The sequence below is a fragment of the Lithobates pipiens genome, unplaced genomic scaffold, assembly GCF_037356315.1.
Source record: "Lithobates pipiens isolate NorthernLeopardFrog02 unplaced genomic scaffold, aLitPip1_a1.2 Scaffold_166, whole genome shotgun sequence".
Taxonomy (NCBI): domain Eukaryota; kingdom Metazoa; phylum Chordata; class Amphibia; order Anura; family Ranidae; genus Lithobates; species Lithobates pipiens.
This window is the reverse complement of record NW_027507752.1, coordinates 902,530-1,826,977: the sequence shown is the minus strand read 5'-3', so window position 1 is coordinate 1,826,977 and position 924,448 is coordinate 902,530. Positions and strand designations below refer to the sequence as shown.

Below are 924,448 nucleotides of genomic sequence, written 5' to 3'. Positions count from 1 at the left end.
ATAAATAAAGTGGGGAAGGAATAGTGGAGAGGAGAGTGAAAAAGGAGGCCATTGTGTAACACAATCATTAGGCCCTCCCTGTATCCCCCTCATGCCCTGCACAGTACATTATGTGCCCCTCCATCTCCTAATGACAGATCCATGTTCTGGTCAGCAGCACTCCCCTCCCCCCATCTTCTGGTCACACAGCATCCCTCTCCATGTTCTAGTCACATCTTCTTCTGGTCACATTGTACCCCTCATGTCATGATCAGGGGCACACCCCCTCCCCCATCTTCTCTTCACATTGTACCCCCTCATGTCATGGTCAGGGGCACACCCCTCCCCCATCTTCTCTTCACATTGTACCCCCTCATGTCATGGTCAGGGGCACACCCCTCCCCCCATGTTCTGGTCCCGCTATCCCTGTCATTGTCTGTGAGGCACAGCAGCCCCTCCCCCTCCTATCCCCGCACTGAGCGGGAGCGAGCACCTGCGCACTGCTCCAGACACTACTATCTGCATAGTCCCGCCTCCCGGCGGCCTGTCTGGCTGCTGATTTGCCGCGCCCGAATGTAGCTGGAAGCGGATTGGTTTGCCTCCCTGTCGCTCTGCGTTGCACCTGACGCTTCCTGAAGTCCGGGCTGTGTATGTGATGTGTGGGAAGTGCCGCGTTCAGCCTGGAGAAATAAATGTCTGCTGGAGCCGGGAGCCGGGGCCCCGGGGAGGTGAGTGCCAGGGGCCCCTTTCTTGTAGCTGTACCCGACCGGCCTGTCATCAGTGTATTCATATCCAGCGCTGACCTGCCTTCTCTCCGTGTGTGCCCGGCACTGCACCATTGTGCCCGCTATACTGTGCCCCCACCACTGTGCCCGCTATAATGTGCCCCCACCACTGTGCCCGCTATAATGTGCCCCCACCACTGTGCCCGTATAATGTGCCCCCCACCACTGTGCCCGCTATAATGTGCCCCCACCACTGTGCCCGCTATAATGTGCCCCCCACCACTGTGCCTGCTATACTGTGCCCCCCACCACTGTGCCCGCTATAATGTGCCCCCACCACTGTGCCCGCTATACTGTGCCCCACCACTGTGCCCGCTATACTGTGCCCCCACCACTGTGCCCGCTATAATGTGCCCCCACCACTGTGCCCGCTATAATGTGCCCCCACCACTGTGCCCGCTATAATGTGCCCCCACCACTGTGCCCGCTATACTGTGCCCCCACCACTGTGCCCGCTATACTGTGCCCGCTATACTGTGCCCCCACCACTGTGCCCGCTACACTGTGCCAGCTATACTGTGCCCCCACCATTGTGCCCGCTATACTGTGCCCGCTATAATGTGCCCCCACCACTGTGCCCGCTATACTGTGCCAGCTATACTGTGCCCCCACCACTGTGCCCCCACCATTGTGCCCGCTATACTGTGCCCCCACCACTGTGCCCGCTATACTGTGCCCCCACCACTGGTGGCCCGCTATACTGTGCCCCCACCATTGTGCCCGCTATACTGTGCCAACTATACTGTGCCCCCACCACTGTGCCCCCACCATTGTGCCCGCTATACTGTGCCCCACCATTGTGCCCGCTATACTGTGCCCCCACCATTGTGCCCGCTATACTGTGCCCGCTATAATGTGCCCCCACCACTGTGCCCCACCACTGTGCCCGCTATACTGTGCCCCCACCATTGTGCCCGCTATACTGTGCCAGCTATACTGTGCCCCCACCACTGTGCCCCCACCATTGTGCCCGCTATACTGTGCCCCACCATTGTGCCCGCTATACTGTGCCCCCACCATTGTGCCCGCTATACTGTGCCCGCTATAATGTGCCCCCACCACTGTGCCCGCTATACTGTGCCAGCTATACTGTGCCCCCACCACTGTGCCCCCACCATTGTGCCCGCTATACTGTGCCCCCACCACTGTGCCCGCTATACTGTGCCCGCTATACTGTGCCCCCACCACTGTGCCCGCTATACTGTGCCCCCACCATTGTGCCCGCTATACTGTGCCAGCTATACTGTGCCCCCACCACTGTGCCCCCACCATTGTGCCCGCTATACTGTGCCCCCACCATTGTGCCCGCTATACTGTGCCAGCTATACTGTGCCCCCACCACTGTGCCCGCTATAATGTGCCCTCTATAATGTGCCCTCACCATTGTGCCCGGTACTGTGCCCCCACCACTGTGCCCACTATACTGTGCCCACACCACTGTGCCTGCTATACTGTGCCCCCACCACTGTGCCTGCTATACTGTGCCCCCACCATTGTGCCCGCTATACTGTGCCAGCTATAATGTGCCCCCACCACTGTGCCCGCTATAATGTGCCCCCACCATTGTGCCCGGTACTGTGCCCCCACCACTGTGCCCGCTATACTGTGCCCACACCACTGTGCCTGCTATACTGTGCCCCCACCACTGTGCCCGCTATACTGTGCCCCCCACCATTGTGCCCGCTATTCTGTGCCCACACCACTGTGCCCCCACCACTGTGCCCACACCACTGTGCCCCCACCACTGTGCCCACTATACTGTGCCCCCACCAATGTGCCTGCTATTCTGTGCCCCCACCACTGTGCCCGCTATACTGTGCCCCCACCACTGTGCCCGCTATACTGTGCCCCCACCATTGTGCCGCTATACTGTGCCCCCAGCACTGTGCCCGCTATACTGTGCCCCACCACTGTGCCCGCACCACTGTGCCCGCTATACTGTGCCCCCCACCATTGTGCCCGCTATACTGTGCCCGCTATACTGTGCTCGCACCACTGTGCCCCCACCACTGTGCCTGGTATACTGTGTCCCCACCACTGTGCCCACTATACTGTGCCCGCTTCTCCACAGACCCTCCGAGGGCTCTGTGTGTCCCTGAGCCCAACCCCCATCTCCATACACAGCGCTCTACTCTGTATACCATCTATATTGGTCACTATATGTATATACCATGTATACTGTGACCCAATATTTGTTTTATATATATAAAAACACACACCATGTATACCCCAATACTGATCTCTATGTATACACTGTGTACTGCAAATGTGTCATATCCTGGCCAACACTGCCAATGGAACCATAAATCCCGATGGCACACATACTACACTCTGTACATTGATATCACGTGTGCCCAACCGTGCTGCCAATATTTTATACATCCGGTTATCACACATTCCCAATACTGCCTGATCTCTATACATCCTGATCAGCCAGGAGCCGGGGCGACTTCAAGGTTTAGTCGCTCCCGCCAGGAAGACGTCGCCCGTACTGAGCCGACCACCTATGGCTGGAAATACAGAATGGACATGTGGCAATATTCTGTACATCCCGGTATCATACATACCCAATCATGCCAGAATTCTATACATCCTGGTTATATATATATATATAATATATCCCCAATAATGACTATTCTGTACATGCTGGTATCATACATACCTAATAATGCCAATATTCTATACATCTTGGTTACATTTATACCCAGTAATGCAAATATGCTATACATAGCCGATACAGCCTATACATTCTGGTATCATACATGTACATTACAGCCTATACATTCTGGTATCATACATGTACATTACTGCCTATACATTCTGGTATCATACATGTACATTACTGCCTATACATTCTGGTATCATACCAAATAATTCCAATATTCTGTGTGCTCTGATATGGCTATACTGCATATATTTTGGTATTGTACACATCAGACATTATGTATTTTATGTGACCCTCATAAGTCCTATAGAACTATCCCTGAGTCTATTACATACAGTACTGTCATCATACATATGGAAATGTACACATTGTATCCGTCTTCATGGAAAATCCCCCATCCCCGATGACTGTAGCCGGCTCTGTACCGATTCCCCACATTCTGGCTGCTCCCTTTATATATATTCCAGAATCCTCTCTCTGTATTCTCCCTGTATATCCTTGGATGCTATAAACGTTTCTTCACATATACCGGCAGCCCGTTATGGGGCTGGATGAATCTGCCTTCTCTTATTCCACACCGTCCTGTATTCACCGTCCTGTATTCACCGTCCTGTATTCACCGTCCTGTATTGTGTCGTCTTATTCTGATATGTCGCTAAGCGTTTTTTATTGCTATTTTCATCCTGAAAAGTCAGTCTCTCTACAGAGAGCCAATAGCTGGCGTAGCTGTGTGCGTCTCCGCGGACATGCCAGGACTTGTATGAATAAAAAAAAAAGAAAAAAAGAAAAAAAGAAAATAGTTTTCTGAGAATATTTAGTTCACGTTGATCAAAGTGCATTATTGATGGCAGTTCCGTATCCCATAGCAACCAGCCACAAATCACTGATTCTAACACCACGGACCGAAATCCTGATCAACTAGGTGACAGAACCTTCTTCTACCTTATTAAATGGGCTCATGTATAACCCGCAGCAAACATCACAAGAAACTACATCCACACCAGTCCTCCACTGTGCAGTTATATTTGTTGTTTACTTTTTTTTTTTTTTTTTTTTTTTACTTTATTAACAGGATACAAAATGACACTATTCAAGTCCATTGCCTGCAGCAGGTTGTAGAGGGTTGTATTGCATTTTTACACAACTCACCTCAACACAGCAGTGTGGTGTGGACAGGGCACATAGAAAACGATTGGTCTCTATGTGCCCTTGTGTTGATCTATGCTAATCAACGCCGCTAAACAGAGTTTGTGTAAATCCTCATAATATATGTCCACTTTTTTTTTATATAGAGCGGGGAAGGGTTAGAGCTCTTGTTGTGTTTTTTACTTGCGATTTGGGTCTCCATTAGAAAGATTTACCCTCATATCCTGTTCTGGTGACAGCACTTCATTAAACAAGAAGCGAGGAGCTCTCTCCAACAGCAACACCGAGTGTAATAAAAATTGGTTTTCTTTAATAGACTCGGGTAGATTATAATCCCTGCAGATTTTCATTTAGGCCTCTTGTACACATCAGCTTGAAAAAGACTCAGCACAGGTTTTTTTTTTACTGAGCTAAAATACAGCCCCGTAATTGTAAAGTGCCTGTGCACACAGGTGCGAAAACTTCGAGCCGCGCATTCTCCAGTTAAAAAATAAAATAAAAAATAGAAAAAGCTGCATTTTTTGGTCAATAATTTATGCCTCATGCACGCAAAATGTGTACAAATGCCCATTTAAATATTGGGCAGGACAAAAATGCGAGAATACGTTTTCTCTCGCATGCGGATTTGTGCAAATGCATATGTGCGAAAGTGCATGCAAATACATAAAAAAAAAAAAAAGTCTGGAAAAAGTAGATGCTCAAACAGGAGTATCGTGTGCAAGAGTCCTAATTCCTTCTCCGATGAAACTGCTGTCCGCAGGACAGGATTGGATATTTTAATTACCGTATTTATCGGCGTATAACACGCACCTTTTCCCTCCTAAAATCGGGGGAAATCAGGGGTGCGTGTTATACACCGATTCCCCGCTGTTTCTAAGCCTTTTTGCCGTTCTCAGCGGCTTCCGGGTATTTTCAGCCGCACCCGGCCATTCTTGGCTATTTTCGGCCGTTCTCGGCTATTTTCGGCCGTTCTCAGCTATCTTCAGCCGCACTCGGCCATTCTCGGCTATTTTCAGCCGCACTCGGCCGTTCTCAGCTATTTTCAGCCGCACTCGGCCGTTCTTGGCGGCTTTCAGAAAGCCGAAAGCCGCCGAGTGTTTCCGAAAATAGCCGAGAACGGGCGAGTGTGGCCGAAAATACCTGGAAGCCAACGAGAACTACCAAGTGCCGCCGAGATACACAGGACATCCGCTCTGTATCTCGGCGGCGCCATTTTTAAATGGCAAACACACAGACAAGGCTGCAAACGACTGACAAGGCTGCAAATGACACTGATAAGGCTGCATTGATGGGCATTTAAATGTAAGTTTTATTTATTTTTTTCCTTAAACTTCTCTCCTAAAAGTTTTTTTTCTTTTAATTTCTTTCCTAAACTTGGGGTGCGTGTTATACGCCAATAAATAAGGTAGTGGAACGCAAGATGGCAGTAAAAACCTGACCGGAGTTCTCATCCTTCCTAAGGCTCGGTTCACACTGCGGGCGACGCGAGGCGACACGACTTGCCGCGCCGCGACCTTAGCGGCGACTTGCAAATGACTTCTGTATAGAAGTCAATGCAAGTCGCCCGAGGTCGCCCAAAAGTAATACAGGAACCTTTTTTCTAAGTCGGAGCGACTCGAGTCGCTCCTCTGCTGTGCGATTGATCATTACTTCTGCTTGTGTAGTTTACACCACAGGGTACATTTGTTGGATTGATCACTATTTTAAGGCCTCGTACACGCGGTACAAAAATCAGAAGGGAGGTCTGAAGACGAGAGCGGTCTGCGGATCTTCGGATCATTAGTTCATTCAACAGACAATTTGACTTTTTCATCGAAAGCTGTATGCGCGGGCTATAAAATTTTTGTCTAACGTGAACTCAACGTCCTGATTTTTGGATGGTCAGTACAGAAATCGTCACACAAATATCGAAAGTACAAAAACACATGCTCGGAATCAAGGCACAAACGGGAAGAGTTCGGTCTTGTAATCGAGAATGAACATTCCTGACGTGGCCAATTAATGAAATGTCAAAATTCTCATCCTCTTTAATGGGATAATAACGAAGCTGCTTTGCATGTAGTTATGCCATATTTTACAAGGCATTTGTTTTGTACGATCTGAAAATCGTGAATCAACACTCACCAAACTTCTACTAAGATGAAATTAGCAGAAGGGGCCCAAAAGGTGGAGCTTGAGAAGTGAACGTCTTCTTTATACTCTCATAGTACGTCACTACCTTCGTGTTTGTCAAACGACAATTTGAGGATAGTTAGTATGCTAGACAAAATCCTGCACACTCCCTTTTGACAAAAATTAGACGCTTGGTCGTCCAACCATCAGACTGTGTATGAGGCTTAAAGTGGAGGGCCACCCTGAAAAAAAAACACATTAAAAATTTGAAAAAAATCAGAAAAAAAAAATGAAATTTTTTTTTTTTTTTAAATTTGCCAGAAATGCCTGTTGCTAGGCACATAATCCTAATCTGCCTCGTCCTCCTCCGCGGAGATCTTGTTTCTTCTCTCCTCCGTGTGGCGTCTGGGTAATGGGGCGCTGTGTGTTGTGGGAACTGTGTGTCCCAGAACACAGCGCGTCCCATTCACAAAGCGCTGCGTGACTCGCGCATGCGCAGTAGGAAACGGGCAGTGAAGCCGCAAGGCTCCACTGCCTGTTTCCCTTAGATAGAATAGCGGCGCCAGGACCCGATAGTCGAGGGACGGGTCGGCCTCAGGCGGCTGACATCGCGGGCGCCCTGGACAGGTAAGTCTGCTTATTGAGTCAGCAGCTACAGTGTTTGCAGCTGCTGACTTTTATTTTTTTATTTTTTTAACCGGCCCTCCTCTTTAATGAGGAAGTAAACCCTGATGGGTGTTACTTCCTCTTTGTCTCCCTGAAAAGGTAAAGCATAATGGGCTACTGTGCATCACATCGCATCGCATAGTAGCCCATTATGTGTCACTTACCTGACACAGGAGCCAGCGAAGTCACCGCTGTCCCCTGTAGTCCGGAGCGTCCATCTTCTTCCGGGTATCGCTGCTCCGGCCACTCACATCGCTGGAGCAGCGATGATGTCACTCCCGCGCATGCGCATGGGAGCCGCTGCTAACGGCGATAGTACGCCTGCACGCCGCTGTCTACATGTGCTGTAGACAGCTGTCACTGTCTTTTAGTAATTATCTCCTAAACCGTGTAGGTTTAGGATATATTGCTTGGACCTACAGGTAAGCCTTAATCTAGGCCTACCTGTAGGTCAAAGAGATTTGTAAGGGTTTACAACCACTTTAAGGCTTTATGCTCATTCAATGTTTAGCCCCAATGCATGAGGTTCTGGCATTTTGCTGCACCTGTAGGGCACATATGCACCATCCAGCTCCGCTGCCGGCAGCCTATTAAACTCTGAGGGCAGCTGGGTGATACACTCAGTGCTACTTCTATTTAAGACAGTATGCAGCCAGGGATAAATGCCCAGAATGAAGACTGCTTGTATTCTAGGCATTTGTTCCGGGGGACATACTGGCCTAAAAGAGGAAGTAAACCCTGATGGGTTTACTTCCTCTTTCATTCCCTGCAAAGGTAAAGCATAATGGACTACTATGCATCACATCGCATCACATTGCATAGTAGCCCATTATGTGTCACTTACCTGACACAGGAGCCAGCGAAGTCACCGCTGTCCCCTGTAGTCCGGCGCATCCATCTTCTCGGTGTGGTCTCGCAACTCCGCCGCTGTCATTCGGCGAACCTGTGATGACTTCACCCCCGCGCATGCGCACGGGAGCCGACACGCGCGGCATCTTCGTCATTGACGATGCCGCGATCAGTGTGCCAGCGCGCCGCTGTCTACGGCACGGCCTGTCTTCAGGCAAATATCTCCTAAACCGTATAGGTTTAGGAGATATTTCTTGGACCTACAGGTAAGCCTTAATCTAGGCTTACCTGTAGGTCAAAGTGGTTTGTAAGGGTTTACAACCACTTAAATGTACATACCACTAGACTAGGTGCACCACCCAGCTGGAATGGCTGTCAGATTCTCAAAAATTTTGACAGGCTGGTGGTAGTGGGGCTGGACGGGGTGCCTGTGTCCTCCGGCTGCAAATAAACACAGGAGCTTCATACACCAGGGAAAAATGCCCAGTGCATAAGGCCTCAGGCTCACTCATACACTTATGGTCCATTGGGGTGTATTAAGGCATTGCATTCAGTATGAATAAATTGCCAACGCGCTTCAACAGACAAATGAATAGACACACACAAGACGTGGTGCTTTGTGTGTGTGTGTTGACGGCTGGTGTACATCACACTGGGGTGCCATGCAGAATGAATACAACTGCATATAGAGCTCTGCGTTGACACAATGCGTAGGGATTACGGTGCCTTTAAAGATTAATCAGTAGTGGTTTAAGTAGTGCAAATGAGCTGCTAATACTGTCCTGTGTTGTGTCAGCCTAATAAGGTGACTGCCGGCTAGTAGTTAAATATCTCAGCAGCAAGAGATTAAAATCACTCGTGTAGCTTTATTTCTTCTAGAGCCAGGTGGTGGGATCTGATTTCCCCGGTGGATTACCCTAATACAGAATAAATAATTGGGGGTCCATCTGTAAGAGGATGAGGCCCTCCTTGTATCATTGTGGGGGGGAGAGAGACGCAAAGAGCTGCCAAAGAATTCTCTCCATCCAGATGATTCTGTCTTTGGAGTGCAGTTTTGGGTGGAGATCGTTTTGCAGTCACTTCACTTCATGTTCTGTATATCTGGAGGTGAAAATCGCACTCACGCCATCGATTTATAGTTTAGTATATGATCCTTTCTGTTTTATATTTAGCAGCTGATTACATGCAGTTGTGTATTTTTTGGGGGTTTATAAGTTAGAAAGTTCCCCACACTACTTGTACACATGGTGACATCTAAAGCTTTTCTGCTTTAGGGATCGTAGGGCTCATTAACGCTATGATCATCTCCAGGGTGTATTAAAAAAAAAAAAAATGTTTTGTATGTGCCTCATTCACATCGCAATTCTGGTCTGATGTGATCTGTGCAGTTTGGAAAAACCGCATGCATGAATGTGAACAAACCGGACAGCACCACCTGTGCTGCAGTGCAATTCACCACATTGCTGAGCAGTGACATGAATGAAAAGTCATTATGTGACATGCAGGGGTGGACTGACCATTGGGGCACTCGGACACTGCCCGAGGGCCCCATGCCGCAATCGCTCCTCTCTCAGCTGCTCCCGCCGGGATCCTCTGTCGGGGAATTGGAAAGTGAAGCGTTGCGGTTTCACTGCCCGGTTCCCTACTGCGCATGCGCGAGTCACGCTGCGCGTTCTCCACTGGTCCCTGCTGTGTCCTGGGAACTGTGTGTTTAGTCCCTGGGTCGGCACTCCTGCTGTTGCCACTATTTGGGTCCCATGCCCCACATCCCACTCTCCTTGTTAAAGTGGTTGTAAACCCTTACAAACCACTTTGACCTACAGGTAAGCTTAGATTAAGGCTTACCTGGAGGTCCAAGAAATATCTCCTAAACCAGGGGTTGACAAATTTGCTTGGAATCTAGGAGCCAGCTTAAAAAGTTAGGAGCCGGGTCCGTGACGGCAATCCGGACCTGTCCCTGGCCTGACATGGAGACGAGTGAGGGGAAGATAGCAGCGCTGTCGCCGCCCCCCCCACCCCCCCCCCCCGTCTCCAAGTCATTGCCCATAGCTCTTAGAGGGACATTTTTTTTTTTTTTCAAATGACAATTTTTTTTCAATTGCATTTTAGTGTAAATATGAGATCCGAGGTCTCTCTGACCCCCCCGGATCTCATATATAAGAGGACCTGTCATGCTTTTTCTATTACAAGGGATTTTTACATTCCTTGTAATAAGAATAAAAGTGACACAACATTTTTTTTAAAAGAACAGTGGGAAAAAAGAAAAAGTTAAAATAATAATTTTTAAACGCGCCCTGTCCTGCCCGCATATAAAATCGGTGTTCGAACCACACATAGGAGGTAGCGCCGTGATCGGTAGAGCGAGAGCAATAATTCTAGCCCCAGACCTTCTGTAACTCAAAACGTGCAACCTGTAGAATTTTTTTAAACGTCGCCTATGGAGATTTTAAAGGGTAAAAGTTTGTCGCCATTCCATGAGCGGGTGCAATTTTGAAGCGTGACATGTTGGGTATCAATTTACTCGGCGTAACATTATCTTTCACAATATAAAAAATAATTGGGCTAACTTTACTGTTGTCTTATTTTTTTATTAACTAAATTATTTTTCCCAACAAAAGTGCGCTTGTAAGTCCGCTGCACAAATACGGTGTGACAGACAGTATTGCAACAACCACCATTTTATTCTCTACGGTGTTAGAATAAAAAATATATATAATGTTTAGGGGGTTCTAAATAAAGGGAAGAAGAGGCAGGTAATATAAAACAGTCATTAGCATTGCTGGTTTGTCATACCAACGGCGACCACAAGAGGGCGCCAGATTCCATAAGGAATCATAGGACCGCAGAAGGCCTCAAAGCCGCGGCCTAAATTTTCGGCCGCCGGCGGAACGGCCCGACGCGATCACGCTGGGGGGGTCCACAGAGACAGGATACCCCCAGCTGTGCTGCCCCAGGCGCGAGGTCGCTATTTCTAGTCGCCAATGCGACCTGGCGCCCGGGTTTTGTCGAGCCCTGTCCTAAACCTACACGGTTTAGGAGATATTTACCAGAAGACAGCGGCGTGCGGGCGCACTGGGTAAGCTGCAGATCGCGGCGATATGCCGCGAGTGTCGGCTCCCGTGCGCATGCGCGGGAGTGACGTCATCGCTGCTCCGGCGAGTCACAGCGCCGGAGCAGCGAGACCCACGGAGACCCACCAAGAAGATGGACACTCGGAACTACAGGGGACAGCGGTGACTTTGCTGGCTCCTGTGTCAGGTAAGTGACACATAATGGACTACTATGCGATGCGATGCGATGCGATGCATAGTAGTCCATTATGCTTTAACTTTGCAGGGAATCAAAGAAGAAGTAACACCCATCAGGGTTTACTTCCTCTTTAACATTTTCTCAGAATGTACTATGTTGATGAATACAGTGGGAGGATTTGGACTATCCAAAGCAGTGATTCTCAACTAGGGTTCCATGGAATCCTAGGGTTCCTCCAGAGGTTGTAGGGGTTCCTTCAGCATTGGGCAATTTCTGCCTCAGATAAGTTCCCACCGACACCATTGATCTTTTTAGCCATCTGTAAGGAGGTAATTCTTCCCAATGACCACAAGTGAAGGACCATTCTTCCCACTGACCATCACACTAATGTATCATGAGTTGTAGATTTCTAATTTGTAGCAGGGGTTCCCCCCGAGAACGATTTCAAGGGTTCCTCTGTGTTGAAAAGGTTGACAAAGGCTGATCCCAAGGGGAGACAGAAAAGGACGGCACATTTCTGGTTACTGAAGTGACTGCTAGGATGGGAAGATCCTGAGAATGGAGATATAATATGCCAGGGAATGACTTGGCCCATCAGACGTTGCCTATAACTGAGATGATACGTTTGGATGGAGTGAACTGTTCTGATTCATCGGCCTTGTTGTCTTTGCGGTTTTCTCTGTCGCCGTATCTGATGCTCACGGTAATGGATTCTGTCAATAAGAGCAATTATTGTAATTATTATGAAGTCTAATGATTTCATTGTATTTATTTTATCACTGCTTCTTAAGTTTTGTTGTTGTCCGAAGTGGCTTGGACATAATCCGATGAGCTCGGAATATCATGTACCGTATATACTCGAGTATAGGTCGATCCGAATATAAGCCGAGGCCCCTAATCTAATTTTCCCGTCCCTCCCTGTGTTCCTCCCTGTGTCCCGTCCCTCCCCATGTCCCGTCCCTCCCTGTGTCCCGTCCCTCCCTGTGTTCATCGCTGTGTCCCGTCCCTCCCTGTGTTCATCCCTGTGTCCCGTCCCTCCCTGTGTTCCTCCCTGTGTCCCGTCCCTCCCTGTGTCCCGTCCCTCCCTGTGTCCCGTCCCTCCCTGTGTCCCTCCCTGTGTCCATCCCTGTGTCCCGTCCCTCCCTGTGTTCATCCCTGTGTCCCGTCCCTCCCTGTGTCCATCCCTGTGTCCTGTCCCTCCCTGTGTCCCTCCCTGTGTCCATCCCTGTGTCCCGTCCCTCCCTGTGTCCATCCCTGTGTCCCGTCCCTCCCTGTGTCCATCGCAGCCTACCTGTGCCAATCTGCAGCCTCTTTGCCTTCTGCAGCCTCTGTGTGCCATGCCGCACCTCTCCTCGTCTGACAGACGGCGGCCATTCCACTATTCAAAAGCCGCGCCTCCCTGTCTGTGATAGGCGGAACACTCAATTTCCCAGCAGTCAGTGTTCCGCCTATCACGGACATCCTCTCATCCTCGTCCGTAGTATGAGGATGAGAGGATGTCCGTGATAGGCGGACCACTGACTGCTGGGAAATTGAGTGTTCCGCCTATCACAGACAGAGAGGCGCGGCTTTTGAATAGTGGAATGGCCGCCGTCTGCCTACCTGATCTGCGTGACTCGAGTATAAGCCGAGGGGGGCACTTTCAGCCTAAAAAAAGGGGCTGAAAATCTCGTCTTATACTCGAGTATATACGGTATGTCAGGTTGGGGCTTATTCACAAAGGAATAGATTCATTCCGGGTGTACTTTATGTTCAGGACTAAAAATGTCAGTCTACGGAACGACCCAGAATTCCTTTCACCTGATGGAGACTGGAAAACGTGAGCGTAGAAATGTAAACATGTTGACACTAAACTCCAGTTTTGTTTAGAGGGGACAAAAGAAGTTTCTAAATTTAGGTTTGTTATGTGGTGGATAAAAATAGAGTTGTTTAAATATTTATTGCAGCAAAATAAACCTCCATGATTTCGGCAGTCTGCAGACGTGTCTAAATCTTCGGGTCGCAGGTTCTACTTCACACAGATAAGATGATCAATTTGTGCGTCACTCTTTCTGCAACCATCTATATTCACAGCTTTTCTGCCAATATGTCATTTTAACCACTTTCAGCCCCCCGGACCATTTTGCTGGTCAAAGACCAGACCACTTTTTGCGATTCGGCACTGCGTCGCTTTAACTGACAATTGCGCAGTCGTGCGACGTGGCTCCCAAACAAAAGTGACGTCCTTTTTTTCCCACAAATAGAGCTTTCTTTTGGGGGTATTTGATCACCTCTGCGGTTTTTATTTTTTGCGCTATAAACAAAAATAGAGCGACAATTTTGAAAAAAACGCATTATTTTTTACTTTTTGTTATAATAAATATCCCCCAAAAATATATAAAAAAACATTTTTTTCCCTCAGTTTAGGCCGATACGTATTCTTCTACATATTTTTGGTTAAAAAAAATCGCAATAAGCGATTATTGATTGGTTTGCGCAAAAGTTATAGGGATAGTTTTATAACATTTTTATTAATAATTTTTTTTTTTTTTTTTTTTTTACTAGTAATGACGGCGATCAGCGATTTTTATTGTGACTGCGACATTGTGGGGGACCCATCGGACATTTTTGACACATTTTTGGGACCATTGTCATTTATACAGTAATCACTGCTATATAAATGCAGTGATTCCTGTGTAAATGACACTGGCAGTGAAGGGGTTAACCAGTGGGAAGCAGTGCAGGGGTTAAGTGTTCCTAGGGGTGTGTTACTAACTGTGGGGGGGGGGGGGGTTGGGCTTTAATTTAGTGAACACTGATCTCTGCTCCAATCACATGGAGCAGAGATCAGCGTCACTAGTTGCTAGGCAGAATGGAGAAATGTTGTTTACACGGCATTTCCTCCATTCAGCCGTCCCATGAGACGATCGTGGGTATGCCCGTGGCGATCGAGTCCGCGGGTCCCGCGACCGGACTCACGGGGGTCCTGACCAGCGCGGGAGCGCGCCGCTACCGGCGCGCTCCCGATGGCAGGGAGGCATTGAAGATTGGACATACCTGTACGCCAATATGCCTGCCCATGCCATTCTGCCGACGTACATCGGCGTGTGCTGGTCGGGAACTGGTTAAAGTAGAAGTAAAGGCAAAAGTTTTTGTTTTTGTTTTGAAAAGAGGGGAGAGGCATTAGAACGCTTGTCAAGTTTTATGGCGGTCTTTGTCCCCGTTAGAGATTCATCTTCTCCAATGTCTTCTTATCATAGAAAGTAAAAGAAAATCTAAAATTGTGGGTTGTCTCATAGAGGGCAAAATCTTCCAATGGGGGCAACTAGTGCTGGTGACACCCCAGGATTCCCTCACCTTGGAGGGATTGCTCCTCACTTCCTGTTTTGGCCAAGGGACAGGAAATTAAGGGAAATCTCCCCAGTGGGACAATTTGGGAAGTGGTTAATACATTAGAGGAAGTAAAAGAAGAAAAAAAAAAAACACACCCTGCAAGGCAAATGCATAATGAGCTAGTATGCATAGCATACTAGCTCATTATGAATAACTTAATCTAGGCTTACCTGTAGGTCAAAGTGGTTTGTAAGGTTTTACAACCACTTTAAGGGAAGGTTAAAACCCCTGTTAGAGGGGTTTTTATTTTTATTTATTTTTTTACCATGTATGTCCTACACTGCCATCTAGGGCTGTAACTAACGATTATTTTCATAATCGATTAGTTGGCCAATTATTGTTTTGATTAATCGATTAATTGGTTAATAATCTTAAGAAAAAGTGTGGTGTATAATTTAACTAATATGTAAAGTTTTATAAAAAAAAGCAATTTATTCTTAAATATCTCTGTATGCAGTGGTAAAAAAAATAACCAACTATATGGTAAGTATGCTGTATATACTATTAGAGGAGATATACTGTATATACCACTATTAGAGGAGATATACTGTATATACCACTATTAGAGGAGATATACTGTATATACCACTATTGGAGGAGATATACTGTATACACCACTATTAGAGGAGATATCCTGTATACACCGCTATTAGAGGAGATATACTGTATATACCACTATTAGAGGAGATATACTGTATATACCACTATTAGAGGAGATATACTGTATACACCACTATTAGAGGAGATATACTGTATACACCACTATTAGAGGAGATATACTGTATACACCACTATTAGAGGAGATATACTGTATACACCACTATTAGAGGAGATATACTGTATACACCACTATTAGAGGAGATATACTGTATATACCACTATTAGAGGAGATATACTGTATATACCACTATTAGAGGAGATATACTGTATACACCACTATTAGAGGAGATATATACTGTATACACCACTATTAGAGGAGATATACTGTATATACCACTATTAGAGGAGATATACTGTATATACCACTATTAGAGGAGATATACTGTATACACCACTATTAGAGGAGATATACTGTATATACCACTATTAGAGGAGATATACTGTATACACCACTATTAGAGGAGATATACTGTATACACCACTATTAGAGGAGATATACTGTATACACCACTATTAGAGGAGATATACTGTATACACCACTATTAGAGGAGATATACTGTATATACCACTATTAGAGGAGATATACTGTATATACCACTATTAGAGGAGATATACTGTATACACCACTATTAGAGGAGATATATACTGTATACACCACTATTAGAGGAGATATACTGTATATACCACTATTAGAGGAGATATACTGTATATACCACTATTAGAGGAGATATACTGTATACACCACTATTAGAGGAGATATACTGTATATACCACTATTAGAGGAGATATACTGTATATACCACTATTAGAGGAGATATACTGTATACACCACTATTAGAGGAGATATACTGTATACACCACTATTAGAGGAGATATACTGTATACACCACTATTAGAGGAGATATACTGTATACACCACTATTAGAGGAGATATACTGTATATACCACTATTAGAGGAGATATACTGTATATACCACTATTAGAGGAGATATACTGTATACACCACTATTAGAGGAGATATATACTGTATACACCACTATTAGAGGAGATATACTGTATATACTATTAAAGGGTGAATCTGGTTAATATCAGACTCAGAAATCAAATCTTTTCTAAATACGCAGCGCCTGAAAAAAGTACAGATGTGAACGTGTCCCACAGGAAACCATGGAAATGAACTGTAGCGCGTTTCTACAAAAAAGCACCAAAAAACACATAGATGTGAACAAGGCCTAAGATGTTTAGTAACATAATGGGGTTAAAAAACTAAAATTAGCGCTTTATAGTACAAAAAAAAGAAAAACAAAAAAACAAACAATCACTACTGTAAGGGGTTTATTTTTTTACTGTGGAACTGTGAAAGTAATATTTACAGTAGCAATTATTTGCTCTTTTTGTACTATAAAGGGCTCATTTTATTTATTTTATTTTTAACCCCATTATGTTACTGGCCGATTAATCGATTAATTTAATAATCGATTAGTTGTCAATTAATCGATTAGTTGTTTCAGCCCTACTGCCCCCTAGTGGTTAACCCCTTCACTGCCAGTGTCATTTAAACAGGAATCAGTGCATTTGTATAGCAGTGATTGCTGTATAAATGACAATGGTCCCAAAAATGTGTCAAAAATGTCCGATGTGTCCGCCATAATGTCGCAGTCACAATAAAAATCGCTGATCGCCGCCATTACTAATACATTTTGTTTTATAAAAATGCCATAAAACTATCCCTTATTTTGTAAACGCTATAACTTTTGGGCAAACCAATCAATAATCGCTTATTGCTAAAAAAAAAATCCAAAAATATGTAGAAGAATACGTATCGGCCTAAACTGAGGAAAAAAAATGTTTTTTTATATACATTTTTGGGGGATATTTATTATAACAAAAAGTAAAAAAGAATGCGTTTTTTTTTTTTTTCAAAATTGTTGCTCTTTTTCTGTTTATAGCGCAAAAAATAAAAACCGCAGAGGTGATCAAATACCACCAAAAGAAAGCTCTATTTGTGGGGAAAAAAAGGACGTCAATTTTGTTTGGGAGCCACATCGCACGACCGTGCAAATGTTAGTTAAGGCGACGCAGTGCCGAATCGCAAATAGTGCTTTTGGATTACAAACATGTTTCTGGAGGCAATTCTGCTCGCAATCCAAGGTTTAACGGTATTTATTTGTAAAAATTTTGAAAAAAACATTTATTTTCCTTCCACTTCACAATTATGTGCCACTTTGTGTTGGCGTTGCTACCACATAAAATCCAAATAAAATAAATTTACGTTTTTTGGTTGTAACATGACGAAATGTGGAACATTTCAAAGGGTACGAATACTTTTTCAAGGCACTGTAAATATGTATTTAAATGTAGATTCAGCTGAACATCTCCATAGACTGCTAGAGGAACTCTTTAACCACTTAGCGCCCACACCACGTCATATGACGTCATGGGCTTTCGGTGGTTATATCTGAATGATGCCCGAGGCCACAGATATCATTCAGATATCGGCATTTTCAGCCGGCGATTCCCTGCACCATAAGAACGATCATAGCGGCTGTGCCACCGCTTGATCGTTCTTACGGGCGGCGGGAGGGGACGCCCCCCCTCCCGCCGCCCTCCGGTGCTTCTACCAACTCACCGTTTCCATCAGTGAGCCGGTCACAGGATCTGCCGGGCCCAGCAAGTTACCATAGAGATTTCCGGCAGACCAGATCGTCCCCGGAGTTTCTATGATCGTTTGGAGGCCGGGCGCGATGTTATGACGTCACGCCCGGCCTCTGTATTCAAATTAACGGCGCCGATCTGGCTAGGAAGCCAGGATCGGTTTTTTATTTTTTTTATTTTTATTCTTCCCAGCCTAGAGGTGAGATATGGGGTCTTATTGACCCCCCATATCTCACTGTAAATAGGTCCGATCGTGCCATATTCCTATTACAAGGGATGTTTACATTCCTTGTAATAGGAATAAAAGTCATCAAATTTTTTTTTTTTTTAAGTGTCAAACAAAAAAAAAAAAAAAAAAATATAAAGCGCCCCTGTCCCCGTGAGCTTGTACACAGAAGCGAACGCATACGTAAGTCCCGCCCACATATGAAAACGGTGTTCAAACCACACATGTGAGGTATCGCCGCGAACGTTAGAGCGAGAGCAATAATTCTAGCTCTAGACCTCCTCTGTAACCCAAAACTTGTAACCAGTAAAAAAAATTTTAAGCGTCGCTTATGGGGATTTTTAAATACCAAAGTTTGGCGCCATTCCACGAGTTTGTGCAATTTTGAAGCGTGACATGTTGGGTATCTGTTTACTCGGCGTATCTTCCTCTTTCACATTATGCAAAAAAAATTTGGCTAACTTTACTGTTTTTTTTTTTAAGCATGAAACAGTTTTTTTTCTGAAAAAAACGTGTTCGAAAAATTGCTGCGCAAATACCGTACGAGATAAAAAGTTGCAACGAGCGCCATTGTATTCTCCAGGGTCTTTTCTAAAAAAAAACATATATAATGTTTGGGGGTTCTATGTAATTTTCTAGCAAAAAAATTAGGAATTTTACATGTAGGAGAGAAATGTCAGAATTGGCCTGGGTCCGAAGTGGTTAATGCAAATCTGTGCTTCTGCATTGAAAAGCCTCCTCTAGGTCCAAATGATTGACGAGCAATTGAATTCTACAGATAACGGTTGATTGGAAGGTAGCGGCCAGTAGATTGTGGAAGCTGCGAGCTCAGACAGCCCGCGTCCTTCCGCCAAGGACATTTGTACTGTCGTATGAGAATGGTCTCGTCAGTAGGGCAAATGTTAGTGATACCTGCAGACTCTTCAATTTGGTCATGAAATATGCATGGATAAAGACTGTACTAGACCGTGTGCAGACTAAATAATTCTCTAATATGATTTATAAATTAGATTTGTCTTTTTACTCCTGGACTGCATGGGGGTGGGGTGCTGCTCACTCACAAAAAGTGCTGAAATGGCGGCTCTGTCTGGCTCTTCGCATGTAGAGTATTTTCTTGCCGTATCGCCAAACACACCATAAAAAGTATAATGTAATGGTGTAAGGCAGTGGTCCCCAACCTTTTTGGCACCGGGGACCGGCGCTGTTGAAGAAAATTGTGCCAAGGCCCGGCGGTGTATGCGGCTTTTCGCGGACAATTTATCGGGGCGATGGCTGGCGTTGGCGCTTCAATCATCCCGGCACCATCATTGATATGATGTCAGGATGATTGAAGCGCATTATTTCTATTATTACATTGTAAAATATAATGAAATAGTTCAGCTCACCATAATGCATAATGTGCCAGAGTGTCACTTTCCACGTTGCCTGTCACCAGTTGCAGATTGTCACTTTCTACATTGCCTGCCTTCAGATGCAGCTTGTCACGTCGCTTGTCACCAGATGCATTTTGTCCTTTGCCACGTCATCTGCCACCAGATGTGGATTGTCACTTGCCACGTTGCCTGCCTTCAGAAGCAGCTTGTCACTTGCCACGTCGCATGTCACCAGATGCAGTTTGTCACTTGCCACGTCACCTGCCACCAGATGCATTTTGTCCCTTGCCACGTCATCTGCCACCAGATGTGGATTGTCACTTGCCACGTTGCCTGCCTTCAGAAGCAGCTTGTCACTTGCCACGTCGCATGTCACCAGATGCAGTTTGTCACTTGCCACGTCACCTACCACCAGATGCGACTTTTCACTTGCCACATCGCCTGCCTTCATATGCAGCTTGTCACTTGCCATGTCACCTGCCACCAGATGCATTTTGTCCCTTGCCACGTCACCTGCCACCAGATTTGGATTGTCACTTGCCACGTCACCTTCCATGTCACCTGCCACCAGATGCATTTTGTCCCTTGCCACGTCATCTGCCACCAGATGTGGATTGTCACTTGCCACGTTGCCTGCCTTCAGAAGCAGCTTGTCACTTGCCACGTCGCATGTCACCAGATGCAGTTTGTCACTTGCCACGTCGCATGTCACCAAATGCAGTTTGTCACTTGCCACGTTACCTACCACCAGATGCAACTTTTCACTTGCCACATCACCTGCCTTCATATGCAGCTTGTCACTTGCCATGTCACCTGCCACCAGATGCATTTTGTCCCTTGCCACGTCACCTGCCACCAGATTTGGATTGTCACTTGCCACGTCACCTGCCATCAAATGCAGCTTGTCATTTGCCACCAGATGTGGATTGTCACTTGCCACGTTGCCTGCCTTCAGAAGCAGCTTGTCACTTGCCACGTCGCATGTCACCAGATGCAGTTTGTCACTTGCCACGTCACCTACCACCAGATGCGACTTTTCACTTGCCACATCGCCTGCCTTCATATGCAGCTTGTCACTTGCCATGTCACCTGCCACCAGATGCATTTTGTCCCTTGCCACGTCACCTGCCACCAGATTTGGATTGTCACTTGCCACGTCACCTGCCATCAAATGCAGCTTGTCATTTGCCACCAGATGTGGATTGTCACCTGCCAGTGGTGGCAGTGGTGTCACTGCAGTGGTGACAGCACAGGTGTGTGCATTAGTTCAGAGGCAAGCTTGGAGTAGTGAGTAGTAAGGGAGAACAGTGGTAATGGGGGGGGGGGGCACCGGTAGTGAGAGATTATCTCATCTCTCTGCTCCTTTGCCTCACCTCCAGCATTATAGAACCCCGCTGTGAGTGTGGAAGAGCGGCGATGCAGGCGGGCGGTGAGATAATGATCTCATCTCTCTGCTTGCTTGCCTCAGTATAGCGGCCCCGCTGTGAGCACGGAACAGCGGTGATGCGGTCGGGCGGTTAGAGATGATGTCATCTCTCTGCTCGCTCCGCCGCCGCTCGTCAGACAGTGCAGCCTTTGCGGCCCGGCTGCAAACAGTCTATGGCCCGGCAGTGGGCCGCGGACCGGGGGTTGATGACCCCTGGTGTAAGGGAAAGATTTATTCTTATTGTACAATTCCACTGTCTGCTATGGAGATCATTCTGGGCAATCGCTGATTGTCCAGCCACTGTGGACACTGGTCCAGGGAAGAGAAATGGCACTTTGGATCAGATATATCTACCATAAGATGTGTTATGCCGCGTACACACGATTGGAATTCTCGTCGGAAAAAGTTCTGATGGTTTATAACGCGGTGACGTACAGCACGTACGACGTGACTAGAAAAAGGAAGTTCAATAGCCAGTAGCCAATAGCTTCCGTCTCGTAGTTGAATCTGAACATGCGTGATTTTTGGCGTGTTTTTCGTAGCTTTAAATATGTAATTTGTATGTCGCTGTATAAGATTTTCATCGGCTAGGAAGTGAAGTTTTGCTTTGGGAATTGAGGCCATTTTTCGTAGGATGGCTTGAAACGCATTGTTGGCCCCAGTGAGGCCCTTGTGGACACCTGCAGCTTAGTCTTAGAACATTTTCCTGGCTCGGGGTTTTTCACTTGCTGAACTTCATCTGTGTGTTGAAAGGGGTGAACAATAAGTCATTGACCAGCGCCAACAAGCCTTTCTCTTACCTGCCCTTCAACCATAATATTTAGCTTGCTGTGGAGAAGCCGGAGTGCCTTGAAGAAGGCGGCTGTTTCAGGCAGACAATGGACACCTTTTAGGAGAAGGATTATGAGGGAGAAAGTTTTTATGTGTTTACACAAAATCCACAGACTTGTGGAAAGCTGAGCCTCCACCTGCCGTAATGAAAGGCCAGAAAGAATTTTCAGTTAAGCCTATCTGTTGTGTATGAAGATGTCATGACTGCAGATAATATGGCCCCCGCATGTCCCTAGCTTGATGTCAATTGATAGGCCGAGCTTCCTTCAACATTCACAACTTCTTCCTTCATTATGTGCCTTAGGAATAGTGAGAGTACGCCTTCGGAATGAAGGCGTTGTAACAAATTTTGGTTCAGCCCAGAGTGGAGTCCTTCGTTATGAGCCAATCTGGTGAATTGGGTAGATGGTCTTGACTGCATAGGTGGGTTTTAACCAGCTATTACAAACCGATACCTTACAGCCCCAAAAAGACACCAGGCTGATTTAAGTTGGAATTGGGGCAAGGCCACCGCTTTATTGAATTTACCAACTGTAACGCTCTGCAAAATACCACGTAATTCCAGTCACAGTTATGCCGTGAGCATCCATAACAAAACACAGATAGTCTAGGCCCTTGTACACACGGTCGGACATTCCGATAACCAAATCCATCAGATTTTGTCCGAAACTGGTGTTGTATACACACGGTCGGACAAAGTTGTCGGAAAATCCGATCGTTCAGAACGTGATGGCGTTATTTCGTTATGACGGGACTACGTTCAGGCTAGTAGCCAATAGCCTTGGTCTAATTTTACAGCCCAGCTCTAAAACTTTGTTGGCCGGATATTCCGACGGAAACAGTCCGATGGAGCCCACATACGGTCGGATTATCCGACAACACGGTCCGATCGGACATTTTCCGTCAGAATGTCCAACCGTGTGTACAAGGGCTAAGGCCCTTTTCACGCGGGGTGGATCCGCAAACTAAGCTGGGGATCGCTCCGTTGTTCCCCCTCTGTTAGGTACCTGGTGTTGAAGCCCAACTTGTAGAAAGAGACCTCTCTTACAACGCTGGTTCAGGAGCCACTGGAATGGGAACAGAGGTCTCGAGAGCACAGTGGGTAGGAGTGCCTGCTGGATAGGGCCGCTGGGACTGATAGTGGAGAAGAGATCCCTCTGGATGGCTGGACGGCTGGAAGTTGATAGAAGAGCTGAGGAATGCAAGCAGCAGCTACAGGAGCCGATGAGAAGAACCACAGGCACAGCAGAACACTGAACAGGCAGCAGGTTGGAGCAGGGTCGGACGGTCCGGGTCAGTAGGCGAGCAGACAGGTGATAGCAGCAGGCAAGGAAGCGTCGGTAAAACTGGCAGAGGTCGGCAACGGAATCATAGGCAGAAGTGGTAGCAAGGTCAGGCAGGCCGGGTCGTGTTTGGAGAAGGCAGAGAAGTCAGACGAAGCCGGGTCAGTAACAATAGCAGATAATCAGGTTCAGGTTCAGGTAGTCAGATGCACAGGAGCTGAGACGAAACAGCGCCGCACCAGCGCACTAGGAGAACCTTTAAGCGTTCAGTGGCGGCAAACAGCGCCATCGCACACACGCACTCGCACCACCCGCGAACGTGCACGCGCCGGAAGCACGCGCAGACGCCTGCCAGTGTGAACACGCTGAGGCTCGGTTTAAGAAGAAGCACGCGTGCGCATGCGTGCATGCAGCTGTGCCTGTCCATCGCTGGTAAGTCCCTGACGCCCTCTGAGCAGGCGGATGACAGGTCCATCTTTGCTCACTGTGCAGGGACAGACCTGTCAGAGTCCCGCTCCCTCTGGGGGGGGGGGGGTGAGATCGGACTGTCTGTTTTCATCCGATCCGCCAGACGAATGGCAAACCTATCACCATCCATCTGTTTTGAGCAGATCTTGTCTGGTCGGATGGCAGGCAAGTGTCAGTGGACACATCTTTGCTGACATTCGCCTGCCCTTGGAAGTCAATGAGTGGCCCGCTCGGATCCACCTGAAAACAGACAGGCTGATCCAAGTGGGCTGATGGTGTGAAAGGGGCCTAAGAGGCCTATCTCCACCATCAGTGTGAGACAAATAGAAAAAACTGCGCTAAACCCAAAGAAATATATCAGAAAAAAGCAGCACACACTCAAACAAAGTTCAAAAATTCAAGAGCGAAAGAAAGTGTAGCGCTAATTACTGCAAACAATATATCAAAGTACTCAAACAGTGATGATCTGATAAAATGGTGAATACTGTAAAGACAATAATAATGAAGTGACAATGTGTAAATAGCGGCAGTATATGCAATGCTTATCCTTGATGAGAAATCAGTGTATATAAACAAATATACATGCATCCTATTCGAGATATGCCCCAGTCGATGACCTATTGTGTTGAAACGCGTCGGGCTACACTCATCTTACACTTCCCACATTGCTTTTAATCTTTTTATGGGATCACATTTTATGTCACATCTGTTTTACTTTGAGATGTGAATAAAGTTTTTTAGATAATTTTTGACCTGCACTATTGGCGTTGTTTGCCTTTTTGTTTTTTACACCATGGGATTGTTCTGAGCCATTCTGGAACCTTAAGACATTTTCATCACAAGACGTTTGGTGTGGATAGGCGCCATTCTCCATGATGGCCGCCTTGTAGCATGGATCGTCTCCGTCCTCCCTGTGATCTTTTGCTCTTGAGACAAGGCATTAAACTGATCCCAGAATTAGACTTGAGGGGATGGCCCATAAAGCAATATCCATCGCTGGCAAGGTAAAAACGCCAATAAAGCTGTGACAAAACTCACAACGGGCGGGCGGGTGGACAACTTTTGTGATGTCAGAATCTTTTCAGAGTAGTCGGACGTGCTCTCGCGTAACGTTTTCTAGAGTTCAGGCTCCTCTCAGTCACCTCGTGCCTTAGTGGCCAATCCCAACTGAGCCATTTAATCTTCCCGTTTTGGTTAGTGCTCACGTAGATGCCAAGCTTCCAGCAGTGAAGATTCCCTTTCCCTAGGAGGGATGGGGGGCTCAAGGGGCTCCTGCAGTATTCTTTGGACAGAATGTCATATTGTTCTTCCCATTTCCTGTGAGCCCAGTGTGTTTACAGTGATGTCACTGGACCAGGTAGAAGACTGCAGGAAAATGTTCTGTATAGGGTATTTAAAAATAAATAAATACCTGGAGCAAGGGGGGGGGGGGGGGGTCTGGTTAGGATTTAATTGCTTTAGGCCCCTTTCACACTACCGATCTGTTCAGATCCGCCTGTCAGTTTTTCAGGCGGACCTGAACGGATGATCCATAGAGGTCTACGGAGCGTCGGATGTCAGCGGTGACAAGTCTGCTGACATCCGACCCACTCCGATCCGAAAAAGTGTGACGGAGGAAAAAGCTATTTTTACATCCATCATCGGATCGGGTGACGACAGACACTGCGGTCATCCGATCTCCCATAGGGGAGAGCGGCGCTGTGACAGGTCCGTCCCTGTGCAGTGTGCAGCGACGGACCTGTCCTCTGCCTGCTCAGCGGAGATCGCTCCGGTGATCCCCACTGTGCAAGCCGATATCCACGGGGAGGATCAGCACTGAACTGCCCCGTGTGAGAGGACCCTTAGACATTCCATGCTTTATCCAGAATTAGAAGGGAACATTTTTGTAGCTCAGTATGCACTTTATATGGTTGCCTCACCTGTAGGTCCAATAGCATTTCATCATATCCTTGTACCGTGTAGCAATCAATCAGTTGTTTGTTTTTTTAAATATGAATTTTAAGCAAATAGAAGGTTTTGTCGTTGGTATGAAGTGAGGAATGTAGAAAACTCACAAGCAAATGTAGAACCTATATATATATATACACACACACTGTTTTTGTATGAAGTAGAGCTGCACGATTCTGGCTAAAATGAGAATCACAATTTTTTTGCTTAGAAGATAGATCAGGATTCTCGCAGTGCAACATCATCTTTCACATTAAAAAATTGTGCGAACTTTACTGTTTCATTCTTTTTATTTATTGAAGTGTATTTTTTCCCAAAAAATTGCATTTGAAAGACTGCTGTGACATAAAATTTTGCAGCAATTGCCATTTTATTCCCTAGGGTCTCTGCTAATATATATATATATATATATATATATATATATATATATATATATATATGTTTGGGGGTTCCAAGTAATCTTCTAGCAAAAAATATTGATTTTAACTTAAAGGGGTTGTAAAGGTTTGTTTTTTATTTTCTTAATAGGTTCCTTTAAGCTAGTGCATTGTTGGTTCACTTACCTTTCCCTTCTAAATGTTTTTTTTCTTTGTTTTATTTGTCTGAATTTCTCACTTCCTGTTCCTCCTCAGTAAGCTGTTCTGGCAGACTAAACACCGCTCGGATGATGGTGTGAAGTTTACTGAGGAGAAATAGGAAGTGATAAATTCAGACAAAGAAAAAAAACATTTAGAAGGGAAATCAAAGGAAAAGGTGAGCCATCAATGCACCAGCTTTAAAGTAACCTATTTAGAAAATAAAAAAACAAAGCTTTACAACCCCTTTAAGGCTCGGTTCACACAGGCGCGACTTGTCCAGGTGACTTCGCCGCCTGACAAGTCGCCCCCGTTCTGTACTACGGAACCGTTCTCATAGGAGCGACTCAAGTCACTCCGACTTAGAAAAAAGGTTCCTGTACTACTTTTGGCATGACTTCGGGCGACTTGCATTGACTTCTATACAGAAGTCATTTTGCAAGTCGCCGCTGAGGTCGCGGCAGGTCGCGGCGCTGCAAGTCGTGCCGCGTCCTGTGTGAACTGAGCCTAAGAAAGAAGTGTCAGAAAATGATTTAGACTTTAAACTGTCTGCATTTGAAAGCTTGGCAGACTGCCCAGATTATTTGTTTACACAAGAAGTTCTATCCCTTTTGATCTAAGAAGTAAGGGTTAGTTACAATGTTTCAAGTTCTAAACTTGGCAGATTGCACGGGATGCTTTCTTTTGACAGCTGTTAAGTCTCTCTACTTGTTTATATGAAAGAATCGCCTACTCTCAGCGGAAGAGATCGTCAGTGGGTGAATCGAGATCGCGTTTTTTTAACGATTAATCGCGCAGCTCTAGTATGAAGGCTCGTTCACACCAGCAACAGTAGCCCCGGGGTGTGCTGTAAAGGAAGCGGTGCTTTGTAATGATGCGGCGCGCTGCTAACTTTTTTTTCCAACTTTATTGAAATTCGATCTTATTCCTATTTATGGACTGTGTGATGCTGTCCCAACATGCTGCGCTAAAAAAAGTAGGGCATGTCTAAAGATTAATTCTAGGGGTCGACCGATATTGTGTTATCGGCTGCTTTTCAGGACGATCGCCGATATCAGTTGCCGATAATCTGTAGATTTAAACTTTTTCTTTTTACATTGTCCGTTTTACATTTTTCTTTTTTTTATCACTGTTATTGCTGTCACAAAGGGATGTAAACATCCCTTGTGACAGTAATAGGCAGTGACAGGTACTCTCTATGGAGGGATCTGGGATCTATAAGACACCAAACCTCTCCTCTGCACTCCCCTCCCATCCTCTGCATTCAAAATGTCAAGATCTGAGTTTTTGAATATTTTCTATTTTTAAAAACTGCCACCTTTTAGAATGCCAGTAAGCCGAAAGTGCTGTTATGACATTGCTTCTGGGTTACTAGATCTGAGACCAGCCAGCGGACATGCTTGCTGGTGGCACGGGCCTCCCGGTGGGACGGCTGAGTGGCTGCTGAGCTGCATTGGTGGTTGTTGCAAGAAAGCCGACCACCCGATATAAAGAATGGTACTGGGGTATGCCTGCAGCTGCAGGCATCACATCGGTACCACCCCTTGAGCGATATCGGTAAGTTTGTAACTGATACTTCAAAAAAAAGTGAATATTGGGCGCCAATACTCGGTCAACCCCTGGTTAATTCACACTAGTGTGCTGATCTGCATTTTAGTACAGCTGTAAAATGCAGGTCAAGGCAAGGACATCTAATAAATAATTGTTTTTAAAGCAGAGGTCCACCCTAAAGTGGACCTTCCGCTCATCGGAACCCTCCCCCCCTCCGGCGACACAATTGGCACCTTTCAGGGGGGAGGGGGGTGCAGGTACCTGTACAGTACAGGTATCTGCACCCACTTCCGGGATAGCTCTCTGCGGAAAGGGGTGTAGATTACGCCCCTTTCCGAAAGTCCCCCGCTGCCTGCTGGGAAACGCACGGATCCCAGAGACAGCGGGGACCATCCTTATTGCGCAGCGCGACTCGCGCATGTGCAGTAGGGAACCGGGAAATGAAGCCGAAAGGCTCCACTTCCTGATTCCCATACCCAAGATGGCGGCGGCAGCACCCGAGAGACGGTCGAGAGATCGGCTTTGGGTGCCGACATCACGGGCGCGCTGGGCGGGTAAGTGTCACTATTTTAAAAGTCAGCAGCTGCAGTATTTGTAGCTGCTGGCTTTTAAAAAAAAAATAAAAAAACGCGGAGTCCCGGCGGACTCCCGCTTTAATAGGGCTGCAACTAACGATTATTTTCATAATCGATTAGTTGGCCGATTATTGTTTCGATTGATCGATTAGTCAGTTAATAACTTTAAAAAAAAAAAAAGAAACAAGTGGGTCAAAATTACATTCATTTTCAACCACAGTGATGGGAAAATTTGGAAATAGAAAACTTCTTAGTCAAAAGGAATTTTCAGACGGTGTCTGTGGTTTTCTTTCATTCAGCGAATGTACAAAGATTTTTCGTCTGAATATTCTCATCTGAAAATTGATCGGTGTGGTCAGCATAAGGCTCGGTGCACACCTACGCAGTTTGCTTTTGATCTGTTTCTGCCGTGCTTTTTGCTGTGCGTTTTTTGATTTTTGCGCACGAGATTTTACTGCAATTTGCATTTTTTTGGGCAGATTAAAAAACACAAATTGCTGCAAAAAGTCATGACATGCTTTTCTGCAGCTTCTCCATTGAAGTATATTGAACCAATAAAACACCATTTTGCGTTAAAAGTCCCCGACCCTTTCAGATGTGAACATGTCCCACATAGGAAACCATGGAAATGAACTGTAGTGCGTTTCTGCAAAAAGCACCAAAAAACACACAGATGTGAGCCAGGTCTTAGCCCTTGTACACACGGTCGGACATTCCGATGGACAATGTCCGATAGGACCGTGTTGTCGGATAATCTGACTGTGTGTGGGCTCCATCGGACTGTTTCCGTCGGAATATCAGACAGACCAAGTTTTCCAGCTGGGCTATAAAACTTTCCGACAACATGACCCGACGGGACCTTGTCCGATCATGTGTAGAGAGTTCCAATCGGACAAAGTGCCACGCATGCTCAGATCAAATTCCTAGACCAAAGCTATTGGCTACTAGTCTGAATGTAGTCCCGTCGTAACGAAATAACGTCATCACGTTACGTACGATCGGATTTTCTGACAACTTTGTCCGACCGTGTGTATGCAACAGTTTCGGCGGATTTGGTTGTCGGAATGTTCGACCGTGTGTACAAGGGCTAAGATGTTTTAGTAACATAATGGGGTTAAAAAAACTAAAATTAGCCCTTTATAGTAGAAAAAAAGCAGATAATCACTACTGTAAGGGGTTCATTTTTTTACTGTAGAACAGTCAAAGTAATATTTACAGTAGCGATTTGCTCTTTTTGTACTATAAAAGGCTAAATTTAGTTTTTTTTTTTTAACCCCATTATGTTACTGGCCGATTAATCGATTATGAAAATAGTAATCGAATAATTTCATAATCGATTAGTTGTCAATTGATTCGTTGTTTCAGCCCTAGTTTTTAATGCGTCCCGTTCACACTACAAAGCAGGTCAACGCTATTCAGCACAAGTAAAGGGAAAAAAAAAAAAAAGTTTGCTCTGCGATTTTATTTTGTTGACATACAGGATGTGATATCGCGGGAAATCCTACAAAATGCAGTGCATATTGGCATCAATGCGCGTCAAAATGCACATCAGTGCAAGCCAACACACGTTAAAACTGGCATAAAACATATAGAAATGTACATCCATTTTCCTGCATTTTATCACAAGTTAGGGTGACTTCAGCCCAACGTTTTTCAGCACACCCACTGCAGCACGGTGCTGTGAACTGAACTCCTAGGGCTCAAGGTAGGTTACCTTTGCTGGGCATTGGGCGAGACTGGCCAGCACATGCGATGTAATTGGGCTCTTACACGCACAAATTGTGCTGTAGCTGGGAGTGGCTTCTACAATGCCCCTTTTTAAAGAGGAAGTAAACCCTGATGGGTGTTACTTCCTCTTTGATTCCCTGCAAAGGTAAAGCATAAGGGACTACTATGCATCGCATCGCATCGCATCGCATAGTAGTCCATTATGTGTCACTTACCTGACACAGGAGCCAGCGAAGTCACCGCTTTCCCCTGTAGTCCGGAGCCTCCATCTTCTCGGTGTGTCTCGCTGCTCCGTCGCTGTCATTCGACAAAGCCGCGATGACGTCACTCCCGCGCATGCGCACGGGAGCCGCCACTTGCGGCATATCACCGTTGACAGCAGTGCCTGTCTTTCGGCCAATATATCCTAAACCGTGTAGGTTTAGGAGATATTGCTTGGACCAACAGGTAAGCCTTAATCTAGGCTCACCTGTAGGTCAGAGTGGTTTGTAAGGGTTTACATCCACTTTAAGTTGAGTAACGAAAGGAGATAACAGGAAAAAATCACTTCCTGAACATGAAAGCGGGTGATTTCGAATTCTTTACATTTTATGAGGATCCTGAGGCTTCTTAGTGTCAGAGATGTGTTTACTGTTTAACTAGCAATGTATATTTAGCTATTCTTGTTTTGGCTCCATGGTGTTATACAACGCAAACAGCAATAAAGCTCATTCGTTTCCCTAAAGGAAGCCTGTTTTGACAAAATATGGAGGCAGCCATTGCAGACCTCTTCCTATGAAAAAGCTAGTTTCCTGGCTGACGTGACACAGCTTTTTCAGTACTTTGAATCATTGACCAAAAATGTAAATCAGGAGAATTGACTTAGGCCCCTTTTACACGCGTTTTGCAGGCGTTAGAAATAGCGCCTGCAATCCGCCCTAAAAAAGCTGCACCATTGTCTGTAGTGTGAGGGAGACAAGTCCTGCCAGCAGCTTCTTTGGAGCGGTGTGTTTACCGCTCCTCCACCGCTGCTCCCCTTTGAATTCAATGGGGCAGCGCTAAAATACCGTTGGCAAAACGCCGCAATTGCGGCGTATTGCTGGCGGTTTTAACCCTTTCTCGGCCGCTAGCAGGGGATAAAAGCGCCCCGCTAGCGGCCGAAATGCGCCACAAATCCGACGGTAAAACGACGCTAAAAATAAATGCTATGGGCGGCGTGGTGGGAAAGGGGTCTTAGGCCCCTTTCACACTGGGGTGGTTTTCAGGCGCTACAGCGCTAAAAATGGCACCTGTGTAGCGCCTTAAAAAACTGGCCCCTTTCATTCCGGTGTGAAAGCCTGAGGGGCTTTCACACTGGAGCGGTGCACTAGCAGGACGGTAAAAAAAGTCCTGCTAGCTGCATCTTTTGAGCGGTGTATTCACCGCTCCTACCCATTGAAATCAATGGGACAGCGTGGCTATACCGCCGGCAAAGCGCCGCTCCAGCGGTGATTTGCGGGCGGTTTTAACCCTTTTTCGGCCGCTAGCGGGGGTTAAAACCACCCCGCTAGCGGCCGCAGACCGCCGCTAAAACGACAGTAAAGCGCTGCTAAAAATAGCGGCGCTTTACCGCCGACGGCCGCACCGCCCCAGTGTGAAAGGGGCCTTAAAGAACTGCAGTCTGCTCACATTTGTAAGAAAGACATCTTTGCCATTCTGAAGCTTCCCTCCAACCACTTTGCATATTATTTTATATATACTGTGATTCTGTACTTGCCAAATATGCTGAAGAAATCTCCCTCCACTGAGTCTTGCTGCATCCGTTTTAACTGTGGGCAGCTGAAGCCACTGCCTGTTCACTTCCTGTAGCTCTCATTGGCCCTCTTATGATTCCTTTCCCCTCCCTTCCTGGCAAACTCTCACAAGAGTGAGAGAGAGAGAGCTGTGCATGAGGTCATAAGCCTAGGTTTTTTACCAGACAAAGAGGAAGTGGGCTGTATAAGGTATTTACAGGCAGAATTTTTTTTTTTTTTTTACTATCCAAAGTTAAAACAACGAGGGCAGAGGATTTAATAGATGGAAAGTTGAAAAAAAAAATGGCTGCAGTTCTGCTTTAAGCCTAGTACACACTAGTGGTTTCTTTTCATTCTACCCAGCAGGGCTGAATGAAAAAAAATAAAAAAACTGACAGCCGCTGTACTAACCATGAGATGTTAGTACAGCAATCTCCCCGTCCGGCCCATGTGTAGCGGCTATAATTTCCTGCATGCTCTTTGAGGGTTAGTGGCTATGGAAGTGTAACAGCTAGGCAATCAGCATTTTCATACGGTGTTCATCAATGGAAGGCCCTTTATTTCACAACAAGTTTTCTTTAACCACTTGCCGCCTGCGTAACGTTATATGACGTTGCGGACTTTGAGCGGTGATATTTGAATGATGCATGCACTCCGGTGCTTCTCTCGGCTCGCCCCTGCCATCAGCGAACCGGAGAAGGAACTGACCAACCCTCGGATGCTGACCATAGAGATTTCTGGTGGGCCAGATGGTCCCCAGAGTCTCTATGATCGTTTGAAGGGCAGGCGCGAGGTCACGCCCAGCCTCTGCATTTGAAAAAATGGGAAGCTGAGATCTATTTTATTTTTGTTTTTTTTAAATTTCAGGCTTACCAGCCTAGAGGTGAGATGTGGGGACTTATTGACCCCCCCCCCCCCATATCTCACTGTAAAGAGGACCTGTCAAGCACTGTTCCTATTACAAGGGATGTTTACATTCCTTGTAATAGGAATAAAAGTGATAAAAAAAAAAAAAAAATTAAAAAGAAAGTGTCAAAATATAAAAAAAAAAAAAAATTGAAGGCGCCCCTGTCCCAACGTGTTCGTTTACAGAAGCGAATGCATACGTAAGTCGCACCCACATATGTAAACGGCATTCAAACCACATGTGAGGTATTGCCGCGAAAATTAGCATGACAGCGATAGTTCTAGCGGTAGACCTCCTCGGCAACTCAAAACGTGTAACCTGTAAAAAAATTTAAAGCATCACCTATGGAGATTTTAAAGTACCGAAGTTTGGCGCCATTCCACGAGCGTGTGCAATTTTGAAGTGTGACATGTTAGGTATCTGTTTACTCGGCGTAACATTATCTTTCACATTTATACCAAAAAAATTGGGCTAACTTTACTTTTTTTTTGTTTGTTTTTTATGCGTTTGAAAAATTGCTGCACAAATACCGTGTGGGCTAAAAAGTTGCAATGACCGCCATTTTATTCTCTAGGGTCTCTGCTAAAAAAATATATATAATGTTAGGGGGTTCTGTGTAAAATTCTAGCAAACAAATTATGATTTTTACATGTCATCTTCTCTGTACCATTATAAGAAGTTTCCCTGTGCCTGTGTTCGGTAAAAAAAAAACTGCCCTATTTGTACCTGTATGAGCTCCGCTCCCGGCGCTCAGCTGATTCCTCTCCTCCCTTGTCTCTCCGGCTCACAGCTGCAGTGGGCGGGGCTGAGCCCTCCCGCTGACGTCAGCTGGGGAGGGGAGAGAGAGAGAGCCGCATGTCAGCTGAGCAGTGGAAGCCGCGCTCATACAGGTATAATTTTTTTACAGAACACAGGCACAGGGAAACTTATAATGGTACAGAGCGGATGGCTGCTGGTACAGGCAGGGAGGGGGAGAAGGACACAGGAGAGCTGCAGAGAGCAGGACGGAGTAACGCAAATGGACAACAAAGTCAGGGCTCAGGGCTCAGCAGCCACGATTATCGCGGTCTATTTGCAGAGGGGAGGGTATAGCCAGGCAGGATCAGCCAGGTTGAGAAGCGTTGTGCTGTATAACATGTTTTTTTTTTTCTTTGGGGGGGTTAGCAAACGCTTTAAAGGACCATTAGGCTGGGTTCACACTGCTGCGATGCGGGAATGCTACGAATCCGCAGCGGGTTCCCCGCATCGCATGTCTCCCGGCGGCAGTTCACACTGCCCTATGCGAACTGCTGGGAGTGTCAGTGAAAAGTTAATGACGCCTCCAAATTAGTTTGCATATCGCAGTGCGATCTGCAAACTCGGACAGGAATCGGATCGCATGGTGTGAACACCCATGCGATCCGATTCTGCTGTGGAGTTTGGACCGAATGCGAATTCAGCCATACTATCTGTATGGCTGAAATCGCATCGCACAGAGATCGCATGTGATTTGCAGTGCAGTGTGAATCGCATCCGATCTCGGACATCGCAGCAGTGTGAACCCAGCCTTAAGCCCAAAACATCCTTTCTGTTTTAAAGTGGAACTAAACCCAACAATTGAATGGTTTTCCAAAACCGTTATAATCAAGACTTGCCATGACAGAAAACTGTCACAGTTACTTGTCTTGTCATCCAAACTGCCAAGTCATCAACTAGCCGGTGTCATAACCAATCATGTGAGCAACACCATTGCAACTGCAGATCAAACATGGGGGTAAGATGGTATCTTCCTTGGCTGTAAAGGAGTATGACAGCAATCTGTAACGGTATAAAAAAAAAGGACATTATGTAATTGTTCAGTGTTATTAGGTTTTTCCTGTCCTGATGTTCTATGCCAACTGCCATTATAGACTGAAAAATCACAGCAGTTGAAAAATCCGTCATTTAACCACATAAGCCCCGGACCATTTTCCTGGCCAAAGATCAGAGCACTTTTTGCTTCGCTTTCGCTTTAACTGACAATTGTGCGGTTGTGCGACGTGGCTCCTAAAAAAAATTTACGTCCTTTTTTTTTTTTTTCCCCACAGATAGAACTTTCTTTTGTAGAATTTGATCACCCCTGCGGTTTTCATTTTTTTGCGCTATAAACAAAAATAGAGCGACAATTTTGATAATGTTTTACTTTTTGCTATAATAAATATCCCCAAAAAATATCTATAAACAATTATTTTTCCTCAGTTTAGGCCGATACGTATTCTACATATTTTTGGTAAAAAAAAAAAAAACGCAATAAGCGTTTATTGATTGGTTTGCGCAAAAGTTATAGCGTCTACAAAACACGTTTTTTTTTTTTTTGGGCATTTTTACCCTTGCGTGTTCCCCTGGCATTTACAGCAACTGCACTTCCAAGTGCACTTGCAGGGCAAAGTGGATTTGCCTTTCGTAAATAACCCCCATTATTATGTACTTTTTGCTATAATAAATATCTCCATTTTATTTTTTTTAACAGCAAATCTTTTTCTCAGTTTATGCATATATGTGGTCTACATATTTTTGGTTAAAAAAAAAATCGTAATAAGCATATATTGCTTGGTTTGCGCAAAAATTATAGCGTTTACAAAATAGGGGATAGATTTATAGCATTTTTATTTATTTTTTTCTACCAGTAATGGCGGCGATCTGCGATTTATAGATTGGATAGATTGATAGCCGTGGGCCCCAGAGCTCCTACTACCGTCAATCAAATCCAGTGTCACGGGAGAATTATGGCGGACACTTCGGACAATTTTGACACATTTTTGGGACCATTGTCATTTTTACAGCGATCAGTGCTAAAAAATTGCATTGATTACTGTAAAAATGACACTGGGATTAAGGGATTAACCACTAGGTCAGGGGTTGACAAATTTGCTTGGAATCTAGGAGCCAACTAAAAAAGTTAGGAGCCGGGTCCGTGACGGCGATCTGGACCTGTCCCTGGCCTGACATGGAGACGAGTGAGGGGAAGATGCGCCCCCAGCCCCCCCACCTGTCTCCAAGTCATTGCCCATAGCTCTTAGAGGGACATTTTATTTTTTTCAAATGACAAATTTTTTTTAAATTGCATTTTAGTGTAAATATGAGCTGTGAGGTCTCTCTGACCCCCCGGATCTCATATATAAGAGGACCTGTCATGCTTTTTTCTATTACAAGGGATTTTTACATTCCTTGTAATAGGAATAAAAGTGACACACATTTTTTTTTTTTTTAAAAGAACAGTGAAAAAAATAAAAATAAAAGTTAAAATAAGAAAAAAAAATATTTTAAACGCACCCTGTCCCGCCAAGCTTGCGTGCAGAAGCGAACGCATATATGAAAGCGGCATTCAAACCACACATGTGAGGTATCGCTGCGATCGGTAGAGTGAGAGCAATAATTCTAGCCCCAGACCTTCTCTATGGAGATTTTTAAGGGTAAAAGTTTGTCGCCATTCCTTGAGCGGGCGCAATTTTGAAGTATGTCATGTTGGGTATCGATTTACTCTGCGTAACATTATCTTTCACAATATTGAAAAAAATTGGGCTAACTTTACTGTTATCTTATTTTTTTTGTTATTAAATACATTTTCCCTAAAAAAGTGCGCTTGTAAGTCCGCTGTGCAAATACGGTGTGACAGACAGTATTGCAACGACCACCATTTTATTCTCTAGGGTGTTAGAATAAAATATATATATAATGTTTAGGGGTTCTGAGTAAAGGGAAGGAGATGGAGCTTCCCCTGCCTGCCAGCCTATTAGCATTGCTGGTTGTAATTCCAACGGCCACCACAAGAGGGCACCAGATTCCAGAAGGAACCATAGGATGACAGGATACCCCCAGCTGTGATGCGCCAGGTCGCTAATTCTAGTCGCAGATGCGACCTGGCGCCCGGGTTTTGTCGAGCCCTGCACTAGGGGGCCAGTAAAGGGTTAAGTGTGTCCTGGGGAGTGTTTCTAACTGTTACGGGGTTTGGCTACTAAAGACACTTCACTGATCATAGCTCTGGATCACAGGGAGCAGAGATCAGTGACACTGTCACTAGGCAGGATGGGGAGATGCTTGTTTACATTAGCCTCTCCCTGTTCTTCAGCTCTGTGCGGCGATCGAGTCCACGGGACCCGCGATCCGACTCGCGGAGCTCCCGGCAGGGTCGCTCGGCGCGCACGTGACCACATGGCAGCAAATTCAAAGGGACGTACCTGTACGCCCATTTGCCCAGTCGTGCCGTTCTGCCGATGTAGATGTACACGCGGCGGTCGGCAAGTGGTTAAAAAATAAGTGTCATTCTGTGGATTAGTATCAATCGGGGACAAGCATGGGGCAAATGAGATTGGAACTCACTGATCTGAATACTTGTTCTGGGTTAGTGAATTAGGAATTATTGAAGTTAGAAGATTAGCTTGACAGCCAGATGGCTGACATTTTCAGGAGGTGGTTGTCAGTAGCGGCTCACTTCCCCTGTGATGGGTTCGCTCTAAATAGAAACATTTGCAGTTTCTCTCTTGGCTCTTTTAGTTGTATATGTGCTAATTATTCCAGCCTATTATTGCTCTGCCTTTATGTAAAATAAAGTTGCATAATCTGTTGCTGCACAAATCCAGCGGAATAAAAAAAAGCAGATTTCAAACAAGGCTAGCGGTCCATGACTTCTGTATATGTAATGTTATCTGTGCGGATCTTTTATCTTTCAAAAGCAAATGGCACATCCAAAGATTTTATAGTTAAAGTGATTGTAAAGGTTTGTTTGTTTAAAAAAAAATATATATATATACAGTGCCTACAAGTAGTATTCAACCCCCTGCAGATTTAGCAGGTTTACACATTCGGAATTAACTTGGCATTGTGACATTTGGACTGTAGATCAGCCTGGAAGTGTGAAATGCACTGCAGCAAAAAAGAATGTTATTTCTTTGTTTAATTTTTTTTTAAATACTGAAAAGTTTTATTCAGAGGGTCAATTATTATTCAACCCCTCAATTCAACAGAATTCTGTTTGGTTCCCCTAAAGTATTAAGCAGTAGTTCAGGCACAAAGAACAATGAGCTTCACATGTTTGGATTAATTATCTGTTTTTCCAGCCTTTTCTGACTATTTAAGACCCTCCCCAAACTTGTGAACAGCACTCAAACATGGTCAACATGGGAAAGACAAAGGAGCATTCCAAGGCTATCAGAGACAAGATCGTGGAGGGTCACAAGGCTGGCAAGGGGTACAAAACCCTTTCCAAGGAGTTGGGCCTACCTGTCTCCACTGTTGGGAGCATCACCTGGAAGTGGAAGGCTTAGGGAACTACTGTTAGCCTTCCACGGGCTGGACAGCCTTTGAAAGTTTCCTCCTGTGCCGAGGCCAGGCTTGTCCGAAGAGTCAAGGCTAACCCAAGGACAACAAGGAAGGAGCTCTGGGAAGATCTCATGGCAGTGGGGACATTGGTTTCAGTCAATACCATAAGTAACGTACTCCACCGCAATGGTCTCCGTTCCAGACGAGCCCGTAAGGTACCTTTACTTTCAAAGCGTCATGTCAAGGCTCGTCTACAGTTTGCTCATGATCACTTGGAGGACTCTGAGACAGACTGGTTCAAGGTTCTCTGGTCTGATGAGACCAAGATCGAGATCTTTGGTGCCAACCACACACGTGACGTTTGGAGACTGGATGGCACTGCATACGACCCAAAGAATACCATCCCTACAGTCAAGCATGGTGGTGGCAGCATCATGCTGTGGGGCTGCTTCTCAGCCAAGGGGCCTGGCCATCTGGTCCGCATCCATGGGAAGATGGATAGCAAGGCCTACCTGGAGATTTTGGCCAAGAACCTCCGCTCCTCCATCAAGGACCTTAAGATGGGTCGTCATTTCATCTTCCAACAAGACAACGACCCAAAGCACACAGCCAAGAAAACCAAGGCCTGGTTCAAGAGGGAAAAAATCAAGGTGTTGCAGTGGCCTAGTCAGTCTCCTGACCTTAACCCAATTGAAAACTTGTGGAAGGTTAAAGTCCACATGAGACACCCAAAGAACCTAGATAACTTGGAGAAGATCTGCATGGAGGAGTGGGCCAAGATAACTCCAGAGACCTGTGCCGGCCTGATCAGGTCTTATAAAAGACGATTATTAGCTGTAATTGCAAACAAGGTTTATTCCACAAAATATTAAACCTAGGGGTTGAATAATAATTGACCCACACTTTTATGTTTAAAATTTATTAAAATTTAACTGAGCAACATAACTTTTTGGTTTGTAAGATTTATGCATCTGTTAATAAATCCTGCTCTTGTTTAAAGTTTGAAGGCTCTAACTTATTTGCATCTTATCAAACCTGCTAAATCTGCAGGGGGTTGAATACTACTTGTAGTCACTGTATATATATATCCTAGTTACCTGCTCTGTGCAAGGGTTTTGCACAGAGGGGCCCCGATCCTCCTCTTCTGGGGTCCCCCGGCGGCGCTCCTGGTTCCTCCTCTTTGGCGAGTGCCCCCACAGAGAGCTGATTTCCATGGGGGCACTCTCGAGTCCTGCTGCTGCCATCCATTGACACAGACAGCAGGACTCAGTCCCGCTCCGACTCCCTCTACACTGGATTTGATTGACGGTAGTGGGAGCTCTGGGGCTCCCACTGCTATCAATCTATCCAATGAGGACCCGAGACAGCAGCTGGAGCTTGTGCTTGTCGCTGGAACGATTGGGTTCTGGGGCTCTGGGGGGAGCAGCTGCAGCACAGAAGGTTTTTCACATTAATGCATAGCATGCATTAAAGAGGAAGTGAACCCTGATGGGTGTTACTTCCTCTTTGATTCCCTGCAAAGGTAAAGCATAATGGACTACTATGCATCGCATCGCATCGCATCGCATAGTAGTCCATTATGTGTCACTTACCTGACACAAGAGCCAGCGAAGTCACCGCTGTCCCCTTGTGTACGGAGCCTCCATCTTCTTGGTGGGTGTCGCTGCTCCGGTGCTGTCATTCGACGGAGCCGCGATGACGTCACTCCCGCGCATGCGCACAAGAGCCGCTACTTGCAGCATATCGCCGTTGACAGCGGCACGCTCAGTGCCTGTGTTTTGGCAAATATCTCCTAAACCGTATAGTTAAATTTTGTCCTAGAGAGTTTTATTTTTTTGGTAAAAGGTGGAACTGAAGTTTCGCTTTAATTGGACTATATACCTTTTTGAGTTGTTGCATTGCAGGATGTCTCAGAACTAAATATTTCAGATGCTTTTCCCATGCACAGTAACAGCCTCAGAGACGTGTCTTTGATTATGAGCTGACTCTGGGAATCTGCGCATCTGTTTAACAATAACTTCGGAGCGTGTAGGATTGTGCATCAATAATTCACCATCCACAAGAACAACGAGTCTCTGAGGCCTACTCCGACTGTAACACAATGGTAGCTACAGGAGAACGGCCGCGTTCCTCGGGGAAAAGATTAATTAAAGCCGGATTGTCTTGGGCACTGGATGCAGCCGTATTGTGGCTTCAGAGTGCCTTTGGAGATCTCCGTGGCTGCCCATTATATTTCATTATCTCAGAAACCTATGGCGCAATATTTAGGCGTCAACATACCGGGACACATTGAAGACACGATTGGTCCAGAATAGAGCTGAAACAACTAATCGATTAATTGGCAACTAATCGATTAACCGACGACTAATCCATTATGAAATTAATCGATTACTATTTTCGTAATCGATTAATCGACCCGTAACATAACGGGGTTAAAAAAAAAAAATTTAGTCTTTAACACCCCGTTCACACCAGGGCGTTTTGCAGGCGCTATAGTGTTAGAAATAGCGCCTGCAATCCGCCCTAAAGAAGCTGCACCATTGTCTGTAGTGTGATCCCCCGAGGGCTCTCACAGTGCAGCGGTGCGCTGGCAGGACATCAGGGAAAAGTCCGGCCAGCAGCTTCTTTGGAGCGGTGAAGGAGCGGTGTGTTTACCGCTCCTCCACCACTGCTCCTCATTGAAATCAATGGGGCAGCGCTGTAATACCGCCGGCAAAATGCCGCTATTGCGGAGTATTGCCGGCGGTTTTAACCCTTTCGCGGCCGCTAGCGGGGGGTAAAAGCGCCCCGCTAGTGGCCGAAAAGCGCTGCAAATGGCGGTGTGGTGTGAGAGGGGTCTTATAGCACAAAAATATAATCACTACTGTAAATATTACTTTCACTGTTCTACAGTAAAAAAAAATTAACCCCTTCCAGTAGTGATTATCTGCTTTTTTGTATTATAAAAAGGGCTAATTTTAGTCTTTTTAACCCCATTATGTTACTAAACGTCTTAGCCCTTGTACACATGGGTCAGACATTCCGACAACAAAATCCGTTGGATTTTGTCCGACGGATTTTGCCCGAAACTGGTGTTGCATACACACGGTCGGACAAAGTTGTGGGAAAATCCGATCGTACATAACGTGATGACGTTATTTGGTTACGACGGGACTACGTTCAGGCTAGTAGCCAATAGCTTTGGTGTAGGAATTTGATCTGAGCATGCGTGGCACTTTGTCCGATCAAAATTCTCTACATACAATCGGACAAAGTCCGATCGGATCATGTTGTCAGAAAGTTTTATAGCCCAGCTCTAAAACTTTGTCGGTCGGATACTCTGACGGAAACAGTCCGATGGAGCCCACACACTGTCGGATTATCCGACAACACGGTCCGATCGGACATTTTCCATCAAAATGTCTGATCGTGTGTACAAGGGCTAAGACCTGGTTGGTGCTTCTTGTGGAAACGCACCACAGTTCATTTCCATGGTTTCCTATGGGACACGTTCACATCTGTGCTTTTTTCAGCCGCTGCGTATTTGGAAAGGGTCGGGGACTTTTAACGCAAAACTGTGCTATTTTGGTTCAATATACTTCAATGGAGAAGCTGCAGAAAAGCATGTGATGTGTTTTTGAAGCAATTTGTGTTTTTTAATCGGCCCCAAAAAAAAAAAATGCAAAGAACGAAAATTGCAGTAAAATCACGTGCGCAAAAAACAAAACGCACAGCAAAAAGCACGGCAGAAACGGATCAAAAGCAAAAACTGCGTAGGTGTGTACCGAGCCTTATGCTGGCCTCACCGATCCATTTTCTGGTGAGAATATTCAGATGAAAAATCTTTGTACATTCGCTGAATGAAAGAATTCTATTATTTCCAAATTTTCCCGTCACTGTGGTTGAAAATGAACGTCAATTTAAACTACTTTTTTTTTTTTTTTTAAGGTTATTAACCGATTAATCAAAACAATAATCAGCCAAATAATCGATTATGAAAATAATCGTTAGTTGCAGCCCTAGTACAGAAGTGACATTATATTGGTGTAGTAAGAAGCTGGCAGTCTGGCGATGGCATAAATACTTGGTAGCGCGGCGAGCGCGTTTCTATCAATACTTGAATTGCTTATACTTCCCGTCACTGTCACCACCGCGTCCCTTTTACCCAATCGCTCAGTATGTAAAAAAAGCATTGATGTATCGTTTTCTTGTATAGAAAATCTGCTCCCCAGCTGCAGCAAGTATTCATTTGGTCAGATGAATCAAATACTTTGCTCAACCCACCCTGCGCTGTGGTTCTTCCTGCCGGCTTGTACATCCTTTAGTGACATATGAGTCGGTAGGAGGAACCACGGCAGTCCTCGGGGGAGTTATTCTACCCGCCCTGAAGTATAAAATACATGTAGTGGCTGGTAGGTGAAGAAGCTTCAGCTGGAAAAGTAAGTATGTTCATGCTTCTTTACAGGCAGGTTAGTTATTAAAAGTGACTCTGTGCTGGCAGGGTCACTTTAACCACTTTCAGCCCCGGACCATTTTGCAGGCCAATGAGTAAACAACTTTTTGCGATTCGGCACTGCGTCGCTTTAACTGACAATTGCGCGGCCGTGCGACGTGGCTCCCAAACAAAATTTACGTTTTTTTTCCCCCCACGAATAGAGCTTTCTTTTGGTGGTATTTGATCTGCGTTTTTTATTTTTTGCGATATAAACAAAAATAGAGTTACAATTTTGGAAAAAACGCATTATTTTTTACTTTTTGTTATAATAAATATCCCCCAAAAATATATAAGATTTTTTTTTTCCCTCAGTTTAGGCCGATACGTATTCTTCTACATATTTTTGGTAAAAAAAAAAATCGCAATAAGCGATTATTGATTGCTTTGCGCAAAAAGTTATAGCGTTTACAAAATGGGGGATAGTTTTATGGCATTTTTATTCATATTTTTTTTTTTTACTAGTAATGGCGGCGATCGGCGATTTTTATTGTGACTGCGACATTATGGCGGACACATCGGACATTTTTGACATATTTTTGGGACCTTTGTCATTTGTACAGCAATCAGTGCTATACAAATGCAGTGATTCCTGTGTAAATGACACTGGCATTGAAGGGGTTAACCAGGGGGTGGCAGTGTATGGGTTAAGTGTTCCTAGGGGTGTGTTACTAACTGTTGGGGGCTGGGCTTTAATTTAGTGAACACTGATCTCTGCTCCAATCACATGGAGCAGAGATCAGCATCACTTGTTGCTAGGCAGAACAGGGAGATGCTGTTTAAAACGGCATCTCCTAGTTGAGCCACCCCGTGAGACGATCGCGGGTATACCCGCAGCGATCGAGTCTGTGGGACCCGCGACTGGACTCATGGGGTCCCGACCGGCACGCGAGCGTGCCGCCGGCGGCGCGCTCATGATGGCAGGGCGGCAAATTTAAAGGGACGTACAGGTACGCCCATTTGCCTGCCCGTGGCATTCTGCCGATGTACATCGGCGTGCGCCGGCTGGGAAGTGGTTAAGCCTGATGTGTGTGATAGCACTGGACCGATAAGAATACAAATGGACCCCATTCTGGCCCTGGGCTGCTACCTCTCTGAGAGCAACACAAGAAGTGCTCGCCAGATAGATTCTTGAGGCTGCATTTACACCTGAGTGTTTTCGGTTCATAAAACGCCCCAAAAAATGCCTGAAAAACGCCCAACAAGCAAAATCCCATTCGTTTCAGTGGCACCCGTTTACATCTGAGCGTTTTGTCACCTGAAGAAAAATGCCTGAAAAACGCCTTAATCACTTCCGGATCGCCACACGCCGATATACGTCATCACTTTGAAGGATATTGTTGTTATGGCAGCAGCGAGCTGCCATAACCCTGGTATCCTCTTGTTCAGCCGGTGGTCTGCTTCAAGATAAAAGTGGTCTCTGCGGTGGATTCGGAGCAAGATCACTTTTATCGGCAGCGGGAGGGGCCCCCCGCTGCTCTCTGGTGCCCTCCGCCTCTTACCGGAGCTGCCGGAAGCAGCGGAGGTGATCTGATATTGTGCCTTCCTTGGCATGGAGACGAGTAACGGGAAGATGCCCCCCCACCCGTCTCCATGACATTGCAGGGCAGAAGCGAGGTCAAAATGCCAACTCTTAAAGGGCCATTTTTTAAATTTATTTTTGTATTGCATTTTTGTGTAAATATGAGATATGAGGTCTTTTGGACCCCAAATCTCATATTTAAGATGTCCTGTCATGCAAATTTTCTATTACAAGGGATGTTTTTTTATTTTTTTCAAAACAGTGTAAAAATAAAGAATAAGGCTGCATTCACACCTGAGCGTAGCGTGTTTGAACGTTTTTACCGACGTTTTGTCGCGCGACAACGAGCGTTTTGTCACAACACAACGCGCGACAACGAGCGTTTTGTCACACTACAATGCGCGACAACGAGCGTTTTTTAACTTCGGCGTTTTTTTTTAGCCAATAGGAAAAATATTTTTCATCTGCTTATTTTTTCTTGAGCAGATACAGCGTCAAAACGCCCGTAGAAACGCTCGTTGTCGCGCGTTGTCGCTCGAATCGAGCGTTTCCATTAGTTTCTATGGGAATGAAAACGTCCAAATCAGCCAGATTCGCGCGACAAAAAAGGGTCCAGAACTTGTTTGAGCTTCAGGCGTTCGGCTTCAGGCGACTTGGAGTGGAGATGTGAACCATCTCCATTGAGAATAATGTATTTTTTCCCCTCCAGCGTTTTGTAGCTTCAGGCGTAGGGCTACAAAACGTTCAGGTGTGAACGGGCTGTAAAAGGTAAAATAAATTAGATTTTTTTTTTTTTTTAAACATGCCCCGTCCCGCTGAGCTCACGTGCAGAAGCGAACACATACCCCTCGCGCATGCGCAGTGGGTGCACGGCTGTGAAGCCACAGCCAGGTGCCCAGAGTACAAATGACGGCGCCACGAACGGAGCGGGGAACGAGGGGGGGCTTCGCCCCCCCCCCCCCCGCATCGCTGGACCCTGGGACAGGTAAGTGTCCGATTATTAAAAGCCAGCAGCTGCAGTATTTGTAGCTGCTGACTTTAAATTTTTTTTTTTTTAGGGGGCACCTAAGTCAACTATTAATCTAGGCTGTAGGTCAAAGTGGTTTGTAAGGGTTTACAAGCACTTTAAAGCAGGTGAAAAGCAAGTCAGAAGGAGGTCGGATCAAATGCAACTGTCAGTGAAATCTGAATGATCTCAGAAGGTCCTCGGACTGATGTCATCAGCACAAGGTGAAAGCCTGTGGACGCAGGATGTAATGATTAGGGTGGGAGGTACGCACGCAGTCTGTAACTATATTATAGCTGTATATGCTGAACTCTTTCAAGATTTTTAGAAGTCTGGCAGAATATATTTGTATTACTGCAGCACTATCCTTCCTAATGGGATGCAGCGGCGGAAGTGTATGATGGGACGGTTCTCTGTGTCAAATCCACTTGGGATAATAAGAAAATCTCTTAATTAAGCTGCAAAAATCCCTTTTGCCTTACTTGGCAAGAAACCTCCCTGATTCCTAGAAAAGCCCTTTCTCTCTCTCCTCTCTCTCTCTCTCTCCTCTCTCCTCTCTCCTCTCTCCTCTCTCCTCTCTCCTCTCTCCTCTCTCCTCTCTCCTCTCTCCTCTCTCCTCTTTCCCTCTCTTTTATTTTAGGGCAGCGATGGTTTATTTAATAAGGTATAATTACTTTCTGCAGACTTTATGCTGTTGGTGGCCAGAGAATTAGAAATACTTTTTGGGCTTTGCCTTGGACCACCTCCGGCCTGAGTATCTGCTGCTATTGCCAGTGCCAGGGGCTTCACTAGTGGCACGTGGTTTCCTAGTTTTATACAACTATGTATTGTAAATGTCGGCGTGCAAATACCAGAAGCTTTTTTTTCTACTGCGTCTTAAAGTGGTTGTAAACCCTCCCCCACAACTTTGTCCCATGTAAATCAGCATAAAAAAACCCTAATGAACACGGCTTGTAGATATCTCCTTACTTAGTATTGTTGTAATCCTTGTTGTTCTGTAGAATGAAGTCACTGAGCATGCCCAGATCTCCCCTGATTTACTGCACACACTCTATGTGCTTATCTATCTGTTATCAAGACTTCCTACAGCACAGCACTGAACTCTGCTAATCACTCAGAGCTCCTCCTACACACCATGTGACCTCACATACAGTCTAAACTTGGCCATTACTGCAGTCTTATCAGCTGAAGCTGATAAGTCTGACAAAGGCAAACATTAGACATCGGCACAAGTAAATACTATGAAATAAACAAGTCAGCTATGAACAGGGAAGCAGGGTTGCCATAGAAATGTTGGATTGAGAAGGAGGCTTGGTTAACAGTACAGGAAGTGCTCAATGTAAGGGCGGAAATGCACTCCACTGTGGACTCAGAAAACAATACTTAAGATGGCGCTGCCTAACCCCTGGAAACAAGTTTTTTAAAGTTTCTTTAAACAGTAAGTAATATGCGATTTGGGCTGATTACAGTGGCTATAGTCTGATAATGACTTATTATAATGGACTAAATGAAGAGAAGCATCAGAGTGGGAGAGTTTACTTCCTCTTTAAAGATACTGTGGTTGGACCAGTCTTCACTTTCCTCCATGTTGCTGTGCTGTTTTTATTTCAATCATCTCAAACACCCTTTGGTATCTCCACAAATGTCCAAGGATGTAATGCAATCCATTGTGTCAGATTTGGTCATTGTATGCCCTTGTACACACGGACGGAGATTCCGACCGAATGTGTCCGATCGGACCGTTTTGTCGGATAATCCGACTGTGTGTGGTCTCCATCGGACTGTTTCTGTCGGAGCATCCAACGGACCAAGTTTTCCAACTTGTTGGTAAAATTTTCCGACAAAATGCTCCGATTGGACATACTCCGATCATGTGTAGAGAATTCCGATCGGACAAAGTGCCACGCATGCTCAGATCAAATTCCGACACCAAAGCTATTGGCTACTAGCCTGAACGTAGTCCCATCATAACGAAATTATGTCATCACGTTCTGAACGATCGGATTTTCCGACAACTTCGTCCGACCCGTGTGTATGCAACAGTTTCGGACAAAATCCGACAGACAAAATCCGACGGATTTGGTTGTCGGAATCTCTGACCGTGTGTACAAGGGCTATGTATTCGTTTTTTCATTCTGGTCAGAAATGAAGTTGAAAGATTGGGATGCGTACAGTGTATGAAGAAAAAGAGAAAGTTTAGGGCTGCACTATGTTATTCAGTCCTGGGTGCAGTGCGCAAGTTCAACACACTTTCTTTTGTCTGTAACTTGGAAAACCCTACTTGGGGGAACAAAACGGGAATTACAAAACGCATTCGCTGCATGCTCCTTGCCATCTTTCGTATAAAAAAAGACAGATTATTAACTACTTCCCGCCCGGCCACTGCACATAAACGGCCGGTTGGTCCTTTCCCCGTTCTGAGTGGACGTCCCACAGAACAAGTGCTCGCAGCGCGGCCACAGGATCCAGCTGACCAGAGATTGGGATATGGGGGCTGTGATTGGCCCTCCCAATCACCTGATGGCTGTCCAGTCACAGCTGTCACAATGTAAACAGATGCGTGTTTCTGTGACATGTCCCCCGCCGAGCTCAGTGTGGGGTGGGGGGGTCGAGGGGGAATTGGCAGATCAGTGACAGCGCTCTGTGTGAGGACGATTTTACACAGAGAGCTGTTACAGATCACCCCACAAAGTGCACCAAGCACCACTGATATACCCCTGTCACTATACACATTTCAATGTCCCAATAACAAAATCTGTCTCTAGGGATGAGCTCAGGCGTGTTCGCATATTCCACGTTCAGAGCCCACCAGGAAGTCGGCGCAGCGCTGCGCTAATCACAGGCAGTGAGACATTGCCCGATCTCTGCAGCCGCACATCGGGGGCAATGTCTCACTGCCTGTGATTAGCGCAGCTCTGCGCCGACTTCCTGGCGGGCTCTGAACGTGGAATATGCGAACACGCCGGAGCTCATCCTTACCCATCGCTGCTAAACCCAAATAAACACTGATTTGGGTTATTTTGACCAAAAATGTAGCAGCATCATTTTTTGGTCAAAATGTATCGAGAGAAATTACTTATTTGTTTTATGATAGAAACTAAGAAAATTCCTTTTATTTTTTATTTTTTTATGTTCTTTTTTTAAATAAACCCAGTGGTGCTTAAATAACAAAAAAAAAAAAAAAAAAAAAAAAAAAAAATCTCATTTGGGTACAGTGTTACATGACCGCGCAATTGTCATTCAAAGTGTGACAGCGCTGAAAGCTGAAAATTGGCCTGGGAAGGAAGGGGGTGAAAGTGGGCGGTATTGAAGTGGTAAAAGAAAAATGTTTGCATACAGAAATACCTTGCAGCCACCAGATTTAAAGTGTTACCCTAACACTCCATATTCCTCATATGTGCCCGTTGTACCATATATATATTATGCAAAAGTATCCTGTTCTCTTTGTATTGCTTCCTGTATGTGAAATCCCTGGCAGTCTCTCTACTTTCCTATTTTTTTAAAACTGACCACAGTAAGCAGGATAGCACAGTGTGGTCAGTTCTCTAGCTTTACTGGGAACTCAGTATGCTCTCCTCCAATGATCTGACTTGTCCTGACACACCGCTGCTGCACAGCTATTCACTGGGAAGCTTAGTGTGCTGTTGCTTCTCCTCCCCCGCCCCCCCCCCCCAATGATCTGACTTGTCCTGACACACCGCTGCTGCACAGCCATTCACTGGGAAGCTTAGTGTGCTGTTGCTTCTCCTCCCCCGCCCCCGCCCCCCCCCCCCCAATGATCTGACTTGTCCTGACACACCGCTGCTGCACAGCCATTCACTGGGAAGCTTAGTGTGCTGTTGCTTCTCCTCCACACCCCCCCCCCCCGCAGCTCTTATCCAATGCAGCTAAGGACAGAGGCAATGTGATTACTTAAAAAAAAAAACCCGGATTATAAATATAATCCTTTTTCCCTTTTTTTTTAAATATCCTATAAAAAATGTTTTTTTAACCACTTCCATACTGCAAGCCGTCATATGACGTTGGGATATCTAGTAGGGATATCTGAATTAATCCTGCAGTTACAGGCATCATTCAGATATCATTTTTTCCATTTTGTTAGAGATAACGTCTTCCAGGGGCACAGGAGATGACGTCTTCCAGGGGCACAGGAGATGACGTCTTCCAGGGGCACAGGAGATGACGTCTTCCAGGGGCACAGGAGATAACGTCTTCCAGGGGCACAGGAGATGACGTCTTCCAGGGACACAGGAGATAACGTCTTCCAGGGGCACAGGAGATGACGTCTTCCAGGGACACAGGAGATAACGTCTTCCAGGGGCTCAGGAGATAACGTCTTCCAGGGGCTCAGGAGATAACGTCTTCCAGGGGCACAGGAGATAACGTCTTCCAGGGGCACAGGAGATAACGTCTTCCAGGGGCTCAGGAGATAACGTCTTCCAGGGGCTCAGGAGATAACGTCTTCCAGGGGCTCAGGAGATAACGTCTTCCAGGGGCACAGGAGATAACGTCTTCCAGGGGCACAGGAGATAACGTCTTCCAGGGGCACAGGAGATAACGTCTTCCAGGGGCACAGGGGATAACGTCTTCCAGGGGCTCAGGAGATGACGTCTTCCAGGGGCACAGGAGATGACGTCTTCCAGGGGCACAGGAGATAACGTCTTCCAGGGGCACAGGAGATAACGTCTTCCAGGGGCACAGGAGATGACGTCTTCCAGGGGCACAGGAGATGACGTCTTCCAGGGGCACAGGAGATAACGTCTTCCAGGGACACAGGAGATGACGTCTTCCAGGGACACAGGAGATAACGTCTTCCAGGGGCACAGGAGATGACGTCTTCCAGGGACACAGGAGATAACGTCTTCCAGGGGCTCAGGAGATAACGTCTTCCAGGGGCTCAGGAGATAACGTCTTCCAGGGGCACAGGAGATAACGTCTTCCAGGGGCACAGGAGATAACGTCTTCCAGGGGCTCAGGAGATAACGTCTTCCAGGGGCTCAGGAGATAACGTCTTCCAGGGGCACAGGAGATAACGTCTTCCAGGGGCACAGGAGATAACGTCTTCCAGGGGCACAGGAGATAACGTCTTCCAGGGGCACAGGAGATAACGTCTTCCAGGGGCACAGGAGATGACGTCTTCCAGGGGCTCAGGAGATGACGTCTTCCAGGGGCACAGGAGATGACGTCTTCCAGGGGCTCAGGAGATGACGTCTTCCAGGGGCACAGGAGATGACGTCTTCCAGGGGCTCAGGAGATAACGTCTTCCAGGGGCACAGTAGATAACGTCTTCCAGGGGCACAGGAGATAACGTCTTCCAGGGGCACAGGAGATAACGTCTTCCAGGGGCTCAGGAGATAACGTCTTCCAGGGGCACAGGAGATAACGTCTTCCAGGGGCACAGGAGATAACGTCTTCCAGGGGCACAGGAGATAACGTCTTCCAGGGGCACAGGAGATAACGTCTTCCAGGGGCACAGGAGATAACGTCTTCCAGGGGCACAGGAGATAACGTCTTCCAGGGGCACAGGAGATAACGTCTTCCAGGGGCACAGGAGATAACGTCTGCCCCCGGAAGACGTTATCTCTAACGAAACGGCGTAGGGAGGAGCGGCGTGCTGACGTCACCGCAAATCACTGACCCCGGAAGCAACGGGCAGCGATACAGAAGCCGGCCGGCTGGAAGTTTTTATTATTGATGCTTTTCTTTTACAAGAGTTATGTAAGTGCAATTTTTTATTCTTTTATTAAACATTTTGGCAATATTACACTATGGCGGTTCCTTTATTTTATCCATATGGTGGGAAATGAGCGGTGTGGCCGTAGGAATATAATATCGTTGGAGTGCTTTAAAGGATACATCCTCCATGCAGTTCAAACCTTGACTGGGTGACAAGTTATTGGCGATATCCAATCTCTTATAAGGGATCTAATTAGCTGGTAAGCGGCAGTATTGTTGGTGGTGGAGGATCCTTTCTCTCCTTCTTTGTGACACTTTGGGGTTGGTGTGGTGTAGGGCTGCAACTAACGATTATTTTTATAATCGATTAGTTGGCCGATTATTGTTTCGGTTAATAACCTTAAAAAAAAGTGTGGTGTATAATTTAGTTAATTTGTAAAGTTAAAAAAAAAAAGCAATTTATTCTTAAATATCTCTATGCAGTAGTAAATATAAATAACCAACTGTATGGTTAGGGAGCAAAATATCTAATCCACTCTGAGAATAACAGACAGAAGAGATATACTGTATAGATATTAGAGGGGATATATACTGTATATACTATTAGAGGGGATATACTGTATAAACTATTAGCGGAGATATACTGTATAAACTATTAGAGGAGATATACTGTATATACTATTAGAGGAGATATACTGTATATACTATTAGAGGCTAAATACTATTAGAGGAGAGATATACTGTATATCCTATTAGAAGAGATATACTGTATATACTATTAGAGGCTATATACTGTATATACATTAGAGGAGAGATATAATGTATATACTATTAGAGGGGATATACTGTATATACTATTAGAGGAGATATACTGTATATACTATTAGATGAGATATACTGTATAAACTATTAGAGGAGATATACTATTAGAGGAGATATACTGTATATACTATTAGAGGCTATATACTATTAGAGGAGAGATATACTGTATATACTATTAGAAGAGATATACTGTATATACTATTAGAGGCTATATACTGTATATACATTAGAGGATAGATATAATGTATATACTATTAGAGGGGATATACTGTATAAACTATTAGAGGAGATATACTGTATATACTATTAGAGGAGATATACTGTATATACTATTAGAGGCTATATACTATTAGAGGAGAGATATACTGTATATACTATTAGAAGAGATATACTGTATATACTATTAGAGGCTATATACTGTATATACATTAGAGGATAGATATAATGTATATACTATTAGAGGGGATATACTGTATATACTATTAGAGGAGATATACTGTATATACTATTAGAGGAGATATACTGTATATAGTATTAGAGGAGATATACTGTATATACTATTAGAGGCTATATACTATTAGAGGAGAGATATACTGTATATACTATTAGAAGAGATATACTGTATATACTATTAGAGGCTATATACTGTATATACATTAGAGGATAGATATAATGTATATACTATTAGAGGGGATATACTGTATATACTATTAGAGGAGATATACTGTATATACTATTAGCGGAGATATACTGTATATACTATTAGAGGAGATATACTGTATAAACTATTAGAGGAGATATACTGTATATACTATTAGAGGAGATATACTGTATATAGTATTAGAGGAGATATACTGTATATATTATTAGAGGAGAGATATACTATTAAATGGTCAATCTGGTAAATATCATCAGACTCATTAACTTTAACCCCATTTTGTTACTGGCCAATTAATCGATTATGAAAATAGTAATCGGTTAATTTCATAATCGATTAGTTGTTTTAGCCCTAGTGTGGTGTGTTTCATCACGATGGAGATCATAAGGAAAAGTGTTCCCTTTTTGGAGATGGACTCATTGTTCGCACTAAGGGTTAAAGCTTTGAATCTCAGTGGCGCATGAATTTATTCCATATTTAAAGTTACAATAAATTTTGCCCGATTTGTATTTCACTTCATACGTGTGTAAATGGTATTACTTGACCCTTTGTCTCTGTATTCACATGCATTTAATTGTTTTGGGTTGATCATTTATAGCGCAGCTTTTTGAAAATTGTGACCTGTTCACATATCTCATGACCAGGACAGACGTCACCCGTGTGAAAGGGCCCCGATATGTTGTAGGTGCTAAGGCTCACAGTGATTGGTCGGTCAGCACACTGAAATGTGACGTATGAAGGTTCATAGCTGCCGGCTTTGTATAATGGGGTGAAATCCCCCCCCTATCCAGTGTGGCGAGGATGTACAAATCCCCCCCCTATCCAGTGTGGCGAGGATGTACAAATCCCCCCCCTATCCAGTGTGGCGAGGATGTACAAATCCTGCAAGTGGCTGATGAAAATGATCATTCTTGTGTACATTCATTCACATGTATGTATTTTAGCGGTATGCGTCTGCTTGGCTGTATTTTATTTGTACTGTTCAGACTGTTTATGCAAATATAACTTGCAGGAAGTTCTGTAGTCGGCTGTTGAGGAGTGGATGTATAGAGGCTGCTGGTGTGGTGAAGACAATGGGCTACATAGGACAAGCTGTTAGCATGCCTCTGGTGTTCTGAATTATGACATGACCGGGAATATTGGATTGGCCAAACCGCCAAGAAAGCGTTGAATTGTTCACCGGGACGTCGGCATTCCTCCGGCAGGATCTGCACCAGTCGTGTTCAGCAGGGATTTTATAAGTTGCCGATTCACTGGCAGGAATACAAATTGCCTCCTCGATGCATAAACCTTCCGATGGGTCTTTTAACCACTTTCAGCCCCGGACCATTTTGCTGGCTTAAGACCAGGCCACTTTTTGCGATTCGGCACTGCGTCGCTTTAACTGACATTTGCGCGGTCGTGCGACGTGGCTCCCAAACAAAATTTGACGTCCTTTTTTTCCCACAAATAGAGCTTTCTTTTGGTGGTATTTGATCACCTCTGCGGTTTTTATTTTTTGCGTTATAAACAAAAATAGAGCGACAATTTTGAAAAAAACGCATTATTTTTTACTTTTTGTTATAATAAATATTCCCCAAAAATATATAAAAAAAACATTTTTTTCCTCAGTTTAGGCCGATACGTATTCTTCTACATATTTTTGGTTAAAAAAAAAAAATCGCAATAAGCAATTATTGATTGGTTTGCGCAAAAGTTATTATTGTGTTTACAAAATAGGGGATGGTTTTATGGCATTTTTATTAATATTTTTTTTTACTAGTAATGGCGGCGATCAGCGATTTTTATTGTGACTGCGACATTATGGCGGACACATCGGACATTTTTGACACATTTTTGGGACCATTGTCATTTATACAGCAATCAGTGCTATACAAATGCAGTGATTCCTGTGTAAATGACACTGGCAGTGAAGGGGTTAACCAGTGGGTGGCAGTGTAGGGGGTTAAGTGTTCCTAGGGGTGTGTTACTAACTGTGGGGGGGTTGGGCTTTCATTTAGTGAACACTGATCTCTGCTCCAATCACATGAAGCAGAGATCAGCATCACTTGTTGCTAGGCAGAACGGGGAGATGCTGTTTACAACAGCATCTCCTCGTTCAGCCGCCCTGTGAGACGATCGCGGGTATGCCCGCGGCGATCGAGTCCTCGGGACCCGCGACCGGACTCACGGGGGTCCCGACCAGGACGCCAGTGTGCCGCAGATGGCACGCTCGCGATGGCAGGGGGGCATTAAAGATTGGATGTACCTGTACGCCAATATGCTTGCCCGTGCCATTCTGCCGACGTACATCGGCGTGCGCCGGTCGGGAACCGGTTAAACTGGATTTTATATAGAAAATAAAAATCTGAATGCGTGACCGTACAATAACCACCCTAAGCTGAAGTACCACAGGCCCCAGTGTTTTCTACGAGGGCTTTCCGCATTTGCGAGGTTGTTTAGATGCAAATCTGTTTTTTAATCAAAGCTGCAGCATTTTCCTTGGAGGACAGGGCTCGTCTTTCATGATATTACAATGAGATTAGGTCCAAGATGCCAAAGCCCGGAAATGGCCTGTAGCAAAAGACTGAGCAAGTCACCAGAAAGGTACAGGTCCTCTTTATATTTCACAGAGAGAAATAAGTATAGGGAAAGAGTGTTTGTTTATAATTCGGGTGGAGCTCCGCTTTAAGAAAAGAAACGAACGCATTGGCATAAGGAAACTAATGAAAGAAAGGTGTTAAAAGTGGTTCTAAACTCTTAAAGGTTTTTTTTTTTTTTATACCTCAATGCATTCTTTGTATTAGGGTAAAAAACCTTTCACTACTTGTTCCCCCCCCCCCCCAACACTTGCCTGAGTCCTCTATTGATCCAGCACAGCTGCAGCTCTTCTCTCCTCTCTTATGGGATCTGCCATTGACTCTTCAGCTGTCGCTCACTCCTGTGAGGAGGAAGCGGGAGGCGGGGCCAAGTCCACGTTGTTTGTGTCTATGGCTGCACACAGCCCGACACAGGATTGTGTGCCCGCATGGCAAGCTGCTTGCTATGGGGGGGCACATGCATAACAGGTGGAGCAAAGAGTGCCAGTGGGGTTCCCCAAAAAAAAGGAAACTTTTTTATTTTTTCTTGTTAAAGTTTACAATCAGTTTAAGAACTAGATTTAAAGTGGAACTACACTGCATCTGAGCACCACAAACCGAACATTTTTTATGATTTTATTTTATTATTTAAAGTAAACTTGCCCATCTCTCCATGTCCCCATGCTTTAATTTGCTGAGAGATGAAAAACGCCCCCCCCCTAGAATTTCTTGCCACGACCAGGTTGAATGGGGGTAGATGATCCATGTAGCATTTACTTCCTGGAATTCATTTGCTCTTAGCTCAGGTTTGCTGGAGCTGGCATCTTGTGCACATCAAGGTCTTTGGTGTACACATAAGTAGTGAGGAAAATACGTTTGATACATTTAGGAATAATGTTCCGATATATTTATTTTTGAATAAAGCCTGAAAACAGTAATTGCAGGCTTTAATTATACAGTGCAGCGCTTAGCCACTAAATATGAATGTGGCCTAATAAATGTAAAACAAAAAAATTGTGAAGTCAAATATACTGAAATATACTGAAACTCAAGTGTCCAATAGAATCCAAAACGAACTGTGAATCCAAATGATCATAAATAAAATGATGCAGCAAAATAATATAAATAATGTCCCATGTGAATATGAAGCAGAGGTAGCTAATCTTATTTGTTCAAAAATAACAATACTTGACCACATGGAAGTATTGTTATTTTTGAACAAATAAGATTAGCTACCTCTGCTTCATATTCACATGGGACATTATTTATATTATTTTGCTGCATCATTTTATTTATGATCATTTGGATTCACAGTTCGTTTTGGATTCTATTGGACACTTGAGTTTCAGAAGCATCTTATATTAATGTTTTTTCACAATATTTGTATATTTGACTTCACAATTTTTTTTGTTTTTACATTTATTAGGCCACATTCATATTTAGTGGCCAAGCGCTGCACTTTTATTTCTTTTGTTTCCGTTGTGTCCGGTATCCTGGTTATAGTGTTTAGCTGCTGATTTATTCGTTTTTACTAAGCGCAGATTTTTTATTTTTCTTTAATTATACAGTAGCCACTGTCCGATCTTCTGAAACACAAACGTCAACTGACAGTAGAGCCCTATAAGTACACTGGGCTGAGTGTGTGTGTGAGAGTGTGTGAGAGTGTGTGAGAGTGTGTGAGAGTGTGTGAGAGTGTGTGAGAGTGTGTGAGAGTGTGTGAGAGTGTGTGAGAGTGTGTGAGAGTGTGTGAGAGTGTGTGAGAGTGTGTGAGTGTGTGTGAGTGTGTGTGAGAGTGTGTGTGTGAGAGTGTGTGAGAGTGTGTGAGTGTGTGTGAGTGTGTGTGAGTGTGTGTGAGTGTGTGTGAGTGTGTGTGAGTGTGTGTGAGTGTGTGTGAGTGTGTGTGAGTGTGTGTGAGAGTGTGTGAGAGTGTGTGAGAGTGTGTGAGAGTGTGTGAGAGTGTGTGAGAGTGTGTGAGTGTGTGTGAGTGTGTGTGAGAGTGTGTGAGTGTGTGAGTGTGTGTGTGAGTGTGTGAGTGTGTGTGAGAGTGTGTGAGAGTGTGTGAGAGTGTGTGAGAGTGTGTGAGTGTGTGTGAGAGTGTGTGAGAGTGTGTGAGTGTGTGTGAGAGTGTGTGAGTGTGTGTGAGAGTGTGTGAGTGTGTGTGAGAGTGTGTGAGTGTGTGTGAGTGTGTGTGAGTGTGTGTGAGTGTGTGTGAGTGTGTGTGAGTGTGTGTGAGAGAGAGTGTGAGAGAGTGTGAGAGAGTGTGAGAGAGTGTGAGAGAGTGTGAGAGAGTGTGAGAGAGTGTGAGAGAGTGTGAGAGAGTGTGTGAGAGTGTGTGAGAGTGTGTGAGAGTGTGTGTGTGTGTGTGAGAGTGTGTGTGTGAGAGAGTGTGAAGGGAGGGGATAGGTGGCGACACAAATTGGCCATCAGCTTGGTTGCCAGAGGGTTCCCCGGATTTCAGTTGGGGGGCTATTCTTTGATACTGGGCAGCGTTTTCCTATATAAAAAAATACTGCATTATGTGTGGCCCCCATCCTGTGTCTGAACAGGAGGTCTCCGGTGACAACCTACCTGGATCATTCTACAGATCTGTCATTTACATGAAAAAAAAGAAGCTGCCAGAGTCTGCGAATTATCACTGATAGCTGCCGGCGTCATCCAGCTTGGCTGAGTTGTGTTTACAGCCCCTCTGACTGGCAGAGAGAGAATCGAGGGGCTGAGATTGTCGGCATCCTAGAAAGATATAGTTACTGTCTCCTTGGCAACGGGGAATCCGCTCATGGCCAAGATAGAAACAAGTGGGTGTATTTGGGAAAATCGTTATCTTTGCCGTCGAGCTTATGGCTGCAAAAAAAATAGGAAAGAAATACATTGTTTTTTGGGAGTAAGTAAAATATCTCATAAAACAAAATCTGCTTTTCAACAATAAAATGGGTTGTGCAGTCAGCTGTGTGTTTACAGCACGTGGGATATTTATGTACATTTATCACAGGCAAATATCACAAGTAATCCATAAAAAAGACAAAAAAAAAAAAACGGCCATTACCTCATTTTAACGCCTAAACTTTAAAGCAGTAGTAAACCCGCTATTTTTTTTTTTTAACACCTGCAAAGCAAAAGGCATAATGAGCTAGTATGCACCGCATACTAGCTCATTATGAAATACTTACCTTAGAACGTGGCCCCGACATCTGGCCCGATCCACGCCGAGGGAGCTGACATGCTCCCTCGGCGTTTCTTCCGGGTATCGCGGCTCCGGCGCTGTGAGTGGCCGAAGCCGCATTATCGTTAATCCCGCGCATGCGCGCGGGAGATTTCTTTCCGGCCGCCGGCCACTGCCGGATTTTCAGGCCGAGAATCCCCTCGTGCGCATGTGCCGCTGCAGTCAGCGGCGCATACCGAGGGGGAATATCTCCTAAACCGTACAGGTTTAGGAGATATTTTTTTTACCTACAGGTAAACCTTATTATAGGCTTTCCTGTAGGTAAAAGTTACAAAAAAGAGTATACAACCACTTTAACTGTAAAAATAAAACATTTAGGTTATACTAAACACACTGTTTGGTTTACATTGTCCTTTCTTTTTATGTGTGTGAATGATGGCACTGTAATTATTTTAATAATAAAAAACAAAACAAAAAACGAAGTACCTGTTTCCTAATCGATATACAACTGTCACATGACTCGGCTCTTTCCCAGCCTGTCTACAGGGAAACGTAAGCAGGAGGAGATAATCCTCTGCTGCTGGTCAAATTTTTAATGTCCGTCCCCTCCCCCTTCAGTTAGAATCACCTCCCAGGGAACACAGTTAACCCCTTCATCGCCCCATAGCGTTAACCACTTCACTGCCAGTGACATTTTTAGAGTAATCAATGCAATTTTATAGCACTGATCGCTGTATAAATGCCAATGGTCCCAAAAATGTGTCACAAAAATGTGTCACAATTGTCCAATGTGACTGCTATAATGTCGCAGTCGAGATAAAAATTGCAGATCGCCACCATTGTTAGTAAAAAAAAAATGCTATAAATCTATCCCCTATTTTGTAGACGCTATAACTTTTGCACAAAGCAATCAATATACGCTTATTGCAATTTTTTTTTTTTTTTTTTTTACATACCAAAAATATTTAGAATACATATTGGCCTAAACTGAGAAACAAATTGCTTTAAAAAAAAAAGGGATATTTATTACAGCAATAAGTACAAAATATATATATATATATATATATATATTTTTTTTTCAAAATTGTCGCTATTTTTTTGTTTATAGTGCAAAAAATACAAACCACAGAGGCAATCAAATACCACCAAAAGAAAGCTCTGTTTGTGCGGAAAAAAAGGACGTCAGTTTTGTTTGGATGCAACGTTGCATGACCACGCAATTGTCAGTTAAAGCGACGCGACGTGTCGCTTTAACTGACAAGTGCAACGTGGCTCCCAAACAAAATTGAATCCTTTTTTTTCCCACAAATAGAGCATTCTTTTGGTGGTATTTCATCACCTCTGCTCTTTTTATTTTGTGCGCTATAAACAAAAAAAGAGCGACAATTTTGAAAAAAAAGCGCATTATTTTTCTATAATAAATATCCCAATTTTTTCCCTCAGTTTAGGCCGATACGTATTCTTCTACATATTTTTGGTAAAAAAAAAAAAAAAAAAACACGCAATAAGCTTTTGATTGGTTTGCGCAAAAGTTATAGTCTTTACAAAATCTGAAATTTTTGGGACCATTGTCATTTATACAGCAATCAGTGCTATACAAATGCACTGATTCCTGTGTAAATGACACTGGCAGGGAAGGGGTTAACCACTAGGGGGCAGTGTATGGGTTAAGTGTGCCCTGGGGAGTGTTTCTAACTGTGGGGGCGTGGCTATGTGTGACATGTCACTGATCTCTGCTTCCAGTCACAGGGAGCAGAGATCAGTGACACTGTCACTAGGCAGAATGGGGAGATGCTTGTTTACATTAGCTAATGGACAGTTGGGCACCCCGGTGGATCCCCGGGAAGTCCTTCCATACAGGGTGTGGAGAAAATAACAACCCCTAAGAGAGGTGGGGACAGGTTCAGAATACTTTGCAAGCACAAAGTATTCTGGATATTTACTTTACATACCAGAATTCCGACAGGATTCAATTTTGAGTGGGACGTTTCCCACTCTTATGATTAAATCGGTGGCTGTCTATTTGGGCTTTAATGTAGGTTCCTCACTAAAGTTATTTGTAATCCTGTTTGGAATTCTAATTCACGAATTAATTGAAAATGTTCTATCTGTGAGAACTTGATTGGCTTTCCTTAGAGTATATGTTTATTTTTGGGTTTATATACATGACTGCCAGGTCACCTTGAGGCGAGGTGACAGGTGCACACCGTAGGGATCAGGAGTGCACCGCAAGGTTGTGGACCCTACGGCTGACTGCTGCAGACGGGGGACAGATCCCACTGGGGTTAGAGCGTAAGATTCCCTGGGGCGCGGAGTCTAAGAGCCAGCAGGTGTTCACCAGAGCCTCCAGTGGTGAGGATGGACTTGGCTGCAACTGGCTCCAGGTCGCGACCCCCAGGGTCCCCCAGCTCACACCCACAGTAGGCAACAGGAGGATAAGGATGAGGGACAAAGCCAAGGTCGGGGTCACAAGCAGACAAGAATAGTCGGGAACACGCTAAAAGATCAGGATCACCGGCAAACGGGTATAGTCAAGACACGCCAAAGTCGGTAACGGAAAACAGTAGCAGAGCACACGGCAGGAAACAGGAAGCTAAACACACAAAGGAATACACAATGGTTGATCAGCACTGATAGCCTGCAGTGCACAGGTTAATATAGGGCTCCCTGATAGGGCCTGGGGTGGGGTGGAGCCATACTTAGAGGAGAGGTTATAAAAACCATCAGGTGGAAGTGGCTGGCTTCTTAGTCCGAAGACATGAGGGGAGGTAAGCAAACAGGAAGATCACTGCATAACCATGACAATGACCTAGTGTTAGCCATAGAGATATTCCAGTCAAAAGCCACTATTTGTGGATGCGTTACATGTATGCCCGCTATTGATGGACAGTATTGCAATACACTGGTTGTTTTGATATGGACAGCTTTGAACACACGTTTGTAGATGTACGTTTGCATATGAGCAGGTGCATGGTCTGAACATGAGACTACATTTACATGTCAGGATTTTGATTTTGATTTGTGGTTAGTCATTATTAGTCTGAGTGGTACATATAAAAAACTTTTTACTATTTAGGATTAATAAGAAGGCCAAGTGAGGACACATCTTACCATTGAGAATATTGACCACTCATAGCTACCTTTTATAATACTTTGATTCCTAAACTACTTTTCCTTTCCCTTCCTTCCCCCTTCTCCCCCCACCCCAACACCCCTCCTCCCCCCTCCTCCCCCCACCCCAACACCCCTCCTCCCCCTCCTCCCCCTACCCCAACACCCCTCCTCCCCCTGTCGGTTTTACTAGCTTGGTTTCGTACTGGACAATGTGTCTGGTTCTTGCTCATGTATGGGACACACTGGTTGATGATTTTTACATCCGATGCCCAACCCGGAGACTGACACACGGCAATTCAACGTTGTTGACAATATCAGTATTGATGTAGATTGTGGCATGTGTGTCAAATATGAGCAACAAATACATTTGCTGGCAATCTTTCCAATATATGCCCAATTTTGGAGCTGGTGCATGTCCATTATGTCTGCAGTGCCCATACCATTGTCCATATGAGGAAAAATGATGGCAAATACAGCAACTGTATGTAAATGTACTGCCTTAAAGGGGTATAGGTAATAGCACAAATTTACCTAACTTGCGTTCTACCTGTGGAGAGAAAAAACAAACCGGAAAAGAGACCAATTTTCTGTGGCTCAGGTATTCATAGGTTTCCGCAGGGTATGTTCCTCCCAATCAAACCAGTAGGATGCCGTAGCAGGGTTTTCAAAAGGGTGAGTGCGATCATTCGGCGTTTCCCTCAACTTTGCAGGATAGAGCATCGCATAGGAAACCTCACGTCACAGTCGCTTCTTGACCTCTGTAAACTTTGCTCGCTGTTGTTGTAGTTGAGCAGAGAAATCTGGGTAGAAAGAAACCTGGACATTATCCACCTTCATTGCCTCACCCTTGGTTCTGGCCTGGTAGAGGATAGCATCCCGATCTTTAAAATTCAGATGTTTAAACAGAAAAGACAGTGGAGGTTCCCCAGGGTGTGGGGGCCTCCCAGGGACACGATGTGCCCTCTCAATTGCAAACATGGGAGAAAACACTTCCCGGCTGAAAGCTTCAACAAACCAGTGTTCTATGAACGCCACAGGGTCCATTCCCTCAGTTTTTTCTGGAATGCCCACAGCACTCAAATTATTTCTTCTAAGTCTGTTCTCCATGTCCTCCCAAGCATGCAGCAATGACCAGAGGTTAAGGCCTGTACCTGTCTCACTTAATGCTGTAATGGGGCAACATTGTCTTCAATAGTACTCATACGGCCCTCCAATGCAAGAAGAAATGCGCATATGAGAGAAAATAAAATTCATGGAAAGAAAAGAAGATTTACGACCACAATAATTCTTTTCTGTAGCAACATGAGGTGAAATTGAAGGCTTGATTGGTCAAATTTTTTAATAAACGGCACCATCGGCTCACAAAATTTTGGATTTTCTAAAAGAAAATTAGTTTGGATTTTGAACAATGTATGTCCTGCATTAGTTTTTTGTTTTCACGATGTCCAGTTCATGTATGAATAGGGGCAGCACTTTGTATCCAGTTAATCTGACAACATGTTTACTCATATTATTCCATTTATAATGATTGTGTTACATTGTATTTTACTCTGAACTTGAAGGATGGGGATGCCTGAAACTCTCTTCATTGTACCATCAAATGCATAGGTTACAGTGCATTCAGAAAGTATTCACAGCGCTTCACTTTTCCCACATTTTGTTATGTTAGAGCCTTATTACAAAAGAGATAAAATTCTTTATTTTCCTCAAAATCTATAAACAATACCCCATAATGAAAACATGAAAAAAGTTTGTTTGAAATCTTTGCAACGTTACAAAAAATATAAGGAAAAAAAATCTCATGTACATATGTATTCACAGCTGCCACCAACATGCTTCACTGTAGGGATGGTATTGGACAGGTGATTGGTGCCTAGTTTCCTCCAGACCTGATGCTTGCCATTCAGGCCAAAGAGTTCAATCTTTGTTTCTCATGGTCTGGGAGTCCTTCAGGTGACTTTTGGCAAACTGCAGGCTGGCTGCCATGTGCCTTTTACTGAAGAATGGCTTCCATCTGGCCACTCTACCATAAGGCCTGATTGGTGGAGTGCTGCAGAGATGGTTGTTCTGGAAGGTTCTCCTCTCTCCACAGAGAAATCCTGGAGCTCTGTCAGAGTGACCATCGGGTTCTTGTTCACCTCCCTATATAAGGCCCTTCTCCCTCCGATCACTCAGTTTTGCCAGGCGGCCCACTCTAGGAAGAGTTCTGGTGGTTCCAAACATATTCCATTTACAGATGGAGGACACTGTGGTCATTTGGACCTTCAGTGCTGCAGAACATTTTCTGTACCCTTCCTTAGATCTGTGCCTTGATAGAATCCTGTCTCCGAGGTCTACAGACAATTCCTTGGACTCCATGGCTTGGTTTGTGCTCTGACATGCACTGTTAACTGTGTGCCTTTCCAAATCATGTCCAATCAACTGAATTGGTGGACTCCAAGGATGATTAGTGGAAACAGGATGCACCTAAGCTAAATTTTTAGTGCCTTGGCTGTGAATACTTATGTTCATTTTTTTTTTTAAATAAATTTGCAAAGATTTCTAACAAACTTTTTTTATCTTGTCATTTATGAGGTATTGTTTGTAGAGCTTTTAGGAAAATAATGAATTGAATCCATTTTGGAAAAAGGCTGTAACGTAACAAAATGTGGAAAAAGTGAAGAGCCGTGAATACTTTCCGTGTGGTATGTATATATATATATATATGTGTGTGTGTGTGTGTGTGTGTGTATAATATATAGACACACAGTTGTACTCAAAAGTTTGCATACCCTGGCAGAAATTGTGTTTGTTTTTTTTGTTTTGTTTTTTGCATGAATCTTGAAAATATGACTGATCATGCCAAAGCAATCACATGAAGCCATTTATTATCACATATTTTTTGGGGATAATTTTTAAATCATAATAACAGAAATCTCCCAAATGGCCCTGATAAAAAAAGTTTACATACCTTGGAATGTTTGGCCTTGGTACAGACACAAAAGGCGGCACACACTAGTTAAAATGGCAATTAAAGATTAATGTCCCACATTTGTGGCTTTTTAACCACTTGAGACCCGCGCTATAGCCAAATGATGGCTACAGCGCGGACCTCCTTTGCCGGGACTACGTCTATTGACTTCGTCCCGTGCACGAGCGGCCTGCGCGCCCCTCTGAGATCGGCGAGTCTATGAGACTCGCCTGATCACAGGTCCGAGCAAGGGGTCGATCGGGACCCCTTACCACGTGATCAGCTGTCAGCCAATGACAGCTGATCATGTGATACAACGGAGCCGGTAATCGGCTATTATTCCTCCTTGCGCTGTCAGCGCGAGGAGAAAAAAAAAGAGCCGATCACCGCCGGCCGTGATCGGGACATCAGTCCCGATCACGGCCAGCTTACCAGTGCCCACCTGCCCCCCCTCAGGAATAAATAAGTGCCACCCAGCAGTGCCCACAGTGCCACCCAGCAGTGCCCACAGTGCCACCCACAATCTGCCTCAACAACGGTGCTGCACCCCAGTGCCACATATCCGTGCCCATCAGTGTCATCTACCAGTGCCTATCAATGCCGCCCATCAGTGCCCAGCAGTGCCACCTATCAGAGCCACCTATCAGTGGTACCTATCAGTGCCCCTTAGTGCCACCCATCCGTGCCACCCATCCGTGCCATCTTATCTGTGCCCATCAGTGCCGCCTTATCTGTGCCCATCAGTACTGCCTTATCTGTGCCTATCGGTGCCACCTTATCTGTGCCTATTAGTGCCGCCTTAACTATGCCTATCAGTGCCCACCAGTGCAGCCTATCAGTGCGCCTCATCTGCGCACTTCAATGAAGGAGAAAAATTACCTGTTTGCAAAATTTTATAACAAACTATTGAACATGATTTTTTTTTTTTTTTTTATTTTGCATCTTTTTTTGTTTGTTTAGCAAAAAATAAAACTCCGAGCTGTGATTAAATACCACCAAAAGAAAGCTCTATTTGTGGGAAAAAAATGATAAAAATGTCATTTGGGTACAGTGTTGTATGGCCGCGTAATTGTCATTCAAAGTGCATCAGCGCTGAAAGCTGAAAATTGGTCTGGGACTGAGGGGGGTTTAAGTGCCCAGTAAGCAAGTGGTTAAATCACAATTGGTGTCTGTGTATAATAGGTCACCGAAAATTCTGTAAAAAAAAAAAAATAATTTTTCTTTGTTTCTGTTATAAAATTTAGTAGACTAGTAATTGTTCTTTATAAATTTTGGCCAAAATTTATACTACTACATATCTTTGGTAAAAATAAGTACAAATTGGTGGATATTATTTGGTCTTTGTGAAAGTTATAGAGTCCACAAGCTATGGTGCCAATATCTGAAAATTGATCACACCCGAAGGACTGACGGCCAATCTCATTTCTTGAGACCCGAACATGCCAGAAAAGTACAAATACCCCCCAAATGACCCCTTTTTGGAAAGAAGACATTCCAAGGTATTTAGTAAGAGGCATGGCGAGTTTTTTGAAGTTTTTTTCCCACAATTCTTTGCAAAATCAAGATTTTTTTCACAAAATTGTCATATTATCAGGTTATTTCTCACACACAGCATATGCATACCACAAATTACACCCCAAAACACATTCTGCTATTACTCCCGAGTATGGCGATACCACATGTGTGAGACTTTTACACAGCCTGGCCACATACAGAGGCCCAACATGCAGGGAGCGCCATCAGGCGTTCTGGAGCACCCAGGACAATTCTGACATTTCTCTCCTACATGTAAAAATCATCATCATCTTCATTTAGCCCACAGCACTGCTGGGATACAGGGCCTCATTCTAAGGTAAATATTTCATAATGAGCTAGTATGAGGTGCATGCTAGCTCGTTATGCCTTTGCCTTACAGGGTTTTTTTTCTGTGGGTATACAACTGCTTTAATCACACTACTAAAATCTCATGAGATCAGTCTCTTTGCATCATGTTACTTTTTACTATGAGCTGCTCCATGAGAAGAGGATTTCAGTAGCTTTATTCCTGGACTTCAGCTTTGTTGTTGTAAAACCTTACATATACACAGTGAAGTGACTGTCCTCAGATTAAACAAATTGTCTTACAAACGTTGTACCTGTTTATCTCCAGCCCTCTCTTCTCTACATTTTTTCAAAGTGTAGAAGTAAAACAAGGAGCTGAAGTTACTCTGCAGAGGTCAGGGAGGAGAGCTCTGAGAGCTGATTGGAGGAAAGGGACACACCCCCTTCACAAAACACACAGGAGCAGAGCTGAGGCTGTGTGCTGGAGAATACTCCCTTGTAACCTTTTTAGCTCTTGGTGTCAGGAAAACTTGCCAGAAAAGACTCCTGCAGATAGCAGAGGAATGAGGAATGAGGGAGCAGACAGAAATGACAGTGCTTTTAACCACTTAACGACCAGCGCACGCCGATGTACGTCCATTTTTTGAAGAGGGATATCTCGGTAACGGCAGCAGCTGCTGCAACAACCGAGATATCCATCTCTTCAGGCGCCAGTCATGTGTGCGATAATGGTGGTCTCTGCGGCGGGTTCGCAGCGAGTTCACCGCTATCGACGGCGGGAGAGGTGCCACCTCCCCCGCTGCTCTCCCGATGACTGGATATGGAGACGAGTGAGGCTAAGATGACCCCCAATCGTCTCTATACCATAGGAGGGCATTTTAAACCTGCAAAGCAAAAGGCATAATGAGCTAGTATGCACCGCATACTAGCTCATTATGAAATACTTACCTTAGAACGAGGCCCCGACATCTGGCCCGATCCACGCCGAGGGAGCCGACATGCTCCCTCGGCGTCTCTTCCGGGTATCGCGGCTCCGGCGCTGTGAGTGGTCGGAGCCGCGATATCGTCACTCCCGCGCATGCACGCGGGAGATCAGTCCGGCCACACGAGCGCTGCCGGATTTTCACGGAGAGAACCCCCTTGTGCGCATGCGCCGCTGCAGTCAGCGGCGCATACCGAGGGGAATATTTTTTTTACCTACAGGTAAGCCTTATTATAGGCTTTCCTGTAGGTAAAAGTTAATAAAATGACCATACAACCACTTTAAAGGTATATTTTTTTCAATGTCATTTTTTTCAAATGAGATCTGAGGACTTTTTGACCCCCCAGATCTCATATTTAAGAGGACCTGTCATGCTTTTATTCTATTACAAGGGATGTTTACATTCCTTGTAATAGGAATAAAAGTGATCTATTTTTTTTTTTAAAACCGTGTAAAAATAAAAAAATAAAATAAAAAAAAGGTTTTTAAAAACACCCTGTCCCGATGAGCTCACGTGCAGAAGCGAGCGCATACGTGAGTAGCGCCCGCATATGAAAATGTTAGTCAAACTACACATGTGAGGTATCGCCGCGATCGGTAGAGCGAGAGCAATAATTCTAGCCCTTTTGTAACCCAAAAAATGCAACTTGTAGAATTTTTTAAATGTCGCTTATGGAGATTTTTGAGGCTAAAAGTTTGACACCATTCCACGAGCGGGCGCAATTTTGAAGCGTGACATGTTGGGTATCAATTTACTCGGTGTAACTTTATCTTTCACAATACAAAAAAAAAAATTAGGCTAATTTTACTGTTGTCTTATTTTTTTTTTATTCAAAAAAGAGATTTTTTTTTTTTTAAAAGTGCACTTGTAAGACCGCTGCACAAATACGGTGTGAAAAAAAGTATTGCAATGACCACCATTTTATTCTCTAGGGTGTTAGAAAAAAAAAAACAATATAAAATGTTTGGGGGTTCTAAGTAATTTTCTAGCAAAAAAAAAACTTTGAAACATGTAAACACCGAGTCTGAAAAAGAGGCCTCGTCCTTAAAGTGGTTGTAAACCCTTACAACACACTTTCACCTACAGGTAAGCCTAGATTAAGGCTTACCTGTAGGTCCAAGAAATATCTCCTAAACCTACACAGTTTAGGAGATATTTGCCGAAAGACAGGCACTGCTGTCTATGGCGCATGCACCGTAGACAGCGCCATGCAGGTGCACTGAGCACGCTGCAGCGCTGTCTACGGTGCATGCGCCATAGACAGCAGTGCCTGTCTTTCGGCAAATATCTCCTAAACTGTGTAGGTTTTAGGAGATATTTCTTGATATGCCGCGAGTGTCGGCTCCCGTGCGCATGCGCGGGAGTGACTTCTTCGTGGATTCCGACGAATGACAGCGCCGGAGCAGAAAGAGCCACCAAGACGATGGAGGCTCCAGACTACAGGGGACAGCGGTGACATCTCTGGCTCCTGTGTCAGGTAAGTGACACATAATGGACTACTATGTGATGCGATGCGATGCGATGCATAGTAGTCCATTATACTTTACCTTTGCAGGGAATCAAAGAGGAAGTAACACCCATCAGGGTTTACTTCCTCTTTAAGTGGTTAATTGAGACAAGTACACAATATAGAAGAATATGCTTTTTTCATGTTTCATGTCTGAGGTTTACAACCACTTTAAGTGATCCTGTTGATTTGCAGTAACCAAATCTGATATAGCTTTAGGAAATGCGGGTTAACAATTCTTGATCCTCAAACAAAGGTGCAGCAGAGGATATGTCGGTTTTCATTTAGAGTAATATATTGGGGGGGGAGAGGAAGTTTTAAACAGCCCAGTCTTTCTTTTCATTGAGATGCTGCAAAGAAGGAATAATAGGGCACCGTATTTCATTTCTCTAATTTTGTTTTTATACTTAGAAAATAGAGACCTGAAGTATAAGCAGTATGACTATGAGGTTAATAATTGTCCTAGGAGGTTAGTAGTTTGCATTGTAGGTGTAGAGCTGTGACATCGCACATTCTGGGCTGACAGCTCGGGGTCATGAACCGCACTCTCTTGTTGTGACTCCAATGTTGCGACATAAAGTTTCGCTCGCCTAGTAGATCAGCTGCGGGGGAAATAAAACGTTTTCCTGGCACTTTCACCTTCTGATCATGGAGATAATTGCCCTAGTGACAGAGAAACAAAAATAAGAAAGGTTTCTGTTTTTTCGAGTTCAGTGTTGTGCCCTTCTCTGTATTTACTTTGAGTCGTGTGTTTGCCTTGAAAAATAAATGGTAAAACAAAAACGCAGAAATCCAGCCTTTGCCGACTTATAGGTTTTGACTTCCTTTGTGCTAATTTGGAGCATGTGTGCCCCGTGAGAGGTAGGTCTGGGTTAGGTGGTGTTTTAGGCTAATTTCACACTGAGGAGCTTTACAGACGCTATAGTACTAAAAGTAGTGCCTCTCCCGTCACTCCGGTGTGTGAAAGCCCGAGGGCTTTCAAATTGGAGCGGTGCGGCGGCAGGACGCCAAAAAAAGTCCTGCAAGCCGCATCTTTGAGGCGCTATAGGAGCGGTGTATACACTGCTCCTGAAGCGCCTCTGCCCATTGAAATCAATGGGCAGCACCGCCAAAGAGCTGGGAAACATTTAACCCTTTTTCAGCTGTTAGCAGGGGTTAAAAGTGCCCCACTAGCGTCCGAAAAGTGGCGCAAAAACGACGGTAAAGTGCTGCTAAAAATAGGCTTAGTACCTTAGTGCCTTAGTACTAGGGGTGCAACGGATCGTCCCCGATCCGTGATCCGAACGGGTCAACCCGCTCTGATCGGCACATGCCGCGATCCGCGGAGCACTCCGCGGTCTCGGCCTTAGGAAAGGACGTGGCTTCGGCCGAGCTCCGAAGCGACGGCCATCTTTCTACACCCAGGCTGTTTACACTGATCGCTCCAACATGTCATGACGCCGGTTCCTCTCTCCCCTCTCTGTACAGTGGAGGGGAGAGATCCTGAGATGGAAGCAGCCATCCCTCCATACCCTGCAATACCCTGCCACTACTCTGCAGTACCCCAATACTCTGCAGTACCCCAATACTCTGCAGTACCCCAATACTCTGCAGTACCCCAATACTCTGCAGTACCCCAATACTCTGCAGTACCCCAATACTCTAGCAGTACCCCAATACTCTAGCAATACTCTGCCAATACTCTAGCGATACCCTGCCAATACTCTAGCGATACTCTGCGATACCCTGCTAATACCCTGCCTGCCAATATTCTGCGATACTCAGCCATGCCCAGCCATACTCAGCCGTGCCCAGCCATACTCGGCTGTGCCCAGCCGTACCCAGCCATACTCAGCCAATATTACAGTGGGGGAGATTGTGGATATTACAGTGGGGACTATATGGTGGTGGAATTTTCACAGGTTTTTGCAAATTCAATTATTATTTGCTGATCGGAAAAATTATCCGATCCGTGACTCTGATCCGAGGAACGATCCGATCCATGAGTTTTTTGATCCGTTGCACCCCTACTTAGTACATAGTGCCTTACCGACGATGCCCCTAACGTCCCGGTATGAAAGTAGCCTTAGGGTTCAGGTGTTCTGATCATTATGATTATCAGCCTAATGACTGCCCAAGTCTCGGCTGATTACTGCCCTGTTGGCGCCATCTGGCTCAACCTAGATGATTTTTCAATCCGTCTTTTGTCAGTGAGGCCAGAGGGAAATTGATTGGCTCAACAGTAAGTGCTTTCAAATAGATGTAGTCAATGATTGTGTATTTAGCTTCCGGTGCGGTGTATTGTTTGTAGAATTTTGAGGGAAAATAATTAATTTAATCTATTTTTGAATAGGGCTCTAACAAAATGTGGAAAAAGTGAAGCACTGTGAATACTTTCCGCATGCACTGTATACAGGATTTATATAGCGCCAACAGTTTGCGCCACACTTTACAACATGTACAATGACAATACAATTCAAAAGGAATCGGAGGGCCCTGCTCGTTAGAGCTTGCAATCTAAGGGGAGGGTCAAGCGATACAAAGGGTAATAGCTGTGGGGGAGGAGCTGATGATGAAAATAAAAGTAGTTATTGTTAAGTGAAGGCGGAATAGGCTTTTCCGAAGAGATGGGTTTTCAGGGATCGTCTAAAAGCAACTTAAAAATGTTAATTTTTTTTCTGTAAAAGTCATTTAACACTTTAACCAGGTCCCGACCGGCGCACGCCGATATACGTCGGCAGAATGGCACGGGCAGGCATATTGGTGTACAGGTACATCCATTTTTAAATGCCGCCCTACCATCTTGTGCGCGCCGCCGGCGGCGCGCTCGCGTGCCGGTTGGCACCCCCGTGAGTCCGGTCGCAGGTCCCGTGGACTCGATCGCCGCGGGGATACCCACGATCGTCTCACGGGGCGGCTGAACGGGGAGATTTATTTTTTTTTTTACCAAAAATATGTAGAAGAATACGTATCGGCCTAAACTGAGGGAAAAGTTTTTTTTTTTATATATTTTTGGGGGATATTTATTATAACAAAAACTAAAAAATTATGAGTTATTTTTTTCAAAATTGTTGCTCTATTTTTGTTTATAGCGCAAAAAATAAAAACCGCAGAGGCGATCAAATACCACCAAAAGAAAGCTCTATTTGTGGAAAAAATAAAAGGATGTCAATTTTGTTTGGGAGCCACGTCGCACGACCGCGCAATTGTCAGTTAAAGCGACGCAGTGCCGAATCACAAAAAGTGGTCTGGTCTTTAGCCAGCAAAATGGTCCGGGGGCTGAAAGTAGTTAAGCTGCACACTGCAGGTTTTTAAACTGTAAAGCTGGTTTTACTGTAGGTGGCGAGGGGTTATCAGGGCTTATAAATAACCTGACAGAGGGTCTAACCTTTTACTTTTTTAAAAAAGTGTTTAGTGGGGACACAGACCCTAAAGAAAAGCCTGACCTCTGTCCTTTGCATTTTGTTCAAAACTAAAATGATAAAAGCGTTGGCCGGAGTTGTGCAGCAATGCTTGCAGTATGGCGAAGCTGTGAATGGCACCTCCGGATTTTTTATTTATTTTTTTACACATTTTATCTTTGTCATGCTGTTCTGTCACATTCCGACATGTAATTCTATGTGGCTAGTGTGTTCGGCCGTCGGGTATACATATATGCAGAGAATGTAAAGAATGCTGTCACTTTTTGTGGTCTGCATATGGAATGAGCGGTATGAGGACTTGATCGGCAAGTTTTTAAAAAATTATTGCAGATTTTTACGTTTTTTTTATTTTTTTCCCTCCTCGGCTGCTTGATGGACAGTCATAGTAATTGTTTACAATTTCAGGTGATATAGGGGGCCAAATTACACAGCAGAAGCACTGTGGTGTTTAACATGCTTTAAAGCAGGGTTTCTCAAACTTTTTTTGTCTTGTGGCGCACCAAAAAGATCTAAAAATGTTCACGGCACACCTGAAAAGCATGCATTTCATCGTCGATTTTAAGAAGTCTCTCTCTCAGGTGAGAGCAGAGAGGGGGGCCCTGGGATGAGAGCAGAGAAGGGGGGCCCTGGGATGAGAGCAGAGAAGGGGGTCCCTGGGATGAGAGCAGAGAAGGGGGTCCCTGGGATGAGAGCAGAGAAGGGGGTCCCTGGGATGAGAGCAGAGAAGGGGGTCCCTGGGATGAGAGCAGAGAAGGGGGTCCCTGGGATGAGAGCAGAGAAGGGGGTCCCTGGGATGAGAGCAGTGAGGGGATGAGAGCAGAGAGGGGGGCCCTGGGATGAGAGCAGTGAGGGGATGAGAGCAGAGAGGGGGGCCCTGGGATGAGAGCAGTGAGGGGATGAGAGCAGAGAGGGGGGCCCTGGGATGAGAGCAGAGAGGGGGTCCCTGGGATGAGAGCAGAGAAGGGGGTCCCTGGGATGAGAGCAGAGAAGGGGGTCCCTGGGATGAGAGCAGAGAAGGGGGTCCCTGGGATGAGAGCAGAGAAGGGGGTCCCTGGGATGAGAGGGGTCCCTGGGATGAGAGCAGAGAGGGGATGAGAGCAGAGAGGGGGGCCCTGGGATGAGAGCAGTGAGGGGATGAGAGCAGAGAGGGGGGCCCTGGGATGAGAGCAGTGAGGGGATGAGAGCAGAGAGGGGGGCCCTGGGATGAGAGCAGAGAGGGGGTCCCTGGGATGAGAGCAGAGAAGGGGGTCCCTGGGATGAGAGCAGAGAAGGGGGTCCCTGGGATGAGAGCAGAGAAGGGGGTCCCTGGGATGAGAGCAGAGAAGGGGGTCCCTGGGATGAGAGGGGTCCCTGGGATGAGAGCAGAGAGGGGATGAGAGCAGAGAGGGGGGCCCTGGGATGAGAGCAGTGAGGGGATGAGAGCAGAGAGGGGGGCCCTGGGATGAGAGCAGAGAGGGGGGCCCTGGGATGAGAGCAGAGAGGGGGGCCCTGGGATGAGCACAGTGAGTGGCAGGTGGCATCTCTTTGATTTGAAGAGGGGGTGGCAGGAGGATAAGTGCTGGGGGGTGCTTCTGGAGCGGAGAGGACTTGTGCTAGTGGGGGGGAGCAGGTTTAAAATCCCCGCCCCCCACTAGCACAATTCCACTCCCCTCCAAAAAGCACCCCCCAGCACATATTCTCTTGCCCCCCTTCTCCCATCACTTCTTGTTACCTGCCCCCCTTTCCCGGTTAGTATGTCCCCCTCAATCCAAAAGTAAACTATGCACAGACCTCAGATATTCAGTGTAGGCCTTGCAGTGTGTCGTCGTCCTCCTCCCTCCTCTTCCTCCCTCCTCTTCCTCCCTCCTCCCTCTTGCTCCTTCCTCTTCCTCCTCCCAAATATGCAGCGGCTGAAAAAAGCACAAATATGAACGTGTCCCATAGGAAACCATGTAAATGAACTGTAGTGCGTTTCTGCAAAAATCACCAATAAACACATAGATGTGAACCAGACCTAAGCGTTTAGTAACATAATGGGGGTTAAAAATACTAAAATGAGCCCTTTATAGTACAAAAAATCAGATAATCACTACTGGAAGGGGTTAGTTTTTTTTTACTGTAGAACTGTGAAAGTAATATTTACAGGAGTGATTTTATTGTTGTACTGTAAAGGTCTCATTTTAGTTTTTTTTTTAACCCTATTATGTTACTGGCCGATTAATCGATTATGAAAATAGTAATCGATTATGAAATTAATCAATTGGTTGTCGATTAATCGATTAGTTGTTTCAGCCCTACTCTTTCTATTCTTTACCCTCTGGGTTTCTCGCTAAGATCACAGTGTCTTCTCCGGAATGTGACAGTGCGATCTTCACCTGAAATGTCAGCTGTGATTAATTCCTCTAATTTCTTGCAGTTACAAATGTCCCAATTACCCCGCCTGCTCCAGCAACACCCGCCTGCTCCAGCAACACCCGCCTGCTCCAGCAACACCCGCCTGCTCCAGCTACACCCGCCTGCTCCAGCAACAACCGCCTGCTGCGATATAAATAGCTAGGTGATGATAATAGATGGATTGTCTTTGCTCTGGTTGGGTCATCATAATTCTGGGGACCTTTTGTGGTTTGTGAAAGCAATCGTTTTACGATTCTTGAAGCTCCTCCTGCATTGCTAGAATTGCAGTTGGAGGTTTAATGGCCCTAATATTGCTCTAACACAGGTGTGCGTTCTCCCAGTATATCTAAATAATCCCGATTGTTCTCTCTTAAAGAGGAAGTAAACCCTGATGAGTTTACTTCCTCTTTCATTCCCTGCAAAGGCAAAGCATAATGGACTACTATGCATCGCATCGCATCACATAGTAGTCCATTATGTGTCACTTACCTGACACAGGAGCCAGCGAAGTCACCGCTGTCCCCTGTAGTCCGCCGCATCCATCTTCTTGGTGGGGCCTCGCAGCTCCGCCGCTGTCATTCGGCGAAGCCGCGATAACGTCACTCACGTGCATGCGCACGGGAGCCGACACGCGCGGCAGCTCCGTCGTTGAGAATGCCGCGCTCAGTGCGCCTGCGCATGCGCCGTAGACAGCGGTGCCTGTTTTTCGGCCAAATATAGGTTTAGGAGATATTTCTTGGACCTACAGGTAAGCCTTAATCTAGGCTTACCTGTAGGTCAAAGTGGTTTGTAAGGGTTTACAACCACTTTAAGGCCTCATACACACAGACGTTATAAAAAAACGGCCTGTTAAGCTACTTACAATGTCTGGAAAAAAAAATCAGCATTAAAAACGCGCTTTTTATTAGCGGTTTGTTCTGGCGTCAATGCGTGTTTAAAGGCGTTTGTAAGCATTAACGCTAAGGAGCGTTTATTTTTTATTTTTTAAATATCCCATCACATTATAAACATTTTTACAGCTCAAAAAACATTGGTATAGCTTTAATGCGCGTTAGCATCAAAACTGCTCTAACGCTGGAGCCTCTGAAGGCGCTGGTCCTTGGTTTTTTTTTTTGGAGCTTAAAAAGGGCCATGCCTGTTACAGCTCAAAAACGCCATGGTGTGTATGAGCCCATTGAATAACATGGAGTTGCCTTCTTAAAGAAGAGCTGCACCTTTATATATATATATTATATATATTAAAAGTCAGCAGCTACAAATATTGCAGCTGCTGACTTTTAATAAATGGACACTTACCTGTCCCGGGGTCCAGCGATGTCGGCGGCAGATGACGAGGCAATCGCTTGTCTCTCCGCTGCCCCCCGCTGCCATCCTCTGTCAGGGGATCAGGAAGTGAAGCATTGCGGCTTCACTGCCCGGTTCCCTACTGCGCATGCGCGAGTCACAGTCCTAGAACACAGCGCGCGCATCTGTGGCTAACTGCGGCTAACTGCGGCTAGCTTGTCCCGGAAGTGGGTGCAGATACCTGGATTATTACCCTGAAAGGTGCCAATTGTGGCACCGGAGGGGGGGGAGGGATCAGATGAGCGGAACTTCCACTTCAGGGTGGATGTCCGCTTTAAGCTGCAAAAAAAAAGCTCAAAAAGCCGCTGTAAAAACGTCCGTGTGTATGAGGCCTCAAAGTCAGGATCTTTTCACATCTTTTGACATGTGGTTCTTCATGTAAATCAGCGCGTGTTTTACTATAACATTTCTATGCTGTGATAGTGATTGCAAAAGTTTATGGGTGGTAAAGCCAGGATTATTTATGTCACCCCCCAGAACCTGCACCTTTTAAATTCAAGTCTGCCCTGGCAGCTTCCGCAGTGCTGTTCTCACCCGATTATTTTAAATGAAAAGTATTGTACAATTTATGTGAGCAGAGACTGCAGTTCCTTTCTAATACATCATTAAATGTATTTTTTATGAAATGCATGCAGTGTAGAGGTGCGCATCTTCACTGGTCTCAGGATTCGATTACGGTTATCTGGTCAACGATACGATTTGATTCCGCGATGCATTATGATTACCGACGAGCTCCCCCTTCCACTTGGGCCGCCTAGGCAGCCTTTCCTCCCTGCAATCTTCTGGGACACATCACAGGTCCCAAAAGATTGCCCGGCCATTCAGGACAGCGCAGTGAGACACGCGCGCCCGGCCGCGAAGCTGCCCACAGTAGTATTACCAGCGCCGTGGGCAGGCGGGGGACGAGAAGAGGGGAGGGTTTGGGTGGTCACGTCGCTGGATAGTAGCTGCTGACTTTTAATAAACAAAAAATGTACTGGAACTCCGCTTTGAATTAAAAATAACCTCACACCCTTAACCATTTCAGCTCCGGAAGAATGACCGACGACTTGGCTGCTGAATGACCGGGCCATTTTTTGCGATTCGGCAATGCGTTAATTTAACTGACAATTGCACGGTTGTGTGACGTACCCAAATAAAATTCACGTCCTGTTTTCCCTCCACAAATAGAGCTTTCTTTTGATGGCGTTTGATCACCTCTGCGGTTTTTATTTTTTGCGCTATAAACAAAAAAAAAAAAAGAAAAACAATTTTGAAAAAAACACAATGGGGGTTATTTACAAAAGGCAAATCCACTTTGCACTTAGAAGTGCAGTCACTGTAAATCTGAGGGGTAGATCTGAAATGAGGGGAAGCTCTGCTGATTTTATCATCCAATCATGTTCAAGCTAAAATGCTGTTTTTTATTACCCTTGCATGTCCCCCTCGGATTTACAGCAACTGCACTTCCAAGTGCACTTGCAAGGCAAAGTGGATTTGCCTTCCATAAATGACCCCCAATTTTATGTACTTTTTGCTATAATAAATATCCCCCCCCCCTTTTTTTTTTTTAAAAGCAAATCTTTTTCTCAGTTTATGCCTATATGTATTCTACATATTTTTGATAAAAAAATCGCAATAAGCATATATTGCTTGGTTTGCGCAAAAGTTATAGCGTCTACAAAATAGGGGATAGATTTATAGCATTTTTATTATAATGTTTAATTTTTTTTTTCTACTAGAAATGGTGGCGATCTGCGATTTTTATTGTGACTGCGACATTATGGCGGACGCATCGGTCACTTTTGACACTTTTTTGGGACCATTTGCATTTATACAGCGATCAGTGCTATAAAAATGCATTGACTACTGTAAAAATGTCACTGGCAGGGAAGGGGTTAACACTAGGGGGCGATCAAGGGGTTAACTGTGTTCCCTAGTGTGTGTTTCTAACTTTAGGGGGAGGGGACTGATTATAGGAACCACAATTTGTAATTTCCTCACTCTTGGGAACATACGATCTGTCACTCCTCACAGAAAAGTTATTTGTGTGTTTACACACTTACACGTCCCTGTTCCGCCTCTCGTGCCCACGATCGCTCCTGGCCAGCGGTCATAGCGACCGTCGACCACGAGCATAGGCATCTCCGATGTGACTGCCCGACCTGCCTCTCTGCTCTCACGTTTCTCCTGACATCAGCGGGGAATTCTCAGCCCCTCCTGCCTCTCTTCTGATTTGATAGCGACAGTCAGTGGGCGGGGCTGGGAATTCTCCGCTGACTTCAGGATAGACGTGGGAGGAGAGAGGCGAGCATTGTACACAACGGGGGATACGCTCGGAGCGCTCTACCGGGACAGGCGGGACAATGACGTCACCAGCAATCAAATGTTTGCGGTCGCATGCATCGATGCTGCATCGGGGACACCCGAATCGCGATGCAGTGATTTAATTTCAGCACCCCTAATGCAGTGTACATATCTGAATTTAACTTTGTATTGGACCTTTTCTGCCTACCAAACATATACCAAAATACGGGTCCCTAAAGATTGGTGACCCAAAGAAAAGTGAGGCTCGATGAGGAACAGACCAGTCCAGATGAAGCTACACACTGTTGTGAAACGCGTTGACGTAATTTCTGCCTGGACGCCGCAAATCGATTCCCCGATTCGGCGGCGAGCCCGATAGTAAACACACAAGCAACATACAGGAAGCTGTGCGGGATTTGATACCGGCCCTATATTGCTAATTGGCATAGAGTGGTTGCTTATTGATAGCACCAATATTGGACCGGCTTCAAATCCCACTGGCGTCCGGACGTATATGTTTTTTGTGTATATGTTTCCTGTCTCTGTGCCTGCTGGGATCATACATTGTTTTTTGATCAAAAACAGCGGACACATCAAGGTTATTTTAAAGAGGAAGTAAAGGCTATTTAAAAAAAAAAAAAAAATGCAACCTGCAAGGCAAAGGCATAATGAGCTAGTATGCATAGCATACTAGCTCATTATGAATAACTTACCTGAGAACGAAGCTCCCCAGAGCGGTCCTCCGTCTTCATCTTCGCCGCTGCCATGTATCCCGGAGTGACTTCCGGGTCTCGCTGCTCCGGTGCTGTGATTCGCCTGAGCCGCGATGACGTCACTCCCGCGCATGCGCACGGGAGCCGACACGAGCATATCGCTGTGATCTGCAGCCTGGTCAGTGCGCCTGTCTTTTTGTAAATATCTCCTAAACCGTATAGGTTTAGGAGAGATTTCTTGGACCTACAGGTAAGCCTTAAAGAGGAAGTAAACCCTGATGGGTGTTACTTCCTCTTTGATTCCCTGCAAAGGTAAAGCATAATGGACTACTATGCATCGCATCGCATCGCATCACATCACATAGTAGCCCATTATGTGTCAATTACCGGACACAGGAGCCAGCGAAGTCACTGCTGTCCCCTGTAGTCCGGAGCGTCCATCTTCTCGGTGGGTCTCGCCGCTCCGCTGCTGTCTACTAAACAGCAGAGCTTAGGGGTTGGGGGGAGGGTTCCAATGATCGTTCTCATGCTGTTTGTATGTGGAACATCCTGACCAAGAATTAAAAATGTAACCAATTAATGGCCAGAAATGGCTCTCAAATATTTGCTGCTGTCATGATTGGTGACTGGGGATCACCTGGACTGCAGTTATACTGTGTGTCCAATTGTGTCCATTTGTTGCTAAATCTCTGGCAGAGAGGAAGCTCGTGCCAAGGAAACATTAGGGTTAGGCTTGTGTATGGGCAGGCTACAACAGCTGGCACCATTGCACAAACCTGGCCAAACTCCTCGCCAGCTCTCACCTGGCCCAGTGTCCCCCCCATGCTCGTCATAAGCAGCGCTGATCGGGATTGGAAGTGGGAATTATCTCTTTATTCAGCCTAATCGGTGATAATCTGCAAGCTGTATGACCTCCTCTACAGCGAACCTCCTGTGTTCAGCCCGGTTTACTTGTGTTTTCTCTTTATCCCACCTAAGACAATCATGGAGGATTATCTCTCTGTGCTGCCCACTGTCTCTGCCCTCGCTGAGCACAGATCATTCCCCCTCATCTTCCATGTGTGCCATACTGGGGAAACGGTGTGTCCCCCCTTCCTGATTTCCTCTATAATAGGCTTTTCAAACTGGAGGTTTTCAGGTCTTAAAGTGTAACTCCACTTTTGTTGAAAAAACAAAACAAAAACTGTTCCCTCTGTGTTATCTGTGTACATTGCAGGGATTATAACGGCCTTTGTTGCAGATTCCTACATTTTCGTTGTTCTGAAGTAATGCCTGTATGTTCCTCTGAGCCTCAGTGATGGGTCTAATGGGAGTGGTTTCAATATTATCAGGTGTGTACCTGCAGGGCTCCGAGAAAATCTGCTGGGCCCTTAAAGAGGAAGTAAACCCTGATGAGTTTACTTCCTCTTTCATTCTCTGCAAAGGTAAAGCATAATGGACTACTATGCATCGCATTGCATCGCATCGCATCGCATAGTAGTCCATTATGTGTCACTTACCTGACACAGGAGCCAGCGAAGTCACCGCTGTCCCCTTGTGTACGGAGCATCCATCTTCTTGGTGGGTCTCGCCGCTCCGCCGCTGTCATTCGGCGAAGCCGCGATGATGTCACCCCCGCGCATGCGCACTGGAGCCGCCACTCGCGGCATATCGCCGTTGACAAGTGCCGCGCTCAGTGCGCTTGTGTGCCGCTGTCTACGGCGCATGTGCTGTGGACAGTGGTGCCTGTCTTTCGGCAAATATCTTCTAAGCCATGTAGGTTTAGGAGATATTTCTTGGACCTACAGGTAAGCCTTAATCTAGGCTTACCTGTAGGTCAAAGTGTGTTGTAAGGGTTTACAACCACTCTAAGGCTCCATGCACACTGGAGCTCATAAACTGCAGTTTATTGGAGTTTGGGCATTTTTTTTAAAAGTCTATAAGCTCCACTCTATGATAGCCTATGTGTCCATGCACACATGGAAGTTTTTTTTAGCTTTAATGAGCAGTGGAGTTTATGGGCTTTTTTTCTGAACGCCAGAAATTCTCGTTCAAAGTGCTGTTTTTCACCTCCAAAAAACGACAAACGCCGATAAACGCACATTAATTAGTGTCTATTTTTTCAATGCATTGTGGGAGTTTGGAATGCACTGTGGGATTTTTGGAGTGTCCTCTGTGTATTTTTATTAAAAACGCCCATAAACGCTAATAAACGCTAATAAACGCTCATAAACGCTAGTACAAAACGCTGTTAAAAGCACGTTTTTCAACCAGCGTTTTCTGCCAGCAATCTGGCGTCCAGAAAAAGCTTTTTTGAGCTTCAGTGTGCATGGAGCCTTAGACGTGTTCCTACAGGAAGTGTCTCACCAAAAATGACATTTTTGTTGCAGGGGATGCCTGAAATCTTTCTTGTATCAGGCAGACCTCTGGGGAAATTGGTGACCCAATCACAAAAGCAGTTTCTGGGGAGTGGTCAGCACGCACTTTGTGTACAGAACAACTCCAGGTAGCCATATTGCTTTACAATCTCAGAAAATGACAGCGGCTGCAGATTGAAAAGGAAAGGCCATTTTAATTAACATTCAATTACAATATGACTTGTGTCGCAATTTTATACGCTATATTATTTTTTCTTTGCTATTTTTTCTCCCCACGAAATTGGCGTTACCCAAAAAAGGTGACCAAATAACACTTTTTTTTTTTCTTAAACACGTACCTTTTAGGGCCCAGTCACACCAGAAACTGCACATGAAGGGGCCTCATGCTGTGTAACAAAACCTTGCTGTGTTTTAGATGCATTTTTGGACCACCTTCACCTGTTAAAAATGGATATGCGACTCAAAAATGCACCAGTAACGCACATTGTGGGTGTGTTTTACCGTGATATCCATTCATTGCAATATGAAACTGCATTTTTGGTGTGATTTTTCAAAACCACACCAAAGATGCAGCATGAAGGACTTTTCAAAATACACTTCAACCACAGGATTTAAAGGGAATTTTTATTGCAAGGTAAAAAAACAAACAGGCAGCAGCTTCAGCTGCCCACAATTAAAATGGATGCAGTGGAGGGAGATTTCTGCAGCATATTTGGCAAATACAGAATCACAGTAGGGGTACAACGGATCATCACTGATCCGTGATCTGAACGGGTCACCCTGCTCGGATCGGCACACGCCGCGCTCCGCGGTCTCGGCCTTAGGAAAGGCTGCGGCTTCGGGCCTAGCTCCGAAGCAGCGGCCATCTTTCTACACCCAATGTGATCGCTCGCGCTCCGCGGTCTCGGCCTTAGGAAAGGCTGTGGCTTCGGGCCTAGCTCCGAAGCAGCGGCCATCTTTCTACACCCAATGTGATCGCTCACGCTCCGCGGTCTCGGCCTTAGGAAAGGCTGCGGCTTCGGCCTAGCTCCGAAGCAGCGGCCATCTTTCTACACCCAATGTGATCGCTCCGTCAAATGACAGAGCTATCACTTGTAAATAAACCGGCGGCGTCATGGTTCAGGACCCACCCCTGTCCTTTGATTGGACATTGAAATAGCAGTAGCACATTGATAAAGTGTTCGTTCACCTCCTGTCATCGAGGTCATCCTGCTTTTTGGCAGCCTGTGTGTAACTGACTAATTTGAATGTTCCCAGCTCAGTCCCGGCTAAAGTCATTTAGCTGTTGAGGCATCTGCATGCTACTGAACTTGCTTGCTCAGCTTGGAGTGTTGTAAATGTAAAATATTTCTTAGTCATCTGTGAAAAAAAAATAACATTTTCTCTTTTAGTGCCTGGTGTAAAACAATTATATATTTTAACGCCTATGTTTGATTAATGATTTAGTGTTTATCACTCTTAGCACGACTTATGCTTGCACAATTATCAGCAATAACCTGTAGAGCTAATAGCCCAGCTGGTAGAGTTAGCAGATGGTCCCGTCTGCCTCATGTTGGTGGATCCAGTTTCCCTGAGCCTGCCAGCAGCTATTCTGGGCAGAGAGGTGAGGCCGTGTGTGTTATAAGAAGTTTATATGCTGGTGCACAAGCCAATATAGAAAGGGTTGTAACCTCCATATACAATGTAACATCAAAGGGATGCAGAAGAGCCATTTGTAAGAACACAGCCCACGGTTTATAGGCCACAATTTATTCTTGCATAAAATACTATCATTTGTTTGATGGTTCAGTCTGTTTTATTATATGAGCTGTTTTAACTGTGGCTTTCTTGTCAAGTGCAGAGACAAAGTGATTATTGAAGGGCCAATTCACACCCATGAGATTTAACATATCAGACCATATACGCAAGTTAGATATTGTATTAGAAAATAAAAGCTTCACTGCGGCAGGGAGCAGCATGGTGCCAATTTGTAACCTGGCAATAATTGATAATAACATGTTTACAACCATTGATATTCAAGATAAAATAAGAGGGGCCACCATACTCCTAGTTGGATACATATGTTGAGATAATAACATCTGCACTGTCAGTAGGCTTAAAAACCCAAATATGTTAGAAGAAGTATAAACACATATCATGATGGTTGTGTAGCTCGTACACCAGTAGCTTGACGCGTTTCGCGGATTTAAACCGCTCTTCAGGAGCAGACATGTAAGATATCTGCAACAGGAAAATATTTGTAGGTAAGTATACTAAGTCAGGGTAGGGGAGGATGGATAAAGCCCCCCAAAACCCTTATAAAACAAGATGGCTTACAAATATGTGTGCGCTAGAAGGCAGGGACCTCAAATGATAGGGATGGAGGCACCTGACTCTACCCAGCCATGGCTTCACTCAAAGTCCCAATTTCCCCAATCCCCTCTTTTTTTAGATATTGTATTAGAGAGCTAAACCTAATACCGCGTACACATGATCAGAATTCCGGCCTGAAAAAGACCAATGAGAGCTTTTCATTGGAAAATGCGACCGTGTGTACGCTCCATCGGAAATTTAGCTGTCTGAATTTCCTCCAGCCAAAAATTGATAGCATGTTCTCAATTTTCCAGACGGAAAAACTTTCTATCGGTAATTTCCGATCGTGTGTATGCAATTCCGACACGCCTAAAATCACGCATTGCTCAGATTCAACTACGAGAGAGAAGCTATTGGCTACTGGCTATTAAACTTCCTTTTTCTAGTCACGTCGTACGTGTTGTACGTCACCGCGTTATAAACGATTGGAATTTGATGTGACAGTGTGTAGGCAAGACAGCTTGAGCCGAATTCCGTCGGGAAAACCATCAGAGCTTTTTCCGAGGAGAATTCCGATCGTGTGTACGCGGCATCAGTCTCTTGTTTTTCAGCAGAACAAGCTGTTCTGCAGATGAGAAGAGCAGTTGAAACAAACCATTGAAGACTGATAGGAGTGCTTACAATGATTAATTATTTTTATTTTTTATGTCAAGAATTGGGAATTCTAAGGATATTGGGGCAGTTGCTGAGGCTGCTCCCTTGATATCCACACCCAAAAATGTTTGTTGAGGGGACTATTGTGGTACTAAATAAATAATTCATAGAAGACTTTGTTATAAAAAATTACAAGTAATTTAATACTTGTAATTAACACTTTAGGTGTGTATAGGTTAATGTCTCATCTCACTTTAACTCTCATACCATATATATCTGTTTAAATTTTGAAGAGTCCCTTACAATCCCCCGCATCTGCCGTGGGAGGAAACCGATGGGTCCTGTGATCTACTGCTTCCTCCTTTGTGGGTGAGCTGATCCCCTCACTATTTAAATTACTGTAAATCTTCTGTTATGTCATTATATGATTCGCTGCTATTTGATTATTTGCAAATATTTTTATTTACTCTGTAGACTATCCTCCTGAAGAAGCGGTTCGCCGCGAAACCGGTAGAGGAAACGTTTCTGTACCCCTCTTCAATAGAAACCTTACGGGGCTACCCGTTGGTAGTTTATTAAATTGTGGTGTATATGATTTTAGCAATATGAAAGTTTTGATGGATTTAATTTTTTTTTTGCCCTTATTAAATTACTTGTAATTTTTTATAACAAAGTCTTCTATGAATTATTTATTTAGTACCGCAATAGTCCCCTCAACAAACATTTTTGGGTGTGGATATCAAGGGAGCAGCCTCAGCAACTGCCCCAATATCCTTAGAATTCCCAATTCTTGACAATTATCAATTGGGATGATGGTACTGTTATATGTATTACGTATATTTTGTATTTGAGGCTATACTCAGTCTATGGCTTTATTTTTTATGTAAAACCTTTATCCCAAAAGAAACAAAACTGTTCCTGTAACAGCTTAGTAAGTGTTATGCCGGCCATACACGGTTTGAATTTCGAAAGAATTTTCTTTCGAAAATCGTATCTAAGAATTTTCGTATGAATTTCGCACCATTAGTGGGGACTGCAGCAACAGCCGATTTTCGTGCGGAAATAAAATTTGAGGGATCGGACATGTTGGAAATTTTTAGAAAAACGAACGATTTTCTAATCAATGATGGTAGAATCGTGCGAGAAACGTAATAAGAAAAGAAAATGTACGGAGATAAAAGAAAATTTACGGAGATAAAAGAAAATTTACGGAGAGAAAAGAAGAGTCCCAGCCAAGAAAATTCTTTTCTGCAGCAACATGAGGTGAAATTGAAGGCTTGGTCGGCCGAATTTCGAAAATCAATGGTGGCGCCATCAGATCACAAAAGAAACAAATTTTCTGATTTTGAAAAGAAAATTCGTTCGAAATTAGACCGTGTATGGCCTGCATTATGCTAGGTTCACATTTATGCAGTTGATGCGATTTTGAACACACACTTTTTTTTTTTTTTTATCGGAAAGACTCCCTAACACTGTGACTAGCCTGTTTGTTAAGAAGCGAATGGCCATCTTGTCATCCGGTGGCCCTGCCCCTTAGTTCATTTAGCGGCATCAGGCGATGGAGCTGTCAGCAAGTAATCAATTGGTGGCTTGGAAATGAATTGGAATGTGCCGGAATAATTTGTAACATTGAGATTTCAGCGGAGATACCTGAGCTTCTAGAATTCCCTTCTTTGTTAAAAGAATTATATTGATTTTTATCAGTGTCTTTGCTAGAACGATTTTTTTAAACCCATTGAAGTGTGTGGTGGGGGGGAGATGCAACAATAAAAGCAATAAAAGACTGACAAAGGTTCTAACCCTTCTCTGTTCTAAACCTGGAAATAGGCCTGAAGAGGGGCTTCAAATGCCACTGGCAGCTCCTCCACTTTTTGCCTTGTCTTTCGTTGTAAAAAGAAGGCGACATTAAAAAGGCGTCAAATGGATACAAATTAATTTGATTGTCACATCGTTTTACACTTTCTATTTATGTTTGTTTGAAAAGATCTGTTTGTGTAGCCCTGGCTCTGGCTTCCCAGCTGTGGGTGATAAAACATTAATATTGAGCGTACAAAGGGCAACTGTTATTATATTAAATATGCATATTTCCTGCCACCGGAGCCTATGAGAAGCCTATGAGAAGCGCGGTCATGCAGAGGTGAGCCTGTAGTAAGTTAGTGGAAAGTATAAAATGGTAATAGCCAGGAGCTGATTGGCAGCGGGTGGCTCATAGTTTTTCCCGTTATGCCTTTTATCACAAACTTGCAGGAAAGCGCAACGCTATAAATAAATCGCATTGAGATTTCTTATTTTGAGGAAATATTTTATTATGGACGGAGTTTATGCTGCTTATTTAAAACTGGGGATGTCTTCACCTTTATGTTGTCCTGCGGTGAGTCCACACAGGTAATATTTCTCTAGTGGCATGTACCTACAGGTTTTATGTTTATTGAAGTCAGATAAAATTGGGACTAGTAAAACTTCTAGTAGTTTTTTTTTTGCCTTCCATTGGGGATCTTCTTCACTTCCTGACCTGGAGACCCACTGGAAATAAAAGGAAATCTCTCAAAGTGAAGGAAATCTCTTAGCCCTTGTACACGCGGTTGGAGATTCCGACAACCAAATCCGTCTGAGTAACTCCGACGGACTAATTCCGGGAAGAGGTCCGGAAGTGATGTTGCATACACGCGGTCGGACTAAGTTGTCGGAAAATCCGATTGTACATAACGTGATGATGTTATTTCGTTATTTCGGGACTACGTTCAGGCTAGTAGCCAATAGCTTTGCTCTAGGAATTTGATCTGAGCATGCGTGGCACTTTGTCCGTCGGAGTAGGCTACACATGATCGGACAAGGTCCGATCGGAGCATTTTGTCGGAAAATTTTACCGGCAAGTTGGAAAAATTGGTCCGTCGGATATTCCGACGGAAACAGTCCGATGGAGACCCCACACAGTCGGAATATCCGACAAAACGGTCCGATAGGACACATTCCGTCAGAATCTCCAACCGTGTGTACAAGGGCTTAAGGCCCATACACACGCTCAGACTTTTTGACAACAAACATGCAAATTAGCTGTTTTGGAGCAACATCCGACTGTGTGTACGCTCCATCGGACAAACTTTTTTGGTTTTCATCGGACTTTTGTTGGCTGTGCGAACGGACAAACTTTCTGGCAACAAAAGTCCGATGGAGCAAAGTCTGATCGTGTGTACAGAAAACCATAGGACTTTTGTACAAAGTACAAACAGGCATGCTCAGAACCAATGCAAAAGATCAGACAACAATACAGAAGTTGACCAAAGGTGGTGGTAAAGAGCAGAAAAAACACATGGTTTGGTAAAAGTTGGCTGAAAAAGTCCTGCTGTGTGTATGCAATACAAGTTCAGGGCCGACGCCCTTTGTACAAAAATCCAAGGGAAAGTTTGTACAAAGTCCTATCGTGTGTATGAGGCTTTAGACATATTTCACATGGGTCCTACGGCTCAAATACTACGAATGTGATGGTGTGTTCCGGGCCGCTGTGTCCTAATAGACTTCACTGGGCTGCCTGAAAGCTGCACTGGGAAACGAGAGACACTGAAAAACAAAAAATGACTAGTTTATGGTATACAGACCTCAGCGACCATGTGAATGAAGCCTTGGACAGTTGTCACCTGAACTTTTGTTCCCTTTGGAAGATTTTTTTTTTCTCACCTTCTCTTATGGTGACACACACAGACCCCTTTCACACTGGGGCGTTTTCCAGGCGCTTTAGCGTTAAAAAAAGCGCTTGAAAGAAGCCTCATCTGCAATCCCAATGTGAAAGCCCCGAGTGCTTTAAGAGCCCTTTCACAATGTCAGCGCCCGAAAAACGCTCGTAAAGCACCGCTTAAACTAGCAGCGCTTTACCAGTGTTTTTCGAGAGTTATTGGGGAGCTTTTAACCCCTGCTAGTGGCCAAATAAAGGGTTAAAAGCGCCCACAAATGCTGCTGTCAATAGCGCTTTTCAGGCGCTTCCCATTGATTTCAATGGGAAGGGGCGCTTTAGGAGCGTTGTATTCACCGCTCCAAAAGCGCTGCAAAGAAGCTGCTTGCAGGACACTTTTTGACGCCCTGCCAGCGCAGCGCCTCAGTGTGAAAGCACTCGGGCTTTTACATTGGGATTGCAGTTGCGGCTTCTTTCAAGTGCTTTACAGGTGCTTTTTTTAACGCTAAAGCGCCTGAAAAACACCCCAGTGTGAAAGGGGTCATATCGTTTTGGATTTCCCATTTGTTTTCTCTCCCAGTGTTAGCCAGGAAACACAAAAAAAATTGTTGGACAAATTTCACAAGCATTTGCTCAGCCCTGAGAAATTATTACCACGTTTTGACTAATACAGTGATTTACTATGAACGTCTGCTCCACCTAGTGGTCATAATGCAGCATTTTTTTTTGAAGTAGCTCAATCAGAAGAAATACAGCATTATGTCCACTAGATGGAGCTGATGAGTTTTTGGGGGATTTTTTGTGTTTTTTTTTTTTTGCCTAAGCCCCTGAACGCACCTCAATAAAAGCCTATGTGTCGATATACATGTCCATGCATGAGGTCTTAAGAAAAGTACAGTCAGAATCCATCAGGGCAGGACAATTGCTTATCACATTCGTCCAACAAAGGTTTTATAAATGGACTCCTTAGAAAGGATGGAAATCCCCAGCAGAGACCTCAACTAAAAATGAAACCTCAAGGGTTCGAACTCCTCTCCACTAATCCAAAACCCCCCAAAAAAAGCCGTGGTTCTGATAAAATGTCTCTTGTATGACTTTATTGTTTAAAGTGACCCTGTCACCACATTCCAGATAAATCCCAGCCCTGTAAAAGTATAGGCTGCAGGCTTACGTTTTTTTGTGACCTTGTGGTGATGGGATCAGTTTAAGATCTCTGTTTCTAGTTCTTAGAGTAGATTGGGTGTGCGGCACTAGAAACTGGTGTAGTTTGTTGTACAGATCCATTAGAGGTGTTTCATAGTTTATAAAGTGCATCCATTGTGACAGAACACAGTAAAAGATGTTGGCCATGCATTAACTAAGAAACTGCACAGAGTGATCATATGGCCTCTGAGTTGCTCAATGTTTTATACCAGGGGTCTCCGAACTTTTCAAACAAAGGGCCAGTTTTCTGTCCTTCAGACTTGGGGGGATTGTGGCTGGTGGAGGTTAGAAATTGTCCCGATCCAAGCATCAGTGAGAATCAACATGGTCTTCACCGTGGTGGTCAGTAGGAGGAGTAGTGCCTTATCAATGGTATTAGTGGGAGGAATAGTACCCCATCATTAGTATCCGTGGAGGAAATTATGCCCCATTATTGGTGTCAGTGAGAGGAATAGTGCCCCATCATTGGCATCAGTGACAGGAATTATGCACCACTTTTGGTGTCGGTGGGAGGAATGGGGCCTCGTATCATTGGAAGGAATAGTACCCCAAGGGTCCGATTAAAGGCTTGGCAAAGGGCTGCATCTGGCCCTCGGGCCAAAGTTTGGAGACCATTGCTTTATACAATTGACCAGAGAAAATTTTTTAAGACAACTTCTCACTAAACACTTTGAAGTTGAAGGTCCAGCTCTTTGGCCAACTGTTCCAACCTTTGAAATCCTTGAGCCACATTCTCGATATCCACATCAAGTAAGACAACTGCTGTCTTTTTAGTAGTGGTCCCCTCTGTCTTTAACCGAATGGTGTAGTCATCCGTCAGTCGGAAAGTCTCTTGGGTGACGTTGCTGATGGTGGCATATCTCTGAATCCCAGCCACTTGTAGAAAGACCTCCATGGTCATATTGTTTGTTTCTCCTTGGACATGTAGAACCTGGGAGAGGAAGGCTATCATTTCTTTTTCTTGTTCTAGGGCATAACAGGTTAGTGCCTTTGTCCCCTTTCTCTCATTGCTTACAGTTGTTGCATTTTTGTTTTGATCGTTTATTGAATCTTTTTTCTGGCTCTCCAAGGTCCTTGGGTCTGATGTTTCTGAAGTCTGGCTTTTGCCTTCGACTAAGTTCAGTTTTTGTGTCCTCAGATGACTTGTCTGCACTTTTCCTTTTGGGGGGTCTTGGCTTTTGTTCTGAGGACCCTTACCCACTATCAGTTTCCATTCTCGCCCCATCTTACTGAGCCACATTTCAGTGGCTGCCAGATCATACAAGTCTGTATCGTAATAGTCCACTTGTTCTACCACTTTCCCCAACTGGACCGCACCCAGCGCTAGCATCTTCTCCTCACTGGTGTCCTTCACCCAGTACGTCTGCTGGATCCTCACAGTGTGCATGGTGTCGTCGTAGGTTTTCTGTTTGTTGAACATGCTTGTTCTATATTGCAAAAAGATGACATGAGAAGAATGAAGAGGTGGAATAGTTACTTTAGTGAATTTAGACAAAAAAAATGTATAGTGGCCAGAATAGCTTTTTCTTAAGTGTGCTTTTGGTCCATTAGGAACCCGGCCTCTGGGATTTACATACACCCCCCCCCCCCCCCACACACACCTTAATAGCCTTGAATTAGCCCAATCCCCAATTTACTTCTTGCAGAATTAAAATGTTAAAGCACAGACATTTTAAGCTACCTTTTAGCTTGGAAATCCATACCAGTTAATCTTTCATTTAAGCTAAAACTATTTAACTACTGTTAAAGTAGGGAAGGTTTATAATAGAACCCCTGTCAAGTTTTTATTGCTCTCTGGCCTGGGAACCTCAAAGACTGAAAGTAATGGGGAATCTAAGCAGCAGTCACCTGAAATAGGACTGGGGGGGGGGGGGGGAATCTAGCAGTGGGGGGTTACCTGCTGTGATGACAATTGCCTGTTTACTTCTTGTTTTGTCTCTGAGAGCAGAAAAGGCTCAGTAATGGGGGCACAGACGGCAGTATAAACCTGACAAAGGATCAAAACCTATATAACGCTATAAAAAGGGTTTATGCTGGAGATACTTACATAAGATTTTATTTTAATAAGAAGAAGCTTATCATGGTTATGCAATAGAGTTTGTCTGCTTACCTGTCTCCATGTGTTCATCTCTAGAGACCAGCCGACCCTCCCTGTTACCTGCCATGTGCTCTTCTGTTGTTCTGTTACCAACTTTGGCGTGTCCCTGACTATCCCTGTTTGCCTGTGATCCTGACCTTTTGGCGTGTCCCTGACTATCCCTGTTTGCCTGTGATCCTGACCTTTTGGCGTGTCCCTGACTATCCCTGTCGGCTTGTGGCCCCGACCTTGGCTTTATCCCTCACTATCCCTATCCTGTTGCCTATCCCTATCCCTATCCTGTTGCCTACTGTGGGTGTGAGCTGGGGGTCGCGACCTGGAGCCACTTGCAGCCCAGTCCATCCTCACCACTAGAGGCTCTGGTGAACACCCGCTGGCTCTTAGACTCCATGCCCCAGGGAATCTTACTCCCTGCCTTCCTTATCACCTTGACTCCTGTCTGCAGCAGTCAGCCTTAGGGTCCACAACCTTGCGGTGCACTCCTGATCCCTATGGTGTGCATCTGTCACCTGGCCTCTAGGTGACCTGACAAAGCTGTTGAGATCACAGTGAATTTGCAGCCCTGCACTAGGCTTCTCCACTACAACATGCTGATTGACACCATAGCTTACTGAAAACGTTTCCATCCATTATAGGAACAGTATTTTCTATGGCCATTTCAAACTTAACCGTATCTAAACGCCATTAACCGAAAATGCTATTTAATGCATTTTTAATGTTCAAAGCAAACACGCTCATCCATCGACCTCTCCATGATTTATTTTTCGGGAAATTACATTTCAAATCCCCCCCCTCAATTCTAGATGTGGCCATCTTGAGTAAGTGTAGAGGACTCATGTAGCATTTACTTCCTGGAATCCATCTGCTCTTAGCTCAGACATGCTTAACTGATAAGGCCCCTCCTACAGATGAAAGGAAATAGACATTCCCACGAAGACTCCTGGGATGTATGACGACATTTTGACCTAGGGCAAGAACCAGGAAGCAATTAACCGCTTCAGCCCCGGAAAATTTTACCCCCTAACTGACCAGAGCGTGGTTGTGTGACGTGGCACCCAAACAAAATTGCGTCCCTTTTTTCCCACAAATAGAGCTTTCTTTTGTTGGTATTTGATCACCTCTCTATTTTAAAACTTTTTTTTAAACGGGATCTTGTTTACTAAGGCTAGTAGCATATAGATTGGAAATGGTTAAAGCGGTAGTAAACCACTGAAAAAACAAAACAACCTGCAAGACAATAGCATAATGATGACATTCCGGCAAGGAGCTCTGAAGTTCCAGCATGATACGGCAGACCTTCAGAGCGCTTGTGCCGCTGATGTTAGCGGCCGCATGCAGGGTGAATATCTCTTAAACCATGCAGATTTAGGAGATATTCATTTTACCTTCAGGTAAGTCTTGTTATAGGCTTATCTGTAGGTAAAAATCACCAAATGGGCAATACAACCGCTTTAAAGCGAATATAAACCCTCACATATACCCAGTGAAGCGAACAGCCTCAGATGATACACAGGTATGAGACAAATCTCCCTACATAAGTTTTACATGCATATCTGTCTTCAGCTTTATATATTCTTTAGAAAGTGCACATCTTGTGTTAGAAATTTTCTCTTCCTGTTCAGCACTGGGAGTGGATTCTTGGCATACAGCCAAGACAGCTGATTGGAGGAAAGCCCCCCCCCCCCCTCCACATAGGCAGAGACTTGCAGAGCTGTGCTGTGACAAGACAAGCTCTCTGCTAATCCATTTATAGAAACCTCCCTCCACACAAATTTCAGGCTGGTTTTTATCTTTGTTGACAGAGAACTTGTCAGAAGTTATCTTGCTAAATAATAGAGCAATGAAATAGCAGAAAGAAACTGCAAAAAGACACGGAACTTAGTGCTTTGGAGAGAGATAAGAAAACACTACAGATATATGTGCTTGGGTCAAATTTCATAATTTCAGGTTTAGCCCAGGTTCACACTCTTACGATCTCAAACCGGCAATGCAGTTTAACTTCGGGGGTGATTTGACAGACATCTTTGTGGGTTGTTGCAGATGTCTTTTCAAATCGCCCCCGAAGTTGTCAACAATAGTACAGGAACTACTTTTGGGAATCGGTATGGCGTCGCAAAGTCAGCGCCGCACCTTTGGCAGTGCCGGCAATAGCCGCCAATTTGATATGTCAAATCGCATGCCAAATTGATCCAATATAAACGTGGGCTAACATCCACTTTAATGTTTGTTTGAGAGAGTAAAGTTTCAATTTAATGGACTTCTCATTTATTGGTTGCCCATAAAGTAAGGCTGCATTCACAGCTGTGCGTTTTGTAGCTTGAAGCCTGAAGCTACAAAACGCTGGAGGGGAAAAAATCTATTATTCTCAATGGAGATGGTTCACATCTCCACTCCATGTCGCCTGAAGCCGAACGCCTGAAGCTCAAACAAGTTCTGGACCCTTTTTTTCTCGCTCGATTCGGGCAGATTTGGGCATTTTTCTTCTTGTTACATTGGCGACCTTTTGCCCTGCACAAAATCACGGAAAAATGCCGCGAAAATCGCGGTAAAAAATGCAGAAAATCCCGGTAAATTTGCGCGATTTTATGCTTGAAAAACGCTACGCTCAGGTGTGAATGCAGCCTAAGAGGCTTTTCTATACTTTCTTAAAAGCAATTACTGTTCCCGTAGCCTAGACCACTAACTTAGTAATTATTTTGTGGTTAATAAATTAACCCAACTGAAGGACTAGAAAGAATAACTTGATAATGTGGACAGTTACGTTTTTGGTCCAGCCATAGTCACCACTACGTGCTTTTGATTGCAAATCTGCAAAAGATTTTTTTTTTTAACCTTTTCCACTCCTAAAACAAAAACCACCGCGCTCTCTCCTAAAAACAGTCTACTAAGGCTTACTCTACATGGGACGTTCTTACAACCTCTCCTGATCGATTTAACTTGACAGATAAAAACCCACGTTTAAAACGTCCATTTTGCCGGGTTTACATGCCGCATTTAGTAGCATTTTGCCGTGTTTGCGTTTAGAAGCGTTTATTTAAAATACGAAAAATGCCAATAAACAAAACGTGGCTAAACGCCAGAATCGTGTTTAGCAGCGTTAGGTGTCGGAAACGTTGGCGTCAGAACTCATTTTTTCTCTTACGTTCACGGACTGACACAGCTCCTTTCTTAGACCATTGGGTTGTTACTCCACCTTCAGGAGAGGACTAGACATAAAATGTTAACATGTAATAATAAAAACTAGAACTTTCTAGTTCCGCTCAAGGGGCGGTCCCTTAGGTGACAACCCCACAGCCTGTCTTGCAGCTTCAGTTTTTTTTTTCTGCCTAGTGAAGGAGAAGGACCTAGGAACCCTGTGGGCCCATCGTTAACAACCCAGTGGTCTAAGAAAGGAGCTGTGTCAGTCGGTGAACTACAGAGAAAAGGATTTTAGGGTGAGTACAAAAAATCCTATTTTTTGCCTTCAGAGAAAAGCCTCTAAAGACAACTGCCTAAAAACAACATAAAACGAACCTGTACACATAAGATAAGATTGGATGAGTTCAAGAGCAGCTGAAAAGAGCAGCCAACTTCCTCTGAACGTCCGTTTACCAGCAGCCGTGTACACAAGGCCTAAATGTCACTTGACTTGCCTTAGTGTTTAAAGAGGAAGTAAACCCTGATGGGTGCTACTTCCTTTTTGATTCCCTGCAAAGGTAAAGCATAATGGACTACTTCGCATCGCATCGCATCACATCGCATAGTAGTCCATTATGTGTCACTTACCTGACACAGGAGCCAGCGAAGTCACCGCTGTCCCCTGTAGTCCAGAGCGTCCATCTTCTCGGTGGGTCTCGCTGCTCCGCCGCTGTCATTTGGCGAATCCACACAGGAACCGCCACTCGCGGCATATCGCCGTTGACCGCGGCGCACTCAGTGCATGCGCTGTAGACAGCGGTGCCTGTCTTTCGGCAAATATCTCCTAAACCGTGTAGGTTTAGGAGATATTTCTTGGACCTACAGGAAAGCCTTAGCTGTAGGTCAAAGTTGGTTGTAAGGGTTTACAACCACTTTAATGGCTTCCTCAAACTTAGCAGTGGAAGGGCTGTACATATTGTCATCTTCCTTCTCTCAAAGATTTCCATTCATTCATTTCTTATTCAAGTAACAGAATTCATCCCTATTGCTAGGGACATTAATCACTTTTATTTAAATTGTCTTTGTTCCCTGTGGTGTGTAAAACCGCCTCGTAATGCGGTGAGGATAGCTGTCATCATTATTAATGACTTGATCTATTTCTTATAACAGCCTCATAGTTCAATTTTGGAATCTATTCCATGTCTGCTTGAAATGTAACTCTTTGTAAATATAAATTTTTATATGGACTTTATAGAGAAACTTTGATACTGTAATCCTAATGTGGTCACCAACCTACCAGTGATAGCCATATGTACATAATGAATAGGTGGCCATGTTCTAGATTACACGGTTTGACCCTAATGTCGCCTCCTTCTGAGAATATTTGCTGCCTGGAACTTTATAGCTTTTTGAGTCGCTGATCTACAAAAAAAAAATGCAACAAGCAAGGTCGGGGGAAATCGGAGCTTTCGTTCTGTGAACCCAGAATAGTATCCGAACCTTAAGATCAGAAAAAACTGTTGGGCAACTAGCATTTTTAAAAGGATGTTTCAGCCGAGGTGTAGTATTTCCAATACAGTAAAAGTTTGGATTGTGAGCATAATTCATTCTGGAAACATGCTTGTACTGTATATCACAGCAAATTTCCCCATAAGAAACAACGGAAACTCGGATGATTCGTTCCACAAACATTTATTTATAAGTCCTTCAGTTTATATTCCATGTAAAAAGATTATCTCAATGCCCATCCACAAATGGCAGCCTCCACAAAGGGGATTAGAAGCAAAATCTAGGATGAGCTAAAGTATAAAAGAAGAGAGGCGCCTCTAAGTGTAGCACTATGGTTACATTTGGGCTACTTTCACACCGGGGCGTTGGCGGTAAAGCTCCTCTATTTTTAGCGGCACTTTTCCATCCTTTTTGCGGTGTTTTTCGGCCACTAGCAGGGTGCTTTTAATAAAAATTGTTAAAAGCGCAGCTGCAGTGGCGCTTTGCTGCCATTTCGCCACTGCCTATTGATTTCAATTGGCAGGGACGCTTTAGGAGCTGGGTATAGGAGCCTTAGACACTAGAATTCTCCCTCCCTCTATGTGGGAATTCCTCTTTAAGCGAAAACGCTATTATCTGAGATTGACAATTTTGGTGACTGCTCTGAGTTCCGATTGAACTGGGACAAATGCAATCTCTTTCCTTTTAGACCCTGATGCAACGCTGCAGATTCACCCGGACTCCAGACTACGGGCAGTGTCCTTCTTTCGATACCTGAGGGTTTTAGTGCAGTTACCCTTATCCTACTATATTGAAAATAACCTGTGTCCCCTATTGACCCAATTACAACTAAAAACTAAGCAGTGGATGGACCTACCTCTACACCTCATGGGAAGGGCTAAAACCCTTACAATTATCTATTTACCTAAGCTGTTATATATTCTAGCCAACTCCCCGTGTAAAATCCCTAAGTCAATCTTCAGGTGGATAGATACAGTCTGTATGGCGTTCTTGTGGAATGGTAGACGTTGAGGTTGCCGAGGCATCTGGTAGGCTTGTCGTTCCCTAACTTCTATTTATACTATTTGGCCTCCCAATTGGTCCACATTCGTGACTGTCTGCACCCAGTTGCGGGGAACGCCTGTACATCCACTGAAGGAGCTATCACCTCATCTCTAGAGACCCTCCACAATATTATATGCAGAGGGCGAGTTCTGACCCTCCCAGGCACATCTATGATAAGTACCTCGCTCTCCCTGTTTAAAATAATTTTTTTTTTACATTTCTACAGAGTCTTGGTTGGCCTACCCAAACAACCCTCTGTGGTTCAATCCAAAACTTGAAAGAACTGTTCTCTATACCTGACCCACAGCGTTGGTACTCCAAGGAAGTTAAATACTTGTGTCATCTTTATGACACACAGGGATTTAAATCCTTTCAACAGAAGCGCATTGATTTTGACCTACCATGCTCATATATGATCTCTTATTAGCAACTCCGTCACGCTATTCACGCTCAGTTTGGCTCTTTAGAAAATTCTGTCCGCATACCTTAGAGAAAATACTAAGACACCCTGACCCTACTAAACTTATCTCCACATACTATGCTGCCCTTATGACTGACTGTAACCCTAGACTCCCAGTGGCCCAGATGACATGGGCCTCTATGGACATTACATTTTCAGATAACGGGTCAGAATTCAGTGACGCATACAAAACCTTCTTAATACCTTCCAGGGATCCATTTATAAACCTAAAAATCTTTCACCTATCCTACCTTACTCCAGCTAGGTTATACAAAATGGGATTGGCTCCCACAGCAGACTGTTTTCGAGGATGTGGTCAAGTGACAGACTCTTTACACTTTTTTTGGACCTATCCAGTAGTCCAGGACTTCTGGGTGGAGTCTTTCATTTCATTGGCAGTAGGTCTGACGAACATTCTCCACCCCAAAAACTGCCTCCTGGGCATTTTTGGTGATCTCCACATCTCATCCCATGCTATCCCATCCCATCAGACTTCTTCGCACCCTACACTTCTACGCGAAGAAATCCATTTTATTGTCCTGGAAAGGATCACAGATACCTCTAAAATCTCTCTGGTTAAAATTGATTAATGACTCTTTACCTCTATACAAACTCACGTTTGAGGTTCAAAAAAGAACCAAAACCTTTCACAAAATATGGGGCAGATGGCTGGCTAGCCCTCTAACCCTTACTCCAGGATAAATACACTGCTGTATACTGTTCCTGATAGTGCAGTGCACCTCACTAGGGCTGAAACAACTAATCGATCGACAACTAATCGATTATGAAATTAATCGATTACTATTTTCATAATCGATTAATCGGCCAGTAACATAATGGGGTTAAAAAAAACTAAAATGAGCCCTTTATAGTACAGAAAAAGAGAATATAAGCGCTACTGTAAATAAATGAACCCCTTATAGCAGTGATTATCTGATTTTTTTTTGTACTATAAAGGGCTAATTTTAGTTTTTCTAACCCCATTTTGGTACTAAACTTAGTCTTAGATCTGGTTCACATCTCTGTGTTTATTGGTGCTTTTTGAAGAAATGCACTACAGTTCATTTCCATGGTTTCCTATGTGGGACACGTTCACATCTGAAAGGGTCGGGGACTTTAACGCAAAATGGTGCTTTATTGGCTCAATATATTTCAATGGAGAAGCTGCAGAAAAGCATGTAATGCATTTTTGCAGCAATTTGTGTTTTTTCATCTGCCCAAAAAAATGCAAAAATGCAAATTGCAGTAAAATCACGTGCACAAAAATCAAAACGCACAGCAAAAAGCACAGCAGAAACAGATCAAATGCAAACTGCGTAGGTGTGCACTGAGCCTTATGCTGACCACACCGATCAATTTTCAGATGAGAATATTCAGATGAAAAATCTTTGTACATTCGCTGAATGAAAGAATTTTGTTTGAAATTTTCACTTGTTTTTAACATTCTGTTTTTAAAATTAATGTAATTTCTTAACGAAAACCACATCCACTGTCTGAAAATTCCTTTGACTAAGAAGTTTTCTATTTCCAAATTTTCCCGTCACTGTGGTTGAAAATGAACGTCAAATTGACCCACTTTTTTTTTAAAGGTTATTAACCGATTAATCGAAACAATAATCGGCCAACTAATCGATTATGAAAATAATCGTTAGTTGCAGCCCTACACCTCACCATGTTAACCCTCTGGCTGCCTCATGAATGGAGCATTGCATGTTGGTCTCCCTGCCTGTGATTAGCCGTGTGCAGTGTGCAGTGAACACGCCCGAGCTCATCTCTAGTATGCACATGTGCAATAAAATCTACAAAAACCTTAAAGTGGTTGAAAACCCTTTAAGTGGAACTTTAGTCAGAACATTAAGTCTTGCTAGATCACTTCCGGCCGGCTAGGCTAGAGGACATTTTAACCACTTAAGCCCCGGAACCATTTTGCTGGCCAAAGACCAGAGCACTTTTTGCAATTCGGCACTGCATCGCTTTAACTGACAATTGCGTGGTCGTGCGACGTGGCTCCCAAACAAAATTGTCCTTTTTTTTCCCCACAAATAGAGATTTCTTTTTCACCTCTGGGTTTTTTTGATCACCCCTGTGCTTTTTATTTTTTGTGCTATAAACAAAAAAAGAGACAATTTAAAAAAAACGCATTATTTTTTACTTTTTTCTATAATAAATATCCCCCAAAAATGTATCCTCAGTTTAGGCCGATACTTATTCCTCTACATATTTTTGGTAAAAAAATCACAATATCTGATTGTTTTGTGCAAAAGTTGTAGCGTTTACAAAATAGGAAATAGTTTTTATGGCATTTTTATTAATAATTTTTTTTTTTTTTACTAGTAATGGCGGCGATCAGTAATTTTTTTTATTTTATTTTATTGTGACTGCGACATTGTGGCGGACACATCGGACATTTTTGACACATTTTTGGGACCATTGTCATTTATACAGCAATCACTGCTATACAAATGCATTGATTCCTGTGTAAATGACACTGGCAGTGAAGGGGTTAACTACTAGGTGTCAGTGTAGGGGTTAAGTGTGTCCTAGGGGCGTGTTTCTAACTGCGGGGGGGCGTGGCTGTGTTTTTACACTTCACTGATCTCTGCTCCGATCACAGGGAGCAGAGATCAGTGACGCTGTTGCTAGGCAGAACGTGGAGATGCTTGTTTACTTTAGCCTCTCCCTGTTCGACGATCGCGGGTATCTCCCTCCCGACGATCGAGTCCGTGGGATCCGCGATCAGACTCATGGAGGTCCCGACCGGCGGCACGCACGCGATGGCACAGCAACAAATTTAAAGGGATTTACCTGTATGCCCATTTGCCTGTCCATGCTATTCTGCTGACGTACATCGGCGTGCGCCGGTCGGGAAGTGGTTAATGCATTTTTACTCCCGGTCACGTGACTGTAATGTCCCCCCTGCATTAGCAAAGAACAGTGTACATTGTGGTCTAATGCTGTCACTTCCGAACGTGACGTGCGTCTGCTTCTCTGTGCTGTTGCTATGGAAACGGAACACCGGGTGGAAGTGTAAATAAGATGTCACTCTCCTCATCACATTCGCATCACATATGTCATAAAAAGGGGAATGGAGAGGCAGGGAGGGACCGGCCGGTGGGGGAGAATGGAGAACCACAAATCCACGTATAAGTGTCCTGGAGCTGCCACATTCAGCTGTGCAAATCAAACATTGGCAGTCTGAGAGCGGAGGGTCGCTGAATGTCTAATCAGCCATTTACAAAACTAAAAAGTACATAATACAGAAGTTGATGTTTCTAATCAGGGAAATCGTGGGGGGAATTATCATTTTTATCTGGAATTCCAATTTAATTAAAGTGACTGGCACCTAAAATCCTGAACATCCAGAGAAAAAAAAAAAAAATCACCCCGTGAGAAGAATGAACCTGTGACTTTATTTTCCAAGTAAAGTGGGCCTGGGACATTCACAATGTGGTCCCTAGTGAACCGAGGGTCATTATTTCAGCCAATCGTGCTATTTTGCTTAACAAAAGCGCTACATTAGTATAATATAGGCTTCCTTTTTGAGGTTTCTGTTTTGTGTGTGACTGCCCTCTGCTGTTCAGAAACAGGAAAGAAAAAAAAAAAAAAACACTGGCACGCTGTAGAAAATTTGTCTTTTTTTTTGTCTCTGTCTTTTACCATAAATATAAACATTGTTTACTTTATTTTATTCTACACTATTGCCCATTTGTTGGAATGTTTTCTTCCATTCTTTCCTGCTGCTTCAATAAAAAATCATTTTATAATAAAAGTGGCACTAAAGTCGGGTTTAAAAAAAAAAATATATATATTCAAGTATTCTCCTAACTCAAAGTACCTTCTATTGCTCTCTGCCTCCTCCAAATCTCTCTGTCTCTTTTTTTGTTTGTTTGTTGCTGAGATCGAACTTCCATTTTTGTTTTTCATGGTCTTACTGTATGTAGGGCAGGGATATGCAATTAGCGGACCTCCAGCCGTTGCAGAACTACAAGTCCCATGAGGCATAGCAAGACTCTGACAGCCACAAGCATGACACCCAGAGGCAGAGGCATGATGGGACTTTTTGCAACAGCTGGAGGTCCGCTTATTGCATATCCCTGATGTAGGGACATAGCCACCCTCTCTTCCTCGCTCTGGAGATGGACTACTAGGGATTAAAGAGGAAGTAAACTCTGATGGGTTTACTTCCTCTTTCATTCCCTGCAAAGGTAAAGCATAATGGACTACTATGCATCGCATCGCATCGCATAGTAGTCCATTATGTGTCACTTACCTGATACAGGAGCCAGCGAAGTCACCGCTGTCCCCTGTAGTCCGGCGCATCCATCTTCTCGGTGGGGTCTCACAGCTCCACCGCTGTCATTCGGCAAAGCCGCAATGACATCTCCCGCGCATGCGCATGGGAGCCGACACGCATGGCATCTCCATCGTTGAGGATGCCACACTCAGTGGTGGCGCATGCGCTGTAGACAGCAGTGCCTGTCTTCAGGCAAATATCTCCTAAACCATGTAGGTTTAGGAGATATTTCTTGGACCTACAGGTAAGCCTTAATCTAGGCTTACCTGTAGGTCAAAGTGTGTTGTAAGGTTTACATCCACTTTAATATGAATTATGGGCTGTGAGATTTGTAGTGGATATAGAGCAGTGTTTCAAACAAACGGAAGTTGGGAAGAAAGGGAACGGTTCAGGAGCTCACTGAAGACATTACAAGGAGGCAGAAAAATACAATAAGAAATAATTTCATGAAAAATATATTACAGAGCTATTAAGCAGTGGATGTGTAATGGATTCTTTTTTAGATAATTAGGGCAATGTTTGTTTATTGTCACTTTAACCTTTTGAGATCCGCGCTATAGCCGAATGACGGCTACAGCGCGGACCTGCTTTGCCGGGACTACGTCTATTGACGTCGTCCCGTGCACGAGCGGCCTGCGCGCCCCCTGTGATCGGCAAGTCTATGAGACTCGCCTGATCACGGATCCGAGCAAGGGGTCGATCCCGACCCCTTACCACGTGATCAGCTGTCAGCCAATGACAGCTGATCATGTGATACAACGAAGCCGGTAATCGGCTATTTTTCCTCCTCACGCTGACAGCGCGAGGAGAGAAAAAAAAGGCCGATCACCGGCGGCCGTGAGCGGGACATAAGTCCCGCTCACGGCCAGCGTATAAGTGTCCACCTGCCTCCTGCCAGTAACCCCCAGATGATTAATAAAGTGCCACACAGCAGTGCCACCCATCAGTGGCCATAATGCCACCCAGCAGTGCCATACATCAGTACCCACAGTGCCATACATCCGTGCCCACAATCTGCCTCAAAAACATTGCTGCATCTCAGTGCCACATATCCGTGCCCATCAGTGTCATCTACCAGTGCCCATCACTGCCGCCCATCAGTGCCCAGCAATGCCACCTATCAGAGCCACCTATTAGTGCCACCTATCAGTGCCCATCAGTCCCATCTATCAGTGGTACCCATCAGTGCCCCTTAGTGCCACCCATCCGTGCCCATCTTTGCCCATCAGTGCCGCCTTATCTGTGCCCATCAGTACTGTCTTATCTGTGCCTATCGGTGCCACCTTATCTGTGCCTTTTAGTGTCGCCTTAACTGTGCCTATCAGTGCCCACCAGTGCCGCCTATCAGTGCCCACCAGTGCCGCCTCATCAGTGCCCACCAGTGCCACCTCATCAGCGCATTTCAATGAAGGAGAAAAATGACCTGTTTGCAAAATTTTATAACAAACTATTAAACATGATTTTTTATTTTTTTTTATTTTGCATTTTTTTGTTTGTTTAGCAAAAAATAAAACTCCCAGCTGTAATTAAATACCACCAAAAGAAAGCTCTATTTGTGGGAAAAAAAATGATAAAAATCTCATTTGGGTACAGTGTTGTATGCCCGCGCAATTGTCATTCAAAGTGCATCAGCGCTGAAAGCTGAAAATTGGTCTGGGACTGAGGGGGGTTTAAGTGCCCAGTAAGCAAGTGGTTAATGAATTCCATTTCTTGTGGTCATTGTCTAATGATGACTGTTTACGGTGTTTATTTTTCCTCCTGAATTTTTACATTCATTTTAAAGGGCTGATTTAGTTTGTGTGTGAAATTATAAAATGTTGGATTTCCTAAATATATTTTTGTAACGTGTGCCACATGCTTTTCTATTGTGTGTTACAAATGGATTGTCCTTCTGTAGCTTTGTATATCATTGTTGGCACTAGACTGGGTTTTGTTGATGGTTGTGTTTTCAGAGAGGATCGTAGGTGAGCGCTGTATTTGATCGATGGTACAGGAAACCGAAGACCAAAGATGACCGGCAATCCTTGGCTGGATCAGGAGACTGTATAATGTCTATGGGGGGTTCCTGGACCTGTCGGGGAACAATCAGTATAGCTGGTTACAAAATGTTTTCAGTGTTGATCATCTTTGGGATAAGCGCTGTTGTCTCCCCATCTCGGCTCTATAACACCCCTCCCATCAATGAGTCCCAGTTCTTTGCCTAGATGGGGGTTGGATCAGGATGTGTGTCTGCCATGGAATGTCAGTTTGCAGGAATTGCTGGGAGATTTCTCAGTGTAGATAATTTAGTGCGCTTACCTTTTTTTGAGGAAACTCTCTGTAATTCCCTTTTTCGCAGTGGGGGGACCTGGTTGTAGCTTGGGGGGTCCTGTCAGTTTGGGGTGTCGGTTTGCACTGACATGACGCAGAGGATCAGGGAAAGTTGGACGGGGTTTGTATCGGACTCTGCGGTGAACACAGCATTTTGTGTTGCCGAGACAACGTCCCTACAACAGAGTGTTCAGGTTTGGCCTGTTGACACATTCCTCTGTCGTTGCCGAGTTCATTGATCTGTATGTGAGTCTGCTAAATCTGGGCTGGAATTTTATCAGCAATCCATGGACACTTTAACAAGAACATATGAATTTTACATGCATAGTTGACATACATGTACATGCTGTGTTTATGGTCTTCAGCCAGTCTTGAGATCCAGTGGGCCTTGCTAGATAGCAAAGCGCCAGGCACATCTCTCTACTGCTTGGTCACCAACCTGCCTCGGCCTGTAATTGGACATTGAGGGAAAAGCAGAATATTGATGTCAGTTTTCACTTTCCTCCTGTAAGCTTGTTCACAGGGTAAGACAGACAGTGTTGTGCAAAGAATTCGTTCCAAATGATGAGACCCCAGAACCCCCCCCCCCAAGTGTATTGTCACAAGCTTGAATGCAAGGTCCCTCTGACATTAGGGCTCCTCTATACCATATGCAGTATGAACTTGTACAGTATAAGGGTAATGAATATTAGGGATTTACCCTAAGCCCTTGTACACATGGTCGGAGATTCCGACAACAAAATCTGTCGGATTTTGTCCGAAACTGTTGTATACACAAGGTCGGACGAAGTTGTCTGAAAATCCGACGTGATGACGTTATTTAGTTACGACGGGACTACGTTCAGGCTAGTAGCCAATAGCTTTGATGTAGGAATTTGATCTGAGCATGCGTGGCACTTTGTCCGATCGGAATTCTCTACACATGATCGGAGTATGTCCGATCGGAGCATTTTGTCGGAAAATATTTCTGGCAAGTTGGAAAATTTGGTCCAACGGATATTCCGACGGAAACGGTCCGAGGCAGACCACACACAGTCGGAATATCCGACAAAAAGGTCCGATCGGACACATTCCGTCGGAATCTCAGATCGTGTGTACAAGGGCTAACACATTCACACTTAGCCGCCTGACAAGTCGCGCTCCATTCTGTACAATGGAGCTGTTCTAATAGGAGCGACACAAGTCGCTCCGACTTAGAAAAAGGTTCCTGTACTACTTTTGAGGCGACTTGTATTGACTTATATACAGAAGTCATTTTGCACAGACCGGAAGTGACGTGGGTGTGTACCAAGCTCCAGCTTATGCGTTTCATCATAGAACGTCATCTCTTTGTCTTCAGCAAACTGTTTGCAGGCTTTCTTGTGCATCATCTTTAGAAGAGGCTTCCTTCTGGGATGACAGCCATGCAGACCAATTTGATGCAGCGTGCGGCGTATGGTCTGAGCACTGACAGGCTGACCCCCCACCCCTACAACCTCTGTAGCAATGCTGGCAGCACTCGTATGTCTATTTCCCAAAGACAAACTCTGGCTATGACGCTGAGCAGGTGCACTCTACTTCTTTGGTGGATCATGGCGAGGCCTGTTCTGAGTGGAACCCTTTCTGTTAAACCACTGTATGGTCTTGGCCACCGTGCTGCAGCTCAGTTTCAGGGTCTTGGCAATCTTCTTATAGTCTAGGCCATCTTTATGTAGAGCAACAATTATTTTTTTCAGATCCTCAGAGAGTTCTTTGCCATGAGGTGCCATGTTGGACTTCCAGTGACCATTCACATCTGAGAACTTGTAACACTAATGAGTCACATGACACCGGGGAGGGAAAATGGCGAATTGGGTCCAATTTGGACGTTTTCACTTAGTGGTGTACTGACTTTTGTTGCCAGTGGTTCAGACATTAATGGCTGTGTGTTGAGTTATTTTGAGGGGACAGCAAATTCACACTGTTATACAAGCTGTACACTCACTACTTTACATCGTAGCAAAGTGTAATTTCTTCAGTATTCTCACATGAAAAGATATGATAAAATATTTACAAAAATGTGAGGGGTGTACTCATTTTTATGAGATCCTGTATTTTTTTTTTTTTTGTTCTAAACATAAAAAATAAAGAATTTATATACAAGGAGCTGGGACTTTACATGCTTACAGTAGTTATGAATGTTAGCAGCAGCTTTTGTTTTTATATGCTTTTTAATCTGAAAATGTCAGCAATCTGTCAGTGAAAGATCTAATCAAGTCTGAGAGAAGCGTCTCCAGCACAGAGTGCTAAGCATCTGATATAGTAATGTAATAGCCACAGTGACGTGATAACTGGCGAGCTGCCGCTGGCGCCCGGACTCTGCTGAGACTAAATTTACGACGTGTTCACCAAGCAAAGTCTCGTTAGTATTGATCAGTTGTACACAGTTCATCAATAGCTAATCGATAAACTCGCCGCTTGCAGCAGCGCATCACAATAAGTTGGGCTGAACTGAAGTGGACAATTCAATTCATTGATGGAACCCGATACTTGTAAAGCTTTATCACATCCGGCCAGTTTTATAAATATCAGTGTCTGTTGATTGTTAACCAAAAGTAAAAGGCAAATTGAATATTTTATATTTTATATTATATTGTATTTATAAAATCATTTAACTTTTCAGTTGACATCTTTAACCACCTCAATACCGGGGGGCACTTAAACCCCCTTCCTTCCCAGACCAATTTTCAGCTTTCAGCGCTCTCTCACTTTGACAATTACTCAGTCGTGCTACACTGTACCCAAATGACATTTTTTATCATTTTGTTCACACAAATAGAGCTTTCTTTTGGTGGTATTTATTCACCACTTCATTTATTATTTTTTGTGATATAAGTGAAAAAACAGCAAATATTTTGAAAAAAAAAAAACATTTTCTACTTTCTCTTTTAACCCCTACAATACCGGGCACTTTCGCCCCCCTTCCTTCCCAGCCCAATTTTCAGCTTTCATCGCTCTCGTGCTTTCAGTGACAATTGCGCGGTCGTGCTACGCTGTACCCAAATGAAATTTGTATCATTTTGATCGCACAAATAGAGCTTTATTTTGGTGGTATTTATTCACGACTCTGTTTTTTATTTTTTGCGATATAAGCGCAAAAAAAGCGGAAATTTTGAAAAAAAAAACCAATATTTTCTTTTTTCTATTTTAAAAGAAATCCAATAAAATCAAATTTTGTCATAAATTTAAGCCAAAATGTATTCTGCTACATGTTTTTGGTAAAAAAAAATTCCGTTAAGTGTATAATAATTGGTTTGTGTGATCAGGGACATATGTACGCAAATGATCACGTACATATGTGTGCAGGTGATCACGTACATATGTGTGCAGATAATCATTGGAACATGTGATTTTAGTGGGACATATGTGGGGGACATGTTTTTATTATTAGGGACATGTGTTTTTATTATTTGGGGACATGTATGTTTTGGGGACATGTGTGTTTTGGGGACATATGTGGGGACATTGTGTTTACACTGTGTTGTGTGGTGTGTTTACACTAGACTTGTGATCAGTGAGTAAAAAGCAGCTCATACTCACTGATCACCAGCCAGCTGCAGCGATCTGCTCTCCTCTCCTCAGCGATGACTTCCATGTGAGGAGAAGAGAGCCGATTGCCTAGCAACCGGCTGTTTGTTTACATCACATGACGGCCATGATTGGACACGGCCGTCATGTGATCAGGAGGGCCAATCACAGAGCCCTCCTGCCGATCTGAGATGCGCCGTGTCCGGGTGACACAAGCACATCGGGGTCCCCCCACTGCGTGGGCACGCGCGCGCACGCGATCCCGCTCCTTCTGAAGGACGTTCCTGAATGTCCTATCAGGAGTAGATGGCTCCCACCCGGCCGTATATGTGCATTGGCCGGGTGGAAAGTGGTTAAAAGAAACCAAAAAAATCGAATTTTGGTGAAAATTGAGGCCAAAGTGTATTCTACTACATGTCTTTGGTAAAAAAAAAAAAAAAAAAAATCCTGATAAGTATATAGAGCCTACAAGCCATGCTACGCATTATTGAAAATGTATCAATCCTAATGCGCTGATGGCCTATCTCATTTCTTGAGGCCCTAAAATGTCAGGGCAGTACAATAACCCCCCAAATTACCCCTTTTTGGAAAGAAGACAGTCTGAGGTATTTAGTAAGAGGCATAGTGAATTTTTTGAAGTTGCAATTTTCCCCCCCACAATGCTTTGGAAAATTAAGAAATATATATATATATATATATATATAAATATATAAAAAAATTTTTTTCTTCACTAAATTGTCATATTTACAAGTTAGTTCTTACACATGGTGCAGGCATAATTGCAATTACACCCCAAAATACATTTTATTTGTCCTGAGTATGGGAGACTTGTGTAGAAATTGTCTACATATAGGTGGTAACCTTTCCCGAGCAATGGTTGGATCAGCTGCCAGACAATTTTGCCACTTGTTCCCATGTAGGTAGGGCATCCAGGGGGGCTTTAGCTGTCTGTCTTTTCCCTCATAAATTATAAAGTCATATGTGTAACCCGTGGCCCTGTCACACGCCTTACAAAATTTTACCCCACGTCTGGCTCTTTTACTGGGGATGTATTGCTGCAGTCCAAGTCTTCCAATGAAGTGTAATAGGGATTCATCTACACAAATATTTCTATCAGGGGTAAATATCTGCTTGAAGCTGGCGCAATAAAAATTTAAAAGGGGCCGAATTTTGAATAATTTATTGTAACTGGGATGATTTTGAGGGAGGCATTGGGCATTGTTATTGAAATGTAAAAATATCATGATAATCTCATAACGGGTTTTGAGCATCATTGACGAATAGCCCGGCATGTGGTGGATAGATTGGGTAGACCAGTAGGAATGGACTTCATTTTTTTTGTCAGCCCCATGTTGAGGGTTAGGCCAAGGACAATTTTAAATTCTTTCACGATGAGGGGTTTCCAAACAAAAGGACGGGCATATGAAGAACTTGGATTGTTGGCTATATGTTGGCTGGCGTATAGATTACATTGCTCCACAAAGTAGGTTAGGAGATCATTGGTAAAAAATAAGTGAAAATAATAAATTAGGGTTACATTTTCCGTCTGTATCTGAGGGCCTAGCTGGGCTGTAAAAAGGGGAATTACAGGTTCTACTGACGTATCGGGCAGCCATGTTGGATATAGTAGAACATCTGGAAGGCTAGTATGGGCACTGCCTCGTTGATGGGATGCTCCGTTGCTAGCATCTGGCCTATCTTCTAGGAAGGTAGCTGGTGGATGCCTGCATATCATCCTGGAATGCTGCGCTGCTGGTGGATGTCTGCGCCTGCTCATTTCTCCCGCTTCTCCTTGTTTAGGATTCTATCTTCCTCGGTTTCCATCTCAAAGCCACTGCTTTCCACTGGCTCATAGTCGCTATCCGAGTCTGGCGGAGAGAGTTCCCCGCTACTCTCGTCCGACATACTCTGGAGTATCTGGAAAGCCTCCTCTGCACTGTACGATCTTTTAGCCATGTTGACGGGCACATATGTCAGATGGCGGCCAGCAGATGTCAAATGGTGGGCGTCAGATTTGTCTGATGGCAGGCGGCAGATGTGCCAGATGTTGGCGGGTGGCAAATGTGTCAGATGTCAGGCATCACATGTGCCTTATGATGGCGGACAGATGTGCCTTATGATGGCGGACGGATGTGCCTTATGGTGGCGGGCGGCTGTGCCTGATTGTGGCGGGCGGCTGTGCCTGATGGTGGCGGGCAGGTGTGCCTGATGATGGCGGGCAGGTGTGCCTGATGATGGCGGGCAGATGTGCCTGATGATGGCAGGTGACTGATGTGTCACATGGCGGGCGGCTGATGTGCCGGCTGTTGGCGGACAGGTGTGCCAGCTGTTGATGGGCAGATGTGAGTTGCCTCAAGGCGCTTGATCAGCTGTGTTGTCTAGCTTCTTAGAAGAGGTAGGTCTTGAGTTTTTTCCTGCATGCCTGATGGTTTTCTTCCATACGGATGTAAGTCGGTAGAGAGTTCCATAGCCGTGGTCCTTGGACTGTGAATCTTCATTCTCTCTTTGATTTGTAGTGGGATTTGGGAATGAGGAGGAGGTTTTGGTTGGATGATTGAGGACTGCGGTTGAGTCTGTAGTGTTATCTTCTTGCGAGGGTATTGGGGAGCATTTCCTTGTATGCATTTGTGGGTGAGGCAGATGGTCTTGAATGTAATTCGATTCTTTACGGTTAGCCAATGTAGGCTCCTCCGGGCGGTGGAGATGGATTCCCAGGGCTTTTTTCCCGTTATCAGTCTTGCCGCCGTGTTTTGGATGAGTTGTAAGCGCGCAAGTTGATATTGGGGTAGCCCTATGTAGAGGGAGTTTGCATAGACGAGTCGTGAATTAATGATTGTTCCAACTACTGCTGCTTTGTCCTCGGTTGGAATGAAGGGGATGAGCCTACGTAGGAGACGGAGGAGATGGTGAGATCCGCTAACTACTTATCCTATTTGTGCATCCATTGTCATTTCTGAGTCAAAGATGACTCAGAGACTCTTGGCTTTGGTGCTTGGCGAGATAGTCTGTCCAAAGATGGTGGGAGGTGTCCAAGGTGTATTCGTTTTGGAATTTTGGTTTGCGTGTAGAAGAAGCTCTGTTTTTGATTCGTTGAGTTTAAGGGAGCTAGAGGTCATCCAGTCGTCTATCAGGGTGAGGCATTTTTCTAGTTGTTGATGATGGTCTTTTTGCACGGTGATACGAAAGTAGAGTTGAGTGTCATCAGCGTATGAGTGAAAGCAGAGGTCTGATGTTCTGATGATTTTGAGGAATGGGCGGATGTAGATGTTGAAGAGCACTGGTGACGGGTGAACCTTGAGGGGCTCCACAAGAGATTGCCCGGGTTCCAGAGGTGAAGGCACCTAGTTTCACTGTTTGAGAATGATTTTCTAAGAATAATGCGAACCATTGTAGATCTACATCGGAGACTCCTGCTACTTCTGCGAGGCAGGTGAGTAGAGTATTGTGGTCTACTGTATCAAACGCTGCATTGAGGTCTGACAGTACTAGCAGGCATGATTCTCCATCATCTGCTGCTTCGAGGGCGTCGTCCCATGTTTTGATAAGTGCCGTTTCTGTGCCATGGCCTGGGCGGAAGCCGGATTGCAGAGGGTCCAAGAGTTTGTGTGTATCCAGGTGGTGTTGTAGCTGCTTTCTCCATAATCTTGGCGATGGTGTTGAGGCTTGTTATCGGTCTGCGGCAGTTAGGGTCTTGAGGGTCGATGTTGGGTTTCTTTAGCAGGGGTTTGATGATGCCTTGCTTTGAGGGTGGTCGGAACAGTCGCTCTTTGAGTGATTTATGAGCTGCGTTATGGTAGGCTCCAAGATGTTGACACATTATTTCAGGAGTTTTGTGGGAATTATGTCACTAGGTGATGTGCTGTCTCTGAGGCTTTAGATTATGTTTTTAGTGGTGTCGGTGGTGGTTGGGGGTCAGAGAAAAATTCAGCAATTAAGTGATGTTCGTGTTGATTGTGAGGTTTGTGTCGATACCTTCGTTTTGCTTTAGTTGAAAACAGGGAGGGCTTGCCCTAGAAATGTAAAATTTTCGGAAAATTTTTAAGCCATAAGAAACTAAAAAAAATGTCCCTTTTTTTTGTTTGTGGAAAAATGGAAATGCTTTGAAAAATGTAAAAAAAAAAATCAGTGTGGAGTAGTTTATTTACTAATTGAAAGTCATTTTGTTACACTGGGAACATTAAATCCAGTGTATACAAAAGTACTGTGCTTCAAATAAAAGTACAGCTTACTCAGTAGATAAACCAAACTTAGTGGTTGTATAGTCAAAATTTTGAGCGGGCAAGTTTGATTGGGTCGGGCCGGCTTTAAAGTCCTTATTTTTCTAATGTATTTAGTAAATTTGAATATTTTCGTTTTCATATCTTTAGGCTGCAGTTTGAGCCCTAGGCTGGCATGGTACCGCGATGCATGTTGGCATAATATTCAGTTATTTGCACCCAAATGCACATCTACATGTTGCAATCAACATTTCTGTAAGAAACCTTTGAAATGAAAAGTGATTTACTTATCCTGTTTTATAGGAAAAGTCACGTCCCCCACATTAATATAAACAAACAGCTCAGCTTCTTCCAGCAGTGGCTCCGCATCGCTCCGCATCGCTCCGTATCGCTCCGCATCGCTCCGCATCGCTCCGTATCGCTCCGTATCGCTCATTTGCTCTAATTTTCGAGGAACTAAACTCTGACTTTCAGTGCATGTGCTCCCGCGGTGATTTCTCAGAACCATTGAAGTGAGGACTGGAAGATAGAAAAAATGAAAATTCACATCCATTTGTTGAATTTGTTTTCTTGTTTATATTGCTATGAAGTATTTATCTTTTTTATAAGGAATTTTACCCCTAAAGTAAATCGTGAATGTCTATTTTTTTTCTGCAGAAACTGCTTTGCCTTTATTGACATCAGACTGTAAATGTCCCGCAGTGTGTGAGCAATCTGTTCTGGAATTGAATACAACATCAACATGGGTAAGTCTGGGTCTGCTCCTGTATATAGTGAGCAGGAAATCGATCTGAAATATCCTCCATTTTCATGTTGTACCAGAAACATAGCGCTGTGATTGTATTAAGAGGCAACGCTTCTTTATGTGAAAATATGTCTGCATAAGTGTTTACCCCCCATCCCCCCATCCCCTACCCCCATCCCCACCCCTGTTTTTACTTCTATGTAGCTCTCCACTGTCCCTGGTCCATTCCCCCCCATCATCTCTTTCTCTCTTCTGTCTCAGTCTGGTCCATGTCCCTATACCCCCTTTTATCTACCCCCCCCCTCTCTCTTTGGATATATAAAGCACACATGAGTGACACAGATGTATATTTATGTCAGTAGCACAAGTTCTAACAGCCTTCTGTTTCAAGCATTTGTAGGAGTTGCTTTGGCCACTGCTCAGAGTTCAGGCATGTCAGCTTGTGTCCTTTTTACCACCATAAATAACTAAAGGCTTGGAAAATGCAGCATTTCCTATCATGTGGGACAATGAGAGCAGTGAGTAGGGCCGGTGTCTTGTCAATTAGGGTCCTCCATCAGATGCTGTCCTCTGCGTACTGCGCATGCGCAGTACACAGGAGCACAGATTCCGAAAATTGCCGAGGACGAACGGCGCCTGTGCCGTGAGTCCAGGTTCTATCCCCACTATCCAAGTGGACATAGAGTTAGAATAAAAAAGAGCCGAGCGCAGCGAGGCCGAGCCCGAAGCGTGGCGAGCGAAGCTCGCCCGCGAGGGGCCCTCTAAAATTCTAAACCCTATGTCCGCTTGGATAGTGGGGCTACCTCCTCCACTCACGGCGCAGGCGCCGTTCAGCTTCGGAGATTTTCCGAAGCTTCGTCTGCTTGTGTCCGGAACGGACACATATCGATGGCCGGACTCTATTAGGCAGAACACCGGCACTATTACTGCTGGAAAGCTTTTCCTTTCGGATCTGATTTTCCTTCTTTGATTTTCTTCCTGCACCAGCCTGATGGATTTGCCGCTGTAGGTTTAGGCCATGTTAGCCAGATCAGAAAGATTCAGCCTTTGGTTTATATGGTGATGCAAAATGTACTGTAGAGGTTTATTAGAACAGAGCACCTTTATATGTGTGTATATGTTCCATATATCAGTGACTTAGAAAGCATTGAAGCTATTCAATCAACATGACAACCAGGCAACCAACATTTTGAAAAATAAAAGTAAAGCTGAAGTTTATTATATTGCTTTTTTTTTGGGGGGGGGGATACAGGACAAAACACAATAGTTATGTCTAAGGCCAGGTTTGCACTGCTGCGACTCGACTCTCGTCCTACTTTGGATCCAACTTTGCCCTGCGACTTGAAGTCAGAGACATGGCCGACTTCAATGAACGGTGATCCAACTTGGATCCCCCGCCAATACCAGGCACTGTGTTTGGTATGAATCTTGAGGGGGAACTCCACGCCATATTTTAAATAAAAAACCGGCACGGGTTCCCCCTCCATGAGCATGCCCGGCCCTTTGGTCTGATATGGATTTTAAGGGGAACCCCCTACGCCGACATAGCGGAGTGGGGGTCCCCCAAAAACCCATACCCAGCCCCCCCCACCCTATGTGAATGAGTATGGGGTACATAGTACCCCTACCCATTCACCTGGGGGGGGGGAGTGTCAATACAAAAAATCACACTAGACCGGTTTTTAAAGTAATTTATTAGGCAGCTCCGCGGGTCTCTTCTGACTTCTCTGCTCTCTCCGGCCTCTTCTCCCTCTTTCTGGCCTCATCTCCTGGTCTTCAGTTCTTCTCCCGCTCTCTGGTGTCTTCTGCTGGGCTCCTCCGCTATCTTCTGCTCTTTTACCTGCTTTTTTGCTAGTTTACTCGGTTCCATCATGACCCGGGTGGTGATATCACCCGGTGACCCTGCCTCATACCTATATAAGTGTTGCGCACACGACATTACAGCAGGAGAGAGCGTCATGTCAACATCGGAAGAAGATTGGAGGGAAGATGACAACGCTAGCAAAAGAGCGGGCAAAAGAGCAGAAGATAGCGCAGGAGCCCGGCAGAAGACACCAGAGAGCGAAATAAGAGGTCGGAGAGAGTGGAGAAGTCTGAAGAGACCCCTGGAGCTGCCTAATAAATTACTTTAACAACCGGTCTAATGTGTGTTTTTTTATTTTTTATTTTTATTGACACACCCCCCTCCAGTTGATGACTCCCATACTCATTCACATAGAGCGGGGGGGGGGGGGTGGGATCTGGGGCCCCCTTATTAAAGGGGGCTCCCGGATTCCAATAAGCCCCCTGCCCGCAGACCCAGACAACCAACGGCCAGGGTTGTTGGGAAGAGGCCCTTGTCCTGTTAAACATGGGGACAAGGTGCCCCACCCCCCCAATGTTGAGGGCATGGTACGGTTGGGGGGCGGTTGCTTGTCCCCACCCCCTTTCCTGACCGGCCGGGCTGCGTGCTCGGATAAGGGTTTGGTATAGATTTTGGAGGGGCCCCCACACTGTTTTTTCGGCATAGGGGGTTCCCCTTAGAATCCATATCGGAGCGAAGGGCCTGGTATGCTCTTGGAGGGGGAACCCATGCCGATTTTTTTATTTAAATTTTGGCGAGGAGTTCCCCCTCAAGATCATCAGAGCACAAGTCGCATGCCAAAGTCTGATCAGGCAAGACGGCGATCCGACTTTGATCCGACTTCAATGATATTCAGTAGGCTGAAGTAGGATCAACGTAGTGCAGGGAGCATTTCAAAGTTGGACAAGTTAAGATGGCTCCCATAGGGAAACATTGATTTTCACACGTTATGCGACATGAGCTCCCGATGTCAGAGCGTTTGTCGCACCAGTGTAAACCCAGCCTAAACGTGTGCATCCCATTACCTGCTGGCAGCTGCTTCTGCTAAAAATCATCCCTGCAGTATTCACTTCACAGCTGCCAGATACTGTCCCGATTGTCTTCCAGTGCTGCAAATACAGCAGCCGCTGCTACAGAGAGAAGTTGCACCACTCGCCCACCCCTTCTGCCCTCCCCACCAGTCATATTCTGTGCCCTTTTTGAGCCCATCAAATTCTGTCAGAGTGCAGGTGAAATCCTATCATTCCAATGTCTTCATTTATAGGATGCGATGCATTGTGAGAGTATAGGAATACCAGTTCTGTGAATGGCAGAGAGGGCAGGAAAGGGTGAGCAGTGCAACTTTTCTGTGTAGCAGTGGCTGCTGTTAAACTTAAGGCTCCATGCACACTGGAGCTCATAAACTGCAGTTTATCGGAGTTTGGGCGTTTTTTTTAAAAGCCCATAAACTCCACTCTATGTTAGCCTATGTGTCCATGCACACATGGACGTTTTTTAGCTTTAATGAGCAGTGGAGTTTATGGGCTTTTTTCTGAACGCCAGAAATTCGTGTTCAAAGTGCCGTTCTTCACCGCCAAAAAACGGCAAACGCTCATAAACGCGCGTTAATTAGTGTTCGGCATTCTATTTTTCAATGCATTGTGGGAGTTTGGAATGCACTGGGGGATTTTTGGAGTGTCCTCTGTGTATTTTGTATTGAAAAAGCCCATAAACGCTAGTACAAGACGCTGTTAAAAGCAAATTTTTCAACCAGCGTTTTCTGCCAGCAATCTGGCGTCCAGAAAAAGCTTTTTTGAGCTTCAGTGTGCATGAAGCCTTACAGCGCCAGAAGATAGCCAATCAGGAAAGTATCTGGGGGCATTGAAGGAGATACTGCAGGGGTGATTTTTAGTAGAAGCAGTCTCCTGGAGGTAGTTGAACGTATCCCATTACACAAAACGAATCTGTTTAGTGCTGTATCCCCCCCAAAAATATATACAAAACTTCAGCTTTAAAGCGGGAGTCCGCCGTTTTTTTTTTTGTTTTTTTTAAAAGCCAGCAGCTACAAATACTGCAGCTGCTGACTTTTAAAATGAGGACACTTACCCGCCCCCAGCACGCCCGCGATGTCGGCACCCGAAGCCGATCTCTCGATCGTCTCTCGGGTGCTGCCGCCGCCATCTTGGGTATGGGAATCAGGAAGTGGAGCCTTTCGGCTTCATTTCCCGGTTCCCTACTGCGCGAGTCGCGCTGCACAATAAGGATGGTCCCCGCTGTCTCTGGGATCCGTGTGTTTCCCAGCAGGCAGCGGGGGACCTTCTGAAAGGGGCGTGGATTCTGCGGAAAGGGGCGTACCTTCTGCAGAATCTACGCCGGAAGTGGGTGCAGATACCTGTACTGTACAGGTACCTGCACCCCCCTCCCCCCTGAAAGGTGCCAATTGTGGCGCCGGAGGGGGGGGGAGGGTTCCAATGAGTGGAAGGTCCACTTTAGGGTGGACCTCCGCTTTAAGCAATGACAGCCTCCATATTCTCCTCATACAGGCTTCCTTTAAGTCATAGGTTTGTTTTAAGTATGAAGGTGAAGTGTTGCCCGGTTTCCTTAGAGCCCATTCACACCAGATGCACTGGGATGCGTTTTTGAATGCATTCTTACTGCATAGACAGTCCGGAATCATTTTTGCTAATGATCATAATGCAATGCAAACACACAGACACATGTAAATACAAGTCAACACAATCTACATTAATGCAACTGTGAACAAAAAAAAAACTCCTTTAATCACCTGAATCCAATGCCAAAAAAGTTTGTGTGAAAAATGCAGTGCAAATGCATGTATTATGCGTGTCAAATGTACAGATTCTGGTTTGACGGGGCTCTGAGATTGTTTACATGCATAAGTTTGCATAATTGTCTAATCAAGTTTCACCACTAGATGGCGATCTTTTTACGTATTTTGCCGAAGGAACATTTTATTTGGAAGCTGCGTTTCCGTTTGTGCCCAGGGGGTGGCAGCGTTCACCAGTTAACATTTGGCTACACTTCTCATTTCTGAACATGCAGCCTATGAGGATTTGCTTAGCTGGAAGTCTCTGTGTGTGAAAACGGAAGTTGTTTTATCAAGAAATACCACTTGATGACGCGAATGGTACTAATATTCACATAATGCACTCAAGTCGGAAAATAACGAAATCCGTTCAGCAGGTTTATTGGCCACATTGGGCTGCTTGTCCCAGACACGTCTCTCATGCCGTATGGCCATGCTACTCCGAGACTCCCATTCTCTAAGGCTGTATTTTTTTTATGCAGACTTTGCTTCATGACATTTCTGAATATTGTCTGACTTTTCAGTGCAGTCTGTACATATAATCTACAGGTTAGGAAGTTCTTTTGTCACATACATGCCTGTCCACGTCACTTATGTTGTCTGCTGTATTGATTTTGTGGAAGGTTATTATTATTATTCATTATTTATTATTATTATTCACGATTTATATAGCGCCAACAGTTTACGCAGTGCTTTACAATGTATAGGGGGGGCAACACAATTACAGTACAATACAAAAGGTACAGGAGGGCCCGGCTCGTAGAGCTTACATTCTAAAGGGAGGAGGTGGTGGTACAAAAGGTAATAGCTGCAGAGAATGATTTGATGGGGGGGCTCGGGGACAGTTAGGTGGATGTGGGATGGACTTCCCTGAATAAATGAGTTTTCAGGGAACTCTTAAAGGTGGACAGGGTAGGGGCTGATTGGACAGACTGGGGCAGGGAGTTCCAGAGGATGGGAGAAGCTCTGGAGAAGTCCTGAAGGCAAGCATGAGAGGAGGTAACAAGGGAGCTAGAGAGCAGGAGGTCCTCGGAGGAGCGGAGGGGGCGATTTGGGCGATATCTGCAGATGAGGTTGGTGATGTAGATGGGGGGGGGGGCGAGGTTGTGGATGGCTTTGTATGTTATGGTTAGCATTTTGAATTTTACACGGTGGGGGAGGGGAGCCCAGTGAAGGGATTGGCAGAGAGGGGCGGCAGTCACGGAACGATTAGTGAGGTGTATTAGTCTAGCAGCAGCATTCATAATAGACTGAAGGGGGGAGGGGCCTGCTTAAAGTGGTTGTATAGCCAAATTGGGGACTTTTACCTACAGGAAAGCCTATAATAAAGCCTATAATAAGTCTTACCTGTAGGTAAAAAAAATATCTCCTAAACCTGTACGGTTTAGGAGATATTCCCCTCGCAAAGCGCCGCTGTCTGCAGCGGTGCATGCACACAGGGGATTCCCGGCTGGAAGCTCAGCAGACGCCGGACCGTGCCGGAGAGAAATCTCCCACGCGCATGCGCGGGAGTAACGATACCGCGCCTCCGGCGCTGTGAGTGGATACCCAGAAGAAACACAGAGGGAACGTGTCGGCTCCCTCGGCGTGGATCAGGACAGATGTCGGGGCCACGTTCTAAGGTAAGTATTTCATAATGAGCTAGTATGCGGTGCATACTAGCTCATTATGCCTTTTGCTTTTGCAGGTGAGGAAAAAAAAATTAAAAATTCAGCGGGTTTACAACAGGCTACAACTCACCTTAACACCTACTCCTCCCCTAGCCCTACTGGCAAGCCCCGATGATGAGCAGCGTTCCCACCACTCTAAACAGGGATTTGAAAGAAATGGTTGTCCCCGAACCAACCTGATGTGTCCGCCTCGGAGTGGATGGTAAATGCAGCTCTCCCCTTATATAAAATTACGTATTCGAATAGGGGTTGTCATTGTAAATTTGAGAAGGTATGGTCTCCTTTGATTTTGACTTGAGCTCCTGCACAGTAGTGTGGTGTATCTGGGCGCTGGGAGTCATTTTGTCTTTATTACTGCAGAAGTTTCTTTGAGATAATATACTAGGCAATGTTTTTTGAATTCAGACCTGCACCGACTCTTATGTGCGGGGTTCTTACAATGGATCTTCTTAGTTCTTTATGTCTTTGTTCTAGATGGATTATTTTGTTGAACATGGCAGTGAGCTTTTTCTTTCATATATACTGTAAGCTGTATTCCTTCAATAAAACACCTGTTTGTTAAAAAAAAAAAAAAAAAAATATATATATATTAGGGCTGTGAAAATTAAAGATGAATTCCTCAATTAATCGTAAATTTTTTTGATCAAATTTTTTTTGATCAATCAAAATTCTTTTGACCGGTACTCACCTCTCCGCCGACTTCCCGGGTCTTCAGGGAGTTCTGCCGGAGATCCGGTGACATCACCGGACTCCTCCCCCCCCCTTCCCCAAGTGCCTCCGTCTGCTAACGAAGGGAAGGGGGAGGAGTCTGGTGACGTTGGAGTTTCTGATTGAACGTAACGTGTACGGGGGAGGAGCTACGCATGACGTCACCCGCTGCTGCCTTACGGAACTAACACGATTGTCGGCTTTACATGCTGTGTTTTTATCATCTTTATGTGAGTAGTTTGTGTTTGAACACAAAAATGAAATCTTATACTTAAGCGGTGAGCACTTCGATCTTTTCTTTCTACCCATGACCTGAGATTGTGAGAAAAGTTTATGGTCCGTGTTAACCCTTTTGATACCCGCATGCACGATCACCTGTTTGCACAGGGGTCCATGCCATAAGGTGAGAGTGATTAGTTAGACCGGAGGTCGAGGGATTGTCACGCTACTGTGGAAAAAAAAAATTACTTACCTCAGTGCTACAGTTTGAATTTAAAACGTTTGTGTGAACTGTGAAGTTAAGTCATGGATTGTGAAAAAGAAGTAGTGTCAGGTGATTGTATATAGTGTATACCACATTTACCACTGACTTATGCAGAGTTGCAATGCAAGGAGATCAGCTAAAAGTAGTTGGATCTGTATGTGCAATTAATCGATTAAAAAAAATATTGATTAATTGAACACAACATTTTTGATCAGTAACAGCCCTAATATATATATATGAAGATAGAAAACTGCGCCAACCCTATACTAATGAAAATAATAAAAAAAGATATAATATCAAAATATGTAGGTGATTAGCATAAATGATTATAGCAATAAAAACACCTTAAGTGCAAATAAAACACAGCAGTACATAAAAAAATTGTGTCATAAACAAAAGTCCAATCATGAGAAGTTTGTATGTGAATCCGGATAAGCGTTTGTGACACCACAGTGATTCAACACGATCCAAAAGCGCATAAAGTGCCCGTCACCGTATATTAAATGCGCTTACCAGAAAATAGGCAAGTTAGGGCGTTTGTATATATTCAATGGGTCCCATCAGAAGATATCCTCCTTTTTGGTGGGTCAACTCTCCATCTCATAATAGTGCCCTCCAGGTAATAATATACTTCGTGATCCCAAATGGGGAGCTCAGTATTGCCCAAAAAAGAAAGGAGCAGAGCAGAGTAGCGGATTGATTAACTGGGGACTGAGATTAGCCCTAGAGTACAGAGCCTGCTCAGTACTGTAGGGCTAATCTCAGTCCCCAGTTAATCAATCCGCTACTCTGCTCTGCTCCTTTCTTTTTTGGGCAATACTGAGCTCCCCATTTGGGATCACGAAGTATATTATTACCTGGAGGGCACTATTATGAGATGGAGAGTTGACCCACCAAAAAGGAGGATATCTTCTGATGGGACCCATTGAATATATACAAACGCCCTAACTTGCCTATTTTCTGGTAAGCGCATTTAATATACGGTGACGGGCACTTTATGCGCTTTTGGATCGTGTTGAATCACTGTGGTGTCACAAACGCTTATCCGGATTCACATACAAACTTCTCATGATTGGACTTTTGTTTATGACACAATTTTTTTATGTACTGCTGTGTTTTATTTGCACTTAAGGTGTTTTTATTGCTATAATCATTTATGCTAATCACCTACATATTTTGATATTATATCTTTTTTTATTATTTTCATTAGTATAGGGTTGGCGCAGTTTTCTATTTTTGTATATCTGTTGGGTGTTATATCACATTCATTGCTGCAGCCTGTTTCACATATAGTTTATTTGGATTCATGTTTTTTTCTTAGCGCGGTATATTTTTTCCATATATATATGAAGCTACAAGTGTTTATAAGAGGAGAGAATATTATTTGTTATCTCTGACAGAGAGCGCAGTGCTCCCCCCCTAACAATGCCTTCATCTCCGCAGGACGAAGCCATCTTTGCTCCACACCTACTTCCTGCACTGAGTGAATTTCTCAGAGATTATACAAACCTGTAAATTCTGGTGTCTCTGCAGTTTTTGTTCACAAAAGCCTAACACAGATCAGCCAGTGTTTCTGCCTTTCATCAATTACAGTTTACAGTCGGAGTGAAAATGGAGCGGGGTGAAGGAGACTGAAGAAATTCTTCCTCCTGCCTGCAGCAGACTGATGACATCATCTCAATTTAGACAATTCCACCTGCCTGCAGCTCAGGGACTGTTTTTCTGTATGGAAGTTTTTTCAAGTATACTATTGCTGTATATTGTGGCATCCCAGGAATTATTCATGCAGACTTTATAAAGGGAAAATGTAGCTTGAACTTTAGGATTGGTTGTATGTAATACATTTCTAGCTTGAGATGGAAATGATTTGCCTTTTCCCAATTTCATTCCTTTGCATCTCCATGGCACAACAATGACTCTAAACCCAAACTATGAAGTTGTTGTGTGTTACGGACACCTTACTCCAGGATACAAGCCCTGATGGTTGCCAGAGGCTGGTGTTGCAATGGATATTGGGACACAGACTGTTTTTCTGATCCTTTCCTTGGCGTTGGGAAGTTGCTGGAATGTTTATGTCTTCCCTTTGGGTAGCGTTCTGGAGTTCAACATAACATGTTGTCAGTCTGTATTGCAGAATTTAGTAATCCGTTGCATGTGATTTGTTTGTTTCAATTAAGCTATTTTGATAGAAGACAGACATCTTGGCTCGGTAATCTCGCTGTTGACTCATCAGGTTGGGATTCATTGTTCAAAGGGGGATTTCTCAACACCATGTGACGTTGCTCACAAATATTGAATGTTTTGATTCTGTTTCTTGTCCTTTTTTTCTTTTGTTTGGGGTATGTGTACTCATGCATCTTATTGCATTTCATCAGTTGTCATAGTTATAGAGAGTTCATCAGTTCTTTGTTCTCTGTTTGAACCACTCGTACTGTGAAGAACCCTATACCAAATGGACGGTGAATTTCACTTTCCTAATATGAAGCTGATGTCTCCTTTTACATCACAGGTGTCAAACTGGCAGCCCTCCAGGTGTTGCGAAACTACAAGTCCCACAAGACATTGCAAGGCTGACAGTTACAAACATGACTCCCTCAGGCAGAGGCATGATGGGATTTGTAGTTCCACAACAGCTGAAGGGCCGCCAGTTTGACACCCTTGTTTTACATTGTACGATCCTTGTGTAACGGGGGGGGGGGGGGTGTCTACTCTGCTAACCGTGGTTCCCGCACCTCCTGTTATCCCCGCCGGTGCTGCTCTCACACACAGGTATCCACCCACTCTGCTCTTTCCCCTGCCAACCCATTGTCAGAGACTGAGAGCCAATCATCAAGGAGCAGCAGCAGAGAATTGTGGGATATGAAGTCCCAGCACAAAGCAGCCTGACTGACTTTTACAGTACAGGATGGACTAGGCCCAAGCCTCTTTGAATCCTGGATCTCCTCATGTAGACACCACCCCGTCGCTGTGATAGGGGGATTGTGGCCTACCACGCAGTATGCCACATTCCAACCCAGATGAGAGGGGCCTAGCTCTGCTTGCTGTTCATCTGACATCCATCCAGACCCACTCCGGTTGCCTGCCAACCTGTGTGCTGAGCTTCACATTGGGAGATCGATACGGCGGATCCACTGCACGAGTGTCACTACATGAGCTACTTTCTGGGAAGCATCGAATCGGCCTGGTCGTTGGTGAGATGGCAGTCACCCACGTTTACAAATCCTTTCTCAGGGTTTCATTGGGACACTTTGCACAGACATTTGTGCCTTAGGAATACTTTACTGAAACTACTTTGAACACTGCATAGACACATTTTAGCTTTCCTAATTTCAAGAAACATATTGCTTGCTACTACACCTTTATAGGATAAATTTGAATGAGCTCCTACATGCCAGTGAAGACCATCTGATCTGTAACAGGGACATTACTGTCATTGCTGCTATAAGGGCCATTGTACCATTACCTTTAAGTCAGACCTCTCATTAGAGTTAACTGTTAATAGTTTGGCCTGGGGCTCCCCTTTAGTATTGGTAATATCTACAAGTACTCAATAGTTTTGAAGAAGATATTTACTGATTATCTGTCAGGCCCCTTTCACACTGGGGCGGTGGGTGCGTCGGCCCTAAAGCACCGCTATTTTCTCTTTCTTTCATTGACGGACACAGCTACTTTAAATCTTGACCTTAGGGTTATATTGTAACCTTCAGGAGAGGACTAGGCGGAATATGTAAAAACATGTAAAAACAGCAAGACTGCACAGCACCACCCAGGAGGCGGTCCCACTGGCTATAACCCCTCTCTCTGCTTCCTGCAGCTCCATTTTCTAATCCCTAGTGTAGGGAACCATTGGTCCTGGGAATTTTTTTTTGTTTTTTCTACAATTTTGATCCTGTGATCTACAGTCAACAGCCAGGCTGGGTGACAGGCTGGATAATATAGATCCTTGTAGTCTCCCCAGCCTAGCCATTGAGCGTGAGCAGACCCTAGCTTTGTGCTGGGTCGGCCACGACATGCCCCTTCCGCTCCTTCCGCGGCCGGTGAGCTATATGCTCCGGGGCGCACACATGACCGGGCTACTGTCCATGTCAGTGTGCTGTGGCCAACAGCCACCCCGTACTGCTCGGGTGATGGGTCTGTGGTGGAATGCGTCCAGCAGTCCCGATGGGAGGGGTATGTACAGCTCCCCCTGCCACAGCAGGATGGAGCAGCTGGGCATTCCTTGGGAGGTCGACTAGGGGGCCTCTCACTCTCCCTTTCCTCTCTTCCTTTCCCCCATTCCCTCCTCCCCTGCTGGGGCCATTGTGTGACTGGGCATAAGGTGCGGTGCATGTACCTGGCCAGGGGTCCTCCGGGCCTTGGCGGGGGGGTGGGCTGCGCTGTCTGTCAGGGTCTGCTCTTTCTTTCCCTGCTTTTTTCCTGTCACAGTGAGGTATTAGCCTGTTTGCCATGAGGGGGGGCCACAGCTTGGGCCGCAGCCATTTTCCTGTATCCTATTCAGTGTATTGCTGTCAGCCATTTTCTGAAAGGTTTGGCGGACATTTTCTTGTAGCCTCAGCGCGGTTCACCTCTAGTTCTGGTGTCTAGAACAGCATGGTTTTTACTCTGAGCACTGCAAAGGTTCAGGATGTAATCCTCCGTGGTCGCTGCACTCCATCAGGGGGACTTCCTGGCATCCTTTTACATGCAAGTCCTGGGCCTCATGGTAGCCACTTTTGAAGCGGTACCGTATGCTCAATTTCACACTCGAGTCCTGCAAAAGGAGATTTTGTCTAAATGGGACAAATCTTATTCCTGAATTGTCAAATTCGGGTGACCCAGCTAATCAGGGATTCCCTTCTCTGGTGGATGAGGTCTCCGGCCCTTCGGTCCGGGAGATCATTCCTTCCTCTCCATTGGACGGTGATCATAACGGACGCCAGCCTGCCCGGTTGGGGGGGGGAGTTTTGGGCGTACAGTCGGCCCAGGGCCTTTGGACGCGGGAAGAATCACAACTGCCGATCAATTTGCTTGAGCTTCGGGCGATCAGGCGGTGCCTCTCCACATGGTCAAGGAGGCTGCAGGGGTGTCCGGCCAGGATCCAGTCGGACAACACCACAGCGGTGGTGTACATCAACCATCAAAGAGGGACAAGGTGCTCAGTTGCAGCAAGGGAGATCGCTCAAATCCTTCAGTTGGCAGAGCGGCACGGGCCGTCCCTGCCGGCCATATACATTCCGGGCGTAGAAAACTGACAAGCGGACTACCTAAGTCATCAGATGCTGGACCCAGGGGAATGGTCGTTGCATCCGGATGTATTCTGGCTCCTTTACCTAAAGTGGGGCACACCACATGTGGATCTCTTGGCCTCTCGGCTCAATCGGATATCCGATATCAGCCTTGGTTGTCTTTTTCCAACGTCTCTTGACGACTCACTCATTGGTGAGTACATTTGTGCAAGGGGTTCGACACGTAGTCCCTCAGATCCCACGGAGGTAGTCCTACCTCTGTGGGATCTGAATCTGGTGCTATCAGCACTTCAGAAGCTGCCGTTTGAAAATATTAGAGAGATTCCCTTGTTAACTCTTTCTCAGAAAGTAGTCTTTCTAGTGGCTATTACATCTACCAGGAGGGTTTCTGAGTTGGCGGTCTTGTCATGCAAGTCTCCCTACTTGGTCATCGACAAGGATAAGGCGGTGCTACTTCCTTAGCCCTCTTTTCTTCCAAAGGTGGTTTTGGCATTTTATCTAAATGAGGACATAGTGTTACCATCCCTATGTCCTAAGCCAACACATCCGATAGAAGTTGCTTTACATTCCCTGGACAAGGTCTGGGCTCTACGGGTGTATCTGTCTGTTTCTCCTTTCCGGAGGTCAGACTCTGTTTGTCTTGGTGGCTAGTACGAAGAAAGGTCTGGCGGTCTCGTCCGCCACCATTTCTCGATGGATCAGACAGATCGTGGTTCAGGCCTATGTCTTAGGGTGCCCCCCTTTCCTTTCACGGCTCATTCCACCAGGGCAATTGCAACCTCCTGGGCTTTCTGACATCAAGCGTCGGTCTCCCGGGTGTGTAAGGCGGCAACTTGGTCGTCCGTTCACACTTTCACTAAATTCTACAAAGTTGACGTAAGTGCATGTTTGAATGCTTGCTTTGGCCACAAGGTTTCGCAGGCAGCTGTGTAAGGTTGCAATTCATGCTTTCATTACGTTTCAAGTTTGCTGTGAACGCATCTTTAGATGCATAAGTTGGCCGCTGGTTTTGATGGCGGCCATTTAAGTGGCAACTTTTTTTGCTGTTTCCACCCCTAATTTTTTGACATTGCTTGGGGACGTTCCTAAGGTCAAGATTTAAAGGAGCTGTGTCCTTTAAATCTTGATGCCCCAGTAGAAGTCCGTATTGGATGAAACGCATCGGGTTAGGTACTCTATTCCCCATATTGCTTTTATCACATGTGATTGTTTTTATACATTTTTTGTACATTGGTTTTTACCTATTAAAAGCTGTCTTTTGACCTGCACTGTCGTAGCCCCCCCCCCCCCCTTTTTTTTCTTTTTTATGTGTACCGATGCTGCTGAGCTTCACTATTTGTTCCAGCACCCTCGTTAGGGTTGGTTTTGGTCATTCATTTGCCATCACTGGAGTTCCTGTCCTCGTATCGCCTGTAGTATCCATTATATCCATGGTCGATACCGTGTGAAGTTGGAGTAAGGCCAATCCGGGAATTTCCTGACATTGGATATACAGTCATCGTGGACCTGTCCCATGGGTGCATTCATGCTCCATTGACTCGTCTTATGATAGTCGAGTCCAACAGCGTATATATGAACCTTCATGTTAATTTTGAAGACGCCTACAGTTTGATGACTCTCGGGGCTGTGTGACATCCTGTGTATTCACCTACATGTCTAGATGGACATTTGGTGTTTCATTTACCTCCTATGTGGACTTTTTCTCACGTATTTTTTGTTTGATTAATCTCACTCACAAGTTTGCACTGTTTATATGTTTGGTTTAGCACTACATATTCACCATTATTACCGATTTGAATCTTTGTCACATTCTGTGTAACTGCTTCTTCCTTGATTCAGTTTTATTTTATAGGAAAGGCGCAATAATTGTTTGTATTTCAAATTGGATGCCTGTTCTGCTGACGTTCTCTAAGACACAATTTCCTATTACTATTGGGGAGTTTTCCTGCCGTGTTCCTGGGAAGGGATATTTCCTGTGAATTACAGGCATAAAAAAATACCCAACAAGGGTTCTGACTATTAGGCATGCACAATTATCTGCGTTCCGAATTTGTCTTTCGACAAAATACGTTATTTTGGAAATATTAGAATTAACGAAAACCCGTTTAACGAATTTTTCTGAAATTCAGAAATTTGGAAATTTAAAGATTTGAAAATCCGAAAATTAGGAAATCCGAAAATTAGAAAATCCGAAATAACTAACTAAAAATAATTATTACTAACTATTAAATTTATAGGTACTGGAATTTCCTTTCAAATTTGACTGTTAGTGAGCGTAACGAATATGAATTTATCCGAAGTTACAAATTTTCCTTAATAACGAATGCCACATCTAAAAGAATAGAAAGCAACAAATTAATAATAATAATAATAATGCCCTGTACACACGGTCTGACTTTCCGATGGAAAATGTGCGATCGGACTGTGTTGTCAGAAATTCCGATCGTGTGTGGTCTCCATCTGACTTTTTCTGTCGGAATTTCCGACACACAATGTTTGAGATCTAAAATTTTCCGACAACAAATTCGGATTGTTTAAATTCCGATTGTGTGTATACAATTCCAACGCACAAAGTGCCACGCATGCTCAGAATAAATTACGAGACGAAAGCTATTGGCTACTGGCCTCTTTATAGTCCCGTCGTACCCGCGTTCTGAACGATCGGATTTTCCGACAACTTTGTGCGACCGTGTGTATGCAAGACAAGTTTGGGCCAAAATCCATCGGAAAAAATCCGATGGATGTTGTCACCGGAATGTCCGACCCGTGTGTACAGGGCATAAAAGCGTTTTATTATTATTAATTTGTTATGTTCCATTCGTTTGGATGTGTCATTCATTATTTTGGATAATTCGTAACTTTGGATAAATTCGTATTCCTTACGTTTACTGACAGCCCAATTTGAAAGGAAATTTCGGTACCTGTAATTCAATAGTTATTATATAGTTAGTATTTCAGATTTTCGTTCTTTCCAATTTTTTTATTTTCTCTAATTTTCATGTTTTTTGAATTTCCCATTTAACGGATTTTCAAAATAACGAATTTTGATCATAACGACCCAAAAAACGAAATAAAAAACCCCAAAAACGAATGAAACTAAAAAAATAAATAAAAAAAATTGTCAATGCACATGTCTACTGACCATTCCGTACTCTAAAACCAAAAAAAAGTAGACTTTAGATAAATGTGCTAGATCTTTGTTGACTTTGAATATAGTTACAGCTATTATTTTTTTATAAAAACTAAACAAGCCTAAGTGAGACTTGCCATTGGACCTTCTCCGAAAAAGAGTTGGCCATTTATGCAAATAAATGCAATTAATAGGTCTCTAGGTATCCTGATGCTCCTTAGGCTTGCAGAAAGGCATTCAGCAAAGGGAACATTCCACTCACAATCCCCTTGGTCTCACTGGGATGTGAGGGGTCTACCCCCCATTCAAAACTAAGTCCCTGGTCACACCGGTGCAACTTGTCATGCGATTTGACAGTTTTTGTCCGCAATGGAACTGTTCAAATCGGTGCAACTTTGATGGGTTTTTGAAAGTGGTTCCTGCACTACTTTTTGAGATTCCAGGTGCGACTTGCACAGACATCTGTGCATTAAAGCGGAGGTCCACCCTAAAATGGACCTTCCGCTCATCGGAATCCTCCCCCCCTCCGGCGCCACAATTGGCACCTTTCAGGGGGGAGGGGGGATGCAGTTACCTGGATAATCCAGGTAACTGCACCCACTTCTGGGATAGCTCTCTGCGGAAAGGGGCGTAGATTACGCCCCTTTCCGCAAGTGCCCGCCCCCTTCCGCAAGTGCCCCGCTGCCTGCTGGGAAACACACAGATCCCAGAGGCAGCGGGGACCGTCCTTATTGCGCAGCGTGACCCGCGCATGCGCAGTAGGGAACCGGGAAATGAAGCCGAAAGGCTCCATTTCCTGATTCCCATACCCAAGATGGCGGCGGCAGCACCCGAGTGACGATCTAGAGATCGGCTTCGGGTGCCGTCATCGCGGGCGCGCTGGACAGGTAAGTGTCACTATTTTAAAAGTCAGCAGCTGCAGTATTTGTAGCTGCTGGCTTTAAAAAAATAAATAAAAAAAAAACGCGGAGTCCCGGTGGACTCCCGCTTTAAGTTGGATCCAGTGTGACTGTAGACAAAAAAAACTGTAATTGTTGTTAAGATGGCCATAGACATTATAGAACAAATATAGACCATCCTATCATATTTCTTTCCATAATTTTATAGGATAGTGTAAACTTAGTGCCGGTTCACACAGGGGCGACACCACTTGCAGCACGACTCACAGACGCCACCTGCACACGACTTCAGCAGCAACTTGCAAAATTACTTCTGTATAGAAGTCAATGTAAGCCGCCCCAAAAATAGTACAGGAACCTTTTTCTAAGTCGGAGCGACTTGAGTCGCTCCTAATAGAACGGTTCCATAGTACAGAACGGAGCGCGACTTGTCAGGCGGCTAAGTCGCCTGACAAGTCGCGGTAGTGTGAACGGGCACTTAGGACTCCTGAGAACACCCAAATGTGCATGAAGAATGGATAGGTTGATAAGAGCACAGCCAGACGCCTCCAATATTGTTTTTTTTTCGGAAGGGAAGCAATGGTACATGGAAAATGTTTAGAAACCTGTCTTCACTGCTAATCAGAAAAATTATCCAGAGATGTCTCTGCTGTAACGACACATGAGATTTTCGGCCAAGCTGACTGTATTGGAGGGTTAATCATCTCGCATGGTCAGCTTCCTTTAGTGATGGTAGAATTGTCTTTCCTTCCTATGCAGCTGAAATTGATCTGGCAAATCTTATATTGGCGTTTGCTATATTTATACATGTTGGATTACCTCTGATATTATGGCTGACGCTTGTTTGTCTTCTCAGGTCACCTGGGATTGTCGCAGCCTGTCACCAGCTGAGGCTGACCTCACCTTGCAGCATCCCGTGGAGGAGTATGTATAAGCGAAATGGCCTCATGGCCAATGTGACGGTCACTTCGGCCACTCCTGAGGTATGGGTTCCTGTTAATTTGGACGGGCAGCTTTGCTGTATGAAAACATCCATACAAGCTTACTTTGGCGTCCGATCTGGCAGCCTCCACCATCCTGCCAAAGATTTATGATCTGTGTTTTCTTTTATGCGTACAGCACATAACATTTTTTTCTGGTTTCCTTTTAATATGTGCAAGATTTATAGCTGTTTACATACATGAAATTTCAACTTATATTTATTTTTCCTGTTACAGCCCTGTGTATTTATTTCTCCGTCAAGAGGAGCTTAACCAGTTTTTTTAAATATTGCAGTCGGTCCTTGTAGAAAAAAAAAAAAGTTGACTTCCTTTTAAATGACATTGCTAAGCATTTCACATGTTCATAGGTATGGGTGGTAGGTCTTCCCACCAGTCTTCTAGACAGAAATGACAATAATCTCTTGGAGCTCATAAAGTGGTTACCTGTAGGTCAAACCAGTTTGACCTACAGGTAAGCCTAGATTAAGGCTTACCTGTAGGTCCAAGAAATATCTCCTACACCTACACGGTTTAGGAGATATTTTCCAAAAGACAGGCACCGCTGTCTACAGCGCATGTGCCGTAGACAGCGTCGCGCAGGTGCACTGAGCGCGCCGGTGTTGACGACGATGTGCCGCGAGTGGCGGCTCCCGTGCGCATGCGTGGGAGTGACGTCGTCGCGGCTCTGTCGAATGACAGCACTGGAGCAGCGAGACCCACCTAGAAGATGGAGGCTCTGTACACAAGGGGACAGCGGTGACTTCGCTGGCTCCTGTGTCAGGTAAGTGACACAGTAAGTGCGATGCATAGTAGTCCATTATGCTTTATCTTTGCAGGAAATCAAAGAGGAAGTAAACCCATTAGGGTTTACTTCCTCTTTAAAAATAAACTCCCTCTTAAACTGAGGCTATTTACCCCCATTTTACTAAGACAGACACAATATTTTTGTAATTTGGCATCATAAGAATTTGCACCCAGACCAACCCAGGTGTATGAACTAAACTGAAAAGATGAGAACTTCCTTGGGGACTGATATTGATGGGAAACCCAAAGAGTTACAGTTGTCACCAGAACAGGTGGTCAGGAAAAATCTTTCAGTACGACACCTTTTCTGATGGCAAATGTCTTAAGAGAGGATTTCCTTTCTGTTTTGCAGAGATCTGTTGTCACTTTCTTTTGTCCATAGAACAAGAAGTGAAAAGAAATGTATTAATTTTTTTCTTTATTATAGGTACTTATAACGCCATCATTTTACACAGCACTTTATATATATATAGTTCATTCATATCAGTCCCATCAGGGCCAATTTAGACAGGAGCCAATTAACCTACCAGTATGTCTTTGGAGTGTAGGAAGAAACCAGAGTGCCCGGAGGAAAGTCACGCAAGCACAGGAAGAACATGCAAACTCTGTGCAGGTGGTGCCATGGTTGAGATTCAAACTGCTGACCCTACTGCAGCAGTTTGTACTTCTCAATAACTTCTGACCTAGAAGAGTGGCTGAACCTTACCAGCAGTGACACAGACAGCACTTTATCCAAAAAAATAAAAACAATTTGGCTAGAGATGTGCTTTAAATTTTTATTGTAGAGATTGGATAGCGGTAAGGCTCCATGCACACTGGGCTTAAAAAAAAAATGCCAGTTCCCTTGGCAGAAAAAAAGTGTGTTTTTGTAGACGTTTAGGCAGTTAGGAGTGTTTCACGTTTTCCTGCCTCTAAACGATGAGCTTAAAATATACCTCTAAATGTTCTAATGTGCATGGACACATACGATAATATTGAGCTGCTTTTACAGGCTAAACACAAAACTCCTGTAGAAGCAGTGATTTGTTTTTTTTTTAAGCCATTGTGCATGGACCCTAAAGGTGAAAGAGAGAGCTCCTTTAAATAGAGGACATTCTTATTAATGACTAAAGCTCTGTTGATGAATATTAGTTTGTCATTTGTAATCATATAAACCTGTCCGGTAAGACTAGATTGTCTTGACAGCTTTGGCGCCGCTGCAACCTTCTGTCTGCGTTGCAAGGGGCGTCCGTTCTTAATGAATAGGTGCATTTGTACGATGACACAGAATGGTACAGAGCAATGTCAAAGGTTGCTAAAGTCTTGGTGCACTCTGGGAGCTCAAAACGTCTTGCTGCTTATGACTGAAATGTGCTGCAACCAATTCATTGTATATAATAAAAAATGTTTGAAAGCAGAGCAGCCTTCATGCCAATAGTGTTCAGTAGATGTAGGGATAACTTAACCTATTCAAGTCGTACATTTTAATGGCACTTCTGACTAGAGCCCCATGTAAAGTACTCAGGTGCTCTCCTCTGCCCATTTGCCAAAAGGATTAATTGTAGGGTGGTCTACACTTGTGTTACTACGCACTCCTACCAGACATGCTTATCCTATCTTCCACTCTCTACTGTGAGTGCCCCACAGGGGAATACCTTCAGACCCCTTTCACACCACACCACCCATAGCGTGGGCGGTAAAATGCCGCTATTTTTAGCGGCGTTTTACCGCCGGATTTGCGGCGCATTTCGAGAAAGGGTTAAAACCGCCGGCAATACGCCGCAATAGGGAGCAGCGGTGGAGGAGCGGTAAACACACCGCTCCTTCACCGCTCCAAAGAAGCTGCTGGCAGGACTTTCCTGACGTCCTGCCAGCGCACCACTGCAGTGTGAAAGCCCTCGGGGCTTTCTCACTACAGACAATGGTGCAGCTTTTTTAGGGCGGATCGCAGGCGCTATTTCTAACGCTATAGCGCCTGGAAAACGCCCTGGTGTGAAAGGGGTCTTACTTGTAGCCATGCCGGAGACAAGGCGAAAGGGGGACAACGCTAAACCGCAAACAAACCATTGTTCTCCCGAAGGCTGGCCCAACACTTAGCCCAGCTCTATTTCAGCAAGCGCTCTATTTGGAACTTTCTGCATCTGTGTCACAATGTCTCAGAATACAGTCTAAATTCAGGCATCAATGTCCAGAACCAAAAAACATCCCTCCTCTTTTCCTACTCCTGTTTCTCAGTTGGACATGTTGGATACGCTGATCCTATGGGCAATTTCACACTGTGGCATCGGCAGTAAAACACCGTTTTTTTTTTAGCAGTGCTTTACTATTGTTTTAGCGGCACTTTTTGGCCACTAGCGGGGCACTTTTTTTTATCATTCTCTTTCGCTAGCGGCTGAAAAAGCGTTAAAAGCACCACTGCATCGGCGCTTTCCGTGGTGCTGCCCATTGATTTCAATGGGCAGGTGCTCTTTAGGAGTGTCTGAAAGATGCTGCTTACGGCTTATTTAAGCGTCAGAGGCAGTACTGAAGGAGACTTCTCCACCATACTGTCACTATGTTTAAGAGGGAGCTTCCTGCAATATGCTTGCTAATGTTGAAAACCTTGTTTCCTCTCTCTGCGAAAGCCTGGTCTCTCTCTCTCACCCCCCTCTCTCTCTTAACCCCCTCTCACTCCCCCTCTTTCTCTCATCCCCCCTCTCTCTCTCACTCCTCTCTCATCTCCTCTCTCAACCCTCCTCTCTCACCCCCCCTCTCTCACCCCACCCCTCTCTCTCAATCATCCTCTCTCTCTCACCCCCCCCTTTCTGTTACCCCCACTTTTCTCTCTCTCTTACCCCTCCCTCACCCTTCCACTCTCTCTCTCACCCCCACTCTGTCACTCCCTACCCCTCTCGCTGTCTCATTCACTCCTCCCTCTCTCATTCACTCCCCCTCTCTGGCACCCCCACCCTCCTCTCTATCTCTCACCCCCACCCCCCCTCCATTCAAGAACTCTCCAACTAAAAATTCTAAAAGCATGGACAATGCAGGCCATTTCCTAGATCCACCCATGCTTCTATACCCCAAAAACAAGTAATTCCTTGTCCTGGTGGATCATCACTTCAACACTGACAGTGGGGATATCCTTTTTCCCTCTACAATTAGTTGGTTCAAGGAACATGGTTGAGGCAGAACTCCCTATCAACATCTTGGAGCTCAGAGTCATTAGGCTATCCATCCATCTATGCACCCCCCTTCTGTAGTGAAAACCAATTGTGGTGCAGTCACACAAGGAGGCATGAGAAGCCTGGCTGCCTTGAAGGAACCAAATCAAATTCTCTCTTGGGCAAAAACTCACTGTCCAGAGATTACTGCTATGCACATCCCAGGAGTGGACATTTGGCAGATCATTTCACCTGCCACCTCCTGGACCAAGAGAAATAGGTTCTTCATCCAGATGCCCTCAATCCTGTATGCCAAAGACGAGGGACTCTGGATGTGGGCATCCTAGCTTTCAGATACCACAACAAGCTACATCTGTTTGTATCCAGATCCAGGGATCCTCTAGCTCAGACCTTGGATTCCCAAGTTATCACTTGATGTCTGTTGAGGCTTATTTATGCCTTTCCTTCACTGAACATTCCATCTCAATTATCCCAAAAAACTCCCCATCAACATGTTGGAGCTCAGAGCCGTCAGGCCATCCCTCCATCAGCACCCCCTCCCCTGTTCTATAGGGATGCAGTCACAAAATTCCACCACTGTGGAAAATCTCAACCATCAAGGGGGCATGATGAGGCCTGGCTGACTTGAAGGAACCAAATCACATTCACTCATGGTCAGAAAATCACTGTCCATAGATTGCTGCGATGTCAGTTTAGGCTACATTATCTCCCATCTTCCCTTCATGGAACATTCTATCTCGCTTATTACAAAAAACAGAGCGAGAGAGGAAGACTGTGTTTCTTTTGGCATCAAACGGTCTTAGAAGAACCTGGTACGCAGTCATACTGTAGACTTCTAGCAGGCGACCCCTGGCCTTCCTACAGACATGTCTTGACCAGAATCCAGCTTACAGTACCCTAAAAGGGTACTGTCTCGGGCTCGTCCTTTTCTAAATGCCTGTTAACATCACATTCTCTTATAACCACATTAATTCAAGGTTTTCTTCCTTTTAGGCCCCCCTTGCAGCACCCTGTGCTCCCCAGAGACTTTAACTTGTTTTTTCTGTCTTCCAAAAGCCACCCTTTGAACCCATCAGGGATATACCCTTGACCTTTCTAACCAGCAAAACAGCCCTTCTCATAGCCATCATGTCTGTTAGATGTAGCTCAGAGCTAGTGGCTCTTTTCTGCAAAGAGCCCTTCCTCATAATTCCAAATGACAAGGTTGTGCTACACCTTAGACCTTCCTTCCAAAGGTGGTTTCAGCATTCCCACTTAATGGAGACACCATTCAAAGGAAGCCCCTTTACCTTGGCTGGACGGGTAGTCCCAAGGGGCACCCCACTTCACAGTTGTTAGGTTGTTGATGGGGAAAGTGATCGCTAGAGCTTATGTTCTAAAACAAACACCTCTTCCTTCTCTCTTTTGAGAGAATACCAGATATGTTGGAGCATTTTGGATCTTTAGTCACCAAGCCTTTGTTGCCCAACTGTTTAAGGCCACCACCTGGTTTTCTGTTCATTCTTTTTCAAAGTTTTTCCAGGTTCATGTCCAGTTGTCTGCTGATGCAGCAGTTACTTTGGCCCAGCTTGGACCAATATACATTTGTGCTCATAAGTTTACATACCCTGGCAGAATTTGTGATTTCTTGGCCATTTTTCAGAGCATATGAATAATAACACAAAAACTTGTCTTTCACTCGTGGTTCATGTTTGGCTGAAGCCATTTATTATCAATCAGCTGTGTTTACTCTTTTTAAATCATGACAACAGAAACTACCCAAATGACCCTGATCAAAAGTTTATATACCCCAGCCCCCTTCAACATCAATGACAGCTTGAAGTCTTTTGTGGTAGTTGTGGATGAGGCTCTTTATCTTAGATGGTAAAGCTGTCCATTCCTCTTAGCAAAAAGCCTCCAGTTCCTGTAAATTCTTGGTCTGTCTTGCATGAACTGCATGTTTGAGATCTCCCCAGATTGGCTCAATGATGTTGAGGTCATGAGACTGAGATGGCCACTCCAGAGTCTTCACTTTCTTCTGCTGTAGCCAATGACAGGTCGACCTGGCCTTTTGTTTTGGATCATTGTCATGTTGGAATGTCCAAGTACGTCCCATGTGCAGCTTCCTGGCTGATGAATGCAAATGTTCCTACAGTATTTTTTTGATAACATTCTGCATTCATCTTGCCATCAATTTTGACCACATTTCCTGTGCCTTTGTAGCTCGCACAACCCCAAAACATCAGCAATCCACCTCCGTGTTTCACAGTAGGAATGGTGTACCTTTCATCATAGGCCTTGTTGACTCCTCTCCAAATGTAGTGTTTATTGTTGTGGCCAAAAAGCTCAATTTTGGTCCCATCATTCCAAATGACTGTGTCAGAAGGTTTGAGGCTTGTCTCTGTGCTGTTTGGCGTATTGTAAGCTGGATATTTTTTGGCATTTGCATAGTAATAGCTTTTCTTCTAGCGACTCCGCCATGCAGCCCATCTTTCTTCAAAGAAAGTGCCTCCTTATTGTGCATCTTGAAACATCCACACCACATTTTCAGAGAGCCCTGTATTTTATCTGAAGTTGTTTATGTGTTTTTCTTTGCATCCCGAACAATTTTCCTGGCAGTTGTGGCTGAAATTTTAGTTGGTCTACCTGACTGTGGTTTTCGTTTCAACAGAACCCCTCATCTTTCACTTCTTGATTAGAGTTTGAACACTGCTGATTTGCGTTCTCAATTCCCTACATATCTTTTTGTATCCCTTTCCTGTTTTATACAATTCAACTACCTTTTCCCGCAGATCCTTTGACAATTCTTTTGCTTTCTCCATCACTCAGAATCCAGAAACGTCAGTGCAGCACTGGCTGAAAGATAGAAGGGTCTGTCAGGAGTCCAGAAACTCATTGACCTTTTTTACACACACACACACACACACACACACACACACACACACACACACACACACACACACACACACACACACACACACACACACACACACACACACACATACACACACACACACACACACACAAATTAATAGCAAACAGATAACAGGGTGAGGATGGTTACCTTTTAATAGCCATTCAAACCCCTTTGTGTCAACTTGTGTGCAAGTTATCAGGCCAAAATCACCAGGGTACAGTATGTAAACTTTTGACCATGAGTGAAAGAAATAGTTTTTGTGTCATCATTTATATTCTCTGATAAATGGCCAAAAATGATAAAATCTGCCAGGGTATGTAAACTTATGAGCACAACTGTAACTATACAAATACCACATCTGTGGAATCCCTCTGATCGGGGTCGGCGGATCCGTTCTCTGACTCACCGATCGCATCGGTGAGTCGGTAGAAGCACCAGAGGATGGCGGCGGGGGGTGTCCCCTCTCGCCGCCAGTAAAGGCCTATACACACGGTCGGACTTTTTGACAACAAACATGCAAATTAGCTGTTTTGGAGCAACATCCGACCGTGTGTACGCTCCATCGGACAAACTTTTTCTGTTTTCATGGGACTTTTGTTGGCTGTGCGAACGGACAAACTTTCTGGCAACAAAAGTCCAATGGAGCAAAGTCCGATTGTGTGTACAGAAAACCATCGGACTTTTGTACAAAGTACAAATACGCATGCTCAGAACCAATGCAAAAGATCAGACTACAATACAGAAGTTGACCAAAAGTGGCGCTGGAGTAATTGAACGTCCTCTTTTGAAGTGTCATCAGTACGTTGTGACGTCACTACGTTCGTGTTTGTTGTCAAAAAGTCTGATCGTGTACATGCAATACAAACTTGTGGACTACGCCCTTTGTACAAAAGTCCACGGGAAAGTTTGTACAAAGTCCGATCGTGTGTATGAGGCTTTAGAATGATCAAGCGGCTGATCAGACACTATGATCATTCTTATGGTGTAGGGAATTGCCTGCTGAAAAAGAAAATATCTGAATGATGTCTGTAGCTGCAGGCATCATTTAGATATACCCCCACCAAGTCAAGAACGTCATATGATGGCTGGCGGTGGGTAAGTTGTTAAACAAAATATATAGTGGTTTTGTGCATATTTTCTTTTTATTATTAAAGTAATTAAAAAATAAATATGATTTTAAAAGCTCCATCCAAGCTTTCAATCAGAGACAGTTGATGAAAGGAGATCTCTACTGCTGTGATATTTCTTTTGATAATCCATCGTTTTGAGGGAATCGTTGCTTTATGTCAAATCTCTATTTGTAATACAATGATTGCATACATATGTTCTAAAACTGGTAAAATATCTGTTTTAAAAAAGATAAAAACTTTAAAATGAAACATCAAATCTTAACTTCAAATTTATTCCAGTTTCCCTTTAGCATCATTTGGCAGGATAAGAGTCCTTTGTAAAGTATTTATCTTCTATTTTGTGTTTATTGTAAGGATTGTGTGACTGCTTTAAACCTTCTCCAAAACCAGAAAATCCCACTAAACTGACGGCAATGGATTCTGCAGCTGATTGTCCATTCCGCAGAGACCTCCGTCTCCTAGCCTTCTAGGCGCGATGGTTAGCTTTCCCGAAACCCAAGGCTTATTAAAGACCGGAGCAACGAAACTGATGACTTGACTGAGCCAAGCACAACAGACCTCATCTGTAATTGTTTCCACCGAACATTAATTATAGTCGGCGTAGGGGTATTTTATTGAAAGCTGCGCCCTCCTGTGTGTGTGTGGACAGAAAATGCCTTTCTATTCCTTCCAAGATGGAGAGGGGCCCTATGAACCTGACATGTGAACACAGGGAGAAAAAACAATTATTGTGTCATTTGTCAGAAAGTAGGCCAGTTTTTCTTTGGAAGCTCTTCTTCATGTCAGAGGTCTAGTTAGTAGCCAGCTAGAGATTTTGGGTTACTTTCTCATAGGACCTTCATTAACCAGTTCCCGACCAGCGCACGCCGATGTACGTCGGCAGAATGGCACGGGCAGGCATATTGGCATACAGGTACGTCCAATCTTCAATGCCGCCCTCCCATCATGAGCACGCTGCCAGCGGCGCTCTCGCGTGCTGGTCGGGACCCCCGTGAGTCCGGTCGCGGGTCCCACGGACTCGATCGCCGCGGGCATACCCGCGATCGTCAAACGGGACGGCAGAAGGGAGGAAATGCCGTGTAAACAGCATTTCTCCATTTTGCCTAGCAACTAGTGACACTGATCTCTGCTCTATGTGGAGCAGAGATCAGTGTTCACTAAATGAAAGCCCAACCCCCAACAGTTAGTAACACACCCCTAGGAACACTTAACCCCTACACTGCCACCCACTGATTAACCCTTTCACTGCCAGTGTCATTTACACAGGAATCACTGCATTTATATAGCAGTGATTACTGTAGAAATGACAATGGTCCCAAAAATGTCCGATGTGTCCGCCACAATGTCGCAGTCACAATAAAAATCGCTGATCACTGCCATTACTAGTAAAAAAAAAAAAAAATTTATAATAAAAATGCCATAAAACTATCCCCTATTTTGTAAACGCTATAACTTTTGCACAAACCAATCAATAATCGCTTATTGCGATTTTTTTTTTTTTTTTTTACCAAAAATATGTAGAAGAATACGTATCGGCCTAAACTGAGGGAAAAAAATGTTTTTTTTATATATTTTTGGGGGATATTTATTATAACAAAAAGTAAAAAATAATGCGTTTTTTTTTCAAAATTGTCGCTCTATTTTTGTTTATAGCGCAAAAAATAAAAACCGCAGGGGTGATCAAATACCACCAAAAGAAAGCTCTATTTGTGGGGAAAAAAAAAAGACGTCAATTTTGTTTGGGAGCCACGTGGCATGACCGCGCAATTGTCAGTTAAAGCGACGCAGTGCCAAATCGCAAAAAGTGGTCTGGTCTTTGACCAGCAAAATGGTCCGGTCTGTAAATGGTTAAAGTGGTGTTGCCACCAAAAAAAAAAAAAAAAAAAAATTAATTGCCCGGGCTGGTGACATCACTTCCCCTCGCGCCGCACAGTCACCTGGGACCTGTCACGTGTCCCAGGTGACTGTGCAGCGTATTACAGCGCACAGTACGAATTACGGCGCCGCGAGCGGGGAAAGGGGGGGGGGGCTTCGTTCCCTGCATCGCTGGACCCTGTGACAGGTAAGTGTAAGTGTCCGATTATTAAAAGTCAGCAGCTGCAGTATTGTAGCTGCTGACTTTTTTTTATTTATTTTTTTTTTTTTTAGGGGGTACCCCACTTTAATCACTTAAGGACCGAGCCTCTTTTTGACACTTGTTGTTTACAAGTTAAAATCATTTTTTATTTTATTTTTTTGCTAGAAAATGACTTGGAACCCCCAAATATTATATATATATTTTTTTCAGACACCCTAGAGAATAAACTGGTGGTCGTTGCAATACTTTGTCACACCGTATTTGTGCAGCAGTCTTACAAGCGCAAATTTTTTGGGAAAAAATACACTTTTGTGACTTAAGACAATAGTTGTTAGCCCAATTTTGTTTAATATTGTGAAAGATAATGTTACGCTGAGTAAATTGATACCCAACATGTCACGCTTCAAAATTGCGCCCGCTCATAGAATGGCGACAAGCTTTTACCCATAAAAATATCCATAGGCAATGTTTTAAAATGTCTACAGCTTACCTGCTAGAATTATTGCTCTTGCTCTAAGGTATGTGATACCTCACGTGTGGTTTGAACACCGTTTTTAAATTGACATGACTTGCGTATGCTTCTGCGCATGAGCTCGCTGGGACGGGGCGCTGTACATTATTTTTTTTCTTATTAATTTTACTTTTAATTTTTACACTGTCCTTTAAAAAATAAAAAAAATTAATTGGGTCAATTTTATTCCTATTGCTAGGGATGACCTCAGATCTAGCATTTACAATAAAATGCAATAAAAAAATAAATAATATTTCCCCTTTAAGACCATTGAGTGGAAGTGACGTTTGACGTCTCTTCCGCCTTTCAATGTTATTTAGCCGAGCGGTGGCCATCTTTCCCTCAATCGGATTCATGCCTGTCAGGGGGAAGGAAGCGATCATCTCCCCCACTAGCGACAGCTCCGGTAAGCGACGGAGATAACTGCAACGTGGCCTCCCGAATCCGCCACAGAGACCACTTTTATCTGAAAGCCAGCTGTTCACCATTGTTGAAAATACCGAGGTTATGGCAGCTATCTGCTGCCATAACAACGGTATTTAGCATCAAATTACTGACGTACAATGATGGCTATTTACGCTAAGTGGTTTAGGCCCCTTTCACACGGGCGGATAGAATGGTGCTTTTAGCTGCGGATTTTCTTCATTTCTACCGCAGCTAAAAGCACACAATGCTTTCCTATGGCCCCATTCACACACAGCGTTTAGCGGCGATTTCGTTACATGCGGTTCTGTGCGAATAGAAAAAATAGAATTGTATGCGTCCAGGTGCGATGTAGCGCAGCTATAAGCACATAACCGCAGGTAATCGCAGTCTTTTGTGTCAATTGCGGCCAGCAGCGTGAAAGAATAATATAAAATAATAAAAGGGTTGCTGGGAATAAAAACTGCAGTTAAACGCAACCGCATAAAAACGCATGTAAACGCTGGTAAACGCACTGTGCAAACGCAGCTGATCGCTGTGCCTGGAGCCTTGAATTTTGTAGAAAAAAATAAACATGATTAACTGCGGCAGAACAGCCGCCCATGTGAAAGGGGCCTAAAGGGAAACTAAAAGGATTAGGCACCAAATAAATTTTTATACATTTTTAAAATTACGTGTGTTTTATCCACATTCATATGGACAAATAAGTACACCCCATGGAAATTGTTGACTTTTTCAGCATATTTGAACAGACAAAAGTAGATCTTTATTCAAACTGTACCTACAGATTAGGGTGACATACTTTTAAGTGATCTTGTTATTTTTGTTTTTATTAAAGTGGAGGGCCACCCTGAAAAAAAAAAAAATACATTAAAAATTAGAAAAAAATCTGAAAAAAAAAAATGAAATTTTCTTTTTTTTTACCTTACCAGAAATGCCTGTTGCTAGGCACATCATCCTAATCTGCCTCTTCCTCCTCCGTGGAGATCTTCTATCTTCTCTCCTCCGTGCGGCGTCTTCTGGGTAATGGGTCGCGCTGTGTGTTCTGGGAACTGTGTGTCCCGGAACACAGCGCGCCCCATTCACAAAGCTCTGCGAGACTCGCGCATGCGCAGTAGGAAATGGGCAGTGAAGCCGCAAGGCTCCACTGCCTGTTTCCCTTAGCCAAAATGGTGGCGCCGGGACCCGAGAGTCGAGGGACGAGTCAGCCTCAGGCGGCCGACATCGCGGGCGCCCTGGACAGGTAAGACTGCTTATTGAGTCAGCAGCTACAGTGTTTGCAGCTGCTGACTTTTAATTTTATTTATTTTTTTTAAACCGGCCCTCCTCTTTAAAAATAAACTCTCTGTGTAGTGGTTTTACACAGAACAGCCCAGATCCTCTTCTTCCCGGGTCCCTCTTTGGAACTCTTGGCCCCTCCCTCCTGTTGAGTGCCCCCCACCGCAGTCAGCTTGCTATAAGGGCACCCGAGCCGAGCCCCACCCCAGCTCCCTGTATCCATTCAGACATGGAGCCGCAGCGCGGCCCCACCCCCTCCTTGGTTCACTGACTTTGATTGCCAATAAGGAGGGATTGTCCCGGACAGCCGAGTGTCTTGTGCCTCATCGCTGGATCGAGATGGGGCTCAGACATTAAGATAAAAACCTTTGCCTTTACAGCCACTTTAAAGGATAAATTCACCTTTGGGAACATGTTACATGTTCCACCTGTTTTTATAGTAGTAATGTGTAACATGTTCCCTTTGCACCCGCCCCCCACTGCCCTCTCTCTCTGTGACAGCAGATATGGGAAGAAGTTCCCTGTATTAGCTGTCACTTTGAAAAGAGTGGGGCCACGCAGGGCTCCACCCACACAGCTGCATCATTCATTCACAGAGTTCTGTGAACGAATGAACTACAAATATCGACATCCTTTGCAAATGTCGGCTTGTATTCCTCAATCAACTACCACGGCGCTGTTGAGTTCTATGGTAGTTCATTGAGTCTCCCTGTCAGTGTAAATCTGCCTTCCTGTTTGATGTATGGGCAGACAGCTTACACTCGCAGTCTGCTGGAGTCCTGAATGGCAGAACAGCAAAAACCTGCAATAAAATGGGCATTTTTTTTTATTTTTTTTTAATAAAAGTGAACTTATCCTTTAACCAATGACAGAAAATATTGGCATGATGTAGTTGCTCTTCTAATCTAAAGGCCTGTACACACGGTCGGACTTTTTGACAACAAATGTGCAAATTAGCTGTTTTGGAGCAACATCCGACTGTGTGTACGCTCCATCGGAAAAACTTTTTTGGTTTTCATCTGACTTTTGTTGGCTGTGCGAACGGACAAACTTTCTGGCAACAAAAGTCCGATGGAGCAAAGTCTGATCGTGTGTAAAGAAAACCATAGGACTTTTGTACAAAGTACAAACACGCATACTCAGAACCAATGCAAAAGATCAGACAACAATACAGAAGTTGACCAAAGGTGGCAGTAACGAGCAGAAAAACCACGTGATTTGGTGAAAGTTGGCTGAAAAAGTTCTGCCGTGTGTATGCAATACAAGTTCACAGCCGACGCCCTTTGTACAAAAATCCACGGGAAAGTTTGTACAAAGTCTGATCGTGTGTATGAGGCCTTAGTTTAGTTTAACAAAAATTCATATTTGTAGCCTGAAAAAGTACATGTGCCACCAATCGTAGAGCCATTCCCGGGCACATAGAAAACATTTTTGACAATTGTGAACCTAGCCTAACGGGTTTAAAATGTGAAAAAGTAACCTATATCAAAATGCGAAAACATGTACAGCATAATCATTGGTCTTTGAGATGGGTATGGTCTCGTTTTCAGAGGCTTTACTGATCAAAGAGCAGTTGTGTGCTGCATACAATACTTGGATTGATTTGGAAAGGCTTTTTTTCCTTTTTCCAGGTGAATCGCGTTGGTGTAATATGCACTACTGACACATTTACACTTGTATGCACAGCTCTGTCATTTTCCAGCAGCCACAAGAGTGATAGTTTTATATTGTATACGGTTTAACAGTCACCGATATATCCATCAGCATCTATAAAGAAATTGTGTATACATAGAACAGATACATATATGTATCCATTATGGTGTGTCAGTGATCCCTCCCCTGTATCATTGAGGTCATTTCTTGTAAAGCAAGGATTTAATACCCTCGCTGTCTTTGGGTTTTGTGTATTGAGCCTTCACTTTTCATGCTGCCTGTCTACAGATTAATGTAGCATGACAGTAGAAAGGTTTGGGTTTACACATTCCCAGCCACATTCAACCTGAAACTTTTTTTTTTTTTTTTTTTTTCGACCAGTGAGGTTTACTGAGCTACTTGGTCTAAATTCCAGTAAATTGGATGGTTTCTAAAATTTCAATTAATAGCAGTGAAGTTGCATTTTACATCGCTGGGGTCAGAGGCGCCATGGTTAGGTGACTGTCAGGTCACCTTGAGGCCAGGTGACAGATGCACACCGTAGGGATCAGGAGTGCACCGCAAGCTTGTGGACCCTACGGCTGACTGCTGCAGACGGGGGTCAAGGTGATAGGAAGGCAGGGCCGCCGGAACACCAAGATGGATCCCACCGGGGTTATAGCGTAAGATTCTCTGGGGAGCGAAGTCTAAGAGGCAGCAGGTGTTCACCAGAGCCTCTAGTGATGAGGATAGACTTGGCTGCAACTGGCTCCAGGTTGCGACCCCCAGGGTCCCCCAGCTCACACCCACAGTAGGCAACAGGAGGATAGGGATGGTGAGGGACAAAGCAGACAGGAATAGTCAGGGACACGCCAAAAGGTCAGGATCACAGGCAAACGGGTATAGTCAAGGACACGCCAAAGTCAGTAACGGAAAACAACAGAAGAGCACACAGCAGGTAACAGGAAGCTAACACACAAAGGTTGATCAGCAGGGTTGGCCTGCAGTGCACAGGTTAATATAGAGTTCTCTGATAGGAGTTAGGGTGGAGCCATGCCAGAGGATGGATTACAAAATCAGTCAGGTGAGGCTCGGCTGGTCTCTAGAGATGAACACATGGAGACAGGTAAGCAGATGAACTCTATTGCATAACCATGACAGTGACCCTTATGAAACACGGCACAGGACCCTTGGTTTAGCAGCACGATGCTTCCCGCTCACATCTCATGAAAGCTTATCTGTGCAGATAAAACTTCTCTGTTATTCATCTATTTATCGATAAACCTATGTAGATCTTACTGTGTGAGCAGTTCTTTGCTCTGTTCACACATTTTTGACACAGGTATGCCTGGTATAGTCTCTAACCTTGTGGCTAGTGTACACGATGGTAGGGATGGGTCCTGAATTGCCTGCCCTTGAAAATAAAACCTAAGTTTGCTTTTACTATTACAACTGGCTGGTGACCCCAGGCTTCCACATTCCATCCCAGGCTTCCACATTACATTACACTAGGTACAAAGTTATAATGCAATGGCTAAGTGATCACTGGGGAAGGACAGTTTGTCAGATGACCCCGAAATGCTGAATTCCAGCCACAATACACCGTGAAGACATTGGAGCATGGTGGCACAAGCATCATGATATGCGGATGTTTCTATTACTATGGTGTTGGGCCTATTTATCGCATACCAGGGATCGTGGATCAATTTGAATACATCAAAATACTTGAAGAGGTCATGTGGCCTTATGCTGAAGAGGAAATACCCTTGAAATGGGTTTCAACAAGACAAGAATCCCAAATACACCAGTAAGCGAACAGCATCTTGGTTTCAGACCAACAAGATTAACGTTATGGAGTGGCCAGCCCAATCTCTGGACCTTAGTCCAATAGAAAACCTGTAGGGTGATATCAAAAATGCTGTTTCTGAGGTAAAACCAAGAAATGCAGAGGAATTGTGGAATGTAGTACAATCGTCCTGGGCTGGAATACCTGTTCACAAGTGCCAGAAGTTACATAGTTACATAGTCAGGTTGAAAAAAGACACAAGTCCATCCAGTTAGACCACAAAAAAAAAATATATATATATAATAATATCATACCAGCCCATATACCCAATTCTATACCCACAGTTGATCCAGAGGAAGGCAAAAAACCCCAGCAGAGCATGATCCAATTTGCTAAAGCAGGGAAAAAAATTCCTTCCTGATCCCCCCCGAGAGGCAATCGGATTTTCCCCGGATCAACTTTACCTATAAATATCAGTACCCAGTTATATTCTGTACACTTAGGAAATAATCCAGGCCCTTCCTAACCACTTGAGACCCGCGCTATAGCCGAATGACGGCTACAGCGCGGATCTCCTTTTCCGGGACTACGTCTATTGACGTAGTCCCGTGTACGAGCGGCCTGCGCGCCCCCTGAGGGGCGCGCGGCGCGCTCTGTGATTGGCGAGTCTATGAGACTCGCCTGATCACCGATCCATGCAAGAGGTCGATCCCGACCCCTTATCACATGATCAGCTGTCAGCCAATGACAGCTGATCATGTGATATAACGGAGCCGGTAATCGGCTATTATTCCTCCTCCTCGGGTACAGTGTTGTATGCCTGCGCAATTGTCATTCAAAGTGCATTAGCGCTGAAAGCTGAAAATTGGTCTGGGACTGAGGGGGGTTTAATGCCCAGTAAGCAAGTGGTTAAAGCAATCCACTGAGCCGGCCAGAACCACCTCTGCAGGGAGTCTATTCCACATTTTCACAGCTCTTACTGTGAAGAAACCTTTCCGTATTTGGAGATGAAATCTCTTTTGGTTGGTTGAGTTGAGTCCATGCAACCTAGATATGAATAAGTTCTCAGAAATTGTGGTTATACAACTAAATATTAGATGATTCACAGGAACGCTAAATCTTCAAGCATTTTTCATTCTATACAGTAAATGTTTGAGTTTGTAAAGAAAAATGCAGACACTGCTATTTTTTTGGAAAATAGCCCCCTGGCTCTTTCATCCAGATTGAAGCGACATCCTGTTCCAGGGAGGGTCTGTGTTTTACCAAATACCTTCAACTTCAACTTTTTTTAAAAGTCAGCAGCTACAAATAATGCAGCTGCTGACTTTTAAAATAAGGACACTTTACCTGTCCCGGGGTCCAGTGATGTCGGCACCTGAGATCGAACCGTTCCTCAGTTCATCGGATGCTGCCGCCGCCATCTTCGGTATGGGAATCAGGAAATGAAGCCTTGGGACTTCACTTCCCGGGTTCCCTACTGTGCAGCGCAGTGAGAATGGTCCGCACTGTCTCTGTGACCCGCGTGTGTCCCAGCAGAGAGCGTGGCGGGACAGGAAGAGGCTCATACTCCTGTGGGAGTCTATGCCTGGTAGTGGGTGCAAATATCTGCACCCCCTCCCTCCTGAAAGGTGCCAAATGTGACACTGGAGAGGGGGAGGGTTTCAAAAAGTTTTGTGTGAACCTCCGTTTTAATAATAGACTCCACTGTGGCATTGGTAAAGTTTTTGGAATTTTTTTTTTTATCCATCTCCTGATTTGTGCTTGTCCACCACTTTATCCCGGGATATTTTGACAGGGCCTTGCCACCCGTGGTTGATTGTTGGCTTCAGTTGCTCTGCCAGGGACTGGAATGCTGAACTAATCACAATGACCACAGCTGATCACAGTTGAAAGTCAAATGGCTTTGTGTGCCATTTAGCTACACCTGATTGAGGTTGCACACTATTTTTAGAAAGCGGGGGAGGGGTGATTCTTTTTCAAACTCACTAATTCTGTTTTTTTCCCTCTGACATGTTGGTGTTAAATATTTCACTTGGATATTATAAGTTGCACTGAGTAAATACAGCTGGGTAAAACAAAAACTGTGTCTATCTTCTTTTCAAGGCTGTAAAGCAACAAAATTAATTTTTTTCAAGGGGGAGATTCTTTTCTATACCCACTGTATATAATATGTATATGTGATATGTCAGGAATTTATTTATGAAGATTTATAGTGTTACTGAAAGATCCACTTTAACCACTTCCCGACCGACGCACACATTTACATTGGCAGAATGGCACCGACAGGCAAATGGGCATACAGGTACGTACCTTTAAATTTGCCGCCGTGCCATCGTGTGCGCGTTGGTTTGGACCTCTGTGAGTCCGATCGCAGGTCCCATGGACGCGATCGTCTCACAGGGAGGAAGAACGGGGAGATGCTAAAGTAAACAAGCATCTCCCCGTTCTGCCTAGCAACAGTGACACTGATCTCTGCTCCCTGTGATTGGAGCAGAGATCAGTGATGTGTACAACACAGCCACGCCCCCCACAGTTAGCAACACGCCCCTAGGACACACTTAAACCCTACACTGCCACCTAGTGGTTAACCTCTTCGCTGCCAATGTCCTTTACACAGGAATCACTGCATTTGTATAGCAGTGATTGCTGTATAAATAACAATGGTCCCAAAAATGTCCGATGTGTCCGCCATAATGTCGCAGTCACAATAAAAATCGCTGATCGCCGCCATTACTAGTAAAAAAAAAAAAAAAATTATTAATAAAAATGCCGTAAAACTATCCCCTATTTTATAAACGCTATAACTTTTGTGCAAACCAATCAATAATCGCTTATTGCGATTTATTTTTTTTTTTTACCAAAAATATGTAGAAGAATACGTATCGGCCGAAAAAAAACGTTTTATATACATTTTTGGGGGAAATTTATTATAGCAAAATGTAAAAAATAATGTTTTTTATTTTTTTCAAAATTGTCACTTTTTTGTTTATAGCGCAAAAAATAAAAACCGCAGGGGTGATCAAATACCACCAAAAGAAAGCTCTATTTTTGGGTAAAAAATGACATACATTTTTGTTTGGGAGCCACGTCGTACGGCCGCGCAATTGTCAGTTAAAGCGACGCAGTGCTGAATCGCAAAAAGCGGTCTTGTCTTAAGGCAGCAAAATGGTCCGGGGCTGAAAGTGGTTAAGGTGCACGGCATGAGCATAAGGAACATGTATATACTGCAACAGAAAGCCTGGCATTTTACACCTGCTCATTGTAAACCTTTTCTGTTTGCCAGGGGAGTAGCAGTTCGGATTCTCTAGACGGGCACAGCTCGGACTACGCCAACAAAAGCTATGATGCCGTGGTGTTTGATGTTTTAAAAGTGACTCCTGAGGAGTTTGCTGTAAGTAACTTACCATTTACAGATGTAATTCCCAAATTTTCATTTTGTTTTTTAAAGGATAACTGTATCTCTGTGATTTTTTTGTTTGCTACTCTATGTATATGGTACAAAAATCTCTATATCAGTAGGCAGTAGCCATAAAGCTTTGCTTTTTATATACCATATGGAATTAATGGTGCAGTACAAACTAATATTGAGCATGTGCAAAAGATTTATAGAAGTTGTAGAAAGAAGGCATTCCCTGCATGAACGCAATACCTCTCCCCCTGAGCTAGAGGGTTGATGTTCTACAACTCGCTGAATCAGGAGATGCCTTTGCATCCCGCATGACTGAGAAAAACGAAAGCAAAATAATCTGAAGGAGATTTTAACTGACAGGTTCCTTGATGATATCTCACAAAGAACAAATATATATATATATATATATATATATATATATATATATATATATATATATATATAATGATTGAAAAATTTATGAAAAAAAAAAAGACAGAAAAGATTAGATTTTAAAGTGGTTGTAAACCCTTACAACCAACTCTGACCTACAGGTAAGCCTAGATTAAAGCTTACCTGTAGGTCCAAGAAATATCTCCTAAACCTACACGGTTTAGGAGATATTTGCCGAAAGACAGGCACCTCAGTCTACGGCGCATGCACCGTAGACAGCGGCGTACTTAGTGCGCCGCTGTGAACGGCGATATGCCGCGTGTGGCGGCTCCCGTGCGCATGCGCGGGAGTGACGTCATCACGGCTTCGCCAAATGACAGCGGCGGAGCGACGAGACCCACCAAGAAGATGGAGGCTCCGGACTACAGGGGACAGCGGTGACATCGCTGGCTCCTTTGTTAGGTAAGTGACACATAATGGACTACTATGCGATGCGATGCGATGCGATGCATAGTAGTCCATTATGCTTTACCTTTGCAGGGAATCAAAGAGGAAGTAACACTCATCAGGGTTTACTTCCTCTTTAACTGTCCTGTTTCTAGTGAAAATCTGATATATAAATGGCTGGCTTTCTTTTCTTTTTGTTTCTCTGCCTCCACTGGCAGCTGATAATTCTGATTTTAAAAATGTTCTTCTATTCCTTGTGTTTTTGTTCCAGAGCCAGATCACCCTGATGGACGCACCAGTATTTAAAGCTATTCTGCCCGAGGTAGGTTGCTACTGGTGATTGATTGCTTTCCAGCATCTCTGTTACAGCTACTCCATGCCTGTTAGTTTGCTCTGTGGCATTCAGGAGCTGTTCAGGCATAGCTAGCATACCTCTCATAAACAGGAAAGGAACAGGCTTGAGAAACTAAAAAACAATCCAAAAGAACTGAGCACTAGGCTAGACAAAACTTAAGCCCCATACACACTATCAGTTTTTCTGCTGAGTTTTTCCTTCAGGTTTACCCAAACCATGTATTGCGAGGGCCGGCCAGATTCCATACACATTGAAACTCCTAAGGTTTGACCTCATATTATATGGTTTTGGTAAATCTGATGGAAAAACTCAGCAGAAAAACTGATAGTGTGTATGGGGCTTTAGTGTAGGTCTAGGTAAAATAGTTTTAGTTTTGTGTAACTTCAAGAAGAATAAAAATCTGGCGGTTTATTTCTCGCTCTCTGTGTACCATTTGGAAAATGTTTCACTTCCTGTGTCAATGATGGAACAGGAAGTTAGATAAAATGCCCCCACCCCCCCAGACAGGGAGTCCCAGAGCAGGTGTCCCCATTGGATGATTTCCTCTTACCTTTTGTTTCTAGGGACTAGTTTTGGATTTTCCTACACTTTCTTTATTGGAGATGCTGTTAAACCAGTACAAATAGAGGAGTGACTATCCCTAGCGAGGATACTTCCCTACTCTATCCAAAACAAACAAAAAGGGTTTTACATAGAGATGCATACACTTTTAATAGCTGTATGGGCTACTTAAAGCTGATGTCCATGTTTATTGTCATTTTGTTTGGACCAAGCTGGTCTAAACAAACTACTGTATTTGCTTCACATAGTGCTCTAAGCACTGTATGTATGGCATGTAACTTCAGCTACATAGAGAGTTCCTTGGTCTTCATGGCAGTGTTTGGTTAGTGGTGCCTCTTGCTTAGGTGTTGCAGCCTCTGGGGCCTTTCAAAAAGGTGTGTCTATGTAATGACAGATCATGTGACACTTAGATTGCCCACAGGTGGATATCATTTCACTAATTATGTGACTTCTGAAGGTAATTGGTTGCACCAGAGCTTTTTATGGGCTTCATAACAAAGGGGGGAATACATACAAACATGGCAATTATCAGTTTTTTATTTCTGAAAAAGTTTTATGTATATGTTTTTTGAATTTTACTTCACCAACTTAGACTATTGTGTTCTGATCCATCACGTATAATTCAGATTACAAAAACATTGAAGTAAAGGCTATAATGTAACAAAATAGGTAAAAAGCTAAGGGGGTGAATAGTTTTGCAAGGCACTGTAGCTCTTACGTATTCGGCAGTGCTGTGCAGCATTCACATCAGTCTTTAGTATATATATGCTTTTTGTTCAGAATAACGATTAGCTATGAGTAAGCGCTAATTTTAGCGTGAAACGCGTCAGCATTTTTTGTTCTGAATTTTTTCCTTTGCTGTTGCGATATGTGTGATGTGGGGATTTTTAGTTGAAATAATAAAGGCACAATTCACTTTATTCGATCCGGAGTGCGGCTATCCAGAGTTCTTCTGTTGTTTTTATCCACATCAGTCTTTGCACCAGAGGAACTTACTCTCTCCACCACACATCTTCACCACATTCACATACAGTAGCTATGTGACCACAAACCTTTTCTTTAGTTTTGTATTTTTCACTAGAGGGTTACTTGACATATAATGATGAATGAATGTGCTCTCGCAACGATATTTCCTCGTCATTGTTACCTACTGTGTTCAGCTGCCTAAAGACGGCCATAGATGGAGCGATTTTCTTTCCTGCAACCACTGAGACATTGTGTTCTCCTGCTGGGAAAACACAGTGTTCCCATTCCTTTCCTGCTTGAGTTATGCGGAGTGGTCATACGGAGCCTTTCAAACTCACTGGGATCTTGATTTAGAGAAACTTTTTTCTGGTTGGCCTAGTTGCCCCGTTACTTCACGTAGAATGCATGGTTTTTCTACTCCGAAAAAAGTCCCTTTGAGGCAGTGGTGCACAGCATTCTGGGTGAGGTTGGGAAATTTCAGGGTCTTGAGAAGGACAGGTGGCGGCTGGGGGCCTGAACAAAGGCGTGGAAGAATGTCAGGTGCCCGTAGCTGCTGTCTGTCAGTCTTTGGGTGTGCAGCTTTTCTTTCTGTCCTTTCACGACCCCTAGATGTTTATAAGATCAGATTTTTGAAAAAAAGACTGCATGCATGGGATAAATGTTTAATCGTTTCTTAGCCTGAGGGTGTGTATAGGTTAAAGTAGGGTTGTGTTTTGCATAATTTAGTAGTTTATGGATAATAAAACAATTTTTCTCTTTTGTTCATTGACGGACACAGCTCCTTTAATTCTTGACCTTAGGGTTAATGTGCCACCTTCAGGAGAGGACTAGGCAGGACATGTAACACATGTAAAAACAGCAAGACTGCACAGCACAGCCCAGGGGGTGGTCCCTCTTGCTATACCCCTCACCCTGCTTCCTGCAGCTCAGTTTTTTTCTGCCTAGTGTAGGAGAAGGACCTAGGCTCCCAGAGGGGACCATTGGTCCTGGGAATTTTTTCATTTTTTTCTACAATGTTGATCCAGTGATCTATAATCAACAGCCGGGCTGGGTGACAGGCTGGATAATATAGATCCTTGTAGTCTCCCCAGCCTGACCATCGAGCGTGAGCAGACCTTAGCTAGGCACTGGGTCAGCCACGACATGCCTCTTCAGGGGCGGCCAGTGAGCTATATGTTCTGGAGCACACATATGACCAGGCTCCTGCTGTCCATGTCACAGTGTACCATGGCCAGCAGCCACCCCGTACTGCTTGGGTGATGGGTCTGTGGTGGAATGCGTCCAGCAATCCTGACAGGAGGGGTAAGTATAGCTCTCCCTGCCTCGGCAGGATAGAGCAGCTGGGCATTCCTTGGGAGGTCGACTAGGGGGTCTCTCGCGTGCCCTTTCCTCTCTCCCTGCCCCTCATTCCCTCCTCCCCCTTCTGGGGCCGCTGTGTGACTGGGCATGAAGTGCGATGTGTGTACCTGGTCAGGGGGGGCTCCAGGCTTTGGCAGGGGGCTGCGCTGGCTGTTGGGGTCTGTTTTGTCTTTTCTGCCCCTTTTTTCTCACTGTGAGGTGCTTGGGCTGTTTGAGCATGAGGAGAGGCCGCGGCCATTTTGCTGAGGCCGTGGCCATTTTCCTGTAGTCTTATGCAGTGTTTGTGCCATCAGCTATTTTCTAGAAGGTTCGGTGGCCATTTTCATGGTGATTTTTTTTGCTAGAGACAGCTGCCGGCCATTTTCTTGTAGCCTCTACAAGAGTACCTCTAGTGCTGGTGTCTGTTTACCTCAGAACAGCGCGGTTTTTACTCCTGCTACGGCACCCTTCCGGAAGTCAGACTCTGTTTCGGTGGCCGGTCCGAAAAAGGTGCTGGCGGTCTCATCGTCCACCATTTCTAGGTGGATCAGACAGATCGTGGTTCAGGCCTATGCCTTAAAGGGGCAGGTGCCCCCTTTTCCTGTCACGGCTCATTACACCAGGGCAATTGGAACCCCCTGGGCTTTCCGACATCGAGCGTCTGTCTCCCAGGTATGTAAGACAGCGACTTGGTCGTCCGTTCACACTTTCACTAAATTCTACAAAGTTGACGTAAGCGCATCTTCGGATGCTTGCTTTGGCTGCAAGGTTTTGTAAGGTTGCAATTTATGCTTTCTTAAGTTACAGTTTTGTTGTGAACGCATCTTTTGATGCATAAGCTGGCCGCAGGTTTTGATGACGGCTGTTTGACACGGCAACTCCTCTGTTGTGGTGTTCCTTGTGTTGTGGGTGAAGTTATGTTTTGCTGTTTCCACCCCCTCGTTTTTTGACACTTCTTGGGGACATTCCTAAGGAGAAGAATTAAAGGAGCTGTGTCCGTCAATGAACAAAAGAGAAAATGGGATTTTTGTACGCACTATAAAATCCTTTTCTCTGAAGTTCATTCACGGACACAGCACCCACCCCTCCTATTTATGTTTATACAGCTTTTTGACGAACTGAGCTGCAGGAAGCAGGGTTATAGCCTGAGGGAACGCCCCCTGGGCGGTGCTGTGCGGTCTTGCTGTTTTTACATGTGTTGCGTGTTCTGCCTAGTCCTCTCCTGAAGGTGGCATAAAAACCCTAAGGTCAAGAATTAAAGGAGCTGTGTCCGTCAATGAACTTCAGAGAAAAGGATTTTACGGTGAGTACAAACATCACATTTTCTTTGTATATAGTTCGATTTTTTTTTTTGGGAAAAAATACATTTTCTTTTCTGTTATTTGCTGATGTAAGCTCGGTTGTTTTTATTTATTTAGATATCGGGCAGCACAGTGGTGTAGTGGTTAGCACTCTCGCCTAGCAGTAAAAAGGGTCGCTGGTTCAAATCCCAACCACGACACTACCTGCCTGGAGTTTGCATATTCTCCCTGTGCCTGCGTGGGTTTCCTCCGGGTACTCCGGTTTCCTCCCACACTCCAAAGACATGCAGGTAGGTTAATTGGCTTCTGTCCAAAATTGGCCCTAATATATGAATGGGGACTTTGGATTGTGGGCTCCTTTAGTCGAGGAACCAATGTTTGTGTGCAATGTACAGGGATAGGGACAATTGTAGACGCTCACTCAGGTTGAACTGGATGGACTGGTGTCTTTATTCAACCTTAAAAACTATGTAACTATATGTAACTATGTAAGATATATATTATTATTTTTTTGTATATATGTAAATATGTTTTTATCATGTTGTATGTTTGTAATATTTTTAATTAAAAAACATTTGGCACTCTCCACCACACATCTCCATCATAGTCACATAGGTCTGTGACCACAAAACTTTTCTCTAGTTTTGTATTTTTCACTAGAGGGTAACTTGACATTTATTGCCTGTGCTCTCCCAACGATATTTCCCCACCATTGTTCCTGACTGTTCAGCTGCCTAAAGCCGACCATAGACTGAGTGATTTTCTTTCCTGCAACCATGGTGCCGTTGTGTCCTCCCGGTGGGGACAACTTACCCCTCCGGGAGAACACTGTGATTAGTGCTAGCGGCTATAACAGCCACTGGCAATAATCACATATAAAATTCAACAGGCTGGTTGTACCCAAGATGATCGATCAACTTTGATAGACATTCAGCCTGCCCATATGTGTTTTAAATCTTGACCGGTTATTGCTGAACCGGCTAAGATTCAAAACGTCTATGGGCTGGTTTTAGAAGGGTATTTGGTTTACCTTTCTAACATCTACAAAACACTGAATACCATTGCTGAATTGTGCAGCCCTTTAACCACTTTCAGCCCCGGACCATTTTGCTGGTTAAAGACCAGACCACTTTTTTGCGATTCGGCACTGCGTCGCTTTAACTGACAATTGCGCAGTCGTGCGACGTGGCTCCCAAACAAAATTGACGTCCTTTTTTTCCCACAAATAGAGCTTTCTTTTGGTGGTATTTGATCACCTCTGCGGTTTTTATTTTTTGCGCTATAAACAAAAATAGAGCGACAATTTTGAAAAAAAACGCATTATTTTTTACTTTTTGTTATAATAAATATCCCCCAAAAATATATAAAAAAAATTTTTTTTCCCTCAATTTAGGCCGATACGTATTCTTCTACATATTTTTGGTAAAAAAAATCGCAATAAGCGATTATTGATTGGTTTGCGCAAAAGTTATAGCGTTTACAAAATAGGGATAGTTTTATAGCATTTTTATTAATAATTTTTTATTATTTTTTTTTTTTACTAGTAATAGCGGTGATCAGCGATTTTTATTGTGACTGCGACATTGTGGGGGACCCATCGGACATTTTTGACACATTTTTGGGACCATTGTCATTTATACAGTAATCACTAAATGCAGTGATTCCTGTGTAAATGACACTGGCAGTGAAAGGGTTAACCAGTGGGTGGCAGTGTAGGGGTTAAGTGTTCCTAGGGGCGTGTTACTAACTGTGGGGGGAGTTGGGCTTTCATTTAGTGAACACTGATCTCTGCTCCAATCACATGGAGCAGAGATCAGCGTCACTAGTTGCTAGGCAGAATGGAGAAATGCTGTTTACACAGCATTTCCTCCATTCAGCCGCTCCGTGAGACGATCGCGAGGATGCCCACGGCGAACGAGTCCGCGGGTCCCGTGACCGGACTCACGGGGGTCCCGACCAGCGCGGGAGCACGCCGCCGGCGGCGCGCTCCTGATGGCAGGGCGGCATTGAATATTGGACGTACCTGTACACCAATATGCCTGCCCGTGCCATTCTGTCGACGTACATCGTCGTGCGCTGGTCGGGAAGTGGTTAAAGTGGTTGTAAACCCTTACAAACCACTTTGACCTACAGGTAAGCCTAGATTAAGACTTACCTGTAGGTCCAAGAAATATCTCCTAAACCTATACGGTTTAGGAGATATTTACAAAAAGACAGGCACCGCTGTCTATAGCGCATGCGCCGTAGACAGCGGTGAGCAGGCCGCAGATCACTGCGATATGCCGCTCGTGTTGGCTCCTGTGCGCGTGACGTTATTGCGGCTCCGGCGAATCAGAGCGCCAGAGCAGTGAGACCCGGAAGTCATTTTGGGATACATAGCAGACGGAGGACCACTTCGGGGGCTTCGTTCTCAGGTAAGTTATTCATAATGAGCTAGTATGCTATGCATACTAGCTCATTATGCCTTTGCCTTGAAGGCTGCATTTTTTTTTTTTTTGCCTTTACTTCCTCTTTAAAAACTTTACATTGTGTTTTCTTTACTCCCTTTATATGATTTTTTATTTATTCTTTTGTGTAATCACATTTTACTGGTGTCAGCCATCTTACTGCTGCACTGTTTCTGGTATTGTGCGAGTTAGCTATAAATTCACAGAAAATTACCCCAAACGTCTTAAAGCGTGCCAAACCTTTGTTACATCAGAGTCTGGGATTACACAGATGACTGCTGCATATCTGTTTTCCTGAATTTCATTAAACATGCAACTTAAGAGCAGCATTTAAACACCCCATTAATGCTGCATCATTGACAGTTAAATTGACTGCAACAAACCCAGCGCTGATGAACAGTATTAAGCATTACATGAGATGGACACTCCATGATTACGGGTCAGTGTCGTTATGGGCAAAGATTAATCTCTGTAATGTATCTCTCCTCTGAAATGATCTTCATGCTATACCGAGGACTCTGTGGGGTACAGAGGGGTATTGCAGCACTCGGTTATGTGCTTTGTCGGCTCATCTTTGTACAAGGGGATGCTGAGTTGTAAAGATAACTGGTCACAATTGGGTAGGGATTTGACTTTTCATTGTTATTCTTCAAATTGTTTCTGATAGATATATATTTTCTACCTGGTTATAACAGGTTTGGGGCATCTCTGGAGCCCCGAGTCCCCCAAAAGTATGATGCCACCCTGTAAGCTTCCTGACCTCATTGGAGATTGCATACATGTTCAGTGAAGGACTGACGACATATTTTCATAGTTGGCTAGGCTGAACAAAGACACCAGTCCATCCAGTTCAACCCGAGTGAGTGTCCACAACTGTCCCCATCCCTGTACATTCCACACTCACGTGTGTCCCCACCCCCAAGGAGCCCACAATCCGAGGTCCCCACTCATACACCAGGGCCAATTTTGGACAGAAGCGAATTAACCCTAAAGGGTTAATTTCCCTTCCTAATGGAAGAAGGAAATTAAATATTTAGGTATAAAGTTGGCAGCCTCATTAAAGAAAATATATGAGATAAGCTATATCCCCCTACTGGATGAAGTAAGAGAAGATACGAAAAAATATAATGACGAAACCATTGTCCTGGTTTGGCCGGATAAATGCCCTCAAGATGATCATACAACCAAAAATATTATATAAGTTACAGATGTTACCGATATATATATATTCCTCCAGTCTACTTTAATACTATTAAACATCTAATAACTAAGCTCATTTGGAAAAATAAGAAGCCTAGAATAGCCTTAAAGGTATTACAACTGGGAAAAGAGAGGGGAGGTCTAAAAGTAGCGGATTTTAAGAAATATTATGAATCTATAGTATTAGTGGACAAAATTAGATAATGAAAAAAAGATGGGTGGCAATAGAACACAGCGCTGCAGAGACACGATTAGGAGAGGAAATTTGGATACCCCCCAAAACACAGATCACTCGGACCAACAACACTCGCACTCACAAAAAACGTTTTTAGAATATGGGATGGAATTCACAAGCATAATAAGTGGAAATACAACTCTCCACTAATGGCATTAAAAGAAAATAACTTATTTCCAACGGGGAAGAGCACTATGGGAGGACACTGGATTAGAAGAGAAGATATTCAATTAAGGCACATAATAAACGCGGGTAAAATAAACGCGTTAGAAACACTACAGGAGTACATGGATATAGATGGATGGAGGTACCTCCAGCTCAGACATTTTGTCTCATCATTGCCACAACCATTGAGAAGCGGAGAAGATCTTAACGTCTTAGACCCCTTTCATACCACACCGCTGATAGCGTCGGCGGTAAAACGCCGCTATTTTTAGCGGTGTTTTACCGCCGGATTTGCGGCGCATTTTGGCCGCTAGCGGGGCGCTTTTAAACCCCCGCTAGCGGCCGCGAAAGGGTTAAAACCGCCGGCAATACGCCGCAATAGCGGCGTTTTGCCGGCGGCATTACAGCGCTGCCCCATTGATTTCAATGGGGAACAGCGGTGGAGGTGCGGTAAACACACCGCTCCTTCACCGCTCCAAAGAAGCTGCTGGCAGGACTTTTTTCTGACGTCCTGCCAGCGCACCGCTATAGTGTGAAAGCCCTCGGGGGCTTTCACACTACACACAATGGTGCAGCTTCTTTAGGGCGGATTGCAGGCGCTATTTCTAACGCTATAGCGCAGTGATGGCGAACCTTGGCACCCCAGATGTTTTGGAACTACATTTCCCATGATGCTTCTGCACTTTGTAGTATTGTGGAGCATCATGGGAAATGTAGTTCCAAAACATCTGGGGTGCCAAGGTTCGCCATCACTGCTATAGCGCCTGCAAAAGGCCCTGGTGTGAAAGGGGTCTTAGAGCGCATGTGCGAGGGGAAAATAATAAGAGTAAATATCTCACAGATATATAAGATGCTGGGAGAAGTGGATGAGACGGAGGTACCTATATATATATATAAAAAAATGGGAAGAAGAAATAGGGCCACGAGGGGAGAAACACAACATAGAAAAAATCTTGCACCTAACACACGGGACATCGAAAAATCTTAATACAATAGGGTAGGGTGCATATATATGTATATTATGTTTTATACTTTTTGTACGGAACAAAATTTAAATAAAGATTAAAAAAAAAACGAATTAACCTACCTGCATGTCTTTGGATTGTGGGAGGAAACCGGAGTACCCGGAGGAAACCCACGCAGGGAAAATTGAGTAAGCTGCGCTAAATCATAAACCCACATAAAATTCAATGAAGTAAAAAAACATTAGACAAAATTTCAATAATAATGTGCAAAAAATAGGCCTATTACCCCCAGTCCTAAAGAATAAGGGTTATAGGATAATTGATCACAGTGAACAACGAAAGAATAAAAACAACAAAAAAATAAAAAACAAAATAGTGAACACCCAATGTGTAATTATATAAACATTTAAATTCTAACAGAGTCCAATATAGATGAAATCGTCAAATCTTCTACTGTGTAGCAAGTGCTTGATCCACCACCATACAGCCAAAATTACTCCTTACTAGAATTCCATGACCCCCCCACTACAGAGGGTCACCAACAGCATGTAACAATAGATATCTCTCACTTCAGAAGGGTTTCAGCTGTTCTCCTCCCTCCACCGATATCATGACCAGGTTGTCAAACAAGTATCTTTTAGTTATCTCCCATATATTAGGTCATATGTGCCAATTCCATGCAAAAGAAATGAAGCTCCAATAGTGTAAAACCTTTTAACCACTTGCAGACCGGGCCAATTTTCTGGTCAAAGACCAGACCACTTTTTGCGATTCGGCACTGCGTCGCTTTAACTGACAATTGCGCGGTCGTGCGACGTGGCTCCCAAACAAAATTAACGTCCTTTTTTTCCCACAAATAGAGCTTTCTTTTGGTGGTATTTGATCACCTCTGCGGTTTTTATTTTTTGCGCTATAAACAAAAATAGAGCGATAATTTTGAAAAAAACGCATTATTTTTTACTTTTTGTACCGTAATAATAAATATCCCCCAAAAATATATAAAAAAACATTTTTTTCCCTCAGTTTAGGCTGATACGTATTCTTCTACATATTTTTGGTAAAAAAAATCGCAATAAGCGATTATTGATTGGTTTGCGCAAAAGTTATAGCGTTTACAAAATAGGGATAGTTTTATAGCATTTTTATTAATAATTTTTTATTATTTTTTTTTTTACTAGTAATGGCGGCGATCTGCGATTTTTTATTGTGACTGCGACATTGTGGGGGACCCATCGGACATTTTTGACACATTTTTGGGACCATTGTCATTTATACAGTAATCACTGCTATATAAATGCATTGATTCCTGTGTAAATGACACTGGCAGTGAAAAGGTTAACCAGTGGGTGGCAGTGTAGGGGGTTAAGTGTTCCTAGGGGTGTGTTACTAACTGTGGGGGGGTTGGGCTTTCATTTAGTGAACACTGATCTCTGCTCCAATCACATGGAGCAGAGATCAGCGTCACTAGTTGCTAGGCAGAATGGAAAAATGTTGTTTATACAGCATTTCCTCCATTCGGCCGCTCCGTGAGACGATCGCAGGGATGCCCGCGGCGATCGAGTCCGCGGGTCCCGCGACCAGACTCACGGGGGTCCCAACCAGCGCGGGAGCGCGCCGCCGGCAGCTCGCTCCCGATGGCACGGCGGCAACGAATATTGGACGTACATGTACGCCAATATGCCTGCCCGTGCCATTTTGTCGACGTACATCGTCGTGCGCTCGTCGGGAAGTGGTTAATATGACTCAAATATAAAAACAAAAATGCACTTACAAAGCACAAAGGAAACATCAGCCTTAGGCCCGATGCGCCGGCCGGGCGCAAAGAGACAAACTCGTCGTTCCTGGGTACAATTCCTTCGTAAGGGGTGACGTCAGCACATCGCTCAGCCCTACGCGTTTCGCAAAAAATTGCGTCATCCAGGGGCACAAACTCCATGAAACCCACGCAGGCACAGGGAGAACATGCAAACTCCAGGCAGGTAGTGTCGTGGTTGGAATTCAAACCAGTGACCCTTCTTACTGCTAGGTGAGGGTGCTAACCACTACACCACTGTGCTGCCCGCCTGTTACAGCAGACTGTTAGAGATCACTGCCATTACAGCCCCTTTACAAATCTCATATGCATTTTCACTCCCTACATCTCCCCCTTAAAAATGAGTGATGCCAAATTTGTCATTTCTCTGCTAATATTGTCAAAATACTCCAAAAAGAAGAAAATGGAATGAAAGCCTTTGCTATCTCTGCCCGCACATGGGCATCTATGATTGTCTCGCTTGTGTGCGGAGGTGCTGCAGGGCTCTGCCAGGCTCAGTACCTGTGACACATTTATGCATGTGTGGGGGTTTCCCATGCATATGCAAGCTGACATCTGGGACCTTGATACCTGCGGCATATGTGAGCATGCCTGGATTCACGCAGTGTGCATGTGCACTAGAGCTGCACCATGCTGGATAAAATGAGAATCACAATTTTTTTTTTTTTTTTGCTTAGGATAAAGATCATCTTTCACATTATACACAAAAAATGGGCTAACTTTACTGTTTATTTTTTTATTTTTTTTTTAATTCATTGAAGTGTATTTTTTCCCAAAAAATTGCATTTGAAAGGCAGCTGCGCAAATGCAGTGTGACATAAAATATTGCAATCACTGTCATTTTATTCTCTAGGGTCACTGATAAAAATGTGTATATAATGTTTGTGGGTTCTAAGTAATTTTTTTAGCAAAAAATACTGATTTTAACTTGTAAGCAACAAGTGTCAGAAAAAGGTTTAGTCTTTAAGTCAGTCTTTAAACTGACTTCATTTACAGACCAAAGTTCATTCCTTAGATCTAAAAGAACTAAATGTTACTTTGTATCCCTTCTCTCAATCTCTCAGCACTGAGGAATGTTGATAAACGCTTGCCTGTTTTTTTTTTTTTGACAGCTCAGCTCTGCACTGTTTGCATAGAATTGCGGAAATGGATGATTAGGATCGCGAGGGGGGTTGAATAGAGATCATGATTTTTTTTTTTTTTTTTTTAACAATTAATCGTGCAGCTCTAATGTGCACATCAGTGTAGCTGCCTCTTGGGGGTGTGCCGTAGATATTACAGGAGGCAGCAGAGGGCGCTTCATCATTCTACCCTAGACACAAAAAGGTCAAAAGCACTTAAAAAAAAAAATCAAATGGTGTGAGAGGGTGGAAAACAATTGCATTGGGTGGAGCTCTGCTTTAACAAGGTATAAATGATCTTTAAAACAAGCCCTGACTGACCTCTGTAGCTGCAGGTGCTGTAGGGCAATACTCAAAATACACAGCAGAAACACTGAAGGTGATTTTTCTCATCAGCTCAGCTAACCCTGCTCCTTCGCTCCATGAGCACATGCTCTTTGTTTACATTAGAAATTAGAATGCTGCCAAGTTGGTGCTGCTTATACAAGGCTTTATTGCTTCTATTGTGAATTTGAGAATCAGTAGTTCCACATTGCTTGTAGCTACTGAGGTCAGTGTTTGCTTGTTTTTACAGCTCATTTACTGCTTGTTAAGAATGTGTGTAACTATTTGAATGTCCTCAGTTTGGGCAACAGGTACACTTCAACTGAAACTGTTCGCCCCTGCAGGAGCAGAACAGATGCTAACAGACAAGCGGTGCACAATTGAGCCCAGTGGAAGATTTGTAGGTATATGTGAGCCCTCTCCTCCTGACAGCTTTATGAGGATCACTTTATTAAATCTTGTTGCCAAATGGTTTTAATAAGAGCTTGCTGGAGCGTATGTTAGCGCCGGTATAAAGGCAGACAGGACGCTGTCTCCTTTCCCTGTCTGAAGCAGGGCACAAAGATGACATTATTACTGTGGCTTAGTGAGACTTATTGAAAATCTTCTTTGGTGAGCTGTAATATGGAACTGCCACATATTATAAATTGTTCCTTTATAAAAATAAAAAAAAACTGATATAGGACATTTCCTTCCTGAATATTATCACCTTGTTACATGAAAAGGTAAAATATTACTGTTATTGCAATGTAAAATAATTTTTTTTAACATTTTTCCATTGCAGTACCAATTCCGGCCTAAATCAGTTCTGGTATTTTGACAGATACATTTTCAATTTTAACATGGTGGCCTTTTCTGCACATGCTAGTTGCCCAGCTAACATGCTGACCTTCTGGCTTCAGTGCTTTTTGAGTTACTGACATGAAATAAGTAAGCAAATCAGGAAAGTCAGAATATAGTCAGGAGTTTCATACTTGTTCTGGATCAGTAATTCCAAGTATTAAAGTGTAGGCACTGATAACAGGCCAACACAACTCTGTGCAAAGCGGGAGTGTATGTTTGACACACACACACACACACACACACACATACACACGACCAGTCCCCGCATTAGAAGAGAGATTGCATGCTAGCACCCCTGTATACACCCTCACAGTGTATTCAGTAAAGGTTGATTGCAGTAAATATTAGGACAGGGTTAAGATTAGAGGTCAACCGATATGGGTTTTTCTCTGGCCGATGCCGATATTTAGAAATCATGGCGGTCGATGGCCGTTATATGATGCCGATTTTTTTTTTTTTGGGCCGATATGTTAGGCCGATTTCTTTATTTTTTATTTATTTTTTTTTTTATCCCCCTTCATCGCATAAAAATCTAACAGACGCCTTTCCCACTGGAGCGTTTTTCAGGCGTTTTTTTGGCTAAAAATAGCGCCTGTAAAGTGCCTGCAAAACGGCTCCCCTGCAGTCTGTGTGGAAGCCCCGAGTGCTGTCACACTGAGGCGTTACGCTGGCAGGATGTTAAAAAAAAGTCCTGCAAGCAGCACGTTTGGAGTGGTGTATACCCCTCCCCCACCACTCCTGCCCATTGATAATAATGGGCACAACTGCCGAAGAGCATATAATGCGATTTTGGCAGCGGTGCTTCACGGGCGCATTTAACTTCTTCCTTGGCCGCTAGCTGGGTTATATGCGCCCCACTAGCAGCCGAATAGCACCACTAAAATGACGGTAAAGCGCCGCTAAAACTAGCAGCGTTTTACCATCAACGCCTGCCCACTCCAGTGTGAAAGCAGCCTTCATAAGTGATACAGAAAATTTCTTACATTTAAACATTTATTAAACAAAACAAACCTCCAATCAGTTTACTTGTATGTTTGATTTAGATAAAAAACAAAAAAAACAAACAAACTATATATTAAATAAAAACAGGTAGTCAAAACTTTTGGAAGAAAAAAAAAATGGGCTAACTTTACTGTTTTTTTTTTGTTTTTTTTTAAATCATTAGTGTATTTTTTTTCCCCAAAAAAATGCATTTGAAAGACCTCTGCGCAAATGCCGTGTGACATAAAATATTGCAACAACCGCTATTTTATTCCCTAGGATCTCTGCTAAAAAAATATATATCATTTTTTGGGGTCTAAGTGATTTTCTGGCAGAAAATACACGATTTTTACTTGTAAGCAACAAGTGTCAGAAAAGATTTAGTCTTTAAATGGTTAAACTGAGAACTTCTACACAGGGAGTTCAGTTCATTCAGAAGTGTAAACATTGTATCTCTTTGCTCTTTTCTTGGCAGAGCCCAGAGAGGAGGAAAGTCGCTTTACTGAAGACTCCGGCAACTTGCATTGACTTCTATTACAGAAGTCATTTGCAAGACGCGCTGAAGATATATCAGCCTTTTTATCAGCACAATTGGCCGATGCCGATTAATTAAAAAACAGCAAATATCGGCCGATATATCTGTCGACCTCTAGTTAAGATGCCTGAAATTTGACCTCAAAACTCTGTGCAGACTTTTAGGCAAAGCAGTGAGCCAGTCATATGATTAGGAAATGCAATTTCTGAAACCATAAAATACCGCTGACATGGATGCGAGGAAGCCAATTTTTATTTTTTTTTTGTTTGGTTGTGGTAGAAAATTGTTACCAGCTTCATATTAAAACATTAAAGCCATTATCTATATTTAAATGTGAAATGGTTTGTGTAGTATTTGTACACGTTATATCAGTTTAGTGGAGTTTTTTTTCCTTTACAGTGATTGGGGGATCTAGGAATTACGGTAAAAGGGGACAGTTTCGTAGAAACGTACATTTATCATACGCCTTTTTCCAGCCAATAATAGCAACAATTCTTTAGTTGAGCATCAGCAAGAAATTATTGGAAAGACAATTTTGAAATTTACTACCTTTCTGACGTTTTTTTTTTCCAATCTCTTCCATGAGATGGATGCCGAGACTCCTCCAGCCCCTATGAAATCATGAGCCTCGGAGGCCCATATATCTTAACAATTTATGAAAAAATGTCCATCTCCAACAATTTTGTGATTGCGGAGCATCAAGTAGAGAAATATTTTTTGTTTGATTTTTGGAAGGAGTTGAAGGAGAAAACATTTCCATGACTCTCTGTCCCGAAAAGCAAGTTTCAAACAGTAACGTGTAATAAGATTATCTCATTTTTTTGAACTTGAGCACAAATTTTTGGGAGACATAAACCAGCGTTCCTCACAGCAGAGATAAGAGCTGGATGCCTTTTCGTGAACGCCTGTTTTGTCAAAGTGCCCTGTAAGCTCTTGCGTTACCCTGCTGACCTATTACAATCTGTTACAGACACGTGAAAGACATTTTCATGATTAAAGCTAAAATCTGTTTTAAGTTTTATTTTTATTTTTTTCCTCCAAATATCTCACTTAAGAAAATATGCAGTTTTAGCCATATTTATTGCTCAGCCCAATTCAGAATAGATACTTTTTAGGAAGAGGAGGGGACTGAGAGATCACCAATAGAAAACGAAGAAGATACAGATGAAGAGATATTGGAAGGAGCCGTTTTCTCTGTCGGCGTAAAGTATTTCAGAAGTTATGTTGAGGAAGGAGTCTCGTCCTCCATCAGCACAGAGTATTTCAAGAGAGGAGAGTAAAGCCTGGTACACAGTATTGTTGTTTTTTTGTTAAATCCCAGCAGGCTGGTCAAAGTCAAAAGTTCACAATGAAACTGAAGTAACTTAAAGCGGTAGTATACCCGCTAATGTTTTTTTTTTTTTTTTTTTTTTTACCACCTGTAAAGCAAAAGGCATAATGAGCTAGTATGCACCGCATACTAGCTCATTATGAAATACTTACCTTAGAACGAGGCCCCGACATCTGGCCCGATCCACGCCGAGGGAGCTGACATGCTCCCTCGTCGTTTCTTCAGGGTTTCGCAGCTCCGGCGCTGTGAGTGGCCGAAGCCGCGATATCGTCACTCCCGCGCATGCGCGTGGGAGATTTCATCCCCGCCGGTCGGCCACTGCCGGATTTTCAGCCGAAAATACCCCTTGTGCGCATGCGCCGCTGCAGTCAGCGGCGCATACCGAGGGGAATATCTCCTAAACCGTACAGGTTTAGGAGATCTTTTTTTAACTACAGGCAAGCCTTATTATAGGCCTTATTATAGGCTTTCCTGTAGGTAAAAGTGAAAAAAAAGAGTATACAACCACTTTAATATGATCTATGCCAGTTTGTGCGTTTCTGTGCGTGACCTGTCCCAGCCGTGAATTCCAGCGCATAGTCCGACATTTACAGAATTATGTAGTAGCGTCAACCGCAAAACCACAATGACATCATTCTGCAATTGATTCAATTCTAATCCACGCTAATGGCTGTTCTAATGAGAAGTCATTAGCTTTTTAATTTTGCTCTAGACTGTAAAATTATTGTGCATGTATATATTGTCATCGCTGGTATGTTGATGAGATACTCTTTAGGGAAAAGTTTATATAAACTGAGCGAAGTGACTGGGTCATCACACAAGGTCTGCCTTAAAATCAGTTTTCTGTTTATTTCAAAAAGCTTATTTGGTGAACAGACAGAAGCAACCTACTACAAAGAGCAGCACTGACGGGTCCGGTTGTACTCTGTTGTTTTTTTGTGTGCCTTTTACAGGGTCCAGTAGTGGGATTTTTCTCTAGTAGTTTCTGACTTCCGACAGTAGACCCCAAAAAATGTGTTACCCTGATATGTGGAGATCCTAGATTGTATCATTCTATGGCAGCCGGTGTTCTGCCATATAGTGTCCGGCCATCATATAGCGTCCGCCCCGTACTGCGCATGCGCAGTACGGAGCAGACGAAGCTTCGGAAAATCTCCGAAGCTGAACGGCGCCTGCGCCGTGAGTGGAGGTGGTAGCCCCACCATCCAAGCGGACACAGAGTTGTGAATATTAGAGGGTCTCTCGCGGGCGAACTTCGCTCGCCACGCTTCGGGGCTCGGCCTCGCTGCGCTCGGCTCTTTTTTATTCCTATTCTGTGTCCACTTGGATGGTGGGGATAGAACCTGGACTCACAGCGCAGGCTCCGTTCATCCTCGGCAATTTTCGGAATCTGTGTTGCTGTGTAGTGCGCATGCGCAGTACACAGCGGACGCTATCTGATGGGGGACCTTATATGATAGGACACCGGCAACTCTCTTTTGTTTGTGTGTTTTTTTTGTTTCACCTCACACTTACCATACAGTCCTGTGGTGTGTCATCAAGTGAATATACACAGGTCTGGTGGTTACTACACTCATTCTTACTACTCCTGTTCTTCATTCTTTCTAAGCCTTCTTCCCTCTCATACCCTGCTGCTCATCTCTTACTTTTCTGGTCCATCTAGGACTCGGGGCCTGGTATATTATTATTATTATTATTTTTATTTTTTTTATCTTAGAATTTCTTCTTCTTTACATTCATAGAATGTGATTGCTTCAGTTGGATATGGTGTCAATTAACCAGTTCCCGACCGGCGCACGCCGATGTCTATCAGCAGAATGGCACGGGCAGGCATATTGGCGTACAGGTACAGCCATTTTTAAATGCCGACCTGCTATCGCGTGTGCGCCGGTCAGGACCCCCATGAGTCCGGTCGCGGGTCCCGCGGACTCGATCGCCGCGGGGATAGCTGCGATCGTCTCACAGGAGCGGCTGAACGAGGAGATGCCGTTATAAACAGCATCTCCCCGTTCTGCCTAGCAACAAGTGACGCTGATCTCTGCTCCATGTGATTGAAGCAGAGATCAGTGTTCACTAACACAAATCCCAGCCCCCCCACAGTTAGAAACACGCCCCTAGGAACACTTAACCCCTACACTGCCACCCACTGGTTAACCCCTTCACTGCCAGTGTCATTTACACAGGAATCACTGCATTTGTATAGCAGTGATTGCTGTATAAATGTCAATGGTCTCAAAAATGTCCGATGTGTCTGTCATAATGTCGCAAGTCACAATAAAAGTCACTGATCGTCGCCATTACTAGTAAAAAAAAAATTATTAATAAAAATGCCATAAAACTATCCCCTATTTTGTAAACGCTATAACTTTTGTGCAAACCAATCAATAATCGCTTATTGCGATTTTTTTTTGATTTTTTTTACCAAAAATATGTAGAAGAATACGTATCGGCCTAAACTGAGGAAAAAAAATGTTTTTTTTTTTATATTTTTGGGGGATATTGATTATAACAAAAAGTAAAAAATGCGTTTTTTTTTTCAAAATTGTCGCTCTATTTTTGTTTATAGCGCAAAAAATAAAAACCGTAGGGGTGATAAAATACCACCAAAAGAAAGCTCTATTTGTGGGGGAAAAAAGAACGTCAATTTTGTTTGGGAGCCACGTCGCATGACCGCGCACTTGTCAGTTAAAGTGACGCAGTGCCGAATCGCAAAAAGTGGTCTGGTCTTAAGCCAGCAAAATGGTCCGGTCTGAAAGTGGTTAAGCATCCTTTTTGATGTGGCATTGCGCACCCCATTTGCTTACTGAGTACCTGCAATGCCCTGTACACACGGTCGGACTTTCCGATAGAAAATGTGCGGTCAGATCTTGTTGTCGGAAAATGCGATCGTGTGTGGGCTCTATCTGACTTTTTCCGTCCGAATTTCCAACACACAAAGTTTGAGAGCGGGATCTAAAATTTTCCAAAAATAAAATCCGATCTTTTAAATTCTGATCGTGTGTAGACAATTCTGACGGACAAAGTTTTTTAGGCCGACCTGAACGGATGCTCCATAGACCTCTATGGAGCGTCTTATGTCAGCAGTGACATGTCCGCTGACATCCGACCCGCTCCGATCTGAAAAACCTACTTTTCCATCCGTCATTGGATCGGGTGACAACGGACTCTGCGGTCCGTCGTCATCCGATCTCCCATAGGGGAGAGCGGCGCTCTGAGAGGTCCGTCCCTGCGCAGTGTGCAGTGACGGACCTGTCATCTTCTTGCTCAGCGATGATCGACTGAGCGATCCCTTCTGAGCAAGTGGATGTCCACGGGGTGGATCATCACGGATCCGTCCCGTGTGAGAAGAGCCCTTATGCTGCGTACACACGACCAGACTTTTCGAGGGACTAGGTCCGACGATCTTTCCGACGGACTTTCGGCGGAGTTCCGACGGACTTTCTGAATGAACGGACTTGGCCACACACAATCGCACCAAAGTCCGACGGATTGGAACGTGATGACGTACGACCGGACTAGAATAAGGAAGTTCATAGCCAGTAGCCAATAGCTGCCCTAGCGTCGGTATTTGTCCGTCGGACCAGCACACACACGAACGGATTTCTCGGTCCGGCGGAAAAATTTAAAACATGTTCTATTTCTAAAGTCCACCCGATTTTTGGCAAGCAAAGGTCCGATGGAGCCCACACACGATCAAATTGTCTGACAGACTTGTTCCGTCGGACCTTTGCTGTCAAAAAGTCCGGTCGTGTGTACGCGGCATTATGTTTGGTATTTGAGAGAAAAGTAAGACATGCAAATATATTTTGTTTTAATAGATTCTCCTTCGCATTTAACCTAGTCTCCAGTGATTTATTAGACCCCTTTCACACTGGGGCGTTTTTTCGGGCGTTTTTCATGCGCGTTAGCGTTAAAAAAAGCGCTGAAAGAAGCTGCAACTGCAATCCCAATGTAAAAGCCCGAGTGCTTTCACACCGAGATCCCTTTCATATTGGGGCGGTTTTTCAGACGCTTCAGCGTTAAAAAAAGCGCTGAAAGAAGCTGCAACTGCAATCCCAATGTAAAAGCCCGAGTGCTTTCACACTGAGGCGCTGCGCTGGCAGGGCGGCAAAAAAAGTCCTGCAAGCAGCTTCTTTGCAGCGCTTTTGGAGCGGTGAATACAACGCTCCTAAAGCGCCCCTTCCCATTGAAATCAATGGGAAGCGCCTGTAAAACGCCTGAAAAGCTCCTGAAAAGCGCTATTGGTAGCAGCGTTTTGTGGGCGCTTTTAACCCTTTATTTGGCCACTAGCAGGGGTTAAAAGCGCCCCACTAGTGCTCGAAAAACGCTGGTAAAGCGCTGCTAGTTTAAGCGGCGCTTTACGAGTGTTTTTCGGGCGCTGACATTGTGAAAGGGTTCTTAAAGCACTCGGGGCTTTCACATTGGGACTGCAGATGAGGCTTCTTTCAAGCGCTTTACAGGCGCTTTTTTAACGCTAAAGCGCCTGAAAAGCGCCTGAAAAACGCCTGAAAAACGCCCCAGTGTGAAAGGGGTCTTACAGATCTGCAATCGATCACAGACCTGTAACTTGAAAAAAAAAGGAATAGCTTGCTGTTTATGCTGTCAATGTCTCCTACAAATAAGCAAAGATGGGGGTCTCTTTCAGGGCAAGCTATAGCGGGCAACCTGGTGTCCTTTACAAAAGTGCATCCGTCCAACTAGAGGTATTTTTTTTTTTTGAGGAGGTTGGATGAATTTGTAGTTGAAGCAGAAGGCCCCTTTAATATAAACAGTGTGAGCGTGTCTGTTTTGATTGAGATGATGAGCCGCTTGTCCTCCCGGGGGCTTTGCTCTGCGACTGGCAACTTGTTCATCTGCTAACAATTTTGCTCTTTTTCAGGTTATTTTGCAGAAATCTTAGGAGGTGCGTAATGGTGTCAGGACCTTCACACTGCCAGAATAACCTGGCAATCCTCGAGTTGTATGGTCACCAGCTGTGCTGGAGGTCGTTAGAGGGAATGAATAATAGCTTGTATGTACACAAAGCATGTTAATGGTTTCATCCTTCACCAATATGTCTGAGCCGTCTCACGGATATTAAAGAGCACCTCTTACTGTCTGGAGAAATGGATGGCGTCATGCAGTGTCTATTGTTCTCAGTGGAGAATCTTCAAATCTTTCTGGCTGCCTTCTCTGGCTGCACACATAGTAGTTGATTTATTGAAATTTGTTTAACTTAGTTTTGCCACAGCAGCTTCCATTTTCACTTTCTTACTTGAGTGAAATATGGAACATGATTGGTGAATTAAAACTGAACTTTACGCTGCAATACTTTTTGACACCAATGAACTCCCTTGCTAGTGCCGGGATATTTTCCTGGGGTTCTTATGGGTGTTGGTCTTTGGCCATCTTGATTGGCCAGTGAAGAGTAAAGATTCTCCTGTGCATGCATAGGAGAGTGCAGTCATCCCTGCCAACGGGCATTGTGATGAAATGTTAACAGATCTGTGCATGCGCAGGAGTGCACTCATCCTGGCCAACAGGCACTGTGCTTGCCCAGCTCAGTGTACAGTCTACAGAAAACTGCAGCAAACGGGTAGGTTTTTAATAGGGGTGCAGCGGATCAAAAAACTCACGAATCGGATCGTTCCTCGGATCAGAGTCACGGATCGGATCATTTTTCAGATCAGCAAATAATAATAGAATTAGCAAAAACCTGTGAAAATGCCACCACCATATAGTCCCCACTGCAATATACATCTCCCCCACTGTAATATCCACGTCATCTCCCCTAATGTAATATTGGCTGAGCATGGATGGGTATTGGCAGGGTAAGTATTGGAAGGGTATTGCGGAGTATTGGCAGGGTATTGCAGAGTATTGGCAGGGTATGTATTGCAGACTATTGGCAGGGTATTGCTGGGATGGCTGTGGCTGCCTTCCGATTTCTCCCCTCCACTGTACAGATCAGTACAGAGAGGGGAGAGAGGAACCGGCGTCATCATGACGCTGGTTTGTTTACAGGTGATCGATCCGTCATTTCACGGAGTGATCACATTGTAAACGCAGACGGGTGTACCAAGATGGCCGCCGCTCCGGAACTAGGTCGAAGCCGTGGCCTTTCCTAAGGCCGAGACCGCGGAGCGCTCCACAGATCGCGGCGTATGCCGATCCGAGCAGGGTGACCCGTTCCTATCGCGGATCAAGGCCGTTCCGTTGCACCCCTAGTTTTTAATGTCAAAAGAAACATTGTATGTCAGTTTTTTTATATTAGAATTTAGATCTGTTTTAAGGCTATGGCTATTTTTTTTCTCAACATATCGTTCTGTATGGTTTTCATAAATGTGACCTCATGAAATTTAGCAAGTACATGATTTCCAAAAGCCGTGTGGTGCAACAGGAAAAACCTGAACGTTTTTTTGTTTTGTTTTTTATGTACTTAACCTGCTCTGTGTAATGGTTTTGCACAGAGCAGCCCCGATCCTCCTCTTCTCGGGTCCCCCAGCTGGCGTTCCTGGCACTTCCCTTCTGCCAAGTGCAGCCAGAGCAAACAGCTTGCTCTAGGGGCACCCAAGCAGGCTCGCTGCTAAGCCATGGCTCTCTGTCCATTCACACTGGAAGGTGGTGGCTTGGCCCCGTCCCCTTCCTCTCCTCATTGGCTCACTGGCTGTGATTGACAGCAGCGAGAGCCAGTGGGTTCTGCTGTTACCTTAGCCAATGAGTGAGAGTCCCTGGAGAGCCGAGGCTCTTGTGCACATTGCTGGATCGAGATGGGGCTCGGGTAACTATTTGGTGGACTGCTGCACATTGAAGGTTTTTTTATCTCCATGCATAGAATGCATAAAGGTAAAACACCTTGAGCCGTTAGAACTACTTTAAAGTGATATTAAAGACAAAAATTTAAAAAAACTAAATAAACATGTCACACTTTCCTTCCCTCTGCAGTGGTTTTGCACAGAGCAGCCCCAATCCTCCTCTCTTTGGGTCCTCCGCCAGCTCTCCTGGGCCCTCCCTCCGGTCTAGTGCCCACAGAGCAAACAGCTTACAATGGTGGCACCCAAGCAGTAGTGCTCCTGAGCCGCTGCTCTGTGTGTCCATTCAGGCATGGAGAGGAGTCCCCTTCTCTCCTCATTGGCTCACTAGCTGTGATTGGCAGCAGCAGCGGGTCCTGCTGCTGTCTCAGCCAATGAAGCGAGAGAGAGACCTGGAGCTCTCCTGCACATCGCAGGATTGAGATGGGGCTCAGGTAAGTATTAGATGGGATGGAGGGGTTTCTGCACACAGAAGGTTTTTTTGCCTTAAAGCATAGAATGTATGAGGGTAACATAACTTCAGCCTTTAAAACAGGGATGGACTGGGACAGAAATTTGGCCCTGGACTTCATCCAGACCGGCCCACTTACATTTTGAGTGTCCCATCACCAACTCCCTTACATCAGAGTGTCCCATCAGCACCCCCCTTACAACAGAGTGTCCCATCACCAGCCCCCTTACATCAGAGTGTCCCATCCGCACCCTCTTACATCAGAGAGTCCCATCCGCACCCTCTTACATCAGAGTGTCCCATCCGCACCCTCTTACATCAGAGTGTCCCATCACCAGCCCCCTTACATCAGAGTGTCCCATCCGCACCCTCTTACATCAGAGTGTCCCATCAGCAGCCCCCTTACATCAGAGTGCCCCATCACCAGCCCCCTTACATCAGAGTGTCCCATCCGCACCCTCTTACATCAGAGTGTCCCATCAGCAGCCCCCTTACATCAGAGTGTCCCATCCGCACCCTCTTACATCAGAGTGTCCCATCACCAGCCCCCTTACATCAGAGTGTCCCATCCGCACCCTCTTACATCAGAGTGTCCCATCAGCAGCCCCCTTACATCAGAGTGTCCCATCCGCACCCCCTTACATCAGAGTATCCCATCCGCACCCACTTACATCAGAGTGTCCCACCCGCACCCCCTTACATCAGAGTATCCCATCCGCACCCTCTTACATCAGAGTGTCCCATCCGCACCCACTTACATCAGAGTGTCCCATCACCAGCCCCCTTACATCAGAGTGTCCCATCCGCACCCTCTTACATCAGAGTGTCCCATCACCAGCCCCCTTACATCAGAGTGTCCCATCCGCACCCTCTTACATCAGAGTGTCCCATCAGCAGCCCCCTTACATCAGAGTGTCCCATCCGCACCCCCTTACATCAGAGTATCCCATCCGCACCCACTTACATCAGAGTGTCCCACCCACACCCCCTTACATCAGAGTATCCCATCCGCACCCACTTACATCAGAGTGTCCCACCCGCACCCCCTTACATCAGAGTATCCCATCCGCACCCACTTACATCAGAGTGTCCCACCCGCACCCCCTTACATCAGAGTATCCCATCCGCACCCACTTACATCAGAGTGTCCCACCCGCACCCCCTTACATCAGAGTGTCCCATCACCAGCCCCCTTACATCAGAGTGTCCCATCCGCACCCTCTTACATCAGAGTGTCCCATCCGCACCCTCTTACATCAGAGTGTCCCATCACCAGCCCCCTTACATCAGAGTGTCCCATCCGCACCCTCTTACATCAGAGTGTCCCATCAGCAGCCCCCTTACATCAGAGTGTCCCATCACCAGCCCCCTTACATCAGAGTGTCCCATCCGCACCCTCTTACATCAGAGTGTCCCATCAGCAGCCCCCTTACATCAGAGTGTCCCATCCGCACCCCCTTACATCAGAGTATCCCATCCGCACCCACTTACATCAGAGTGTCCCACCCGCACCCCCTTACATCAGAGTATCCCATCCGCACCCTCTTACATCAGAGTGTCCCACCCGCACCCCCTTACATCAGAGTATCCCATCCGCACCCACTTACATCAGAGTGTCCCACCCGCACCCCCTTACATCAGAGTATCCCATCCGCACCCACTTACATCAGAGTGTCCCACCCGCACCCCCTTACATCAGAGTATCCCATCCGCACCCACTTACATCAGAGTGTCCCACCCGCACCCCCTTACATCAGAGTATCCCATCCGCACCCTCTTACATCAGAGTGTCCCATCCGCACCCTCTTACATCAGAGTGTCCCATCTGCACCCTCTTACATCAGAGTGTCCCATCCGCACCCCCTTACATCAGAGTGTCCCATCCGCACCCTCTTACGTCAGAGTGTCCCATCCGCACCCTCTTACGTCAGAGTGTCCCATCCGCACCCTCTTACGTCAGAGTGTCCCATCCGCACCCTCTTACATCAGAGTGTCCCATCCGCACCCTCTTACATCAGAGTGTCCCATCCGCACCCTCTTACATCAGAGTGTCCCATCCGCACCCTCTTACATCAGAGTGTCCCATCCGCACCCTCTTACATCAGAGTGTCCCATCCGCACCCTCTTACATCAGAGTGTCCCATCACCAGCCCCCTTACATCAGAGTGTCCCATCACCAGCCCCCTTACATCAGAGTGTCCCATCACCAGCCCCCTTACATCAGAGTGTCCCATCACCAGCCCCCTTACATCAGAGTGTCCCATCACCAACCCCCTTACATCAGAGTGTCCCATCACCAACCCCCTTACATCAGAGTGTCCCATCACCAACCCCCTTACATCAGAGTGGCCCACTGAGCCATCGGTCCACCGGGAAACTCCCGGTAGTCCCAATGGCCAGTACATGCCTGCTTTAAAACTACTTTAAGGTAATTCCTGGTGCAGGTTAGTTTACTTCATGTGTATGTTACGTTCTCTGCCGGGAGTTTATTTCTGTCGGTTCCCAGCTGCAGAGCTTATGAGTTTCCTTCCTGTCCGCAGGACTACAGAGGAAGAGAGAAAAAATCTCTCCTATGGGGACACAGGAATACAAACCTCATCTAACCTTTCCTCACTTGAAATACAAGAGTGAGGAGAAGCGTTTTCCTCATCATAATATTCATTATTACAATCTTTATCATTGTCATTTCACACGTAATTTCTGATCTTATTACTGTATAGTGTGTTGGGTGCTTCGTTTACATACAGAATGGAGAAAACTTCAGCGGTGATACAGAATACCTATATATAAAATGTAATTGTCTTCTGAATATGCGCTGGACCGGAGTACTTTTTTTCTTTTTCTCTTTTTCACGTGGAGAAGCTTTTTTTTTTTCTTTTTCTTTTTTTTCTTTTTTCCCCTACATCTTTATCTGCCAACGAGAGGATACATTCAGAGCTGAGAAATGAGGTGTTGGGGAATTGATTGGACACTTTGCTGAATTCTATGTATCCTGTACCTTCAGTGCAGTTTTCTCCACACTGTGTCCTTAAATGCCTCTCGTCTCGCGTATCTCCGGCAGTTTACCGCCAGCCTCCAAACCGCCTTCTGTCCAACTTCTAATCGACAGGTCATTCCGATAATGCCTTCTGGCGTTAACGCTTCCATAATTCCCGGCCGAGAGGAGCCGCCACTTTTCTGTAGGATGGAAAAGTCATAAACTTTGGTTGCCAGTTCCGAGGTATTTTGGGACAGAGTGGAAATCGATTTTCCTTTGATGGCTTAATAGTGTATGTTCAAACTCCGAGGAGAGCGAGGACTGCGGGGACTGCGAGAGGCCTTCTTGTAACGCCATTCCAGCCTCTCTCTCCAGTTTTTCTCTTTAGACTCTTGTGAGCAGGGGCTTTGTACCCTTAAATAACAGGCACATTGGTGCATTGTCCTGTGCGCTGCCTTCTCTACACCGGTGTCCAAAACTGTGACTTTTAAAGTATATCTAAAATCAAAACTTTTTTGGTTACAGCAGGAAAGGTTTAAACTTCTGTCAGTTTTTGTATTGCTGCCAGTGTCCCAATCGGAAGTTTTCCCTTCACTTTCAGAGAGTGAGAGGAAGAGGATTTTTCTTTTCTTAATACCATGCATGACATATTTTATAGTGTTGATTGCTGACTCTACACACAAGGAAAATGAAAAAGGGAAAATGTGGATGGGGCTTGTCACTATTGGAAATGCGGGCGGGACCTGTCAGTTTTGGAAATGTGGGTGCAGGATCTGTCACTTTTGGAAATGTGGGTGCAGGACCGGTCACTTTTGGAAATGTGGGTGTGGGACCGGTCACTTTTGGAAATGTGGGTGTAGGACCTGTCACTTTTGGAAATGTGGGTGCGGCACCTGTCACTTTTGGAAATGTGGGTGCGGGACCGGTCACTTTTGGAAATGTGGGTGCGGCACCTGTCACTTTTGGAAATGTGGGTGCGGGACCGGTCACTTTTGGAAATGTGGGTGCGGCACCTGTCACTTTTGGAAATGTGGGTGCGGGACCGGTCACTTTTGGAAATGTGGGTGCGGGACCGGTCACTTTTGGAAATGTGGGTGCGGCACCTGTCACTTTTGGAAATGTGGGTGCGGGACCGGTCACTTTTGGAAATGTGGGTGCGGCACCTGTCACTTTTGGAAATGTGGGTGCGGCACCTGTCACTTTTGGAAATTTGGGTGCGGGACCTGCCACTTTTGGAAATGTGGGTGCGGCACCTGTCACTCTTGGAAATGTGGGTGCGGGACCTGTCACTTTTGGAAATGTGGGTGCGGGACCTGTCACTTTTGGAAATGTGGGTGCAGGACCTGTCACTTTTGGAAATGTGGGTGCGGGACCGGTCACTTTTGGAAATGTGGGTGCGGGACCTGTCACTTTTGGAAATGTGGGTGCGGGACCTGCCACTTTTGGAAATGTGGGTGCGGGACCTGTCACTTTTGGAAATGTGGGTGCAGGACCTGTCACTTTTGGAAATGTGGGTGCAGGACCTGTCACTTTTGGAAATGTGGGTGTGGGACCGATCACTTTTGGAAATGTCGGTGCGGGACCGGTCACTTTTGGAAATGTGGGTGCGGGACCGGTCACTTTTGGAAATGTGGGGGCGGGACCGGTCACTTTTGGAAATGTGGGTGGGACCTGTCAGTATTGGAAATGTGTGCACGACAAGTCCGTATTGGAAATGTAGGCTTGGCCTGCCACTAGATTGAAAGTGGGTGGGGCTAAATGTGGGAATAAAATCTTTCACCTACAAAAACAGGACATTACCGGAGACGCACCCTGAGATTTAAAAAATATGTTTTCTCAAATTGGGACTTTAAAAGGACCACAAACAATAATCATGAAAAATGACAAATGTATTGGTATGTAAATAACACAATTTCAAGGCAGTAAGATAATAAAAAAACAAATACATAAAGTTCCCTTATCCGAGCATGCAGCCTGGCAGGCCCCAGGAAAAGAGGGGGGGGGCGAGAGAGCCCCCCCCCTGAACCGTACCGGGCCACATGCCCACAACATTGGGAGGGTGCTTTGGAATCCCCCCCAAAGCACTTTGTCCCCATGTTGATGAGAACAAGGGCCTCATCCCCACAACCCTGGCCGGTGGTTGTGGGGGTCTGTGGGTGGGGGGCTTATCGGAATCTGGAAGCCCCCTTTAACAAGGGGACCCCCAGATCCCAGCCTCCCCCATGTGTGAAATGGTAAGGGGGTACAAATGTACCCCTACCATTTCACCAAAAAAGTGACAAAAGTGTTAAAAATGACAAGACAAGGCTTATTAAAGTCTTCTTCTTTCATCTTCTGTTTTTGGGTCTTCTTCCTTCTTCTTTCCTTCATCCTTCGGTTTCTTCCTCCATCTTCTTCTTCTTTCTCCGGTGTTCTTGTCCGGCATCTTCCTCCACAGCGTCTCCTCTTCCTCGCTTCGTTCTCGGGCCGCTCGGCGCAATGGGAGGCTCCCGCTGTGTGACACTTCTTCTGACAGTTCTTATATAACGGAACCGCGTGTCAGAGGGGGGCGGGGTCCAAAATGTGGAAAAATTGAAAAAAAAATTGAAGTGCTGTGAATAGATTCCGGATGCCCTGGAGATGACTGGTCCTCTTAATTCACATCTACATTTTTAAGAGCCTGTGAGATCCAGCTCTGTGTAGATTACGGGACATTCTGGGAAAGGAACGGTCGTTTTTTGCGGATCCGGAATGGCCGCAGACGATGTGTTATTTATTTGGTGGAAATATGTGAGATATTTTCCACTGACTGCTCTGTGACGATGAACGGAGCGCGTGGACAGTGCGGCGTGTTATTCGCTTCTTGTGATAAATGCGATTTAACTCCCTCAAATCACAGTTCAGTCAATCCGTCGCCAATGTGGCTGAATAAGACGGCGTTGTGTTCAACCCAGCTGAGTATTTCTAACAGATATTCACAACCTCCCCTCTTTCTGCAGCTTTTGGTGGAATCTGTTTATTTAATTTCTGGTTTGAAAGTGGAGATCCATCTCTGGTTTTTGCTTGGGCCTTTGCCAGGACCTGAGACAAAGACTGGAAGATCGCCCACCGACAGGGCCTGACTGTGGCCTGAATTCCTGGTTCTTTTCTCCATACAGTCTACTGATGCACCGTGACATCATTGCGAGGAACATTACTGTAGGCTGACCGATGCTGTGTTTTTTTTGTTTCGTTTTGAATAGATAAATAATATTAATTGTGGCACAAATCTTTTCAGCAATGGTTACTTTTGGATGCAGAGAGTTTTGGAGATAGTCTAAGCCCTTGTACACACGGTTGGATATTCTGATGGAAAATGTCCGATCGGACCGCGTTGTCGGATAATCCGACCGTGTGTGGGCTCCATCGGACTGCTTCCGTCGGAATATCTGACCGACAAAGTTTTAGAGCTGGGCTGTAAAATTTTCCGACAACATGATCCGATCGGACCTTGTCCAATCATGTGTAGAGAATTCCGATTGGACAAAGTGCCACGCATGCTCAAATCAAATTCCTACACCAAAGCTATTGGCTACTAGTCTGAACGTAGTTCTATCGTAACGAAATAACGCCATCATGTTACAAACGATCGGATTTTCCGACAACTTTGTCTGACCGTGTGTATGCAACGCCAGTTTCGGACAAAATCCGATGGATTTGGTTGTCAGAATGTCTGACTGTGTGTACAAGGGGCTTATACTGATCAAACAAATGACCCTTAAAGTGGCCCCATCAGTAATTTTCGTCTGTCTATATAACTGACATGTCATGATATACAGCAAAAGCATCATTTTTTCAGAAATTCCTTTTTAATACTTTAAGAACAGTCCCTGAGCTCTATTCCAGTGGCTTTACTTTGACTGAGAAGATGTCCTCAGTCTGTTGGCAGAATGAAGCGTTTCTTCAGTCTACTCTTCTCTGTTATCATTCAGGCTGTACATTGTAACTTTGTAGCAGGTCGCAAGGTGAGAAGCTGCAGCAGGGGTGGCTGATCTGTGCATCTCTCTCTACAATAGCTCATCTTTCTACACGGATTGCTGTTTATTTTTCCTTGCCAGTGTATGGACTGAATGATTAATGGGACTCTGCCTTAGATTTCCCTTTTCATTTGTCCCTCATTTTTCACCAAACATATGGTCACTAATTATTTATTTATTTATTTTTTTGATCACATATGATTTGAAACACTATTGGAAGTTTGCTTTAGTTATAGTTTTTTATTCTTTCACTAGCATAAAATTATTGTGAACATTCTTTTTTTCACAAAAGGATTACACCCCTTTCACACCAGGGCGTTTTGCAGGCGCTATAGCGTTAGAAATAGCGCCTGCAATCCGCCCTAAAAAAAGCTGCACCATTGTCTCCAGTTTGAAAGCCCCGAGGGCTTTCACACTGGAGCGGTGCGCTGGCAGGACGTCAGGAAAAGTCCTGCCAGCAGCTTCTTTGGAGCGGTGAAGGAGCGGTGTGTTTACCACTCCTCCACCGCTGCTCCCCATTGAAATCAATGGGGCAGCGCTGTAAAAACGCCGCTATTGCGGCGTATTGCCGGCGGTTTTAACCCTTTCTCGGCCGCTAGCGGGGGTAAAAGCTCCCCGCTAGCGGCTGAAATGCGCCGCAAATCCGGCGGTAAAACGCTGCTAAAAATAGCGGCGTTTTACCGCCCACGCTATGGGCGGTGTGGTGAGAAAGGTGTCTTATTGTTCACAAAATATTTGTTATATTCATATATTTGTATTAGCGCTGCATCTATTTTGGTTTATTTTTGGGATATTGCATGTAAATGGACGGAGACTTCACCTCCCTCTTATTCTAAAACACAGGCTGTGGAAGGGTGTTACACAGCCTGTGACTGCAAAAATCCGCCCACACCATGTTATTGCCAAAATATAATAAATCTATGATTTCAAATATATATTTGTATGACAATTTAAAACCATTTATTGATATTATTTATTTTTATTCTGTATTCCAAAGGTTGTTTTTTTGTTTTGTTTTTTATTTGACTAGAAGCTCCTGCTGCTTATTTTTTCCTGCAGACAGTCTGGGAAAGAGTCATGTGACGGCTGTATATCAATTAGGAAAAAAGATACTTAGAATTTTTTATTTTAAATAAAATAATGACAGTGCCATCATCCACATACAGGAAGAGAAGGAATAATGTCAATTAAACAGTGTTATGTTTAGTATCACTTTAAGCGCATTTTCCCCCTGAAATTTGTGTTTGATAAATGGCTGCGCAAATATTGTGCAATGTACAAAATTGCAAACAAGCACGGTTTTATTCTCTGCTCAGGGTCACCGATTTCAGAAAATATATAATCTTTGGGGGTTCTAAATAATTGTCTAGCAAAAAATTTAGATTTAAACATGTATGTGAAAAATTTCCAAATTCCCCTGGGGCTGCAAATGGATAACGCTAATTCTGCTTCCGCTAATCCTAAACCCTAACTATGAACGCAAACCTATCCCCTATATCTATCCCATAGCCTGAACACCCCCCAGAATGTAACCTTTTCTTCTCAACATGCAGCTCTAACATTTAACCACTTACTGGGCACATATCCTATCCAGACCTATTTTAAGCTTCCAGCCCTGATGCACTTTGAATGACAATTGCTCAGTCATACAACACTGTACCCAAGTGACATTTTTATCATTTTTCCCCCCCAAATAGAGCTTTCTTTTGGTGGTATTTGATCACCTGTGCGATTTTTTTTTATTTTTTGTTAAGAAAATGTAAAAAGGGCAAATTTAATTTTTATTTTTTTTTAAAACTGGTAATTTTTGTCCGTCATTGATGTACGCTGATGAGGCGGCACCGATAGGTGGCAGTGATGGGCACTGATCGGTTACTCTGATAGGCAGCACATCTAGGTGGCACTGATTGGTACCACTGGTGGCCATTGTTAGGTGGCACTTGTGGGCACTGTCAGATGGCATAAATTAGGTATAATTGCCTCTTCCTTTTCGGGACCCTTGTCCTTTTAACCACTTGCCACCCGCCCTATAGACAATTGACGGCTGCAAAGTGGTTTCAAAATCCTGATCGGACGTCATATGACGTGATCAGGATTTTGAGCCGCTGCGCGCCCCCGGGGGCGGGCATCGCGGCGATGGTTGTTGCGGGGTGCCAGTCTGACACCCTGCAACTACGATCTCGGTAAAGAGTCCCCGACGGAGACTCTTTACCACGTGATCAGCCGTGTCCAATCACGGCTGATCACAGTTTAAATAGAAAAAGCCGGTGATCGGCTTTTCCTCACTCGCGTCTGTCAGACGTGAGTAGAGGAGAGCCGATCGGCTGCTCCTCTGAGAGGGGGGGGTCTGTGCTGAACGATTATCAGCACAGCCCCCCAGAGGATGCCCACTCTGGACCACCAGGGACACCACCAGACCACCAGGGATGCCCAGCTCAAGGTAATCTTACCTAGACCACCAGGGATGCCAGTCAGTGCCCACAATGGATGCCAATCAGTGCCCATAATGGATGCCAATCAGTGCCCACAATGGGCATCACTGATTGACATGCATTATTGTTTGGCACTGATTGGCATTCATTAGTACAGTATAACATAATATAAAGCCGCCTATCAGTGCCCACCAGTGCCGCCTATAAGTGCCCACCAGTGCCGCCTATAAGTGCCCACCAGTGCCGTCTATCAGTGCCCACCTGTGCCGCCTATCAGTGCCCACCTGTGCCGCCTATCAGTGCCCACCTGTGCCGCCTATCAGTGCCCACCTGTGCCGCCTATCAGTGCCCACCTGTGCCGCCTATCAGTGCCCACCTGTGCCACCTATCCATGCCCATCTGTGCCGCCTATCCATGCCCATCTGTACCACCCATCCATGCCAATCCGTGCCAGCTATAAGTGCCAATTTGTGCCACCTATCAGTGCCCATCCGTGTTGCCCATCAGTGCCACCCATCAGTGCCGCCTATCAGTGCCTATCAGTGCCGCCTATCAGTGCCACATATCAGTGCCCATCAGTGCCGCCTTATCAGTGCCCATCAGTGCCGCCTTATCAGTGCCCATCAGTGCCCATCAGTGAAGGAGAAAACGTACTTATTTACAAAGTTTTGAAACTGAAACAAAAAAAACATGTTTTGTTTCAAAATGTTATGTATTTTTTTATTTAGCAAAAAATAAATACCGTAGAGGTGATCAAATATCACCAAAAGAAAGCTCTATTTATGGGGAAAAATGATAAAAATTTCATTTGGGTACAGTGTAGCATGACCGCGCAATTGTCATTCAAAGTGCGACAGTGCTGAAAGCTCAAAATTGGTCTGGGCAGGAAGGTGTTTAAGTGCCCCCCCCCCCGGTATTGAAGTGGTTAAGATGAGCCGGGGATCGTCTTTTTTCTCCTCCGCTGTCAGACTGAGGAGAAAAAAAAAAGATCACCGAGCTTTTGTTTTGATCATGTGATCAGCTGTCATTGGCTGACAGCTGATCACATGTTAAGGGGCCGGGACCGGCCTCTTACTTGGATCGGTGATCACCCGTGTCTCAGTAACTCGGTGATCACAGCGCACACCGTGTAGGGCACGCGCAGGGAGCGTGCACAGGGGAGGCCGTGATATGACGGTCTCCCAGGAATTCAGATACGCGCTGTGGCCGGCATTCGGATGTCAAGTGGTTAAAGTGTATCTAAACACACACTGTTTATTTACATTATTCCTTCTCTAAATGTAGATGATGGCACTGTAATTATTTTAATAAAAATCTATTTTTCCTTAAAAAAAAAATGACAGCTTTCACATGGCCCAGGTCTTTCCCAGTCTGTGGGGAAACAGTAGCAGGAGGAGCTTCTAGACCCCTGCTGCTGGTCACATGTTCAAAATGGGGGGAAAAAAAACTGCCTTTGGAATACAGAGTAAAAATATCAATAAATGGTTTAGAAAAATTCGAAATATATTTAAAATGAAATCTTTTGAATTTGTTTTTGGCAATAACGCATGGGGGGGGGGGGGGGGGGATTTCTACCAACATAAGCATTTTATGGCTTTAAAAATAAACAGGGCGGTCACAGGAATTGTTCAGGGTACGTGATTGGTAGGCAGATGGGCATGTACTGGAGGGCGGCACACAATCCCAGCAGTAAGAAGGGTCACTGGTTCGAATCCCAACCACGACACTACCTGCCTGGAGTTTGCATGTTCTCCCTGTGCCTGTGTGGGTTTCCTCCGGGTACTCCGGTTTCCTCCCACAATCCAAAGACATGCAGGTAGGTTAATTGGCTTCTGTCCAAAATTGTCCCTAGTATATGAATGGGGACCTTGGATTGTGGGCTCCTTGAGGGTAGGGACTGATGTGAGTGTGCAATGTACAGGGATAGGGACAATTGTAGACACTCACTCAGGTTGAACTGGATGGACTGGTGTACTGAACTATGTAACTATGTACTTGTTACCACTTCTGCAGAGGTTTAAGTAATATGTACCTGTGTATGCATGCTAGCAAACATATATGCGTACATTTAGCAGGAACCTACACCAGATCAGCAAATGTATCTGTGCTGGAGGCCAATAAGGGGTTAAAGATGGTGTCCAGAAGCTGATACCAATGCCTTTATTTGACCCCCATCCTCATCTAAGATGCAGTTTTGTCGGGTAATTGTTAATGTGCTGTTGACAAGACCTCTCTGAGTGTTTTTCACAGTTGACAGGAGATTGGATATTTGTCGTGGTCTTCGTTGCTTTCCTTCCAGACGGCAAGTTCAATAAGTAGGAGACTGACAGACAAACACAAGATTTTCTGTAGCATCTCTGTGTAAAGCTACGAGGAATCTTCTCTAGTGTTTACCGACTGAGAATTCCAATTGAGTTTCCTCTCAAAAATGAGCAATGAAAAGGTTGAAGTCATCAGCTTTATTAGGAACTGGTTACACAACAAATGTAATCGGCCCATATTTGCTCTGCAGTGATAGAATCTCTCCTTGTTCTCCAGAGGAAAGTAAAAGTGATGTAAAAAACAGTAAATTCTTCTTATGCCGCGTACACACGATCGGAATTCTCGACGAAAAAAGCTCTGATGGTTTTCCCGACGGAATTTGGCTCAAGCTGTCTTGCCTACACACGGTCACATCAAATTCCGATCATTTATAACGCGGTGACGTACAACACGTACGACGTGATTAGAAAAAGGAAGTTCAATAGCCAGTAGCCAATAGCTTCCGTCTCGTAGTTGAATCTGAGCATGCGTGATTTTTGGTGTGTCGGAATTGCATACACACGATCTTAATTTCCGATAGTTTTTCCGTCTGGAAAATTGAGAACACGCTATCAATTTTTGGCTGGCGGAAATTCGGACAGCTAAATTCCAATGAAGCGTACACACGGTCGCATGTTCCGATGAAAAGCTCTCATCGGTCTTTTTCTGGCCGGAATTCCGATCGTGTGTACGCGGCATAGCCGGGAATTACGAACGTGTGTACGCGGCATAAGACCAGAAGGTATTCATATCTCATTCCATTACATATCTCAAAAATAAGAGGATTATTCCTCATTTTAGGACAGTCCGTAATGTCATTGCTTTACGCTCCATTGCCCAGATGCACACCTAGAACCTTCCGGTGTATAGTGCAAATAAAGGGAACTGGGGCAGCCGTTCACACTAGCCTCCTAGACCAGACCCAAACCAAGGAAAATGTTGCTTGGACTATACTGGTACTTTAAAGTCAGACAAGGAAGAAAAAAAATATGGTTTTAAGATTTACTAATGTTTAATAAATACATAAAAGGACAAGCAATACACAGAACATCCTAAAATATGAATCATTATACACCCCAATATAAATGTTGTTTACAGATACTCAAAGAGAGTTCAATTCTAGTGGCGTACAGGGTCTCCTCTACTAGTTTCGCGGAACACCCGCTTCTTCAGGAGGATATCTATATAAAATGTAATAAACGATATAAAGGCCATTAACAATCAGACAAATAATATATAGAAAAATCGAAACATCAGTTGGGTAATGGATATAAATCATTACATAAGGGAAATAAGGAAATCAACTCACTCAAGATTCAAAAGATAGCTTTGAAAACAAAAGGTGGACCCCTATCTTTTGAATCTTGGGTGAGTTGATTTCCTTATTTCCCTTATGTAATGATGAAACTCTCTCCAGAGATGAACCAGATCATGAATTGTAGAGAGTGAGCAATTTTTTTTGAGTTGGGGGAGGGAGCAGTTCGCTCCAAAGGATATTTATCCAAAGACGGGTTCAGGGCCAGGTTTGAATCTCCCCCAAGGAGTAGAGTACCTTTTGCGTGGGATATCAACAAGCTACAGACGATCAAAAAGGGGCCCAGGTTAGAGTTAGGAGCATAATAGGTCATGATGATACTCTCCGTATCTTAGATAGTACCTTGTTATGATAGGTACCTATCATCAGCATCCACTATCTGTTTGGTGCAACTAAAGTACCCCTTTTTGTTTGGTCGGAGCATTGGCCAAAAAAACTTGAGGATGCTGGGCTTCAAAATATTTAGGGCACGAGGAAGTTGAAAAGTCGGTTTCATGTAAACAAGCTATATATATATATATATATATATATATATATATATATATATCTGCTGCTTCTTGTGATACTTAAAAACGTTTACCCTTTTGTGAGGGGAGTTCGTGCCCTGAACATTCAGGGACTACCAGTTTAGCGTCATAGTGAATATGACAAACGTCTAGAATCGGCTCCTCTGAGCACAAACCCAGTGGACTCAGGGGGAGAAAGAATGAAAGGAAAAGTGAGTCAAGTATAAAGCAAGAAGAAAAGATCTTGTTTAAAGGTATAAAGTGGCCGAGTGTTACTCTGAGGAAAAATAATCCAAACAATAGAGTTGCGATTGGTAGTGGGGCAAAAGGCACACTGAGAGGTCGGAGATTGGCCAGGACTGTCACCCGGGCCAAGGTCCGGCACATGTAGGGGAGCAGTGGCCCGTCGGGAACCACTCGGCATATTTCTAAAGTAAACTTGTCATTAATACATAAAAATGTAGGCACAAAGCATATTAAGCAAATATTGACAGGAACAACCCAAAAAAAGGAATGGAACAACCTCTTAACCATAGTAATGTGACTTTTAACCAAAGCCGGTGTTACACCCAGGAGCACCCAAGTACATATGGGTGGGTCCTGGGCGAAAAACCCTGAGGCCCATGGCTGCTGGGATTCAACTTGAAACATGGAGGTCACAGCCTGCAATGGGCAAGATGTTCCCATAACTTGAGTGGAGACATCCAGCACATTATGTGAACAGTGGTCATCAACCCTGTCCCATAAACAGGCCAGGTTTTCAAGATAACTGAAATCACAGGTGATATCATTTGCTGCTCAGTGATTGCAGTATTCTAGTCTGCATCTCCTCAAGGTAATATATAAAACCTGACCTGTTAGTGGGCCCTGAGGACAGGGTTGATGACCACTGATGTAAAGGACCCTCTCAAGCTACAGAGCGGGTACTCTCACCAAGAATAACAGGCAGCAATAAAAAGGAGGAAAAAAAAAGGGGGAGCATAGGGTATAATCCCCAGCAGACCAAATATCATCTGCAGTGGAGTATCAGTTCTACATGACCCAGTGCTGTCATCTCACAATTGGGGCAGCCCAGGGTAAAGGATCCGTCGAAGGGTATCGGAATCGGTTCCTGTGATTTTCTGCTCGTATTCTTGAAACGGTTCACACCAGTCTCATTTCTCCTTTGGGTGACAAAATTCTTGCTGCTCAGATATACCCAATGGAAAGAGGCTTTGGACCCACCTGTCTGGATTTCATTGTGGAGTTACCAAATTCTCAGGGCAACACTGTTATCCTTATGGTCGTTGACTGGTTCTCGAAAATGTCTCATTGTATTACACTTAAGAAGTTGCCCACATCTAAGGTACTGGCTTCCGCTTTTGCTCGGGAGATCTTTCACTTACATGGGCTACCCAAGGTGATCATCTCGGACAGGGGTAGTCAGTTTGTGTCCCGGTTCTAGCAAGCCTTTTGTGCACAGTTGGGAATTCAGCTTTCTTTCTCCGCTGCGCATCACCCGCAGTCTAATGGTGCCGCAGAGCGAGCCAACCAGTCCTTGGAGCAGTTTCTATGTTGCTATATTTCTGACCATCATAAGACCTGGTCGGACCTCTTACCTTGGGCGAAGTCTGCTTAAAACAGTGCCATGAAATCTGCTTCCCGATTGTCCCCGTTAATGATGAACTAGAATTTCCAACCATCCATGTTGCCTGACTCATTTGCTCCTCTGAGCATTCCTGCGTTAGAGCATCCCATTGGTCTCTGCTCCACTTGAGTACAAGTCCAGGAGTCCTTGCAACATGCCAATGATAGGTACAGACTCCATGCTGACGGCAGACCCCTTGCCAGCATTTGACTGTGCATTTAAAGTCATGGTGAATGCAGCTGTGTGGAGCTGGGGCCTGTGGCAGGAAGATCTTGCTACCTGAATTCCTGAAAGTTATAACAAAAGAACAATTAAATCCATGGCATCATAATGCTTCCAGTGGATGTTTCCTGTACTATTCCATGTCAACTACTGTTGTGATTTAGCTCCACTTGAAAAGTTAAAATCCCATAAAACAGAAAAACCTCACAAGCATTTACTCTTTTCTTTTTTTTTTCTCTTTAGCTTGTGTTTTTAAATCGCTAAAATATTTTTACTGCAGCCCCTTGGGGGTTGTCTGTTTCAATGCTTAGTTGGCATTGAGTCTTCCACACTCCATTAAAAAGAAAACCTATTGAGTTGAGTGACTTATTTTTATAACAGGGTGGATTGGGGGGTAGTAACTTGAAAAGCCGCACTGTGAATTCATAATGCTTCTTCTGGCAATAATCCGTAATAAAGGACCAGGATAATTTACTTTCCTAATAGTTCATTCTGTGTTTGCTAAAGCCTTGCTAGGGGACATAAGAGATGTTTACAGATCCTTCAACCCTTAAAGCAGAAAAATATCAAATTAAAACATGACAGGTTTTTGCGTTATAGTTGTGTACCATTGGTCCATTCCTGACAAAAAGCCAAATCAACAATATGCACAGAAAGAATGAAGAAACTAGTTTTAACTCACTAAATCTTCTTAGTAAGAAAAATAAAGGTCAGTTTTGCGAGGTCTTCCCAAATTTCCTGTGATGTATATTTAATTGTTGCATGATTATACAAAGGCCAGCAATGCTCACTAGCCTTGAAGCATTATTAACACCTGATGCAAGACTGAAGGCCCATTTACATTTTGCAGTGCATTAATCCACATTAACGTGTTGCATTAAGGCAGGCCAATCGCAAACACTTAACATCAGTCTGTTGGGGTGCTATTCACAATTAAGGGCACCGTAATGCAGCAACACATGTAGTGCAAAGTGGTAAATGGGACCTAATGGGTTCTTAGAGCGGAAACCTAACTTATAAAAAAAAAAAAAACTTGCAGGTAGTAAAGCCTACCTATGGAAAAAAGGAAAAAAAAACGCGCTTACCTAATCAAAAAAAAAAAAAAAAAAAAAAAAAAGCTGCAATGCCCAAATGTTATACTACATTCACAGAAAAAAAAAAAAGAAAGTGGGCTGCGCTAAAAGAGTTTGTGAGATATTCAGTCAGGGAAGAAATACTAAAAAAAATGAAATTAATTGATAATTTCCCCAATCATATAAAGAAATATGTGCAAAAAACAATTATATATATATATATATATATATATATATATATATATATATATATATATATATATATATATATATATATTGTGGCAGCACGCAGGTAAAGTCACCTGGTTGTATCCAGGATGGGAAATATGTGTGCCCTAGATTCAGGCTTTATGCAGACTTTTACAATTAGAGGGGAAGAGTTAATGAGCCCAGCTGTAGTAAGTGGGCTCATTAAGGCCTCTACAAAAAACCCCAGCATGCATAGGGAGATGCTCCATCCTGGAATCAGTTTTGTGTTGTATAGACTGGGGAGTGTGATACCTGTTCTGTGCGGTGAGTTAACGCCTGTGTGGCAAACCCCTACAACAGAGACAGGGACTGGTGCTGCACAAGGCTGCACTCAGTTGTTAGACAGGGAGTCTAAGTGTGTAATTAGAGGTCAAGCTGACCAGGATTTATTTTCATGTTTTATTTTGGTTTGGCTGTTATATGTTTCACTGCATGTAGCATAAATAAACTGCATCTTTTGTTTTTTTGCACCTACAACGCTGTCTGCTGTGCCTAATTTTGTGTTGTGAACCCATCCAGGGGGTCACACACACCCACTGCCGAGCTAACCCCCTCACAATATATATATATATATATATATATATATATATATATATATTCTCCCCAATATTGCAAAGGAAAAATGTGCAAAAAACAATTCATGCATATATTGTGCTAGATAACTTATTTAAATGGCTAAAAACGTGTTGATGATGGAAAACAAGTAATAATAAAAAAATATATTTCTTTATATGATTGGGGAAATTATTAATTAATTTTATTTTTTTAGTATTTCTTCACTGATTGAATATCTCACATTCTTTTAGCGCAGCCCACTTTTTTTTTTTCTTCAGTAAAGCCTACCTGCCTGCTTACGAAAACTGTAGAATGTAGTGTGAGCTGTGCATGCGTATACTATCTTGGCATGCCTTGGTGCCAGGTTAAATTGACTCCTGTGCCCATGTGGGAGTTACTTCATCCCAGTCTGGCCAATCAAGATGGCTGAAGATACCAAATCTAAAAGAAGACCGGTAAGGAAATTTGCAGATGTTGCATAGATGAGGGAAGGTCTTTTCTACCTTTCTTTTAGTTTTGAATAGAATTTGGAAGGGTTTCACCCCCCCCCCCTCTTTTAAATGCTTTTTGTGTTCACCCTGTGGAGATTTACCCCCTATGTATGTCCTGGTAACCACAGTCTCTAATACTGAAAGTGGTGAGAAATCCACACTTTTTCTATAAGAGTTTCACTTTCGATAGATTTTTATTGAAAAAAAAAATAAAGCATAAAATGGCTTTTTCGAATTGCCAAGATGTTAGACAGCTGGAACATAGCTACGGAGAGTGAAAAAATATCCAAAAGTATGAATAACATATTGACCACTTCCCGCCCACCCTAATGTGGATTGATGTCCGCAATGTGGCTCCGTTATCCTGACTGGTAGTCATATGACGTCCAGCAAGATAATCCGCGCCAATCGGTAGTGCGGTATGTCACTCTGACACATGGCATCTCCGATCGTGGTAAAGATCCTATGATGTAGGCTGTTTACCATGTGATCAGCTGTGACCAATCACAGCTGTTCATAGCAGTAACCATGAAGTGCTGGTAATCGGCTTTGCTCGGTTCGCGCTGATGGGCAGAGCCGATTGGCAGCTCTCCTGTCCCGATTGGCAGCTCTCCTGTCAGAGGGGACGGTGTGCGCTGATAACCAACGCATTGATTATCAGCGCAGCCCCCTTTAGAAGTGCCCACCACAATGCCAATCAGTGCCCACCAAAATTCCAATCGTTGCCTACAAAAATGGCAATCAGTACCCATCCATAATGCCTGTCAGTGCCCTTCACAGATGCCAATCAGTGCCCATCAGTAATGACTGTCGGTACCTCCTCATCAGTGCTGCCTATTAGTGGCCATCGGTGCCACCCATCAGTGCCGTCTATTAGTGCCCATCAGTTCCACCTATTGGTGCCCATCAGTGCCGCCTATAAGTGCCCATCAATTCTACATACTAGTGCCTCCTCATCAGTGCTGTCTCATCAGTGTTTGTTAGTGCAGCCAAATCAGTGCATGTCAGTGAAGCAGAAAAAAAAACAGAAACAAAGAAAAACTTATTTTTTTTTCAAAAATGTATTTTTTTTTTTAGTTTAAAAAAAACAAAACACAAAAAACCCCAGTGGTGATCAAATACCAACAAAAGAAAGCTCTATTTGTGGGAAGAAAATAATAAAAATGTTTAGTTTGGGTACTGTGTTGCATGGCATCGCATCGCAATTGTCATTCAAAGTGTGACAGCACTGAAAGCTTAAAATTGTCATGGGCAGGAAGGGAGGAAAGTGCCCTGTGTTGAAGTGGTTAATAAAACAAATCTTGTAGCCTGCAAGGTAGAGTAGGTATCAATGAGCCAGGTAAAATTGTTGCAAGTCATGAAACAATAAGCAGATTGTCAGGAACCATGAAACAGACAGAGACAGAAGTACAATCAAATCACACTTGTTTATTAATAAAAATAAAAAGGTAAATAGAAAAAGCGTAGTCAAGCATAGCCAGAGTCCAGTAGCCAGATCAGGTAGTCAGCCAGTCCAAAGTTCATAAACCAGATCGGGTAATCGGCCAGTCCAGACGTCAGGGATCCAAGGAGAGCAACTGCAAGCAGGATAGAAGCCAGGAGGGATGTCAGCAAGCCAGTCTTGAAACAAACAGCAGGAGATGGTTCCTAGTGATGTGAGCTGGAAGGCTTTAAATAGGCAGGTGAGACGAGCATCATCGGGAACAGCTGGCAACTGTGGAAAGAGAAGAGAGCTGGAAATTAGCCGACAGCTGAGCGGCCAGCCCAGAGGAGGAAGGGCTAAGCCAGCCCTGACACAGATCAAAACATCAAGTCTGAATAAACAGCACGATCATGAGATTTTCCGTATAGAGGTTCCGAAGTCTGAATCGTATGCTTGTGCAGTGACTCAAATTCTTCACATCCCCGCCCCCCTCTCTTCTTAGGGTAGGTTCACATCTGCGTGGCGGGGTTATGTGCAAAATTACATGTGTTCCTGATCCGCAGAGAAGCGCGCTGCACTTCAGCAGATTCGCAGGGGTGCCATTAATTCTTAATACACCCCCCACACATCTGCACCTATAGCCATTAAAAGGCCTTAGCTACTAGACAGGATCACCACAAATGTATATGGAAGCCACGCTCTGAGCAGCCCTGAACACAAGAATATGTGGACAAATTGGAGTCCAGTTTTTTGTTTGGTAAAACTATAGTGATGTCATATTTAAAAAAACTGACAAACATTGTTTGCCTTAAGGCTGGGTTCACACCACAGCGATGTGGGAACGCCGCGAATCCGTGTCGTTTTCCCGCATCGCATGACTCCCGCCGGCAGTTCACACTGCCCTATGCGAACTGCTGGGAGTGTCAATGAAAAGTTAATGACACCCCCAGATCCGTCCGCATATCGCAGTGCGATCTGCAGACTCGCACAGGAATCGGATCGCATGGTGTGAACACCCATGCGATCCGATTCTGTTGCGGACCAAAAAAAGGGTCCCGTGCGAGTTTGCTGCGGGAGCGATGCGAATTCAGCCATACTATCTGTATACTATCTGTATACTATCTGTATGGCTGTACTCGCATCGCTACGGAGATCGGATGTGATTTGCACTGCAGTGCGGTGCGAATCACATCCGGATCTCCCCCCGCAGCAGTGTGAACCCGGCCTTAAAGTGGAAGCCGCCATCTTGACCTCTAATGATTCTTCAACTGCCATAATGCTGCACATGTGATCAGTTATGACACCAGCCATTGGATGGTTTGAAAGTTTGGTTGAGAGCACAACCAATGTGAGTGTTAGCATTTCCGGCATGCCGGGGAATGTAAGTGTTTTTTGAAACTGGGTTTACTCCCCCTTTAAGTGGTCTAGTTTTTTCTTTTTTGAGTTGTTCAAGCTGTGCTTAATCCTGAAATTAATCTTTAATGGTAATCTTAAATGTTTTTTTTTTTTTTTTCTCACAAAACCCAGGACAGGTAAACTGACACGACTTGTGTTCTGTTTCTAGGAGCTTGGCAGCTGCGGATGGAACAAAAAGGAGAAACACAGCCTTGCCCCGAACGTCGTGGCCTTCACAAGACGATTCAACCAGGTATGAAGCATTTGGTGGTCGCCACAAACTGACCCAGTTCAGGTCATTTTCTGTCAGCTTGAGTGTTGAAAAGCTGTGAAAATAATGAAGAGAAGCTAAGTAGTTGTCTTAAGGCTTTTTTATTTTGAGGCTCGGCAACATCTGGGAGAATTCATCTTTTTGCTTGAAATAAAAACAATTGGTTTCAAAATTCTAAGGCAGGTTTGAATCTGGTTGCTGTAAACAAATTAATGGTATTGACATTATTTCAGTCTTTTTGTATGTGAGAAACAGCAAGGATCCTGCAATGGGCATGTTTGGGAATCCCTTTATGGCAGGCATATCCAAATTCCGGCCCGCGGTTCGGTTTTGAATAGCCCGCGTGGTTATTTAAACATATATATCTTTTGTGGCCCCTGGTGATCTCAGCACTGGGGCCACAAAAGATATATAGTCCGGCAGCCTCGGAAGGAGGAGGCGGGACGAGCGCCGTGCACACAGGAGGAGAATTTCCTGTTTAAACGGCAGCCTCTGTAATAGGAAGTCCCGTCTCTGCCATTGGACGACTGTTCTGTCCATCAAAGGAGGCGGGACTTTCTCTTAAAGAGGCCGTTGTGTAAACAGGAAATTTTCCTGTAGGATATCTTTGGCGCTCGCCTGGCCCCCCTCCGTGGCTGCACTGATGGCAATGGTGACTGCATTCCTGGCAATTGCAATTGTGGGGCTGCATTCCTGGCAATGATGGCTTCATTCCTGGCAGTGTTTTGCCTTTTTATTTGTCTCCTAATCCACAGTTGCAGGAGAGAACGCTACATACTCTAGGGGTAGTTCATGCTCTCAGGATCTACTTGAGTTGTTGGCACAGGTCAGGAATCCTGGTTTGTGCTGCCAGAAGAGCCCAGGAAGGGCAGGTGGCTTCCAGGTCAAATATTTAGCAGTGGTTCTGCTAGTCTATCGTTGATGCCTATGGTTTAATTGCCAAAATGCAATTTTCCGCTAGACAGCTATTTGGTCTTTGGTTTATACATCTACAAGATTTTTACCATGTGGATGTTAATAATGTAGAGGATACTGCCTTTTTCCTCAGCGTGTTACCAATAGCAGAGTAGGTCCTTCTCTGGTGGCTGTTTCTGTGAGGGTGTCTCCCTCCCCTCAGAAGCATTGCTTTGGCATGTCCCAGTTAGTTATTATGGCTGCTCTGTGACCCGTGGTGTACGATAAAGAAAATAGGATTTTTCCTACAGCTTACCTGTAAAAATCCCTATCTTGGAGTACATCACAGGACACAGAGGTCCCTCCCCTCTGGTCTGGGAAGATTATTGCTTGCTACAAAACTGAGGTATGTACTTCCTGTGTAGGAAAGGTTATATGTGGGAGGACTTCCTGTCTTTTTGGTGTGCCAGTGTCCATTCACCTATAGGTGGCGTATAACCCAGTTAGTTATTATGGCAGCTCTGTGTCCTGTGATGTATGCCAAGAAAAAAGGATTTTAGAGATAAGCTGTAGGAAAAATCCTATTTTTTATTGTATGTGTTTTGGTCATTAGAATTTGGTTAGAATTGTCCAGAAACTTAGCAGGGGACCTTCTACAAATACTTGCAACATTGTAACAGAGCTATTTAGAGCTTTTCTACTATGGGATTCACAAACCCTTGATTAGAATGATGAATATACCTTAAGCTTAAAGCTGTGTTTGCAACATTTCGCAGATAGGCATCTGTTTATCATCTATGAAATCATCACCCCCTAATGCACAGATGGAACTCAATTACTGATGATATATGTTTGTATAATCTTTCATCTCTGTTCATATAGAGTGAAAGCTGAGGTCACTTCTTTCCATATTACCGAAGTAGCTGCCGTTGTATTTCATGTCACTATGAGAAGACCTTTTTAAGACAGACACGCTATGAGGAATTACTGGAAACTGTGTGTCAGGCATCGGGGTCCATGTTAATACACTGACAATGTTCTCTTTATTTTATAAGTAGAAAAGGAATTTTCAAGTTGAAGTAACCCAAAGAAGCCAATGGGAAATTATAATTGATGTGAATGCAAAAATCTGATTGGCGCACAGCATTTTGGCTTGGCGTATTGCCTTATGCAGTGTGGAAGTGCAAGTGGGGAAAGTGCATGGCTGACAGAAAATCAAATCTTTATACACATTGTAAAATGCATTCCAAGGTGCAGGGGGCACCTATCGTACAGGACCCCGGAATTGATTTATAGCACATGGGTTATTTTACCTCCCTCAACTGACGCTTCTATCAAGGTGTGGGATTTAATAATAAAAAAAAAAAACAGTAGGCAAAAATGGCTTAGGACTAAGTGGTAAATTTCACCCAAGAGCAATCACCAATCATCCACCAAGGCCTTACAAAACTTTGGCAAGGAGGATGGATGGATTAAAATGAGTACCGTATTTGCCGGTGTATAAGACGACCCGGCATATAAGATGACCCCCTAACTGTACAGGTTTTTAAAATGTTTTGCCCGTACTCACCGTTTAAGACGACCCCCCATTCCGAGGCTTCCGACGCTTCATATCCCTCTTCTTCGTTCTTGCTGGAGCCATTTCCTTCTTCCTTCTTGCTGGTGCTGGAGCCAATCATGGCGAGCAATGTATTCTATTAATGAATACAAAGCCTGCTGGGATTGGCGGAGGCTGTAACATCATCAGCCCGCGCCTCTCTGACTCTCAAAGCCAATCGGAGCAGGCTACTGTGTGTAGCCTGCTCGGATTGGCAGAGATTGCTACTGCAATCCGAGCAGGCTCTGTATTCATTTGAATACATCGCTCACTGGGATTGGCTCAGTGGTATATACTGTATGTAGCCGAAGCCACATACAGTATTACCGGACATCCAGAAGGCATCCCAGCAGATGACCCCTCCTTTTTTGCTCAGCTTTTTTAAGTGTAAAAGGTCGTCTTATACGCCGGAAAATACGGTAAGTCATTTTCACGTGGATAAAATGTTTCTGTCCTTCCATCTGCTAGGACTAAAAAAATATGATTGACCAGTTGGAAAGGTCTTTCAATCTTTACACATAATCTCCCCAATGGTTTTGTTTAGACTTGCGGTTGGGGGTGGAAAAAATGCGCTGGTAAGCTGCGTTTTTGCTGCCTGACAAACACCCCCCCCCGCCCATGGAGCAGCATGGAGGGGGTTGCCCGGACATCGGGGAGGTTGAGGTGGGGTGAGGGTGTCGGAGCAGCGCGGGGGTGGTTTAAAAAAAAAAAGAAGGTATCCCTCTGTGCCTATCATGCAGCATGAAAATCCGGCAGGAGGGGGGGGGGGGGGGGGTGGGAGAGCCGGCTAGCAGCTGCAGGGCACCTGAGCATCAGAAAAGTAGGAGGGGGGGGGGGGTCGGAGTAGCACTGGGGGGAATTTGTTTTGTAGTTTGATCCCTCTGTGGTTGCCCAGCAAAACAAACAGCGGGTGACAGGGCAGAGGAGCAAATCTGACCGCTGCAGGACAGCCACAGAGAAATCAGAGTTTGCCTCTTGCAGAGGTGACTGAGCCCCCTGGTCCTCTATGGGATCTCTGAAACCTTTTCAGGTCACACAGACTTTCCCGTTACACCCCTGTTGGAACAGGCGGTGTATGCTGGGAACATCCTGGCAGGACTTTTTTGCCTGCTAAAAGGTTTTCCCTTTTATATCCCATGGATGAAAAGGTTGTTTCAAAATGGAGCATGCCAGCCGTAGATGCAGCAGTCTCTTCCTTAAACAAGAACTTAACTTGTCTGGTAGATAACGCACAGGGCTTGAAAGACCCTGTTGACAAGAAATTGGAGTTATTATTTAAGGCTTCCTTTTCTTTGGCCAGTTCAGCTATTCAGCCAGCTGTTGCAGCAATTGGTATTTGCCAGTCCGTAAAGGGTCAGGTAAAAACGTCCGGATAGGCCTAACCAGGAGGATGATCTGCCTGAATGTAAGACAGATATTTCTCAAGTGCTGTGTTTTGCTGTTGATGCTTTCAAGGATTCAATAAAGAAGATTTCTCGTCTTGCTGTCTTGTCTGTACATATGCGCAGACTTTTATGGTTTAAGAATTGGTCTGCCGAGCTTCCTTGTAAAAAGTTATTGGCAGGTTTCCCGGGGAACGTTTATTCGGTGATCATTTGGACAAATATATCCAAAAGATTTCTGGAGGTAACAGCTCTCGACTTCCTATGAAGAAAAGCACCAAATGTCCCTCATTTAAAAACCCAGGGACTGCTTCCTCGAATGTCTCAGCATCAGGGCGATTCCGCCGCCAACAGGGCCTGGGTCCAAAATTCTTCTGAACCCAGCACCAAGTCCTCTTTTTGAGGGGATGCCCCCATTCCATCGGGTGGGGGGAAGGCTGCTGCACTTTACGAACATTTGGAAAACAACAATTCAGGAGGTGTGGGTCAGCTCAATTATTTCTCACAGTTACAAGCTGGAGTTATGGGGGGTTCCCCCCTCAGAGGTTTCTAAGATCCAGCGTCCCCTCTCTCGTTCCCTATTGCTTCAGGCACTACATCATCTAGTGCATCAAGGAGTGATTGTAGAGGTTCCGATATCCGAAAGGGGCACATGGTTTTACTCACAAGGCCCATTTTGGACTTAAGATCCCTGAACAAGTATCTATTGATACAGTTCTTTCGGATGGAGTCTGTCCGCTCAGTAGTAATCTCACTCCAGAGGGGAGACTTTTTTAGCCTCCATTGATATAAAGGATGCGTGCTTACACGTACCTATATTTCAGCCTCATCGGAGGTTCCTACGTTTTGCAGTAGAGGAACATCATTTTCAGTTTGTGGCTCCACCCTTTGGGCTTGCTACAGCTCCCCGGGTGTTCACAAAGGCCATAGCACCAGTACTGGGTCTTTTACGAGGGATCCTGGTGCTTGGGTATCTGGACGACCACCTGCTCAGAGATCACTTAGTACAGGCTCTAGAACACAGTAAGGTATTTGAAAAGCTTAGGCTGGATCATAAATACCGAAAAGTCAGCCTTCAGACCAGCTCAAAGTCTAGATATTTAGGTCTGATTCTAAACACGGTCCAAGCAAGAGTATTCTTGCCACCCTGAAGGATCAGGTGCGTCAGATTAGGGGCACCAGACAACCCTCCATTTGGCTCTGTATGAGTCTTCTATGGAGGATGGTATCCTCCTTCGAGGCAGTGCCCTATGCCCAGTTCCATTCCAGGCCTTTTACAACAAGACATCTTGTTGCCTTGAAACAGAATAAGAAAAGCCCTGGATTATCCAATGTGCTTATCTCCTCAGGCATGCTTAAGCCTGGTTGCAGGATCAGAACCTGCGAAAGGGCCTGAGAGTAACGACTACAGATGCCAGTCTCTCAGGCTGGGGAGCGAATCTAAACATGGCTACATAGTTAGGTTGAAAAAACAAAACACAAGTCCATCTAGTTCAACCATAAAAAAAAAATATATATATATATATATATATATATATATATATATATATATATATATATATATATATATATAGATATATATATATATATATATATATATATCATACAATCCCATATACCCAATCCTATACCCACAGTTGATCCAGTGGAAGGTGAAAAACCCACCAGAAAAAAAAAAGTAGTAGAAAAAAAACCCACCAGTGAGAATCTCCTGTTTACTTGGTGGTCTGTGTAATAGGAAGTCCCGTCTCATGGGCTGCCATTGGACCACTGTTCTGTCTATCATAGGAGATTCTCACTGTATGTAATCTGTGCTCGTCGTGCCCCCTTCCGTGTCCCTTTTAGGCTACAGGTGGGCTCTGATCAGGCTGCTGCATTGAAGGCAGTGGTGAGGCTGCTGCATTGAAGGCAGTGGTGAGGCTGCTGCATTGAAGGCAGTGGTGAGGCTGCTGCATTGATGGCAATGGGGAGGCTGCTGCATTGATGGCAATGGGGAGGCTGCTGCATTGATGGCAATGGGGAGGCTGCTGCATTGATGGCAATGGGGAGGCTGCTGCATTGATGGCAATGGGGAGACTGCTGCATTGATGGCAATGGTGAGGCTGCTGCATTGATGGCAATGGGGAGGCTGCTGCATTGATGGTAATGGGGAGGCTGCTGCATTGATGGTAATGGGGAGGCTGCTGCATTGATAGCAATGGGGAGGCTGCTGCATTGGTATGGATTGTTGAGGCTTCATTGATGGCACTTGTGAGGCTGCAGATGGACGTTGATCAGGCTGCATTGATGGCAGCGGTGACGCCTAGTGCATTAAATGTAAATAAATATGGTGCTGCGCTCCTGCCGTGCGAATAAAGCCCAGAGCAATCTCAAAATAATCCCTGGTGTGAAATAAATTAAATATATATAAGTAATAATATTTTCAAAATATCTTTAAAAAAAATAAAAAACACTAAATACTCAATCATCAAATCAACAAATGGAAAAGAAATTATGTGTATAACTACTGATAGCAACAATCAATATTATAGAGGTATAAAGTGTTCGATCATATAAAGTGCAATAGTGAATAAATAGACTTAAAAAATGTGCAAATAAAAATAATAGGATATAAATATATATTGTGATATATATCCCAATAAAGTGCAAAAAAAAGTGTCACATAAAGTGCAAAAAAATATAGCAATCAATACATAAGAAGTCCTCCAGTTGCTAATAAAAAGACTTCATTCATTTGCGCCAAAACAAGTGTTCAGTGCAAATCATCCAATGTGTTCGCCAACCGGTGTATGAGCTAAACAATTACCTTACAGCTGTAAGGTCACACAGCATGAACACTAACTCCTGGGATGGATGGGGAGAGAGGAATACACAATCCAATAGCGCACAACTCGTCCTATCCTGGCACACAATATCCATGGTAACTATGAGAGAATGCTCAGAAGACAAACAAGGAGCCGGCCATGGTACAGTATTTTGAATAAAACATATAGTTTATTAAAAAGCACACAGGCTACTCACAGATTTAAAATGGTTTTTACACATGAAAACAGCAGCGAGTGGTCCGCTTGTGCATCTACGTCACTTCCGGTATCCGTCTCCTATCCTACGCGTTACGTCACTGTCACGTGACTTCGACTGGGAGGCTAGTGCATTGATGGCAATGGTGAGACTGCTGCATTGAAGGCAGTGGTGAGGCTGCTGCATTGAAGGCAGTGGTGAGGCTGCTGCATTGAAGGCAGTGGTGAGGCTGCTGCATTGAAGGCAGTGGTGAGGCTGCTGCATTGAAGGCAGTGGTGAGGCTGCTGCATTGAAGGCAGTGGTGAGGCTGCTGCATTGAAGGCAGTGGTGAGGCTGCTGCATTGAGGGCAGTGGTGAGGCTAGTGCATTGATGGCAGTGGTGAGGCTGCTGCATTGAAGGCAGTGGTGAGGCTGCTGCATTGATGGCAATGGGGAGGCTAGTGCATTGATGGCAATGGGGAGGCTAGTGCATTGATGGCAATGGGGAGGCTAGTGCATTGATGGCAATGGGGAGGCTGCTGCATTGATGGCAATGGGGAGGCTAGTGCATTGATGGCAATGGGGAGGCTGCTGCATTGATGTGGATTGTTGAGGCTTCATTGATGGAACTTGTGAGGCTGCAGATGGACATTGATTAGGCTGCATTGATGGCAATGGTGAGGCTGCAGATGGGCACTGACCCTTATTTTGCTTCAAAGTTCCTTATTTAAAATGTAAGTTTTTTTTTTTTTTTTTTTTTCCTGAAACTTCCCTCTTAAAATGAATGTGCGTGTTATACACTGATGAATACGGTATGTTCTTCTGACTAGAAACATTGAAGCTCCCGAAGAACTGACAGTTCAGGTCGCGAACACATGTAGAGCAAGCAATCCTTATAATCTATGAGGCTTGTGGGAACAACCAAGAGGAATGCATACACCTCCGTGCCGCCATTTTTTTGATATTCTTAGCATTGCCCCGCAGGAAGTATATGATTTGGTATATCCTCCAGGAAAAAAACACTGTGTATTCTTTTATAAATTACCGTCCTCTAGATGTATGAATTTTATGTGAACTATTAAAATTTATACTTTTTTTTTTTTTTATACGTGCCTATAAAGTACATTTTTTCCCAATTTCAGTATTTTCGGCTCTCTATGAAGCCGATTCACATATCTCTGGGGTGGCTGCGGAGAGCCTTGCACAGGATCGCTGTGCGTCTTTGGCTCAGTTTTCAGGGCCAAATTCAGGCAAAGATTTGGCCCTGATTTGCCCCTGAAACAGAGAACAGGGATGGCACCAGACCCGTGCTGCGATCTGTGGCTGTCTGCAGTGCGAACCCAGCCTTAATGAGAAGAAACTCTGCTGAATTCCATCAACCAATCAGGTGTAAGCAAAAATGCTGTTTCCCCACCCTCCCCCTTCTTGCACGTGATTGGGTGGTGGTTGCAAATTGTAGCTTTACCTTATTTAATAAGCTCTGGAGCAACTGCACTTGCAGCGTTCCACCGCATTTTGCAAAATGCACAGTCTATTTGCCTTTAGTAAATTAACCCCCTTAGTCCTTTAAATTGAGACATGTACACACTATAGAGGGATATGCTTTGTTCATATTTTCTTTCTAAGGTTTACAACCACTTAAAGCGGTTCTCCACCCTAAAGGGGAAGTTCCGCTAATCTGATCCCTCCCCCCCTCCGGTGCCACAATCGGCACCTTTCAGGGGGGGGAGGTGGGTGCAGTTACCTGGATAATCCAGGTATCTGCACCCACTTCCGGGCAGACCCCCGCAAACACCCCCACCTCCTTGTGTTCTGAGAAACACACAGTTCCCAGGACACAGCGGGGGACCAGAAGAGACGCGCAGCGTGACTCGCGCATGCGCAGTAGGGAACCGGGCAGTGAAGCCGCAATGCTTCACTTCCCGATTCCCTGACAGAGGATGGCGGCGGGGGCAGCAGCGAGACGATCGATCGCTCGTCATCTGCCGCCGACATCGCTGGACCCCGGGACAGGTAAGTGATTTTATTAAAAGTCAGCAGCTGCAATATTAGTAGCTGCTGGTTTTTAATATTTTTTTTTTAGGTGCAGAACCACTTTAAAATAAGTGGTTGTAAATACCAAAAAAGACCCAATTTTCTTTACCAAACAAAATTACACTTAGCAGTTTTAACTCATTGCCACTTTAATTTACCAAAAAAAAATAGCAGGTACGGAGATTTTCCCTCATTTCCTGTTCACAGACAGAAATTAAAAACCCAGCAGAGGTTCTAACCCTTCTTCACTCGATCCAGAAGTAGAAAAAAACTTTAGCTGGTGTCAAACTTTTAAGTGTTATGTCTGATATTTTGTTATGTCTGCGGCAACAAAGACCTCCAATTTTGTTGTGTGTCGGTGGCAGCTGAGATCTCCAAGATATTTTATGAAGAAGAACCAATTGGTTGGGTTGGACATTCTCAGGCAGTTGCTATTGTTTTTTTCCCTCAAGTCCAGCATTTGGGGGGGGGGGGGGGGGGGACTGCAGATTTTCTTCCCTCTCCTTTGGGCAAATAAAAATATTTCACCATGGTGCCAAAGAAATCCTGGAAATGACAACATGGAAAGTATCTGCCTCTTTGTTACAAGGGTCATAAAAAGATCGCGATTATATAATATAACGGAGCCCCAGAGTCGGCCTCTCCAGCCACGAAGATCTGCGTAAGCAGCAGAGGCGGCCCCCCCTCCAGTCCACGCTTGGCTGCCGATCGCCGATCTGAGCTCATTTTTTTTTCACAGTCTGGAAAAAATGAACTTCGCTGCTAATGGGAAACGAGGCGGCTGGTGTTTGTAAAGCACAGACAGAAAAAAAAAAAACAAGGCAAAATATTAATACATTTTTTACTGTATTTTGTTTTGTACCCAAAAATACGACTTTTCTTTCCCACAATATACCAGATTGCCTTGGTTACACTTCGTCTTGTTTTTCATTAATTATCCCGAACTCCAAGCCGTGTTGAAAGATGAGTGTTTGGTTTGGTAGTTAATTCCTTTTCCAGGGTTAAGAGGATTAAGTAGACCGCATGTCCCGCTTACCAGTCATTGCAATATTTTGTTTTCTGTGCTAATCAAAGCTATTCGTGTTATATGTTGTTCCTAAGCAGATACTTTTTTTTTTTTTTTCATTTTATAAACACATTTTACTTACTGAGTACCATTTATGTTTTCGGTGTATGCATTTTCATCACTGAAACATCATTTGTGTGAGAACGCAGCCTATACATACACTAGGAACCGGTGATATGACTGAAGTATATTCAGAAGTCACTCGATCACTAGAGACCCATGAAGTCAATGTTGCTGGTCTGGTGTTTCAATGTTGTCTCTCCATATCTGTGAGAACAGATCCTACGCTTTGTTAGGGGCTTTGTTCAAGTGGGTTTCAGCTTGTATATGCCCTTGTACACAGTCACACGGTTAGACATTCCGACGGAAAATGTCCGATCGGACTGTGTTGTCAGATAATCCGACCGTGTGTGGGCTCCATCGGACTGTATCCGACCGACAAAGTTTTAGAGCTGGGCTATAAAATTTTCCGACAACATGATCCGATGGGACTTTGTCCGATTGTGTGTAGAGAATTCCAAAGTGCCACGCATGCTCAGATCAAATTCCTACACCAAACCTATTGGCTACTAGCCTGAACGTAGTCCCGTCATAATGAAATAACGTCATCACCTTTACGAACGATCGGATTTTCCGACAACTTTGTCCGACCGTGTGTATGCAACACCAGTTTTGGACAAAATCCGTCAGACAAAATCCGACGGATTTCGTTGTCGGAATGTCCGACCCGTGTGTACAAGGGCTTAGAGTAGTGTGTACAGCATGCAAAATGATGTGAAGATCCTCAATATATACCGTATATACTCGAGTATAAGCCGAGATTTTCAGCCTCTTTTTTGAGGCTGAAAGTGCCCCCTCGGCTTATACTCGAGTCATCGCTGTCTGACTGCTCGATCAGCGTATCGAGCAGACAGACGGCGGACATTAAAATTCAAAAGCCGCGCCTCCTTCTCCGCCTCCGCCTGTGATAGGCGGAACACTGAATTTCCCAGCAGTCAGTGTTCCGCCTATCACGGACATCCGCTCATCCTCGTACTACGGACGAGGATGAGACGATGTCCGTGATAGGCGGAACACAGGCTGCTGGGAAATTGAGTGTTCCGCCTATCACAGGCGAAGGCGGAGGCGCGGCTTTTGAATTGTAGAATGGCCGCCGAGAAGAGCGGCGATCCTGGAGCGGCGATCCATCGGCACGACACAGGACGGAGGAGGCACGGGACGGAGGAGGCACGGGACGGAGGAGGCACGGGACGGAGGAGGCACGGGACGGAGGAGGCTCGGGACGGAGGAGGCTCGGGACGGAGGAGGCTCGGGACGGAGGAGGCTCGGGACGACGGCGGCTCAGGACGGAGGCTCGGGACACAGGTAGGCTGGACACACACACAAGGCTGCACGGACACACACACAGGGATGGATGGATGGACACACACACACACACACACACACACACACACACAGGGATGGATGGATACACACACACACACACACACACACACACACACACACACACAGGGATGGATGGATGGATACACACACACACACACACACACACACACACAGGGATGGATGGATGGATGGATACACACACAGGGATGGATGGACGGACACACACACAGGGATGGATGGATGGATGGACACACACACAGGGATGGATGGACGGACACACACACAGGGATGGACGGACACACAGGGATGGACAGCCATGTCTCACCCTCGGCTTATACACGAGTCAATAAGTTTTCCAGTTTTTTGGGGGTAAATTGGGGGCCTCGGCTTATATTCGGGTCGGCCTATACTCGAGTATATACGGTAGTCTCAGCACTGTACTTGATGAGGAACCTATATATTGAGGATCTTTACATCATTTTGCATTTTTGGCTTTTGGTTTCACTGTTGGAAACATATGTTTTGGACATTTTTATAATTTGGATACATTTTTTCTTTTGTATTATCATAGTGCAGAAGAGTTGGTGTCATTATAAGTGTGTACAGCATGCTTTTGAAAAGCTTATGGCAAGCTTAATTAAAATAACATTAAACCTTTGTTTTTTTTTTGTTTTGTTTTTTGTGTTTTTAAAAAATAAAATAAAAACAGAGCATACTTCTCTGCTTTTTTCAATGGTTTTGCACAGAGCAACCATGATCCTCGACGAGTGCCCCCACAGAAAGCCACAAAAAGCCGCTTTCCATAGGGGTACCTGTGCCGGCTTGCTCGCCAGCTGCCCTGTTTGCGTCTATTAATACAGACTGGCTTGGTTCTGACCTGCTCCCTCATCACAACATTTAATTGCCCGCAAGAGGGAGCCAATGACTCCAGCTGCTATCAATCTGCCCGGTGACGAGGGAGACAGCGGCGTGAGATCTCGTGCCCGACGCCGGATCGGATCAGGATAATGGAGGGCTGGGGAACATCCTGCAGCACAGAATGTTTTTTTACTTTAATGCATAGTACACATTCAGGTAAAAACCTTGTGGATTTAGAACCACCTTAAAGCTCTTTAGTGTAGACAAATACAGATTTCAATGGGAGTTCTGACTATTACTCTAAATGAGCTGATAGCAGGCTTCCACACTACTTTAAAGAGAACAGGTACCATGAATTGTTATTGGAAACCTGCTAGCTGTAAAGTGACAGTCAGCACACCCTTTAAGATCTGATAAACATCCCCACACTGGAATTTAAATTTTGTTTAAAGGCTAAGCTAATTTCAAAATAAAAATAAATGTACATGGTTTTGCAGATAAAAAACAAAACAAAAAACTTGCATTTGTTTTTTTACACTGCAGCCTGCAAAGCATTGTGGCCACGATCAGTGGATCGCTGGTGCAATGCCAGGCTCCTGCAAACACTTAGTACCTTTATATGACTAGACATTTATTAAAGAGCAGGAGGAATCAATGAACTACTCGGAAACTCACCAGCAACCTTGTAGTTTATTGAGAACTACAAACCATCTGCTGTGGTGGCCAGGGCCGTCTTTAAGGCAGGGCAAAAGGGGCAGCTGCCCTGGGTCCTGTCATTGGTGGGGGGCCCAAAACAGCTGCCTCACACTTGCCAACTATCCAGGTTTTAATTCCCTTGTCCCTTGAAATTTTATTCCTGTGCTGTGTCCCGATATCTCAGTGTGAAGTGCTGTTACTAATGTTGCCCTATTGTTGTGTGCAGATGACTCACCTGCAGACCCTGTGTTTACATGTAAATAACCGGCATTCATATGTGAATATGTGACAATACTAAGTAAATAGCTGCCACTGGCAGCATTGATATGTAAATAAAGGCAGCATTCCTATGTATATCATGCTCCCCTGCTGTGAGGAGGTGATGTGCTGTAACCTCTAGCAACTAATCAGTGAGCTGTAATGTGTGCTGTAACCTCTAGCAACCAGTCAGTAAGCAGTAATGATACACTGTAACTACTGGCAACCAATCGCAATCGCTGCCTGATCTGATAAAGAAAACTGATTTTAAGGATATCTGCTATTTTTTGTATGTCTCAGAGTAGGTGGAGAGGGAAATTGCATGGGGGGGGGGCAAGAAAAATGTTGCCCAGGGTCCAATCTATATTAACCCTTTCCCGCCGAGCGTACACAGATCTGCGTACTCGGCTTCCGGGGGTTATACCGGGATGATGCCCGCACCTGCAGGCATCATCCCGGTACCGTTTTTTGCAGCAGGCAATTGGCTATCCAGGCATAACAACCGATGCGGCTAAAAGCCGCTCGGCTGTTATGCCGGAGGAGCGGGAGGGGACGTCCCCCCCTCCCGCCGCCTCTCGCCGCTGTTACCGGTGCTCCCGCTCGATCGGGAGCACCGATCAGAGATCCGACACCTCCGGCTGCTGCGGAGGAACTGGAACGAAGCCGATTACGGCTTCGTTCCAGTCTCCTCATCGTAAACAGGGAAGCGACGTCATCACGTCACTTCCCGTTTACTCGGCTGCCAATGGCGCCGGTTTAAAAAAAATATCCGGTATTCAGAATCGCCGTTTTCGGCGATCTGAATACATTGAAGTGTAAAGGAGGGGTGGGGGGTCTTTTAGACACCCGATCCCTCCATAAAGAGGACCTGTCACCACCTATTACTGTCACAAGGGATGTTTACATTCCTTGTGACAGCAATAAAAGTGATCAATTTTTTTTTTTTTTTAAACAATTTAGTCATTTTAAAATAAATCAAATAAATAAAAAAATAAAAAATTTTTTTTTAAAGCGCACGCCGTCCCCGCGAGCTCGTGAAGCAAAGAAAACGCATACGGAAGTCGCGCCTGCATATGTAAACGCGATCGTCAGAGCGAGAGCAATAATTCTAGTACTAGACCTCCTCTGTAACGCTAACCTGGTAACCGTAATTTTTTTTTAAAGCGTCGCCTATTGAGATTTTTAGGTACCGTACTTTGTCATCAATCTACAAGTGCGTGCGATTATAAAGTGTGACATGTTTGGTATCTATTTACTCGGCGTAACATTATCTTTCACATTACGCAAAAAAATTGGGCTAATTTTACTGTTTTTTTTTTTTTATTCATGAAAGTGTCCCTTTTCCCAAAAAGTTGCGTTTAAAACACCACTGCGCAAATACCGTGTGACATAAAATATTGCAACAATCGCCGTTTTATTGTCTAGAGTCTCTGCTAAAAAAATATATATAATGTTTGGGGGTTCCAAGTAATTTTCTAGCAAAAAATATGGATTTTATCTTGTAAACACCAAATTCCAAAAATAGGCTTAGTCATGAAAGGGTTAAAGACGGCCCTGATGGTGGCAGATGGGACTAGTAGTTCATTTATTCTAAGAACACTGTAAATGAATGACGTGACTGTGTGGGCCAAACACCTTCTCCAAAGTAAGTTACATTTTACAAAATGTGAGTTTATCCTGTAAAAGAATTCAATAAACCTTTGCAAACGCTTGCTGTTACAACTGCTTTTATACAAGTCGAAACCTTTGTGAAGAAGCGATATATGAAAAGAACTTGCTGAACTCCTCACTACGTTAGTGCAATGCGCAAAGGAGCACACATGGGACGATGGCCTGAGATTGTGGGGGATACACGCCCCGCTGTATGTGACCCTTGCAGAGATTTCAATTCTACAATTTGGTATGAATACCGCACCAATGCCAACATACAGCTCACCTGGAATCCTTTGGTCTGATAGATTTCTTTATTGTACTTTGGGGAAGTTATGTACATATGTTTCTTTTTCTTTTTGCTATTATTCTTTTATGTGGGACATGCGTTGTATCAACATTTCTGTAGCAGTTTTTTTTCTTTTGTATCCCTTGTGCTAATCTATGAATATAACTAATAAAAATGATTGGAAATAAAAAGAATTACAATGTCTTTATGTCCTTCCTTTCAGGTCAGTTTTTGGGTTGTGCGGGAAATTCTAACAACACAGACTCTGAAGATAAGAGCCGAGATACTGAGCCATTTCATCAAGATAGCCAAGGTGAGATTGCGAGCAGTGCGCACCGGTGCTTTCAGGGGAGAAGCTGTGAGCTTCTCTGTTTGTAAGTTACTTTTTCTGACTATTGCACATTTTTTTCATATAGATGTATATTTTGAAAAAATAAAATCTGACTTTCAGAAGAGCAGATCAGTTGCAATCAGGACTGCCCTGCGGTAACATAAACTTGCTGAATCAAGATGGCTACTGCCTTTGCCTTACTTCTCATAATCCGCTGTTAGCCCTTGTACAAGCGGTCGGACATTCCGATGGAAAATGTCCGATCGGACCGTGTTGTCGGATAATCCGACCGTGTGTGGGCTCCATCGGACTGCTTCTGTCAGAATATCCGACGGACAAAGTTTTAGCCCTTGTACACACGGTCGGAGAATCCGTCGGAATGTGTCCTATTGGACCGTGTTGTCGGATAATCCGACTGTGTGTGGTCTGCATCGGACTGTTTCCGTCAGAATATCCGTCGGACCCAATTTTTCAACATGTTGGAAATATTTCCCGACCAACTAGGCCGGTCGGACATACTTCGATCATGTGTAGAGAATTTTGATTGGACCAAGTGCCACGCATGCTCAGATCAAATTCCTACATCAAAGCTATTGGCTACTAGCCTGAATGTAGTCCCATCGTAACGAAATTACGTCATCACGTTCTGAAAGATCGGATTTTTCACCAACTTTGTCCGACCCGTGTGTATGCAACAGTTTCAGACAAGATCCGACGGGCAAAATCCGACGGATTTGGTTGTGGAAATCTCTGACCGTGTGTACAGGGGCTTAGAGCTGGGCTATAAAACTTTCCGACAACATGATCCGATCGGACCGTGTTGTCGGATAATCCGACCGTGTGTGGGCTCCATCGGACTGTTTCCGTCGGAATATCCAACAGACAACGTTTTAGAGCTGGGCTATAAAACTTTCCGACAACATGATCCGATGGGACTTTGTCCGATTGTGTGTAGAGAATTCCGATCGGACAAAGTGCCACGCATGCTCAGATCAAATTCCTACACCAAAGCTATTGGCTACTAGCCTGAACGTAGTCCCGTCGTAACGAAATAACGTCATCACGTTCTGAACGATCGGATTTTCCCACAACTTTGTCCGACCGTGTGTATGCAACACAAGTTTCGGACAAAATCCGACGGATTTTGTTGTCGGAATGTCCGATCGTGTGTACAAGGGGCTTACTGGAAACATAATGTTGGAGTTCCTTCACAGTGGATACTTGCCAAAAATAAATAAACATGGCTGCTCATAAATCATCCTGTATAGTTTAATCGGAGTACTCGTTAATCCTGTGCTTCTATTTTACATGAAGAGCCAACGCTGATTATAGAATTTTACCCTGATCACTAACGGTTTCACAAGCCCACTGACACAGATTAATATACAGAAGCCATAAGGAGTCGATTGTTTCAACGTTATTATAAGTTTGGCTTGTGAGAAGATAAACATGAATAAAATTCTGTTTTATTTTCCATTTTTCATTTACTTTTTTGCAAAAGCTAAAACTGTTTACAAATGGAAGCAGAAAGTATAAGCATCTAGGCGTTTCTGCACTAGCAGTTTTATATTACTCTTGGGAAAACGAAATACTTTTATACAATTCTGTTTATTGGGGAGTTAACGTAGACAACTCTCTGCAGGAAGAAAAACATAGTTCGACCTACTGAAGTCGAGGACCATTTTATAGTGCTGGGTCTATTGTAAAGCATATACAATGCATTGATAATATTTGGGTAAGGTGTGATAACCACTTCCCGACCGGCGCAGAATGGCACGGGCAGGCAAATGGACGTACCTGTACGTCCCTTTAAATTTGCCGCCCTTCCATCGCGAGCGTGCCGCCGGTCGGGACCCCTGTGAGTCCAGTCGCGGGTCCCGCGGACTCGATCGCTGCGGGCATACCCGCGATCTTCTCACGGGACGGCTGAATTGGGAGATGCCGTTGTAAACAGCATCTCCCAGTTCTGCCTAGCAACAAGTGACGCTGATCTCTGCTCCATGTGATTGGAGCAGAGATCAGTGTTCACTAAAAGAAAGCCCAGCCCCCAACAGTTAGTAACAGTTAGTAACACGCCCCTAGGAACACTTAACCCCTACACTGCCACCCACTGGTTAACCCCTTCACTGCCAGTGTCATTTACACAGGAATCTCTACATTTGTATAGCAGTGATTGCTGTATAAATGACAATGGTCCCAAAAATGTGTCAAAAATGTCCCATGTGTCCGCCATAATGTCACGGTCACAATAAAAATCGCTGATCGCCACCATTACTAGTAAAAAAAAATTATTAATAAAAATGCCATAAACTATCCCCTATTTTGTAAACACTATAACTTTTGCGGAAACCAATCAATAAACGCTTATTGCAATTTTTTTAACAAAAATATGTAGAAGAATACGTATCGGCCTAAACTGAGGGAATTTTTTTTTTTTTTAAATATATTTTTGGGGGATATTTATTATAACAAAAAGTAAAAAATAATGCGTTTTTTTTTTTCAAAATTGTCGCTCTATTTTTGTTTATAGCGCAAAAAATAAAAACCGAAGGGGTGATCAAATACCACCAAAAGAAATCTCTATTTGTGGGAAAAAAAGGACGTCAATTTTGTTTGGGAGCCGCGTCGCACGACCGCGCAATTGCCAGTTAAAGCGACACAGTGCCGAATCGCAAAAAGTGGTCTGGTCTTTGACCAGCAAAATGGTCCGGGGCTGAAAGTGGTTAAGCCATACACAATTGGTATAAAAAAAAACTCAACTTCAGCCGAAAATGTTTATTTTATTTTGGATAATGTGGGAGCAACTTTGAGCCTCTATCAGGTTTTTATTGAAGTTTCTGTTCTTTTGAGGGAGTTTTGTCCTCACTTTCTCACTTTTTCTGATGAAAAGTCCATCTGGGGCACAAGTGGGAAGGGGTAGAACATATAACAAAGTTGGTGTCGGTGCCTCCTGTTCTGTGACATCCTTTCCCTCTATTCCTTGCACTGGAGTCACAAGGACAGGGAGTAAGAGAGTCAGAGATAGAAAATAAATCAGAGTTTGTAACACTTCCCAGTTCTATCCAAACTAAAAATCAATAAATTGGCTGGAGTTAGATGTGGTTTTGCAACTGTCAGACCCCCCCCCCCAGACCCTCCCGCCCCCCTTAAGCTGCAAAGTGCTGATGCCTTGCTTTTGGCCTGCAGCGCAAATTATTTTTCTTGACTCATTTTAGTGAATTGGGATGTGCTGCAACCATGTGCTATGCAAATGAGGCCATTATGGGGTAAAACAGGTAGTGAGGAGGTGTCACATCGCCGCTGCACTACCTGTCAAATGCTTTTCAGAGGCTCAGAGGCTTAGAAGCAAACTTAAAGTGGAAGTAAACTCCCCTATCGTTTTCAGCCAAGGAAGCTGCCATGTTTGCCTCGGTTTAATCTTCAACTGCTATGGTGCTGCACATGTGATTCGTTATGACACCAGCCATTGGACGGTTTGATAGTTTGGCTGAGAGCACAGCCAATGTGCAGTTAGCATTCCCGGCATGCCTTTTTTTTTTTTTAACTGTTTAATTCGATGGGTTTACTTCCACTTTAACTTAAAGCGGGACTTCGCGTTTTTTTTTTATTTTTTTTTAAAGCCAGCAGCTACAAATACTGCAGCTGCTGACTTTTAAAATAGTGACACTTACCCGCCCAGCGCGCCCGCGATGTCGGCACCCGAAGCCGATCTCTCGTTCGTCTCTCGGGTGCTGCCGCCGCCATCTTGGGTATGGGAATCAGGAAGTGGAGCCTTTCGGCTTCATTTCCCGGTTCCCTACTGCGCATACGTGAGTCGCGCTGCGCAATAAGGATGGACCCGCTGCCTCTGGGATCCGTGTGTTTCCCAGCAGGCAGCGGGGGACTTTCGGAAAGGGGCGTAATCTACGCCCCTTTCCGCAGAGAGCTATCCCGGAAGTGGGTGCAGATACCTGTACTGTACAGGTACCTGCACCCCCCTCCCCCCTGAAAGGTGCCAATTGTGGCGCCGGAGGGGGGGAGGATTCCAATGAGCGGAAGGTCCACTTTAGGGTGGACCTCCGCTTTAAACCTTCTATTTATCATTATATCAGCACCCATTTGAAGCATTGATATAACTCCGGTATAAGCATACTTCTTACACCAGCTTCTGACCCTGCATTGACATGTCACAGCTGAAAACTTTGAGATTTCTCAGACCAGACATCCTTTTTCCAATCTTCAGGAGTCCTGTTTTACTGACTGGTGCCTAATATAGCATCATATTCCTTATAGACAGGAAAGGCATTCTACTGCTGTCATCTGTCCTATTCAGAGCTTCCCATATGGGCCTTCAGAGATGACCCTTTGCCCAGCAATTCTGCAAAAATAAATTTTTTGGGGCAGCTGTGGACTTCTGGTATGCTCTTTCTCCAAGGTCCATATAACACACAGGGTCGCCGAGGAATGTCACTTACAGCTATGACATAGTTGCTAACATTGTAAACAAAATTTCCGGGACACGTTGTTTGGCAGTAGGCGGAGTTGTGTTATAATTAGGGGACAGGGCATGCGGTTATAGGTGTGGAATAGGAAAAGGTGAAAATGCGGCGCCCTCTGACATCCAGACTCACTGGCCCCCGACAGACACAGACTGGCCCCCGACATACACAGACTGGCCCCCGACATGCACAGACTGGCCCCCCACATACACAGACTGGCCCCCAAAAAAACACAGACCGGCCCCCGACATACACAGACTGGCAAAATTAACGGGTCAAACCAAATTTCCCGGGACAAAATTAAATCGGGACAAATGTCCTAATCCCGGGAATGTCCTGGGAAATTCGGGACAGGAGGCAACTATGCTATGATAGCAACGCCTTATTCATCCAGTCAGTGAGAAAGGAGACTGTGGAAATAGCTGAATATTATTATTATTCAGTTTTTATATTGCGCGTATGCAGCACTTCACCAAATAGAGAGACAATGAAGGGATCAATGAAGGCAGACCCTCCCATTCAAGAATCAAGGCTGAGAAAGGACATAACCAAACCGACATCTTCACAATGGAAAAGATCTATTCCATGGTACCTGCTCCTGATGAGCGGCTATAGTGCCGTGAAACGCGTAGAGCCTTGAATTATTGCCTTTTTTTTATTGCAATCATGGAATATCAAGTTTTTATATAATCTGAATTTTTGGTTAATTTACTTACTAGCTAAGGTCTTAAAACTACTCAATACATGTTTATTTATTTATTGAACTGTGATTTATACTGTACGAGGCATGTTGCCCCAAGTACTTTTTAGAGGCCTGTTGCCCAAAATACTTGCAAACAATGTATGATTTGTGAAATATAAATAAATTAAATTTTCTTAGTCACTTGACCAATCCATTTACTGCTGTGTGCTTCACTCAAAGTCCCATCTCTCTCCTCTCCTTATAAACTACTGACAGGGATGGAGGCTGGTGTCCCTTTGATGCTGGCCTCATTTAAAGTCCCAAAATGCACTTTTCCTATATTGAGAGATGAGAGAGACAATATAGTTACAATCAAGTTCAAGAAGGTAAGGAGGGTCCTGTTAATTACATCTAAAAGAAAGGGGCAAGCAATACAAAAGGTTGAAATTGTGAGGGATTGAGTTGGTAGAGAAAGTAAAATGTTTCGATTTCAGGTAGAGGCAGGATGGGCTTCCCTGAAGATACGTTTTTTTAGGGATTGCCTAAAAGCAGACCGAATAGAAAATGGCCAGAGAGATTGGGTTGGGAATTCCAGAGGATAGGAGAGGCTCTGGAGGCGAGAATGGGTGGAAGTGATGAGGAATCTAGAGAGCTTCTAGAAGTCATGAGAGGAACGCAGAGGTTTGTTTGGGTGCTCTTTTCACACAAGTTTGGTGATGTAGCACAGTCGTGGAGGGCTTTTTATGTTGTTGGTATTCTGATTTTTATTCATTGGAAAAACAAAAGCCAGTAGAGGGATTGGAAGAGAGGGTCCGTGAACACTGGATGTTGGGTAAAGTGAATGAGTCTGGCAGCAGCATTTGTGATAGAGTGAAGGGGGATATCCTGTGTGCCCTGGATAGGCCAATTAGAAGTTAGTTTTAGTAGTCAAGTTGGAGAGAAAACAAGGAGGGGAATTGGTATCTTGTGTTGTCATTGGTTGTATTGGCGTATTTTGGAAATGATGTGGAGGTGAAGGCTGCAAGATTTGTACAGTGATTCTATGTAGGGCTAAAAGGAGAGGTCAGAAACCAGTGGGGGGTGGCACTGATAGTTGGGCTGTTGATATTTATGAGAAAGGGAAGGGACAATAGGGTTAAGGAACAATTATGAGCTCCATTTTGGAAGGATTGAGTTTGAAAAAATGGTGTAACCTCCATACTGATATGTCAGTTAGTAAACTAGTGTTGTGCAAGGAAACTAGAGGAGTAGAGAGATTTGGATGTTGTCATCGTGAATATGGTATTGGAGGCTATCAATTGACCAAGGGCAGAGGTGTAGATGGAGAATAGAAGGGCACAGTGAACAGAGCCTTAGGGGTCCCCTACAGAACTAGGAAAGGGAGAGGAGGACATGGAGTTACTAAATTGATGATGCAACTACCACTTCAGCCACAAAGAATGGTTTGAGTCACAATTTGCTTAGGTCACACATCATCTGCTTTCTAATGACACAAAACAATCCTCTTATTTATACATATATGTGCCTTTATACATGGTAATATAAGCAGTGGTGTGTTTCTAACACTGGAGGCTGTAGATCTACAGCCTTTAATGCTCAAGGAAAAATACCTCTGCTCAGTTCACCCCTTTACATAGATTTTCTTGTTATATTGATCCTACATTTTGTGACAATGTTAATAAGGTAAAAAGAGAAGGCATTGTTTCTAATGATAATGGGAAACTTCTAGTCTGATATTTTCTCTCTTTGCAGAAACTTCTAGACCTAAACAACCTCCATTCTTTGATGTCGGTGGTGTCCGCATTGCAGAGTGCTCCCATCTTCCGGCTGTCCAAAACCTGGGCTGTGAGTTTTTTTTTATGTTGCTTTTCTCTCATAGCTATATTTTGGTTGTATGCAAAAGATTGGGCACAGCATAGTAAGATTTGATTTTCTAAAAGTTGCACAACTCATGAAACAAACTGTGTGTCCCTAGCAAAAACACGTTTTGGGGTTTTTAGTTGAAGTAGGGAAGAGTTAAAACTCCTGTCAGTATTTTGGGGTCATTTTCTGACCCAGAGACACCTCCTGTTCCTGTGGCAACTGTAGAATTTTGGGTTTCCCCTCACTTTCTGTGCTAGTGACAATGGTTACATTTCTCTAGTAGGAAAAGACAGACCCTCTGTCAGGTTTTAGTGCTAACATTTCCCCCCCCACCTCTATTCAAATCTAAAACATTAAACTTCTAATAATAATTCTAATAGCACATATGTGGCCATTCCAAATTGTCCAAGCGGAATGCATTGTGCAGGTGGAATAAAATAGAGGCAGCATTACATTAATAGGGGAGTAGAGATGGGCTCGAGCATGTTCGGGATCCTAGTCCCAACCCATCTACCGGAAGCTGCCCGGAAGCCGACACTGAACACCGCAAATCACAGGCGGTGAGACATTTCCATGTCTGTGCAGCTGCGGACCAGGAAATAGCTCACTGCCTGTGATTAGTGGTGTGCATTATCGGGTTCCTGGTGGGATCGAGCAGGTGAGTTGCCACTAGGATCCTGAACATGCCCTAGCCCATCCCTAATGGGGAGGGATGATCTGTGGATAGAGGTGTTGTGGCCTGAGAGGAATGTACTGTGAGCAGGGGTGAGAGATCCGCTGTGAGGTGGTTAAGTTACATGTTACCAATGCACAGCAACCAGGAGGCAGAGGAGGGTGGGAGGAAGGTAATGTGGCTGGGAGGTAAGTTGGCAATTGAGGGATATAAAGATGTGATATTACCGGTTGGAGGTGTGAGTGGTGTAGGTAGGAATGTGGCTGGCTAGGCCTGTTAATGCTCACACCTCTCTTAATAATTAAGTTAGTTGCTCTGTTCCCTACAGTGCTCACTTACATTAGCTGTAATGTGCCGTCACATCTCACACTCTTTTTTTTACAACTGTACAGCCCCATCTTCCTAGAAACATAGCTACATAGTTAATAAGGGTGAATAAAGACACCAGTCTATCCAAATCAACCTGAGTGAGTATGGGTGCATGTCTACAATTGTGCCTATTCCTGTACATTGTGTGCGACACAATTATTTATTAAGGGAACCATATAGCGCCGTCAATTTACATTGCACACTCACATGGGTCCCTACCCTCAAGGAGCCCATAATCCAAGTTCCCCAACTCACATATACCAGGGCCAATTTTTGGACAGAAGCCAATTAACCTGCCAGCATGTCTTTGTAGTGTGGGAGGAAACCAGAGTACCCGGAGGAAACCCACACAGGCACAGGGAGAACATGCAAATTCCAGGCAGGTAGTGTCGTGGTTGGGATTAGAACCAGCAACTCTTTTTTTACTGCTAGGCAAGAGTGCTAACCACTACACCGCTATCACTATCAACTTTTTATTTTCAAAGGTTTTATTGGCAACAATCAAGTTACAAGATTAACCATTTTCAATTTAACATATAGTGATAACAGTCAACAGAGTACATTTTAGCGAGATATTAGCACATAAGAATGTAGAAAGAGACATCAAGTGGTAGAAACACGTGAAAATAAAAGTATCACTTTGGAGAAAGGTGGTTTCAGTGCTAACTATAAGAATCTGGGCCAAGGCCCACAACCTATATACACTATCAACTTTTTCTACCAGCATACCATACCTCTTCATCTCCTCTGCTGTCTTGAAAAAAGTCCACAAATTCAGGGATAGCCTTGAAGGGGCGGAGTAAAAGCTGCCTCCAATATATGCAAAGAGAAAAGAGAAACACAGGCGCCTCTGAGTGCAGAATGTATGATGATTTAATAACACTTAAAATATGAAACTCACATGAGGTACTTAAAAACAGGAAAAGGGGAATCCAAGGGACGTCAGCGGGTGTAGAGGCTTCACAAGCCCGCGCTGTAGTAATCTGCCACTTGCAGAGGCTGTTCTGGCCGGCTGGATAGTGGTTAGGAGGAAGAGCTCAAAGCGAGTGCTGGAATGCAGCATCGACCCAGATGAGGTCACAAAGCTGCAACACGTTTAGGAGCATGTGCATTAGGTAGAACAGGGGGACTGCATGCCCCTTTCTCGGCCAAACTGAGCAATCGGGGGAGAAGGGCCTTAGTCATGGAGGTGACCAAGAACCCGATGGTCACTCTGAAAGAGCCCCAGAGTTTCTCTGTGGAGAGAGGAGAACCTTCCAGAAGAAAAAAACATCTCTGCAGCACTCCACCGATCAGGCCTGTATAGTAGAGTGGCCAGGCGGAAGGCACTCGTCAGTAAAAGGAACATGACAGCCCACCTGGAAGTTTGCCAAAAGGCACCTGAAGGGCTCTCAGACCATGAGAAACAAAATTATCTGGTTTGATGAAACAAAGATTGAACTTTTTGGCCTGAATGGCAAGTAACATGTCTGGGGGAAACTAGGCACCGCTCATCACCTGGCCAATACCATCCCTACAGTGAAGCGTGGTGATGGCAGCATCATGCTGTGGGGATGTTTTCCAGTGGCAGGAACTGGGAGACTAGTCAGGATTGAGGAAAAGATGAATGCAGCAATGCACAAAGACATCCTTGATGAAAACATTCTCCAGAGCGCTCAGTCTGGGGCGAAGTTTCATCTTTCAACAGGACAAGGACCCTAAGCATACAGCCAAGATTACAAAGGAGTGGCTACAGGACAACTCTGTGAATATCTGAGTGGCCCAGCCAGAGCCCAGACTTGAACCCAATTGAACATCTGTGAAGAGATCTGAAAATATCTGCATCGACGCTCCCCATCCAACTTGATGGAGCTTGAGAGGTCCTGCAAAGAAGAATAGGAGAAACCGCCCAAAAAAAAAAGTGTGCCAAATTGGAATCATCATACTCAAAAAGACTTGAGGCTGTAACTGGCACCAAAGGTGCTTTAACAAAGTATTGAGCAAAGGCTGTCAATACTCATGTACATGTGATTTTTGTCATTTTTTTTTATTTTTAATAAATTTGCAAAGATTTCAAACAAACTTCTTTCATGCTGTCATTATGTGGTATGGTTTGTAGAATAACCCCTGGTTTATTTTATACTGAGCAATTAGCAAATTTCCAATAGATTCTGCAGATCTTAGCCGCCTCTTGTGCCAAGTCACCAATTCATTTTCTGACATTTGTGTGGTGTTCGGTACAACCAATCAAAAACTCTGAAAAATTCTGCAGGGTTCTGAAGACAAGGTGAACCTAAAAATGCAGACGGTTTAGAATGTCTCGAGCAAAGCATAGCATCTTTTTTTTTTGTTTTCAAACATTTTTATTGGAGAATAATAAACAGAATAATCAGCACGTGGTAGAGCATAGATATCCATACAGAAGAAGATAATGTTGCATGGTAAACATCATGTACAATATGTAGCGGTAGACATACTCATCAATTCCAAGCTATAATATAGGAGTCAATGAGTGTGACTCTCAAGGGTGTAGGATAATCCATATGGATAGGATGAATATTTAAAGGCAAAATTGTGGGATACCACGAAAATCAAGAGTCAATATAGTACAAGGAAAAAAAAAAAAGGGAAATAAGAAAGATAAAAATAAGAATTTTTCAAACCAGGGATGGGGGAGAAACTAGCACATTTAGTTCAGAAGTCTGAATACAAACCACGGTTTCCATTTAGCTTCAAACACTGGAACAGAGTCGTTTAGAGTGTGGTATATTTTCTCCGTATGCATCATTAGGTCAATTTGTGACAAAATCTGATCAAATGGTAGGGAGGGGGATTTCCAATTGAGTGCTATAGACCATTGCATGGCTAAACAGATTGAATGGACCAGACATCTCAAGTGTTTGGGGGTATCTGGTGGAGACTCAAATAACAATGAGTGAGATGCCTTCATATTTATAGTGTAACCTGCCAATTTATTAATTAGGTCAAAAAGTAACTGCCATATGGGTTGGATCCGGTCGCACTCCCAGAATATATGTCTGAAGGAGCCTGGGTGGGGGCAACCCCTAAAACAGTTGGGAGAAACCTGAGGGAAGAGTCTATGCAACCGTAGGGGTGTATAATACCACCTGGTGAGTAGTTTAACGGCTGTTTCTCTAATTGATAAGGCTTTCCAGCATTGGTACATATTACTCCAGGTTTTGTCCCAGTCAATAGTGTTGCAATCCAGTTCCAACTCCTGTTCCCATTTGGATCTATAATTCAGCCCCTCCTTCTCCACCGCCAATTCCATCGTCTTATAAAGTCCTGAAATCAGGCCTTTTTGTCTAGGAGCAGTGTGGCAGATGTCCTCAAAGTACCCTTGGGGGGAGGGAGTAAGGGCCAGAATAATGTTGCAAAAAAAAAAAAAGACTGATTTGTAAATAGTGGAAAAATTCAGTGTTGGGAATTTGGAATCTGGACTGCAACTCCTGAAAGGTGGCAAATTGTGCGTTAATCAGGAAATCTTTCAGGGCAACTAGACCAAGCTCAATCCAAATGCGGAACGCAGCTTGGGGATTATGAGATGATGTGAATCTAGGATCATTTTTTTATTTTTTTTTAATTACACAGACTCTAACTTTTCTAACATTGCTATTTTATGCTAATAACCTTAACTAAGGTAAACATCTCAATAGGTTTTTTTATTTTTGGTATGAAATAGATTGCAAAACCTAAATTATTTACTGTACATATTGAAAGGGGAGTCAGGCTGGCCATGTGTATGCAGATCTTTGGCAAGAACTACCATTGATGTTTTTGGATACCACCAGCTTTCCCTTTTACATATTCTGCACAATGCGAGCCAAAGTATAACACAATGATGGTACATTTTTGGCTACCTAAGCAATAGTTCTTCGGCCTTCTTGCTTCTCCTCTTTTTCCTTGTCAAATACTTATTTCAAGCAGTGCTCTGATCTCACTGTTTTTGCAAAAATCCCAATGTATGCCTTTTATACATTGGCCATTTATGCCGTAGCAACTCATATTTAAAACAGAAAGCTTAAGACGTTTGCAAAAAAAAAAAAAAATCTTTAAATTCAATTTGTTTAGTCTGAAAATTTGATTAGCTTTCTATGGAAAGATATACCAAAAACATATGTGCGGAAACTGGGCTTGTTAAGCGATTTCTGAGAATCTTGAATATTTCTATGGCTACGTATGAGAAGCAAAGTTAAAATAGGACCCAACATAAGATTTGGGCTTGCTCCTCTCCACGCTGGCAGTTACGTAAAGCTTATAATGGCAGATTTGCTTTGACGAAATGTAGCCGGGGCTGGACTGGGACAAAAAATTTGGCCCTGGACTTCATCCAGACCGGCCCACTTTAATTTTGAAAACAAGCACAAAAACAGTATATAAAACTATAATTGTGCAAAAAAAACAGTAAAAAAGTAGCATAACTTAAAGCAGAGGTCCACCCTAAAGTGGACCTTCCGCTCATTGGAATCCCCCCCCCCTCCGGCGCCACAATTGGCACCTTTCAGGGGGGAAGGGGGTGCAGGTACCTGTACAGTACAGGTATCTGCACCCACTTCCGGGATATCTCTCTGCGAAAAGGGGCGTAGATTACGCCCCTTTCCGAAAGTCCCCCGCTGACTGCTGGGAAACACACGGATCCCAGAGGCAGCGGTTCCATCCTTATTCATAGTTTCATAGTTAGTAAGGTTGAATAAAGACACGAGTCCATCCAGTTCAACCTCAGTGTCTACAGTTGTCCCTATCACTGTACATTACACACTCACATTGGTCCCTACCCTCAAGGAGCCCACAATCCAAGGTCCCCATTCATACACTAGGGGCAATTTTGGACAGAAGCCAATTAACCTACCTGCATGTCTTGCGCATGTCTTGCGCAGTAGGGAACCGTGAAATGAACCCGAAAGGCTCCACTTCCTGATTCCCATACCCAAGATGGCGGCGGCAGCACCCGAGAGACGATCGAGAGATCGGCTTCGGGTGCCGACATCACGTGCACGCTGGGCTTAGGGTAAGTATCCTTATTTTAAAAGTCAGCAGCTGCAGTATTTGTAGCTGCTGGCTTTAAAAAAAAAAAAAAACGGCGGAACTCCCGGCGTACTCCCGCTATAAGGAGTCCTCACTAACCTCTTTTATTATTTCACTTATTCTCCTCTGTAATTTTTCTCATATTTCTCACATCACTGCGTGAAGTTGAGGGCGAGCCGCGCAGCCATTACTTTGTCACTGAAACCAGCCCACTGAGCCATCGGCCCACCGGGAAACTCCCTGTAGTCCCGATATCCAGTACATGCCTGAATGTAGCTGAACATCTTCTCCTGTTGATGACCATTTTAATTTGTGTCTGGGATACATGTATTTCTGTGAAGTAATATTTCTTGAATCATTACTAAGCTCTGTAAGTTTTGGTATGGCCATAGTAATCTAAAGAACTCGGCTAGCCTGCTTGTGTGTCATTTATTTTTTATTTTTTTACAAACCTTGAACTTCTTTCCATGCAATCCCATTACATAAATAAAACATTTCTGAGCGCGTGTACCATGCTGGGTACATGTGCAGAAATGTACATTTTTTACTTGTATGAACAGGTCCCAAAAAAAGGTTCTCCCTGGCTCTACTTTTGTACTCTCATTCGGTACAATGTAGAGTACTGGCACAGAGACCGTTTTGAGTATGGCTAGAGGGATGATTTATTAGCTGGTCTTTTGTAAAACAAAAAAAAGGTAGAACTGAGTAATAGTGTTATAAGTATTCTCTAGGGCTGCAACTAACGATTATTTTCATAATCGATTAGTTGGCCGAATATTGCTTCGATTAATCGGTTAATAACCTTTAAAAAAAAAAAAGTGGGTCAAATTTACATTCATTTTCAACCACAGTGATGGGAAAATTTGGAAATAATAGAAAACTTCTTAGTCTAAGGAATTTTCAGACAGTGGATGTGGTTTTCGTTCAGAAATTACATTCATTTTAAAAACAGAATGTTAAAAACAAGTGAAAATCTCAAACAAAATTCTTTCATTCAGCGAATGGACAAAGATTTTTCGTCTGAATATTCTCATCTGAAAATTGATCGGTGTGGCCAGCATAAGGCCCGGTACACACCTATGCAGTTTGCTTTTGATCTGTTCCTTCCGTGCTTTTTGCTGCGCGTTTTGATTTTTGCGCACGTGATTTTACTGAAATTTGTATTTTTGCATTTCTTTGGGCAGATTAAAAAACACAAATTGATGCAAAAACGCATTACATGCTTTTCTGCAGCTTCTCCATTGAAGTATATTGATCCAATAAAGCACCATTTTGCGTTAAAAGTCCCTGACGCTTTCAGATGTGAACGTGTCCCATAGGAAACCATGTAAATGAACTGTAGTGCATTTCTGCAAAAAAGCACCATAAAACACACAGATGTAGACCAGATCTAAGACATTTACTAACATAATGGGGTTAAAAAAAAACGAAAATTAGCCCTTTATAGTAGAAAAAAAGAAGATAATCACTACTGTAAGGGGTTAATTTTTTTTACTGTAGAACAGTGAGAGTAATATTTATAGTAGCGATTATTTGCTCTTTTTGCACTATAAAGGGCTCATTATTTTTTTTTAACCCCATTATGTTACTGGCCGATTAATCAATTATGAAAATAGTAATTGATTAATTTCATAATCGATTAGTTGTTTCAGCCCTAGTATTCTCAATTCAACTAGGTTTTAATGGACCTCAAGCAGGCACCCTGTTGGATGCCTCTTATTCAGAATGGCACAAATCTTTACTTGAAAAAGCCAGGTACTGCAGTGTTCCAGGAACCACACTATACATTATTCAGAAGCACTGTTAAAACCCTGCTTAATCTGGAAGCTATGATTTATCCAAAACTTAGAACAAAGTAATTTGAACAAACTTTCTGGCTTTAACTCCATTTCAGAATTGAATATGGTTTAAAATGATCTATTCTGTGGTTGACTTAACCTGTAGGGCTTGGAATTGCATTTTAATTTTAATTGATTTTAATAGCTTCTCATTCTTGTGTTGTTTGGTAAAACCAGAGTTCTTATTTACTGTGGAAGTGTCTCTTCCTTCATGAGCATTCAGCGGATAGTTAAGGACAATATTCTGCTGGTCTATAAATAGGAATATTTCAAGCGACACCCTAGTCCCGGGGAATGTAAATCTTGTCTTGCAGAGCTTTTTTGGCTAGTACGTTTTTGAGATAACATTCAGAGGGTTGGGGAAATGCCTCCCGATGGATAGGGAATGTGCTGATTCTACATTTCTTGCTGCCTGAATTGTAATTTCTCATAATAAGCTGATAATGCTCAGCTGTGCTTGGTATCGTTTGGTTCAACTTGGAGAAAAGCATACATGTGACTTCACTTTAATTTTTTTAAGAAATTCCAGGCAAGACATGCAGTTTAGCCACAAGAAAACCCCATCGATCGCTATGTCTGCATTTAACTTTTTTTATATGCAGTCTTTGGCATAAAATATGCCAGTCTAGCCTATTGTAAGTCTAGGAGCTTAGAGGAACTCTACTCTCACCCATGTTTTACCTATTTCCTTTATTTTTTTTTATTGGTGTTATGCATAATTGACATACCGTACTTACCTGGCCAGTGAATCCAGCGCTGTCCTGTTGTGATCCGCCATACACCTGCCTTGTCCCTCACCATCATCTTCATTCCTAATGTCATGTGGGAATTGGCTGCCTTTTTTTGTTTCAGGGTTATGACGTGCTGCTGGATCTGCCCTCCTCCAGCTGCATTGCATGGAATGTGAAGCATCCTGGGGTATTTGTGCATGTACCAGGAGGCTTTAAAGCAGTGGAGACGTCGTTCTCAATTAGGTGGTGGAAGGGTGGAGTGGACCAAAATAATGTAAAAAATTAACAAAGAAAAACAATTGTTTTACATTAGGAGAGTAGAAGCAGTGATGCCCAGTGCATCCAACAAGTGAAGGTCCACTTTAAGAACTCATGCCTTGTATGTGTTGGACCACTAGCCATTGCAGACTGTGTCATCTGCACCAAAGGGGGATTACCCAAGTCAGATTTAAAACAACAATATGCACATTGCATTGCTTGATATTTAAATGTTAAGAACTGCGGTAGTGGGGGGCATGGTCTGGACATGGAGGAGTATAGAGGCGTGCTGCCTGAGCTCTGGCCACCTCTTCAGCTTTTTAGCATTTATATGCAGTTTTGTGCCCCGGTATGAGCTCAGCCAAAAGGAGAAGAGTGAGGAATCACCTTAAAGTGTCCCCTCGGCGGAGATCCAGCGTTTCTTCCACGGTACACGATCCTCAACATCCCGAGCATGCACAGCGGAGCCACGGGGAGAGCCTCGCGGGACGTTGCCAATGGCGGCATCTCCCAGCTTCCCCAGCTTCATCCTCTGCCTCAGAGTCGCTTTCTGGCTTCCCAGACACCTTGTCCTCACACTCGCAGAATACCCCTGGACCATCGACGCCCTCAAGCTCGGTAATGGGAGATCCTGACTTCAGAGCCCTAATTCAGGCGCTAACCACGAAGTCGGATATGGAGACATTGGTCCTCAGCTTAGAGGAGACACATCGGCGGGACATGCAGCTAGTCTGAAATGACATCCAACAATTATCAGACAGAGTCTCAGCAAGGGAATCTACAGTTTCAAACCTGGAAGGCTGCGTCCTGCAGCTGGAGAAGGTCCAGTCCTCTCAAGCTTCCCATGTAACTTTCCTACAACTGAATCTGGAGGAGTTTGAGGACAGAAGATGACACAATAATCTGTGGTTCCAGTGTCTCCCAGATGCCTTGGGTCAGGAGTTGTTGCAGCCTACGGTTCTATCTATTTGCCAGCAACTGGCCACCTCGATACCTCCCCAGGGCTTAGAATTCGATCAAGTCCATAGGCCCCTGGGCCTCCGCTCACTGGATCCCAACAGGCCGAGGGATGTTGTCTGCCACCTGCACAGCTACACCCATAAGGACCTCATTCTCCGTAAAGCCTGGGAGGTGGGCGAGGCGGACATTGACGGCGCATCTGTGAAAATACTCCCGGGCCTGTCTAGAGCATTTCATCAAGATGTGTATCTTACCTAAGTTTCTGTACCTCCTTTAGACTTTGCCCATTTATATTCCCTCAGCCTTCTTCTGTCAAATTCATGTTCTTTTCACCAAGTTTATTTGGGACCCAGGCTAAGTAGACATCTTATGACATTACCAAAATACTGCGGCGGCCTAGCAGTGCTGGATGTATTCAAATATTATCAAGCCGCCCACCTTGGAAGGGTGATTGATTGGTGTAGACACGAAAAACTATTCTGCAAAAAGACAAGCTATGGATGACCATTGAACAGCTGTACAGTCCTGGCCCATTATGTAGAGCACCATGGTGTTATGCTGCTCAACCGGCTTTTCTTAAATCTCACCCTAGTATTGGCCCCACACTCCACATCTGCTCCTTGGCCTGTCGGAACCTGGAGCTCTCCTCCAGCCACTCCCTGCTGTACCCCATCCTGGGGAATCCTGGCTTCCTCCCAGGAACAGAACAGGGTCTATTCAGAGGACTTATTGAGAGAGGCTGTTTTCAAGCCTCAAATTTTTTGGGCTCCGATGGTTGGCCCATGGCCTCCGCGCTAATGCAGTCGGACGAACGATTTGGGTTAAACTTCTGGTAAGCACTACTGTTGCTACATTATCTTCGAACCTTGGGTCCCCCAGTGAATTTCTGACGTAGTTTGACAGCATTTGAATCATATTGCAAGGATAGTGATCCTCTCCCGTGATCCCTCTCTAAGATGTATGCTCTATTGATCTCCCCCTGAAGACTTTGTTATGCCTAGCCTTATCACCTGGGAAAGAGATCTAGATAGACCCTTTATGTCTGCTCAACGCCAGGCCATTATATACCTGGCTTTGAAATCTTCCATTTGCACCTGTGTTCAAGAAAAAATATATATACTTTACAAACACTAAATTTAACGGTTTGGCTATTGAGACCCACACTCTGAAGAAACGTCAGGTTCAGTGGTTTCTGTCTTGGTTAATGCAAGGGAGCCGGCCTCCATAATTCTATATTATGGAGTCTAGGAAGCATATGTCTCCTGGTGTGAAACCAGTGGTTGCACCCCAGGAAATAGGTCAAAGGTAGAATCCTTGACTTTCTGCAGATGGGGTGAGAAATAAAGCTGACCTTGAGTGCTTCTAAGGACAGGTCTCGGCCTTATTGTTATTATTTCAATGACCACTTGCTTCACTTTCTTTGATTCGTAACTTTATTCAGGGGGTAACATGGCTTAATCCCCGGTTAGGTCACCCCGGAACCCTTGGGAATTGAATTTAGTTTTGGCAGCATTACAAAACACCCTGTTTTTTGGTCCGATATCCGACATATTTCCTTGGTCCTTTTTTGACAAGGAAACAATTTTTTCTACTGCAAGAAGGGTATCGGAATTGGCTGCTTTTTCTTGTAAAGAGCCATATTATTATTGTTCACAAGGACAAGGTAGTATTGCGTCCTCATCCTAACTTTTTACCAAAGGTAGTATCGGGTTTTTATCTAAATTTTTTCCAGAACCCTGTTCTATGGAAGAAAAATCTCTACATTCTCTTGATGTGGCAAGAGCAGTCTACTTAAAGACGACTGCTCAGATTTGCAAAACGGATGTTTTGTTCGGATTGCCTGAAGGTCCTAAAAGAGCATAGACAGCATGGAAATCTACTATTCTAAATGGACTCGAAACTTGATCGTTCTAGCTTAGTTTCTACACTCTCTAATCAAAACGCACTCCTCTAGGGCTGTTGGTGCTTCCTGGGCAGTGCATAAACAAGCCTCCATGGCTCAAATCTGCAAGGCCGCAACTTGGTCTTCAGTCCATACATTTACCAGATTCTATTAGGTGGATGTAAAAAGACACGAAGATGTTGCCTTTTGGGCGTGGTGTACTGCAGGCAGCAGTATAAGTCTTCTGATCTCATGGTGCCCTACTTTTATTGTGTCTCCCTCCCCTCAGTTGGCATTGCTCATCCCACATAGTAATTACTATGGCTCTGTGTCCCGTGATGTACAATTAAAGAAAATAGGATTTTTATAACCGCTTACCTGTAAAATCCTTTTCTTTTGAAGTACAGCATGGGACACAGAGGTCCCGCCCCTCTTTCTAGTATACACATGAATTGCTTTGCAACAAAACTGAGATGCTCCCAGTATGGGAGGGGTTATAAAGGGAGGCAACTTGCTGTTTAGGGTGTGCCAGTGTCCAGCATCTGAAGGTGGACTGTAACTCACATAGTAATTACTATGGCTCTGTGTCCCGTGATGTACTTCAGAAGAAAAGGATTTTATAGGAAAGCCGTTATAAAAATTCTATTTTTTTCAGTCAGTATTTTTTTCAGTCAGATTGTGCTGATGTTGGGGCGGATGTTTTCATTGATGGCCAGTGCTGATCTAACATGAAGGGGGCAGATGTTTTCAGGGATGGCCACTGCTGCAATGATGGGGGCAGAATTTTCAATGTTTATCTAGCTAAATAGGCCCTCCAAGAAGAATAGCAGATAAAGATAGCAGATAAAGATTTGTTTAGCAGATTTTGGGCATCCTTAAAAATTCTGCCCACATCTTTGCAGCACTGGCCATCATTGAAAACATCCACGCCCTTCGTGGTAAATTCCAGCCCTCCACTAGCTAAACATTCCTCGGCAGCATGAGGCACAATCTAACTGAAAAATTTCTTCAGTCGGCTATTGTGCGCAGGCGCCGTCTCGCCGACGCAACAGCTGATCGTATTGCGCTATTGCGTCGTATTGCGCTATTGCGTACATCGCATGCGCAGTTCATCCCTGGCACTATTCGATAGTGGCCACTTCTCAACAGAATACTGGCCCCGGATCCAGAGTCCTGCTACACCTCAGGGAGGAAGATTGTGGTGGTGTTGGGGCGCCCTGCCACTAGGCCTGTGATGAAGCCATGACCTGACAGGAGGAGAGGACTTGAAAGGCAGAAGATCAGGCCACCAGCTGATTGCCAGGAGCAGAGGTAAGTGAGCCATAACACAAAGGCTGAGCAAAGTCCTTAGTTGCATGACTGGGGTTGAAATTTATGAAGAGGGGGTATTTGTGGAGTGTGTGTGTGTGTGTGTGTGTGTGGGGGGGGGGGTGGTATTTGTGGCGTGTAAGGGGGGATATTTGTGAAGTGGAGGGGGGAGTGTCTGTGGAGTGTAGAGTGTAATGCTGGGTGTTAACAGTGCGTCCGTTGACACCAATGCTTGGGGTTAATAGTGCGTCCGCTGACACCAATGCTGGAGGTTAATAGTGCGTCCGCTGACGCCAATGCTGGAGGTTAATAGTGCGTCCGCTGACACCAATGCTGGAGGTTAATAGTGCGTCCGCTGTCACCAATGCTGTGGATTAATAGTGCGTCCACTGACACCAATGCTGGAGGTTAATAGTGCGTCCGCTGACACCAATGCTGGAGGTTAATAGTGCGTCCGCTGACACCAATGCTGGAGGTTAATAGTGCGTCCGCTGTCACCAATGCTGTGGATTAATAGTGCGTCCACTGACACCAATGCTGGAGGTTAATAGTGCGTCCACTGACACCAATGCTGGAGGTTAATAGTGCGTCCACTGACACCAATGCTGGAGGTTAATAGTGCGTCCACTGACACCAATGCTGGGGGTTAATAGTGTGTCCGCTGACACCAGTGCTGGGGGTTAATAGTACGTCTGCTGACAGCAATGCTGAGGGAAAGGAAAGTTTGCACGTGTCCCTCATTGGATGTGAAAACTTGTCCTGTGGCCCTCAGATCATTTGAGTTTGAGACCCCTGAACTAAAGACTTCTTTATGACCGTCTAAACAAGCACCACATACAGTTACTGTGTGTGATGTACAAGTCTCTTAAAGTAAACAAAAAACTTTCTTTACCAGTCAAATCTACCTTTAGGTCCCTTTCACATGGGGCAGACTCAGCCAACTTAACATGGTATCTGCCCGCTGATCTCCGCTGAGCAGGCGGATGGCTGGTCCGTGTCCACTACGCTTATGCAGAGCAGACACAGAGTCAGCCCACTCTCCTCTATGGGATGTCAAATGTAAACTGATCTTCTGCCTGTTTACACCAGACTGCCATTCGATCCAGTAGACAATCTGTTTGTTTTTTAATGGATCAGATCGAATTGGATGTAGGCAGGTGTCCGTGTACACCCGCAGCTCCATAGGGAGAATGGAGGGTCTGATCAGGTCCACCTTAAAAATTGAAAGGCCTACCAGATCTGTCCACTCATGTGAAAGGGGTCTTATTTGTGTTTCACATGCTCCCCACTGCAGACACTGCAGCTCACAGTGGGAGTGCTTCAGCAACCCAGACAGTGATGCCAATGCAGAAACGGTGGACAAGACTCATTGTGGCCAGGCCCTAGTTGATAAGCTACAGGCTTGTGAATCGGCAGCAACAATACTAGTAGGGACACCCCGCATGAAAGTGGTTACTCTGCTCTGAATTCAGGAGCAGCACAGGAAACTGCATTAGGTGGACTTTACTGGCAGAATCAACGGGTCTTTGTAGAATCTGTAGGGGGCCTAGAAGAAAGCCCTAAGTGCAGAACCACCCTGGAGAAAAGTTTTACTCGCTGTAGAAAACACTGGCCAAACTTACAGGTTGTCTTCTAACGCGGTTTTTAGCTGTATTTGGCTAATTTGGGCTATGGCTAGAGGAACATTACTGGATACTGGATAGAGATTTGTTTATTTTATTATCTTTTTGGTCATTCCTCTGTGGTACCAGTAAAGTCCGATTCAACTGGGGATTTTTTGTAGGAGCAGGTGCCACTGATCGATTTGGAAAATCCCGACAGGCTGGTTGTAAAGAAGTTGATTGACTTTTGTACAACCAGCCTATACCCATACATGGATTGAAATTCGGATGATCCCTGCTGAACCAGCTGAATTGTGATCCGTGTATGGCCGGGTTTAGTCTGTACTTCACCAGTATTAAATAAATAATGGTGTACTTCCAGCATGTGCCAACATTTCCTACATGTTTGATTGATTGTGTATAGCCGATAAAACGAAACAGTCCTGAAGAGAGGGAGGGGACGTTGATCCCCATTCAACTGTCTATATAATCTAATATCTCCTTCACTGTAAGTCCATTTCAAAACAACCGTTTTCTTTGCATCCTTTCCCATAATCCTCTGTTTTCACATGTGGCTAAAGGCTTAAACACTGACTCCTGGGTGCATTATTTTCTGCCAATCTCCGGAACCCATCATTTTAGTAAATTTCATGTTTTCAATGACTTCAGGAAATATACCATGTTTGTTGCTAAATGGCTAGTAAACTGCAGCCGCAAATGTTGGCTTGTTGAGCACTATGAATAATTTTTCAGGTCTCAACCATCCCAACTATGCGGCTCCTCAGAATGCATGTGGGCCGACCGAGAGGCTGTTGAGTCCTACTTTGAACTTTAAGGCTTTGAAGATAAAATCCGTTTGTAAGGTTTGCTGTGGATGGTTACCAAAGCATTCAGAGACTGTATTAGCATTTCCTATTCCCAGAGAGCAGGGCAGCCTCCGCTGTGCTTCCTCGCTCATTAGTGCAGTGTATGAAAAACATGGCTTTTTTCAAGAAGGGCTTTAGGACCAACAAGGGAATGATTTGCATGGTGGCCCCACCCAATATCTTTAAATGAGGAATAACCCCCTTTTTAATCTTTGAAGGAAATGAGACATGCAGACATGTTGGGGTTGATTTATTAAAACAGGAGAGTGCAAAATCCGGTGCAGCTCTGCTCTCCCAGGTTCTATTGTCAAAGCTTAACCAGTTCCGGACCGCCCACCGGAGATGCGCTGCATCGGGGCGGCCCGGCTGTACGAAGCAGTGTACCTGTACGTTGGCTGCGCTCCCTGGTCTGCGTCATGAGCGCACCGCCGGCGACCCGCTCCCGCTGTAATTGGACACAGCGGGGGCCAATTAGTGGGTCCAGCGGCCATAATGCACGCCGGCTGCCTGCGAGTGTTCAGGGAAATGACAGAACGTCAAGGCAGACCGTCATTCTGTCACAAAGAGAGAGATCTTGTGTTCCTACAAATCAGGAACACAGATCTCTTTATTTGTCTAGTGCATCCATCCCCCACACAGTTAGAAAGCACTCTCGGGGAACACATTTAACCCTTTGATTGCCCCTGATATTAACCCCTTCCCTGCTAGCGTCAATTATACATTTTCAGTGCATTTTTTTTTGATCACTCTATTGGTGTCGCTGGTATTCAAAAAGTGTCACTTTTTGTCCAGTCTGTCGCAATGTCGCAGTCCTGCTAAAAAAACGCTGATTGCTGCCATTATTAGTAAAAAAAAAAAAAAAAAAAAAAAAAGCTACTAAATCTATCCCATAGTTTGACGCAATCATTTTTTCCACAAACCAATTAATATACGCTAATTGTGTTTTTTTTTTTACCAAAAATATGTAACAGAATACATATTGGCCTGATTGGGGATCTTTGTTATAGAAAAAGTACAAAATATTGTTTTTTTTTTTTTGTTTGTTTTTTCAAAATTGTCGCTATTTTTTTGTTTATAGCACAAAAAATTAAAACCGCAGAGGTGATCAAATACCACCAAAATAAATCTCTATTTGTGGGGAAAAAAAGGACATAAATTTTGTTTGGGTACATCGTTGCACAAACGCGCAATTAAAGTAAAGCGACTCAGTGCCGTATCGCAAAAAATGGCCTGTCAGGAAGGGGGCAAATGCTTCCGGAGCGGAAGTGGTTAAGGCTTGCTTAAGTCCTTTGTGCTTGCATGCTGTTTCTCCATTGTCATGGTAACGATAAGATTTGGGGTGTAGGGGAGTTGTCATTCAAGCACCTCAGAACATATTTGTGATAACAAATTTTTTCCATGCACTTATCTCATTAGAGTTGCCATATAAACAATTGGCAAAGGAATTGGGACAAGCTGCAGGATTACTATCCCTTTTCCGAAATACACTAAAACCTTATTCATTGCCCTTTTTTTTTTCCAACGTTTCATTTTCTCCAAAAGTATGGATGTTCTATGTAGTGAGCTGCTGGAATGTTGGACTGTTCTACCCTTCTCAGTGGTGGCCTACCCTATGACTGGACCCAACGGTCATCAACTCACTAGTAGTAATGTAAAGGGTTTTATTAGGACTGGCCAAGACTGGCTCTGTAAGGAAGAACTGGATTAACTGGCTTAGCAATGACAGGATTAACAAAGGTATCAAATATTGGAGCAATTATAAGTACAGCTCGATACATGTCAATGTTTTCATCTTTCACCACAAAGCAGAAATTTTAGGGGCGTTAAATCTGAGCAGTCTTTTATAAATCATTTTTTAAATATACGTAAGGTCTTCTGTTTCTGATTTTATATACCCGTTTGAGCTAATCAAATCGAATCTTAAAATAAATTTCCAGTAAATATTGCCAAATACTCAGCAAAACTTCTAACAGTCTCATTTTTAGCAGGGTTGTTAGGGTTTTTGAATGCCAAAAAGAACAGGACTTTCCTACAATCCCCTGTTCTTGTATTGTAAAGTCAGTGTTATGCCGCGTACACACGATCGGAATTCTCGTCGGAAAAAAGCTCTGATGGTTTTCCCAACGTAATTCGGCTCAAGCTGTCTTGCCTACACACGGTCACATCAAATTCCGATCGTTTATAACGCGGTGACATACAACACGTACGACGGGACTAGAAAAAGGAAGTTCAATGGCCAGTAGCCAATAGCTTCTCTCTCGTAGTTAAATCTGAGCAATGCGTGATTTTTGGCGTGCCGGAATTGCATACACACGATCGGAATTACCAATAGAAAGTTTTTCTGTCGGGAAAATTGAGAACATGCTATCAATTTTTGCCTGGCGGAAATTTGGACAGCTAAATTCCGATGGAACGTACACACGGTCGCATTTTCCGATGAAAAGCTCACATCTGTCTTTTTCTGTCCAGAATTCCGATCGTGTGTACGCGGCATAACTCTTTAGGAAAATTAAGTTGCTGATTGGCCATGGCCTCTGTTGACAAGCTGGCTGATATGATCCTCCTATGCAGGGGATACAGGCAACCTATTGGCACAGCATAGAGTGAATTAACTAGCTTTGGTTCTTTCTGAGCAATCCCTTCCTGCTTGTGACTTGACATCGGAGCTTTATTGCCATGTTGTATTCTTTATGAACAGATTATAAACACTGGGAATGCTGAAGCCCAATAAAATAAACAATGTTTTCCGACAATGCCGATCCAGAGGGTTTTATTGGTGGCATAAATTCTCCAGTTTATTGCTCACGCAGAAAAATATTTTTATTTGCATAGTATTCTAGCTCTTGTGGTTTCAAAGGGTTAGTAACACACTTTCAGGTCTTTCTCTGAGCTACGCGGATGGGCACGTTGACCGCTGAGCTGTGGGAAGGGTTGTGTTGCTGTCCTGTGTGCTCACGGTCTGCCTCTGCCTTGTAAAATGTCGCAGACCACCTCATCAATGCCACCAACGTGTCTGGCTGTATTTCTAAAGAGAAAAAAAGGGGAAAAACTGCGCTACGGCATGTTCAAGATAAAAAATGGTCAGAAGCTGCAATTCTAATGTATACCAAAAATACACAGATAAACGTAAGAAAAAAAGGGGAACTGCGCTTAACCTCAAAATCCCAGAATGAACAGGATGTGTGTATGTGTGAAAACAAAATACAAACCCTAAATATTGTACCTATGAAGTCACCTCCAAGTATGGCACATATACATATATGTGCATACGTGTACAACCCTACTCCCCTCAAATGAAATACAGTAACATAGTATTAATGTAAAAAATAAAGAAAAAAACACCAATAAAAAAGGCCCAATGAAACAAAAAAACATAAGAGAAAAATTAAAATTTAAAAAATGGTCCAAAAATGAAATATGTACCTAATATTGTAAATACATAATAATAAAGCAATAATTTGAACACCAAGAATTTAAACAGTATTGACACTGAATAACATCCATGTGATCATATATCCAAATAATTAATCCAACACCAGTGAGAAATCTTCATAAAGATAGCTTGATTTAAGACGCACTATTCTTTTCTCTCCAGAAACAATGTGCGCTTTCCCGTCACCAAATATATAGATTGGCTCCTTACCGACTTGAGGCGACCCCCCCCCCCGTTGCAGAGGGTCACAACAGGCAAAATAAGTTTAGATGGACATCCAGATTACTGCACCCTTCAATCGGTCCCAGATCCTCCACAAGATAGAGTTATGGCGGTCACTATCGTCACTCCATGTTACACTCCCCACTCAGCGTAGTATCATATAGAGGAAACATAGGCTCCATATAGTGTAAAACCGATAACTTTTAATTTAAAATCAAAAAATATATGCACTTACATGTAAAAAGTAACAACAGGCTCGATAAGAAGCGTGCGCCGGCCGGACACGCGCCAAAAAACCAACCCGTCCTTCCTGGTGTATGTCAAGCGAACACGACTGGGGTGGCGTGTATTTCTAAAGCACTTTGGGGAACAAAGTGTATTTACTTTTGTGAAACGTTGCAGTTGTGTGCTTTTTATGCATTTTTTGTATCGTGCTATTATTTTTATTATGATAATTGTCATTTTAAACTAACACCAGCTTTGGCATAGTGTCATTGGTCATCTGCTCCTAACGCTAGCCATGTCTTTCCAAGGTTGGGAGCTTTCTCTAGTCTTGTAGCCAAACTGTCTTTTTGCTAAAACTACTCCTCAAATTCTCTCATGGGTCATGTAATCAATGCAACCATCAGATTTTCTGAATTCCACTACAGAGTGGTTGACATATCTGATAGTTTTTATTCATTTTGTTCAGTGCTAAATGCAATGTGCAAACATCTCTAGACATACAGACACATCTTAAAGCCCTGACTGTGTGGCTCAGCCAAACTATTATAGAGTGATAAAAATTTTAGCAGGATATTTTCCACTGAAGACTTTTTTTTTTTTTTTTGTAACGGCACGTGTATTTTAACGTGTAGTACAGACTCAGACAGTACAACCAGTTCTCTTTCAGTGTGTACTGTAAGAAAGGGAAACTCGGGGTGTGTGACTTGTGAAGACAGCAAGAAATATTTTTTGCATTATCTGTAGCCTTTTTAGATTTAATACATTTTTTTGTAAGTGTAAAAATCCTACAAAACCTTTTCTCTTCCTGAGCAGTTACATTAATTTTGTAATTTTTGTTTTTGAAAAATGTTATAACTATAGGAATTGCATTGCCATCTATACATTGCATGGAGTACAGTTGAGCAAAGCAGAGCTGAAGAAGAATAACATGTTATAACAGTATGCTTAGCAGCACCACTCAGTGCTAAGAGACAGCTGAAAAAGCAAACTGTTCGGATGTATTGAAAGGTTTTGCACTTTAATTTTCCATTACACTCGACGTGCTCCGTTGGAGTCCACCTGTTCACCGTGGAGTATGTCCTCTGATCCCCACTGATCAGGAAGGTGGCTGGTCTGTGTCTGCTCTGCTCGTGCAGAGCGTACACAAACACAGCCCGCGCTTTTCTATGGATGGTCGGATTTAAATGGACTCCCTGTCCATTTACACCAGACTGCCATCAAATCTGATCCACCAGACAGATTGAATCCCCATCTATCTGTTTTTAGTGGCCAGGATCGAATCGGATTGGGGGGGGGGGGGTATTAACAGAGAGGAGACTGGAGGGCCTGATAGGCAGACCTGCTCAGTCTGCCCAAGTGAAAGGGCCCTTGAAGTTGTTGTAAACCCTTACAGACCACTTTTTGCTACAGGTAAGCCTATAATAAGGCTTACCTGTAGCTACCCAGGATTTCCCCTGTCCCCTGCATGTGCCGATGTCATCGGCACATGCGCACTGAAGCAATGGCAGGTATGTGCCGTTGCTTCAGTGAGTGTGCCGTTACTGGACGGGAGTGACGTCTTTGCGGCTCCGGCCAAACACAGCGCCGGTGCCGAGATACCCCGAAGTAACCCCCGGGGGTGATGTCACTGGCCGGTGCTGTGTATGGGGGTTCGATCTCAGGTGAGTATTACATAATGAGCTAGTATGCTATGTATACTAGCTCATTATGCCTTTGTCTTGCTGGTGTTAGTTTTTTTTTTTTTTTTTCTCAAAGTGGGTTTACAGCCACTTTAAGTTCACATCTCCAACATGGGGTGACATTTTGAAGTTTTGGAGGACTTTAAAAGTGGGCAAGTAAGTTATTAAAAATTATATGACAGTAAATCTCATAGTGCTTAGTTAAACTGGCTAGACACGTTACATTTCAGCTGATTCCTGCTAAAAATTACAACATTTGAGCTGTGGGTGGCTGTGTCAGGATCCACCCTGTTTAACAAAAGACACTTTCTTGAATGATCTTTTTTTAAAGGAAAGTTAAATTGCCCTAAAAAAAAGTGGAAGTAGAGAAAATGGGGTATGACAGGAATAGGAGGGGGTGGGGTAGGGGGCCAAGCATCTGAGCTTGTATGCATTTAATGTAGGGTTAGGCTGGACACATTTATTTCCAGGTGGGCATACAACATCAGTCTTAATCATACAGCGCAGGACACAGACCGAGTGTATTCAGACCCTGGGTTATAAGCTTGTACCTTGAAGTGATTGGAAACTGGCAAAGCTTTTGAGGACAACCCCCATGGGTGCCTCCACTATAACCCTAACCCACTCTGTGAGTTTGCATTTTTTTTGCTAGTGTCCTAATGTGATGGACATCTGCCCTACCGAGGAATCACTCGTTTAACTAGTTTATTATTTTATCATTTGATTCTTCTTCTGATTCTTCAATCAACTGCTTCACCATCATGGTAAAACTGTGGGAGCCATGCCCAGACTCCATGCCATGCAGAGAGTCTAATTTTGCTTTGGGCACTGGATACTGCTCAGGCGTTAACCTCTGCACTTTGTGCTATGTGTGTAGTCAGCTGCGAGGTGCTATACAGGTCCAGGACCGTGGTCCATCCCTAGGGAACCCAGACCCTGAAGACCCCTTTCGGAGGTATGCCTACCATGAAGTACTAAGCCTGTACCCTATATAGGGCCCAGTTTCCTGGACAGGTAATACAGGGTCACCCTGTATATCTGAATGTAATTATAAAAAATTGAGCCATGTTTGGAATGTATTCACTTTACGGTGCAAACTTTTTAAACTTGGGGGCAAGTCAGCTAATCAGTGCTTAGTACCAGGTGGTTGACCAGGAGTTACAACACACCACAGGGCACACTTTAATGCCGCTTCCGCTCAGAGTTCTTCTAAGGTACTCAGTTGCTTCCTCTCTCACTTTTGCCGAAGGATTTCGCTACATAGCGTTCTACACCCAGGTTGCTGTGTACTCTTCCTGGACACACTTTTACTCTATAATTTCACACCCTATTTTGGAAGTACCCAACACGAGAATATCCTCACCTGTAGCTAATGCGCAGACCAGCCAAAAGGAACTGGTGGCTAAAACTCAGGCAAAATTATTATGCTTCCCTTACATGGGAGCAGAATCGCCGGCATCTGCATTTGATTCTAGTTCCATTTCAGGCACGCAGCAAGTGGCCTACTTGACAAAGGCAGATTTTTCTGCTCTATGTCAAAATTTCTCCGACAGCTAGTGGCTTTAATACAGCCATCTCTGTCCAGAGCTACAAAATGCTGAGTATCTTCTCCATTTCCTTTGTCTCTACCTCAGTCAGTTTTGATGTGCCCGGCCTAGAAGAAGTGGACATAAAAAGGAACAAAGAGAACCTGGAGGTTAGTGTAATGCCCTGTACACACGGTCGGACATTCCGACCACAAAATCCGTCAGATTGTTTCCAACGGATTTTAGCCGAAACTTGTGTTGCATACACACGGTCGGACAAAGTTGCCATAAAATCCGATCGTTCGGAACGAGGTGACATAAATCATGTACGATGGGACTATAAAGAGGCCAGTAGCCAATGGATTTCGTCTCGTAATTTATTCTGAGCATGCGTGGCACTTTGTCCGTCGGAATTCTCTACACACAATCGGAAAAAGCCTGATTTATAGTCTGATAGAGCCCACACACGATCGGATTTTCCGACAACATAATCCGATCTGACGTTTTCCATCGGAATTTCCAACAATTTCTTACTTCCAGCCTTCTGTATACCTGATGCTATAACTTCACACAGCATACTTGCTAATGTGGATATGCTCACTTCTGCTGTGCACTAAAACATCAGGCTTTGTTGCACTTGATTCTCCTCTGTTTTGACTTGCCCCTTTGGTTACAAAGAGGCCTAAAAAATACACCTCACACATATGCAAGTTGAATGAGGACATCCTTTTGGTGAGGTACTTGATAAATTCATAAAAGATGAAGAGGTAGATGCCTCTATCTCTTCAATATGCAAAACACCTAATCGGTCTACTCAGGCTTCAGCTTCAAAACCTAAGTTCAGTCCTTCTGTTTGGCGTAAAACGCAACCCACAAAACTCACCAAGTCTTGCTCAAATTTCAAGGTGCATGAAAATGCATGAAATGCAGCTTAGATCCACAGCTCTGTCTCTGCTGCCCTTGCCACTCCTATTGAGGCATACAGGAGCCCCACAAGGGCCCCCTGCAGCATGGGGCCTAGTCACCATGGTGACTTATGCGACCCTTATATGTCTGCCACTGGGAATACCTGTCGTCCATAGACATCCAATATGCTTATCTCCATATTCCCATTTACCCAGCTCTTCAGTGTTTTTGTTTTTCCATTTCAGCAGAATTTTCTTTGCAGTGGCACACAATCATTTTCAGTTTGTTTGCACTGTGTTTTGGCTTATCCTCTGCCCCCAGGGTATTTGCAAGGTCCTAGCACCTCTTCTTGCTCTTGCCAGAACTTGAGGCATACAGGTACCTGGTTATATGGACAACCTTCTCCTGAAGGACTCAACTCTCTTCCAGCTGTCCACAAGACAATTCAGATGTTCTGGGCTGCCATCTAGCTGATCAATCTGCTCTCCGGCCTTCCCTTTGTCTGGAATGCTTGGGTGTGGTCCTGGATACATCCAAATTAAAGATTTTCCTTTCAGAGAAGAGAAATCTCTCTCCCAGAACTCAATGCTCAAGAACGGAGGTCATAGAAACATCATACATTGAGATTCTCGATGAGCGTTCTAGGCCTCATAATATCCTCATTTGAGGCTGTAATATTCACCCAATTTCATTCAACATCTTTCTAACTGAACATCTTGTTGCCCTGGAACAAGAATGCATCTTAGTCCACCCCTGCTCTTGTTCAGCCAAGCAAGGAATTACCTAACTTGATGGATCTTCAGCCCAGCGTTAACAAAAGGTAGGTGTCTTTCCTTCCTTATCACTGGAAAGTGATAACTGATGCCATTCTTAAGCTGGGTAGGAATGTTCCCATCGCTCAAAGTCCAGGGAACATGGTCATTGGTGGAAGCTAAGCTCCCTATCAACATCTTGGAGCTCAGAGCAATAAGGATGACTCTACAACACTAGCCCCCCCCTTCTTCATGGACACCCAATCAGGGTGCAGTCAGACAATCCATGGCTGTGGCCTGTATTAGCCACTAAGGGCGCACCAGGAGTCATGCAGCCACGGAAAGATCCAAGCCAGATTATCTCATGGGCGAAAACCCCCTTTTCATCAACCTCGGTGGTCCACATCCCAGGAGTGGTCAACTAAAAAGGAGATTATCTCAGTTGCTATCATCTGGATCAACAGTGGGCCCTTCACACAGACATCTTCAGCCTAAAGCGTGAGATTGGGGACCCTGGATGTGAATATCTTGGCCTCCATATTCAACAATGAACTGCTTCAGTGGGTAGAACCAATGACCCTCTAGCACTGGCATCAGATGCCTTGATCATCCCCTGGTCTAAGACTAATCTATGCCTCCCCCGTGCAATTTTTGGCTTGACATTAGAACAGTAATAGAGGGGGAAATCTTCCAACGGAGACACTAGCACTGATGATCCTGGTGACATGCCAGGATTTCTCACTTTGGAGGGATTTCTTCTCACTTCCTGGTTTGACTATGGGACGGAAACCATCCTTTGAACCCACCAGGGAAATTCCCTTGAAAGCCTCTTCTGCAAAGTGGCCTTTATAGTTGTTGTCACATCTGTCAGACGTGTCGCTGCGTTGACGTCTTTCTCTTGTAAGGATCTGTTTCTCATTCTTCACAATGTCAAAAGTAGTCCTACGCACAAGACTATCAGTCGTTAACCTCAGTGAAGACCTAGTCCTGCCATCCATATGCCCTGCTCCAAAGCACCTAAACCAAATTGCTCTTCATTGCTTGGATGTAGTCAGAGCCCAGAGAGTCTACCTCAAAACAACTTCTTTGATCAGGAGGATGGATTCCCTGTTTGTCCTATCTTCAGGACTACAAAGGGGACATACTGCTTCCAAATCTACCTTTGCTCAGTGGTTTGCTAGGGCCTACATTCTCAAGGGCAAATCTCCTCCAACTTCCCCAGGTTAGTGGGAGTTTCCTGGGCAATGTAGCCCAGCTTTTTAAGGTTGTCACCTAGTTCTCTGTTTATACCTTTTTGTAAGTTTTTTTTTTTACCAGGTAGATGTCCGATCTTCTGCTGATGCAGATTTTGATCGCAAGGTTCTTGCAGTGGTACTCTAAAGTTGGGTCTATTGACCCTTTTTGAACCTTTTGGCATAGTCCTATCTGCCTAGTTGTTGCGCTTCCTTCTCATTTATTGCACTGATTCACTCTAAGCCCTTGTACACACGATCGGACATTCCGACGGAAAATGTCTGATCGGACCGTGTTGTCGGATAATCCGACCGTGTGTGGTCTCCATCTGACTGTTTCCGTTGGAATATCCGGCGGACAAAGTTTTAGAGCTGGACTATAAATTTTTCCGACAACATGATCCGATCAGACTTTGTCCGATCGGTTGTAGAGAATTCCGATTGGACAAAGTGCCACGCATGCTCACATCAAATTCCTAGACCAAAGCTATTGGCTACTACCCTGAACATAGTCCCGTGGTAATGAAATAACGTCATCACGTTCTGAACGATCGGATTTCCCGACAACTTTGTCCGACCGTGTGTATGCAACACAAGTTTCGGACAAAATCTGTTGTCGGAATGTCCGATCGTGTATACAAGGGCTTACAGATAAATCCCTTTGTTTCACAGGTAAGGAGGGCAAAACGAGGCCAGAGTTCAATACTGAAGTGAAATGCTCAGTTGATAATCCGTTAGCCAGCTTCTGAATAGAGATCCTAAGAGTCTCATGTCGCTACTAAACTTTCATAGGCAAATATGTCTCGACTCATAAGTAGTTCAAATTTGTCAGATCCGCATTCCATGTACATAAGTCTTTGACTTGTTTGGACAAATATTGTTGACTAAAAGGGGGAATTGGAGAATGTGGCAAATATGCATCATAGAGAGAGGCTTCCATAGGTTTAAGCATGCGTAATGGGTCTTGTTAAACCTAACTGAGACATCTTTCAAAGCTTATGACAGCTGTACAATAAGGAAAGACTAATCCTGACAGTAATGACAGCGTATCTGTGAGCGTTCTTTGGAATTATCATTATATGGGTGTAGAAGAGAATGCAAAAATAAAAAGCTTTGAGACTCTGAATATTTAACTTTTCATGTTTCCCAAAAGTGTTGTGTAAAAATAACTTAAAAAGAAAAAGTAAAATTGTAGCTGTAATTTTGTTAAAAATACAGACAAAATTTTAACTTTAAACTCAAGCAACCTGCTGAATAAAGCAAGCCATAGTTAGGGCCATAAATATTTGGACAGTGACACAAGTTTTGTTATTTTAGCTGTTTACAAAAACATGTTCAGAAATACAATTATATATATATAATATGGGCTGAAAGTGCACACTCCCAGCTGCAATATGAGAGTTTCCACATCCAAATCGGAGAAAGGGTTTAGGAATCATAGCTCTGTAATGCATAGCCTCCTCTTTTTCAAGGGACCAAAAGTAATTGGACAATGGACTCTAAGGGCTGCAATTAACTCTGAAGGCGTCTCCCTCGTTAACCTGTAATCAATGAAGTAGTTAAAAGGTCTGGGGTTGATTCCAGGTGTGTGGTTTTGCATTTGGAAGCTGTTGCTGTGACCAGACAACATGCGGTCAAAGGAACTCTCAATTGAGGTGAAGCAGAACATCCTGAGGCTGAAAAAAAAAGAAAAAATCCATCAGAGAGATAGCAGACATGCTTGGAGTAGCAAAATCAACAGTCGGGTACATTCTGAGAAAAAAGGAATTGACTGGTGAGCTTGGGAACTCAAAAAGGGCTGGGCGTCCACGGAAGACAACAGTGGTGGATGATCGCCGCATACTTTCTTTGGTGAAGAAGAACCCGTTCACAACATCAACTGAAGTCCAGAACACTCTCAGGGAAGTAGGTGTATCTGTCTCTAAGTCAACAGTAAAGAGAAGACTCCATGAAAGTAAATACAAAGGGTTCACATGTAGATGCGAACCATTCATCAATTCCAAAAATAGACAGGCCAGAGTTAAATTTGCCCAAAAACACCTCAAGAAGCCAGCTCAGTTCTGGAAAAGTATTCTATGGACAGATGAGACAAAGATCAACCTGTACCAGAATGATGGGAAGAAAAAAGTTTGGAGAAGAAAGGGAACGGCACATGATCCAAGGCACACCACATCCTCTGTAAAACATGGTGGAGGCAACGTGATGGCATGGGCATGCATGGCTTTCAATGGCACTGGGTCACTTGTGTTTATTGATGACATAACAGCAGACAAGAGTAGCCGGATGAATTCTGAAGTGTACCGGGATATACTTTCAGCCCAGATTCAGCCAAATGGTGCAAAGTTGATCGGACGGCGCTTCATAGTACAGATGGACAATGACCCCAAGCATACAGCCAAAGCTACCCAGGAGTTCATGAGTGCAAAAAAGTGGAACATTCTGCAATGGCCAAGTCAATCACCAGATCTTAACCCAATTGAGCATGCATTTCACTTGCTCAAATCCAGACTTAAGACGGAAAGACCCACAAACAAGCAAGACCTGAAGGCTGCGGCTGGAAAGGCCTGGCAAAGCATTAAGAAGGAGGAAACCCAGCGTTTGGTGATGTCCATGGGTTCCAGACTTAAGGCAGTGATTGCCTCCAAAGGATTTGCAACAAAATATTGAATAAATAAATATTTTGTTTGGGTTATGTTTATTTGTCCAATTACTTTTGAGCTCCTAAAATGTGGAGTGTTTGTAAAGAAATGTGTACAATTCCTACATTTTCTATCAGGTATTTTTTTTCAACCCTTCAAATTAAACGTTACAATCTGCACTTGAATTCTGTTGTAGAGGTTTCATTTCAAATCCAATGCGGTGGCATGCAGAGCCCAACTTGCGAAAATTGTGTCACTGTCCAAATATTTATGGCCCTAACTGTACATACACTGTTTACATACACTGTTTATTTTAATTTTTTTTCATTCAGCCCACAGGCCGAAAAAAATAAAAATTAAAAAAAAAACAGATTCCTCTATCCATGCTCTACATTGCAGATTACCGTATATACTCGAGTATAGGCCGACCCGAATATAAGCCGAGGCCCCCAATTTACCCCCAAAAAAACTGGCAAACTTATTGACTCGTGTATAAGCCGAGGGTGAGACATGCCTGTCCATCCCTGTGTGTGTGTCCGTCCATCCCTGTGTGTCCGTCCATCCCTGTGTGTCCGTCCATCCCTGTGTGTCCGTCCATCCCTGTGTGTCCATCCATCCATCCCTGTGTGTGTGTGTGTCCATCCATCCATCCATCCCTGTGTGTGTGTGTCTCCATCCATCCATCCATCCATCCCTGTGTGTGTGTGTCTCCATCCATCCATCCATCCATCCCTGTGTGTGTCTCCATCCGTGTGTGTGTGTGTGTGTGTGTGTGTGTGTGTGTGTGTGTGTGTCCAGCCTACCTTTGTCCCGAGCCTCCGTCCCGTGCCTTGCCTCCTTGCCTCCGTCCCGTGCCGTGCCTTGCCTTGCATCCGTCCCGTGTCGTGCCTTGCCTTGCCCCCGTCCCGTCCCGTGCCGTGCCGTGCCTTGCCTTGCCTCCGTCCCGTGCCCTCTTCGTCGGCGGCCATTGTAAAATTCAAAAGCTGCGCCGCCGCCTTCGCCTGTGATAGGCGGAACACTGAATTTCCCAGCAGCCTGTGTTCCGCCTATCACAGACGTCGTATCATCCTCGTCCGTAGTACGAGGATGATACGATGTCCGTGATAGGCGGAACACAGGCTGCTGGGAAATTCAGTGTTCCGCCTATCACAGGCGAAGGCGGAGCCGGAGGCGCGGCTTTTGAATAGAATGGCCGCTGTCTGTCTGCTCGACACGCTGATCGAGCGGGCAGACAGCGATGACTCGAGTATAAGCCGAGGGGGGCACTTTCAGCCTCAAAAAAGAGGCTGAAAATCTCGGCTTATACTCGAGTATATACGGTAATGAATGTCCTGCTGCAGTTATTGTATGTATTTTGATGGCCGGCCAAACAATAAGCAGCTGTTTGAAGGAAAGCTGCTGTTCAAATGGAAATTTTCTAGCATGCTTCTTTGACAAAAGTTTATTGAATGTTTGCCTTTTAATGAATAAAGTGGTACCAGCAGGTCCATCCACTGAGATGGTTCCCTAGGGACTGGAGCACACTGTATGGCCAGGTTTAGTCTAATTTTAAACCTAGTTGTTTTATGCCTGTAGCTGTCCCTCTGGCCTTATTATTATTATTATTCAGGATTTATATAGCGCCAGCAATTTACGCAGCGCTTTACAATATAAAAAGGAGACAATACAGTTACAATACAATAAAATACAAGAGGATTAAGAGGGCCCTGCTCAAAAGAGTTTACAATCTAATAGGGTGGGACAGGTGGTACAAAAGGTTATAATGGTCGGGAATGAGCTGATGGAAGTGGTAGGAGATTAGTTGGAGACATGATAGGCTTCCCTGAATAGAGTTTTCAGGGATCGCCTGAAGGTAGCAAGAGTAGGGGATAGCCGGACCAGTGGAGTTAGCGAGTTTGCAGAGGATTGGAGAGGCTCTGGAGAAATCCTGGAGACGAGTGTGGGAGGAGGAGACGAGAGAGCTTGAGAGTAGGAGGTCTTGAGAAGAACGGAGGGGACGATTTGGGTGATATTTGGAGACAAGATTGGTGATGTAGCTCAGGGTAGAGTTGTGAATGGCTTTGTATGTTGTGGTTACTATTTTGAATTTAATTTGCTTGGTGATTGGGAGCCAGTGTAGGGATTGGAGGAGAGGGTTGGCAGACACTGATTGGGAGCCAGTGTAGGGATTGGAGGAGAGGGTTGGCAGACACTGAGCAGTTGGTAAAGTGGATAAGTCTGGCAGCAGCATTCATGATAGACTGAAGAGGGGAGGAGCCTATGGAGAGGCAGGCCAATGAGAAGGGAGTTGGAATAGTCAAGGTGAGATATAACAAGGGAGTGAATGAGGAGCTTGGTGGTTTCATTTGTTAAAAAGGGGCGAATTTTAGAGATGTTTTACGGAGGTGAAATCTACAAACTTTTGACAACGATTGGACTTGGGGCTGAAATGACAAGTCAGAGTCTAGGGTTACACCGAGTACCCTGGCGTGAGGGGAGGGCCTGATGGTTGCATTGTTGATTTTGATGGAAAAGTCATGGTGGGGGGGCTTGTGCAGGGGGCCTAAAGGGATACCTATGTATGAACTTTATCTTATGGGCCAAAAGATTTGTAATTGTCCATTCAGTCTTGTGATTCACACACTTTTGCCGGACAGCACAGCCAGATTGGTGGTATTGCTTCTCTTCACTGGACTTAGCCAATACAACTTGGTTACTAACCCACCACCAGCCTGATAATTAGTCAGCTAAGGAGCATCACCACACTGGTCTATACTGTGGTCAACAATCTTCCAGTGTTAAACTTGATGGCTTTGCATAGAAAGGACACCCATAGCCTATCTTGGGAGCATGCACACGTGCCTCCTTAGCTTCCGGCTTGTGTAGGGAAAAGGAGACAACGCCAGCGGGGGATTGCCAGAAAAGGATAAAGGTGACCGCTCTATGCAATATCATTGCACAGAGCAGGCAAGTATAGCATCTTTTTCATTTAAAAAGGGAACTGCCCTTAGTATCACGTTAAGTACTTGCAGGAAGATCTGGAAAATATGGCTAAATGTTAGCGTGTCTGTGTCTGTTCATTTTCACATTGTATTTTAATTATTTCTAGTCTACTCCTATTAATCTGAATGATCTTAAAGTTTGTAAACTTTTTGTGAAGTGTCCTGAAATAAATATTAGGTGGTTAAGGGCCGGTTCACACTGCAGGCGAGGCGAGGCGACTCCGACTTGCCTCGCCGCGACCTGCCGCGACCTCAGCGGCAACTTGCAGATGACTTCTGTATAGAAGTCAATGCAAGTCGCCCCGAGGTCACCCAAAAGTAGTACAGGAACCTTTTTTCTGAGTCGGAGCGACTCGAGTCGCTCCTCTAAGAACGGTTCCATTGTACAGAACGGGGGCGACTTGCGAGAGCGAGGCGAGTCGCGTCGCCTCGCATCGCCCGCTGTGTGAACCGGCTCTAAGGATTTCCCCCCTATATTTGTAAATATGTATTAACTTGTCTATTATAATTAGCTAATCTAGCACAGCTCTGATATTGTTAATGGTGATGATACAATAATAAGGTTCGCTATTAAAAATATACACACCTCTTAAATAAACAAGAGTCTTCTTTATATCCCAAGAAAATAGGAATGCTAACATAAAACACTAAAAGAAAAATATTGCAGAGCATATGAAGCAAAAGAACATCATCAGTGATATGTTACGTAAGGTCGTCCTCTTTGGTCAGTATCTTCAGCTGGGCTCGATGGCATGAGAGCCATCAGGCAAAAAGAGTGCTCCTCCAGCCGGTGAGCACTTTTAACCGATTGTCGACCAACCGCCATCATCATGCTGCGGCAGGTCGGCACGATCCCACGAATCGTCGTAGCTTACGTCCGTCCCTTTTAAGTGGAATAGCAGGCGCGCGTGTGTGCCCACTGCGCTGCGGGGGTGCCAATGCGCGTGGCACCCCAGTCACTCGCAACAGAGCCAAAACAGGGACGTGTGTGTGTAAGCACACACATCCCTGTTCTGTGAGGAGAGACAGATTGTGAGTTCCTACTAGCTAGGAACAATGATCTGTAATTTCCTCCAGTCACTACCACCCCCCTACAGTTAGAACACACACTAGGGAACACCGTAAACCCCTTAATTGCCCCCTAGTGTTAACTCCTTCCCTGCCAGTGAAATTTACACAATAATCAGTGCATTTTTTTATAGCACTGATCATTGTATAACCGATTCCCGACCAGCGCACGCCGATGTACGTCGGCAGAATGGCACGGGCAGGCATGTTGGCATACAGGTACGTCCCAGTCTTCAGTGTTGTCCTGCTATCCTTCTCGCGTGCCGGTCGGGACCCCCGTGAGTCCGGTCGTGGGTCCCGCGGACTCGATCGCCGCGGGCACACCCGCGATCGTCTCACGGGGGCGGCTGAATGGAGGAAATGCCATGGTAAACAGCATCTCCCCATTCTGCCTAGCAACTAGTGACGCTGATCTCTGCTCCATGTGATTGGAGCAGAGATCAGTGTTCACTAAATGAAAGCCCAGCCCCCCCCCCCACAGTTAGTAACACACCCCTAGGAACACTTAACCCCTACACTGCCACCCACTGGTTACCCGCTTCACTGCCAGTGTCATTTACACAGGAATCACTGCATTTATATAGCAGTGATTGCTGTATAAATGACGATGGTCCCAAAAATGTGTCAAAAATGTCCGATGTGTCCGCCATAATGTCGCAGTCACAATAAAAATCGCTGATCACCGCCATTACTAGTAAAAAAAAAGTAATAAAAAATTATTAATAAAAATGCCATAAAACTATCCCTATTTTGTAAACGCTATAACTTTTGCGCAAACCAATCAATAATCGCTTATTGCGATTTTTTTTTTTTTTTACCAAAAATATGTAGAAGAATACGTATCGGCCTAAACTGAAGGAAAAAAATGTTTTTTTTTTATATATTTTTGGGGGATATTTATTATAACAAAAAGTAAAAAAAATGTGTTTTTTTTTAAATTGTCGCTCTATTTTTATTTATAGCGCAAAAAATAAAAACCGCAGGGGTGATCAAAGAAAGCTCTATTTGTGGGGAAAAAAGGGACGTCAATTTTGTTTGGGAGCCACGTCGCACGACCGCGCAATTGTCAGTTAAAGCGACACAGTGCCGAATCGCAAAAAGTGGTCTGGTCTTTGACCAGCAAAATGGTCCGGTCTGTAAGTGGATAATTGTCAATGGTCCCAAAAATGTGTCAAAGGTGATCTGTCCGCCATAATGTTGCAGTCCCGATAAAAATCGCTGATCACCGCCATTACTAGTAAAAAAAAAAAATTATAATGCCATAAATCTTTCTCCTATTTTGTGGACGCTATATCTTTTGAGCAAACTAATCAATATACGCTTATTGCGATTTTTATTACCAAAAATTTGTAGAATATGTATCGGCCTAAATTGTGGAAAAAATTGCTTTAAAAAAAAAAAAAAAAAAAACTGGAGATATTTATTATAGCAAAAATTACAAAATACTGTGTTTTTATTTTTTTCAAAATTGTTGCTTTTTTTTGTTTGTAAAAATATAGACCGCAGGGATGATCAAATCCCAGCAAAAGAAAGCTCTATTTGTGGGGAAAAAAAAGGACGTCAATTTTGTTTGGGTACAGCGTCACACGACCGCGCAATTGTCAGTTAAAGCGACGAAGTGTCGTATCGCAAAAAAGCAGCCAAATCTTCCGGAGCTGAAGTGGTCAAACTGCATTCAGACACCACCCACACCACCTCATTGCCAGCCTATCTCAGCATTCTGCCAAACAAAAATCAATAAGAGGCAGTCCTAAATATCTGTCCATCCTCCAGGAAGCCTGCTGTAGTGTCCACTAGGGGCAGCATTTGTCCATGAATCACTACTAATTGACCCGGATCAAATCTTCAGTGACAGCTGGTCTTTGATCTTCTGTAACTCAGTCCATCAGTCATCTTGGCAGCAGTGGCCTTTGAGACGGCTTTCACACCAAGCCGCCCATAGCGTCGGCGGTAAAATGCTGCTATTTTTAGCGGCATTTTACCATTGGATTTGCAGCGTATTTCGGCCGCTAGCAGGGCGCTTCTACCCCCGCTAGCGGCCAAGAAAGGGTTAAAAACACCCGCAATGCGCCGCAATAGCTGCGTTTTGCTGGCGGTATTGCAGCGCTGCCCCATTGATTTCAATGGGGAGCAGCGTTAAACACACCGCTCCAAAGAGGCTGCTGGCAGGACTTTTCCTGACGTCCTGCCAGCGGACCGCTCCAGTGTGAAAGCCCGAGAGCTTTCACACTGGAAACAATGGAGCAGCAGTTTAAGGGCGGATTGCGGGCACTATTTCGAACGCTATAGCGCCTGCAAAATGCCCTCGGTGTGAAAGGGGTCTGAAGCTTTTGTTTGTAGACATGATAATCAAGCACTTCAATCTTTATTACACCAGGTGATTTGGAGCCAAGCTCTACTCGCATACTCCCCCCGCCTGGGGGCAGGACTCTTCGTTATCAACACCCTGCTGGGTGAACTTGCTCTGCTGGCATTCCAGGCCAGGTGTAAAAGGGTTTCAACCTTCCAGAAACATCTGATATTATAACACAAAAACCATGTTGCCTTCCAACTAGTCCATTGCATTTATTTGAATTCTGTGACACAAATTCACTATGCTCTGTGATTGGGCACTGCTGTGTTGCCGCCATTACTAGTAAAAAAAAAAATCCCATAGTTTGGTTTGAGCAAAAGTTATGGCGTCTACAATAAATATACACTTATTGGTATTTTTTTTACCAAAAACATGTAGAATACATTTTGAACTAAATCGATGAAGAAATTCGATTTTTTTTTTTTTTACATGACATTATAGCAGAAAGTAAAAAATATTGTGTTTTTTCTTTTTTTTTTTTTTTTTTTTTTCTTCAAAATTGTCAGTCTTTTTTTGTTTCTAGTTCAAAAAATAAAAACCACAGAGGTGATCAAATACTACCAATAGAAATCCCTATTTGTGAGGAAAAAAAGGACAAAAAATGTATTTGGGTACAGTGTCACACCACTGCGCAATTGTCAGTTAAAGTAAGGCAGTTGCATGTTGCAAAAAATGACCTGGTCCGGAGCTGAAATGGTTAAACACCAGCAGTATTCAGAATACCGGTAATTAACATAACTAGGGCCGAAACAACTAATCGATTATGAAAATAGTTGTCAACTATTTTCATAATCGATCAGCCGATTAGCTATACTGCATACGGAATTAATTTACATATCCGAAAATACAGTGAAGCACAAATACAGCTCTTTCACCATCCATACATGTCAGCAAGTGCCTGAGAACTTGTGAATGTGTGAGGAGCAATGCCTCATGGGACATGTAGTCCTGGGCAGGAAGTGAGTGGTTCTAAAGGCAGAAGTTTTTTTTCCCCACAAATAGAGCTTTCTTTTGGTGGTATTTGATCACCTCTGCGTTTATTTTTTGTGCTATAAACAAAAAAGACAGACAATTGACAAAACATATTTTTTTACTTTTTGCTATAATACATATCCCCAAAAAAATATATAAAAAACTAATTTATTCATCAGTTTAGGCCGATATACATTATATACTTCTACATATTTTTGGTTAAAAAAAAAAAAAAAAACCCGTAATAGGTGTATATTGCAAAAACAATCATGCACTCTCTCTATCCCTCTTCAACTGTGTATCACCACTGCAATTAAACACAAAAACTAAAACTAAGCCGCCACTATAAAAAACAGAGTGTACAATGTTCCCCTTATAAATTGTGGAACAAATGGCGCTAAATATTGTGTAAATTCACACCAATAATCACGTAGTGCTAAATGGCAGCTCACTCTGCACACAGTGACTAATATCTAATATACTATAATCACACACAAGTGAAAAAAACGATACCAAAATCAATTGTCATAAATTGTGATGAAACAAATTATAACCAAATAAATATTAACAAAACGCAAAAAACAACCTCTGAAAACAAGTCGCCCTGTGAGGCTCAGTGACTATCCAGCAGAAAAAAAGGTGAAACGGAATAAATTGTTTCAAATTATATCAAACAGTGTCCATTTCTTAAAGAGGAAGTAAACCCTGATGGGTGTTACTTCCTCTTTGATTCCTTGCAAAGGTAAAGCATAATGGACTACTATGCATCGCATCGCATCGCATAGTAGTCCATTATGTGTCACTTATCTGACACAGGAGCCAGCGAAGTCACGGCTGTCCCCTCCATCTTCTTGGCGGATCTCGCTGCTCCGGCGCCAGCATAATGGACTACTATGCATCGCATCGCATCGCATCGCATCGTATAGTAGTCCATTATGTGTCACTTATCTGACACAGGAGCCAGCGAAGTCACGGCTGTCCCCTCCATCTTCTTGGCGGATCTCGCTGCTCCGGCGCCATCATTCGACGGAGCCGCGATGACGTCACTCCCGCGCATGCGCACGGGAGCCGCCACTCGCGGCATATCGCCGTTGACAGCGGCGCGCTCAGTGCGCTTGTGCGCCGCTGTCTACACCCCGTGCGCCGTAGACAGCGGTGCCTGTCTTTTGGCAAATATCTCCTAAACCGTATAGGTTTAGGAGATATTTCTTGGACCTACAGGTAAGCCTTAATCTAGGCTTACCTGTAGGTCAAAGTGGTTTGTAAGGGTTTACAACCACTTTAGGATCTTAATGGTTTATTTCTCTTTACATAAAATAAATTCTTTAGTGGCTTTGTGAGTATGCACACTCCGTTCTATAATATGTAATGGGAGTTTTTCATGGTCAGGGTTTAATGTCACTTTGTTGTACCCGAACAGTAAATACATGAGAAATCTTCCAATGGGGGCGTCTAAAAAAGTTTTTCCTCCTCATATTGGAGTTAATTCATTTTACTTCTTGTGACTCTGGGGAAGGAAGTATGGGGAAGTCACTGAGTGGGACAGCCAAAAAAAACCCTCACGGGTTTAAAAGTTTTTATAGTTTAAGACTTTATTTTCACAATACAATGTCTTTTTATACAGCTTTTAAATCGAAAGGACAAAACCACTTTTGAGAAGCTGGACTACCTTCTTTCTAAAGAGGACAATTACAAGCGCACACGAGAGTACATCCGAAATTTAAAGATGGTTCCAATGATTCCATATTTGGGTAAGTGTCTGCGTGTGCTGACTCATGCTCAGTGCTGCACCTAAAGCTTTTCAAACTTCTTTAGAAAATGAAAAATGTTACTTTCTTTCTTCTTCCTGCGTTGGAAAACTGTAACCTGAACTGCGGGAGAAAAAAAATCTTTACCCGTGCAGTGGGTCCTACTCCCCGCTGCAAAGGTTAAAGTGGTTGTAAACCCTTACAAACCACTTTGACCTACAGGTAAGCCTAGATTAAGGCCTAGATTAAGGCTTACCTGTAGGTCCAAGAAATATCTCCTAAACCTATACGGTTTAGGAGATATTTACAAAAGACAGGCACGTAGACAGCGGCGCACAGGCGCACTGAGCAGGCCGCAGATCGCGGCGATATGCCGCTCATGTCGGCTCCCGTGCGCATGCGCGGGAGTGACGTCATCGCGGCTCTGGCGAATCACAGCGCCGGAGCAGCGAGACCCGGAAGTCACTCTGGGATACATGGCAGCGGCGAAGATGAAGGCGGAGGACCGCTTCGGGGGGCTTCGTTCTCAGGTAAGTTATTCATAATGAGCTAGTATGCTATGCATACTAGCTCATTATGCCTTTGCCTTGCAGGTTGCATTTTTTTTTTTTTTAAATAGTTTTCTCTTTGGTTTTAGATGGAGTTTAAAAGTGTTGACTCCCACAATAGGGCTATTTTGCTGTTTGTGCCCTGTCATGGAAATTCTCTCTCTCTCTATTTTCCCAGAGACCATTGTTTCAGGAGAGAAAATGATAGGAAATCTAAAATGTTACAGCTGCTACTAGAACAAGAGGTGAGGGAAAATCTTCCAATAGGGACACTCGTTCTATTGACAACTGGCTAAGGGAGGCCATACACGGGTCACATTCCTACTGCTCTTTTCTAAGAATTTTCATTCAAATTTCGCACTATAAATGGACTGCAGCAACAACCTGTTTTCGTGCGGCCATCGGATTTCAGTGATCAGGAATGTTGTACATTTTTTGGAAAACAAACCAATGATGGGAGAATCGTATGAGAAATATAACTGAAAAAGAAATGTGCATTGGCACAAGAAAAGAAGATTCCCTATTTTCTGCAGCAACATGAGGTGAAATTGAAGGCTTGATTGGTCGAGTTTCGAAAATCAATGGTGGCGCCATCGGATCACAAAACGCACAAAATTTCTGATTTGGCAAAGAAAGTTTGTTCGGAATTTGACCCATGTATGGCCTACATAAGGGATTTGGAAATTTCCCCTCACTTTCTGTTGTGGAATTCCTTGAGAGAATTAGGTGACACCTCCTGAATAGGGCACAGAAAGCAAAAAAAAAAAAAAGACTTGAAAGGGAAACTTTTCTTCACTTTAGCCAAAATGTTTCAAATCCATGAAGAGTCTTGCTTTCCATCTCCAAATTTTAAATTTAAAAATGTATTGCAGTAGCTGCAGTTTTGGTTTCCAGTAAACACTTTTTCCATGCAAAATGCATGAAGCCACATACAGAGTCCACCCACACCCTGGAACATGACTACGCAAAAAAAACCCCCCCAAAAAAACACATCTAAAACTTTTCAAAATTCACCACAACACATGAAAAATGTGTCTAACATTGCATGGTTTTAAAGGGGTTCTGCACTCAGAATAAAACATTTGCCCATTCTCTTGCCTCTAGTTAATATATTTCATAATGCCACCTGTTTTTTTTTTTGGATTCACCTACCTTTTGTAATCTTTAGTAGTTTATTTTAAACCCCTGCGGCGATGGGCGGTCTCTTGCGGGGATCAGCGTCATTTCCTGCTGAAGCCCGCACTGTCTCCTGGGATCTCGTTCGTGTAATCCCAGGAGACATTGCGGCTAATGCACCCGACATCTCGCGAGATCTCGGCTGTAATTACCGAAATCACGCGAGATGTCGGCTGTAGCACCCGAGATCTCGCGAGATGTCGGGTGCATTAGCCACAATGTCTCCTGGGATTACACGAACGAGATCCCAGGAGACAGTGCGGGCTTCAGCAGGAAAAGACGCTGATCCCCGCAAGAGACCGCCCATCGCCGCAGGGGATGAAAATAAACTACTAAAGATTACAAAAGGTAGGTGAATCCAAAAAAAAAAAACAGGTGGCATTATGAAATATATTAACTAGAGGCAAGAGAATGGGCAAATGTTTTATTCTGAGTGCAGAACCCCTTTAAGTGCACTGATGTTAATAGACTCTTGTGCTGCATGCAGTTGTTTGGTAGAGCATACTTACACTGTACTGCCTGCAGCCATAGAGAACCGTGGAACAAAATGGTTTACGTGGCTATATTGTACATATTGCTAGGCCACAAGTGGCTCTTTACCACTTAATTGTAAAAGAGTCATAACCATTCAGAATGAATGCTTACTGCAACAATACAAACACTGAGTACTACTTGTAAGGGCATATGGATCAGCCAATAAAAATTGAAAAGTGGTTACATTTTATGGTAATAAAATGTAGCTTGTCCTGCGCATGTGTGGCGATATTACTGCTTCCTGCATCTTTCCTTCCAGTAACTGATCTGGTTGTACATTACTGAAACATAGTGTGGGTCAATATTGTGGAATTTCCCAGCTTTAAAGTGAATGTGGTTTCATGACATGGTATTTTAGTAGTTGGTGTTCTTCCGGTCTGGAATGAATGCCTGTGTTTCACAGTTGGGCTTTTAAGAGTGCAGTTTTGTGTCCCTGATTTCCCAATGCAAACTCTGCCATATGTGTAAGCATTCTTTGCTGGCGAATTTGATGTACTGGCTTTATCTTTATGTGCACAGAGGCAATGTTAGCGCACCAATAAGCATAAATCTCAACTCGATTTACAGAACAGATTTTTGTGAAGTTCACAAACAGATGTGGATGAGTTAATTGGAACTGGGTGTTTGTCAGGTATGGGGGCTATTAAGACCTCACGGACACAGAGCTTAAAAGTTGCCGCTTATACAGGCTTTCAAAGTTTCTTTTTTTTTTCAAACTGTAAAAGCACCCCTACGTTATCCTTTGTGGCTATATATTTGAAGAAGAGCATTTACAGGCAGAAAAAGACACCAAAGTCGTGTTCTGAGACGAGCTCTTAAGCACAAAATGCGTAAACCTGCTGTATGCGCGTGAATGTATTCCAGTGGTTATTTTCTGGCCAGTAGAATGCATTTATACTCGAACACCATACGCCAGTGGTTCTCAACCTGGGGGTCGAATGACAATTTGCCAGGGGTCACTGAATCCTGGGCGGTTCCTGAAGCCTGCACCTCTCCCCCAGCTTTTTTGCGGCCGCCCAGCAGGGCTTTTCCTGGAGCTCGCAACCACCCATTCACTTAACGGCATGCGTTGTGGGGGGGGGGTCGGAGACTAGAGGTCAGCTGACTGGTGAGGAATGTGAAGTGGGAGGGGCTGGAGGAGACCCTATCTCCTGATTTTGCAATAGGTGTCGCTACCTGTGATTAAATGCATTAAATGCATTAAAAATTCTCACTACAGTTCTCAGATGAGCAAATTACCTTGATCAAGAGCACCTAATTTGTCTGATCAGAACACCCCCCCATCACTGCCACTGATCCCACCCCCCACCAGCACTGCCACTGATCCCACCCCCCACCAGCACTGCCACTGATCCCACCCCCCACCAGCGCTGCCACTGATCCCACCCCCCACCAGCACTGCCACTCATCCCATTCCCCCCACCAGTGCTGCCACTCATCCCATTCCCTCCACCCCCCCAACAAGAGAAGAACAAATAAAAATAGAGAATACGTGGAAGGGAGAGGAAAAGCGGGGGGAGAACAAAGAAAAAGGGAGAGAAAGAATAAGAGAGCAAGAAGGACGGATAGAGAGAGGGATGGGGGAAAAAAACAAGAAATTGGGAAAGGGAGAGATAAAAGGGAAAGAAAGGAGAACAAAGAGAGCGGTACATCCTAAAATGTACAATAAGGGGTTTTTAATACTGTACGAGTGGAAGGGACTCAGGGACCGCTAAATGTCCGTGGGTTCGTTACTTGTCTTGCCTTGGGTGCTTGACAACCCACGCCACGAAAATAATTTTACTATTAGGGGTCCCCACAACTTACGCGCATACATATTGTAAACCTTAGAGGCAATTTTTCTGCCAAATTCTGGCAGAAAAAGTGCTGTTTATTTCCATAAGCCCGTGTACATGAGGCCTTATAAAACAGATGTCAAAATGTTCTAGTTAAAGAGGAAGTAAACTCTCCCACTCTGATGCTTCTTTTCATTTAGTCCATTATAATAAGTAATTATCAGACTATAGCCACTGTAATCAGCCCAAATCGCATATTACTTACTGTTTAAAGAAACTTTGAAAAATGTGTTTCCAGGGGTTAGGCAGCGCCATCTTAAGTATTGTTTTCTGAGTCCACAGTAGAGGGTATTTCCGCCCTTACATTGAGCACTTCATGTACTGTTAACCAAGCCTCCTTCTCAATCCAACATTTCTATGGCAACCCTGCTTCCCTGTTCATAGCTGACTTGTTTATTTCATAGTATTTACTTGTGCCTATGTCTAATGTTTCCCTTTGTCAGACTTATCAACTTCAGCTGATAAGACTGCAGTAATGGCCAAGTTTAGACTGTATGTGAGGTCACATGGTGTGTAGGATGAAGCTCTGAGTGATTAGCAGAGTTCAGTGTTGTGCCGTAGGAAGTCCTGATAACAGATAAGACATAGAGAGTGTGCCTTAAATCAGGGGAGATCTGGGCATGCTCAGTGACTTCATTCTACAGAACAACAAGGATTACAACAATACTAAGCAAGTAAGGAGATATCTACAAGCCGTGTTCATTAGGGGTTTTTTATGCCGATTTACATGGGACAAAGTTGTGGGGGAGGGTTTACAACCATTTTAAAAGATTTTGATGGCCTATCGATGTGGTTCCCTGCAGGGCTTAAGCTGGCTATACACTGACCAAAATTCCCTGCTGGACCGGCTTAATTTTGATCAGTGTGTGGGCTTCCCCGCTCTGCAGAAGACAATTATTTGTTGTTCTATGTTAAAAAAAAATCTTCTGTCGGTCAGCAGCTGTAGCCACTGATCAGGTTAATCTGAGAGCGAACAGTGCGGTTGGAGGAATATGCTAGTTTTCTTTATTCATTCAGCCCGCTGGTTGAACATAAGCAACAATGTGGCCAGCCATAGACAGTTCAAATCTCGTCCAGCTGAGATTCGAACCATGTACTGGGCAGGCTGAATGTACCCAGTTTATTGATTGATCAATCAACTTGGATACGACCAGCCTGCCGGATTCACTTGTGATTAATCGCTGCCGCTAGCAATAATCATTGTCTTCTCCTGGGGAGGGCGACCCGAGGGGAGAAGGCAATGTCTCGGCAAGAGGGAATTCCCCTGTCAGCACTGTCTGTGTTGATTTCTTTAGGAAAACAATTTGCATGGTCTTTGGCCTGCCTAAGGCTGGAAGAGATGACCTTACTGACTTATTAATGCTTCTTTGTTTTTTGTAACTGTAGTGCTGGCCTTACAAGTGTACAATTACCTTCAGATGAGAAAGTAGAAAAATCTCTCGTTCCACCATTTCTACTTCAAGATCAATTTTGACAAGTGTCTGCCCACAAGACAAGTTAGGATTTTTTCTTCAGCAATTAGAAATTTGTTCCACTAGATTCAACAAAATGTATCAATCCCCTTGTCCTTTGATTTTTTATTTTTTTTCATGTGCTCGCTCTGGTTGAAACCGATTGTTGAAATATCTCCTATAGCTCTTAGATAATTGAAGGATCATGCAAAAAACTGTTTTCTACCTAAACGTTACAGCTGTAGGAGCAGCTTAAAGTGGGGTTCCACCCTAAAGTGGAACTTCCGCTGATCGGAACCCTCCCCCCCTCCGGTGTCACAATTGGCACCTTTCAGGGGGGAGGGGGGTGGAGATACCTGTCAAAGACAGGCATTTACACCCACTTCCGGGCATAGACTCCCACGGGAGTCTATGCCTCTTCCTGTCCCGGCGCACTGTCTGCTGGGACACACTTTGGTCCCAGAGACAGCGCGGACAATTCCTATTGCGCTGTGCGACTCGCGCATGCGCAGTAGGGAACCGGGAAGTGAAGCCGATTCGCTTCACTTTCTGATTCCCTCACCTAGAATGGTGGTGGCAGCAGCTGAGAGCCGAGCGATCAATCGGCCTCGGCATCGCTGGAACCCGGGACAGGTGAGTGTCCATTTATTAAAAGTCAGCAGCTGTAGTATTTATAGCTGCTGGCTTTTAATATTTTTTTTCCCAGTACAGTCCCGCTTTAAGACTGGAAGAGATAACCAAATCAAATTTAAGAAAAATCCTTTGATGTCAAATTAGTAGGCAGCAGGTGAAACGGCTGTATTGCTAATCTGTAATAATATGAATTGGCCAACCTGGCTGTGCTGTTTGGAAGGGTGAAAACCACCAACTAGCTGAAGAGAAAACGGAAAGCATTTTGACTGTTAAGAGTTCCAATGCATCCATTTTTACTATACATGTTAGCCCTTGTACACACGGGTCGGACATTCCGACAACAAAATCCGTCGGATTTTGTCCAAAACTGTTGTTGCATACACACGGTCGGACAAAGTTGTCTGAATATCCGATTGTTCGTAACGTGATGACGTTATTTCGTTACGATGGGACTACATTCAGGCTAGTAGCCAATAGCTTTGGTGTAGGAATTTGATCTGAGCATGCGTGGCACTTTGTCCGATCGGAATTCTCTAAAAACGATCGGACAAAGTCCCATCGGATCATGTTGGGGGAAAATTTTATAGCCCAGCTCTAAAACTTTGTAGGCTGCATATTCCGACGGAAACAGTCCGATGAAGCCCACACACGGTCGGATTATCCGACAGCGCGCTCCGATCGGACATTTTCCGTCGGAATGTCCGACCGTGTGTACAAGGGCTAAGAGTTTGATCTGAACTCAGATTGGAAAATTCCAGTTAACATTGTAAAATAAATTGTGACATTTTTACAAAGATGTTATGGATTTTATTTATTGATTTTATCGCAAAAAAATAACAATATATATCCAAACTGATTTTTTTTTTTCTTTGTGTCAGCCGGCCATCTTTTATTTTATTTTTAATTTTAAGGGTTTATGTCAAGGATCTAAAAACTCAAAATGGTTGAATTTTGGAATTGTTTTTGAGGGTTTCCACAACTGATTGGAAAAGTGCAATGTCAGCAAGACTGGTGTTTTCCCCAACATGATCTGGAGCTGTAAATTATACAGCGTTGGAATGTCTGCTGGTTTTAGGACCTCACAATTCATGTCATAATTATAACTTCTCTTTCTTAGCTTCCACTTTCGAGGTTTTTGTATTTCAGAATTGGCGGCTGCTGTATTCTACTGAATGCTTGAGAACAGCAAAGTGAAGTTGTAATCTTGCTGGAATTTTAAATAAACATTTATGTTTCCGTACCTCCCTATGGATTGTCCACCAAAGTTCTCCGATTTTTCAGACATATCCTTCCTCATTAAGATCCACCAACTCGATGTTCCCAAAAAATGTTTTTGTTTTTTTTAATTAACCTCAGCTGTTAGAGATACATTAATGGATCTATCCTACTCTTGTCCAACTCTCCCAGTGGCAGGCAGTGCAGATGCCTAGTGATAAAGTATATAGTTTATATTTTATGTGGCTTTAAAGTGGATGTAAACCCTTACAACACACTTTGACCTACAGGTAAGCCTATATTAAGTCTTACCTGTAGGTAAAAGAAATATCTCCTAAACCTACACGGTTTAGGAGGTATTTGCCGAAAGACAGGTACTGCTGTGCCGGCGCACTGAGCGCGGCACCGTCAACGGCGAATATGCCGCGCTTGGCGGCTCCCGTGTGCATGCGCGGGAGTGGCGTCTTCGCAGCTTCACCGAATGACAGCGGCGGAGTAGCGAGACCCACCGAGAAGATGGATGCGCCGGACTACAGGGGACAGCGGTGACATCGCTGGCTCCTGTGTCAGGTAAGTGACACATAATGGACTACTATGCGATGCGATGCGATGCATAGTAGTCCATTATGCTTTACCTTTGCAAGGAATGAAAGAGGAAGTAAAGTCATCAGGGTTTACTTCCTCTTTAAAGCTTGAGAGTTCCCTCCTGGGATGGTGAAGGTGGAAAGTAAGAGTTGGGCCCCGCTTAGCAATGTCCTGGAAGTTTAAAGTGGGAGTCCGCCGGGACTCCGCGTTTTTTTTTTTTTTAAAAGCCAGCAGCTACAAATACTGCAGCTGCTGACTTTTAAAATAGTGACACTTACCTGTCCAGCGCGCCCGCGATGTCGGCACCTGAAGCCGATCTCTAGATCATCTGTCGGGTGCTGCCACCGCCATCTTGGGTATGGGAATCAGGAAATGGAGCCTTTCGGCTTCATTTCCCGGTTCCCTACTATGCATGCGCAAATCGGGCTGCGCAATAAGGACGGTCCCCGCTGCCTCTGGGATCTGTGTGTTTCCCAGCAGGCAGCGAGGCACTTGCGGAAAGGGGCGTAATCTACACCCCTTTCCACAGAGAGCTATCCCAGAAGTGGGTGCAGAATACCTGTACTGTACAGGTATCTGCACCCCCCTCCCCCCTGAAAGGTGCCAATTGTGGCGCCGGAGGGGGGGAGGGTTCCGATGAGCAGAAGGTCCACTTTAGGGTGGACCTCCGCTTTAAGGCTACTTTCACACTGAGGCTCTTTACAGGCATTTAAGTGTCTCTCCTGTCACTCCAGTGTGAAAGCCCGAGTGCTCTCACACTGGAGCGGTGCACTTGCGGGATGTTAAAAAAAAAAGTCCTGCAAGCAGCATCTTTGGGCGCTTTAGGAGAGGTGTATACAAATCAATGGGCAGTGCCAGCAAAGCGCTTCGGCAGTGGCGCTATTAACCCCTTCATCGGCTGCTAGCAGGGGTTAAAAGCGCCCCACTAGCAGCCAAAAAGCACCGCTAAGACAATGATAGTGACGCTAAAAATAGCTACGCTTTACCACCGATGCCCCTACCGCCTCAGTGTAAAAGTGCCCTTAAGGTCAGGCTACAGGTGGTATGTAAAAAGCCTAGAAGGGGAAGAAGGAGAGGGAAAAATAATTTCTTTAAGGCCATTTTCACACTGAGGCGTTTTAGCACTAAAAGCGCCTGTAAACGGCCTCTTCTGCAGCCCCAGTGGGAAAGGCAGACTGCTTTCACACTGGGGCGGTTCGGTTGCGGGATCGGAAAAAAGGTCCTGCAAGCAGCACCTTTGGGGTGGTGCAGGAGCAGTGTACAGTGTACGGCTGCTAGCGGAGGGTGGGGTGTTAAAAGCGCCGCTAGAACAACAGCAAAGCTTTACCGTCAACGCAGACCGCGCATCAGCGTGAAAGTGGCCTAAAAATATTGGCAGTTCACTTTTTGACACTACTTCAGAAAAGGTGAAATCTTTCAGTTTGCAGAATCTCCTCCAGCCCTCTAGCTGTCCAGCGTTCTATTGTTTGTATGAATCAATTTACATCCAGGCTTTGTGGTTTTGAAGGGCGATGTCCTGATAGAAGTGTGTTCCTCAAACATTTCCAAATCTAAAAATCTAAAACCCCCAAAAATTTAAGTGAATCATTATTGGAGTTTGGCATCCGGCTTTAAGGCAGATTTGTATTTATTGAGTGTCATGTCTTTGTGTTTTGTTTAAGCCCCCCCCCCCCCCCCGAAGTAGTGCATTGCATGTTACGTTATGCGGGCAAATTAATTTCATGTCGCGTGTCGGTCAGGACCCCCGTGAGTCTCACGAGCCGGCTGGAGCCGTTCTGCCTAGCAACTAGTGATGCTGATATCTGCTCCATGTGATTGGAGCAGAGATCAGTGCTCACTAACACAAAGCCCAGCCCCCAACTGTTAGTAACACACCCCTAGGAACACTTAACCCCTACACTGCCACCCCCTGGTTAACCCCTTCACTGCCAGTGTCATTTACACAGGAATCACTGCATTTGTATAGCACTGATTGCTGTATAAATGACAATGGTCCCAAAAATGTGTCAAAAATGTCCGATGTGTCCGCCACAATGTCGCAGTCACAATAAAAATCGCTGATCGCCGCCATTACTAGTAAAAAAAAAATTATTAATAAAAATGCCATAAAACTATCCCCTATTTTGTAAACGCTGTGACTTTTGCGCAAACCAATCAATAATCACTTATTGAGATTTTTTTTTACCAAAAATATGTAGAAGAATACGTATCGGCCTAAACTGAGGGAAAATTTTTTTTTTTTATATATTTTTGGGGGATATTTATTATAACAAAAAGTAAAAAAATTATGCGTGTTTTTTTCAAAATTGTCGCTCTATTTTTGTTTATAGAGAACGGCCGGAAGCCGCCAAGAAGAGCCGAAGGCGGCAGAAAGCCGCCCAGAGGCTCAGAATTGTGGGGGATCGGTGTATAACACGCACCCGCGATTTTCCCCTGCTTTTAAGGGGAAAAATTGTGTGTTATATGCCGATAAATACGGTATATATTGACCCTCCCCTGCTCACACAGGAGGACTTGATCCTCCTGTGCCCCACGGAAGCTACAGTCGACGGGTGGTAGTGGAGGAGAAGCTGACAATTCTGGGGTGGGGCACACAGTGTCATCAGAGCTACAGGGGTCTGGGGGACAGGTTTTGGAACCAATCCCCCTGTGGCTCCTTCTGCAGCAGCTGAAAGCCTGCAGGAAGAAAAAGAGAAGAAGCCAGCTGTGGGGGTCAATTTTAGTGATTAGGTAGTACAGACGCCCTCAGAAGGACCAGCTCTACTGCCTTATCAGTGGCCATATCCTACTCATGAAAAGTCTTTGGCTGGATTCACACCTAGGGCAGTTTTAGTGCTTTTTGCATTTTGCAGATTTGCACTGTAGTCCATTTACCATGGTTTCCTATGGAACGTGTTCTGTAGTGCAAATCTGAAAAATGCAAAAAAGCACAAAAAATGCCCCAAAGGTGTGAATCCAGCCTAACAGAGTACTCATATGTGCTTGTGGCTTAGAAGAAAACACTTTTCTATATATAGTGTGTAATTCTATATGTATTCAGGGTAGTCCAAATTGTGCTTTGTTGCTTCTTTTCAATACGACTCCTAATAATCCTCTAATAAAATATCCTCCTCGGAGCCTGTTTGTATGCGCTTTCATTTCAGCGGTTGTTTAATATCTCTGTGAACCGTTCTGTCTGACATATAGCCACTAAAGAGACTGGGGGAGATACAAACATAAAAATATAGAACAATAAGCAAGTGAAGATCGAAAAATGTCTTCCCGATAAACTGGGCAATAATGACTCGGTCGATCACTCTCTCTAAAAATACAATTTATTTATCCTGTAAGATTGGATTTTCTTGGGTTTCCTGTTCTTAACATACCATCGGCATCATTTATTATAAATATTTACACTTTGTATGCCTTACCTTTTTTTTTATGTTCTTATTTTACCCTCTCCATATTACATCATACAACCTTTTATTTATGGTGTTGATAAATGCAGATGGTTCTTATGCCAGAAATGATGGGCACCATAGAACTGCCAAGATGTCACCACCTGAACTTATTTTTTTGGTTGCAGTGACTAGAAAAACAGTTTAGAGTTTGGAGTTTGGACCTGTCTGCATTTTCTGTTGGTATATAGAAGCTTTTAGATGGGAATCTTTTTCATGTGAAAAAAAGAAGTCCAGGACTTCCGGGCAGGGAGCCAAAACCCCTGTTTTATGGGTGTCTTATTTTAGACCCTTTCTAGTCAGAGAACTCCTGTCAAATATGTAACGTTTCCATTTAAACTCGATTGGCTGAAGAATTTTTTTATTGCCATTCCTCTTGTGTGTCCCTCTTCATAAATAAATCTGGTTGGCAATATTCTTATTTCCTGAGCATCTCAGTAGTCGGATACATTGTATTCAGCACATTTGTTATTTTGCCATGTTGTGCCAGTGTTTTGGAACATAATTTTCAGGTGATGCCTATTCTTTGTTATGAATATTATTATTAATGATTTATATAGCGCCAACAGTTTACACAGCGCTTTACAATGTACAGGGGGGACAACACAATTATAGTACAATACAAAAGGTACAGGAGGGCCCGGCCCGTAGAGCTTACATTCTAAAAAGGAGGGGGTGGTGGTACAAAAGGTAATAGCTGCAGAAAATGATTTGATGGGGGTGGCTCGGGGACAGTTAGGTGGGTGTGGGATAGACTTCCCTGAATAAATGAGTTTTCAGGGAACTCTTAGGCCCCATGCACACGGACGTTTTTACAGCCGCTTTTTTGAGCTTTTTTTGCAGCTTAAAAACGGCTGTCCATGTTAGTCTATGGCTTCATGCCCACCTAGGTGTTTTTGAGCTGCAAATGGCATAGGCGTTTTTAAGCTGTAAAAAAAACCCAGGACCAGTGCGTTCCGTGGCGCGGAGCTAGAGCTGTAAAAACGCGCATAAATGCGTAACATATTTTCTTTGTTTTCTGTGGCATTGTGGGAAATTTGGGAGTGCTATAGCCAAGAGATGTGTTTCTTTAAAAAACGATACTTAATGCTAAAAAAAGCGCAAAAACGCCAATGCAAAACGTGGTAAAAATCTTGTTTTTAACGCCGATTTTTCCAGGTGTCAGAGCTAGCTTTGCAGACAGTTTTTTAAAATGTCCATGTGCGTGAGCACTTAAAGGTGGACAGGGTAGGGGCTGATCGGACAGACTGGGGCAGGGAGTTCCAGAGGATGGGAGAGGCTCTGGAGAAGTCTTGAAGGCGAGCATGAGAGGAGGTAACAAGGGAGCTAGAAAGCAGGAGGTCCTCGGAGGAGCGGAGGGGACGATTTGGGTGATATCTGCAGATGAGGTTGGTGATGTAGATGGGGGGGGGGGCGAGGTTGTGGATGGCTTTGTATGTTGTGGTTAGAATTTTGAATTTTACACGGTGGGGGAGGGGAAGCCAGTGAAGGGATTGGCAGAGAGGGGCGGCAGTCACGGAACGATTAGTGAGGTGTATTAGTCCAGCAGCAGAATTCATAATAGACTGAAGGGGGGAGGGGCCTGCTTATGTTATGTTGAATATGCCGCTGAATATGTTATGGGACAGATTTCTTTGTTATGGGACAGATTTCTTTGGCACCAGACAAGTGTTGGTTCTAAAGTAATATTGGTGTTAGGATTATAGCTGTTGTAAGGTTGTGTTGTGGGATTAAGATTTAGTGTAAGGATGAGTGCTCGGGTTTAGGACAACTCCTGCCCAAAAATTTTGTTAATTTTCAATAGAATGGAATAGGGTTACAACTTCTGTTTTTTTTTTGCTGTCTGCTGGAAAGAAATCTCTGCCCTTTGAAGATCTGTGACACCAGGAAATAGAGTCACGAGAGCGGGGGTCACTGGGTCAGGAAGCAGATATGCCAATAAATACCACATAGACTGAAACTCTTCCTCACCAAAAACAAGGTTTTTGGTTGCTCTCTGTGTCCCTATTGGAGAGATTTTACATCACGCCTTGTTCCTTTTATTCAGGGCACAAAGTAAGGGGGAAATACCCCCAATGGCTAGTGTTGCAAGTGTGCCAAAATGACTAAAAAGCACTTTTCCCTTAGCTTAGTGAATGTGGTGGAAATTCACATTGCAAAGAATACTCAATCACAATTAAGGAAGAAAAAAAAAAAATGGGGCTAGGAATTAGGGTTGCGCATGATTGGACATGAGAAGTCAGCAGAGTTTCATCTCATTCACTTATCTAAAGGAAAAATTCCCTTGCAAAGTGTGTGGCCTATTTTCCTTTACTAAGTCAATCCCAGTGTCTCTAGCCACTTACAGACCGGACCATTTTGCTGGTCAAAGACCAGACCACTTTTTGCGATTCGGCACTGCATCACTTTAACTGACAATTGCGCGGTCGTGCAACGTGGCTCCCAAACAAAATTGACGTCCTTTTTTTCCCACAAATAGAGATTTCTTTTGGTGGTATTTGATCTCCTCTGCGGTTTTTAATTTTTGCGCTAAAAAAAATAGAGCGACAATTTTGAAAAAAAAAACGCATTATTTTTTACTTTTTGTTATAATAAATATCCCCCAAAAATATATTTAAAAAAAAAAACATTTTTTTCCCTCAGTTTAGGCCGATGCGTATTCTTCTACATATTTTTGTTTAAAAAAAAAAACGCAATAAGCGATTGGTTTGCGCAAAAGTTATAGCGTTTACAAAATAGGGATAGTTTTATGGCATTTTTATTAATAATTTTTTATTATTTTTTTTTTTTTACTAGTAATGGCGGCGATCAGCGATTTTTATTGTGACAGCGACATTTCGGCGGACACATCGGACATTTTGACACATTTTTGGGACCATTGTCATTTATACAGCAATCAGTGCTATATAAATGCAGTGATTTCTGTGTAAATGACACTGGCAGTGAAAGGGTTAACCAGGGGGTGGCAGTGTAGGGGTTAATTGTTCCTAGGGGTGTGTTACTAACTGTGGGGGGGGGGGCTGGGGCTGTCTCCGTTGGAGACTCTTTACAGAGGACTGACACCCCGCAACAACGATCGCCGCGATGCGCGCCCCCTGGGGGCGCGCAACGGCTCAAAATCCTGAGGACGTCCTGTGACGCACGGTCAGGATTTTGAAACAACTTTTCTGCCGTCATTTGCCTGTAGGGCGGGCGGCATGTGGTTAAGGTGCTCTAGAAGAAACCAGCTCTAGATGCTTCCATTTTGACTGCTGTCAAGTTGTGTATTTTCGCTTTTCTTCAGGTACATTCAGGTAAAATGTTTTGCCCCGGGTGGATCATTATGGTGGTTAATTATACTTGTCCTCTTGAATTGCTCTTTACTTTTTTTTTTTTTTTTTTTTTTTACCTCGTTTCAACTCCGCGGACTGAGATTGTCCAGAAACCTGCACCGCCTTCTCCAGAGAAACATTATCTGCGTCCTGCAATTTTTGATACACGGTTTAGCTTAAGACTTCTGTTCCGAATCCTTCAATGTTGATATTTTATCCCGAGCTGACCTGCCAAACTCAAACCTTCAAGCCCAGGGTTTCTTGAAAAAAAAAAATATATATAGACAGTTTTCCAGTAAATTAAGAAATTTTCCACAAAAGTCTAAAGACGTGCAAAATTACACTAATACGACAAAAAGGAGGTTTTCTGTGTTTTGTCTGGGAAGTTGGATCATTTAGTCTGCAGTTGCAACACTGGCTGGATTTTCTTGGTGTGTGAATTCATTGTTACACTGAATCTTTCTTGAAAATGTAATATTTGAGTCTTTGTAGATGCCCTTTCTTGAATCTCTTGAGGTGACGAGATGCTTAAAGTGTTACTAAACCCACAATAGTACAATAAGTCTGTATATGCAGTAAAGCATGCTTTTTATACTAGCTGTGAAACCTAAAGGGCTAATCCTGGGCATTGTGTAAAAAGGCTGATTGATCCTGTCTTCTCTGATCCTCCCTTTTTTTTTTTTGATGTCCCCAATCTATCTGCTAATAGCATAGCACAGAGCCCTAGGAGGCACTCTGTACATGCTCAATTTGGTGTGCTAGAGAGTTGTTGTTGTTTTTTTTTTGAGAGGGTGCATGTGATTAGCACAGGGCCAATCTGCACCGTCCAGACTCCAGATAGAGAGCCGGGAGTCATGCAGCCTCATAGAACAGTCAGAGGAGAATGCAAACTCTTCCTACAAGTTTTAACCCCCCTCATTTACCCGATGACTGTATCAATCATACAGGACAAATAACACAGCCTGGTAAAAAATAGGATTTTCTTTTCCATTTTTATTGACAATCCTTTACAACAAGCAGTTGATAGTACACGAAAAAATAAAAATAACTGTCATATGAAACAATATGGGATGACAAACTTGTATTCATAATGAAGTGCCAGTTTGTGACAAAGTCTAAAAGTGCCGTGTGGCAAAATGTGAACCGGAGCGATGTATGGCAGATCTGCATTGCCTAATGTGGATCTCTGGAGAGTGGGCAGGTGAAACGAAACCTGTCTTTCTATCGCAATATATATGTTGTTCCACTATTTCTAGAATTGAACAACTTAAAGTGCACCTATTCTGTCATAAAAGACTACATACCATCCCCATTTAACAAAAAAAAAAGTTTTAAATACGTTATTGCACTATAGCAACAAAGGGCACTTCTACACACAGTGATCCGCTTCGCTGGCGATCCTCCTACTTCTCCGCATCACTCGTGGTACGCTGCAACTTCTTCTGTCTGGGGGAATCTGTTCATTTTCTGTAGCCTTGCATCCCAGGTGTTTTTTTTTGATCTCTGGGAAATAAAATAACTTTCATTGCATGTCCGATATGCTTATCATAGCTGAAAAAATTCATTTAAAGCGGAGGTCCACCCTAAAATGGACCTTCCGCTCATTGGAATCCTCCCCCCCTCCGGCGCCACAATTGGTACCTTTCAGGGGGGAGGGGGGGTGCAGGTACCTGTACAGTACAGGTATCTGCACCCACTTCCGGCATAGATTCTGCAGAAGGTACGCCCCTTTCCGCAGAATCTACGCCCCTTTCCGAAAGTCGCCTGCTGGGAAACACACGGATCCCAGAGACAGCGGGGACCATCCTTATTGCGCAGCGTGACTCGCGCAAGCACAGTAGGGAACCGGGAAATGAAGCCGAAAGGCTCCACTTCCTGTTTCCCATACCCAAGATGGCGGCGGCAGCACCCGAGAGATCTGCTTCGGGTGCCGACATCGCGGGCGCGCTGGACGGGTAAGTGTCACTATTTTAAAAGTCAGCAGCTGCAGTATTTGTAGCCGCTAGCTTTAAAAAAAAAAAAAAAAACAGCGGACTCCCGCTTTAACTCACTGTAAACCATAAGGCCCCTTTCACATGGGACGGATCAGTAATGATCCGCCCGTTGATGATCCGCTTGCTCAGCGGGGATCGCTCCGTTGTCCCTGCTGAGCCGGCGGCGGACAGGGCGGTCTCTGCACACTGTGCGAGGACCGCCCTGTCAGCTCTCCGCTCTCCTCTATGGGGGACCGTCTGTCCGTGTTCATCTGATCTGCTCTGCAGACGGATAGAAAAATAGGATTTTCCTCCGTCTGCAGAATCGGACAATAGCGGAGGCGGACGATAGCGGGTGTCTGTGGATGTTCATCCGCAGACACCCGCTATCCCATAGGGATGCATGTATGTCCGTATTTCATCCGCAAACGGATGGATGAAATACGGACATACTGTCCGCATGTGTGAAAGGGGCCTAATAGTCATTTAGTGATTCCTTGCCTCAACCCCCAATCCAGTAGTAACTCTATGGCAATAAGCCTTCTGTTTTCATGGTTAATACTAGTGGGTGCAAAATGCTATCAATTACAAAATATTTTTCAATAAAAACGATTTCTATGCTGGTTCCAGAAAGCACCTGCAAAAATCAGAGCTGTAGGGGATGCAAATAATAAGGTCATTTTTAGTTTGAGTGCTGCGCGCTTTTTAGTAGAGCTGTATAGATTAATAAATCGGGGGGTAAAACCTAATTATTAAGGTCACACAATGTCTTTTCATTCAGCCAGCTAGCTGAACATAACCCCCCCCCCCCCCTCCAAAAACAAAAACGGAATCCTTCTTATGCCACGTACACACGACCGGACTTTTCGAGGGAAGGGACTAGGTCCAACAGACTTTCGACGGAGTTCTGACGGACTTTCCGAACGAACGGACTTGGCCACACACAATCACACCAAAGTCCGACGGATTGGAACGTGATGACGTAGGACCGGACTAGAATAAGGAAGTTCATAGCCAGTAGCCAATAGCTGACCTAGCGTTGGTTTTCGTCCGTCGGACTAGCATACACACGAATGGATTTTTCGACCGGACTCGAGTCCGCCGGAAAGATTTGAAACATGTTCTAAATCTAAAGTCCGTCTGCTTTTTCGACAGCAAAGGTCCGATAAAGACCACACACCATCGAATTGTCCGACGGATTCGAACGTGATGATGTAGGACCGGACTAGCATAAGGAAGTTCATAGCCAGTAGCCAATAGCTACCCTCGCGTCGGTTTTTGTCCGTCGGACCAGCATACACATGAGCGGATTTCTCGGTAGGAACTGGGTCCGGTGGAGTTCTGGTGGAAAAATTTGAAACATGTTCCATTTCTAAAGTCTGTCAGACTTTTGCAAATCAAAAGTCCGCTGCAGCCCACACACGATCGAATGGTCCGCCGGAATCGTTCCATTGGACTTTTGATGTTGAAAAGTCCGGTCGTGTGTACGGGGCATTACACACAAACGAGGTGAATAGCGGAATCTTTGAATTTTTTTTGTTTTTCCATACAATGTTTTTTAGTTGCAGTTTTTTTGTCAAAGGCTTGCTGCTTGGAAGTTGTTGCCCTTTCCTTTTTCAGATACTACTGAAATATTAAATATTTTTACTGCTTGGCACCCAACGTTTGCCTGCAAAGGTGGATACCTTCCTTTTTTTTTTATTTGGTTCTAACAGTCATCCGAAAAGAGAGTGTTGGGAGAATGACAGACAAGTAAAAAAGTTAAGAACACAATTGACATGTTTTTCTTTTTATGCAGATGACGTAAGAATGTAGCATATGTCATGTATTTGTAAAAAATATATATTTACATATTCATCTAAATACTGTACAGGTAAAGTTTTTGGTTATAGCAAAACAGAAGAGAGGTTTTATAAAGAAAGAAGGAAAAGAAAACATACGTGGTACCTGTAGCCACCAATCAGATTCCAGGTGCTGGTTTGCAGCAGAGGATAGAAAACAAATGTAACTAATTGGTTGTTCCAGGAAACAACAGTTTTCCCTTCTACATTTTTTTTTCTTTTATAAACCAGCCCATAGTTCCCTGATTGTGCACTTTTGTGTAGGACTTTACAGAATGGGAGTGAGGAGATTGATACAGTACATTTACAGTACGTTATTGAGAATCCGTAGTAAAGCGAATCCTCAAAATAGTCCCCGGAGAGTAAAAAAAAATGGCACCCATTGGTTTTGGGTAGCCTTGCATGCTTATTTTTTTTTTCTTTTTTTTTTGTAACCGTACATCTTTGCCAAATGTCTTTTGCTATTGTCAGTAAATGAATATAATACAAAGTATTGAAAGTAACTTTCTATAGCATCCTAGTTTTGTTCTATATCAATTCATTGGAGGTCATGTCCTGTGTCAAAAAAACAACAAAACAAAGTGATAATACAAAGGTTGCTGCAGTACATAGTACTTTAAAATGTTCTATACTATGGCCTATATATGTGACATATATAGATGTGTTTTCTATAGAGCGATCTTGATTTAGAAGGGGGGATATTAATGTAAACTCAATGGAAATTGAGATTTCTTTGCTGCTTTTGGTATTCTGAGATAGTTTTGGTAAGACTTATGAATACAGAGGTTAAGGAAATGGCTGTTTTGTTGAGAGATGTCAAAGGACTTGGTGAAGTAAACATTAGACATCTTACAGTACTGATGGGGACAGTTTCAGTCTACGCATTTCATGAGATTCTCTAGCACATCCCGAACCAAAAACTGCTGCATAGGAGTGCTACCAAGGTAGGAGAGTCTTTTTTTTTCCGCTTTTTCATGTTAATGGGTCCTGAATTCAGTGGAACGTGTTGGGATTGGGTCTGATCATCATAACGACTTTCTTCAGTGAGTAGGATCCACCTCGGAACTCGGCCCAGTAAACACCATCTTGGTAGCGGCTGCGATAGTGCCCTCCTCTGTACCATACACCATTGAGGTTGGAGTGAGCGCAAGCGTTGTACCACCATCCTCCTTTCTGGTAGTGGGCACAATTGCCTAAAATAGAACACAAATTGTTTGCAAGAGATAAAATCGTCAACCACCACCACTTACACACAAACTACTTGTGGACCATCAGTTTATTGGCACCATTCTGAGCTGCAAGCTTGGCGTGTTTTTTAGTAAAATTTTACTGAATAAAGGATTTCTAGAAATAAGTATACATTTATCTGGGACTTTTAATATACACCCTGTTGCTGTACTATATTATAATATTTTTTCTTGGGCTTTTTTGCTTTGTTTCTTTGTGAAAATTTGTTTATTGAAACAAAATGTGCACTACTCTACTCTACTTTTAAATGTTTTTTTTTTCTTTATTCTTTGTATATTTGAGCTGTGACTTTCACATTTGAGTTGTTAAATTATTTCATTGTATGTAGCACCACTTAACTACTGGAAAGAAACTTTTAATTATATTGTTTGGAAATAACCTAACTAAAACTTTTTTTAAATTTAATTTGAAATAATGTGAGAAAGGTTGAACATCTGTGAGGTTTTTGTTGCTGTCCCTGCCCCCCATGGAGAGATTTGCTGTTATTTCCCGTTCCAGTGAACACACACAAGTGTTGGAAATCTTACCCAATGGACACACACTACAGTAAAACCTGACAAAGTCCTTAATGAGGTTGGTGATGCTCTTTCTGTCACATTAGTAGACAAAAGGCATTTCATGGACCAAGCTATAGTGTTTAACTGCCTAGGAAAATTATGAAGGTTACTAACTGAGCTAAGCTATTTTATATTTTGCAGGTGATTATTACAGAAATGCTGTCAAGTAAAGCAGCTTTGGGGTCATACCTTATGGTATATTCACACCAGATGTGCTGGGTGGCTATTCCAGCAGTCTCACCGCATGGACAAGGCAAAATGTCTTCTCTACTATGTGCCCAGTTTACACCACCGTGTCGCACACTGCGGCCAGCAATTGAACTTAAAGTGGTTGTAAACCCTTACAAACCACTTTGACCTACAGATAAGCCTAGATTAAGACTTTCCTGTAGGTCCAAGAAATATCTCCTAAACCTATACAGTTTAGGAGATATTTACAAAAAGATAGCCACCGCACATGCGCCGTAGACAGCGGCACGCAGGCGCACTGGGCAGTCCGTAGATCACTGCAATATGCCGCTCGTGTCGGCTCCCGTGCGCATTTGCGGGAGTGACGTCATCGCCGCTCCGGTGAATCACATCGCCGGAGCAGCAAAACCCGGAAGTCACTCCGGGATACATGGCAGCGGCGAAGATGAAGACGGAGGACCGCTTCAGGGGCTTCGTTCTCAGGCAAGTTATTCATAATGAGCGAGTATACTATGCATACTAGCTCATTATGCCTTTGCCTTGCAGGTTGCGTTTTTTTTTTATTGCCTTTACTTCCTCTTTAATGAGATGTCTTTGTGACATCTCAATAAAATTTGTTAAAAAAAAAAAAAAATGAAACAGTTGGATCCACCAAGTTCAGCTCTTCATCACTGTGCTGATCTCAGCCCGATACTGAACCAGAGCTGCTGAACCAGCCCTGAATAACACAACATCCCCTAATGATATGTACGTACATACAAAATTAACAAGATTCTTTTGTTTGGTTATTGGGTTGCATCTTAGCTGATGTCACAATGAAGGTTAATTGGTTATTTATTATTGCCACTGATCTCGATATTATATATCATCATGTAGAATGAATACCGTATATACTCGAGTATAGGCCGACCCGAATATAAGCCGAGGCCCCCAATTTACCCCCAAAAAAACTGGCAAACTTATTGACTCGTGTATAAGCCGAGGGTGAGACATGCCTGTCCATCCCTGTGTGTGTGTCCGTCCATCCCTGTGTGTCCGTCCATCCCTGTGTGTCCGTCCATCCCTGTGTGTCCGTCCATCCATCCCTGTGTGTGTGTGTGTCCATCCATCCATCCATCCCTGTGTGTGTGTGTCTCCATCCATCCATCCATCCATCCCTGTGTGTGTGTGTCTCCATCCATCCATCCATCCATCCCTGTGTGTGTGTGTGTCTCCATCCATCCATCCATCCATCCCTGTGTGTGTCTCCATCCGTGTGTGTGTGTGTGTGTGTGTGTGTGTGTGTGTGTGTGTGTCCAGCCTACCTTTGTCCCGAGCCTCCGTCCCGTGCCTTGCCTCCTTGCCTCCGTCCCGTGCCGTGACTTGCCTCCTTGCATCCGTCCCGTGTCGTGCCGTGCCTTGCCGCCGCCGTCCCGTCCCGTCCCGTGCCGTGCCTTCCCTTGCCTCCGTCCCGTGCCCTCTTCGTCGGCGGCCATTGTAAAGTTCAAAAGCTGCGCCGCCGCCTTCGCCTGTGATAGGCGGAACACTGAATTTCCCAGCAGCCTGTGTTCCGCCTATCACAGACGTCGTATCATCCTCGTCCGTAGTACGAGGATGATACGATGTCCGTGATAGGCGGAACACAGGCTGCTGGGAAATTCAGTGTTCCGCCTATCACAGGCGAAGGCGGAGCCGGAGGCGCGGCTTTTGAATAGAATGGCCGCTGTCTGTCTGCTCGACACGCTGATCGAGCGGGCAGACAGCGATGACTCGAGTATAAGCCGAGGGGGGCACTTTCAGCCTCAAAAAAGAGGCTGAAAATCTCGGCTTATACTCGAGTATATACGGTATAAGCAGCATGATATAGAAAGGTTACCTGTGTACACATCGTGATCCCTATCCAGGGTGGTGAACTGCTTGCCGTTATGCCAGGTGAACGAATCCCCAGCATTGCCGTTATAACGGCCGAGTCTCAGTTTGTAAAATTCGCTTTCAGGTTCCAGCCGAAAACTTGCATATTCAGCAAACACCTTGCGTCCCTGCCAGTCTTCCATCGTAACTAGTAATTTGTAGTTGCCTTGATTAGTTAGCCAGTAGATGTTTTCTAGTCCGAGCCAATACTCTCCATCAATGTTACCGAATCCTTGCTGTTTGGAGGAAAAAACGAAGCTGGTGTTAATACTCTGCGTTTTAGTACTTTATGTAGGATGAGCACAATAAGTAGGCGTTGTGCACCAAATATATATATATATTTTTATTTTTTCTCTTTTTTTCTCTGCTGATAACTTTTCCACCTATTGCATTTTCAGTTTTATAAACAATTCCCACTGAGGTGAAAGTTTGTCTGGGTTGCTTATATTCGGGTCAAATACCCCAATGACACTACAAATATCTGATTACTTTCAATGTCTATCCTGCCTATTTACAATAGCTGTTTCAACTTAGAGGTTGTACACCTCCATTTTCAATTTGTACCTATAGGTAAGCCTACCTATAGGTACAGTAAATATCTCCTTGTGCGGCATTTAGGAGATATTTACTCTGTACTGCGCTCATGATGTTATCGGCGCAAGTGCGGTGAATAAACGGCCCTCAGTGCTGTTTCTTCACTAGCGAGTGCCGTGACTGCTGACTCCGGCCAGTCACAGGGCTGGAGTCCGCGGCCTCAGCTCTACCGCGGTCTCCAGCTCCAGCGATGCATACTAGCCCATTATGCTTTTACTTTGCAGGGAACAAAAGAGGAAGTAAAACCCATTAGGGTTTTCTTCCTCTTTGTGTGTCAAGAAAAAATCTATAGTTTTAAAATTTGTATTTAGCCAAGTTATATTTCATTGCTTCTTTTTGTAACTTTATAATTCTTTTTTTTTTTAATTTTTTTTTTTTAATTTTATATAAAAAAATACATTTTAGAACCATTTTTAGACTTGTATTGTGCTTTGGCAAGGGACCAAAAGAAGGTGCCAAAAGTTGTCTTTAACCAGTTCCTGACCGGCGCACGGCGGACCCCATGAGTCTGGTCGCGGGTCCCGCGGACTCGATCGCCGCGGGCATACCCACAATCATCTCACAGGGTGGCTGAAAGAGGAGATGCCGTGTAAACAGCATCTCCCAGTTCTGCCTAGCAACAAGTGACGCTGATCTCTGATCCATGTGATTGGAGCAGAGATCAGTGTTCACTAAATGAAAGCCCCCAACAGTTAGTAACACACCCCTAGGAACACTTAACCCCTACACTGCCACCCACTGGTTAACCCCTTCACTGCCAGTGTCATTTACACAGGAATCACTGCATTTGTATAGCACTGATCGCTGTATAAATGACAATGGTCCCAAAAATGTCCGGTGTGTCCGCCATAATGTCGCAGTCACAATAAAAATCGCTGATCGCCGCCATTACTAGTAAAAAAAAAATAATAAAAATGCCATAAAACTATCGCCTATTTTGTAAACGCTATAACTTTTGCGCAAACCAATCAATAATCGCTTGTTGCGATTTTTTTTTTTTTACCAAAAATATGTAGAAGAATACGTATCGGCCTAAACTGAGGAAAATAAAAATGTATATATATTTTTGGGGGATATTTATTATAACAAAAAGTAAAAAATAATGCGTTTTTTTCAAAATTGTCGCTCTATTTTTGTTTATAGCGCAAAAAATAAAAACCGCAGAGGTGATCAAATACCACCAAAAGAAAGCTCTATTTGTGGGAAGCCACAATTTTGGGAAGCCACATTTTGTTTGGGAGCCACGTCGCACGACCGCGCAATTGTCAGTTAAAGCGACGCAGTGCCGAATCGCAAAAAGTGGTCTGGTTTTAAGCCAGCAAAATGGTCCGGGGCTGAAAGTGGTTTACCCCCTTCCTGACCGGGCCACTTTTTGTGATACGGCACTGCGTTGATTTAACTGACAATTGCGCGGTCGTGCGCCGCTGTACCCAAACAAAATTGACATTCTTTTTTTTTTCCCCACAAATAGAGATTTCTTTTGGTGGTATTTGATCACCTCTGCAGTTTTTATTTTTTGCGCTATAAACAAAAAAGCGTGACAATTTTGAAAAAAAACACAATATTTTTTTGTAAACAAACAAAAACAAATTTCTTCCTTAGTTTAGGCTGATATATATTCTACATATTTTTGGTATAAAAAAATCGAAATAAGCATATATTGATTGGCTTACGCAAAAGTTTTAGCGTCTACAAAATAATGGATAGATTTATGGCATTTTGATCTTTTTTTTTTATCTAGTAATGGCGGAAATCATGATTTTTATCAGGACTGCGACATTGCAGTGGATAGGTTGGACAGTTTTGACACTCTTTTGGACCTTTGACATTTATACAACGATCAGAGCTAAAAATAGCCACTGATTACTGTATAAATGTTGCTGGCAAGGAAGGGGTATACACTAGAGGGATATCAAGGGGTGAATGTGTTCCTTGGGTGTGTTCTAACTGTAGGGGGGATGGGACTGCCTGGGAGAGGAGACCGATCGGGGTTCCATTATACTAGGATCCTGACTCCTGCCAGAACGTGGATTTGTGTGTTTACACACACAGATCTTCGGTCTGGCTCTGTCCAGAAGCGATCGCGGGTTCCCGGCGGACAGAGCGGCCGCCGTACAGCTACAGGGGGGTTCAGGCAGAGGAGCCATTCTGCAGCCGTCAAATGACAGCAGGCAGTCGACAAGTGGTTAATAACTTAAAAAAGGAGTCCAAAATTATTTTTGGGGATTACTTGGCTCCCCCATCTTTTTTTTTTTTGACTTGTTTAATTGACTTGTCAGACTTGGAAAATTGCAGAAAGAAAATATTCAGCACAGTAAACAAGAAAGTTTTCATACTTTTATAAATATCTCTAATATTATAGTAACACAACTTTGGAAAGTGCGAAAGGAGGGATGTGGATAATCTCCCCCCAAAAAAAGTTCCCACTTGCTACCTGAGCAGAAACCTCCAAAGCTCCAAGGTGGGCAGAGACAAAGCCAGATACTCTGGTGGCGGAAACGGAACCTATAAATAAAACTTTCTTGCTTTGCCCCAGTTTTACTCACTTTGTATGTTTCCCAGTTGCGGAAAAAGTTGACAGAGCCGTCGTTTCTTCTTTGGATCACTGTCCAGCCACCAGGATCGTGACGCTGATCGCACCACACTTGCATCAGTCTGTTGGTGTTCTCTGGCTTTACCAGATATATGCCGCTTGTGTCATGCCCATCCTCCAGTGCCTGTAGACAATCTTTCCATGGACCTGTCACAAGGACAAGATGGTGTCAGTTCCCAGATTTCAGTGTTTTTGCATTTGTTTCCTACCATTAAATTGTTGGTGATTGTGGAAAGCCATATTAAAATATATTTAGCGTTAGATGGGACCTTAAGTTATTTTTTTTTTGTAAAATACCCTACACATACCTTTTTTATTCTGCAGCATTTAGAGAAGTCTGGTGAAGTGATGGGTTTTTCCTTGGTGGCAGCATTGGGTGAGTCTTCTTTCTGGACTGAGCAGCGCTCATGTAATAGCCAGTAAGTGCTCTCCAGTCTAGGAATAGTGTGGGAGAAGGCTACATGACCGCCTTGGCTCATCAGAAATGTGTTGGGCTTTTTTTGTTTTGTTTTTTTGTTTTTTACAGATGCAAGCAGTATTTAAGTAAATAAATAAAAACTTTAAAAACTACAGAGCTCTGTTATTTGGCACCTTGATGCACACTCAGAAGTCGGCAGACAGCTGTCGCCATAAAGTCAAGCAGTTGACAGGCCTGCAAGTTTTAGACCTCAGTGGGAACTCTCACCTACAGATATGTCTTCAGCCTCAATTCACAAATCAGACACCAGAATCAGGATCACTTTTCCTTCAATAAAGTGACAGTTATTTTCAACGCAATTTAAAGAGGAAGTAAACTCTCCCACTCTGATGCTTCTTTTCATTTAGTCCATTATAATAAGTAATTATCAGACTATAGCCACTGTAATCAGCCCAAATCACATATTACTTACTGTTTAAAGAAACTTTAAAAAAACTTGTTTCCAGGGGTTAGGCAGCGCCATGTTAAGTATTGTTTTCTGAGTCCACAGTGGAGTGTATTTCTGCCCTTACATTGAGCACTTCCTGTACTGTTAACCAAGCCTCCTTCTCAATCCAACGTTTCTATGGCAACCCTGCTTCCCTGTTCATAGCTTACTTGTTTATTTCATAGTATTTACTTGTGCCGATGTCTAATGTTTCCCTTTGTCAGACTTATCAGCTTCAGCTGATAAGACTGCAGTAATGGCCAAGTTTAGACTGTATGTGAGGTCACATGGTGTGTAGGAGGAAGCTCTGAGTGATCAGCAGAGTTCAGTGTTGTGCTGTAGGAAGTCCTGATAACAGATAGATAAGACATAGAGAGTGTGCCGTAAATCAGGGGAGATCTGGGCATGCTCAGTGACTTCATTCTACAGAACAACATGGATTACAACAATACTAAGCAAGTAAGGAGATATCTACAAGCCGTGTTCATTAGGGTTTTTTATGCTGATTTACATGGGACAAAGTTGTGGGGGAGGGTTTACAACCACTTTAAAATGATAGCTTGTAGCCAGAAACAACTTTTTTTTTTTTTTTTTTTTTTTATCCTTGTCTAAAAATTAGTGAAATGTAATCTTTCATTAACAGCCTTGTGCAATTATAAGAGTTTAAGCATACGTTTCATTCATTTTGCATATATGATGACTGGTTTCTTTTTAACATTTATGTAGAAGCTTTCCCTGCCTCAAATACAGTATTTATCTAGTAAATTTTGACTAGAAAAGCTCTTAAAACTAAGATCACTGTGCGATTTGTGTTAAAATGCGGAATGAGACTTGTCAGGTCTGGCGCGGCAGTCTTGTGGAAATACCGCGCCGGGAGGAACAAGACGAAATCAACGGAGGTGTGGATGCTTATAGCCGCAAATAATGTACTTTCCAAAGGGCAAGGAAAATTGATGTAGTCAGGAGAAGGATTTACTGCAGTACAGACCCTCCAGAAAGATGGAAGGATAAATATGGACATGATAATCGATTAAAAACATGTTTCTAAGTGATGTGGACGTTTTGCAGCTTTAATCAAATTAGAGACGCATGCAGTAAAAGTGCTCTATAAAAGCTACTTTACTGTTGATAATTTGCACCCACAATGTTTATGGAGAGCAGTAGTGTTTAAACCTTAAGTGCAGCCAAAATAAACAGAAAAATCAGCACAAGGGAAATAATTTAGTCCGTAGAAAGTAAGTAATGAAAGTAGAATCATCTGCTCGTCCTCCATTTATAAATAACATTTCACAAGTTGATGGCATCCAACGACAAGAAGATCTTTGGTGTATTTGATGCCCCTTTTTGGACCACCAACATATAGAATCGTGCAGATATGTGCAAGAAATGACTTGTTTTGAGGGTTGTTACTCTAAATAACAGAAGGGTATGATTGTTCTATGTAGGATCTATTATGGGCTGTCTGAGATTTTGGGGCCCAAATCAGATTGCGAATCGTAAAAGGGAAGCTGTGCACAATATTTAAAGCGGAACTTCACTCTCCTTCACTCCAACACGGCGATGTCCTGGTCACATAATATAAATGGTCCAGATAGGACGTAGCACATCTTAGCACTTATAGGGCTTGTAGGCACTATTTTGCACTAATCTGCACTTTAGCACTTTGTTAATATCATTTATTACTTAATATTTACTATAGTTATATTTTAGTCACCTTCACTTATTATATATAATCGCATATTCCTGCTCTCTCTCTTATTTTCTCCTATGCATACGATCATTGCGATATAAACCTGATAGGTATAAGAAGGAAGTACATTGCACCATAAGAAATAGATGAGGCATCTGGATCCTTAATTATATTATGGTTCTAGTAAATTCAAAACCTAGGACTACCTATGAGGTAGCGACAATTACCCCACCCTAAGGCTGCTTTCACACTGGGGCGGTGCGGGCTTCGGCGGTAAAGCGCCGCTTTTTTTAGCGGCGCTTTACCGTTGTTTTGGCGGCGGTCTGCGGGCGCTAGCGGGGTGGTTTTAACCCCCACTAGCAGCCGAAAAAGGGTTAAACCCGCCCGCAAAGCGGCGCTTTGCCGGCGGTATTGCCGCGCTGTCCCATTGATTTCAATGGGTAGGAGCGGTTTAGGAGCGGTGAATACGCCGCTCCTTCACTGCTCCAAAGATGCGGCTAGCAGGACTTTTTTCACTGTCCTGCCAGCGCACCGCTCCAGTGTGAAAGCCCTTCGGCTTTCACACTGGAGTGAAAGGGGCCGGTTTTTTTCAGGCGCTACACAGGCGCTATTTTTAGCGCTGTAACGCCTGAATACTGCCCCAGTGTGAAAGCAGCCTAATACACTACCAATTCTCTTGTAAAAACTCCTAGGGGGTTTTTTCATTGGGGAGGCAGCAACCATTCTGTGTTACTTAACCACTTTCAGACCGGACCATTTTGCTGGTCAAAGACCAGACCACTTTTTGCGATTCGGCACTGCGTCACTTTAACTGACAATTGCGCGACAATCCCCCAAACAAAATTTACATCCTTTTTTCCCACAAATAGAGCTTTCTTTTGGTGGTATTTGATCACCTCTGCGGTTTTTATTTTTTGCGCTATAAACAAAAATAGAGCGACAATTTTGAAAAAAAAACGCATTATTTTTTACTTTTTGTTATAATAAATATCCCCCAAAAATATATAAAAAAAAATGTTTTCCCTCAGTTTAGGCTGATACGTATTCTTCTACATATTTTTGGTAAAAAAAATCGCAATAAGCGATTATTGATTGGTTTGCGCAAAAGTTATAGCGTTTACAAAATAGGGGATAGTTTTATAACATTTTTATTAATAATTTTTTATTATTTTTTTTTTACTAGTAATGGCGGCGATCAGCGATTTTTATTGTGACTGCGACATTGTGGCGGACACATCGGACATTTTTGACACATTTTTGGGACCATTGTCATTTATACAGTAATCACTGCTATATAAATGCAGTGATTCCTGTGTAAATGACACTGGCAGTGAAGGGGTTAACCAGTGGGTGGCAGTGTAGGAGTTAAGTGTTCCTAGGGGTGTGTTACTAACTGTGGGGGGGTTGGGCTTTCATTTAGTGAACACTGATCTCTGCTCCAATCACATGGAGCAGAGATCAGCGTCACTAGTTGCTAGGCAGAATGGAGAAATGCTGTTTACATGGCATTTCCTCCATTCAGCCGTCCCGTGAGACGATCGCGGGGATGCCCGCGGCGATCGAGTCAGCGGATCCCGCAACCGGACTCACGGGGGTCCCGACCGGCGCGGGGCGGCGCTCTCCTGATGGCAGGGCGGCATTGAAGATTGGACATACATGTACGTCAATATGCCTGCCCGTGCCATTCTGTCGACGTACATCGTCGTGCGCTGGTCGGGAAGTGGTTAAGCGCGGCTTTATATAATATTAAAATTCCTGGAGCTGCCTACTGGCCAATTACATCTTCAGCCCGGTACTGCCCTTCAATTGTTTTTATTGGTCATGCTAAGATAATATCAGTCCCACACATGGACGGGAGTTCTTTCATCTGAGCGTTGCCAGAAGTGTACACTGAGTTGCACATCCACAGTTCAGTATATTGGACAGACAGGCAGGTAAAATCCTGTCTATTTGCCAAATATATTTTAAATTTAAAGTGATACTAAAGTCTCATTTTTATTCTTTAAAAATAACAAACATATTAAACTTACTTGCTCAGTGCAGTGGTTTTGCACAGAGCAGCTCCAGATCCTCCTCTTCTTGGGTCCCTTGCTGGTGCTCCTGGCCCCTCCCTCCTGTTTGATGCCCCCACAGCAAGCAGCTTCTTATGGGGGTGTAGTGTCACAGTTTGCTGCCTATCACAGGATGCTGCGGAAGTGACGTTGTTGCGTACTGCGCATGCGCGATGCGTTCCAAACACTTGCGCCGTGCGTTCCAACATAGTTTCGGCAATACAGTTCAGCGAAACCATCACATAATGTTACGGAAGTGATGTTACACACAACACAAACACTGGGCCGTTCGTTACAACACTAATACTTCCCTTGTTACCTAGTAGGTTTTGGCGGAAACGTCACTTCCGCAGCATCCTGTGATAGGCAGCATAATGTGACACTACAGGGGCAACTGAGCTGCAGCTGTGTGTGTTCATTCAGCCCCGTCCCCTCTCTCTCCTGATTAGTTAACCGACTTAACTAACTGATAGCACCGGGAGCCAATGGTGCCGCTGCTGTGTCTCAGCCAATCAGGAGGGAGATTCCCGGACGGCCAAGGCACTCGTGCAACATTGTTGGATAGATTTGGTGCTCAGGTACGTATTAGGAGGGCTACTGCACACAGAAGATTTTTAACCACTTGACGACTGCAGTCCCAATAAGAATCGAAGATTGCCGCCATTACTAGTAAAAAATAAATGAATAAGAAAAATGACACAAATCTATCCTCTGTTTTGTAGGCATGATAACTTTTGCGCAGACCAATCAATATACACTTATTGTGATTTTTTTTTTTTTAAACCAAAAATATGTAGAAGAATACATATTGGCCTAAACTGAGGAAAAAAAAATGTTTTTTTATATATTTTTGGGGGATATTTATTATAGCAAAAAGTAAAAAATATAGCTTTTTTCCAAATTCACTCTTTTTTTTTTTTTTTTGTTTATATCAAAGGACGTCAATTTTGTTTGGGTACAACGTCGCACGACCGCGCAATTGTCAGCTCAAGCAATGCAGTGCCGAATCACAATAAATACTCTGGTCAGGAAGGGGGGGTAAATCCTTCCGGGGGTGAAGTGGTTAGGCTTAATGCAAAGAATGCATTAGGAAAAAAAATCCTTTTGCCTTTACAACCACTTTAAGCGAGACCAAATGGGCAGTTTGAGAAAAGCGTGAAGAGACACTAAGGGCGCTATCTGTGCCATGATCTATTATTTTTAGAGTTTAGGAAGTCTGTGAACATCTCTTCCCCAATTCTCTGTAATGCAGACCACGGTTATTCTTCCGCTGCCTTAAAGAGGGATTCCACCAAAAAAAAAATATTAAAAGCCAGCAGCTATAAATACTACAGCTGCTGACTTTTAATAAATGGACACTCACCTGTCCCGGGTTCCAGCGATGCCGAGGCCGATCGATCGCTCGGCTCTCGGCTGCTGTAGTCGCCATTCTAGGTGAGGGAATCAGGAAGTGAAGCGAATTGGCTTCACTTCCCGGTTCCCTACTGCGTGAGCCACGCCGCGCAATAGGAAATCTCCGCGCTGTCACTGGGACCCGTGTGTGTCCCAGCAGACAGCTCGGCAGGACAGGAAATGGTGTAGACTCCCACGGGAGTCTATGCCCGGAAGTGGGTGAAAATACCTGTCTTTGACAGGTATCTCCACCCCCTTCCCCCCTGAAAGGTGTCAATTGTGACACCGGAGGGGGGGAGGGATCCGATCAGTGGAGGTTCCACTTTAGGGTGGAATCCCGCTTTAAGGACATACAGAAGAAGTGTTTAGAAGACGTAGCAAAAAGTGGAAGCTTCATTGCTCTTTGACCAGGATTTGTAACAACATGAAATCTTGTTGTGTTGTCACCTTCTGAACTGCTTCCAAATATTGAAAAGAAGAACTTTCACCACTGAAATAACAATCCTGTTGGTTTGTCAGGACAAAGAACTCTTTCAACTTTAACCTTTTTTTCTGAAGACCTTCAGGCAATGTCCCCTTATACCCCATTTATAGTTAACTGGAAATAATTTTTTCCATATGATCCATACAGCTCTACTCCCAAATTAAATGAACGCGTCTATGTACAACCACATTACTAAGCTCGTCACAAAACGTAAATGTCAACATTAAGAATTTGCTGTTATGGTCTTTCTTGTCCTAAACAACCAAATTTAATTACAAACCACAAAACTCAACAGGGTGGGCAGACCCAGAATGCTAAAGTGTGCTGCTTTTAGTGATTACTTATCCTTTTTTTTAATGCAAAAGAATTCCTCATAGTGGTTTCTATTTCTCTCTGTGTAGAATCGCTTCTATAATGCACCTGCACTCTAAAGGTTTTCATGAACAAGTAATTAAATTTACCTATTTGGATGGTTTCTGGGTAACTTCATCTTTCTGAGGAACTTGCTGACGTTCTGCAAGGAATATGACTCCTTCCAGTCTTGTGACTTGGCTTCATTCAATGGCTTCCCTTGTCTTTTTCTTATTACCTATTTGCATGTGTCCGCCACTGACTTGGTCTCCCCATCTTCTCTCCAACCATATCTGATTTGATTAGTCCCTGAGGGTATATAAGGAGACTGCCACTTCTTATTATGCCGCGTACACACGACCGGACTTTTCAACATCAAAAGTCAGACGGAATGATTCCGGCAGACCATTCGATCGTGTGTGGGCTGCAGCAGACTTTTGATTTGCAAAAGTCTGACAGACTTTAGAAATAGAACATGTTTCAAATTTTTCCGCCAGTACTCCGCCAGACCCAGTTCCTACCGAGAAATCTGCTCGTGTGTGTGCTATTCCGATGGACAAAAACCGATGCGAGGGCAGCTATTGGCTACTGGCTATGAACTTCCTTATTCTAGTCCAGTCATGCGTCATCACGTTCGAATCTGTCGGACTTTGGTGTGATTGTGTGTGGCCAAGTCCGTTCATTCGGAAAATCCGTCAGAACTCTGTCAGAACTCCGTCAGAACTCCGTGGAAAGTCTGTCAGACCTAGTCCCTCAAAGTCCGGTTGTGTGTACGTGGCATTAGAGAATGCTTGTTAGGGAATGCTGGTATATGTGCGAATTGCATTATTTGTCTCACTTAGTGAAGATTGAAACTTTTTTTCGTAATCTTGTTGCTTGTCTGATGTTTGCATTAACATTATGTCTGAATGCATAAACGTTTTGTCTGTCTTACTATTACTGTCTGAGGACCTCCACCGTAACCTTTTCTTATTGTCACTGATTCATTACTTTATCTTGCTGGCTACTATCAGACTGGAGCGGTGCGGGCGTCGGCGGTAAAGCGCCGATATTTTTAGCGGCGCTTTACCGTCGTTTTAGCAGTGGTATGCGGCCGCTAGCGGGGCAGTTAAAACCGCTCGCAAAACGCCGCTTCTGGCGCTTTGCCGCCGGTATAGCCTTGCTGCCCCATTGATTTCAATGAGTAGGAGCGGTCTATTCACCTTCACGGCTCCAAAGATGCGCCTAGCAGGACTTTTTTTACCGTCCTGTCAGCGCACCGCCCTCCGGCTTTCACACTGGAGTGAAAGGAGCTTCTTTTTTCAGGCGCTATTTTTAGCGCTGTAGCGCCTGAAAAACGCCTCATTGTGAAAGGGGCCTTAAGCAAAACCTTGTAGCATGAAACCCAACTTCCTAGCAGTGATTGACTAAGCACACCTCTGTCTTTATACTTTAATGGAGATAAAGCCCTAGAAACCACTCATTTTCTAACCACTCAGCCCTTGAGGACCTATTTTTTTTTTTTTTTTCTACTGTTGACAAGTAGGAAGCACAAGTACAGGGACCTCAGGCTATGCTTATTCCACTGAAGCCACTTTTGGAGATTCACGTTCTGACCGGAGTTTCTGATGCTGATAAGACGTAGTAGTTACATGCTGAGAGGCAACACAGACAGGTAAAACTTCCAACGCTTCCTAGTTCATATGGCATGGCCTTCCCCATTCCCCACAACTCTGGTTCTGCTATAGGTCTATTTACAAACTAGACATTTTTTTTGAATGTTCCTTCAAGCAAGAGCCTCCTATTATAGGACTCGCACCACCTTTGAATCCCTTCAAACACATATGATCTCCTTCAACTACCTAAACTCATTTCCTAATCTGTCATCCTATGGCACCGGTGTCTTCCAAAACTGAGTACGAGACTTGGGTGACCCATCATCTGAGGACGACTGGGAGACAATCTGCACAATGACTCAAAAAAAAGGTTCCCTGAATGTGAATAAGCAGGAAAATGGTTTTAAACTGCAAGCTCGTACAGCAGTACCATCAGTGATACCTCGATTTATTTATTTTTTTTGCAACGGGGCAGTTTGTGACAATGTTTTATCTTTCAAAACCTACTGGAGTAAAATTCACCATATAACTTTGTCAGTATCAACCTTTCCCTTTTAAATTTTACCCCTGGCTATGCATATGATAGACGCAGCAAGATTATGTGCTCCTGTCCACTGGAGAATGGCATAACCGCCCACACTGGCAGAATGGATTTCCGATATTAACCCGAATACCAGGAATTGATTCACATTTCACAGGAAAGACTTTCACAATATCACAAAATCTGGACCTTCTGGTCAATTTCACAACTATGGCTGAATATACCACTGTACTTCAGGACAATGGCTAGGGAGTCCACGTGAACAATGGCGCTCAGTTCTTTTAGGTCTCTGGGAGACTGTCCCTCCTGCCTTACAACCCCCCCCCCTTTTATTTTTCCTTCCTCCCTTCTTACCTTTCCTTTTTCCCTCTCTCTCTTCCACTCTCTCTTGCTGTACTTCCCCTTGCTTGTCTCATTCTTTTTTTTTTTTTGCAAGGTATACACCTGAACAGGTTTTTATAGGGGCTTGAGCGCCCCTAAATGGCCAAGAAGCCTTCGCTTTTCTTGTTCTTTGCTTGATCTTCAACACATTATTGAGACATACTGTGGTCAAAAACAACTATACTGGCGTTTACCTTTTCAATGGCCATGTATGACATACTGTATATTGTATGCTGTACTGTATATTGTATGCCGTACTGTATATTGTATGCTGTACTTCCGTTGCAATTTTTCTTGAGACTTTGCATGTAACCCTGCTCCATTTTGTGGCTGTTAATCCTGTCTTGTATACATTGCGTACTATTCTTTAATGAAATGTTTATGGAACAAAAAAATAAATAAAAAATCAACACTTATAAACTATGGTTTTTGGCTGTGTTGCATTGGGATATTATATTTGTAGTCATTGATCAGGGAGGCTGAGTGATTGCAATATAATAAAAGATGTATGGTGTCACATCATGCCTGGCACTTTTCCATTTAGACTTCAGGAAGGGCCTATCAGAGGTTAGAGGTCATCTGGCAAAGCCTCTATATTTTCTTTTGCCCCCCCCCCCCCCCCCCCCAGTCTTAGGGGACATCTAGTACACAAAGCTCCCTTCTTCTTTAATGTTATGCATTTTTAAACAAAATAATATATTCAAGATGTTTGGCTGTATCAGAAGTATACGAACCAGCCCTTGGTGGTATTCTGCGGCATGACAGCTGAACATAGATATTTAAGGACTTTAAAAAAACTAAAAACTAAATTGGTTTGTGTAAAGTTTTTGTATTAACAATTTTATATATATATATATATATATATATATATATATATATATATATATATATATATATATATTTATATATAAAATTTAATAATAGTACACTGAGGGAAATATAGGACTTTTGGCAGCATATTAGAGCTTCTCTACATATGGCAGGATTATCTAGAGCACTGGTTCTCAACTACTGTCCTCAGGACCCACTAACAGGCCAGATTTTAAGTATTACCTTGGGGGAGATGCAGACTAGAAGACGGCAATCACTGAGAAGCAAATGATATCACCTGTGATGTATTTCAGTTATCTTGCAAACCTGACATGTTACTGGACCTGAGGACAGGAGTTGAAAACCACTGACCCGAGAGGATTCGGAGAGGATAAAGTGTCATCGTATGCGAACGACGCACTTCTTTATCTGGGGGACACTGCTGTCCTCCTCCAAAATGCAGCGTCTCTTATAATACATTTTGGTTCCTTCTCAGGTTTCTCTATAAATTGGAGCAAGTTCATTCTTCTTACAGTTACTTCATTTAAATATTTGGGAGTTCAGATCACCCCGATCCTACTCAATGCCAGGATTTAAATGTACTTCCCCTACAGAGAAATATTGACAAAGCTGCACAGAAATGCCACTCGTAAATTCTTTTACCTCTTTTATCTGGCAGGCTTGGTAAGACACCCCCCCCGGGACTTGACCCCCCTCCTCAACTGGTCATTGCATAGGCTGCCACCGGTGCGGGGCTCCCATGACCTTAGGTATACTGTATTTGAATGGGCATTTCCTACACTTTGGGGTTCCCACATTAATAGGCAAAGATGAGAATAGATGATTCAGACTAGTACTCTATATTCTTTCACATAGAGGCTGTTTTATGTATTCCCTTCATTGGATAGCAAACCCATATACTGAATACGGCCTTTTGGACGTCGCTTTTTCATTTCTGTTTTTCCTGTGTGTTTTGTTTTGTTGATGTTTTTCTTTTTATTGTATTAATGTGCCACTATGCCATTTTCATGCTTTCTGAGCCCAATCTCCTTAGGTCACTTTGTATACAGTATTGTAACCGAGTTAAACTTCCTGATTTTCTTGAACGGAGCCTACTGACTCTTATGCAGTGTTTCTAATGTACCGTACTCTTCATATCTTCTGCAGTGTCTGTATGTATGTTGGTTTTTTGGCACAATAAACATTTTTCTGATTAGAAAAACCTTTTTCTTTGAGATGTAAACATCCCTGTGAAGAAAATCTTTGAGTGTTGTCCTCTCTGTAAGGCGAGGGGTAGATAAATCTTGGGGTGAGTCAGGAACCACATTAATGTGACCCTTCTGAAACCTTCTAAGATGGTTCAACATTTTGCTTTACATTCGCAGCATATACCGTATGTTCACAATTGTGTTAGTTGCATTATTAATATCACAAGTCAAGACCATACATCGATCATTCAGGTCCAATTCTAAGTCATTAAAGAGTGAAAAATATTATTTTCAAAGGATGGCACGTTTTCTGGTCTGTGCATTTTGATAGGAAATTTTGAGGGAAGTTCTTATGGTTGCTTCATCACATGGAACGGGGTTTTTTGAATATACATTATATCACTCTTTGTGATCCTGGCATAGGCCCCTGTGTTTCTGGGGAGGTGAAATGCAACTGGTGTACTATGAAAAATGTGGTAAAGATTTAATCTTGTGGTTTGCCAACATTCATCAGAAAAGAGATAAGCAGAAGTTTTGGCAAGAAAGTTTGTAGTAAAAATTATAACATAACTACCCTGTTTCCTCGAAAATAAAACCTAGCCTGATTGTCGGTGATGGCTGCAATATAAGCTTAATTTCGGGGAAACAGTGTAGGGCTTATTTGGGGGGTAGGGCTTATATTGCAGCCATCATCGACAATCACGCTAGGTCTGATTTCCGGGGAAACAGGGTAGTAAAAAAAGAAATGTTAGAATAGGGTGAATCTTGTAGGTTAAGTGTTCTGCAGGTAATTTAGAAGCCACCATGAATTGGCATGGATGGTCCCATCTCTAGACATAAGTAGCTTTAAATGGATACCCCCAACAGTGGCACAGTGGTGTAGTGGTTAGCACTCTCACCTAGCAGTAAGAAGGGTCACTGGTTCAAATCCCAACCATGACACTACCTGCCTGGAGTTTGCATGTTCTCCCTGTGCCTGCGTGGGTTTCCTCTGGGTACTCTGGTTTCCTCCCACAATCCAAAGACCTGCAGGTAGGTAAATTGGCTTCTGTTCAAAATTGGCCCTAGGATATGAATGGGGACCTTGGATTGTGGGCTCCTTGAGGGTAGGGACCACCACAGGAGTGTGCAATGTACAGGGATGGGGACAATTGTAGACACTCACTCAGGTTGAACATGGATGGACTGGTGTCTTTATTCAACCTTACTAACTATGAAACTAGAGGAACCATTGCACGAAATTTTGGTAATCCATAGACTTTTTCATGCAATGATGATATTTTGGGAGAGATCAGCGAATAAAGAAATTTCCAAGTGGGGGTCCAGTAGTGGGGTAACAGATTGAGCAGTTTTCATGAGCTGCAAAGGTTTTGGCAAATGAATAAAAAGATAAATACCAGGAAAAAAAAATCATGAGGTATTCTCAAACAACCATATTTTGTTTACAAAGCTGGAGTGCTGCTTTAAATTAAGAATGCTGCCAAGTACTGTTTTTGTCTGTTTGCCACATAACATAACAGCAGTGCTGATTCAGAAAAACTGCAATGTGAATAAGAAACATATTATTTCTGATGCCCTCTGGCTGCTAAGAGTCCAGAAGAGTTACAAGTGTAAGTAAGACCTGTTTATGGAAACTTACTGAGTCCGTGAAAGGAAAAAATAAAAAGTACCACGACTCGGTGGAACTACTCTTGTTATTTTGTAAGCTGTGCTGTTAATGTGATGTACGGAGTTGTGGATGTTTATCTTTATTATGTAGTTTTATTTGCCATAAAATGTGTTTTTTGTTTCTTCTTGTCAACCTTTATTTGATCCTTGGGGTTGTTGCTGTAAAATACTCTTGCTCTTTGCATTCAAGTGGTGGGATATTTTCAGTTGTCATCATTGGTTTCGGTCCAGCTTTTGCAGGTTTAATATAGCGGATCAGTGTTGTGCGTTGTCTGCTTAATTGAAATTTGGCTCCTCGGTCCTGTTCTCACCGGTCAACCCATCTGTTCAATAATTAGTGCAGGAAATCCATTTGCACAATCTTGGCCTCCAGCCCTGTAGCTGCCGCTTTGGCAGATTCAGTTCTATAATCTGCCTCGTTTTGCTCACTCCACCATGGCTGATGTTGCAGACGGAGTCCAAAACCATGACATAATGCTTCTATCTGGAGTGAGTTTTCCAGAGATTTATTCTCAACTAGTAGATTTGTACCAAGGAAAGTATTCACAGCCATGCCCTGTTAGACTAAACTTGTCAGTACAGATAAGTAAATGAGTCAGTTGGAATTCAATATATTGATGCAAATTGGGTAGGTTCACAAATGTCCCCGTTTCTGCTTAAAATTTGTGCAACATCTGTCAAATAAATCAGGAAGCCACATCAGGTTCCTTACTCTGGCCAAAGGACAGCAAATATCTAATCCTGCAAAATGGATCAGCAAGGATGAATTGGGTGGATCACTGATGGAGTTGATTCCAGTCATATAGTTTACCTTTCTCAGATGCTAGAAACAGCTTGCAGCTCCTGTCCAGTAGTGTAAACTTCCATTGCTTAAAGTGTAATGCTGGCCATACACGGTAAGAATTTTCGTATGAATTTCGCACCATTAGTGAGGCTGCAGCAACAGCCAATTTTCGTGTGGAAATCAGATTTGAGGAATCGGACATGTTGGAAATTTTTTGAAAAACGAACGATTTTCTAATCCATGATGGGAGAATCGTGCGAGAAATGTAATAAGAAAAGAAAATTTACGGAGAGAAAAGAAGATTCCCGGCCACAAAAATTATTTTCTGTAGCAACATGAGGTGAAATTGAAGGCTTGGTTGGCCGAATTTCGAAAATCAATGGTGGCGCCATTGGATCACAAAAAAAAAAATGAATTTTCTGATTTTGAAATGAAAATTTGTTCGAAATTCGACCATGTTGTTGTCAGCCAAGGAAGCTGCCATCTTTGCCTCTGTTTAATATAAAACTACCATGATTCTGCGCATGTGATCAGTCATGACACGAGCCATTGGATGGTTTAACAGTTTGATTGAGAGCACAACCAATGGGAATGTTACATTTCCGTCATGCCCCCGAAATGAAACTGTTTTATGGATGGGTTTACTTCCACTTTAATTTCAGTGATAGTTGAAGTTACCAGAAAAGCCATAAATATGTGAAGAGGCAGAGGGGTATTTTCCCCTGACACTAGCATCACTTCTGCAAGATAGGCAGTTGAGGTCTTTTGTCCAGGATGGAAGAAATGGCCAGATCGTGGCCAATGACTGCCTAAAGGGCCCATTCACACCGGCACTATCCTCTGTGGTGCACAAAACTCATACTTGTGGCATTGCACGTAAGTGTGATCCTTTAGGGCAGCCCAAAGACTGTGTACGACCTTTTTCCACAGTGTGTTGCAGTACAAGTGTGCTGGTAAAGTGCACCGGGGTCCCTTTCAGCCTGGAGCACACTGACTGTAATGTTAATTGCTGTAAGCTACATGTTATTGCAACACACTGGAGTCAGTGGGGTCTTTATCAAGCTAGTCACAAACTCCGACACTCATTTAGCCAAGGGATTGTTTTGTCACCTGACTTAATCTGTGTCAGTGGCACACTAGGTCACAATGCCAGCCTACAGATACCTACCATATAGCATTAGGTTGTACTAAGCAATTGCTTTCTTGACAAGTTCCCTTTTAGGTCTGAACCACAAGAAAGAAAATCCATAAATCTAGAATCAAATTAAAGGCATAAGAAAAGACTGCAACTGCTCCTAAACATATTCCTTCGATCCCCCTCCGCACTGTGTGCTGGCATTAGGAGCACATCCAGCTCAGCACAAATAGTTAAAAATTAGGCGGACAAAGCCACACTTCTATGAAGTCTCATCATGATGTTTAAAGTGGTTGTAAACCCTCCCCCACAACTTTGTCCCATGTAAATCAGCATAAAAAAACCCCTAATGAACACGGCTTGTAGATATTTCCTTACTTGCTTAGTATTGTTGTAATCCTTGTTGTTCTGTAGAATGAAGTCACTGAGCATGTCCAGATCTCCCCTGATTTACAGCACACTCTCTATGTCTTATCTCTCTGTTATCAGGACTTCCTACGGCACAACACTGAACTCTGCTAATCACTCAGAGCTTCCTCCTACACACCATGTGACCCCACATACAGTGTAAACTTGGCCATTACTGCAGTCTTATCAACTGAAGCTGATAAGTCTGACAAAGGGAAACATTAGACATCGGCACAAGTAAATACTATGAAATAAACAAGTCAGCTATGAACAGGGAAGCAGGGTTGCCATAGAAACGTTGGATTGAGAAGGAGGCTTGGTTAACAGTACAGGAAGTGCTCAATGTAAGGGCGGAAATACACTCCACTGTGGACTCAGAAAACAATACTTAAGATGGTGCTGCCTAACCCCTGGAAACAAGTTTTTTAAAGTTTCTTCAAACAGTAAGTAATATGTGATTTGGGCTGATTACAGTGGCTATAGTCTGATAATGACTTATTATAATGGACTAACTGAAAAGAAGCATCAGAGTGGGAGAGTTTACTTCCTCTTTAAAGCAGTTGGCTTTTAACATAGTCCCCAACCTAATCCACTTGTCAGAGGGGCACAGGGCATAGGTTGAGGCTGATTTACTAAAACTGGAGAGTGCAAAATCTGGTGCAGTTGTGTATGGTAGCCAATCAGCTTCTAACTTCAGCTTGTTCAGATTGGTTTCTATGCAGAGCTGCGCCAGGTTTTGCACCGCAGATTTAGTAAATCAACCCCTTTGTCGGAAGTCCACTTTGATTGAACTTCAAGGTAGTGTGGCTTTTCCTTCATTTTTACTTAAGAGATTATATATATATATATATATTATATTATAATAACATGTTGTAACTCCAGGAAAATCCGCCAATGCTTAACCCAAAACACTTACCAAATAAGCTAAGTAAGCCATATGATGGAAAGCAGCACAAAGCTTTCAAAAGTACCAAAACTACATGGCTTGGAAAAGCATATGTTGTGAAGCAGGCAAATCTTTATGGAGATTTAAAATGAATTGCACACCAGGGACGTGGGCTTTATAATTATAGCCCTAAACACATTGATCTTCATTCCTTAGTAGAAAAGTCTCTTAGCCCTTGTACACACGGTCGGAGATTCCGACAACCAAATCCGTCGGAGTAATTCCACCGGATTAATTCCGGAAGTGATGTTGCATACATACGGTCGGACTAAGTTGTCCGAAAATCTGATTGTACAGAACGTGATGAAGTTATTTCGTTAGGACGGGACTACGTTCAGGCTAGTAGCCGATAGCTTTGGTCTAGGAATTTGATCTGAGCATGCGTGGCACTTTGTCCGTCGGAGTAGGCTACACATGATCAGAGTATGTCCGACCGAAAATTTTTGCGGCAAGTTGGAAAAGTTGGTCAGTCGGATATTCCGACTGAAACAGTCCGATGCAGACCACACACAGTTGGAATATCCGACAAAACGGTCCGATAGGACACATTCCGTCGGAATCTCAGACCGTGTGTACAAGGGCTTAGGAATAAGCTATACAGCTAATTCTAGGTTATTGGAGACAACACAATTGCCTTTTGCTGCTGAAAATCTAGGGTGGAAAAGAAAACCCAAAGTTCTGATTGAGCAGCCCACTCTTAAAGTGGATGTGAACCCCATTCATGAAATCTGACCTAGGCACATGTATCTGTAGTTTTTACTTATCTCTCGCTCTAAAGCACTAAGTCCTGTGTTTTTTTTTACTGCTCCGTTCTTCTGTTATCAGCATGATAACTTCTGACAAGTTCTCTGACACAGGAGATAAAAGCAGCTGGAAATTTGTGTCAGGGTGGATGCCTAAAGCTAGATTAGCAGAGAGCTGGTCTATTCACAGCACTGCTCTGCATGTTGCTTCATTCCTCTGCGGGAGGGGATGTGTACCTTTCAACTGTCACACAGCTTATGCCAAGACTCCACACCCAGTGGTGGAACAGGAATTAGGGTTTACATCCACTTTAGACATGACAGAAAAAATGTTAATACTGAAAAGAACTCCCCACCACAGTGTCAGATTGCTTGAAAACTTTAAAGCTAAATTCTTGGCAGAAAAAAAAAAAAAACTTCAATGAATGATTGTATTTGTTCATTAAAGACTGTTAAATTTATTTTTTAACGCATCTAGTGTAAAGCTGGGTATTCACCTTGAGGTTTTTTTTTCATTCGACCAGTTGTTGAGCTCAGATCCCCCACAACCACACAAGTGATGTGGATTCAGGGATCTCTCCTTGATTAAGCCCCGGGGCCGGGTAAAACGTATTGGAGTTGTGCTCTGCATGAATCGAGCTGAGGCTGTTTTTTTTTTTTTTTCTGTTCATATTTTTATTAGTAGTTTGCAGAATTGCATAAAAAATACATAATCTGGAACTTTGAAATCCCATATATCAAAACAATATTAAAGCTTAAAAAAAAAGACTATTCTTTCCAATGTTTTGAAAGTCAATATCAATATCTTACCACCCATTCATAAGAGGCATCTATACTTAAATTTACCATTGCTTCATTTAGGTAAGAATCTGTTCAAATGTTCATAACAAAAGAAAGAAAGAGCTGAGGCTGGTTTTACTTGCCACTCGGGCTGGATGAGGTGTGCGGCAGTCGGGCTACCTTTTTTCTGTTTTGCATTATGCAGGAATCTCACCTGCAGCACTATTGTATTCTTAGCCCTTGTACACACGGTCGGACATTCCGACAACAAAATCCGTCGGATTTTGTCCAACGGATTTTGTCCGAAACTGGTGTTGCATACACACGGTCGGACAAAGTTGTCGGAAAATCCGATCGTACGTAACGTGATGACGTTATTTCATTACAACGGGACTACGTTCAGGCTAGTAGCCAATAGCTTTGGTCTAGGAATTTGATCTGAGCATGCGTGGCACTTTGTCCGATCGGAATTCTCTACAAACGATCGGACAAAGTCCCATCGGACCATGTTGTCGGAAAGTTTTATAGCCCAGCTCTAAAACTTTGTCGGTCGGATATTCCGACGGAAACAGTCCGATGGAGCCCACACACTGTCGGATTATCCGATAACACAATCCGATCGGACATTATCCATTGGAATGTCCGACCGTGTGTACAAGGGCCTACAGTTGGCACACCCTCCCCACCAGAATATGTAGATCAGTGCTGCAGCTATTGGCTGCAAGCTCTGAATGCTGTTTTTCTGGCAGGACCATTCGACTAACGCCATTTGTTAGACCAGCTTATGTTAAACCGACAGTGTCACACATACAGCCAATTTGTCCAGTTCCTGCTGAACTGGTTAATGGATGCTGGTAATTGGACAAAGTAGACAAAAGCCCCTTTTTAGACACAACATTTTAAACACTGCTGTTTAGCCTCGATGTGGCTGTTCTGCTAATCCTTATGCTGCCTCAACGTCGCTTTTATGACATTCGACATCACGCAGCTTTTTTTGGTAGGTGTTGAGTAAAGCTTTGGCTTCTCCTGCAGTTACAACGTGCAGCAAAGTCTTTATTCTGATCTCTATTTCATCTATTCACTGGGGTTTTATCCAGTATTGGCTGCGACCTTATATATGTTTTGGCTGTCAGGTTTGTGAAAGCACATGTTTGCGTGTGGTCCCCAGCAAGAGGTCAGAGAGCCGGGTGTGCCAGCGACCGGAGCCGTGTTTCTATAGACATAGGACAACAAATAAATAGCGCTACCAGGGCAGAAAAACAATGGAGCAAAGACAGGAACATTGTACAGCCAGGTCAGTATAATAACACCGGTTCCCAGGAGGTTACGCAAATGGTTCCATTCCTCATCTTAGCTGGAAATACTTCACCCAAACTTTCCATCTGTCTGACTTTAAAGGAAGAGTCTACTCAGACATCAACATTATGCATATAAGCTAATTTCCAGGGCACATCCCTAAATATCTACAAGTTTCAAAATGTATTGTTATGTTTTTTTTTCTTTTTTGCCCGAACAAGCAAAGTGGGCACTGGCGAGTTACCTGGTTTTAAACATCTCCCCCTTTAATTTGCATAGAGGTTGTACAGTACGGAATCCTATGACAGGACAATGAAGACATACTCCTTAATCAATATAAACATCTAAATTCATTCCTTTTTTTTGGGCTTTTTTAAAGTGGGGTGCCCCTAAGAAAAAAAAGAAAAATAATTAAAAGTCAGCAGCTACAAATACTGCAGCTGCTGACTTTTAATAATCGGACACTTACCTGTCCCAGGGTCCAGTGATGCGGGGGAACGAAGCCCCCCCCCCCTCGTTCCCCGCTCCGCTGCGGCGCCATCATTCGTACTGTGGGCACCCAGCTGTGGCTTCACCGTGATACGCCGCACAGTCCTCTAGGACACGTGACAGGTCCCAGATGACTGTGCGGCGCAGGGGGGAAGTGATGTCACCAGCCCGCGCAAGGAAGAAGGCAGACTACGAGGGACCCCCTAGCAACAGGTATTTAGAGGTGAGTAGCATTTTTTTATTTATTTTTTCCAATTATTTTTTTATTTTTTTAAGAATTTTAAACAATTTTTTATTTTTTGGTGGCAACACCACTTTAAGCATAAAGTTAAACTGTTGGGGGCGCGTTCTGTTCTGGACTGTTTTAGCAGCTCACTGACTGACTGTTCCTTTGGCCGGAGACTGCTCTTTGGTCACCGTTTCATTCTAAAATTAATAGAACTTTAATAACTTTGCTTAAAAAAGCAATCCATTATGTGAAAAAAAACATTAGTGCCCCTGTGCGCTGACAGGTACTGAAGCAGAAATGTGAATGTTTGCCGCTGTATGTAGCCATTCCTCCTACTTGGCATGCCAGTAGGTCTGAACAAGCAATACATTTCATGCAGCAATGGGGGCTTTTCCTTGCTCCATTTTATTCTGCCCGTCATCCTAGTGTTTTGGAAAAGGAGCCTCATTTGAGAGGGTGGTGGATACGATATTTTTTCATTACAACTGTTCTGACATCCGACAATATACTACTTTCAAGCTGGCCATGCATGACTTGAATGCTTTACGAGCATTTTTCGGGAGCTGACATTGTGAAAGGGCTCTTAAAGCACTCGGGGCTTTCACATTGGAACTGCAGATGAGGCTTCTTTCAAGCACTTTACAGGCGCTTTTTTTTTTTAACGCTAAGGCACCTGAAAAACGGCCCAGTGTGAAAGGGGTCTAAGGATCACTGAAATTGTCACTGGGCACAGTGGCTCCAGTTCGGCGGGACTCCACTCAGGAATAGAAAAAGGACCCAGAGCTGAGAATCCATATACATATACTCCAAAGAGAATGCCAAACAAATGTCCAAGAATCCAAGGTCTTCAATGAAAAAATTAAGCCATAAAATTAGGACTGCAACTAACGATTATTTTCATAATCGATTCGTTGGCCGATTATTGTTTCGATTAATTACTTAATTAAGTAATTTAATAACCTTTAAAAAAAAAAAAAGTGGGTCAACTTGACGTTCATTTTCAACCACAGTGACGGGAAAATTTGGAAATAATAGAAAACTTCTTGGTCAAAGGAATTTTCAGACAGTGGATGTGGTTTTCGTTCAGAAATTACATTCATTTTAAAAACAGAATGTTAAAAACAAGTGAAAATTTCAAACAAAATTCTTTCATTCAGCGAATGTACAAAGATTTTTCGTCTGAATATTCTCGTCTGAAAATTGATCGGTGTGGCCAGCATAAGGCCCGGTACACACCTATGCAGTTTGCTTTTGATCTGTTTCTGCAGTGCTTTTTGCTGTACGTTTTGATTTTTGCGCACGTGATTTTACAGCAATTTGCATTTTTTTGTGGGCAGATTAAAAAACACAAATTGGTGCAAAAACGCATTACATGCTTTTCTGCAGCTTCTCCATTGAAGAATATTGAACCAATAATGCACCATTTTGCGTTAAAATTCCCTGACCCTTACAAGCTAAATTAATGAGTTATATATTTCCTAATGTTATTACTATAGAGGAGATTTTAGGGATGGTTTAATTAAGTATCTTTTATTCAAGGAATAACCAAGCCACATGGTTGGATCTTGGCCCTGAATTATCTACTTACCTCTCTATACCTTCCTGGTAACAACCTTTCTTTTACCCTATATTATACCAAATCTCCTCCAACCCTAAACTTTGAAACTACAATTTTTACTATGTATCTAATCCAGTTATTAAACTTTATACATGTTTATCTTTAGCTAAAATGTGTTAAACTAATATATCCCAAATTACATGACTGTTATTATAGTATTCACCTCCTGTTAATATACTGAGAAGCCTCATTTCACACTTTTATACATTCTACTTAACTATAAATCTATTGTATGACTCTTTTTATTGCATTGTATTCAATAAAGTATTTGAAAGAAGAAAAGGAAAATTCCCTGACCCTTTCAGATGTGAACGTGTCCCATAGGAAACCATGGAAATGAACTGTAGTGCATTTCTGCAAAAAGCACCAATAAACACATAGATGTGAGCCAGGTCTAATGCCCTGTACACACGGTCGGAAATTCCGACGGAAAAATCCCGTCGTAACGAACAAACGTCATCACCTTCCAAAAGATCAAATTTTCAGACAACTTTGTCCGACTGTGTGTATGCAACACCAGTTTAGGACAAAATCCATCGGAAAAAAATCAGACGGATTTTGTTGTCGGAATGTCCGACCGTGTGTACAAGGCATAAGACGTTTAGTAGCATAATGGGGGTTAAAAAAAATAAAATGACCCCTTTATAGTAGAAAAAAAAAAGCAGATAATCACTACTGTAAGGGGTTCATTTTTTTACTGTAGAAAAGTGAAAGTAATATTTACAGTAGTGATTATTTGCTCTTTTTGTACTATAAAGGGCTCATTTTAGTTTATTTAACCTCATTATGTTACTGGCCGATTAATCGATTATGAAAATAGTAATCGATTAATTTCATAATCGATTTGTTGTCGATTAATCGATTAGTTGTTTCAGCCCTACGTAAAATCCAGCTAATTTTGGGGCCAAAAATATTTCCCCTTCATCGGGGCTTATGCATTTTTGACTGTGCTTTATTGGACTCGGGTAAATCGCAAATGGATCTGCACTGTAATTTACTGCTTAGAACAGCTTCAGGAAGGCAGGTTAGGCCAGTGTTCGCATTTGCTCGATTCGTTAACACTGGCTTAACCTGCCCTCCTGAAACTGTTGGGTGTTTGGTGCTCATTGGATTGAATGTATGAGAATACAATAACTGGCAATGGGAGATTTGTCCATCCTTGCTGTTTAGTTTGGATGGGATACATTCTTTGGATTTCACACATTCCGTCCTCTGTGCTGAGCAAGATAAAGGTTTACTTGTATAACTAGCTTTAGTTTCATCAATATTTATAGAAAAGTTTCAGAGATTTTAGGAGATATGCTTTGAATATGCTGAGGATGTGTGGACAAGTGACTACACTCAACATCTGTGCTCATGTACTTGGATGTTGGAGGCACAGAAACCCAATACAGTAAAGTTCCTTCCTGGTAATGGTTGAAGTCTTTTGAGTTGATAAGACTTATGTGATCTGGCCTTGTTAGAAACAACAGTGGAGTTCATTTTGTAACCTGACTGATGCTGAGCCCATTGATACCTGGGGGTCAGTTCCTGTACGGTTGTACGGCAGAGTGCTGACTGCGCAGAACGTTGACTGACAACCATGTTTTTGCCTTGAGCATTTCATTAATGGCAGGAATTTTCTTCACTCACCCGCGCAACAAACGCTATGTCCCCTGCAGTGCGCTAAAACACCGAAACCCTGCTGGGTCCATTTCCTGTTCCCTCTCTAGGGTTTTACACAGTCAGCATTGATTATGATAATTCCTGTTGCAACAGATCAAGAAAACAAGGCAGTGTAATGGCGATCTGAGTCTCGGAAGCACAGTGGGCTATAGAGGGAGACACCAAGGGGCTTCTGGCTGTCTTGGCGTTTAGAAGATACAAATGCTTGAGGTTTGGCCATATGAAATGCTCAGCTTACATGGTACTAAAATATTCTGTGCCAGCTGATTAATATAAGTAATAGAATAGTTCTGACCACGATTAGCTTCATACTTTGTTTTTTTGCAGGTTGTCTTTGCAAAATTCCTTTTTTATTGAGGGCAAAGTGACTTTGTTTTCTAAAATCCATTGGTTTAGAAACCACAGGCAAACGTAAAATGGCATTCAATGTGTAGAGCATCCCTCAAAATTTCCACTCGTCTGCTCGCATTTGGCAAGTGAAATTTACTGGAGGGCGAGTGAGGAGCAGGGACAGACTGGCCTCAGAGTTTCCTGGCTTATCGCTTCTAGCAGAAGTAGTGCGGCCATCAGAGCAGCCCAGAGGGGGGACTCCCTGCCCCCCAGACCACTCTGATGTCCTGTAAAAAAGGGCGATCGGCCATAAAACTGTCAGGAGAATCTGGCGGCTGCATTGTGCAGAGCGGGAATCTCCCACTGAGACACATCTTTTATATGAATAGCCTTGCTGTCAAAGTCCCACCTTCTGGACCGGCATTGGACCAGTTTGCTGTCCATTAGAATGGCTGATCTAGGGGGGTGGGACTTCATTTGACAGCATGGCTATTCATATACAAGATGTCTCAGCGGGAGATCCCCGCTCTGTGCGATCCTGCCGCCAGATTCTCCTGATTCCTCCCTGCTGCACTGATGGGAAAATGTAGGCTGCACTGATGGGCAATAATATACTGCACTGATGGGCAATAATATACTGCACTGATGGGCAATAATATACTGCACTGATGGACAATAATATACTGCACTGATGGGCAATAATATACTGCACTGATGGGCAATAATATACTGCACTGATGGACAATAATATACTGCACTGATGGGCAATAATATACTGCACTGATGGGCAATAATATACTGCACTGATGGGCAATAATATACTGCACTGATGGACAATAATATACTGCACTGATGGACAATAATATACTGCACTGATGGACAATAATATACTGCACTGATGGACAATAATATACTGCACTGATGGGCAAAAATAGGCTGCACTGATGGGCAATGGTAGGCTACATTGATGGTCGGGACCCCCGTGAGTCCGGTCGGATCGCCGTGGGGATACCCGCGATCGTCTCACGGGGCGGCTGAACGGGGACGGCATCTCTCCGTTCTGCCTAGCAACAAGTGACGCTGATCTCTGCTCCATGTGATGGGAGCAGAGATCAGTGTTCACTAACGCAAAGCCCAGCCCCCCACAGTTAGTAACACGCCCCTAGGAACACTTAACACCTACATTGCCACCCCCTGGTTAACCCCTTCATTGCCAGTGTCATTTACACAGGAATCAGTGCATTTGTATAGCAGTGATTGCTGTATAAATGACAATGGTCCCAAAAATGTGTCAAAAATGTCCGATGTGTCCGCCATAATGTCGCAGTCACAATAAAAATCGCTGATCGCCGCCATTACTAGTAAAAAAAAATTATTAATAAAAATGCCATAAAACTATCCCCTATTTTGTAAACGCTATAACTTTTGCACAAACCAATCAATAATCGCTTATTGCGATTTTTTTTTTTTTTTTTACCAAAAATATGTAGAATATGTATCGACCTAAACTGAGGGAAAATTTTTTTATATATATTTTTGGGGGATATTTATTATAACAAAAAGTAAAAATTGTGTTTTTTTTTTTTTCAAAATTGTCGCTCTATTTTTGTTTATAGCGCAAAAAATAAAAACCGCAGGGGTGATCAAATACCACCAAAAGAAAGCTCTATTTGTGGGAAAAAAAAGGATGTCAATTTTCTTTTGGGAGCCAGTTCGTATGACCGCGCAATTGTCAGTTAAAGCGCCGCAGTGCCGAATCGCAAAAAGTGCTCTGGTCTTAAGCCAGCAAAATGGTCCGGGGCTGAAAGTGGTTAAAAAAAAAAAAAGGCTTAACAAACACTTTACTTGCTGTGTTATTGGAGGACTTTGCTCTTTTTGATATCTGACTCACAGGCTGTGTATTGTGTTGTATAGTTTACAGACCGCTACTGCGGCAGCACAGGGCATTACGGCCGCTATCTAATTCTCTTTGCCCAAAATACTCTGTACTACCAGAGGCATCTGCTTATAAACTTGCCTCCCGTGAAATACTCGGTACTGATGGAGGATTATGTACCTTCTGCTACGTCTCCTCCCCTAAAATACTCTGCACTGTTAGGGGGGCTCTTCTCTAACCTTATCTAACTCCCCTCTCCTGAAATACTCTTTACTGCTTGAGCATTTTATTCTTTCCACTATCCGAATCTTCTCTTAAAATACTCGGTGTTGCCCAAGGATTTATTCCTTTATCTACAGCGGAACATATTTCTACCCACTAGCTGCTGAGTTGGCCAAAATTTCAGGGTGTCACTAACTACTTGGCTTGACAAAAGTTGATCTTTCAGTGGAAGATTCTCTGCATTTCTGGAGTGCTCTTTTCCTTCCTGCTATCCAATGGTTTTTTTCCTGAAACGCGTTGCTGCTGGAGGACTCTGATCGTTCTGCCGTTTGAATCTCCTGTGCTGAACTTTTCGAATTTTTCCTTTTATTTTGGAGAACTTTTTTCCTTCTGCTTTCTAACTCTTCTCTCTTGAATACTTTGTGCTACTAAAGGATTCTGCTGCTTCCATTATGGAGAAAGAAAGGCAACTTTCATTTTTCCCGGATAGATGTTCACATCCTGTGCCAGTTATGTTGAGTGTTTATTGGAAAGCATTGTAAAAATCAAAGACTTGGGGAAGCTTTACTTTCCATGCAGTGGTCAACTTCCTACTGTCTGTAATATTCCATACTAACTGCAGTTCTCCTTTAATCCCCTGTCCAAGAGGGAATATTTCTGCCAACACATTTGGATGGTGTTCAGGAGCTGGCAGCTCCCTCAGACATTAATTATGTGTCCCAATTAATTGCAATTTCCATCCAGCTCTTTGCAAGCCACGTCTGTCTTGTCGGTAACCTCAGACATGCGCCATGCCCCTGCCTTTCTTGCAGTGATAATGGAAAATTATAAATATGCAGAGGAGTCCCGCTTGAATAACCCTTTACATAAACTTGTTTAGTAGAATTTCATTTTACCAGACAACGTTACAAATATTTAACCATTTCGAAGGTTCTGGATTTGGCATTGCAGATGTTGTAACTTCCATACCTGTCTAAATGAGGTCATCATGGAACCGTATGCAGGGGGATGCCATATCGATGGCCAGGGGCGTAACTATAGGGGGTGCAGCAGTCGCGACCGCAACTGGGCCCTGTGCTGCAGGGGGCCCATGCAGCCCCCTCTACATATGGCCGGCAGCAGCATAGGCAGCTAGGGGTACCAGTGCACCATGCACACGGGTGGCTGGAGGTGGAGGGTGACTAGCAGAGCTCCACGCTTGACTATCGCACTGGCTGCTCTTTAGTTGTGCATTCCCCGCATGACCTGTGTCCTCGGCCGGCTCCTCAGAGTACCCCTCTCCTGCTCCATGCATTGCCGCTCAGTCCGATGTCTGTTCTCCCCAGCCAGAGTAGAACCCCCCCCCCCCGAGTCCGGCCCACTACTTCTCTCGGGTAAACAAACTTTAAGCACACAGATGCAGTGCAGCCCTATGAGAGCCCCCCGGAGGACACTGCAGGCTTGTCTGCCAGCCCCCCTCCTCCCCCGTCATACACAGATGATGAAAGGTCTTTCTGGGAGATATGCTGATCGCCCGTGCAGCACACTGGATGGAGCCCAGGCCAACATGGATGAGTGCACGGCCTACAGCTTGGTCATGGTGAGTGAGAGGACCCCATCCCCCACACACCATTACATACCCCCTCCATCTCCCCCTGGGGACAGGGACCCCTTCTCACCTGGGGGCAGTAACTTCATCTGCCCTGGAGAAAAGGACCTCATCTCTTCTGGGGACGGGGACCCCATCCTGCCTAGGGCCAATCCCCCAATGGGGCACCTAAAAATGTAAAAAAAAAATAATAAAAATAAACTACAGTGGTGGAATTACAGGGCTCACAAAGGTCATACCTGTGACCACGCCCTGGAGTTTCACCGCCGGACTCGGAGGGAAGGGCCCTGGCTGGGGTGCAGGGGGGCCCTTCATGATTTCTTGCATCGGGGCCCTGAAGGTTCTAGTTACGCCACTGTCGATGGCTACTGCTTTGTGTAAGAGAGACTTTGAAATGTGCTGGCAGCACTGGGTATATTTTAACCCTTGCTGCAGCAAATATGTCCTGGCAACCTGGCTGCATTACAGTAATAAATACGATGGGTTCAAATGGGCTTTAGCTCTATATGTATTACATACTATGTGGTACAACTAGAATATTTGACAATTTGTAAAGAAGACGGGTAAGCTTTTATTTTAAATAATTGTTAATACTTTACATTGCAAATGCAAAGTTGATTTGTAATAGGCTGCTTTTGTCATATTTCCAATATGGTTTACTTACCGGATGGCTTGTCTGTAGATGTTGGGATACTGGTGACGGAGGGCATAGTTGGCAGAGGAGGTGGGAGGACCTTCAAGTTTTGGTCTCCTTGAATCTCATTAGTGGAAATTTGATTGATGCGGTTGTAATTGGGTGTTTGATACACCCGGTTAGGCTGTTGTGGAGGTTGTGGTATCGGCTTTGACTGAGGTACCTTCTGGCACTGTTCTTCCAGCTGTGCGATCACAATAGACTGGTTGCTTGCCAGTGAGGCCAAGTGCTGATATTTGTGTTCTAGATCTTTGTACTTGTTAGTCAACTGTAACATCTCTGTGGTTTGGTTTAGAACTTTGTTCTCTAGCTGTGAGAGCTCCAGCGCATTGTCCCGTTTCCTGATAATTTCATGCAGTAGTTGCATGTACAGCTGGGTGACCCTGGAGTTCATGTTCCGGCTCTCTTTACGCAAGAGCTTGACCTCATTAACAATACCACCGTCCACCTCCACAAGCTGCTGCAACGTTTCAATTTGCCTTTTTTGTTTCAAAAGTTCTGTATTGAGGAGTTCGATCTCTTGCTTATGGATCCGACTTTCGTACACGGTCTCTTGCTCTTTGGAATTCACACAAATGGCCCCCGTGACTTTCTGTTGCGGTACAATGAACGTGTAGCTGCATTTGTCGGATGAGTCTGCCGCTCGCCGCTCCCTGTTGGCATAAATAAATTCTTGTTCTGTCCCATCACTGTTCTGAAACTCTTGTGCGCTGCCGCCATATGTACTTTCTGTGAGCACAAGTAATAACAAAATGATACCACCTAGGAGTTGCATGGTCCACGTAATACGTATAGACGGGACTTATGAATGACTTTTTTGCCCTCTTCTTTGGACGTCTAGAAAAAATAACAAATAAAAAAATCAATTTGATAGTATAGTACTACACTATTAGGGCAAGAAGTGAGCAAGATACTCAACACCATAACATCTTAGAAACCTTTTTTTGAAAGGCATGATTCAGACTTCCATCAACACCCAAATTACATGGCACCTCATCCCTGTTAACAATATCAGGAAATCTTTTATACATATACTCTTTTTTTTCTTTGAATATTGCACCCTTAATGTCCCATCTCTTCGCTTTAGGTTCTGCTTCCCAATAATTCCTGATCTTAATAACCTATTTTTAACCTTCTGTTTGTAAGTACCTGTCCACTTGCGCAATAAATTCTTTGGTAAACAGTAGGGCCGAAACAACTAATCGATGAATCGACAACTAATCGATTATGAAATTAATCGATTACTATTTTCATAATCGATTAATCGGCCACTAACATAATGGGGTTAAAAAAAATAACTAAAATTAGCCCTTTATAGTACAAAAAGAGCAAATCGCTACTGTAAACATTACTTTCACTGTCCCATATTAAAAAATTAACCCCTTACAGTAGCGATTATTTGCTCTTTTTGTACAAATTTTAGTTTTTTTTAACCCCATTATGTTACTAAACATCTCAGGCCTGGGTTTTTTGGTGATTTTTGCAGAAACACACTACATTTCATTTACATGGTTTCCTATGGGACACGTTCACATCCATGTTTTTTTTCAGCTGCTGAGTATTTGGAAAAGACAAGATCTTTTTTTTTTTTTTTTTAAAGCAAAACGGTGCCATTTTGTTTTTTTAGTTCAATATACTTCAATGGAGAAGCTGCATACAGACCACTACCTTATATATAGTCTGATGTTAGGACTCAAATTATTTTCGCGCACAGTTTGATCCCATTAGGGGTGCGTGAGATAATATGGAATTTACAGATTCATTGTTACTCTAGTTTGTTACACCTTTTTTTAGTTTCTTATGAGATGTAGGTATGCGACTAATATGACTCCATATATACGCATGTGTTGTTTAAATCAATTTTATCCAGCTTGGAGTAATTTCATCTATATGATAGATATTTACAAGTGTGTTTTTTTTTTTATTGATCTATGCATTTCTATCTTATGCCAAATATCAATTCATATTGTTGCTTTATTTTCAAATTCTGTATTTCATAATTACAATGATATTCAGATTTATGTTTTACTATGTGTATGTAACATGCAATCTTTGTTTTATCAATAATAATCAATAAAAACATTGAAACACAATGGAGAAGCTGCAGAAAAGCAATGTAATAATGTGTTTTTGCGGCAATTTGTGTTTTTTAATCTGCCCAACAACAAATTGGGCAAAAAAAAAATGTAAAAATGCAAATCGCAGCAAAATTACCTTATTTTTTATAATCGGCCAACTATTCGATTTATGAAAATAATCGTTCGTTGCAGCCCTAGTAAACAGTACTTCACTATGGTCCCTTTTCTTTTCATTATTTTGGGCATCATGCTCCACATGTGATGGTTATAAATACTGGAGATCTTCTTGGAACATTGATGTGACTCAGCCATCCCTGGCCAACACCTCAAAGCCTGAACGACCCCCAAACTGAAAAGCTAGGGGTCCATTCCATCTGGTGAGTGGGAACACAGGAGGGAGTGTGGCCACACCTTGAGATTTGGAGCACAACTCCACTTTAATATTGGAGCACATCACATTTTTTTTGGACTTTCACTAATTATCAAAGAATTGTTTTCATTTGCATTTTATTTATTTGCGAGCGCTGTAATTCTTTTTAGTTATCCATTAGCAAGTGTTAGCATTTTGTTAGCATTTTGTGTGCAGCAGCTACAACTTCACATGTCACACATTCGATTCTTTTTTTATTACATTTTATATGTACTTCTAGCACGAGTTATATATTTAGATATATTTTTGTTCACTTGTATAAATGACATTTGATCTTTAGAAAAATAACCTAATTAGATTTTATTTTGCTTGCTATACTGACAAATAAGGGGTGTAACACCTGACAAATAAACATGAAAATTAGAGGTATTTGTTCTAACAAGTTCTACATTTTCTTACTTGATCTGGATTCAGGCTTTAACTATCACAGCTCCACTCCACCAAACCTTTAGCTAGTTTCCTGCACATCACCCTCTTCCACACTATTGCACCGGCTCTTTGGTTCCCTTTGTGATATTCAAAATTACAATATTTAGTTTTAGGCCCTTTTTGACTTTCTCTAAAGTTGTCGACCACATGCCTCCACCCTTCTTATATTTACCAACTGCTGGTTAACGAAGGTGAACACTATATCTGCAAGGTTAAAGTGCAGGCCTAGGTCACTTTCCACTTCAGTAAAAATATCTTTGGTGTACAAGCACTTGTTTCTCATTCCTCCTGTTTAATAATATCCACCAATAAAATCTAATTGATTATCTTTATTTGCAGCTTGTGAAACAAATTTGTCACCCTCATTCCTGTTCTTGGAGAAATGTGCATTAACCTCCTTGGACTTTAAAGACAGAAAAGTGTAATTAGATGTAAGCTTAGTTTAAAAGGCAGTGACACCCTTTTTATTGATACAAAACACGGTCAAATGGGCAAAACAATGTATACAAAATAATTGGAGAGTAAATGTATACAGTTTTAACATACATAGTATAATTAAACCCAATGGTATCAAGTATATCCATATACTGATAGTCATACTGTGGTCAGTCTATATAGGTTTCTTGAATATCCCAACATGTTTCAGAATTACTAAGATGAATGTCTTCTTCAGGGGAGTTTATATTCTGGGTGATTGTATTTCTCCTTTCTGAAATTCAAACATAGTTGCTAATAGTCACTTTGCAATACGTAGTGTAAGCAGGACTATTGAGTTCATACAGTAATTTACAAGAAACGCCCTATGGACTACACCAGGAATCAAGATGACAGGATCTGAAACCAAAAATGGCATACTGAAGTAAGTATAATGAAAATTTGAATTGTATAGGCGTATAGCACAACATAGTATTTGACAAAATGGAAAGGGGGACATAGACCAAGCAAAGTCCCCTTATCATAAGTCACTTTACCTTCAATCAAACTGGTGCATCTATATGTCCATATTGGCAGTGCTCGTGCCAAGAGCAGACCTGCCGAGTATTCAGAACTCTATATACATATATTCCCACTAAGGGAGCCAATCCTCAGATGGGAGGGGTGCTGGACATTTGGCGCCAAACTCCACTAATAGAGCAGCTGAAGCCATAAACAGGGCGATTCTCCGATTAATCGGCGAGTGGTGTAGCCCCGCCCCAAGGGGCGGGATGATGTCACGTGCCAGTACATCGCTGGCAAAAGGAAACCTTCACCGCGACAGTGTATGGCAAAATGGAGTCACAGAGGAGCTCCTCCCCAAAATAGGGCCGTGGAGACAGCCGGGTACAGGAAGCACCAGGCACAGGGCTAGTAGGCATGCTGGTGCTTCCTGTATCCAGCTGTCTCCATGGCTTTATTATGGAGAGGAGCTCCTCTGTGCCTCCATCGCACCCTCCTTTGTCGCGGTGGAGGTTTGCTTCTGCCGGCGATGTGCTGGTGCATGCCATCATCCCGGCCCTCGGGGCAGGGCTGCGCCTCGTGCCAATGCATCGGAGAACGGCCCTGGTTATGGCTCCAGCTGCTCCATTAGCAGCGTTTGGCGCCAAACATCCAGTACCCCTCCCATCTGAGGATTGGCTCTCTAGGTGGGAATATATGTCTATATAGTTCTAGATATCCAGAAGAAGGAATATATATTAGTAATTCCGAAACATGTTGGGATATTCAAGAAACCTATATGGACTGATCACATTATGACTCTGGCAGTATATGGGTATACTTGATACCATTGGGTTTAATTATACTTGGTAATATCAAACTGTATACATTTACTCTCCAATTATTTTGTTTACATTGTTTTAATATTGCCCATTTGACCATGTTTTGTACCAATAAAAGTGGCATCACTGCCTTTTAAAGTAAGCTTACCTCTAATTATACTTTTCTGCCTTTAAAGAGGAAGTAAACCCTGATGGGTGTTACTTCCTCTTTGATTCCCTGCAAAGGGAAAGCATAATGGACTACTATGCATCGCATCGCATCACATAGTAGTCCATTATGTGTCACTTACCTGACACAGGAGCCAGCGAAGTCACCGCTGTCCCCTGTAGTTCCGAGCGTCCATCTTCTTGGTGGGTCTCGCTGCTCCGGCGCTGTAATTTGCCGGAGCAGCGTTGACGTCACTCCCACGCAAGCGCATGGGAGCCGACACTCGCAGCATATCGCCGCGATCTGCGGCTTACCCAGTACGCGTGTGCGCCGCTGTCTATGGTAGCTGTCTTCAGGTAAATATCTCCTAAACTGTATATATTTCTTGGACCTACAGGTAAGCCTTAAGCTAGGCTTATCTGTAGGTCAAAGTAGTTTGTAAGGGTTTACAACCACTTTAAAGTCCAAGGGGCTTAATCCAAGTGCATTTCATGCATATTTCTCTATGCACATTAGAGTGTTGCAAAGAGCATCCATTGCTGTCCTCCGTTTTCTACAACCATTTTTCCTGACCATGACTTTTGTCCAATTTAGGGATGCATGTCTCATCATGTCCCAAAAGCTATTATTGCAATAACTTCACATTATTTATTGCCTGTTGACTTGCCACTATGTTTACCACAGTAGCTGGCCTACTGTCTGGTCTCCTGTAGGCCTGCCAATATATCTCTCATATAAGAAATTTTGAACTTTATAGCAGATCCAACTTGATGGGTTATACCACCATCTCTTACACAGCAATGTATCACCACACATGGTGCTATAATGTTATATAGTTGTTCATAACCTGGACATTCTAAAGCCTTGGGTTGAATAAAAAAAAACAAAAAACGAAGGTCTCTGTACCAACTAAATAAATAAATTTACCGCGCTGTCTAAGCGTTAGCAGCCAGCACAAAAAGTGTAGATGGATAAACGTATTTGTGGAGAAAGTGCAGCACTAACTAGATAATCAACATCAAATGTGAAGTTAACGTGAAGAAATTAATAACAAAAAATATATAATGACATATATTCAGTGATGATGATAAAAAGTCCACGATAACCATAAAGGGCCCCTGAATGGGTCTAAATGAATTCAATAAAATAAACACCATGGATGAAATCTCCAGACAATCGTTCCCATAAATGTTGGATTTAGCAGGTTATCCTGCATGCTGATCCATGCTTGTTACCATCTATATATAGAGATGAGGAACCCCTGTAATGGAACACAGCTATGACGCTCATTTGGGGCACTTCTGGAGTTCACTTGCGATTTCGGGCAAGATGGCGCCACCGTGTGCTTCTCAAGCCTCACTTTGGATAGCCGGAAGTGAAACCAAGTGTTTCACAGGTCACTTCCTGTTATGACCAAAATATGTGTCTCAGGCCTCAGTCTGAGATAGTAAAACAGGAAGTAGTCAGATGGTACACACAGCGATCTTAAATAAACTGAATGAAAAAGAAATAAAAAAAACAGCTTTGACACCAATAACGATGAAAAAGTAATAGAACCTAACTCGGCATCGACATACACACAAAGGAATGTCAATAAACTGATGGAACTGTTCCTAAAAATATGAGAAAAACATATGATAATAACCACATCAGAAACATTCATATGTAAAATACACATGTGGAAAAATAGAAAAAATGCACGTGGATAGCAGCATAATGTAATTCTCATGTAGAGCAATTAATAAATATAAACAACTATAAACAGTGACGTCATCGCTGCTCCGGCGAATCACAGTGCCGGAGCAGCGAGACCCGGAAGTCACTCCGGGATCCATGGCAGCGGCGGACATGAAGGATATACATTTTTCTTATTTTTTTGCTGGAGTTCTGCTTTAATGCATAACAGGATACACAAAGCTCAATGGAATTTCTAAAGAAAGACCATCGCTGTAGTTTTCTCTTTTTGGGTGGGGTGTCTCAATGACAGAGAGAGGGAGGAGTCAGCCCTCCAACTCATTCAGATGTGTTTTATAAACTTCAGCTTTGGGTATTGAGCTCTATAAACACTGTAAGTGTTTTACAACAAATGAGCTCATGAAATTCTGAAAACTTGTGGTCTTGAGCCTAAAAATCCACTTGTTCACTGAGCAAAGCAAAATAATAAAAATTTGTAGCAGTTTTAGTTTTCAATTCTGATGTTGACCACAACAAAGAACGCACAGAACTAATTTAAAAGGGTGAATCTAGTGTGCACATTCTTTTTTTAAATCAGGGAAATGATTTGTTGGCGAATCTAATATTTGACCCCTTATAAACAGACTTCTTAGTTTATGAAGGTGTCAGATATTGAGTTCCCCTATTATTTAGTCTGTTGGTGCAAGAAAAGGAAGTGTGTTAATGGTATAGAGTGCTTTCAATGCCTCTGCTTCCCACTGTTTAGATGGACCGGAGTTTTTTTTTTTTATCATCAGCAGATCATTTCAATATGATGAGAACAGCAATTTTTTACTCAGTAGGCTCTGTTGTAAAGATTTTATAGTACCAAATAGATCCCGAAATGAATTGGAGGACATTTTTCAGTCTTGGGATGAATGGACTCTTTGTACGGGAGTTATTTGACACAGAGCTCAGTAAAGCAGCACCACACTGACACCATTAAATAAACTCGCCAGGGTGCTTTATTGGGGTATTGGCTGGAAATTTCCCACACTTTGAACATGTCGGTAAAGTAAACAGTAAAAGTCTCTTCTTTAATGCTGTGCGTCTGGATTCCACATACAAAAATCTGTGAAGGAATTGTCGGATGATGGAAAAAAAGAATGCAAAATGTCCTCATTCTAGTAAATGTTCAAAGGTAACTTGGTGTATTTTGAAAAAGCTTAAAGCTAAACTGCAGCTGATGTAATAGACCGCTATGTGATCCAGCTCGGTGTTCTGTAAAGAAATAAATGTTGTTTTAAATACAGTTAGCAAAAGTACCTTAAAGTGGTTGTAAACCCTTACAACCAACTTTGACCTACAGGTAAGCCTAGATTAAGGCTTACCTGTAGGTCCAAGAAATATCTCCTAAACCTACACGGTTTAGGAGATATTTGCCGAAAGACAGGCACCGCTGTCTACGGCGCATGCACCGTAGACAGCGGTGCGCAGGCGCACTGAGCGCGCCGCAGTTAACGGGCGATATGCCGCGAGTAGCGGCTCCCGTGCGCATGCGCGGGAGTGACGTCATCGCAGCTCCGACGAATGCCAGCGCCGGAGCAGCGAGACCCACCAAGAAGATGGAGGCTCCGGACTACAGGGGACAGCGGTGACTTCGCTGGCTCCTGTGTCAGGTAAGTGGCACATAATGGACTACTATGCGATGCGATGTGATGCATAGTAGTCCCTTATGCTTTACCTTTGCAGGGAATCAAAGAGGAAGTAACACCCATCAGGGTTTACTTCCTCTTTAAGCAATATTTCTTAGCTTTTGGTTAACGATCTTAACAGCATGACTAAGGCTGCATTCACACTTAAGCGTAGCGTTTTCAAGCAGAAAATCGCGCGAATTTACCGCGATTATACTGCGTTTTTGCTGCGTTTTTTACCGCGATTTGCAGCGTTTTTTACCGCGATTTGCCACGATTTTGTGCAGGGCAAAGGGTCACCAATGTTAAAAGAAGAAAAACGCCCAAATCTGCTCAATTCGAGGGACAAAAAAGGGTCCGGAACTTGTTTGAGCTTCAGGCGTTCGGCTTCAGGCGACATGGAGTGGAGATGTGAACCATCTCCATTGAGAATAATAGATTTTTTCCCCTCTAACTTTTTGTAGCTTCAGGCTTCAAGCTACAAAACCCTCAGGTGTGAATGGGGTCTTAAGCTGGCCATAGCCATAAACCAACAGATTCGTCCATTCACACAAACGAGGTGGATAGAGGAATCCCTGCCCCTGCCAGGATATTGTATTTCTGATGCATTCTGATGAGTCTTGCTGTCAGAATACACTGATTAGTGGCTGCAGCTGCTGATCCACAAACGTTTTACAGCTTGTTCTAAATACAGATCAATCTAACCAATCAACTTCTATCAAACAGTAATGCCTGTGCAGTCCGTGCTGAATCAGCCAAATTTTGATCTGTCTATGGTCAAATTTAGACTAAAGGAGGGAGGGCTGGCAGTAATTGCTAGGCTGCTCAATATTACAGACAACTACCATTGGTAGCTTATGGAGCAGAGTGAAGATTCCAGTGTGTGTTTCTTGCCCTATCAGCACATTGGGAGTGGGTTGGTGACCAAGCTGTATTGCTTAACTGCAATAGAGAAAAGTGAGGTTATAGAGGCTACACTAACTGGCAAAGCCACTTGAATCACAAGACTGGCTGAACAGAATTGGAAATCTTTTGATACATAATACTATCCAAATAAAGGCATTTTCTCTGATCATTAAGCAATTTGCTCGGAGCTTACCCACTTAATGACCAGGCCATTTGTTTGCGGTACGGCACTGCGTTATTTCGAACGTCAATTGCGTGGGCGTGCGACGCTGTACCCAAATAAAATGAATGTCCTTTTTTTCCTACAAATAGAGTTATCTTTTGCTGGTATTTGATCACCTCTGCACATTTTAATTTTTTGTGCTATAAACAAAAAAAGACTGACCATTTTGAAAAAAATATATATTTTTTACTTTCTGCTATAATACATATCCAAAAAAATAAAAACAAATTTATTCATCAGTTTAGGCCAATATGTATTCTACTACAAATTTTTGGTAAAAAAAAAAAATTTGCAGTAAGCGTATATTGATTGGTTTGCGCCAAAGTTTTGGCATCTACAAAATAGGGGATAGATTTATGGCATTATATATATATATATATATATATATATATATATATATATATATATATATATATATATATATATATATATTTCAGGTACTTATATAGCGCCGTCAATTTACGCAGCGCTTTACATATACATTGTACATTCACATCAAGGAGCTTACAATCTAAGGTCCGTAACTCACATTCATACATACTAGGGACAGTTTAGACAGGATCCAATTAACCTACCAGCATGTCTTTGGACTGTGGGAGGAAACCGGAGTACCCGGAGGAAACCCACGCAGGCACAGGGAGAACATGCAAACTCCAGGCAGGTAGTGTCCTGGTTGGGATTCGAACCAGCGACCCTTCTTACTGCTAGGTGAAAGTGCTAACCACTACACCACTGTGCCGCCCTATATATAATTTTTATTTATATTTTTTTTACTAGTAATTGCGGTGATCAGTGATTTTTAGCGGGACTGCAACATTGCGGCGGACAGATCGTACACTTTTTTTTGGATCCAGTGACATTATTACAGTGATTAGAGCTAAAAATATCCACTGATCACTGTATAAATGACACTGGCAGGGAAGGGGGTTACCCCTAGGGGGCGATCAAGGGGTTAGGTGTGTCCTAGGGAGGTGTTTCTAACTGTGGGCGGAGTGGACTGACTGGGAGTACAGAGAGATCGCTGTTCCTGATCACGAGGAACAGACAATCTCACTGTACTCTTCTGTCAGAACGGGGATCTGCTTTGTTTACATTCGCAGATGCCTGTTCTGCCTCTTAGGAGCATTCGCAGGTGGCTGACCAGGGTTACCAACCGCCAGTAAATTTACTGCCAATTTGTAAAAATCAAATTTTTTTTTAACAACTGCAGTAAATATCAGGAGTTGATAATTTTGTGCTATGTTGAATTTTAAGTGTAAATTAAGCAAATGACTTTGTTATAGGTATTGTCGGTGTTTCCATATCATGTTTATACTGTTCAAATATTCTCTGTGTTAGTTTTCTATCTGAGTTCTGTAATTTCTCAGGTTGTCATTATAAGATGTGCTCCACCAGTACATTTTCCATGTTTTGTCAGTAAAAAAAATGCTGCGGGAGGTTGGCAACTCTGTGGCTGATTGACATCATGGCCGCCGGACCCGCGCATTGGCTCCCCCGTGCCCAGAGTGTCTCGTGCACTAAACGACATACGGGTATATTGTTTCATGCAATAGGGCAGTATATATGCAATGGGTGGTCCTTAAGTGGTTATACGGGATAACCCAGCAGACACCAGGGACGGACCTCGCCACAGGCAGAAACACTGAACAAATTTGAAGGCCTGTGTGATGTATATGCTTTTGTGCGTCCTGGCAGAGCCACGGGCGGCTTTGGGTTACAATTGGCAGTAAAAACACTGGACTCCACCAGCCACAGCAGCCACTTACGGTAAATTGAGCAAACATCTCGCAAATAAAATCTAATGCCGTGTACACACGATCGACCGGACAATTCGATTGTGTGTGGGCTCCAGCAGACTTTTTCATCGTAAAGTCCGGCAGACTTATGCAGGCCATACACGGTCGAATTTCGAATGAACTTTCTTTTCAAAATCAGAAAATTTGTTTTTTTTTTGTGATCCGATGGCGCCACCATTGATTTTCGAAATTTGGCTGACCAAGCCTTCAATTTCACCTCATGTTACTACAGAAAAGAATTTTCTTGGCCGGGAATCTTCTTTTCTCTCCGTAAATTTTCTTTTATCTCCGTACATTTTCTTTTCTTATTACATTTCTCGCACGATTATCCCATCATTGATTAGAAAATCATTTGTTTTTCAAAAAATGTCCAACATGTCCGATTCCTCAAATTTTATTTCCGCACGAAAATCGGCTGTTGCTGCAGCCCCCACTAATGGTGCGAAATTCATACAAAAATTCTTGGATACGATTTTCGAAAGACAAATTCTTTCGAAATTCGAACAGTGTATGGCCGGCATTAGAAAGTAGTGTTGACTCAAAATTTGTCCGCCGGACTTGGCTTTCAGCGGACAATCCGTTCGTTAGTGTGCTAGTCCGGTGGACTAAGAATGACGCATGCTCTGAAGCAAGTACGAGAAGGAAGCTATTGGCTACTGGCTATTGAACTTCCTTTTTCTAGTCCCGTCGTACGTGCTGTACGTCATCGCGTTAGAAATCGCCAGACTTTCGGAGCGTCCGTGCGTGGCCAAGTCCGTTCGTTAGAAAATCCGGCAGGTTGTTTGCCGGACTAAGCCTGCCGGACAATTCGATCGTGTGTACGCGGCATAAGAAACATAAGTTTTCATGTAGATTGTGGCTTGTGGTAAAGACAAATCTATCTTTGTACTACAGTCCCTTTTTTAATGTAATTATGAAAAGTTATTTCAGATTCACCAAGCTACGGTGTAATGGTCAAAAAGAGAGAGGTAATGCCGTTGCATATAAAAAAGACTTTTGTGCTTCAATTTTTTTCATGGGTTTTGTTAAACAGCTAGTTAAGGTGAAGTGTGTACTTTCCCCGTGTGGTTACATTTAAGGGAACAGCCAAGACACCACAAACTGTAGCTGCTTTTATTTGGAAGCTCCCAGAATCCTTTGCTGCTTTTTATGAGCATTTTATGCCAACCAAGATGACTAAGTGTTGTTGACTCATAAGAAGCGCCCTTGTCTCAAAACACCACAGATAATGTCTGAGCAAGAGAGTCTGTAAAAGTGCGTGTTAAAGATTCGTAATTATGTTGATGGGAATTGCAGAGGGGGTGTCATAAAACCAACAATTGGTGTCGGCAATTACCGAGCCTAATTCATGCTGTGTAGTTTTTTTATTCTCTATTCAAATGAAGGGACTAAGCATGTTCACATTGTAGATCCACAACAGCTGGAGAGTTTTTTTTTTATTTTGCTTACTACAATCCTCAGAGTCTATTCACACAGGGGCAACTTTGGATCCAACTTGAAATCGTCCCAAGTTGCCTCAAGTTACGCAACATGATAAAATCAATGTAAGTGAATGAGAACCGTCTTAATGTACGCTACTGAAGTCGCTCCGATGTCAGAAAAGGTTCCTGTACCACTTCAATCCGACTTCTAGGCAACTTGTACCCATTGATTTCAATGGAAGTTGCCTCCATGTCTGATCCCCTGTCTTAACTGAAGCAACTTTCCAGGAAGTAAAAATAGTTTTCCAGGCAACCCCCTCCCTCCCACAGAGCTGATTATTATGTGATTGGCCACTGGCAAAGTCCCCTGTCCTGGAGGCAACTGTCAGGGCTGGCTTAGCCCTTCCTTCTCTGGGCTGGCCGCTCAGCTGTCGGCTAATTGCCAGTTCTCATCTCTTTCCACAGTTACCAGCTATTCCCGATGATGCTCGTCTGACCTGCCTATTTAAAGCCTTCCTGCTCACTCTTTCCTTTGCCTTCGCGTTGGTCACATCACAGGGAACCATCTCCTGCTGTTTGTTTCAAGACTGGCTTCTTATCCTGCTTGCAGTTGCTCTCCTTGGATCTGGCCTGGCTGATTACCCGATCTGGTTAATGAACTTTGGACTGGCTAACTACCCGATCTGGCTAGTGGACTCTGGCTATGCTTGACTACGCTTTTTTCTATTTACATTTTTATTTATAAACAAGTGTGATTTGATTGTACTTCTGTCTCTGTCTGTTTCATGGTTTCTGACAGCAACTTCAAGTTGCCTTGTAAGTTGCCTCAAGTCGTGCTGTGATTCATATTTAAGTCGTGTCCAAGTTGCCTCCCAAAGTCTCGCTGGAAGTCGTGTTGTCCCTGTGTGAATAGACTCTTAAGCAATAGAATATTGAATTTAGAGGTAATCTATTGAAGACGGAATAGAATTTTTTTTGTTTAAGTTTGGAAATGAGCAGGAGGGGATTAAGTAGACTTTTCCTTACTTTCCTGTCTCTGTGTCTTCCTGACATCCTTTAACACCCTGTTTGTCAGGGTGTGAAAGGGTGCCACTGGGACAGAAAATGATCGGACGTCCTAATGATGACCTAGAAAACAATAAAAACATGGCAGAGTAGCTATACTCACCCTATTCAAAATTAGGTATAACTGTTGTTATTAAAAAAATAATAATAATAATAGGAATTGAATATATTGGCATTAAACTTGCTCTAAGGTAATGAGATATTGTTTTAAAATATTATTATTATTATTGTTAACGAATTTATATAGCCCCAACAGTTTACGCAGCGCTTTACAATGTATAGGGGGGGAGACACAATTACAGTACAATACAAAAGGTACAGGAGGGCCCGGCCCGTAGAGCTTACATTCTAAACGGAGGGGGTGGTGGTACAAAAGGTAATAGCTGCAGAGAATGATCTATTAATAATTTAATAATTCATAATTAATAAATTATAATTATTAATAATTGAATAATTCCATTTAATTTAATGATTTGTTAATAATTTGGTAATAGCTGCAGAGAATGATATGTTTCTGTTTTTGGTTTACATGCCTTCTGCTGTATACAGTTTCCCTTATCCTAATATATTGATTCACTGAACATAATTCAGATGGTCTTGTTTTTTAGTTGATTATATCTCGGCACTCTTGCTGTAAGACATAGAGATAAACACTGGAGGTCACAGGTACTAATCTCTGTATGAAGTGCAGCTATAACAATATGGTAAAACATATAAAACCCAAAAGTCACATCAAATCTGACTTTCAAAATGTCTACTTGAAAGGTAATTCCAAAAATATAAATGCCATATAAAAAAATACAATTGCCACACTAGGCATGTTGTAAATGATTGTGACTAAAATGACCTTTCCTTTACAATCTACAGCGCTGTAATTTTCTGAAATACCTAATACAATATGGCAACCTGGAGGCCTTCTGTACAGCAATGTAATTTCCTGCTTGTGTGATTGGCTCACTGATTTTCCCAGAAGTCTGCACTACGTCAAATTTGTAGGCACCCCCTGACATAAGAATTTCATTTTTGGTGAGTCTCAAAAGTTTAAAGCTAAGTTTAGCAAAAATTAAAATAAAATCCCTACAGCTTTAGTCACATCACTTACCTGTGATGAAGGATGTCCAAGTTGTTAAGGCAGCTAGATCCTAGAGAAATCTTCCCTGCATTGGTGCTTGTCCTCTTCCTGGCTCTGAACTTACACACCCCCTCCTTGCTCTTCCTCCATTGAGAAAAGTCTTTCATTGATTACACTGCTTGTAACGGGATCTGTGACTAGGGAAGGGAATGCCCTGTCTGATGAGACTCTCCCCTATTCACGATTATGTTGCAAGCAGTGTAACTATTAAAAGACATTTCTCAATGGAGGAGGAACAAGGAGAGGGTGTGTCCCAGGGCAGCTGGTGCTCTAAATTTGGGGGGGGGGGGGGGGGGGATACCAACACCATGGCAGACGGATGGCGGCTATCATACAATCCCCTCCACCAAAAAAAAAAATTTGATTGGCTGGGAGGAGAGTCTAATCACGTGCTTAAAAAAAATCCCCTTTGGAAACCAGGCATCTGGCGCCCATATGTAGATTAGGGGGCCAGATACGTGGATGGGGGGGGGGGGGGCGTCCGCCACTGGTGGGTCCACATTAGACCATCTGTACTGCTGTTTTGCCATTGCAGCTGTGGAAGTTCAGAGCCAGGAAAAGGACAATTATCCCTGCAGCGAATATTTCACCAGGATCCTGCCCCACCTGCACAACGTGGGAAATATTTAATTACAGGTAAGTGATATGACTAATAAAGCTTGTACTTTTTTTTTTTTCTCAGCTTTAAATACATCTAAAGGGATTCGGACACTGCGGCTTTTCTCCTTAGAACACAGAGTGCCGCAGTTGATTGTAATGAACCAGAACTGCCCATTCAAAATGAGTCTGGTAAAACAAACCGCTATTTTTTCAGAACAGCAAAAAGCAGTTTGTGAAAATCCCTGCAATGTGCATTAATCACCCAGAGGGGATTTTTTTTAACCGTTTAAAGAAAATAACATGCCATAATGCATGATTTGTGGCATGTTGCAGTGTCATTTTGAATAGCATCCTAACATGCATGCATGTATTGCACAGTTGGAGCCATCTGCACAGCGTATGTAAAAAAAAAAAAAAATGGTGCTCATTTTTGGAATTTTCCTATGCAGACCATTCAAAATAACTAGGCTGCTTCAATGCACCCCACAAGTTATCCCATGTCACAGGCATCTGATGAGCCTCATTTAGCCTAAAATGGCTGCTGCCACAGAACAGAATAGTTTACAGAAGGCAAAGTTATTGAGTTCAGATGCCTTCGCTTCTATAAAGGTGTGGAGTTCTTATTTGCAAATTTGTAGCTCACTGCAATAAAATAACAATTTGGAGGGACAAGAAGCACAAGTGTTGGAATTTTTTGCAGACTCTCTTCCCTGCATTAAAGTAGCAAGAAGAAGAAGAAAAAAACAAAAAAAAAACAAAAAGGAAAGTTCTATCCCTGCCCGGGGTAAAGAAAGCAAGTCACAGTTTGTACTATTTCAGATTTGTTATAATTTGTGGGTTTGGAAAAATTCGATGTTAACAAGCAACATGAAATCGGTAAATAGACATATGGAAAGAATTTTAAGGTTCTTGAAGGACTTAGAAAACTTCACATTTCCTGTAAACCTCTATTTTTTTCTTCATTTAATCAGCTGAATTTTTAATTTTTTTGTCTTCTAATAGTTTATCCCCCCCCCCCCCTCCCGAAACCTAGTAAAGTGCAGTGTGCGGAGTGGGAACTATGAAAGTGAAATCACACGTACGTAAGGGATTATTAATGCAAAGGCAGGACGGTGCCAAGTCTACATTAACGAGGTGACACAGACCCTTCTTCATGTAGCTGTGAACGTTTGGAAGAAGAAACAGCAACTGCCCAGTGATGTTGTCACGCATAGATTAGCGCACCCAGGCGGCCAACACTTACAAATTTTTGAAGTGAGATTTTCACCAATTAAATGTCATGCGTGCCAATGGTGGCTTAATGGAAATCTCATATATGTTCAGCTGTGTAACATCCTTCGTCATGTTCCTGCATAACCCCACGTAGGACGGTGGCCAAATATTAAATGCTTATTGGGGTTCTGCTACTATCAATTTTCCTATAAATCCTAAAAAAAAATAAAAAAATGACTTTGGCAGATTCTCAGGCGCACATGACCTATGATATTATTGACTTTAGCAATTTAATATTCTTTTGTTCTGTGATGTAAAACAGACCCCGTGCTTTCCATTCTTTCTCAGTTTTTAAGCCAACGTTTTCATACTTGGGTTTTTATAAATTGTGACAGGGATTTCGTAACATTTTGGTGTTCTAAAGTGAAAAATTCACTTGGTTCAGTGGCGTAATCCAGAGTACAGAACATCTTGATCACCGCTTGAAGGGGGTGGGGCATTTATAGCACCCTAAAAATTCTAACATCCCTAAAGCGCCCCCCAACAAATTATGAGATAAAAGCACCCTCATTGGGAAATCCCAGATTTCATGGACTGCCCTATTTAATGGCGTTGCACAGCATCATGCGTTTCCACGCTGCATGTCATTATAGTGTGAAATTTCACAATATACTGCAACAGTAGTTTTACATAAAATGTAATTTTGGATCATTAAAATCTAATCAACCTGTAAAATGTCCTATATGTTTTACTGTGTAATTTATTTGAATTGTTTTAATCTTAGAATCCAATGCTCACGCATTGTCATTCATTCACATGTAACCTTAGTAGATAGTACAAGAAGCTGTGCCAACACACACTGTACAGGCATGGTCCACTATGAGGAACAGGGCCGTCTTTAAGGCAGGGCAAAAGGGGCAGCTGCCCTGGGCCCTGTCATTGTTGTGAGGCCCAAAGCAGCTGTCTCATACTTGCCAACTATCCCAGTTTACATTCCCTTGTCCCTTGAAGTTTTAGTCCTGTGCTGCTACTAATGCTGCCCAGCTCTGCCCTATTGTTGTGTACAGATGACTCACCGCGGACCTGTGTTTACATGTAAATAATGGCATTTATATGTAAATAGCTAAGGCCAACTGCATTGATATGTAAATAAAGACAGCATTCATAGGTATATCATGCCCCCCTGCAGTGAGGAGAAGATGTGCTGTAACCTATAGAAACCAGTGAGCAGTATTACTGTACAGCAATCTCTAGAAGCCAATCAACAAGCAGAAATGTGCTGTAACCTCTAGCAACTAATCAGTGAGCCTTAAGGAGTGCTGTAACCTCTAACAACCAGTCAGTAAGCAGTAATGATATGCTGTAACCTCTGGCAACCAATCGCAATCGCTGCCTGATCTGATACAGTAAACTGATTTTAAGTCTAGCTGCTATTTATTGTATGTCTCAGAGAAGGTGGAGAGCGAAATTGCATGGGGGGAGGGGGGCCCTAAGAAAACTTTTGCCCAGGGTCCAATCAATATTAAAGACGGCCCTGATGAGGAAGCTGCCCTGCGGCTGACTTTGGAGTGACTTTGTAGAGGAAGTGCTGAAGGAGCCGGATGGAGATCAGCAGCCCAGAGATACCAAAAAAAGATTAACAAAAAAAGGGGGGTAACCATATTTTATGAAATAAAAAACATGGCCATTGTATGCTGTTTGCAGTATACATCCGCAGAGGCTGCTGGTGGCAGAATTTTGGTCCACCTATCCTTCCACCAGGTGCCAGACACGTGAAACCTCATCGCAAGTAGCCACCACATATGCACACTGTGGAAAACCACTTCGAGGAGCCCATTGGATTCCTTAGTCGCCTGACTCGCAAGGGATTTGACTGATGATGTGCTAAGCAGAAACTGCAAGGAGTGGTAAAAAGAAGCTAATGAGAATTAAATATATGTACTCTCGAGGTCGTCTTTAAGGCAGGGCAAAAGGGGCAGCTGCCCTGGGCCCTGTCACTGTTGTGGGGCCCAAAGTAGCTGCCTCATACATGCCAACTATCCCAGTTTAAATTCCCTTGTCCCTTGAAGTTTTAGTCCTGTGCTGTGTCCTGATATCTCAGTGTGAAGTGCTGCTACTAATGCTGCTCAGCTCTGCCCTATTGTTGTGTACAGATGACTGTGTGTTTACATGTAAATAACCGGCATTCATATGTAAATAATGGCAGCATTTATATATAAATTGCAGCTGCATTCATATGTAAATAGTTGAGGCCAGCGGCATTGATATGTTAATAAAGACGGAATTCATATGTATATCATGGCCCCCCACCAGTGAGGAGAAGATGTGGTGTAACCTATAGCAACCAATCAGTGAGCAGTATTACTGTACAGTAATCTCTAGCAACCAATCAACAAGCAGAAATCATGTACTGTAATCTCTAGCAATTAGTCAGTGAGCCTTAATGTGTGCTGTAACCTCTTGCAACCAGTCAGCAATGATATGCTGTAACCTCTGGCAACCAATCGCAATCACTGCCTGATCTGATACAGTAAACTCATTTTAAGTCTAGCTGCTATTTATTGTATGTCTCAGAGCAGGTGGAGAGTGAAATTGCATGGGGGGAGGGGGGGGTTCAATAAATATTAAAGACGGTCCTGTGTACCCTGGTTATGAAACAATATGTGGCGCTGCACTATACTCATATTGGGGATGCATAAATAGAAGGCTTGATACTATTAATGGCTGCTAGCAGTTATTGATTAGATGACACTATTAGGCCTCATTAACACTGATAGGGTCATACCGGCATTTATGCGTTTAGAGGGTATTTCTGAATGCATGCATTGTTTTTTTTCAATGGAGCCATTCACACTGTGTGTTTACCTGTGTTTTGGGTGCGGTCATTTAAGTTGTGGTTAAATGTGATTATGTGCGCTCAGAATCCAATTCGACATTCTAAATGTATCTAAATGTCCGCAAATGCGACTAAACGCACCTAAGCATGGCTAAACCTACTTAACAGTGACCCGGGCAGCAAGAGGTTTCTAATGAAATGCACTCCCGAGAAGTACAAGAGGAAATAATAATATTCTCGCTATCAATATCGTTGGGCTCTCAGGTTTTCCAGCCTGTTGTGATCTACTTTCATTGCTACCACAGCATTCGCAACAGACACCTTGCATTATTTAGGGAATAGCGGCATACATTCTGTTTTAGCTAATGAGATGTGAAGGATTGTGGTTCAGACAGAGGAGGTTGTTGGTGACAATATCGCCATCTTATTGGTGAAAGGGATAAACGTGTTGTATCCATTTTTGAACTTTTGATATTACATTCAATAATAAAGAACTAGTTGGATAGCCAAACACCAGCCGCTGTCAGTAATGTGGTGTTTGGGATTACAGGCTTGTAACCTTCAAGGTGGCTGAGTTAATGATGTTATTAAAGGGGGACTCCCAGTCACTTTTACATCATTTTGGAGGTTGGAGGTTCCAGTTGCACCAGATCATTATAGTCACACCAGTGTCATTTATCTGTGTCGTTGTGTTAAAGTGCATGTCTGTGCAAACTCAAAACCAACGTAGGCAGTACATCTGTGTGACATCAACACATTTTGTCTCTTCTCTTTTTTTTTTTTTTTGCTTTGTTTTATATTATACAATATGCATAAGATACACTTATGGGTTGTGATATAGTGAAAAAGGCACATAATCCTGGGAAAAGAATGAAAGTCCTTGTATGTTACAGCAAATACCGTATTTATCGGCGTATAACACGTGCCTGCGTTTAACACGCACCCCAAGTTTAGGAGGGAATTTTAAGGAAAAAAAACTTTTAGGAGGGAAATTTAAGGAAAAAAAACGTACATTTAAATACCCATCAATGCAGCCTTATCAGTGTCATTTGCAGCCTTGTCATGCAGCCTGTCCATCATTGCAGCCTTGTCATGCAGCCTGTCCGTCATGCAGCCTTGTCATGCAGCCTGTCCATCATTGCAGCCTTGTCATGCAGCCTGTCCATCTTTGCAGCCTTGTCATGCAGCCTGTCCGTCATGCAGCCTGTCCGTCATTGCAGCCTTGTCATGCAGCCTGTCCATCATTGCAGCCTGTCCATCATTGCAGCCTTGTCATGCAGCCTGTCCGTCATTGCAGCCTTGTCAAGCAGCCTGTCCGTCATACAGCCTGTCCATCATTGCAGCCTTGTCATGCAGCCTGTCCGTCATTGCAGCCTTGTCATGCAGCCTGTCCGTCATTGCAGCCTTGTCATGCAGCCTGTCCGTCATACAGCCTGTCCATCATTGCAGCCTTGTCATGCAGCCTGTCCATCATTGCAGCCTTGTCATGCAGCCTGTCCGTCATTGCAGCCTTGTCATGCAGCCTGTCCGTCATTGCAGCCTTGTCATGCAGCCTGTCCATCATTGCAGCCTTGTCATGCAGCCTGTCCGTCATTGCAGCCTTGTCATGCAGCCTGTCCGTCATACAGCCTGTCCATCATTGCAGCCTTGTCATGCAGCCTGTCCATCATTGCAGCCTGTCCATCATTGCAGCCTTGTCATGCAGCCTGTCCATCATTGCAGCCTTGTCATGCAGCCTGTCCATCATTGCAGCCTTGTCATGCAGCCTGTCCATCATTGCAGCCTTGTCATGCAGCCTGTCCATCATTGCAGCCTGTCCATCATTGCAGCCTTGTCATGCAGCCTGTCCATCATTGCAGCCTTGTCATGCAGCCTGTCCATCATTGCAGCCTTGTCATGCAACCTGTCCATCATTGCAGCCTTGTCATGCAACCTGTCCATCATTGCAGCCTTGTCATGCAGCCTGTCCGTCATACAGCCTGTCCATCATTGCAGCCTTGTCATGCAGCCTTGTGCATCATTGTCCCCTTGTCAGTGTTCATTTCAGATTTAAAAAATGGCGCCGCCGAGATGTCTTGTGTATCTCGGCGGCGCCCGGTAGTACTCGGCCGCCTTCGGCCCTTCTAGCGGTTTTCGGCCGTTCTCTGCGGCTTTGGGCCAGCCTTCGGCCGTTCTCTGCGGCTTTCGGCCGTTCTCTGCGGCTTTCGGCCGCCTTCCACCATTCTCGGCGGCCTTTGGCCGTTCTCGTCAGCTTTCGGCCGCTCTCGGCCTTTCTCGTGGTTTTCGACCGCTGAGAAGAGCGGAAGGCTGCCCGAAAGCCGCCGAGAACAGCCTAAGGCTGCCAAAAGCCGTGATAAGGCCCGAAGGTGGCTGAAAGCCGCCCAGGGCTCAAAAATCGCGGAGGATCGGCGTATAACGCGCACCCGCGATTTTCCCCTGATTTTAACAATCTAATGTTTTCTATATGTCGGGGCACAGTTTTTGGGCACAAATTTCTTTAAAAATGCTACAAGTATGGATACATTAAAAATAATAGCTTGTGCCAATAAGTGAAATAAATTAACTGCTGCTCCCCTAATTAAGATAGGTGTATACTTTTAGGGATAATAGGTTTACTGTAAGGGGGCGCTCTTATGAGGACTGTGGGTCCAATAATATGTGCAAGGTACGGTATTCATGGTCTTGCGGAGGAGGGATTCATATCAAGAGCCGTCTCCAGTATTAAGCAAGTTTTCACCTTGTGAAAAGCGCCGTTTAACCATTTTAAGTAAAAATGTCACATCCGTCTGGTAAGCGGAATCAACTTCTGTGGCACTTGGGTGTATTGGTCACAGTTGGTGATGGATTACCCACTATTGATGTTATATTGAAGATAATCAGCACTGAAGAAATTTATACATAAGGACTTTATTTGATCCACTTTTCTTTATACTTCCTTTGAGGCTTTTATAAGATGTCTAACAATTATTGAAGATATCTTTTTTCATTATGGCACATAGAACTTTATTATTGGTATAGAGATTATTTTCATTATTATACTCATTCATTCAAAATTCACATAAACAACTTGCACTTATTATTGGACCCATGGTGTTCTCATAAGAGCGCTCCCTCACATTAAACCAAGTGTGGATAAATGCCTATTCATCTGCCAAAGATCTCGTTTTTATCCTAATTTCATGTTGAGCTGACAGCGACACTGGAAGCTCAAGCAGTCAATTCTCCTAAGTTGGACTGCAGAACACCTCTCCCTCATATCTGCACACTAAAAAGGAGAGGTGTTCTGTAGTCTAAAAGGGTAGAACCGGGGCAAGTCCAAACTTCTGGAGTCACAAACTGTTCTGGTGTAAGATTGTTGTCGCAGCATCCCTTGTTTGTTCCAGTAGGTTCAATGAGGCTGCAGTAGGCTCAGAGACTTTGGGGTTCTAGAACAATGGAACACGCTAGCCTGTGATTACACAGGTTCATACGCTGAGCTTGTCTAAAGATGCTGTTAGGCTCTAGCAGAAACCCTGGGTGGGTCTTGATATACCCTGTATGCATTTCAGGGGTAGATTTTTATTAATGCACAATGAAAGGTTTCTTTATGACAGTTTAAGTACTAAATCCAGTTACTATTGATGTACAAGCCTCATAAAGTTATCAAAACTGACTGAGCCAATTCCTTAAAGTGGAAGTAAACCCTCCTATCTCTTTCAGCCAAGGAAGCTGCCATCTTGGTCTTTGTTTAATCTTCAACTGCCATGAAGCTGCACATGTGATCAGTTATGACACCAGCCATTGGATGGTTTGACAGTTTGGTTGAGAGCAAAACCAATGTGACAGTTAGCATTTCCGGCATGCCGGGAATGTAACTGTTTTTTTAAACTATTAAATCGATGGGTTTACTTCCACTTTAATTTGTGTCTGTCATGCTTCCATACCCAGACACTGCAGCTCACTGTGAGAGGGTTTCAGTTGAGACACTGCTGTTAATCCAGAAAATGGGCAGGACAAGGTGCGGCCAGGTACTGATTAAAGCGGAAGTAAACCCATTGATTTAACGGTTTCAGAAAACTGTTACATTCCTGGCATGCTGGGATGGCTAACTGCCACGTTTGCTTGTGATGTCAACTAAACTGTCAAACCACAGAATGACTTTTTGCAACTGTATATTTTTTTTTGCAACTGTATATGTGCCCAGGCCAGATTTCATGAACAGGATTTACATCCACTTTAGGCCAGGTTCACATTGCTGCGATGCGGGAACGCCGCGAATCCGCGGCGTTTTCCCGCATCGCATTACTCCCGCCGGCAGTTCACACTGCCCTATGCGGACGGCTGGGGGTGTCAATGTTATGTTAATGACACCCCCAGATCCGTCGGCATATCGCAGTGCGATCTGCCGACTCGCACAGGAATCGGATCGCATGGTGTGAACCCCCATGCGATCCGATTCTGTTGCGGACCCAAAAAAGGGTCCTGTGCGAGTTTGCTGCGGGACCGCTGCGAGTTCAGCCATACTATCTGTATGGCTGAACTCGCAGCGCTACGGAGATCGGATGTGATTTGCTGTGCGAATCACATCCGGTTCTCCCCCCGCAGCGGTGTGAACCCAGCCTTAAAGCGCTTTTCCGCCCCCAAAACACTTACCTGTCCTGGAGTCCAGCGATGTCGGGTGCTGCCGCCGCATCTGCGGGTAAGGGTACCCGGCAGTGTAGCCTTACAGCTTTACACTGGGAACCCTACTGCGCATGCGTGAGGCACCGCTGCTCTCTCCTACTGGCTCGATGACAGGGGGAGGAGGAGGGAGCCCCACAGTGATGTCACGGGCCGTGGCCCAGACTCCCGGAAGTGGGAATAGGATACCTGTCCCCCCCCCCCCCCAAAAGGTGGTAATTGTGGCACCGAAGGGGGAGAGGAGACAAATGAGCGGATGTTCCACTCTGCTTTAAGTGTACTTCTCTGGGAGGAGCCACTGGTGTTTGTGGTGCTTTACAGGAGGAATACCAAAAAACTGCAAGTGCAAATATACTTGTAATTATTAGGTGCTGCGGTGCATATTTCTAATGGGAGGCCATAGTTCTAATTGAATACATCATCATTTAGATATTTTTAAATGTAAGCAAGGTAAGTACCTGACTTTGAATTTGTATCGGCCCCTTGCACTTCCTGTAGAGCCTAGCTCAGAGAAGGGTAGGGAGAATTAGCACAAAGAGCTAATCAGGTTTTTTTTGCCACGCAAGAAGTATGCTGATAGGTTGAGAGAAAAGAGTGAACCGCCGAGAGATGAGCTCATCAGTGTGCTGCTTCTTCTTTCCCTGTCCTGTCACATGGTGAAGGCTAGGAAGCATACCTGTAAGTAAAAAAGGTAAATTGCTGCAGAGAGAAATCATGCCTCCCTAACCTTCTAGGCAGAGCTGTGCTGTGGGGCAAGGCGGTGTCATTTGCAAGGCTGGATAGGCAAACTACAAATCCTTTGACAAGTAAAACTGCTGCCTTATATATATTTCATCTGCGCATTTAGTTGTTTGATGGAGTTTAACTTTAAGTTAATTAAATTTGGATATTTGCTTTATTGGTGCAGCAGGTCAGTAGTTCATTCTACCAGTGCAAATAAGCACAGGCATAAAGGTCTCCTGTGAGGCACAGCGGTAGACGTCTCGACTGTGTATTTATAGTCATTTACAGTAAAATACAGTGAAAATGTTTCTCTGTAAGGAATATACTGTGCACAGAATAATGCCGGATCTTCATTCTGTACATCACTCTATTCATTGTCGTCTTCCTTGAATTGCTCTTTTGAATGTTCTAATAGAGTCTCCCTCAGCAGCTGGGCTCTTTTTTTGGTTAGTTCAGCTGCCTGTCTAAAGAGGAGCAACCGGTTGGCTATTTAAAGTGTTTGTCCACCCAAAACTGACATTGCCGTTCTTAGTAGGGACTGGAATGTTAAACTGCTTAAAGGTTTGCTACATCTTTTCAAGTGAGGAGCTGTTTGCATTTGAGTTGCTGGATTTTCACGCATTGTGTGGCCATTATAAAGGAGTCCCACTCTATCTGCTAGACATTTAAAGGGGTTGTAAAGGTAAATGTTTTTTCACCTTAATGCATTCTATGCATTAAGGTGAAAAAACATCTGACACTCCCTACGCCCCCAGCCCCCTCCCCGTTTTACTTACATGACCTCTCGAAAATCCCGCGCTCGCCCACGCCGTCCTTCTTTGCCACTCAGCCTGGCCGCTGATTGGCTGGAGTGGATGGATGGAAAGCAGCGCAGCCATTGGCTCGCGCTGCTGTCGATCACATCCACTGACGCGGAGCGCCGGGGGGCGTCGCTGTGTGTTACAGCGAGCGGCTATATCAGCCGGCTGTATCACGGGAGCGCGCCCGCAGGTGCTTCTCACCATGCGAAGGAGCTCGCATGAACTGGAGAAGTACCTGAGGGAGGAAGCAGAGACAGCCGCCGAGGGACCCCAGAAGAGCAGGTTCGGGGCCACTCTGTGCAAAACGAGCTGCACAGTGGAGGTAAGTATAACATGTTTGTTGTTTTTTTTTTTTAAAACATATCTTACTTTACAATCCCTTTAACTCTTGGTTCATTATGGAGGCTGCAGCAGAAATAATGTAATCACCCCAAAGTGGGTGCGAACACCTAACTATCTAAGCTTGTTGTAAAGAGAGCTGTAAGCCCTTGTACACACGGTCGGACATTCCGACAACAAAATCCGTCAGATTTTGTCCGAAACTGGTGTTGGATACACACGGTCGGACAAAGTTGTCGGAAAATCTGATCGTTCAGAACGTGGTGACGTTATTTGGTTACGACGGGACTACGTTCAGGCTAGTAGCCAATAGCTTTGGTCTAGAAATTTGATCTGAGCATGCATGGCACTTTGTCCGATTGGAATTCTCTACACACAATGGGACAAAGTCCTATCGGACCATGTTGTCGGAAAATTTTATAGCCCAGCTCTAAAACTTTGTCGGTCGGATATTCCGATGGAAACAGTCCAATGGAGCCCACACACGGTCGAAATATCCGACAACACAGTCCGATCGGACATTTTCCATCGGAATGTCCAACTGTGTGTACAAGCGCTAAGGGAAATCTCAATGGTGAAGTCATTAAGAGCTATATGAAGCCATCAGGTGACCCAACACAACCAGACACCGATGATAACAGCAATTCCATCTTTGGATGGACTGATATTTGCTTAATAGTCTATCTGGAAGTAGAAGCCCCCTTTAACGAACACACATTTGAATGCCAGTGATGCCAGCTTGCAGTGTGGCATTTGCTTTTAGTGCTGAACAAAGAACAATGACTGTGGCAAAGTCCCAGCAGATGATGTCAGCTACGCTCTTGCTAATAAAAACAACCCACGCGCAAAATACCTTGCCTATTGGCTGTGAAATAACCAAGTTGTATTGCGGAATAGAAACGTGATGCATTCCAGGAAAATGGAGACGAGAACATTTTTGGTGGCGCAACTTTTGTGATCTGGCAAAGTAGACGTTGTCCTTTGGGTGAGTGCTGTGTGCCGAGCCATGCCCCTATGCAACAGGCGCACTTAGCACAATACACACAGGATCAGATGTCCTGAATGCAGCCCCCCGCTAGCTCTTATCTGCCCCCATCTCAATGAGCCTCAGTGAACACTGCTTAATCCTTTATCTCAACAAAGTCAAACTTTTTCCTGCTCATTCACTCATCCCCAGGATGGGAGAAAGTGGGACTGAGTGCCAGACTGGTGACTGATGGCTGGAAACCCGAGCCGTACTTTAAATCCCTCTTCCGGGACCCCTGCAGAGCCGGCTAGCAGAGGTCAGGTCTAGATAAGGGAGGCCCAGTATACGGAGAGAATTGTACACCATGTTATATTTTTGTGTGTGGTGAAAGCATGCATGCATGCCCTTGAAGCTCATAAATCATAGGGAATATATCCAGTATATAACCCATATTATGGAGAATTGCCCCAGCCCTGTGCACGCCGGTGTTCTCTGTCGGCCCTGATTTTATAAATGTGTAAGTAGACAATGTACTTTTTCCATTTTAGCGTCCTACATACTTAGTGCATTAAACTGATGCTTAACAAAGAAGTTTTGAGTGATGTTTTTGCAGGCCACGTGCATCCTTCTCCCTGCTTCTTTGCAACACTCGGGGGGGGGTTTATTAATTCGGTTTTAACAAGGCACCGGCTGTTTACCTGGGAATACAAATTACATTTTCTTACATAATTTTGCAACTGAACACTTCAGGAAGGTTGGAGTTCCCAGTCCGTGATCCTGTAGTGAGCCAGTAATTCAGAAATGATTCAAGCTCTTATATCAGCAGGACAGCCAGGTAAATTGCACCTTAGTACCTTACAAACTAAAAGATTGTGTGTCTTTGTCTGTCCCTCTATAGCAGGCGACGTGCAGCTCAGTTAAAGCGGTTCTTCACCCTAAAGGGGAAGTTCCGCTAGTATTATCCCCCCCCCCCCTCCGGTGCCACAATCGGCACCTTTCGGGGGGGAGGGGGGTGCAGTTACCTGGATAATCCAGGTAACTGCACCTACTTCCGGCCAGACCACCGCATGGCTCCGCCCACCCCCGCATGGCTCCGCCCCCCGTTGTGTTCTGGGAAACACACAGTTCCCAGAGACACAGCGGGGAACCAGCGCAGCGCGACTCGCGCATGCGCAGTAGGGAACCGGGCAGTGAAGCCCTCTTGCTTCACTTCCCGATTCCCTGACAGAGGATGGCGGCGGTGGCTGCAGCGAGACGAGCGATCGCTCGTCATCTGCCGTCGACATCGCTGGAACCTGGGACAGGTAAGTGTGATATTATTAAAAGTCAGCAGCTGCAATATTAGTAGCTGCTGGCTTTTAATATTTATTTTTTTGTGCAGCTCCTCTTTAAGGTATAGCGTCTAGAGTAAGGCCCCTTTCACACGGACGATCCGTTCAGTCCCGCCTGTCAGTTTTTCAGGCGGACCTGAACGGATGCTCCATAGACCTCTATGGAGCGTCGGATGTCAGCGGTGACATGTCCGCTGACATCCGACCCGCTCCGATCCGAAAAAGTGTGACGGAGGAAAAAGATATTTTTCCATCCGTCATCGGGTCGGGTACCGACGGACACTGTGGTCCGTCATCGCCCGATCTCCCCTAGGGGAGAGCGGCGTTGTGACAAGTCCGTCCCAGCACAGTGTGCAGAGACGGACCTGTCATCTTCCTGCTCAGCGGAGATCGCTCCGGCGATCCCCACTGTGCAAGCGGATATCCACGGGGCGGATCAGCACTGATCCGCCCCGTGTGAAAGGACCCTAAGAGAAGCTCCTGAATCGCTGTGTGAGATGATTTTTGTCCCATATTTCTATTTGGTGGTGAGCACAGGTCCTGTTTTTTTGTATTCTTCCACATGTGCTGCACTGTTGGAGGACCCAAATATTTTTTCACAGAAATGTCTGTGCACAGTGGGGTTGACTCATGTAATTATTGTGGGGGGGGTTGAGTTAAAGCGGGAGTAAACCCAGTTTCAAAAAACACTTACATTCCTGGCATGCCGGAAATGCTAACTTTCACATTGGTTGTGCTCTCAACCAAACTTTTAAACCATCCAATGGCTGGTGTCGTAACTGATCACATGTGCAGCATTATGGCAGTTGAAGAATCATTAGAGGCCAAGATGGCGGCTTCCATGACTGAAAACGATAGAAGGGTTTACTTCCACTTTAATGACTTATTACCCATTTTATCTTACCACATTTTAGCTCCAAATGAGTAATACTCAAAATAAAAAAAATAAAAAAAAAAGTGAATGTATGTGATATTGGGAAATGGGAAGAGTTCTTTTTTTAAACCTCTCCAAGTGAATGTTGACGCTGGAATGGACCAAACAGCCATCAAGTTTTTAGTGTCCCAACCAGTAAGAAATAAGGTCAGATTGATTGGCAACATGGCAGCTCTGCGGGCAGCAGCTTTGTGACAGATGGGTCCTTGGCTTAGTTCTTATAAAACTATCAGCGTAGCATTTGTAGGTTCTCCACCAATATAAAATCACATTGGTAGATGAACTAACTGGTATGTGCGTATATTAGATTATATGCTCCTTGGGGGCAGGGACTAATGTGCGTAATCCTGTCCTATACAAGTTAACACATAAATAGTTCGAAAATTGGTCAGAATCTGCAGCATTCATTTGCTCAGGGCATCAAGACGTGACTGTGTGTATAGTACATAGCCAAGTCCTTATGTTCAACGCATTCAGACCAGCAATTATCTATCAGAAGTTAAATGCCAGAACAGAAGTAATTACTAACCCCGCAACCCACCCACCCACCAACCAGCCCACCCACCAACCAGCCCACCCACCAACCAGCCCACCCACCAACCAACCCACCCACCAACCAACCCACCACCCCCTCACACACACACACACACACACACACACCCCCCCCTCACACCCACACCCCCCACACACCCCCCCCTCACACACACACACACACACCCCCCTCACACACACACCCCCCCCCCCCCCCCGCACACACCCCCTCACACACACACACCCCCCCCCCGCACACACACACACACCCACACACACACCCCCCCTCACACACACACACACACCCCCCCTCACACACACACACACCCCCCCCCCCCGCACACACACACACACCCACACCCCCCCCCCTCACACACACACACACCCCCCTCACACACACACACACACACACCCCCTCACACACACACACACCCCCGCACACACACACACACACACCCCCCCCCCCCTCTCACACACACACACACACACCCCCCTCACACACACACACACACCCCCCGCACACACCCCACACACACACACACCCCCCCCCCCACACACACACACACACACACACCCCCTCACACACACACACACACCCCCCCCCCACACACACACACCCCCCCCTCACACACACCCCCCCTCACACACACACACACACACCCCTCCTCACACACACACACACACACACCCCCCTCACACACACACACCCCCCCTCACACACACACACCCCCCCACACACACCCCCTCACACACACACACACACCCCCACACACACCCCCCCTCACACACACACACACACACACACACACACACACACACCCCTCACACACCCACACCCCCCACACACACCCCCCCTCACACACACACACCCCCCCCACACACACCCCCTCACACACACACCCTCACACACACACACACCCCCACACACACACACACACCCCCACACACCCCCCTCCTCACACACACACACACACACACACACACCCTCACACACACACACCCCCCCTCACACACACACACACACACCCACACCCCCCTCCTCACACACACATACACACAACACACACACACACCCCCCTCCTCACACACACACACACACACACACACCCCCCTCCTCACACACACACACACACACACACCCCCCTCCTCACACACACACACACACCCACACCCCCCTCCTCACACACACATACACACACACACACACACACACACACACACACACACACACACACACACCCCCCTCCTCACACACACACACCCTCACACACACACACACACCCCCCTCCTCACACACACACACACACACACCCTCACACACACACACACACCCCCCTCCTCACACACACACACACACACACACACCCCCTCCTCACACACACACACACACACACACACACACACACCCCCTCCTCACACACACATACACACACACACACACCCTCACACACACACACACACCCCCCCCCCCCCACACACACACCCTCACACACACACCCCCCCCCCCACACACCCACACACACACACACACACCCCCCTACACACACACACACACACACACACACCCCCCTCCTCACACACACACACACACACACCCACACACACCCACACACACACACCCTCACACACACACACACCCTCACACACACACCCACCCCCACACACACACCCTCACACACACACACACCCCCCTCCTCACACACACACACACCCTCACACACACACCCACCCCCACACACACACCCTCACACACACACACACCCTCACACACACACCCACCCCCACACACACACCCTCACACACACACCCACCCCCACACACACACCCTCACACACACACACACCCCCCTCCTCACACACACACACACACTTTCCTTAAAAACATTCCTAGCATGCACGTTACTGAGGAACTAAAAGTTCCAGCATGCCCTGCCTCCCTGTCAGCCAGTGCTTTGAGGACTTTTAGTTATTTTAGCTAAAGACCCAGCAATCCTCTTTTGTATTATTCTTGGGAACACCAAGACACATTGGCCCTTCTTTTCGAAGACATTCATTGCGTAGTACAGAGGCATTTCCCTTTGTCTGTGGAGGAAGAACAAATGTCTGTATAGATTCTTCTACAAGTCGGTACATTTCTTGGTAAGATGGGTGTTAGTGATGTTGTTCAGCCCTCTCTGTAATTTGGAACGAAATGACCCAATTGTATCAAATGAATCTGGAATTGGTGGAATCCATTAGCCTGGGTTAGGTTTCTAGTTTAGTAATCTCAGTTTACTAACAGGTTTCAAATTAACATTGAGACTTTAATTCCAGAACACAGTCGGCCCAATGCTATGATGTAAACCTTTTGTTTGTTGCACATCACCCAGGAATGGTCTAACGTCAGGATCTTTCACCCGCTCCTACTTTACATGCAGACCCGGCCATGCACCCTCTTTTTACGAAGTTGTTGAATTGAATCGATATTTGATGTTTTATGTTGAATCCGATGATGACGAGTGGACCAAAATATAAAGCCCTTTACTAGGAGATTGTAAAGTTTGGCAAGGACTTCTTAAAACAGAAGGACATTTATTTACCTGTTATCAACTGTCACAGCAAACTCCAAAAAACGCATAGTGGGCAGAGCCATGCTAATAATTATTTTTGGCACAGCCCCCCCATGTAAAACTGCATCCAGAACCATTAGATTGCAGCATAAACTCATCTGCCAGCTGTTTCAGGCTTGCTAGCGCTCATTAGTGCAAGATAGGCATAGCATGGCGATGCAAAATGCTGCCACTCGGGTCCTATTTTCTGCCCTAGCAACTTGTTTTTTTTTATCACTATTGTCAGACTATTATCAGACGAGTGAAAGACGGATCGTTTTTGATTAGTTGAGAGTTAAGCTTGCCATAAACGAAATGAACTTCATCCAATTTCTGCTGAACCGGTCAAAACTTGTTAGGTGGGTGGCTCTGTCCTTTTGATGGAGCTGCCAGACAAAAAGTTCTTAGCTTGAACAGCGCCTGCATTGCACAGTTCAGATATCCTGACAGCCACGGGTGCTGGCTGCCAGAATACAATAGCCGTCAATGCAGATTCATCCATCCATGCTAATTGCTCTGTCAGCCCTGAGGCTAAATCTTAACATGTATGGCCAGCTTTAGTCTGGCCACGTGACCCGGTGAAATTTAGCTTTTTGTCAGATGTGGGTTGAATTGTGTAGACATTCCAGTGTGTGTGCTGGGGATTCACGTAACATCCATTTCACCAGTACAAATTGGATGAAGTTGTATGAAACCGGGATTAAATAAGTTGGATAATTGTTTCAATATGCCAGACACACGTGTCTTAGTGAGAATGTTTGTATGTGTGTGAAATGGTGCGGAGCTTGAAGTCTTTCCTACAGTCACTATAACATTGTACTATTGCAGGTGTTCCATAGAAATAAAAATAAAATTAGGAATATTGTATTGGTTAAAATGTTGCAGCGTGTATGCCCCCCTTTTTTCCTGTATGTTGTGTATTGTAAAATGCAGCGACTGAAGTGTGCAACAAGTCTCCGGACACCGAGAAAGTTGACAGTTGTTCCTGGTTCCCATGACAACACTGGCATCCTACAGAGTATAGTATGGATAGCCATGTACCATTCGGGGTCTGGATGGTTGTGAAAGTCGTCCTCGCTGGTCGTAAATCTGATTCTCCACATTCTAAAGCAGCGACCCGTTCTCAAGTCTTCGTTTTTTTTTATGTAGGCACTAAGATTTTAAAACAATTTGCAAGAATGTTTGCCTGTTTATCTACCTTGTATGGCCCTATTATGATGTGCCTTAGATTGAGAAATCATTTTTCAAATTTTATTTTTTGTAATTTGTAATAATAATAATAATAATTTCTGAGAAGTTCTAATACGATATGTCCGCAATGAAAAAAAATACAGATGTTGTCAGCAAATTTGAAACAGTTGCTAACGAATGTTCTCAGAGTTTTATCTGATAAGGGGGCTTCCTGTCATGTTTTTTCTTTTTTTCCCACGTTCTTTGTGTTTTGTGCCCAAAATGTGTTTCCTCCAACTTCAGCAACGCTCCTCGCAGTGTCTGCGTTCTGCCACTGCCTGATAGCTCTTCCATTTTCTACCAGCAATTATTCATTTTTATTGTTTTTTTTCAGAATTTTGCCAAAATTTGCCAAACTTTTTCATGAAAAACTATCAAATTACAATTATTAATACATTATAATTATTATATAATTTTATAGTATAACTTTGCACAACATTCAGAAGATGCTATATAAGCACTACTGATGATAATAGTAACTTTGTACAGCATCCGGGAGATATTGCTACATAAATACCACTGATAATAATAGTAACTTTGTAGAGCATCCAGGAGATATCGCTACATAAATACCACTGATAATAATAGTAACTTTGTAGAGCATCCAGGAGATATCGCTACATAAATACCACTGATAATAATAGTAACTTTGTAGAGCATCCAGGAGATATCGCTACATAAATACCACTGATAATAATAGTAACTTTGTACATCATCCAGGAGATATCGCTACATAAATACCACTGATAATAATAGTAACTTTGTAGAGCATCCAGGAGATATCGCTACATAAATACCACTGATAATAATAGTAACTTTGTACAGCATCCAGGAGATATCGCTACATATATACCACTGATAATAATAGTAACTTTGTAGAGCATCCGGGAGATATCGCTACATAAATACCACTGATAATAATAGTAACTTTGTAGAGCATCCGGGAGATATTGCTACATAAATACCACTGATAATAATAGTAACTTTGTACAGCATCCAGGAGATATCGCTACATATATACCACTGATAATAATAGTAACTTTGTAGAGCATCCGGGAGATATCGCTACATAAATACCACTGATAATAATAGTAACTTTGTAGAGCATCCGGGAGATATTGCTACATAAATACCACTGATAATAATAGTAACTTTGTAGAGCATCCAGGAGATATCGCTACATAAATACCACTGATAATAATAGTAAGTTTGTAGAGCATCCAGGAGATATCGCTACATAAATACCACTGATAATAATAGTAAGTTTGCACAGTAGCACAGCAGATGATGGCACTATATAAATACGTTTCTAATAATACTAATAATAGCAGTAGGGTATGTAGGGTCAGGCTTACCCTTTCCTATCTTGTTCCTGAAGCCCAGGTCCTGTTTGATCAGCTATTCTCTAAAGCTGGCATCCCCTCCTCGGAGCTGCCTAGCTAAAAAAAAAAAAAAAAAAATCTTCAGAACTCTTTTCCCGTAAACTTTTCTTGCCAGCTTTTCCTCCGTTAAAAGTTAAATGGAACGGGCGCAGCTTCTTTGACGTCTCAGGAGTTACTTTTGTAGCAGCGCCTTGCTGTGATCGTCTATTTCATTGTCTGCTGATTGAACCTCCCTGTGGCTGATGGCAGGAGGGTTACCTGCTGCCTAGAGGAGAGCTTTGTCCCATCCCAGCTCCAAGCCCCGAGCCCATCACTGTCTACAGCCTTATTTGAACTTCAGCTCCTCCAGTTCTTTTGTGGTGGAATGACATGCTGGAAAGACTAAGACAAAAAAAAAAAAAAAAAAAGTAGTTGTACCCAGCATGTAAAAGAGCTGCAGAGTTTCTGGTTGGACAGTAGTTTACTTCCACTCCCACACATGTGAGAGAGAAGCCAGGAGGACAGGACACCCGGACCCTCAGACCCCCCCCTTCCCTTCCCTCCTGACCACAAACATTGGAGAGTCCTGAAAGCGGTGATGTCATGCCTCTCGGTGAAAAACGAATTTGGCATGCCCAAACTCCACCTCTCCTCCTCTTCCCTGGCAGCTCCTTCTAGGCACTTATCTGTAGATCTGTGAGGATGAAAAGTCTACAGGAGCAGCAAAAGAATCTGCAAGACACCTAATGTATCCTAATGTATCAAAAGCCCCGATGTGTTACTGAAGTCTGAAGGGTTAAACTCCCAAAATGTAAAATGACTCTGAGATTCTGGTGAGACCTTTGTGCCGTGTTCTCAGATCTTCCGCTGTGACCATTATGAGGGATTCCCACCTGGATGATGCTGGATTTATTTTATATGATAGTGGATGGAGTCGAGGGGCGAGAACACCCCAAGGTGGATGGGAGCAAAGTCAGGAATTATGGCAGGAAACTGTTATGGTTGCACATAAGAGCGAGTGTGGATGGACTGTTTACTTAAAGAGGAGCTGCACCTTTAAAAAAAATATTAAAAGCCAGCAGCTACAAATATTGCAGCTGCTGACTTTTAATAAATTGACACTTACCTGTCTCCTTATGTGTAAAAAAATAAAAAAAAATAAAAAGAATCCCCTCTACCATGACTGCTGGGAAGCATATGCCCCTACAACCAATTAACAGACCAATATCTTGGCCAAAAATGACACTGATTAAAGTGGTTCTGCACCTTTAAAAAAAAATATTAAAAGCCAGCAGCTACAAATATTGCAGCTGCTGACTTAATAAATGGACACTTACCTGTCCCGGGGTCCAGCAATGTCGGCGGCAGATGACGAGCGATCGCTCGTCTCTCCGCTGCCCCCGTCGCCATCCTCTGTCAGGGAATCGGGAAGTGAAGCATTACGGCTTCACTGCCCGGTTCCCTACAGCGCACGAGCGAGTCGCGCTGCGCGTCTCCACTGGTCCCTGCTGTGTCCTGGGAACTGTGTGTTTCCCAGAACACAACGGGGGGGGGGGGGCATCTGCAGGTAGCTTGTCCTGGAAGTGGGTGCAGATACCTGGATTATATACTGGATTATACAGGTATCTGCACCCCCCTCCCCCCTGAAAGGTGTCAATTGTGGCACCGTAGGGGGGGGGAGGGATCAGATGAGCGGAACTTCCACTTCAGGGTGGAGGTCCGCTTTAAAAATGCCATTCAGTTATAATCAGACTGGCCCCCTTTCTGAAGAACACCCTATAGCAGTGTTTGCGTCTGTGGCCATGTAAAACAATCCCATTGTGATGATTTTAAGCATGCAGAGGGTCCCCAATTTCCAATTTGAAACTTTATTGCAGCATACCTGCCAAGGATTCGTATTTCTTCCCATCCATTTCTGAGATTTTTATAGCTCTGCCAACCTACACAGCCTTTGTGGCAGTGGAGGACTTGAGTTTTCTCTGCTGCAGTTCAGCAACACTAATGCTGCGTACACACGATCGAATTGTAAAAACCACAGTACGCCGGACAATTCGATCATGTGTGGGCTCCAGCGGACTTTCATCGTAAAGTCCGGTGGACTTATAAAGTAGTTTTGACTCAAAATTTGTCCGCCGGACTTGTCTTTCAGCGGACAACCCGTTCGTTAGTGTGCTAGTCCGGCGGACTAAGAATGACGCATGCTCTGAAGCAAGTAGGAGAAGGAAGCTATTGGCTACTGGCTATTGAACTTCCTTTTTCTAGTCCCGTCGTACGTGCTGTACGTCACCGCGTTATCAATCTCCGGACTTTCGGAGTGTCCGTGTGTGGCCAGGTCCGTTCATTCTTAAGTCCGGCGGATTGTTCGCCAGATTGTTTGCCGGACAATTTGATCGTGTGTACGCGGCATATCAGGTCTCATCCCCTTCCCTACTACTGTATATTACTGGGCAGTGAAAGGTGAAAGAGTAGATTCACGAGTCCATCTCGGGGTCACTCTGATCTCCATACCTATCAGCATTGGTGCTTGCACTGATTGGCTCCTTGTGCTGATTCTCCCTCCTCCAGTCTGAGCTCTGCTCTATAGGGACTGCAAGAGGCTGACATGAGGTCAAATGTAGGTGCTTAGACTGCTTGCATGTAAAATAAATATAAGGATTAAATATTATATACATAACCGCATTAATTTGTGTCTTTTATACCGGTTTAGAGTTTGGCCTTATTCTCAGAGTACACACCTATATGGCGTGCCTTTTTTATTTTTTGAAAGGGTATGTTTATTATACTTAAGTAAACATCACAGCAACAACTAAAGCTTAGTAGTGGTAAAACAAAGCTTGCCAAACAGGGCAGTGCACAGAGATGAAGCTTCATCAAATACAAACAAACAAAAGAAAGAAGAGTTATCCATTTAGGAGTGCCCCCTCCTTTCCCAATGTTACTACCGAACCTGATCACACCGTCTTATCTATTAATATATTTTAGTGCAGTAGTGCTCACAGAGCGTCCAAACCTCACGTCATCTAGATCAGGGGTGCCTTATGGGTTCTTCAGGGGGTGCTCTGACAAAATGTCAAAAAAAATTTGCTCTAAACTGGCCAAAAATTGTCAACAAGACGACCTTTCCACAAAGCGACAGGTTTTTATTGTGCGCTATTCCAACCTTGGGCACTGCGTCAGCCATCTGCCTGCTTCCTAGTTACATAGTTAGTAAGGTTGAATAAAGACACCAGTCCATCCAGTTCAACCTGAGTGTCTACAAATATGCCTAGTAGCACCTTCCTCTCTTGGGGTCGCAATCCAAGATGACTTCCATCCATGTGCTCCTGCAAGTGTGGTCTCACATAGGTGATGGCACATAAGGGTAAAGAAGGAACTAACATAGTGTAGTACTGTAAACATAATTTATTAAAAAACATACAACTATTCCACTCGCACTAGCCCTGGTGCATACAGGTGATGAACTTAGGCATTTACAGATCAGTCCCTGGGGTCACAGGATCATCCGCAAGTCCTCGGCCCTGCTGCCATCTTGGGTGATCATATGCTTTCTAGGACAATGTAATGATGTCACAATCCCTGCGCCTGTCACGTTTCGTCACCACACATGTGACTTTATCAAAGGATCAAGCACTTCACAGCCAAGGACACTTCCATCTTAGCCTCTCTTTGATTGGCAGTTGCCGTGGCGCTGCACATGTGATCAATTATGACACCAGCCATTTGATTGCTTAAAGTGGAACTAAACCTAATGCTTAAAGCGGAGTTACATCCAAATATTGAACTTTGGCTTTAAGTGCAGGTGATCCCCCGACATGCCACATTTGGCATGTCATTTTTTGGCGTGGGAGCGGATACGCTCTTTTTAGAAGTATCCAGTTGCTTCTTCCTCCCTTGGCTCCGTGGCACTGGAAGGAAGATCATCTCTCCCTCCCTGCAATCTTTTGGGACACAAGATTACCCGGACATTCGCAGCGCGGCTCGCGCATGCAGTTTATGCCCGGCTGTGTACCCACAGCTGGGCGCCCACAGTAAGAATACTGGCGCGGTGGAGAGGAGTAGGGCTTTGCACGCCTGCATCGCTGGACCATGGGACAGGTTAGTGTCCGATTATTAAAAGTCTGCAGCTACGCTTTTTGTAGCTGCTGACTTAAAAAAAAAATATTTCGCCGGAACTCAGTTTTAAAAGACTGCGAGCAGGCAGCTCTTTATTGCAGAAAAGACATGCAATGTCTCTTCTGCAATAACACACACTTCCCTGCCTGCTTGCAGTCTTCTATTAAATGCAAACTGAGCTGCGCATGTGCAGCTCACCATAAATTCCAAGCGCACTTCAGCTGTGCCAGATTGACTGACTCCCATGTGCATGCTCGAGATGATGTGACCTCCACAGGGCAATCAGGAGGCCGAAAATCGGACACCTGAAGATGAAAATGGCAGTATCCCCCACTAGGCCATCCCCAGTCCCCAGCTGAGAATTTGACAGTGGAGGTCCAGCAGTTAAATTAAAGCGGGAGTAAACACAGTTTCAAAAAACACTTGCCGGAAATGCTAACTTTCACATTGGTTGTGCTCTCAACCAAACTTTCAAACCATCCAATGTCTGGTGTCATAACTGATCACATGTGCAGCATTATGGCAGTTGAAGAATTATTAGAGGCCAAGATGGCGGCTTCCTTGACTGAAAACGATTGAAGGGTTTACTTAAACTTTAAGTTATCTCTGTTTTCTTGCTTTCTGTCAGCTTCGCCTCCCCATCTGAGTTTTACAGAGGAAGAAGTAATATGAAGATCCACATTAATACACATTGTGTGCGTTGAGTTAGCGCAATATCACTCGATGGCGATCTCTCTCCACTTGTGCCAGTCTAGATGGTGGAGCTGTAGGTGACCGCCTAGTGTGAGAGATGCTCAGAGTAACTGTAGCTATACTGTATTTTTTTATATTTTAAACATTGATCAGCTGTCTTTTGCATTCCTTTAAAAATATTTTCCACAAGTTTTCAGTCGTCCACTTTAGGCCTTTCAGCATCTCTTTATCAGCTTCCATTGGAAAACCATAGTGGGATAGAAGCCATTATGTACATTTAATCTCCCGGTAATGCTGGCTTGTAATCTGTCGTTGAGGTCTGCTTGTGGACCCATTATTAAAACAAACTATGACTGCCCTCTCTCCACACCACTTGTAAACAATACACAAAGAAAGTTGTAATTGCTCACCAGGGATTGGAAAACCAAATTAGACACTAAGCGAGAAGGGATTTGTTTGTCTTGACCTAAAACTGTTTGCTTGGAAAGTAGAACTTCCTCCAGCAGGCAATTGCCAAAATTCTAATTTCTGTGGAAACTCAGTAAATGGATTATAATTATGTACAGGGTTGTATCAGCATGACGTCCATAACAAGTTTACAGACTGTAACCCCAAGGAATAATAATTATTATTATGATTATAGTTTATGTAAAAGTGGAATTGCAGTCAGAATATTTTTGTTAGTTGCAACATTTTTCCCCTGTAATGCCGCGTACACACGATCGAATTGTCCGGCGTACTTAGTCCGGCAAACAATCCGGCGGATAGTCCGGCGGACTTTCTACCAAACGGACTTGGCCACACACGGACACAAAAAGTCTGGCGATTGCTAGCGCGATGACGTACAGCACGTACGACAGGACTAGAAAAAGGAAGTTCAATAGTCAGTAGCCAATAGCTTCCTTCTCGTACTTGCTTCTGAGCATGCGTCATTCTTAGTCCGCCGGACTAGCACACTGAAGAACGTATTGTCCGCTGAAACCCAAGTCCGGCGGAAAGATTGGAGTGCAAAACTACTTTCTAAGTCCGCTGGACTTTACGCTGAGAAAGTCCGCTGAAGCCCACACACGATCGAATTGTCCGCTGAAATGTGTTTCGGCGGACTAAGTACGCCGGACAATTTGATCGTGTGTACGCGGCATTAGGGAAATTGCCCTCCACTTCCTGTCTTCTTGGCCACAGCTTATAACTTCTATCCCCATGCTTCCTCAAACCAGCCCCCCAATCTCATTCGCCCTTTGGAACGCCCGCTCCATCTGTAACAAGCTAACATCTGTGCATGACTTTTTCATCTTTCATGGCTTTAACATACTCGCCATAACTGAAACCGGGCTTCAAAATTTTGACTTGGCTTCTCCTGCTGCCACTTTCCATGGTGGCCTCCATTGGACTCGCTCCCATAGACCCAATGGCTGGAAAGGAGGTGGAGTTTGATTCCTTCTATCCCCACAAAGCACCTTCAAAGTCCTTCCCATCCCTCCCTCTCTATCCCTCTCTTCTTTCAAGATGCACTGCATTCATCTGTTTTCTCCCATTTCTCTGAGGATTGCAGCAATTATCTGCCTCCTGGACAAGGTATTGTGCTTTTTTGATGACTTTGCCACCTGGATACCCTACTTTCTCTCCTCTGAAATACCCGCTATCATTCTTGGTGACGTCAACGTTCTTGTCAATGTTAAAAACCCAACTACAGCTCAACTTATCAACTTAACCTCATCTTTTGACCTAACCCAATGGACACATACTTCCACCCACTCCAATGGTAATACCCTCTATCTTGTATTCTCCGATCTCTGCAATCCTGGCAACCTCACCAACACCCCCTTTCCTCTCTCTGATCACAACCTCATCAGTTTCACTGTATCCTTTCCTCCAACTACCCATCCCTCCGAGCAGCGAACGATTACTTGTAGGAACCTTCGGCACTTTAACACCTATCTTCTCTATTCTGCTACTGACCACCTATATGACATAATCTCTCCCCTGTGCTGTCCTGGCCACCTCTGTCTACAATAGTTCCCTCTCATCATCACTGGATGCACTTGCTCCTCTAACCACACACAGAATCAGACCCCAACCGCTACAACCCTGGTAAACTGACAACACTAGAAATTTTAAGAGACATTGCCGTGCTCTTGAACGACCAAAGAAGTAAATTTTGAAAAAAAAAACATTATTTTTTACTTTTTGCTATAATAAATATCCCCCAAAAATATCTAAAATAAAAACAAACAAAAAAAAAACGTTTTCCTCGGTTTAGGCCGATACATATTTTTCTACATATTTTTCTACATATTTTTGGTAAAAAAAAATCACAATAAGCGGATATTGATTGGTTTGCGCAAAAGTTATAGCGTTTACAAAATAGGGGATAGTTTTATGGCATTTTTATTAATATATATTTTAGCTTTCATCGCTCTCACACTTTGAAAGACAATTACTCAGTCATGCTACACTGTACCAAAACTAAATTTTTATCTTTTTTTCCCCTCACAAACAGAGCTTTCTTTTGGTGGTATTTAATCACCGCTGTTTTTTTTTTTTTTTTGCAATATAAGCGAAAAAAGAGAAAATTTTGGGGAAAAAAAACACTTCTTTTTAGTTTCTATTGTAAAATTTTGCAAACAAGTAATTTTTCCTCATAAATTTGGGCCAAAATGTATACTGCTATATATCTTTAGTAAAAAATAACCCAAATTAGTGTATATTATTTGGTCTCTGTGAAAGTTATACAGTCTACAAGCTATGGTGCAAATCATTGAAAATTGATCATACCTGGTCACAGAAAAAACGGCGTGGGGGGGTCTCTAGCAGACCCTTATATGAGCACGCAGCCCGGCCGGTCAGGAAAGGGGGTGGGGACGAGCGAGCGCCCCCTCCCTCCTGAGCCGTACCAGGCTGAGTGCCCTCAACATGGAGGGTACTTTGGGGAAGCGGGGGTCCCTGCGGCCCCCCCACCCCCAAGCACCTTGTCCCCATGTTGATGAGGACAAGGGCCTCTTCCCGACAACCCTGGCCTTTTGTTGTCAGGGTCTGCAGGTGGGGGGCTTATCGGAATCCGGGAGCCCCCTTTAATAAGGGGGCCCAAAGATACCAGCCCCCCACCCTATGTGAATGAGTATGGGGTACAATGTACCCCTACCCATTCACCTGGTGAAAAAAGTGTAAATAAAAAAACACAACACAGGTTTTTAAAATAATTTATTAGACCGGTCCGGGGGTCTTCATCTGTCTTGGGTGGGTCTTCTCACCGGACTCCTCCGCTATTTTCTGCTAGCTCTTTTACTAGCGGAGGAGCCCGGCTTTCTTCTTCGTCATCGCCACTGTCCGGGGGTCTTCTTCCGACTTTCGGGTCTTCCCAAAGCACCCCCTATGTTGAGGGCATGCGGCCTGGTACAGCTCAGGGGGCGGGGGCACTCACTCGTCCCCACCCCCTTTCCTGACCGGCCGGGCTGCGTGCTCAGATAAGGGCCTGCTATGGACTTGGGGGGGACCCAAGGGGTAGAGGTTCAGCTTTAAATCCATACCAGATGACGGGGCTAGCGAGATGTCAATCTCGCCGTTGGAGGCGGCGACATTCACTTCCTTCGCTAGTTCCGTCTACCTGGAGCCACGTTCAAAATGAACGGATTTTATTCTGTGTGTGGGCAAGTCCGTTCATTTCAAAAGCTCGGCAGACCTCTGGGTTGTCCGTTGAACAGTCCCCCGATGCTGCATCTGTCCCCCGCTGTCTCTGCATTGAGAAGCGAGCCACTGAACACTTCCGATGGCTCGGTTCTCTCGCCTCCCCGAGCGGAGAGCTACTTACTGTCAGTCAGCATCTCTAGTGCTCTGCTCCTCCACGCTCATTGGAGTGCTGAGCTTTGGAGGTGTGGGGAGCTGCCATCTCAGCCTTTCAGCGGCTCGCTGAGACTGCCATCAGTCCAGGCAGCTGGCGGATCCAGACTTCCTAGAAGAAGCCCGGCCTAAAAAGCTCAGGCTGGACTTCTCCTTTAAAGCGGAATTAAAGCCTTTTACAGCCAAGGAAGCTGCTTCTGTTTGATCTGCAACTGCCATACTGCTGCACATGCACCAGTCATTTGATGGTGTGACAGTTTGGTCGAAGACACTGTTTTTAAAAAAAAAAAAGGATAAATCGATGGATTTAGTTCCGCTTACGATTTACTGCTGTTCAGGGGCTCCTGGCTTCAGCAAAATGGCAGCCACCAGCAAGAAGAAACAGGAACAATGCTGCAGGCAATTTACAGCATACACTGATTTTTGTAGCATAATTATTAATGTGAAATGTATGATCCTTGCTAAGGAACATTATTTATCATGTTGTTATAGATAAATTTCCGCTTTAAAAACAAAAAGTTACATAGTTTTGGGCACTGCTTAGGCATACTTTTTAAATGTTCCCTGTAACAGTAAAATCTTTTTTTTTTTTTTTCTAGTTAATTTCCGCTTCGAAATTCTTAACAGGTTGTTATTTCTGTCAGTGATTTCAGTGATTGGGAGATTTTCCCTGGTTCCTCGTTCTTGTAACGCCCATATTAGAAATGTCTGATTTATAGTAAATCTAGATGTATGGATGTGTCACCAGACCCTCTTCTGACATTGTTATCCTTTTTTATACATATTTAACCACTTTCAGCCCCGGGCCATTTTGCTGGCCAAAGACCAGACCACTTTTTGCGATTCGGCACTGCGTCGCTTTAACTGGCAATTGCGCGGTCGTGCGACGTGGCTCTCAAACAAAAATTACGTCCTTTTTTTCCCCACAAATAGAGCTTTCTTTTGGTGGTATTTGATCGCCTCTGCGGTTTTTATTTTTTGCACTATAAACAAAAATAGAGCGACAATTTTGAAAAAAATGCATTATTTTTTAGTACTTGTTATAATAAATATCCCCCAAAAATATATAAAAAAACATTTTTTTCCCTCAGTTTAGGCCGATACGTATTCTTCTACATATTTTTGGTGAAAAAAATCACAGTAAGCGATTATTGATTGGTTTGCGCAAAAGTTATAGCATTTACAAAATAGGGGATAGTTTTATGGCATTTTTATTAATATTTTTTTTTACTAGTAATGGCGGCGATCAGCGATTTTTATTGTGACTGCGACATTGTGGCGGACACATCGGACATTTTTGACACATTTTTGGGACCATTGTCATTTATACAGCAATCACTGCTATACAAATGCATTGATTCCTGTGTAAATGACACTGGCAGTGAAGGGGTTAACAAGTGGGTGGCAGTGTAGGGGTTAAGTGTTCCTAGGGGTGTGTTACGAAATGTGGGAGGCTGGGCTTTCATTTAGTGAACACTGATCTCTGCTCCAATCACATGGAGCAGAGATCAGCGTCACTTGTTGCTAGGCAGAACGGGGAGATGCTGTTTAGAACGGCATCTCTCCATTCAGCCGTCCCGTGAGACGATCGCGCGTATTCCCGCGGCGATCGAGTCCCCGGGACCCGCGACCGGACTCACGGGGGTCCCGACCAGCATGCTCGCGATGGCAGGGTGGCAAATTTAAAGGGACGTACAGGTATGCTCATTTGCCTGCCCGTGCCATTCTGCTGACGTACATCGGCGTGCGCCAGTCGGGAACCAGTTAAAATGGAGTTACACTTTAATGGCTGATCTTTTGATGAGTGCATTTTTCTAAAAAAAAAAAAAAAAAAATCTCACCCTACAGCCCTTAAGAGAGCTCACTTTAACAGGCCTACGAGGCAACTCCCCCGCAAGGCCAAAACAATATGTTAGCTTTGGCATGGACTACTGTTACCTGATAGCCCATACAGATTCATTTTAAACATGGCTGTCACACGCCAAATTTTCCGCACGTGCCACTGAAGCCATTAAGTCGGCTCCACCGAGTTAAGTTTTTTTTTCTGCTAAATTAAACAGCAAATAAAGACGCACGTCATTAAAAAAAAAAGCAAAAAAAAAATCCGATAAGACAGGTGTTGATGGAAGCCAAACATCTGATGCCAGTAGGCCGAGGCCCACAGTAGTAACGAATCCTTTACCCCGGCTACTTTACAAGCTGACGGATTATAAGTAACCATTATTCACAGCGCGGCTACACAGGAGCAATTCATGAGCCGAGGAATCGGGGCCGTTCCTGACAGTTAATTGCCGAGTTTGTTTAGCGATTATCTGAGGTAATTATGTCTTCATCGAGCTTACGCAGGCTCTGAAAGACATGGAAAAATACATCCCCGTTAAACAGAGATTTACTAACAGCAAAACAGTTCAGTCTATGTGAAAGCAATACTGATATTTTAAACATGAGGGGAGAGGTTACCGCGGGGAAGACGCTTCGGTGAAGCAAGGATGTAATTATTTCATCTATACAGCTGTGTAATATGGCAGCTTTTAGCGGAGGGGAGCGGCAAATTCCCATTGGGTCATTCGATGCCGTGAACCGCCATCTCCCGCAAGGCAAATGCAAAACCCACAAAGGAATCGCCCACAATTTTGCTTAGTTATACCGTATATATACATTGTATAGGTGTGTGTAAATGTGTGTGTATATATATATATTGAAGAATAAAAGAGAGGGGTATTTTAAAAGGCCTATGATGCACCGCTCAGCGCCAAATTCAGCCCACCAGTCATTTTAAAATATAACGTGTCCCTTCTAATTATTATGGGATAAAAAGAGGGGAAAGGACGAGCAGCCGTTTAAAAAGGATAAAGAAATTATGTAGCAAGTAGTATATAAATGAATCAGTCCAATTCCTGTAGATTTGAATACTAAAACAGCGCTCAGAATAAAATATAGTCCAAAGTCAAACCATATAAATGTAATAAAAATAATAATAATAATAAAAATAAAAGTATTTTTTATTCACATACAGCCGAAATGGGAAGTGTCACTTCCTGTTTCAGCTGTATATGAATGTAGAAGCCAGCTGGACCTTAGTGGATGGTGATGGAAACATGGTAACCTATTGAGGGAATACCTCCTTAAAGCGGGAGTCCGCGCGTTTTTTTTTTTTTTTAAAAGCCAGCAGCTACAAATACTGCAGCTGCTGACTTTTAAAATAGTGACACTTACCTGTCCAGCGCGCCCGCGATGTCGGCACCCGAACCCGATCTTTAGATCGTCACTCGGGTCCTGCCGCCGCCATCTTGGGTATGGGAATCAGGAAATGGAGCCTTTTCGGCTTCATTTCCCGGTTCCCTACTGCGCATGCGTGAGCCGCCCTGCGCAATAAGGATGGTCCCCGCTGTCTCTGGGATCTGTGTGTTTCCCAGCAGGCAGTGGGGCACTTGCGGAAAGGGGCGTAATCTACGCCCCTTTCCGCAGAGAGCTATCCCGGCAGTGGGTGCAGTTACCTGGATTATCCAGGTAACTGCACCCCCCTCCCCCCTGAAAGGTGCCAATTGTGGCACCGGAGGGGGGGAGGATTCCGATGAGCGGAAGGTCCATTTTAGGGTGGACCTCCGCTTTAAAAGCCTTTTTATCAGCTTTGTCTGGTGAGTTTAACCCCCTAAGGGGATGTGTTACACGTGGTGAAATCCTGTGAACTCTGGTGGATGGTATTGTAACAACACTTGGAATATTCACCATTATCACCCTTCAACGCTGATCGAACCACTATCATCACCTATACTGCACAAAAATACTTTTATTATTATTATTTTTATTACATTTATATGGTTTTACTTTGGACTATATTTTATTCTGAGCGCTGTTTTAGTATTGAAATCTACAGGAATTGGACTGATTCATTTATATACTACTTGCTACATCTCTCTCTCTCTCTCTATATATATATATATATATATATATATATATATATATATATATATATATATATATATATATATATATATATATATATATATACACACACACATTTATTTTATTCCGCAATACTGAGTCTAAAACGCTTCCATCCCTTAAAGGCTTTTCATAGTTAGTCAGGTTGAAAAAAGTCCATCCAGTTCAACCGCAAAAAAAAATAATAATAATATCATACATTCCCATATACCCAATTCTATACCCACAGTTGATCCAGAGGAAGGCAAAAAACCCCAGCAGAGCCATGATCCAATTTTCTAAAGCAGGGGAAAAAATTCCTTCCTGATCCCCTGAGAGGCAATCGGATTTTCCCCGGATCAACTTTACCTATAAATGTTGGAGAACATTGAATTACGGTGCCCTTATTTTTACTTATTTTAAAACCAAATAGAACTATTTTATATAAAAGTGAAAGCCGAACTATTCAAAGTCATTTAAATGAACTAAAGGATTAGTTCATCTTTATAAAATCAACTGCCTATGCAGATCAAGGGCATCTGTAGGTAAAAACAAACTGTGCAACTTTGAAGTTGAATAATGCCCTTGCTATAGGTATAGGTCATTTAGGTACCTCATGCTCATGAAGCCTGACCCGAAAACTTCCAGAAAGTTGCTAGGATGTTGCTAAGGGAGCCCCAGATATTACTGATTACCTTCATCGTCACAGGAGTGAGCGCTCAAGCTCAGAGCTACTGCAACAGGGGAGAGAAAAGGCATGTGTGTGTGTGTGTGGGGGGGGGGGTTTGAATCGGTGAAGAGGTCAATCCCCTTATGGTAAAGGGTAATAGCTGGGCCTTGCTTAGCAAAGTTGGAGAAATGTCCTGGAAGTTCAAATCGGGCTTCACGAGGTGCATAAATGGCCTATAGCAAGGGTATTACACAATGTTGGTCAAAGCTGCACAGCTTGTTTTCATCTGCAGACATCCCTTATCTGCTGAACCATTTTTTTTTTTTTTTGTAAAGGTGAACTAACCCTTTAAAGTGGTTGTAAACCCTTACAAACCACTTTGACCTACAGGTAAGCCTAGATTAGGGCCTAGATTAAGACTTACCTGTAGGTCCAAGAAATATCTCCTAAACCTATACGGTTTAGGAGATATTTACAAAAAGACAGGCACCGCTGTCTACAGCACATGCGCCGTAGAAGGCGGCACGCAGGCGCACTGGGCAGGCCACAGATCACGGCGATATGCTGCTCGTGTCGGCTCCCGTGCGCATGCGCGGGAGTGACGTCATCGCGGCTCTGGCGAATCACAGCGCCGGAGCAGCGAGACCCGGAAGTCACTCCGGGATACATGGCAGCAGCGAACATGAAGACGGAGGACCGCTTCGGGGGCTTCATTCTCAGGTAATTTATTCATAATGAGCTAGTATGCTATGCATACTAGCTCATTATGCCTTTGCCTTGCAGGTTGCATTTTTTTTATTTTTTATAAGTGCCTTTACTTCCTCTTTAACGTGAAAACAAAATAACTTCTTAATTATATCCAGATCATGGCCATTTACAGCTTTTCTCTGGGCCATCATCTAAACACATAGCTAATCTATGCATCCATGCCAGATCGGACCACTGCAACATAGCTTGATCGAGAACCCCCCCCCTCCCAGCCTGCTGATTAGACCATGAAAGAGCAGCAGAGGAGGTCACTGCTCTGCTATTTCCTTCTGTCACCACAGGTGTATATATACTAGCTGCATTTAGAAAAGAAATGTAATTATTTTGACCGAATAATTCAATTAAAGCATTATTTGCTTTCATTATTTCAGAGGCTCCTTATGTGTAAAAAAAACTAAATAAAAAGAATCCCCTCTACCATGACTGCTGGGAAGCATATGTCCCTACAACCAATTAACAGACCAATACCTTGCCCAAAAAATGACACTGATTAAAGCGGTTCTGCACCTTTAAAAAAAAATATTAAAAGCCAGCAGCTACAAATATTGCAGCTGCTGACTTTTAATAAATGAACACTTACCTGTCCCGGGGTCCAGCGATGTCGGCAGCAGATGACGAGGCGATCGCTCGTCTCTCCGCTGCCCCTGCCGCCATCCTCTGTCAGGGAATCGGGAAGTGAAGCATTGCTGCTTCACTGCCCGGTTCCCTACTGCGCATGCGTGAGTCGCGCTGCGCGTCCCCGCTGTGTCCTGGGAACTGTGTGTTTCCCAGAACACAACGGGGGGGGAGGGGGCGGCATCTGCGGCGGTCTTGTCCCGGAAGTGGGTGCAGATACCTGGATTATCCAGGTAACTGCACCCCCCTCCCCCCTGAAAGGTGCCGATTGTGGCACCGGAGGGGGGGAGGGATCAGATGAGCGGAACTTCCACTTCAGGGTGGAGGTCCGCTTTAAGTTGGAAAGGGCAAGGCCACAGCTTTATTGAACTTTTCCAAACGCAACAAATAACTGATGTTAAACTGACACATGGGGGGTTATTTGCTAAAGGAAAATCCACTTTGCACTGCAAGTGTTTTTGGAATTAAAGTCGCTGTAGATCCGAGGGGGACATGCAAGGAAAATAAAAAATAGAATTTTAGCTTGCGCATGATTGGATGATAAAATCAGCAGAGCTTCCACTCATTTCAGATCTACCCCTTAGATTTAGAGTGACTGCACTTCCAAGTCAGTCACTCTATTTGCCATTTTCCTTTCGTAAATAACCTCCATAGTCTAAGAGGCCTGTCCTTACCATCAGTGCCAGACAGGCATTAGACTGACCCCAGAAAACAATGCCAATCAGTTATACGGTGAGCATCCATAAAGCTTGCAGGAGCCGGGCCCTTCTCACCGTCTTGTTCTGAATTGTACTGTTGGTTTATTGTCACCCTTTATATTATAAAGCCCTGCGCAAACTGTTGGTGCTAAATAAATCCTGTATAATAACAACTCACATAGTCTAAAGCCCTTGTACACACGGTCGGAGATTCCGGCGGAATGTTTCCTATCGGACCGTTTTGTCGGATATTCCGACTTGTGTGTGGTCTCCATCGGACTGTTTCCGTCGGAATATCCAACGGACCAACTTTTCCAACTTGCCGGTAAAATTTTCCGACAAAATGCTCCGACGGACAAAGTGCCACACATGCTCAGATCAAATTCTGAGACCAAAGCTATTGGCTACTAGCCTGAACGTAGTCCCGTTGTAACGAAATAACGTCATCACGTTATGTACAATCGGATTTTCCGACAACTTAGTCCGACCGTGTGTATGCAACATCACTTCCGGACCTCTTCCGGAATTAATCCGTCGGAATTACTCCAACGGATTTGGTTGTCGGAATCTCTGACCGTGTGTACAGGGGCTAAGAGGCCTGTCCTTGCCATCAGTGCCAGACAGGCATTAGACTTACTCCAGGCTTTAACTTGAGGGCATCGCCCATTACAACCACGTCAATTACTGGCAAGGTCAAAACGGACAATAGCTCATAGCCAAGCTGTTACAAAACATTAGAATGGGTGGGTGGGTGGCCAACTCTTCTGTCAATTGAATCTCCTCATGTCAGAGGGACGTGCCTCATTGTACATCTTCTAGAGTTCAGGCTCCATCCCGTACCCTTGTGTCCTGGTAGCCAATCCTAACAGAGAACTTATCCTACTTCATTTAGATCAACTCCCGCTATAATGTAATGCTTTCATCGGTCACGGCTCCCTTTCCCTAAAGCGGTTCAAGGGGAATCTCACCTTCATTGGAGCCTCGCCCATTCCCAGTATGTCCAGTAAAAGAAGACAAGGGTACTGTTTGTGTCCCTTTGTGTTTTGTTACACAGCATTTTATTTTTCTCTCTTTTGAATAATTCGAATGCCCTCACAGATTGTCATTCAATAAATTATATCTCCATTTTGGGCTCGCAGCTTTGAATAGATCAAAGGGAAATGCCCCCCAGCGACGCTAATTATGTTGCGAATCCTTTCGGCGAGCGAGAGCTTTTCATTCCCTTGTATGACATGTCAAAGAGATGGAGGAAAAGAGCAATAGAAACTGGATGACCGTGTTTCTGAATTGTAAAGTGAGGAGGAGAAAAGAACCAGCAGGTCCTGCAGCAATTAATCCGAGTTCAGTGGATCAGCGAGGGCCTGAATATTGAAGGAAAGAATCCATTTAAAACCCCCTTTCCCTTGTAACCTAATCGCTGAGGCATCATCATTTCCTCAATTATATTTTATTGTTCCTTTTTTTTTCCTCTTTTCATGACGTTTTACATCTCTGTGGCCTTCCCACCTCACCCATGTTGCCTAATATTTCCGATTGTCACAGGTGCCCTCTACATTTGTGATTGGTGTCCTCTATATTTGTGATTGGTGTCCTCTACATTTGTGATTGGTGTCCTCTATATTTGTGATTGGTGCCCTCTATATTTGTGATTGGTGTCCTCTACATTTGTGATTGGTGTCCTCTATATTTGTGATTGGTGTCCTCTATATTTGTGATTGGTGTCCTCTATATTTGTGATTGGTGTCCTCTACATTTGTGATTGGTGTCCTCTACATTTGTGATTGGTGTCCTCTATATTTGTGATTGGTGTCCTCTACATTTGTGATTGGTGTCCTCTACATTTGTGATTGGTGTCCTCTACATTTGTGATTGGTGTCCTCTATATTTGTGATTGGTGTCCTCTATATTTGTGATTGGTGTCCTCTATATTTGTGATTAGTGTCCTCTATATTTGTGATTGGTGTCCTCTATATTGGTGTCCTCTATATTTGTGATTGGTGTCCTCTACATTTGTGATTGGTGTCCTCTATATTTGTGATTGGTGTCCTCTACATTTGTGATTGGTGTCCTCTATATTTGTGATTGGTGTCCTCTATATTTGTGATTGGTGTCCTCTACATTTGTGATTGATGTCCTCTATATTTGTGATTGGTGTCCTCTATATTTGTGATTGGTGTCCTCTACATTTGTGATTGGTGTCCTCTACATTTGTGATTGGTGTCCTCTACATTTGTGATTGATGTCCTCTATATTTGTGATTGGTGTCCTCTATATTTGTGATTGGTGTCCTCTACATTTGTGATTGGTGTCCTCTACATTTGTGATTGGTGTCCTCTATATTTGTGATTGGTGTCCTCTATATTTGTGATTGGTGTCCTCTACATTTGTGATTGGTGTCCTCTATATTTGTGATTGGTGTCCTCTATATTTGTGATTGGTGTCCTCTATATTTGTGATTGGTGTCCTCTACATTTGTGATTGGTGTCCTCTACATTTGTGATTGGTGTCCTCTATATTTGTGAAATCCCAGTGAGCTCAGAAAATAACGGAGTGCAGTAATCACCCTTATCTGATTGCAATCACACACTGCAGCTTACAGCGGTCTCAGGAGAGAAGCAGTGCACTGAGAATATTCCAAGCAATGCTTGCATTGCAACCAAAGTCAAAGACAACTGTGAAGTCCACCAGCCCTGATCAAGGGACTATGCTTGGGCTGAGATGTCATTAGTCTGCTAGAGTCATGAGTCTCCCCTTCTACAATTATCACCAAGACTGTGTAGCAAGTGACAAGGTGAGAGATTTCAGTAAGTGCTGATTGTAAAGAACGATAGCAAGATGCCGAATTTCCCTACACTGATATGTGACAGACGTGTGTAAATATGGCCAAGAACTGCACAAGAACCAGGGTTTACATGTTTTTTTAATCTTTACAACTGTAAGGGGCCCGGGGCCAGCCCGGGCCAGAAGATGGCAGGACGGGTGAAGGGGATCCATGTTGCAGTACAGAAACGATCTCGGAGTTTCTACTGTTCTCGTGTCATTGACTCAGGCATTGAGCTCTTTACTGCCACCTCTGGCTATTATGTGCGTGTGCACCCCTCGTGTGACAGTGATCTGCCTGTACTATGCTTCTCAGCAACATGCCAGCTTTGTGAAAACGAGGCAGGACCAGGTAGGAAGCTACAAGTAGATGCTGTGTACCGATTTGTGTATGTGGGGCTGCCATACTGTATATACAGGTGTGTGTGTGTGTGGGGGGGGGGGGGAGTGGCTGACATATATACAGGGGTGTGTGTGTGGGGGCGCTGACATATATACAGTGATGTTTGGGGGGCTGACATATGTACAGGTGTGTATGAGGGGGGCTGCCATATATACAGGTGTGTGTGTGTGGGGGGGGGGGCTGACATATATACAGGTGTGTGTGTGTGGGGGCACTGATATATATATATATATATATATATATATATATATATATATATATATATATATATATATATATATATACAGGTGTGTGTGTGTGGGGGGGGGCGCCGTTATATATACAGGTGTGGGGGGTGCTGACATTATATAGAGGTGTGTGTGTGGGGGCCGCTGCCATATATACAGGTGTGTGGGGGGCTGATATATATACAGGTGTGTTTGGGGGGCTGCCATATATACAGGGGTGCGTGTGTGGGGGGAGGGGGGCTGACAAATATACATGTGTGTGGGGAGGGGCTGACATATATACAGGTGTGAGGGGAGCTGACAAATATACAGAATAAAGGGGTCTGCCATATATACAGGTGTGCGTGAGGGGGGCTGCCATATATACAGGTGTCTTTGGGAGACTGACAAATATACAGGTGTGTGTGTGTGGGGGCTGACATATAGACAGGTGTATGTGTACAGGTGAGGTGGCTTGTGTGCAGATTTGGTAGGATGGCCCATAGGCAAACCCTGGGGAATGTTGGTGGTCAGGCTCGTGGGGGCCCAGGCCTAAGCCTAAAGCTGTGTATGGGGGCCCAACAATTTCTCATGGCTGCCCTTCATGTTACACCCTTATTTAGGGTGTAATATGTTCCAGCACCAATCCCCCCCCCCCCCAGCACCTGAATCCCTCCTCCTGTGATGGTGGGCAGTGGTTCCTCACCCTCACAGCCGCTGTCACTGTTAAAATTGGGGCAGCTGTGTGGGGCTCTGCCTGCACAGCCACGTCATTCATTCATTCACAAAGATCTGTGAAAGAAACAACAAGTCCTGTCATCCACTGTGGCAGACAGCTTGCAGTTCTCAATTAACTAGGAGGGCACCGTGCAGCACCATTGTAGTCCATTCACTCATCTCTCTGCTTTCTAAAAAGAAAAGCCGGTACAGAGGTACAAGCGGAAATCTGGAGGGAGAGCGTGCAGGGACCTGATATTTCACAATCCAATGATCGTGGGTGCAATGCTTTGCAGGCTGCTGTGGGGGAAAAAACAATAAATGCAAAATATGTACATTTATTATTTTAGTCTTTAATTCGCCCCCCAAGTCAGCTTCCAATCTGCCTTAACCACTTCCCGACCGGCGCACGCCGATGTACGTTGGCAGAATGGCACGGGCAGGCAAATGGCGCGTGCTGGTCGGGACCCCCGTGAGTCCGGTCGCGGATCCCATGGACTCGATCGCCGCGGGCATACCCGCTATTGTCTCACGGGGCGGCTGAACTAGGAGCTGCCGTTGTAAACATCATCTCCCCGTTCTGCCTAGCAACAAGTGATGCTGATCTCTGCTCCATGTGATTGGAGCAGAGATCAGTGTTCACTAACACAAAGCCCAGCCCCCACAGTTAGTAACACGCCCCTAGGAACACTTAACCCCTGCACTGCCACCCACTGGTTAACTCCTTCACTGCCAGTATCATTTACACAGGAATCACTGCATTTGTATAGCATTGATTGCTGTATAAATGACAATGGTCCCAAAAATGTGTCAAAAATGTCCGATGTGTCCGCCACAATGTCGCAGTCACAATAAAAATCGCTGATCGCCGCCATTACTAGTAAAAAAAAAAATTATTAATAAAAATGCCATAAAACTATCCCCTATTTTGTAAACGCTGTAACTTTTGCACAAACCAATCAATAATTTCTTATTGTGATTTTTTTTTTTACCAAAAATATGTAGAAGAATACGTATCGGCCTAAACTGAGGGAAAAAAATGTTTATATTTTTGGGGGATATTTAATATAAAAAAAAGTAAAGAATAATGCGTTTTATTTTTTTTCAAAATTGTCGCTCTATTTTTGTTTATAGCACAAAAAATAAAAACCGCAGAGGTGATCAAATACCACCAAAAGAAATCTCTATTTGTGGGGAAAAAAGGACGTCAATTTTGTTTGGGAGCCACGTCACACCACCGCGCAATTGTCAGTTAAAGCGACGCAGTGCCGAATCGCAAAAAAGTGCCAGCAAAATAGTCCGGGGCTGAAGTGGTTGAAGAAGCTCATGCACTTTTTTCAAGTGACAAGCAAGCGGTGTGCTACAGGCAACAAAACACTCAAATGTGAACACGGGCCATTGAAATTAATGTGTTTTTTTTCGTTTTCATTGAGCACCTTGGAGCTTCGAGCCAGTGGCGTAACTAGAACCTTCAGGGCCCCGATGCAAGAAACCATGAAGGGCCCCCCTGAACCCCAGCCAGGGCCCTTCCCTCCGAGTCCAGCGGTGGAACTCCAGGGCGTGGTCACAGGTATGACCTTTGTGAGCCCTGTAGTTCCACCACTGGTATCAGTAGTTTTATTTTTATTTTTAGGTGCCCCATTGGGGGACTGTTCCTAGGCACTATGGGGCCCCCGTCCCGAGAAGAGATGAGGTCCTTTTTTCCAGGCAGATGAAGTTACTGCCCTCAGGTGAGAAGGGGTCCCTGTCCCCACGTGAAAAGGGGTCCCTGTCCCCAGGGGGAGATGGAGGGGGGTATGTAATGGTGTGTGGGGGATGGGGTCCTCTCACTCACCATGACCAAGCTGCAGGCCGCGCACTCATCCATGTTGGCCTGGGCTTTATCCAGTGTGCTGGATGGGTGATCAGCATATCTCCCAGAAAGACCTTTTATCATCTGTGTATGACGGGGGAGGAGGGGGGCTGGCAGACAAGCCTGCAGTGTCCTCCGGGGGGCTCTCATACGGCTGCACTGCATCTGTGTGCTTAAAGTTTGTTTACCTGGGAGAACTATGCAGTGCAGTGTGGGCCGGACTCGGGGGGGGGGGGGGGGGGGGAACGACTCTGGCTGGGGAGAACAGACATCGGACTGAGCGGCAATGCATGGAGCAGGAGAGGGGTACTCTGAGGAGCCGGCTGAGAACACAGGTCATGCGGGGAATGCACAACTATAGAGCAGCCAGTGCAATAGTCGAGCATGGAGCTCTGCTAGTCACCCTTCACCTCCAGCCATCCATGTGCATGGTGCACTGGTACCCCTAGCTGCCTATGCTGCTGCCGGCCATATGTAGAGGGGGCTGCATGGGCCCCCTGCATCACAGGGCCCGGTTGCGACTGCTGCACCCCCTATAGTTACGCCCCTGCTTCGAGCTACAAAACGCTCAGGTGTGAATGAGGCCATTGAATGACTAAGTAGCCATATTTGTGTCTTTATCTGACTGGAGTTCAGTTTTAAAGAAAAAAAAAAAAATGTCAGCCATAGGAAGCCGTATGGTTTATTCGTGTCTTCAGAAAACAAAAAGTGAAGGTTGTGAAGCCTCAGTGAAAATATACATAAAATATTACATATAATATCCCACCGCTAACTCTGCTCAGCGGATTCAACGCCTCCACTACTGCGACCACCATCATCTATCTAAAACGGGATTATATTCACTGTGATTTTAGGTTTCAGCCGCTGCCAAAACTAGTAGCCTGGGCACGCCGATAGATTACTGAGCAAACATGGAGATGGAGGAGCCCTCAATTCAGCAAAGTTATTTTAACTTCAACAGCAATTTGGTGTGAAAATTTCAGCTTGAAGGAAAGTCGGATAAAGAGCCAACTTTTTTTTTTTTTTTCATTCTTAAATAGATGGTTTATTTTGGGGATGTGGAAGACCAGTAGCTGTGTGAGTTGGCATTATTTGTGCTGTATATAAATATTTAAAATGTGTCGTGATTTTTTGTATAAATGTACTTTAAATATTTGTCTTGACTGAGATTCTTTCCTGAGCTGACACCAAGAGCCAGCCAGTCTCTTATCCTCACACGTCTGCGGACAGGAGGAGAGAGCAGAGTTAGGCAGAGCTGATGACTTTTCAATGTGTTTTCCGCTTCTTTCATCTACAGTTTGCAGCTTAGGGGCAGAGACCATGACGCTGCTCTTTTCCTGAGCTCTATGGGGCTCATTCTACAGCATTGTGTTGTGGTTTGTCAATAGCCTTTGCTCAGACCACTTTTTGCGATTCGGCACTGCGTCGCTTTAACTGACAATTGCGCGGTCGTGCGACATGGCTCACCAAACAAAATTGATGTTCTTTTTTTCCCCACAAATAGAGCTTTCTTTTGGTGGTATTTGATCACCTCGGCGGTTTTTATTTTTTGTGCTATAAACAAAAATAGAGCGACAATTTTGAAAAAAAAACGCATTATTTTTTACTTTTTGTTATAATAAATATCCCCCAAAAATATATTAAACATTTTTTCCCCTCAGTTTAGGCCGATACGTATTCTTCTACATATTTTTGGTAATAAAAATTGCAATAAGCGATTGATTGGTTTGCGCAAAAGTTATAGCGATTACAAAATAGGGGATAGTTTTATGGCATTTTTATTAATTTTTTTTTACTAGTAATGGCGGTGATCAGCGTTTTTTTTTTATTGTGACTGCGACATTATGGCGGACACATCGGACATTTTTGACACGTTTTTGGGACCATTGTCATTTATACAGCAATCACTGCTATATAATATGAATAAATTGCGTGTGTGTGTTTTCTAGAGGAGCGGGGGGACAGTAATGGCAACCCCTTTTCCCCCCCCCCCTTTTTTTCACCCCTTTTTCTTATATATACCACCCCCAGGGCAGGACTTACCATTGGGCTTGACTGGGCTCAAGCCCATGGGCCCCACCCAATAGGGGGTCCCGCCAAGATACATAGCCGAGTGTACACGCCTCGGCTCTGCTCACAGTTACTGGGCATGACTGTAAGCCGAGCCGAGTACACTCGACTACTCTCGGCTCCGTTCGGAACTGCGAAAGGACCCAAGAGCCGCCGAGATACACAGGACTCTGTATCTCGGCAGCGCCATTTTTAAACTTCAAGACTGCAATGACAAGCCTTTAAATGACAAGGCTGCAATGACACTGGACAAGGCTGAAGATGGACACTGATAAGGCTGCAATGATGGGCATTTAAATGTAAGTTTTTTCCTTAAAATTCCGTCCTAAACTTGGGGTGCGTGTTATACGCTGATAAATACAGTAATGTATAGAAGGTAGGGCCCGAAAGTGACTCAAGCCCAGGGGCCCCCACCACCCTAAGTCCTGCCCTAACCACCCCGGATCTTGCAATATTCTGGCCACATTCGGGTGATTTTGATCCATAATCCCCGCTTCCTCCGCGCCTGACAGAGACTGGCTGAAGACAACGTACTGACCGATGCTGTGGATTCCTGCTATACCTTGATTATTGCTTCGTTGGCAAACGGGACCTCTCCCTGCACGACTGTAATAGAAGAAAAGAGGTTTAACCTTAAACTACGTAGAGGGTTCTTTACTGTAAGAGCGGCAAGGATATGGAATTCCCTTCCACAGTTGGTGGTTGCAGGGAGCATCGATAGTTTAAAAAAAACGAAGCACCTGAATGACCACAACATATAAGGATGTGCAATATAATGCTGACATAATCACACACATAGGTTGGACTTGATGGACTTTTTCAACCTCACCTGCTATGTAACCAGCCATGACATATAGCCACCTTTATTCAGGTACACAATACTGCTGACACACTGTAAGCCCCTGTACACACGGCCGGACATTCTGCCAACCAAATCCGTTGGATTTTGTCCGACGGATTTTGTCCGATGGATTGTGTCCGAAACTGTTGCATACACACGGTCAGACCAAGTTGTCGGAAAATCCGATCATTCAGAACGTGATGACGTTATTTCGTTACGATGGGACTACATTCAGGCTAGTAGCCAATAGCTTTGGTGTAGGAATTTGATCTGAGCATGCGTGGCACTTTTTCCGATCAAAATTCTCTACACATGATCGGAGTATGTCGGATCGAACCAGTTTGACGGAAAATATTTCCAACAAGTTGGAAAATTGGGTGCGACGGATATTCCGACGGAATCAGTCCGATGCAGACCGCACACAGTCGGATTATCCGACAACACGGTCCGATAGGACACATTCCAACGGATTCTCCGACCGTGTGTACAAGGGCTAAGTGTTCTGCTCTCCTCTGAACATCACTTCACCAAGCATGGATGACCCACTGAGACCCGCTAAAGAGAAAATTACTAAATACAAATTTTTACCACTGTAAACTGTAACATGGTTTTGGTTTTTCTCTGAAGCTGGACATACATTGTTGCAGTCTGAATGTACCATCTCTGTACTATTGGCTTTAGAGGGCAAGGGCTTGCCTACGCCATCCATTAAAGCTTTATCCAATCAGACATGCCGTTGATTTACAGATCTGTTAATAGACCTAAAGGAGATTATACTGTCAGAATGTAATGGCTTTGGACAGCTTAAGTTGTATTTATTCTGTAAAGTTTGATGATTCTGGCCAGGATGGCTTGTATAAAATCCGATGACTAAAAATCCAAGTGTCCCTAACATAGTTTCCTGAATAGTAATGAGATGAGGATGTGATGAATACTTTAAAAAAAAAAAAAGCAACATTTTAGACCCCTACATACACTAAATCTATGAAAATGAACACCGATTAGTCATGTACAACATCTGGCATTACCCTAGAATTGTGTACGGCATGACGAATCGGAGGTCAGGCTCGGCTGTCTTGCTGTCAGTAGTCCCTTTGTGACTCACATCCATAACCTGGCTCACCGTAGCTTTGCATATGTTCCATCCAGGGTCCTCTCTGTTTGATCACGCTGCTTATTTTGTCAGGGCTTGTTCAAAAGCAGATAAATCAGAGAGAATAAAAAGTTAGAAATTAGCAATTTGGGAATGTCTCCGTCATGTTCCAAAGTAAATACTTTCAGCTTAAATGTTGTTTTAATACAGAGAGGTTTCTTTGTTAAAGAGAGACTCATGTGCTGGTAATGTTGAGCATTTAAAGCTGAAGTTTAATCTACTTATATTTTGCCTTCCCTGGTTCAACCCTCGACCATCACCATCATCATCATCAGCATCATCATCATCATCAGCATCATCATCATCAGCATGTTAATTTGAAATTTATGTAAAACCTTTCAGTTTTTATCACATACCTTATTTTAGACCCAGTGATGTCATTATTTAGTCCCAATGCTTCTCTACACAATTCAGGCAGATCATGGCTGGTGTCAGGGGTCCGCAGTCCCTAGGTGATGCCCACATGTGATGCTGATCCTACGTGACTGAGAGAACTTAACCAGTTGCCGACCAGCGCACGCCGATGTACGTCGGTAGAATGGCACGGGCAGGCAAATGGTCGTACATGTACGTCCCTTTAAATTTGCCGCCCTGCCATCGGGAGCGCTGGTCGGGACCCCCGTGAGTCCGGTCGCGGGACCCGAGGACTCGATCGCCGCGGGCATACCCGCGATCATCTCACGGATCGGCCGAATGAAGAAATTCCGTTGTAAACAGCATTTCTCCATTCTGCCTAGCAACTAGTGATGCTGATCTCTGCTCCATGTGATTGGAGCAGAGATCAGTGTTCACTAATTTAAAGCCCATCCCCCAACAGTTAGTAACACACCCCTAGGAACACTTAACCCCTACACTGCCACCCACTGGTTAACCCCTTCACTGCCAGTGTCATTTACACAGGAATCACTGCATTTATATAGCACTGATTGCTGTATAAAGGACAATGGTCCCAAAAATGTGTCAAAAATGTCCAATGTGTCCGCCATAATGTCGCAGTCACAATAAAAATCGCTGATCGCCGCCATTACTAGTAAAAAAAAAAAATATTAATAAAAATGTCATAAAACTATCCCCTATTTTGTAAACGCTATAACTTTTGCGCAAACCAATCAATAATTGATTATTGCGATTTTTTTTTTTTTACCAAAAATATGTAGAAGAATACGTATCGGCCTAAACTGAGGGGAAAAAATGTTTTTTTATATATTTTTGGGGGATATTTATTATAACATAAAGTAAAAAAGAATGCGTTTTTTTCAAAATTGTCGCTCTATTTTTGTTTATAGCGCAAAAAATAAAAACCGCAGGGGTGATCAAATACCACCAAAAGAAAGCTCTATTTGTGGAAAAAAAAGGACGTCAATTTTGTTTGGGAGCCACGTCGCACCACCGCGCAATTGTCATTTAAAGCGAACGCAGTGCCGAATCGCAAAAAGTGGTCTGGTCTTTGACCAGCAAAATGGTCCGGTCTGTAAGTGGTTGTAAAGGCTTCAAGGTTTTTGCTTTTTTTACCTTAATGAATTCTATGCATGAAGGTAAACAACAATCTGTGTACAGAAGCTCCCCTAATACTTCCCTGAGCACCATCTCTATCCAGCAATATGCATGAGAGCAGCAGCTTTCCTGGGTCTCTTTCCTCATTGACTGAGGCACCAGAGGGAGCCAATGGAAATCACAGGCAGCGAGCCAATGAGGAGAGAGCAGGGGCAAGGCCGAGCTACACTTCTTGTATGAATGGACACACAGAGCAGCGGCTCAGGAGCGAGCCTGCTTGGGTGCCCCCATAGCAAGCTACATGCTATGAGGGCATAAGGGATGGGCCAGGAGCGCCGGTGGGGGACCAGGTCTGCTCTGTCCAAAACGAATGCACAGAGCAGGCAAGTATGACATGTTTGCTATTTAAAAAAAAAAATATGCTTTTTATAATCACTTTAAATTCAGTGAATGAAAGGTGCATTTCCAAAACAGTTAGATTTGGGAGGAAAGAGCTAGATGATCCTGGGTGTGAAATGAGGTGCGCAGTGAAATCAGAGTATTTTCAGTAAAGGAGAGGTTCTTATACAGTTGTGCAAGACTGAAGGTATGGCTAGAGTTCAGCTCAAAGGAGTTTTAAAAACTTTTTTTTGTTTTAAATAGGTTTATACTAACCTCCCCTGATCTCTGTGCCACCGTAACAATCTGCTTCCTATGGTGGCACACGTGTAGGCATGCACCTGGGCCCTACTGTGTGCTTCAATAGACACACACAGCACGGCTTGACCCAGCCCCCCAGCTCTCTGCTTACAGGATTTAATTGACAGATGCAGAAGCCAATGACTCCCATTTCTTCTTGTCTTGTGAGAGAGGGGAGGAAAGAGACAGCTGCTGCAGATGGGCACATATAAATATTTAGGGGGTGAGGGGGGTGATACAAATAGTAGAACAGTTTTTCCTGCATTAAGGTATAAAATGTTTTCCCTTTAGAACCACTTTAACCTCTTGCAGATAGCCAACAGTACATTTATTGCTTGGGGGCAGCTCTCCCAGGCACTGCGACTTATCCATGCATCAGAGAGAGCTCCCTGGTTTGGAGGTGTGCATGCACGTGCATCCCCTGCTGATCTGAGATGTGATTGAACATAGCACAAGTTTGTCAGCAGGTTACAGCCAATAATTTTGGCTGTATACCTACTGATTGTCTGGCCAGTCACAGCACACAGATACTGCCTGGATTTCTCCCTGCTTTCAGTTACCGTTCAGAACTCCAGCCAAATATGTAAGTAAAAGCAGAACACACATTTGCATACACTTGTATGTTCACCGGTAACCCCTTGATTGCCATCCTGATCTCTCTGGTCACCGGGCCAGTGTTATTAGTACAGTATTATCACTGAGCACTGTATTAGTGTCACTAGACGATGTCAGTTAGTACCAGATTGGCCGCCACACTCTAAGTCACTGATCACCTCCATTATTAGTATAGTGTCTGTACAGATCAGTATCTTGAACTTAAAGTTCGCTCAGAACTATACTAGTTTCCCCATAAACGCAAAAGTGGGTTTTGGGTAATAAGGTTAGTAAGAATGTGAAGTGGATTTTAATAGATGTACTTTTAGGTATAGTATATTTTATATAAAACAAAATGTTTTGGATTGTATTAAAAATTGTCATGTAATACTTATTATAAATGCACCTTAAACCTGTTTTAATTAATAGATATATCATTTATTTCTGTATGCTGCTATTAGAATGTTCTTTAATTGTAACCACCATTAACTGGATGTCTTGCGTGAGACATTCTATTAGGCCGGGTTGTTCTCTGTGTTGATTATTCGTGCGCACGAAGTAGCAGCCGGATGGAAAGCAGAGAGTTAATTCAGATCGTTAACAAATCGGATATAAGGTGGGACGTTGCGTCCGCTAGGCCACGCCCTTTGAGAAAGTCGTGATGACGAAACGCATCAGGTCGTGACCTAGCAACGATCGGAAGTGACACGCACGTTCCTTGCGTTCCAGAGGTCTGAGTTGAGAGCTGACCTCGTATCTCCTCAGCATTGGACTTTTAAACAATTAACGTATGACATCCAGTTGGTTGGCCTAATTGAACCAAGGACTGTAGCAATCTTTGAAGAGAACAAGTTATTTTTTAATTGTGGAACTCCAATAAAAAGTGTTAAAGCGGAACTAGACTATGTGGAGAAATCTTTTATCTTTCCTCATATGTTGGATCTGGCTGCACTTGTCTATGGATTGTGATGAGAAAGAGGTGTAAAGGAGTAGAGCTCTGGCGGGATTACTCAGGGCTCATGTAATCTGGACTTGCGGTGAGTTTGAACCCCAGTGGGGTGTGTGACCCACGGGTGGAGCAATATGGTGGAAGGGCGCACATTCGACAGACAAATACTGATATCACCATCTGTGTCTGGACTCTCCTTTCTCTCTTCAATCACCATCTGATGTCGCTATCAAGAGATGATTATTTTGGTTGTTTTATCATTTGAAAATTATTTTTCAGTCCGGTCATTTTAATTTGACAGGAGCGGCGCTAATGATAAAAGCTATTGGATGATTTGTACTTTGCATTGGTCATAGAGAGAATATTGTGTATTAGAGTAAGTGGCTGCTACAGGGGAACCTGAACAATTCTTTTTATTTTTTTATGTATATTTGTGTTTTATTATTTGGAATTTCTATGCACCATTGAGGAGATTGATACATCTGCTGCGCCTATTATTGTTGTTTTTTTTTTCTCCTTGGCATAAATATTCACTGTACTCCTCTCCAGTTATGCTTCAACGTTGGACACTATTCTGCAGCTATTCAATTCCTCCAGACAGACTTTGCTTTCCTGATATAAAAGCGACAACACGGTGAGCAAATATTACCGAGATCATCAAATCTTAACATAGGACAATGAATTCCACTTCAGCTATTGTCACCGGCATTGTGTGCAGTGAATCTGACTTGTTTGCTTAATAGGCCTGTTGATGTTTTGCTGTGATGCTGCAGAGGTGTTGTGTGGGAAGTGAGACCAAGGTGAACGCACCTACATACAGTATATGAGTAAATGACAATTGGAGGAAGTAGATCTCCACCAACACTGAGAAATCACTGTGATTATAATGGAAGTGCCTACAGGAATTATGTTGTTTAGATGACCTTCTTAAAGTAATTATAAAGCTTTCTAAAAATTATAAATAAAAAATAAACCTATTTTACTATTTTATTTACCTGCTCTGTGCAAAGGTATTACACAGAGCAGCCCCTATTCTCCTCTACTGAGAGCCCCTGCTGGTACTTCTGCCCCCCCCCCCTTTTGTGTGCCCCCCATAGGAATTCACTTCGTATGGGGGCACTTGTGCATGCTCGATCCTGAGTCGGGCAGTTTGCATCTATTTAGACACACACAGCCGGTTCGGCCTTGCTGCCGATCTCTGCTCTCAAATTTTGATGGCAACAGGAGCCAATGGTTCCTGCTGCTCTCGGCCAAGCCTCTGAGAGAGTGGGGAGAGAGGAGAAGAGCTTCTGCAGATGAGCACAGCTCTGGATAGAGATCAGGCTCTCATACATATTTAGCAGGGCTGGGGGGTGTGCTACTATTAAAAAGGTTTACCTTATTGCAAAGATTGCATTAAGGTAAGAACCCTTTTACCTTTACAAGCACTTTAAAAGAGAAGTATGTGTTTTTTTCCCCCCTTTTATACTTTCCTAGCTGGATGCAGAGTGGGACCGATGCTGCATCAGTCCCTCGGTGCCTCTGTGCTGAGAACGGAGCGATTGAACATTGCCAATGACTCGGTTCTCACAGATCCCAGAGAGGAGAGCTGCTGGCTGTCCATCAGCATCTCTCCTCTCTGCTCCCTCCACACTCACTGGAGTGCGGAGGGGCGGGGAGCGGCTGCCTCAGTCTCTCAGAGGCTCTCTGAGAGATTGAACCGGGTGTCAGTCCAGGGTGTCAGTCCAGGCACCTGGCGGATCCAGACTTCATTGTCGGGATGACACAAAACAAATTGCACTCCTGTGACCCTTAGGAAAAGCCCAGCCAAACGGGCTCAGGCTGGACTTCTCCTTTAATGAAAGAAGACTCTGGAAGACTCTGCCCGGGTAGCACTTTGGAGAGAGGGCACAAACATGGATCAAAACAAACCCCCTAACATTACCTCTGCCCAGGGACCATCTTTATAATCGTCACACTTTTTTGCCTTTTTCGTGTTTTAGTCTTTGTGCTTTATTCAGTGGCACATTAATTACTAGGAAGGAAAGAGACAAATTGTGCAAAAAAGGCACATTGTGTGCATTTTCCAGGCGCACCTATTGAAGTCTATAGGGACCAAAAAAAGCATCACTCTGCCCCAAAAGAAGCTTGTGTACTTTTTCAAGCATCGAGCAACACAATGCACAAGTGTGAGCAGGCACCATAGGCAGTACAGCCAGCCCTCCAGTAGGGGGCCCAAGCCTCATCAGTCCAAAAAACGGGCCCAGACAAGTGCAGGAGAGGAGAGCTGGCTGTTCTGCCTTGTGACTCCTGTGCTTTATCCCTATGTTCTACTTAAAGGGGTGACTGAGGAAGGGGGGTGAAGCTGCAGAAAGTTCAGAATTCCAGCTGACAAACATCTCCACCAGCCACAATGCACCAGCTATTTCTATATGCCACTCCTGAGGCCCCATTCACACTTAACATAGTGAGAACACGTTCCTGCATTTTTTTTTTTTTTTTTAGATTGTTTATACATAGGGCAGCCCATTCACTAGGAATGGGCGCCCTATATTTGACAAACACACTATAAAAGTTCTAGAACATTTTCAGGCATGCAGCTTTGAAAGTTTGTCACATGACAAAATGCAAGCTGTTTTTGGGGTGCCATTAACAATTAACGGCACTACAAGCACTATGCGAGATTGCAGTGCATTTCTAAAATGCATGCAAAGCATGCGTTTCCCTTACCCTTTGTCACACGGTCAGGAAATACAAAGTGGGAATGCAGCCTAAGAACTCTTTCACATGGTTGGCTGAGCCGTGGATTTATCACCACCCCTAGCTGCACACCCAAATCCTAACAATACCGTCAGACAGGGCTGTACACATGATGTAGTTGCAATGTTTTACTACACAGCTGCGGCATTTTAACACAGGCTGCAGAGTTTGACAGGCAGCACCACCTATCAAACTTCCCATTGAATTCAATGGGGCCACTTTGCAACTGCAAGCCAAACACTTGGCTCACAGTTGCAGCCAAGAGTTGCTCACAGTTGCAGCCAAGAGTTGCTCACAGTTGCAGCCAGTCTCGCAAAGAAAAATTACTATTCAGCAATTTTAAAAAATTATAACGAAATACAGGTGTCAGGAGGCAGTAGTAGCAAGGGTATAATTTCTGCCATGGCTGCAAAACGGCATTGCTACCATCGCATTTTAGCAAACATTTTATTTGATATTTTTTTTTTGGGGGGGGGGGCCCTGTCAGGTAGGCTGTATGGGGCCCTGTAATTTCTAACAGCAGCCCTGACCATAGGACATAGTAGGGATCTTCATGTCGAGCATTGAGGCGCTTCAAGAAAATCGCTGCAAATCACGCGGTGTGAACAGAACCTAAAGGTGTGTTTAATGTTTTACAAAGGCATTTACTTCTTTGTTAGTAAACACACTGCAGAGAGTCGTCTTTGTTGTCACTTTATGTATTTCTAGGGATGATATAAAAACAAGAAGAAACAAACCTTTTCTTGAACTGTAGTTTTTTTGCCAACCTGGTTAGAAGTAATGGAAACATTGTATCCAGAATGATCTCACATCCCGGCTATGTCCTCTGGGGATGTGTATTCATCTTTCTTCGAAGTACACAGTGGAAAGTCTTGGAAAAACCCAAAAATTATAGAAAAAAAAAACGTAACCACTCTTGCTGTTTTTCTAAACATTTAGGAGCACTTATTAGTATTTCCTATGTTTATACAGGTTATACTAATAATGACAAATTCATCAGTGCTTTACAGAGAGCAGTTCACATCAGCATGTGCACCAGAGGGGCTTACAGTCTACAGCCACTGGCCCCACCGCAGTCACACACACTATTATTATACATTTATATGGCTCTATCATATTCCGCACCGCCGTACTGAGAATACTGAAGCATTCCCATCAGTCCTTGTCTCAGAAGAGCTTACACTCTGTTTCCAGCATACTATTTATATGGCTTTGCCATATTCTGCAGTTCTGTATGAAGAACATTTTACTGTGGATGTAACGGAGTGCGTCTGACTAAAGCCAAAGAACAACTGATCTTTCCTAGGCGTAGGTCACAGGAGGGAGCTCAGGAGCAGCCATTCAAGTCACAGCGTAAAAAAAATACTATAATGTGATTTGCTTTTGCACCCAATCGCTGTATTGAAGTTCGCAATGGGTGTCCTTACAGAACTACATTTCAATGGCATACTTACATTTTGTTTGACTTAGAGAATTTCATAAAATGGAGAAATCCCGGACATGAGCACCGTAGGCACGCTGTATCTCTCAGTAATAGTTTCCTGTTCTTTCTAGATTATATCTGAATCTATGTCTGGTTTAATGTACATCTGAAGGTCAATCGGGGGTTCAAGCAGCTTTAGTTTCAGGTTTAGTAGTCATTATTCCGGGAATGGGGGCAGTTTTTATGATCGAATGTGTTTTCTGATAGATAGAAGGGAGCATGTGTAACATTACGGTTTGCAGACTCTGGGGCTTATGATGGCCACACGTGGTTATCAAATGGGGCTCAAAATATCAGGTCACCCTTTGAACCTACTGATGCTCTCTTTATTACATTGACACACTTTTTAACTAGGCTAGCGCTATTATATTCTAAGCCTTTTAGGTTAAAGTGGTTCTGCACCTAAAAAAATAAATATTAAAAGCCAGCAGCTACTAATATTGCAGCTGCTGACTTTTAATAAAATCACACTTACCTGTCCCGGGGTCCAGCGATGTCGGCAGCAGATGACGAGCGATCGCTCGTCTCGCTGCTGCCACCGCCGCCATCCTCTGTCAGGGAATCGGGAAGTGAGGCATGGCGGCTTCACTGCCCGGTTCCCTACTGCGCATGCGCAAGCCGCGCTGCGCGTCTCTTCAGATCCCCCGATGTGTCCTGGGAACTGTGCGTTTCCCAGAACACAACGGGGGGGGGGGGGGCGTCTGCCGGGGTCTGCCCGGAAGTGGGTGCAGATACCTGGATTATCCAGGTAACTGCACCCCCCTCCCCCCTGAAAGGTGCCGATTGTGGCACCGGAGGGGGGGAGGGATCAGATGAGCGGAACTTCCCCTTTAGGGTGAAGAACCACTTTAAAACAGCTGCAAAGCAACAAAGTTGCAGAAATGTGAAATATCTTGTTGTTTCTCTATTGTATCTTTTTATTTATATTGTATCATTGTATCTCTATTGAAAACTTTTTTATTTTAATTTTGGCTTTAAAAAGGAAGTAAACTCTCCTACTCTGATGCTTCTTTTCATTTAGTCCATTATAATAAGTCATTATCAGACTATAGCCACTGTAATCAGCCCAAATCACATATTACTTACTGTTTTTTTTTTTTTATCAGAAAAAGTTTTTATTAGAAAAACATAATGGTACAAGACATCCATACAATGGCCTCACATAATGAGAACGCACACAATATGAAATCAGAGTAACAAACATAAACTTCCCAGAAACAGCAGATCAAGGAGGTGCAGTAAATGAGAATAAGGGAGACCGGATAATAGACAGGATATCAGCAAATCTGTCCTATTACTTACTGTTTAAAGAAACTTTGAAAAAACTTGTTTCCAGGCGCCATCTTAAGTATTGTTTTCTGAGTCCACAGTGGAGTGTATTTCCGCACTTACATTGAGCACTTCCTGTACTGTTAACCAAGCCTCCTTCTCAATCCAACGTTTCTATGGCAACCCTGCTTCCCTGTTCATAGCTGACTTGTTTATTTCATAGTATTTACTTGTGCCGATGTCTAATGTTTCCCTTTGTCAGACTTAGATTCAGTTGATAAGACTGCAGTAATGGCCAAGTTTAGACTGTATGTGAGGTCACATGGTGTGTAGGAGGAAGCTCTGAGTGAGTAGCAGAGTTCAGTGTTGTGCTGTAGGAAGTCCTGATAACAGATAGATAAGACATAGAGAGTGTGCCGTAAATCAGGGGAGATCTGGGCATGCTCAGTGACTTCATTCTACAGAACAAGGATTACAACATTACTAAGCAAGTAAGGAGATATCTACAAGCCGTGTTCATTAGAGTTTTTTATGCTGATTTACATGGGACAAAGTTGTGGGGGGGGGGGGGGGGGGGGTTACAACCACTTTATTGTGACTAGGTCAGAACCTCTGTCAAGCTTCTATTGATGCCTATGACTCCGCAAACTTTTTTTTGGTTACTAAATTTTACAGTTGTCACCCAAACAGGAAGTGAGGGGAAATTGTCTAAAGAGGACACCTGTTCTGAAGACAGTTGCCTAAAGCAGCTTATAGATGATTCCATTTTTAATACAGACCCATTTCCCCCACACACTCTTGTTGGATGGGGGGAATCGCTCCCACTGTTCTATTGTGCTCTGACAGTGTGGAGACTTCCCCACCATCAGAATCTGATCAGGTGGCACCGATCAAACTCCATTTGTTCGATAGGCTAGTTCTACAGACTCTTGTCAAAATTGATCCTTCCTGAACCGGGCACATTTCGATCCATGTATGGCCAGAGTAAATAGGATTTTTTCCTCAATTTAGTGAGATTTACTTTTACGTCCTGCTATGAATTTGGTACAAGAAGTACATAGAGAAAAAAAAAAAAACAATGGCAGGTTCTAAATATTTTCTGCTTTATCAAAAGTAAAAACAGATGTGGCTGGAGATACATTAGACATTTTGATATATTCTGAAATATTATTGGCTTTCATGCAAAGTTAATTTTTTGGTTTATGTCTATAGGTTATTAGAATACAAATTTCCTTCTCTGGTGTTTGGAGCAGTAAAACCACTTACTATGACATTTGAGTTTTTTTTCTGGTGTTATCAGTAAGTAGACAGAAATGACAAAGATTTATCTTTAGCAAACCATGTACAATATAACTGGTCTTGAGACCACTTGATGACTATATCTTGACTGGATAGTGTGGCCCTGAGATTCCATACTGAGAAATTCTGAAGGTTACACCAAGTTCAGAGGGTATGGAGGGCTGAAGGTCCAATTTTATTAAGTGTTTAGGGAGAGCCCGGCGGACTTTCTACCAAACGGACTTGGCCACACACGGACACACAGAAAGTCCGGCGTTTGCTAGCGCGATGATGTACAGCACGTACGACAGGACTAGAAAAAGGAAGTTCAATAGCTTCCTTTTCTTACTTGCTTCAGAGCATGCGTCATTCTTAGTCCGCCGGACTAGCACACTGACGAAAGTATTGTCCGCTGAAACCCAAGTCCGCCGGACTTTACGCTGGAAAAGTCAGCTGAAGCCCACAAACGATCAAATTGTCCGCTGAAACGCGTTTCGGCGGACTAAGTACGCCGGACAATTTGATCGCGTGTACGCGGCATAAGAAACACATTAACCTTTGAATTTAGCGTTTGTTCGGTAAAAGTTTTCAAACCTGTTCTTAGATTTTTTTTGGCTCTGAAAAGTCAAAACATATTTTCTATTTGTGCTCATTAACTGGATGAAAAACAAATGAATGGTCCCAATGACAGCTTTTCTAATGACTTTTCGCCTAGTGTTTGGGCACCATATGAGCTCTTGGTAAAATATTGATAGCTTAACAAATCACCGTTGACCTCCTACGCCGTTTACACCGGTGTGCAGTCTAGTTTTTACCACTGCATTCAACTTGTGCTCCTGATTTTTCCAATAGTTTCTGGACTCCTTTTTCCTGAAACAGCTGTTATCCGAATCTGTAGAAATGCAGGCTAGGTGTTCTTCAGTTCAGAGCATGGGAAGAAAAATGCAGTGCATACGATCACATGACTAGAAATTCAGTCCCATCATAAGAACTGTGAAAAGCCTGCTTAAGCCTGCAATAGTTCATCGGAAATTCAAGTTGGAGGTTGGAATTTTTTTTATACAGTAACTGCAGTTTCCTGGCTAAGATTATCACTTCTCTGATTGCTTTTACTTGAATGGGGCTGAACCCACACAAAAGAAAACCATAAACTTCCTGGAGGAGCATAAAAGAACACATTAATGCCAGCTCTGGCCTCCTAACATTCTATCAGAGCTCCTTGACATACGGAACACAGCTTCTAGAGGTTGGATCTATTACTTCATTGCATCCCTCTCCAAACCGCTAACTATCTTACGGCAGTGACATATTCTTTCAAACAATATTTCATCGCATATAAGCCGGTGTTTTAAAACACATTCCTCTTCTCACTTTACATATATAAATACTTGCCCAATAATTTGACCCGTGCCAAGTATTTCTGCTGAGAGTCTTGAGGCTGAGTTTGTGCACGCACCTTAACATAAGGACCCCCACCCCTCCTCACTACTATTATTTTTCTCATTGAGAGTGGTTTCAGTTTTTTAAAAACCTTTAGTCTACATTATTATTTTATTTAGCCCTGCGTTTTATTGAATGAAATTTGACACACAGTATTACTGATTTATTTTATACATTTCTATAAAACTCTAACAGATGCTACATTGCCTCATTTGTAATTCCAGCCTAAACCTTTTTCCCTTTTCTCTGGATAGAGTGAAAACATGTCACAAGGTCTCAGCTTTTTATTGCTGTCTTGATGAGAAGATTTACCCTCACTTCCTGTTCAGGTGACCGCATTGTCAGCCTGTTGGGGAAATTAGGGAAAGTCATCAGCAGGTACAAAGACAGCAATGCCCTCCCCTAATCATCAGCAGGTACAAAGACAGCAATGCCCTCCCCTAATCATCAGCAGGTACAAAGGCAGCAATGTCCTCCCCTAATCATCAGCAGGTAAAAAGACAGCAATGTCCTCCCCTAATCATCAGCAGGTACAAAGACAGCAATGTCCTCCCCTAATCATCAGCAGGTACAAAGACAACAATGTCCTCCCCTAATCATCAGCAGGTACAAAGACAGCAATGTCCTCCCCTAATCATCAGCAGGTACAAAGACAGCAATGTCCTCCCCTAATCATCAGCAGGTACAAAGACAGCAATGTCCTCCCCTAATCATCAGCAGGTACAAAGACAGCAATGTCCTCCCCTAATCATCAGCAGGTACAAAGACAGCAATGTCCTCCCCTAATCAGCAGGTACAAAGACAGCAATGTCCTCCGCTAATCATCAGCAGGAACAAAGACAGCAATGTCCTCCCCTAATCATCAGCAGGTACAAAGACAGCAATGTCCTCCCCTAATCATCAGCAGGTACAAAGACAGCAATGTCCTCCCCTAATCATCAGCAGGTACAAAGACAGCAATGTCCTCCCCTACTCATCAGCAGGTACAAAGACAGCAATGTCCTCCCCTAATCATCAGCAGGTACAAAGACAGCAATGTCCTACCCTAATCATCAGCAGGTACAACGACAGCAATGTCCTCCCCTGATCGTCAGCAGGTACAAAGACAGCAATGTCCTCCCCTGATCATCAGCAGGTACAAAGACAGCAATGTCCTCCCCTAATCATCAGCAGGTACAAAGACAGCAATGCCCTACCCTAATCATCAGCAGGTACAAAGACAGCAATGTCCTCCCCTAATCATCAGCAGGTACAAAGACAGCAATGTCCTCCCCTAATCAGCAGGTACAAAGACAGCAATGTCCTCCGCTAATCATCAGCAGGAACAAAGACAGCAATGTCCTCCCCTAATCATCAGCAGGTACAAAGACAGCAATGTCCTCCCCTAATCATCAGCAGGTACAAAGACAGCAATGTCCTCCCCTAATCATCAGCAGGTACAAAGACAGCAATGTCCTCCCCTACTCATCAGCAGGTACAAAGACAGCAATGTCCTCCCCTAATCATCAGCAGGTACAAAGACAGCAATGTCCTACCCTAATCATCAGCAGGTACAAAGACAGCAATGTCCTCCCCTGATCGTCAGCAGGTACAAAGACAGCAATGTCCTCCCCTGATCATCAGCAGGTACAAAGACAGCAATGTCCTCCCCTAATCATCAGCAGGTACAAAGACAGCAATGCCCTACCCTAATCATCAGCAGGTACAAAGACAGCAATGTCCTCCCCTAATCATCAGCAGGTACAAAGACAGCAATGTCCTCCCCTACTCATCAGCAGGTACAAAGACAGCAATGTCCTCCCCTAATCATCAGCAGGTACAAAGACAGCAATGTCCTACCCTAATCATCAGCAGGTACAAAGACAGCAATGTCCTCCCCTGATCGTCAGCAGGTACAAAGACAGCAATGTCCTCCCCTGATCATCAGCAGGTACAAAGACAGCAATGTCCTCCCCTAATCATCAGCAGGTACAAAGACAGCAATGCCCTACCCTAATCATCAGCAGGTACAAAGACAGCAATGCCCTCCCCTAATCATCAGCAGGTACAAAGACAGCAATGTCCTCCCCTAATCATCAGCAGGTACAAAGACAGCAATGTCCTCCCCTAATCATCAGCAGGTACAAAGACAGCAATGTCCTCCCCTAATCATCAGCAGGTACAAAGACAGCAATGTCCTACCCTAAAAAATCAATCTGTGTTCCCCCTTGAAGGCTTTTCCTCATTTCCTGTCTGGGTGGAACTTCACATGATCTGAAAGCAGAACACTTGAAGATATCCTCAAATATGGGGCAGCCCACTTGTGAGAAACCTGGTTAAAATGAACTCATGGCCTCCCCCCCAGTAGCTAGCATTAAGCTGCCATCTTAAAGTGGAGGGCCACCCAGAAAAAACATTTCACTTTATCCTCTCCCTTTTAATGTTCTAAAAATCATTCTGACAAAAAAAATGTTTTCACTTACCTGGAACACCCTGTTGCTATGCAGAATCTTCTAATCTGCCTTGTTCCTCCTCCGCGGTGGTGTTTTTCCTTTCCTTAGCTGCATTGCTTCATGGGAAATGAGTGTCATAGTTTCCCATGAGTCTGTGTGCTGGACTGTGCAATGGTTATCTTTGTTGCCATCCCAACAGGGCGGGACTTCCTACGACGCCGCCCGTTGTGATGACAACCTGTGCAGTTGATGGCGGCGATACTGCGCATGCGCGAGATCGGCGCTCTAACGGACGATGCATGCTGGTCCATCAGCATGCCCGTATCCCGGAAGAGGATGCCTGTGGGCTTCACATGCCCACAGGCAAAATGACAACGGTCAGGATGAGATTTTATAAGTTCTCCAATGCGGACAAAATGGACAGACAATCGATTTTAAAACAGAAGAAGTGAGTGCTATAATTAACACTGTTATTGATTGTCATATTGCCAAAAAAAAAAAAGTTGCAGACAGTGGAATCCCGCTTTAATTAATGTCAGCTGGTATTTTTCTGTCCCCTCATTGTCAACTTGCAATCTTTAGTAATACGATGACGTGGAGAAGCAAAATAAAATAAAAATCAAAGGGTTTTGTCCGTGATTCTTGAAATAAAAAGTTTTGAATGTTGTTCTGCGCACCTTGGTGCTAGATGTGGCAAAATTGCTGCAATTTCATTTAATTGCCCTCACTACAGTCTAACACTTGCTTTTTGTTATATGGTCTTTCAACCACCCTGGGAGTAGCTTTTTCATTCATTTTACACTTTGCAACAGATTTTGTGATAAATCATCAGCTGTCACTTGGAAAGGATTGTCAGGTCACCTGAGACCAGGTGACAGATGCACTCCGTAGGAGTCAGAAGTACACCGCTAAGATAGTGAAGCCAGGACTGACTGCTGCTGATAGTTCCCAGGGAGGTTCAGGAAGCAGGTCTACTGGATCACTAACACAGATCCCAGTGGGAGCTAGAGCATAGATTCCCCAGGGCGTGGCGTCTAAGAGCCAGCAGGTGTTCACCAGAGCCTCTAGTGGTGAGGATGGTCTGCACTGCAGTCTGGCTCCTGGTTTATATTGTGGCCTCCTATATGTTGGCAGAACCATCCGTCCCCTCCGCCAACGGTTTGTCAAGCACAGGCGGTTCATCGAACAGGGATGTGATGAGCACAGTGTGCCAAGACATTTTTTGACTGAACATCAAAAGTCCACCGAAGGCCTAAAGGTGTGGGTCATAGAGGCCATCTCTGGATGTTTGCCTGCTGCGGAGCGTTTCAAACGACTGCCAGCGGGAGACTTTCTGGATATATTCCCTCAATTCCCTCTTGCCAGGGGGACTCAATGAGGAGTTAGACACATACACCTTGTTATAACAGATCACACGCCTATTTCTGGTTTGTTTCTAATATTTCATATATATGTATATATGTATGTGTGTGTGTGTATATGTGTAGACTTATATGCATGTTGCATGAGCCATCATTAGGTGCACCCCACTTGGTATCCACACCATGAGAGGACACACACATATACATCCCTTGTATACCAACTAGGGGGAACACAGCACCAACTTTATCTTTACTGTTAATTATTATTATTAATTCTTTACACTACCTCCCGTTCCCTCTCTATCACCTTTTCATGTTTACATGCATACAACCCCCTTTTTTCTAGTTTACTTGCTTGGCCCTTCATACATCATCAACCTCTTCAATAGGCTTCTATACATATAGAAGAGAACTAGGCTACAAATATTTCCATATGTATAATTTTTTTTTTATTTATTTCCTTTTTTTTCAATTTTCTTTTATTTTATATATAATTAGTTTTTATATATACATTTATTATTAATAATAATAATAATAAAAAAAATATATATATATATATATATATATATATATATATATATATATATATAATTTATTTGTCAATCCAAGACTTCTAACCCCTGCTTCCCCTTGCTATAATTTATTGTTTACTGAATGGTCTCCTGGAAGTTCCAGTTCCACGGCCACTCCCACATGCTCTCCTTTGTGTATATATTGCTGTCCTCCTCTAGAGGGAAGCAGGCCAATAGAAGGAGCAGTCAGCTCCGAGCGCATAGCCTTTCATCACTGCAGCCCTGATTGACAAAATTCCAGCCCTGCCTGGGTCCAATCAGACGCCGGTGACATCACTTCCTGTTCCATGGTCCATGGTGGTCTGTGTGGAGCTGCTTGGTTCCTTTGCTCCTGGAGAAACACTGTGACCCATTCCAGCCAGCTTCTCAATCCTTTCCAGCTATCCAGAACAGCAGTGGGACCCACAGAGCCACGTGGAATGCCAGGACTGCACTTTACTTTGACGAGCATGGATCTTTTTTCATCTTGTAAATGTTTTTAGTCTTGTCCCATTAATGTCATAATTTTAATACTACAATCAGGTCGTCCCCTCCTCCTCCCCGTTTTTTCCTTACATGGCTCCAGGTCACGGCCCCTAGGGTCTCACAGCTCACACTAACAGTATACTACAGGAGAAGCAAGCAGCAGGCTGGAACAACAAGGATAGTAAAGGGATAAGGCAGAAGTCAGGGCAACTAACAGACAGGAACCACAGTACACACCAAAGGTTCAGGGTCACAGGCAAACAGGGATAGTCAGGGACATGCCAAAAGGTCAGGGTCACGAGCAGACAGGAATAGTCGAGAACATGCCAACGTCAGTACCAGACAAACAAATAGCACATGGCAAGCAGGAAACAGGAAGCCAAACACACAATGAATACACAATGATTGATCAGCACTGTTGGCTTGCAGTGCACAGGTTAATATAGAGTTCCCTGATAGGGCCTGGGGTGGAGCCATGCTTAGAGGAGCGATTATAAAAGCAGCCAGGTGAGAGTGGCTGGCCTTTTAGCCCTTGTACACAAGGTCGGAGATTCCGACGGAATGTGTCCGATCGGACCGTTTTGTCAGATATTCCAACTGTGTGTGGTCTACATCAGACTGTTTCCGTCGGAGTATCCGACGGACCAAGTTTTCCAACTTGTTGGTAAAATTTTCCGTCAAAATGCTCCGATCGGACATACTCCGATCATGTGTATAGAATTCCGATCGGACAAAGTGCCACGCATGCTCAGATCAAATTCCTACATCAAAGCTATTGGCTACTAGCGTGAACGTAGTCCCGTCTTAACAAAATAACGTCACGTTCTGAAAGATCGGATTTTCCGACAACTTTGTCCGACCGTGTGTATGCAACAGTTTCGGACAAAATCCAACGGATTTGGTTGTCGGAATGTCCAACCGTGTGTACAAGGGCTTAGTCTGAACACATGAGGAGAGGTAAGCTGACAGAGAAAGATTACTGCATAACCATGACAAGGATGATGTTAACTATAGCCTTCCTGAGACATAGTTCTCTCCCTATTGTCCCTTGGAAGGCAACCTACAATCTTAAATCTGGAATACATGGAAAGTGTCATTTAAAATCGAATTTGCTGCCAAATGGTCAAATTCAATCTCAAATTGATTGTCATTAGTCACTAGTGCTACCTGGACTCATTTTATCATTCAGTAGTTAGATGCTCATACTAGAGTTCAGGAAGATGTTAGATTCATAGGAAAAACAAACTGAAATGGACAACACAGTGGAAAGCCAGCGCATTGAATAAATAAATGGATTAAGAAGACTGGAGCAAAAGTACAGCAACTAACCATGGTTTATTGATAAGTGTTTTTTTTCTGCTTTTGTTTTTTTGCAAATCAGCTTCTAAGTTCATTGATTGTCCGTGTTTTTGTTTTTTGATTTGCATCAGGCCATAAAAATGCGCTTTCCATTATCGGGCTACTGGTAGTTCATGCTAGGAGCAGGATCACACTTGTTAAACCTGGCACAGAGCCAGAGGGATGCTATGACTAGTCCTATAGAAGAATGCACCAGCTGAGGATATCCAAGGGAGATATTCCACTCGGTGGCGTCACTGGAAACCCATCTTCAGATGTGACCGTTATTTATGTAAAAGAGCAATTAACAATTTTTACAAATACATGTAGTGAAATTTGTTAGGAGTTTTTCACAAGTGAACGCTCCGAGTCAGATTTTTGCTCCATGGTGTTCTTGAAAGTTGCTGTAGGCAACATGCTTCTCAATGGTACCCTCTCTGGTTATGAGAAACTGTAGGCTTCAAAAACGTTAATAGACAGTTTACATTTCAACTCCAACCAAAAATGTTTATTTTGTATTGAATAAAACAAGTTGGATTAGTGCTTCTAATTGAATTGATAGGAGGTCAATTGACTTCACCCTAATTCTGGAATAGCTGCACTTCTCTCTTCTGTCATTATCTGGTGGCATTAGATAAGACAAGGGCATTGCAAGAACAGATTAGCAATGAATGGGGTGTCTCAGCCAATGGGCAGGGATTTTTTTGGTTTTCTGGCCTGCTGGGAGAGCCTATTTATTTGGGTGAGGTCAGGTGATCAGGGTTCTGTGTCATCTGGATGACTGTCTGGACGTGTGTTGTGCTGCCCCGGGCTGCTAGGCCAGAGCTTGAGGCCTATCCCGGGGACATCTGCCGGCCGCAGAACCTGTCGTGGTTGGAGGTAGAGGGGAAGCTGTCGCCACTAAGGGACCATCCACCTTGTTACCAGGGACCACCGTGAGAAGCTGAAGCAAGTACCAGAGCTGGTGAAGAATTGTGAAACTTCAGCAGGTGTCAAGCCAGGGACCCAGCTAGCTGAGGTGACGCTTCCAGAGCAGCCTTGTGTGCCAAGCCAGGGACCCAGCTAGCTGAGGTGACGCTTCCAGAGCAGCCTTGTGTGCCAAGCCAGGGACCCAGCTAGCTGAGGTGACGCTTCCAGAGCAGCCTTGTGTGCCAAGCCAGGGACCCAGCTAGCTGAGGTGACGCTTCCAGAGCAGCCTTGTGTGCCAAGCCAGGGACCCAGCTAGCTGAGGTGACGCTTCCAGAGCAGCCTTGTGTGCCAAGCCAGGGACCCAGCTAGCTGAGGTGACGCTTCCAGAGCAGCCTTGTGTGCCAAGCCAGGGACCCAGCTAGCTGAGGTGACGCTTCCAGAGCAGCCTTGTGTGCCAAGCCAGGGACCCAGCTAGCTGAGGTGACGCTTCCAGAGCAGCCTTGTGTGCCAAGCCAGGGACCCAGCTAGCCGAGGTGACGCTTCCAGAGCAGTCTTGTGTGCCAAGCCAGGGACCCAGCTAGCCGAGGTGAGGCTTCCAGAGCAGCCTTGTGTGCCAAGCCAGGGACCCAGCTAGCCGAGGTGACGCTTCCAGAGCAGTCTTGTGTGCCAAGCCAAGGACCCAGCTAGCCGAGGTGACGCTTCCAGAGCAGTCTAGTGTGCCAAGCCAGGGACCCAGCTAGCCGAGGTGACGCTTCCAGAGCAGTCTTGTGTGCCAAGCCAGGGACCCAGCTAGCCGAGGTGACGCTTCCAGAGCAGTCTTGTGTGCCAAGCCAGGGACCCAGCTAGCCGAGGTGACGCTTCCAGAGCAGCCTTGTGTGCCAAGCCAGGGACTGAGCAGGCCAGTGGTATGACGCTTGGGGAGAATCTGTGAGTGCCAAGCTAGGGACCCAGCAGGGATGCGGGGAAGACGAGGAAGATACTGGGTGTGAAGGTCGGAAGAGCTCAGGGGATCCAGTGGCAGTAGATCAGCAAGTCTAGTGATATACTGGGAGCTCAGCGGAGTGTAGGTTTACAAGAGGAGATTGTAGAAGAATTAAAGGAGTTTGTTACAACTTGTGTTAGAAACTGTTATAAGACTGTTGCCATAGGAGACAGCGATCCTACTCCTACAAAAGTAAATACTTGACAAACACTATATAAAAACAAAAAAATTGTTTAATGTACAGTTTTCTTTTCTTGCCTATCAATATATAATTGGTTGCAAGCTTCATCTTTTCCATAATAGGACCCAATGAACTCAATGACCTTACATATCTAATTAGCACTGACTTGCTCCAGTGCTTAGCGGTGTTAAAGTTACAAACCACTTTGACCTACAGGTAAGCCTAGATTAAGGCTTACCTGTAGGTCCAAGCAATATCTCCTAAACCTATATGGTTTAGGAGATATTTGCCCGAAAACGGGCACCGCTGTCTACGGCGCATGCGCCGTAGACAGCGGCGCGCAGGCGCACTGAACGCGGCAGTTCCAAAAATGGAGCTGCCGCATTTGTCGACTCCCGTGCACATGCGCGGGAGTGACGTCATCGCGGCTTCGCCGAATGACAGCGGCGGAGCTGCGAGATGCCACTAGCAAGATGGATGCGGCGGACTACAGGGGACAGCGTGACTTCGCTGGCTCCTGTGTCAGGTAAGTGACACATAATGGGCTACTATGCGATGCGATGCGATGCGATGCGATGCACAGTAGTCCATTATGCTTTACCTTTGCAGGGAAAAAAAGAGGAAGTAAACCCATCAGGGTTTACTTCCTCTTTAAAGTAACAAACTGTTAAAGTGGAACCATGTGGACTTCCTTTTGTTTGTTGGTGAAGATTCTGGCTTGTTATCCTGGTAGAGTTTAATGTCTCTTCCTCTAACTGTCTTCAACCACTGTTACAAGAAAGGATGGAAATATGTGAAGTTTTAGAGGAGGCAACAAACAGACGGATGATTTTAAAATCTTCATCTGGCTTTGTTTGATTTTGTAGAACGTTTTACCAGACGAGGCAGAAAATGTGACAGATGAGAACGTCAATGAGTGTTCTAGATGATGGTCATTATGACTTGACCTGAAACTTCCTGGCATCCATTTTTTTCCCTGATACTTTACACTTAAAGGACAAGTTCCAGCAAATGTACAAAACACCCTTTACCTCACCTATACTGTATGTCGACAATGTTTTATTTTAGCTACTGGGATTACCCACAAGTTAAAAAATATAAATAACCTCTTGTGATTAAATGAGGTGTTGAACAATTACTAGGTCTCCACTCTTCCAGTTGTGACAGAATGGCACCACCACGCTCTGCTGCCTTATTAGGACTTGGGGTATCCCATCATTCACAGCGCTAAAAAAAAAATAGAGGGGGCTTCTTACCATTTATAGTTTATAAAAGAAAATTGTATACTCACAAACAAATTAGATACAGGCTTTTCAGTAAAATCAAAAGCCATGACTGCCAAATCTGCAGCACGTGACCAACTTGGCGCCATCTAGCTCCAATATGGTTAACGTGTTTTAGGGCACACACCCTCTTCATCAGAGCCAAAGGCCATGTACCTGAAGCTGGACTTATATAGCACACTATCACAACATGTACAATTTAGTAGGCTCCTCCCACTTACTATGTGGGTCGGGGTACAGAGTGCTTGATCTCATCATTTTTTAACAGCAATCAATTTACGCACATATCAGCTAAACCCACTATCCAGACAGAAAAGACCAACCATATGGGAACATTTATTTTTTATATATATATATATACATACACACACACACACACACATTCACAAATGTGCACTCTACTACATACCTAGTCGATATACAGTGGAATATTGGTTTTATCCATGTAGAATGTGTGCTTGTGCATACCCTCACTTCTATGGGCGTTCATGTATACCAAAGTTTTGGTTAGCTTTTGGACACATTGGTGTCCAAGATGGCACAGCAACAAGCCGTGGAACGCTGGCCACATCTCAAAACTGGAAGTGCAGCTTCTCTCTGCATTCCAGCCGTCACTTTTGGTCCCTCTAATGCATCACTTCTGGTTTGCGGTCTCGTGGTTTACTCCAAGTTATTTCCCCTAGCTTCTCTAAGCGAAGACTCTGGGAAACCATAGTCCGGATGATGAATTGAGTTTAATGATCTGTAAAAAATAAAAAAGTTGAATATAGATGACATGATCATAAGCAAGATTCCACTGTATATTGACTTGGTATGCAATAGAGTGCACATTTATGAATGCATATATTCACATATACACACACTTGTACATGTAGGGTGGTCATATGGTTGGCCTTGTCTATCTGGATAGTGAGATCGGCTATGTGATATGTGCATAAACTGATTGTTATAAAATTAAGAGATCAAGTGCGCTGTAACCCAACCCACACAGTAAGGGGGAGGAGCCTATGAATTGTACCTGGTGTGATAGTGTGCTGTATAAGTCAAGCTTAAGGTACCATGGCCTTTGGCTCTGATGAAGAGATGATACCCCTTGAAACACATTTAGCCATATTGGACCCGGATGACTTCTTTCCATTGAGTTGGTCAAGTGCTGCTGATTTTGGTGAATTTAATAGATTTAGATTTAGTAAATTTTACTGAAAAGCTTACATATTAAATTTGTTTGTGCTTTTATAAACCATAAATGGTGTAAGAATCCCCCTCTGTTGATTTTTGTAGTGTGTCTGAAAATACTAATTATCAGTTTGCCTCTGGTTTCCATTCTGTAAATCAATATGCAGATAAAGGCTTGCCAACCAAGCAACTAGCATTGTCAGAAGCAAGACTTCGCTCACCCTTGATGCCAATTGTGAAAGGAACAGCCATAGACAAGCCAGGCGGTTAGCATTTGACCATTAGAAGGAATGGCAGCTGGCAGAGTGCTTTGCCACATGTGGGACCAATTGGCTTGGCAGAAATGGCACGGTCTGCTCTGTATTGAGCACACCCCCCAATTTGTAATATCTCGATCTCCTGTGGCCTTTCCTTCTTCCTGTTATTCCAGGTCTGCACCTGGGATAATATTCTTCTACCCCGGGATGTCTGTAGCTTGTCCAGCTGGGTCCGCTCTTGTCAGTTTTGCATAATGTATCTAATAAACCTTCCGTGGGACTGACAGATCTTTAACTTATTAAACCTACTCGCATTCCGTTAAGCCATGTTTTCAGTGAGGCCAATCGCTTTATGAATAGCTGTTCTCTGGTAAAACACTTTCTTCCTAAAGCCCTCACCTGGTGTACAAATCCTTTTCTCACATGTCGGTAAGTGCCAAGACTGTCAGACAAGTTCTCCTGAAGGATAGACAATTGTGCTCTGTGAGGAGATGCAAAGGAAACCTGGACCGTTAAGGACCAACTGGGACACAGAAACCCCCTGAAGGGGTCTGTCAGCGGAGATAAAAGAATTTGCAAAACTTTACTACAGTTTACCATAAAATATTCCAGGAACTAGTCTGTCAAACCTAAAGTATAACTAAACACTCACAAAAATACTTCGTTTTGTAGGACACTGTAAGTAAAACAGAACCTTGTTTTTTTCAGTGTTCCCCTTATTCCAGAGTGTAGGGGAGCATTGTCTCCCAGACGAGTGGAGGATCAGGTAAGTAAAAGTGCTTTTCCTGCCCCCTAGAAATGAATTAACAATTAACCCTTGCAATGTGAATACAACCCTATGGCATTAGGGTTGGGGAAAAAATCGATTTAAATCTTAAATCGAGTTGAGAGGTCAAATCAATTCAAAATTTCAGCAAATCGATTCTTTTTTTTTTTTTCCCCCACCAGGACCGGCGCTGACACCGCACCAGTCCTGAGGTGCTGCGGGCAGCAGTTTTTAGGCAAGGCCGCAGCTTCGGCCTAGTCAGTGAGGCCGGATGGCGTGGACTAGGCGGAAGCCACGGCCTCGCCTAAAAACTTCTGCCCGCAGCTCCTCAGGACCGGCACAGTGTCCATCAAAAAAATAAACTTGATTCGAAACGTGAATAGAATTTTTTTTTTTTTAATTGCTGATTTTTATTTTATTTTTTTTGTGAAAATCGCCCAGCTCTATCATCCATATACAGAAATAGAAGGAACAATGTAAATTCAACAGTGTTTGTTTAGTATCACTTTACGGATTAGTAAGCTGTAATGTATTACATTTGTGCTTTTGGGTTTAGATACACTTTAACCTGTAGCTATCTTTTAAGCATTTGCATCCACTGAAAGGCACCACCACGTGCAGCCGGTCATGTGGAGTCCTTGCAGTTTTGGGGGTATTGCAACTTGCTTGTTAGGCAGAAATAATGAGGCCTGTAGCGATAATGAGGCCCGTTCTTCCAGCAGGATTAAGCCTAGCCAAGTGCAGCCAGCATTGTGAAGGGGTTTTGTTGCTGTTGTGTGTATTGTAGTGGGGAAGGCTCTTTCTTTCATGCCCCATCAGTTCCTTTTCAACGTGCATGCTTTATGCGCAGTAGCTAAGATCACAAGCTTTGGCTGTTTCCCTTGTCACTGTTCAGGTCTGGTGACCTTCATTCTAGAGCAGCTTCACGCAACCTGTGAAATTATTCGGTGAACGCCTGATACAATTCAGGAAAATGCTACCCCTGGGTTAAAACTGGATGTTTTTGAAATCGTGTTTTGGCAGAAAATTCTAACTGCCTTTTGTGCGGGACTCCAGACTCTTGTCAGTCATTGTTGCCCTGGAACCTCCCATAGCAAGGCTGACATCCCCCTCCACGTGTGATTTTCTCTGGATTGCTGTGGGTTGTGCAGGAAGCAAATATTTCTTTATAAAGGTGTATGTACCTAATTAGACTGAATTATTGGTGTATGTTGTAAAACCACAGATCTATTCTGCTACCACAGCTCCAATGTTAGTGTGTTTCTAGAACTCCAGATTATCAACAATTGAATTATGCGCAGTGAGGTTCTCTGTTCTCAAAATATACTATACTATAGTAGACATGTGCGTTTGTTTTCGAACGAAAGCATTTTCGTCCGAATTTCAGGTATTTTCCTTTTCGTTTTGACAAACGATAACGAAAGTGCAGAATCCGAAAAAAACGAAAGATCCGACATAAATGCTTTATTTTCGTTTTCACAACAGTTCGATATAGAATTTTTCGATTGAAAAAGCCTATGGCGTGCAAAACACACCCAAAAAACTTCCACTCGGTGCCAAAAGAAGCGCACACACATAAAGAGTGACACACAAAAACGTGCAACGGGTGTCTGATGTCCTCTACAAGGAAGGACCTTACCCTGATCCCCCGGGGCGTTAGGCTCCAGATGGGGACTGAGGTACCAGATTCATGGCCATCCAGCCGAAGCCGGATGACCGCCTTTCTCCGGAAGGTCTGCCAAAACTGACCCACTCAGGTACTTGGGTAGGGGCTCCCCCGAAGGGAGACCCCCCCAATAGAGGGCGAACCAAGCCAGAAGGCCTATGTCCACCCTCCCACAAGACTTTCAGGATAGGTCCGAGGACCGACACCCTACTCATCAAAACGTGACACACAACACAAATAAAATAACTAAAAATTGGGGAAAGGGATAGTGAAGAGGAAAGTGAAAAGGTGACCATTGTGCAATACAATGGCCAGGCCCTCCGGCCAGCAATCAAAAATTCCTCTGGTCCTAGCCAAAAGGCCGGGCCCTAGAGGCAGGTATAAAAAAGCGTGTTGTATAGTGACGTGACCAAGGTGCCAAATATCAAAGTGCAGAGCACAGTGAACATAAGGCACCCCTGAACTGCCACTTCAGGGGCACATCACCATAGGCTTTTCAACAGAAGCATCCCCGACCCCCCAGCCCAGACCACAGCAGCCCCCACCCCAGCCAGAAAGGCATGGAGATCCAGGAGCTTAGTGAGACCCTTTGCCATCAGGTCTCACCCTCACTCCCATCACTCCTACCTAATTACATTCGGGAAGTACAGGCCGTTCCCCCAGTGGGAGAAAGGGGAACAAACATTCCCTCCCGAAAAACTGACCGGAGCTAAAGCTGCCACAATCCAAGCCCCTCCCCTGGCGCCGACCAGTGGTTCTCCATCCCCATCAGAAGGCTTCCCTTTTGGCTACGAACAGCTCCAGGTCACCTTTACACCAGCAGGTTTTGCATAGCAACCACCACCCCTGCTCCACCTCGCTGTAGAACAGGGACGGAAGCAAGCGCCACCTCCTGGTAACTGATAAGAACAGATACTACACTTGATCTTAGCCAAAAGGCCGAGAAGCGATGAATAGGAGATTGGACGTGACTCTGACAATAACAATCTGTGTCTATTGAACCTATGGTCGAATGTGCCTAACCTTACCTCTATTAGTCCAAGATTATAGAGAGAAAAGATTTGACATAGAGAGAGAGGATTCGACGGAGAGAAAAGATTCGATGGAGAGAAAAGATTCGACATAGAGAGAAAAGATTCTGGAATTGGGTGGGGGAAGTAAAATAAAAATGATGATGATGAATGTTATTGGCTGATTGTAACCAAAGAGGAGGAGCAGTAAAATAGCTAGAACTAAGTACACCCGTACAGCCAACTTACTTTCACTTACGATTGCTAGCAGAGAGAGACACACACACTGAATCATTTCAGACGACAGTCAATCTTAGCTGATCCGTTTGACTTGTCACTTGTCAGAGAACCTGTATTATTATTAAGCATAAGCACAGCAGCAGAACAATAGTGAAGCAAGCTACAGTTCAACTTAGCTTTTTCCTAATAATCTGCTGCTATTGTGTTAGTGTGCGAACCTTATAGTGTTACTAGTGTTGCTGCTAGTGTTGTTGTGATAGCCTCAGAGGCTGCCTGTGTTGTGGGGTTGATTTATTATTATAGAATCTTGTTACCTATCTGATCGCTATCACCAGTCCACCAGTTTCTGTTTGAACGAGTATATAATATATATATATACAGAAACACTTGTAGCTGGCCCAGGAACGTCCTCCAATGCCTCCATGTCGCTCTCACAATGGGTTGCCACCATATTCGTTATTATCAGTCGCTCACTATCTGACACTGTGAGACTTAGACCATTCATTCAACATGAACGACGGAGAATCGACAAAGCAACGAAAAACACACACGTTTATAATAATATTCGACGGAGCATCGAAACTGTACGACGCTGCAATCGTACATTTCCGGAGTCAAATGCTCCACCTATAGGCTATATCAGGGCTCGACAAACCCCGGGCGCCCGGTCGCATTTGCGACTAGAATTCGTGTCCTGGCGCCTGGGGCAACGCTGCTGGGGTATCCTGTCTCCATTTGGACCCCAAACTCCGCCGCGCAATTGCATCGGGCCGCGCCGGCCAGTAATTGAGGCCGCGGCTTTGCGGCCTTCTAAAATCTTTCGGTAGCCTGGCGCCATCTTGTGGTGGATGTAGAAATTACACACTATTCCAATAATGCTAATCCTAATGGAGTGAAGCTCCCCTGCCTGTTTTTCACTGCCCGCCCATTTCCTTCCCAAAGTGAAGAGAAGGAAGTGATTGCGGGCGTCATCTGGCGCCTTTTGCCCAACGGTGAGTGTGGTGGCTGGTAAATGGCTTCTCATTATATATATATATATATATATATATATATATATATATATATATAGATATATAGATATATTATATTATATATATATATATTTGTTTTTTGTAAAAAGTTAAAAAAATTATTTTAATTAAGGGAAAAAAAAAAAATATTATTTGTAATCCTCCCTGCTTGACCCCTTTCACAAGGGCTGTCTGATCAGGTTCACCTGTCAGTTTTTCAGGTGGACCTGATCTAACCCTTAGCGGGGATATGACGTTAATAAGCGGGAACATGGCGGAAATAAAAGTCACATTCTTTTGTTAACCACTTCGTGCCTGCGCTATAGACAAAAGATGTCTACAGCGTGGACACCAATTGCCGGGAGGGCGTCCCTGGACATCCTCCTGTTTACTTCCCCTCTGAACGCCGCCATGGGCGCGCATCGGGGAAGTTCTGTGTTGGCCGTGTCCCTTGGATACAGCAAATCACAGATCATGCTAAATGGCCAATCACAGCGGCCATTTAGCACTCAAGTGGTGTGTCCAATGAGAGGTGATCTCATATGTGGGGGGCTGGGGGCTATCTTCCCCTCACTCGTCTCCATGTCAGGCCAGGGACAGGTCCAGATCGCCGTCACGGACCCGGCTCCTAACTTTTTTAGCTGGCTCCTAGAATCCAAGCAAATTTGTCAACCCCTGGGCTATATAGAGTTGAATCTTCTTTATACATTCGACAGGCACCATAAGCCTCAAAGACAGATTTGACCATAATTCATGTGGATTTTCGGACGAATGCAATTTTTGAACGAAAAACTAAATAAATAAAAACTAATTTCGGGAGTAACTAAATAAATTTATTTTTTGGACAAAAACGAAATTCCAAAACAAAATATTTCACTCTGCACATGTCTATACCATATACAAGAACCTTTTATATTCTTGGGATTCCTCACCCTAGTAACGTATTTTATTGTGAATTTTTTGTGACCAACACAAAGTGGCACATAATTGTGAAGTGGAAGGAAAATAATAAAACATTTTTTTTTTATGTTACAAATAAGTATCTGAAAAGTGTGACGTGTATTTGTATTCAGCCCCCTTTACTCTGATACCCCCAACTAAAATCTAGTGGAACCAATTGCCTTCAGAAGTCAGTTAGTAAATTGAGTCCACCTGTGTGTTATTTAATCTCATTATAAATGCAGCTGTTCTGTGAAGCCTTTTTTTGTTAGAGAACCTTAGTGAACAAACAGCATCATGAAGGCCACAGAACACACCAGACAGGTCAGGGATAAAGTTATTGAGAAGTTAAAGAGGAAGTAAAGGCACAAAAAACAACAAAAAAAACACCCTGTAAGGCAAAGGCATAATGAGCTAGTATGCATAGCATACTAGCTCATTATGAATAACTTACCTGAGAACGAAGCCCCCGAAGAGGTCCTCCGTCTTCCTCTTCGCCGCTGCCATGGATCCCGGAGTGACTTCCGGGTCTCGCTGCTCCGGCGCTGTGATTCGCCGGAGCCGTGATGACGTCACTCCCGCGCATGCGCACGGGAGCCGACACTCGCGGCATATCACCGCGATCTGCCCAGTGCGCCTGCGCGCCGCTGTCTACGGCGCATGCGCCGTAGACAGCGGTGGCTGTCTTCGGGTAAATATCTCCTAAACCGTATCACGGTTCTATCACATAAAATCCCAATAAAATACATTTATGTTTTTGGTAGTAACATGACAACATGTGGAAAATTTCAAAGGGTATGAAAACTTTTTCAAGGCGCTGTAATTGATATTTCAGAAAATCATAAAGTTAAAAGTATCCTCTTGAAGGATTGCTTGAATTTATAGGGTTTATATATTAGGAGTGGGTCTCCAGATTACGGTTCAGTGCAGGACAGTCCCTCACCCCCCCCCCCCCCCCCATTTTCCCAAGCGGTAAATGGTTTAACATGTTTTCTGTAATCTATTATTACAATCATAAAAAAATGATAACTTTTCTGTGTTGTCTACATGCGGTTCAGTTGATACCACAGTCTGCAGCTGCATCTGCCAACAAAATTGCTGACAGTGGCGATTCAATTGTGCCTTTTGTTTTTTATACTTTTACTGGCGTAATAGAGCTTATTGCCGTCCCTGACACTTTCTCAGAAAATCTGAATGTTTTAGCCATCATCCACCCTCCTCTTCTCATCCACCTTCCCCTTCTCATCCACCCTCCCCTTCTCATCCCTTCCCCTTCTCATCCACCCTCCCCTTCTCATCCCTTCCCCTTCTCATCCACCCTTCCCTTCTCATCCACCCTCCCCTTCTCATCCCTTCCCCTTCTCATCCACCCTCCCCTTCTCATCCCTTCTCATCCACCTTCCCCTTCTCATCCACCTTCCCCTTCTCATCCCTTCCCCTTCTCATCCACCCTCCTCTTCTCATCCACCTTCCCCTTCTCATCCACCTTCCCCTTCTCATCCACCCTCCCCTTCTCATCCCTTCCCCTTCTCATCCACCCTCCCCTTCTCATCCCTTCCCCTTCTCATCCACCCTCCTCTTATCATCCACCCTCCCCTTCTCATCCCTTCCCCTTCTCATCCCCTCCCCTTCTCATCCACCCTCCCCTTCTCATCCACCCTCCCCTTCTCATCCCTTCCCCTTTTCATCCACCTTCCCCTTCTCATCCACCTTCCCCTTCTCATCCACCCTCCCCTTCTCATCCCTTCCCCTTCTCATCCACCCTCCCCTTCTCATCCCTTCCCCTTCTCATCCACCCTCCTCTTATCATCCACCCTCCCCTTCTCATCCCTTCCCCTTCTCATCCACCCTCCCCTTCTCATCCACCCTCCCCTTCTCATCCACCTTCCCCTTCTCATCCACCCTCCCCTTCTCATCCCTTCTCATCCACCTTCCCCTTCTCATCCACCCTCCCCTTCTCATCCACCCTCCCCTTCTCATCCATTCCCCTTCTCATCCACCCTCCCCTTCTCATCCACCCTCCCCTTCTCATCCATTCCCCTTCTCATCCACCCTTTCCATTCTCATGCACCTTCCCCTTCTCATCCACCTTCCCCTTCTCATCCCTTCCCCTTCTCATCCACCTTCCCCTTCTCATCCACCTTCCCCTTCTCATCCACCTTCCCCTTCTCATCCACCTTCCCCTTCTCATCCCTTCCCCTTCTCATCCACCCTCCCCTTCTCATCCCTTCTCATCCACCTTCCCCTTCTCATCCCTTCCCCTTCTCATCCACCCTCCCCTTCTCATCCACCCTCCCCTTCTCATCCCTTCCCCTTCTCATCCACCCTCCCCTTCTCATCCACCCTCCCCTTCTCATCCACCCTCCCCTTCTCATCCACCCTCCCCTTCTCATCCACCCTCCCCTTCTCATCCCTTCCCCTTCTCATCCACCCTCCCCTTCTCATCCACCTTCCCCTTCTCATCCCTTCCCCTTCTCATCCACCTTCCCCTTCTCATCCACCTTCCCCTTCTCATCCACCCTCCCCTTCTCATCCACCCTCCCCTTCTCATCCCTTCCCCTTCTCATCCCTTCCCCTTCTCATCCACCCTCCCCTTCTCATCCACCTTCCCCTTCTCATCCCTTCCCCTTTATTTTCTTTCTGAACTAAAATTAAAATTTCCTACATGCTGCTTGAAAAAAATCAAATCAAAGAGCAGAGAATGTGTCATGTCATATCAGGATCACTCCAGCCAGCAGCTTCACTTCATTCACTTCATCGCCATCTTTCGCTGAGACAATCTGTCTTTGCGCGGCGGTTCACGAGGGAGCGCCGCCGCTGCGTATGTTGGCGTAAACTGGAACTCCCAAAATGCATTATCGATTTCTGTTTTCTTTTCGCCTGTGGATTGTGTCTGCTAATATAGAAGTAAAAGAATATACTATATATTATTTTGCTGGGAACCATACAAGGTAAGATAGCATTTCAGGGCTGTAATTCCAAAAATATATTTGTGACTGAATTGTGTGCCTAAAGTTTTCCTTGTCTACAGCAAAATCCAAATTAAATCTTAAAGAGGAACTGCAGTCTGCTCACATAATTTTGTAATAAAAACATCTTTGCCATTCTGAAGCTTCCCTCCAACCACTTTGCGTGTTATTTTATATATACTGGGACTCTGTACTCGCCAAATATGCTGCAGAAATCTCCCTCCGCTGAGTCTGGCTGCAGCCATTTAAACTGTGGGCAGCTGAAGCTGCTGCCTGTTCACTTCCTGGATTTACACAGAGGCACATCTTCAGCTCTCATTGGCCCTCTTATGGCTCATCCCCGCTCCCTTCCTAGCAAACTTTCACGAAGGTGGGAGAGAGATCTGTGCATGAGGTCATAAGCCTAGGCTTCTTACCAGACAAGAACTAGGAAGTGGGCTTTATAAGCTGTTTATTGGCAGAAAAAAATGCTTTACTATCCAAAGTTAAAACCACAAGGGCAGAAGATTTAATAGATGGAAAGATGAAAAAATGACTGAACTTCCACTTTAAATGATCATTAAATCTACAGCACATCTTATATTATAAGGCTTTTTTTTAAAGGAGAGCTCTACCCGTACTGCTAAATACTACAAGAACGGGGGTCCATTTACACCAAGGTGCAGTGTTTACTGCCCATGTGATCCTGGTAGAACCACTGAAACCTTAGGACCTATGGCTACATCCATTTACAGGGAGTAGTTAAAAAGTGTTAGCTGGAGTTCAGCTTGCTAGTGAAGTCCATCTGGATTTGCTAGTGTATCTAACACTACCCTCTCCACAGGCTGGCAGTATTGCTCTCCCTTTGCTGGTTTCATTACTCCTCCAAAAAGTGAAGCCACCTTATGACAGGAAGTGCATTACTAACGGTGATTGGCTGGTGAAAAAGAGGAAAACAAAAGAAAATGAATGCTGCCGCAACATTTAAGGGATTAGTAAGCGGCTATTTTTTAAGGGGGGTTTAAATACGCTTTAAGAAGGGGGTCTCTCCTGTAGTGGTTTCGGACATTTATATGGCTATTCCCGTGTAGAATGTCCCAGTGTTAAAGATGACGTCTCCCCAGTGGGCCCTGCAGCCTGTCATGATTGCCAGTCTCAGCTGCTAGTCCCAGGACATGCCTTTCATCAAGCTAGGCTAATAGATATAATATGCCCAGGGCCGTCTTTAAGGCACGGCAAAAGGGGCAGCTGCCCTGGGCCCTGTCATTGTTGTGGGGCCCAAAGCAGCTGTCTCATACTTGCCAACTATCCCAGTTTACATTCCCTTGTCCCTTGAAGTTTTAGTCCTGTGCTGCTACTAATGCTGCCCAGCTCTGCCCTATTGTTGTGTACAGATGACTCACCTGCAGACCCTGTGTTTACATGTAAATACTGGCATTCATATGTAAATAGCAGTGACATGCATATGTAAATAGCTGAGGCCAACTCCATTGATATGTAAATAAAGGCAGCATTCATAGGTATATCATGCCCCCCTGCAGTGAGGAGAAGATGTGCTGTAACCTATAGCAACCAGTGAGCAGTATTACTGTACAACAATCTCTAGCAGCCAATCAACAAGCACAAATGTGCTGTAACCTCTAGCAACTAATCAGTGAGCCTTAAGGAGTGCTGTAACCTCTAGCAACCAGTCAGTAAGCAGTTATGATACGCTGTAACCTTTGGCAACCAATCACAATCGCTGCCTGATATGATACAGTAAACTGATTTTAAGTCTAGCTGCTATTTATTGTATGTCTCAGAGAAGGTGGAGAGCGGAATTGCATGGGGGGAGGGGGGCCCTAAGAAAATTTTTGCCCAGGGTCCAATCAATATTAAAGACGGCCCTGAATATGCCGATATCTGAGTGCTCCCATATTTTCAAAGGGGGGTTCTAGATTTCAGTAAACCCCGGACTTGCAGACTTCCACAGCCCCGGTGCCAAGTTTGTGGGGTAAAGGCCCTTATCCTCATCAACATAGGAATAAGGTGCTTCACCAGGGTGATTCCTCCCCATGTTAAGGGCATGTGGCATGGTTCAGGAGTGAGGGGGCGCATGCATGTTTTTTTTGCATGGGATTCCACTTACATTCATTTGATTCATGGAAAGTGGCAAAATGTTTTTTTTTTTGTATCCTAATGCAGGGAATGCATTAAGGTAAAAAAAAAAACATTTTAGCTTTAGAACCACTTTAATGTGTTCCAAGAAAATTATTTTATAGTAAGGTAAAAATTATATTTTTCAGCAATTGGGGCAAATGAAAACTAAAAAAAACAGTTGTATAGCTGAAATAACAGTCCTTATAACAATTGGCACGTTTCCCGGCTTAGTGTATTGAACCTTATGTCTTCTAGCCAGAAGCATCTAAGGACCAACAGAAAGGGCAAAGCGGTATCCTATATGTGATTAAAGCGGAGGTACCCCCTCCCACTTCCACTAGAATCCGGTGATGAGCGCACCCAAGCCCTTTGTTCTGCCAGTCTTCAGTCCCTAGCAGTGATATCTTAACTGTGGGCACCTGATTGTGCCAGCTTATGGCTTCACAGCCAAGAGCCTACTGCGAATGTGTGAGCTGAGCATTGAGACCAGCCTATTGGTCCTGTAGTCTTCTGGGACCTCTGATGTGTCCCGAAAGACTGCAGGGAGTGAGGGAGAACTTCCTCTTGGATTGCCCATGCCAGTGATGGCGAACTTCGGCACCCCAGATGTTTTGGAACTACATTTCCCATGATGCTCCACTACACTGCAGAGTGCCAGAGCATCGTGGGAAATGTAGTTCCAAAACATCTGGAGTGCCAAGGTTCGCCATCACTGGCCTAGGCAATCCAAGAGGAAGTTCTCCCTCCCTCCCTGCAGTCTTTCAGGACACATTAGAGGTCCCAGAAGACTACAGGACCAATAGGCTGGTCTCAATTCTCAATGCTCAGCTCACGCATTCGCAGTAGGCTCTTGGCTGTGAAGCCATAAGCTGGCACAATTAGGTGCCCACAGTTAAGATATCGCTACTAGGGATTGAAGACTGGCAGAACAAAGGGCTTGGGTGGGCTCATCGCTGGATCCTGGGACAGGTAGGTACTGGTATATGTTTATTTAAAACACAAAAACTGTAGCTGCTGACTTTTAATATTTAAAAATTAGGCCGGAGCTTCCCTTTTCAGCTCCAAATGTTTCCAAGCCTTGCTTTACAAGTGATGTGACACTTGTGTTATGTCTTCCGGGCTCCGCTCCTATTTACTGCTTGTCTTCTGAGATTAGATGGCGATATTTGTCCTTTTGGCAAACCGCATGATTCCCCATCCCCCACACACACACACACACACACACACACACACACACACTGATGGAAACACTTTTTTTTTTTTTTCCTTAAATCACATTACAGCTTTAGACAAAAACAGCTGGTCTGTATCGGGCAAGAAAAATAAACAAACATAATTATTCCTTAAACTGTTTAGTTAAAAGGAAAACCACTCAAACCCCTCCCTCTAACATGTCCACCAAACGGCTTCGTTAGTTTGGACTCCGGGAGACTCGGAGGGATTAAGAGATGGAAATGCAACATATGGGGCTGCTTTAGTGAGGCATCATGTTTGACGTGTAAATAGCGTCCGGTCAGTGACAGATGAGGTTTGACAAAATGTCAGCTGATCATAGAATGGGGTTTAATAAAGATTATTACCCTTACCTGGTGGGAATTTGGGCTGATTGGATGATCAACCACATATTTAAACATCTGAAGGTGAAAGTAGAACCCCAGCCAAACCTTTATCTTTAGTTTTAGATACATTGGGGATAGTTTTCAACTTCTCTCTGTATCCCAAGCAAGGGCACAACAATAAAACCTGTTGGATAATTTTACCCCTCCCCCACTCAACTGCTGTCCGTGGCCTTAAGTTTGCTTAATTCCTGCCTGGTGACCACACAGGACTTCAGGCGATATCTCCCCAATGGAAACCAACGATGGGATACAAAGAGAAAGGCAATAGAGAGACCTCCCATTTTTATCGGTTAGAGGAAAGTCCAAGTGAGATAATATCGCAACCAGAATCTAAACGGCGACAAGAGGGGTAAGCGCCCATTCAAGGGGAACTCTTTATATACCATTTAGCGATACTCTATGGACTGTTTCGAACTCTGTTGTGACTTCCTAAACTCTCATGGGCATTCTCCTCCTTACTGCACTAATGAATAGAGCTACGCAGCAAAATATTGCCAATTGTTTGAGAGACCCTGAGTATTCCTCCATCAACATACATCTTTAATTTGCTGTTTATTAGTCTGCCAGTTTTTGAACTTTAATCCTAGGCCTTGGTCTAAGCAAGATAATGGAACTAATGATTTAAGCACCGCTTGCTGTTTGAGAGACTCTGCACAATATACAGCCTAAAAACGTGATGCTATTTGAATGTTCATTTTGCTGGATTAATTTATCTTTGGAAGTAAGCAAAATTGAGTCAAGTAAATTACTTGACTGTCCACAACCCATTCCTCAAATAAATATAAGCTATAGTTGTAGAGACTTAAAGCCTGCCTTAAGAGCCCTTTCACACCACACCGCCCATTGCGTGGGCGGTAAAACACCGCTATTTTTAGCGACGTTTTACTGCCAGATTTGCGGCGCATTTCGACCGCTAGCGGGGCGCTTTTACCGCCGCTAGCGGCAGAGAAAGGGTTAAACCCGCCGGCAATACGCCGCAATAGCGGCATTTTGCCAGCGGTATTATAGAGCTGCCCCATTGATTTCAATGGGGAGCAGCGGTGGAGGAGCGGTAAACACACCGCTCCTTCACCGCTCCAAAGAAGCTGCTGGCAGGACTTTTCCCTGACGTCCTGCCAGCGCACCGCTGTAGTGTGAAAGCCCTCGGGGCTTTCACACTACACACAATGGTGCAGCTTCTTTTGGGCGGATTGCAGACGCTATTTCTAATGCTATAGCGCCTGCAAAACGCCCTGGTGTGAAAGGGGTCTAAAGGAAATCAGGTATCAACAATCTGCTGGGTTTAAATATTGGAGGAGACTGTGGCTTCATGTGGGACTCTTTTAATATCTAATACCATTTTACCAATCCCAACCTGGGGGTGGGGTTCCAGATATGGAGTTCTTGAGGGGCTATTTGAGCATAGTGTCTTTTAATGACATTATTATCAATTTTCTACAGTGTTTAATTTTTATCCAATAAATTGGTACATTGAAGGAGTGTAGTCTACCAGAGGCAAGCTGTGAGCCATCTCTGGTGAACTTATCGGAAATCGGAGAATACAAACACATGTGTGCGGTGCAACATGCACCATATATAAGGAGAACAAATCTAACAAAGAAAATTGGTACATAATACAAACAGCGGGGAAGGGTGGGCATGGTCCCCCCAGGGGCCCGCCTGAAGAGTACCCCAGGGCGGTCCCTAAAGGGGACACTCAGCCAAAGATCGCAAAGTCGGGCATGGCAGCTGCAGGGTCAGGAGTATAGGCGGTTGAGGCTCAGCTCTGGAAAATAGCCGAATGCGGAGTAAACAGAGGCCAATACTGTACTGAAGGTCTAGACTTCGGCCATCCATCTATCCCATATTTTGTTGAATTTAGTTGGGCAACCTCTGTGCATATACAGCACCCTTTTATATGGGAGGGTGGCATTGACCCCCCCCCCCTCCACTGTTGTACGGTGGGGGAGGGACGCCCCGATCCATACCCGAGCAATCTGCATCCTGACAAGGATCAATGATTCTTGCAAAAAAACATTAAGGTACTTTTCTTCTTCAGGTAAAGAGAGGATGCCCAATAGACATTGACAGGGGGCACAGGGACAGCGGTGACCCCATACGGTTGTGCAGAAATTTCCCCACCTGGGATCAAAAGTCGTGAAGTCTAGGGCAAGACTAACTTATCGCTTGTTGATTGTGTTTCATCAATAAAGTCTTATATATATATTTTTGCAAAATTATACCGTAGTTGACCCTCCTCTTCTTTACCTTTCTGGTGACATCCCAAATCATTTGTCTATTAGATTAATGCCGTTTACCTCATGAGCACATTAATGACAAAGAGCTACATAAATCAGAAAAAATTTGGAACTAGAAAAACCTAAGCTAAAGTGGAACCCTGTGTCCAGCACAACGTATGGCAGCTTGGTATCCCAAAAAAAAAAATAAAGAATTGAGTGGTCAGAGCAAAATAAAAATACGAATACCTCTTTTGCATTGCCAGCAAAAAATGGGCAACAGAAATACAAGTGTCCTCCATCGGACACATCGAAAGAGGTTCTTTGCCATGTCCTGATATCAGAAAGAAGCTGGTTCAGGTCAATTTACCAGGACTTTGAATCTGCCCAGCCTTTTGTGTTTCTTTGATAGTGATCAAGATCACAAATTTGTAATGCTTTTGGGCTCTTGTAGTTCAACAACAGCTCTTTATTTATATCCAGAAGATTTACTGGAAGCCATGTGTTTATATCATCATTCAGTCCTACTGTCTCCTTTAAGGCATATCTCTTTCATGAATCACGTTTGTGGGTTTTCATGTTTGGAAAAAACGTAACCTTTGACGGGTGAGATCAGCCATTGTTTTAAGGTTGTGTTTCCCCCGAAGGGGGGGCGGTGAGAGCTTTTCTGTATTTTGCTTCTTGAAGGATCTAGTCCAACATCTCACAGTCGTGGCCAAACCACAAGGCTGTTGGGGTATATTCTGACTCTTAGCTAACCTCCAAAGAATGGCCTTGTCTGCTTTCAGGCGCTTGTCTTTCCACAGCGTAACGACTAATTGAGAACTTGCTTGCTTTGCTTGTAACTTTTGTTCCCTTCTTTTTTTTTTTTTTTGTTAAGAACCTTTTCTCCAAAATTATAGGAAAATCTGCATTTTTAAACAGATCAGCAGAATTGTTCCTACAGCTCTGGAAAGTGAACTTTTAAACCCAGTTTAGAATTGAAAATGGACAGCCCTCTGTCAAATGCATTTGGAGACGTTGCCAGTGTTTGAAGAGGTGAGGCTCGTGCCACGTGTCTGTTTTTAGAACGCCATACTTGTGTGTTTGTCACCTAGTACAAACCTTTTTTTTTCGATAGTTATTTAAATGGATTCACTGGTAACACAAAAAGTTGGTACAGGGAATCAGTTGGCTGAATTGGTGTTTTGAATTTCAGCCATATAAGTGGGCACAGCATATGTTTTTTGTGTGTAATACCGCGTACACGCGATCGAATTGTCCGGCGGAATTGGTCCGGCAAACAATCCAGCGGACTTTATAATGAACGGACTTGGCCACACACAGACGCTCCGAAAGTCCGGTGATTTCTAGCGTGATGACGTACAGCACGTACGACGGGACTAGAAAAAGGAAGTTCAGTAGCCAATAGCTTCCTTCTCGTACTTGCTTCTAAGCATGCGTCATTCTTAGTCCGCCGGACTAGCACACTGACGAACGGATTGTCCGCTGAAAGCCAAGTCCGGGCGGACAAATTTAGAGTCAAAACTACTTTCTAAGTCCGCCGGACTTTACGATGAAAAAGTCCGCTGGAGCCCACACACGATCGAATTGTCCGGCGTACTATGGTCCGTCAGACCTAGTCCGCCGGACAATTCGATCGTGTGTACGCGGCATAAGAGTTACTGTGTTCCGGCTCAGTAATGCATGGCGATAATTTTCCCTTTGCAGCACTGCATTTCTGGGTTCAGTTGCCAGAAAGTGCACTGGCTTCATAGGGGGCTGAAAGTAGTTAAAGGGAAAAATACAAAGAAAAAGCCATCAGCGTTCATTGGCTTGATGCTCTTCAAGTAACTGGTGACGATGAGAATTCCAGTATTTTTGCGTGGCGATCCTAAAGTGTATTTCAACTTTTGCGGTAAAATTTGAGAAAAACCCGCTGTATGTTTCCCTATTCACACAGCATACCGTAAAAAAAATATATATATATAGTATATGTGTCTTTGCTTTTAGATGTTTCTTTGGAGAAGGTATCGTAGCTGATTCAAAACATTTCTGGAGAGTCTCTCATACAATGTGGGAGGGGGTTTCTAAAGTTTTAATTCTTTGTTAGAATAAACCATGTTCAGTTCTAGTAATGTCTAATAATGACAGGCTGCAAACACAGTACAGACGGGGTTAATTATATTTAATACCCCCCCCCCCCCCTCTTAAACATCACAAAGCAGAGAGAGAACATGCAAGTAAAAATCACTTAAAAAAAAATTCTACATTTTCTAGTTACTTTTTTTATGGTGATGGAAACATGTAAGAAATAAAAAGTAGGTATTATCCAAATTTGGCTGCAAGAAGAGAAAATATGCTTTAATTTTGAATGAGGTTGACATGGTACACCCCATAAATGCCTCCGTTACCTAAAGGAAGACGAGTTGTATAAGCTTTAGCAGATCTGCACTTAACATAATTACATTAATTAGGTTCCAGTCTTTGTGCGGAGCCCCATAAATGTCAGAAATAGAGACATTACTGTTGACTCACAAGCCGATGAACTTGTTTTGACAAGAGTTTGGCTGTCATGAAAGTGAAGTTCATCACCCATAAGGAATGGTTCGGTGTTTAGGAGCCTTAAAGCGGAGCTCCACCCTAAAGTGGACCTTCCGCTCATTGGAATCCTCCGGCGCCACAATTGGCACCTTTCAGGGGGGAGGGGGGTGCAGGTACCTGTACAGTACAGGTATCTGCACCCACTTCCGGCATAGCTATCTGCGGAAAGGGGCGTAGATTACGCCCCTTTCCGAAAGTCCCCCGCTGCCTGCTGGGAAACACACAGATCCCAGAGACAGCGGGGACCATCCTTATTGCGCAGCGCAACTCGCGCATGCGCAGTAGGGAACCAGGAAATGAAGCCGAAAGGCTCCACTTCCTGATTCCCATACCCAAGATGGCGGCGGCAGCACCCGAGAGACGATCGAGAGATCGGCTTCGGGTGCCGACATCGCGGGCGCGCTGGGCGGGTAAGTGTCCTTATTTTAAAAGTCAGCAGCTGCAGTATTTGTAGCTGCTGGCTTTTAAAAAAAAAACGGCGGAACTCCTGGCGGACTCCCGCTTTAAGACTGGATTGGATTCCAAAGGGTTTGGATAAAAGATAGTTTGCAAGAGAGTCAAGGAATGGGAAGTTCAACCAACTTCTTAGGCCTCCTGTACACGGCTGCTGGTAAACGAGCGTTTAGGAGCAGTTGGGCATTTTTTTTCAACTTCTCCTGAACTCTCCTCTATGTTATCTTATCGGTACATGTACACGGGGTTGTTTATAGTCTTTTCTAGGCAGTTGCATTTAGAGGCTTTTTTTTGGAGCCCAAAAAAATGCGTTCCGAAGCTGTGTTTAGAGGCATTTCAAACACCAAATGCGGCTACCAACGTTTAGGTGCATTTTTGTCTAGTAGCGTCTTTAAAGGGAAACATTTTATTTATTATATTACTTTTGAGCCTGGGAAATGCTAAAAACACACCAAAAACTCAATTATCACTGTATGCAAGCCCGATATACCATGTGATATTCCCCTTATCAGCCAATTATGCTGTACAATACGTGACTTGCATAACTTGATAACTATATACTGTGTGTGTGTCTGTGTGTATATATATGAGAGAAAGATGGATATATATATATATATATATATATATATATATATATATATATATAAGCGAGAGAGGGAAAAAAGGATTATTTTATTATTATTATACAGGATTTATATTGCGCCGACAGTTTACGCACCGCTTTACAACATTAGGGTAGACATTACAATACAATACAATTCAAGACAGGGGGAATCAGAGGGCCCTGCTCGTTAGAGCTTACAATCTAGGAGGGAGGGTCAAGTTATACAAAAGGGTAATAGCTGTGGGGGATGAGCTAATGGAGAAAATAGTGCAGTTGTTAGATGGAGGCAGGATAGGCTTCTCTGAAGAGGAAAGTTTTCAGGGATCACCTAAAAGTGGATAACTTTGGAGACATTCTGACAGATTGGGGTAGTGAGTTCCAGAGGATGGGCGAGGCTCGGGAGAAGTCCTGGAGGCGGATATGGGAGGTGGTGATGAGGGAGCTAGAGAGCAGGAGGTCTTGGGAGGAACGAAGTGGGCGATTAGGTTGGTATTTGCAGACTAGGCTAGTGATGTAGCCAGGGGCAGAGTTGTGGACGGCTTTGTAACTTATTGTTAGTATTTTGAATTGAATTCGTTGGGCGAGTGGCAGCCAATGGAGGGATTGGCAGAGAGGGGTAGCAGACACTGTGCGGTTTGTAAGGTGGATGAGTCTGGCAGCAGCATTCATGATGGACTGAAGGGGGGAGGAGTCTATTTAACGGTGAGCCAATGAGGAGGGAGTTGCAGTAGTCAAGGGAGTGAATCAGGAGCTTTGTGGTTTCATTGGTTAGAAAGGGACGTAGTTTAGAGATGTTTCAGAGGTTGAGGCGGAAAGCTTTGGAAAGTGATTGGATGTGGGACTGATAGGAGAGTTCAGAGTCCAGGATAACACCTAGACCCTGACATGGGGGGATGGGTGGATGGTTGTGCCATTGCTCATGACAGAGAAGTCAGGGGAAGAGGCACGTGGGGGAGTAAATATTATAAGTTCGGTTTTCGAGAAGTTGAGTTGGAAGTGTTGTGACATCCATATAGTTATGTCGGTTAGTAAGTTGGTGGTGGGTGAGGAGACTGATGGAGTGAGTTGAGGGGTGGAGAGATAGATTCGTGTGTCGTCAGCGTAGAAATTATATTGAGCTGACCCAGGGAAGAGGTGTAGATTGAAAATAAAAGAGGTCCAAGAACAAAACTTTGGGGGACTCCAACAGAGAAGGGAAGAGGAGAGGAGGAAGTAGAGGTGCGTTGGGATAGGTAGGATGAGAGCCACTGAAGGGCACAGTCACGGAGACCAAGGGAGTTATGTTTTTTGAGGAGGAGGAGGTGGTCAACCGTGTCAAAGGCAGCTGAAAGGTCTAGAAGTCGGAGTACAGAATAGTACTAGAGAGAGGAGGAGAGAAATATACAGAGAGAGAAATGTAGGGAGAGATTGATAAATATATACACATACCTGAGACGGGGTCTAACCTTTTCCAAGAGAACGTCAAAGGTGGCAATTGACCTTGTGTGTAAAATTAAAAGATTTCTCTGGTTAATTACGCAGCTGAACATACATTTTAGAAAGTATCCCGGGGACATGCATTGAGCCATCAGTGGAGGTGTCCAGTAGCAACAAACTCTGGTCCTCTTCTACGTCTTTGGAGCCTCAGCAAAAGCAACATCAGGAGTATTTCCTCACATGTTCATCATGGGATCCATAGTAAAAAAAACAACCAAAAGATAACAGCTAGCTGCAAGCACACTGCTTTCTCAGCTGCTACTCACACTGTTCTCTAATAGAATGGCTGAAATAGTTAATAAACACGTGTTTTTAGTGCTTTCTGATCATTTGGGAGGGTCTCCTGAGGTTATCCTTAGTAAACGCTCCTGAACGCAAACGCAGCTAAACGCGGCTTGTAAACACTGCTAAACACACGTTTTTAAATGTGGATTACTAGCTGTGATGTTCCAGCGTTCCGGAGAGGTTGTCCCGCGTACATGAAGCCTAAGCGGAGGAGCTTCTTTCATACATTTTAGTAATGAAACCCCCTTCCCCAGAGGAGTAACAAGGTGCAAGCTTAAACCTGAAGTGTGAGCAAAAATTGTACTTGTGCCATTAGCGAGGTACCAATAAGGTAGTACTAATGATGTAGGCCTCACTGATTGCTGCTGCTTCTTTTTGAAGCTTGGCACACACCGTATATCCAACTTCTGATAGTGATATCTTTGCTGAGTTTTCACCTGTGAAACTGCCTAAGCTAAAGCATAGCGATCAGAGCAGGTCACTAACTGTACAGCTCTTCCATACAGAAGATGTTCCCCATTGACAACGTCAACTTATGACGAAACGTGTCTGGGAAGGCACGCAGTGACGCCATCACGTTGCAGAAGGGGAGGACAGGCTCCCGAATGCCGGCCGGCTTTTTTATGTTCTATCGTACATGCTGTACTGACTCGATATTCTTGTAAGTGTGCTACCTTTTTTTTTGCCTTTATTAAACTTCCAATCAGTATTACACTATGTTGGTTCCCTCTTCTTCCTTTGAGCCATTGATAGCAATTTGTGGGATCATGGATTAAGATGTGTGCATATGAATACTGCTCTTAATTACCGTGTACTGATCCATTAAGAGGAGGAGTATCCTGAGGCCATTAAGGACATATTTACAACGCTTCCATTAAGCCTTAATCTGGTAAGCGCACTCACTATAAGGTGACGGGCACGTGTGCGCATTTTCAAGTGTGTGTAACCACCGTGGTGTTCTTACATAGGATCGCAAGTGTTGATTATCTATGGACTTTTTTTCATGAACTCATTGAATATGGATTCATATTGACTGTTATTATTTTTCATAAGTTTTGAAATATATTAATTATTTATAATTTTATTATAAATTTTTTTTTATATTTTGGGTAGTGGGTGTATTTAACAATTTTTGTATGTTGGCGCAGCTTTCTGTACTTCCTTAGAAGCTGTTCTGTGATTGGACTTTCATTTGCCACTTGTCCACGCTTCAGCATTAAAGTATATCTTATGGCAAAAGTTTTTTAACCACTTCGGCTCCGGAAAGTTTTTCCCCCTTCCTGACCAGACCATTTTTTGCGCTACAGCACTGTGTTGTTTTAACTGACATTTCGTGCGACGCTGTACCCATATAAAATTGATGTCCTTTTTTTCCCCCACAAATAGGGGTTACCGTAAATTTGATCACTTCTGCGTTTTATTTTTTTATTTTTTTTTATTTTGTGCACCAAGGTCACTGCATCATAACATGCTTTTTTAGCACCTGCCTCTTGGGCTGGGCCTTTTGGCTGGGACCAGAGGAATTTTTTTATTCCTGGCCGGAGGGCCTGGTCATTGTTTCACACAATGGCCACCCTTTCACTCACCTCTTCACTATCCCTTCCCCACTTTTTATTTATTTTAGTGTGTGTGTTTCACGTCTTTGTTTTGTCACTTTGCACGTTTGCTGTGATGAGTAGGGTCACAGGTCCCAGGGCCTGTCCTGAAAGTCTGGGGAGGGGGTGGACATGGCCTTCTGGCTTAGTTTGCCCTCTTCCTTTAGGGTTGGGGTCTCCCTTCGGGGGAGCCTCACCTAGTATTTGGGTGGGTCTGTTTCGGCAGACCTTCCAAAGAACGGGGTCTGCCTGGTTTCGGCCAGAAAGACCAAGTTTTAAGTTTCAAGTTTAAACGGCCCGGGGGAATTCAGGACAAGGCCCTCTGATTTTAGAGGGCTTGTGTACCCGTCTGCACTTTTTTGTGTCACTCTTTATGTGTGTGCACATTTTTTATGCACCGGGTGAGTTTTTGAGTGTGTTTTGCATGCCACAGGCTTTCAATAAAAAATGTTTAAAAAAAAGAGATATAACAAAAAGAACTGAATTTTATATCCGAGACAGTTTAAATGAAACCATTCTGGCTGAAAAACTGAGATTGCCATTGCTTCTGAATTTGCTAGTTGCATAGCTACTCTGCTTATTCGTTGGTTTCAGGACTTTCTGAGTCCGTGTCCCAAAACAAGTATGCAGATCAGGAAAGTCACAGAAAAGTCATAACTTCTAATTTGCAAACTTGTTCTTGGACAGCAACTCAAAATATTGAAAAGAGTCAACGTAACTGGCAGGCATCAAGCATTGGCACAATTAGGAGTTGGCAGTGGCAGCCACCATATTTCTCTTAGGACGGGTTTTCTTTTAACTTGATGGTTTCTCTGTAAACAATTAACATAGATTTTTTTTTTTTTTTTTTTTATGATTCCTTCATATAAACATTTTTGCAAGTGATTTGTATACAGCCTTAGTAGGGATGGTGAAAGTCGGCGGCTTGGAGCGAATGGACAGATGGAAAATGATTTGAATGTGAAAACAGCTGTCCATGAGATCATCACTTGGACGACGTCCTGATGGCTTCAAATCTTGGGAGAAGGTTTTGTGCACAGTAGCACATTTTACTGGGCAAGTAAGGAAAATCAAACCCTTGCCGTGTTTTCTTTGGCTCCTCTGAGCCCATCATCCTTTGCTTGTGATGGTGCATCTGACAGTTGGTACCCCCCCCCCCCCAGAAATCGCCACGGCTTCCTACTGGAAAAAGCAGAGCTTGGTTACCTTGGCAGGGGATGGCCTTGCAGCAGCACATCAATCTGGGTTTTCCCGTTTTTTTTTGTTTTTTTTAAATGACTGTAAAAGCAAAGTCTTAAGTGAATCCTTCTCATAATCTGTCTGCCGTCTTGTGTAAAGTCGCTTACTGCGGATCCTGGCTGTAAATCTCGGGGCACTTGGGGTCTCCTTTCGAGGCCTGTCAGCAGTTTCCCGTCATGTACTGTGAAAATGCACTCAAACTGTTGGCAAAAGGGAATGCCGAAAATGAGCTCCTTTGTGTTAATTTGCTGAGATCTTGTTTTGAAGCACATTCCAGCCAGTCCCACGCAGAGAGCACCTCTGAGAAGAGGCAGCAGCGGCCTGCAAGCGTTTCCCCCGGCTTACTGTGCCTCCATAGTGCTTTAAAGGGAAAATATAGGTAAATGAGAACAGCCTAAAGATACGCAATCAGACGTCACAAACACATGTTAGGCTAGGTTCACATCTTATCTGTGTCTGCTGTTGTCTTGTTTCTTCATTTGTTTTTCAGCTGAACTCACACGATTTCAATCCCACATCAATGTGAACCAGGACTTGACACACATTAAAGTGGAGGTCCACCCTAAAATGGACCTTCCCCTCATTGGAACCCTCCCCCCCTCCGGCGCCACAATTGGCACCTTTCAGGGGGGAGAGGGGTGCAGGTACCTCTACAGTACAGGTATCTGCACCCACTTCCGGCGTAGATTCTGCAGAAGGTACGCCCCTTTCCGCAGAATCTACGCTCCTTTCCGCAGAATCTACGCCCCTTTCCGAAAGTCCCCCCGCTGCCTGCTGGGAAACACACGGATCCCAGAGACAGCGGGGACCATCCTTATTGCGCAGCCGAAAGGCTCCACTTCCTGATTCCCATACCCAAGTTGGCGGCGGCAGCACCCGAGAGACGATCGAGAGATCGGCTTCGGGTGACGACATCGCGGGCGCGCTGGACAGGCAAGTGTCATTATTTTAAAAGTCAGCAGCTGCAGTATTTGTAGCTGCTGGCTTTTAAAAAAAAAAAAAAAACGGCGGACTCCCGCTTTAGCGCTAGCCGCATTTAGCTCTAAATCGTTAATTTCAATGGCCAGAATAAATTACTATTCTGTCCAATTAAATTAATTTATACCCAAGCACTTGAAGGCATAAAGCATTACAAGTTTACAAGCGTCAAGCTTTTTTTCTGCCAAAATGCCACTGCCAGGAGGAAAGGCATCTAGGAGAGATGGCCAAAGTGTTTAGTATGCATGATGCCTAAAAAAAATTTAAGATAAATAAAATAAATATAAAATAGGAAGTTTAGGATTTGATTCAGTGTCAGTGTTAGAGTGGGGGTCAAGGTCAGGGTCGGTATATTTTAGGTAAGATTTAAAAAAAAAAAAAAATTTTACAAAGCAAGATAAAAAAAATGCAAAATGCACACAGTTGTTTGTAGCCCTACTACAGGGACAAACAACAAATAATATACACATATGTGGTATTGCTACAATTGTTAGGAGTAGGGGATTTTATTTTGGTTGTTATTTGGTGGTAAGTTATGGTAATAGCAAGAAATATGCATACCTCCATGATTATGCCCTATGGCCAGCTTGTACCTGCCGCCTTCTGGGTGTTGGGCACAAATGATTTCAGCTTTTCAGTTTTGGCTGAAACCTGCTGATCGGCTAGTCCAATCACACACAGAGTTCTGTATTTACAAGCACATACAACTCAGTGCATAGGACCAGTGATCTGGATGTTTTGTCTCCCTTAAAAGCAGGGACAAAAAATAGCCAGGTAAGAAAGTAAAATCAGCACACAGTTAACCCCCTTCATTATCTTAAGAAGTTAACCCCTTCCCCGTTAGTGCTATATAACTGCAATTGCCAATTAAAGTAGCACAGCGCTGAATAGCAAAAAGTGTCCCAGTTATGAAGGAGTTAAAATCTTCCAGAGGTCAAGTAGTTAATGAAGTCAGCACTTCTGCCTTTTCAGCAAGGTGAGAATTATGTAGTTCCATCTGCTTGGAGCCTCCTGGGATGCCAACATCACACATCCAAGGAGGCTTTGGGTCAGTTCAGGACCGATGAATATACTTGGGGTGCGTCATCTGGGGGCAGGGTGCAATAGCCCAGGGGAGACAGGCAGTCTGCTGATGACATACAAGAGGCTAACGGTGGCAAGGGACGGGACCTGTAGGAAGAGAATGGTGCTGGAGAAGAGGACCATACTAAATCTGCTGAGCTTGTAGGTATATTAATGCAACATAGAAAGAAGACAAGAGATAAATGGCACATTAAATGTATTTTTTGTGGGGTAGTGTGAAGTTCCTTTTTAACCTAACACTAACCCTAGCCTAGTAAAAACTGCATATTAGGTGCAAAATTCTTGATTTTAAAAGTTCCCTCTCTCTAAAAAAAAATTCATGCATCCAGGTCTCCATGCTGAAATGCAGTCATTCAGCAAAAAAAAACCTTCAACCATGGCAGCCTTCTTTTAAATGGTGAAATTATTCTAAGTTTCAAAAGTGGGCAGGGACTAATCAGCCCGCTCCACATTTGTGTACCCTGGCACCCAAAGCTCCAGCTCGGAGAACTGAAGTGGCTGTGTGCTCACAGGTCTTCCAAATTGCGGTTGACCTCTTATGCTCCTCCCTGACCCTCTCTAACTCCGCCTTAGCTCACAGACATAGGCCGGTAGACACCGGATGGGTACCGTCTTAGTTTATACTCTTCAAAACTCAAAAGGTACTTGGCACAGAATTCAAAGGCAACTAATATTCTTTTTTTCTTTCCCAATTTAGAACGGCAGGTATTCTTTAACCACTTCAATACCAGGCACTTAAACACCTTCCTGCCCAGACCAATTTTGAGCTTTCAGCGCTGTCGCACTTTGAATGACAATTGCGCAGTCATGCTACACTGTACCCAAATGAAATTTTTATCATTTTTTTCCCACAAATAGAGCTTTCTTTTGGTGGTATTTGATCACCTCTACGGTTTTTATTTTTTGCGCTACAAATAAAAAAATACCGAAAATTTTGAAAAAAAAAGTTTTTTTTGTTTCAGTTTCAAAACTTTGTAAATAAGTACGTTTTCTCCTTCACTGATGGGCACTGATGGGGCTACACTGATGGGCACTGATAAGGCGGCACTGATGGGCACCAATGATGTGGCACCAGTGAAGTGGCACTGATGAGGTGGCATTGATGGACACTGACAGGCGGCACTGATGGGCGACACGGATGGGCACTGATAGATGGCACAAATTGGCACTGACAGGCGGCACTGATGGGCGACACGGATGGGCACTGATAGGTGACACGGATGGGCACTGATAGCTGGCACGGATTGGCACTGATAGCTGGCACGGATTGGCATGGATAGGCGGCACAGATGGGCATGGATAGGCGGCACAGATGGGCACGGGTGGGCACTAATAGGCGGCACAGGTGGGCACTGATAGGCGCACAGGTGGGCACTCATAGGCAGCATTGGTGTTATACTGTACTAATGGATGCCAATCAGTGCCAAACAATAATGCATGCCAATCAGTGATGCCCATTGTGGGCACTGATTGGCATCCATTATGGGCACTGATTGGCATCCATTGTGCTGACTGGCATCCCTGGTGGTCTAGGGAGGATTACCTTTTGCTTAGCATCCCTGGTGGTCTGGTGGCGTCCCTGGTGATCCAGTGTGGGCATCCTCGGGGGGGCTGTGCTGATAATCGATCAGCACAGACCCCCCTGTCAGAGGAGCAGCCGATCGGCTCTCCTCTACTCGCGTCTAACAGACGCGAGTGAGGAAAAGCCGATTACCGGCTCTTCCTATTTACACTGTGATCAGCCGTGATTGGACACGGCTGATCACATGGTAAAGAGTCTCCGTCGGAGACTCTTTACCGAGATCGTAGTTGCCGGGTGTCAGACTGACACCCCGCAACAACGATCGCCGCGATGCGCGCCCCCAGGGGCGCGCAGCGGCTCATAATCCTGATCACGTCATATGACGTCCGATCAGGATTATGAAACCACTTTGCCACCGTCAATTTGTAATAGGGCGGGCGGCAAGTGGTTAAACTGGAAGTAAACCCATCGATTTAAACAGTTTAAAAAAAAAGGCATGCCGGGAATGCTCACTGCACATTGGTTGTGCTCTCAGCCAAACGATCAAACCACCCAATGGCTGGTGTCATAACGAATCACATGTGTAGCACCGTAGTAGTTGAAGATTAAACAGAGGCAAAGATGGCCGCTTCCTTGGCTGAAAACGATAGGGGTGTTTACTTCCACTTTAAAATCCCAAAGTGCTTGCACCGGGCTTATATACTGCCTCGTTTTTAGACCAAAAGCAAATGTCTTTTATTTTCCTTGAGATACAGAAATAAAAAAACGGCACGTAATTTATTCCCTTGACCAGTTTCTGAGAGTTCCCTTGGCTGTAAGGCAAATGGCTCAGTGTGACTCAATGACAACTGCAGCCGTCAACGTAGAAAGCCCAACATTTATTCAAACAAGACACTCAGTCCCTGAGTTTGTGCGGAACACAACCAGAACGGTTGCTAAACGGCTCCAGAACCAAAAGACAACATTGATGTTGCCTCCAATCCAGAGGCGCTGAATTAACCGTAGAATTTTCATAAGTTTAAAGTTATTCAGACAGTTTGGAAAACAGGCAATGAGTAATATTTTAGGTCATTGGGAAAATACAGAAGTATTTAGGAAGTTCAGCAAGTTATGAAACCACTTTGGGCATCTGCACCTGTTCTCTTGCCAAGGCACAATTCAACCCTTGGTTCACATGGCTGGTTACATTACTCACTGCTCATTTATTTGTTTATGGTTCAACTGGATGGACTTGTGTCTTTTTTTCAACCTAACTATGTGACTATGTTGACAGAAGAAAAACACGCACTGCAGCTGCTGATATGGGCCTGAATGAACCACTTGATATCTGTGAGGCAAAGGTGTCAAATTTTACAGGTGTGTACAGTAAGTCAGCTGCAACTGAACCACCTCCAATGTTTCTGCTGCATTTGAGTGGACCAACCGTCCAAGCAGAGCTGCGGTCACTTCTGACCGGTAAGCTTCGTGCACACAGGTGTGTTTACCCATACAGTGTAAACGTCTGGCATATTTCAGTGCTCGGGAGGCACAGCAGCCTATCAAACTTAATGACAGGCTGAAATACACTTCAACTGCATGTACATCTGAACAGCACTCGCATACAGTCATATATGTGCATGGAGGTATACCATGCACACATATGGGAGGATATGCACACATAGTTACGTAGTTAGTAAGGTTGACTAAAGACACCAGTCCATCCAGTTCAACCTGAGTGTCTATGATTATCCCTGTACATTGCACACTCACATCGGTCCCTACCCTCAAGGAGCCCACAATCCCACGGTCCCCATTGCATATACTAGGGCCAATTTTGGACAGAAGCCAATTAACCTACCTGCATGTCTTTGGAGTGTGGGAGGAAACCGGAGTACCCGGAGGAAACCCACGCAGACACAGGGAGAGCATGCAAACTCCAGGCAGGTAGTGTCGTGGTTGGGATTTGAACCAGTGACCCTTATTACTGCTAGGTGAGAGTGCTAACCACTACACCACTGTGCCGCCCATATGGGAGGATATATAGGAAACCTTTACACTACCATTCATAGCCCTTGTACACACGGTCAGACATTATGACAGAAAATGTCCAATCGGACCGTGTTGTCAGAAAATCCGACTGTGTGTGGGCTCCATTGGACTGTTTCCGTTGGAATATCCGACCGACAAAGTTTTAGAGCTGGGCTTTAAAATTTTCTGACAACATGATCCGATGGGACTTTGTCAGATCGCTTGTAGAGAATTCCGATCGGACAAAGTGCCACGCATGCCCAGATCAAATTACGAGACCAAAGCTATTGGCTACTAGCCTGAACGTAGTCCCGTCGTAACGAAATTACGTCATCACGTTCCGAACGATTGGCTTTTCTGACAACTTTGTCCGACCGTGTGTATGCAACACAAGTTTCGGACAAAATCCGACGGATTTGGTTGTCGGAATGTCCGACCCGTGTGTACAAGGGCATAGAGTTACGCTTGTTTATAAAGTGCATTTATGCATGGTTTTGATATACAATTTTTTTGTTGTAGATGCAGTTATGCCAAAAAATAACGCATAAATATGCTGGTGTGTCAACTGATCTGCCTGACATGCAAAACATTCTTTGAATCGTACTGTGTTGCAGTGCTGTAATGTGGACAGGCTCTATAGGCACTCCCACATACCAGGAAGTGCACTGCTATTATTTAGGAGGAATTCAAATCAAAAGTTATTTTTAGAGTACTGCTTGGGTACAATAAACAATTACTTCTAAGCCCTTGTACACACGGTCGGAGATTCCGACGGAATGTTTCCTATCGGACCATTTTGTCGGATATTCCGACTGTGTGTGGTCTCCATCGGACTGTTTCCGTCGGAATATCCGACGGACCAACTTTTCCAACTTGCCGGTAAACGTTTCCAACAAAATGCTCCGATCGGACATACTCCGATCATGTGTAGCCTACTCCGACGGAAAAGTGCCACGCATGCTCAGATCAAATTCTTAGACCAAAGCTATTGGCTACTAGCCTGAACATAGTCCCGTCGTAACGAAATAACGTCATCACGTTCTGAACGATCGGATTTTCCGACAACTGAGTCCGACTGTGTGTATGCAACATCACTTCCGGACCTCTTCCGGAATTAATCCGACGGATTTGGTTGCCGTAATCTCCGACCGTGTGTACGGGGGCTAAATGTTCCCTATAACATAGCAGATCTTCGCTTTTGGGTCTTGTTCACATAGGCTTGCTACAGCGTACACTCGTGCAAAGGTCGTGTTTGCCCATGAGCGTGGGTGCAGACGTTGTGCGTTTAGGGCTGTGCACCCACACGGCTGTCAGATTGGAAGCATTGGCTGTGTCCCAATTGACTTGAATGGGACTGCCTACACAGAACACCTGCGCATCCACATGTGGGCAAGCATGGTACTTGCATTGGTGCACACTGTAGTACATCCTTGTGAATGAGGCCTAAAGTCAGAGAAACCACCAAATAGAAGTATGACGTCGTGACGGAGTAGAGACTTTCCCTGCATTGCGCGCTGAGAGAGCAAGCACACAGTCGGTTAGAGTTGGGCACTAGTTTTTCCTCTACAGAAAAGGCAGTAAAAGGTATAACTGTCTTGTATTTGTGTGATCTGAGTGTTGCTTTTTATATATTTTTTTAATTGATGTTGAGCCTTTGGAAAAAAGTGAACTTTGAGGCAAGACTCGAAACGACACACAAGCCAAAATATGCAGTACTTTAGCACTTTGCCCTTTTTCTTGGTTAGTGCTTTGATTGTTTTATGCCAAAACCTGGAAAGGTATATGTGACTTTGTGATCCATCTGGGATTGGCATTCACTTGAAACCCAGATTGCAACTAGCATCTGCAAAGCCTTTATTGTCTTGTTCCTACCGCTGCTTTCTCTTATTTGATGCCTTTTGGACCTTGGCAATACGAGACTTGTTCTGGGTCCTGAGAGGCTGGCTCTGCAGGCAAATCATTTTATACGAGCAAAATTTTTCCAAGTCCGAATTTTCATTCGACTGTATTTTTTGTTGAAATCGCAAAGCTATTAAAGCTATAAAATGGTGACTTTGATTGAAAGAAAATAGAATAAAAATGTGATTTCTTTATGTGAGGTTGCCATAGGTTTCTCCTGTTTTAATAGCACTTTAAGTCAGTTGCAACTGCAGGAAAAAGCAAAGCATGAAAACTCCACTTTTGATCTAAATAAAAACCGATTGAGTTAAAATTTTGTGATACAAGTCTAGTTTTGACTTCACAAAGCCCAAATTCTGATGGTTGATCAAACTTGTAGATGGTATATTGCTTAGTTTCTGGTAAATACTTTTGATTGTATTTGGTTGAAATTGACTAAAAACTGCCCCATGCATGGCCAGCAATATTAACCTAGGGACAAGATCGTGGAAGGAGAGCTTGCTCTGTATTTCTCTTTCGTTGATTGACGGACACAGCACCTTTAATCTTGACCTTAGGGTTATATCGCTACCTTCAAGAGAGGACTAGGCAGAACATGTAAAAACAGCAAAACTGCACAATACCGCCCAGGGGTCGGTCCTACTGGCTATAACCCCTCACTCTGCTTCCAGTAGCTCAGTTTATTTCTGCCTAGTGTAGAAGGACCTGGCTGCCGGTGGATTTTTGGTGCATTTTTGATTCCTGTGATCTACAATCAACAGCCGGGCTGGGTGACAGGCTGGATAATATAGATCCTTGTAGTCTCCCCAGCCTGGCCATCGAGCGTTAGCAGACCTTAGCTACACGCTGGGTCAGCCACAACATGCCCCGTCTGATCCAGGGGCGGCCGGTGAGCTATATGCTTCGAGGCACACATATGACCGGGCTACTGCTGTCCGTGTCACAGTGTGCCGTGGCTGACAGCCACCCCGTACTGCTCGGGTGATGGGTCTGTCCGTGGAATGCGTCCAGCAGTCCCTGCAGGAGGGGTAAGTATGGTTCCACCTGTCTTGGCATTCCCTGGGAGGTCGACTAGGGGGCTCTCCCTTTCTTCTCTCCCTGTCCCTTTCCCTCCTCCCCATGCTATGGGCCGTTGTGTGACTGGGCATGGGCGGTGCAGTGCACGTACCTGGCAGGGGGCTGCGCTGTGCGTTTATGGTCCGCTCGTCCTGTTCCCTGTTTTTAGGTCATGGTGGAGTATCTGATGTGTATGCCATGTGGGGCCATTTTTCTGTAGCCACAGCCAGTTTTTTCTTATTCGCCCATTCTTCTTCCCCAGACATCCCTGTTATTGCAACTGGTTCCCCTGCACCTGCGGTGCCTATGGATGCTCTGTTGGTGGGCCTGGAGTCCTTTGTTGCCAGGGTGGGAGCGGCGTGCGGGCGCAAGGGGGGTAAAAAAACACCCCCACCGTCCTCTGAAAGAAAGCTCTGATTCAGACTTGGGTCCAGCTGTAGCAGACGACCCCTGTTCTGACATTTCAGAGGATGCGGACCAGGACCGTTTGGACAGTGAGGATGACTCAGTGTCTGGGTGGGCGCAAGAAAAAGGGGCACTTATCACTGCGGTGCGGAATACCCTAAAGATGGAGGATATGGCGGGGGCATCTACGGAGATGTCGATCCCTTTTGGGTCCGACAAGCCGGCCCGCACAGCCAAAGTGTTTCCCTGCCTAATTTATTTTGATAAGTTTATTTACAATGAGTGGGGAAGCCCGCAGTGGGCCTTTTTGGTCCCGAGACAGATGGTGGTGCGTTACCCCTTTCAGGAGAGTTTCCTGAAAAAATTTACATCTCCTCCGATTGTTGCCCACCGGTATCCAGGTTAAATAAGGCAGCCACGTTTCCAGTGGAAGGGACCCCTGCTTTCAAGGACCCTGCCGACAGAAGGGCCAAGGAGGTTGCCCGATCCATGTTTACCGTGGTGGGGTCAGCATTGCGACCACTGTAGCCAGGGCCCTGGTGTCACAGACACTTACTGAATGGGCTAAATTGTTGCACCGTGAGTTGGAGAAGCATCAGGTTTCCCCACTCTGTGTGGAACTGGCAGACCAGTTGGTGCAGGGCCTGAAGTATGGGATGCGGCCTTAGATACAGCCCCCTTGCTCTCTAGAGCCTCATTATCAGCTGTGGTGCTACATTGCCTGATTTGTCTAAAATGCTGGTCCGCGGACCAGGCATCTAAGAAAGCACTGGCGGATTTGCCCTTCCAGGGAGAGAGGCTATTTGGAGCCTCACTGGATGACATTATTAAGAATGTTACTGGAGGAAAGAGTACGTTGCTCCCACAGTCCAGGAAGGGTAAGGAGCCACGCCATAGGCAAGGGCCCTCCCTTTCCACTCAAAAGCAGATTTTTTGTCGGCCCGGGTCGGCAGATAAGTGTTCCCAGTCCGACAAGGTGCCCACTGAGGGACAAAAGCATCCCTGGTTTCTGAAGCCGAACAAGCCGGCAAGCAAATCTGTTGCCACATGAAGGTTTGCCCCCGCCCGACTCTCGGGTGGGGGGTCGCCCTCGGGAGTTTGCAGTATGGTGGACCTCCTTCTTTTCCGACCAGTGGGTTTGCAAACTGGTTTTGCTAGGTTACAAGATAGTTTCTTTCTTGTCCGCCAAACAGATTTTTTCCCTCCAACCTTCATCTTCTTCCAGCTCGTCGGGAGGCCCTGTTTGGGGCAGTACAGCACCTGCCGCTGCGCAGGGTGATAGTACCTGTGCCGACGCCAGAAAGGTTTCAGGGATTCTACTCCAGCCTGTTTGTAGTCCCAAAGAAGGAGGGGGTTCGTCCGGTGCTGGATCTCAAGGCTATCAACAGCTTTGTGAAAGTAAAAAGGTTTAGGATGGAATTGGTTCGCTCCGTGGTTGCTGCACTCCATCGTTGGGATTTCCTCTCGTCCTTAGACATCAAGGACACATACTTGCATGTCCCCATATGCGTCAGGCATCAGAGGTTTCTGCGATTTGCGGTTGGGGACGAGCACTACCAAATTGTAGCTCTCCCTTTTGACCTAGCGTCAGCACCAAGGGTCTTCACCAAGGTGCTAGCCCCAATTCTGGCATTGCTAAGGCAACAAGGGATCGCAATCGTGGGTTACCTGGATGACCTCCTGAGAGCAGTTTCTGCCTCAGAATTAAGGGAAGATGTAGCGATCATCATACAGACTCTTTGGGAGTTGGGTTGGGTACTGAACTTCCAGAAGTCGGTGTTGGTGCCGACTGAACCCCTGGATTACCTGGGATTGCTTCTGGACTCCTCAGAGGTGAGAGTCTTTCATCCTATGGACAAGCTGCAGACTCTTCAAGCTGCAGTGAAGTTGTTGGTGTCCCGCAGGTGGTCGCCGCTGCGTTTTTGCATGCGAGTCCTGGGTCTCATGGTAGCCACTTTTGTGGTGGTACCGTATGCTCAATTCCACACTCGAGTCTTGCAGAAAGAGATCCCGTCCAAATGGGACAAATCTGTTATCCCTGGATTGTCAAATTCAGGTGAGCCAGCTAGTCAGGGAGTCTCTTCTCTGGTGGCTGAGGTCTCCGGCCCTTCGTCCGGGAAGTTGTTCCTTCCTCTTCATTGGACGGTGATCACAACGGGCGCCAGCCTGACCGGTTGGGGGGGGGGGGTTTGAGGCATACAGTGACCAAGGGTCGCTGGACGCAAGAAGAATCCTGCCTGCCGATCAATGTGCTGGAGCTTCAGGCGATCAGGCGGTGTCTCTCCACATGGTCACAGAGGCTGCAGGGGCGTCCGGTCAGGATCCAGTCGGACAACGCCACAGCGGTGGCGTATGTCAACCATCAAGGAGGAACAAGGAGCTGGGCTGCAGCAGCACCACATCCTGCGGTGGGCAGAGCAGCTCTGTCAGACATATACATTCCGGGCGTAGAAAACTGGCAGGCGGACTACCTAAGTCGTCAGCTACTTGACCAGGGGGAATGGTCGCTGCATCCGAATGTATTTTGGCTCCTTCGCCTAAGGTGGGGCACACCAGATGTGGATCTTCTGGCTTCTCGACTCAATCGGAAGGTACAGAGGTTTGTGGCCAGGTCAAAAGATCCCTGGGCGGACACGTTGGTGGCTCCATGGGGGCATTATCGGCCGATTTATGCCTCCCCCCCCCCCCCAGTCAAACTTCTACCACATCTGCTACGCAGAGTGGGGGCCGAGGGGATTCTGGTAATTCTGATTGCCCCAGATTGGCCTTGGCGTCCTTGGTACGCCGACATAGTATGAATGGTAGCGGATGTTTCTTGGCAGCTGCCGATGCGAGAGGACCTTCTGTCACAAGGTCCAATACTTCATCCTGCTTTTCTGTCGCTGGTTTTAACGGCATGGCTTTTGAAAGCCAGGTGCTAAGGGACCGAGGTCTGTCGGATTCGGTAATACCCACTATGCTGAGGGCACAAAAGTCATCTTCTCTGAAGATTTATTATTGTACGTGGAAGGCCTACATCTCCATGTGTGAGGAGAGGGGGTGGCGTCCGCGCACATACTCAGTTTCCAGGATCCTGCTGTTTTTGCAGCAAGGAGTGGATCAGAAACTTGCCTTAAGCACCATTAAGGGACAGATATCGGCTTTGGCTGTCTTTTTTCAGCGACCTTTGGCGACTCATTTATTGGTGAGTACGTTTTTACAGTGGCCCCTCTGGTTCTACCACCGTTGCCTCCGTGGGATTTGAATCTGGTGCTCTCGGTGCTTCAGAAACCGCTGTTTGAAAACATTAGGGAGATTCCCTTATTGACTCTCTCTCAGAAAGTAGACTTTCTAGTGACTATTACATCTGCCAGGAGGGTTTCTGAGTTGGCGGCCTTGTCATGCAAGTCTCCCTACTTGATCCTCCACAAGCATAAGGTGGTGCTGCGTCCGCAGCCTCCATTTCTTCCAAAGTTTGTTTCTGCCTTTCATCTAAATGAGGACATTGTGCTTCCTTTCTGGAGGTCGGACTGTTTTTATCAGTGGCTGGTCCGAAGAAGGGCCTGGCGGTCTCGTCGGCCACCATTTCTCTGTGGATCAGACAGATCGTGGTTCGGGCTTATGCTTTAAGGGGGGCGGGCGCCCCCCTTTCCTGTCATGGCACATTCGACCAGGGCAATTGGTGCCTCCTTGGCTTTCCGACATCAAGCCTTAATTTCCCAGGTGTGTAAGGCCTGGTCGTCTGTTCACACTTTCACAAAATTTTACAAGGTTGATGTGAGCGCATAGTAGCCCATCAGGGTTTACTTCCTCTTTAACAAGGGCTTATTTTGCAGCCATCCTAGAAAATCACAATAGGTCTTATTTTTGGGGAAAAATTATACTGTTGGTGGGATTTTACCCTTCCTGGCCTGGTAGCTACAATGTAAGTGAGGTAATTTCCATTACAGGAGTTGAAATGTGACAGTGTTTTAAACATTCCCTACTTTATCCAAAAAAAGAAATAAGGTTTTGGCTGGAGTTCCATTTTAAGCTCGGTATAGAAGTGTAACCTCCTTTCCCCTGATGTAAGGGGATTAAATTCATTTTTTTTTTTTTTAAACATCTGTATGAAGCATAATTTAATTCTTGAAAAGTTACAAACTTTAAAGAGTTTCACTCTAAATGACATTTCCACAAGTCAGTTCCCGTCTCCCTTCTTCCATGACATCATCGAGGATCCGCGTACATTCATTAGGGGAGGCAGGGCGGACCAGCAGCGTGTTTCCTTTTCTCACCCCGTCACTGCTTCACATATCTATTTGTGCTCATCAAGTGGGTTCGTTGTGTCCTGAATCTTCCTCAGTTCTCTCATGAATATTCATCTACACTAGCAACAAAAACCTCCTTTGGTGGCAGCAGAGAATACTTACAATTCTGGAAAGAGTGACACATAAAGAAAGGCCATGGTGGCCGCACAAGTATAGGCCTATTAACTCTTGAATGGAGAAATAATGGCAGTGAGATCCTGCTGATGGAATATTAAAGACATTTAAGAAGCTTGAGGATGTCTACCAGACTCCACCTAAAACAGAAGCATTATATTTGGGTGAACTGACCGAAATATAATAGGAAAATGACACTTTGCCTTTGGCACCTGGCCTTATCCTTGGCATGCTGGGGGGTACGCTGCGTGGTACATTCCTCATGCCGTGTGTACAAAAGAGAAAAAAATGACTCGGCCAGAGGAGACTTTTGTAACAAAAGATATACTTAGGGGCTTAATTACTAAAGAAGTAGAGCATGTTTATTTTCAAAGTTAATGTTCATTTTTGCTAGGGAATTTTAACTTTGCTTAGTGAATGGGGTAAAAATTCACTTTGCAAAGAATACATCAAATTACATGCAAGGAAAATTTAGATGATAGCAGTTTACTCTCACTTGATTGGATGATTGAAATTGGCAGCTTCTCTCATTCTCTAAGCTAAGTGAAAAAGTATTTTGCTTGGAGAAAATTCACTTTGAAAAGAGAAAATTTATTTAGCACAGTGAATGCGGTAAAATGTTGGTGACTTCAATCATCCAGTCGTGTGCACGCAAAAATATATATGTTTTTAACCACTTAATCCCCGGACCAATTTGCAGCCAAAGGACCAGGCCCCTCTTGGGAATTCGGCACTGGGTCGCTTTAACTGATAATTGCGCGGTCGTGCGACGTGGCTCCCAAACAAAATTGGAGTCCTTTTTTTTCCCACAGACTAAGGCCGCGTACACACGGGCAGATTGTCTGCCCAACTTAGTCCGCTGAACCGTGTTTCAGCGGACAATCCGCTCGTGTGTGGGCTTCAGCGGACTTTTTCAGCGGACTGTCTGACAGACTTTGTCTTTCGGAATTTCCATAATTTTGTCCGCTGAAACTTGGTTTTGTCCGTCCAAACTTGGTTTCAGCGGACAATCCGCTCGTCAGTAGGCAAGTTGGACGGACTAAGTATGGCGCATGCTCAGAAAGGATTTACACGGCCGAAGTGTGTGGTCAAGTCCGTTCATTCAAAAGTTGAACGGACTGTCTGTCGGATTGTCTGATGAACTTAGTTGGGCAGACAATCCGCCCGTGTGTACGCGGCCTAAGGGTCCTTTCGCATGGGGCGGATCAGTGCTGATCCTCCCCGTGGATATCCACTTGCTCAGTGGGGATCGCCGGAGTGATCTCCGCTGAGTATAAAGATGACAGGTCCGTCTCTGCACACTGCGCAGGGACGGACCTGTCACAGCGCCGCTCTCCCCTATGGGAGATTGGGTGACGATGGACCGCAGTGTCCCTCGTCACCCGATCCGATCCGATGATGGATGGAAAAATTGCTTTTTCCTCCGTCACACTTTTTCGGATCGGGTCGGATGTCAGCGGACATGTCACCGCTGACATCCGACGCTCCATAGACCTCTATGGAGCATCCGTTCAGGTCCGCCTGAAAAACTGACAGGCGGACCTGAACGGATCGTCCGTGTGAAAGGGACCTTAATTTCTCCACAGCGATGTGAAAGACTCATTACCAGTTATTGCAAACACTTGATTGCAGTTCTTGCTGCCAAGGGGGGCACAACCAGTTGTTTAGGGGGAAATTACTTTTTCACATAGGGCCAGGCAGGTTTGGACAGCTTTTTTCCCCTTCATCATTTAAAAACTGCATTTTGGATTTACTTGGATTATCTTTGTCTAATATTAACATGTGTTTGATGATCTGAATCATGTGTGACAAATATGCAAAAAATAAATAAAAAATAAATCAAGAAGGGGCAAATACTTTTTTACAGCACTCTTATATATAATGTATAGGACAGAGGTATATGTACATAAAAGCAGCCACTAAATAAAACAGAAAAATATACGTAAGAAAAAAAAAGTCCTTAGTCTATATAGACAAATTCCAAAGCTCAAAGGAGCCCTCCAATCAAATAAACAAAGTATGACCAGCATTCACATGTAAAAACCTATGAGAAATTGGTTGTATGTTGATAGCTAATGAGACAGTTCAATTGATAGGTGAAGGATTCTACTTAATGATTGATATGCATATACCATCCACACCATGTGAAACGCACTCCCCTAGGCGTTTACACTCACCGAAGGGATGTAATTCAAAGCCCTTGAACATACCAGGTGTCTCACGTTTGGGCTGGTTATCTAAAACAGCTCATCGCCCAGGTTGGTTTAGTCATGTAAAAAAAGGCTCCCCATTGCGTGATAACATTTTAAAAAGTTTATTTAAGATGACCACCCCCTTAAAACCACACTTCTACAACATAAATTGTAACGGGCATTTGGTTGAATAATCAAACTGTGTGTTATCACCAATCGGTATGGAATGCCGCTTGCCATCCACTGTGGGGCAAGTATCTGGCTAGTGACACAGACACGTCATGTTTGGTCGCCGTAGGGTCATGCTTTAACCTTACAGCGTCCGGAAGTGGATGAGTTTTCAGCGATTGCCTGAAGGCAGCTAGAGTAGGAGATAGCCAGGCAGGTTGAGGTAGAGCGTTCCAGAGGATGGGAGAGGCTGTGGGAAAATCCTGGAGACGAGTATGGGAGGAGGAGACGAGGGAGCTTGAGAGTAGGTCTTGAGAGGAGATGGATGGCTTGGGTGATATTTAGAGACAAGATTGGTGATAGCTCGGGGTAGAGTTATGAATGGCTTTGTATGTTGTGGTTAGTATCTTGATTCTAATTTGCTAGGCTATTGGGAGCCAGTGTAGGAATTGGCGGAGAGGAATGGTAGACACTGAGCGGTTGGTAAGGTGGATAAGTCTGGCAGCTGCATTCATGATAGACTGAAGAGGGGAGGAGCCTATGGAGAGGTAGGCCAATGAGAAGGGAGTAGCAATAGTCAAGGCGAGAGATGTCATGTGTGACTGTTGATATGATGTTCTGTTTATAAAATGCTGTATTCGTTTTATGCCAGATGTAACGGGATGTTCACCTTCCAAAAAACTTTTGTCTGTCCACAGAATATTTACCCAAATGTCTTTGGGATAATCAAGATTTTTTTTGGGCAAATGTGAGAGGAGCCTGTGTGTTCTTTTTAGTCAGCAGTGGAACTCTCCCATGGACGTCATTTTTGCCCAGTCTCTTATTGTTTTATAAACACTGACCTTATCTGAGGGGAAGTGGGACCTGCAGTTCTTTAGATGCTGTACTGGATTCTTTTTATGACCTCCTGGATGAGTCATTGTTGCGCTCTTGGAGTCATTTTGGTTGGCCGGCCACTCCTGGGAAGGTTCACCACTCTTCCAAGTTTTCTCCATTTGTGGATAATGGCTCTCACCGTGGTTGGCTGGAGTCCCAAAGCCTTTGAAAATGGCTTTGTAACCCTTTCCGGACCGATACATATCAACTACTTTGTTGTTGAATTTCTTTATATTGCGCCATGATCTGTTAGCATGTTTCACTTTGTCAGACAGCTTCTATTTAAGTGATTCTTGATTCTAAAGGTCTGGCAGTAATTAGGCCTGGGTGTTGCAAGTTAAATTTAGCTCGGCTTTCCAAAAAATGTAATTAATTACAGTTCATTCATGATTTAGCAAGGGGGGGCAATTACTTTTTCACATAGAGCCAAGCAAGTTTGGACAGATTTTTTCCCTTAATAAATTAAATTATCATTTAAAAACTGCATTTTGTATTTATTTGGGTTCACTATGTGTAGTATTAAAAAGGAAGTAAACCCTGATGGGTGTTACTTCCTCTTTGATTCCCTGCAAAGGTAAAGCATAATGGACTACTATGCATCGCATCGCATCGCATAGTAGTCCATTATGTGTCACTTACCTGACACAGGAGCCAGCAAAGTCACTGCTGTCCCCTGTAGTTCCGAGCGTCCATCTTCTTGGTGGGTCTCACTGCTCCAGCGCTGTGATTCGCAGGAGCAGCGATGACGTCACTCCCGCGCATGCACACGGGAGCCAACACTCGCGGCATATCGCCGCGATCTGCGGCTTAACCAGTGTGCCTGCGCGCCGTAGACAGCAGTGGCTGTCTTCAGGTAAATATCTCCTAAACCGTGTAGATTTAGGAGATATTTCTTGGACCTACAGGTAATCCTTAATCTAGGCTCACCTGTAGGTCAAAGTGATTTGTAAGGGTTTACAACCACTTTAACATTTGTTAGATGAGCTGAATCGTTTAAGTGTGGCAAATATGCAAAAAAATAAAACAATTAGGAAGGGGCAAATACTTTTTCACAAAACTGTGTGTGTGTGTGTATATATATATATATATATATATATATATATATATATGTGTGTGTCTGTACTATATATATTTTTTTGGGGAACTAAGTTTTTCCTGAACGTGAGTGGTGCAATTAGGCCTTTGAGACACTGAGGGGTTGATTTACTATGACTGTAAGGTGCAAAATCTGGTGCAGCCGTGCATTGTAGGTAATCGGCTTCTAACTTCAGCTTGTTCAATTAAGCTTTGACAATAAAACCCGGAAGCCGATTGGTTTCTATGCAACGCTACGCCAGATTTTGCATGCTCCAGTTTTAGTAAATTAATCCCTGAGATTATTCCCTGAAAACTCATCTCTTCAGGGATGCCTATCACGCCTCCAACTAATCTTTTACCACTTCCACCAGCTCATTCCCCACAGTTACAACCTTTTGTACCACCTGCCCCACCCTATTAGCAGAGCCCTCTTAATCCTCTTGTATTGTTTTGTAACTGTATTGTCTCCCTTTTATATTGCAAAGCGCTGCGTGAAAACTATTGTCACTATATAAATCCTGTATAGTAATAATAACAATATTGAAGCCAGAAAATGAGCAAGACCGGTAGACAGAAGAGGGCAAGCAATTACAGGTTACATAATTCTCTCACGACTGGTTTCCACTTAAGATGCCCAGTAGAGATGAGCTATTTATGAAGGAAGCACATGTCATACTGGGTATATCTGGGTATTAAAGGTGAGCTTGGGCATTCCCCAAACTCATCTCTAACCCAAACTCTACATTGTACTCCAATGAGCTGCGTGACGGCTCATTCCTCTCAGGAATGACCAAGCCCACAACTCATCGAATTACAAAAAAGCAAGAGTTTGGATCAGAGATGAGTTTGGGGAATGCCCAAGCTAACTTTTTAAATGCCCAGATATACCTAGTATGACATGTGCTTCCTTCATTAAACGAGAGCGATTGAGTGGAGCTGGAGTCTAGCACAAAGAAGGAAACCACACCTTTCCATTTTCGTTGGATCCCAAGAGAAATAAAAGAGCAAAGGAAAGCTTGGCATTTAATTTATGCAGAGAAAAACTAGGTTTAAAAGAAGAGACATTAGAAATGGCATTAACAGTATATGAACATGTTGGGCCACTTTAGTTCTAAAGGGATTTCTTTGACAAGAAGATGGAGATTTGGTGTGTGATCTTCAAAAATTGTATTGTGGCTTCACCTTGCGGAGGGTTTAAATGCTAAGCATCGTTTGCAGTGTTGTTCTTTACGCTGACCTAACACCTAAGTTCTGTGATCTGCCAAAATCTAAAATACAAAAACAGCGGAGTGTGTTTTTGGCTTTGGAGAGGTTAAAGGAAGGGAAAATTAGGCATTGTTCGGGCAATGTTTAAGCCTCTCCCTTCCTCGTTATCTACTTTACAGACTAAAGCAATCACATAAAGAGGGGGCAAGCTAGAGTTATTGGTGGGAAACTGAATATTCTCCAATATTTCCCTGGGAAGAGATTGGAATGGGTGAGGCAGTTTGGGAAGAGTAATCAAAAAAACACCTTGGAACGCTGAAAAAAGCCTCCTCCTCACCAGAAATGTAAACGTGTTTTCAATTTATGACAGTAAGGCAAAGAGTGAGGAGGACTACAAGTTTTTTGGTGGTGAAATTGCCTTGCTATGTTATTTAGGGAGTCATGCCAACATGGATATCAACTGCTGGATTGCTTAACCACCTCAGTACAGTGCAGTTACACCCCCTTCCTGACCAGACCAATTTTCAGCTTTCAGCGCTCTCACACTTTGAATGACAATTACTCAGTCATCCAACACAGTATCCATATGAAACTTGCGTCCTTTTTTCCACACAAATAGAGCTTTCTTTTAGTGGTATTTAATCACTAGTGGGTTTTTTATTTTTTGTGCTATAAATAAAATAAAACGTAAATTTTGTGAAAAAAATGCCTTTTTCTTCGTTTCTGTCATAAATTTTTGCTAATTAGTAATTTTTCTTCATAAATTTTGGCCAAAATTTATACTGCTACATATCTTTGGTAAAAATAACCCACATTAGTATATATTATTTGGTCTTTGTGAAAGTTATAGAGTCTACAATCTATGGTGCCAATCACTGAAAATTCATCACTTCTGATCAGGCCTTCAGTACATCAGGTGTATCTCATTTCTTGAGACTCTAACTAGTCAGGAAAGTACAAATACCCCCCAAATGACCCCTTTTTACAAAGTAGACATCCCAAGGTATTAAGTAAGTAGCATGGTGAGTTTTTTTAAGTTGTCATTTTTTCCCACAATTCTTTGCAAAATGAAGATTTTTTATTTTTTTTTATTTTTTTTTACTAAATTGTCATATTATCAGGTTATTTCTCTCACACAGCATATGTATACAACAAATTACCCCCCAAAATACATTCTGCTACTCTTCCCGAGTACGGCGATACCACATGTGTGAGACTTTTACACAACCTGGCCACATACAGAGCACCAACATTGATGTAGTACCTTCAGACGTTCTACGAGCAAAAATGACGCATCTCATTTCTCAACCACCTATTACACTTTTGAAGGCCCTGGAGTACCAGGACAATGGAATTTCCCATAAAATCACCCCATTTTGGAAAGCTAACACCCCAACGTATAATCTGTGAGGCATAATGAGTCTTTTGAACGGTTCATTTTTTTCCAGAAGTTTTTGGAATATGTGGAAAAAAATTAAAACACATTTTTTTTTACACAAAATTGTCAATTTATAAGATATTTCTAGCACATAGCATGTATATAGCAAAAATTACACCCCAAAATACATTCTGCGACTCCTCCCGAGTATGGCAATACCACATGTGTAGGACTTTTACACAGCCTGGCCACATAGATGGGCCAAACATTGAAGTAGTACGTTCAGGCGTTCTAGGAGCATAAATGACACATCTCATTTCATTCCTACCCATCACACTTTTGAAGGTCCTGGACCACCAGGACAGTGAAATTACCCACAAAATGACCCCATTTTGGAAAGTAAACACCCCAACGTATATTCTATGAGACATGGGCTGCAAATAGGTACTCGGGTACTCTGATGGGCTGGAGATAGGTACTCGGGTACTCAGGTGGACTGTGACAGGTACTCGGGTACTCAGGTGGACTGGAACAGGTACTCGGGTACTCTGATTGCCTGGTGACAGGTACTCGGGTACTCTGATGGCCTGGTGACAGGTACTCGAGTACTCTGATGGCCTGGTGACAGGTACTCGGGTACTCTGATGGCCTGGTGACAGGTACTCGGGTACTCTGATGGCCTGGTGACAGGTACTCGGGTACTCTGATGGCCTGGTGACAGGTACTCGGGTACTCTGATGGCCTGGTGACAAGTACTCAGGTACTCTGATGGCCTGGTGACAGGTACTCTGATGGTTTGGTGACTGGTATTTGGGTACTCTGAAGGGCGGTGACAGGTACTCAGATGAACTGTGACAGGTACTCGGGTACTCAGATGGGCTGTGACAGGTACTCGGTACTCTAATGGACTGTGACAGGTACTCGGTACTCTAATGGACTGTGACAGGTACTCGGTACTCTAATGGACTGTGACAGGTACTCGGTACTCTGATGGACTGTGACAGGTACTCGGGTACCCTGATGGGCCGTGACAGGTACTCGGGTACCCTGATGGGCCGTGACAGGTACTCGGGTACCCTGATGGGCCGTGACAGGTACTCGGGTACTCTGATGGGCCGTGACAGGTACTCGGGTACTCTGATGGGCCGTGACAGGTACTCGGGTACTCTGATGGGCCGTGACAGGTACTCGGGTACTCTGATGGGCCGTGACAGGTACTCGGGTACTCTGATGGGCCGTGACAGGTACTCGGGTACTCTGATGGGCCGTGACAGGTACTCGGGTACTCTGATGGGCCGGGACAGGTACTCGGGTACTCAGATGGGCCGGGACAGGTACTCGGGTACTCTGATGGGCCGGGACAGGTACTCGGGTACTCTGATGGGCCGGGACAGGTACTCGGGTACTCTGATGGGCTGGGACAGGTACTCTGATGGGCTGGGACAGGTACTCGGGTACTCAGATGTGCCGGGACAGGTACTCGGGTACTCTGATGGGCTGGGACAGGTACTCGGGTACTCTGATGGGCTGGGACAGGTACTCGGGTACTCTGATGGGCTGGGACAGGTACTCGGGTACTCTGATGGGCTGGGACAGGTACTCGGGTACTCTGATGGGCTGGGACAGGTACTCAAATACTCTGATGGGCTGTGACAGGTACTCTGATGGACTGTGATTGACAGGTACTATGAGGGGTGGTGACAGGTCCTCTTTATTGGGGGGGGGGGGGCAATCAGTATGTTTGGTGTACACTGTATGCGGTAACGAGATGTTACCGCAATCTCCTCCTCACACACGATCGGTGTGTGAGGAGGAGAACCCGGTAACATCCCGTTACCGCGGTTTGTTTACATTTTAGTGATCGGCTGTGAAAGGATCACAGCCGATCACGTGGGTAAACAGCCAGCCAATGGCTGTTTACCAGTGTCGGTGACGAGCAGTGTTCCCGGGGAACACGCCGCCACCGACGTGCACGCGCAGCGCGCTCGCGATCGCGCGCATGCGCCGTGCACGTAGGGGGTGTGACCATCTGTGATCGGCCGTGACTTCATCACGGCCGATCACGTGGTAAACAGCCATAACGAATGGCTGTTCACCCCCTTCGGTGGCGAGCGGTGTCTCCGTGACACGCCGCCACCGAAGAAACAGGGATGCGCGCGCACGATCGCGCGCATCCCTGTTTAAACGGGAGGCCGTCATATGACGGCCTCCCGCCGCAATAGCTGCGCCGCCTGGCCGTCATTTGACGGCCGGCGGTCAGGAACTGGTTAAAGTACATTGAAAACATTTATTTTTTTTATAGATTATTGAAACGACTATCATGTATTCCTGAGAATACCACTAAATAGATTTTGTGTTTGGCACAAAATATGATTTTGTCAGCGGGCAAGCTGGGGGGCACAGCAACACCGACTCCCAGGTTTTTGTTAAAGTAGGATGATTACTAAACACCTATCAGTCTACAGTACAAGCACATGAATTTTGCATATTTATCTATCTTTCCCCATTCACAGGAGAAGCCGCCAACACCATATACCAGATTAGATACGCCTCTAGAATATGAAGAAAAGATTGAATGATATGCCTTATTTACACCACGGCGTTCCAAGACCCGAACTGTTTCTTTGGCGGTGTGCATCTCCTGTTAACAGATCCGATTTTAAAATTTCTAAAGTATCAAAAATAGACTGGCACTTCAGGGAACTATTCATTAGAAACTGCAGAGTTTGTTTTTTCCAATTAGATTCTGAATGGTAGACTTGGGTTGGTAACAACAGTCCTCCGAGAGCAACTTCTCCTAATCATCCAAGAACAGTTTGGTGACTAACAATGCCCTTTCCAGCATGATGGAGCACTTTGCCATAAGGCAAAAGTAATAACTAAGTGGCTTGTGGAACAAAACATCACAAATTTGGGTCCATGGTCGGGAAATTCCCCAGACCTCAAGAACTTTTTCTCAATCCTCAAGAGGCAGGTCAACAAAAAAAATAACCCCACATACTCCAAGCATTGATCATGCAAGAATGGGCTACCAACAGTCAGGATGTGGCCCAGACGTTGATTGACAGCATCCCAGTGCGAATTTCAGAGGTCTTGAAAAAGAAGGGACAACACTGCAAATATTGACTCTCTGCATAAACTTAATGTAGTTCCCTAATCCTATTAATTGAATATAGGGGGTTCTTTATAACCAGCACTATATTTGGTTACAGTTTATATCAACAAGTGGTTGATTTAAGAGCGCTGCTTGCTTCTTTGTTACATTTATGGTCGAAGCCCTATGGCCGATACGGATATGAACAAATAGACTTAGCATAAGACTTACAACATGAAATAGACCTGAAGTGTGCCCTGGTCTGATGGTCGGTATACCAAAATAAAGGGGCATACCCTAGATTAGAAATGAATATTTGTGAAGAGAAATGAATTTGAGAAATGCCCTGAAAAGGGGATGGGAGGGTGGGTACGGCACACAGGAACTGACAAAGACCACAGGCGAGCGGGCTGGTTAAATGCCCCCCGTGCTCCTCCCATAAATTCAGGCCACCATACTGGCCTTCCTACTTATCTTTGTTTGGATCTTATCTTGAGGATTCCTTCAGCAGCTGATTTCATGTATTGGTCATGTTCTGATTTATTTCCTGCTATTTTGCTTACCGAAGAGCTTGGCTGTGTAGGCCCCCCATTTTAGCACATATTTATTCTCACAGCTATATATGTTTGAACCTGGTCACACACAAGTAAATATAGTCTGTAGAACTAAACAACAGATGAATGATGGTTGGGGAGACATCTACCTGTAATCTGTGGCACTAGTGACCAGCAGAAATATTGGTGTGCGATTAACGCCAAAGATAGCTTTAAATTCCAATTGTTAGACTAGTGTCAGATTCTACCATTTATGGCAGCCCTAAGCCTGAAATTAATTATTGCAAAAGTGTTACTATTTGGCCTCGTTTAGACTTGCAGTTGGGAGGGGCAGCAAAAAAGCGCAGTTGAGCCATGTTATGCCGCCAACTGTCCCCCTTAAGCTGCAATAGGCAAGGAAGGAAGATGTTTACAATGAAGCAAAGCTAAGTTGACCCAACATGTAGGGGACAGAAAGCCCACTGAATGCTACATATTCAAATCAATGGGGAGGCGCGCCAAACGCCCTGCAACCGCGTGCAATACACTTGGTTGAGGTGCGATTGTCAGCAAAAATGAGGCCAAAACAGGTGGTGAGGAGGTGTTGTGCGCTTCCTTCCCGCCTTTCAGTAGTCTCTGGAGCGCAATCCGGAAGTGCATTGGGCTTCAGGACAAGGGAGATTTAGATGCACATCTAAATTTACCTTTAATACAAACAAATCACGCTTAACCGTTGGCGAATTTTGGTTTCCATTTTTCCGCTTCCCAGCAAGCGAAGCTTTGCCTTCGTATGTATCGTGCTAATAACTCCAGTGTGCCAGAAAACCGCACGCCCTAGTTAAACACATCCTTGTCCTTTAATGTGACAGGTATATTTCACCCAGCCTGCGTGCGCCAAGATGTGTTCCATTAGTGTGATGGCCGTTCTCCAGCTATAATTTTCTGCCACACATGTGCTGGGGAATTGCCTTGTCGTGTCGTCAGGCAATTGTTTGCAGATGGAGCTGTGAATTACTTTGGTAGTGGGAGTCGGAGGATTTTTTTATTTTTTTTTGAAGCTGAAATTCTTTCTGCTTATTACCCCGAATATTATGGATTACCTTCTTTTAGCTGTTATGTAGAATTACATTTTATTTCCATCAGAAAGAAGAGAGTGAAATGGTCCACAGTCACGCTTGTGCTTTCCCATAGCTTACACTTGTGAGTGCTGTACAGTGTATATTTCTTGCTTATTGGTCCTTCGTTCAGGCCAGATGTGCCACAGACCTTATCTACTTATTTGTTCTTGGTCAGAGAAGGGCCCATTCACACATGAGCTTGTGTTTTTTATGTTGTTTAGTGAGGCCAAAAAGGTACCTACCTTAATTTTTTTTCTAGTGCAGCACATACTGTACACACATATGTACTGTATTATATGTGCATGAGGTACCATTGAAAATGAATGGCAAAGTCCATGTGCTGTTATCTCACGTATTAAGGTCAGCATGCCAGCCAGGCCACTGATATTTTCTGGTGCAATTATTATTTTTTTTTTTTAAATGCACAGGTGCATATCAACAGTTTACCCACATAGGGGGATCAAGTGAGAGACATCAAAGAATGAACCCAAAACAGGTCCAGTATATAGAGCAAGAGCCCATAGTATGACCCCATGGTACAGGCCGTAGGTCTGCGACAATGACCAAGGTCTAAAGGCACTGGCACATATTAGAAAAGGGTGAGAGAATGGGCAGAAGCCCCAAAGGGAAGGGAGAAAAAAAAGGGAAAAGGCACAAAGGGGGAAGAAGGGCACAAAGGGGAGGGAAGGGGAGTGGGAGTGTAAAATACCCACAGGCTAGGATCTAGGCAACACCATTAGTTAGGAAGCATCCAGACTGATCGGGAGTGTTGTGGTGAGGGTATAAGACCACGAAGGGGGACCAAATTTCCAAAAATATGGTGTCGGAGTCATGCAGAATACTCAACATTTTCTCATTTAATCATAAGGTTGCTCATTATGCTCCTCGCCACAGCGATTTGAAACAGAGTGTTTCTTCCAGGCTCTGGCAATGGCTCTCTTTACAGTGATAAACAGGTAGGGTCACCAGTTTTTGTTGGTAAGAGACTAGACCCTGAATCGGACAATGCAGCAAAGGCAACTTGGCGTCCTTATACACGGATATATCGGATAAGGTTTGAAGGAGTCAGAGGATGCTGCACCAGAACCCTGTCAACCGATAACAGGACCATCAGGTGTGGATAATGTTTTCCTGATGTCCACAGCCCCTGAAGCATCTGTTGCTATAGGATGGGTTTGCACTGGCTATACAGGCCGGAACCCAATACCATCTCAAGAGAACCTTGTAGGCACCCTCCAATGTAGTAATGTTAAAAGAGCACTTTGTGACGTGAGACCAGGCCTTATTCCACTTCTCAGGTTCAATAGATGCCGCCAAATTATGTTTCCTGACGGAAACTTACAGGAGGCGGCAGCAGAGCAATCAAGTGTGTTGAGGGAGGAATAGACCCGTGAGATGGTGCCGAAGGAGTAAAGGCAGATGAGTTTGAATGCTGTTTTTTGAAAGGTGTAATCGGAATTACGTCACAGAGAGGACACCCAGTGTTGAAGTTGAGCATATTGAAAAAATTCAGAGTTTGAGGCTTTGCAGGTTTCCTGGAGTGAAGGCCATGAGGTAAAGCACGGTGCAGAGAGGAAATGACGGACCTCTGTGAATACATGGGACGCCCACCAGGAGAATTAAAGACCCAGAGGGAAAAGAGGGTTGTTGAACAGGGAGGGAAGAACGGAAGCTTATGTGGGACAGAGGAATCGGGAAGTTCAAGGAGAAGCCACAGAGGCACATCCGTGGTGGCATGGAGCAGGGTCAGTTGAGAGATCTGGGCCGCCTGATAACTTATTATATTGGGACCCCCCCCCCTCCTCTATGACTGAAGAGGGTGGAACAAGGGACCCTTGGACATTTAAAAGCCCAGATAAAAGCATGGCGGTCTCGTTGGCCACCATTTCCAGGTGGATCAGACAGATTGTAGTGCAAGCCTGCGCCTTGAAGGGGCAGGTGCCCCCCTTTCCGGTCACGGCCCACTCCACAAGGGCAATCGGAGCGTCTTGGGTCTTCCGTCACCAAGCGTCTGTCGCTCAGGTGTGTAAAGCGGTGACCTGGTCGTCTGTCCACATGTTTACCATGTTCTACAAGGTAAACGCCAGTGCATCGGCTGATGCCTTTTTTGGCCGCAAAGTTTTGCAGGCGGCTGTATAGTTGCAATTGAATATGCATTCATCCTATCATTATCCTGGTTTTTCAGTAAAAACGCAGTACCGCTAAGTACGCAGTACCGTTAAGTTAATGCGCTGTTGCATTACATTCTGCAGTTTTTGGTGCGGTTGTGGGTAGTCACTCCTGTTGACGGTACCCTGGTTTTGTGGTGAATTTCTCCACGCACTGTTTTTTTGTTTGTGAAGTTTCTCTACTTCCCACTTGTCATGGTGGATGAAGTTTCTATGCTGTTTCCCACCCCTCGTTTGGCACTGCTTGGGAATGTCCCAAGAGGAGCTGTGTCGGTCAGGGAATATAAGAGAAAATAGGATTTTTTGTACTCACCATAAAATCCTTTTCTCTGTAATTCACCAACCGACACAGCACCCTCCCCTACTTTTTCTCTTTACGTTATACTGCTTGTTGACATACTGATGACTGCATGGCAGGCTGGAGGGTTGTTGCCCAAGGGACCACCCCCTGGGCGGTACTAAAGAGTTCTGAGTGTTGTATTACAACTAATGCCTAGTATCTCCTAGTAATAGTGCATAACAACCCAATGGCTAAGAGAGGAGCTGTGTCGGTCGGTGAATTACAGAGAAAAGGATTTTACGGTGAGTACAAGAAAATCCTATTTTTTGGGCGGACTGTCATCTTTATAGCATGTATGCAGCAGATCCACGATGAGGAAGAAGACCACCAAAATTGCATGAGGGCAGTAATGGATCTCTGCAGGGGATAATAATTGGTCGCAATAAAGGTTGAATAAAAAGGGGTCCGTTTAATGCCTATGTAGTCCAAAGAAGAGGTGCTCCAGCGGTAAGGGAAGATTGCCTGGAGATGAGTCACCGTTAAGGGTGGTGATTTTTTTTGGGGGTTAATTCAGAGGGCCGAGATAGTTGAGAAGCGAGATGAGGGATTATGAAGGATGGGCGGTGTGGTCAGGTGGTTTGTCAATGTCAAGAGGATGTCATCCTCAAGCTTCCCTTGTAGTGTAGGCCCGCATACTCAATGGCCAAGATATTAGTCACTTATAAGGGTATCTCCAAGGTTTCAAGCTACTATAAATACTATCGGGGAGAGAGGGCACCCCTGCCTAGTTCCACAAGGAATAGGGAAGGATGCGGAGAGGTGACCGGCGTATCTTACGGTAGCAGAAGGGAAGGAGTAAAGAGCCGCAATCCAGCAGAGGATTGCATCACCAAAACCCCAGAGCTTCAGTACATAGTATAAAAAGTAGTATAAAAAATCTCAGGGGCAATGTTATTTTCTTTTAAAAGAGCTCATGAATGACTGTCAATGGCTGCTCCCTTTCTGACATTACAGTTTCAATTAAGGCACCAGCTGAGCATATAATTGCAATCAGCTTATCTCTGGAAAGATCAGGTTCCACATCCCAGGCACCGTTCTGATTTTACATCCTGTTAGGACCTCATCCACTTATTCAGCACTGATGAGTCTCTCTCCACCAAATAGTTTTTTTTTTTTTTTTTTTTGTTTAAAGACAATAGCCATATCGCCCTTCCCCCGATACTCCTGATGCAGCCATGAAACGGTAGGAAGGTAATTTAATTTTTCATCGGAGCCGATATTTTGCCTGCCAGTTCACCGGGAGCTGGAGTGCTTTGAAGTATTGGTCACAATGGCTACCTGTCATACAGCTATTAAAGCAATTACATACTTTTTGCAGGTCAGCAACTCCTGAAATATATATTCTTACTTGCACATATTTTAAAGGCCAAGTTCACTTATTTTTTTACTTTTACCTCAGCCCTTGTGTGTTCCATAGAAAAGTTCATGTTTTCCTGGTATGTAGATTTAGGACAAAAAAATCCGAAATCGTGCACAGTCCCAAGATGTTAAGAGGCATGTCAGGGTGGTACACCTTAAATATGCCATGTTGTTTACAGCCAGACTGAGAGGGGAGGAGGATGGCAAAGTCCTATTTTTTTGAAGACCCGAGGGCGGCAGCACAGTGGTTGGCTCAACGGGGACGTCCGGATGGATGATCGGGCACATGGCCAGTTACTGTGAGTACTGTTGACATTGGCAGAGGATCCCCACCATTTCTCTAACTGTAACTCCCGCTGTGGGGAGGTAGTCTCATCTCACCATTTATTTTTTCACATAAAGGCCTTACCCCCTCCCCCTGTTTTTTTCTATTATTTTCCCTCCCCCCCCCCCCCCCTTCCTCATCCATACAACCCACGCATTACTAAATATGAGACCGGAGTCTCCCCCTTTTGAGGTCAGGGACCCATTCCCTAGGTTGTACCTCTTGGGAGGGAGGAGGTTCTCAGTCTGATGATACCCCTGGTTACACGGCTTTGGGCCTGAGGCTGCTTGGCCCGCAGAGATTACAACCCTGAGTAATATACTACCCCCACAGCTCACTCGCTGAAGCCCCATAACACTAATATACCAGGATGACTGTGTATCCTTGCAGCGTGAGTCTCACTCAGACAGAGAAAGAGACACATCAGATTCCGTACCTCCAGCTAACGTTGATAGATGGTAGCTGATTCATATACAGGTTGCAAGTGAATGTATGCTTCCACCAAGTTGTGGGGGTGAGAAGCTGGGAGGGAAGGAAAATGCTGGATTCCTTGACCCGAGCATTGGGAATGTTGGCACAGTTGTGCAATTGTTACTAATGTCGCTTACACACGAGCGAATTGTCCGGCGTACTTAGTCCGGCAAACAATCCGGCGGATAGTCCGGCGGACTTTCTACCGAACGGACTTGGCCACACACCAACACACAGAAAGTCCGGCGTTTGCTAGCGCGATGACGTACAGCACTTACGACAGGACTAGAAAAAGGAAGTTCAATAGCCAGTAGCCAATAACTTCCTTTTCGTACTTGCTTCTGAGCATGCGTCATACTAGCATACTGGCGAACGTATTGTCCGCTGAAACCCAAGTCCGGCGGAAAGATTGGACTGCAAAAATACTTTCGAAGTCCGCCGAACTTTACGCTGAAAAAGTCCACTGAAGCCCACACACGATCGAATTGTCCGGTGAAATGCGTTTCGGCAGGCTAAGTACGCTGGACAATTTGATCGTGTGTACGCGGCATCACTTGGAATGTTTTTGAACAAACACTTATTACATATGCAATATATCTTTTGAGTTGCGGGATGGCTGTATTGTCGCAGGTGTTGGGGGGTGCTGCCCTGCCGATACGCTTGCAATCTATATGCAGATGAGCACCATGGCGGACATTATATATGTTAGGTGGAATGTGAGGGGCATGCGAGATGAGATTGAAAGTACAGCCGTACTACAGTATCTGAAAGGTCAGAAGGTAGATATTATCGTGGTGGTGGAAACTCATGTCACAGGAAAAAGAAACACGCCACTCAAAATTAGTTCTGGAGCTTCTTTGAGGTGTTTGTCATGCGTAAGGCAGTCCATGCCAGTAAATTGGCTGCCCTGTGTGCGATGGGTAGAAAAGCTCCAAAAATGTAACCAAAAGAACATGTACAGAGATGTGAATGGGGCCTGACAGCGAAGTGTCTTTGTCCACTCCCTCCTATGTACATAGATTGCAAGCTCTAATGAGCAGGGCCCTCTGATTCCTCCTGTATTGAATTGTATTTTAACTATACTGTCTGCCCTCATGTTGTTGTAAAGCGCTGCGCAAACTGTCGGAGCTATATAAATCGTGTGTAATAATAATGTAAAAAGGTGGCCGTACACTAAACAACCTGTACAATCTCCTTTTAGATTTACCAAAACTATGGATTAGGAGGACCTACCTATCTATCTAGTCACTCTGTATCCAATCAGACGGGCACTTGCACTACATCAGTGGTGTCCGGGCCAGTCTGGAGGACGCTAGAGAAGCCGTGCAATTATAGCAGCTGTTGCGGCTTACATTGACAAGCCAGGCAAAGGCACACCTGGAGGGAGGCAGAAAAAACATAGTTGATGGGTGCAGGGTGTGTGTGCTGATGAGGTCCACTGGTGATCTGCTTCCTGGGTCTTAATGGTTTTTATGTCCTAAGTCTACATACCAGGAAGTCATGAACTTTTCTATGGAACACACCAGGGATAAGGCAAGGACTTGTTCTAAAAAATGTTGATTTTTCTACAACAGAGGTATGTTAATGGTGTTTTGGTACATAGTGGAGCTAGAATTTAGACAAAAAGGTAAGCTTATGCCGCGTACACACGGACGGACTGTATGGCGTACTTAGTCCGTTGAAACACATTTCAGCGGACAGTCCGCTCGTGTGTGGGCTTCAGCTGACTTTTTCAGCGTGCAGTCCGGAGTACTAAGTATTTCGGTTTTTTCGAAATTCTGTCCGTCGTACTTTGATTTCAGCGGACAATACGGTCGTCAGTATGCTAGTTCGACGGACTAAAAATGGCGCATGCCCAGAAAGGATTTACACGGCGGAAGGGTGCTTTGCTGTGTATTGGACTTCCTATTTCTAGTCCCGTCGTACGTGCTGTACACGTCATCGCGCAAGCTTTCGCCGGACTGTTTGTGCATCCGTGTGTGGTCAAGTCCGTTCAGTGGAAAGTACGCCGGACTGTCCGTTGGATTGTATGACGAACTAAGTATGCCATACAGTCCGCTCGTGTGTACGTGGCATTAGCCTTTAAAATTGCCATTAGTAACATGAAAGAAAATGCTTGCAGAACAATAAGTCTCTGTAATCATCCTAACCATTTCAAAGTCATGCACCCTGATCACAATAAATAAATACGGTTTCACAAAACAGTGCCCACCAATGCCAGCATACAGTGCCCACCACTGCACACAAGTTCCACAAATCAGTGCCCATTAGGGATGCCAGTCAGTGCTGGCAATCAGTGCTGCCCATCAGTGGTGTCGATCAATACTCATCAGTGTCGCCCATCCGTGCCACCTATCAGTGCCGCCTATTAGTGCCCATCAGTGCTGCCTATCAGTGCCCATAAGTGCGACACATTAGTGCCTCCTCATCAGTGCCCATAAGTGCCGCCTCATCAATGCCCACCAGTTAGCTTATCAGTGCCGCCTCATTAGCGCACATCAATGAAGGCAAAAAATGACTTGGTTACAAAATTTACTGAGAGAAAAAAAAAGTAAAAAACATTTTTTTTTAAGGTAATGTTTCATAGTGTTTAAAAACTAAAATGTTTGCCGAATTTGTGCATTGTGTGTCATGCCAGGGAAGTGGAGACTTTTTTCCACATTGGCCTTCGTTGGACAGCGATCCCTCCAGTTGTGTCTGATGATAAAACCAAAATGAGTCATGATTAGCCAATAAAGCTCCAATCGGCTGCAGCTGTTGTTCTATAGTTGTGTGTAGTGAAGCAGATGTTACTGACATGTACCCACACGGAATGCTCAGGGGTCCGACATCGTCTGAAAAGTGTTTCTCAGCTCTGAACGTAGTTCACGTGACCCGAGCTAATGCCACGAATGTGAATCACCAACCTTCTGTTCAAGAGTTTCTACAGCAACCACGGAGATGAACAGGGCCTCGGTTATCAAAGTTTTTTTTTTTTTTGAATTAATGAAACTTAAACTTATTACTGTAACACGGCACAGAAAACACTGAACTATTAAGATCGCTTTCTGCCCCGAGAAGCTTACACTCCAATGTCCCCCACATGCTATTATTATGTATAACGTGTAGCTGCAGTGCTGACACATTCCACAGTTCTGCATAGAGAACGCTGACTTATTTACAGGAGTCTTTGTATCAGAGATGTTTACACTCCAATGTCCCCTCTAAAGTCATACACTAGTATTATGATGCATTTATGTAGGTCTGACATATTGCACAGCTCTATATAGAGGACACTAAACCATACACATACGTCTGCATCAGAAACACTTAAACTCTAATGTCCCCAACACGGTCACACACAGTTATATTATCAAGCATTTGCTGTATACAGGATATCTGTTATATTCCACAATCATGTTCACACTGAACAATTTACTTCAGTCTCTGTATCACATGAGCTTACACTCTGTTACTTTCACTATTATCATACATTTATATAGCTCTTGCATATTCCACAGTGTCATTAAGCGAACACTGAACCATTCACATCAGTCTCTGCACCAGAGGAGCTTCTCCACCAGGTGGTGCTGTTTTGCAAGGTGCTGTTGGCTCACCCTGCTTTGGTCTGAGTTGGAGGAAACATCATGCCTGGGCCTGTCCTGCAGGTTTCTCCCCCAACTACCATGCAGTGGGTGGGGGGAGACGAAGGTGGAGTCTCTCCAGAGGCACTGAGGCCTACTCCATGTGCTCAAGCTGCAATTGATCATGAGCCTGTCCCTATGCAAGAGGAGTCCTTACCAGTCTTCCAGGATAAAGTGGTGAACATACTTTACCACATTGCTAAGGAGGAACAGAAACTTGCTGTCATGAAAGAGGATCTCAGGGAAAACAAATCCCTGCACAGTATGTCTGGAAACAGTAAGAGGGAAGTCTCCAAGCTGAAATCTCTGGAAGAGGCATTGAAAAAGCAGGAGAAGTTGGTCGCCTCTCTGAAGAAGAGCAGCGTTGTGTTTAGAGAAAAGTGTGAGAATGAGGATAAGGCACCAAGGGAGTTTAATTACCACCTTAATCCGCCACAGAACCTGTATAATTATGTGTTTGAGTTTAAAGGGATGAGGTGGCAGCCCTAGTAAAGAAGTGGCTTCACATGGTGGCCCGTGTACTACCCCTGTCTCAGGATCTGTCATGTCTGAATCAGTATCTGCCCCCCTCCCCCCCCAGCAGCCTGGGTCATCTCAGGAGGAGGTTGAGGGAAATGGCAGATTGCTGCAGGCCATTACAGAATTGGAATCTCCCTTGAGCGGCACAGACTCATCAAATGAGGATCTTGGCGAAGCAGCGCTTGCTGAAAATCTCTGTGTGTGGAGGACTTTCCTGAGATTGCACCTGCCAACAGATCCTTACAATCGGCAGAGAATGCAGGATTAGCTGGCTGTGAGGAGTCCACATGCAGAACAGAAATGTCGCATGAACATTAAAACTGCAGAGCAGGAGGGCCGTATGAAAGCTAAAACAGCTGGTGTTTTGTCTAAACTGAAGACTTTACTTCATGATGGGACTGCTGGTATCTGTGGTACTTCTGGGACTATGGTGAGCGGGACTGTTGTGCTGGAGGGGAGAAGGGAGGATAAAGTGGTGGGCAATTTACCAAACCAGATTTCAGAGGTTCCTATGCAGCCAGTTAATATTCCTTTGCAACCAGTTAATGTGTCATCTGTCCCAGTTAGGAATTATGCTAAGGCTGTTTCAGGACAAAGTCATTCTGCTGGTGGTGGAAGGGAGACAGTTGTGCGACTTTCACCTAACGCACCTTCTTCCATTAAACGCAGCAATGTGGTACAGCTCAGGTGGGAAGGAGGAGGTATTCCACCTATCTGGAGGGTGGTTGTGGATAAGATCCCAGCCAAAAGATTTAAGGCAGAAGATATGTATGCTCTTATCAGTCTGGCTGGTTCCTTTGAATATGAGTCTATACCCCCCCCCCCCCCCGATCTGGCTGATAGAGGAATCTGGACGAGTGGGTGGTCAGTGTCAATGAGGTTGAGTGTGTGTGGGAATGTGGTCCAGCATTTGCCCTCCTCTGCCTTTATTGGTATAGAAAGGATTACTGTCTTCTACCCTGGTCAACTTAAGGTGTGCCATAAATGTTGAGCCAAGGGACATTTCTCCTCTAACTGTCTAGAACAGGAGTGCTCTTTGTGTCAGGAACGGGGGCATCTGACAAGGGACTGTAACATCATTAAATATAACCTATGTGATAAGGTTGGTCACCCTTATAGCCGGTGCCCTGAGGATTTGCACAATATGCCAGAGTTGATGGAGGAATTTTTCCAACTGGATAGAGGAGAGTCTGGGTTTGCGGAGGTTGTACCAGGGAATCCGAGTGTCTCTTCCCGTCAGAATCTGTGTCTGTGAGGCCGGCTGTGGTGTCAGTGTCCCCCCAGTCTGTGGTTCCCCAGTCAGTGTCAGAAAGTGTGGTTGTCAAGTCTGTATCTGCACCTATTGTTTCTCCTCGTGTAGTGAAGGCAGTGGAGGGTGATGGACCAGCATGTATGGTGTTGCCAACCCCTCCTCCTCCTCGATGTGGCAGAAGTGTGGCTGGAGGTCGGCAGACACCAAGGGGCGGAGTGAGGGATGGCTTGGATGATGGTGGGAAGGGAATGAGAGTGGCTGGTGCAAAATGCAAGGTGAATGATGTGGAAGTCGGGGTGAATGATGTGGGGAGGAGGGGTTAATGGGGGTGGGGGGGATTTGGAATCAAATCCTAATGGTGATTAAATCTCAAAATGTTTCTTAGCCTGGATTGTGTATAAGTTGAGGTTTGGGGTTTGTAGTCTTTTTTTTTTTTGTTGTCATTAAAATGTTTCTTTCTATGTTATCTGGTCAGGAAACTATTTTCTTTACTTGTTGATGTAAGCACACTTGTATTTGTTTAGTTGTTTATTTTTATGCAAATATGTTTTTATTAATAAGCTGTATGTTTGTATGATTTTTTTTTTTAATAAACAAAAATGTACACTCTACTGCCCTTTCCACAGTCATACGCTGTTTTAATTGTGCATTTATATAGCTCTGACATATTGCGCAATGCTGTACAGAGAACACTGAACTATTCCAATCTTTACGATCTTTACTTACCTTAACGTTTTCTTCAACTGCCTAAACAAAATAGATTTTACTTCCAGGTTATCTCTGGAAACAGGTTCAAGTTCTTCATTGACAGTTCTTTCCATGATGGATTTTCAACACAAAGGTTGACATGTTGTCATTTTTACAAATTGCACAGCAATCCCAGTGGCCGTGACCTGACCGCATTTCCACGTCTTTTTTTTATTTTTTTTATTTTTTATTTTTTTTGACGGTGTCAGTGATCCGATTGACATCTAATTCCCAGCGACTTCTCTTTTCAACACAAAATCCACGTATGTCTGGTGTGAGTTTGGCGTTGTTGAAATAAAATCAACATTTTCAGAGCTGGCGGAGGCCTGTGAGGTCCCCGGCGGTTTGCGTGCGTTATAATCTACGCTCAAGGGAGACTGTGTGGGTTTAAGAGACGTCTTGTTTCACTGGAACAAATTCTGTGTAATTGACGAAATGACACAAAGGCAGGAAGTCGGCGTGCAGCAATTTATCAATGTCCACTGGCAGCTGACATCTTGGGGTAATGCCAGGATTGAACAGATCTACAATTACTGATAGTTTGACCACTCCGAATTTACAAACTGAACTCCGCACCCTGCAAACTCCTTACATATTTGTGTTGTAAGTGCATTAAATGATATTGTTGGATCTTCTTTGGGAACTGATTTAGGGCCTGGAATCCCCCAAAATGCTGAGTTTTCGCACCCTCTCCTCGTTACATCATACTCATTGCTAGCACATTGTACAAAATATGTACTAATCCCAGTTGCTCATGCTGGCAATGCACAAGCCATGCACTGTGACCAGTTAAGTTATTGAATGCAGAGAGTGAGCAAAATGGTCAGACTCTTAGCATTTTCAGGAGGTTAGCGATGGCATCTGCTTAATTCTTTTCAAAAGAGTTTAATTATCAACTCTACCTCAAAGGTGTAACTAAAGTGCAGTATCTTAATCCATGTGCTGGATATTTGTCGGCATAGGCTCCCCTGAATTCATATAACTTGTAAAACTGCAGCAGGAGAAAATTGCATAGGGTGAAAATAAGAGATCTCTGCTAAAAATCTAATTTTCAGTGCCCAGCATGCTGCAATTATAAATCACAGGTCAGGCATCCCACTTAACTGGCTGCCTACTTGTTCCAGGTCTGCTACTCTGTGAACTGAGCAGACTTGTATGCAATTTATATAATCTTTTTCAGCCATATTCAGCAGGCTTTTCACAAGGCCTCTTTAGCCAACTGTCATATAAATCTGTAACATGTAGCCAGGGCTGGACTTACCATTGGGCTTGACTGGGCTCAAGCCCATGGGGCCCCGCCCAATAGGGGGCCCCGCAGGCCCCACCGGGATACATAGCCAAGTGTGCTCGGCTCCGCTCACAGTCACGCCCAGTCCCGCCCTATGATGGACATAACACAGGGACTGGGCGTGACGCCGAGCCGAGTACACACGGCTACTCTCGGCTCCGCTTGGGACTGCGAGAGGATCCGAGAGACACCGAGAGGACCGTAGAGCCGCCGGGATACACATGACTCTGTATCTCGGCGGGTCCATTTTTAAACTTCAAGATTGCAATGACAAGGCTGCAAATAACAAGGCTACACTAACAAGGCTGCAATGACACTGGACAAGGCTGCAGATGGATGGGCAAGGCTGCAGATGGATGGGCAAGGCTGCAGATGGACATTGATAAGGCTGCATTGATGGGCATTTAAATGTAAGTTTTTTTTTTTCCTTAAAGCGGTTCTGCACCTAAAAAAAAAAATATTAAAGGCCAGCAGCTACTAATACTGCAGCTGCTGACTTTTAATAAAATTGACACTTACCTGTCCCAGGGTCCAGCGATGTCAGCGGCAGATGACGAGCGATCGATCGTCTCTCTGCTGCCCCCGCCGCCATCCTCTGTCAGGGAATCGGGAAGTGAAGCGTTGCGGCTTCACTGCCCGGTTCCCTACTGCGCATGCGCGAGTCGCGTTGCGCGTCTCTTCTGGTCCCTGCTGTGTCCTGGGAACTGTGTGTTTCCCAGAACACAACGGGGGGGGTGGAGCATCTGCGGGGGTCTGCGGCGGATTGTCCCGAAAGTGGGTGCAGATACCTGGATTATCCAGGTAACTGCACCCCCCTCCCCCCTGAAAGGTGCCGATTGTGGCACCGGAGGGGGGGGAGGGATCAGATTAGCGGAACTTCCCCTTTAGGGTGGAGAACCGCTTTAAACTTCCCTCCTAAAAGTTATACGGTGGCGCCTGTTATACGCCGATAAATACAATAATATATAGAAGGTAGGGGCTAAAAGTGACTCAAGCCCAGGGGCCCCCACCACCCTAAGTCCTGCATGTAGCTTCCCTCTCTTGGAGCTATGCGGTCATTGCTGGAACCGCAGAACACCTGGCTTGAATATTGGCAGGTTTATAGGTTCAAGTCATATAAGGAGTTAGGAGGCCGGCAGATGCTGGGTTTGCAGCGAAGAATAAATGATGGGACTAAACAGGCTTGGGAGATGATTTGTGTACATGAAATAAATTATATTGGAAAACCGAGGCTGTTTTTAAATTGAAAGGGGTGTCCAGATTTTGACTCCAGCTGTTTCACATTGTCCGTTTTTATGCAGGATCGGTAATTCTACCACCGTTTTATACTTTTCAAGTGTATGGGGGGGGGGGGGGGGGGGGGAATACATACATGGAAACACAACCAGGCTGTGCCTGACATGGACGTGATATTTCAGCTTTTATCAGCAGGAAAATGTGGCAGGTCAGAACGCTTTGTTTAAATATAGTGTGTGCTGATCTGGTAAACACTCCCACATCTTCATTCGATAAGCACAAGTAGATCATAGACCCCCTCATAGACCCCCTCATAGACCCCCTCATCAGGCGCTATGTCATTTGGGTGTTTATTAAGGCAGAATGTTAAAGTGGTTGTAAACCCTTACAACACACTTTGACCTACAGGTAAGCCTAGATTAAGGCTTACCTGTAGGTCTGAGAAATATCTCCCAAACCTACACAGTTTAGGAGATATTTGCCAAAAGACAGGCACCGCTGTCTACAACGCATGCGCCGTAGACAGCGGCGCGCAGGCGCACTGAGCGTGCCGCAGTTAACGGCGATATGCCGCGAGTGGCGGCTCCCGTGCGCATGCGTGGGAGTGACGTCATCGCGGCTCCGACGAATGACAGCGGCGGAGCAGCGAGACCCACCAAGAAGATGGAGGCTCCGTACACAAGGGGACAGCGGTGACATCGCTCATCGTCAGGTAAGTGACACATAATGGACTACTATGTGATGCGATGCGATGCATAGTAGTCCATTATGCTTTACCTTTGCAGGGAATCAAAGAGGAAGTTACACCCATCAGGGTTTACTTCCTCTTTAAAAGCTACCTACTCTCTTTAACCACCTCAATACTGCGCAATTTCACCCCCCTCCTGCCCAGGCCATTTTGTAGCTTTCAGCGCTGTCACACCTTGAATGACGATTGTGCGGTCATGCTACACTGTAACCATGTGAAATTCTTATCGTTTTCTTCACACAAATAGAGATTTCTTTTGGTAATATTTAATAACCGCTGTTTTTTTTTTATTTTTACAAAAAACAAAATAACAGAACATTTTGAAAAGAAAAAGTTTTTTAGTTTTCTCCTAGTAAATTTTGTAAATAAGTATTTTTTTCCTCCTTCACTGATGTGCACTAATATGCTGCACTTTATGGGCAGTGATAGGTGGCACTAATATATGGCACCGATGAGCACTAATAGGCAACACTGATGGGCATGGGCACTGATTGCTGGCACTGGTGGGCACTGATGATCAGTGCCCTGATTACCTGCCTTGCTGTACCCTGCGAGGAGATGCTGCCGATCGGCTCTCCTCGCCACACACACTGTCAGTGTGAAGCGATGAGAGACAATCACCAGCACTTCCGCATTTACATGTGACCGGCTGTGATGGATCGCTCGTTCGGGTATGTGCCATCATGTGCGACGTCCACCCAGAACGAGAGCTGCACCATACCTCATTTGATGGTGTGTGGGCGGCAAGTGGTTAAAGTGTCATTAAAGCAGAGCTCCACCCATGAGGGGAAGCTCTGCTTTGAGGACTTGTTCCCCACTCCTCTTGCACTTGGCACTTTTGAAGAGTGGGGGGGGGGGGGTGCCCGATTTTGACTTCTGTTTTGAGCACTGCGGCACTCGGAATGGAAGTTCCCCCCCCCCCCCCCCCCCGCCACCGATCACAGATGCACAGCTCGACACGCACATGCACGGCGGGAACCCGGGTGTAAAGCCGCAAGCTATTACAGCCAAGTGCCCATAATGAACTGGGGTGAGCACACCGCCGGATTGTGGGACAGGTGAGTGGCTGTTTTATTTTAAAAGTCAGCAGCTACAGTTTTTGTAGCTGTTGACTCTTATTTTTTGCACAGGTCGCTGTGGTTAAACCCACATCATTAAAAACTAACAGTAAATGCTGTATTTACATGCTGTTCATACTCAGTCACCATTGGATTCATTTTCTGTATTCTTTCAAAAAAAAAAAAACCTTGTTGATCCTGCTGTTCTCTATCTTCACCTTCTGTCCATGTCCCCATTTCAGCTAGGGATTTTACAAAGCATTGTTGTCAGCTAGTGCACATGCTCAGTTTTCAGTGTATTTTCTTTGCTGAACGTTTCCTCCCTATCGCATCAGAGCAGCCCATGTGACTATAGGGCAGTGATGGCGAACTTTGACACCCCAGATGTTTTGGAACTACATTTCCCATGATGCTCAACTACACTGCACAGTGCATAAGCATCATGGGAAATGTAGTTCCAAAACATCTGGGGTGCCGAGGTTCGCCATCACTGGTCTAGAGTCACACACGTGGGCGTATACAGAGTGGTATATGACAGCCCACTCCCTCCCTCTTCCTCCATGCCCACTAAAACGCTAAACACAATGCGGATGGCATATTACATCTTGAATGATGGAGGCTTCACCTCTCTGTTATTCTAAGACACAGGCTGGGGGGGGGGGGGGGCAAGAAACAACCTGTGAAGGTAAAAATTTGCCTACACCATGTTGCCAAAAAATTCATAAAGATTTGATTCAAATATGCTGTGTATATTTGTATGACTATTGAAAACCGTTTATTGATATTAATTATTTATTTTTCATCTATATTCTAAAGACTTTTTTTTTTTAATACCGTGTTTCCCCGAAAGTAAAACATGCTCCGAAAGTAAGACCTCCCACCAGGTTTCCATCTCGCAGAAATATAAGGCATCCTACGATAATAAGGCATCCCCCGATAATAAGGCACCCCCCAATAATAAGGCACCCACCGAACATACGGCCCCCCCGATAATAAAGCCACCTGAAGCTACTGTGCCGTAAGGAGTCTGACTCCTCTGGACCGTAGCGATGGCGAGTGACGTCACCGTCATCCGAGAGCCCGCGCCGCGGCCATGACATGCTGATGCCTTCTGCCACCTGACGGAGTCTGCTTCACAAGACAGTGAGTCGTGTGGGGCAGGAGTCGGGCACATTGAAGGAGAGAGGGTAAATAATCCACACAGGGGTGGGGGGCTCACAGTGGATTTGAGGGGGTTTAAATGGCACAGGTGTATTAAAAGTGGGGGATCAAGATGGCACAGGTGGTTTAGAAGGGGGGCATCAAAATGGCACAGGAGGATCAGAAGGGGGGAATCAAAATGGCACAGGTGGATTAGAAGGGGGGATGAAGATGGCACAGGTGGATTAGACATCCCCTGAAAATAAGACCTAGCCCATCTTTGGGAGCAAAAATTAATATAAGACACTGTCTTATTTTCGGGGAAACAGGGTATATACTTTGACCAGCAAAAGAAGACTAGAAGCTTCTCCTTCCACTGTTTTCTTACAGACAGGCTGAGAAAGAGCTGGGTCATGTGACATTTGTATGTTGCTTTAGAAAATAATGTAGTTAGATTTTTTTTTTTTTATTATTATTAAAATAATTACAGTGCCATCATCCACATACAGGAAGAGAAGGGGTAATGAAATATAAGCAGTGTGGGTATAGTATTACTTTATAGGTGTGGGCTTCTTTTTAAGATATAGCATAATGCGATTTGCATATAATCAACAGTTTTTTGGGGTTTTTTTTGTGTGTTTTGTTATGGATTTTAAACGTTTGATTGTAACTATAGTTTTGTAATTGTATATTTACATAGCCAGAGAGGGTTGCTACAGTGCCTGCCCACATTTTTACAAAGAATGCCAGTAAGTATATGTATGCAGCAGTAGTTTGTAACAGAGATGCTTAAGATGGCAAAGTTTGCACTTACTGTTTTCATTTACCATCATTTACATTCTAGGCATGCCTTTAAAGCGGTTGTAAACCAGCTGAATTTTTTTATTTTTTTACTCACCTGCAAAGAAAAAGGCATAATGAGCTAGTATGCACTGCATACTAGCTCATTATGAAATACCTTAGAATGAGGCCCCGACATCTGGCCCGATCCACGCCGAGGGAGCTGACATGTTCCCTCTGCGTTTCGTCCGGGTATCACGGCTCTGGCGCTGCTAGTGGCATGCACGCGGGAGATTTCTTCGTGGCAGGGTCTGGCGTCTGCCGGACTTTCAACCGAGAATCCCCTGTGCGCATGCGCCACTGCAGTCAGCAACGCATTGCGAGGGGAATATCTCTTAAACCGTACAGGCTTAGGAGATATTTTTTTTCCCTACAGGTAAGACATATTATAGGCTTTCCTGTAGGTAAAAGTCCCAAAATTTACTATACAACCACTTTAATGATAACTGTTACAACTGCTAGGGTACTTATATTAGCTCTCAACTGAACTGTCAAGCTTTCAAATGGCTGGGGTCATAGCTAATCACATGTACAGCACCATGGCAATTGCAGATCAAACAGAGGCTAATATGGCAGCTTCCTTGGCTAGGGTTTAGTTCCACTTTGTACTTAGGTTTTATTCTCCCACCCCACTTGTATATGACTGTTGGGGATATTTGAATCACAGTTTGGTCCGTGAATCCAAGATGTCTTTAGAATATGGGCCCAAGTTAGATGGAAGCCGTGCAGAGTTCTAATATTAAAGTGGTTGTAAAGGCAATAAAAGAAAAAAAAGAATAACAAACATGTCATACTTACCTGCTCTGTGCAATGCCCAAACCCTCCCCTTCTCGTGTCCCCCGCCAGTGCCCAGTACCTCCATAAGAAGCCGCTTCCATGGGGGCACTTGTGCATGCTCACTTCCAAGCCCCATTGCTGTGTCCATTAATACAGATCTGCCCAGCCCCCCCCCCCCACTCCCTCGTCACTTGCTTTGATTGACAGCAGTGGGAGCCAATAGTTTCCCGGTGCCCCAGCAAAGCCAGTGAGACTTGGAAGTGAGGGAAGAGAAGAGCTGCAAACATGCACATCGCTGGATTGAATTGAAGGGCTCGGGTAAGTAAAAAGGGGGGAGGGGTTAAGGGGGGGGAATACTGATACCTAATATTTTTTTCCCTAAGGCTGCTTTCACACTGGGGCGGGAGCGGCGTCGGCGGTAAAGCGCCGCTATTTTTAGCAGCGCTTTACCGTCGTTTTAGCGGCGGTCTGCGGGCGGTAGCGGGGTGGTTTTAACCCCTGCTAGCGGCCGAAAAAGGGTTAAACCCGCCCGCAAAGCACCGCTGCAGTGGCGCTTTGCCGGCGGTATTGCTGCGGTGTCCCATTGATTTCAATGGGTAGGAGCGGTATAGGAGCGGTGAATACAAACGCTCCTTCACCGCTCCAAAGATGCGGCTAGCAGGACTTTTTTCACCGTCCTGCCAGCGCATCGCTCCAGTGTGAAAGCCCTCCGGCTTTCACACTGGAGGGAAAGGGGCCGGTTTTTTTCAGGCGCTACACAGGCGCTATTTTTAGCGCTGTAACGCCTGAATACCACCCCAGTGTGAAAGGGGCCTTAATGCAAGGAAATGCATTAAAGTAAAAATGTTTAGGCCCCTTTCACACTGACGATCCGTTCAGGCCCGCCTGTCAGTTTTTCATGGAGCGTCGGATGTCAGCGGTGAGATGTCCGCTGACATCCGACCCGCTCCGATCCGAAAAAGTGTGACGGAGGAAAAAGCTATTTTTCCATCCATCTGCGGATCGGATCGGGTGACGACGGGCACTGCGGTCCATCGTCATCCGATCTCCCATAGGGGAGAGCGGCGCTGTGACAGGTCCGTCCCTGCGCAGTGTGCAGAGACAGACCTGTCATCTCCCTGCTCAGCGGGGATCGGCGGAGTGATCCCCGCTGAGCAAACGGATATCCACGGGGCGGATCACCACTGAACCGCCCCTTGTGAAAGGACCCTAAGGCTTTATATTTCACTTTCAACATCTATAATCTCCATTTACTTTATCATCCAAAATTGCAATTTATTTTCTGTAGTTTACGAACGAAGTGGATTTTTTTTTTTTTCAAAACATTCTTTTTTAAATTTTTATTCATTTATTTAGCTTTTCTTCAAGCGAAGGCTGTATTGGTTCTGACACAAAAGGAAGAACACTTTTTTTTTTTGTTTTTTTGTTATGCATCCTCGAAACGGAAAGCATAAATTCTTACAACAGAAGTAGAAAACCTTTCAAACCGCTTCTTAGAAAACGTTACCAAGGTTTAAAATATCATTCTCTTCAGAAATGTAAATGTCGTGAAATCATTCCTTCCACAACGGCAAAAAAAAAAAAAAAAAAGCGAAATGTTTATTTTCATGGAAATATCACATAACGCAGTCGCTTTTATTAACCAAAGAGAAGAAAATGAAACAGCAGGAAAGCCTTTCCAACGTGAGCAGGAAAGCTTTAGCCGAGCGCTGTTTCTGGAAGCCATTAATGTATGGATCGAATGGCATTGATTATCTTCAAAGAGGATTTCATCTTTCACGATCCTGGGAAACTCAACCTGTCAGCTGTCTATGAATGTAATAGAATGACGCCATGATTTACAGAGATTCCAGTGTCTGCTCACTGTAGTGAAACGTAAAAACTTCAGCATAACACGCTGTCCTGAGACTTGTAGTTCCATCAGAGCGGGAGTCTAAAGGCCCTGTACACATGCTCAGACTTTTTGACAACAAACATGCAAATTAGCGGTTTTGGAGCAACATCCGACTGTGTGTACGCTCCATCGGACAAACTTTTTCGGTTTTCATCGGACTTTTGTTGGCTGTGCGAACGGACAAACTTTCTGGCAACAAAAGTCCGATGGAGCAAAGTCTGATCGTGTGTGCAGAAAACCATCGGACTTTTGTACAAAGTACAAACACGCCATGCTCAGAACCAATGCAAAAGATCAGACAACAATACAGAAGTTGACCAAATGTGGCGGTAAAGAGTTGAAAAACCACGTGATTTGGTGAAAGTTGTCTGAAAAAGTCCTGCTGTGTGTATGCAATACGAGTTCACAGCCGACGCCCTTTGTACAAAAATCCACGGGAAAGTTTGTACAAAGTCCTATCGTGTGTATGAGGCTTTAGGCTGGCCATACATTTATACAATTTTCTTCTATAGATTTCCTTTAGATTTACCAAAACCATATATGAGGTCAAATTTAAAGCGGGAGTCCGCCGGGACTCTGCGTTTTTTTTTTTTTAAAAGCCAGCAGCTACAAATACTGCAGCTGCTGACTTTTAAAATAGTGACACTTACCTGTCCAGCGCGCCCGCGATGTCGGCACCCGAAGCCGATCTCCCGATCGTCTCTCGGGTGCTGCCGCCGCCATCTTGGGTATTGGAATCAGGAAGTGGAGCCTTTCGGCTTCATTTCCCGGTTCCCTACTGCGCATGCGCGAGTCGCACTGCGCAATAAGGACGGTCCCCGCTGCCTCTGGGATCCGTGTGTTTCCCAGCAGGCAGCGGGGGGGACTTTCGGAAAGGGGCGTAGATTCTGCGGAAAGGGGCGTACCTTCTGCAGAATCTACGCCAGAAGTGGGTGCAGATACCTGTACTGTACAGGTACCTGCACCCCCCTCCCCCCTGAAAGGTGCCAATTGTGGCGCCGGAGGGGGGGAGGGTTCCGATGAGCTGAAGGTCCACTTTAGGGTGGACCTCCGCTTTAAACACTTTCAGTTTGTGTGCAGTCAGGCAGGCCTTTGTACTACACAGTTGAAGGTAAATCTAAAGGAAATTGAATAAGAAAATTGTATGGTGTATGGCCAGCTTTAGAGACAAAAATAAAACTTTTTAGTTTGGATGTCCCAGCTGTAGAGGATCACCCTGCCGGTTTGACCCGCTCACCATTGTCACTGGCACAGAAAGTAAGGAGAAATTCTAAGTTTTTCAGTTGTCACTTGAACTGGAGGTGAGGGAAATCTACTAATGGGAACACCTGTATCGGTGACAACTGTTTAAAGGGGTAATTTCAGTTCACTTTAGGGAGATTTTCTCTTAATTCCTTATGTGGCTTTTGGACACGAAACAAGGAAAAATCTCCCCAATGGGACACACTGTTAAAAAAAGAAAAAGAAAAGGGTTTTAAAGTGGAGCTCCACCCAAAAATTGAACTTCCACTTTTTGGAATCCTCCCCTCCCCCCTCTGGTGTCACATTTGGCACCTTTCAGGGGGGAGGAGGGAGCAGATTTGTTCCCACTTCTTGGCATAGATCACCGCCGCGTTCGCGTTGACCTACGTCACTTCCGGCAACTACTCTGTCCTCGCCCCCCCCCCCCCCCCCCGCTGTATTCTGGGAGACACACAGGTCCCAGAACACAGCAGGGACCACTGAGGACACGCAGCGCAACTCGCGCATGCGCAGTAGGGAACCAGGAAGTGAAGCCGCACAGATTCGCTTGCTGATTCCCTTACCAAGGATGGCGCGGTAGCAGCCGAGAGCCGATGGACAGATCGGCTTTGGCTGCCGACATTGTGGGCTCCCTGGACAGGTGAGTGTCCATATATTAAAAGTCAGAAGCTGCAGTATTTGTAGCTGCTAGCTTTTGATATATATTTTTTTTTCCGGTGGACCTCCGCTTTAAGCCTTCCATATCCTATCAACAACTAAAAGCAAAGTTTGGGCTTTGGATATACAATATTTGTATTATTACTTGCAATTTATTTATAATAATACCCCCCTTTCTTTATTTTTTCTTATTATGAGGGCAACTCTGGAGCTGAGAGTCAAAAATATATCGTCTCCTGTAGGTTTAGGCTCCATCCACACAATGGGGTTATTTACTAAGAATAGAGAGTGCAAAATCTGATGCAGCTGTGCAGAGAATCCAATCAGCTTCCAGTTTTGTGTTGTCAACGCTTAATTGAACAAGATGAAATTAGAAGCTGATTGGCTACCAGGCACAGCTGCATCAGATTTGGCACTCTCCAGCTTTAGGCCGGCCATAGACGGTTTGAATCTCAGCCGGTTCAGCACGAATTTTTTTTTATTTCCTTTGCTTATTGCTATGCCCATCTTATGTGTTTCCGCCTTCAGTATTGCTGTTTGTTGTCATTAAATTTCGTTGATTTCTTCAGCTATTTAAAGTTCAATCAATCAACTTGGGTACAACCAGCCTGCCAGATTCACTTGCGATTATCTGTACCAGCTGCTATAGCTGCTGGCAGTAATCACTGTCTTCTCCTGGCGGGGAAGGATTCCCCCCACCACCACCACCAGGAGCGGACAATACCTAGGCAGAAGGCATTCCCCTGTCAGCACTCTGTGTGTTGATGTGGTTGTAGGAAAGAAATTTGCATCGTCTTTGGCCTGCCCTAGTAAATCAATCCCAATATGTTGGGCAAATTCATAGACAATGCATTTTTCCTTATTCCCTATTGTTTCAGTTGTCAGGGTTTTTTTTACATACTACATCACAGCATGCTACTGTGCATAGAGTTGAATGTAATGTTCTCTTGTGCCATTTCAAGTTAAAAAGATGTAAACCATGCAACAATACATCATACCGCCATGACTGACCTTTACCACCAGAGTTCATTAGTAAAACCTACAAAAAAATATTTTTGGTATGGGGTCAGTTAACCAGCAGTTATTGATGGCTGTGCTTCCTGCCTAGCAATGCTGTGGAGCGATTGTGCCTTGATGACACTCTGCAAGCCTTCCAGTAGGGATGAGCTCAGGCATGTTGGCATGGAACACGTGCAGAGCCCGCCAGGAAGTCGGCGCTGCGCTAAACACAGGCAGTGAGACATTGCCTGATCTCTGAAGCTGCACATCGGGGCAATGTCTCACTGCCTGCGATGAGCGTAGCGCTGCGCCGACTTCCTGGCGGGCTCTGCACTTGGACCGTGCGAACACGCCGGAGCTCATCCTTAATCACAGGCAGTGAGACATTGCCCGATCTCTGAAGCCGCACATCGGGGCAATGCCTTACTGCCTGCGATGAGCGCAGCGCTGCGCCGACTTCCTGGCGGACTCTGCACTTGGACCGTGCGAACACGCCGGAGCTCATCCTTAATCACAGGCAGTGAGACATTGCACGATCTCTGAAGCCGCACATCGGGGCAATGTATCACTGCCTGTGATTAGCGCAGCGCTGCGCCGACTTCCTGGCGGGCTCTGCACTTGGACCGTGCGAACACGCCGGAGCTCATCCTTAATCACAGGCAGTGAGACATTGCCCGATCTCTGAAGCCGCACATCGGGGCAATGTCTCACTGCCTGTGATTAGCGCAGCGCCGACTTCCTGGCGGGCTCTGCACTTGGACCATGCCAACACGCCGGAGCTCATCCCTACCTTCCAGGTAGGGTCCATTCATGTCTGAAAGCAACACCCCTTTCAGGTTCTAATGATGTGAAACATGCGCAATGCTACCGGATGCCAGAAACCATGTGACTTTGTCTAGTCGTTGGCTCCACTGGGAAAGTTCAATCGCTGTTTTTTTTTTGTTTTTTTAATCACAGCAAGAACAGGGCACTCTTCTAATGATTTATTCGGTTTTGTAAATTGAATCATGTGAACTGTGGGCTATTCTAAGCCAAAATGAACAGAAAAGTTTACCATACGGGACGAATCTATCGCAAAGATTTATTGCAATTCCTAATGCTGAAATGGAAAACCAGAAGCTAAAATATCCTGGAACATCTTCCAAACCTTGGACTGTCCTTGTAAGGAACGTTTTCTAGTCACGTGAAACCCAAATCTCTTCCATCGCTTGTGAAAATCTTACATCGTAATCTCAGGATAAGCCTCATTTGTGACCTAATATGTCCTTAGAGGGAGAAATATATGGATTCTTCGTGTGTCTTCTATGGAAATAAGGCAATTTCCTTTCGTTAATTTAGTTATAGACCAAACAATTTCTCTTCACGTCAGACAAAGAACTATATGCAACTATATGCAGGCTTAAACTTAAAGCTGACAGCATATCACATCTAATATATAAACTTTATATTGTGCTATAAATACGGGTGTATATACAGGTCACCTGAGGAAAGGGGGGCGCGCTTCCTGTCTGATTCCATACATCACCTCTTGCCATCGGGGTAAATGCACCACAGATGTTCACCATCTAGACAAATTGAAAACAGAAATTTGCAGTTCTTTGTCTGGCCAGACCTGCTGCCCTTGGCTGCCTTTTTTCAGCTCTTTGTTCTGTATATACCTAGTGATGGGTTGTATGTGGAACCTACACATTTTTTTGAATCTTGCTTCTTTTTGTTATATATATATATATGCAGCCTTGTGTTTTCCTTTTGATACCTAGTAGAGATAGGATCACGGTTGTCTGTTACATGCAGAGCAAGCGCCCAAAAAAAATGTTGCAACTTAAATTCTTCTTCAAATTTCATAGATTTGTAGAATACTCGTATCAGGAAAAAATTGCAGATGTATAAGCTGCAGAGCTTAGCAATAAAAGAAATAAAGTGCAGCGCTTGGCCGCTAAATGTGAATGTGGCCTAATAAATATAAATGTAAAACAAAAAAACGTAAAATCAAATACGCAAATATTGTGAAAAACCTTAAAGCGGAGGTCCACCCTAAAATGGACCTTCCGCTCATCGGAATCCTCCCCCCCTCCGGCGCCACAATTGGCACCTTTCAGGGGGGAGGGGGGTGCAGTTACCTGGATAATCCAGGTAACTGCACCCACTTCTGGGATAGCTCTCTGCGGAAAGGGGCGTAGATTACGCCCCTTTCCGCAAGTGCCCGTCCCCTTCCGCAAGTGCCCCGCTGCCTGCTGGGAAACACACAGATCCCAGAGGCAGCAGGGACCGTCCTTATTGCGCAGCGCTACTCGCGCATGCGCAGTAGGGAACCGGGAAATTAAGCCGAAAGGCTCCATTTCCTGATTCCCATACCCAAGATGGCGGCGGCAGCACCTGAGTACCAATCTAGAGATCGGCTTCGGGTGCCGACATCGCGGGCGCGCTGGACAGGTAAGTGTCACTATATTAAAAGTCAGCAACTGCAGTATTTGTAGCTGCTGGCTTTAAAAAAAAAAAAAAAACGCGGAGTCCCGGCGGACTCCCGCTTTAATATAAGATGCTTCTGAAACTCAAGTGTCCAATAGAATCAAAAGCAAACTGTGAATCCAAATAACCATAAATAAATTGATGCAGCAAAATTAATATAAATAATGTCCCATGTGAATATAAAGCAGAAGTGGCTAATCTTGTTTGTTCAAAAATAATACTTGACCACATGGACCCTTCACCTCTATACACCACTAATAGATGGAGGCTTACCAGATCCTCAGTGACCCCCTGTTAGGGGAGGTCAAACTGCGCAGATTCGATCATGAATCACATTGACTTCTCGATACAGGATGCCGGAGAACGTCCCAATCGTTCGGATGTCACGTGATCTTCAAATCCGCTCGGATACTCTCAGCAGGCCTCCAAACGTCGTATCACCATAAAAAAACAAAATGCGCCAAATCGTGTAATATGGTTTCAACAAGATTTATTTAAACCGAATAATCGAGCGCTTAAAATGACTCCACCGAGTCATAAGAGGATACAGAAACGTTTAAAAACAAACGAAATGCTAGCAAGGTGTAAAACTCATCAACATGAGTTAAAAATGCCAACGCAGATGCACAATGGGTGTGAGCGTGGCTACCCGACGATCGTTTCGTCAAAGGTCTGACGTCATCAAGGGTACTAGCAATAGTTGCAGAGCTACACTTTTTTTTTTTTTCTTTCAATCTTTATTTTCTGTCTTACAAATTGAGTTCAGTAACTCCAGATCTTGCAGTCAAATGAGTAGCTGCATGGACTGCCCTTTCCCTGACATCACTGAGCCAGGTCAGGGCTACACATGTGCATACTCTGTTGGATTGATTTCCAACCAACAAAATGGCAGCTGTTGTTACTGGCATTGAGGTGCAATGGGGGGTGTTACATTCAACTGAAAGTTGCTTATGTGAGAAATATGTAATCTGATGTGAAATGCGTTTCTTTCTGAAAAAAAATAGGTGCTGGGCTGTCGTTCTAATGAAATGGCTTTAAAGAGGAAGTAAACTCTCCCACTCTGATGCTTCTTTTCATTTAGTCCATTATAATAAGTCATTATCAGACTATAGCCACTGTAATCAGCCCAAATCTCATATTACTTACTGTTTAAAGAAACTTTAAAAAAAACTTGTTTCCAGGGGGTTAGGCAGCGCCATCTTAAGTATTGTTTTCTGAGTCCACAGTGGAGTGTATTTCCGCCCTTACATTGAGCACTTCCTGTACTGTTAACCAAGCCTCCTTCTCAATCCAATGTTTCTATGGCAACCCTGCTTCCCTGTTCATAGGTTACTTGTTTATTTCATAGTATTTACTTGTGCCGATTATCTAGTGTTTGTGTCAGGTCACCTAGAGCCCAGGTGACAGATGCACACCGTAGAGTTTAGGGGTGCACCGCAAGGTTGTGGACACTACGGCTGACTGCTGCAGATCCCACTGGGGTTAGAGCGTAAGATTCCTTGGGGCGCGGAGTCTAAGAGCCAGCAGGTGTTCACCAGCGCCTCTGGTGGTGAGGATGGACTTGGCTGCAACTGGCTCCAGGTCGCGACCCCCAGGGTCCCCCAGCTCACACCCACAGTAGGCAACAGGAGGATAGGGATGGTGAGGGACAAAGCCAAGGCCGGGGCCATAAGCAGAAAAGAATAGTCGGGTACACGCCAAAAGGTCAGGATCACAGGTAAACAAGGATTGTCAAGACACGCCAAAGTCGGTAACGGAAAACAGTAGCAGAGCACACGGCAGGAAACAGGAAGCTAACACACAAAGGTTGATCAGCAGGATAGGCTAGCAGTGCACAGGTTAATATAGAGTAGTCTGATAGGAGCTAGGGTGGAGCCATGCCAGAGGATGGATTATAAAAGCAGTCAGGTGAGGCTCAGCTGGTCTCTAGAAATGAACACATGCAGACAGGTAAGCAGACGAACTCTATTGCATAACCATGACAGTTTGCCTGTGTGAGTCCTATCAGCTTCAGCTGATAAGACTGCAGTACTGCTGTCCGATTCCCTGGTTTACACTGTATGTGAGGTCACATGGTGTGTAGGAGGAAGCTCTGAATGATTCTGCAGCCTCCTGGGAGTTCAGTGTTGTGCCATAGGAAGTCCTGATAACAGATAGATAAGACATAGAGAGTGTGCCGTAAATCAGGGGAGAGCTGGGCATGCTCAGTGATGTTTTTCTAAAGAACAAAAAGGATTACAGCAATACTAAGCAAGTAAGGAGATATCTACAAGCCGTGTTCATTAGGGGGTTTTTTATGCTCATTTACATGGGACAAACTTGTGGGGGAGGGTTTACAACCACTTTCAATGCTTTGTAAGACACAGACTTGGAATGAGTAAAGGTATATTGCTGACCTTTTATCGTCATGCTCTAAATATCTGACTAGGAAGTATTAAAGAAAGACACAGCCAGGCAGCCAGCATTTTCAGAAGATGGTCAGCAATGACAGCTCCCATGTTTGTGTCCTAGCAGGTGTACTTTAACCAGTTGCCGACCGCCGCACGACGATGTACGTCGACAGCATGGCACGGGCAGGCATATTGGCGTACATGTACGTCCCTTGCCTCCCGCGGGTCGGGGGCCCGATCGGGCCCCCGCCCGGTGCCTGCGGCGGTCGGTTTTCGTCCGGGAGCGATCCGGGACGAGGGGGCAGCCATTCATTCATGGCCACCCCCTCGCGATCGCTCCCGACGAATAGGAATCCCCCGTGACATCACTTCCTCTCCTGTAATGTAAACACAGGAGAGGAAGTGATGTATTCTCTCCTCCGTGTCGGTATTTTTCGTTCCGACACGGAGGAGAGCGGATCGGTGAGTTGCACCAACACTCTACACACACAGTAGAACATGCCAGGCACACTCACACCCCCCCGATCACCCCCCCCAATTACCCCTGCCCCCCAGTCACAGTGACACCAATGTCATTTTTTTTTTTTTTTTTTTGCATTGGTGTCATTTGTGACTGTAATAACTGTTAGGGCAGTTAGGGTTAGCCCCCTTTAGTTCTAATGTACCCCCCTAACCCCCCCAATAAAGGTTTAACCCCGTGATCACCCCCCGTCGCCAGTGTCACTAAGGCTGGGTTCACATTGCAGCGGTTTATGAGAACGAATGTGATTCGCACCGCACTGCAGTGCAAATCACATCCGATCTCTGTGCGATTCGAGTTCAGCCATTCGCCGCACCCGCCGCACCCGCCGCAAATTCGCACGGGACCCTTTTTTTGGTCCGCAGCAGAATCGGATCGCATGGGTGTTCACACCATGCGATCCAAGTTTGCAGATCGCACTGCGATATGCGAACTGATCTGGGGGTGTCATTAACATTTCACTGACACTCCCAGCAGTTCGCATAGGGCAGTGTGAACTGCCGCCGGGAGGCATGTGATGCGGGAACCCGCCGCGCATTCGTGGCGTTCCCACATCGCTCCAGTGTGAACCCAGCCTAATAAGCGATCGTTTTTCTGATCGCTGTATTAGTGTCACAGGTGACGCTAGTTAGGCAGGTAGGTATTTAGGTTCGCCGCAGCTTTTTATAGCGCCAGGGACCCCCATATACTACCGCATAAAGCCCCCTGATTGCCCCCTAGTTAACCCTTTCACCAGTGATCACCATATAACTGTTACAGGTGACGCTGGTTGGTTAGTTATTTTTTTATAGTTTCAGGGCACCCGCCATTTATTACCTAATAAAGGTTTAACCCCCTGATCACCCGGCGGGTGTCATTTGTGACTAATAACTGTTAGGGCAGTTAGGGTTAGCCCCCTTTAGTTCTAAGGTACCCCCCTAACCCCCCCAATAAAGGTTTAACCCCGTGATCACCCCCCGTCGCCAGTGTCACTAAGGCTGGGTTCACATTGCAGCGGTTTATGAGAACGGATGTGATTTGCACCGCACTGCAGTGCAAATCACATCCGATCTCTGTGCGATTCGAGTTCAGCTATACAGATAGTATGGCTGAATTCGTGTCGCACCCGCCGCAAACTCGCACGGGACCCTTTTTTTGGTCCGCAGCAGAATCGGATCGCATGGGTGTTCACACCATGCGATCCGAGTTTGCAGATCGCACTGCGATATGCGAACTGATCTGGGGGTGTCATTAACATTTCACTGACACTCCCAGCAGTTCGCATAGGGCAGTGTGAACTGCCGCCGGGAGGCATGCGATGCGGGAACCCGCCGCGCATTCGTGGCGTTCCCGCATCGCTCCAGTGTGAACCCAGCCTAATAAGCGATCGTTTTTCTGATCGCTGTATTAGTGTCACAGGTGACGCTAGTTAGGCAGGTAGGTATTTAGGTTCGCCGCAGCTTTTTATAGCGCCAGGGACCCCCAAATACTACCGCATAAAGCCCCCTGATTGCCCCCTAGTTAACCCTTTCACCAGTGATCACCATATAACTGTTACAGGTGACGCTGGTTGGTTAGTTATTTTTTTATAGTTTCAGGGCACCCGCCATTTATTACCTAGTCTCACTAGTGTACCCCTAAATTTAGGGGTGTCTACTTTCCAAAATGGGGTCATTTGGGGGGGGTTTGTGCCATCTTGGCATTTTATGGCCTTCAAAACTGTAACGCCCTTAGAAAGCCTGAAGGCGGTGCTTGGTTTTCAGGGCCCCGTACGCGGCTAGGCTCCCAAAAAGTCCCACATATGTGGTATCCCCGTACTCAGGAGAAGCAGCAGAATTTATTTTGGGGTGTCATTTCACATATGCCCATAGCATGTGTGAGCAATATATCATTTAGTGACAACTTTGTGTAAAAAAAAAAAAAAAATTTTTTTTTTGTCATTATTCAATCGCTTGAGGCAAAAAAATAAAATATTCAATGGGCTCAACATGCCTCTTATCAATTTCCTTAGGGGGTCTACTTTCCAAAATGGGGTCATTTGGGGGGGTTTTGTACTGCCCTGCCAATTTAGCACCTCAAGAAATGAGATAGGCAGTCGTAAACTAAAAGCTGTGTAAATTCCAGAAAACGTACCTTAGTTTGTAGATGTGACAACTTTTGCGCAAACCAATAAATATACAATTATTGACTTTTTTTTTACCAAAGACATGTGGCTGAATACATTTTGGCCTAAATGTATGACTAAAATTGAGTTTATTGGATTTTTCTAATAACAAAAAGTAGAAAATATCATTTTTTTTCAAAATTTGCGGTCTTTTTACGTTTATATCGCAAAAAATAAAAATCGCAGAGGCAATCAAATACCATCAAAAGAAAGCTCTATTTGTGGGAAGAAAAGGACGCAAATTTTGTTTGGGTACAACATTGCATGACCGCGCAATTACCAGTTAAAGCAGCGCAGTGCCAAAGTGTAAAAAGACCTCTGGTCATTTACCAGCAAAATGGTCCGGTCTGAAGGTGGTTAAACAGCGCACTAACAGCAGTATCTGCCAACTTGGTTGTTTTCTGTTATGAGTACACTAAAATATATTGTGATTGGTTGCACAAGACACCGCCCGATGACAGATTGCAAATATCCTTGCCATGATTGTTTTGGATTTCAGAGTTTCTCAAATTCACTTGATTAAAACCCAGAAGCAGTGGCGGCTGGCGCTCCGTTTTTTGGGTGCCCCTAATGGACGGGCTACCGCTGCCCAGAAGTTTTCTGCCTATTCTTTTCAAATTTTACTTGAAAAACAGTTTTTTTTTTCTCCCATTGTTCTTATCCAAAAATGCGTTGGTGGACCAGATCCTTCTTTCTACAATGTCCCATTACGTGTATGCGTACTTGGATAACGCCAAAGGGACATTACAAGTGGGAACTCTTCTGCGGCGCGGATCGATATGAACAGTCCTCTGTCCTCTGTACATCGCTGCATAATATGTTTCCGATATAGAAATGTACTGAAGTCATTTCGTTTGCTTTGGAATCAGGAATTTGGTGCCCCTTTTAGAAGCCCTTTTTTTCCATCTATAAATAGACTTGCAGTTGGATGTATCTACAAGGGGGCATTACAAATCCTCAAGGCTATTTTGAACCAACTAACATAAGATGAAGGCTGACGGCTTCCTTGGGAGATGGTAATCGCTCCTTGTGCCTACATAGGTAACCACAAAAATCTCGTGTTTTTAGCCCAGAAGGACAAATCTGTCTGGATTTTAACAAAAATATTCCCTAGCAGCTCCTAAAAGTCTCTGAGCTAACATACCTTGACCACAAAGTTCACCTTGAGGTTCCTGTGTGGAAAGTCGGAGTCCATCGTGGATGTGAAGTGGGGACAGAATGAAAGATGTGATTGATGGAAGGATCCGTGAAAGAAATCATGTACAATTCTAAGTCTGCAAGGAGATCAAGTTTTCATATAGTTTAGTTCATGAGCACCTGTCCCTTACACATGTATTCTGTATTGTCTACTACTGGACCTGGCTTGGCCTTCATGCTTTTTACCATAAGAACCGAGTTGTCTGGTAGCTGGCTGCATTGAGGTGCGTCCCAAGACCAAATGTCTTTTTTATTTTTTTATTTTCTTTTATTTTACATTTTGAATAATTTCGATCATTGTTATATTAATTAGTAATAGAGTATGATGTAGAGCAGAGTCAGGATATTTGGTTTTATGGAAAGTAGATTCTCAAAAAATATACCATTTTGATCTATTACATACATTGCAAATTGCATTGCACCCAATCCAGACTGTCAGAATCCTGCATAGGTGCAACAAGCCTAACCAGGCGTGTTTAAAAGATCTGTTTAAAGGGATTGTAAAGTGAATTTTTTTTTTTTTTTTTTAAATAACAAACATGTTATACTTACCTCCACTGTGCAGCTCGTTTTGCACAGAGTGGCCCGAACCTGCTCTTCTGGGGTCCCTCGGCGGCTGTCTCGGCTTCCTCCCACAGGTACTTCTCACATTCATGCGAGCTGCCTCGCATGGTGAGAAGCATCTGTGGGCGCGCTCCCGTGATACAGCCGGGGTCTATAGCCGCTCGCTGTATCACACGGCCCCGCCCCCGGTGCGCCAATGGCTGCGCTGCTTTCCATCCACTCCAGCCAATCAGCGGCCAGGCTGAACGGTGGAAAGGACGTCGGGGGACTAGCGCCTGACTTTCGAGGGGTGAGGTAAGTAAAACGGGGGGGCTGGGGGCGCAGGCACTGTCAGATGTTTTTTCACCTTAATGCATAGTGGAGAAGGATCTGGGGGGATCCATAGTGGAGAAGAATCTGGGGGGATCCATAGTGGAGAAGGATCTGGGGGTTTTGGTAGATCATAAGCTCAATAATAACATGCAATGCCAAGCTGCAATTTCCTTTCTTGTATTAAGAGAGGTATGGACTCCAGAGAGAGAGATCATTTTACCCCGTACAAATTAGAGCTGCCACGACGAGTCGACGTAATCGATTACGTCGACTACAAAAATACGTAGACGTGCGTGCAGGGCGTCGATGCGTCACAGTGGTGACAGTGCTTAGTATCTACCGCTGCCCTCCGTGCCGTCGTCCCCCTCTCTTCTCCCCCTCCGTGCCGTCGTCCCCCTCTCTTCTCCCCCTCCGTGCCGTCGTCACCCTCTCTTCTCCCCCTCCGTGCCGTCGTCACCCTCTCTTCTCCCCATCCGTGCTGCCGTCCCTAGGGGTGCAACGGATCGTCACCGATCCGTGATGCAAGCGCACATGCCGCGATCCGCGGAGCGCTCTGCGGTCTCGGCCTTAGGAAAGGCCGCAGCTTCGGCCTATCTCTGAAGCGGCGGCCATCTTTCTACACGCAGGCGTTTACAATGTGATCGCTCCTTTGGAGCGATCACTTGTAAACAAAACGGCGTCATGACATGACGCCATTTTCTCTCTCCCCTCTCTGTACTGATCTGTGCAGTGGAGGGGAGAGGTCGGATGGAAACAGCCATCCCTCCATACCCAGCCAATACTCTGCCAGCCCGATACTCTGCCACCCAATACAATACTCTGCCAGCCTCTGCAAAACAATACTCTGCAAGCCAATACTCTGCAAGCCAATACAATACTCTGCAAGCCAATACAATACTCTGCAAGCCAATACTCTGCAAGGCAATACAATATTCTGCAATACAATACTCTGCAAAACAATACTCTGCAAAACAATACTCTGCAAAACAATACTCTGCAATACAATACTCTGCAAAACAATACTCTGCAATACAATACTCTGCCAGCCAATACAGTACAATACTCTGCCCGCCAATACTCTGCCAGCCAATACAATACTCTCAATGTTATTCAAAGGATTAATTAGCTAATCAAAAAAACCCACTAGATTCATTAAAAAATAAAAATAAAAAAATAATCGGATAGTCGTTGACTAATCGAAAAAATAATCGATAGATTAGTCGACAGACAAATTAATTGTTAGTTGCAGCTCTAGTACAAATCATTAGTAAGACCTCATCTGGAATATGCAGTTCAGTTTTGGGCACCAGTTCTCAAAAAGGATATCGGGGAACTGGAAAAAGTGCAGAGAAGGGCAACCAAACTGATAAGAGACATGGCTATTGATAGGTAAAGTTTATCCAGAGAAAATCTGATTGCTTCTCTGCTGTAGCAAATTGAATCATGCTTTGCTGGGATTTTTCGCCTTCCTCTGGATCAGCTTGGGTATATGGGATTGTACGAGATTATTTTTTATTTATTTTTATGGTTGAACTAGATGGACTTGTCTTTTTTTTTTCAACCTAACTATGTAACTCATAATCCGAAACAATAAACAACAAAAAAAAAGCCTTTGGAGTATGAGAATTGTCAGACATTATTTCCATCCTATGGTTTAAACTTGCTGTGAAACATCAAGGGAAACCAGTTGCTCGTTCACCAAATTTTAGTGTGTACCTACCTTTAGAAACCCACCAAAACCTGACCTCTTTAGAAGGCCTCATGTACATGGATTCTCAGCTCCTTCTTATGCAGTGTTGCTTTATTACACAGTTAATTTTTTTTGTTCTTATTAGGTTCTCGATCGTGCCTTAAAAATAATTTTTCTTCGTTTTCTCATAGTGTGTAACCTAAAAGCATTTAAAGCGGGAGTCCACCGGGACTCCGCGTTTTTTTTTTTTTTTTTAAAAGCCAGCAGCTACAAATACTGCAGCTGCTGACTTTTAAATAGTGACACTTACCTGTCCAGCGCGCCCGCGATGTCGGCACCCGAAGCCGATCGCTCGCTCGGCTGCCGGGTCCCGCCGCCATCTTGGGTATGGGAATCAGGAAATGGAGCCTTTCGGCTTCATTTCCCGGTTCCCTACTGCGCATGCGCGAGCCGCGCGGCGCAATCCGGACGGTCCCCGCTGCCTCTGGGAGCTGTGTGTTTCCCAGCAGGCAGCGGGGCACTTGCTGAAGGGGGCGGGCGCTTGCGGAACGGGGGCGTAACCTACGCTCGTTCCGCAGACAGCTAGCCCGGAAGTGGGTGCAGTTACCTGGATTATCCAGGTAACTGCACCCCCCTCCCCCCTGAAAGGTGCCGATTGTGGCGCCGGAGGGGGGGGGGATCAGATGAGCGGAGGTCCATTTTAGGGTGGACCTCCGCTTTAAAGTGATTGTAAAGTCTTGTTTTATTTTTTTTTTTCTAGTAAAATAACAAACATCTTATACTTACCTGCTCTGTGTAGTGGTTTTGCACAGAGGAGCCCAGATCCTCCACTTCTCGGATCCCTGGGCTGGAGCTCCTGCCCCCCCCCCCCTCCTGTCCAGTGCCCCCACAGCAAGCAGTTTGCTATGGGGCAGCCATGTATCCATTCAGACTCGGAGCTGCGGTTTGGCCCCGCCCCCTCTCTCTCCTGATTGACTGAGTTTGACAGCAGCAGGAGCCAATGGCGCCGCTGCTGTGTTTCAGCCAATCTGGACGGCTGATTCACTCGTGAACATTGATTGGTAGAGATGGGGCTCAGGTAAGTATTTGGGGGGGGGGGGGGGGGTCTGCTGTGCACAGAAGGCTTTTAATCTTAAAATTAAACCTTGCGTTCCGGTGCGTTTTATGATGTTTTACCCCGTTCCAAGACAGTTCATGTTCTACTTTTTACTCTGGAACTGGAACTCACCGCACTGGTGTTTTACACAAAAACCGCACTGCATTTCGCACGAACTGGTCTTAAGAATTATCATGGTTGCTCTTCAAAATCCTAATGTCTTGGTAAAGAGCAACAGCAAACAAACTGAACGCTGGTGTATAAATCCCCTCTTATCTAGTCTGTGATGGCAATAAAGGTCGGTTCCTGTTTGCTGGTATTTCAGAATGGTACTTTAAGCCCCTACAGCTATTGGTCGATTACTTACCAGTAATGAAATATCTTCGCCACGGCGCAGTCAGCTGGATCCTGGAGAAATATTTACTGCGGGGATGCCCCATCCTCTTTCTGGCTCCGAAATTTTGGCATGCAGGGGGTTAATGGATTCAGGCTAAATTTCATAGAAAAAAAAAGCTCCCAACAAAGTCCAGCTACCCCCCCCCCCCCCCCACCACCACCACCACCACCACCACCACCAGCTTTCCTCCATTGAGTAAAGTTTCATGTTTTTATTGCATGTAGGGCTGCAACTAACTATTATTTTCATAATCGATTAGTTGGCCGATTATTGTTTCGATTAATCGGTTAATAACCTTTAAAAAAAAAAAAAGTGGGTCAAATTGACGTTCATTTTCAACCACAGTGACGGGAAAATTTGGAAATAATAGAAAACTTCTTAGTCTAAGGAATTTTCAGACAGTGGATGTGGTTTTCGTTCAGAAATTACATTAATTTTAAAAACAGAATGTTAAAAACAAGTGAAAATTTCAAAAAAAATTATTTCATTCAGCGAATGTACAACGATTTTTTCGTCTGAATATTCTCGTCTGAAAATTGATCGGTGTGTGGTCAGCATAAGGCTCGGTACACACCTACGCAGTTTTTGCTTTTGATCTGTTTCTGCTGTGCTTTTTGCTGTGCGTTTTTGATTTTTGGGCACGTGATTTTACTGCAATTTGCATTTTTGCTTTTTTTTTTTTTTGGGCCGAATTGGCACAAATTGCTGCAGAAACGCATTGCACGCTTTTCTGCAGCTTCTCCATTGAAGTATATTGAACCAATAAAACACCATTTTGCGTTAAAAGTCCCCGACCCTTTCAGATGTGAACGTGTCCCACATAGGAAACCATGGAAATGAACTGTAGTGCGTTTCTGCAAAAAGCACCAAAAAACACACAGATGTGAACCAGATCTAATGCGTTTAGTAACATAATGGGGGTTAAAAAAAAACTAAAATTAGCCCTTTATAGTAGAAAAAAGCAGATAATCGCTACTGGAAGGGGTTCATTTTGTGTTACTGTAGAACAGTGAAAGTAATATTTACAGTAGCGATTATTTGCTCTTTTTGTACTATAAAGGGCTCATTTTAGTTTTTTAACCCCATTATGTTACTGGCCGATTAATCGATTGTGAAAATAGTAATCGATTCATTTCATAATTGATTAGTTGTCGATTAATCGATTAGTTGTTTCAGGCCTAATTGCATGTAACACAATCTATGAATGGGGGAGAAAACCATGTGACTCGTCATTGATGGATCCAATGAAAGAACTTCACTCAGGGGAGGAGAAGGGAGAAAGGGGCGGGTCCTCATCGGAAACTCCCCCCCCCCCCCCCCCCCGCAGAAGTTCATCCCAGATCTATTAACCCCCTGTGTGCCGAAAGTTCAGTCGCAGGAAGAAAACTGACATCTCTGCAATGAAGATTTCTACATGATCCAGCTCCCTGCACGATGAGAGGCATAATTTAACCAAAAAAATTGTAACTGTGTAACAACGTTTTTGTTTTTTTTTCTTTTTGGTTAATCAGTAGCTTTCACGTGTCTTTATACCATTACATTATATGGTTGATACTGTAACTTTTTTTGCATTGATCCTTTGTTATAATTTTAATCTTGCTCTCTGCTCTGAGATCCATGAGCAGTGGAGCACAGAGAGAGAAAGTACAGGAAGCCAATGTAACCAGAGATACGTACTGCCTGAGTTTTATCACTAGGATTTAATAGGATGTTGTGGCCATTATAACTGTAATATATTATTTGTATGAAATCGCTATACTTTATATTTCGTTTTTTTGCTGGAATGTTTTACCTTGTGGATTATAATTATTTGATCGCATATTACATGCTACTCACATTCTTTGCTGTTTTGTGTTTTGCTCACAGGAATCTACCTGTTGGATCTCATCTACGTCGACTCTGCATACCCGGCATCTGGAAGCATCATGGAGAATGAGCAGCGTTCCAACCAGATGAACAATATACTTCGAATAATCGCCGACTTGCAGGTCTCCTGTGGTTATGGTTGGTACTGCTCATTTCTTTTTCATTGCTTATTCATTTGTTCAGTGCAATGTGCAAAGTAAAACTAATTGCCAACCACTTTCCAGTGTTCTGGCTGAAGAGGACGATGCACGTTACAAATCTGATTGTAAAATCATATTTGCATCTACTAACCAGGGCCGTTTTTAAGCCAGGGCAAAAGGGGCAGCTGCCCTGGGCCCTGTCATTGTTGTGGGGCCCAAAGCAGCTGCCTCATACTTCATACTTGCCAACTATCCTGGTTTAAATTCCCTTGTCCCTTGAGGTTTTAGTCCTGTGCTGTGTCCTGATATCTCAGTGTGAAGTGCTGCTACTAATGCTGCCCAGCTCTGCCCTATTGTCCCTATTGACTCACCTGCAGACCCTGTGTTTATATGTAAATACCCTGCATATGTAAATAGCGGTGGCATTCATATGTAAATATCAGCGGCTGGCAGCATTGATATGTATATCATGCCCCCCCCTGAGGTCATATCCACAGTAATCTCTAGCAACCAGTCAACAAACAGAAATCAGGTGCTGTAACCTCTAGCAACGAATTAGTGAGCTGTGCTGTAACCTCTAGCAACCAGTCAGTGAGCGATAATGATACACTGTAACCTCTGACAACCAATCACAATAGCTGCCTGATATGATTCAGTAAACTGATGTTGAGTCTAGCTGCTATTTATTGTATGTCTCAGAGCAGGTGGAGAGTGAAATTGCATGGGGAGGGGGGGCCCCCAAGAAAAGTTTTGCCCAGGGTCCAATCAATATTAATGACGGCCCTGCAACTAACAACTATATTGTGTAATAGCCGGCCTAATTGGAAACTATTCAAGTGAACTAGGAGAGAGTAGCTAGCGGGACTTTTCCATGAAGCACACGGGAGCAATGGAATAAATTAAATCAAAATTCGTTTTTAATTCATTAGAATTGTTTATAAAGTATTCATACCAATAATGACTGTACAAATATCACACAAAGGGCCACAAAAATAGAATTAAAATAACATTATTATTATTTTAATTCTATTTTTGTGGCCCTTTTGTGATATTTGTACAGTCATTAACTCCATCATACTAAATCATGTTTCAATTATTGCCTGTATCTCATAATATATGTACCAACTTTTTGTTGGAATGTGTAATCAATGTGCTATATTTTCTATGAATTGTATATGTGGAACAATACGTAAATATTTATATATAGTAAAATGTATGGAATCAATTGGTATGAATACTTTATAAACAATTCTAATGAATTAAAAACTAATTTTGATTTAATTTATTCCATTGCTCCCGTGTGCTTCATGCAAAAGTCCCGCTAGCTACTCTCTCCTATTTTTATATATTGAACCGGGATGGAGGAGGGGACTGCAACGGCCCCTGTTTTTCCTCATTTAAAGTCCCAACTAATTTTCTTTTTTCTTTTTTTTCTTTTTTATAATCAAGTGAACTGTTTAGGTATGCCCTTCCATCACATAGATTTGGTAAACCTAATAGAAATTGTATACAGATTGTAGCATGTATAGTCCGCTTTAAACTGATCATAAACGTTACAGTCTGCTTAATCACTTTCAGCTTTACCAACAACAAAGTCATTTAGGCAGCCATACATGTATAGAAATTTGGTGGGTTCAGCGAGGACTGCCTGAATTGTAATCCATAAATGGGCGCTCTTATTGTACAGAAGTAAATCTATCGATCAACTTCTGTGCAACCACCCTGTTGGGTTTTCCCCAAACGATCAGTGCCGCCGGCAACACCGATCATAGTCTTCTTACAGAGGGGAAGTCTCCCTGCTACGAGCGCACAATAGCACAGTGGTAGTGATTTCCTCATCCACCTCGAATGTGAAGATGGGGGAATTGGTACTTTTTTTTTATTCTGTCAACCCAACGGTTGAACGGAAAAAAAAAAACGTATACTGTATGGCTATATATACAGTGCCTTGCGAAAGTATTCGGCCCCCTTGAACTTTTCAACCTTTTGCCACATTTCAGGCTTCAAACATAAAGATATAAAATGTTTATTTTTTGTGAAGAATCACCAACAAGTGGGACACAATTGTGAAGTGGAACAAAATCTATTGGATATTTTAAATTTTTTTAGCAAATAAAAAACTGAAAAGTGGTGCGTGCAAAATTATTCGGCCCCTTTACTTTCAGTGCAGCAAACTCCCTCCAGAAGTTCAGCGAGGATCTCTGAATGATCCAATGTTGTCCTAAATGACTGATGGTGATAAATAGAATCCACCTGTGTGTAATCAAGTCTCTGTATAAATGCACCTGCTCTGTGATAGTCTCAGGGTTCTGTTGAAAGCGCAGAGAGCATCATGAAGACCAAGGAACACACCAGGCAGGTCCGTAATACTGTTGTGGAGAAGTTTAAAGCCGGATTTGGATACAAAAAAATTTCCCGAGCTTTAAACATCCCAAGGAGCACTGTGCAAGCAATCATTTTGAAATGGAAGGAGTATCAGACCACTGCAAATCTACCAAGACCTGGCCGTCCCTCTAAACTTTCAGCTCAGACAAGGAGAAGACTGATCAGAGATGCAGCCAAGAGGCCCATGATCACTCTGGATGAACTGCAGAGAACTACAGCTGAGGTGGGAGAGTCTGTCCATAGGACAACAATCAGTCGTACACTGCACAAATCTGCCCTTTATGGAAGAGTGGCAAGAAGAAAGACATTTCTCAAAGCTATCCATAAAAAGTCTTGTCTAAAGTTTGCCACAAGCCACCTGGGAGACACACCAAACATGTGGAAGAAGGTGCTCTGGTCACATGAAACCAAAATCCAACTTCTTGCCCACAATGCAAAACGATATGTTTGGCGTAAAAGCAACACAGCTCATCACCATCAACACACCATCCCCACTGTCACACATGGTGGTGGCAGCATCATGGTTTGGGCCTGCTTTTCTTCAGCAGGGACAGGGAAGATGGTTAAAATTGAGGGGAAGATGGATGTAGCCAAATACAGGACCATTCTGGATGAAAACCTGTTGGAGTCTGCAAAAGACCTGAAACTGGGATGGAGATTTATCTTCCAACAAGACAATGATCCCAAACATACAGCAAAATCTACAAAGGAATGGTTCACAAATAAACGTATCCAGGTGTTAGAATGGCCAAGTCAAAGTCCAGACCTGAATCCAATCGAGAATCTGTGGAAAGAGCTGAAAACTGCTGTTCACAAACGCTCTCCATCCAACCTCACTGAGCTCCAGCTGTTTTGCAAGGAAGAACGGGCAAGAATTTCAGTCTCTCGATGTGCAAAACTGATAGAGACACCCCAAGCAACTTGCAGCTGTAATCGCAGCAAAAGGTGGCTCTACAAAGTATTAACGCAAGGGGGCCCAAATCATTTTGCACGCCCCACTTTTCATTTTTTTATTCGTTAAAAAAGTTTCAAAAATCCAATCGATTTCGTTCCACTTCACAATTGTGTCCCACTTGTTGGTGATTCTTCACAAAAAATAAAAATTTTATATCTTCATGTTTGAAGCCTGAAATGTGGCAAAAGGTTGAAAAGTTCAAGGGGGCCGAATACTTTCGCAAGGCACTGTATGCCTTATATATGTGTTACTGTTTAGAAACAGAATGGACTGTTGGCCCTTCCATATTTTTGTAAATCTAAAGGAGATTGTACAGTGATTGCGCAACCAGATTGTAACATGTATGATCAGCCTGAAGAGGAGAAAAATATTTTCTGATTGCCGTCTTCTGTAAAGGAGCTTTTAATTCCATTACTTTTTAATAGCAAATGATTTTACAGTCTTCTTTTTGATGCAGGTATGTATTGTGTGGAGGGGATTTGCTTTTTTTCTCTTCTGTGTAGTAAAGAAGTCAGACGGCAGATGAAATATCTCGCCCCTATTTATCATCCTTTAATGTAAATAGAAAGTGCGGAACACAGGTGTAAAAGGAACGGCCTTAAAGAAAAATGAATGCTGGGAATGTGCGGAGATGGGGTCACAGCCGGTGTTTACATATTCGTCTGGCAAGCCTGACTTGTAAACTCTGGAGACGGAGTTCTTCCTGTCGCTTCCACCATGTTGTGCTGTTTGGTCAGGTGGAATAGCGGGGGAAGGAGGTTTGACAAATGAACATTAGCAGAGATAGGATGACAGAGGATGGTGTGTTTGAGTTCTGACCCGTCCTGCATGCACACTGGTGTCAGGCAAGTGGGTTAAAACATTATTCAAATTCTTGTGGCAGAAATGCGCTAAACGGAACGTTCTCCTCGCTGCTTTGCATTTTGTCTATTAACCACTTTCAGCCCCCCGGACCATTTTGCTGGCTTAAGACCAGACCACTTTTTGCGATTCGGCACTGCGTCGCTTTAACTGACAATTGCGCGGTCGTGCGACGTGGCTCCCAAACAAAATTGGCGTCCTTTTTTTCCCACAAATAGAGCTTTCTTTTGGTGGTATTTGATCACCCCTGCGGTTTTTATTTTTTGCGCTATAAACAAAAATAGAGCGACAATTTTGAAAAAAAAAGCATAATTTTTTACTTTTTGTTATAATAAATATCCCCCAAAAATATATAAAAAAAAAAATGTTTCCCTCAGTTTAGGCCGATACGTATTCTTCTACATATTTTTGGTTAAAAAAAAAATCGCATTAAGCGATTATTGATTGGTTTGCACAAAAGTTTACAAAATAGGGGATAGTTTTATGGCATTTTTATTCATTTTTTTTACTATTAATGGTGGCAATCAGCGATTTTTATTGTGACTGCGACATTATGGCGGACACATCGGACATTTTTAACAAATTTTTGGGACCATTGTCATTTATACAGCAATCACTGCTATACAAATGCAGTGATTCCTGTGTAAATGACGCTGGCAGTGAAGGGATTAACCAGGATTGGTAGTGTAGGGGTTAAGTGTTCCTAGGGGTGTGTTACTAACAGAGAGGGGGGCTGGGCTTTGTGTTAGTGAACACTGATCTCTGCTCCAATCACATGGAGCAGAGATCAGCGTCACTTGTTGCTAGGCAGAACGGGGAGATGCTGTTTACAATGGCATCTCCCCGTTCAGCCGCCCCGTGAGATGATCACGGTTATCGAGGCCGGCGGCGCGCACGCGATGGCAGAGCACCATATAAAAATGGACGTACCTGTACGCCAATATGCCTGCCCGTGCCATTCTGCCGACGTACATCGGCGTGCGCCGTTTGGGAACTGGTTAATGGACGTTTACTGTGTTCATTAAAGGCATTGTCTGTCCACTTTAAATGAAAAAATGTCTTTGCTAATGCAGATATTTCCTTTACATTTAAGTAGAGGTCAGGGGCGTGCAGTGAGGTCAGTGGCTGGTGAGGCATTGGCTAGTATCAGAGCCAGATACACACAGGTTACATATGCCATGAACGTTAGAGCGAGAGCAATAATTCTAGCACTAGACCTCCTCTTTAACTCTAAAGAGGTAACCTCTAAAAAAAATTTAAAGCGTTGTCTATGGAGATTCTTAAAGTGGATGTAAACCCCAAATTTTTTTTTATTTTTTATTTTTTATTTTTTTGATGTCATAATGTAGAGTATAAGATTTCCTATCATTAGAGCCCAGTCTTGCCACAAAGAGTTAATCCAGCTCTGAGCAATCCTCTTTTATTGTTTAATTAGATAAATCTTGACAAACAGAGAAGAACTTTGTCAAACCCTCCCCCTTGCTGTGAGTGACAGGTGATTTACATATCTCGTACACTAGCCTAAGATAGTTACATAGTTAGTAAGGTTGAATAAAGACACCAGTCCATCCAGTTCAACCTGAGTGTCTACAATTGTCCCTATCTCTGTACATTGCACACTCACATTGGTGAATTGGCCCCCATTTATATACTAGGGCCAATTTTGGACAGAAGCCAATTAACCTACCTGCGACACGTCTTTGGAGTGTGGGAGGAAACCGGAGTACCCGGAGGAAACCCATGCAGATACAGGGAAAACCTGCAAACTCCAGGCAGGTAGTGTCGTGGTTGGGATTCGAACCAGTGACTCTTCTTACTGCTAGGTGAGAGTGCTAACCACTACACCACTGTGCCGCCCTCAGCAGTATACAAGCATTATTTTTTAATTCCCTCCCACTCCTTTCTTCTGCTGCTCTGCCAGGATTGGATGTTCCACACCTCAGCATGATTGGGCATGCTGAAGTCATGTGGGGACTTTTCTGGGTTTTGACTGGATGTTAGTGATCACAGCAGAAGTTCAGTGTAAGAAATACACAGGAGAAAATGCATGTTCATAAGGGGAGTGTAGAGGTGGGCGGGGAGTCTACTGACATCACGACTCCACCCACCGAGCTCTGGACAACAGACCCGCCCACAAAATCTGCAGTTTTTTAGGTCTCATAGCAGACAGAGGGGAGACATTTGACAGATAAGGATACATGCAGGAGGCGTGTATATCCTCCTAGATAAACAATATTGCAGTAGTTTAGAAAGGATGAGAGTGGCTTTACATCCATCTTAGCGCCATTTCACAAGTGTGCGCAATTTTTAAAGCATGACATGTTGGGTATCTATTTACTTGGTGTAACATCATCCTTCACATTATACAAAAAAACGTGCTAACTTTAGTATTTTGTTTCTATTATTCATGACAGTTTCTTTCCAAGAAAAACGCGCTTGAAAAATTGCTGCGCAAATACTGTGTAGCATAAAATGTTGCATCAACCACCATTTTATTCCCTAGGGTGTTTGCTAAAACAATATATATATATATATATATAAGGTTTGAGGGTTCTGAGTAATTTTTCTAGCAAAAAAATATGATTTTTACATGTAGGAGAAGTGTCAGAATTGGCCTGGGTGGCAAGGAGTTAATTACCATAAGTAATATACAAATAATTATTATATTATTTTTAAGGTACACAAACAAAAAAGGGGGACAATGGGGTCCATAAACCCCGGGACTTTAAAGGTGCAGGAGTAAATTGTATTGTATTAAATTTAAAGGAGTAAATTGTAGTGGATTAAATCGAATCAGCAGGAGCATAAGACATGTAAAATATAAATTTTTATTTATAAACAATAAAACAATGTTTAACAATTTAGATTAAAAATTGGTTTGTGTTAACTACTACATCCAGTATATTACACCATACAGTAATACACAAATAATTTGCCATTGCAAGATATACCACTCGACATGTTTCGCTCGGCTGAGCTTCCTCAGGAGTATTACGGTATATATGAATGAACTAAAAATACAAGCGCACAAAAACAAAATCAATCATGGAAAACTATACACAACAAACATAATTATGTATACATGTATCAGCCGAAGTAAATCGGCGTGAGGTGGTCGTCAAGCGGTTAATAAAAAACGATTGGAAAAGAAAAAATACATAACATTCTTTGAATGGCAGAGGTATCGGGGAAATGCTCCCCTGTGTACTCTATACAGACCGCAGATTACTTCGAACAGCCCTCAGAAGAGTCGAGCTACGACTGTTTGGCACAGGCTACTACAATGAATTTTTGCATCCCCAGCCACCCTGTGAATGTGAGATATCAGGAATTAGAATGTAACCACGCTGGACCAATGTAAGTTTAACCACTTGCCGACCGCCACACCAACATTTATTTTGACAGAATGGCCCGGACAGGCAATTGGGCGTACAGGTACGTCCCTTTAAATTTGCTGCCATGTGGTCGCGCGTGACCCTGCCGCGAACTCCGCGAGTGTGATCGTGGGTCCCCCGCGTTCGTCTCACGGTGAGGAAGAATGGGGGAATGCTGATGTAAACAAGCATTTCTTCCTAGTGACAGGACACTGATCTCCACTCCCTGTGATTAACCCCTAGTGGTTAACCCCTTCATTGCCAGTCACATTTACACAGTAATCGGTGCATTTTTAATCACACTGATTGCTGTATAAATTTGAATGGTCCCAAAATAGCACCAAAAGTATCCGATGTGTCCGCCGTAATGTCGCAGTCACGATAAAATTTGCTGATCGCCACCATTACTAATAAAAAAAAAATAATAAAAATGCCATAGAAATTCCTATTTTGTAGACGCTATAACTTTTGCGCAAACCAATCAATCGCTTATTGCGATTTTTTTATTTATTTTTTTACCAAAAATATGTAGAAGAATATGTATCGGCCTAAACTGTTGGACAAAAAAAAAAGTTTTTTTTATATATTTTTTGGGGATATTTATTATAGCAAAAAGTAAAAAAAAAGTGTTTTTTATTTTATTTTATTTTTTTCAAAATTTTGGCTTTTTTTGGGTTATAGCGCAAAAAATAAAAACCGCAGAGGTGATCAAATACCACCAAAAGAAAGCTCTATTTGTGGGGGAAAAAGGACGTGAATTTTGTTTGGGAGCCACGTCGCACGACCACGCAATTGTCAGTTAAAACTACGCAGTATCGAATAGCAAAAAAGTGATCTGGTCTTTGGCCAGCTTAATGGTCCGGGGCTTAAAGTGATTAAAAAAAAAAATGTCCTGGAGTTCAACTTTAAGCATACCAGAAAAAAAATGTCCATGAAATGACCCCCACATACCCATCTGGCCCCAGGTTGCCTAGATGCCTGTCCAACATTGCATTCAAGGTTTCCTTCCAACAAGCAGAAACATTTTCCACAAGAGAAAACTCGACTTTACTTCATCGTATTATGTTTTCGCTTTTCAGCTTCATCCAATTTTAAGCTTTTGTTTTTTCCAATTAACACATTTTTTTTATTTTTTTTTTGTTTAAGTATCACATCTTATGAATGGAAGCTACATTTTGTCACTCTAGCTGGCTGAAAAAACCCTTTTTCTTATATCAGGCGGTCCTCTGCCTCTTAGTTAAATGTTACATTTGGAAACGAAGACAGGAGATGGTGCCAATTCCTAGTAGGCATTAATGCTGTCCAAGAATAATAGGGAGACGATCCAAAGCAACCATAAAATTGATGATTTTCCCCTTCCAATTCCTGTCAATGAAGAACAGTCAGAATAAGTGGAGTATGTCGGGTAGACCTGGTTAGAGAGTGAAATATATGCTTATAATATGCCTATAAATCTGTGTTCCCTGATCACACGCTCTGTACTAATAAACGGGTAATAGCAGCATACACCGCTACATACTCAGCGGAGGGTCAGTCTGGCAATCTTCAAAGGGAAACTATAACATTTGGGGTGCACTTTTATCCCCACATTTTACATTTTGTAAGGTTTTATGTTGCATGTACTGTAGAGGTCGACCGATATGGGTTTTTCTCTGGCCGATGCCGATATTTAGAAATCATGGTGGCCGATGGCCGATTTTTTTTTTTTTTTTCCTTTTTTTTTTTTTTTGAAAAACAAAAAAGAAAAAGATATCCCCTAGAGTGGGGTTTTTTAGCAGCAATATATTATCTGTAAAAGCTTATATTTGTACACAGTAGAAATAACTACTGAAATGCAGCGAGTAGTTTGTTATGTAAATATTTATTAATATAAAAAGAGAATTGAATAGATGACACAGTAGTCAAGAATTGAACTCCACTTGGTGAATAAAAAACATTATACCGTATATACTCGAGTATAAGCCGAGATTTTCAGCCCCTTTTTTTAGGCTGAAAGTGCCCCCCTCAGCTTATACTCGAGTCATCGCCGTCTGCCTACCTGATCAGCGTGTCGAGCAGACAGACGGCGGCCATTCTACTATTCAAAAGCCGCGCCTCCCTGTCTGTGATAGGCGGAACACTCAATTTCCCAGCAGTCAGTGGTCCGCCTATCACGGACATCCTCTCATCCTCATACTACGGACGAGGATAAGAGGATGTCCGTGATAGGCGGAACACAGACTGCTGGGAAATTGAGTGTTCCGCCTATCACAGACGGAGGCGCGGCTTTTGAACAGTGGAATGGCCGCCCAAGCGCCGATGCCGTCTGTCAGACGAGAAGAGCGGCGATCCTGGCATGGCAGAAGCACACAGGCTCGGGACACAGGTAGGCTGCACACACAGGGATGGACGGACACACAGGGATGGACGGACACACAGGGATGGACAGGCATGTCTCACCCTCGGCTTATACACGAGTCAATAAGTTTCCCAGTTTTTTTGTGGTAAATTGGGGGCCTCGGCTTATATTCAGGTCGGCCTATACTCGAGTATATACGGTACATATGTACATATATGGACAAAAATTGATTATATCACGTGGACACTACACCTGTATATACAATGAAAAAATAGTAATGATAACCCTGACGTGTTTCGACCCTCTTTTTTTTTTTATCCCCCTTCATAAAATCTAACAGACACCTTTCCCACTGGGGGATTTTTCAGGCGCTTTTTTGGCTAAAAATAGCGCCTGTAAAGTGCCTGCAAAACGGCTCCCCTGCAGTCTGTGTGGAAGCCCCGAGTGCTGTCACACGGAGGCGATGCGCTGGCAGGATGTTAAAAAAAAAAAAGTCCTGCAAGCAGCACGTTTGGAGTGGTGTATATACCCCTCCCCCCACCACTCCTGCCCATTGATACTGCCAAAGCGCATGCAATGCGATTTTTGGCAGCGGTGCTTCACGGTGCGCATTTAACCTCTTCCTCGGCCGCTAGCTGGGTTATATGCGCCCCACTAGCAGCCGAATAGCACCGCTAAAATGACGGTAAAGAGCCGCTAAAACTAGCAGCATTTTACCATCAACACCTGCCCGCTCCAGTGTGAAAGCAGCCTTCATAAGTGATACAGAAAATTTCTTACATTTAAACATTTATTAAACAAAACAAACCTCCAATCAGTTTACTTGTATATATGATTTAGATAAAAAAATATATATATATATATTAAATAAAAACAGGTAGTCAAAACTTTTGGATGAAAAAAAATGGGCTAACTTTACTGTTTTATTTATTTATTTATTTTTTAAATCATTAGTGTATTTTTTTCCCCCAAAAAATTGCATTTGAAAGACCTCTGCGCAAATGCCGTGTGACATAAAATATTGCAACAACCGCCATTTTATTCCCTAGGATCTCTGCTAAAAAAATATATATAATTTTTGGGGGGTCTAAGTGATTTTCTGGCAGAAAATACAGGACTTTTACTTGTAAGCAACAAGTGTCAGAAAAGATTTGGTCTTTAAATGGTTAAACTGAGAACTCTACACACAGAGCTCAGTCCATTCATAAGTGTAAACATTTGTATCTCTTTACTCTTTTCCTGGCAGAGCCCAGAGAGGAGGAAAGTCGCTTTACTGAAGACTCCGGCAACTTGCATTGACTTCTATTACAGAAGTCATTTGCAAGACGCGCTGTAGTTGTAAATCGGCCTTTTTATCAGCACAATCGGCCGATGCCGATTCATTAAAAAAACGGCAAATATCGGCCGATATATTCGGTCGACCTCTAATGTACTGTGTGTGTATCTGCATGTGGATGCTCCCTGTACAGCCACATATGCTGTGCTGTATACAAACTACCATGTAATACAATTATAATTCCATCTATTGGTTCTTTTTATCTTGACAGATCATCTTGTGACGTTACCCCATGTGCAGAAGTATCTGAAGTCCGTCCGGTACATAGATGAGCTGCAAAAATTTGTGGAAGATGACAATTACAAGTAAGTTTGTTGATCATTATTATCTTTTTACTTTCATTTTTTATACTTGTCTCTTTCTGATATTTTAAGGGTACGTTCACACCTATGCATCTTTTAATGTACAAGTTAAATATAGAATACACAATGAATTACATATCATTCTCATCTTCATGGTTTAGTGTGGTTCTGTTTGGTGTCACCGGTGTTTTTAGTGTGCACTATAACACTCGTTACGTTGAAATGAATAAAGAACAGTGTAAAAGTGGCAGAAAATGACCCACATAACTTGCATTAAAACTTATTATAAGTATAGCCACATATACAGAATGCATGTAAAATTTGTATACAGTATAAAAAAAAAAGTGATAGCCCAGGGAAATTCAAGATGCGGTTTTTAATTATTATTTCCTTTATTAAGGGAAAAAAGCTGTTCAAATCTGCCTGACCCTGTGTGAAAAAGTAATTGCCCCCTCCCATGCTAAAATCATGAATTAGCTGTGATTTAAAGTGGGAGTCTGCCGGGACTCCGCATTTTTTTTTTTTTTAAAAGCCAGCAGCTACAAATACTGCAGCTACTGACTTTTAAAATAGTGACACTTACCTGTCCAGCACGCCCGCGATGTCGGCACCCGAAGCCGATCTGTAGATCGTATCTCGGGTGCTGCCGCCGCCATCTTGGGTATGGGAATCAGGAAGTGGAGCCTTTCGGCTTCATTTCCCGGTTCCCTACTGTGCATGCGCGAGCCGCGCTGCGCAATAAGGACGGTCCCCGCTGCCTCTGGGATCTGTGTGTTTTCCCAGCAGGCAGCGGGTCACTTGCGGGAAGGGGCGGGCACTTGCGGAAAGGGGCGTAAAATACGCCCCTTTCCGCAGAGAGCTATCCCGGAAGTGGGTACAGATACCTGTACTGTACAGGTATCTGCTCCCCCCTCCCCCCTGAAAGGTGCCAATTGTGGCGCCGGAGGGGGGGAGGGTTCCGATGAGCGGAGGTCCACTTTAGGGTGGACCTCCGCTTTAACTCCGCTTTCCAAAAATTTGTGGTTAAAGAGGAAGTAAAGGCTGTTAAAAAAAAAAAAAAAAAGCAACCTGCAAGGCAAAGGCATAATGAGCTAGTATGCATACCTGAGAACAAAGCCCCCGAAGCGGTCCTCCATCTTCATCTTCGCTGCCGCCATGTATCCCAGAGTGACTTCCGGGTCTTGCTGCTCCGGCGCTGTGATTCGCTGGAGCCGCGATGACGTCACTCCCGCGCATGCGCACGGGAGCCGACACGAGTGGCATATCACCGTGATCTGTGGCCGACTCAGTGTGACTACACGCCGCTGTCTACGGCGCTCTCCTAAACTGTATAGGTTTAGGAGATATTTCTTGGACCTACAGGTAAGCCTTAATCTAGGCTTACCTGTAGGTCAAAGTGGTTTGTAAGGGTTTACAACCACTTTAATTTCACTTGCCACACCCAGGCCTTATTACTGCCAGACCTGTTGAATCAAGAAATCACATAAATAGAAGCTATCTCACAAAGTGAAGCACGCTAACAGATCACAAAAAGCCACATATCATGCCACAATCTAAAAAAATTCAAGAACAGTTTAGAATCAAAGTAATGTACATGTATCGGTATAGGAACGGTCTCAAAGCCATTATCCACAAATGGAGATAACTTTGAACAGCATGACGACGCCTCATCCAGGAGGTCATAAAAGAACACAGAGCAACATCTATAGAACCGCAGGCCTCACTTGTCTCAGGTAAGATCGGTGTTCACGATTCAACAATAATAAAAAGACTGGGCAAAAATGGCATCCGTGGGAAAGTTCCAAAGCCAAAGCCACTGCTGACCAAAAAGAACACAAAGGTTCATCTCACATTTACCAAAAAACATCTTGATTATCCCCAAGACTTTTAGGCAAATATTCTGTGGACTGATGAGACAAAAATGTTACTTTTTGGAAGGCGTGCGTCCCATTTCATCTGGCATGAAATGAATACAACATTTCAAAACAAGAACATCATACAAACAGTCAGACATGGTGGTGGTAGCGTGATGGTCAGGGGTGACTTACCATAATTGATGGAACCATGAATTCTGAACTCTAACAGAAAATTCTAAAAGAGTTTGTGAGCTCAAGTGCACTTGGATTATGCAGCAGGACAATGATCCGAGAAATACAACAGCAAGTCCTCCTCCAAATGGTTTAAACAAAGCAAAAATGTAGGTTTGGAGTGGCCTAGTCAAAGCCCAGACTTAAATCTAATTGAGATGCTGTATCATGACCTTACACAGGACATTCATGCTGAAAAACCCTCCAATGTGGCTGAATTCTGTAAAGAAGAGCGTTCCAAAATTCCTCCACAGCAATATGAAAGACTCATTGCCCGTTATAGCAATCGTTTGATTGCAGTTATTCCCGCTAAGGGTGGCACGACCAGTTATTAAGTTTAGGGGACAATTACTTTTTCCCTTAAAGCCAGGCAGGTTTGGTCAGATTTTTTGCTTTAATAAATGAAACCATTATTTCAAAACTACATTTTGTATTTACTTGGGTTATCTTTGTTTGATAATATTTGTTTTATGAGTTATTTAAGTGTGACAAATATGCAAAAAAAACACAGAAAGGGGCAAATATTTTTTTGCTTTTATAAATGTTCTCTTATGTGTGCATGTCATTTCCACCCTTCTTTCTCTTTCCTGTGTTAATCTTGTGCATGCGCGGTTGTGTGTAAACCAAGCCTCTATCCAGGAAGGTGAGGAAGAGGGCACAGTATTGCGAGACTTCCTTTCCTGTGCCGTTCAGAGTGAAAGGAAATAAGCTGGCATGCTGTGGATAGTGAAACGGTACATATAGCATGCCATTAAAGATGCTACGGACTGGGCGGGCTCCGATAACATCATTAGTTGCAGGACGGATTGTGAGGAAACTATTAGAGGAAGTGACATTTCACGGGCAGCGATCAGCTGCCTGTTCTATGCAGATTATAATGAGCTGAAGTTGAAATGGAGGGTTTACAACCACTTTAATTTGTTCATAAGCAACCTGGAGGAGGATGGGGTAAACAGTTCAATCTCTGTATTTGCGGACGATACTAAGCTAAGCAGGGCAATAACTTCTCCGCAGGCTGTGGGAACTTTGCAAAAAGATCTGAACAAATTAATGGGGAGGGGCAACTACATGGCAAATGAGATTCAATGTAGAAAAATGTAAAATAATGCATTTGGGTGACAAAAATATGAATGCAATCTATAGACTGGGGGGAGAACCTCTGGGGGGGTCTAGGATGGAAAAGGACCTGGGGGTCCTAGTAGATGAGAGGCTCAGCAATGCCAAGCTGCTGCTAACAAAGCAAACAGAATATTGGCACTAAAAAGGGATCAACTCCAGAGATAAAAGGATAATTCTCCCCTCTACAAGACTCTGGTCCGGCCGCACCTGGAGTATACTGTCCAGTTCTGGGCACCAGTCCTCAGGAAGGATGTACTGGAAATGGAGCGACTACAAAGAAGGGCAACAAAGCTAATAAAGTTTCTGGATGATATTAGTTAGAGGGGATATGATTTCAATTTATAAATACCATACTGGTGACCCCACAACAGGTATACAACTTTTTCGCAGAAGGGAGTTTAACGATACTCGTATCCACTCATTAAAATGAGTAAGCCCTTGTACACCCGGTTGGATACTCCGAGGGAAAATGTCCGATCGGACCGTGTTGTCGGATAATCCGACCATGTGTGGGCTCCATCGGACTGTTTCCGTCTGAATATCCGACCGACAAAGTTTTAGAACTGTGGTATAAAATTTTCCGACAACATGATCCAATCGGACTTTGTCCTATTGTTTGTAGAGAATTCCGATCGGACAAAGTGCCACACATGCTCAGATCAAATTCCTAGACCAAAGCTATTGGCTACTAGCCTGAACGTAGTCCCGTCGTAATGAAATAACGTCATCACGTTACGAACGATCGGATTTTCCGACAACTTTGTCCGACCGTGTGTATGCAACACCAGTTTCGGACAAAATCCGTCGGACAAAATCCGACGGATTTTGTTGTCGGAATGTCTGACCGTGTGTACAAGGGCTAAGAGTGGCAAGGATGTAGAATTCCCTTTCCACAGGCGGTGGTCTCAGAGGGGGGTATCGGTAGTTTCAAGAAAGTATTAGATAAGCACCTGAACGACCGCAACATACCGGGATATACAATGTAATACTGACATATAATCACACAACATAGGTTGGACTTGTGTCTTTTTTCAACCTCACCTACTATGTAACTATGTAAGTGTCAAGTAAAGTACCAAAAAAATAAATATACTCCCAAGAACTAAGAATCCCCCCCACCGCCTCAGGTCCTCAGCAGCATGCCCCGCAAGATTCCTGGAGTTTTACCAAACCCTGTACTCCTCTAGGGTCTCCTTTGACAACTGTCAGCTGCTTCGGTATCTGGATCGAGTTTGGCTCCCTACCTTAGAACCAGCAAAAAGCGAGAAGCTAGATGAGGACATCTCCTTGAAAGAGGTCCAGGAGGCAGTGGGGACTATGCAGTCGGGGAAAGCCCTTGGACCTTAGGTGGAATTTTACGCCACCTATCAGGAATTGCCGGCTCCCAGGCTCACTGCATTGCTGACACAATTCTCAACACTAGGTTCTCTCCCTAAGTCAATGTCTGATGCGATAGTGGTCTTGGTGCCCAAACCCGGCAGGAACCCTGAAGAATGTGCCTCTTATAGGCCGTTTTATTAATTAATGTAGATGCCAAGTTGCTGGCAAAAGTACTGGCCATTCGCATGAGTAAGGTAATGGACGATCTGGTTCACATTGACCAGACGGTCAATTCGGTCCCAAATTCCTTCACTGGCTGAGCCTACTGTATCAAGTCCCTAGGGCGAGGGTTCGTGTGAATTATACCCTCTCGGACTACTTTCTCCACTAGAGGGTCTCCCAATCTCTGGTCTGTGCCTCTAGCTCTCACTGGAGGGCTGAGCTTTGGTGGGGGGTGGAAGCAGCTGGCTCAGGTTCTCAGCGGAAAGCAGAGAGGCTGAACCAGGTGTCGGTCCAGAAATCTAGGTTGAATCACGACCATATGGTTGCAAACTTTCCCCAGCCCGGACTGGCTCAGTGACTTTAGCCTGCTGTTGATCTTTGGCTGTACTTCTCCTTTAAAGGGGTTGTAAAGGTAAATGTTTTTTCACCTTAATGCATTCTATGCATTAAGGTGAAAAAACATCTCACGCCGCCGGCGCCCCCAGCCCCCCGTTTTACTTACCTGACCCCTTTGAAAGTCCCACGCTCGCCCCCGCCGTCCTCTTCGCCGCTCAGCCTGGCCGCTGATTGGCTGGAGTGGATGAATTGAAAGCAACGCAGCCATTGGCTCGCACTGCTGTCAATCTCATTCAATGATGCAGCACGCCAGGGGGGGGGGGGGGGTGAATGAGGGTGTGTGAAGCCAGCCAGGAGAAGTGATCTCATTACGAGGCCGGGTCCTGTTCTAAAACAAGGAGCTGATATCTAAATGTGCCTGCTTTCACTTCCACTACTTGGAGGGACAGAGCAGGTATCATGCTATGGGGCAGATCCCCTGTATCCTGTACCCAAAACATACAAAAAGGATGGGTTTCTTTTTTCTCCCTCTCTTCTTTCACCCCTTTATTCCTTAACCAGTTCCCGACCGGCGCACGCCAATGTACGTCAGCAGAATGGCACGGGCAGGCATATTGGGGAACAGGTACGTCTATTCTAATATGCCGCCCTGCCATCACGTGCCGGTCGGGACCCCCGTGAGTCCGGTCGCGGGTCCCGTGGACTCGATTGGCGCTGGGATACCGTGATTTTCTCACGGGGCGGCTGAACGAGGAGATGCCGTTGTAAACAGCATCTCCCCGTTCTGCCTAGCAACAAGTGACGCTGATCTCTGCTCCCTGTGATTGGAGCAGAGATCAGTGTTCACTAACACAAAGCCCAGCCCCCAACAGTTAGTAACACGCCCCTAGGAACACTTAACCCCTACACTGCCACCCCCTGGTTAACCCCTTCACTGCTAGTGTCATTTACACAGGAATCACTGCATTTGTATTGCATTGATTGCTGTATAAATGACAATGGTCACAAAAATGTCCGATGTGTCCACCATAATGTCGCAGTCACAATAAAAATCGCTGATCGCCGCCATTACTAGTAATAAAAAAAATTATTAATAAAAATGCCATAAAAATACGTATCGGCCTAAACTGAGGGGAAAAAAATGTTTATATATTTTTGGGGGATATTTATTATAACAAAAAGTAAAAAATAATGTGTTTTTTTTTTCAAAATTGTCGCTCTATTCTTGTTAATAGCGCAAAAAATAAAAACCGCAGAGGTGATCAAATACCACCAAAAGAAAGCTCTATTTTGTGGGGGGAAATAGGACGTCAATTTTGTTTGGGAGCCACGTTGCACAACCGCGCAATTGTCAGTTAAAGCGACGTAGTGCCGAATCGCAAAAAGTGGTCCGGTCTTTGGCCAGCAAAATGGTCCGGGGCCGAAAGTGGTTAAAGCAGCTGTAAGCAGAGCAGTCCATGGGAGCGTTTTTTTTTTCTTCCTGGTTCCGACCTGAGAAGCATTGACATGCTCTACAACAGGGCTGCTCAGCCGTACGGGTCCTGAGTTTTTTTTTTTACTTCTACATGTACAGAAACATTATAAATGGTTTGAGTGTTTTTTCTGCTTTATAGAATAGAAATGTTATTTTTCTTTAAAAAGTTTTGATACAAATAGTTCTCCTTTACCAGGCCAAGGTATGTTTCTTGGGACGATACAGTCCTGCCGACAAAGTTTAAAAAGAAAAAAAAAAAAAACCTTTCAAATACGTTTGGCACTAAAAGGAAGGCATTGTGTCCGTTTTATCACCGGCCTCCGGTCAGCTGTCAGCCTCTCAGCAGAGACAAAGTGTATTTTGTTGTAGCTCCTGCTCATTCATTGCCCCAACTGCAGCCATAATTTATATTATCCGAGGTTTTAATTCATGAGGAATTAAACAGGAAATGCCCCCGCCGCGCTCATCCCAGATGTATAGACCAGATACTATATTTATCTGCAGTAAGTCCCCCAGCATCAGCTCTGACGAATAATGTCTCCTTTATGCGCACGGGAAAGGCCGCGCCGAATTCCAGGTAAAGAGTCCTATCGCTTTTCACTCCTAAATAAGCAAGTCAAATCTGCAGAATGTGGATTGTAGATTGACGCTTTTATCTCCAGGAATTGCTCCATTTCAGAGGCTGCAGAGGACTAATATACTGAACTCCGTCTGGTTTTGTCATTTCTTTTCATGAGCTGCTCTAATACAGATACTTTTTAACAAACCTTCTGTAGCGTCACCCCTGTGGGGTTCTCTGTTCTGCGCCTCGACTCCAAGAATAACCTCAGCCCCTCTGATACACCTGGCTGAATAAAAGCACTGCGAGCACAAGTAACACAAGTGAGAAATACCCTTCGCCTGGCTGGGGGGTATCGCCAATAAACACCTTTTCAGTGCCCATCAGTGCCGCCTCATCAGCGCCCATCAGTGAAGTAGAAAGATAATAAACCCAGAAGTGATTAAATACCCCCAAACGAATGCCCTATTTGTGTGAGCAAAATTATAAAAATGTCAGATGGTTACAAGCAAGCTTGTCATTCACAGTGTGAGAGCGCTGAAAGCTGAGAAATGGCCTGGTCAGGAAGGGGGTGTAACCCCCGCAGTGATTGTGTATCAGATCAGCTATCCATCCTTGAGCTCCGCTGAACCCCGCTGAGCAAGCGAATGACAGGTCCATCTTCACTCACTGTGCAGAGTGGACCCGGTCCCACTCTCCTCTATGGGGGGGGGGGAATAAATTTTTTTTTTAAAAAAGGGTGGAAAAGGGACCGCCAGTCCGTTTTCATAGGACCTCCATCCATCTGGACTTTGCAGACAGGAGGTAGGAACGTGCTCTCACGTTGAAATGTTTTAACTATGTCTCCATACTAAAATTACTATATTTTTATATTGTGATTATAATGTTTAATGACTTGCCATACTAAACCAATGTATCTCCAGACGTAGGTAATGTCCTGATGAAGCTGTGAAGCGAAACTAGTCGAGCAATTACGCTCCATTTCAAGTTTAGAGAGAGAGGCTGCAGAGGACTAATATACTGAACTCCGTCTGGTTTTGTCATTTCTTTTCATGAGCTGCTCTGATAAAGATACTTTTTAACAAACCTTCTGTAGCGCCACCCCAGTGGGGTTCTCTGTTCTGCGCCTCGACTCCAAGAATAACCTCAGCCCCTCTGATACACCTGGCTGAATAAAAGCACTGCGAGCACAAGTAACACAAGTGAGAAATACCCTTCGCCTGGCTGGGGGGTATCGCCAATAAACACCTGTATAGTGCCCATCAGTGCCGCCTCATCAGCGCCCATCAGTGAAGTAGAAAGATAATAAACCCAGAAGTGATTAAATACCCCCAAATGAATGCTCTATTTGTGTGAGCAAAATGATAAAAATGTCAGATGGTTACAAGCAAGCTTGTCATTCACGGTGTGAGAGCGCTGAAAGCTGAGAAATGGCCTGGTCAGGAAGGGGGTATAAGTGCCCTGTATTAAAGAGGGATTCCACCAAAAAAAAATAATATTAAAAGCCAGCAGCTATAAATACTGCAGCTGCTGACTTTTAATAAATGGACACTCACCTGTCCCGGGGTCCAGCGATGCCGGCAGCCGAGGCCGATTGATCGCTCGGCTCTCGGCTGCTGTAGTCACCATTCTAGGTGAGGGAATCAGGAAGTGAAGCGAATCGGCTTCACTTCCCGGTTCCCTACTGCGCGAGCCGCGCCGCGCAATAGGAAATCTCCGCGCTGTCACTGGGAACTGTGTGTGTCCCAGCAGACAGCGCGGCAGGGCAGGAAATGGCGTAGAGTCCCGCGGGAGTCTATGCCCGGAAGTGGGTGAAAATACCTGTCTTGGACAGGTATCTCCACCCCCCTACCCCCTGAAAGGTGCCAATTGTGACACCGGAGGGGGGGAGGGATCCGATCAGCGGAGGTTCCACTTTAGGGTGGAATCCCGCTTTAAGGTGGTTAAAGCATTTTTTCACACCTGCCAAAAAAAATTTGCACAGTACTATAGGTCTGAAGGTGACCTTTAAAGTCCATCACTCAAAAGAAATATATGCATTCAGGACTGAATTGATGGGCTGAACAAGGATGAAGATGACAGACCAGGAAAATTGTAAAGGCAGTTTCCTTTTTTTTTTCTTTTTTTTATCCAGTCTTTTTTAAGTCATCTCTGGCCAAACCGAATAATTTATTTTTGTTTGTGCGTGGGTAAGTTGATTCATATGCCAATTTTTTTTTTAAAATTCTCCCACAATGGTGAGATTTCCAGCAGTAGTTTTTAGTCTGTGCGCTTCCTTTAATAACGAGATATCCTGGCTGTAGTTTGTGTTTCTGCTCCCACACTGATTACACCGCAGTAGTTTGTGTCGTTGACCTTCCCACAATGGTGAAATGTTTCCCCAGTAGTTTGTGTCAACACTCCTCCTACAGTAAGTTTTCACCGTTGATAGTGGCGCAGCGGGGTGCACCATAAAACACTTACCATCACTTTACCTGCAGATGCAATTGTTTGAAAAAAAATGTTGGTGATGGTAAGTCTGTGGTGGAGCTGTTCCATGCAAACACTAACACTGTTGTCTGTCATTTTGATTAACCAGTTCCCGACCGGCGCACGCCGATGTACGTCGCCAGAATGGCACGGGCAGGCATATTGGTGTACAGGTACGTCTAATCTTAAATGCCGCCCTGCCATTGCAAATGGGCCGCCGGCAGGTGTGTTTGTGTGCCGGCCGGGACCCCCGTGAGTCCGGTCGTGGGTCCCGCAGACCTGATCGCCGCGGGCATACCCGCGATCGTCTCACGGGGCGGCTGAACTGGGAGATGCCATTGTAAACAGCATCTCCCCGTTCTGCCTAGCAACAAGTGACGCTGATCTCTGCTCCATGTGATTGGAGCAGAGATCAGTGTTCACTAACACAAAGCCCAGCCCCCTGCAGTTAGTAACAAGCCCCTAGGAACACTTAAAGAGGGATTCCACCTAAAAAAAAAATATTAAAAGCCAGCAGCTATAAATACTACAGCTGCTGACTTTTAATAAATGGACACTCACCTGTCCCGGGTTCCAGCGATGCCGAGGCCGATCGATCGCTTGGCTCTCGGCTGCTGCCGCCACCATTCTAGGTGAGGGAATCAGGAAGTGAAGCGAATCGGCTTCACTTCCCGGTTCCCTACTGCGCATGCGCGAGTCGCGCATCGCAATAGGAATTGTCCGCGCTGTCACTGGGACCCGGGTGTGTCCCAGCAGACAGCGCGGCAGGACAGGAAATGACATGGGAGTCTATGCCCGGAAGTGGGTGTAAATACCTGTCTTTGACAGGTATCTCCACCCCCCTCCCCCCTGTAAGGTGCCAATTGTGACACCGGAGGGGGGGAGAGTTCCGATCAGCGGAAGTTCCACTTTAGGGTGGAACCCCGCTTTAACCCCTACACTGCCACCACCTGGTTAACCCCTTCACTGCCAGTTTCATTTACACAGGAATCAATGCATTTGTATAGCAGTGATTGCTGTATAAATGTCAATGGTCCCAAAAATGTGTCAAAAATGTCCGATGTGTCCGCCATAATGTCACAGTCACAATAAAAATCGCTGATTGCCGCCATTACTAGTAAAAAAAAAAAATATTAATAAAAATGCCATAAAACTATCCCCTATTTTGTAAACGCTATAACTTTTGCGCAAACCAATTAATAGTCACTTATTGCGATTTTTTTTTTTAAACAAAAATATGTAGAAGACTACGTATCGGCCTAAACTGAGGGAAAAAAAGTTTTTTTATATATTTTTGGGGGATATTTATTATAACAAAAAGTAAAAAAGAATGTGTTTTTTTCAAAATTGTCGCTCTATTTTTGTTTATAGCGCAAAAAATAAAAACCGCAGAGGTGATCAAATACCACCAAAAGAAAGCTCTATTTATGGGAAAAAAAGGACGTCAATTTTGTTTGGGAGCCACGTTGCATGACTGCGCAATTGTCAGTTCAAGCTACACAGTGCCGAATCATAAAAAGTGTTCTGGTCTTTGGCCAGCAAAATGGTCCGGGGCTGAAGTGGTAATGGTCTCTGAACTGGCCCCCGAGATGTGCCCCACCTATCAGTAATAGGACACACTTGCAACTTACTACTGCAAAAAGTACTGCCCACCCTAGCATCCCTTTTTATACCTGTAAAATGAAAAATCCCGGTGTGACTTGGAACAACCCTCGTATATACAAGATTGCAGATACAAGCACCCCAGTCAAATGTGGAGTACGGATGAACTATTCTAGTGCTGGAGCAGCTAAAAAAAAAAGGTCATAGCAGACTCTAAATAGGAACTCATTTTTAAAAACAAATGTAATCACTTTTATGTTAAAACGAAGAAAGCCAACTACAGGAGCAGAGGGAGTTGGGTTCTGGGAAATTTAGACTGTTGTGTTGTTTTTGTTAGACAAATATAAAAATCCATACCGGACTGCAATTGAAATTTGTTTTTTAAAAGGAGTGTTGTGGCTTTTATGGCAATTATATGTTGTGGTAAACTGAGGGAAACACCACAAAGGAACCCTTGAGAACATCAAACCTTCTAGGATTAATCTTTAAAAAGCTATCAGCCTCTGCATGTCCCCTAAAAAAACAAGAGGCTTTTATGGCGGCAGACCCCCTGCCTCCCTCCTATTCATTACCAAGAGTTATTTGGAGAACCTCATGCGACCCCCATTTAAGTACTCTTGAAACTGAAAACTTTCTAAACTTAAAAAAAAAAGTTTGAAATTGAGAGTTGACTTTTGTTTCCTATTCAGCAGAGGCCCTTACGTTAATCCTTCTATATATCCTGCCAAGCTTACCTCTCCCTTTAATTAGTAGAGCCACACTGCTATTTTACTACAATGCAGTGATAGACAGGATGAGAGCCTTTAAGGGCACCACTTATGTGGATAATAATCTCTTAAAGACCAACTCAAATATCATTTAGAAACTATAAGGAAAAAAAATCTACTAGAAACTAGGATACATTTTCTTTAGAAAGAAATATTTGCTAGAAACTGTTAGCCCTTGTACACACGGTCGGATATTCCGACTGTGTGTGGTCTGCATCGGACTGTTTCCATCGGAATATCCGTCGGACCAACTTTTCCAACTTGCCGGAAATATTTTCCGTCAAAATGCTCCGATCGGACATACTCCGATCATGTGTAGAGAATTCCGATCGGACAAAGTGCCACGCATGCTCAGATCAAATTCCTACACCAAAGCTATTGGCTACTAGCCTGAACGTAGTCCCATTGTAACGAAATAACGTCATCAAGTCGGATTTTCCGACAACTTCATCCGACCGTGTGTATACAACAGTTTCGGACAAAATCCGACGGATTTGGTTGTCGGAATCTCCGACCGTGTGTACAAGGGCTTAGTCTGTAAATAATTGTTTTCTGACGCTAGGAGAGTTGAGATGCATCATTTATCAACTCTGATTCCTGATGCACAGATTTAGTGCCTATGGCTCCCCGTCCATGTGCCAGATTGGCTGAGAGCAACTCATTGAAGCTGTGAAGGAAAGCCGGCTTTTGTGAAGTTGTTTAATAGTTTGATGGTTAGCCAGAGGATCAATATGATTAGCAAATGGCTAATATTTCCAGCCATGGCAGCCAACATGTTCCCTTTAACAAGCATCTTTTAAATGAATGCTACATTTGCAGTCTTAAATTTCAAGCCCTGGTGTAGCTGGGGAGGGGCACAGAAATATTGAAGGGTCAGTCCACCTAAAAGCAATAGTTTAGTTATAGGTAGATCTGTCAGAAACCATGAGACTGAGACAGAAGTACAATCAAATAACACTTGTTTATTAATAACAATAAAAAGGTAAATAGAAAAAAGCGTAGTCAAGCATAGCCAGAGTCCAGTAGCCAGATCGGGTAGTCAGCCAGTCCAAAGTTCATTAACCAGATCGGGTTATCAGCCAGGCCTGAAGTCAGGGATCCAAGGAGAGCAATTACAAGCAGGATAAGAAGCCAGGAGGGATATCAGCAAGCCAGTCTTGAAACAAACAGCAGGAGATGGTTCCTTGTGATGTGACCAACGCGAAGGCAAAGGAAAGAGTGAGCTGGAAGGCTTTAAATAGGCAGGTCAGGCGAGCATCATCAGGAACAGCTGGTAACTGTGGAAAGAGAAGAGAGCTGGCAATTAGCTGACAGCTGAGGGGCCAGCCCAGAGGAGGAAGGGCTAAGCCAGCCCTGACAAGATCCCAGAGTAATGAGCCAGCTGCTGGTCTTCTACTTGTCCTAGATACCCCAACAGAGAGATCTCCCTGCCATAATTTCCAGCTTTATTCCTGTCCCCCTGGGAGATGTGGGTGCCCCAGTCGACCTTCATATGTTCCAGCTCCTCCTGTTACATAATCCAAAAATATAGAATGAATTCAAATCACCCAGGGTTGATGGGAGCCCCTAATAATGGCAACAGCAGGTGTGCAGCCTGGGGAATGCAGCTCGGAGATCTCACCAGTTGAGTCCCCCGGAGACGGAAGAAACTGTCGGGAGGGTTTAAGTCTTCAGCGTTCACAAAGATTGAAATATCAGTTTTGGATCGACTGACCACATAAAGATTTAACATGTATTCAGTGCATAAAATATATATATATATACATACACACACTGTGTGTGTTTGTAATATTCAGTATATTGGTTCAAGGTCTGTTTACAGTTTTTTGGTGTTTTCTTGGTGACTCAGATGCGGCGCTTTTAAATATTTACAGATTGCTTTCCTGAGACATTTTATTTATGGTTCTTTGTAGGAATTGATATTTTTGTTACATTTCCGATGCAAGCAAAGCCCCTGACATTGACATCTGTTTCTCATGGAAAGGCTCCCGGAGTGCAAACTCTCCAAGGTCCCCTCCTCTGTTTACAGGCTTATTACAAAGCAAATGCAGCCAGGAATACCAACCCATGAACTGCCAGGCTATTCCATGATTCATGGCAGCTGCCAGAGCCCAAAGGGATTCTGCCCAACCTGCCTTTGAGTAAATCTTCCACCATAGAAATATGAAGACTGCCATTGCTAACTTCACCCTGAAATTGCTAGTTTCCTGGCTGCCATTTTAATCCTCTGGCTTCAATATGCTGCATATTTATTCTGGTTCGGTCATTCAAAATAGTGAGGTCAGAGGATCACCATGGCAATTGATTGATAAGAAATCTGCAATGCCAGCCTTTGTTTTCTTTTGTGATGTTTCCTTTCATTTGAATTTTATTGTAATCAGTTTTAGCCAATGATGTCTGGGAGAGGGCTGGACTACGTTATATGTTTAAATTATACCGGGGCTCGACCCTTAAATCCTTTTTTGGATTTACAAGCGGAGTTTGCCCTTCCCCGTAGCCAATTCTTTAGGTACCTGCAATTGAGGCATGCCCTTAAGGCACAATCATGACACACTCGGCTCGGTCCAACCGACCATGCTTTGATTCAGGAGGTTCTTTTGGAAAGAGACAAGAAGGGTATGATATCCAGAAGCTATGCCATTCTTAATGCCCTACAGGATTCTTCTAAATTACCCTGCAGGCGTTGCTGGGACACAGATATAGGCGCGATAGATGGGAAGACATGGGAATTATGTTTATCATCTGCCCCATTAGTTTCAGTGTCAGCCTCTCAAAAACTATACCATATAAAACCATTTATATTTACTTCCTAAAGTCTATAGAACACTTGTTTAATTATATAAATGGAGGAAAGGCAACACTCCTCTATGCAGAGTCATCTTAATAGCAGCATGAGCCCCTGGGCAAAGTAATGCACTGGGGCCCCTACAAGCCTTCCCCAATTTACGTACCTACTCTCAAGAATGACAGCATAAATAGTTGATAGATTTGAGCTTATATTTCCTAGTACCTTCAATAAATTGATTTTAAACCAATAAGAAAACATGCCATAAATCAAACACTAATTAACACAACTATCCAAACGAGCTAAAAAGTTTTGAAGAACAAAAATGTCACCCTATACATAATGTTGTTATACCAATGGTGGAATACCAGGGTCTCAAAGGTCGCACTTGTGACCGGGCCCCCGACGTTCCGCCACTGTCGGGCGTCTCTCTCATAAAGCCCAGAGCCTGCACTGACAGTTCCCCCTCTACCCTTGCATACATGGAAAAAGAGAAAGCCGATCTGCTCCTTCTCCTCCCGCCCCTCTCCTCCTGTGTGCACCAACGTGAGTGTGAATGATTAAATTCAGCTGCTTAGCTTCACACTTCCCGCTGTGCAGGCTCTGCACTGTATGAGAGAGATGCCCTTAGCTCAGGATCCTGCTGAGGAGTCACTGATGGGTGGCACTGATAGGAGGTATTGATGGGCACTATTATGCTGCATTGATGAGCACTGATGGGTATTGATGAGCACTGATAGGCGGCATTGATGAACACTGATAGGTGGCACTGATGGGGCTGCACTCATAATCAGGGCAGTGTAAACAATGCACAGACAGTCTTTCAAGTTAATGGCTCTCCTTTCCTTTCCTCACACAAAGCAATTCTATTGTCCCAAGTATTACCTGTGTTTTAAATAAACAGTTCATGTTGAGCAACCAACCAAGTGTTGCCTTGTTTGTGGTTGTCCGTGGTTGGAATATCTGATATCTATATTCAGACTGGGAGGTATATGATGAAAGCACTCAAGCGGAGTGTGGGACGTATCGTTACAAGCACAATTTCAAAAACATACCAGTGTGAACCAGAGCTTTGCTGAAAAGGCAGCATCTCAGGTTGTACACATGCTGGGGCCATGAATGCTTTGCTTCGTTACTATGGCAAGAATTCTCACCATTTGCATTTGGCGGGCACTACTGGTCGCCAAAACGCAACCCATTCAAATAAAAAGGTCTGTGCTGCAACTTTCCCACAACCATGGGAAATGCACGTGGTAGTGGTGGAGGTGCAGCATTTAGGGGGTTAAAACTGGTGGTGTAGAGGCCACATATAGCCTCCTCACCTCCTGTCAAATACCTCTGAAAAGCAATCCATGTGCGAGTGGCAGTCTTTTATAGTAAGAGACTCAGAGCAGCAGAGAGGGACATATGCATTTGTCAAGTTTTTTTTTTTTTTTGGGGGGGGGTGGCGTTTGGCCAGTGGACTCACCAATTTTGCAGTCTGTAGTGTCCTCCAATTGAAGTTTTTCGCATCTTCACACACACCTGTCTAGCACCATGCTGTGTGTGTGCACATCAGGGGCTGGAGCTACTAGCGTGGGCACGACAGGGATTGGTCACTATACAAGGGGTCTTCAGCATCCTGGGGGCCTGTTTTGTTAACTATAAATTCTGCTGTATCTAAAATCTCAGATATTGAGTGACACACTGCAGGATCAGCACTAGCAGCTACAGAGGCAGCACAGTTCACAGCCCTCTTGTTACATCACTGCCCGTGGCATGATGGGGTGTTTACGTCACAGGGGGTAAGGTCTCAGGATGACATCACTGGGTGGCCATGCCCCATGACTATTTAAGTAATGGCACATGATGGCCCCAGAATTACAGCGGGAGCAAGCATCGGGAGAAGACAGCGGAGAGAGGAGAACCGGCAGAGGGAGAAGACAGCTGAGAGAGGAGAACCAGCAGTGGAAGAAGACATCAGCGGAGAGAGAAGAACTGGAGGATGAAGACATCGCCGGAGGGAGAAGAAATCGGAAGAGGAGACACCGGAGCTGCTTTAATAAATTTGTCAAAACCCTGTGTACTGTTTTTATTTTTGACACTTTTTTTTAGGTGAATGTGTAGGGGTACAATGGCCTTAGGCTTTGTTGAGACTTATTGTTGGGGAGGAGGGGCGCATACAGTTGCGGCGCATTTGTTGTCGAAAATTGGATTAAAACAGTTAAGGACGAGGCATCGCCTGTCAGTAGCCTCTCGGGGGGTAGCCTTGGGCTTTAGAGGCGAGGACAATTTAGATGCATGTCTAAATTTACCCTTAGGGCCCTTTCATACCGGTTGTCCGATCAGGTCCACCTATCAGTTTTTCAGGCAGACTTGATCAAACCCTCCTGTCTCCCCTATGGAGCGTTGACATCCGCCGCTATCCGATCTTGATTTAAAAAAACAGGCGGATAGAGGTCCTATTTTCCATCTGTCTGACGGGTCGGATATGTTCAGATGAAAATGGACAGATGGTCCGCTTTCACCTGATCTCCCCATAGAGGGTGGTGGGACTGTGTCTGTCCCTTCTCTGCGGAGCGGAGACGGACCAGTCATCTGCGTCATCAAGCGGATTTTGTCCCATGGAGGAGCCTGTGTGAAAGGGGCCTTGCTAGGATTATTGATTTTTTTTTATGGGGGGGGGGGGTCTTTGGAGCGGCATTGGGGGTCCAAACAAACTTCTAATGTCTCTTTTTTTAGACAAGAGAAAGGGACTGAAGAGATCATTCCCTTTCTCTGCAGGCTCAGCTGCAATACTTATGGATGGAAGCCTCCTGAATAGCGGCTGTCATTCATTCATAAACAGTGACAGCTGAACATATGAGCGATCATTACTGAGTGCATGTTTACCAGCCCCACCGCTCTCCATCCTGACACGCCGCACTCACCAATGTCCCGGGCAGCAGCTGCGAGAATGTCGGCATGCAGAGCTGCATGGAGGGGCTGCCGGGGATCGGTGAGCGGGGGACACTGAAGGAGATGCCAGTGGGGGGGGGCATCATTTCGAAAAAAAAAAAAGATAAAAAAGTTTAACTCTGTAATTGCCGGTGGGAGTGGCAGCGGAGGGAGCCAGATCCACGGAGATTGGGGGGGGGGGGGGAGTTCACTGCACCTGGGGGGTAAAAATGAATGCTGTGGGGACAGATGCAGTGGGCAGAGGACAATGTAGGGGGGGGCAGAGCAGGTATTTTATGTAGTGCAGGGGAGGGGGGGAGGCGGGGGGGGGGCAGTGGGTGGTAGAGAGTCGCTAATCAGATCTATTTTGTTCAGCAGAGTCTATTGAACATTTCTGATATAAGTTTATGGTCACTGAAGGGACAATGAGCTTATAACAGAGCAGCAGGGCCGTCTTTAAGGCAGGGAAAAAGGGGAAGCTGCCCTGGGCCCTGTCATTGTTGTGGGGCCCAAAACAGTTGCCTCATACTTGTCTACTATTCAGGTTTAAATTCCCTTGTCCCTTGAAGTTTTAGTCCTGTGCTGTGTCCCAATATCTCAGTGTGCAGTGCTGGTACTAATGCTGCCCAGCTCTGCCCTATTGTTGTGTACAGGTGACTCACCTGCAGACCCTGCGTTTACATGTAAATAACTGGCATTCATATGTAAATAGTGGTGACAATACTAAGTAAATAGTTGTGGCCGGCGGCATTGATATGTAAATATGTATATCATGCTCCCCTGCTGCGAGGAGATGATGTGCTGTAACTGCTGGCAACCAATCGCAACTGCTGCCTGATACAGTAAACTGATTTTAAGTCTAGTTGCTATTTATTGTATGTCTCAGAGTAGGTGGAGAGGGAAATTGCATGGGGGGGGGGGCCCAAGAAAATTTTTGCCCAGGGTCCAATCAATATTAAAGACGGCCCTGCAGAGCAGGAATGTACGGTGTACGGACTTGGCCACCTGCAGGCACTTCTGTAGGTCCTTATGGCGTACGGACCTTGTAGTGAAAGGGTTAAAGGATTTGGGTTCCCTATAGTTATATGAGAAAAAGTGAAACATTTTCTCTTTTTTTCCAAACTGCTCTGTGATCCAACTCGGGGTCGGGCCCCTGAAACTGAAGTAATCTTCCCATAATTCACCTGTAATCGCTATGTCTGCCACGTCTGACGCTTTTACGATTTTTGGATACCCAATGTAGCCGCAAAGTTTTCTGTAGAGAAAGAGAAACTCAGTCTTTACTAAAACAAAAATAATTCCATACATTAGCTGTCTGTATATTGTACATCGGAGGATCAACACAAACATTTAAATATTGAACCTTCTGAATCTTTCAAATAAATAAATGTCTGAATAATGTCTTGTGGAAGAAATCCGTGTTTCACAGTAGAGGGGATTCATGATGTTTATACGTGGCAAGCTACAGAAGTATATATTTATATAGATTGACTTTTTTTTCCTAGACAGATCCTGCTGTCTGGTTTGTTACTTACTGCCTGTGAGATATGATGATCTCCGCAGAGTAGTGACTTTTTCAGTTTCTAAAGCTACAATTCCCATGGGCTTTATTGGCAGAGAAGCTCTAGTGGTTCTGGGTCAATTTTTTTTTTTTATATATTCTTTCTTTTCTTTTTTCCTCTTTATACATTTCCATTTATAAAAAACATCAATACAATTTATTAAGAGGTCTTCTCACACCGCCTCTTCTTACACATTACAAATTGAACAACCCCATAGTACCCTCAAATCCCCCCCCCCCCCCCCCCCGGGCAAAAAAAAAAAAAAAAGAAGGGGAGGTATGCCCCTCTATCTCCCCCTTCTCCTTCACCGCCCTCTCTGTCCCCTTCTCACTCAAGCATTGCGCAACAGTCCCCTTCTCCAAGAATGTCAGCCATTTTCGCCATATCCCTTGGTGTTCCCCTTCTATATCCTGTAATTTATGTATCGACTCTTCTATTAACCTAACTCGCTCCACCCTCTTCACCCATTCCAGTATTGTTGGAACCTGTGTAGTTCTCCAATAGCATGGGATCAAAGATTTGGCTGCATTCAACAGATGCGGGACTATCGTGCCTTTATATTGCCTTACTCCTATCTCTGTATCATGGAACAAACACGCCCATGGGCATTTACTAATCCTCCTTCCTGTCACCAAAAATATGATTTCTATTATTTTGTCCCAAAAAGGAGTTATTTTAGGGCAATCCCATCATAGATGTTTGAGGGAACCCTGTTCCGTACATTCCCTCCAGCAAGTTGATTGCTCTTCCCCACTGAGCCTCTGCATTCTTTGGGGCGTCATATACCACCTCGCTACTAATCTTTTGGGAGCGAATGTGTCATTTTGAGTATTTTCATCCTGTGCTCCTCATTTCTTAGTGGTCCTAATTCCCCTTCCCATTTCCTTAAGTATGTTGGTAACTCCGAATCTCCCTCACGTCTTAATATTTTATAAATTTTTGATACCCTTTTCACTAAACATTGTACATCCTTGAGCAATTTCTCCAGTGGTCTTAGCCGTGTCATTCCTCGTAAGGGCTGTGGGAGCCCTTGTGTGAAATGTACTGGGTCAATTTTATTTCACCTTTTTATAAACTTTATATCATTTTTGAATTTTCATCACAGCTTTATTTTACAAATATTTATTATGGGTGCAAAATACTCATTTTGTCAAGCATGTTTTAACCCTCTAATAAGAAGGCCCAGCACTAGCTGTGTAAATGTTGGAAGTTTATGTAAACAAATTAATTTTCAGTCAAGGTGGCCATAGATGAATCAAAATTCGAATGGTTCAGCTGAATTTTGAGGCATGTGCGGCCACTGCAGTTGAACAGAAGTTGCAATACTTTCTGTCACCGTATTTTTTGCGCAGCGGTCTTACAAGCACAATTTTTTTGGAATAAAATACACTAAATTAAAAAATAAGACAACAGTAAAAGTTAGCCCAATTTTTTTTTATATTGTGAAAGATAACGTTATGCCGAGTAAATTGATAGCCAACATGTCACGCTTCCAAATTGTGCCCGCTCGTGGAATGGCAACAAACTTTTACCCTTAAAAATCTCCATAAGCGATGTTTAAAAAATTCTACAGGTTGCATATTTTGAGTTATGTTGTTTTTTTTATTTATTTTTACACTGTTCTTTAAAAAAAAAAGAAATTGTCACTTTTATTTCTATTGCAAGAGATGTAAACATCCCCTGTGATAGAAAAAAAAGCATGACAAGACCACTTAAATATGAGATCTGGGGTCAAAAAGACCTCAGATCTCATATTTACACTAAAATGCAATTTTAAAAAAAAATGGCCCTTTAAGAGCCATGGATGGAAGTGACGTTTTGACATCGCTTCCACCCTGCAATGATATGGAGACGTGTGGAGGCCATCTTCCCCTCACTTGTCTCCATGTTACACAAGTGGAAACATCCAATCACCTCTGCCGCTGCCGACGGCTCCAGTAAATGGTGGAGAGCGGCGGGAGGGGGTGCCCCTCTCCCGCCACCGATAAAAGTAATCTGGCGGCGATTTTGCCACAGAGACCACTTTTATCTTTAAGCGAATCGCCCACCGAAGAAGACAATACCATGGTTATGGCAGCTAGATGCTGCCATAAAAACGATACTCCTCTTCAAACTGCCGACATATAACGACGGTGGGTGACTCCGGAAGTGGTTACATTTAAATGCAGTATTTCCTACATGCTTTATTGAAAAGAGGTATTTCTTTCATATTAAGCATAATTATCCCAGACAGGAACCCAGCTTCTCTATAGAATGTGCTATCTATAGCAGGCCAAGAAAGCTGTCAACCACTACATTGCTTGGTTTGGTCTCCATGTCCTCAGATAGTCTTGGTCATACCGTAACATTGCATGTTGTTCTTGTCAAATATTTATTTATGACTGGCTAGCTGCCAGAACATAATCCTTGAGGAGCTTGTGAGTTCTGCGCACCGGTTATTATTTGTGTGAAATATGAGTTTAGTCAAAATTGTGGAGGATGAAACGCGAAGTTTGAACGAACACCACGGAGTACAAAGCTAAGTCATAAAATTGAAAACATTGACAATAGTTAGCAGTGGATTTGTAAAGGATCAGAATATGGGATTTATGATTGCCAACTTGCTTTTAAACCCTTACAAACCACTTTGACCTACAGGTAAGCCTAGATTAAGGCTTACCTGTAGGTCCAAGAAATATCTTCTAAACCTATACGGTTTAGGAGATATTTGCCAAAACACAGGCACCGCTGTCTATGGCAATATGCCGCGAGTGGCGGCTCCCATGCGTGGGAGTGACATTATCACGGCTTCATCGAATGACAGCGGCGGAGCAGCGAGACCCACCAAGAAGATGGCGGCTCCGGACTACAGGGGACAGCGGTGACTTCGCTGGCTCCTGTGTCAAGTAAGTGACACATAATGGGCTACTATGCGATGCGATGTGATGAATAGTAGTCCATTTTGCTTTACCTTTGCAGGGAATCAAAGAGGAAGTAACACCCATCAGGGTTTACTTCCTCTTTAAAGGTGCAAGGTCCAGGACTGCATTGCATTCTTGGAACAAACATGCAAGCCAGGAGTCCGGACTTACATTGGCTGCGTTCATTTTTTTTAGTTGGCACTGCATCTTTCAGGTTCACCAACTTCAAACTGAACTCTGGACAGGTATGAAAAATGACCCGATTATTTTCAATATGCATGTGTTCAAAAATGAAATTAATCCTAAAGTGAACATTTCATTTTTAGTCCTCAAGTCAGGGAAATTCAGGCCCCAAAAACAAAGTGAAACGACCACACGGAGGTTTTCCTGGCTATTATAAAAAAATACATGCATCTTGTTTTGTTTGCTCTTAGGAAGAAATGTTATTTTTAAAAGTTTGGAATGGAGTACAGAATTAATTTAAATACTGCTAACAAGTATACCAACACCTATTCATATTTACCTTTAGGTGCGTACAGTTACAGTGAGCCTTGTTGTTCTCAGTGACAGACTATTGTGGGTATTCTTTCATCACACTAAAAATCTGAAAGCCGTCCAGTTTTAACAGGCGAACCTCTGCATTTTAGGAATTGCCCTCCAAATGGTTTTTCCATTGTTCAGTCTCCAGCTCGGAGCCATGTTGTGTCTTGAAGGTTTTTTCTTGCCGCTGCGTCTCTTTCAGACATCTGGCCAGCTTCAGAGGAGGAAATAGATTTGTTGTGTTTTGGTGAACACGAGGTTTGCAGATCTGATGGTTACCGTGTTACCATACAGTTACACTAGGCAATGACAGATGGAGTGGAGATTGAGGGGGGTCTCTGATTACACTGGGGAGCAGTGACCTTGGTAGGACACACATGGCTACATCATTTTTAGATGAGATTTGGATTTTTCAATGAGTTCTGAAAATAGATGGAGCTGGTTTGTATTAACATTGACATTCCAACCCAAACCCCTTCCCTTTGACATCTGTGTCGAAAAAAGTTTTACTTAACGAACGCAAATTATACTCATATGCAGGAGAAAAAAAATGACCTACAGATGTAGTCAATGATTTATTCAGAAAATGATTGTATGTCTGTAGGTTGACACTTCTGAGCCAATCAGTCTTGGGAAAAAATTGATGAATTTGTCCAGCCAGTCATTATTGTCCTTCAGGGATAAGGTCAGCACAGGACACAACTGCATAGGGCATCAAAGTGCCCACTTTACTGGTGGCATTGTGCTTATATAAGCCACGATCTCTCTACAGGACAGTCATGTAGCAGTAGTATATTTTTACCACTGTCGGTGTCCATGGGTATAGATCAGGGGTGTCCAAACTTTTTTCAAAGAGGGCCAGATTTGATGAAGTGAACATGCGCGAGGGCCGACCATTTTGCCTGACATTCTTTGAACCATTAAAATTCGGTCTAAGTGTGTTCGTTCGAACACTAATACACGGCCCAACAAGAATTCTCTTGCCTTTGTGGCCGTGTGTGTTGCAGAGATGAGCTTGGGCGTGTTATTTGGATATACCGTATTTATTGGCGAATAGCACACACCTTCACTTTAAGAGGGAAGTTTCAGGAAAAAAACTTAAACTTTTAAATAAAAAACTGTGAAGCAAAATAAGGGTCAGTGCCCATCTGTGCGCCCACCATTGCTGGGAATGCAGCCCCCACCATTGCCAGGAATGCACCCACCATTGCCAGAAATGCACCCACCATTGCCAGGAATGCAGCCATCATTAGCCAGGAATGCAGCCACCATTAGCCAGGAATGCAGCCACCATTAGCCAGGAATGCAGCCACCATTAGCCAGGATCTCACTCACTATTAGCCAGGAATGCAGCCACCATTAGCCAGGATCTCACTCACTATTAGCCAGGAATGCAGCCACCATTAGCCAGGATTTCACTCACTATTGCCAGGAATGCAGCCACCATTGTCAGGAATGCAGCCACCATTAGCCAGGAATGTACTCACCATTGCCATCAGTGCAGCCTTGGAGGGGGCAGGACGAGCGCCAAAGAACAGGAGAATCTCCTATTTAGACAGCGGCCTCTTTAAGAGAAAGTCCCGCCTCCTTTGATGGACAGAACAGTCGTCCAATGGCGGAAACGGGACTTCCTATTACAGAGGCTGCGGTGTAAACAGGAAATACTCCTGTGTGCACGGCGCTCGTACCTCCTCCCATCTCCGAGGCAGCCAGACTGAGACTATATATCTTTTGTGGCCGCGGCGCTGGGAGATTGTCGGGGGCCACAAAAGATATATATGTTTAGATAACCAGGCGGGCTGTTCAAAACCCGGGCCGCAGGCCGGACTTTGGACATGCCTGGTATAGATGAACCTTGATCCTAGTAAGCCTGAGTATGTTGGTGAAGGTAGTCTTGTATTTATTTATTAGTAGAAGAGAACTGTAAGTTTATTGATATGGACTTTTTTTTTTTTAAAGATATACATATGAATGTGGGCAGTCTAATGCAGATTTCTTCTCAGGTCTCGTTCCTATGGCAGTGATGTCACTGGGACAAGAAGTATTCATAAGTCTCCAGCAGAGACACAGACGGTAAATAAAAGAAGGATTTATTATTTCCTCAGGCTATCCAAAGCTAAAAAAAAAAAAAAGTTTGGCTGGAGTTCAACATTAAGTGATGCAGCTTAGTGAATAGACACCAATGAATAGACACCAATGATACTGATGTTAAGAGTTGTCTCTGACAGCGGTCAATCACATAAAAAATTTCACTTTGCAACTTTTTCCATTGCAAAGGTGAATCGGATTGGTTGAGACGGTTCTTTCTTTGTATGTTTCCAGCACTAACTATAATGAATTCTTGCATCATTGTTCAAAATGCAGATAAGTGCGCCCCTTGGTACAGGGGTAGGTAACCTTTGGGTGGTGTAAATCTATGTGGACAACATGGAAGAGATCAAAGATCATAGGTGTGCAGATTCTTTTTTTTAAGACGTTAACTAGCAAGCCTTCAATAAAAAGTCAGGGCAGCATGAAGAAAGATTGGAAACATCTAATAAAACTGTCACCTTTGCCTATGCACACACAAATCCTGGCACCGGCCCTGGGGCAGGGTACAGAGATCAATAGTATGTAGGCAAGGCAGTGTCCAAGGGTGAATAGTAGGTAGGGCAGTGTACATGGAAAAGCAGGGCAGAGGACAGGGGGTCAGCATGGCACTGTACAAGGGGGTCAGGAGAGCAAAATTCGGGGGGGTGTCAGGAGGGCCTTGTTTTGGGGAGCAAGGAGAGCATGGTACTGAGGGAATCGGGAGCACACACACCACTGGGGCCTCAGGTAGGCAAACCATGGGGGGAGAGGAGGGCACAGATGTGGTTTCTTGATGCAGAGCAGCTGCTGTGACCGATCTACTTGTTCTGGTGGGCTTATCCCTGACAGTCCTCCTCTATTATCCATTCCACATGATGTCCACCACAAGCACCTTGGTTGGACTGGAGAAGGAAGGTCAGTGGGGATCCGCGCACTACACTCAAGGGATGAGCTCAGGTGCATTCAGACAGACGCTTGAAGTCGTCTGCACTATCCCACCTGAAAGCTGTCAAAGCCGACAAATAAAAATCACAGGCGGCGGAGACATTCCACGCCCCGTAGGCACACGTAAGCAAGGGGCATTCTGCAGGACAGGGAGGATTGGATTTGGCCGGTCCCTGGCCTGAGAGGTCAGGTGACTAACATGCTTGAACTCATCGCTTCCCTGCACCACTCTGCCACTTTCAGCACTTGCAGGTTGGCAAGGCTGGGACATGAGCACAATCTACCAGTTACAGTGCCTTGAAAAAGTGTTCATGCCCTTTGAAATTTTCCACATCTTGGCATGTTACAACCAAAAAGTTAAATTTATTTTATTGGGATTTTATGTGATGCAAGGAAAATAAGTGTTTTTCAAAAATTTTCACAAATACCTGAAAAGTGCGGCATGCATTTGTATTCATCCCCCTTTTTCCCCTCTGTCCTCCTTCCGATGTTGACTCAACGCTCTCTCCCACTCTAATGCCGGGTGCACGGTGTACCGCTACTTATATTGGCATGGGGCGGGGTCACCATGTGACGTCATCTGGAGGCCCCGCCCCATCATAATGTCACCGCCTGGGCATGATAGGCGGTGACATCATAAGTAGTGGGCCTCCGGTGACCCCGCCCCATGCCAATATAAGTAGTGCCACCTGGCATTAGAGAGGCAGAGAGCATCATTGGAAGAAGAACAGAGGGAGAAGACAGTGGAGAAGACCCAGCAAATGAGTGAGAAGATAGCATAAAAGACCCAGCAGAGGCAGAAGACAGAGGGAGAAGAACCAGAGAGTGCTAGGAGACATCAGTGGAGAGCGGAGAAGAACGAGCAAAGGCAGAAGACATCAGCGGAGCAGGCAAAAGACATCGCCAGAAGAGCCGGAGAAGAAGTTGGAAGAGACCCTAGAGCTGCCTAATAAATTACTTTAAAAACATGTGTTCTGTGTTTTATTTTTGACACTTTTTTTAGGTGAATGGGTAGGAGTACAATGTACTGTATACTCATTCACTTAGAATGGGGGGGCCGGAATCTAGGGGCTTCTAGATTCCGATAAGGCCCCCGCCCACAGACGCCGACAACCAACGGCCAGGGTTGTCGGGAAGAGGCCCTTGTCCTCATCAACATGGGGACAAGGTGCTTTGGGAGCGGGGGTGCAGAGCCCTACCCTGCCGCAAAGTACCCACCCCCCATGTTGATGGCATGCGGCCTGGAGCGGTTTGGGGGGGCGCTCACTCATCCCCACCCCCCTTCCTGACCTGCCAGGCTGTGTGCTTGGATAAGGGTCCATTAAAATCCATGCCAGACTGAAAGGCCTGGTATGCTCTTGGAGGGGGAACCTATGCCATTTTTTTTTACATTGTGCATGGAGTTCCCTCTAAAGATCGATACCAGATAGTGCTTGGTATTGTCGGGGATCAAAGTTGGATCCCTGTTTATTTAAGTCGCACGACAAAGTCGGATCCACAGTTATACAACTGTTTTGTCAAAATTGCAGCTTTGAAGTTGCACAAGTTTGAAAGGGGCCTTAGAGTCTACAATAGACTTGAGACCGGGGCGGAGGTTCACCTTCCAGCAGAACAACAACCCTAAACAAACAGCCAGAGCTTCAATGGAATAGTTTAGATCAAAGCAATATGTATGTGTTTTGAATGGCCCAGTCAAAGTCTAGACCTAAATCCAATTGAGAATCTGTGACAAGACTTGAAACTTGCTGTTCAGACACTCCCCATCCAATCTGACCAAGCTTCAGCAACTTTGCAAAGAAGAATGGGCAAACATTTCACCCTCTAGATGTGCAAAGCTGGTAGAGACACCCCCAAAAGACTTGCAGCTGTAATTGCAGCGAAAGACAAAGTATTGACTTGGGGGGGGGGGGGGGGGCTGAATACAAATGCACATCACACTTTTCACATTTCACATTTATTTGTTAAAAAAAATGTTGAAAATCATTTATCATTTTCTTTCCACTTCGCAATTATGTGCCGCTTTGTTGGTCTAGCACATAAAATCTCAATAAAATACATTTACATTTTTGGTTGTAATGCCGGTTGCGATGTGACAAAATGTGGAAAATGTCAAGGGGTATGAATACTTTTTCAAGGCACTATACCTGTCCATGGTCGTCTGGTAGATCGCAATCGCAATCCCCCTTTACTGGATATTACATTATATATAATATATACCGCATTTATCGGCGTATAACACGCACTTTTTTCCCCTTAAAATCGGGGGAAAATCATGGGTATGTGTTATACGCCGACCCCCCCGCCGATCTGCGCTGTCTGTGGAGCGCTGCCGACATTTACCGAGCTGAGCCGAGTGTACTGTGTACTCGGCTCCGCTCTCAGTCACGCCCAGTCCCGCCTCCTAGCCTTTACGTCCCGCCATTGGCCCGGTGTTGTGTCCATCACAGGAGCCAGGACAAGGGGCGGGACGGGGGCGTTACTGCGAGCAGAGCCGAGTAGCTGAGCACCCTCGGCTCGGTCTATGTCGGCGGCGGGAGGAGCCGAAGATCTCGATGGCGGCGGCGGGAGGAGCCGAAGATCGTGGCGGAAAATTTAAAACTAACCATGCTGCAATTTTGGGAAAGGCTGCAGGGGGACAGTGGAAGGCTACATTGATGGGCATTTAAAATGTTTAAAAGGTTTTTTCCTTAAACTTGCCTCCTAAACTTGGGGTGCGTGTTATACGCCGATAAATACGGTAATCATGGAAATATGGCACAGCAAATATGTAAACAAGTTATAGTCACATTAGAATGTCACAGGTCTGGGAGATAAGGAACGTAGAAAGAAGATTTTAAGAATAGCAGGTACAATATCTAAGGACAATATGTCAGCGGAAATGTCATTTAAATTAATGGCAAGATGGTATATTGTCCCACAAAGAGCGCATAAGAGAAGGCCGGACATATCAGCACTATGCTGGAGGGGTTGTGATAAGGTGGGAACTTTTGCACATATCTGGTGGGAGTGTGGTAAGATTGGCCCTTATTGGGAGAAAATAATAGGAAACATCTTCCAGATAACAGGGGAACAGGTAAAGAAGGATCCTTGGACATGTCTATTTCATGACACAGATAAAACAATAGGGGAATATAAAAATTCATTGATACCTCACTTATTGATTGCTGCAAAAAGCCTGATCCCAAAGAGATGGGGCTCTGTTGAACCCCCATCCATGAGGGAATGGTTAGCTAAAGTAGAGTGGTTAAGATCAATGGAGGAATCAATATTTAAAAGAGGAGATCAAGTGGAAATTTATCATAGCAAATGGGGAAAATGGTTGGAGTTTAAGAAACAAGGGAATGTCCCAGAATGAGTGGTCCCGAGGGGAGAGGAGGGGGAGGGCGGCGTCAAAATAGTAGAGAGAGAGACGGAGAGAGAGAGGGGGGGGTTGGGGAGGGAGATCTGAGGGGGAGGGGACGGGAAGATATAAGTTTATGGAATAGGAAGCATATTTTTGGTAATATTCCTACTTTTTCGAAATTCTTATAAAATAAATAAAAATAAAATAGAGGAAGATGTTAAAAAAGAAAAAAGGAAAAAGGATTGCATGTGATGTCAAAGTAGCACTGCCAATAGGCAAAATAGTGGCGATGAGAAGAAGGGCACCAAAAATCACAAGGGCGTAAAACTTGCCACAAATTTGTTGACGAGAGATTATGGCGTGCTATAAACTGATGCAAAAAAAAAAAAAAAAAAAAAAAAAAAAAAGAATGTCACAGGTCAACCGTAAGCAGGGGTGGACTGACAACTCATGGGGCCCCCGGGCAATAGGAGATTATGGGGCCCCCAGGCAATCCGAGATTATGGGGCCACACAGTATACACACACACAGTATACAATCACACAGTATACACATACATGTATACACAGACATGTTTCTATTGGCTGAGAAGGTACTGGAGAGGTGGGGCAGCTATAATCTCTGGATTTTTAGACCAAAAGGATGTCGGTAAGGGACATTTCACAGACAGATGTAAAACACAGATTTTTACATACTGTCCCTGGTTTTACTGAGGCTGGCAAACCTGATGGGGCCCCCTAGTGGCTCGGGGCCCTCGAGCAGTGCCCGAGTGGCCCAATGGTCAGTCCGCCCCTGACTGTAAGGTGATGACTTTCAGAAAATACATTGTTTTTACCATAAATGTGTGATGTTTTGTGCTGCAGTTGCTAAAAGATAGAAACATAATGTATTTTCATGATTTTGCACTGAATCCCACACACAAGAACTGTTCGTGTATCTGCAACTACAGTTGTTCCCAGATGGCAGAGAAAAAAAAAGACGAGGTGTAATATTAATTTAGCAGATGATCCAGTTTCCACACTGTAGTGTCGAAAACTTACCAACAAGTAGGGCTGCTGAACTCATTAGAATGTGTGGCGCCACCTCTTGGGCTAAAAACATGCAACAAGTAAATAACCATATTTACATGTTTACCCTTCCACAAGTATTTTTGTGCTTCTGTAGCAAACATTTGCTGTCTGGAGGATGGTGTAAATAATTCTGCTTACTTTGCTGGGATCTGTCTGCTATCTAAATACCCTGGAGCCGCATGAGAGATGCCGGTATTCTCTTCAGTGAGAGAAAATAAAACAAGTCTGGTTTTGTTACCCTGATCAACATGGTTTGTACCAAATATCATTTTTTTTTCCTGCAAAATCTTTCATTCTTGGACAATCAAAGTTAGTTTGTGCATTTTATTATATTACATATAGAATCCAGCTCATATCATTTCGGTATCAAACAATTACTGTAGGTAGGGCCATTTTTTAAGAAACTGTCAAAATTAAACAAGGGGCCACGCTTTACGTCTAGAGGAAAAAGAGATTTCATCTCCAAATACGGAAAGGTTTCTTCACAGTTAGGCCCCTTTCACACATGCAGACATTATGTCCATATTTCATCCATCCGTTTGTGGATGAAATACGGACATACATGCATCCCTATGGGATAGCGGGTGTCTGCGGATGAACATCCACAGACACCCACTATTGTCCGCCTCCGCTATTGTCCCATTCTGCAGACGGAGGAAAATCCTATTTTTCTATCCGTCTGCAGAGCGGATCGGATGAACACGGACAGACGGTCCCCCATAGAGGAGAGCGGAGAGCTGACAGGGTGGTCCCTGCACAGTGTGCGGAGACCGCCCTGTCCACCGCCGGCTCAGCAGGGCAACGGGGCGATCCCCGCTAAGCGAGCGGATCATCACGGCGCGGATCATTACTGATCCGTCCCGTGTGAAAGGAGCCTAAGAGCTGTGAAAATGTGGAATAGACTCCCTGCAGAGGTGGATCTGGCCGGCTCAGTGGATTGCTTTAACCACTACAATACCGGGGGGGCACTTTCGCCCTCTTCCTTCCCAGCCCAATTTTCAGCTTTCATCGCTCTAGCGCTTTCAGTGACAATTGCGCGGTCGTGCTACACTGTACCCAAATGAAATTTTTATCATTTTGTTCGCACAAATAGAGCTTTATTTTGGTGGTATTCACGACTCCGTTTTTTATTTTTTGCGATATAAGCGCAAAAAAAGTGGAAATTTGGAAAAAAAACTATATTTTCTTTTTTCTATTTTAAAAGAAATCCAATAAAATCAAATTTTGTCATAAATTTAAGCCAAAATGTATTCTGCTACATGTTTTTGGTAAAAAAAATTCCGTTAAGTGTATAATAATTGGTTTGTGTGATCAGGGACATATGTACGCAAATGATCATGTACATATGTGTGCAGATAATCATTGGGACATGTGATTTTAGTGGGACATATGTGGGGGACATGTGTTTTTATTATTAGGGACATGTGTTTTTATTATTTGGGGACATGTGTGTTTTGGGGACATATGTGGGGACATTGTGTTTATACTGTGTGGTGTGTTGTGTGTTTACACTAGACTGGTGATCAGTGAGTAAAAAGCTGTAAAAAACAGCTCATACTCACTGCTCATCAGCCGCTTCAGCGATCTGCTCTCCTCTCCTCAGCGATGACTTCTGTGTGAGGAGAGGAGGAGCCGATTGCCTAGCAACCGGCTGTTTGTTTACATCACATGATGGCCGTGATTGGACACTGCCGTCATGTGATCAGGAGGGCCAATCACAGAGCCCTCCTGCCGATCTGAGATGCGCCGTGTCCGGGTGACACGAGCACATCGGGATCGCGCCGCTGCGTGGGCACGCACGCACGCGCGATCCCGCTCCTTAGAAGTAGATGGCTCCCACCCGGCTGTATATGTGCATTGGCCGGGTGGGATGTGGTTAAGTAAGGCCTGGATTATTTCCTACGTGTACATAATATAACTTGCACTGACATTTATAGGTAAAGTTGATCCGGGGAAAATCCGATTGCCTCTCAGGGGATCAGGAAGGAATTTTTTCCCCTGCTTTAGCAAATTGGATCATGGCTCTGCTGGGGTTTTTTGCCTTCCTCTGGATCAACTGTGGGTATAGAATTGGGTATATGGGATTGTATGATATTATTTTTTTTTTTTGTTTTTGTTTTTTTGGTTGAACTGGATGGACTTGTGTCTTTTTTCAACCTGACTAACTATGTAACTATGTAAACAAACTAAGCAAATACAATACATTTCTAAGGTGACAGAAGATGAATTACATGCCAATCAAATATTTGTATTGTTAACTGCAGCTTCAAATCCACCCTCCTCTGCAGCATTTGGTGTTATAAAGTGAAGTCATTCAACTACCGTTCTAATTTTGTGTTTGTATGTGACGGGTAATATGATCGGTGTTTGCTACTTCTGCTAAAACCACAGTAATTAGTGAAGAGGGTACGCATACTAAATGAGTTACCCTCTTGCCAACATGCAGGAAACATTTAAAGCTTAACTCCAGGCAAACCACCAGAATACGCAGTTAAAATAAATTTACATGCCAAAAATGTTTGCTATTTTATGTAACTAGGGCTTTGACGACTTAGCTATGCAAAGAAGCCTGGTTCTGGATTGCTTGCGACTGATTGGATAATGAAAGAGCAGCAGCACGCTGTGGAAGTCATTCTTTTGCTCTCCCTTCCTGCAAGCATCTTCAAATTGGCTTGACTGGTGCTGACCCTTCCATTTGAATGCTCAAGGGCAGGAAGTTAATATAAGGTCATAGTCTGGTTAAAAGCGATAGTTGGATTTAAAAATATTTAACCAGAAATATAAAACCCCAATTTCAAAAAAAGTTGGGGCGCTGTGTAAAATCGACATAAAAACAGAATGCGATGATTTGCAAATTTCATAAACCCGTATTTTATTCACAATAGAAAACAGATCAAATGTTTAAAATAAGAAACTGTATCATTTTCTTTCCAATAATTTTTATTGAAGTTATATTTTTTCCATCAATAACAAGGGTTCACTTCTATACATATTTAGTTCACTTTCATAGTACAGTTGTGAGTCTCAGATCCGTACGAGAGAAGCCATAAGTATTCATATTAAAACACATATCAACAAACTGGTAAATTATAGAACAACCAACCTTCACCTGCCAGGACTATTCAATGAATATCAGACAATATTAACAAAAGCCTTTGTGGTTTACCATAGAAAATTGTCGTGAGTTGGAGATCTGTAAGCCAGATCTGAGTTGTAGTAGTCATGTAATAGTGAGCGCTTGCTGTTTTAGACGCTCCATAAAGTCCACTTTCACACATTTGAGATCCAAACTATGGGAGCAAAGTGGCCCTTTTCGTAAAAGATAGAGTAAAAGAAGAAAAAAAACAAAGGAGAAAAGAAAAGAAAAAAAGTAGAGCGGAAGAAGAAGGGAAAATAAAAAGGAGTAAAAGGGGGAAAAAGAGAGAGTGTATAGACGATCCCCACGCTCCAGCCCACTAACCCCCCCCCCCTCACGGTGACTGAAGATATCTAACCCAGGGATTCCATGTCTTTTCAAATCGGTTTTGTTGGTCTCGGAGAATACTAGTCAATTTTTCATTAATCATGATCCAGGAAATTTTATTTTTGACAAGCGCCAGGTTTATTTGAGGGGTTTTCCATGCACGCGCTATGGCAATCCTAGCTGCCAAAAAAATGTAAGAAATGAGGGATCTGAGATGTTTAGACAGGTTACTTGAGAGGTCAGAAAATAGCGCTGTTTTAACATTTTTAGGTATATTCACTCCGGTCACCGAATACACCAAATTAAAAATTCTTATCCAGAATCTATTGACTTTTGGACAGGACCACCATATGTGGAACATTGTTCCCTCTTGACCGCACCCTCTGAAGCAGAGGGGCGAAGCCTCTGGGTGTATTTTGGCTATCCGCGCTGGAACCAGATACCAACGCGACAGTACTTTGTAACCGGCCTCCACAATTGAGGTGTTCAAAATTCCCCTGTGCACCCCGGCTGACCACTTGGACCAAACATCCCCGTCAATCGTCTCCCCCAAGTCCGCTTCCCAAGCTGTTTGATAATTTTAAGAAAAAAAAGGGTAATTTTGAAATTGATGGCAGCAACGATTCTCAAGAGTTGGGACAGGGCAACAAAAAGCTGGTAAAAATGTGGTACTAACATGGTGGAACATTTTGCAAGTAATTAGGTTAATTGGCAATAGGTCCATCACATAATTGGGTATAAAAAGAGCATCTTATAGAGTCAGTGTATCTCAGAATTAAAGATGGGAAAAGGTTCATCATTCTGTGAAAAGCTGGGTTTAAAAATTGTCAAACAGTTTCAAAATAATTAAACCTGTGTAGCGCTTAAAACTAAACACTAAAGTGCATATATAGTGAAAATATAGAAGTATTCTGATGATACCACAAATATCACTTCATATGTGAAACCAATACTGATCATGCAATGCATAAACACTTACATTTTGTAAAACAATAAAAAAAAACAGGATTAATATGAACATGTAATAACATGTAAAAATGTAGTATTAAAAAACATATAGTAGAAATTAGTCCATAAAGCTTCATAAAAGTGCTAAAAATGAATTCACAGCTCTGGACCAGTGTGACCACTACAGCCAAGGAGGGTCAAAACCCGCTTTCTAGCCTCACCATGGACTGTAACAAGACAACTCCAGAGCGCCTCTTCACCCCTTGCTCCCAAGTGGCCAATGATTACCAATGATAAATATGTAGCGATATCCCCGCAGAAACCACTTGAATATTGTGGGTTCCCTACTCTGCTTCTTCAACCCCAAAGACAGACTCAACCCCACTGGCACACCCAACAGTAGTGTAGTGTAAATACCACAATGAAAGACACAGGTTATGGTGAACTCAGAAAGCAACTTTTTCTGTGAGATTGCTTAAGAGAATACGACAAACAGTCACCGTAATTATGATAAAGGACAAAAGTCACAGGAAAAGTCAACACGATCAGATCTGTGTGCTTTTAGGGGACTCCTTTAGGTGAAATGGTCCCAAGAGCAGATGTAAACAAGTCAAAAAAATGCAATGTTAAAGAGGAGGGCCGGTTTAAAAAAAAAAAAAATGTAAACGTCAGTAGCTGCAAACACTGTAGCTGCTGACTTTTAATAAGCACACTTACCTGTCCATGGCTAAGGGAAACAGGCAGTGGAGCCTTGCGGCTTCACTGCCCATTTCCTACTGCGCATGCGCGAGTCACGCAGCGCTTTGTGAATGGGGCGCGCTGTGTTCTGGGACACACAGTTCCCAGAACACAGCGCGACCCATTACCCAGAAGACGCCGCACGGGAGGAGAGAAGACCAGAAGATCTCCGCGGAGGAGGAAGAGGCAGATTAGGATGATATACCTAGCAACAGGCATTTCTGGTAAGTTAAAAAAAAAAATTCATTTTTTTTTCTGATTTTTTTCTAATTTTTTATGTATTTTTTTTTTTCAAGATGGCCCTCCACTTTAACTTTAAGAGGGCATCTGACAACCTCAATTAAATTGGGTTATATGAGTCCAGGCAGGAGGAGGGTAGAGGAATGACCCTATTTTGTCTGTCAGTCCTCTCCCTTCTTCACCCCAGCATCACAGACCCAGCAGGCCTGCTTAACTAAAATACCTGACCCAGTGCACTGAATCAATCCCCAGTGTGGATCCACTTGTAAGTGACTAGTGTCCCGAACACACATGGGGCCCTTAAGACTTCGGGTGACTTTAGGGTAGTGCAAAGGATCTTCACTGCCAGGCACAGTGCAACAGCAACACAGCCCTGTGTAACTAAGAAAGGCAGAGCAAGATGATACAGAGTTCTGGCTTAGGGAGTATTGGGCAAAAACCCTTTTACCAACTCCTGTGTCCAAAGCCTGCAGGGGAAGATGCTTTAGTACTGGTCCTTACGAGTGCCCGATTGACACCTCCTCATGGGAACATCGCATGATGATTGGGATGCCTTTGAGATCCTCCTTTAGCTCGGGATGCGTGACTTTCTGGCTGTAGCCAGTGCGATTCCCCAGATCTAAGGCCTCAGCACTCTGTCCCCATGTCCAGATTCTGCTCTGTCTCGTGGTAGCTCTCTCCTCTCCCAGAAAGCCTCTAGCTAGCTTTCTCCCTGTGCAGCAGTGCTTCTTGGGATATATAGTTCCCTGAGTGTTGAATTCAGTCAAACAACCTGAGCTTGGAACTCCATTTCCCAGAATTCCTTGCCACTCCTCCAGTCCTTCTTTAACCACTTCCCGGTGGTTCAGTTATCCTGACTGGGCGTCATATGACGTCGTGCAGGACAACAGCCGGCACGCGCCCATATCACTCTGATACACCGATCTCAATAAAGAGACTCAGACTGAGGCTCTTTACCACATGATCAGCCATGTCGAATCACGGCTGATCACGATGTAAACAGGAAGAGCCGCTGATTAGGGTGAAGTTGTGTTTTTTTTTCTGTTTTTGTTTTTTATTTGGGCCTTACCATCAGTAAATCACATAGGAGAATGTAAGCCTATGTAAGTTAAGATCTATTGTAACTCCCAGAACTAATAATAGTGGGTCTCCTTTTGGGTTTAATGTACTAAGGCAATGTCATCTTGCTACTATGTTTTCTCAGTGCATTTTATGTTTTGTTCTTTGTACGGAAGTTTTAAAAGCTGGTAAGCCTGTACGAATTTCTGTATTCTTAAATAAATAAACACACTGAAACAGAAAGCACCCCTGTGTGTTAATGGTTTGTCTCAACCATCTAACTACCACTTTCGCTTGACAGCTTGGTCTGTTAAAATAAGTTGGAGAATAACAAACTTACTGGCAGGTGAAAATAAAGGAAAAAACACTAAAAACAAATGCAGCCACTATATAGTTCATTGATTGATTCAGGTTCAGCATAGCAACTAGTCTAAGCCCTTGTACACACGGTCGGACATTCCGACAACCAAATCCGTCGGATTTTGTCCAAAACTGTTGCATACACACGGTCGGACAAAGTTGTCGGAAGATCCGATCGTTCAGAACGTGATGACGTTATTTTGTTACGGCGGGACTACGTACAGGCTAGTAGCCAATAGCTTTGGTGTAGGAATTTGATCTGAGCATGCGTGGCACTTTGTCCGATCGGAATTCTCTACAGAGCATTTTGTCGGAAAATTTTACCAACAAGTTGGAAAACTTGGTCCGTCGGAAACAGTCCGATGCAGACCACACACAGTCGGAATATCCGACAAAACTGTCCGATCGGACACATTCCGTCGGAATCTCCGACCGTGTGTACAAGGGCTAATAGTATAATCATTATAAAGTGGCAGCCTTCATGTTTTTTTTAAGGAAAGGTCATCATGCCAGTGCTCCAGTTTCTCCTTGGAGACAATATTCCTTTATTAACTTATTAAATCCTCCAAACAAGCTTTCTAAATTATCTGCCGTAAAAACAGGCTCTCTGTTTGTATACTGCACTCCTAGTAACCGATTAATTACTGGTTTTGTTTGACGGAGTATTAAGCAAGACCTGTTCATGTAATTACAAGTCTTTCTATATCTCCCACAATTCTAATTCCAACTGACTTTGCACATGCTCCGCGTAATTCAGCTAGCATGTTAATGACAGTATCAGAGACACATGTGTTTTGGGTTAAACGGTCTTAAACTGTGCAGCCAAAAGGCCATGCTTCAGTCGAGTATCCCTTCTCGAATGTAAGCTATGTATGTTATGTCTAAACGTACTTAATCCCCACAAATTACGAGATGTCTTGTGCAGCAGCATCGCTTGCTCTTGTTCCATGCCCCTGGAAAATTAAAAACTGGCAACCTATATTTCATTTGACATCAATGGAAAATCCAATTTCGTCATTCAGCAAGATTGGTCTGCAATTTAGGAAGGATGTGGGAAAAACGTCAGAAAGGACAAATTGCACTTTATGCCTCCTGATTGAATTTGCGTTGGCAAAAGCATTAAACAGATGCTTGGGAATGTTTCATTCGTGGTTCAACAGCTTGGATACCTCTGCTAAACTATGTACGTGGATTGTTTTGTGGATTGTTTTAAAGCTTAAAATGTTTGCAAAAAATGAAAGCACCATTAAATTCATCAATGGGAGCTGTATTACTTGGAATTGGAAGGTTTTGAATAACATCTAGGTACAAGATTTACTGGGGGTTAAAGGATGGTGCACAGAGTGATCTGTGGCAGTGGAAGGCCAAATACAGGAGAACCGATCCACTGTGTGTCTCTCTCTGCAACAGCTAAAAACTAGTTTCTCCTCCTCTCCCTCCCTGCAGCTTTCAGCTGCTGCATGGAGAGACACACTCCTGTAATTCACCTCCGCCACACCGATCACCCTCTGTGCATCATCCTCTAACCCCCAGCTGCCCAGGCCTCCTTGTATGGCCCCTGCCCCACAGTGCTGTTGGCTTCCCTCGTCTCCTCTCCGGACAGCTGCTGGAGCTTTCAGGATGAAAAACATTGAAGGGGCCAGTAAACGTGTAATTTACCAGCCCCTTCCTTTTCTGAACAGAGTGAGTAATCAGTACCAATCACTGTATTCATTCATAACTAAAGTAGTAGTAAATTGTGTTTGCTATGCTTCTGTTTTGTGAATGAACAGGAGCCGCTATACAGAGCTTTCTGTTTATTCACTGTCCAGTGCAGCTGTGGCTGCAAAGAAGGGGATGGAGGAATCTGTCCTAATTCCCTGAGAAAACAAAAAAATTAGACCTTGTAAAAAATAAATTAAAATGAGGAGATCGTTTACATGGGTTCTCTGGTGAATGTATAACCCTACCACCTCATTGCACACTGGCGTTTAGTGGCAGATCAACACAGCTCAAAATTTCAGTGCTGTGTGACATTCTTCACGCTACACCGCGTGACATCACAGGCAGGCGGCATGCGGGTGGGGGTTGTCGCAAAATGCACCTTCGCCTGTGTAGACAAAAATCCTTTGCTTCTATACTATGTTGAAACTCTTCTGTTCTTGGACTTCATGAATGTGTGGAGGTCATTCAATCCAGCAAACGATGGCCATTTTACTGATTGTACTCATATTCTATAAAATAATAGGAATTTATTAGTTGTCCTTCGTTAACCCAGCGTTATCCGTTACAAGGCCACGTTGCTGAGAATAAGTGACGTTGAGCTAGAGTTCCCAGCCCCACGGGATACAATTGCATCAGCTACTGTTTTATGTTTTATTACCATCCAGATTTTTAAAAAACGTTATTGAAATGTTAGGCAAGTTGCAGAAGACATTCTGGGGGAATTTATCAAGCAAGGCCCTAACATATCTAGCCCAATTTTTGTTGTCTCTTGTTGGTTAACAAAAATTCCAATGGTTTGACATTTATGCAACAGTTATTTTGAGTAAAACAGAAGCACCTGTTACAAGTTATGCTTTCCGGTCCAGTTTTATACTGCCAGGACGCTAGAGCAGTGAAGGAAATCTTATAGAAAATCTGTCGTGTACAATCTGATTACTCCTTTCTGTGCAAGAGAACGTGCCCGTGTTGTAGATTTTGTCTTCTATCCTCCTGCACTTTTAGGGACGTCTTTATAACACATGGAATTTTCTTGCAACCTGTGTCCCCAGTGCAGCCTGTGTCCCCAGTGCAGCCGGTGTCCCCAGTGCAGCCGGTGTCCCCAGTGCATGCTGTGTCCTCAGTGCAGCCGGTGTCCCCAGTGCATGCTGTGTCCTCAGTGCAGCCTGTGTCCCCAGTGCAGCCTGCTTCACCAATGCACCCTGTGTCCCCAGTGCAGCCGGTGTCACCAATTCAAGCTTTGTCCCCAGTGCAGCCGGTGTCCCCAGTGCAGCCGGTGTCCCCAGTGCAAGCTGTGTCCCCAGTGCAGCCTGTTTCACCAATTCAAGCTGTGTCTCCAGTGCAGCCGGAGTCCCCAGTGCAGCCTGTGTCACCAATGCAGTGGTGGTACTGGAGGGCGGTGTCACTGGAGGGGGGTGGTGGTGTCACTAGAGGGAGGGTGGTGGCACTGGAGGGGGGGTGGCAGCATTGGAGGGGGTGGCGGTACTGGAGGGGGGGTGGTGGCAGTCTGGAGGGGGGTGGTGGTACTGGAGGGGGGGTGGTGGTACAGTCTGGACTGGAGGGGTGGCGGTGGCACTGGAGGAAGGGTGGTGGCACTGGAGGTGGGGTGGTGGCACAGTCTGGAGGGGGGGTGGTGACTTACCGCCAATCAATCAGTCAATTTCCCCCTCCTCAGAATCCTGCAGAACGCAAAGTTCCTAACGAAGCGGGCCTCCAGGAGTGCCTTGCCTCAGAGAGCTCCTCCCCCGCCTTCACTAAATTGGCCTGAGTTTTTTTTCTGTGTCCGCCCCGCCTCCCTTACAGTCTCTCTGGTTCTGAATCGGCGGGACGGAGCCCACAAACAGACCCAAAGCGATTCTCTCTCACGCGGGTCTCTCCCCTCGTAGCGGGTGAAAGGCCCCTTCCCCATGGCATGAACCCGCGGCGACAGTGAATCACGCCACACACCCCCGGACAGTCAGGTGGGCCCCTCACACGGCGGGCGGGCTGCCGGTGGGCCCCCCCGAAGTGGCGGAGAGCTACAGGACCCAGTCGCACTTGCGACTGTTGCGACCCTGATAATTCCGCCACTGAGAGTGGACTACAGAGAACTCAGATCAAGGTGGCTTGAGTATTTTTTTGTTTTCTTTTTTTGTTTAAGCGCTGGATAGCAATAGTGTCTCACTGATTGGTTTTCACTGTTTGGTTTGAATTGCATTTCAATACTCACTGAAATATTCAATGACTTGTTTATTGACACAGTAATTATTCACTGCATTTCAAATCTTTTCTTTTTCTTTCAGATTATCTTTAAGAATTGAGCCAGGAAACAGTTCCCCTCGTCTCGTCTCCTCAAAGGAAGATATTGCAGGTATGCAGTGAATTAACAATCTTTCTTTTTTTAAGTAACTGGTAAATTTTTGCATATACAACATTTTGGGGTCTATTTATAATTGTTTTCCGGCAAGATTCACACAACTGTGACTGAGGATTCACACATAATTCCAGTTAAATCCAGTTAGAAAAATGTATGAATCTTGAGTGAAAGTTGTGTGAATGTTATGTGAACAAAATATAAAATGTAACCCCTTAGAGGGTTTGTGACGGATAACCATCTGGATTGGGGAAATAAAAATTGTATTTGAAACAAAAATCAACAACTCGGACAACAAAGGCAATGTATAGTTCTGAAACAAATCATTCTAAATGAATTAGCAGCCCGGGGCCGTCATGTTATAGAATCCGACATATGTACATATTCTGCTGGCTTGACGTGAATGACATAACAGAAGAATGCAGACTTTGTTCACAAATATTAAACTTTCCATATGTACGGGTTGTTTTTTGTGTTCCAGCCTTTTGAAACCAAATAAAAGCATTTTTATGGTACGGGCAAAGAGAAGACGATCTTTTTAACAGATTTACTGCACATGTGTAGTCACTTTTTTTTTTTTCCGGCAAAACAAAGGAGCTTTAGATGGTTTTGGAAAATAGAGTTGGTGTTTGGTGGAAACTTTGTGTGCTGCGTGTATCCCGAATAAAGCCTTCCCGAGGTGGGGGTGTGAGGAGCTCGTTTACTGTGAGCGTGACATGGGTGGAAATACATGGAGGGGTGTCACACTGGCATTGTTTTGTTTTGTGAGAAGAAAAAAAAAAAAATTAAAGTGTTTATTCACCTTTCAGAAAAAATGATAAGGAGAACTAACGCTATATATTCTCCCTACCCCCCCTGGTCCTTGCTGTACACACCTACGGGGATGTTGAGCTGTCAGTAGCCAGTTCAGTGGTCCAGGGACTTGAAAATCCCTACTCTTCTCCCTCTTATCTGTGCAGCTCTTCCAGGATCAATCAGAGCGATTCTGACAGGTCAGCATTGCCACAGATCTACTGCTCTGATCCATCCTGGCAGTGCGGCACTCCCCAGGTTGATGGACCGGCTGTGTGGGCACTGACAGTTCAGCATCCCCAGAGGTACCACGTGTAAGACAGCTCAGCATCCCCAGAGGTACCACGTGTAAGACAGTTCAGCATCCCCAGAGGTACCACGTGTAAGACAGCTCAGCATCCCCAGAGGTACCACGTGTAAGACAGCTCAGCATCCCCAGAGGTACCACGTGTAAGACAGCTCAGCATTCCCAGAGGTACCACGTGTAAGACAGCTCAGCATCCCCAGAGGTACCACATGTAAGACAGCTCAGCATCCCCAGAGGTACCACGTGTAAGACAGCTCAGCATCCCCAGAGGTACCACGTGTAAGACAGCTCAGCATTCCCAGAGGTACCACGTGTAAGACAGCTCAGCATTCCCAGAGGTACCACGTGTAAGACAGCTCAGCATCCCCAGAGGTACCACGTGTAAGACAGCTCAGCATCCCCAGAGGTACGTGTAAGACAGCTCAGCATCCCCAGAGGTACCACGTGTAAGACAGCTCAGCATTCCCAGAGGTACCACGTGTAAGACAGCTCAGCATCCCCAGAGGTACCACGTGTAAGACAGCTCAGCATCCCCAGAGGTACCACGTGTAAGACAGCTCAGCATCCCCAGAGGTACCACGTGTAAGACAGCTCAGCATTCCCAGAGGTACCACGTGTAAGACAGCTCAGCATTCCCAGAGGTACCACGTGTAAGACAGCTCAGCATCCCCAGAGGTACCACGTGTAAGACAGCTCAGCATCCCCAGAGGTACCACGTGTAAGACAGCTCAGCATTCCCAGAGGTACCACGTGTAAGTGCAGCGGAGACTGGGGGGGGGGTGGGGAAGGGTGTACAGTATGCATTCACCTTATCATTTTTTTCTAAAAAGGTGAACTATCACTTTTTACAGTGAAAGCAAGCCTCAGAATTAACTCATTGACGGTAAACATTACAATTGTTTAATGTTTCATTTTTCTTTATACATTTTTCTGTTTCTGCCTTTTCTCTATTTTCTTTTTTTTCCTTATGTTCATTTCATTTCTCCTATTAACCTTTGTACTCTATGCTTTCCCTTTCTTATTCTTACATCTTATATCCTTTTCATTTACTTCTTTTACTACTTTTTCTCTCTTCCCTGTCCCTACTATTTCATTCAATTCATTTCTTCTCTGACTAGTTTTTTAATTCCTTCACTTCTGTTTTTCTGTTTATTTTCTTTCCTCCACTTTCTAACTACTATATCTTTCTTTCTTTTCCTCTTTTATTACCTTACTTTCCATCATTTTTGCTTTACCTTTCTCCCACCCCCCTTTTTTTCATCTTTGTTAACTTAGTATTGTATTTTGCTTTTTATTGTTTTTCATTTTCTATTCCACTGCTTCTCTAAATGACTGACATTCCTGTGATGTGTAGAGATGACCTAGGACAGGGATATGCAATTAGCGGACCTCCAGCTGTTGCAAAACTAAAAGTCCCATCATGCCTCTGCCTCTGGGTGTCATGCTTGGGGCTGTCAGAGTCTTGCTATGCCTCATGGGACTTGTAGTTCTGCAACAGCTGGAGGTCCGCTAATTGCATATCCCTGACCTAGGAACTTAACCACCTTGGATGACCATCTCTGTGGATCAGGAATAGAAAGCAATTCAGGAAGGGAAGGGTTAGACCTTGTGGGGTATTTGGTTGACCGTGGAGCTGTGTAGATACGTGCTAGTATTCTAAGCAATGTGGAAAGCGAGGTTTTTAGTACAATAGTGCCTTTGAAAGGGGGTACCTGATGTCTATAAATAATAGTATGCAAGGAGTCAAAAGAGATACTATACAGAAAGAGATACTAAGATACTATAGCAGCTTCAGTAGTAGTACATGCTTTAGCTGGGAATGGATGAAGCCAGTCATGAATATGAACAAGCTGAGATGCTAAATAATAGATCTAAAAGTTGAGAAAGGCTAAACCTGTTAGGCAAGTGGGCTATTTCAGGACATCCATGGCAATTCTAGGAGTCCTCCATTGCCAAAGCTATACAGAGCAAATGGCATCAATTTGTTTAAAGGGTGACCTAGATATGTTACAAGGGCAATTAGCCAGGGCTCAAGTCCTGCGGGAACGCATGGGAACGGAGTTCCTGTACTTTTTCCACAACAGGAACTCAGTTCCCGTTAGCTTCCGTGTCCTGCAAGACTTTGAAGTGTGCGAGGTGTGTGGCAGGTGCTACACCAGCAGCTGCTGACACAGCTCGCAATAGTAAGTGACCTGACCATTCAGGCATTGCCAGTAGGGGACCCCATGACAGCTTCCGCTTCGATCTACCTGTCAATCACAGGTAGATCAGGCCTGAGCCGCTAAGAGATTGTATTTAGTCAGACCTCTCGTGATGCGCTCCTCCCCGCCGGCCCCTCCTGATTTTCTGTCTCCTCATCCTCCACCCCCCCCCCCCCCCCCAGTCTCCTACATACTTGCTCTGTGTGCCCCGCTGAATCCCCCCCTCCTCTATCTTCAGTGTCATATGATGAGAGAACCCAGAGGAGGAGCACAGCTATTCTGCTCACAGGACATGCAGGGAGAGAGGTGAGCTGAGGGAGGAACATCAGTTTGGGGTGCTAAGCTGAGCACAATACCTGGCAAAGTTTAATGCCAGGAGAGAAGTTTATGTGAAGGGTTGGAATAGCAGCGAGTGTGTGTGTTGGAGCCCCTGCAGAGTTTGCAGCCCCCCAAGGTAACATACATCTCCTAAGCAGGAACACATCACTATCTCCCCAAGCATTCTGTCCAGATAATGTGCAGTTACAAAATAAAATTCGTCAATAAAGATCAGAACATGATCACATTTGCATGGAAGCACAATTGAATGAATACTGATTATTCCGAGAATTCACGTTTTTATGTTTATTGAGGTTCCCACACTTTTTTCCCCAGGACTTGACCCCTGGAATAAGCCAGTACATCGTTCTTTTTTTAATTTATTTTTTACTTTGCATCTATGCTATTCCTTGCCTATTATTCTTTCCCCTTGCTGATTCTCTTTTTGGTAGAAATTGTACGATTATAGAGAATTAAGAAACCCATAATGTGGTCATAGACACTGGAGTCCCAACGCTGATCAAGGCTTTGCTTCTCTTTCTCACAGTATATGTAGCAAAAAATTGTTTTCCTCTCACTTTGGTTGGAAGCTTTCTATAACATGATGTAAAGCTTCTTACACGGCCAACTTTATATCCTCTGTAATGATGATGATAGTGGTGCCAGCTCTCTGATTTTAATGTTTTTTTTTTTTTGTTTTTTTTTGTGGCTGACGTAGAATATTGGAGCTGCTAAATGTCAAATCTTTAAAGGCTCTCGTTTTAATTGCTTACATTCCTACATCCTGAATTATGTGTATTGTTAAATGAGCATGGATTAAAGTGGAAATCCAGAAAAATGCTTAAAACCCCATCAGGCTATTATTGCAGTCTATAATGCCATTTGGGGACATTTCCCACTTCCTTCTAAGGACCCGTATAGGAGGGAAAATTCTGCTATGTTGATTGAAGTTCCATGTTATCATACAGCGTGCTATCTCCAGACTCCCCCGTGTGCACTGTGCACCTCTCTTGAAGTTTCTGTAGACTATATCATGCACAGTTGGAAGGTAACGTTCAGGTGAGATGGCTACAGCAGTAAAAAAAATAAAGCCAGTAGATGATTCAATCGGTCTGTAGCTGAAATATAATTGTGTGGAGTATCCCCTCTGTATGGAGCCCTTGCAAAATAGTTTGAAAATATGTATTTGAGAGAGAGTTAAATAATGCATATTATGGAAATGAATGTGAATGAAGTGATTATTTTATAGCCCTGGCCTTGAAGAGCGTGTCCTTGGATGAGGAATAGATAGCTGTTTTCACATATTTTCATTCCAGAGGGCAGATACTTTTAGCAAAGCCGCATTCCTAAATCTTGGTCACTGGGGGCTTTTGTCCAACTAGCAAAGTATTAAAAATGTTTTTGTCACTGGTGAGTTGAGCAATGCTCACAGTTCTCTATCAGCTTGGAATTTTTTTCTAAGATTTATTTCCACTAAATCAACACTTTCTGTCCTCAAGTTCAGGATTTTCTTGGTGGGTCAAAAGTACAAAACTGCAGAAACTTACAATACAGGGCTTAAAGGGTGACTCCGAATTTTATAGAATTTTCATATCTGTACCCCAAAAGGTGCTGTGTATGGGAAGTGTGGGCTCACCCACAGCTGTTTGTACTGCAAGTTGCAAACATTGTGGAGGTGGAGGTAATGTCGGCAACTCATGTGAGTTTTTTTTCAGCAGAATCATGCTGGCGTAAAAATATCAGAGATAATTCAGTTGTGTGTATTGAATTTGGAGGGGGAATTAATTCTGAAAATTAGCAGTGCACTTTCTGGTATATGAGCGTGCCTAGCAAGGCAGGACTTAGGGTGGTGGGGGCCCCAGGGGCTTGAGTCACTTTCGGGCCCTACCTTCTACACATTACCATATTTATCGGCGTATAACTTGCGCCAGCATATAACACGCACCCCAAGTTTAGGAGGGAATTTTAAGGAGAAAAAAAAACATTTAAACGCCCATCAATGCAGCCTTATCAGTGTCCATCTGCAGCCTTGTCCAGTGTCATTTTAGGCCTTGTCATTGCAGTCTTGAAGTTAAAAAATGGTGCCGCCGAGACACAGAGTCCTCTTGGTGGCTCTCGGGTCCTCTCCCAGTCCCGAGTGGAGAGTAGCCGAGTGTACTCGGCTCACAGTCACACGCAGTCCCTGTGTTATGTCCATAATAGGGCGGGACTGGGCATGACTGTGAGCCGAGCTGAGTACACTCGGCTATGTATCTTGACGGGGCCCATGGGCTTGAGCCCAGTCAAGCCCAATGGCAAGTCCTACCCTGGTGCCTAGGCATTTTGCCACTGCTGCCTTGGACAGCTAGTCTACAGAGATTCAATGTGAGAATTGATGAGGTTACTGCTGTGTCCCTGCTCTCCTTGCTGGAGGCTCGGATGTGAGAAAGTAAAGCCCTACCTCTGCCAAGATGACGAGGCTTACACAGAGGCATGGCAAATCAGTAATGGAGAACAGATCAGCTGAAGGGAGACCACGGGCAATATTGATGACTAGCCCTTTGGCTTCAACCTGTCTTTTGCTGGAAAAACTTTCTAAAGTGCAGTTCTACTTTAACACCCAGTAGTGTATTATTCTTTCGGGATCCATATCCTAACATTGACATTCTTACATTGTTTTATTTTGTACTATGAAAGGGCTAATTTTAGTTTTTTTTTTTTAACCCCATTATGTTACTAACCGTCTTAGACCTGGTTCACATCTATGTGTTTTTTGGTGCTTTTTGCAGAAACCCTCTACAGTTCATATACATGGTTTCCTATGGGACACGTTCACATCCATGCTTTTTTCAGCCGCTGCGTATTTGTAAAGGGCCAGGGACTTTTTTTTTTTGGTTCAATATAGTTCAATGGAAAAGCTGCAGAAAAGCTTGGAGGAGCTTATTGGAGTGGAGGATCAAGTAAGTACAACTGTTGTTCCCAGCCCCACTAGACATAAATGAGCAGTTCACCCTCACAGTGCAGACGTAGATCCACTGCAAAGAAGGGCTTTTAGTTTTCCTGGAGTTCAGCTTTAGGAAATGTTTTTTACCTCCTAATTTGAAGTTGTGATAATTATCTGTTGATACATTGAGGTCGGGAGTATGGTATAGTATCTGAGATTTTCTGTGCCATCATTAGAGATGGGCCCAGTGACGTACTGGCCTCGGATATGTTGAAAACGGGTAGTCATTATGGAAGGGATCAAGGAGCAAAAAGGCAGGAACAAGAACCATACAGAGAAATAATATCAAGCTGTGTGAAGAATATATATTTAACCTATATATGTAAGGTAACTAAGCAAATACATTTTTCAATCCTAGTGCCCGTTTAAGAGACATCTGAAATCTTAGAATTGTGTGCACAGTAACCGGTCTTTATTTAAAATAACGATGTGTGGATGGTACCGCTTTCATACATGTGATTCACCGAGAAAGCTGGAAACCTATCATTAATCCATCACAGCCAGGACACAACTGACCACAGCCTAGACGACAAACTGTTGGCCCACCACAAGCCAGTTAATGGGGTGTGAGGAGTTGCTCTTACCTCCCAGATCATTTATAAATGGCACCTCCGGGAAGTCGGACAACTCGGCCTCCCTTTTCACATTCATTCTTGTCTTACACTTAGATATATTTTATTAAAGGTGGAAATTAAAAACTACTCACAAACATGTGAAAGAAAACTGCAATATAAATAGCCTTCAGCTGAAGGCAATCGGTCTGACGACAATCTTGTAGCGTACAGACAAAAAGAATGACCGAGGTTTTCAGCTGTCATCACACCCCACCTCCTGGATTATGATAGAATTCTGTCATTCTTTATCATCAACTATACTGTGACAGGTGGAGGATTGGCAAGCCTACACACTGGTTGCACAGATCATACTTTACGCGACACCTCCTGTGCTGTCACACAAAGATACCTTCTTACCGCTCGATTCAAGCATTTCCAGGAAAAGGGACCAACTTTTAGGGTTAAACTTCTTTGCCCAGCATTTGAAAGGAACATTGATAAGGTATATTCTTTAAAATAGTTGGGTGGTAAACTTTATACATGTTTATCTTTAGCTAAAATGTGTTAAACTAATATATCCCAAATTACATGACTGTTATTATAGTATTCACCTCCTGTTAATATACTGAAAAGCCTCATTTCACACTTTTATACATTCTACTTAACTATAAATCTATTGTATGACTCTTTTTATTGCATTATATTCAATAAAATATTTGAAAAGAAAGAAAATAGTTGGGTGGCTACAAAATGGCTTCTTTTTCTATGTTGAAATTATTTTTTTTCTAGTTCACCTCTTTGTAAACTACCACAACATTAGTTTGTGGACACCTGACCATCACACCTTATAAAAATTTTATGGACATCTTATTACATAACCATGGGCATTATAATAGCCTCCATTTTTTCCAGGAAGGCTTTCCACAAGATTTTAGCATGTCTGTGGAATTTTTTGCCCATTCGTCAGGTTAAGTGGAATTGAGAACCAAAGAACAACCTCTTGCGCTCAAGGTAAATGTTCCAGCAATACAGGACCTTGGATCAGTCATGTTTTGGCAAGACTTTGCAGCCCCCTGAAGACCAGGGAAGCCCAAGATTAACACTGTAAAAAACAAAGACAGAGAGCACATCAGCCTTGTGCTTTACCTGCATTGATCCTTTTTACTGAAATATTAAAAATAGATGTATACTCGCATCTCAAGCTCATTAGTATCCACGGTGTCCTACATGACCTTGTACACTATGCATATTCCACCACAGGAAGACACTCAGATTAGCTAAAGGTTAAAGCTCTGTGCAGGCCACTTGAGTGTCTCCTAACCAAACTCGTCAACCCATGTCTTTATGGAACTGGCTGGCAATATGCAAAGGGTTACAAGCATAGATTAAATGGAAGCACGCAGTTTTTTACACAAGGTTAAGTATCTTTATTTTAGCTGTGTGAATTTAACTTAAATCACATTCGACTCATCTACAAAAGACAGGTTGTGGAAGGCCGTTTCATCACAGGTCATACACTATTGCAAGACTAAGCACTCAGCAACAAGATACAAGGTAGTTATAATGCAACACCAAGGTCTTTCCCAAGCAAAGATTTCAAAGCAGACTGGGGTTTCAAAACCTGCTGTTCAAGCTCTTTTGAAGAAGCACAAAGAAAATGGCAATGTTGAGAAACATACGTAGATACAGTGGTTGGCCAAGGAAACATAATGCAGCAGATGAAAAACATGTTTACATCCCTCCGACATTGGAAGATGTCCAGCAATTCCATCAGCACAGAACTGGTAGAATCCAATGGGACCCAGGTACACCCATCTACTGTTTGGAGAAGTCTGGCCGCAAGTGGTTTCCATGGAAGAAATGAAGCCAAAAATCCTTACCTCCGAAGGAAACAATACAAAGCAACTCAACTATACACGCAAACATAAGAACTGGGGTGCAGAAATAGTAGCTGGTGCTCTGGACAAATGAGTCAAAATTTGAAATATTTGGCTGCAGCAGGAGACAGTTTGTTCACCAAAGGGCTGGAGATTGGTACAGTGAGTGTCTACAGGCAGTAAAACATGGTGGAAGTTCCTTGCAAGTTTGGGGCTGCATTTCAGCAAATGGAGTTGGAGATTTGACCACGATCAGTGGTGTCCTCAATGATAAGAAATGCAGACAGATACTTATCCATCATGCCATATCATCACGGAGACGTGTGATTGGCCCAAAATTTATTCTGCAGCAGGACAACCCCAAACTTACAGCCAATGTCATTTAAAACTATCTTCAGTGTAAAGAAGAACAAGGAGTTCTGGAAGTGATGATTTGGGCCCCACAGAGCCCTGATCACAACAGGAATTAAAAGAAGAAACGGGAGGATTTGAGGCAGCCCACATCCACAGAGGATTCGAGGTTCGTTCTCCAAGATGGTTGGAACAACCTACCTGCCGAGTTCCTTCAAAAACTTTGTGCAAGTGTACCTTGAAGAATTGATGCTGCTTTGAAGACAAAGGGTGGTCACGCCAAATACTGATTTGATTTGGATTTCTCGTCTGTTCATTTACTTTCCATTTTGTTAATTTATTTAAAAAAATGGGATTTTAGTACTCACCGTAAAATCTATTTCTCTGAGTTCCTCGACAGACACAGTGCCTCCTTAATCTTGAACTATGGGTTATATCGCCTCTGCAGGAGTAGGACTAGGCAGAACAAAAAACACCTGGCTACACCCATGGGCTGTCCTCAGTCAGTAAATAACCCCCTCCCTGCTCTAGGTATTCAGTTTAGTAGCAAGCAAAGCTCCATAGAGGGGTGGGTGCTGTGTCTGTCAATGAACTCATCAAAATTGATTTTATGGTGAGTACAAAAATCCTTCTCTTTCGTTCGACGGACAGAGCGCCTCCTTAGTGTGCCAAAGAAATAAGAGGGGTGTGCACAATAACCCAAGGCTAACCACAAGAGCCCTAACCAGGACACAGGAGCCTTAACCGGGTCACAGGAGCCCCATCTGAAATAAAAAACACCCCCTATGAGGGAACCTCCCCTCTTAAACAGCAACCTGCAAAACCTTGCAGCCAAAATATTCTACAAGGAAAATATTCTTTCCTTGTAGAATTTAGTGAAGGTATGCACTGAGGACCCCCTTGCAACCCTGTGATATTGACGCTTGATGACGGAAGGCCCAAGAAATACTAAGTGCCCAAGTAGAATGCGCCGTGACAGTGAAAGGAGGAACCCGACCCTTAATAGAATAGGCCTCAGTCACAGTCTGATCCATCTGGAGATGGTAGCCAAAGAAGCTGCCAGCTCTTTCCTTGGTCCTTGTTTAACCAAAAAAAGTGAGGCTAACCTCCAGAAGGACTAGGTGGATTCCAGATACAACAGAATCGCACAACCCACATCCAAGGTAGCACAGCAGAGGAGGGGATTATGGCGCTCGCTGGGGATCCCAAAATTATATACGTTGTAATATGATCACAAATTGTTGATATAAAGATTATATATATTGGTCGTCTTTATATAGCCAAAGTATATCGGTTTTTGTGTGAGTTTTGGGTATATCCACACACCAGTATCCTCGGAGAGAAGTTCAGGGTCTTTGTAGATCATCAAAGTAGTCCATAAGGAGGATCAGCAGTACAGGCTGTACCTTAAAGGGCTGCCAGTCTTAAAGCAAGAAGTAGCTCTAGGAAACAATGAAATAGAGAAAGAGACAGCGCCCTCTAAGTGCAGCAATAAAGTTGCTAAAATTTATTAAAAATGGTTAAAAAACACTCACATTAAATTAGTGGTGTACAGGCACATCAGGGATGTAATGTTTCATCCGTATGTCCACGGGGGCGACTCGCAGGGCTGTAAGGCAGGGTTTCAGGCATCTGACTTCATGACCGATGGTTGGTGTTCTGGTCTATTCCTTGTATTTCCTCGGAATGGTCAGAGCAGACAGGGTAGTGCTGGTAGCTGTAGTGCCTTTAGTCCGATGTTCACGGAGTCGGTGTCCTCAGGAGACGGGCTGGGCAAAGCGGCGCTTCGGAGCATGCGTGCTCCTTCTTCAGGCTTTAGGTCAGGCTTTAAAGCCTGAAGAAGGAGCACGCATGCTCCGAAGCGCAGCACTACCCTGTCTGCTCTGACCATTCCGAGGAAATACAAGGAATAGACCAGAACACCAACCATCGGTCATGAAGTCAGATGCCTGAAACCCTGCCTTACAGCCCTGCGAGTCGCCCCCGTGGACATACGGATGAAACATTACATCCCTGATGTGCCTGTACACCACTAATTTAATGTGAGTGTTTTTTAACCATTTTTAATAAATTTTAGCAACTTTATTGCTGCACTTAGAGGGCGCTGTCTCTTTCTCTATTCCACATCCAAGGTATGCAAAGCAAATTCCTTGGGATGAGCTGGCTTGGGACACAAGGACAGCAACACAATGTCCTCATTCAAATGGAAGTCAGAGACAACCTTGGGCAAAAAGGACAGACAGGGACGCCACTTTATCCCTATGGAGTACTAAATAGGGACTACGACAGGATAATGCCGCCAACTCCGAAACCCTGTGGGCTGAGGTAATAGCCACCAAGAATGCCACCTTCTGGGACAACGTAGGTAAGGGAATCTCTCGAATATTCTCAAATGGAGGATTCTGGAGAACCGATGGCACCAAGTTTAAATCCCATGGCGGTAAAAGAGGACTCCTTGAATGAAGGTACGAATTAAAGAGTGATTGGCTAGGGGTCGCTGAAGAAAGACTAAGGCAGACACCTGGTCCTTGATGGTGCTCAAAGCCAACTTCTGCTCAACGCCCTTTTGAAGAAAAGCTAATATCTGAGCCACAGAAAAGGATCGAGGATGAGCGCCAATCGACTCACACCAAGAAATGTACGCTTTCCACATACTATGGTATATCTTACTAGAAGTCGACTTTTTTGCCTTCACCCTAGTAGTAATCACTGATCCCGACAGACCTCTATCTTTCAGTACCTGGCTTTCAATGGCTATGCTATTAAAACCAGTTACTGTAAAGAAGGATGGAAGCTCTGCCCTCGGTACAACTGGTCCTCTTTGAGAGGTAGCTTCCAAGGGACGTTTACGGGCACCAAAAGACTTTCGCCCTCAGTCCTTCGTAGGCACCGCAGAAGAGGAAGGCGTTGGCCCCCCAGTGACACTAGGACGACTGCGGCCTCTACCAGAGGAACTTGCGAGATTGCCACGAGCCTCAGTTACTTCCCGTTGAACTGAACCTGCTGAAGGGGCCGACGTTTAAGAAGAAAAACTACTAACCTGGTAAGAATTCACGCCAGAGTGAGACCCGGGTAGCCCAATTTCCTGGACAGTGCTAAAGGGGACCTTGGGTAGTTCAGACGTCAACCAAAACTTCACAGGAATTATACCCACACAAGGAGACACCGGGCCCCCTGAAGTGGACAAATTCTGTCCCCCTTCTTTGGTACCCCCAAAAGGTTCAATTCGTGGACCCCCTTGACGCTCATGAAGGAGGTCCATAAATCTCGAAACCAGCGAAGATGTTCCCCCACCCCAGCAATGGGTGAGGGCAGACCTTCATACTAAAGGAGACTTGTCAGTGGATCCGGAGAACCCTGCTTTAGGCTTACCAGACCAAGATTGCTTGGAACTTTCCATGGAAGACTTGAGAGATCTGTTTCCTTTATCTGCAGTCCCGGAAGCCCAGAAGATTTTATTATGGGCTGAGAAGGATGGCTCCTGTCTGACGAGGCTCCTTCCCTTTCCTAGATTGAGGCAGGAAGGTACTCTTTCCCCCTGTGACACCCTTAATGATGTCATCCAGGGTAGCCCCAAACAGGCGATCCCCTTGAAAGGGCAGATCAATGAGAGCTTTCTTAGAGGCTTGGTCTGCAGACCAATTCTTAAGCCACAGCTCATGTCTAATCACCACCGCTGAAATACAAAGCTTGGACAGCACCGGAGCTGCATCCAAGGCTGCATCACAAATATACTTTAGCCCAGGGATCAACTGGTCTGCTAAATCAACAGCAGTGTAACCTGCTCACTACCCAGACCCTGGCATAAAAGCTTCGCCCATTCAGTTAGGGTCTGTGACACCAGGGCCGAGGCCAAGACTGGACGCTATGCTGACCCAGCCATAGTAAACATGCTGCGTGCTGCAGCCAGGTCCTTAAAGGACAGGGATTCCTCTACTGGGATCATGTTTGCTTTATTCAACCTGGAAACAGGAGGGTCCACCACTGGTGGGGTAGTCTATGTTTTTAAAAATTATTCTTCAAAGGGGTAGCATACTGAGAAAAGTTTGAGGACCACAAAGGGTGACTTTGGTTGTTCCCATTCCTTATAAGTAAACCTATTAAAATAAGGTAGATAAGGAAACACCCTTGGTGTGCGAGGTGACTTATGTGTACCAAAGGACACAGCCACGTCTGTGGTCCTGTCAGCCGCATCCCCCATCTTTAGAATCTCCTGCACCGCAGTAACAAGCGTGGCCACCAGTGCTTTTTCACTCACTGCTGAGACTGCAGAGGACTCCTCTTCACTAGTGGACGGGTCAGAGGGCGAGATATTAAACCCACCTGTACGGGCCCTGGTAGCATCAGGCTCAGAATCAGATGAGACAGACTAAGCAGGGAAAGGCGGGAGATTCTTCCTCCCGGGTCTTTGCCCACGCGCTACTTCCACTCAGGATACTAATGACTCAAGGACCATCGTCAGCACAGCCATGGGAAGCTGGGGTTCTGAGGGACCTGTCACCTCCATGAGGGGATCAATGGGTGACGTGACCCTGAAGCTCCATAAGGAAGAAGACCCTGTAGTGCAAAGGAACTTTGGCACCACTAAGGGACACCCCAATGACCAGGGTACCTATAAGCAGAGAGGGAGATACACAAGGACCCCCAAAGACATCCTATCAAATGGAGGAGCGCCACAATTCGGACCCATCAACACCAATGTCGGCATCCATTTAATATATCCCGGGACAGGAAGAGAAGCATAGGAGAGGAAGAGGAGGAGATCTGGCATCTCCACGAGGTTCTGGCCATCTCTAGCATCTCACTAGACTAATGAAAAATGGCCACTGTGACCTCATCGGCTACACAAACCTGGTCATCAGCTGGAGACCAGCCAGACCAAGAGAAAATGGTAATCGTGATGTCATCTGACCACGCAAAAATGTCCGCCGGCGGTTTGACATGCTGAAGCATGCTGCCAGGATCCACTCTGTGACTTCAACATTACTGCACTCTCTGCAAGGGGACCCCCATCCAATGAACATTTAAGGGGACACCGCTGTGCACTCTGCACTGGGACCCCCAAACTGCACACTACCTCACACTACACACACAGCAGGGCATGCACCTAGGGGTCTCCGCTGCACTGGAACCCCCCCCCCCAATACCGCCAGGGCAGGATACCACCCAGAAGGGAAATGGAAATGGTCCCCCTCTCCCCCCCTGGTTAAACTGGGGGGGAGAGGTAAGCCTAGTTTAATCAGGGGACTTTAGGATGGGAGGACGGATCCTACAGCCAGGTCCGACCATCCCTGGAGTGTACCCACATCCACCCCAAACAGCACAAAGGGGGGACTGTACTTACTGATCAAGTCAAATTTGCTAGGACCAAAAGATCCCAGCAAGGAGCTAGGTCTTTACTCCTGAATAGACAGAAATAAACTGAATACCTAGAGCAGGGAGGGGGTTATATACTGACTGAGGACAGCCCTTGGGCGTAGCCCGGTGTTTTTTGTTCTGCCTAGCCCTACTCCTGCAGAGGCAATATAACGATGAACGAAAGAGAAAAAAAACTATTAACACTTCTAATTCTGAAAGCATTCTTAATTAACAGCATTTTTCCACACCTGCCTAAGCCCTTGTACACACGGGTCGGACATTCCAACAACAAAATCCGTCGGATTTTGTCCGAAACTTGTGTTGCATACACACGGTCGGACAAAGTTGTCGGAATATCCGATCGTTCAGAACGTGATGACGTTATTTAGTTAGGACGGGACTACGTTCAGGCTAGTAGCCAATAGCTTTGGTCTAGGATTTTGATCTGAGCATGCGTGGCACATTGTCCGATAGGACAAAGTCCGATCGGACCATGTTGTCGGAAAATTTTTATAGCCCAGCTCTAAAACTTTGTCGGTCGGATATTCCGACGGAGCCCACACATGGTCGGATTATTCAACAACACGGTCTGATTGGACATTTTCCGTCCGAATGTCCGACCGTGTGTACAAGGGCTAAGTTTTTTGCATAGTAGTGTGTGTGTGTGTGTGTGTGTGTGTGTGTGTGTATAAATATGTGCACTTAGACAATAAGGCTTAGGGAGAACGAATTACTAGCTCTATTCTGCATGCTAACCTGAAACCTTTCAATTGAGATCAGCTCACCAAATGCCTACATTTGGTCACATGGCTATTTCAATGGCCGAGGAAGTGTTACTCACAGTAAGTACACTCTAGTTACCATTGAATAAGTATTTAACAATATTATTACCTAACAGATAAAACATTGCTTAAGGCATGCTGTTCCTAGACCTTGACTTTCTGCCAGCAGAATTGGTGGGGAGACCCACCCAGCGACATCAGTGGTTTGGCCCATCCTGTGAACAAGTGGTTGTTTGGCTCTGAAGCTGTAATTTAGCGGTCATTGAAAAACATAGTACAGCGCAGGATGGTCTAAACGCCCTAGGCTGACTTGTTCATTTATATTGCGGTTGTGGACTCCATTGCATGGATTATAAAAAAACTTGTTATTCTTGGGGGCTACATGCCAGCAAACTTGGTGCCAAACTGGACACATGAAAAAGTCGTATGATTCCCATGCAGATAAAGTTGCGGAAAAAGAACCCAATGAAAGACTTTCTTTTGGAGAAAGGGTTACCATTAGTGTTTACAGTGGTATGTGTAAAAGTCTTCTGTAACTATGCTGCAGAAGTTCTTTCTACATTAGCTGCCATGATAGGCTAACCGCAGCTCGCAGAACATTAAAAAATCCATACCGTGTGCTTTATAAAAACAATCTACTAATGTCGTTCAACATGTTTATGTGTTGCATTTATATATTGCGCACAAGTAAATGGGATCACCCTCAGAAAACCCAGGGGGGGACATACCAGCTCCCCTGCCTGAGCCACTAGGAGCTGAACCCCCGCCTACCCTAATGTGGTGGCTGCATTTGTTTTATTTTTTATTTTTTTCCCCCTGTTTTCAGCTGGTGATTTGGCCAGTAACAAACTTCCTGCACCTTTGGACAGCAATTTTGTTAACCAGGGGGTAGCAGAGTGTTAGATGTACTAGCAGATTTAGATACACCTAACAAAGTGAAGCCAAACTCCAGCTCACACTGCAATTACACAAGCAGTTACAGTAACAGTTTTTTTTTCTTTGTGGTAAATTCTAACTTCTACGTTTACATGATAGCTTGTTCTGTGGAAAAAGGGACTTACTGGCCAGATCACCTGGTCAAAATAAAAGAAAGAAAGCCTAAATATTTTTTTTTTTTAAAGTAAAATTTGATTTTTACCTACAGGTAAGCTTATAATAAAGCTTACCTATAGGTAAAATGAATATATCCTAAACATGCACCATTTAGGAGATATTCTAGCGAACAGCAGCCAGTGATGTCACTGGCACATGGGCTCTGAAGGAACGGCATACACGTGCCATTCCTTCAGAGCTGTGTGGCCGAGACCCACAAGCGCATGCGCGGCAGTGACCTCATCGTGGCTCGGTGTCAGAAACCATGAATCAGACTGAGACAGAAGTACAATTAAATCACACTTGTTTATTAATAAAAATAAAAAGGTAAATAGAAAAAGCGTAGTCAAGCATAGCCAGAGTCCAGTAACCAGATCGGGTAGTCAGCCAGGCCAGAAGTCCTCCAAGTAGAGCACAGCAAGCAGGATAAGGAGCCAGAAGGGATGTCAGCAAGCCAGTCTTTAAACAAACCGCAGGAAATGGTTTCAGTGATGTGACCAACGTGAAGGCAGAGGAGAAGTGAGCTGGAAGGCTTTAAGTAGGCAGGTCAGATGAGCATCATCAGGAACAGCTGGTAACTGTGGAGAGAGAAGAGAGCTGGCAATTAGCCGACAGCTGAGCGGCCAGCCCAGAGAAGGAAGGGCTAAGCCAACCCTGACACTTGGCCATTCAAGAGGCCTGCGAGCCTGGAAGGAAGACTAAGTGTAGATGGAAGCCTCTACAGCACATGCATATACAGAGAGATTTGGCAGCTTCCATTGTTTTAGGGCACTTTCACACTGGGGCAGGGGGCATTGGCGGTAAAGCACAGCTATTTTTAGTGGTTCCTTTTGGCCACTAGCAGGGAGCTTTTAACCCCTGCTAGCGGTCGAAAAAGGATTGATTTTAACGGCAGGGGCTTTTTAGGAGTGGTGTATTCACCGCTCCTGCAATGCCCAAACATGCTGCTTGTAGAACAAATTTTCCCCCATCCTGCAAGCGCACCGCTCCAGTGTGAAAGCACTCGGGGTGGTAAGGGGAGGCGTTTTTCAGGTGCTTTACAGACACGATTTTTAACCCTTTAGCTCCTGAAAAACAACTCAGTGGGAAAGTAGCCTTATAGACATCAGCGTTAGGAGGGGAGAATTGTGTGAAAGTCAAGTACCAGAAGACAGGTGAGAAGTGAGGATATATTCTCTGAGATGATAGGTTTGGAGTGTTAAAAACCTTCGAGGGTTGTTGAGCTCCTGGGAGAGTTTAGAATGGAGTTTAGAGACGAGGGAAGTCCTGCATAGTGACCAGAGCAACGTTTCTGAAATGATTCGTTTATTTGGTTTTTCTTCTTTACTTTTTAAAGACAACCCAAAAAAAAGTGCTAATCCATGAAAGTTATTAAAAACCTTTAAACACAGGTACAGATGCTAAACCGCAATATCCATTAAAAACAAGATTATGATTAGCCACAGAATTATTAACCGAGGTTTTCTGTTACCCAAGTACGAGACAGGAATAGGTGTCACCTGCCGTGATTTGATCCCTTCTGAATTCTTGATGTAATTAATTGTTTAATATCCTGCAGGAGACATGGCCAAGACCCTGGAGAGACCGGCTTTTCTTTGTATGCCGTAATTATACTGGGGGAAGAAGGCAGCTGACCAGCTGTGCCTCTTTGGTACCCAAATCCCTCTGTCTCTCCTTCCTGCACAATGTATACATTTGTTTAAATAAATCTATTTAAAGTGTTACTAACCCCACAACTGTAAAATCAGCATGCTTGTTATACTCACCGTGGAACCTAAGGGGTTAATATTGCACATTGTATAAAAAGGCTGTTTGATCCTGCCTTTTCTGATCCTCCCCTTTTTCCACTGTCCCCAATCTATTTGTTGATAAAAAAAAAGGGGAAGAAAAAAATCGCGCTACAGTAATACAATATTCCTATGCACAATTGCCAGAAAAAAATAATTATAATTAAAGAAATTCAATTCACATGAGAGCTGCAGTTCTATTATATACCAACCATATAAAAAAAGAATCAAATAAAACAGAAGAACCGCGCTCTTCCCAAAAGTCTCAACACCAGTGATCACAAACCTTCCCCCCCTTGGGTCTAATATCTCAACAAGGGCGTTATGTAGAGGTCGACTGATATATCGGCTGATATTTGCCGTTTTTTAAATAATCGGCATCAGCCGCTTGTGCTGATAAAAAGCCGATTTAGAACTACAGCGGGACTTTGAAATGACTTCTGTAATAGAAGTCAGTGTAAGTTGCTGAGTCGTCATAGAAACGTCTTTCCTCCTCTCTGGGCTGCCAAAAAAAGAACAAAATGATACAATGTTTATACTTCTGAATGAATGAAGTCATCTCAGTGTGTAGAAGTTTTCAGTTTAACCATTTAAAGACTAAATCTTTTCTGACACTTGTTGCTTACAAGTAAAAATCCTGTATTTTCTGCCAGAAAATCACTTAGACCCCCCAAAAATTATATATATTTTTTTAGCAGAGATCCTAGGGAATAAAATAGCGGTTGTTGCAATATTTTATGTCACACGGCATTTGCACAGAGGTCTTTCAAATGCATTTTTTGGGGAAAAAAATACACTATTTAAAAAATAAAAATAAAATTAAAACAGTAAAGTTAGCCCATTTTTTTTTTTTTTTGTCCAAAAGTTTTGACTACCTGTTTTTATTTAATATATAGGTTTTTTTTTTTTTTTATCTAAATCATACATACAAGTAAACTGATTGGAGGTTTGTTTTGTTTAATAAATGTTTAAATGTAAGAAATTTTCTGTATCACTTATGAAGGCTGCTTTCACACTGGAGCGTTGATGGTAAAACGCAAGTTTTAGCGGCTCTTTACCATCATTTTAGCGGTGCTATTTGGCTGCTAGTGGGGCACATATAACCCAGCTAGCGGCCAAGGAAGAGGTTAAATGCGCCCATGAAGCACTGCTGCCAAATCGCATTGTATGCGCTTCGGCAGTGGTGCCCATTCATATCAATGGGCAGGAGTGGTGGAGGAGCGGTGTACACCACTCCAAACGTGCTGCTTGCAGGACTTTTTTTTAAGATCCTGCCAGCGCATCGCCTCAGTGTGAAAGCACTCTGTCTTCGACACAGACTGCAGGGGAGCCATTTTGCAGGCACTTTACAGGCGCTATTTTTAGCCCAAATGCGCCTGAAAAACACCCCAGTGGGAAAGGTGTGTTAGATCAAGGGGCATTAAAAAAATAATAATAATAAATAAAAAAGGAAAAAAATAAATAAATAAAATAAAATCGGCCTAACATATCGGCCCAAAAAAAATCGGCATCATATATCGGCTATCGGCCGCCATGATTTCTAAATATCGGCATCGGCCAGAGAAAAACCCATATCGGTCGACCTCTAGCGTTATGTCAAATAGTCACAGCATACAAAGGATAAGGCAAAATTAGTAAAACTTAAACCCATTAGACTTTGTGACAAAGTACAAATTTCAATAACCTGCTGTGATAAGCAATACTCTACCATGTGCTAAAATTATGTAGAGAATTCTATATAAAAGTGAAATATTGAAAAAACCCAAAAAACCTGCAAAGAAAACAATAAGCTAAATAATTCATATACAATAGTCCTCAAAAAAAGTCCAACTGCGAAGAAATCCAAAAATTGCAAGACACCACGCGGCGATTAAGTGAATAAAGAAAAGTTCTTTACTTCATATTCCTGTTGTTGTGAAGCGTGCAAAATTTCACCACCACCAAAAACCAAGATGGCTCCTTACCAGATGCTTTAAATTGAATTGCATGTAAAAGCAAGGGAGACTGTGCACAATCTTCCAATGACAGCGGATCTTTCAAACTGCGGTTCGATGTCATTTCCACTCCAATTCATGTTTCACCAATAGTCTGCCATAAAAAAAGGGAAAAACGCTCCAATAGTGTAAAATCACTCGTTTAATAAAGGAAAAAAAAATGTAAAAAATTACACTAACAAACATGCGGCAAGGTATGGCTATTCAGGTAGGTAGCGCCGGCCATACACACACCTCCACGCACCTATCCACTCCAAATTGTACCAATGAACATTTTCAAGGCAATACCAGTGTGTCACGCCAACCTACGTGTTTCGTGACAATTCACGTCGTCTCGGGACACGGGGACGGTGCGGCAAGGTGTGCGTACACACCATGTGACCTCACATACAGTCTAAACTTGACCATTACTGCAGTCTTATCAGCTGAAGCTGATAAGTCTGACAAAGGGAAACATTTGACATCGGCACAAGTAAATACTATGAAATAAACAAGTCAGCTATGAACAGGGAAGCAGGGTTGCCATAGAAACGTTGGATTGAGAAGGAGGCTTGGTTAACAGTACAGGAAGTGCTCAATGTAAGGGCGGAAATACACTCCACTGTGGACTCAGAAAACAATACTTAAGATGGCGCTGCCTAACCCCTGGAAACAAGTTTTTTAAAGTTTCTTTAAACAGTAAGTAATATGTGATTTGGGCTGATTACAGTGGCTATAGTCTGATAATGACTTATTATAATGGACTAAATGAAAAGAAGCATCAGAGTGGGAGAGTTTACTTTACTCTTTAATATAAAGAGAAGGGCAATGTATCTCCAAATGAAATGTCGGTAGTCCTCTGGAGTGTGCTTTTACACATAATTTCTGCTTTGTTCTCATTCTGTTGTAGAGTAAAATGTGGTTTCTATGTAACAGACCTGAATGTATGTTGCTGAGTGCCATAGTAACCTATTTTGTGTGAGAATTCACATATCTGTGAAAATCTTAGGATCGGCAATCTGTTATCCACCCGCTCCTAGCCTGTCAAGTTCTTCTCAGGTCTTCTGGGTTGGTGAGAGCTTTGTCATTTTTACACCCATCAGGCCAGCCTTTTATCCTCAATGTGTCTTCCTATGGGACCAGCCTGCTATGGGTTTGCAGTACGTTTTGTTCGGGACATTCATATCACCTACTTGGCAAGTAGTGCAATTGTTGGTAATACATGCCGGCCAGTATTTTCCAGTAGTGACCTCGAGGCTAGCCTATTTGCTGCTGAGTCTTGGTTCTCTATTAAAAGTATAAATGCCTTTTTTTGAAATGATTTCTTTCTCTAGTGCTGTTTTCCTAAGCTGTACTGTTTTAGATAACTGCCTTCTTCCATTTGTAGGTCAATTGTCAGTTGGGATTCTGTCTAAAACTTTTTTTTTTAATTTGTATAGAGTGGCATTAGAACATGGGTATAAACGAATAAAGGGTCAAAAATCTCCTTTTTCCCCAGGTTACTCTATTGAAATAAAAAAATTGAGGGCAGAATATGCAGAACTTAAATAGCGTCTTCGTAAGCTTCAAATAACCTATGGAATGTTATAGGTTAGCTGCTGACTTTTAATAAGCACACTTACCTGTCCAGGGCGCCCGCGATGTCGGCCGCCCGAGGCTGACACGTCCCTCGGTCTCGGTTCCTGGCGCCGCCATTTTGGCTAAGGGAAACAGGCAGTGGAGCCTTGCGCAAGTCGCGCAGCGCTTTGTGAATGGGATGCGCTGTGTTTATACCATTTCGAAAAAAGTTTATACTTTTATACAAATATGTTTTTTGATTATATTGGTTGTCGGATCAAGAAGCTAATGGAGGGATGTAAACAAGATTGGCAGCCTTGGAGCGAAACCTTGGCGAGTATAGGGATTTGGCTGGATGGGGGTGGAGTAGACCCACTTAGGCTGGATTCACACCTAGGGCAGTTTTAGTGCTTTTTTGCATTTTGCAGATTTGCACTACAGTCCATTTAACATGGTTTCCTATGGAACGCGATCTGTAGCGCAAATCTGCAAAATGAAAAAAGCACAAAAAATGCCACAGGTGTGAATCCAGCCTTAGGGGGTAGGAGCAAAAGGGTAAGGAAACTTCATGGGAAAAGTAAATTCACTTTTTTAACCAGCTCCCGCCCCGGACGGCTACAGGAGGCTGTCGTATTTGCCAGGAGGCTGTCATATGGCGTCCTTCTGTGCGTGAGCTGCCTCCGCGCTCTGCTCTGTGATTACCGAGTCTATGAGACTCGGCTGATCACAGATCAGAGTAAGGGTCCAATCCCGTCCCCTTGCTACGTGATCAGCTGTCAGCCAATGACAGCTGATCACGTGATGTAAACAGAAGATTGGTAATTGTTTTATTTTTTCAAGCTACCAGCTTGAAGGGGAAAAAAACGATCACTGGCTTCTGTCGGGCACATCAGCACACAGAGAGCCACGGCTGGCTCATCTGTGCCCATCTGTGTGCACCAGTGCCACCTACCTCTGCCCAACAGTGCCACAGATCATTGCTGCCTATTACCTACCAGTGCTTATCAATCCCACCCGTCAGTGATCATCAGTGCCCCCTATTATTGCCAACCATCAGTGCAGCCTATCAGTGCCCATCAGTACAGCCTCACCTGTGCACATTAATGAAGAAGAAAAATTTCCAAATTTTATAACAAATATGAACGTATTTTATTTTTATTTTTTTATTTTTTTTAGCAAAAAATAAAAAACCCAACAGTGATTAATTACCACCAAAATAAAGCTCTAAAAATGTTATTTGGGTACAGTGTTGCATGACCACGCCACTGTCATTCAAAATGTGAGAGCACCGAAAGCTGAAAATTGGTCTGGGCAGAAAGGGGGTTTAAGTGCCCAGTAAGCAAGGGGTTAAAGTCAAAGGTTCCCTTTAAGCGGCAGATATGCTAACTGGCTGTTAACTGTCACTGAGCCTATGCAAACCTGACAGTTATTAAGATTAAAGGCGGAATTTCCCTTTAACTTCATGGAAGTGTTTTAAGTTATGAAAGGGTTTTTGGTGACTTTTCCATGAAACGTTGAACTGTTTGGCAGTTACAAATAGAGGGTGAGAGATTGCATGATGTCACCCTCATAACTCGTTCACTATTTAAAACAAAACCATTTTTCCACGTAAACACTTATCTGGCTATGAAATTGCACAATCTGTTGAGCTGGTTGCCATGGTTACCTATAAACAGTCAAATTGCTGTTTGACACTCCGTTTTCGAGTATATAACATTGGGTTTCTCTGCCCGGTAGACAACGCCGGGATCACTTTGGGTTTTTTCTCATTTTCTGTCTGGCTCCCATAAAACATCCCTTTCATGTTGCGTCGGCACAGCTGATGCTAAGTGAATTTAAATGACTGACATTATGCATATTTACAAATTCATTACTCACTTGAAATTTCATAAACAGTTTAAGTGGATGAAGATCACCAAATGCAAATATGTAACACATGTGGGAGGCAATTGGATGCCGTGGATGTTAGATGTATTCGGCATATCTTGGAATTCCAGGGGAGTGTGAGCTACGGTGGCATCTCTCTTGGTGCCCAGCTGTGGTGTAATGAAGTCGTCTGGCCAGGTTTTGCATTGAAGTGGACCTGTGCTCAAATGCTACATTGTATCATAAAACTGTACACTTACCTATTTTTGGGAAAATGTGTCTCCCTTCAGTTCTGCTCACATGTCGGATAGATGGGCAGTTACTCATGTGATCTCTGCTAAAAAGAAGGATCAGATCTTAGGTTGGCTGATCTTCCCCTTCAGAAGTACACATATGACTAAATGCATAAACCTTCAGATGTGACCAGCTCTAGAGGATGCCGGGAAGAGCATCTACTCTGAGCAGGGCAGGACTTAGGGTGGTGGGGGCCCCTGGGCTTGAGTCACTTTCAGGCTCTACCTTGTATACATTATCGGATTTATCGGCGTATAACACGCACCCCAAGTTTAGGAGGGAATTTTAAGGAAAAAAACTTTTAGGAGGGAAGTTTTAGGAAAAAAACATACATTTAAATGCCCATCAATGCAGCCTTATCAGTGTCCATCTGCAGCCTTGTCCATCCATCTGCAGCCTTGTCCAGTGTCATTTGCAGCCTTGTCCAGTGTCATTTGTAGCCTTGCTCCAGTGTCATTTGCAGCCTTGTCCAGTGTCATTTGTAGCCTTGCTCCAGTGTCATTTGCAGCCTTGTCCAGTGTCATTTGTAGCCTTGCTCCAGTGTCATTTGCAGCCTTGTCCAGTGTCATTTGTAGCCTTGCTGCAGTGTCATTTGCAGCCTTGTCCAGTGTCATCTGCAGCCTTGTCCAGTGTCATTTGCAGCCTTGTCCAGTGTCATTTGCAGCCTTGTCCAGTGTCATCTGCAGCCTTGTCCAGTGTCATTTGCAGCCTTGTCCAGTGTCATTTGTAGCCTTGCTCCAGTGTCATTTGCAGCCTTGTCCAGTGTCATTTGTAGCCTTGCTCCAGTGTCATTTGTAGCCTTGCTCCAGTGTCATTTGCAGCCTTGCTCCAGTGTCATTTGCAGTCTTGAAATTTAAAAATGGCGTCACTGAGATACAGAGTCCTGTGTATCTTGACAGCTCTCGGGTCCTCTCGACGGCTCTCGGGTCCTCTCGGCGGCTCTTGGGTTCTCTTGCAGTCCCAAGAGTAGCCAAGTGTACTCGGCTCGCCTCACAGTCACGCCCAGTCCCTGTGTTATGTCTATCATAGGGCGGGACTGGGCTTGATTGTGAGCAGAGCCGAGCCAAGTACACTCAACTATGTAACTCGGCGGGTCCCCCCATCAGGCGGGGCCCATGGGCTTGAGCCCAGTGAAGCCCAATGGTAAGTCCAGCCCTAACTCTGAGAAAGGTAGCGCTTTTAGTCCTACTTTTATTTAGTATTTATCTATTCAACTGTTGCTCCGCAGTCTGACAACATTTAGGTAAAATTGATGTGATGCTCTGTGTTCCTTTTTTTTCCCTTGGTCAAAAATAAATAAATACTATATACAAAATGTTAATTTTATTTCAGTAATTCAATTTAAAAAGTGAAACTATATTTTATATAGATGAGTTACACACAGAGTTCTATATTTCAAAAAAATTTTTCCTTTTAATTTTGATGATTATGGCTTACAGCTAGTGAAAACCCCAAATTAATTATCTCAGAAAACTAGAATATTACATAAGACCAATACAAAAAAAAGATTTTTAATATAGAAATGTTGGCTTACTGAAAAGTATGTCCATGTACAGTATGCACTCAATACTCGGGGCTCCTTTTGCATAAATTACTGCATCAATGCGTCGTGGCCTGGAGGCGATTAGCCTGTGGCACTGCTGAGGTGGTATGGAAGCCCAGGTTGCTTTGATAGTGGCCTTCAGCTCATCTGCATTGTTGGGTCTGGTGTCTTATCTTCCTTTTGACGATACCCGACTGATTCTCTATGGGGTTTAGGACAGGCAAAATTGATGGCCAATCAAGCACAGTGATACCATGATCATTAAACCAGGTATTGGTACTTTTGGCAGTGTGGGCAGGTGCCAAGTCCTGCTGGAAAATGAAATCAATATCTCCATTAAGCTGGTCAGCAGAGGGAAGCATGAAGTGCTCTAGAATTTCCTGGTAGAAATCTGTGCTGACATTGGAGTTGATAAAACACAGCGGACCAGCAGAGGACATGGCTCATCAAATCATCATGAACTGTAGAAACTTCACACTGGACCTCGTGCAACTTGGATTATTTTTTTCTGTATTTTTTTTTTTAAAGACAGAGGAAAACACACAATAACCTAAATATTGCCATCAGTGTGAAAATTTGCGATCATGAGGACAAGTGCAAAAGCACCAGCGTACAAAAGAAAAAAACAACAAAGTACAAAGAAAAAGATAAAACATCAGAACTGGAGGGCAAATCCTTCAATTAGCCAGAGGTGACCCAGAAGGTGAACACACTGACCTAACCACATAGGAGCCTTGATAGGTAACCCCGAAGGTCAACCAAAGTTATCAAGGAATTATATATACTAAGTTAAAAGAGTTGTAAAGGCAGAAGGTTTTTTTTTTATCTTAATGCATTAAGATAAAACACCTTTTGTGTGTAGCAGCCACTCCAGCATCCTCCTAATTACTTACCTGAGCCCCATCTCTCTCCAGCATTGTCCACAAGCCCTTGTACACACGGTCGGAGATTCCGACGAAATGTGTCCGATCGGACCGTTTTGTCAGATATTCTGACTGTGTGTGGTCTACATCGGACTGTTTCCGTCGGAGTATCTGACGGACCAAGTTTTCCAACTTGTTAGTAAAATTTTCCGACAAAATGCTCCGATCGGACATACTCCGATCATGTGTAGAGAATTCCGATCGGACAAAGTGCCACGCATGCTCAGATCAAATTCCTACACCAAAGCTTTTGGATACTAGCCTGAAAGTAGTCCCGTCGTAACGAAATAACGTCATCACGTCGGATTTTCCGACAACTTTGTCCGACCGTGTGTATGCAACAGTTTCGGACAAAATCCGACGGATTTGGTTGTCGGAATCTCCGACCGTGTGTACAAGGGCTAAACCGTCCGGGTCCTCCTGCTTGGCTCAGACACAGCAGTGCCATTGGCTCCTGCGGCTGTCAATCAAAGTCGGGGCGGGGCTCCGTGTCTGAATGGACACACAGAGCTGTGACTCGGCTCCAGTGCCCCCATAGGAAGCTGCTAACTGTGGGGGCACTCGATAGGAGGAAGGGGCCAGGAGCAGAAAAGAGGGACCTGAGAAGAGGAGGATCCGGGCTGCTCTGCGCAAAACCAACTGCACAGAGGCGGTAAGTGTAACATGTTTGTTATTTTATTTTTGTTTTTTAAATTAGACTTTACAATCACTTTAACTACAGAATAGCCCAGTTGGCTCACCTGCTGGAGGAGGAAGTTCCATAAACCTCCATCGGACCTCCACCAACAAGCCGCCATACCTGAAGCTAAACCTGAGCATATATAAGAAAAAAACCTTGTGTACTGAGCAAAACATATGGTCAAAAAGTCAACCAGGTGCAATAAAAATAACACATCAAAAAAAAAAAAAACATGAACCACAAAATTAAAAACCATGTACCATAATACATGACCAGGAGAATACTCATTTAGATCATGCAGTAACCATAATCGCCCCAACATCATGTCTGAAAGGAAATTAAAAATATTGACCAACATAGGCTGCTAGGAAAAAAAAATAAAAAAATACAAGGACCAGACTCTGGTAAGTCTGTATAGTTCAGGTAGATACTTTCAACAAGGACTCTGCTAACTCCAACAAAGCGACATCTAAGCTGGACGAGACTTGATCAGGGTCAGAGGTGTATTCCTGCCAAGCTGCCCAAATACTTGAGAAGCACTCCTGTCTATCCATGCATGGTGCCACCCACTCCTCAGCTTCCATTATCCTATTTACTTTCTTAATCCATTCCTCCCTAGTGGGTACCTGTGCTAGTTTCCAAAAGATGGGTATTAGACTGGCCATCCACCTATAGATTGTCTGCAGATTTTCTATGATCAGATGGAAAAAGTGGAACAGATTCCTCCATCTACGCTGAACTGTGGATGGAGGAATCTCCCACTTTTTCCATCTGACCATAGAAAATCTGCAGATAATCTATAGGTGTATGGCCAGTCTAAAGCCTTGTACACACGGTCGGAGAATCCGTCGGAATGTGTCCTATCGGATCGTGTCGTCGGATAATCCGACTGTGTGTGGTCTGCATCGGACTGATTTTCCAACATGTTGGAAATATTTCCCGACCAACTGGGCCGGTCGGACCTAATCCGATCATGTGTAGAGCATTTTGATCGGACCAAGTGCCACGCATGCTCAGATCAAATTCCTACATCAAAGCTATTGGCTACTAGCCTGAATGTAGTCCCATCGTAACGAAATTACGTCATCACGTTCTGAAAGATCGGATTTTTCGCCAACTTTGTCCGACCGTGTGTATGCAACAGTTTCGGACAAAATCCGACGGATTTGGTTGGCAAAATCTCAGACGGTGTGTACAGGGGCTTAGTCTCTTAGCCGCATTCAGTAGGTGTGGTAAGGCACTTTTATAGCGGCTAAGTGGAAGGGTAGGAAGTGAACCGGGGACAGTGGAATATCCAACACAAGAGCGTCTTTTATCCGATTTCGAATGTCCAACCAAAAAGGGCAAATCACAGGACATTCCTTCCATAGGTGTAGGAGCATGCCCCTTTAACCACCACCCCACCCAGCAAAAATCTGTGACCTTAGGGTAGATATGTGTCAAGGATACACAATACCAGTGCGCTAGCAGCTTTTACTTAGTCTTTCGAGTCTTAGAATCTATGGAGCTGCAATGCGTAAGTTTGTACAGATGTGTAAGTTGCTCAGCTGAGAACTCCAACCCAAGGTCACGCTCCTACTCCCGAATAAAATCCGGTTTTGTTACAGTTGGGGAGACACAAAGAAGTTTTTACATTTCCGAAACCAGATGGGGTAAAGGGTCCTTTGCTATGAACAGCCACTCGAACGGGGTAAGGGTAGACAGTGCCCTGATAGAACGGCCATGGGCAGCAAAAAAACTGTGCAATTGCTCATGGCACCACGGATCCATGGGGAAACCTTCAAATCTCTCTCTAAGGGATTCCAGGGGGATCAGCTGACCATTCTCTAAAAATGTCTCCACAGCTGGGGTTGCCATCAGCAACCCATGGCCCGAAAAAGGCCATGCATTCCCCAGAGATCAACCATAAGTAACATCCTATGGGTGCCAACGGGGGATACAGAGAGCGCCAAAGAGAATAGTTGTTTAATGCGGTCCAAACTTGGATTCGGTGCCTCTTCAGACACCGGAACCTCGATTTTCAAATGAAATTCTAAAATTTCCACAGTCTTTGGGGAGCCATGTCATCTGCTGGTGTCTTCCTTATTTCCTGGTTGCAAGGCAGTTTCCCCATTCTGCTGCAGATGGTGAAGTATGCAATATAGAAATATTTTTTTTTCTTTTGCATGCAACTAATGCCTTTCTCAAACTAGCAATCAATTGTACTTTTTTGTTGCATTCTGAGGATTACAATCCAATCCATGGTATATCTTGAAGCCAGATTGTCATCATAGCAGCCAGGCAAAGAGCATTTTCTCTTCCAATAATTTTTATTAGTATTATCAAAAATAACAAAAAGGTATAATAAAGTACAACATCCATTTCTTGCTCAATCATGACATATAATAATGGTTACAGATAAGTGTCAGCAAATAACAAAAAATCCGATAAGTAACCTCCTGTTATTTGGTCAGGTAACAGGGCTGTGATTTAGTATAAAGGCAAAGAGCAAGTTCACAGTAGCATTGTCCACTTTTATCTTTTGCGAAAGGTTTAGTTGCGGTTGGGGGAGGGGGGTAGTGCAAACTTGTGGGTGAACTGCATTTTTACCACTCCCCCTTAAGCTACCAAATCAGTGGACACATCCTGTGGCCGTAATATATCTCTTTGTGGCTGTAGCAGGAACTATACCCCATGTTGCATTTGGTGGGCACTACCGCCTGCTAAATATGACCAATTCACGGGCCCTGGTTACAGCGTAGTAATGGGCCCTGGTTACAGCACAGTAATTGGCCCTGGTTGCAGCATAGTAATGGGCCCTGGTTACAGCGTAGTGATGGGCCCTGGTTGCAGCGTAGTAATGGGCCCTGGTTGCAGCGTAGTAATGGGCCCTGGTTGCAGCGTAGTAATGGGCCCTGGTTACAGCGTAGTGATGGGCCCTGGTTACAGCGTAGTGATGGGCCCTGGTTACAGCGTAGTAATGGGCCCTGGTTGCAGCCTAGTAATGGGCCCTGGTTGCAGCGTAGCAATGGGCCCTGGTTGCAGCGTAGCAATGGGCCCTGGTTGCAGCGTAGCAATGGGCCCTGGTTGCAGCGTAGCAATGGGCCCTGGTTGCAGCGTAGCAATGGGCCCTGGTTGCAGCGTAGTAATGGGCCCTGGTTACAGCGTAGTAATGGGCCCTGGTTACAGCGTAGTAATGGGCCCTGGTTGCAGCGTAGTAATGGGCCCTGGTTGCAGCGTAGTAATGGGCCCTGGTTGCAGCGTAGTAATGGGCCCTGGTTGCAGCGTAGTAATGGGCCCTGGTTGCAGCGTAGTAATGGGCCCTGGTTACAGCGTAGTAATGGGCCCTGGTTACAGCGTAGTAATGGGCCCTGGTTACAGCGTAGTAATGGGCCCTGGTTACAGCGTAGTAATGGGCCCTGGTTACAGCCTAGTAATGGGCCCTGGTTGCAGCCTAGTAATGGGCCCTGGTTGCAGCGTAGTAATGGGCCCTGGTTGCAGCGTAGTAATGGGCCCTGGTTGCAGCGTAGTAATGCAATGTGGCTTTTAGGTGGTGAAGTTGTGACATATAGACTTGTGCACAATGGAAAATTTTGTTTAGTTTCGGTTCGTTGTCATTCGTAAAATACATCATTTCGTTCTGTTATATTCGTTATGTTATGTTACGTTAATACATTTTCAGATAATTCGTTATTATTCGTAGAGTGTCGAATTCATTTGTTCGTATTCGTTGAAATTGGCTATTTATGTATGTGTAGACATTCGTGATAATGATTCGTAGTTTGGAAAGTTGTTTGTTTATTGAATCTTTTAACACACACAATGACAACGTCTCTTCTCCTCGGCTCAAATACAACACAACACCCTTCTCACTCACTTCTCAGGAATACACTTTGCCAGTAATCCAACCTCCGGCACAAAATGAATCAGCTGATTGGGCTATAAGATTTACTTTGAGCTGACCTTTTGTTTCATTAGATCTTCAAAGAATTACCCAATCATGTCGAATTCATTCGTTATATTTCTTTCGCATTCTTTGTAATTCGTTATTTTTTTATTCGGATGCAAAATTCGGCCGAATTTCGATTCGTTACGAAACAAATTGCACAAGCCTAGTGACATATTGCCTTCTCACTTCCTGCAAAACACCTGAATGAGGATCGCTTTTCAGAGGACTGCCAGTCCTTGTCACAAGTATAAACAAGTCTTTATTATGAAAGCTTTGTTGCCTTTTTACCATCCAGTCAATGATTTTTACAAAGCTCGGAACTACAGGAATATTTTTTTCCAGCTCACTGTGACTTCTTACCCCATTCACACCTGAATGTTTTGTAGTTCAAAGGTCTAAAACACTCAACAGCCAAAATCCCATGGTTTTCAGTTGTACCTGTTCACACAGGAGTGTCGTGTCACGTCGCTTGTAGATCTTAAAAGTACCGTATTTATCGGCATATAACACGCGCCCCAAGTTTAGGAGGGAATTTAAAAAAAAAAAAAACTTTTAGGAGGGAAGTTTAAGGAAAAAAACTTACATTTAAATGCCCATCAATGCAGCCTTGTCAATCATTTGCCATTTAAAAATGGCGCCGGTATTTCTCGGCCATTCTCGGCGGCTTTCGGAAAGATAGCCGAGAGTGGCCGAAGATAGCCGCGAATGGCCGACTGCGGCCAAAAATACACAAAAGCCGCAGAAAGCCCTAGAAACAGCGGGGGGATCGGCGTATAAAACGCACCCCTGATTTCCCTCTGATTTTAGGGGGAAAAAGTGCGTGTTATACGCCGATAAATACGGTATATTCCTCTTTAATAATTGTATAGTCTGTGTTCTGTAAGGATCTGTGAACCAGACTTGACATGATTGTCTTTGATTGGAAACATATTACATAGTCTGGATTTATTTATGTTTTCTAAATGTGGGATTGCAGGTTGATGTGGTTATGATGTAAAAATTAGTTCTGAGCAAGTTTATCAACATCTACATGAAACCGTTCAAGAGAAATGGATATTGGAAGGAGCAGAGTCCTCCAACAACACAGAGTATTTTAGGAGAAGAGAGTTTGATAGTGGGGGGGAGCAGAGTTTTCCAGCAGGGCAGAGTATTTTAGGAGAAGAGAGTTAGCGGGAAGAGCAGAGTTTTCCAGCAGGGCAGAGTATTTTAGGAGAAGAGAGTTAGCGGGAAGAGCAGAGTTTTCCAGCAGGGCAGAGTATTTTAGGAGAAGAGAGTTAGCGGGAAGAGCAGAGTTTTCCAGCAGTGCATAGTATTTTAGGAGAGGAGAGTTGCCTAAAGCCCCATACACACTATCAGATTTTCTGCTGATTTTTTCCTTCAGATTTACCAAAACCATGTAGTAGAAGGGTCTGCCTGATTGCATACACATTGAAACTCCTAAGGTTTGACCTCATATTATATGGTTTTGGTAAAGGAAAAAATCTGCAGAAAATCTGATAGTGTGTATGGGGCTTTAGGCCCCTTTCACACTGCCGTGGGTTGAAAGTTGTGCGATTTTTTTGCCGTGATTTCAGGGAATGTCTGAGGAAACTTGAGGTCCATGGACCTCGACTCGCATCAGTCAGAGCAAAATAGTACAGAGACTACTTTGTATTCACAGAGATATGAATGGTACTCATTGGAAATCATGGGGTACAACATGTTATTCGACTTTGCAGTCCCAAGTCGCAGGACACGTCTCACAAGGGCAGCACAGTGGTGTAGTGGTTAGCACTCTCACCTAGCAGCAATAGGGTCGCTGGTTCAAATCCGGACCACGACACCATCTGCCTGGAGTTTACATGTTCTCCCTGTATCTGTGTGGGTTTCCTCCGGGTACTCCGGTTTCCTCCCACACTCCAAAGACATGCAGGTAGGTTAATTGGATCAACAAACAAAAAAAATTAAAAATTGGCCTTAATATATATGTATGTGTATGTTGTATGTGTTGTAAGCGTATCAGGACCTTACAGGGTAAAGGACCACACAAGAAAGCGCCCAGAGGCGATTCAGTTCGCATAGGTAGCGCTATACAAGTCATTCACTCACTTACAAGTGTGAAAGGGGCCCAATGCGCACTAGTAGTTTTATGCAATCAATTAAGCGGTGCTGAAAAAAAAAAAAAAAAAGACCTGACTGCTCGGGGGGGGGGGGGGGGGGGGCGTTAGTGCAGCAATATCCTCCACTGTTCTATTGTGTTCTGACCAGGGGGATGCCCCCCGCCAGCACACCTTTTTCAGTCTTCGACAGAAGCCAGCCCAACTACAGTACCCACGGGCCGAATGTCTGCTGGTTTCTATTGAACTGGCCGATGCCACCCCAAATTTGGCCCGTGTGTACTAGGCGTCGGATAGTAGGAGGAGCAGAGTCCTTCCAGCAGTGCGGAGTGTTTTAGAAGAGGAGATATACATAGTGGGAGGAGCAGAGTCCTCCAGCAGTGCAGAGTGTTTTAGAAGAGGAGATATACATAGTGGGAGGAGCAGAGTCCTCCAGCAGTGCAGAGTGTTTTAGAAGAGGAGATATACATAGTGGGAGGAGCAGAGTCCCCCAGCAGTGCAGAGTGTTTTATAAGAGGAGAATTACATAGTGGGAGGAGCAGAGTCCCCCAGCAGTGCAGAGTGTTTTAGAAGAGGAGATATACATAGTGGGAGGAGCAGAGTCCCCCAGCAGTGCAGAGTGTTTTAGAAGAGGAGATATACATAGTGGGAGGAGCAGAGTCCCCCAGCAGTGCAGAGTGTTTTATAAGAGGAGAATTACATAGTGGGAGGAGCAGAGTCCCCCAGCAGTGCAGAGTGTTTTAGAAGAGGAGATATACATAGTGGGAGGAGCAGAGTCCCCCAGCAGTGCAGAGTGTTTTAGAAGAGGAGATATACATAGTGGGAGGAGCAGAGTCCCCCAGCAGTGCAGAGTGTTTTATAAGAGGAGAATTACATAGTGGGAGGAGCAGAGTCCCCCAGCAGTGCAGAGTGTTTCAGGAGGGAAGGGTTGTGTGTGATGACATCAGAGATCTGTGATTCACGAAAACAAGAACCAAGAGGGTCTTATGGACTTTACAGGCACTAGTATGAAAAACAGGTTTATTAAATCAATACATTTTTATTATTTATACAAAAAACATACAAAAATTTAAAACAGGAATGAAAAAATTATTTGCTGGTCCGACCAATCTCAGCATAGGATGTTACCCGTTGTATAGCAAGTTACAAACATAATATCAAACTTGGCTTAGTGTCCATAATTTTTATATCATACGCCAGAACGTGGTATACAACATCCAAGGTGGCAAAATGCTGGTATTGATTAACATGCCCGACATGTTTCGCGTCATGAATAGCGCTTCTTCTGGGGCTCAAATGACTGGTTCCTGTAATTTGGGAAATAGCGGCTGAGTAAGAACTGCCAAAATTCGTAGGGAAATCAACACTATTGCAGCCAAAGCGATATATGATTATCCATCCCAAATAGTGTAATTAATCGCAGCCGATCATATTGGATAGGCAGTGTGTGGGACCTTTCCCTAAGCTATTTCAAAGAAGAGGGAGGAAAGCCGGGCAAAATAGGTGCTCGAATCAAAGAGGAGATTCTTGTTACTGATGGTAGATAGATGCCCGCTCGTTTGGCCGTCAGGGAGAGAGAGAGACAAGGGGATCCCACGTCCAAGATCTGTGATTGGTCAAACAGTGAAGGAGAGCCGCTTCATGGGTTGGGTCTTACAGCAGGGAGGAGCCTGCGGAAGCATAAAATAAGTTAAATATTTCCGCTATTTCATCACCCCGAAACTAAACAAGCATATAGCCCTTGCAAGTGAGTTTTCACTAGGGCTGAATCCGCTTTAGATCTTGGGGGTTAAATGTTGATTTTAAAGGGCAGTTAAAAGAAAAGTCAAATACTCCAACATGTCCAGTGTTGTTGTACAACTGTTGCAGTTTGAAGATATTTTCTGCATTTTTGCCTCGCATTATTAAAAGGCGAGATAAATGTTTTATAAACTGTGCTCAGTCCAGTTTCCACAACAGATTGAGGACCCTTGAGAAAGGGATGAATTTCCCAATGATGTCATGACAGATGGCGCTTTTATTGAACAAGTTAACATCGAAAACGGCAGCACAACTCGTAGAATTGTAAGCAATCTTTTAAATGAAAAACTTCCTGCCATCAGAGGACAGACAAGATTACAGCGGCTGTGTGTCGGAGAACACTCGGGGCTGCCTCCAATTCAGAGCAAGAATCTCTGTATCTCAACCTTGGCAAAGGTCAATATACAGAATTCCACAAAAGTGAGTACACCCTTCATATTTTTGTAAATATTTTATCTTATTATAAAATATACTATATTTTTTTCATGCGACAACACTGAAGAAATGAGACTTTGCAACAATGTAAAAAATAGTGAGTGTACAGCTTGTGTATAACTGTGTAAAGCCCTTGTACACACGGTCGGACATTCCAACGGAAAATGTCCAATCGGACCATGTTGTTGGATAATCCGACCGAATATCCGACCGACAAAGTTTTAGAGCTGGGCTATAAAACTTTGCGACAACATGATCCGATCGGACTTTGTCCGATTGTGTGTAGAGAATTCCGATTGGACAAAGTGCCACGCATGTTCAGATCAAATTCCTAGACCAAAGCTATTGGCTATTAGCCTGAACGTAGTCCCGTCGTAACTAAATAACGTCATCGATCAGATTTTCCAACAACTTTGTCCGACCGTTGTGTATGCAACACCAGTTTTGGACAAAATCCGACGGATTTTGTTGTCGGAATGTCTGACCGTGTGTACAAGGGCTTAGGCTTCATGCACACTGGACATTAAAATAACGTTATAAAAACGCCACTAGCTTTGCAGTGAGTCTATCAACATTTTTTAACGTTTTTTTTTCAATAGCATTTATTAGTTTTTTTTTTCAATGGATCAAAAATCTTAAAAAACGCTGGTGAGCCACTTTTTAGAGAATTTATCTACGTTTTTATGAGCATTTGGCGTTTTTTGTCCCCAGAAAAACGACTCCTGAGCATGATTTTATGGCGTTCAGAAAACAGCCCATAAACTCCACTGCTGATAAATATCCAAAAACGTCCATGTGTGTATGGACACATAGGATAACATAGAGGGGAGTTCACGGGCTGTTAAAAAAAAAAAAAACGCACAAACTCCCAAAAACAGTCGTTTACGAGCTTCAGTGTGCATGGAGCCTAAATTTGCTGTCCGCTGAAAATAACTCAACACACAGCCATTAATGTCTAAACCACTGGCAACAAGAGTGAGTACACGTCTAAGTAAAAATGTCCAAATTGGGACCAATTAGCCATTTTCCCTCCCCGGTGTCATGTGGCTCATTAGTGTTACAAGGTCGCAAGTGTGTTAAATTTGTTGCCATCGCTCTCACTCTCTCATCCTGGTCACTGGAAGTTCAACATAGCACCTCATGGCAAAGAACTCTGAGGATCTGAAAAAAAGAATTGCTGACCTACATAAAGATGAACTAAGCTATAAGAAGATTGCCAAGAACCTGAAACTGAGTTGCAGCACGGTGGCCAAGACCACACCGCAGTTTAACAGGACAGGTTCCACTCAGAACAGGCCTTGACCAAAAAAGTTGAGTGCACGTGCTCAGCATAATATCCAGAGATTGTCTTTGGGAAATAGACGTATGAGTGCTCCCAGCATTGTTGCAGAGGTTGAAGGGGTGGGGGAGTCAGCCTGACAGTGCTCAGACCATACGCCGTACACTGCATCAAATTGGTCTGCATGGCTGTCATCCCAGAAGGAAGCCTCTTCTAAAGATGATGCAGAAGAAAGACCACAAACAGTTTGCTGAAGACAAGCAGACTAAGGAGACGGATTACTGGAACCATGTCCTGTGGTCTGAGGAGACCAAGATAAAGGTATTTGGTGTCAGATGGTGACAAGCGTGTGTGGGGGCAACCAGGTGAGGAGGACAAAGACAAGTGTGTCTTGTCTACAGTCAAGCATGGTGGTGGGAGTGTCATGGTCTGGGGCTGCATGAGTGCTGCCGGCACTGGGGGGCTACAGATCATTGAGGGGACCATGAATGCCAACATGTACTGTGACATACTGAAGCAGAGCATGATCCCCTCCCTTCAGAGACTGGACCGCAGGGCAGTATTCCAACATAACGACCCAAAACACACCTCCAAGGTAACCACTGTCTCCTTAAAAAAGCTGAGGGTAAAGGTGATGGACTGACCAAGCATGTCTCCAGACCTAAACCCTATTGAACATCTGTGGGGCATCCTCAAACAAAAGGTAGAGGAGCGCAAGATCTGTAATGTCGCCCAGCTCTGTCATGGAGGAGGGGAAGAGGACTCCAGTGGTGACCTGTGAAGCTCTGCTGACCTCCATGCCCAAGAGGGTGAAGGCAGTGCTGGAAAATAATGGTGGCCACACAAAATATTGACACTTTGGGCCCAATTTGGACATTTTCCCTTAGGGGTGTACTGACTTTTGTTGCCAGCGGTTTAGACATTAATGGCTGTGTGTTGAGTTATTTTGAGGGGACAGGAAATTTACACTGTTATACAAGCTGTACACTCACTACTTTACATTGTAGACAAGTGTCATTTCTTCAGTGTTGTCACATGAAAGGATATAATACATTTACAGAAATGTGAGGGGTGTACTCACTTTTGTGAGATACTGTAGCTAATTCTTATATCATGACACGACTTTACCATTGAAAAAAGGTTTACCGATTCCTTTAGGGCAAACAAAGTATCGGTGTGAGTTCTGCTTCACAGGGGTCTGTCACCACACATTTATTGCTCTGTTGTGCTTGGCTCCCTCCATTACCAATTTCTCCTCTCCTACAATACTTTGTACTGCTGGAGGACTCATTTCAATATAAAACCTTCTCTTACAAACGCAGGATGTCCGTCCTGTAGTGTATATCACATAGTTGCCAACAGTCCCGATTTGCCCAGGACATTTCCGGAATTCAGACCCATGTCCCAAGCTGACCGTGTCCCGGTAAATATGCTTTGTCCCAGAAAGCCCCCTGGGCTGCTTCCATACCCTGTAAAAAAGGCCGCAGCTTGTGCCCCTAAAAACATGACCACGGGCCGAGTTTGCGAACGGCACATGCACTGCTCAAACTCGGGCAGGCTCAGCCATGCTTGGCCATTCGGGCTCGGGGGGGGGGAAAGGGGCACGTGCATAATGACATCACTGTGCCGCCCTTTTATAAATGAAGTGAACACGCCCCCCCAAAGATTGGTGAATGGAAAGGCCAGGATGTGAGCGGAGGCATCCATGGACCGACCGGGACAGAACTGAAGGTGATTACTACACAAATCTTCTGTCCACAAGTCTTCATCTCTGTGTGTACTGGGCAAACTGCACTGACCTGTGTAGTGTACTTACCTTACTGACATCCCTCACCCATACACAGAACATTGTACACATTCATGGCCTGTGTGAGAAGCTTTGGCTGTCAGCTGTGTCCTTAGTCTCTGATAATCTCTACCATGTCCACAATCTCTGACCACATCTCTTGTAGTAGGTCTGCACAGTCTCTGACCATCTCCTGTATCATGTCTGCACAGTCTCTGACCATCTCCTGTATCATGTCTGCACAGTCTCTGACCATCTCCTGTATCATGTCTGCACAGTCTCTGACCATCTCCTGTATCATGTCCGCACAGTCTCTGCCCATCTCTTGTATCTGTATCTCTTAGATCACTGTCCCCCCTGCAAATCTGCCCCCACCACTGTACCTCCCTGCACATCTGCTCCACCGCCGTATCCCTATGCTCTTCTGTCTCACTACTGAATCACCTTCTTATCTGTCCTAACACTGAACCCATCTGCTCCTGTTCAATCAGATTAGGCGACCCACCAGAATGTGTAACGGAAGTGACGTTTTGTTGCCGCCATCTTGCTACACCCCGCACTTATACCCACCGGAGTTCTGCCCTTTACACTTATTTTTCACATTAAACTGAGTTTATATAGAAATACAATACTGAAATACAGTACTTAGTAAATGTTTAGATGTTGAATTTTAAGAGCAGCGAACTTGTGTCCGATTAGCAAACCTGTGAGATCAGCAGGCTTGCCACTGCTTTTAAAATTGAAACAGTCAAACGGAGGTCCAAGTACTGTATTTCACTATATAAACTCAGTTTACTGTTAAAAATAAATCTAAAATGCAAAACTATGGTGGGTGTAAAAAGATGTCCGCTTGCCCCCTTCTCAGTGTATCCTTACTGTGGTGGAGTGCGGGGTGTAGCAAGATGGCGGTGACGAAATGTCACTTCCGTTACACATTCTGACGGGTCATCAAATCTGGCGGAACACACCACCACTGTAAACCCCCCCTTCTCATATGACCCACCAAAGTACCTCCTGCACATCTGTCTCACCTCTGTACCCCCCTGCTCTTCTGCCCCACCAATATACCTCCTTTCACATCTACCCGCTGCTCTCCTGTCCCACCACTGAACCCACTTCTCATCTGCCCCAACACTAAACCCCCGTGCTCACATGGCCCAACACTGAACCCTCGTGCTCACCTGGCCCAACACTGAACCCCCGTGCTCACCTGGCCCAACACTGAAACCCCGTGCTCACCTGGCCCAACACTGAACCCCCGTGCTCACCTGGCCCGACACTGAACCCCCGTGCTCACCTGGCCCGACACTGAACCCCCGTGCTCACCTGGCCCGACACTGAACCCCCGTGCTCACCTGGCCCAACACTGAACCCCCGTGCTCACCTGGCCCAACACTGAACCCCCGTGCTCACCTGGCCCAACACTGAACCCCCGTGCTCACCTGGCCCAACACTGAACCCCCGTGCTCACCTGGCCCAACACTGAAACCCCGTGCTCACCTGGCCCAACACTGAACCCCCGTGCTCACCTGGCCCAACACTGAACCCCCGTGCTCACCTGGCCCAACACTGAACCCCCGTGCTCACCTGGCCCAACACTGAACCCCCGTGCTCACCTGGCCCAACACTGAACCCCCGTGCTCACCTGGCCCAACACTGAACCCCCGTGCTCACCTGGCCCAACACTGAACCCCCGTGCTCACCTGGCCCAACACTGAACCCCCGTGCTCACCTGGCCCAACACTGAACCCCCGTGCTCACCTGGTCCAACACTGAACCCCCGTGCTCACCTGGCCCAACACTGAACCCCCGTGCTCACCTGGCCCAACACTGAACCCCCGTGCTCACCTGGCCCAACACTGAACCCCCGTGCTCACCTGGCCCAACACTGAACCCCCGTGCTCACCTGGCCCAACACTGAACCCCCGTGCTCACCTGGTCCAACACTGAACCCCCGTGCTCACCTGGCCCAACACTGAACCCCCGTGCTCACCTGGCCCAACACTGAACCCCCGTGCTCACCTGGCCCAACACTGAACCCCCCTGCTCATCTGCCCCAACACTGTACCCCCGTGCTCTTCTGTACCACTGTTGAACCCCCTTTCTCATCTCTTCAACCACTGTACCTACCTGAACATCAGCCCCACCTCTGTACCCTCTTCTCATCTTCTCACATGATATGTGTGATATGCAGAGTGATGAAAGGAAGCAGAGATGAGACACATCTACCTGTCCTGGCACATTCATCCCACTGATCCACCTCTCGCATCCAGCCCTCGTGTCACATACAAGCATCGGGAATGGAGGCGCAATGATCAGCTCAGTCAGGTCAGGGGTATTTTCTGAATGCAGTGGGCCTGTGTCATTTCAGGAAGGTGGCACTTCGCGCCTGAAAACACCCCGTGGCAAAATATTTTTTAAATCGTCTTTTTAATATTTTTCCACAGTGCTTCCGGGGAAGGGGGTGGGGTGGTATGTGGCAGTGGACAGTGTAGTTTTTTTATTTGTAATAATAGATTTTTTTTTCCAATTTAATTTGTTTCTTAATTTTTTTCACACTGCTTTTTTTTTTGGGGGGGGGAGTGGTGTCAGTAGTTTTTTATTTATTTTTTTACACTTTTAAATTTTTTTGAATTTTTTTTACAATTTTTTTTTTATATTTTTTGGGGGGGCTTTGATGAGATGTCAGCATGTACACTTTTTTTTACTTCAAAGCAGATTTTATATATATTTATATATATATATATATATATATATATATATATATATATATATATATATATATACATATGCATATACACACACACACACATACACACACATATATATATACTCTGAATGTAGCACACGTGTTGCATCCTCATTAAAGCAGATCTTCATTGCATCTGAGTACCACAAACTAAAAACGTTGTTTAACTCATTTCTAATATTTAATGTAAGCTCCCCCATTCATCTGTGTCTCTATGCTGTATTTTGTTGAGAAATCACTTTGAAAAACAACCCCCCCCCCTAGCATTTCTGGCGGGGGCCATCTTGAGTAGGGCAAATGATTTGTGTAGCATTTACTTCCTGGAATCCATCTGCCCTTAGCTCCTCTCCTCCCCTCCTGAAGACTCATGGGATGTATAGCATAATTTGCCTAGGCAGGAAACCATGAAGTAACTGATTGAAAAAAAAAAAAGAAAAAAAAGGTTAAAACAAGTAAATATTTTATGACGTACCTTCCTATCTATTTACTAATGCTACCAGCAGCATGATAAATAAAAATAAGCAACGTTGATTGGGAGATTGAAGTTCAGTTTTAACGATGGTCAGTTATTGGTCAGCCTGTGTGATTGTCCCCATATTGATTAAAGCGGGAGTCCGCCGGGAGTTCCGCCGTTTTTTTTTTTTTTTTTTTAAAGCCAGCAGCTACAAATACTGCAGCTGCTGACTTTTAAAATAATGACACTTACCCGCCCAGCGCGCCCGCGATGTCGGCACCCGAAGCCGATCTCTCGATCGTCTCTCGGGTGCTGCCGCCGCCATCTTGGGTATGGGAATCAGGAAGTGGAGCCTTTCGGCTGACTTGCGCATGCGCAATAAGGATGGACCCGCTGCCTCTGGGATCTGTGTGTTTCCCAACAGGCAGCGGGGGACGTTTGGAAAGGGGCGTAGATTCTGCGAAAAGGGGCGTACCTTCTGCAGAATCTATGCCGGAAGTGGGTGCAGATACCTGTACAGGTACCTGCTCCCCCCTGAAAGGTGCCAATTGTGGCGCCGGAGGGGGGGAGGATTCCAATGAGCGGAAGGTCCACTTTAGGGTGGACCTCCGCTTTAATTACTAAAATAAATATTTTCAATGTCCAGCGTGTAATTCTAGTGTTTATTGCATATAAACAGATTGGCGCACATGCGGGCATTTTCAGGTTTGGCTCCTCGGTTGAATGATGACCAACATTTCACGTCCTCTATGACATCTACTGTCGCTTCCATAAGCCTGGCACTCAACAAATAGGATTTACTCTTCTAGGAGCGGAAGCTGCTCTCCGAGGGTTACGTTTTATGTAAATGTTTGACACGACTTGGTAATTTTCCTACAAAAAGACCATTCATCACACGTCAAATCTCCGCTGACCCCCACAAAGCCCGGCAGACAATAAACTCTTTGGAAAACAAGGACTGACACTTCATTCGGTACGAGACGTGGTGATAGGGGCTCCGAGCCGACCATAAATCACGCCGTTTCCATTCGAGGTGCAGCCCGGCAACACTCAGCCTCTCCAGAAATTGTTTTTATTTTTCTATTAGTCAATTTGGAAATTTTTCCAGGTGCGCACATTTGCCCCGAGGCCTTTAGGCTGGCCAGCTGTCAGCGTTATGACAGAATTATCTGTCTCCTTCGTTCTGCTTGACGTCAGCTTGAAAATGCAGGAGGGAGCAGACTGATTGGGAAGGGTTTGCCACAGACAGGAAGACCATTTCTGAGGCAGACGCTGGAAAGTCTTAAAGAGCTATTTAGGCGGTTGTTGAAATCATTGCGTGTTTGATGAAAGTAAACCTATCGCTGCAAAAAATGGAAGTCCTGTTCAAGAGATCATGCCATATGCAAGTTCTGATTTACAAGCAAAATTCAGAACTGTGACATGCCCCCCCTCCCCTCCTCCGCATGCACTCTGCAAATCGCACACCTTTAAGCCTGTCAGCACAACTCTACAGAGTTATATAGTACATATTCACAATATGAATTATTTGTTTTTGTTATCTCTAAATTTCAAACGGCCTGTCTTTAAAATTCTCAAATCGGTCCAGCAGTATTGATTTATTGCTTGTGTGTGAGAAACACTTTTTGGTTAGCAAGGTCATTCAATCCATTAGAGGACCAATTAGAAGGCTCAGGAGGTGGAGCCAAGATCATGTTTTACCGGAAGAGTGGAAATTGGCTTATAAATTCACTTGCTTACATCTGTGGAACTACTGATCATTTTGACATGCAACTTTTGCTGAAGTTGACCTCCATTTGTGTATATCTTCATCCAGGCATGTATTGGCCATTGGGACTACCGGGAGTTTCCCTTTGGGCTGATGGCTCAGTGGGCCACTTTGAGTGACAGCCTGTTAAAGTAATGGCTCCAACAGGATCACAGGAGGCCCCATGATACTCTTCTGTTCCCCCCACGCTGTCCTCCACCACTACTGTGTCCTCCACCCCCACTGTGTCCTCCACCCCCCACTGTGTCCTCCACCCCCCACTGTGTCCTCTACCCCCCACTGTGTCCCCCTCTGTCCTCCACCCCCCACGCTGCCCCCTCTGTCCTCCACCCCCACTGTTTCCTCAACCCCCACTGTTTCCTCCACCCCCCACTGTGTCCCCCTGTGTCCTCCACCCCCACTGTGTCCTCCACCCCCACTGTGTCCCCCTGTGTCCTCCAGCCCCCATTGTGTCCTCCACCCCCCACTGTGTCCCCCTGTGACCTCCACTCCCCACTGTGTCCTCCACTCCCCACTGTGTCCTCCACCCCCCACTGTGTCCTCCACCCCCCACTGTGTCCTCCACCCCCCACTGTGTCCCCCTGTGTCCTCCACCCCCACTGTGTCCCCCTGTGTCCTCCAGCCCCCACTGTGTCCTCCACCCCCACTGTGTCCCCCTGTGTCCTCCACCCCCACTGTGTCCCCCTGTGTCCTCCAGCCCCCACTGTGTCCTCCACCCCCACTGTGTCCTCCACCCCCCACTGTGTCCTCCACCCCCCACTGTGTCCTCTACCCCCCACTGTGTCCCCCTCTGTCCTCCACCCCCCACGCTGCCCCCTCTGTCCTCCACCCCCACTGTTTCCTCAACCCCCACTGTTTCCTCCACCCCCCACTGTGTCCCCCTGTGTCCTCCACCCCCACTGTGTCCTCCACCCCCACTGTGTCCCCCTGTGTCCTCCAGCCCCCATTGTGTCCTCCACCCCCCACTGTGTCCCCCTGTGACCTCCACTCCCCACTGTGTCCTCCACTCCCCACTGTGTCCTCCACCCCCCACTGTGTCCTCCACCCCCCACTGTGTCCTCCACCCCCCACTGTGTCCCCCTGTGTCCTCCACCCCCACTGTGTCCCCCTGTGTCCTCCAGCCCCCACTGTGTCCTCCACCCCCACTGTGTCCCCCTGTGTCCTCCACCCCCACTGTGTCCCCCTGTGTCCTCCAGCCCCCACTGTGTCCTCCACCCCCACTGTGTCCTCCACCCCCCACTGTGTCCTCCACCCCCCACTGTGTCCTCTACCCCCCACTGTGTCCCCCTCTGTCCTCCACCCCCCACGCTGCCCCCTCTGTCCTCCACCCCCACTGTTTCCTCAACCCCCACTGTTTCCTCCACCCCCCACTGTGTCCCCCTGTGTCCTCCACCCCCACTGTGTCCTCCACCCCCACTGTGTCCCCCTGTGTCCTCCAGCCCCCATTGTGTCCTCCACCCCCCACTGTGTCCCCCTGTGACCTCCACTCCCCACTGTGTCCTCCACTCCCCACTGTGTCCTCCACCCCCCACTGTGTCCTCCACCCCCCACTGTGTCCTCCACCCCCCACTGTGTCCCCCTGTGTCCTCCACCCCCACTGTGTCCCCCTGTGTCCTCCAGCCCCCACTGTGTCCTCCACCCCCACTGTGTCCCCCTGTGTCCTCCACCCCCACTGTGTCCCCCTGTGTCCTCCAGCCCCCACTGTGTCCTCCACCCCCACTGTGTCCCCCTGTGTCCTCCACCCCCTACTGTGTCCTCCACCCCCCACTGTGTCCCCCTGTATCCTCCACCCCCCACTGTGTCCTCCACCCCCACTGTGTCCTCTACCCCCCACTGTGTTCCCCTCTGTCCTCCACCCCCCACGCTGCCCCCTCTGTCCTCCACCCCCACTGTTTCCTCAACCCCCACTGTTTCCTCCACCCCCACTGTTTCCTCCACCCCCCACTGTGTCCCCCTGTGTCCTCCACCCCCACTGTGTCCTCCACCCCCACTGTGTCCCCCTGTGTCCTCCAGCCCCCATTGTGTCCTCCACCCCCCACTGTGTCCCCCTGTGACCTCCACTCCCCACTGTGTCCTCCACTCCCCACTGTGTCCTCCACCCCCCACTGTGTCCTCCACCCCCACTGTGTCCTCCACCCCCACTGTGTCCCCCTGTGACCTCCACTCCCCACTGTGTCCTCCACCCCCCACTGTGTCCTCCACCCCCCACTGTGTCCTCCACCCCCCACCGTGTCCTCCACCCCCCACCGTGTCCTCCACCCCCCACTGTGTCCCCCTGTGACCTCCACTCCCCACTGTGTCCTCCACTCCCCACTGTGTCCTCCACCCCCCACTGTGTCCTCCACCCCCACTGTGTCCTCCACCCCCACTGTGTCCCCCTGTGACCTCCACTCCCCACTGTGTCCTCCACCCCCCACTGTGTCCTCCACCCCCCACCGTGTCCTCCACCCCCCACCGTGTCCTCCACCCCCCACCGTGTCCTCCACCCCTCACCATGTCCTCTACCCCCCACTGTGTCCCCCTCTGTCCCCCACCCCCCACTGTGTCTTATGTTTTTGGCGAGGTGAAAATCGAGTCAAAATGTGAACGAAACGACAAGGATTTTTTTGAATGACACTTTTGAGTCCTAAAGGTATGATGAACATTGAGCTGGATTTAAACTGCTTCATTAGTGACTATTAATACAGATTGTTATTATTTTGGCTTTACATTTAAATTAAGTACATCAATTATTGAATAGTGACCGTTTGGATGTTTGTTTGTTTTTTATTACATTTTTAAATTTTTAATTATGAATTATAGATGTTTTTAATTATATATATATTTTTTATGTTTCATTTGTTATTTATGTTTCGGATGGATTCATATGAGACATTTAGAATGAAATAATATATCAAATGGATTGCTGAAATTCATGGAAAAGGTGTATCCAGTTATATACACAAGGGAAGGAGAAATGAAATTGCGCTACTCGATTCCTTCCCCCTCAGCGCTACAGGTTCAGGGATCGCACTCAACATATAATAAATCATGTTTTGCACCCAAAACAGCAGCTACTTCAAAGACAGTATCTTAATAAGAACACGTAACTTATCTTATAAAAAGATAATCAAATTTCAATAATCTAAGCAGCGCTCCAATCAACATAACACATTGACATACATTCTCATAGACTCCAAATAGTGCTGCTACAACATTAACCACTTCGCGCCGGTAGGACGTCCCAGGACAGCCTCGGCATTCGGTGGTTATATCTGAATGATGCCCGAGGCCACAGACATCATTCAGATATCGGCGATTTCAGCCGGCGATTCCCTGCACCATAAGAACGATCATAGCGGCTGTTTCGCCGCTTGATCATTCTTGCGGGAGGGGACGTCCCCCCCCTCCCGCCACCCTCCGGTGCTTCTACCGACTCACCGCTTCCATCAGTTAGTCAGTCACAGGATCTGCCGGCCCCCGGATAATACCATAGAGATTTCCGGCGGACCAGATCGTCCCCGGAGTCTCTATGATTGTTCGGAGGCCGGGCGCGATGTTATGACGTCACACCCGGCCTCTGCATTCAAAATAACGGCGCAGATTTAGCTAGGAAGCCAGGATCGTTTTTTTATTTTTTTTATTTTAGGCTTCCCAGCCTAGAGGTGAGATGTGGGGTCTTATTGACTCCCCATATCTCACTGTAAATAGGTCCGATCGTGCCATATTCCTATTACAAGGGATGTTTACATTCCTAGTAATAGGAATAAAAGTAATCAATTTATTTTTTATTTTATTTTTTTTAAGTGTCAAACAAAAAAAAAAAAAGTAAAATTAGCAATAAAAAAAAAAAAAAAATTAAAGCACACCTGTCCCCGTGAGCTCGTACGCAGAAGCGAACGCATACGTAAGTCCCGCCCACATATGAAAACGGTGTGCAAACCACACATGTGAGGTATCGCCGCGAACGTTAGAGCGAGAGCAATAATTCTAGCTCTAGACCTCCTCTGTAACGCAAAACATGTAACCAGTAAACATTTTTAAAGCGTCGCCTATGGGGATTTTTAAATACCAAAGTTTGGCGCCATTCCACGAGCGCGTGCAATTTTGAAGTGTGACATGTTGGGTATCTATTTATTTGGCATATCTTCATCTATCACATTATGCAAAAAAATTGAGTTAACTTTACTGTTTTTTTTTTAAGCATGAAACTGTTTTTTTTCCTGAAAAAAAAACGCGTTCGAAAAATTGCTGCGCAAATACCGTGCGAGATAAAAAGTTGCAACAACTGCCACTGTATTCTCTAGGGTCTTTGCCAAAAAAACATATATAATGTTTGGGGGTTCCATGTCATTTTCTAGCAAAAAAATGATGAATTTTACATGTAGGAGAGAAATGTCAGAATTGGCCTGGATGGGAAGTGGTTAATATGCTTATAACACATGTGCTGATAGATCGAATAAGTCCGTAAGAAGGTGATAGAAGGTGAGTTTCGTGGATGTTAATAGGTAATAAGTCCACTCCAAGCCGGAATCCTCCACGCCGGAATCCTCCACGCCGGAATTCTCCACGCCGGAATCCTCTACGCCGGAATCCTCCACGCCGGAATCCTCCACGCCGGAATCCTCCACGCCGGAATTCTCCACGCCGGAATCCTCTACGCCGGAATCCTCCACGCCGGAATCCTCCACGCCGGAATCCTCCACGCCGGAATCCTCCACGCCGGAATCCTCCACGCCGGAATCCTCCACGCCGGAATTCTCCACGCCGGAATTCTCCACGCCGGAATCCCCCACGCCGGAATCCCCCACACCGGAATCCCCCACACGTCCCCCTAAGGGGTTAAACTCACCAGAGAGACGAGTTTAATGGGCCTGACTCCAACTCTCAGATCAGCTACATGTTCTTATTAAGTATCCAGTTATATATTGTGGTGGTTTTGATGCGCTAAACATGAAGCACAAACTCATCCATGTGTAGCGCCCTCTACTTTTAGGTAGGTGAAAAGTGATGTGTTGTTGACAGTATAGGACAGTGTTTCTCAACCTTTTTACGGTGGAGGATCCCTTGGCAAAAGTCTGAGATCTCTGGGAACCCCAAAAAAAATAATAATTCAGATCTACAGTTCTCAGAATATCGGATCTCATTAGCAAGCTGTAGCTATAACCACGTTTATTGTAGAAATAGCATCAAATAACGGAATGTTTTCTTTATGTCCCTGCAGAGACCTGCGTTAGAACAAGCCCAAAATATTTTAAGCAAGTCAAATTTGCACATATTTTGCATTTTTTGCACATATACTATGAACGAGGCCTTACTGAACTTGAACAAAACTCCCAAATATTGTGTTTAATAAAAAGGATAGCAGACTACGGGAAGAGTTGGGACTTGTTCACAACATCCATGCATAAGAATTGATGGAAGATGGTGCAGATTTGACCCGCATACAATACTTTGGTCTTGTCCACGTCATGTGCAAACATGCATTTTCCTAACATAGGTCTCTGCTAAGACATAAAGAAAGAAAAAATGATTTATATGTGCCCTGTTCATACCACAATGTGCATCTGCAGAAAATCTGCAGAAAAATGCATACATGTTGCATATTTATGTGCAAAAAAAAAATATGCACATGATACCAATGTTGATTGCAATGTGCACTGACAGCGATTACTGTCAATGTGCATTGATACCTGGTGCCTCCTCTGTAGTTCCAACTCCTCTGAACCTGTGAGGGTGGTACCAGGAGGAGTGCTGACAGTAGGAGCGCATGGAGGAGAGATCCTGTGTATGGTAGCAACTGAATGCAGACTGCAGGGGCCTGTGGCTGGATGAGACTGAATCATAATAGCATTATGTATAATTATGGCATAACATAAAGCTATTATAATCTCACCTCCTGTTACATTCAGCCTGATTCAGCTGTGTGCCTCAACTCTCTACTCCCCTCCCCCACAGCCTGCAATCAGTGCTGTTATACACAGGATCTCATCTCCTGTTCTCTGATCTTCCCTCCCCCAGCAGTCTGCATTCACCCCTGATGTACACAGGAACTCAGCTTCTAATGATAATCTGTGCATTACTGCTACCATTGAGACAGATTTCGTCTTTTGATCTGGTGCTCCCTGCCTCTAGACTTCATTCAGTGTTCCGCGCTCTCCAGTCTCAGCTCCGCGCTCTCCATGCTCAGCTCCGCGCTCTCCATGCTCAGCTCCGCACTCTCCATGCTCAGCTCCGCGCTCTCCATGCTCAGCTCCGCGCTCTCCATGCTCAGCTCCGTGCTCTCCATGCTCAGCTCCCCGCTCTCCAGTCTCAGCTCCTTGTTCTCCATATTCGGCTCTCCAGTCTCAGCTTCCCGTTCTCTATACTCGGCTCTCCAGTCTCAGCTCCCCGCTGAATTTAGAACTCCCGCTCTCTGCCTTTCTCCTGACTCCGCCCTCTGAGTTCTCTGAGCCGGAACTACAGAGAGCCCATCGGGTATCAATGCGCGCTGACTGTTCTCACTGTCAGCACGCATAGGGAACACAAAAAAAAACATTGGGCGGATATACATCCGCCACAATGTTGAATCGTGGTGGAACCCTAGGGTTCCCGCGGAACCCCGGTTGAGAAACACTGGTATAGGATATAGAGACGGGTAAATTTAGCCAGGGTCCTGCTCTTTACTAGCCCTGGTTGCTTATTTAGGGATGGGAGTGTCCGAGTAGAAGGGGGTGTGGCCTCCTACACTTGGGCTCAGGGATACCTCCTCTGCTTGACAGTAGATTCTGCTGGAAAGAGAGGATGGTCTGAGACTTGACTGGCAGGAAACCCATGTGACAGAATTGGTTAATTTCCATGGTCAATGGGAGGTCTCTCATAAAGGGGGGGGGGGGGGCACATGCTCCAGGGGAGTCCAGGAGAGGGAGTTGGAGGTCTGGAGGCCCGGGGAGTTCAGAGATCCCGGGGCCTCCGGGAGTATGCTGAAGGCCCGGGAGTTCAGAGATCCCGGAGCCTCTGGGAGGAGGCTGAAGGCCCGGGAGTTCAGAGATCCCGGAGCCTCTGGGAGGAGGCTGAAGGCCCAGGAGTTCAGAGATCCCGGAGCCTCTGGGAGGAGGCTGAAGGCCCAGGAGTTCAGAGATCCCGGAGCCTCTGGGAGGAGGCTGAAGGCCCGGGAGATCAGAGATCCTGGAGGCGAGTCCAGGGAGGCCGAAGTCTGGCCGATGGAGGAAGACCGGGCGTCCCAGGCGGGGATGTGACGGATAGCGTGGAGGAGGAGGAAACTGGGAATCGATTTTTTGTGAGTAGAACGTGGACTGTTGATTGGGAGAGCGCAAAGGGAGGGCAACCCAGTAGAGCTACTATCAAGCACTTATCAGGACTGAGGGAAATTCGACACCACAAGTCATGGAAATAGGCAGTGTGGCCTGTGACTTTGAGGTCAACATCCACGGCATTATTCAGAGTGACGCTTATCTGTCCATATTGGAAGTGTAACAAGAGAGAGAATTGGAACCAGGAAAGGATCCCTGTAAGGGACTAAATTAATAACAGCCACGGCTACAGATTAGTACCCTTTTGACCTAAAACTGGGGTCGGATGGGGCATCTCATATACCCTATTGAACAGCCCACCGATTTATACCCAGAATAAAGCATTATAAAATCCAGAGTTCTGACTGTTTGGTGCCGTGTACTTGCATGGGGGATTGGAAGCGGAGCCATCTGACAAAAGGTAATGAACAAACCCCCACTGGGGTACTGCTACACATGGATCCATACAAAGACATTAGAACATATCATATAGTTTGCACATTTTATTATCAAAGTTGTATTTCACGTTTGGATGTATGAATGCAATGTATGGTGGCTAAACTACACACCATCTACAGTATAGAGCAATTGGATAACTATGAAAGGTGATGAGAGCGATCTCTGCACTGATTGAAATTGGAGGCAGTCGGAGGGTTAAATTACCTGAAGAGAGCCCATAAATAGAGTGACCCGCGCAGTGTAGGGTGAGGCTATACGGTCACTCGGCTTGTCTACCCTGGTGGAGCTCAACCCGGGCATCGCCGTGATCCTTTCAATACTAGGAACTTGCAGGCAAGCTCCTCTTTACATGCTGGTTTTTAATCCTATATTTGTAAGTGCAAAATGTAAGGGGGGATTTGGGGTTTAATTTAAAACTGTTTAAAACGGAATTATGCTATGAGAGATCCTTTATCCTTTGGGCATGATTGCTGATGAGCTTGGGATCCAGTAGCAATCTATTGGAATCTGGCATTCCAGGATAGAACACAGTGTGAACCCATACAGACCGAATACTGGTGAAATTACGTTAGAAGCTACAGATGTAGTCCGTACCATGATCCGATGACCAGAGGAGGAAGTCCGCTTATTTGTGGTGTTCAAAGCTGATTGTCACCTGATTTCTGGTGAGTGTGTGAGGAATTAATAATAATTAAAACATTTTCAACACTCCCCCATGCACTGTTGGTTATTTTGTTACAGCTGATTACTCCTATATAAGGTCTGGAGCTTGTATATGCGATAAGAGATGAGTGTAGATTCGAGAGATGATACCCGTTTTCTCAGGTTCAGTGTATATGGATTCCAAGAGCGCGGAGTCTTCTAACTTCAGATTAGAATGCTGCATGGGGGGCCCCTGCACTTTAACTGTCCGTTTGTAAACCTGTACTGCTCCTTCCTTTCCAAGCTCTTTCTTGCTTAGGGGGTGAATAAATATATTTTCTTATTCGTTCATTAACAGACACAGCGCTTCCTTATTCAGAACCATAGTGTTGTATCGCCCCCTACAGGAGTAGGACACTAGGCAGAAAAAAGACTTGGATACCCTCTAGTCCTGTCAGATTTTATTTTTGGGACTTTCCTGGGGTCTGTGTCAGCCTTGCGTAGCGTGGCATGGAACACGTGCAGAGCCTGCTAGGAAGTTGGCGCATCGCTGCGCTAATCACAGGCAGTGAGGCAATGCCCCGATGTTCGGCTGCAGAGATCAGGCAATGTCTCACTGTCTGTGATTAGCGCAGCGCTGCGCCGACTTCCTGGCGGGCTGTGCACGGGTTCCATGTGAACACGCCTGAGCTCATCCCTACCTTCCACTATACCACCTATAAAACCCAAACCTGCACCTATACTACCTAAACCTTCCACTATACCACCCTATACTACCCAAACCTTCCACTATACCACCCTATACTACCCAAACCTTCCACTATACCACCCTATACTACCCAAACCTTCCACTATACCACCTATACAACCCAAACCTGCACCTATACCACCTATACTACCTTCCACTATACCACCCTATACTACACAAACCTTTCACTATACCACCCATACTACCCAAACCTGACACTATACGTTACTACACCCTATACTGTACCCTTCTGACCATTTCATTTGGGATAATTCCCTGGTTGTGTGTATTTTTTGTTTCTAATTAGACTCAAAAGCCATGCCCAATATGTAGCATCATTTATCAACACCCTCTCCTTGCCGCCACGCACATAGCGCACCACAGGTCACCATCTTCCTGGTAGGGGCCCTGGTGCATTAATTTGCTCAGGAGCCCATGATGTTATAAAGATGGCCCTGGCTTGACATATGATTTCATGGCAGAGTTACTTAGTATTTGGGTGATGTATCTAATCTCCGCCCTTTCCCATGCTGGGTGTTTGATGAAGAATCCCAGTCAATCCCAATTTATGTTTGACACCTTTCCAGATTTTCATCAGCAACTGAACTGTGGGGCACTGAGATGGGAGCATAGGGAAGCCCATTTCCATATGGGACAAGGCTGAATAGCTTGTGTCGGAGCCAAGTAGCAAATCCCTGGAAGAGTCCATCACTGCAGTTAGATCCCAGCCTGTAAAGTGTTGTAATTGGGATGCAAAATAGTATATTTGTGGATGTGGAACAGCCAATCTACCCTGATCTTTGGGGAAACTGCAGAGTGGCAAGTTTACAGCTCTACAGCAGGAGTGTCCAAACTTTTTTTCAAAGAGGGGCGTCCGCAAATGTAAACAATGTTCAAACCAATGTGTGAGGTATCGCCGCGATCTGTAAACTGAGAGCAATAATTCTAGCATGGGACTACCTCTGTACCGCTAAACAGGTAACCTGTAGAAATTTTTAAAGTGACGCCTATGTATATTTCCAAGTACTGTAGTTTGTCGCCATTCCCTAAGTGTGCGCAATTTTAAAGCATGACATGTTGGGCATCTATTTACTCAGGGTAAATCATCTTTCACATTATACAAAAAAATTGGGCTGTGTTTTTTTGTTTGTTTTTTTGTTTTTTTTTAATTCATGAAAGTGTCTTTTTTTTCTAAAAAATTTTGTTTGGAAGACCACTGTGCAAATACTCTAGGGAAGTTATATGCAATTAGCAGACCTCCAGCTGTTGCAGAACTACAAGTCCCAGGAGGTATAGCAGGACTCTGACAGCCACAAGCAGATTTCATTAATTCATGAAAGTGTCCCTTTTCCCCAAAAGTTGTGTTTAAAACACCGCTGCGCAAATACCGTGTGACATAAAATATTGCAACAATCGCCGTTTTATTCTCAAGAGTCTCTGCTAAAAAAAGATATATAATTCTTGGGGGGTCTAAGTAATTTTCTAGCAAAAAATATGGATTTTAACTTGTAAGCAACAAATGTCAGAATAAGGCTTAGGCATGAAAGGGTTAAACGGTGTGCGTTTAGCATCACTTTAGGTGTGACCAACACAGGTATACTAAGCAAAAGTTTGGAGGTCTTCAGACTCCTGCTCTAAGCCCAATGGTGACTGGTTCTCTAAGTGCTCCGTACAGCTTCTTAGGCCGCGTACACACGCGGGGACTGTTCGCTCAACTTTGTCCGTCAAACAGTTTCAGCGGACAGTCCGCTCAAAATTAGCATGGACGGACATGGCCACACACGACGTACGAACAGTCCGCTGAAAGCGTGCGCGATGACGTGAACGGCACGTACGACGGGACTAGAAAACGACGTCCTATACACTGCAATGCAAACTTCGGCGTGTAAATCCTTTCTGAGCATGCGCGGAACTTAGTTTGACGAACAAGCCTACACACGAGGGGACTGTCCGCTGAAACTTTGTTTCAGCAGACAGTTTTTCGGAAACTCCGAAAAACTTTGTTCAGCGGACTGTTTGCTGAAACTGTCCGCTGAAAGCCCACACACGAGCGGACTGTCCGCCGAAACACTGTTCAGCGGACAAAGTTGAGCGAACAGTCCCCGCGTGTGTACGCGGCCTTAGTCTGTGGCTTTGATCTACAGATCAATCCTGAAGCCCCATTTTAATGTTCCCGAAAATAAACAAGAAAAAATGATTGTGTTTTCTAAGTTTGCTGGCTTGGACGAGGTGTCGCTGGCTCCGGTGTTTGGCATGCAGTAATACAATGAGATCATGACGTGGGTTTTAGTTGACCAAACAGGACCTCAAACACAGTATCACTGTGCCAGTTCATTTGGGGTCATTTCCTCTCCTTTTTCATGAAGTGACACAGATGTAGTTGGCAGGTTCACTTTAAAGGTTGCATGTCAGTCAAGCAGCACAATTCTGTGGACTAAATGCCTGAATGTGTTGTGAGGATCCGGGGTGATTAGGTTCAAGTGGTGCATGCAGTTTTCCAGAAACGTGCCACTCCACACTACGTTTTAAGGCCATGGCAGCCCATTTTTATTTAAACGTAACGAAAAAATTCAAACAAACAGTAATCTTCACTCGCAGGGGGGTTCCACCATCAATGTATAAACGCAAACTATAGCCTCCTGGCTTACTGTCAGCTTTGTGCTGTTTTGGTTGTGGGCCACATGTGCCTGCTACAGACGTGCATACACAGGCTGCCACCTGCAGCCTTGGACTCCAAGACCTCCTCTCTCTTGCTCCCGGAACCGTCTCCTACTGGGACCCTCCCAGGCCAGACTTCCTGTCTGCCGGGCAGTGCCGTCTCCAAGTCTGAGCGCTAACCTCTATTCCTGGGATGATTATGAAGCCAGCGCACAGGTGTACAATTGGCAAGCCTACCAATATCAGGCATACACTGCTCATATGCACCTGTGACATGGGGTCTCATCTCCACAGTGTCTATACTCCATGCTGGCATTGATCTGTGCAACGGAAACCCTTGGGCTGTCAGTGTGTTGTATTTCCTCAATGGTTGTGTGGCTGAGCTTGGAAAAAATTATGCTGAAAACCACCTGCGCGTTTCCCCTGTCTGAGCCCAGTGCCGCCTGCGCAGCACACAACAAAGTGCTTCATACACTGGATCGTAATGAGGATGCAACTAGGGATGCGCCGATACCATATTACCAATACCGATTTTTTTTTTTGATTTTTTTTTGATTTTTTTTTTTTTTTTTATGAGTACAAGTACAGATACTTTTTTTTTTAGTACTTGCTGATACCAATTACCAATACCTACCGCAAATGTTTATGCAGAGCGCCAGAGGAAGAGGAAGTGGCTCCCCTTGGCTCAATGGGAAACTTTGGCAATACAACAAAACAGAGTCACTTCCAGCGCCAATAGGTCTTCCAAGGTGGGAAGTAAGAGATGTCAGATAAAATGGTGGTGTGAAAGGTGTATATGGTATCCCAAAACTAGGTGGCTGCTGCCTTCCTCAGATGTGGGTAATCCGAAAGGAATTCCTCGGAGCTAGGAAGGGGGTGCACCCCCCCCAACACCTTAGCTGTACCCCGTGTTCTGTGCATGTCCATGCACTGTGTTTATGACCTTTTGTCAGTTGCATTTTGTGAGTACCCAATTTTTTTATACAATTTTTTTTTATTATTAAATTATCTCTGGTAATGCACGCCTTCCATTTCTGTTTTTCTTGGATACTTTGGGCCCGGGGGTTCCTTGGAGCACCTGGGGAGTTTCACAGCGGTCCTTGTTTTCCCCTTTGTGTGAGCTCACCCATTCAGAGAAACTTGGCCTAAACTGGCATTACCAGGTGTCCTGCCTATGGGGCCCTCCAGTGGCTCCTGAAGCACCTACACTGCCTATCAATCCAGGTAATCACAGACCTATCCCTCTTTATTATTTCTAGCACCATCTTGTGGTGAGAATGGGGAACTACACCAGCATGTCCGCACCCCAATCCTTACAGCACGACTGCAGAATTACAGACTGTGAAAGGCTTTGTCACATTATGCTTGTTCAGCCATCTGGCACATGAGGAATGTATCGTGAGGGGGAAATCACAAGACTATGTATATAACTTTACAAATCTATTGGCCAGTTAATTGTTTTCTGTGTATGTATCTCTTTTAGCTGAAGTTACCCTTTTAAAGATGCATTTATTTAGCCTTTATTGGCTAAGCCAAAGGTTCTGTTTTGCAGCAAAAGGACCAGCTAGTCATTGTTCTGCCTGACATTTTGGGTCGTGTCTCTGTTTAGGCGGCTATTATCCGAGGCAGCCAGCGTGTCGCTCTCATTTCACAGTCAATTTAGTCGTTAAAATACTTTGCTCTCGCCAGTGATGGATGAAGGAGGCAGATGCTCACCGCATGTACGTTTAATTAACTCTCTACTTTTTGGTCTTGGAATCAGCAGTGATGGTCATTATCCAGTAAACAATATAAAGGCAACCCCCCCCCCTCCCCCCACAGAGGAGGCTCATGTTGGTTGCCGACAGCCACTGTGGAACTAGAAGTCCCAGTATACCCTGGCTGCCGGAGAGACTTGGGCTGCGTTTACCTTGGTTTGGCCTCAGCAGAAAGCCTGCATGGCAGGAGATGCCGCTCGTCTGTAAACAAAGCAAGCACGAGGAAGCTACAAAAACTGTGGCTTGTCGGTAAATAAAACCCTCACAATATTATATTTTTTTGGTGGAACATTGCCGTAACGTTCAACATGATCAGCGACGCCTGCTCAGGTCCTTCATTTTCTTGCTAAGGTAGAATCAATAAATAGATACAGTGTTTGATCATCTTGAACTGTTTTTTAGTAAAGTGAGAAATGGTCAGAACTTCTGATATTTTTTTTTATTACTGCGGTCTTCGCGTCCCGGTGAAAACCAGCTACATTTTTGTCCAGGTGTCACAGAGAGGATGTGAGAATATTTTTCCTAGTGGAGTCACAGAAATAAAAAAGCTGAATGAAAATGTGTAACTCAACTTTCCCTATAAGCAGGCGAACTGCGTTTATTAGTCATTAATAATCGAAATGTGTGTGTTCTGGGAATATGCGCTATAACAGCCTTTGGCCTTCACACGGGAATATTGGACGTTAGATATTATCCCCTCTACCTCTGGGACAAGCTGGAAAGCATTTCCTTCATCTTTTTACCTTGCTCTCTTGCAAATGGGGATTGTTATTAAAGTGGAAGTAAACCCTTCTATAATTTTCAGTCAAGGAAGCCGCCATCTTGGCCTCTAATGATTCTTCAACTGCCATAATGCTGCACATGTGATCAGTTATGAAACAAGCCATTGGATGGTTTGACAATTTGTTTGAGAGCACAACCAATGTGAAAGTTAGCATTTCCGGCATGTGTGCAGTGTATGATCTATATTCTTGAGTCCCGCTGAGCCGTTTCCTGAAGGTGAATAATCCTATCATCCAGCAGGCTGGTGGAACTCCATGTGACTTCCTGACAGTGTGGAAATGATTGAGGACTTTCATTTCAAGTGTAGAAAACCAAGTAAATCAAATGATTGATCTTTTTAATCCAAGTATTATGGAATATTATAGCCATTGTTGTGAGACCTCTGATTGCCGGTGTGTAAATGTTCTATGATCACCATGTCATTTTTATGGACTCCCAAGTGTCAATGTGTTATTGCTCAAGGACTCCCAAGTGTTAGCCCTTCATTGTCCTTGAACCCCTAGAGTCGGTTTGTCTTTATTCTGTTTTTCTAACATTTCACTGGATCATCCTTCTGGGACCCCAAATATCAGTGTCATTATACTGGGACCCCTAAATTTCAGTATTTCATTATTCCAGCATTCCCAAGTGTCAGCGTGTCATTTATCTGTGATCTGCAAGTGTCAGTGTATCATTGTTTTGGGATCCCCAAGTGTCATTGCATCATTAAACTGAAATCTCCAATTGTTTGTCGACCTGCAATCTCCAAGTGTCATTGTGCCCGTGTTCTGGGGCTCCAAGTGTCAGTCTATCATTGTCCCTGACCCCCTAGAATCAGTTTGTCTTTATTGTGGTTCTCTGAAGTATGTGTGCATCATCCTTCTGGAACCCCAAGTGTCAGAACGTTATTATTCGGGGGAACCAAGGTATCAGAATGATATTATTCCAGATCAATTGCTAATTTTTTCTTTTATTCTGGAATCCCTAAGATTGCTATACACTAGTAGAACTGTGTTTTAAAATCTTTCATTTTAGGTAGGGTCGATCTTTTAATCATTGGTGGATGGGGTCAAAATTGACATTTGTTTTCGGCTGCAGTAACACGAAAATGTGTGGAGCGGGATGACATTTTTTCTTGAACAACTGAATCACTAACAGTATATGTGAGTTTCATTCAGTACTTGTTCCAACATCTAATCTTTAAAGAGGAAGTAAACTCTCCCACTCTGATGCTTATTTTTTATTTAGTCCATTATAATAAGTCATTATCAGACTATAGCCACTGTAATCAGCCCAAATCGCATATTACTTTTCCAGGGGTTAGGCAGCGCCATCTTAAGTATTGTTTTCTAAGTCCACAGTGGAGTGCATTTCCGCCCTTACATTGAGCACTTCCTGTACTGTTAACCAAGCCTTCATCTCAATCCAACGTTTCTATGGCAACCCTGCTTCCCTGTTCATAGCTGACTTGTTTATTTCATAGTATTTACTTGTGCTGATTATCTAGTGTTTGCCTATATGAGTCCTACCAGCTTCAGCTGATAAGACTGCAGTAATGGCCAAGTTTAGACTGTATGTGAGGTCACATGGTGTGTAGGAGGAAGCTCTGAGTGATTAGCAGAGTTCAGTGTTGTGCTGTAGGAAGTCCTGATAACAGATAGATAAGACATGGAGAGTGTGCCATAAATCAGGGGAGATCTGGGCATGCTCAGTGACTTCATTCTACAGAACAACAAGGATTACAACAACACTAAGCAAGTAAGGAGATATCTACAAGCCGTGTTCATTAGGGGTTTTTATGCTGATTTACATGGGACAAAGTTGTGGGGGAGGGTTTACAACCACTTTAATGAAAAATTTAATTTTTAGCACCGCATGTCGAGCTGTTGAATGTACTGAGAATTTTGTTGCAAAGCTTTATAGCCAGCTTTAAGTATCAGTATGTTATTCTTTTAGGACCCCCAAATGTCAGTCATTGTTCTGAGATTTCTAAGTGTCAGTGTTTTGAGACCCCCCAGATTACAATGTGCTGCAACTTTGTGAAACCCAAATGTTTGTGCTGATCACAAGTATTGCTGTACAATTGTCATAGGTTCCCCAAGCAAACAAAAGATTGCCAGCCTGCAAATTAACCAATCAAGGGGCCTCAAGCATTGGTCCCCAAGCGTCAGTTTCTTATAGTACCGACAGACGGAGTGCTCTATTACACTGGATGTTTTTTGCTTAGTACCTATTTTCCATAATACTCCAGACCTGGTGAAATCTGTTTAAAGGACTAGCAAATTGGAAAAAAAAATCTATGCATGTGAAATATACCTAAACTGATCACAAAATAATACATTTCACATTTCTGTAACTTTACTGTAGATTCTCCTTTTTACCTGCCTTGTACAATAAAGCTATTTACGACTCAACTTTCGGTCAATTCCTGCTGAATCATCCAAAAAGTTGGTGGCCCCGTTCACATCACCTCCAGAACTCCACTGAAAAGTCCAATCAGGTGCAATCACTGTGGGTGTTGTGGCCACTTAGATATTTATTTTCTCTATCCATGCATGGCTATCTTAAAATGTTTATAAATGAAGCGTCAACTAGTAAAATTTTCCGTAGAATGCCGAGAACACTATAGTCGTCGTAGTTGTGTTTGAAAATAAGTCCCAGCTTTTTACCATCTACTGCACTGATACCATCCTGAAACTTTAAAGAGGAAGTAAACCCTGATGGGTGTTACTCCCTCTTTGATTTCCTGCAAAGGTAAAGCATAATGGACTACTATGCATCGCATCGCATCACATAGTAGTCCGTCATGTGTCACTTACCTGACACAGGAGCCAGCGATGTCACCGCTGTCCCCTGTAGTCCGGAGCGTTCATCTTCTCGGTGGGTCTCCATGGGTCTCGCTGCTCCACCTCTATCATTCGATGAAGCCGCGATGACGACACTCCCGCGCATGCGCACGGGAGCCGCCACTTGCGGCATATCGCCGTAGACAGCGGTGCCTGTATACACGGTTTAGGAGATATTCCTTGGACCTACAGGTAAGCCTTAATATAGGTTTACCTGTAGGTCAAAGTGGTTTGTAAGGGTTTACAACCACTTTAACACATTCATCCTAAATTTTTATCAAACATAATCAATCATTACTGGGCCTATGCAAAGATCTGAATATTTAATATATTTTTTTGTTGGCCTACATATAAAAGAGTCAGTACTTTACTTGCTTGGAGCTTGACTCTTAACGTGACCTTTGACCGCTGACGGTTGTGGGTCTGACCTTTCCTGATTTCGTAGCTCCTGCTTGTACATAACATCAAATAACAGAGGCATGTAGCCCTTTCAATTCCTCTTATCTACAGGGTTGTATTTGATGCTGTTGTGAATCCTGAAGCCGGAAGACAGTCTGACTCTTCCTGAAGAACCAGACTCCTGTGTAATTAATAAGCTATCCTGTACACCTAACAATTTAAAGTGAGTACATGCTTTGTGTATGTAGAGCAAAGCAGCAGGTTGATTTAAAGCTCAGACCCCCAGCAGTACACACAGCTTTCCTTTATTATTCAGCACTCGATTCAGCTGCTGAAAGTGAAAAAAAAAGTCACCCTGGTATGGAGGAGCATGTGATCGTTTTGGTGTTTGGTGAGTGGTTAATTGCTGTCACATGTGGTCAGGGATAAGCTCGGACATAGAAAACGGCCATGTGTAAGCACAAATTGAGCTTTTGCTGCTCTGAAAACAAAAATTCTAAAGATAAAATGTGATTATGTGCTACAGGGGATGGGGAGGAGGTGGAATATGTTAGCACCATTGTATAGGTTCATTTTAGGGCTGATTTATCTTAAAAACCTGGTCATAACTAGTTCCAACTTTTTTTTTTTTTTTAACTAGATTGTATATTTCATTAATTAAGAAAATGTTTTAATACGAAAACATACAAAGATTAAAAAACCAGAACTGTAAAAGTTCATTGGCTAATCTGACCAATCTCAGCATAGGATATAACCAATATGTGTTCACAAATTACAAACATAATATCAAACTTGGCTTGATGTCCGTAATTATTGTATCATAGGCTAGAACATGGACAAAGGGAAGCCTAGATGCTGAGTATCTCTCAGGCAGTTATGCCAGCCCGTTCTACTCATAGGCAGGGCCGTCTTTAAGGCAGGGCAAAAGGGGCAGCTGCCCTGGGCCCTGTCATTGTTGTGGGGCCCAAAGCAGCTGCCTCATACTTGCCAACTATTCCAGTTTAAATTCCCTTGTCCCTTGAAATTTTATTCCTGTGCTGTGTCCCAATATATCAGTGGGAAGTGCTGCTACTAATGCTGCCCAGCTCTGCCCTATTGTTGGGTAAAGATAACTCACCTCAGACCCTGTGTTTACATGTAAATAACAGTCATTCATATGTGAATAGCATTGAGATTCATATGTAAATATCGGAGCCTGGTGGCATCGATATGTAAATAAAGGTGGCATTCATATGCATATCATGACACCCTGCAGTGAGGAGAAGATGTGCTGTAACCTATAGAAACCGGTGGGCAGTATTACTGTACAGTAATCTCTAGCAACCAATCAACAAGCAGAAATCATGTGCTGTAACCTTTAGCAACTAATCAGTGAGCCTTAGTGCTCATGCACACGGACGTTTTAAAAAACTGGCTGCAAAGCTAGCTCCGACGCCTGGAAAAATCGGCGTTAAAAACGCAATTTTTACCGCGTTTTGCATTGGCGTTTTTGTGCGGTTTTTAGCGTTAAGTAGCATTTTTAAAGAAACACATCTCTTGGCTATAGCACTCAGAAAACAAAGAAAATATGTTGTGCGTTTGTGCACGTTTTTGCGCGTTTTGCGTTTTTACAGCTCTAGCTCCGCGCCACGGAACGCACTGGTCCTGGGTTTTTTTTACAGCTTAAAAACACCTATGCCATTTGCAGCTCAAAAACGCCTAGGTGGGCATGAAGCCATAGACTAACATGGACAGGCGTTTTTAAGCTGCAAAAAACGCTCAAAAAAGCGGCTGTAAAAACGTCCGTGTGCATGAGGCCTCAATGTGTGCTGTAACCTCTAGCAATCAGTCAGTCAGCGGTAATGATATGCTGTAACCTCTGGCAACCAATCGCAATCGCTGCCTGATCTGATACAGTAAACTGATTTTAAGTCTAGCTGCTATTTATTGTATGACTCAGAGAAGGTGGAGAGCGAAATTGCATGGGGGAGGGGGGCCCCCCCAAGAAATGTTTTGCCCCGGGTCCAATCAGTATTAAAGACGGCCCTGCTCATAGGCAGGCCGAATATTGTGGAGATATGGCAAACGTCTGCAGCCTTTCTGTGATTAAAAAATGTATTTTTAGATGTAAATTTAATACAGTATTACTATCTACAATACACCGCATAGCCAGGATTCCACCACTAGCCAAACCACTTGTAATGGGTTTTATTCTGGTACAGCACATTTTCCTTGCACGAGTCTCCAGTGGGCTGACATGAACCTCTTTCAGGGAAAAATAAAAAGTATTGTTTTTGGACGCCATCTTGATTATTTAATCAAGTTTCCTGTTCACAGAGCCAAAGTGACTCGTATGAGAATCCACGAGGCCGATCCCTACTGTCCTGGTGTCATAGGGTTGTCCAGCTAGAGGAGCTGGGGCCAGATGTTGTCTTCTCTCTCTTTTTTTTTTGTCATTAATTTGTCCTTCCAGGTTTCCTGAAAGGCCGTATTGGTGACATCACCTTTCTGAGTCCCATCCAGCCTGCAAACTTTATGGTAGCAGAAACACGGCCTATGTTATGTTATGTAACTACTTGTACAGCATTGCTCCAGATGACCGCGGGGCTGACCGTTGTTTTTTTACAGGGTGTGGTAAAATAGTGTGTACTGTAGAGGGGCGGAAGGGGTGCTCGATCTCCTGGCCTGAAACAAATGGCAGAGAATGGCCTTCTGAAAGTTTTCTAAGTGGAAACATTTTGTAGCTATAACAACTCATCCAGCAAGTGATTTCATTTCTTGGATCCCATTAAAAATCTAAACTACAGTTCCAACGCCAAGTTTTTCTGTTCGTTTTGCAGAGAGTTGGGGAAAGGTCAGAACCTCCGACTGTTTTTTGTTTCTTTTTTTTTTTCTTTATTATGTCCCAATTGAGGAGATTTCCTCTCACTTCCTGTCTGGTGACACAACAGGAGATGAGGGAAAACACACCAATGGGCACACAAACAACAGTAAAACTTTTGCAGATGTTTTTAACCCTCCCTACTTTGTTCAAAAATTGTGACTGGAGTTCTGCTTTGTTTTTTTTTTTTGTTTTTTTGTAATTCCTTTATTGAATGCAAGAAGAAAAAACAGGCGCATGGACAACAGTGTTATAACAGACATAGTTCCAAGACATAAACATCCTAATAACACCTGGGTGGGAGATATAGAGACCATCCCAGACTTAGGCTTAAACATAACCTGAAAGCATTCCCGGACAGGGGGCTAAATTCCCCTCTACGACCTCTGACACCAATAGGCAATATGAACCCACCCAGGTGAGCGGTAATCATCGCATGGCCATGCAGTACAGTGAGATGCACACATTTTTTGTTATTTTATAAAGAAAGGAAAGCGGAGGGAGATGGGCCGGGCCCCAGGCGGGCAGAGCTTACACTATTAAGAACTAGTCATTTCCGGAGAGGCCCACAACCCACCTCGTCCTACATAGATTAGCTGGCAAAATCTAACTGTGAAAGAAAAAGGACTGAATAGGTGGAGAAATAGAGGGGAAGGGGTTGTTGAAAAAAAGGGGACTACAAGGGTGGACAAGTGGAAGGGGGGTCAGAGAGAAAGGGAGAGGGACCAGAACAGAGAGACAGAACAAGTATAGGAAGCAAAAGGAGACTTCAGGCAGGTTGAAGCAAAAGAACCTGACACAAAAGAAAAAAGAGCAGAATAATGACCGTGGGCGTCATCCGGCCCCAGGGGGGGGGGGGGGCGGGGGGTCCAGGAGCCAAAGAAAAAAGACCCTCTCTCAACGGGCATCCATAGCCACCTCCCGGAGATAAGCCTCAGTGTAGGTGAAATGTTTGCTTTGTTTTTTTTAAGTTTTTGCTTAAAAAACAAAAAGTTCTGTTAATTGAACAAAAAAATGTATATTGTAATATTTTTTGTATATTTTTTGCTATTTACAGTTTTATTATTTTTCCTGCTAATGCAGTACAACCCATCCGTCCTATTTAATGTGTGCACAATATACAGTTACAGCTGATTAAAAAGCAGCCAGATCCAAAATAAATTTGAGAAGCAGGGAAATCAGTGAGAGATCAAAGTGACGTAGCATGTGAGTTGTGAGACTATAGACTGTAAACCCCCCTCCCCCCCCCGGGGCCTGTACGATAATTTAATATAAGCTGTTGGATGAAATCCCTTCCTGTTTGGCCCTGGTTTATTACTGTTGGTGAACGTTCCTTTTATAAGGACTTTTATTTCAGTTTTGGGCCGATGCCATTTGGCTGAACCCTTCCACCAGCTTCATATAATCTCTCAAAGTCTTTATGCCCCCAGCTTCGACCTCCTCAGATAACTATTATGAGAAGTCTCTACTCCAAGGGTTGTGCTTATGTTGAGCTAAAGACATGCAGAGGAGTATAATTAACCAAGAGATAAGAAGTGGGTAAATTGGGTCCATCCTACTCCACCTATAAATGACATTTTTTTTTTTTTTATCCACTTCAAATAATTGGTTAATGTAGCAATTGAAGTATAATATTCACACGTTCCCTTTGGTATCAGCAAATGAAAAAAAAAATAGGCCTCTGCAGTCTTTGTCTGCTTAAAGGGGTTGTAAAGGTTCATTTTTTATTTTCTAATAAGGTTCCTTTAAGCTAGTGCATTGTTGGTTCACTTACCTTTTCCTTCGATTTCCCTTCTAAATGTTTTTTTTCTTTGTCTGAATTTCTCACTTCCTGTTTCTCCTCAGTAAACTTCTCACCATCATCCGAGCGGTGGTTAGTCAGCCAGAACAGCTTACTGAGAAAGAACAGGAAGTGAGAAATTCACACAAAGAAAAAAAAGATTTAGAAGTGAAATCAAAGGAAAAGATAAGTGAACCAACAATGCACTAGCTTAAAGGAACCTATTTAGAAAATAAAAAACAAACCTTTACAACCCCTTTAACATCCCTGATGCATTTCCTCACTCAAGAGTAGCTATTGGCAAGATTAAGAATTTTTATTTCCCCAGAATTCTCTTGAAAATGTTTGCCAAATTTCACCATATTGCCAAAATGCATTGGAATCAACAGGGAATGGGAAATGAAGGTTTCTGTTGCTGGGTTGTGAGGATGCAGTGGGCTTCAAAGTGCTCCCGAAAGTTTATGGATGATTCTTTCACCTATCCTGGACTTGTTTTTGTGCCAAAAAAAAAGCAGCCCCTCTTCCATATTGCCATAAAAAAAAAAAAAAGTTATTTTTAAAGCAAATGCTACCTTCTGTAAGCAGCTCAATTTGCAAAATGACTGTCCTGCTTTGGTGAAATGGATTTTGCCAAAACCTTTCCGCAGAGCTGTGTGTGAAAGATCAGCTTGAAGTGTCACATTCGATCATCTTAGATTAAAGGGAAACATTTTACATTCCATTTATCACCTCTTCATCTTTGTCATCAGGTCCTTCCGAAATGACAGCGACAATGAGATACAACAGGCGGCCAACATGTCCAGATGCTTCGATGGCCACCAACATGCCAACCCCACCGGTCTCCCGCCACAGGAAGAGCCGCAGCTTAGGAAACAAGTGGGTCATTTGATTAGTGTGGCACTGAGTTCATATAATTGTATGAATGAGGAAAGGTTGGAACTTCTGACAATGTTTTCATTGCCATCTGTGTGTCTTCCTGTCTCAGTGACAACCTCATCGCTCTTTTCTATTACAGTTGTCACAGAAACCAGAAGTGAGAGGATTATCTCCCTAATAGGTCTAAGACCAAAATAAAGACCTGGCAGGAAGTTGACCTTTTCCATGCATTATCCAAAAATAAAACATGGCTGGATTTGGGCTTTAAAATACAGCTAATATAGCTACCTGAATTCTATCTGGGTTATCCCAACATACCAAAAATCTGACTGAATGTGGGAGTGATCTTCAGTGTAAGCCAGGCCGGTAGTAGCACATTGGCGGCATTGTCAGGTTCTTCGTCTACTGATAAAAAGGGGGGGGAGTGGTCTGGATACTGCCTCCTAAGGTGATACAACTCCATCCCGAATTATATATAGAAAAAAAGAAGAAATAGCCCATGGGACTTTAAATGAGTAGATCACTGAGGTCAAGACAATTGAGTAGAGTAAATTTAATTAGAATTTATTACAATTCCAAAGACATAATCATAAAGGAGCGTAAAATCATCATCAGTCATAATACATCTTGATACAATTTGAAAAGTACATTAATATACATAAACATATTTTGCACTCAACGCGTTTCGTGAGCTCTGCTTGCTTCCTCAGGAGTAGATGTATATACATGATTATCTAAAAAATAGTAGAAATCAGTAAAATATAAGATACAGTGATTGCTAGAGGTTGGAGAAGAAGCATGTGACCTCAAAAGAGGTACCCCATACTTACATTATGGTTGGTTAGGGTTAGTCTACTAATAAGGCAGCACAGGGAGGACCTCTGCATTGTGATACTTTGGTGAGCAAGTAGGTGACACTACTATAGTGTTGTCACCCTCGGGTTACGTATTCTGGCAATTGAAAGATTGTCTGAATAAGAATAGAAACATATTTTAGCAGATAAAACATTCCATATGCGTTCCAGATGTCTGTTTGGCTGTAGTTTTACCATAAAGCCCAATTTCCGGGAGTGTAAAAAAAATAATAATAATAATAATAATTGACCCTTGCAGTATTTTTCTTCTACAAATAGACATAACAAGGGTTAAATGCTTGTTGTGAATAGTGGTAGAGGAGAAATATTTACCTTCATCCTCATTCCAGTAAGGTCCATCCAGCGCTGCAACCAGTATCCTGTAGTTGACTCTGTAAGCCCAAAACGGGAGATGCTATTCCAGCTCCTCTATATACAATAAAGAGTTAACGTTCCTGTGTTGTATATGATGGCTCGGAGCTTTCCGGCAGAGGAGGAGAGGGCTGGAGCAGAGAGAAAGATAAGTAATACAGCCAGCACTGTACCCCCTCTAGACATAATAAGCATTTAAAGCGGAGCTCCGCCCTCACTTCAAAAATTAAAAGCCAACAGCTACACAATACTCTATCTGCTGACTTACCTCTCCTGGAGTCCAGCGATGTCGGCACCCGCAGCTGATGTTTCCATCAGCTGTCGGGTGCTGCCGCTGCCATTGTGGGTAAGGGAACCCGGTAGTGTAATTTCTGTGTATTTGTTCCTATTATAAATAATTGAAACACGTGGCGCTAAACCAAGTGACTATTACACCACTAAATATTATACTACAAAGTGCATCAAATATAGCTAAAAAAAATGGTATACATAAATAAAAAAATGAGTAATAGTAAATAAACATTAAATAAAAATAGATAAACATTAAATAAAAATAGATTACCCAGTGAATAAGTGATAGTTCACACTATACATTTAAACACTCTTCAGGGAGTATTGCAGAGCATATGCAGTGGTCATACAATGTTGCAAAAGTCCGGGAGTCTCCAAAACATATTTCACTTTAACAAGCAATATTGATATTGAGTGTTTTTTATCTCTCTCAATCCGCCTTTCCTTCACCACACCGCTGTGAAATGTGATTCCTCTCCCCTTTATGTGAATTAACTCACCAACTAAATCAGCCTCACACTCAACGTGTTTGGCAGAAAAGCGCCCCATGGAACCCCATGATTAAGTCAAGTGAATGACGAAACATGTTGGGGCTTGGCTACTAGGTAACTGAGAGTGAGAGGAACCATCGGACGGCTCACGTCTATCTTCAAGGTGCTGGCGAGGCCGAGGAGCGGTGAGAGATTTAAAGAGTGTGTCTCACACACCCTGGGTCCGCTAAAAATCAGTGGTAAATACACAGGTGAAAGGGCATTAGTGAGTGTATTATTGATTTGCAACCCAGCAGTGTAGCCTTTACAGCTTCACGCCGGGAAACCTACTGCACATGCGCGAGGCTCCGCTTCTCTCTCCTACTGGCCCAGCAGCGGGGGGAAGGAGGAGGGAGCCAAGAGGTGTGGCATCAAGGGCCGCGGGTGCAATGTCAGGTTCCTGCACACACTCCTGACAGCTGTCTGCCCATACTTCCATATTGGTAGACAGCTACTCAGCTACAGGAAGTGTCAGTGAGCTTAACCTCTTCAATAAAATTAACTTTACAATGTAATAATACGCTGCCTCCTTTAGTAAATCGGAGTCTGCCAGCTTCCACAGTCTGTACTGTGTAACATACTTCACGAGGCAGCTCCAAGTACACAAATCTGCCACAAGAGGGCGGCTCAGACAGGATACACAAAGAAGGATGGGGCTCCACACTCTGCCAAGAGTCCAAAAAATTTTATTTCCATTATACAGTATATTCCAATGCATTTCCAATGCCCCCTTTATCACGGCTAGAGAAGTACAGAGTGTTTGAAGATAAACAAAAAAAAAATCTTGTACATTATAGGAAATAAACATTTTTGGACTCTTGACACTAAAAGCTAGCAGAGGTTCTAATTGTTACCCACTATCCAAAACAATGAAAAAACTATTTTTGCTAAGGGACATTTTAATGAAGGGGCCCCCATCTCACAAATGTCTAGTCCCCTGGCCTCAAAGCAAAGTCAATCCTATAACATCAAAATCATACTACCCTGCCACTGGCAATGCTGAACCTTTGTTGCATTGACTTCCTACAACCTCTGCAAGCTTGTCGTCCTGTTTTTAAAGTCCAACCACAAAGCCTGGCATATGAGTCAGGACTAGGGTTTAACTATAGCCAAAGCACACCATATGCCTTTTATGGGGCCCAATGTGATTTATACATGTAGTAGCATTTGGAAAATAAATTTTGATATATGGCGTGTGTGTGTGTATATCTATCTATATCTTTATATACAGTGTATGTATATGTATGTATATATATATATATATATATATATATAGAAAGTTTGGTAACTTCTGTATGATTACTATATGACATTCTGTATTACTGGAGGCATTTGAGGAGAAGACTAGAGGAACTAGAGGCCCTGCAACTGGGTGAGTACAGGACCTAATGTAGAAAATAATGGGATTTCATATGCGCCACACTAAGCGCACTGCTTTTTCTCCATGTCTCCAGCGTCATGTGTCAGTTCAGTGTTGTCGAAAGCAAGAGTGCCACTTTTCCATCTGAGAAACAACGCAGCCTTCTGGACGACAGTGTCCTTGAGTCCCAGAGTCCTGTCCGGAACAGCATACCGCTGGCAGCCTTCACCAATGGGATATCGATTGGTAGGTCCAAACCACACCTCTCCAGTCCCCGCACAGCTTGATTCTGACAGTGAAACAGTATGCAAGAACTTTGGTGTCACACCTGAATTTGTATAGCGTGTGACCTACGGGAAAAGGCACAAATAGATTACGCTTAAAAAAAAAAAAAAAAAATAGTCACCTTGCCCTTGCTGGGCAAAGTTCCAGTGCATCTGCACATGGCTCTGCTCCCCCCAACTTACTTAAAACCACTTTGCCAGTGTTCTCTCGCTACTCCTTCCTTCATTGCAGCTTGCAACACTACTCTGCACTTTCAGGTATGGAGGAGCATGTGACCCTCTCCCCTGTGGTAGTGCTCGAGCCTAGCGGCCAATTGCTAGCACTGAGCCACAGGGAAGGGAGCGCAGACAAGGCCAGTCTCTTTGCAAATACTCTTGTATCTCTTTAAAAATAAATATCTAGTACTTCCAGGTATGGAGAAGCATGTAACTGTGCTGGGACACTCAACATCGTCACATGGGAAGTTTGTAGTCCTGTGTTCTGTTATCTAGTATTTTACACCGTGGAATATAGTGGGAGGTGTGTGAAAATGTAGGAACCTTTTTTAAATCAGAACTCCAACTTTTTTTGTTCTTTTTTTTTAACCTTAGTGAGTGGTGAAGGGCTAGAACCTCTGTTAGCTGCTAATGGGACCTGTCACTAGAACAGGAGGTTAAAGGAAATCTCCCTAGTGGGGGACCTGGACAGCAGTAGGAACCAGACAGAAGTTCTAACCCTTCCCTGCTCTATCCAAAAATGTTTTAAAAAGTCCTACTAGGAGCTTTTCCTTATCACTCTCTGTGAATCATTTTGTATTTTAATTCCAACATCATTATTGTTTTTATATATATAACTTTTAAGATACCACTTAGATGTTTGCAAGATCAGCAATATTTCATAAAATCCCCAAAAAATAAAAATCTTATATTCATGAATAGTCTGGTGGGATTAATACTCAAGATATAAAAGGGAAGTCATTTTATATTGGGTTTTCTCCAGTTACATGCTGTAAAACAGGGGTGCCCAACCGGTGGCCACATGTGGCCTGCGGAGCCCTCTGATGTGGCCCTCGAACTCCTGCTCTCTGATGGCGGGTTGGCAAGCCCATATTTTGGGTTGCCGACCCGCCACCCCAGAGCATCAGTGTTGTTAATGAAGCTGGCGGTAGAGAAAGCAAGTGGCTACAGAGCTGCATAAATCGATGCGTCCTGTATAGCGCCGCCTCCTGGTACAGGCGGAGTGATACCAAATGCACTCTGCCTGGGACATCAACAGCCAGCGATACCTGAATGGAAGACTGTTATTAAAGGTAAGTTTATTACTAAAATCACAGTGTATATATGGGCATATGTCTTCTGCAGTGGTTACTGGGCAGCTTTCAAACTGATCCGCAGGTGCAGCGCAGAACACCTGCACTGAGCCATAGACTTCTGTTATTACCTGCAGGTGTGGGGAGCTTTCAGAAAGTGCATCACACCTGCAGAATATAATAGAAGTCTAAGGCAAAGTGCAGCTAACCGACAGGGAAACCACGGGTGTACGGCACGGCACTGCACTTGCAGTACAGGTAAACCACAGCACGTCAGTGTGAAAGCAGCATTAAGCCCCTTTGGCATGATCGGTCCAACCCAATCGGACCCTCCGTTCACCTCTATTGAGCCACAGATGTAAATAGACTTGTGGCCATATACACACACCTACATCCAAAAAGCAGAGGGGGGGATCCGTCACATTCCATCATAGCAGATCAGATCGGAGATCCCATAGAATACAGCGAGCCATGTCCGTGTCTGCTCTGCATATGCAGGGTGGACACGGACCTGTCATCCGCCCGCTCCACTCATTGTTGCTCTTTAAAAGGTTGGGCACCCCTGCTGTAAAATGTCAAAGCTAGTGTATTTTCAGTAATTGTACAGCACTATTGTAAAGTTTTATATGAATGCTACTTGAAAATGTTATGAGTTAACCGTTCCATATTTTCTTTTATTTTTCTATACTAATTACATTTTTGTTTATTCATAAACAAAACTGAGAATTCATAGAATAAGCAGATTGTGATGCTTTAAGTCCATGTGATCTGACAAGTCAATTCCACTGACAGAGAGGAACAGTAAAGGGTAGTTATTGGGTGCAAATACTTTAGACCAACAAGCTGTAAACATTTTAGGCATTCTATATGCCAGTGTTCCCGGCGCCCGTGCGTTATATCTCTCCATGTCTTATACTTCTCACTTTCACGCCAACGTAAGTGGTGGATTAGTGATACCTTCCCACCTGCCAGCACAACATTTATAACCTCTCCACCTCTCTAAACAGCGGCTTGTACAAACATGCAGATTGTGAATGTTCAGAGGCGTACCCCAAGCTCTCACTCTGCCAAGATTTAAAGCTTTGGGTACAGGTGGCGATAGGAAAAATTACAGCCAATACCGCAGAAGTAACAGTAGTCTGTGTGTAAAGGACATCTTTACTGCAACGTTCAATGGGGCTGAACTAGTCTGTGAAATGCTGAGGAACATCAGACGTGTGCCAAACTCAGGAAGTGTACTCAGTTTGATTATAAAGGAAAATTAAGAAGCCTTTTCACACTGCTTCTGAGATTGCCCTGCAGCCTCTTGCCAGATGATTTTGTAGAACATTATATAACCCTTTGCTCTAAACCAGTGGTCTCCGTCTGTGGCCATTTGCTTGTCTTTATCCAGCCCTTGGAACACTATTCCTCTCACTGATTCAAGGCAGTATTCCATCCTCTGACACCAACAATGGAGTATTATTCCTCCCACTGACACCAACAATGAGGAACTATTCCTTCCACCAATGGGGGAACTGTTCATTCCACTGACACCCACAAAGGGGCACTATTCTTTCCTCTGACACCAATAATAGGGAGTTATTCCTTCAGCTGTCATCAACAATGGGGCACTATTCCTCCCAACAATGGGGGCCTTATGCCTCCCACTAATACCAAATGATGGGGCACTATTCCTGCTCGTACTAACCACAGGGGTGCCATGTATATTCTTGTGTATACTCCCACTAACCACCAAACCTGAGGCATTACCTACACCCACCGTCCACCCCTAAAGTCTGAGGGACAATACATTGGCTCTTTGTTTCAAAAGTTTGAAGTTGTCATGATGGTGAAGTGGTGAGGCATAGTATATGAGCAGGCAGGGTGAATGCAAAGGGGAGACGATATCTGCGGGGAGGGGGAGCAGAGGTGGGTGAGGGGAGGTTTGCTGCGACTGCGCTGGGAGGAGTGAGGATGGTGACGTGACCGGGGAGGGATGTGAGGGTTTGTTATGATGGAAGTGTGAAGCAGCTTAAGCCTCGTACACACCTTGAAAAAAAAAAAACGGATGAAAAATTCTACTTTGAACACGATCGTACGGTAATCTGATTGTTAGCACACAGCTTTCGTCTGAAATTTTCTGAAGGGGAAAACACGAGAACTTTTCTTGGACGATACAGGATTATATGGTTTACGTTTAAATTGTGCAGTTTTCCTCCGAAAATACAATACATCACAGAAAACAAAAATTCACCGCTCCAGGTCGATCCACTGACAGGCTACTAACTCTCCAGATAGGTAGGGGGTTCCAGGTGCAGGCTGATTGAATAAGCCAAGTATACAAAAGATGAACAAAACTCTGGATGGCCGCACTCCGGATTGAGTAAAAAGTAAAAGTGCCTTTATTTCTTCAAATGCAAAAACTCCATATTGAACAAAACATCACAGCACTACTCTGAGTAAGCACTGGTCTTAGCGTGAAACGCGTCAGAAACCTTGTTCTAATTTTTCTTTTCCCTTTGCTGTGATGTTTTGTTCAATATGGAGTTTTTGCATTTGAAGAAATAAAGGCACTTTACTTTTTACTCAATCCGGAGTGCGGCTATCCAGAGTTTTGTTCATCTTTTGAATACAATACATCACATCTGAATTATAATTTTTTTTCTTGTCGTATGAGAATTTTTGTACTTTAGTAACCTATTCGCATTCGATATGGATACTAGCATGCAAAACTTAAGAAGTAATGAGCTGTAGGCTAGGAGTGAGTCAATCAGGGAAAAATGCCCTGTGTTGGGGGGATTTTGGTTAGAAGGGGGCACTAAAACAGGAGGGGAGTGAGCACTGTGGTCAGTGAGGTAGAAGGAGCACTGTGACCATTGGATGTAGTGGGGGGGGGGGGGGTCTCTCTCATACTGTATATAGTTCATCACTTTTCATTTTATTTGAAATGCAAACAGAGCAATCATAGCCGCTGTTTTGGGGTCTGCTTGTTTGGTGGCTTTCTTTCTGGCTGGCTTTGGTCACCAAACACAAGTAGAGCTTAATGCTGCATTTGTATTTAACATCTGATTATATTTCTTGTATTTTGTATCATAGGCAGTAGTGAAAGTTCAGAATTCAGTGAGGACGTGTCTTCTGTTCTTGACAGGTAAGCTCCAGTCAACTCATTTCTATGCTCAAACAAAACGAACAAAAAAAAAAAAAAAAAAAGTGTTCCATTTATGCTGACTTTTAAAGTGGAAGTAAACCCTCCTATCGTTTTCAGCCAAGGAAGCCGCCATCTTGGCCTCCCTTTAATCTTTAACTGCCATGAAGCTGCACATGTGATCAGTTATGACACCGGCCATTGGATGGTTTGACAGTTTGGTTGAGAGCACAGCCAATGTGACAGTTACATTCCCGGCATGCCGGAAATGCTAACTGTTTTCTCCAACTGTTAGATCGACGGGTTTACTTCTGCTTTAAGCCAGATAGTAACCGATGTCTATTCATATTAGATAATAACTGTTATATATGTATGTTAATACAGAAAATATGCAAGATAAAAATGGCAAAGAATGGTTCGCTAATGCCGCGTACACACGAGCGGACTGTATGGCATACTTAGTTCGTCATACAATCCGACGGACAGTCCGTCGTACTTTCCACTGAATGGACTTGACCACACACGGATACACAAACAGTCCGTCGAAAGCTTGCGCAATGACGTGTACGGCACGTACGACGGGACTAGAAATAGGAAGTCCAAGACACAGCAAAGCAACCTTCCGCCGTGTAAATCCTTTCTGAGCATGCGCCATTCTTAGTCCGTCGAACTAGCATACTGACGAGCGGATTGTCCGCTGAAACCAAAGTACGACGGACAGAATTTCGAAAAAACCGAAATACTTAGTACGCCAGACTGCACGCTGAAAAAGTCCGCTGAAGCACACACACGAGCGGATTGTCCGCTGAAATGTGTTTTTCGACGGACTAAGTACGCCATACAGTCCGCCCGTGTGTACGCGGCATTAGGTGTTTTTGTCATTATTAAAAAAATAAAATAAAGCAATAGAACTCTGCTGATTGCCCAGTCTATTAAGAATGTGCAGAGCTTCACCCAACGATCTTATGGAGGTATTTTAATTTTGAACTAAGGGGTTTTCCATATTCAGAAAAATTACTATTTTGGCATCTGCACAATTAACACCTCCAGAGTAGAATATAAAAATGTGGATAAAAATGGTCGATGAAAGTGAAATGAAAGCTTTAGTGGAAGGCGCAAACATTAGATGTTCTTTTTACCAGAAAACAACCTTTTTTTTGTCAGATGGTTGGATTAATACTGAAGCAGGTTGAACAAGTTCTTCGCATGTTACTGTGTTTGTCTCAGTGTAGCTCGTACTCTGTGTTCCCCCCGGTGTTCCATGTGGTAGACCTTGTAGCACGTCTTATGTTCTTTTGTAAAAACACTCTAAATAATCCACAGCCACGTTTTTAGGTGGAGGTTTGGTGGTGCAAACCGAGAGGAACAGTGGATCAGTGGCCACAGCAACTAGACTCTTAGGCTGATTTCACACTGGGGCGGTATTCAGGCGTTACAGCGCTAAAAATAGCGCCTGTGTAACGCCTGAAAAAAAACGGCCCCTTTAACTCCAGTGTGAAAGCCGGAGGGCTTTCACACTGGAGCGATGCACTGGCAGGACGGTGAAAAAAGTCCTGCTAGCCACATCTTTGGAGCGGTGAAGGAGCGGTGGATTCACCGCTCCTATACCGCTCCTACCCATTGAAATCAATGGGACACCGCGACAATACCGCCGGCAAAGCTCCGCTGCAGCGACGCTTTGCGGGCGGGTTTAACCCCTTTTCGGCCGCTAGCGGGGGTTAAAACCACCCCGCTAGCGCCCGCACACCGCCGCTAAAACGACGGTAAAGCACCGCTAAAAATAGCGGCACTTTACCGCCGACGCCGCTCCCGCTGCAGTGTGAAAGCAGCCTTAAGTTTCTATGTTCAGTGAAATGAACAATGAAGGGTCATCAGAATTCACATATGTTATTCTGGTAGATACCATTCATTATGACGGAGTGTCTATGGCTTTTCAGTCAGCACTGACATAAGAAGAACAATAACAATTAAAATATAGAAAAGGGCCTTTAATAAATAATACATTAAAGTGTATCTAAAGTCAAAACTCTTTTTTTTTTCTCGGTTTTGTAGGGTTAAAACCACTATCACTTTTTTTGCCATCTGGACCTTGTTAGGGATATTTGCTTTCTCTTCCTGTCCCATAGATTAAAGTGGATGTAAACCCTTACAACCAACTTTGACCTACAGGTAAGCCTAGATTAAGGCTTACCTGTAGGTCCAAGAAATATCTCCTAAACCTACACGGTTTAGGAGATTTTTTACAAAAAGACAGGCACCGCTGTCTACGGCGCATGCGCACTGGGCAGGCCGCAGATTGATATTTTCTGAAAGACAGGCACATGCGCCGTAGACAGCGGCGCACTGAGCGCGCCGCAGTTAGCGGCGATATGCTGCGAGTGGCGGCTCTGTGCGCATGCGTGGGAGTGGCGTCATCGCGGCTCCGACGAATGACAGCGCCGGAGTAGCGAGACCCACCAAGAAGATGGAGGCTCCGGACTACAGGGGACAGCGGTGACTTCGCTGGCTCCTGTGTCAGGTAAGTGACACATAATGGACTACTATGCGATGCGATGCATAGTAGTCCATTAGGCTTTACCTTTGCAGGGAAACAAAGAGGAAGTAACACCCATCAGGGTTTACTTCCTCTTTAAGAGGGGAAGTGTCAGGAAAATCCCCTCCTAGACAGTTGTCACAGGAACAAATGCACCCGTTCTGAAGATTTCTTCTCTAATCCTGTTTGGTGGCAACTCAGTCTGGGATTTAATCCCATTTTCATTCCTGGTGACGTTGGTGATGAGGACAATTAGGCTCGGTTCACACAGTACGCGGCACGACTTGCAGCGCTGCGACCTGCCGCGACCTCAGCGGCGACTTGCAAAACGACTTCTGTATAGAAGTCAATGCAAGTCGCCCGAAGTCGCCGCAAAAGTAGTACAGGAACCTTTTTTCTAAGTCGGAGCGACTCGAGTCGCTCCTATTAGAACGGTTCCATAGTACAGAACGGGGCGCGACTTGTCAGGCGGCGAAGTCGCCTGGACAAGTCGCCCCTGTGTGAACCGAGCCTTAGAGAGACTTGATCTTCCCAACTGGGACACAGAAAGCAATAAAAACCCAAACAGTGGTTCTAACCCCCTCACCACTTTATCGAAGTCTAAAAAAAAATAAAAAAAAAAAACAATTGTTGCTTTAGTTATACTTTAACACACAATGATAACATTGTTTATAATAAATTTTTATTTGCATGTATATTGAAAAAACAAAACAAAAAGGCTATTGTTTCCTTTAAAATGAATATGGCTTCTGCTCTTTAATTATTATAGAAATGTCTTCCATTACAGAGTAGCTTCTAATTTCCAGTGACAACATAGTGTACAATGCAGGTTTTCACAAAGAGTTTAAAAAAAAATAAAAGTAATCTTATACTGGATCCATAGTTGATTATACAGAATTGAATATCTCCTTTCTAATTACAGGTATTAGCAATATATATTAAAATTGTTCTAGTATTCCATTTCAATATATAGCATGAGCAAGGTTTGAAGTTTGTAGTGACGCTAGAACTATGACGTGGCCATAGGTGGTCGGCAGTATAAATGATGCCGCATGAGAGGTTGTCAAGGAAATGGGTAACTATATACAGAAGGGAGCTGCTCACTTTATTTTTAGTTCACAGATTCTGCGGTTTGTGTGGAGTTTGAATACTTTATCTGGTACAACTCCTGCCGCTGACAGTTCAGCATAACCCCCCGCAAGCCACTCAGGGTTTTGCTGAAGACTGCGAAGTGCTCAAACTTTTAATGGGTTTATTTAATAACAGTTGTTTGGATTTTTTGCATGTGTTTTCTTTTTTTTTTAATGCATCGTGCACGGTTTGTCAAACTTACATTTAAATTTGCAAACAGGAGTCGTATGTATGCCACGCTGGGTCCCAACTGGAGGGTCCCAGTACGAAACTCACCCAGAAGTCGCAGCTGTGTGTACAGGTACATAGAGGTGGCGGGTTCTCTCCTTTTTAAATAAGTTAATTCTTAAAGCTCACCTGTACTCTAGTAATAAACATAATGTGTTGAAAATAGGCACTGTTCAACCATTAATGAAGGTTTTAGGGTATTTTGGAAAAGGTAATATTCAAGGTCTGTGTGCTATTAATACAGCACTGAGGGAGAGTAAAAGCCCTTGTACACACGGTCGGAGATTCCGACGGAATGTTTCCTATCGGAGCGTTTTGTCGGATATTCCGACTGTGTGTGGTCTCCATCGGACTGTTTCCGTCGGAATATCCATCGGATCAACTTTTCCAACTTGCCGGAAATATTTTCCGACAAAATGCTCCGACCGGACATACTCCGATCATGTGTAGCCTACTCCGACGGACAAAGTGCCACGCATGCTCAGATCAAATTCCTAGACCAAAGCTATTGGCTACTAGCCTGAACGTAGTCCCGTCGTAACGAAATAACGTCATCACGTTATGCACAGTCGGATTTCCCGACAACTTAGTCCGACCGTGTGTATGCAACATCACTTCCGGAATTAATTAACTCCGACGGATTTGGTCGTCGGAATCTCCGACCGTGTGTACAAGAGCTTAGGGTCAGAGACACAGTTTAGGACCCAGACTATCCCTGTGTATATATATATATATATATATATATATATATATATATATATATATATATATATATATATATATATATATAGTGCTGCCAGGTGACAAGCTTAGAAAGACCCAATGAGATTGTCCATGCAGGGTATGGACAATGTCTTTGTAAGTGCTCACTAGCCCAACCCCCGATACCTGCTAGCAGACCCTCCCTGCTCTTTTCTTCATTGCAGCCACCAACAATACCCAGTGTTTCCGGGTTTGCAATAGCAGGTGACCTCCTTTGTGACATTTTTTTTTTTGAAAATATTTTTATTGAGTTTTAGACAGACAAACAAACAGTCAACGAATAACAGTGACATGCCACAGTATTATGGTTAGACCCACGCAGGGGCCATCAAGTGATTCCAACAGTATAAATCGACAACTGTAGCACATCCACAAACAACAACAACTAACTTAGTGCTAGGTTGGCTCCCACCCCATAAAAACAACTTAGGACCAAATTCTGCAGTCGGGCCGCAAGGGACACCAGAAGAAGTGAACTAGACTCATAATAGTGGCTACACTAAATAATATTAGACATTGAAGTGGAGCAATACCAGGGACCCACCCCAACCACACTCCCATCCTCCCTCAGAATGACATCCCGGACATGTTAATCTGTAGTCACTGTGGAGGCTTCAGCCAGCCATTTAGACCACACTCTCGTGTATTTTTTGGGGCAACCCCTATTATGATATGTTTCCTTATAATGTGGTAAGACTTTATTAACATGGGATTTCCACAGCAGTATTGACGGCGGGGCCTGCTTTTTCCAGCATAAAGTGATCATTTTCTGGCATAAAAGAGTAGGAGTCCTATCAGGGTTCTGTCTGCTATCCTGGGGGCCACCCCTTCCACCAATCCCAGAAGGCATATCCGCGGAGTCTGGGCTACATCTATTCCCACCACTTCATGAATTATGGATAGTACCTGTGACCAGTAATGCTGAATTACCGGGCAGGACCAGAAGATGTGTATAAAGTCACCCGGATCCCCAGTGCATCTCCAGCATTCCGATCCTTTGTGACATTTGCCTGCTGAACCCGAGCACCATTAGGCTGAATCGCTGTTGCATGACAGAGGGAGGGGCATTGGGGATTTTAATGGTGGCAGAAGCTGCAAGGGGGCTTTTGGTAAGGCGAGTATAGGGGCCCCTTTACAAAGACAACCTGCATTAAAGTGTATCCTAAGCTCATAATATTTTTAGATTTGCATAGAGTAGCATTAGAACCCCCTGTTGAGTTTTCATTGTTGTGATACAGACAGAAAGCGATGGGAAATAAAAACGATACAGTCGCCACTGGAATAGAATGCAACAGGAACTCTTCCAGCGGTTACAACCAGTCCCACGACAACTTTGTAAGAGACTGGCTTTAGGGCCAGTTCACAACACATGCAGTCAAGTGCAGTTTTTTTTTTATGCATCAAAAACGCATGGAAAATAGGTTATATGGTTTTCAATGGCATAGTTCACACCAGTGCTTGCAGTTCCAATGCTTTCTAGTTACAAGAAAAAAAAAGTAGAACATGATGCATTTTTTCTGCACTGGACTGGACTGTACTGGAACGCTGTAAAACGCATCAAAAACACACTGAAACGCACCAAAAACGTACTGCAGCACACTTGTCCTTATTTAAGGTTAAGAAAAAAGAGGGGGGAGAAGCACTGGACTACATCAAAAACACGCATGCAGAAAAGCACCCGGAGCACATCCAGACTGCGTTTCTATGGTGTGAATTGGCACTTAGAGAGATTTGGTCCCACTTGTAATCAAGATGAGAAGTAAAGGAAATTCTCAACAGTGATTCTCAAAAAACTAAAAAATTGACAAATGTTTTAACCCAGTATTTCTCAACCGGGCTGCCACAGCAAAAGAACAAAAAAACTGTCCCAACTCTGTACATTTGGATCTGAGAGCGATCCTGTCTTAACACCAGTATGGAAAAAGAGAGCACAGCCTGTACCTCCTCTCTGCTGCTATCTGTACTAAAGTCAGCAACCTAAAAAGTTTGGTGGGCCACCTGATGACCTCATCGGTTGCTAAGGAAATGTTGGGCGCCCAAACAGCTTTCTGGGTTGCCAACTGTAGTACAGATAGCAGCATTGAGGAGGAGAGAGCCCGGAGGAGGCGCAGGCTGTGCTCTCTCTCCCTCTCCCCTCTGTATACAGGATTGCTCTCGAATCAAAACGTACAGAGGTTGATTGCCGCCCCTTATGGTCCCCCCACACTGCTCCTGTCCCAGCAGCAGAAATTGTGGGTGGGGGGCGGTAATAAAATCCTGTACAGCCTGATGTGGGCGATCCTGTGTTATCTCCTTTATAAAGACAGGAGGGAGAGAAGCTGGTGGGTAGGAGGTAGAGAGAGCACAGCCCACACCTCCCTACTGCTGAGAGGGACAGGGAGGAAGGTTTATAACCCACAACACTGCCTTCTGCAGATGTGCATGGGTGCCATTAGTTAATGGCACCACCCACATCTAGCAAATGCACATATGTTGTGCCTGTTAAAATACATGGTACTACAGTACGCACGCATAGAGCAGCCCATGAAAAACACAACGTTTGTAAACAAAACCCTCAGACTGGTGTGCCCCAGGATTGCACATCATTTTTAAGAGTTCCTTGACTGAAAAAAGTCGAGAAACTCTGTTCTAACCATTGCCATCTAAAACCAACACAAAAAAAAGTTGTAGCTTCAGATACCCTTCACTTTAACAAAGATTTGCCCTCATTGGTACAGTATACATGGCAGAATTGGTGATAACTAAAGATAATATCACCCTTCCAAAATACTGTAAAACCTAAATAAAAATGAGTTTCCTCTCCTCCTCCTTTAAAACAAACATCGCTTTTTCTCAAACTAAATACAAGTGTGTCTATTGCTAATGCCTGGCAAAATCAGCTATACAAAGTAATAGGGGGGTCTCCACCCCGACCACTTCTTCCCGGTGAGATATTTCTCCAGATACACAAAATAGCTGCGCGCAGGTGATGGACACACTTGAAATGTAATCGTTTTCATCTGCATGTCTGACATTACGTCACAAATTAGAATTTTCTCTGGTAACACCAACTTCCTAATATGATTTTTTTACATTAATTTTGTTTTTCTTTACTGTTTTTGGATTCTGACAAATCGGATTCAAGACGGGAGTTGCATAAGCAGCTTTGTAAGAAGTGTTCATTAGCTCTTTCCCCAAATCTAAATATTTCTCAAGAGGCATAATATACAATTAAAGGGAAGTTTTTTTTTTTTTTTTGTTTTTTTAGTTTAGAAGATTTTATACTGCTTTTTTTTATAACTTTTTGTTATGTAAAATATTATTCTAAACTTTTTTCCTGAACACAGTAAAATACACACAACATACATTCCCCGGCTAATGCATTCCCAATGGAGCAAGATCTATAATGAATTTCCCCTTTAAGTGATAAAATATATAGGGGGGGGGGGGGCAAAATTACCAAGATGGCTGGAGTTGGGTTATAACAGTTATACTAAAAAAAAATTTGGGCAAAAAGACAAAACGATGTATTGAAAAGCAGAAGGTTATCACTTTTTTGGGGAGTTTATTAACTGTAGTACTGTATATACTCGAGTATAGGTCGATCCGAATATAAGCCGAGGCCCCTAATTTACCACAAAAAAAATGGGAAAACTTATTGACTCGAGTATAAGCCGAGGGTGAGACATGCCTGTCCATCCCTGTGTGTCCGTCCGCCTCTGTGTGTCCGTCCGCCTCTGTGTGTCCGTCCGCCCCTGTGTGTCCGTCCGCCCCTGTGTGTCCGTCCGCCCCTGTGTGTCCGTCCGCCCCTGTGTGTCCGTCCGCCCCTGTGTGTCCGTCCGCCCCTGTGTGTCCGTCCGCCCCTGTGTGTCCGTCCGCCCCTGTGTGTCCGTCCGCCCCTGTGTGTCCGTCCGCCCCTGTGTGGCCGTCCGCCCCTGTGTGGCCAGCCTACCTGTGTCCTGTGCCTCTTTGTCCTTCTGCAGCCTGTGTCCTTCTGCAGCGATCTGCATGTAAAAACATGCCAGGATCGCCGCACCTCTTCTCGTCTGTGACAGACGGCGGCCATTCCACTGTTCAAAAGCCGCGCCTCCGTCTGTGATAGGCGGAACACTCAATTTCCCAGCAGTCAGTGTTCCGCCTATCACGGACATCCTCTCATCCTCGTCCGTAGTATGAGGATGAGCGGATGTCCGTGATAGGCGGACCACTGACTGCTGGGAAATTGAGTGTTCCGCCTATCACAGACAGGGAGGCGCGGCTTTTGAATAGTGGAATGGCCGCCGTCTGTCTGCACGACACGCTGATCGGGTAGACAGACGGCGGTGACTCGAGTATAAGCCGAGGGGGGCACTTTCAGCCTAAAAAAAAGGGGCTGAAAATCTCGGCTTATACTCGAGTATATACGGTAAATTTAGCTTCTGAAAAATTTCTTATTTTCCTTTGCAATGTCAGGTGTTTAAAGAAAACTCCTAACATGATTGGCCAGATTCAATAATTAAAAAAAAGAGTTCCCTAGGAGTCAGTAGGGAATATCCAGGGTGGAAGATATGAATGACACCCCTATAAAAAGGCCTCCAATGAGGCGTAAAAAGGCAAGTGGCCTCTGGAAAAATCACCAAGACCAAAGCTGGACCTTTGATGCAATTAGGTGCTATGGTAGGCAATGCTATGGTAGACCTCACCGGAAATCAATTTCTTAGATCTGGCTTATTCAGTTATTCCTGTGTTCTTACAAGCTAAGAAGCAGTGGTATACCACGCATTTGGACAGAAGCAGGGCTGCTAATAGAAGTCGTGGGCCCCCCTCACCCCCCATAAAAAATAGTTTGATCCTAGACGGGGAGAATGATCATAGCTGATCTCATAGGGGGATTGGTTTTTGAGATAACCCCTCACATATTAATGAATAAATATACATACAATTAAAAAAATATATATCATGAAAAAAAACAAACAGAAATAGAGTGAAATTATTAAGCCTGGGTTCACACCGGATGAGGGAAACCCTGCGAATGTAGGGTAGGTTCCCTCATCGCGCCTGAATCGCAGATGGTTCACACTGACATCTGCCAACCACTGCGGGTGTCAATAGAAAATGAATGACTCCTAACACCTAACAGATCGGTTCACAGATTGCAGTGAAAACTGTGAAATGGTACAAGAAATCACATGGGGTGTTCACACCCAATGCGATCTGATTCCAGTGCGGACCAAAAAAAAAAGGGTCCTGCACCATCTTGGTGCGAATGTGATTTTTAGCCATACAGTTTGTATGGCTGAATTTGCATCGCACAGACATCGCGTGTGATCTGCACAGCAATGAGGTGCAAATTGCATGCAATGCCTGTGATCGCACCAGTTTGAACCAAGCCTGAAGGTTATTATAGATAAGGGAATGAGACTGACCTGGAGTTATGGATGCAATTGGACTAGCGCTCAGACTCCATTAAGAATCCAATATTGACAGATCTAAGCTATAGGTAATAGAAAATGGGACCCATTAACCAGGTCAGTTAGTAAAGGGTTAAATAGAAGTGGTTGAGCAGTGTGATACATAGATTTTTTTAGAAGAGAACTGAGTGTGTAAAGGGTGAAGATAGTGTAGAGGGGGAGAAGAAGTTGCATTGGATAGGGAAATGTAGAGAGGCGTGAGATGCGCAGCTACATACATAGCGAGCCGTGCTGGAAAAGATAGAAGACACGAGACCTGAATGTAGGTGATCGGCTGTAACTGTGTCAGGGAGGCAGAGCTGGAGGGGGAGAGCAGAAAAGAATACACAGGCAATTGGAGGAACAAGATCCTCTGTGAGACAGATTCGATCGGATGGGAGGAGGAGTACAGTATCGCTGCATGGAGACTAACCTGGGCTCAATCATTGAGGCTAAGAAGGGAGAATGTGAGTAGGACAAGTATTTGGAAAGGGAGGTGTAACGAACGTACCAAGGTTAATAGAAGATAATGCAGGGAAGGAGAGCCATCAAAGCACTGAGCCATGCAGGGGGAGAGATTGACTGGAGGCTTTGGATCGGCTGCTAATGTAGCAGAAAGGCAAGGTAGAGAGAGAGAGAGAGAGACGCTCCTCAGCTGCCGGGCCCCTTGTTGAACTGAAGGAGCGCGGGCCCGGGACAGGAGGAACGGAGGTCCCCCCTTATCAGCAGCCCTGGACAGAAGATTTAGAAGATCTAAGCAGGGGTAGGCAACCTCAGCCCTCCAGCTGTGGTGAAACTACAAATCCCATCATGCCTTTGCCTCTAAGAGTCATGCCTGTGCTTGTCAGGGTCTTGCAATGTTTCATGGGACTTGTAGTTTCACCACAGCTAGAGGGCCATGGTTGCCTACCCCGATCTAAGGTATTAGGGAAGCCTGGCAAGAGTCACATGAGGTCTGCACACCATGTCTGCCCAAACCAGATTAATACAATGAAAAATTTCGGAATGCCCTTCATCTCTATCCTGCAGAGTAAGTTGGAAAGGAGTTTCAGAGGTGGAAAGGCATAGATTAGTCTAAACTGATCCCACAGAGTCGCCAGAGCATACGCGGACCTGGAAATAAACCTCAGTTTGTGGATGAACCTGAAAACCAGAAGGCCCATTTCCACCTCCCCCACCTACTACAGAGATCTTGAAAAAAACTTGGGGTGAAAAAGACCATTCCCCTAAGTTTATGTGTCTACTGAGAAAGTCACCTGCAAATTTGTCATAGTTGGCATGTTTACGCCAGACAGGGCCAGAACATGGAATTGTGCCCAAGCCAGAATCAGAGCTGGACTTTGAACTACTAGACTTTTGGTTCCTTCCTAATTGTTGATGTAAGCCACTGACAAGGCAATGTCTGACTAAAACCTAGTTGGATGACCTTGCAGTTGAAAGATCCAGCATTGAAAGGATAACCAAAATCACTCTGAGCTCCAGAATATCGAGTAGGAGACCAGCTTCCTTCAGTAACTTTGTCCTCTGTACTGACAGGGTATCCAGGACTTTTTCCTAGTCTGGCATAAGTCATGAGAACCCTCCAAACCAATGGTAGAAAGAATTTTCCAGCACTGTGCTGAGGGCAAGCCTGTTGTTGCAGGGCAGGCATGTTTGATGATTCAGAGATTGAGCCCTGGCCCAGGCTGCCAGAATGTTGAGCTGCAATGGTCTGGAGTAAAATTGGGAAGATGGAACTGCCTTGAAAGAGGCCACTATTAAACCTAAAACCTTCTTCAAAAGTGGAGGATTGATTGGCTGACTTCTGGACTGTAGAGTCCAAATGTGTGAACAGAGAGTCTGGATTTTATCTTGGGGACAGAAAGCCTTAGACAGGGCCACATCAAGGATCAGGCCTAGATACCTCATGCAATGGGATGGATCCAGTGCTGAATTCTACAGATCAAGTCCACTCAAATCTCCATATTTTCTGGACAAGTACATTGTACATTGGCTGATAGAACAAAGTCTTAAAATCTTTCAAATATCTCACTATGGGAATGTTCAGAGTAAAACAGAGCAAGAACAAGGGCTATTACCTTGGTGAAGACCCTGGGTACAGTAGACTGCTCAAAAGGGCAGGCAACAAATTAGTAATTTTGCATGTCCACTGCAAAACCCAGTTACGTAGATATTCTGGGAAGATGGAGAAATACAAGAAGGCATCGTTGATGTCCACAGAGGCCAGAATATTCCATGAATGGAGGGAAGCAATGAGTGTCCTGGCAGTTTCCAAGCTGAATTTTTATACCTGGAGAAAGGTGTTGAGAACATTTAGATCCAGCATGTGGTGGATGCACTCTTTGGAATTGGACAGTGAAAAGGTTTGAATAGAAACCCTAAAACCTCTCTCCGGGACAATGGCTATAACCCCTTGCAAGAGAAGATGTTTCAGAATGGAGGTCCACCTTTGCAAAGACATTGACATGTTTCACAGCATAAAGCAGAGGTGGAGCTAGAGGGCAAAATCCAAGCTTGTAGCCTCTGGATACAACTTTCTGGACCCGAAACTTCTAAAACGTCCCGGGATAGGACACAGGGATAGCCACTAGCCAATAGCCATTCTTTGCAAAAGTGAGTGTACAAGATGGGATTGAACGGACTGGGGACATCAGACATGACTGACGCAGGTAGAGTCAAGGCACTTACGCACTGTGTCAGTAAAGACCAAAATGGTATCCTTCAGCTTTGGAATTATGCAAGACAGACAATCCTTTTCATCCTCAGCTGATTGTACAGAAGCGGCTGCAGCTAGAGAGAATTAGACAAGGACCCTGGAGCAGAAGGCAAAGATGCATGCCTGCAGCCCCTGGATTCTCAGTCAGAAACGATGGCTGAAATTTTCCCCACAAACTTATTCAGGCTTCCTATTATTTTGCACAGGTGATTTGATCAGTTTCACTTCCTTAGTAATTTCCACAGCCGTTTCATCTGAGGTGAAATCCTGAAAACATGACCTGTTGGGGCGACTTGAGGACTGGAGTTGAGAAACACTGCCTTAGATGGTACACTGCAAGCCCCTCCCCCTCTGCACTGTTAGCGGATCATAAGCAGGCAGGACCAGTGCATTTTTTTGCTTTTGCTCAAACACAATAATGACGGGAGTGAGGAATTTCCCCCAAGGGTACTCATAAGAACACTGCAAGAGTATGAAGAGTTAATGCCTTTTGTGACTTGTCACTGGAGATAGCATGGAGCCTAAATGCCACGGAAGATCATAGTGTAGCTGTGGAGGTAGCAAGAGAGACTGAGACTGTGTGTACACGATCCAGAAACATGTCACATGCATGCACAAGAGTGTCACAGTCTGAGCAAATCAAGCACATCCAGACTACTATAAAGACAATGCCCTGATCTACAGCAGAAGTGATCCTGAGACATCGACCACACCAATTAGATTGTAGAAATTACACAGGATTCAGGGCACATGCCCCATTCAAACAGTCTTCGCCCTCTCTGTGATCCTACTCCCTTACAAGTCTTTAAGGACAGGTTTTCATCAGATGGGTGCGCTGTGGCCCTGGACCTGTAAAACACTCGGTGGCTAACGCACATGTTACACCAAAGATGTCTAGGAAAGCACGTCCAGCAGAGTTCAATGATTGGAGGACACATTACAGGCCAGTCCAATTTCATCCTCCCAGCAGGTTTCGGCTACAGCCTCCAAGACAACTGATCCAGAAGGCGGCAAAATGAGACAGCGGCTCTGCAACAACTGAAGACTCTTCATAGAAATAAAAAGCACCTTGATAAAAAGGGGGAAAGGTAATAAATGGTTTGTTTTTCCACAGAGGAGGGAAGACGTTCTTCTAGGACCCTAGCAAAAAAAACTGAGGCAAACTGAGGGGGAGGTGTTAAACTAAATTGTCAAAGTTTTTTGTTTGCCAGAGTACAACCTCCTGAAGGCAGCAGCATAACCCAATAAACCTGAAAATGGAATTCTATGTCCCTCAATGTACAATTAGGAAATTATATATATATTAGTATTTTGCCCTGATATATCAACTGTGTAAAAAATAAATTATATATGCAAACAGTTATATTTAGGCAACAGGACTTGCTATTTCAGTCAGCTTACACAGGGGCAGATTGGGATTGTGCAGGTAGATGGTATAATGTGGTTCACATTTTTCAAGAGTTAAGTTAGAGCCCAACTCCAGCCAAAACTTAAAATTTCAGATAGAGTAGGGAAGGGTTAGAGCCACTGTTTTGGTTTTGACTGCAGCCCGAGTCCCTGTTGGGTCCATTTTCCCATAACTTCCTTTCAGGAAAGGGACACGAAAAAAGGTGGGGGGGGGGGGGTATAACTCCTGTGCCTTTTTTGGCAGCTGTGTCCCAAAGGGTGAATTTCTCATCATTCCTGTCCCATAGCCAAAACAGGAAGTGATCAGAAATCCCTCTAAAGTGAGGGAATCGCAGGGTGTCACTAGAACTAGTGTCTTCATTGCAAGATTTTTCCCTCCAATACTTATCTGATGTCAACCCAAAATTTTGTGTTGTCTTTTACTTTCACTTTCAATGAGAACAGTAAACAGGGCACATAGAATCTTCATAACAGATACCCAGATAGCAATAAAAACTGACTGATGTTCTAATCCCTCTCCACTATCCAAATCTAAAAAAAAAAAAAAAAGGTTTTTCCTTTAGTTACACATTAAAAATGATGGGATCTATTGACTCCAACGGATGAATATGACAAGCATTTGCCTATCCTTGACAAATCATGACTATTTTGCTTAAGACAAGTGATTTCCTATGTTCGCTCCTTCTAGTTGCCATGTTGTGATATTTTTTCTGAAATACCTCAATCAGAAAAAATACTGTATTATGGCCACTAGATGGAGCTGAAAATGATAGGAAATCGCTGTGTTAAGTAAAATACATTCAGGATTTATCAAGGTAAGGTGAAAGCTTGTCACATTCATCCAACAAATTTTTCATGAAAAGAGCTTTACTATCAGGTTTAGTGTTACCGTATATACTCGAGTATAAGCCGAGATTTTCAGCCTCTTTTTTGAGGCTGAAAGTGCCCCCCTCGGCTTATACTCGAGTCATCGCTGTCTGCCCGCTCGATCAGCGTGTCGAGCAGACAGACAGCGGCCATTCTATCATTCAAAAGCCGCGCCTCCGGCTCCGCCTTCGCCTGTGATAGGCGGAACACTGAATTTCCCAGCAGCCTGTGTTCCGCCTATCACGGACATCGTATCATCCTCGTACTACGGACGAGGATGATACGATGTACGTGATAGGCGGAACACAGGCTGCTGGGAAATTCAGTGTTCCGCCTATCACAGGCGAAGGCGGCGGCGCAGCTTTTGAATTTTACAATGGCCGCCGAGGCGCCGACGAAGAGGGCACGGGACGGAGGCAAGGCAAGGCACGGCACGGCACGGGACGGGACGGAGGCAAGGCACGGCGGCGAGGCACGGAGGCAAGGAGGCAAGGCACGGGACGGAGGCTCGGGACAAAGGCTCGGGACACAGGTAGGCTGGACACACACACACACACACACACACACACACACACACACACACACACACACACGGATGGATACACACACACACAGGGATGGATGGATGGATGGAGACACACACACACAGGGATGGATGGATGGATGGATGGAGACACACACACACACAGGGATGGATGGATGGATGGACACACACACACACAGGGATGGATGGACGGACACACAGGGATGGACGGACACACAGGGATGGACGGACACACACACAGGGATGGACAGGCATGTCTTACCCTCGGCTTATACACGAGTCAATAAGTTTGCCAGTTTTTTTGGGGGTAAATTGGGGGCCTCGGCTTATATTCGGGTCGGCCTATACTCGAGTATATACGGTAAGTGTCCGTTTTAGACTAAAGCTGCATGCCATTTAGTTTGCCAATCTAAGAAAACAATTAAAAAAAATGTAATAATATTTTTTCATAATATACCTTTTATTCTTCTCAGTACTGGTGATTTCCTCTTGCCTTTTTCAGCCACTTCCTTTCATGCATGCACTCCAGCATTAGCTGGAAATGATTGCTCAGGACTGGCTTCCTGATTCTAACAAAGAGGTGACCACGCATGTACAATGTGTTTTTAGCATGACAGCCTGTAGTCTCCAGCTGGGAGACAGTTGGTACCTCATAGCAGGACGTTTCTGAAGAAGTGGTTTTGTAGCAGGCTAACCAGGTATTATTTTACTGGAAAGCTGCAGACTGAAAACTGAGGGGCCCATCCGCACAATTGTGTTGTAATAACGGGCGTTGCATGCTTTGGCGTGAGGCGGTCCTATTTATTCTGAATGGCACCCCAATGCGTGTTGTAGTACAGTGCCAAAAATGGTACATTCAAATGAATGAGCTGCTTAACGCACTTTAACAGCCCTATGCATGGCAATGCACCACAGTGATGTGGCTGGGCCCTGAAAACATTTTGATAGGACTTTAACATGTTAATGATTGGGCTTATATCTGTAAGTCTTGGGAAGGTGAAACAAGTATTTGTTGGGGTTAGATCACTTTTTAGTGGGAGGCAAGAGAAAAGTTTAGGCTAAAGTTATTGGTCATGGCATAAGGGAACTTTTTTGGTAATGAAAGCCCTTCAATGAAAAATGACCATCAATGAAAAATGACCATCACTCAGTTCTTGCCATTGGAAACCAATGTACCAGTCCTCAAGTCCCACTAGTAGTTCATATCCACACGAGCAGCTAAATTGCACACCTGAGGTCCCCATTTTTACAGCTCTGCATGTATGAGCTTTCCTATCGATTATGTCTTGCAGTGGGACTGAAGGATAGGTTTGGGAAATGCTGTTCTGGTGGGTCCATTTGTGCCCGGCTGCTTAGACCCAAATGTAGGGCTGAAATAACTAATCGCTTAATCGACAACTAATCGAGTATGAAATTAATCGATTACTATTTTCATTGATTAATCGGCCAGTAACAAAATGGGGTTAAAGTTAGAGTCTGATGATATTTACCAGATTGACCATTTAATAGTATATCTCTCCTCTAATAGTATATACAGCGTATATCTCTCCTCTAATAGTATATACAGTATATCTCCTCTAATGGTATATACACTATATATCCTCTAATGGTATATACACTATCTCTCTCCTCTAATGGTATATACAGTATATCCCCTCTAATATATACAGTATATCTCTTCTGTCTGTTATTCTCAGAGTGGATTGGATATTTTGCTCCCTAACCATATAGTTGTTTATTTATATTCACCACTGCATATAGAGATATTTAAGAATAAATTGCCTTTTTTTTTAAACTTTACATATTAACTAAATTATACACCACACTTTTTTTTTTAAGGTTATTAATCGAAACAATAATCGACCAACTAATCGATTATGAAAATAATTGTTAGTTGCAGCCCTACCCAAATGCTAAATTTCCTGCATTCAAAGATGGCCTTCATTCTGGTTCTGTGTCAATATCTTGCCAAGAATCCCAGAGTAGGGGCTAGTTTACACTTTGCTTCAAAATATGCCTTCGGACGGGCTTTGTTCAAGCTCTCTGAATGCCATTTAAAGCTCCTGTCACTAAATAATATGGTTATCTTACAGTCCTGTTTACCTCTTGCTTTTGTTTGGTGCTTCAATGAGGCTTCGGTTGGGCTTTGGTGGAACTTCGATGAGGCTTCAAACAAGCTTTGCCATAGATGTCTATGGAGGCTTTGAAGACGCTTTGAAGCACCACTAAAGCTACATGGGTTATCATTTTTGAATCAAAGCAAAAGCAAGGTGTAAACAGGACTGTAAGCTAACCATTTTATTTGGTGACGTGAGCTTTGACTGGCGTTCGGAGAGCTTTAACAAAGCCTGTCCAAAGCCTTTATTTGAAGCAAGTGTAAACTAGCCGTTAATGTGTGTTGAAGCCGAAGCAAGTGTAAAAGAGCCCTAAGAGTCCTTCAGAACAGCAAAGAGTGGACATGAACTCAGCGGCACTGAGCTGAGCTGACTACTTCTTCTTCCCGCACTTGCTAGAGTAAAGTTGGGGAAATGCCGAGTTTCTCTTTTCCATTCAACCAACTAGCTGAACTAAAAAAAAGATGAGATTCCTGCAGCCACACAAGTGATGTGGGTGCAGGAATATCCCCTGCTGTGCACCCAATGGCCACAGTGCTGATCGAATAATGTTTTTCCAGCAGGATAATTCAAGATAGGCCAGTCTAATGATTGGCTTCTGTTGAAAGGAGTACACAGATGGCAATTCGTCTGGCTCCTGCTAAACTGGCTGAACGTCGATATGTGATCCCAGCATAATTCTCCACTGCAGTCTAGGGAAACTACAGGATGACAGGACATCAGAGACCAAAGTGCTGTAGTTTTCTACACAGATATCAATCACAATGATACAGAAAGCTCACCCTCTCCAGGAAATCATAGGATACAGTTACCAATAACCGATACTTTACTTTGTTGGAGTTTAGCATCTGTGTAGTGTCTATATGTGTGGCCTCTTACTACAAGGATTGATTGTGTATCTCTAGTTACAGCTGACTGCACAAATGTGTGTGAGCAAATTCAGTCCATCTTGTATAAGATTCTGATAACCATTATCTGCCATTACCCTTAAAGTGGCTGTAAACCCTTACAAACCACTTTGACCTACAGGTTAAGATTACTAGATTAAGACTTACCTGTAGGTCCAAGAAATATCTCCTAAACCTATACGGTTTAGAAGATATTTACAAAAAGACAGCCACCGCTGTCTACGGCGCATGCGTCGTAGTCAGCAGCGCACTGGGCAGGCCACAGATCACGGAGATATGCCTCTCGTGTCGGCTCCCGTGCGCATGCGCGGGAGTAAGGTCATCGCAGCTCCGGCGAATCACAGCGCTGGAGCAGCGATACCCGGAAGTCACTCCGGGATACATGGCAGCGGCGAACATGAAGACGGAGGACCGCTTCGGGGGCTTCGTTCTCAGGTAAATTATTCATGATGAGCTAGTATGCTATGCATACTAGCTCATTATGCCTTTGCCTTGCAGGTTGCATTCTTTTAAAAATAGCCTTTACTTCCTCTTTAAAGGAGGTGCATTTACCTTTTCATGTTTGTGGGTTTAATGAACAGTGGGCACTAGGTCCGCCATTCTGAAATGTTTAAAATGGGCTTGATCTTCTTCAGAAGTGCAGGTTCACAGAAAATTTGTATTTCTTTTTTGGATAAACACCAGAGGGTTCAATAAATTGTTGCCTTTTTATATCTCTCAGACTCTGCTGGCGAGATTTCCTCTTCGCCTTATGTTGTGCCTCTTCCATAATGTAGATTATTCCCTGCAGTAGATTGTTCTTCTGCCCGTCCACACTAGTAAGAGTTCATCAAAATATTATGGGAGTGGCACAGAGCCCCAAACTGTTAAGATTTCCCTGCAGTGGTTTGTGTTTCTGCCCCTCCCACAGTGGGGAAATTTCCTTGCAGTAGTGAGGGCTGGGACAAGGAGGAAAGGCAGAAGTGTCACTTGCCCTGTGTCACTGCTCAACCTTAAAGCCTGGTATACAATATGCCCCCTTTGACACCAGCGGACCAATCGGGTCCATTTTTCAGGCAGACCTGATTGGACCACCCATTGTTCTCTATGGGGCAGCGAATGTCAATGGACATGTGTCCGCTGTCACCCGCCAGCCTCCAATCCGGTCTGCTAAAAACAAATGGATAGGAATACATTCGCCATCCATCCAGCGCATCAGAGCAGATTGAAAAGGACAGGCAATCCATTTCCATCCAGCCACCCCATAGAGAACAGCAGGCTGTGTCACTGACCTCGGGCCGAGGCAGCTCCGGCTTGCTATGGGGGCACTAGAGCCGAGTTACAACTCCATGTGTCCATAAAAACATGAAGCCCCTACCTAGCATTTATGCCAAAGAGTGCGTTAAGATTAAAAAAAAAACCTTCTGCCTTTATAACCCCTTTAACCCCTTGGCATCCACGCTATAGCCGAATGACGGCCACAGTGCGGACCTGAATTTCCGGGATGCCGTCATATGATGGCCTCCCCTGTGCACGCGCACTGTAGGGCGCGCGTGCGGAGCGGGAAGTGATCACCAAGTCACTGAGACTCAGGTGATCACCGATCCGAGTAAGGGGCTGGCCCCAACCTCTTACTATGTAATCAGCTGTCGGCCAATGACAGCTGATCACATGTTGTAAACAAAAGCTCGCTAATCGTTTTTTCTCTTTCGTTCATTGACGGGTGCAGCTCCTTTTAATTCTTGACCTTAGGGTTATCATGCCACCTTCAGGAGAGGACTAGGCAGAACATGTAAAAACAGCAAGACTGCACACCACCGCCCAGGGGGCGGACCCTCTGCCTATAACCCCTCACCCTGCTTCCTACAGCTCCAGTTTTTTTTCTACCTAGTGTAGGAGAAAGACTTGGCTCCCGGAGGGGACCATTGGTCCTGGGATTTTTTCTCAAATTTTTGATCCTGTGATTGACAATCAACAGCCGGCTGGGTGACAGGCTGGGGAGACTACAAGGATCTATATTATCCAGCCTGTCACCCAGCCGGCTGTTGATTGTCGATCACGGGATCAAAAATTTTAGAAAAAATGAAAAAAAGTCCCAGGACCAATGGTCCCCTCAGAGAGCCAGGCCCTTCTCCTCCTGGCCATTGAGCTGGGTCGGCCACAACATGCCCCTTCTGCTCAGGTGATGGGTCTGTGGTGGAATGTGTCCAGCAGTCTCAACAGGAAGGGTAAGTATGGCTCACCCTGCCTCGGCAGGATAGAGCAGCTGGGCATTCCCTGGGAGGTCGACTAGGGGGTCTCTCACTCTCCCTATCCCTCATTCCCTCCTCCCTCTGCTGGGGCCGCTGTGTGACTGGGCATGAGGTGCGGTGTATGTACCTAGGCCAGGGGTCCTCCGGGGGGCCCGGGCTTTGGCGGGGGATTGCGCTGTCTGTTACGGTCCGTTTTTTACTTTTCTGTCCCCTTTTTCTTTGCTGTGAGGTGCCTGTGTAAAAATTTACCTCAGCAAAGGCTGCCGCCATTTTTCTGAGGCCGTGGCCATTTTCCTGTAGTCTATGCAGTGTATGGGCTGTCGGGTATTTTCTAGAAGGTTCGGCAGCAATTTTTCTTGGTGATTTTTGTGCTAAGGACGGCCGGTGGCCATTTTCTTGTAGCCTCAGTGCATTTTTTCCTCTAGTGCTGGGTCTGTGTACCTCAGAACAGCACGGTTTTCACTCTGAGCACTTTGTGTCTAGAACAGGGCAGAGCGGTCAGCTGCAGCACTCAGTCAGGGTGGTGAATCCTGCGGAGGGGCCCCTCAGTCTGTGAGCAGCTAGGAGGGTGGAATTTGTGTACCTGGCCTTAAGTCCCTAAGTTGTGGCAGGTGAGTGAAAGTCAGCATGGCGTCAGAAGCTGGCGTTTCTTCCCCAGACATGCCTGCTATTGCAACCAGCTCACCTGCAAAAAATGCAGCGTCTATGGACGAGTTGTCGATGGTCCTGGAGACCTTTGTTGCCAGGGTGGAAGCGGCGTGTGTGCGCAAGGGGGTAAAAAAACGCCTCCTGCCACCCCCGTCTTCTGGGGAGAGTTCCGATTCAGGACCCGTGGTGACTGACGTGCAGAGGATGCGGACCAGAGCTGTTCAGAAAGTGAGAATGACTCTGTGTCCAGGTTTGAGCAGGAAAAAGCGCTAGTAGGAGCACTTAATGCAGTGGGGGATACCCTGAAGATGCAGCAGGAACCTCTGCTGGGGTGGCGGTCCCTTTTGGGTCCCGCAAACCTGCCCGCACGCCTAATGTGTTTCCGTATTCAACTTATTTTGATAAGATCATCTACAAGTAATGGGGAAGTCCGCAGCGGGCCTTTTCAGTCCTAAGAAGAGTGGCGGTGCGTTACTCCTTTGAGGAGAGCCTCCTGAAAAAATGGACATCTCCTCAGGTCGTTGACCCCCCCCCCGGTATTCAAGTTAAATAAAGTAACCACGATTCTGGTAGAAGGGACTCGTGCCTTCAAGGACCCTGCCGACAGGAGGGCAGAGGCAGTGGCCCAGTCCATGTTTACGGTAGTGGGGTCAGCGTTACGATCTGTGCTGGCCACGGCCTTGGTGTCGCAGACGCTTACTGAATGGGCAAAGTTGTTGCACCGTGAATTGGAGAAGCAACAGTCTCCCTGGTCTGTGTAGAGCTGGCAGACCAGTTGGTGCAGGGCCTTAAGTATGTCTGTGATGCGGCCCTGGATACGGTCCCCCTGCTCTCTAGAACATCAGTATCAGCAGTGGTTGTATGGCGCCTGATTTGGCTAAAATGCTGGTCTGTGGACCAGGCCTCTAAAAAAGCACTGGCGGATTTGCCCTTCCAAGGTGAGAGGCTTCTTGGAGCTTCGCTGGATGACATTATTAAAAATATTACCGGTGGGAAGAGCACGTTACTCCCACAGTCTGAGAAGGGTAAGGAGCCACGCTGTAAGCAAGGGCCCTCTTTTTCCGCTCAAAATGGCTTTTTCGCCTGCCTGGGTCAGCAGGTAAGTGTTCCCGGTCCGACAAGGCGCCTGCTGAAGGACAAAAGCGTCCCTGGTTTCACAAATCTGTGAGCAAAAATGTTACCGCATAAAGGTTTGCCCCTGCCCGACTCTCGGGTGGGGGGGGGGGGTCGCCTTCGGGAGTTTGCAGCTTGGTGGACCTCTCTACTGTCCAACCAATGGGTCTGTGGACTGGTTTCATCTGGATGCAAGATAAAGTTTCTTTCTTGTCCACCAAGCAGATTTTTTCCCTCCAACCTACCTCTACTTCCGGCTCGTCGGAAAGCCCTGTTTGGGGCAGTACGGGACCTGCTACTGCACGGGGTGATAGTACCTGTACCGACGCTGGAAAGGTTTCAGGGATTCTACTCCAATCTGTTTGTAGTCCCCAAAAAGGAAGGGGTACATCCAATCCCCCCAACAACAGCTTTGTGAAAGTGCAAAGGTTCAGGATGGAATCGGTTCGCTCCGTGGTCGCTGCACTCCATCAGGGGGACTTCCTGGCATCCCTGGATATCCAGAACGCATACTTACATGTACCCATATGCCTCAGGCATCAGAGGTTTCTGAGATTTTCAGTCAGGGAAGAGCACTACCAGTTTGTGGCTCTCCCTTTTGGCCTGGCGTCAGCACCCTGAGTCTTTACCAAAGTGTTAGCTCCAATTCTGGTGCTGTTAAGGCAACGTGGGATCACAATCGTGGGTTACCTAGACAACCTGAGAGCAGCTTCCACCTCAGAATTAAGGGAGGATGTTGCGATCACCATGCAGACTTTCCGGGAGTTTGGTTGGGTGCTGAAGCTAAAGAAGTCGGTGTTAGTGCCTACTCAATACCTGGAGTACCTGGGCTTACTGCTGGAATCCTCAGAAGCGAGAGTTTTTCTCCCTTCAGACAAGCTGCAAACTCTTCAAGCTGGGGTGAATTTGTTGGTGAACCACAGGTGGTCGTCACTGCGCTTCTGCGTGCGAGTTCTGGGCCTCATGGTAGCCACTTTCGAGGCGGTATCGTACGCTCAATTTCACACTCGAGTCTTGCAGAAGGAGATTTTGTCAAAATGGAACAAATCTCCATTATCCCTGGATTGTCAAATTCAGGTGAGCCAGTTAGGGATTCCCTTCTCTGGTGGCTGAGGTCTCTGGCCCTTCGGTCCGGGAGATCGTTCCTTCCTCTCCTTTGGACGGTGATCACAACGGACGCCAGCCTGACTGGTTGGGGGGGGGGGGAGTTTTGGGCGTACAGTCAGCCCAGGGCCTCTGATCACAGGAAGAATCCCAACTGCCGATCAATGTGCTTGAGCTTTGTGCGATCGGATAGTGCCTCTCCACATGGTCCAGGAGGTTACAGGGACGTCCGTTCAGGATCCAGTCGGACAAGGCCACAGCACGGGAGGTCGCTCACATCCTCCAGTGGGCAGAGAGGCACGTGCCGGCCCTGTCCGCCATATACATTGCGGGCGTAGAAAACTGGCAGGCAGACTACCTAAGTTGTCAGATGCTGGACCCAGGGGAATGGTCGTTGCATCCGGAGGTATTCCGGCTCCTTTGCCTAAGGTGGGGCACACTAGATGTGGACCTTTTGGCCTCTCAGCTTAAACAGAAGGTACAGAGGTTTGTGTCCAGGACAAGAGACTCCTGGGCGGACACGTCAGACGCGTTTGTGGCTCCATGGGGCATTATCGGCTGATTTATGCCTCCCCCCCCCCCCCACACTCAAACTTCTACCACATCTACTGCGCAGAGTGGAGGCCGATGGGATTCCGGTGATTCTGATTGCCCAAGATTGGCCTCGACGTCCTTGGTACGCCGACCTAGTATGACTGGTGGCGGATGTTCCATGGCGGCTGCCGAATGCGAGAAGACCTTCTATCACAAGGTCCGATACTTCATCCTGCTTTACCGTCACTCGTTTTAACAGGCTGGCTTTTGAAAACCAGGTACTAAGGGACCGAGGTCTGTCGGACTCGGTAATTTCCACTATGCTGAGGGCACGGAAGTCTTCTTGGAAGAGTTACCACCGTACGTGGAAGGCTTAGATCTCCATGTGTGAGAAGATGGGGTGGCATCCGCGCACATACTCAGTTTCCAACATCCTGCTGTTTTTGCAGCGAGGAGTGGAACAGAAACTTGCCTTAAGCACCAACAAGGGACAGATATCAGCCTTGGCTGTCTTTTTCCAGCGTCCCTTGGTGACTCACTCATTGGTGAGTACTTTTGTGCAGGGGGTTCCACACATAGTCTCTCCGGTTCGCCCACCACTACCTCCGTGGGATCTAAATGTGGTGCTATCGGCACTTCAGAAACCGCCCTTTGAGAACATTAGCATTAAGATTCCCTTGTTAACTCTTTCTTAGAAAGTAGTCTTTCTAGTGGCTATTACAGCTGCCAGGAGGGTTTATGAGTTGGCGGCCTTGTCATGCAAGTCTGCCTACCTGGTCATCCACAAGTGTGTATATATATATATATATATATATATATATATATATATATATATATATATATGGCATGGTATTATTTCACATGTGAGAACTAGAAGGTGCAGCCCGGAATTATTATAGCTGAATTGAATGATATATGTCCAAATATTGTGTTTGCAGTACTCCCTTCTGCTTCAGCTGTCTGAAGCCTGTGAGTTTCCTGCCTGCCGTCTTCTCCCCAGCTTCTTCTGAGTGCCAGTCTTTGGCTGACTGACTACTGCGCATACACGAAAGTTCAGTCATCCCAAGTACACAGGCACTGTGCTGGAATGTAAACTGAGCTGCACGTGCACAGCTCAATATACATTTTCAAGAAGGCTGTCAGCAGGAATGATAAGATTATTCTATTGCAGAAGAAATATTGCAATGAAGAGCCTGCCTGCTCTTAGTCATGCTTTAACAGCTCCCAGTTGTTATATTAAAACTCAACCATTCCAGTTAAAGTACAAATTACTTATTTTTTCAATTTCAGGGATAACATTTCTTCATCAAGCACCACTGTAGAATGTATTTCTCAAGCTGGCAGAAAAACAGCCATAAAAAAAAAAAATATAAAATCATTTGGAGAGAGGCATTACAGGGTTTGTTATTTCTGCAGCATACAGGAAATCTTTCACACCTATTAACCATCAGAGATCAGGAGCCGGAGTTGTGCCTCAACCACGTGAAACTGTTTTATGTTGGGATGCATAGAACACGTTTCACTCATTCCTATTTGAAAAGAGGTCGCCTCAGTGGGTAAATATTAAGCAAGATACCATCGTCCCTAAATAGTACATAAAGAAGAGAAAAGCTCAACAGAGAGGATTACTCCAAAAAAAAAATCCTAACAGCATGAGGGACACTGGGGACTATTGCGGTATCAGAAAATAGTAAGCAAAGAATCTTAAAGCGGGGCTCCACCGACGTTTTTTATTTTTTTCGCATTAATCTTCAAAAGTATGTATTCTAAATAGGTTACTTACTTGTATATGATGTGAAAGTGTCTTGCAGCCATTTTTCGTTCGCCTAAAGTCATTAGAAAAACGTCTCCAGACGTTTTCCATTTTGCCTGTGGGCATGTGAAGCCCACAGGCATTGTCTTCCGGGACAGAGTCCTCCTAATCTCCCAGCATGCACCGCCCGTAAGATCTGCGATCTCGCGCATGCGCAGATCAATCCGCTTGAGCGCTGACAACAACTCAGGCGCCGCACAGACTCCTAGGAAATAAAAACAACGATCCCAGGAGCCCCTGCGGCCGACAGGAAGAACTGACCTGCCGCTGAAGCCCCGCCCATTTCCGCAGCAGCACCGCCCCTTTCCGGAATCTCCAGAGGCAGGAAATTTGAAACAAGAAGAAAACAGAAGAATACATCAGCAAGGTAAGGGGGATATCTAGCGATTAGGGAAGGGGGGGATCACATAGACGTAGGACTAATAATTCGGGTGGAGCTCCGCTTTAAAATTTCATTGAGATTTATTAAATAGCATTAAAAAAAGGGGAAAAAAGACAAATACAAACAAGCAATTGCCATAGAGACATGTTGATAATGATCAGTCTGTACAAGAACAATAAATGATTTACAATATTTGCTAGGAACCCCACATAAGGGGGTTTTTACATTGGTGTAGAGTGGACGTGTAGCTCGACCGGTTTCGCGACTAAATGCCGCTTCCTCGGTTGACGTCGCCTACAGTATCCAACACAAAAAAAATAAAAATAATTATATTTTTTAAAAAGAAAAAAGGAGAAACAACATTTTCATAATTCATCAGAAGTTAGAAAAGTTAATTGCATTAAGACTGGAGTTGTTATTAAACATAAGGAGCCCGTGACTCTCCCTTGGCTAAGGGTTGGAAATGTTGGGAGAGTCACGGGCTCCTTATGTTTAATAACAACTCCAGTCTTAATGCAATTAACTTTTCTAACTTCTGATGAATTATGAAAATGTTGTTTCTCCTTTTTTCTTTTTAAAAAATATCATAATTTTTTTTTTTGTGTGTTAGATACTGTAGTTGACGTCTCCTGAGGAAGCGGCTTTTAGTCGTGAAAACAGTCGAGCTACACGTCCACTCTACACCAATGTAAAAACCCCCTTATGTGGGGTTCCTAGCAAATATTGTAAATCATTTATTGTTCTTGTACAGACTGATCATTATCAATATGTCTCTATGGCAATTGCTTGTTTGTATTTGTCTTTTTTCCCCTTTTTTTTAATGCTATTTAATAAATCTCAATGAAATTTTAAGATTCTTTGCTTACCATTTTCTGATACCGCAATAGTCCCCAGTGTCCCTCATGCTCTTAGGATTTTTTTTTTTGGAGTAATCCTCTCTGTTGAGCTTTTCTCTTCACTCATTCCTATGATGTAGGTGAACATTAAAAAATGTGCAAAATCGAGTACAATACATATAAAAATACATAATTATTTCACAACTACCCCCCCCCCTCCCCCCGTTATCGTACATGTCCATGTCTAAATGAAATATGTCCTATGCTATTTGTTCCCGGTGTATGTTTTTTGAGTATGTGATAACTGTCAGAAACCTGCACAGGCTAGGTATTAAAAATCCTAAAATGCCATTCTGAATTCCAACAAGTGTTTTTAGTGTACAGATAATTGTGCTGGGTAATGAGGAAAAAAAGAAAGTAAATGTTGTTTTACTGTATAACCATCAGTATAATAGTATTTTGTCATTTTTTATGTAATTTTAAATGAGTGTTTGATATGCAGTACAGTGTAAGCCAGTGATGGGGAACCTCGGCACCCCCAGAGGTTTTGGAACTACATTTCCCATCATGTTCTTACACTCTGCAGTGTCATTGAGCATCATGGGAAATGTAGTTCTAAAACATCTGGGGGTGCCGAGGTTCGCCATCACTGGGTGTAAACTGTATCAGGTCATAGAAATGTGTTACTGCAAAGAAAGATGATTAAAAAAAAACAATGAAAAATATATTGTACCCCTTTCCCTATACTAGTATAGGCCTTTGAAGTGTCCACATAGAGACATTAGATTTTTTTTGTCCTTTTTTTGATTTCAGCAGATAGCTTTACAGCCACAAAACTATGTTTTCCAGTAGCCCTCCCTGGCTTTTTAGCTATCCATTGCAGCCAATGAGAAATGCACAGATGTTGAGCTTTGCCGTGGAGCCTGGCACAGCACCGCATGCTCCATGGCAAGCAGTCCTAATCTGAGCATAGAAGATATAACCCCCGAGAGGCTGGGGGTTTATGAGTAAGATATTGTTTCTATGCTGCTGGTGGCATTAGATTGCACAATGAATAGTTGAAGAGCCTGTAGAAACAACATGGAAGCGAATAGGTAACAGATAGCGTCTGCGTGGTTGATAAATTCAATATTTTGGCTTGCAGTATCAAATTTAACAGAAAAAGGAAAAAAGCAGATTAATAGTGTTCATGAATTAGTGATGATCATTCATTTGGAAAGAACAAAGCGCTTGCCCTGACTTGTTCATGCCCCAACTTAGTTGGGGTAGGTGGAACACTTTGGTGGGGGTGGGTCAGCCTGACACTTGACCTTTGACCTCTGGGGGACACGCCTGTTGACCTTTGGGGGAGGTCCCTATTCCAATCCCTGAGTCCTAACCTCGTTCTTCTAGGGCAGGCATGTCCAAAGTCCGGCCTGCGGGCCATTTGTGGCCGGCGGTCCGGTTTTGAACGGCCCGTCTGGTCTTTCTCAATTTAGTGTGCTGCGGGATCAGGGCTGTCAGATGAGCCCGATCCCCGGCACTGTGAGAAGCTCCGTGGGCTTCAAAAGTGAAAGTAAAGTGCAGAGGAGTGCGCTGTGCTCTCTGCTTCCCCCTACAGTACAGTACCCGGCTGAATGAGGAAGCTGCAAAGGTACTGTACTGTGCTACAAGCTAAATTAGTGTTAAAAGGGCTTTATTCATGTGTGTGTGTGTACGTACGTATGTCTGTATGTGCACCTATGTCTGTATGTGTGTGTGTGCACGTATGTCTGTATGTGTGTGTGTGTGCACGTATGTCTGTATGTGTGTGTGTGTGTGTGCACGTATGTCTGTATGTGTGTGTGCACATGTGTCTGTGTGTATGTGCACATGTGTCTGTATGTATGTGTGTGTGTGCACATGTGTCTGTATGCATGCGTCTGTATGTATGTATGTATGTGTGTGTGTGTGTGTGCACGTGTGTCTGTATGTATGTGTGTGTGCACATGTGTCTGTATGTATGTGTGTGTGTGCACATGTGTCTGTATGCATGCGTCTGTATGTATGTATGTATGTGTGTGTGTGTGCACGTGTGTCTGTATGTATGTGTGTGTGCACATGTGTCTGTATGTATGTGTGTGTGTGTGTGCACATGTGTCTGTATGTATGTGTGTGTGTGCACATGTGTCTGTATGTATGTGTGTGTGTGTGCACATGTGTCTGTATGTGTGTGTGTGTGTGTGTGTGTGTGTCTGTGTGTGTGTGTGTGTGTGTGTGTGTGCATATGTTACTTTTAATCTGGAACCCCCCCCCCCCCATTCTTATACCATCAAAGCTGCTTTTGTAGGGCTTTGTGTGTGATATTAGCTAGGACTGCTGCTCCTCTGAAAAGCAATCCATGCACAGATCTCTTTTCAATGGCAATTGAATGGCGGTAAAGAGGCATTATGTTGCCTCCTCACCACCTGTTTTAAAATGCAACATCTGTGTGGCTGTGTACTGTGTGTAGGGCACCCCATTAATTTCAATGGACTTTCCTACTCACAAAAATGCAGGGAAAGAAGTTCCTGAGCTTTTTTTTTTTTTTTTTTTTTTTTTTTAATTCCACTGCACCAAAAGCACCCTACATTTTCCAATGTGTGGGATACCATTAAGAATTAACGGTACCCCCTAAAGTGCAGAGCATTCGTCTGTGTGTCAGGAACGAGCGCGACAAAGGCAAGAGAATTCTTGTTGGGTGGTGTATTGGCGCTCGGATGGACACACTCAAACCGAATTTTCAATGGTTCAAAGAATGTCAGGCAAAATGGTCGGCCTTCACCCATGTTCACTTCATCAAATCCGGCCCTCTTTGAAAAAAAGTTTGGACACCCCTGTTCTAGGGGAAACACTAACCCCTAAGTAACTAATTAATTCACCTCTGGAAAATCCACATTTTTTTTTTGCCATTCAACAGGTCAAGCTCCTATGAGAGTCTAACATCTGTTGTAATAATTTTCTGTAGAGTGTGTGGCAGCATTCTCTGGCAGTAGACATGCTACATCCAATCACAGGGGACTCGGATTTTTTTAGGTATCTGCATTTGGCAAAAGTTAGAAGCCAACTGTAGGGAATGTGTGTGTGAAAATGTAAGAAGGGTAGAACAAAAGAATGTGCCGCCAAAGCTGGCCATACTTCGTTTAGTTTAGCCACTTGGCTGAATGAAAAAAAATGAACTGATTTCCCATCCACACAACGAAGATGAGGGAATCCTCCCACGAGCCATTGCAATCTGACAGAAGAGGATTCCCCCTGCCGCTGTCAGAATACACAGATCGGCGCTTCAGCTGCTTTTTTCTGACTGGCCGGTTGAACAGAAGGCAATCTGCCGCAGAGACCACTTTTATCTTAAAGCTGCTCGCCGGCCGAACAAGAGGATACAGGGGGTTATGGCAGCTAGCTGCTGCCATAACAATATCCCCCGTCAAAGTAAGGACGTATATCGGGAGTCCAGAAGTGGTTAAAGCATGTTATGCAGCATAGTGCTTGTGCCATGTGGTTTGCCCCCCCCCCCCCCCTAACACCTGAAATACCTGGCTGATCCTGCCTGGCTATACCCTCCCCCCTGTAAACTGACCACGGTATATCATGGCTGCTGAGCCCTGACACCGTGGTCAGTTTACGTGCCTCTGTCATCCACTGCGTCTCCCATCTCTCCTCTGTGCTGTCCTCCATCATCTCCCCCCTCCCTTTCTGTCAGCTCTGTGTCCGTGCCCTCACCTCCTGCTGCTCAAATTAGGGTTTCATTTAAATGATCCTCTCTGTTGATTCATGTAATGTCCCCCGTGACTGTGATTTCTAAAACAAAAATGCAGCTATATAACGGTTTACAGAGCACAGATCGGCGCTCACGTGACCCGCCACCTCTCTCCTCAGAAGACAGCTGCAGCGGTGCAGGGCCACCTCTCTCCTCCTTCCCTCATGACGGACGTCAGCCGGGGATCCTTGGCCTCGCCTGCTGCAGCTGTCAGGCCAAGAGAGGAGAGAGCCTGCGGGTTACGTGAGCGCCGATCTGTGCTCTGTAAACCGGTATATTGTTTTATAAAAAAAATGCAGCCAAGTCACAGGGGGACATCATATGAATCAACCGAGAAGACAATTTAAATTTAACCCTGTGGGTTAACAACCACTTTAAAGTTTATCTTATGTATGTATATCTTCAGTATGTTTCCACTTTTGCAGTCAAGTTTGAGAAAACCCCGCTATGTTATGTGTTTTCATTCACACAGAATAACAAAAAAAAAAAAAAGTAAATGTTTACTACCTTTTTTAGATGTTTGAAGGCTGCATATCAAACTGCAAGCTTTTCGTAAAAATTTTGGAGTCAAGTTTTGGGGGGGGGGCAACTAAAGCCGGGTTGCACGCATATCAAAAGCCGTCTGGTTCCCGCTTTCGGTACGTGTGAACGCCTCTCTGTTCAACAGAAGCCGATCTGATGACTGCCTTCTGTTGCATAAGCCTGCTGGAAAACTAGCCAACGGCTGCAGCACCGATCTGTGTATTCTGGTAGGGGGAGGGGGAGAGGAGCTTTGTCCGACCGTGTGTATGCAACGCAAGTTTTGGACAAAATCCGACGGATTTGGTTGTCGGAATGTCCGACCCGTGTGTACAAGGGCTAAGAGAGGATTTCCTATTACTGCATATAATTAGGAAGCGATTAAAGCAGACTGAGAAATAATTTCCTTAATATTCAGTAAGTTGCTCAGGGTCTGAATGGTGCTGGGAGAGGAGATGCAGCCTGTGTAGCACATACTTGTGTTGCGTATTTTTTTTTTTTTCTTTTTATCTTCCAGCTCCTCACGTTCCGAACGTTCCAGTGCTTGGATACAGACTGGTGTGGCTGGAGGTCGGTGAGTAGAAGTATAGAATATGCATTTTGTACAGTGGGCAGGGTGACCATGGGTTTCCTAAAAAAATTAAGTTAAAAAAAAAAAATCTATTTAAGTAATCGCTTAGTGCCTCACAGGGTTAGGTATGCAGAATTTATGATGCTTCAATTGAAGAAGCCGATGACAGAATACAATAGCATTTACCTTCCTAACGATCAAATTGTCCGGTGTACTTAGTCCGCCGAAACGCATTTCACCGGACAATCTGATCGTGTGTGGGCTTCAGCGGACTTTCTCAGCGTAAAGTCCGGCGGACTTGGAAAGTATTTTTGCAGTCCAATCTTTACGTCGGACTTGGCTTTCAGCAGACAATACATTCGTCGGTATGCTAGTACAGCGGACTAAGAATGACGCATGCTCAGAAGCAAGTACGAAAAGGAAGCTATTGGCTATTGGCTATTGAACTTCCTTTTTCTAGTCCCGTCGTACGTGCTGTACGTCATCGCGCTAGCAAACGCCGGACTTTCCGTGTGTCCGTGTGTCGCCAAGTCCGTTCGGTAGAAAGTCCGCCGGATTGTTTGCCGGACTAAATACACCGGACAATTCGATCTTGTGTATGCGGCATTAGAGAGCTTGCAGCCCCAACATTTTAAACACTGGGCAGGGCTAACAAATCATCTGCAGAGGTTCACTTTTTTTTTTTTTTTAGCCCTACAGGCGCATGCAGTTGCATTTTGGGAAGTTCATCTGGAGTTATCGCAATGGAAGGACCACTTAGAAGAAAAACATTACTCAAAGAAGGGAAGAAGCCAACGGTAAGATCACGGAGCCTAGAGAACCTTTTACAATATAAGTGGTATTACTGGCAAACTACCACAAGAGGGCACCCAAGTTTCATAAGAAACTGCAGCAATTTTTGAACGGTCTTACAAAATGACCGCGATTATGGTACAGAAGCCTGATTTCAGACCAATGCTAGGGAAAAATTAAAAACGTAAGAGGGAGGGTGATCTACAAATTGAGGTGACCTGTTCCTTTCCTCTTGCTTACCTCTCTTACAATACCTAAACATAGAGGCTGTTGTAAGCGCTAAAGAAGAGCGATCATTAACATTTTTTTACATTGGGATAAGATACATGTAGAACTGAATCAGTAATAAGGCATAATTCCGGCAAGTCCTATTTTACAGAGGATGGCTTCAGCTAGGGGGGTGGCTGACTGGAGACACAACAGCGGCTCTTCTAGGCTGAATATAGGACTGCCATAGTGGCTCCAGTGACTGGACAGAAGAACAATTCTCATTGGTGTCCCAATACTGTGCTTCCTCAAACAGGAACCTTTTTCTGCGCCCAGTCTCTCCCTAACTAGACACTCACAAAACGAACACAACAAACCCAGCAGATTCCTATTTTTAGAACTTTTCCACCTAATGACTGCTGTAGGTCAGCAGGATTTGCAGCATCCAATCAGACCGCTGTTTCCCCTGAGACACCTACACCTAACAATGTTCCTCTGAGCCTCAGCTACAGATGTGCAGTGCCACCTACTGAATGGAGGACAAACTGCTCTACATTTAGCTAGGTGCTTCCTAAATCTAGTTATTATTATTATTATTATACAGGTTTTATATCACACCAACAGTGTGCTCAGCGCTTTACAACAAGAGGGCAGACATTACAGTTACATTACAATTTGGTACAAGAGGAATCGGAGGGCCCGGCTCGTTAGAGCTTACAATCTAAAAAGGGAGGGTCAATTGATACAAAAAGGTAATAGCTGTGGGGGGGGGGGGGGGGGGGGGTGAGCTGATGGAGGAACTAAAACAGTGTATTAGTTAGAAGCAGGATCGGCTTCTTTGAAGAGAAGGGTTTTCAGGGATCGTCTAAAGATGGATAGATTAGGGGACAGTCGGACAGATTGGGGTAGGGAGTTCCAAAGGATGGGAGAAGCTCTGGAGAAATCCTGGAGGCGAGCATGGGGGGAGGATGGGACAAGGGAGCTAGAGAACAGGAGGTCTTGGGATGACCGAAGAGAGCGGCTTGGTTGGTATTTTGGGACTAGGTTAGTGATGTAGCTAGGGGCAGAGTTATGGAGGGCTTTGTAAAGTATTGTTAGTACTTTGAATTGTATTCGTTGGGTGAGTGGAAGCCAGTGGAGGGATTGGTAGAGAGGGGTGGAGGACACTGAATGGAGGTCAGTGGAGGGATTGGTAGAGAGGGGTGGAGGACACTGAATGGAGGTCAGTGGAGGGCTTGGTAGAGAGGGGTGGAGGACACTGAATGGAGGTCAGTGGAGGGATTGGTAGAGAGGGGTGGAGGACACTGAATGGAGGTCAGTGGAGGGATTGGTAGAGCGGGGTGGAGGACACTGAATGGAGGTCAGTGGAGGGATTGGTAGAGAGGGGTGGAGGACACTGAATGGAGGTCAGTGGAGGGATTGGTAGAGAGGGGTGGAGGACACTGAATGGAGGCCAGTGGAGGGATTGGTAGAGAGGGGTGGAGGACACTGAATGGAGGCCAGTGGAGGGATTGGCAGAGAGGGGTGGAGGACACTGAATGGAGACCAGTGAAGGGATTGGCAGAGAGGGGTGGAGGACACTGAATGGAGGTCAGTGGAGGGATTGGTAGAGAGGGGTGGAGGACACTGAATGGAGGTCAGTGGAGGGATTGGTAGAGAGGGGTGGAGGACACTGAATGGAGACCAGTGGAGGGATCGGCAGAGAGGGGTGGAGGACATTGAATGGAGGCCAGTGGAGGGATTGGTAGAGAGGGGTGGAGGACACTGAATGGAGACCAGTGGAGGGATTGGTAGAGAGGGGTGGAGGACACTGAATGGAGGTCAGTGGAGGGATTGGTAGAGAGGGGTGGAGGACACTGAATGGAGACCAGTGGAGGGATTGGTAGAGAGGGGTGGAGGACACTGAATGGAGGTCAGTGGAGGGATTGGTATAGAGGGGTGGAGGACACTGAATGGAGGTCAGTGGAGGGATTGGTAGAGAGGGGTGGAGGACACTGAATGGAGGTCAGTGGAGGGATCGGCAGAGAGGGGTGGAGGACACTGAATGGAGGCCAGTGGAGGGATCGGCAGAGAGGGGTGGAGGACATTGAATGGAGGCCAGTGGAGGGATCGGCAGAGAGGGGTGGAGGACACTGAATGGAGGTCAGTGGAGGGATTGGTATAGAGGGGTGGAGGACACTGAATGGAGGTCAGTGGAGCGATTGGTAGAGAGGGATGGAGGACACTGAATGGAGGCCAGTGGAGGGATCGGCAGAGAGGGGTGGAGGACACTGAATGGAGGTCAGTGGAGGGATTGGTAGAGAGGGGTGGAGGACACTGAATGGAGGCCAGTGGAGGGATCGGCAGAGAGGGGTGGAGGACACTGAATGGAGGTCAGTGGAGCGATTGGTAGAGAGGGGTGGAGGACACTGAATGGAGGTCAGTGGAGGGATCGGCAGAGAGGGGTGGAGGACACTGAATGGAGGTCAGTGGAGCGATTGGTAGAGAGGGGTGGAGGACACTGAATGGAGGTCAGTGGAGCGATTGGTAGAGAGGGGTGGAGGACACTGAATGGAGGTCAGTGGAGGGATCGGCAGAGAGGGGTGGAGGACACTGAATGGAGGTCAGTGGAGCGATTGGTAGAGAGGGGTGGAGGACACTGAATGGAGGTCAGTGGAGCGATTGGTAGAGAGGGGTGGAGGACACTGAATGGAGGCCAGTGGAGGGATTGGTAGAGAGGGGTGGAGGACACTGAATGGAGGTCAGTGGAGGGATTGGTGGAGAGGGGTGGAGGACACTGAATGGAGGTCAGTGGAGGGATCGGCAGAGAGGGGTGGAGGACACTGAATGGCTGGTAAGGTGGATGAGTCTGGCAGTGGCATTCATTATGGACTGAAGGGGGGAGGAGTCTATGTAAAGGTAATCCAATGAGGAGGGAGTTGCAGTAGTCGAGGCGAGAGATGACTAGGGAGTGAATTAGAAGCTTGGTGGTGTCATTAGTTAAAAAGGGGCGTATTCTGGAAATGTTGCGGAGGCGGCATGATTTGGACAGGGATGGGCTGTGGGCCTGAAAGGACAGTTCGGATTCTAAGGTTACCCCTGGCACCCTGGCATGTGGGGACGGACTGATAGATGTGCCATTGATTTTGACAGAGAAGTCAGGTGAAGGGGCACGTGGGGGAGGAAATATTAAGAGCTCGGTTTTATGAAGTCCAACCTCCCCCCCCCCCCCCCCCTTCCTGGCAAATCTGACCACAGCTTGAATGGAGACAGATCTGCTGTAACTGTAGCTTTTCTTGCACTCTTCCAAGACGAGGAGGAAGAGGGGTGGAGGTGTCCACCTCCTATCTCTCAGTATTTCTTGTTGCAGCTTATCTTAGGAAAGTTCTCGGAGTTGAGAGGATCCATCCCCTTCCTAGCTGTGGTTAGATTAGCCAAATTGGGGGGGGGGGGGGGGGTCATACTTTATAACTAGACTTAAGAAGCGCCTAGCAATATAGGGCATGTACTTTGTCCCATTTGGGGGGGGGGGGGGGGCAGAACATAGAAAAAAAATTGTAAAGATAGTTCTTTGAAGCAGCTTCTTTCATGACACTGCTCTCTACTAATCACCAGATAATAGCTTTGAAAGCGAAAGACTAATCATCAGAATTTAGAATTTTAAGGTTCTTTTTTCTTTAAAGTGGAAGTAAACCCTTCTATCGTTTTCAGTCAAGGAAGCTGCCATCTTGACCTCTAATGATTCTTCAACTGCCATAATGCTGCACATGTGATCAGTTATGACACCAGCCATTGGATGGTTTGAAAGTTTGGTTGAGAGCACAACCAATGTGACAGTTAGCATTTCCGGCATGCCAGGAATGTAAGGTTTACTCCCGCTTTAACACACTTTTTCTAGAGTTGATTACTTCTAGCTTCCTTTCCTAATTGCCTAGAACTTGTTTTCTATTGGCTGACGTCAACCAATAAAAAAATCTAATATTTCCAGCCAATGGGAGAGATGAAAGAAAGTATAATGTGGATTTGACCGCGGATTCACACCTGCTGAGGACTGTTAGAGAGTAATAGGGTACGCTTAGATGGGGTGGCATAGTTTACTTTAAAGCAGAATTACCATTAAAATTCACACTTCACATATGTTACCAAATTATAATTATCTTCTGAGAATGTCAGCTGACCAAAAAGAATGTCACTGAGCTCCATGATCACATGGCAAAGCGTCTGTTGTTCTTAAAGAGGAACTGCAGTCTGCTCACATAATTTGTAATAAATTCATCTTTGCCATTCCGAAGCTTCCCTCCAACCACTTTGCATGTTATTTTATATATACTGCGATTCTGTACTTGCCAAATATGCTGCAGAAATCTCCCTCCACTGAGTCTGGCTGCAGCCATTTTAACTGTGGGCAGCTGAAGCTGCTGCCTGTTCACTTCCTGGATTTACAGAGAGGCACACCTGCAGCTTTCATTGGCCCTCTTATGACTCATCCCCCCTCCCTTCCTGGCAAACTCTCACAAGAGTGAGAAAGAGCTGTGTATGATGTCATCAGCCTAGGCCAGAAACAGGAAGTGGGCTGTATAAGGTATTTATTTACTGGCAGAAAAAAAAAAATGTTTTACTATCCAAAAGATAAAACAACAAGAGCAGAAGATTTAATCGATGGAAAGTTGAAATAAATGACTGACGGTTCCGCTTTAATGAGCAGTGAGATAACAGGATCAAAAAGGTCAGCCCTGTATAAATATAGCATACAGTAGTTCTTCACTGCTCCTTCTCACAATAGAAGTCTGTAATTCCTCTATTAGGCCCCTTTCATACTGGGGTAGTGCAGGCACCGGCGGTAAAATGGCTACCATCGTTTTAGCTGCGCTATTCGCCCACTATTGGGGGCGGTTTTACCCCCCCTGCTAGTGGCCGAGAGAGGGTTAAAACCACCGCAATGCACTGCTGCAGCGGCGCTTTGCCAGCGGTATAGGCACGCTGCCCCATTCATTTCAATGGGCAGGAGAACGGTATACATACCGCTACTTCACAGCTCCAAAGATGCTACTAGCAGGACTTTTTTTTTTACCATCCTTCCAGTGCACCACTCCAGCGGAATGTAAGGAGCGGCTCTTTCAGGGCACTTTGCAGGAGCTATTTTTAGTGCTGTAGCGCCTGCAAAGCGTCCCCGGTGTGAAAGGGGTCTTAGGGTCCAATCACACCAGATACAAAACATTCCCACTGCATAGACAGTATAACACCCGTGTTAGCCAAGGAGCATAGTTCAAGCCATTGCACTGCACTGAAAAAAAGTACAGCCTAATGCATTTTCCGCAAAACATAGTCGCATGTAATTGTGACCAAGAACAAAAAACACAAGCTTAGCTGCTTTAACCACTTTCCGACTGGCACACACCGATGTACATCGGCAGAATGGCACGGGCAGGCATACTGGCGTACAGATACGTCCATTTTAAAATGCTGCCCTGCCATCGCGTGTGCGCCGGCGGCGCGCTCGCGTGCCAGTCAGGACCCCCGTGAGTCCAGTCGCGTGCATACCCGCGATCGTCTCACGGGGCGGTTGAACGGGGAGATGCCGTTGTAAACCTAGCAACTAGTGACGCTGATCTCTGCTCTATGTGATTGGAGCAGAGATCAGTTTTTACTAACACAAAGCCCAGCCCCCCCACAGTCAGTAACACGCCCCTAGGAACACTTAACCCCTACACTGCCACCCACTGGTTAACCCCATTTGTATAGCAGTGATTGCTGTATAAATGACAATGGTCCCAAAAATGTGTCCATAATGTTGCTGTCACAATAAAAATCGCTGATCGCCGCCATTACTATTAAATTTTTTTTTCATAAAAATGCCATAAAACTATCCCCTATTTTGTAAACGCTATAACTTTTGCGCAAACCAATCAATCGCTTATTGTGATTTTTTTTTTTACCAAAAATATGTAGAAGAATACGTATCGGCCTAAACTGAGGGGAAACTTTTTTTTTTATATATATATTTTTGGGGGATATTTATTATAACAATGATGCGTTTATTTCCAAACTGTCGCTCTATTTTTGTTTATAGCGCAAAAAATAAAAACCGCAGGGGTGATCAAATACCACCAAAAGAAAGCTCTATTTGTGCGAAAAAAAGGACGTCAATTTTGTTGGGGAGCCACGTCGCACGACCGCGCAATTGTCAGTTAAAGCGACGCAGTGCCAAATCGCAAAAAGTGGTCTGGTCTTAAGCCAGAAAAATGGTCCGGGACTGAAAGTGGTTAATGACCTGTCCTTCCCTATGTCAAAAATGCATTGCAAAGACATGTTAGTGTACATTTGAGAATGCATGGAAAAAACAAAAAAAAAAACAGTTCCTTGTGTGAACGGCCCTCACAGTTTCTCAATGCTTATCTGCAATTACTACAACTAATAACGTTCCTCTTTGTATTCAGCTAACCTCCTGGACACGTTACTGGGTGACCCTTACAGGGTCTACACTTCTGTATTTCGGGGCCAAGTCTTTACGGGGGAATGAAAGGAAAAATGTGAGTATTTGTTGTTAAGAGTATCCTGTCTTTATTATTATTATTATTATTATTATTTTTTTTGCAAAGCAACAGTTTAAAAACATTTCCCACCTCACCTGCCACTATACTTGGCTCACAGCCTTTGCCAGACACCCGCACAGAGCTTGAAATCAAATGGCAGAAGCGTGTTGTATGTTATACGGCATCCTTGGCACTGGTCTAGTTTTTACTGAAGTGGAAGTTTTCTCTGTTGAAACTTTTACTAGAGGTTTTCTATGCCCAAACTACAAGCTGGGGCGCAGCGCTCCTTACTACACTACTGCAGATAGTTATGTGATTATATAGTAAGGAGCAGAGGTTCTCGGGTGGTTCACATTTTGAAAGATTTCAGCAAATGTGCGGAATACAAGTCAAGTCATAAGCACAAAATACACTGCTCAAATAAATTAGAGGAACACTTTTCAATCAGATTATAGCACCGAGTCCATTAAACTCCTGGGATATTTATCTGGTTAGTTAACCACTTTGCGCCCAGGCCAATTCTGACATTTCTCTCCTACATGTAAAATTCCTAATTTTTTTGCTAGAAAATTACATAGAACCCCCAAACATTATACATGTTTTTTTTAGCAAAGACCCTAGAGAATACAATGGCGCTCGTTGCAACTTTTTATCTCGCACGGTATTTGCGCAACAATTTTTCGAATGCGCTTTTTTCAGAAAAAAAACGGTTTCATGCTTAAAAAAAAAAAACAGTAAAGTTAGCCCAATTTTTTTGCATAATGTGATAGATGAAGATACGCCCACATGTCACGCTTCAAAATTGCACGTGCTCGTGGAATGGCGCCAAACTTTGGTATTTAAAAATCCCCATAGGCGACGCTTTAAATTTTTTTACTGGTTACATATTTTGGGTTACAGAGGAGGTCTAGGGCTAGAATTATTGCTCTCGCTCTAACGTTCGCGGCGATACCTCACATGTGTGGTTTGAACACCGTTTTCATATGTGGGCGGGACTTATGTATGCGTTCGCTTCTGTGTGCGAGCTCACGGGGACAGGGGCGCTTTACATTTTTTTTTTTTTTATTGTTAATTTTATTTTTATTTTTTTAGTTTTACACTAAAAAAAAAAATAAAAAAAAATTGACTTTTATTCCTATTACAAGGAATGTAAACATCCCTTGTAATATGAATATGGTATGATCGGACCTCTTTACAGTGAGATATGGGGGGAGGGTCAATAAGACCCCACATCTCACCTCTAGGCTGGGAAGAATAAAAAAAAAAAAAAAAATGATCCTGGCTTCCTAGCCAGATCGGCGCCGTTAATTTGAATACCGAGGCCGGGCGTGACGTCATAACATCGCGCCCAGCCTCCGAACGATCATAGAGACTCCGGGGACAATCTAGTCCGCCGGAAATCTCTATGATTACATGCTGGGGCCGTCGGATCCTGTGACCGACTCACCGATGGAAACGGTGAGTCGGTAGAAGAACCGGAGGGGGGGGGCGTCCCCTCCCGCCGCCCGTAAGAACGATCAAACGGCGGAACAGCCGCTATGATCATTCTTATGGTGCAGGGAATCGCCGGCTGAAAACAGCAATATCCGAATGATGTCTGTAGCCTCAGGCATCATTTAGATATAACCACCGAAACCCCATGACGTCCATAGACGTAGTGTGGGAACCAAGTGGTTAAGTAGCAGAGGGGGTTGTTAATCAGTTTCAGCTGCTTTGGTGCACTAGATGGGCAACAATGAGAAACCCTCAAAAACAGGAATGGTTTTACAGGTGGAGGCCACTGACATTTTTTTTTCCCCCGCTCCTCTTTTCTGACTGTTTTTCACTAGTTTTGCATTTGGTTAGGGTCGGTGGTAGTATGAGGCAATACCTGGACCCTATAAAGTTTGCACAGGTAGTCCAACTCCTCCAGGATGGCATATCAATATGTGCCATTGCCAAAAAGGTTTGCTGTGTCTCCCAGCACAGTCTGAAGAGCATGGAGGAGATTCCAGGAGATTGGCAGTTACTCTAGGAGAGCTGGGCGGGGTAGTAGAAGGTCCTTAAACCATCAGTAGGTCTGGTATCCTTTGTGGTAGGAGGAACAGGATGAGCACTACAAAATGACCTCCAGTAGGCCACTGGTGTGAACGTCTCTTACCAAACAAATCAGAAAACAGACATCATGAGAATGGCCTGAGAGCCTGACGTCCTCTAGTGGGGCGCTGTGCTCACTGCCCAGCACCCTGAAGCTTGATTGGCATTTGCCATTGAACACCAGAATTGACGGGTCTGCCCACTAGCGCCCTGTGCTTTTCACAAATGAGAGCAGGTTCACCCGGTGAGCATATGACAGACATGAAAGGGTGTGGAGAACATTATGCTGCCTGTAACATCGTTCTGCATGAGCGGTTTTGTGGTGGGTCAGTGATGGTCTGGGGGAGGCATATCCATGGAGGGACACACAGACCTCCACAGGCTAGACAATAGCACCCTGACTGCCTTTAGGTATCGGGATGAAATCCTTGGACACATTGTCAGACCCTACCCTGCAGTGGGTCCTGGGTTCCTCCTGGTACACGACAATGCCCGGCCTCATGTGGCAAGAGTATGCAGCCAGTTCCTGCAGGATGAAGGAATTTATACCACTGAATGGCCCCCACACTCGCCTAACCTAAATCCAATAGAACACCTCTGTGAGATTATGTTTTTCGGTCCATCCAACGCTGCCAGGTTGCACCTCAGTTTGTTCAGGAGCTCAGTTTTGCCCTGGGAACATTAGATACTTGCCCGATGGTGTCAAGCATGCATACAAGCATGTGGAGGCCATAGAGTACCATTTTGAGTTGCTGCAATAAAATTTTAGCAAAATGGACTAGCCTGCTGCATATTTTTATTCACTTTGAAATTAAAATGATCAACCTACAGCGGGCTGAATTCAAAGACACCCTGAAAAGCAAAAGATGTGGCATCCTTTCGTTCCCAACACATTACTCAGTCCATATCAGTATAGATATCCAGCATGATATTTTTCCCCATTGAGATCTACTGTGTTTTCAAAGTGGTCCTTTCATTTTTTTTTTGAGCAGTGTACATTTAGCGAGAATCCTTGAAGTACCGATAAATGACCTGAAGCGATACATTTACTCTGCAAATCTCACATTTTTCAACAATTACTGTCTTATTTTCAGTACAAGTCCACTCCCAATAAGAAGATGTCAATCCTGGGCTGGATGGTGGTATTACCAGATGACCCAGAACATCCAAATATTTTTCAGCTTAACAACCCGGATAAAGGTAAGCTGGCTTTCTCCTCAGTCTGATCTCCACATACCAGAATCTGATGTATTCTACAACCTTACAAAATGTGAATATTGTGCAACTGCAATGATTCAATCAGGAAGATTATGTGAAACATATATATGGTAAATGATACTTAAAGAGGGATTCCACCAAAAAAAATAAATATTAAAAGCCAGCAGCTATAAATACTACAGCTGCTGACTTTTAATAAATGGACACTCACCTGTCCCGGGATCCAGCGATGCCGAGGCCGATCGATCGCTCGGCTGCTGCAGTCACCATTCTAGGTGAGGGAATCAGGAAGTGAAGCGAATCGGCTTCACTTCCCGGTTCCCTACTGCGCATGCGCGAGCCACGCCGTGCAATAGGAAATCTCCGCGCTGTCACTGGGACCCGTGTGTGTCCCAGCAGACAGCGCGGCAGGGCAGGAAATAGCTTAGACTCCCACGGGAGTCTATGCCCGGAAGTGGGTGAAAATACCTGTCTTTGACAGGTATCTCCACCCCCCTCCCCCCTGAAAGGTGTCAATTGTGACACCGGAGGGGGGGAGGGATCCGATCAGCGGAGGTTCCACTTTAGGGTGGAATCCCGCTTTAAAACAACAATATATGCCGGACTGTTGCACAGTATGGGGAAAAGTGTAAACTATTTAGCACGCCATCAATTCCAATTAATCCTGTAACCAAAGTCAGAAAAGGCAATCAAATTGTATCTGTTCTTTTGTAAAATGTTTATATTGATCAGGCCTGTGAAAAGCCACACAGTATTCAGTTCCCAAAGGGGAAAGACCAAGTTAGACTTACCGGTAACTTGTTTTCCAGAAGTCTTTCAGGACAGCACCTGAGATAGCGACTCCACCCTCCTCATTAGGAAACACCTTCTTCCTCCAGACTTTAAAGGGAGGCGCCTCCCTACCACACATCAGTTGTAGAAGAGAACCTCCGGCCCCGGCTGGAACACATAAACACATACGTTAGTCACAGCGTAGCATAATATAATACCATAAGGCGGGATGCTTGCTGTCCTGAAAGACTTCTGGAAAACAAGTTACCGGTAAGTCTAACTTGGTCTTTCCCAAGGCGTCTTTCAGGACAGCACCTGAGAGGATAACAGAGACTTACCCCTTAGGGCGGGACAACAGCTTGCAGGACCTTTCTGCCAAACGCCTGATCGCTGGCAGAAGTGAGATCCAGTCTATAATGTTTCACAAATGTGTGAAAACTCGACCATGTCGCCGCCTTGCAGATCTGCTCCGGGGTGGCACCAGCTCTCTCTGCCCACGTAGACGCCAGAGCCCTGGTTGAGTGTGCACAAATTTCTGCTGGAGGAGATAACCCTGCCTGGGAATATGCCTCCGAGATAGCTAATTTCAGCCATCTAGCTAAAGTAACTTTAGAAGCTTGAAAACCCTTTTTTCTTCCTGAGAAGAGTACAAACAGTGAATCTGAACGCCTGAAGGACTCCGTCCTTTCTAAATAACTCAGCAGAGTCCTCCTGACGTCCAAAGTATGGAAAAAAGTCTCCTTATTTCCTTTGGGGTTAACACAAAAGGTTGGCAGTACTATGTCCTGTATACGGTTCTGCACTGAAGCTACCTTCGGTAAGAACTTTGCGTCTGTTCTAAGAATAACTCTGTCAGGAAAAATGGAAAGATATGGTTCTTTAACTGACAGAGCATTTAGCTCACTGATCCTGCGTGCAGAGACAATGGCAATCAGAAAAACGGTTTTTAATGTGAGAAACCTAAGGGAAGCCTCCACAAGAGGCTCAAAAGGCCCTTTTGTTAGAGACTGTAGGACTACCGACAAATCCCATCTAGGAAAAACCTTAACAGGAGCTGGCCTAGATCTTTTAAGAGCTCTAAAGAATCTGATCACCAGCGGATCTGAGGCCACAGATTTTTCTAAGAACACTGTCAGGGCTGCTACCTGCACCTTCAGGGTACTAACTGCCAGTCCCTTGTCTGCTCCATCCTGTAAAAACTCCAAGATGGAGACAAGGCTCCCTGTCACCTGGGCGGCTGACAAACACCAAGTTTTATAACGCTTCCAGACCTTAGAATAAATGGCCCTCGTAACCCTTTTCCTACTTGCTAAAAGGGTCGAGATCAAACGGTTGGAAAACCTCTTGCTCCTAAGGAGCTGCCTTTCAGAAACCAGGCCGTGAGGGCCAGGCTGGCCACTCCTGGATGGTTCACTGGGCCCTGCAACAACAGATCGTGTCTGAGGGGCAGACGCCAACAAGGCTTGATTGCCAGGCCTAGAACTGTCGAAAACCAAGCCCTTTTTGGCCAAAAGGGCGTGATTAGAATAACTGGCACCTTCTCCCTCTGAATTTTTCTTAAAATTAACGGGATTAACTGAAATGGGGGGAAAGCATAACAAAGACGAAATTCCCATGGATAAGCTAGCGCATCTGTGCCCAGCGAGCCATCGTGACTGTCCAGGGAAAAGAACTGGGGAACCTGGGCGTTCACCCTTGAGGCGAACAGGTCTACCTCTGGTAAACCCCATTTTCCGGCAATCATTGTGAATACCTCCGGGTTTAGAGACCATTCCGCTTCCCGAATAGCGTTTCTGCTTAGGAAGTCCGCTACCCTGTTTAGATCCCCTTTTAGGTGGACTGCTGATAGGGATAACAAATGTTTTTCCGCCCACCGAAGAATCTCCATGGCCAGTACCTGAAGCGACCTGCTTCTTGTACCCCCCTGTCTGTTTAAATAAGCCACTGCCGTGGCATTGTCTGTTAGGACCTGGACGTGATGGGACTGAAGCTCCTGAACAAACAATTCCAGAGCTAAGGCAATCGCCTTGATTGAGCTCTCTCCAGTTTGAGGACCTTACTGTCTCCTCTTTGGCCCAGGACCCCTGAGTGAAACGTGTTACTGTCTCCTCTTTGGCCCAGGACCCCTGAGTGAAACGTGTTCCTAGATGGGCTCCCCACCCCCAGGAACTGGCGTCGGTTGTTAGTCTTTTCCCGACTGGAAAAGCCCAGACTAACCCTTCCGATAAGACATCCTGTCTTTTCCACCACCATAGGGCCCTTTTTACCTGGGTTGACACTCTCACCTCTGCCTCTAGGGATGCCACTGTGTGATCCCAAGATCTTAGAAGGAAAGCCTGCAGACATCTGAAATGCATTCTTGCCCACTGGACTGCTGAAGTCAGAACCCCCAAAGCTGACATAACCTGTCTTACTGTCAGATTTTGGCTGGTCTGTAATAAAGACACTGCACCGGAAATCCTGTCCCTTTTGTCTAAGGGAAGGAAGATCTTTTGCTCCGCCGAATTTATCAGAAACCCTAAAAACCGAATCTCCTGAGATGGGTTTAGGGACGACTTTTGGAGGTTCAAAATCCAACCCAACGCCTCCAGATGGCTGCGAGCTTTGCCTAGATTGGTCTGCAATTCCTCGCTGGATGGGGCGAAAAACAGCAGATCGTCTAAATAAGGAATAACTGCGATTCCCTGGAGACGCAGTGGCGCTAAAGCTTCTGCCATTATTTTGGTAAAAATTCGGGGAGATGATGACAGGCCGAAGGGTAGGGCCCTGAACTGGAGATGATGAACCACACCCCCCAACCTCACCGCCAGCCTGAGAAACTTCTGAGACTGGGGAGAGATCGGAACATGTAGGTATGCGTCTTTTAAATCTACTGACGCCATAAAACATCCTGGCGTCAACAGATTTCTGACCGAAAAAATTGAGTCCATTTTGAACTTCCTGTACCTTATGGACTCGTTTAAAGGTTTTAGGTTGAGAATCAACCGAAATTTCCCTGTCGGTTTCTTTACTAGGAAAACATGGGAATAAAACCCCTCCTGCTGTTCTTGCAGGGGTACCTGTACTACTACGCCCTGTTGCACCAGTTCCTCTAGAGAGGACTTCATGGCCAGGGCCCTTACTGGGTCCCGCGGGGTGTTGGTAATCAGGAACCTTTTTGGGGGGTCGTTGACAAACTCGAGTGAGTAACCCTGCGCGAGAATGGTCAGGATAAACTGATTTGAAGTTATCCCTGACCACTGCGGAAGAAATTCTTGTAGTCTTCCGCCCACCCGCAGAGACGAGTCATTGCGATTTTTCGGCCTGTGTAGGAGGACGGAAGAGAATTCCGCCTCTACCCTTCGGCTTCGGGGCGGACCAACTTTTCCTTCTCCCCTGCAACTTGCTGTCCTGATCCTGAGTTTTTTGAGGTCGAAAAAGACGTTTTGGTACCTGCTTTTTCTTTTTGACCGGAAAGGATCTCTTTTTATCGGCTGTCCTGTCAAGAATATTATCGAGGTCAGAGCCGAAGAGCAAGTCTCCTGAAAAGGGTAACCCACACAGCTTATTCTTTGAAGCCGAGTCACCCGGCCAGGTCTTAAGCCATAAGGCTCTTCTTGCAGCATTAGTTAGAGCTGCTGACCTGGCTGATATCTTAATTGCCTCAGCTGAGGCATCTGCAACATAAGCCACTGCCGTAATCAGGGTAGGAAAAGAATCTAAAATTTCCTGCTTAGGGGAATCTGCGGCTATATGTGACTTTAACTGGTTAATCCAGTATTCTAAGTTTCTGGCTACACACGTTGTGGCCATTGCTGGTTTTAAATTGCTCATAACTGATTGCCATGATCTCTTGAGCAAAAGATCCATGCGTTTGTCCATCGGATCTTTCAAAACTCCCATGTCCTCAAAGGACAGATCTGTGGACCTTGAAACCTGGGAAAAGGCGGCATCCAGTCTGGGCACCTTGTTCCATACTGCTGCAGGGTCCTCCTCGAAAGGAAAACGCCTTTTGTGGGCTTTGGAGAAAAAGGGCTTTTTCTCTGGATCCTGCCATTCTTTCCTAATGGCCTCAGAGATGACCGGATGAACTGGGAATGTTCGGCCCTTAGGCTCATCCAACCCAGCATACATGCGGTCATGGAGTGATAATTCCTTTTTCTCCTCACTTAAACCAAGCGTAGCATGAATGGCTTTAAGGAGCCCATCGACCTCTTCAAGGGACAGTTTGAATTTAGAGGGGGCTACCTCAGAATCCTCCAACTCCTCTTCCGAATCTTTAACGGAAAGAGCAGTGGACTGCTTTTCCCTATCTGAAGGGTCTTCAGGCAGAGATTCTAACACCGGGATTGAGAGAGACCCCTGGGAAGACTCTGAAGTGGAAGGCTGACTAGCAGCCAGGTTTGCTAGTGAGTCACGAAAATTCTGGATCGTGGCGTACAGCTCCTTCTTTACAGAGGCCACCAGATCCTCACATACAGAGGCAGATTCCTCCTTAACTAAAGAAGTAATGCAGGGACTGCATAAGGTTTTCTTCCAATTTTCTCCCAGCTTGGCCCTGCAAGAAGGACATCTTTTCCTTGGGTCAGAGCTCTTAGCCTATGAAGAAAAAGACAAAAAAAGGGAAAAAAAACAGGGAACCCTTAGTGAGACCCAGTCTCAGCTTTGATAGGGATCACCACACAGGTGCACTGAGAAGAAACCAGTCAGCTTCTAGTGCCCAGACAGGCCCCTTGCCACCAGGGGGGAAAAAAGGAGAGAGAGCGAGACCAAACGCCAGACTGCTGCCTCTTACCTGGGCTTTGCTGGTGCCTGTGCCTGTCCCCACCGCTGCAGACGCTGAATCTTCCATAACAGGTGTGCAGAGATCCACTTGTGGCTAAACGCCGCCTCCGGAGTCACGCCGTGCAGCTGCACCGGACCGGAAGCGGAAATAGGCACCAGCACCTGTCCTCCCCCCTGCGTCCACGCCGGAAACGACGTTTCAGCTGACCCGATGACCCGCTCTGTCACTTCCGGCGCGACCGCCAAAAAAAAACATGGCGGCGGCACACGCGCGCCTACGAACGTGCGGGCCACCGAATCTTCGGCTCTCTCCGAGCACAAGAGGGGAAGAGGAGCCCGCTTGCTACCGCTGACGAGGCGTGGGTAGGTCGGGAGGACAGCGGGTCTCTTAAAGGAGGAAAAAAAAGGGAAAGAAGCCTAGTCCCTCAGGAACACCTAAGAGAAACAGACTCCCTCCCAAAAGGTGTTCCCTCCGGGCCAGAGGAAACACAAAAACTGATGTGTGGTAGGGAGGCGCCTCCCTTTAAAGTCTGGAGGAAGAAGGTGTTTCCTAACGAGGAGGGTGGAGTCGCTATCTCTCAGGTGCTGTCCTGAAAGACGCCTTGGGAAAAGTATTTGTATATTGTCCCATCTTCCAAGGTGCCTTGTAACACAGACAGTGCCTCTTTCTACCTCCCTGCATTTACTTGAAGCAAGCCAACACATCTCTCTTCCATCTGCGTTCCTCCTGCCAATGCTTGCCTTGGGCACGTGATGGAAGCCAGAGACGGGTGTCCTCTAGCAAAGCGGTCATTTCCTCGCTAGCTGAAATGTCTGGCAGGATAGCTCACGGCTGCCTAACATCAGCTAGAGCAGTGTTTCTCAACTCCAGTCCTCAAGGCGCCCCAACGGGTCAGGTTTTCAGGTTTTCCATTATTTTGCACAGGTGATTTGATCAGTTTCACTGCCTTAGTAATTACCACAGCCGTTCCATCTGAGGGAAATCCTGAAAACATGACCTGTTGGGGCGCCTTGAGGACTGGAGTTGAGAAACACTGAGCTAGAGTTACAGGGCACCTAGGAAGATGGTCCTCCATGTACTCTGTCCCATTATTACTATTCAGGATTTATATAGCGCCAACAGTTTACGCAGCGCTTTATAATATACAAGGCAGATAATAGTACAATAGTTGTGAATGGCTTTGTATGTTGTGGTTAGTATTTTGAATTTAATTCGCTGGCTGATTGGGAGCCAGTGTAGGGATTGGAGGAGAGGGTTGGCAGACATTGAGCGGCTGGTAAGGTGGATAAGTCTGGCAGCAGCATTCATGATAGACTGAAGAGGGGAGGAGCCTATGGAGCGGTAGGCCAATGAGAAGGAAGTTGCAATAGTCAAGACGAGAGATAACAAGGGAGTCAATGAGGATCTTGGTGGTTTTGTTTGTTTAAAAAAAGGGTGAATTTTAGAGACGTTACGGAGGTGAAATCTACAAACTTTTGACAACGATTGGACTGGAGGCTGAAATGACAAGTCAGAGTCTAGGATTACACCGAGTACCCTGGGGGAGGGACTGATGGTTTCCGTGTTGATTTTGGTTGAAAAGTCATGGAAGGGGGAATATTAATAGTTCCGTTTTAGAGAGATTTAGTTTAAGGAAGTGGTGCGACATCCATGCTGATATGTCAGTAATGTGAGAGGAGACTGAAGGAGTGAGGTGAGGAGGAAACAGAAAGGAACTAAACATTGCAAAAAAAAATCATGCTTAATTGTTTTGTGTGGATATTGTGTCGTTTTATACAACTCCAGTTCAAATAAAAGTCTGGACAGTGTAAAATCTACATTAAAACAGAATGCAATGAAATCTCATATTTTATTCACAATAGAAAACATGGCAAATGTTTTCCATCTTAAGACAAAAAAAGGTCAATTGAAAGTCAGTGGAAGCGACGCATCGGGCAGCGAGCGGTTCTAACAAGGAAGAGCTGGAAGATATTTTGCAACTAACTAGGTCAATTGTCAACAAGTCAGTAGCTGGATTAAGTATAAGAAAAAAGCATCTTAAAAGCGTGCAAATAATTTAAAATTTAGAATCATTCACAGTACAAAATATCATAAAAATATTCAGAGAATCTGGAGAAATCTCTGTGCAGAGGACAAGGCTGAAACGCAATACTGGATGCCCATAATCTTCGGGGCCTCTGATGGAACGGTGTTAAAACAGGCATGATTCGGTGATGGACATTACTGCAAGGGGTTCAGGAATACTTCCACAAATCACATTTCACTGTAACATCCAAAAATTCAAGGTAAAGCCATATCTGAACATGACCCAATAACACTGTTGTCTTCTCTGAGCCAAAGCTCATTAACCACTTAAAGTGGTTGAAAACCCTTAGAAACCACTTTGACCAACAGGTAAGCCTAGATTAAGGCTTACCTGTAGGTCCAAGAAATATCTCCTAAACCTATACAGTTTAGGAGATATTTGCCCGAAGACAGGCACCGCTGTATACGGCGCATGTGCCGCAAGTGTCGGCTCCCGTGCACATGCGTGGGAGTGACGTCATCACGGCTCCGGCGATTCACAGCGGATGTACGTCGGCATATTGGCGTACAGGTACGTCCATTTTTAAATGCCGCCCTGCCATCGCGTGCGCAGCGGCGCACTCACGTGCCGGTTGGGACCCCTATGAGTCAGGTTGCCGGTCCTGTGGACTCGATCGCCGCGGGGATACCCGCAATCGTCTTACAGGGCGGCTGAACGGGGAGATGCTGTTGTAAACAGCATCTTCCCGTTCTGCCTAGCAACGCTGATCTCTTCTCCATGTGATTGAAGCAGAGATCAGTGTTCACAAAAAAAAAAAAAAACAGCCCCCCAGTTAGTAACACGCCCCTAGGAACACTTAACCCCTACACTCTGCCACCCGCTGGTTAACCCCTTCACTGCCAGTGTCATTTACACAGAAATCACTGCATTTGTATAGCACTGATTGCTGTATAAATGACAATGGTCCCAAAAATGTGTCAAAAATGTCCGATGTGTCCGCCATAATGTCGCAGTCACAATAAAAGTCGCTGATCGCCGCCATTACTAGTAAAAAAAAAAAAAAAATTGTTAAGAAAAATGCCATAAAACTATCCCCTATTTTGTAAACACCATAACTTTTGCGCAAACCAATCTATAATCGCTTATTGATATTTTTTTTACCAAAAATATGTAGAATACGTATCGGCCTAAACTGAGGGAAATTTTTTTTTTAATATATATTAATGGGGGATATTTATTATAACAATGATGCGTTTATTTCAAAATTGTCGCTCTATTTTTGTTTATAGCGCAAAAAATTAAAACCGCAGAGGTGATCAAATACCACCAAAAGAAAGCTCTATTTGTGGGAAAAAAGGACGTCAATTTTGTTTGGGAGCCACGTCGCATGACCGCGCAATTGTCAGTTAAAGCGACACAGTGCCGAATCGCAAAAAGTGGTCTGGTCTTTGGCCAGCAAAATGGTCCGGGGCTGAAAGTGGTTAAGATAGACATAAACCACTGTGTACCAAAACAGTTGTCATGCTTTTTTTTTTACCCAGAAAATACAATTTTTTGCCATTTTTTTTTTTACCTGGCGGAGCATGTGACGGGGTGAATGTGCAGGAGAGCGATTGCCAGGCGGCGGTCATGCCATAACAGGAAAGTCAAAGTCTGCAGATTTAAAAAGATTCAAAAAGTAATTTCTAAAAATGACAATAATGTATATAATGTATAATCCACAACTTTTTAAACTGTTGTATAGAATGTGGAAGTTTTATTGCTGTCTGTGTCCCTGTGGGAGAGGTTCTCATGGTCTCGGGTGTAAAAGATGATGGGAAATTCAAGCTTTTTACATCGTCACAGAAATGGGCGGTGAAGAGAAATCTTCCACTGGGGCGAAGAGTTCTGGTGAATAAGACGGTTACGATCTTTTTCTTCCTACTCCGTCTCTGAAACAGGATCAGGGAAATCTTCCTGACATGACCCACAGCAAAAAAACTAAACCTAACAGGAGTCAGAACCATTCACTGGAGCGAGCAGATCCAGGCAGAAAGCATTTTCGGAATTATTTCCGTCTCTTATGATGGGGTGCTGCCCGTCTCCGCTACTGGGTGTAATTAAACAGATTTTCTGTCATTTTGTTGTTTAGGGAATGTTTACAAGTTCCAGACAAGCTCTCGATTCCATGCAATTTTGTGGCACAAACACTTGGATGATGCGTGTAAGAGTGGAAGGCCGCCGGTGAGTGAGACGCAGCAGATGGTAAGAGGGACAACTTTATACCATCTCCATCCTCTTTGCTATCTGTATCTGCCTTACTTAGGTTCAATAACTTTGGGAATAAAAATATGGCGGGTAACTTTGCGAAAATGTTTCTAAAAAAAAATTGTAGTTGTCCTGAGCTTGGTACCTATTCAGCGCTGCTTCAAGGAGTAGTGCAAACACTTCACTTGCTGCATTCTGCAAGTAATGAAGTACTCCTTGCACACAATATGGCACATTTCAAACATTCTTTACCCCTCCGGTGGGCACACCACAAAAGATGCTTCAGGGACAGGCTTAAATTGACAGGTGTAGCCAGACTCCAGACCTGTAAAACACTCCAAAAGCTAACTAAAATAGGTGCCTTAGGGTCACATTACAGGCCAGCCCCACATACTGCTCATGGCAGGGTCTAGGTACAGCCCCCACGGCAGCAACATCATTTACCTGATCCAGAAGACTGCAAACAGAGCTCTCTTGGCACTGCAGCAAATTAAGAACTTTATTTAACCGCTTTCCGGCCAGCGCACAATGGCACGGGTGGGCAAAAGGGCGTACCCGTTCTTCCCTCCATCATAGCGGGCGCATATGCAAACAAGGCATTTCCCTGTTCTGCCTAGTGACGTGACAGGGATCTACTGTTCACTGTCATCAGGAGCAGTGATCTCTGTCATGTCCTAGGTAGCCCATCCCCCACCCTACAGTTAACCCCCTTCCCTGCCAGTGACATTTATACAGTAATCAGTGGCTATTTTTTAGCTCTGATCACTGTATAAATGTCAATAGTTCCAAAATTGTGTCAAAAGTGTCCGATCTACTGCACGCAATTAAAATGAATCTACTGCCGAGGTTACTTTACTTATTTAGAGCACTGCCGATATCCATTAGTACGGTAGACCTACGCAAATTCCAAAACAAGATCTCAAAATTCACATGGGGAAACAAGAGACCTCTGGTGAATAAACGCACCCTTCACACTCCTAAGGCGGGGGGGGGGGGGTCCTGTGAGTCCCGGATTTGGCAAAATACTTCTATGCAGCACACCTGCCACAGCTAATTCGCTTTCACTCTCTCACACCCCAGCCCACCTGGATGAAAATTTAATCAACCCTATATCCTACTAAACCAATCAGCCACCTGATGTGGTTGAAACCAAAAGCAGACCAATCATGATGTGTCCTACACCATCATCCTCATTGAGCAGTGGGACAGACTGTCAAAAATTCATAAATTCAAGTCCCCACACACTCCCAAGGACCCCCGTAGTGGGCGATCCGGATTTCACCCCAGGTCTCAACTCCCAGTCACTAGCCTGGTGGACAAACAAGGGCCTGATCCGCATAGCTGATCTCTATGACCATAGGGGGATTCTAACACAAGAATCCCTTCAAGAGAAGTACCTCCTTCCAAATTCAGAAATCTTTTATTATGTGCAAATAGCACATTTCTTGCACTCCTTGCAAAACACAGCCAATATAACCACGTCCACCCCAATGGGGTATTTATGTAGATCCATTGATAATCACACTGGCCTCATATCTAAAGTCTATAGTATCTTGACATCAGCTTCAGAAACAATGTTCTACATGAAAAAGTGGGAGCAAGACTCTCACTCTTGCCGAATGGTCCACAATGTCCCAGTGTGCATCGAAATCATACATAAATACCTCATCAATCCAAGCAAATTATACGATTTTGCTTAGATGGTACCAACAAGAATAGCCTCGTTTGTTCCAGGGGCCTCACCCTCCTGTTTTCGAGTTTGCGGTCTGGAGGGAACGATGTTTCACATATGGTGGTCCTGCCCCAAAGTGAAACATTTTTGGATCCGCCTATACAATTTTATCTTCTCACTCACACAGGTGAACTTAATCAAATCCCCAAAACAGGCGCTCCTGGGACACCCGTTTAGCAGGTACCCCCCAAACAAGCAGGGAGACTTGTAGCCTTCATCTTTATGGCAGCCAGAATAGCAAATTGCCAGATCATGGAAGACGCCCTCGATCTCTTTTGACTTTGTTAGAAATAAGTTGACATGGATCATGGTAAATGAACGCCTTTCGGCGATCCTACAGGACAAGCGAGCCCAATTTGACAAGGTGTGGGACCCCTGGATAAGATATTTGTCAGACTCTCGATAAGATACCAGGGACCCACCAAATCACTTATGGAGTGCACATCTCTCTCTTTCTTATCTCTCTTCTTTCTGAAATTTCCTTTTTCCTACTTCTACTCTTTCCTTTCTTCTCCCCAGGGAGATGTTTGTGGTCATGGCGATTCCCCTCCCCTCCCCCCCCCCCTCCAGTGGGGTGTGAGGGAATAGGGGGACAGGGCGATAATTATAATTACTTTCCAGACCACAGAATTGTTAATTGGTTTAGTGTTTAGCCTTCTCTGGAAATGCAATAATAGAATGATAAATGTGCTGGTCGGCATTTAGTACGTTGCTTTTCTGTGAAGAGCTTGTTGTATACATACTTTGAGATATGGCAAAAAGTTTATGCCAAAATGTCAAACATATTTTGCAACTTTCAATAAAAACCATTGAAATATAAAAGTGTCCGATCTTTCTGCCGCAATGTCGCAGTCCTGATAAAAAAAATAAAAAAAATCACAGATCACCGCCATTAGTATGCCATAAATCCATCCCCTAATTTGTAGACGCTATCATTTTTGCGCAAACCTATCAATATACACTTATTGTGATTATTTTTTAAAATAACAAATATGTAGTAGAATATATAGCAGCCTAAAAAGTGAGGAAGAAATATATTTTTGGGGGATATTTATTGTAGCAAAAAGTGAAAAAATATATTTTTTCCAAAATTGTCATTTTTGTTTATAGCGCAAAAAATAAAAACACAGAGGTGCTCAAATGCCACCAAAAGAAAGCTCGTATTTGTGGGGGAAAAAAAGTCATTTAAAAAGTGGTTGTAAACCCTCCCCCACAACTTTGTCCCATGTAAATCAGCATAAAAAAACCCTAATGAACACGGCTTGTAGATATCTCCTTACTTGCTTAGTATTGTTGTAATACTTGTTGTTCTGTAGAATGAAGTCACTGAGCATGCCCAGATCTCCCCTGATTTACGGCACACTCTCCATGTCTTATCTATCTGTTATCAGGACTTCCTACGGCACAACACTGAACTCTGCTAATCACTCAGAGCTTCCTCCTACACACCATGTGACCTCACATACAGTCTAAACTTGGCCACTACTGCAGTCTTATCAGCTGAAGCTAAGTCTGACAAAGGGAAACATTAGACATCAGCACAAGTAAATACTATGAAATAAACAAGTCAGCTAGGAACAGGGAAGCAGGGTTGCCATAGAAACGTTGCATTGAGAAGGAGGCTTGGTTAACAGTACAGGAAGTGCTCAATGTAAGGGTGGAAATACACTCCACTGTGGACTATATATATTTATATAAAAAAAAATGCATTCCTTTATGTCCACTGAGCGATTTATCGGTCATTACATGATGGCACTAACACTTGTGTTCACGGCCGAATGTTCGTTTTTCAGAAATTGGTTCGGCTGATTTTTCACATCGTGTGTATGGCCAGCATAAGATTTTATTTAATTGTGATCTGATCTTTAAGAGAAATAACTAAGTTTTGTCCTTTGCTGTTTTGCAGGCACCCACTAATCTCATGTCTTTTGAGTGACCATGACAGCCGGCTTCACAGCTTAAAGTGCCAAAAACCAGGGAGGAGGATATCGGACACCAACAGAAAAAGAAACCCTAGAACATTGTTTTGAAAAAAAAGAAAAAAGAGACTTTTCCACTGAAAGTTCCTGGAGTCCTGAGCAGTTTTAAAAGAAAATGTCATCCTTGTGTGTATTAGAACAGACTTTGCACATATGAGAACAAAAGAGCCAAGTCTCACCTAGCTGTGCTGAAGACACCAGTACGGGACGGACGCCGGTTATCAGAAGACTTCCTAATTTTTGCCTACTGGTTTTATAAACAGTGAATTTTTAAAAACTTGAGCTGCTTTGAGTGCCAGACAATTCTATATTGACCCATGTTGGGTTTAAACTCTTTTGTGATTGGACAAACAAAAAAAAAAAAAAAACATTTACAGTGTTACTTACAATAACGTGACAAAGACATGGCAAACAACAGTTTTGTAACTGGCTGTCTCCAACTTTTCTATATTTAAAAAAAAAAAAAAAAAAGGGATAAAACAAGGACTTTGTATAAATTGTTAATTATTGTGTGTTTGTGGACATGCATTTTGGCACAATCTTAATATTTTATGGTCTGAAATGAGGAATTTTCTTTTTAAAGTAATTGTCCAGTAGCCTAAAATGTACATTGTTTTTCCTTTTTTATTTACTATATTAGTATAACATGTAGGGACAGGAAGTGCCCAATGGAAGGAATGGTGTATTGTGCTTGTTATTAAACATTTTGTCCACCCAGACTTTGCTTCTATACTTCTCTGAAAGCAAGTGCAAGTTCCATGTAATAACCCCCCCCCCCCCCCCCCCACTCAATGGGGCCATTTGGCGATAGGCTCTCTGTGCAGTAAAAAGCACCTTGGTGATAGTTATTGATAGGGGATTATGCATCCACTTGCAGCAAAAGCTAAAAAGAGGCCTGAAAAAAGTTTTTAAAGACTTCCTTCCTGTGCCCAAATAAACTCTTAGTGCCGGTTCACACAGAGGCGACTCAGATCCGACTTCAAGTCGCCCCAAGTCACCTCAGGTCGCACAACATGTAGAAATCAATGTAAGTGAATGAGAGCCGTCTTAATGCACACTACTGAAGTCATTCCGACTTCAGAAAAGGTTCCTGTACTACTTCAATCCGACTTGTAGGCGACTGGTACCCATTGATTTCAATGGAGGTCGCCTCCAAGTCGGATCTCCGTCTATACAGAGGCGACTCTCAGAATTATCAGCTCTCAAAAGGAGTTCCCCCCCTGAGAGCTCATTCTCTGATTGGCCATGGCAAGTCGCCTGGCCTGGGTAGTGTTAAAGTAGTGTTGTAAGTCGCGTCCAAGTCACGTCAAGTCACGTCAAGTCACATCCAAGTTGCCTCCAAAAGTCGTGTTGCCCCTGTGTGAACCGAGCCTTAACGTACAAGTGTTTTCTTTCTTTTCAGTTTGGATAGAAAAGGGAAGGGTAAGAATATTCGTCAGGTTTCCTTCACTTTAGGTATGGTCACAAGGACAAGTAGCAGATGGTAATAGAAGGCCTTCATTTTTTTTTAAAAGACGGTGGCTGGATGGAAGCTGAAGATATACTGCCCCATTCTGGTCTTGAAGAAAGTTGAGTGGATTAGATAAACATCCCAATCTACCTCGTTTACTGACCCTTTTAGGCCAGTACTCTCATATGCAACATTTACTGTATTTATTGGCGTATAACACGCACTTTTTCACCATGAAAATCAGGTGCAAATAGCGTGTGCGTGTTATACGCCAATACAAATATTTACTTTTTCCCTGAAACTTCCCTCTTAAAATGAATGCGTTTGTTATACACCTGTGCGTGTTATACGCCGATAAATATGGTATATCATATGCTAATTTTAACACTGTATGCTCCTAATCTACTACCTATGTAGCAATTAGGAACACTAATGCCGCGTACACAGGACCAGACTTTCTGGCAGACTAGGTCCGACGGACTTGGCCACACACGAACGGACTAAGTGCGTTTGTTTTGAACATGATGATGTAAATGGGACTAAACAAGGAAGTTCAATAGCCAGTAACAATAGCTTCCCGTCGGACCAGTACACAAACTGTTTTCCCGAATGGAGTCCGTTGGATAGATTTCAAACATGTTCTATTTCTACGTCCATCGGATTAATCCCTTCGGGCCTAGTCTGCTGGAAAGTCTGGTCGTGTGTACGAGGCGGTAGATTTTAACGCTACTCAAAAACATCATTGCTCCACCCTGCTACAGCAGCATTTAGGTTGTGTTCCAGACTTACACACGTTCAAGTAATACAGAACAGCGATGATGGGAAAGCAAACTGTGCCAATCTTACCCATGTAGCAATATATACAGTATGTGGTCAGTCTTGACCTTTATAATAATACAAAATTGATTTATAATAGAGAAGCAATGTGCATGCTTTGAGCAATTCATAACGTAAATATTTCACACCAGTGAATTCTGCTAACCAGCTTTTATTTCTTCTTTACTTTCCACATTATCCTGCCAGTAATCCTTTCCTACAGTGAGGGACACAGGAAAAGTACAAATTTAGAGCCTGCCTCTCACTTCAGCCATAGGACTCAAAGCTAGAGGGTTTGTTAACCTGTCTGCATGAAGATGAACCCCCACTATATCAAAATGGGGGGTTGAGTACTTTGCCTTCTCTATTTTTGTTAACTCCTGTAACTCACAGGCTAAACCCCTAGTGTATGGTATCTCTTAGCTGCCCCCCACCTTTTTATTGGAATTACTGCATACATCAGTGACTACGCTAGTAAATTTACTGCAGGAGCTATACCCCCACATGGACTCTTTTCAGGAAAGTGCCCTCTTCTGGCACCCCCATTGTGCAACACGTAGACGACCCTTCCATGAAGAGAGTCAGCCCTCTGAACTCTTGAAGTTCAAACCTTTTTAAAGGGCATCACACCTGTAAGCTTTGACTGGATTAGGCTTCACATGCGTCTTGCAGTGATTACAGTAGGTCACCAATGAGCAAGAGTTTAGCGCAATTCCTTCAAAAAATAAAAAAAAAGTCTACTTGTGGGTCATTGATCTCTTCCTTCTCTGTCCAAAATATTTCCCCTTTTTCCTTTCAGGTTTTGTGGATTGTAAAGGAAATATGCTCCAAGCATAATCTCCTCTTTTCTCATTGACTCTCCTTTTTATGCCCCCCCCCCCCATGTCTGAGAGCCTAAAGTCCCAGGAGTAACCTGCCAGTCTCATGGGGAGCACGGGTGGACTTTGTTCTCCCTCAACCACACTTGCTGGTGTATTGCACCTGCGCACTTCAGATCAAACTCAATTTCTTCAGCTTTATATCTCAAATAAGCCCAATTCCTGAACATTCCCACCTCAGACGATCCCTTCACCATCAGACCTCATTTGAGCCCCAACTCCTGCACCTTCACCCCTAAAATCAGCCCAATTCCTGTGCTATAGACCTTAGATCACCCCAATTCTTGCATCTTCAAACCTCATCGCAATTTCTGTGCTATGGACCCCAGACTACCTCAATTCCTGCACCATCACACCTCAGATCAATGGCGAAGCTAGACATTCGTTCACCCGGAGCACAGACTTAGTTCAGCAACCCCTCCCCATTTCTAATTCTGATAAAGCCTCCATGCCCCATTCTGATAGACCCCCAATTCCCTACTTTAATAAAACTTCTATCCTCCTTTCTGATAAGGCCTCCATTTCCCATTCTGATAAAAAAAAACATGCCTAATCCCCCCCAATTCTGACAAAGTTCCCATTCCGATAACCCTCCCAATTCTGATAACAAGCCGCCTCTTCCTCCCAGAACACACAAACTCTAAGATCCCAACTCGATGGATTCCAGGGCTGAGTCAGCCGACCACCAGCTGGGCAGTTAATCCCACCTTGGGGTCTGGACTCCCTTAAAGTTTGACACGGTCTCTGTAACAGTGTTAACCCCCAGGTACTGCTGTCTCCTGCCTGGATCCCTTCAGCAAGGCCAATTCTCACTCCCCCCAGGGGTCCCAGTCAGATCTCTTCAAGAAGACAGCGTGCAGCCTAAAATCCCCAGCCAGCAGCCTGGGATCCAGATCCTGACTCCCCCTACCCCTGTGACGAGCGTCAGTGAGTCTGTGACACACACAGTGACAAAATCAGTTCAGCCTAATCCAACCTCCCATAGCCATTACCCAGCTAGTGCCAGCTGCAAATAGTCAACCAGTCCAACTCCTCAACAATTTGGCTCCCAGAGCAGGCAGTGCCCTTCTGAAGTTAGCGCCCGAGGCACATGTCCCCTCCTAGTTTCAGCCCTGCCTCGGATCACCCCAATTCCTGCACCATCAAACTCAATTTCTTCAGCTTGGATCTCAAATAAGCCAAAATCCTGAACCTTCCCGCCTCTGAGGAGTCCAAATCCCTTCGCCATCAGACCTCAGATCAGCCCCAACTCCTGTACCTTCACATCTCAAATCACCAGCTCCACTTCTTGCACCTTCATACCTCAGATCAGCCCCAATTCCTGCACCATCAAGCTTCAGATCCAAAAATAAATAAAAAAAATCCAAACCTCCAAAAGAATCTAACTATTGGCATGAATACCGGTAAGTGATATCATATAAATTAGCAGCTGCCATGAAGAAGACCTTGCAAGTACAAAATGGTACTAATAATAACAGTAAATAAATATACCGCGCTTAGTGCCACAAATATTAAATATCATATTTGAAAACGGATACATCTTTAAAAATCGCTAAAAAGTCCTATGCAGGTAATTTAGTGCCACAAAGAAATCGCTAGAAAATCCCATACAGAAGATTTGTTGCAAACATCAATAAACTTGAAGCAATAAGAAGTTCCAAATCCCAATTAAAATACTCGTGCTCTACAAAGTGGATATGAATCCGTGCTTGATATGTGCTCACAGGATCGTGCCCCCCACATGGATGTGAACTCACCCCTCCAAATGGACCAATTATTTCTAGTTTGGTCAAACACGCATGTGGGGCATTCCTCGTGGATTTTCAGTGGACTGATGTGGTTCAGGATGGATACTTCCATATATATAACGGTTTGCGCAGCGCTTTACAACATGAGGGCAGACATTACAAATCAATAAAGGAGGGACTAGAGAGCCCTGCTCCTTAGAGCTTACAATCTAGAAGGGAGGGCTGGATATGATAAGAGGGCCTCATTCCTATATACTAGTGGTGTTGTTTGGGGTAGATGTTCCTCATATAAACGACAGGAAAAAGTTCACGTTCAAGACCCTTTGCCTCACCCACAAACGCGTGCATAGAGAAGCTCCGCAATACCTAATGGAGAAAATAAATCATTACACACCAAACCGCAGTCTTCCATCAGCCAACAAAAACCTCCTCCTCGTGCCCAAAGCCCGGTATAAATCCAAGGGGGATCGGAGATTCGCTGTCCAAGGGCCTCGGCTATGGAATGCTCTACCAATCAACATCCGCCTGGAAGAAAATCACCTGGCTTTTAGGAAAAAACTCAAGACCTTCCTCTTTTAGCAGATGATCAAAGCTCGCCACAGCGCCTAGAGGCGATTCAGTTCGCATTGTGCGCTATACAAGTATTTCATTCATTCATTCAGATCAACCCAGTTTATGAATCTTCAGATTTCAAATAAGCCCCAATGAATGCACATTTACACCTCAGATCACCACAATTCCTGCACCTTCACATATCAAATCTGCACACTTCCTGATCCTTCACATCTCAGAGCGGCCACAATTCCTGCATCTTCACACCTCAATTCAACCCCTATTCCTATACTTTCACACCTCATATCCTGCACCTTCACACCTCAATTCCTGCACCATCAGATTTAAGATCAACCCAAATTCTTCCACCTTCAAACCTCATATTAACCCAGTTTGTGAACCTTCAGACTTCAAATAAGCTCCAATTCCTGCACCTTCACACCTCAGATCACCCCAATTCCTATACCTTCACACATCGAATCAACCCAGTTTTGAAATCTGAATATTTCAATTGAGCTCCAATTCAGAGCAACCCAAATTCTTCCACCTTAAAACCTCAGATGAACCCAGTTTCTGAATCTAAAAAGCCTCAATGACTGCACCTTCACACAACAGATCACCCCAATTCCTGCACATCTCGAATCTGCCCAATTGATGAACCTTCACACAGATCACCCCAATTATTGTACCTTCACACCTCATATCACCCTAGCTCCTCTGATAAAGACCTTAGATTACCCCAAATCCTGAACCTTCACACCTGAAATCAGTCCGATTCCTGTTATATAGACCTCAGAATACCTAGTTTCTCAACCTTCACACCTTGGATCAGCCCCAATTCCAGAAAAGTCGCACCTCAGATCACCCCAATGTCTACATCTTCATACCTCAAATCAACCCTAAATGCCTGAACCTTCACATCTCAGATCAATCCAAATTCCTATACATTCATACCTCACATCACCCCAATTCTTGTACCTTCACACCTCAGATCAGCCCCAATTCTTGCACCATCATGCCTCAAAATCACTCCAATTCCTGAACCTTCAAACCTCAGATCAACCCAGTTCCTGTATCTTCCAACGCAGATCAGCCACAGTTCCTAAATTGTCACACCTGAGATCACCCCCAATTTCTGCACCAGCACACTTCGCATCATCCCCAATTCCTGTACCTTCACATCATCCCCAATTCCTGTACCTTCACATCATCTCCAATTCCTGAAAATTCCCACCTCAGATCACCCTAGTTCCATCATCCCCAAGATTCCGCTACCATCGCACCTCAGATCACCCCAATTTCTGCACCTTAAGATCTCAGGTAAGCCCCAATGAATGCACCTGCACACCTCTCATCACCGCAAATAATGCACCTTTAGATATCAAATAAGCCTCAATGGAAAAAAAAAAATTAGCCCCAATTCCTGCACCTTCATACCACAGATCAACTCCAGTTCCTGCACATTCAGACACCAGATCACCCCAATTATTATTTTATTACAGGTACATATATATATATATATATATAGTCACTGTGGCAGTGTACAGACGTCAGCTGAGTAGAGGTCGGAGGTCAGTGGGGGAGAGGATGGGATCAGCAGGGCAGTGTACGAGGGTCAGCTGGGCAGAGGACCGGGGGGGGGGGGGGTCACTGTACAGGAATCAGCTAGGCAGAGGTCGGCGGGGAAGAAGAGTGTACAAAAGAGAATAAATGTAGGGTTTTTGCACTGGACTTGGAAAGTTCTAGGAGGGACGGAAGTTTTTAGAAGAGTTCAGACATAGTGCTTTATTTACTAAAGGCAAATCCACTTTGCACTACAAGTGCACTTGGAAGTGCAGTCGCTGTAGATCTGAGGGGGGGACATGAAAGGAAAATAAAAAACAGCATTTTTGCTTGTGCATGATTGGAAGATATAATCAGCAGAGCTTCCCCTCAGATCTAAAGCAACTGCACTTGTAGTGCAAAGTGGATTTGCCTTTAGTAAATAAACCCCAATGTGGCATAGAAATTTGCTTCTGTCATACAGGCCACATGTTGCAAGCCTGAGAGGGAACTAGAATCGGAGGAAGGGAGTAGTGTCATATTAGGACATAGCTGTCCTCTTATTCCGGAGCAATCACCCTGAGCAGTGTTCTGTGTTTCCTTTAGGCCAATCGTCAAAGTGCATGTCATTCAGCCCTTTTGTAACAACTCCCTCGTGCCTGTGGTTCACCATTGCTGAAGTGGTTGGATCCCCAGTGGGGTGCTCTCGAAATGTAAGAGGAGAAATTGGGTTTTTTTCATATACAAAATACAAGAGCCAGTATAACCCAGGCGATGACCATGCTCTTACCTGTGTCTCTGTAGTAGACGGCAGCCGAAGGTGTATTAAAACGTGTTGCGCACGTTTCACGTTTTCTGAAGATATGGCATGCCAAGTACATCAACAGGAAGACATTTGCAACTACTGTATATAACCATCCAGAAACAATGTCACAATGCTGCATTTGCTGTTGTTACAAGCACTGCAGTTTGGGTAGGGTTAAGAACTTGCATACAGTACAAGGGAACCCTGTCCTACCTTATTCATGTCGCTTTACCTGCTAGTTCAGGCTTTGCCTGTGAAGTTGGGCTTACCCCTAATGGGGTCTTCAGATTCTTGGGACCATAGGGATGGTCCACAGCCCTGGACCTGTATAGCACCTTGCGGATAACTGCACTTGTTGCAAAAAAGTGCCAAGGTGAGCACCTTATGCAGAACCGAGTCTGAAGCAAACAGTTCAGTCCAGGTACAGTCCCCAAAGTAGTAGACACCAAGAGTTACCGACCTGGAAACTGCTGGGTACTATAGGCAATAAGCAGTTGGGTATTGACAGAAGTGTCTGAAGAAAAAAAAAAGGAATGGTTTAAAAATAAAGAATGAAAAGACCTCCAAAAGAAGAGGCCAATCACCTAATGCCACTAGCAAAACACAAGAGATTGTGGAGTGAACAAGCCCCTAGGGGTGGCCCCCAGCACAGTTTTTGCAGGTGCCCAATCACCTGGCAGCAGCATAAAACCCATGGTCTATGTGTACAAGTCCTCTACTGTACAATTAAGATACAGATTTATAAATTACCTTTCTGTCAGCCTGTTTGGCAAAGCGTCACTCGGTGCTGGGACCTCTGCTACAAAGTCTTCTTAACTCCTATGCTTGTCCAATAGCGGATTCCCCATCGATCACTGACATTCCTCCTGTTGACTTCTGGTCACTGTAAGACACAATAGTGATGTAGAAGTTGGTGGAAGTAATCACGGTGGCTGCACACCCAGAAAGGTGGAATCAGATTAGTGCAGGAGCTCTGCTACTGGATAATAATACATTTTATTTATAGTGGCCTTTTCATCAAAAGATCTCAAAGTGCTGCAGGTCATTAGTACAGTGTGTAGGGGGCATGGCATTTAGTACTACGTTCGTAATTCATTCTACACGATCATTTTCATTACAAAACAGTCATAATAATAAATACAAATACATTCTATAACCCTCATACAATAAATAATACATATGCGTTTAGCTGTAACGTAGTACTAAGTGTCATTCGGACGGCACTGAGGCTGCGCATTATAATTAGACAAATGAGAGGCGGATCTATTCAAGTATAAAATGTAGATGAATTGAGAAGAGTACTATTGTAATTCTTTTTTTAGGGGAGCAGCATTAGAGTATTAATAGATTTTTCTAGTTTTATACATTTTTTTTGGCTCTTTTTTTCAATTTTTCTCATTAGTACAGTGACCATGTATATTTTTTCTTAGCACTGATCACTGTATTAATGTCTCTGGTGATCTCAGTGGCAGTCAGTTCCCTCCCCAACTTCAGTTAGTGTCAGATTGCTCGCTGCATTATCATGGTCCCACTATAAGTCGCTGATCACCATCTTTACTAGAATAAATGTGTAAAAAAAAAAAAAAAAAAAATTATATATATTATTATTCAGGATTTATATAGCGCCAACAGTTTGCGCAGCGCTTTCTAATAAATAAATTATATATATATCCCACACACTCCTCTTCTCCTCCCCCCCCCCCCCAGTCTACTGGGAGCAAGGAGGCAAATTTACAGTCCATGGCTATAATGGGAAGTTAGAACAGAATTTGGGTGCCAGTCACTTTATATATTTGCAATGCTTTAATAAGGAACTTGAAATAAGTAGTGGGAGAGAGGGTTAAGGGAAGCTTCAGATACCATTTGCAGAGCACTTGCAGACTCCTCAACTCCAAAGGTAAACCAGCTTTCTCTTTTAGCAGACCTTGACTACCTGGATAGGCCTCTCACACAGACCTACCCTGTTTCCCCTAAAATAAGACCTAGTGTGATTGTCGGTGATAGCTGCAATAAAAGCCCTACCCCCCAAATAAGCCCTAGTTAAAGTCCTTGTAGGTCTTCTTTTCAGGGTAGGGCTTATTTTTGAGGAAACAGAGTAGGGCTTATTTGGGTGGTAGGGCTTATATTGCAGCCAAAACCGACAATCACGCTAGGTCTTATTTTAGGGGAAACAGGGTAATAGCCAGTAGAATTTCTGAATAAGCCTCTCTCACAGACTTAGCAGCCAGGAGCTAGTCTACCATTGTAGAATAGGATTCAGACCAGCTAGCCCAAACAGACATTGGACTCTCACTCTCAGTCTGCATACTGGCATTTTGTAAGCATCTTGTTGCAACTTTTAAAACCCTCTGCAAAATCGTATATTGCAAGTCTGCTTGAGGTTTCCCGTTATACAACGTTAAAGCGGGGTTCCACCCTAAAGTGGAACCTCCGCTGATCGGATCCCTCCCCCCCTCCGGTGTCACAATTGGCACCTTTCAGGGGGGAGGGGGGTGGAGATACCTGTCAAAGACAGGTATTTACACCCACTTCTGGGCATAGACTCCCGTGGGAGTCTACGCCATTTCCTGTCCTGCCGCGCTGTCTGCTGGGACACACACGGGTCTCAGAGACAGAGCAGAGAATTCCTATTGCGCTGCACGACTCGCGCGTGCGCAGTAGGGAACCGGGAAGTGAAGCCGCTTCACTTCCTGATTCCCTCACCTAGAATGATGGCGGCAGCAGCCGAGGCCCGAGCGGTCGATCGGCCTCGTCATCGCTGGAACCCGGGACAGGTGAGTGTCCATTTATTAAAAGTCAGCAGCTGTAGTATTTATAGCTGCTGGCTTTTAATTTTTTTTTTTTTTTTTTTTTTTTAGGTGGAATCCCTCTTTAATGTAGTCTTATGGAGAAAGAGGCCCATAGAGAAACTCTGTTAAAGACGTGGAACACTACATTGGTAAGATTTGCAAACTGAACAGAAATTCAGCCCGGCCCGCTGCCACTAAATGTCCGGCCCCTCAGTGCATGTCTTGAATTCACATGCATCCAGGTCGTGGGCATTTTAACCCGGTTGGCTTTCTTGGGATAACAACAGATGTGGCTAAGAATCTGCTCGGCTGTTATCCCAAGAAGCAAGAGGGGACATCCCCCATCTCGCTGCCTTCTGCGCCTCTCCCGTCCCACCAGGAGGCCCGAACGATCATCCAGCACATCCACTGGCTGGCCGTAGACCCGAACGAAGCTGCAGTAGGCTTCCTGGTCCTCCAATGCTGAGAAGGGAAGGAAGTCCTACTGGGAATGGACAATCAAGTGGCAGTCGCATATATCAACAGGTAAGGAGGCACCAGGAGTCGCTCCATGTTGCAAGAAGTCCGACCAGTCTTCGAATGGGCACAGCTGAATCTAGCCAGGCTGAGGGCAACATATGTGCCAGGTGTCCAGAACCAAATAGCCGACACCTTGAGCTGAAAATTTGTATCCAACAACGAATGGGCCTTAAGCCACCAAGCTTCCCCCCCCCCCCGATAACCAAAACTTGGGGGGTGCCAGATATAGATCTGGCAGCTACACCGAACAACGCGAAGTGCCAGAGATATCTGAGAGAGAGAGTTCCCTTTCCATCGGCAGAGGGCACGGACTGTGACTTGCAACACAACTGGAACTTCCGCCGAGGTGATGTTTTTCCACCAACACCAATCATTCTGAGGCTTCTACTCAGACTCAAGAACTCAGGGTCTACAGTGATAGCAGTCCTGCCTTTTTGGTCGAGGCGGCCATGGTTCAAAACCCTGCTTCAGCTGAATACAGCAGAGCCATTACCGCTTCCCATGACAGCGGATCTACTCTCTCAGGGACAGCTTCTCCATCCGTACCCGGAAAAATTATACCAGACAGCATGGAGACTGAAAGGGCTAGGTTCATAGGTCAGGGCTGCTCCCAGAAAGTGATAAACACTGTTCTCCAAGCCAGAAGAGATACCACTAATAACGCATACAAAAAAATTTGGGACAAGTTCCTCTCGGTCGCACAACAACAATCCTGGGACCCTTCATCTCCAACAATTGCTCAGATCCTGGAGTTTCTACAACTAGGTCTCGACAAAGTTCTTGGGTCAAATACCTTGAAAGTGCATGCGTCAGCTCTATCCACCATAACAGGCGTGAAGTGGGCACAAGAGCCTCTTATTTCTCAGTTTCAGAAGGCCTGTCTAAAATTAAGGCCTCCCAGAAAACCTATCTTCCCAACATGGGACCTTTCGGTAGTGCTGGGTGTCTTATTCCCGTGAACCATTCTTCCCAGTTGTGGGAGCCTCTGTATGGGATCTAACTCTCAAAATCACCTTCCTGATAGCAATTATGTCAGCTAAAAGGGTCTCGGAAATGCATGCTCTGATGGCAAAGGAACCATACCTAACCATCTACCCAGACAAGGTAGTTTTGAAACCTTTGGATCGCTTCATCCCGAAAGTGGCATCCTCCTCCCATTTTAATCAGGAAATGTGCCTTCCCACACTTTCCACAGAACAGGGGAATCCACATCCACTTGATGTCAAATCCAATATTCTGGCCTACCTCTCAAGAACCAGTAACCTGAGAAAAGCAGAAAATCTCCTTTGTCATTGCACACGGCTCTAGAAGAGGACAGTCAGCTACCTCCCGCACTATCGCAGAGTGGTTGGTAAAGGTCATTAAAAGAGCTTGCTCCTCTAACCAAGCACAAGTACCTGAGGGCTTAACGGCGCATTCTACAAGGGCGATGGCGACTTCCTGGGCGGCCTACTGCAGGGTCTCTTCAGAAACCATCTGCAAAGCAGCCACATGGTCTTTAAAGAACCCCTTTATATCTCACTAGAAAGTGGACTCCACTAGATTGTCCACGGTAGAATTCAGAAGAGCAATTATACAGTCCAATACCTAAATTCCTTGTAAATAAACTTATTTTATTTTTTCTGCTCATACCCACCCAGTTTGCAAATTATTCCCCGTAGGTGTATGCTGTCATGATGCGACAGGAAAACAGAAAATTGTATACTCACGTTCCATAATTTTCCTTTCCTGTTGCATCTTCAAGGCAGCATACAGATGCCCACCCGTCTGAGGTGAGGCATCTATATACTGAGAATACTGGGATGGGGGCCCTCTCAAGATTTAATAGCTACGCGGTCCTATCAGGTTGCGGAGGCAGAGCCACAACCCATAGGTGTATGCTGCCATGAAGATGCAACAGAAAAGGAAAATTACGGAAGGCGAGTATACATCCAGTTGATCACCAAGCCCGAAAACGTGCCAAACTTGGTAATGGCTGCAATAGCCTCTCAGGGAATTTGATGTGTCCCCCAAATGTAACATAGCATCACCAGGATAGAGCATGAGTTTTTCCTGCATCTTGCCATATTTGAAGCCACAGATTAAGGGGTTGGAATGGATCATGGCAGCAAGTGGCTCAATGGCAAACAAAAGAGGGGATAAAGGGCAGCCCTGTCGCGTGTCTCTATGTAAAGAAAGGCATGGATACACCTGCCTCTCTAATGGTCACCTGTGGGGAGCTGTATAATAATTTCACCCATGATAGGAAGGTAGGACCAAACCCAAACTTATGCATGGTGGCCCACAAGTATTGCCATTCTATGCAATCAAAGGCCTTATGGGTGTCCAGTGACAGGAGGGCCCTATTCCTCATATTATCTGCTTGGGACTGTATGTTGTGGAAAAGCCTAAGTAAATTAATCAAGGTGGACCTCTTGACAGACCCTGGCATCTTTCATCCGGTGCTGCACTGACGTTTCTGGATTCTGAGTCATGGGGAAAGCAAAAGAATTGTCAAAGGATCTGCAGGAAAAGGTGGTTAAACTGTATAAGAAAAGGAAAAGGGATATAAAAAGATATCCAAGGATTTTAGAATGCCAATCAGCAGTGTTAAAACTCTAATCAATAAGTGTAAAATGATGGGTCCTGTTGAAACCAAAATACAGTCAAGTGGACCAATTAACATTTCAGCCACAACTGCCAGGAAAATGGTTCGGGATGCAAAATAAAAACCCACAAATAACTTCAGGTGAAATACAGGACTCCCTGAAAACATGTCGTGTGGCTGTTTCAGGATGCACAATAAGAAGGCAATTGAACAAAGATGGACTGCATGGTCGATTCGCCAGAAGAAGCCATTACTACGCAAATACCACAAAGTATCCTTACAATACGGCAAACAGCACAGAGACAAGCCTCAATCCTTCTGGCACAAAGTCATGAGACCAAAATTGAGCTTTTTGGCCACAACCATAAACATTACATTTGGAGAGGAGTCAATGTTCTGTCTCTAGGAGCAGAAAGCTAAACCTTCTTGTCCCAATAACTTCAGATACCATATTTCTTTGATCTCAGTTTTATTAGAACAAGCCAGGTGAAAACTACAAAATAACTGAAATAGACCTCAATAAGTACAATACTGCATACAATACAGCATACATTGCAGAAATTATATACAATATAGGATCAGAATGTAAAAATTATTTTTTTAAGTTCTCTAAGGGGTGATGGCGATGGATTGAGAAATACATGTGTTGCTTGCTGAGTATTTCCTTCCAAGAATGGTTGCCATTTCACTTCCTGCAAAGAGTCTACCCAGAATTCCCTGCTTATTAAAGTGGTTGTAAAGTTATTTTGGGGACTTTTACCTACAGGAAAGCCTATAATAAGGCTTACCTGTAGGTAAAAAAATAAAAAAAAAAAATATCTCCTAAACCTGTACGGTTTAGGAGATATTCCCCTCACAATGCGCCGCTGACTGCAGCGGCACATGCGCACAGGGGATTCCCGGCTGGAAGCCCAGCAGACGCCGGACCTGCCGGGAAGAAATCTCCCGCACGCATACACAGAAGAAACATGTCAGCTCCCTCGGCGTGGATCGGGCCAGATGTCGGGGCCTCGTTCTAAGGTATTTCATAATGAGCGAGTATGCGGTGCATACTCGCTCATTATGCCATTTCCTTTGCAGGTGAAAAAAAAAAAAAACAGCGGGTTTACAACCGCTTTAATAACTTCCTTAGTAACATAGTAACTCTAAATAAACAGAACAACTGCAGCAATACCAAAAAGGAATGCTAGATGGAGCCTGCACATCTCTTATGACTGTCTTATGTAAATTACAAACATTATATGTAATTTTAACAACACAGATTCAGATAATCAACATAGACGTTTGGTGGACAGAACAGTCAACAAGGCCTATGATGAAATGTACAGAGGTGGATTGCTGATGTTTTGGAGGATGTGCGAGCTACAGATTTTTAAAGATTAAAGATTTTTTATTTGCCAAGTGTATATACGCAGAAGGAAAAAGGAAAGAAGGTTATATATATGGGTGTACATAAAGCCATATCATTAATCATACTACATCTTAAGTATCCATATTGCTCAACTCAATATAGCCAATTGTACAAATGGTTCCGTTTTGTATTTGTTACACTGAAAAGGTATAAAAGATGCAACATATTCTTGTAAAGAAGAAATAAAACCTGTCTGAAGGTGAAATCCCTCCATCAACTCTTGTGACGTGCTATTTGTCCAGTATCTATAAACTATATTGACATAGTTTGTTTCAGTCAGATCTCAGTTCACACATATTCCTAAAGAGATTTCTTAAGTATCAGTATCTTCAGAGACAATCCATTTACCCCAGACTTTTACATTTTTTTCGGCAACCCCTAGTTTAATAAGTCAGTTTATATAATGTAACATTGGCATTAATCAGGCCCTTCCAAGAGGTTAACGTGAGGTGGTCTCTCTTAATCCAATTGATGGCAATTTGCATACATAAAAGAATAGTAATCGTAGTAAGGTTCTCATGTTGTTACTCATTTAGGATGAGCTGAGTGTTCGACTCGAACACTGGCTGTTCGGCGAATTGCGAACGTTATGGGCCGGTCGCGCCATATTCGAGTGGTGCTCACGGCCCATAACGCACGCCGGGATCGCAGTGCATTGCTGGCTGATGATTGGCCAAGCATGCACTATGACCCATATGCTTGGCCAATCACAGCGCTGGCAGCAAGGCGAGTCATAATTGGCCACAGGCAGGATGCCTGTGATCAATTATGGCTCAGGGGGGTTTAGTACACGCCCCACACTATATAAGGCCGCCTGCACGGCGGCTTTGCGTAGTGTGTTGCGGGCGGCTCAGAGACAGATAGGCAGAGACTGTGTCAAAATTTCTTTTGAACCTAGTGCAATTACAATCTGTGTATTGTGCCATCTGCACAGCGTACACCTGAAGCTACCCCAATTGCTCGTGTTGTTCTAGTCCTATACCACAGGCAGCTGCAGCAGTTACAGTCTGTGTATTGTGCCAACTGCACAATGTACACCTAAAGCTACCCCAATTGCTGGCGTTTTCATCTCCCTGCAGGCCATTAGTATGTCTGGAAGGCCAACAAGGAGAGGCAGACAGTCATGAGCAAATAAAGAGGGCAAGTAGGCTCTGTCTCTAGAGGCAACAGTGCTGGTCGTGGACGCGGTGCATCGTCATCAGCACGTGGCCATGGGACACGCTTGTCCTTATTTTCGGCAGCTGGACGTGTTGAGCTGCAACATGCCGAAGACTTGGTAGAGTGGATGACCAAGCCCTCCTCATCCTCTCTCACCCAGGCTCGGGTTACTGGCAAAGCAGCTGCTAACGCGACCTCTTCCCTCGTCTCAATGGCATCAGTCACTCCTTTCCTAGACCCACCATGTCCTCCTGAGGAGTCCTCCAAACTGTTTGAGCACAGTGTTTGCTCCAGTGATGAGGAGGGAGGGGATGATGAGGTCACTGACTCCACGTGGGTGCATGATAGGAGAAGAGGCAGAGGAACATCTCCAATGAGGCAGGATGCCCTCCAGGGGCCAGCTTAAGGGCAGCGCACAGACTGAATCACACCACAGAGCTCTGCCTGTGCAGGGTGCTGCCTCTGCGCACTATTCCAAAAGTTCTTTGGTGTGGGCCTTTTTTGAGACGAGTGCATCAGATCGCACCACTGCTATTTGCAACATAGGTCTCAAGCGTATCTCGCGTGGCCAAAACATCAGCCGCTTGGGCACCACATGCTTGACCAGACATATGTTGACCTGCCATGCAGTTCGTTGGCAAGCGTACCTTAAAGACCCACACCAAAGAACAAAGCAGACCTCTCCTTGCTCCTCATCAGCTGGGATCTCCAACCCCACTATACCTTCAGTCCTCTCTGAAACCTGCTCTGAGAGGAATGAAGGTGTAGAATTAGGTGTGTCACAGCCAAGTACTTGCGGGCACTCTGCAAGCAGTACACCGACGTCCAATTGTAGCAGGCAAATTTCCCTGCCCCAGCTGCTGGACCGTCAAAAAAAGTTCACTCCCAGCCTGCCACATGCCCATCGGTTGAATGCTAGCTTGGCTAAATTGCTAGCACTCCAACTGCTGCCTTTTCATTTGGTAGATTCGGCCCCCTTCCGTGAGTTTGTACAATGTGCGGTTCCTTAGTGGCAGGTTCCCAAACGCCACTTTTTCTCATGGAAGGCGATTCCCGGCTCTCTAATGGCATGTGGAAGGCAATGTCCATGCCTTGCAGGACTGGGCGGTCAATGGTAAGATGCATATTACCGCCAACTCATGGTCCAGCAGGCATGGACAGGGACGTTACCTATCTTTCACTTGGCATTGGGTGACTCTTCTGGCAGCTGGGAAGGATGCAGGACAAGGTGCAGTAGTTTTGGAGGTTATTCCGCCTCCAAAATGCTACTACTGGTTGTGACACACCTCTCTCCTCCACCCCCTCCTCTTCTTCTTCCTCCATGGCCTCTTTCTGTGCTTTGTCCTCCAGCGGTTCTCCGTAGTAGCGTTCAAGGGGCTACGCAAGTACGCAGGCAAAAAGATTCCATGCCATGCTTGCTCTGGTGTGCTTGGAAGACAGGAGCTACACTGGGGCAGATATTCTGTCAGCTCTGCAGGGGCAGGCTGAGAGGTGGTTGACGCCATGCCAGCTTAAGCCAGGAATGGTGGTTTGCGACAATGGCACCAACCTCTTCTCCGCCCTCCGACCGGGACAACTGACCCATGTGCCCTGTCTGGCTCACGTACTTAACTTGGTGGTGCAGTGGTTCTTGGGCAGGTACCCGGGCTTACAGGATGTCCTGAGGCAGGCCAGGAAAGTCTGTGTTCATTTTTCCCGGTCATATAATGCCAGTGCTCCGCTGGATGAGCTCCAAAAGGAATTGAACCTGCCCAAGAACCACCTTATCTGTGACATGCCCACCAGGTGGAACTCAATGTTGGCCATGCTGCAGCGGCTGCACATGCAGCAGAGGGCCATCAATGAGTACCTGTGCGACTATGGCACCAGGAAACGGTCAGGGGAGCTCGTTTTTTTTTTTCCCCATGCCAGTGGGCCATGATCAGGGATGCATGCACTGTCCCGTCACCATTTGAGGAGGCCACAAGGATGTTGAGTAGTGACAGTGCATGCATCAGTGACACTGTACCTCTTGTCCACCTGTTGGAGCACACGCTGCATGGAATAATGGACAGGGCACTTGAGGCAGGAAGAAGAGGACTTCCTTGCCTCTCAAGGCCCCCTTTATCCAGAGAGGAGGGAGAGAAGTGAGAGGATTGTGTCAGCATGGAGGTGGAGCCTGGCACTCAGCATCAGCAGCAGTCTTTTAGGGATGAATTACAGTCCCAAGAAACCCGTGGACTTGTACGTGGCTGGGAGGAGGTGGCTGCTGATCACGTCGTCCTTAGTGACCCAGAGGACTCCGGACCGAATGCCTCAGCTAACCTACGCTGCATGGCCTCCCTGATGCTGCAAAGTCTGCGGAAGGATCCTCGTATTCTTCGGATCAAGGAGAAGGATCATTACTGGCTGGCAACTCTCCTTGATCCACGGTACAAGGGTAAGATTGTGGACCTTATCTTGCCGCAGAGGGAGCAGAGGATCAAACATCTTTGGGAGGCCTTGCAGAAAGGTCTGTGCAAAGCGTCCCCAGAGGCTGGGAGGTTACAAATTCCTGGTCCTGGACAACGTGTTGCTGAGGCTTTGGTCAGTCATAGAAGGAGCGGTGGAGAAGGTGGCCGTCTGACTGCTGCGTTCAGACAATTTTTTAGTCCGCAGCCCCAAGGTATGATCAGTTCCAGCAACCATCGCCAGTGTCCGATTTACACAATGCAGGAATACCTAAGGGCAAGGTCAGACTTGGACACCTTTCCCACCGAAAATCCTCTGGCTTACTGGGTATTGAGGATGGATCACTGGCCAGAGCTTGCACAGTATGCAAATGAACGACTGGCTTGTCCTGCATACAGCGTTCTTTTAGAACGCACATTAAGTGCTGCTGGAAGCTTTGTAACCAATCACAGGGTGCGCCTGTCCACCGACTCGGTTGATCGACTGACCTTCATAAAGATGAATCAGTCTTGGATCACCACCAGCTACTAAGCACCTGAAGCTGATGTAACCGAACAATTTTTTTTTTAAATGTCACATCCCTATGCTGATGCTGAGTGACTATCCTGTTATGGCGACTATCCTCTTTCTCCTCAATGATCCTGCTGATAGCTTGAAAGAACATTTTTGGTTCTGGGCGCCGCCACCAGTGGCTAAGGCCCAATTTTTCAGGCCCTGTTTAAGAGGGACTACATGCAAATTTTGATGCAATACTTTGCAGCAGGGCTCATTCCTGCTCTCCAACTAGAGTTTCTGGGAGGTGTTGCAGTGTTGTGGCACCAGTGCTTAAGGCCCAATTTTTCAGCCCCTGTATAACAGGTACATGCAATTACAATTCTTGATATAATATTTCACAGCAGGGCCCGTTCTAGTGCCCACCAAGAGTAACTGAGGACTTATAGTGTTATGGCCCGGCACCAGCACCACCACCGGCCCAATTTTTCTACCACTGTTCAACAATGGCATGCAAATTACAATTCTTGATATAATAGTTCACAGCAGGGCGTTCCAGCGCCCAACAAGAGTCACTTTAAGGGCTTACAGTGGCAGACCCCTACTTTCAAACATCTAACTTACAAACGTCTCCTACTTGAAAACGGAAGGAGACAACAGAAAGTGAGATATAAAAAAGACGGACGGCAAAAAAAAAAGTATACAGGGGTGATAACCCTTCCCTATGTTTTCCAAAAAGCTTAAAAATAGATTTTTTGACTGGAGCTACTCTTTAAAAATGTACCAGTTCAAAATTACAAAACAGATTCTACTTAACACAACAAACCTACACACAGTCCCTGTCTTGTTTGCACCGCCTGTATACTGCTGTTCTGAGTATATAGGGCCTGAGGGCCCCACGCCTTTCCTTTTTTTTTTTTTTTTTTTTTTTGGGAACTGGGTTCCCCTTAATATCCGTACAAGACCCAAAGGGGCTGGTAATGGGCAGGGGGGGGGGGGGGCTACCCTTGCCATTTTTTTCTCAATGATTTTCATCCGTATTGCCGGAACCAGACATTACATTAAAACCGCAAGCAGTTTTAAATGACTTTTTCCGTTAGAAATGTAATTTTGTGCAGGGACTGTTCTAAACACAGGAAACAGTTCATCTGAGTACCCGAGTACCTGTCACAGTTCATCTGAGTACCTGTCACAGTTCATCTGAGTACCTGTCACCGCCCTTCAGAGTACCCAAATACCAGTCACCAAGCCATCAGAGTACCTGTCACCAGGCCATCAGAGTACCCGAGTACCCGTCACCAGGCCATCAGAGTACCCGAGTACCCGTCACCAGGCCATCAGAGTACCCGAGTACCCGTCACCAGGCCATCAGAGTACCCGTCACCAGGCCATCAGAGTACCCGTCACCAGGCCATCAGAGTACCCGTCACCAGGCCATCAGAGTACCCGTCACCAGGCCATCAGAGTACCCGTCACCAGGCCATCAGAGTCCCCTGTCACCAGGCCATCAGAGTACCCGTCACCAGGCCATCAGAGTACCCGCAAAATTGACATATAATCTTCTAAGGTTCATTTAGGTGCTTCTTCCAGGTATAAATCCTGTTTGATCAGAATTTATCATCAATTTCATGATTACTGATTGCAACCTATTAGCCAAGATTTTATCAGGGATATCAGCCTGTAGGATTCACATTCCAGTGGATCCTTCCCAGATTTGGGTATTACCACAATCAGGGCTTCTCTCATGGATTCCAGAAGTATACCTTATTTTTCTGCCGCTATGAAAATCCTTTGCAAATGTGGTACCAGATCCTTTCTATGTAGCCGATATCATTCAGCTGGAAACCCATACAGTCCTGGTGATTTACAGGATTTGAAAGAGGAATTAGCACCACATATTTTCTCTTGTGTTATGGTGTGTTCCAGGTTATTACGATCTTCTAAACTTAATGAAGACAATGTCAGAGCATCCAAGTAGGATGATATTTCCTGATCCGTTTTTTGAGTTTGGGATTGATAAAGGGTCTCATAAAAACTCTAGGAACGTGTTCAAAAATCCCTGAGAATCCTGAACTATATAGCCAACTGAATTTCTAAGTTGCATCACTGAAACCGGGGTATAGGCAGGTTTCGCCAAAAAAGCTAGCAGTCGCCCACTTTTATCACCAAATTCAAAAACGTTTTGGGTTTGGTGTCGTTTTTTAGTATTCTGTTCAGTTAGTAGTAACCTGTACCGCCTTGTCTGTTCTTGCCACAGCTTGTAGTTATTAGGGGATGGGCATGTACACCTGCTCCACTAAAGTAGTTTTATGTTCTGCTTGCATTACATCAGTGCTCAAAGTTCTGGAAAAATCCCTCACCTTCCTACTGAAGACTTCCCTAAGGGTCGCTTTAAATGCCTACCATTGGACATGAATCGGTATCTGCACCATTTTCCTTCCAGCAATGAGCAATAGCGGTTTTGCATTTTAAAGTAATGAGTTCCTCCTGTAGCCAGTGAACATTCATACGCCAGCAATTTTTTTTTCCCGGTGCAGCATTCAAGTCTAGTGTAACCTCCATCTGTGAATGATCTGATAAATCTCTGGGTAAGTATACAACGTTGGATATTAGTGGAAAGCAGCAAATCTATTCTTGACAGTATCTTATTTGTCTCCGAGTGACAGGCGTGCTTCCTGACTCCAGGATTTTTGTGACGCTATACATCAGTAAGTGCGTAGCTCTACAACCAGGAGGAAAGAATGGGATGTGATCCAGAGGCACATCCATGTCTGTCTAGATCAGGGATATGCAATTAGCGGACCTCCAGCTGTTGCAAAACTACAAGTGCCATCATGCCTATGCCTCTGGGTATCATGCTTGTGGCTGTCAGAGTCTTCCTATGCCTCATGGGACTTGTAGTTCTGCAGCAGCTGGAGGTCAACTAATTGCATATCCCTGGTCTAGAACCACATCCAACACCGCATTTAAGTCTCCCAAAAACAGTACGGGTCCCTGTTCAATCATTACAGCCGCTTGTAGAATCTCCTCCAATACCAGAAAAAAGAACGGATGGGGGGGGGGGATATACATGCAAACATCTTACCATACCGAGATTGAATATCTACCCTTAGTGTCAAGCTTCATATGTAAAATATGAGCTGCCGCTTTTTTAGTAATCAGAATAGAGTATGTGGAGTACTCTGTATGAATAACATTAATTTGCTTTTTTCAAGGCCAAACCCTTGGAACCCTGTAAATGCGTTTCCTGCAATAGAATAATACGGGTTTGTACTGCTTCAGTAAAGATCTCTTCACTTTTGAGTTTAGACCTCTCATATTCCAGGACAGTAAGCTTATTTTGTTAGCCATGTATACAGAGAAATCATAAGTATAGGATCACAGGGTAAATAGTACCTGAACAACCTCTTGGCAGTTTGCATGCCCTGTGGAGATCTGAACATAAAAAATATATAATAACACACGTCACAAAACAACAGTGAAAAAACCCCATCCCTTCCCTCGCTGCACACAACCCCAACATGTTGAGTGCCTGTAATGCCGCGTACACACGATCGAATTGCCCGGCGTACTTAGTCCGGCAAACAATCCGGCGAATAGTCCGACGGACTTTCTACCGAACGGACTTGGCCACACACGGACACACAGAAAGTCTGGCGTTTGCTAGCGCAATGACGTACAGCACGTACGACGGGACTAGAAAAAGGAAGTTCAATAGCCAGTAGCCAATAGCTTCCTTTTCGTACTTGCTTCTGAGCATGCGTCATTCTTAGTCTTAGATTGGACTGCAAAAATACTTTCTAAGTCCGCCGGACTTTACGCTGAGAAAGTCCGCTGAAGCCCACACACGATCGAATTGTCCGGTGAAATACGTTTCGGCGGACTAAGTACGCCGGACAATTCGATCGCGTGTACGCGGCATAACCCATAACAGAGTACAAGTGACCTGGGGGGGGGGGGGGTAAAAGGTCTTTAGAAGAAAAATAAAAGCTGCATGTCAGCGTACAATGTCCCCAGCAAGAGCCAAGTAGTGTCTGGTAATATAGTAATCACTCTTCATCTGCTTACACAGGGATATGAGAAAAATCCATGCAGGTTTAAAATGTAAGGTGGTAAAAAAAAAAAGAAGAAGAATACAAACAGGAAACAAAGAAAATAAAAAAAAAATACAAGGGCAAAGGGGCGTGCCTTAGAGAGTTTGTAGATCAGCGTGGGACATTGCACAGGAGAAAGTGATGTCAAGAAACTATCATAAGTCTTGGGATGGCAATTGTATGCGTCCATAGACAGGCCTGTAAAGGGAGGCACAGGTGCCTCATGGGTACATCTCCCCGATTCCTGTATCAATGGGACACTATGTCCCCTAAGTGGTCAGTGGAACCAATAGAAGTCTCAACTATCAGACTTAAAACCAACTTTAGCCACTTTGAAGTTTGACCATATATTAACAGTAGAACTCAGCAGGGTTTCAGGTTTTAAATAATCGATTGTAGAAAGTAAGAGGCACACGATCAACGATGTGTGGCAGGGCTAGAGCACCCTCTAGCATGCAGCCATCGTGAGGCATCAGTAGGGGTGTTGAAAAAAAATATACCTTGCCTCTAACCACTACTTTCAATTTTGCAGGATAAAGCATACTGTAAGCCATCTGTAAATCTCTGAGCCTTTTTTTCACATGTATGAAACTGGCATGTTGCTGTGTCGGTGCACATAAGCCAGGCTATATAGAGATACGGTTGCCATTATAATGCAAGTCCCCCAGGGACCGCACTGCATGGAGCATATTCTCCCGATCTCTAAAATGCGTGCAATCATCGGGCGTGGATGTGACCCGGGAAGTGGAGGATTAGAATGGATCCTATGCACTCTTTCAATAGCAACCAGACGGGAGAAAGTAGTATCCATTATATTGTCTTTAAGCCAAAGTTACAAAAAATCTTCAGGTTGTTTACCCTCTGCCCCCTCAGGGAATCCCACAAATCAGACGTTATTCTGTCCTTGGCGGTCCTCCATATCTCCCAGTTTGACAGTATTGGCAGCAACTTCTTTTTGCATATTTTGCACTGTGCCTTCTAATGGGCGGACTACATCTTCCAGATCATTGATTCTCTGCTCTGCTTCCATGGCCCTCTCCTTATAAATGTGTACATCCTGCTTTAAGAAGGATATTTCAGCCCTCATGCCATCTATGTGCTCAGTCAGGGTAGAATGGCAGGTGTGTATGGCCTCCATTATTTGCTTCAGGGAGGGCTCGGAGTCTGCCTCTAACAGCACTATGGCGTCTTGATCTCTTTGGGATAATCTATCGAGTGAAAAGCCCCTTCTCAACCCACGAGTTCTGCGGGGCAGAGGGCTTACCGTGCTGCGGTCAGTGAGCAACAGATCAACTTCATTCCGCTGCATGCTGCTAGGTCCCTGGGCCGCCTCCTCGTGGTCGCCACCATCTTGGGATCCCCAAGCAAAGTGGGTCAGGCGCTCCCCGGTGGATTCGATGGGCGCTGGTCCATATATCACCATAATAATTAGCTCTGCCACTGCTGTGTAATGTTAGGTATCCGGTATAGTGCAGGATCGGTGTCTATGACACTCAGGATCTTAGCAGGAGACTTAGCCTGGGCAGAGCTCCTTCACACCGCTGCTTACATGTCTGCCCCCCATAGCTGCTGACTTTTAATAAACACACACTCACCTGTGCCACAATCCAGCAATGCGGCTGCCGGAAACTTTGCATCTCTCCAGTTCTGGCATCACAAGCATGAGCACGCGGCTGTGACAGCTTGTGGTTTCACAGCCAGCTGCACACTGCGCCTTCTCAATGGCTGGGCAATCTCGGGAGACCTGTGATATGCCCCAGAACATTGCAGGGAGGGAGGGGGAACTTCCACTTAAATCGTCTAGGTGACCCAAGTGGTAGTGGGAGCTGGGTACCTGTCAAAACTAGGTACTCAACCCCCCCCCCCCCCCAAAAAAAAAAGACATGCCAAATGTGGCATGTCAGGGGGTTAGGAGTCCTTAAAGCGGAAGTTCCACTTTTGGGTGGAACTCCGCTTTAACTATCTTGTTGCACCGTACAAATGTTCCACATAATTTCTAATGCTTATGGGAACTATGGAGCCAGTTCTCTAAAAGATTTGGCATGTGATATAAAGTTCACGTGACAAATTTTTCCAAAATATCGCATAGATAATAGAGTCAACTCTAGGCTCCTTCAGAAAAAATTACAAGTCAGCGGCTATATTAATATTAGGACACTTACCTGTCCACGAATCCAGCGGCGTCTTCACCCCAGCCGATTTTTCAACTGGCTGTCGGGTGCTGCCACTGCCATCTCCACTAAGGGAAACTGGCAGTAAAGCCTCGCCGCTTCACAGCCAGTTCCCTACTGCGCACGTCGCCGCGCTTTGTGAAAGGCATCGGGGGAAGGAGGAGGAGGGGGCCGAAATTCCAGCCGGCTTTGCTGCAGCAAGATCAGCCAGAAGTGGGGATGGGTACCTGTCAAAACCAGGTGCCCAATCCCCCCCCCCCCCCAAAAAAGGTGCCAAATGTGGCAGTGGAGGGGGGCGGGGACAAACAAGCGGGGGTTCCTCTTTTAAACAGAGCTCTATTTTAAAGACAATTCACCAAAAAAGACATGTATTGGTCATTTATCACCTGGCAGTAGGCAGTCTGTATTTTAGCAATGCACACGATAACAATGCAGGGGACTCTGCACTGGCCAGCAAGTTAAAAGTATACAATGCATCCTTGTGGAAATGTTCTGCCCTGAGCTCAGAAATTAAATTGAAACATTTCCTCAGAGGGAGATGGTTTTGTGTAGGAAAGCACACTTGAATGTTTTCACAGTTTCAATAATATTTCTGTGTGCCTTCATTTACAGAACTATCTTCCTCTGGTGCAGTGTTAGCAGTTAAAAATGCAAAAATAACTCCAAAACTAACACTAAACGTGAGTGATAAATATTGCAAAACAAATATTTATTGCATTCGGTTAATAATGCATGCTTTTTAGCGATTTGACTACTTTTTAAATAAATACTGCATTAGCGATTTAAAAATCCTGTTTTTTTTTTTTTGTGTTTTTTTAAACAGCTTACCTATAAAATCCTTTTCTTTGATGTACATCAGGGGACACAGACCATAGTACTTACTATGTGGGTTATAGGGGCCACTAATAGGTGATGGACACTGGCACACCCTAAGGCAAGAAGTGTACTCCCTATACAACTCCTCCCACTACTGGGAGTCCTCCGTTATGTAGCCAAGCAATACAAGTGTATACCAAGAAGGGAGGGACCTCTGTGTCCCCTGATGTACATCAAAGAAAAGGATGTTAGAGGTAAGCTGTTTTAAAAATCCTGTTTTCTTTTCATACATCAGGGGACACAGAGCCATAGTAGTTACTATGTGGGATGTCCCATAGCAATGGCAACTGAAGGGAGGGAGACAACAACAAAAAAGGAGGCCAAAAGGACTCATACTGCAGCCTGCAGAACACTGCGCCCAAAGGCAATATCCTCATGACCTTGAACATCGATTTGATAAAATCTGGTAAACGTATGAACTGAAGACCAATCTGCAGCCTTACAGATCTGAGCCATAGAGGCCTGATGATGCACCGCCCAAGAGGCACTAATCGCCCTGGTTGAGTGTGCCGTAAGCTTGAACAATCACTTGACGAATTTGAAAATGGTAGATTTTGATGCTACCTGTCCCCTTGACCTGAGCGGTTGCCTTTAAATAGACTCCGATTGCTCTTACTACATCAAGGTAATGTAGTGCCTTTTCTTACCTAGATAGAGTCTCTGGGAAGAAAGGAAGAATAATATCTTGGTTTAAATGAAAACCTGTTACCACTTTTGGTTGGAATTCAGGATGAGGACATAAAACCACCTTATCCTTATGCATGATCAAATATGGCTCTTTACAAAGACAGAGCCGCTAGTTCCAATACTCTTCTAGCAGAAGAAATGGCAACCAGAAAGATTATCTTTCTTGTCAAAAAGAACCAAGGGAATTTCTTGTAAAGGCTCAAACGGCTGATTCTGTAAAGCCGATAAGACCAAAATTTAAATCCCAAGGATTTAGAGGTGCCTTGATAGGGGGATTAATCCGTGTTACCCCCTGAACAAAGCTACACACCAGAGATTGGGAAGCAAGAGGCCGTTGAAAAATACAGACAAGGCCGAGATCTGGCCCTTGATAGTACAAGGCTAGCTTAATTTCTAATCCCATTTGCAGGAAATCAAGGATCCTACCTATGACATACTCCCTGGGGTGCCAACTCCTGGATCCCCACCAAGAAACATATGCCTTCCAGACTCTATAGTAAATGATTCTGGAGGCCGGCTTCCTGGCATTAATCAAGGTAGACACTACCGAAGGAGACAATCCATGATTCTTTAGAATGTTGGTCTCAATAGCCAAACTGTTAAATTTAGCGTCTGCAAGGTAGGATGGGATACCGGACCTTGTGCGAGAAGGTCTGGCCATAATGGCAGAGTCCAAGGGACTCCTACCACCATCTTTATGATCTCAGCAAACCAAGATCTTCTGGGCCACCAGAACGACCTCCTTTCTTTCCTGCTTGATCCTGTGGAGAAGACGCGGAAGTAGCAGAACTGGAGGAAACGCATAGCTCAGTGAAAACTGATCCCATGGGAAGACTAATGCATCTGTTCCCGGCTGCTAGCGGATCCCTTGTTCGACACAAAGTTGTCAACTTTGTTGTTGAATCTGGACGCAAACGTGGGTCTGGAATACCCCATTTCTGACATATCGATAGGAAGATGTCAGGGTAAGGAGACCATTCCCCCGGAAATAATTGTTGGCGACTCACGTAGTCCGCCTGTCAATTCTCTATCCCTGGAATGAATATTGCCAATAGGCAAGGAATGTGGTGTTCTGCCCAGGCTAGAACATGATTCACCTCTTTTTGGGCTGCACAACTTCTCTTGCCCCCCTGGTGATTGATCTGAGCCACAGCCGTGGCATTGTCGGACTGAATCCCGTAGTCTTACCGTCCCAGATTCTAGGGCCAGACGTACTGCCCAAATCTCCAAAATGTTGATAGGCAAGGTCCTCTCTAACTTGGACCATCTCCCCTGGACAGAATCTTCTTCCAGGACTGCTCCCCAGCCTAGAAGGCTGGCATCTGTTACCAGGTAGAAAAGATTTTCCCTTTTGGAGGTTGCTGGATATCAACCAGCAATTTAGGCTCTGATGTAGGGAGCCAAGCGTATTGGAAAACCCAAAGCCTGAATCTTTTTGTTCCAGACTGACAGGATGGTGCTTTGAAGCAGTCTTGAGTGTAACTGCGCCTAAGGGACGGCGTCAAAGGAGGCCACCATTTTCCCCAACAATCTCATGCACGGCCGAATAGAAGGATTTTTCTTTGCTTTGATACGTTGAATTAGTTCTATAATGGAACGGATTCTTGTCTGGTGTAAGAATACCTTCTTCTGTATGGTATCCATGACCAGCCCCAAGTACTGTAATCTCCTTGTTGGCTTTAGGGAAGATTTTTCTAGCTTGAGTAGCCAACCTAGAGATTCCAGGTAGTTTACAGCTGTGATCAGACTCTGGTTTAGACCTGAGACTAAATGATCTATTAAAATTAGATAGTCTAAATAGGCTAGGACAGTTATGCCTTGAGCCTTTAATCTGGCTAAAGGAGGTGCCAGAACCTTTGAGAACACCCGTAGTGCTGTGGCTAGACCGATTGGCAGGGCCACAAACTGAAAATGATGGTTTTCTATTTCGAAGCGCAGAAATTTCTGGTGAGCGGGAAATATTGGCACGTGGATATATGCATCTTTGATATCGATTGAAGCCAAAAACTCCCCTCCTTGCAGGATGGAAAAAAACAATTGTATTGACTCCATGCGAAAGGATCGGATGTTTAACTACTTCCCACCTAGCCAATGTACATATACAGCCGGGTGTGAGCCACCTCTTTCTGACTGGACGTTCAGGAACGTCCTTCAGAAGGAGGGGGATCTCGCGCACGTGCCCGGGCAGCGGCGAGATCCCGATGCGCTCGTGTCACCCGTACACGGCGCAGATCGGATCGGCAGGAGGGCTCTGTGATTGGCCGTGTCCAATCGCAGCCATCATGTGATCAAAACAAACAGCCGGTTGCTAGGCAATTGGCTCTCCTCACACGGAAGTCGTCGCTGAGGAAAATAAAAATTTCATTTGGGTACAGCGTAGCATGACCGCGCAATTGTCATTGAAATTGCAAGAGCAATAAAAGCTGAAAATTGGGCTGGGAAGGAAGGGGGTGAAAGTGCCCTGTATTGTAGTGGTTAAGTGCCAATTCAGATCTTTGAGATCTAGAATGGGTCTTACCTCTCCGTTTGGTTTTGGAACTGTGAAAAGGTTTGAATAAAAACCTGTGCCCTGTTACTCTAATGCTGCGTACACACGAGCGGATTGTATGGCGTACTTAGTCCGTCATACAATCCGACGGACAATCCGTCGTAGTTTCCACTGAACGGACTTGACCACACACGGATACACAAACAGTCCGTCGAAAGCTTGCGCGATGACGTGTACAGCACGTACGACGGGACTAGAAATAGGAAGTCCAAGACACAGCAAAGCACCCTTCCGCCGTGTAAATCCTTTCTGGGCATGCGCCATTCTTAGTCCGTCGAACTAGCATACTGACGACCGTATTGTCCGCTGAAACCAAAGTACGACGGACAGATTTTTGGAAAATCCGAAATTCTTAGTACTCCGGACTGCACGCTGAAAAAGTCAGCTGAAGCCCACACACGAGCGGATTGTCCGCTGAAATGTGTTTCAACGGACTAAGTACGTCAAACAGTTCGACCGTGTGTACGCGGCACAAGGCAGTGATGGCGAACCTTGGCACCCCAGATGTTTTGGAACTACATTTCCCATGATGCTCAACTACACTGCAGAGTGCATGAGCATCATGGGAAATGTAGTTCCAAAACATCTGGGGTGCCGAAGTTCGCCATCACTGCTCTAAGGGAACCTTTGATATCACCAACTGGGATAATAGATGACCCAGAGCTAAAAAGAGAGACTTCCTTTTCTCTGGATCCCTGGGAAAATTTGACCTTAGAACACAAGGAGATGGAAACTCTCTGAACTCTAGTTTGTAACCTAGAGAAACTGAAGAAGCCACCCAATCTGGGTATTCTTACACCAGACAAGAATCCGTTCCATGTCGGTTGATGACAGAAGCTCTCCTCCTTGCAGGATGGAGACTACTGACCTGATAGATTCCATGCAAAACGAGCAGATATTTAGGAATCGGATGAGATCCTTGAGATCTAGAATGGATCCGACATCCCCATTTGGTTTTGGCACCATGAAGAGGTTTGACTAAAACTAACTCTTCCATGGATCTTTGGGGACATTTGACCTCAGAAAACGAGGAGACGGAAATGCCCGGAACTCTAGTTTGTAACCCAGAGTGACCCTTGAGAACGAGGGGGGGGCGCCCCTTCATAAAGAGGCCTTAGCATTCTGCTTTGTAGGTTTCCTTCTCCAGGATTTCTTCTGTCCCTGAGGTTGATCCCTTGAACCTGATGGCAGAGGCCGTAGCGACTGCCCAGAGGCTGATGCCCCTGACCCTGGAGAAGGAGCACGTTTAAATGAAGGACATTTATTCCTTTTCTTAATTGGCAAAAGGGTACTTTTCCCACTTGAAATTTTCTGGATGTATTTATCCAAATCCTCTCCAACAGCCGGTCACCATGAAAAGGAAAACCAGCCAGGAGTTTTTTGCATGGCGCTTCAGCTGACCAATTTTTAAACCATAAGATCCTACGCATATGCACAAGTACAAGCATCAGACGTGAAGCCTGAAGGATAGAATCTCTAATAGCAAAACATAATGCCCCTGGTAGCTCGGCTAAATCCCGTGTCTGTTGATCACGGGTGACCTTGAGCACTTGTCTCAACTGGTCCTTCAGGGATTGACATACACCTATTGCCGCCACTGCAGGTTGAGTTACTGTTCCTGCCAAAGAAAATTAGCTTTTTAACCGGAATTCCAATCTTATCAGTTGGATCCTTAAGCATTTGAGCATTGTCTCAAAGGGCGGTAGAGGGGGGAGCGGAGCGGCTAACCACCAGACCATATAGCCCCCCCCCCCCCGCCTGATTCTTTAGAGGGGAGAAAAAAGCATTCCTGGATGGAGAAACTTCAGCCAAATCCCCCCCCCCCCCCCCAACCTCATATCGGTGGCCAGGATGGATAGCTGGAGGAAGCCATGCAGCTTCAGCGAGCTCTGAAAGCATGGAAAAAAGTATGTGCTTTTTACAGCCCCCAGTGGTGTCTAGGCATGACAACATTTACTGTATAGGAGAAATCCAAAAAGAATTCCTTAGAAATCTCCACTTAACTTATCCCACCACAGGATTCTGTAGTAAAACCAAACAGACCCAATCTTTGCCCATCACGGTGGGCTCTGTTAAAAAAAAACCTTTAATTGGGGTTCTACTGCCCTGGACCTGTATAGTACCCTGTCAGTAAGCTTTATGGCACTGCAATCTGATAATGGGAGGGGTTATATAGGGAGTGTCCCATGATGTACGGTAAAGAAATAATTTTTACGCGCCCCGTCCCACTGACCTTGAATGCAGAAACGAACGCATACATGAGTAGCGCCGCATATGAAGAAACTGTATTCAAACCACACATGTGAGGTATCATTGGGATCATTATAGCGAGAGCAATAATTAGACCTCCTCTGTAACTCAAAATACGCAACCTGTAGAATTTTTTAAACATCGCCTATGGAGGTTTTTTGGGGGAAGAGTTTGTCGCCATTCCACAAGCGGGCACGATTTTGAAGCATGGCATGTTGGGTATCAATTTGGGTGGCATAACATTATCTTTCATAATATATAAAAAAAAAGAAAAAATAGGGCTAACTTTAGTGTTGTCTTATTTTTTTAATTAAAAAAAAATAAAATTTCCGAAAAAAGTGCGCTTGTAAGATCGCTGTGCAAATATAGTGTGACAGAAAGTATTGCAAAAGCCACCATTTTATTCTCTAGGGTGCTAGAAAAAAAAAAAAAAAAAAAAAAAACACACAATATAATATATATATATATTTTTTGGTGGTTCTAAGAATTTTTTTTTAACTTGGTAAACACCAAATCTCAGAAAGAGGCTTGGTCCTTAAAGAGAAGCTGCACCTAAAAAAAAAATATTAAAAGCCAGCAGCTACTAATATTGCAGCTGCTGACTTTTAATAATATCACACTTACCTGTCCCAGGGTCCAGCGATGTCGGCGGCAGATGACGAGCGATCGCTCGTCTCGCTGCAGCCACCGCCGCCATCCTCTGTCAGGGAATCGGGAAGTGAAGCGTTGCGGCTTCACTGCCCAGTTCCCTACTGCGCATGCGCGAGTTGCGCTGCGCTTCTCTTATGGTCCCCCGCTGTGTCTCTGGGAACTGTGTGTTTCCCAGAACACAACGGGGGGGGAGGGCGGAGCGATGCGGGGGTCTGCGGCGGTCTGGCCGGAAGTGGGTGCAGTTACCTGGATTATCCAGGTAACTGCACCCCCCTCCCCCCTGAAAGGTGCCGATTGTGGCACCGGAGGGGGGGAGGGATAATACTAGCGGAACTTCCCCTTTAGGGTGAAGAACCGCTTTAAGTGGTTAAAAGAGGTTTTCAGTTTAATTTGTTTTTTATTGAAGTATTTCCACAAAAGAGAATACACAAGTTATGACAAAGGATGCGGACCCTCCACAGTATAAAGTACCTACAAACAGGTATGTACTGGCCATCGGGACTACCGGGAGTTTCCCGGTGGGCCGATGGCTCATTGGGCCGGTTTCAGTGGCTGCCTAATTTGTCAATTGCATAGTTTCTCAACTGGGGAGGTCCGCGGCGGTCCTGACGGGTAGATCGAGATTTGGCCAGCATGCGGAGTAGCGCAGGAAGTGTCTGTGATAATTTCCCTCTCAGGCCACACTGCTCACTGGTGGCCCCTCTTCTCTTCTTGTCCATCCCCATTTGCTTGTGACATCATCTGGGTTGGACGAGAAGAAAGGAGGGGCAGTCGGGGTGCAGCATGAGAGGGAACTTATCATAGACGCTTCCTGCGCTACTCTGCATTTGAAGAAAAGGACTAGTAAACGCTGTGCTTTGATGTGCCCCATGTACCCTGCTGTGCCCCATGTGCTATGTGCCCCGATGTACTGTGTCCTGTGCACTGACGTGTCATGTCCTGATGTGCTGTGTCCTGTACCCTGATGTGCTATGGGCCCTAATGCCCTGAAGTGTTGTGTCCTGATGTGCTGTACCCTGATGTGTCCTAATGTACCCTGATGTGCTGTGTTGTGTCCTGATGTGCTGTGCCCTGGGCCGGTCTGGATGAAGTCCAGGGCCACATTTTTATCCCAGTCCAGCCCTGCCTACAAAATGTGTAATAATTTAAAGCGGGAGTCCACCGGGACTCCGCGTTTTTTTTTTTTTTTTTAAAGCCAGCAGCTACAAATACTGCAGCTGCTGACTTTTAAAATAGTGACACTTACTTGTCCAGCGCGCCCGCGATGTCGGCACCCGAAGCTGATCGATAGGTCGTCTGTCGGGTCCTGCCGCCGCCATCTTGGGTATGGGAATCAGGAAATGGAGCCTTTCGGCTTCATTTCCCGGTTCCCTACTGCGCATGCGCGAGCCGCGCGGCGCAATCCGGACGGTCCCCGCTGCCTCTGGGAACTGTGTGTTTCCCAGCAGGCAGCGGGGCACTTGCGCAAAGGGGCGGGCAGTTGCGGAAAGGGGCGTAATCTACGCCCCTTTCCGCAGACAGCTATCTCGGAAGTGGGTGCAGTTACCTGGATTATCCAGGTAACTGCACCCCCCTCCCCCCTGAAAGGTGCCAATTGTGGCGCCGGGGGGGGGGGGGATTCCGATGAGCGGAGGTCCATTTTAGGGTGGACCTCCGCTTTAACTATTTTTTTAACCACTTGCTTACTGGGCACCTAAACCCCCCTGCCGCCCAGGCCAATTTTCATGTTTTAGCGCTGTCACTCTTTGAATGACAATTGCGCGGTTATACAACACTGTACCCAAATTTTATTTTTTTACCATTTTTTTCCCCACAGAGCTTTTGGTGGTATTTAATCGCCTCTGAGTTTTTTATTTTTTGGTACATTTTTTTTAAAAGTCCAACATTTAAAAAAAAAATAAAATACAAAACTTTTGTTCATAAATTTTGCAAACAGGTAATTTTTCTCCTTCATTGATGTACGCTGATGAGGCTACACTGATGGGCGGCACTGATTCATGGCACTGGCAGGCACATATGAGGCGGCTTCGCCTCTTCAGGACCGATGCCCCTTCCACAGAAGCCAGTGATCGGCTTTTTTTTCTCCTCATCTTCTGTTTACAATCACATGGTCAGCTGTCATTGGCTGACAGCTGATCATGTGGTAAGGGGCCGGGATCGACCCTTATTCCGATCTGTGATCAGAGTCTCACTGGCTCAGGTGATCCCAGCACGCTCCATTCAGGTGGGGGAGTGGCGAGCGTGAAAAGGGGAGGATGTCTATTGACAGCTTCCAGGAAAAGCAGATCCGCGCTGTAGCCGTCATTCGGCTATAGCGCAGATCTGAAGGGGTTATATAAAATAGCATAGAAAAGGCGTTCTTCCAAAAAGACTCAAACAGTATAAAATGCGTTGTCTGTATAGGGTGACTGTCACGATTACGCATGCCCACAGCGACTAGCTAACCGTGACCTGCGTTCCGTGACCGGGGTATATGAGGAACTAAGGGGATAAGGGGGAACTTCTACTGAGCATGCAAGACTGGCTGTGGTACTTTCATAGCCCGCACTACCTTGGCCACCACTAGAGGGAGACTCCACTCCAATCCAGCTAGCTGACCACACATAGGCAGATACAAATCTTACATACAATCTGGTGCACTCTAAGGGTTGGGGAGCAGTCTAGCAATTAGCACCTGCTTCTAGGGTTCCTCCAGCTATCCTGCAAGCTTGAACCTCGGTGTTAATCACTCTTCTCACACCCACATACCAGACACATAATAAACGATAGCCTGCCACCACCCAACAGTTTGTCCGCAGACTGGTCTGCTAAACCACCACACACACAGATCTCTGTCTGGAAAATAAAAAAGGGATAAATACTTTACCAAGTGTCTATCCGTTAGTAGAAGCATACTGGAACACGTGGGAACTCCCCAGTTTCAAACTGGCTTCATGGAAGAACGATGTCCAGATCTCGGGCTACCCAATTTATTGAAATATGGATGTGGGCTGGACTTTAGCCCTTGGCCAATCAACCCTGGGGGGTGTTCCTATCTCAGCCCACACAGGATGTTTTGTGTTTTGAAATGACTAGAGTCCTATTGGCCCAGAACCGCGCCGATTGCTGGGTCATGGATAGGATTTCCGATACCAGCTCATCAGTCCGATCGCAACAGTACCAATTAATGCCTGCCTAATACAATCAGGCGCCATATAGCGATTTTGTGTGGTTCTCTAGGATTCCACACATGCTAAAAATACAGAGTTACATGTACACATAACCCATCACGTGTGCGATTAAAAGGAATCATTTTCATCTCTTTGCCACTAATATTTTAGCTTTTATGAGAGATAAAATAGGTTCCTAACATCTGTTGACATTAATCAAAGTTAGCAGACCGGCCGGGGCCTTGCGAATGCCCCCTGCAGATCCGTGTAGCCAAGAAGACTAGCAGTTTTCGCCCGCGTTGTCGGCACCCGAAGCCGATCTCTCGATCGTCTCTCGGGTGCTGCCGCCGCCATCTTGGGTATGGGAATCAGGAAGTGGAGCCTTTCGGCTTCATTTCCCGGTTCCCTACTGCGCATGCGCGAGTCGCGCTGCGCAATAAGGATGGTCCCCGCTGTCTCTGGGATCCGTGTGTTTCTTAGCAGGCAGCGGGGGACCTTCAGAAAGGGGCGTAGATTCTGCGGAAAGGGGCGTACCTTCTGCAGAATCTACGCCGGAAGTGGGTGCACTGGAAGTGTACTGTACAGGTATCTGCACCCCCCCTCCCCCCTGAAAGGTGCCAATTGTCGCGCCGGAGGGGGGGGGAAGGGTTCCAATGAGCAGAAGGTCCACTTTAGGGTGGACCTCCGCTTTAAGTATTTGATAGAATGAGGACAAATACGAGTTGCTTTTCTTCAGAGAGATTTTCCCTCACTACTTATCCCAGAAAAAAAAAGTCTAAACCTCCCTCACTCACTCAACAATCCCCCCCCCCCCCTTCTGACATAACTGGAAAACTGGAGTTAGTACTTACCGGTAACTCCTTTTCCGGTGGTCTTCCAGGACAGCCCTTGAGAGATGGAGCTCCTCCCATCGACCCAGGAAACACATTGCCACAGTTCAAAAGGCGGTCCCTCAGGTCCCTGGTCAGTCATTCACCAAGAACCGAAGGATGGAACTGAAAAACATATAAACCATAACAGGTAATAACATTAGTACATCATTATAATCAAATAAAGGGTGGGATCGTGCTGTCCTGGAAGACCACCGGAAAAGGAGTTACCGGTAAGTACTAACTCCAGTTTTCCCAAGTGTTCTTCCAGGACAGCCCTTGAGAGGATCCCCAAGTACTTACCAGATTAGGGGGGGACCACGGCCTGGAGGACTTTCCTCCCAAAGGCCTGATCCTGACTAGACATTAAGTCCAGTCGGTAATGCCTTGTAAAGGTGGAAAAGCTTGACCATGTGGCTGCTTTACATACCTGCTCCGGGGTGGCACCAGCTCTTTCTGCCCAGGATGCAGACAACGCTCTTGTGGAGTGAGCTTTAACACCCTCAGGAGGATCTCTATTCAAGGCCTTATACCCCTCTGCTATAGCTAGCCTAATCCATCTAGCTATGGTTACTTTTGAAGCTTTCTGTCCCCTACGCTGTCCGGAGAAAAGGACAAAAAGGGAGTCTGAAATTCTGAATGGATTTGTTACTTTAAGGTATTCTAGAATACACCTCCTCACATCCAATAAATGAAAACGTTCCTCTTTCTCATTTGCTGCATTTTGACAAAATGAGGGAAGGACAATATCTTGGGACCTATGGAAGCTAGATGCTACCTTTGGTAAGAACCCAGGGTCTGTCTTTAGAATGACTCTGTCTTCTAGGATCTGTAGAAAAGGTTCCCTGATGGAAAGGGCTTGGATTTCACTGACCCTACGGGCTGAAGTGATTGCCACCAGGAGTACTGTCTTAAATGTAACAAGCCTTAAGGAGGCCTCCGAGATAGGCTCAAAGGGTGACCCCAAGAAAGCTTTTAGTACAACTGCTAAATCCCAGGATGGGACTTTGGTGACTCTGACTGGCTTGCGTCTAGCGACTGCCTTACAGAATCTAGCGACAAAAGGATTTTCCTGTAAACGTTCATCTAGGTACACACTTAAGGCAGCTATCTGTACCTTAATGGTACTTAGGGTTAAACCCTTGTTTACACCTTCCTGTAAAAACTGTAGAATATTAGCCGTGTTTATGTCACGGCTATTCAACCAGCTATTAAATTTTTGCCAGACTTTTTTGTAAATAGCCCTCGTGACTGGTTTGCGACTCTGTAGTAAGGTCGCAATTACCTCATCTGTCAGGCCCTTACTCTTTAAGATTTCCTCCTCAGTAACCACGCTGAAAGCTTCAGTGTGGCCACCTGTGGATGGTAAAGAGGTCCCTGCGACAGGAGGTCCTGTCTGTAGGGAAGCCTTAGAGGTGGACAATCTGTCAATTGTAGCAACGTTGTGAACCACGGTCTCCTGGGCCAAAACGGTGCTACTAGAATCAAACAGGTTTTTTCCTTGAGGAATCTTGCTAGGACCCTCGGAATGAGATGAAGAGGGGGAAAAGCATACGCCAGACTGAAAGACCATGGAGTTTGCAAGGCATCTACAGCCAGGGGCTGATCTCCTGGGTTTAGCGAGAAAAAATTTGGAACCTTTGCATTGTTTTTGTTCGCAAAAAGGTCTACCTCTGGTTTTCCCCAGTGATTTGTTATGAGATTGAATGCCTCTGGGTGTAAGGACCATTCTTGGTTCGAAATCTTTTGTCGACTCAAGAAGTCCGCCGTGTTGTTCAGCTCCCCTTTCAGGTGGACTGCAGAAATGGATTCCAGATTGGCTTCTGCCCACTGGAAAATGCGTCTGGCTACTACCATCAAACGAGGACTTTTGGTACCTCCCTGTTTGTTTATGTATGCTACAGCCGTCATATTGTCTGAACGGACTTGTAGATGGTGACCCTGTATTGTGGGGTGAAAGGCTAAGACCGCTCTCAGGATTGCTGTTAGCTCTTTCCAGTTGGAAGAGAAACATTTCTCTTCCGGGGTCCACTTGTCCTGGACCCAGCTTGAGCCGAGGTGGGCTCCCCAGCCCCAACTGCTCGCATCTGTTGTCAGTGTTGAAGTGATAGGAAGGACCCAATGAACCCCTTTGTTCAGGTTCTCCCTGTTCTTCCACCACCAGAGGGAGCGTTTTATCCTTGAGGGGATCAAAACTTCCTCCTCCAGATCTCTGCCCCTTAATTGTTCTAGCAGAAACCCCTGAAGGTCTCTTTGGTGGAACCTGGCCCATTGTACGGCTGGAATGGCTGCTGTCATAAGACCTAAGACCGACATTACTTCCCTCACTGTACATTTGGGGCTGCATTGAAGAAAAGATATTCTCTGCCACAGATTCAAAATCTTTTCTTCCGGCAGTATAATTTTTTGATCTACTGACTTGATCCAGTAACCCAGATACAGGATCTCCTGTGTTGGGGTTGTCTTGGATTTCTCCTGGCTGACAATCCACCCTAACCGACTCAGGCTGAGTTGAGTCAACTCCAGATCCTGAGAAAGACGACTCTCCGAGCGTGCTGTTAGGAGTAGATCGTCTAGGTAGGGAATAATTGAGACTGACTGAAGCCTCAGTGGAACTAAAGCCTCTCCGAGAACTTTGGTAAAGATTCTTGGGGAGGATGACAGACCGAAGGGGAGCGCTCGGCACTGAAAGTGGTAAACCTTTGTGTCTATCTGTACTGCCATTCGAAGGAATTTCTGGCATTCCTCCTTTATTGGAATATGCAGATAAGCATCCCTTAAATCCAGGGTAGCCATAAACATCTCTTTCTGCAGGAGATTCTTTATGGAGTAAATGGACTCCATCCGAAATCTCTTGTAACGGATGGAGCGATTCAGTGGTCGGAGATTCATAATTAATCTGAATCTTCCTGACGGCTTTTTTACTACAAAAATGTGAGAGTAAAAACCGTCTCCTTGTTCCTGTATAGGGACTGGTGTCAATACTTCTTGATCCACCATCTCCCCTATCAGTAAGGGTAAGGCCCTGGCCTTTTCTGAGTGACTTGGAAGTTTTGTCACTACAAACTTTGAAGGAGGGCGGCTGTGAAACTCCAGCGCATGACCCCTTTTTATTATGTTTAAGACAAATTCGTTTGAAGTTGTCTCTTCCCATTGTGGAAGGAATTGGCTTAATCTTCCTCCCACAGGGACCCTGGCATCACTGGGGTTTGGGATCCTGATTGGGGCGGCTAAACAGTATGCCCCCTTTTCCTTTCCCTTTATGCCCCGACCAATGTTTTTTGGGGATTGAACTCTTCTCTGGTTTAGAGGGTTCTTTAAAGGGACGAAAAATTTTTCTTTGAAAATTTTTCTTTTTTGCGGGAAAGGTTTTCTTTTTATCCGCCGTCCTTTCTAAGGCGGAGTCTAATTCAGGCCCGAAGACTAAGTCTCCTGTAAAAGGGACGCTGCACAGGCGGGTCTTAGACGCCGTGTCTCCCCCCCAGGTTTTCATCCATACTGACCTCCTTGCTGCCACTGAAAGTGCTGCTGACTTAGCCGCAAATTTTACGGAGTCCGTGGAGGCGTCAGAGATGAAACTGGTGGCCTTAAAAAGCATAGGGAAGGATTTCAGAAGCTCCCCCCTAGGAGTGCCTGCTTTTAAATGTTCTTGTAGTTGCGATAACCAGAACTCCAGGTTTCTAGCTACACAAGAAGTGGCTAGAGCTGGTTTTAAGCCTGCCATAGAGGCATCCCAGGCCCTCTTTAAGACAATGTCTGTTCTCCTGTCCATGGGATCTTTCAGGTGGCCCATATCCTCAAAGGCCAGATCAGCCTGTTTTGAGATTTTGGACAAAGGGGCGTCTAGTTTAGGATTTTTATTCCAGACCGCCTCTGGGCTCTCATCAAAAGGGAACCTTCTCTTAAGGGATTTAGGAAAGAAAACCTTCTTGTCTGGTTCAGACCACTCCTTAAGGACAAGGTCAGAAAGCACCTTATGTATAGGGAAAACCCTTGCTTTCTTTTTCCCCAGAGCCTCATACATTTGATCATGTCTGGATAACTGAGTTTCTTCCTCCTCAATTTCCAGCGTATCATAGATAGCCCCCATTAGCTCATCTACTTCCTCGAGAGACAATCTATACTTTGAGGCTTTAGATGCTGCTTGATCCTCTTCCTGACCCGAGTCAGTGTCAGAGGATTCGGGGCTAATCAACGTGGGGCTAGGCTCCCTGACCATACGGGGCTCCCCTGAGCTGGGTGTTGTAAGGCATGGTGAGGATGAGATTATAGTTGTTTTACTCGTGGAGGCAGCTGCAGCTGATCCCACGTCAGTGATTAACTCCCGGAGGGACTTAAAGGTCGACGCCATTTCCTCTTTAAAGGAGCCCAAAAACTTTGCTAAAGGGGAATCTGCCTCAGATTTAAGCAAGCTTGCAATGCATTGCCTGCATAGGGCTTTGTTAGAGCCAGAGGACAACCTATTCCCACAATTAGGGCACTTTTTGCGGCCTGTCTTGTCTTCCCTTGGTATCTCTTTAGCCTGAAATAAGAAGACAAAAGGATTTCTTAGCGTCAGCCCCATGTCCCTCCTTCAATCACCAAGTGCAAACAATCTCACTGTGAGTAAACCGCCACCGTGGGGCACTACAGGACCCAGCCTACAAACACCACCACTCCACCAGAGTAATAGCATGCCCAGCAGCCTACCTGGGATTGGCTGGTGCCTGTCTCCGCCGGAGTATCCTGGGGAATAGCCTCCATGGTCCCCCTCTGATGCTCCCGATCCCGCCGCTAGTCCGGTATTGCTGGACGCTGGTCGGGCTTCACAGGCACAGCGCTGGCTCTCCCTCTCCTCCTTGTACCTTTAGAGACCCGGAACCGGAAGTCTCGGCACGCAGTGATGACGCGGTTCCGCCGGAAGTGACGCTCGGCGTCTCCGACCCCACCGCAACAAGGAGCTGAGATGGAGGTTCCACTCACCGCTCCTGGGGGAAACCAGCGCCATTCTGCCCCTGGCCACCTCGGCACTGGAAGGAGGAGGGTAACGGGTCTGCTCCGAATCAGCTGGACGGTACCCGAGCCGTTTAAAAAAGGTATGGACCCAAAACTGCAGCCAAGGAATAGGACCCGGTCCCTCATGGCTACAGGTTCTCAGGCAGCCCCTGAGAGGGGCCTTCAGGTTCCTGGCAACATGTTCCTCCGACGGAGGAAACACAAATGACTGACCAGGGACCTGAGGGACCGCCTTTTGAACTGTGGCAATGTGTTTCCTGGGTCGATGGGAGGAGCTCCATCTCTCAAGGGCTGTCCTGGAAGAACACTTGGGAAAGAAGTCTTAACACTCCCTGCCATAACGATGACACCTTTCCCCACTGCACTAGAAATGCGATTTTGTCTGTGACAGACAGTAACCTGACAGCAATAAATACACCACTGAGGTGTTGTGCACTGCCTTTGAGAGTGCCATACAGTAATAAATACCAGAAATTAATAAATACCCCCCTGCGCTGAGGTGGTGTGCGCAGTCTGTGAGAGCGCCATACAGTAATACATACGGTGGTGTGCATTGACGGTTACAGTGCCATAAATACTGGACATTATTAAATACACCACTGCGCTGAAAACCCCCCAAAATGCAGTACTTTTTTAAATGCTGTATGTGCAATGCACAACACCGCACTGCACGACACAGCACACCGCACAACACGACACAGCACACCGCACCACACCAAACCAAATCACACTGCACCACACGACACCGAACCAAATCACACTGCACTGCACCACACCCAACAAAACCTCATTAAATGTCATTAATGACATTCTAAACATATAAAAAAAAACAAAAAAACAGTGAGATGCGCTGGTTGCTGGGCATCCCCACGATTGCTCCCGGCACACACCGGCGGTTATGTTTTCAACACTGAATGAGCCTGAAGGGCGTCTTCAGACATGTTTGCATTGCAACAACGCATGTTCTGGCATCAACATGCTTTGCATTAAGGCAGCTCATTCAATAAATGGCACCGCATGCATCACATACACTTCCATAATATTTCACATTGCAAAATCGTACACGAGCCTTTACTCTGAAAAGGTTTCTTATATGTAAAAGGCTGCAGAGAAAGGCCCGTGTCTTTCCTCGGGGTGTATACAGTACATGGCAAATATTCTGTCTGGTCAGAGAGGACTCCTCTTCACTACAAAATGGCCGGACTGGCACGTCATGTTTGCACACACTGACAGCCTAGCATTGTGTTACTTTCCTAGTAAGGGAAACTTCCCCATGGCACAGCGGCCGGTATAAATGTCTTATCTTCTAGCACTCTACTCACTGGTGTGTACGGCCGTCTGCACTCAGGGCTCCCTCTACTGGGCAGGTGGTCACATGACCTCCCCCAGGTGCAGCTCATCACCTGCCTGGTGCCAGCATTACCTGGAGTGGATCTATGGTAGAGCACTGGCCTGGGCTTCTTATCAGAGGAAAACACTGGGCAAAACTGGAAGCTGAGTGACATCTCTTATGTGGGCTCCTATTGCTGCTCAGGGTTCAAAGTGGTTGTAAACACTTACAACCAACTTTGACCTACAGGTAGGCCTATATTGTACGGTTTAGGAGATATTCCCCCTGCAATGAGCCGCTGACTTCAGCAGCGCATGCGCACAGGGGATTCTCGGCTGACAGCCCGGCAGATGCTGGACTTTGCCGGAAAGAAGTCTCCCGTGCGCTTGTGCGGGAGTGACGACATCGCGGCTCCAGCCACTCACAGCACTGGAGCCGCGATACCCGGAAGACATGCCGATGGCAACATGTCAGCTCCCTCGCGTGGACTAGGTGAGTTACTGATGCTTTGTTCTAAGGTAAGTATTTCATAATGAGCTAGTATGCACCGCCTTATGCCTTACAGGTGTAGAAAAAAATAATAATTTGGGGGTATACAACCGCAATACAACACTCCTTGTAGCGTGCATTAACATGCATTGTCAGCACATACCTCACTGTCTCCTCATCTGGGGGTTAAGTGGTTGTATACTCCCATCCATTATTTGTACCTATAATAAGGCTTACCTGTATGTACTGTAAATATCTCCTAAACGGGGCAGATTTAGGAGATATTTACAGTACATACAGGTAAGCCTTATTATTTACAGTATATGCAGCCAATGACCTAATCAATGCATGCCTGTGCCGTTCCTTCAGATTCCCTCTTTGTGAACGGCGGCTCCCCACGCGTGTTAACCCCTGCCCTGTCAGTGTCATTAGTAAAGTAACAGTGAATATGTTTAGCACTGATCATTATTGTCAGTGGTTCCCAAAAAAGTGTCAAAAGTGTCCGATTTTTACACTGCAATATCACAGTCCCGCTAAAAATTGCTGATCGCCGCCATTACTAGTAAAAAAATAAAAATGCCATAAAAATATCTCATAGTTTGTAGATGCAATAACTTTTGTGCAAACCAATCAATATACGCTTATTACCACGTAATTGTCAGTTAAAGTAACGCAAAAAATGGCCTGGTCATGAAGGAGGTGAAACCTTCCGGGACTAAAATGGTTAAACCTAAACCTTGTTCATTATTAGGTGCTGCAGAAAATACTTAGAACATCTATTGTTTTTTTATCTCTGTCTGTGACATCATCGGGTACATTTCTCCTCACTTTCTGGGCCAGTTCAAACCACATGCAGTCCAGTTTCTTTTCTGAATCAAAAACGCATGGAAAGTAGGATATATGGCTTTCAATGGCATAGTTCACATCAGTGCTTGCAGTTCCAGAAAAGAAGTAGAGCATTTTTCCTGCACTGGACTGTACTGAAACGCTGTAAAACGCATCAAAAATGCACTGGACCGCTTATCGCACTGGAATGTCCTTATTTAGGCCAGTTTCACACCAGGGCGGTGCGGGCGCCGGCGGTAAAGTGGTGCTATATTAAGCGCCGCTTTACAGTCATTTTAGCAGTGCTATTCAGCCGCTAGTGGGGCAGTTTTAACCCTCGCTAGAGGCCAAAAAAGGGCTAAAACTGCACGCAAAGCAGCGCTATGCCGGCGGTATTGCCGCGCTACCCCATTGATTTCAATGTGTAGGAGCGGTCTAGGAGCAGTGTATACACCGCTCCAAAGATGCTACTAGCAGGACTTTTTATGGCGTGCTGCCGGCGCACCGCTCCAGTGTGGAAGCCCTTGGGGGTTTCACATTGGAGAGACAGCAACGGCTGTTTCAGGGCACTTTGCAGGAAATGCGTTTTGTAGAAATCCTTTTTTGTTGGTGAGAAGGGTTGGAAGATCTCAACTGATCTTTCCACATACACGGGCACTACAATATTTAGTGGGAACCAATGACTCTAACATCTGGAATGTTTGACTTTTTAAAGCTTCCTCTGATTGGCTGAGGCAGAGAGGCAGGCTGATGACATCACACTCTTCGACTCAGCCAATCTTTTTTATTTATTCACAGAATTCAAAGCTGCCTATGAATGGTTGAGCGCTGCTCAGACTGACTCGGTGTTGTTTCCAGAGGTGGCCCGTCCATTGAGGGCACACGCGCACTGCCCACCCTATCCGTCACAGCTTGGATTCCAATGTGGCGGCTGTTCTTTTGAAGCACCATAAGCTTCCATATATGGTGGGTTTGGGTCGCAGAAAGTGCGCTCCGATCCCACCCAGGTGTTTTACAACAGCGAATGAATATTATCTGTTGTAACACTGATCCTCTTTCCGGCAAATCAGGAAGCAGGCTTTGACACCAGTCACCAGATTGGCTGAACCTCCCAGGCGATTCTATTGGACGGGTTTGCACCAGACATAGCATTTTCTTTGATGGCCAAAAGATTTTAGTCTCATCAGAGCAGATCACCTTCCTCCATACGTCAGACCGGATCACCTTCCTCCGTACATCAGACCAGATCACCTTCCTCCGTACATCAGACCAGATCACCTTCCTCCATACATCAGACCAGATCACCTTCCTCCGTACATCAGACCAGATCACCTTCCTCCAAACATCAGAGCAGATCACCTTCCTCCATACATCAGAGCAGATCACCTTCCTCCATACATCAGACCAGATCACCTTCCTCCAAGCATCAGACCAGATCACCTTCCTCCATACATCAGACCAGATCACCTTCCTCCGTACATCAGAGCAGATCACCTTCCTCCGTACATCAGACCAGATCACCTTCCTCCATACATCAGACCAGATCACCTTCCTCCATACATCAGACCAGATCACCTTCCTCCGTACATCAGACCAGATCACCTTCCTCCATACATCAGACCAGATCACCTTCCTCCATACATCAGACCAGATCACCTTCCTCCATACATCAGACCAGATCACCTTCCTCCATACATCAGACCAGAGCACCTTCCTCCATACATCAGAGCAGATCACCTTCCTCCATACATCAGACCAGATCACCTTCCTCCATACATCAGACCAGATCACCTTCCTCCATACATCAGACCAGATCACCTTCCTCCGTACATCAGACCAGAGCACCTTCCTCCGTACATCAGAGCAGATCACCTTCCTCCATACATCAGACCAGATCACCTTCCTCCGTACATCAGAGCAGATCACCTTCCTCCATACGTCAGAGCAGATCACCTTCCTCCGTACATCAGAGCAGATCACCTTCCTCCGTACATCAGAGCAGATCACCTTCCTCCATACATCAGACCAGATCACCTTCCTCCATACATCAGACCAGATCACCTTCCTCCATACATCAGACCAGATCACCTTCCTCCGTACATCAGACCAGAGCACCTTCCTCCATACATCAGAGCAGATCACCTTCCTCCATACATCAGACCAGAGCACCTTCCTCCGTACATCAGAGCAGATCACCTTCCTCCGTACATCAGACCAGATCACCTTCCTCCATACATCAGACCAGAGCACCTTCCTCCATACATCAGAGCAGAGCACCTTCCTCCATACATTTTGGGATTCTCCCACACGCCTTTTCCCAAACTCAGAACGCGCCATTTTGTTTTTTGATGAAAGTAATGTTCTTCTGGCCACTCTGCCATAAAGCCCAACTCTATGGAGCGTCCGGCTTATTGTCATCCTATGTACAGATCCTCCAGTCTCTTGCAGCTCCTCCTGGGTCACCTTAGGTCTCTGTGCTGTGAAGACACATTTTTCCCTCTCCCCTTTGTTTCTGGTTCTTTGAACAGTTGCATGAGAAGTGGAATTCCATAAAACTTTCACAATTTTCTCCAGTGTCAACACTAAGAAATTGAAAGTGGTAGTGTGCAAAGTACAGGCGTTTGATCAATTCATGATGTGTTTACCTAGTATCAGAGCACCAAGGTTATTAAACACTGCGGCCCATTGCACAATAGAGTGTAGGCCCCCTATTGTCTGCAGGTTGCATGATTTGGCACACACTGTCAAGGATAAATGACGTGTCACAGATTACTTAGAGGATAAGTACACAGAGAGCCTTTCCAGAGAAATGATGTGCGGATTTGCTTTTTTATTGATTGAAACAGTCTGTTTATACATTGCATGTATAGCTAGTAAAAATACCTGAATCTGTCATTATACTAGCTCTACCCTCAACAGCAAGTCTCAAAATAAGAAGGGGAAGCTGTGTTACTGACCTATGCTGGCCATAGATGACTTGATTTTTCATATGGCCAACGGGTCAGCTGAAAAAAAAACAACTACCGTATTTATCGGCGTATAACGCGCGCCGGCGTATAACACGCACCCCAAGTTTAGGAGGGAAGTTTAAGGAAAAAAACTTTTAGGAGGCAAATTTAAGGAAAAAACCTTACATTTTAAATGCCCATCAATGTAGCCTTCCACTGTCCCCCTGCAGCCCTACACTGTCCCCCTGCAGCCCTACACTGTCCCCCTGCAGCCCTACACTGTCCCCCTGCAGCCTTCCACAAAATCACAGTATGGTTCGTTTTAAATTTACCGCTGCCGGCGAGATCTTCGGCTCCTCCCGCCGCCACCGTCGAGATCTTCGGCTCCTCCCGCCGCCGCCGCCGAGATCTTCGGCTCCTCCAGCCGCCGCCGTCGAGATCTTCAGCTCCTCCCGCCGCCGACATAGACCGAGCCGAGCCGAGCCGAGGGTACTCGGCTACTCGGCTCTGCTCGCAGTAACGCCCCCGTCCCGCCCCTTGTCCTGGCTCCTGTGATGGACACAACACCGGGCCAATGGCGGGACGTAAAGGCTAGGAGGAGGGACTGGGCGTGACTGAGAGTGGAGCCGAGTACACAGTACACTCGGCTCAGCTCGGTAAATGTCAGCGGCGCTCCATAGAGCGCAGATCAGCGGGGGGATCGGCGTATAACACGCACCCATGATTTTCCCCCGATTTTAAGTGCGTGTTGTACGCAGATAAATACGGTAAATAGATTCCTCCATTTACACAAAGGAGCTAGAATGGTCACACGCACCCGATTACACGGTTAGCTATGGCAATGTGTGATAGTGTTCACAAAAAAACAAAATTGGGATTTTAATTCCCCACTAATTTTTTCCTTTATTGTCTTTTACCTATTCAACCACTCGTGCCAATAGAATTGAATAGTAATAGGTTTTAATGTCGGGAACCCCCAGTCCCCCTTGTGTCTTGTCTCTTACAAGTATTCCCAGGCCTATTTGTGGCTTTTTATGCCTCCAAATAAACCTGCGGAATAACAAATTAAATTTTTTGAAATATGTTTCTGGGATTGGGATTGGTATCATTTGTGTTTTATATAAAATCTTAGGGAGTATTATCATCTTCAGGCAGTTTATCCTATTAATCCAGGATCTTTGTCTAGAAGCTATGGTATTTAACTTGGTTTTAATATTGTTTATTAGTGGAATAAAATTTTGTTGGTACATAGTATCAAGTGCAGGTGTTATCTTAACTTCCAAATACTTGATTTCGTTGTCCCTCCATATGAATGGAAGAATTATTGCTCTCATTCTAACGATCGCAGTGATACCTCCACATGTGTGGTTTGAACGCTGTTTTCATATGCGAGCGCTGCTAAAATATGCGTTGGCTTCTGCACACGAGCTCAGTTTAGTTTTTTCTTATTTATTTTGCTTTTATTTTTTATTTTTAAACTGTTATTTTGAAGAAAATTGTGTCATTTTTATTCCTATTACAAGGAAAGTAAAAATCGTTTGTAATATAAAAAAAAGCATGACAGGACCTCTTAACTATGAGATCTGGGAGGTCAAAAAGACCTCACATCTCATATTTACACTACAAGGCAATATCAAAAAAACTTAAAATGTTGTTTGAAAAAAAAAAGAAAAGTCCCTTTAAGAGCTATGACATCAAAACATCCCTTCTGCCCTGCCATCTTCCCCTCACTCAGCTCCATGCCAAGCAGGGGAAGGATCCCGATCACCTCCACCGCTGCCGGCCAGGCATGTACTGGCCATTGGGACTACCGGGTGTTTCCCGGTCGGCCGATGGCTCAGTGGGCCACTCTGATGTAAGGGGGCTGCTGATGGGACATTCTGATGTAAGGGGGCTGCTCATGGGAGACACTGATGTAAGGGGGCTGCTCATGGGACACTCTGATGTAAGGGGGCTGCTCATGGGACACTCGGATGTAAGGGGGCTGCTCATGGGACACTCTGATGTAAGGGGGTGCTCATGGGACACTCTGATGTAAGGGGGTGCTCATGGGACACTCTGATGTAAGGGGGCTGCTCATGGGACACTCTGATGTAAGGGGGTGCTCATGGGACACTCTGATGTAAGGGGGTGCTCATGGGACACTCTGATGTAAGGGGGCTTCTCATGGGACACTCTGATGTAAGAGGGTGCTGATGGGCCACTCTGATGTAAGGGGGCTGGTGATGGGATACTCTGATGTAAGGGGGCTGCTCATGGGACACTCTGATGTAAGGGGGTGTTGATGGGACACTCTGATGTAAGGGGGCTGCTCATGGGACACTCTGATTTAAGGGGGCTGCTCATGGGACACTCTGATGTAAGGGTGTTGTGTAATGGCTCATGGGACACTCTGATGTAAGGGGCTGCTGATGGGACACTCTGATGTAAGGGGGTGGTGATGGGACACTCTGATGTAGGGGGCTGGTGATGGGACACTCTGATGTAAGGGGGCTGCTCATGGGACACTCTGATGTAAGGGGGCTGCTGATGGGACACTCTGATGTAAGGAGGCTGCTGATGGGACACTCTGATGTAAGGGGGCTGCTGATGGGACACTCTGATGTAAGGGGGCTGCTGATGGGACACTCTGATGTAAGGGGGCTGGTGATGGGACACTCTGATGTAAGGGGGCTGCTCATGGGACACTCTGATGTAAGGGAGTTGGTGATGGGATACTCAAAATGTAAGTGGGTCGGTCTGGATGAAGTCCTGGGCCAAATTTCTGTCCCAGTCCAGCCCTGCTGCCGGCGGCTCCGGTAAGCAGCGGAGGGCACCGGAATGCGGCAGGAGGAGGGGGGGGGCTCTCCTGTCACCGATAAAAGTGATCTCTGAAACCACTTTTATCTGCCATAAAAATGATATTCCACTTCAAAGAGCTGCCGTATAATGACGGCGGGCGGTCCGTAAGTGGTTAGATATAAAACTATCTTTAGGTTTTATTAAAATAAACTTGATAAATTTAAAAAAAAATCTGATTTAAATTTTAAAAAATCAGATTTTTTTATTTAAAAAAAAAAATCATGATTTTTATCCACCCTGTCTGGAACACTCAAAGCTACCAGGAGGACAGGAGTTGTGAAGCATGGCATGGAGATCTCACAGTGGTTTACTCATTGCACCAAGTTCCACGGATAACTTTCAATATCTGGTGGACTGGTCCTTTAAGCCCTTGTACACACGGTCGGACATTCCGACGGAAAATGTCAGATCGGACCGTGTTGTCAGATAATCCGACCGTGTGTGGGCTCCATCGGACTGTTTCTGTCAGAATATCCGACCGACAACGTTTTAGAGCTGGGCTATAAAATATTCCGACTTTGTCCGATGGTTTGTAGAGAATTCCGATCGGACAAAGTGCCACACATGCTCAGATCAAATTCCTACACCAAAACTATTGGCTACTAGCCTGAACGTAGTCCCGTCGTAACGAAATAACATCATCACGTTACGAGCGATCGGATTTTCCGACAACTTTGTCCGACCGTGTGTATGCAACACCAGTTTCAGACAAAATCTGACGGATTTTGTTGTCGGAATGTCCGACCCGCGTGTACAAGGGCTAAGAGGTACAGAACCTGTTGTGATATGTAAATTCATGAAATATAATTTTTTTTTTAACTTGTAGAAAATGAAAGCATTTAAGTGGCTTGGAAACTAAAATAAACATATTAAATAAAGAGCAGCAATCGATTGAGAATCATTTTATTACAAATAAATCAGGAAACACATTGCAAAAACCACGACAGATTGCCTTGCAGAGCATGCTTGGGCTTCTGCCTAGTGGGTAGCTGTAAGTGGCCAGTTTGTTCAGCTTTAAAATCGAATTGGACTACCAGACCATGGAAAGGTTACTATACAGAAAAACAAAAACTACTCGTCTTCCTCCACTGGGCGAAACTTCATCTCCGAGAACTTGAGCGAGTACTGAATGCCTCTGAACTGGGCCCAGGCAATCCCCCCTTTTTCCGCATGCTCCCCCTTAAGATAAAGTCCATTCAGAGAGGAGTCAAAACAGGCTTCGTGCCACCAGGGAGCAGTATAAAAAACAGCACAGTTTAACCTGCGGCTGCCATCATTGTCCCTATCCTTGGTAGAAAACTTTTGGTTTTTGTGGTAAGAGAGCGAGTCACCTAATGAAGTAACAAATAAGTGGTCAGTGTATTATCTGTTTACATTACAACTGTCCCAAAAAAGTACATCCAGTCAACAATTATTTTTCTTTTTTGAGTAGGGAAGGGTTAAATCCTATGCCATTTTTTTTTCTTTCCATTTGGGGAGAATCCGCCTCACTTTGAGACCCAGAGATCAAGATGATAAGAAATCTTTTTATTGAAAGGAAACCAGTAACAGAATGTTATGTCCCTTCGGCCCCTTTCACACTGGGGGCGCTTTGCAGGCACTACAAAACAGCACCTGCAAAGCGCCCTGAAACAACCGCTGCTGTCTCTCCAGTGTGAAAGCCCGAGGGCTTCCACACTGGTGCGGTGCACTTCAAAAAAGTCCCGCAAGCCGCATCTTTGGAGCGATGTATTCACCACTCCTAAAGCCCCCCTTCCCATAGAAAACAATGGGGCAGCGCTGCAAACCCGCCTGCAAAGCAACGCTGCAGCGGTGCTTTGTGGGTGGTTTTAACCCTTTTTCGGCCACTAGCGGGGTTTAAAACTGCCCCGCTAGCAGCCGAATAGCACCGCTAAAATGATGGTAGAGCGCCGCTAAATATAGCGCCGCTTTACCACCATCGCCTGCAACTTTTCCCATGCTATGTGCCTTTAAATCTGAGACCAACAGCCCATCTGTGTAATCCACATCGAAAGATCTTCTGCAGCTACCCCTGGGCTCATGATCTTGCACAATCAATCTCATATTTGTCAGTAGAAGGCTTGGTTCGAACTAGCCCACCTCCAAAGTCAGGTGACTTTCAGTGCAACTTTGGAATACGACTTTGATGTGACTTTTTACACTCTTGTGTCATTGAAGTCGTAGCAAAGTCAGACCAAAGTAGTGCAGGAACCTTTTCTAAAGTTGGACAGACTTGTGTAGTATCAGTTAAGACATCTCTCATGGGGCAAACATCGAATTTCACATGTCATCTGACTTGGGGTCTCACAAGTCGGATCCTATGTCGCATCAGTGTGAACCGCAGCCTCATAACACAGCCTCATAACACATACTCGTAGCAGGGGAGGATAAACGCTGACAACACACCTAGTGGTGCAGAGAAAAAAACAGCTTCAGTTAGAAACTTCATTCGCAATGCTGACAGGTTAAGGAAAGAGGAGACACACTCCTGCACTTATTGCTGTGCTCCACACCTGAGCCCACAGTATACAGACTTGTACAGACTTGTCTAACAACAATTCCTCTGACAGGGGATAAAAGTTACACATGCAACGTGTTACAGAGGTGGGTCCCCCTTTCTTATGTCTGGGTTCCCTATTTATGGCAGTGTTGTGGGATGCGCTGGCAATCTTGAGAAAGGGAGACCCACCCCTGAAACCTGTTGGACAAGTCTGTATGCTGTGGGCTCCCACGTGAAACACAGCCCTGAGTGTTGGAATGGACCTCCTTATTTCTTAGCCGGTTCTGTGTGTGTGGATTCCAACTGACGCTTATGTTTTCCCTGCACCACTGGCCATGATGTCAGCTTTCATCCCCTCCCCCCTATGAGACTGTGTAGAATGTGCATCCTTTCTACTGACAAATGTGAGTGCAATCTTCTTTGGCTTTCTTCAATTCAAGTGATTAGTTGAGCAAGATCAAGGGTGTCCCTCTTTTTTTTTTTCTATTGTTTTAAAGTCCCTGAAACAGATGGCCCCATTGGTAGATTTTACTTTACTTCCTTTTTCAATGACAACTGTAACATTTGAATTTATTATCTCTTATTCTCAGACAGCAATAACCTGACAGAAATGTTGGCCATTTGTACACTATAAGGAAACCTGTGCTGACATTAAAATACAATTGCTGACATTCTTCTGAAAATGCTAGTTGTTTGCCTGTATCTGACTTATGAGCCAATGACCTGGCATGCAGCAAGTGAAACCACAAGCAAAATGCAGTTCAATGACTCAGACTGTGCTGTAGCCAAAGGAATTGGTACGACAGCCAGAAAAATTGCATTTCCAGAATAAAGGGAACCCAAGCAGCTCTCTCAGCATAGATTACCTTTGAAGAGACTCATCAAAGCCTGTAGGTTACACACCAGTAACTGGGGGGGGGGGGGGGGGTCCATAGATAATACTGACTGTACATCAGTAGAGGATTCAGATCATTTGTTACATTTTCTAATCGTTAGTAGGCTCAGACTGATGATCATTTTAAACTATAATGAAGGAGCAGAATGAATAATGTTTCTTGAACAAATTTAATTCTAACTGGGAACGGGGTTTTAGTTCAGGAAAAAATCCTATAGCCGGTCTGGACAAAATTGAAAGAGATTTTGAACTAAATTACCGTAATTGACTCATTGATGGAAAGAATGCGTCGAGAAGCAATTTTGCAGAATTTTTGGAAGGCATATTCTATTTTAGCCTAAGCCTAAAAGTAAACGAATACAGCCATTGCATCTACAAATTGGTAAGCTGCCATATAACAAATGTTTGCTTTTGTGTTTAATATTGTATTAAAATTAACTTTTTTACATTTCTTCAGCTGCTTCCTTGTTTCTGGCCTAGACCGAAATTATGTCTCACATTCTATGAGTCTTCATGGGCTTTTTTTTTCCTTTCATCTGGAGGAAGGGAGGAGGTGCTGTCTCACTTAAGCACACCCTCTCATCCACATGCTTGACCTAAGGGTAGATGGATTCCAGAAAGTAAATGCTTTATGAATCATCTACCCTTTCTCAAGATGGCTGTGGCTAGAAATGCTGGGGGGGGGGGGGGGTTCTCCACAGAACAAAGCATTGAGGTATGTATGGACTGGAGGGTCAAGAATACATTCGTGGTCAAGAATATGTTTTACTTGCAGCTCCATTCAACATAAATAGAGGTGGTTTACCACCAGTGGGGAATATTTAGGTTTATCACTAATAGGTATTGCAATAATGCATTATGTGACCTAATGCTGAATAATTGACCAATTGACGTAAACAAGAGAAGGGATTTTACTAATGGCCACAATCTTACTGTAATGTGCTTCTGAAATACTGTATGTAGTGAGCATTTTATGAAAAATAGAATTATGTTTTTTTTGTCTCATAAATAGTTACCTGCAGTCCCCCCCGTGTACTTGCTCAGATGGAGGGCGTACTGCTCTGACTCCCCTCCGAGCGAGAACCTTTCATAGGTGGCATATGTGTGATTGTTGTCAAAATCCCCAAGATCTATACGGAGCTGGAAATTACCTGTAAGAAACAACATCTTTAAAATGATCTTCTTTCTTTCCTTTTCTCCCTCATTATCATTCTTTCACTCTCATCATTCTCTCATCATTCTTGTTCTCTCATCATTCTCTCATCATTCTTGTTCTCTCATCATTCTTTCTCTCTCATTGTTCTCTCATCATTCTTGTTCTCTCATCATTCTTGTTCTCTCATCATTCTTGTTCTCTCATCATTCTTGTTCTCTCATCATTCTTGTTCTCTCATCATTCTTTCTCTCTCATCATTCTCTCATCATTCTTGTTCTCTCATCATTCTTGTTCTCTCTCATTCTTGTTCTCTCATCATTCTTGTTCTCTCATCATTCTTGTTCTCTCTCATTCTTGTTCTCTCATCATTCTTGTTCTCTCTCATTCTTGTTCTCTCATCATTCTTGTTCTCTCATCATTCTTGTTCTCTCATCATTCTTGTTCTCTCATCATTCTTCTCTCTCATTCTTGTTCTCTCATCATTCTTGTTCTCTCATCATTCTTGTTCTCTCTCATTCTTGTTCTCTCTCATTCTTGTTCTCTCATCATTCTTGTACTCTCATCATTCTTGTTCTCTCATCATTCTTGTTCTCTCATCATTCTTGTTCTCTCTCATTCTTGTTCTCTCTCATTCTTGTTCTCTCATCATTCTTGTTCTCTCATCATTCTTGTTCTCTCTCATTCTTGTTCTCTCATCATTCTTGTTCTCTCATTCTTGTTCTCTCTCATTCTTGTTCTCTCATCATTCTTGTTCTCTCATCATTCTTGTTCTCTCATCATTCTTGTTCTCTCATCATTCTTGTTCTCTCATCATCCTTGTTCTCTCATCATTCTTGTTCTCTCATCATTCTTGTTCTCTCATCATTCTTGTTCTCTCATCATTCTTGTTCTCTCATCATTCTTGTTCTCTCATCATTCTTGTTCTCTCATCATTCTTGTTCTCTCATCATCCTTGTTCTCTCATCATTCTTGTTCTCTCATCATTCTTGTTCTCTCATCATTCTTGTTCTCTCATCATTCTTGTTCTCTCATCATCCTTGTTCTCTCATCATTCTTGTTCTCTCATCATTCTTGTTCTCTCATCATTCTTGTTCTCTCATCATTCTTGTTCTCTCATCATTCTTGTTCTCTCATCATTCTTGTTCTCTCTCATTCTTGTTCTCTCATCATTCTTGTTCTCTCTCATTTTTGTTCTCTCATCATTCTTGTACTCTCTCTCATTCTTGTACTCTCATCATTCTTGTTCTCTCATCATTCTTGTACTCTCATCATTCTTGTACTCCCTCTCATTCTTGTACTCTCATCATTCTCTCATCATTCTCTCTCTCATTCAATTCAATTCAGATAAGCTTTTCTGGCAGGACCAAATACATTTTAGCATGGCCAAAGCAGTTGACTCCTCTTCTCCCAGTAGGATTTTAAGTTTCCTTCTTTCTTCAATAGAATTGAAGTCTGGGATGAGAAACTCGAGTCGCTGCAACCACACGTCCCTCACTGATGATTACTTGGGGTACCGTAGCAGGAAGTGCTCCTCATCCTCCAGGACTCCCTAGTCACATTGATAGCACAGTCTACTTTCCCTGGCCTTGTAGGTCTGTCTGTGCCGTTCTAATCAGACTTTCAGTCTGTCGGCACTCAGTCCATACAGGCTCAGATTAAGCGTCTGTCTGTCTTTGGGGTTTTATAGCCCCTCCAGGTATGGCGCCAGTTTGTAGTCTCTTTGCGGTAAACTGGTAAAGCGGTGTCTTGGAGTTTGTTATTTCATTTCTCCGTTCTTCAACATATTTTTCTTTGGAGTCATTCAGTATGTTTTTTTATTTGAGATTTTGTCAGGCTGAATTGTTGGGAGTTTGGGATAGACAAGGCGCTGATGAGTTGTTGCAGGACGCACGGCGTGGGCTGCTGCTTATTGGTCAGTAGAGCTTTATGGTGGTTCTCTCTTTCATCCTCTCACTCACGATCGTTATCTCTCATTCTCTCTCATCGTTCTCTTCCATCATTGTTCTCTCTCATTCCCTCATTATCGTTCTCTCTCACTCATTATTATCATTCTTTTTATCTACCTATTTGCCGTAATTTACCATTAGCAGTTAAGGCGTGAATATTTTCATTTCCCAACCAGAATTCACTCCACTGATTTCCAAACCCTTTCTTATAGCTTTCAAAGTCACGGTTAAAGTCCACTGAGCCATCCCACCGCCTCTGGAATACCTAAAAAAATAATTGCATTGCTCATCTGATACATTGTGTCAGTACACAAATACACATCTTGTTCCAGTAACATAATACTGTCCTATAACTTACAATCCACCCCCCACCATCCGTCTCCATATCACACATAACTCTCAGAGGACTTCCGTCTGGATATATGTAATACCACCCCGTAAGGGTCAGTCCTAAGTCTATCAGATCCTTACAGTTCCTCGGACCTGCGGAGGAGACAGAATTAACATCTTACAAGTACATCTTATAGTTATTACATTTTATCAGTCCCGTCTTAAAGCGGTATTAAATCCAAAACCAAAAATTGCAGTTTATCAATAATTAGATGTGGTCGCTGCATTCATGTCCTTTATTAGGCTTTTCCCCTCTGTTTTTACCTGGTGGTCTGGCTTGTAACACATCTTTTGTATTAGCCCTTGTAGACACGGTCGGACATTCCGACGGAGAATGTCCAATCGGATCGTGTTGTCGGATAATCCTAACGCGTGTGGGCTCCTTCGGACTGTTTGCGTCGGAGTATCCGACCGACAAAGTTTTAGAGCTGGGCTGTAAAAATTTCCGACAGCATGATCCGATCGGACTTTGCCCGATCATGTGTAGAGAATTCCGATCGGACAAAGTGCCACGCATGCTCAGATCAAATTCCTAGACCAAAGCTATTGGCTACTAGCCTGAACGTAGTCCCGTCGTAACGAAATAACGTCATCACGTTCCCGAACGATCGGATTTTCCGACAACTTTGTCCAACCGTGTGTATGCAACACCAGTTTTGGACAAAATCCGTCAAACAAAATCCGATGGATTTGGTTGTCGGAATGTCTGACCGTGTGTACAAGGGCTTAGAGTGCCCCCACTCTAGATGAAGGAGAACAGTAAGCACCTTTAGACTGCAGCATTGTCATTCTAGGCTTAGGAAAGTGTAATGCCGCGTACACACGACCGGACCTTCCGGCAGACTAGGTCCAACACTCTTCCCGACAGACTTTCGGAGGTGTTCCGACAGACTTGGCCACACACAATCACACCAAAGTCCGACGGATTTAAACGTGATGATGTACGACCGGACTAGAATAAGGAAGTTCATAGCCAGTAGCCAATAGCTGCCCTAGCATCGGTTTTCGTCCGTTGGACTAGCATACAGACAAGCGGATTTCTCCATAGAAACTGGGTCCGGCGGAAAAAGTTAAAACATGTTCTATTTTCTAAAGTCTGTCAGATTTTTGGACAGCAAAGGTCCAATGGAGCCCACACAAGATCGAATTGTCAGACGGATTCATTCCATCGGACCTTTGCTCTAGAAAAAGTCCAGTCATGTGTACGCGGCATAAGATGTACTAGCAGATTTAGATACACTAAACAAATTGAAGCCAAACTCCAGGTCACGCGTTGACAGAAAACATTTTTTCTTCCTTTTTAGCATAAAGGTTTTATATCAATAGATAAAGAAAAGCTGATCATCATAAGCATCCCTGCCAGTGATAACTGGTTTGTCCCATCCCTGCCCCCTCCCTTCCCTGCTCTGGAAAATAGATTTTTTTTTTTTAAATAATAGACTTACAGGCCAGATCACTAGATAAAAAATAAGAAAGAAAGCCTAAAAAAGAAAACCACATCTAAGAATTGGTAAGCTTTTTAAATCAGGGGTCATCTATAATATATATATAATATAATATAATTTAAATACTCATTTGTCATTTGTTCATTTCAGCGTGATCAGCCAATTTGAAAAATAACATCGTGCTATCACTAATAGTATCCAAATATTGTTTCTAGACAAAGTTTATCTTCCCGATACATTTTTCCATTTTCCCCACTGAAATTTTCCTTCTCTCAAAGTGTCCCTTTTTAAAGCAATATTTTTACAAATATATTTTGTACAAAGATTTTATACAATTAAAAAAATATTTGTGATATTGTTGTTTGTTTGATTTTTCCAGAGCTCAGATCTAGGGGTTTTTTGGTTTAGTGACTATGGTGTCCAAAGGAAGTACAAATAAAAGTCTGCACAATTACCACTCTAACCTATTCAGAATGGGAGATTACCGCGGTCCAGGTCAGCGGGACCAGGGGGTGGGGGGGTGATTATGGTCCGATTTAAGTTCACCTTACAGATTTTTCTGTAAAGGTGAACTTATCCTTTAACCTAACTGTGAAATATATCCCTTAACATATTCCTAACATGGCTCTAACACAGCAGCTCTGTGCCCTTTTGTGCAGGCATTGTGTGTGGCGCTCTGAATGGTACATGTACAGTAAATATCCATCAAATTCATATCTGCAGTGTCCGTGTCCTGCCAAGGATACCAACCACGGCCACTGGAGGTGCTCACAGGGCTGGAGGAGAAGTCCCGGGACTCCTGTGGGTATAAGGCGGAAGTGATGTCAGCTAGGGGGCAGACTGCCGGACATCTCCCCCAGCTCTGTGAGCACCTCCAGCAGCTGTGGTTTGCTATCATCTGCGGCTGGGACAGGGACACTTCAGATATGGATTTGAATAGATATTTACTTTGTGAAATGTTATAACATTTTAATAAGCTGCCTATTGCGGCACTACATGGTGCTTCACTTTCTTTACACACACAGGAGTGGTGGGGGAAATCACATGCAATTCAGACAGAAATCGCACTGCATTCCTATTCAAATTGCAGATGATTCTTTGTAGTGCAATTTGCACCCATTCATTTTGTATGGACACAAATCGTACTGCAAAGTATCGGTTTCGGCATTTAGGGAAGGAATTGGGTGTCGGACCTATCACTTCCGGTTACGGCCGAAACCGGAAGTCCGCGTCTGCTGCATACTCTGCTGTTTATGTTAATGTAAGTGTGTATTTTATCCTTATTACAATAAAATGGCGAATTACTACACATGAGAGCCCTCTATATTCTTCTATTCTATACTGCCTGGATATCTTGGAGCTACTGGGAGGGCATGTAATATACAGCCATACAGTGAAACACTAACAGCGGTGGAGCAGTGTGACTGAATGAATAAGAAGCCAGCAGCTATCCTTATACACAGTGCCTATTTACCAGTTATTGGAGGTGAGAGGCTGGGGGAAATAGTTGGTGCACCCATTAAGCACTGAAGTTTGCAGTGGATTGCCACTTTTTGGGAATTGATCGTTACACCTTTTTGCATGAACTTTATTTTTGCAAATTTACCAACCATTAGTGCACGTTATTTTATGGACAATCACGTGTTTATATTGATTATTTAAACTATCACCGGATTTTTTGTATATGAACTTTCACCCTATATATATATATATATATATATATATATATTTTTTTTTTTGTACGTTTGGTTTTGGAACACTAATGCAGATTAATTTTATTTAATCACTTGATTATTTCACGGATTTCAATTTATCATTTCTTCACATATATTGGTTGCACGTTTATTTGGATTATTTATACTGATATATGTTATATATTATCTATGTTGCATATAGTGGATATTATCTGATTCACGTTATATATTTTTTATTTCTTTGGGAGTATCATTTATTATATATGGTTTAGCACTTTTAGGTAGCGCCGCATTTTTTTCAATTTCTATACTCAATTTTGGTGCTGAGATCACCGTTTTTATGCTGGCTGCTTCCTGTGTACATTATTTGTGTATTTAGTCTTCCTATGACATAGTAGGTGGAGCGCACTAGTTTTTCCTTTTATACATTTTTTTTATTATTTTTTTTTTATTATTTTTTCCTCAGTTTGTTCTTCTACATATTTTTGATTTAAAAAAAAATCGCAATAGGTGTATATTGATTGGATTGCGCAAAAGTTATAGCGTCCACAAAATAGGGGATAGATTTATGGCATTTTTATTATAATTTTTTTTTACCAGTAATGGCGGCGATCTGCAATTTTTATTCGGACTGTGATATTGCGGCGGACAAATTGGACACTTTTGACAAATTTTTGGGACCATTGACAATTATACCATATATTATAAAAATGCACTGATTACTGTATAAATGTCACTGGCAGGGAAAGGGTTAACTCTAGGGAGCGATCAAAGGGTTAACTGTGTTCCCTCACTGTGATGTAACTGTAGGGGGGTTGGTCCTGTCTAGGAGGAGAGAGAGATCGGTGTTCATATTTAGTATGAACACACGATCTGTCTCTACTCCCCTGAAAGAACCAAGATTTGTGTATGTGCACACACAGATCCCAGTTCTCGCTCTGTCACGAGCGATTGCGGGTGCCCTGCGGTCATCGCGCTGCAAGGGGCACACGCCCCCCCCCCCCTAGTGATCAAAAGGAAAAGCGTTGTACGCCAAGCCAACCTGCCGCAGTAAAACTGCGGTGGCTGGTCCTTAAGTGGTTATGTTGCCATTTTATAACTAAAGGAAAACAATACATATCTCTGCTATACATGGCGTGTTAGTTGCGTGATCTCCTTCTCCAAGGCTCAGCATACAAATGTTTTTTTTTTTTCTTACCATCAGCGGGATCTCCTCTTTCACCTATGAGAGTTTAGAAAAAAGATTTTCAAATGTGTGCAAGAAGTTATTCAAATAATGCTAAATATTAATTTTAGATTTGTCATTCACCAAGTCAAATTGTCACATTGCAAAGCAAAGGCACTACATAAAAGCACCTGAATCCAGCCTGCTCCCTGTGAAGAAAAGTTAATATTTACCTGTCATGCTGCTGTTTTTATGTTGTAATGCTATATTGAATGAAAAATGCTTTGCGTTCAACACACTTCCAGATTTGTTTGGATGCCTTGTTCCCCTTTGCATGCTGTGGTTCCATCTGTTGACCCCTACATCACTCGCCTCTACATCATTACTGTGCCCTGACATAGGGGCTGACAGATGGAACTACAGTGTGGAAAAAGGCCTTGAGCATTGGACACTCCCAGATATTTGTTGGATATAAAAGATTTTTCAGTCAGCATAGGGGGATAAGACAGGGAAGATCAGCATCATAGGGGGATAAGACAGGGAAGATCAGCATCATAGGGGGATAAGACAGGGAAGATCAGCATCATAGGGGGATAAGACAGGGAAGATCAGCATCATAGGGGGATAAGACAGGGAAGATCAGCATCATAGGGCGATAAGACAGGGAAGATCAGCATCATAGGGGGATAAGACATGGAAGATCAGCATCATAGGGCGATAAGACAGGGAAGATCAGCATCATAGGGCGATAAGACAGGGAAGATCAGCATCATAGGGCGATAAGACAGGGAAGATCAGCATCATAGGGCGATAAGACAGGGAAGATCAGCATCATAGGGCGATAAGACAGGGAAGATCAGCATCATAGGGGGATAAGACAGGGAAGATCAGCTTCATAGGGGGATAAGACAGGGAAGATCAGCATCATAAGGGGATAAGACAGCGAAGATCAGCATCATAGGGGGATAAGACAGGGAAGATCAGCATCATAGGGGGATAAGACAGGGAAGATCAGCATCATAGGGGGATAAGACAGCAAATATCAGCATCATAGGGGGATAAGACAGCGAAGATAGACAGCATCATAGGCTATTAAGGCTCAGCCTGATGCAGCAGTAAATGTGTCAGAGGAAAAAAAAACATGTCACCAAAATCTTAAATGCCACCTTTGCTCTTGTGTCCCTCCATAGTTTTTTGCAAAATACAAATGGAGGCTTTTTTTTAAAAACAAACCCTCCTGCGCTGGACGTTGGAGGACGCCAATGCCGTGCTAAACCCTGCCCCCACTGTGGGCTGGCTTTCTGGGGACGCTGATGCTTACTGCATAAGTGGATAAGGGGCCATACTAAGCAAAATTGCTTACTATTTAGCCCTGCCCTGGTTGGGCTCAGTTGCTGGATACCAACCACTGTCTCTGATTGATGAAGACTTTCAAACAGCCTTGGGCTATGTTCTAGGCTATCCTAAAGCCCTTTCTACTATAAATTTGCTTCAATACTTTCAGCGTTCCCAATACAAATTTTTTACACCAACCCTTGATTGCCACTATGGGTGGGACCTAAGGCTTGGCTGTTCCATTCTCCTCTCCCGTTTGTGGGAGGGCTCCACCAACTGTGGGCCTGTGGATGAGCCAGGGCTGCTATTCATTCCCCTTTGGGTCAAAGAATTTATTCCCCTGAAGAAGCCATGGTTATGGCGAAACATGTCGGGATTCTCTTGACCAACAACCTAAACTGAATGGAGTGAACTTTTATCTATGTATTGTGGTATCTTTTGTAAAAACATCTGGTATTACACAGAATATTTTATTCTAAAAAAATGTGTTTTTTCAATAAAGCATTGTTGTATTAAAAAAAACTTTCTATGCATAATATTTAAACTTTTGAGACATTGGTAATTCTATGACACAATTCTATGCCTAAATTGGCACCATAATAATCCCACCCTCCCTACATCCACACCCTTTATCTGTAACTAAGGATGAGGTGCCCCACCCATTAAACTTTCTCGCCAAAACGTTCCTTTTCAAACCTGCCCCCACTGTGTTTACACACACAAGTCCTTGTACACGCAATTGCACGTGGCCGGCGGCAATCGTGGCCGCAGGCCACACGCATCGGGTCCCCCACCATGCAGCGGGTAGACTTGCGCCCCTCTGGTGCCTCTTAAAGGAACCCCGTGCCCGTATGGGGTTTCGCGCTGGGGAGCCATTCTGCCCCCCCCCTCCCATAAAAAGACGTGAGCCAGTCGGGAACCAGTTTTTGGTTTCAATCACTGTGGCGCCACTGGGAAGAGGATTTATTCCATCCTATATGTTGATCAATAACATGCCGTTTCAATGAAGATTTTCCTGCAATAATTGGGACAACTAAGCGCAGCTTCTCTTGTTTTCTATCTATTATTGAGTGTATCTCACTTCAAGCTGCTGCTTTGTTTATATTATTTATTTATGCTGGTACACTAGCGCATTGTTTTTTTTGCCTAATACACGTTGTAATAAACTCCTTCACTCTCTCTACAATCACTTCTTGTAGGTTCTCAACCCACTGAGCTCCCAGTCTCTCTCACTAGACTTGCTAATTTACTGCCACTGAATCCTTTGAGCTCCTCCAATCTTCACTTAAGTATCTTCCTCAAGCGCCACCCCCCGCCAGGGTCGTCTTTAAGGCTGGACACGCGGTCAGATATTCCGATGGACAATGTCCGATAGGACCGTGTCGTCGGATAATCCGACAGTGTGCGGGCTCCATCGGACTATTTCCATCGGAGTATCCGACGGACCAAGTTTTCCAACTTGTCTATAACATTTTCTGACAACATGCTCCGATCGGATCTGTCCGGCTCTGATCTGTCCGATCATGTGTAGAGAATTTCCGATCGGACAAAGTGCCACGCGTGCTCAGATCAAATTCCTAGACCAAAGCTATTGGCTACTAGCGTGAACGTAGTCCCATCCTAACGAAATAACGTCATCACGTTAACTTTGTCCGACCATGAGTATGCAACAGTTTCGGACAAAATCCGTCGGACAAAATCCGACGGATTTGGTTGTCGAAATGTCCGACCGTGTGTACAAGGGCTTAGACAGTTAGCATAAGAACAGATATTTCTCATTGGAAGATTTTCCCCCTTACTTCCCGTTACCTTGACAACTTAAAAAAATTGGATTTCCCATAATTTTTTTGCGCTGGAGACAACAGTCATCAAAACAAGAGGGGTGAATCTGCAGAGGCAGCGTCGAAAACTGGAAGAGTAAACTGTTCTAGCCTTGATCAGGGGTTCTAGCCTTTCCCTGCGTTATCCAAACAAAAAATGCAGAATTTTTCAGGTTCAAAACTGTTTAGCTGTGACAATGTGATGGGGGAGGTGCGTCTGGGCAAGAACAGAATAGGGGTCCACTAATATTGATCCCAAACAGATTGTATGTGATACATGGCTTATCACCTTTCTCTCCTGGTGGTCCGCCATCGCCCGCTTCTCCTGCTGGAAGGGGAAAATAAACAAAAAAATGAAGGGCATAAAATATATTTATTTTAGTCACAACAAAACTCAGAATCAAGGCATATTAAGTAATGGAATACAAAGTACAACAACTCCTTACAACCAATCAGGTTGTAGTTGGCCATTGTCAAATGAAAAAAAACAAACATATTTGATTGTATTAACTTAACAGTCGCTGTACTTTGCATTGCAGGGATTTTAAAGTGTATTTTTGCAGTTTTGGGGTTTAAATTTGTTACATGTTTTCATTTACGCAGCATATATTAAAGAAAATAAATTACAAAATTGCTTACGGTTTTTGGTGATCTGTTCTGGAAATTTAAGCTCTATAAAATCCTACTAGTTTTACTTTTTTTTGAGAAGGCTGGACAGCTGTATTTGACATAATTAACCCTGTCTGTACTGTGCAGGCAGATCAGTTGTAAACTAGATTGGAACCGTGTCTTTCCTGCAGGGGCGTCGGGAGGGGTTGGCTAGGGGGGGCTGAAGCCCCGAATGTGACCCCATAAAGCCCCGAGTGTCAGCTCTGCAGGGTTTCCATTGCTGGCCCCGAGCGCCGCTGAGTGTGGCCGAGTGCCAGAGCAGGTCCCGCCTTCTGGAGCCTGCACGTCTATGATGGACATCGCACTGGTCCAATGCCGAGACCGCGGGACATGTGACGTCCATCATAGGCACTGTTGGCTCCAGAAGGCGGGAATTACAAAGCGACTGCCGCGCCACATCCCCGATTGGCGCTCGGGCGAGCCGCTCCTCCTCAGCTCCTCCTCTGAGGACTGGCTGCTGTGACACCGCACACCACGGCTGAGACAGGTCAGTGTGTGTTAATGTCAGTGTAGGTAGGTCAGTGTATGGTAATGTCACTGTAGGTAGGTCAGTGTGTGTGTGTGTGTGTGTAGGTCAGGCAAGTCAGTGTAGGTAGGTCACTACCGTTAGTGTATGTAGGTTAGTGTATGTATATGTCCAATGTATGTAGGTCAGGCAGGTGAGTGTAGGGGGGGGTCACTATCATCAGTGTAGGTAGGTCAGGCAGGTAGGTCACTACCGTCAGTGTAGGTAGATTAGTGTATGTAAGTCACTACCGTCAGTGTCACGGCCCAGCCAAAAAAAACCTGCGTCGCGTACAACAGCCCCCCCCCCCCCCCCCCCGTTTACGGCCTTGGACCCTGGACTGAAACCCATGGTCCTTTTGCCACCTAGCAACGACCCTGCTTTCCTGTATGCTAATGAGAGGAGACTCAGACTATCCTCTGACATTGTTCAAAAATTCAGCCATGAGGCCTTCTTTTTAGAAACATTTAATGCTAATATATATTTATTTAATTTTTGGTATTCTGCATGGATGGGAACACATAACGGATATGTAGCGGGTTTTCTCAAGTTTGACAGCAAAAGTGGAAATACACTCACTTGAGGGCCTATGTAGTATCAGAGATTGGTTGTAGTTCACATACTCGTTCTTATTGGAGCACTTGTAATACCCAGAAAGCACATGGAGCCTTAGATCACATTTCTGTGCTGCTGCGGTACTAGGATGACCACATTTCCAAACTGCCATTTAGGGACACCCCCCCCCCCCCCTTCTTAAAAATCAGCTTTTGCTGTAACGAATCACAGCACAGCTGGGGCGGCGGGTGCACGCTTTACACAGAAGCACTGATCACGGCCCTCAAAAAAGGACAACACATTTCCACTTTACTCACTGACAGTACTTGTTCTGGCCAGCCAAGACCCATTTTATCTTGTTCCAACGCTGGCTCTACAGTGATTACATGCAAGAAGCAGGATTTATGATTTCTCCAATGAAAAGCAGGTGCCAAATGTGTCATGTTATTACGTAGCTGGTGCCAAACATGACACAGAGGGAGTTATTTACTAAAGGAAAATCCACTTTGCACTGCAAGTGGGCCGGGGTCAGTATGGCGGTGGACGTGGTCAGTAGGGCGGTGGAGGCAACCAGTTTTCCGTACTATGGCTGCCAGCTCCGCCTCCCAGCTCCACCTCCCGACTCCGGCTCTGGCTCACAAGTAGAGACAAAACTGACAGGGGAGCCACACGGGCCCCCCGCAGCCTGGGGCCGAGTTGCGATTGTGACTCTTGCACCCTCTATAGCTACTCCCCTGCTTCCAAGTGCACTTTCAGTGCAAAGTGGATTTTCCTTTAGTAAATAAACCCCATTATTTTAAAGCTGGTACCAAACAAGTCATGTTGATCCACCCTTAGGCCCCTTTCACACTGGGGCGGTTTTCAGGCGCTACAGCGCTAAAAATAGCACCTGAAAAAAACAGCCCCTTTCACTCCAGTGTGAAAGCCGGAGGGCTTTCACACTGGATCGGTGCGCTGGCAGGACGGTGAAAAAAGTCCTGCTAGCCGCATCTTTGGAGTGGTGAAAGGAGCGGTGTATTCACCGCTCCTAAACCGCTCCTACCCATTGAAATCAATGGGGCAGCGCGGCTATACCGCCGACAAAGCGTCTGCAAGGCGGCGCTGCAGCGGAGCTTTGCGGGCGGTTTTAACCTTTTTTTGGCCGCTAGCGGGGGTTAAAACCACCCCGCTACGGGCCGCAGACCGCCGCTAAAACGACGGTAAAGCGCCGCTAAAAATAGCGGCGCTTTACCGCCGACGGCTGCACCGCCCCAGTGTGAAAGGGGCCTTAGTATCAAAGGTGACATCCTGAGCAATAGTCGGTATCACATATTACACCAGATAGTTGAACGTCTGGTGCCAAACCCAACAATCTTAACCATAAGTGCTGCTGAATGTATTGTAAACCCTTAGAATTTATTTTCTTCCATATACTGCATGTGGATGACAATTTTGTTCTTTTTGATAGGAATTTTTAAGTACCACAACGTACCAGTAGTCCCAGGAGGTCCAACTTCTCCGACAAAACCTTTTTCCCCCACATCTCCTGCAGAAATAGAAGAATTGTTAAAGGTATGAAAAGCATTTAGAGTCATTCTTTGTACAACCAAATACATCTATTTGCATTTAGAAGCAGACATCGCTGACTAAACAACATTTTTATTGCTTTCCTTTTAGTAGTGGTCACTGTAATAGTACAGTGTAAGAATCGTCAACCACTACCACCATTATGAAGGCTTGTCAATGTACTTGTTGGATTTTCTTATTAAATACACCAAGTAGAATGGCACAAGGCAAATGAGTTTCGCCCGCAACTAGAACCAGAGTCAGGAGTGGGGCAATACAACTGGTGAAAGTGAAGGGCTTCTTTATTGAGGGATAGCATGTATTTTCACTTACCTGGTTCACCTGTTGGGCCTATGCTTCCGGTCAACCCAGGAGGTCCTTTAAATAGAAAAAGTATGTCATTTGTTTGCTTTAGGACTTTAGTTATTTTTAAGGAACCCTGTCACCGACTTTCAATTTTGGAAGTTGAACCCATTGCATCTGTAGAAGATAATAAATACTTACAGGATTCACCATTGTTTCATTATTTTTGGCTGTATTTGTGATGCTCTAGGCAAGGTAAATATAGCCGGCATCTGATGCTTCTAGAAATATTCCTGTTAGCACCTAGCTCTCCTGCGTGCTTGCTCCCACCATTAGCCTCAACTCTGTCAAATGATAGCAGGCTGCTATCCTGTGAGCTGCAAATGAAAACAAGTTAAAGGACAGCAGCTGGACCCTTTTGTCATGGTTATGCAGTGTTCTTCCTCTGGTTGCTTACCTCCCCTCATGTGTTCTGACTAAGAGGCCAGCCACTTCCACTCTCCTCTAAGCCGGGCTCCACCCCAGGCCCTATCAGGAAACCCTATATTAACCTGTGCACCGCAAGCCAGCGGTGCTGATCAACCATTGTGTATTTATTGTGTGTTTGGCTTCCTGTTTCCTGCTTGCCGTGTGCTCTACGTTTGTCTCTGTTACCGACCTTGGCGTGTTCTCTGCGCTTCCTGTCTGCTTGCGACCTTGACCTTTTGGCATGTCCCTGACCATCCCTGTCTGCCTGTGACCCTGAACCTTTGGCGTGTACTCTGTTGTTCCTGTCTGCTAGTTGCTCTGACATCTGCCATATCCCCTTACTATCCTTGTTGGTCCAGCCTGCTGCTTCCTTCTCCTGTAGTCTATTGTGAGCGTGAGCTGTGAGACCCTGGGGGCCGCGACCTGGAGCCAGACTGCAGCAAAGTCCATCCTCACCACTGGAGGCTCTGGCGGACACCCGCTGGCTCTTAGACTCCGCGCCCTGGGGAATCTATGCTCCAGCTCCCATTGGGATCTGTGTTAGTGATCCTGTAGACCTGTGTCCTGAATATCCCTGGGTACAATCCGCAGCAGTCAGTCCTAAGGTCCACTACCTAGCGGTGCACTTCCATCTCCTACGGAGTGCATCTGTCACCTGGTCTCGGGTGACCAGACACCTTTCTTATCATTGTGTGGAGCTCCCTGGACTGCAGCAGCAGTCACATCTACAGTGCCTTGAAAAAGTATTCACACCAATTGAAATTTTCCACATTTTGTCATGTTACAACCAAAAACGTAAATTTATAACTTGCAGGGCACTTGTAGTGCAGAGTGGATTTGTCTTTAGTAAATCAACCCCATTGAGTGTGTTCGCTGTGTTCAGTTAGAAAAGGAAGGTGCTTGTAAATTACGGTACATATTTACTAGCCCCTTCTGCCACTTTCTATACTGAAACATTCCCTGCACCAGCTGGGGAGAAAGGAGAGGTGGGAAGCCAGCAGCACTGAAGAGCAGAGGGCAAATACGGGGGGCGTCTGGGCAGTAGGGGGAATTGGCACCACACGTAGTGGTTAGAGTGTACCCAGACACACCTGACACACCTCCTGCTCAAGCCTATGTATACAACCAATACTTTTAGAGAAATATTTTCTGTTGTGGCCTAAAAGTCTGTGGATAGATGGAATAGGCTACTTTTATCAATATAAAACTTGGGAAAAGCAATATGAACATATAATTTTTGTTGTACCATTCACATAAGAAATCCACAGCTCTCCAACACTAACCAAAAAACTGAGATATCAGCTGTGAGTAGACTTTAAATCAGACTTTAAATGTTCCGATCAGGCCCACCGCAGGACCAAGGTCCTGAAGAAGTTGTTACCACTAGCTCTATAGTAATAAAACAGAACCTATTTCTCCTCGATCTCCAGGCTTTCCATCAGGTCCTTTAAGTCCTTCAGTCCCAGGACATCCACGGAGCAGGTCCAAACTGCTTTTCCATCTCTCAGTAATTACATTTACATCTACAAGGGGCAAAAAAAGATGGATAACATATTGTGACTATATATTTGTGCATCTGGCTTACGGTTTATCAATTCTATTGAAAAATATTACAGACTGTTTGTTTCTAACCAGAAATGATTAGCAAAACAAAATACATGAGATGTGAATCGAAATATAATTTTACAGTTCTCATATCACTGAATAGATGCATGCATTTTCCTTGGAAATCATATGCATATCTTTAGCTTTGTGATATATGAACATTTTTTTTTTTTCAAGTGTGTGTAAACTGCAAATGGGTGACATTTAATTTGCTAAAACACTGTGTATCAATTACAACTGCCATTGCTTTTTATAAAAAAAATTAAAAATCCTTTCTTGCATACCAGCACTGCTGATCTCCGGTAGCCTCTCCCCAGTCCCTTCCTATTTACATACCGTACATGTAACTGCTCCATGTCACTTCCAGTGGCGACAGTTTTTTTTTTTTGTTTTTTTTTTTTGGTTGTGGGCGTCGGGCAGCGGCTGGGTTGCAGGCTCCTATGGGAGGCGGGCAGCGAGTCGGTTGCAGGCTCCTATGGGCAGCAGGCAGAGGCTCCTGTCGTCTCTTCCCTTTTTCACAGTGTCCTTTATAGTCGTTTCTAGGCAGTTGAGTTTAGAGGCATTTTTTTGTAACACAAAAAATATGCGTTCAGAAGCTGAGTTTACAGGCATTTCAAGCGCCAAATGTGGTAACTTGCGTTTAGCCGTGTTTCGTTTACATATTTTAAGTTTTTCATTTTTGGCTATTTGGAAAATATATATATATATTTAAAAAAAAAAACACTTCTAAATGCAAACGCGGCAAAACGCCGCTAAAGGTAATAAGTAAACGCGACACGTTGGTTACTATCTGTAACGTCAAATCGTTCAGGAGAGGTTGTAAAAATGTCCCGTGTACATGAAGCCTAAAATTAAAAAAGGAAATAAACACTGACAGGTGGGATTTTTGCCTGTCAGTGTTTGTCCGCATTTGTGTACACTGAGCTGTGCATACACAGCTCAGCGTACATTTTCAGCATGCCTCTATGCCGTCACAATGTGACTTCCCTGCATGGGAGTGATGTCATTGTCCAGCCAAACAACTAGGAGAAGGTGGCAGCATCCATGACAGCTGTGCTAGAGGAGTTCACTGGCCAGGTAAATCTGCCATAATGTGCCAATATGCAGCACATACTAGAATATTATGGTCAATTGCTTCTGGGGCACAGTTTAATTCTTTGCTTTTTCTTTCTTTTTTATTTTTTTTTGCTTTAAAAACATATTTTATATATATATAGTAAAGGACTAGCATCAAATGCAGATAGGAAGTCTGAGTACCAGGAGTCAGGAGGGCTCCACGGTGGAGCCAGTGCAGCAAGAGGCTGCTAACTATATGCACCAAGGTGGATGGTGAAACAGTCTGTATGAGACAGACAAAGGCCTGGAGTGTAGGGCCACAGCAGCAGTGCTGCAAGTGAGAGATAACTAGGCTGAATGTCATTTTTTTGTTGATGGGGAAAAAAGAATGCTTTTAATAAAAATGGGCAAACAAAGCCCTTAAAAAGTAGAACCAGCGAGTCCTTCAAGCTCTACATTTGATGTTAGTCCTTTACAATATCAGCCTAGTTGTCTCTCACTTGCAGCACTGCTGCTCTGGCCTTACACTCCAGCCCCTTGTCTGTCTCGTACAGACTGTTTCACCATCCACCTTGGTGCATATAGTTAGCAGCCTCTTGCTGCACTGGCTCCACCATGGAGCCCTCCTGACTCCTGGTACTCAGACTTCCTATCTGCCGGGGGGGGGAGCCCAGAACCATGGTCAGGTTACTAATAAAAGCCCAGCACACACCTGACCAATCAGTATGCTGGCTGTTTTCAAAATCAGGACCCAGGACTAGGGATTCCATCCCACCCGGATCTCTCGGAAATCCCCGGGCTCCAGGTCCCAAAGTGGACCTTTCTAAGAAAGGAGGAAACTGAAAAGCCAGTTTCCTTTTCATGTTACAAGCTCCCCTCAACCCGTCTGGTTGAGAATTCTGGGTCACACTATATATGTAACTGTTATGAACTTCTGTACTCCCACAATGATCTGTGGCAGTTAAGCATTGAAAATAATAGGATTTACTGACCTGAGCAGGCTTCAACTGTCAGACAAAACGCGATGGTGATCCAGAGGACCCACAGTGTGATCTGGTGTGACCGCCTCATAACCCTGCCTGGCTGGGATCTAATTCTGAAACTGAAGTCGTCCAGTAACTATTACCACAGACAGTCGGCTCCTGACTAGGAGTGAGAGGTCACTGGCTCCCTGACCAAAACACAATGAGTGCATAATGATATAGCAATATTTACTTGGTATTTACTGGTATCTAACTCTTCCCTAAACAAATACCAGTGAATCTGTGTTGCAATGTAGCTTACCTTCAAGGGAAATTGAAGTGTTTTTTTCAGCAAGCACATACATTCATTACATTTACGTTTAACATTTGCTGGAAGATGTTCAGATGTCATGATTTTTTCTCATATTTGTACAATGGTGCTCACTAAGTTCTTGCTGCTGTCACCTTCTCAGCTAGAAAATGTTTGCACAGAACAAATCATTTACTTGGAATTGTGGCTCACCATCATGTACAATGTCCTTGCTGAGAGAACAAATAGATCTGTTGATAGCATGTGTGTATTGAGGTTTAGAGCACAATTAGACTAGATGCCCCCCCCCCCCCCCATCACTAGTGGGACGCCGCTTTGCTGGTGCCAGCTGTTCACCTCCACACTGGGGCTGGATTCACACCTGGGCATTTTTAGTGCTTTTTGCATTTTGCAGATTTGTTTGCAGAACTGTTGCATACACACGGTCGGACAAAGTTGTCGGAAAATCCGATCGTTCAGAACGTGATGACGTAATTTGGTTACGACGGGACTACGTTCAGGCTAGTAGCCAATAGCTTTGGTGTAGGAATTTGATCTGAGCATGCGTGGCACTTTGTCCGATCGGAATTCTCTACACATGATCGGAGTATGTCCGATCGGAGCATTTTTGTCGGAAAATTTTACCAACAAGTTGGAAAACTTGGTCCGTCGGATGCACAGTCCGATAGAGACCACACACAGTCGGAATATCCGAAAAAAGGGACACATTCCGTCGGAATCTCCGACCGTGTGTACAAGGGCTAAGACATTCCCTGGAAATATAGAGTTCCCTCAGAGGTTGCTAAGGGGTTCCTTGGGCAATGAACAACTGTATAAGTAATGATGACTGATACCAATTATCTTTTTAACTATCTGTAAGGGGTAATCTTAATACTGACCTCCAATGTAAGTAGCGTTCTTCCCACTGACCACTGGTGCAAGAAGAATTCTTCCTACAGGCCATAATGCTAATGTGAGCTTTATTCTACAACCAATACACACCTCAAATACCGCCACCTATGTGTGTCAACACTGCGCCAGCACCCTACCTCCCCCAGCTGCCACTTATATATATGTCACTGGATAAATCAAAAAGTAAATATAACCTGACGACTTCACTTTGTCAAATCAATATTACCTTGTGGCGCTAAATAAATGTAAAAAAGCCCCCCTGTATACCCTTTCAAAAAGTGTATACTTATAGTGCTAGAGAGCCCCTTTTATATACTATAAGTATACACTTTTTGGAAGGGTATACAGCGCCACAAGGTAATATTGATTTGACAAAGTGAAGTCGTCAGGTTATATTTACTTTTTGATTTATCTAATGTGAGCTTTAGATGTAATAATTATTGGCAGGGGTTTTCTGAGATCTGAAGGCTATTTCAGAGGTTCCTCTGTGCTAAAAAGGCTGAGAAGGGTTGTTCCAAGGGCTTGTTCATACGTGTGTCAGCCCTTGCCTACCCTCTGAAAAATGATCTGCTTTTATATTTTCTATAGATTTTCTATAGATCACCTCCTCACCACCTGTTTTAACCCTGTAAATCAATAGTCATGAACCCCGTCCTCAGGGCCCACTAACAGGCCAGGTTTGCAAGATAAATGAAATACATCACAGGTGATATCATTTGCTGCTCAATGATTGCGGTATTTTAGTCTGCATCTCCCCCTAAGGTAATACATAAAACCTGGCCTGTTACTGGGCCGTGAGGACAGGGTTGATGAGCACTGCTGTAAATGATGCAGCACAATGCTTCAACACGCAGTTCCAAGGCAGGTGTGGCGTGGCCCCATGCATTTAAATGGGTCATCTTCTGTGGCGAGTGCAGTGTGGTTTCAGCCCATTCCTTTGACAGAAGTTCTATCTTTTCCTATATCTCTATCTTTATAAGGAGGTGTGTATCTTAAGGCATATACACACAATACGGAAATCGGACGTAAAATTTTGACATGCGAACGATCTGCTGATTTTTGTATCGTTAGTATGGTGCTTTCCACAGCTGATTGTGATTTTGCGTACGACAAAAGCTGGATGTGCAGACTATAACATTTTTGTCAGATGTGAACACAACGTCCGATTTTTATTTAACCTCCCTGGCTCGGGCTGGAATTTCAGTACCACGAGCGGTAACCCCGAGCCAGACTCGGGATCGCATCGCTGGATACAGGGAGAGGTTACTTACCTTGTCCTCTGGATCCAGCGATGTCCTCCACACTGCGTGTGCGAGCTGTCCTCCACTCAATTCACACAGTGCCTGAGTTCCCGAGTGCCGCCGAGCTCCGTTCCCTGCGACGTTATGACGCACAGGAGCGGAGATCGGCGCCAAATTCACAAAAGTAAAAATACACAATACACAGATTACAGTACTGTATACAAAAAAAACACACCCCCTTTGTCCCTAGTGGTCTGTCCAGTGCCCTGCATGCACTTTTATATTATAAATACTGTTTTTTTCTGCCTGGAATTTGGAGATTGTCCATAGCAACCAAAAACTGCCCCTTTATGTCAAAAGTGATTTTAGACCAGCTAGAAAACAGCGATAATAAATTATAATCACTTGCAGAATTGAGCGATAGCGATTTGTGGGGAGATCCGTCATCAAACACTAAATCTAATGACAGCGACAATTCTGCAAATTTCTGTGTTTTTGGATTTGATTACATTATTGAATATTTTTTTTTTATTATTTGTTATCATTATTTATAGTTATTTATTATATTATAAACTTTATCATACCCGGGATGACTACTAGATTTTGCTTTGGACAGATTTAAGAGAGTTATTCCTAAGAATTGCAGGCCTACAATATAAAACGCCAAACTTCCATGCAAAATAATTGTACCGCTTTCAGCACCTAAAATCAGAAATAATCATCCCGCCAGGGAGGTTAATTAGTATGGTTTTTCGTCTGAAAAAAATGGAAGGAGCAAGACTACGCATGCTCAGAATCAAAAGAATACATACAAAACTATTCAACACATTATGTCACTTCTGAAGTTGAATTCTGTTGTACAAGAATTTTCGTATGGTGAGTAAATTGTTCACTTTCGACATGAAACTAGCATGCAACAAAAAAACAGACGAACATTTGTTCAAAAATCTGATCGTGTGTACGAGGCTTTAGAGTGCAAGCACACGTGATGAATAAAGTGCTATCTGTCTGAGTGAAATCTTTCTCATCGGTTTATTTCTCATCAACATAGAGAATCAATCTCTCTTTTAGAGGGTCTATTCTTCAAAACTTTCTTTAAATACTGGTTGTGCTGAGCTAAAGTTAACCAGGAAAAGAGTTTTACTTTTTAATTATATCTGCCCCCACCTGTTCACAGCTTGAACCCATTTGGGGTGGACAGGTGGTCTGGAGGCATATTTCATTTATTTACTCTCATATAGTTCGTTCCTAATTTAGTTCAGTACTTATAATATTATAGTATACAATCTGTATGTTACTTATACTTTCACTTATAACATACCTAATCTATGTGATCAATACCTGATTGTAACTATATTGTTAATTTACGATACTCATGATATGATGCTCGTTATGATCTGTAAACGTCCCTTTTTTTTTTTCTCTTGAAATTCAATAAAAAGATTTAAAGCAGAGGTCCACCCTAAAGTGGACCTTCCGCTCATTGGAATCCTCCCCCCCTCCGGCGCCACAATTGGCACCTTTCAGGGGGGAGGGGGGGTGCAGGTACCTGTACAGCACAGGTATCTGCACCCACTTCCGGCATGGCTATCTGCGGAAAGGGGCGTAGATCTACGCCCCTTTCCGAAAGTCCCCCGCTGCCTGCTGGGAAACACACAGATCCCAGAGGCAGCGGGTCCATCCTTATTGCGCAGTGCGGCTCGCGCATGCGCAGTAGGGAACCGGGAAATGAAGCCGAAAGGCTCCACTTCCTGATTCCCATACCCAAGATGGTGGCGGCGGCACCCGAGAGACGATCGAGAGATCAGCTTCGGGTGCCGACATCGCGGGCGCGCTGGGCGGGTAAGTGTCCTTATTTTAAAAGTCAGCAGCTGCAGTATTTGTAGCTGTTGGCTTTTAAAAAAAGAAAAAAATGGCGGAACTCCCGGCGGACTCCCGCTTTAACAAGGAAATCTTTCTCATCTTCATATTTAGGTGCAGTGCACCTATTGACAGAAAACGTGTGCTACATAGAAAACAATGGTAATACATGTAAAATAAAATGAAAATGTTTAATGTGAGGTCAAGACATATTTTGCAATATTTGGCCCCCTTAAATTAGAAAAAACACATAAGATCCTTTTTCATAAGAGGATGAAATGTAACCCTGATTGGTGTGTGGGGGGGGGGGGGAGTATTTTGGTACAGTCTGTATTTGGACTGCAGAAATTTCCTACCCACTCCATATTTTGGCAGGAAGTTATAGAAATTCTCTCCCAATGGGTCACAGACTGCAGTAAAAACCTAACATGGATCCTATTTCTTCTGCACATGGAATTGGACTTAACAATGACATTTGTAAAAGTAACCATTTTATGTTGCAATTGTTGAAGTGTCAACTCTTGTTGACTTAAAATATCAATAACATCTTTCCTGTCATCAGAATGGAAATGGAGTGTTGAACATTGGCAGATGGATTGTTTGAGGACACCAAGAACATTTGTTAAATGATATTTCTGTGATAGAAATGTTACACATTCCCGGAGTAATGTCATTGTTTTTGAGGTTGCGCAATGATTTCCATCGTTTTTAAAGACAGTATGGTTATTATTCCTACTGGACTTTGTCTGTATATAAATAGTGTCAGACATACCAGGGCAAGATGAGAAGCTGGTGGAATGATCAGGAGGTGAGATGTTGGCCCTACCAGTTGTGGTCCTCTTTCTGCTCACCACACTCAGTAATGCTGAGGAGACATGTTCTGGTGAGATATTATTTATATATTCTTCAAAGAAACTTTAACTATGGGATCAAGTTTTGGGGTAAATATTTGTCTATGAAATTCTCTAAATTTTGACTTAACTCTTATTAAAGAGTAAGTCCATTCAAAAGTGATATTTTAGTCATGGCTGTTAAGCCCCATACACACTACCAGTTTTTCTGCTGAGTTTTTCCTTCAGATTTACCAAAACCATGTAATATGAGGTCAAACCTTAGGAGTTTAAATTTGGATGCAATCAGGCCGGCCCTTGCAATACATGGTTTTGGTAAACCTGAAGGAAAAACTCAACAGAAAAACTGTTAGCCCCTGTACACATGGTCGGAGATTCTGCCAACCAAATCCGTCGGATTTTGTCAGTCGGATTTTGTCTGAAACTGTTGCAAACACACGGTCGGACAAAGTTGTTTCAGAACGTGATGACGTAATTTCGTTACGATGAGACTACATTCAGGATAGTAGCCAATAGCTTTGATGTAGGAATTTGATCTGAGCATGCGCGGCACTTTGTCCGATCGGAATTCTCTACACATGATCAGAGTATGTCCTATCGGACCAGTTTGTCAGAAAATATTTCCAACAAGTTGGAAAATTTGGTCCGACGGATATTCCGACAGAATCAGTCCGATGCAGACCACACACAGTCGGATTATCCGACAACACGGTCCGATAGGACACATTCCGACGGATTCTCCGACCGTGTGTACGGTCGCATAGTGTGTATGGGGCTTAACTTAATGGGCTGAATCAGGCTCTGCCTTCTTAGCAGCCAACAGTCCTTATTTGCTTCAGAACTGCTCTTCCCATACACGTGTATAGAGATGCAAAAGCAGCTTAAAGGGGTTGTAAAGTCTCTTTTTTTTTTTTAAATAACAAACATGTCATACTTGCCTCCTCTGTGCAAGGGTTTTTCCACAGAGTGGCCCTGATCCTCCTCTTCTGGGGTCCCTCCACAGCGCTCCTGGCTCCTCCCTCTTCTCAAGTGCCCTGAACAAGAAGCTTTTTCCCTGGGGGCACTCGTGTGGGCGCGCTCCCGTGTCCGGCTGCTGTGTCCATTGACACAGACAGCAGGACCCGCCCCCCGGCGTCATTAGATTCGATTGACAGCAGCGGGAGCCAATGGCTCCCGCTGCTATCAATCTATCCAATGAGGACCCAAGACACCGGCTGGAGCTGGTGTACTCGTCCCCGTCGCTGGAAAGACCGGGTTCAGGTAAGTAAAAGGGGGGCAGCTGCAGCACAGGAGGTTTTTCACCCTAATGCATAGAATGCATTAAGGTGAAAAACCTTGAGGGTTTACAAACCCTTTAAAGCAGGGCAAATGCAGGTGATCTGAATTCTGAATGATCTCATAAGCATCTCAAACTAAGGTCAAAACTAAACACTGTGTTTGCCCTTTGAAGCCTCTCAACACTTTTTCTTTGTGTCTTGCTGGCTTCAGCAGTGAGATCTCCCTGCCACAATTACTGACTTTCTTCCTGTCCACCTGGGGGGTTTTTGGTTGTTGTTGGTTGTCCATATTTGTGTGTTACAGCTCCTTCTGTTACATTGTCCTTGATATAAAATCCTATATACTGTATATTAAAAGCTATTTAGAACTGGAAGCTAACTTAAACTGGAAGTACAATCACATGTATAGTGTTCTGCTTTCTTTGTATCCATTTATCCTGCAGAACTCATTAGATGTTACCATTTGGTTCCTAATAGCTTCAGCTGTTAAATGGAACTGGAAACTTTGGTGGGGAGATCTTACTTCTGGAGTAGTTAAGTGATATTAGAAACCAGCATTTGCCCTTGTACACAGGGTTGGACATTCCGATGGAGAATGTCCGATCGGACCGGGTTGTCAGATAATCCAAGTTTGAGAGCTTGGCTATAAAACTTTCAGATAACATGACCTGATCGGACTTTGTCCGATTGTGTGTAGAGAATTCCGATCAGACAAAGTGCCACGCATGCTCAGATCAAATTCCTAGACCAAAGCTATTGGCTACTAGCCTGAACGTAGTCCCGTCGTAACAAAATAACGTCATCACGTTCTGAACGATCGGATTTTCCGACAACTATGTCCGACCGTGTGTATGCAACACCAGTTTCGGACAAAATCCGTCATACAAAATCCGACGGATTTTGTTGTCAGAATGTCTGACCGTGTGTACAAGGGCTTTGACTCAACATGTTGACAGCCAATAGAAAATATTATATCAGTCATTTTTACATTTCTGTATTACACACATACAAATCTATAGATTATACCTGAGCAATTACTCAGCTTCCCCGCTGAATAAAACCTCAGCCACACATATAAGGCACTATTTTTCATTAGGGGGACCTATCTGGTGATCTTATAATCATTTTTATTTTCACTTTTGTGCAAGCTGGAGGAGAGCAAATTACCTTCCTAAGGGGATGTCCTGGGACCCCCGGAGCCCAAGGCGATAAAGGAGAACCTGGAGTACCTGGAGAGAGAGGTTGGTATGACTTTCATATAACATGATAAATATATAAGGAATTCAACTATTGAGACAAAAAAAAATCACATCAGGATGGCTGACAAAGAGCAACCCCATTCATACTTTGTTCATTTTGGGTGAAGTATGGTCCCCATAGCAAGCTGACCATTTGGTCATTTGGTACTGGAGGGTGTGATATGATATTTATGGGTCCTGCACTTCTTGGGTGCAGTTCTTCTTGGGTGGTAATGGAAACCCATCATGAGAGAAATACAGTGACGGTCAATGCCGACTTTCTCCACAAAAGGCTATTGGCTTGGTTGTCAGCTGATCCTCTGACTTCAGCACTTTCTGAATCACTGGCTAGGAGAAAATGATGTAGACCAGCAGGGCAGGACTTAGGGTGGTGGGGGCCCCTGGAGTTGCGTCACTTTCGGTCCCTACCTTCTATACATTATCGTATTTACTGGCGTATAACACACGCACCCCAAGTTTAGGAGGGAATTTTAAGGAAAAAAAACTTTTAGGAGGGAAGGTTAAGGAAAAACTTACATTTAAATGCCCATCAATGCAGCCTTGTCAGTGTCCATCTGCAGCCTTGCCCATCCATCTGCAGCCTTGTCCCAGTGTCATTTGCAGTCTTGAATTTTAAAAATGGCGCCACCGAGATACAAAGTCCTGTGTATCTTGGCGGCTCTCGATAGTGTAACAACATATTCGGTGACCCATCGCAGTTTGCTACAGAAGTGACGTTCCCTCGCCGCCATCTTGGTACACCCACACTCGTCCACAGAAAGGATACACTAAGAAGGGGGAAAGCGGACATGTTGGTACACCCACTGGAGTTTTGCATTTTACACGTATTTATAACAGTAAAGTCAGTTTATATAGTCAATTACAGGACTTAGAACTCCGTCTGGCTACTTAGATCTTGAATTTTAAAAGCAGCGGCAACCCTGCTCATCTCACAGGTTTGCTAATCTGACAGACGTTCGCTGCTTTTAAAATTCAACATCGAAATAGTCAGACGGAGTTGTAAGTGCTGTATTTCACTATATACTAACTTTAATGTTATAAATACATGTACAATGCAAAACTCCGGTGGGTGTAACAACATGTCCACTTTACCACTTCTTAGTTTATCCTTAGGCCGCGTACACACGGGCGGACTGTTCGCCCAACTTTGTCCGCTGAACAGTGTTTCAGCGGACAGTCCGCCCGTGTGTGGGCTTTCAGCGGACAGTTTCAGCGGACAGTTTGACGGACAAAGTCTTTCGGAAATTCCGAAAAACTGTCCGCTGAAACTTTGTTTGAGCGAACAGTCCGCCCGTGTGTAGGCTACTTTCGAAATGAGCAAACTGTTCCCGCTCGGAGGAAAGTCTGCTCATTTCGAGCGCGTGTGAAGGTAGGCGGGGCCCGCGACGGAGGCGTCGCGGGCTCCGCCGCCTGGAATGGACTTAAAGGGGAACCCCAACGCCGAAAAAAATCAGCGTGGGGGTCCCCCCAAAGTCCACAACAGACCCTTGTCCGAGCACGCTACCCGGCCGGCCAGGAAAGGGGGGCGAGCGAGCGCGCCCCCCCCCCTCCTGAGCCGTACCAGGCCGCGTGCCCTCAACATGGGGGGTGCCTTGGGGAAGGGGGGGCCGCGCGGCCCCCCCACCCCAAAGCACCTTGTCCCCATGTTGATGAGGACAAGGGCCTCTTCCCGACAACCCTGGCCGTTGGTTGTCGGGGTCTGCGGGCGGGGGGCTTATCGGAATCCGGGAGCCCCCTTTAAGAAGGGGGCCCCCGGATACCGGCCCCCCACCCTATGTGAATGAGTATGGGGTACAATTTACCCCTACCCATTCACCTGTAAAATAAAAGTACCCAAAAAAAAACACAACACACGAGAAAAAATATTTTATTGCACAGCTCCGGGGATCTTCCGTCTTCGGGGGTCTTCTCGCCGGACTCCTCCGCTATCTTCGTGTAGCTCTTTTGCTAGCGGAGGAGTCCGGCTTTCTTCCTCCCCGCCGCCGGCCTCTTCTCCAGACTTCGGGGGTCTTGTCCCCCTCTTCGGTTCTTCTGCCGGGCCACCGCGCCTTCTTGTAGCTCTTTTGCAGGCGGTGGCCTGGTCTTCTGTCGCTGCCGCCTTCCGTTCTTCTGCCGGGCCACCGCGCCTTCTTATAGCTCTTTTGCAGGCGGTGGCCCGGTCTTCTGTCGCCGCTGTCGCCGTCGCGCCTTCCGTTCTTCTTCTTCTTCTTGTTCTTCTTCCTCTTCTCCAGGAGATGTTGACACGACGCTCTCTCCGGCCGGAATGCCAGAGCCGCCCTGCGCTGCCACTTATATAGTGACAATGGGGCGGTGTCACATGGTATATGTCACATGGGTTGGTCACATGGGTTGATGTCACATGGTGACCCCGCCCCCTTACGATGTCATAGTCCCCATGTGACATCAACCCATGTGACCAACCCATGTGACATGGGTCGCTCGCTCGCCCCCCCTTTCCTGGCCGGCCGGGTAGCGTGCTCGGACAAGGGTCTGTTGTGGACTTTGGGGGAACCCCCACGCCGATTTTTTTCGGCGTTGGGGTTCCCCTTTAAGTCCATTCCAGGCGGCGGTGCCCGCGACGTCTCCTTCGTGGGCCCCGCCTACCTGTACACGCGCTCGAAATGGGCGGACTTGCCTCCGCCTTACGTGGGCGAGTCCGTTCATTTCAAAAGTTGAGCGAACTGTTTGGCAAACAGTTCGCTGAAACAGTCCGCTCGTGTGTGGGCAAGTCCGCTCATGCAAATTTTGAGCGGACTGTTGCGGCAACTGTTTGACGAACAAAGTTTCAGCGAACAGTCCCCGCGTGTGTACGCGGCCTTACTGTGGACGAGTGTGGGGTGTAGCAAGATGGCAGAGTACACTCGGCTATGTATTTCGGCGGGGCCCCCTATTGGGTGGGGCCCATGGGCTTGAGCCCAGTCAAGCCCAATGGTAAGTCCAGCCCTGTAGACCAGGAACTGAGGAGTAAAAGTAGCTCTGATCAAACACAAGTGTTTTTCACCAATTATGACAGCTTGCAATGTCCATGTTCTCTATTTGCGACGTTTCTGCCTATGTTCATGAGTATTAGGAAGAATAAAAAAATATATATATTTTTTTTATTTTTATTTTTTATCATTTATTAGGTCTGCCAGGCAGTCCAGGATTGTCTGGTCTTCCAGGAAAGAAAGGTTGGTTGTTTATCAAAATCTTACAAAACCAATTTGTTTTTATGGGTTCTGACACTGAGAACTGCGTATTCTTTACTGATTATACATAATGTAATAATAAGATTCGTGTGACAAGTGTGGGCGGAGCCACTTTCCTCACCAGAAATACTTTGTGCTGCTGGAGAATCTTTCACTGTCACTTTACTATACAATTTATATTAACTATAATATGCTACTATATGCAGTTTACTCTACCCTTTAGACTATATAATTGTGTGTCATTTAATGTAGGAGATCCAGGAAATCCAGGCCTGCCAGGAACAAAAGGTAAACTATACGATGTAATATGCAATGTATTCTTATGGTCAGAAGGTTTAAAGCAGGGGTGCCCAACCAGTGGCCCGGGGGGCCACATGTGGCCCGCAGAGCCCTCTGATGTGGCCCGCGACCTCCTTCTGTGGGATGGCAGATTGGCAAGCCCAGATCATGGGTTGCAGACCCGCCATCACAAAGCATCTGTGTTAATGAAGCCAGCAAAGCAAGCAGCTGTGGAGTAGAGCTGTATAAGTTGATGCTTCCTGTATAGCGCCATCTCTTGCCACAAGCGGCATGATACCAAATGCACTCTACCGGGGACAGCAAGTGATACCTGAATGGAAGACTGTTATTAAAGTTCAGTTTATTACTAAAATTACAGCGCACCTTCAGTTTACCTGCACTGAGGCATAGACTTCTGTTATTACCTGTGGGTTTGGTGAGCTCTCAGAAAGTGCACCACACCTGCAGGCTACAACTGAAGTCTATGGCAAAGTGTAGCTAACCCACAGGAAAGACACAGGTGCACTGCGCTGCAATAGTGTGAAAGGCCCCTTTCACACGATCATTATAACTCAATCGGACCCTCCATTCACCTCTATGAAACGACAGATGTAAACGGATTTGTGTCCTTTTATACCCGCTTACCTCCAATCTGATTTGTTAAAAAAAACAAAAGGGGATAAATCCCCTTCCGTCAGGGCGGATCGGAGGACCCATAGAGTAGAGTGGGCTGTGTCCGCTCTGCACGGACCTGTCATCCGCCCGCTCTGCTCATTGTGGCCCGCGACCGGTTACCAAGTCGTTTAAGTGGCCCTCGCCCCTTCAAAAGGTTGGGCACCCCTGGTTTAAAGAGACATAAACAGCATTATTCCCCTGTTTGATTCACATCAAATGTACCAACATCCAATTTGGAATTTGGAAGACATGCACAGTAAGCAGATCTTTTTAGATACAAGGATTTAAGACCTACTTTTATTGATGTATGTATACAAAATCATCAGAAAAAATTGTATATTGTGGCTGATTATGTTAAAGTTGATTACATTGTTTTGAATTACATAGTAACAAGTTCATCCAATATTGATACGTTGCCTTATATGCTGAAGTCTGCCACAACATTAGGCCTTTCTCAACACATTTTATGACACAAAGTCCACTTCTCTGGGAAAATATAAGGCTTCATAAATGATATGTTATAAGCAAGTGCTACACATATCAGTGATTGTATCCTAATATAACATACACTATGTAATGTACTTACACAAGTCAATCAAATGATATTTTCTAGCCAGCCATATAGAATTAAAAATACATACATCTGACCTTGTGACTGATGTGAGAAAAACCAGAGGGGGCTCCCCCAAAGTGATCACATCCTGTCCCTGGTACAATGGATGGCACATAATTACTTTGGGAGAGCTTCCTCCACCATGTAATTGTTTGCAAAACCTGTGTTTTTTTTGTTTTTTTTAATCTTTCTTTTCTTTAATGCACAGGGGAGAAGGGAGACCCAGGCTCTCCGGAAATTACACATGGTAACAGAGACTTGTTCATATATTATTTTTATATATGTATGCTTGCAAGGTAAAAACAGCTTAATCTACATGAAAAGGCCTCCAGGTAATCTCGGGGCAGGAACTGACATAGTTAAGGTCCATACACACGATCAGACTTTTTGACAACAAACATGCAAATTAGCTGTTTTGGAGCAACATCTGACCGTGTGTACGCTCCATCGGACAAACTTTTTTGGTTTTCATCTGACTTTTCTTGGCTTTGCGAATGGGCAAACTTTCTGGCAACAAAAGTCCAATGGAGCAAAGTCCGATCGTGTGTACAGAAAACCATAGGACTTTTGTACAAAGTACAAACAGGCATGCTCAGAACCAATGCAAAAGATCAGACAACAATACAGAAGTTGACCAAAGGTGGCGGTAAAGAGCATAAAAACCATGTGGTTTGGTGAAAGTTGGCTGAAAAAGTCCTGCTGTGTGTATGCAATACAAGTTCAGGGCCGACGCCCTTTGTACAAAAATCCAAGGGAAAGTTTGTACAAAGTCCTATCGTGTGTATGAGGCTTTAGATAGTAGGTGAGGTTGAAAAAAGACACAAGTCCAACCTATGTGTGTGATTATATGTCAGTATTACATTGTATATCCTGTATGTTGCGGTCGTTCAGGTGCTTATCTAATAGTTTCTTGAAACTATCAATGCACCTCGCTGAGACCACCGCCTGTGAAAGGGAATTCCACACCCTTGCTGCTCTTACAGTAAAGAACCCTCTACATAGTTTAAGGTTAAACCTCTTTTCTTCTAATTTTAATGAGTGGCCACGAGTCTTGTTAAACTCCCTTCTGCGAAAAAGTTTTATCCCTATTGTGGGGTCACCAGTCCGGTATTTATATATTGTGGGGTCACCAGTCCGGTATTTATATATTGTGGGGTCACCAGTCCGGTATTTATATAATGAAATCATATCCCCTCTCAGGCGTCTCTTCTCCAGATAGAATAAGTTCAGAGCTCACAACCTTTCCTCATAACTAATATCCTCCAGACCCTTTATTAGCTTTGTTGCCCTTCTTTGTAGTCGCTCCATTTCCAGTGCATCCTTCCTGAGGACTGGTGCCCAGAACTGGACAGTATACTCCAGGTGCGGCCGGACCAGAGTCTTGTAGAGCGGGAGAATTATTGTTTTATCTCTGGAGTTGATCCCTTTTTAATGCCGATATTCTGTTTGCTTTGTTAGCAGCAGCTTGGCATTGCTGAGCTTATCATCTACTAGGACCCCATGTCCTTTTCCATCCTACATCCCCCCAGAGGTCCCCCTCCCCCCAGTCTATAGATTGCATTCAGATTTTTGCCACCCAAATGCATTATTTTACATTTTTCTACATTGAACCTCATTTGCCATGTAGTTGCCCCTCCCCATAAATTTGTTCAGATCTTTTTGCAAGGTTTCCACATCCTGCGGAGAAGTTATTGTCCTGCTTAGCTTAGTATAGTCTGCAAATACAGAGACTGGACTGTTTACCCCACCCCCATCCTTCTCCAGGTCATTTATGAACAAATTAAACAGGATTCGTCCCAGCGCAGAACCCTGGGTTAAGGGTCACCATACCATGTACTGTATATTTGCAATGATGTAAAGCAGGGGTGTCCAAACTTTTTTTCAAAGAGGGCCAGATTTGATGAAGTGAACATGCGCGAGGGCCGACCATTTTGCCTGACATTCTTTGAACCTTTAAAATTCGGTCTAAGTGTGTTCGTTTGAACACTAATACACTGCCAAACAAGAATTCTCTTGCCTTTGTGGCCGTGTGTGTTTAAGAGATGAGCTCGGGCGTGTTATTTGGATATACCGTATTTATTGGCGAATAGCACGCACTTTCACTTTAAGAGGGAAGTTTCAGGAAAAAAACGTAAAATTTTAGATACAAAACTGTGAAGCAAAATAAGGGTCAGTGCCCATCTGCGTGCCCACCATTGCCAGGATTTCACTCACTATTAGCCAGGAATGCACCCACTATTGCCAGGATTTCACTCACTATTGCCAGGACTGCACCCACCATTAGCCAGGAATGCACCCACCATTGCCAGGAATGCACCCACCATTAGCCAGGAATGCACCCACCATTGCCAGGAATGCACCCACCATTAGCCAGGAATGCACCCACCATTAGCCAGGAATGTACCCACCATTAGCCAGGAATGTACCCACCATTGCCAGGAATGCACCCACCATTAGCCAGGAATGCACCCACCATTAGCCAGGAATGCACCCACCATTAGCCAGGAATGCACCCACCATTAGCCAGCAATGCACCCACCATTAGCCAGGAATGCACCAACCATTGCTAGGAATGCACCCATCATTAGCCAGGATTTCACTCACTATTGCCAGGAATGCAGCCACCATTATTTATTTTAACTTTTTTGTACTTCTCTTCCCCCAAAGAATTTATACTGAAAAAGGAAGGAACAGCACCACAAATCCATCAAGCTTTATTGATTTAAACCAGAGCTCTCAATTTTTTCCAGAGTCCACCTTAGGAGTCCTCTTGTACATCAGAGTCTTCATAAGAGTTCCCTCTTATATCAGGGTCCCCATCAGAGCTCTTCTTACATCAGAGTATGTCTTAGGCGTCTCCCCTTAAATCAGAATCCTCATTAGATTCCTCCCTATCAGAGTTCCTCATACATCAGTGTCCCCATTGGAGCCCCCCCTTGCATCAGGGCCTTCATCAGAGTCCCCCTTACATCATGGTCCCCATCAGAGTCCCAGCTTGCATCAGTGTGCCCATGAGAGTCCCTCTTACATCAGGGTCTCCATCAGAGCCTCCCCTTACAACAGGGTCCTCATTAGCAGAGACCATCTGATCAGAATCCTCAGCCTGTGCACATCAGCTGTGAATGAATAAAATCTTGTAGTGGGCTAGATGTTGCCCACAAGCAGGCAGGGTAAAACAAACATGAACTTATGTTTCCACTAACAAGCCTCTTGCCCTTATTCTTGGCCCCTGCTCCCAGTATACATTTACCAGCTTATGCACATTACCATGCCTGACACTTCATCCTGCATTCTTCCCAGCAGTACCAGGTGCGGGTTCTTAATATAGGTCGTTAGTAGTAAGAAGAGGTGAGTTAAATCAACTTTTCACAGCTTTACTTGCACAATTTCAAGGCAGACAACTTCAGGCATATACAGTATCTCACAAAGGTGAGTACACCCCTCACATTTCTGTAAATTTATTATATCTTGAAGTTAGCTGTTTTTATTTAATCCATTGTAGTGAACACGAATAATTGGCACACAAATGTACTCCCCCCCCCCCCCCCCCGAAATAGGTGGAAATTGTAAACTCCCCATTACATTGGTAGAACCCCCCAGTATATACTTGAACAAGATTTCCAGCTTTGCTCTACATGATTCAGAATTTGCCACAGTGTACTGCCTCATAACTAATCCCATCTCCCCACCACTGCCACTGATTCCATCAAACCCCCAGCATTGCCACAGATCCCCCACCCCCCAAGCATTGCCACTGATCCCAAGAGTCATAGGATTCCTAGGAGTTTTCTGTATATTGATGGGTCCCCTCACCTCTACAGTTGATGGTGTGTAGGCAGTGAGGAGATGATGGGCTGTAACCATTAGCAGCCAATAAATGAGCAGTAATGCTGTTCACTAACCTCTTGCAACCAATCATTGAGCGGTAAGGATATGCAGTAACCTCTAGGAACCAATCAGTGAGCAGTAATAATGTGCAGTAACCTCTAGCAACCAATCAGTGAGTGGTATAGATGTCCAGTAACCTCTAGCAATCAATTAGTGAGCAGTATTAGTGTACAGTAATCTCTAGCAACCAATCAACAAGCAGAAGTCATGTTGTCATTTTCTGTAACCTCTACAAAATTAACAGTGAGCCATAATGTGTGCTGTAACCTCTAGCAGCCAGTCAGTGAGCGTAAAAATGATACACTGTAAATGTTTGCCCAGGATCCAGTCAAAATTTATAGACGGCTCTGCCAATATGGTAACGGGCATGGGCACTTTCCCAGGTTGGGCCATCTATGTCTTGTCAGGTGTAGATTTAGAATACTTTATTAATCCCAAAGGATAATTATTAAGATACAGCTACATTCAACAAAGACAACACAAAATCACAATACCAAATGGAAACAAGACACAATTACAACCCCCAACATCATCCTATCTAAGGCATTAGGGCAGTTGTTCTCAACTCCCGTCTTCAGGACCCACTAACAGGCCAGATTTGGGGCTATTAGGTAAGTTTTAAGAAATAATATCTTTCTTAAAATAGGGATTGAAGAATTTTTAATGTGATCCTACCTAAAAGCTGACAGCACAATATATCTGTTATTAGACATGTGCAAAAGGAAAAAATGTGTTTAGTTTAGTTTCGTTTTAATTCGTTAATTCATTAATTTCGTTTAGCTATATTCGTTAACTTCCTTAAATTCGTTTTCGGATTTTGTTTAGTTTTCTACCGAATTTGAAAAATCTGCCACATTCGAAAATATTTCAACCAAATTCGAAAATATTTCTACCGGATTCGAAATTATTTCAACCACATTTCGAAATGATTTCAACATGATTCGACATTATTTCAACCGCATTCGAAAATATTTTGTGACCTTACTTTAGGGCCATGTATCTCGGGGTCACTTGGTACTAGAAACTCCAAATTTGGATATGTTGTAGTGCTAGTACTATTTGCATACCAAATTTGGGGTTTCTAGCTATAAGTGACCCCGAGATATGTGGCCCCAAAATCGGGTCGCAAAATGTCATTCTCTGCTCTAATAACTAATAACATTTTGCGACCCGATTTTGGGGCCACATATCTTGGGATCACTTATAGCTAGAAACCCCAAATTTGGTATTCAAACACAATAGTACTAGCACTACAACATATCCAAATTTGAAGTGTCTAGTACCAAGTGACCCCGAGATACATGGCCCTAAATTCGGGTCGCAAAATATTTTCGAATGCGGTTGAAATAATGTCGAATCATGTTGAAATCATTTAGTACTTCGGCTCAAATACAATACAACACCCTTCTAACTCACTTCTCAGGAATGCACTTTGCCAGTAATCCATCCTCCAGCAAAAAATTAATTAGCTGATTGGACTATAAGATTTACTTTGAGCTGACCTTTTGTTTCATTAGATCTTTAAAGAATTACCGAATCATGTCGAATTCATTCGTTATATTTCTTTCGTATTCGTTGTAATTCGTTATTTTTTTATTCGGACATTCGGATGCATCGTCCGAATTTTCGATTTGTTACGAAACTAATTGCACAAGCCTATCTGTTATTACATATAATAAAACAGAATTTTTTTCTGTGCCCCTCTCTGATTTTGCTTCAATTTATTACTGAGGTCTGACTTTCCCTGACTCTAGAAATTGGAGCACAGTTGTAGAGAAGGTCCTCTTCCTGACTCTGATCAATTATTCCTTTATTATTTCAGTAGCAAGGAACTGTAAGGAGCTCCTGGAGAAAGGTTTCAGTATCAGTGACTGGTATACAATATTCCCAGATGGAAAAAATCCACTAACAGTGCTTTGTGACATGCACACTGATGGGGGAGGCTGGATTGTAAGTATCTCTACCTGTGTTTCATGAATCTTGATTCGTTCACAATCAGCAAGTATATAACCGATCACCATCCTATAATAAATCAAAGCGCAATGATCATAATGCTCTAACTCATTACAACCACTTAGAATTAATTTATAATGTTTCTGATTACTGTAAAATAATGAAAAGTCAAAAGGTAATAATTGGGAAAACCTAACCCGGCCCTTTCTCTACTATCACTAACATTTTCAGCTGAAGCAGAAGATGATTGTTCCTTATGCAAGTCTGTTTAGTTAAGATCAGTGCCCTAGTATTGGGTCACAAATTGTGAATCATGGTGGAGAGAGGCGGAGCTCAGATTTCTTTGGGAAACTAATGTTTTTCACATCAACTACCATCTGTTAATATGTGGCAGCAGGATAGTTGGAACAGGGTGAAGTTAGCTGTTTCTATTTAATCCATTGTAGTGAACACAAAAACATGTGCTGTATATTTAACCACTTCGCGCCCAGGCCAATTCTGACATTTCTCTCCTACGTGTAAAATTCATAATTGTTTTGCTAGAAAATTACATAAAAACCCCAAAACATTATATATGTTTTTTTTTTTTTTGCAAAGACCCTAGAGCAGGGATATTCAATTAGCGGACCTCCAGCTGTTGCAGAACTACAAGTCCCTTGAGGCATAGCAAGACTCTGACAGCCACAAGCATGACACCCAGAGGCATGATGGGACTTGTAGTTTTGCAACAGCTGGAGGTCCGCTAATTGCATATCCCTGCCCTAGAGAATACAATGGCGGTTGTTGCAACTTTTTATCTCGCAGGGTATTTACACGTAAAGTTAGCCCAATTTTTTTGCATAATGTGAAAGAGGAAGATACGCCGAGTAAATAGATACCCAGCATGTCACGCTTCAAAATTGCACGCGCTCGTGGAATGGCGCCAAACTTTGGTATTTAAAAATCCCCATAGGCGACGCTTTAAATTTTTTTACTGGTTACAGGTTTTGTGTTACAGAGGAGGTCTAGGGCTAGAATTATTGCTCTCGCTCTAACGTTCGCGGCGATACCTCACATGTGTGGTTTGCACACCGTTTTCATATGTGGGTGGGACTTACATATGCGTTCGCTTCTGCGTACGAGCTCACGGGGACAGGGGTGCTTTACTTTTTTTTTTATTGTTAATTTTACTTTTATTTTTTTAGTTTGACACTTTAAAAAAAAAAAATGATTACTTTTATTCCTATTACAAGTAATGTAAACATCCCTTGTAATAGGAATATGGCATGATCGGACATATTACAGTGAGATATGGGTCGGCAATAAGACCCCATATCTCAACTCTAGGCTGGGAAGCCTAAAATAAAAAAAAAAAAGATCACGGCTTCCCAGCCGAGGCGGCGCCGTTATTTGAATGCAGAGGCCGGGTGTGACGTCATAACATCGCGCCCGGCTTCCAAACGACCATAGAGACTCCAGGGACCATCTGGTCTGCCGGAAATCTCTATGATCATTATCCGGGGGCCGGCGGATACTGTGTCCGACTCACCGATGGAAGCGGTGAGTTGGTAGAAGCACCAGAGGGCGGCGGGAGGGGGGATGTCCCCTCCCGCTGCCCGTAAGAACGATCAAGCGGCGGAACAGCCGCTATGATCATTCTTATGGTGTAGGGAATCGCCGGCTGAAAATGCCGATATCTGAATGATGTCTGTAGCCTCAGGTATCATTCAGATATAACCCCGGAAATTCGAGGCCGTCCCTGGACGTCCTCCCGGCGCGAAGTGGTTAAACTATAATGATGGACTGATGCAAAGAAAGTCTTGCAGCTTTGGTAATGCTGGGCTCAACAATATATAGTCAAAGAATTTGTGGTTTAGGTTTTCCAGAGGCGCTGTGATGGATCTGTGGATTTCCTGCGAAACTGGGAGTCTTACAAGAAGGGGTTTGGTAGCCGCTTGACAGAGTTCTGGCTGGGGAATGAAAATATTCACATGATAACATCATCAGGTAATGATGGGTAATGATGGGTAAGGGTGTTTTCTTGCACAAAGTTTTTAAAAATATGTTTAATCTTGATTAATTTTTAAGCAGAAAGGAAAATGGGGAATCACACATCAACATTTTATTGTTTTTCTTGACAAAATTCAGTACCCCATTTCCATCCTGTGATTTCATTTCCATTAAAGCTGCAGTATTCTGCATTTTTATCAATAAAATTATTTAAAATACATATAAGGGCACCAAGATAATTTATGATAAAAACAAAAAAAAAAAAATTATGTGATAATCATTTTTCTGTCATGTCAGGGACTTGGGAACTGCGAGTGGATCTTCAAGGCTTTGACACCATCAAGCATTTTGCTAAATATGACTTCTTTAAAATTCTGGGAGAAGCTGAGAAGTTTAAGCTGCTAATCAGAAACTTCACAAGTGGTAATGCAGGTAAGGGATGTAATATTTGAAGTGGGAGGGGGCTTGCCTCTTGTTCTGCATAAGGTCCAAGCTGCATGTCATTAAACGTAAATACCATGCTAAGGTACTAAGTTTAAATAAAGAAATAACAATCCACATTTTCTTATATGTATGATTTAAAACATTTTAAAGTAATTCTAAATGTTATTTTTTTTTTTTTTATAATAACAAACGTGTCATCCTTTCCTGCTCTGTGCAATACACAGAGCAGCTCAGATCCTCCTCTTCAGGAGTCCTCCACTGGCGCTCCTGGCATCTCCCCCTTGTCTAGTGCACCCATAGCAAGCGGCTTGCTATGGGCACACCTGTGCTCCCAAGTCAGTTGTGTGTGTCTTTTGACACACAGAGCACAGCTTGGCCCCACCTCCCTGCTCTCTTCTCACTGGCTGTGATTGACAACAGCAGAAGCCAATGACTCCTGTTGCTGCCTCTCTGTTCAATGGGGAGAGAGAGAGCAGAGAGAGATGCTGCTTTCATACACATCACTGGATCAAGATCAGGCTCATGTAAGTATGGGGGAGAAGGGGGGCTTCATTCAGAAGTTTTTTTTTCCCTTACTGCATTAAGGTAAAAAAAAAGTCTGCCTTTAGAACCATTTTAAGCTTTCATTTTATTGAGGTCCAAATTTAAGAAGGCAAACCTTCTGACACATGGCTGCGAATGGCTGTAAATTCCATGGCTGGTTTTTACTGAGATTTTGATTTCAGACTTATCATAAACATCAATAACTTAGTCCCAAGCTCAGCAGACAATCAGCAGCAGATGAATAGATGGCATCATCTGTAGTTTAAGTATATCTAAAGGCACACTTTTATTTATAAATTTGGATAGAGAGGTGGGGGGCTAGTACCACTGTAATTTTTATTGCCGTGTATGTTTTTTTCTTACGCCCTGTAATTGTCCTTATTGCCAATGTCACCAGGAATGAAAGTGTGGGTAATAACACTCTGAGTCGCCAGCACAGAAATAGAGGTGGAATCTTAGAATGGGGGGACTTGGTTCCTGTGACAACTGTCTAATGAGGGACCTCCCTCACACTGAAACTATATCTCCCCACTTCCTGTTGAGTCTACAGGACAGGAAGGGAAGAAACATCTCCGAAATAAGACGTGGATGGCAAAAATAAGTTATAGTGGCTGTGACCTTCCCCTACTCTACCCCCAAATAAGAGTCATGGTATTTGCTGAGAGGGGAGGAGAATAAAACTGTTACAGACATGGAGGTTTGTAAAGAAATGGCTTATAGTTTTTGCAAAAGTCTCCTACTAAAATGTATCTTTAAATTCATTATGCTCTTCTAGGAGATTCTTTGACATATCACAATGGAATGAAGTTCTCCGCTGTAGACCAAGACAATGACAGAGATGCCAGAGATTGTGTCCAGCTCTATAAAGGTTCCTGGTGGTACAACCAGTGCCACCAATCTAACTTGAATGGACAGTACCTGCTGGGAAATCATGATACCTTTGCTGACGGAATAAACTGGAACTCTGGAAAAGGATATAACTACTCTTACAAACAGTCTGAGATGAAAATCAGACCTGCTTAATGGAGGATACAACCTGAAAACTCCAAATAAGTGAAATCAATACGCATGCCAATATACAGTACATACACTTACCTTTCATCTGTGTTTTATTAAAGGGAAACCATAAGACTGTGATTGCACCTATGCAGCATGTTAACGTACATTATGTTGCATGTTAAGCAAAGTTAAAGCAGTCCATTCATTTTCAGTGGGCTGCCAACAAATTACAACCTACAGGAAGCAGGTGCACTGCCTTAGTACATTGGGGTCCAATTCAAAACAGTGCAAAATATATCTGAACTTGTTCTTATGGTTACAGGTCAATTTCTTCAAGTTTATATTTAAACTATTTTATGTTTTTTCATATGTTCAGTATATAATCATTGTGACACAAATAAACATTTAAAGTATAACAATGGATTTCCAGAGCACTATGATTTATTTAAATATAGAGCTCAGCAGTAGGTTTTCAGGTACCGTGTCTTACTGGAAACTTTGATGGAGCAATGCAAAGGAAAGAGGGGCTCCCCTCTTCTCCAGTCTGAATGATCAATTATCCTCTCAAAGAATGACCAATTGGGAATGTCAATTAATATTATTCAGCTCCAGTTGATATATCTTGTCTTGGAATCTTATATTTTTATAGCACATGTATCTAATATATATTCTTTACGTTTAATTACCTCAGCTTTGTCTGGCTGATCTCTTGCCATATTCCTGCTGCTGTTTGTACTTTTACGCACACCTACTTCCAACTAAGAAGCAAATATGAGGTGGGGGGGGGGGGGGGGGGGTGACTAGATGGCTTTCCAAATGTACAAGGAGCTCAAGCAGGAAATGCAAGCATTTTAAAATAGGACACGGAAGTCTGGTAATGAAACATTTGAAAAATTAGGGGAAAATTGTATTCTCCCAATTCTAATATTGAAACCGCAATCATTCCGTGAATTAATGCACGATCCCTTTTTTTCTGCTGAAAAATCATCTAAGCAAATATAAAGCAGAGTATTAAACATTGCCTACATATCTCTTCTTCAACTTAGAAGAGTTTGAAAAGGGCAATAAAAGAGTAGTGCTCAGAACATGTAGGTGATCAAAGACTCACCTGAATTTGATAAAGGTCATGACGATTCAAAGTTTGAAGCATTACAAACGGAACAAAAATAAGTTAAAGGTTAAAAAGAACTTGACCAAACAGAACAGAGAGGAAGTAGCCAATCCAGGAGTAGGTATCGGAAGACAACACTGGAGAAAAAAAAGAGGGAGGGGCACTAAGACAGGTAAACGAAAAGGATATAGGGACGAATGAGATATCAGCAAGAACACTTTGTGGCAAAAAAGTGGATATCTCGATGTAGCGATTTATAGGGAGGTGCCATCATCCTTAATGAATATAAGTCTTAAAAAGGATGCATGGGGGCTTTAGGACTTTAAATGGTGCCTTTAAAGTCCTAAAGCCCCCATGCATCCATTTTAAGACTTAGACAGGTAAACGGATGTGGGCAAAGAAGGAGATGATGGGAGAGAAAAAGAAATATACAAATGGATAGAACTAGACAAGAACAAATAGATCAGCAATAAAATAAAACCCTTCCCCTTGAAACACATCCAAAAGAACACAGGAAATAATTTTACCCTTTAAAAGGGTAATAACAGTATTACCCTGGCTGAGATGAAATTAACTAGCGATATTATATTCTTCCTTATTAAGGGCTTGAGCTTTTACCAGCAGTGGGAAAGAATTTGAAATATATAAAAACAAATGTTTTTTTCCTAAGAAGAGTTTTTTTTAAAGATGAAAAAAAGTACCTGTGAATGAAATATACACCTATAATTTAAAGATGTGTCTGAAAAGAATTGGACAAACTAGAAAACCTCAACCAAGAAAACTGGGTGGCTTTGGATCTGTTGGACTAACCTGCATCATATGGCTTGAAAAATAAGTCAAAATCAAAGCCTTCTCTAAACAATAATAGGTATCTACAAATGTTCTTTAAGTGTGTCACAAAAGACCTCCATAACATTAATTGGAAGACCATGGAAAACGATAAGGTGACTTGGGAAAAAAGAAAAAGGCTCATCAAATAATTGTCTCCTGAGCAGCAATAAATCAATTAGCACAATAGTACATGATTAAAAAACAGGGCAGTGTTCCCAGCAGTGGCTGCTTTCAATTCTACCATAGGTTAACCAAAGAGGAGGGGATTCATATTCCAGCCAATAATGAAACAGGACTTACCAAAACTGGTCATGTAAAACGGCGGTCATCAACCCTTTCCTTGGGGCCCACTAACAGACCAGTTTTGCAAGATAACTGAAATACATCCCAGGTGATATAATTTGCTGCTCAGTGATTGCAGTACTATGAGTACTATGATATGAGAAATATGAGATGAAGCATTGGTTAATCTCTTCAGGAAACTAAAGGAGGTCTCCTCTAGGGCCAAGAATATGGGGTATACTAATCCCGCCTGACTGCTCTTTAGAGAGCCAGTTCAAAAGTTTCCCCAATCTCTACCTGCTCAGATATGCCTTGGGATTGCGTGAGTAGCATCTTCTGAGTAAGGGATGTATGGAAGGAGAGGACCTCTCTGGTCAGAGACTGTAGTCGGTGTAATGTTGGGTTCTCGAGATCTAACATAGAGCACTTTCTGAGTGCCAGCTTCAGATTCAGCTTTAATCATAGCGGCCCTTCTCTCTTTCCTAACCTTAGCAATGATGGTCTGGTACTGCCCTCTTGTGAATGCCTTAAAGGCATCCCACTCCATTGTGGCCTCCGCTAAGCCCGGGTTGACCGCCCAGTAGCCCTCCAACTCTCTCCTAAGAGATCCAGAATCTAGAAAGCCTCCAGAGTTTGTCTGTGGGGCTGCCCGGGGTGCCTAAGCTCTAGAATAGAGGTGCATGGTCCGATATGCCTCTGGGCAGCATCTTGACTTCCTGGACCCTAGACAGGACAGACCTCCCAGTTAAAATTAGATCAATGTGGGGAAAAGACCTGTGGTATGCAGAGTGGCAAGTATAGGCACGAGATTGAGGATGTCTCCATCTCCATACATCTATCAGGCCATAAGTCTCCACCCATGTCGCCAGACCAGAGTAGTGGGGGCCAGTGGCTGCCAGTCTGTCCATACCTGAATCAGGAGGCATATTAAAGTCACCTAGCATCACTACATGATCTGAGGCAAACTCTGCGATCTTGGCTGTTATTTGGTTTAGTAGCTGCAGCGATGCCAGTGGAGGCAAATATAGACCCACAATAGTCCATGTCTGGGAAAGAATTTTAGCATATATAATGACATATCTGCCATCCGGGTCCAAAGCGAAGTCCAAGAGTCAGAAGGGGAGTGTCTTAGGTACCAGCACGCTAACACCCCATGCAAAATTGGAGTAGGTGGAATGATAGTGGTGGCCCACCCATGTTTTTGGAGGGCAAGAGTCCTGCTGCCCACCAGATGGGTGTCCTGGAGTATGCAGATATGGGGGCTATATGATTTAATAAATTAGTCACCAGTGACCTTTTGACTGTGGAATTCAGCCCCCTGGTGTTCCAAGATAGAATGTTAAGGATGGACATAAGTGCTAGAGTATTCAGGAGACTTAGAATTATGTGGTTGAAACTGTGCTGGACGGATCCGTATGGAGCAATCACAATGCCAATGCAATGCTGAGGTATTTAATATAGTAGCTAATAAACAAGTGATCATACATCTTAAAGTGTACCCATAAAAAAAATAAACCAGCCCTTAAGGGGCAACAATTCCCCCCCACCCCGCTCATTCCCCCAAAACTGGGAAGGGCCTCCAATGCCAAATCCCAACTCAGCATGCTGGCTGCAAGGGGGGGACCCATGCAAGAGGCGAGTTGCATCCCTCTGGATCTTATTGGGGGGCTCAATCGAGCACATCAGTTCTCCACTCTGTTAACCTCTGCTAGTAATTATGAAGGCTGATAGGGGGGTATGGCAGAGTCCTAAAAGAAGATCAGCCATTTATGCACCCCACAGCAATAAGAGTATAATCCAACAAGGAAACATGAGCACTGCTAGGTATTCCTCTGTTGCATTGGATAACAATGGGAAGAGATATTAGCTGAGTCTCCATGTCAGGGGCACAAACTTGTGTTGCAGGAAAAACAGGAACAGGCTTAAGCCTGGGTAAAACAGTGCAGACCACCCCCAACCACCTGCTTCACAGTCCCAGTTAATGTTACCCAGGGGCTTTCCAGTGCCCCAGTTAGACAGTCAGAGGAGAAGGGGTAACCAGGGAGGGAGAACTAGGAAGAAGTCTGCTCAGAATGAGGATCCCGGCGGGCGAGAGGCATACCTCAAAGGGGCACAATAGGTGCAGGGAGCGGGCAGTTAGACCGCAGGCCAGGGTGACTCAAATGCGTTGGGAAAAGAGAAAAAACTCACTAATACCCTGATCAATGGGCCGACGGCAGGGAATCCAACCAGGTAGAGGCTTCTCTTGGTGAATTGAAGAAGCGGGTCGTCTCTCCCTCCTGGACCCAAAGGCACACTGGGAAGAGCACACTATAGCGAATGTTGCGGGTTCTCTCCACGGTGTACTGGGGGGGAGAAGCAGGCATCAGGAAGAGGAGTGGGCAGCATGTCCTCCACAAAGCTCGTCGGGTCCCCCCCCCCCTCAGCTCCCTCAGGCAGGCAAATGTTGTTCCTTCTGTTCCTGTTCTCTGCGTCCTCTGTCTTGTACTCGAGGGCCTTCACTTTAGTCTGGAGAGTGCAGAGGGCTGCCGATTGTACCAGGACATCGTCCTCCGTCTGACTGATCCGCTGCTCGGTCTCCATCACTCTGGAGCAGAGTTTGTCCATATGTTGACGTATGAGGCCTACGTTCATCTGTACTGCCTCAATCTTGGTGGTAAGGGTAGATTGGCAAGTAGCAATTGTCGCCATCATCTCCACAAGCCACAGTGGCCTAGAGTCAGCCGACTCCATGGGGTTTGTCTGCAAGGCCACATGAGAGCAGGATCAAGTCTCCATGTGTGCACAGGGAGACGGCGGTGGAACTTCTGCGATTGGAGGAATTTAAGCCTCTTTCCCTTACCGGACTGCATGCTCAAGGATCTGCGCCTCATCCAGGTGTTGTCAGGGCAGAAATTAGGGGATTATATCCCGTGGATGCAGAGAATTTCCAGAAACCAGTGGAGCTTGTGGAGAAAGCAGCTGCTCACATTACCATTTAGACACGCCCCCATATATACATTTTTATCAGTCTGTACAGCGGGAATGTATAGAATGAATTAGAATAGAAATACAATAGAACTGAATAGAATAAAATATAATATATAACCATGTTCCCAAATTTGAATTTCGTACAGAATGTATTTGAATAGAAAAGATTAGAATAAAATCGAAAATAATAGAAAAGAATAAAATAGAAAAACAATAGAACAGAACAGAAATTCAAATTTTGGAAGATGGTTTTATATAATATATATATATATATATATATATATATATATATAACCATGTTCCGAAATTCGATTAAAAAAATAAGAATACAATAGAACAGAACAGAATTATCTTTCAATATTCTTCACATCAATGAAATGCTACTTTACAGTTACGAGCATACCATGCTCTTCATTAGCCTTTGTGCCACTGTGCCTGATGTGGTATGATGGTATGCTCGTAACTGTACAGTAGCATTTCATTGTCATGATGTGAAGAATACTCAAAGATAAAAAGAATATTTTGCATTAGAGAAAGTGTCCCGTCGTTATATATAATAATTTATTTCTATTCAAATTCATTCTATACGAAATTAGAATTTCAGAAGATGGTTATATATTATATTTTTGGCAGAAAGCATGACTCAGACCGAGACAGAAGTGCAGTTAAAATCAAACTTGTTTATTATTAATAATAATAATAATAATAATAATAGTAAAAGGTAAATAGAGCAACGTAGTTAAATCATAGCCAGATCTGTTCAGTAACCGGAACAGATAGTCAGACAAGCCAGGACATCAGGGAGCCAGAGATCAGCGTACTTCAGGACAGGCCAGGAAATCAGGAAACTGGAGAATCAGCGTAGTGGAACAGAAAGCAGGATCAGGAACCAAAGGGGACGTCAGCCAAGCGAGTCTTCAACAGGTACACAGGAGAGAGTTTCTGGATGTGTTGACCGAGGCGAAGGCAGAGAGGAACGGAACTGAACAGCTCAAGTAACCAGCAGAACTGATGAACAGGTTACCATCATAAGGTGAGTCACTGTGAAAAAGATTGGAGCTGGCAATTAACAGACAGCTGAGCGGCCTGCTCTGAGAAGGAAGGGCTGAGCCCAGCCCTGACAGTACCCCCCGACTGCTCCAAGGACTGGTTGGCTCGTTCTGTGGTCCCATTAGACTGGGGGTGATACGCAGAGGAGAAAGGAAGCTAAATTCCCAACTGTGCACAAAAGGCTCGCCAGAACTGGGACACAAACTGACTACCCCTGTCCGAGACAATCACCTTGGGTAGGCCATGTAAGCGAAAGATCTCCTGAGCAAAAAATGGAAGCCAGTTCCTTAGATGTGGGCAACTTCTTAAGTGGAATACGAGTCATCTTCGAGAACCGATCAACCACCATAAGGATAACTGTGTTGCCCTGAGAGTTTGGTAACTCCACAATGAAATTCATTGACAGGTGGGTCCAAGGCCTCTCTCCATTGAGTATGGGTTGGCCCCATAATCTCTGATTGCCTGGGGGCCCCATAATCTCCTATTGCCCGGGGGCCCCATGAGTGGTCAGTCCGCCCCTGCATGGGACCTTTACTACCGGGGCTGTAACAGCAGATGTGGCTCTCAAGTTCAAAGTGGAGATCTGGACCTCCTGGCCTTGGCACAACAGGCTCCTCTGGCTGCAAAAAGAACTCAGGATGAGCAAATGTAGGGATCTTGACCCACCCAGACAACCCCTTTAAGCCACATGACACTGGATTTTTAGAAGCCTAAGACACATCAGTAAGTGGGAGTTTAACTCAGTCAGAGTCCAGTTTAACAGCAAGTAGGGATTTGGCATAGTCCAGAGAGACGGCAACCCCGGAATCAGCATAGTCCAGAGGGGAGGCAGCCCCGGAATCAGCATAGTCCAGAGGGGAGGCAGCCCCGGAATCAGCATAGTCCAGAGGGGAGGCAGCCCCGAATCAGCATAGTCCAGAGGGGAGGCAGGCACCAGATCAACAGGCTGAGCAGCGGGCACATCAGACTGGGCAGCAGCCCGGGAACCAGCATAGTCAAGCTGCGCAGCAGCAGCCCGGGAACCAGCATAGACCAGCAGGGCAGCGGCAGCCTGGGAACCTGCCGTGGCAAGCTTGGCAACAGACGGCAGCATGGAGAAGGAATGTACACCAATGGCAAGCGGCAGCATGGAAGAGGAATGGACCCCATCGGCAGGCAACATCAGCACGGAGAAGGCAGGGACCACATCCGCAGGCGACATCAGCATGGAGGAGGCATGGACACCATTGGAAGGGGGCAACAGCATGGAGGAGGCATGGACACCATTGGAAGGGGGCAACAGCATGGAGGAGGCATGGACCCCATCGGCAGGCGACATCAGCATGGAGGAGGCAGGGACCACATCGGCAGGCGACATCAGCATGGAGGAGGCATGGACCCCATCGGCAGGTGACATCAGCATGGAGGAGGCATGGACCCCATTGGCAGGCGACATCAGCATGGAGGAGGCATGGACCCCATCGGCAGGCGACATCAGCATGGAGGAGGCATGGACCCCATCGGCAGGCGACATCAGCATGGAGGAGGCATGGACCCCATCGGCAGGCGACATCAGCATGGAGGAGGCATGGACACCATTGGAAGGCGGCAACAGCATGGAGGAGGCATGGACATCAGCAGCAGGCGACATCAGCATGGAGGAGGCATGGACACCATTGGAAGGCGGCAACAGCATGGAGGAGGTATGGACATCAGCAGCAGGCGGCAACATGGAGGAGGGCTGGATTTTATCAGCAGCAGTCATCTGCATGGAGGAGGACTGGATCGCATCAGCAGCAGTCGTCTGCATGGAGGAGGACTGGATCGCATTAGCAGTCTGCATGGAGGGGGATTGGATCGTATCAGCAGCAGTCGTCTGCATGGAGGAGGACTGGATCGCATCAGCAGCAGTCGTCTGCATGGAGGAGGACTGGATCGAATCAGGCACTGGATCGGTGAGAACAGGATCAGCAGGCAACATGGATAGTGGCACAGGTATAAGAGCAGGAGACGAGTTTTGTTTCTTTTTCTTAGGCTTAGATATTGGAGTCCTGCACGTAGTTGCCTTGTGGTAACCAGACTGTACTGCTGATGGGAAGGTAGTAACAGCAGTAGGAAGAATAGAGGGAAGAGTATTAGAAATGCAGGAAGGGGCCTGAGATGTTGCTATGGGTAACGGCACTGCAGGGGGAGCTTTCGATGGATTGCATACAGGGGAAGTGTGCTTATTGGTGGCAGGGTGCTTATGTGACTCACCATGCACTGGGTATATGATCTCTGACCAAGCTTGTAGTAGAGGTTGAACTAAAAAGTTAGTTTGTCTCTCCCTTGCTCACATTGCTCAATTAAACGGTGCACAGAAGCAATACATTCCAACATCACCTGCTGTGGATAGGCTGAATACTGCTGAAGAAACAAACCTGCACAATATTTTAGCAACCATCCCAAAAATCCAGCCTGGTACAAAGTGAATGGAGGAATGAAAATATCTTGGCCCTAAGGGGTAACCTAAAATAGTAGCTCAGAACAGATCTGAATGAAAGGTCTACCCTCAATGGCTAAGGCATGTGCAGTCAAAATCCCTTCAAGCAGCTCTTCCTCAGTGAGATCCTGCCAAAGTCAATGACACAAATCCTTATCATCTACTGCAAGTTGCACACGGCAAATAACCTGTACTCTCAGCATTGTGAAAGGAAAAGCAAAAATCCAAAGCAACTGGCTCCCAGTTTCCAAGTGACTGATCTGGTCATTGGTGGGCATCACGATTTTGTCAGGATCAGCGGCTAGGGAGACCAGACACGTATCTACACAACGAAACTGAGACCAAACAAAGGATATATATATTAACCCCTTCCCGCCGAGCGTACACAGATATGCGTACTCGGCTTCCGGGGGGTATACCGGGATGATGCCCGCACCTGCAGGCATCATCCCGGTACCGTCTTTTACAGCGGGCGATTGGCTATCCAGCCATAACAACCGATGCGGCTAAAAGCCGCTCGGCTGTTATGCCGGAGGAGCGGGAGGGGACGTCCCCCCCTCCCGCCGCCTCCCGCCGCTGTTACCGGTGCTCCCGCTCGATCGGGAGCACCGATTGCGTGTCCGATGGCTCCGGCCGCTGGGGAGGAACTGGAACGAAGCCGTAATCGGCTTCGTTCCAGTCTCCTCATAGTAAACACGGAAGCGACGCCATGACGTCACTTCCCGTTTACTCGGCTGCCAATGGCGCCGGTTTAAAAAAAATATCCGGTATTCAGAATCGCCGTTTTCGGCGATCTGAATACACTGAAGTGTAAAGGAGGGGTGGGGGGTCTTTTAGACCCCCGATCCCTCCATAAAGAGTACCTGTCACCACCTATTACTGTCACAAGGGATGTTTACATTCCTTGTGACAGCAATAAAAGTGATCAAATTTTTTTTTTATTTTTTTAAACAATTTAGTAATTTTAAAATAAATAAAAAAATAAAAATAAATTTTTTAAAGCGCCCGCCGTCCCCGCGAGCTCGCAAAGCAAAGAAAACGCATACGGAAGTCGCGCCCGCATATGTAAACGGTGTTCAAATCACACATGTGAGGTATCGCCGCGATCGTCAGAGCGAGAGCAATAATTCTAGCACTAGACCTCCTCTGTAACGCTAACCTGGTAACCGTAAAAAATGTTTAAAGCGTCGCCTATTGAGATTTTTAGGTACCGTACTTTGTCGTCAATCCACAAGTGCGTGCAATTATAAAGTGTGACATGTTTGGTATCTATTTACTCGGCGTAACATTATCTTTCACATTATGCAAAAAAAATGGGATAATTTTACTGTTTTGTTTTTTTTAAATTAATGAAAGTGTACCTTTTCCCAAAAAGTTGCATTTAAAACACCGCTGCGCAAATACCGTGTGACATAAAATATTGCAACAATCGCCGTTTTATTCTCTAGAGTCTCTGTTAAAAAAATATATATAATGTTTGGGGGTTCCAAGTAATTTTCTAGTAGAAAATATGGATTTTAACTTGTAAACACCAAATTCCAAAAACAGGCTTAGTCATGAAAGGGTTAAAGTGATATTTATTTATAGTGAAACACAGCAAACCATTAACACAGCACACAGTAAATGTGAACACAAACAAACCCCAAAAGACAAATAACAAAGGAACCTAACTACTAACTATATACAAAAAACATCTAAAGGACAAGGATAAGGGAATGCAAGGTTGCAAGGAAGGGGGATCTCAACAGGGTACTCAAATAGAAGTAAGGCAGGAACAAGGCAGAGAGGTACAGACTGGATCAAGCTAGGCACAGCCGGCAAGGAAGGGACCAGAATCGTGACAAACTGGGGGAAGGGAGGAGAAGCCTTAGGTAGCCCCCAGGCAGCTGAACATTAATTAGCTTGATTAAACCAGCCTGCTGGCTTCTGGGTGACACCTGCTGGTGGACACTGGAACTGCAGCAAACAGCCCAGAGCAGGATAGTGCCATCAGCAGGTGAACTTAATCCTAACAACAGGTTATATTCCTGGGCTATGTCATTTCCACTGCTGTTTTTTTGATGGACCCAGAGAAACTGTCGGCTGTCCTACAGTGGCCTCGACCCGTGGGTTTACGTCCTCAGTTTCTTGGGCTCTGCCAACTACTATCGTTTTCCATATTAAATATATGAGGATGAGGATACCAACTACCTTCCATTAGTATTAAAAATTCACAAGGCACTACAATTATTTATATACTATCGGAAGTTTATTCATAACTTCTCGTCTTTGGTCAAGCCCCTGACTGATATGACCAGAAAGGACGGTAACCCACAGAGTTGGTCTCCGGAGTCCATTAAGGCCTTTGAGACTCTACCTCTGAGAGCACTATGCATCCTTGTGGCTACTTTTCCAAGAAATTGCCACCTACGGAATGCAATTAAGAGATTGGGGACAGAGAGTTGTTAGTGATCATTTTAGCCCTTAAAGAATGGAGGCATCTCCAGGGGTGGACTGACAACTCATGGAGCCCCCGGGCAATAGGAGTTTATGGGGCCCCCCAGGCAACAGGAGAAGATTATGGGGCCACACAGTATACATACACACACACACATATACAGTATACACACACAGACACACAATATACACACATAGTATACACATACACACACTGAAAAGCTACTGGAGAGGCGAGGCAGCTATAATCTTGGGATTTAAAAAAAAAAATAATGATTTTTACATACTTTCCCTGGTTTTATTGAGGCTGGCAACCCTGATGGGGCTCCTTAGTGGCATGGGGCCCTTGGGCAGTGCCAAGTGCCTGAATGGTCAGTCCGCCCCTGGAGGGCTATTATGTAAGGGGAATGCTGGGGAGAATTTGATTTAAGGGGATCGCTTATGTAAATGGGAACAGAGGGGTCTCAGATGTAAAAAGGGACTCTGGGAACCCTGATGTATAGTGGAATGTTGAGGACTGCTGACTTAAGGGGAGGGGGGGGGGGTACTTTGATATAAAGAGGGACACTGATGTGAAGCTGGGGACAGAGGGTTCATCCAGACTGCTCTTCTCTGGAAGCAATCAAAGTATGCAAGTTCTTCAAAGTTTTTTTGACTTTGACACTTTGTCAAAGTCAAAAAATTTTGAAGAACTTGCTTACTTTGATTGCATCCAGAGAATAGCCATTTGCAGCTGAATGATCACTCAGGTTGGACAGTCCCTCTCAGAAGGTCTCGCAGCCAACAAGGTGCTTCGTCAGGCACAAGTCTCTGCTACAGACGCTGTTGTAGAACAAGTAGGGAAACTAAACTTGAAACGCTTGTAGGATACCTGGATCTTTCAGCCTGCTTGGCGATATCCACAAGACCGGATTCTCTCAGTTACTTCGGCCCTTACAGGCTCTTGTTAAGAAAACCAACCCGTACGTGGTGTTCTTCTAAAGAGTCCTCCCCTGGAATGCTTGAAGTACTCTTGGTCTGTCCCAAACCTGGGGATGGCACCCAACCACCTCAGGATCCTCCTTTAGTTTCCTTGCCTCTGGGCTAGCCAGCCCTAAGGCATTAAAGTCGGGTGGATCCGCATCCCAGGCAATAGCCTTCCTGGGGGCTGGTCAGGAGGACATCCTACTGGACCAGAATCCCGAACCATGTGACGTCCGCATCTTAAATACCCTCTCCCAGAGGGCACAGCGAGAGGGCCACTCCCACTGACCTGGCTCCGAAAGAGAGTAACTTAAGCACCTAACCGGACCATAGTTCCACACCTGCCACAAGAGACAGTGCCCCCTGTGGCCAGGCTGAACATCTCACAGTCCAGTCAGACATTTTTTAGACAAATCAACCCAAACCAAACTGCAGTTTAGGAAAAGTTTAACTTTGAAAAACTCATAATGCGTGCTCTTCAGGAGCTGCCGCTACATAAGTAAAGAGAGTCCACCTGTGTGTAACTTAACCACTTCAGCCTCGGACCAATAAATACCTTAAGGACCAGAGGTGTTTTTGCAATTTCGCACTGCGCTGCTTTAACTGGTAATTGCGCGGTCATGCAATATTGCACCCAAACGAAATTTGCGTCCTTTTCTTCCCACAAATAGAGCTTTCTTTTGATGGTATTTGATTGCCTCTGCGATTTTTATTTTTTGCGATATAAATGGAAAAAGAGCGAAAATTTTGAAAAAAAATGATATTTTCTTCTTTTTGTTATAAGAAAAATCGAATAAACTAAATTTTAGTCATACATTGAGGGCAAAATTTATTCAGCCACATGTCTTTAGTAAAAAAAATGTCAATAAGCGTATATTTTTTGGTTTGCGCAAAAGTTATAGCGTCTACAAACTAGAGTACATTTTCTGGAATTTACACAGCTTTTAATTTATGACTGCCTATCTCATTTCTTGAGGTGCTAAAATGGCAGGGCAGTACAAACCCCCCCCAAATGACCCCATTTTGGAAAGTAGACACCCCAAGGAAACTGCTGATGGGTATGTTGAGCCCATTGAATATTTATTTTTTTTGTCCTAAGGGATTGAATAATGACAAAAAAAAAAAAAAAAAAAAAAATGTACAAAAAGTTGTCACTAAATGATATATTGCTCACACATGCCATGGTTATATGTGGAATTGCACCCCAAAATATATTCAGCTACTTCTCCCGAGTATGGGGATACCACATGTGTGGGACTTTTTGGGAGTCTAGTCGTGTACGGCACCCCGAAAACCAATCACCACCTTCAGGATTTCTAAGGGTGCAAATTTTTGATTTCACCCCTCACTACCTATCACAGTTTCGAAGGCCATAAAAAGCCAAAATAGCACAAAACCCCCCAAAATGACCCCATTTTGGAAAGTAGACACCCCAAGCTATTTACTGAGAGGCATGTTGAGTCCATGGAATATTTTATATTTTGCCACAAGTTGCGGGAATATTACAAACTTTTTTTTTTTTGCACAAAGTTGTCACTAAATGATATATTGCTCACACATGCTATGGGCATATGTGAAATGACACCCCAAAATACATTCTGCTGCTTCTCCTGAGTACAGGGATACCACATGTGTGGGACTTTTTGGGAGCCTAGCCGCGTACGGGACCCCGAAATCCAAGCACCGCCTTCAGGATTTCTAAGGGCATAATTTTTTTATTTTACTCCTCACTACCTATCACTACCTATCACAGTTTTGACGGCCATAAAATGCCAAGATGGCACAAAACCCCCCCAAATGACCCCATTTTGGAAAGTAGACACCCCAAGGAAACTGCTGATGGGTATGTTGAGCCCATTGAATATTTATTTTTTTTGTCCTAAGGGATTGAATAATGACTAAAAAAAAAAAAAAAAAAAAAAAGTACAAAAAGTTGTCACTAAATGATATATTGCTCACACATGCCATGGTTATATGTGGAATTGCACCCCAAAATATATTCCGCTACTTCTCCCGAGTACGGGGATACCACATGTGTGGGACTTTTTGGGAGTATAGTCGCGCACGGCATCCCGAAAACCAATCACCACCTTCAGGATTTCTAAGGGTGCAAATTTTTGATTTTACCCCTCACTACCTATCACAGTTTCGAAGGCCATAAAAAGCCAAAATAGCACAAAACCCCCCAAAATGACCCCATTTTGGAAAGTAGACACCCCAAGCTATTTACTGAGAGGCATGTTGAGTCCATGGAATATTTTATATTTTGCCACAAGTTGCGGGAATATTACAAACTTTTTTTTTTTTGCACAAAGTTGTCACTAAATGATATATTGCTCACACATGCTATGGGCATATGTGAAATGACACCCCAAAATACATTCTGCTGCTTCTCCTGAGTACAGGGATACCACATGTGTGGGACTTTTTGGGAGCCTAGCCGCGTACGGGACCCCGAAATCCAAGCACCGCCTTCAGGATTTCTAAGGGCATAATTTTTTTATTTTACTCCTCACTACCTATCACTACCTATCACAGTTTTGACGGCCATAAAATGCCAAGATGGCACAAAACCCCCCCAAATGACGCCATTTTGGAAAGTAGACACCCCAAGGAAACTGCTGATGGGTATGTTGAGCCCATTGAATATTTATTTTTTTTGTCCTAAGGGATTGAATAATGACTAAAAAAAAAAAAAAAAAAAAAATGTACAAAAAGTTGTCACTAAATGATATATTGCTCACACATGCCATGGTTATATGTGGAATTGCACCCCAAAATATATTCCGCTACTTCTCCCGAGTACGGGGATACCACATGTGTGGGACTTTTTGGGAGTATAGTCGCGCACGGCATCCCGAAAACCAATCACCACCTTCAGGATTTCTAAGGGTGCAAATTTTTGATTTTACCCCTCACTACCTATCACAGTTTCGAAGGCCATAAAAAGCCAAAATAGCACAAAACCCCCCAAAATGACCCCATTTTGGAAAGTAGACACCCCAAGCTATTTACTGAGAGGCATGTTGAGTCCATGGAATATTTTATATTTTGCCACAAGTTGCGGGAATATTACAAACTTTTTTTTTTTTGCACAAAGTTGTCACTAAATGATATATTGCTCACACATGCTATGGGCATATGTGAAATGACACCCCAAAATACATTCTGCTGCTTCTCCTGAGTACAGGGATACCACATGTGTGGGACTTTTTGGGAGCCTAGCCGCGTACGGGACCCCGAAATCCAAGCACCGCCTTCAGGATTTCTAAGGGCATAATTTTTTTATTTTACTCCTCACTACCTATCACTACCTATCACAGTTTTGACGGCCATAAAATGCCAAGATGGCACAAAACCCCCCCAAATGACCCCATTTTGGAAAGTAGACACCCCAAGGAAACTGCTGATGGGTATGTTGAGCCCATTGAATATTTATTTTTTTTGTCCTAAGGGATTGAATAATGACTAAAAAAAAAAAAAAAAAAAAAATGTACAAAAAGTTGTCACTAAATGATATATTGCTCACACATGCCATGGTTATATGTGGAATTGCACCCCAAAATATATTCCGCTACTTCTCCCGAGTACGGGGATACCACATGTGTGGGACTTTTTGGGAGTATAGTCGCGCACGGCATCCCGAAAACCAATCACCACCTTCAGGATTTCTAAGGGTGCAAATTTTTGATTTTACCCCTCACTACCTATCACAGTTTCGAAGGCCATAAAAAGCCAAAATAGCACAAAACCCCCCAAAATGACCCCATTTTGGAAAGTAGACACCCCAAGCTATTTACTGAGAGGCATGTTGAGTCCATGGAATATTTTATATTTTGCCACAAGTTGCGGGAATATTACAAACTTTTTTTTTTTTGCACAAAGTAGTCACTAAATGATATATTGCTCACACATGCTATGGTTATATGTGGAATTGCACCCCAAAATATATTCGGCTACTTCTCCCGAGTATGGGGATACCACATGTGTGGGACTTTTTGGGAGTCTAGTCGCGTACGGCACCCCGAAAACCAATCACCACCTTCAGGATTTCTAAGGGTGCAAAGGCCATAAAATGCCAAAATAGCACAAAATCCCCCCAAATTACCCCATTTTGGAAAGTAGACACCCCAAGCTATTTACTGAGAGTCATGTTGTCTGAACGAAAAAAAAGAGATTGATCGGTGGGTATGCCCACCATTAGATACCTCCCTTCATCCACCCACTTCTAATGATGGACATACATGCACCATTTATATATGCCGAAGCATGGGGGCATCCTCCCGCAAAAAAGTTATGCCGCGTACATACGTTCAAACTTTTCCATGGGCAAGCCCCCTGTCGGAATTTTGACCGTATGTACGCGGCATTAGGAGCAAAATCACTCCTCCACCCCTTATGCCCCCATGCTTCGGCATATATGCTCTTTTTTAACTGTGGTGGTGAAATCACCGCCTACAGCACTGGAGTCACGGCTTTATGTATCGTGGGAGCAAACGCTGTTGCTGTCAAGATAAATAAATCCGCGCTGCAGCTGAATGGCGTACCTGCTAAGCAAATTATGGTTAACGTTAAAACAAAGTAACATCCCAGTAAAACCTTACCATACCATACCTGCAAAGCAATTGCCAAAAAAAACAGTAAAAAATAAAACATTTTTTAACACAACCTGTGCCTAAAATATATATATGCCGAAGCATGGGGGCATCCTCCCGCAAAAAAGTTATGCCGCGTACATACGTTCAAACTTTTCCATGGGCAAGCCCCCTGTCGGAATTTTGACCGTATGTACGCGGCATTAGGAGCAAAATCACTCCTCCACCCCTTATGCCCCCATGCTTCGGCATATATGCTCTTTTTTAACTGTGGTGGTGAAATCACCGCCTACAGCACTGGAGTCACGGCTTTATGTATCGTGGGAGCAAACGCTGTTGCTGTCAAGATAAATAAATCCGCGCTGCAGCTGAATGGCGTACCTGCTAAGCAAATTATGGTTAACGTTAAAACAAAGTAACATCCCAGTAAAACCTTACCATACCATACCTGCAAAGCAATTGCCAAAAAAAACAGTAAAAAATAAAACATTTTTTAACACAACCTGTGCCTAAAATATATATATGCCGAAGCATGGGGGCATCCTCCCGCAAAAAAGTTATGCTGCGTACATACGTTCAAACTTTTCCACGGGCAAGCCCTCCGTCGGAATTTTGACCGTATGTACGCGGCATTAGGAGCAAAATCGCTCCTCCACCCCTTATGCCCCCATGCTTCGGCATATATGCTCTTTTTTAACTGTGGTGGTGAAATCACCTCCTACAGCACTGGAGTCGCGGCTTTATGTATCGTGGGAGCAAACGCTGTTGCTGTCAAGATAAATAAATCCACGCTGCAGCTGAATGGCGTACCTGAAAACATGAAAAATGGTTAACAATAACACAGTAAACAGTAAAGTATAAAAAATTTGAGAGAAGAGAGAGAGAGAGAGAGAGAGAGAGAGAGAGAGAGAGAGAACAATAAAACGACAACTATTTTTGGTTTTTATATTTTATATTTTTTTTGGTTTTTTTATTTTACTTTTTTTTTTTTTTTTTTTTTTTATACACTTTTTTTTGAACTGTAAACTGTAACTGTAACGGTTCGGGTCTCTCAAAATGCGATGGCATCTTGGGAGACCCTGTGTTAGTGTGCCTAGCCTGTGAAATGCTGTACCCTACGCTAATACTTCACTAGTGTGTGGTAGCGTTCAAAACACTCACCCTGACAAAGACCAGGCTGGCCAGGACAGCGTGGACAATAAGAACGGGTGTCACGCCTATATCCGCGCTTGCTACAGACACGACATCTTTTTTGGGGGGCTCGTTGGGTAGGGGTACTCGGGAGGACATAAGAATAATGCCTCTCATACAGCCGGCTTACTGCATTTGGTTGGGAATGGTGAGGTACAGAACCGTCTGGAAACAGAAGCTCTGTGACAACCTCTCTTTGGAAGAAAAGAAAGGTTAATGTTCCGCCTGAAGCTTTGTATAGCACAAAAGCATTCAGCAAAGCCAATTGAAATAAGTAAGCAGACACTTTTTTGTACCAGCGTCTGGTCTTACGGGAAGTTAGATACGGCGCTAACATCTGGTCATTGAGGTCCACCCCTCCCATATTTTTGTTATATTCGTGGACACAGAGGGGTTTCTCCACAATACCAGTCGCCGTAGAAATTTGGACCGTCGTGTCTGCATGAAGGGAGGTAAGAACGAAAACATTCTTATTATGCCTCCACTTCATAGCGAGCAAATTATTACACCGATAGCAGGCTCTCTCCCCCAGCCTAAGACGGGAATCTACAAGCCGCTGGGGAAAGCCCCGGCGATTAGGTCGCACGGTGCCACATGCTCCAATCTGATTATCAAATAAATGACTAAACAGTGGCACGCTGGTGTAATAGTTGTCCACGTACAAGTGGTACCCCTTTCCGAATAAGGGTGACACCAATTTCCACACTATCTTGCCAGCGCTTCCTATGTAATCAGGGCAGTTCTCCGGCTCTACGTAACTATCTTTACCCTCATAAACCATAAAGCTCCATGCATAGCCTGTGGCCCTGTCACAGCACTTATAGAGCTTGACCCCGTACCTGGTACGCTTGTTGGGAATGTACTGTTTGAATGACAAGCGACCAGTAAACTTAACCAGGGACTCATCAACGCAGACAACTTTTTGGGGAATAAACAAGTCTGCAAAACGTTGGTTGAAGTGGTTTATGAGGGGCCGAATTTTGTAGAGCCGATCGTATTCAGGGTCTCCACGTGGACGACAAAGTTCATTGTCACTGAAGTGCAAGAACCGCAAGATCTGCTCGTATCGTGCCCTGGGCATGGAGTTAGAGAACAGGGGCATGTGGTCAGCCGGATGCGTGGACCAATAAGCCCGCATCCGCATAAATTTGTGTGTGCCCATGTTGAGGGAAAGGCCCAGAAACGACTTAAATTCGGAAACCGTAACTGGTTTCCAATCTCTGGCAAGAGACGGCAACTGGGGATTAGCGGCGATGCGTTGACCAGCATATAAATTGGTTTGGTCCACAATAGATCTATAGAGATCTTCCGTGAGATACAGAGAATAAAAATCGAGTGGCGTAAAATCATCTGTATCCACCTGAATACCGGGTTGGGCAGTGAATGGGGGAAGTACGGGTTCTGCAGAAGTGGTGGGCACCCAATTGGGATAGGCGAATTCTGCAGGAAGGGCACTATGGGTACGACGGGCCTGTCTTTGTCTTCTTCTTCTTGGTGGCAGCGGGACACTACTTGTGCTTGCCACCTCGCCAGCTTGAACTGCACTTATGGGACTCGCCACGTCACCACGTGATACTGCAGTGCTGGATGTACGCCCAGGGTGTACTAGGCCGCTGGTGCTTGCCAGTTCACCAAAAGGATGAGCGGCGCTAGTACTGGCTCTATACTCCATACGAGGGACTTCCGGTTCCTGCACCTCAACAACATCAGAAAATCGGGGCCGGGTACGCCTGACAATAGCAGGGACCTCTTCTTCGTCGTCAGAGCTATCTGACATGGAGGCGCTGTCCTCTACAGGTTCGTATTCTGAGCCTGATTCTGACAGATCAGTGTCTTCCTCTTCACTATCTGTCATGCTCAGAAACGTGTAGGCCTCTTCACTAGTGTACCTTCGCTTTGCCATTTTGGGCTCTAAATTTAGGGGTACAGTAGTGAGACTCACAGGTAAAAAAGCACCTAGCCTGTCAGCGACTGTATAAAACGCTACCAAAAAAAACTGTTAGCGATCGCAGGGATCAGGCCTGACTCTGCGAACGCTGCAGTTATGTGTGTTGTGTTTTGTAAGTGACAGTGATCGATCGATACTGCACTTGGGTGGGCTGGGCTGGGCTGGGCTGGGCAGAGGGGCAAAACGCAGGTGCTAGCAGGTATCTGGGCTGATCCTGCTAACAATGCGTTTTTTTAGAACCCTAAATTGCTGGGCACGCTAGTATAGATCTGATCAGATCAGATATTGATCTGTTCGGATACTATACCACTAAGGGAGGTGTATGCTTTGCGCGTGGGTGTTAGCGGTGCTGGCACTAACCTAGCACTGCCTGGGGCGACGCAGACCCTTTCTGACCCTAAAACCAAATTTATATCACCCGCCGGGTGATCAGGGGGTTAAACCTTTATTAGGTAATAAATGGCGGGTGCCCTGATGCTATAAAAAGCGAACTACCAAACCAGCGTCACCCGTAACACTTATACGGTGATCACTGGTGAAAGGGTTAACTAAGGGCAATCAGGGGTTAAAACCTTTATTGGGTATTTATATGGGGGTACCTGAAGCTTTATAAAAAGCTGACGGGGAACCTAAATAACTAAATAACTAACTGGCTAACCAGCGTCACCAGTGACACTTATGCAGCGATCGCTGGTGAAAGGGTTAACTCTAGGGGCAATCAAAGGGTTAAAACCTTTATTAGGTTATATATCGGGGTACCTAACGGTATAAAAACCTGGCGTTGAACCTAAAAAAAAACTAGCTTCCTAGCGGGACCAGTGACACTATTGCAGCGATCAGAAAAACGATCGCTTAGTGACACTGGTAAAAGAGGGTGAAAGGGTTAACTGGGAGGGCAATCAAAGGGTTAAACCTTTATTAGGGGGGGGTAGGGGGCTACCCTGGACCTAAAGGGGCCTAACACTAGCTGCCCTGACACTTTTTACAGTCACAACTGACACTAAATGTAGTGATCAATAAATAAATGAACACTGCATTAGTGACACTGTGACTGGGGGGGGGCGGGGGGCCGATCGGGGGGGTGATCGGGGGGTGACTGGGGTGAAATGTGTGCCTGTGTGTACCTATGTGTCAGTGGACTGTTGGTGCACTTACTTGCGTCTTCACTCCTCGCTGTCCGGTTCAAAAAGACCGCCACGAGGAGTGTGACATCACTTCCTCCTCCTGTGTTTACATTTTCACAGGGGAGGAAGTTCGTCACTGGCCAGGAGCGATCGAGAGGGGATGGGCGGAAACCAACGGCCATCCCCTCATCGCCGATCGCTCCGGCACCGAAAGGGACCGCCGTATCTAGCGGGAGGGGGTCCGATCGGACCCCCCACCCGCTAGAAGGCAATCACGTACATTTACGTGATTCTGCCTGCCTGTGCCATTGTGTTGACGTACATTGGCAATACGGCGGTCCCGAAGTGGTTAATCTCAGTAAAAATACAGCTGTATTGTGAAGCCCCTTAGAAGTTTGTTAGAGAACCTTAGTGAACAAACAGCATCATGAAGGCAAAGGAACACACCAGACAGATCAGGGAGAAAGTTGTGGCGATGTTTAAAGCAGGGTTAGGTCGTAAAAAAATATCCCAAGCTTTGGATATCTCACGGAGCACTGTTTAATCCATCATCGGAAAATGGAAAGAGTATGGCACAACTGCAAGCCAAGACATGGCTGTCCACGTAAACTGACAGGCTGGGCAAGGAGAGCATTCATCAGAGAAGCAACCAATGGTAACTCTGGAGGAGCTGCAGAGATCCACAGCTCAGGTGGGAGAATCTGTCCACAGGACAACTATTAGTCATGCACTCCACAAATCTGGCCTTTATGGAACAGCTGCAAGAAGAAAGCCATCATTTAAAGAAATCCATAAGAAGTCCTGTGTGCAGTTTGCGAGAAGCCATGTGGGGGACACAGCAAACATGTGGAAGAAGGTTCTCTGGTCAGATGAGACCAAAATTTAACTTTTTGACCTAAAAGTAAAACACTATGTGCGGCGGAAAACTAACACTGCACATCCCCCTGAACACACCATCCCCACCGTGAGACATGGTGGTGGCAGCATCATGTGGTGGGGATACTTTTCTTCAGCAGGGACAGGGAAGCTGGTCAGAGTTGATGGGAAGATGGATGGAGACAAATACAGAACAATCTTAGAAGAAAACCTGTTAGAGTCGGCAAAAGACTTGAGACCGGGGCGGAGGTTCCCCTTCCAGCAGGACAACGACCCAAACATCCAGCCAGAGCTACAATGGAATGGTTTACATCAAAGCATATTCATGTGTTAGAATGGCCCAGTCACAGTCCAGAACTAAATCCCATTGAGAATCTGTGGCAAGACTTGAAAATTGCTGTTCACAAACGCTCTCCATCCAATCTGACAGAGCTTGAGATATTTTGTAAAGAAGAAGAATGGGCAAACATTTTACTCTCCAGATGTGCAAAGCTGGTAGAGACATCCCCAAAAAGACTTGCAGCTGTAATTGCAGAGAAAGTTGGTTCTACAAAGTATTGAATCAGGGAGGCTTAATACAAATGCATGACACACGTTTCACATATTTATTTGTAAAAAAAATTGAAAACCATTTATTATTTTCCTTCCACTTTACAATTATGTCCCACTTTGTGTTAGTGTATCAAATAAAATCCCAATAAAATACATTTACATTTTTGGTTGTAACATGACAAAATGTGGAAAATTTCAAGGGGTATGAATACTTTTTCAAGGCACTGTACATATGTACCAATGATGGTTTAAAACCTTTATAAACACCAGGCGACCATGAGGACCCATGAGGAGTATCCACTCTTACCGCCAGGAGGGTGACCCCTTTCCCCAACCACCACCAGCTTCTAGGCTGATCAGGTTTGCGCTTGTTACTTCAGGTTACACTTCCCCCAGGTATATTCTATACTTATAAATTACATTCTCTTAGCCCTTGTACACACGGTCGGACATTCCGACAACCAAATCCGTCGGATTTTGTCCGACGGATTTTGTCTGAAACTGTTGCATACACACAGTTGGACAAAGTTCTCAGAAAATCTGATCGTACTTAACGTGATGACGTTATTTCGTTAGGACGGGACTACGTTCAGGCTAGTTGCCAATAGCTTTGATGTAGGAATTTGATCTGAGCATGCGTGGCACTTTGTCCGATCGGAATTCTCTACACATGATCGGACAAAGTCCCATCGGATCATGTTGTTGGAAAACTTGGTCCGTCAAATATTCAGATGGAAACAGTCCGATGGAGCCCACACACTGTCGGATTATCCGACAACACGGTCCTATCGGACATTGTCCATCGGAATGTCCAACCGTGTGTACAAGGGCTTAGGTTTCTGCATTGATTACCAGTTTAGCATATTATTAACTTACCTGGCCATTATCTGACGGCCTGTAGCCATACCACAATCACACCCACTTTAAAAGCCAAGTCTTTAATGCACACATTCAGAGGCTTTTCCCATTATCAGATTGCTTTACTTAGCAGGTACAGTCGTAACAACATGGCTTACCTTATTTCCATGATTGTAGCAGGGTTAGGGCGAGTTCATATCTGTGTAATGTGTTTTAGACATGTATTTTAGGTACATAAGTATACTCTATATTACACACGTAATCCTGAAAACACATCAAAGATGCAGCAAGCAAAACTTTTTTAAATGCACCAAAACTAAGTATTCATAATAACCGTGGGAACTGTCTCAAGCATAGTTTAAAGTGGCAAGTACATACTAGTACTTACAATATTGTTCCATTGTAGGTGTCATAGTAGGGGTATTACGGTAGTCACCATAGGGGTGCATAGTAACCTCTAAAATAGGATTTCTATTCCCACCCTTCCAACTACATGTCTGGGGCCTCTACGCTTTCCCTGACAGGGAAAAATTTATATATGTGTCCAGACAGTGTAAAATTGTGTCTCTCCTTTTTTCCTCTCAAATCCCATGCAGAAATGGCTTCCTAGATAGTTGGGGTGCAGATTCGCTCCCTGGATCGGACAGCCACATGCATTTCTCTAGGCTGCTACAGGACTATCCTGGCCGTTTGCTATCTTGTCATGTGAGAACCTCCCTTTAATAAAGTGGACATGTCAGATATACAGAATATAAATAAGTATATTGCCATGTCAAAATGGCCACCTAAACATCCCAGGATTTTAGTAAAAATTGCAAATACTGGTTTCCACAAGATGGCTTCTTGTAGCCCATAACAAAGGACAACCTAGCTCTCAATGAGTCCTTGCCAGCCTAAACAAGAAACATAACACCATGTTCAGGCGGCCAAACAAACTGCAGCACAAAACCTGTGTACAAGCCCTTTCATAAATGAGGGCCACTGTTCTCACATCCTTAGCAGGCCAAGTGACACATACCTTGGAGGTGAGCCTGATGTGCAGAGGGAGACCTCTCATATGGTTCTGGTTCTGGGATCACTGGAGTGGGAACAGTGACCCTCAGAGCACAGCGGGGTAGGAGAGCCTGCAGGGTTTGATTGGCTGAAGATGGCTCATTTATTCACTGCTGAATGCCTGTGGGCTGGAACATATCCCAATGGACCCATGCATCCGCGGCCAGTTGCAGAGCCATGCTCAGTACGTCCATGAAACCAAGAAATAATGTTATATAAGGCCAGAAGTAATGCCCATATTGGGTGCAAATAAAGTGATTTTATAGACTGGACTTATGCCGCGTACACATGATTGGAAATTCGGCCAGCAAAAGACCGATGAGAGATTTTGGTCGGAAAATGTGATCGTGTGTATGCTCCATCGGACTTTTGCTGGCCAAATGTCGACCAGCAAAAGATTGAGAGCATGTTCTCAATTTTTCGGTCAGAAAAAGTTCCTATCTGAAAATGCGTTTGTGTGTATGCAATTCCGACACGCAAAAACTTACGCATGCTCAGATTCAACTACAAGACGGAAGCTATTGGCTACTGGCTATTGAACTTCCTTTAACTAGTCCTGTCGTAAGTGTCGTACGTCACCTCGTTCTTGACGGTCGGAATTTGGTGTGACTGTGTGTATCCCAGATAGCTTGAGCGAAATCCCATCGGAATTCCATCAGGAAAGCCATCAGAGCTTTTTCCGACCAAAATTCAGATCGTGTGTACGTGGCATTAATGTTGTTTATGTGTTACACTAAAGCTACTTTTTCATGTTGTTTTACTGGATCAATTCTAGCGCTCATGTAGTTTGATGCTAATTCTCTGTACCCGTCTGTTATTGCATTTATATCAGATGTCCAATGCTTGTTATCTTTGTTTCGTTGTTTTGAAAAAGTAAAACATCTATAAAAATTGTCAATTAAAAAAAAAAGAAAAAAAGAGAAAAAAAAAAAAGAAAAGTAATGATTTTAAAGGGCAGAGCAACGAAACAGTCATGACATACACCTCAGCAGAGGTTAAAAAAAGAACCATGCTTGGAGTTCTGCTTTAGAAATCTTTATAATATAATTATTGTTTATCACAAATGCCCAATAAAATGTATTTTTATCATAAGTCATTCAGATTGTATGTTTCAAAAGACACAAACGTGGGCCCTAAAATCTAAGAAGTTACAAATAGATTGTAGTAAGGCTCCATGCACACTGAAGCTTATAAACTGCAGTTTATTGGAGTTTGGGCGTTTTTTGTAAAAGCCCATAAACTCCACTCTATGTTACCCTATGTGTCCATGCACACATTGACGTTTTTCAGCTTTAATGAGCAGTGGAGTTTATGGGCTTTTTTCTGAACGCCAGAAATTCGGGTTCAAAGTGCCGTTTTTCAGCGCCAAAAAACGACAAACGCAGATAAACGCTCATAAACGCTTGTAAACGCTCATAAACGCTCGTTCATTAGTGTTCGGCATTCTATTTTTCAATGCATTGTGGGATTTTTGGAGTGTCCTCTGTGTATTTTTATAAAAAACGCCCATTAACGCTAACGCTGTAAAACGCTCATAAACGCTCATTAACGCTAGTATAAAACGCTGTTAAAAGCAGGTTTTTCAACCAGCGTTTTCTGCCAGCAATCTGGCGTCCAGAAATAGCTTTTTTGAGCTTCAGTGTGCATGGAGCCTTAAGATTAATAAAGAAACATGTGGTTTACTGTTGTCAATGGACTTATAGAACACAGGCCCTTACAATTCATTACATAGGATACAGTACAGGGATACATTTAAATTAATATGCATCTAGCTCTCCAAGAGTGCACAACAGTATTCAATAGCTGAGGATCTCGGTTAATTTAGTTGCTCTGATAACTACATACCATGTTGTTTGATGCTGTTATGCACAATCAAATTTTAAGATAAAATGTTTGTCAGCAAGAGACCGCATGAGGTCAGGCAAAGCAATACTGTCATGTCAAAAAACAAAAAAAGCTGGAAAAAGGCCCCTGCAAAAGAAGGAGGTAGTGTAGTCTGGGCCATCTTTAATACTGATTGGACCCTGGGCAAAAAATGTCCAGGCCCCCCCCCAGTGCAATTTCACTCTCCACCTGCTCTGAGACATACAATAAATAGCAGCTAGACTTAAAATCTGTTTGCTGTATGAGATCAGGCAGCAAACGTGATTGGTTTCCAGCGGTTACAGCATATCATTACTGCTTACTGACTGGTTGCTAGAGGTTACAGCACACATTACAGCTCACTGATTAGTTGCTAGAGGTTACAGTAAATGATTTCTGATTGTTAATTGGTTGCTAGAGATTACTGTACAGTAATACTGCTCACTGATTGGTTGCCAGAGGTTACAGCACATTAGCGCTTCACTGCAGGGGGGCATGATATACATATGAATGCCACCTTTATTTACATATCAATGCTGCAGCCCACAGCTATTTACTTAGTAATGCTGCTGCTATTTACATATGAATGACGGTTATTTACATGTAAACACAGGGTCTGCAGGTGAGTCATCTGTACACAACAATAGGGCAGAGCTGGGCAGCATTAGTAGCAGCACTTCACACAGATATCGGGACACAGCACAGGACTAAAACTTCAAGGGACAAGGGAATTTAAGCTGGGATAGTTAGCAAGTATGAGGAAGCTGCTTTGGGCCCCACAACAATGACAGGGCCCAGGGCAGCTGCCCCTTTTGACCTGCCTTAAAGACGGCCCTGAGTGTAGTATACTCACTGCCTGTGTTCTTTCCAGGCGTTGCATCTTCTGTAAGTCTCCAACATTTCACTCTTACGGAAATGTTTGATGAAAGTGTCCCTGTCGCACAATGTGGTTCAATTTTCTGACCTCTACATTAATTTAGGACCCAGTAATTACAGTGCCTTGCAAAAGTATTCACCCCCTTGGCATTTTTCGTGTTTTGTTGCCTCACAACCTGGAATTAACATGGATTGTTTGAGGATTTGCACCATTCAATTTACAGAACATGCCCACAACATTTGAAGATGTTTATTTTTTATTTTTTTGTGAAGTAAACAACAGATATGACAAAATAACATAAAAAGTCATTGTGCATAACTATTCACCCCCCTAAAGTCAATACTTTGTAGAGCCAGCTTTTGCAGCTATCACAGCTCTAAGTCGCTTTAGATAAGTCTCTTTGAGTTTGCCACATCTTACCACTGGAAATTTTGTCCATTCCTCCTCCTTGCAAAACTGCTCCAGCTCCTTCAAGTTGGATGGTTTGCACTTGTGAACAGCAATCTTTCTGTCTGACCACAGATTTTCCATTGGATTGAGATCTGGGCTTTGACTAGGCCATTCCAACACATTTACATGTTTCCCCTTAAACCACTCAAGTGTTGCTTTAGCAGTGTGTTTGGGGTCATTGTCCTGCTGGAAGGTGAACCTCCATCCTAGCCTCAAATCACACACAGGGTTGTACAGGTTTTGCTCAAGAATATCCCTGTATATAGCACCATCCATCTTTCCCTCAACTCTGACCAGTTTCCCAGTCCCAACTGTTGAAAAACATCCCCACAGCATGATGCTGCCACCATGTTTTAATTTGGTGATGGTGTTCTTTGGGTGATGTGTTGGGTTCTGCCAAACATAGCATTTTCTTTGATGGGCAAAAGATTTTAGTCTCATCAGAGCAGATCACCTTCCTCCATACATTTTGGGAGTCTCCCACATGCCTTTTCCCAAACTCAAAATGTGTAATTTTGTTTTTTGCTGAAAGTAATGGCTTTCTTCTGACCATTCTGCCATAAAGCCCAACTCTATGGAGTGTACGGCTTATTGTCACCCTATGTACAGATACCCCAGTCTCTGCTGTGGAACTCTGCAGCTCCTCCAGGGTTACCTTAGGTCTCTGTGCTGCCTCTCTGATTAATGCCCTCCTTGCCCGCTCCCTGAGTTTTGGTGTGCGGCCGTCTCTTGGCAGGTTCTTTCCATTTGGTTATGATAGATTTGATGGTACTCCTACGGATCATCAAAGATTTGGATATTTTTTTATAACCTGACCCTGACTTGTACTTCTCAACAACATTGTCCCTTACTTGTTTGGAGAGTTCCTTGGTCTTCATGGCAGTGTTTGGTTAGTGGTACCTCTTGCTTAGGTATTGCCACCTCTGGGGCCTTTCAAAAAGATGTGTATATGTAATGACTGATCATGTGACACTTCGATTGCACACAGGTGGACATCATTTCACTAATCATGTGATATCTGAAGGTAATTGGTTGCACCAGAGCTTTTTATGGGCTTCATAACAAAGGGGGTGAATACATACGCACATGCCAATTATCAGTTTTTTATTTCTGAAAAATAGTTTTATGTATATATTTTTCTAATTTTACTTCACAAATTTAGACTATTGTGTTCTTATCCATCACACATGTAGCACTGACTCCCGAAGGAGTGGCTGAATTTATTGGGCTTACCATTACCTTCTTTACCTCGTATGCATCTAGGGGGTTTCCCGAGGTAGATGGCCCAAAAACTGCAGAGACTGATGACAAATCCACTTAAAGGGATTTTTATTTGCAAAAAGTAGTTAAACAAACAGTCTCTCAGTATAGGATCAGAGGGTTTAGGTGAAAAGTCCAGGTACTCTTAGCATCAAGGTCAGTATGAAGAATAACTCTCTTACTTTGAATAAATCCAGAGAATAGCCATTCACAACTGAATCCTCACCCTAATTGGATAGTCATTCTCTCACCAGGCCTAGCAGCCAACAGGGTACTTGAGTCAGGAACAAGTCTCTGCCACAGACTTTGTTATAGAACATGTAAAGGAAACTTTAAAGTTTGTAGAACACTCGTGTGGTACCAGTATCTTGCAGCTGGTCCGGCGATACCGCACCAGATTGGATTCACTTGGGTCCTTTAGCTTGTCCAGGCTCTTGATGAGAAGCCAACCCTTGCGTGGCCTTCTCCCGAAGAGTCCTCCACTGGATAACTTCACAGTTGCTGGGCCTCTCCACTAACCGAGATGGCACCGGACCACCTCTGAATCCTTTTTTCAGTTTCCTCGCCTTGTTCTAGCCAGCCCTGAGACTTAAAGATGGGTGGACACGCACCCCAGGCCATGAAAGTCCTGGGGGCTGGTCAGGAGGACCAGGACCATGCAGTCATAGCATAATTTTGGACCGGAACCCTGAAACACGTGACATCTGCATCTTAAGTACCCCCTCCCAGAAAGCACAGTAAGCGTGACACTCCCACTGGGCTGGTTCCGAGAGAAAGTAACTTTAAAGCACCCAAATAGACTGTGTTTCAATACCTGCCTGAAGTGACAGCACCCCCTATGGCCAGGCAGAACACCCTTCAGTCCAGTCAGACTGATGCTGAGGTCAAAATTTAGAGTAATCAAACCCAAACCAAACTGCGGTTTAAGGGTATCATTAAATTTCCAAAACACATAGCGTGTGCTCTTCAGGAGCCGGCGCTACACATATAATTCAGATTTAAAAAAATTTAACTAAAGGCTGTAACGTAACAAAATAGGTAAAAAGCCAAGGGGGGTGAATACTTTTGCAAGGCACTGTATATATAGTTATGAGGATGGAACCACAGCTGGTAGCAAGGAACACAGACACCTGACACTCCTGGAAGTGTCAAAAGCTAAAAACACTGGTGAACGCAGCATCACTGATACAGACAGAGGGAGGTGAAAGGCACAGGCTGACTGAAAGGTGAGGATACTTCCTTTTCTTTTGCAGTGACCTTTTAGCTGCTTATTTTTTAACATGACAATGTTGCCTTTATAGGACACCCGTGATCAGTCCTCATTTTTACATTTTGTGTACTTAGTCTTCTGGGTACCAACCTCTCACTACACGGGTCTGAGTTTCATCTCGGACTGTTTGTAGGAGTAGTTGTAGCCTTTTCCATAGCGCCAGTTGATGCCAACAGCATAGGTGCCATGATTTCCTGGAAGGTACAGTCCGTTTAAGTTTGAAAAATGGCACTGATTGTACCACCATGCTCCTTTATAATCCTGGGCACAGTGCCTGGCATCCAGATCATTGTCCTGGTCCAGAGTGGAAAATTTCATCCCGTTGTGATATGTCATTGAGTCTCCTGGATGAGAAGATATTAAAATATTATTGTGACACATGGACTGAAACTGAACAGTCTGAGCAAAAGGAACACCCATACACAGAGAGGCCATATTTGCCAGCAAGCCAACACTACATTGAACTGACTGTGTATTATATGATTTTTCTAGCAAGGCAATTGCAATGATGAAAAGTAATGCCAAATACTGAAGTTACTAAGGAATAATGAACATTTGAGGCTTTTTGGTTCTCAGCAATGACCACAGAACACCAAAGATACCATAGAGCATTATGTTTTCATCATAAATCCAAATATATTACATTTTAATTTGCAGTCAAATCCCTGGTTTATAGAATAGATAGAGGCGTATTTTAAAACAATTTAGCCTGCTTAAATACAGCTGTTATATGTTTTTTTGTCCATCACCAGTGCATGGGATAGCTTTTAAGTAGCAGGACTTAGGAAGCATCAACATAGGTAGGTGTGCAGACCCAGAGCTCACCAAAAAAGTAGTTGAGAGAGATGCCAAACTGTTAGGTGGTGTAACACTACACCAATGAAATACTTAGAGGGGTGAGCGGGTACCAGTCCACACCAGGTGCTGACTCTCTAGGAGTAGTGTGGTCACCGACATGTCACTGTACAACACAAAAAAATAAAAATAAAAATTATGGTCAACCACAGCTCCACAGTACACCCAGAGAAGCAGCCCTGCCCAACACTCCTGGTAGAATGAGACATCACCTGAAATGATGGAGCTTTTCCTTTCAAACCATAAGCTTGAGAGTTAAGCTGATGAATCCAATGGAATATGGTCGACTTGGTAGCTACAGGACCCTTCCTTGGTCCTTCAGGAAAGACAGACAGCGAAGTTGACTGCCTAACTGCTTTAGTCTATTTAAAATCCATCTTGACAGCCCAAACCACATCTAACATGTGAAGAGCCTTGTCTACCGGCAGCTGACACCTAGGAAAAAAAGACGGCAAGACAAATCCCTTGTTCAGGTAGAAAGAAGAAACTACCTTCTACAAGAATGGTGGCTGAGGTTAAAGAACCACTTTCTCATAGTAAAACACCACAAACAGCTCTTCACAAGAAATGTCAATTCTGATGCCCTTCTTGCCAAAATAATAGCAACCAAAAATACAAACTTCCAAGTCAAAATAACTAAGGGAAGGTCCAGACTCGGCTCAAAAGGTGATTTCTGAAAAACAAACAGCACCAAATTGAGATCCCATGGGGACGAAGATGACCTGACTGGGAGAATCATGTGTGTGACACCTTTAACAAAGGCTCACACCAAGGAATGAGAAGCAATTGGCTTTTGAAAATTAACTGCCAAGGTCCATCTCATATCAACTCCAGACTGGAGGAAAGCCAAAATGTTGCCCACAACATATTTGCAAGGATGAAACTTCCTAGCCGTGCGCAATGCCACATATGATTTGCAGGTCCTCTTGTAAATCCTTCTATAAGTAGCCCTCCTGGCTCCTAACAGTATAGGAACTACTGTGTAAGCCACCCCCATATCCCTCAAGACCCTAGTTTCAACAGCCAAGACCTTAAAACCAGCGATCTTAAAGAAGGATGGAAGATCAGTCTTCTCCTACAAACCCCAAGGACCAGGGCCAGATTAAGAGTATCATGGGCCTGGTGCTGAGGATTTTGATGGGCCTTTTTATGGAAATAAATAAAATGAAAAATTCACACTGTATGCGCAAGAGAACCCATGTGAATGAGCCCTTAATTTTTTTAATTATTTATTATTTTTTTTAATTATTTTCTTCATTTATTATTATTATTTGTTGTATTTTTTTTTTTTAAATATTTTTTACATTTGTTTCACAATACTTTTTTGGGAGAATGGAGCAGTGGAAGGTGTCAGTACTGCATACACGGGGGGGGGGGGCCCAGAGCAGGGGGAATCTAATGGACAGTCTTGGGTGATCAGTACGAGAGGGGCGCAATTACAAGCACCGATCTCCCTCTAGAGTAGGTGGAGTGGCTTTCAGCTGCTTCATGGAGAGTCATAGAGGGAGTGGTGATGGTGTCGTGGTGATGGTGCTTGTGATTGCCTGCCGCACCGATCACCCCTGACTTTCAGATTCCCCTTGCTGCAGGAGGTACAAGGAGCCTCTCATGCAGTGCAGTATCCAAATGGTCAGTCCGTCCCTGCTGGGCCTATATTAAGGTAGAGGCCTGGAGCTGCAGCTCCAAAAGCCCCTACGTTAATCTGGCCCTGCCAAGGACCTCTAATGAGGAGGGAATAACAAAACATAAAGATAAGCATCCTTTATGTCTACCGTTGCCAGGAAGTCTCCTGGCTAAACTGACTCCATACCGAACGTACTGACTTCATATGAACATCCACACCCAGAGAAACCTGTTAATACTTAAGGTCCAATATATGCTAAACATCACCATTTGTCTTTGGAACTGTAAAAAGGTTTCATTATAATAAATGAGAATGGAGTAAGTCTCAGAATTCCAACTTGTAACCTTGCACAATGGTACAATGCACCCATTTGTCTACTATCTCACTCTGCCACACTTCCACAAATTCCTGCAAACATCTCCCCTCACCTGAAAAAGAGGGGATGCTCTTTCATTGCAAGGAATACTTGGCATCCAACTTTGTTAGCTTAGAGGATAATGACTTCTTACAGAACTTGCTCTGAGACTTGCCCTAGGGGATGAAGTCTGCATGCGGGGAACGGACTGTCTCATGGATACATAAGTAGAAGTAGAGGGAACAGGCACCCTTGGAGATGCAAGTTAACCCTTATTATGCAGATATAAAAGAGACCTCTTTCCTCCTGAACTCTTCTGGATACTTTCCCAAATCTGGTCCAAACAAATGTTCCTCATGAACAGAAAACCTGCTAACAGCTTTTAACAAGGCAATTCTGCAGACCAACACTTCAGCCAAAGAATTCTGTGCATGTGTACAGACAAAAGTTCTAAGCATGAAATTTGCTGAATGGAATCCTTCAAAGCATCCAAAGCAAAACAAAGATGCTGAGGAAAATCTGCCAAACCTCCCTCCCTCCAAGGTCAGACTCACTGCTTGCAGAATCCAACATCCTAAGATAGATGCTTAATTCCCCCCTGGAGGCGTTGGCAGATACCAATAGCTGCTTGCTGCCACCTGCATAGCAGCCCTGACCAAAGCAAAAGATACCTTATCCCTTTGACACCGGGTCCCTCTGGGCCCTTTATGGGATTTGGCATGCCAGGTAGGCAGAACTTGTGACTATGTGACTGTTGTGATTGGCTGTCCCATGATAGGAAAACTCCAGGTTGTAAGAAGCGACTGGGAGCTTTTTGTGAGCTGCCGGTCACTGTGCCGGGACTGCGCAGGGCTCGCACTCTCAGCACAGCTCTGTCGGCGCTAATGCATGCAAATATGTGGCCCCTCGGTGCCAAGGCCCAACCGCTGAGAGGCCGCATATTTGAGCGTACCTAGGGGTTAAGCTATGTTTTCAATCGTTTATCAGATGAATTCTTAAAGACTTGATTATAATCCACCAAACATGTAAGACTCTTATTAACCACTTCAATACTGCACCATAGCTGAAAGACGGCTACAGCGCGGTTCTCTAGTTCTGGAATAGCAGACGTCCTCCGAGAACATGCCTCCTGCATGCCCCCTGGGGTGCACATCAGGTGCTCACTGTGACTTTTGTGTCCTTTGATCACAGCTGATCACATGTAAACAAGCTTGCCGATTATCTGGCATGGCTGACAGGACACATTTACACTGATAATGAGGGCTCTTATTATTATCAGTACAGATCAGTGCCACCTCTCAGTGCCCATCAGTGCCCATCATTGCAACCTAGACAGTGCCCCCTCATCAGTGCCCATCACCAGTGGCCTAGACAGTGCCCATCACCAGTGCCCATCACCAGTGGCCATCAGTGCAGTCTCACCAGTGCAGCCTCATCAGTGCCCATCAGTGCAGCCTTATCAGCTCACATTAGTGAAAAAGAAAATTTTTATAACAGAAACTAAAAAAAATTTTTTTTTTAATTTGAAGTCTTTTTTTCATTTTTATTTAGAAAAAAAATAAAAAACCCAGTGGTGATTAAATACCACTAAAAGAAAACTCTACCGGTTTCAAAAAATTATAAAATTTTAATTTGGGTACAGTTTCGCATGACCACGCATAGTGTGACAGCGCTGAAAGCTGAAAACTGGCCTGGGCAGGAAGGGGGGAAAAAGTGCCTGGTATTGCAGTGTTTAAGATAGCTGCATCCACTGAGGGCATGCTCCACTTCTTATGCTGTGTACACATGATCGAAATTCTCGTTGGAAAAAGCTCTGATGGTTTTCCCGTCGGAATTCCGACGGAATTCCGCTCAAACTGTCTTGCCTACACACGGTCACACCAAATTTCCGACCGACATGAACGCGGTGATGTACAACACATACGACGGGACTAGAAAAAGGAAGTTCAATACCTAGTAGCCAATAGCTTCCATCTCGTAGTTGAATCTGAGCATGTGTGTGTTTTTGCATCAAAAGAATGGATTCAGATAGCACCAATCTCCTGACTCCTAATGGAACCATTTAAACATCTGGTAACATTTGTGCAGAGAGCTGCACATGAGTGACCATCATTGTCAGACACTAGCAAAACAAAACAAGGGACTTCCAGTAAGTAAGGGATTATGACGGGGAGGACATCCTGTATCTTTTGACAGTGTCCAATCACCTGTAGATGGCTTGTAACCCTATTAGTAAGGATTAATAGTGTGGCTCAGTTTCCAGCGATGTACGAAAAAGAAATATCTTTAAAGTGGTTGTAAACCCTTACAAACCACTTTGACCTACAGGTAAGCCTAGATTAAGGCTTACCTGTAGGTCCAAGAAACATCTCCTAAACCTATACAGTTTAGGAGATATTTGCCCGAAGACGGGCACTGCTGTCTACGGTGCATGCGCAGGCGCACTGAGCCTGGCATCGTCGATGACGAAGATGCCGCAAAATGCTGCGCGTCTCGGCTCCCGTGCACATGCGCGGGAGTGACGTCATCACGGCTTCGCCGAATGACAGCGGCGGAGCTGCGAGACCCCACCGAGAAGATGGATGCGCCGGACTACAGGGGACAGCGGTGACTTCGCTGGCTCCTGTGTCAGGTAAGTGACACATAATGGGCTACTATGTGATGCGATGCGATGCATAGTAGTCCATTATGCTTTGCCTTTGCAGGGAATGAAAGAGGAAGTAAACTCATCAGGGTTTACTTCCTCTTTAACTTGTTTTATATTCAGTATAACGGTTTACTTTTTAAGTATATGGATAGCCTTACCTGCATTACCACTGATAAAGTTCCCCAGTTCAAGCTTGTACTTCTCAGATTCACCAAGAATTTTGAAGGAACTGTATTTAGCAAAATATCGCACGCTGTCAAAGTCTTGAAGGTCCACATATAGTTCCCAACTTCCTGAAATGGCATAAAATTGGTAAGGATCATAATTTAAAGTGGCAAAGAATGAATGACCTCATAAGTTCTACCAACTGAGTATATTGATAAGATGTACCCTCATCCAAAAATGTAGAAGATACAAACTGGGAGGTCTGGTCCCCAAACCAGAGCTACCAGAGACAAAAGAGAGCTGGCGGGCTATTGCGGTACATATTAAAGAATTGATACAATACTAGTAAACCAAGATTAAAATATACATAATATTTATTCATACAATAAAACCATTTGACAAATCACAAACTGGTACAGGTGGTGACGTATTTCTACTAGTTTCGCTATAACTTAGCTTCTTCAGGAAATACATACATCTGAAAAAAGGTATAAATATGAACAAAAAAATCAGAAAAATACGTTCAAATACAGAACAATGTGAGGGGAGAAGGTAAAAGTGAAATATAAGACTCTGGTTCTTACCCCACTCAATGTACCATCGGCGTGCCCAGGAAAGCCAGGTGAGCCGCCCCCGGCGATTGGGGGAGAGGTTCAAAAAGACAGGCCGGTATCTGGATAAAGTAATATGTACAAAAAAAAAAAGAAATAGTTGTAATGACCATAGATCCTGCCAGAACGACTGGCAGGCTTAACCCAACCTCCTAGACCAAAAAAGTCACCTTAGCGAACAATCATAGCACTGAGTGGGGTAAGAACCAGAGTCTTATATTTCACTTTCACCTTCTCCCCTTACATTGTTCTGTATTTGAACGCATTTTTCAGATTTTTTTGTTCATATTTATACGTTTTTTCAGATGCATGTAGAGAGAGAAATTTGAAATTGCTTTGCCTTCCGGTAAACTGGTACCCCTGCCTAAAGAACACCCCAAAGAAAATGTCGTGTTTGCAGAAAACGCTGATTTAGGCGTGACACCCGTTTTTATTGACCCTCCTGTCCTGACCAACCTGGTCTCTGCATCTGTGACTGTTTCAAATGCTACCACACACTAGTGCAGTATTAGTGTAGGCTACAGCACTACACAGTCCTAGGGAACACTTACACAGGGTCTCCAAAGATGAGATGGCCATCACATTTTGAGAGACCCTAATCTGGAACATTTACAGTTTATATAAAAGTGCAAAAAAAAAAAAAACACACAAAAATAAAAAAGCCAAAAAGAGTTGTCGTGTTATTTTTCTTCTCTTTCTATTGCTCTCTCTCTTATGTTCTCTCTCTTATGTTTGCTCGCTATTGACCTCTCTATTGCTCGCTCCCTATTGTTCTACATCTATTGTTCTCTCTCTATTGTCACTGCATTTTAGAACTGTAATGTTTTATTGTATTTGCTTTGCAGGTATGGTAGGTCTTACTGTTATACCGTAATGTTACTTTGTTTTATTTTTAACCACCATTTGCTTAGCAGATACACCATTCAGCTACAGCACGGGTTTATTTATTCTGACAGCAACATTGTTTGCTCCCACGATACATAAAGCTGTGACTCCAGCACTGTAGGACGTGATTTCACCACCACCGTTAAAAAAAAAGAACATATATGCCGAAGCATATTGGCAGGCGTGGAGGGGAGATTTGCTTCCCCCATGCTTTGGGATATATTTTTTAGACACAGATTGCGATAAAAAATACGTTGTTTTATTGAGTTAACGTTTTATTGTTACTATCGTTTGCTTTTCAGTTACGCCATTCAGCTGCAGCACTGATTTATTTATCTTAACAGCAACATCATTTGCTCTCATGATACGTAAATCAGTGACTCCAGCGCTGTAGGAGGTGATTTCACCACCACAGTTTAAAAAAAAAATGGTGCATATATGCCCATCATTAGAAGTGGGTGGATGAAGGGCGGGATTCTAATGGTGGGCATACCTACTGATCAACCTCTTTTTTTTGTTAAGCCTACAGGCTTCATGAAAAAAAGAACTTTACAATATATGCCCAACAAGGACCAGCAAATACTGGCATGTTACTAGACTTTGAGTGGTTATACCAGAATGATGCCAGCAGGTTTAGGTATCATCTTGGTATCATTCTTTTAAGCCAGTGGTCGGCTTTCATGTAAAAGAAATCCTAGCAGCTAATTAGCCTCTAGGCTGCTTTTACAAGCAGTGGGAGCGAACGTTTCCCCACCCCAAGCTCTTCCATAGTTTTCTCGTGCTCTCCTGTCCCATCAGGGAACCTGAGCTCTGGTTCTGCCAGCTTACCACAGAGCTGATCGGAGACCAGAATGGCTCTAATCATCTCTATCGCCTATGAAACAGGAAGCTACGAGCATTTCCTGACTTAGGTTTTGCCGGATATAAACAGTGCCATTGGGAAATTGGGAAAGCATTTTATCACACCGATCTTGGTGTGGTCAGATGCTTTGAGGGCAGAGGAGAGATCTAGGGTCCAATAGACCCCACTTTTTTTCAAAAAAGAGTACCTGTCACTACCTATTGCTAACATAAGATATATTTACATTTCCTGAGATAACAATAAAACTGGAGTACTTCCTGTGTGTGAGGGGTTATATAGGGGATATCTTCCTGTTTTTGGTTATTCTACCAGTGTTCATTTACCTATAGGTGGCGCATAACCCAGGTAGTAATCTATATGGCTGCTCTGTGTCCCATGATGTATTCAAAGAAATGGATTTTACAGGTAAGTAAAAATCCAATTTTCTCAAAGTAGCACTAATACTGCTCAGCTGGTGATAATGAAAACTGATCTTCCTATTTACTAGTCAGTCTGAGAAAGAATATAAGGTAAAGTGGGGTACACACTATGCGAAAATCAGGCGAACGAATGTCCAATTTTCCTCGTCACTTCATAGCAAATCAGAACTGATTAACGAATCGAATTCTGTTCCCGTACGAGTTTGTCCCTACCGGAATTTTCGTATGAAAATGCGGAATTGCTTGTCGTAAGTTGTGTACACACTATACGAAAATCGAGTGTAAATTCTTTGGAGGAAAATGTCTCCCTAATTTTCTTATAGTGGGTACGAGTGTCAGATAAGCTTTCTAAAATCCATAAAATTTTTATAATTCACCTAGATTGTTTTTTCCCCACAAAACTGGAGTTTTTTGCATGTAGCAAATTATATTGAAAGAGAAGTGAAAGTCACACAAAGTCTTATATACAATTACCTGAAGATGTTATTTGGTGAATATTATCATTCCCCAACCAGAACTCTGTCAGGTAACTGCCAAACCCAATTTTGTAAGAGTTCCAGTCTCGAACGAAATCAACAGAACCATCCATACGTTTCTGGAAAACCTAAAGCAAGAGGAACAGAATAAAATTTAGCCTAGCAGCAAGTTTCATACGTTTTACACAAATCGTGTACAAATTGCAGTTTCTGTAAGTTGGTATAACATGTTAGTTCCAGCGATTAGACATCTAAAATTTAAAGCTGAATTTCAGAAAAATTGATAAACGCAGCTGAGATACACAAGTGAACTGTTTAAATTGCTAAAGTAATTAGTAATTCTGTCCAGCCAATTTTGTGCATCATACACCTATGCCAAACAATACAGACTAGTGAGTGAAGCCACTATCTCTGTTTGCATTAAAGCGGAGTTCCATCCATAAATGTAACTTTTGCTGATCTGGTTCCTCCCACCCTCTGGTGTCACATTTGGCACCTTTCAGTGGGGAGGGGGGAGCAGATATCTGTCTAATCCAGGTATTTGATCCCACTTCCGGCAAAAGATTGCCGCAGTATACGCAGCAATCTATGCCATGTTCGGGCCCCTCCTCCACCCCCCCCGCTGTTTTCTGGGAGACGCACAGGTCCCAGAAGACAGCAGGGACAACTCAGAATCTGCAGAGTGACTCGCGCATGCACAGTAGGGAACCAGGCTGTTGCGGCTTCACTTCCTGATTCCCTTACTGAAGATGCCAGCGCCGAGGGACGGTTGGCTTTGTGTGAGGACATTCCGGGCACCCTGGACAGGTAAGTGTCCTTATTTTAAAAGTCAGCAGCTGCAGTATTTGTAGCCGATTACTTTTCCTTTTTTTTTCAGGCGGACTCCGCTTTAAGGAATACAGTTGTGTGAACAACTCACCCCCAGCCTGCATCCTGTTAATTCGACAATGAAGGAGCAGCAACACATTGACAAGTCATTGGGCAGAGCAGTCAAGGACTGCCCCCTATTATAAAAATAAACGTTCAAAAAACAAAGAGGTACAGCATCTTGTGCAGCATCTCTCTGCCACAAGCAATTCCTTTCGCCTCCTGGCTTTGCCTTGCAGCAGCAGTACTCTGGCCCTCAGGCTTTGGACCCCAGTCTGTTCTGTCACAAACAATTCTCTCAAATTGAGCTGACTGTTCACATACCCACATTGCTTCCAGCTGCACTGGTGTGCACCCCGACTCCTGGGTAGTGCCCTCTGTGCCCCCAAGTGGACACAGCGAGAATTGAGATTAATGCTAACTGATAACAGTCAGCAAAGGAGACAGCACAATCAGGGGAATTCATAAAAGGTGTCAGTGCTTGCACCCAATTCATGTAACCGTCACAGACAGGTACATTATTTTATCCATATATACCCTGGACACTCCTTCCTCAGTGTACTCACTCCCACCCTCCCCAGGCCACTGTGGCCATCACACTGACAGGCACTTGGAGGTGTTTTGTGGAGCCCAATGGGGATTTCAGAGACTAGTTCCACATCAGATCTGCTCCACCTTTGATTGACAGCGCACAGGAGCGGGCGGATCCAGAGCCACTATTCAGTCCAACAGAAACTATCAAATCTGCCCACGGCTGAGTACCGTCATTCAAAAGTGAAGAGGACCTGATGCGGAACTAGTTTCTCAGTTCCCCATCAGGCACCACCCATCCAGTCAGGGCCAGATTAAGAGTATCATGGGCCTGGTGCTGAGGATTTTGATGGGCCTTTTTATGGAAATAAATAAAATGAAAAATTCACACTGTATGCGCAAGAGAACCCATGTGAATGAGCCCTTAATTTTTTTAATTATTTATTATTTTTTTAAATTATTTTCTTCATTTATTATTATTATTTGTTGTAGTTTTTTTTTTTTAAATATTTTTTACATTTGTTTCACAATACTTTTTTGGGAGAATGGAGCAGTGGAAGGTGTCAGTACTGCATACACGGGGGGGGGGGGGGGGGGGCCCAGAGCAGGGGGAATCTAATGGACAGTCTTGGGTGATCAGTACGAGAGGGGCGCAATTACAAGCACCGATCTCCCTCTAGAGTAGGTGGAGTGGCTTTCAGCTGCTTCATGGAGAGTCATAGAGGGAGTGGTGATGGTGTCGTGGTGATGGTGCTTGTGATTGCCTGCCGCACCGATCACCCCTGACTTTCAGATTCCCCTTGCTGCAGGAGGTACAAGGAGCCTCTCATGCAGTGCAGTATCCAAATGGTCAGTCCGTCCCTGCTGGGCCTATATTAAGGTAGAGGCCTGGAGCTGCAGCTCCAAAAGCCCCTACGTTAATCTGGCCCTGCATCCAGTGACACGTCATTTGCCAAATATGGGCTTTTCTCATATTTGGGTACTACTAATGAAAAGCTATTGTGCTTTGGTGCAAAGATTAACTATTCTGTAAACAAGGTAAGCAGCACCCAAACATCCTAGATTTAAACTATATAAAAATGATCTGCTATCCCTTTAAGGGTGGGTAAGAAAAACTAAACATAGACCAACCGAAAAACAGCAGTGCAACATTAATATTTTTTAGTTATGTGGCAGGAAGCTTCTTACCTGCAGTATCAGGAGACACTTTGCAATATTGCTTCAGTGAGACTTTTTCCCTCTAGTGCCAGCTAAGACTCAGTGTCATAACATCCTGCCAGCAGGGTGATTACAGCCAGGGAGCAGGTAGGTAGGTTGACTAAAGTACACAAACCCAAGATAAGTATAGTAACAAGTGCTAGTTGCAATCTGGTACCCCACAGTAGAAATTAAAAAAAACTGAGCACTTAAACCCCCTTCCTAACCAGACCAATTTTCAGCTTTCGGTGCTCTCCCACTTTGAATGACAATTACTCAGTCATGCAACACTGTACCCATATGAAATGTTTGTCCCTTTTTTCACACAAATAAAGCTTTCTTTTGGTGGTATTTAATCACAGCTGGGTTTTTAAAAAAATTTTGCGCTATCAATCAAGAAAGACTGAAAATTTGGTTAAAAAAAAAAATTATTTGTTTCTGTTATTTGTTTCTGTTAAAATGTATTGCAGAGTATTGGCGAGTATTGGCAGAGTATTGCATAGTATTGGCATAGTATTGCAGAGTATTGCATAGTACTGGCAGCGTTGTGGGTTGGATCTGTAGTTCACACAGTGCTGCAAACAATGTCTTCCTCTCCCCTCTCACACTGTACTGATCAGTACAAAGAGGGGAGGGAGGAACTGGCGTCATGAACCGGCATAATTTAACAGAGCGATCACGTGGTAAACAGTCGCTATCAGCGCCCATTTACCGTGATCCATGATGCGCCGGGTCCCCCGGAACCAGCGGTCATGGTTGTTACCAGGTGTGTGCCCCAGGGAGCGTGTGGGAGTGCGATTCTGTGAGGACATCCACCCAGAATAAGCCGACCGCGCTGTAGCTGTCTTTCGGCTATGGCCCAGTCAGCATGCGGTTAACAAAACACGTGGTCATGAGAAGAAAAGAGGTTTAATCTTAAACTACGTAGAAGGTTCTTTACTGTACGAGGGGCCAGGATGTAGAATTTCCTTCCACAGGCAGTGGGAAGCAACGATAGTTTAAAAAAAACAATTAGATAAGTACCTGAACGAGCACAACATACAGGGATATACAATGTAACACTGACATATAATCACACACATAGGTTGGACTTGATGAACTTGTGTCTTTTTTCAACCTCACCTTCTATGTAACAATGTAATTTCTTTGTAAGCAGGCAAACTTACAAAATATTTTTGTAAAAAACTAAATTTCCCCACTGTACTAAGCGCACAATGAAAATATACATTTTTCTGGCTGAGATACTTACAATCCAGCCTCCCCCATCAGTGTGCATGTCGCACAAAACTTTCAGTGGCTTCTTTCCTTCTAGGAATATTGTGTGCCAGTCACTGATTGTGAAACCTGCCTCCAAGAGCTCCTTACAGTTCCTCGCTGTACAGTTGGCAACAGAAAAAAAATAAATAAAAAAAAATGACATTTCCAGTGAGTGAAAGTGATGAAAAAGACACATCTAAATGGACATCTTGCATATGAAGAGTGTATCTATCTATCTATCTATACGCTACCCTGAAAAAGTTTTATATACAATATATAATTTAATATATTTATAATTTTTATATTTTATTTGTTTATTTTGATCAATTTATGAAATGCAAAGTGAGCGTTCAGAAGAGAAATCTAAATTAAATCAATATTCTGACTACCAGCATAATTTCTTACACTTGCAAACTTCAGTTATCCCATCTTGTATATTAAGACAACACAGGCAGTTTGGCCTTAAACACCTAGAACTGTCATTTGTAACACCGGCATGATCTTGTTTTGAATTGGCTTTTTAAAGTAGTTTTTATGCTATTATATTTCCAGTTGTTTGGACCCTCTAAAAGTAAGGTAATTTTTAGGATTTTTTTTTTTATAAAAGTCAGGACTGCAATAACAATTACCAATATTTATTAGAGATTGCCTTGATTAACTGTATTGGGAATGATAGAAGGTAATAAATGGTACTCTGGCCATCTGGCCATATTTTCTGGCTGTAGCTGTTCTCTTTGGGGGGGCTTAACCCATCTTTATAAAATGTTTCTTTCTCTGATGAGCTTCAGTAACCATATTCTCTAGGTAGTGCCTGTCAATAAATCTTTTTTTGTTAAATCTGATCTTCAAATCAGAATTCTTAGCCCTTGTACACACGGTCGGAGAATCCGTCGGAATGTGTCCTATCGGACCGTGTCGTCGGATAATCCGACTGTGTGTGGTATGCATCGGACTGATTCCGTCGGACCCAATTTTCCAACATGTTGGAAATATTTCCCGACCAACTGGTTCGATCGGACATACTCCGATCATGTGTAGAGAATTTTGATCGGACCAAGTGCCACGCATGCTCAGATCAAATTCCTACATCAAAGCTATTGGCTGAGGGACAAAGCCAAGGTTGGGGCCACAAGCAGACAAGAATAGTCGGGTACACGCCAATAGGTCAGGACCACAGGCAAACAGGGATAGTCAAGACACGCCAAAGTCGGTAAGGGAAAACAGTAGCAGAGCACACGGCAGGAAACAGGAAGCTAACACACAAAGGTTGATCAGTAGGATAGGCTAGCAGTGCACAGGTTAATATAGAGTTCTCTGATAGGAGCTAGGGTGGAGCCATGCCAGAGGATGGATTATAAAAGCAGTCAGATGAGGCTTGGCTGGTCTCTAGAAATGAACACATGCAGACAGGTAAGCAGACGAACTCTATTGCATAACCATGACAGTATCTAACGTGGGAATATGTTGAATGGGAAGAATGGTAAATCTTTCTCTTTACTATGGAACATGTGGCACACATCGACCAGCTGTGCCACATGTAAAAGTTATTTTAAGCACCGGAGAAACCCGTACAAAAGTTGCGAGGCACCGTGGGAGATGTCCACTAATGAATTAGACTGCAACATTCATGTCTCACCCCCAAGATGAGAATGCCCTCAACGAAAGCGTCCAGGGCTTCCAAACATGTTTACAAAAAAAGTGATCTGATCAGTATTAAGATGTATAGGTTTGCCAAAGTAACTTCTACCCCTTCTAGTGTCCCTTTTACAAATAGTTAGCGGCTATGGGCATCAGCCTTGATATCTTTTAGGATCCAGTTTATGTTACGGGCAAGGACAATACTAATTCCCACAGATTTGGTATTAGGAGATGTACTTTGAAAAGCATGGGGATAGCGACAATTGGTGAGCAGTTCAACTTGCCCGGTGCTGAAAACAGTTTATTGTAAGTAGACAACCTGGATTTTGGCTCTCCACAGATCCCCCTAAGGTGCATGATCTCTTCTCTGGGACATAGCCTGTCACATTCCAAAAAACAAATTTGGTGGGGAGCCTAGGAATAAGATATTGCAGCTAGTACTGACGTCCATATTGTACTCTTCCAGACGACCAAGGGAATGGAACGATAGAGAGGAAGGTCCCAGCGCCTGTTAACACAGAGGAGGGAAGGTAGGGAGAGGAAATGAGATGGGGGGGGGGGGGGTGTAGACATGTAAAGCGTCAATATACAACTAGCTCTTACTCTCTAATCAGGGGAGGGGCTAAAATACTGGACAAAACAATTTCCAGTCAAAACTATAAAAAAATCCCCAAAAAAGAAACAATGCTCCTATACAAACCACCTCTCACCTCCAAGGGGGGAAGTAATGGAGCTCCCTATTTGGGGTGAAGAAAATTAAAAGATCCAGAACACGAAGGCTTTGCACTCCGTATCAGTAAAAATAACAGCTATTAAACCTTGCAACAAGCAGTAAAACCATGTACGGTACCTGTGAAAGCAGGTCTAACTATGATGACAATAGATCTCATTTAGTTATGTAATCGAACAGCTGGTCAAGTTTCCTGGGAAAGGGGGGATCACTCTGAGGATCTGTCCCACTGGGCCCATGCTCACAGCCATGGCCAGTCTCAAATGGACCCAACAGTAAGTTGCCAGTCTGCCCTGCGGAGGGTATACTGAAGAGACAATGAGCCGATGGCTCTCAGGCATCAATTTAGAGTTTAATAGAAAAGTTGCTGCAGAGCATGCCCCTTGAAGTTTCTGAGGTTTCAGTTCCTGCCACCCTGTGAAAGTGGTCAGTCTCATCTGCAGTGGAAGGATCAAGTTCCAGCAGAGAACTGAAAAATGCAGAGACAGTTGAAAGCAAGTCTGGCTGTAAGAATGCCTCTTACAGGAATGTTTTGTGACGGCTCTGGTTTTCAGTGTTGTCCACCTCTTAGTTCAGTAATGGTCTGAAGCCTAGAGCTGTTGTGAGGCTTCCAGAGTGGCCAAATGAGCCTCTATACAGTGTACCAGGAGCATTCCAATAATGAAACCCATGAGTCAATGTAGGATACCATTTGGGCAACCTGATCAATTTCTCACTGTAGTGCTTGCTCAATAAGTGCAGCCAGAGTGTCGAAGTCAGCTCTGAACCCGGCAAACAGGTCTCTGAGTTCCCTGCCTGATGCCACCACCAGCTGCATCCAGTGTGAATATCTCCTAAACTATCTCGTAAACAAGTCAAGTTTTGGATATATTCACTGGACATACAGGTAAGCCTTATTATAGGCTTACCTGTAGGAACAAGTTCAAAAGCAGAGTTTACTACTGCTTTACCACTTCAGCTCCGGAATGCTTTACGGTACTGCACTGCGTTGCTTTAACTGACAATTGCGTGGTCATGCAACGTTGTAGCCAAATAAAATTGATGTCCTTTTTTTTCCCACAAATAGAGCTTTCTTTTGGTGGTATTTGATCACCTCTGCGTTTTTTTATTTTTTGTGCTACAAATAAATAACAAAAATTTTGAATAAAAAAACAATATTTTTTACTTTCTGCAATAAACATTCCCAATAAAAAAAATGTAAAAATTAAAATTGCTTCATCAATTTAGGCCAATATGTATTCTGCTACATATTTTTCGTAAAAAAATCCCAATAAGCGTATATTGAATGGTTTGCGCAAAATTTGGGATAGATTTAGGGACTTTTTTATTTAATTATTGTTTTTACTAGTAATGGCGGTGATCAGCGATTTGTAGCGGGACTGCAACATTGCGGACAAATCCAACACTAGAGTGACAATTTTTGGGGACCCATGACACGAATACTGTGATCAGTGCTAAAAAAAATGCATAAATATAAATGAGTATAAATGTATAAATGAGACTGGCAGGGTATGGGTTAACACCAGGGGTGATCAAGGAGTTAAGTGTGTCCTAGGTAGGTGTTTTCTAACTGTGTGGGGGAGGGACAGACTGGAGGAAAAGAGAGTTCATGTCGCAGCTTAGCTGAAACACAAAGAACTTTGCTTTCCTCCCTGACAGATCAGTGGTTTGCCATGTTTACATAGGTACACCTCTTATCCGTCTCTTCACAGAACGATCAGTGGGTCATGGTGTCCATCGTGGCCACCGAACCTGCTGACTGGCTCCCACTGTGTCCAACCACAGCGGGAGCTGCGCTCCAGCGGCGCACGCGCCCCCCTATGCTGCGTGCATGAAATCACATACAAGTATGTGATTGTGCACAGCCGGGCTGCCCTGCCGCAGTATATGGTGGGTGGTCTGGAAGTGGTTAAGAGTAAACTTTTATGTGCGTTTGTTTCTGCATAAGCTACTGTGCTCTGTAAGCAATATTGCTTTTTTTCTGCAAAGCATGTAAGTCTTGTCTAGCAAACAACGTGAAAAAGAGCCCATAGCTCATTCTGCTGGTTGGATATAATATTCATCAGGATTGATTTCTGACATATTTTCTCTCTATAAAATATTAGTGATAACTTACCTTCATAGCCTGGATTAGGTGGATCACCCTTTTCTCCTTTTTGACCTGAAACGTGATAACCATCATCATTCACTTTAGCAAATTAAAGGTGTTCTTACAAAAATGTTTGCACAATCCTCCGAACATCAGCAGAACTCTGTGACTTTGGAGCCATTTTTAAGTATTTTAAACCTTGCACACCCTCCTACAACAATTTATTACACAGTAAGTTAGATTTTGGTTACCTTGTATTCCTTGGACTCCTGGCTCCCTTTATATATATATATATATATATATATATATATATATATATATATATATATATATATATATATATATATACACAGTATCACACAAAAGTGAGTAAACCCCTCACATTTTCACATTGTAAATATTATATTATACCTTTTCATGTGACAACACTGAAGAAATGACACTTGTCTACAATGTAAAGTAGTGAGTGTACAGCTTGTATAACAGTGTAAATTTCCTGTCCCCTCAAAATAACTCAACACACAGCCATTAATGTCTAAACCGCTGGCAACAAAAGTCAGTACACCCCTAAGTGAAAATGTCCAAATTGAGCCCAATTAGCCATTTTCCCTCCCTGGTGTCATGTGACTCGTTAGTGTTACAAGGTCTCAGGTGTGAATGGGGAGCAGGTGTGTTAAATTCGGTGTTATCGCTCTCACTCTCTCATACTGGTCACTGGAAGTACAACATGGCACCTCATGGCAAACAACTGTCTGAGGATCTGAAAAAAAGAATTGTTGCTCTACATAAAGATGGCCTAGGCTATATGAAGATTGCCAAGACCCTGAAAGTGAGCTGCAGCACGGTGGCCAAGACCATACAGCTGTTTAATAGGACAGATTCCACTCAGAACAGGCCTCGCCATGGTCCACCAAAGAAGTTGAGGTCACGTGCTCAGCGTCATATCCAGAGGTTGTCTTTGGAAAATAAACGTACGAGTGCTACCAGCATTGCTGCAGAGGTTGTAGGGGTGGTGGGGTCAGCTTGTCAGTGCCCAGACCATACGCCGCACATTGCATCAAATTGGTCTGCATGGCTGTCATCCCAGAAGGAAGCCAAAAGCTGCCGAGAATGGCTGAAAGTGGCCAAAAGCCAGCGAGAGCGGCCGAAAGTGTCCAAAAGCCGGCGAGAGCGGCCAAAAGCCGCCGAGATACACATCCGACGCTGTATCTCGGTGGTGCCATTTTTAAAGTCTGCAAATGACATTGGGGCACTAACAAGGCTTCAGATGGATACTGACAATGCTACCAATGGATACTGACAAGGCTACCAATGGATACTGAAAAAGCTGCAATGATGGACAAGGCTGCAGATGGACACTGATGAGGCTGCATTGATGGGCATTTAAATGTTTTTTTAAACTTCCCTCCTAAAAGTTTTTTTCCTTAAAATTCCCTCCTAAACTTGGAGTGTGTGTTATACGCCGGCGCGTGTTATACACCGATAAATACGGTAAATACAAAGATGGGTTTCTCACAAGATGCATGTTTAAATAGGGATCTTATTGACTTTTAAGTTACTCCCGAAGAGGGAATATGGAATGCTTTGAAATGCACCAAGTTTTGTTTCTAATAAATTTAATTTTTTATCTGCTGTCACCATTGTAGATTCCTGCACTGATCCATTTACTCTTATTCTTATTACCTTATCAAGCTCTATTTCTGTAATTTATTCCATATGATCATCTTATCAGGTGAGCCTTTCTATACAAGTGAAATAACCTTTTTTTCATAAGGATACATCTAAGCTGCCCATAGTTGGATCAGCTTCCCTACAACTTGCTTGCTGGAAAAGTTTCCTTTGATCAGTGCTGCAGCTAATCGACTGCAGCGCTGATCAATATATTCTGACAACGGAGGAGTCGCCGCTCTCAGAATATAATAACAGAGCAGGGAGGATTCCTCCAGAGAGAGAGAGAAAGAGAGAGAGAGAAAGAGAGAGAGAGAGAGAGAGAAAAAAAGTTGGCCATTCTCCCTTACTTCAGCGGAACTGGGTGACTTTTGGGTTGTTTGTATTTTAAACCTTGCACACCCTCCTATATCAGTTTATTACACAATAAGTAAGATTTTGGGTACCTTGTATTCCCTGGACTCCTGGCTCCCCATTCACACCATAATCTCCCTTTTCACATATAAAATCGAAATATTATATCAAATGAAACCAAATGCATAAAATAAATGAATCTGAAATGAATGCATAAAAAAAAATACGTTCACATACTTTAACTACATCAAGCTCATAAAAGTGATGATACTGGAAATAGATTCTGATGTGAATTAAATTATTAGTCCAGTAGAAAATCATATAACTTTTTGACCTACGAGGAATCATGCAGAATAAGATTTTCTGGCAGCAAGAACATACAGATTGAACCCATGCAGAGCAATTTTAATTTTCAACATCTTTCAGGGCCTCCAACTTGGAAAACTCCATGCCAATGCCCCTCCTCTTCCTTGCTTATTGGACTTCTAATTAAAGCAGACCTTGTAATAAATGGCATGGTCCATGTATTTCGTACTGCCCCCCTTTCCATCTAAAATGGCTGTATTATACCTGTACAAAAATAGGATTTTTTGTACTCACCGTAAAATCCTTTTCTCTTATATTCCGACACAGCTCCTCTCTTAGCCATTGGGTTGTATACCTTACCTCTAGGAGAAATACTAGGCAAAATTGTAATACAACACTCAGAACTTTCAGTTCCGCCCATGGGGGTGGTCCCTTAGGTATCAACCCTCCTGCCTTCTAGCAGATCTCAGTACGTCAACAAGCAGTATAACGTAAAAAAAAAAGGAGGGGCGGGTGCTGTGTCGGTCGGTGAATTCAAGAGAAAGGGATTTTACGGTGAGTACAAAAAATCCTATTTTCTCTTATATTCACCGACCGACACAGCTCCTCTCTTAGCCATTGGGACGTCCCCAAGCAGTGCCAAACGAGGGGTGGGAAAACAGCATAAACAATGGCAAGTGGGAACAAGTGAAACTAAACCCACAAAAAAGAACAGTGCATGGAGAAATCCACCACAAAATCAGGGTACCCTCAACAGGAGTGACTACCCACAACCGCACAAAAAACTGCGGAATGTAATGCAACAGCGCATTAACTTAAAAGTACTGTGTTTTTATCGAAAAAACAGAAAAAAAAAAAGGTGAAATATTGCATATTCAACTGCAACTATACAGCCGCCTGCAAAACTTTGCGGACAAAAACAGGCATCAGCCGATGCACTGACGTCTACCTTGTAGAGCTTGGTAAACGTGTGGACAGATGACCAGGTCGCCGCCCTACACACCTGAGCGACAGACGCTTGGTGTCCCTTTAAGGCGTAGGCTTGTACTACAATCTGTCTGATCCACCTGGAAATGGAGGCTGATGAGACCACCATGCCTTTCTTGAGACCAGCTACCGAGACAAACAGCGACTCTGACTTCTGAAAAGGAACAGTAGTAGACAAATACACTTTCAGAGCCCGAACCATGCCCAGAGCGTGAAGGGCCACCTCCTTAGGTTGTTTTGGCCTAGGACAGAGAGATGGTAACACAATGTCCTCATTAATGTGAAAAGCCGCGACCACCTTCGGTAGAAAGGGCGGTTGTGAATGCAACACCACCTTATCCTATGGATAACCAGATAAGGTGACTTGCAAGACAAGGCCGCCAGTTCCGAGACCCGCCTGGCCAATGTGATGGCCACTAGAAATACCACTTTCTGAAAAAGAGTCAACAGGGGAAACACCCTGATATTTTTAAGCGGCGGTTTTTGAAACGCCGATAACACCAGGTTCAAATCCCATGGGGGTAACGGTGGATGCACCAGAGGGACTACATGACGGACCCCCTGAACAAAGGTACTCACTAATGAGTGAGACGCCAGGGGTCACTGAAAAAAGACAGTCAAAGCTGAAACTTGCCCTTTAATAGTGCTTAACGCCAATTTCTGGTCTACTCCTTGCTGAAGAAACAGCAGGATCCTGGATATGGAAAAAGAATGCGGATGCCAACCTTTGTCCTCACATATGGAGATGCAGGCCGTCCAGGTACGATGATATATCTTCCCAGAAGAAGATTTCCGTGCTCTCAACATAGTTGGGATCACAGAGTCTGACAGACCCCGATTCCTCAACACCTGGCTCTCAATGGCCATGCCGTTAAAGCCGGCGATGGTAAAACAGGATGGAGAATCGGACCTTGAGACAGAAGGTCCTCTCGTAATGGCAGTCACCAGGAAGCGTCTGCCACCAGACGCACCAGGTCTGCGTACCAGGGACGCTAAGGCCAATCTGGGACCACCAGTATTACTGGGATCCCCTCGGCTTCCACTCTGCGAATCGGACGTGGTAACAGCTTCAGTGGAAGAAAGGCATAGATCAGCTGGTACTGATCCCACGGAGCCACCAGCGCGTCTGACGAGTCCGCCCATGGATCTCTTGTCCTGGACACAAATCTTGGCACCCTCTGATTGAGACGGGAGGCCAGAAGATCCACGTCTGGTGTGCCCCACCTCAGGCACAATAACCTGAATACCAACGGATGCAACGCCCATTCTCCTGGGTCCAGCATCTCGCGACTCAAATAGTCCGCCTGCCAGTTCTCCACTCCGGGAATGTAAATGGCTGACAAAACCGGTACATGTCGCTCTGCCCACCGAAGTATGTGAGCGACCTCCCGTGCCACGGCTAAGCTTCTTGTCCCATCTTGGTGATTGACGTATGCCACTGCAGTGGCGTTGTCTGACTGGACCCTGATCCGAAGTCCTTGCAGTCTCATTGACCATGTGGAGAGGCACAGCCTGATCGCTCTCAGTTTGAGCAGATTGATCGGCAACTCTGATTCTTTTTTCGTCGACCAGAGGCCCTGAGCTGACTGAACCCCCATTACTCCACCCCAGCCGAAAAGGCTGGTGTCCGTTGTAATTACTGTCCACTTTAGAGGTAGGAACAACTTTCCGGCCTGAATCACCGGGGACCTCAGCCACCAGATCAGTGATTCTCTGACTGACTGGCTCACCTGAATCTGACGATCCAGGGACAATTGAGATTTGTCCCATTTAGACAAGATCTTCTGCAGGATTCTGGTGTAGAAACGGGCAAACGGTACAGCCTCAAAGGAGGCCACCATGAGTCCCAGGACTCACATGCAAAAGCGAAGCGATGACCACCTGCAGTCTTACCGCGGATCTGTGAGTCTGCAGCTTGTCTGAAGGGAAAAAAACTCTCGCTTCCATAGAGTCTAGCAGCAAGCCTAGGTGCTCCAAACGCTGGGTCGGTACCATAACCGATTTCTTTAGGTTCAACAACCACCCAAATTCTCGCAGAGTCTGCATGGTGATCGCTACATCCTCCTCTAACTCTGAGGCGGAAGATGCTCCCAGGAGGAGATCGTCTAGATATCCCACGATCGCGATCCCACGTTGCCGTAACAACGTCAAAACCAGAGCCAAAACCTTGGTAAAGACTCGGGGGCTGATGTCAGACCAAAAAGGAGAGCCACAAACTGGTAGTGGGCTTCCCCGACTGCAAATCGCAGTACTTCTGCTGCCACAGGCATATGGGTACGTGCAGGTACGCAGCCTGGATGTCCAAGGGCGCCAGGGAGTACCCTTGATGGAGTGCAGCAACTACTGGGCGACTGATTCCATTCTGAACCTCTACGCCTTAACAAAGTGATAGAGGGCTTTTTGGGTCCAAGATTGGACGTACCCCTTCCTTCTTGGAAACTACAACATATTTGAATAGAATCCTTGGAAATGTTCCGATTCCGGAACTGGTACAACCACCCTGTGACTCAGCAGATCCCTTACTGCCCCCAAGAGGGCCTCCCGGCGAGCTGGGGATACGGGTATGCTGGAAGGGAAGAATCTGTTTGGCAACCAAGAGAGCAACTCTATCTTGTAGTCTGAGGAAATCAGATCGCAGGGCCATTGGTCGAAAACCGAGGGGACCACCAGGCTGCAAACTCCCGAAGGTGACCCCCCACTCAAGACCTGGGTGGGGACAAACCTTCATGCAGTAACACTTATACTCGCAGGCTTGTTAGGCTTGCGGTTCCAGGGACGTTTTTGTCCGTCTGTGGTCGTCCTGTCGGGCTGGGGACGTTATACCGAATCTCCAGGCGGACAGAAAAGCAGTTAGTGAATGGAAAAAAGAGGGCTCATGCATACAGCGTGGCTCCTTAGCCTTCCTGGCCTGTGGGGGTAATACACAGTTACCACCGGCGGCATTCTTACTAATGTCATCCAAAGAGGCTCCAAAGAGCCGGTCGCCAAGGAAGGGAAGATCCATCAGGGCTTTTTTAGATGCTTGGTCAGCAGACCAGCATTTCAGTCAAATCAGGCGCCTCAGCATCACAGCTGACACTGAAGCCCTAGATACACAGGGAGGTATCCAGGGCCACGTCACAAACGTACTTAAGGCCTTGCACTAGTTGGTCTGTCAGTTTCACGCAGACAGGAAAAGCCTGACGCTCTCCCAAATCGTGGTGCAAAGTTTTGCCCACTCAGTGTCTGCGACACAAGTGCGGATGCCAGTACTGGTCGCACAGTAGACCCCACAACCATAGACAAGGAACGAGCCACTGCCTCGGCCTTCCTGTCCGCGGGATCCCTAAATGCAGGAGTTCCCACTACCGGGATCCGTTGCGTGCGACCCCATTCCCTGTAAATGAACTTGTCAAATAAGTCAGATACGAGAACACCATAGGTGAACATGCTGGCTTGCGGGACCCAAAAGGGACCGGTACATCAGCAGGGGGACTTGCTGGCTCCTGAATCCTCAGGGTATCACGCACAGCTGTGATAAGTGCTTCAACAAGCGTTTTTTTGGTTTTTTTTTAGCCAGGACCCGGACGGGGATTCATCCTCACTGTCCGAACGGTCCTGGTCAGCGTCATCTGACAAGACAGAGCAGGGGTCACCAGCCTTATCAGGGCCGTGTCTGTGCCAGAGGTCTCCCCAGAGGACGGGGAGAACAGGGGCCACCTTATTGCACCCATCTTCCCACGCACCGCCTCCATCTAGCAATGAACGAGTTAAGGACCACCATCAGGGTGTCCATGGGCACTGCGCAGTCTGCAGGTGACTCGGTTGCCATTGCCTGGACTTTGGGGGAAGAAACACTCGTTTCTGAAGCCATGCTGACCCTATCCCATCTGCCACCCGAAGGGGACTTAGGACAGTGACAGTCCCACCCTCCCTGCTGCCGCTGACTGAGGGGCCCATTCCCGCCGGACTCACCACCCCGGGGAGTTCTGCGCTGTCCACAAGTGGTGCCTGTAGTCCCTGAGTGCGCTCAGTTGCAGAGGAAACCAAAAACTGAGTTGGTGATAACCGCTGGAATGATCGCTAAAATGATCAGAAAAAATGCTCAGGCTTCAATAAAGTGGCCGCACAGCGTCCAGTACACAGACAGGAAACACAGGAAAAAAAGAGCACATGAGCCAAGCTGCTGTCAGGGAAAACTGAAAATGTGTTCAGGCTTCCAGAAAATGGCCGCCAGTGCCTTGAATAGGAATCACATAGAAAATGGTCACTGAAGCCCAGACAGTCAGCCTGCTCTGCCCACACCTAAAATGGCCACCAAACATCCCCATGAGGTAGAAATAAAAAGCCCCCTGCAAAGCCACAGCACTGCACTATTCTCAGCAGACCCTCACAGGCACCTTTCAGCGGCATACCATACAGGCCCCAGGACCACCGCCATTCAGCCAGCCCCCCCATGTCAGGTGAGAGCCCACAGAGAGCCCCTATATAGGCACACACACCGCTCAGCAGTCACATGCAGCATTCCACCCCGAAGGGGGGAGGGAGGGAAGACAGGGACAGGGGAGAGAAGATAGGGAGGTGAGGGGGGCCCCCGAATCGACCTCCCAGGGAATGCCCAGCTGCTCGGCCCCATCAGAACAGGGAGAGCTGTACTTACCAGTCCTGAAGAGCTGGGAGACATTCCATTGTAGACCTACTCCTGATCAGTACAGGGAAGGCTACTGGCCTCGGCATACTGTGACGCATACATCAATAGCCCAGTCATATGTACGCCCCGGAGCATAAAAGCTCACCGACCACCTCTGGAGCTGCGGCATGTCGTGGCCTGCCGAGCCGTAGCTGCGACCTGCACACGCTCAATGGCCGGACTGGGGAGACTACAAGGATAAGTGAACCAGCCTGTCACCCAGCCGGCTGTTAATAGAAGATCACAGGATCACTCATCTTGCGCAAAAAGCCAAGCTTCTGCATAAAAAACACAAATCTATGGGCCCGCAGGGTTCCTAGGTCTGTCTCCTTCACTAGGCAAAATAAAACTGAGGTCTGCTAGCAGGCAGGAGGGTTGATACATAAGGGACTGCCCCCATTGGCGGAACTGAAAGTTCTGAGTTTTGTATTACAACTTTGCCTAGTATTTCTCCTAGAGGTAAGGTATACAACCCAATGGCTAAGAGAGGAGCTGTGTCGGAATATAAGAGAAAAGGATTTTACGGTGAAGATGCTCCTGTGCAGGTCAGCATGCAAACAGTGCAATCCAAGTGATCTAAAAATGAAGGTCATGGGTATCTATTGCCTCTCACAGTGATAACAGTACTCTCTCTGACAATGCCTTCATCTGCTTCTCTCTCTAGAAGTATGGAGCCATCTGTGGTATTTAGGCATAATCCATTGTCAGCATATACTTCCTAAACTGAGACATGGTTTCAGAGATGACACAATCATATAAATCTTTGTGTGTGCTCAGTTCTTGGATTCACAAATATTTGACACAGCCTCTCACGTTGGGACTTGCTACAAAGCTACAATGTCAGAGTAATGACAGGCGGCGTGGGCTGAGGGAAGGTTTCCTATGTCCTTAAACAGACTAATAAAATCATCTCTGCCTAAGCAAAATGATTGCACTGGAGCTCAAGGACTGCTATTAAAACTGCAGTAATCTTTTCTTTAAAAAAAAGTTTCACTGCAAGTAAATGGTGTGCAACGCATACTAGCCCATTATGACAGACCTCCTGATAAAACAGATCCCTCAAGCGGCATGCTAGGGCTTCCATCTTCACCTGATCCTCCTGGATTTGGGAGCTCCGTCTGTTTGAATGCCCGAGCTCCGATGACGTCGCTCCCACATGTGCGCACGGGAGTCACAGATTCGGCACAGGACCAGGGGCGGACTGACCATTGGGCCACTCGGGCACTGCCCGAGGGCCCGGAGGCACTAGGGGGCCCCATCAGGGTTGCCAGCCTCAGTAAAACCAGGGACAGTATGTAAAAAATCTTTTTTTTTTTTTTTTTTACATCTGTCTCTGAAATGTCCCTTACCGACATCCTTTTGGTCTAAAAATCCTGAGATCATAGCTTCCCCACCTTTCCAGTACCTTCTCAGCCAATAGAAACATGTCTGTGTATACTGTGTGTACTGTGTGATTGTATACGGTGTGTGTGTGTATACTGTGTGTCCCCATAATCTCGCATTGCCTGGGGGCCCCATAATCTCATATTTTCCGGGGCCCCATGAGTTGTCAGTCCACCCCTGCACAGGACTTTGGATCAAAGGCACATTCAGTGTGCTCTCATTTCAGAGCACAGTGTGCATGCACCGTTGATGTAACCAACCGCAGACATTATGAATATCTCTCAAACGGCGCACGTTTAGGAGATATTAATTGTACCTACAGGTAAGCTTTATGATAGGCTTACCTGTAGGTACAAGTAACCAAGTGTTGACCTAGTGGTGTTTACTACCACTTTAAACGATAAAAAGTAGGACATTTAAAGAAATATGTACTGTTACTGCACATTGTGACAATTTTATTCATCCACAATTGCATACAGCAATAAACAAAACGTGCAATAAACACACATCAATTCATACAGCTTAAAATTGTCTTCCCTGACAGCAGAATTCGTTTGCAACTCACCATTTTGCCCAGGTGGCCCCATCTTCCCAGGTGCTGCAGTAGGACCCTTTTCTCCTAACAATAAAATAAATATACAGTTATAAAAAGGGGGTAGAAAGTTCATAATGGTTCATCCATACAGTATAAAATTTTAATGTGCACAAACATTTATATACACATAAGGATTTAGTTCCCAGGTGGCAGGCCTGAGTTGAGTCAACTTTGGAACAGTGCTTTCACTGCTATCAGTTTTTTTTATATATCATTTTTTTATTTTATTTTGTCAGAAAAGCAAACAGTGCAACACAACAGTTACATAAAAAAAGGGGACAAACATTAGGGGAGGGGGGGGAGGATTTTGAGTGGCATGCAGTACAAAGGTCTTAAAAAGAACAGCATAAAGTAAGTACGCCTCATATGAAATCATGAAGTTGTTCCCCCATTATGGGGGGGTTCACGATGCAGGGACCTTTATTGCTATACAAAGTCATGCTTTAATTGCAAGATATAGCATTTCACCTGTTTCCACTTGCACAACCTGAAGTAACAAATAGGGGAGGGGGGTGGGGAAAAGTGGGCACATCAAAGGTTAATCACTTGGTGTAACGGTAATAGGTTTGGGTCATCAGCCAGTAATCACTCACATATGGCCTATTGGACTGTTTGCTTCTGGACGGCTACAGGTTCTGTCTGAGTTATGGAAGATGTATAATGTAACCATGTGGCCCAAATAGCATAAAATTTATCTTACCTGTCCCTGCCTTTTGCCATCCACTCCTCCACCGCCATTATAGAATTTAGCACCCATTCGGAGCGACCTGGGACCTGGGTCGATTTCCAGTGTATAGGGACCAACCGGCGGGCAGTGTTCAGAAGGTTTGGAAGAACCGATTTACTGTAGGTACGTAGAGGAGTGGACGGCATGTGCAGCAGGAACACCGTGGGCGAGTCTGGCAGGTCTACATCTGTAATGGTTTTAATCTGCTGCCTAATATCTTGCCAGAAAGGTCGCAGCAGCGGGCACTCCCACAAAATATGTAGGAATGTGCCTCAGAGCCCACAGCCTCTCCAGCATACAGCCGATGCTGTAGGGAACATCCTGGCCAGAGTTGTGGGAACTCTGTACCATCTTGTCAGTAGCTTAAAGCTATTTTCTTGCATTTTAGTGTCCACTGAGCTCTTATGAGTCAGCCGAAATAGGTGGTCCAGTTGGGCCTCTGTAACGTATGCTGCAGGTCGCTCTTCCATTCTCTAATGTATGTTGGTTTATTTCGGGACTCTGCAACATTTCATAAAGTACTGAAAAAGAATGAGGGACAGGATCAGCGGATTTGTACAGCTTTTCAAACGGGGTCATAGTGGAGGGAGGTCTGATACCGTGCGGCAGACAACTGATAAAGTGTCGTAGTTGTCTATAGCGCCACTCATCCATCGGGAAGCGGCCAAACTGGGAGTGAAGCCAGTCCAAAGAAACTAGGCCTTGTACACACGGTCGGACATTCCGATGGACAATGTCCGATCGGCCCGTGTTGTCGGATAATCCGACCGTGTATGGGCTCCATCGGACTGTTTGCGTCGGAGTAGACGGACCAAGTTTTCCAGCTGGGCTATAAAATTTTCCGACAACATGATCCGATCGGACTTTGTCCAATCATGTGTAGAGAATTCCTATTGGACAAAGTCCCACGCATGCTCAGATCAAATTCCTAGACCAAAGCTATTGGCTACTAGTACTGAACGTAGTCCCGTCCTAACGAAATAACGTCATCACGTTAAGTACGATCGGATTTTCTGACAACTTTGTCCGACTGTGTGTATGCAACAGTTTCGGACAAAATCCGTCGGACAAAATCCGATGGATTTGGTTGTCGGAATGTCCGACCGTGTGTACGGGGGCTAAAAGGTGCGAGTGGGGATGTCGGTTGCAACAGTTGCTCCCGCATATTTAATTTGTCCCATAAGCGACAGGGGCGCTTTAAAAAAATGTATTTTATTTTTTTATTGTTCATTTTACTTTATTTATTTTAGTTTGACATTTTTTTCCCCAAAAATACATTTTTTGATCACTTTTATTCTTATTACAAGGAATTTAAACATCCCTTGTAATAGGAATATGGCATGAAAGGTCCTCTTTACAGATATGGGGTCAATAAGACCCCGCATCTCACCTGTAGGCTGGGAAGCCTGAAATAAAATAAAAAAATGGCAGAGTATTGGCAGGGTATTGCAGGGTATTGCAGGGTATTGCAGGGTATTGCAGAGTATTGGCAGGGTATGGCAGGGTATGGCAGGGTATTGGCAGGGTATTGCAGAGTATGGACCTGGCGGTCACGGATGCTCTCGAGTGCACCCAGGGGGGTGCGCGAGAGCGGAATTCTGGGAGGACGTCATATGACGGCCTCTCAGAGTTAAACAACCGCCCTGTAGCCAGCTATGGGCCGGTTGTTAAGTGGTTAAAAGGTCTATATATAGGGGGACATGTATAAATTTACTCACACAGCAAAGCAATGCTAAACAGGAGCAATGAGATACTGTAGACCATGCAACATATTTGCAACTTGACTGTATAACCATACAGGTTATGGTGAGAGAGATTTTTTTTGTCAGAACATAGGTGCTGGTACTACACGCTGTGCCATATGGTGGGTGTGGCCAAACTGGGCTAAGAGTGGGAGGGTCTTAAAGGAACATGGTTAAACAAATCTGAGCCTAGTCACTGTATACATGGCACACACAAGCTGCAGTCCTTGCACCCACAAAAAAATTCTTTAATTCTGTGCCGAAAGCCAAAAAAAAAAAACACGTACATCACTCAGTATATAAAATATAAAAAAATAAATATACTCTTCTATTACATATGCTTTTCAGCCTACCTTAACTGCTTGCTGCCTGAGCACCGTCAAATGACGGCAGGGCGGTGCAGCCCTTGTTCTGGGACAATGTCATATGATGGCGTCCCAGAACGGCCGCTCAGGTGGGGGCACGCAGCACGACGATCTCGGCCGCGACGTGTTGCTAGGACACGGCGCGACCCAGATCTGTGTAAAGAGCCACGTCCGCAGCTCTTTAACCATGTGATTGGCTGTGTCATGTAAACACGGAGATGCCGGTAATCGTCTCTCCTCGCCTCACACTGACAGAGTGTGAGAAGAGGTGAGCCGATCAGCGGCATCTCCTCACAGGGGAACATGTAGGAATGTAATCAGGGCACTGATCATCAGTGCCCTGATTACAATAAAAAAATATATTGTCACAATACAGTGCCCACCATTGCCCACCAATGCCAGCATACGGTGCCCACCAGTGGCAGCAATCACTCCCCTTAAGTCTCACCAATCAGTGCCCATTAGCCATGCCAGCCAGTGCTGGCAATCAGTGCTGCACATCAATGCCCATCACTGCTGTCCATCAGTGCCCATCAGTGTTGCCCATCAGTGCCACCCAACAATGCCCATCAGTGCCCATATGTACCGCCTATCAGTGCCCGCCACTGCCGCCTATTAGTGCCCATCAGTGCCGCCTATAAGTGCTCATCAGTGCCACATATCAGTGCCACCCATCAGTGCCCATAAGTGCAGCATATTAGTGCCTTCTCATCTGTGCCCATAAGTGCCGCCTCATCAGTGCCCATAATTGCCACCTCATCAATGACCACCAGTTCAGCCTATCAGTGCCCATTGGTGCTGCCTCATCGGCGCACATCAGTGAAGGTGAAAAATTACTTAGTTACAGAATTTACTGACAGAAAAAAGTAAAAAACGTTTTTTTTTCCAAAAATGTGGGTCTTTTAATTTTTGTAAAAAATAAAAAACCCAGCAGTGATTAAATACCACCAAAAGAAAACTATATTTGTGTGAATAAAATGATAAAAAATGTGTTTGGGTACAGTGTAGGATGACCGCGCAATTGTCATTCAAAGTGCGACAGCGCTAAAAGCTGAAAAATGGCTTGGGCCAGAAGGGGGTGTTAGTGCCTGGTAGGCAAGTGGTTAAGGAAGAACTTCACAAAATAGTCAGTGACTACATAGCAACTGTTGAGACAATAAAAACTTTGTTCATAAGTATGTAAGTAATATATAAGAATGCAGTGGCCCGAAGCATGAAATGTACAACAAAGTGTATATAGAGCAGGGCTTAGTTCGGAGTATCGCACAGTGTGAAGGGCTTAGGAGTAAGTAATGGCCAGAGTGCTAGGCTCAGTGGTGCGCAACCCTCAGAGTGCAGAGCCCAGAAAGGTGTAACGGAAAGAGTGCAGGGCTCAAAACTGCATAAAGCACAGAGATTCAGGGCTGAGGAGTGCATAACATTGAGTGCGAGGCTCAGTAGTTTGTATTGCACAGAGTGCAGGGCTCAGGGGTGTACAATGCACAGGGTGCAGGACTTAGGAGTGTGTATCGTGCAAGGCACAGGCATAAAGGGCACATATTGCACAAGGCTCAGTAGTGTGCATTGCATAGGGCACAGGGCTCACAAGTGCATCTCGTGCAGGTCTTAGGGGTATGGAACAAACAAATTCTTCAGAATATCAAAAAGGTATGAATCTGCAGCAAAGTTTGTTAAAATCCTTGCAATATACAAAGATTGCCCAGAGGGCAATGTTTGTTTTTCGTTTTATTCCAAATGCAGAATTACTTTCACAGTGATGGACCGATCCGGTCCGCCTATCAGTTTTTCAGATGGACTCGATCGGACCATCCATTGCTCTCTACACACCTGCCGACATTCAATCCAGTCCGCTAAAAACAGACTGATTGGGATCTGTTCCCCATCCATCTGGTGGATCAGATGACAGTAGGGTGCAAATGGACAAGCAGTCCATTTCCATCCGACTGCCCCATAGAGAACAGCAAGCAGTGTCCGTGTCGGATCAGTTATCTACCTGCTTGACGAAGTCCGCCCCGTCTGCTAAGGGCCTAATATTAGATTGGTGGAAAAATTTCCTTGGTTTACTTTGAATGTTGTGTAGAGTTTATCTTTAATTCCTTGACTCACCTTTCTCTCCTGGTGCCCCAATTTCTCCTTTTTGGCCAGGAAATCCAGGAGTCCCAGGGCATCCTCTGAGGATGGTGAGTTTATCTGAATCTCCGACTCCAACAATCTTCACCTCTAAGAAGAAAGAATTTTGGGTATAAGACAGAGATACTAAGATGTAATAAATCAATGAAAAACTATGTGGTGGTAAACTTGTCATCTAACATAGCCTTCTGAATAAGCTAATTTCTATAATGGCATGCTGATCCAGTAGCTTCAATGCTTTTTGTGTGATGTTCCCAGAACAAGAATGCAGATCTGCAGTTCAGATTCCACTAGCTGCCTATGGCTGGCCATGCATTAACCAATTTTCTTTCCTTCAATGGTCAGTCAGTGTTGATGGGGGCATCCCTCCCACAGCACTATTGTGGTTTGCCAGTGGGCAGCCTTCCCTACCAGCAGAATGCACTAATCCTGACAAGTTAGTTGTATTAAAGTTGATCAATATAGTGACTGCAGTTCAACCAGCCTGCCCATAGATGGATTGAAATTTGACTGGTTCTTGTTGAACTTATATGTTCCAGGTCCCAGAAAGTGTAAAGCCAGAGATCAGGCAACCAACATTTGCAGAAGGTAAAAAATGGCAGTTTATATAACTGGCTAGCTGAATATGTTTGGTTGTTCAAGCTTTCAGGAATACAGATAAACATTTCTAGGCAGGGGCGGACTGACCATTGGGCCACTCGGGCACTGCCCGAGGGCCCCGTGCCACTAGGGGGCCTCTTTAGGGTTGCCTGCCTCAGTAAAACCAGGGAGAGTATGTAAAAATCAGTTTTTTTTTACATCTGTCTCTGAAATGTCCCTTACCGACCAACATCCTTTTGGTCTAAAAATCCAGAGATTATAGCTGCCCCACCTCTCCAGTACCTTCTCAGCCAATAGTATACAATCACACAGTATACACAGACATGTTTCTATTTGTGTATACTGTGTGGCCCCATAATGTCTGATTGCCTGGGGGCCCCATAATCTCCTATTGCCCGGGGGCCCCATGAGTTGTCAGTCCGCCCCTGTTTCTAGGTTTCTTTAAAGGTTAAACACAAATGCAAGAAACTTACCCGGACAGCTGTCCTCAGCTTCACAGAAAGCCGTGAGTAGGAGAAAGACTGATATCACCCACATCCCCATCACTGGTCAGTATTGCTCCCTTGCAGATCAGCTAACCATAAGACAATACATTGCAGAGTGGGGAGGATTTATACTCCTCTTAGCCCAATACCAGGCTAACTCTTTGACCTTTGACTCTCTCTAATTTCTGGATCTTCTCCAGTTTTCTTCTATTTCCTCAACAACAAGAGCACATTTCCCTTTCCATTGTCCTTAGCTTCTTCTGTTTAATCCTGTCTTTGTCAGGAGATTACTCAACTTTTCTTACCGGAGATGGCTAAGCTAGTCTATATTGTTCATAAGTCTAATGAACCACTTCAGCCCCGGAGGATTTGGCTGCTCAATGACCAGAGCACTTTTTACAATTTTGCACTGCGCTGCTTTAACTGGTAATTGATCGGTCACGCAATGCTGTACCCAAACAAAATTTGTGTCCTTTTTTCCCCACAAATAGAGCTTTCTTTGATGGTAGTTGATTGCCTCTAAGATTTTTATTTTTTGCGATATAAATGGAAAAAGACCAAAAAAAAATATATATTTTCTACTTTTTGTTATAACTTTTTTTTTTATAAACTCAATTTTAGTCATACATTTAGGCCAAAATGTATTCAGCCACATGTCTTCGCGCAAAAGTTATAGCCAGGGCCGTCTTTAATATCGATTGGACCCTGGGTAAAGGTTTTCTTGTGACCCCCCAAATACAATTTCGCACTCCACCTGCTAGGAGACATACAATAATTAGCCGCTAGATTTAAAATCAGTTTATTGTATCAGATCAGGCAGCGACTGCGATTGTTTGCCAGAGATTACAGTGTATCACTACTGCTTACTGACTGGTTGGTAGAGGTTACAGCACACATTACAGCTTACTGAGTAGTTGCTAGAGGTTACAGCACGATTTATGCATGTTGATTGGTTGCTAGAGATTACTGTACAGTAATACTGCTCACCGATTGGTTGCTAGAGGTTACAGCATATCATTTGCAAACTGCAGGGGGCATGATATACATTGGAATGCCGCCTTTGTTCACATACCCAGATGCAGTTATTAACTGTACATATGAATGCCGGTTACTTACATGTAAACACAGGGTCTGCAGGTGAGTCATCTGTACACAACAATAAGGCAGAGCTGGGCACCATTAGTAGCAGCACTTCCCACTGAGATATCAAGACACAGCACGGGACTAAAACTTCAAGGGACAAGGGAATTTAAACTGGGATAGTTGACAAGTATGAGCCAGCTGCTATGAGCCCCACAACAATGACAGGGCCCAGGGCAGCGGCCCCTTTTGTCCTGCCTTAAAGACGGCCCTGGTTATAGCGTCTACAAACTAGGGTACATTTTCTGGAATTTACGCAGCTTTTAGTTTATGACGACCTATCTCAATTCTTGAGGTGCTAAAATGGCAGGGCAGTACAACCCCCCCCCCCCGCATGACCCCATTTTGGAAAGTAGACACCCCAAAGCAATTGCTAAGAGGCATGTTGAGCCCATTGAATATTTTATTTTTTTGTCACAAGTGATTAAAAAAATGACAAAAAAAAAATACACAAAGTCGTCACTAAATATTACATGATATTGCTCACACATGCCATGGTTATATGTGGAATTACACTCCGCAAATACATTCTGCTGCTTCTCCTGAGTATGAGGATACCTCATGTGTGAGACTTTTTGAGGGCCTTGCCACGTACAGGACCACAAAAACCAAGCACCGCCTTCAGGATTTCTAAGGGTGTAAATGTTTGATTTCACTCCTCACTACCTATCATAGTTCCGAAGGCCATAAAATGCCAAAATAGCACAAAACCCCCCAAAATGACCCCATTTTGGAAAGTAGACACCCCAAGTTATTTGCTGATAGGCATGTTGAGTCCTTGGAATATTGTATATTTTGCACAAAGTTGTCACTAAATGATCTATTGCTCAAACATGCCATGGGCATATGTGAAATGACACCCCAAAATAATTTTTTCTGCTTCTCCTGAGTACAGGGATACCACATGTGTAAGACTTTTGGGAGCCTAGCCATTTACAGGACCCCGAAAACCAAGCACCGCCTTCAGGCTTTCTAAGGGCATAAAATGGTGATTTTACTTCCTCACTACCTATCACAGTTTCTGAGGCCATGAAATCGCAAGATAGCACAACCCCCCCCACCCAAAAAATGACTCCATTTTGGAAAGAAGACACTTCAAACTATTTGCTGAGAGGCATGTTGAGTTCATGGAATATTTGATATTTTGCTGTCCTTGCAGTCTAAAGACCCCAAAAACCAATCACTGCCTTCATGCTTTCTAAGGGCATACATTTTTGATTTCACTCCTCACCGCCTATCACGGTTTCAAAGGCCATGAAATGCTCAGATAGCACAACCCCTCCCCCCATGACCCCATTTTGGGAAGTAGACTCCCCAAACTATTTGCTGAGAGGCATGTAGAGTATTTTGCAGATCTCGCTTTTTGTCACAAAGTTTTGAAAATTGGAAAAAAAAAAGGTATTTTCTTTGTTCATTTTCAGAAATAAATGAGGTCTGCAAAATACTCGCCATGCCTCTTAGCAGATACCTTGGGGTGTCTACTTTACAAAATGGGGTCATTTGGGGGGGTTTTGTGCAATCTGGACATTTTTAGACTTCTGTAACTGTGATAGGTAGTGAGGAGTAAAATCACCATATACACCCTTAGAAAGCCTGAATATGGTGCTTGGTTTTCGGGGGAATGTACGCGGCTAGGCTCCCAAAAAGTCTCAAACATGAGGTATTCCAATACTTAGGAGAAGCAGCAGAATGTATTTTGGGGTGTAATTTCACATATAACCATGTCATGTTTGAACAATATATCATTTAGTGACAACTTTGTGCAAAAATCTCTCCTCTGCTCTCAAAGCATCTGACCACACCAGGATTGGTGTGATAAAATGCTTTGCCAATTTTCCAATGACGCTGTTTATGTCCGGCGAAAGTAATGAAATGCTCGTAGCTTCTGGTTTCTTAGGCCAAAGAGATGATTGGAGCCAATCTGGTCTCTGATCAGCTCTATGGTCAGCTGGCAGAACCAAATCGCCCCTCCACCCCTGCAACCATGCTTCGGCATATATGCTCTTTTTTTTTTAACTGTGATGGTGAAATCACCTTCTACAGCGCTGGAGTCGCTGATTTACGTATCGTGGAAGCAAACACTGTTGCTGTCAAGATAAATAAACCAGTGCTGCAGCTGAATGGCGTACCTGAAAACAAAAAAATGGTTAACAAGAAAACACAGTAAACGGTAAAGTATAAAAGAATTACATACCTGAAAAGCAAACATGATAAAATAGTAGTAACAATAAAACATTGCATTGTAGAATACAGTAAAAAAAGAGCAGAACAATAGAGAGAGAGAGAGAGAGAGAGAACAAAAAAACAACAACTATTTTAGTTTTTTTTATTTTATATATTTATTTATTTATTTTTCCTTTTTTTTCTTCACACTTTTATTTGTAATTGTAAAGGTTTGGTTCCAGGTTTGGGTCTCTTAAAATGCGATGGCATCTTTGGAGAGCTTGTGAAAGTGTGTCCTAGTCCGTGCAGCGCTGTATCCTATGCTAATACTCCACTAGACCAAAACAGGGGAATGAGGGGTAAAAACTCTTGTTCTGAATTCCACATGTATTGAATTAAAAACGAACACTGTAGAATTGGTCGATTTCCCCAGACACAGCTCCGGAGGTGTTAGACAATTTTACTTCTGCAGCTTTCAGCTCTGCTTCCAGTCTGAAAGACAAAGCATTTGAGACAGAAAACAATGGGAATAAATGAGCCTCCTAAAGGCACTAAATACCATTATACTGTATATACAAAAATATATATATAGAACATAAAATGTGTATAATACATACTTTATGTGTGCAATTTTATAGATGTTGCAAGGCAGCACTGTGTATTATCAAGACACTTAAAAACAATATTTAATGGCGAGAGGAAGGAAGAAGACATTGAGGGCTGCAGGTATAATGCTCTTGTATTCTGTTATTACAGTATGGCCATGGGGAGCCATACAGTCAGCCAGTGGCGGCACTACAGGGGGCAATTGCCCCTCCCAGGTTATTCCTTGCCCCCCACTAAATTAAGCTGCCGGGTAGGGGCAGAACTACCAGATTCACAGCGAGCAGGGTCATTTGGTCATGTGCAGGGGCAGGGACAGACAGGGCTGGCTGTGGGTGATCGGGGTCAGCACAGACACTTGCTCCCACCTCGCTGTCCATTCCTCACTGCTGGGTGTCTGTATCTCCTCCTCATCCGTCACACCCAGCATAGGGGATAAAAAAAGGCCTACCAGGTGAGCTGGAAATGAGCAGGGACATAGAATCCTAGGGAGGGAAGAAATAGTTTAAAAGGATCTCAGCCTTCTCTATCTCTAGCAGTGATAAATGGCAGTGGCAGAGTGAGGAGTGGAAAGCAGAGGCTGGAAGTGGAGACATTACCCTCCCCATCACCTCATTACACTCCAAAAGCTACTGTATTGGTGTTCCCTGCCAACCTCCATCTTGTAGGTTTTGGACTCAAAGAAGCTCACCTCTGACCACTCCAGTCCAGAGGTGGTGCATATTGTTTACCACAAAGTGGGTAAATCTAGTGGTGGATAGGCAGCAAGTTGTGAGGGGTAAACCTATTGAATGTGTGGTACCACTATGAGTTGTGGATGATTCGGCCACCTCTACCATCTGTATGCCTCCTTCTATTCTACCCCTGCCTCCTCCTCCTTGTCCTCCTCTTTGGATCCCTTGTCCAAGGACACACACTTTACATTATCAACACCACCATTTGGACCTCCCACGCATACATTGAGGTATGAACATGCACTACAGACCAATGTTAATTTTTAAATCAAATTTAAATTTAGTTTTAGTCTTTTGACTAAAATGGCAATTTAGTTTTAGTTCCATTTTAGTCTTTTGACTAAAATGCCATTTTAGTTTTAGTCGTATTTTAGTCATCTCAGTTGTTTTAGTTTTAGTCGTATTTTAGTCAACTAAAATAGTATTAATTTAGTACATGGGTGCTCAAGTGGCCCTCCAGCTGTTGCAGAACTACAACTCCCATCATGGCTCTGCCTTTGGGAGTCATGCTTGTAACTGTCAGCAGCTTGCAATGCCTCATAGGACTTGTAGTTCCGCAACAGCTAAAGGGCCACAGGTTGAGCACCCATGATTTAGTAGATGAAAATGTTTTAGTCGACAAAATTAACACTGCTTTCTTGTAAGTTGTGTTGCTTACAGAATGACCCTTATATAGGTCATATTAAAAATACTAATAATTATAGGGTGGCCACCCTCTTGGATCCATACTACAAAGGCCAAAATGGCAGACACATCCCACCAGAAAAGAGGAAATCTAAAATGCATCACTATGAGGAGAAGCATTTTAAGGTTCTTGTACAGAGAGCCTTTCGAAATGGCAGCAGGGATGCATCTACTACCTATTGCGGCTCTGCAACCTATGGCCGACAATCAAAAAGCAACAGTAGTACCAACACAACCAACCGAAAGGGAGATCTAGCAGAGGTGTTAAAACATTTTTTTAGGGCACTGCAGCCAGGCCTAGCCCCAAGTATTTTCCTGTCATCCGAAGCCCTCCTCAGATGAAGGCTACTGGAATTGCAGTCACAGTGTGTGCACCTTCAAGAACAGCGCCAAGGCCTTCAAATGCCTATAACTGATGTGTGATGTGTGCAAGGCCCAGGGGACCTCCACTCGGTGAGTCTCTCACTTCTCCTGCCACCATTTTCTTGCACCTCTAGCGAACACACCATCCCTTAGGAATGACAATTGGCAGCCGTCGGCGGTGTGGTGGAGCAACCCTGCAAGTGCTTAGGTATGGGGTTTAATACTGTATTAGTGGAAAGGACTCAGGGAGTGCTAAAAGTTCCTAGGATAGGGGTCACAAATGACTAGCCTTGCCCCGGGCGCTAACAACCCACGCTACGCCCCTGGCTATCCCTGGTATTCTCCCTTGTATGCCAAAACTTTGCGTAGCTTAAAAGAAGTTTTGACGCACAGCGGATAGTAAGGGAGCAGGGATCAGCCTGTCCATTCAGCCTACTGATCCACTGCTGCACTCTCCAGGGAATGAAAGTAAATTGGGTTATTAACAGTGAGTTGGAAGCAAGTTGCACACTTTAGCTTAATTTCAAAAAACATTTGACTTTCTTTTTTTTTTTTTTACAATTTGAAGGGGAATCAATTGCCTGAGGTTCAGTATTATGTATGATGAATGTAGCTATGGGACCCGCCATCATTATGAGTTAAATTGTGTAATAAAACATATTGACATAAGGAGCAAGGGGAGCATGGAGTAAATATAATAATATAGGCTGTGTGTAGGTGTGAGTGATGCGAGTTGTATATGTGTAATATAGGCTTCGTGTGAGTGATGTGAGGTGTACTGTATATGTGCAATATACAGTATCTCAAACCGGGGAAGGCACCAGGCCCGGACGGCCTTACTATCCAATATTATAAGGTCCTACTAACTTCTCTTGCCCCATTCATGACCAAACTGTTTAACGCAATAGACTCTACTACAAAATTTGCGGTAGACACCTTACAGGCCCATATATCAGGGATCCCTAAGGAGGGAAAGACCCAACCGCATGTGGCAGCTATTGGACAATTTTGCTGCTATTCACGAAAATTTTGGCAAATAGGATTCAACATCTTCTTACAAACCTCGTCCATTTAGATCAAGTGGGCTTTGTCCCCATCTGAGAAGCTAGAGACAATACCACCAAGGTCCTAAAGTTATTACATGTAGCCAACAAATCCCACACCCAATTTGTATTACAACCCCAAGTTGTATAGAGTCTTACCAACAGGTTCCTCTGAAGTCAGAATTTCTCTGTGAGGGAGTGTTCCCCCTAAACTGTGAGGAAAATCATTGTCTTAGGTAAAAGCAGATAAGTGGTAGGGGCCCCATTGTGGGCAAAATAGCTGAAGCAGACAGGGGAACATCCCTACTAGGTTCTAAACACCAGGGTATACTCTCCACTAGTGACAGGGCAGGATGTTCAACCATTGTGAGGCCTCATTAGGGGAGGTAAAGAAACAAACGCTCTCACCGTCTTGCACGCGTGTCGGGCTGGAAACAATATACTGTACCATATTCTCTTGGCTCTCATAGCTTGCTTCACCGTATCGAATGACTTGCGCTGCCTCTGGGTATCAACTGAAAAATCCGGGAAGCCCATTAGGCGGGCCGCCTCATGTCAGCCATCTTGCGCACCTCCCGAAGGACCAAATCCCGGACCCTGAAATTGAGCAGTCGAAATATAAATGTGCGAGGTGGAGTACCTGGGGGACCACAGGCAGGTGGCATTCTGTGGGCCCTCTCGACCGCAAAAAATGGTGAGAAGCTTGCTTGCGGAAAGAGTTGCCGGAGGAGCATCTCAGTGTAAGCAGAGGCATCCGAGCCCTCAGCCCCCTCAGGCAGTCCGATTATCCGGAGGTTATTCCAGCGGTTCCGGTTTTCGGAAACCTCGGCCCGCACCTCCAGGTGTTTCGCCCTCACTTGCAGAGTGTGTAGGGAAGCCAAGTGCTCTCTGACCACCTCCTCTGTATCCCCCACCCAATGCTCAACCTCAGTCACCCGCTGCCATACCTTCTCAAAGTCCTGCCTGATGAGGCCAATCTCCAGTTGCACGGTGTCTATCTTAGTTGTGAGGGTAGACAGGGAAGATTGTCAACCTGTGATGGCATGCATGAGGGCGGCAAAGTTGCTCTGATCAGCGAGGGCCGGGTCCGATGTTCTCCATCTGAGTCGCCATGGTGCTCACTCTTCCCACGTGTGCCGCGATTCCTTTGGAAGCAGACTGCGTGGTTCCGGGTTGCTGTATGCCGAGTGCCTCTGGTTCCGTGTCCGCATCAGCTGGGGGGGGGGGTCTGAAGCCTCTTAAGGTGGTTTGGTAAAGTGTCAGGATATATTAAAAGATTTCCCCATGATGGCTGCAGAGCTCCCTGACTAAGCGTCCTGCACCGTTGCCATCTTGGACACACCCCCCTAGTACTTTCTTTATAATAGCTTGCGCATGTATAAACCTTCCACACCATGTCTCTCCATCCTTTGCCCACATGCGGAAGTAGGAGCTATGTTCCCCCAGAATGAAACAGGGGAAGCCTGAAAATTTTAAGGAGGAACTACACCATGTGAAAGAAAAGGAAGCTTGCAGTTGGGAGCGCATCAGAGGGGGAATAGCAAGGAGGAAAATCCCCGACTTGCTATAGTTGATTTTAAAATTGGAGAGGAAATGGAATCTCCGTAATTCTGCCATGATATTGGGAAGAGAAATCTGCAACATAAAATCCACAACATAAAATATTACATCGTCGGCGTATGCCGACAACTTATGTTCCGTCGTCCCTACCTTAAACCCTGTAATGTTAGGATTTGACCATATCATGTTGAGCAGCGGTTCTAGGGTAAGGGCAAATATCAGTGGGGACAGGGGGAACCCCTGTCTTGTTCCATTCTGTATAGGGAAGGCATTGGAGAGAGTTTTGTTAACCTTAACCCGGGCCTCTGGGGAACTGTATAAGGAGCCTACACAAAGGAGCATGTTTTGGTCAAGACCCAGTCTAGACAATACTGCCTGAAGATACATCCAGTCCACTCGGTCAAAATAAAAGGAAATGGTATCAGATACCCGCTTCCGTGCTACTGCATCATCCAGCACTGGAGAGCAACTCCAGAAAATATTGGTCCACCAATAAAAGATCTGCCGGGTGTTAGGTGCATATAGCGCCACAAGAGTAAGCTTACGATGAGAGTGCCTTTCAGAAAGACAAATGTACCTTCTGGATCTGCGCAATGGTCTAGGGGACAAAAGGGCAATGCCAATGCCTATGTATGGCAACTGCCACGCCGCCAGATTTAGGTCGGAGTTCTCTGTTGGCTGCTGCATAAGCTAACATTAGGAACGGGTCAGGCGGAGCTCAGCTCACACATGTCTGCTCTCTCACGCCGCAGCCATGCCCCCCACTCACTACTTTACATTGTAGCAAAGTGTAATTTCTTCAGTGTTGTCACATGAAAGATATAAAGATATAATAAAATATTTACAAAAATCTGAGGGGTGTACTAACTTTTACTGTTGTTTAACTCTCCAACACCCACCTAACTCTGAAATATCAGTGTGGCAGGAAGATCTCATTGGTGGAGCCTGGGACAGACTCAGCTTGTCAGGCTCCACCTACAACTAAAATATCACTTTTGGGTGGACTGACCCTCTAAGGCCCCTTTCACACAGATGATCTGATCAGGCCCACCCGTCAGTTTTTCAGGCGGACCTGATGGGACCCTCCAATCATCCGATCCGATCCTGTTCGCCAAGACAGAAGGATGAGAGACCTGTTGTGAATTCATGAAGAAATACATTTAATATTCACTGGCAGAGATGAGAGATTTCAGTAGGCCTCAAAAAGTAGAACTATAATTTTGATATTATTGAACTATTACCCTCTTGGAGACCTTTAAAGCAAAATACATGATCTCACATGTTTTTCCAAATGTTCAGGGGATTAGTTATCTATAACTTTTACAAACCCTGTGTTGAAACAAGAGACTGGAACAATGATAACTCTTGTCACCAAACAAAAAGATGTGTATTTATCACATGGAAATAACCCTTAACTAGAAAAACCATTGTGCTCTCAAGTGAAGACTGCTTGGACAATATACAACCATGAAGACAAAATTCAATAGCTGACACCTTGTCCAACAAAACCTATTGTGTGAATTTTTAGGGACTTGAGGACACAGCTAAGCTATCTAAACATTTATTGGACTGCTCAAAGTCCATCTCAAAACATGGTGTTAGAGGGATATGCAAGTCAGACATATTTTAAAAGTACTTCAAGTCATTCAAATTATATGTGATAATTGTAGGTCATAAAAGAGATATTATCATTTTAGTATCTAATGATCTAAAGAACTTTGTCATAAAGAAATTATATATGAAAGTGTGATTATAAGTAGAAGTGTTTTAGCAACGAATTAGTGTTATGAAAAACATATAATCGTGATTATAACGGTATAAGGATTTAACCTATGTCTAGATAAACAAATATTGATTGGATACCCGAATTATACATGTATCCATATAGATAAGAATTTTATGTGATTTTTATTGATATATATATATAACCTGTATCCTTTCTAAATAGACTAGATTTAATAGATATACATTGATATACAATGGAGATTATTCAAAATTATGTTAAGCGTATTTTCTATTATATCGGTTACTATCATTCCTGAACACTAGAGATATATTCGTTAGTACATATATAAAAAACGAATGCATATTATAGAAATAAAAAAATATTAACCACTTGCCGACCGCCGCACGACGATATACGTCGGCAGAATGGCACGGGCAGGCATATGGGCGTATATATAAGTCCCTGCCTGCCCGCGGGTGGGGGGCCCGATCGGGCCCCCCCCCCCGGTGCCTGCGGCGGTCGGCATTCCTTCGAGAGCGATCCGGGATGAGGGGGCGGCCATTCATTCATGGCCACCCCCTCGCGATCGCTCTCGACGAATGGAAATCCCCGGTGACATCACTTCCTCTCCTGTAATGTAAACACAGGAGAGGAAGTGATGTATTCTCTCCTCCGTGTCGGTATTTTTCGTTCTGACACGGAGGAGAGCGGATCGGTGAGTTGCACCAACACTCTACACACACAGTAGAACATGCCAGGCACACTCACACCCCCCCTTTACCCCCCGATCACCCCCCCAATTACCCCTGCCCCCCAGTCACAGTGACACCAATGTCATTTTTTTTTTTTTTTTTTTTTGCATTGGTGTCATTTGTGACTGTAATAACTGTTAGGGCAGTTAGAGTTAGCCCCCTTTAGTTCTAATGTGCCCCCCTAACCCCCCCCAATAAAGGTTTAACCCCGTGATCACCCCCCGTCGCCAGTGTCACTAAGGCTGGGTTCACATTGCAGCGGTTTATGAGAACGAATGTGATTCGCACCGCACTGCAGTGCAAATCACATCCGATCTCTGTGCGATTCGAGTTCAGCCATTCGCCGCACCCGCCACACCCGCCGCACCCGCCGCAAATTCGCACGGGACCCTTTTTTTGGCCCGCAGCAGAATCGGATCGCATGGGTGTTCACACCATGCGATCCGAGTTTGCAGATCGCACTGCGATATGCGAACTGATCTGGGGGTGTCAGTAACATTTCACTGACACTCCCAGCAGTTCGCATAGGGCAGTGTGAACTGCCGCCGGGAGGCATGCGATGCGGGAACCCGCCGCGGATTCGCGGCGTTTCCGCATCGCTCCAGTGTGAACCCAGCCTAATAAGCGATAATTTTTCTGATCGCCGTATTAGTGTCACAGGTGACGCTAGTTAGGCAGGTAGGTATTTAGGTTCGCCGCAGCTTTTTATAGCGCCAGGGACCCCCATATACTACCGCATAAAGCCCCCTGATTGCCCCCTAGTTAACCCTTTCACCTGTGATCACCATATAACTGTTACAGGTGACGCTGGTTGGTTAGTTATTTTTTTATAGTTTCAGGGCACCCGCCATTTATTACCTAATAAAGGTTTAACCCCCTGATCACCCGGCGGGTGTCATTTGTGACTAATAACTGTTAGGGCAGTTAGGGTTAGCCCCCTTTAGTTCTAAGGTACCCCCCTAACCCCCCCAATAAAGGTTTAACCCCGTGATCACCCCCCGTCGCCAGTGTCACTAAGGCTGGGTTCACATTGCAGCGGTTTATGAGAACGGATGTGATTCGCACCGCACTGCAGTGCAAATCACATCCGATCTCTGTGCGATTCGAGTTCAGCCATTCGCCGCACCCGCCGCACCCGCCGCACCCGCCGCACCCACCGCAAATTCGCACGGGACCCTTTTTTTGGCCCGCAGCAGAATCGGATCGCATGGGTGTTCACACCATGCGATCCGAGTTTGCAGATCGCACTGCGATATGCGAACTGATCTGGGGGTGTCAGTAACATTTCACTGACACTCCCAGCAGTTCGCATAGGGCAGTGTGAACTGCCGCCGGGAGGCATGCGATGCGGGAACCCGCCGCGCATTCGTGGCGTTCCCGCATCGCTCCAGTGTGAACCCAGCCTAATAAGCGATCGTTTTTCTGATCGCTGTATTAGTGTCACAGGTGACGCTAGTTAGGCAGGTAGGTATTTAGGTTCGCCGCAGCTTTTTATAGCGCCAGGGACCCCCATATACTACCGCATAAAGCCCCCTGATTGCCCCCTAGTTAACCCTTTCACCAGTGATCACCATATAACTGTTACAGGTGACGCTGGTTGGTTAGTTATTTTTTTATAGTTTCAGGGCACCCGCCATTTATTACCTAGTCTCACTAGTGTACCCCTAAATTTAGGGGTGTCTACTTTCCAAAATGGGGTCATTTGGGGGGGGTTTGTGCCATCTTGGCATTTTATGGCCTTCAAAACTGTAACGCCCTTAGAAAGCCTGAAGGCGGTGCTTGGTTTTCGGGGCCCCGTACGCGGCTAGGCTCCCAAAAAGTCCCACATATGTGGTATCCCCGTACTCAGGAGAAGCAGCAGAATTTATTTTGGGGTGTCATTTCACATATGCCCATGGCATGCATGAGCAATATATCATTTAGTGACAACTTTGTGAAAAAAAAAAAAAAAAGTTTGTAATTTTCCCGCAACTTGTGGCAAAATATAAAATATTCCATGGACTCAACATGCCTCTCAGCAAATAGCTTGGGGTGTCTACTTTCTAAAATGGGGTCATTTGTGGGGGTTTTGTGCCATCTTGGCATTTTATGGCCTTCAAAACTGTAATAGGTAGTGAGAAGTGAACTCAAAAATTTACGCCCTTAGAAAGCCTGAAGGCGGTGCTTGGTTTTCGGGGCCCCGTACGCGGCTAGGCTCCCAAAAAGTCCCACATATGTGGTATCCCCGTACTCAGGAGAAGCAGCAGAATTTATTTTGGGGTGTCATTTCACATATGCCCATGGCATGTGTGAGCAATATATCATTTAGTGACAACTTTGTGAAAAAAAAAAAAAAAAAAAAAAAGTTTGTAATTTTCCTGCAACTTGTGGCAAAATATAAAATATTCCATGAACTCAACATGCCTCTCAGCAAATAGCTTGGGGTGTCTACTTTCTAAAATGGGGTCATTTGTGGGGGTTTTGTGCCATCTTGGCATTTTATGGCCTTCAAAACTGTAATAGGTAGTGAGAAGTGAACTCAAAAATTTACGCCCTTAGAAAGCCTGAAGGCGGTGCTTGGTTTTCGGGGCCCCGTACGCGGCTAGGCTCCCAAAAAGTCCCACATATGTGGTATCCCCGTACTCAGGAGAAGCAGCAGAATTTATTTTGGGGTGTCATTTCACATACGCCCATAGCATGTGTGAGCAATATATCATTTAGTGACAACTTTGTGTAAAAAAAAAAAAAAAATTTTTTTTTTGTCATTATTCAATCGCTTGAGGCAAAAAAATAAAATATTCAATGGGCTCAACATACCTCTTATCAATTTCCTTAGGGGGTCTACTTTCCAAAATGGGGTCATTTGGGGGGGTTTTGTACTGCCCTGCCATTTTAGCACCTCAAGAAATGAGATAGGCAGTCGTAAACTAAAAGCTGCGTAAATTCCAGAAAACGTACCTTAGTTTGTAGATGTGACAACTTTTGCGCAAACCAATAAATATACAATTATTGACTTTTTTTTTACCAAAGACATGTGGCTGAATACATTTTGGCCTAAATGTATGACTAAAATTGAGTTTATTGGATTTTTCTAATAACAAAAAGTAGAAAATATCATTTTTTTTCAAAATTTGCGGTCTTTTTACGTTTATATCGCAAAAAATAAAAATCGCAGAGGCAATCAAATACCATCAAAAGAAAGCTCTATTTGTGGGAAGAAAAGGACGCAAATTTTGTTTGGGTACAACATTGCATGACCGCGCAATTAGCAGTTAAAGCAGCGCAGTGCCAAAGTGTAAAAAGACCTCTGGTCATTTACCAGCAAAATGGTCCGGTCTGAAAGTGGTTAACTTAACCACCTCAGTACAGTGCAGTTACACCCCCTTCCTGACCAGACCAATTTTCAGCTTTCAGCGCTCTCACACTTTGAATGACAATTACTCAGTCATCCAACACAGTATCCATATGAAACTTGCGTCCTTTTTTCCACACAAATAGAGCTTTCTTTTAGTGGTATTTAATCACTAGTGGGTTTTTTATTTTTTGTGCTATAAATAAAATAAAACGTAAATTTTGTGAAAAAAATGCCTTTTTCTTCGTTTCTGTCATAAATTTTTGCTAATTAGTAATTTTTCTTCATAAATTTTGGCCAAAATGTATACTGCTACATATCTTTGGTAAAAATAACCCACATTAGTATATATTATTTGGTCTTTGTGAAAGTTATAGAGTCTACAATCTATGGTGCCAATCACTGAAAATTCATCACTTCTGATCAGGCCTTCAGTACATCAGGTGTACCTAATTTCTTGAGACTCTAACTAGTCAGGAAAGTACAAATACCCCCCAAATGACCCCTTTTTACAAAGTAGACATCCCAAGGTATTAAGTAAGTAGCATGGTGAGTTTTTTTAAGTTGTCATTTTTTCCCACAATTCTTTGCAAAATGAAGATTTTTTTTTTTTTTTTTTTTTTTTTTACTAAATTGTCATATTATCAGGTTATTTCTCACACACAGCATATGCATACAACAAATTACCCCCCAAAATACATTCTGCTACTCTTCCCGAGTACGCCGATACCACATGTGTGAGACTTTTACACAGCCTGGCCACATACAGAGCACCAACATTGATGTAGTACCTTCAGACGTTCTACGAGCAAAAATGACGCATCTCATTTCTCAACCACCTATTACACTTTTGAAGTCCCTGGAGTACCAGCACAATGGAATTTCCCATAAAATCACCCCATTTTGGAAAGCTAACACCCCAACGTATAATCTGTGAGGCATAATGAGTCTTTTGAATGGTTAATTTTTTTCCAGAAGTTTTTGGAATATGTGGAAAAAAATTAAAACGCATTTTTTTTTACACAAAATTGTCAATTTATAAGATATTTCTAACACATAGCATGTATATAGCAAAAATGACACCCCAAAATACATTCTGCTACTCTTCCCGAGTACAGCGATACCACATGTGTGAGACTTTTACAAAGCCTGGCCACATACAGAGCACTAACATTGATGTAGTACCTTCAGACGTTCTATGAGCAAAAATTACGCATCTCATTTCTCAACCACCTATTACACTTTTGAAGGCCCTGGAGTACCAGCACAATGGAATTTCCCATAAAATGACCCCATTTTGGAAAGCAAACACCCCAACGTATAATCTGGGAAGCAGAATGAGTCTTTTGAACGGTTCATTTTTTTCCAGAGGTTTTTGGAATATGTGGAAAAAAATTAAAACGCATTTTTTTTTTACACAAAATTGTCAATTTATAAGATATTTCTAACACATAACATGTATATAGCAAAAATTACACCCCAAAATACATTCTGCTACTCCTCCCGAGTATGGCGATACCACATGTGTAGGACTTTTACACAGCCTGGCCACATAGAGAGGCCGAACATTGAAGTAGTACGTTCAGGCGTTCTAGGAGCATAAATGACACATCTTATTTCATTCCTACCCATCACACTTCTGAAGGTCCTGGACCACCAGGACAGTGAAATTACCCACAAAATGACCCCATTTTGGAAAGTAAACACCCCAACGTATATTCTATGAGACATGGGCTGCAAATAGGTACCCGGGTACTCTGATGGCCTGGTGACAGGTACTCGGGTACTCTGATGGCCTGGTGACAGGTACTCGGGTACTCTGATGGCCTGGTGACAGGTACTCGGGTACTCTGATGGCCTGGTGACAGGTACTCGGGTACTCTGATGGCCTGGTGACAGGTACTCGGGTACTCTGATGGCCTGGTGACAGGTACTCGGGTACTCTGATGGCCTGGTGACAGGTACTCGGGTACTCTGATGGCCTAGTGACAGGTACTCGGGTACTCTGATGGCCTGGTGACAGGTACTCGGGTACTCTGATGGCCTGGTGACAGGTACTCGGGTACTCTGATGGCCTGGTGACAGGTACTCGGGTACTCTGATGGCCTGGTGACAGGTACTCTGATGGTTTGGTGACTGGTATTTGGGTACTCTGAAGGGCGGTGACAGGTACTCTGGTACACAGATGGACTGGAACAGGTACTCGGGTACTCAGATGGGCTGTGACAGGTACTCGGTACTCTAATGGACTGTGACAGGTACTCGGTACTCTAATGGACTGTGACAGGTACTCGGTGCTCTAATGGACTGTGACAGGTACTCGGTGCTCTAATGGACTGTGACAGGTACTCGGTACTCTAATGGACTGTGACAGGTACTCGGTACTCTAATGGACTGTGACAGGTACTCGGTACTCTAATGGACTGTGACAGGTACTCGGTACTCTAATGGACTGTGACAGGTACTCGGTACTCTAATGGACTGTGACAGGTACTCGGGTACCCTGATGGGCCGTGACAGGTACTCGGGTACCCTGATGGGCCGTGACAGGTACTCGGGTACCCTGATGGGCCGTGACAGGTACTCGGGTACACTGATGGGCCGTGACAGGTACTCGGGTACTCTGATGTGCCGTGACAAGTACTCGGATACTCTGGTGTGCCGTGACAGGTACTCGGGTACTCTGATGTGCCGTGACAGGTACTCGGGTACTCTGATGGGCCGGGACAGGTACTCGGGTACTCTGATGGGCCGGGACAGGTACTCGGGTACTCTGATGGGCCGGGACAGGTACTCGGGTACTCTGATGGGCCGGGACAGGTACTCGGGTACTCAGATGGGCCGGGACAGGTACTCGGGTACTCAGATGGGCCGGGACAGGTACTCGGGTACTCTGATGGGCTGGGACAGGTACTCGGGTACTCTGATGGGCTGGGACAGGTACTCGGGTACTCTGATGGGCTGGGACAGGTACTCGGGTACTCTGATGGGCCGGGACAGGTACTCGGGTACTCAGATGAACTGTGACAGGTACTCGGGTACTCAGATGGGCTGGGACAGGTACTCGGGTACTCAGATGGGCTGGGACAGGTACTCGGGTACTCAGATGGGCTGGGACAGGTACTCGGGTACTCTGATGGGCTGGGACAGGTACTCGGGTACTCTGATGGGCTGGGACAGGTACTCGGGTACTCTGATGGGCCGGGACAGGTACTCGGGTACCCTGATGGGCCGGGACAGGTACTCGGGTACTCTGATGGGCTGGGACAGGTACTCGGGTACTCTGATGGACTGTGACAGGTACTCTGATGGACTGTGATTGACAGGTATTATGAGGGGTGGTGACAGGTCCTCTTTATTGGGGGGGGGGGGAATCAGTGTGCTTGATGTGTACTGTAGGCGGTAACGAGATGTTACCGCAATCTCCTCCTCACACACGATCAGTGTGTGAGGAGGAGAACCCGGTAACATCCCGTTACCGCGGTTTGTTTACATTTTTAGTGATCGGCTGTGAAAGGATCACAGCCGATCACGTGGGTAAACAGCCAGCCAATGGCTGTTTACCAGTGTCGGTGACGAGCAGTGTTCCCGGGGAACACGCCGCCACCGACGTGCACGCGCAGCGCGCTCGCGATCGCGCGCATGCGCCGTGCACGTAGGGGGTGTGACCATCTGTGATCGGCCGTGACTTCATCACGGCCGATCACGTGGTAAACAGCCATAACGAATGGCTGTTCACCCCCTTCGGTGGCGAGCGGTGTCTCCGTGACACGCCGCCACCGAAGAAACAGGGATGCGCGCGCACGATCGCGCGCATCCCTGTTTAAACGGGAGGCCGTCATATGACGGCCTCCCGCCGCAATAGCTGCGCCGCCTGGCCGTTTTTTGACGGCCGGCGGTCAGCAACTGGTTAAAGAGATAAACACCAAACACATGCGAGACACCTGGTGGTTGAAGGTGCTATTACCTTAAAATCATTAGACTCCTGGGAAAGAGAATCATTACATGTTGTCTGCCAATGAGGAGGGAACACATACCTTTTGGGCAGAACTTATTTTTTAAGAGGATATTTAAGAAGCAAGAAAAGATGACAAAGAGAGAGCTCAGGGGACACACCCTGGGGGGGGGGGGGGGGACACTGGGAGACTCCCAGACAGACTGACACTCATGAACCATACATGAATACATATTTTAACATTCATCAAATTCCTGAACGGCCATCTTAAATCCTGGAAACCAGCAATCCACACTAATAGCCATTTTGGAATGGGTAAATATGCCATGTTGATTATATCTTGCATGCATTATTGAAAATCGTTCCCCCGAATCAATAACTGCCTTATAGATTTTTCTCTAAATTAAATTTTTCATTATATATTTCTTTTTGCATAGATGCCAATTTTATTGACAAACAAACGTTTAATTTATTTCACATTGTTAAAGAGGAAGTAAACCCTGATGGGTTTACTTCCTCTTTCATTCCCTGCAAAGGTAAAGCATAATGGACTACTATGCATCGCATCGCATCGCATCGCATCGCATCGCATCGCATAGTAGTCCATTATGTGTCACTTACCTGACACAGGAGCCAGCGAAGTCACCACTGTCCCCTGTAGTCCAGCGTATCCATCTTCTCGGTGGGGCCTCGCGGTGGGGCATTCGGCGAAGCCGCAATGACGTCACTCCCGCGCATGCGCACGGGAGCCGACACGCGCGGCATCTTCGTCGTTGACGATACCACGCTCAGCGCGCCTGCGCGCCGCTGTCTACGGCACATGCGCCATAGAGAGCGGTGGCTGTCTTCGGGCAAATATCTCATAAACCGTATAAGTTTAGGAGATATTTCTTGGACCTACAGGTAAGCCTTAATCTAGGCTTACCTGTAGGTCAAAGTGTGTTGTAAGGGTTTACAACCACTTAAACCACTTACTTACCTGCAGTATAGTAACGGTTGGACATGTGAAATACAGACGTTCTGTTTAATTGTCAATTATCAAAAGGTTATTGATTCTACCGAGAAGTGATAATGGTGATATTAAGTCCAAAGTACTATACTCCCATTTTGTGGGTGTTTCCATTAATTGTCGAGGTGTTCATGTGACGCAACTGATATTTTAATTTCATATAAATATTTGTCTTTAGTCAACCAATAAATGTAACTATTTTGTATGATCACTTTTCTCCATGAATAAGTTTCACATGTATAGACTGTGTCATATAGATTGATTTTGTATCTTAAAAATATCTTTGTTAAAAATTTATAAATACTGTGCGGGAAACTGTCCTTAAAAAGCACAACAGACCTATTCCCCATTCGTCTGGCGGATTGGATCAGATGGCATCGGATGGAGACAGACAGAATGTCCTTTCCATCCGATTGCCCCATAGACGAGAGCGGACTGTGTCCGCTCTGCATAGAGGAGAAGACTCAGACCTTTCATCCACCTGTTTAGCAGGGATCAGCGGAGAGATTAACTACTCTGTGAAGTGAAGTGAACACTTAAATCAACCTGTGGCAAATAAACATGCCCAAATGCATCTCAGGCCGCGTACACACGCGGGGACTGTTCGGCCAACTTTGTCCGCTGAACAGTGTTTCGGCGGACAGTCCGCCCGTGTGTGGGCTTTCAGCGGACAGTTTCAGCGAACAGTTTGCTGAACAAGGTTTTTCGGAATTTCCGAAAAACTGTCCGCTGAAACTTGGTTTCAGCGAACAGTCCCCTCGTGTGTAGGCTTGTTCGTCAAACTAAGTTCCGCGCATGCTCAGAAAGGATTTACACGCCAAAAGTTGTAATGCAATGTATAGGACGTCGTATTTTGCGTCCCGTCGTACGTGCCGTTCACGTCACCGCGCACGGTTTCAGCAAACTGTTCGTACGTCGTGTGTGGCCATGTCCGTCCATGCTAATTTTGAGCGGACTGTTTGCCGAAACTGTTTGACGGACAAAGTTGGGCGAACAGTCCCCGCGTGTGTACGCGGCCTCACCCTCTCAAGAGCTTGTTCACTCACCTGTTGCAATTATCCAGAAGCTCTGTCTGACGTGCAGTTACTTTTTCCAGCATGGTCTTGACCAAAGCATTTTCTTCTTCAAACATTTTCCTGCCAAATCAAAGTGCAAAAAGACAAATAAGACAATTATGACATGGTATACAGATTTGCCCCAAGTAAGCTTTTACATCTGGAAGCCTCCAGTGTTATAATGCTACCTTCCAGAATGGGACATGCAAACTAGATGTTTACACATGTTTTGTGTGGCCACCATTATTTTACAGCACTACCTTAACCCTCTTGGGCATGGAGTTCACCAGAGCTTCACAGGTTGCCACTGGAGTCCTCTTACACTCCTCCATGATGACATCACGGAGCTGGTGGATGTTAGAGATCTTGCGCTCCTCCACCTTTTGAGGTTGCCCCACAGATGCTCAATAATGTTTAGGTCTGGAGACATGCATGGACAGTCCATTACCTTTGCCCTTGGCTTCTTTAGGAAAGGCAGTGGTCGTCCTGGAGATGTGTTTGGGGTCGTTATGTTGGAATACTGCCCTGCGGCCCAGTATACGCAGGGAGGGGATCATGCTTTGCTTCAGTATGTCACAGTACATGTTGGCATTCATGGTTCCCTCAATTTCCTGTAGCTCTTCAATGCCGGCAGCACTCATGCAGCCCCAGACCATGAAACTCCCACCACCATGCTTGACTGTAGGCAAGGTACACTTGTCTTTGTACTCCTCAAGCTTGACACCATCTCAACCAAATAAGTTTATCTTGGTCTCATCAGACAACGGAACATGATTCCAGTAAACCATGTCCTTAGTCTGCTTGTCTTCAGCAAACTGCGGGCTTTCTTGTGCATCATCTTTAGAAGAGGCTTCCTTCTGGGACGACAGCCATACAGACCAATTTGATGCAGTGTGTGGCGTATGGTCTGAGCACTGCCAGACTGACCCCCCACCTCTTCAATCTCTGTAGCAATGCTGGCAGCACTCATATGTCTATTTCCCAAAGGCTAACTGGGCCCAATTTCGACATTTTCACTTAGGAGTGTACTCACTTTTGTTGCCAGAGGTTTAGACATTAATGGCTGTGGTTTTCGTTATTTTGAGGGGACAGCAAATTTACACGTTATACAAGCTGTACACTCACTACTTTACATTGTAGCAATACACGCACATGCACACACACACACACACACACACACACACACACACACTGTATCATTGAACAACCTGTACTTACCTATATAATTATTGTCCGTCGTCAGATATGTTCCTATATTATGCTGGTGATAACCTGAAACTCTGATTTGCCGTTGCTAATATTTCTCTTTTATGTACTTAAGATTTTAAATAAAAATACTGTAAAGTAAAAACCCTTTTTAATATTGAAATATGGTCAGCGTGATTACTTACACTACACACACAGCCGCCTCACTGTGAAGGAAGACATTTTCTGCAGTCAGGATACCTTCTTCTATGAGTCTTGCCTCAGTTTCCTCTATTTCTTTAAGTTTAGTGAGCTTCTCCCTATCTTTAAGCAAAGTAAGAGAAAAGATTTTGTAAATTTCCTAATCCTAGTAAAAAAAACTAAGCCTCCCATCTAAAAAAAAAAAAAAGCATTTAAATACACTATATCCCCTTTGAAGAAGTGTGAAAGTCCTGGGTCTGTTTCTCTATTGCCAAAAGTAACAATCAACCAACTGTATGCAAAAATAAGCAGAACCTGAAATGTGCTGTTTCTAGGTCAAGTGACACACATAAGCTCTGTATTGTGAGTACCAGAGTGAAGTTTTCATACAGTTTGATCATGGAAGGCTCTGCCGATGTCAACATCCCGACTCATGGCTTTGGGTCACATGACCTTGAACTGTTGTAAGATTACTTTATTAAGGCAGTTAGATTACTTTACACACACTGACTCTCCAATCTATTCTCTCTAATCATTAGAAGCAGGCATATATTTTAGATCTGGGGCTAAGCCAAAAACATACACATATGAAAGTTGTAGTTTTGCTACTTTTACAATGTTTAAAAACATAGCATTAGTTGTAATTCCCCCTTTTCTCTTGAGAAAATAATCAGTACTTACTTTCCTGTATGAGTTCATTTTTCTGTTTTTCCAAGCGAGAGAGCTCTGCTTCAAGCATCTTCGGATTCTGAAAGAAAATGGAGCGAGCTGTTATGTATACTATCTTATAACAACTAAAAAATTCAAGAATCGAACGCTACAAAGGTAATATCACATCCACTGTCCTTTTCTTGAAGCCAGGGGAACACACAGCCAGCTTTCCCTTTAAACATGAAGACCAAAAAATCCAAGGATCCTTACATAAAATTCTGCCAGGTTTTTGTGTTTGGTTATAAGATCTTCTAGCTGGTCCTGAAACGCCATCCTAAATAAAGCAAGAGAAGAAACAGACATATCAGTGTTGTGATGATTCCATATAAACCACATGTTTCATAACAGTTCTAGGCTAGGACCTATATGCAGTGAATGTTTGAGAGTTATATGTTGGCTGCCATTGCTGACCCATCCTTCTCTGGTGTTCTAGCTGCCATGTCCACACTTTGGCTTCAATACCACTCTGGTACAAGTAGCAAGGTAAGAAATTCAGACTCTCTCCTGTATGCATGTTCCAGGACCAGAACTCAAATGCTGAACTACTAGCATTTTCAGAAACCAGCAATGGCATGCTCATGTGTATCTCTGGACAAGGGTATTTTAATGATGTATTTCAATGAATGGAGATCATTTCCGGAAGGACTAGTCCAGGCAAAAAAGGTTCTCAAAGTAAGTTAAAGCGGAGGACTGCCCACTGCTGCGAAATTAAAAGCCATAAGCTACAAATACTGTAGCTGTGGACTTTTAATATTTATATATATATATATATATATATATATATATATATATATACTTACCTGTTCTGGAGTCCGGCAATGTCAGCACCGCAGCTGAGGTCTCCATCAGCTGTCGGGTGCTGCCGCCGCCATTGTTAGTAAGGGAACCCGGTAGTGAAGTATTATGGCATTACGCCGGTCCCTACTGCGCATTCTCGAGGCAACCGCTGCACTCTCCAAATGGCCTGGCGGCAGGGGGAGGAGGTGGGAGCCGAGCGCTGATATAATGCACCATGGCTATGGCTCCTGGAAGTGGGGACAGGATACCTGTGAAAGACAGGTATCCATTCCCCCCTCCCCCGATTGGCACCTGGGGGGGGGGGTCAAATGAGTACAAGTTCCACTTTTGGGTGGAACTCCATTTTAATAACATGCAAAGCTTTGTACTATATATAAATGTCCTCATGCCTGCATGGAACTTCACTCATCCAATCAACATACATTTTTAAACTTCATGCTGATAGCATTCGTAAATAGATAAGAAAGTACATCATATTTACTTTTACATTTTTTTATTTTTTTTTTACATTTCTTCAATTACTTCCTGGTTTGCTTCCTAGGGAAATTATGTTATACATTCCAGGAGTCTTCAGAAAGGGAGGAGAAGAGGAGAAGAGTAGTTTTCTCAGCTAAGCACACTCTCCTGCATGCATGCTTGACCTAAGCACAGATAGATTCCAGGAAGTAAATGCTACACAAATAATTTGCCCTTACTCAAGATGGCCAGACCCAGAAATTCTAGGGAGTTGTTTTTCAAGGTGATGTCTCAAGAAAATAAAGCATAGAGACATGGATGGATGGGGTTTGCTTTGAATAAAAAAATGAATGAAACCATGTTTTTGATTTGTGGTGCTCAGATGCAGTAAAGATCCTCTTTAGGCTGGGTTCACATACATGCAAATTGGATGTTTTTTAAACCGAATGTGATGGGCTTTTAATGGAGACAGTTTACACATGTCCGGGCAGCTCTGGTGCAAATTCGAAAAGGGTCCTGTGCGTTTGAGTCCGGTTTGGGTACACCTGAATCGCACTTGAACCGATGAATACAAATGCGCAGGACACCGGACTGAAAAACGCAGCCAGACCTGTGTGAACCCAGCCTCATGAAAACAAGATGAAAGCTTGGGATGACAGCTGAAATCTTTATAGGAAGCTGCCAATACTGGTCCTGTTATCAAATTATTGCACTATAGTTTTGTAGTCATTTGCTTGTAAAATCTTAACCTACAGTATATGCATGAAAGAGCTGTGAGATCAGTAAAGAGGAAATCCTAGATATGTAGAAGAGGGGGGATGTTATCACTATTACCAGAAAACACTGAAGATAAATGTAAGTGATCATGAGGTTCTTTTTACAAGTTTTGGCATGAACATAGATTGCCATAGTACACTGTTCTGCAATGAGTGAAATTTATGGCTATTCCTATAAGGACTAAAATAAGGGAGTGGTCTTTTGGTAGACTTTTAGTAGTTCTGTTGCGCCAAAAAATTACCAGTGGTAAAAAGAGACCACTTGAGTAATGGCAGCCAACAGTGGACTTTAGTTTGCGGCCGGTTGAAAACAGGTCATCTGCAGCCTTGTCATTGCAGTCTTGAAGTTTAAAAATGGCGCCACCGAGATACAGTGTCCTGTGTATCTCGGCGGCTCTCGGCTCCTCTTGCAGTCCCGAGCGGAGCCGAGAGTAGCCAAGTGTACTCTGCTGGGCTCACATTCACGCCCAGTCCCTGTGTTATGTCCATCATAGGGCAGGACTGGGCGTGACTATGAGCGAACATGGGGCCCCCTATTGGGTGGGGCCCATGGGCTTGAGCCCAGTCAAGCCCAATGGTAAGTCCAGCCCTGACCAATGGGGGAAGTAGGGCCAAAAAAAGCTTTAGGGCCGGTTCACACAGCGAGGCGAGGCGAGGCGACATGGCTCGCCTCGCCTCGCTCCCGCAAGTCGCCCCCGTTCTGTACAATGGAACCGTTCTGAGAGGAGCGACTCGAGTCGCTCCGACTCAGAAAAAAGGTTCCTGTACTACTTCGGGGCGACTTCGGGGGCGACTTGCATTGACTTCTATACAGAAGTCCTCTGCAAGTCGCCGCTGAGCTCCCCGCAGGTCGCGGCGAGGTAAGTCGGAGACGCCTCGCCGCGCCTCGCTGTGTGAACCGGCCCTTAGGGTCTACTTCTCCTTTAGTAGTTTTTTTTTTGTTTACAAACGATTTTTATTCTGGAAAAGTTCAAGGTAAATAAACATTACAATGATGGTGCAGATATATATACAAACATCTTAAACAGTGAATGTTGTACAGAAAAAAAAAAGGTTGTGGTTAGTCAAGTGGAGGGATGAATGTGGTTGTAATCAGGCCAATCAGGAGTATTGTAGTGGAGTGAAGTAACAACGACAATTGCATATATGTTAAGAAGAGGAGGTAGAGAAAGAAAATTTTGTAGTTTTTTTTTAACATAAACATTTTCTTTATTTAAAAAAGGAAATAAAAAAAACACATGAAAGAAAATTTCACATACACTGCAGCACAATAGTCTTCAGGTAGTATCTCCATATAGGTAGGAACATCCGGAATATAGACAACGGTATACAGAAAATTCCTCAATATACTATTCACAGGTTTGTATGACAGAAGACAGCTGGGAAATGTTTTACCATGACTGTTGTATAACAGATGTGATCACACTAATTACCTATCCCCAACCCCTTTTCCTTATTCCCATTAAATTGAGATCACACCAAGGTTGGAGTAACAAAAGGCCGTAGCAGCCTACTTTATTTTAAGAAATATATATTCAAATAAAACATATATAATATCAAATATAACATCTGTTGTAGACATGTCACTGGAGAAGTGGTTGAGGGGGTGTACATCTCACCTAGGTTGCTACACAGTGTGAGATGGTAAGTCCAGGATGGATCAGTTTCTCAGCAGCAATATGCTGCTGAGTTGTTATTTAATCTTGCCGGGCCTGGGTTTATATGGAATGGCAGGTAGGTTTGGTAGAGGGACCTGTCATTCCACACCCCCCATCCCTCGTTCCAGTTCTGGGTTTTGGATCAGGTGAGCTTTGATCCTAATTAGCCTGGGAAGGTAAAGGCTCTGCGGGCCTGCAGGTGTTTGCTCTCAGCCAGGGAAACGAACAGTCTGTGTGTTTGAGGAAGCTGCAAGCACAGCCACTGCTGGAGCTAAAATCCACCCTGCGATATCCAGGCGAAAGACGCTGTGTTTATAAGTGTCAGATAGGTGAGAAGAACCTGTTAGTAAGCGCCCAGCCGGGCTAGGTTGTTTGTTTTTGTTATTATTTTATTCCTGTTATACACAAGAAGCACGGTGTTGCTGTATAATTTTGTTTGTTGGACTGTTTGTACCACGAATAAACGCCAAGGTCTGCTTTATAAAGTCCAAGTCTGCTGTGAACTGTGTCCAAACACACCCTACCCCGGGAAGATCCCTTACAATTGGTGGAGAATTCGGGCAACACGGTTGCTAGGGGCAACGGTGTGGACAGACTTGGCTACAGCTGCTTATGTCCTGGGTGAAAGCTGCAACTACACTCCAAGAACAGTCCAGCAACATGGAGGAGATGCTGAAGCAGTTTATGCAAGTGAGTTTGCAACAACAGCAGGCTCAGACAGAGGCCAATAGACGACATGAACATCAACAACTTATCGAGCACCTGATAGTAAATCGAGAGGCGCCTGTGGTTGCTAATCCACCCACAGTGATGGGAGCCGCTCCAGAGATTTTTTTGGGGAGAAGGACTGTGCAGAAAGCGCTGCAAAAGATGACTGCTGAGGACGATGTTGAGGCCTATCTAACAGTATTTGAGCGCGTGGCTGAGCGAGAGAAGTTACCAGCCGCTGAGTGGGCAGAGGTAATTGCGCCCTATTTAACAGGTGAACCTCAAAAGGCCTACTATGACCTCAGTGAGCAAGAGGTTAAGGACTATACTCGGCTAAAAGAGGAGATACTTGCCCGACTAGGAGTTACTACTGCAGTCCGTGCCCGGAGGGTACGCAACTGGAGCTACAGTCTGGACAAATCAGCGAGGTCCCAGATGTATGACCTAATCCATTTGGCAAGAAAGTGGTTGGAGCCAGACACTTCTACTCCTGCACAAATCCTAGAGAAGGTCGTGATGGATCGCTACCTCCGAGCGCTTCCTACTGACCTGCAACGCTGGGTGGGACAAGGTGATCCTAAGAATGCAAACGAACTTGTCAACCTTGTGGAGAGGTTCCAGGCGACTGAGGACTACCTCCGTGATGTTCCTGCAGCATCTTCACCTCCCCGGAGCGCCAGATCTGTGCCGTCAGCTGGTAAGAGACTTCCATCTATTGGGGGAGTGTGGAGGGGTGCTGATGGAGGGAAAAGGGCTCAAGTGGTGTCTCAGGGACAAAAGACTGGTGATGGTCCCGGGTGGCTAAGGGGCTCTGAAAAGGACTCCTTGCCAAAGAGACCAGGCCCTATCCAGTGTTGGAGATGCCATGAGGCGGGACACGTGTCGGCCCATTGCCCTCTTACCACTGAACCCATGGAGTGTGACGCTAGCCGGCGTCAGTCGCTGTTTGCGGAACCATCTTGTGCTGCAGTTCCTGGACTAGAGACTGAACCGCAAATCTGCAATATTACCATCAATGACCTTCCCGTTGAGGCGTTAATGGACTCGGGAAGCCTCGTAACCTTGGTGCATGCTAGCCTGGTGGCTGGGGACTTAGAGTCTAAAAAGCATATGAGTGTTGTGTGCATACATGGTGATACAAAAGTGTACCCTATAGTGCTGGCTAACGTCGGGACTGAACAAGGCACCGTACAATATGAAGTGGGTGTGGTAAAAAACCTCATGCATAATGTAATATTGGGGCGCGATTTTCCATTATTCTGGGCTCTCTGGGAAAAAAGAAAAATCCCCAAAAGGAGTGGGGATACCTCTAAGGGGGTTGCTTTGTCCCCTGTGAATGATAGAAGTGTGCAGGATGAAAATGATTGTTCTCCTTTGCAGGTCCTGGCTGGGGAGGAGGAGGCTCCTCCCACTGAGCAAAATATACTAGACTTAGAGGTGTCTAGGGATAATTTTGGCGCTGCACAATTACAGGACCCCACTCTCAAAAATGCGAGAGAGCAGGTTGCTGTTATGAATGGGGTACCTCAGGAACCAGATGCTGAAAAAAGATTTCCACATTTTTCGGTGACTAATGATCTTTTCTATAGAGTCAATAAGGTTAAGGATGAGATTGTGGAACAGCTTCTGGTACCTAAGCCGTACCGGCGTCAGGTGCTTGACATGGCACATAACCATGTTCTTGGGGGACACTTGGGGACTGACAAAACGCGAGAGAGGGTTCTCCAGAGGTTTTTTTGGCCGGCGATATATGATGACATTAAAAAATACTGCGAGTCGTGCCCCACATGTCAGGTTAGTGCCCCAGTGTCACATTTTCGCAGTCCTTTGGTTTCGCTCCCTATTATAGAGGTGCCTTTTGAGCGTATTGCCATGGATTTAGTGGGTCCCGTGGTAAAGTCAGCTAGAGGACACCAGTATATTTTGGTAGTCATAGATTATGCGACCCGCTATCCTGAGGCTGTACCCTTAAGAAACACTGCATCTAAAACAATTGCACGTGAGTTGTTTTATATGTTCTCTAGGACTGGGATCCCCAAAGAAATCCTAACTGACCAAGGTACGCCATTTATGTCAAAACTGATGAAGGAATTATGCAAACTATTTAAAGTCTCACACATCCGTACCTCTGTATACCACCCCCAGACGGACGGATTGGTGGAGAGATTTAATAAAACTTTGAAACATATGTTGAAGAAAGTGGTGGGAAAAGATGGTCGTGACTGGGATCATTTATTACCCTACCTCATGTTTGCTATTAGGGAGGTGCCCCAAGCATCCACAGGGTTCTCACCATTCGAGTTGGTCTATGGTCGTCACCCTAGGGGTCTACTGGACATTGCAAAAGAGACATGGGAGAGTGAGTCCACCCCATACAAGAGTGTTATTGAGCATGTAGCACAAATGCAGGACCGTATAGCCACTGTAATGCCCCTGGTAAGGGAACACCTCCAGAGAGCTCAAGAGGCCCAAAGTAGAATTTACAACCGGTCCGCAAGAATCAGGACATTCAACCCAGGCGATAGGGTCCTTATACTAGTCCCCACTGTTGAGAGTAAATTCTTAGCGAAGTGGCAAGGTCCTTATGAAATTGTTGAAAAGATCAGTGAGGTGAACTACAAGGTGCACCAACCAGGTAGAAGGAAGCCTTTCCAAGTTTATCACATAAACTTGATCAAGCCCTGGAAAGACAGGGAATCCTTGGTGGCGACAAATACTGTTAATAATTTGTCACCACCAATCCCTCCAGTCAAAGTAGGTGATGCTCTATCAGTGTCACAGAAACAGGAGGCTCTGGAATTTTTACAGAAAAACAAAAACAAGTTCTCTGACCTCCCAGGGCGTACCCACCTCATCCATCATCACATTGAAACTGAGCCTAGAAGCAGAGTAAACCTAAAGCCCTATAGGATACCGGAGGCACGTAGGAAAGCCGTATCTGACGAGGTAAAACGTATGCTTGATCTGGGGGTAATTGAGGTGTCACAGAGTGAATGGTCCAGCCCGATTGTGCTAATCCCAAAGCCCAATGGAACTTGGAGGTTCTGTAACGATTTCAGAAAGTTGAATGAGATCTCCAAGTTCGATGCTTATCCTATGCCCAGGGTAGATGAGTTGATTGAGAAGTTAGGTAACGCCAGGTACATAACCACCCTCGATCTCACAAAGGGCTACTGGCAGATTCCACTTTCTGGCGAGGCTAAAAAGAAAACTGCATTCTCCACCCCTGATGGGCTATTCCAGTATGTAGTGATGCCATTCGGGTTACATGGAGCGCCTGCAACTTTCCAGAGGTTGATGGACTTGATTCTGCGACCACATCGGGATTACTCAGCCGCCTACCTCGATGATGTGGTCATTTTTAGCCCTGATTGGGAAAGTCACCTCTGTAAGGTACAGGCCGTGTTGGATACCATAAGTGATGCAGGGTTGACCATAAATGCCGAGAAGTGTGCTCTAGCCCTAGAAGAGGCCAAATATCTGGGCTACATTGTTGGGAGAGGATTGATTAAGCCACAGCTAAATAAAATTGAGGCAATACAGAATTGGCCTAGACCCCTGACAAGGAAACAGGTTAGAGCTTTCCTGGGTATTACCGGTTATTACCGTAGATTTGTGCCGAACTTTGCCTCAGTTGCTGCTCCACTAACTGACTTGACAAAGGGCGGAAAGACAGCAATGGTCACGTGGACCCCAGAGGCCGAGAAGGCTTTCCAAAGCCTTAAGTCTGCCTTGTGCCAACCACCTGTGTTAGTTACCCCCAATTTCAGGCGAGAATTTCTGGTCCAGACAGATGCCTCTAACACAGGCTTAGGTGCAGTACTCTCACAAGTAGTGAATGGTGAGGAGCATCCGGTGACATACTTGAGTAGAAAACTAACCCCGGCCGAGAAAAATTATGCCATTGTGGAGCGAGAATGTTTGGCAGTGAAGTGGGCCCTAGAATCTTTAAAGTATTACTTGCTAGGCAGGAAATTCAAGTTGGTGACAGACCATGCCCCCCTAACATGGATGAAGTTAAACAAGGAGAGAAATGCAAGAGTGACTAGATGGTTTCTGTCCTTACAAAACTTTAATTTCACTGTGGATCACAGGCCAGGGAAATTACAGGCAAATGCTGACGCATTGTCGAGGGTGAGTTGTCTGTGGGGACAAAAGGCTCAGCCCTCCGGTCTGAAAAAGAGGGGGGGGATATGTAGACATGTCACTGGAGAAGTGGTTGAGGGGGTGTACATCTCACCTAGGTTGCTACACAGTGTGAGATGGTAAGTCCAGGATGGATCAGTTTCTCAGCAGCAATATGCTGCTGAGTTGTTATTTAATCTTGCCGGGCCTGGGTTTATATGGAATGGCAGGTAGGTTTGGTAGAGGGACCTGTCATTCCACACCCCCCATCCCTCGTTCCAGTTCTGGGTTTTGGATCAGGTGAGCTTTGATCCTAATTAGCCTGGGAAGGTAAAGGCTCTGCGGGCCTGCAGGTGTTTGCTCTCAGCCAGGGAAACGAACAGTCTGTGTGTTTGAGGAAGCTGCAAGCACAGCCACTGCTGGAGCTAAAACTCACCCTGCGATATCCAGGCGAAAGACGCTGTGTTTATAAGTGTCAGATAGGTGAGAAGAACCTGTTAGTAAGCGCCCAGCCGGGCTAGGTTGTTTGTTTTTGTTATTATTTTGTTCCTGTTATACACAAGAAGCACGGTGTTGCTGTATAATTTTGTTTGTTGGACTGTTTGTACCACGAATAAACGCCAAGGTCTGCTTTATAAAGTCCAAGTCTGCTGTGAACTGTGTCCAAACACACCCTACCCCGGGAAGATCCCTTACACTGTTAATCAACCAATATTCTCTCTATGACAAATGCAAAGTACTGATATACAAATCATCCAATTAGAGGCGCTAATGATAAAAGCTATTGGATGATTTGTATATCAGTACTTTGCATTTGTCATAGAGAGAATATTGTGTATTAGAGTAAGCGGCTGCTACCGGGCAACCTGAACAATTTTTTTTTTATTATTATTTTATGTACATTTGTGTTTTTTTATTTGGAATTTTTATGCACCATTGCGCTGAGTGAGGAGATTGATACATCTGCTGCGCCTATTATTGTTTTTTTCTCCTTGACATACATATGTATAAATAACCAAATTACACTGCGGTCCATCTCCAAATATATTAATAGGCCTCAAGCCGACAAGCTGGCTCAAAGACAACCAATGACCGCAGTGCCCCATTAACACTTTCCGGCTAACCTGGAGTTTAAAAACACTGCCTTAGACCATTCAGAGTAAGAATCATTAACCACTACTCTATGAATTCAGTCTTTTAGCCAGTTTTCTATCCATTTACAAACAGATTTTTCCAGACCCGTAGACTTAACCTTATACATTAGCTATGTGTGGGGAACTGTAGCAAACGCTTTTGCAAAATCCAAGTATACCAAGTCCACAGCCACCCCTCTGTCCAAGTATACCACGTCCACAGCCACCCCTCTGTCCAAGTATACCACGTCCACAGCCAACCCTCTGTCCAAGTATACCACGTCCACAGCCACCCCTCTGTCCAAGTATACCACGTCCACAGCCACCCCTCTGTCCAAGTATACCACAGCCACCCCTCTGTCCAAGTATACCACAGCCACCCCTCTGTCCAAGTATACCACGTCCACAGCCACCCCTCTGTCCAAGTATACCACGTCCACAGCCAACCCTCTGTCCAAGTATACCACGTCCACAGCCACCCCTCTGTCCAAGTATACCACGTCCACAGCCACCCCTCTGTCCAAGTATACCATGTCCACAGCCACCCCTCTGTCCAAGTATACCACGTCCACAGCCACCCCTCTGTCCAAGTATACCACGTCCACAGCCAACCCTCTGTCCAAGTATACCACGTCCACAGCCACCCCTCTGTCCAAGTATACCACGTCCACAGCCAACCCTCTGTCCAAGTATACCACGTCCACAGCCAACCCTCTGTCCAAGTATACCACGTCCACCCCTCTGTCCAAGTATACCACAGCCACCCCTCTGTCCAAGTATACCACGTCCACAGCCACCCCTCTGTCCAAGTATACCACGTCCACAGCCACCCCTCTGTCCAAGTATACCACGTCCACAGCCAACCCTCTGTCCAAGTATACCAAGTCCACAGCCAACCCTCTGTCCAAGTATACCACGTCCACAGCCACCCCTCTGTCCAAGTATACCACGTCCACAGCCACCCCTCTGTCCAAGTATACCACGTCCACAGCCAACCCTCTGTCCAAGTATACCACGTCCACAGCCACCCCTCTGTCCAAGTATACCACGTCCACAGCCAACCCTCTGTCCAAGTATACCACGTCCACAGCCACCCCTCTGTCCAAGTATACCACGTCCACAGCCACCCCTCTGTCCAAGTATACCACGTCCACAGCCACCCCTCTGTCCAAGTATACCACGTCCACAGCCACCCCTCTGTCCAAGTATACCACGTCCACAGCCACCCCTCTGTCCAAGTATACCACGTCCACAGCCAACCCTCTGTCCAAGTATACCAAGTCCACAGCCAACCCTCTGTCCAAGTATACCACGTCCACAGCCACCCCTCTGTCCAAGTATACCACGTCCACAGCCAACCCTCTGTCCAAGTATACCACGTCCACAGCCACCCCTCTGTCCAAGTATACCATGTCCACAGCCACCCCTCTGTCCAAAGTTTTGCTCACTTCCTCATAAAAAGAAATCAGGTTTGTCTGGCAACTTCTGACTTTCATAAATCCATGCTGTCTGTTGCTTAAAATACTTTTTTCCAGCAAGAACTCGTCTATGTGTTATTAAACTCTCCAATATCTTGCCCAACTATAGAAGTTAAACCAGCAGGTCTGTAGGGAATTCCCTATATCACAGGGATAGAGAGAGTAAAAAAGGGGGAGGGGGTATGCCTGTATATCAAAAATGATGTACAAGTGAATGTGAGAGATGACATCACTAAGGAAGCAAGGGAGGAGGTGGAACCCCTATGGGTAAAGCTACAAAGGGAGCAAACTAAGGGTAAAGTAATACTGGAAGTATGCTATAGGCCCCCTAACCAGGGGGAGGGAGGGAGGAGGCAGAGGCGGACCTCCTATCACAATTTGGATTAGCGGCAAGTATGGGAAGTGTCATTATAATGGAGGATTTTAATTATCCTGGCATAGACTGGGTGGATAGAACCACGCATTCATCTAAGGCCCGCCAGTTCCTAAATGTCTTGCAGGAGAATTTCATGGGTCAGATGGTAAATGTATCAACTAGAAACAAAGTGTTACTCGACTTACTGATAACCAACAATACAGACCTGATCACTGATGTGGAAATATGGGGCAATTTAGCAAATAACGATCACAGGTCAATTTTTTTTAGTAAAAATCACACAAATAGGAAGCATAAGGGGAATATAAATACACTGAATTTCAAAAGAGACAACTTTCCTAAACTACGATCCTTGCTAGAAGATAATCATTTGGATAAAATATTAGGAACAAAGAACATGGAGGAAAAATGGGTATGCTTTTTTTTTCTTAAGTATGCTTTAAGAGCATATTAAATAAGGGCTAGCAAAATAAATTTAAAAGAGCTAATAAAAGTCCTGGGTGGCTTAACTCTAACGTAAAAAATGCATATAAAAGGAGAAGTGTCAGGGCTGGGCTCAGCCCTTACTTCTCGGAGCTGGCTGCTCAGCTGACGACTAATTGCTGGCACCTATCTCTACAGAGTTACTCAGCTGTTGATGATATCCTGCTCATCAGTCCTGCCTACTTAAGCCGTCCAGTCCAGAGGAGCTCTGCCTTCGCCTTGGTAAACATCACAGAAACTATCTCCTGTGATCCTGTTCAAAGACTTGCTTTGCTGACATCTTAAAAAAACAAAGGGAAAGGAAAGGAATTCCCAAAGAATTCTTCAAAGAGGAACTAACCGGTATTATATGTAAAAAAAAAATCATCCTTATTTGAAAACTCCACATAATACTAACAATTAATAAATATATGGTAATACCAAACCTCTACCACGTACATCTAAAAATTAGACAATTGTCTTATGGACACACCACAATCAGACATACAATCTCTCAGACATCAAACACAACTAGTTCTCTATGTTGGATCCTAATTCAGTCATAATTAATGGAAAGCAGGGTAATAGCAACACGGCAGTTCACTGAATAATCCAAGCTGGATATAGTTGGACATACAAAGTCCATGCATACGGTCATATATATTCAATGTGTTCATATACTTCAATTTTCATCCGTGCTTTGTAACAGTAACTTTTCACCACTTCTTGTGTCATCACCACCTTCTAAAATGGGCACTCACCAGAGCCTAGAAAAGTTTTTGCCTTTGGTTCATATAGGGATAACCACTCCACTATCCTGGCGTTCCTCCAACTATTTAGCCATTAGATGCTCCTCATTCCTCCATGCCAGTGTTGGTATCACACAAAAATTGAACATTCATCATTGTGCAATATATTTATATAAAAGATTTATTTTGGCCGATAAAAAAATATACAAGAAATGTGCACTCACACTTTATGGTGCCTTAGAATCGGCACTGAGTCTATCCTCTTGACACGAGTTTGATCAGAGCATGCACGGACGTCTGCCCCACATCTTTAAATGCCATTGGTGTGATTTAACACTTGGAGTGTGCAGGCGTCCACTAATGCCTCGTACACACGATCAAACAATCCCGCCGTGTGTGGGCTTCCGGCTGACTTTTTTTACCCAAAAGTCCGGCGGACTAAGAAAGTATTTTTGCACTCCAATCTGTCCGGCGGACAATCTGGCCGTGTGTGTGCCAGTCCGCCGTACTTTTGAAATGAACGGACTTTTCCCGCCTGGAGAAAAGTCTGCTCATTTTGAGCACGTCTCAAGGTAGCCGGGGCCAACGAAGGAGGCGTCGCTGGCCCCATCACCTGGTATGGACTTAAAGGGGAACCCCTACGCCGAAAAATCGGCGTGGGGGCTCCCCCCCCCAAGTCCATATCAGACCCTTATCCGAGCACGCTACCGACCGGCCAGGAAAGGGGGTGGAGACGAGCGAGCGCCCCCCCCTCCTGAGCCGTACCAGGCCGCGTGCCCTCAACATGGGGGGGTGCCTTGGGAAAGGGGGGGGCGCGGCCCCCCCACCCCAAAGCACCTTGTCCCCATGTTGATGAGGACAAGGGCCTCTTCCCGACAACCCTGGCCGTTGGTTGTCAGGGTCTGTGGGCGGGGGGCTTATCGGAATCCGGGAGCCCCCTTTAATAAGGGGGCCCCCGGATCCCGGCCCCCCACCCTATGTGAATGAGTATGGGGTACAATGTACCCCTACCCATTCACCTGTGAAAAAAAGTAAAAAAAAAAAAAAACACAACACACAAGGGTTAAAATAGTTTATTGCACAGCTCCGGGGGTCTTCCGTCTTCGGGGGGTCTTCTCGCTGGACTCCTCCGCTATCTTCTGCTAGCTCTTTTACTAGCGGAGGAGCCCGGCTTTCTTCTTCGTCGCCACCCTCTTCTTCCGACTTCGGGGGTCTTGTCCCCCTCTTTGTTTCTTCTTGCCGGGCCACCGCGCCTTCTTCTAGCTCTTTTACAGGCTGTAGGCCCGGTCTTCTGTCGCCGCTGTCGCCGTCTTCTGTTCTTCTCTTCAGATGTTGCATCGTCGCTGTCTCTGCTCACAATGACGGGGCGCGCGGCGACTTATATAGGGACATCACCGGATGATGTCCCCGCCCATTATTGTCATGCTTGTGGCTGTCAGAGTCTTGCTATGCCTCATGGAACTTATAGTTCTGCAACAGCTGGAGGTCCGCTAATTGCATATCCCTGTCCTAAATCAAGCAGGTTTAGGAGATATCCACAGTAGCTACACAGGTAAGCCTTATTATAGGAAAGAGAGACGGCGCCCTCTAAGTGCAGCGATTCAGGATGGTCAGAGCGAGGCCGATTGGTGTGATACCCCTGCTCTGTTGTAAACTGATGCTGCGACTTCCGGGAATGGGCTGGATTGAGCGGCGCTACGGAGCATGTGTGCTCCTTCCTCAGGCAGTGGCCATATTAGTTGTGGTAAGCTATAAATAGAGGAGAGAGTGGAGTGTAATGGGTGGGCCATGTACGGAGATCGTGAGGACTGTCATGCGCAATGGGGTAATAAGGAGCTGCATGAGAAAAGGAGATGGTAACCAAGGGAACCAGTCATGCGTAAAGGCATAGTATAAAACTACATCGGAAATAAATAAATAAATAAGTCTATATAGAGGTGACTATGGGGACCGGTCATGCGCAGTAGTGTGGTAAGGGACAGCGTCGGAGGAGGAGACAGTAGTCATGGGAACCAATGAAACGCAGTCAGATAGTGTGAGACTGCGTCGCAGGAATGTATTAGTGTGTGTGGGAATCATAATGTCCCACACGCTGAAGGGGAGGATGTATTAAATATACGGAAGAGTATAAAATTTTAAAAAAATAGAAATTAAAAAAATAATAATAATAAAAAAAAGAAAAAGACGGGGACTGATGATTGCGGAATGTATAAGGGGCACAGATGTTAGTTGTGCAGGGAAGCTGCTGGTAAATGCGGAGGGCGATAAACTGTATTCTAATGGGTGGAATGGACGTGAAAGGGGGGGAGAGAGAACTATGTGATGAAATATGTTAAATGGGTCTGGACAAAAAGGTATATATATCTGAACAAAAAAGGTATTATTATTATAGGCTTACCTATAGTAAAGTGGGTGTAAAGGGTTTACAATCACTTTAACCCCCTCAATACAGTGCACTTACACCCCCTTCCTGTCCAATTTTCAGCTTTCAGCGCTCTCACAGTTTGAATGACAATTACTCAGTCATGCAACACTGTACCCATATGAAACTTGTGTCCTTTTTTCCACATAAATAGAGCTTTCTTTTGGTGGTATTTAATCACTAGTGTTTTTTTTTTTTTTGTGCTATAAATAAAATAAACTTAAATTTTGTGAAATAAATGCCTTTTTTTTTTGTTTCTGTCATAAAATGTTGCTAATTAGTCATTTTTCTTCATAAATTTTGGCCAAAATTTATACTGCTTAGTGTATATTATTTGGTCTTTGTGAAGAGTCTACAAACTATGGTGCCAATCACTGAAAATTGATCACATCTGATCAGGCCTTCAGTACATCAGGTGAGACACTAACAAGTCAGCAAAGTACAAATACCCCCCAAATGACCCCTTTTTAGAAAGTAGACATGCCAAAGTATTAAGTAGGTAGCATGGTGAGTTTTTTTAAGTTGTCATTTTTTCCCACAATTCTTTGCAAAATTAAGATTTTTTTTTTACAAAATTGTCATATTATCAGGTTATTTCTCACACACAGCATATGCATACAACAAATTACACACCAAAATACATTCTGCTACTCTTCCCGAGTATGGCGATATCACATGTGTGAGACTTTTACACAGCCTGGTCACATACAGAGGACCAACATTGAAGTAGCACCTTCAGTCTTTCTACGAGCAAAAATGACACATCTCGTGTCACAACCACCTATTACAGTTTTGAAGGCCCTGGAGCACCAGGACAATGGATTTGCCCACAAAATTACCCCATTTTGGAAAGCAAACACCCCAGCGTATAATCTGTGAGGCATAATGAGTCATATCACTTTCGAGCCGTTGTGGATCATTTGGGGCTGTGTCAATACCATCTCCATTATGGCCATGAGCTCCCCCATGCTCCTTTGTATACACAAAACAGAAGAAGGTATTTAATAATTTTGCCTTCTCTTTGTTCCCAGTAATGCAAGGCACCGTCCCCTGAAGCCCTTCCTGCACGGACACTTGCCCACATTCCACTCTCACCTCTGTTTTCTTTGCTTTAATTTTTCTTCCAGAATTTGAGTATTCAGATTGGTGGTCCTCTTTTTATAGTCCTCTAACTGCTCCTGCTGCCTGTTCAACAACATTATGGAATTAGATCAGAACTTCAGTTATAGAGTAATGTTGAAAGACAATCTAAAAATTTAGTTACTAAATATATCATGGGCACACAACAGTGCTTAAAGCTGAGCTCCACCCAAAAGAGGAAGTTCTGCTTTAACCACTCATCCTCCATTTGAGAAGCATGGAGGGGGGGATGGGTACCTGATTTTGACAGGTACCCACTCCCACTTTTGCTCCGACCACCTAGGCAATCAGAGCAGAAGTTCTCCTCCCTCCCTCCCCCCTGCAGTCTTCTGGGACACGTGACAGATCCCAGACTACCGCAACCGCTATTCATGTTGCGCAGCGGTACATGATTGTTAAGCCGCAAGCTGTCACAGCTTGGTGCCCATAGTCAAGAATCCAGCTGGGGTGAGCACACTGCTGGATCGTGGGACAGGTGAGTGGCTGCTTTTTAAAAGTCACCAGCTACAGTTTTTGCAGCTGCTGAAACGCAGAAACGCCTCTTTAATATAATATTTCCAAATACTACCCATAGACATGATATAGTGTTCACCATTTTCAATCACTTTAAGTGAGGATGTTGCCTCTATTAGAGGACCTGGACTCTGCTGGCTGGCCCTTGTCTTTGGAAAAAATCTGAAAATCCAAGGTCCCGACTCACATTCATATACTAGGGCCAATTTTGGACAGAAGCCAATTAACCTACCTGCATGTCTTTGGACATGTATTAATTTCTGCTATTGTCTCCTGTGATAAGCGGGACAAAAGCACCTTTCAGTGTTGTTTATCACACTTTTCCCCAGAGAGATGGTGGCATCAGATGGATCATAAATGTATGGCTAAAGCTGGCCACACATGGATTGAAATTTGTCTCGTCTTGTTCAGCAGGGAATGTCTTTGCATTTATGGGCACTGTGGTGTACAGAAGTAAATCTACCAACTGACTTCTGTATACCTGCCCTGTTGGATTTTCCCCAGTCTCCCCAATACAATAACTCTACAGGGAGGATTACCCCATCCACATGTGTCATTTTCTTTTTTGTTCAACCCGCTGGTTGAACAAACTGACTCATCTATGGACTGCTTAACCACTCTCAGGAGATCACTGGTTCCTTTAACTGCTCGCAGACCATATACCACAGATATACAGCGACTGGATCACATACTAGGTACGTGCACGTGCGCCACCGGCGACCCAGCTCTGCTGTGATTAAATACAAAAGATGCTGGTCATCAGGTTCCGGCCAATGGATGACCGCTGGCACCCGCCAATCGTCCGAAAAACACAGGACTGAACTCTGCTTATGTAAACAAGGCAGAGTTCTGTCCTGTCAGCTAAAATCCATAATTTCCCTTAGTAAAAGCAGCACACAGTTTACACCAAAACACTGGATAGTCTCACATTTAATCCTCTGATCACCATAGCTGTTTAACTCCTACCCAGCCAGTGTCATTAGTAGTATAGTGACAGTGCATATTTTTTAGCACTGATCACTGTATTGGTTGTCACTGGTTCCCAAAAAGTGTCAGTTAATGTCAGAATGTCTGTTGCAATATCGCAGTCCTGCTATAGGACGCTGATCACTGCCATTACTAGTAAAAATATAAAACAAAAACAACAATTCCAGAATATATCCCAAAGTCTGTAGACGCTATAACTTTTGCACAAACCAATCAATACATATTGGGATGTTTTTTACCAAAAATATGTAGCAGAATACATATTGGCCTAAATTTATGAAGAAATTAGATCTTTAATAATTTTTTTTATTGGATATGTTTTATAGCGAAGAGTGAAAAAATATAGAATTGTCAGTTAACCAGTTCCTGACCGGCACACACCGATGTACGTCGGCAGAATGGCACGGGCAGGCATATTGGCGTACAGGTACGTCCAGTTTTAAATGCCGCCCTGCCATCGTGTGCCGGTTGGGACCCCAGTGAGTCCGGTCGCGGGTCCCGCGATCGTCTCATGGGGCGGCTGAACGAGGAGATGCTGCCTAGCAACAAGTGACGCTGATCTCTGCTCCATGTGATTGGAGCAGAGATCAGTGTTCACTAAAACAAAGCCCAGCCCCCCACAGTTAGTAACACACCCCTAGGAACACTTAACCCCTACACTGCCACCCCCTGGTTAACCCCTTCACTGCCAGTGTCATTTACACAGGAATCAATGCATTTGTATAGCAGTGATTGCTGTATAAATGACAATGGTCCCAAAAATGTGTCAAAAATGTCCGATGTGTCCCCCACAATGTCGCAGTCACAATAAAAATCGCTGATCGCTGCCATTACTAGTAAAAAAAAAATTATTTATAAAAATGCCATAAAACTATCCCCTATATTGTAAACACTATAACTTTTGTGCAAACCAATCAATATTCGCTTATTGCGATTTTTTTACCAAAAATATGTAGAAGAATATGTAAATGTCTCTAAATTATAGGCATAATAGCCGACCCTGGCTACAAAGATTTTATATAATCAAATAAAAGCTGACAATTTTAAGTACCCTTGCCAGTCTTACATGGTTTGTTGCCACCCTCTAATGCCACTTTTACTGGACATCTTGGTCTGTTACAGCTGAACTCAAGTAAAAAATCGCAAACAGGCAGAAGTTTTATTGCAGAAGAGACACGCAATGCCTCTTCTGCAATAAAGTTCTCTTATCTTCCTTTTTAAAATCCTCTGTGGAATATTCCCTGAGCTGCGAATACACAGCTCACTTTAAATTTCAGCACAGTGCCAGTGTATGGGAATGGCTGCACACCCATGCAATAAAAATGGCTGAAGATGGACACCCAAAACAACCAGGGGAGAAGATGCCAGTGCTAGCGAGGGACATTACGGGTGTTGGACCATTGGAACTAAGGTAAGTATTTGCATCGTAATCCAGTTTGAAGGAAGCTTAAAAATAAAGGACTTGCTGGTTGGATCAACAAGTGGGGAAAAAAAAGCCTAAAAAAACCCCAAAAACTAAGGCAGCCGCCACATCTAAGAATCAGTGATCTGCAATTTAATATATTGGTGTTTTTTGGATTTAAAGTGGTTGTAAAGTCAGATGTTTTTTTTTATCTTAATGCATTCTATGCATTAAGATAAAAAGCCTTCTGTGTGCAGCAGCCCCCACAAAGCCCCCCTAATACTTACTTGAGCCCCATCTCTATCCAGCGATGTCCATGAGTGCCTCGGCCGTCCAGGACTCTCCCTCCTGATTGGCTGAGACACAACAGAGACACCATTGGCTAAATGAGTTTGATAGCAGCATGAGACAATCAGGAGATAGAGGGGGTGGGGCAGAACCGCAGCTCCGTGTCTGAATGGATACATGGAACTACAAGCTTGCTGTGGGGGCACTCAACAGGAGGAAGGGGCCAGGAGCTCCAGCCAGGGACCCGAGAAAAGGAGGATCCTGGCTGCTCTGTGCAAAACTACTGCACAGGGTAGGCAAGTACCGTATTTATCGGCGTATAACACACACTTTTTTCCCCTTAAAATCAGGGGAAAATTGCGGGGGAGTGTTATACGCCGTTCCCCCGCGATTTCCGCGTGATTTTTGGGCTCTGGGCGGCTTTAAGCCACCTTCGGCAGTACTCGGCGGCTTAAGAAGGGCCGAGAACGGCAGAAAGCTGCCGAGTACGGCCGAAGGCGGCCAAAAGCCGCCGAGAACTTCCGGGCGCCGCCAAGATACACAGGACATCTCGGCGGCACCATTTTTAAAAACAGGCTGCATTGATGGGCATTTAAATGTAAGTTTTTTTTCCTTAAATTTCCCTCCTAAACTTGGGGTGCGTGTTATACGCCGATAAATACAGTATAATATGTTTGTTATTTAAATAGAAAAAAAAAACTGAGACTTTACAATCACTTTAATGCCGCATTAATTTAGCTTTTAAGATATTCAAATCTGATGGATATTGAATGATAAATAATATATGGTCTGCTCACCTTTTCTCCTTTTCCAGGTAGCTGTCATATCTCAACTTCAGAACTTGGACAGATTCTGAAAAGATATTTAAAATAACACTATAAAAATATGATTGTAAGGTTAGGTTCACACCTTTGAATAGGCTGCTGTGCCTGTGTTTCATGCAGGAAAGGGTACCTGCGTTTTTTTTTTTAAAACAAAGGTGCAGGAAAATGTGTAGCAGTGTCATTAAGAATGAATGGCGGCCTGGCACATCTCCAAAAGAGCAGCATGGTTTGGCTGCAGGAACAGGTGTGTTCCTTCACCCTCAACCACCCGCACAAGCGTGAAGCTTTATTTTTTCTTATTAAAATAAAAAAACATGCCTTACCTGCTCTGTGCAATGGTTTTGCATGGAGCAGTTCCAAACCTCTTTTTTTTTTTTGGGTGTCCCCCGCTGGGACTCTCAGCTCCTTCTCCCATCAATTGATGGGCACAGTGGGAGCAACTGATGGGCACAGTGGCTGCATTTTATGGGGCACAGTGGCAGCGTTTGGCACAATGGCTGCAATTGATGGGGTTTTTTTTCAGAGTTTTTCTGCACCCTCCCAAAAATGTTGAGCACCAGCTGCCACTGATCTGCACACGCAGTGAGGCAAAGACTTTGAGGATGGCCTGGTGCCAAGAAGGGCAGCAAAGAAGCCACTTCTCTCCAGGAAAAAGATCAGGGACAGACTTATACTGCAAAAGGTGCAGGGATTGGACTGCTGAGGACTGGGGTAAAGTCATTTTTTCCTTTCCGATTGTTTGGGGCATCTAGAAAAAGCCTTGTCTGGAGAAGAAAAGGTGAGCGCTACCATTAGTCCTGTGTCATGTCAACAGTAAAACATACTGAGACCATTCATGTGTCGGGTTGCTTATCAGTCAAAGGAGTGGGCACAATTTTGCCTAAGAACACAAATGAATAAAGAATGGTCCAAAACTTAGTGGCTTGGGGAACAAAACATCAAAATTTTGGGTCCATGGCCAGGAAACTCCCCACACCATAGACACTGAGAACTTGTGGTCGATCCTCAAGAGGTGGGTGAACAATGAAAAACCCCACAAATTCTGACAACCTCCAAGCGTTGATTATACAAGCATGGGCTGCCATCAGTCAGGATGTGGCCCAGAATGTGATTGACAGTATGTCAGGGTGAATTGACATGAAAAAGAAGAGTCAACACTGCAAATATTGACTCTGCATAAACTAAAGCCCCATACACACTATCAGATTGTTTGCTGATTTTTGTCATCAGATTTACCAAAACCATGTAGTGAAGGGTCTGCCTGATTGCATACACATTGAAACTCCCAAGGTTTGACCTCATATTATATGGTTTTGGTAAATCTGAAGGAAAAACTCAGCAGAAAAACTGATAGTGTGTATGGGGCTTTAGTGTAATTAATCAAGAAATTTTTTTGACACTTATGAAATGCTTGTAATTATACTTCAGTATACCATAGTAACATTTGAAAAAAACACTGAAGTAGCAGACTTTGTGAAAATGTATATTTGTGTCATTCTCCAAACTTTTGCCCAGGATTGTACTTCTCTCTGTCAATCCTTCCACTGGTTGCCAGTTACTTGAGGAATTAAATTCCAGCATCTTACTCCAGTTTCTTTACCTTGCTTCTTCTCCAGCTCTTCCTGTAGATTCTGCCTCTCCGCACGCACTGAAAGATAAAAGCAAATAAGCCTTGCAAGATGTGCAGCTCTTTTTTTAGAGCAAGCAAAGTGTTAGAAAGCAGACTGATACCAATTTCCTCTTTCACAACATCTTGGCAAAATTAGCTTCTAGGTGAAATTTGATACAATAAAAATGATCTGACTTTAGGAACATCTTTCCATGTTGCTTTTCAGGCAAAGCCCTGTACCTCTTGTGTACCCACCAAGCCACCCCCAGCAAACAATCAGTAAATGAAGTGTCACAGGAAATGAAAGGGTTTAATCACTGTGTATGGATAGTAGAAATGTGGTTTGATGAGTGACCTGCAGCAGACTAAATTATCCAGTTCAGCTCTGTGACAGGCTCAATGGGGCAGAGGCTTTTGGTGGGGACTGCAGGCTAGCCTTAGCCTCCCCAAGACACAGACTTTGGGACTCTAGGGTCCATGTTAAAGACCTAGATGTCACATTTCCTTTTCCAATATTTTTATTCAGAACATTTAACAAGTACAAGATCAACATTTACCATTGTAGTAGGAAGTAATTGTACATTTAACAAATCACTTATGATTCGGTTACATCAACAATTATCTTATATTTATGTGAGGTTGTGGGTATCATCATCATCCTCATTTTAGATTTATAAAGTATAGTCAAACCTAAACCGAAAAAACAAAATAAAACAAAACACCTTTCTAGGTGGTGCGCAGGCGTACTCCAACATGCAGCATGGGGAACCATGGGGGGGGGGGGGGGGGAGGATCCTCATCTCCCCTTGTTACCACTACTAGATGCATCCTTCTAGTATAACTTCCTAATGGACCCAGGGGCTATAATTGGTCCATGGGCCCTTAGAAGCAAATTCAAGTTGAGAGAAAAGAGATGATAGAGAGAAGAAGAGAGGAAAGTGAAGGAGGGTGCACTCTGACCCTGGAGAAATGTACTCCAGAGCCAATCCCATCTCATTATATAGCCGCGAGGTATTTAATCCAGGGGTCCCATATTTTGGCAAACAAAGATACCTTATCATTTAGAATTGCAGAGAGGCGTTCATTCACAATTATAGTTTAGATTTTAGCAGCTGAAAAGGGATCGTAGGGGACTTCCAAGATTTGGCAATAGATATTCTTGCTGCTACAAATATGAAGGTAATGAGTCTCTTCAGGTGTTTTAATGTCGCCTCCACTGGGCGTCCCAGCAGTGCATGTAGAGGTGATTTAGTGATATTCACTTAGGTCAATGACTATATGAAATTGTATGTTTGTATCCAGAACCTTCACACTTTTGGGCACATTCACCATGTGTGGAACATGGTGCCGTCTATGGTAAATCCACTGAAGTACTGTGGGGAGGCTCCCGGGACAAAGGCTGCTATCCTCGCTGGGACCATATACCACCGTCATTATATTGAGGCCTACATTTATTAACCATATCAGGTGGTAATTCGTGCAGTCCCCATCCCCATGGTCTTTCTTCAGTTTTGGTATAACATGAATAAAGGCGTTATTTTCGTGTGGTGGTAAAAAGGGAGCCCTTTCTTAATAAGTTGTAAAAAGAGCACATATGGGGTCAGAATCTCTGCGTATTTGTGATAGTGTCCAGAGAATCCATCCGGGCCTGGCATTTCTGATGTCCTGAAAGTAGTGCTGGAGAGCCGTTTCAACTTCTTTGGCAATAATAGAGTAATTTAGTATGGACTAGTTTAATCGCCAAGACGATGGTTGTGGTTTAGACCATAGGTTCCCTAATTTAACTTTGATAGAAGAATGGTCAGACTATGCCATAGGGAGTATTTTAGCTAACGACATATACGAAAGCAGAAGGGAAAATGTGAATAAGCGATCGATCCGGGAATATGTTTTGTGCATGTGGGAGTAAAATGTGTAGTCCCTAGTGATGGGATGGGCATCTCTCCATATATTGATAAATTCGTAGCTGTGTAAATTATAGGCGTACTATAACCCCACTCTGTTTTGGGGTGTATTTTAGGACTGTCTTCCTAGGGTTAGAGTTATCTAAGATTTGGTCTAGGGAAGTATTGCTATCCCCGCCCCCCCCCCAAAATGACATGTCCCATCACATGGGGCATAATCACTGTTAGCATTGAGCGAAGGAAGTGTATTTGACCTGTGTTGGGAGTGTAATAGGAGAGTAAGGTGATTACATTTTCATGACTTTTCCCTGTTGCCATGGTATAGTGGCCTTGTTTATCCTTTATAATTTTAGTGGGCGTGAAAGGAATACTACTCCCCATTTTTTTTCCAGTCCATTTGACTGCAAGTTACCCTACGGCAGGGGTGCCCAACCTTTTGAAGAGCGAGGGCCACCTAAGTCACTCGGTAACCGGTCAATGAGCAGAGCGGGTGCATGGCAGCCCACTCTACTCTATAGAGCCCACTCTACTTTTTTTTGCGGATCGGATTGGAGGTAGGCATTTGTAAATGGACACAAATCCATTTACATCTTCTACTCCTTAGCCCTTGTACACACGGTCGGACATTCCGACAACCAAATCCGTCGGATTTTGTCCAATGGATTTTGTCCGAAACTGTTGCATACACACGGTCGGACAAAGTTGTCGGAAAATCCGATCGTTTAGAATGTGGTGACGTTATTTCGTTACGACGGGACTACGTTCAGGCTAGTAGCCAATAGCTTTGGTCTAAGAATTTGATCTGAGCATGTGTGGCACTTTGTCCTGACCTGATGAAGTCACGTGACGGTGACGAATACGCGTCGGAAAGAGAGAGAGACACCGGAAGTGACGCTGGAACGCACCGCTTGTTTTTATCTGTACACCGCTGTATATGAGTGCTCCACAATGTGAGTCCCCTGCTGTTAGCATCTAATAAAATCATTTTTATTTGAATTACTACACTATGGAGCACTATTCTTATGTCTTGTGAGGTATACCCATCTTAAGGTACCAGAGCTGAGGACGATAGGACATACACACCTATATTCTAATAAGGCTGTAACCTCACAGCCGTGAGGTAAGGGCACATCCACCCACTTACTGGACAGAGAGAAGAAACAATCACTGCACTCTTGTGTTTGCATGACTTATGACAGCACCAACACTTGAGTTCGAAACAAAGCTGAAGAATTTGCACGCTTATTTTAATTTCAAGGACTGAATAATATATAACACTAGCACTTTATTTAATTTTGCTGCTTGTAGTGTTTGCACAAATGTATGCACTGGTTTATTTGCTGCTAGCATTATTTGCACAATAGAATGCACTATATAAAATATTAGTCTATGTTTTATTGTACTGCTATCATTTTTTCTTATTTGATATATTTAGAGTGGTTTTTATTTGCACAATCACTTGGCACGTTGTACTGCATTTTTTTGCACATTTACCATCGCTGCTATTGGAGTATTTGTGTATATATTTTTATTGTCCAGATACTATTACATGGTTGCCATTTTAATATATACTTATTTATATAGCACATTGTGTTCACTGTGGAACATATATGATAAAATGTGACTTTCTGACACTAAGTAAGCAAGTCCTTATCCATTTATATAGTTATTTTTACTACTTCTCGTCTATAGTTCTAATATCTAATCTCTCTGTTCACTTTCTCTTTCTTTTTCTCTTACTTTCTCACTCTTTTTCTCCTTACACTGCGCGACACTATCATCTATAACTAGTAAGTTTTAAAAAATGTTTAAAATTGTGTAGCACCTTCTACCAGTAGGTAACATGCTGCTGGGGAGGAGAAGTCGGCTGGGTGAAGTGAGGAATGGAGTGCTAGACAGCCGCAAGAGGGCACCCCCATCGGGGGGGGGGGGGGGGGTGTACTAGGGATTATGATATTTATAGTGTATGAATTATTTTTGAAGAATAAGGATATCGCTAAGTTGTAGCTAGAATGCGATGTGAGAAACCCACGATCCGCACATGTTTCCCCCACAGGATTAAAATTACACTGACCTTGTGACCTGTAGCAGGTATCAGTACAGTCTTAACCACACCACAAATGCAGGTCGCAAACGCAGTGCACTTGCCTGCACCAAATAGCATGGTACAAAACGGCAATTTGATCCGGTTGCAGTGAGTTCCCAAAATTGCTACATGCAAAGTGAATGGGTTCAAATCACACCACATTGAATCGCATGTGAATTGTACCGGAATGCGGTGAACATTCCTGTGCGATTCATATCCGATTCAGTGTGAACCTAGTCTTAGCCCTGGTTCATGCCAGCGTGGCTTTGAAATCACGCTACTTCAGCGCAATTCTGTGCGATTTGCACCTCAGATTTCATTGCGGCTTTGTTTAACAGAAGTCTATGCAAGTTGCAATGAAATTTAAAAAAGTAGTGCAGGAACCTTTTTTCAAAGTCGCTGAAACATGAGTAACAGCAATTTGAACTGTTCCATTGCTGGCAATGGGCGGCGATCTGTCACGTGATTTGGAACTCTCAAATCACATAACAAATCACACCGCTATAAACGAGGGCTAACTGTCACTCACCTTGAAATGATTGAATTTTTCCTGTAAAATTGTTATACTTGGTTAGAATGAAAACGTACCCCCCTGGAGTTCCTCCTCCACGTTCTCTCTGCTTTTCACCAGATCCTGCAACTCTTTTTGCATTTCTTCATGAGCTGTACACAGAAAAAAAAAAAAATTATGACCACCCACACAGGACAGGTACCACTGTACATGAACATGAACAATATGTCAAATCTACATCAATAACTACTTTAAAGCGGAGTTCCACCCAAAAGTGGAAGCTCCGCTTATCTGCTTCCTCCCCTCTTCCGGTGCCACATATGGCACCTTTCAGGGGGGAATGGGTACCTGCTTTTGACAGGTACTCTTCCCCACTTTCGTAAAACTCCGTTGTGGTGAGTTCCGTGGAAGTTCGGCTCCCCCTCCTCCTTTCCCTGCCACCATGCCAGTTAGAAAGTGCAGAACGGTTTGCGCATGCGCAGTAGGGAACCGGCTGTGAAGCGGAAAGGCTTTACTGACGGTTTACCTTACCACGAATGGCGGATGCAGCACCTGAGAGCTTATCTGAAAATCAGCTTGGGTGCTGACCTCGCAAGCTCCCTGGACAGGCAAGTGTCCTAATTAGGGATGAGCCGAACACCCCCCAGTTCGGTTTCGCACCAGAACCTGCGAACGGACTGAAAATTTGCGCAAACTTTAGAACCCCGTTAAAGTCTATGGGACTCGAACGTTCGATATCAAAAATGATAATTTTAAAGGGTAATGTGCAAGTTATTGTCCTAAAAAGGGTTTGGGGACCCGGGTCCTGCCCCAGGGGACATGTATCAGTGCAAAAAAAAGTTTTAAAAACTGACTTTTTTTGGGAGCAGTGATTTTAATGATGCTTAAAGTGAAAAAAAAAAGTGAAATATTCCTTTAAATATCGTACCTGGGGGTGTCTATAGTATGCCTGTAAAGTGGCACGTTTCCCATGCTTAGAACAGTCCCTGCACAAAATTACATTTTTAAAGGAATAAAAGACATTTAAAACTGCTTGCGGCTTTAATGTAATGTCTGGTTCCAGCAATATGGGTGAAAATCAGTGAGACAAACGGCATGGGTACCCCCCCCAGTCCATTACCAGACCCTTTGGGTCTTGTATGGATATTAAGGGGAACCGCGCACCCAAATTTTTTTTTTGAAAAACAGGAGTGCTTTATTGCAAAAATAGCATATCAGAATACAAAACAACATAAGGCATAGGAACAACTCAATCGTACCGACAAGCAATTACAGATTAGTATGGTAGTTCAGAGTGTCATACAATAAAAGAAGGATATTCGGATACCCTTACAATGGGGCCCTGAGCATATCATTCATCAATATACATAACACAGAAGCTATACCCCGCGCACCCAAATTTAAAAAAAAGAAAAGGCGTGGGCTCCCCAGGCCCTATATACTCTGAACAGCAGTATACAGGCGGTGCAACTCTGCAGAAATTTGGGCCTAAGGTGTTGGTGTTGCCACAACACTGTAAGCCCTCCAAGTTACTCTTGGTGGGCGCTGGAACGCCCTGCTGTGAACTATTATATCAAGTATTGTAATTAAATGCCATTGTTGATCAGTGGTAGAAAAATTGGGCCTTTGGTGGTGGTGGTGCTTGTGCCACAACACTGTAAGTCCTCACAATTACTCTTGGTGGGCGCTGGAACAGGCCCTGCTGTGAAATATTATATCAAGAATTGTAATTTCATGCACCTATTGAACAGGGGTAGAAAAATTGGTCCTTTGGTGGTGGTGGTGGTATTGCCACAACACTGTAAGCCCTCACAGTTATTCTTGGTGGGCGCAGGAATGGGCCCTGCTGTAAAATATTAGATCAAGAATTGTAATTACATGTCCCTGTTGAACAGGGGCATAAAAATTGGGCCTACGGCACTAGTGCCACAACACTGCAACACCTCACAGAAACTCTAGTTGGAGTGCAGGAATGAGCCCTGCTGCAATGTATTGCATCAAAAATTGTAATTACACGCACCTGTTTAACAGGGGCTGAAAAATTGGGCCTAAGGCACTGGTGCTGGTGCCACAATACTGCAACCCCTCACAGATACTCTAGTTGGAGCTCAGGAATGAGCTCTGCTGCAAAGTATTGCATCAAAAATTGTAATTACACGCACCTGTTTAACAGAGGCTGAAAAATTGGGCCTAAGGCACTGGTGCTGGTGCCACAATACTGCAACCTCTCTAGTTGGAGCGCAGTAATGAGCCCTGCTGCAAAGTATTGCATCAAAAATTGTAATTACATGCCCCTGTTAAACAGGGGCTGAAAAATTGGGCCTTTGGTGGTGTTGGTATTGCCACAACACTGTAAGCCCTCACATTTACTCTTGGTGGGCGCAGGAATGGGCCCTGCTGTGAAATATTAGATCAATAATTTAATTACATGTCCCTGTTGAACAGGGGCATAAAAACTGGGCCTTAGGCACTGGTGCCACAACACTGCAACACCTCACAGAAACTCTAGTTGGAGCGCAGGAATGAACCCTGCTGCAAAGTATTGCATCAAAAATTTAATTACACGCCCCTGTTAAACAAGGGCTGAAAATTGGGCCTTAGGCACTGGTGCTGGTGCCACAACACTGCAACCCCTCACAGATACTCTAGTTGGAGCACAGGAATGAGACTGCAAAGTATTGCATCAAAAATTGTAATTACACGCCCCTGTTAAACAGGGGCTGAAAAATTGGGCCTTAGCCACTAGTGGCGGTGCCCAGAACCAAAAATGTTCTTACAAGCTATCAGCATGATCATTGAGGAGGAAGAGGATAGTCACTCAGCATCAGCATGGGCAGTCTTGAAGGGATCTGACATTTAAAAAAAAATTCTTCGGTTACATCAGCATCAGGTTCTTGGTAGCTGGTGGTGATCCAAGACTGACTCATCTTTATGAAGGTCAGTCGATCAACTGAGTCGGTGGACAGGCGCATCCTGTGATCGGTTACCAAGCCTCCAGCAGCACTGAATGTGCATTCCGAAAGAACGCTGGATGCAGGACAGGCCAGTAGCTCAATTGCATACTGTGCAAGCCCTGGCCATTGAACCATGCTCAAGACCCAGTAACCCAGAGGATTTTCGGTGGGAAAGGTGTCCAAGTCTGATCTTGCCCCTAGGTATTCCTGCACCATGTAAATTGGACGCTGGCGATGGTTGCTGGAACCAATCATACCTTGGGGCTGCAGACTAAAAATTGTCTGAACGCATCGGTCAGACGGCCACCTTCTCCGCCACTTCTGTGACTGACCGAAGCCTTAGCAACGCGTTGTCCAGGACCAGGAATTTGTAACCGCCCAGTCTCTGGGAACGCATTGCACAGACCTTTCTGCAAGGCCCCCCAAAGGTGTTTCAACCTCTGCTCCCTCTGCGACGGCAAGATAAGGTCTGCAAGATAATGCTGTCGGAATACTGCCTTGTGGCCCAGTTTACGAAGGGAGGGGATCATGCTCTGCTTCAGTATGTTACAGTACATGTTGGCATTCATGGTTCCCTCAATGAACTGTAGCTCCCCAGTGCCGACAGCACTCATGCAGCCCCAGACCATGACACTCCCACCACCATGCTTGACTGTAGGCAAGACACACTTGTACTTGTACCCATGAAAATGAAAAAAGACAGCACTCATAATGCCACATCCGTAAATTTAAGGGGGAAAAAAGGGTACTATAAAAGTAAACAAAGGTCTGACTTTTCAGGCAAGGAAACAATAAAGAAGTAACAAAAATAATAATATTTATTGAAAAAAGTACATAGTATTACAGTATTCAAAAATTAAAAATCATTTGAGAATGACACGATTTGTACAATGAGCCCTTGTACGTATATGCGTTTCGCTGTGAGGCTTCTTCAGGACAATCAAGGTTCAGAGATATAACAAAGAAAAAATGGGGGGAGGAGAGCAATCCTCACTATTTTTAGGTGGGCTAGGCCTCATGTACAAATATCCAGTGGTTAGAGGGTTACCAGAGATGTGGAATATTTCCAACAAATAGTAGATAAATAAATGTTGCAGTGACAGGGGCAGGTGTGCATCTCATAATAGATAAATAGTACTTCAATATCTAAGGTCCACAAAGGAAAATGCCATTGAAGTTCAACAAGGCTAGCGGCATTTAATATATCCCAGCTAGCAGAGAATGCCTTGAGTGGAAACATACGGATCCTGAGATGAAATAGTATGCCCCTGGGAGACCCTCTTTTTTCTTTGTTATATCTCTGAACCTCGATCGTCCTGAAGAAGCCTCATGTTGAAACGCGTAGATGTACAAGGGCTCATTGTACAAATTGTGTCATTCTCATATGATTTTTCATTTTTTAATACTGTAATCATACTATGTACTTCTTTCACTAAATATTATTATTTTTGTTACTTCTTTATTGTTTCCTTGCCTGAAAAGTCCAACCTTTGGTTACTTTTATAGTACCCTTTTCCCCCCTTGTCTTTGTACTCCTCACCTGGTTGCTGCCACACATGCATGACACCATCAGAACCAAATATGTTTATCTTGGTCTCATCAGACCACAGGACACGGTTCCAGTAATTCCTTAGTCTGATTGTCTGCGGGCTTTCTGACTGTTTGCGGGCTTTCTTGTGCATTCTTGGACATTTCCACTTGCTCACTTTTGTTGCCAGCAGTTTAGACATTAATTGAGTTATTTTGAAGGGATATCAAATTCACACTGTTATACAAGCTGTACACTGACTACTTCACATTGTAACAATGTGTCATTTCTTCAGTGTTGTCACATGAAAAGATATAATAAAATATTTACAAAAATGTGAGGGGTGTACTGACTTTTGTGAGATACTGTGTATATATACTGTGTATACAGCAAAATATAATCCTTGAAACATAATTGCACAGGTGAAAAGGGCCAAGCAATTGTCTCTTTTTCCTAAGCTGATGATAGTTATACAGTACACGGTACAGCCCATCAATTACTTTAATTGACTGTGCATTATATTGTGACTCCCCAGCTGTAAGTCTAAGCCCCTGTACACACGGTCGGAGATTCCGACAACCAAATGCGTTGGAGTAATTCCGACGGATTAATTCCTGAAGAGGTCCGGAAGTGATGTTGCATACACACGGTCGGACTAAGAAAATCCGATTGTACATAACGTGATGACATTATTTCATTACGATGGGACTACGTTCAGGCTAGTAGTCAATAGCTTTGGTCTAGGAATTTGATCTGAGCATGCGTGGCACTTTGTCCGTCGGAGTAGGCTACACATGATCGGAGTATGTCCGATCGAAGCATTTTGACGGAAAATTTTCCCGGCAAGTTGGAAAAGTTGGTCCGTCGGATATTCCGACGGAAACAGTCCGATGCAGACCACACACAGTCGGAATATCCGACAAAACGGTCCAATAGGACACATTCCGTCGGAATCTCAGACGGTGTGTACAAGGGCTAAGGCTGGCCATAGATGGAGGGATTTTCTTTCCTGTAACCATGAGTTGCAGGAAAGAAAATCGCTCCCGCGGAGCCATTGTATTCTCCCGGTGGGGAAAGCCGCCCTAACTGGGAGAATACAGTGATGACTGCTAGTGGCTATAACAACCGATTGATCAACTTGGGTACATTCAGCCTACCCATACATGTCTTGAATCTCGGCCAGTCAAGATTCAGATTGTCTATGACTGGCTTAACCAAAGCAGGATAGCCATACAGGATACAGGTTAGCACTATGGCTTTGCAGCACCAAAGTCCTTGGTTCAATTTCTACAATGACGTTTGTATGCTCTGCCCATGTTTGTGTGTGTCACCATCCCACCCCAATCAACCTTAAAACATACATTGGGTTTACAGAATCATAACCAAACTGGCACTATTGTCCACTTCCCTTCTCTCTATCTCAACAGCACAGTCTGGACAGGTACCTACCCACAGTCCAATTACCTTTCAAAGTTATGTTAATCTTTGTCAGTAGATCTTCCACCTTTGGATCCACGTTCTTGGCTGTAAAACAAGAACCAATTTTGAGACACAGAATGTCATGCAGTACAGACAGGAGGATGGAGCAGAAGGCGCATAGTGATGACCTCATTGTAAACGGTGGCCAGGGGATGCCTGTGACAGTTTGGTCACAGCATAGAACAGCAACACCAGCTTATGCATTTATGTGGCAACGTGGTGGTAAAGTGTATCACCCTACTTCCATATACACTATATTGCCAAAAGTATTGTGACACCTGCCTTCACACGCACATGAACTTATTGTCATCCCAATCTTAGTCCGTAGGGTTCAATATTGAGTCGTTGCACCCTTTGCAGCTACAACAGCTTCAACTGGGAAAGCTGTCCATGAGGTTAAGGTGTGTCTATGGGAATGTTTGGCCATTCTTCTAGAAACGCATTTGTGAGGTCAGACACTGATGTGGACGAGAAGGCCTGGCTCGCAGTCTCCATTCTAGTTCATCCCAAAGATGTTCTATCGGGTTGCGGTCAGGACTCTATGCAGGCCAGTCAAATTCCTCTACCCCAAACTTGCTCATCCATGTCTTTATGGACTTTGGTTTGTGCACTGGTGCGCAGTCATGTTGGAACAGGAAGAGGCCGTCCCCAAACTGTTCCCACAAAGTTGGGAGCGTGAAATTGTCCAAAATGTCTTAGTATGCTGATGCCTTAAGAGTTCCCTTCACTGGAACTAACAGGTCAAGCCCAACCCTTGAAAAACAACCCCCCACCATAATCCTCTCTCCACCAAATTATTTGGGCCAGTGCACAAAGCAAGGTCCATAAAGACATGGATGAGCGAGTTCGGAGTTTGAAGAACTTAACCGGCCTATACAGAGTCCTGACCTCAACCAATAGAACACCTTTGGGATGAATTTGAGAGGAGACTGGGAGCCAGCCCTTCTCATTCATATCAGTGCCTGACCTGACAAATGTGCTTCTGGAATAATGGTTAAACGTTCTCATAGACACCCTCCTGAACCTTGTGGACGGCCTTCCCAGAAGAGCTGAAGTTGTTATTGCTGCAAAGGGTGAGCCAACTCAATATTGAACCCTACGGACTAATGCTGCGTACACACGATCAGACATTCCGACCACAAAATCCTGGGATTTTTTTCCAACGGATGTTGGCTCAAGCTTGTCTTGCATACACACTTCGCACAAATGTTGTCAATAATTCCGATCGTCAAAATGGCCTTTTCGGCAATTTGCCGAAAGAAAAAAAAGGCAGATAACGGAGACGAAAAAGGGGCTCCGCCCCCCCCGCCCCTGGTGCCACCCATTACGGGGGTGTCGTACAGCGCAGAAGAGAGAGGAGAGCCACCGCCGTCAGGTTTATCAGAGCCCCGGGAACATCACAGCTTTCATTTCAATAGCTGTGTGTGTTCCCCGTTGCGTGCCATCACAGCTTTTGTACTTTTGTGAGTCGGAATTGTGTACACACGCTCGGAATTCCCGACAACAAGTCTTGTTGACAGCAAATTTGAGAACCTGCTCTCAAACATTTGTTGGTGGAAATTTTCAGACAACAAATGTTCTATGGAGCATATACACGGTCGGACATTCCGACAACAAGCTCACATCCAACATTTGTTGTTGTAAAATCCTATCGTGTGTACAGGGCATAAGTGGAATGCCTGCTCACCTCCAGAATCAGACCCCACTACAGAGTCTCATTCGCCTCTCCAACACTCCTCCAGAGAGCGCCTCAATACCATTCAATACCATTCCTCCTCCTGGTTCCAATTCAGGTGTTCATAATATCCCTTTATACTCATCCATGAGAACATGTCATCAGACAAAAAGGGGAGAACTATTGTGCTCTCTATTTTTAAACTTTTATTCTCTTTAAAACAGGGATAATACACAGTAACAAGAATGACAACAACAGGCATTCAATATTCTCAGATCACTGCTGATGCTCAGATAATTATTGTATGACGTCACAGGCTGGGCTCCTCCCACCCAAATGCATTACGTCCTCCTATTGGGCTTCTTTAGTAGGCAGGGAGCTGACATTCTACTTGCCCTTATATAACAAATAATCTCCACGGTAACGTTAGCGTTGTTAAGAGATCTGTAAGTGCAATGTTCTACAAATGTGTGCTCCTATTGGCAGGGGCAGCGCCATCATAAGGCAGCCAAGGCGGTTACCTGAGGGTGTCAGGAGAGGGGGGCGCGCCAAAGTCAGGGGTTTCCTAAAAAGTGCTAATGCAGGTGCCGGCCCTCCTCTCATCTTTATCCAGCCCAGTAAACTGACACAGGTAGGCGGCGCAGCACAGGGCTGTTAACTTCAGCTGCTGCCTCCAGGCTCCACTGACTTCCACGGCTGCAGCTGCTCTCCCGAGTCCCGTCCCCGCCTATTCCACTACTCTTCCTTTGTCAGGAGTCAGCGAGTAAGGAGACCAGATCTTTGTATGTCAGGAATCAGCGGGTAAGGAGACCAGATCTTTGTATGTCAGTAATCAGCGAGTAAGGAGACCAGATCTTTGTATGTCAGGAATCAGCGGGTAAGGAGACCAGATCTTGGTATGTCAGGAATCAGCGGGTAAGAGACCAGATCTTTGTATGTCAGGAGTCAGCGGGTAAGGAGACCAGATCTTTGTATGTCAGGAATCAGCGGGTAAGGAGACCAGATCTTGGTATGTCAGGAATCAGCGGGTAAGGAGACCAGATCTTTGTATGTCAGGAATCAGCGGGTAAGGAGACCAGATCTTTGTATGTCAGGAATCAGCGGGTAAGGAGACCAGATCTTTGTATGTCAGGAATCAGCGGGTAAGGAGACCAGATCTTTGTATGTCAGGAATCAGCGGGTAAGGAGACCAGATCTTTGTATGTCAGGAATCAGCGGGTAAGGAGACCAGATCTTTGTATGTCAGGAATCAGCGGGTAAGGAGACCAGATCTTTGTATGTCAGGAATCAGCGGGTAAGGAGATCAGATCTTGGTATGTCAGGAATCAGCGGGTAAGGAGACCAGATCTTTGTATGTCAGGAATCAGCGGGTAAGGAGACCAGATCTTTGTATGTCAGGAATCAGCGGGTAAGGAGACCAGATCTTTGTATGTCAGTAATCAGCGAGTAAGGAGACCAGATCTTTGTATGTCAGGAATCAGCGGGTAAGGAGACCAGATCTTTGTATGTCAGGAATCAGCGGGTAAGGAGACCAGATCTTTGTATGTCAGGAGTCAGCGGGTAAGGAGACCAGATCTTTGTATGTCAGGAATCAGCGGGTAAGGAGACCAGATCTTTGTATGTCAGGAATCAGCGGGTAAGGAGACCAGATCTTTGTATGTCAGGAATCAGCGGGTAAGGAGACCAGATCTTTGTATGTCAGTAATCAGCGAGTAAGGAGACCAGATCTTTGTATGTCAGGAATCAGCGGGTAAGGAGACCAGATCTTTGTATGTCAGGAATCAGCGGGTAAGGAGACCAGATCTTTGTATGTCAGGAGTCAGCGGGTAAGGAGACCAGATCTTTGTATGTCGGGAATCAGCGGGTAAGGAGACCAGATCTTTGTATGTCAGGAGTCAGCGGGTAAGGAGACCAGATCTTTGTATGTCAGGAATCAGCGGGTAAGGAGACCAGATCTTTGTATGTCAGGAATCAGCGGGTAAGGAGACCAGATCTTTGTATGTCAGGAATCAGCGGGTAAGGAGACCAGATCTTTGTATGTCAGGAGTCAGCGGGTAAGGAGACCAGATCTTTGTATGTCAGGAGTCAGCGGGTAAGGAGACCAGATTTTTGTATGTCAGGAGTCAGCGGGTAAGGAGACCAGATCTTTGTATGTCAGGAGTCAGCGGGTAAGGAGACCAGATCTTTATATGTCAGGAATCAGCGGGTAAGGAGACCAGATCTTTGTATGTCAGGAATCAGCGGGTAAGGAGACCAGATTTTTGTATGTCAGGAGTCAGCGGGTAAGGAGACCAGATCTTTGTATGTCAGGAGTCAGCGGGTAAGGAGACCAGATCTTTATATGTCAGGAATCAGCGGGTAAGGAGACCAGATCTTTGTATGTCAGGAATCAGCGGGTAAGGAGACCAGATCTTTGTATGTCAGGAATCAGCGGGTAAGGAGACCAGATCTTTGTATGTCAGGAATCAGCGGGTAAGGAGACCAGATCTTGGTATGTCAGGAGTCAGCGGGTAAGGAGACCAGATCTTTGTATGTCAGGAATCAGCGGGTAAGGAAACCAGATCTTGGTATGTCAGGAATCAGCGGGTAAGGAGACCAGATCTTTGTATGTCAGGAATCAGCGGGTAAGGAGACCAGATCTTTGTATGTCAGGAATCAGCGGGTAAGGAGACCAGATCTTGGTATGTCAGGAATCAGCGGGTAAGGAGACCAGATCTTGGTATGTCAGGAATCAGCGGGTAAGGAGACCAGATCTTTGTATGTCAGGAATCAGCGGGTAAGGAGACCAGATCTTTGTATGTCAGGAATCAGCAGGTAAACAGACCAGATCTTGGTATGTCAGGAATCAGCGGGTAAGGAGACCAGATCTTTGTATGTCAGGAATCAGCGGGTAAGGAGACCAGATCTTTGTATGTCAGGAATCAGCGGGTAAGGAGATCAGATCTTGGTATGTCAGGAATCAGCGGGTAAGGAGACCAGATCTTTGTATGTCAGGAATCAGCGGGTAAGGAGACCAGATCTTTGTATGTCAGGAATCAGCGGGTAAGGAGACCAGATCTTTGTATGTCAGTAATCAGCGAGTAAGGAGACCAGATCTTTGTATGTCAGGAATCAGCGGGTAAGGAGACCAGATCTTGGTATGTCAGGAATCAGCGGGTAAGAGACCAGATCTTTGTATGTCAGGAGTCAGCGGGTAAGGAGACCAGATCTTTGTATGTCAGGAATCAGCGGGTAAGGAGACCAGATCTTGGTATGTCAGGAATCAGCGGGTAAGGAGACCAGATCTTTGTATGTCAGGAATCAGCGGGTAAGGAGACCAGATCTTTGTATGTCAGGAATCAGCGGGTAAGGAGACCAGATCTTGGTATGTCAGGAATCAGCGGGTAAGGAGACCAGATCTTTGTATGTCAGGAATCAGCGGGTAAGGAGACCAGATCTTTGTATGTCAGGAATCAGCGGGTAAGGAGACCAGATCTTTGTATGTCAGGAATCAGCGGGTAAGGAGACCAGATCTTTGTATGTCAGGAATCAGCGGGTAAGGAGACCAGATCTTTGTATGTCAGGAATCAGCGGGTAAGGAGATCAGATCTTGGTATGTCAGGAATCAGCGGGTAAGGAGACCAGATCTTTGTATGTCAGGAATCAGCGGGTAAGGAGACCAGATCTTTGTATGTCAGGAATCAGCGGGTAAGGAGACCAGATCTTTGTATGTCAGTAATCAGCGAGTAAGGAGACCAGATCTTTGTATGTCAGGAATCAGCGGGTAAGGAGACCAGATCTTTGTATGTCAGGAATCAGCGGGTAAGGAGACCAGATCTTTGTATGTCAGGAGTCAGCGGGTAAGGAGACCAGATCTTTGTATGTCAGGAATCAGCGGGTAAGGAGACCAGATCTTTGTATGTCAGGAATCAGCGGGTAAGGAGACCAGATCTTTGTATGTCAGGAATCAGCGGGTAAGGAGACCAGATCTTTGTATGTCAGTAATCAGCGAGTAAGGAGACCAGATCTTTGTATGTCAGGAATCAGCGGGTAAGGAGACCAGATCTTTGTATGTCAGGAATCAGCGGGTAAGGAGACCAGATCTTTGTATGTCAGGAGTCAGCGGGTAAGGAGACCAGATCTTTGTATGTCGGGAATCAGCGGGTAAGGAGACCAGATCTTTGTATGTCAGGAGTCAGCGGGTAAGGAGACCAGATCTTTGTATGTCAGGAATCAGCGGGTAAGGAGACCAGATCTTTGTATGTCAGGAATCAGCGGGTAAGGAGACCAGATCTTTGTATGTCAGGAATCAGCGGGTAAGGAGACCAGATCTTTGTATGTCAGGAGTCAGCGGGTAAGGAGACCAGATCTTTGTATGTCAGGAGTCAGCGGGTAAGGAGACCAGATTTTTGTATGTCAGGAGTCAGCGGGTAAGGAGACCAGATCTTTGTATGTCAGGAGTCAGCGGGTAAGGAGACCAGATCTTTATATGTCAGGAATCAGCGGGTAAGGAGACCAGATCTTTGTATGTCAGGAATCAGCGGGTAAGGAGACCAGATTTTTGTATGTCAGGAGTCAGCGGGTAAGGAGACCAGATCTTTGTATGTCAGGAGTCAGCGGGTAAGGAGACCAGATCTTTATATGTCAGGAATCAGCGGGTAAGGAGACCAGATCTTTGTATGTCAGGAATCAGCGGGTAAGGAGACCAGATCTTTGTATGTCAGGAATCAGCGGGTAAGGAGACCAGATCTTTGTATGTCAGGAATCAGCGGGTAAGGAGACCAGATCTTGGTATGTCAGGAGTCAGCGGGTAAGGAGACCAGATCTTTGTATGTCAGGAATCAGCGGGTAAGGAAACCAGATCTTGGTATGTCAGGAATCAGCGGGTAAGGAGACCAGATCTTTGTATGTCAGGAATCAGCGGGTAAGGAGACCAGATCTTTGTATGTCAGGAATCAGCGGGTAAGGAGACCAGATCTTGGTATGTCAGGAATCAGCGGGTAAGGAGACCAGATCTTGGTATGTCAGGAATCAGCGGGTAAGGAGACCAGATCTTTGTATGTCAGGAATCAGCGGGTAAGGAGACCAGATCTTTGTATGTCAGGAATCAGCAGGTAAACAGACCAGATCTTGGTATGTCAGGAATCAGCGGGTAAGGAGACCAGATCTTTGTATGTCAGGAATCAGCAGGTAAACAGACCAGATCTTGGTATGTCAGGAATCAACGGGTAAGGAGACCAGATCTTTGTATGTCAGGAATCAGCGGGTAAGGAGACCAGATCTTTGTATGTCAGGAATCAGCGGGTAAGGAGACCAGATCTTTGTATGTCAGTAATCAGCGAGTAAGGAGACCAGATCTTTGTATGTCAGGAATCAGCGGGTAAGGAGACCAGATCTTTGTATGTCAGTAATCAGCGAGTAAGGAGACCAGATCTTTGTATGTCAGGAATCAGCGGGTAAGGAGACCAGATCTTTGTATGTCAGGAGTCAGCGGGTAAGGAGACCAGATCTTTGTATGTCAGGAATCAGCGGGTAAGGAGACCAGATCTTTGTATGTCAGGAATCAGCGGGTAAGGAGACCAGATCTTTGTATGTCAGGAATCTGCGGGTAAGGAGACCAGATCTTTGTATGTCAGGAATCAGCGGGTAAGGAGACCAGATCTTTGTATGTCAGGAATCAGCGGGTAAGGAGACCAGATCTTTGTATGTCAGGAATCAGCGGGTAAGGAGACCAGATCTTTGTATGTCAGGAATCAGCGGGTAAGGAGACCAGATCTTTGTATGTCAGGAATCAGCGGGTAAGGAGACCAGATCTTTGTATGTCAGGAATCAGCGGGTAAGGAGACCAGATCTTTGTATGTCAGGAATCAGCGGGTAAGGAGACCAGATCTTTGTATGTCAGGAGTCAGCGGGTAAGGAGACCAGATCTTTGTATGTCAGGAGTCAGCGGGTAAGGAGACCAGATCTTTGTATGTCAGGAATCAGCGGGTAAGGAGACCAGATCTTTGTATGTCAGGAATCAGCGGGTAAGGAGACCAGATCTTTGTATGTCAGGAGTCAGCGGGTAAGGAGACCAGATCTTTGTATGTCAGGAGTCAGCGGGTAAGGAGACCAGATCTTGGTATGTCAGGAGTCAGCGGGTAAGGAGACCAGATCTTTGTATGTCAGGAATCAGCGGGTAAGGAAACCAGATCTTGGTATGTCAGGAATCAGCGGGTAAGGAGACCAGATCTTTGTATGTCAGGAGTCAGCGGGTAAGGAGACCAGATTTTTGTATGTCAGGAGTCAGCGGGTAAGGAGACCAGATCTTTGTATGTCAGGAGTCAGCGGGTAAGGAGACCAGATCTTTATATGTCAGGAATCAGCGGGTAAGGAGACCAGATCTTGGTATGTCAGGAATCAGCGGGTAAGGAGACCAGATTTTTGTATGTCAGGAGTCAGCGGGTAAGGAGACCAGATCTTTGTATGTCAGGAGTCAGCGGGTAAGGAGACCAGATCTTTATATGTCAGGAATCAGCGGGTAAGGAGACCAGATCTTTGTATGTCAGGAATCAGCGGGTAAGGAGACCAGATCTTTGTATGTCAGGAATCAGCGGGTAAGGAGACCAGATCTTTGTATGTCAGGAATCAGCGGGTAAGGAGACCAGATCTTGGTATGTCAGGAGTCAGCGGGTAAGGAGACCAGATCTTTGTATGTCAGGAATCAGCGGGTAAGGAGACCAGATCTTGGTATGTCAGGAATCAGCGGGTAAGGAGACCAGATCTTTGTATGTCAGGAATCAGCGGGTAAGGAGACCAGATCTTTGTATGTCAGGAATCAGCGGGTAAGGAGACCAGATCTTGGTATGTCAGGAATCAGCGGGTAAGGAGACCAGATCTTGGTATGTCAGGAATCAGCGGGTAAGGAGACCAGATCTTGGTATGTCAGGAATCAGCACGTAAACAGACCAGATCTTGGTATGTCAGGAATCAGCGGTTAAGGAGACCAGATCTTTGTATGTCAGGAATCAGCGGGTAAGGAGACCAGATCTTTGTATGTCAGGAATCAGCGGGTAAGGAGACCAGATCTTTGTATGTCAGGAATCAGCGGGTAAGGAGACCAGATCTTTGTATGTCAGGAATCAGCGGGTAAGGAGACCAGATCTTTGTATGTCAGGAATCAGCGGGTAAGGAGACCAGATCTTTGTATGTCAGGAGTCAGCGGGTAAGGAGACCAGATCTTTGTATGTCAGGAATCAGCGGGTAAGGAGACCAGATCTTTGTATGTCAGGAATCAGCGGGTAAGGAGACCAGATCTTGGTATGTCAGGAATCAGCGGGTAAGGAGACCAGATCTTTGTATGTCAGGAATCAGTGGGTAAGAAGACCAGATCTTGGTATGTCAGGAATCAGCGGGTAAGGAGACCAGATCTTTGTATGTCAGGAATCAGCGGGTAAGGAGACCAGATCTTTGTATGTCAGGAATCAGCGGGTAAGGAGACCAGATCTTTGTATGTCAGGAATCAGTGGGTAAGGAGACCAGATCTTTGTATGTCAGGAATCAGCGGGTAAGGAGACCAGATCTTTGTATGTCAGGAGTCAGCGGGTAAGGAGACCAGATCTTTGTATGTCAGGAGTCAGCGGGTAAGGAGACCAGATCTTGGTATGTCAGGAATCAGCGGGTAAGGAGACCAGATCTTTGTATGTCAGGAATCAGCGGGTAAGGAGACCAGATCTTTGTATGTCAGGAATCAGCGGGTAAGGAGACCAGATCTTTGTATGTCAGGAATCAGCGGGTAAGGAGACCAGATCTTTGTATGTCAGGAATCAGCGGGTAAGGAGACCAGATCTTTGTATGTCAGGAATCAGCGGGTAAGGAGACCAGATATTTGTATGTCAGGAATCAGCGGGTAAGGAGACCAGATCTTTGTATGTCAGGAATCAGCGGGTAAGGAGACCAGATCTTGGTATGTCAGGAATCAGCAGGTAAACAGACCAGATCTTGGTATGTCAGGAATCAGCGGGTAAGGAGACCAGATCTTTGTATGTCATTAATCAGCGAGTAAGGAGACCAGATCTTTGTATGTCAGGAATCAGCGGGTAAGGAGACCAGATCTTTGTATGTCAGGAATCAGCGGGTAAGGAGACCAGATCTTGGTAGCTACACGTGAAAAGTGAGACCAAACAATGTGGATATCCGTAACCACTTTCCGCCCGCCATATAGCAATATGACATGCGCAAAGTGGTTAAGTTATATACTGGGCGTCATATGATGTCCAGCAGGATAAGCTGCTAGGGCGGCATTTGATGGTGTGTTGTGTCAGGCTGCGTACACACGCGGGGACTGTTCGCTCAACTTTGTCCGTCAAACAGTTTCAGCAAACAGTCCGCTCAAAATTAGCATGGACGGACATGGCCACACACGACGAACGAACAGTTTGCTGAAACCGTGCGCGATGACGTGAACGGCACGTACGACGGGACGGAAAATACAACGTCCTATACACTGCATTATAACTTTCGGCGTGTAAATCCTTTCTGAGCATGCGCGGAACTTAGTTTGACGAACAAGCCTACACACGAGGGGACTGTTCGCTGAAACAAAGTTTCAGCGGACAGTTTTTCGGAATTTCCGAAAAACCTTGTTCAGCGGACTGTTCGCTGAAACTGTCCGCTGAAAGCCCACACACGAGCGGACTGTCTGCCGAAACACTGTTCAGCGGACAAAGTTGGGCGAACAGTCCCCGCGTGTGTACGCGGCCTCACTCTGACACACCGCAACTCCGATCCTGGTAAAGAGCCTCAGAGGTAGGCTCTTTACCAGGTGATCAGTTGTGACCAATCACAGCTGATCGCAGTGTAAACAGGTTGAGCCGTATATCGTCTTTTCCTCCACTCGCACTGACAGGCGTGAGTAGAGGAGAGCCGAACGGCTGCTCTCCTGACGGGGGGGGGTGTCTGTGCTGATAATCAGCGCATTGATTATCAGCGCAGATCCATTAAGGATGCCCACCCAGGACCACCAGGGATGCCCACCCAGGACCACCAGGGATGCCCATCTACATCCTCTCTTTCCCAATCTGCTCATTAGTGAATACACAATATATACAATTACAACATTATTATATTGAACCATAATTAAAACTTCACTTATATCTGAATGTGTTAAATTCATATTGTTAATACTAAAAACTCCTTCTGAGACACACAGGAATTTTTTAGTGGGACTGTGACATTGCGGTGGACAAATTTGACACTGAGTGACACTTTTTGGGGACCAGTGACACCAATACAGTGATCAGTGCTATGTAAATGCACTGATTACTGTATAAATGGCACTGGCAGGGAAGGGATTAACACCAGGGGCGATCAAAGGGTAAAATGTTCCCTAGGGAGGTGTTTACAAACTGTGTGGGGCAGTGTCACACTGAAGGAAAAGAGAGATGTATATTTATTTATAATTATGTTTAGACCCCTTTCACACCAGGGCGTTTTGCAGGCACTATATCATTAGAAATAGCACCCGCAATCCGCCCTAAAAAAGCTGCACCATTGTCTGTAGTGTGATCCCCCGAGGGCTTTCACACTGGAGCGGTGCGCTGGCAGGACGTCAGGAAAAGTCCTGCCAGCAGCTTCTTTGGAGCGGTGAAGGAGCGGTGTGTTTACCGCTCCTCCACCGCTGCTCCCCATTGACGACGGTTTTCACCCTTTCCCGGCCGCTAGCAGGGGGTAAAAGCGTCCCGCTAGCGGCCGAAATGCGCAGCAAATCCGGCGGTAAAACGCCGCTAAAAATAGCGGCGTTTTGCCGCCGACGCTATGGGCGGTGTGGTGTGAAAGGGGTCTTAAAGAGGAAGCAAACCCTGATGGGTTCACTTCCTCTTTGATTCCCTGCAAAGGTAAAGCATAATGGACTACTATGCATCGCATCGCATCGCATCACATCGCATAGTAGTCCATTATGTGTCACTTACCTGACACAGGAGCCAGCGATGTCACCGATGTCCCCTTGTGTATGGAGTGTCCATCTTCTTGGTGGTTCTCACTGCTCCGGCGCTGTCATTCGACTGAGCCGCGATGACGTCACTCCCTTGCATGTGCACAGGAGCCGCCACTCGCGGCATATCACCGTTAACAGCAGTGCGCTCAATGCGCCTGCGCGCCGCTGTCTACGGCACATGCGCGTAGACAGCGGTGCCTGTCTTTTGGTAAATATTTCCTAAACCGCGTGCATGAAATCATGGACAGGTACGTGATTTTGCGCAGCCGGGACGCCCTGCCGCAGTAAATGTACGCCAGGCGGTCCAGAAGCAGTTAATATATATTGTCCGTGGTGGATCAGTGGAAACACTTGACAGTGCGAGTGGCCGTTTGGTGACTCGGTGATAACGCACTTGTTTTAATTTTGGGAGAAGTCGATTTCACATATTTTGTTTTTTAATAAGTGATCGCGCTGATTGTGTCCCATTATTGTAGCTGCCCTGTGCACAAAAAAGCATGAAAAAACACACACGGGCACAATGGGCAGATGATAATGGGGCCTAAGGCTGGAAATTTCCTCAGAAAAAGTGTCAGCCCTCCGTGGCTTATTCTCTGTCAGAGGACTACAGGTGGCTCAGTGGCTACTGCTATGGAGTCATTCCATGCTGGGACTTCCAGTACCTCAGTGAACCAGAAATATATTTTGTGTTGTCCTTCCACACAGCCATTCACACTTGTCCCTATTACAAGAAGTAGTTTACCTTTAGCCTCCATCTTATCTTCACCTCACACAATTCTCCTCACACTGATTTCACCTCACAGAAGGCCACGTCTCCGCCCCTCCGCTTAGCCACGCCCCCTTTGTATTGCCCTGCAGCGCAAGCAGTTTACTGAACTGAGGTAGCAAACAGTATTTGCCTCACATATTTGCCTCACATAACTCACCCAGCAACAAGACAGTTATTGGATGCTGGGGGTATATAAAGGCCTATAGTCAGAGCTTTCATACTGGCTTATTCTTTCCATTGGTATGCTCAACTAGGGTGCAGCCTAGCCAAAAAAAATGGAGCTTGCTGACAATGTAGTTAAAATGTATGTAAAGCCAATTCACATTTTGGAAAAGATATGGAGTAAAGCCTAGGAGAACAAAAAAAAAATACACCCTACAAGGCAAAGGCATACTGAGCTAGTATGCATAGCATACTAGCTCATTATGAATAACTTACCTGAGATCAAAGCCCCCGAAGTAACTCTCGTTCTCCTCCTCCGACGCCGCCATCTATCCCGGAGTGACTTCTGGGCATCGCGGCTCCGGCGCTGTGACTGGCCTGGAGCCGCAATGACATCATTCCCGCACATGCGAGCTGGTGCCGCCACTAACGGCATGATCGCCGTTCGAAGTGGCATGCGCATGCACCGTAGACATCGCTGCGGCTATTTCTGCAAATATCTCCTAAACCTTTTAGGTTTGGGAGATTTTTCTTGCACCTACAGGTAAGCCTTAATCTAGGCTTACCTGTAGGTTAACCACTTCAATACCGGGGGGCACTTAAACACCTTCCTGCCCAGACCAATTTTGAGCTTTCAGCGCTGTCGCACTTTGAATGACAATTGCGCGGTCATGCTACACTGTACCCAAATGAAATTTTTATCATTTTATTCCCACAAATAGAGCTTTCTTTTGGTGGTATTTGATCACCTCTACGGTTTTTATTTTTTGCGCTACAAATAAAAAAATACCGAAAATTTTGAAAAAAAATATGTTTTTTTTTTGTTTCAGTTTCAAAACTTTGTAAATAAGTACGTTTTCTCCTTCACTGATGGGCACTGATGGGGCTACACTGATGGGCACTGATAAGGCGGCACTGATGGGCACCAATGTGGCACCAATGAAGTGGCACTGATGAGGTGGCATTGATGGACACTGATATGTGGCACTGATAGGCGGCACTGATGGGCGACACGGACGGACACTGATAGGTGGCACAAATTGGCACTGATAGCTGGCACGGATTGGCATGGATGGGCGGCACAGATGGGCATGGATAGGCGGCACAGATGGGCATGGATAGGCGGCACAGATGGGCATGGGTGGGCATGGATAGGCGGCACAGGTGGGCACTCATAGGCGGCACAGGTGGGCACTCATAGGCGGCACAGGTGGGCACTCATAGGCGGCATTGGTGTTATACTATAGTAATGGATGCCAATCAGTGCCAAACAATAATGCATGCCAATCAGTGATGCCCATTGTGGGCACTGATTGGCATCCATTATGGGCACTGATTGGCATCCATTGTGCTGACTGGCATCCCTGGTGGTCTAGGGAGGATTGCCTTTTCCCTGGTGGTCTGGTGGCATCCCTGGTGGTCCAGTGTGGGCATCCTTGGGGGGGCTGTGCTGATAATCGATCAGCACAGACCCCCCCTGTCAGAGGAGCAGCCGATCGGCTCTCCTCTACTCGCGTCTGACAGACGCGAGTGAGGGAAAGCCGATCACCAGCTCTTCCCATTTACACTGTGATCAGCCGTGATTGAACACGGCTGATCACGTGGTAAAGAGTCTCCGTCGGAGACTCTTTACTGGGATCGTAGTTGCCGGGTGTCAGACCCACTTCCGGCGTAGATTCTACAGAAGGTACGCCCCTTTCCTGCAGAATCTACGCCCCTTTCCGAAAGTCCCCTGCTGCCTGCTGGGAAACACACGGATCCCAGAGACAGCGGGGACCATCCTTATTGCGCAGCGCGACTCCCGCATGCGCAGTAGGGAACCGGGAAATGAAGCCGAAAGGCTCCACTTCCTGATTCCCATACCCAAGATGGCGGCGGCAGCACCCGAGAGACGATCGAGAGATCGGCTTCGGGTGCCGACATCGCGGGCGCGCTGGGCGGGTAAGTGTCATTATTTTAAAAGTCAGCAGCTGCAGTATTTGTAGCTGCTGGCTTTCCCGGCGGACTCCCGCTTTAAGGATGGGAAGGATTTACCCTCTTAATGACCAGACCATTTTTTTGCGATACGGCACTAGGTCGTTTTAACTGACAATTGCGCGGTCGTGCGACATTGTACCCAAACAAAATTGATGTCCTTTCTTTCTCACAAATAGAGCTTTCTTTTGGTGGGATATTTGATCACCTCTGCAGTTTTTATTCTTCACGCAAAAAAAATAAAATTTTGAAAAAAAAAACATTATTGTTTACTTTTTGCTATAATAAATCCCCCCCCCCCCCCAAATAAATGTAAAAAAAATACATTTATTCATCAGTTTAGGCCAATATGTATTTCTACATATTTTCGGTAAAACAAAAAAAAAAAAAAAAACACAATAAGGGTATATTGATTGGTTTGTGCAAAAGTTATAGCATCTACAAAATAGGGAATAGATTTATGGCATTTTTATTACTGCGGAACTGCGACATTGCAGCGGACAGATCGGACACTTTTTTGGGACCAGTGACATTTATACAGCGATCAGCATTATAAAAATGCACTGCTTACTGTATAAATGGGACTGTCAGGGAAGGGGTTAACACCAGGGGCAATCAATTGGTTAAATGTGTTCCCTGGGAGGTGTTTCTAACTGGGGGGGGGGGTGACTGGGAGTACAGAGAGATCACGGTTCCTAATCACTAGATACAGACGGGTGTATGCACGCCCACTGTATCTATTACAGCTACAGCGAATAGAGCCGACCTGCCGTAGTATAACTGCGGCGGCTGGTCTGCAAATGTGGTTAATACAAAGATTGTTTAGACTTTATAACCACTTTAATTGTTAGGGTATACATTTTAAAGGGCGTCTACTATTCCTCTGCAGACCTTTGTAGCTAACTTATGGGTCTATTTAAAGTGATATTAAAGGCTTGTTATACTTACAAGCTCTGTGCAGCAATTTTTGCACAGAATAGCTCAGATCCTCCTCTTCTTGGGTCCCTCGCTCCTGGCCCCTTACTCCTGCCCCGGAGGAAGCCCCAAGCTTGCACTGGGGGCACCCATGCAGGCTAAACCCAAGCAGTGGCTGTGCGGGTCCATTCATACACAGAGATCTGACTCTGGCCTGCCACCTCTCTTACCTCATTAGCTCCCTGGCTGTGATTGACATCAGCAGGAGCCAATGTCTGCCGCTGCCATCTCCAATGAGGAGGGAGAGTCCCCGAAGAGCCAGGGCTCTCATGCAACATCGCGGATCATGATGGGGTTCAGGTAAATAATAGGGGGGGGGGGGGGCTGCTGCCCAGTTTTTTTTTTCCTTGTCAAAGTCTTAATTGGACACAAGCTGAAGTTAAAAGCTAATTGGCTACCATGCACGGTTGCACTAGATTTTGCACTCTCCAGATTTAGTAAATCACCCCCATAATTGTCTGTATTTAAACAAATTCATAGATTTAATATATAAATATTTGTTTATATGAATTATTTGATTCACATATGACTGTATGTCTTTATTGTATTTAAGCACACTTTATATCTTGGACCCGGGTCTCACCTGGTGGGTGAATGATATTCTTCTAAGGTGGATGTTGTAGTTGTGTTTCTATAATCTTATGAATAATACAGCATACATATTGTAATGATTTTTTTTTTTTTTTATTAGTGTTTAATATACAAGAATTGTAAAATAAAGAATCTCTGCAAAGTGATTTAAATTACATTATACTGAAGTACATAAGCATTCACCCTCTTCCAGTCAGTATTAAAAATAGGCAAAGTAATAACAGTAGTAAGTCTGTGTGGATAGGTCTAGTTTTGCACATCTGCACACAATATTTCTCAATTTGGCCATTTCATGACATGAACTCTATGTCTGGGATCACTGAGAGCGATTTACTAAAATTGCTGCGCACAGAATCTGGTGCAGCTATGCATCGTAAACCAATTGGCTTCTATTGCTTTTTTTTTTTTTTTTTGTAAAATCTTAATTAAAAACAAGCGAAAGTGAGAAGCTGATTGGTTACTATGCACAGCCACACCAGATTCTGTGTGCAGCAGTTTTAGTAAATGTCCCTCATTGTCTTGCTGAAAGACAAATCTTCTGGCTAGGCCCTGTCAGGTTTTCGACTAGGGCAGTTATTCCTCTCTCATAGGTCTGTGCTGACTTGTTGCAGCAGGGAGTTGTTAAAGTGGAATTGGAGGATAAATTATTTTCACTCTTCTCCGGTCACGTGGTCTCCTCTGTGCCAGCCAGCGCTGGTTACACCTGCAGCAGTGATGTCATTTATAGGCTATGACCCATCGATTGTTGGTGCTCCTTCCTTTCCCCTGCAGTGGTGCTCGCCAACACAGGGGAGCGGGATCACATAACCGAACTGGAGCTGCCTGAAAGCAGGCAAGTATACACATTTTTCTTACACAGGTTAGTAAGCATAGGTGTTAGGAAGGGGGAGAGTTTTCAGAGTAGTTAGGTTATCCTTGAATTCCATTTTAACTACTCAAGTTTACCGCATAGTTAAACAAAATGGTTAAACCATTAGGAGGGCCAGTCTTTGTGTTTTTGATTAATCCAGGAAGAGTCTCAACCACAGCAGGGCTTTTAAGTCATCTCAGGTTCACACAGAAATCTCAGGAACCCAACACCAGAGCGTGGCCCTTAGTCCGGGATTGGGTCCCAAGGCGGTCTCTTTTATTGGTCACTGTTCACACTGATAGGGGCTTTAAAGAGACTTCTTTACAAAATTGAACAACAAAGAAGAACCCTTGGTCCGTCACGGGTCCCATAGTGGTCTCCTGGTGTCCATGGGCGACTCCTCACACTTGCAGGGTTTGAAGACTCATTTCCTAAAATGAACCGAGCAGAGCCCTTAGTCCAGCGTGGGCCCTATAGCATTCCCTTGGATTTTTTTTATGGGTCGCTTTTCACACTGTTATGGTTTTGAACATTCTTTTGCAAAAATGAACACCGAAGCAGAGCCTTTAGTCCGGCATGGGTCCCATAGTGGTCTCCTGGTGTTCATGGGTGGCTTCTCACACTGGTAGGGCTTTGGAGACTCCTTTCCTCACCAGGCTTCCACAAAGTCCACTGATATACCGTCTACCCGCGGCTCCGCCTGGGAGCATCCCCAGCAGCAGGGCGGCTCCGGTGATGATCTGCGCGCCAGCCCCCAGCACAGTGAGAGAAGTACTGCGGATCCCCAGTGCGGAATACAGCGTCCCGCCAAGTGCCACCAGATATAGCAGGAGCCACGGATCGAGCTCTCGCAGCAGCCGACTGGGGCCCCGCAGGAGGGCCGCAGCGCACAGGCCCAGGAGGGACCCCATGGACCATAGCATGGCGAATTTGCGGGCGCGGAGCAGCAGCAGAGGCACATACAGACCAGACAGGGCGAAACACAATGCAGCCATTCCTGCGCACATTACAGCTCCAATCAGCCTCTGAGACCCTGACATCCCTGGCAGCAGAGGGTCTGGATCCACAGGAGTCCATGACCAGGACAAGCCAGTGCTGGGAGGGGAGAGCCAGGCCTTCCACCCGCCTTCTGAGCGCTCCCCAGAGGATGAAGGCGCCGAGGGAGCGCTGCCACTATTTCCAGCTTTGTTTTGAGCCACGTACTCCTGCAACTGTCTACCAAGGTCCGCCATAGCGGCGACACTTCCGCCTTTGTCTCTGTGTAAATAAAGATTGTCGAAAACATCCGGGCCACTGTACATAGTGGTCGCCACTAGAGGTCTGTGTCTGTTATGCTCGCGGCCATTTTGTTGGAGACTAAACAAAGTACTGGTGCGTGGTGGCCGGATTTGTCCGTCTGACTGTTCCCGGACAGGTTTAGAAAGCAGGAGGTGAGTGTTCCGTGCATGATAAGGACTGCTACAGTTCTGCCCAGGAACCCAATTTATGGAAATCCTGGCCTTCAGCAACTAGGGAGCCTCTGGGGCCCTATGATCATTTCCTCTGTGTGACTCAGATCTCAGCAGCATTAAAGTGGCTGTAAACCCTTACAACACACTTTGACCTACAGGAAAGCCTAGATTAAGACTTGCCTGTAGGTCCAAGAAATATCTCCTAAACCTATACGGTTTAGGAGATATTTGCCGAAAGACAGGCACCGCTGTCTACGGCGCGCAGGCGCACTGAGCGTGGCACCGTCAACGACGAAGATGCCGTGCGTGTTGGCTCCCATGCGCGGGAGTGACGTCATCGCGGCTTCGCCGAATGACAGCGGCAGAGCAGCGAGACCCCACCGAGAAGATGGATGCGCCGGACTACAGGGGACAGCGGTGACATCGCTGGCTCCTGTGTCAGGTAAGTGACACATAATGGACTACTATGCGATGCGATGCGATGCATAGTAGTCCATTATGCTTTACCTTTGCAGGGAATGAAAGAGGAAGTAAACTCATCAGGGTTTACTTCCTCTTTAAGACAAACCAGGATGCACAGTGTCCTGGAGTCCATAGCCAGCTTTGGATAGAGTGGGTGAAGGTTTAACGTTTCTGTCAGGTGTTTATGCAATGTCTCTTCTGCAAAAAAAATGCCCCTACCTGCCCCCTTGATGTCTTCCCTGACATGTGAACTGAGCTGTGCATGCGAAGCTCAGCTTACACCGCCAACCCGATCTCTGTGTGCCAGAACGACTGCCTTCTGCGCATGCGCTGGAGTCACATCTCTTTGCACCAGCCAATGAAGATGGCTGAAGGCCAGCACCAAGAAGAGATGAGAAACGTCGACGGAAACTTAAAGTGGTGTTGCCACCAAAAAAAAAAAATTGCTGAAAATTCATAAAAAAAAAAAAATTGGATTTTTTTTTAACTCACCTCTAAATGCCTGTTGCTAGGGGGTCCCTCGTAGTCTGCCTTCTTCAATGCCTGGGCTGGTGACATCACTTCCCCTTGCACCGCACAGTTATCTGGGACCTGTCACGTGACCCAGATGACTGTGCGGCGTATCACGGCGCCGGCGCCGCTCGTGCATGCGCAGTGTATGCCCGGCTGTGAAGCCACAACCGGGTGCCCGCAGTAAGAATGCCTGTGCTGAGAGCGGAGCGGGGACCAAGGGGGGCTTTGTCCCCCCGCATCGCTGGACCCTGGGACAGGTAAGTGTCCGATTATTAAAAGTCAGCAGCTGCGGGGCGTGGCCTGGACGGCGATGGAGTAGGTCGCAAGTGAGTTGCGCTCCGCTCCCGGTATATCCTGTACGCTTATCCTGCCCTCAGCGACTGCCTTTTTAGCACGGAGAATTGGCGGATAGGGGTCCGGTCATCCTTCCAGACATGTCTCCGTCAAAGAAGCACAGCTCGGCGGCGGCTTCCTTGGAGAAATTCCGTAGGCAGGATAGAGAGCCGGCCCAAGATGGCGCTTCCTCGCCTCCCGCAACCCCTCCGGCGGCAAACGACACGGACAAGGTGCTTGAAGCTATATCTGCCTGCCAATCTTCCCTTACAACCAAGATTGAGGAGATCAAAGTCGACATCTCTCTCATGCGGCAGGACATGTCCAAGATCAGGGATCGTGTGAAGGAGGCCGAGGACAGGCTTGGTCGGGTGGAAGACGAGCTACATCCGCTCCAGCAATCCCACGAGGAGGTGAGGCGCCAACTCCATCTTCTAGCTCAAAAGCAAGATGATCTAGAAAACAGGGCGCGCAGGTCGAACGTTCGGTTTATCGGCCTGCCGGAGGGAGCAGAGGGCCACGATCCGTCTACTTTTCTAGAGACTCTTTTGACCAACACCTACGGTCGGGAAGCATTTTCTAATACCTTCGTTGTGGAACGAGCGCATCGCATGCCAGCGAGGCGCCCGCCGGAAGGCGCACCACCACGTACGTTTATCGCCAAACTGCTCAACTTTCGGGACAGAGATGCGATTCTGCGTCTTAGCAGGGAGAAGGGCAACATTCCGTTTCAAGCAGGCCATGTTATGGCGTTTCCAGACTTCTCTGCAGAAGTGCAAAAACAGCGCGCCCGCTTCATGGAAGTTAAGAAGAGGCTGAGAATCCAACATTTGAAATATGCTATGATGTACCCAGCGCGGCTGCGAGTTCTGGGCGAAGACCGAGCTCATTTCTTTGATGACCCGGCGCAGGCGATGGACTGGTTGGAAAGGAGGGAGGCTGATAGGAACCGCCGGGTGCAGTGACTGGCCCGGTCCCCCTAATTTGGGATGTTGTCCTAGAGTTTCACCTCCCCGATATACTTACCTATCACCGGTGAAGAGGTACTTATCTTGGAATGGCCTACCTATTACCGAACATCATACTGATGATGACTGCTACCACTGTGGGCCTTCCCCAAGGCGGCCCGTGCCTGTTTTGTTCCCATTAGACTGTTGCGAGGGCAGTAGATGACCTGCACCTATTCTGGAGTGCCCTGCCGGACTGCTTACGGCCTTTGCTTCTCCTCATTCTACCTGAAATGGACTTGAAACTTTTTACAGCGTGGCCCCGAGTTTTCCTCGGGCTGCCCTTTACCGTGGGTATTCCGTGCTGGGACGTGTGCCCCCCTCTTTCTTCCCTTCTTTTTCCTCTCCTCTTCTCTTTTCCTCCTCTTTTTTTGCTCTGTTTCTGATCGCCTTACCTCAGTTCTTCTGTCTTCTCTGTTATTGACCCCAATATTGATTTGCCTATTCCACATGTGTCGCTGATGGGATCACCCCTTTGTTTTTGTTGGCACCGGGGGCGGAGGCTGTGACCCTTGTTTTACGGCTTAGCCCGATGGGCTACTCTATGCGCCTTATGCAGCGAGTAGTCGCCCCCTGTGTAGTTAAACGCCCGACCTATCCCCGTGTGGCTGTGTGCAGTCCGAGCAGTGGAGGGAGGTTCTGCTGGCTGCATTCGCTACGGGGGATGAGGGCGAAGGTTTGGATGTTTGGGGACGTGTGCTCCAGTTCAGTTGGAAGGACTGAGAGCTGGGTGGGGGGTGGGGGGGTGGTTTGGGGGTTTGGGTTCATGTTATTTTCTTGGTTGTTGTTTTTTGGGGTTATGGTACAAAGGGAAATACTTCAATGTCTGATGATGAGATGGTGGGTGGGAAAATCGAGAGTTATGCTGGGCTCTGCACTGGGGGTCAGTCCGCCTAGCGAGTTGTATCATTTAAACGCCACTAGTAAATGGCCCCAGTTAAATTTTTGACGTGGAATGTCCGTGGGATTAGAGATAAGTTAAAGCGTACGGCAGTCTTTGCATGCCTCAAATCCTACAGAGCAGACATTATGGTGCTGGTGGAAACGCATGTAACGGGCCAGCTACAGCTGGCGCTTCGGAGGCCGTGGGTTGGCTGGACTTACCACGCTACCCACACTCCATATTCCAGAGGAGTTTCCTTATTAATAGCCAAGACAGTGCCCTTTCACCTCCTTGATTTGCGGACTGATCCCCAGGGCAGGTTTATATTTCTTAATTGCACTATTCAGGGCAGGAGGTTTCTGATTCTGGCAGTATACATACCGCCCCCATACTCGGCTGCTGTCGTGTCTGAGGGCATGTCATATATGGCCCGATACCCTGATACCCCGGCCATCTGGCTAGGGGACTTCAACCTTGCCCTTGACCCAAGCATAGATAGACTTCGGGGTGGCTCTGCCCCTGCGATCCATATGGGGTCTAGGCTGAGTCGCACCCTTCGGGAATTTGCATTGACAGATGTGTGGCGCTATAGAAACCCCACATCCCGGGTATACTCCTGTTTTTCGGCTACGCACTCTACTATGTCCCGCATAGACTATATTTTGACGTCAAATGTCCTACTCCCTCAGCTGGAGGATGCAGGGTTTCATGCGCGGTCCCTCTCAGATCACGCCCCCTGTTGGGCTACCCTGTCTCTGATGCAACAACTGGGGCCTAGGGGCTGGCGCCTGAATCCCTTCTGGCTGAAAGCGCTGGAGGAGAGAGACGACCTGTCTGGGGAATGGAGTAATTTTTTTGCAGCTAATAGGGGGACGGCTACGGGTGGACATGTTTGGGAGGCTTTTAAACTGCATGCACGGTCCTTGTTGATCAGGCGGATAAATAGATTAAAATGTTCCTCTAAACTGATCCTCCGCCAGGCGGAGGAGCAGTTGGAGGTTATCACCCGGGAGTTTACGTCACATCCCACTGAGGCGAATGCCTCGGCCCTCAGGCTTCAGACCCGTGTTCTTGACCAACTACACTTTGAGCAGGCTAAACGCAAGCATTTTTTTACACGGCAGCGGATTTTTGAACAAGGTGAGAGAGCGGGTAGGCTTTTGGCTTACCTCGCCCATCAGGATGCGAGGCCACCTGTAGTGGTGTCGCTGATGGATGGGAGCGGCGCTCTTGTGTCTGAACCGGGAGCGGTGACCGAGATGTTCCGGTCTTACTTTGCTGACCTCTACGCCTCTCGTGTGGGGGTCACGGCTCAGGAGACCCAAACTTTTCTACGAGATGTTCCTTTCCCTCAATTATCGGTAGCTCAGATAGCTGATCTGGAGGCTCCGATCTCACTAGACGAGGTAGTGGTGGCGTTATCTTCCCTGGCAGCGGCCAAGGCTCCGGGACACGACGGTCTACCGCTGGATTTTTACGCGACATACTCCGACGTTCTGGCCCCTGAGCTGCTAAATTTATATAATTACTTATTTGAGTCCACTTCCCTTCCGGAAACGCTGCGCCAAGCGACGATTATAGTCATTCCAAAACCGGGCAAAGACCCACATTGCCTAGATTCATTTCGTCCGATTTCCCTGTTACAGGTGGACATAAAGATCTTAGCCAAGATCCTGGCATCCCGATTGTGCTCCCACGTTTTGTCCCTTATCCACCCGGATCAGACCGGTTTCATGCCTGGCAAAAATACGGCCATGAATATTCGTAGACTCCACATGAATTTACAAGCCACGCACGACAATGGTGGTACCAGGGCCGTGGTGGCGTTGGACGCGGCCAAGGCGTTTGATTCGGTGGAGTGGGGATATCTGTGGGAGTGCCTTCGGCGCTTTGGATTTGGGCCTAAGTTTCTGCAATGGGTCCAGATATTATATTTTTCCCCGGAGGCGCGCGTGGCGGTGAATGGTTGCCTGTCCGAGCCCTTTCCTCTGGGGCGCGGGACCAGACAGGGGTGTCCCTTGTCGCCGCTCCTGTACGCCCTAGCAGTAGAACCACTGGCTATCTCCCTTAGGTCCAGCGTCCAAGTTGGGGGTCTTAGAGCAGGGCCCCTAACGGAAACGGTAAGCATGTACGCGGACGACATGCTTCTGTACCTTGCGGATGAGGGACCCTCCCTGAGAGCGGCCCTGGGTATTATTGAAGAGTTCGGTAGGCACTCGGGCCTCACTATAAATTGGGCAAAATCATTGATTCTTCCCATTGACCTCTCTCCGCCGGAGAGGGACACTTTGTCCCTTCCGCTGCGTAGAGTGGCCACTATTCAGTATCTGGGGGTTCAGATCACCAGGGATCCCTCCGATTATATAACCCTTAATATAGAACCACTGATCTTATATTTAAAATCCAAAACTCAATCTTGGGCTAGGCTCCCTCTAGGTGTCATGGGACGGATAAATTTAATCAAGATGATCCTCCTCCCCAAATTCCTCTACAAACTCTGGCAGGCCCCTACCCTTATCCCCCTTAAATATTTTAAAACTATAGACACAATTCTAAATTCTTTTATCTGGGGCTCTGGTAGACATAAATTAGCCTGGAATACTCTTAAAAACCCTACGGATATGGGAGGAGCTGCGCTCCCCGACTTTCGTGCCTACTACGTAGCTGCTCAGCTCTCCCACTTTTTTCACCTCCACAAGATGGACGCTTCCAGATACCAGTCGCTACTCTGTGGGGGGTCTTCTGGTAGCGCCCATTCCCCCCTGCAGGTCTTGTTTAGGGGGAGAGAGTCTAATGAGAGGAGGAGGAAATCTGCTCCATTACTGCTACAGCACAGGCGGATCTGGGGTATCGCACAAAAGATGCTGGGAGCGGACTGGATACACTCACATACACCCCTATGGTACAACTCCCAATTGAAGGAGCTCAGGGGGCTGCCGGGAGCGGACCTCTGGGCCTCCCGGGGAGTGATGTACCTATACCAGGTCGTCTCCCCACGAGGGGTGCGTGGTTTCCAGGCGCTGCAAAGAGAGTTTGAGCTCCCCGCCTATATGCTATTTCGTTATGCACAATTATCCCATGCCCTTCGGGCTCAATTCGGGGAGGGATTCCCGGATCCACAGGAATTATCGGTAGTGGGTGTTATAGTGGGAGAGGAGCCCACAAAATTAATTTCGACCCTATACAACTCCCTTAGAAGAAGATCGGTAGCTGCAATTACGGAGAATACGAGATACCGATGGGAGGAGGATGTGGGCCCGATTTCGGGGGAGGAGTGGGAGGAGATCATGACTACAGTTAAGAGAGTGTCCCCTAGGGTGCCAGATAGGTTAACTCAATTATATATCCTCCATAAGTCATATCTTACGCCGGCCCGGATCTGTAGATACAGGCCCTCCCTGGGGCCGGGGTGTCCGCGATGTGGGAGCCTCCCGTGCTCCTTTTACCATCTACTGTGGTCCTGCCCCGATATTCAGGCCTTCTGGTTACAGGTGGTACGGTTTCTGCACGATCAAATGGGCTCCCCCCTTCTGATGGATCCTAAGGCTTGTTTGTTAGGCCTGGAGCTGGGCGCCCCGGAGGCACCCTCCGATGCGACCTTTACCCAAGAAACATTGTTCAGTGCGAGGAAACTGATTGCCAGGTTGTGGATGCGGCCTGAGACTCCGACATTCGGGGCATGGGTGGCTGAGGTTAACTCTAATTTACCGCTGAAAAAAGTTATCTACACACACAGGGGGTGCCCTGGCAAATTTAATAAGATTTGGGATCGCTGGCTTAATGACCCGGATACTTGTGGGAGCTGAGTCCATGTCAGGGTTGGGTTTGATTAGATCTTATGTGCTATCATGTTTCACCTTCTGCTATTTAGTTCAATGAACTTTGCAACTCCAATATTGATGTCTGTATATCTGACTTTGTTTATATAGCTATGCTCTGGATATCTTGTTGTGCTAATACGGCATTTAGATGTTTTTTGCTGTTGACCGCTGAATGTACCATTGATTGGTTGTTTATTCTTTCCTTTTTCTTTCCCTGTAACCTGTACCATTGCCCAATAAACTTGTTTTTTCAAAAAAAAAAAAAGTCAGCAGCTGCAGTATTTGTAGCTGCTGACTTTTAAAAAATTTTTATTTTTTTTAAGGGGCCCCCCACTTTAAGTTTACTTTTCTTTAGTTCCACTTTAAAACCAATCTCCAGGAAAATAAAAAAATCCTCCCTGGCTGTGCCTTCACTGCAAGAGTTAAAGCGGAGGTCCACCCTAAAATGGACCTCCGCTCATCGGAATCCCCCCCCCCTCCGGCGCCACAATCGGCACCTTTCAGGGGGGAGGGGGGTGCAATTACCTGGATAATCCAGGTAACTGCACCCACTTCCGGGCTAGCGCTCTGCGGAACGAGCGTAGGTTACGCCTCCGTTCCGCAAGCGCCCGCCCCCTTCAGCAAGTGCCCCGCTGCCTGCTGGGAAACACACAGCTCCCAGAGGCAGCGGGGACCGTCCGGATTGCGCCGCGCGGCTCGCGCATGCGCAGTAGGGAACCGGGAAATGAAGCCGAAAGGCTCCATTTCCTGATTCCCATACCCAAGATGGCGGCGGGACCCGGCAGCCGAGCGAGCGATCGGCTTCGGGTGCCGACATCGCGGGCGCGCTGGACAGGTAAGTGTCACTATTTAAAAGTCAGCAGCTGCAGTATTTGTAGCTGCTGGCTTTTAAAAAAAAAAAAAAAAAACGCGGAGTCCCGGTGGACTCCCGCTTTAAATTATTATAGCTAGGGTAGCAAAAAAACAAAAAAACAAAAAAAAACGTTTTGATTACCTGCTCCCCCACTACCGCAGACTGCCTCCCGCTTTTCTACCAGAAAAAGTACTTTTAGTTACCTGATCCCCCCGGCAGCCATCACTCTGCTCTTCTTCCCTACACTCCGCCAGCTTGTGGACTGTACCTCAGAGTCATCAAGTCCCATACAAAGCGAGAGGCCCTGCATTGTCTTCCATGACACCAGAAGACGTGCAACTGCTGGAGCACGGGGGAGGAGAAGCTGGAGGCTTAAATGGGTTGTAAAGCTTCATTTTTTATTTTCTAAATAGGTTCCTTTAAGCTAGTGCATTGTTGGTTCACTTACCTTTTCCTTTGATTTCCCTTCTAAATGTTTTTTTTCTTTGTCTGAATTTCTCACTTCCTGTTTCTCCTCAGTAAACTTCACACCATCATCCGAGCGGTGTTTAGTCAGCCAGACCAAGCTTACTGAGGAGGAACAGGAAGTGAGAAATTCAAACAAAGTAAACAAAGAAAAAAAAACATTTAGAAGGGAAATCGAAGGAAAAGGTAAGTGAACCAACAATGCACTAGCTTAAAGGAACCTATTTAGAAAATAAAAAACAAACCTTTACAACCCCTTTAAAGTGGGAGGCAGCCTGCGGTAGTGGGGAACGGGTAATCCAAAAAGTTTTTTTTAGGGATGCACCGAATGGGTTTTTTGGTGCCGAAACCGATACCGAAAATGAAAAATACACTAGGCCGAAAACCGAAACCGATACCGAAACAGCACCGATACCCAAAATGACTGTTTTTAAAAAATATTTTTATACAGGAGGTGGTCAGAGACTGGGGACATGGTACAGTAGGTGGTCAGAGACTGGGGACATGGTTCAGGAGATGGTCAGAGACTGGGGACATGGTACAGGAGGTGGTCAGAGACTGGCGACATGGTTCAGGAGGTGGTCAGAGACTGGGGACATGGTTCAGGAGGTGGTCAGAGACTGGGGACATGGTTCAGGAGATGGTCAGAGACTGGCGACATGGTTCAGGAGGTGGTCAGAGACTGGGGACATGGTTCAGGAGGTGGTCAGAGACTGGGGACATGGTTCAGGAGGTGGTCAGAGACTGGGGACATGGTTCAGGAGGTGGTCAGAGACTGGGGACATGGTTCAGGAGGTGGTCAGAGACTGGCGACATGGTTCAGGAGGTGGTCAGAGACTGGCGACATGGTTCAGGAGGTGGTCAGAGACTGGCGACATGGTTCAGGAGGTGGTCAGAGACTGGGGACATGGTTCAGGAGGTGGTCAGAGACTGGCGACATGGTTCAGGAGGTGGTCAGAGACTGGCGACATGGTTCAGGAGGTGGTCAGAGACTGGCGACATGGTACAGGAGGTGGTCAGAGACTGGCGACATGGTACAGGAGGGGGTCAGAGACTGGCGACATGGTACAGGAGGTGGTCAGAGACTGGCGACATGGTACAGGAGATGGTCAGAGACTGGCGACATGGTTCAGGAGGTGGTCAGAGACTGGCGACATGGTTCAGGAGGTGGTCAGAGACTGGCGACATGGTTCAGGAGGTGGTCAGAGACTGGCGACATGGTACAGGAGGTGGTCAGAGACTGGCGACATGGTACAGGAGGTGGTCAGAGACTGGCGACATGGTACAGGAGGTGGTCAGAGACTGGCGACATGGTACAGGAGGTGGTCAGAGACTGGCGACATGGTACAGGAGGTGGTCAGAGACTGGCGACATGGTACAGGAGGTGGTCAGAGACTGGCGACATGGTACAGGAGGTGGTCAGAGACTGGCGACATGGTACAGGAGGTGGTCAGAGACTGGCGACATGGTACAGGAGGTGGTCAGAGACTGGCGACATGGTACAGGAGGTGGTCAGAGACTGGCGACATGGTACAGGAGGTGGTCAGAGACTGGCGACATGGTACAGGAGGTGGTCAGAGACTGGCGACATGGTACAGGAGGTGGTCAGAGACTGGCGACATGGTACAGGAGATGGTCAGAGACTGGCGACATGGTTCAGGAGGTGGTCAGAGACTGGCGACATGGTTCAGGAGGTGGTCAGAGACTGGCGACATGGTACAGGAGGTGGTCAGAGACTGGCGACATGGTACAGGAGGTGGTCAGAGACTGGCGACATGGTACAGGAGGTGGTCAGAGACTGGCGACATGGTACAGGAGGTGGTCAGAGACTGGCGACATGGTACAGGAGGTGGTCAGAGACTGGCGACATGGTACAGGAGGTGGTCAGAGACTGGCGACATGATAAAAGAAATAAGTGTGGTGTCCCCTCGTGCAGCCAGTGATGCAGCAAAGAGAGAGGAGTGCCGCCTCTGCCGTCTGGTTCAATAGAGCGCCGGGAATATCACAGCTTTAATTTCAATAGCTGTGTGTTCCCCCGTCGCGCGCCGTGGCATACAGCCCCTCCCCCTTGTCCGGGGAACTGTGATAGACAGATCCCCCGTCCAATCTGGACGGGTGATCTGTCTATCAAAGTTCCCCGAACAAGAGGGAGGGGCTGTATGCGACGGCGCGCGACGGGGGAACACACAGCTATTGAAATTAAAGCTGTGATGTTCCCGGTGTTCTGCCTAATAGAGTCCGCCCATCAAATGGTGTCCGCTCCGTACTGCGCATGCGCAGTACGGAGCAGACGAAGCTTCGGAAAATCTCCGAAGCTGAACGGCGCCTGCGCCGTGAGTGGAGGTGGTAGCCCCACCATCCAAGCGGACATAGGGTTGTGAATTTTAGAGGGCCCCTCGCGGGCGAGCTTCGCTCGCCATGCTTCGGGCTCGGCCTCGCTGCGCTCGGCTCTTTTTTATTCTAACTCTATGTCCACTTGGATAGTGGGGATGGAACCTGGACTCACGGCGCAGGTGCCGTTCATCCTCGGCAATTTTCGGAATATGTGTTCCTGTGCACTGCGCATGCGCAGTACGCAGCGGACACTATCCGATGGAGGACGCTATTTGACAAGACACCTGCGCTCTATTGAACCAGACGGCGGAGGCGGCTCTCCTGCGCTATACACCTCCCGTGATGGGCGGCACCAGGGGCGGGGGCGGTGCTCCGCCCAGGCCCCGCCCCATTTTCGGCTCAATTATCGGCCGTTTTTCCTTTCGGCAAATTGCCGAAAGGGCCATTTTCGGCCGATATGTTTCGGCGGCCGAAATTTCGGTGCATCTCTAGTTTTTTTTGTTTTTATATTGCTATCCTAGCCATAAGTATTTAATCACTGCAGTGGGGGGTTAATCCCTCTGCAAAGAAAGGATTTTTGTTTTCCTGGAGCTCAGATTATTTAAATGTGCCTTAAAGCAGAATTAACCCCTCTTATCTTTTACAGCCAAGGAAGCTGCTATCGTCGCCTCTATTTGATCTGCAGATTCCATGGTCCCGCCATTGTCCTGCATATGTGATCCATTGTGACACCAGCCATTCGATGGCCTGACCATTTGGTTGAGAGCTAAGATAAGCGCACTAATTACTATAACCGTTATCTTTCAATGCGTGCCTTGAAAGTAAGGGCTCTTTCACATGGGCGGACCCTGCCTGCTCAGTGCGGGGTCTGTCCACTAATCCCTGCTGAGCAGGCTGATGACAGGTCCGTGTCTGCTCCAATTATGCAGAGCCGACACAGGTCACTTCCCTCTGTGGGCGGTCAGATGTAAATGGGCCGCCTGTCTGTTTACATCCGACTGTCATTAGATCCGCCAGATGGATGGGAAACGGATCCCCCCATCCGCCTGTTTTTAGCAGTACGGGTCAGATGTCGGCGGATGTAAACGGACACCTGTTTGTTTACATCCACCGCTCCATAGAGAGCAATGGATGGTCCGATTGGATCTACCTTAAAAAAAAAAAAACCTGACAGGCGGACCTGGTCGGTCCCCACTTTGTGAAAGGGTCCTAACGGGAGGGACCAGTGTTGTAGTGGTGGGGGACTGCAGTGAAACAATGTTGCAGTGGGGGATCATAGCAATGGTGAGGATCAACTAGTTGTGAAATGGACAGGGTGACTGACTGTCTTTTATTCGGTCAAGAACAATATTTTCATGAAGTTTGTATGCTCTTTCTGAGCTTTCTCCCACAGAGCTAAAGTGCACACCTCCTTGTGTGTTTTTTTTTTTTTGCATCATTTTCTCTTTAGAATTCCTAATGGGGCGATCATCAAAAGACAAGCGGGATATTTATTATCGCTTAGCAAAAGAGGAAGGCTGGAGAGCGCGAAGTGCATTCAAACTGCTTCAGCTGGATGAGGAATACCAACTCTTTCAAGGTATTGTGTTGTTAGAGCTTTTATGTGGTACTGCACTGTGTTGAGCTCCTCACACATTCAGGTTTCTTTTTTTTCGGCCCACTAAACGGCATGGATGAAGGAATGTCCACTGACTGCTACTGTATTCAGGCAGCCACAGCTTTCTGGAGTCTCTGTTCGGCCAGGAGAGGTAGGGGAAGCAGTACAGCCAATCGGGTGTGCTGAAAAGGAACATGTTGACAGAAGGAGAGCACAGAGTGAACAGAGAGATAACTTTATCAGTCTGTTGCTGGTCCTTTACTGTCCAGTCACAGACTGGGGACATGAATGCATCCAAACTGCACTGCTTGTTTGCAGTAGAGAAAAGCCAGGTAACCACCCAGCTGTGCCGTCAGACAGGGGCGTGTAAAAAGAAAAGTGCTTTAGAATAAGCTGTATGTTAAGATGTGTGTACCGTATATACTCGAGTATAAGCCGAGATTTTCAGCCTCTTTTTTGAGGCTGAAAGTGCCCCCCTCGGCTTATACTCGAGTCATCGCTGTCTGCCCGCTCGATCAGCGTGTCGAGCAGACAGACAGCGGCCATTCTGATTCAAAAGCCGCGCCTCCGGCTCCCCCTTCGCCTGTGATAGGCGGAACACTGAATTTCCCAGCAGCCTGTATTCCGCCTATCACGGACTTCGTATCATCCTCGTACTACGGACGAGGATGATACGACGTCTGTGATAGGCGGAACACAGGCTGCTGGGAAATTCAGTGTTCCGCCTATCACAGGCGAAGGCGGCGGCGCAGCTTTTGAATTTTACAATGGCCGCCGACGAACGAAGAGGGCACGGGACGGAGGCAAGGCACAGGACGGCACGGCACGGGACGGGACGGGACGGGACCGGAGGCAAGGCACGGCGGCGAGGCACGGCGGCGAGGCACGGCGGCGAGGCACGGAGGCAAGGAGGCTCGGCACGGGACGGAGGCTCGGGACAAAGGCTCAGGACACAGGTAGGCTGGACACACACACACACACACACACACACACACACACACACACACACACACACACACACACACACACACGGATACACACACACACACAGGGATGGATGGATGGATGGAGACACACACACACAGGGATGGACGGACACACAGGGATGGACGGACACACAGGGATGGACGGACACACACACAGGGATGGACAGGCATGTCTTACCCTCGGCTTATACACGAGTCAATAAGTTTGCCAGTTTTTTTGGGGGTAAATTGGGGGCCTCGGCTTATATTCGGGTCGGCCTATACTCGAGTATATACGGTAAATATAAATATCCAAAAAATCTTAATTGAAGTTTAAATTGAAAATGTAACTAATTCAGAACAAGATTTACTAAACCGATATAAATCCCCAACAAGATAGACAAAAATTATAGTGGGGCCCTGCCACCATAATAAAGTTAGTTAGTTCTTAAAGCGGAGTTCCACCCAAAAGTGGAACTTCTGCTTATTGAAGGAGGGGCAGGTTTCCTGTCTTTCACAGGTATGCTGTCCCCATTTCCGGGAGCCTCAGCTGCGGGAATTGACATCGCTGCGGGGCTCCGTACTCCTACCCCTGCTGCCTGGAAAGTGGTGCCTCGCGCATGCGCAGTAGGGTTCCCGGCATGAAGCTGTAAGGCTACACTGCCGGATTCCCTTACTCACAATGGAGGTTGCAGTACCCGACCACTAATAAAAAGGTCAGCTGCATTGCCGACATCGCTGGACTCCTGGACAGGTAAGTGTCCGATTTATTAAAAGTCAGCAGCTGCCGTATGTGCATTTCATTTTTGCAGTGGTGGACGGACCACCGCTTTAAATACCACAGTAATAAATTGCATAAAAAAAAGCATAATTCATAAATAACCATTTGTTATAAAGTTAAGATAACTATAATTGATCGCAGATGTGCACCTTCAGTCATACAAGAGTCACAGTGCAATATTAGAGTATTAATCGATTATTATCCAAATCCCGGACTCGGCTAATTCAACGCAAAAATACTGTTATGGCTCTCAAAAGCGAAACCTCCATATCCAGGGAAGATTAAATGAATAGCTCAGTTCGGACAATACCAGCAGCATTCTTGGGGGGGGGGGGGAAAGAAAATGGAGGGAAATTAAGATTGTCGAAGGTAGATTCTGGATTAGCTGTGCTGCGAACCAATCAGCATCTAGCTTTCATTTTCAAAGCTTGTAGTGGAACTAAACCCTCCTATCCTTTTACAGCCAACGAAGCTGTAATTTTAGCCTCTGATCTGCAGGTGCCATGGTGTTGCACGTGTGATCCATTATGTCGCCATCCATTTCATTGCTTGACAGTTCAGTTGAGAGCATTGTAACAAGCAAATAACTGTATCCATTATCATTCACAGCATGCCTTGAATGTAATTGGTTTGGGAAACAGTAAATTGGGGTATCAAAGCTTAGCTGAGCTAATTTTATCAGAATAGGCAGGTGGTCTATTGTCACAGAAGACGCATACAATGTCTATTCTGCAATAAAATACACCTACCCTCCTGCTCGCAGTCTCTTGTGGCAATGTAAACTGAGCTGTGCATGCGCAGCTCCGCTTACAGCACCGACATTGGTCCCTGTGTGCTGGAACGTCTGATTTCTGTGCATGCGCAGGAGTTGCGTCATCCTGCTATGGCCAGTGGAGATGCCTGAAGACCAGCACCCAGGGAGAAGATGCCAGTGAGGGACGTGGGCTATTAGAAATGAGGTAAGTATAATACCTTCCAATCTGCTTTAACATGGAGAATGTATTTTTGCTACAGGTTAGGTCATCAGTTTTATATAAATATTACATTTTTGCTGGTATTTTTATATGCTTTACAAAGTCTATACAGTGACCGTTTTTTCTCCTTTGAGGATTATTTAAATCTCAGAATGAACTGTCTGGAGGTAATTAGGTAAAAAAAAAAAAAAAAAGATAATTTTTTTTCAGTTGAGTCCAAAAAGATTTGAAAATTACGTTTACATGGCTAAAATGTAGCTCATTATCCTTGTGGTAAAGCTTTGTGAATTAAAGTTGAACTAAACCCACCAATTTTAATATTTCCCAAAATGGGTCCTTGAATGATAACTGTTAGCCCCTTGTACACACGGGTCGGACATTCCGACAACCAAATCCATCGGATTTTGTCCCAAACTGGTGTTGCATACACACGGACAAAGTTGTCGGAAAATCCGATCGTTCAGAACGTGATGACGTTATTTCATTACAACGGGACTACGTTTCGGCTAGTAGCCAATAGCTTTGGTGTAGGAATTTGATCTGAGCATGCGTGGCACTTTGTCCGATCGGAATTCTCTACAAACAATCGGACAAAGTCCCATCGGATCATGTTTTGTTGGAAAATTTTGCAGCCCAGCTCTTAAACTTTGTCGGTCGGATATTCAGACGGAAACAGTCCGATGGAGCCCACACACGGGTCGGATTATCTGACAACATGGTCATTTTCCATAGGAATGTCGGACCGTGTGTACAAGGGCTTTAGGCCTGTTTTACACGGGCTTCAGCTTGTATAAGAACAATCTGAACAGCAAGCTTTGAACAGCTTTCTTTAAGCCCTTAAAGAGCCCTATAGCTCTTGTTTGGAAATGTGTTTTATATATATCTATATCTATATATCCAGAAGGAAGGCCGGGGGAAGATGTCAGTCGGCTCAGCATTGACATCGCGGCGCGGGAGGGTTTAGCTTCGTTCTAAGGTAAGTTTCTCATAATGTGCTAATATGCAATGCATACTAGCACATTATGACTTTGCCATGCAGGCATTTTTTTTTTTTTTTTTAACCACCAGCAGTTTACAACCACATTCAATGGGTGTGCTGATTGTCACTTTAACCCTTTGGAGCTGGCCGCACACAAATATGCAGCCTTTCAGTGGGTGGGCCTTGGCGCCAAGGGGCCAATTATGTGACCGCCAATCACGGCAGTGACATGATCATAAACCCGCCTTGCCTCCTGGCATCCTAAACCCTTTAAAGGGCCAGGATGTGCCGGCTCCAAGGGGTTAAACAAGCTGATAGGAGGCTTTCAATACGTTTCAAGTAGTGCTGAAGCTTGATAGCAGCTTGTTTAAAGTGGCAATCTGTACTCACATTAGGATGTCTAACATTTGCAATGTGGAGCTAAATGGTACTTTAAAAGCTTCAACAAAGCTTGCCGAAAGCTCTGTAAATGCTTTGTAAAAGCTTGCTGTTCATACTGCTCTTGTACAAGTTGAAGCCTGTGTGAAACAAGCCAGTTGCTAGTGTGCTTATGTCAGCTTTCAACCAAACTGTCAAGCAATCAAATGACTGGTGTTCTAGGTAAATCACATGTGCAGCACCATGTCAGCTGTAGATCATACAGAGAGAGCCGGCAGTTCCTTTGGCTGTGAGGCCGGGTTCACATTGCAGCAATGCGGGAACGCCACGAATCCGCTGCGGGTTCCCGCATCGCATACCTCCCGGTGGCAGTTCACACTGCCCTATGCGAACTGCTGGGAGTGTCAGTGAAACGTTAATGACACCCCCAGATCAGTTCGCATATCGCAGTGTGATCTGCAAACTCGGACAGGAATCGGATCGCATGGTGGGAACACCCATGCGATCCGATTCTGCTGCGGACCAAAAAAAAGGGTCCTGTGCGAGTTTGGGCCGGATGCGATGCAAATTCAGCCATACTATCTGTATGGCTGAACTCGCATCGCACAGAGATCGGATGTGATTTGCACTGCAGTGCGGTGCGAATCCCATCCGATTCTCGTCACCGCAGCAGTGTGAACCCAGCCTGAAGGAATGGAGGGTTTAGTTTCACTTTAAGCCTTATTAATGTCATTGTGGATTTAGATGTTTGCTTGAAGTTCAGCTTTTGAACTGTAAAAGTTGTTGTTACTTTTAGAAGCTGGGTGAAGTTTAAAGAAGTACAGCTAAAGCTTGTTTGTCTGTACTTCTGTTGATCACAGGAGTGTAGTTGGTTCTGCACTCCTGTGACCTGTTTTCAGCCGGAAGTGTCTGAAGCCCGCTGTTGGCTGATGCCACAGAGCCGATCCCGGCTGGTGGACGATCGTGGCCATATAGTTGGGATCCACCCAGAAGCCTGGACTGTCACCTGTTAAAAACGAACAAACCCCCATACTTCTCTTTTAAGGCAGAATTCACATAGTTCAATGTACATGCATTTATAAGGGAGCAATTATATCGGCTGCATGGTTCAGATAATATCATTTATAAATATCTGGAAATTGGTGCCATTGGTCTGACATAAGACTATGGAAGTGACTTGAGATCTGTCTGTCTGCCAGGTGTACATAGAGCCGTCGACCTGTGTGCAGCGCCTGGTAGTTGGAGTCAGGTTCTCAGCAGAAAGCTCAGGTAAATGGCTTTTTCTTAGATATTTCCCCATTAAGTAAATGAATGTCAATGTTTTGTCTGGAGTGCGGTCTTAAAATTGCTCTGTCAAAAAAAAAAAAAAAGGGGGAAAAAAAGTTGATCAAAAATGAAAAAAGGATCAATAATACTAGACATTAGGATTAGGAGACTCCTATCTTCGCTTTCCTGAACAGAGACAGTGGCTGAGGAATCTTCAGCATCTTACAGACTTCCAGGTGCTGTTGCTTTTTAAGAGTGGAGATAGGAATCACCACTAATTGGGGGTATTATTATTTCAGGAGTCATTGAAAAAAAAGAAGAACCCCCACCGTAGTTAACCACTTTCAGCCCCGGACCATGTTGCTGGCAAAAGACCAGACCACGTTTTGCGATTCGGCACTGCGTCGCTTTAACTGACAATTGCGCGGTCGTGCGACGTGGCTCCCAAACAAAATTGATGTCCTTTTTTTCCGACAAATAGAGATTTCTTTTGGTGGTATTTGATCACCTCTGCGGTTTTTATTTTTTGCGCTATAAACAAAAATAGAGCGACAATTTTGAAAAAAAACGCATTCTTTTTTACTTTTTGTTATAATAAATACCCCCCCCAAAATATATATAAAAAAAAAAAATTTCCCCTCAGTTTAGGCCGATACGTATTCTTCTACATATTTTTGGTTAAAAAAATTGCAATAAGCGATTATTAATTGGTTTGTGCAAAAGTTATAGTGTTTACAAAATAGGGGATAGTTTTATGGCATTTTTATTAATATTTTTTTTTTTTTTTACTACTAATGGTGGCAATCAGCGATATTTATTGTGACTGCGACATTATGGCGGACACATCGGACATTTTTGGGACCATTGTCATTTATACAGCAATCACTGCTATACAAATTCAGTGATTCCTGTGTAAATGACACTGGCAGTGAAAGGGTTAACCAGTGGATGGCAGTGTAGGGGTTAAGTGTTCCTAGAGGTGTGTTACTAACTGTGGGGGGGTTGGGCTTTCATTTAGTGAACACTGATCTCTGCTCCAATCACATGGAGCAGAGATCAGCGTCACTAGTTGCTAGGCAGAACAGGGAGATGCTGTTTACAACGGCATTTCTCCGTTCAGCCGTCCTGTGAGACGATCGCGGGTATGCCTGTGGCGATCGAGTCCGTGGGACCCGCGACCAGACTCACGGACGGACGACCAGCACGCTCGCGATGGCAGGGCGGCATTAAAGATTGGACGTACCTGTAAGCCAATATACCTGCCCGTGCCATTCTGCCGACATACATCGGCGTGCGCCGGTCGGGAACCGGTTAATGTAGCAATAAACTGTTTAACTTCAGCCCAAAAAATGTCTCTACACGTCCAGAGTACGTTTAAAGTAGTCCAAACCGCAGTCTTCGATCAGCCAACAAAAACCTCCTCCTCATGCCCAAAGCCCGGTATAAATCCAAGGGTGATCGGAGATTCGCTGTCCAAGGGCCTCGGCTATGGAATGCTCTACCAATCAACATCCGCCTGGAAGAAAATCACCTGGCTTTTAGGAAAAAACTCAAGACCTTCCTCTTTTAGCAGATGATCAAAAGCTCGCCACAGCGCCTAGAGGCGATTCAGTTCGCATTGTGCGCTATACAAGTATTTCATTCATTCATAAAGTCTGCATGTTCCTCCGCGCACCTCCAGCATTGAGAGGAAAGACCCGGGAACATTTTATTTAACCTATTAGGTGTTATATATATTCTGTGTACCAATATGAATTGGATCAATTTATCTCTACTGGCTACCAATTGAGAGGAGGAATAATCCCACAATTCTTTCCAGTCTTCATTATCTGTATCTGGAACATCCGCCTACCATCTAGCCCAGGGGTAGGGAACCTTTTTGGCTGAGAGAGCCATGAACACCACATAGCGAGAGCCATACAATATGTTTAAAACTAATTTTTATTTTTTTTATCGATTAATCTACTAATTTCAATTATAACTGTAATATCCATGTCATCTCCCCCACTGTAATATGCACATCTCCTCTACGATTGTCTGCTTGCTTACAACTACACAGGCAGGCCGAAGCTGCTGCCTTTCCTATGGGCTCAATCCACGGATCGGCACACCACGCAATCCGTGGATTGAGAGGTGAGAGCCAGATGCAGCCATCAAAAGAGCCACATCTGGCTCGAGAGCCATAGGTTCCCTATCCCGATCTAGCCCATAGAGTCTCCATACCAACATAACCCGATGACAGGGGAGTCTTCTATAGTTCCGAAAGTCGTTTAGTTAACATGTCATCGCAGAACAGATTTTCAATGTCGGAAGTGTACAGGTCAACTGGGAATGTGCTAATCTGGGCAGAATAGACATGGCTGAGCTGCAGGTACCTGAAGAACAAGGGGTCCGGGAGGTCGTGATAGAGTAACTTTAAAACTAAACCCCCGGCCAAAACTTGTTTTGGTGGCAACCGAGTCACTTGAAGGAATATGTCTTTCCTCTTCTATTTAGGGCTAATGATGAGACGTCGGAGGTGAAGATTGTTGCAGTGGATCTACAGGCCATGGCTCCACTACCTGGAGTGATCCAAATTCAAGGAGATATTACTAAGGTACCGTCTGCTGTGAGGGACCAAATGCAATCTTCAGTTTTGTTTGTGTGAAATGTCAGCCCTTGTACACACGGTCGGAGATTCCGACGGAATGTGTCCGATCGGAGCGTTTTGTCGGATATTCTGACTGTGTGTGGTCTGCATCGGACTCTTTCCATCGGAATATCCGCCGGACCAAATTTTCCAACTTGCCGGAAATATTTTCCAACAGAATGCTCCGATCATGTGTAGAGAATTCCGATAGGACAAAGTGCCACACATGCTCAGATCAAATTCCTACATCAAAGCTATTGGCTACTAGCCTGAATGTAGTCCCGTCATAACGAAATAACGTCATTATGTTCTGAACGATCGGATTTTCCGACAACTTCGTCCGACCGTGTGTATGCAACAGTTTCGGTCAAAATCCGACAGATTTGGTTGTCGGTATCTCCGACCGTGTGTACAAGGGCTTAGTGTTGTTTATAGCAAATAATCAGTATTTCTTTAGTCTTCTTCACACAATCTCTTTACTCTGGCCTAAAAAAACGTTAAATATGGTTGCTATGGGCAGGTCAGACCCTTTTTATAATAAAGGAAACTTGTAATGTTTGTAGGAGGTGAAGCACCATCTGTGTCCAGCAGAGCCAGGAATGAAAAGTAGAAATAAGCCCTGTAATTATTAATAACTTTCACCAAGAGATGATAAAGAGGTATGTGGCCATTAACTGCAACCTATTTTTGGTTTTCTGCTTTCAGGTTTCCACAGCTAATGAGATAATCTGTCACTTTGAGGGGCAGCCAGCGGACCTCGTTGTGTGTGATGGGGCACCAGATGGTAATTGAGCACTTTTTCTGTAATCCTTTTTATAGGAGCGTTCAGACCAGGTACAGAAGGGTAATTCTGGGAACCAATCAGGCTCTATTATTTTGCGTAGTGCAATCAGTGAACATGCTGTTAGTAGAAGAGGACAGAGTGATTACTTCATTTCTATACTGCTTCCATTTTTTTGTGGATTGACAGACCGGGATGGACCTTTGACCAATCTAAAGCGTAACTGCAATTGAGTCTGCAGAGAGGTCAGGAATTTGGCTATGCTGTATGGCAGGGAACTTAAATAACAGGACTGGCCAAACAGCCAGTAAGAAAATCAGTTGTATTTTAAGGTTATTTATCTACTTTCCTGAAGTGCAGCTTTAGCCTGGGCTCACACATGTGCGGTGCGAATTGAAGCTCAGGTTTCCCCGCGAAGAGAAAACTCAGTTCTTCAGCTTTTCATGTCCGTTTTTGATCAGTATCGGCTCAGGATTGCATCAGTATTTTATCCTATTCACAACGGAACACGTCTGCGAATCAGATGTGTGCATATAGAAAATAATGGGCCTGAATTCGCACCTGAGCCGTACCGCACTGCCTAGAAAACGCACGCGTTTTTTGTGCAATGCAGAGTGCGAATGCACCGCAGATATGTGAACCAGCCTCATTAAAATCAATGTATTTTGAAATGTCCTGCGAATTGGATGCGGTGTAATTCACATCGGTGTGAACGGGGCCTTACAGACAGGTACACATTTGTCTACTGAGTTAACACTATAAGGTTAGGGTAGGTCATTTAATTTGTCAAAAATATAGTGTAAGCGCTCAACTTGTATATATTTCTTATAGTGCTACAAAATGATATGTGCTCAAATGTATATATAAGGTTACCCAAAGGAAGAAGGTTAATACTCTATTATAAAAATACAAAAAATATAGAAATATAAAAAGTGACTTATACATATATATACATAAACCAAAAAAACGGTGACTAGTAGGATGTTTTATCCCAAAGGAGACTGTAGATTTATATAGGAAATAATCACAGTGATAAAGTCCATAAATGGACTATATATCCATTTATGGACTTTATCACTGTGATTATTTCCTATATAAATCTACAGTCACCGTTTTCTCCTTTGGGATAAAACATCCTACTAGTCACCATTTTTTTGGTTTATGTATATATATGTATAAGTCACTTTTTATATTTCTATATTTTTTGTATTTTTATAATAGAGTATTAACCTTCTTCCTTTGGGTAACCTTATATATACATTTGAGCACATATCATTTTGTAGCACTATAAGAAATATATACAAGTTGAGCGCTTACACTATATTTTTGACATGTTCTCCAGCTAAAAAATCCCTAATTTTAGCGTGTTGGCAGCTCATCACTTATATATTTCCATATTTTTCGATTTTTTCTTTAATTTTTTCATTTGCGCAATATTGTTGGTGTATAACTAGGTCATTTAATTTGAATGGACTGCCAACGCAGCCGGACATGGCCAAAAATGCTCCTTACCCCTTTTCCAGACACACAATGACTGCAAAGCACGGCGTGCACCGCTACGGCCCAACTGCTTTGCCTTGGTTTGTAGAGGCTCTATTCAAAATGAACGGCACCGCAGTGCACCAACGCAAAAGTGTGGCCTCAGTGGTGTCATTTCTTGTTTTTTATCTTCCTATGCTGTATTATTGGAAGTCTGTCTGTCTACTTTTTAGCTATTTTTTTTTATTGCACTGGATGGTCATCAAATATATCTATCTTTACTTGAGAACGATACTGTTTTGAAGTAAAGGTAGGATTGCAGGAAAATTAACAGCACTCCTTATAAATAGGCCTTACAGTGTCTGTCGCATCACCCTTCCTGTCTGACGTAGGCGAAGGGTTATATGCCATGTTTCTAATGTAATCTTTTTTTTGTCCTGTAGTTACCGGCCTACATGACATTGATGAATACATCCAAGCTCAGCTTCTGCTTGCGGTGAGTCTAAATCCCACTTGTACCTAAGGGAAAGTAACCGTAAATATTCTTATTTATGAATCGGTGTTATGTGCAGGATTGCAGACGTCAAAGACATTATAATACATTCGATTTCAGTAGGATTATTCCACTGTACTGTGTACTGAACCTTATTTATCCATGTAGTGCAGGGGTGCCCAACCTTTTTAAGAGCGAGGGCCACTTAAGCAACTTTGTAACCAGTCGCGGGCCACAATGGGCGGATGACAGGTCACGGCTACTCTATAGGCCCTCCAATCTGATCCACCTAGATGGAAGGGGGCAAACTCCCTTCTCGTTTTTTTTTCTCCGATTTTTAGGACCGGATTGGAGGCAGGTGGGACAAAAGTCTGTTTACATCTGCCGCTCTGTAGAGGTGAATTGAGGGTCCGATTGGATAGGGCCGATCGTGTGAAAAGGGCCTAAACTGCTTTCACACTGATGATTGCCCACACCCCGGATGCAGCGTAGTGCACCTGTGTCTATCCTGTGGGTTAACTGAACTTTGCCATAGACTCTGCCTGTGGCAAAAGCCGGCTCTGTACAGGAAGCATCGGCTTATGGGCTCTGCTCTGCAGCCGTTTTCTTCCTCCACCACCAGCTTCATTCACAACACCAATGATGTGGTATGACGGGTCAGCAACCTGCGATCTGGGCTTGCTAACCTGCGATTCCAGAGCCGGAAATCGTGGGCCACATCAAAGGGCTCCGCGGGCCACATGTGGCCCCCGGGCCACTGGTTGGCCACCCCTGATGTAGTGGGTCCCCTCATTAAATGCTTGTTTGGCAAGGGGAGAAAGAATAAAAGTACAAATTCTTTCCATATTACTCACTCCCCTGGCCTTGCTTTTTTCTGTGCATCCAATTCCCCAGAGCCGATACACCTCACTGCCCAGCTGGTTGCAGCTCTCTGCCTTTATCAGGTACAATGCAGAATCCGCAGTCCTGCATTAAATGTAAAAGGTTTCTTCACAGTAAGAGCTCTGAAAATGTGGAATAGACTCCCTGCAGAGGTGAGTCTGGCCGGCTCAGTGGATTGCTTTAAGAAAGGTCTGGATTATTTCCTAAGTGTACAGAATATAACGGGGCACTGATATTTATAGGTAAAGTTGATCCGGGGAAAATCTGATAGCCTCTCGGGGGATCAGGAAGGAATTTTTTTTCCCTGCTTTAGCAAATTGGATCATGGCTCTGCTGGGGGTTTTTGCCTTCCTCTGGATCAACTGTGGGTATAGAATTAGGTATATGGGATTGTATGATATATTTTATTTTTTTTGTGGTTGAACTGGATGGACTTGTGTCTTTTTTTTTCAACATGACTAACTATGTAAATTTGCTGAGTGCCAGTCCACAGCCCGGGAGCAGAGGACAGCACTGGCTTTTGGGGAAGTGAGAAATAACATAAGTATTTGTACTAATTTAAAATAAAAATTGTCTCTGTGCAGACTATTCTAAGTGCCACAAAGCAGCTAGCACCAATATTTGTTCCACAAATGTATACAATAAAGAATCCATAGAAAATTGTGCAGTGCTAAATATGTGCAGACTCAACAAATACAATAGAAAACATAAATTAAAACATAATTGTGCCGCATGAAATAGATGCAAATTCACTGTGTTTCACATACATATCAAATTCCACCTTCACCCCAAAAAATGTTTTTTTAACCACTTTCAGCCCCGGACCATTTTGCTGGTCAAAGACCAGACCACTTTTTGCGATTCGGCACTGCGTCGCTTTAACTGACAATTGCGCGGTCGTGCGACGTGGCTCCCAAACAAAATTGACGTCCTTTTTTCCCCACAAATAGAGCTTTCTTTTGGTGGTATTTGATCACCCCTGCGGTTTTTATTTTTTTGCGCTATAAACAAAAATAGAGCGACAATTTTGAAAAAAAAAACACATTATTTTTTACTTTTTGTTATAATAAATATCCCTCAAAAATATATAAAAAAAACATTTTTTTCCCTCAGTTTAGGCCGATACGTATTCTTCTACATATTTTTGGTAAAAAAAAATCGCAATAAGCGATTATTGATTGGTTTGCGCAAAAGTTATAGCGTTTACAAAATAGGGGATAGTTTTATGGCATTTTTATTAATAATTTTTTTTTTACTAGTAATGGCGGCGATCAGCGATTTTTTTATTGTGACTGCGACATTGTGGCGGACACATCGGACATTTTTGACACTTTTTTGGGACCATTGTCATTTATACAGCAATCACTGCTATACAAATGCATCGATTCCTGTGTAAATGACACTGGCAGTGAAGGGGTTAACCAGTGGGTGGCAGTATAGGGGTTAAGTGTTCCTAGGGGCGTGTTACTAACTGTGGGGGGGTTGGGCTTTAATTTAGTGAACACTGATCTCTGCTCCAATTACATGGAGCAGAGATCAGCATCACTAGTTGCTAGGCAGAATGGAGAAATGCTGTTTACAACGGCATTTCTCCGTTCAGCCGACCTGTGAGACGATCGTGGGTATGCCCATGGCGATCGAGTCCGCGGGACCTGTGACCGGACTCACGGGGGTCCCGACCAGCACGCGAGCGCTCGCGATGGCAGGGGGCGGCATTAAAGATTGGACATACCTGTACGCCAATATGCCTGCCCATTCTGCCGACATACATCGGCGTGCGCCAGTCTGGAACCGGTTAATGTAGCAATAAACTATTTAACTAGGCAGAATGGAGAAATGCTGTTTACAGCGGCATTTCTTCATTCGGCCGCTCCATGAGACGATCGCGGGTATGCCCGCGGCGATCTAGTCCGCGGGTCCCGCGACCGGACTCACAGGGGTTCACGACCAGCGCGGCAGGGCGCCAAATTTAAAGGGACGTACAGGTACGCCCATTTGCCTGCCCATGCCATTCTGCCGACGTACATCGGCGTGCACTGGTCGGGAACCGGTTGATACAGTACACATCATTTAATCCATGAAGTGGGGCCCTCCACAGCAGCCCAGAGTGGGGATTTACAGCAGTCATATTGGTCCTTATTGCAGACCACCTTCTAATAATTGAATGAGCACAACTGGGGCTCATGTTTGAGTATCTGAAAGAATTCCCATCTTACACATGACACGTAATGATGTTAAAGTATTTATTTTTCTTGTTCAATATTTTTCTGTTAAGAGTTGTAGGCATGCTACAACTTTGTCTTATGCAGCAAGAATATATTTTTTCATAGTATCTCTTTTACCGCAGGCTCTGAACATCACCACTCATGTCCTAAGGAAAGGAGGGACTTTTGTTGCTAAGGTGGGTACTGTGATGGGGAATTTACTTTTTGTTGCCTTTGCACAGTTGAATATAAATCAGAAGTGGTCTGATTAGTAACATGGGGTCTTATGTTTTAAGATATTTCGGGGGAAAGATGTCACCTTGCTGTACTCCCAGTTGAAGATCTTCTTTCGAGATGTGACCTGCGCCAAGCCCAGAAGTAGTCGAAACTCCAGCATTGGTAGATTGCATTTGTCGTTTTGGTTTGGGAGCAAAGACAGCTGTGTGTTACATTATTAGCAAACTAGATGGTTTCAAGGGCACCGTGAGAGTGGCAAGTACCTGCTACTTCCCGACTCCCAGAAGTGCCACTCCTAGAGCGTCCCAATCTAGCACAGCTTCTCAGAGGTTAGGCAATTCAGTTTTCAGAGCTTAGTTGGAGCCAAAATTGTTAATCGTGCAACTTTTATTAAAATAATACTTGGTGATCTGGAAATGCAGGTCTTTGTCCAGCCATTTGTTGTTGTAGGGTGACAATGCTGTGTCCCTGTCTCCCAGCTGTGAGCTTGTGTTGTCACACAGGCTTCTAATGGAGACCGCAAAGTGCTGTTTCAACACAAATCACAAAAGCGTGGTCCACTTTCAAAAAACAGGTCCTGGAAAAAATGGCATGCAGCCATTGCTGGAGTGCATGTAGACAGAAAGTGACTGCAAAGAGGCTGCAAAATCTACTGGGATGGCAAAAGGATGGAAAAAAGTATATAATTAGGAAAAATTGCCATTCAATTAGTGTTTGTCAATACTGTGCCCATTATGAGGGGTTTCCACCCTCTCTGCTGGAAGTTTGATTCAGGCCTCATTCTCACTATACATGCAAAACAACAGATGGAAAAAACATGCAGATTTTACTTAGCCCTTGTACACGCGGTCGGAGATTCCGACGGAATGTGTCCGATCGGACCGTTTTGTCGGATATTCCAACTGTGTGTGCTCTACATCGGACTGTTTCCGTCGGAGTATCCGACAGACCAAGTTTTCCAACTTGTTGGTAAAATTTTCCGACAAAATGCTCCGATCGGACATACTGCGATCATGTGTAGAGAATTCGATCGGACAAAGTGCCACGCATGCTCAGATCAAATTCCTACATCAAAGCTATTGGCTACTAGCCTGAACGTAGTCCCATCGTAACGAAATAACGTCATCACGTCGGATTTTCCGACAACTTTGTCCGACCGTGTGTATGCAACAGTTTCAGACAAAATCCGACGGATTTGGGTGTCGGAATCTCCGACCGTGTGTACAAGGGCTTCGAGACGCGAGTTCACATCAGTTTTCATGAGCATTCTAGTGAGTTTTATAAACGTTGCAGATTTCTGTGCAGAAAAAATCTGCACATTACATTTGTGTTTTCATTGTGCCCTTACACAACGCGTACAGAAAAACTGGTGTCTCTGCAACATGGTGTGAAGAAAGCCTTAGTCTAGGTTATGGAGGATGTAACAGGAGGAGGTTGAACACTCAGACTGGGTTCACACTAGTGAGAATTGGATGCAGATTTCCTCGCATCCAGCTCGCATGACGGGAGATTGTGACCGGCTCCCAATGTAGCCAGTTCACACATCTCCGTGGCCGGCTGCAGAGCGAATTTCACAAGAGTCCTGTGCGTCTTTGGCTGCATTTCAGGTCTGAGTTCAGGCAAAAATTTTGGCCTCATTCATCCCTAAAACGGAGAACAGGGAAGCACTGGACCCCTTGCTGTGAGCTGCATGTGATCTTGGTGTGAACCCAGCCTCAGAGGTTGGCTAGAACTCCCAAGTGGACAGGAACACAGTTAGAAGTGATTGCTTGGTGATCTTTCTGTTGGAGTAGCCAGAACATCTAGGAAGATAGGAGCTAACTCGGCTATCCAGGCTCCCTCTAAAACTAAAATAACACTTTGGACTAAACCTTTAACATTTTCTGTTCATGACTTATTTTGTTGGCATTTTGTTTTTCCCTTAAACAGAAGCGTTTGTAGTGTGCCAAGGCTACAGCCCACCAGATGGCTACATACCCAATATGTCCAATCCCCTTCTGGACCATTGCTATGGTGAGTGCAATTTATACAGGCCCTAAACCTGGACATTAAAAGTTTGAATATTTTTTCCTAAAATGGAACTGAATATTAGTTCAACAAAGTGTATCATTTTCAACTAAGCTGTATATTGATTTCTGGTCTTTTTCTTTTATTAGATGTCGATTTTAACCAGCTAGAAGGTCCTAACCGTGTTATTGTGCCTTTCTTGGCCTGTGGAGACCTGAGCGCCTATGACTCTGACATGACTTACCCTCTTCAGGTAAATGACTGCAGTAAATTGTCATACTGGACAAAGTAACAGGTTGATTTTACTCTATGAATTTATAAGCAACTTCCTCCATGCAGTCTTATGTTGCTTTTGATTTACGGCCAAGTCTGGCTGCGAATGTATACAGTCGACCTGCTGCCACACCACAGAACTTTGAACTGTCGGATGGCAGCCCAAACGCCATAAAAAAAAAAAAAAAAAAGTATACTCCCGCGCTAACACAAATCAGTATATAAATATGTGGTGGTTAACAAATTAAAGTGAAAGCTGCTGCAAGCGCTTAATAGTGTTCCCACAACTATATAGTGCATAGACACAGAAAAAATTCTCCTGTGCTGCTAATAAGCATACAAAATAATAAAGCGCACAAAAATAAAAATGCTACATAATATGTGTAAACCCAATGTTTCAACTTAATAGTTTCACTTAATAATGTGCAACATAAACGATGGTTATAAATACTAGGTACTACTTAACCTCCCTAGCGGTGATCCCGAGTCTGGCTCGGGTTGGGATTTTAGTTCCACGAGCGGTAACCCCGAGCCAGACTCGGAATCACATAGCTGGATACAGGGAGGACACGGAGAAGTTACTTACCTTGTCCCCTGGATCCAGCGATGTCCTCCGCGCTGTGTGTGTGAGCCGTGTCCTCCGCTCGATTCACACAGTGCCCGAATGCCGCCGAGCTCCGTTCCCTGCGACGTTACGGCGCACGGGAGCGGAGATCGGCGCCAAATTCAAAAAAGTAAAAATACACAAAACACACACAGTACTGTAATCTTACAGATTACAGTACTGTATAAAAAAAATTACACATCCCCTTTGTCCCTAGTGGTCGGTCCAGTGCCCTGCATGCACTTTTATATTATAAATACTGTTTTTTTTTTCTGCCTGAAATTTGGAGATTGTCCATAGCAACCAAAAAGTGTCCCTTTTTCAGTGTTTTAGGATTTGATTACATTATTGAATAATTTTTATTATTCTTAATTATATTATAAACTTTATCATACCCGGGATGTCTGCTTGAACAGATTTAACAGAGGTATTCTTAAGAATTACAGGACTACAATATAAAACGCCAAATTTCCATGCAAAATAATTGTACCGCTTTCAGCACCTAAAACCAGAACTAATCATCCCGCCAGGGAGGTTAATAAAACGTTCACAATAATGTTAATCGGTCTCTTGTGTCTTTGGGATAAATCTGCCCAACACCTATGTGCAAATATTGCTTATCTGCCAAAATTTGCACATAGGTGTTGGGCAGATTTATCACAAAGAACAAAGTAGTATCTAGTATTTATAACCATAGATTATCTTGTTAATATTGAGCCCAGACACCAGCTGCTGCATTGTGGGACAGCAGAGGAAGTGTCAAGCGCTCCCCCCCACCCAGAAGTCTTCACTATAGAGCAGCAGTGAATTGGAGAAGCAGGGGAGTGAGTAGAAGGTTGGTACCTGCTGCTCTTGCTCCATTTAGTAACATGAATCTTTTTCCTATTCGGTATGGGCAGACTACTGGTGCACCTTAACCTGAACACCAGGATACATTCGCCTCTAAGTCCCTATAGCTGTGAATATCCATATTTTAGCTCTAAATTGGTCACAGGATTTGTACACCACACAGAAAACTTGATGGAAAATTTGTGCCTGCAAAAATAACAGGCAAATGAGGATTTTTTATAGGCATGGAGGGACAGACAAGGGAAACAATTATACTGGTGACGTACCTAGGGAGACACTGTCCTAAAAGATATGAAAAGATATGGGGACCCTGGACCCAGGCGAGGCCAACTACTTAACCGACAAGCGGAGGGTGGAAAGGATATGCCTGGACACGGAGGTGGGTGGGCTGGGAAGGGTCTAGGAAAAACTGTTCATTTCTTTGCCTAAGATGGTGGGCGACCTGTGCCTGGGGCAGATGACTGCATCCTACCTTTAGTCTTATGTACCTTGTACTGATTTTATCCTTTGGGTACCTTTCTGGGATATTAAAAGAATACCTAATTTACCCTGACAAGTTTCTTCTGGCGATTAGCCCATACTCTTTTTTTTCTTTTTCTTTTTTTCTTTATATACTTTTTGATTTACCTCTGTAAACTGTCACAATAACCACTGCTGAGATTGTACCACTGTTCTGACATGTACTGTACAAAAAACTAATACAATTTTCTGTAAAAAAAAAAAAAAAAAAAAAAAAAAAAAAACAATTATACCGGTATAAGCTGTAGTTCGTTTTATATATTTCTACTGTGAAAAACGCAAACTTGATTGTGTTTATTCCATCTTGGTAGTTGGACACGGGTAAAGAATACTGCTACATGCCCCCGAACCAACCCCCAATTCAACCACCCTACCAAGAGGCATGCTTCTTAAAAAAGAACAATCTACTTGCCAAGGAACAAACGCCGTCTCCATTGAATCAGCCGACCACGGCAACTGCTAAAGAGGAAGAAGATAATGCCGCTATCTGTGAAGGTGGGGCCATCCACAAACTCAGTATCTCCTCCTGATAAGATCACGTTGGTCCAGGATTTTAGGTTTTATTGTTGTATCTTTTACACAGAGAGATAATTTTTTTTATTTATTAAAATTTTAAATGTATAAAATAAAACTTTAATTGTGTTGGTGTGTTCCTCTGTAGGAAAGAGTTGACCTCTAATAGAGGAAGGTCAAAAAGCATAGCAATTAGGAATTGTCCATGGCAACCAACCATGTTGGGTGTAATATATTGTGGGATTGTAAAAAGAGAGTTTTGCAGAACAGTCTTCCCTGTAATCTTTTCCAGGGCTTTAAAGCGGGAGTTCCGCCGTTTTTTTTTTTAAAGCCAGCAGCTACAAATACAGCAGCTGCTGACTTTTAAAATAAGGACACTTACCCGCCCAGCGCGGCCGGCGATGTCGGCACCCGAAGCCGATCTCTCGATCGTCTCTCGGGTGCTGCCGCCGCCATCTTGGTTATGGGAATCAGGAAGTGGAGCCTTCCGGCTTCATTTCCCGGTTCCCTACTGCGCATGCGCGAGTCGCGCTGCGCAATAAGGATGGTCCCCGCTGTCTCTGGGATCCGTGTGTTTCCCAGCAGGCAGCGGGGGACTTTCGGAAAGGGGCGTAGATTCTGCGGAAAGGGGCGTAGATTCTGCGGAAAGGGGCGTTCCTTTCTGCAGAATCTACACCGGAAGTGGGTGCAGATACCTGTACTGTACAGGTACCTGCACCCCCCTTCCCCCTGAAAGGTGCCAATTGTGGTGCCGGAGGGGGGGGGAGGGTTCCAATGAGCGGAAGGTCCACTTTAGGGTGGACCTCCGCTTTAAAGAGCAGCTCCATTTCTATGTTGATTAGGGCTGCAACTAATGATTATTTTCAGTTGGCTGATTATGGTTTCGATTAATCGGTTAATAACTGTAAAAAAAAAAAAAAAGTGGGTCAAATTGACATTCTTTTTCAACCACAGTGACTGGAAAATTTGGAAATAATATAATTCTTTCATTCAACGAATGTACAAATATTTTTCATCTGAATATTCTCACCTGAAAATTGATCGGTGTGGCCAGCATAAGGCCCGGTACACATCTATGCAGTTTTTGCTTTTGATCTGTTTCTGCCGTGCTTTTTGCTGTGCGTTTTTTCATTTTTGCGCACAAGATTTTACTGCAATTTGGGTTCTTTGCATTTTTTTTTTTTTTTTTGTGCAGATTAAAAAACACAAATTGCTGCAAAAACGCATTACATTCTTTTCTGCAGCTTCTCCATTGAAGTACCGTATATACTCGAGTATAGGCCGACCCGAATATAAGCCGAGGCCCCCAATTTACCCCCAAAAAAACTGGCAAACTTATTGACTCGTGTATAAGCCGAGGGTAAGACATGCCTGTCCATCCCTGTGTGTGTGTCCGTCCATCCCTGTGTGTCCGTCCATCCCTGTGTGTCCGTCCATCCCTGTGTGTCCGTCCATCCATCCCTGTGTGTGTGTGTGTCCATCCATCCATCCCTGTGTGTGTGTGTCTCCATCCATCCATCCATCCATCCCTGTGTGTGTGTGTGTCTCCATCCATCCATCCATCCATCCCTGTGTGTGTGTGTCTCCATCCATCCATCCATCCCTGTGTGTGTGTGTCTCCATCCATCCATCCATCCCTGTGTGTGTGTGTGTCCATCCATCCATCCATCCATCCCTGTGTGTGTGTGTCTCCATCCATCCATCCATCCATCCCTGTGTGTGTGTGTGTCTCCATCCATCCATCCATCCCTGTGTGTGTGTGTATCCATCCGTGTGTGTGTGTGTGTGTGTGTGTGTCCAGCCTACCTGTGTCCCGAGCCTTTGTCCCGAGCCTCCGTCCCGTGCCGAGCCTCCTTGCCTCCGTGCCTCGCCGCCGTGCCTTGCCTCCGTTCCGTCCCGTCCCGTCCCGTCCCGTGCCGTGCCTTGCCTTGCCTCCGTCCCGTGCCCTCTTCGTTCGTCGGCGCCTCGGCGGCCATTGTAAAATTCAAAAGCTGCGCCGCCGCCTTCGCCTGTGATAGGCGGAACACTGAATTTCCCAGCAGCCTGTGTTCCGCCTATCACGTACATCGTATCATCCTCGTCCGTAGTACGAGGATGATACGATGTCCGTGATAGGCGGAACACAGGCTGCTGGGAAATTCAGTGTTCCGCCTATCACAGGCGAAGGCGGAGCCGGAGGCGCGGCTTTTGAACTATAGAATGGCCGCTGTCTGTCTGCTCGACACGCTGATCGAGCGGGCAGACAGCGATGACTCGAGTATAAGCCGAGGGGGGCACTTTCAGCCTCAAAAAAGAGGCTGAAAATCTCGGCTTATACTCGAGTATATACGGTATATTGAACCAAAAAAAGCACAGTTTTGCGTTAAAAGTCCCCGACCCTTTCTAAATAGCACAGATATGAACGTGTCCCATAGGAAACCATGGAAATGAACTGTGGTGCGTTTGTACAAAAAGCGCCAACAAACACATAGACGTGAACCAGGCCTAAGACGTTTAGTAACATAATTGAGTTAAAAAGAGTAAAATGAGCCCTTTTATAGTACAAAAAAGCAGATAATCACTACTGTAAGGGGTTCATTTTTTTTACTGTAGAGCAGTGAAAGTAATATTTACAGTAGTGATTATATTTTTGTATTATAAAGGGATCATTTTAGTTTTTTTTTAACCCCATTATGTTACTGGCCGACTTATCGATTATGAAAATAGTAATCGATTAATTTCATAATCGATTAGTTGTCGATTAATTGATTAGTTGTTTCAGCCCTAGTGTTGATATTCCTCTGTTGCTACGTTTATATTTTTATGTTGCTTTTAAGTTTATTTGCACGCCGGTTACAGAATTAACAAAGATTGGGTAGTGCTGTCATGAAAAATCAATAAAGATTGGGGATTGCTGCTGTGACAGAGAAATTGTTAAAGTCCAATTTCAGCCAAAACTTTTTTTTTTTCCCTTCATGTTTTGGATATACGGGGATATTTCCCCTCCAGGTGATGGATGTCGGGGCTCATTCACACAACCTCCATTGTTCAACACCGTCCCAACGCAAGAAGAAATCAAATATCCTTGTCCTCAGTAGTGTCCGTTTACAACAATGCCCTGTGTTGGTGTCTGCTGGACAAAAATTGATTGTTGCATTTATTTTCAGTGCATTGTAACATGCTGAAGGTGCAGTGGGTTAAAAAAAAAAGGGATTTTGGTTCTTGATGTAAAAACAGAACACGCCTCCAATGAAATGCATATTTGAATGGATCCTCAGTCAAACAGGATATGATGGGATCCTTTCTTTCCACAATCACAAAATGTAAAATGAAGGTTCTAACCTTTCAATGTTCTATGAAACATGAATGGACTGTCAGTGTATGATATGACTACAAACATGTCTTCTTCTCCTTCTCCATTACATAGGGGTTGGAGGAATGGTGATCTTCTAATAACTGCTGTCTGGAAGGCAGAATCTTCTGCTTACATCTTGAATATCCTGGGGTTCTTTAGCAGTGGGTTCTATTCCTGACAATTTCTACCGCCCCCCGAGTGTTGAATGTATAAAATGAAGGAAAGCCCACATTTTAGGTAAGGTAAAGGAGAAAAAAAAAATGGCACAAGGGCTG

At 44.6% G+C, this 924,448-nt stretch overlaps 9 protein-coding genes, 1 long non-coding RNA gene and 1 pseudogene across 15 annotated transcripts; 4 read left to right on the top strand and 7 right to left on the bottom strand.

Annotated features, from left to right (window-relative positions):
• The first annotated feature begins 572 nt into the window (after nt 1-572).
• RALGPS1 (Ral GEF with PH domain and SH3 binding motif 1) lies at nt 573-660,059 on the top strand. 5 transcript variants are annotated; one of them, XM_077484868.1, is made up of 22 exons: nt 573-707; nt 111,847-111,935; nt 129,556-129,682; nt 148,643-148,750; nt 149,859-149,909; nt 194,040-194,123; nt 209,475-209,564; nt 216,495-216,587; nt 253,729-253,855; nt 475,554-475,691; nt 487,154-487,247; nt 528,122-528,189; nt 594,656-594,782; nt 598,284-598,435; nt 602,841-602,892; nt 606,774-606,854; nt 634,962-635,018; nt 635,707-635,812; nt 642,431-642,523; nt 645,697-645,802; nt 655,514-655,605; nt 659,268-660,059. In XM_077484868.1, exons 3-22 carry the CDS (start codon nt 129,626-129,628, stop codon nt 659,295-659,297), a joined length of 1,806 nt encoding a protein of 601 aa, XP_077340994.1. In that variant the 5' UTR covers nt 573-707; nt 111,847-111,935; nt 129,556-129,625; the 3' UTR covers nt 659,298-660,059. The 5 variants fall into 5 exon arrangements, with proteins under 5 accessions (XP_077340994.1, XP_077340993.1, XP_077340995.1 ...); XM_077484867.1 differs by having other exon boundaries at nt 655,514-655,626; XM_077484869.1 differs by lacking the exon at nt 606,774-606,854 and having other exon boundaries at nt 655,514-655,626.
• LOC143986511 (uncharacterized) lies at nt 88,472-103,631 on the bottom strand. Its single transcript, XM_077484863.1, has 2 exons — nt 103,415-103,631; nt 88,472-90,021 (listed from the first exon to the last, which is right to left on the bottom strand). The coding sequence occupies exon 2, from the start codon at nt 90,012-90,014 to the stop codon at nt 89,256-89,258; it is 759 nt and encodes a 252-aa protein (XP_077340989.1). The 5' UTR covers nt 90,015-90,021; nt 103,415-103,631; the 3' UTR covers nt 88,472-89,255.
• ANGPTL2 (angiopoietin like 2) lies at nt 269,551-342,604 on the bottom strand. Its single transcript, XM_077484862.1, has 5 exons — nt 342,178-342,604; nt 307,312-308,178; nt 279,416-279,609; nt 276,241-276,511; nt 269,551-273,584 (listed from the first exon to the last, which is right to left on the bottom strand). Exons 2-5 carry the CDS (start codon nt 308,114-308,116, stop codon nt 273,385-273,387), a joined length of 1,470 nt encoding a protein of 489 aa, XP_077340988.1. The 5' UTR covers nt 308,117-308,178; nt 342,178-342,604; the 3' UTR covers nt 269,551-273,384.
• On the bottom strand, nt 393,647-393,826 carry LOC143986520 (U2 spliceosomal RNA; annotated as a pseudogene).
• A 50,068-nt stretch (nt 660,060-710,127) lies between the features above and the next one.
• LOC143986513 (ficolin-1-A-like) lies at nt 710,128-731,469 on the bottom strand. Its single transcript, XM_077484865.1, has 10 exons — nt 731,285-731,469; nt 729,041-729,154; nt 727,194-727,238; nt 726,787-726,840; nt 723,876-723,914; nt 720,465-720,488; nt 716,096-716,220; nt 715,873-716,002; nt 713,652-713,786; nt 710,128-710,571 (listed from the first exon to the last, which is right to left on the bottom strand). Exons 1-10 carry the CDS (start codon nt 731,361-731,363, stop codon nt 710,312-710,314), a joined length of 1,005 nt encoding a protein of 334 aa, XP_077340991.1. The 5' UTR covers nt 731,364-731,469; the 3' UTR covers nt 710,128-710,311.
• A 4,912-nt stretch (nt 731,470-736,381) lies between these two features.
• LOC143986514 (ficolin-2-like) lies at nt 736,382-753,958 on the top strand. Its single transcript, XM_077484866.1, has 9 exons — nt 736,382-736,460; nt 738,854-738,946; nt 742,090-742,134; nt 742,405-742,440; nt 743,928-743,966; nt 749,430-749,557; nt 751,417-751,546; nt 751,847-751,981; nt 753,312-753,958. Exons 1-9 carry the CDS (start codon nt 736,391-736,393, stop codon nt 753,557-753,559), a joined length of 924 nt encoding a protein of 307 aa, XP_077340992.1. The 5' UTR covers nt 736,382-736,390; the 3' UTR covers nt 753,560-753,958.
• Nucleotides 753,959-778,855: 24,897 nt separating this feature from the next.
• On the bottom strand, nt 778,856-816,910 carry LOC143986509 (ficolin-2-like). 2 transcript variants are annotated; one of them, XM_077484860.1, is made up of 9 exons: nt 816,764-816,910; nt 815,667-815,780; nt 810,697-810,750; nt 800,792-800,836; nt 798,391-798,453; nt 796,300-796,424; nt 792,454-792,583; nt 789,196-789,330; nt 778,856-783,900 (listed from the first exon to the last, which is right to left on the bottom strand). In XM_077484860.1, the coding sequence occupies exons 1-9, from the start codon at nt 816,831-816,833 to the stop codon at nt 783,653-783,655; spliced, it is 984 nt and encodes a 327-aa protein (XP_077340986.1). In that variant the 5' UTR covers nt 816,834-816,910; the 3' UTR covers nt 778,856-783,652. The 2 variants fall into 2 exon arrangements, with proteins under 2 accessions (XP_077340986.1, XP_077340987.1); XM_077484861.1 differs by lacking the exon at nt 798,391-798,453.
• A 3,367-nt stretch (nt 816,911-820,277) lies between these two features.
• On the bottom strand, nt 820,278-884,246 carry LOC143986492 (synaptonemal complex central element protein 1-like). Its single transcript, XM_077484833.1, has 12 exons — nt 884,194-884,246; nt 884,079-884,104; nt 871,342-871,401; nt 865,473-865,547; nt 860,886-860,933; nt 859,259-859,313; nt 855,227-855,316; nt 839,201-839,264; nt 838,961-839,027; nt 838,285-838,402; nt 836,885-836,974; nt 820,278-820,570 (listed from the first exon to the last, which is right to left on the bottom strand). The coding sequence occupies exons 1-12, from the start codon at nt 884,244-884,246 to the stop codon at nt 820,474-820,476; spliced, it is 843 nt and encodes a 280-aa protein (XP_077340959.1). The 3' UTR covers nt 820,278-820,473.
• Nucleotides 884,247-887,528: 3,282 nt separating this feature from the next.
• SFT2D3 (SFT2 domain containing 3) lies at nt 887,529-889,584 on the bottom strand. Its single transcript, XM_077484859.1, has one exon. The coding sequence runs from the start codon at nt 889,537-889,539 to the stop codon at nt 888,925-888,927; it is 615 nt and encodes a 204-aa protein (XP_077340985.1). The 5' UTR covers nt 889,540-889,584; the 3' UTR covers nt 887,529-888,924.
• Nucleotides 889,585-920,957, top strand: FTSJ1 (FtsJ RNA 2'-O-methyltransferase 1). Its single transcript, XM_077484857.1, has 11 exons — nt 889,585-889,737; nt 901,880-902,008; nt 907,303-907,372; nt 909,866-909,965; nt 910,704-910,782; nt 912,702-912,754; nt 915,981-916,034; nt 916,134-916,236; nt 918,004-918,087; nt 918,231-918,334; nt 920,638-920,957. The coding sequence occupies exons 2-11, from the start codon at nt 901,888-901,890 to the stop codon at nt 920,854-920,856; spliced, it is 987 nt and encodes a 328-aa protein (XP_077340983.1). The 5' UTR covers nt 889,585-889,737; nt 901,880-901,887; the 3' UTR covers nt 920,857-920,957.
• Nucleotides 910,804-912,556, top strand: LOC143986508 (uncharacterized). The gene is made up of 2 exons (XR_013276536.1): nt 910,804-911,552; nt 912,234-912,556. It is a non-coding gene; the product is annotated as an uncharacterized LOC143986508 (long non-coding RNA).
• Nucleotides 920,958-924,448: the final 3,491 nt, after the last annotated feature.

Coding starts and splice junctions, on each gene's coding strand:
- LOC143986511 (XM_077484863.1), bottom strand. CDS start 90,014: ATGTTCAACAAACAGAAAACCTACGACGACACCATGCACACTGTGAGG.
- RALGPS1 (XM_077484867.1), top strand. CDS start 129,626: ATGTATAAGCGAAATGGCCTCATGGCCAATGTGACGGTCACTTCGGCC. Junction 594,783..598,283: donor AGCCGCAGCTTAGGAAACAA/GTGGGTCATTTG, acceptor CCATGTCTCCAG/CGTCATGTGTCAGTTCAGTG. Junction 635,813..642,430: donor AAGAAGGGAAGAAGCCAACG/GTAAGATCACGG, acceptor CTTTGTATTCAG/CTAACCTCCTGGACACGTTA.
- ANGPTL2 (XM_077484862.1), bottom strand. CDS start 308,116: ATGCAACTCCTAGGTGGTATCATTTTGTTATTACTTGTGCTCACAGAA. Junction 279,610..307,311: donor ATCTACAGACAAGCCATCCG/GTAAGTAAACCA, acceptor TCCTTGTGACAG/GTCCATGGAAAGATTGTCTA. Junction 273,585..276,240: donor GGATCACGATGTGTACACAG/GTAACCTTTCTA, acceptor GTTCTATTTTAG/GCAATTGTGCCCACTACCAG.
- LOC143986513 (XM_077484865.1), bottom strand. CDS start 731,363: ATGAGGCGGTCACACCAGATCACACTGTGGGTCCTCTGGATCACCATC. Junction 727,239..729,040: donor TGGAGATCGAGGAGAAATAG/GTTCTGTTTTAT, acceptor TTCTATTTAAAG/GACCTCCTGGGTTGACCGGA. Junction 723,915..726,786: donor TGGACCTCCTGGGACTACTG/GTACGTTGTGGT, acceptor TTCCCCTTCCAG/CAGGAGAAGCGGGCGATGGC.
- LOC143986514 (XM_077484866.1), top strand. CDS start 736,391: ATGTTGGCCCTACCAGTTGTGGTCCTCTTTCTGCTCACCACACTCAGT. Junction 749,558..751,416: donor CTGATGGGGGAGGCTGGATT/GTAAGTATCTCT, acceptor TTTGTGGTTTAG/GTTTTCCAGAGGCGCTGTGA. Junction 751,547..751,846: donor TCACATGATAACATCATCAG/GTAATGATGGGT, acceptor CTGTCATGTCAG/GGACTTGGGAACTGCGAGTG.
- LOC143986509 (XM_077484860.1), bottom strand. CDS start 816,833: ATGGGGATGTGGGTGATATCAGTCTTTCTCCTACTCACGGCTTTCTGT. Junction 815,781..816,763: donor AGCTGAGGACAGCTGTCCGG/GTAAGTTTCTTG, acceptor CTTTCTTCTTAG/AGGTGAAGATTGTTGGAGTC. Junction 789,331..792,453: donor TCACCAAATAACATCTTCAG/GTAATTGTATAT, acceptor ATGCCATTTCAG/GAAGTTGGGAACTATATGTG.
- LOC143986492 (XM_077484833.1), bottom strand. CDS start 884,246: ATGGCGGCGTCGGAGGAGGAGAACGAGAGTTACTTCGGGGGCTTTGAT. Junction 884,105..884,193: donor TTCGGGGGCTTTGATCTCAG/GTAAGTTATTCA, acceptor TTGTTCTCCTAG/GCTTTACTCCATATCTTTTC. Junction 839,265..855,226: donor TTAAAGCAAAGAAAACAGAG/GTGAGAGTGGAA, acceptor TGCTTTATTTAG/GATGGCGTTTCAGGACCAGC.
- SFT2D3 (XM_077484859.1), bottom strand. CDS start 889,539: ATGGCGGACCTTGGTAGACAGTTGCAGGAGTACGTGGCTCAAAACAAA.
- FTSJ1 (XM_077484857.1), top strand. CDS start 901,888: ATGGGGCGATCATCAAAAGACAAGCGGGATATTTATTATCGCTTAGCA. Junction 907,373..909,865: donor GTTCTCAGCAGAAAGCTCAG/GTAAATGGCTTT, acceptor TCTTCTATTTAG/GGCTAATGATGAGACGTCGG. Junction 910,783..912,701: donor GTGTGATGGGGCACCAGATG/GTAATTGAGCAC, acceptor TTTGTCCTGTAG/TTACCGGCCTACATGACATT.